This window comes from Sylvia atricapilla, chromosome 1 (genome assembly GCF_009819655.1).
Source record: "Sylvia atricapilla isolate bSylAtr1 chromosome 1, bSylAtr1.pri, whole genome shotgun sequence".
Taxonomy (NCBI): domain Eukaryota; kingdom Metazoa; phylum Chordata; class Aves; order Passeriformes; family Sylviidae; genus Sylvia; species Sylvia atricapilla.
In genome coordinates, this window is record NC_089140.1 from 22867947 (window position 1) to 24021379 (window position 1153433).

Here is a 1153433-nt window from a genome sequence, read left to right on the forward strand (position 1 = left end):
GTTGATGGCTTATGCCATTTTTAGTTGGAAGTCAACCTTGGTAGCCTTATAATTTGTTCATTATATAAGTTGCCACAGCTATGTGGTTTACCAGTGGAGAAATTTACATTTTGCCCTGTTTTAAGATATTTACAGATTTTTCTGGCACCATTGTTTCACAGTTCTCTTTTTTTACCTTGAGGTGATGACAGGGGTTTTTTGTCTGCTATGAATACGGATGTATGAATTTCTGGGAAAAAGGAATGTGATTGTCTAAGTACTGCAGTTCAAAAAAAGGAATCCAAACTCTTATTATGCTTGGTATTGCATCATTTGAAACAGCATACTATCTCGGGATCTTCTGAGGACAGAAACTGCATCATAGTGGAAAGATTGAAATCTTAACTTTCATTAGCATAAAGGTCCCATTTGTTATCTTGGCAAAATCAACAGCTACTAGGCTTTAAACCTATTCTCATTACAGGAGTAAATTGCCATCATGAGTAACTTCAGTATTAAAGGAAAAGAAATGCCATCTGTAGGAGGTAATTCATTAACAAAAATGTGTCTCCACTCTGTTGTGCTAAGAAACCTTTAATGGAAAAGAAACTGAAGTAGGACATAGAGGTTAAAGTTAAGTCATTCACATTTTATTTTGTTTGTACTCAAAATTGGTTGCAGCCTTGGCTTTCTGCAGTGATTTGTCTCTAATCAGCATTCCCACTGTTCTGAAAAATTGATTTGAATTCTAAGTTGATACAGGAGATGCATATAAACAGATCTCCGCTCCCCTCCTGTGAGGGCAATTTATGCAAAATAAGTTTAGGGGCTCTGGGATTTAAAGTTTACCGACTTCTTTCTGTGGGAACTGGAGTGCCACTTTGCACATCGTGAACATTGTCTGTGAATTACCTGCCTTAAGGGGGATTGTTAGCACATGAATCAAAAGTGGCTGACTAATGTAGAACATCTCAAACAAAAGGATTAGACAATAGCTGAGATGCACCAAGATGCATTTTAAATCAGCTCAAGTTAAATTAGGTGCTTTTTAGTCTAATAATGCTCTTAAGTATAATGTTGAACACTGGCTGTGAGAATAGGCTGATCTGTGTACCCTTGTTTTGCTACAGAGAAGATGCCATCTATTTATTTTCTCCTTAAAAGCAGTCTTTACCCATGGAAATGGTACTTGCTCAGCTGTATGTGCTTCATTCATAAAGGAAGAGCACTCTATTCCTCTGTGCCACAAAGTCCATAGTGATTATCCTTTGATTATGTGCCTTACACTCTGGGGAATGAGACAATTGAGTACACATATTTTCTTGTATTTTTATGTTGGAAAAGAGTGTGTTTTTTGCAGATGCTCCAGAGTTACATTCTGCTCCTACTTAGAAACATTTACAGCAGCAGCCTCAATATGATGTTTGTCCTTGAGAATCCTGCTACAAAGGCACCCACACCTAAACTCAGGTCCAATCCTCTGGGATGATATTGCAAATCGGTTTCGCATCACTTCCAAAATTTGCAGGAAAGTTTAGATCATCAGTGGACTAAATGCTATTAATCTTGGTGATAAATGAAAAAGATTATTTCTGGTCTAAGGAAAAAAAAACAGGCAAGTCTGCAGGGTGCTTCATGCTGTGGCCTCACCTGGCACACTAATCTCTGCTTGTGGAATTCTTTCTTTGGGTGTAAAGAGACCTAGCATGCTTTGTGTCTAAGGGCTTAACATGCTGCCTACCTCCATCTCCACACCAGGATCTATGGGAGTCTGAGAGAGAAAATTGAGTGTTTTGGGCCAATTCTGATCATACTGAAATGGGAGCTTGATCAGAATTTGGCCCTTAGGTTTAATGAAGGCACAGTGTTTACTGCAAACAGGGGGACTGGTGGGATGGCATTCAGTAGATGCCAGTTGCCCACCACACTCCCCTCCTCAGCAGCACTGGGAGGGAGAAAAAATTAGATGGAAAAAACTCTTGGGTCAAGATAAAGGCAGTTTAATAAAGCATAAACAAAGGCCATGCACAGAAGTAAAGGAAAACAAGATTTGTCCTCTACTTCTCATCGGTGTTTAGACACTTCCCAGGAAGCAGGGCTTCAGTGTACCTAGCAGCTCCTCTGGAAAACAAACATCCTTTCTCTTCCTTTCTTTTGGGATTTATTGCTGAGCAGATGCCATATGGTATGGAATGTCCCTTTGGTCAGTTGGGGTCAGCTGTCCTGGCCCCTCTAGGATGGGCAGGTTGTTGGAGAGGCAGCGCGGATGCCGTGCGAGCGCTGCTCTGCAGTGGCCAAAACACGAGTGTTCATCAGCACCTCACTGGCTACTGATACAAAGCACAGCACATGAGGGCTGCTGTGGGGAAAACGGGCTCCAACTCTGCCAGACCCAATACAACTGGGCAGCAGTTTTACTCTGGGCAACAGGAACGAGAAAAGCTGAGCAACCTGACTAATGTTCTCAGGAAGGAGCTAGCAATACTTCTTATTTTAACTAGATTTGCACAAATGATTGTTCCTATTTGGAGAAAAACTATCCTGGCAAGTGTTTTAATGAAAAAGGGAAAAATATTTTTGGATATACATGAAACCAGAGTTTTTCAGACTGTTTGTCAGATAAGGAAGGGGTTTTTTCACAGGTTGAATAAGTATTTCATATTGATCTGGGACATCTCTAAAGTCATGAAAGCAGTGTAAAAATAAGCTCATTCAGGATGACTGGAGCAATATTCACAACATTGAGGAGGGCATATTCCCTGTTGCACCCAGTGGTGCGAACTTTGACTTTTTCATTAAGAGACTTCAACTGCTCCATAATCCCCAGATTTTCCTCTCAGAAAAAATGTCCTTACTGCCAGGCTGTCCAAACCATACCACACGGGCTGATCAAGTGAAACTTCTGTAGTCGATGTTGCCTGAGAAAGTAGCTCTGCTGGATTAAAGGCTGCTGAGCAGCATGTAGCTGTGGGGTGGGACAAGTAAAAGAGCAGAAGCTGTGATGTGCAGTGCCTCTTGTTCCTGCTCCACCACCAACCTAGCCCTGCTTCCTGTGTTCTAAAAGATATAGAGCTCTTGGCCACTTGAAGGAATTGGTATTTGTGGTGAAGAAAATTCACTATGGCTGCAAAGATACAAAGGGAGCCTCTCTTGAATGCTGATGTGTCCAACATCATGTAACTCCTGAACATTGACTGAGTAAGAAAATAGGTGATAATTATGGTCTGGGCTGTTGTCTATGGTGCTCATCTTAATTTTCCATTCTCTGCTTCCAAGTATCTTCAAAGCAAAAAAATGGAACCTGTCCCACCTAGAATCAGTATTTTTGTGAAAGAGGTAGGAGGCCCCTTTGATTCTAAGGCCCAGCTTTAAATAAGGTAGGAAAAGGAGTGGATATTTGCCTCCAGTCTCACAAGATCTAGTTGGTGTGGCATACGGTACTCTTCTCCCATTTTCTGTTGTTTCACAAATTGTTTTCAAGACGGTTTGTAAGTCTTGCATGAAAAGTCAAAGCAAAAAACTATTGCAAAACCACCAAAGTAATCCTTTTTACATTTTATTTCAGGTGAAACTGCTGACTAAATTTGACTTGATGTTACAAGTGTTTGCACTTTTCTGTGACTAAGTGGTTCCTTGCACAGTCTGTTCTCAGCTCAGGCTTGCGCTCTGCTGTTAGTTCACCCTCCTTGTATTCTGCTTTGGGAGCATTTAAGATACCTGCTCCCTCTCTGAGCCACAGCCTGCTCCACAGGGTTGGGTGGACATACTACCCATGCATACTGACTTTTCCAGCAAACTGATTTCCATGATTAACACCTGAGGCTCTAAAGCAGTCTCCCCTTTCCAAAACCCTCATCAAACAGCTGTTGTCTATATATATCTCTCTGGCAAACATTTAATTCGCTCTATAGTCTGTGGAAAATGTAGCAATTGATCTCTGAGCAGTGTTACTAAAAGCTGCGGCTATTTTGTTTTCACTTTGAGTGTGTAAATGGCTTTTTGACAGGTTTGACTTCTGGGCAGTTCCTGCCTGAGAATGCTGTCATCAGCATTGATTTCCCTCCTGGCCTGTCACAGGCAAGCCGTCCTGTGATGGAACAGCAGCTTGCAACTATCAATATCCATTATTGGAATTCTTAGCTGCTATGCACTGCTCCTCAGAATACTGAAAGTAGAGCTGGGCCAGAGGCAGATCTTCATCTTTAAAATGTAGGTCTTATGAGTACACATCTTGGGGACATTTTGAGCCATGAACAATGAAACTGTATGCTTGCTTGCACCCTGGTGCTCTCCACCTGCACTGAGATGTCACATCCCGCTGGAGGATTTTTACACGTAAATCTGGGCTGCCCTGTGGATCTTCATTCACTTCTCTGAGCCTGCAAACCTGGCTTCTTATTAAAGCTCTCACTGAAAGTGTGAACTCAGCTGGGAGGGGGGTGTCAGTCTGCTTTTCCAACTTGCACATCTCAAAGCACAAGAGAGATGGGTGATTTGGCCCTTGCCCTCTCAACAGCAACAGCTTCAGAGAACCACAGGAGGTGTTTGCAGCTCTTCTGCCTGCACTCCTCATCCAACAAATGAGCATGTTTTCTTCCTCACTCCCAGTGCTGCGACTTTTTCTGAAACACCCCCCATGTGGCCCTCCTTTGTGTCACTGTGTGGTTTTAGCTGTTCCTCTGGAACTGTAGGTTTCTCTGGAAGTGAAGTGGCAGTTTCCTTATTTGGGGTAGCTTTGCCACATGGAGACCCACAAGCAGGGCAGCTTCTATGAATGCCCCCAAGAACTCAACTGCCCACTGCATGGGGGTCTCAAGAGACCAAGCCCACGTGGGTGTGGAGAGCACTCAACACTTTCCAGGGTTTAGGGTGCACCATGGCTGTCTCCTGCCTCATCAAAATGATCTTAATTTTCAGCACAAAAGTTCTCCAGTCCTCCAACCTCAAATCTGGTTGCCAGTATCTGAGGAAAGATACACGAATAGAGAAAGCCCATAGAAATATCTCCTCTAAGTAGTCTTCCAGTTCTCAGCAGCATCCAACCAAAGTGCATCCTGAGCTGGAGGTGGAGGCCTGTCAGGGCACAGTGAATGCCTTTTTACTGCCCCATGAGACAGCAGCCTAGGTAAAATGACCAGGAGAAGCCATAGCAAACCAACCAGAGCATGCCTGTCCCTCAGTGCCAAATTCCATACCTAGCCCTGCTGAACACACTGCTTGGTTTGGACACTGTCTCCTTGTCCTTTACATCCAGATATCTGAACTAGAGAAGCTGCTTCCTGTAGTGCTGTCCTCTTGAAAGAAACCTGGAACTCAGTTTCATATTTATTAGATCATCTTTAATTTGGGACATCAGTGAGATTTTTTTTGTAATTCTCCAACAGATTTTTCTGCATGAACTACAGTTCCCTGTATTTCCCAGCTGTAGCTCACATGTACCTCTTTATTTAGTCCCATCAATGGATATACTTAATGAGCAGAATCTTTTTGTTGGTTTGTGCCGTATATTTCTAATTGCATAAGTCTCTTCTTGTCTCTAATTATCTGTTTTATATGGTCACCCTGTGGATAGCACAAGCCCATATCATACCGTAGACTAGGGATCAGGCAGGAGATCATGCTAAGACACAAACATGCTGAGAGGAAAATGAGCAGGGATATTTCTAAATCCTGCAGTCCTGCTTCTCTCTTTTTCTCTATCTGTTGTAAAGCAGGAGTATTTTTGCTATAGTTAGCCCCAAGAGGTATAAATAAACCTGGGGAGGAAAAAAAAAGGAAGCAAGCATTGAAACACCTGTGTATCTTTAATAATAGTGATTTTTGTAGAGTCAAAAAGATCTCCTTTTTAATCCATCTACTGTGTTAGCTTTTTATATGTTGTTTTGCATAACCCTGTTTGTGAGCCTATTTCAGCAAGGCCCAAATAGTTGTTAATCATTTGTGCTCTATTATCAGATGGTTACTCTACAATATTGTCCCTTCATTCTCTGCTGCTTTCCTTACCTCCATTTCTTCAGAAAACCAGGTACCACTATCCTTCCTGCAGTCTTGCCTGTAACTCTGGTCACATTTGTGCTTGTATGTTGTCTTCGGAAACATCTGTTTAGAGAATCATTCTCTAGCAGCAGGTGAACTTTGCAATGCTCAGTAATGCTGCACACTGTCTCCTCACTGCAATTCATTTCACTCTAAAGCAAGAACAAACCTACTGAGATGGTTGTTTCTGGCTGGGCTTGAGGTCATCGAGATCCTCAGGAACAATAACTTTCTGAAGTGCCAGACCTGAACCTCTGGTGAACGAGCAAACCGGCTATGTGCCTGGAGTCCATCAGGGAGAGCAGTAGCACTAAGCTGGTTTTGCAATGCAGCCAGCACTGGAACTGACAGCCTGAGGCTGGAATTGCTCTAGGGAAGGTTGTGTGTATCCTCTTCAGGCTTTATCACTCAGCTGAGATTTTCAGCAAGATGGATAAGAGGCAAAATCAATTAATCAGCTGTGGAATTCCTACTGAAGATGAGATGTGTTGAATCCAAATCGCTGTGGAAATAAGGGAACTGGTGGTGAGCGTCTGTTGCTGCTTGTTTAAACTATGCTAAAAGGGGTACAGGGAAATTAAGAGGCATGGCTACTGCTTGAGATGTTTCTACTGATGCTTTTGTAAATCACATGCTTTTGTGACTGAACTCAGAAACCAACTGCATCTTAAAAAAGCCAACAAACAAACAAAGAAAATTGTCCCATAAAGTAGGAGCATGAATGATCTTGAATCATGAAAGATTCTTGAGGATGACTCCCAACACGACTGTCTGGTTTCCAAAGAAAAGTACTAGCTCTACTCATCCTTTCTGGGATATAGACACTGCTCATGAAATTGGAGTTAAGCTCAGCAGCCAAAAAATGTAGCTGCTTTGGCTTAGCATTTTAACTCTAGACTATCAGTACTGATTACTTTTACAGATATTTTATTAATGTTCAGGAAGAAAGGAATAGAATATAGCATACTCTTCCAACGCACATCCCCTTGTTATAAAATTATATTATAGGAGATATTTCTGCTTAGACTTCATTTACCAAAACAAGATTTTAATTTCAAGTATCATAGACACTTATAGTGTCTCTTGTGCTGGCTTGGGTATATTTTCCTGGTTGCCATTTATTTCATGATATTGCCTGGGACTCCAAGACACAGCCAGACAGATCTGCTGAACACATGAATACTAAGGAAGTGGTTTCCCTAGTAACAATAACCATGTAACAGCTCTCACAACTTCCTGCCTGCCCTTACAGGATTTGTCTGTTTCTCACTGGGTTAGATAGAGAAGACACCAAAATTAAGGCTGGCTAAAAGGCATTCAGGATGAGCTTACTGGAAGTGGGGAGAGTAGAAAAAATGACTGCTGCATTTGCAAGTGGTGTCATTACAGAGTCTGGCTTTGGTTTGTGTTATGGGAATAATCCCGGGGCCATGCTCTAGCTGTCTCAGAGCATGGCCTGAACAGACTCTACTACATTTCAGATCCTTACTTCAGAATGTTTTTTTTACAAATATAACCATTGTCATAATGGATTAAGTGCAGCTTGAGTCAGTAATCAATTAATGGAAAGCAGAGAGGGTAACAAATACAGATCCTAAGTATGCAGCATCAGTGCAGGACTTACTGCTAGCACTACTTTAGAGAACGTGAATTAAGCAGCATTTGACAACATCTATTTCTGGGTTCAGACTGCTAGCAGGGGATTGTCTGGCTGGCATGCTCTTGCTGTGGAAGAAGAGGGGACATTCATTCTCTAATACATTGCAGAGTATTCCTCAAAGAAAGTAACTATTTCTCCACCGCTATTGAGGTGGAGAATTCTGGTAGGCATGTTATGTATGATCATTAAATCAGGTTATCTTTTTAGTCTTCTAATCAACCAGTCTATTTACATCTCACTCTAAACTAGGTGAAGAAATCCACAGTACTAAACATAGGTAATAAATCTGCTTCTTCGGGCACTCAAAAGCTGAATTCCTGTATTTCATTAGTCATTGTTCATATATGTGTATTGAATGTTGTGGCCACTTATGCATAATTTTTTACATCAAAATTATTTTGCTGAAAAATAAAGGTTAGTATTTTCTGTCAGTTCGCTGTAAAGCTGCATCTTAAGATTGATCTGCTCCTGAACTAGCTGAAATGATTTAGTATCTTGCTAGAAGGAAGATAAGGGCCAAAGTGCAATCAGCTGTGAGTTTACTGTTAAGATAATAAACATGAACAGACACTGTGCAGAGATCAGCCATGCCGTCCTTTTTCAAAATATTTGACCACAATGAAATCATGACATTATCTTAAAGCTGACACATATAACTCTAGTAATACAGATATTTACAGCTGAAAATGATAAGCTTGATCCTGAGAGATGCTGGATACATCCATCCTTGCTGCTTTTAATGGCAGTTCTGGGTGTTCAGAGCCTTTGGATCAGATTCATATCATCTCAACAAATCACAGAGGAAGACAGAGAGGAAATGGCTATCAGAAAACCAAAGACAGGCTAAGATTTTATCCTTATCACATGGAGATGAGGTGCCTCAGAGTAAAATACTGATTCTCTTCTCAGGCTATATCCAATATCAGGACCGGCCAATGCTCTTTAATTCAGGGCAGCCATAGAAATAACCATAAGCACGTTTGTAATTAGCAGTTACACTCTCCCAGCAGGTAGAACTGCCACTATCACAACACTATCTTCACAGGTACTGTATTTTAGACTAGGTGTTTAAAGCAGTTTAACTGAGTTCTTCTGATAATTCCAGAATGTGTTGGAATTCTTATCACCCCACATCCACTTCAACCTGTGTGCAATAACATCTTGGCAGAGAACAATACTGTTTTGTGCTCCCAGGATCACTGGCAGTAATGAAATAATGCTGTCTTCTGAACAGGATTAAAATAAAATAAAATAAAGTAATTAATAAAATAAAATAAAGCTGAACATACATTAAGTCCAGTCATGTATTAGCACATTACGTTCTTAGATAGTAAGAAGGAAAGGGTTAGTAAAATCTACCTTTTGATTTTATAATTTCCCTGAAAGTACGGAGTCTTCCAAATTATTGTACACCTTTGAGATTTTTTCTATGTTTCTGTTTGCAGAATAAACTTTGTAATTAATACTGACTAACTAAATAAAACCAGCAGGTTTATGTGTCTAATGGCATGTGCACATCAGCAGCAATCCTAAAAACACATATGCAGATGTTTGCATTAATTCAGATGAGTACAGGAGCATGGCTGTATCCAATTCTGAAAATAATCCAGTTCCTAATTATGTACATGGTTGGCTCTGCTGATTTCAGGCAGGATATTCATTCAATTTTCTAACTGTACATCAATGGACTAAAGACTATGAATTGCCAAAGCTAAATCAGATGTGTAATAGAAAATTTAAAACATTTACCATTTTGTCAACTATCAAAACATTCTTGTTTTCACAGGGGTGTAATGTGGACTTTACAGTGTAACAAGAGCTATGAGTTATTTAAAAATATGTGATATCCTTTGCATATCACAATCCTTTTCTCATGAATAAAGAACTTTTCACTGTGAGAAGACTTCTATATGACTCCTGCTTGTTTCTCAGTCTATTTCCAGGCTAAATTTACTGTAAAGAGAGGTTTTGCATCTGCCTGTGTCAGTTCTCCAGTGTATTGAGGTCAGCTTCCATTCTTCTTGGCTCTGACGCCTGCCTGTATAAACATAAATTCCATTTCCATCCTATTATTTTTCTAATCAAGGGTTTGTCATGCAAAAGAAGATCTGAGGTGACTGTGTTTTCCATTATGCAAAACATTCCATTATGATAATATCTTCAGGATAGTCTTATAAAGGTGCCCTGCCCAAAGACATCACAAATGAGAGCACTGAAATGGTGGACAAATCCTGCATAATTTGCCCTCTCATTTAACATTCAGGCCACAGAGTTCACCCTAATTTGCCATACACATTTCTTTTGACATCCTCAATCTGTACATATGGTAAAAATAAGAATTGGCAGCTTTCACTGAATAGACTTCTGTTAAGTGCTTATCAAAAGAAGAAAGGGGCTGTAAAATGCAGTCATATTTAGTACATCCTTCCATTTCTTTTGCTTTCTCTGTTAAACTCACACTTAGTAAAATCTACAGTCAATGAAATTTACCTTTTGAGCTCAAGTTGTTTCCATTCAGAACAAAGTAAAAAATGCGCCAGCAAAGAAAACCTGATATTTCTTAGAAATTCTCTTTTCTTTCTTATGCCAAATCCCAACGGGCAGGGCTCCACAGAAAGGGAGTTTATTTTCTAAATCCTTTGAACACAAAGCTCTTACATTTTCTAGGACAAGATGTTTTCCTGGAAGATCTCAATATTGTACCTTTGTATTATTAATACTTTTGTCATAAAGATGAATACACACATTTATTGTATATATTTAATTTCCATTAGATGTCATTTCAGTTATTCAAATATGAATTGGCTTACAAACAGACTCCTGTGAAGACTTGTGTCTGAGTCTTGGCAAGCAAATAATATTTCTGCAGTTTCTGTGCATTTGATTTATCTGTTCTCTCTTCTTACTGTGCAGATGCGTGTATTGTATGTGCACGTGTGCTTAATATATAGGTAAGTGAATCTGTGTTGACTCCTTTGTTTGAAAAAAAATTCTGAATTTGTGGGGCATTTTTGCAAGGTGGGTTTTGTTTTTTTTTTTATGGTGGTGATGGTTTATGTCTATTTCTGTAGCCAGACAGATAAATTTTAGGGCTGTAGAAAAGGTAGGTATTTTAATTATAATCTGAAATAGATAAATGGTCCTTTTCTTCTCTGGCTTTCTAGAGTGTCCTTCTTGATGTGTCATTGCTGGTCTTTCCAGTTCAGGGATTGTTCCACTATTAAACAAAGCTTAATTTAATGCAATATCTAGTCATGAACTTGATATTAGCTTTTAGGCCTTGAATGCTTTTTTTTCTTTTTCCTTATATATTGGTATGGCCTGGTGTATCATCGTCATTATAATCTTTTTAATTAAAGTCAATCCCTTGCCTTGATTTCCTGACGCAATCTCTGATATTTTAAAATGTTTTCCATTTCTAACTGCAGTATTTGAAAGAGCTGTCTCCAGTCTTTTTCACAATTTTATCTCATTTACTCATACTGTTCTAGGTCCATGAAGTAATAATAAAATTGAAAAAAAAATCCCATATGGATTGTAGATGTATTATCCTTATTGATCCATAATCTCATCACATACTGTGCAGCATTTTTGACTTAGGTACATGACTGTTTTAATTCATCTTTACTGAACCACTGACACTGAACTAACTGATGCTGATGTGGCTATAACTACATGTAGGACTAGATTCTCTGTAACTTCCTTTATTCTACATGTCAGCACAGTATGTACTCTTTCTTCTCTAAGATGTAGCAGTCTCATATTCTTGGAACTAGTTTTAAGTTAAAGTCTACAAAACCAATTTTCCAACATGGCAAAAAATATTATCATTAAATCAGACCTATTTGCCAGTAATCACATATCATTTATATTTGCTGAAAAGCTTTGCTGCGGATCTTTCAAAATTATGTCCTCCAAGGCATCTCACAGCAACGTTTATCTTCATGATTGAAGGTGAGTGTGATTCCAAGTCCTCTGCTCCTAAATCAAACTTGGACTTACCCAATTGCTTGACATTTCTTACTGCACCACAGGAGTCTTAACACACACCTTTTATAATTACAGTTACCTGAAACTCCATATATTCACACCCTCTATATTGCATCCCCTCAAGCCAGTTGCTTTCCTCCAAAAGTTTGAACCCACTTTTATTACTCCCCTCCCATCAGTTGCCAAGAGTGATAATTTGATCAATAAAGCTTGCATCTGCTGTGAAGTCACGCCGTTTGTGGCCATCTGCCTCCTCTGAAACTGGCCTTAATCTGTTGGTAAATATGTTCAGGATTATTTTTTTCCACCACTGACTAAGGTCTCTGTAGTTAGTTGGATGAGCAGGATCTTCCTTTCCCTGAAGCTGGTGGAGGTATTGCCTTTAGCTGCTTACCTGCAATCTCCTTGTGTTCCTTTACATATCAGTTTTGGCCTTTTTGCTGGCACTGGCACTGACAGCTTCCAACAGCTCGACCATGACCCTTTCTGCTCTCACTTCTGACCACTTTGCTATTCTCTTCACTTTTCTTTGTTTGCAAATAAGTAGAACCAATAAGAAATCAACATAGCCACCAGGACCTTTCAAGTCAGTGATACAAATATATTTTGTACTTAAAAAAAGCAAACCAATATGATCAGGATTATTGAACCAAGGCCCAGCTTATCAATAGCTATATGCACAGCTAATATATCCATATTTATGCTATTTTTTTGAAGTCTGACTTCTTCAAAGTAATCCCTAAAGCCCAAGTTTCCATCCTCATGGGAGAGGACACAGCTTCTGAAAACCATCCCATATACATTAACATGCAATGTTATCCAGCTGGATTTAAATTTCTTGGTTGCAGCAGGCAGTTGTATGAAGCCTGAAAGCCAACATAGGTCATCAAATCTGCTCTGTGGATCTCCATAGTTTAGCAGCAACTGTTTGGAGTTGCTGCATACGTTGCCTCTCCTGCCATTGCAACCTCCATAACTGCTGGTTCTCTCCTGCTGCTGGTGCTCTGAAAAGCAAGCCAGCATGGCACTGGATGTACAGAGCTAAAATGCTTACAGCACAGTCTGCTCTCTCATCTCCCCACGGGTTTTAACCTTAATTGAAATTGGATGGAGAAACTGTGTGCCCAAATCAGCTACCAGAGCATAACAGGTTACAGATTACTTTGCAGCTACTGATCTGTGGTATCTGCTCATTCTTTGCTCATAGAAAGTGCAAAGGAAACAGGGGTATGAGTCTGTAAAAACTTGTGTATTCTACAGGCTGAACTCTGTAGATGTGTTGTGGTCATACACACAAAAAAATGAACCACTGTCTGCAGTCCTAGGCATACAACTCCAGGCAGTTGCTCACTGCAAGATCTTTTCAGATATCACCATATTTTTATTATTCTCTTTGACTTCTTTTACTTTGCCAAACAGTAGCAAAGCTCTGGCATGCTCAGTCTCATGGTACCGATGAACTGGGCATGTTCTGACCAGGGCAGTTCGAACTCCAGCTATTCCCCACGCATGAGCACAGCGGAACTGTGAGGTGAAGGATAAATGAGAGGACATACTTTGCGTCTACTGCTGGATGAATGTGTGGTGGCTCTGTAAGAGAGCATATCCTACCTGCTCAGTACCAAGAAGATCAAGTTCCACAGTGTATTCCCTGGAGGAAATGGTTGCACTTTCTTAGCTGAGTGTGTGAACAGAGCTGTGCTTTCTGGTTCACTGTCAAGACTATTATCTGGAAGAGTGTACTTTCCTTTAATTAAATAATGAAGGATGTGTTTATTAATTCTACTTTCTACTGCAAAAACATATGATAGTGGAAATTATGGATTCTGGTGTCTGCCAGATCACTGGTACCCTTATGTGTTTTAGAATCTAGGCAATTAGAGAACTCATGTGGTAATTCCTCCATTATACTTTTCATATTATTATATTTTCTTCTGAATTTTTTTGTCAAATTAATGGCATTGAGCCTTATTTCAGGCATAGTTAACATACTTCTAAAGAGACTTATATAACTACCAATTTTTATCTTGCTTAAGAGCTGCCTTAATAACAACATTCAGGAAAGTTGGTTCATGATCTTGATATAGCTTCAATTTTTATGTGTTGTGTTGTCAGGCTGCTTGTGATATAATAGAAAAGATCTACTCCTGGCTAGGGAGAGATGAGATGTGAAGTTTTCTCTGCTGGAGTGCATATGCCTTCAGACATCAAAGCTTTTAAAATTTCCCATACATCAGAATGGAAACTGGACATTTTATCACCTGGGGTGCTGCCTGCTCCCTACTGCTTTGTCTGCCCTGCAGCTCCCCAGGGCCGGAGCAAAAGCTGTTCACATCAGAGGCCAGCAGTGAAGGTGTACTCCTGGCTACAGCTGTGGGCGTCCACTGACAGTAAACAGATGCCAGGACAAAAAAAATCTAACCAACTAACCAAACCCCCCTGCCCTGTTTTTCTTGGGAACTTTACTATGACAACAATCCTCATAAAAGCAGCTCTGTCCTGGGCAATTATAAACCAAGCACCTGCAGGAAATATTTCTTCATTTTTTAAGGGCTCTGACCTTAAACTTCAGATCTCTCTTCTCCTCCAGCATGGCATGGAAATAAGCTGTAATTGTGGACACTAACAGTCTGTATTATAATGACTCTTGTTACAAGATAGGATAGATTCTGGTTACAAAATGGGACTGTCCACACACCCAATCTTTTATCATTAGTCTACAGCAACATGAGAAAGCTATGCATAACGAGCTCAGAGGCAGATGCTACATGGGCTGCATAGAATTGGTCAGGGAATAGCAGTGAGAAAGTCATGGCTGTCTCCTGGAGATGCAAAAGGGGTCCCTAACAATGTCAGCTATGAGCAATGTCAGCTATTAATTTGGTAGGGTGACATTTTTATTTATTTTTATTGGGTGATTATCCACTTGTGAGAAATACAGGCCAAGAGTTGGGTCTGGGAAAACAAATGATGTCTGGAATTTATCTTGATAAAATATAAAAGCAGATTATGTTCCTTAGGCTAAAAGTTGTTAGCATAAGTATGAGATTGAGAGTTCCTTGGTTCTTTACTGCCTTAAGAAAAGAGAGGAAGAGAATTTTTAAAGAAAAAACTAAAATAGTGCAATGATGACTATGTGTGTGCAGAGAGAATTTGTGGATTAGGCTGGTAGGTACTTCTGCAATATATTCTTGATGATTTTAGGTGTCATGTGCATTACCTCAGTCAAAAAGCAGTTATCACAAATGCTGCAGTAAATAACCCTCCCCATGGTTTGTCTTCTTGTTTCTAAAAGACCATCTGAGTCTCTTGCACTGTTGAGGTCTAGAAAAATGGAAAAAAAGTGGGAGATAATGCTTTTAAAAGCAAAGTACAAGCTGAAGGAAATCTCATTTTCATGTGCAGTCAGAAGCAGCCCAAGTGCCATTGTCTATACACAGGCCAAAGGCAGAGGAGGTGAAATATTTGGACACATGCTAAAGGCTGTGTATCTATGAAACTTCCACTTCAAATCCCAAATCTTATCTGACTGACTTGAGATAAATAAGCACCCAACACTAATCAGCAAGGCTGCTGGGGTTTTTCAACCTTGTTTTTAATTGAACTATTCCATTATCTAGGTTCGTGTTCAATAGTTACTCCAAATATTTTACAATATAGGTAAATTTGAATCCTGAGGATTCAAATTCTCAGCCTACACCTGAGTTCTCATGTTGGCCATCATTCACTGTTAATCATCTGGCTCTGGTCAAATTTCTTTTATCAAGGCCTTTTTTATTTTATGTATTCATTGAGGATTCGCTGCATCATATGACAAATACTCATTGACAGTGGCATGTTTTCAACTTCATTGATCAGACTTGTTGAGAGGCAGTCAGGACTCATTGCCTCCTACCCACAACATCAAAGGGGCAGAGTTTGTGTCTGCTCTTGCACCATTTCATCTTTACCAAGGGCTGCTTCTTCTCCCATGAAGAGCTACTCTACAGTGTAGGTAGATCCACTCAAAGTAAATTTAGCACAGGTTATCTGGTTAATTAAATTAAGTCCATATGCCCAGTCCAGAGTTTTTCAGTGTCAAGCAGCTGTCTCCTCACAGCAGTGGAAGGGCACAGCCCCCTCAAAAACGGTGCTTTGCAACCCACACTGGTAGAGATCACAAGACTGCTGTGCAGGGCTGTGCACCACTGTCCTTGGAGTTTCCCCTCATATTAACTGGTAACATGTGAGCTGCTCGCATGGTCTGATGTGTAATTTAAATTACTATTGACAATGGCATGCTGAGAGAGACATTAGAGCATGAAAGGGAGGCAGGGAGAGGAAACTGGTGAGGAAGCAAGTTAAGTAAATATATAAATATAAAGATGCTTAGAACATTAATCTCTCATCTTGATTGCTTTTCAGGTAAGGGAATAGATATTAAGAAGCTTGCATGTTGCTATGAGATAATTTAAGGTGATAGCTTGGTCATGGACTAATGCTGTGATGTTAAACAAATCTGTTGTCAACAGTCCTGCCATACATAGCAGGGGGAGGTGTTAAATGATGACCTCAAGTCCTACTGCCCCTCTGTTCAGGGAAGGAGCCAACATCAAGGTGACTCAAGGTCTTTTCTACTCCCAGGCCCCTCAATTTCCCTTTGCACTACTGGGAGGAACAAAACAACAGGGATTTTTCCTCATATTTGCCATCTCAGAGGCTGGTCCAGCTATGACTAGATTTTTTAATTTCAAGTCTAATAACTAATAACTAATGATTAAATTTTCTTTGGAAAGGTGCAGTCTGAGCTGCAGTTCATGCCATTAAAGCTGGGCTGTTGCTGACAGGAACCATTCCCCTCTCTCCTGTGTTTCAGCTCACACTTTCTTTCCCTTTCCCCTCTGCTGGCACTAACACCTCTACAGCCATGCCAAGGGCTGGAGAAGGGAACTGCTGCAACTGGAATTACAGTGGGCTTTGCTGGTTAGCTTTCAGCTGGGCCAGCACACTGTTCTGCTTCTCTCCACTGCCCTGCAGGTGCCTCTGTGAGAGAAACAACAGGAGTGGGTAAGGTGTGGGACTATCTCCTTCAGGGGGCTTAAAACGACTGTGACTCACATCCCCCCAAAGCTTTCCAGGAAAAATGGGCCTCAAGAAAAAAGAATGTGTGTGCCAGCTTTAGGTTAAATTCCCTTTCCTATCACAGATTGCTTACCTGACTTTGAACATGTCATTTTAATCTCTGCCTTAGAATTCCTTCTCCAAAACGAAGGTGAAGCCATACTTTTATCTTTTAGAACAGCACATTAGATATTTTGAGGTGCTGAGGTGCCCAAGTACTCTGGGAATATGAGCACAGAAAGACTTTTGATAGGTCTCCAAATATTTTTAAAGTACTTCTGCCTCAAGCTTCTATTTTTAATTGCAGTAATTATAGACAGTATTTGTACTGCACAACTACGGTCTTTGTAGCTTAACATGTTGTAAGTATCCATGCTTTTGGCAAATCAGTGGTATAACTGAATTCCAGATTACAGAATTCAGTGTATAAATCTGAGATATATGACAAAGGATGTAAATGGTTTTTCCAGGCTTTAAAAGGCATTTTCACTGTGTTTCAAGTTTCAGTGACTTTTAGTAGCATCACTCAACAACAGAATGGGCAAGCACTCCATGGTGAAAAGACTAGCTGTGGTCTATTTCACATACAGTTACCTTTCCATCAGTCAAACCATAGCATTACTTGCTCCATCTGAACCTGAACCTGATCTGAGGAGATTGATTCAAGCTCATCTGACCTGATACTGTCATATTTTTTCCAACAGAGCTAATGTGTGGTTCTGTTTGTGACCGGACCCATCACTTACAGGACTTCAAACTAATATCCTTGTTTTAACACAGAGCAGACAGAGTGGTTCTTTGGACCATAACCACTTTTTCAGAAATGGGTGATAGTACTGCATCAATATTGTCATTGTGGTTCTCTTCTTAGCCTAAAAAGCTCTGCTTGCAGCATAAGATTTGAAATGTTTATCCTTTGAAAAAATGCATTTGGTGTAGCCATAACAAGTGGTAGGATATACTTTTTGCCTCAGAATTTGAGATTAGAATGTCTATGTTTATAGCTAAAGGAGGATACCACTAGAAATAAATATTTAGTAAGGTGATGATAAAATTACAAGGGCAGATCTTCATCCAAAAAGAAGAAGTCAGTCTTTTATTTACAAAACTCAAATGAGACATTACAAACTAGCTATTCTTGGATACATCATCCAACCCTGGCAATCTGATTCTAAAGTGCTGAGTACCAGAAAACACAGGTACCAGTACTTCTTACATATAAGATGTCTGAAAGATCCTGGGACTAGGGATATTCAAAGTCACTGGTCTCATTCAGAAACCACTTAACCACATAGGCTTTTTTTGACCTTGGAAATGCATTTCATTTCTCTACATTTAAGTTCCTGCATTTAGAAGACAGGGATTAAGAACATAGATGCAAAGCTGCTCTAAGTTTATTGATATTTGCAGCTTTCAGAGCTTTAATGGGCAGCACTGTACAAAGGCAAAAAGTTCTTTACATTTTACTGAAGCGATTCATTTTTCAGCTGGCTGCACTGTTGTACTTCAAATCCTCAATGAGTGAGAACTTGCCAATTTGAAGAAACAAATGATGTAACTAAATGGTTTTTCAAAGGCACATAGAAAAATTGGTGCAACCCCATCATGGAGATAAATTTATATCGGGCTGAGTGCCTCATATTGATTAAGCTTATGTCAGGAAGGAATCAACTTGCTAATGCCATGAAAGGCACTTTTAAACTGAAATAAGAGTGTCTACACAAGGGATTAGCTTAATATTGGCATTCTTTCTCCCAAAATAAGACAAGCCTTTGAGTCCCATATCCCTAGTGCTACGCATTGTGAATTAAAAAAAAAAGTAATAGAAATGGCATAGCAGACATGGCAAAAACCAATTAGTGCCTGTCCTTGGTACTCAGAGTGCTATATTGGCTCACAATTAGGCTTGCTATGATTTGAAGCATCATTAAGCCTGCTGCTATTGAACACAATATGTGGGAACATGGTTCTGTCACATTTTTTTAATGTTCAAGCAATGCTAACTGACATATCCCAGAGATGTGAGTTCAAGGCTGTGGTTTCATGGCAGCCTAATTTCTATGGCAGGCCAGCTGCCACTATGAAGTCACAAATACATTCCTTGTGAGAAGGAAGGAAAAGTGCCTCCCAAACCAGTTTGGTGGATGCTTTTGCTTGCTATGGCAGCAGTGTGAGCAAAGTTTAGGATGAGCTGCTCCTAGCCCTTCTCCACTGAAAGGAGGATCCGGACTTCCAACTCTGAATTACCATCACATACTGGGAAGAATATAAGTGTAAGCACAGTGAAGACTTTCAAGTAAATATTTAAATCAGTCTGCATTTTTAAAGAGTCATGATGTATTCAAAGAAGAAGCTTTGCAGCTGTAAAAAAATATAGAAATAGGAGTAGATAGAAATAGAAACCACAATGGCTTTGCAGAAATACTAACTAATAATTATCCTAGTAGCTAGACTATATCTATTTACCTATAATAAATGGCAGAAGAACAGAAAATGTCCAAAAGAATCACCATCACCAAAAACTTCCTTGAGTTTTGGGAACAATTTCAACATTAACTGATATCAACACCTAAGATCCAGAAGCTAGATATCCCATCTTTTCCCTTTCCATCTTTTCCTAATGCTTTCTATTGAGTGTTCCTATTTTTATGTATATCCTTCCTCATGAATTCAAGAGCTCCAAAAATTGAAGAATAATCATGAAGTCTCTCACTTTCCAGGTAGAATATGTAAAGATGGGCATGACTGAACCTTGTTTGCAATGGTCTGACTACCACTGAGAGCTGAAGTGAGAAAAGGAGGTGTTTTTGACTGAAAATACAGAAGTACATAAGCATGCCAGAAACTTTTGGATGTTACAGATTCAGTCAGCCAGATGTTGCAGTAGCTGTCTCTCCTGGATATGGGCTTATTCCCTCTGAGCAGGCTCGAGGCTGAGGTGTTACTGCAGTGGGCTGTGGCTGTTGAGACCAGCCGCCCCTGACATGGCTGGGATCAGGTTAGCATGACACTTTTTAAGATAGGGAAGCAAACTGTTATAGGTTCTGTATTCAGCACATGGACAGCTGAGGAGAACAGAAGACTTGGGATACTGAGGTGACACAGCTTATCCTCCTGGTCTTCAGTGCTGGGAACCCTCAGATACTTTTCTTAATGCCAGCAATATCACGTGAAAGTATACAATAATCATCCCTGGAGATGACAAGTGCGTAGATTTCCACAGATAAGTCCAAATCCAATAAAAATGATGCAATCTTATTGGTCATCCGTAAAAAACAGAGATATCACAAGATCCAGAAGCAAAGAGTCCAGATGCACCCACTATCCTGGGATTGGGTAATTTTCTGATAGGGACACTAGTGAAGGAGATATATTGAATATATTTGCAGTTGGTCAAAACGTTGTGGTTGCATATTTGAGCAATACAGAATGACAACCTGTGACAATAGAAAATTAAATTCCATAATCCTGAAGGTAACATTCCCCACCGTGAACTTTGGGATTTTTATGAAGTGCTCCTTTTTCTCCTCCTTGAAGACTGTAAGATCAAGCTAAGGATGGTTTATCAGGGGCCCACATGGGATATCGGAGTGCTGCAGTGTTGAGCAGTTGCTGTGCAGCCAGGGTCAAAGAGCAGGGGAAATGCTAAACAGAAAAGTCAACTGCAAAATTGGAGGAAGGTCTAGAACACTACTCCTGTCCAAAGATAATTCTTTTCACAAAAACAGCCTAAAATTTCCAAAACCAATTTCTTTCAAAATACAGCTAACCCCTTCTTTATGATGAAGAATGTATTTAGGGAAGAAATGCTTACAAGCAGATCCCTGTGGCACATTCCTTTAAGTCTTGCTGGGCATTCTGCCTCTGTTTACACTGGTTAAATATTTAAAGCTATCTTTACAAAGAAAAGCAATAGCCCAAAAATTTCTTCTAAAGTGAAAGTCAGGATTGTCCTTTAACATGCACCAAGCTGCATTCCACTGAAAAAGGCAGATGCAGCCTGAGAATTACTCCTGCTCTGATCTCATCCTGCTCACTCTCTAAACAGCATTCATGGAAAATACACGCACACCTGAAAGACATAGAAAAACAACTTTCCTCCACTCTCTCTCTCCATCTCACACATCTTTTCAGCTTGTGTATCTTGAAATAGTAATGCAGCAAATATGATCTGAATCTCATTTACATCAGTGAAAATGAGAAGTCATTTCTTTAAAAGGAATGTACTTGAAGCACAGCAAGAGCAGCATGAGACCAGAAGTAAGAGCTCATCACATAATTTTCCCTTGCATCACAGCCTTATGAAGCTCTACTCCTTTCCCTTGTATCTGTGAAATCAGCAGGTCTACTCCTGGGAGTAAGGATTGCCATCTTAGGCCTTTAAATCAGCCTCTCTGTGTTTGAAGAACAAGAGAGAGTCTGTGTTTTCAGGCAGTGTATGTAACTGTAGAAGAACTTGCTCAAGAAAGGGAAATAAAAAGAGAGTAAAAATGTTCGCATTCTCTGAACAAAATGAGCTGTGATCTGCAATTGCCCTTTTAAGAGTTGTGACTTTTTCTTGTTCTCCGGAAAACTTCTGGCAGCAGCAGCCAGGCTGCAGCCCCTGCGCCTCTCACCCCAGCGCAGAACATGTCAGGGAAGGCAGGCAACATACGGCTTTAATTTGCAAGGGATCATCTACATTTCTTATGAACAGAAAAGAAAACCAAATCAAATCTCCACATACTCCATCTATCTTGAATAAACAGCGTTAAGGAAAAATTGCTGTGGGTATTGGGAGGAAGAGATTTTTTATAGTCTGCTTTGACTCTGTGTACCGCTTCTCCTCATGCCTCTTTAAAACATATGAAATCCTTGTAATGGGGGCCTGGCTTACACCAATGCTGGCCAAAAATTGCTCTTTATTCCTAGTCCATGCTACCTGGTAGAACATTGATGTTACAATAGGTATCACTCAGCAGGAATAAATTCTATTTCTCTTGTTACCACAACCGCCAAATACAAGTAAAAGTAGAGTTTTTAACCTAAACTGACAATTGCAAACTAATGTAGCCAATTAATAAAAGGCATATATAGCAAGGCAAGTGGGATGAATTTGAGGGTAAACTGACCTGGGCCACCTGATTGTCAGAGAATTACTTGTATCTTGTCAAATGCTTGTTAATATCGACTGCCTCTGCACTGGGCTGAATTTCTGAGCACTTGGCTGTACAGCCTTGAGACCTTTTGCTGCAGAAAGTATTCTGGCTGCTCACTGCACCATCCCCAAGGTTTGTGTTCAGCTCCTACTGATTTTCTTTGCCAATCACTGCATGTGTTTGTTATTTTTGTCAGCACAGGCATACTTCCAAGAGTCTTCTAGATGTTCCAAGAAATGTCGAAGGCAGGCATTTAAATTTTAAGGATTTTGTTCTCCTGGCAAGACTGCGTCTGTGAGACGCTATGCCCATGGCCCTGAGGCAGATGGCTGTCATTGGCGTGTTGCAAACTGAAAAGTATCTTACCATGCAACTGGTAAAAGCTGCTTGGGAGATTGTCTAGGTATTTTCTCTCCAGAATTTTGTTTTGTAGACCTCAGTGTCAACTTCTAGGGTCAAACACCTTACTTTAAGGAGCATGTATTATCTGGATTAAAGATTTATCATCCAAAATATATGGTAGTTTTAATATGGCAATGTAAGGGTATACTTTATTTCATCTTACAGTTTGGAATGTATGACACTGTAATCATCTCTCCTTCATTTCACCACATTTTGAATCTTTGTACTGATTCTCCTTCGTTTCACTACTTTTAAAATCTTTGTACTGATTTTTCAGCAAGTATCCCTGTCTGTGCATTGTGAAGACTTGATGTGACGTGTACTGCCAGTACTCAGAGTTGAAATGAAACCCACCTGAGATGTTGCACGTCACTTGTGCTATTAAAGGAATTTCCAAGTGCCTTGCCCTGGAAAAGCAAAGATTAAAGATACCCCTTCCAGGTGTAACAAAGGTTTCTTCCCCATGGATCCTTGCAGACATTGTGCAATCTTCTCCTGGGGTTTCACAAGCCCATCACTCCTCCCATGGCATCCCCTTTCCCTGTTTCCCCATTGCCTATGGGGGTTGGTGTCCTGTTCCTCTCTTCCCTATGGTCACCTGCTCCCTTTGTACCACCCACGAACCTGAGACCCTCTATAACTGAGAGAAACCACATGGTTCCCCTCTTTGGCTCTGGATTCACCTTCAGCACACTGGAATAAATGCTTGCTGGAAATTGATTTGGGGCTGGGAGCCTTCTGCCTCCTTTCCTTGCTGAGCTAGCCTTGTAATGTGTGTGGATGTGCGAGCTTGATTTGCTGCCTGAATTCTTCTCAAGCGGTTTCTCTATGGAGAGGCTGACTGGGATCTAGAAAGGCTGTAGCTGCACTCTGAAAAGACACAATGTTACGAGATGTGAAGCTGTACTGTCTCATCTGGAAACTCCCAAGAAACTTTTTAAATTTAGTATGCACATTGTTGCCCATCACAGATTACCTATTTTAATCTCTCTCTACCCAAATCTCAAAAATCCTTTCTTTTCATACAGAACTAATTGCTCTGCACACAAAAAATATTAACTGTTCTTATCAGCCAAGATTCATGCTCAACATGAGAAAAAAATCAGCTTTTAGCTTGTCCCACTGAATTATTATTATCTTACTTTTAACCCTTTATTTGACATCTAAATAATGAAACCTTGAATCAACTGAAAACCTAATTATTTAAGCATAACTTTTGCTTTAATTTGGTGGGCAAACATAATTCATCTTATCATCTTGGCTTACATTTTATTCATTTGGGTGCTCACTAGCCTTCCTACATACACATTTCTACTTATATTTGAATTCTCTAAATATAACATAGGTCTGTGAGATAAAGCTGAATTATTTCCTCTACAGAAACAAGTTTTCTTTAAGTGCTGTGGAATGGAAGCATTCACTCTATCCTATTTCTGCCAGTCACACAGAGAATCCTGTGATGACTTTTGCTTTGTTTCTTTCCAAAATTAAAGATTTACATAACTACTTTTTTTTTTTTCCCAGACAACCCCCCTCTCCCATAACAAGTAAAGCAAGCACAAACCAGCACTCTAAGAATAATATTGGTACATAAAGAATATAAGAGAACAAAACTCAATTTTGCCTACCTGCCAGAGTTCCCCTAATGGCTACTATACCTAGTAACATCTGCATATTGTTTTGAAGTAAAGCTGAAATCCCTTTTTATTATTATTAAATGCCCAAATTTTTGCTTCTTTTAGAATGGAAGATTGTCTTTCCTTGGCAAGGGGGAAGAATGCCTGTGCTTTAAGAAATACACAGTGTGTCTTCATAAGAACATGATTACTGTCAAATTGACCCAAGCAAAGGCGGCATCCAGCCCAGTCTCCTCTCTCCAGCTGTCACCTGTGATGGACACCTAAGGAACCATTAAAAGAACAAGGGAAACACACAGGAATAATTTCCTGTTGATATGATGTGCAGTACTGGCCTTGCATGAAGAAGTAGTATATTTTGTTAGACCAAAACATACACATGGAAAAATAAGACAGACTTTTGGTTACAGTTTTCTGTGGGTTAGAAACACCTTTCAGTTAAGAGCAATTGCTTACCTTTTCCTAAGCCATTTATTAATTAAGTCAGCTTTGAAAGGAAGAAGATGGTAGCTTTAGAATAGAGAGCACATAGATGATGTTAATGATGGGGGGGGGAAAGCATTTATTAGCTAAGCAAAAAGGAGAGACAGTCTGTTGATTTGGAGAGGGGTAAGTGGGAGAGGGCAGTGTTGTATATTGAAGTAGGATGAAATTACAATGTACTATCAGACCAGCATCTCTACTGAGTCCACGGTTTTGGGCAGTTAAGAAATCTAGTTCCCATGTGCACTTCTGTGAGACAAGTTCTGTAGTTTCCTTAAGGATCAGGTCTGAAAGGAGTGGGAGAAAGTCTGATTTGTGAGAAAGACTCCCTCACAAACAGAACAGTGGTTTGTTTGGTCCATGAAGATGGCCTTTGGGAGTTTATGCTGGGGCTGAGTGGTCGTTTTCAGCAGTAGAACTACAAGGAATGCAGCTGTGCACTGGATGAAGTACAGCCCTGGAACATCAAATGTAAGACCAGGGTGTGCTGGTGATTTGATGGCAGGGGGTGTTCATTGCTGTAATAGTGGATGGGCATCAAAACACATCTTGCCTTTCTTGCTCAGGCACAGTTTAAACTGATCTGGTGTTTTGGGCCACAAAGGATTATGCTCTAATGATGAGTTTTGTGGTTTGGGGTGTTTGAAATGTAGGGCAAGTGCTTCTGGGAAGATTCTTTCCACACAGGATTTTTTTCTGTTACATGAAAAATCATTAAACAGTTAAAATGAGCAAGTCCTAGAGACTTTTCTGAACTTAGCAGCTCTCAACCCTTGTTCTTCTCCCCACAATACTACCTCCATCCTTTTTCCACTTTTTCTTTCTGAGCTGGTCTTACTGGTATATCTGAACTTGAAGTAGTTTTTCTCAAGCTGCATTTAGCTTTTAACTAATTACAGCATTTAGATAGTTACTGCTTAAGAACCAAAAAAAGAGAAAAAATTAAATAACCTTGTTTAATCCAAAAATATAGCTGTTTTTCCTTCTGTACTGGCTGATCTGAAAAAATCTATGTACATGTACAAACCTTATCTGTATACACTGTTTTTTTCTCATAGAACTATCTTTTCAGTTATTAGAGATGGTGTTTTTCAGTTTGAGAAGTGTTTCCTTAATATTTCAAATGCAGACCCCAGTAGGTAGAATTTCAACCAAGTGATGATACAGTTAGGCATCTTAATTACCTCTCCTGGATTGTGTGATGTGTCCCCAGGTCTAAAGAAGACAGGCAGAAAGCCAAGGAGGCTTCCCAAGACCAGTCAGAAATTCACACTCATTGTCTATGAGAAAGAGCATGGATAATACTTATTCTGATCTAAAGATCTAGTTCAGTCTTTTAAGGATGAACAGAGGAATAATAGTGCTATTTAGGACTGAATATAAATAGGTTTTGTGCTAGAAATAAGTTAATAATTTTAATTACTGATGTAGATCTGAAGAGAAAAATCTGTAGCTTCAAACTATAAATACAATATTTAAGTGATCAAACTGTTCAACAGAAGATGGAAAAAGGTATTTGTGCATACAATTTTTGAACTGTGGTCATCTGTGAAGAGAGTTCTCGACAGAACTCAATGAACCTCAGTAAACGAGGACATCATCAATCGACATTTTTAAGGATGTGCAATTTCTAAACATGATCCCAACTCCTGCAGTCGTTACACAGCATAGATTTTGCTATTAATTAGTTTGAATGTGGGACAGTACTGCTGGGAGAAAGAAAGTGGCCTAAATAGCGTGGTCCAAATTTTATCTGTAGCTATCCAAGAAATACGGATGTCTTTTATTAACCCTTGCCACCTCTGACAGCTAGAAATAAATGTTGGAGCTGTCTTACTACTAATGGATTTTTGGAGCTCAATTAACATGTAAGGCGGAAAGGGTGGGAGCGTGCTGCAGAGAAGGAAGACAGCTGGTGGGAGAAGTTCCACGCCTGGTTCAGCTCCGAATGGCAGAATTAACCTTCGGACAAATATGGGAACATTTTCACAGACGGCAGAGAGCCTTAATTACTGAATGTCTGGAGAACAGGGCAGGGTTCTTCTCTCCAGGAGCACACTTTATTATTCTTATTCAATTCCAATGAGTACAGTAAATCCCCTATTCAGCCTCCATCGTTTTTCTGGACTATGCATTTTGGGAGAGCCAACAGGACCTCCATTCTGTTTGTGCAACGGGGCTTCGGGCATGCAGAAACGGCCACTGCTGGCGGTCACTGTATGCCCGTTCACCCCTCCCCAGGATATAGCAAGAATGTAAAAAACCTGACGGGAGGTACTGCAAGTCATACAGCATTCGACTTTGAGTCACACTGGAATAGTTGCCCACTTAGCAGAGGAAGGAAGGAAAATGGGAAAGCCCTTACTGGAATTATTTTCGATATGTCGGGCTGCTGCTGTGGGCACGGTGGGAGGAAGGCGCAGATAACACACTGGCAATAGCTAGGTAGCGAGTTACTTGAAGTGTCTCTGGGGAGAGGCGAGTTTTAGCCACTCCAACATCCCTGTGTATGCGATGTGCCACATCGCGGTGTGTGCCTTCAACGCTGCTGCGGCTCCTGCCCGCGCCTCGAGTGACCGCAGTGTTGCTTCCCACATTTCAGACGTGCAGAGATCCCCCGAGTGCTCACTGCTTCCCGCAGCAGAGTCCCGGCAGTGTCGCGGATCCCTCCTCCAATCCCGCCCTTTGCTATGTGCCAAACATCGATTCCCCCTCCCGGGATTAGCCCGGCCGCTTGCACGGCGGGGGACACCCAGGGCGACGGGCCCCGGCCCAGTCCGGGTGCGCCGCTCAAGAGCCTCAACAATCGTCATCACCGGGGAATCCAAAAACACCCCCGGGCCGGCCGGGGCCGGAGCGCTGCCCACCGACACGGCACAGCGCCGTCCCCCCGCCCAGCGCCCCGCCGCGGGGCCCCTTCCCCAGCGCCGCCCCCGCCGCTTTGTGCGCGGCGCGGGGCAGCCCCGGCCCGCCTGCGCCCGCCCCCGGGTGAGGCGTTGGGAGACGGTCCCTTACGCAGGAAAGTTCGGCGTCGGTTTCAAGGCTCCTCCCTCCGGTGAAGCAGACTGCGGGGCGCCTGGAAACCGGTCGGAGGGAGCGCGGCGCGGCGAGGCGAGGGGCGCGGGCTCGAGGGGCCGGCACAAATGGTCAGGCGGCGGCGGCGGAGGCGGCGGCGGCGGCGGTGGTAGTCGGAGGCGCGGCGGACGGTGCCGCCGGTGCGGGCAGAGCTGCGCGCTGCGCTCCGCGGCCGCGTGAGAGGCGGCCGGGGCTGCCCCGTCCCTGCCCGCCGCTCCCTTCATGAGTCGGAAGTTCGGGCCGGGAGGAGCAGCGGCGGCGGCGGCGGCGGCGGGTCGGCGGGAGCCCGGCGGGGCAGGCGGCACCGACTGAGCATGGCCGAGCGGCGCGGGCCGGCGCTGAGCGGCGGCGGGGAAGTTGGCGGCGGCCGGTGCCCGCGGCTGCCGCTGCTGCTGGTGCTGCTGTGGGCGGCGGCGCTGCCGGCCGGGGGGCAGCTGCCGGCGTCGCAGTACAACGGCGAACGGGGCATCTCCATCCCTGACCACGGCTACTGCCAGCCCATCTCCATCCCTCTCTGCACTGACATCGCCTACAACCAGACCATCATGCCCAACCTGCTGGGCCACACCAACCAGGAGGACGCGGGGCTGGAGGTGCACCAGTTCTACCCGCTGGTGAAGGTGCAGTGCTCGGCCGAGCTCAAGTTCTTCCTCTGCTCCATGTACGCGCCGGTGTGCACCGTGCTGGAGCAGGCCCTGCCGCCCTGCCGCTCCCTCTGCGAGCGGGCCCGCCAGGGCTGCGAGGCCCTCATGAACAAGTTCGGCTTCCAGTGGCCCGACACGCTGCGCTGCGAAAAGTTCCCGGTGCACGGGGCTGGCGAGCTCTGCGTGGGGCAGAACGCCTCCGAGCGCGGCACCCCCACGCCCGCCCTGCGCCCCGAGAGCTGGACCAGCAACCCGCACCGCGGCGGCGCCGGCGGCGGGCCCGGGGGCCCGGGGCAAGGGGAGCCCCGCGGGCGCTTCACCTGCCCGCGGGCGCTGAAGGTGCCCTCCTACCTGAACTACCGCTTCCTGGGAGAGAAGGACTGCGGGGCGCCCTGCGAGCCCGGACGCCTCTACGGGCTCATGTACTTCGGGCCCGAGGAGCTGCGCTTCTCCCGCACCTGGATCGGCATCTGGTCCGTGCTCTGCTGTGCCTCCACCCTCTTCACCGTCCTCACCTACTTGGTGGACATGAAGCGATTCAGCTACCCCGAGCGGCCCATCATCTTCCTCTCGGGCTGCTACACGGCGGTGGCCGTGGCCTACATCGCCGGCTTCCTCCTGGAGGAGAGGGTGGTCTGCAACGAGCGCTTTGCCGAGGACGGTTCCCGCACCGTGGCGCAGGGCACGAAGCGGGAGGGCTGCACCATCCTCTTCATGATGCTCTACTTCTTTGGCATGGCCAGTTCCATCTGGTGGGTCATCCTCTCCCTTACCTGGTTCCTTGCTGCTGGCATGAAGTGGGGCCATGAGGCCATTGAGGCCAACTCCCAGTACTTTCATCTGGCCGCCTGGGCCGTGCCGGCCATCAAGACCATCACCATCCTTGCCCTGGGACAAGTGGATGGGGACGTTCTCAGCGGCGTCTGCTTTGTGGGCATCAACAACGTGGATGCCCTGAGGGGCTTCGTGCTGGCCCCCTTGTTCGTCTACCTGTTCATCGGCACTTCTTTCCTGCTGGCTGGCTTTGTGTCCCTCTTCAGGATCCGGACCATCATGAAGCATGACGGCACCAAGACAGAAAAGCTGGAGAAGCTCATGGTGAGGATAGGCATCTTCAGCGTCCTCTACACGGTGCCGGCCACCATCGTCATTGCCTGCTATTTTTACGAGCAAGCTTTTAGGGAACAGTGGGAGAGGAGCTGGGTCACGCAGAGCTGTAAGAGCTATGCCATTCCCTGCCCCAACAGCCACAGCGGCCACCACCCGCCCATGAGCCCCGACTTCACTGTCTTCATGATCAAGTATCTCATGACCTTAATCGTGGGCATCACCTCGGGCTTCTGGATCTGGTCTGGGAAAACCCTGAACTCCTGGAGGAAGTTTTACACCAGGCTCACCAACAGCAAGCAGGGTGAGACCACGGTCTGAGACCCCTGCTTGCCAGGCTAGGGAGATGCGGGAGGACTGAGGCTCTGCCTCGGGAAACAGCTCCTTATCCAGTCTGGGCAAACTTTTGGGACTGTGAGTGGCTTCCGCAGGCGGCGGGGAGCGGAGGACGAGCCAGAAGGAGCCCAGTGCCTGGGATCTCCGGGCTCTGCCCTCCCCATGCCGCTCGGGCTGTCTCCCTGTTGTAGGAGCTGAACGTACTGTCAGGTTGAGGGAGAGGGATGTAAATAGCCTCTGTAAGATTTTGTAAGTATATTTGTATTTAAATTACAAAAAACCTCACTTTTTTAATTATTTAGGACAGTTCTAACCTGTTTGTGGATTTTACTTCCTCGCTTCCCCCCCGCCCCTCTTTTTTCTTATTTAAAGAAAAAAAAAAAAAAGCTTTGTATTTTTATTTCGTAGGCCAGGATGGGAAAAGCTGCCGGTAAGAGAATCGAAAACAAACACCATTCTTCTCCCCCACACAGGTTTTGTAATGGCTTTGCTTGGAATTTCAGCTGCATGAGCAGGAGGGCCCGGAGCGGGGCTGCGGCCAGGGCAGCCTCCCGGCCCCGGCCTCGGCCCGCCCGCGGTGGCGTGGAGGTGGGGATGGGGAGGAGCGCCGCTTCCCGCCCCGTCCCGGGAGCACGGACCCGCGCCCGCTCCTGCCGGGGCAGGACGGAGAACCGGCCGGGCATGGCGCGGGGACGGCGCTGCACGGAGCCCCGGCCCCGCCGAGTCCCGCCGGGCCTTTCCGGAGGTACAGACAGCAGCCCCAGCTCGGGGCGGGCCGCTCTGTGCAGGGAGAGCCCCTCGCGGTGCCCGGGGCCGGGGTTGCGGGGTCTGGCCGTGCCGCGCCTGGCTCGGGAGGAGTTGGCCCGGGTCGGGGCGCAGGTTAGGGTTCACACCGCCTGCACCTGTAGTACCTCCCGTGGCTCAGGAGGTGGATGGCGACAGAGATACACCGAATTTCCCTCCTGCTGGGGCTTTTTTCTAAGCCCAGTCTCCAGTCCGGGGGCGCCCCGCGGGTGCTGCCACCGCCGCCTGCCCCGGTCCCTCCCCGCCGGGCTGCTGCCGGCTGGGGTCAGCAGGATCAGGAAATACGGGCTCCGTGAAAAGAGCTTCGTCGGAATAAAACGCAGCATTCAGTTTGGGGCTTTTGTTTGTTTCCTCCCTGCCCCCTAGTTATATTCATACACCGGCTCTTCATATGGGAAACATTGGAGCCATTGCCATTCCTCTGAATTTTAATTCATTGAGATTTAAATCATTACACATTATGAGGGTGTGATGATTTTTGCCAGTAGTAAAAACAATGGAAAGGAAAACAGAAAAGCAGAGTGCTTAAGCACTGATGAGATGTGAGACCTGAAAGAGCCTCTGCTGTCTTTTTTCCCCTCTTTTTCGCTATAGAAATGACATTGCATACTGCAAGGATAAGATACCATGTGTGCAGTATATCTACTACTTTGTATGCTCCCGGGTGTGTGGGATTGTTCTTCTACTGCATTAAAAAAGTTAAAGACGAAATTGTAACTTTCAACAGATGCATTTGAATATGTAGACCTCTGTATGAAAAACAGCAGAATGCTTCTCTCCCGACTGTATTGTTTAAAACTTTTTTTAATATTACAAATGCCTGTATTTAGGTTCATAAACATTATCTATGGCTACCATACCCTGAAATGCAAAATTATTTTAATTTGGTATGCATTTATTTCTGTTCATTATCACAAGATCATCTATATTTATAGAGGAATAGAAATTTATATATATTAAATACCATATTTTTAATTTCTCTGAAATAAATTGAGGTTTTGTACAAAAGTATCTTGTCCCTTTACGTATTCCTCTAACTCCTACTGTGTGAAAGCAGTGTATACACTACAAGATGTGTGGGATTCCTTTTTTCTTTTCTTATGTTGAGTTCACAGTAACAAGCTGGAATTCAGTGTAGGAATTCATTGTGCATTTTGTTTTTTATCTCTGGGCTGGTCTAGATAAATCCTTCAAAAGAAGTAATGTAAACTGTTCAAGATCTCTGACAGAGTATGGTCAGTGGTGTGAAACCCAAGAAGAGATCTGCCATATGGCAGGAGAAGAAAGAATCACAAATTCTTTTTTGGTGGGTTTGGTGGCGTTTTTTTTTTGTTTGTGGGTAGTTTTTTGTTTGTTTTATTTTAATTTTTTTTGGTTGCAGAAAAGGGTTCTCTCAACTTGGCCTTTCTTCTCATTTTCCTTTTTACTTAAGTAAAAAAAAATATTCTCAGTGCTTTAAATGACACACAATTTATGTTGCAATATTGTCCAAATGTTTTAATGAGTAAAATAGTTTTATTTTCCTGAATTTGGACTGTATGGTTAATCCAGAGTTAAATGTTCATGGAAGCATTTCAGCTTTATGGAAAGTACACACACTCTTTGACCTTACAACACAATACATTTTCTTTTTTCTTTTTTTTTTTTTCTTTTTTTTTCTTTTTCTGTAATTCATTGTTTGAAGTGCTATTCAGCAAGTGTGGGTTTATTAGGAAGGACTGGTTAATTATCAAACTTGTTTTTTGATTTTTAGTGTTATAAGCTAGTGTAAAGCATTTAATTCTGTAGCTCTGGAGGCAGACACAAATGATTTTTGGCTTGTTTACTTTTTTCAAACCATGTTGTATAAACAGCCATAGAGAAGTAAGGGAAGCTTAACAGAATTTCTCTAAGGTGAGACAAGGGGGCAGGGTTTTCTCATTACTTTAAAATTTGATCTACACAAACAGCTCCTGCTTTCTCAGATATTTGGACATTTTTCTCAGGGTTTTTTTTTCCTCCTTTTTTATGGGGGCGAGGGGGATGTATTTTGGAGTTTAAAATTGTGCTGGCCAGCACTCTGCTAATGACCTGAAGTACAAGCTATTCACTTTCAATTGCAATGGAATTCTTTTTGGTCAGTGAATAATTACATTTCAGCCATTTTTGGCTGATGTATGTGATTTATTTACGGGTGAGAGAACACGTTTATTTGTAACAGAGGTGTTATATTTATGGTAAAGATGGGAAGACCAATTTTTAAAGAATATTTCCCAGAAATGAATAATGGATATTTTTCTACAAGAAGTAAAATGTCAGTATTTACAATTCAAGATTTGCAGCAGATATGGATCCCCTTTGGTTCACTGAGTTTGGTGTTGGTTTGTTTTTTTTTTTTGGTTTTTTTTTTGTTTTTTTGTTTTTTGTTTTTTGTTTTTTTTTTTTTTTTTTTTTTTTTTTTTTGTATTTTTGTTTTTTTTTTTTTTTTTTTTTATTTCCAGAACTAAAGCTCCATGTTCAGTCTTGATTATTTTAATAAATATACTAGAGAGTGCAATATGTTTACAAATCTGTTAAAAGAGCACCCCCTGCTTTTTTGCTTGCTAATTTTTGTGACCCTTCACAGGACAGTAATTTGCAAAGGTCACAGTCATCACTGAATGTTGTGGTGCTATCTGTGTAGCCCATCCACCTTTTTGCATTTTATTTCTCAACACATAACGACATTTCAGATGCTTTATTAATAAAATACAAAGATATCTTTTGCATTGGGCATCAGTTATGGTTTACTATTAGAAAGAAATCTGTCGATTGCTCCAGGGTGTTTAGATGGGGATTTTTACAACATAGCCTGGGTAATTGATGTGCCATGGTTACTAGAGAAAATATCAATATAAGTAGAAAGTCTCAATATAAGTAGTAAGTAGAAAGTATCAGTACACAAGGAAGCAGTTTTCCCCACTTCTCTTGTCCCTGATAAGGTTGCTGTAAGAACAAAACTGGTATAACAAAGTTTTTTTGACTGAAGTTCTTGGGCTGAGAATGTTTAGGCATTCCATACTCTGCAGCTTTGCTTTCTCTCATGGGATATATTTATACCCTGAAATGAAGGGACACCCAAAATCACCATTCCCCTGAAGAGGGCTGTAGCCTGAAGAGCTGGGGATGTTGATTCATCCTTCAGTAACAGTAATGCTCTTTAATGTAGTGGCAAATTTGTGGTATTGGAATGAAATTATATGCTGTTTCCATAACAAATCCTATTGCGAAGGAGTTGGATTTCTGGTTTGTTCATATAGTAATGCCCAAAATTTCTGGTATATGCACATATTTGTGTATGTTTGTGTTGTGTTTGGTTTTGGTTGTTTTCACTAGAGAGGCAAGACAAGACTGAAATCTAGTGGGTCTCAACTGTGCCCCCTGGATGATTCCCACCCTTCTGCTGCCATCCCTTTGCACTTTTTTGAAAAATGATTATTCAAAGGGATGATAGCTAGGTATGAGAAGAGACTGCTGTTTATTTGCATGATGAGTATTTTTCAAAATAGGCTGTGGGCTAGTATCTCATCAGTCCTTTGACAATCCCAGTCACAAGAGACAACTTCCAGACTGACACTATAGTCCTTTTTAAAGGTATGCCCCCTGAAGCTGACCAGAGAAAGTAACCCTGAGTTTGGCATGACACACTTTAAAATTATTGAGAGTACCCTTGCAACAAGTTTGAATTTGTGTGACCTAATCTTCCACCCCAGTACTTCATGGCCTCAGAAAGTGCTTCAGCTAGCAAAACTCAGGACAGATGAAGAAGTGCTAAGTCAAGCATTTAAATGCTTACCTATAAAAATAAGGAAACTGAGGCACAGCTCTTGTTTTTATCATGAATTTACCCTCTAGTGCTCAGGCACTGGAATTGCATTTTATTTGACAGATGTTTTCAATGACAGCACTGCATGACTGGCAATACTGTGCAAAATCTGAGTATCAGCCTCATCCCCCTTCTAATTCTTCTAGATTTTATTGGTTGCTGTTTGCATTGCTGGAACCAGAGCATTGTTGCTTGTGTGTTATGCAAACTTGGAGTCATGGATCGTATGGATTCTGAATTCAGATGCTGTTTCAAAAATGCAAGTCAGTAATCTGCTTAGACACATTGGAAACGAAGGTTGCTCTTGTGTCCATAGCTGTGAGAGTTTTTCATATTTGTAAATCTCTTGCCTCTGTTGTTCAGTTGAGTGTAAGGCTTAGGCAGTGATTCATTTGGAGAAAGAGAACTTCATTTTTCCTGCTTTGGACTGACTCCTTTGCGATTTCTGTGTTTACAGCATAAAAGAAATGCTTTGTTCTGAAGCTCCTGATCAATTTTGAAATAGCAGTACCATAATTTAAAAGTGGCTTAGCACGTTTAGGAAGCAAGGCTTGTCTTACAGTTGAGACCTTGGTTTCCACAGTTTAGTTTTTAGAAGTCTACAAGTATTTTAAGATGTGAAATAGCTTCTTAAGGACAAACTAAGCATTCCAGGATTAGGTCCTGGACACATTGCAAGCATTATGAGCCCCATTTTCATTTGTGAATGGTACTAAACACCATCACCACCCAGTGATGGCGTTAAAGCAGACTAGATAAGCCCTGTAAGAAAAAGGAAAGGCATAATTGCATTTACATACCAACTTAAATTCGTTCTGCACCTTTTGTCATTTGAGGTAACTAAATGGAGAAGCAAATGTAATTTCTGTCATATGAGAGAGATTTCAGTGAATTAGCAAAATAGACCTTAATAAACAATATATAATTGCAAGTGTAACATCTTCCAGATAAAAGCAATACCACTTTGATAGTTCAGTTGTAGACAATGTTTTTAAAAAATTTAAATATTTTAAAACATGCTGAATTTGTAGGTCATGACAACTGTGTTTCAGATCCCAACTTGTGTTTATTCTAAACTTCCAGGGTAACCACATCAAAGAGTCTTCCAGGCATGAGGTCTTGCCCTTGTTTGCATTCAAATCAGCAGCATTAAGTTGCTTATCTTGAAGTTGAGTAAATAAACTCTAGTTTTCTACTCAGGCAACGCTTAATGAATACCCAGACCCACATTCAGCTACCAAACTCTTACAAAGTGAGCCCCTCACAAGCCTTGCCTTCTCCCTGTATCCTAAGGCTTTGTTGCAGTGTGGGAGAAGTATTGGGCATGACTGAGTCTCACTAAGGTGAAAACTTCACAATAACCATTAAACTGATGTAAACATGCTGCACTGGGAGGCTTCTGTCAGCCACCAGGTAAAGTATTTTTGATGAGTTGTCTTAGAAATAACTTCTTCAGGAATGCTGAAGTGATAGACTTCTATGTGAAATTTGCTGCCATTTGGATGGTTGCATTATTAGTGGTCTGCAGCATTTAATAAGGTGTAATCCTGGGTTAACACAGAATGCTACCTTATGTCAAAAAGTGCTGCACATTAAGTGGATTTTGTCCTCCTTATGATATCACCCAGGATCCCTTTGGGTGAGAGAGAAGGATATTTTTGTGTAGTTCTAGTATATCTTGGCTAATATTAATTACTTGCTGCAACACAAATTTATAAATATTTATGGGGTAGTTTAATGACAAAGACCACAAGAAAAACTAAAATGCCCCATATCCCTCAGTTGGAATGTCTTGATGCTGTTTGTTGCACACTTGTTTGTATAATTCAGATCCCATGTAAGTGTTTTATGTTCTGTGACTCGGTGCTAGTCTCACTGGCTGTGTTACCTGAGACAAAAAGTATCTCTCTGTGACGCTCTATGACTAGTTGCACTGTCTTGTTCAGGTTAAGTACAGGCTTTGTTACTGGTAACTTTGAGCTCCACCAGGCTCAGAATACTACAGAAGGGCAGGACTGTGCAGCCCATTTGAGCAACACAAGAACATGCCAGCCCCCACCTGGCACCTTGCCCACCTTTGGTTTGATGCCTGTAGCTCCACTGGGCACTGGTCTGTCACTCTCACTCAGAGGTAGTGTTGGCCTTTTCCTGCAAACTCCACGGATATCCTACTGGCAGCAGCACTGCTGAGGCTGTGCTGACTGAATTGGCTCATTTTCCTGGCTGCCCAAGCCATGTGCTGGCTCTTTTGGTTTTTTACCCACCTATCTAGTTCGGAGACTATCCTGGCTACTCTTAATCCCTGCATTTGATGGAGGAAATTACAGGTAATATGTATCATTACAACATCCCCATCCTACTGTTCTACTGCTCTCTTGCTTGTCACTCTTGGATAACTCCTCTGGAAGTGTCCTTGCTCCAACAGTTGTCAGAATATAACTTAGTCAGATCCCCATTTATTGTTGAGAACTGACTGTGCTGTTGGATCATGTTCATCACAAAATCTTTGCTGTTCAGCAAAGTGACTTACTCTCAAGGTGTTTGACAGTTTATTCATGACATTTCACTTTTAAATACAAGCATAAATACTTTCCCAAAGGAGCCGATCTTGAATTAATACTGAGAGTAAGGAGTGGGCAGGTAAAAAAATTTCAGTTCTTCAAATTAAAATATTACTGTGGTAAACTAGCTCCATGTGAAATTGAGAAGGAAAGGCTGCAACACATCTTTATGATTGCCTTCAGGAAAATGAGTGTTTCATTTATAGCCTTCTCATCTACAACTGCATCTAAAGAGGAAATAATAATAAAAAAATCCAACACAAAACCTCAAGGTTTCTCAAAATATTTCTATAAATGAAAAAATTGCAGGAAAACCAGCTCATTACAAAGTCAGATTTTGCAATGACTCTTGTTACCTTCTCAGTACTTATTTTTCCTATAATGGTGAAAGCTTTACTTCTATTTTCTCTGAAAGGGGAGGGTAATTAGTCTCCTCTTAGCATGAAGCTGTCTCTTAAAAGACTCCGGGTAGTTTATTTATTTACTTCTTAATTAAGAAAATAGCTATTCTAATTCTGAGGGAAGTGAAAGAAAATTTTGCAACCTGCTCAAATGTTTAGCATTTTGTAGGATTGAGCACTTCACTGTTAACAAAATTAATAGAAGGAATTGGTGCTCAGTTACAAGAAAATGGATTCTAACCAATTCCAGTAAAGAGTTGCAACTGGGATGACTTAACTTAGTGTCTGAGCACCACCTCCACTTCCTGACAGAAAGATTTGCAGTTCTGGAGTGGTGAAGCATCCCAGCTCCCAGGCCACGTGTGACAGCAAATGGGGAGTGCTGTGCTGAGCGCTGCTAAGCCTTGAGTCCTTGGTGTTGTGTTGAGGCTGCTCTCCCCAGGTGTGAAGACATGGGGGAGAGAGGTTTAAATCAGGGCTTGGGTAGGCAGCTGGCTGTGGTGTGCAAGCAAGGAAAGATCAGAGAGGCAGGAGGAAGAGGAAGGACTGCAAAGGGGGAGGGCACTAAGAGATGGTTGTCTGCACAGGCCAGATTTGAGATTTTGAACTGGGATTTATTCCCAGGGCAGTGCAGGATTTGTGCCTCTCTTGCCAAGGGTAGCTGAAGACCACCATAACTCACATGTGGGAAGGGAATGGCTTTCCAGAGGACGCAGAAAACATGGGCCAGTCCTCCAGCACTTGCTCGAGTCACAGAAGGCAGAGACAGGGAAACCGCTTGTCTGTGCTTGGGAATCCCAACATGACAGACCCTCTGGTGCATCATGGAAGAGGGACAAGCTGGGCTGCAAGCCTGGCACTGAGGTGATGGTGGGGTGGGGAGCAGGGCAAAGTAGGGAGCCCAGCCAGAGCCAGCTCTCTCTAGATGGCAACAACAAGCTTTTCACAGCTTTCCCTGGATCCTGTTTTCAACTCCAAGATTAAAAATCTCCCTACAGGGGAAAATGGAAAGGAAATTGTGTGGTAGGCTTTGCTATGTTTCCAGCTGAATATTTCCATAGGAGTGGGCAGCTGGGTCCAGTGTTTCTTAAGGTATCTTTACAGTAAGGGTAAAATCCCGCCTCTGCTGAAGGCAGTGGGCAATTGTGAGCCTCCCGTTGACCTCCTGAGGGCTGTAATTTCATCTTGGCTTCAAGATGCATTAGGAAGTGCATGGAGGTCCTGGGAACAGAAAAAAAAAGAAAGTCAAACCCAAAGATTTCTTATCCAAAAGTTGTTCATCATAGTGCTTAGTTAGTTTCATCAGAATTCAAAATGTTATCAGTGTTTTTCTGACTCTATTTACTAAGGTTATATAGGAACTATCCAGGGGCAGACATTGTCTGAGTACTTCAGTACCTTAGTCCTCTGTTTTGTAAAAAAGAGTTTAGTTTCTCAAAAACGATCAGTTCCCAAATACTTGTTTTGATTTTTTAGCTTGAAAAAAAAAAAAAAAAAAAAAGGTAGTAATCTTTATTTGGGATGGGGCTACTTTTATTTCTATGTGTGCTGACAACCTGAATGTCTAGCAGGTATTTTTTCTATCATTTGGTTTTACAGTTCTTTGTAAAAGTCACATTTTATATTTTCTCAGAAGTGTTGTTTTCTTGCAGCAGTTCTGGAAATAGCTTTTTAGTTGCAGCCAGTAAGTGGATGTGTACCATTTGTGAAGGCAGCCTGGAGAGCAGGCACAGGCAAACTGCAAAACAACTTAACTTGTGGAATTAACACTTCACGATGACACCCATTAAAAATATTCAGAGATTGACTCAGCCTGCCCATGTTACACAAATAACATGCTTGGCTCTGAATGATTCAAGATCTTATCTGCTTTCAACACAAGTTCACTGCGGAGGGCCTGATCCTGTTCTCATTAACCTACAAAGGAGTTTTGCTGCACACTTCAAAGAGAATTACATGAGCAGCATTTGCAATGAAGCACACATGGTTCCTGTATCTTTCCCCTTTTTTCTTTCTCTTTTTAAAAAAATATATTTCAAACTACAACGAAACAAAAAATAAAACATAAAAAAAGTAGGCTAGGAAGCAGTCAAAATAAAGCTGCTGTCTTGTTGAGCTGTGTTGTTGCTTGAGAGCTCTGTTTGTTTGGATTTCTTAAGTGCAAACTGAGAGTAGAAACCAGAAATAGCTGAGAAGGGTTTGGTTATATTTGTAGCAGAGTACCCTCCATTCCCGTCATCTCCCTAATGGGAGCTTTGCATGACCCACGGTATTTCTTTGCACCTTGCACAAGAATTTGCAGAGATCTGGAGCAGGGCCAGGGTGTGCAGCCACTGATAATGAATCCATGTAAACAGCCGTGCCCGTGGCGGTCACTGCACGCAGCTCCTCTAAGCTCTGGGAAGGGAACCAGGTTCCTTCTTTGTTTTCCCTGTACACAGCTTTTGAAAAGGAGGAGACACATATGGAGGAGGGATGAGATAGAGCAACCATTGTGGATTTTGTTTGGTTTTCTGTTTCTTCCGTGATGTCATATTAAATAAGAGAGTGCGTTCGCCCATATTTTGCACTTACGGTTTTATTGCTTTGTAGAAGAAAAGCCATGTGGCTGTACAAAGATGCTGGTTCCTTTGCCAGAGGGAGCAGCAAGCATATTGTTCAGCTACTCAACACACTTCAGGTGCTCTAAAATCCCTCTTTGTGGTAGGAGGGCATGGCATTCCAAAGGCATCACCCACAGTGTGGTACAGCAGTGGTGCTGAGGATCGGTCCCTCCTGTGGAGGCCCAGAGAGATCGTTTGTCTCTCCTGTCTCCTTTGCCCCATCTCCAGGCCATAACCACAGCATCTGCCTCTGTTCAGATGCTGATCTCTGCTTCTCCTGTTGTCCCAAGAAAAGGCCAAACAAGATCATCATCGCCGCTACCTGAAACCAAATGGTAATGAGATGGTGGCAAACTCAGGTAGTTACTCCCATTGTTTCCCAAATTCAAACCTTTAGACTTCAGTTTAAAGTGTCTTGCATTCCCATTTCCTATTCTCTGAAGCTTGCTTATCTAGTTTCAAAGCTATGAAGTCATCCTCTGTGGGGGATGCTCTGTGCGGTCCTGAGGGAGTTAACATGAATGAACTTGCTTCTAGTCTTTGAGAGATTTTTCCCCCTGCCCTACCGTTGCCCTGTTTGATTCTCTATCAGCCTTGCCAACTCCTCACCATGCCAGAAGATGGCTTTCTTCCTTCCTACCCCCGTGATGCAAACACCTCTTCCCTCCTGGCTGTGGGCAAGCATCCCTCCAAGCTGTTCCCTTCTCGCTTTGGCAAGGCTTCCAACAGAAGAATCGAGGCAAATGACATGTGGGGACATGAACCTCTGTTCTTTTCTCTACCACAACTACCTCAGTCACTGGAAACTTTGCTGTTCTCCGATGGGTCCCAATGAGTGTGACCATCTCAGCCTGTATTGCTCTCCACAATTATTTATTGAAATGCAGTGAGAATCTGTCTGCAGTTCAAGCTTAGCACACCAAGTGGACGTAAGTTTTGGGTCCACATGTCTGCTCTAAGGCCAACAGAATAGGAATAGGACTCAAATTTTCTGTATCTCCTTTGTATATCCTAGTAAATAAGTTATTCTGAGGATGTGCCCTCTCTCTCTCTCTTTTTTTTTTTTTTTTTTTTTTTTTTTTTTTTTTTTTTTTTTTTTTTTTTTTTTTTTTTTTTCCCACAAAGAAACTGCTAAGCATCTGAGGTTTCTCATAAAGAAAAATGGGAAGACATCTGAAATTGAAAAGTTTCTGAGGACAGGTAGGTGACCTGTTTTCCAAGCCTTAGTAGGTGACCTCTTTTAGGTTCTTGCACTCTGTGCTGTCATCTTTCTGGTGTCAGGAGAACGCAAAAACCTTTCTGAAAATTTGTTTGGATGGTTCTGCTCTGAGTTCCTCTGGTGGGTGTCATCAGGGATGTTCATGGGGAGGCCCAGAGAGGACTCCTGGGGCAGCAGCCTGGCTGTCAGACACCACAGTGTGCAGTAGTTAGTTGGGAATGCTGCAGGGGTGAGCAGAAATGAGCCCCGCCCTGCTGCCTCTCTGCCTCTCCAGATTAGAAAGGATATAAGGAAGGACAGCATACAAACGTGACAATAGCTAGTTAAAAAAGCCTTGATGTTCTTCTGTGGTGTTCCTAATGGAAAAGAATGATTTTAGATAATCACAAAAACATGTCCTGTGGCAAAAAGCAATCCCTACTACCTCTGAGTCTGTTTAGAAGATGACATGCTCTTGGCAAATGCTTCAATAGCCACTGAAATGCCCAATGCATGTTAACGATCTGACCAATAAGTTATAGGTTCCTATTTTTTTTCTGATTCATTGAAGAACACTGACAAAACTGCAAACATATGTTTCTGCTGCTAAAGCTTAGTCTTATCACAGTTCTAAAATGTGGAAAATCAATTACATGCCTTGAATTGCTCCCTTTATTGCTATAAAAGAATTTCTTCATTCTTTCAGGATAGTGTACACTTGGTAACATCTACTGCTAACAGGCTGTTAGGACTTTCTGCTAAATTAATACACTACAAGTAAACTAAACAGAAGGCCAGTGGAATGCTAAACATCCACTTTCTCCTCTGTTGTGGCTGTGCTGCAGCTTGGGAACCCTCAGCCTTGTTGCTACAACATCTGGACAACATTTGGGGCTGTCTCTCAAGTGCACGGGTGTGCACCTCCGGTGAATTTTAACTTTCAACATCTCTCTGCCTCTAATCTATATTTAATGTTTCATGACTAGTAGTCAAAGAAACTTCAGCTAAATATCAGGTTGGAATGAAAATGATCCTTGGGAAAACACTAATTTTCAGCATTCACTGGCAAAGTATCTGTGACAGAGACATTCCCTGGAGATTTGTAGTCCATTCTCTCACAGTAATAATAATTAAGACTCGTGATTACTGTGCCCACATAATCAAAGATCGCTTCATAAAATGTACTCCCTAAAGGGACGAATTCCCTGCTCCTAACTGGATGTCAGTCAGAGGGATCAGCACCCCCAGGGATCTGGAGTCTTTGCTTGCCCTTTTCATTACCGTGTTGTTAGCATTGTGTTACTTCGTATTCCTCTCCATGCAAATGAGTAGGTAATCATGTGTAAATCGTGCCCTCCAGAAGGCACATGTAGTGAGGTTTTTTTCCCCAAATCTACCACGGGGATTTCTCACATGGAACATAATTACATCTCTGCCATATGGGCTCATTTATATTCTATTACAGGTTAAGCTAATACGACTCAGAAATATGCTAAAAATACCTCAAAGTATTTTGAGCACTGTCAAAACACTTGTCATTTCTTTCTTGCCTGTTTGATTCTGAATGACTTTATATTTATTTAGAGATCCACAGTGCCAAGTAACTTCAGAAAAACAAGATCAGACCAGTCTGTGTTGCCCAGTGTCCAAAAAATAGTTTAAATTCTCTCTCATTACATCGTTCTTCAGTAATGGCAAATAGGTGGGTGAACAAGGAGACAGAAAAGCCTCTAAGATGTATTTACCTGCAGCAACACCTAGGTGGGTTTTAGATTTCCCAGGAGGTAAGAAACATCCATTTCAGTCATGTAGTTTTCTCGTCATAAGGCTGGACCAGCTCCATGTTTGATGTAATTACATTGTCCTGACAAAGCCATACTTGCACGTTAGCCATGATAAAAGTACAAAACTCTCTGCCAACAGACGCAGGGCTACTGTGGAAATAACTGTTGTCTAAAAATTCTATGGTAATGCAAGAATAGGTCACCTTTAAAACTGGAGCCACTGAAGGTTATATGATATTGTTTTCAGAATTGAAGTACTAGATATGAATATGCTCTTTTCCAATTTCAGTGGAAATCTTTCATTTCACTATATTTTTTATCTGACGAAAGTTTAAATCATTATTACTTCACTGATTTTTAAAATTAATACCACTACCATCTCTGCATAAAGTCTGAGTTTACTGCAATCAATCTTCATTTTGTTCTTTTTATTCATACATTCAGTATTTTGTGCTTTGAAATTTGATCAGTTTTTCTTTATTCTACTAGCTAAGAAGGAAACATGTAGAAAGTAATACACAGGTAGGAAGATTAAGGCAGAGGATGGAAGAGGACCTCACTGGACCTGCACATGATACTTCAGCTGATACTTTGCAAAAGCAGTGCCTTGACATTTGTTCCAAAGAGATGCTGGTAAGAAATTGGATCAGAGTTTTGAAAACAGCAGCTGTATGTATCCTATAACCATGAGATAAAATTCAGTCCCGGTTTATAAAGTCCTTTGAGGTTTTCAGTGATGGAAAATTCTATGTAGCTATAAAATCCATTCTATAACTATGAAATAAATTCTGGTACCTTTCTAGAATTGAATAATATATTTCAGAGTGTATCCAGGAAGTGTTTGCTTTTTTTTTTTTTTGCTTTTTGATTTTATTATATGACAGCATAACCTTTTAGATTATTCAACACTTGAATACTAAACTCAACCTTTCCTGAATGCTTTTTGCATGTTTTCAGAGAACAATAATTATTGCTAACACCTCGTGCTCAGACTTTTGTGCAACAAAGTATGTAAGCAACTAACATTAAGTGTATGAAAATCCCCCTTGAAGTCAGACACTTATGCATTTTTCTGGATCAAAGCCTAGAAGCCACAATGTCTGTAATTGCGCAAGCACATCAGACTCAGAAAAGAGTGTTTCCTTGGAGTTTACCTTGTTCTTAAAAGATATCTTTCAAAATCACCTGAAACAACAGGGTTTTGGTCAGAGCTGTGCACCAGTCATTGCTGGATAAGGAGAACAGTCTGACTGTGTTTTTAGTTTAGAAAGGGAAAAATTCAGTCCAACTATGAGTTTATTACCCAAGAAAAGTATTTTTCCAGCCTTTGTAATTCCTGACGCAGGGTAAAGGACACTACAGTGATTTCATACATTGAGGAGGCATTAAAAAAAGCAGCAATCTCCTGGGTTATAGAACAAAGAGAAACAAATTTCAAATCTCAGACCTAGATCCATTAACTAATGTTTTAATTCAGCTGTCATAGATGTTTGATTAAAGAAGGTGCGATACAATTTCCTTTGCAAGTTTTATAGCCCTGATTGTGTAATAGCGTCCTGTGCCCTTGGAAAAACAAGCGTCTCTTCACACGACAGCTCCACGGCTTGCTTCCTTTTTCTTCAGGCAAGGTTTTTCATTTTCATTCCACAATTTCATTTCTTGTAAAATAACAGCCATCACTTGCTGCACTGAGATTGCTGCATTCATGTCATGGCTTTATGCTCATCCCTGGGCCTCCACCACTGCCCATTGCTGCAGCTCAGTCGGAGTGGTGGCACAAGGTGACAGGCATCCTGACATCCCCCTGTCACACCACACCATGGACAAAGGCAGCTGGAGGCAGAGGGGGGACACCAAAGCAGGTAAGGAGGCAAATATTCTTATTTCTCTTTCAAAGAGAGGGAGTGACTGCTAATGTGCCCTTCTAGAGTTATCCTTTATTAATTGCAAGCTGGAAGCAGCAATTTGGTGATATTTGCATTGCATATTTGCCAGCCATATGTCAGTATGTCAATATTTTCCTCCAGAGGGTGGGCAGCCATGGATTTTCAGCACAGCTAGATGTGCTGTTGCTGCATGTATATGCTCAGTTCTGGGTTCTGGGTAAGGTATTTATTTGCAGTCAGTAGCTGGATGGAAAGTTCTGGCCTTCACTGGAAATGGATACCTTTCATCATGCATATGGTTTGCAGGAATAGGTAGATCAAGAGCTTTTGTATGAAAATTTGATGCCTAATACCCACACTGATGCTTTAAATCAATCATTCTGGGATATATGAAGCGTCTCATTATTAAGTTTGGATCTTCTTTGTTATTTGATGGATAAATGTGAAATTCTTTTGCTGTCTAAAGTGATCTGCCTGCTAATACCCAACTCTCTGAAACCCTTTGTAAATCACTATAGTTTGCATCATCTGTTTGGCTAACACATAGTGTCTGCTTTTCAAAACTGTGTAGATGATAATCTGTTTTAATACCTGTACAAGTCAATTAAATTTATTTTGTGCACTGTTCACTAGTTGCCAAATTGGGTGGAGAATAGAAACACTTAGCGGGGGAATCAGACTCTACATAAACGTGCATTAGATGAGCCTTGCAATCTGAGTGGGGGAGGATGTGAAATTCAGCATTTAATTTCCTCATCTACAAACAGATTAAAAAAAAATTACTTCCAGAAACAAAAATATAGGGCAGAATTGTGGAGCCCTTACTCATGTTGCTGATCAGATTCCTGTTGGATTTATCCCACTGGAGCATCACAATATCAGCTCCAGGGTGGTTGAAAGGATGCAGAATTTCTTGCCAGGCACTTGGTGCTTTGTCTACTGTGGAATGTAGGCAGCATAGCTTTTGACCTCCTCACAGGGCCAGAATTCTGACTTCTCTTGGCTGTTTCTGCAGTGTAGTTTAGGATCCCATAAATATCCAAACTGACTGGTGGCAAAACTGATGGGTGTGCTGAAGTACCTGATGGATCCTGCAAGGGGATTTGGGTTCAGTCTTCAAGTTTGTATACTCCAGCTTTCAAGCCTTCATTTTAAACTGTGTGAATTCCACTGTTTGCAAAATGAAGCTTTCTTAAATAGAAATTATTTACCTCCATTTCTCCCTTACACCTAGCCTCCTGTAGATAAAATGTAGTTGCACTGGGAAAATTTAAAGTTAACTGTAACCATAATGCTTTTTACTCACAATTAAAATCCATATTTAAGCACTGACACAGATGGATTCAAGAATAAATTACTAAACATATTTCAAAATATGGGGCTAGGAGGATGGAAATCAGTGCCAAGAAACTGTTGTAAGGCAAAGTGTCTATCAAGTGAGTGCTGCTAAAATTTTGCAGCATAAAACACTGCAGAAAAGGTCATTGTCAGAGGGAAGATGGATTGATTCATCCCGGTATTACAATAGTATTCCTGATTGCAGGTAGTTGAGGACAATTTTAATTTTAAAAAGAACAGTATAGCCTTTGTTCACTTGGTCTCTCACTTGTGGGAAAAAAAAAAAAATCCTTCTTCACATATATTCATAGTCCTTATTAAAATACTCCATGGTATAAAACTCCTTGGGTAGGATTTTTACCAAGCAAAAATAAGTAAGTACATTAAGATTGTTCCACTCAAGAGAGGGCATTATATGTCCATACTCTTCTAGTTCTGTTGGAGAAGAATTTTCTTGATAATGTAGAAAGAGGGCAGGCATGTTTTTTATTTAAAGGTAAATGTACAAGAATTCTTTCAATTGACTGAGAATTTTTATTACAGGCATGGTCTGATTTTCCACTAGCTTGCATCCTACATGACTTTTGCACCAATGAAGAGAAATTGTTAGGTGATATTCATTTTTACTGTGCCTTTGTTTAGCAATAATGCTCATATATAGAAGGTAGTGCAGCATTCAAGATGTACATGCATTTACCAAGATAATTATTATCCTCAAATATTAATGTGATTTGAATGCAAATGAGCGGAGGATTGCAGAAGCAATGTCATGTCTTCATGTCCTGGTGAGGAACAAGAGTTCTAATGTTGCAGGTCATGGCTCAGAGGCCAATGTCATATTGACCATGAAGCCCTCAAATGACAATGACCTCCACCACTGCTGTGTGAGCTGGACTCGACCTGGTGACCTAGAGGCTGAAAGGGCATGCATTTTCTTTTATTTTATGTGCCATTCACCAATAGATACTCTTTTAAATTCTATTCAAGCTTTTATACACTACACACCACTGTAGCTGAATGCTTTCAATAGAATTGTTCTGAGGGGAGAGAAGGTAACAAGACTCAGGTGTTATTTCCAGTTTTCCTTTCTCTTCCTGTACATGGATTTTTCTGGAAAGCTAGAGACTATATTTCATTTTTTCATTTTTTCATTTTTTCTTTTTTTCTAATGAAAGTGGATTAGGGAGCTTGTCAAACACACAGAACTGTTCAAATGCTGTCCACAGCCTTGACTCAGCTTCCTGGAAAGATCTCTGTCTTACATAAAAGACATTATTCCTTGTTACAGAGAGATCCTTCATGCCAAAGTAATTCAGCAGTCAAGTACATTCCTTGCCTTGACAAACTTTTTAAGCCATTTAATGGGAGCATCAGTCTGAAGAGGATCTCTACAGGCAGTCAATGTAGTGAGTGGTCAGACAGTGTTTACAAAACAGTTCGTGTCACTGATGGGAAAGAAGGGGGCTGCAAGTTACAATTTCCATAGGCTGTCATTTTCTTGATGGTTAGACTTACACCACCATAATAATTCATATGTTTAATTCATACATACTCACAGGTATTTTTTACAGCCTATTTCCTGTTTCTCATGGCTGAGTCAAAGTTAGTGCCCAGCTCTGTACATTCATCTGCACTGAATAGAACCGGCTGAACTCAGGTTAGAATTTAGCACTGTGAGCTTTGTCCTGCCTCCATCAATACAAGGTTAACAGACCAAAGTGTACACTTTGGCTATAATTGCATATTAAAAAATGCATTAATTTTAGCTGTGGGATAAATTCACAGAGGAATGCAAATAAACCTTAGGATCTTCTACTGCAAGTGATGTTTTAGGGGTTTAATGCTAGTTAAAGGTCTGTGGCATGGTGACCCCATTTGCATGTAATTATTCAAAGTGCAGAGACTTTCAGGAAGACAATGGGGCATCTATGTGTACAGTGGGTTAAGGCATATGATGTGCAAGTGGAAATTTTATGGGGACAATGAGGCAAAAGCTGAGACTGTGACCCCACTGATTTATGGCTCTTAATGCAAGAGCTGGACAAGAAAACTGCACTATGAGTCATCCTGACTGCACTTCAGGGCCTGATGTGCTGAACTGACTACTAATGGCATGTTTTAATTCTGAGAATTTTGAGTCTGGGTAGTGATGGAAATAATCCAAATAGGGACAGGAGAAAGCTGGAGGTGTGTGGTGCACTGCAATATGGGTGTCCATGTCATTGAGACCACATGTCATGTGGTCCTGTGTTCCTGGTGGGGGAAAACAACCCCAGTACCATCGGACAGCATGGGTGATTTAACTGGTTGGCAGTAGGTGCTCAGCACTGCCATTATTATCTGCAATTCCCACAATACTGAATTTTCCTGTTTGCAGAGTATATTGCTTTTATCTTCCAGATCAGATTGCTTTAATTTCCTGTGGAAAGGGAACTTTAAACAATAAAAAAACAAACAACAAAACAGAAAATGAAAATCAAATAATTTAAAAAAGAAGTTACTGGTCAGCAAAGAGGAGGAAACCATCTTGCTCTGATACTATTCTGCATCTGCACTGAAACACAAGACAGCAGCTGCCTTGGAGCTGCCTCCACAGCAAGGAAAGACATTCATCTACATTTAAAGATTCAGTGCACAGAAAGCAGAATGACAACATCTCCTCTCATTTCCATGCCCAACAACATGCACTCCAATACACAGCTATGCTTCTTCTACAGTATCCCTTTATTTTCCTTTATCTTTGCTTTTCTACCCCCTTCCTTCCTCAAGCCCTTCTTTAAGCTTTATATTTTCTTGCGTTTAATTTGGAACTTACGTTATTCAGTGAACAAATCCTTCTCCCTTTGTCTCTCATCAGAGCCTTCATTGCTTTACATCCGCTGGGAAGAACTGATCCAGTTATCTCCAAATGATATGTCAAGAGTCTGCAAGCCTGTCTTCACAGATAAACAGGAGAGCACCCCAACCAGTATAAATACAGGACATAGCCTTTTCTGGTCCTTTCAGCAGTAGATGTTGATTACCCAGTATTGCTGTAACATCAGTTTCTACCAGAGGGAACAGTATGCCCTCCCATTCCCAATATTCAGTCATTAAATGGTGATTGTTAGTGTCTGTTATTTTATATTAAAGTAGCAATTAGCCCACTCAGAACTTGATATCTCCTGTTCAAACAGAGAAAATGGTTTCACTCACAGACTTCTCATGAACTAAATATAAGACAAGAGGAAATAGATATAACCAGCAAGCAGTTCAGATATCATGGGAAATGATTATTGATGCAATGAGTCACAGCAATGCCTTGTTATAATTTCTGCAGGCTCCTTTCTGGCTGCAAAAGGCAGAAACCTCTCTTGTTGGATTTTGTTTTGTTTGGAAAGTAACAAGCTCTCCCTCAGTCACATCTGTACTTTCCTTATACCTCTGCATCTGATTCAAGATCAGTGAATGTAGCAATGCATCCTTTCCTGGAAGGGAGATACATTTTCCTAAATCAGCAAACACAGTGTCTTCAGCAAAATGTTGACTATCTAATTTCCTCTTAGTATAAGTATTAGAGTAAATATAAAGCAGTCATGTCCTTGCACAGTGGTGTGCTCCACTCAAGCAACACTTCTTCAACAGTTTATGATATCTCCATTTTACTGTCATCATGAATTCTGTAGACTGGGACAACACTACTAGCACCCTAGTAGTCCTGTAAATGTACTTAGGGATAGGCTGCCAAAGAACATCTTACTCCATTAATGTAATGGTGTGTACGTTTGCTTTACCTGATCTCACATAATCCATCAAAATCTTCAAGAACAGAAAAAATTGAATCAGCCTTACTGATAGAAATTACATTCCCACTGTTATCTGCCTGACCAATCAACCACTTCACTGCTGAGGGGTCCATATTCCTTTGATTTAAAATGTGCTTGGTAAAATTGCACTTCCTGGGAAAGTGCAATTTAAATGGTGTTTAAAACCATTCGTCAGAGAAAGCATCCAGTCAGAGGCTCTGCTTGGTGTTTGCTTTTGGTTTGCTGTTCGTAGCACACCTCCTGCTTTATTAGAGGAGAGTGACAGAAGGAAAAAAAAAAAAGCAAGGAACAGTTAAAAGGATGTGAATCTCATCTTCCTTTAAACACACATTATTAGAGAGCAGATTGTTTAGTTGTTTATAACTTCTAGTTTTTCAAAAGGAAGATGTTAAACTCTAGAATACATTCAGTGCCAGGCACTGAAGTGACTGTTTCTCACCATCAGACGTAAGTAAACTCAGGAACAAGGTTGCCGAAGCAGACTGGGATCTCCATAACCAAACCTCCTAAGGACTGACCAGACAAACATCTGACACAATGGGGTTAACACCAGCAGCCTGGCTTTGGATCTGGGGGTTGGACCTCTCCTTGTCTCTTCTGTGGTTACAATTGGGATGCTTCAATTAATATTGCTTCCCTGAATTCCCATGGCTACTTCTGCATTCCTCACTTCATCCCTAGCCTTAGAAAAAGTGCTGTAATTAACTGTGTGCTGTTGACATACTTTATGAAATAGAAAAGGAAGTCTTGGGAGTGAGAAAAGTGGTTCCTGCCAACATTGAATTTTTATCAAAATGTAATGAAAGCTATTTTGTAAATAAACCCCCAGTTGCAGGTGCTGTGAGTGAGGATTTTTCCATGTGAGATGAGAAGGCTTCAGGGAGCCTCTTGGACAAGGTGAAGTTTGGTGCTTGGACACTGCCTGGCCCTTGGCATCCTCAGCAGCCAAGGGCTGGCACATCCCAGCTTAATACTTGCTTCACCAGCTGGGAAGAGCTGCTTGAGAAGAAAATGGTACCAGAAGTCACAAGCTCAGGATTGACATCCACACATCCCTAGAAAATATTTGAATCATGCTACCTTACAATCAGCCTAGAAGTCAGGGTAGGATGAAGTGGCTGAAATACCTTTTCCTTCTCTTAAGAAGAAATAGAGGAGCACATGCTTCATGTATGACATCCACTGCTTCCTGCCTTTCCTATTGCTTCTTTGCTGTCCCCATCCATTTCTTGCCTGGATTTCATGTTTCACCTGGTCTTTGCCAGAAAACAGTTGAAAAAAAGGAGCAGGACTTCTGTGCCTTTTGGTGCATTTTAGCTAAAATATTCATCACAACTGAACAAAAGTTGTCCTTTTTGGAGTTGAATGATATGTGATGTCTAACATCCATTCTAATGCATTGCAGTTGTGTTTCTCAAAATGATTTTAAAACCACTTAGGATGGCTTCACTGGCAGCTTCTCAAGAGAAGAAAGCTATTTGAGTGTTTAGAGGAAGAGTTACATTTCCTGATCTCTGTTTTTTCAGTCCTCATCACAAACTGTCATTTTTTAAACTCAGAAGTCTTGAGTACCTTTAACTATTTAAACAGTGTTTAATATATTCCATGGTCGGCTGGTATAATGGCACTCTCATCCACACCTGATTGTAAGATGCCCAAAGTCCTAAACAGATCTTCTGGCATAATTTCAAAATAAATAAATGAAATTAGCTCTGTACTTTCTGGATTATTCTTATTTTACTAGTCTGATTTGTTGAGAATAAAGTTTAAATTGCTCAGAGGAAATTACTCAGATTAAATTACTACTCAGGAAAACTTTGGCATTGCAAGTCTCTCTGTTTGGAGTTCACACAGCAAAATGAAGTCCTCTATCATATCTAGGGGTCTTTGAAGCCCAGAGCTATCACTAGCAAATATTAGGGTTGTGAATTTGCTCTCTGCCACCTGGGTAAGATATTCCTTCCCTGGCTTTCTCACTCTTGTTTTTCTCCTGGCTTATCACAGATAAGCTCTGAGTACCCTGCTGTGTCATGACCTCAAAGGTAGAAGATGTTTGCATGGAGGGCAGCAACCTCTGGGCAGCAGCCAGTGACTGATTGCCTTGGTACTTGTCTGTCTGCCTTCTCCACAGTCAGTTCCAAAGAAGCCAAGCACCATCCTTCAGCTTTTTCATCCAGACCACTTAACAAAATGTCTTCCTCTGAGGAGAAGACTTACATGAGGAATTCTCTGGAGGGGAATAAGGACAGCCCTTTAACCAGCCCCTCATACCTGCATTTTGTGTTTCCACACTGGGCGGAGGACTTCAAAGCATGCTCAACTCTTTGCCTGTACTCCTTGCCCTGTCTTAATTTTGACTTTTCCCCTGAGAGACTGATCCACTAGTGATGAGATGATGATTCAGATCATTTGGTCTCTTGGGATCCCCACTAAGGGGAAGAATAACAATTCATCAGCAGCTTTCCTGATCTGCATAGAAAATTCAGGCTCCCTTTTGCCGACCCTAGTGGCCTGCCACAAATGGCTGTAAAACTTTATGCTCTTAATCCAGAAAGGCAGCTGGAATTTTCAGCCATAGGCTGTCAAATGTCATATTCATAACACACTGGCTTAAATTATAATGGCAGAATAATTCTTTTAATAAGATATTTAAGACATATTGAAATAGAAGCTTTTGTGAAACAAATACATAGGAATTTTACAGCATTGGAGCAAGAGAATGGCTTGTTATTGGTAATTCAGCAGATCTGTCCTAGTAGTGTTACACACACGCTCATGACCTCAGATTCCAGTGAAACCACCAGGCCATTCATCTGGAAACTGATGCTGAAAATCTGCCACTTCACAATGCCCTTACAGTGGGACATCAGTTACCTTTCTCTCTTTTGCATAGCAGGCCTAGTATATGCAAAAAGTAAAATTACTATGTGAATATGAACAGAAAAAGACTGTTTAGATCACTAAGCCCAGATACTTGTTACTGCATTTGACCATTTAATAGATGCTCAGCCACAAAGGAGCCACAAAAAACTTGCCAGTTCCCTGTGACAGCTTGCAGATCTGTAGCAAAATTCTGAATGCACTGTTACACATCACAAAGACAGCTGAGGGGATCAAGGTTTTTCACTGCTGATATCAGTTTTCATTAGCAGTTACGATGTTAGTTATTTGTCAGACGATCCTAGCAATTCTACCACATTATCCTACAGATAAAGGTAGATAATTTGATCATCCTCACTAATCTGATTTTGGGGAAAATTCCTTTGCTGCTCCCGATCTGTCAAGTGGCAGGTATAACCTTCAGGGTACACCTCAAAGACACTTGAGATGTTTATATTTCAGTAGAATCGCCAATGTATCCTGTCTTGTCTCTGGTTGAGATCTATCTCTGATACTTCCGATGGGAGCCAAGAAAATCACAGCAGTGAAGTTGGTGGGAAGAAAGGAAATGAAAGGTCTTTATAAAGGCCAAGAAAAATGTGAGGCATGAGATTACGTAGCTGGGGTGCAAATGAACACAATGAACAAATGCCTCCTTCTTTTAAAGACAAAGGACAAAAGGACTCATCACAAGTTTAAACTTCTCCTTAGCCTACCACTCAGTCCCGTTCAAAAAGCTGTAAGACTCCATTTTGCAACTGATGAGAGTTTTTGCATCTCTTGGCTGGTCAGGAGTTCAACTTGTCTCTACTTATCAATTTGAAAATATGTTCCCATAACCTATGAGTCTGTTTTGCATTTTATTTGTTATACTCATAAGCAGAAGAAAATCTTTCTTTCATTCATTATACGGGGCAGACACACATCCTTGTACAACTCTCTTGCCCTTAGCAGAATTTTCTTTCCTTCATCGAGTTTGTTTCAAAACATGTTACGTTCCCAAGTGGGAGCCCACACCTGGCTGGTTTAATTGCATAAAAAAGACTGTCAGCTGTTTTATTCAGTGATCTGCTTCTATGAAGGTACACATACTCACACCTTAGAGGCTGCTCACTGCTAAGTCGTAGCCTGTGCCCATAAGGATGATTCCTACAATGTCCAGCTGTTCCCATTCACACACACAATGGACGCAGTCGGATGTGATACACAGGAGCTTGTCTCTCCCCACTTTTGAATCAGAACAAGATGTTGGCTGACCTTTTCACAAGTGACCTTCGCTCCTTAATCAGGAGGATATCTTCCCTGAAAACACATGCAAGCTGAGAAATAGTCACATTCACTGGCCATAAGTGTAATAATGATAATCCAAATGTTTCACTTTGGTTGCAAGTAAGAATTATGCATATATAGGTAAATGCAAATATTTCATGCTGTTGGACCTGCCTAAAATAGTTCATAGAGTTAAAAAACTAAGACTTTTAATAAGCAATAATTAGGACTTTTAATAAGCAGTTTAATTAGCTTGCATTTTTATGACGTCTTTAGAAATGCTGTAACAATAATCTTTTCATTATATTTTCATAATGCTGTGCATAAGACAAAACCAAATTTGAGCCGTTTTCTCAGTTGCTGTTAATAAAGGATGTAAGAGCCCAGCATCTATATAATAACTTACAGCTGTTGAGAAGCTATTTTAGTCAGTCAGTGCATACACCAAGTTTACAGTCTCCAAATACCTGTGGTCTAGCCACTTCAGCCTGCTGATTATTTAGCTAGAATTATCTACCCTGAGCTCCTCGTTCAGCCCCCTCCACCCTAACAAGAATCAAATGGAGAGCCATTTAAAGAAGTCCAGACTCGGCTTCTGGGCACCCCCGTGACCCCAAGCCAGAGCCTCCTCATAGCTTTGCTCTGCAGGTTTGGGCAGGCTGTGGCAAGGGTGGCTGTCACATCAGGTTCAGACCCACTGAGACCAAGAGTTAGAAGAAATGTCACCAGAAAAGTGATGGTTTTTGCTGGGCAGGGAGAGGTGGGTCCACAGCTCAGCTGGGTGATCCCACACGGAGCCCAGCATGTAATGTCTGGAGCTCACCTACCCAGCATGGGCAAGAGGATAGGGAGGTAACATATTTTTACATATAGATTTATTTCTTTGTGGGCAACACAAAATTATTATTTCCTCCCCTCCCCCCCCTTTTTTCCCCTTCTTGCTAAATTAGGGTAAATTTTATATCCTGATATGAATGCAGCCTGGCACTGGATGTTTGATTATTTAATTATGATGTTTTTATTTTACAAAAGATGATGTTCATTTAATTTGATCATTACCTCCAAAATTGCTTCATGCCTTTAATTTCTAAGTTAGTCTCATTCCTGAAATGAAGCATATCTTTCTAATGAGCCCCACAGATTAATTTACGTGCTTATTTCTGCCAATTATTTTTTCTGGATTTTTTTAGGGAGGAGGTTCACTGTTTGCTTGGTGCAGGATTTCATAAGGCTTTTTTTGAACCAATTCTTTTAATGAGCATTGGAACCGGTCTAGGAAGCCATGATAGAAGGAAAATCCCTTTTAAACAAAAAATATTACAGCTGAGTTATCTGCTGCCTCTGCTGGGTTTGATACAGTTGTTATGCTTTTGTATATGAATTGCTTTGGGATAATAATGTTTTCTACTTGCTTATACATTTTTCATCAGACAAATCAGGAAAAAGGTTGTATCATACAGATCTGTAACCATAGCTGCTTTCCTGTCCTTTAGCTCCAAGGTAAAGATATGTTTTCATACTCTGAAAAAAGGGTCAGAGTTAGAGGGGAAAAAGAGTATGAAAGTGCAAAGCCTTGGATGTAAGTAGCTAGCCCCTAAAGCAGGTGCTAACAAGACCTTCTTGACAACCACTGAGTTTTGTGCATAGCAGAGGAAAAGTTACAGCTGAAAGAAAAGAAACAGGCAAGGAATAGCATTGTACTGTATCTGACTGGGATTATAGCGGCTGAATGAGTCATTGTTATAAAATATGGGCAGCGGAGCGTCCTTTCAAGTCTCTCAACACAGACTGAATGTGGTTCTGACCAAGATGACAAAATTCATTTTGACTGAATAGTTGTCCATATTTTTAAATGAAATGCATGTGGGGCCATTAGCTCAGCTCCCCGTGGAAGGCGGCTGCGCCGCAGCCCTGCCATATGTTTGGCAGTGTTTGAAGCACCTGGCATCCTCCAGAGCAGACAGTCACATTTGAACGGGGATAAATATTGAACCGTCTCGCAGCTTTCTCTTCCAACTCCAGGGTAGGTATTTTCTACAAAAAAAAAAATAAAAATATAGCACAATACAAAAGGTTAGGCAAAAATTTATGTACATAAAGTGTTTTATAAAACCAGAAAGGAAGAGTAGGACAGGACTGGCAGGGATCCTGGACTCCTCCTGTGTCTGTGGAGAACAGGATGGGCAGGGACACAGATTTCTTTCTTTGTCTAAAGGCTTCAGGGACTTGAGAGTGCAAAAAATATAAATAATTTTTTTTTCTTTTATTATTGATTGATCATAGTATTATTAAAGCTAATATGCAGTTTCTCAGCCTGGTATAATGACTCCCACAAGTCCGATCCCTACCAAATTTTCTTCTCTTTAATACCATTAAGAAACTGATATGCTTAGCTGCATGCTGAGATCAGTCATGTCCTTTGGCTGAAAAATGAGAAAGTTATTTTGTTGTTAAATGAGGTTTAAATGTTTGGTGACCCATGAATCTGAATTTCAAAAAGTAGAAATATCGCTTGTGCTTCTCCTGGGTCATTTTTTGGGTTTCTTTTTTTAAGTATTAACATTTATGGTATATTTTGTCATTTAAAGACCTATTGATTACACGGGAACAGTTAGAGCAGTCTCAATTAGATCTAGCACCAAAAGGTGAACTCAGACAGGAATAGGTGAAAGCAAAGACTAGGACAATACTCAGAGAACAGAAACTCCATCACATGACAGAATTAAAAAATACTTTGCCAGTTTTATGTTGCAAAGGAAAGTCTTGGAGAAGGCACCATTTATTTCTCTAAGCATGTGTCCAGGAGTGAAAGAACGTTTCTTCTGAAGGGCACTATGGCACAAGGATATAAACCATGTGAAGACAATCACATTGGACACAAGAAGGTCTGGCAATGAAAGGAGCAAGAGTCTCAGCTGGACTTCTAGGAAGTTACTGGAGCCTAAAACCACAGTTTGAAGCTACTTTTTGATAACTGTATTAATGAAGTGTAACAATATGGTTGTCTGCAGTGGCAGGTAAATTACTTTAATGATAAAAGGAAGTGCCTTTTTAATAACTTTATCAGTGTTCCTAATACCAAAAATGCCTTCCAAAATAGATTGATGAGAAATACTGAGGGTTTCCCAACACACTTTCTGTTTGGTCATAGTGTAGCATTTATTCTTGTATTTTAAATACAGTGCAAAGGTGGAAATGAGCTGAGTGTTTATGTTGTTTCACTCCTTCTGAGAATCATTTTCAGATCCCACTTGAATAATTTTTCTGCTTACAGCTGCTTCCATAAACATCTCAGTGGGTGGACTCCATCTAAGAAATCCTTGTGCTTCTGCCAGGATTTCTTTTCTCTTCCAGCTCCCCACCTTTTAAAGAAATTATAAGTAGTACATGGCAATAATGATTCAGAAAGGATGCTGTCTTTGCGACATAGGAGTTTCTGACAGTGTTTTATTAGCTAATGTGGATGGCAGCTCTGTAAGAGGAACATTGCTATTTATTTTTCTAGATATCTATTATGACTCTTCTGATTTTTTGTTTATAACATTAATCTTTGTTGATCCATATCCTATAGAGTGTTGAAATACAAATGAACAAAAAAGGCAGCCATTTTTTTGTGCTGCATTTTTAATCTGAAATAGGCAAAGTTTTATAATTCAAACAAAAATCTCCTAAAATGAAGGAGTTGCACGTCATCCACGTTAACCATTTTTGGTCCAGCCGAGCACTGATGAGCATTACCATGGGAAGGTGTGTGTTGCCCACCTTCCTGACTATGCCTCTCATGGGACAGCCTGCAGGAATGCTGAAAAAGCAGGACCAGAAAAGTGTAAGGACAAATGCACACTCATGTACTAGCACCAAGTGCTGCTAGAACGTCATAAAAATCAAAATAAAATAAGAGTATGGTGATGTGATAAAAAATACAACTCTGCATATCAGTATGTTTCATTCATAAGAGGAGGTTCAGCCTCTGTGGAATTACACTGCTCACTGCAATGAAATGGCTGTTGCACTAATAAAAGCCAAGCAAGGTCATTATCTGCATTTCCAAGTATTTGAAAAATAAAATGGAATAGCATTTTCATCTATATATGTCATTTTGTTTGTTCTTTAGAAACTGAAATAACAGCAGCCTCAGACTGTTATTTTCTTGTCCTTATGGTACCAAAGAAGAAATATACCCTTTGAAAACACACCAAAATAAAAACAGCATGAAGGAGGAATTCCTGAGGCTGGTAGCCTGTAAAAAGACCTACCATCTGTGTTCAGTGCCAGGAAAAAAAAAAAACGTGCCATACTGTCCTATCAGCTCTGCTTAAGCTCCAAGCCTTATCTGTACCAGCTCTGAATCTTTTGCACAATCCATATTTCACATGGATAGGTCAATAATCACACCATATGGCATCATATGTATGTATCAGATCACATTGTCTACTCCATAGCTGCTCTATAATGCATCACGATAAGGGTATTGTTTCTTGGTACAATAAATCACTAAAACATTTAACTGAAGATTTTCTCCATCATTTTTCAAGTCAGTATTGTTAAGGGAATTCAGGGGAGGGTTAGAAAAAATTGTACATTTTGTTGATAGTTTGTGGGTTTCTCTGCTTAGATTCCTTTAAAGAACTAGGTGGAGGAGCACTTCATTGTTTCCACTCATGGTTTTTTGATTTACAAAGCAGAATGCTGATAAAAGCTGTGAACTTGTTCGGTAATTGTACGTAAGGTCTCACATACCATCACTGGCTTCAACATTTTTAATTTCTGCTTCCTGGGTTGGCTTGCAGGATATGTGCTGCTTCTCCCTGGCCACAGCACTGCTTTAGCTTTGTTCTGCTATTGTTAAATTGCTACCTGGGCATGTTTGTATTGTTGTATGGGCATGGTGACCTTTGGTAGTAAATAATTTTGACCGGGCCAGATTGGGTTGAATGGCAAGCAACAAACAAATGCATCTTTGTTTTCAATTTAAGAGACACAGCAATTTAGATAATTTAAAGTTTGGTGTGTTTATATTCCATTATTCCAGCTTTGCTATATCTAGATTGTGAAATTTGTTTATAATATGTAAAAAAATTCATATTTATTTGCATGGATTTTTATGTGTATATTTATGTATGTGTACAGCAAAACGCATGCACAAATAGATGTGTATTACATACATGGTAATTATATAGCTCTATCATTAGGGAAACATGGGGACATCTATTCTAAGTCAGTCATGTAGGTCCCTCTGAGATCTTTGGAAAGACAGCCAGTTCCAGAGGCTGATCTATACTCATCTATTCAAAATGAGAGGTTGCCTGCTGAGAAATCCTATGTGACTAATTCAGATTCAGAATGCTAAAGTTAGGGACAGGAAACCCAAACCAACTGTGTTCCCAAAAGAACACTCTTTTGTGGGAGATGACTGGTCATGCACCACTTCTGGTTCCTACTCTTGTTTTTTGTGGTGGTGGATACCACCAAGTTAGAAAACATGTTTTCCGCTTTAAATTAGAAAGTTTTGTGGGTTTTTGTAATGGCTGTGGTAGTTATTAAAGAGGAAATTGTTCATGTGGCAAATTCATCTTTTTTTATTTGTTTGTTTGTTTAATTTTATCCTTAAAAATGTCTTTGAAGCATATAATTGTATAAATGTCACTTGATTACTGAAATCACTGGGTGGACTTTAAAATCATAAGGGCAGAAGGAAAAGGGAGGAGAAGAATTCATGAGATCTACAGTAAAGAGAATTATTAATCTGCCGAAATATGTGCCTCTGTTACTATTGGCTCTGTGAAAAACTGATTTCACATGTTATGATGTGCCTTGTAAAACCAAAAAAATAGGAATGGGTGTGGAAACCTAAATTTGTACAGCATATGAATACTTCAATCTCTTAAGAAGGCATGTGTAGAATAAAATGTAAATTAGATCTGGAAAAGAATGCAAACCCACAAGAGAATTAAAATTAAAACCCAAAAATCGTGTGTCCTGGTTTAACAGTGAGATTTGGCAAAAACACCTCTGGGAGCTTCTGAAAGGAAAACTCAGATTCTTGGCTTAATGTGTAGCACAGCGATTGTCTTGAATATAAATTTTATCTCTGCCTTTCCAGTACATTTTGAGAGCCAAATTCCAGCACAGTCTGAGAGAATGTTAGTATTTCTCTACGGTGATGGTTTGAATCAATAGTTCATGCTATAAGCAAGGAAAATAATTCTGATGAAGGTCTTTGCTTAAGTCAAACAAGTGGAGAACATGCTGTGTCTAATGCAGGCTTACTCCTGAGCTACTGTAAAATAGCATGCAGTGCTTTGCAAAATTTGAAGGACGTGGTAAGTGCACGAAAAGAAGTGATAACTGCACTTTTGGAGATAGTAATAATCTGGTGAAAAAAATCATTAACTAAGTTAGGACCATTTTGCTGTTATCTTGGATGGGAGGGTTGAGGGCTATAGTAATTTGCAAAGCTAATCTAGTTCAGTGATCCGCAGGCTGTGACCTTTGACAACCCTCCTGGTGATGGGAAGAATAGAGCATCTGGATGCCAGGAAGATAAGAAGGTTGAGAAAGCAGCTGGGGCTGCAAGAAAAAGCAACCAAACTCCATTCTGTGAGATTAGTAAATATGTCTTTTGTTTAGGTAGATGATGGATAATTTGAATGCATTAGCACCTATTTTCTAAAGTTTTTCTTGAATTAATGTGCTTCAGTTTCACAGTGGTTAAACTAAGAAACTTCCAATTTTCATAGCTTCAAAGTGATATTGCTTTCTAAATTAGATAAACAAAGCTTCCAAAAATTATGTCAACTGTGTGTCAAGTTGGCATGAAAAAAGAGAAACACCCTATGTCAGTGTCATTGAAATAAACAAGTTAACAGCAAGTCGTAAAGGCCATGAAGGGAGTAATTTAGGAGAATATGAGTTCCTGACTCCGGAATTCCAGTTCTCTGACCCAAACAACAGCACTCCCACACACTGGGGAATGTCAGTATGAAATAAGCATGGGAGTGCCAAAGCTGGAAAGCTGTATCAAAAAGGCCAAAGACACAGGAAACTGCAGATTTGGATCTGAATTTAAAATTAACCACTCTGGCCTCTGTCTAAAATTAAGTCCAACTCCCCTGAGTTTTGGGTAGAGCTCAGCAGCATATGGCAGGGAAGTCATTGAGAAGAGGCAAAAATGAAATGGCAGTAGACATCCAGGATGGCAAGAGGGGTAGTGCTGGAGCTGAAAGATGCTGCTGAAGACAAGTATTGTTTTCAAGGCAACTGAATGCAGAGAAGGACTTGGAGAATTGAGAGAGGATGAATAAAGTGGAAAGAACTTATGTTTCATGATGGTTCTCATATGCCATCAAAACATTGCTCAGCTTAAGTGATTAAGGCAGATTTGGCACAGAATTGCTCTAAAATGAAAATATGGAAAATGAACGCTGCTTTTAATTTTGCAGAGATGAATCCCAGAAATTATTCAGATATCAGTGTCATTTTTTAACCAAGCTGCTCTATTCTGAATGCACAGACACCTCTCTGTCTCCCCACGGAGATAAGCCTCCTCTTTAGTCTTATTCCAGTCTCAGAAAAAAACAGATAGAGATATGAGCCACAAGTTGCTTGTACGAACAACCTCATGTCCAGACCTCTAGATCTTTATCCATCACTGGTGATCTACAGTCTTAAAACACTCAGTGGAGTGTAGAAACGATTATTAACATTTATTGCTGCTTTGGTATGCTGACTTCACTGAGGTAATAATAATAATAATGATGATGGTGATGAGAAACTTCAAAAGATTTATGCAGGCCAAATACTTGTTTCTTGTTTCTAAAGTCTTCAATGTATCTCTGTCATTTTGTGAAAATTCTTTCTGAAACACTTTTTGGGGACTTTGTTAATGGTCTTGGGATTCATACAGTTAATGAGATAGAAAACAAATCTTTATATTGTATTACATTTGGGGATTATTTGAGGAATACTTGAAAAACAAGCCAGCCTTCCCCTTGTTATTGCAAATGACGTCCATCATGGTTTCATGAAAGATGCAACTCACTGTATAAAAACTAATCAGATTAAATGCTCTGTTGTAGCTGTGATTGTAATGGGGAGTGACACACCCTCAAAAGTCAGAAATAAAATTAAAGAAAAGACTATCCCAAATTCTTTTAAAGGTCAAATATGGATTCAGGTTTGCAATTGGAAACCAAATGCAGGAGGACATCACCATGGAGTCTGGGAATTTTTCATTTGGAGTCTCTATTTTACAGCAGATTCGTCTCTCTGTAATGCAACTACAGGCAAACGCTGACACGAATACCAAGGAGACAGGAAAGATCCAGATCCATGTCTGAAGTTTACATTTGCCTCATTTCTGGTCTCCTGATAGAGGGACAACCATAACAAGTGCAGTTCATAGATGATCTGAAGCCAAGGCTATGCCTTCCTCTTTTTTTCCTTTCTCTCTTATATTCTTTCAGTCCAAGCCTGGCTGAAAGATATGACTCCTGCTGTGAAAACAATGTATGTCATCAGATCTCTTAACAAATTTTTTTCCATGATTTATGGGCATGGAAAGGAGTTTGAAGACTTTCCGAAAGACATCCTCCTTAGTCCCTCCTTCAATCCTTTTGGAAGGCTTGGGATGGAAAAACTAGACCCTCGAGGAAAAAAAAAAAGAAAAATTACAGGAAATTGTTTCTTTTAGAATAAAAACAGAGAAAAAGGATGGAATAATGTCTAAAAATATGTTATTACTGATTTATTTTATTGCTACATTTGCTGTTTCATTTCAGTGGTTTAAACCACATTCAACAATGAAAAGTACTCCCAGAAAAATGATTAGGTATTTCCAGTGCTTTTATTCTCTAACTAAACTTTCCAACGTTATGGCAACTATAATTCCAACATTTTTGGGGCCAAATCTATTGTTAGCATATAATACTTCACTGCGTGTATTAAACTACCGTGAATGCATCTATGGGGATGTCATGTAAATTTTCAAACTTTTCATATAGAAATATGGGGGGTTTGTATTAGAGCTCAAGATACCAACACTTTCAGACCTGTGTGGTTAACATTTCCTCTAGTTCACTACATAATATGGCAGTGCTCTCCAGTTTGTTTTTCCCCTGGTCTGTTCCACAGTGGAAGTGTCAGGGAAAACTACTTTTTCTTTTATGGGTAGAAAACCTCCCTTTAAAGCACTGTTCTCTACCTCATTTTATATATTTTAAGGATATTTTTCTATTTTCTACACACATGTAGGATCTATTGATGTATTCCTCATCATTAAAGCAAAAAAAGTAACCACTACATATATTTCAACCACTCCTCAAATTTTCTGTTTTCAAAAAAGAAAAAGAAGAAAATTTGTTGTGGTTTTGTTTGTTTGTTTGTTTGGGTTTGTTTTGTTTTGTTTTATTAAAATGAGAATTTTATATCCCTAGCACATATAAGAACCCCAGGTCTCAGTCATGCCAGTAGTTATGGCAGTAGTAAAACAGTAGTTTATTTTAAAAATTAGCTGCTCTTCTTTCAGGACTCTTACAGTTATCTTTAAATACCATGTTACAAGCAATTTCTTTCACCACTACCCAAGTGCTATAAAATTTGTGAAAAACTCTAACTCTACACAAGGACTTCAGCCAAGACCAAATATGTGATCAAGTAAGAACATTCTAATGATTCAAACAGGAAGAACTGTTATTTTTTTTATGTTACAGGACCAGAAACTCAAGTAAAGGCCTGGAAGAAACATCGCATAGAGGACTCACCATATAATACATTGACAGAACAGCTGGTCCTTGTGGCAATGGAGCTGCTGTTGAGCAGAAGCAAGACAATGAACAGGTTTTCAAACTATGTAAAACTTATATCAAAGCAGGGTAGTCTTCACAGAAGAGGTCTTGACTGGCAAATGCAGTCTACACAACTGAGGTATAACCACAACTGAGGCTGTAGTTTGGATTTTACAAAAATCCTTTATTACTTTTCAATTAGCACATTATGGTGGGACAGAAAGAAAAAGGTACTGCTTCAGGGGAAGAGCACATTCAGGACTGCACTTCTTGTTCCATGGAACAGTATTTTTCTCCTCATTAAAAAAAAAAAAATCTAAACCTTCATTCTGCTACACAAAGGTCAATCACTTTTGCCAAAGATTGTCAGGGATCAGAATTACCCTAAATGTATGCAACAGAGCTGCTGCCTGTCAGTAAAATATTTGATGCAAAAGATTTATCTATGTTTTTCAGTTTTTTATCCTGAACTAACAGTGGTCTATTATGGGTATATTATATTATTAGTATTAAAGCAACTAATACTAGACATTTGTGTTATGTCCTACAACATCCACTTGACACTCAAAATTTCCCACTTAGTTCCTTTGTCACATAAGTGGTGTTTGGGAAGAAAATGCTTTGCCAGTTTCAAAATCCCCAATCTAAACAAGCTTATACAGTGATAGAGTTTAAAGGTATGTGTCCTATTCACATGCCATTTATTCTTTTCAGGTTTATTCCTAAGAGAGATCCTGCATTACACATACACACAGCATTACACATACACACTGCTTGAGCTGTATTACCTTTTTCAAGACCAGCTTCTGCAGCCCTGACTGGATGCTTTCTATGTAGGTACCAAGTCCTCATATTCGCAAGCAATTGACAGCTTTTCATGCCAATAGTCACAATTCCAATTAAACTCTCAGTTGTTTGTCACAATATACATTTCTCATTTAGATTATTCTCATCAAATTCTGCAGATGGAAGCCACAGGGTATTTGCATGTATTCTGAGGAGTACAAGTGAGGATTTTTATTGTTACTGTAAGGTTTCTCCTCATCATTCTTCAGTCCCTTAAATGTTTAGCATAGTGGTAAAGTGACAGTTGCTGAGCTGGGTTTTTAAAATGCATGTCTATCTGTCAGTTCCAATGTGTCTCACAGTGGCATGCATTAACTTATCATGCTTGAAAGTACAAAAAGATTATGCTGCAGTGAAATGTTAACAAGGTCATATCATATACACACTAGCTCATTGCACTTTTCTTCTTTTCATTGCTCCTGTTAGGCATTATTCCATGTCATGCATAAATAATGATGCTCTAGAGAGAAAGTCAGTGTGCTTTATATTACTGGTGCTACCATACCATTGAGACAGTCTGAACTTCTGGAGTGAATGTCAGAACATGGCACTTGCTGAATTATTGGTACCTCACCATCAAAGATGAGTGTAGAGGATGAATCCAGGTATTCATTAATAGATTACTTTCTGCTTTGCATTACCACAGCAGCAGCCATATTGAGGTAGTTTTCATATAAATGAGGGCAAATCATTGTCTGGCACCACGTGTCCGATTTTGTGGGACTTGCGCTGTCTGTCAGATTGTACTGGGCAAAACGTGTGTAAGGTCAGAAAAGCAGAACAAGTGAGCAACTTATGCACCAAGGAAATATTTCACAAGCAGAAAGTTTCAGCTTCTCTAACAAAGAGCCAGGGATAAATATTTTTCCTTTGATACGATCCTGCAGTGCTATGGTGAACGTGCCAGTACATCTGCTAAGAGACCTCAGTTCCTCCCTGCTCCTCTGCTCCCAAAGATCACCAACAGCAGGCTTGGACCTCTACAGAGTCCCAGCTCCAGGTTTTCCAGCTGATACCATTTGGTTTCTCTGAAATCTGTCTGTGTGGGCTATCTAGGCCTGTTGCCTGCTTCCCACCCTATTTTATTCCCTCCAGATGGAAAACTGAATTTTAGGCTAGATATGCCTAGCAGGTGTTTAGTAAGAGATTCTCTTCAGTCTTTGACCCACAAATAAATTACCACCCACATGCAGATTTCAGATTTAATTGTAAGTAAATTTAACATGATCCATGAGCTTTTGCTTTAACGTCTGTCACAGTCTTTTTTTGCCAGTGTATTTTTTCGCATCTATGTGTATTTATCAGGAAATCTTATTTTGTCCAGGAATAGGTTAAGTTTAAGTAAAATTATCTGTAGCAAATGCTTTATTCTCATGGGTAGGAAACAGCAACAATGGTCAGTTACAAATGGAGCCATAGAGGCTGGCAAAGGGTTAAGGGAAATAGAGAAATTTTGTTGTTAGTAGAGAACAAAAACACCTGCTGTATTATTATGACTAATAACACAAATACTGCTTGGCTTATTTCAGCTTTAATGGATATTTTTGCACAAGTAGACAGTCATTTTAGTTTCCTTGATAATTATGAGAAAGAAAATCTAATGCAAAATCAGGTTCAAACCAATTGCAAGATTAATCTGTTTAAAGTACGGTTGCAGGTAAACACAGGTTCCTCCCCACAAGCACACCTGCATCCAGCCCTAGAGCCCTGAACATGCTGTTATCACTATCCTGCAATGTTTGCTACTGTAATGGCAAAGACAAATTTAATGTTGACATCATGAAATACACGAGTCACTTTGGTAATGTAACTCTTACAGTGTTTGGTGGTCTTTGTAATGAACTTTGATTCTATGCTTGTAAAACTGTTACAAGCTTTAATAAATCTACAAGATAATTAACACAGACATGAATAGATATGTAGAGAGTGATCTATTGTCATTCTCTGTTAGGCTGCTAGCAATAGCTGATTTTTATAGTTCTCAGTTTGAAGAAGAAAAATCTCAGTTTCTAACTCTGGAAAGATGGAAATTCCTGGAAGAGAAGACTGTGAAATAGGTAGCAACTCCTCTGGGTGTGGCATCCTTCTGTGGGATTTAATTTCTTCCCTGACACCATGAGGTAAAGCCATTTTAAACTCAGGACTTGTATTTCATTGTAAATCCCAAACACCAAATGATCCTCTCTGGGGTAAGTCAGAGAGTGAGAAATGAAGCAGGTGTTTAAGGAATCAAAGACCCTCAACTCAGGAGAAAATATCACCTCATGAGGGCTCAAGAAGCAGCCACACTTTTCCTATTTGCCATAGATATCCTCATTGATACAAAGCAGAGTCATGCTGGGCCTGATCAGGAGATGCAGTTCTGGGACTTTGTGTCTCATAAACAGCATTAGGGTGTGACTGTGGTAGGAGTAGGACCCTGAAAGCCCAAGAGTATTTGGGATGAGGGATTTATCATGATGAAGCAGCCAAGCCACAGATTGAAGTTCGTCCTTAAGGCAAACCATGAGACAGTTTTTGTATGAAGCCTGGCTTTTTTCTGATGCACCTTGGACTTCATTTTTACTGCAAATTCTTCTCAGATGACTTCTTTACATAAAACTCTTCAGCTTAGTTGGAGCTATCACTTTCAGATCAAAAACATTTCATCAAATCATCCTAGACCAGCTCTACCACTGAGTCTGTTTGGAGTGTGTTACTTTGGGGGAGTCTCAATAAAAGCAGACTATCTAATTTCACTTTAGTTTATAGTTTCTATCATGTACGTTTGAAAAATGAAACTTCTGTCCCCAGTACAATCCCAGTTTCACCATTTCTTTCATTTTGGGAAGTAATATTTAAAACTATGAGGAAATTGGTTTAATTAGGTTTGCATTTAGGTCATCAAGATATCAGAAATGGACTTCAATTTTTCTATGAAATTGTTCAGATTTTGACAAAATCTCCTCTGGAGAAGTGCCACAAGCGATTTTTTCTTGTTTCTAATGTAGTAATTTTCTGCTTCTCAGAGACTGCTAAAATTAATCTATACTTTCAAATCAGGAAATGTTATGCCTCCAATGAATTATCTATGAATAATTAAAGGCAATTACAATTTTTTGTCCTGTATCTTCTATTCATCCTTTCCACCTGAGTTCTTAGAATTTCCAGCTTAACTTCTCCCATGGAGCAGCCATGGTGGTCCTACTAGATATTTTTTTTGGATGGGCAAGAACACAGCTGGGTTTTTCAGAAGAACTTAAACAAGAGGAGGAGATTTATGAATCTGAATTTCCCAGGACACTCTGCATCCTGAATAAGTGACTTGTTGCAGGGTTTCTGTGGAGAGAACTCAATATGTGGCAACTGGACTAATGGAAAATAATGCTGGCACACGTAGACATGTACCATCACCAAAATAATTTGATCAAGAATGAAAATCTGCTGTGTGCACTGTCACTTTTTACACAGTCACTGTTGCTTCACAAAGTTTTGTCTTGTATGTAACTTGCTGCTCCTTGTCAGTTTTAACTGCAGGCCATTACTCCCTTGTTTATTAAACTGTCATTTTCCTTGATATATTTAACTAAAGGCTAATGACGCTTGCCATTTCTGTAGTATGACTAATGCCTTTGGGCTTGGACTTCCAGATAACCTCTGGAGGTATATTAATTTCTGGAGTGCCTACAGTGAAGAGGATTATTAGCAAAATGCAACATTTCAGTTCTTTTACAAGGGGGAATTCAGCACATAGTCTGATATACTTATGACTTCAAGAAAGCAACAAAACTGGGGAAGGTTTATTTTTTGTGGTGAAGGTGCTGTTTGATTGCTGTTGAAAACTTTTCATGTATTTTTAATAGTTAAAATTCAATATTCACTGAAGGATCAAAGCACAACAGACCAGATATTACTCTCAGATGTATATGTTTGGCTCACACTTTTTCTGGCATCATCTGAAATTTGAGGCACAGCCTTTTGCATTGGGCACTTTGTAAGCTGGTGGAAAAGAGGAGCTGCTGCTCCACTCGGCAGCAATATCCCCCCAGTGCTCTCTCGGTGCACAACCTTGTACCCGTGGTACCACTGGGTTCACATGCAGCTCCCAAAGAGGCAGGAGGCAGACAGAATAAAGGAATGGATCTTTCTGGGGTATTGAGTTTCTTAGAGCTGCCTCAGGTTCACAATCCCTCATACTAGCTCCTCACAGCTTGTGCCAAAGCAGCTCCCTCTCATTTTCGTACCTTCCACACCCTCTCACTACCCATCTTTTAATTTGACCACGTCACTTATTGTAATGAAGTCCCACAGTCCAATCCTGGTGGTGCCAGGCACTGGGGTGCCTAAGCTCCTCCCCAGACTCTGTCCTGAGTTCCCCATGTCCTGCCAGGCAGTGCAGGGAACCTCTGCCACAACAGCTGCCCACACACCCAATTCCCATATCCGATACATCCATCTGACAGGGGCTGCAGGGAATTCGCTTTGGGCTAAGCAGCACTTTTCCTTCCATGCCAGTTAGTGCACAGGGTCCTGCATTTGCTGGAGGGCTGCCCAGACACAACTGCCCCTTGTAAATCTGTCTGGATTGGTGCTGTATTAGCCCAGTGGTTAAAGACAGCAAAGCCTGACTTTGAAGTCTATCAGTTGGGACATTCATCCAGGACAAAAAAGACAGGAACTTCACTTCTCCATCTTCCAATGCATGTTTAAATGCATTTTAACTTTGTCACAAGTATTGTTGGAGCACAGCTGACCCAACATTTTCTTCTCTACTATAAGCATGGGAATATAAAGTCACTCCCTTTCTAATCAAAATATTCTTTAATTTATCCATGCATGGTCAACCAGCAAGAGCAATTTTCCATACATTTATTCCAGGCTAACATGGTGGCCATGTCTTTGTGCAGATCTTGATTCACATCCCCTGGAGCAGCAAAGGAGGTTGAACATAATTTCTCACATTCTAGTCTTTGTACTAAATCTGTGGCTGTGAACCAAAAGCAGGTATCTTCATCATATTCAAGGAAATAATAAATTATATGCCTAGAAATTGGCAAGAGTAATGCTGAAAGTACATTTGGTACTCTCTGCCTTTTGGGCCATGGGTTTCTCCTTGTTGTATTGTCTTGCACCGATTGCATTGTGAGGTGCCTGTCAGCATCTCCACATCACTGAGATAGCAAATGCACTCAGTTCAGGGCTGCAAGTCCCATCCAGGGAGGTGCTAAAATTACATTCAAAAGTCTTGTAGCATCCAGGTCCTCTCTGGAAAGCTCTAATGAGTTGGGTTGGGTGAGCAAGTACAGGATCTCCTTTTCATTTGTTTTTTGAGATCACCCGAAACTGTGGGCTGAGATAGCCAAAGCTCCAGCTTGAAATGACAACCAGCACAGGGTGGGTGCCTCTCTGCTACTGCTGCTGCTGGAGCAGGAGATGAGCACCAGGGAAGAATATGTCCTGCAACAGTAGCCCTAAGGCCAGCAGACAACATTTGGGAGTGATATGGGAATAATGGAGTGTGGAAATAAAACTAGGCCAAATATTGAGTGAACATCTGGCATGGGTGCTTTCAAACCATCATCTGTGCTTCATTCTGCTTGCCAGCACACATCATTAACTTTTAATGTAAAGAACAAACAAATGTGTTTGTGAGCAGGATGATTATCCTCCATACTTTTTTTTTTCCATCTCTAAACATGTTAATTATGGTTAACCCTAAAATACTCATTAATGTTAATATTCTAAGTAAATATTTCTGTAACTTGGAGAATCTCACGAGGACAGTTTGATTTTTTTCCAAGCATTTGAAGGGCTTGTGTTTATTACACCTAAATACTTATATGCACCCTGCTGCTCTGTCACCATTCCCAAATGTTCCCAATGTGTTACTCTATACCACTCTCTTCCTCAGTTTCACAATAAGCCTACCTTTCAGGATCTCTGTGCAGAGCAGATAGCTGTTTTCATCTCCCAGATGAGGATACTATTGACTTTATTTGGAATAAAAACCACTGAGAGGGCAGGAAAACAAGCAGAAAATTGCAGTAGTTCAGGAACTGACTCAAATCAGTTTGTTACATCAGTGATACCAGGAATGGATTTCTCCAACCTCTGTCTTATTCTGATGTCCCCATCAGAACCATCAGTGTACAAACACACAGTCCCAGGATATAACATGTCTCAGCTATTAGCACTGGAGATCAGAAGAATTTGCATGTTGATTGTTTTGAAGTTTATTTTGCCTAGAGAATCACATACACTATCCTGTTCTAAGAAGTGAACAAAATGTATACTCAAGCACCAACGAAAAGAATAGAAATGAAAAAGTCAGTTAAATAGAAGCTTTTGGGTTTGATACTGCCTAGTTTTGGAAGTCTGCAACGAGAAAAGGGTATGAATAAGGAAACACATATTTTTAGAAGACGAATTGTCAGATATTAAATTACAGCTGCAATATTAAAAGAAAGGTTTTCTCCAACATAGAAAAGCATATTGAGAAGATTAACATAATATAAAAGTTAAAAGACAAAAATATTACTTTCCAGGTCTTCATGATCCCCTGAATGAATCAAATTATGCTTACTAAATTTCTGCAATACATAGCAATTTTTACACATTCAAGGGTTAAAAAACCCTTTTCAAATCAGGATAGGCCTCTAACATACTAAAGAAATTCTTCTTGTACTTGGGCTCCAAGAAGCCATAAAATATTTAAACACAAAAAGCTATTTCCCAGTTACATGGCAACATTGCAGGTTTAAATATTAAAAACAATAGCACTGTAGCATTCTATGCAAGTACAAGAGTTCATTGGCACCAGATATCTCTCATCTTCTCTTGCTGGAGTGGTAGAAAATGTACTTTATTATAAAAACAATGAGAGACTACTGAGGAATGCACACTCCCCAGATTCCTTCCTATCAGGGTATGGAGAAAAGAAATATCTTTCTGATTTATCTATCTAGGTATTTATATAGCACCATTCTCGAGAGTATGTGGATTTGTGGAATGAGGGAGGCAAGAGGGACCATTTGCTTGTTATGGGAATAAGGTATGCAATCCCCTGTGAGTGTGTATAACCATAGCTCAAGTAAATAGCAGCAATGATAATTTTCCAAAACACACTGAAAAGGCAGAAATATATATGTATTCTGAAAGCTCTTTGTTCTCAGGTCAAAAAGTGACACAAAAATATGCAAAGAGCTGGGAGTAATAGCTGGATAGAAATCCATCCATGTAACTGTGATTGTAAGTCTTGTTTGTTTAGATAATCTCTTTATCCCCAGTCAGGTGGGGATGATATTGTGGTAAGTCAATTCGGAGGCCAAAAGCCAGAATTAAATATCTCAGGATATTCCTGTTACTGAGTTCAACTAGAGAACCTTCAGAGACAAGCACAGCAGCATCGCTGTTAATACAAGGCTCCTGGCTTTCTATTTCATCCTAAAGTCTAACTCAAATGCTAGTTTTATATTGCCTACTTGGCTTTTGTGGTCTGTCCAGCAGCTTTGCCACTAACGTATTTTTTGCATCAGTTTCAGCCTTCTACCCACCACAGTTCTCATATTTTCCATATCTCCTTCCCTCACTCCCCTTACTCTAGCATCTTCTAATTGTTTTCTCACACATTCTAATCTCTTCTAATTGTTTTCTTATGTCTCCCCTCACAGCCAGCAGTGTAAGAGATCCCTTAAATAAACAGATGACAAAAATGAAGCAATCCATAAAACACATATCTGGCTGCAAAAGGATTGTAGTAGGCCTGCAGTTCTGCTCATCATGGTCACTCTCTTGGTGCACTTGTTGCCATATTGATGACTGAGCAACAGAAAAACAGGTCCCTGCCCCTTGCTCTGTTAGCCCTGAAGGGCAGCGTGGCCAAGGGAGGTGGTTTAACTCCTTTTGTGTGTTGTCAGCACCCGGTTTTTGTACTACAGCTGTGTCCCAGATGCTGGGACTGAGTGTGGGCTGGGCAGCTGAGGAGCCATGCACACTGATGTCCTGCTTGCTAGGACTATCCCATGGCTTGATCAGCCATGGATGGTGGTTAACATGAGAAGGAACTAATGTAATTTTAAAGGACAAATCCAGGAACTGTAGTAGTCATGTCCAGCATTCCGTCTGCTTACATCTTACTATTGTGACTGATCTGAAAGGGAACAAAGTTGAGCCTTTTATTAGGCACACCTGATCTGCCTCTGGGCAAGTATAGGCTACTCTGCCTCTGGCCAAGAAAAAACACTGGCTCCAGATCCATAGAGTGGAAGAAGTCCAGCACTGAGCCCTCATTATACAAAGGTATATTTGTGCAGTTTCTCCTCCAGAGAAAGTTCACCATTGCTCAGCTCTGCAGACAGAAGGAGGTTATGCACATCTGCCTGCTCCTGTGCATTCCTAAAGAAGTTTGAATGCCTGACATGGGAAAGGAGATAGTGAGGGCATGGGAAGACCCTGCCATTCTTCCTTCATCCATGTGAAACCACCGGTGCTCCCAGCATTGGCACAGAGCTCTTTCTCCTGCTGCTGATCCCCAAGTGTCAAGCTACAGCAGCTCCCAATACTGCTCTTCTGTAACAGGGAGCAGGAATACCTATCAGTGTCTTAACTTAAAGGATGTTATTTACTGTAAATACAAAGTCTAAGCTGTGAAATCAGCAAAATTTCCAGTGCTTAAGAAAAAAATTAATCAGAAACTGAACTTGACTTCTTCCTTCCAGCTTTGCCTGGAACAGGTATAATTTGTCAAGAAATGCTACCTAATCACCTCACTGCAGCTTCCAGATTTTCCTGGTACAAAAATAAATGTATAGAATGCACCCATCTGTAATACTGCAAGATATGAGAGCACAGCCAATTTGGAAATATTGTTAGCTAGGCCTCATTAATAAAATAAGGCTAATGATTTGTTCATATCCAGGACAATAAGAGGACAATGTAGAGCAGTTATATTAATGGTAAGTAGATGCATTGGGGGAAAAATGTGAGTGCTAATGGAAATTAGTTCTGTCTGCTTCAGTGTTTTGTATAAGACAGCGTGGGTGATTTTTCTGACCAAATCAGTACATTAGGGACACAGAATTCCCTATTCTACGTATTAAGATAGGAACTAGAAAATTATTCAGCTTAATATAAGAATATATTATTACTTCACTGTTTGAGTAACTCTCCCAATCTCATTTCCCCATATGCATTCTTTTATTCTATATTTTCACCCTCATTTTCCAGAAGTCTTGAACTTGCTACTGTAATTATGAATGCAAACATTATTGCTGTGAAAATAACACTGTGAAAATGGTCTGTGAAGACACTGTTTGAAATGGTTACTATTTAAAGCTGACATAGCTCTACTTCTGCTGTGCAAAATTATATAACGTGCCCTTCCAGAACACTCCTGGAACATTTTAAACTAGTGGTAGAAATTTTTTTGCAGCAGTGCAGATTTTCTGGTCAGAAAGCAGACTATGTGATCTGTGCTTTTCTCCCCCCTAGAATTTATGTGCCCATCATCAAGTCTTGGAGTTCCTTTAGTCACCTTCATGGTTATTTGGTCACTCAATAGTGGCTATATTGTATTTGGATTAGTTAATTATTTTATTTGCAATTCAGCAGTATTCAGAGTCTGAACCTTCAGAAGAAGTGTTGTACTCCCTGTGTCCCTCTTCACAGCTGTCCCAGTACCAGCTGAGAGTCTGGGAGTCACAAGCCCCAGGTTTTTTCAGCCACTTTGCTACACCAGATGTATTGCACATGCTGACAACTCACCTACAGACTCTCTCTAGGGTGAAATTTGGAAGAGGAGAGAGACTCAAAAATTGTCCAGATCCCCTGAGGTCCCATGAGCAAATGCTGGTGACCTGAAGGATGGCAGATGAGCAACCCATATGCCCTTGGAAGCTTGAATAATTTTGTTACAGGGCTGCAACATGAGCACAAACATAGCTAAACATGTGATGAGAAGTATATAATTACTTAATTTTTAACTTTCATCTATGTTAAAAAACCCCAACAAAACAAGAAAACAAAGAAGACATTAATGATGCACTATCAATGACAGATGACGTGACCTAGAACTCTCCTATGGTAATACCACTGATAAAAAAGATGGCTATTTTTCCTGCATATGATAGCCTTCTATTTCTAATATTTTGAGTACATCTATACTAGTAAATGAAATGGAAGAGCATCAAGCAGCTGAGTCCAAGACCTGGTGACTTAATGCTGCTTGTTTCACATGCTTGAACTCTGTTTTTATTAATTTGAATGAAAATGAGGTGAGAAACATTAAGGGAAGGGCAGGGTAAGCTACACAGGGGTAGTACAAATGTACTGTAGATTATGTAGCCTAACATCATACAGCCTACCTTCTCCAGGCAATCCTGATTTTTTTCCCTTCATGCTTTTTGCCCAGATAATTTCTTATTTCCAATTTGATATGATTCAGGGATGGCTGATGGACAGGCTTAATATTGTTTTTTAAAAACGACAAGTTCTGCAAAGCAGTTACAGTTTTTCTCTTTGTCACATACCTGAATCCGTGTTGAAAAGTTCTGAGTGGTAGGCAGTCCAGGGAAAAAAAAAATAGGAGAAAATGGAAATGCACACTAGCATATCAGTATGAGAAAAATCAGATAATATGGTGAAGGAGCAAGAAAAGGGTTTGTTCTTGTTTTTTTGTTTTTTTTTTTTTTTTTTTTTTTTGTTTTTTTTAAATGGATGTGAAAGCAGATGGTCAAATTAAATTTTTTTTACCAATTCCAGTGCTTTGTACTGGGGTAGAGGAACTGTCAAACTAGCTTAAACCACAATTGTCCTTTTTTAAAGACTATTATTTTTCTGATAAGCTTGATTATACCACCCACAAAATTTAGATTCACAATCTATATTTCCCAATATTATTGTGCGCTGTACATCAGGGTCTGGGTTAAGCCTATTAATAATTGCTGTTATTGCTCAAGCCTTAAAAACAGACTTTTCTTTTGTACAAAGGGTCTGTCTCTGATCTTATTCTTGATTTATATTCAGTGATAGATTGAGCCTCAGTTGAACTGGCAAAGTGGGGGAGCTTGTGCAATGCCAGTCAGGCTGTAGAAGGAAAAGAAAAGATGTTATATTGCTCTTGTGTCTGTCCTGTAAATCTGTCCTGTAAATTATTGCATCAAAGTCCCAGGGAGCTTCAGTGGTCAAAGTCTAGTCTCAAGTCTGTGGCAAGGTCTAACAAATCACTCTGTAATGCCCAGGATGAATGAATGCTTTATGGGCTTTTAAATTGTCTATATTTCATCTCCTGGACACATTCACACTATTTCTTTTTTAGGCCCAGACAGGGCCAGAGGCTCAAAGACCTCTCCTCTACCCTGTGTTGTCTTCTCTCTGTTGCAAGGCACAGGAACAGCCTGCACTGCTCTCCCTTCTGGTCAGTCTTCCCAGGCGGTTTTTGGGCCCCACTTTCTCACTCATGCTCTTGATGTCAAAACCATCTAATTTCTATCAAATATTTTGGCAGATCTACTGCTCCAAAGTTTCCCTGACCCAGTCTGACCACACTGGATCAAGAACCCTCTCTTAATATGGGTGCTGTGCATCCTTCCTTATGTGTCCTACTCTGGGCGGATTCATTACCAGCGATACCTTTTGATGCTGCCTTCTTCAGGATTCTGCTTGCTGCTATGTCCAGGGTTATAAACAGACCTTTTTTCTTGACATTTGTACAGTCTGCGGTGATTTTGTTGTTTCAGAATATTTCTGTGCCAGAAGCACTGCAAGTCCTGCTCACCAAATGCTGCTCTTTCTGCTTTGTCCACCTCTTTCTGTAGATTTCTGCAAAACGTCAGGGAGTAGCTTAATGTCACTGGGGACGTCCAGGTCTTCCTAGCACTTGACCTTCCAGCCATTAGGGTTTATGCTGCTTGTGCATAAATCTCTCTTATACATTTACTTCAGAACGTATTTTCTACAGATAGAAATGGGTACACAAACCAGAAATATGTTACCCTTAGCAGATAACCACCAATTTCCACTTATAAATGAAACACGGCCCCGCACTCAAATGTCATAAATTTTACACTGGGGCAGAAACATGAGGCCAAGAACTTTACTTTAAATTTAATAACAGTACAGAAACTTAAAGGAACTTTTCATCATCGGTCATCTCAGGGTAGCTACACTTTGGAAGTGGTGTGAATTTTAGCGTTTTTTCTTACACATATCTTCAGTTCTTCAAGATGGCTGCAGCCAGTTTGGGATGTGCAAAAGTTTATACTATGTAATGGTTCCTGAAATAAAAGTCACTGCCTTTACTGCAGGGATTAAATATTCACATTGTAAAAACAACACGTATATCCAAAATTATTTCCAACCACAAAACTGTTTTTGCAGTTTCCTTGGAAAAAAAAAAAATCCTAGATATTCAATTCTAGTCCACTAGTGTTACTTTCTGAGCTGTTAATGAACTAACTTAATGGCCTTTGTCAATAGTTCTTATCTTCACAGTTTAAAAAACAAATGTATGTGCATGGTGCATTACATAAGGCAAATTCAGTAAAGACACATTGACATTAGAACCTACTTACAAAGCAAATTATGTGAGATTAGTGCAGAGGAAGGCAGAAAGCAGAAAGGTAGCAGCATAAGGAATCTGCATATGAAAGCATGAAATTCAGATAAATTGAGCCATTTCCACATGGTCAAGACTGTACATAAATGTGCAAGAGGAATGTCTTTCCCTCCTCTCCACCCCACTCTGACCTCAAGGCAATGGTACCCAGGAAACTCAGGACTGAAGGTGCTGTTTAAAGTTCAGTGGCTGTGCGGAGCCTTGCTGTAAGTGATCAGTCCTCCTTCTCAGCTACTTCTCTGCAATTCCAAATTAACAAGAATATTCTATATGACAGCCAAGGAAAAGATCGAATTTTTATTAATGCCTTGGGCACTTCATGACACTGTTGGGACCTCTTGCATCCTATGGAGGAGCATAGGGGAGGGATATGGTGTCTGCCTGCCTCTCTGTGTATTAGTTACTCCTTCATTTTTCTGCGCTACAGGCTGTGAGAATTTTGGCTCAATACCACAGCCTTTTTGTCAGCACCACAATCCTCACGTGGTATCTGGATAAACTGATCTAAATACAAAAGCCCATCCCTTGGTATAAATAGAACTGTCACAGCAGATCAATTTTATTTACGTCAAATTAAACAAAATTCTGCTTTTTGGCTGAGACTTAATAGCTTTCAGCCAAAAGCAAATTCTTACCTCTGAGTTATATAAACCCCCTAAGTAGGCTGTTTACAATACAAATAGTAGCAGGCATGCAGCTTCTATGCAGTGGTGCTTCCAGGTAATGCTAGCAGAAAGATCAGCTAAGTCTCACAGGAAAGGCAAAATGATGGTGGATATGAGCACCTTACAAAGTCCTGCAAGGAGGTACCAGGCCGAAGGCTGAAGCTAGGAGACATTTATTTTTAGGCTCTTGGTTTTTAAGGAGAGCAAAGGAACTGAGAGGGGAAAACAGTGTCAACAGTTCACAAAGATTGGCTTTTCATGTTTGGGAGAAGCTGAGCTAGACTGAAACTATAACTATGATGGGATTTAAGAGTAGGCACAATAAAGGCATCCACAATCTATACCTGTAACAAGGAAGGTCACTTCTAGGAGTTTTTGATGTAGTGAAACTTGAAAAATATATTCATTTTTGCCCAAAGGCAGAGGCTGGCATGGCAGCTTGGGGACCACAATGGTAATTGTTCCTAAGAGGAAAAAGAAAATGTTCCATAAAGTTCCAATTGCCTTTAAAAGAGAGAAACATTTGAAGGACTCTTCAGTGCTGTTCCAGGTTCAGCAGAAGGAAACCTCTCACATAGGGCTGCTTTCATCTGCAGGTGTTGCTGCAGTCAACACAAATTGCTGGAGAGAGGAATAGGTCAGGGGTGGAAGGAGGTGTTACTGTGACAGCAAACCAAAGCTGAAAAAAATAGAGTGTAAAAACCAGGAAGTACGATTTTTCTGTAGAGCCCTGAGCAGTTTAGAATCCAAAAAGGGCAAAAAAGGGGAGAAGTGGCAAAGAGGCATCGGGAAGATTTTCTTGGAGGTTGGTCTTTATCAGTTTTGTTGCATTGTTGATTAATGTAATTGAAGTATATATAACAGAAACAGAAAGGGAAATAAGACTTCTTCAGGGACCCATTAATTTCTTAAGGATAAAGTGTTTGAAGGTTCAAAGGCTTTGTAAAGCTTATTTTAAATTTAAAATTTCCATTGCCAAGGGATTGATTACCATTCTTGCTTTAGCTTTGTCAAACAATAAGTTGATCCCAATCCTTTCAAAGTTTTATGGTGATGTACATACAATATTCAGCTAATTGTAAGAGGGGACTATCTTCTATACTCAAGGACAGCTATTTCTAAAAAGGTCTACAAATGTTCTTTCAAATATTTGAAATCTTGGAAACTGTAGCACTTGGATCCACTGATGGAAGTTACAGTATTTTGAGGTACCGTAATGACTTTTGAATGTTCCTTCTCATTGGGAAAATTATTTAATATCATACATGTCAATATTTTGGGGTATGTGAAGTACTGGATAATAATGTAATTTCAAGCCACTTAATAAAAATTACATCATCCTGAAAAATCCTCTTATGGCAGGCTGAGACTCTTGGTTTTCTGTTAAACTTTGTTTTTTTAATGTGAGTTCATCACCCTGACTCATTTCTCTCTCCTCTGACTTGTATCTATGTTTATATGTGTCCTGGAGCAGGGAGAAACTTTTCCTGTGACAACCACTACAGTGGGACTCTCATTTTCAATTGCAGTTTTCCCATCACAGCAATAAATAATGGATTATTTTATTTTGCTTACTTTATGAATAAACTTACAAACAGTAACAATTCATGCGCATGTGCACACACAAACAGGAATTCTTAAAAGTCTTCTTCACATAAAAATTGTAGTTATTTCTATTATAGCAATAGTAAAAACCTCAACCACTTTTCCTAGTCAAATCGAAATGATTTATTGAGTATCTTACACTTCACTCAGTAGGGCTACAGTTCATTCTTCCATGTATTCATTTCTAAAGCTTCACTGTACATTAAAGGAGACTCATTCAAAATAAATGCCCATTTGGAGCATTTTTTAATCAGAAGAAACCATTACTCTTTATTCTTAGTTTTCTGCTCTCCAAATGTTCTAAAATGGAACTGTTATTGAAAAAGGTGAGATGAAATTGGCTTGAGCTGCAAACCGTGTTGATGCACTCCAGTTTTGGATGGGTATCATGTATCCTGGCTCTCTTATCTGGCATGGAGGAATTGGTTTCTTGAGGCAGGAAAAAATGAGAACAGCAAAGGAGCCAGTGACATAAAATGTTGATAATTCTTAAGATTTTATTACTATTCTTAAAACTTTTGATTTTTTTCTTAAAGGCTCATCTGTGTAAAGAAGCTGTTAATGGCAGCCTGAAGTCCCATTCCAGGAAAAAATATGTAGGCTCCATGATCACAATCACTGTCATGACTCTGAAAACTCAAACCCAAAGGCAAATAGAAAGCATCAAAATAAGCCATTTTAAACTAGCAAGAATTTAGGCTCTCTCCTGAATTTAGACAATCACTTCACAGTATCTTTGGTACTAGTGATTGGCAGCATCTGTCAAAGTTGCACCATGGGCATAGATTAGAGATGGAGAGAGCAGTGAGGCCAGCAGTGCCTGCTGGGGAGCCAGCAAAGGAGCCCCGAGACACCTCACGCTACCTCCACACATCAGAAAGACTTTTATACTTTTATGTTTTGGTTATTTTTTCAGCCAGACTGGCTAGAAACTGGTTATTTAAGCCACTGCAAGCTCAGAGCCTGACAAAGGTAATGTTCCTCCATGTATTCCATGGAAAGTCACCTCATCATCTGGAGATGGAGGGAGGCAGTGTAAGTCTTTAGAGCTATATTAAATATGCAAAGTCACTGTTTACAGTCAAAAGCTCCTGTTTAAGTTTTCATGAGTTCTTTATCTAAAGACAAGCAAACAAATTCAGGTCACCTCTTTATCCTGCTTAATTTAGGAAGGCAACTCTTCAAACAGATTTTCTTCCTCTGATTTTCCTCCTGGAGTCTTCATCATCTTGGGCATTGAATCAGGAAAAATGAGAAAGGGAAAGGCTGAACTTGATTAATCCGATATTTTGCATGAATCTGTCCTAACGAGGTGTCCCACAGTGCATTCCTGTCCCCCAGCACTGCTGCAAGAGAGTCACCTGATGGCTGTCACAGAGAGCCCCACAGCAGGTCAAAGGGGGAAATTATTCTCTTCACCTATAGGAAAAAAATTAAAACTCCATCACTGGCTTTGTGCTGTGATCAGGTTTTCTCAGTCTTTCCTCAACCATAGCCACCTATCATCAAGTTTGCTGGGATAAATTATAGCTGGTCTTGAAAGCACAGTCCTCACCTCATTGGGGAGTCAATGATCATCTTGATGAATGACTGGTCTACTCTGTTAGCTTTCTGTAATGAAGATCATTTGCATGGGCTGCTATGTCCATAGTGACAAAACTGGGGAGCACAAATAATAGCTCCTTGCCATAGGCAGCTCGTGGTGTAAGCCAAGTGATCACACACTGCACTACCATAGCAACAGGCTGGGGGGAAATCTGAGAGGAGGGAACAGAAGGAAATACTGTTCCTGGAAAGTATGTTTCACAAATAGAGCAAACAATGTATTGCTCTAATTCCTCACAGATCATCCAGGTAAACTCTGATGGCTGCTGAGGTTTCAGCTGAGGCAAGTTACAGAACACAGGAAAAATGTATTGTGTGGTTGGAATTTTAAAGAAATAAAAGCATTGCATTTTTGGCCAGATGCAACTTGCTGTTTAAACTCTTCAGCTTACTTTCACAGCAAAATTAAGCTGGTATTGGCTCATATACTGATGATAGCTTGGTAAATCAGTAGGATTTTGGGATCATGAGCTGCTGTCTGTTTTGTATGAAACCTCTAAAACAATGTATAAATTTATTACTTGCAGTCTGAGCTCAGATGTCTCCTTTCTGATGGGAGGAGGTGAGTGGGGGTCTGCACGAGCAGGGCAGAAGGCAAAGAAGAGGCATGCTGAGATGGCAGGGAGAAGCAGGCAGGGTGCAGATGTAATTTGTACACATATATGTCCACAGCACTGCAGCTGCAGCTACACGTGAGCTTATGCTGATGCTTTTTGTTCTCCACTAAGCAGCAAGTGAGCCTTGTGTCTGTAACTAACAGCTAGAGCTGTACAGTCTCTGGGTATCAGCACCAGCAGAGCAGTGTTTGTGCTAGGTCTGGCAGTGGATGTGGGCTCTTTGGCCACATGCACATCTTGTGTGTTGTGTCTGGAAACAAAGGCTGCATCTGCAGGGCTTGGAGAAAGTGATTGTGAAAGTGGGACGGTGGGAAAGAGTCAGGGGTGAGAGCAGACAGAAGCTGGCACAGTCGATGGAGAAGCACCAGCTCCTCTCTTACAGCAAAATACAGGGACAAAAACATGGTGAACAAGCCAGGATGCACTGATGCAAATTGTCTTAGGCAGAGCAACTTCTTAGAGTTGTGCAGCTGTGAGCTGCCTGTCACAACAGAAAGGGCCAAACTGTCTCTTCTTATACTGTACCTGTTCTCATGAAAATAATGAAGCACAGTAATAGTAGAACTGAAATGTTCAATGTGCCTCTGAGCAAAAGAAGAAAAAAAACTTTCCGAGAACTCTTAAACTCCAAGATGTGTACCCATGCTCACTTCAGTCAGAACAGGAACATACCTGCCTTCAGAGTAACCCATGTACTTTTTAGGCAGCTATCACTGGTGGATGCTGCTTGCTACAGCATTTGGTGAATGAAACACACAAAAACCTTTATCTATTTTAGTACTAAGTCTGATTTTCTCTATTCATTTGAGACTAAACACAAAAACAAACAAGCCACAATTTTGTTCCACTTGCTCAATGAAGTAATCTTTGGGTGACGACAGTGGTAAGCTGTCTTCAGCCACCCTAGTTACCCTTGGCAAAGGCTGGCTGCTCTTTCCCACAGTTTAGGTGTCAGTACACTTACTCAAACTGCAAGAAAACAAGATGCAGTTTCCTTTCTGAGCAGATTTAAACCCACATTACAAGATATTTCCAACCCTTTTGGTGGGGGTGGTTCTTCCTTCTAAGATTTGCACATTCAGGTAAAAGAGGGGGAAGACTTCTGTGTTGTAATGATCCCTGTGCCAGTATAGCACTGGCTGTGACTGTGACACTGTTATTTATATTGCATATCCACAAAAGTGGAGCTGGAATCCAGGTCTCAAACAGTCCAGATCTACCTGTGAAGTTCTAGAGATATTCTCAAATTCTGACTGTAGCAAAGGTGTCACTTGTCATAGATTATCAAAATGACTAAAGGACAAGGCAACCTCAGCGGCAGTAGTGTTAGGGCTGAAATCACCCTCAAACAGGAGAAGTCAGAACCTGATTCCTTTGAGTCCCCATCAACCACCAAGTGGGCAGATGAGATGTCCAACCTGGTCCCTACTTACATCCCATGGAACCCTCTGTAGATATAGTCCTTTGCTTTAAGGTATCTCTTACATTTTGGCATTTTATAAGTGTCCTAAAACAGGACCACCTGTGATCTATACTAGTCTAAGCATTTTAATGACTTTTGGCTAAACCTTCATAGCTAATATTCAAATTGCCAAATGCTCCATGAAACGAATACGCAAACAATTTGCTAGTTAATCATCTATCATAAACGCATGTACACAGCTGCTGAGATATATAATTGCTGTTTCATCAGGGTTGGTACTTTATTTACATAATTCCCTTACTGATTTTAACATAGACTTTTTTTTCAGGGAAATACAGAGAGTGGGAAATGCTAACATAACGTCTCATTAAATGCAGCATGTTAAAGAGACAGTTCTGGTCACAGCTGGTGGATAACAATAGTGACTTTCTTTGATGTGTTTTTAAAAATAATTGAAGCTTGTATATCTATATACTTACATATCTACATATATATGTATGCATTGTTATTTACTTATACAAGGTATTTGTATGTAAAATAGGCATACAAATGTTTGTTTAACATACTTAAATTAAGATCTGTTAACAGTGCAGAAAATGGGTCTTTTATGCAAGCGAGCATAACATGAGCAATAAAATATAAATCAGCATTTTTTCTTTGATTCTGTTCAGTATTTTTGATTAAAGAGAATATCAGCTGCAGATAGAATCCAAGACATACAAATTAATATGTTTGCTGGCAAAGCATATTAAGTGGTTTAGTGGGGGGTGTATTTTTGTTCTTTCTGGTTTTGTTTTCTTCCAAAAAAATTCCAGTTAAAAATGTAATGCACACCTTATTACTGTTTTCTAGTGAAAATGTTAGAAAAGTGTTATTGATAGCTTTCTGATTTTGTCTCCTTTTCTTTGCCAGGCTCTAGAGAGCCGATGAAACTATTGTAAGCCCAGAAAAATTTAATGTTAAAATTATATCTTCTTCAGTTGTAAAAATAACAGTAGCAAGGACAATTCCTGCAATATCCAGGGCTGCCTTCCTTCAAATGTTCTTTTATTTGAATGGAAGTCCTGCATGTACTGACTGGATATTGGCAGTGCTTGCATCAGAGAAACAAGGATATTGAGAATAAAAAAAATATAACATGTGGTTTGTAAGTGTGGGGGGTTTTGTGGGGTTTTTTATTTGTATTTTTTTTTTGTGGGGATTTTTTTTATTCCCCTACTCCCCATCATTCTATGTCCTGTTTTTCTAGATCTAGGTGTGAAAGACAAGAATACGTTCTAGAAGAAGACTCCTTGTTATTTTGGGTGTTACATTCACACCTTTAGGAAGAGTTTGAGCTTTTTTCCTTGATAACTGTGCAATAAGGAAGCTGCAAAATGTCTGGACTCTCCAAATTCAGCAAAATGGTTTACTGACTTGGTAAGCTCCAGCCTTTGTCTAGGTCTAGACTTTGGAGATATTTATAAGAAAGATATTGCCATTCCTCTATTTTGCCTCTTCACTAGTGCTTTCATTTTGATTCTTGAACTCCTATTAAATTATCTTCAGCACAATGCTGGAAGAAAAAGATTGGAAAATGTGCTTTATTTTACCAAATAGTAGAGCCAAGATATATGCTTTCATTTTCCTTTCTTTACCAAAGCTTTTTTATTTTTGACAGAAAGAGCTCTCTTTCAAGTGCTAGGTAAAAGAAGTCTTCAGTGCCTGACTGCTTTTTTCCTCTTAGCCATAAAATATAATTTCAGCTGAAGCAGATTTCTCTGCCTCTACCAACATTGGGCAGAGATCATCAACATTTCACTGGCTTGACGTCATTGTAATCTGACATGAATTCAAAAAAGCAATTGAATGGAGGGTACTGTATTTGTATCTGTTTTTCCACATACCTAACTTTAACATACAGATGGCCAAGTTATGTGCCTGTAAGCTCAAACATTTGATGCTAGAGAACAATTGGTATTGATAATACCAATAATGGTATTGATGCCAGAGCTGGATTGGTTTGATTTTAATCTGGACTCTTTGAAAATAGTCCTACAACGTCTCTAACAGTATGATTGTTATGCTTGTTTTCTTCCTACAGGGTCTACAACTCCACTTACTGCTGCTCTTCCACATCCCATGTGTTTGCATTCCTGAAAATCTGGGAGGTTTTTGCCTCTTCTCTCCTTTGATCTCATGAAAATATAACCTTTTCCCTAAGAACTTGGGGGGTTGCTTTATATGATCAATAACATTACGACAGGAAAAACCACCTGGTAGTGGGTGACTTGAAGCAACCAATAGCAATAGCATGCTGTTTGAGCCATCTCCTGAAAGGACTGCCATGCTGTTTCCATCAGTGGTTTCCCAGGCATTTGCTGATGGCACACTATTGAGGATCAGGTCTTGGGTCCTGTGCTGGTGGAAGTGTCTTACAGACTAGTGCTCCCCTTTCATCCTTCCTTCCCATTTATCTGTGGCACATCTGCTGCCTTCTCCTGCCACTTGCCTTCTTCCTCTTCTGCTTCTGCCTCTCATTAGTCAGAAGTGATACAGCCAGCAGCTGGAGTCATGGGGAGGACTTCTTTATCCAGTGTGCTCACACATGCTGGGGCTTTAAAGTTAAAGCTGGTAGTTGGAGCAGTTTCATTGCTGAGCCTCTCAGTCCCCACCTGAGCTAGTCCCTCCTGGGCCCACATGGACAAAACAATGCTTTTTCCTCCCTTAGCCTCATTCTCAAAGCCAGGAGAATTACTTTTGCTGAAAGTTTCTCCTAGAAAATCATCCAGAATCATACTTCCAGTATAATTTTCTTCAGAGCTTAGGGATGGTTAAAAAATAAAAGTTCTAAGCAGCTGCAAATAAGTTCTTCTGCCATCTCTAACAAAAAGTAAGAGTCACCTGTCCAAGCTATCAGGTGCTGAGGGATTGATTGACTACCAGACTATTACAAAGTCCTCAATATGAAGTATGCACATGTGGATGTGGATTTATAGATCTTGCAGCCAAAAATGTTCTAATTTTTATTTTGCTTTGTAAGGCAATGATTTCACTCCTTTCAGTTTCTCAAGCAGTAATATGGACTTGAACCTTAGAGTCCTATCTCTTTTATTTTTTTCTTAAGCCACTGGGTCAAACTCTGTCCTTTAATGTACCCACCAAGTCCCACTAATGTCAGCTTTCCTTCAGAGGATGAAATAATATGATTTAGTCCCAGAAACCAGACCTCAAAGTCAGAGGCTTTTATAAGCATTCTTCTTAGACCAACAGCTTTAGCAGGTGGATTCCAAGGATTTTATTATGAAGAGCTTGACATGGAGTGAAAATTCTGAGCCACAAGGATGTGCCTTTTCTCTCTGCCAGGCTGTCATCAGACGTGCTGGATGCTGAGCTACAGGTCCTCTCCCTTTGTTCCAGCTGATACTGGTGGTGGTGGTTTATGTGCTGCCAAGCAGGCTTTCAAACAAACATCATTCAGTAAATACTTTTTACAATAATTTTTTTAATTAAACACTGGGTGAGGTTTGTAATAATTAAAAAAGTATATTCAGAATAAAACAAGTTGAAATATTTATAGGTAATTTAAGTGCTTATACACATTAATGAGTTAAAAATTACTACTTTATAATCAAAACCATAGACTGTTATGTTCTTGCACACCAAGTATCTGTAGACTCTACACATTTCAAGGTATGTTCCTGCTAGTATATGAGGGCAAATTTTACATTTAATGCTTTAAATGAGTTATTTATTACTGCATACACATATGCTAATAAAAACTCTCTTCAAAAAGTGAAAAATAGGTCTTAGCTTTGACCAGTACCATTGCTACAAATAATATTCAATGGGAAACTTCTGAGTCTTAAACTGAGCTAATATTAAAAGATTTTATTTTCTTTTCTCCTCTCCCAAGTGTTTTCTGTTTACAATGATGTCAGATTTCTATAGGCCAACAGCAAAGAACACATCCCATGTTCTTGTAGAGCTTAGTGGAGATTGAAATGGTGCCAGAAATTCTGTCTGACCATACTCTGCCGAAAGTGCTTTTCCCACCTATTGAGGAATATGGTTTTGTGAGATTTTGTGGTGTTTCTTGTGAGAAGTGACAATTCTGTCTGTACACAGACACTGTGCAAGCTGGACCCTTTGCTACTGCAAAGAGGTAAAGCTTCATGAGTTCTTTGGATCAAGGCTGATTCCCCTCAGCAGTGCCCTTTGAACAAATGCACCTTGTGTCAGGTCATTGTAAATGCTCTGAAAACCAGCTGATTTTGTTTCTACTTCGCTTTGTAGAGAGCTGAGCTCTAGGTGCAGCAGACAGAAGAAAGAACATTTGCTGTCTTCTAAAGAACAGTGTTGTTTTTATTAAATAATTTTGGAAGTAGGAGGTTGGGTCCTCTGTGAGAAAAGGGGAGGGTTCAAGGTGCCTCATGAAAGAATTAGAGCATAGGCGAAGCTGTTCCTTCAGTAACTCCTGAGCAAGGTGATGTTGCATTGTATGAGGAGCTGAACACAGGTTCATGGCCAGCAACACACAGTTGTCAGGAGGGGTCCTGAAGGAAGACTAATCCCATCATTCCCCCCTCCCTCATAGGCTTAGTTTTTCAAAATTACAATAAGAACAAAAGCAGTTATAGAGCCCGGTGAAAAATGGGTGCAATCCTTATTAATTTGCCTCTGTGTGCAATCAATGCCTTACCTGAGGTTACAGGTTTCAGAATAGATTAGGAGATATGTTGCTCCACAGTTGTCCAGGAGAGCTGGGAAGATATTTTTTCATGCTGTTTCATCATAGTGTTGTTCTGTGACAGACATTTCACAGCTCAGCATTTTATTAGGCACAACACAGACGCTCAGCAGTGAACTCTCTCTGGGCAGCATCTCCCAGTGACATGGGAAAAAGCTATGCATAGTGAACTGCCAACAAGGCAAGAGGAGAGGGGCACTACCAACACTCACAGTCCTCAACAAAAATGGAAAAATAGAATTAATTTCGTTGACAGCATTATGTAGATACAGCTAGAAAATGCAGTTTAAGGCACGGGATGCTTTGTATTCTATTTCTATCATTAGAAGACATAACTGGCTTGCTCTTTGCTCTGGCATGGAAAGTTATTCTCTTCATGTCTGATGTGATCTTACAGCTATAGGCTGTAAGCTGCAGGACTGTGTGCACGTGCATGTCTTCAGAAAGCAGGCAGTCCTCAAAGAGCTGACCTGTGTCCAGATTCCAATTTTTTACTGTTGTTTACATTCTTGTGTAGATAATATTTATGTGAATGTAGAAAAAAAGATGGGTTTTGTTGAAATCGTAGATATACAGGGTGAGGAGTGGATTCAAGAAATACTCCAGCCACCTTTCTGTACTTTCCATCCTCCCCACCCCCCAAAACATGCTAAATGCATGTGCCAATGTCATACTTACTGCTGGAGATTTGGTGCAAATTTAGTGCTTCATTGTCAGTATCATAAAATATTTTCCATTACTGGTGGTGATTTTTGTACTGATTGTCAGCAAGAGGCTTTTATTGTGCAGTCATTGACTTCTGTTCAGCAGCACAATCCTTAGGCTGCATCTGGCAGTTACTCTGTGATTCCCAAAATGATGATGCCCCAAGCAAAGCAACCCACAAGAAATCCTTCATAAGCAGCTTGTTGGTGTCCTCCCTCTGCTCTCCCTTGTGGCTGCAGTGGCTGCAGCTTTCCGTGACACAGTTCTGGTCACAGTTCTGGTGCTGGCCCTGCAGGGCAATCCTGACCTCTCACGGTTCAGTACAGTCTGCACCAGCTTGAGCTGTCATCTCATGGACCATGGAATGTTAGGATTTCTGACTTTGAGCCCCAACAGGCCAAGGGGAAAGGAAAATCATGGGGAGAAAACTGTGGTGCTCTTGTACCAGCTTGCTTATCCTTTGTCACAGTGTAAAAACAGCCCAGCATTTACAAGTGGGACAGCAATGCAGCCTCTTTTCCTGCATCCACGCAGTCCCTCTTGCCTCTCTTGCACGCACCAGTGTGCCAGGCAAGCCAAGCCTGCTTCCTTCCTCCAGAGACACACTCAGTTCATTTCTGTTCCACACCATCAGAGCTGGTTTTGCAATGCTTTAATGGGTTTAAAAACATTCCTTTTCCCTGTTCCTTCTATACTTCCTGGTTAGGGATTGAATTAGAACTTCTGAATTGCTTCCCAAGAGTTTTCCAATAACACATTGACGCATTTCCAAGATTTCGCTGCCAGGAGTGAAAGGAGTCAGATGAAGTTTGAGCCAATATCAATGTTTACAGATTCTTGAGTGAGCTGAACTGAATTTGTCAACCTGAGCTGTCTGATACTCACTGCAACACCTGTCTATACAAAGACAGTTTTAGCTCTCTTGTACTCATGACTTCTTATATCTTGACAGTCATTATGGCACACCTCTCACTTTGGAAGGTCTTACAGACAACTTGTCTTTGATCATGTGGAATAATCACTTTTTTAATGGGAAATTAAGGCAAGAAAAGTACCAAGTGGGACTCGCTTACTTACAAGCATCTAAAATAGGTCAGAGCTAAATCTCTGCTGATCACCCTAGGTTCCCTTGCTAGTTTAGGGAGCAATCCACCTCACCTCAAAGCAGGTGCCAGACACAATCCAGGTCACCAGGTCCCAGTAATGCCACCTTCTCTCTGGACACCAAGACAGGACAGTGTAAATTTACACAGTGAGATCAGATAAATACTGAAAAAATAAAACTGTCAAAAGCTGTCCTCTGGCAAAGAATACGGTGAGTCAGTACACTGGGAAGCAATTAATAGCAATTCATTGGGGATTTATTTTCTCTCCCATTCCTCCCTTTTTTTCTGTCCTCAGCTATGTAGTTATAAATAGAGATGAGTAGTTCAGGCCTGAAGCAGTCACTTATCAGTGTCATCTAACGGAAATGTACCATTAATTTCTTTATTAAAAATGCCAATTGATTGTAATTTTCTCATTGCGACTGAACAACTGCAAGGCATTTATTAATTCTTGGACTGGCGTACACGGACACTTTGCAGCCATGAATACTCACCACATTAGTCTTCCAGATTGTGGCAGAGAGAGAGAAATCTTTGTGCAAGGGTTGATCTGAAGGATTTGTTCATTTTAGATTTTCTGTTTTGAGAACTTCATTCATGGGAAACACAAGTGAGGACCCTGGTGATGCTGCAGGGCTGGGTCATGGCAGCCCTTGCCTCCTGTTCACAGCAGTGATGTAGGAGAGACTCAGGCTGAGAGGAGGCTATATGGACAAAATGGGCCCTCCCAGGCATGGTCCTGTGGAAGTCTCTTGTGATGCCTTCGCTCAGGAAGGAAGGGTCTGCTTCTGTGGGAGACTGAGGAGGGTGGAAATTACCTTAGGGGTCCAACAAGCATTGTGAAAGTACTCTGAGAGTTAAAACAATGCTGCTTGTCTGTTACAGCCTTTTCTTCCTAACACAACTCATTGTGACAACACAAATGTAAACCTGATGGGCTGGGGAAGACATCCAAAGTGCAACTTGAGTGAAATAAGTGTAATAAAAATGAAAATAAAGTGAAATACAATAATAATAGTAAATAATAATAATAATAATAATAATAATAATAATAATAATAGAAAGGGGGAAACCAAGTGATGCATAATGCAATTTTCCACCACCTGCTGACTAGTGTCAGACCCCTTTTCCCTAATCTGGATCAGCCATCCTTTTGGGCAGCTCTTCCCAGTTTCTACAGTGGGCATGAATTTCCATTACGTGGAATATTCCCACAGGGAAGTCTGCTGCCTCCCTAGGGCCTGGTATGAAATATAACTGAGACTTCCTGGGCTGATTCAGCCCTCTGATTATTACCCACTGCTGATACTCCAGGCTGGCAGTGATGAGATGGAAAGGGGAGTGTCAAGGCAATTAAAAGGGACTTTAGGGCACTGAGTCAAGTGGTTGATAAGACAGGGGCCCAGGTAGTGCTCTGCTCAGTCCCTTTGGTGGCAGAGAAAAATAAGGAAAGAAATAGGAGAACTCACATCATTAACAAGTGGGTTAAGGGTTGGTGTCATTGACAAAATTTCGGATTCTTTGATCATGGGGCAACTTCTAAGGCATCTGCTGTGTTGGAACCAGATGGGATACATCTCTCTGTCAAGGGTAGAAGGTTCTTAGCTCATGAACTGGCAGACCTTGTTGAGAGGGCTTTAAACTAGGTTTGAAGGGGGAAGGGGAGGCAGCTGAGCTGCCTGGAAGCAGGCCCAAGGGCGGTAAGCCTGAGTTAGGGGTGAAACCACTACCCCAGCTGAGGTGCATGTATACCAATGCACACAGCATGGGTAACAAACAGGAAGATCTGGAGGTCATGGCGCAACAGCAGAGCTATGATGTAATTTCCATCACACAAACGTGGTGGGACGACTCACATAGCTGAAGCACTGCACTCAATGGCTATAGGCTTTTCAGGAGAGACTGGAAAGGGAGAAGAGGTGGAGGGATGGCCCTTTATATTAAGAAGGCTTTTGATGCCATAGGTATTGAAACTAATGAAGATGGAGTTGAGTGCCTATGGGTAAGGATTAAGAGGAAGGCCAACAACACTGACATCCTACTGGGAGTCTGTTATCATCCACCCAACCAGGAGGAAGAGGTGGACAACTTATTCTATAAGCAGCTGGAGAATGTTTCAGGATCATCAGCCCTTGTTCTTGTAGGTGACTTCAACCTGCTAGACATCTGCTGGGAACTTAATACAGCAGAAAAGAGGCAGTCCAGGAAGTTTTTTAGAGTGCATGGAGGATAATTTTTTGTCGCAGCTGGTGGATGAGCCCACCAGGGGAGGGACTACGTTAGATCTGCTGTTTGCAAATAGACATGGGCTGGTGGGAGATGTGGTGGTCGGAGGCCAATTGGGGCAGAGTGAACATGAAATTATAGTTTTCGATATTTGGTGAGATCAGAAGGAACACAAATAAGACTCTTACATTGGACTTCTGGAGGGTGGACTTTGGCCTGTTTAGGAGAGTTATTCAGAGAGTTCCTTGGGAAGCAGCCCATAAAAATAAAGGAGTTCAGGAAAGGTGGGCGTGCTTCAAAACAGAGATTTTGAGGGCACAGGAACAGACTGTCCCTGTGTGCTGAAAGATGAGTCAATGAGGCAAACGTCCAGCCTGGATGAGCAAGGAGGTTTTGGAGGAATTTAGGAATAAAAAGAGGATTTATCATTTTTGGAAGGAGGGTCAGATGGCTCAGGAAGTATCTAAGGGGGCTGCTAGAGCATGTAAGAAAAAAATTAGGGAGGCCAAAGCTCACTTTGAACTCCATTATTTACAATCAGTCCTGGCTCACTGGTGAGGTTCCAGATGACTGGAAACTGGCCAATGTGACACCCACTCACAGAAAGGGTGGGAAGGAGGATCCCAGTAGTTATAGAGCAGTCAGCCTGACCTCAGTACCTGGCAAGATGATGGAACAGTTTATACTGAGTGTCATCACACAGCACCTACAGGACAGCCAGGGTCTCAGGCCCAGCCAGCACAGGTTTAGGAGAGGTCATGTTTGACCAACCTGATCTCCTTTTAGGACCAGATGCCTGGTGGATGCAGGAAAGGCTGTGGATGTTGTCTATTTGGACTCCAGCAAGGCCTTTGGCACTGTCTCCCACAGCACACTCCTGGAAAAGCTGGCAGCCCAGGGCTTGGACAGGAGCACTCTTTGCTGGGTTAGGAACTGGCTGGATGGCCAGGCCCAGAGAATGGTGGTGAATGGTGCTGTATCCGGGTGGGGACAGTCCCCAGTGGTGGCCCTCAGGGGTCTGTGCTGGGGTCAGTTCTGTTCAATATTTTCGTTGATGACATGGATGAGGGTATTGAATCTTTCATAAGTACCTTTGCAGAGAACACTAAGCTGGGAGCATGTGTTGATCTGTTGGAAGATAGGAGGGCTCTGCAGAGAGACCTGGGATGGCTGGATGGATGCGCAGAATCTAACAAGATGAAGTTTAATAAGTCCAAGTGTCAAATCCTGCGCTTTGGCGACAATAACTCCCTACAGCGTTATAGACTGGGATGGTGTGGCTGGGAAATGCCCAGGCAGAAAGGGACCTGGGAGTACTGGTGACAGCAGCTGAACATGAACCAGCAGTGTGCCATGGTGGCCAAGAAGGCATCCTAGCCTGGATCAGGAATGGTGTGGCCAGGAGCAGGGAGGTCATTCTGCCCCTGTACTCAGCACTGGTGAGGCCACACCTCGAGTGCTGTGTCCAGTTCTGGGCCCTCAGTTTAGGAAGGACATTGAGATGCTTGAGCACATCCAGAGGAGGCAGCAAAGCTGGTGGAGGGCTTGGAAAACAAGCCATATGAAGAATGACTGAGGGAGCCTGGAAAAAGGAGACTCAGAAGTGACCTTACAACTTCCTGAAGGGTGGTAATGGTCAGGTAGGGGTCGGTCTTTTTCTCCAGGCAGCAACTGACAGAACAAGAGGATAGAGTCTCAGGCTGCGTATTAGGAAGAAGCTTTTCATGGAAAGAGTGATTAAATACTGGAATAGTCTGCCTGGGGGGATGGTGGAGTCACCATCCCTTGACATGTTTAAAGAAAGACTGGATGTGTGGCGCTCGGTGCCATAATCTAGTTGAGGTGTTAGGGCTGGATTGGGCATGATGATCCTGAAGGTCTCTTTCAACCTACACATTCTGTGATTCTGTGATCTCTCTGGTCAATCTGGGTCACCTGTTCCAGCTATGCTCCCTCCCAGTTTCTTTTTGTATGTTTCTTTTCCAGAAGAACATGAGTCAAGGAAGCTCCTGACTTAGGATAAACAGGACTTAGAAAAAAACCCAAAAACATCAGTGTAATATGTATACCATTCTCATTCTGAATCTTAAATACTGCACTGTAACAACTACTGAGGAGAAACTCTATCTTAGCTAAAACCAGGACAGGACCTTACACAGAAAATTGCCAACAACTGTGGCCATCCTAAGAAAAATTCAAACATATATTGGCAGAAAGGGCTGGTAAAATGAACAAGGAAGTCAGGTTCTTGTAGCAGATAAAAAAAGGTGAAAACTCTGGAGTTACTGAGCTTGTCTCTGCCAGTGCCAGGAAGGCTAGGTCACATCTTTTAGGGTTACTGATTGCATTTTAGTGCCCCTTTTGGATTGTGGCATCTAGGCACTTCTTTCCCCTTCTGTTTGATTGGTGTCCAGCTGATCAACTGCAGTAGGTATCAACTGGATATCACGGGATGAGATGACAGGTAGCGTGGCCTGGCAGCATGTGCAGCAAGAGGAGGAAAATGGTTATGTTGAGCTAAGTGAGCCAGGAAGACAGAGTGAAACCACTTCCAAAAGACTGTACCAAGGGCCTCCTATACCCTATTCTATTAACTATTTCATGGCACATGTCAGTTGGTGGGCTGGTTCCTTATCTGGTGAAGTGGCAACTTTCCAAGGTAACTTTGACATTTGCTGTCATTTTTGGCGCACTTCAGAAGACACCTTCAGTCCTCATGCTGAATCTTATCACTGAGGGCATTTTACCTTTTTTTTGTTATTTTGAAAGAGAATCATCCAAATTAGGAGAGCAGCAATACCACAGGGCTGTAAAAAACGATCACACAGCAAATTTCTCTTAGTAGTATGCAATTAATTTGTAATTACTTAATAGAAAATGCAGGCAAATAGAAAAATTATTAAATGTTGTGTAGCAGTGCATAGGAGTAAAAGCTGTTAGAATGTGTTTCATAAATAAACACTTTGACAAAAAGTAATCTCTAAACATTTCAAGAAAAAATCAAGAACAGAAATATTCCAGAGGTTCTCAAAGCATAAATCCTGGCACTATTTTACACAACTGGTAGCAAGCTGTTATTTTAAAGAAAACGGAAGACTAATGAGAAGTATTTTTTTAATCACTCTTTGTCTTTTCATATCCTTTTACAGCTTCACATCCTTTTACAGTTATCTTCAGTTTCATAAGCCAAACATTCTAAATTATTTGTGCAATTTCAAAATATAGAGTTTCTCTAATTTAAACAAACTGGACAGCAATCATAGCCCTGTATATACATTTTACATTCTTCTGTCTATTTTAATGGTGGAATCTAAAATAAAAAGATAATAACTACATTTAAAAAAAAACAAAAAAAAAAAACAAACAAACAAAAAAAAAAAAAAAAAAAAAAAAAAAAACAAAAAAAAAAAAACACCTCCAGAGGGCTATGAGCAAGTTGAGTTCCTGTGTTTCTACTGAACACAAAATAGAAATTTAGTATTACAGGTGTACGAAAATACCTTTTTTGGTCACTAAAGGTGGGAAAATAGCCAGAGCGTGAGCAGTAATTACACTCTGTCAGTTGCTCTGGTCCTTTCCAGCAGTTAGTAATTGAATGAGCCATTGCCATAACGGTCTCAAGTGGCCAGTTGTGTTCAGACAATGGGGAAATGCTTTTGGAAAAGCTCTTCCAAGCAGAGTGCTTGGCTCTGTACAGGTCATTGCTTCTGGCTATGGATGGAGAGCCATGTGCATGTGTTCAGCTGGAGGACCCTGATCTGTAGCGTTTTGCCTGAGTCTCCAAACTGAGGTAAAATTCTGTCCACATAGCATTATTCACACAAACATTTCAAAACACTTTCCAAAAGAAATTCTCTACTGTGAGGGAGGTGAGGCACTGGAACAGGTTGCTCAGGGTGCCTCATCCCTGGGAGTGTTCAAGGCCAGGATGGATGGAGCTCTGAGCAACCTCATCTCTTTGAAGGTGCTCCTGCCCATGGCAGGGGATTGGAACTAGATCAGGTTGAATGTCCCTTCCAGCTCAAACCGTTCTATGATTCTATGATTTTAAATATCTCCAGGGTAGGTGAATCAACCACTTCCCTGGGCATCCTGTTCGAACGCTTGGCGACCCTTTTGGTAAAGGTATTTTTCTTAATACCCAATCTAAACCTTTCCTGGCACAACTTAAAGAAATAACTTATTTCTTTTTGTCCTGTCGCTTGTTACCTTGGAGAAGAGGCTCCAACTCACTACGATCTATTTTCAGGAAAGTTTAGAGAGCTGTTAGGTCCCCTCTGAGCCTCCTCTTCTCCTGGCTAAATGACCACATCTCCTGGAGTGGCTCATAAAACTTCTACCAAGTATAAATGACTTGAACACATTGTTTTAATCCACTAAATATTTTACCCTTTCTCCAAAAAAGCCCTAGATGTGGTGCATAAAAGCAATTAATAAATTATTCAAGTCAGTCCCATGACTTTGTGCATTAATACATGAAGCCTCTGACCCCCTATAACAGGAATGTTTTAACGATTAAAGAGGAGTTCTGGCATAAATAGGTCAGCACAGAGCTCTGGAGCTTCTTTCACCATCTGAATCTGAGTTGGTAGTCTTTCTCTCTCTAATTATAAAATCCCAGAATCTGAGGGAAATGCAGAGGAGCCTGAAATCCTATAAATAACACATATCAATGCTTGGCTTCTTTGGGGTTTCTCAGGTGTTGTCATGTTCTGAACTGTGCAGCCAGCATTCCTCATACATTAATAATCAAGAGAAGAGACATTAAAGAAGAGGAAATATGTGAATAATACAAGAGACAAGGGAAAAATAATGAAAGCAAATGTCCTTCACCTGACATTGGGCATGATCATTCTGTCCCTGTGCAAATACAATTCTGGCTTCAGGTTTTGTAATGAGGCAGTAAGTTGCTTATGAGTGCTACTGAAGGCAGATAAAGACAGCTGTACTTCCCGATAGCTGGAGCTTGGTTTTACATAGCACTGCAGAATCCCTTTAAGATAACAGGCAAAAATTACAAAGGCATTTTAGCTTCCCTTTGTTACGTGGGGTCGGTGGCATTCACTGGCATTTGGATCTGCAGTAAAAGCAGCTTGAGGAAACCAAACCTTTTAGCTCCCTGTGCAAGTCTCCCAGTCCCATACGTCTTGGGAAGGCCGAGTCCCTGCTGTAACAACAGATCACAGCCATCAACAGCCACAGCAAAAAGGTGATTTAGTCATTGTTATACCCTGTTCATTTTGTACCTTTCTCTAACCCAGAACCAACATCCTCTTTCATTTGCTCTTACTCCCCTGCCATCTTTCTTCCCTGTAGTAAGAATTCCCCAAGCTCTTGTTGCTGGCACTGGCTGCTGCCCAGAGGTAGACAGGCAGGATATTAAATTCCTCAGCACTGGTGTGCCTACAGCTCAACTGCATATTTTGCCCTTGAATGAGGCAAGTGGGGACCCTAAGATCTCTTTAACTAACCTGCCTTGCTCCCACTCCATCCCATGCCTACCTACCTCTCAGCCACAGAGGTACCAAAGCTAATGTCAAGCTGTGTGATCAGCACCTCCAGATAATTTTTGAACTTCAGTAGCTTTATTTACAGATAAATATTACTTAATTTTTCTGAGAAAATGTTGAGGAAGAAGTCAGGTGAAGAATACAGCTTCCCTGTGCCAAATGTGGTATTTTGAAAATGGCAGTTTAAAATCTCTGCTACTTCTTGTAGCAGCACTTCTTGTGATGCACTTAGTACTCTTCAAATGCAAAGCCCTAACCCTGAACTGTCCAACTTTGTTTTGAGTTTTGGTTTTGTCTGAGGATAAGCTGAACCTAATCTGACTTCATATGTCTAATAGCTATCCTCATTAAAAATCACCAACACTATAATTAACTGAGCATAATGTGCACCCACAGAAGATTGTTCATCCCAACTACTTGAGTGTTTATTGGAAAAGGGGGTAATTGCTCTTTTTCATGCCTTCTTCATTGACTTTAGACATAAACTGTTAGAACTCCAAAGTCTGGTGAGATAATCTCTTTCCACAGTGACTAGCTGGGTACTTGGAAACTTCAAGGGATCAAATCTCACAGACTGTGTGCTATTCAAGTCCCTGAAACTTTCTTGTATCCAGTGCTTCAACATAACATCTGGTACAGGCCACACATATAAATAACATGTAAAAGCAATAGGCAATGCTAACAAAGAAAGTACAGTATGAACACCAGAATAACTGTTAACAACAGTACATTTTTCAGAGTGTAAACCACAGGTTTCTCTTGTCTTTTCTCTAACTGAAATTTAAAGAAGAACATAGTAGGTACAGAATCCATATACAGAAATAAAGGATAAAGGCAGGGGGATGAATGGATGTGGAGCAGCCCTGCTCAGAAAGATCTGAGGGTGCTGGTGGGTGGGAGGCTGGACGTGACCCAGCCATGGGCACTCAGAGCCCAGAAATCCAAAAGTGTCCTGGGCTGCACCAAAAACAGTGTGGGCAGCAGGGAGAGGAAGGAGATTCTGCCCCTCTGCTCTGCTCTGATGGAAGAGACCCCACCTGGAACACGGCACCCAGCTCTGGGGTTCAAGCACAGGAAGGACATGAAGGACATGGAGCGAGGGCATAGCAGAGCCGTAAAGTTGATCAGAGGGATGGAAACACCTCCTATATGAGGAAATGCTGAGAGAATTAGGATCGCTCAGCTTGGAATTAGGAGTGACCTAATTGCAGCCATCCAGAACCTGAAGGGAACTTACAGGAAAGATGAGGCAAGAAAGACTATTTACAAGGACATGTAGTGACAAGACAAGGGGGAATGGGTTCAAATTGAAAGAGAGTTCAAGAGAGTTTAGGTTCAAATTCTTCACCATGAGGATGGCGAGGCACTGGAACAGTTTGCTCAGGGAAGTTGTGGATGCCTCATCCCTGGAAGTGTTCGAGGGCAGACTGGGTGGAGCTCTGAGCAACCTCGTCTAGTTGAAGGCGTCCCTGCTTATGGCAAGGGATTGGAACTAGATGAGCTTGAATGCACCTTCCAACTCAAACCATTTTATGAGTCTATGATTCTATCAAATTCTCCGTGGTTGGTTATATTTGGAACATCCTATTGAATCATGCTTAATCCTATTAATGTTCATTTGAAGTAGTGATTAAATATTCTTAGAAATAGAATAAGTATTTTTAATTATCAGAAATAGGTCTGTGAGTAGAATATGTATGCTCACAGAGAGAGAAAAAGAAATAAATGCCATGTGGTTATTACACTGGATCCCAGCACAACCACAATCTTTACTGGGAGTTACATTCTTGGAAAACTGCCATTTTTATTTAGAAATAGGTTTGAACTTTAGAAATGGAATGCAGATTTGGGGCATTATTGTTGGCACAATGCACATTAGGGTTTGGGTTTGACCAACTATGGAAATAGAGTCCAGCAACAAGTATCTATTTACATGCTAAATATGGATTTGTGCAAATAAATGACAGATTACATATAAGCATTCATCCATTCTGATTTGTCAAAAAACAGTTCTGCCTTATTTGGCAAACGTGCTTTTGAAGTCTAGCTGAAAATATTATCCTTTTCCCATCTAGCTTTAAATAACATGCAAACAAAATAAACTGCCATCTTTCTATTTGAGTGAAGAAATATATCTTTGTCATATTAAAACACTTGGACTGTGACTGTGTTTTTTGTGCGACATGCAGGGACTCCATTCTGGCACAGGATGGGAAGGTGTCAGGAATGCCAAGTGGAGACCATGAATGTTTCAATATAATATTTTTGGCTGACCCATCTGAAATCTCCTGTTGATCCTTAAGTACTGAGCTCCTTGGGTTTTGAATTTGTTCCTTCCTACTCAGCTCAAGCATAAACTCCAGCAGTCTCCTAAGTTAAATTTGTATTAACAGGACAATAGTTTCTGTCTACATTTGCACAGACTTGATGGGCTTTTTTTATTGACAATTATTATAGTCTGTGGATAAGTTATCTTTTTTTGCATGTACAAAGGGATACATGTAATACCTATTCTGTTACTGTTCAGAGACTTATTACTGTAGCATTTTGCTTTCTTCTCTAGCTTCATGTCATGCCTCAAAAATATTTATATCCTCCTTTTGTGAGTCATATGCCTCAAAAAAAAACCCTGACAGTTGGTAAGCTGTCCTAGGAGTAATCCATTAATAAAATGGCTACAGATTTCTGTCCAATGTGCAGCCCATTAGCTGGAAGTGCTCTACCATGCAGATGCTTCCTGCAGGATGAGAGAAGATCCCTGCATTTTGTGCATGGTGAATAGACAAAGGAAAAAACTGTTTAATTTTCAGCTACAAGAAAAACCCAGAGTATCATCATCCTGTACTTAGGAGAATTTGATCTTTTGGGATTACTGAAGATAGATTCCATGGAAAGCATGAACTCGGCAACCTGAGCATTTCTGATTACATCTTAGCCTTCATGCTTAGTGCAGTACATCAGTTCTCATTTGTGGGTGCACCCAGACCTTGTGCTACATCTAACTAGAATGGCTTTGTTTCTTCCCTTTTTCCCTCATGAATATAGTTTGAAGAGTATTCATTATGGGTTTTATCCTTCTTTGTAGTAGGACTCTGCTGACAGTAGTCATTGAATTAATGAGAACAGGTGTCTTTTTGTATGTTCTCTCTCCTGTTCACCCTATTTTCCCACCCCCTCAGTCACTTTCTTTGAGTGGAGATTTGCTATTTCTTTTTTCGTGAAGAATGTGCTGGTTTTCCACTCAATTAGTATGTAGCATTAAAAGAGATTTGTCAGGTGTTGTTACCTGAAGCTCCCCCACTCACTGAAAACACTGTTAGATACTGCTTCTTCTATACATCATGTTACCTAATCAATAGCTAAAACACAGTATCCCAAAATTAAGTGCATCATATTTTACCAATGACATGTGAAGGTGAATTCAAGTTATGGAACATAGGTTTGCAAAGGCACCTGTCCACCAATGTCCAGCAAGTGACACAAGAGGATATGATGGTGGAAGCATGATAGCTTCATTTCCATTCTCTTTCACTAAAACAGAAGAATATCAAATAAGTGGATGGAAGTCAGCATTACAAATCATGACAGAGAAAACAAAGACAGTTTTTTGATTCTATATTTTATTACTTTTTGGAAAGTGTAAGGAGTATTTAGAAAGAAAGGCGGCATTAGAATGGGCGGAAGAAATCTGCAAGATGAGACTGTATTGGGTACAGGTGATACTAAAGAGCGTGATAATGAACATCTGATTTTTTCAGAATGCTTTGTGTTAGAACAGTAGGTTGCAAATACTACACCATAATCCAAAACTGTTATCTAGGAGTATAAAGAGTCCAACAGGAGAAAGAAATAGCTTGGAGGCAGGGAGGCAGAAGAACAGTACTTCTAGACAGGTAATTGCTTGGGTCATAAGAAGCAATACTATCTGCAAGTTACTGAGTTTGCATTTACGGAAAATGTTTACTAGTTTTCACTTGTTAATACTTAGTATGCAATGGTTCCAGCAAGACAAGAATATTTTCTTGTACCTTGAGTAAAAGCCAGAAGTAATTTAGAAATTAATGGAATTTATAAAGAATATGATCTTTCCTAAGTGATCTCCACTATCTTGATAATCAAATACTAAAAAGACATCTTCCACTTTTTTTTTCAACTTTGATTTTCATTTTTTGTCAAATAATTCACGTTCTTTAATTCCTTCAGTTGTGAATTACTTCAAACTAGTATAAATAATACCAGTTCTCTTTCCATTTAAGCAATTTTATTATTTATTAACAAAATGAAACTGTCCAGATACAAAACAGTTGAGTTTTAAATTGAGGCCATGAAAAACAGTGAACTAAATTTCATGTTCAAAGTAAAAATTAACAATAGGTGACAGCTTCCGGGGTTGATTTGATGAAGTCACAAGCTATCATCCCTTTGGTCATCTTCTCTTTTTTCATATCCTGAATTTGAGTTTTTCCTTGAGCTATCTGGACTGAATTGATCACGCCAGCATGTTTTAATGAGCTAATATACAAAATGAAGGTAATATACAGGGAGATACATGGCCAGAGAAGACAGTGGCGAAAGTCAGCCTTCAACATTATAACTTTCAACTGCTCTTTTGAAAGTTCAGCAAAGCAGATTGTACATACTGTTTGGAACTGCAAAATTCCACTATAAAGTGTCTGTGAATCTAACCTGGTGTAGAACCATAGGGAAACTCCAGATTTTCTCCACACCAGTGTTAGGTCTGATCCTGTGTAAAACATAGAGGTGCTGGTCACTCCCTGGGAGCAGGGACTGTGCTTGTGCCATGGCAAGTGGCACCACGCCCTGTTCTGCAGGTGTCTGTCATGGAGGATGATCTTTGCTTCTTCTGTCCTTCCCTGGTGCAAAGCATAAGGACTAGGAATTGCAGGGTCTTGTGTATTTATGTGTATTTATGGCAATGACAAACAAGCACAGCCCTTGGCTCATGAGCATCAGAAATAAGTATTAAATTCTCTCTTCCCAGGGAATAGTCACTGTCACTTTCTAGTGGCATCCTGCTTCCAATGGGAGCTCTACTTCCCACAGGGGTCTTTCCTGGATAGCAACTTCTATAAAGAGAATGATAAAATACACACTGAGAAGCCTCAGAATTTGTCCCATTGACAATATTTCCCCCCAAAATCTTCAACTATCAGAGTATACATGTATATTTTCCCTCAATATTGAAGGTTAGGCTTCAAATTCACATGGGATTTTCAGATCCTGCTTGGATAAAATCAGAAATAAAATAAAATACTGCTTGGAATATTAAAAATCAGAAATAAGTATTACACGTTTCAGATAAAATCCTTTCAGGTCATTTATACAGTAAATATTAATAGCTATGATATAAATTACATTTGCTGTCTGATTGCATTGTAATAACTGCTTAGTCTATAACAGACAATTAAACTCATCATGCAAAGACCTAATTGGCACTACTAAACTTTTTACTAATCTTCGATATGAGTAATGTTTTTCTGAACTTTTGTTCATTTATGAGCTATATAAAATCAGGCAGATCCAGTAATTTGCCTTAGCTCATTCTTGACTTTTTCCCAAAATTTTGGGTTTGATTTTCTAATTCCTTTTAAAATCTTTGTTTTGGAAGATTTTCATATATATTTTAAAGAATAAAATTTTCTTCAAATATAATAAAAACATTTTAGTTGAAATCTCAAAATCTCAATTTGCTAATTTAGGGTAATTGATTATTGATTCTGTGCAGATGCATAAGAGTAGTGTATTACATTATATTGCACATTACATACCTACTTTAAAACCAATACCTTTGGGGATAAAATCCTTTTAAGACTGATAGCAACTTAGTCAACATTTTCTAATGTCACTCTAAGAAACTGCTCTTCACAATTATTTCTAAAATACGTAAACAAAAGATATTATTTACTACTGAAATATGTGTGACAGGAAGGAGAGAAATGGAATGGCAGAAGATTCGATTTACTCTATTTTTTTATAGCTATGGATAGTATGACCAAGTTATATAAATAAATGACTCACTGCAAAAAGGTCTAAATTTTATAAGCCAATTCAACAAATTCCAAAAGTTTTAGTTAAAATTGATGTCTTTTTTCAAAGACTGTTCTATGATGTCTGGATGTATTGAAGGCAGGTCTTTTTATTGATGCTTTTAAACTCAGATATGCACATTTTGTCCTAATGTCTAATGTCCATAGACATGTGTATATAAAAATGATGAGCTTAACATGACATGTAATGGGTCATGCATAGCATTTTCCAGATCATTAAAACCTCCCAGATCACAATTACAGGTTTTTCCAGTTATTAAATGAGGTAGGTCACAGTGCTGCAGAGTAAGCTCATCCTTAATCTAAATTATCTGAAACCTCCAACATCTCCTCTAAATACATATGCGCATATCTCAGCACACAGTAGAGCAGTATAGAGAATGGAGGAGAACAGAGCAACACCAAACAAGCCTACGGTGGTTGCAAAAAGAGACTATGTTCCCAAAAGGTTTGTACTTCACGTATTTTCATCTGTATTTTATGTGTTTTATTGTTATTCTCCAGGTTCTCCCTTTAGTACAATTATTTTCAAAGTATTTAACCAATTTACTTGGCTGTAAACAAATAAAAAACTAAACTGTATTTTTCCTGTGAATTAATTACAGCCTGTTGAGCAGAAATATTTAATTAACTTTAAAATTAATTATTTGGCTATTATTAAAAAAAGAGACAAGTAGTATGCAGTATCATGTTAGTAAGAATTGGTACTTTTCTAATATCCTCTTTTGCCCTCAAGAATTGACCACATTCTTAATGGCTGGATGTATAAGAAGAAGACATAACTACTTACAACATCCTGAGATGCAGCAAAACCAAAAAACAGCTTGAACATATATCAGTGCTAAGATCCCATAAAGCTATTTTTGTAAAGCTGTTAACTGTGGTGTCTAAAAGACGCGTAAGGATCAAAATTACTGCCAGTAAGGACACATACCTCAGAGCATCCTCACTTCTCTAAAATATTCTGGTCTGTACTTTTTGTAACTCAACTGCTCCAAGTTAATTAGAAGTTCAAGGACATTTTTTTTTTTTTCAAAAACAAGATCTCAAAATCTATAGTAATAATAAATTCACAGCAGTTACACTGTGTATGGTAGTAATTGCAGAACCACTATTTTCTTTGACCCCTGTAATTCAACAAATAAAAAAATCATTCTGCTCCACAGCTCAGGGCCTAACTCCTCGATGCTACTATTGCCCTGAAAGGAAATATTAGGTGTTTGCATCAATGCCAAGATGGGGTAACCCTGATTCCTAAAAAATTGCATTCCAGAAAACATTCTAGACTGTGCTCATTGTGTGTGCAATTAAAGGTGTTTGAAAGTGATCAGTTTAAGAGATGCATGGGGCCATAATCTGAATTACACCAGTTCATGCTCAGTGACACAGACATACTGGCCTCTGATCCAGCAGAACAAGTGCCAAGGAATGAATACCCTGATTTGGCTGGGAAGATCTCTGCTACTTTTACAGCCACTAGTAGAAAAATCACTCCTCTTCTGATCTACTGAGAAATGGTTTCCTTCTGATAAAAAGTGCTAACTGAACTCTTTTTATGTGGACTCTGAGCTAGTGAAATGTGAAATATTTGCTGAAGATGAAGCTGAGTCAAAAAAACTCATTGCATTCAAAATATACTGCCATGTGGGTGTTTTTCTCCTGAAATGTTAAGAGCTGAAAAGCTAGTGCTTTTATCCAACATGCCATCCAGTCATCTGAACAATTACTTGCTTAAAGCAAATGACATCTAGATACCGAAGAGAGATAAAGTTAAAAGTCAATTCATTAAAAATACTTTTCTCCTCAAGAAATGATTTGGTTTTTGAAGTAAATTGAACATAAATGGTAGGAAGGAAGAAGAAAAATGTGAAATTTTATCATACCATTTTAAGTTTGATTATGTCACAGAGAAAGCAAATGGCAACAGGGTATAAAGGAATCTAATCCATAAAGGAAGAGAAAAAGGTTAAAGGAGTCAACAGTAATTAAATGGTGATTGAAGCTGAAAGAAAATTGATCTGTGTTAGCTGAAGGCCATTCTTGCCTTTTGGGATGTTATACATCAGTGAAGAGAGGAAAGAAAGGTTTTTCTTGTTTTGATATGGAAATATATGTCACATCTTCTTAGCCTATGGTGCTGTGACTCAAAACTGCACTGAGTTTCTGGTACACTGATTCTAGTGTCCTACGCATGCTTGTGGGTATTGTGTAAAGATAAGATGCTCTAACAAAGCTTGGCAAGGTCAAAAGGCATGGGAGCTTCAGCAGTTTGCATATGGTTTTGTCTTGGGGCAAAAAATAAAAGCAGCCTGAAGCAAATGAATCTAAATAGGGGTAGCACTGACACATCCATGCAAAAGCTGTGCAATATCCATGGCTTGGGATGCAGTGATCCACCTTCCATTCAGTCAGTGTCTGGCAGTTTGGCCAGATCTTCTGGAGGGATATTCGGAGGTGCTGACATTAATTGATATGATAGGAACATATATTGCCACTGAATCATATGGAGAAGTTTTTTAAAATTCAGCTGTTCTGCCAAGTGTTTTAAGTTTTGGGTAAATGCTTAAGAGGCCACATTTAATAAAATTCTGCCAGGACATGAAGAAATGAAGGTAAATCAGTAAAGTAAATGCTGTCATAGAAAAGCATAACTAATGCCACTGCAGTTTCCACGTCAGGTGAGAATGCACTTTATAGAAATGTCTCATTGTTCCAAAGATCAGTGCCACTTCCAGGCACCAGGGCCTTGTAAGATGGGCATTGACCCTGTTGTGAGATGTAGAACACAGACTACAACCAAGGCTCTGCACCTTGGTGTACATGAAGAACTTGCGTAAGAAGAAAAATATTAACTGTGATAAAAAGTCATCAACACAGCAATATTTGTTGGTTAGAGACCAAATCTTATTGTTTTGTCACAATTCCTGTTTACAGCACTGGGAGTACTGAGTGTGTTATGAGTCCATAGTGCATGTTTTGTCCATAGCTACCAAGATTTGTGAAGTAAGTGGATTAAAACAAAAAGATCAAGTAATTTGCATTACTTAAAGAATAACAGACAGACACTAAACGTTCTGGGCTACGGTTTTTATGAGCTTTTTGTCTCTAGAGCTGTAGATACATACAATCAATAACATTTATATTAAAAAATACATTAATTCTTTCCTCAGTGAAGAACTAGGACAAATAACAAATAAAGCATAACAACCTTTTCTCTCATAAACAAACCGCTATTGGGAATCTTTCCCTTCTGTAGTGAATGTGGCACAAGCAGCCTACCATCACCTTGTTTGAGCTTGTCAAGTATAACAAGGATAAGAACCATTTGAGATGTCTACTTCAAGCTTCAATATGTAGGAGATAGAGAATGGAAGTGTTATTCATGTACTTTAAGACCAGGATGAATGTCAGTGTTCATGTTTTCTCCAGTTAAGATGGCAAGTTTTCACTTCTATGGTTTCTAGGTTTGCTAATAACTTAGTCATATACTGAAGCCATTCACTCAAGCACAAAAAAAAACAAAACAAACAAACTAACAAAAATCTGTTAAATGATGGTTCAACAAATGACTTTGAGCTTGTTTCAGTTAAAAGTAATTTAAATTTCCAGTGTTTCCTGATGGCCAAAGAAATGTTGCTTCCTTATCACTCTTTAATGAAGACATGTAAGTAGACTACTGCATCCTATCTACCCAGCCACTCTAGGTATAGGCATCCTGCTCTTTTTCACTCTGTGGGTCACTTTGACCACTCCAGTTATTTCTTTAGCTGCAGCAAAATCTCCTTTGCATACCTTAGTGCTGTAAGTTCAACTTCCAACCGGTTTTTAGGACACTCAATCCCTTTTGCCTTGCCACAGTTCACACTCAAGTCAGAGTATTCCAGAACCTATGGTTAAAAGCATATCCACCATCTTTTTCTCCCATGAGAAAGAAATAGTAGACACATTACGAGCTATGGGATCTAATTAAGACTAATTCAATACTAAGTTCCCACATTTAGAGATTAAAGGACAGGAATATTTTATACTGAAACTTGGTATACCTAGGGCTAGTGAGACATGAAAATCTAACAGCTTGAATTTTAGGAATCCTGAAACTTCAGGCGTACATTTCTGTTGAGGCTATCCAAGAAAAGCACTGGGTAAATGGAGATTGGTGAGCTGGCACCTTTGGGGCAAAGGAGGTGATGTCCTATGCCAGCAGCTCAGTCAGGCATGGAAGTGAGGAGGGCTTTGTGCAGTTCTAGCACATGGGGCTTTTAGTCACCCCGCAAACCATACAGAGCAACTTGTTTATTCCCGGCCTGTTAGCTAGCAGCTGTTCATGGGCTCACTCTTAGCTTGTATCAATGTGCAATGCAATTGTCCTTTGAGGTTTAAAATAGCTCCCATTTGCTATGCACAGGTGGTTTAGGGCTGTACAGAGTGTACAAATGATCTGCAGCTCCTTTGGCATCAGGGTTTCAGTTCATCTGTCTAAACTCAATCACCTGCTGGGCTGGCAGATACATCTGAGCTGTCACCATGGGCTGGCTGTGCAGTCCATGGGATGTACTGTAGACCTCTAAAGTGGGTCAGATGAATCATTCCTCAGAAACTCTCTTTGCTCTCTGCTGAGCTGAAGCGGAACTGAGGATGACTAATTCAGATGCAAACATCTACATTGGAAATGTTTAAGGTTAGGTGATGCAAAAGATGAGTTAAAATGATAGGCAGCAATTCACTGGGAGTTTTGGGAGTCTCAGGAAGATATAAGCATCAGATTCAGGTGCCTAAGCAGTACTCAGTGATATAAGTCACTTTGTTGAATCAGCCCTTTGACCCAAATTCAAAGGCACACAAATAAAAAAATTTGGACTTTTGAATGAGAGATCCAGTTCTCCCCTTGGTACCTCGGATAGGATGGCCAGAACCCAGGAGGCACCAAGGCTAGCCAGACCCTGCAGCAGAGCCTCGGACCCTGAACAACCTTCTGAAGGCCTGCATTTATACTGCTTCTGTCAGAGGACTCAGACCTTCCTCTATGTCTCCAAAGATTATTTCAGTATCTCCTTCTGCCTTCTGACTCTGCTTGGTTCAGTTTCAAGTGAAAATCCACTGAGTTCTGACTGAGTCCTCACCGTGGTCATGGTATGTTTGGATCCATACCTTCCAATGTGTTCCCTAAAGGTCAGGTTACCATGTCTTGTGGTCTGAATAAAAAGCAAAAACACATTCCTTTTGGCCAAAGTTCTTCTTTGTGTTGATTCTTTGAATAGTCAGTATGGCTCTGCAGCTTGGCACCGTTCATTGTTTAAGGGGGCAGCTTAAGAGTGCTGCTGCTGTACTAAAAGCCATGTATGTGCATTACTGAGTTGTCATGTAACATGCAACTGAAGAGATGCAGGTGATGAGATTGAACATGACTTCCTCCCAAACTAAATGCTCTGTCACCTAGGCAACACTTTTAAAAGGCTGTGTGACAATGAACATCTTCAACAAGAAGAGATGAAAGGGATATTTTCCAAAAATAAGCTATTTGACTTTTGATTAGGGCATGGATATGGACCTGAATTATTCCTTCAGCTATTCTCTGTGCAAAATCACTTTTTGTAAGAATTATCTGACTGTGCCTAATTCCATATAGTGTATCAATTAACATAGCTAGATAATCACTCCTCTGTATGGCATGAGGCCATCCTTCTTCAAAAAACTGAAGTCTTATCCATAGTAAGAAAATACAATAAAAAAATTCTGGAATTTTGCATATGAAAATGCAATAGGGTCAGCACAACAATTAAAAATACATTTTAAAGAGCAGGGCTAGGGCTTTCTGAAAGTCTGTAGGACTACTAGATGATTTTGATACAGGAAGAAATAATCAGTTCAGAAAAGTAAATTAATTATTTGCATCAGTGTTCACTGTGGAAGAAACTAAGGACTTTTAACACTCTGGAGGGAATTTTTTTTTTTTTGGCTTTGTTTTGAGGTTTGGGTTTTTGGTTTTGGGAGGATTTTGGTTTGGTTGTTTTTTTTTTATTGGGTTTTTTTTGAGTTTGGCTTGGGGATTTTTTAGAGGGGGGGTGGTGAGTCAAGCATCTCCACGAAATTGAAATTTCTGCAAAAATGGATAAGGAACAAATGGTCAACTGAACACTAAAAAGAGTCGCCAAGAGCAGATGCTATTCAGCTTGTTGTTCTAGGACAATGCAACAACTAATAGTGGAACTATTAGCAAGGGTGTGTAATTTCTTGCCTGAAATTACCTTAGCAGCAGGACTGAAGAGTGACAAATGGGGTGTCAGTTTTTAGAAATTATTCCAAGGAAGATCTGAGGAACTGCAGGCCTGCAAGATTGACATCTATACAGGGTACATCAGTAGCATGTTTAATAAGAATAGAAATAATGCACATCTGGAACTACTCCATGTCTTTTCCCGTGGAAGTATTGCTTTATAAATGTAGCGTTCTTTAAAAACTAAAAAAGCATGTAGATAAGAGTGACCTGGTAGGTACAGTCTACTTGGATTTCCAAAAAGCTTTTTACAAAATCCCTCAGTAAAGATTTAGCTTTTAAGAAAACGGAACATCTGGGGGATGTTTAAAGGGGAATTTTTGTTTAGATGAGTATCTGAATGAAAGACAGAAAACAGAGGTTAGGAGTAAATGTTTAGTTTCACGTTGAAATGAACTCAACCAGAAGAATTCTGCAGGGACTGTTTGATATATTTAAAATGTTCTTAAAAAGAGATGAGCAGTGAGGTCAAGTTTGTTAATTATGCTTATTTACTCAGAATATCAAAGGACAAGGCCCAAATGTAAAGGACTCACTAAGCAACTGGGCAATAAAATGGTAAAGGAAATTCACTATTAAGAAATGTAAAGTGATGGACATGGGAAAATTCTAACTTTGTCTAGAAAATGGTGGGCTCTGAGATGATCTCACCACTCAGGAACAAGACCCAGGTATGAAGGTGAGTGACTATGAAAGTGTCATATAAATATTAATTAGTGGTCAAAAAAGCAATTAAAAAATTAAGAATCTTTTTGAAAGGAGTAAAACTAAGAACATCACTATTCCACTACGTAAAGTCATGATTTACCAATGTCCTAAAGCTCTACAAATTGTGATCTCTTTGTTGCAAAATGGTTTCAATATGGCTGAACAAGTTCTTGGTAATGAGGCCTGAAAAAGGTTAGATCTGGCATCTACAGCTGGATAGAGAATGTTTCCTAGCAAATTCTTCCAGTATCAGACCTAGTGGGTGTGCAACACAGGCAGATGGGGCAGAAAATAGATAAAAGTTGAATGTGAGGCTTAATGCAAAGTGCCATACAAACTTGCTTTTACTTTTCCAGGGACACATGTTTACATCCACTACTGGATGTAGAAAACAGAGCTACATTGGCATTTGATCTGAAGAAGTAAGATCATACTTACATTTTTAAATTGGCAGTGGCAGTTCCACACTGGAAAAGGCAAGGACTGAAAGGACATGGAAAAGAAATGGCTCTTCAATGAGACAAAAGGATTTCTGAAGGCCAGGATTAACAGATTGGATGAGTTGCAGTAAAGTTTGCTTCTCAGTTCTTTCTAGATTACTTAGTTTGCATATAGATGGAATGTTCATCTGTGCAATAAATGCTTGTGTAGTGTCTTCTGCATACAAGTCCAATATCAGCAAAATCCAGAATCATGTGTTCTGCTTGTTGCAAAGATAGCCATATGTATTTTCCCAGTTAATATAAGATATTGTCCTGGATATCTCATTTTCAAATGTCTGTAATGCTCTGTTGTGTTTCACTTTCCATTTTAATGAAGTAAAGTGTGCTTCACTCTCTCTGTGCCATCAACCTCCCCAGTTCTACTGAACCAAAATTCCAGAAATACTTAACTGCCAGACACAGAAGTTGAAGGAGGATTCTTTTTGTTTTACTGCAATTCCATGCTTGCCAATACTGTCCTTTGCTTTTGTCCTTACGTTTACATGATAGTGTATTTGACATTAGAAATGGAAAATATCTCTGTGCTAATCAGTGTGAAACCATAACTAGCAGATTGGAGCCATTGTTTTCCAAACTTTGATCTAACACAAGTAATTCCTTCTAGAGTTCACATGTAGAAAAGAAATATGTACTTATTTTTGAGCACAAGAGTAATCCCAGTCATTGTAACTGTGTTTGAGATAACAGAACACCCCAGATTTCTGCCCAGAAATTTTTATGGCATAGGACCACAATTCCTTTATATTTTCACTTGCTGCATTGCTCAGAAACCATACATTCAGGGTTTGGCCCTAAATTATGTTTTCCAGATTCTTGTAGCCTTATTTTGTGGGGGAATAGTTTGCTTTGATATGAACTAAATTACCCTTAGAGAAAGATATCACTTACCATTTACCAGTAGTTGTTAACTACTGATCCATGTAAGGCCATGAATATTTGTTGACTAAGCAATGAATATTTGTTGACTAAGCAGGATTTCTTACTGGTAATGAGAATTACTTCTGTCATATTAGATGTCTTCAGTAGTAAATCTTAGACCACACAAAAGAATTGAAAACACAAATAATTTTAGTTTCATGTGGTTTTTATAAGGATTTAATAAAACTTAGCCTCTGATTAATTCATGAGAGATAATGGCAGTAAATATAAAAAGCAAGTTCTAAATAGTACATGACCAAATTGTCTTGCATCCAAACATGATTCCAAATGGTTTCATTCTGGTGAGAAAAGTAGTTAGTGCATGATCCCCTTAAAAAATTGTAAGCTCAAAAGTTTTTAACGAAAGGAAGAGGTTACAACACAAACCTTAATCATGAATCTCATTGCCAAAGTATGTTATAGAACACAAAACTATAAATAAACTTAGAAAATGATTGCACTGATAAACGAAAGAGTCCACTAAGTCCTATTAAACCTCAATACTTGGATATAGGTTTCAGCTGCTGTAGTCCATGAATCATAAGTTTCCAAGGACCAGAAGGATGTATCAGTGAAACAAACATGGGAAGAATTCTCATCTGAGCATCGCTTCCTAGACAGTGTCAAAGCCAAAATAATAAGGTTTATGGTCTCCTAGTTACAAGGAATACTAGTCAAAGTTTCTTCTAAGTGTAAACAGAATAGGTCTAAATCACCTTTCTCTAGGTGGCCAACTTCTTTGGGGGAAAAAAATATCCACAAAGGAAAAAATATAGACTTTTAACAGTTTCCTGAACAATCTTTTAAGGACAGGTTACATCCTAGGTAAATAGTTGTAATACCCTAGCTTATAAATCAACATTTTCAGTTAATATCACTATATTAACAAAAAATAAAGGGCTTGGGTTCCTCCCACTCACTGCACCCTGACCTGCTCTCCTACTGCAAATGGTTTTGGAGAGCAATTATGATCTAAAGAAATGTTTTGTTCTGGAATGAACTCTTTTATTCACAGTGGAACATGCCTGAATTTTACCAATTGCCACCAAAAAAAGGTTTTTTGTGAATAGTTGGTGAAAGAAGCCTAAGAAATATGTGTACCTAATCCTATTAACTGACTTAATTTAGAATTATTAAAAGCCTTGATACACAGGATTTAACACGATCTTTCTAGCAGGGTGTGATGTAATCTATTTTTGTTCCTCAGCTAGCAGATGGCTTACCTTTAAGTAATTTCCAATATGTTAGGAGATCAAAAGCCATCCTTATGCCATGGAGGCAGTAATCGTTTCTCTCTGCTGGGGGTTGCTTGGTACTGTGGTGGGGATATGCAAAAGCTGCTGGCATTTCCAAGCATAGAAGGCCGACATTTCTTCAGACTTTGAAGTTAATAATCCTTCAGAAGTTGAAAAACTGAGAGATTTTCAAACCCCCTTTTAATGTTCTATATGCCATGTGCTAAAGTAAATATCTGTAAGTAATCACTGTGGACTAGTGTAAGGCCGTGCTGCACACATGAGCGTGGGTGTGTGCCACTCGTGCAGGGCACTCTGTCCTGCTGTGGCAGCTCTGTCCTGCTGTGGCAGCCCTGCCCTGGTGGCACAGCTCATCCTCAGGGCCCTGCCATCAGCTCAGGGCACACCAAAATGCCCGGCTGCTGCTGGACCTGGAGCGCCACGGAGCAGCCCTGCACATGCCCTGGGCTGTGCTCTCCAGTGCCCAGCGTCTGCTTGTAGCAGCACCATGTCACAAATTCACTCTGAGGGCACAGAGAGAGATGTTTTGTTCTCCTGTAAACAGGAGGCTCAGCCCTGAAATGCCTGTTAGCAGTTGGGTCCAGACAGCAAAGGGGATTAGGATTGCTGGTGACAGGGTCAGTGACAGTACACTGCACAGCTTTCAGAGCAGACACATTGAATTGCCTGCGATCTATCCCTATATCAACCTCAGAGAGTCATTTCAGTATAGATAGTTTTCAATCCCCCTTGGGATAACTATGCTCCAGCCTTGACAAAAAGACCATCCTACCCAGGAAAGAGGAGTATCTGCCCAGAAAGGAGCAGTGAACAGGCCAGACCTTTGTTTTGGAGCAGGAGGCTCAAATATTTTGAATAAAGAATGCCAAGTCTTACAAAAATTTGCCTACTGGGCACATTTCTGGCTTCTGATCACATTATGTTTATCTGATAATCACAGTTTTTGATCTTATTAAATTAAAAATAGCAGTTAACATTACAGTTCCTCCCTCAATGTGATTTAATGGTTGGAAATTTCTAATCAACTTCTTCTACAGACAAAGGGTGCAAAAATTAGTACTCAGAAATAATAATGACAGGGTCTGTATTTAGGTGTTGCTGATACTGACTCGTTAAAATATTTACATAATTTAAAATCAACTCTGAAATAAGGTTAACCTATACAAAGGCCTAAGATTACAGAAATAACTTCAGACCATTTCATACTAAATTAAAAATAATACTTGAGTTAAACATATTTATTCTTGAAATTTTAAGAAAGTCCCACTACCCAGGAGTAAGGTTTCCATGACTGAACACCTGAAAAAATGTTTGGTTTTGCCAGCTGTAGCTTCTCCACAGGTGCAGAGAAGGTTTTTATTGCATTTGGATTTATTCAAGATATTCATTCAAACTGAAAAACTGATCACATACTAAAAAAACAGGAAAGCTTGTTTTTTTACTTTCAATCTATGAATAAAAATTGGGTAATAGAGATTTGGATGTATTAGTTTAAACTCTTAAAAAGTAGAATGTTGAGATAGCCTGTGGGGCATTAAGAAAATGCAGACTATACTACCATAGTTGGTTTAAACATATTGTGATAACAAAAATCGTAAGTTTTCGGAACATTCTAATTACCAAGTAACATTTTTACAGCACTTTCTTGCAAGCATCCAAACCCAGTTTATAGGCTGCTCTTGCACCAAAGAGCATTTATCTGGTTGGTAGGGAGCATCATATACTGTTTTATGAGCATAAGACAATGCAAAAAAAAAACCCAGCAGTGAAAGATGCACATTATGTCTTAATATCATCTCAAAAATTATGCATAAGACACACCCACAGCACAGCAGATATTGCCTGGGTGGTTTGAGGTGCCCAACAAAACCATCTGGAAGTCAAGGCACAGGCTTGGGGAGGCAGCTGGGGGCCCATCCCCAAGGTGCAGGGAGCAGACCCTGCTGCAGGGTGCAGTGGGAGTGTGCTGGGCACAGGGGCAGCCCTGGCTGCCCATCCCACCCCATCCCATCCCATCCCATCCCATCCCATCCCATCCCATCCCATCCCATCCCACATGGACGGGGATGGAGAAGGGGTGCAGGGCTGCCTTGGGTGTCACGGCTGAGGCAGAGCTGTGGCTGCCATGGCCTCACACCCCGGTGCACGGGGGATCAGGAGGGCTCATTAGCTGCTCTCTGCTGAATTTGAGCAAGTGCAGAAGTCTTTTTTCACTGTTTAACTCCCCCAGCAGGAGAACTGACTCAAAGAAAGGTTAGGGCATGACCACATCAGGGTTCCGTAGTGAAAAGAAAGAAATTATACTGAAAGTGTGGCCAGGAGTTGCACCTTGGTCCAATTTACTTCTGCCAAGGTTGCAGTGAATGAGGCAACAGTCTCAATCTGTTCACAGGCTCAGAAATCAGCTCTGTTTGTCCAAACATCAATGCAGAGAATATCAAACATATCTGGGTGAGGGTTCAGTAACTGATTTCTAGGAATGGGAAAGAAATGCTGCCAAGGATACTCTTTATTTGCAATCATAAAAAGCCCCTCATAAATATTCTACTATTTGGGGCATACGGTAAAAGTCTGGTTTATTTGGGAAAACTCGAGATAAAGACATAACAAAACAATTGTTGCTGATAACCCTTTTTTTATATTAATTGCTTCAGTACGAACAGGCTCCTGACATTTTGCAGCAGTGTCAGCTGGAGAAGCACAGCCCCCTTACTCAGGAGCCTGGAGTTCTCACCCCATAGCCTGGAGAAGCCTAGGGAAAAGCAGCAGGCTCAGCTGCAGCTAATCCTGTCCTTTTGCTTCCTGACTTCTTTTCCTGAGACAGTAATGCTCTGTGCATGATTTACTCATCTTCTCCAGGAGTTCTGGAGCTGGAGTGCCTGTGTATCACCTACCCCCGCAAAACTTCTCTACCTGCTTCACTGTGCACAAGGACTTCTGACACCCTATTTTCAGGTGGTGGTCGGTGTATCCTCCTACCCAGCTGCTGCTTCTCTCCCTCTGTGGTGGCATCTGTTTGCTTGTCTTTTACTCATACTTTTTACACATCAGTAATTTTTTTCCAATGCTGTTCGTGCGTCAATCTCCAGAACTGAAAAACTATCTGGTTTATCCTTATTTTTAAGTTAGGAAACTGAGGCTCAGGGCAGAAATGTGATTTATTTAATGTAAACAAGGATTCTAATGCTTTAGTCAGTAACCTCTACTTCCTCCCTAGGCTCTCCACTTTTAATAAAATAAACCCTTACTTTGACTTCGATGTCTTTCTTATTAATGAGAAACTTAGTCTTAGGGGAAAGCTAGAATTAGCTTGTAGTCTCAGTGGTCAATGCTCATAAAAATTAAATCTTTTAATTCAGGCGGAATCTAACAGGTTTAAGCAACTAATAATGTGCTGTGTGACCACAGAAGGAAAAACAGCCAGGCATCCCACACTGAGAGACACCCTTGTATAATCAAGGGAAATCAAGTAAGATTTTCTTTGGTGGCACAGATCTTGCAGGAATATCTAGTGTATAGCAGTGCCTTTCAGGTATGGCAATGTGGGAAATCAAAAATCTAAGTTAGTAATAAGCATCTGAGGAGGAGCATGAATCTTGTAGCCATTAAAATAGAAGGGAACAATCTTCTCTCTGATTTGCACTTGCATTTCTACTGGGTATTCTGTACACTTTCCATTATCTAAGAGGGACTGGATGCCCAAAGGAAATAAACTGAATGAGTCTACAGCAGGCTGTAAACAGGGAATAGCCAGGATCCATGCCAATTAAAAAAATGAGCACGTCCTCAAGTTTGTAGCTCAGTGTCTAGGATTCAAATCCCTGTCTGAGCACACATTTGCAAAATACAGACATCTTAGCAATGCTTCCCAGGTATACTTGCTGCCTGAAATATGAACTGAGGAGGAAACTCAAGCTGGCATATTAGCAAAAGCAGAAGACACCAGTTTCTTCCAAGCACAGCTCAGGGAACAGTTATGCACAAAAATCTCTCTGATACATAATCCAGTGCAGCCCAATGGTAGAAAAGCCATCCCATCCCATGGTGTCTGGACATAAAGGGCTTGTCAAAATGAATATGAAATGACTACCATGTGTCTGTATATATAGGAAAAAAAAAGCATAGCACAGCAGTGACTGCACAGCACTTTCTATATTCCTACTGTGTACCAGGCAAAGATTTTTCAGTTCATACATCATTCACAACTTGCTACAGGGATTCCACAAAGCCAGTACATATCCTTTACACAAAGAAAAGGGTGGGGGGAAAGAAAAGATTCTGAAAGTATATCAGCTGGATAAGTAGTCAGTGCCAGGGGCACTAACAATATACAAATCTTAGCAAGAAGCAAAATAAATAAGTAAATAGTGAGATCGCCCCTAACCTGTCCAAATCACTGAGAAGCACAGAGTTACCTCTGATATCATGGTGTATCTTCTCAGAGTAGAGAGAGAGCAAACCAAAGTGTTTTCTTCCTCTTTCCCCATCAAGGATTTGCACCATTTGACACACCACAGGACAGGGAAAGGAAAAGAAGACTGCATATAAGAAACAGTGTGTGGAAAAACAACTCAATCAGCTCCAGTAATTTATGAGGTAGATGTCTCATCTCAAATTCTTATTTAGGCTCTTTTATAGTATTTAGAGGGAGAGAGGCCCCTCCAAGGGCAGTATCCTTCATCTCTGTACAGAGGTGTACACAGATGGGCAGGATAAACAGTATTGCATTTGCTCTTTAGACAGGATACCCACCTTCTTGACCAGGGATTAAGCCCAAAACCTCTCTTGCTGAAAAAGTCTCACCTTTTCTGCAGAAGAGTGTCTGTATGGGGTAAACAGGGACATCTACACTGCTCTTACTCACCAGTGGACACATACACACAGTGAAACAAAACAACAGAGTCCTCTGCTGTACAAGCAATTCAGAAGGCAAATTTGCAGCTAGAAAGTTTGAATTCAGTGGCAAGACAGAGCAGATTAATACAGATCTGGATAATAATTTCTGGTTAGAACCTTTTTTGGGGCAGGGGGGGGGAATTGAAAACAACAAAATGAAGGAATTCTTTGGTACAAACAATTTGTGAAGCAGACACCATGCCATGAAGAGGAGATGCACCAAAAATGAACCACCTTTTAACCCTCAGTTCCCCCTCAAATTTTTAAGAAATTACAATAATATCTAGTATCATTTAGGGCTACAGCTAATGCCTGATGTTGTATTCCTTGAGGCACCGCCCAAAATCCAGTATTTAAGTAAAATACGCTGAAGAGAAAATTTTGAAGGGCTTCATATAGCATTTATATCACTATGGGTCCTCTGCCATAAGCAGTGGTTAAGAAAAGTAGTTTGCAGATACTATATTACACGCTGCATAGTGCTGCATACTGCAGCATAGTGCCAAGCCCAGATCTAATCTAAGAATGGGGTTGAACTCTGAAATGAATACTGTAATGCAGACTGCCTGCTAGTTCAGTTTCAACCATATTTTATCTCCCAGGGTTCTGAGCTGATTGTTGCAGAAAAAGGTGCCAAGACAGTCTCTGATATTAAAATATATGGGTTACATATGCACCAAGTTTTATATACCGTTTAGACTTAAATATCTACAGCATAAAGCAAGTTGGGATGTAAACTGTTTTCAGATGTGTCTATAGGCTTGAGTGGAAAAGAAAATATTAATGGTATTCAAACTGATGGCAGCCAGGATCCAGAAGGTGAGCTACAAAGTTCTGAAGGGAAGCTGCTGTGCTTCTCAAAAGCTATAACCTTGACATTGAGGTTAGCTCTATTTCTCCCTTACACAGAAATGTGTTGCATTATGGCTGTCTAAATATTCCTGGAAGCGTTTCAGAGATTTTGTGACCCAGATGTGGATTATGTGTAACACTAACTATGTACATGCTGGAGATGATTACGTTGGGAGCTTTCAGATTCCATTCTGCACGTATAGCACTGAAAAGAAACTTGACTTGTACTTATGAAATTCCTTTTGACCATAAGAAAAACAGAAGGAAACCCCTATGGAGACTTCCATAATGGGAAACAGGAAACAGGGCTGTCGAGTGGAAAGTTTGCAGCACAGGAAAAACAATGGACTGTATAAATATAAATGCCATTATCAGATACTCTGCAATGGCCTTGCAATAGGTCTAAAGTTGAAAATATGCAGTGGTTTGTGTTTTCATTCAGATCTAAAGATTTCTTTATGGGCTATTCCAGTTCCTGTTGAGCTCAAGTGGTATTTTGATACTGACAAATGGGTATAGGTTAAAATACAGGGATAATGGTTTTAAAAAGACACTATTTATGACAGTTTTCAGCATCTTGACTCCTTTTTGCTCTTTGTTTTTCAAATCTTCACAGGCAAAGCAGTGAAATTGAAGCAGTTATTGCAAAGATTTCTCTGGTAGCAATTCAATGGGTTTCAATGATAGCATCTAAATATCAAAACCAGGATCCTGGTATTTCAAAGTTCCATACATGACCTTAATTTCTCCAATTAGGTTTGATAAATGGTTGATAAAAGGACTATTTATTACTGAGCACTGCAGACTTTGTTCTAGGGACTGTGCTGTGTCTTCTTGCTTAGACCTCAGTCAAAGACCCTCTTCCAAGGCTTCCTGCAAAAGAAGAAAACACAGAGTATACTGCAGTCTGCCTGCATGGTGCTTGACAACCACAGAGGAAGAACTTGATTATTTATTTGGAATATTTATACACTACACCAGAGGTCAGTGATGGTAGATATTCTGAAATCAGATCCTATTTAAAACAATTAAAAACCAGTCAGCAACTTCTAGGGAGCAGAGCCTCTTTGGCTCTCAGGCAAAAACAAAGCAATCTCCAGACAGCTCATACTACATTGCATTTATACTTTATAGTCTGTGTTACAACAAAATCCTTTAGACTAGAAAGGAACCTAGCCAGAAGATGCCCTGTTTTAAACTCAAGATTCAGAGAGTTTTACAGATTAGTTTTACCACCAGTCATTCTACTGATGTAGTTTTCTAGCTCCTTTGCACTGATGATAAAGAAGGCTCTAAGACAGAAGTTTTATCCTTGTTCCACAGGTTTTGTGTTACCGCAGATAGGAAAGGAAAGGCCTCTGATTAAATACAAGTGTTGATATTGGTGTGGTCAGTGGTGTCATTAACAAAAATGGAACCAATACATGCATAATTTCAAAGTTTTAAAAACATTCCTTATTAAATGCCTGTCTCTGTGCACTGCCTGTAAACTGAGACTATCTTGGGCAAATGCTGTAAACACCAGATCTAAGTCAGATGAATTCCACCACTCTCTTTCACTTGCCAAGTACATACAAAACCATGAGAAGGTCACTCCCATGGTTTCATTATTTTACCCTGAAAAATGTATCACTCAGCTCAGCTTTCTCTGTAACACTGGCTGTTCTCTACAGAGACAGTAAGGATAAAAATGGAGCAGGATAAGCTCTCTCATGCACCTGCTGCAACTGCAGAAGGTATTTGAGAAATAATATATTCTTCTCCAAGTGGGATATTCGCAGCCTGGGCTTTCTGTGTCTTCAGTAACAGAGTAAAGCAGAGTCTGTTGCATGATGGCTGCCTCAGTGAGAACTGGATATTGCTGTTGGAGTCCCTAAACTGATTAGGACCTGGTGAGAGAGATTGTGTTATTGATTAGACTTACTGAATGTACAACTTATCTTTTATCTTTAGAGGTACTTCGCAGCTCTTTTGTCATTCCTGTGTTTGAAATCATATAGTTGGTATACATCAACATCTTCTACTTTGCTACAGCCAACACCAAGGATTTTTAAAAAGTCTCTTTTGCCTCAAGAATCAAAAATTAAATATTTTTATGTTCTTTAGAAAACTGTCTTTTTCATCTCAGGCTACTTCACTGGCAATGTTTGGATCTGATAATCGGATTATAACCATGTTGAAAGATACACCCTCAAGTGAATGAGTAATTTAATTTCTGTGTAGCACAAAAGATATTTTCCCCAAATGGTACCATTTGGAGATCTGGATGATCTCCACTATCTTTAAATAACGTGACTCAATCAAAGCCAGTTGGCTTAATAAGAACGAGAGTGAATTAGCTAAGCGGAAGCAAAAATAATTATTTATCATACAAATATTAAATTTGCCCTTTCACCCTACCCTTTCTCACAGGGTGTTCCATCCATGCCTGGGAACTGGCTTCCAGCATCCCTTGGGTATCCCCTGCCTTGGTGGCCACCCCCAGATGGGAGGTCTCTGCTCAAGGAGGTTCTGTTTTCCCTGGCTCAGCTAGTAGGGTTTCCTCTCCCTGTGCCTGGGAAAAGATCTTTTATCTGTGATGCTCAGTCGCACTGAGGCTCAGGGTTGATCAAAAATCCTCTTCCCAGCTACTATTTTCAGTTTCTTCCTTTTTCGGAGTCTTTGCAGATGAGGAACTGATTGGTGCCATGAAGAGAGCGCAGAAGGGGCATCTGCCCTTTTGGTCACCCCTTACTCCACACTGTTCGGGATGGTTCTCCCAAAATAGTGGTTTAAAAGTGATGATTATGCTGTGCATAATCACACAGACAAGGGTTTCAATTTTTCAGAGTATTCTCTGCATTTTCTAGTTCTGCAGTTCCATGGAGGTTTTCCTAAATGCGCTGTGGCTGAGGGAAGTACAAAAATTAAGTGCCTCTCTTCAGGATATAAGGTGTAAAATTAAAGCCATCAGAAAGAGGAAACCACGCTTATAACAACCAAAGGCTCAGCTTCTGTCAGCTCAATGCAGAGCGCTCCCCACCATTGTCTGCCCTTGAAATTTGACTCTAGTTGGCGTTTTCTGAAGTACCTCATTGACTACAGCTTAAATTTTCCTTATATATGATTTGAAAAGCCTGGCTATACTTTCTGTTCACCCCAGCTACATAATTTTCAATGACTCCTTTATTCTGGAATTAACGACAGAGCATACTTTGTGGTCCTGTTGTACAGATCCCAGGAACAAATTACTTCAGACTGCTCTAGTCATTGAGGAGAGATAGGACCTTCACAGCATAATTCATCTTTCCTGTCTTAAACAGCTGTTTTAGGATAGAATAAATCACCCTCTGGAAGTGTTTGTCTCTCCCCATTGATAATTAAGGGACCCTAATGAGTGACAGAGGATAACCACCTAATTTCAGAGCTATAAGATGAAGGCCAAAAGATCTCGTCATAAATAGGAAAGCAAACATTTCACTTGGGCTGCATTCCCTAACTGGAAGGGGACTCCAGACAAATGTTAGCATTCACAAACTGTGTCTTCAAAGAAAAGCTGATTTTCTTTAAGGACTGAAGAAAAATGTTATTGAAATGCTACTTTGTTAATACCTTAGAAGTAGAAAGAAATATCCTAGGGAGGACATTAAATACAGGCTGGTGGCTGCAAGCAGGAGGAACCCCGAGCTATATCTCTTGACTCTTAAGAGGTTCCTTTAATTTGCATGGTAGAATTATGTTAGAAATAAGTAAGATAATATTTTGGAACTCTTTATGAAATCAACAGCAGAATAAAAATCAGAGTAATCAAGCCTTTCATTTCAGAGCATAAATTATTAGGCATATAAAGCCATCTGGCATCCTCCACCCAGTCAGAACCCAGGATAAGAGTGCATTCCTTTCCTGGAAGTGGCTGGATCATAAATGCAACTTGGTACTCTGTGAGAGATGTGGTTAGAGAACCTAAAATGGGACTTCTTGTCAGTAGCATAACTGCTGCTTCTTTATGCTGAAGTACAAGTCCAAAGTGTGGTAAGAAGTCTTATGATATTTCTTCCAAAAATTTCTTCCATCAATGCTAGCCACAAAACATTGATGTCTTCCAGAAAACTTACTTTGTTCCCTCTGCCCATTAGATCAGAAAAAACAACTTGTTCCACAAGCAATTTGTAAAAAGAAACATTGAAAACTTATGAAAAAGTTTTCAAGATGAAAATGAGGACAAATAGAAAAAGAATTTTCTACCTCTGTAGGCAAGGTGTTTTTATATTTTAAATTGTACACCTCTCACAGTGAAAAACAAATGACAGCATAACATGTTTGTAATGTGTTGTACAGATTTGACTTCCAGCATCATTACTGGATTTCTAATTTGTCTGCTTTTAAACTAACCATTATTGCAAGGATGTCAGTACAGCTCATTTTCCTTATCCAATGGGAGGACTGGCAAAGCTGAGGGAAGTAGTGATTCAGAGACCAGTTGGTGATGCTGCAAGTGAGCTCGTTTTTAGGGTTCAGTGTTGCTTAGACAGACAACTTTTACCTGTTCTGGGACAGGAAAGTTGTGCATGTATGCAGGAAGAGGTGACTTAGATACAACAAATGTTGCAGAATAATTCATGCTATGAAAACACAGAAAAAGGAAAATTCCTGAAAAGCTCACTAATTTAAAGTCACACTTGGTTTTTTAACAGAAAATTTGTGATGAGTAATATTTTACAGCAATTAGTTAAGTGACTCTTTATAACATGAGATAAAAAGATTTTTAGTGCTAAGTTTTCCATCCCTCTTCCATGAATATTTCCTTAATCCCTGAATATCTGGAGTGACTGGAGTCCCTGTTGTCTTGAAAGATCACTTTACATTTAGCAGTATTTTACATGCTGTCCGCAACAAATGAAGCCCTGATAAAGCCATCAGCTCCTCACATAGGCAGATGTGTGCTTTAGACTCACTGTTATGCAGAGGGTTAGTGCTGTTACTTCAGATTATTACTGTCTTGAATTACTTTTAGGTTATTACTGTCTTGAAGCAATAAGGCAAAGTGTGCAAATGGATGCTAGCTGTATTTAGCAGCTAGCATATTTGTTAAACATAAATTAGAAGTTCAGCATGCACAGACTGAGCTAAGCACTTGAAATATCATCAAGGAAGTGCAGAAGCTAGATGGATAAATAAAGTCTATTGGATTGTCCATATCATAATTGGCACTGCCACTACCTCTGGTCTTCTTAGGTATATCCAGTTGCTTGAAACAGCACATCTCTGCCAGTACTGTTTTTTTCATGGAACCATATTTCCTCACCTCCACCCCCAGTCAACAGGGACTATTCAAAACAAGAGGTACTTCTCTGTGTTTCAGCTGTTGTCACTGTTGCCCCACTGGGAGGCATCAGGGCCATGGCTGTGCCCAGCAAAGATCTCTGCTGCAGAGCTTCTCTCTGCAAACTGACCCCAAGGAGGATGTTCTTCTGTCAAAGTGCAAAGAGTTGAAGCAACAGGTGTAATATCAAAGACAGCAAGCCTTTACCACCTTCATCTCTGAGAAAAGCAGCAGCATAATGAAGATAAATAGGAATTTTACAGACAGGTAATCACATGATAACAGATCCTTGTTATTTAATACCACCAGAGCTATTTCAAATAGTGTTAGGACTTGTCAGTGCCCACCAGGATCAAATTCTGCTAATCAGTGATCTGTAAATGTGCATGGTTCATTAGGGCCCTGAGAACAGCTGTCCGTGTCCGCTCAGGATCAGATTACAGGATATCATTAACTTGGATTCTATATCCGCTTCAAGGCTTTTGTTACAACTAACTCATAATTCTTTTTCTTCTTTTTTTTTAATTGTCCTGGAAACCAGGAAAGCTAAAGACTAAGGTTTCTGTTTTACCTGCTTCTGTTCAGTATCATTTTAACATACATTCAAAAGAAAGCTGTAAATATAATGTTCATTGTAACTAGTGCAATAAAATACAGAATAGTTTCATGCCTCTTACACATGTCTGCGTTCAAGCTTTATAGTTGAATTGTTTTAGAGGAACTACTTACATCTAATCTCCTACTGCCTGTAAAATATGAAAAAATGCATACATAAAAATCTCCACATTGTATATTTCGGAGAAAGCTTTTTGGTTTACTTTGGTATGTTTTATCTGATAAAATAATACATTGGCTTGACCATTACTGCATGACTTAAGTATAGTTCCAGAAACATAAGGCTGAACAGCTCCTTCCCATGAACTGTACTCTAATTATGGTATAGGCTGATTGATTTTAAATGTTTCCTACTACAATAAGAAATTTATAGGGCATATGTAGAAAAGAAAAAGTGGTGGTTTTTTACCCTTTTTTTGAGGCAATTTGCTTCTTTCTACTTTTTCTTCTTTCTTAATTCAAAAAGTGACTCGATAATTCAAAGAAAAAGATGGATTCACAATTGATGTAATTTGGAGTAGGAATAAAAATCAATCAACACATTACTGACTGAATTTTATTCAATTATCATGACTATTATTCTCCCAGGGCATCTAAACAATCCCAAACTGGATTCACGAATCATTTAGGCAAACAACAATACCCAAATTCAGTAGTCATTACAAATAATTACACTAGCAAAAAGGCAGAAAAGAATGCTCTAACAGAGCCATTGCTGTCTACAGCAAATGTGAGTTTATAATATCCTGTTTTACTCATGTCATCCATTAGGCAATTATTGATTAATAGATTTGTTATTAGACACTAGGCCTGGTTGTTCACTGCTGTTCTTTTAAGCAGACTTCTTTCTTACATTTATTATTAAAAATCTGCTTATTTCTGTACATGGAGCAGGATTTGGTTCCTAAAACAGCTGGAATTCCTAGAACAGCCTACAAAATAGTAAGATTAAATAATTAAGATTAATTAGTAAAATATTAATGCAGACTGCAAATATCTGGATATAGTATGATGTTTAAGCTAGGCCTCTAGGATAAAAATTGCTTTTGAAAGAAACTTTGTGGATGTTGTGGACAAAAATCCATCTCTTGTAACAGGCCCTACTAAATACCCAGATTTGGTGTACACCAAATACTTGAGTAGCATTCTAAACGGAGTGGCTCTGAAGTGAGGCTGTCAGTCCATACCGAGAGACCAAAGCAAATTGATCAGTTCCCTCCAGGAGAATTTTGTAAAATATCTGCAAGAGGGGTGGGACCGGTCTCCTCATCATTAAATAAACACTCTTCCTCTGGGTCCCTTGACATACTCTTACGGATAGATGCTTTACAATTAAGAACGTCCCAAATTTATAAAACCATTTACACAGAAGCAAAGGCTGCTGGAAACAAAACAATACATCCACGGAGCTTTGAGGTCTCATTTATGGGGCCCAGTTCTGTTTCAGGTCTTGATTGTCTCTTGTTTTTTCCAAAAAAGCTTTTCCATAGGAATGACTTTAGATTGTGATAGTAGGATATTGAAGCATGAAAATTTTGGCCATACCATTCAGCTTTCTGTAGCCTGACTCCAAAAATGTTAATGCTCCTGCTCTGGCATGGATGCTTAATAATATAAGTGAGCAGAATTAAACACAGTTGTGTATGCTGTGCCCTTGAACCTCTGGCTGTGAAAATGTATTCATTTTTGCTCTGTATAAATGATGTGCTATATACATTTTCTTAGCAAAAGACAGGGAAAAATAATACTCAGATTTTAAACTATTTCAGATGATTTTTGCTTAAAAGAAAAGTGCATTTGTCTTTAAAAAGGAAGGTGCTGAGGACTGGCTTTGACAGAAACTGCTTAACAGGAACTCTCAGATGCTGACACACTGACCCACAGTGCTTGGCTGCAGGTACTAAAAGCCCCATTTGAATGTTTCCCTCTAAGCATTCACACTTTCCAGCAGCTGAAATGCCCCTCAGGGGCTGCCAGCACAATCTGGCAGGACACCAGACTATCCCCAAAACAAAAGAGCCCACACACTCCCTGAGGGTGGTCCTGGGCTGGCAGGCTGCAGAGCCCAGGAATAACAGGATGGAGATCCCCACTCACCCTGGGACACTGGTCACTGGAGAAAAAAAAAGGCCAGGTGGGATCTTTCTGGTCAACTGCTGGATCTTGCAGATTGGTCAGTTTCCTGATGATACCTTATAGGAAATCTTCTTTGGCAAAATTTTCTTTCTGGTGTTCACACTTTGCCAGCACATGATGTCAATTTAGATTGAGAAAAAAAAATTACACTGAAACCAATTTATCACTGGAGTATTATATTAAAGCTAAACAAACAAACAAACAAAAAATCATTGGTAGGGAAATTAGTTTAGTAACAATGTCCTGCAGGTACTGGGATGGCTTTCTCCCAGCTGGAAATGTTGCCATAACAATGGGAAGTGGATTGTGGGTCATGTTCTATAAAACAAATTTCCATTCTGGTTGTAATAGCTCAGCACAGAGAACAGACAACACACAGGGCCAGGAGGGCAGCCTGGGTGGTGGTTTAGGAACTTCTGAGCTGTGTGAAGGCACTTGCAAGCTGTGTGAGTGAGTCAACCAAGAGACATTATAAGTATTTATCAGCATGACTGGAGATAACTCATCTCTTCTCTCTTCCTAGAGGTTATCTTCCTCTAGTCAGAAGCTGTAGAGGTTGTACATGACATTTGCATGCCAGCCTTTAGAGTGAAAGGTTCCATACTATTAAAGCCATAGCACTGAAATTGTTGGCTAAGCTGTGTCTTGGCTGCAAAATTGAGTAAGCAATAAAAAATAAGATCCATGACTCCTTTATTTATTCATGAATCATTGCTTAGCACTAACAGTACTTATTAATGAAAAGGTATAATATCAAGCCATCTGGTAAGAAAAGGTATGATTCAAAGGATTAATATACTACAAATTATTCCTCTGAAACAAAATACAACACATGAGGTACTGATGGTGTTTCACAAAAGATTCATTATTTAGCCCTGTTCAATGGCTGCTATTGAAATTCTGGCAGGACCTCAGTTTTCTTTTGCAACGCTGGGGAAGAATTAATGTTGGAATCTGCTGGCAGAACAAATCACAGCAATGCACTTGATGTATTTTTCAAAAGCATTCACTTTAATATAGGAATCTTTCTATCTGACATAGCTTAGTGAGTGAATGGTAATTAAAGGTAATCATTCAAATCATTTAGAGTAATTTTTTTAAAATTCTTTTTTCAGCTGAATAATAGCCCTGCTGTAAAAGGGAATGTTTCTATACCAGCTTGCTTTTGATAAAGCAGTAACAGGAGACATAACAAAATGCTGTGATGAAAACAAAGTCACAGCTCAGAGCCTTTTCTTACAGCTTTTCTTGCAGCTGTGGCCCAAATTATAGGACTTTTCCACACACTTAACTCTGGCTCTAATTTACAATAAGTAGTTTTACCATGGACATCTGGAAATATGTGATTTTTCTTTCATCATATTGATTTATATGACTATAATTATGACTATCATGGTGTCTGGGAAAAATACTAGTTTTCCTGTTACCTGCTTGGACTTGTTATGTTGTACAAACTCCTGTAGGGCTTTTTCCAAAAAAAGCACATCTGCATCCTGGCTCCTTTATCCTGTTGTCCTGTCTGGTCTGTCCTGAGCATGCAGGAGCTGAGGCACAGAGGGACAGACAAAGGTGCCAGGCTGCCTGTGATGATAGCAGCACGGGTCACCACAGGAAGCCAGGTTGGGTGAAAGCTTTAGATGTTTCTTTGTACAAATGTAAACCCTTCCACCCCCATGAAATCAGGGCCAAGGAAGAGAGTGGCTCCTTCGATCTGTTCCTCTGGTCATAGCATTGAGCAGACACAGATGTCCCCAGGCTCTCCAGCACTTGAATTCTAGATCCAGATCTGGACACACCTTTTGCATTTTGGGCTCATTTCTGAGTAAGCAGATGCAGTGGTACCCCACTGATCCAACATCCACAGCTACTGTCAGAGACATTAAAACACGGCAAAGACAACTCCCCAGTGCAGTTGAATTCACAAAGAAGGGACACAAGCTGCTGCTTTGGAAGTAGCTAAGGAAGACTTTCAGATGTCCTAGTCCTTTGCACCAGCTTGCCAGTCATTTCTTTTCATCATTAAACTCAGTAAGGATTATTAACACAGTAACTGGCTTATACCTTCACCTGTGTAAAAAAATGTCCTATAAAAATTGTATTGAATTCTCTGAAGGTTCAGGACAGGAACAATCTCTTCTACTGCGAACCTGTGATCTTTATTGTCCTTAAATCAAGAAGAACCATTATGAGAAAAGATTGCTCTGGGAATACTTGGGGAAACTAAGTGCAGAACTAAATGTGCAGCAACTGGGGTATGCACAGAGCTTGCACTTCTTACAGGAAGCAAACCACTCTGCTGTGAGAGCGAACCATTAGAGTTTACTTGGTTTAATTGGCATATTTGCATGTTTGGCATGAAAGGGCATGATGTGGGTTAATGTTTAGTCTGTCTTCCTGTGAAAATGAGATTCATATGGCTTTGCTGTTTCCATCAGCATACATTTTGACGGTTTGTCTCCTGGGCTTGGACATAGATCTATCTATAAAGTTTCTGTCAGCTGAATGGCAACACCCAGACACTGGATGAGAAAGATACTGCTGCCCATAGTGAGGGAAAAGAATCTGTGAGTGTCCTCCCCTTTATGAAATGCCACAGAATCTTGGTGTGGGACACTGACCCTTGGGAGGGCAGCATCACTGGTTAATCCACTGCTCTTGGAGCAGTCTGCTTCTTTGGGCAATACTTAATGCTATGTTAATAAATTCTATCTGCAAGTCATTAGAGCCTTAAACCTCAGGAACTGGGAGCTGCTGGAGACTCCTTCAGAGCCACTTTGGCTCAGCAATGTCCTCCCATGGGTAGGATTTTATCACCAGGGGGATGAGCAGAAGATGCTACCTGTGGCTTCTGTGCTCTGACAGGTTTCTGTATCAGTTGTTCCATGTCAGTTGTTGATATATAGCCCAGGTTCCTAAAGAAGCACAGCCATGGGATAATTGCTACTTGTGCAACTGCTTCTGTTTCTGCTGACCCACGCCTTGTCAGAATGATTTTTCAATATGTTACATATTTCAACCAAATTCACCATGGGGTAAATTCTGAAAAAAAAAAAAAAAAAAAAAAAAAAAAACCACAAAAAACAAAAAACCCACCTGTGCCAGAATCCTGACAAAATTCCTCTAACAAGGAGTTCCCCACCTTCCTAGATACCAAAGGCATAAACTAAGTGGAAAGTGGTTGTTTAAAGTGGCTAAGGGCATCCATTAGCTTTCCAAGTGTATTTACATCACATCTAAAAATGGTTGCTAGGATAACTAAAATGTTTATTGGCAGAATATGAGAAGATAATTTTATAAAATGTTTCCTTCTGGACTATAAAAAGGAGGAAAGGGTGATGATTGTACTTCTGAGTGTCCGTAACTCAAAAGTTTGCTCAGTCCCAAATCCTAGCCCATTTGTAATATTACATAAATGTCATGCATTCCATGTCTGAGTAGAAGTCAAGCTAAGGACACATGACATCTGCTCCATATGAAAGTAATTCATGTGCACAACGTAATTCCACATACAGAACAACTTCCTCAACTTTTTTTGTAGTTACCAAGAAATTATTTGGGGCATATGGAGAAGAATGTCAGTGTAACAGTATTGGCTTGTAAGGAGAGTTTGGAATTCAAATTCCCCTTTTGAAGGTGAGGGTTAAAAACTCAGTTACTACTGTCTTGTGAAGAATCATCCATTTGCCACACACGCACATAAGAGATTTTCTTATGCCGAACTGTGTGTTAAAAATGGGATTTTGTGCTTTTTTCTTGTGCACCAAATTCTGCAGGCTTTAAGCAGAAGCAATGCCACAGCACTGCTCAGTCACAGTGCTCTTCATCAGCGTAGGACTTCTCAAGCACATGGAAATCCAGTCAACAGGTACAGTGCTCTGCAGCAGATTATGGCTTACCAGCACATTCAAGATACACTCCCTCACAACACACAACCTTACTGGCAACAGCACCTGCATATTTTACACCTTTTATGTAACTGCAGTAGTTAAATCTATTCAGTCTTTCCTTTGGCACCCGAGTCAGTTAATCTGGAGACATAAATTCATAAGGGCTCAATGCTCATCTAATAAAAAGTTAGTCTCTGCCCCAGTAGCATTTACTGCATCATCACTTTTCTTACAAGACATGAATTTTTCAACAGCTTGTGAAAAGTTGTGAACAGAGCCTTAATTAAAACCACATTCAGCAGAAAGGTATCTTACATTATGAGTGAAGGAAAGATGTGGGTAATATTAAGCAGCTGTTAAAATACACAATTAAGTCAAGCTAATTGTTATTACTGGCAGCCTCAATGACCGATGAGCAGTGAAACGCTTGACTGAACAGGCCTTTGGTCAAACAACTGATGTTGCACAGCTATTCTGCAGTAGGCTCCTGACCCCCACTGAATACAGAGATGTCATACTGACAGTCAGATAAACAATGGAATTTGTATGAGTATCAAAAGCATTGTCCTACCTCCTGTTCTTACTAAAACATACCGGCTGGCTGAATCCAGGCTTGAGAAACCCTAATGAGAGTTCACAGATTTGAGGGAAGGGAACCACAAAGGCAGTCTGATCTCCCAACACACATTCACAACCTCTTCCAGTAATACCCAGCAATTCAAAAACTCATGGCTGAACTGGAACATAGCCCATTAAACAGACATTCAGTCTTGATTTTACAGATGCCAGGGATGGGGTTTCTGCACATTTTCCCAGAAGTTCTGAAGATTCTAAAAGTTTCAAAATACTGGTGACAAAGCCAACATAAGAATTTCTTGCCTTCCCTTTCCAGCCTCTGGCTACTTCTGCTCACTGTGATGTTGCTCCTTCACTTGTGACAGTGAAATCCTTTGTAGACCCAGACCATAAAATAGATTGCTGTAATGATTAAAAAAGCCCACAGGAAACTCTCAATTTGACTTAATTACAGAAGAAACATTTTGTTAACTGCCTCTTTATAGGCTGAGGCATTACTGCAAACTTGATTTAGTCTTGTTCCACATGATTTGCAGTTACTTACATCCAGCACATGTATAAAATGCCACCTTTCTGCTATGGAAAGGCTTTGCAACCACAACAGCTGTATTGCTCTCACTCACTCACTAAGAAGAGAGGGAGGAAGTTTCACTGTAACTGTCAATTAACAAATTACTGGAAGGGTGAAAATCGAACATAATCATTTAAGCAGCAGGACAAGGACATGGGAGATCTCTAATTTAGAGAGTTAATTTTATGCCAAATCATAAGCAAAACATTTCAATCAACATCTCACTTTTGTTTTTAGTTTAGAATTGGAGGTTCTGGTGCCTTCCCTTGGCAAGTCTTTTCTATTGAAATCATAGGAGCCTTCTTAAGGTTTATAGGAACCGAAGGAAGAGTAATTTCCTTACAGAGTCAGTCACAGGATTGTTTTCAGCATTTGAGTCTACCTGAGAGGTCAATCAGCTGACAATCAGTTCCAAAACAAAACCAGGCCTCCTTTTTCCTTGGAGCTCTGTGTAACTTCTGCACTTGGAGGGCTTTCACATTGGTTGATCTGGCAATCATGCCTGGAAGTAAAATGTCTAACAGAAGCATCTCCTCCTTCAATCTCTGCTCCTTGCCCAGCATGAGGACAAGGTACCTGCAGTGTCTCCATAGAGCCCTGCTGCCCATCAGGAACACCCTTGTGCATGTGGGAAACTGGTTGTCTTCAGCGGCCACACCAAGACACAGGAATTTAGTCTTGAAGAAACTTAGCATCTTGTCAAATTCTGTCTCTTTCACACCTCCAATGAATGAGGACTTCTTTTCCTCCATGTCCCTGGAAGCATTTATTTCATGCACAACCCGTGGCTGAGAGATGGAAAGAGAACTTTTATGTGTTGGGGCTGGCTTTGCTCTGAAAGGTGCTCATACACATGGTGATGGGCACATTGGAAGAATTGAATAGGACAGAATATGCTGCCAGCTCTTTTTGAAATTGCTTTCTTCCCAGTGAGGTGGTTCTGATTGCGCCTTCATCCTGTGCAAAGACATTATCATTCATTTAATACAGCTTAAAGTGCAAAGATAAGAGTACAGTCTCTGTGTGGGGGACTCATCTAAGGCTGCAGCTCATTTCTGAACTGGTCAGCAAACAAGAGCAGTTACTGGAGGGAATACAAGTGAACAATGTAGACCAAGCCTGATGAGATCTATGGATGAATCATTCTCTTTTCTAATCTCTTCCTTTAAAGAAAAAAGAAAGGCATAAGACTGGAAATAAAGCACTATTTTTTTAGCAATTAACTATTGAAACTGCTTGCTATGGATTGTCTTTCATTTGAAGGCTTTCCAACAAGAAATGTCTTTCTAAAAAAGATTCAAATAGAATCAGCCTTGATGGCAGTATTCCTATGTTGTGTGAAGGCTCGGATGAGATTTCTGTTAAAACACTCCTGGCCTTAGACTCCTAGTTAAACTCCCAGCACTTTAGATGTTCTCCCTCTGCATGGTTGGAAAGGGGTACATTGTTTTAACTGAATGGGGATGCAATAATTTAGCTCTTAGAGAATATATATATATATATATATATATAGTTTTAGTTGTAGACTTATACCAAAAACCCCTGTATCTCCATCATATCTTTCTTTCCTTTGCTTATGGTGATTAAATTTTGTAAGATTCTAGCTCCTATGACCAAAACCAGCAGCAAGAATAGAAGGAGAGTCTTTGTTCTAAATCAACTAGGATTAAATATCAGACACAAATAAGCACAAAGATAAAGCATCATATAGAGATGCACAGCAAGGTCAGAGATTTTGATGTGTGTGGCTCACATAATGGGACTTTGGTACCTATCATTATCTCTCCAGCATGATCTTTAAAGTGTTGCTTTTTAAATAATCACTTAGTGCTTAAACTTAGGCACATGATGTCATTTTGGACACTGGGAATTACTAAGAGCTGCATTGGTTAGTATGCATAACACAGCGCCATGGAGGAGCCTTGTTTTCATACACAAAGACAGCAGGAAGACAGGCAAGAGAGGCAGGAGGATCTTAAATCTTACCAATGCCAGAGCTTCACCATGGAGTTACTCACATAGCAATTCACTTCCCTGCTGTCTAATAAATGAAGCATATTTGCTTTATTTTTTTTTTTTTTAATTCAAAATTTAAGAAAGAAAATGAGTATGAGATTAAGACTTCAGATGGTCTGCACTGGTCTGTCTTGATTAATTTAAGAAAGGGTTATATTATGTTATCTGAGAACTTATCCTATAACACTTAATTACTTGAATAACATCTGTGATAGGCAACTGATTCCATGAGAACTGTGGTGAGGCCTGGGCTGTCAGTGAACCTTCCCCATGGTAATCTAAGCTACTGTTCTGGTCTCTTTTCAGTGTTATTTATGGCTGGTTAATTTGGCTACCAGAAAGAAAGTACATAAAATGAGACTTTGAAAGATCTATTCCAGATAGCAGATTATCTTGGAGGTAACAGTGCTTCAACATTTTGTCAAAATATCAAGCTGGTCCTGTGGGAGGCTTGAAAATATTTTCCTCCCCTTTGAGGTCTTGGTTCTGCTCAATGTGACCTGTACAGCAAACACTTTGAGATGAGGGTATATAGCTTGTGCTTACACTTTCAATTTTACTGCAATTACAATAATTAGAAGGATCTGACACTGGTCTCTGTTTTCTTTCTGAATGTTAATCCTGTTCATTGTCACTTGTAAGCATTGACCAGCATTCTAAATGGGTTAATTAACTACAATTTTATTAATAGTCATCCCAAAGAAAAGGCGTAAGTGTAAGACAATTGCCTGCATCTACTTTCCAAAATCCAAATTCAGATCCCTTTTCAAAAAGGTCCCTATTTTGACACGTTCAACTAAAGTACACAATGTGTGTGTCCTAGCCTTCAGGCTTATCTGGAATCTACATCTGAATAATGTTAGGCTTTCAGCCTCTATATTTAAGATAAATTTAATATCTCTAAAAGGTCATGATCTAACAGCAGAACTCAGACAATAAATCAGGGCAGCTGTCACTATCATTTGGTCAGAAATGAATACTAAAATTCCAAAAGCTGAGATCTAAAAGTTGGAAATTAGATAAAAGAAAATGGAATAACAATAGAAAGCAGTTTTTAAAGTGGCATGTGGGGTATTTTACAGTGAATAAATTTTTAGTGGAAATTCCCCCTTTCACAAACTGTTTAAAAATTATGGTAATTCCTTACTGGTTTTCCACAGAGTTGGTTGGGGGTTGGGTTTTTGAAGGTGGGAGTGGGGCTGTTTTGTTTTTTTAATGTTTACTGACAATTCACAAGTCATAGGAAGGCCTGTAGTATTCAATAAGGTGGTATTGTCATTTTTTTATCCTTGGTTAGGAAAATATATTCATGCACACTTGAACATTTCCTTACTTCAAGCAATATCATCCAAGAAAACATCACAAATGCTTTGGTCTTCTTGCATTGAGGGCAAACCTTGTAAGTCAATGCTTACAGAATTTATCTCGGTGTCCTTGATATAATTTCCAAAGATGAGATATTTCAAATATCCTCTCCTGAACTACACATCTGCTGAGGTTTTTTTTGTTGTTGTTGTTTAAAAGTAAACCTTCTGTTATTGCAGAGCACTTCATCCCAGAAACACCAGCCATCTTCTGTTCTATCCTCAAGTTATTATTCTCTTTTAAAGGAAATGTTTAAATAAATGCTTATGCTCCCTTTTTTTCAGAGGGGGCTGTTTCCAGAAGATGTACTAACGCTGGCTACACAGAATACTCTGTCTGCAGCACCAAAAATCATCTGATCATCTCCACTCAAACAGAAACCAGTTATATACAGCACCCCACACATCTTCTCTAGGCACTGAAACACTGAGAAGACTCATACACAAAGAAAAGGAGAAAAATCATTATTTACCAATGGATATGCAACATGAAGAAACCTGATTATAAACATATAACTACCCAGGAGACTTCAGTACAAGAAATAAGGATAATTTGCCTTAAAAGACATGAACATGATTCATTAAATTTAGTTATCTACCAGCTAGGTGACTAATGTAAGTTTTCATCAGAATTCCTTGACAAACAATGGAGAAAGATAGACTCTTCCACAGTATATGTCATCCTGTTTCAATATAAATGTTTACAGTAGATGGGATGAATAACACTCTAAAGATATATATCTTCATATAGGCTCCATCCAGAGAGACTAGATAATTTATTTAGACTAGGCACCTAAATTGCAGATAACTAAAATTAAGGGAGTTGGCTCTTACCCTGAATGCCTGGCTGAACAAAGAATATTTCTCAAGTTACCCTGAAAATGAATGCCATAGTGCTTAAGAGGACTTTTGATTACTCACAGTCCTTTGTGGGCTTCATAACCTGCTGTGCTTTGTCCAGGAACTTGCAAACAGGCTGTGCAGAAGCTGACAGCACAGGGCATCCCCTGTTTGTCAGAGAGAGCCAAGCACCTGGCTGCTGGGCCTGGAGCTTACTTGGAATTCCCAGATGGACTTGACCTAACCAAGCATTGCTGAGATGTGCTCTTAATTCTGCACCTTTGGGGGAAGAGGACTTGTCGACAGTAATAGCAATGGACTTCCAATACCATGGTGCTGACAAGCAAGCCCTCAGAGCCCTAAGAGGTGTCTGGTAGCTGCTGCTCCCAAATTTCTGAGGTCTGTTAAAGGAAACACAGCGCTGCCTCAGCACAGCACCATTTTCTTTTGGGTGAGGGCTTCTGAGAGGGATTCTGACTCAACCTCCTCCTAAAACAAGCTTGGCTGTGCCCCTGAGTGGCACTGCTGGCTCAGCCTCTCTGCTTTCGGGCTGTGGGCAATCCACACTGCAGAATGCAGATAAAGGACCACTGAGAACTAATCGCAGTTTCTGCTGTCCAAATCTTCACTGACAGTCCTAAATGCCCAACTGCTGAGGACCAAAACCTGTGTGCTACATGAACCAAACACATATCCCATTCTACACTACTTCTATCCCTTCTCTGAAAGCATTTAGAAAGAATCCCTAAGGCTGAGAGCTTTTTCTATTGGAAGGAATTGCTCTCACTATCCTGCCTACCACAGAAGTTTTTCTTATTAAAACACACAGACCCACTGAAGGTCTCATTTAACAGTTCAGACATGTTTATTGATTTGTTTTTGTAGGCCTTAGACCCTCATAGTTCTTGCAATGTGTGAGGATGTGATGACAGCGATGCCTGCATGGTCCATCTGTGTCCAGAGGGACTCCCTGAGGAGCTCTGCCTCAGCAACAGAAAGCTTTTGCACCAGTGACACTCATTTCCTCATCACCAGGGAAATTATCAATATCATTTTTGCTGACATTCCCCTGGACAGGTGCCTGACAGAGATGAACTTCTCATTCAGTACATTCATAGGGTACCTTCTGTGTGCCAGTGTTGTTGGGACATTGCTTTTAAATGCCAGACTTGAGCTGCTTGGGCCGAAATTTGCCCTGAGCTGAAGCCTCCATAATTTCCAAAAATCATTCTTACCAACTCCAAGAATAAGAGTAGGAAGAAATTATTCCTGCCCATGTGGAAAACTATTCTGTCAGGCCTTTATTTAGGATCATCTCATCCTGCCACACTTTGCCAGGAGGACTAGAAACCAGGCCTGTAGGAGAATGCCATCCCATTCAGGATCACAACATGGCATTAGGTTACTTAATGGGCTCCCAGGAGCAGGATGGGCAAGGAACTAATGAAAGCAGTTTCCCAGTATAGGTCAAGCTTCAAACAGACACATGAGAGATCTTTTGTGAAAGCAGCAAAGAGAAACATCTCCAACAAATACTATGGCAAGTTACTTTTTAGTATTGCCTCACCATTAGTAGCACTCTTAATAATTCATATAGAGGAAATTAAGACCTTAGGTAATGGGATGTTTCAGTCTTATTTTCTTACACATTTAGTTTCTACTGAGATTAGGAAACCATACACAGAATCAAAGTTAAAAGATTGTTATGAAGATGAAAATTTCAGTAATTCAGGGTGAATACTGAATCTGCCAGTGCAAGCCTAATTGTGCCCCTTTGGTGTGTTTACATTATGATAGCCTTTAATTGCAGAATTGTGGATTACTTTGTGGTGAGGTAATCATCTCTCTGTGACACTGCTACAAATTTGCTGGTCTGACATCAGAAAAAAAGGTTGGAGTTTTTCTCACAAAGCCTCTCCTGTGGAGCAAGACAAAAGGAGGGACTTTCAGAGGGCTGTCCTTGCAGCCTGCTGTCACTGCTGTGCCCCAGCCAGTCCTCACTCAGCAGCTGAGTGTGGACCTTGGCTTAGAGAAAGATATGAAGCTGTATTTTTTGTGTGAAAGAATATTCTGAATAAGGCAGGGAGTATCTAGGAAGATGGGAGGAGGATTTTCAGCTTGTCAAGAGATAAGGAAGTTTGATACCTTTACGGAGAGCTAGAATTTTCCTCCTTTTCTTGAGAAATTTTGTCAGTACAAATGAATCTTGGTAGCCTCCTAGCAGTAAGTAAGTAAAAACAAAGCCCCAGAAAAGCAGATGGACTGGCTTTTTATTCCAGTGTATCACATTCATGTGAAGTATTCTTGCATGCATGTATTATCATGCATGAATTTGCTTATGCATATATGCATATTCACTATTCTCTTCACAAGACCTAACATACATGGCCATTTGCTGCTGGGTCTGTGCTGACTTAAGCCTTGTGAAGGACACACATATTTGGTGAAGCCAAAAAAGGGGGGAACTTTAAGTTTCGTCTGAAGGAAAGCTCAGGATAGAATTATGTGTTAAAGAGCATAATTAACCAATTCTGAGTTAAATTCTGATTAAATTGACCAAGTTTCAGTAGAGGCAATTTTATTCAACTGCTGTTTAAAAAAATGGACTATTTTTGTTCTTTTTCTACCAACATAGGCTTCCAGATTTTCTAGCATTCATGAGTATCTTTTAGCATTTATTCATATAGATGCATGTTTTTTAACATAACCATGATCACATATATAGATGCAGACAGAAGTACTTAAGCATGTTGATTTCCTACCCAGCTAATTACTCTAATCTTGATAGTATTTATAAATGCCTTGACCAGTTTCCAAGGGAGAAAAAAGCTAAAACCAAGACAGCTGTTGTCTGTCTCAGTCTGTGGAAGGATGCAAAACTAGGAAGCAGTCAGAAAAGCAGGGATGCTCCCTTTTCAGTTGAACGTGTGGTTACTGGTTATTAGTCAGGTGCCTGGAGCAGGAAGAGTTTAAGAATTCATTCAGCTTTGGCATATCACCTAGCAACAGTGTCTGGGAAACCACTGCTCTGAGGGTTTTTTCACTTTATTTTGTTTTTCAAATACAAGGCAAGAGTGTGCAAAGTCTCACATGAGATCAAAATCGAAGCAAATCAACATTCAGCATCCACCTAGCACTGTAACAGGATCCATAAAAATAGGCTGCCTTAGACTACTTGAATTATATAGACAAAATATATTTTCCAAACATTTGTGCAGATAGATAAAGTCAGTTTCACTTAAACATTCACTGGAAGTTAGTGGTGCACGCAACATGAAATCAGACTTGATTTTAAAAATGCTTTGACAGGAAAAAATGCATCCAGATCCATGCTGGTATTATACTACTTACAGAAACAGAGCATTACTGTGAAACAGCAAAATGAAATTATTTCACCTGGAATTTGACCAGGACATGTTTTAAGATCTGATCTATGGAGAGATGCCTCTACCTGAATGCAAACAAGATCATATGCCAAAGTGAATAGTATGGATTTTATTGAACAGTAGCATGTGAGGTAGGGAGATAGAAAGAAGTAGAAAAGAAAGTAGAGAGGATGGGGGAGACAGAGAGATTAGGCAGAAGATAGTCACCATCTGTGGGTCTGTCCTGTTGGTACTTCTTCACCTTGGTCTTCTTGGTGGGAGGGTATTGAGGTCTTTCAAGACTTTTCACTATTTATCTACACAATTCTCTTATTCTACTGGTTAAATGATTCCCTCACTTCTAATGCTAATTAGTTCTTTTGAATCAGTGGGTTATCTGAGCCCATGGATTTCTTTAAGGTGGTGGGTTGTGCCAGATCTCACTGCTGCCAGAATCGTATTTTACCAAGTAACAACTGACTTCAACACAGCTCAGCTGACTTTCCTTGTGCGTTGTTTGTATCCATTATCAATGTCTCCCCCAGCTTTGCTTACCTCCCCCTTGGCCTGAGACAATGCTCAGACAATAGTATCCCCTTTATCTTATCTCAAGTTCCCATCAGGTACCTTAACTGTACAGTCCGAGTTCCAGGAATTCATGGAGGCATGTTGGGGGGAGTTATGTGGGAGAGGGGCTGGAAAGCCCTTGGGAGTCACAGATGCCATCTGTCCCACAGCTTGGGTGATCTCTGTTTGACCAGCAGTGTGGGTATGGGCAGATGCCCCCCCACAGTTTAGCACAGTGGGAACCCTTGACAGGATGCACTCCCCAGGAGGTGCTAGCCAGAGCTCACCAGGCCTGGAGCCAGAGCCATCCTGCTGCTTCATTCCATGCTTATCTCATGGCAAAGTCTTTCTGTGGCCTGAGCAGTGCTTGAGACAAGCAATTGGGAAGTCTTTAAAACATCCTTACAACAATTGAACTTCTACTGCTAAAATTATTATTATTTCGAGACATAATCCTAAACATCCTGCAGAAAGTTTTCTGGATGGGGAAGGCTTTCTTCCCCCTTCACTTGTTCTAATAGCCATTAGATTTTTTTAAATAACTGTCTCATTTGGATTGCATTTAAAAAACAGATCAGAGGACTCCCACACTAGATCATTGTCCTCTAGGCTGCTGGAGGAAAGACGGTCTGTATCTATCACATCAGGATCTTCGCGTGAGTGCGAGTGTGATAAGGAAATATAGAACAAATATTTGGTGCATTTTTTCAGTCCTCAAAACTTTAATCTTGCTTCTGTGTAAAAAGTAGGTGACACGTTGTGAAGGTCTCACCATTAACCCATGTCTCACCATTAACCCATGGAGAAAAAATGTGTAACGTGTTTTGACTTGTATACCTCTGCATACTTCCCCCTTTTTCTTTCACATACACAGGAACTATTTATTTTTCAAATAATCTGATGTTTTAGAGGGGTTTAAAAACTACTGTGATCCAAAGAAGCAGTTATGAGTTTGCCTGTATTGTTTATATGGCACATTATCATAATGAATTTTTCAATTAAATGTAGAAATGATAGTACAGGGACAAATGAAATGCTTAGGCAAATAAGGAGGTGCTTTGAAATGCAGAAATATGTGGAGTCAGCTGAGGGAGAATAAACAATTCTAAAGTATAAGTTTATGAAAAAGAGTGGCTGGACCTTCTTGCTCAGAGAAGTCCCCTGTCCAAACCCACTTTAATAAACTCCAAACACACTAGGCCATAATGTGCCTGCTGCCATGGTTTCAAGCAAAATCAAATGCAAGTCGTAGTCTCCAACTAACAAAGGAGAAGCTAATGGGCAGTCAGTGGAATGTGAGAAAACACTTGGAGGTTTAGAGCGACAATCTTCAAAATTGTGGTCAAATGTAGTGAAATAAAGAGCCAGTCTTTCCAGTTACCTTTTGATTATGACAGCTTGGCACAGTTGTTCACATACAGGCAGTGCAGGGAGGCCTCCCTTGGTGCAGAATAAAGACAGTGGTGCCACCTTCCTTTTGTGAAATGGGCAATCAACCATTAGTTGTGTCCACACTGACACAGTGAGTTAGTGGCAATCCCTCAGTGGTGCCCAGAGCCTCTGCCAAATCATCATCTTCTACCAGAATGTCTACATATATCCTCCTCTCCCCGAAATTAAACTTCATGTGACAAGTGAACTTTATACACAGGAAACCACAGCAATATTTAAGATAAGCAAGTCTTCAAATGTAGAATTTCTCTTGTCCAGATCAGCTTGCCTGTGGTTTAGACAGCTCTACCTGAGCTCATGGCCTGCAGTTTCTAGCACCATCAACAGTGAGAAATAAACACTTTTATAACATCTGGTCCTTACTAGACAACTACTTTGAACTGAAATAATTTGTATCTAAAGGTGCTTATTTTCCTGTTTTAATTATAAAAGATTAAGTAACTAACTCAGATATATGTACAAAATGTTGGCATGTAGTCACATGTAGCTGGCATTATTTTGGGTATATTTAAGGCACTTAATGGAATTTTTAGAGGTACCTGGGCTCGTATTTGCCTCTTCAGCCATGTTTAATGCGTATGTATGTGTATATATCAGAGATCTTTGTCTGATCCTGAGAGCTGAGCTCTCACTTCACTGAATATCCAAAACTCCTGAGGTCAGTCAGTGAGGTGGGTAAAGTAGGAATGCCTATAATACTTATCATTTCTCACCTTTCATTATTCCTATGTAGCTAAGGATCATGTGGCAAAAACAGATTTTGTAATCATACACTATTTTCCATGATGGCACTTGGCCTCTGCTGTGCTGGTCCAAAAACTACAAAGTAATGTTTATTTTAGCATCTCCAGAATGTAAGCCAATTCAAAAAATATGAAGATAAAGAGGGGATATCACCAGCTAAATAGCGAGTAATAAATATCCAATGACATTAGAAGGCTTTTTGCAGAATACCAAGGGGAGTTAAATCTCACTGGGCTGCAAAACAGTAACTCATTTAAACTGAAAGAAAGAGAAATAAATAAATCATCCTGGTGGCATTTATTTGCTTGTAGCATTTCTCTCAGCTGCATCCCTGCCTTTTAGTACCTTACTTTGTCAGCTTTCTGTGTTGACTATCAGGATCTCATGGAGAAGTCAAGTCTGGCAAAAGCAATAGGCAAACATGGGATAGAGCCCCTGATCTTGTTTATATCATGTTTTCACTGACAAAAAAGTGGAGAGTGTTTTACCTCTGGAAGGTAAAGCTCGTGTTAATTTTCCACTGTAAAACCATGGTGGAGACCAGGTCTAACATCCTGACACCAAAACTCTTCTTTGCCATCAGAAATTTTTCAGGAAAGGCTCTGATGGCCACTGCAAAAAGTCCGACTTGCCGTAAGGGCTGTCTTGTGTCTTACAATGGTCTTGCTAAGGGAATAATTGTGTCCTGTCATACAGCATCCAGCTCTTTTTTCTGGTTCTTACTCCAGAGTTTTCCATCTGAGAAAGGCCTCAGGGAAGGGCTGTTATTTTCTGAGAGGTAATTTGGAAAAGACAACCACAAGCAGAGAAGTTACATTCAATAATGTAATTATTGCATGTTAGTTGTCTTTTTACCAAAACAAATTAAGCAACCGAAACTTCCACGCTTTTGTTTCAGAGAAAGCCAAGATAATTAGTTCTCTGAGCTTTCCAGGCCCACTTCCCCACTTGTGTGTAGGGCTGTGTGCCACACATTAAAAATGTCTGGTACTGTTAAAATACAAGTGGTATTTTGACTCATGTAGAGATGATTTTTTATTGACTTCAGAGATGAGGGAAGGGTATGGCTCTGGGTGCGGATACAGGAGAGACAAAGGGTAAAGGGGAAACCAAACACGTCCTCCTGCCTCAGAGGTTACAGCACAACTGCTGTCCAAGCACCTCTTGATGGGGAGGAGAAGGGAGAAAGATATCTGTTATGGCTCCTCCTTGTTAGATGAGGATGTGGATAATATCTCCTTTAAGTGTTTCATATGAAGGTATGCATGCTGCATATTGTATTTTATCAGATATGACCCTAAAGGCACAGCACATATCTTGCAAAAGTTATGTTAAGCCATGGCTCCTTGAACGGGTGTGCTGATTATTTTGTGGGGACAAAGTGGATTAGAGGTGATAAAATCTTGTGTTTCTGTAGAATCATCCTTGAAGGACCAAAAAGACATTAATGAAGCTTCCCAATAGACCTGTGCATAGTGAAGCAAAATCCAGTAGAAAGAGATTAAAGGTCCTGCTTTCAAATTTGCTTCCCAAAGTATCTCTAGTTATAGCAATTTTATGCATTCACATTTTAAAGCATTTGACAGAGACTTTTACTTGCCCATGCAAGAAGGCTACAGCTGCCCCAGAGAACATCTCAGCAATACATCTTCTGGGCCATAACCACAAAAAAATTGCTTCTTCCCTCTTACAAAACTTATTCCAACTCAGAGAGAAGTTTATTGGTAACTGAAAATCCACCTTGAAAATAACCTATTTTGAATTTACCTCTATGAAGGTTTATTTAAAGTTTCAGAGGAATGTGCCAGTGCTTATTTTAGGAGCTCATTCCTTCCCCTCTTTCTGGCTAAATAGGATTTTTGTCTTGAGCAACACAGTCCTCAGGCAGGGGGCCATGGGGCTAGTGAATCCCAACCAAAGGTGTGTGCTCATCTGGCTGGTGAAATACTTTTGTCAGGATCATTCCCTTGACCTGCTGTGTGAAGTGCCCAAGAGCACATCTCAGGGTCCAGGTACTCCTGACCCCCTGTGTGTTGTATGTGGGAGAAAGACATAAAACATTACAGATATTGGTTCACATACAGCTTGGCCTGAAAGGTCTCATTGATTTTACATTCTTCTGAATCAAACTGGCAAATGTGAAAAGAACACGATAAACCCACTCTTCATAGTGGGGATTTTTTCTGTGGTTAGAGTGATCTAATCCTGCATGAGCTCAGGTTGCATAATGTTTGGCTCTCCGTTTTGAAGTCTGTAGCTATTAGACTAGTTTCTATGTGATTTATTTCTGGTCTTTCACTAGCATTAGGTAAAGAAGAGGCTCAATTTTCCATACTGGAAGTAATTGTTTTCCATGGAAGGATCTGCTTTCTGTTTGACTCCCTTCAATCTCATGGAATTACAAACTTGTAGGATTAAAGGATTTTCTAACCCTGAGTAATATATCTGATTACTAAAAGAATTGGTACAGAAACTAAGATTAAAAACAAATAAATGTATTTCCATTAGTACCAATGCAATGGAAAAATAAGGGAAAATAAGATGTAATCTAGAGAAGGTGTTTCAAAATTCATTTATCATGTTTTCAAATTGCTGAAAACTAATCCCACCCTATGTCTAGATTTTGCAATCCACTTTGTTTCTGTCTAGAAACAGGGGCTTTTTTCTGTATTTTCTTGGAATTTCTAGAGTTACCAGGTACCTTTCAAGCCAGATACTGCTAAGCAGGCCATACAGAAATCACTGACTTGCTCATGAATGATATCTGACACTATAGGAAGTATCAGCAGCTATGTGAACATGGTTTATATATATGTGTGTGTGTGTGTCTATATAAATACACATGTATATATACTCTTCTTTGCTATCCCAGAAATTCTTCACAGTGACACAGCTGCCCTAGTGAACAGAAGCTACCTTATTAACGCCAAGGGAACTCACCAGGCTTTTCATTACATGGTCTGGCTTTTAATGGGATAAACTTCTGCTACTGAGTTTGCCCCTGATTTGCACTGATTGCAAATGCTGCAATGCCCAGCAATGCTGTCACTGGTGCACGGATCCAGGGCAGTGGCACCAGTGCCACCCTGCACACCCAGCCCCATCTGACCCAGGACCTGCTGCACACACTGGTATCTCCTGAGTGACTCAGCTCTGGCCATGCTGCTGCTGCTGTGCTCAGCTGTGCCCCAGGGCTGCAAGGCATTCACCCAGAAAGTCTAGACAAAGGTAGAAAATCCTAAAAATCTGCTCTGACAGGATTTTCTTTTAGATAAAGGAGACCAGTCCAGGAGACCTTGGCTTGCAGTCACATTAGGAAAATTGTGTTGTTACTAGTACAGCTTGTTTCATTTGAAGGGTAAACTGATTTTACTATACCAGTGCAAAGCAATCCTGCTTCTCCAACAAAGTGTTTTTCATTCCCGTAATGTACAAGAACTCCTATACCAGTAAAGCATTCCCAGTTTAAGTACAGCTTGTATTTTCAGTCATTCACCTCCAACATGGTAGAAAACACCTCTAAAAAAGGGTACAGCGAGAATTCAGTCATTGGTAAATGAGAAATGCTTTCAGATCATCACAGAGAAAGTTCAATTGCATAAAGGATTATATATCAATATTTTATAATCCCTTTCAAGAGTTTATAGCTTTATGAAAGCATGGAAAGAAAAATGATTCTGGATTGCAAACTAAAAGTGACTGCTTTGAGTGTTTGAAAATGGTGCTTTACAAATTTGTTAAAAACCAAACATAAATCTGTGTGATACCTATGAGACACACATTTCTCAGCTCAAAATTTGTAAAGAGGATTTCTAATTGTCACCATGATTTTACAGGTTTTTCAGGTCCTCTGTCATACTGGACCAGCTCTTCATGTATTTCAGTTTCTTGTTACTGTGTGTGCATATGGCACATACTAGTTCTTTATGAACATGGAAATTCAGGGTGACAGCATACAACATTTATTCATTTAAATAAAAGAGACAGATCGGAATAAAATACATAATTATTTCTTTAAAGCCTAAAACCCAAATCAGTCATTTATTTTCATGAGCACAGGCTGCCATATGACATTTGTTTTGTAGGATGATTCATATATTTGGACATCATACCAAGTCATGAATGTCTTGTCTGGCTTAGAATTGCCTATGTATGGCAAATGTTGTTGAAAGTGTTTCCAAGCTCCAGTAGCTTTTAAGAATTGCAAATTACCTGAAAGATCCCAAGTGAAAAATAAAGTTAAAGAATAGGACAGATCACTGACCATGGTCAACAATTTTCTTGTTATTGGCAAGGCCAAATGCAGTCAAGAAATAACAACATTTTTACAGAGAGTGACTCAGATTGCACCTAAGGGTGTCAAATTATGTCCACTGCATATTGAAAGACCTGAAATGTGACTCTTGGTTTGCTTCCTGAGGTACTAGTGGACTCGTGCACTCCCTCTGCCCTGCTCCAGAGCAGTGCTAGACCTGCTGTGACTACTGCAGGGTTACCTTTGGGCCACCAAGGAAGCAACCCCTCAGCCTCATCCTTCTTGTAGCCATTTGAGGATGAAGCAGGAGAGGAGCAAACACTGCTCCTGTCCTGGTCACTGCTACTGTCCCTGTGTGCCTACCTGGCACACATTTCCCAAGGCTCCTCTTAGAGCTGGATCGCTGACTCGCTGGCATGAAGGACACACATCTGACCACACAAGCAGGCTTGTGCTGGGTGTGGTTGGACAGGACATAGCAATTAACCCCTTTAATGAATGCAGTATCTGTGGGCTCAAGGGGGTTAAATGAACAACTGAAGGATAGTTTCAGCCTTCATTAGGCCTGGGCATTGGATTACAGTGTTTTTTAAGGCCCTGCTCTTGTCTGTATTGGCAGCAACTTTCAGTTTGAAAAGAGGTCTGTTGTCAGACACTCTAATCCATTCAATAAGAACAAACTCACCTGGTTAAGCCCGACTACATAAACAGATTAGGCAGCTGTCATGCACCAACAGGCATTGTATAATATGAGATGACATGATATGATAAACAGCATACATATTGTTTGGAAATTTCTATCTCTTTAGGTTGAGATTAAATACTTATGGAACACACAAAAGCTGACTTTTATTTCACCATTGTCTCTGTTTCTCCAGGACAAACACTCATTCACTGACTCGTCGCACATGTTCCATTCATTCAAGTTTCATGCACACCTTGTTCACTCAGGGTCATATTCTCTTCTCAGCTGCTTTCTTTGCAAACCTTTGGAAATCAACAGATGTAGGAGTGATTCACAAGCAATGAAAACAGAGACATGCCCTTTTTTTTTTAAACTGGGAAAAGGCTTTAGGGATTATAAGCATGACTTTCAGCAGAATTTGGGCTATGATACAATGACTTTTCAAGAGGACTTAAGAAAAATGAATCTACATCCTCTTACCATATGCTTTCTGTAATGAACATCTGGTTCCAGTGCGATCTCACTGTGGGATATTTTGTAATGCAAAAATGTGTTAAGTGACTTGTGCTCAGAGAAAGATTTGGTCACAGACTCTTCATCCTCAGTGTCATATGTACATAAGGCTCTAGTCCATACACTACACGTCTGGTGATAATTAAATATCTGCAACCAACCAGGAGGCATTGATCTTAGCAGGAATAACAGCCAGGCTGCAGACAGATGTGTTGGAGTTTGCTGTGAGATCTGGGTGAGATGGGGCAATACGGAAGAGAACCCGTGGTACAGAAAATAGCACATTATATCATGTACTAATGGTATCATTTTTTTGCTGACTACTTAGCCAGTCATTCTTTCCTCTGAAACCATAGCCTCTGGCAATTAAAGCAAGGCAAAAATACAATTTTTCCTTAAGGAGTCACTGAAATTTAAACCTGTTCATTGACAAAATTTATTCATGACCTCTGGTAATTTCTAACTTAATGGACTGAAACTTGAAAGATTGTATGTCTTCTTTCAAAAATAATATATGTTCTGGATGTATACACATAATGAATATACATTATTGTAGCTCATTTTAAGATCTTGATTTCCCTTAGTGGCTAATGATTCTGCCTTTCAGAAATTAGATGTTCTCTATTTTTGGAATCTTAAGGCCTTCTGAGGAAGATCAAGTTGAAACTCATAATCTGAGATTCTCACATTATGGGTGCTACTTTATGAGCTTTTGCCTCTCATCATCTGGCAATTAACATCTTGCATTGTTTGTATATATGAGTGTCTCAGCTTGCCAGTCACCCTAAGCAGCTTTTACCCAAGGGATAGAGCAGGTGACTCATGGCTGTGCCTTACAGTTCATTGCAGCATAAAATCCTTTTATCCAAAACCAATATAATGGGCAAGTCCATTAGTATTTAAATCAAATAAGAGAACCCTGTTGCCATTTTTTCTATCCAACACAGATGAATGGGTGCTGTACATGATGTAATAAATACAAAAAGTAGATGGGAAGAATGAGGAAAAACCAGAATTTGTTTGGTAGAAGTTTCCTGGGGAGGCAGGTGCTCTCTGTGTAGAGGGATATAAAATAGCCTGAGCAGGAAGGTTTGCAATGGGCAGGGCTGAAATTAGGCAAGTGGCAAAAATGTTTGTCCAAGCTGGGCATTAACACTCTCAGGCAGCAGAGTGGCCAAAAAGGCAAATTTTCTGGGATTCAGAGCCAGAGAAGACTGTGATGTGGAGGTACAGCAGAGAGATCAGATAAAGAGGAACAGTCAGACAAAGGCTTGGACTATTCATGTTAGGAAGCCCTGGGAAGGTGTTCAGGTTGTCAGGTATGCAGCAGCCACAAGCAAGGAGGAAAAGTTTCAGGAGTGGATACTAGTCATGTGATTTGGCCTGGAGCACAAGTTTGATTTTCAGAAGAGTCATAGTATTTAGCCCTGTAGTTTTTTTATCAGAGATATAAGAGTTTTAGATTTTGGAACCAGGCTGACCACGTCTATCCATCTCTCCATATGACCAGAGGTGTTCAGGATGAAAAGAGCTTCTGGTAACACATCTTTTGTGGAAGTCAGACAACTCTAAAAAATCTTCTCTATGATGCTGCTTAACTGGATTTCTTAACTGGATAATTTTCCAAACACACTGCCAAGACCAACACTCCTTCAAAATATTTGGCGCAGTAGGGATGGTGGCCTCTGAGGTGAAGAAGTTAGGTTCTTTTAAATGGAAGTTAACTCTGAAACTCAATAATGCTAGATTAACCTTAGGCACAAATTTTGACGTCTGACTTCTTCCCAATCAAAACATTAAGAAATTAGAAAAATCTGTGCAAACTGCAAGACCACCAGCCCACTGTGGTTTTGTAAAATAGGTGGAAGGGACCTACTGAAATAAGCTTGGAGGACTGAGATTTTCTCTCTTACTGTTACAAGCTGAATTAGCTGCAAGCACAACATGGCGTTAGGGGAGATATTCAGGTGCCTAAACATAGGTAACTGGTGTAATTTCAGATAATTTCTGGAGCTGATAGGTGTATGGGAAACCCATGACTTTCTACAATAAAGCGTGATACCCTAGGGTATCTAAACTGGGTTGGACATACATGTTTAGGTACTCATCCCCCAGGTGTGTTCCACTGGAAAGTCATAGCAGTTTGCTCTCCATGCTTTTAGAAGTCCATCCCTGAATCGCTTTAATGTGTACCCGAAGGTGCTTAACAGGCCTGAGGTGAGCTGGCACAAGGATTCAGCAGCATAGCTATGTGAATACATTCTAGCATGCACATTTTATACCCCAAATCAATGCGGGAGCATGCACTAAGCCAAACTCTACTGTTCTGGGCTGGGAGCTGAACCTTTTTCCCTTTTCCTTGTGAGGGAGGTCTGACCCATTGTCACCCCACATTTGTCCTTCATGTGCATGTTCCAGCTGACCCTTCTCTCCCCAGAGGTTTCAGTTGCCTCACTTCTGTTTGCTTGCTTATTCACTCTACCAAATGCATAAAACGCTCCAGCTTTACATAGCTATGTATAATGAGATATAACACATTTTGTTTAGTGCCAGGATTGGTCTAAGCAAATTTCCACAACTGCCTTGGAAAAGATTAAGATCAAGGGGGCAGGTGGCTCTAGTTTGCTGCATGATGCCTGTGATGCTGTGAGATGCCCTCTCCTCTCCCACTCACATGGACAGGATGTGTGGCTGAGTCCAGGGTGAGCTCTGGCTCCAGCCAGCTTCCAGCTGCCTTCCCTGTGCTGGCAGCCAGCAGCTCTTGGGTGCTTCTGGTGCTACGGCTCAGTATGGCATGAAAGCAATCTTGTCAGTCAGGGAGAGAGGCGTTTTTACTCAGATCAAAGTCAAGAATTTTTTTTCCTGTTTTGAGTCACAGCTAGAATTATTGCACTGTATCTTCTCTGTCATATTAAAGTTTTGAGTGACTTTAACTCAAAATAAAATACTTCAACTAGTGCAATTAATGCTTTTAACACATTTGAGAATTTAAAATTATTATCCTTGACTGTGGCATAAGAGTGGAAGAAAAAAAAAAAAGGAAGGAAGAGAGACTGAGATTTTAACTTTATTTCAAGCATTAAACCGTGTATAAATTGTAAGGATTCTGGACAAGGGGATTATAATGTGATCTCAAATTATTAAAAGGCTTTAACACACTAAGAGAGTTCACAGCCTTTGGCGCTGCTAACATAGAATGTTTCAGTAATGCTTAAACAACTTTTCTGCAGATTCTCCTTTTTTTTTATTTTCTTTGATCATATTTCTGTCTTCACAGAAGTAACGGGAAAAGTTAGAAGCATAACACCAGAATGCCTGGGCAGCCCAGACACTAAAACAAAGAACTCAGGCTTCAAATCATGTCATTTAATTGTCTTCCATTTGCCTCTCAGCTATCAAAATGCTCAGCTATTGAAAGCTAAGACATGTTGTCCTGATGCTTAAGAATAGGGTAAAGTCATTATCTGGCTTTCCACAGCATTTGCCACTGGGAAAGATGAAGAACCGCCCCAGCTAAATAAATCTAAATAATGTTAAACCCAAACCAGCCAAAGTAGATGATTAGTAAAAAACCCATCTCACTCATACAGCATGGTAGTATCTGTGCAAAAAAACAAAGAGGAAGCAGAAAGCAGGAGCCTTTTGCCCTGAATTTCCCTGGAAAGGGTGACTATTTTCAGATATAGAGGACAGGTCACTACCTGGGAAGTGGGGATCAGCCAGCGATTGAAGCCACAGCCAGGCTGAGTCCTATGGAGGCCAGCATCACTCCACTGTCAGGATAGCTGCTGCCCCAGCAAAAGGAAAGTGATTAAAAACCCCAAGGCAAGATGAGCAGTAACAGACCAGCCTGGGTAAACTCCCATATCTGAGGGCAGGGCAAGCAACTCAGATGGAAATTTCCACCCCAGGCAGTCTGTGGGGGAACTAGGGCAAAAGGACCCTGCAGGGCTCAAACACAACCTCTGCTTTATTCATGTTATCAAAAGAGTGCAGGAACAGATTCTGAAACTGGAAAATTCACAGTCAGGGCAAGATGTAGAGCAGCAAGGACAAGAAGACCTGCAACCAGAAAGCCCCAGTGCAGCCACCATGTCATTCACTGCAGAAGGGCCTAAGCACACGGAGCATGGGACAATTTTGAAAAACTGAGTGCTCTTTTTGACATCAGAATTGAAGACCTGGACATATATTTGTCTTTGCTGTCTTTGTCTCACCAAACATCTTGCACAATGACCAAAATGAACACCTGTAGTAGTTTTCTACCTCTTTTCTGCAAGACATTCATGCACAGGAGGATACCAGCAGCGAAAACTTGCTTCTGTGCTTCGTAAAAGAACTGCTGGGCCATCACAAAACAGTGTAGCTTATCTTTCTATAGCTATCATTCATTAGTGTGGCACCTTGCCTTCCTCTGATTCATGGATACATCTTTCAAAATGAAGCCGATGACAGCATGGACAATAACTGAACACACAGGTGTTTCATTGTATAGTGTGCTGAACAAGAAGTACACCTTTGTGGCATACATCTTGTCTGTGGTTCCAAAGCTTAAAGCAAATATGAATAAATTTAACTCTGCTTCACTTCCTAGGGAGGCAGATTTCTCTCTGTTTTGTAGAGAGGCAAAGCTAGGCACAAAGGGCAAGATTTTCAAAGATATTGAAGTGCCTGAAGATGGAGAAATGCCTTTTGGGATTTGCAAAAGTGCTTATGCAGAGTAGGTACCTGCCTCCCACTGAGATCAGTGTTTTGTATCTGTTCAACAGATGCAAATCTGACAGCTGGCTCTGTTAGAACAATATTTGCTGAGGGTAAACCAACTGCACACAACAGAGAACAGAGACAGGACCCATTTTCTGCTTTCCTCCTGACATAGAACTGGCATGATATCCACATGATACAGAGATCTTGTACTTCTGCCCACAAGGGGCTTCTGTCCACCATCCTTCATGCTGTGCCACACTTGGCTGCTCTCCTTGCCATAACCTCACCATCTCCAGGAGCTCCTACAAGTTGCTCAAGGTAACCTTCTGCTATTTTCCCTAAAGCAACTGCCCTTAGCAATCTTGTCAGACTTTTCCTGCAGCAGAAATTCAGCAGTCACAGATTTGCCTTCTGTTTGAAATAGTTGCATCGTCTTTTAATGTCTGAAGACCTAAATAATTGTTCCTGCATCCATTTTAGGTATCCAACCTCTGGTGCCCTCAGAAAAGAATATCCAGAGGTTTCTGGGCTGGGTCTGTGGAGAGATGCATTCAATTCCATCACCTGATGATGATTTTCCATATGAAGTTAGCAACTGGACTAGGAGGAATGAATCCACTAAAAGACTGGGATAGCCAACGTAAAGGTTTATATACCAGCAAAATCCCAGTTGTTTAATGTGTGTGGACATGTCATGAACTCCTTCACCTGCTACTGCCATTTCATACTGCAATTTGACACCTGTGTGACAGCCAAGACTGGAAGGCTTCAAGGCTGGAGGTGTGTTCAGGGCACACCAAACATATGTCTGCAAAGTCATCCAGTGTATGGGGACAGCAGCCCTTGTTCAAAGGAATGTCCAAGCAGCTCCTGCCTCCAGCTCTGCTGACACCACCCACTCTCAGAGATGGATAGGCTTCAGGTTCCTTCATCAGAAAGGATTCAAGCCAACATGTCCCATCTCCAGCTAAAGGACAGTCAGGCAGGCAATCAGAGCATACAAGAGGGAACATCACTCTGGAGCTAAGCAGACAGTAAGGGGGACTTCCAAAGTCCTGTCCCCGACCTGCAGACTATGTTCTTTGACAACTGGCGGTTTAATGCAGTGTTCAGCTTTGTGGAAGTAATTTGCAGGTTATGTGTAATTTGAGATAAACCTGCATCTCTACATATGGTCTGGGCCAAGTGAGCATTTTCAGATGGAGTGAAAAAATTTAGACAGCTTTTGTGCTGTGCTTTTTTTGTGTGCTTGTGCTTGACTGGGAGTTTGTTGGCTTGAAGTCTTGTGTTACTGACACAGCCAAGCCCACTCCAACCCACACAGGCTGGGGCATCCCTGCTGTAATCCTGAGCAAGATCCTTACTGGCAAAAGGCACACTCTGAGAGTGAGGAGCAAAAACAACAATTGAAAAATAGCCTACAGCAAAATTCATTACCTGTGGATTCAGTGCTAATGTTCCAGGGCTATACATGCTGTTCAGTATTTTATCTGCAGTCAGACCAGATATGTGAGCTCCCAAGAAAATATCTCTGCCACAAAGAGACTGATACTTCCTATTTAAACAGAAGGAAAGGCAAATAAATATAGGAAAGCATTCTATTCCTTGCTCAGGACTTTTGTGGTAATGGAAACAAACCTCCAAGAACATTGGGAAGAGATGCTCCTCAGCACATGCACATGGTCTGGCTCAGCATTGGGTTCAAAGACAAGCACATTGCTGGTGCACAGCGTGGCGTGCATGGGAACAGGCTGGCAAGCCTTCCTCCTTTGTTCAGTCACTCCATAGCTCAAAGGAAGTTTGTAGGACTGAGAATTCAATATTGAAAAATAAGCAAAGGACTTTAATTACATACTCATCACTGTACTTTATAAATGTCAAAGAGACACTGTCAAATTCAAAACACATTTGAAAACACAATTTTGCTATTGATATTCTTTGTTTTAAAATCCAGAGAAAATTTAAGACATATTTACTTTTCTCTGTCAATAGTGTTTATCCATTGTTAAGCATTTATACACTTAATTCATTGTGAAAAGCAACACAAGTTTATTCTCAATTCCTCCTCTCTTTGTACCACTTTCTGTTTACTGGAAGCAAACAGCAAAGAGCTTTTTAATTTCTTAATCCTTTATGGCTATGATCTTTAAAACTTCTTTAAGGAGAACCTTACATGCTTATGTTGAATTCTCTATCTATACCTATACACACCAGAGAGAGAGGGAAATACAGAAAATGTATTTTGAATTCGCATGACCTGATGGCCACACTAGTTTCTGTCTTCCAGAAGACTCTGATCATCATCAGGCATGACAATTCACAGCAAAGCAAGAGGGGAAAACAAGTGTCTAAGTTCAGGGCCTTACCCAAGCAGGTGATAAGTAATTGAGGTAAGGTAGGTAACAAAATCCTTCTAGAGATATAAAAGCCCAGACTAACTAAAGCCACTCAGAGAAAAACATTTCTGGATATAAATTCAAGTGCTTGCGTCTGATGTCATCCACGATGCAACACATGTGCTGATTCAACATCAGAAAAGCTGTCATAAATTCTTCCTTATTCGTGTTGCTTACAGATGATTATAGTAAAATGTTTGTTCCCAGTCTCATTCCAGTCAAAGTGACAGAACATTTTTTGATTTGATGACACTAAGAGACATTAAGAGATATAAATTGGGCAATTTCAACTTCCAAAGAGAGAACCATAATAATTTTGGCAGTTTTATATAGGGGCAGGTTAAAATAAGGCCCTCCCTGTATTATTCACTCTTGGAACTGGTTTTCTGATGATCTCTCCTAGCTCCCTCCCCTCTGCCACCAACTCAGTGAAACAGTTTCTCAGCGGGGCAGGCTGTTCATGGCTCCCAGCTGTGAGGAACATGTACATCAGGATGTTTTTTAAATCTTGTTATTAAAGATTCCACAAGTTTGCCCCAGGCAGGAGACTGAATAATTTTGCTGACGAATGGTACATGCTGCTCTGAGGGCAGCACTCCCTGCTACCCTCCCTTGCTGGCTGCTAATGTGTCCCAGCGTCATCAGAGTCTTCAGGTGGACTTCATCAGTTGTAGTCATCTTATCAGCTAGGCACAGCCTCTCCTAATGGCTTGATAAATATTCTGGCATCCCCATATCACTATCACGAGATTCAAATCATGCCCAGTACTTACTGCTGCTATTACTACAGAGTTACTGCCAGTGACTCTTTCACTTATCTCTGTAACCAGAGACACCGAATAGTTCTTTTTATGTCTCCACTCCTGGTCACCAAGGGCAAAATTCATACAGAACTGTCCTCCACCTGGATGGAAAAACATATTGCCCTTGTGAAATTTTAAGAAAATAATTATTCTGTGTAAGAAATCTATTCCCACAATCCCATCCCTAGCATGCTAATGCAAATGTGTACTGCACCAGATTTTTTAATTTCTGACACAGGAACACTGTATGTCCAACTCTCTCACGAGGCCACCTTGTGCTTTCCATAGGCCTCAAAACATATGTGAGTGAAATAATTTATATTGTTACTTTTGCACTCCCTGCATCCCAAGGTAACTAAATATATATGATACATATTTTGGCTTTAGTCAGAGGAATATGATTGCTGTCTAAGTGATTTGCAACCTTTTTTTCATGGAAAGCCTTCATCTTTAATCCTCCTCTCATCCATCTGGGCTTTAAGATGTTTTTCTACAAATAAAATAGTGTGTTTCAGATTCCATGCTCTAACATCAAATCAGGGGGAAGAATGAGGGAACAAATTAAGCAGACTTTACTGCCTTTTGACAATATTCAAGTGAAATCCTTGAAAATTAAATCATCCCCAGTACAAGGAGGGTTTGTATACAACTTGTAGAACTTTCTAGGTTGCCCCAATTTTTCTGAGATAACCAGGGCAGTTAAGATGAAGATGTGTGGTTTTCCTTTTTTTTTTCCCCCCAAAAACCACTGGAAAACCACACATATTTATCTTTTGAAAAATAAACATTCATCTTACATTCATCTTAGGAGGGCTGAGAGGTTCACCACACAGCAAAAGAGGCAAAGGCAAAATGGTGTACCCTGAAACAATGACAAGATGGTTTGGAGAGATGCAAGAGGGGTGAAGCAGAATTGTGGTGTGGGAGAGAAAAAGTGACATGAATCAAGATAGGAAATCAAAGGAAAAACTGAGTCAGGGAAGAGAAAAAAGAAATTGGATAAGATGGGAATGAGTCAAGAAAAAAACATGTAAGACTGAAGCAAAAGAAAAATACAAAACATTGATGGCAAACTAAGTTTTCAATTTAAAACTTTTCAAGTTTATGTTAGACTAGCACAGTAAACCATGGACCTCAGCATATGACATCATGTGGACACATGCCATGGGAAGATGACAGACGGGTTAATCAACTGACATCACGAGAAGCAGACACACAGAAGAAAATTATATTTAACCTGACAGAGTAATTACTTTCCTCATCCCTCATACAGGTCCCCTCAGGCAGAAACCTGACTCCCAGACCAAAAGATAGGGAGAACTATCACCACAGACAGAAGTATTTTTCTCCGTTGTTATATTCTGAGGTATTTCTTCCATTCTTCCAGTCAGAAAACCATGAGAAAGGAATGTATTCTATGATCAACATGTAGCCAGGATGAGCATTTCCAGCACCAGAGAATCATTTAGTAACATCTGCAATCAAGATGTCTTGGGAGGAGGTGTTTTTGTTTTTTTTTTAATCTGCACCCTCTGCAATCCTTGCGGTTGATATAGAAAGTCGTTTATGTTATGCTGGATTTTCACTTAGAGACTGAAAACAGGCACTGGTTCAATTGACCCTTCCTTTCCTTACAAGGATTCCTGCTATGATGGGACACAGCTTTGAGAGAGGAAAGAAATTACAACTCCTGTATGGGAACTCATCCTAAGTTTTGACTACTTTGTGTTCTTCAGATGCAGACCCCATTTGAACATTTGTAATCATAATTCGATGAGTTGAAGTAATAACAATTGACATACCAAGTTCAATTTGAGTTCTGGTAGCATCTTTTACTTTCACCAGAGCTTAAGACCTGTCTTTGATTATAACTGCATTAGCTAGCAAGGGAAGTGATGCGTTATTGTAAAGTTCATCAAAAGAAAAGATGCTATATTTTTTGTGCACAAATAAGTTATCCAAAATTTTTTTCCCAGTTCAACTTGTAATGTAAAATGTGTATTTGCCTTCAGAACAGTGAGGTTAAATCAGCTCATGTACAAACATCTACCTTAATGATGACTGGTTTTTATGCTCAAGCAAGTGACATCTTCCAACTGGGGAATGTCCCACACATATTTGCAGCTTTTGTTTTGTGCAAGATTAAGTGACTGAGCAGAAGTATGATGACACTGAGGCTGCCCACGTGTTTCCACCACAACAGTGTCATGCACAGCCCCCCATGTGTGCATGGTATAGGTGCTAGGTAAGGAAGCACCATGCATTTTAGAACCAGCCTCAGCTTGGTTCCTCTCACTCATCACGTCCTGTGCCTTGTGCAATGGGGATACCTCATTCCCACTCTGCCAACTCCTCCCACACACCCTGGCCCTCCCAGGTCTGCCTGCACTGCCCAAAGAGATCCTCAGCACATTCTCCCTACCCTGAACAGGTGCTACCGTGGCTTGGAGTTGAGATGCAGACAGGGAAGTCCTACCTAGGCAGAAACCACCACCACCACCAGAGCAAGTCAGCCAGGCTCTGGGATAAGCAAAACTCAGTTTCTTTCCTTACCCTCCAGCTTTCTTCAGAAATTCCTTCTGAATGATGAACAGAGAAAAAAAAAAACCCTTCATATGACACTGCTTGTCTTATCAGACATTGCAGAACTGCAGAATAGTAGGCTCTTCTTTGATGCCACCTTCTACCACCTGCACATAAGTTTGGTCTTTATAGTCACACAGATCAGCCTTTCAGAACTAGGAGAGATGGGCTCAGATGCAAATTGCAAACCACAGCAGGATATTTTCTCCACATAACTGTTCTCAACCTCAGGGTGATCAGCCAAGCCCTTGGAAAGATGCATCACCAGTCAACATGTAATGGCAAAATCTGACAGTACAGAGTGTTTGGCTGTTCCCTCACAGAATATATTTGAATAATGAGTATGATCAAGAAACCATGCTGCTGCTGGACTCATGGAAATAAGAGCAAAAGCCCAAATTTTGCCAAAGAATTATGTGTTACAAATTATTTTTTTTCCTCAGAGTTCCGTGTGTTCCATGAGTAAAGAGCTAGTAAAGAAGCTCTTTACCCAAACAAGTAAGAACTTGGTAAACAGAATTTCCAGCTCAGAATTCAAATGCATGAACAAGTATCTTGTTTGCAAAATGTACAAATACAGGCAGCAGAGTCTCTTCAAGAAAAGAAAAGGTGTGGAAGGCATACAGGACACTCAGCACACACCTAACCTTTCATCAGAGAAGCTATTTCCAAAAATTATGAACCTTAAGTTAGAATTGTGTGAATATTTACTGGAAGAGAGAACATTTTCTCCACTTCTTTTGGCTTCAGTTTAGGTCTCCCTCCAGGATCCAGGTGTAACATAGCTGAAATTCTCTGGCATTTGCTCGAAGGCCTGAAAGGTACACTCTCTTTCCTTTTCCATAAAAACATCCACAGTGAGCTTTTTGTGGGGCCTTACACTTTTCCTGTTCAAAACCTGGTTGCTATGTGAATTTCTTGGTTTTGACACCTCAGGTTTCCTACACAGCTGGTAATTGGAATTTACCCATTTGTGATCCAAGAGGTAGCTCCAAGAGACAGTCAAAGTCTTTTGAATGCAGCAATTTACTGTTTCCAAGGAAACAGCTTCTTAGACAGTTTTTCACCAAACATCCTGTTCCTTATAGACTTTTAGCCTCTTTCCTTACGTTTTAGTCCTGAGCAAATTCCCTCCTCTGCACTGCTTCTAGATGACTGTCTTCCTTCTAGACCTCTATAGGCAGTCAAGAGTGCTCAGTGTCTTTCCGTTTTTCCCCTAGACTAAATGCAGAGGGAGAAAGTCACTGACAAATATCACCATTTTGTTCCTTGCCTTGCACAGCTCTTTTTGCCTGGGGCCATGCCTGGAGCTGCTGGCACACACTGCACAGCAGAGCACGCATGGGTAGCCAGGGTAGTTTCCACAGTTGTGATGCCTTCAGCTGCAGTTTGATGGAATGGATATAGCTCTACATTGCTCCCATTGTCCTCACAAGTGCAGCTTCCAATGCCTCTTCAGAGACATATTATCACACTCTCTTTCTCTTCTGGCCTCTGAAGACACCCTGCACAGTTTCAATGACCCTGAATGTAAGCTGAACCACTGTATACAAAACCTTACTAATCACCTTCCCCTCCTACTTCACAGATAAATATGATAAAATAAGGTGCTTAAGGTTCACCTCTGATAGGAGCTATCAGTCACCACACCTTCAAAAATGACCCTTGTTTCATAAGTATCCTTGTTTAGACTACTTCAAGATTTGGAGTTATTTTTTATACCATTCTTGCAGATTGTGGTCTGTGTATGCTAATTTCAAGGCATTTTTCATGAATAAAAGCTTTCAGAAATTAGATTGCTTCCTTATGCCAAAGGACATTCAGCATCATTGTACTTCACCATTCATCTACAACTGTGGTTCTCATTTATATAATCTTCCTGTGTGGCCTCTCCTATGCTTCCTTACATGGCTGCTATCACATGCCTGCCAAGCTGGGCTCTACTGGATAGCTGGTGCTAATGGAGTTGAACGCTTTCTGTCATCCAGTAGTACATTGGCTCTGAAAATGAGAATATGGATTTCTTAGGAAAAAAATTATCTGATTAATTATTTTTAGTTTACTCTTCTGCTGCACTGAGTGAAGCAGCTTGCAAAAAACATGATTACTGCTGAGCAAGAACAATGAAGAAGTATTATTTGTGTGCAGACTTCCCCACAGACTCTATCTTTGACGCCAGCTTAAAATGTTCCCAGTCAGTGATGCATGGAAAATGTTCAGGATGCAGTAGACAGTTCTAAAAACACCAGAACCAATCACCTGGGAAACAAGAAAAACAGAAAGTCAAGTCAAAAAGTATTTCAGCTATTGAACAAACACCACCCACCTCTAAGCGAGTGGCTAGCAGCCTGAAGCAATATGTGTAAATCCTTTTTAGGAGTTCCAAATTTTATTTTTTTTTTAATGTAAGGGAGAGAATAATTTCCTCTCATAGTCTGTGTGCAATGTTTAAAATCTGCTGTGCAATGCTAAAACTTACAGACTCCATCCCACATTATTCAATATAATTTTTAAATTGATGTTAAAATGTGTTTGAAAATCAAGGATAGAAATAAGAATTAACTTGATAGAAAAACTCAAACATTAGGCTCAAAATTGAGAACAAATGAGAGGTATGCTTCCCACACTTTGCCCTTAGTCCAAGGGAATCTGGAGCCCTGCTAAATAATCAGTAGCAGGTATTGCAGTTCTGGAAATTCAAACCTAAGACTGAGGAGAACATAAGAAGGCAAGGCCTGAGCTATTTCAAATGCTAGCTACAGAGCCAGTTACATCTCCACATCTTTGACTGCTTCAGGAAACCATTTCTCTTGAAGTAATAGTATTAATTAGCATTCTTTTAAACTAGAAGTTTCAAATTCCATACAGAACAGGTCCAGAGAGAGGGGTCCTTAGTGTGAATGCATTAGTTTGCCTGATGCAAATCTTCATGGAACATTAAAATATCTGTGTGAAATTCCATACAAGGAATTAGCTGCAAAGAAGAGATGAAACTGGTGTCAGGCTACTGCATGGGTACTAAGAAAACTGGCTATCAGTGCACCATGCTTACCTACAGGCTCTCTTGATATTGACTAGATAAAGGTGTTTGGGTGCCTTGGAGCACCATTCCTTATGGGAAAGAAAAGAAAACTGCTGGCTGTGGGAAGGAAAGGGATGTTGTGCATCTCAGATCTGGGGGTGGAAAACATATTTGGGGTGAGTTTATGTTTTTCTGTTATCACAGACAGAACCAAGCATAGTCTCAAGAGTGATTTGTATGCATCTGCATGACCATGTATGGCCAAAGTTTTAAATCATTAGTTTCATTCCTGGGCGCCTCTGATTCTGGTATTTTGGGGGCAGTGGAGAGGTTATAAGTACTGAGCCCATCTGATAATTAGGCTCCTAAGAAAGCCATTAATTTGAATTTCCCAGAATGGAGACACCTAAAAATCATGACACTTACAGAAAATGTGAGTTTAAATGTATAACAACTGTGTTTTGGTTTATTTCAAAATGTGTGTACAAATCACAGTAGAGAATTACCCCTTCATTAACACCAGTAAAAGTAACAATAATAAACCTTTGCTGCTGTTTCTGAAAGGGAATTGCTCAAGGTTAAGAGAGGTAACCTTTGAACTGGTGTATGTTTTCAAACCAGAAAGATTAAAAGGTGAAAGTTGAAAAGTATATATTTTAAATAGCACCAGATGGCTGTGGGCTGAGTTCAAACTGCTGTGCAGTTAAAGCACATGCACTCACCAGGACCCCACGGGTGAATTACAGCCTCTGGGTACACTGAGGGTCTCCATTATCTGACATATACCTATGCCTGCTCAGTATTCAGCCAGGGACAGCTTTTCTTTCTTAATGACTCTTGGATGAATAGGGCCAATTCTTCAGCCATGAGAGCCATTCCCAGAGCCTGTGATGGGAACTGAGTGCATATCCAAGGACAGAGATCAGTCCACAGCCCAATGGTTTTCAATTTTTTGATTTGTGGACCCCTTACTATTTCATTTGGAGAAGTGGAAACCCCAGTGAAAATTAACACATGTGGATTGCTAAAGAGTATTTATGAGCTTGGTTTCCACAGTCCCTTTTTGCAAACAATTTCAAACGTTCTCTGCAGACCTCAGACTGAGACCATCTCTGAAAAAATCCTCTTTCACATTCCATCTAGTTGTCCCTTTGCAAAATCTAGTAGTTTACCTTAAAAAAATCCTCTCCCAGTTTCACTACTACCAAAATGAATGCAGCTGTACAGATTTGACTTTACCTTGCACGCTGATTTGAAGGTTAACCTAATTTCTTTTGCTTTTTAGTTCTCACATTTATATGTCAGCAGATATTTGGTTTGCTTCCTCCTGCTCTCCTCGGTCATTTTTCTCTAAGACAGCTGTGCAAAACTAGCTGTAAATTATACAGTAATCACTTTTTTTTCTGGACTTACGGTGTGGCATTATCTTATCAGCTTGTTATCTAATCTGAAATAATCTTTTTCCATATGGGATGCATTCCATATGTTGATCAATTAGATTTATTGCCTATTAAATTGACAGTTAACTTGGAACAACAATCACAATGAGAAATCCAGATTTCATGCTACGTGGCCTCAATTCTTTCCAGATCAGTCTTAATTCTCTGCTTTCTTATAGTCTTATCCTTGCTTAGACTACTAAAGATGTCTCCTCCATCTGCTGCAGCAACCCCTTAAAATATAAAGTCAGAACTGAGAGTAAAGAGCAGTATTCTTACATGCATCTCTGAAAGCTATTATACTTTTAAAAATATTTTTTCTCCCTACTTATTTCATTTTTGTGATTTTTTTCATTGCAAGCATATCGAAAAGAATCGACTTGTATCACTGCATTTGTATCTCAGGCAACCACAAAGTCTTTGAGCACTACAGGAATATAAATATTAAAGAAGGAGAAGACTTATTCCTAGTATGATGGTCTTTTTTTAAACTTGTCTGTGCAGCTTTTCTCTGTTCTATTCACTGAGGTTGCAATGTGTTCTAGATGTCAGTGTAGAACACATTGCAAACAGTGAAGAAACATAGAGAGTGTTTTCTGGATGCCTTTCAGACAAATTACATTTATTGATGGTAGGAGATACATTTACTCACATGTACTCACAGATACATTTACTCTACAGCCAGTTGCTTTATTCTTCTAAGAAATGTTCTCACACACACATATGGAAAAAAACCCCACAGAAACAAAAAAATCCAAAATAAACAAAAACAACAACAAGAACAAAACCAAAATCAATTCTAAGCAGCCAAATCAATAAAATTACAATTATAAATAAATCCATATCTTCATTATGAATTTCTACCAGTGTTTATACTGGGGGTAAGTATGGAGTAACTCCCCTGAAATGAAGTTTCATACTCAAAATAAAACCACAGTAAGGTCTTAATCTAGCCTTGTATCTCACAGTACAGAGGTGAAGATATGTATGATATGTATTTTCATATTATTTTATGTACTGGACCACTTCAAGGTAGATAATAATTAATATATTGTGTTAGTCACCTATTTCCTATAAAATTTATTAATTGAATCTATCTTTTGGAGGAGGAAAAGGCTTATGCCTTGAGATTAAAACAACTTGAGTAGAATAATAATCAGAGAGTTTAGTTAATGTTAGCATGCATTCCTCATACCACAAATGTGGTTTCAAGGTTATCCAACAACTGAATAGAACTAGATTTTATTATCTGACCTTCTGAAGAAATCAGCTATGCTAAAAAGGATAGCAACATTGAATTCTATTGTCAAGCTCTATTTTTCACATAACTATATTGCTAAAACATCTAAGACTGTTTTCAAACTGAACATGCTTTAAAACTTGTACAACTTAATTTTTTTCCTGACTTTATGTATGCAAATGAAGACAGACTTGTTAGCAAGCTGTCATTTACTGGTGGGTAAATCCTAGATACCTGCTATGTGAACCCTCTGACATCAACATTAGACAAACTGTTCCCCAAGGCTGTATAAACGTGTTTGCTTCCTTTTGTTAAAAGAAAACCACAGCTGAAGAGATTTTATACGGCATCTTATGACACTTCATGTAAATGCTTTAATTTCTGTAATACTTCACGGCTGCACCAACATACCTTTCTATTAGTGCAAAATAATGTGCTTTTCAAGGCTTCTACAGCTTCAGTTTTACAACAGGACAGTACTGGAAGTCCTCCCTGCAAAACTGTGTGCAGGATATTAGGATAACTAGGTTAAGAAGATGATTAATCATTGCATTTTAAAATCCCTTCCCAGAGCTTCTTTGATTTTTCCTGGTTCCTGCAAATGTGTACTGTGGCAAATTTCCAGTATCCCCATGTCAAACTGCACTACCTCCTTGATGATGTCTGCTTGCCACGGAAACTTCTGATAAAAGCTTTATAGCTCCATGTGTCTCCCTCATGCAACACCTACACTTCCAGACCAAGAGACAGAACTGTGATATTTCAAATGCATGGGAACAAATGGTGGCAAATATAAGGTGAATTTTTCTACTTTGCATGCTGTCCACCTCACCTACCTCTGCACAAGATACATAGAAGACAAATATTTTGCATGTTATGAGGACATAAGGGGTAGCTATAACTGAAGTTTGCTTCACCATTGTTGGAGAAGCCCTGAAATTGTCAACTTGGCACAGCCCATTTAATTTCACTTGGAACATGATAGCACCAACCTTACTATTGATTTTTAATTCATACTTTATTGGAACACATGCCAATATCAAAACTTGGCTTGCATCATGGGCACCTTGATTTATGTGCATGTGTTGCCTGTTAGATTAACCTGAATTTTCACTGGCACCAGGTTGAAGCCAAATCACAATGACAAATTTGAAGACAAATTGATTAGCATTACACTAACAAAATGCTTAAACTATTGATCAAAAATACAAAAAAGAAAAGTGAAGTTAACACAATGACAGAATCCCCAAACCATGGACTCTGGAAATGATCTCTGCAGATCATCTGGTTGAGCTCCTCTACTCAGAGCAGGGTCAGATAGAGCAAGTTGATCAGAATTATGTCCAATTGGGCTTTGGAGACACTCAGAGATGGACACCTCCCAACCCCTCTCAGAAACATGTTCCATTGTTTGATCACTCTCATAGCAAAAAAGAAGTGTTTCTTCCTGACATTCATGTTGCTTGACTTAAATCCAGATGAACTTTGGCTTTCCTACCCCCATACCAACACACTTAGATAGTGTCTCTATGTTCCTCCTTGGAAATCCAACTCTGGTTCTACTGTTTGTAAAATTTCTCTTTATGTTTGATTTTTATCAGGAGCTCGTTGTTCATCCATGCAGGCCTCCTTGATTTCCACTCGCTGGGTTAGACCATTCTTAAGTCTGGTGGATCCTTGAAAAGCAACACTCTTCCAACAGCTTCAAATACTGGGATTAATCTCTCCTTCAAACTGCCATTCACTATTTCTCTGAGATGTTACTTAGCTATGACAGGTGGCAATAGATCACGTCTAGCCTCTTCTGGAGGTTGTATTTCAGATCATATTTTCTGAGGCTGCAGTCAGCCTCAATAACCAAGGCACCAGCTAAGTAGGTCTGTCTCTTTAATGCCATCTTGCAAAGCAGGTTTATAACATTAATAGAAGTTGTGAGGGAAGGAAAGTAAGGCAGACATTCAAAACTCCAGCACCTCTCAAGGGTGTGCTCTCTGTCTAAGATGGATCCCTTCCCACCTCTCTTGCCTTTATTTTGCTTTATCCTTATCTCTGGCCCTTGGGAGTGCAGGTTTAAGATTTGCATTAAGTATGACTCCCTCTTTCCAGATAGCTAGCATTAGATTTCTTCATTCCACAGCCTCTTGGACACCTACCTGAGTTTACATTCCAAATATATTCCTTAATTAGCACATTCCTTTAGCTCCACTGGCTTTCATGCTCTTTGCAACAATTCAAGACCATTACAGTAGTTTTTGAATCATACAACCTCAGAACTGTTAATTTTACATACTTCTCATTAGCTTTCGTAACATCTAGGTCATCTTGAGTTTTTAATATGTGACCTCTTAATAAAGGAGATGGCTAACATGGGATTTAAGTGAGATGGCTAACATGGGACTTAAGTCCTTCATCAATGTAACTGTCTGGAAATTGTAATGCACAGTGACCTATTGCTTGGGTCAAGGCAAACCTGACTCTCCTCTTTAAGGAATAGAAATTCTAACTCTCCATCTCAGAACAGCTCTTTATTGGGTTGCTTAATCAAAATCCAAACATATAAATTTTAGTACATTAATTTTCTCTAATTTCACATCAAAGGGCCTTTCTGAATGCTTTTAATTGTCTTTGAAGGTATTACATGATTGGGCTAAGCGAGCCACAGTTTTGCTATATTCATTTAACTAGAGAAGTGTGTCAAAGAAGAAAAGGAAAGAGAATGGGATTATGAATATTTTTTAGATGACTGACATGTTTACTATTGAAATTCATTACATCTCTGATTTTTTGTGACTGTTAGCTTATAAATATCCAATGTTTTCATTTCTTATGACTTTACTACTAATCTCTTAATATTTGTTTTTCCCCTAAGCCCTGCTCTTAATGTTGCAGAATTGCTGGCATATCTCCACTTTTCAGAAAAAATAAAAAAGCATGTTATTTTGCATTGCCTCAGAAGTCTCATTACTTATTATTTTTAAGAGCGTGGTATTTAAATCTGTCTTATGAGGACAATGAGGTTGCTATTTTTTTGAAGTCCAAAAATACTCATTTGATATGGGACCTCATCTTAAATAGTACCTGCTAAAGATTTAACCATAGATGAATTAGTAACGGTAATAATGGAAGTATTATCCTAGTACTTTTGAACACTAATCATAGGTCAAGTTGTCTTTATATGAGCACAGATTGTAAGGATTTTCCTCTGGAAACCTTACACTCTCAGTCTATGAAACAGACGGATTAGGGCAGAAGTAAAAGGCAGCAGTGAAATTCTGGCGGTGAATGTGGTAGGCACAACAGCAACAACATCACAATTGCTAGTATTTGTAGGCATCCACAGAGAAAAATTCTAAGGAGCAAAAAGAATGAAAGGGAAGGGGAGAAAAATGTTCTAATAAGTAAAATAATTTTGATGTATGAATGAACTCAAAGATGAAAAAAGCATAGAGAGAGGAGAGGAGAGGAGAGGAGAGGAGAGGAGAGGAGAGGAGAGGAGAGGAGAGGAGAGGAGAGGAGAGGAGAGGAGAGGAGAGGAGAGGAGAGGAGAGGAGAGGAGAGGAGAGGAGAGGAGAGGAGAGGAGAGGAGAGGAGAGGAGAGGAGAGGAGAGGAGAGGAGAGGAGAGGAGAGGAGAGGAGAGGAGAGGAGAGGAGAGGAGAGGAGAGGAGAGGAGAGGAGAGGAGAGGAGAGGAGAGGAGAGGAGAGGAGAGGAGAGGAGAGGAGAGGAGAGGAGAGGAGAGGAGAGGAGAGGATTCCCTCGTTAAGTCTTTATGATTTGGACCTGTAAAGCAAACATCCCATATTCCTCCTTCTGTAGGACAGAATAAACCCTTGGGCATTGATTGTGCAGCTGCAATCTCATGGTAAAGCCCCTGGATTCAGAGCTGGGACATCTTGACAGGGGAATTTTACTCTCCTGAGCTTGTGAAAGGCATCTGAATTCTGGGGATTTTCATGGCTTGTCTCCTGCTGCTATGAAATGAAAAACATGATCTCCTGCTTTTTGCTTCATGAAGCAATATCAGAATCTTCAAACCATTCTGGAGTTGCTCCTTACTGGCAAGATGAACCATTCCTTGAGAGATGGCTACTGCATTCTCCACTTGTCTGCATGATTGTTTCAATTGAATTATATCCACTGTTTTTCCTCATAAAACAACTTCAATATGCTTCATAGCCCACTAATTAAATGGGATTTATCATCAGCTTAACCAAACCACACAACTTCTGTGTGGGTGCTTATCTTGCCCATCTTACCCAGGAGTGTGTATCTGAGGAAAACTGAGTGTCTCTGTCTCCTTGCCATGAAAATGGGCAAGGCATTCCCAGTATGGCCTTCAGACCACTTGTTCATCACTGTTTTGCTTCCACATCCACCCCTTTTCCTTCCCTTTCTGACACTACAGCAGTGTTAAACAGCAGCCATTGAGGACTCCAGCCAGATTTTTCTCAGGGAAATACCTTTTGTGGGGTAGGAAGCCAGGGAAAAGAGCAACAGCAAATGGACCAGCCTTGCACGTTCCTCCCCAATGCCCTCACCTGCACCCATCACTTTAGCTGCCACCAAAGCACACCAGCTCTGGATGCAGAATTCCCAGCATCTGTGCTCTAGCACCAGTCTCCAAGCTTCTGGGCCAGCTATAGGAATGTGTTTTTAATATTCATTGTTCATTTTGTCTGCTACAGATGTGCACAGTGCAATTACTATAATGCTTTGCACATGTGGTGTTATGAAATGTGTGCCTTTAAAGTCATGCCAGCTTTTTTTTCCCTGTAACCCAAATATATTATTTCTACCTATGTTCCAGTTACTTAGTTCGCCACACATCCAAAAAAGAACACAAAAAACTATATTATAAAGATTAAACTAACAACTATGTAACCAAAAGAGAGCAGACCCATTTTCTTTATAAAAGAACAGGTTTTTTTAATTTGCATGGTTGGATTTTCTTTTTTTCTTTTTTTATTTTTTTTTTTCTCCTGATTCTCAATGCAGATGCAGATGCTCCGACAAACATCTATCTAAATAAAAAATACATGCACGTAAGGACAATTCCCACCGTATGGAAGGAAATTGTTCGTTAGCCAGGAAGCCATGCTCTATCCTAACATTCTCATCTACAGAAAATTATCTCCTTGCATTAATCACCTTCAAGCTGAAACATTTCAGCTTATTCTATTCAATGTAGATAAAACTACATTCCTTGCTCTGAAAACAGCCAGTCATCACAGGGTCACTGGGCCTCATCAATCCTTTTTGGCTTCTCACTTACCATGGGATACAGCTGAAGTAGATTGTGATTGGATGCCATTTGAGGACCTTGGTGGCTCTGAAAGAGTATGGGATCTCTTGAGGTAACAGTGCCTTCCTGAAAAGATTAGGCGATCAATGTATCAATGTGGCAACTCATGGAAAGCCTGAATGCAGGATACATAACTGCATCTGACCTGAGTCAGGCACAGACCTATTGATAGGGAAACTAATTGCTGCAGGCCTAAATGCATTTCTAGCTATCCAGTCTGTCCAGACCCCTCCTTAGAACCTTCTTATCCTCAAGCAGAACAGCACTCACATCTAACTTGGTGTCATCTGCAAGGTGCCTTTGGTCTATAGGTTTAGGCTTCTTTCCAAGGTGAAAACAGGTAAGCAGTGGGTCAGAAGATGTAGGTCTGTTCACCCAGGTCTCTTTCCAGCACAGGCTCAGTCTGTGTCAGTGATGTGCACTGTACCTGAGCAGGGTATAATAGCACACCAACTGTGGCGGCCTTCTGAGCCTTCAAAGGCCAACATTGAAATAATAAGGCAACTATACTATCTCTAGATGCTTCCACTGATCCATATTGCTTTGGAATGCATCACTGCCAGACAAACTAGCAGCAATTTCCAATCTTAATTTCTCGAAACAGCAAGAGACCTTTGGCAATACATACACACACCTCAACAAAAGTGAACGTTACTGAATATTTAATGATGAACAGGGCCAAAATCAAGTGGCTAAACAAGGACATCTGATCTCTGACTAGAGAAAAAAATTAGCTCATCCATAAAGAACATCATATTGAAATTTAGCAAAAAGAGTTGCAGATAAGACAGATGGTACACAAAACTGGGCACTACACCTTACAAGAAAGGAAGACAACAGTCATGGCAGCAGATAACCCGCATCAAGATGGCTCAGTCTTTACTACTGACATAAAAAGCACCAGGACACAGCCCTGCTGTTATCCCATGATTATCCATACTGCTAAATATGAGCACAGTACCTGGAAATTTTGGTCATGCCTTTGGCACATTCCAGCAGATTCTCAGTATGGCTCACAAGGGAACATGGGCCAAAGACCAATCCCCACAGTCAGTTTGGATGCAGCCACTGAGGTTTGGAGAGTAGGAGAGTTCAGTGCTATGAACATGAGCCATGGCCTTCCAACTGGCCAGAGAAAAGGCAAGATATACTTTATTTCCTAGTACAGATGTAGCCACCAAAATCTTTGGAATAGGAGCCAGTGAATTCTGAAAGTTTTTGGTTACAAAGAGGAGAATCCTGTGTATCTAAATAAATTTAATTATATACCAGTGAAACAACAAGCCATAGTGAACCTCAATTTGTTTGATGTCGTGGTTTCATTCAGTCAATTGCCTAAGACTTCAGTCTTTTTCTGAAGCACATCCAGACTTCTTTGCTCTGGAAATCTCAGAGGATCAATCTCCCTGAGGAGATTTTCAGTACTCCTTCATTCAGACTGGACAAGCACATCTTTCACGCTGTGTTTTGATATTTCCCCATCTTCTGGCTGAATGCAAGAAGTAGGAAAGCTGCTCAGAACTTAATTTAAAAGGTAAACTGAGCTCTTTAGAATTTCAAAAAGTCTCAAGATGGATCTTCTTTTATCAGAGCCAGCTTACCCATCCCTAATTCAGAGAGAAATGTAGGGGTTCAGATCAAAACTTTTTGATCTCTCTTTAGATGTTCTCAAAGTTCAGGGGTATTTGGATCTCAGGTTTTGGTGGGGGTCCACTGATGATCTCCAGTGCCCATCTCCTACCTGTCCATTCTCTTACGTGTACATTTCTTCTTTCTAGCTTTCCTCCCCCTCCATTGTTCTTCCAAGATTAAAGCTTTTCTATTATTATCGTTATAAACATATTTCCTATAAGAGATAAGTAGCTCCCCAGTATATCTTTATTAATCCTGGTTAAGATAACATTTTGAAAGCAGACAGGAAAAAAGATTTATAAAGAGCAAAAGAAGACAGTTGCAGATCAACGCAGCAGGAACAGAATTTCCTACCCTGTCTGAACCTATTTACAAGGAAGAGTGGATTAAAAGTTGCTCTGAACGTGAAGTCACATACTAGTGTACATGTAACCACCTTGATGAGTCTGAGACTAAATTATATCTCCCAGTATGTCCAGTATTGTAATCTTGCTGTGCCTTGGAATGGCCACCATTGTATTTTGTCTTGTGTGCAGACCCTTGTATATACAAAGCTCTTTGTCACTTTAATATCCTCATACTGAAGCATGAGTGTAGCTTGTGGATTCAAGAAGGTAAGAGAGGAAGACCTCAGGAATGGGAAACTCATGGATGTGCACCAGTAAGCCAGCATGTGTGCTAGGAGTTGCTGGGATTTCTTGGTTAGTACCAGTGTTAATTTCTAAATATGTACAAAGAATCCAAACCATGTAGTGTTATCCCAACACTCTGAGGTTAAAAACCACCAGTTGTGACGGGCAAAAGGAGCAGACAATATATGCAAAGCCATCAATTCACAGTCTTTTTACAGTCTTTCTACAGGTCTATTTACAGTCTTAACAGTCTTATAAGTTATTTTTGTTAGTGTAGCTACAGTGATATGACACAGTTCAAATTGCATATCACAATTAAAGAGATGTACACACAAATTTTATGGTATTTACCCCCTTCTCTGGTCTGACCCTTAGCCATCTGCTGACACTTGATGTCCAAAACCTAATTGTGTCCATTTGTGCAGGGCACAGAGAGGATCAACATGAATCTTAAGTATTCCAAATCCTTTGCTAGAAGGAGTACGATGTTGGTGCTGAAGCTTTCTTCCTCCCTCTCTGAGATTTGCTAGGGGGCATTTTTATGTTTGCTGACATGCTATGCACTTTGCTTTTTCATCATCAATCTGCAAATCCTCATTGTATCTCCAAGTACTCTCTATATATGATGCCTTTTACGCACATGGGACCCTTCTAGGTTCTTACAGCTACCCCTGAGACTGATTTACATGACATCTAAGGTTGCATTTATTTGCTGAACACTAACTAGCCCAAATGTATAGCCCTCAGGTCCTCTGCATCTGCCTTTGCCTGTGCTAACAGGTGTTAAAACTCAGAGTTGTTCTAATCTAAGCAGCAGCTGTAACCAAGCAGGTAACACCCCAACCCCCAAGAGGTAACTGCTGTTACAAGCTGAATCAAATATCCAGGTGGGCCAAGACAAGTCCAGACAAACCTAAAGAGGTTTGTACTGATAGCCTAATGCAAGGCTATATCTCTTATAAGCAATGGAAACACCAGATTTACTGAGAGAAAGGCTACAAATAATTTTTCTCTCTGTCTGAGCTCTACTGCTTTTTATGACTTTGACTTCCCATGAGAACCTGGAGAAATTTCTTCATCCTTTGGAAACCATAAAGCATAAATAAAATATACTGTCACCTTAATACAGTGGAATTAGAGCACAGTGATAGAAATGAACCATTCATTGTAATTTGTTCAAATGAGAATCTCTGGTTTGGAAAAACCAAAGAAGCTAAATCTGAGGATTTTTTTTTTTTTTTTTTTTTTTTGGAAATGTCCTAGAACACTTAGGAAAGCCTGATCTAAAACGCTTTTAACAATCAAGTGAAGGAAATATTTACTCTCTCCCAGATATGAATGCTGAGAAGCACCAGCATGGTGGAATATCTTAAAGTGATTCATCCTATTGTGTATTTAATTTTTCCTAAAACTGGGAACATAATCATCTACTCAGAATGGGAGGATTACCTTTTTGATACATAAACAGATAAAAAAATAATTTCATTATTAAAGTACTGAGAAAATTAAATCATTCTCAGAGACTAGATGAACATTGATAAAGCCTACTTATTCCGGACTGAGCTTGTGGGGCAAAATACTCTCTGATATTCACCACAAGCAAAGATTATGGAGAGCATAACATATTGAAATCTAAATTAATCCTGCTTATTGACTGATAATATGCCCTGATCCTGGGGGAATATGCCTAATTTATTATTTTTAAATAGTTTGGATTCCTTTAGGATGAGCACTTCCCCAATTTATTTTCATTGGCTAACTGTGTGGGGAAAGGAGTAATTAAATATGAATAGGGATTATTTTGTTTTGAAAGAGTATTGCAAAAAATTCATATTCAGCCAGTGCTGTTTAGATTGTATGTTTTTTCATACTGCAATGAAGAGACACCATTTGGAGCACAGACTCTAAATATGAAAATGAAAATAAGATGCTTTGTATTGTTTCCTAGCAGACAGCTATTGTCCTCCGAGTTTTCCTCTGTTTCTGATGCCACTCTCCACAGAATACATGAAGTACAGCCTGGAAGAGTTGTGCTGGTACAGGAGCAGGGGAGGGATCTGTTCCCAACTGCTGTCATACTCACTAAATAGAAAAAATGGGGAATAATATAAAATATTTTACTGTTAAGTCTTAAAGGACAATTAAGCCAGGGGGTGTTACTTGATATAACCCTTGATGCTGTCCTAGTTTTTAGTAAGAGTTCTTGGCCCTGGCTGTAGATTGGCACCCTACCATGTTTAACATTGTGCTCACAATGCAGTCTTAAGAAAGACACTTAAAAAATTAATAGTAGAATAATAAAATAAATAACAAAAATGCAGTTCCTGATCTAGACAACCTTTCTGCAAGGCATTGCTCCTGTCTGAACTCACCTCTTCTCCTAGGGCCTTTGTGCATTTTGCTTTGATGGAATCTGGAGGTCCCTATCAGTCCATCTGTCACAAGGTATCATCTCCATACTTCATTGATGTGCTCATCATATTTGTGTTGCACTGGAATCTGTTAGGACTTTAGAGGGGTGAGCACGCAAAACATGCATACAATGGGTGCTGTGCATAAAAAGCAGTTGGATTGTGGTTTGCACTTCATTCTTATTTCTTCTCCAATATCCGTCATTGATAAAACTGTACTCTCAGACCTATATAAGAGATTCCGGTGTCCAGCAGTCTAATTCTCTATTTACATAATAGGATTATGCTCTTCTACCTCTATTACAAAACATCACTGTTAGCTTAGCAGTGAGGAGGCATTAGACAATTGCTTTGTATCTGTCTTTGGTCTTCAATAAAACCTTTATGAAAATCCTATGAAATTTGGTAATCTTTTATATTATCTTACTAGAGACTGCCTAGGAAGGAACAAAGGCTTCTTGTTGGATTTGCCTACTGTTCCCTACTACTGTTTGTAAATATTTACTATTCAAGTCAGCATGAACCTAGGCATGACAAGGGAAAATCCTTTCCTGAATTTGATCTGATGGATGATGTTTCCCACTCCATAACAACATCCATTGCCTTTCACAGAATTTTTGCACAATGCATTATTAGTTCCTCTATAAGGTGAATGAACCAACACTGTCTGCAGCAAAAGGAAGAAAACAGATATGCTTTATAATACAGTCTCTTCTCTGTCATCAAGTGGAACAAGTTATGAAGTCCAAATTAATATAAATGTGACAGATAAACCTCTAGGTAAAAGCTAAGACTGGGTTGGTTGGAGCTTTTGGGGGCGGTTTTTGGGTTTTGGGTCTTTTTGGTTGGTTGGTTGGTTTTGTTTTGGGGGTGGGTTTTTTTGAGTAATTGGAGTTTTTTGCCTGGAGAGGTGTGATGCCTTTCCAAGTTATAACATTAGATTGTGGCTCTCCTGGCAGAACGGACTGTGGCAGGGATTCTCTGCTTCCCTGACAAATGGTGGCCAGCTCAGGGCATATATTTGGGAGCCCTGCATAATGAGTAACTTACATCCTGAAGATGCAACAACTCAATGTTGTCTTTCATTCCAGGTCAGGGTTCTCTTCTACATCTTTCCAGGATAGAAGACCAGAGGTTTGAACACATCATCTAAACTCCAGAACTGTGCAGATGGGATGGAGGGATGTTCTACACATTTTTCTTCTGCATCTACCCCTATGATGTCTGTCAGTGAAATGAGAAATAATTATATCACTTGTAAGTGAAATATGAAGAAACTTGAATGTAGAGGCAAAGGACTTTGAATGCATCCTGCACCTTACTGAAAGATCTATGGCCTATATAAAACCATAGAAAAGTCTGGGTTGTAAGGGATCTTTAAATGTCATTCAGTCTAGCCCCCTGGAAAGAGCAGGATCATCATCAACTAGATCACTCAGAGCCCCATCCAGCCTAGTCTTTAATATTTCCAGGGACGTGGCATCTCCCACCTCTCTTTGAATAGTCAAAGATGCAGACACTGTGAAAGGAGTAGAAAAATAGACCAGGCCTAAAGAGATCCTTCTCTAAATGTGCCCTTTCACCTTCTCACAATGTACAGTTCAGAGGATTTCTGAGCCAGATCTCATAACTACATGTTTCTAGTGAAGAACATTTTCCTTTATTAATTTGACTCCTTGCTTTCCTGAGCAATGCTGCGGTACCCTGCAGTAAATGTTCAATGGGTTAATTATACATTTTGCACAATGATCAGGGCATGAAAGCTGCTAGAATCAAAGATCATGATTACAGCAGAGGTAAAGAAGGATGCATTTTTTGCTTAAAAATGTGTCATAATATGCATTAATATAATTGATTACAATTTATTCACACAAGCTGTCCTTTACTGCCTAATAGAAACCATAATGCAATTTTCAAATGTCTCAAAAGACTTGTGCTTTCATATTTTATTTTGCCAAAAAAATGCATAAAGCTCATTTTCCTTCTTCCAAAAAATGCATTTTATTTTGAAGCTTGACAGTATGGGAGATCTTCATACCCAATAGCCAGAAAATGTTTTTGTTAAACTTTGTGCAAGACAAGAAAACACAAATTAGACTTGTAACTGTTCATCAGTTAGAGTCTGAATCCGTAAAATCCAAAACAGCTATTTGAAATTCCACCTTTTTATTTCCTGCACAGAGTATTTTTGTCTTTGACCTATTTAAAATAAAAATTTCCCATATAAGCTGTAAAACATAAAAGCTGCTGTTGACTATCCTTGAACTTCACACAAATTCTAGCCACACTGTATTAGAGACTCACTGCTATGATGTTTAGGCATCATAACATGATTATAATAAAAGCTGTTGAGGTTTGGGGTCAAGGTTCCCCAATGTTCTTGTTTTGACAAATGATCTTTGCAGCATTTACATATCATAAGCTATGTTTAGAATTAAATGCTTCAATTAAATCAACAACTTCTTTTTGCCCTCTGGGGTGATAAACAACCAAAATGAGATGTGTTTTTTCTCTGTCCGCAGCAAGAGGGTTAGAAAGAGAGAGGGAGCAACAATAAAGACTGTTGAAAGGTCGTTCTGATAAAAGCCCTAGTTTCAGTTTTACTCTAAGTTTTATTCTGATTGGCAGTTTTGTGGTCTGTCTTACCAATTATTGGAAGCATTGCCAACAAAAGAGAGGTTGCACAAGAACTTTTCCCACACTCATTTCTACCATTCTGGTTCAGTGAACCACATTTTTAATTTCCCAGCTCAGTTGTGTCATGGAGCTGTGTTTTTACCATCCTCAAGGCAATTCCAAGATTTTCCCAGAGATTAAAGGAATTAGAAGCTTGTTGTTTATTAGAGACTTACACTCCAGAGTGCAGCAGAAAGCAGGATAACTCTAGCAGAAGAAATATGTTCTACTTCCTGAGCAGCCTCACTGGTCCACCTACTGTCCTCATTGATTATTATAGTGCAAAGATACTTCTATTACACATAATGATATTAAATGGACCTGATGCGATTTAACACATTTATGAGACTCTTTCATGTCTCACTGTAGGAGGTTGATATTTAAACCCTAGTCCTCACTGAACCTGAAAGCATTAATAATCCCCTTCTCTTTGGCCCATATGCAGGCTCATTACAGTTGCTCTTTATAGTTATCTATTTTCTCTTAGGCCCTTATGCAGAGAAGAATCTCTATAGAGGAAAAAGCTTAAGCACTTGATTAACTTTAAATACATTGAAGTCAGTGCTCAAAGTTAAGCAGGTGCTTAATACTTTTTTGAATCAGGGCCTCACAGCCTAGGGTTTCTGTGTCTGTATTGGTTGAAAAAATAATGGTCTAGAATTTGCTTCTCCACTCAACTTCATTGATGCAAATGAAAGGAGAACTCCATTTAGATTAAAGAGCTTTGTTAATTTTTGCCTCGTATTTCATAGAGTCATCCAGAAAAATGGGTGTCAAACATTACCATTGGGGAATAGCAGACTTCAAAAAAACTTTAGATTCACTTTTGTCACAGTTATAGAAGACACATGGTTGAACATCAGCAGGAATATCAGAAGGAAACTGCAACTCAGAGGTGGTGGAACACCAGCATAAACTAAGAGAAGAGGATGAGTCTAAAGTCACTCCTCATGACTTGACTGAGTGAATTGCCTCCAGGCCATTGCAATGAGGTGGATAGAAAGGGGACTGAGCAGGGGCAGAGGAGTGTATAGGCAGGGATGAGTGCCATGAGCAAGACATGATATGTCCTCCATCAATATCAATATTCAGGCCTCACTGTTGGCAGCATGCATATTAAAGAAGGCATGTGAAGACCACCTTCCCTACCCTCTTTCCCTCTAGTTACTGTATTCCTCTTCCTCAAGAATGAGGAGGGCCTTTGTGCTTCAAGAGAGCAATCCTGCTTGCATCCAGTTCCTTTCCCCAAGAATGTGATGGATAATACCCCTGCAGAACTCATTTTAACAGCTTCTTAAATCTGCTTTCATGAGGAACAAGACATATCCTTATATATCCTAACTTGTATGGATATTCCCAGTTTCTGGGGAAAAAAATAGAAGTTCAAGTGGCTGTGCTTCTTTGCTCATGAATCAGATCAGCTCCATGACATTCTGGGACACAAGGCCAGTCAGGAGTCATCTGTTTCATCAGACATCAAACAACCTGAATTCCAGAAACCACCAATCTATTAATGATCTACAGCCACTGGTTACCTGCAGACTTGTCTGAGGGTGTAGATCAAGCTTTCATCTATGAAATGGTGTCTGACATTGCTGGGCAAGACCTGAAGCCCTAGACCAGGGACTAGAATGTACCTGTTGCCAGAGATGTTTGTTTGGTCCATGACTGTAGACATGTACTTCAGATCCGTAGCTATGTGCTTCAGCTGCCCCTCTACCTTAGGCCTTCACTGCTGATGTTTGATGTATGATGTGAAAAGGATTTCAGGCACATTTCATGCACTTTGAGGGTAATTACATAGCAGCAAGAGCAAATGCACAATCTCACTTTTTCATCTTCAGGAGTGTCTCTGGGGTTTGGGGTTGGGACATGCCAGCAGAATATTCACCAAGAGGACATTAGCCTGCAGACTGGATGGACTGAAGTCAGGGGGCCAGCTCTTTAACCACCATCAAACAACTCTGTTTCACAGTATCAGCCAGAAGCTGGCATCACCTGTCACTGATCAAAAGGGATTTAAGAGCATCGATTTGCAGGCTAAATAAAAAGACAATGACAGCAGATGGAAGGAAGGTTTTGGGGATTATCCTAAAACTTTGATTAGTCTCAGGACCAGCCAGGTACGGCCTAAGTACTGCATATAGAGTGTCAGTTTCAATGTAAGTGTAGACTCTGAGAGCAGAGAATATGGCATACAAAATGCAGAGCTAGCATGATCGCTGCCTTTGCACAGCACATGCATCTCTTAGAGTGAGAAATAGTTAACAGACATAGAATGAGCACATGCAGAGCTGGTAGATGTGCCCAATTGAATGAATCAGTTTATATATTTAATCCTTCTTAAACAGGTTTATCCTCCAAAGAGTTTTCATTTCTTCCTCTTTTCCATGATTTAGCAGCCAGCAATCTTACAGCCCTACTGTGCTTAGAAGGGGGCTCCAATTTTTTTTATTTCTAACAAGGTTTCCAGCAGATTTTGAATGTCATACAACTATTCTATTTGCACATTAACTTCTTTCAGACTGAACACATCCAGAGCTAAATTATTATCCTTGAGATCCATAAAGGCAAAAGCACCATCACTCCTTGTTCAGTGGAGGCAGCACCAGCCCTGGGCAAGATTTAACAGCCACTTTTCTTCTCAACATCTACATTTGAGAAACATTAAAATATTTAATTCTCTTATTTCCTGACAAGGAGACTTACCAACCATTGTCATCGGATAGGAGACCTGGAACCACATGTACAGGAACAAACCAAAAGTTCAAATGTGCATGGTTTAAGCAGCTAAAGTGAACGCTGTTAAGCTTGGACTCAAGTCTATAGATTTGAAAACCTAGGGCTCTGTGAGAAAAAAAAATGAACTGAGAACGGCTGTGAAATTCAAACATTCTACCAGGTAACAAGATTAGTTGTTGAGCATTTTGGGACAAAGAACTGAAAAGGAGCAGTATTGCAACTGTCAGAAAAATCAGGAGTACATTCATTAGTAATTCACAATAACTCATGGAGGACAGGGGCCTGCTGCAATCCTGATAGGTAAATGGAATACTTATCTTTTGACCATGCTTCATGTGAAAACAGTTTTAATGTGAGATTCTTTATCTGGTAATATTCTATATGCGAGCTGATTCAATTTTCTGGATACAGATGCAGCATGCTACTGAAGAAGCAGCAAATGCCAACAAAGATTATTTCAATCTGCAGCTGGAAGTAAGGGGATCATCTGTCCTACTGCATGATGAGCTCATCATACAGAGGGAAATGAACATCATACAACACTGCCTTGGAAAGGCTTTGGATGGCACTTTCATCCAAAAACAACAAACAAAAATTTGGCACAATTTCTGTCGTACATAACATCATCATCAATCATTTAGCTCAAACATCAATGCATCTATTAGATAATTGCATATCCAATGACATACATTCATGAAAAGATAAAGGCCATATGCTGGTTGGAAATTATTACATAGTAAAATCTGATACTTATTTATACTGATCTTTGCCATTTTCTTGCAAAAAGCCACAATTATCCTTCCAACACATAGATATGTTTGGTGTGATATTTGTCTATGAGAATTCAGTATATTTTATAAAATAATCTTGTAATAATATTAAACATGTTTAATATAGTTGGCAATATTGGATGATATAAATCATCCATGTCAATCATCAGCATTAGTTGTGAGGCACCACAGGGATCATCCTGGTTCAACTGACGTCCTTAGTAATCTGATGAGACAGACCAAAACCTACAATAAAAGCGACCCCACAGTGATACTTATTGCAAACCTCCAACAAAGGGGTTTTGGCCAAAAAACCCTAAAACCAAAACGTAACAAAACCAAACTAAAAGAACTCTACTTTGAGGATTGGGAAAAAAAAAAAAAAAAAAAAAAAAAAAAAAAAAAAAAAAAAAAAAAAAAAACGAAGAAAGAGTGAGAACTTAATTGAAAACTTATGTAAGCGGAAAGAAAGTAATGGTGAGAGGACAAAAATAAGATAGGGTACTTCCATCTCTTATGAATCAAAATGATCTTCAGATCTGGGTTTGTTAGCAGTAGCTGCAGCAGACAATTCTGTGGCACAGGAGATGTACATAATCAAGAAGACATTTAATGAACCAAAAAGCAAGTATGAAACAGCTGTTCTTCAACACAGCCATGTAATTCCTGAGCTTCCCACCTTTATCATCATATCCAGCCATCCATCCATCTCTCCACCTAACTCAACTTGGATTTGATCTGTTGAGTACTAGTGACCTGCACTTCTCACCTGCAGAGAGAAGGCAAATGCTTACAGAACACTTACAGGACTTACAGATTCACCACCCTGTGTGGAATTTTCCATTTTACTCATTCAGACCTCTAACTTAAAGAAATTTTGGTAACTCTTGTGTCAGACTGCACAGTTTAACTACTTGCACTCGCCATGAAGATGATGGAAATGATAAATTTCTCTAAAGGCATGCAGGTGAAGATACAGTTAGGTTAGATTAGGTGCTTCCCTCTTTCAATTGACTGTATCAGAATGAAGGAAGCTCCAGATATTAATCCAGAGCCATTAATTAATTTTACTTCATATAGGAAAAATTTAATACTTCTGTCTGCTCTATTCACACCTAGTGAAACAGAGTCTCAGTAGACTTCCTTACCATGCCTGAAGAGGAAAAATACTTTGTTAGGGCCTACTGTTTGGCACACAGAAAATGACAGAAACACTGCTCTAAGCCCCACTGAGTCCACATTTCTTTGTCCTGAAAGATTTCTGTAGTTGCCAGGCCATTTGTAATGCTCCCCATTGCAGACAGGATGGCTATAGACGAGACCAGAAGGAGGGGCACTACCATGTACCCTGACTGATGCCGCTGAGACTTCAGCACAGCAAAGAATTTAATCCCTTTTCATGGAATAGCTTTCATTTTGTAACCAAAGACTACTGCAAGAAATTCATAATAGAAGTACTATATATGGAGTATCTCTACATACTATGTGAAGTATAATAGTTCTCCCTTTTTAGACTACAGCAGAAATAAATGCAAATTAAAAGATTTTCCTATTCTTTCCAGGGAAGTCCAAGATTTCATCTTTAAAGTTATTCCACCATGATCTCTCTACCTTGATTTGGTGGATAGTGTCACCCTTCTCATTAAAGCACAAAACCATCTAAGGACAGCAGCTTTACAACAAGATTCAGAGGTTCTGCAAATGGGAAAGTGAAGTCAAAAGTCCTTTTGTTTTGATAAAAAATGAAAACTTAATTGAGAAAAAAGGAAACTTTTAAATATAAGTATTTTTTTTCTAAAAGAAAAAAACTTCAAGAAAAGTTACCCTCCTATATACCTATATAATGTAAGGTATTTCACTTACATTCTATATCTGTTATAAAAGCAACAAAATTGAAGGAAATCACTTACTTTTCCTCTATTTCAGGGAAATCTGAATAATTTAATGAGAACTGTTGCCCATGGGCAAGCAGTTACTATAGAGAGTACAGAATGAACTTATCAAAACTTCTTAACAGTCAAAATTCTGATGTCCAGGAATTTAGATTCTTTCAGTGTTAACTCTGAAAGCTGTGTCCTGTACTGAAAACATAATTTACAAATTTCACTCTTGCTGTGAAAAAACCCCAGAAGTTACATCTGTAACGCTTCTGATATTGAAAAGGTGAGTCACCTTTTTTGGTTTTGGTAGCCATGTTTTGAAGGAAAATTGAATTGTATACTTGGCAATGGTAAGGAATACCACAGGGTATTTTTGAATAAGGGCTCAAGTGGCTTCAGTGCTAAAAATTTTGGAGTAAATCCTTGCAGTTAGATATTGTATTCAGATAAGATTTTGAATATTCTTCTTTTATTTCCGTGTTTGTAGAGGTGAAGAAGTCAAAAAAAGTAATGAAGACACGCTTGAAAAATCACAAATTAATATTATTATTTGGCATTTGTCTAAAAAAAGCTACTCAGTAAAAGCAGACTTGGAACTGTCTGTGTTTTAGCACAATTCTGCTCTCCACCTCATGTGAAAGGTCTGTGTCTGAGACCAGGCAAGGTCACAGGGTTAGAGAAAACATTGCCTGCCATGACCACAAAGCATTCAGCTACTAAGGATGAAGAGCAGTTCCCTGTCCAGATTTATAACCTTCCCTGCTGTTTCAACAGCTGAACACTGGCATATGCTCCAAAGGAAAATGGTCTCCCACATTTCAGGCTGAAGGGGAAAAAAAGTGATGTAATGGAAAAAAAGCAGCAAGAAAAAGCCTGGTGCTGAGCACAAGAAAATGTTTTTAGAAAGTGAACTGTCTGAACACAAAGGTTAGCCACACATGTTGATACAGCACAGTCAGAGTTGGGTGCATTAATGAGATGTCAACAGTGGTTTAGCCATGTAGAAAAGGGGAAATTCTACTGGAAGCAGCATGTTATATGTCCATAATTTGATACCTTGGTTAGAAAGTATCCTTAAGCAACTATAGCATTGAGAACATTGATAGTATATGCAACTAATGATACAGAATATTTATTTGTTTGATTGTTTGTTTATTGGTCTTTGGTGTTTTGCAATGTAGGATAGCAGCCAGAAGGAAAACAACTATAGAGGCCTGCATTACAGTCACTGAATGGAAAATACTTCAGGAAAATAGGATTCCAGTTCTCCCTAAAGCTTTGGTGAACATGGGACATTATCTACTCATGTCTGACTACAATTTTGCATACTCTCAGTTTCTAAAGAAGAGATAGCAGCTTCAGATCCCTGCATTTTACTGAAGATACAGCTCGTGTCATCGATCACTCAAGTGGAGTGACAGCACCAGACTACTAGGAGCTCTGTGCTACAGGAATGAGGAAATGGTTCTGGCATGGTCATCATTTTCCTTTCTGGCAGCTGATACATTATGGAAAATTCCATACTGTGGAAATGCTGCCGAAGAAAGGCAAAAATCATTGGTATGAATAAGAATTAAGTACTGAAATATACCATTTTCAATCCTATTTTATAGAAGCTGGGGAAATAATTCATGCTCCCCTTGTATTTCCTCTCTGTCTTCTGTAGTATTCAATTACTTAGAAGCAGAAGAATCATTTCTATTTTCCACAACTTCTATTCTAAAGTTCACATATTAGTAAAGTTAACACAGATCATTCCGTACCACTGTTTGCACAGATGGATATGTCAGATAGAATAGTTTCATCTTTTCTACGATGAGCTTAAATCCAAAGTGTTTCTTACTTACACCAACCCCAGCATAACATTGTTCCTGTAAAGAAGGTTAGTTTTAGTGAAGCCATATTCTTAGTGCAACCCTACAGGTGCACAAATTTCAATAAATTGCTTCAACATACCTTTAGATCTGAGTGTTCACCTTCAGATTTGTCTGATTATATGTAAAAAGTCATTTACATTTGAATTATGACATTACTTACAGGTAATGACTCATTAATGGCACCTTACACTCCCCTGATCAAAAGGAATGTCCCCTTCCATCACAAAAGAAATCCATTTACTGGGGTCATGGGTGTGTGGAATTAGGAACATGGGCTTTGTTTATGCAGGGACACTACATCATGTCCGGAGACATCTTAAAGGTTTGTTCTTTGCTACAAAAATTAAAATCTAGGAAAGTCACTTTCACTGTCACAAGGATGCCCACCCAATCTTTCTCCTTAGACTGGGGTGGGATAGAATGGAGGGTGAAGGAGAAAATGTTGCTGTGCTTTACAGAGCACCATGCAGATACCAAGGGTGGGACTTAGATCACAGCTTAGGGCAAAAATTATCAGGTGTGTGCAGGTAGTCATCTACATGTCATCTAGAGAACAAGCTTTCACTGTGCTCCATGGAGATTTGGTCAGGACAGTCAGCAGTCTCTCAGGAGTGGCTCAGCTGATGAGCCACTGTATCAGAAATCTGTACCAAAACCTGTGTACCTGGTGCCAAATGGGATGCTCAAAGTAACCTAGGACACCTGTGACCTGTGTGTGGGTAGCAGACATTACACACCTTATCATATTGCTGCATTAGAGGTTGTTGCTCATCATCTTTATTCTGGAGAACCTTTTACAAAACTAAACACCTCTAAGTAAGTAACCTCCTCATAATTTGGGTGCTGTCTATTTTGAAATGGACTGAATCATCCTTCGGGCTGCACTGACTGTTTTGGGTTGATGTCTATCAGCTCTCATGAGAGTTTAGTGCACATATCGAACATCATCTACGGACGTCAAATGTCAATGCCATAGTCAGCAAGCTGAATCCTGTCCTAAGGCACTGTGTGCTGCAGACATGACATAACTGTGTACTCCTAATTTTCCATTATTCATGGGCAGATTGCCCGGTTTGCAAAATTCACCTGCTTTGCAGGTGAGGACATACCCAAGGAGCCTCCATGTGGAGACAGCTGTGGTCCATCAGAGCCTATTGCTTTGCCTTCAGGCCCATAGGGAGTGAGACTCTACTGCTCTAGAAACTGCTACATGCTTGTTCACTGCTGTACCCCAGGAAATAAAGACTCTACAGGACCTGAGAAGATGGATAATATGGTTCAGAGCCAGCAAAGGTTGGTCTTATCTCACTTAGGGTGGCTATCAGAGAAAACCAGGACCCTACAAGTATCACCATGTTCAGGTATTGGCTGCACTGACTCATCACTCCATTAACATTTAGTTATTATGCAATGAGGTACCATTTAGATATTATGCAAGTCATTACACCCTAAAAAGTTATTCAAAATTGGAATTCTCTTCCTAGCTCATGCAAAAGGCCTGGACTGGCTGGACCTTTAATTCCACTGTTTCTTCTGCTTTCTTCTGTGGTCTTCACATTAGTCCTCCCAACCCTTCTACTACTATATGTATCTCTTTTCTGTTTTGATGACACTTTTACTTAGGTCTTTTAGTTCTGAGGTTCCCAAAATGGGGACACAAACATCCAAGAGGACTGTGCTTGTATGAATCAGGTCATTAATGTTGATTCCTGGCTCTATCTTCATAGAATTTTTTAACAGAGATTGATTTGACATAGTTTTTTTTACCTCAGTGATTGTCCATGAGAATTTCCAAGTTAGTTTCCTGTAGGGGATATGTTTTAATCAGCTAAGTCTTTCAATTTAAAAGTTAATCTTACAAAGCTAATCTTGAACACAAAAGTTCCTTAGGAGAAGAATAAGTACTAGAAACATAGAACCATGGAATCATTTTGATTGGATCCTATCCAGCCCCATAGCCTTGTGTGTCTGAATGGTGTAGCAAGTCACTGACCATTTGCCCTTTGATTGTGGGGGTTTCATTCTGCCTCCTGTCCCTGTCCTCAGCTCAGGGGACTGGGTAACCAGGGAACAACTGTTCTTATCATTAATGACTGAGGCAAAGAAGGCATTAAGTGCCTTAGCCTCTTCCCCATTCTTTGCCACTGTATTTTCCCCCCGACGTCCAATACACAATGGCCCACCTTTTGTTCCTATTTGTAGAAACATTTTTATTGACTTTTATAGCAATAGCCAAATTAAATCCTAGTTGGGTTTTGACCCCTCTAATTTTCTCCCTGCATAACCTCATGACATCTCTGTAGCCCTTCAGAGTTTTCTGCTCCTTCTTCCAGAGGCCATAGCCTCTCCTTTTTTCCCTGATTTCCAGCCAAACTCTCTGTTCAGTAAGGCTGGTCTTCTTTCCTGCCAGCTTGTCTTTAGGCACATGGGGACAGCCTGCTCCTGTGCCTTTAGGATTTCTTTCTTGGAAAATGTCCAGCCTTCCTGGACTTCTTTGCCCTTCAGGACTGTCTCCCAAGGGACTCTGTCAACCAGGCTCCTCCACAGACCAAAGTCTGCCCTCCAGAAGTTTAAGGCAGCAGTTCCCTGACCCTCTCCTCATTTCTCCAAGAACCAAAACTTCTATCATTTCATGATCATGCTCAGAATGGCCTCCAAATATCACATGACCCACCAGTTCTTCCCTGTTTACAAAAACAGGCTGAGAAGAGCAGCATTTCACAGCAGAGTTTGGCGGCAGCCTCTGTATCCTAAGAATGTATAAGGTTTTTCATAGTTAATTTAGAAACTGACCTTCCTATAACTTCAATCTAAAATATTTGCACAGCCAGGATGAATACAGTAGATAGGTAGATAAGTAGAAATTTTTAAAGCAGAAGAAAGAAAATTTCTTGCAGTCACCTTCTGAAGCATTTCATGTTCAGATTTGATTCATATTCAGGAATAATCATGAACTATTCTCATATTCTTTATCTCACTATTTAAAGGGAAACATATAAAATGCCAAGTAATTGCACCTGTGCCAAATGGCAATTTTGTATTTCTTCTTAAGTGAGACAGAATAATAATTTCTCTGTTCTTTCCAAATGAAATTTGATGATAGAGCGTGAATCAATGAACAAATCAACATATGGCCATCTTCACTAACAGTTTTTAAGAGGAACGTCAGGCAGTCCTTACACAAACAATACCCTCTGCCCAGCAAAAAGTGAAAAAGCAAGCTTACCATGTTTGTGAACCATTAATTTGAAAAAGTCTCTGGGTATCTCAAAGGAAACTTGCTCAAGTCCAACAGCGTATGACCAGCTGAGATGGGTAACTGAGAGGGGACAGAAAATGGAGCTTCCAGCACAATGGAAATAAATTGTTAGCCACCGACTGAGGCCCGTGAAGCTGGCAAGAGCTAGGAGAGATCAAAAACACACAACGAAGTGAGATGCTTCTATGCTTGAATATATGAAGTGATGCCTACTGAAATACCATTTTATGGTTTTAAGAAAAGAGGCAAAATACAGATACTGAGTACTCAACTGTATTTTAGCATATCTCTCAGAGCCATACCTAAAACGTGAAATCAAATTGGTTGGTGAAGCAGGATGGATGAGTGCAGGTGAAGAGTCTGAATGCTGAATAATGTCTGCAAGTGACATTACAGTTCACTACTTACTGGGGCAATGGACCAAGAAATGTAGTATCAATAAACACAGTCAGCAGTGAATCAGAAGGATGAGGACAAAAAATAAGGCAGTTTCAGAGATACAAACGTAGGCAGAAAACAATAAATTAATTTAACAGAAACCATTTTTAAAAGAATGAGGGCCCTGAAAGGTCATTTTAACTGATAATCTCCCCAGTACAGAGACCTCCCTTCCTCAAGTGATTATAGCAAGTGGAGAAAAATGCATTCTTAATCCTGAACTGAAATTAACTGTGGCAGTAAAAATACTATTAATGGCAGCAACCTTGATTAAGGAGGAGAGATAAAGTTGAAGGATAATGAAAATGCCAGACTGGTCATGTCATGAGTAGCAAATTCATATATGTGTGATCTGAATAGTGTTCATCTGAAGGAAGAAACTGGGGCAAACTTGAGCAAACATAATTAGGGAGTAATTAAACCCTACCTAGAAGATAAATAGATAAAAATATTGTAATAAAAAAACCTCATTGCTTTGCATTTCCTCTTTTAGAAGAAATATGACAGCATATTATATAAATTTTAATGCTTTTACCTCACTGGCTGTTAAAAAGTGCTCAAGCAGCCAGGTGAAAATTACCACCAGGTGAAAGACAGGGGAGCTGGCAGAGAGCTCCCCAAGCCCTGGGGCGCATTGCCGGGGGAGGCAGGAGGGAGAGGTGTGGAGGAGAGGTATCACCAGCCTCTTCTTTGCTGTGAGCCATTCAGGAGGGTGCAGGTTGGAGCAAGTCTTGGTTTCTGGCTTGCACACCTCAGGTCCTGCACTGCGGGAATCTCGGTCAGGCAAGACAGAGTAAGACAGGGGCTGAGTGCCAGGACAGACTGCTCTTGATAGAGCCATCTACTTTATGATTTTGGAATTATTTTAAAGACTGCTGGCAAGGGAATGCTCCTAAATCCTCATCGTGTTAATTAGCTTTTTCTAACAGGGCAATCCCCATTCATAAAACGTGGTTTCCCTAATAGCCCACTGAATAATCTGTGGAAAAAAAAAAAAAAAAAAAAGCACATCCCTCTCATGCTTGAGATTCATGCATCAAAGCAAAAGGTGAGGTTTGATGAAGTCAACCCACACTGCATAATGAGTACAGCACTGCATCAGCAAGGTTTCCTCCAGGAGATTACTACAGTCAGAAAATCATTATAGCAGTTGCTATTAATAAGAGGGAGGAAGAACAATTCACAAACAAGTCCTGTAAGTTGCCTACAGGAGCACCACAGGGAGGAGTCCTGTTACTCATTATGCTGTGTGTCAGCTCCAAGGAGGCCAGAAGCACAGCAGAACAATGGTTGTGACGTCTTGGGTGGCCAAAGGTTTCTTACATTGTTTTCACATTCACTGTGCACTTGAAATTTTCTCAGAAAAGAAAGGCAGCTTTTGGGCCTGCCTGTGAGAGGCTTACTCACCGTATAAATGATAGGACTTTCACTTCAATTACATATAAATGTACATATACATCTTCACCAGAACACAGAACACAGGAGAAAATATCCTTTTTCAGCACTTTTCCAGCTTATCATTCAGAAGAGCAGTGGGAAGAATACATAAGTTTATACCATGGTTGTCCCCTATTTCTTTTATTTGTATTTAATTTTGCAGGGACAAGGTTCATTTTGTAGACAGTTCCAAAAAGGAAAATTCTGTTATTCCACATTTTGTTATTATAAACGCATGTGGAGTATGTTGCATGGTTTTTCAGGCTGTATGGAATGAAGCAAAAAGGAGTTTTCAATCTTTTAATGCTCCATGCTTGGGGACCATAAAAAAATGGTCCATGGAGATCTTATATTATTATTAGAGATATTTTTATTTTTCAAGCCTGGTCAGGTTTTATGACCTGGCACATTTCTGAGAATGCACCTCTCAAGCACGAGGTTTATAATGATTTCTCCTTACGCTATTTATCTCACTCTTCCAGTTGCAGTGCATTTATCCCCACACTGACAGGAGAGGAGAGGAGACATCAAAGAGATTTTGCCAAACAGAGGAATATGGATTTCTCACTCCCCTCCCTGAAGGATATTTCAAGAAGATGCAAGGTTTTGCAATTCACAAATATATTAGCAGTGCAAAGCAAACAAGAAAGGCTGTAACATTTGCCGAGGTTCTACTGAAGTAGCTTGGACTGTGTGTAGAGGGGGAGAAGGATCTGGGGCCTGGCAGTTTGCCCTGAAATGCACAAAGGTTACAGGGTCTGTGATTCCCCAGTAACTTTCTTCCATCTCCTGCAACCTAGAAAATAATTTTCTCTCAATCCAAAAGGGAGATGACAAAACAGCCAATTCCCATCTGATTTTTGCAATATCTAGACTTGCTGGATGACTTGTTCCCTCCATTTCCTTTCAGCTATGTAGCACAGCAGTTACTTCCAGAAACTCCCTACTGGAACATTGGCAGGGTAAATAATAGACATATTTCTCAGCAATCTCGACTCCTTTCTTTAAATACTCACACCACTGATTTTTCAACACAACCTTTGGGGAGGTGACACTGTTATTTATATAAGAACATATTCTTTCTGAGATGGGATATGGGACTCAAGAAAAGTTATTACACAATGTGGTGGCAGGGAAAGACACCTGAGCACAGTCTAGTAAACAGTAAAATGTTGGAACTTTCAAGTTTTTTTCCAAGTCAGAAAAAAAAGAGATTTTTACACTTAAAATCCACCTATAATAACAGGTATAATCCTAAATAGGAAATAGAAGAGTCAATATTTTATATCAAGAAAAGGATAAGAACATATTTTCAAATGCATTTTCAAAGGTGCTAAAGGTGTTAGGTGCTCAAGTCTTACAGGATGGTGTAAGTAGATTCCATAAACTCCACTGCAAATCACAGCTGTAATGTCCATAAAAGAGGGCCTATTTTGCAGCCAAGGCTCTTAACTAGGACTCAGTAGATTTGAGATTCATGCCTGGCTCTGTCTAAATCTGCAAGCCATTTGCCCTCTCTGTGCCTCAGTTTCTCTTTCTGTGTAGCACAGTGAAATTCTTAGGATGAAGTTGCTGAAATGCGGCAGACACACATGATTGTTTAATTTATAGTAACTTTGACAACTAGAAGAAGTGGGATTGAACATAAGACTTAGTATATATGCATGGAAGTGTATTCATCATGTTAATTACTCAGAAGAAAAAGAATTAAACTTATTGCTTCCCCGGTAAAAATATCTCATAGTAAAGATTTCTTTAGAATTTTAATTAAGGCAAGGCTTTCCCCCTAAACAGGAAAATCTTAGTCATTATTGCAATGAAATAATTTCGCTCTATGATGTATCTAACTATCTGATGTTATAGAAACTGTAAGTATCACTTTATCTAACCTCATTTTAAAAAGTCAGGGACACAGACAAAATGGGAATGTGCATAATGATGTCAAACATTATGACCACAGTGTGAGAGTGGTCACAGAAGCAATGTCTGGCTGCTTAGTATCACCTTCAGCAGGGCTGGGCAAGCTCAGCAGAACAATAAAGTAACAGAAATTGGAGCTATACTCATCTGTAGACTAAGCTAAACGGGAACTGGGACTTCAGGTCTCTTAGTTTTGCTGTGATGCCAAGCTTTGGGCTTCGAAACCATAAAAGATGCAGATTTGCCTGATAGTGGTGCATCAGGTGGGCGTGGGGATGACTCAGCCCAGCTGCCTCCTGGGTGTCCCAGTGAATACATGCTGAGGAACCAGCTCTTGGGCCCTCCAGACAAGACAGCACCATCACTCACCCTCTAACTTGCTAACCTGAACCTAATCACTGAGAGAAGGTCTTGTCTGTCCTCCTCCCTGCAGCCCTCCAGGGAGGCCAGCCCTGGTGTGGACACACATCAAGGGATACTTTCTAAATGTACATGTTATTCATAAAAGAAAGGCAAAAGGTTTCCTTTTGCCCTTGCTAGTCCTGGCTGCTGGTACACTTTGGCACTCTGGTTTTATTCAGGCAGACCACAGGCTCTGCCCTCAGGACTGAGAGAGGGCAGTGCAGCAGAGCATCTGTGATTTGAGAGTCATCACTTGTCACAGTGCCACTGAGGCCATAGCTCTCCTGGTACCCTCAGTAGATCTATACATGGATTCATCAGAGGAAAATATTTAGAAATCTGTTCAAGGAAAATGCTGAAGAAAAGTAGCCCACAGGAGCAACTCCTTAACCAAGCCAATCCAAAAGCAGTGCAGAAAGAGTTTGCAACCACTCAAGACATGCTGGTTCCTTGTTCCATTAGTCCCCTTTACTTGGGTCAGCTGCATCCCAACAAAATGGTAATTTCTCCTAAAAATTCTATTGATATATTCAACACACAGCTCATATATGCTTTCATTTTTTTTTTCACAGTGTTCTGGACTACATTAAAATAACTTTGTCCTCACTGGGGACATCTCTGATTACTAACTGCTAGTTAGTTCATCAGTTGTGTTCAGAGAGGAAAGGGTTTCAAATGAAACCTGAATCTTCAAGGAAAATTCAGACTTGGGACTTGAATTGCCTTCTTAAGTAAATGATCCTTCAACCTTAGACGGTGCTCCAGAGGAGACATGGGGATCACCATGGCCATGGTTTGCTGTCAGCTACCTGCCCTGGTGTTCCTCTTTGTCTCAACACCATGGTCCCAAACTTACAGCTTAGCTGAAACATAAGAAAAAGGGAAATCATGCCAGTTTTTACTGTGTTCATGTTAACCAGGATTTTAAATACCTTTGTTTCTGCAGGGGATTTAAGCCATTCCTCCAGATTCTTCTTGAAGTACAGTATGTTACATTTCAAAAGCACATCAGGTTTTCTTCCTGTCTCTGGTGTCCAAACAGGATGAATCTGCATAAAAGGATGTCCACAAATGAGAAAATAGGACCAGGTCCACTGATACCATTAGCTTATGCATGAGAGAGCTGATCAGGCAGTTTATCTCCTGTTTCCTTGTATTTAGGCCAACTCTAACTTTTGGCACTTGTCCCAGCATAGATGAAAACATTTTGGGTATTAATAAGGTATAGCTAGAGTTGAAAGCACTAGAACTGCAAAAGACACCCTATATTCCCTGGATGTTTTTCCATCTCAGCTGGAGAAAGCAGATCTAAGTCTCACCCCTTTACTCCACTAAAGTGGTTCAAATTGGAATGGAGAAGGAAAAAAGGCAAAACAGAAAAAAATACTATAAAACCATAGCCTGTAGATAAACATTTATTAGAATTACCAAAACAAAGCACTTGAAGGCAGTGTGTAGCTTTGAAGGTGATCAGTTCTCTGGAAGACCCAGATGTTTCTTGGAACTTGCTCAGGGATAGGTACCAGTGGTTTTGGGACTCCTGGAAAACCAGTATAACCATTACAAACTCCATCAACAGGGCTGCAGCTCTTTCATTGGCACTGCCAGGATCAGAGCCATTCATCCATCCAGCCACAGCTGACAGATCTTCAGCAGGAGGAGACACCTCTCTGGAGATCCTATGAACACCCAGTTGCATACCCTCCTCATTTGTGAGCACATTTCTGACTGTGTGTGCACCTCTGCACTGTTCCAAGCATGAACCACATGAGCTGTCATCTTGATGCTGTTTGGGTTTTGCCTTCTGTTTCTTTAATATGTTCTCTGAATTCTTCACGCATATATTTGTAACTCTGTCACCTATTGTATTAGTTGCTAGTTTTCCCAGTACTCTTCCATGGCCGTTCCCTAAGCAGAAAAGCAAAACAAATTCCAGAGCCCCAAACCTCAGGAGGTACAAGGCTCCAGTGCTATCTTGGCTCATTATGGGAACCAAGGCTGAGAACAACTCTTCCAGATACATTCTCATGGACAAAGTACATTTAGTGCTGAAGGGGGAGCTCCAGAGAAAGGGCTTGACCTGGAGGGGAGTTCCATCACGACTTGTCCTCCTAATTGGTGCTTTTTATCAATTATGCTAATTTCCTAAAACCTATAAAAGTGCACTCACTGCAAGAGGGGGATGGGCTTTTGTGGACATCTTTCTATAACTGCTCCTAAAGGCCTTCAAATAAAGATCCCCTTTTATATTACCTCCTTACTAAAATTATCTCGACTTTCATTTCCAAGTTGAGCAAAAGGCAACAATGCATTCCTCCATACACCTCACACATGTATATGGAGACAGGATTCTGTCCAACATGTAGAATCGTAACTCTGTCTTTGATACTCAGGCTTCCATTCGGAAACCCTGTTCCCAAAATATCTTGAAGTAACTGTCAGAAATGGATTGTATAAAACATGAGAGTAAAATAAATTATAATGTCAAGTTAATAAAAAATGCAGAGGTACTCGTGACTGGCAGGAAAGGATCACGGGGTGAGCCCACAAAATGGAGGATCACTCTGTGGGCATGTTTGGCCGTCTTAAGCACCTCAGGGCATCCTGTCAGACTCCACTGAGGAACTCCAGCAGTGGGAACACCTTTTTACCTCTCCTGCCCCCTTTATAAAAGACACATTAATCTTCTCTGTGTGTTTATGGCAGCCTTTACTAGCTGCATTGAAACAGTTCACCTTGAGATTTGGTTCAAACACAGCAAGTCCCCTGAGTTTTTTCCCCAGCTGTTAAGAAAGAAAAAACTTATTTGAACACTCACTTCAGGAAAGCTGCAGACAAAGGCATTACCTCTTCCCAGATGTGGATTCTACACGACTTTGAAGTGAATCTATTGAGCCATCCTTGAGACCATTCTACATGTTCTGTCATTATGTTAAACTGTTAATTGTCCTACTTTCCAACATAATGTGCATTAGAGTCATTAAGATACACTGTTGTGGCAGTTTTTTCTCTCTAGTTATACAGTCTAGTTTAAAAAGACATGTATTATCTGAGCCTCTGAGGTCTCTTGAGTAGTTTCTCCTGTCCTGTGAAAACTTGCCATTTATTCTAATGGAAGCAGAAATCTTTCCCCTGGCATGAGGAAAAGATTCACGGGTAAAAAGTGTAAAATAATAACAGATACACAAATACTTAATTCTCTTAAATTTTAAGAGAACATACTTTTCCAGGAAGCTGCAGCTGCCCTTTGAAGTGTTACAGTGTGCTTTAGCTGACCAACTTCACACTGACAAGCTCATTAATGCCTGGAATAAATAGGAGCATTCTTTCAGTGGCTAAAATCTGTAGATAAATGTTTGGGTTAGTTTGCCTTCTCTGGAATAATAGAACTTTTCAAAAATGTTCTGCCTGCTCCAGTCCTGTTCATGCCCTCCCAGTTTTAATACAGCACACTCCACTAACAGAGATCCTGAATACCACTAATAGGGATTTCAAGGACTCCGAAATAAATCTTCTGGGCCTTCCTCAATGAGATTAGAATCTACCCCTAAATTTATAGCTCAGCATTAGCTCAATATTCAAGTTATGCTTTCATTTTTTAAACTAGAAAGTCTGTTATGTCCCCACAATTCTACTGGCTGGTTCACAACTAGAGAAATACATAAGAGGTCAGAAAATTTATTTCACTGCTTCAACAAGAAATTAATATAATTGATTAGCCACAGTATCTCAAGGCTTAGATCCATGCTTTGCAGAAGACATTCATAATATCCTGCAAGTTGAAATCCTGAAATATCATTTCACTGCAGTGAATAAGACCAAATCAGCTATTCGCTGCACTCAGTGAAGATACAGTATAGCGAACAGAATGATAAGCCTGGCTCGCTGTTAGCACTGTAACGAAAGCAGCAAACCATGACAAGGTTAATCCCTGCCATTAAGAGTGACTATAACACACCTTGTTGATATTAATAAGGTCTTTGAGCTTTATTTTATAAAAGGCTTAATAAGTCATAGTGGGAAGTTGACCCAAATATGCTGCTGATGCTTTTCTGTCATCGAATGATATGCCTACTTTGCTCCTGGTAGAGTAGGATGCTCTGTAGATCCTGTGCCTTAATCAGAGATTAAAGCAGCTATCATGGTTTTAGATATGGAAAACTCTAAGAAATAGAGGGCATATTACAGAGTTTTATGGTGCCATTCAAGACCTGTGCTGAGACCCACAGCACAGCCTATGGAACTCACAATCAGGATCATAACCTCCACACCCCTTCTTTCCTGTACTTCATTTCTGTGCTATAAAAATGAAATATTGTCAGCATTACACTTTTACTTAAGCCATTCCTTTATTGCTAATAAGATGGGAGGAACTTTAATGTCTACTCCACTTAAATCTAGCAAGACTAAAACCCCTAACAGAGAAAAGCATGTCCTTGATTAGTCACCCAAAAAGAATAAACTATCAAAGCTCTTAGCAAGCTGCAGCTGAGGAGTGGTTTTACATGCAGAATTTAAAGATAAAATGCAAATGTTTCCTAACAAATTATGTATTCAGTGCTATTAGGGTTTTCAGTGCTCTTAGGGTTTGAGTGTTTTGTTGGTTTTTCCCTGGAGTCTCACTGAGTGTTCTCTCTGTTCACAACTGTTCCACAATGCAAGTAGGCTGCAGATTGTTCACCAGCAATTTACAGGATGTGTCAACAAACTGGCAGCTAAGATCTGTTAACTGATTTTAACTGAGTGCATTCAGACACATTATATTCTACTGAGATTTTCACCTGTGATTAAATTACTTGAATATATTCACATCAGTTTTAAGATGCAAGAACAAAGTTATTCCTGACTTGTACACTACCCATTTAAAAGAGAGCTTCCCATAAGGAATGGTGAAGCCAAGTTGTCATCCTTAATGAAACTTCCCCAAAAAGTCATCACTTCAGTAGTGTAGAGAAGTAAAGTAAAACCTTGTTATGGGAAGGCAGTGAGAAGAACAACAGCATCAAAGCAGTTATTTGCTATCGAAGTTCCTTGCTCCAGTCTTTTATCCTAGCTCAGTTGTATGTCATCCACTTTCCTTCTCTATTTAATTGTGAGAGCTCTACAGACATGGTGTATCACGTCATGCTTAATGCGATTGGGTGCAACTTGTGGCCCTGCAAATATCAAATTTACTGCCAAGTGAAATACCTACCAACAATCATGAGTATTTTGCTCTGAAAATGAACAAAAAAATGAAGATTACTAGAGCTGAGAAGAAATCTCAGGTTGTGTTTGTTTCTCTGGGGGTTGTTTTTTGGGGGTGCTTGTTTCTAGGCAAGCAACTTTCTTGGTAAGCTTAACCCAGCAGGTAGCTAAAGAACACCCAGCCACTCACTCACTTTCCCCTGCTCCCAGTGGGTTGGGGTACAGAATTGGGGAAAAAAAAAAGTAAAATCTGTGAGTTGAGATAAAGACAGTTTAACAGGACAGAAAAGGCTGAGATAATAACAAGAATAGAATTAGAATGTAGTAAACAAGTGATTGCTCACCACACAGCAGTTGATACCCAGTAACTCCTGAGCATCAGCCTCTTACCACTTTCCCCCTAGTTGATATGTTTTGCATGATGCCATATAACATGGAAAATCCCACTGGCCAGTTTGGGTCAGGTGACCTCGTTGTGTCTCCTCTCAATTTCTTGTGCTCCCCAGTTTACTAGCTGATGTGACAATAAAAGAAGCTGCAAAGACCATGACTAAGTGTAAAAACTGCTTAGTGACAACTGAATCATCAAAGTGTTATCAACATTATTCTCATACTAAATTTAAACACAGCATTATACCAGCAACTAGGAAGAAAGTTAACTGTTTCCTAGACAAAACTAGGACAGCAGTTGAAAGTAGAAAAGGTTCAACTTCTTGGTTGACAAATTAGAAGTAAAGCTAGCACACAAAAGTGACTAGATGACCTTAGCCAGGGTAACATTTTATCACATCCTGTTCTTGCATGTTTGCATACTCTCGCTCTTGATGTGCTGTTCTTGATTTCTCCCCTCCATAAAAAGAAAGTCAAAAGCTCCTTTCTGATGTCTTTTTGGCTTCTATCTCATCACTCCTGCTCTAAGGTAAGCAGGTTATAAATATGGCCTTCTTCTGGGAGAAAGGCTTATGAAGAGTATTTTTAAGCGGTTTCTGAAGGCTGTGTGGTAGATCCTTATCTCCAGGGGAGCCCACTTCAGCCTCATCTCACAGCATCTTTAACACAGAAGCCATAACTGCCCATTTCTTGGGACATGCAGAGAACACAAAATCAAAGGCTGCAGTACACCAATTGGGGAATGGCAGCCTCAATGTCCTTTGCTTCATTCGCTTGTTACTAGCAATCTTTGATTCTGAGTGTGTGAAAAATTGAGTGCAAAATGCCACAAATCATTGCCAAAATATTTATGAACACAAATATGTAACAATAAGGTCTCTGATGCTGTTATCATGGTGAGTGACACCATGTACGCAACCTTAGCACAGCTCACTCAGTGCCACTGTAATTTCTGTTCAAAAATTATTCATCCCAGTGGAAGGTCATGCCATCCCAGTGCATTGTCAGGAATTTCCCAGGCAGTGTGTGAGTATATGTTTGGATTTAATGAAAAAAGCCCACTCCCATAAGTTAATGATAGAGGTTGCTACAAAGCCTAAGCAAAGTGATCATTTTACACTACAAGCCAACAAAACAACATTCCCTTTGTTTGCTTTTCTCAAAGCTATCCTTGACTTTCAGAGCTGGAAGACAGCTACAGGCAAGAGGGCAGCCAAACCAGTCAAGGAGTAGCTGCAATTAGTTTCTAAAGCCCCTCTGAGTAGTACAGAGAATGCTTGAAAACCCCTCCTGAGGCTTTGGTGAGGAACAAGGTATACCTATCTATACATTTTAATCAGGATCTGTCCCCAAGTTCACCTGCTAAATCAAAGGCAAGTCCTGGTGGGAAAAAAGCAGGAAGTTAGACAATGCCAAAGATAAGGTTATAAAGGAAGCTTTGGGGGGAGCAACATGAGCAGCCAGTAACTGGAGACCACATCTGCCTGATGGAAGTCCAGTGAGTAATATCTATGTTTCCCAGACAGTGCTGGAGAACAAAGAGAAATTCTTAGAGATATGCAGGAACTGGGAACATGGGTTTCCAGCACGCACACAGAGGAATCCAGAAAAAAGGGAAAGCTTCTTGCCATACCCAGAAGTGGGAGCAAGCAGAGGGAGAGAAATATGTTATTGTGTTATCCTTTCATTGTGCATAGAAGTAAAGTTTTGTTGAAAAAAACTTTTTTTTTTTTCAGAGATGCTTTATGTAGATGTCAAACATTTGGACTGTTGTGCAAACCCAGACAATAAAAAGACAGAAACTACCCCCAAATCATGTCCCAAGAAGGTTTAAATTAAGTAGAGTCACACTGGCTTAAATGCAGACTGCTTTATCACCCTGATGAATTTATCACCTCTCGCTTCTGCCCCATTCCAACTTAGATTGACTAAGAAGTCAAAAGTATGCTTTTAGTTATTTTGATGAAAATCTAGCTAATTTTGTTTTGTGGTACATATAGTTACTCTAAAAATGAAGGTAGAAGAATTTCCTCAAAATTTCACCCAGAAGTAATTCCAGATGAGATGAACATAATATGGCCAAAAATGTTGACTGTAGTGTTAGGTTGTGATGCCCAAACAAATTACTTTATTTCCTTTCTTTGATCATCAGCGTCAGTTTGTCATTGGTCTATCTCAGGTTTTGTCTTCTCTTCCCAGCATTGATTACATATAGAATTTTCAGTAGATTGAAAGGTTTATTCTTATTAATCTGTTTTCTACTGGTTTAATGGATTTGGGCATAACAAATTCAAAGATGGTCCTTATTCTCAAGCCTCAAAATATGTGCTTAAAAGTGTACAAAACATTCTAATTACACTGCTCCATAATTCCTAATTAAAGACTATTTTTCCTTGATGTGAAAAGGGAACAGTTAAATATCAGCATTCGTATCAAATGGATCTTACTGCAGCAAATTAAGCACAGATTTAAATAATGATATATGTTACACTTTGGTGTAAAATGATCCAAAAACTAACAAAAATTTCAAAGTTGGGAAGTTTAGTCTAATTTGGCAATACTGGCTATGGAAATCCAAGTAGTTTGGAAAAGATGATGTCCAAGAAAAACTCATTAAAATTGCCACTATTCAAGCTGATACAAAGCAAACGTAGTAAATATAGTGCAATGTATTTCTTCAACAAAGAAGGCCATATCTCAAAATTTACTACATCTCAGGTCATATCTCAGGAGATTTACTACTAACTTACTAGAAGGTTTGTGGCCTGATAGGATGTGCAGCCTTCCATTCTCTAAGCATTGTGGGCCTGAGGGAGGTTTTCTTGACTTGAATCAATTTTCTCCCAACTGGTACTAGCCTAAGTGAAAGAATCAAGCTCTGCATGTAGACATTCTGCTGGTTAACTAAAACCTGAGGGAAAATTGGGTGATGGCATTCATCGTATTTTCTCCACCCCTAAGGTATTGCAAGAGATGATCAAATGCAATGCAGGACGCTTAATCTTATTTGCGTATTTTCCCATAATTTTATTCAAGATGCTGGAAAAAAGGTTGTATGAAGAAAGTATCTCTTTTTGGGGGTAACAAATGGAAACTATTTGAAGGTGTGTTCAAGGATGGTTCTGCTCATTTCAGACTTCCTTTAGTGGTACAGACTTTGCAGTTTTTCCAGCCTCAGTTGTTATGCAGGACATTGAAGCTATTGAAAATTTCATAATATTTGTACTTGAGAGACATGAGAGTATAGTAGTATAAGTCTGATTACTTTGGTTTAAAATATATTAATGCTACAGATTATTTTTTTAAGTGTAATTCATTTCTGGCTTACTTGTGATAACTTGCAGAGTGGTTAATTACTGCTTGGAGGCAAAAATTGTGGCATGGAGATCATTAAAAAAAAGAAAGATTTAGGGAGTGCAAAATAAAAAGGCAAGGTTTGGGGGTTTTTAGACCTCATTACTTTGTCCAGAAGGGGATACATTTTTATAGCATGCATAAAGCAGAAATACTTATCTTGGAGCAAAACCACAGTGGTTTTTCTTTTCTGTTTTTAGAATCAACCATTCGGTTGCTCTATAATATTGTTAGACAGATCTTTCATTGTTACTAGTTTTTATTGCAATGCTTTCCCTGCCATTGAACTGGAAACTTTAGGGTTGTGTGTCTTAATATTTTAGGGAATTCTCAGCTCTCCCTCAAATTCTGTTGATGATACACAAAGAAGATTTCCTGAAGAAAATGTGGTGAAACTATAAGAAAAATTGAGAAAAAATATGATTATTTTTAATGTTTTAGTTGCTTTAGCTTCACATTGCCTCAAAATAGTCTTGAATTTGACACCTGCTGTTAATCCAGAACATTTCCTGTCATCAACATCATGCCCAAACTTGACTGCCTCCTGTTTCCCAGGAAACCTATAAGAAGCTGCTAGAAACAAAAAGCATCTTGCAAAATCTGATCCAACAAAATCAGTCAGGTTTTTAGGTGAGCATCTCAGCCTAACCATAAACCAAGCAAACAAATTTACTGTCTCACAGAACTGATTAGAAATGAGATTTGCTACTGACTGTCTGAAAGCTGGTAAAACACAGAAGTAGAGAACAGAACTGTCACATCAACTTAGTTAATGGAAACCAAGGGAAAAGCATTCTCTCAAAACTATGGGAGCCCAAACAGCTTATTTTTTAATGGGAAACATAAATACTGACGTTTCTTGGAGTAAAATAGAGGTGTTGAATTTTGAAAAAAATGTGTGTTTTCTGGTTTAAGTGCTCAGACTCCTACCCAGGAAAAGAACCCCTTGCAGTAGATATTTATCACTCTATCTGGATTGCATGCAATTAACAGTCTGCTTTTTTTTTTTTTTTTTTTTTTTTTTAATCTGCTTAACCCAAAAAGACATTTTTTCTCCACCTTTTTCTATTTAATCCAAAGTTTTAATCAAGATGGTTGATGATGGCAGAGGCCTTGCCTTCATCCCAGAGCACCTGTTTGTTTCTCAGGATTCCATCCACCAAGAAGTCTCTTTTCAGTGTGCCGGGCCATAGTCCGCTCTCAGTAAACCAAAAAGAAATTAAGCCACTGGAGATTAATCTGACTCCTTGATATCTCAGAGTAGTTACTTTCTACTAATTTGATTGGTTTAAGGCTTAAGCCTGTATGAAAAACTGGGTTCTAACAGGCTCTGAAATAGATTTTGCTTTAATTAGGCACTTGCCTCTCATGTGAGAACAGATATGCATTCACAGATATACACTTCTTATATTCTAGGGCCTTTCTCACTGCTGGCAAAGTCTCCTCCATTACAGGATTGTTTTATGTGTGTATGGGATGAACTACATATATTATGATTTCTTATTTTGCCTTTCCCCCACATATTTTGTATGTACTTTACTATCACCCAGGAATGGCCTTACCAGGTTGACGCTGTGGTACACTACAATGACACAGACTCTGATTTCAGAAGGCTAAAAATTACTCCCTTATTTTTGGGATGAGTTTCTCTTTTATACTTTTTTACACAGACCAATTTGATTGGTGACAAAAAGACAAAATTCTTCAATCACATTGGTCAGACCAGAGGGACATCAAGAAGAAGTCCCTCCTAAGAAAAGGAATGTAAACAAAATTTACCATCACAAAAACATGTCTCTTGTTTACAGAAAATTCTCTAGGAAAAGAATTTAAAAAAACCAAAACATCTCAGGCACGAACCAGGGCTACACCAGATCATATCAAAAGTCCAGTAGATCATTTTCCTCTGTGATTGGAACCAAAAGTAGATGCTTAATATAAAATTTTAGATTTAAGTACAGCATGGAGTATTACATCTCCATTATATAGTCTCTGTTTTCAATTTTGTGTTACTCAGAGAAGTCAGCATGACTTTGAAAATACAGATAAATGTGTACAGAGGACTTTCAGTCACTAAATTGTTTTAATCTCTGAACATTCCAGACTTGAATGACTTGCAAGGATAAGAAGAGAAATAGCTCTCTTGCCACTTTGTGAGAAAGAAAAAGAGCTAACTTGGGCATATTTTATTTATGTAAACTGAAGGGATATCAAATGGCACATGAAAATGTATTTCTTAAAGAGGACTGAAATGCACCCTGTACCCACATAGCACTGCAAAGTTGCACTCCCAAGAAGATGTAGGAAGTGGGAAAGAATTACCACCAAGATGTTACATCAGATTTTCACTGTTAAATTCCTAGTGCCTTGAAGTTGAAAAGATCAGGGAAAAAAATCTTATTTCCACAATCACTATCTCTAGGTTACTTGATAGAATAAACTGAACTTCCTTGAACTGCATTACGTGTTCTGACCTGGTTCATAGACTAAAACTTCATTACATTCTGATTCCTGCCTCCAGAGTTCATTTTCCAAACACATAAAATTAATAAAATTATTTTTCTTTTTAGTGTCAGTACTTCCCACTGACTGTCAAAACCATTCCTTTCCAATTATGGATCATATTCTCAGAGGTGCATGAGTTGTCACGTTACACACACACAAGCCTTTATCCCTGTTCCCCATTTTTACACATACCTTTTATTTCCCTCCTTCTCTCTTTCTCTTCCATACAGTTCTGAGGGGACCAATTCCATCACTAATGCTGGATGATGTTGCACGTGGAGGGGGCAGAGTGCAGAGCACCAACCTAATGTATGATGTACTCACTCCTGGGCAGCCTCAAGAAACCCATGCTCAGAGGAGCAAATGGCTCCACAGCACAGCTGTCAGCCAGGAACTAAAGATTCATGTTGGGCCAGAAAAAGAAAAAGGCAAAATATATGGAACTATGCTTTCTGAATGTATTCAGTACATTTGGATTAAGCCAAGAGCTTTAAACAGCTCTCAAGTCCAGATGGTGAGAACATTATTGTATTCATTGATGTAGAATTTTGAACAACAAACCCAACAACAAACAGCTGTTTCAGTTCAGGGGGTGTGCTAGAATCCCTCAAGTTTTCATTTTTATCTTCTTGCCTTGTCCCAGGAAGCACAGGGATGAACTCGGAAGGCCAAGCTTGTTTTATTTCCTTGGCATGGAATTTACATCTATGCCCAAATGAAATTTTTTGTTTATCAAATACGGAAAGAGCTGAGATACTCCAAAGCAGAATATATATGCCTGTAAATTCTTCAGGGATTACACAGGGGTTCTGCCAGAAGCCTTTAAACTCTGTTATTATTAGAATAATTTCATAGGCCCATGTATCCAGCTGCCCACTCTCTTGATTTTATCAAGAATCTCCTGGTAGCAGACACAACATTCTCTTCTGGCATCTGGAGATTACATGACAATTTCCACTTTCATTTATAATGAAAAAAAGCTCCCAAGCTCACAGAGAAGATCTTGAAACTAGGAACAAAATATAAGCAGCAAATAAAAAGACTAGGTATTTTAAAATTGATTTTGAAGTCTGTCTCACCAGAGTCTGAAGGCAGCCCTCATGATTTCAGGCTGGTGATTACTGCAAGCCATTAAGGCTTAGCTCTGAGGCTGGCTCTGACCCCTGCAAATTTGTACAGGGCTGGGATTTAGGATCTTGCCTTTTGGTCTGACTAAGCTAGGAAACAAAAGATATGTAATAAGGATGAAAGTACAGCTAGGGAAACAAGACATCTAGGACTCAGTGAGGGACAAAGCCAAAAGGAGGGATGAGCCCTCAGCAGAGACAGAAATGGTGTCAGTATCTTGGTTACAGTACACCTGGCTGTGGTCCTCACCAGCCACTAAGCGCTTTGGGACCCTTCAAGATGAAGAGACTTCCCTGAGTACCAGTTATCATTACTGAAGCATGCAGATCTGTTTTCACAGCTGGATGCCCTGATGCCCACAGCTAGTGCTGCTTGAAGCACTGCTCATTCAAGCCACCTGCCAATGCGAATCCACAGATCAGCCAAATGCCACGACTGAAAGCAGTGTCTATGCCTTAAAATTAGTTTCTTTGCAATTTAAATTAGATACATCAATCTAATGTTTGATGTCCTTAGTGACAGTTTGAAGGACATCCCAAAAAAGAAAACCCTGTCCAGACAACACCGGCACCTTATACATCGACAATAAATCTCCCCATATCTTAATTTGCAGTATAAGGAGAAATAGCAAAACTTTAAGAAAGGTAATTAATTTCTACACTGATAAGAATCTCCTTTGTAAAAAAGAAAAATATTTCACTCTTTACAGACTAAAACCATTCTGAAAGAGCTTATCTCAAAACCCTTCTCCCCATTTCATTACGTGCCAAGGTTTTATCAGGCTGAGTCAGGTGAAGACCAAGGGGCAGGAGAGCCCTTCACAGAGGAGATAGGTTAAAATGCATGGCTTCTATTACCCAGCTAAGAGTAAAAGGGAATTGGCCTGCTTTTAGCCCTCCTCTGGTAGTTTTAGCATTTGAATGTCTAGGAGTGACCTCCTTTGTCCTTCACAGAGAGTGCTGCCTGGAGAAGGTTGCTTTGGAGAATCAGGAAAGAACCCTTCCAGCTAGGCCTGCACAGACACTTAGCTCATCCCATCTTTTTCCTGGTGCTACAAAGGCACAGTTAGGGCATTGGATTTGAGAGTGTAACACTCCCATCAGAGCACTTTACAGAGCCATTTAACTCAACACACTTGCAGTTACTGCCCAAACTGGAGTTCAGTGCACCACCACAGAATGTGGAGATGTAGAGGGGCAGTGCACGTAGGTTTGTTTATGATACCACCCTGGTGGAAACTCAGTGAACTCATGCCCTGGAGCAACTTGGAAAATAGCTGGTGCATCAGTTTAATAAACTTGCAGCCTATGTTGTCTTCAGTTGCATATGCTTGGATCAATGACTTACTGTTCAATCCATTTCTAATGTGTTACTGGAAACTGCACTTATATTTCACCCGGTTTGAAAACACAGCTATATTTACTACCATTATATTTACTGCCACTCTATGGACTATATATGTACTATATTTACTGCCACTCAGCATTTTTTCCCTGAATCCTCATCCACTTCCAGGCACTGCAATACTCTCTTTGCCCTTGTCCAGTTTGAAAGTTAACAAACCTTTAATTCAGTGAGTGGTAATAGCAGAGTCCTGCCCCTCCCCATCACAGAGCATAACCAGAGGCAGCAGGCAGGGCACAAGTTCTGAGCAAGAGCTGCTAACTATCTTGTGGTCATTCATAAGCGGCATAAAGTCAAACTTACAAACTTCAGCACTCACAGATTCTTTTCCCAGTCTTCTAAAGGACTTGATTTCATTCCCAAAGGCTTCCAGGACTCAGCTTCTCAGCCTGTCTATCCCCCGCTATGCTGACAACTATTTTTTCCTCATCTGTGAATTCAAAGCAGGAGGTAAGAATGCAAAGGTTATTCACTTCCAAAAGCCTCTCTCCATGGACAGGTCTGTGATGTCTCTCATGATGACTACACCATGCTGGCATGCAAATTCGCTAAATGTAACCAAGGAAACAGGGTCCTTACTTAATACCATACACTTCTCAGAGCATGTGCTGGAGGCAGAATAGCATCTCTGGTATCTGTATGCTGTCACTCACCTCTGGAAATGCAATTTAAAAATAATTATATATGTATAATGAAGAATTGGAAAGAAATGTGTTGTATGTAAATACAGCCTGACAGCTCTCTCAATGAACGGACTGATTTCATCAGGAAATCCGATGGAGCAGAATAACAGTACCGATTTGGTTTTTGTTCCCAGTGGAAAGCAGAGTAGATTCACAGGAAATAAGCCACTGCCTAGACCATCTAGGTAAAATTTTTTGTTAGAATGTGTCTGGCCATGTGGAGAGATCTAACATGCTGAGAGGGAAGCAAGATTATGGCATGTGTACATCAGTGTTATCTGAAACAAACAAACAAACAAACTTACTTGAAATTTTGAGACAGCCTGAATAATAGAGGGGATGATGAGATTCTTCTCATCTTCTGATGAGAAGAATTATGAGTTAATGAATAGAAGCTTCTTGGTGCCCTGATCTGCATTCATCCATGATATACCCAGACAAGTGGCTGCTGAAGGGGACTATCTAGGACATGAAGCAGGGAATATAAGCTGTGAAGGAACTCAAAAAGGGGTGAAACTTATGCCTAGGTTTGGGTGATGTTCATGGTCTCTGTGGATGCAGCACAGCTCTCATAGGTTTTTGTTCCTCGTGTTTTCCACCATGTCAATATTAGGCCATGCTTAACAGTCCACTCCCAGCCTAAACACCTCTAGGAAAGCCAGAACAGGATGCCAAGAGAAAAACACTCACCTATGAGAAGAGCAGGACTCATTCCTTTGGGAAATCTCTTCTGTAGATGTGATGTCAGTGTGAGTCAAGCTAATGAACCTTTGAGAGCAGTCAGGGTGGCACAGAGCAGAGGCAGGAAGGCACTGGGGAGCTGTGAAGATACAGGGTCAACATGCAGTTCTAGGGTGGCCATGAGATGGGGGGACCATGCTGGAGTCAGCAAACATAGACGGGACACAGGAGGGGTGATTGTGTGTTGCAAATTCATGGAGAGAGTTAGGTGTTGGGAAAGATGGGACAGGAAGGGCTTATGGATATGATTGTCTGGTATGAAATACTGGAGATATAAAATCTGTGAGTGAAATAGAGATGAAGGCCAGCTTTGAGATGTAGGCATGGCAGGCAGGAAAATGGTGATTAACTGGAGATAGATTGAAGGACAGAAAACAAAAGGACCCAAGAATGCAGTCCATCTCCACCCTGCCAAGGCATCAAGGAAAAAGTAGATAAGAAGAGTAGTCTTTAGAGTTTAGAATATAAGATGATATGGTAATTTAGTAGTTCTCATAGGCTGTATGCAAAGTCTGTAGGTTTTGTATCTTGCTCTGGTTGGTCACTGTAAATTAGAATATTAACACAAAAGGAGATATAATGTGTTGTAACAATGTCCTCACTCTCTTGCTCCTTCCCCTCTCGCTGCTCTCTTTTTCCCTGCTCTTTTTCCTGCTCTTCTCCCCATGCTCTAATTCTCATACCCCCTCTCTCTCTCCCACTCTCTTTAAGGGCTTCACTTCAGCCAAGGCTGGTGGCTGAAAGCAGGCCCTCTTTACCCATGACCCTTGAAATGAAACCACGTGTTTCTAGAATATCTCAGGTCTGCAGAGTTCCTTTGTCCCTGCTGTGGATGCCACTACAGTTAGGTCTCTCAGAATGAGAAAATTTTTAACTAGAAAAATTAATAAGTTAAAATAAAAAGCAGGATCCTCTTGTCTTCTCTCAATCTCCTGCATCTCTGGGTTCTTCTTTAGGTTCTTTGGGTTTAAAGGTCAGGGCTCCACTCTGCTAATCCTAAACAGAAATGTTAAAAATTTTTTTAGACAGAAGTAACATTCTACCACTTATTCAATGGACTGTAATATAAAGAATCTCAATCTATATCCATGAACGGGACATGAATAAATGAGATACACGCAGAATATCATTGATGATGAATCGAAACATTTTAGCTGTTTCATGTGAATTGCAAAAAAGTCTAATCATTCTACACATTTTGAAGGAGAACTTCAAAACCTGAACATCCCCCCAGAACTTCTGGTAATGTAACTAAAGTGTCTCAGAACACTTTGATATGTGTTGAACACATGGCAGGAAATATTGGGGGGAAATGTCTTTCCATGGATTTCAGTATTTCCTGATTTCCATTCAACCAAAAATGCCCAAAAAACCCTGTGTTATTTTCATAATTCCACTTTTTCTCTGACAGATTCCAAAAAGTGACAACATGCGAGAAGACAGATATTTTAATCCTACTCCTAACCTCAAAAAATTTCATATTTGAAAAGCCCAAGTTAAATGTTACTCTCTGTTACATGTGTGATTTGTGTCTCCTTATGGCTTGTCCATGACTTTTGTGAAAATCTCAATGCACTTTACACCAACTCAACTTCCAGAATTTGTTTTTTGGACATTGTTTTTTCACAATTCATTCTCTAAAAGAAGGATGTTACATGGGACAAAGATACCTTTCTTATGTGGGTGTTGACATACTTGATGATGGCCTTCAGATCTCAATCCATGTCTCAAGCCTGAACAATGGTACAGCTCTGTATGACTCAAAAGTCAAGCAAGGTATACTAATTTTGAATGTAGCTGTGCTCAGGATCAGTATCACACTGAACGAAATCTGGCGCAGCCCAAAACCTGATGCGTAGATGCCAAAAGTTTATTGGGAGGTTTATGAAATCAAATTGAGCTCCAAGTTCTGCACATTCATGACAAAAGAGCCTCATGTGGCATTATGATGCCGTTGAGTTCCACCAAGTCTGGGTGCAGACTGACTGAATGTGGAGCAAATGGAGAACCTCTTCCATAAGATAGCACTGATGCCAGGAAAAAATACAAGAAAGGTGGTGTGTTAACTAGAGAAAACATAATAGGCATTAGTGATCTATGGGTTTAGGTTATTCTGTGACAGTACAAAAAGTACAGCAGCGAATGATTGGACATCAACAGGAGAAAAATCAATAATTTTATAAAAAATAGTAATCCCAGCGTCACTGTCACTATGAAAATCTTTGAAATAGTAGACAGACACTTCAGAAGATTAAAGAGACAAGGAGCATTTATTTAAGTAAGACAGACATATATAACATAATGAATAGTACCAGCAATGCCAAATAGGTTCTCTTATTTACTTTACTTCTTAATTTACCTTGGACCATAGTATAAGAACATAAAAATAATGAAGAAAATGTTAAAAGTTAAAGCAATGAACACAGATAAAAGCAAATACTTTTTATAAAAATATTTATTAAATAGCACTTTTGTTTGAATAATTTCAAACCATTTTAATGAAGTTAGGGGCCTCACACTTACAATTGAGAGGACTATACAAGAAGATTATTTGAAAAGACCATACAGAAAGGTTGCATGGTAGTTGAGAGAAGAACCCATTTTCATAATTTCTCATTGTCTCCAGACAAATTAGAATTGAACTATAGAGTTGCCACAGGACATTGTTGAAAAAAGTGACACAGAACTTTCCTATATCTATTATGAGCTTTATATGAGTAGTAAATCAGAAGATAAGGCTCTTCTCAAGGTACATCTCCTAGTGCAAGCATGTACCTGACTTCAAACGCATGTATACCATAGAAAAAGAGGTAGGAAACCCCCTAAGGAAGGAAATTCAAAGGAACCAATCTTATGGGATTAAGAACTTTACAATAGTAACCATAAATAAAAGCTGTATAATTCATTAAAAATAAAAAAAACACCATGAAATAGGTATTTCTGCAACTATTAATAAACATGATATGTGCAGACTACAACACTGCGGAAGAAGTGAGACGGAAAATGATCCATCCTGAATACTCTGAGTAAAAGCTAAATGGATTCAGTTGCTTCCTTTTGCCCAAATACTAACAATAATAATAAGGGGGAAAAAAAGATTATCTCATGCAAGCAAAAAAGCAATTGAGTGTGGAAATTTTTTAAGCTTTGGTGATACACCATATGTTTCAACCCCCATTTAGAACCAGCACTGTTTTTACAGTAAAGAAGCTACTAAGGAAGAAATTAAAGTGTGTAATTAATGCTACAACATTACATTAACACATAAATAATTTCTCTGGCAGGTCATACAATTCACATGCATATTTTATTAAACTGTAAGAAATAATTTTCTGAGTGACCCTGATCTTCCTGCATGCTTTGAAGTTTGAAAGCCAGCAGTATAGCCTATAAGTTTAAAGAAATTTAGAAAGAATTGCAAAGTTAAAAGGTACTTTTGATGTTTGTTCTTTCTCTTCTGTCACAAGGGCATTCAATACAGTAGGAATAGAAAACATTCATGCCTATGAAATTTCCATAGCAATCATGCTCATTTAACTCTTTCTAATCACTTAATTTAAAAGGCTGGAAAGTGCTGTTCGTTTAGAAGGGGTGTGAAGGTAGTGCTAGGACTTTCCTATCTCATTGCCTGCAATTCTTCTCTTACTGTCCTTGCACACATTGCCAGGAGTTACTGCTTGCCATGAGAGCAAGCATCTTCAGCTCTCCAACTACCCAGCAGTTCCTCGTGTCTCTGGAGGTCAGATTCAGAGAAAACCCCTTTGCCCTAGAAGCATCTCCAGTATCTCTGGTCCCACAAAAAAGGCATCGGATTGCTAGACAACTTCCCCTCCTTTGCCCAAACAGCCTCATCTTCACCACACAAACATGCTGGATTGCAATGGGATATGTCCTTAGGGTATAATGTGGCATGTAGTGGTGTCTTGGGTTTTTTAACAAAAAAAGAAAAAAAAAAAAAAAAAGTTTATTCTATTGAGACCTGGTTGGGAAGATTTTTATCTGTTGTAACTCCAGAAGGCGGGGGAGGGGGGGGGAACCGCCTTCTCTGATAACAAGCCAGCTGTTAAAACCGGGTGGGGCATTGTTTCTTATCTCTGCTCAGTCTTCCACTAACCCCACGGGGATTTCTTCTGTTAATGGGCCATTAAAGCTCACCAATGGCATGACACATTACATCATTCTATTGTAAGATGCTCTACCCAAGGAGGAGGAGCCAAACCATTCCCACCTAGATAAAAAGGAGCCACAAATGTCACAGACATTCAGTGTTATCACTGGACCCTCGAAGGAAGACTGGACCCATTTCTGGACACTTTCCTCCACAGGACCATCTCTGCTTCCGACAGGACCGTATCTGCCGCTCCAGAAGGGCTGACTTTTGGACTGTTTCCAACACCCTGACCAACAGGGTGTCAGGTTGTATTTCCAACTCTGTCAGGGTTTTCTAGGATTTCTTGTTTGTTTGCTTATTCTTTTGTACTACAACATTTGTATTTTTAATATCCCTAGTAAAGAGCTGCTATACCTATTCCCAAAATCTTTTGCCTGACAGCATTTTAATCGCAAATTTATAATAATTTGGAAAGGGGGAGGGAAGGGCTTACATTCTAAGGGAGACTCCAATCTTCCCTGGCAGATACATGTCTATCTAAACCAAGACAAGTGGCAGGTTTGAATTTTTAGTTTTTCTCTTTTATAGAAGGTTGAATGTTGAAATCTAGCTGATAAATGGGGCCAGGCTGGCTGTGCTGTGAATACCTTCCCTTTGTCTCACTCACAATTCTTCAAGTCTAATAGGGCCTGAGGCCATATTCTGGTGTGTAATTAAAGAGAAGGCGCAATTTCAACAGTAAATGAACACCACCACTGCTGAAGTTCCTGTCACTTTCCTTAAGGACAGAAAATCATTTTATGACCGATAAATCTGTACCCATTCAGGACATTTCTGACCAGTAGCACCATCAGGTGGAAATGCACCATGGAGTAAATGCCTTGGTAGAAATTCTTCATCTTTAGGTGTGGCAATACCAAAGCTTTGTAGCAAACCATACACTTGACTTTTTTGGTGGTTTTTCTTGGAAACATTCTAAGTTTTGAACTAAGAAGGGAAATGTAACTAGAGAAGGAAAATATCTCGCAGGGAGATTTCAGAGAAGAGTAAGTTTGAAAAAGTAATCAAAAATTACTTACCAAAGGTTATAAACCCAGATCTACCCTGTCTCCTGAGCACAATGTTTTAAGCAGTCCCACCCATCTTGTATATTTCAGTGCAATTTCCCATTAAAATTGAAGAATCAGAGATTAAAGGGGTCGTGGGTTATTCATCTCCACCCTGAACTCTATCCAGTACTTAAAGACCGCAAGGAACACACCCACAGGCGCTTGAAATAATCCTAACATGTATGTCATGTGAAATATCATGAGATTTTTAAAAGCACATTTAAATCAATTAATCATAATTTCATAAAGGAGATTTCTCAGAAGTATTGATTTAAATTCCTGCTAAACTGTTAAATAAAATTACCTGGCCACCAAAGATGAGGTTTTAAGTCTCCCAGTTGGTGCAATAGTCTCTGTTTGCCAGCTGTATTGTAACAACCAAAAAGTTAACATCTCTGACTTCATAATTATTTGAATTTTAATGAACAAGATGAATTAAATCTTTCAGCTTAGCTGCTTATGCTGTGAACTAGCCTGAGTTCCTGAAAGATAAGAAATATATTGTGCTTACTCAACAGCTTTTCTGCGTGGAGAAAGGAAGCCAGGTTTCTGTGGAATTTAAACTCATTATTAAAAAAAACTTGATAAGGGTAATTACGAATATGAGTTATAGAATTGATTATTGAGTTTGAGACAAGCTCTGAAATGAGAACATGATTTTTTTACTATGTCTAGGGACAATATGCTTTTTTAAAGGGGGATGGGGTGTCTTCTGGATGTCACATATGTATATGTATATATATATATATATATGCATCAGAATATTATTTCCTTGTAGTCACAACAATCTAAAAATACAGCTGAAAGACTATCAAAGAACACATAATTTCTGCCAGTTTTAATTCTTTTTTCCTTTTTGCTGAAGGTTTTATCACCCTCACTGGTATCTGCATTTCACACAAAAAGTATTGAACATCTTTTATGTTTTTCATTTCCCCCAGAATGAAAGAGATGTTGGTACATTGGTGCAATTTGCCAATAACACAAGCAAACTAATTTGGAGATAAGTAGATGGCAAAGCTGGCTCATTTCCAGCTAGTAAATTCATTACCAGCATGGCAGATCTTGCAGCCAAAAGTATCCAATCTTCTATGCACAACAAAATAGAGAAGGCTATGAATATTAATATGAATCCATTTTCGAATTTTGCATTCTGCAGTAAAACAGACACAGGTGTATCACATGCATATATACATACATACATGCAGACACATGTGCAAAGACTGAATCTTCAGCTACGTGGATACTGTTCAGCATGGAAATTTTGCAGCTTTAAGTGGGGGATTAGCAACTACTTAGGGATTTAACCTCATTTCTATGCAAAAATTCCAATCAGAGCTTAAATAAGGAGATATTGATGAGCTAAATATATTTGAAGATGTTTCTATCCACTACTGCTCTTCTCTTCCTGCCTTGTGCTTTTCTATGTTAAACACCAGGAGCAATTTTTTAAACAATAAGAAATGTAAATCTCTACAATCATGTGTCTTTAAACTGCACACACTGCAATCCTTTGAGTGAGGATTAGTATATTTTTATATGGTTTTTTTTTCTAGCACTTATTTTTTTCCCTGTGAGATTTTTAGCGTGCTAAACACTGAAAAATGCCTTCATTCCCCAGAATTATAAAAATAGTCTTGAAAGAGTAAAAGAGCCTCTCTGTCGCATACCTTTAAGTTTGAATATTTTGATTTCCTGTGTAATTTCAATTTCGCTGTGAATCAGAACTATCTACAGTAAACAGAAAGCGGAACTGGAGCTTGCTGATATTATGGCCTGCCAGGAACAGGAGCTGTTATTGCAAGTCTGAAGAATTTTATACCTCTCTGATAGCTTGTATACCATCTGAATCTTATTAAACTGCTTGTGCCCGAGCTGCAGCCTAGAGCCTTAGTGAGGAACCTTAATGCTAATAACAAAATAGATCTTAACGAAGTGCAGCTTCAAAGAGAAATAATAACAAATTTGAATGACTTCTTGGAAAGGATTTTACTATCAGCAGTGATTAACAAAATAAATAATGTGCCAGGAAACCAACTGTGGACTGATCCATTTGTTTATTTCTGCCTCTGTTTTGACTGCCTGACTGATCTTTGAGCTTCTTTATCCCAAAATGTGTACCTCAGCCTGCTGCCAAGAGTAACATCCTGGTTCCATTCACAGTATGAAATACAGTAGGAGGTCACCATTAGAGGTACCTGGCAGAACTGACATTGCATATACAGTCAAGTTATCAAAAAGGCAGCAGATCAATGTACAACAGAAAACAGAGTTGTGAAACACAGGTTTCACAGCAAAACTATAGAGACAGAATTGTTTCTTCCCCTGGTGTAGAAAATGGTCAGCCACTCATTAGCTGAGGTGGAACTAAAAATGTAATTTGCACTCTGATAAATGTCATTGTGGTATTCTTATCTGCCCCAAAAGACACAGAATTGTATTTTTAAAGAAAGAAAATACTCAGGAGATTTCCTAGTCCATACATCTTTATCAAAACTGAATCTGTAATCCTTATGCTATTATAGATAGAATGGTTGTCTAGAAGGATCTAATGTGAGAAAGAATGTATTTGTAAAGCTAAAGGAGACCAATCAAACAGCTTCTGACTAAAAGATCATTAAATAATCAATCTTGATTTGATTTGAAATCTTTATTCCCTGGAGGTTTCCATAATTCATACTTTAGGTGTACTTAAAGATGACAGGTCACAATTTCACTGAGTCATTTTTTTATGATGATAGAGAACACAGATGTTCTGATTTTTTAAGCTGCTTGGAGTTCTGGACATTGAAATCAATAAAATCATAAACCAGGTTGGATGAGCATTCAATAAGATCAAGAGAAATGGTCACTGAAGTTGTCAGAGATATTTGTGTATGTGTGTGTGTGTAGACACGGTGAATGCAGGCACATATAACTGGCTTACTGAGGGTGGGAGCTGGACTGTAGAAGCATCATTTTGGAGCTCTGCAGTTCCACCCACCACGGACACTGTGGGACCTGCCTGCAACAAGAACGACTCCAGGCAGCCATCTGTGTGATGTGCCATCGCATCTTCAGACAGCCTCTGTGTGCACTACATATAGAAAGAGCAAGGAGAAAAGCATAAAAGCCATCAGAGCTGAAATAATTTTGACCCTGGAGCAGTAGGTTTCTTGCATGCCATTGTTATAAATGGCCAGCTACAATGGTGTTAGACTTTCAAATGGGGAAAAAAAAATCTTTTTGAGATTGACAATTTTCAAGCCCTTGAGCACTTTATTGTTTAATAACTGTGTTTGCAAATACTTTAAGAGTGATCTCACCTATAGTCTATACATCTGCTATTATGATGTAGCATTAAAATCGTAACAGACTTGAATTTCAACCACTGCCTCGTTTTGCCCTTGTGTAGAGGTATAAACTATTTTGCAGCCTGACATTTTGCGGGCTTACAATACATCCCTTCCACACTTTTTAAATACAATCAGTTCGGTTTACAAGGCAAATATTATCGTTACGGCTTTCCCCGCTCCAGCTGCCCGCTTGCCTGGCAGACACGCCGTGCTCTGCCTGCCCATCCTCCGCAGGAGCGGATCGGGGCTGGCTGCCGGGGTGCGAGCTGCGCTCGGCAGCGGCCGCGGCGGGCACCGGGGTGGCGCAGGCACAGACAGCCCCGTCCCGGGGCTCAGCTGCTCCCCTGGCCCCACATCGAGGGCTCCGGAGCGGGGGAAGGCGAGATGGAATCCTGCTGGGAGGAGGAGGAAGGAGGCAGCCGCCGGGCGGACTGCGTGCGGGGAGGCTGCGAAGAAGCAGTTCAGAACACCCGGTAATTTTGGTAACTCTGGGCACCATTTTGAGCTTTAATCTGTTCCTGATCATAAGCAGCGAAAGCACAGACATGCTGGTGACAAGGGTGAGAGAGAAACAAACCCCAACATAGGCGAGTATTCCTTCTGGTGTAAAACATCCCGTAATCACAACCGAACTGACAGTCAGACTGGCAACCCTGGAGTCAGAATTCAACTAGAGTGTTGCGGATCGGAGCTTTTGCTTTGCTTTCCAGACCAAACCCATATTTTTGTCACTAAAACAAGCAGATTGGACTCAGATGTATAACAGCATTATATTATTGAGACAGAAGTACAATTGTAACATTTTTTAAAGTTATTTGCAGCCACAGTTCATTTTCTTCACGCGTTGCTGCAACTTGGTTATCTAAATGTCTAAAATGACTGCATATAAGCCACTGGATGATTAAAGTTTTAAATAAACAGCATTTCATTTTCAAAGAGAATTTTTAAGATAAAGGAATAAACTTCGTGGTGCAGAAAATGAGCAACAGGGACTCAATGAATCCATGACAGGCAAATTTACTCACATTTTCAAAGTGGATAATGAGGAACTTCTGAATATTGCTTTTCAGACTAATAATATATTACAAAAAAAAATAAAAATCCTAAACCATTGTCTTCTATTAGTGGCTTTCACGACTCTCTAATTTTGCACTTCATTGAGGAAGTGACTATTAAATAGCCCCCCTGGTAAGAGCAGTACAATCCTGATTTATGCGCTATTTGTTCTTTTCACATTTATTTTTCCAAACATGATATTTTCTGAAATGTTGTTTTGAGTGCCAGTTTTACCTCCTGGCAAAGTCAGGGTGCCCTGGAGGGTTTAGATGAGGTGTGCCCCAGCACTGCCCAGAGGTGCTGTGCTGACAGAGCTGCCTGACACAACCCTCTGCCATTTGTGGGCGTTTGCTGAATTATGCGACCACCCACAGAATGGTTAGATGCTTTTGAACAAGAAAGAGCACCTCTCCATGTAATACAGCTTTATATTTGGATTTCCTGGGTAATTACAATTTAGCTAGGAATCAAAACCATCATCAGAAAACAGAGAGGGATTTCTGATCTGTTATGTTGTGCCAGGAGCGAGAGCTTTTCTTACAAGTCTGAAGAGAGCTGTACTCCTGCAACTTCACAGATGAATCTTGTTAAATTTCTTGCAACCAAGTGGAGAACCAAAGCTGATTTTTGTGCAAAGCCTCCAATATTATCCCTAAGACAGTCTTTGGAGCAGCAAGTGGAGCAGCTCTCTTGCAGGACCCAGTGGTGCAGCCGTCACGAAGGCCCTCAAAATACCTCCTTTACATTATGCAGTAACTAAACAGCTCGTTCACCTTAGCTACAACTCAGCTGCGAAGCACTTAGCTCAGGAGCCTTAATTTTTTTACTGTTAGCCAAAAAGCATCCAGTCAAGTTCGACACAGTCATTTAGTGTTTTAGCACATTGTAGGTGAAACTCTCTGCTCTCATTTCAGAGCTCTATTGTTTATTAAACTAGGAGAGAAAGCTCCCCCTGGCTTACTTCCCTGCTTCCCACCTTAGCTGGAAGCAACTCGCCTTTCAGCTCCTACTACTCCACAGACACGGTTGAAACTTCCCTTAGACCCTAGAGCTCAGATCTGATTCATTCCTGTAACAATCCTCCCTAGGGGAGCAAGATATCTGCTCTCCCTCACTTCTGCAGAAGCAGCAAGGTGATCTCCCAGTGCCGCTGACCCCAACAATCTGTGTGATAAAACTGGGAAAATACATGTACTTAGTACTTTACTCTTCTGCAATGCATGCTGATTTTCAGATTCCTCCTTTCCTACAGAAGTACAATTCAGCTAGAACCCAGTTTCCCACAACACTTCCCAGTGCCAGGGGGCTGATGGCAATTCACCAGTTCCTAGTAAAGAATCTCCTCCTGAGGGTTTGCCAGGTATGTTTCCCCCTAAAAACCTCCAGCCACCCAGATATACCCAAATTATACATGGGGAGATCTTGATGGGATCAGAAGAAAGAGATAAAGATGAAAGGTTCCCTATTCTGCAGGTATCTGGGGCTTTCGTGAAAAGATGTGTCTGCAGGGAATCCAGGGGCAGTTTGTTACTCCAAAACATGCCATCACTTTTTTCTTATTCTATTCTGGGCAAGTCACTCCATATCTCTGCCTTAAGAAGATTATTACCTTTACATAGCTCAGCTTCTCAGTAATGTTGCATTACAGCTCTGACGATGCTGCAATACTGGAGCAGCCTTTCAGTTGAGCTCCAACACATTAAAAGACAAATAAGCATGAAAATATTAGTCAGGAAAACTTTTACATAGAAATAATGAAAATATTTACGAAACAACACATGAAGCTGCATATTTAGTCCTTTTTTTCTCTGCTGTTCTGGACTGTATCTAGAGTTTATACGAAATCCAGATGAATCAGTTTTTCTTCTTGGTTCAAAGTGAGTGGATGCTGATGAAAAACTAACTTGGATACCTCCGCACAAAGGTGTGCCAACAAATCATGATAAGCACAACAAAATTAATTCTTTTTTTTGAATCCATCTGGCCTCAATGAAGTACCATGAAGGAAATGAATAATATAGAAATTTCTTTTTTAGAATTTTTTTCTGAATTAATGTAAGTAGATTATAACATCTGAAAATCTATTAGTAGCATAACATGAATTCTCATAGCAGCACTTCTTTGTTGTGTGCTACCATGAATTGAAAATTAATTACTAGGGTCTTGTATGGATTAACAAAAGCAACTATTTCAACATCTTCACAGATTTTATAACACACAAGGTGCACCAGCAGAATGCCACCATATCAATGGTTTTCCCTTGGAAATTTCTATTGAGCCTTTTCTGTCTCTGGGGCATATCAAGGATGTCTCATTTCCCCCAGTTTGATTAGAATCAGAAATAATACTATATGGCATCCAAGTAGGAGGGTGAAGAGACTGAGGATGCCCAGCACAGGATCTGTTTGAGGGATCTCTCTCGCTTTTCAAGGGTTATATCCCATTTATACAGGTGAATCCTAATTAATTGATTGACTAAATATGATTTAGGGAAACCTAAATGGTCTAGCTGTCTAATTATCACTGAATTATAAGCAAAAGTTAAGGAGTTGTACAAAGAACATATGATAAGAACTATACACTTGGAAGCACACCCTAGATCTTTGCAGTACTGGCAAAACTATTGTATAGAACAGTACAATTTGTAAGTTTTCTCTGCTGCTGCAAACTGTTTCACCTCTACATCTGGGTGAACCTGGCATGAGGAAAAAACCCAGTGTCCTCCAAACGGGATTAAAATGGAAAATTTGGTCTTGAAATTAAATACAAACATGGGGGGTGGGTGTGGCTTTGGCTCGAGGCTTCTTTTCAGATATAGCTCACAGGATTCAAGCAGCAGAAGTCTGTAAAGAAATGGAAAGTCCAAAAGTAGTTTTTCCTACTAATTAATTACCTGAAATCCTGACAACTGTATTTTATTAAAATATGTCCCTTAGTATGGTGTTATCTAAACAGAATTGCAAGGGTTTGAAATATTTTTAAACCATTTTTATTATATCTATTTGTACATGTGCTTATGTTTCAAAAATAAACATTTCTTGGGGAAAAAAGATACCATTATAGGTGTCCCACATATGATATCCACCAGAATTGCCATATATCAAGTGGCACCTCTGCTTTTCTGCTCTGTATCATAATCCTCACTCCCAACAGCTCTTACTGAAAAGGAAATAGCACATTTACAAATGTTGCCTAGTAGTTCTTGTTAACTGACGAAACCGCTGTTGTTGTTAATTTTAGGGTTACCTATTAAATCATAATGAGTCTTGTGAAAGGTAGTAGGTACCTCTTAAAACATGCAAATTGTGTAGCTGATGGATTGCCCCTGATAAACTGGGTTTTAAATTTATTAAAGTGAAGTAACTTTAAAGTGCTTTTATGTGTGGCAAGTTCCTACTTTTTATGTGGTGGGGGTTTTTTCTTTATTTCTTTGTTTCGTTGTGGGGGGTGTTTGGGGTAGGTTTTTTTGGTTATTTGAAGAAATCTGTAGGAGATGGAGCCATAAAAATGCATTTTAAAAATATGTGAGTCCAAAGAGAATCTAGAGTGAAAGCTGACACCATGTGCCTGTGGTGCCTTTGCACAGTCTCTCAGTAGAAAAATTCTGCAGCAGTGCAATGACACAGAAGAAGAGTGACAGGTGATGTTCCAGCTTTCTTCTAGAACTGACTTCTGTCATCATCAAAATCAAAAGGAAAAAATCGATTTGGTTAATTTGCCTGTCCTCCATCTGCAGTACTATCACCGAGTTCTTTTTTTGCCCTTTACACTTGGACAAGGTGATTCAGAGAATCCCAGTTTACAATCTCATAAATTTGTGTTTTGCTGGAGACTTTTTTATCTGGTGTTTATATAAACTCACCATCATCGGGCTTTATTCTGCCTTGCTGAGATATTCCTAACCTTAAACTGACACACACAGAAGTTGTCTCAAGGGCACAGCAATCCCTATGTCAGTTTCTACATCAGGTTTTCAATCCCTTCTCTTGGCAACTGCCTAAGAGAAACATAAATGCTGCTGGCTCAGACCTAGACCTACCTAACCCAAACTCACAATTTTGATTCTGCCCGGACCAAAAGCTTCAAATGAAGATTCAGAAGTGAGAGACTTGCAAAGCAGCTTATCTGTCATTTAAAGTCCCCAGAAAACAGCTGGTCAAAATCTTTGAACTCAGGACGTGGGACTTCCCAAACTCAACTTAGTTCAATGGATGATGAAGACATTTAAATGTGACATTCAAAAGATTCATTGCTTCTATCCTCTACACTTATTCCTCTTCTTATTCCTGTAAATATTTTCCTTTTTGATGTTTTCCAGCTACACCCAGCAGCCCATATTTCCATAGGTCATTTGCTTGTTAATGCAACATATTTTCTTTAAAGATTTTGTTTCCTATATTTGTCCTTTGTTCAGTAGCTCTGCTCTTGCACTTTTAGCACTCAAATCAAAAGCTGCTTGTCAGTATGTGATTACTCTTTTTATGTAATTACTCTATTTGCTACAGTTGGTTGAACTGGTATTTACTAAATAATTTTCTTTTCTCATTAGTCATTTTTACAGGACTGCTGTTATTTGTTTCTGTGAGGCCTTCTGTCTTTCTAATAACTCTTTTCCCCTACATGTAAAACCCTTCCATCTTCAATGTACTTGTGTCTCTTTTGATTTTTTTTTTCCTAACCAGAAATGAATAAAATTTACCTCAGGAAGGCCTTTTTCAAAATACAGAAACTTTCAGTGATGTCTTAGCACAGACTCTAAGTGTTTTTTTGACATATGAGGCTACAATGAATTAAAGCCCAACCTTATGCACAAAATATTTTTTAAAAGTCTTTTCAGTCTGTGCAATCTTGCTGTTGGTTTTATGGAACTGTCTGCCATGATACTGCCAATTTAATTATGTTGTGAGTTTTCCAGAGTCTTCCATAATCCTGCCAAATTAAGCAATTTTGTGCCATATGAAAATTGTCTCAGGTTTCCATTCTCCCTCCAAATGACTATAAAAACCACAATCTCATAAGAGGCCAGATACTCAGGTCAATAACTGTTCATCATGTTGAAAATGTGCTGTGTTTCCCATCTTTCTCATGTTATCTGCCTTCTAAAAAGAAAACTATTCTTCTCATTTTATGATTAATTTTATTTTCTTAGCAAGTTATGAGTGACCTCATCAAAAGGCTGTAAAAGTCTGCATAGAACTTTTCTTTAATAGTACTCAAGATGCCATAGAACAAAACTGCACGCAGAAAACACAACTGACCTTGCCACACTTATGCTGAAAATTTATATATTTACATATTTTCAGTGATTTATAACTATATCCTTCTATATTTTTTGCCATTATATGAGCTCTTGAAATAAATTTGATGATTTCACAAACCAGTTTATGGTTGTGAAACCAACACAAATGAAAACTCCTGCATGAACCTGGGGAAGGACAATCCCATGTGCCAATACAGACTGGGGTTCTGGAGAACAGTTTTGCAGAAAACAACTTAGATGTCCTGTTTAATTTTAATGAAGTTTTAATTTCAGTGTCATAACAGCTACAAAAGTCCATTTTCTGCTCATTCAGATTCATTAAATCAACATCTCAATGTGCCTAAGAAGATGGTGGTTCCCACTTTTTTCTTTGCTGATAAGGAAGGCGGCAAGACGGATTTGGCTTCTTTGATAAAAGTTCACAGTCTTCCTGTCTCCCTGTGTTTGATAAGGAATTACCTCTTGTTGCTTTTTGTCTCCTTGTCTCCAATCTTGTTTGCAGCTTTCTTGTTTTCCAGAATATACCATTGTCTCTCACCACATGGGCCTCCATCTGTAGACTGATGTTCCATTTTCTGAAGCCACCCAACCAACCACCCCTGCAATTTTACCATGGAAGGAGATAGGGGTTTATACCTTGCTCTATTTTTTGTTTAGGGATGTGTATGTTTTCTACTACTTTGACATATTCTGCTTAGAGCACTTAAAGCCTCTTATGGAAAATTACGTTTCCCCACTTTTCACCATAGAATATTTTTAATTTAATGTTTTTAATGATTTATGCTTTCTTTCTTTTATTCCCTCAGGCTACTTTTCAAATCAATCTAATGCAAACATAGCACATGTTTGTGTTCTTTTAATTTAGTTTTGGTTTTGTACAGGAATATGCATATCCTACAGCGAGTCCCTATTCCCAGTACAATGCTGCAAAATGTCCTAAAATTCATTCTAATTGAGATAGTTGTTTTTTTTTTTACTTTGACATTAATGATCTACACCCAGGACTAAGCTTTCAAAAGTATGTCCATAGTTCTTCATTGTGGAAGTTGAATTGTTATCATGATCTTTGCAGAGTTCCCAGAAGATCAAGACTGTAGAGTTTGCCAGGGTAGGTGCTGTGGGGGATGTGTGGCACGTATGAGTTATTATTTCATGTTCACTGTGGACTGAACCTTCAAATGACAGGAAATCAATCTCCACGCAGCAGAAAAAGCTACTGCTTTTGGTCTCGGGTAACCCACAGAACATTTGTAGATAAATCCATTTCTTAAACATCTTGTGAAGATTATACTTTCATCATTTGCCTTTTGCCTTCCTCTTATTCTTTGTAATTGTAATTGATTAATTTGAAAATTTCTTCTCATTTCTTACCTAAGCAGATGTACCATTTGGTCTGGTGAAAGATATTGGATCTGCCTATGAAACACAGATATAACAAGAGAGCTGTATTCATGTAGCTGTATTCATAGCATTTGTAAATAGCTGGAGACTGTTCAAGATTACAAAAATCACATCCAGAATGGAATTTGTCCTAAATTTGAGAGAGTTCAAACAGCACTGATGATCTGATGCATTTAAGGGAAAGGGTTTCTCATACAGAGGGATTATCAAATTCAGCTGCTGCATATGATTTTTCTTTTTCTTCAGACTAATGTCTGTCAACAAAAAATAATAATAGATTTTTTTAAAAAATTACCCTTCCATTTTCCTTCACAGACAGGTTATTTAGATTGTCCAGACAGAAATATGTTTGCTGCAACTGTTTGTTTAACTGCAATTGTTCAACAACTAGGATTGCAACTACCTTAACAGAAGATCTAACTTAATATAAAAATATTTCTAACTCTTCTTGAGATAACTTTGTTTCATCCCAAAATAGCAGCATTTTTGTTAATGGATTTAAATTATGAACCTCAAGTTGAATTCCTCAACCATTTTTTTTCCCACTCTCTTTATACTTAATACTTGGCTCCAAGAAAATTGGCATCCCTTTAGAAACGAAGTCCTATTTAAATATATGAAATTGTCAAAAATTAATGTTTACTTCATTCATGTAGTGTTGCTTCTTAACAGAAGATTCAAGAGGAGTTTTGCAACAAGACAAATAACTTCATCTCTTCTTTAGACTTCATCTCGTATTTGGCATCACATCAGTGCTTTTTAAAAGAATGAATATTACTGTCAAAATATCTTCTCACTGGAGAAAAATGTTGCCTCAGAAAAAATTCAAATAGAACAAAGAGGTCATTTACTGGGTGTAAATATCTGTAAGAGTTTTTTTTTCTTATTATTATTTTCAATATTAATAGTTGCTTTTAGAAATCATTCGTTTTCCCTGAAGCATGTGCTTTGGCCACTGAGTGCTGTGTGGTAATGCTGGAACCCCGTGTTAGCCCTGACTGATGATGTTTGAACAGAGGAAAAAACATCATCTGTCTAAGTTAAATCTATCATGTCTTTTACTATATCTTATGTCTGGCTTGTATTCAACGTATAATCCAAAACATGCACAAAAAAAAAAAAAAAAAAAAAAAAAGGAACCAGCATCTTGAAGTACGACCACTTTGCAAGAGATGTTTCAGAATGTCATTTTCAGTTATCCCATGTCAGTGATTGATTGCTTGTTATTGCCATGTGATAAGCATGATGAATTGACACAAGATTTCACACTACTTTCAGCTTGTATGGCTTCTTTTGTCACTCAGAAATAACCCTGCTTATTGTGTCACTCACACAAGAATTTATATGGAGCACGTAACAGTAGAGTTAAAAGCAGACATTCCTGATAATTATTCTTTTTAGTGATAAGTCAAGGTTATTTTACTTGATCCAAAATAAAGAATTTCCTTGCTCAGAAATTATATGTATGTAACCTGACCTAGAGCATACCAAGTCAGACAGCTGAATGATGCAAAGCAGACAATGAAGCCTACACATGCATTTGTAAAGAAAAAGCTAAACTGTGACAGAAACAATGAAAGACAAAAAATTTTAAGATCTTGGCTCTCATTCCTTGATTTAATGCTCTGTTCTCCCCAATTAATGTAACAAAAAGTGTCCTTCACTGAGTTTTCCAAGGAAGCAAACAGCATAAAATGCACTTGACTCCAGAGCTGAACTATCTATATAGTTATTATATTCATATCTTACTTCAGGAACCCTCCTATTTAAGGCAATTGCTACTTAAATGCTGTTTAACAGAAATGTCTTATGCAACGTCTAAGTGCTAATTATTTTAGCTAGACATGGTAAAATCACAATTATGGTATAGGAACTTGTTGGGGCACTGCATTTTAATAAAAAAAATAGACAAATATGACACAGACAGGAGAAGAAAACAGAATAAGATACTTAGAAAGTATGATTTTTCTGGGATGATTAAAAGAATTTTGCCTTATTAGTCTCAGACATGGAGAACTGCGAGAGGCATGAGAACAGTCGTTCAAAAAGACAACTGCTCTCTGAGTGCAGAAGGGGCAGGAATAGAAAAAATCCATTTATTTTGCTGTAAAAAAGATAAAAGTCAGAGACAATGAAAACTTTCTAAATGGTAAAAACAGGCAATTATTGCAAAAGAAAGAAACAGGAGATGATGGTATCTACTTCCTGGAGGCTACTTAAGGGAAAATTTTAAAAAGCCACAAGTTATTCAGAAGTAAACCATAAAAATCTTGTCTAAGTGCAGCTGGCCAGAGTAGGTCACCTCAGTAAAGAGTGTTAAAGCTACTATTGTGTTCCAGTGTGGCCAGTGAGGAGAGCAAAGCAGTGAGAACAAACACCGAGACTGCACTGCACTCAGTGGAGGTGTCCAAAAGGAGCACAGGTGTCAGCCCAGTTCAGGCAAAGATGGCAAGGGTGGCTGTGCCTGGCCAGAGCTGAGGCCCACCCTCCACGATGTTCTACCTCCAGACCCAGCCAGAGACAGGTAGGAGCTGGGCAAACTCTTTCCTCAGGGCACCAGCAGGCCTGACTTACTCCAGCACCCCAGGGACCCCATCTCCCCACAGCCCAGGATGCCCCCAGGACCACCAGTGCCCGCCCCAGTGAAGCCTCAGCAGGGCTGATCTTCACCTCCCCACCCTGCCCAGCCATGAGCCTCCATCCGTGGGAAGCCTTGGTCTACACATGCACAGGCATGCAAATATGGCACTCCCCCAGACCACTTCTTCAACATCCAAGGCTTTTTTTTTTTGAGCAGTCAGGGATTCATAGAGCTGGGAACAGAGAACAGAGGTTGTACTTGGAGGGGATGAGACCTTTGGGAGGCAGTGGCTACATATTTGTAAGTTATGATTGATTACAGGGTAAACATGAGGAGTCTGTACAATGCAGCATCCAAAGGGCTCTGTGAGCCCTGGATAAAGAAAAAAGAAGAGCTGAGAGCAGAAAAACATTCTGCATTTATGGGCAGCTCTGGCAAGATCAGTTCTGGAATATCAAGTTCATTTCTGGTATCTACATTATAAAAAGGATGTTGAAATTTGGAGATGTTACAGAGAGAAGCTACAAAAATAACTTCAGACTTTAAATGAATACCTTGTTGAGAATGTTTTACAGAGTTCATCTCTTTGGCTTGTCAAAAGAAAAATGCAGTAGTTACCTGACATTATCCTCTAAGTAATTACCAGATGTTAATAATGTGCTCCTTAGCCTACCAAAGAAAAATGGATCAAAGACCAATGGTTGAAACAGAACTAAGAAGAGGAAACATATCCTAAGAGCTATGGGTGATTACTTCTTGGAAGAACCTGCCAAGAAAAACAAGGTATTCTCCATTTCTTGGTGTCTGGAAATCAAAACAGAATGCCTCTCTATAAAATAAACCCAGGAAGATGAAGAAATTGAAGTTCTAAATGAATGAAATGCTGCATTTAAATTATATAGAATTTTAAAATATTATTCATTTGACTTTAATTTGTGCATTTCTCAATAGGCAAAAATCCACAAATAGTATTTTCCAATTCTTTTATTTGCACTTCAACTATAAAACAATCTGGATCAGATTTCAAGTCATGATAGAAAGAGCTAGTAAAGGAACAAAGCAAGACGTTAAATCTACCTGGTAAACATGTTCCTACAGCAGAACTGCAACTAAGTATCAAAAGAAAATTTTCTATATCTTTGGCTCACATTAAATAAACTTTTTAGCTTAGGTAAAAAGCAGTAAGTTCACCCGTATATAATTTGGAAATCTGAACTTCTTTAATTGACATCTGTGTAGAAAAGAAATCTCTACAAATATATCAGGCAGACACACAACGGATAATCTCTCCCACTCTGGCTGTGTTTCCCCTGGTGCAGCTAAAGCCAGTCCAGATGGAGGGCTGGAGGCTTTTCCCGTTTTTGATTGAGCAACCTTTCCTTCTCTTTGATACAGGTTGTCATCCCATGATGAATGCGATGGCAGTCTTCTCTGAAATAAGTCACTGGGAGACATCCAGGGTCAACAGAATAAGCTCAGACACATACTTTGCTCACTAGATATAAGAATTACACTATTTCTACAGGCAGTTATTTTTACTCCCTCTTGGGTTTATTCTGACCAACATTTTTAGCAACATTTTGTAGTCCAACATGCCTTTTTTCCTAAGGAGATTCCTGAAGAAGAGCATAAAGCAACAGAAATGCAGCTTTGCATGCCACAGGCCACATTTCACCCACCCCTTCCTCCCAATCCACAAAGAGCAGTGTACACAGACATTGGAATTATCCACACAAACCCAGTGGATTCCTGGGCTATGACCATTCTTGTAAACAGTGTTTTACCTCTAGTTTGGGAAGCCCCACGTCTGTGCTTGAGAGATGTGGGTCATCATGCCTTAAAATTAAGAGATCAACCCTGAACTGAATGGCAATGAGAAAAAACAAAGTCGTCTAGCCAAGGATTAAATTCTTTACTGATGTAACTCCATGAGCTATTCATTCACAAAAATCAAGACAGCCAAATGAATTGCAGCAGAAATAATGTCCATTGTAAGCTGATACCTAAGTTACCAAACAAATTTTAATTACCAAATTGTTTGCTGCAAAATTTGTTCTTGCAAAACAGCACAATACCCAGCCAGTACCTCACATGTGTATTAAATTCCTTAGCAATTTTTTAACTCAAAATGAGTTATGTCAATTTTGTTTTGGGTGGCAGCAAATTATTACTTCACTCAGCAAGAAAACATTTCCTGCTGCTATCTCTTAAAGACTGCCTGCAGTGTTTAACTATCAACCGCCGCATCACACGGACTGGAAGGTGACCAATGGCATGTGCAAGAAGAGATTAGAATGAATTTTTGACGTGTGTTTTCATTTCATAAACTCCAGTCTCTGCAGACACAAGTTTGTCATTTGTTATGTATTCTTTTTTCAACGGCAGTTTTGTCTTATCTGATGTTGAAACTCTTCCATGAAGCTTTGAATGCTGAGGCATAAGAAAGAGAAATCGGTCGGAAATTTGTTCATGTCTATCTTGGTGCTTGACATTTCTCCACTGATAAGGTACAGCTAAATATTGACTTTTTAGTTAAGTTCAGATTAGCTCTCTGGTCCATGGGCATTGATTGTAAATCATTATCTTTTCCTCATTTATGGGCCCCAGTGCTTTAACATGAAAAAAAAAAGACAGAAAGAGGAAAAGAAAGAAAGATGTAAGACAAAATGGAATGGAATGGAAAAATATGTAACTGGCTGCAAAGGTGTAATTAAATTCTGCTAGGAAAAAATACAAAAATGTTCTTGATGTTTACTTTTTAAAAGCTATTCCTCTTTCATTTTAGCAGTCTCGCTGTTCAAGTAATTTTTGACCCATTTAAGAAAAACATCAAACCAAGGTTGCCACCAGGACACAAAACTGGGAAGGATATAAAAAATTCTTCTATCATTAATTAACTAAATGCAAACCTGTCATTAAATACATATTACTAAATGTACTGCTCAGTACCCCTGCTCAGTGGTACTGCCAATTCCATTACCCCAGCTCCTTGTCCCAACACAGTATAATACTTCGGGTATGTTAAAATAAGAGCAGATAAGAGAGCAGGATGATGTAACTCTTTTAATTTTTTAATAGCCTTTGACCAAATCCCTCCCAGGAGGCTCTAGAGGAAATTAGGGGATCATGCAGTACAAGGCAAAGTATGCTTATAGATAAGAAATTGGCTAGGAAAAAAAAACAAAACACAAATAGGATGAACAAGTAGGAAATCTCCAGCTCAGCAAAAGCTGATCAGTGTGGACTCTTGTGATTCTGCTCGAGAGAGGTGGCACAAGTGAGACATTTCAAAAGAGCTCTACTTCAGCTGCCTAGGGATGTCCCCATCTGGAGGAGATTAGTTTTATGCACACATGGATTTACTCTGAAGCAGCTATTGCACACTCACTTCTTTCAGTTGATCCCATCTAATTTCCAAGTGTAAACAAGTATTTACCTTCACTGGGCTGAAGCTGGAACAGCACAGGTATCCTGGCTTTCCTGAGCAGGTGAGATACCTGTTAGCCTCAGGTGTCAGAAGGAGGGGAGGGAAAGGATGACAGAGAATTCCGGATCAGGGAGGCAGTAGCATTAATGCTGGCAAAATTTCTGGTTTTTCCTCCAAAAATATAAACAGGCCTGACCCGGCTTAAGAGTGTCAGCTAATTAGTGCATGCGTACTGGCTTTTATAACTTGAACCCTGCTGGGCAACACAGATTTAGAGTTAGGTTTTAAATTTTTGGTCAGCACTTTGTATCTTCGTGTGACCCTGGATGAATAAAGGAGACTCTCACAGTAGGGAGAAAGAAGCTGCCCTGAGTGGAGTGGATCCAGGTGATGGCTGGATCAAATGGAAGGGGAAAAAATCTCCTCTGATACTCAGCAGTCACCAAGGATTTAACAATAATTTAGGGATCCTTTCTGCTGTGAAATATACGAGCACTGCCTAGTCTTAGATCAGAAACTCCATGTGTTCCTGTGATCCCCATCTTCACTGTGCCTGAATACACAGTCCACATTTCAAATCCTGTATGTGAGTACATTGCAACAATGACAGCTTAGTTGTATGAATTTTATTAAATTAAATACTTTATGTGGCTTCTTTGCAATTTCAAATCGAAGCACCTGCTAAAAGAGGACTTTTCTAGGAACTTGATTTCCTCTTCTCAGTTTCAAGTCAGAAAAGGGAAGGAAACCTTGGAATTACAGCATAAGGCATCATTCAGTAGAGCAGAGCATAGTGGAGCCCCTCAAACTTCCACCCTAAGCATAAGGAAAATCTGTCATGGATATATATACCTTGATATGGTACAGGAAATGTTCTTATACATGCCTCATTTGGCATAACATGCAAATATGATGAAAGCACAAAAACCAAGTGAGTGCCTTTGCATTTTAAGGACTCTGTTTTTCAGATTTTCTTGATTGTTAGCATACCACATCTTCTGCAGAAAGAACTTGTAACACTTCCGTTTTAATCACTGCCTTTTCTATTCCTACAACATGAATTCCAGCAAAATTTTCCAATATCTGAAAATAACAGATGATCTAAAGACTTTTCTTCCCTTTAAAACCAAATGTTGAACCTATTCCAAGTTCCAGCTTTAAAATCTAAATTATGAATGCTCAGAAATATATGCACAACTGCAATGCTGATAAATGCACAGCTGCAAGGCTCCTAACTGGCACCCACAGTCCAAGAAATGAATACTGTGATCTCATCATGTACCACAGGTCCAACTGGGATTTGGCTTAGTCAATTTGTGGGTGGGAAACCTCAGTGGAGTTTTAGGAAGTAATATTAATAATTGACATTACTGCATTTACCCTGCAAATTTTTCCAAGGTTGCAGTACAGTCCATTACTTTCAGAAAGCAGGAGCAGCATTTTAACATCGCTCTTAAAAAAGGATGCAGAACTGTCAGCCTCTAACTACAGTCATTCCGTGCAGCTAGAAATGTGCAGCATAATTAGAACAAGCAGGGGACCTTTTATGGCAATAGGGGCCCTAAAAAAGATGTGTTAATGCTGAGAAAAATCTTTATTTTTCTCTGACTACCGCCATTTTGCAAAGGCTTTTTTAAGCAGTTGGTCTCCCTTGGTACAGTGCTCCTGCTCAAATATGGGCGGCAATTCAGGGGCCATGGCAATGACTTAACTCACTAGATAGCCTCTACAGATCTCTCCAAATGATGAACTGTGATGGAATTTGTCAGGTCTTCTGAGCATAAAAGGGAAGACTTGTGGAAAAGGATGGCAGAATTATTAGTATGCTAGTAAGTTAGTCAGCATCCTGCTTGGAAGACAATCCACTGGATGAATGTGTCATCCTCTTATCACTGTTCCTGGCTGGGTCAATAATCCTGAAACTACAGCATCACCAAAGTTAAGTGAGCAAAAGCTGTGTGTAGATAAGACATAAAATCAAAGTGGAGTTGAAATTAACTCTGCAGTGAAGATCTTTGGAAGTCAGAAAGCATAGATTCTTCTACGCATGAAAAGAAGTAAGCGTGAAAGGAACATAGACACACAGAGACACACACAAAAATCTGCAAAATTCACTTCCTCTTTAATAAAGCTTGTTTCTGATATTTTCAAGATCAATTAAAAAAAAAAAAAGTTGTTTTCTCACCGGAATCACCTGAAAGACTGCATACCCACAAGGTGATCCATAGAACCCTCTTTAGAAGGAAATTAATGGGTCTTCTTATACCTCAGGTGGAAGTGCATATGCCCATATTCAGCATGAGTTGGCATGTTCTTGGTTGCTTGGCCATCCTCTTGATTGCTCTAGGTCTCTCCTTCCTACTCTTACATTTTTTTTCCTATAGAGAAAAGGTCAGAAAATGTGGCCTGAATGTTGAATGAAACAAAATTGCACTATTTAATTTAATCTGTATTTTAAATGGCTGTATTTTACACAAATCTGAATGCAATAAACTTTTAGCTGTATTTTTAAAAATCCATTTTAAAATTACCATTTTTAAAGCATCTTATTAGCTGACTGATGTTTTCAATTACCTTTCCTCTATGGCTACTAAAAGCTCAGTCAAGGGCATGCTGATGCTAACAGACATCTTTCAAGTTGTCACAAAATAATTTCTCAATCAAACCCTAGAGGCACAATTTTTATCAGTATTTGTCAAGTTCAGCTCAAAATATTAAAATTAAATGAGAGAAACCCAGGTCTTTGAGGCACTAACTTGAATAAATACCAGAAAATGAAACCAAATTCAGTCATGTTTCCAGCAATTCCACTCAAGCCAGTGGCATTTCAAAGGTTTCAGATAACAAGAGAATTTGTCCCAGTCACTGTTTTGCAGTCAATTTATACTCAGAGTTCATCGACTTCAGTGGAAATTCCACCACGATAACCATGACAGAGCTGGGAATGATTATATGCAGTTAAGGTATAAAGAGCTAATGAAGCATGCACAGATCAGTTCAATATGTTGAATATTCTCTCAGGACTGCTAGCTAGATAATGACTTTAGTAGATTAAGAGTTATAAACAGGATTCTTCTTTGTTTTATGTTCTTATTAAATAATGACTAATCTACACTTAAAGTAGTGATCAACAAAGTTATTCAACAGACAATTTAAAAGGCAAATAAAATTCTAGAGATACTTCCCCACCATAAGTGCTTGCCCTTTTGTGCTAAATGTTTCCAGAAATGTTGTTCAGAAATGTGTGGAGAAGCAAACAATATATCTACTGTCACTTCTCATTTATTGATGGTTAGTATACTAATGTAGGCATTCCCTATTTGTCTGCAATTACTAGAGATAATTCACATTACATATATACATACATACACACAAAATTAGTACAGTATTGAGCAAACTTTTAATTTCTTTTCCATTTCTTTGAAGGTTTTAAAAAAATCCCTATCTGATTTTTGGAGCATGAGAAACAGCATGGAAAATACTGTAAGGGACTGTTACACAGTCTCCCAGCATTGGTTCCAGACAATTCTTTGGCAGCTAGGAAGTTATTCTTAATTATGTCCTGGACTCTATGCCCCATTCTGCCCTGTAATAGCCCTTGACTGAAATTTGAACCTGGGCCATCATATCTAACTGGATCATCATAGGTTATAGAAATAGAAATGAGTCACCTCTGGTAGAGCTGCACTGGTGCAAATTGATGTAGAAGGTTACTTGGGGTTTAACATATTGTCTTCTGTCTCCGAAAGCTCAAGGTGCTGGGCAACGTTCAGGAGATGGATGGGGGATATTTTTCTGTTTCCAGGCACTCACAAAAAGCCTGGCAGCTCTTTGATGCATTAATCCTGCAGGCAGACCTAACTCAGAATTTCCAGAGACTCGCCATCACTGTGAGATGTGGAATGATTACGCAGTTATCTGCATGGAGTGCCATCAAATGCAGGGATGTTCAGAGAGTTGGGAAACAGCCTCTGTAAGGTGCAAAACAAAATTATTGAAACAGAAAAAGCCACTGAATGCAGAAATAACTCCAATGTGATTATACATTCTCTAAAAACATTGTGGCTGACAGTAATAAATTCATTCATAAGAACTGGGATAACATTCAATCCTTCACAGGATTTAAAAAAATATGATCAGGCAGAAACAATCATCATGATAGATAAGAAACAGAACAAACAGAACAAAGTACTGGTAATCCTTGTCAGGGTAAAAAAAGCCCAGATTTTTGTGATCTCACTGCCAGACACAGCTTTCAAGGAAAATTACATGGTTCATACCTGACTTTTTTCCATATTTCATGTGACCAGTATTAGAACTTTCCAATCTCTGCCTTCTCCACTGCCTGCCTTCTGTTTATGTGATGATTGAGGACAACATAAGAAGCAGAGATTTCCAGTGTAGCAGCCCCAGATCAGAAGCTGGAGGATTGTAACACAAGTCATCTGAAAAAAATAAATTTTCTGGCAATTAGTCAGTATGCCATAGAGTATAGACAGCCCATGGCAGGACTGCATGCACAGCCTGTGCTGAGAAGAGAGTGTGAACTGGAGACAGAACTCACACTCACCTGGAGATTTTAAATAAGTTTCCAAGGAACCAATAAATGGGTATCATGGCATCACTAGCAAAATCTTCTTTGTTTGTGATCCTTTACCATATTATCACCTTTATCCATTCCCCCATCATTTCATGCAATTGTCCAAAACTGAGTTATAATCACAATGTCAACATTTCACCCTTCCCTCAGGACAGATGGGCTTCTGATTCCTGCAGCACTCTGCTAACTGCTGTAATCCAGAGACCCACATTGTGCTGGGAGACAAAAAATGAGCTGCAGGCAGAAATCTCAGCATTACTGCAAGACATTTGAAAAGCCATTTGAAGGACTACATAGATCTAGAGGGTTTACCTCTACTGGTAGCTCTGAAAGATGCCCTAATCTACTTTGCTCCAAAGAGTGGCAAAGACATATGGAATAACAAGAGAAGAGGTGAGACAATGGGGATGACTGAAGTCTCCCATCCATAATGTTAGCTTTAATGGTATGTAAGAAAAGAGAAAAAAATTAAAGAAAGGAAGCTGTACTTTGCAATAATCCCACGAATTTTTAGAAAAAAATCAGTCAGTAAATTTCTTACCAAGCCAGCCTGGTTTTGAAAGCTAAAAGAAAAGATGTGTGTTCATGAGAGTACCAGCTTTGTGAATAACTTGCTTTCATATTTGCTTGACATTATCTTCCCGTCTTTCTAAAGACTTTGTAATGTGTACAAATCCCAATTTTTGTATAAGCATTTGCTGTTTCAAAAATTTCTAGTTAAAATAAGTTTATGCTATCAAGTAGGGACTTCTGGTTATTACTTCTCATTTTATACCAACAGCTACTTTAAAGAAAACCTGACATGTTTCTGAGCTTAAAAATACTGGTTTCTTTCCTGGAATTAAACCAAATAAAGTCCTAATCCTTGCTGCTCCACTGATGAGTGACTAAACTTTTAGACAAATACAAAAAGCTATTCTGAAAACCAGGTGTTGGTATAGCTGTGCAGGTTCCCTTTATCTAGCACTTTGTATCTGATATTAGCTCCCCATCTTTCAAAACCAAAAACATGTCAGTCAAAACTTCCAAGGCTGAAAATTCCCCTTTCTTTTTTCACTTGCAATTAACAGTCTAAGTTGTTCTGTAACTGTAATGTGAAAGTGAAGCAATCTTTTCATAGCTAATTAAGATTTAAAATAAGGTTTTGGAAATAAATCTGATGAGGACCCTTGTGAGAGAATCATGGACATTTGCTAGTCTTTATTTGAGACAAATTCATTATCACGTTAGTTCCCAGAACAGTCACAGTGGCACCACACCCAGTGACACATGTGTCCTATAAGTTTAGTTACTTGTTCTTCATGTACTTCTTTAGAGGTTTACTCTTTCAAAGTAAAACAAACAAAAACAACCACCAAAAAAAGAGAGACTTTTTATTGCAAAACTTTTTTGAAAGAATTATTTAACATCAGGCAACTGAGTATTAACAATAAATGTTAACTAAAATAACCCTTTTTTCCAGTTGTATGGTGCCATGGAACAGTTACAACAGGATATTTCTGCTCTGGTCTCTCTTCCTCCCAAATGACTTCAGAGTTTATTTTTCCATGGTTATTCTTTTTCTATTCTTCATTATTATTTTTTAAGTGTGAGTCTTACCCCTTTCTCTGTTTTATGAATGCATGAGGGAAAAATATATCTTTTCCTTTAAAAATTTTGTCTCTTTTTTAATGTAAATTACAGCAAAAGGACCTTTATTAGTATTCTATTATCTGAAGTGAAAGAAGTCCAGGATACTATAGGTAATGGAAAAAGTAGAAAACATAAGTGCTAGTAGTCAACCACAGGTCCAGTATAAATGTAACTTGGCCAGTGCTGACACAGAGCTCATAAGCTTATGCTGAGCAAGATGAGAGCTCATACAATCTATGCCTAAAATGTCCCTGCATTGTGCCTGGCTGGGACTAGGTCTTTAAATTAGCGGTTGGTTTCGATGGAGAAATAGTTGTCAGAATACTGTCACCCCAACAGGAAAAACATGTGCTGAGAAGATAAGGCATGGAAATCTCCCAGGGACTGGAAGTCAGATTCCTGCTGGACATGCAATGTCCAGGAAGGGCTGGGGAGCACTACTTGATCCGTGCCATCTCTGCATCTTCACTCAGGACTGCATAGGAAGCAAAAATTTCCTTTTATGGTCTGAAGAGATGCAGAAGCAGGTCAGTACTGGCCAATGTGAGGCTCAGAAGTTCTGACATTGAAGAGGAAAGCACTAAAGGGAGGTGTCTCTGCCAAGTGTTTCCAGATCCTTGACTCTCCATAGAGGTACCCCCAGATCTGCCAGGATAAAAAGTCCAGCAACAGTACTGTCCCAGGACCTAATCTGGGCATGAGAGAGGTACATCCTCCTCCATGCAGCTCTGTGCCTGAGCTAAGTACCAAAACAAGACACTTTTCAAAAGCCTAGACAGTGGACAAAAGAAATGTGTTGTATAAACCAATAGGCTTTTCAAGGAAGTGTCAGTGTTGCATGCTTTGCTAAGTGCATCGAGACTTGCCATGCATTTTTATTAATTCAGTATGGTTGATCTAGTTATATAAACAGGAAATGGCGATAGATTAGCTCCTGGAGAGTGTTTCATATGGGATTACATTTAATGCTGGAATTGCTGTCAAACTCTTAATTTTTAAAATACTGATAACACAGTACATACTGTGCACTTTTTTGAACACTTGAGCAATGCATTCCCCGCAACACACTCAGAGCCCTAATAATCAAGATTGCATTTAGAGAAGCTTAATTTTATTCTATTAATCTCTCCAGTGGTAAGAGTAATTATTTAGTATTCACTAAGAAGCAATCCCATATCATGCATGGGGTGCCAGTATGTTAGCATGATTTGAATGACCACATAGTGAGAGACATGTTTCTCTCTCACCATCAAATTACTATGCAGGTCCTTAAAAAGACTATGAATTATATTCACTGGATATAAATTTCCTTCTGCTACTCCAAATTACCTCCAAAGTGCCCTATCTCCTTTAGTGTCATCTTTAAGGTCTCCTTTCCAAGATTACTTTTCATTTTATGACTTTTTTTTCACCATGCACCTTTGTCCATCCCTACATTCTGTAAGGACTTTTACAATGCTAAAATTCCTATTTCTTATTCCTCTTGTCTCATCTGAAGACTTTTTAAACAACTACTGCTGTGTATTGTGTAGATTCTTCAGGTGAGTAAGGCAGAAAGACAGTATTTGAATAAGGTAGGGATCACTGAACGCTAACTAATGACTTTTCTTTGTGTTAAAGTCATTTCAGTTTCCAGGAAGGAAATTTTTCCTGTGACATTTCTTTGAAGAAGATGTATCTTCCAACCAATTAATTCCTTCCATTGTAAAAGATGCAGAACAGTGGAAGACCAAAATTGGTGTCTTAGACAAGATATCCCATATGTAATTAAACTTACAGTGTAAATGTTGTACATGTATACATTATTTAATTGTCTCTCACTGCCTCCTGTGTTTATTTCCTTCTGCAGATTCCTGTCATATATTTTGACTATCCCAAAGACAAAAACTATCTATTTTTAATGTACATAGCACATCCTGAGTCATGAATCAGGCTTGTGGAAACTTCCATAATACATTTCATAAAATTATAATAAAATTAGTAAGGCATACGGAAAATTTTGCAACATGAGGACAATCTATACTGTTTTTAAGACTTTGCCCTCTGCACCTGATATGCAGACTCCTGGATATTCTGACTTTGTTCAGTTTGTTCAGTCACTGTAAGTTCAAGAATTCAGCTAATAGGCAAAGCTTAGAAACCGTAATTGTTGCCACCCAGTGCTAAGGGCCACAGGGAACCTTTCTCTCCTGCCATTTAACTTCAGTAGGCAGCCATGGTGCCTGTCCCTATCTGCAGAGGCTATTCCTTTTTCACTTGCTTAATTCTTCTAAACCTTCTTATTTCTAATTATTATTCCATCATTTATCTAAATCTATCATAATTTATTTAAACCTAACCTCTACTTCAGTCCATATAAACTTTGACTGCTTTTAATTCTTCTTCCCCATCTACACTTTCAACTCCTTCTTCACCAGTTCCTTCATTTACAAATTCATTGGCGACTTCAAGTCCTCCAAGTCAGGCAAACCTATGTCCACATCAAACAGGAATAAGTTCATGAATGCAGTATGTACCTGTCTTCTTGTATGTATCTTCTTGATATTTTAAGGGGCAAAATATAATGAATAAGCTTATTAATCACATTTGGAAGAAGCCAAATTCCTGCTATATAAGCATTCTTGAGAGCCTGATGGTACTATAATATTTGCTTCAGGGTTTATGAAGATGGTGAGGAGCCAGATTTTGAGAGAAGAATTATTAACTGCAACAAGCCTGCCACTTTTAAGATGAATGCGAGTGATCCTGTTGGAGTCTGCACCACACTCACATTTTCTGGCTTTCTGGCATCTGCAAAGAGAGACAGATGCAATGTGTCCCTGCCAGAACAATGCAGTCCAGGATAATCTACTGTGAAAGGAGGGTTTATGGCATGCTCTGTGGAACCCAACCACCACAGCTGTGAATATTATTTTTGAGTCATACAAGCACACACCATACCAAGCGTAGGTGTGTTCTCTGGCTCTGAGGATGCACTGTCCTTGGAGAGTGCTCAGAATTATGTTAATTCCTTCTTCTACTGCGACTATTACAAAGAAATATTTGTCTGTTTCAAAGAGCTATTGTATGAGATGGAATTATTTATTTTGAGCTCCAAAAAAGAAGATTGTTGCCACTGTTTCACCTTTGTGCTAAGAATTACTGTTCCCCACAGATGGGAAACACAATTCTCCTTGGGCGAGTGCTGTCCCTGGCTATGTGCTGACCAGAGGAACTGCCAGAGACTGACTGCTGTCATTAGCTCTCTCTATGCTTCACACCAGCTTACCCTGTGAGGAGAGTGTCTCCTGGAAATCTGCATCTCAGTGAAGTTACCAAAACCCTCAACACAGTCTACATTTGCAGAGGACAACTGGCTCCTGTGTCCTTCAAGCTGGCTTGGCTACCATCCTGCTTTCTTTTGAATTCCCTTGAGGTTAACTCTTCCTTGTCCAGCACTCCATCATTTATCTCACTTCATCCCCCATCAGCCTGCCTCTTTCAGCTCTCTCCACATAAATTTTGACTCTTCCTTAGACCTCAAAATCATTTAGGCTTTTGCAGTGTGTATGCAGCTGTGTTCATGGTCAGATTCAAGGTCTGCCTGACAGGCAGTAAAGGCCAGGGTGAACGTTAATGTGTAAGCAATGAGGAAACCATTGAGTGTGACCTTGAATCCTAAGCTAACATGACAGTATAAACACAGTCCCAGTTATTGCTCATATGCTCTCTGCCTGTCTGAACAGTCTCTCTCTTTTTCTCTCAGGCTCCCTCATTCCCCCTCACCAAACTTTCATTGCTTCCTCCACCATTCCTCACTCTCAATATGAGATTGGAGACCTTTAAGCAAGTTGAATAGAGGTATTGAAAAAGTCCACTAAAAATCACCTGGTCCTGAATGGCTTCACATAAGTCCATGCCATAATGAAGTTCAGAGTCTGTATTTGGATACCCACAGGCCTCTGTAATTTTTAAATTAATCAGTGATTCCTCAAAATTATTTCAGTACAGTCCTCACAACTCACCCACATAAGAGAATTGCGAATTCCTGTCCACAGTGTCATGATCTTGCCCACTTGTCCTATCTGATTAATCAGCACTGGTTCACAAAAATAGTAGAAGAACGTACTATTATGCTAAGTAGTTTTTTATTAAGTAGTGAGATTTTTGTGTCCTGCTTTGCCTTCACAAAGAGTTACCAAATTTCAGCATATTCTCTGGCCACTACTGTCACTCTTCATTCTGATAATTGTTTTACAGGCAGGAAATCCCATGATTTATCAAATTGCTTTTTAATGAACATGTAATAGCAACTAACAATAAATGAAACTAGAGAAGGCAAGAAGGACCCATAATCACAGCCATCAACTCAGTTTAGAAGTGCCAGTTGTGATGCTAATTTAATTTAAAATTTAAGATTACAGAAACTATTATAATAATTTCAATTTCCACTGCCTCAGCAGTCAGCTAGCATTGGACAGATGGCATCATAACCAAAATATTTTTCTTGCCCCGTGTATGTACTTCCTCCAGTTATTTCCTTTATCACAATATGGCACATCAAAGAAAACAAAGATCACAATGTCTATTAGGATGTAGGAGACTGGTATCAATTAGGGCTTAAGTATAAATTTCTTTTTTTTTTCCTGAAAACTTGAAGGTTTTTATCCTTTTCCCCCAAAGATCCTCATAAATCTGATTTTCATGAGGGACTACACAATAGATCAGTAAGGGATGGCATATGATAGAAAAAATAAACTGAGAAACAGAGAATGACAGACCAACAAGAAAACCAAACAGAAGTTGTAGCACCTCCCTAATTGCATGTTTTGAGTTTTGATTTTTAGACAATTTTTGTGCTTAAGGTAAAAAAAAATGTGTTTTCATTTTTGCCTAAGTATTGGTATTTTCCAGTCAGCCTTAGTTCCATTCTGATACCTGTTACAAACACCTCATCCAGACCACACAACTGTTTTCTATTTTCAACTTTCATTAATTACATAAGATTTTTTTCTTTATGTTCTCTATGCTCCAGTGTTCCTAGACACTCAGCCATCCTGTGACAGACAGGGATTATATTAGCTGTTCTTTTCAAAATTCAGTAATTTTACAATTTCTACAATTTCTACAATTCTTTTTCTTCTCCTTTTACAAACCTGGCCACCTGTGACAAAGAGGAAGTATAACCAGCCATTCAAAATATAGTAAGCTGTAGCATTTGGGTTAGGATAATGTGCTGCTCTGCTCATGCTGCTCATGTTTTTTTTCTGAATATGGAAAAAAAACATGTTCTAACCGTACTGTGTTTAGTGGGTACACAAAGGAACCAAAACTAGTCCTGGTTCTGGTGTAGAACACTATGGGCAGCAATCTAATATACTATTTGCCAAGATAGGTGGCCTGCTGGAATTAAGCGATAGAAGTGAATTCTTTACTGAGATGGAAACAGAGAGGCAAAAAAAGCCGATTACAACATTCAGGAATGCATCTGGAAAAGGAACAGGACACACAGCCTTTTAGAGGATACAAAGGTGGGAATAGAAAGGAACGTGGGGAAGTAGAGTTGCATGAGGAGATAGGCAGAGATTTATAAAATGGGAGATCTACAAAGTTTGTGTAAGAGAGTCTCAGGTCTCAGTTGCTAGAAAACTATGTCTTCAGCCAGCATTTCCCAAGAGTATGCAACATCAAGCAGTTGGTATGGAAACTGAGATGCATAAAAATACAACTTCAGAACATCACTGAGTCAGAGCAAAGACTGTCAGCCCAGTGTCCTGCATCTGACAGTTCCTTAGAGAAAAAACAGAAGAAAGACAGTAGTTACAAAGTGACCCCTGTCTATTACTTGCTGCAGAGTTGCCTGGGAGGAAAGCCTTCTTGAGACAGAGAAAGTTAACAATCATGAACAGAGATGTATCTGATTCCCTTGTTGAATCTACTGTGTTTGGCTATTTATAAAACAATTTCACCTTTTCATTCTGAATTGCAAAAAATATATGTATATACCGGTTTAAATTTTCTAACCTTCTGTCTGAAAATGTCAGGGGTGGGGGGGCAGCCTCTATGCTTCATGCGTATCCACTTTTTACTCCGTCTTACCATAAGGATCAGACACCCAAAAATCAAAGCTCAGATGGGCAGTTATAGAGCACTCCCACCCAAAGAAGAGTCCACCCATATTATGTCCTCCTCCTCTGGATTTACATCTGGCTCACTTCTCCACCTAAGAGAGTTCAAAATCTTCTGAAGCACAGTCACATTAGCCAGTTCCCTCTGCTGCTCCTGTGTGACAGATAAAATGGCCAAGTGACAGCATCTCGTGCTGAGCAATGAAGAGTCAAGTACTGCATCAAGAAGGATATGAACACATAGTTTTATCTCTTTAACAAGTCATCTGTGCTATAGAGATGAAGTGAGTCCAAATGGAAGCATGCAGAGAGATAACAATCTGTTATGATTATACTTTTCCTGGGGAAACTGTCAATTTCACCGGTGAATCTATATATTCCAGGTATACCTGGGATGAGAATGTCCCAAACCCTTTGCTCTTCACCACCATCATCACAAAGTGCTTGGAAAGACATGGCACCTGAATGAGTTCAACCTCCCTCCACTGCTGCCAGCAGTGTTGCACTCAGTACAACTCTGAAGAGTCAGCTTCATCTCTCAGCCACTTCTCTGGGCAAAAAGCAAAATGAAGAGTCACATAGAATGGAATCGTGGTTTTCTGCTAAGTTGCCTTCACTGCTCATCTTTGCACATCAGCTGCCCACCCAAAATCAGTGATTATAGTATAAGAATAATGTAAATAATTCCAATCCAAATCCAATTTTGTCTTTTCTCCCAAATCAAATAGGTTTTTTCTATATTTTCAGCCACTGATTTCAACAAGCCAGCAAGCTTGACTCTATGTGAGCAAGCTTCATCATCTCCTTCAATCAGTACTTTTAAAACATCATAGCTCACCTCAGATTGTCTAGTGCAATTTCTAGATAGGCTGATTTCCAATAGCATCAAAAGGACAATCTGAGCAGCATGTTCCTCTCTTTACTTTTTTATGAATCCCGTGAAAATTTTGTCTATTTTTTTCCTGCCTGGAGCTTGAGGCTGTTAGACCACCGAGTGCTATGCCAACCAGCATGACTTCCAGCACCTTGCAGTGAGTCATTTATATCTGAGTGATTGTTTCAAAGAAAACGGTGCTGTACACTTCTGAGGCCCACAGCCTCTCCTGCTCCTCAGTCATGAGACTCAACTCACAGCTATAACATATGTAGCCTACACATTTTGCCTTAACTACAATAAGTAACTCCTCTTTCATAATCTTGAGAATTGGGACTTAAGGAAAAGAAAATAAATTGTAGAAACATAGAATGGTTTAGGTTGAAAAGGGCATCAGAAATCACCAAATTCCAGCCCCTAGGCATGAACAAAGACATCTCCAACTAGACCTGGTTTCTGCAAGTACCAATCCAACCCGACCTTGAACACCGCAAGAGCTGGGGCATGCACAGCTTTTCTGGGCTACCTGTTTCAGTGCACTGGGGCATCCACAACATCTCTGGGCAACTTATTCCACTGCCCCACCACTCTAACCACCCTGAATTTGTTCCTAACATCTAACCTAAACCTACTCTCTTTGTGTCTGAACCCATTCTCCCTTGTCCTGTCACTACAGTTCCCGATGAAGGGTCTAACTCTGGCTTCCCTGTGGGGCCCCATCAGACACTGGAAAGTTTCCGTGAGGTCTTCACTCAATGTTCTCTTCTCCAGGCTGAACAGCCCAAACTTTCTCAGTCTGTCTTCGCAGGGGAGGTGTTCCAATTCTCTTATCAACTTTGTGGCCTCCTCTGGACATGCTCCAAACACGTCCATGTCCTTCTTACATTGGGGCACCAGAGCTGTGCACAGACCAGAGCTGTGTTCCAGGAGGGGTCTCACAAGAGCAGCAGAGAGGGGCAGAATTCTCTCCCTCAACCTGCTGCCACAATCCTTTGGATGCAGCCCAGGATTCCTTTGGCTTTCTGGGCTCTAAGTGCACACTGCTGGCTCATGTTGAGTTTTTCATCAACCATCACCCCCAAGTCTTCCTCTGCAGGGCTGCTCTCAGTCACTTCTCCACCCACAGTTCTTCTATGAGATCATGTTGCAGAGTTAATTTTTCGAGTATGGATATATCCCCCTGTTTTACTGATAGCCATTCTATTTCATTTAGCAGATCTGCAAATCTGAAGGTTGCCTTCCTGTCATGAACAAGGAATTCTGTGGGATACAAAAGTGGTCAATACTAACAGCAGTTAGAGCAGACAGAGGTCTTAAAGCTTGAGCCTCTGATCATCTGCAAGCCCCATAGACTGCAAATCTCATTTCTCCTTAGAAGTTTAACTTTAACATGTGTTGTACATAATTAAACACTTCTGATTTCAAATACCACAGCATAATAATCATTAGCCTGCGCTAGATTCCCTTTATAGCAACCACCCTCAGATTTGGACAGCATTCTGAAAAGTGGTAAGCTAAACATTTTCAACTATCTTTACAAATACAGTGAGAGGAACAATAAAATTATGTTTACGAGCAAGAGAGAATTTCCTTTTCAATAATTCCAGGAAAGGCTATTCTTATGAAAGGGATTATAGTACAAATAAGAAATGGTATAGACTTAACCCGTTTTCTTTACAATTTTAAGACTGCAATTTTGTGGTTGTAATCTAATGTCATGCCTTTTCTATTAGTAGATTTTCTACAGAGTCCAGACAGAAGTAGACATGTTAAGAAAGACGTCAGGAATATCCTGTTTTTCTGGCACCAATTTAAAACACAATTCTCATTAGATTGCTGCCTCTTTTTTATTTGTGGATTTTTTTCTAGAATTAAATATATTTTGCCTTCAAAAGAGATCCTGTTGCTTTTGTTTTAAGTGACAGAGAAATGCTCCTCAGATCTTATTGCCAGAACCAACATTCTGTCATTTCTATCTCAGTTTGTTTTGTGATATGATGATCACCTAACTAGAAGTCTGATATTCAAATTCAGCAGGGAGGAAAGGAGTGCACCCTCATGGCCTCCCTGTTCTTTGTATCCAAAGTCAGCACAAGAATCCCCATTTCAACAAGAACAAGACTGAATCATCAGAACATCATTTTTGGCCAGAGGGATCAAGTCTCTCCCTGTAGTCAGAGGGGTGCCAAACACAAAAGCTGTGCCAAGTAAACACCAAGCACTAACAGCAGTGAGGAAACCACGTGCAAGTGTTGTGGGATTCATCTGTTATATTTAATAAAACAATGTATTTCCATGGGTGTAAGACTGTCTCCAAAACAACCCAAAATGAGAAGGTGGCACAATGTCAGAGAGAGGCTGGAAGGTTATCCTGTTATATGAAAGCATGAAGAATCCTAGACTGCCCCCATATATGGAGGAGTACACCAGCTTCTCCTGATCGTTTCCAAGGGCCGACCACTTTCCACCCCAACCCACCCCCCCTGCTGCATGGAACCAAAGGGATGTCCTCTTCTCTTCCCCTCTCTGCCCCCTCACTTTGTCCTCTCTGGGACAATGGAAAAGGAGACAGACTGCAAAAAACCTCCACCTCCTAGAAATACAGCCCAACCTTCCTCAAACTCTCAAGCAGATTTTCAAATGAGGTAGGAGAGCAGAGTGTCTTTTCAGCGCCAGGTAGAATTCTGCCCCTTGCTGATGTTTTGTTGGGTTTGGCTTTTTTTCTCTTCAAGCCAGTAGCAGATGGCTCACCAGTCTGATTTCATCTGGCAATTTCCCTGCTCCTGTATTGCCTTCATGAACCACTCCACAGCCACAGTATGGAGCAGTTTCAGAGCTTTCTGGTAAAAAATTGTCACATCTATTCAGAATAATAAAGTAAGATACTGACAACAGCAAGTTATTTTAAGTTTAAGGCTTATTTCTATCCCGGGTTTTCTTCTACATTCAATTCCTTCCTAAGCTCTGAACCATTCAAAATACACTTTTATATAGCTGAAAGCAGATTTGATTAATATGATTTCTTTGTGAAAACCTGAGAAGATTAAGAAGCAGTGATGTAGAGAACATGTGCCCTTTCCCAATGTGACATTCTCTAACATTATACAGGGGTCTGCAGATCCTTACAGTCATTATATTGTTCCCACTACTGGTATCTAAATAGAGAAGAAACTATAATCAGGAAAGAATTTCACTTTTTTCGTATTATAGTTTCAATCTCATGTACAGGTCAACAAATCTGCAGCTGTGTATCGATTTCATTCTGTAACTAGGCAGGAAAGGCCACATTTCAAGGGAGCATTTGCAGATTGCTTTTTCCTTTGTATTACAGGTGCTTTTGTGATGGTTCCTTAGAAAAAAATTAAGATTGGCCAGATGACTTCTATGCTCAGTGAAGCAAAATGCCAAATAAATATGTTTACAGGCACACCAGTTTACTGTTTTTTTCTCTGTGTATCCCAGAGTGTTACTAACCATGGAAATACTTTCCAAAATCAGTGGGGGAAAAAAGAATCTGTCTGGTATTGATTGAATATGGTTTCTCATCTGTCTCATGACCTTTTCCATCATATATAATTAGAAATGGAAAGGTCTTAGCTGTGTGCTTGCAGTACTCTCCAGAATACAGATAGAAGGTTGGTTCAGTACTGAAATACAATGAAAGCATGCAGTCCATAGATTCTAGGATTTGGCAACACCTGTAGCTGTTCCTCAAAACAATAAATAAAGATCACCCAAGCTTAGTGTAATATCTTGGATTACATTGCACATTGTAGAGGATAAATATAGTTTGCAACCATCTACAGCACAGGAAAACATCAAACCTGTTGATCGTGTGATATGATCTTTGTTACTGGCTGCTGCAGGGATATTTCTGTGTCAAAGAGTTAACATGATTTACTAATCAGTGGTTAAGGAGATGATTATTTATAATGGCTGTCTCTAAAAGCATTTATGAGTCCCTTGTGGTGAATCAAGCTGCTATTTCTGGAAGTCAGAAATCTTAATTTGCCTTATTGTCCACAGAATCTTTGCAAGGTTAGGGCAATAGCATTTCTGATTTTGATACCTACATTTTCTTGCTTTTGCTTGGACTTGAAAGGTTTGGATGAATGTCATTATGTACAGACCTTATATGCACTGACCCCATATGTATATATGGAATCAAACCACAGAGTCATATGCCTTTCCCAATGTGAAAAGTAGAGATGCTGGTGATGGAGCCATCAGAAAGTTAAATCCATTTCACTTTCAGATACAGCTCTATTTCCATTTTGATACGAAAATATTCTAGCAAAGTACCAGACAAGTTGTTATTGAAAATCAGTACTTTTAGACAGATACTTTCTTCCTGTATGGGGTAGGTCTGCAGCTCAACAGACTGTCAGCAGAATGTGTTTGTTGTCCCACTATTTGCCAGTCTTGTGTGAAATTGAGAAAAGCCTGATTAAGAATTCACAAAATAGCTCTCCATCATGGAGGATGGTGGATCAGTTCAGATGATACACGACTGTCAACCTCTTATGCTTGGTTGCTGTGAGGCTTCTAGTGGACTGCTCCTCATACTGCACTGGACACAACTAAAATTAGCAGAGTCAGAGGAGAAGCCATTGCACATGATGTGTGGCTGATCAGACTGATCCAATTTTTGAGACTCTTGTCCCCTTTAGAAATCTTTTCCCACAATTTAAATGAGTCTACGGACTACATGGAGCATGACAGCTGATCAACAGGATCTGCCAATCCTGTGCCTTTCAAAAATCATACACACACACAAACAAATGTTTTAAACCAGCTGACCTTCCCTTATGACTTCAGATACCTCTCAAACCTCCAAGGACTCTGATTAAGCAGTTTGTAAAATGTAAATCTCTCCCACTCATTCAGACCACTTCAATGCCTGTTTTTTGTTTCTGACTTCTACAAGGCACTGTACCTGTTAGATATAGTATCTGTTCTAGGAAAACAGAATCATTGAGTCACCAAATAAAAGAGATTGGTACTTCAGTGGTATGCAATTGTCTTGGCTGTGAATTTACCCAGTGTAATTTCTATTGGCATAGCTATAAATTATTTCAAACATAGCTGTGAACTGAAATAACGTTTCACAACAGAGTATATACAGGCAGTATTCTAGATAAAGTTCTTTGATTTCTTTTGACCAGAAATGTATCTGACGAGTAAAACAATAACATGAATATCAGACAGTCAGCAAAGAACATATTTGCAGTGAGGATGAAACATGCATGAGTGACAACTCATCACATCTGTGAAAATAAATAAATCCCCCCAAAACAACAAAAGATATAAACATGAGTTTGTGTTGTTTCTGAAGTCCAAGTCTTATAAAGGAAAAATAAAACTAAAACAAAGATGGTTTGCTTGCAAAAGACATGACACAATGCCACCTTCTGGTTAAAATGCATAGAAAAATATACCAGCTTTTTGTTGAACACTTCCCTATTTACACATGTGAATAACTAGATCAGTTTGTGTATAAATTCACAACATACAGTCGATTGTTTGGACAGGCAGATCCCAGTATATCCACTACTGGATTTTCTGGAGTAGTCCAGCCCAGACTAAAGGCAGAATCTTGCTACTCAACAGTGTAAGTTCAGTAGAGGCTTGCACCTTTAGACAAGAATCTCTCTATTTCATATTCTAGCAATGGGGGTTGGCCTCCAACTTTAAAACACTCATTTTTCATAGAGTATCAGATTTTTTAATAATGTTTCCTTGTTCAAAGATTTAGCAATTTTGGCAGCAGAAGTGTTTTAAAATTAGGCTTTTGTGAATTTTCTCTAGAGAGCCTCATGTGTTATTAGAGTCATATGGCTAAAAACTCTTAACTCTGCAACATGCAGAGACATTTTCATAACGACTTGGAGATATGAAGTATTTCAATATTTTCCAGTTTAACCAAAATAAGAATCATTTGCCACTGGGGAAGTCAGCAGCTCTTTTAAGACACAGTCAACACCTCTCTCCTCTTTTCTTGTCCTTTTGAACTGCCAAGCAGTTTAAAATAGTGACAGGATCCAAGTAAAGACTGCTCATTAAATTTAATGGCTGGAAGAGTTAATATTGGACACACATATACATCAAATTTCTCCAATACCCTTCATCCAGGATCAGGGTTTGGCCATTTCTTTTCACTTTTGAAGAAACTCTAGGACTTACTTCAAGGTACTGATGTTTTCCTTCAAATCTTCACCCATTCCAGGACTATTCCTGGATCATTTGTAAGGAGGTCACACCCATCGGGTATTAGCTCAGTAACCCATCCCTTCACTTCCAGGCTGCATGGTCCAACAATGCACTGTGGTCTGCAGAAATCCTCTCTACAGAGGAGACAAGCAAAGGCAGAAACTCAAAGAGGACTTGAGCAAGATGAATAAAATCAGTGGTGTTTCCTACTTCTCATTCATCAGCCTATTTCAGAACCTCCCTTGTCTCATCCACATTCTCCATATGCACCATGTGAAGGGGAAAGAGGGAAAAGTGTCCTGAGAGAGGCAACAGCCACTGCTCCAGAGGAGTAGCACAAGGGAAGCTCCATAAATGCACTGGTATGACCACAGCTATTGCAGCATATTTATACAGCTTTAGAGCTAGAAAGATCAGAATTGTCCCTGATGGGTAATAAATTCCTGAACAAGAATTTGAGCTCTCTATTTGATATGAGAATAAAGCTGATCAATGGAGAGAATTATTGTATTGTAAAACTACAGCAATGAGGGCACTGCGACAATTACTGAATATTTATTCAACTGATTTTCCTTGAGGAATTTTAATGAGGATTTCACACTCCATAACCACTTGCTTTAGATTCTGTCAGTAAAAATGTTAAATGCTTCTGTTAAAGTAATGTGACACTGCTTTTACTGCATTAGTCTTTGCAGGGGAATGATATTTTAGCAAGACGAGAGCATGTCTACTTTTTTTTCAGATGTACTGGGAAGGTTTTCAATTATTTATGTTGTGGTTGAATCCCTTTAGTATACCACTAAACCCAGACAAAAATGACAATGCCAGCCCCATTGTGGAACAGTTGAGGAAATTCCTCCAGCTTTTCAGGCATAAGTTTCCCTGTACTCTCCATGTACCTGGCAGCAATACTGTGCATAATGCACAAGAAATGCACATGGTGGAATTAGAAGTGGCAAAATCCATCAATTTTTATACAGAAAGTTCCAAAGTTGAACTAATTTATTTTGCAGTTATGGCCATTCCATGTTATTGATTGCTATGATTACAGAAAACTTAGGCTTTTGGTACCAAATGCTTAGATTGAATAAGGCAGTGGGATTCAAATGAAGAAAAGGATCAGTTAAGAATTTGAAAACTCAGTTTATATTTTTGACTCACACAATGATCTGCACCATGTTCTTCACAGGCTTCATTTTTGTGTGCTTCTCTTTCACTCTTGTCTTGCAGATTATAAGTAACATTTTCAGAAAGGATTGTCTCTCATTATGTGCTTCTACTATGCCTTAGTTAATGAGGTGCCAAATGCATTGAAGCCTCTAAGCTTAACTATACTATACATAATAACATAATAACCCATAATGCACTGAAATCAGCCTTCACAAACTGAAAATTAAAGTTTTTATTCCAAATTGCCATTATCTTCCTGTGCTTCTGACAGGGTCCCTCTGCAGTTCACAGACATGTCCCAGAACTATCAGACAACATGGCAGTGTCTAAAATGCAAAATGTGAACATATCTCTAGGATAATCTGCACTAAATCATTCATTGCTGTGGCCATTAAAGTATTCCCATGTCTATGGCATGGTCTGCTATTCCTGCTTGGATGTCTAAGGTAAACAATCACAAAAAAGTACGCAGAGTGGTGTGACCTCCTTGTACACAACAACATACATTTAGTTTTAAGAGATTAGTATTTCCACTGATGCTTATGCCAGACAACTGCAATTTATACCAAATTTGACATTTCAAGTTGGGTCTCTAAATTCCTTCTTGGTGTACTACTACAACATTTTATGAGACTACACCAGAAACTAACACAGCCCAACAACAGAAAATTACTATGTGCCACTTTGTGTTTGGAAATATGTTGTGAAAGGAAAATGTCTTTCTTATTGCAGACTTTAATGTCTTTCAGTGATGGCAGCTAAAGACTTGATTGCACAGACATTTCATGTGGATGGCTCTTCCTCATTCAGTCATGTCAGTGACACCAACCAGATACAGGTATACAATAGATGAATTTGGGCAAAAACCACTCAAGGGAATAAAACCCACAATATTTTTCCATAGCAACAATAGGTTACAATACTTTTTAAGAAAACTATATCAGAAAATTGTCACAAACTAAAATGTGTGTACGTTTGGTTGAAGACAACCTTCAACCTTCATTGAAAAGAGGAGGAAAAGAGAAGTGAAAATTAAACTTCGATAGGGGATAAAAGGGAAATCTCAATGACCAACATTGAAGCAAATAAAAATGCAAAGACTATAGAAAGTAAGAATTATTAAAGTATCTGAAGATTAAATTTGACAATACGTATTTTAGAACAGTTATGAATGAGTCTAAAACTTAAAGTTTCTAGTGTAAACTGTAGTGGTAGTTCAGGAGCTTTACATGAGTCTATGCTCTGCAAATCTCTCTCTAGAAGCTATCTGGTCTTTAAAGAGACCCTCAGCTCCCTAAAAAAGGTTGATAAACTCTGAAGGTAAGTCTGGGTAAAGTTCTAATGCAAATATATACTGCACACATCATAGAAGGCAGCATAGGATCAGGGCCTTTAAATTATGATTTTTTAGGACAGGTATAGATCATGTCTGGTTTCCTCTGGGATGTAGCCTTTGGCTGACACAATAAATAGCCATTAGTAGTAGCTATGGTGTCAGGTATTGTGAAAATCTGTGAAAATACCTCCAGCTTTACAAAAGGAAGATGCATTCTGCTACATCCCTATGCAAGGCATAGCAGCGGCCCTAGGAACAGCCCTCTGTGTAGCTCTAATCACAATGAACACAGCCATGAATGCAAAGAAACAGGCCACAGGGTGAAGCACTGGTCTGCCTAAGGAGAGGGTGCAGAACACTCTGCTGGGCTGAGCACCATTCAAGGGAAAAGGAACTGAAGACAGGATGGCAGGAGTGAAGCTACTGTTTTGAGTGGGAAGAGAACAGGCGCAATGAGTGCCATACCATTTGGTGTTGGGCTGAAAGGATGGGTTTTAGCCAGGGGAGTTCTGTGAGAGGAAATCATTCATTACTGATGTACCAGCAATAAACCAGCACGATACCCAACAGCAGTGCCAGACATGTGCTGCTGCTCCAAGAAAAGGTGGAAAAGGGGACTTGGCTCAGCCAGACATACCATGCATGGGGGAGAGGAAGTCCTTGCTGATAATGTCTGTGGGGACTAATATTCTCTGGGCTTATGCCACCTCATGTCCTCACAGGTATCTTGCTAGAGGAAAAAAGCAATAGCAGCTCTGGCTCATGGGGCTTCACAGTCTCACAGGGAAGCTTCCTTCACTCACATCTCTCCCTCGAATCAACTTGCAAATAAGCATGTGGGGAGCTCACTCCTCTGCATGGCCAAGTGAGATTAGAGACAGCATTTCATTTGTGCAGGCCCTTTGGCAAGCACCCACTGAAGTGAATGATTACACAAAAAGTCAGTTATTCTTCTGTTAAAATAAACTCCTTTTTTTAAAAGGAATCAACAAAGCAAATTTTCCATTAAGTCATTAAACAAATCTTAGTTTAAAAGAATTTATCAGCACTGAAGAATTCAAAGAAAGAGAAGAATTAGGGAAGCCATAGCCAGTCAAAAGAGAAGAAAAGAGAAGAGAGGGGGGAGAAAAGGGAAACTGTTTTTTTCTGAGTATTTTCCTTAAGCTGAGGAAGTCAAAACGATCATGAAGAAGAAAGGGAAAATGTGGCATCTGCATTAATTGGCATTAAGCACTTAAAACAAGAAGCTTCAATAACTGCAATTTTAAATTTTTGAACTTCTTTCCATCCTTCTTCATTGATATTCGTAGGGTAGTAACCACAGTATTTACACTTGCTGGAAAATGCAGCTATAATTTATTATGAATACATTGAAATTAGTACGAATCACTTTGTAAAACTTTCATAATGTAACCCAAATAAAAGCTAGACAAACAAGTAGGGTTTTTTGGTCCAGTCACTAAAGAAAAAGGAAAACAAAATATAATCAGATGAGTTTGAATCAAAAAAGAATTTTCATGTTTTTTTGAAAAATAGGGAATATTTTTATAATCAAGCTAATCTGTAATGACTTTTGCTTTCATTTTAGAACCTTTTTTTTTCAGTGAGTCATTATTAAATACTAAAGATAAGTTTATTTAGGAAAAGTAAACCTTCTAGCATTCCTAAGTTTTTTTCATCAGAAAATTCAGGAATTAAATTATTCTTTTTGTAATATAATATCTGTTTTACTCTTTATTCATCTGAATTTAGCTGCAGGTGATTCACACTTGCAAGCAATTTCAGTCCCCCAAAATATGCTGGTTTATACTATTACCCCAAAATTCACACAATTTCAGTAAAAAACAGGAGCTACTTCCTATTTGTCTGGAGTTCAAGTCTGCACCTGAAGACTCAGGATATATTTTGAAAAAGAATGTTTATTTGCTTGGCTTGTCCTGGCTTTGCTTGGTTGAGTAAAACTAGGCCAAGTTCCAGTAGATCCTGGAGTGACTTATATGTTTGACTGGAAACTCTTGAATGTCTTTCTGAGGAGTTTCATGCTGAGCGCTAAAATCTCCCTGTAAGTGAGAACGACTCTGCCAGTCAGGTCTACTGGCTCTGAAAGGTCCTAGGCACAGCACAAGTTCATGCAGAGCTTCTTGTAATACAGACAAAATGGAAATTTACCACCTCAAAAATCAGGATTCAGAGCTGGGCTATACCTACCAGAGGTGACCTGATAAGAAGTCAGCCCTTAAGGCTAGAGTGGGAAAAACAAGGGAAAGCATGCTGCTGGGAATGTACATTCTCCCTCTGTCCCCAACACTTGTAACTACTCACACTTCAGCAGAAGCAGAATTTCCAAGCCATGGCAGAGGGAAAACAGGCAAAGGCACATAGCAACAATGGTAGGTCCCACCCAGGAATGTTGGGTTCCACATCCTGCCTCTAGCAATGGCCAAGAGAGGCTGGGGAAGCATGTAAATGAGGACAAGCATGCAGTAAATGTCCCCTGGCTTTGAGCACTCTATGAGCTGCAATACTTTCTGAGCCAAAAACAGCATGTCTGTATTCTACACTTCTCGATGGGTTCTTTTTCTCTGGATTTATCTAATTCCTTTTGAAGCTGTTTAAGCTTCCGGCATCCTCAGACATTTGCGCTAATGCCATCAACAATATGATTATTCTTGCTGTGAAAAAAACCTGCTTTTTTTGTCAAACCAGCTATTCCATGCCCCCTATTTGTGCTCCCACCTTACTCAGCATGCACAGATTTCTGTTCCCTCCTTCCTCAAGCAAACCTTTTTCTACTCAGTAAACCAAGCTTATGTAGTCAATCTTCATCTGGAAACTATTCCATAGCTTTGAGCATCCTAAAACTTTTCTGGCTCTGGTCTACCCTTTCGAAGAGGCAGAGGGTAAGAACACATGTAGTCTTCAAGCTATGTCTAACTCACAGACTTACACAGTCTTCTATCCTTCTCTTTATAATTCCAGAGTCAACCCCATGTGCATCAATTTACATCTTCCCACATGGAATGGTATCTGCTATTTAATCATTCAGCCAGAACCTTAAGAATCTTTCAAAACTACCCTGAATTGCTAGTTCTGTTTAATAAAGCTGGGTCACCCCATTTTGTTGACTCCATTAACCAGACCAGTATGTTTTTGAAAGCACAGAGTTCAGCAATGATCTCTGTGGGTTTCCGCTGGTGCATCAACCAGGAAAGCTTAACAAATCAACCTTTTATTTTCCACCTCCAAATTTTCTATTTAGACATGCTAGGGCCCTTCCTTTTGTGCCACAGCATATTATTTCCTTAAAAGCATTTGATGAGAACTTCCTCAAAATATTTCTGGAAAATCCAGTAGAACGTATCAACAGGATTTTCCAGTCCAATGTTGACTGATTGCTGACTGATTCCTTCAAAAAAATCTACAATTTTTAAGAATAATTGCCTATGTAAACACAAGGCTTGGGTCCTACTTAGTAAATCATATGTAAGTAATTTCCCTGGTTCTGTTCTCTAGGATAACAATCATATTTATATATGTTCATTTTTTCTATTCTTTATTATAGCTACCATCAATTTGTTAAATGCAGTTGTCAGATTTGCTAGGATTTATATATCCTCAATTTCTGCATCAAGTCTTTTTTTTTTTTTCAAATTGCATCATTTTCTTTTCATAAACAAGGGGGAACCTTTAGAAGACTGGATGCCAAAATGAATAGTTTACTCCTTTCATAGTTAATTTCCTGTGTAACTCTTAAGTTAGCACCATATGGTCTGGCTGATTTGTTACTCTTTCTAACTAAAAAAACTCCAACTTAAATTATACAAGTTATTGTTACCCATTTTCTTCAAAGACCTCTTTTTTGGCTAGACTGAAGTTTATAACAGATGAGATGTCCCATTTAAAAATATTTTGCAGCAAGAATCCACCTAGCCTCCCATAGTGAAAACAGCTTCAAACAGTTCATTTCTTTTTTTCTGCTTTTATAGTTGGATCATAATGCTTTAAAAAGCATTTTGAACTCATGAGCAAGAAGTGCAAGGATGGTCTTCCATCCTGACATTAACCAAGTCAGCTTGGTATTGTGTTACCATCATAATCTGCATCACTGTCATAACTTAACACTAAAGGGGTGGGAGAAATATATAAGTTATAGATGTATAAGTTATTCCTCAAAAATAACTATTTCTTAATGTCTTATGATGAGTTGGATTATGGCAATTCTGATTTCACAGTATTTTTTTATATCACATCAGAACTATTTGCACATAGCACACAGAGAGCATGAGGACAGGCCAACCTGCAGTGAAACATCCAGGAGGGATTTATGGAGTACAGTGCACTCTCCTCAACACCCTTCCCTTCCTCCTTCTTTGGAGCGAGTACCGACAATGGCTTTTTGCTAGTCAAGCAAAACTGGTGTTTTATATTCTCCACCTTCTCCAAAGCATTTGTGAACTTTGAACTACTGGCCCTTTTTGTTTTTTGTGCATAATATGACAATTCAGTATATACATTCCTTGTCTCTAGTAAGCTCAGTTTAAAATACAAAATTGGGTAAAAGTGTAGATTAGATACTGCTGAACCTAACTTTGAAGTTGTTGTATTTAATTAAAACATTAGTGAAATCAGAATACTTTATTTGGAGAAGCAGTTAATAAATAAAGCAAAAAGAAATTACAAAAAATAGATTCAAATAAGTGATGCCTACATATATTTCCTTAGGCGAGTGTGCTTCCAACCACTCAGAGCCAAAGGCATTTCCTTCCTCACCAAGGTTGTCACAGGAAAGAAACCTGGCTATGTAAGCTAGAATGATGCATTGCTCAATCTGAATGTTTTGGGGAGTGATTCTGAGGTGGCCAGAGCCTTCTTGCCATAGAAAGGCCAGACCGTGACATGAACTGGTGCTATGTGTGACAGCCATAGCTCCTATGTAGCTTAGGCATAGAAATGTCTCATCATACTTTCCATCAAAAGCACGGTTACCAAACACTGGTGCAGGACAAAGGTAATTGCCAGCATGTGGCACCTGTGCCTGTGCTGATTACCTCCCACTCACACACAAATGGGCAGCTCCTGACAGCTTGACAGTGGAGGAAAGTGTTTGCAATTGTGGGTCTAAGGCAATCCCAAATTCAGTCATTTATTTTAAGGTCTGAGTTTTGGCCGAAAGTCAAGAACAAGTAAAAATGTATTTAGCATAAGACCTAGCAAGGGAAAATGCTGATGCAGTTATCCACCTATAGAATAGCAAGTTTCATTATATTTTCTTTTTAAAGAAAATCCTAGAAGGTTTTGAACCTGTCAAAACATTGTTTTTTACTTTTTTTCCACATCTTTTTAATTTCAAATGTGGAGTTGAAGCTTTGGTTACTTAAAACAAACAAAACAATAAAATCTAAAACCATAAGCCCAGATGGAAAGCAAGAATGGTGAACCTATTGCAATATTTCAGCTAGTGCACTCTGATTACCCATTAAATTATATTATTCCTGTTTATTAATGCATTTTGATTTTTCAGTCTTTTTTTTTTTTTTTTGACAAGAAGAGTCTTTGAAAGAGGGGAAATTCACACACAGAACAGGCAGATTGATTCCCTTCCCAATTCCATCTAAAACCCAAGTTCAGAACTGTCCATCATCCCGTGCTATTTTTGACCGCAGATTAACAAGTCATATAGATCAGAGGACAGTTTTGTACTTGGGGCATTTTGACAGGTAGGAAAAATACAAACCCTTATAAAACAAACCTGAAGCTAAACCTTGAAGTGATGCACACTGAATCACACTGAAGTGATGCATACTGTTTTGTGTTCACAGCCCACTGGTATCTAACTTTTTTAAGATTCAGGAGCCAAAATGTGACCTTGGTGAACTGGGTGGAAGTTTTTCTAGAATGTTAGGTGGGACCTGGACATGACTTCAAATTTCTGCATAGAAGTGGCATTGATACGAGGGTTTGCATCAGCAACACATGTTTTATCAAAGCATCCTATCTCGCTTTCATCTCACTGCTGCTGCCCCTGCTGTTACCATGCTGACCCCTTGTTCACACCACAATATTGGTTCCCTCTGAAATTGAGATTTGAGTTCAGGATTTTACCGATAACTTTCAAGGCTCTTCAAGCCTTGACCCCTCTGTTCTTGCACAACCTGGTCCACATTTCTGCTTCCTTTCGTAACCTACTTTCTGTTTCTCATTTATCTCTGCTCTCCCATCACTTTTTAAGTTGACTGTGTCAAAATACAGTGCTTTTGCAGACTTGACCCCAGTATGGTGGAACTCCATTCCTCTTGATATCTACAGATTTGGGAGATAAATCCCCCCCCCTCTACCTCAAGATTTCGACAGCTTGTCTCATAGGGTACAAAGTGTGGTCAGGCCATGTGATACAGCTTTCATTTCCCCCAGACCTCCTCCCCCGTCAATTTTTTTAAGTTAAGGTCAGACTGTGTAAAAGAATCAGAGCTCACAGCAGAATAATTGGAGTCGCCTGAGACTCACACAAAGGTCATGTAGGTTAGTGCTTTTGAGAAACCTGTGATAAGGCAGTGCCTGAGTGGGATTTGTGATCCAAGCCAATATTTCTGCTTAGTGTAACTTATGGGAGAATTTTAAATACATTCTAATAGGGACAAAACTCCTTTTGCTGTGTTTCTTATGAGTGTTATATGCAATATTTGGCCTGCAAAGTTCATGTCCACTTGTTTTCCTGAAAAATATTTGTTGTAGTTGTGTCTCTGCTACCAAAGACTTTCTTCCCACATAAATAACTTGAAGACACTTCAGACATCTTTAAGAGTTCATTCATTTAATATATAGCCTTTTAGAAGAGAACGTTTTGATTTTCAGAGACATATTAATTAATGGTTGCAACACTGTATTGATTTAGCTTAGAAAAATCCTTTGGCTTTTACTCATATAATTTTGTATTTCAGAAAACCTGGAAAGAGTTGCACTGTTCACAGGTTTCTTAAACTAAAAAAGGAAAAAAAATAGTCCTTTCATATTTTTCCTATATAACAATGTTTTCATTGCTGTTCCAGGCTAGTTTTATCTTGGTTATGAAATTTATAATGATAAGAATTAATCACACCAGTCAAGCATGTTTCTTTATGAAAGTGTTTCTTCCTGTGGAACATTGTTCACATTACTGCAGATTCTTGAATGAGGGCTCAAGTATGGTAAGCACTGAAGTAGACTGAAGAAGATTTTGTAAATAACTCAATTATTTATTTTTGCTAAGCAAGACTTAAAAATTCATAAGAACAAACTCTAAGAATATCTAGAGTGTTCTGCTGCTGCCCTTACCAAAATGCAGTTTTCTGGTTTTTTGACCATACTCCATAGAGAGATTTTAATATGGGTCAGGAATGAAGCATATAAGTTGTGGGGATAAACTTCTATGGACAGGAAGTGGAGACTCTGGTGTGGATGGAAAAATTTGACCAGATCAGCTTGGGAGTTTGTAAAAACATATGAACAAAAAGAATATTTTTGTGCTCTAACCTTCTCTTAGAAATAACAGTGTGTTTTTCTTTCTGTCAGTGAACACTTCTCACCCAAAGCCAACTTGTCATCGTAGAGGTCAACTTGAGATGTCACACAGCAGACAGAGAAAACTTTATCTCTTACATTCAGACTTTTTGGAACTCTTAAAATAACAAAAAAGCAACAAATAGTAATCTCTATTTAGCAAAAACAGAATTCAAACCTCTGGTTCAGCATTTTTTAGAGCTGAAGCAAAATAGCACTTTCAAGTATATATTTGGAAAATCAGCACTCTTTCATTCTATTTACAGTTCACCTTTCCAGCTGTGCAGTGCCCTGACTTGTGTGTGCCATTTCAGGGCAGACAAATGTCCACAGTGATACAACAAAGCTCAAACTTACATTGAACTTTATCAATTTGTGAAGTCTCTCAGGCTCAGGTGATTTGGACCTTTCAAAGAACCATTCAGTTAAGCCCTGCTTTGGCAAGAACAAATACTTGATAAATGTTTATCTCTTCATACCACACTTCTCTCCTAAGCTGATTGCCATGTCATCAAAACTTCATCAAAAGTTCCACCCAAAAAAAAAATGGATGGAATTCAGAAAAGTGGCTATATCAAAAACATGTGGTGTTTTGCTAAAGAGAATGATTCTTCACCAGTCCCTCACAGTCAGCCTTTACTTTACAAGTAGAATTAAGCGCTGCTTCCAAAATCTCTTTTCTGCATAGTTTACAGACCTTTTCAGTGATGCAGGATTGTTGTGCTGCTCACCAGCAAATACATGAGTTGTAAACATTCCTCAGGAGCGCAGCATCCCACAGCATAAAAAAAGGAATTCTTTTCCCCCACTCTTTTTCCAGATCTTCTGAAGTGCAACAGATGGTTGTTATTATTTCTTCTTTTGGTTCCTCTTCCTTTTATCTTTACCCAAAGTATTTCACCACCGCACATTTGAACTGTCAAATTGCACCATAGTGGAATTATGCACACTTCTGGAATGTGGGATGATGTCTTCAGTTCTTCAGCCTTCCTACCACTTCCAGATAACTCCTCAGTTTTGCTGACATTCTGCTTCTGAGATTCATGTTACAAATTACATATTTTTTCATTCACCCTAAATCACAATATCTGCCATTTAGAGCAGCTTTCAGTTCTATTGTTGTTTTTTCCTTACTTTTCATTTCAAAACATCTGAATATTAAAATACTTACAATACACAGTGTCCTTTACCAAAAAATTCGGTATCAGAGAACATCTCAACCTGGACAAAAGGCATGATCCCACAGTACTTCCCCTGCTATATCACCACCAGGTCTGTCATTGTCTTAGTATCTTGTTATCCTCCTCCAGACATAATCCTGCAGAGCTGAAAATTTTTCAGACATATCATTCAGACTTTCATTTTCCTCTTTATGAAATCATTGCTGCCTCTGAAGGAGTCTTCAGACAGTAAAAGATATTTTTCAATTGTTATCATATTGTGGGGTATGTATTTTAAAATTAGAACTACTGTGGAAAAAAATGTAATGAAATCTTTGGTCTGTTCCTAACTCCTGTAGTAAAAGCACCAGCTGGCACTCAATTAGTTAAACTGTTGGTGTCCATTTATACTACTCTACTATAATGATGTACAATTTATTGTTGGACAGTACAGTTTATTTGTTCAGTCTGGCTATGATTAATTTCACAAATTTCATTGTTATTCAAAAAGATTTTCCACTGTACATATTGTACTCCTATCATACCTGTTAAATAAGCTAGTGTACTTCAGCAAATATTCTCTAGCATTTACACTACAAGACTATTACTTCTGAGTAATAAAGCAAGACACATTTTATTCACATCTTACACTCTTCTGAAGACACCTTTATCAAAATTCATGTTATGGTTTGTGTTTGTGGGATGAGGTTAAAGAAATGACAAATTCACTTTGGAAAAATTATTTCTTCAGAAAGCTTTACCCCACTTGTGGTCCCAAGAGCTATGCCTTCAATGTGCTTGAAAAGATTTCTATATGGGCAGCAGAAGCATGAGTTTTAATTTGAACAAAACAGGTATTATGGAAGAAGCTGCATATGAAAGCAAGCAAGAATCCTTTGAGGTTCAAGAGGCCTTTATTATCTTCCTAAGGGGCCTGTTAAGCTCCGGCATGAAAAGTAATTTATATACATTTAGTCTTCCTTATTTTCATAGAAATAATTATTTCTTCCTGTTGCATTTTTTCGTCTGTTGCTACTTTCTCCCTAGTGCAGTTTAACCTCTTTGTAACATATAGTTACAAAACATTGCTTGCAACATTAATTTCAAAGACTTATCACAACCTCCTTTGAAGGTGACTTCATTTCAGTATCTACAGCATTTCTCCCCATTGAGATTTTTCCCCAAATTTAGTTAGCTCTTTTTATCAGAGTGGAATTGCTGACAGTACAAAAAGCAGAAAAGGCAGGGTCTCACAAATGTGAAAAGGAACATATACGTGATGACAGCCTGATTTGTGGGTTGTTGTAAATTGTATACACTTTTGCTGGAAATAATGTCTCTATCTAATATATATCAGAACATCCTTGCTACTCCGTCTTTACTTACACAGTTCAAATGTCAATCTGGCTAGCTCAATAAAGGGCCAAGATGGCAGGTAAAAGAGGCATCTGGAAATGGTCTCCTATCAATGAATTGATGTGAAACTTAGATTTTAAAATTAGATAATCCAGAGATGGCTGGATTATTTGTGTGATTAATGTCTCACTGAAGCTGGAGAGCTGAGAGCAGAATGTGGCAATCCATAAATGGAATGACCTCCTAAGCAATGTATAGAGGACTACATTATAGGAAAGGAGAATTTTTTCCCCAAAGTTGTCAGCCTTCTGTGCCCAGCTCAGATTTGCAAAAGGAAGCTGGGCAATTTCTCTCTCTTAGACTTCCTTCAATAACACAAAATGCTTCTGTAATTCAAAATTCCCTCTTTACTTTGATACTGACTGAAGCAGAATATAATCTAGTTTCTTTTTGTGGTTTAGATCTCCTGCACAGAAAACAAACCATAAAAATGTGGTTTTGTCAGTTTTATGCAAGTAGGCAGGGCTGAAAGACATGTGGGGTTAAAGGTTGAAACACTTTCAATTCATCATCCAGGCCTAGTTCTCAAGTATTTGTGTGTTCAATTTTGCAAGCATAAGACAGCAATTATATGTGGAAACTGAGAAATTAGAACCTGTATCAAGCTCAAGTATTTGTATAAGAGCACAATTTCAGGGCAGGGGTGGGGGGAAAGTGTATAAGGTCATAGAAAAAGAGTGCAACATGGTTTGAAAATATTCCTGAAAAATACAGAGTCTGTTAAATGTTTGCTGACTAGAACCCCTATAACTGTATGTGGGGGGCAGTGGTTCTTAAAAATGCCCTTTAAAAAGATAAGCATTTCTCCATAACTTTCCATAAAGTGAACTTTGGTTTTTGAACATTCCACAAACATACATAATGAGTGTTTAAGCTGTGAAAATTGTGTTCACTGCAAACAACTACTAGGTTTTGCTACGTTTAAAATAATAATCTTTATATGGAGCTTGATTTTCAGAATTTTGTACTCAAAAGAAACTGCTGCACTTTTCTAAGCAAAAATGTGTTATTAATAACATATTAATAAACACATGTTATTCCATGACTGGTTCTCCTTCCAAAAATCAAAACCAGAAGAAGAAGAGCTCATCTGTAGATAAGGGAATCAAAACTATCCTTTTTTTATATCTATTTCTTCTTCTTTCAGTGTCAGCTTTCTCACTCTTCCCTTGATCCATAGGTGAAACCAACGTGCAAAGCTCTCCCCCTACTCAGATAAGAGTTAGCATCCCCATGAACAAATAATCTCCAGGATACAGCTCCTACAGACTGAAAGCCAGATTGTTAATCAGGGACACTCTGCATCCCCCATTCACCAAAACCTCAATCCTTCTTTAGCAAAAAAAGCAGCAAATTTAGACCTTGTAATTTCATTTATTCATGTATTCATTTATTTATATTTGTTGATTTAGACCTTGCAATTTAAACAAGATCTTGCAAGATCATTCAGACACATTTGCTGAAAGCTGATGAGGTCTTTCTAAAGACAAAAAGACAGTAGACACTTACAAGATAATTGTTTCTCTACTAATCTTCAGGACAAATGTCATGGCCATGTGGAACATGGAAATCCTTTTAATAGCAGCTGTAAAACCCCAAAACTTTCAATGCATTTTACCCAACTAATAGACTTCCTTTGGATTAAAGAATTTTCTGTGGGGTGGGAATTTAGGAGTAGGAGCTGACTCTCACTTTATGGAAAGTTAAATTATGTATGTAACTTGCAAAGTTTGCTTGTAGTGATTAGAAGCCGGTGTCCATATTCTCTCTCGTATACTGTCTGTGCAAACCAGGAACCACAGTGTTGCTCCTGGCTTTCTTCATCACTATCAATATCACTCTCTTGAAAAGCTAGGATGAAAACTGTTGCCACAATGATTTGGGGATAAACAGTGAATTAAGTAGAAATAGTTACAATTAAGTGTGTTTGCAAACTGACTGTGCACAACTGATTAGGAAGGGCTGTCACTGGCCCTCAGAAGGAACTGAAAGTCAGTTCCAAAAAGAAAACTTGGGAATGCTTTGAGGTTTACCAAAAACAGATTATGTTTGTACGCTAGAAACAGTGTCCACTTAAGGGTAGGACAATGTCCTACTTTTGTATTAGCCAAAAGTCCCAACACAGTAGTAGTTCTGCAATCAAAATCTCCTCTGCCAGGGCTATTTCTTTCACTCAGGTCCCATGTCTAAGGAATACCATCAGAAGACATCAGGCAATATTAACTGTGTCTGCCTTACAGGAATTATGCCAACAAAACCTTTTGAACTTCCCTGACTCCTGAAGAATGGCAGAGGAAGGATTCTTCTAGAAAAGAAGATGAGCCAAATATTTGTCAGGCATCCAACCATGCTGCAATGAAGAGTGGGACATTTTGTCTTCAGAGAAGGCACAGATTAGGCTGGTTTTAGTCTCTTATCAAAGTTTCTACTGACTGTTCTGCTGCAGAGCATGTACCCAATCACATGTACCCCTAAATGTAAATTCAAGGGCAGAAAGAGTATTTTAAAAAAAGAAGAAAAGCTCCACTGCAATTTTGAATAATGAAAATTCAAGTAGCAACACTACTCAATTAGAATAGTAGTAACTGGAACATAAGAGGAAAATTAAGAGCAGTTTGGATACTCATCCTCCAAGAATCCTTCAAAGTAATCTGCTCAGGGAATAGCATGATATTTTAAAGGTAATTATCCTGGTAAAAAATAGTGAAAATTTTCAGCTACTTGCCATGTTTTTTTCAGCTTCATATTTCATTTTGGATATCTGAGCTACAACAAAAGCAAAGACAAAGTGAAGATGAAAATACTTCAATGAATAAAATAATATTTATTTTAGTAATCTTGATTAGCCTTAGCTGTTATGTCAAACAATTTTTATTCTGTTTATGGAATATAACACCTGTACAGGCCAGATGTTCAAAATGTACCCGAACTCACTGTCCAGTTATTTGAAGCAAAATCTCCTGCATGACCCCTTTTTCCTGCTAGCAGTTGAGAGCAGAAGTGATTGAAATGGCCTTTACATCAACCAGGTTATGAAAAAAAAAGAAAAAAATAAAAAAGGAAAAAAAAAAGCAGACACAAATGTAGGACAGGAGTTCTGGATTTAAAAGTTATTATTTGTTAACACAAACAGTAGGTGACAGAAGAGCACATGCAAATGTGACTTGGGCATATATGGACATCACACTAAGTCTCTGAAAATTTGACTGTCACTAAATTTGCAATACTTCTTTCTTATGCTACCTGAACAGTGTTGTACTTGTTACATAGTAACAACCTAGATTTAATGTTAACTTGTGCCTGATAGTTTAGTTTTTTTTTTTTCTTTCAGAGCTCTAGATTTAGGGCTAAGTCAATGCCAATTACTGTGGATCCTTCAACTGTACTGGAAATTTCCAGTGAATATATTTCCCTCATTCAGTAAATATTCTCCCCTCATTACACACAGTGAAATTCCATTAATATCAATACTGGCTTGGTGTGTAGAATACACAATAAAGATCCATACTGAAGTTCAAGAATCACAATTTTTGCTTTCTGTATTAAACTTCAGCTCTTTTATTGATTCTTTTTCTGCCCACTCTCCTCAATGATAAAACGAAATTGCTTCCAGACTTAATTATAAAATTACAAATTGAGAGCAAAAGAAAAAATCAGTGATAAAATCTGTAGTGATTAATTTGTCAAACAAACAAACATTCCCAATTTTCTTCGGTCTTATTTGCTCATTTTGTAACAGACACTGAAAAATAGCCTTAGAAATGTAAAAGTGAAATGTCTTCTTTCTGGGGAATAGAATCCACAAGTTTAAATCATTAAACTATAATTATACTCTGAACATTGGAAGGATTTACAGTAAAAATATCAGGTTGAGATTAAGTCAATAAAATTAATCACTCGTAACCCTGAAGGAGCAAAGGGGTTGAAAAATGCTACAAAATTGAAAGCTACCATGAGCAAAGGGACTGAGGGAATTCATTTTAATTTACCACAGCCAAGTTCAAATACAAGCTGTTCTTTGTTATCCAACCTGAGGTATTATTTTTCATACAGATGCTCACATCTGACCAAGCCATAATCACATACTGTAGAGCTTTCTTTATCTGATTGTAGAAATTTCCTGTTTTAGCTCTGTGTTAACAATGAACTGCATATGGATGGGGTGGTGTCACAGAGGGGACTCTATTCTGCTCACCTAACCACATCTATCAGTGTATTAAGTGCCTTAAAGCTGGGACTTGAGCAATGGGTAGTAAAGTTGGCCTTCAGTCACTACTGTCTCTCTCTCTCTTACAAGGGCCCTAACAGACATTTTATATTGTGAATTCTTTCTTTTCTGGCAGCACAGACAGCTCTCCTGCAGCAGTCTAAGAGAAGGTTATGAATTGCAATAACCTTTTCTCTCTCATCTGGGTTTAATGATTGACCATAAAACAGTATCTCTTCACCCCAAAAGGAATGTAGTGCCCATGAGAAACTGTGAACAGCAAATGTAGCCATTTTGCTTCCAAGGAACCACATGGTCTGATGATGGGCAGAGACTTCTCATTAGAAATTATCTAAGAAATGAGGTGTGAGTATAGGAGGACATAGGAAAGGTTTTGTTAAGGATGTATGATCAGCTCCCTAAGTAGTAATTTGTAATTCAATAGAACATGATTTTGGATCTGAAACGACCTGGCACAACTACTTGGAAAATCAAGATGTGTTTGCAAACTATGGGACTGTGCACTACGATTGAATTTTAATTTGGCTGCAGAGATTTTGGTTCCTCCTCTAGCCTAAAGAAATTTAAACCCACTAATGAGATCTGTTTTGCTGCAGTGTAGCTATCTCCATTCACTTCAGATATTAGCCATCTGATTTTACAGCTACAAAAGTGGGGACAGCTGTGTCTGAAGACTTGGAAGTAATAGAGAGAATTGCTTAATATGCAATGTAAAGTAACACTTCCAAGTGAAATCAACCAAAGTTCAAAGATTTTTTTTTTCAATGAATGCTTTGAAAAACTACCAACTCAGGAACTATTTATGTTACCAGAAATAGTGAAGTAGGGGCTGCATGAAAAAGTACATAGGCCACTGCCCCTTCCTAAGCAAAATCAAACATCATAGCCAGTATTTGCAGTGAAATGGTTTCAATGAGAATATAACCTATGATGGTGCAACTCCACATGATCAGCCTGACGTGGCTTTCTTTCCAGAATATTTGCAAGAATTCACTGAAAACTTAGTTTATTTACAAGATTTCCACCAAAGCTAGTTTAAATAGACATTTTTCAAAAAATATTTCCAGAAACATATAGCAGCCATCTGCAGGCAAGTTTATTTCTGAAAAGACATTTATGAATTTACATCCAACATAAATAAAGAGCTGTTAGGCAATTAAGCTGGAAAATGTGCATTTTTCAGACAGAAAATAAACATTTGTTTCCAGCCAGTTGATGTACAAGTACCACAATTTAAAATGTGAAAACATAACTTTCTGCACCCAATGTTGAGACTGACTTTCTGCTTTAAAAACAGAATGTCTAAGTGTTCTTGATGACATGAATTTTTAAAATTCTTCTCCATGTGGAAGATGCTAATCTTCCACATGAGTTAGAAGTGATCTTCACTCACAGCTTTATTTTTACCATATAGGCAAGACCTTCTTAATGAGCTGTGCCCCACTACATTTTTTCAGGTAAATGCCTGTTACAAGTTAAAGAGAATTTTGCTTCACTGTCCTTGAAAAAGAACTTTAGGACTAAATGTAATCCCTGGAATTATTTACCTATCTCCTAGGGATATTGGTGAAAATTAAACTTTATTTTAGGCTGCAAATTCTTAGGTGAAAAGCACTGAAGAGTACTATAGTTTTGCAACAGTGACTCTATTGTAAAGATAATTTTGCTACCAAGCCTCAGTTTTCATCACTTTCCTCAGCCAGTATCTTTGGCCTGAAACAATTTTCCCTTGCTTCCATCCTCACTGATGTTCCCTATATATTACACTCTACATACTTGAAGAATGTCCAGCTATTCCTTCAGATATACAAGACTTAAAATAACATAACAATATTTATTTAGCCAAAGATCTGATAAGATATCTTTGGAATAGGTTAGGCAGAAACTATTTGGCTTTAAAATATTACATTATCTGTGTAGCTCCTTAAGAAGAAAGTGATAATTTTTTTTACATAACAAAGTTGTGAAAAAATAAAGAGATACAAGCTATACTATTTTCTAAGGTATATACAAGGTCTTGGTCCAGCAAGAATTGCTCTTAGGCTCTAAGCCATTAAAGCTGAAAAGAATAAAAACATAACAAGTTCTCTAACAGTAGAATTTAGGTGTGGTTCCCCGACCTGCTCATGGAATAAAAATGTGTTTGAAAGGAGTGAGCTAATGGTTTCTGAGCTGTGCTGTCCCACTCCCTAAAACCTCTAACAGCATTAGCAGCTCATCCACATTATTTAATCTCCATAGTATTAACTTTCATCTACACTGATATTTATATAATCTTTGGTATTTACCTAGTTATACTTTACTTTATTTTTAGAGAAAGGAATGGATGTGGAGGGCAGGTTTATTAGTGTCTGTGGCACAGGATGATCTGTGCCCTGGCTACCCAAGCCCCTATACAGCTGCTGAGTGCCATGATCAGGAAGTTAAATAAGAATAAACATCTTGCTATACTTGCCCTGTGTCTTATATATGTACCCTAACTAGTCAAAATTGTCCACCATCAGAAGGAAGACTCTGTGCTAGCTGGGTTTGGGTTTACGTGGTACATTTTAATATTCTTAATGTTCGTATTTTCGTGGTACTCATCACAGCCTCAGCTAAGGGTCAAGACCTCCTCTGCTAGATACTATACAAGAAGAACATTTCTGTCCAAAAGGACTTGGTAAGACAAAAAATTGAATGGTTACACTTTGTCAGAGAGGAGTACAGAAAACATCAAAACAAGTAGGAAGCTATTTGCTCACTACACAGAGAACAAAACCAGCAAATCTATTTCAAGTGTTGCCTAACTTCTGCTCTCCATTCTCTCTACCCACTGAGAGAGATGCAAAGTAACCCTGATGTTGCAAGTGATATGCACTGTAGACTGAATTTGCACCCCTTGCCTCTGGTTAGCAAGAGACAGGTCTCTGCACCATGGAAACCATAAGCTGTGTGTTTGGAGAGAATGACAATGCTGCAATAATAGATGGAATCCAAACCTCGGTTCTAAAGCTCATGTGCTGCAACACAAAGAACTTCCTGTGACGGAAACTCTCGTGGAGGCACCTGAGAGTGTTCAGGTAGTAGGACACAGAGTCCTACCACCCGAGAGATCTGCAAATAAAGGTGATGGAGGCATCACTACAGCTGAGAAACTACAGGCAAGTGAGACCACTGTGTCTACCTGTGAGCTATGGCACTACACCACAACCTTCAGTCTACACTATGTTCAAAGAAGAGTTTAAACTCACATTAAAAGAGTTTTAAACAAAGAAGCGTTAAACTCACACACACACACATAGCTTTTCTTTCCCTTTAAATTATACTCCTTGTGACACGCAAGGTGAATTTAAACCCGTGTGGGAGCTCAGAAGCACAACAATGTGCAGAAAAATCAGTTCCTAGATGCACAACAGTCACGTAAGGTCTTGAACATCTAGCATTAATGTATCTAAATCCTCACTGTAAACCATAGTAAAGTCTAGCAAATAGTCTCCTGATACCCCAATATTCCTTGTAATTGATTTTCCATATAGATTGCAGTAAAAGGTTTCCTAGAATCAGCTAGTCCTAGAGTCCTCAGCAAGAAGGTAGAGATTCCATGGATTACTTCCTTGTTAAATGAGATTTAAAGTACTACTGCCTTGTGAGATATATGCAAAGTGAGACAAAACCTTCCTTATATTGAAGAGAGACTTTTTTTAAAAAATCTGAAAAGTTGTCACACACAAAAAAGGATTCAAAAAAGAAAAATTAAAAAAAGTTGCAAAAGTAGAAAAAGTTTAAAAAGTAGAAGTAAAGAAGAGAGGGAAAGGGGGAAAAAATGAAAAGGAGAATAAAAGTAAATAGAAAAAAAGCAAAGAAATGAACTCATATTTAAGCTTTACATTTTGCATTCCTTAAGAATCCTGCTTATTTAAACCAGACTTTGGAAACCTTGCTGTAGTTTCAGACTGTAGAGCAACAATTTGCAATGCTAAAGATATTTCCTTTTGGGGTACTAATCCAGAATCTCCTCTTTTTTTCTTGATTTAGAAATATTTTAATTGGAAAGATTACTTTTTTTTTTTTTTTTAGTTCACTTAAGCAAGCAGTTTTCTTCTAAAATATCTAGATTTCTGTTAGCACTGTTAACTACTTCATCTTCCTTCCTATGCACATACACGTCATGTCTGGAGCAAAGCTAAATAAGAACCACATGTTCCATATAAACATTTAGATGCTTTGCATATAGATGCTGCTTAGCTGGAACAGCTATAAAGGAATAAACCAAAAGGAAACAGTAGGTGAAAGACTCAGCATTTTAGCAAGAGAGCAGGAACAGAAGCAATTAATCATTAATATGGAAAAAGAAGTGGAAGGCAATAGGAGGAGGAAAGCAGTTACTACAGGAGAGGAAAAGGTTTGGTTAAGTGTACAGTTGAGGTGAGCCTCACCCACCCACAGTCTGAGTCTTGTCTAAAATACACATCCAGGGCTACACTTTACCTTAACAGAACTGGTGTCAAATCCTAAGCATTCGTTTTCCATAGACATGAGCATGAAGAGAATTTGTCCTTTCATCACTCCATAAATGTGCTGGATGTATTGTTTACATTTCAAGTGTTCAGAATCAAAGACAGCAATATAACTCAGACAGGATTAATTGCATCTAGTAAAATGCAGAGTAATTCTACTAAAACAAACTCTGATACTTAATTTTGTTGAGTAAACTTCAATGGAGTTCCATAGATTTATCATTGTGTAACTCAGATCAAAAGCTAATTCAGTCAAAAGCAGTATCAGAGTAGTGCCAGACTTGTCAAGCCTCATACTTCACACATGAGACATTCCTCTGGCTCCATCCTGCTCTCTTCAGTGTGGTGTTTCTGTCTCAGGCGACCACACAACAGCTCCTCAGCTTCCCTCCAGCTCTGGCATCCAACATCAGACAGATGAGTTTAGATTGCTGACAAATCCTGTTTGGCAGATGGGGTCCTGGGTGAGCAGGGAGGGATGCTGGAGCATTCTCCACAGCTGGGAGCAGTTGGTGTGGAGGGAGATCCCACCCTCCAAGTGCTGCAGGTAGGCAGCAGTTCCTCAGCTACAGCCTCACTCCACTGTCTCTTTCCCCATGTGGCCCAAGACCCACATTCCCTCTAAAAGCAGAGCATTCCCGTAAAAGTAAAACTGAGCTTTTAACCTCAATGACAAATGCATGTAAAGGAAATTACTTCAATGATTCTCATTATAATGAAGAGTTTTTTAAACAGAACCATAGGTTGACAGGTAAGGTGTTATCATTGTGAAAAATTTTGCATTTTCTTAACATTTTGTGGGCCATGATGATTCATAACTATTGCATTTTTCATTGTGATCACCAGAGTGATGCACTATACATTCCGTGGATAGTCTCTGTGAAATATATCTTCTTCCTAAAAAGAAAAGTAAATACTGTACACTACTGATAAATGCTGAGTGTGTATTCTTTTTATTTTCTAGACTTGCAGCCTCATCCAGGCCAAAAAATGAGGCAAATGAGAACCAAAAATTTCTGAGAAGTACATTACATAAACATATATAGCAACTTCTTCAGTTCTTATGATGCATTAAAAAAGGATTGCTGCTTTCTGAAATTTTTTGCAAGATCTATCTGATTGGTGGATATTTCATTGTTCATTAAATTACTAACCAAAATATTCCTTTATAGCTAAGCCAAATTATCAGATAATAGTGGTCTCTGGTTACAGCTCGACTTTTGATTTTGATTTGCAGAGATAGTCCTGCTACTTTGAGATTATTTCCTACAAATGAAAAAAAAAAAAAAAAAAAAAAAAAACCAGACCAAAAAAAACCAAAACAATAAGTTTCAAGATTTGACATGCTCCAGGCTACAAAAAGGTTAAGAGCCAGATTCTATCTCCATTTTGCCAGGCCTGGGGACAATGGGGGCTGGGAGATAGGATAGGGGGTCAAAACACAGTGAACTTCAGTAACTCTTTTGTCTCCATCTTTCATCCATTATCTTCATAACCCAAGTGAAATTATCTTTTAAGGATAATTAGGAAGCACTTTAGTTTTAGAGCAGCCTTGTGGCTGTCCTAAAATAAATGGTTAGAAAAAGAATGACTGAAAATAGCTTCATTTTTTTTCTGACATGGAAGCACACAGGACTTAGTAAAAAAAATACAGAATTAAAAACAGAGAAAACTGAAGATTTCCTGGCTCTTAGTTCTGTCTGACATCCCTTATTACTCATTCAGACACAGAGGGACTCGAGAGCTTCATTCAAACTAAATCTCTAATGGGATTCCCTATCAGATAAGGGTATAGGTCCTTGGACTACAAATTAGGAGGTAAAAGACACAGAAATTCAGCAATGACCAACTTTTCAGTTCACTGTCAATAATATAAAATAATTTGAAAAAAATTGTTTGAATCTCAGCAATAAAGAGTCTTTCTTGAATCCTTCTAAAATAAACAAACAAACAAAAACAACTTTTGAGGAAAAAATACTTTGTTCAACTTTATTCATTTCAGGGTTCTTCCCATTCTTGAAAAAAAGAAAAAGGCTTCAAGAGGATGAAAAGATACATGTCAGGCAGTCTGCATCTCACTGATGCTAACCTAATCTATCAACGGCCTGGGAAATATGTGGCTTGACAAAGGGAAGCAGATGTGCTTTTAATCCTCCTGAAGCAAACTATGGGATGGGTATCCTCAATCATCCAGAATGGTTTTTCTGGTGCCCTTATGTCTCTTGGTAAAGGCTGAACAGAGTTATTTGTCATGGAATCAGACCTTCACTTGGGATTTGTGTACTTTCTAGTCCTTTGATCATACGTCTCATATTTTACCTTAACTGCACCTTCATGGACTTTTGAAGATAATCATTGTTTTCCATTTTTCATCAGAGAGAGCTACTGGCATGAGCAATCATCCCTCTCTGCAAGCACTTCTCTTGAAATCAGGAAGCCACTTGCCCAGCCTGCTGACAGGCAAATAGGTTACAATAGATGCCAGATTCAGGCTTTTTTTCAAAAAACAGTTGTTAAATCTTTCCTACTTCATGTTGATTGGAAGCCTGATTAATCTTTCACCGATGAGATACAAGATAGGTGAGAAAACACCTTCAATGCCAAAATGGAAGTAGTATTTATTACACCTTGTTTGTGACCAAGATACCATGGCTTGTGTAACACAGCGTGCAGAGAGCAGCCACTGAGCTCTGCCTGGCACTCTCCAGCGCTGTGTATATGATAGGCAGTGTAAGGCTGTATCAGCCCATTTTTGAGACAGGAAAGCTCCCTTTACCAATTTTCAGTGAAACTAGTTTCCTGCTTCATGAGCATGTAAAGGAGAGAAAGCACCATTCTTTGTTGATGAAGCCAGATGTCCAACTCAAAAGTCTGAAAACACCAAAAAAGAATACACCTTGTATTTAAACACAAAATGCGCAATGAACCCAAATCCTTTGGGTTTTGTAGGAAAGAGTGGAGAGCAGATCAATGCTGCCATCAGTGAACAGCATTATTGTGAAGCTATGGTCAAATCAACAGTCCTAACTCTATCAGCAGTTTTCTCTGAGACTGGAGTGCCCATTAGCATTATTTATTCCACAGATTAGTCAGAAAAAGAAGGTAAATACACAGAGTATTCTTCACTGCAGCAAACCCAGACTGACTTTTAGCTACTGCTCTAAACACCACCAAAGCCAAGACAGAGTCATTCAGAATTTTGGAAGCCGGTAAATGGTTAGTTTCCTCTGTGTACATAGTGCCCTTGGCAAAACAGTGTGTGCAGTGCAGTACAGCAACCCGCTTACCTCGACTGAGAAAGTAGTCTATGTACCCTTTGTTTGAACCTAACCTCCTTTACAAGATATTTAAAAGTTTTGTGTATTGGATTGCTCACAGGACAAGGCATTGTGCACTATCACACAAAAAAATCGTGAGTCTTTTGCATGTAGGAAAAACAAAACAAAGGGCAAGTGATTACTTATTAATACCACATAATGAGGCAGACAGAGCTGCAGCTGAAATACAGGTCTCTTGCCACCCAGATCCATGTGAAAATTGTGAGGCCACAGTTATTACAATCACATTACTTAACTTATTCATGTCTCATTCTCCCCCAAAGTAAAACAATATGCTGTAAGACCTTTTCATCTTCAGTTTTTCATTGACATAAATTGTGTGCCTAGCACTAATAGCACACTTTGAAAAGATAAGGTGCTCTGTTAGAAAGCAGAAAAGATGTTAATGGTTAACTGCTTGGTTATATACAGAAGGAACTATAACATGGAGTTAAACTGCTGCAGGCATCTTCCACAGAGGCAGTACCACAGGAGCCTTCCAAAGCCCAGACTAGCTCAGGATAGGCAACACAAATGAACTCATTCTGTGGCACTTTGCAACTCTGGAACTGGACCCTAGTGCACTAGTACAGATGTCTACCACGAGTTGACAACATTTTTTTTTATGCAGCAAAACTGTTCATTGACAAAAGGCAGTGCTTTACTGTGCTAACTAGAGAAAACGTGTTTTTTTGTATCAAACTGAGCTGTGATACTGGAGTCCTGGACTCGGCTACCATCTCTACCATATATTCCTGTAGGACCTTTAGCTAGTCAATTGCTCTTTCCATTCCTCAGCTCCCTCTGTGTAGAAATTTCACCAGTAAAGCTTCTGGGATTGACAAAAGAATTGGTGGAAAACATTCTACAGTAAGTATTGTGGATTGTAGATGGCTATCAGGGCATAAGTGATACAAAATCTATGGCTCTGTATCTTCTAGACAGAAAGTGTATGCAAGTGTTCCATTTTGCAAAGTTAAAAATTTCATCTGGTTCTATTTAACATTTTCTTAAGCATCCAATTTTTTCCCCCTTAGCTGCCAATGTTTTGTGATTAGAAAACATTTTGTTCTCAAAGTCTCGCCATGCTTTCATTGCTGTATTTTTATGAACTAAGTTACAGAGGAGATAAATGAAGGCTCAGCTGTCCATGATTAGAAAAAAAAAAATTAAAAGCAGTTAAAAACATAACAATGGGGTACAAAAACCAAAAAGACAGATGATTATCTAGTGGTTATTTCCATGAAGCAGTTTTGAAGGATAATTATTCAAGGAAAATTTTAAAAATATTAAGTTTTCCCTGAATTTTTTGATTTGTTTTAAGAAATAAAAACACTCCCTTTTCCCCATCACCTTTAAATTCCATATATTACCCTCTAAATCAATTGCATAGGCACAGACAATGCCAAGGAATATAACCTGGTACTGTAGGTATAAGCCATGATGAATATGAAGACTGCAGTAAAGGTTCAAAATCATTTAGTGGTCATAAAACCAAAATCTAAGTTGTACCTTGTTTACTGAATTGCCAAAAATTAAAATACAACCCGTTTTACCTAAACAAGATTCCTGTGTAGCCTTATATTAAATATACTCCCAGAGTTTCAAATTAGCTACTCACTGTATTTCACAATTTAGCGCTAGGACTGAATTTTAGTGTTGCACTCACCCCACCTAGCTGCAAGCTGCAGGAAGGCCAGCTAGACAAAGGCAAAACTAGCCTTATGGAAAGGAGTGCAAATCTGATTTAACTAAAAGACACAATGTCATTTTTTACAGAAATAAAGCTTATGACATTTTGAGTTGTGCTCTCTCAGTACTGGTTAATAACTCATCAACAGTATATTCTGTTATGTGTTACTAACACAGTAGCAGTACTTTGCACTTAACTATCACCAGCGCTTAAAATCTATATCACAAAAGCATTCTTAAAGATGCACAGTGGCCCACTGAGAAGTTTAGAAATGTAGAAACTAAAATTCTTCAGGAAACTGAAGTAATTTCTTTAGTTTGCATGCTCTAAGGTTTCAAACTTTAATCAGTTTTTATCAGTCATTGCCTTCCCCTGTGGTGAAACAAACCAAAACCAGATCAACAACTTGATGACCTCAATTCTCATCTGCTTACACAGCAGCACTCCGTGTCCTCTGTCTGTCTCAGTCTCCTTGAGAAGCACACAGTCCTTGCCCCTGGGCACATGGGGGAAAGGTTCCTCTGCCCATTCTACAGAGTCACAGATCACAGAATATTCTGAGTTGGAAGGGACCCACTAGGACCATCAAAGTCCAACTCCTAGTCGAGTAAGTTTTAGTAAGACTTTGATTTCCAGACAATGCTTCTTGCTAAGAAAGAACTTAACAGAGCTGCCCTTTCCTTTCCCTTGTCCCATTTGTTCTCACTGCCACACAAAGGGAATGAGTTAATACAGAGCAGAGGAGAAGGGAACAGAGATGTCAGCAGAAGACTTCAGTATGAGCGCAGTTAGAACAGCTGCAGGAATAGGACTTCACTGGTAAAAGTGAAGTAAAACTGGTAAAAGGGGCTCAGGAGTAATGGGCATACAGGCAGGAAGCCAGGGTACAAAACAACTGTGTTTGTACAAACTGGTTATATAGTTACTTCTGCCTAGTAAAGGGTTATAAGAGTTTTCTGTGTTTTTGCAGCACATTATTGCTCATTTGTAGATGCCATAAAGAAGAAATCAGTCACAGTGAAACAAAATATTGTGGGAGGAAGAAGGCAAGTGGAGAGGGATAGAATTTCAGTTTAAAAACTGTAAATACATAGCTTAAAATAAAAATGTATTACATAACAATCATTAGTAAAAGTATTCTTTTTTTGTACTTAAAAGCTTCCTTTTCTGAAAGAAGAGGTAATTTAATGAGTTGCTGTGGTTAGAAATCACTGAAATTTCTTTAAAACTTTTTCTCGTACATTAAAGAGAGGCCCAAATTTAAGATGGACCCAGCAGTTAAACAGGACCTATTGTCCCATTGCATTTTCAAGAAAACAACCAATATTGAGGGAAGCTCAAGTTTAGGGGATCCATTCATGAGCTCCATAGCCAAAAAAGAGCTTGCTGACAGTGAGAAAAAGCAGAAACAAATTGTAGAAATCACATCTCCATAAATTCCCTTAAATGTGATAATGGGTGTTGCCTGGTGGTCTGTACAAGTGAGAGAGAGCAGAGAAGCAGGAAATCAGGGACAAAGATAAGACTAAACCAGCAAACTGCAATGAGTTCCACATAGAGCCTGGAGAGTATGTAAAATGGCTACTGCTGTTACTTTTGAGAAATTTGGAAATAAGGAGACTAAAGAACTGATATTTTCATTATTCATTATAATTTTTTTCTAAAACCTGCTAGCAGTTTCTTTTTTATTAATGGTAGTTGCAATACTAGAGCCATATTGGCTTACTTACACATGCTGTGCCATGAAAGTCAGCTGAGTCCCTCCAGCCTGTCTCAGGAGTGAATTTGTACTGTTTTTAACAAGCAGGGGTCTGTAACTGCCTCATTTCCCCTCATGTATGAAGATCTCATAAAAGCCTACTCTCTCAACACTGATGATTTTTGCTTCAAACCAGCCCTGAAAATTCCTTCTCCTACAAGCCCTGTGCTAAATGAATCAATAGTGCACTCTTTATTTTCTTGTTAAACATAGATTTATATGTAATTTAATGTAGTTTAAATGTAGATTTCAGAAGTTTAGCAGAAAAACAGAACTCAACAAGAGCTACATCTTTTATCATTAATAAGGATATTAGTTCCTCATCCTATTCTCTCACTATTGCTTGTTTCCATAACATAAGAAGTCATATAGAGTCAATTTAGGCTGCAAATTCTTTGGGATAGTGTTCTCATTTTTGTTAAACAGTTGCCCTGTATTAGGAAGGGATATTTAAAATTATAATAATCATAAGCATAACAAAGTACATACCCAATCTTCAGAGGTGCTCTCCTTCCCCGGTATGTCACGCAGATTCACACAACTTGATGAAATTGGTCAGCAGTGAGATCTGATAAGGTAAAATAATAGTTTGTATTTTCTTGTACAGGTATAATAGAATTTCAGCTGGTGGCAATTCTCCTCCTCGCATTTCCTCCAAGTGAAACAACATTTTTAAAATAAACAATTTTAAAGGAACATATGGCGTATAAAAAAATAAATGTCTAGGGCATCAAAAGCCCAAAACATTTTTTTATTTTGACTGCCAAATAAAGTTTTTTAATTTCTTTTTGGCTTTGCATAGAAAGGAACCATTGTGAGGCTTCTAGCGGCACTTTTTCTTCCCTTCATCTTAGAAAACTAGCATTAATCATTAAAAGTCTTTAAAAAATACCATAAACATAAAATTTGCATGCTAGTGTTTCAGCTCTATCAACATGAAACATTTGGAATTCCTTTTGCCCTCAGACTCTAAGTCATCTCTGGCAGGAGCCACTGAACAGATCCTTTTGCTTCTTTTGCCCTGGCTCCCGATACCTCAGCTAATCTAGTGCCTTTTTAACCTGTTCCTTTGAACAGAAAGTTGCAGGCAGGCTCATTAAGGGAAGTGAGATCTGGATTTCTTCTGCTGTTGCAACTGCATTGTTAAGGGCACATCTCAGATAGAAAAGTTCTGTCTTACCCTAAACTAGTCAGCCTCTTCTAAGACTGACTTACAAGAAATAAATTTTCAGTTGCCTTGCTATATTTGGGTCTCTTCTTAAATTTTCTGATTTCAGATTATGTCAGGAAAAAGCTGATTGTGCATTTATTTGACTGGAAATTCAGGATATTGGTTTTTACAAGGATTCTACTTTCAACATCTTACAGCAAAGGCTGTTTGTCATTCACACATGTCATTCCCACATGTCATTCCCAACAAGAGCAAACCTACTGCTTGGCAAAACTGAGATGTGTTATTTTTTCATCAACTATGAGATTTTTTAAAAAATTATCTTATTATTACTCCTTCTAATATGGGAAAAAGAAAGAAAAATTAAATTATCATTTTCCTCCTGAGGGAATATTTTAAGCATCATTTATGCCTGTCTCTACAGTAAATTGGATCTTCCTGAATAGCTAAACTTATATCTAAGATCATCTGGTAGCAGAGAGGATTTGCACTCCTATAGCCATGTCTGCAGGTTTCCTATGTACAAATACATGACCTCCCACTATGCAGTGTAAGGAAGTCAAGCCATTGACATTGTCATAAGATAGATTGTTTTTTTAATTACCTCTGTTTCTGGGCTTCCAGGGCATCAGGAATGTAAAAAGTTTAAGAAACACTGAAATGTCTACAAACAGAAATAAGTCCCAAGACAAGTCCAGGACAATGTCTAAAGTGTACTGAAAGTTAGAACACCTACTTAACTGAGGCAGCCAAACTAAAACAAGTATTTCCGTCATCAGCAGCCTCCCACAAAATGCATAAAATTCTGGTAGGATATTGAGGTCAGTCTCACCTCTAAATTTATCAACATGTTTATAAATTCTCTATCACAGAAGAAAGAGCAGAATTCTCATTTCTGTTGAGAACAATTTCTCTGGAAGGAAACTTCTAGAAGTTCATACAAACTACAGATTCCAATGCACTTACCAGTTTGGGAGCTCTGTGCTTACTTATCTTCCTCTCAAATCCAGATCCAAAACTATTTTCAGTGAAAGACTGAAATGGCTGATCTAGATCAAATGGACCTTATACATAATGTTGCTTCCCAGAAACTATGGGGTTCTTCATATTTGTTTTGGGGTTGAGTTTTATTTTTCTTCTTTGTAGCTCATACAGTGCTGTGTATTTGATTTAGTGTGAGAGTAATTTTGGTAACACACTAGCATTTTTATTGTTGCTAAGTAGTGAAAACATTAGTGTGTCACCAACTTAATCCCTAAGTCAAGGACTTTTCAGCTTCCCCTGCCCTGTCAGAGAGCAGCTGCACAAGAAGGTGGGAAGGGGCACATCCAAGACAGCTGACCTGAACTGACTAAAGGGATATTCCGTACCACAGAACATCATGCCCAGTATATGAACTGCAGGGAGTCAGCAAGGAGCCGCAGGTCACTGCTCAGAGATAGACTGATGGTGAGCAATTGCATTGTGTACCACTTGTTTTTCCTGGGGTTCATTCCACCTTTTCAACCTGTTTTCTATAAGAAAGGAATTGGTTTTAAAAGTACACACTGCATAGATGAAACATAGCACTTTCCTATATAAAGTACATGTGCAGGTTTTTGCTCTGAATTATCTCAGAGTCCAGATGTTTTTTTCCAAATCCCTTTACTTCAGAAAACCATGATAGAAAACTACTGCCCTCCTGAAATTAATTCTCAGTGAAAAATAAACACTGCCATTTACCAACTCTGGCTGGCTGGTTTTGGCCTTCTTGACTGTAATACAGGCAAATTATTTTGCAATAAAAGAAGATGATTTTTATTGGGTTTTAATCCTTTTCCATGATGCTCAGACAAAATGGGTTTAACAATCCAGGCCGTATAGAATCCTCTCATGATTTAAGTTATGGCTTCTTTAACAGCCATACAATTCCTACTCTGCCATCATTTCTCCCCTATCATAGATAGCATTTTTCCTCAGGTCTGCCAGTAACATTCTGCAATCTTTTGTTCTGGTCCTTAAAATAGCTATCATTCTAGTGATATTGAAGAATCTATAGTTTCATAGGATAGAGAGGAGAGTAAGGAAAGATGTTTTCTTTTCAGAATGGTTTTTCATCTTCAGAGGACGTGTTTTTTTTCCACTGAGAAAATTCTGCAAGGATAAAGCACCCACCATTTACAATCTCTGATAAGAACTAAGAAAACTTTACTAGAAAGAAGAATTAAAAGGCATTAGCAGAAAGATTCCTATCAAATTTCAGGGAAAGATTAAAATCAAGAATGGAAACACTGAAGACATAATTCTGCTCTTCTGAAGATTTCAAGTTAAGAAACATACCTTATCCAGAAAGTTTTTTCAGGCTGCACAATGACAAAACAACCAATCTTTCTTACATACTTTTCATATACAATTGCAAAGTTTTTACATTCCCTATTAGGCTAACATCAATTACCACACTGACAAGATACATATTTTTCTGTATCTACAAAATTCAAGTAAAAGACACTAGAGTCAAAGAATATTTTTTGAGGAATCATTAGAAAACCCCGCATTCTCTCTCCATCTTACAGCATGCTACTTATAAAATTAGATCAGGTCACACAGGCAACAGTGAGATACTGAAAATTTGTAAGAGTGATTATACCACAGGTTTCCTGTTGCCACACATAGCCATTCTCATTCTTCATCTTGTCAGAAATCCTCACACTGGCTTCTGTCCTCTCACTGTATACCTCAGAGGAAGAGTCTGGCTCCATCTTTCCTGTGATTGCAGAAGCCTGCTACTAGTTGGGTCCCCACTGTTCTGCCTTTCCTTCTGCAGGCTGGACAAACGCAGTTCTGAGCACCTCCTCATTTGTCAGGTGCTCCAGCTCCCTGAATGTGTCTCAGTGGTCCTACAACAAACTTCCATTTTATCAAAATCTCAGCTTCATTAGAGATAGTCTCGAAACACAGTCCCATTATCAGGATGGCCTGAACAGCATTCAGAGGAAAAACGAGCATCTACAGAGATGTGTATTTTGACTTTAAAATCATAAGCATCCAACAGGTCTTGCAAAAAAAAAGGTCATGTCTGCTTTGAAATATATTGGGAACTTTATATCTCATATGTAGAGCAATTAGTTGGAATATAATATCATATGAACTACTTCCTAAAGGACTCCATGCTCTGATTTACTGCTGTCAAATACAATGAGCCTTACCCTTTCTAGTAACCAATAGCCACTCATTTTTTCCAGTTAGAAGCTACTATTGCTGTATTTTGCCTTTGTAAAATTTCTGCTTTCAAAAAGAAGTTAGGATTTTCTATTTCATCCTCTGCATTCCTTAAACAGAGATAAAATACATATTCCTTAACAAAAACTCTAGGTTGGGGTAAATGGTATACAGATTTTTCATTATTTGTAATTTATCCTGCAGATAAATTATAACTTCTAATAATTAAGTCATCTTTCAAATAGATCTCTAATTATTGTCCTAATGATTTATTATATTAATCCTCTTCCAGTAGTAAAAAGGAAGCAATTGCTGTTCTAGTCTGGCATGTGTCATGCCAGTTTTTTACTCCCTATAAATGTTACAGTTCTTCCACTGGCAGTCGCAGAAACTCTCTATAAAAGCAGCATTTACTGCAGTTTATTTCAGAGCCAAGGAATACATATGAAGCTTGACATTCTGAAGTATCTTTTTTCAGGCATTGATCTAGAGGAGCTATTAGAATTATTGCTCATACTATTTTACATTGTCTTAAAAGTTCAGCTTATAGCAATTTTTATGTGTTCACTATAAAGGAAAAAAATGGCATTATATAAAAATGAATGTTGAAATGGACAAAAAGTCTTCACACAGTCACTGTAGGGTCTCTAGGATGTCCACATTAAGAAAAACAAAACCAGTCTCAGAACTCCTGAAGGCCCTTCTCATCTTATGTTATGCACCAACTGCAAATACAGAAAACCTGGTAGTTTAAGAACAAACTTACTTCCATTAAGTACATACATACTCCTGAAGTATGTACATAATTTTCTCTTATATCACTTTTCCCTTTAAACAGTAACAGATGGACAGTAAAATCTCCTATTTTTGCACTCCGATTTTCAGTTTCAAAGAAAGACCAGCCTTCTAATCACAACACTTTTTGAATGAAAATTAAGACAAAAATGAAACTCAAGTTCTTACTAAAAGACAAAAACAACTTGTGTCAACATTTCTCTTTTACAGGAGTAAGGATCAAGCCTTTGTGGCACCCATGCCCTTCCTGGACCATCCTAACAAGTGAAAATTGTGAAAAACACAACAGTGGAAGAAAACTAACAAAGAACAATAGCTTTCTTGCTAACTAAAAATTAAAATTACATGTTAAAAAACTAAATATTCAGTAAATTGAAAAACCTGCATATACACAAATCCCTGGATTAGATTTTTTTCCTAGATTTCTGACCAAAGATAAATGGTTTTACTTAATAAACAGTAGCATAAAAAGAAGGAGAAAACAAAGCAACTGAAACTTGCTTTTAGTGGGACTAAGCAAAAAGATCAGTTGTCTGATCAGAAGAAAATCAGATGCATTCATTTGGAGGTCTTGCAATTTAACAGTACAAAAAAAATGCATCTGAAAACTAAAATTAGCCTTCTTTATATTTTAGGGGCATCATGTTACTTATTTGTTAATGATAAGAACCCTCAAAGTAGTCTGATCAGTCATGAAATCTTCTGTAGCCTTTAGTGAAACTGCCCCCAAGACATTATAGGTAACACAGTGTCTCTGTGGGTAAGACCTACTTTTCTTACATCTCCTTCAGTCATTCATTACAGTGCCATCCCTGATTCCATTGAAATCCTCAGTAGAAGCACAGCAACAAATCTCTAGAGGTCAGTTACCTTCACATTTGACAAAGTCATGCATCAAAATTTTCTCACAGCCACTGCAGAGCATTCCAGTACTAATGTCAGAACATTTTCTTACAGCTGTTTATTGAGGGGGAAAATATTTTTAAACTTTTTCAAAACAGTATATACATACATATATATATGTATACATATATATACATATACATAAATATATAATCTGGCTGAGGAATTTTCTCTACTCATGAATAATAGCTATACCAAATTAAACTACAGGACATATTTTCATTTTGGCTTAAAATTTCCTTTTAATAGGGCAAAATAATCAAGCTTTTCCAGTTATTTTATCCAGCTGCCTAATGTACTTGTAGAGAGAATAGAAGGGTTTACTGTTACGTGTTTAATGTAGATTTCTAGTGGCATGAGATGAACCATTTTATCATTGAAGCTTCTGGATGAAAGAAAAAGGACTTGCAGTCAGTCAAGAACAAGTCTATCCCCAATGCTTTCAGTACAATCAATGGAAGGGATTTTTTCCTTTATACCTGTAACACTTCTTTCAATGTGTTACTTAGATCATGTTAAAATACCAGCCACACAACCAGAGATAGCAATTCTCAGTTGCTCTCTTTGAAAAATGTCTAGAGAAACTCCGTGCAGTTACTTATTTTCTGTTCCAAATGACTAAAACCTTTCTAGAAATGGTCTTTAAAAAGCCACTTGGTTTTCACTGAACACGGGGAACCTCAGGCAGCGGGTATGCCACCAACCAGTTCTGTTCAAAAATATTTGTGGTGCTCTGTTCAATTGATCACAAAGGTTTGTTAGGTAACAACCCAAGAAAGGAAAATCAGTAATTTTTTCTCCACATTGCTGTTACTACAAGAATAAAGAAAGGACTCTAGCCTTTTTTTCAGAGTAGTTTTAATTTTCACATCACCCATGGTAATGTTTTCCCCAATGTTTTTCAAAAAACTCATAGGATGACCCATGGGTAATGTTAGATGATGCTGCTAGCTTCTTTGCTCTTCAGGAGTTGCTTCAGGCCCTGCTTCTGATCAATCTACTAAGAACACACAATGGCTGTTGTCTAACTACTTTGATATCCACTCTGGCACATGCCAAATTGCTCTTCATGTGATTCTGCACCACCACTACTCTATTATCTTCTTTCTGGAGCCAAAGTAGGCACCAGTCTGAATACAGCCCACACAGAACATCTAATAACTGGAAATCGTTAGAGATCTAATAGCTAGGAATTACTCGTGTTAGAGAAGCAAAGTGTTCTTCACAAGTATTGATCAGCTGACTGCCATGGGGATCAGAAACTGCGTATACTTTCATATGACTCTTCTTGAATGGTTCTTCTTGTGGAGGTAAGAAAAAGAAAAACCACACAATGCAATCTAGTTGAATGAAAAACAACATACTGAGGTGTTTTTGGGGTTTTTTTTCCCACATTGGCTGCAGACAAAAAAAAAAGAAAAAAACTCTAACTAAAATAAGAAAAGGCGAACAATTATTTTTAAATGCCTAAAAATGATCCTACAAGTCAGTAGTAGCCTAAAAAGTTAAAAAGTTAATTTGTACTTTAAATTTGAAAGTGCAATACACGAATGTTTGATCTTACAATGGAGCCAAGTTAAGTTACATTAAAGTTTCAAAGCAGCATTTTAAAGAAATGTAAAACAGAATCTCTCACCCTCAGAGGAGGAATAGCTAATATGAAATGAATCTTCTGCTAAACTTCCCCACTTCTGCATGACCTCAGTCTCAGAATATTCAACTTCATGCACTCTTTCCTGAGAACCAGTACAAATTTTGGCCTCTAAAATATTCTGGCTGTCCAGAATTTTCCGTTAATGTTTTCTCCCAAACATTCCTCACTTATGCCTTACAAATAAGTGTTCTAAATAAGAGTTCAAGAAGAAGTCCTGTAAGGACAGTATCTAGGTTTTTTCCCACAGCAATATCATTCCAAAGGAGTTTTTGTCAACAAAAATGGGATATCACAACACCTGATTCTGGTTCATTTTGTTTCATGGTTACAAAGACATTTTATATTTTATTTTGTAAAGCTTAGCTATTTTACAAAATCTTATTATTGTAATAAGATCAAAACACCCATAATTGTGAAATGCATGCCTTTTCAGAGATCCTCTTTAATGTTGTGAAGTAATTTTCAATGTATTTCAATTGAGTTTCACCATAATGTGTCATTTCTTAGGCTTTTAAATAAAGTTGGTTGTACAAAAAGCCCATGTTTTCTAATTTTCCAGCATGGACACACAGCTCAGGAAATGACATCACTCTCCTAGTGCCAAAAATCAGATTGGAAGTCCTAAATCTCAGCACACTTTCTCAGCCAGTGACGCAAGCAGCCTGCTGAAGTGAATGAAACCTTTGTCCTATTCAGTGAAACTTGGATTTTTGTGCCTTTTTCAAGAACTCTACAAAATCTACCTGTTGAATATGTTCATGAAGGAAGTTTCAAGAGGTAAAAATCTCAGAAGTGACAAAATAGGTTTCAGAATGGGATTCAGGCCTTTCAGGTTTAACTTCTGGCAATGTTCCTGAGTTTTAAATAGCAACCTATTTTTACTTTTAAAAACCCCATATTCACAATATGATCCCTTAGTTTTTAATAACTGTCAACAAACATGCAGATTCAGAACAGAAAATAGGCTCTGCAGTAACACCAAATGAAACACCAAGAAGCCACTTCTTTCCCCAAGTGTCATATGAACAATTTAGAAAACAATTTAGCCAAAGATCAACACACATCAATACAGTAATCTAAATATAGCTATCTAAATATCAGTACAGTTAATGAAGATCAAAATTACAGTCTAATCCAGGTGATTATCCAGTATGTGTTTACTTTAGGGTAAGCTGATTCACTTTCCAGTCTCTGTTCACTGGTCTGCAACTCACGCATGACATGAGGAGAGGCTTTCAGGTACAGTCACACCAAAGCAGTACCTGATACCATCTGTTTCTTCTCTTTCTTTCATTTCTTCTGCTAGTCTTTTTCGGGTTTTCTTTTTTTTTTTTTTTTTTTCTTTTTTTTTTCTTTTTTTTTTTTCTTTTTTTTTTTCTTTTTTTTCCTTTTTTTTTCTTTTTTTTCCTTTTTTTTTCTTTTTTTTTTTTCTTTTTTTTTGTTTCCCCAAATGGCATGAGGCTGAGTTATAAATAATACTCATGACACTGAATTCTCACACTGTTAAGCCAGGTCAGTGAATTTAGACTAAGAAGCATAAAAAGCCCAGTGATAACCCCTCAAGAGCATAGAATCAATCTGTTAATTCTCTTGAAGCAGCAGATATATACAGCCATCAATCTTTGTCTTTCCCCTACTGGGGCATAAAAAACTTAATTCACAACACCCAGAGTACATAGAATAGATCACTGATGAAAATCACCACAATTTTTTAATCAACAGTGAGCGCTGTCAGGTCTCCTGAGATTTGCAAATGCTTGGCATGTTTCAGCAACACAATGTCAGTCTTTACAAAGCTAAACTTGTGGCATTACAGGAACATGAAGTACCACACATCACTTCCAGCTCCACAGCAGTTGAAGAGCTTGTGGAGAACCACTTCAGCACTTAGATACTGTCATTTCTTGGAACATACAGTGAACATGAGGTCATGCAGTATTCTGGAATATGATTGAGGCTACTCCTTTAGCGAATATAAATCAAGTTCTGGCACTGTTTTGTTCTCTCCATTCAGCTCTAATGTCCTGCACAGAACTTTACTAGTTAAGTAGTATTGCTTATTTCTCTACATTAGGAACTCTTTTTTGCATCAGAGGCACAACCCTTTTTCATGACAACCCAGCTACACATCAGCCATGCTTCTACAGAACTGTTGCTACTTACACCTTGTTGTGGTTTTGAAAACAAACCAAGTAAGAGGCTCTAAGTCAGAAATAAAATTTAATGAGAAGAAAAGGAAAATAAAATAGAATAAAATAAAATAAATACAAAAAGAAAAACCACTGACAGAGTCAGAATACAACCTGATCAGGGTGATGGAAACAGTCCAGATGAGGTGGTCTTCCTGAAACAGAAATCTTGTAGAAAGGTCTGGTAGCTCCGGTCCTCTGGGAATCCAGTGGGTGAGGGCTGCTTCTACTGTCCCAAATCCCAGCTTATATCCAGGTGAGAATGCTTGGCTCTTCTCCATGGGCGGAGCATCTCACAATGGGATGATGAGTCATGGAAGAGAGCCTTAATGGCCCATTAAAGGGAGATAACTCCCGGAGGGAGTTATCTATGAGTCATGCACAAGGCATTGATGGGCCATTAACTGAAGATGGTGATAGAATACATCCTAAACTACAACCCAGGACAATCCACCCCTTATTCTATTACCATCTACAACATGCCTAAATCAATACATTCTTACAGATGAATGCATATATACATACAGAATGAAACCTTACACACTGCTCTCACTTAAAATTAAGTCTCCCTGTGGTACACAACGGGTTTCTCCATCTTTTTGCATTACCCACCAAGTGTACCCAGGTCCTTGAGCAAAGACAATCCCATGGACGGGTCTGCCTTTGCCTGAAGTGGGATTAATCCAAACACTCTTTCCTAAAATGCCCTTCATGTGTACCACAGGTACTTTGTCTCCATCCACTGTGTGTAAGGGTTCAGACTGGGCAGGACCACCTCGATTGATAGACCCTCGGGTGTTGACCATCCATGTGGCTTTGGCCAAGTTTAGTTCCCAATTCTTGAAGGTTCCCCCACCAAGTGCCTTCAGGGCAGTCTTTAATAGTCGGTTGCACCGTTCAACTTTCCCGGCAGCTGGTGCATGATAAGGAATGTGGTATATCCATTCAATACCATGTTCTCTCGCCCAGGTGTTTATAAGGTTGTTCTTGAAATGAGTCCCATTGTCCGACTCAATTCTCTCAGGGGTGCCGTGTCTCCACAGGATTTGTTTTTCAAGGCCCAGGATGGTGTTCCGGGCAGTGGCATGAGGCACAGGATGGGTTTCCAGCCATCCAGTGGTGACTTCCACCATGGTCAGCACGTACCGCTTTCCTTGGCATGTTTGGGGAAGGGTGATATAGTCAATTTGCCAGGCTTCCCCGTACCTGTACTTCAGCCATCGTCCACCATACCACAGAGGCTTCATTCGCTTGGCCTGTTTGATTGCAGCGCAGGTCTCACAGCTGTGGATGACCTGTGAGATGCTGTCCATAGTGAGGTCCACCCCTCGGTCACGGGCCCATCGATATGTTGCATCTCTTCCCTGATGACCAGAGGCATCATGGGCCCAACGAGCTAGGAATAATTCTCCCTTGTGCTGCCAATCTAGATCCACTTGTGATACTTTCACCTTGGCAGCTTTGTCTACCTGCTCGTTGTTGCGATGCTCCTCATTAGCCCAGCTCTTGGGTATATGCACATCTACATGTCGAACCTTCACAGTCAGCCTCTCTACTCGGGCGGCGATGTCTTGCCAAATGTCAGCAGCCCAGATGGGTTTTCCTCTGCGCTGCCAATTGGCCTTTTTCCAGCGATTCAGCTATCCCCACAGAGCATTAGCTACCATCCATGAGTCAGTGTAGAGATAAAGCCTCAGCCACTTTTCTCGTTCAGCAATTTCTAAAGCCAGCTGGACAGCTTTAAGCTCTGCAACTTGACTCGATCCACCTTGTCCTTCGGTAGCTTGTGCAACTTGTCGTGTGGGGCTCCATGCTGCAGCTTTCCATTTCCGGTTAGCTCCTACAATTCGGCAGGAGCCATCAGTGAACAGAGCATATCGTCTTTCAGTCTCCGGTAGCTCATTATATGGTGGGGCTTCCTCAGCGTGTGTTACTTGCTTTTCTTCTTCTTCTTCTTCAGACGATAATCCAAAAGTTTCACCTTCCGGCCAGTTCGTTATAACTTCCAGAATCCCAGGGCGATTTGGGTTTCCAATGCGGGCGCGCTGTGTAATGAGGGCAATCCATTTGCTCCATGTGGTATCGGTGGCATGATGTGTGGAAGGAACCTTTCCCTTAAACATCTACCCCAGCACTGGTAGTCGGGGTGCCAAAAGCAGCTGTGTTTCAGTGCCAATCACTTCTGAGGCGGCTTGAACTCCTTCATAGGCAGCCAAGATCTCCTTCTCTGTGGGAATGTAGTTGGCCTCGGAGCCTCTGTAACTTCTGCTCCAGAATCCCAATGGTCGGCCTCGAGTCTCCCCAGGCACTTTCTGCCAAAGGCTCCAAGACAAACCATTGTTTCCAGCTGCGGAGTAAAGCACATTCCTCACATCTGGTCCCGTCCTGACTGGGCCCAGGGCTACTGCATGAGCAATCTCTTGCTTGATCTGAACAAAAGCTTGTTGCTGTTCAGGCCCCCAGTGGAAATCGTTCTTCTTGCGGGTCACCAAGTAGAGAGGGCTCACGATCTGACTGTACTCAGGAATGTGCATCCTCCAAAAGCCTATGGCACCTAGGAAAGCTTGTGTTTCCTTTTTGTTGGTAGGTGCGGACATGGCAGTGATCTTGTTGATTATCTCTGTGGGGATTTGGCGACGACCATCTTGCCATTTGACCCCCAAAAACTGGATTTCTTGAGCTGGTCCCTTAACCTTGCTTCTTTTAATGGCAAAACCGGCTTTCAGCAGAATTTGGATAATTTCCTCTCCTTTCTTGAAGACCTCCTCTGGTGTATTCCCCCATATGATGATGTCATCAATGTACTGTAGATGCTCTGGAGCCTCACCCTTTTCCAGTGCAGATTGGATCAGTCCATGGCAGATGGTGGGGCTGTGTTTCCACCCCTGGGGCAGTCGGTTCCAGGTGTACTGCACGCCCCTCCAGGTGAAGGCAAACTGAGGTCTGCACTCCGCTGCCAAAGGAATGGAGAAGAAGGCGTTGGCGATATCAATGGTTGCATACCACTTTGCTGCTTTGGACTCCAGCTCGTACTGAAGCTCTAACATGTCTGGCACAGCAGCGCTCAGTGGTGGCGTGACTTCATTCAGACCTCGGTCATCCACCGTCAGTCTCCATTCTCCACTGGACTTACGCACCGGCCAAATCGGGCTGTTGAAAGGTGAACGGGCCTTACTGACCACCCCTTGGCTTTCCAGTTTACGGATCATCTCATGTATGGGGATCACAGAGTCTCTGTCTGTGCGGTATTGCCGACGGTGTACTGTTGCTGTGGCAATTGGTACTTGTTGTTCTTCTACTTTCAGCAGTCCCACAGCAGAGGGGTCGTCTGAGAGACCAGGCAAAGTATTCAACTGTCTGATGTCTTCTTTCATTACTGCAGCTATCCCAAAAGCCCAACGATATCCTTTTGGATCTTTGAAATATCCATTCCTGAGATAGTCTATGCCGAGGATGCATGGGGCCTCTGGGCCAGTTGCGATAGGGTGTTTCTGCCACTCGTTCCCAGTTAAACTCACTTCGGCCTCTAATACAGTCAGTTCCTGGGACCCTCCTGTTACTCCTGTAATAGAAATGGATTCTGTTCCTACATACCTTGATGGCATCATGGTACATTGGGCCCCAGTGTCAACCAATGCCGTATATTTTTGTGGGTCAGATGTGCCAGGCCATCGGATCCACACAGTCCAGTAGATCCGATTGTCCCTTTCCTCTTCCTGGCTAGAGGCAGGGCCCCCCTATTCCTGGTCATCGCATACGTTGTTCTCTTCCTGTAAATGAGTTGTTGAGGTTCCTTCAAGAGGATCAGTCATATCATCATTCCTGTAACGTCTGGAGTTCTGTGCACGAGAGACCGGAGCAACACTGATTCTAGATGAGCTTTTTGTGCTAGGCATTTCTCTTTTCAGTTCACGTACCCGGGCTGCTAAGGAGGAGGTGGGTTTTCCATCCCACTTCTTCATATCTTCTCCATGCTCCCGAAGAAAAGACCAAAGGTTACCTTGGGGTGTGTATCCTCTCTCCCTGGCTGGGGGATGCCTGCTCCTAATCGCAAAGACTCTCGTCGCCTCTGGTGAGATATCTTAAATTTCTTCTTTAAGTTCTTTTTTCAGTTTCTGATGGCCTTCTTCAATTAAGCTCCTGACTTGCTCAGCCAGTCTTGTTTCCACAGATGAGACATGGGCACAAACTGGGGCGGTGACAGTGTCCTCGTAAATCCTTAGTTTGTTAGCCAGGACACCCACCTTGTCCTCACCTTCTCTCCATTGCAGTGTTGCCAGGTAACGTGAGTACATCTCTGGTCCAAGCCGTGCAAATCTCAACCACATCCATGATGTGCACTGGACATCATCTGGGCTCTTAGGAAATCTCTCATCTTCTGCAAAAATGATCTCCAGCACAGCCAATTCCCTTAGGCATCGGATACCTTGTTCTATTGTGTTCCATTTTCCTTGGTGCACTAGGAGGTCTTCTTTACAAAGGTATCTGTCTTTCACACTTGTTAGCAGTCGCTGCCAGAGGCTGAGAGTTTCTTGGGTTTTTCCAATTCCCTGGTCAATGACCACATCCCGGGACAGTGATCCCAGTTGCCTGGCCTCAGTTCCATCCAGAATGGTGTCATTGGCTGCAGCATCCCAGATGCGGAGCAGCCAGGTGAGGATGGACTCGTTGGTCTGGCGGGTGAATTCCCTTCACAGGTCACGCAGCTCACCCAGAGATAGAGACCGGGTGATGATCTCTGTCTCTGTCTCTTCAGCTGAGTGCGAAGGTCCTGCTCCATCCTCGTCAGTCGCTATGCGGACTGATTTGCTCCTTGATTTCTTCTTCTGAGTGGTGGCAACTGCTACTGGTTTAGGCTGTTCCGGTTCAGTGACGGTTTGTGTGGAGATGCTGACAGCACTTTTGGTTCCTTTCTCCTCTGTGACAGTCTGTGTAATCATCGATGCTATTGCTTTGCTTCTTTTTACCTCTTCTACTTCTTTAAGAACATGCTCCAACACACCATGTAGTGTTTTGATTCTAAGCATGGTGCGGGCCGTACAGAGAAAACCAAGCAAGACTAACAAGAACATCATGCTGTCCTTGGCATCCAGAGGGTACTCAATATTTTCAAAAACTGCTGTATCCTTCCTGAAAAGCTGGAAAAAATCATTCTTTACTCCTCCCTACAGGGGCTGGGTGAGATTGTTGAGGCTCCAGACGTAGCATCCTAGACTAGAACAAGAATACAAAACTGGGTATATATTCTGAATAATGTTCACTGCCTCAGATTTTATCAAGCAATGGACATAATAGACCAGTAAAGCAATTTTAGTACCATATCCTGGTCTACGCAGAAGTATTAAGGCCGGCAGATAGTGCCCCATGTTTGGAAAAATGTAGAGAGATAGGTATAAGACACATGTAAGCATGTTGGGCATCATAACAGACAGGTGTCTTCTTCAATAAAATTGTAATTTCTGACTTTTCTTATTGCCTCTGCCGCACGTTGGGCGCCAAAAATATGTTGTGGTTTTGAAAACAAACCAAGTAAGAGGCTCTAAGTCAGAAATAAAATTTAATGAGAAGAAAAGGAAAATAAAATAGAATAAAATAAAATAAATACAAAAAGAAAAACCACTGACAGAGTCAGAATACAACCTGATCAGGGTGATGGAAACAGTCCAGATGAGGTGGTCTTCCTGAAACAGAAATCTTGTAGAAAGGTCTGGTAGCTCCGGTCCTCTGGGAATCCAGTGGGTGAGGGCTGCTTCTACTGTCCCAAATCCCAGTTTATATCCAGGTGAGAATGCTTGGCTCTTCTCCATGGGCGGAGCATCTCACAATGGGATGATGAGTCATGGAAGAGAGCTTTAATGGCCCATTAAAGGGAGATAACTCCCGGAGGGAGTTATCTATGAGTCATGCACAAGGCATTGATGGGCCATTAACTGAGGATGGTGATAGAATACATCCTAAACTACAACCCAGGACACACCTCCAAAGGACAAGTAAAGTGAGTGGAATATTACCCAAGGCCCCTTCACTGGGGCCAGTGAAAGAAGCAGTTTCCCAAACAACTAGCTGGTTTTTTCCTCTCCTAAAGCAAACTTCCCAGGCTTTAAATTTACCTGTGCAAATGGTCCAGTAAGTGCTTCATTTTCTTTGCACCGAGCTATAACACCAACACAGAGATAAACAATAGATATTGGCCCTGGATAATCATGGATCTGCCATTTCCAGTGCTGCTCAGACATAGGGGGGTCACAGCAGCTGTGTCTCAATTCTCTTCACCTCTGTCATAAAAATACACAACTGGCCCATGTCAATGGAGGAGAGAAGTTAGGACACAAAGTATAAAATTGCAAGGGTGAATTTATTCATTGTGAATTTATTCATTCACATGAGGTGCACCAGCCAACATGGGGCACCATCAATGTGGCTTTACACAGGTTCTTTTGGCCTTCGTACTTTCAGGTTCAACGCAATTTGACTAATCACTGACACCCATGCTGCTGATTACCAGTCATAGTAAAACTTTGCAAAACAGCCATATTTTTGCGGGATTCTTGCTGCTTCTCTGCTGATCCAGATGTCCCTGGACCCAGTCTTGACAATTTTCTATAATACAAGATGACACTGAGAGGGTTTCAAACACGTGTCAGAAAGGCTAGGATGCTGGTGGTTATCTTGGTTGTCCAGGCACGTCCTTTATAGACAGCTTTAAGCTTCCAAGGAGCAAAGGCATTTACTTCTAGGATCAGGCAGTGCTTTAGTTTGTTTAACTGAACCATGAATAATACTACAGCATCCAGTAAAATATCCCCATTTCATTTAATTACAGTATATAATGTATACATGAACTAACATACATATTAACGAAATTTCACACTAGAAAGACTGACACACATTTGTGAGGGAAGGGACTTTTTGTAACAATTCCCCGATGTGCTGCAGGTGCAAACAGTCAGTGGAAAGGCACTTGGGCTTGTGATAAATAGGTATGATTCGTGCTGACAAAATTGAAACAGTAATCAGTATTTTAAAACAGTAGTTAAAATGTAACTTTTTAGAAGAGGGAGGGGGGAAGTCTCCCCTCCCTTCTCCAGCAAATGTTCAGTAGAGAGGAAGAAACTGCGATAACAAAGCTCTGTTTGGAGATGGGAGTTTTGAGAAAAATCCAGAGAAACATTAATTAAAATAAATTTATTGCCTCCGTGTACCATGAAATTATTCAGATGTGCATATATAGTATTTACTGACATAATATAGGCTTAGTACACATGTGTAACCAGTGGGCTCATTGGAAGGACACAAGAGGAAGATGAGAGCCTTCATCCCAAAGACCCCCGAAGGTGGGGATGACCGCCTAAAAGGGCCAGTGGAGTATGCACAATGGAGGGGGAAATAGGCGGTGATGAGACCAGCGAGGTAAATCTTACAAATTAAAAATAGGAGGGAATGAGAGGTGACACACAGTATAAAAAGGTTAATTTTAGAACACCTTATTTGTACGAGACACAAGAGACCAAGTCCTGCTCCGTACCCCTCGGGAATGTATCCCGCGGTATAAATTTGCTTTTGTATTATTATTTAGAACCAATGCTCAAATTAAAATTGCTGCTATATTTAATTTCTTTTGGAGTTGGTGGGGGTTTGGGGTTTATTTTGTTTGTTTGTTTGTGGTTTGGTTTGGGTTTTTGATTGGATAATTAAGCAGCACATCCATTTATAACAGGCTCGTGGCCGTCCCCCTTGCAGCGGGATTCTCTGGTTTGTCCTCTTCCCTTGCACCAGCGCAAAGACGGGCCCCGTGTGTCACCCCGTTGCCCGGTGAGACTGTCCTGCTGGAGCAGCCCACACCTTCACACGAACCCATCAAACCCCATGGAGGATACCTTTTCACCTCACGGACTACGAGCCACACGCACTGACCACAAATCGTGGGGCTCCTTGGAGTCCCCGAATGGAAAGTGAACCGCGGGTGCCCGGCAGCCGCTGCGCTGGGCGGGCGGCACGGACAGCCCCGGCACGGACAGACCCGGCACGGACAGCCCCGGCACGGACAGGCCCGGCACGGACAGGCCCGGCACGGACAGCCCCGGCGGGAACAGACCCGGCACGGACAAACCCGGCACGGACAGCCCCGGCACGGACAGGCCCGGCACGGACAGACTCGGCACGGACAGACCCGGCACGGACAGACCCGGCACGGACAGACCCGGCAATGACAGACCCGGCAATGACAGACCCGGCAATGACAGACCCGGCACGGACAGCCCCGGCACGGACAGCCCCGGCACGGACAGCCCCGGCACGGACAGGACCGGCACGGACAGCCCCGGCACGGACAGACCCGGCAATGACAGCCCCGGCACGGACAGGCCCGGCACGGACAGGCCCGGCACGGACAGGCCCGGCACGGACAGACTCGGCACGGACAGGCCCGGCACGGACAGCCCCGGCACGGACAGGCCCGGCACGGACAGCCCCGGCACGGACAGCCCCGGCACGGACAGCCCCGGCACGGACAGCCCCGGCACGGACAGGCCCGGCACGGACAGACTCGGCACGGACAGCCCCGGCACGGACAGCCCCGGCACGGACAGGCCCGGCACGGACAGCCCCGGCACGGACAGGCCCGGCACGGACAGGCCCGGCACGGACAGCCCCGGCGGGAACAGACCCGGCACGGACAAACCCGGCACGGACAGCCCCGGCGGGAACAGACCCGGCACGGACAGGCCCGGCACGGACAGCCTCGGCACGGACAGCCCCGGCACGGACAGACCCGGCACGGACGGACCCGGCACGGACAGCCCCGGCACGGACAGACCCGGGTCTCCTCCTCGGGCCGCCTCAGGCGGGACCCGCCCAGAGGCGCGGCCGCCTTTGTTCCCGGCGCGGTCGCATTTCCACAGCCGCGTTACCCACCACTGCTTTTGTAGCTGAGCCAGTGGCCAGAAGATGGCAGCAGACGATAAAATAGCCCCGAATTTTGGTCCCAGCTATTGCTCGCGAAGATGTGTGTCCCCCCCGAAAGCCTTTTACAGCAAGGCTTCGATCCGCTGCAGCAAGCGGTGGCCTACAAACCGCTTGTGCTCAACTCACGTAGTTTTTAAACCGTCGGGTTTACAGCAGCAGGTAGAAAACAATTTGTTCTTAAAAGAATGTTTGGTGACAACAAAAGCTGGTTCGTGCCAAGGGAGCAGGAGCCGGTACACAGGCTGGCCAGCTCCAGGGCGTGGGGCTTTGAAATCATGAAATTGTTTGGGCTGGAAAGGACCTTTTAAATGTCATCCAGTTCCAACCCCTCCACCATGGGCAGGGACACCTTCCACTAGAAATAGGCTGCTCAAAGCTCCATCCACCCTGGCCTTGAGAATCTGCTGGCGTGGGACCCGGCAGCAGCCAGCCCTGCCTTCACAGAAGGGCTAACAAGAAAAACAATAAATCTCTCTCAATAGGTAAACTATTGTATCTGCTTTAAACTCCTCATGGTTATGTCTGCAACACTCACCCAGGTGCTGATCCACAATATTTTGAGGTAATATTTTGAGGGTAAAGCAGGAGTAGTATGTGGCTCCATGGGAAAGTGACCATACCACATTCCACCTCCTGATGGACACCCCAGTGTGTTAGATCGTCCCGGATTTCCATATGCACACAGCAGTTCAGTCATCATAGAATCACAGGATCACAGGATACAATGGTCTCAGTTGGAAGGGACTTCAGAAATCATCTATTTCCAGCCCCACCACCATGGGCATTGCTCAAAGCCCCATCCAACCTGGCCTTGAATACTTCCATGGATGGGGTATCCACAACTTTTGTGGGTAACCTGTTCGAGTGCTGCACCACTCTCACAGTAAAGAATTTTTTCCTAATATCTAATCTAACCATGCTGTCTTTTACTTTGAAAGCATGCCTCCTTGTCTTGTCACTACATGCTCTTGTGAAAAGTCCCTTTCCATCTCTCTTGTAGAATCCCTTCAGTGACTGCAAAGCTGAAATAAGGTCATCCCAAAGCCTTTTCTTCTCGGGGCTGGAATAAATCCTTTTGCCAGGGTGTTAGTGAGGTCTTTGGAAGTCCTAAGTATTTCTCCTAGCTCTGCTGTGTCTTTGAAACTCTTTATTTGAGGTGGCAGAAGATTTTCCTGAGTAGTAAAGTTAAGTCTAGGCAATTCTTTGCTCTTACCAGTACTTATGGGATTACCTAACCTGACATGCCAGCTCTTCCTTCCCCATAAATACTACTCAAAAAGCCATGAGTCCCAGTATGGTACAATGATTTAGAAGTAATACTTATTAAGTAACAACATTTTTATGTATTTTGAGACTTGATGAAGTATAAAAAACAAACAAGTATTTTGCATTTTAGCACAAAAATATATTATAATAGTTAAAGTTTTAGGAAGTTTCTTCGGATTTTGTAATTGTTGCCTGGAGCACTTCATCTCAGATACTGTCAGAAATTCTGGAATTTTTAAAAATACACTGGGAATGCTGATCTGTCAGGTGAACAGTATGGACAAATTCAAAGAGAAACTGGTGATTGGTACTGTGCTGAAATGTGGACATTCTATTAAATTATTAATTTCTTCCATGTTCTAAATGGAATTTTATTCATTACACTTGACCATATAAAATAGCAGAATAGTAGGAAAATAACTCACTTTTATACCATCATGTGCAATAGGCTGAAGAGATTCTTATTTTGAACCTCCATATAAACTTGGAAAATTGTGACCAATTATAAAGAAATATGCACCATAATAGTTATACATATATCGCATACAAATAACTGACTTTTGCTAAAAATTAATCCTTGTTGTTACCTCAGATATCAAGTGCCAATTTGAAGCTTCAGGGTCACTTAACTAATTAGCTGTATTAGTTGCAATTTTACTTAAATTACCTTCCTTGAAACATTATGCCTGCAGAATAAATTATTCATCTCACAAAACTTCTTGGCTAAAGAGTCTTGCCTCTTCCTAGTTACAGTGTTTTCATTGAAGCAACAAATAAATACCAGAGTATTTATCTTAATTAATTAAATTACAAGGAATAGACTCAAATATATGTCCAAAAAAGATATGTGGAGCTTACAATTAGTCAAACTAGAAGCTGTGCAATTCCAGCATTCAGAAAAGAAAGACAACCATCTCCAGGAGGTTTGTGTTACTGTAGTAGCACAAGAGGTCTATGTTTTAACACTTTAGTACGAGTTATTTTACTGTATTGCCAGCAAGATGAAAAATGTTTGGTTTTGGAAACAAGAAAAACACTTTCCTGTGCTCAACTTGATTGTGTCTGATTGAAGCATGCTAGCAAGCCCACAATTATTCAAGTATTAAGTGAATGCCTGAATCATATACACGGAAAGCTTTAGTGTCTGATTTCTTCTGCCACCTCTTGTAACAAAATTTACTTTCATTTAGAAAAAAAATGCTTGCTGTACAGACATTTGGTGGGACACTAGTTGCAATGGTTAATATAGGTTTGTCCAACTTCACAGCTGCAGATGTGGGTTAAAAATTACTTTTTCTAATTTTTTCTTCTTATGTGGGAACATTTCATTTTCATCCTCAGTGCCATTTTTTTTCATAGGCTTTGGTACCTTCATTTAGAAATATATATATGAGAATAGAAATTTTAGCTGTTACATAGGAACTTGATTCTAAAATATTCATCAGTTGCCTCATTTATTAATTTTTCAAACTGCTATGCTTCACTAGTCATTTCCAAAAGAAAATAGGAAAACAACAACAACAAAAATAGCCATGCTTTTAAAAGCATGTCTTACATCTCTAGCTCACCTACTTTTTAACTAGTAAGCCTCACTGTTTGTTCTGCAGTGGCATCTGTTCTGCTCTGCTTTGAAGGAGAAAACATTTGTCTCTCTCTAAAACACAAGCTAGTCCTAACACAAATAACACACCTAAACGTCGCTAGGGTGAAAGTTTTATAACATGCAGTCAGACTAGCTGAATATAATAGACCGAGTTCTACCTGAAATTTGAGTTTACTTCCACTTGCTAACAGCCAATTAACATAAACAGGTAATCCTCCCTCAGCAGTACCTGCAATGGGTCCGTGAAATTGGGAACTTTACATATTTTACCTGAATCAGACGCCTGCTTCAGGCAAGCCAACCAAGCAGCACTTCAGGAGACTCCAGGGCCAAGGCTCTGAAGAACTGAAGAGCAGATGATAGTGGAAAGATCCAGCTAGACAGACTGTGACAAAGGCACAGGTAAGCTAGTCTTTAAGTCATCTTCATATTCTTCGTGTAAGCTCACACTGAGGTGAAGGTAAATCTGTTTGGTTACCATGCACTATGACAGGTATGCACTAAGGCATTTTCATACTGGCAGGACCATCTGCCATAGAACTTCCACTAGGTTCAGTGAAAAGCGGTGCATATCCTGGTCAAATAAAACCTTCACCATGGTCATCTCTCTGACAGAGGTGTCTCTTATGTTCCCACTTGATCCCTTTAATGTTCACTATAATAGAAAGTGTTATCCTAACCAGGTAAGTTTTATACAGCAGGTCAAGAACCATAGCAGAAGTGTTGGACATACTCTGATGAAAGACAGTCAGGTCTTAGCAAACACCTCATCTCCCTTGCCATCATCTCTGATGGGCAATATGATTTGTCTTAAGGTGAGAACACTAGGTGAGAATTGCAGGAGGAATTATTTGGATGCTCACTTAATCAATGCTTTCCAGAGATGAGGAAGTTGCTGTTGTGGTTGACTTTGTTACGTATCCACCTGCAAAATCTATAAAATGCTGCTGAAGACTGGGTCAGCCAGCTGAGTAAACTGGTGTCCCGAGGTTGCAGGCAGCTAACTGGGGAATCCCCAGCCCCACAGGGACACCTGCAGCATATGTCCAGCCCAAAGACAGGGAACGCACACTTTTGGGTGGATGAGTAAAGGTGCTAAGATCTGGTAAGACACAAAGGTAAAATCCTAAAGTAGCTACATAGGTGCTTTGTAATTCAGAATTCAGCAAGGCCAAAGACTGTAAACCTCTTCATTTGTAGCCAAACCTGATACATTATAACCTTTTATACCTGCTTATATTATATACTTCACTGACAACATTTAGATGCTGTATTAGCAACAAATCTAATCATAATATTCCACATAATCCATGTCATATTTCTCGTGCCTGACCAAGTCTTCTCTCTACCACTCTACCACACATATGAGGGTCATACCCATTAACAGGAAGACTACTTCTTTATTAATTAGATTGACCAAATACAGACATTTAAAATCCAAAAATATTCTTAAAAATTAAAATTTAAGAATTTAAGAATTTAAGTTTAAAATTAAAAACTAGAAAGTGGCATGGTCACTGTATTGCTGAAGTTATGACACCTGAGAATACACAATATCTGTGCTCCTTACCTGTTGGAAGAGGTTGTATTATCATCTTATGCCTGTGATTTTTTTTAAATTTTTGCATATTTTTTCAATATGTGATTTACTAGCAGGATGCTGTGATCTGACGGCCCTCTGATTATGGCTTAAGTGGATTGTGATAGAATTTGAATCTCCTAATTAGAACTTTGTGATTATCACACATGGTATTTAGGCTTCATCTTTTGACTTCCCAATCCACTAAAGTGCCACAATGAAAGTCACCAGGCATACATTCTCTGAACAGTGAATAAAGGAAACAGAGGAGGTAGGAAGAATGTGGAGTTTCATTGTTAGACAAAATGCTGTAGATGAAGAAGCCTTTGTCTTTGTCCCCAGACAAACACAACTAAAAATTAGCTCTGATATTCAAAGCTGGTTCAGTGCCATTTTGTATATAAACATTTTTCCATACTAAATTTATTTCTAAATAAAAATAATACTAGGCAAAAACACCAGTTCTTCCTGTTTTGGAGAATGTCTGGCCTAAATTTCTTTCCTTTTTAATCTGTTTCACTTCACACATGCTATTGAAAGCAGTTTACATGTTTAACGTATGTGAATTCAATGAATGTTAGAGTTATTCAGCACTTTCTCACGTACTTGGGCAAACGAAAATTATTAGTCAATTCTGAGAATTAAGCAAACAAGATGAATGCCTATCTGTAACTGAAAGTTTAATTGGCTAACCAAGTTGTGAATTCTGGACAGCTTGCCCTGCATGAATGATAAAATAAGAATTAAAATAGCTGAAGCAGAAAATCATACTGTATGGGTTTGGTTGGTTTGGGGTTTGTTTTTTGGTTTTTTTTTTTTCCCTAGGAGAGAAAGTCCTGTTCTTCCAATGTTCAGGGGATATGGAAATATAATTCCTTGAGATATTATATCTAGTAGTAATTTCCACAGTATTCTATTATAGTTTGTCAGTATGGTTTTCATGACTTTCATAGTCATGAATTAGGTGTTAAGCTAAAATCCAGTAGAATTACATGGATATAAGCCTGTAAGTAAAAGGAAAATTAGGCCCATCAATTCTTACCATTAATTCAAGAACCCATTTAATTGTAGGATATGGGAAGCTTGTATTTATCTTCTAAATGGGATAGTTACTGACAAATTATTATCAAAGTGTCATGTCTGTGTGAAATTTTACCGACATCTGATAGCTAGTTCTACAACAGGGGTCTCTGACAGTCAAGAGGAATGTCACTGACACAGAAAAGGTGATTTATTTTTCCCTCAGGGGTCTCTGGGTCCTTGTAGTTGCTGGGAAAAATCTTCTATTTGTACAGGCTTTGAGGAGGTACTTCATTTTACTGACTTAGGAACATATTTTTAAGAAGTTAACTCAAATTTATGTTATGGTAAAAATCTTTCCTCTTTAATTATTTTTTCTCATTTTCACTGGCTCCTTTATTCTATAACATGATTTTCCTGTAGTGGAATGGCAAAGTCTGAGAACCTTAACTGAAACATATGGCTTGCTTCAAATATGAAACAACAGATAATGCAGACATTTTTCATTCCCTATGATGGATGATGTTTTCTTTTTACATAAATGGTATACATTCCTTTTCAATTAAAAGTTGAGAATGTTGTTTTGTGCACAGGAATGCACTTTACCTGTACTTGTTAACAAATTATTTCAGACTTTTCCATGAAATGTAATGGAGGAGGAAAGGAAAATCCTTTAAAAGGTCAGACTGTAGGTTTAGTTTACTTTGGTAGTAATATGGGTGTGGCATTTTGTTGCTAGGTCACCTAATTTACCTTTTTTTTTTTTTTTTTTTAACTTGCTCTTGGTCAGTAATACTGTGCAAATAACGTTTTCTTTTGTATTTTTGTTTGTTTGGGTGTATCCCGTTTTTGCTGGAAAATTCAAGCAAGGAAAGAATGTATACTAAAGGAGCCATGTTCAAAAAAGATCAGCAAAGCGGAGATCTAAGTTAATTCGGAAAGATTTTGAATTTTCCTTTTAGTAAAGTACCATGATTCCAAATGCAGAATAAGGAATCCGTTCACATTGCACGTTCCAGGGAAGCCTTTTTTCTTCCTTTGTGTGTAAGCCTGTGCCATCCATCGCACCATCACAAACGGAGCCCACGCCAGGGGGAACTGAAAGAAAAAGCACAATAGGACACGTGATACAAATTGCTGTCAGCCTTTCAAGGCACACATTCAGTATACTATTAAATTATCTCAGAAAATGGCTTTGTATTTGCTGAAGTATAGACATTGTATGAGCATTTAATTGCCACATGCCATATTCCCCGTTGTGCTTTTAACACACTTCTTCCAGCCCGCCTGGCACGAAGAGCGCATTGTAAGTATTTTTAACAGAGGGGGCTACACATCCTTTGTTGTCATCCTTACACAGTCTGCGGCACACGCTCGGGAAGCTCGTTGTAAGCCTTAGATCGAGCTGTAGGATCCCTGCAATTGTGCGAGCCGCGCGCAGGAGCAGGACAACACCTGGAAAATCAGAACTGTCAGAATTAGCCTTCTAACAGGGACACGGGATTGGCGGGGCAGCAGAACTCCGGTGCTGCCCGTTCGCAGTGCAGCGAGCGCCGGACGCCTCGGCGGTGCCGTTCCTTTGTGGGCAGCGGGAGCCCCCCGCCTCTGCCCGCAGGGTGCGGGGTGCGCAGGGGGTGCGCAGGGGGTGTGCCCACCGGCGCTGTCCGCGCCCGCTGCCCCCGGCACCGCCGCTGCCTTGCGGGGACCAAACCCGCTCCTCGGGGGGCGGCTCCGGAGGGACTCGGCGGCGGGCGGGCGGCGGGCGGGGGTCGCCCGCGGGCAGAGGCGCCGGGAGCGGCCGGGGCGCGGGGAGGAGGGGCCGGCGGCGGCGGGAGGAGGAGCGGGCGGCCGCACGTCACTTTCCCCGGCCGCGTGTTTACGTGGAGCTGAAGATGGCGGCGCCGGTGGCCCCGCCACGGCAGCTGTCGCCGGTGTGAGGCGGGACGGGACCGGAGCGGACAGCGAGCGTGTGCGCCCCGGCCGAGGGGAGGGCGCGGGGCGAGCCCCTCCTCCTCCTGCCGGTAACACCCCGCTCTCCCGCACAGACGCCATGGAGGACGAGGAGCGGCTGAAGAAGCTGGAGGCTGGGAAAGCCAAGGTAGGAGAAGGAGGCGGTGGCGTGGCGGGGGGACGGCGGGGTGAGGGCGGGGGAGGTTGTCAGCGAGGCCGGGCCGGGCGGCGCGGAGCGGCGGCGGAGCGGGGCTGCGGCAGGGGCTTGGCGCGGGGCCCCGCCGCGAACAAAGCCGCGGGCGGAGGAGGCGCTCTGTGCCGCCCGCCCCGCGCTCCCCCGCCCGCCGCGGGGCCGGGCCGCGCTCCCGGCCGGGCCGTGGGTGCCGCTGCCCGGCGACACCGGCCCCCGATGGCTGCCCCGCCACAGGTGCCCGTCAGGGGCCGGTCGGTGACAGCCCGGACAGCGCCCGCTGCGGCGCCGGGCGGGGGAAGAGCCGAGGAGGAAGAGGAGAAGGAGCGTTAACCTCATTACCCTTCGCAGCCGAGACGCGAATCCCGTTTGCCTCTTAAGCCTGGGGAAACCTGTGAACCTTTAAGGAAGTTTATGAAACCGACAGCTGTTCCTCGGTGTGGAACTAAGGCCGTGAGAGAGCCTTAGGAGGCGGAGGATTAGCGATGCCGCCAGCGGTGCGGTGCCTGTCGGGCGGGCTGGGAACGCCGTGAGTGACCCGCGGGTCCCCGCCGTGTGTGCCGGCACCCGCGGAGCTGCGCGCCGCCGTCAGCGCCTCGGGGCCGCCAGGCGGCTCAGACGCTGCTCTGCGGGCTAACCCAAGGGTTAATCGGGGAGCTTATCATGGGAGTCTAAGCACGGCTCAGTACGCGCCGACTTGCGCAGCATTTCGCCTTCTGGGCAGCAGACCAGACTGCACTTCAGGAGGACCTGGTTTTAACTTCAAAGAAAGCTTTGGTGTGGTCAACGAGATAAGCTAATTAATGGCATTCTAGATAAAATTAGTGTTTTGGCGTTAGGTACCATCTATTTCCTTCCTGTAGTCATACCTAAATGATAAGAGTTCAGAAGTTGGTCAGTCATTCATGCTAAAGATAAGCATTTAACTTGGCAGGAGCTAATAGTACAGGCAAAAAGAAGACAAGCTGAAGATGAAACTATGAAACATCTTTGTCTTATATATGCAGACTATGGAAAAGATATAGTTCCATCTGCAAAGTATTGTCTATTATATTAAATAGGTATAAATATATAAATAGGTATATATAACATATATATATAGGTATTAAATGTTATATTAAATAGGTGTTTTGCTGTATTTGTGAAAAACTTCTTAGTGTTTTTCTGTTTGAGTTCAAAATATCTGTTGGGAGAATCTCCTAGATGGAGTTGTATGCTTATATAGAAAAACCTGTTCTTAAATGCTTAGTGCAAGAGTGGTGTTTGCACAATATTATGTAGCACTCATAAAAGGCACAGAGACAAATTAGATCCTGGTGGCAGTACATTCTTTCACAGATTGGCTAATTCTTTCGCAGAAAATTAGAAAGTAGTTCACAAAGAAAATGGTTAGATTAAATTTGCCAGTATTATAAATCACAATGAAGATTTAGATTTTTCTGCTCTTGTTGGCCTGGGATTAACACAGAAAATTAATGACAATTGCTGAAAATTCAACCAAAAGCTAGGACTCTAGCAGGAATTCAGTGACTTCCTTCAAACTTTGAGAAAAGACATGTACACTTTACTAATTTATTCTGTATTTTAAGAGTACTGTCATAACTTTCACTTTTGTTTTAGTCATTTCTGTCTAAAACCTAATGCTGTTCTTGTAAATATTTGCCTGAAGACCTTAGTATTCTATGCTTTTAATGTCCCTTGTAATTTAAGGGACATTAAATCATTATCACTCTTTAAAGCTATACATGGTATATGTGAAAAGGGATTATAAAAGCAGTGTGAATTTTTTCAGATTTGTTGTGTTCTGTGTTACATTTACCCCTTTTTTACATGTGAATGTAAAAAATGTGCTGTATAGTGGAGATTATGTTACAATCTTTCAGTGACAAATGTCACCGATAAAAGCAGAAGAGAAGAAATTGTGTTAGCAGAGAATGGAAGCAGGAGTTGCTCCTGCAGCTGCTTTTCTCTTTTTCAAACACATTCACAGTAGTGTAATCAGTGCATCTCCTAAAATTGCCTGGCTCCAATGGGTATTTTCTGCAAACCACAGCAAGAGGCATCTGGAAAACTTTTGAGCTTTATCACTTGAGAGTTATTTAAATAAAATATCCGAAAAAATGTGTTTAAACATAAGTTGTTACTGTGCCAAAAAGTGCAGGTATTGCTGCACTACAGACAATTTAAACCATCCACCTGAAATTACAAATTTTAAATAAGATGTTCCATAAACTGCAGGATCAATGTAGGTAATGAATGTAGGGAGTCTGGTAAAGGTCCTGGTAGATGCCATGAAGGTGTCTGGTACATTGCTAACAGTGGAGTTATTATTCACACTTGGATTCGTGTTTGGTTTGGGTTGGTTTTTTTTTTTTTTTGTAAAGTAGGCACTGCTAAATCTTAGTGTCTCTGTATTAAACCATATGAACTTTCATGTAAAGCAACAATTTGATTGTTTTCTGATATCAAGAGGACAGATGTGGCATTTGGTTTTGTCTGAATTTATCTACAATGGAACTTTTTCTTGATGTCTTTGAAGACACTGTCCCCCTACATAGATCTTTTACAGAGAGGTGTATTAAAAGTGGATTTTCTGCAAATTAATTTTCTTCAGAGTCCTCCTTTAAGGTTACTGGAAATGAGAAGCTTGATTGAATGGTGCTAAGTGTACTCAAGCCTGGCAGAACAGGTCTCAGTGTGACCACACAGCCTTTGCCAGTACATAATTTGAAAATTGGAATAAAAAGTCTTGGTGGAAGCTCACCAATCTTCATGTGTACCTGCTGATTTTCGGAGACTACACCAAGTCTGCGTTATGAAGCAGTTTGCACCATGTGTTGTTGTTCTGTCTGTTACAAGCCTGCAAAGGCAAGGGAGGCACAAAGTTAAGCACGGTAAATTACATGCTCCTTTCCCAGACCTGTAGTCAGTCATTCATTTTCTTTTCCCGCGAGGTAAATCTGCTGAATATTAACCCAGCCTCTATAAATGTCTGTCTCCCTTCCATTGAAATGATCTCTCTGTTCCTCTTAGAACTCCCTTCTACCCCAAACAGGCCATTTCTTTTCTCTTATCTCATGATATCATAATGAAGAGGCAAGAAGAGTGTTTGTTAGAAAGGCCAGCTAAGGCAAATGGTGTTGACTGTGATGGAAAGTGGAAGGGAGAAGATGTGTGCCAGCAACAGAAATATGAATGTAATGCTATTAGATTGACCAGTGTCCTAAAACACAGTGGCATTAGAAATCCATCAGATGTATCTTGGGCCTTGCTGAGGAGATTCTGGAATATTGCTGATGGTCTGAGACAGTGAATATGTACCTGGTCTTGAAAAAAAGACTACAGAGGATGGTGGTTGAAGATCTTGATACGACATACTACATGTGGATTCCTGTGTGCATCAGTTTGGTTGGAAAGCTCATCAGTACCTCAGAGGGTACTATTTGTGGTAGTTGGGCATTTTAATTTAATGTATTTATTTAGCAGTTTAGTAACTGGCTTTTCTTATTAGGATGTGGCACTGTCTTCATCAACTTTCAAAACTACAGTGAGTAGTTTGCTAGCTTCAAAATAGAAACATCAGTGATTGGATTCCCCTGTCAGAAAGTGGCTGAGGGTATTTTGGTATAAAGCTTTTGAAATTTATAAAAATGTTTTAATTTCTATGCACACAGACACACATGAAAGGCACAGCTGCTGTAACTGGCGAAATTGAAATGAAGCTATCAACAGCAAGTTTTATGCAATGATCCATTTTAGAGTACTGAAATTTAGTTAGCAAAGTATTTAAGTAAGTGTTTAAATTTCTAGTGAGCAAAGGGCACTCCTTAGCTATATGCTTGTTTTTCCTGTGGGAGAGGTGAGCAAAGGAAAGATACTAATACACTTTGTAAATTCTAAATTCTCTTGGGTTGGTCTAGGATTTGAGGTCTAATGTTAGAAATACATAATTTAGTGTCTTGTTTTTCAAAGCTTTTATGCATGTTTGAAATACATTGTTGCAGTGTTCTAAGAAACTATGTAATTGTTAGCAAACCTGAAGAAGAAATTAGTGAGTTGGTTTAGTTTAAACACTTGAGAACAGAGTAAGGGCTGTTATTGCTTTTGATCTATACTAAAAAATCGCTGAGCAAATGGAGCAGTGATGTTGGTTGGGGAAGCTCTAATGGCTCTCAGTGGACAAGTATTACAGGTTGTATAACTAATTTGGAAAGTTATCTTCATAAATTGAATAGTCAAAAAAAATAATGACGTATTTTGTCATCTTGTCATGCATGTAAATATTTCAGATGGCTGAAGATGAAAATGATATGTATTATTAAAATAGCATTGTCTAAGAGTCTGGGAATGTTAGTATTGTTATGTTGGTTGGTTTTTTGTTTTTTTTTTTTTTTTTTTTTTGAGGGGAGAAAAAAAATTTCCTCACTCATCTCTAGCCTCTTTGGACTGAGTAGTTTGGTCTTGGAAAGGTGTTGATACACTGGAGTTTTTTAAAATAAAACACTCAAGCAAACATGGAATAGTTATGTGACTCAGTGATTAAAGCTTTGATTTAAATCCCCCAGAAGAACTCAAAGTATAGGTTGTGTGTAAAACATAGTCCTTTAAAACTTCCTGTAATTTACCTGAACATGAAAAAAAGCTGCATCTCAGTGGTTATTAAAGAGCTTTTCATCACTGAAGTCACATATTACAGAATATACTAGTTTGAAAGGGGCCTACAAGGATCATCAAGTTCAACTCTTAAATGACTTAAGACAGTTATATATGGGGATTGAACCCACAACCTTTGTGCTATCAGCACCATGCTCTAACCAACTGAGGTAATTTAAGGGTCAGTCAAATTAAATAGATTTAAGACTTACATGTCATTAAATAGCTGGGCAAGTAACACATCATCTTTTGCTTTCAAGTGTAGGCTGTTCGTTTTGTTTATCCTGTCTACCTCAAATAACTTGAGCAAAAATACAAATGGAATTATGGAAGGAAGAATTTACTTTTCAGTCTGCATTCTTCTACTCTGCTTTTCTCTTAAAAGTAGTATTTGCCATATCACAAAGTACTGATTTCATCAAAAAACCCTAGTCATTGTGGTCACTCTTCATAAATTATGGACGGGAGAAGCTCTTTGAGTTGAGAATTCACAGCATGACAGTGGTGCTCTGTCTATATCTGAAGATGCTGGTGTGTGTAAATGGACAAGAAAGGGAGCAACTGGATCTTTTAAGAGTTTCCTGTAAAGGTGTGGGAAAGCTTTGGCTCGAGAGTATAGTGAAACTATGAAAAAGTACTATAACAAACAGTTTATTTGATGGAACCCTTTTTCTTGCACATGAAGATCCTCAGAAATCTGTATCTAATTCCTGGGCATTATTTTATTGTATTGCGAAGCTGTTTTGTTTTCTAGGTCCTTCTGATCTTGTGGGGTTTGACTTCTTTTTGTTTACAGGCTTCAGTCTGCTTGCTCCTTTGCATCTCTGTCAATTTTAAATGCAAATAATAGAAGGTATGTGAGTTGCATATGTGTATTTTGGTTATGAACATGAGTAAGCTTAAAAGCTTACTTTGTGTTGCAGATAAAATCACAGATATAAGGACTGAACATTGCCCTGGAGAGAACACATGTGGTTTAAAAACTTTTTTGAGTAAAAGAAGATAGGGCAGAAATTGAGTAGAGGTGAGAAAGGAACTAAGTGTGAGGTGTTCAGCTTGTGCATGCTTTTATTTTTGTTCGGAACAGTGGATATCTATTCTGTATTGTAGAAAAAAAAGATTTTACATACATTTGAGATATATTTATATTCTGTCTAGATAATTGATTACTACTGGGGTGGTGCATAAGGTGAGCATAAGATGAGATGTGTTCAAATTTTTTGTGGACTCTATCAGGTATTTGTTTAAAAAGTACTTGAATTGAAATCTGGGATTTCAGCTCTCTTTTAAAAAGTGAAACTACTAGAAGTTTTCCTGTTTCCAAGTGTTGGTTTTTTTTCATATTGTTTTGACCTCCATTTCCCTCATTCCAAAGATCTTTTCTTCCCTTTGATACAGGGCTTGATTATTGGTTTTAGAAGTTATTGGCAATGTATCCTTTTGTTCAAGTCTTTAAAGGACTTCTCTACTTTCCAATAGTGGTGCGAGGTAGAACGAGCTGTAGTTTATACTTGTTTTCTTCTGTGAATGCATAGGAATATCACTTCAAAATAACCTTTGTTCTTCTGCCAGTTTAGAGAGGGTTGTTCTTTAATCAAAAATGCTAGTGAATTTCACAAAAATAGAGAAAAGGTCAACACAGTATTGTTAGTGGCACTGTGAAAGCAAGAAATGGCATTGTAAAAATGCAATTTAAAATGGTTTCTTGTTCCTTGTGTAAGGAGAAGGAATTACACAAAAGAAAGCATAAAGTTGCTCTTTGCCTACTTTCAAGACTCTTCATTTCTGTGGTCTTCTTTCCAGCTGCTTATTTTCTTAGTGTGCATGTTGCAATAGCAAAGCAGACATGACTGCAACATTTGTTTCCCTGTTATAACTAGAATCTAGAAAAGTTTGTTTGTTGGTACTTATTTGGAAATAAGCTTGATCAACATAACAAATTCATTCTAAAGGAGTTTCAGCAAAGTGTATCTGATACCCCAAGGAAATTGAACTTTTTGGCATATGTAGGTGTTGCCAGAAAATCCTGTATTTTTTTCTGACAGGAAAGAACCAATCAACTAGGTGCTTTTAAATATTGATGCACAAAGATATTAACTGTAGAATAATATAGGGTTACTCTAGCATCTTAGAGTTTGGAGTAGTGAAAAATCTGATAAAAATGAGGACAAAAGAAAATGAGGACAAAACAAAGTAGGTCCAATTTTGTTCAACTACCATATATTGCAGCGTAAGATTATATACTAGTAACACAATTGTTGGGAATCCTAATTTAGAGTCTGAAAGCTCTTTCTTAAATATCTGCCCCACACAGAGAGACTTCAAGGTATTTCTATGTATTTATTTCAAAATAATTTTGTTACTGATACAAGCTAGCATGTCACTTTGAATTTGGAACAACAAATTGAACCATAGTTCAACAAAATACATTTGATAATTGCCATCTTTTAACTGCTATGCTGAAACAAATAGTTCTTGACGTTTATGTTGACAAGATGATTGTTGACTGCAAAGGGTTGCTACACCCTATTGTGTTAGTGATTCTAGTGTTCCTGTTTATTGAAGGAAACCTTAATCTTCATTTTCCTGTGATTTCTTGAGAAACCAACATTTTATAACTGCCTTTCCTACAACCAGTGGAGAAAAGACTAAACAATTAATAAAAAATGTTCAGATTTCTTAGAATTCTTAGTTTCTTGGAAATATGGAATGAGTTGTCCTGCTTCTGTCCTCTTCTACAAAGGAGCTCCAGGAAGTCTTCACATGGCACAAATTCAACAGTTGTCGGCTAGGCAAAGGAATGTGAGACTCTAGATACCAAACACTACTTTTAGGGTAGTGAGGGAGTGATCAAATCTCAGTTGTAACAACACTGAGCTGTAGCATCATGGCAAAACAAAGAAGAGGTGTTAATTGGGCTGTGCTTCTAAATGTCAAAACGTGAAGAAATTTTAAAATTCTTGACAATGGGATATGATAAAGAGAATATATACCATTTTTGTGATATTTTTAGAGGAAAGCCTAGATTTGATGAAAACTGTACTGCCGTGGCAAAATTACAGCCTATCTCTAAAACTGTGATAGCAAGCAAGACCCAAGAAGATTGGTGGAGTTGAAAAGATGGAGTAGGGACTGAACGTGTTTCTGTGCAAATATTGATAAAATAGGTGTTCCCAAGAATAAGCAGAGTAAGTTGCATAACAGTTTATTCAAATCTGAGTTCAGTGGTAGGCTGTGATTTGATAGAAGAGGTTATCCCTTAATCCTGGCTTTGTTTGCTGACCTTTTAACTTATCATTAAACTCTTCTCTGTGAAGAAACCTCCAGTACCCAACCACAAAACAAGGGGAAAATATTTAAATATTTCTAAATCCATTTAGATTGTCTAAGGGTTTAACATAGAACCCGTATATTTGCATGTGCACCTATTTAAATAAATATTGAGAATGTATTTTTTCAATTAAAATGTATATAGGAGAAATGTCTTACAATAACAGGTAATGCTCAATAATGATAAGAAACTCCTGTCTTGGTCTGTTCAGTAGTATGCTGTGTTATCTAGCCTAGTTTGTTCTGTTAAAAGAAATAAGGGATGTCCTGATACAAGACTCCTTAAAGATGGATGTGTTAGATTTTCTTTATTATTTGTAATATATTTCAGGAATTCAATTTAGCTTTCTTAAAACAAAAAACCAAACCAACCAACCAACCAAAAACCCCACCAAAAACAAGACAAGTGCAGTTTTGTGAGCAGTATCAATGTCTTTGTGAGCTTGATTTTCTCGTGATGCAACAGCGTGTAAAAAGTGATAAAAGCCTGTCAAAATAGTACAAGCCTGTCAAGCATTACACACTGAGCATGAAATTCATGCAGTTGGTTCTTCCCTTATGTCTGCTTTGCTCCTCACAGAGCTGTCTCTCTCCCACAAGCTACAGTTTGTGGGCTTTATTCTCGTTCTGTCCATTCAGTGCCAGACGTGTCACATGGTGGGAATTAATGTAAAAGTCATATAAACAAGATGGGAAAATGGTGAAGCACAGCTGAGTTTGACATGTTCTAAAGTATTTGCAATTTACTAAAAAAGAGAAGAATCAAACCCAGAAACTTTTCTTAAAATGAAAAATGAAGTTTTGTTCAGTTTCTGTATGGAATTAAAGCACGGAGGTAACCAGAATGTATATGAATAATCACTTTAAAATGTATTGAAATTCTCCAGAATTTCTGCTTTTGAAAGCTCAACACAATGTTCCTGAAAAGATTGCATTGACAACTGAATGGAAGTCATCACATCACTTGTATTTATTAACAAGGAATGACTATGAGTTCCTGCTTAGCGTGAACTGTAGTTAAACAATTGGTGTGTGTCTGAAAAGCTGATTGTTTTGTTGCCAAAGATGTAGCTGCTCAGGTTCTGTGCCAGTTGGCGCTTGTCAAGTTGAAAAAATTTATAATCTTGTGTTGGTTATTAATAAAGTCTTATTTATACATAGTCTGTTCATTCTAGAGATGCCTCTTTCTTTCAGACTTCTTGGTAAATGAGAAATGAGATGCAAACACAACTCTTGAGATCTTTACATGTCCTTTACATGTCCTCTCTACGTGTTGGGTTTTACTTGTCTCAGTTTTTGATCTTTAAATATCTCTGTCGTAGCTACATTTTTTACTTAAGAGGACACTGTGGAGAGGAAACATGTAGATGTATTGTGCATAAATGCAACTAAATCGTTTCCTCTTAGGATGAAAAAGTTAAATTTACATGAATCAGGATAATGTAAACATGGAGACATAAAGTAAATATAGTTTTTAATAAAAGCTTTTAAATAGGGACATAGTACATAGACACTTAAAGTAAATCAATAGTTTATGCTTTTTCTAACATCCAAAAATTCTTTTGTCAGCTCTTCTCAGCCAATATCTAATAAACTCTTCTTCCTCATTTTGTATAATGACTAAATGATACAATGCAGGAGGAAGGAAAAATATGCATTGTTGGGCTGTGCAGGAGTTCTGCTGATCAGGAAAAATATGCAGTGGGCTGCAGCTCCTTTCTTGAAGCATGAGCACAAACGACAAATGATTCTGTGATTCAAGTTTTCTTGCATTAGCTACCTAGAGAAGTCTGGATATCTTTTCAGTCTTTTTATCTTTTCAGATACAGATTCTCTCCATGCAGTTCTTTATGTGTTGCAGTACGGTTGCATCTTTAAAGCCCTGTGTTCTAGAAATGACAGTTTTTTTAAGTTAACTGACTAGAATTTGCAGTTGACTATTTGCAGTGTGTTGTGGAAGCAGTATTGATTGATTAGGATCCCACAGGATGTAGTAGTTGCCTGACTGCAATTTTATGTAGATGTGTCAGGATTTTTGTTGTAGAATTCTAATCAGTGTTCATAATTTTTGAGAAACAGTTAATCATCCCCAACCTTGGCCCCCTGGAAGCCACATTGATGTTTGATAATACACTGTGACCATGGCTGCAGTTGTCCTGCAGTTATTGGTAAGACTGCATAAAAGACTGGCAAAGACTGCTCTTTAAATGAAACAGGCTTCTTTGAATTAATTGTCAACATTAAGGTCCTTGGAGATCTGCACAACTGTTAATAGGAGACCCCCTTTAGGTAACTAGGGCTGATCTGACAGAACTTGCTGAAAGTGTGAAAGATTTTTGACCTTGTGACATCATCTTATAAGCAAACTAAAGACTTGTTTAAGGTACAATCGTCATTCCATGTTACAAATGAATAGAAAATTAGACTTAGTGTTATTTGTTTTAGTGGCTTACTCTTAAAGTAGGTGGTCATTCAGTCTTCCACAAAGCCTGTGTCACTCAGTATTTACATTATTAGGAGTGGAAAGAATGTGTGGTTATATGTAGACAGTCCTAAACTGAGGTGGGTGGCAAACATGGTGAAGAGGCTTAAGCTTCAAAATAATCTGGTGCAAAAGGACATGGAACAACAATACTCAAGGCTTTTTTTGCCTCTTTGTGTTAAGGACTGTCCTTGTGCTTTCCAGGTCCCTGAATTTAATGACATAATTGGAGGGCTGAAGTATTATCCACTGTACAGGTCAAACTTGGGGACCACTTCAGCAATTTCAATACATAAACATTTATGGGACTGAGTACAGTGTGTTCCAGCATCCCGCAGAAGCGGGGTGCTATCATTACAAGGCTATTTCCTTGCTCATCTTTGAAAGGTCGTTGCCTTCAGAGATTTCAAATGAAGCAGGGGGAAAAAAGCAAACATCAGCTCCATCTTCGAGGCAGGTGAGGAGTATCAGGATCTATAGGCAGGTCAGCCTGGCTGTGGCATCTGGGAAAATGATGGAGCAGATCTTCCTGAAACCAACGTTCAGGCACGGGAAGGCCAAGAATATGATTGGAGTTTATCAAGGGCAGGTTAACTGTCCTCTGTGGTAAATGGTGGATGTTGTTTACCTTGACTTTAGGAAGGCATTTGATGTAACCTCTTAGAGGCCGTTTGCACAAACTGGAAATAGGTGTCTTGGATAGATGGTCTGCAAGGTGGGCAGAAAATTAGCTGGACTGCTCTGCTCAGATTGCTGAAGCAGTCCAGCTGGTGCTAAGTAGTGTTCTGCACGTGTACAGTTGGATATTCTGTAAGTGACCTGCAGAACTGGAGTGTGCCTTCTGCATGCTCATGGATGATAACACCTTAGGGAGAGGTTAATGAATTGGGGCATAGGGCCTCTTATCAGAGACACTATGAAAGAACAGGCTGGCAGAAAACTTAGAAAGTCTTAGCAGCATGAAAGATGGTAGAGGAAAGTTCACACCAAATTTTAGAATATTTTTTGTTCTCATGTCTTCTTTAAGCCAAATTGTGCTTTTCTTATGTGGTCAGCTTGGGTATGTAATATTCCTGGGTTTTATCTGAAACAAGATAAGAATAACATGAGGAACAGAATTATGTTGTTTGATAGCATCATAGCTGTTATCCTGGACAATAATGGGCTGATGTGATCAATTACTGATTGAGAAGGGGAACTAGAATCCAACAGAGCTCTGTTTTATCTTTTTCCTGCTCCTCCACATGTAGTTGTTTCATTGCAGCATATATTGGGGTGGTGGGAGAATGGAGGAAATAGTTAAATACAAATTTATTCTTCCCAAGCAACTACAATAAGGCAATCCTTTTTGTTGGGAGAATTTCATTCAAGTACTCGATTTCACAGTGACAGATTAGACATGATACACAGCTAATTTTAAAAAATGCAAATAAATAGGCATGTGCTCAGCAATTCAGTACTGTACTATATCCTAAGGAGCTGGGTTAATCTGTGCAATGAAAGGATTATATACAAACTGCATTTTTGTGATCTAATGCTGTAAGATGACTAGCAATCAAGAGAATTTATTATACTGTTTCACTCTTTCCATGCTCCCTAAAATAATTCTGTACTTTTAGGTGTTATCTTCATTGACTTAGCTTGGGGAAGAGCACCTCTTCAATTTGGACCATAATGTCCATGTAACTAGTTGTATGAGGAAAATGAATTTCAAGTGTTTTACTAGGGACCCACTTGAAGTGATGTACAGAATGCTATAAAACAAGTGGAAGTGAATTTATTCTGGTGATTTTTCTTCAGTTGAAAACATACAGATTTTGCTTATAGTTATTTCTTACATAAATGCATGTAAGCAAAAACATGTCTGGTAATGCTCAAAAGCAAATATAGTGTAAGTAATTTGTATTTAGGATACTGTTATTAGAAACATGAGAATCATTACTTTCATTCTTGAAGCTTTTTATTTTCTGGTTTCATAGTTTTAATGTTAATAGTTCAATCTTTATTAAAATGAGAAAGTCAACCATAAATTTTAAACACGCAGGACAATTCATAAGCGGAATAAAGTATCTGTGTTACATATAAACTTGCAGGTTGCCAGTAATTTGATTGACAAGCACTGTGAGGAGTTACTGGCAACTGTTGCTTCTGCATACTTTTGTATTTTTAGAGTTGCCTTCTAATTGGCAGGCACAGATGGCCATAGGCTCTGATTTTTGTGTGTTTCCAAATTAAATAAAACATTTATATAGTATTTTAAATTTCATTGTCTCAATATCTTCTGTTAATTACTCTGTAAGGGTTTTGATATTAATGAGGAAATTAGAATGTGGGATTTTTAGAACTAATAGGAATAACATTTGTTCTTATTAAGCAGTCAGTGTTATTTTGTGGTAGAAGAAGTTGTTTAAAGTTTTCTTGAACAAATCATTAAGATTTGACACCTTTATCTTGCTGATAATAAAGAATGTTCTTCCACAAAGGCAGAGTAAGTTGTTTCAGTGGTATTAAAGTCAAAAGGTCATAAAGTATTTAGGACTGCTTTTACCTAGAGTTTAAAATGCTTTTAGAGAAATCCTGTGAACTTCTGTTTGAAATATCACGCTTGTTCTGCCTGTCTGTGAAGTTCAGTGTGGTACATGCCTTTTTTCCTCACTCAGATTCCACTTAAAAATGAGGGCCAAAGTCTGTATTCTAGGTGATAAATTGCAGTTATGTGTGTTTAATACAAAGAAAATGATAAGTGAGGAGAAAAATTAGCCACAGTAGGAGACATGAAAATAATTTCTTTTTTTGCCAGAACCAGACTTGCCTCTTTCCATCTATAAATACCAAAATTTACATTGGAATTTAGCCTTGTTTTGGGCACAAAGGAAAGGTAGACTCACTTTTTCACTGTCTGAGGAATATTTTCCTAAGGTTATGTTTTGGGAAGAAGGGCAGCATTGCCCTTTTTATGTTTTGGGGAAGAAGACAGTACAGAAAATTAAAGAACAAGGCAACTAAACACCTGACTGCTTCTAGTATTTAATGACACTGTTTCATTGCTTTTTAGGCTGTACCTATTCTGAAAGACATTTCTTTTGACTTGAGTATTTTTTAAAACCTAAATATAGGGGAATTAACATGCTTAATGCTGAACCGTGTTACTGTATTGCAGTTATTTTCTTAAAATAGTTATCCTGTATGAACTCCAAGGGATTAATTAAAGGTGTCTCCAGCTGTTGATTTAACTATATTTAGTCAAACAGCTGATACATATATATACTTGTTAGAGAACAGGTGTTAAACCAGTTGCTTGAAGAAGAAATAAATTGAAGTTACTAGATAAGCAGTGCTCAGATTGTTAGTAAATTTATTTTGGGGATACATACTGGTGTATGTCTGATGACTCTGCTGCTTTCTGGAAAATAAAATTCTGAACAGATTAATGTTTTAATGTTTGTATTTAGCCCTTAAGTTGCTGCTATGCTGTAAAATAAATGTTTGAGGTTTATTTTTTTTTATCAGCCTGACTGAGCTCTCTATCTGTGAAAGCCTATTACTTCTTTTTGTATTTCTTGTGGTCTGTGGCATATTCATCTTTATGGTTTATTTAAATATTTAATTGTGAACAGTTCATGAAGTATAGTTCTGCAGGTAGGAATGAGAAAAATTGATCCTATTTGTAACTCACTGGACTTCACTGAGTCTGTAGAAATCAACTGCAGTAAATGTAAAGCCTAACCCTACAATTTTGTTGAATCAAACACAATATTGAAAGAAAAAGCAGATAAAAAATTGCAACCTAGTACATAGTTTTAGTGCTGAAGTGCTTTTTGCCTTCTGTTCAGGAGGGCAGTATCTGCCTTTTACTTTCAGAAGATAACTTGTTTCACAAGACTGAATTAATCAAGAATTGACTGGAAGAAAAGTACTTGAAATCTTAAACATATTTCTAACTGTAAAACCTTACAAAAATGTCAATGCAAAAACTTCCTAAGGAGTTCACCTTTATGAAATATTGTACTAATTATGGCTTTTGTCTAATGATTTTTCTGTCAGTTGTGTTTTGTAGGTAATTTTTAATCTGTCCCAAGGCTTTAAGATGTGATTTCTTTTGCAAGTTCCAGGCATTTTGATTGTTTGTTAGTTGTTTGCTTTTGTTTTACCTGTATCTTCATCTGATCAGATTTAGTGAGCACAAGCTTTGTCTTGATTGCTCTGTATGCCCTAGGCGAGTAGAAATACACAGCGATCGACCTTCCATTTGGTTGGCATCATGTATCACGTGTACCCTACCAATTTCTGTCTACTACATGCCACCAGTGGCTTAGTTTTATTAGTTATTCTTAAGTTTTAACACTTAACACTTCATGTAATATCTGACAACTTGGACTTTTGGCAACTTAAGATGAAGGGGTATCATGTTGTTACCCATCAGGACTGTGATAGGTAAGGTTTGTGTCTCCTTTTGGAGCTCAAAAATTTTATTTATTATTCTGTCTGTCATAGACTCTATCACTTACTTTTCAGCTTTTAAGTGTTACTAAGATATGATCATTTGATAGCTTGACTTAAAACACCGGAGATCAAATTGTCTGTGCACTTCCTAAAGCCTGTCTTCTGTTTGTGTCAGCAAAACATATCACATCCTGTGCTTGCATTCATAGGAAACTGATACTAAAATCATAGTGTCAGTTTAAAACATACACCTTTAAAACAGCAGCTGTTTCAGTTAATAGAATCTCATCTACATTTACATCTTCTTTAGGGTCCTGCACTTCCGTGAGCTTACTGTTCCTGAATGGATACCACAGCTGAAGTTACCCATAGCATTATGTGGATACCAAAACACCCCAGAAAAGTGCCTGAAGATAAATACTGATACTTTTGTTTGTAAAGGATGGTGGGATAACATGTTCATACAGTCCAATGAACAGTACTGTAACTGTATGAAAAATAATAAATGCTTTCAGAGTATCTAAATCTAATATTGAGATGAGTTTTTAAGAGTGAATTAATATACAAATGAATGAATTTATTTTAAAATTAGTTTTTAAGAAGGAATTAATATACAAACTCATCTTCTGGGTGCCGATTTTCAAAATACTTTTGTGAAATGTGAAGGATAACACGGCAAAGCAGTGAAGTTTTCTAGTTCAAGAATTAGTAGAAAACATCATATGAAAAACTCACAGTTTAGCAAAGCAGTAAAACCTTTCTTCCCTCATTCTTTTATAAAAGTTAAAATTAATTCTACCATTTATATCACCATTATTAAAATTTATTTGACAACACTTTAGCTCTGGCCTGAAATTTACTTGCTATGGCAAGTTGGATTATTTTAGAAAAGCTTAGGGAGTAGAGGAAGAAACATTTTTCTTTAACATGTTTGTTAACATTGTGATCAGTCCTCCTCCTTCCCCACCTCCCCTCAAAAGTTGTTTCAAATGTTTTAGGACACTGAAGACTTGTCTTTGTCTCTGTGCCATTTGGGTTTTTTTTAGCCTAGCTGAAGAATATTTCAATATCCAGTTTTTAATTAAAGTTGGCGTTGTTCCACCAAGTTTCTGTTCAAGAGTCTGTTTCTGTAGGTGCATAAGTCTTTTGCCTTCCCATTGTTACCAAGCCTCTGAAACTTGGCAGAAGTGACTTATAGGGCCTTTTGAGACAGCATCCAACTGGTGATCCTCCTCGCTTAATGCAGAATAAATGAGGCTTGGTTTTATGTCAGCACCTTTAGTCTCAATGGCCAAAGACTTCCTAATGTTTTAGGCTTCAAGTATGGATGATCTGTGTTTTTTGTAGAAAGCAACATGAAACAAGCTTCTGCTGCCCTCTCATTTTTGTCACTAACAGCTTGTCCCAGTCCGGTTATTTTCTCTTTGTATTGGGGATATTTGATTATTTTTTTCACCCTCAATATCATCAGAGAGGCAGCATTCAATATGAGAAGAGTAAAATTAAAAAGTAGATATAATCCGTATATAAACCATTTAGGTAGAAGCAGTTTTGTTAAAGACCAGTTGAGCAATTTTTTAGAAGTTATTTTGAGGCATTGCTTTTCTTGAACTGGTCCAGCACTGAAATGTGCTTGGTGTCCTTGCGTCAGTCAATTGTAACCTGACTTAGGGTGAATTTTCATACACTTAACTTCCATTCTGTGTCTGGAAAATAACCCAGCTGTAATGAACTTAGCTGGTGCTAGATCTGTTCTTATTTAAACTCTTGGGACGGGGAAGAGCAGACCAGATCAGAACCACACTAATTCTGAGGCTTTCCAGCTCACAGTGCCATCTGGCGGGGTTCATTCCAGTTCAGCGCCCTTGGTAATTAGTGCTGCCAACAGTACTCTTAACTTGATAAAGACTGGCTAAAAAGAATTGCCTGAGGTGCTGTTCCTTTCATTATCCTGTGTTGTCCTTCAAGGTACCATAGCTATAATTGTAAATTCTGATGATCCCATTGGTCAGAGGGCTCCAAAGGAATGGCTGTCTCTAAAGCTGAAGGACTCTCAGGCTTTTATTTAGGAAGAGACTATAGGATTTCTTATTTGGAAATTTTTATATTCTTATTATCATCAACTAATACTCATGGGCCACCTTATTTTCTACAAGGGGAGATGTTCTAAGGTGGTGTTCAAGCTATTTGGGAAAATCTGGCTGTGAGTGCAAAATAAAAATCAGTAGATTGGAAATACCTCATTCCTGGGTGATTATTTCTTGTTCATTCAGCCTAATATTTCCCATTTAGTAAATTCAGCATCTGTTGAATGGAACAAATAACCTAAAGCTCTGTTTGGCTCAACAGATAAGCAGATTGAAACTTGCAAAGAACATTAATTCTTTACTTACAGTTTGGATTTTCAGCTATGTGACATAATATGTTTAAAGTATTTGCAGTTTGCTTGCTCATTTATCTTCTTTTTGTGGGTTTTTATCTCAGGATTTGAAAAGAGTTGTGATAGTCAATTTGTTGTTTACCAGAATAAAATCAGTAGAGTGCACTAGGAAGACGTCTGTTTATTCTCTTTGTTGGCAATTTTTCATTCATCTTACTTTCAGTGATCCTTTGCTTAGTATAGAAATCAGGAACTTAGAAGAAGCAGATACTATAAACTTACCTACATTTCAGGAGTTAGTGCTTTGCCAAGACAACCCTCAGTGCTTAGACCTTCTGAGAATATGACAAAAGTGACAAAGTGCCACTTTATTCTCTAATGCCGGTTAACTGTTCAACATCTCTTTACGGGACAGACTAGCTGGTGCAAAACTTGATAGCCTAACAGCAGATGAGTTCTAAACAGCTCAGGTGAGATTTACTGCCTAAATCTCAGTGTTGCTGTCTCCTAGGCTCTCTTCCTTATCACCCTTTGAGGGCCTCTTATCTGCTGCTGTGAAACATAAAAATGTTTCTGCATATTGGAACCATAAAACCAGGTCATGGGTGAGAGAGAGATTGTGGCAGGTATTTTTTCAGTTATCCAGGGTGAGGTGGGATGTATAGGCTTAAACCATAGCAAATGTCCAACTTCTAAACCATGTCAGAATTTCAAATTCAGGTTGGCCTTTTTAGTTTGTCACTATTGGCATGCAAGACACCCCAGTCAAGAATTCTTGGGACATATATGTGCTTAATATATGATCAAAACAAATCCCACCTCAGGGCTCTACTTCTTGTTCTTTTTGTGTTGCTATTCTGTGGGAATAATTACTTACCTGTGGTCAAAGGGAGTAGGCACTTGACCTATCATTACTAGGGCAGGTGATTCTTAAATTAGTCCTTCACCTTTTAAGACAAGGTGGCAGTCTGTCTCAGTCTACATATTTTGGTCTCAGTCTATATATTTTGGTCTCAGTCTACATATTTTGGTTTCACTTTCACTCTCAGTAATCCTTCAGAATTTATACCGTAGCATCATTCAGTGATGGGAGATTAGGAGCAGTATAATTAGAAAAGCCTGAGCCTTTTCTATCACAGGGCTGGTTATGATCTATCATGAGTTTCATATGTGCTTGCAGCCAGAGTCTGTCTGGGTCTGGGATGTATCGTAGTTACCACTTACACAACACAGTTTGCCACAGTTCATGTTATACATGTAGGTGCATCTTAAAGTGGATTTTGTAGTATTTGCTCTTATATGCAGAGTAAATATACCTTTCTGAGGCAAAATTGTACATTTTGTGTTGGTGAAAAGTTTCAAGCAACACCTGACAAAAAATTCTATTTCACTTCTGCTTACCCTTATTATGCTCAGTTGCAGATACTGTTCCTGTGGAGACTTTCAATCTGCTAAATCAAAAGTTTAAAATATGCTTTCTAAACTTAAATAAAACATTTGTATTGAAGCACTGAAGGCAGGACTTGTTTGTTAGGCTTATTGGGCTTTTTCTGTATTGTGAGGCAGTCTCAAATAACAAATGGTATTATTTTTATCAAATTCCGTTCTACAAGACAGGACCGAATGGGGGCTTTTCAGTCATACCATAAGTATTTAATCACCAAACTGATGTTTTAGTCATTTACAGTGGTAGGCATTGAGAGTCATTTTAAAGTGTAATGGTTTCTATTCACTGCTGCTAGGGCAAGCTGCTCGCTCTGGGGTAGCTTGGCAGGTTAACTCTCTGGTCCTCTTCACCCCTGCCAGTCCCCAGCTATTACTGTGATGTGGGATAATTCCATCCCAGGTGCAGGACGTGAGGTTTATTTTTATTAACTCACATGCAGTTCTTGTTGACTTTGGCTTCCAGCACGTTGAGGTCTCACTATATGGTGGTTCTTCCTTCTGCTCTATATGGCTTTCTACCAGTGTGTTGTGATCCATGAACTTGCTTAAGATGTATTCAAATTTATCATCCAGATTATCCATAAAGAATATTACAGGGCTGTCAATTTGTCTTTCAGCCACGAACTACTGTTTTTAGCTAGAGACCAGAAGATTCAGAAGTCCTTGTCTTCTTATATTGGATGAGTGATCTAAGTATGACCCGGTCTGGTACAGAACATTTCTCATTGGACACCAGACTGTTTGAGGACTTCTGACAAAGAATAAGTCTGTGTTGTGAGAACATGTTAATCTGAAGCTTAAGCAGTGTCTGGAACATCTTTTGAAGTTACAGTAGTTGAGAAATGCAAAATCATGATATAGATATCTGTTCATGCTCTTTTTGTACTGTATAAAAATAAAAAAGTGCAATTACTTGCTTGTAGCAGCTTGTCTGAGGTTCCTTTTTGTTGTCAGTCAGTAAATTTGTGACACATTCTTTTATATTTTTTCCTAAATGAATATAAAAAAAGAAATAGGGATTTTGTATTCAAGAGAAGCTGTGAGGGATGAACAGACCCTGCTTTTTCTGTAAGAAGTGCCTGCATAGCACTGAATTGGAGATGAGTTTGGTTTTAGAAAGTTGAAGTTTGAGTCTAATAATGTTTGTGTACAGGTACATGAAGTGTGACTGTACAGCTATACAGGATGTGCTATAGCTATGAATTTCTTCATAATTAGAAGGGTTTTTTAAACAGCAACTACAGCACATATGTTTTATATTATTTCCTAACATCCTTCTTTGGAAGCAGTGAACACGTTCAATTTCTGTTAACTGGAATACCTCTGAAAATGAGGCTACTCAGATCTATTATATTAGCTGAGAATGTTAAAGAATAACAAGCCTTCATAAAGCAGCATCCAGTTTTAAATGGTGCTTAATGTGTTTCTGTTCTAAAAAGTCTTTTAAGCATGTGAACTAAAAATACAGCTATTGATGCTTTACAGATGTAGCTTCATTGATTTTCACGGATTTTTTCAGTATTGTCTTCTACTGGTATATAGGGAGTGATTTAATGTTACAGCTTTTGTTCAGACTTTTTTTAAGTGCTTAGGAGATTAAGCTTTGCATTCTGTTGGAGCCAAGTTTTATTTTACTATGGACCTTTACTTTAGAAATAGTTCAGTCAGGCCATATTTGAAGCTAATCAATGGACAGTGTAACCCAAGAATCCTGACTGCTGGTGCAAATGCCAAAGGTCAGAATCTGCTGAAGGTAGCTGAATAAATAAATTGTGCTGCTGACATGATTTACACAAGTAATCGTCTCCATTCTGCAAGTTAGTTCCCTTCTGTCTCAAGAGTATTTAGTTCTTAGTAGCGATTGATTCTTCTCTGCATTTCTGACTTTGTGCCAGTTGGAGAATACTGGTGTTTATAAGTGAAGATAATGTTGTATCAGGGGATTGGTGATCTTGGTGCTGTCTGTGATGTGGGAATCAGTGCTAGTATGTTGGTCTGGAATTCATGAGTAGGAAGTTATAACTAGAACTAGATAAATGCATGTATCATCTATATACCTAAGTTATTCTACTCAATTCTTCTTTTACTGTGGAAAGTAAAAGAAAAGTATATTATTTTGAAAAGTATACCCATTATCAGTCTGCATGCTGCTCTGTTGTAGTCTGGTGACTCTCAGTGTTTTTCTGTTTATGAGGCAACATCTTGTGACAGAACTTAGTGCTAATACCCATTTCCCATTGTTCAAACTGATGGAAAGCTGAGTAGCTGTTGTAAATGGCACTTCTGAAAATCTGGAAATAAGCAAGTAATTCTTCCTGCACAATTTTATTGTCCTTTTTTTATGCATTGAAAGGAAATAAACATATTTTCATTCTTATTTCATTTTACGCTGGATATTTGAAAGAAATATTTCAGACAGTAGTTTCTTTTTTCTAAATGCTATGAAGTGAACATGCCCGTTTCCAAGGGTATTGTTTTTTTGCCCAAAAGCAGAACTTGAAAAAACCTGTGAGCTGGGAATTGCAAGTTGTTAGTTTATTTAGTTGCAAAAGCTGTGAGTCAAGGAGCAAAATCGATTGTTCTTCACTACTGAAAAATACAGATAAAATTTTTAACAGGATTCGGTACTGCTTGCTGGGTCTAAGCAAGGTCTTACCAGCATCATGGGAGAAGCTGGAGGCAATGTCTTGACAGGTGGGTGAATAGTGTTAAAAATGCTCTGGATTGGTTTTCATATGTGCTAAAAACGTGTTGTTAAGTGGATCCTGGCAGACTGTGTTCCCGATGCTTTCCCAGGGTAATGTGCTCGCTCTCTATTGTTCTCAGAGGCATGTCAATGCAGAGAGCCTGTTCTGAATGTCCTTCAGCTTCTGTTTCTTTGCATCCTTCCTCCTCCATGAGTACCTTCTGTGTTTACATACTTGGCTCTTGCTTGCAATTTTTGTAACTCAGCAGAGACTTGACATTGAATTGTTTCAAAACTGCAGGTTCAGAACTGATGGAAGCATTGAGTTCTCCACAGGCTTAGTTGTGGCATAATTAAGCTGGTGTGCCTGGAAGACAGGCTAAGACATTGTATCAGTGTGTATTGGTTTCACATTTTGTTCACACCAGAAAAGTCTATTTTTCTAGAAATACAAAATCTGGAAGTATTTTTCTTTTTAATTGAAAATTTTAATTCTAAAGAATTTGTTTCCTTTGGCTCCCATGACTGCTGGTGTACTTTTCTCTGCTCATCATTGGAACAATGATAGATCTTCAACTGTAGTTCATGAGAAAGAATTTGGTATCTGAAACTCCCCTGTTTTGATGTGAGCATCACAGAATGTGTTTAGTCAGGAGTAGGTTTTTGCTGTTCCACTTCTCTTATTTCCAGCTTTTAAAATTTGATTAAAAATATGAATTTAAAGTTATGTTGCATTAGTAGCCAGACAGTTCTGTTTGTACCTGAATGTGTGGGGTTAAAAGTGCTCTTATTTGTGCATGCATCTATCACTATTAGTGCAGATATTTCCAAAGTCCTAGATCCTCATACGGAATTTGTCAGTTGAGAACTTGTGTAATACAAAAATGTAACATTTTCATTTTCACATGTGTTTAGCTTTCATATGTGCTTATCTTCATCAGGATTTAAAAAGAAAAAAAAAATAGGATTTGCTTATAACTGCCATGGTAGATTTTAATATGTTAATTCTGAAGAAGTGGAAGTTGACAACTAAATTTTGAAGGAAGAGAAATCTGGTATGCCCAGATGCTTCAGTTAAAATATGCAAAATACTTGAGAAGAGACAAGGAGTAAGTAATTTGTCCTTGAGCTACATGTCTAATTTTGTAGACAAATAAAGACTGTAAAGCTGCTTTAAAAAAGCCAACTTAACTTTCCATTACAGAAGGTTTCAATCAAATTGGGGAAGAGAGTTCTTGACCAGTGGCACTACATGTCATTTATTACCTAGAAATGAAACATTAAAAAGGCAAAATCTCTCAGAAGTTACACTTGAAGTCAGGTTGTTTGCTTTCTGTCATTGGGATATGAAAAAATATGCTTTTCTTTTGGATAAACTGAAAATATTTTTATGAGATTAACTTAGTTTTAGGAGAATGTAATAATATGCTAAGGGAATAACTGGAATTTTTACCCTTCCCGTTTTTGAGAAACTAAATGATTTTGAGAAACAAAATATCTCTTTAGTTGGTTTTGAGGGTGTTGATTGGTTCTTTGAGGGTGGGAGGATTCTCTTAAACTTTGAAGTAGAAGGAGACTATTCTTTCTTTTCCTGTTCAGAATTTTTGGATTTGATGAACTTTTTGTGAAATAACAAAAGATAGGTATTTAAAAATAGAAAAAAAAATCACAAAGTTGAACTAATTAGAAAAGTAGTAGGGAGGAGGTGAGTGTTAAGTACTTAGGTGAGCATATTTGTCTCGGCAAATGCTCAGGTCCTCCTCCTGTAAACAGAGCTGGAGCCATATGCCAAGCTGTCCGTTGTCCTAAGAAATGAGAGGAGGCTGAAGAAACCCACAAAGAAATATAAATAAAGGGACAAAAGAATAAACCAGCCACATGTCAGAACTGACATCTTCAGTGATGCGTTTATTTAGATTGAGGCTTCGCAGCGCTCTTGGGGCCAGATGAGAAGTAGAAAGCCCTTCAGGTGACATCTTGCACTGTAACCAGACGGTGACTGGGAAAGGATCCGTGTGTCCTGTTCGGTTTGGGTGCTCTTGAAGAAGTTGGATGGAAGCCTGGCTTTCTCAACTGGTGAATATCATGAGCAAATATGCTATCTTTTTTATATTTGTTTTCTTACAATTGCAGCATATTTATTAAAAAAAACCCCATGATATTTGAGTATTAGTTGATGTTGAAAGTTTAAAGCTTTAGAGTCTTTATTTGTACGCTTTACATTGGAGCTACATTTCTGAAATGTATTGGCCTGTGTTGGATGCTTCAGTTGGAAAGAGTAATGCTTGTTTTCAGATTTTATTTATCTTTTTAGTTTTAAATATTACTTGGTAAACCCCAACGTGCTTGTTTTTATTATTTGAACAAAAATGCAGTTCTTGTTAAGAAAAAAAATATTTTAAATGGATTTTCTTGTGTAAACCACTGTAAAGTGATTAAAAGTGATAAGCTCTTCAAAAGGCAGTGTCTTACCGTATTTGAATAGCTTACATTCTAATTGGTTTTTAAACTGTGTGCCTGGCTCACCTGTGACTTTTTATTCATCAGCATGTTTTGCTACAAGGTAGTGTGTCTTGTAATCTGCTCACTTTTTGGTTTTAGAGTATTCTCTTAATACATATTCTGTTACTTGCTATTTCTTTATGTTTTCAGTGACTTGATCAGCTTTTTGTGTTATAACAAACTTTTTTAAAAGCTTCATATTATATTTGCTGGAAGAGAAGTTTGCTTTTGTCTGTCTCTGAAATAAAAATTTAAAGGAATGTCTGTAAATTATTTTTAGGTTTCTATGAAGTCGAAAAATAAGATCAGGTTATTTCACTGCATTTGTCCTTTATAATGAGGTTTGTACCTTTACCTTTGAATATTTGGATTTTTAGGCGGTGTGGAACAGACTTTTAGTCTGTGGAACAGTAACTTGAAAGTATGAAACTGAAAAGGAATTAATTGAGTTTTGGTTTGCATTCAAGATTTTGTTAAAGCAAAGTGTGTAAATGGAAAAATAATCTGGATCTGTCTCACATATGCAACATTGATTTCCAGCTTGTTTTTTGTAGTGATTAGTTTGCAGCTTTATGTAGAATAGTGGGTAAGCCTTTATAGAGGATGTCATTAGTAATAGAAAGGAAAACTTTCACCTTTAACAAGATTTTGTCTTCTGTACAGCTTGCCCAATTTAGGCAGCGGAAGGCACAAACTGATGGTCAAAATGGATCAAAGAAGCAGAAAAAGAAGAAGAAAACAGCAAACATCAAAGATGAAGAATCAATACAAGATGGGATTGAAAGTGATCGATCTCGAAGTGAGGAAATATCCACATGCAGCAGTCGAAGGGGAGCAGCTGCTACTGCTGACTTTGCTATTATCAGGACTTTGCATAGTGGAGAAATTATCAAACACACCCAGGCTTACACCATTGAGGTAAGTTTGTCTCAGGCTATAAAATGTCAGTTTTGGGGGTGAGTGGGCATAAAATAATGCATTCATTTTGAGAGTGGGAATAAGGAATTGGATTAAAATTTGTATACTATTTCCTTTCTTTTTCTACCTGACTTAGTATGTCCAGAGAAGACACTTTCTGCATGCCTGCTGGCTTAATTTTTTCTAATTGTAGTCAGTTCCCTGTAGAGTATTGAAAGTGTATTTGTACTGCTATCCTCCTTAAATGTGCATAAATTAGTTTTGTTTTATTAGATATTGCAAATTGAAGTGGATTGTTGATCTCTGCATTTATGGCTACACCAGAATGCAAAACTAAACATCTTTCTTGTATTCATGATGTAATTTGAGTTGCTCTGGTTAGTGAGGACAAAGATTGAATTTAGAAATCACTACTTAGAACTGGGGGCTTAAGAGATTGAAGAACAGTTACTCCACTTTTACTGCTTAATGAAATATAATCCTAATTGCTATTGGCTGAAAGTACATGCTCTGGGAAGTTTGGAAGATGGTGTGTGACATATACTGGCAGTCCAGTTTAGTTCTGAGTGGACATGAATTCATGTAATGTCATTCCAGATAGAAGGGACAAAAAGGCTGATGTTATTTACAGAATTACTTACTCCATTCGTGAAACCAGTGCTTCTGAAATGACATGAGTGGCATTCTAAGGAAGCATCTCGAATTAGATTCCCAGCTCTGTGCAGATGAATACAGTAATTTTTGAGAGATATGGTACAGATGAATGCTCTGCATTTTGACTTGCCAGTCTTGTACTGGGATAGACCATTTGTAACCATTTTGGGTCCATTATTGAATTTCCAGCAACTGAGGACTAACTAAGAAATTATACTTTTTGAAATATTTTTGCATTTTTATTAAAACCTCCAAACTTAGCCTGGTGGAGGGGCAGGCAGACTAAATCATACATGCAAATGAAAACTTGTAAAGTAATTAATCCGTTTATTTTACAGTTTTAAGCCTATAACACATTAGATTAAATAAGTCAATAATACATATTCACTATATCAATACACTAGATATTTTGAACCTTGTCAGTATGTGCCTTTAGTATGTAGCTTTTAATTCCTGAAAAGCTTATGTTAGGGATTTAGAACTGTTTGTAGTAACTCAGTAAAACTGTCTGTTCAACTCAGATTTTCCTGTTGGACGTAAGAAGTTTGCTAACAGAATAGCTATTTTCATAGGTGAAGATACAACTTTTTTGCCTTCTAGGAAAAGAGGAAGATGTACTTTACGAAATTAATCAGGTTATCTACAGCCAACAAGAGAGCACTGCTAGAGAAGAGAAGTGTTTTGAGAGAATCACTTAGACTGTTGTTTTAATAATGCAATGGTCTGCATAAATATGACAACTGTATGAAGTCATTTCCTTGGTCAAATATATTTTTGAAGTTACAGATGGACTCTGCTAATGTATTACCTTTGCTAGGATAAATATCTCTACTACAGTTGGAGAAACAGGGTAAAGTACAGGGTCACAGAATAACTTTGCTTAAAAGGGACCTTCGAGGTCATCTAGTCCAAATCCTGTGCTCAGAGTGGGTCTAATTAGATCAAGTTGGTCCTAGTGGCCTGTGTTGGCCTCTAAATGCATACAGTACAAGATATAGATGATTTTAGAAATGGAAAAAATACCTGCACTGCAGTTGCTAAAGATTGTATGTATAGATATATTCTTAAGATGGGGTATGATTTTTCTGAGGTCTGTCTTACTCCCAAAGTAAACTATGGAGATGCGCTGGGGTTTCTGGTTTGTTTGTTTCTTTTTTAAAATGTAGCTTTAAGAGAATAAACATGGAAATCAGGTAATTTGTAATTTGACTGTTGAGTTACATAGTGACCAGTATTCACTTCCAAAATAAAAAAAAAAAAAAAAACACCCCAAAGAACACCCCCCTCCCAATTGGGGAAGCATTTTTCTTTCTTAAATGTGGTCTCTGGCCACCATTCTCATACTGCTTAAATAAATACTCAGTATTCTGTAGTTGGAAGGTGATTGCCAAAGTCTTTGCAGTATTAATAGAAGAGAAAAAACTCTGAAAGTGTTTCAGTGAATCTCATAATTTACTAGTTTAATCTCACAATACTGTGCAATGATTTGGACAGAGAGTCTATATTACAGTAATTGGATTGGAGCTTGCTGAGTTGAAATGACAGCTAGTGTAATAGGCAGTTTCAGGCTAATCTCTGCAGTGGAGAATTACAGCTTTGAGCTGTTTGCTTTTTCACCCAACATTAAGTCGTTGTAGGTTGCTGTGTCAGAGGAGTGAGACAGGATTACTGGGAGCATTATGCAGGATCATTTTCTAGCTAAAGTTTGATTCTACTTATTTATTTCATCTTTTACTGGAACTGATATTTAGAATTGTTCTTTCTGTACCACAAAATACAGACTCAGAACATCTGATTATACTTCCTGTCTGTCTAAAAATCTTGGTTGGGCTCCTCTGTGGTTGTTTTGTGGGAAGAAGTTTATCTCCCTGCAGTTCTTCTAGTATGATTTTAAGTCCCCAGTGGACTTAAATGTCCAAATACAAGCAAAAAATACGAATATTTTTTACTCTTACTCAATATGAATATCAGAAAGTGAAATAGAGGTACTCCTCTGGGAGCTTATTTCCCATATGAAGGCAGAAGAGTTTCTTTTCAGAGGGGACAAAAGTGTTTAGAGTATGAAGAGGGTTTTTTGCAGTCATCCATTTCCTTCTTTTTTTTTTTTTTTTCCCTTCTGTGTTCCTATGGGTGGATTCCTCTATCCCCCTGTACTCCTTCCAGTCACAGAAACTAATTGGAAGAACTCTGGAGGAACTCTCATTGTTTAGCCGTTATATTTTACCTTCCATCTGAACTACTTTTTAATTTCTCAGGTGTTCCACCTACTGTTGGAGGAACAATTTACAAGATTTCTTAGAGAAATGCCAGTTGGTATTTATTGGTGAAAGTCTCTTGTCTCATGTTGATTGCTTTTTGTCTTGTTTTCACAAAGAGAATATTTTTTGTCTTAATTATGTTGCACCCTGATATTTTAGGTGTTGACATTCATAGTGTCCTTTTCCATATAGAAGTAAAAATAACCTAGACCACATTATATGAACTGGAATCAATTAAAAATCTTTGGTTTAGGATTTCTTCTTTTTGTGACTAAAAATGGAGGAAAGCAAAAGCTGCTTCTAAGGTAAATACTTGCTGAGATCACCTTTTCTGGGAAGTCTTGAAAGGATGCATTAGAGCACACTGCTTTGTAAGAATGTCCTAATGCCAGGAAAGTAAAAGAAATTAACCTGTGTCACCGTGAAATTGTCCTTGAGTCACCTGGATAGTAAAAGCTATTATGCAAAGCTGCTTAGAAAAGAAAAGTTCAAAGTTCTGTAATGAAGAATACCTGCTAATTGACTAAGGTTGGATTAGTAACTCGTCTTTTGTTTTTCAAAGGTCAAATCCTTTTGGTAATAGTTTTAAAATAGTTTAACTGTTAACCGAAGTAGGTGGTAAAGTTTATACCTCCATGTTTATTGTTTCATTTCTATAAGGTATTCCAGTTGTCAGTGTCTGAGGTTTTGACATATATTGATCAGCAAGTGATTTAGAAAGAGACACTGTGTAGGATTCTTAAGAACTGATGAGGACAAGTGAGAGAAATAAGAAAGTATCTAAGCAGTGTGAAGAACAGAGAGGATGCCTCAGTGAGAAAAGGCGTAAGTGGTGTATGTGATAAGACATTCCTGTGATGGAAGTATGGAAGTAAAGAGCAACTAAAGACTTTGACTAGAAAAGAGCTATTCTGGGATGTACAGGAGGAATTGAAAAAAAAAAAAAAGGATAAATAAAATACAGTAAAAAATAGCCAAATCACTTCAGATAATATAGCATCCATTGAAACATGTTTTGAAATTGAAGAATGAAGAAAAATAAATGTTTGGAAATAGTCTGTTCAATAGTAAAGTCGGTGCCACAAGAGAAAGTAATAAATTCTCAGCAGCATATGGTTCTGATTGAAGCTAGTCATCCTTCCCATTCACCATCTGGGCAGAAAATTGCCAGGATAAGTTGCCAATTTTCTTCAATTTATAGGATGACCTCTGGTATTATGCCTTTCTTTATCTCTGTAAATAGTGATTTACTGGCACAGAAATCACCTGTACTGGAGTATGGTCTCTGCAATTACAGGGTATTTCATTTTAGATTAACCATTTATAAAGCCATGTTACCAAAGAGTAGAAACCTAATCGAATGCTTAGTTTACCACTGTTGATGGTGTTTTCTGATACCATCAGAAGTTTACACACTGCAGAGTTCAGTACCTCGCTGCAGGTTATATTCAGGTTTGACAGCAATTTATCTCCCCTAAAATGCACTTGGTTCAAATTTGATTATAGTAATTTGGTTTGGGTCATAAATTACCAGGACATTTGAATTGAATGGTTTTGATATTAGGAGCTAAGGAAGATGTGATAAGGCAATATGAAAGAATAGCCCTTCATATTCAGAATATGAAGTTCTACCAGTATTAAAGGCCAATAAGGTTCAGGATGACCTAAAGAGAGGGTTTTATGTCTGGGATATTCTGTTTACATTCTCTTTCCCTCATTTCTAGTCACAGTCCCCTTAATAAGACTGACTCGTGATTCTCTGTGAATTGTAAGAAACCCATCTGAAAATGTACCAAGTCATAATACTTGGTCAAGATACAACTTGGTGAAGAATTAATCCATCCTTTTGTAGTTACATTTTTGTGACAGTTTTCACTGAAATCATAAAAAAGTCAGTAGTTTCCGTCAGGTAGAATTCTGTTCCATGAATATTCTGTCTATACCTTCATCCATTGCAATTCGAGTAGTTGAGAACTGGATATCAGTTCTTGCAAAATGTTTTATTGTCACCTATGGAAGTTTTCCAAAGAAATATGGAAATCACTTTTCAGTTTTTGTGGCAAATTTTGTATATGAATTCTTTTGTGAATCCTGGGATATTGTTTGGTGTCCAGTCTCCAAGAACATGACTTTTGAGCAGTGCTTAACTGCATAGAGAAACAAGTTACTCTAAAATGGGCCTGCTGTATTCCACAGGCTACTCTTTTTTTTTGTGTTATCTTGCAGTATTTCCTCTGAAATATTGGAACTTTTTAAAATTTTCTGAATGCTGTTATCATTAAAGATACCATCTGCAGAATTGATGGAAATAGTTGCCTATAAAGAGTCCTTGAGACGTCTCTTCAATGTGTTTTAACAATCAACTACACTGTCAGTGAAGAAAATGCTAAATAAGATGTTAAAGTATTTTGCCAGAGGAGGGTAACTGTTTGCAGCAAGAAAATGCTGTGGGATGTAGTTAATAGAATATGTGCAACACGATTGTTGAGGGTGTTACAAATACCTGTTTCAAATTCCATGAAGCATTGAGAGAACTGATAAATAGCCCTTTTGGCACTGTCCTGTCAAAAGATTTTGTGTTGCTTACAGTGTGTAGTAAGCATTTTTTTAAATTATTTCCTTTGGCAGTGGACCCCTGAGGCTCATATGGGCTATGTAAAACCTAATAACTTTTGTTGATAAAAGAAGAATTGAAGCATACAGAATAGGTGGCTTGATAATGGAGGAACCTGGATTTTGAAATAAAGTTGGTCAGGTCTTAGGAAGTAACATAGCTGCTTTGAGGGCCAGATGACTGCCTGCAAAATGTTGACTACTTGTAATGATACAGATTCTGATAGTGAAAGAATAACATGAGGTCTTACAGTGTGGGGTCTAATGTGTGAGCTCATAGGATTTAATTCTTTTAAACTGGTTTTTAGCAGGATTTGGATGATCCCCTTAGCACAGGAGATGGTGCATTTAACTGGAGTTCATTTGACCATCTTTCTGTCTTTAAAGTCATAGAATCCCTTGGCAAAAACATACTCCTTTGAAAATAAGCCTGACATGACTCAATATAAAATTGAGACAGATTTAATGTGAGGCTGGCTAACATGTTAAGAGAATTTTGGACAAGCTTGATTATGTGCATGTCATTTTTGCCAACGTAGTTGTAACTCACAATTGCACTTCTCAAGTTTTCAAGTTTTTATTTGAAGTGCACTTAGTCCATGATAGTGCACCTTATAGACATAATTTGCTTTTCCCAGGAACATGTTAATTCTCAAACCTGATACAGTTTATGTAGTTCATCAAGATACACTGTGTTTCATTCAGGTGTCTGCCATGGCACATGTATGCTCAGTTTGTTAAGGCTTCGTTCCTTAAAATTCCTCTACTTCATTAGATCATAAGATTTGAGTCTTTATCCATTTGTCTTCCCTTGGTTTCCACAGAAACTGAAGGATGACTGTTTGTGTAAAACTTCTAGTTAACATCAAAAGTCTTGCATGTATGAGGATGGTGTTCCGTACAAGATTGTGTTCTTAAGCCAGCGAAGTTCCTAATTAGGTAAAATTGATATAGTAGAGACAAGTTGTTTTCATGGTACTTCTTAGTTCTTTTTAAAAAAACAAAAACAAATCCCAGGAAATTACATTAAATTTCCAAAATATTGTTCTGCACCTGTAGCTGTTTGAAGATTTTGTCATGTAGTTATAGTGTTTCTGTGATCACAGTTCACCAAAAAAATAACTTTATTAAAGCTGGGATTTCAAGCAAGTGAAGGCAACCTTTGCTGTACATATACTCTTAACAAATCCATGTATACCTGGGTGTTTTCAAATACTGTAATATGGCAAATGCCTTGTTTAGTATTTTTAGAGTGCCATCATTGTAAATATTTTAATATTTTATTTTAGCCGGAAAGTGAAATTTCCACCACAGTAGAAGATTACAGTTCTGAGGTAAGACTGAAGTAATGCTTTTCCTAGCTTTTCTTTCAACCTTTTCTCTTACTTGTTTGCTGCGATGCTGTGCATTGTTTTTCAAAAGGAGAAGGAAAGAAAGAGCAGATGTGATATTATGGACAAATCTGTTGCATGTTATTGCTGGTATGATCAATGTACCATTAAAGCAAGCATTATTTCAACTCCATAATGGGATGGCTACTGGAATAAATAATGCAGTACATACATAAACTGTTGTAGCAATGTCATCCTTAAGGTCATATTAATGCTTTGTATTCCCATGGTAGTGGCTGTGCATAATCTCTGCTAATTTTCTGTGAGAGACTATTTAACAAGTTGATTACATTTTAATGAATTTTAAAGTAGCCTTAGTGACTGGCTGAGTGTCAGTCTGCTGGTGGGAGATGATGAGTGATTGCCTGTGTATCTCTTCTTGTTTGCCTGGTTTGTTTTCTTTCACTTATTAAGCTGACTGTATCTCAGCCCATGAATTTTAGTTGCTTTTGCCCTTCCAGTTCTCTCCTCCACCCTGCTGGTGGGTGAGTGAGTGAGTGACTCGAGCAGGGGCTTAGCTGCTAGCCAGAGTCAGCCCACACATTGGCATCTGCAGCTCATCTCTGGCACACTGAAGGGTAGTTGTGTGTGTGGAACTTGGATACAGTCAGATAAACCAGTTACGTTTGTAAGGAGTAAACTACCTCATGCATAAATGTCAGTCAAGAACATGCCAGCAAGAAATAGCCATGAAATGTCTGAATACAGTGGAATTGGTTTTAGTTTGAAAATTTGATTTTTTGGTTTTAGTTTGAAAATCTAATTTTTCATGTCTCAAACAATCACTTTGTGTAGGGACAGTCTGGGTTTTATTTTGCAGTTCTCTGTGTTAAGCACTTTAGGACAAACACACACAGAATCTTAAGCTTGGCAACAAGTAAGGGGGGATGAAGTAAATCAAATTAATCTCATTGCTGTTTGCCATCAAGAGTGGCACACATACTTGTGAAAGAGTGCTATGACCATAGTGCACCTTTTTAGAATATGCATCGCCATGTTATGTGGTTACTTTTAAATGGAATTTGCAGTATGTGAAGAATGTACCCTTGAAAACAGTTGACAATGTCATTGGTATTCATGTATTTTGACAAGTAAGATGTATTACATATATAATGAAATATGATTAAATTCTGATCCTACTTCTGAGGTGGTAGGAAGCTGTGCTGGAGACTGATTTTAAAAGCTGAAGAAAACATGTTTGCCCAGGGCAACAGGATGCAGAAAACATCTGGCATAATGCCTCATGGTAATTGTGGATGTGTTCTGCTTTTAGTGTTTTGGGCTTCAATTTCAGTTGAATTTAAAGGTCTCATGAAGTTTCACATCTAAACATTTCATTCTTCAAAGATTTCCACAGATAACCTGAAGAGGATATTAGGGAGCAATTTTTCAGATACTGAAGACATAGAAGAATAGAATTACAGTTTGAAAATTACTTTAAAAATTACAGATTCCCTAAAAAATGCAATGACAGATGCATTACTAGGCAGTTCTTATTCTTGCAAAAAGACTTTTTACCATGCTGAGAGTTATTTTTTAATACATAGATAGGTGACACAAAACTCATGAATAATACCAAGATACTGGCTCTGGTGAAAAACAAGCTCAAGTGATCAGATTTGCCATCTTTTCTAATAAACGCTTCTTAATTACAGTTCATTATAATTAGTTGGTATCTGAAATGGGGACGTAACACATTTAGGAATGCAGCTGTTTAGGAGCTGATATTTCAATATCCTTTATATCAGCTGTAATGTTGTCTTTATTATTAAAAGCTCTGATTCCATTCATGGATACACTGTAAATAAAATTATCTGAAGCCTTTTCACTTGAAGAAAGTGAGAATAAATTAAACTTTGTCTGTAGCAGCATGATTATGCAAATATATAAAATATTGTGCTTATGGTTTTTTTTCAAATACATTATTTCCTTTTGAGAGTGCTAAGAACATCTTAGCATTAGATTAGATTAGAACATCTTAACATAGATTAGAACATCTGTATTATTTTTAGTGGTTTTGCCAGGTATTAAGTTGAATTGTGGTTGTCATGCTTCAAATTCAAATAGGTTGTAAATCATTTGTTATGTTGTCATTGATAAATTAAATCAGATGATGTTAATTCTTCAGCACCTTCTCTTGAGGAATTTATAAAATTAAATTATAAGATCTCCCTCTTTAGGAGATTTACCAGACACAAAATTATAAGGCAGTACAGTTTTTTAAGCAAAAATGATGGTATGTTTATATAAGAATTCTTGTATTGAAGGAACTTTGTTTAAATGCAGTTTTGCTCAGCCACCTTCCTAATACCTACACTATCAAGGTAGTAGCTGAGTGAAGACTGGTAAATATCCTTCATATGACCAACTTGTCTCTTGGGAGAAATTCCTCACTGTGAGCAATGATGATGCCTACCTACATAGTCTTAATTTATAATGGTGGTTAGCTACTTGAAGTTATTGTTTGAACTCAGAACTAAGGGAAGTTGGGCTTTTTCCAGCAGCTGGAATTTCAGGGGATTTTATAACTGTGTAAGGTAAAGTTGCTCCCATACATTTTCCATATGCCTCATTTTATGGTATAACTTAAAAGCTGTTCCATCTGATTTTTTTCCTCTCTTCTTGACTCTCTTTCCAATTTGCAAAGTATATCTCTGAAAAGATGGTTAATATGAAGTCTAGAAAGTTGTTTATTTTTATAAATTTTAATTAAATTCTTTATGTAAACCTTAACTACTGCATAAAGAAACCTGTTGCTGTTCTGTTAGTATATCGAAAAGTATATTAAGCCATGATATTTTAAAAAGTCATCAATGGTTCTCCTTCAGGACTTACTAACCTTAGTTACAGGATTGTAACTATTTAATCACAAATGGAAAATGGCTTTTGTTTATGGAGTATAAACCTTCCCCCTCCAAACTCCCAAAATACACTGAAATTCATTTTCTCAAGTTTGCCTTATTGCTAATTATAGATCAGTTTCATACAGTCACTTGTGACATAACAAAAAAATTGAGGAGAGGCTAAGAACATTGATAAGCTGTGTTCAAGGTCTAAATATTAATTTTTAGGAAGGAATCAGGTGTCAAAAATGTACAAGAAAGAGTGGAAGGGGCAAGAAAACATGAAGTAGTCTTGCTAGTCTGTTTCAGATAATTCTGTATGTTTCTACTACCAAATCAAACAAGTCTTTTAAGGAGACCAGTATGTATTGATTTTTGCTGAGCATGAATTTATTGTTTATCAAGGGAAATCTCTGTAGTAATGGTATTAATTCTGTAGGTAGATACACATTATATATTATTACTGCTATTTTTGAGACACAATTTCAGGTGTTCCAAGGTGTAAGGAACATTAAATAGGGTACAGTGATTTCATAAATGTAATTCTGACCTCTGGTGGCATTTGTCGTGAATCACTGCCTTAATTCAGTTGTGGAAGTTGGTTTTCTTTGTGTTTCTCAGAAAGAAGGGTCCTTTCTTTTGCCTTAAGCATATGTATGAACTGATGCAATAGAAATGAAACCTTAATTTTTAGCCAATAGACTACAGATTGTATTTTACTTTATAATACTAAATAATATTTCTGTGAGTTATTTTGAAAATGCAAAGAAGAACAATAAGACAGAATGTCCTTTGAGAGTCTTTGGTAATGTTCACGTGTTTTGTGTCATTCATTCACCAAAACTGTGATTGCTGAGTAATGTATTGTAAAATTTAATCTATTCTTACTTTGTGATTATTTGCACATACAATTTTATCCAGAGCTCTTGTTACTTCTTGGTTCCATTATCTTAAAATGATACGTGGTTTGATTCTTTCAATGTTTAATTGTTTCCTGGGATATGTAACTAAGTACATCAAAAGTAATTAAGGCATAAGAATGTTTCAGTTTTAAAGGTGAACTGCAAAGCTTTCAAAGAAGAAGTTATAAAAATCTACATTAAGAGTATTTACAGACTTGCAGAGGATCTCTGAATGGGTAAATCACTGGGACTGTAACTCCAAGTGGAGTCCCTGCAGGCCTTGTTTAGCCATCTACTAAACACTCAAGTTGGCATCTGAACTACTGAATTCTTGTATTTCAGATAAGTGGAAAATTAATTTTGAATTAAGATATTTTGAAGCTAATAACACATTACCAATTGTCTTTCTGCTCTTACAGAGCAGAACTTGTCATGCCAGGAGTTGCCAGGCTGCTCCCAAGGTTGCCCTCAACACAGCACCCTGCCGTAGCTGTCTGGGTTTTTTCACAGATTGCAGTGCAGTTTTTTGCCTTGTCATGTTTCCACTTGCACTTTGCCAGAATACATGAGACTTTTGAAAGAAGAAGGTATCAGATGAGAAACAGCATGGAGTACCATGTTACTGTGTGCATCACTTTTGTGATATGGAAGAGTTATGCTCCCATGAAATGGAGCAGGATTTCTGACGTTCCAGACAGTTGAATGTGTGTAGCAAAATCCCTTTTATAAATAGTTAAAGGTCTTTTGTAGAATTTTCAGCTGCTGAACAGTCTGGAATAGCTAATGAGATAAGACTTTAGTGCCTTTCCTCCTAGGTGTTGTTATAAAGTGTCTTTGATAGTTGCACATAGCCATGATTCACTGGAAGAGAAGTGTATCCACTGTGGTAGAATACAATGGTTGTACACTGCATCCTTTTCTATTGACCCTAAGTAAAATGGGAGTTACAAAGAGGAAAGGAAGGATTTCATAGTAGTTTCTATTAAACTACTACTGTTATTAATCTGGGACATGTGACAAAATCTGAATAAAGATGTTGGTGCCAGGCGCTGTGTAGACATTTGTGTGTCTGAACATAGAGCAAACATCTGGCAATACACAAATGATACATAGAGCCTCTGTGAGTTGCTTGGACTGCTGTTAGCTGCAATTTTCTTTATTCCTGCCAAACTAAGGTGACTGTGGTGACTTCTTTTTACTGGGAAAATCAGAAATTGAAAGGGCACTGTGTCAGCTCTGCGAATTCTCTAATGCAGATTTACTCATTCGCCTAATGCAAATTCAATGACTGTATTGATCCCATTTATAACAGTGCACTTATTGATTTGCTTAGGCATGATAGTTATTTGTAAGTAAGCCCTGATTTAGTCTATGGCAGACATCTGCACAGTACAGTTTCTTTTTTTTCATTTAAATATAGTATTTGGGTCTGAAATACTATAATGCCTTTCCATTTCTACTACCATTATTTTTGTTTCAGGCTCTGATGTAATAGCGAGCTCTGAGGAGAAATGCAGCTGTTCTTGCTTTCTCATTTTTGATCATTGGTCTGCTGTTTTAAAAGCCTGCCTGTTTGATTGTTACTCATGTGTACACAGCATGTTCTTTTAATTTTTTTTTTTTTTTTTAATCTATAATTGCTATTTTGGCTTGCACTTGCCTTTTGGAGATACTTGCTGGTTTTAGTTTGAGCAGTCAGTAGAACCAAAATTCTCATAGAAGCTAAAAGGATTTGCCGTGTTAGGTGAGTGAAAGAGGAATTATTTTCAAATGTCTTAAGTCAAATGTATAATTTCTGCTATTCTTCAGTTTCACAAAATTCATTCAAATTGATGATGAAAGTCTATGATTCTGCCTTTCATCCCCTATCAAGAGTTAGGTGACTTTAAAAAAGACTAAAACTTGTAGTGTATAAAAATCTTTCAGAAAGCATAACTATGTTTAGTAATATATAAAAATATTAAACATATAATTTAAAATGCAAGAGTGCTGTACTTCATTAATTTAAAAGATAAAGCTTTGCATTGACCTTTAAATCTGAATTCCTTTGTTTTCTCTAGATGTTGATTGGTAATAAGGTTTTTGTTTTGAGACAATAGTATTTATTTTTGCAATTTTGGATGTTTTACCTGTTATCTATGCTTATTTTGATGCAGTTTGCTACATAGAAAGCTATTTTGTGTTTCAAATTAAATAAATCTTTGTAGCATGTAACATAACAATTCCCGTGGGTCTGCAGAAATTGCCACGTAAGATTCAAGTAAGTGAGAAATAGAAATCAAGCATTATTTCAAATAATATATTTAGAAATTGTCTTTATACAGGTAAATGGTTGCAGTTTTGTGACAAGAACAGCTATACCTGCAGACTTAATCAGGGTACAGTATTGCAAATTGACTCGGAATACTAATGGAGAATACTAAACACCTCAATTTGTTTTGAACAAAAACTGTGTTGCTGATTAATACTTTATTTTGCATGCTGTGCTCTGCATCTGCATTGTTTGCTATATTAATATAGTGTATCATTAAAATTGAAATGCAAATCTGTTTGGTCCGCCTATTAAAGCTAAGGTTATAGAGCACAACTTGCAGAACCGTTTTGTGTCAGTACTTTTAAGGTGTGAATTATACTAACAAAGGAGGTTATCGTGGCAATAAGATCTTTGATGCTGTATTGTATGTTAATGTTCTAAAGTGGCATTTGGTACAGAATTTGATGCTTGACTGTATTTACTGTAATAAAACATAAAAATTGGTATGTAAAGGAACTTGGATTGATTTAGGAAGAAGAATTTGGAGTTGGAGACATTCATTCAGAGCACGGAATGCAGCAGTCACACACACAGCTAGAGGTGACGGAGAATCAATTGTCTGGGAAGCAACAAGAGATTGAAGAACTAAGCAGAGAGATAGAAGAAATGAGGGCAGCCTATGGTACAGAAGGATTGCAACAGGTATAATTACCTTATGTTGCTTTCTACTTGCTTTTTAGTTACATGCAAAGATGCAGAGCCTCACTGCAAAGAGTTCACATTAATGGTAGCTGTTCAGAATGCACTCAGTGTGTGATATAGAATTAATTACACATTATTTCTTTAAATCATATGCCATGTGTTCCGTTACTTTGAATGGCATTCCCATTGTGTGTCCTTTTTCTCTGTATTTTGTGACTAAAATTGGAATTGTCTTTGCAGTGAGTTTCTTCAAATTAGAAATGGAAAGACAGTTTTCTTCAAGAAAAGCCCTAATTCTTCTCTACTTATGCCAAGACTTTAATGTTTTCCCATTCTTCCAAGATCAAAAAACCTCGGGTTTTACTCCCCAAGGAATAATATAACCGAACCAAAATATATTTGTGTGTCAAACTTCACAATGTGAAATACAAAAACAACAGTGTCAGAATGTTCTATTTTAAAACACCTACTGATTTGAGTTTAGAGGAAAGCATTTCTTACTTTAAAAATACTATTGGATATAAACTTAAGTTTGAAAGTAAAGAATATTCTTCCAGTTTAAGCCAGTGGTGCAGTGCACTCAAGTCAGTGCTTTGTTGTTCTTTATGTCTTACTTGTCTCTCTCCGTATTTGGATTCAGGTCATGTCACTGTATTTTGCTATTTTTTTGCAAAGTACTATAGAATAAAAAAAATACCTGTAATATTCAGTTATTTTTGCATCATTATTACTACTATTACTATTATTACTGTTATTTTAGCTGTGATAATAGATGTCATTTTATCCACCCTAGCACCAGTTAAGTGGTTGCCCCAGAGGAGGGAGTTTATTATTTCTTTGTCTGGTGTTGAGTTTTAATTACTGTGTCTTGTATCTGTGTGCTAAACATAATAGTCATAATTATAGCATAATAAAGAAAAGAAATGTTACTAATCATTGTAACTATTGTTAATTTTTCCTGAAAGAGTAGAAAGTGAAAATGTTTTCATTTTTTAAATGGCTATAATTACATTTTTTAATATAAAATAAAAATATATGAAAACAAAATTGAGCGTTTTTGGGTTTGGGGCTGTGGTACAATAATATTTTAATAGTTGCAGTGTATTTTTTGTGTGATAGGGGTACAGTGCATAGTATCTCAGTTGAGAAATGCATATGGTTTGTTTTTCAGAAGAAACAAAATACTTGTGAAAGGGGAGTGGGGAACATAATTGCGTGCTTTTGTGTGCCTGTTTGTCAAGAACACAGATTGAATTTTAAAAGTTGGAAATTTTATAACATGATATGCTTTGGAACTGACATATTTACTTATTCAATTTCATTGAACAGATGCAAAAGCAAAGGTGTAGCACACTTAAATTCCTGATCTGTTCCTAATTTTCTCTGCTATAACAAACATTTAGGATTTCCTGTGCTTTTAAAGTAGGAGTTGACTCCAGTATCCTAAGAAGAACTTTATCTGGAAGCATTATCACGTTAACAACCAACATTCAGCCTGTAACTCAGTGAAGTTTTTTTGGGGAATATTGTAAACAAAACAGTTACAGAAGATTACTAATGGTTTAAAAAATTTACAATATGTAGAGATGAGACTTCTACTAGCCTTAAATGAGTTCAAACTGAGAAACTTTATTCTGATACATGATTGTATAAATGCACACAAAACTACTGCCAATCAATACTGTAGAATTTCTGACTGCTTGAGTGTAATCCTACAAAAAATTAAAACCGTTGGCAAAGAATTTTTTGTACTCTTATAATTTCTTTATCATTGCAAGTTACAAAAGATTCATCTGTTAAGTGTGCTGTATCCGTTTTGCAGCTTGAACTGCTTTTCTCATGTAGTTATGAATGATTTCCATGGGTTCACAGTGTAGGATACTCTGTGGTATCTATTACGTGTTTTAGTACAGTGAATGCTATTTGTTACACTTTAAGTGAGAATGATATAACTTGCATTTATTGTGGGAATAGTGTGTGGATATGATTAGTTGTACAAAACTGCTGAAACTCTATTTCTAGATATTCTGGCTTCCTTTATGATGATTTGTTTATGTGACCGTGCTGTTTATTTTAAAAGCAAGTTATATATTTAACTAATTATCCTTCTTAAAAGTTGAGATTTTTCTTATTTGTTAACTATATTTTATGGAGAGATCATGTATTGTTCAATGAAGGGGAAAATCTCTGTTTCTGAAATTTTTACAAATAGAGTTCATGAAAATATAAAAGCTCTACTAGTGAGGCACCTTTTAAACAGAGAGGTTAGGGATGACTTATTCCTACTTAACGAAAATTAGCTAGTATTTTTTGACTGTGGTTTTCATGTGCATTAATAATTCAAATTTTATCTTTTACAGCTGCAAGAATTTGAAGCTGCTATTAAAAAAAGAGATGACATTATCACTCAGCTCACTACTAACCTACAGCAGGCACGGAAAGAAAAGGATGAAACTATGAGGGAGTTCTTGGAACTTACTGAGCAAAGTCAAAAACTGCAAATTCAGTTTCAGCATGTAAGTTATACAGCTACCAACATTTATTTGGGTTTGACAATAGGTGTCACTTTGGAGGCTCCATAAATAGCTACTTCCTGCAGAAAAAATTTTTTGTGCATTTTTCAAGAATCAGCCTCTTTGATCAGCATAGAGCAGCAGTCATTTTCCTGGTCCTACAGTTGTTGTTACAGTACCTGCTTTATTGTAGTAATTAACTATAAAATAATAAATAATAATCTGTTTTTTTCCCTATTATGGGGTAGTAGCTTCTGATAAATACTGAATTATGTCAGTTTCCTGGGGAAAAACACATGGGTAATCAGTTCTTAGAGCTTTCGGCAGAAGTGTTCCCTTCAAAAATGAAATATCCAGCCATCAGCTTCCTTAGGCCACAGTTTCACCTTCCAGTTCTTATATTTTTGTATAAAAGATTCCTTTGTGGTGTTATTAAAAGGTAATTTAAATAACAAAGTGAAGCTTCAGAAAAACATTTCTTCTAAAAAGCATGGTGATTGAGGTGCCACAGGCACATTACAGTGTTGCAGTTGAATATTGTAGTATTTCATGCTGTTTAAGTACATTATATAGTTTATTTTGAGGTTCAAGTGGATTATATTCGGAAGCCTAGGATTTTATTATTAAAAAGTCTGATTATGGGCTCCTTAGCTGCAACTAGTTAGTTTTACTAGATAATGATGTATCTGAGACACTGCTGTTCTATATTAGCTTACCATGAATATTTTATTAATATGAAATACCTTTTCATTGGTTGGCCATCCCAAATGAATAAGGATGTTTGATGAGTAAGGATGTTTCATCCAAAAGAACTTTGTGATCTCTGGGCTTCTGATGTGGAAGAAGAAAGTAAAGATCACTATTTCTGTGTGTAGCTGTTTCTGAAAACAAGCTGTTTCTGAAAACCTGATGGATTTTAGTTTTTATTTCTTTAAAATTCAAGTTGCAGGCAAGTGAAGCCCTAAGGAACAGCAGCCATAGTTGCACAGCTGCTGATTTATTGCAAGCCAAGCAACAGATACTGTCACATCAACAACAGCTGGAAGAACAAGAATGTCTGCTTAAGAATTACCAGAAAAAGAATGAAGAATTTGAAGAGCAGATTGCACGTCTGCAAGAGAAAATCGTGACATGTGAAATGGTATGTTCCTTATTGTAAGGATCTCTTTTCCTAAATGTTTTTCAGGATTTTGTAATTCCTTTGAAATAAAAAAGCCAAATCACAGATAATGAGTGTGCTGCATCGAATGCATACAACGATTTTAAGTTTGGGACAGTTTCTGTTAACCAACACATAGTATGTAATTTAAAACTGAGAATTTTATGTCAGTGTTATGTAACATTTTTAAAAAGTTACGGAAATATTTAGAGCAAATTATGAAACTATGTTTCATATGTTAAAATGCCTTCAATAAGTGACAAAATTTTAGAAAAAAAATTTAATTACCTACTTGAACATTCTTTGCATTAAGCAAAGAACGAATTTTTTCCTTTGTGTACTTCTTAAATTATCCTTTGTGGAAAACATTTCAAAACCACCTAAAAAAATTTAATATTATTAAAAGTGATAGAGACACTGGAGGTTGGAAAGAATAGGAGAGGGGCATAATGATATGGGTGGGGGAGGGATTCTCAGTTATTCCAAGGGTACAGGAAACCTCCAGATGAGGTCAACAAATAATTTATATTTATGTTTTATAACCAAGGAAGACTAAATAGCTAAGTCTGTAAATGTTCTTACATGTATGGATAATTAGCTAAAAATAAGAACATGGTTTTCCTCATTTTTTAAAGGAAAAACAGAAAAAAGAGGGAGAAGGTTTGAGTAAATTACAAGAAAAAGAAGCATTAGTTGAAGAGCTGGAAGCAAAACTTGGAGAAGAGGAAAAAAATTCATTTCAGCTAAAGGAAAGACTATCAGATGTCAACAAACTACTTGAAGAATTGAGAGAAGAGATTTCACTAAGGAATCAACAGATAAGTAATATGAAAGTTGAACTTACCACCTACAAACAGAAAGAAAGACAATCTTCTGATGAAATAAAACAATTAATGGGAACTGTGGAAGAGCTGCAGAAACGATGTCATAAAGACAGCCAGTCTGAAGCTGATATTGTGCAAAGAATGGAATTAGAAACACAAAGGAGATTGGCACAACTTCAGGCTGAATTAGATGAAATGCATGGCCAGCAGATTGTCCAAATGAAGCAAGAATTAATTAAGCAGCATGCAGTGGAAATAGAACGACGTCTTTTGCAACAGAAAGTAGAATTGGAGCAGACTTCAAGTCTGTGTTTTAATGAGAATGTTAACAAAGATCAAATGCATTTAATGAATCTTAAAATTAATGAATTGAATGTGAAATTGCAGAATGCTGATAAGGAATTGGAAAAAATGAAGCAAGAATTGTCACAACAGATGGAAGTTTCTGCCACAGAGAAATCTTTTCAACAAACTAGAATTGAAGATCTTCTTCAAGAACTGAATTTTTCAAGAGAGCAGGTTCAAAGAGCCAAGCAAACTATAGTGGATATGGAATGTAGATTAAATGACGCTGAAAAATATCAGTTTGTGATTGAAGATTTAAAAACTCAGCTGGCTTCTGCCTCTGAATTTAAGAAGGATTTGGAATTAAAACATGAGGCAGAAATCACAAATTACAAAATAAAACTTGAAATGCTAGAAAGGGAGAAGGATGCAGTTTTGGACAGGATGGCAGAATCTCAAGAAGCAGAATTAGAGAGGCTGAGGACAAATCTTTTGTTTAGTCACGAAGAGGAACTTTCCAGGCTTAAAGAAGACTTAGAAAAAGAGCACATGGTCAACATGGAAAGCCTTAAACACAACCTGAATATGCACCATAAACAGCAGTTAGATGAAGTACAAAATGAAATGAGTCAAAAGATAGAAGCCATGCAATATGAAAAGGACAACTTAATCACAAAGCAAAATCAGTTGATTTTAGAGATTACGAACCTGAAAGATCTACAGCAGTCTATTGTAAATTCTAAATCTGAAGAAATGACGCTTCAAATCCATGAACTGGAGAAGGAGATTGAAGTGCTTAGGCAAGAGGAAAAAGAGAAGGGTACCCTTGAACAAGAAATACAAGAGCTGCAACTTAAAACTGAGTTAATGCAGGAACAAATGAGGGAGAGAGAAGATACCCTTCAGAAAAAATGTTCAGAACTAGAAACACAAAATAATGTTCTTAAGGGGGAAAATGAAACTCTAGAAGAAAAATTAAAAAATATGTTGGTAGGCTCTGAAGAAAACATGCTTTGTAACAGTAGTGTTAGCTCTAAGATGGAAATTTTGGATTTGCAGAAAAGAATAGAAAACCTGATTACTGAAAATGAGCAACTTAAAAACCAAAACAGTATCCTCCAAGAGGATACTGAGAGGCAGAAGAGTGCCTTTTCATTGACTGAGAAAAAACTTGAAGCTAGCTATAAAGAACTACAGAAAGAATGTGCAAGTCTTCTGAAGGCAAAAACTGATTTAGAAGAGAACAAGAAAAAGCAGGAAGCTGAATATAAAAGCAAACTCAAAGCTTTGAATGAAAAAATCTGCCACTTACAGAGCAATAGACCAGTTTTATTTAAAACCAAACCTTCTAGTTTTGAAGGGAGTAAAGAAATAAATGTGTCCAGGGAAGACATATTTGAGGCTGGAGAAGTTGTTGAGAAAGATGCAACAGAACTTATGGAAAAGCTTCAGGTTACTCAGCGTGAGAAGGTGGAATTATCTATGAGACTTTCTGATCTCTCTGAACAGTTAAAGTCAAAGGATAGTGAAATCTCTCTTTTAAATGAAAAAGTTAAGTCCTTAAACGATGAGAAAGAGCAAATTCTAGTAAAATGTAAAGAACTAGAAGTCACCATTAGTCATGTTCAGAGAACAAATAGTAGTAGTAGTAGTAGTAGTAGTAGTAGTAGTAGTAGTAAAGACTCTAAGAAAAGATGCTCTAAAGGAAAATCTCTGAAGACTGCTTCTCCAGCATCTGAAGGTAGGAATAAACCTTGTGGTTCAAGGAGTAAAGCTGGTGAAGGAATAAATTCAAGAGGTAATCTAAATTCTGATAAAGACTGTAGCCATCAGGTAGCAAAAAGGAAGGAGGTTCAGCAAGTGCTGAAACCAGACCAGCAGTCTGTTGTGGAACATTTGCATGGGATGCCAGAGAGGCTGACAGAGGAGACATCATTAATGGCTATTACACAGAATGAAAATAACCTTCAGCAGCAAGTGGATGCCTTAAAATCAGAACAGGTATGTGATGTAAAACAGTATAGAAAATACTGTAACTATGAAAATTTGTAGGAGCTTACACTTGAAAATTTGCATCATGTTTTTTCCAATTGGCTGCTTTGAAGTATAGGGGATGTGTGTATGAGTGGTTGAAAGGGTTGTGGCCAGTGGTTGAAAGGGGTTACATGAATGACCAGAATTACAAGTGTAGTCAATGTGTATGAGGATGCTTTTTGAATGAAAAAAAATACTCTTCCCTTGCATTTAATTAAATCAGCAACAACAAAAAGGTAAGAAAACTACCAGAGCAGTTTATATTTTGATGCAGTATTTCACTTACTTAAGTGGAACACTTAATTTGTGACATAATTTTTTATTCTGTGATTAGTTTTTCAGTTCTCTAAGTACTCATTCAAACAGTATAAAAATAATGAAACTTCATCAGTCATCTTTAACCAAACTTTTGGACTATCAAACTTGTGAAATACTAAAACTACATTATCATTTTTTTTTAATGTTTATGTGGTTATCACTTTTTAAGAAATGTATCTGGATGTGATAATCAGACTCCATATAGTGTGATTCCAACTATTCTCTGAAGTTTTGCTGGCACAATTTTGTTTGTATTTCTTTGCACTGTAAATTAATTGTAGGTAACATGGAAAGAATTCTTATTTGTCAATATAAATAGCTAAGTACTGAGTTACCAGTATTTAATTAGGTGGTGGAATCATAAATCTGTATATAAATTAAAATTTATATACACTGGTGAAGCTCAGTAGCATGCTGCAAGATGTATGCAACTAAGTGTTCTGTGGAAATAGATGTTAAGCAGACTTCTACTATTTTTTAAGCTTTTTTTTTTATATGTTATAAAAGTCAACCTAACAATGAACTTATAGCACCAACTGCTTAATATTGCATTGTAAGTCATTCACTTCCTAAGAAATAAAATTACAAGCAAAGCCACATTGGAAACAGTTGTGAGATTATTAAAAAGAGCTTTAGTTTTGTTATGGTTTGATTTAGGCCTGTTTGTTTGATGATTTGTTTTTAATAAGATTGTGATAAGGATCTTATAATTTCCTGCCATGCTACTAAAAATCATTGTGGTCCAGAGGTGTCTAAAAACCTTTTCAAATATCAGCTCTAGGTAGGTCCCTGTTGTCATATCCCAAACATCCTTTTTCTATAGCAATAATATCCCTAAAGTGCAGACTGGAACTACAAGCCTTGAAAATCAATGTTTTAAGGTCTGCTAATAATACAATCTTTTCTCTGTGTTCAGAGTACACTTGGTTAACTACTCTGTTAGTAATAATATTGCTCTTGGTTCACTGGGTTAAAATTGATTGGGATTTTATTGCTGCAAAATAGGAATTGAGGTGTATTGAGTTTTGTTGATTTTAGGTTTTTATTCTAAGTTGAAGAAGTGTCTTACTATTTTGTTAAAACTCAAATTTCCAAACTACGTGTATTTAAATTTACCATATGCATACTATATATACAGCATTCCATTCAACAGATTATTAGCCTCAGAAATTTCCAAAGATGGGTCTTTCTATTTTCTTGTTTCTCATTCTTTTAAATTGTGTCTTTATATTCCAAGACTGATTTACAGCTACAAATGGAAGCTCAGCGGATTTGCCTATCCCTGGTTTATTCAGCTCATGTAGACCAGGTTTGTGAGTCCTTGAAGGCAGAAAAAGAGAGTGCACTTTGCAGTCTTAAAGAGGAACTTGCTCATAATCATATGCAAGAGATGACTGATCTTAAAAGAATGCATCAGCTGGAACTCCAGACCCTGAAATTTCAACAAGCAGGTAATTTGACCAAAATTATGAGAATGAAGCTTTCTATGAAAAACAGTGTCTTAAAAAGCCCCAACCAAACAAGCGCAAGAATTTGTGCATCTAGCTGTCCAATAAATTGTTTTTATAGAATATTTCAAAGTGTTTTTTCAACAAATTGTTTACCCAGTAAATGCAATCTATTACTGAGGTAACTTGAAAAAAAACAGTATATAAAAAAATAAGGAATCAAAAGTATTACAACTCCTTGTTTGCTGTTTATATTAGCTCAATTAATTGTGAAGAACAATATAGTAATTCACCTATAAGTAAAATAGTAAGCAAATTCACCAGCAAAGCATTTCTGGACTTGTTTTTTTTTTCTTTTCTTTGTATTGCTGCATTGACTCCGTGCACACTTTAAGTAAACTTTGGTACTAATTTTTGTCTCAGTGAGCTTTTATTTTATCGTGAAAGTTTTCTATCCCAGCTTTTTCTGTTTTACCATGTTTTGCCCTTGTTGATTTTTTTTTTTTTTTTTTTTTTTTTTTTTTTTTGCCTAAGTTCTTCTCCCTCCACTAGGTATTTGTACACTTTTATCTTTCTGGAGGTCACTAAAGCACAAAGCCATTACTTATCTCTTGCTCCTCTAGAACCTGCAGCTCAACTGTGATAATTGAAACTGTCCATGTGTTGTAACAATGAAGAGTGGAACAAAAAAAGTTTCCCCAAAATTTCCCTTCCTCAAGCTGAAGAGGCAGCTTCACTGAGGCAGGAAATTGGGCCTTTGAAAAGTTATTGTGCATCTAGTATTTAAAAATAATATGATGATTTGTATTCGTAGATGATGAAGGGAAATCTACACAAAGGCTAATAGAAAAACTGAATGAAGCTGTCACTGAGGAGTGTTCCAGGCTGGTTCAGGTAAGACTTAACAAAAAGCCTTTTTCAAATTGAAAATTTGGAAAACAAATGATGGTTAGTGAGTCATCATATTTTTGTACATTATTTTTGCATGATTTCTTTGCAGCTTTTCTCTTTGCATTGATCTCAAAATAGAGACTCCAAAACCTGAGCTTCCAAATCAGCATTGCAAATGGTTTTGTGTTTTTTTGTTTTTTTTTTTTTTCATTAAACTGGTTTACAAAAGACAAGTCTTTTGTCTTACACATGGTCTTAATCTTCTAGCTAATGCTGATCTCATCTGTACTGGTTTGGAAGTACTTCTCTCCTTTCTCTTTGTTTCTGGATATATGTTTTTGATTCAGGAGTCTGATGTCATACACATATTGATGCACAGGACATCACTACTTGTATCTGCAATAAGATTGTAATTTCTTTCTCAGCTGTAACTTATATTTCAAAGATAAGATTCTTTTGGGGAAAGTGAATAGCAGAACTTTAACTTGAGATCCAGTATAGGAGAGATTAAGCAGGACTCCATGATAGCTCATGGAAAGTAGCAGCTAAGAGTGCTTGGCATGAGTTATTTCACAGTGTGAAAAATGCTGCCTGTTTGTGTGATCCTTTTGTTGAGCTGTCAGAGAAGTTATGGGTTTACTTTTATAAGTTGAATTTGGTTTTTGTTGAGTACAAAATCTTTCAAAGAGAATCCCACTGTGTGTTGAACAAACGGTTTCTTTTCAAGTATAATTTATCTTCAGAAATCATATGGATAAATCTTCTTTTTGTCTGCCCATTGTGAATATTTTTTATGCTATACCCTTTTATCTGATTTGTTCAACACTTAAGAACAAGATGAGCTGTAATCCCTAAAAAGATACAAATTTCTGCTGTAGGGAATTCCTCTTCCAGGCAAGATTGCAGCTTATGTGAATGAGACATTTAAAACATAAATTTGTTTTCCACATCAATAAAGGAGTCCTCTCTACAAGATTTTAATACTTGGCAGTTCCAAATTAAATACTGATTTGAAAACATATGCATTTTTGCTTTTGCTGAGAAGTCTTTACATATCTGTTTGTTTTGTGAGGAGTCATAAAGATTGTATAGGTTCTTATGATTCAACAGAACATTTATGCCATCATTAACAGAAGTTAATGCTCACAAAGTACTACTCCCTATTTTTCTTGTTTTCTTTGTGTATTGTGATTGATAAAATAATAAATTGTTTACTTTTCACTTTGTTTGATTTGTTATACAGGTTTTGTGTGGCAGTCAGAATGAAAATTCTTCAGCTGCTGTAGAAGCTGGTGATAGGGAGCAGGAAATTTCCTGTAAACCTGCTGTGAAGGAAAAATTGAGTGTAGAATTACCAGTACACAGAGGTCAAGCTCAAGGTAATGACTTTGTTCTATCCTGCTGGCTAAAAGTACTTACTTAAAGTATTTCAGACTGGCATTTTTTCCATTAATTTTTCAGGTACTAATTCACAGACTTTAATAACTGTTTTAGAGATTTCTTTTTTTTAATGGATATTTTCTTACGCTGTTTTCATTTTCGTGGATATTGGTGGAAAAAAGTGTTTGGTGTTTTTCTCTTTCTCTTCCTCTTCCCCCTACCAGAAAAATGCATATGTATAAAAATGCGTTAAAAATCTGGAAGGGCTTCACCTGTTTCGGTATTTTGTAATGTTTATCAGACAGTTCTTCTTCAGGGCAGAACTTGTGAACAAATCACTTGTATTAAAATTTGTGGTAAAATGTTTGTTTCTTTTTTTAAAGTCCCTGGTTCTTTGTGTAATTTAGCTGTGCAAGAACGTATGGAAGCACTTCTCCGCAAGATAATGGAAGAGTACAGCAAGCTGAAAGCACTTCAAACACAGATGATGGCAGAGTGGAAACAGGTGAAATTCTATAGCATAGAGTATATGAGCATTTGAATTTTCTTTGTTGCATGAATTCCTCCTGAATGACTGAGGAAGGACATGCTGTCCATGCCACAGAATTGTGGACTGGTTGAGGAGACACCTCTGGAGTTCGTCTAATCCTGTCCCTCTCCCAAGGCAGTGTCAGCTAGGAAAGGTTGCCAAGGACTGTGTCCAGCTGAATTTTGATACTTCACAAGCCGGGTGGGCAACTTTGCCTTCTTCTGGTTATACATGCCCAGCTCTTCCAACCTCTCCTGGTGTACAACAAATGCTCCAAGCCTCCCATCTCCTTTGTAACTCTCTGCTGGACTTGTGCCAGTATGTCCATTACTTTCTCATACTGGGAGTGCAGCACTGGATGTAGTATTTTTGTGCTGCTACTAGACAAATTGTTATTAATTGCATTTACTTCTTACTTAGGTCAAGGAACCAAGGCTATCTTCTTCAGAGAGGAGGAAAGAAGAGGAAGGTATCCATCTGGAAATAGGAAAGGAAAGTCTGCAGACTGCTTCACAGAATCTAATGGGTAAAAAGATGTATATACTGTTCTTAATGTATGTATATATTCAGAGAGAAAGAAAAGACAATGACTTTTAATTCTGACTGATTTATATCTTACTACATCTTGAACATAAGAGATTTTTTTCCAGTTTTGCAGTTCAGTAGTTTGATTTTCTTAATTCTGTAAATTTTTTCAGAATTCTGTTACACATTTTTGGTATAGTACTTCTTAGTTTTCCACAATTACAATTTTTACCCATATCAAATATTATTTTGCAGAATAGAAGATTAAGTTATCATTCTTTGTTATGGATAAGTAGTTGACAGGATGTCAGAATTTTTTTAAACTACATTAATTATTCAGTCCATCACTGCTAAATATTTGTGAAGAAGTTAATATAGTTTCTTTCTTTATTTCTGTCTGTCTGTCCTTCTCACCCCTTACTTCACATAACCTGTATACAGATTCTACAATTCAAGAATACTGTTCAAAGCAGATAGGGAACCTTAAAAAACAACTTGAGGAGCAGCACACTCAAGAACTAGAACACCTCCGATCCTATTTCCAGCAGCAGCTGAAAGAAAGTCAAGAGAGGTACACTGCAGAGCTTGTCCATCTGCAGGATAAGCTTCACATTGCTGGGGCATCCTCTGACCACACAAGGTATTAGCCAGTTTTTCTGTGCTTATAACTTTGTGCGTGTTCAAGAAGTGTTTCAAATAACTGTTTGTGTGAAGCTCTGTGTTCTACTTCGGAACTGGAGAAATTCTTTGTAAATGTGCTGCTCTTCTGTAGTTTTGTTCCTTCAAGAGTTGTTAAAGAGTCTTATAAAGAAATGGCATAAACATTGCAAATTAAGTAGTGCAGCATTTACAGTTAATAGAGGAAGACTCGATAAATGGAATAATGTATAAAAGTAATTTCGTACATATGAGCTTTATAGCTGCAATTTCAAAACTTCAACTCAGTAAACCACATTTAATCCTCAAAACTCCAGGCACTGTGCTTTACATCTAAACTTGTGTAGATGTAGATGCCTGAAATTAATTATTTTCTAGAATGATAGGTAGTAATAAAGTTTGTGGTAAAATTTAGCTCCACTTAACACATTCTTGGTTTTCACCAAGTCGTGGGAAATGAAAAACTTATTTTTTTTAAATTATTATTTCCCTTCTCTGCTTTTTGTATCTTTGTAGTATATCCACGGATTCAGAAAGAAAGTTAAAAGAAGTCTTCAGGAAAGTCAAGTGCCCGGAAAATCTTCATCAGAAAAAAACAGATAAAGCATTAGAGGTATGATGTAACTCAGTTGATAGCTGATATATATAAAAGTGACATAATTTAGATGCTTTGGCTTCTTAGATGAAATTGAAATAAGGACTTATACTTGGTAGACTAAGGTAGTTATTGTCTTAGTACTATACTATACTATTAGACAATCTGCCTTAGGGGAAAAATTTATAAATTTTGCTGAAAAACATATCTGGGAATTAGGATGAAGAAAACTTGCTTTATTGATGCTGGGTTTAATTTATTTTTTTAATTTTATCACTGAAAAAAGACATTTTAGTTGGCTGTTTCTTACTAAAGTGGGAAAGAATTAGTGTTCAAATTCTGGGATTTCTTCAGGAATCTTTAAAATATTGTGACTTTTCTCTAAACATGAGTTATGTCAGGAGCAATTTAAGTGAAATCCCAGGATGTTTGTAGTACATGCTGTTTAGGAGAAAATTACAGTTTAGGAGAGATTTTGGAAAAGTAACCTCAAAGGTTTTAAGAGACTGTGTGTAAATGGGAAAGACCCTATGCATTCCTCCCCTAGGATTGCTGGAAACCTAGCTCAAAAACTTAGGCATTTTGCAAAATGGTAACGTTGTTTTGTGCTGTGATTCTGTGCTTCCTGACCTGGTTTCATGGGATTTGACATCTCAAATAGTTCTGAAAGGAGAGTTGTTGCAAACTCTACTTTTGAGATTCATTTTGAAGCAGAAACGAGGCAAAGTCTTTTACCAAGTTCTTCTGTGTTGTGGTACAAAATTACGTGATTTGTATGAGATTAAGAAAACCTAACTGAGGAAAAAAATCTCTTGCTGGGTTGAAACTTGAAACTAGTGAAATAAAATTACAAATACATGATCTGAGATTTCATGTTTTTCTTACAGCTTGGTAGGGAGGTGGAAATGCAGAATGATCTGGATGTTGTTCAGTCTCTCCAAAAGCAGTACCAAGAAAGATTAGAAGAAGAAGTAGCAAAGGTATTACTGTTATTTTGTTACCTTAAAGTATGTTTAAAAAATATTTCATTCTCATTTGCCATTTTCAGCTATTTAGGCAGTTGCTGTAGCATATGCTAATTTTTTATGATTTATTTACAAGGAATTGTTTCATTTGGCTTCTGAATTGGAAAATCTTAAAAAAATCTGGAACATTTTGGGGTTTCTTAGCTATCTGTCCTATTCCTAACTCATAATTTCTTTTCATATGGGTTGTAGTGGTGGTGTTTAAAACTTCAAAGGAAATAGAAACCATGCTACCATATTCTGCATTAAAATTTATTTTTAAAATCCAGAGACTTAGAGTGTATATCTTGCTAGATAGGCTTAACAGCAGGTTGGTTCAAAAGACTTTTGCACTTAACAGTTTAGTACTATGTTGTGATCATTTTTAATGTGCATTTTAATATTTTGTGTAAAATGCATAGTTTTTTCTTTTGATCTGGTGACTAAAACATGAGAAGTAAAAGTAAGATTTTATAGGTAGAGTATATTTGTTTGTGGATTTATTTACTTTCTGATTTACAAGAAAGTTTCCACTTCTTTTCAAAAAATATTCTCTTACCTGCTGCCAGGAAAACCCTTCTTTATGAGGAAGCAAATGTTGCATTGGTTAAGATCAGTTTAAGTTCAATAGACAAACTCACATTTTATGGAAAGGAAGAGTTTGGAATTTTCAAGTGTAACACTTCTGTATTTATTATACTATTCTTTCACACTTTTTGTAGCTTATGGTGTAAACCACTGTATTCTAAATCTAGGATAGAATTGCTCACATGACTGGAAAAGGGGCTTATTTGTATTAGCAACACAAAAGTTATCAGCCTGTTGTAACTGCAACTGCAGCTAGTTAGTGCCAGTAATTTCTTTCTGGTCGAGTAAAATTCCTGGGATAAGTATCAAGCACATGGCACTGCTTTCTTTATAGAGCCCAAAATTCCATGTCAGTCAAATTTTTACATGGGATGCTTGGCTAGACAGAGCAGGCTTAGCACAGGTGCTCTTAAGACTGTGTGCCAGCACTTTTTGAAATCATCTAATAGGATCTTTTTTAAAAAAAAACCCTTGATATTTCCATGCTAAATAATCTGTTGTAACTGAAAACAGCACTGTAGTTCATTAAACTACCTTAAATACAGAATGTCTGTATTTTAAGATGTTACCATTTTCAAGATTGACAAGATATCTTGGTTCTTTTATCTTTCTGTTTCCCTCTGGGAACTAAAATGGTTTTATTTACGTATGTATTGTTGATGGTCATCGGTGAGATTTCTTCAGTAATAGGAGATGGTGTGAAGCACAAACTAATACAGACTTCACTTATTTTTTCAGGTTATTGTGTCAATGAGTGTAGCATTTGCCAAACAGACTGAATTGTCAGGAAGGAGGCAGAAGGAAGAAGAAGCACCAAGGCAGATTGTACATCCAGAAAGAAAACATTTGGGGATTAAGAAGCAACACTGTGAGGAAGAAGTTGACAGCCTTCTTAGAAAAGCAACTGGAAAAGGCAGTAAGAATGAAGAAGGATTGAAATCACTTTGCAAGGAACTCAGTGAAGAGTCTGGAGAGATCAACTCACTTGGAGAACAGCTTCATTCCAATAGCAGCCCTGATTGCATAGTAGGACAGCCAACACATAAGTCAGTGATTTCTGAAGAACTTTTTTCCCATAGCAAAGGTCTTACAGCAGAAGAAACACCAGTAAGTGTTAAAAAAACTAGCAAAGTAAAAATTAAGATGAAAATTCCGTTTAGATATTTCCTTTTCCCTTTCAAAGGGATGACACCTTCAGACCTAAATTGTCTACCCTTCTTTCCTGTGTGCTGAGGAAGGGAATATGATGTCAGCTGTATTGCAGACAATAAACTTTTAAAAGACTTTTTGTAAGCTAGGTTATATTTTAGTGTTTATACAAAGAACAGATTAAAAATAGTGCTTGAACAGTTTGAGTCTCTTGTGATAAAGGATACCAGCTGAACACAAAGATTATTAAAGTGATATAAAGCATATAGTTGGCATTTCACAAACACGGGGTAGGGCTGAGTTAAAATCAGTAAGATAAAAAGGAGTTGTAAAAAGCATGGAAGTTAATACTGTTGAGAGTTATTGGAAAAAAATTAAATTATCTTTTAAAATGGAGAATAATTCTGAGCCTGGACTGTCCAAGAAGCAGGCAATATGATACTGCTTTCATGCCACCTACTTTCATTTATGAAAGCATTTTCTGAAATTTGCTTAAACGTTTCCTGGAAAGAGTTGTTGAACATAAAATGCTAAAATAGTCGCCCTGTTTCAGCACTCCAGTGAGGTGGTGGCCACAGGCACTGAGGCAGAAACATCCAGTCAGCTGTTGCTGTACGAGGAGCGCCTGGAGGACATGCGGCAGGAGCTCGTGCGGCAGTACCAGGAGCACCAGCAGGCAACTGAGCTGTTGAGGCAGGGCCACATGCAGCAAATGGAGCGTCAGAAAGAAAATCAAGATCAACTCCTAGCAGAGCTGGAGAGTCTTAAAGTGCAATTAGCTGAGGTAATACAGAATTCAACCAGTGAGTTAATGTGGGTTAACAAAGGAACATCACCGGGCAGATTCATATTTATGATTTATGTCTATTTAGAGGAAGAGAGAGGCATGCAGGTATTTTCCATGTGCATGCATACACATTCATATGCACACAAACCTCTCTTGTTGTGTGTGTGTACATACATACACATATATGTGTATGTTTATGGAAGACATAGATTTTTAATCGAAGCTCAGACAGTGATGGATCGATTTAGACTTCTGTAAATGAGGAGTAAACCTGCAGTGCTGCACAGCAGCCAGAGGAGAGTGAGTGGGGATGCACTGCCAATAGTGCCATCTCCGAGATACACGGCCCTGTGTGGCATGCCAGCTAGAGCCATTTACGTCAATGAAGCCACCAGCCGTGGCTAGAGATACTAGAATTATAAAATTCATTTTTCATCATTCTGACTTGAACAGTATCAGTGGCTTCCTGCAACAATGTATTTTGGCATTTTGGGGCTTTTTTCCCCAGTTCTGGAAATAAGTCCTTACCAACTTTTAGAATGAAACTGTATCTGTAGGTTTTAGTGGGAAGCATGAATGTTTCTTTGACTTTTCAAACTTAACTTGCTGTCACTCTGTATCTATTCAAAGCCTAAAGTAGTTGTCTTAATGAAACTCATTAGTTTATCTTAATTGATAATACTTCAAAACTAATGTAATTTATAAACATGCCTTTCAAGGATTCCTTCCACTGAAAGACAAAGTGAACAGAATCCAGAAGAATATGTCTTGCTCTAATCTAATTTCAAGAGTGTAACATTACCAATAAGCACGGGAAGCTAGTAATCAGTGAATTCTAAAATTCTGTGCTATCACTGTGGAGTGGAGCTTCAGACCTTTTCCAAACCTGGTTCTGCTCTGTTTAAGTTCGGGCTCAAGGAGTTCTGTAATCTAGAAAGTCAGTCACTTGTACCTTAGGATCCTTTCTAGCAACATCAGCTGTCTCTCCTAGGTGCTTTGAAGGTGTCCTAGAATCATTTATCCTGATAATCTTTCCTTTTGATATATGTATTCTTTCTCCTTTTACCTTTTATTTCAGTATGAAACTGCATCTTTGTCAGGGTTGCAAATTCCTGTAACTGATAAAAATCGTTAAGTAGAACTTAGGCTGTTGGGTTTTTTCTGGTGTTTAATGCCAAATATATATGTTCATAAGAACTACATAGAAATGTATGCCATGGACACTTCTAGCTCTTCTACAAGAGTATGTGTATAGGGTTTTTATAAAAATAAATTATTCTCATATTTTTTCTTGTGCAAAACATGTTATAGAATGTAATATTCAGAAATTCCCTCCAGTTTGCATTGTGACCATTGTATTTCCTAGAAAGCATAAAAATGGTGTGAAAATCTTAAGGAAGGTTTAAGTAATTTTTAGCTGTATTCCATTCTAGAAAGCTTTCAGTTCTTTTGTAATGATTTAAAGAGACGGACTGAAATTTCATTGTTCAAGGCCTGTAAAGAATTAGAAGTGACAGGACTCACTTTACTCAGAAGCTTAAGAAACTGTGTGAGCCTCTCTAACACTTCTTTCTTAGCGTGTCTCAATGGAGAATGACAGCCTGGTTGCAGAGAGAGAGAGAATGCTTTTAGAAGAACTGGAGTCGTTAAAGCAACATTCCATACCCGGAAAAGAGAGGCTGTTTTGTGAGTTACAAAACAACAGCACACAGACTGAGGTAAATATGGACTTTGACTTTCTGGGCAGCCGTGGCATGTAAAACCAGTAAAAGATTCCTGCTCACTGTTACTCTTTCTGTGTAATATATTTTTCTAAAAAATGTTGGATATTGCTGGAACAGAGCAACTGTAAGATTCAAGAGGTTATAGTGGTAAACATAGGTTTTTGACTTCAGGTAAGCAAAAGTTGGTTGACAGCTTGAAGGTGGGGATTATTACTACAGCTATTTCATTAAGTAAACTCACTTTTTCATATTGCTATAGCAACACAAACAGAAAGTACAACAACTGCCTAATCAGTGTAAAGTTCTTTCTAATTGGCCCTGCCTTGGATTTCCTGGTTTGTGTTTTTAATTTTTTTTCCACATACTAAGAGTACTACTTGATTTGTAATTTGGTGTAGAAGTATTGAAAAGGAAATTACAGCTAATTTAGGTTTTAAATTTTATATTCTACCATACACATAAGAAGAATATGTTGATTCTGACATGACAGGATTCCTGTCCTTTTTGTTTTCTCTCCCTCTGCCAAAACTTACACAGAATGAAACTGAAAACCAAAATGATGCGAGAGAGCGGATTTTTGAGCGTGAAGATATGGGAGGAAAGCCTGATGAAACACCTTCAGCTCTTCTTTCTAAAGAAAGGTGCTTAGAACTGCTAAGAAAATACTTTTCTTAAATTTTGATAATCATGTTCTTGCTGTTAAATTAATAATATTTATAAGCTTTATTCTGACTGATGATGATATGCATCTTTTGTTCTAGAAAACCGTATTTCTAAGTTTATGTGCTTTAGGCTAAATAGTGTCTTATTTTTAATAAAGCCAATGTAATAGCATAGACAAATCTTAGCCTATTTTACTATATATTTTGTATTACACACGTTGAATCATGAACATTATTTATACACATATATTTATATACATATTGTATGTACATATGTGAATTAAGTTTATATTAGTATAATTGTATTATTTTATAATCCCATTTGCCTATTCTGTAACTTTTTTGATTTGTGTAGAGGAACAGTTTTCTTAACTGTCATTTTGAGAAAGGATTAATTTTAAAATGAATCTGAGCAAAAGCAGACCTCTGCTTTAAAAGAATAACTATAATATGCCAAGACAAAAGTAGAAATAGTGATAAAAACTTTGTACATAATTTGCAAAAAGAACTGACTTTTAATACAAATGTGTATTTAGTATTTACATGATGTAGGGTTTAACCTTAAAAAAGAAATCTTAATTTTGTTATTTCAATTGCAAATCATCTTTGGTTACAAGGGTGTATAAAGGATAAAACCCACTTGGAAATCAAGGAACGATCAAGAGGATTGATTAATTTCTGTCCTGCAGGCATGTTTTTCAGAAGGCTAATGAAAAACTCATGAAGATTCTTTTAGAAGTTGTGAAGACAACTGTAGCAATGGAGGAGACAATTGGTCAGCATGTTCTTGGGTTACTAGATCGGTCTGGGAAGGTTCAGGCTTCCAAACAAGCTGGATGGGACACTGAGACAGAGGAGTCAGTAAAATCCTGTGTCCATGTGGGATATGAAAAAGGTACTGATTGCATGGTTTTATATTTCATAAGAAGTATTATTTGCATGCTTTAATGATATAGTTAAATACTCCTCGTTTTGATATTTGAAATTAAAGGGTTTTTTAAGGAAAAAATCCCCACAACCTATTTTTCATTTTAATGCATATAGCATCTCTGCTTAAGAGACAATATTTCAGGAGTTGTCTGGGTCATGCCCCACACCAGTTAAAACTCACATCTAGGGTCCTGTTGCAAAGCCTGCAACAGAATGGGAAAGTGATTGTTAAGTCAAGAAAAAAAAAGTTTCTGTTGATGGAAGCAAAGAGAATGAAACAGCTCCATGGCATCTTGCACCACTTACATCCTCATGTGTATGTATGGGGAATGGGAACTAGTGTCAAGGGCTGTATCTCCTGCAGTGCACTAGAAGTAAAGAGGTATGTTGCTGGCCACTGAGGGCAGCTGGCAGGGGACAAGCCTGTATATGTGTGCTTGTGGACTTCATTAGCTTCTCAAAGAAGTGTTTGCAAGCAAATCCCATTTCGGACACAGTTTCAAGAACTTCTCAACTGCCAGCACTTGCCCATCAGCTCCTGTTTCCAGGAGTGCTAGTTGGCACAAGACTGAAGGAGCATTTTGATGTTGTAGTTAGTTGCATTCTTTGACCAGTGTCAAAGAATTCTACTGGGCTCTGTTTATTTTGTAACTGCTCTCGGCCAGCATCTGTCTGTTTCTCTTTTGGGCAAGAGTAGGTGCTCGATTGTTTTGCTGTTTAGGTACCATTAAGATTGTGCACATGCATCCTGGATCTTGTGGAGAGCTAATGAACAACAAATCAGTTCAGCCTCAAACATGTCATACATCTGGATTTGGCTGGAATTTTAACTACTAGGAATGAGAAAAAGAACTGGAAGTCAAATACTACATCTCAGTATTAAGGAAGTGTCTATTACAGGATAATAATGCAACTGGTGAATGAAGGTGAACTTCACCTCTTTCTTTCAAAATGTAGGTTATTGCATATTATTGATTCCGTCTGGCTTTAAATATAGGTCACATTAGGCCTTAGGGAAAGTCAAGAAAGGTTGTATGAATTTGTAACACAGAGACATCTTCTTCAGTTAATCACTCAAAAGGTTATCTGCAATGAAATTTATGAAGCTGTAGTCTAAAAATTTCTGAAGTTTTCAAGTGAACACCATTTTTATTCTTGGACTGGTGTTTCATTAAAAAAAAGTAACTTTTGTTTTCTATGCATTTCACTATATTTAGTTGTGAGAAAAAGTATCTTTTGAAACGTTAGGCTTTTGAGGCTTTGCCTTTTTCCTCAAATAGCAGATTGGATAACTAAGCTTCTGACCTTATTTTTTGATGCCTTCACTTTTCGCATGCTCCTGCACATCAGTGTGTATACTTGTATCTGTCACTAATTATTGTCATTAGCAATTCTTAATATGGACTACTTGCATTACATATATGTAGCAAAACACAGTTTAAAAGTACCTCTATTTATCATTTTGACTTGCCCCTGGCTTTCATAATGCTACTGTCTAAACACACAACATGCCCCGTGATTGGAATGATTTGCTTATTTCTTGTGAAGTCTTCTGATGAAAAAGCAATCTCTTCAGTAAAAAAAAGCTCTATTCTGTTCTGCTAGTGACTAGATTTGACTGTTTCAACTTTTATTTGCTGTTAATGCATTTTGAAGAGGTATGTAAGGTCTCATTGTCCTGTAAGAAAGCAGGTATCTGTTCTTGTAATGCCTCTCCTTGGCACAGAGCAGCATTCAAGCTTTTTTGAGTGTTTCCTTACATTCAGAAATAACAACAAAGGAAGGACTAACCAAAGTAAAAAGTGGAAATTAGATAACAGCTAAGCTTACACAAGCTATCATGGCTGAATGTATGTTTGTAATGTGTCTCTGGAGCTGTATTCTCAGTTCTCCGTTTTTTGCTTTCAAAATGATACTGCAGGATCTTTTCAGCCGCTGGGGTCATGCAGCCATAGTAATAGTTCCACTGTTTCGTCAGTTTAAGTATTTGATCTTTCTTCAAATGGGATTAGATGACCAATTCTGGGAGTGTTTTCAGCAATGGGACTCGTGTTGCTCATTTTCTATACTAACACTGAATGGCTTGAGAGGACAAATTTTAATTTTTTTCCCTATTATTTATGGAAGTAAGAAATATGTAGACACTGTTGTTTTTTTGGTTTTTTTAACTGTGCATGTTATTGTATTTTCTAGTACCCAGCCAAACATATCTTCCTTTTTAATTAGTTAGGAAATATGTAGGAATAAGTTTATACCAATAAAAACCTAATAATAAAGTAGTAAAATAATGTGTTTATTGAAGTGAATTCTCTCTTGACATTCTGAACATAATCCATATGTGTTGACAAGCAAAACTCAGCTTACTATTTTTGCCGAGTTTCAGCATTTTCAAAAGCTGAATCATTAAGGTCATATACTTGTAACCACACCTGATTTATAGAGAGCATTTATAGCCCGACATTGACTAGGCTATCTGCAAGCACAGGATTTTTTTTCTAGAAGAGTGACTAAAGTTCAAATTTCAGTCATAAAGCATATCATTGGAAGTGAATGGCCATTTGTGCACAGTAATCTGGTGAATTTACTTAGGTAGAGGGACTGCAGTAATGCAGGTTGCTCTGGAGAAGCCTGTGAGGTTATGGCATTCCTTGAATATTAAAGCCTCTTGCCTACTTTCTGAGCTCCGTATTTCTGAGCAGTGTACCAGGAAAAAAGGTAGTGAATAGCTAAACACTGGGCTGCCACAAGGCTGATTTTTTGTTTCCAACTTGTAACCCCTACGCTTAATTCCCAGGAGCAAACTGAGATACTGGCTCTATATAATGCAAAATATGTATTGCTTCATAAATGTTCGTTGGCAGCTCAAAAACAACTTCTGTACCTAAAACTTCTGAGCATGCACTGTATAATTAAGCAATTTTCTTAAGATTTAGTGGGCCATGACATGTTGTGCTGAACTGCATGCTCCATGACAAAGGAAACAGTATAAACCTTTGTTTCTTTGGCTGATTTTTTTTTTTCATTACAAGGAGAGAGTTTAAACAGAGATATGATAGTTTTACTTAAGTCAGTTATATTCTATTTATTATTTTGAATTGACTGAAAAACAAAATTGCAGGACAGAGGAAGTTAATTTAGTTCTCTTAGGGTGGGAAACTGAACAGCCATATAAGGATAAACAAAATGGGGATTAGACATTAAGCTGCAAGGGGTGATTAATGAGACTGGACAATGTTTCTATTTCTTGTTTCCACCACTGAAAATCGTGTGGGAAGATGCTGTACTAAGCTGCTGTGTACTAAGACCATTTTGAAGGGAAAATGATACAGAGATTTTTACTGTGAAGTTAAGAAGACATTTAACATGAATTTATGTTCTTAGGTACCACTTTGCAGAAATCATGATATGGTTGTCTACATTTATCATTTGGGTTACCAACCCCATTGTATAAACAGAATTATTACAAGGTTTTTGTGCATTTGATCGCTTTTGGGGGTTTTTGTTACCTTTGAGATTACTAAAGTTCCCTGTGCCAAATTGTACTTTTGGTAACAGCTCGATTTTTCCTTCCTCATTTTTTATGGTTAGGTTTCAGGCAAATTATGATATTTTGTTTTGAGATATTCCATATAACAAAATGGTGGTTTAATATGGATTTCTTTTTTATTATTGAGTAGGAATGGAAGCAAATGAAAAAATAATTGTTAAAAACAAAACAGGAGTTTTAAGTCTCGTTACCAGTTCATTGGCCTGTTGGTACTGTTCTGGTCACTGGCAAGAAGAAATAGTATTAGTGACATTATTAATATAAAAACATATTCTGAACCTGTCTTTTAAAAATTACATTCTGAGCTGCCATCAGTGTTTTTAAGTTTTTCTTCAGAAGATTCCAGACAGCCAGTTCAGATGATTTTGCAACCAACTGCACATTTCTACAGTCATTTTGTGTAATCTTTATTTTTTGTATTTTACACACAATCCTCATTGCACAATTCAGATTTATCAGGAAGTAATTTACTAAAATAGAAGGGTGACAGGACATGAATTATGGGTTAAACCTGAGAAGGAAAACAGGAACATTACCAAGATGATTTGTATTCCATCAGGAAAAAATTAGATTGTGCAATAACTAATTTGTCATTGTTTTATCTTGTTTATAGCTGTGCTACTTGTACTGTGGGCTTTTATTTTGTGAGATCTCTGAAGCTAAGCAGGGTCTTACCTGGTCAGTTCTTAAGATGGGTGGCCTCCAAAGAGCATCAGGTGCTGCAGTAAGTGTGTTGGTGGCTCAGTAGGGAATATATTTTCCTTCAACTCAGTCTTTAACCAATACTTTGGCACAGCATTTGGAGATACTTATGCTGCTCGATGTCCATCTCAAATGAAGGTCCTTTCTACTCTGAGGATATTAAAGCTTCTGCATCACTATAGATACTTTGAAACACCCAAACCCAGCCCAAATTTGGGTGGTAAAATGTGAAAATGCTATCAAATAAAAGAAGTGAAATTGTTCAGTTTTCAGCCTTCCTTATACTGCAGGGGGATGGAATATTAGAGTGTTGTGGGAAAGCTTTTATGGTCTATAAACCCATTGCAAATATTTAGTGTGCTGGCAGAAAATGACTGCTAGCCACTGCTGGAGTGATTCCACTACAGGGGTTTATGGCTGACATTCCCAAGTGCAGTACTCAAAGGTGCTTTGAAATCCTGTGTAGATGAAAGGTGCCATGTGAATGTACCTTCTATTCATCTGGTTATTCGTCCTGTTCATGCATATAGTGTGCTTCTGTTTTTTCCCTTTGGAGTGTGAAAACAGTTTGTAACATTATATCCCACATATCTAAAAGGAGATATGAAACAGTAATAATACAACCGGAAGAAAAAAATTACTAAATCCATCTGCATTTGAAAAATCTTAGCAATTTTAAGAGAAAAGTAAACCAAGTGAAACCTTCCTCCATTAAAATTGCTATAGATTAGTTTGTTGTGTATGGGTCATATATATGGCTGCAGATACTGTCAGTACTTGCAGGTAGGAATGTATATTAAGTACACCAGGTGGTTAATCATGTTGCAGCTTGTTATAAAAAAGCTAAAAACAAACCTCAAACCTAGAATCTGACTTGCTTGATAGGTTCAAACAACATCAACATGAGTGCTCATATTATTATTTGCCAACCTGGTTAGGAGGCAAAAACAACAAGACCTAAAGAAACAAATTCTTAAAGACAATTTGTGAGATTGACCTGTTGTAATTTCAATTCAATTTCTGTAGCTAAACAAACTGTTCTAGTTCAGCAGCCACAATTCGTGGAGTAACCCAGAACTTGAATTTAAAGATAACCCAGAATTGCAACTTGGTTGCTAAACGGCATTGACTATTCTTAATTCATTTAGTCATACTGCTGTTCCTGAAAAATAGCATATTTTTGAGAAAATCCTAAGCAAAACCATCTAATTGTTAAAAAAAATGCACCATACCAAAATATTTATTTTAAATGTATTACAGAAATGTACTTCATTTAAATAAATTGTCATTCTGAAAAACTCTCCACAGTAGCATTTTTTTTCTGACATTTCAAATCTGTCAGTCTAAGGACATAACACTTCTTTATTTTTAAGACTTTATCAACAATAGTTCTACTGTCACAATATTCCTACTGTAATGTTCCTTCATACTGAAAGTATGATTTAAAACATCTCCAAACTTGGCTTTCACTTTCATTGCTTAAATATAGCCTTGAATTCTAAATATGGCAAATCTGCCATTTTCTGGATGAATTGCTATCAGCCTAGTACCATAGTCAAACCTTGTGTCTGGCTTTTCAGAAAGAAGGGGTAATGGCCTTAAATGGAATCAGACCTCAGGAAGATTGAGAACCAGGCAGGTGCCAGGTGACCCAGCAGCAGTTGCAGTCCTGGTGCACTGTACTTGATTTGTTCAGCTACCCATTTTAGTAGATTTTCAGTTCACTAATAAACATGCTGAATATTGTTCTGTATTCCAATGTTTGCCCTGAGAAGCCATCTGAATTGCGTGCATGCCTTTCCTTTTACTCAGTTGAGTTCGATTCACTGACTTGAACAGTTTTGTGTTAATGCATAGTAACATAATCGGGTGTTGGTGAAACAGGGACTGACAGTCTGGTTTTTGGTTTCGTTTGGGGTTTTTTAACTGATTTGCGTTTTAAAGACAATCTTGCAAGTGTAATTGCAAGTTATTCTAAGTAGTTAAGGTTACTGATCATAACAAAGTTTAGAAGATGAGCATCAGAGCCCCTAAACATACTGAAAGTATGTCTAAAATATTGTCTGTTAATATCTCCTTTTCACTTGCACTTCTGCTTCTTTTTAATTAACACATTTTTTGTTTTGTTGTTGTGAGTTTTAGTATGCAGTATTTCCCTTTCTGTTTTTGTGACTGAGACGAATATTTTAATCATTTTTAGACTTGTCTTTCTTATTGTAACTTAGTTGTACAGTTTGCAATTGCTAAGAGACTGTGTGACAAGGTAATTTATTTTTTTTTCTCTCAGAGTCCTTATATCATGGCAGTAGTATGGGAGACGATGATATTAACATGTGGTCAGGAGCAGCAGGTGAAGGACTGCTGAGCCAACATCTTGCAGAAAGTGGGATGGAAATAGATCCTGAAAATGAAGAGCTCATTCTGAATATTAGTTCTCGACTGCAGGCGGCTGTTGAAAAGCTTCTGGAAGCTATCAATGAAACTTCAAATCAGGTGGGGTGATTTAATAGGGAAGCACTTTAAATTTTGTGTCTCAGTTGGGTTTTTTTTCTTTATTTCTCTTGTGGTTGTGTTTTCATAAGCCTAAAACCCATAGGTTCATTTTGACAGCTGTAACAATGCTTCAGGTGCCTCCACCCAAAAAAACGACTGCTCCAGCATGACTTCACTGGTGAATTTACTTTCCTGCTAGAAATCTGCTTTGGTCTGTAGAGGAAGCCTAAATTTGGGCATTCTTACCAATCTAGGGCAGTCTTTCATTGCTCATACAGATCATCTGCATTCTGCTGCAACCAAGAGATGAGACAGGAGGTGTCAGAGCACATAGAGCTTGTGAAGAGGGAGGACTAAGGGAACTGTGTCTAGTTTTCTTGACAGACATTTTTGTCAATTGACTGCCCCAAAAGGTGGAGCTCTCCTGCTGTCCCTTCCAACTATGATTTAAACACGGCCGGCTAAGCACATATCCGCCTCGTTGTCAGAAAAGGAGTCTACACTCCAGCATTCACACGAGGTGTGTGATTTAGGAATAGTATTCAAAAACAGAGGCAGTTTGCTATCAGAGTACTTTGTATGGTGGGATGTTAGTTGCTGTCTGGAGTACTTCCTTGTTAACTGAGATAGGAACTGTATACCTAGGTCAGTTCAAACTACACTCCTTTTATCATGTTCTTTACTTTTTAGATTGTGTACATCACAATTTGAAGCTTGTAGCAGTTCGCTGTTTCTGCCACAGTGGAGGCTCTGGTATCTAGGCTTACAGCACGATTTTCATTTTATTTTCATGAGTGGGTCGGGTCTTGTAACAGACGCATGGTACCAATATGGCAGACGGTTACAAAAGACGTTTATTAAGTAAAAGGTTCAGGTTTTATACTTCTTATCTATTACTACGTCAAACAGGATATTGCCACACCTCCTGGGTTAGTAGTTGGAGTGGAAAAGTACTGGCACATGTTAGTAGAGGGTCTACATTCTTTTCAGGGGTAGCTTATCTCGAGAGGGGGATGGGGCTTGCTCTCTTCCTCACCGTTACAGTCCGAGATCTTCCGCGCCGCCTGTCCCTATCCAACCACATCTCCCCCCCCTCTCTCACAAAAGAACGAGGTAGTTATATGCATATATATATATATATAGATATAGGCATTAAATGAGGTAGAAGGTTAGGATTTAATAAGGGAAAAAGGAGTTTGAAAACTTGAGTAATTTTTTATCAGGCAAGTTTGGAAATCTTGTGACTGGCGATTTTAAATTCACAGTATCTTATGTTGGCCTATGAACAGAATGTTAGTCTGATCTAGGCGAGCTTTGACAAATGAAACTATCTTGTTCAGCAGGCATGGTCCGAAGGTAACAGTTAGAAGTAGCATTGCCAATGGGTTTACCAAGGTGGAAATTAAAGTGGTTAACTATGGGGATTGGTTAAACCAGGATTCGAACTAGCCTTGCTGAGCTTCTCTATCTTTTTGTCTCTGAGCCAGTCTGTTTTGGAGTTCGGCCATGGAGTCTCTGACGACTCCGGTGTGGTCTGCATAGAAGCAGCATTTCTTTTTTAAGGCTGCACACAGGTTTCTCTGCTGCATAAACAAAAGATTTAGTCTACGCCTATTTTGTAGAACCACTTCTGAGAGTGAAGAGACTGACTTCTTCAAGTAGGAAATGGACTTCTTGATCTTCTGCAGGTCCTCATTTATAGTTATTTGCAGCTGAGACAGACTTTGGTGTTGTGTTGCCAGGGCTGAGACACTTGTCGCTGTGCTGGTCGCTCTTAAGCCGAGTAGCATTGCGATGGTAATACTTGTTAATATTTTTCTTTTGTGGAGCTTGTTGGATTCTTCGAGAAGGCTGTACATTTCTTCCTCTGAGTGGTACAGGACTTTAGGAACAATCAGAACTTGGACACAGAAATTGTTAGAATTATCAAACTTGGGAAGAGATACACACGGACTTATTCTAGACCTTTGACAAATTTACATTGCCGATGTAGCAGGTATTATCCACTTGTTATTCTTTCTGTTAGGTTTTACAACTCTGGTACAGACATTTTCTTTTTGCTCAGCTAGGGTTGCATTACCAAAGCATTTGCCTTGGCCTGAGACCTGGTTTAGGGTGATCCCTCTGCGAGGTGTATTCCATCGGCACTGCTGGGGTGCATTAGCGGCGGAGTAACTGAATGGGGTGTTTAAAGCAACTTTTTCATAAAAAGGTGGTTGGATATTATAACAAAGCTAACAGGAATTGGTTAGGTTAGGGTTAGATTCGTTCAGGGATAGGAAGGTAGCTTTTAACATACGAAAGATTGGATCGGGATCTGACTTAGCTAATTTGTTCATCTGAAAGGCTTCTGCATCACTAGTTGGGGTTCTGCTGACACCCGTAGGTGCAGCCTTAGGGTAGGTCATATTTTTTTTTGTCTGTGTGTTTTTAATTATCTTGTTGGGCCCCACAGCTCTGGGTTTTGAGGGTTGAGACTTGGTAATTTGCACGTTCACTCACTTTTTTGACTCTTGAAGGACCACTGTCCAGGTCTTGCCCATCGTCCAGCTAGGATGAGTGGGTTGCAAAACTGTCATGTTATAGTATATGCATTTTCGGATTTTTGGGATCTTGTAGCTATATCGATAGGAATTCTTGTGTACAGAGAGAGGTGTTTTACAACCTGCGGGTGTCCAGGTGAATTGCAGGAATTTGTTAGGTTCTTGTGGGTTCCACCCAGGCCCTGACGGCCTGGCGTCTGTTACAATGGTTTCACATTCCCAATGTCCGCAATATCCTCAGCCGGGGTTATTACAATAGCTTTTTCCTGCGTTTGAAGCTGGGCACCAATAGGATAGGTATGTGTGTGATGAAAATGGAGAATGAGGGTCTACTTTTGGTTGTCCTGGAAACAAATCGATAATACGAAGCACGAAGGATGGACTGTTTGGTGTGGTGATGTCTCTGAGCACCTTACCACTGGTAAGATGTCTCATGACCCACCTGAATGGCTGGTGTGGGTAGAAATCTGAGCTGGCTTGTCCTCTGGCGACAAACCTCAGCAACAAAATCACACAGGCATATCGTTGGTGCTTGGATCTTGCCCGCGTGGGTTTCTCTGGTGCTTTCTGACGGCTTGGTGGTGCGTCTTGTTCCTTTGGGAGAGGCGTGTACGCGTTACGTGGTCGCTCTACTAGCATGTCCTGTAAACAGAAATTCACAGTTTTCATTAGTCTCATTCTGCTCACTGTGGAGATCAGGTTTAATTGATTTAATAGGACACCACCTGATTTTTCCATCCCTTTTGACAGCTGCATACTCTCGCCCTGTAAGCATTAATCTCTAGCCTCGTTCCCATTCACCCAGCTTATTTTTAATTACAACTTGCGGGCCTTTCTCTAGTGCTCTGGAGGCCCAGTGCTTTTGAATGGGATTATTTGTTTCACTTCCTCTGGGGAATTGATTTAATGCTATCAGTGCGGTTGCCAGTATGCGTGCCTGTTCTCCTGAGGGAATGGAATTGTTAAAGCCTTCTGCTTTTGCTAACACTTCTATCTTAGTTTTCAAGGTTTGATTTGCCCGCTTGATTATAGCCTGCCCAGTACTGTTATATGGGATACCTTGCACTAATGTGATTCTCCATTTGGAGGCAAATTTCTGCACTGGTTTAGAAATAAAATTGGAACTATTATCTGTTTTAATCTGCTTGGGGATACCAAGCCATGCCATAGCTGTCAGCCAGTGCTGGATTGTGGCTTTGGAGTTGGTCTTGGGATGCTGGGTGGCTACAATCGTTCCACTGAACGTGTCCACTGTTACTGCAAGCCATGCTTGAGGCTTCAGCAGCTGACACAAGGTGAAGTTCGACTGCTAGATTTCTGAGGGCTTAAGACCTCTTGGGTTGACTCCACTAGTCCACAGGGGTGACTTCTGGCAGTGAGGGCAGGTAGCCACTACATGTTTGGCATCCGCTGTTGTGATTCTACATCTCTTCGCTAGTGCTTTGGGTCCAATGTGGAGGGATTCGTGCAGTTGACGGGCCTCCTGCAGTGTCCAGACCCCTTTCGCTGCAGCATCTGCTTTGTCGTTGCCAATCTGAAAGTACCCTTTGATTGGGTTGTGGCTATTGACGTGAATGATTGATACAGTGCCCTTTCGTGAAGAGAGTGCTTCTTCTAGCATTAGGGCAGCTGCTGATGTTGACACACCTGGTCCTGCCATGGCTAGGCAGAGCCTTGCCACGAATATAGAGTCTGTTACAATGTTAAGGTGTTCCTCTTGGAAAAGTCCACAGGCCAGGGTTACTGCTGTAGCTTCCAGCTGCTGCACTGACAGTGTGGGGTCACATGCTTTGATGTACTGCCACTGCTCTCCTACCTGCCACACTGCTGTCGCCGTAGAAGTAGTGGAGGAAGCGTCTGTGAAAGCTGTTGGTCTTGGCTGTGGTCTGTCCATAACCTTTGGTGGCAGGTCTATGTCGACTATGGTCAGCAGCTGAGTCCAGGGTGGTCTGGTGGAGTAGGAGATTTCTCTTCCAAATCCGACGAGAGCAAGGGCTAGATGCTCCGAGATTGTGGTTGATTCTATGGTCGGTTGCTTGCGAAAAGGAAGGTGGATTCTCGCTGGCTCAGTCCCTAGGTGTTTCAAGGCGAGTTTCCTGCCTTTCATGATGAGGTTAGCGATGCATTCTACTGCTGGGGAAAATGCACGAGCAGGCCTTCCAAGGACCACCCATTGAATCGGTCGGGCTTTTTCAGAAGGTCCTTGGGCCAATGCTCCCACTCCCCCCTTTTGTGTAAAATGCACATATAAGTCCAGGGGCATCGCTGGGTTCCATCTGGCAAGTGTGCCAGTGGACATCTGCTGTTCGATGAAGTCGAGGGAGCTCGCCGCTTGTGGTGTCAGCTCCTTGGGTTCCCAGGGGTGCTTTCCTTTCAGGAGGTCGTACAGAGGGTCCATGATCTCAGGAGGAACTAGGACGATGTTGCGAAGCCACTGCAGTGATTCTACCAGGCGTTGCACGTCGTGGAGCGTCTTAACATCTCGGTGGACTTTCACCTTAGGGGGTGTCACGTAGGAGCTTGTGATTCCCACTCCTAGGAAGGTGACACAGGGTCCTTTCTTGATCTTCGCGCTCGCGATCTCGAAGCCGTTGGCCTGGAGGGTTTCTGTGATCCTGGATACCAGATGATCCACTTGGCTCGCTGATGGTGCTGAGACCAGAATGTTGTCCATGTACTGGATGATGGTGGCAGCAGGATAGGAGTGTCGGACTGGCATCAGTGCTTTGTCCACGGTGATTTGGCAGATGGTTGGGCTGTCGACTATACCTTGAGGTAGCACTTTCCACTGGAAACGCAGGCTGGGACGATTGCCATTCGGGAAAACCACAGAGAAGGCAAATCGTTCCTTGTCCTTAGGATGTAAAGGTATTGAAAAGAAACAGTCTTTAATGTCCAATATTGCACATGGCTGTTTTTCAGGAACAGCTGAGTTTATGGGCAACAGTGTCTGAACTGGGCCTATGGGTCGGATTGTTTTATTTATTTTTCTTAGGTCATGGATTAAGCGATAGCCCTCTTCTGACCTTTTGGGTACAGGAAAAACGGGCGTGTTCTAAGGACTCACAGTGGTTTCTATATGATTTTTTTGCAGTTCTTTCTTAATCAGTTCTATTAAAGTTGCCAAGCGAGGCTCACATAGGGGCTACTGTTCAACCCATACAGGGTCTGATGATTTCCAGGTCAATTTGATTGGCAGCAAAGGGTGTAAGGCAGTGGCTTTCATTATAAATTTGTAATCCTGACTTCGAGCATAGCCAGAACATCTTTTTCTATTAAGGGTGGAGAATTTTGTAAAATGTAAGGGTAAATGGCAACTGTTTGTTCTGGCCTCTTTTTTGTGTGGAGTGTTATCGCCACCAATTGGGTGCTTTTCCATGCCCTGGATTGTCCCCCCACCCCGTTCACAGGAGGGACTTCTTTAATTTGCTAATGTCTGGGCCAGTGTGATTGAGGAAAAATGGTGCAGTCTGATCCAGTGTCTGCCAAAAACTGAAGTCCTAAAACGTGAGGGTCTTGGCTGCCATAGAGCTGACACGTCCCCCACACCCTCAAGGGCTCTCTTCTCACTTTCATGACCAAGGCCACCCAGGGGTTCCGCTCTGGTTTGTCCTCTGTTGACCCTGTGACACTGGAGCAGTTTGTGGTGGTGAGAGGTGCATGTTGGCTGCTGGTGATGGTGCATTGTTCTGCCACTGAATGACTGGTGGGGATGAGACAGTGACTGGTTCTTGTATATATATGGGGTATGAAGGTCCTCTGCTCCACTGGGTATTGGGAAGGCTGGGCCATCTCGCAGTGGGAGGAGGCTGAATATGGCCCGCACGCCCCCTCCCCTTTCCGTTTCTTTGAGGCTTGGATCTGCACTCCTTGGCCAGGTGTCCCCTTTTTCTACAATTCCAGCAGGTGGGTCTTTGGCGCTGCTGGGTCGGGGGTGCTGCTACTGACTGCTGTGCTGGCTGGGGACAGCTTGCTGCTACATGACTTGTTTGGCTGCATTTCAGGCAAGCCATTGCATTTGTTAGGGTATGAACTGCTGCCTGCATGGGTATTAGGTGTTCTTCCTTTACCACATGTTTGATCATGTCAGCTAAGCTGGCTCTTGCAGGCAGAGACCGTAAAATTTCCTTGGTTACAGTATTACACTGTTGCTTTAAACAGTCTGTCACCACCGGTCCCCTTGCAGCTGCAGGCAGGGTGGATGAATCAATTGCAGCCTGTAATCGGTTCACAAAATGTGTAAAACTCTCACTTTTCTTCTGTTTGATCGTTGACCATGGCGTGGACTTGTCCACAACCCGGGAAGCTGCCTTTATTGCCTCCTTAGCTGCCCTGGTTGTTGCTTTCACCTCCTCTGCTGTGAGGTGTGCAGCTTGGTTTTGGGGCGTGGCCACATCGTCATGTTTGCCAAGCAGCCTGGACAGAGTAGAGCCATGGAGAGGCTGTCCCTGCCCTGAGGCTTGAGCTAGGGCAGCTGCGCATGAATTGGACCACTCCTGCTGAAATACAATCAACCCTGCCCCATCAAAAAACATACGGGTTATTTGTGAGATATCAAACGGCAGCATATCATCATTGCTAAAAAGACTATCGATCAGTGTGGACACCAGGGGTGAATTAATTCCTTTTTCTTGCACCGCTTTCACCACAATCTGCACTTTTTTCGTACTGAGTGGGGTATAAGTCCGTCTCTGGTTCTGCCGATTGCCAGAAACCCGTACCGGGAACGCATGTATTGCAGCCGCAGGTTCCCACTCTGCACAGGCTAATTTTATCTTCTCCCAATCGGTTAATTTGCCCTGAATTTGTTCCCTTACATTGTTAAAAGCTTTGCTCGGTTTCGCCGAAAACTTTATAAAATCTGTTATCTTCGTTTCCGAATCGGACTCGGAGCCCTCTGTAGAGCTCGCCGTGGAGTTGTAACTTCCTTCCGTATCGGAAGTGAACTGGTGGTAAGCTTCCGGTTTGCTATGCTTTTTCCCCGGACTCCGCCCCCGTTCCGCCTTCGGCGGGTGGGCTCGGATGTTCCCTCTGCTTTGACTCCATTCCGCCTCCCGCGCCCGGCCCCCCCCTTCCGACCGGGGGTGACGCCGGCGCCTCTCGCGGGGGTTGTCCCACGTTCCCCCTTTTTGCTCGCCCCTGCCCTTGGTAGATGACACCGGTAAGGGACCTTGTCCGTGTGTTCGCCCCCCCCCGCTCTCCCGCGCATGCGCCATGTAGGTCGGTGGTTCCGGAATTCCTCCGACCCCCCACGCATGCTCGGTCGCGGGGTTTTGCACTTCTGGGTTCGCATCGCCACGTGGCGCCCTTCCTCGCTCGCGTTCCACGTGGCCGGCGCCATCTTGGCCACATGGCGGGGGGGGTAGCGGCGATTGGTCGCCCCGCCCCCGCGCCGGACCGTCGGCGCCATATTGGCCATATGGCGGGGGGTGTATGCCCTCTGCGGCGATAGCCAATCTCTCGGCGTCTCTTGCCTGCCGCGCGAGTTCTTCCCAGACGAGCCGCGTACATTCCTCCGCGCGGCCGCGCCGCGTTTCCGCGCCCGGGGAGACCGCCGTTTCGGACCGTGCTGGGGAGCCGCCGCTCCGCGCGGGCGGCGCCGCCGCCGGTCCTAGCGCCGTGCCTCTGCTCGGACTCTGGTCGCGGCAAGGAGGGACTATCGGGGAAGCCGCGGTTTTTTCGGGGGTGTTCGGATCTGGGGTCTCTCGCGGGGGGACCCGGGGGTTTTCCGCGTGCTTCGCGGCTTTTATGTATGTATTTGTGGAGGGGGATGAGGCGTCTGACTCCCGCTTTTCCCCTGGGGTCTCTGCTGCACTGCGCCCCCCCCCCGTCTCTTCCGGGGCTTCTCCGGAGGGTCTTGCGCCCCCTCGGTTCCCTCTCCCCGGCTGCTTAGCCGTGAATAAACACGTTTTTGCAGCGTTCCAAGCCTCCTGTTCTTCCATTGCTTTTCGCAACACTTTTTCAACTTTTCCTCATGTTTTTAAAACTTTTCTGCTGCCGGTGGCTTTTGTATCTTCCGCCAGGGCAACTGTATATTTCTCCCACCCCTCTGAATTTAATATGTTTATAGGGCGTGAAATCGCGCTTAGATCCGTTAACCTTGCAATAGCAAGAAATAAATCTTTTTTGTTCCATGCAATTCTTGAGTGGATTGCTAATTTATTCACGACCAGCTTCACGGGGTCTATGTTTTTCCTGCGGGGTCCTTTGGGGCGTTCCCCTTTTTCTTCTCTTCCTCAGGAGTTCGGACCGGCCGACTCCTACCCGCTGTGCCTTTCCAAAGCGTAGCTCCCGTCCTCTGAGGTAATCGTTCCCGGGTTTCGGCACCACTTGTAGCAGTTCGCTGTTTCTGCCACAGTGGAGGCTCTGGTATCTAGGCCTACAGCACGACTTCCACTTTACTTTCATGAGTGGGTCGGGTCTTGTAACAGACGCATGGTACCAATATGGCAGACGGTTACAAAAGACGTTTATTAAGTAAAAGGTTCAGGTTTTATACTTCTTATCTATTACTACGTCAAACAGGATATTGCCACACCTCCTGGGTTAGTAGTTGGAGTGGAAAAGTACTGGCACATGTTAGTAGAGGGTCTACATTCTTTTCAGGGGTAGCTTATCTCGAGAGGGGGATGGGGCTTGCTCTCTTCCTCACCGTTACAGTCCGAGATCTTCCGCGCCGCCTGTCCCTATCCAACCACAGAAGCTGTCAAAGTATTTTCCTTCATAGCTTTGTAGCTGAGACTTTGCCAATACAGCAACAGAGCTTTGGCTCAAACACATACAGACACAATTTCTTCATTAATATCTACTATACAAAGATAGATTAATCCGTGATGATCGTATATGTTTGTCTTTTATTTTCTTAAGTTAATAAAAAATCCTTCTGTTTACACATTTCCCCACAGTATAAATATTGACACCTTTCTGGCTGTTCTGCAGAGGATCTTCACAAGCATTCATGCTTGTCTGCTTTGCAATGTCTACTTACTGGTTTATATACAATTCTATATACTTGTATATAATTATACAATTATACTTGTATATACCACAGTACGAGTTCTTGTATATACCACGGATATATAGGTGACTTGAAAGTTATTTTTAAATACTCAGAAACTCAGTCCTTTATTTTTTTCTAGTCTACAATATTTTATAATCTAAAACTGATTAGGAGCAGAAAAGATTTTAACCTTTTCTCTAATCAGTTGTGTTTTGCGTGCAGACATGTGCCCATTTCTTCAAATAAACTTAAAAGAGGCAGAGAAAACCTGGCAAAATCTTCAAAGTAACTGTAGGAGGCCTGTCTGAACACACACCTTCAGACCTGAAGTGCAATTTGAAACTTGAGGCAAGGCATATAGTGGGTGTATTAATTCAAATTCCACCTGCTGGTGTTATGTATAGGTAAATAAACTGGGCCACTCCCCTGAACTCTTTCAGTTGGGAGATACTAGCAGGAGACCTTTAAACTAGCAGAGTTTGAGAAAGTTCTTCCTGTTGAATTAACTGCAGCAACAAGGATGAATGCGAATAATGACGTTCCTGTATTTTTCTTTCATTTGCCGTCGTGGCATTGGAAATTTTTTTAGTTTCAGTTTTGTTAGTTTGCTTGTCTGCTGCAGCAATCCTGTGCAGGTAGAAGAAAATTCTGCTTCCTTGCCTTGGAAATTACTCACCAGTTGCTACTGGAAGATTTCTGTTGTTTTTCATGTGAAACATTTCTAAGAAGGATTTTTTAGGAGTGACTGTATGAAGCTTTCCTGTACCTCTTTGCTTGGGATTAATCCACCTCTGATTTACTCAGCTTGAAAAGTGATCTGAGGCTTCTTACTGATTCTGAGTAGGTTTGTCACTGGCTGTGCTGATATGTGTCTTCAGACTGTTAAATGCACGTGTTCTGTTACAAATTCCTGTCAGAAATTTCTAAAGCCAGCCTAGCTCGTGCGAAATACCCACAGGACGGTTGAGAAGGCAGCAAGAGCAATATTTTTTGGAATGGATTCTTACCGCACCTACTGGGCATCTAATCTGTTTAATGGTTTGTGGACTGAAGGCCAAGAAGAAGATACATACGAGGTTGAATCTCGTGTGCCTTTACCATATCCTTTTCCTTTCACCGAACACTTGGATGAGAATAATTCTGTAGTTGTAAATACTTCAATTTTTCACTTCAGCCACAAAAAAAATGGGCACATTTTAAAAGTTGTCTCTAAAATCTCGTTGCCTACACCTCCCTACTCAGTAAGTATACAAGTTTTTAAAAGAAATTAAGCTTAAATACAAGAGAATGCAGTGAAAAAATTATATAAATTTGTCTCTATTGTTAAAATTGTATTGCTTGCAGGCCCTTTTCCTAATCAGTTTTCAGTGGGCACTGGAAAAACCTTATTTATACAATTCTCTGGTCATTTCTAACACAAATAATTTATCAGACACAGAAGTAAGTTAAATTCCAGATATTTAGGATCTCCTTTTAAAGTACTTCAGTGTTACTTATTACATTTCATTTTTCTCACTGAGAATAATTCACAGTAGGGGAGAGACTGCAGTCAAAGTTGTTCTCTTTTAGTTTTGGTGTACTGACTTGTAACAGTAAATAGCACAAGCTGGCAGCTTGCTTGCAGTGCTCCTGTGGAGAAATTGTTGATCTTAAAAAAGATCATGTTTGTGTTCGTACTTCTTTTTGGTTCTGTCCTGAGATATTTTTAAGAATACTTTGAGTTGTTATTACTGAAAAAAGACAGAAAATAATTTTTATTCTGAGTTTTAACTGGAATCTTCAATGCATTTCAGGAAGCCACTTTTACGGTTGTCTATGTACAGTAAATCTATCATATGTTTCCCTTTCATCTGAGGTGGGTCTTTCATTAGCGCTTGAAAATATAAGGATGAAAGAAGGGTGCTCTGTGATTTTTAAAAATATCTCAAACTAGTGCAGATAGTTGTATTTAGACCTTTCTTTAACCCCTGTCAGAATAAGTAATTAACGTGAACATGTTAATTAACATTAACATTAATGATGCACATCTGAAAAGGAATGCCATAGAAAAGACATGGAGTATTTAAGTTCAGTGTATTATAAAAGAGAATATATTCAGATTTTCTTTTCAAATTGTAAGTGGATAATTTTGTGTGCACTGTTCTATTTAATGTTCCTTAACCCATTCTTCTGAGCTTTTAAAGCAAACTCCTCATATTCACAATCTTAGCAGGACTTAATGAGAAAGATTTTATATTTTAAGAAAGTGAGAGAGAGAATAATTTCTGGAAACTGTAGACACTACTGTCTTCCAAATATTTGCCAATTAGCAGAATATGAAAAAGTTTAAAAAAAAACAAAACCAAAAAAGACTCCCACACCCAAAGGAGCAGAAAATATGTTATTTCATTTTCTGACATCTATTGTTCTTATTCAAAATAGATGGTCTTATTTTGAATACAAGCCATACAAAAAACTCATGCAGAGTTCAGGTCTAACAATTTCTGTTTGTGTCCCTCAGAGAGGTGGCTGTAGACTATAAATGTTAATAGTTGAGAAGTAAAGATTTTGGTTATTGATTTTAGTTTGATGTTATCTTAGATGGGACATTTTGTGTAATCAAAACTTCTAACAATGTTTAATCTTTATGCATTATTTTACTTTTGTAATTCTAATTTTAATTAGTTTTGAGACTATCAATTTTGATATGTTTAAACTGTAAATATACAATTTTAGGTGACATGGTTTTTCAGTAATTCAGGATGGTAGCTCAGTGAAATTGTGCTGCATCTGTGTCAGTATTTGTTAAACATTAACCCACCCAGACAAGTGGAGAAGAATAAAAAAAAATCCTTAGTAATTCTGCTAGGTTGACACTGTTGGAAGAAGCACTGCTTTACTCCTTTGTTGGTTGAAATGTGTAGTTCTTTAAAAATTCACGTTTTCCTGGTGTTCTCATCAGTTTTCATGTTAAGGAGAAAAAGGGGTGAAGCACTATTTCAGTCAATTTATAATAAGGCTTCTGCAGGTTTTATACTGTTTTTTAGCCATTCTCAGTGTGTGGTAGCTTACACGTATTTAGTGCAAAACTCATGTGTAAACAAAGGTGAATCTAGTGTAAACTCATAAATCAGGAATTACCGGAACAAAGACACGGATTTAGCCAGGTGGCTCATGGAGTTCACTCTACTGACAAAGCCTGTTTGCTTTGACTTTTATAAGTCACTCTTCACCTTGTACTCTGCAAATGAGTGTTCAATAAAGACTTTATCAAATGTCTAGTGAAGTTACGTCAGGCTTCCCATCACACTGTAAAGCAACTGTGAGTTAAATAGGACTGATGGAATAGCTATTTATCTAATTTCTGTAATTTTTTCCTGTGACAGCTTGAACATGCTAAAATTACTCAGACAGAGCTCATGCGAGAGTCCTTCAAAAAGCAGCAAGAGGCCACAGAATTTATCAGGTATCAGGAAGAGCTACAAGAACGTCTCAATGAAGAAGCCAGAGCCAGAGAGCAGTTGGCTTTGGAGCTTAGTAAAGCTGAAGGTGAGTAGCTTTTCTGATGAGTTGTTGGACTTTGCACCTACTTACTTATTAATTGGGTAAAGAAATTGCAAATTTGATCAATTTCTTTGCAAATTTTAGAATGTTATCAGCCTTCTGGATAATTATGGGCGTCATGACCTCTGGAGGTCCCCTACCAACATAAACCACCCTGTGATTCTGTTTTCCAATTTTGATTCACTTATCTGAAAATATATACGACTATATTAAAAATACTAGGTTGTGTATGTGTTTGGATCCTCAAAATTAATTTGTTTCATCATAATGTTTGTTTGTGCAGACAAGCTTAAGTGTCAACAACTTGAAATCATAAATAGTTGAGGCTGGAAGGCACTTCTGGAGAACTATTTCTGCCCCTTGCTCAAATGCAAGATCAGGTAGAGCAGCTTTGCCTAGTTGTTCAGTCAGGTTTTGAATGTCCACAGTCTCTCTGAGTGTTCCAGTGTTTGACTGTCAGTGAGGGCAAAGGAAAAAAACCCCAAACTTATTTTCACATGTTGAAGTGCAGTTTCCCATGTTTCAGTTTGTGCCTGATGCCTCTTGACTTTGACCCAGAATCTTTACTCTGAGTGTGATTATATGGTGGTGATATGTTTCAGTTTGCACTGTTTGAAGTGATCTTTTTAAAAGTGTATTTGCAACTTCATTAGGGAAGCAATTAAAACTTGTAGGGTCTTAAAATAGGGGATATCTAATAATCTATTCTGACATCACGAAAGTATGTTCAGCCCTGGCGGACACTTTATTTGTTCTCTTCTTTTGATAGCTCAATGTTTTATAGCCACCTGACATTTCTATCATTATCTCTGATTAGCATCTGGAAAAGATGCAAAAGACACCTGCTCTATAGATAGGGTCTCTGTAGCAGTAAGCAGAAAGGTAGTTTTGAAGCTCAGCAGACTTCTCTGTTTCAAAGTGGGAGCATAGTGTGAAGTTTGATAGTCAAATGTTACTCCCAGAGAAGGATACCCTGACAGGCTTCCTCTTCTTTTTACACAGACAGATAATCCATCATGATTTCACATGCTATTAATAGCTGGGACACACATAAGCTGAAAAGCAGTGCAGGTTTCTAAGCTACATGTCTAAAACGTGGTGTGAGAGACAGTTGGTGGCCTGTCAGTTCATGCAGCACGTATCTTGTGTGTCAGCAGCAGTAGTACTGGCTGCAACATTTCAGTAGCTTTAGCAAAACCAGAAGGGTTGAAAATTGATTTCAGAGGGATACATTAAAATCTGAAATAGGCATTACTACTTTTTTTCTCTCCCAAAATTAAATTAAGAGTGAAAAAAATTGTTTGGAATACATCTTAACATGCAAAAATAGCGAAGAACTCTTCCACAAAATATAAATAACCTAAGAATTTATATTCTGACACAGACAGAGTTACAAAATGTTTAATATTGAAGAATTTCAGAATATAGGCAGCTATATGTTGCTGCTTTCTTTAGAGGATAATATTTTGTCTTGATAGAAGTTTTATTCACAAATCTTCAATAATAAAGTAAAAATGCCTAATATATTAGGACAGAATGGCCATGTTGATTTGGTTCATGAACACTCTAGAATGTAAGAGACAGAATTAGATGTTAGTTTTAGCCCTTGATAAAGACATTGCACAGTTGTGAGTTAGGTGCATTTGAAATTTAATGCACTTTTAAATGACTGGCACCCTTTTTTGTTGGTGTTGGCATAACAAAACAAAGATGTCTTGGAACTCTTTCTGTTTGATTTCTGCCCATTGAACTGAGCTGTGAGCATACTCTGACAAAGACAAACTACATTCTTTTATCGAATTCCTTAGGTAAGTATGCAGAGCAATGTCTTAGTTCATTATACATCTGATGGTACTCTGTCTTCTCTTGAGATTAAATGTGTCATTTGTGATCATTTCTTTCTTATCACAAAACCTGCTGCAGCTGAGACGCTTTCAAATCTCTTGTGTTTTAGTGGTGTCAGATATGACTTATCTGATGTGATAGAAAAGCTAATGCAAATTTGTTCACTGAACTCTGACAATTTTCATTACATCTCAGAAAAAACCCTGGCAGAAATAAATACCACAACATGTGATTTTAGCAGACTTCATAACTTTTTTGTGGGAGTGTGCATTCCATTTAACCCGGGAATGCTCTCTCAACTTCAAATCTGTGAAGTATTCATTGTGAACAGCATCTGGTATGGTGGGAATCAGCACTGGAGTTTGTATTGTCTCAAAGTTTTGAAATGTTATAAAGGATGTTACTTGTTCAGTGTTTTCTGTTTCAATATCCAGTCCTATATGTCTCTGTTCACTGTGAATTCAAAAATGGAAAAAAAAGATGAGTCTACATGGTTAACAAATGGAAATACCTTTAGTTTTTCTACATTCTCAAGGTAGGGTAAAATCCATTTTAATACTCACTCAAAACTGGATTTACAGTGATTTATACTGAACTTACTTAAATTTCTTATTTCTCCTGTGTTTATTATAAACATAGTTTTCCTTGGCTTTGGAGTTCCTGTTTGCTCCAGGGGTTTTCTGCTGAGTAAAAGTTAAGCGTAGTATTTGGTGTTCTGGTATCTTTCCTGTAATTTGTTCATCGTGGAAGGATAGCAAGGACAGGAGTAGAAATTGCCAGGTGTCGAACATCTAACATACATGTGCATGCATGTTAGAGTACAATAGTGACTTCAACAAGAAAAAGATTGGTTTTGATTTTCTATTAAATCTGCCTCCAAACTGATGTTTTACAGGTCTCATTGATGGTTATGCAGATGAGAAAGCGTTTCTGGAAAAACAACTCCAGGAAAAAATAGATGTAATTGACCATCTAGAGCAAGAGCTGCTGTGTACAGGTAACAAATTGCAGGAGTTAGAGGCTGAACAGCAGCAGGTCCAGGAAGAAAAGGAATTACTCTCCAGACAGAAGGACGCAATGAGAGCAGAGGCTGGGCCAGTAGAGCAACGTATGTATTCATCACAGTCTTTCTATGAGATTTGCTTGTACTTCCAAATAATAATAAGTAGTCTTGGCAAAGGCTTCTCCCCATTGCCTTTGTGATCATGAATAAAAATGTGATAGGGCCAACTGTGATATTTTCACACCTGTTGCCTAATGTTAGCAGGATATCTTTCCTTGACCAAGAAATGAATGAATTTTTAGAAATGTTGAGAAATTACAGTTTTTCTTTATGTCAGATAAGGCCTCATCTCAAAAAATCTGCTTTTATTTAGATTACCACTGGAGATGGAATAGCAACAATGGATAAAAGTACTGTCTAAATACTTTCCAAACAGACTTAAGGACAGACTAGGAAGCATACAGCATACCTACCAGAACATGATTGCACTACATGTGATGGCTGTATTTATTTTCAGTCACGGAAAATAAACTTTTCTAATTAATTCCTCTTTCAGGGAAGAATAGCACAACAGTTGCAGGATAAGGAAAGCCCTTTATCTACCAGTAATGAAAACTTTCAGCCCTGATGGTGAAAATTTCAGATATATACATTGTCAATGTAATCTAACTAACTGCTTACTCAAAAAAAAGCATTTACCCTCATGAAGTAAATGTCTTTTAATTCTTCCTTAAACTAATAACTGAAATTAATATTTCATGTTTGAGAAGGGAAGAAAATTAGGACACTAGTGTTTTAAGAAGTACTGATTTTTCAAGGATTGCAGTGCTTACACTGTAAATAGCAGGTTGAAGTTATCATTTTATTTAATTTTTAGAAGTTTATTCCAGTTAATAATGTTACCATTTTTATAGATTGCACATCTTGTGTATCTGCAATTTCCTGGAATTTTCTGTAACAACAAAATTTTAAGACCAACCTGCTGCTTCCTACTCTGTAATAAAGAAGATCCTTGTCTATGGTTCCATTTAGTTATTTTTTGTATGGTTTAGGCTTCTAAATAGATTGAAGCTATTTTGATGTTTACAAGCTATAAGGATAAGCAATTCTATAAATATGTGTAGGTACTTACATCATGCATACCAGAATAACTTGTCGCGTTCCCTAAGTTATCTCAACAACTTTGTCATTAAATGCCACATCTATCTTTGGCTTCATTTTCTCTTACATTGTTGCACCACAAGAAAACTATAGCTGGCATGTGAATTACTTTGCTTCTTTTTTTTTGTTTTCTCTCTCTCTATTCTCCTAGGCCTAGTAGATGCTGCAATCGATGCAGCTTCCCAAGCAGGTGTGTTTGTATGTTGCATGGCCAATCTGTAACTGGGTGGAAGACTTACACGTACTGACATTGTTAATCAGGATTATTGGGCTTTTGGCTTACTGACGTTACTTGTAATTCTTACTGGCCTGCAGCTTTGATGTTGTACTTCATACTGAGTTCTACATTTTGCTAACAACATTTCTTATAATTTCTAAGCATAATAAGCAAATTCATCAATAACCATCATCTTATTCACCTAAGAATTACAGTTACTTAGATGGTCTTTGAGAGATATTTTTGTAGTCTTTTATTTCTTTTTATTTCCAAATACAGCTGAGTCATTCACTGTGATAATTAAACATCTTATTATATTGCTGTATAATGGTTACCTAGAAATGAGAATTGGTTGCGTACGATGTAAGATGATGGTGCCTGAAAGATCTTTCTTCTCTAGTGAAAGTACATTTTATTGTTTCTGTCTAAATATCAATCCTGTTTTTAAGATTCTCCAAAAGTAAGTGCACTTTGCCGTTTGGGTTTTACCTCAAAGGGTTTGTATGGTTATTTAATAGGCACTTCACTGGGCTGTGGCTTAAGAGTCTTAGAGTGGTTTGGGGCTTTCCTGTATATGTGCTTGCTGGCTTTTTCATGATGACTCAAAATTGGGCATTCATGCAGTCACTGATTTTGCAAGCTCCAGTTGCAGGTCAGTAATTTTCCTCTCTGTCTGCCCAGCAACCTCGCTAAGTCTTTCAATATTTCCCTCAAATTATTTATATGTATCACATTAAATAATGAAGTCTGGGAGTGGATTAATTTTGCTGGCAATGGGGATGAGAAGAGGGTTGGGTTTTCTGTGCATCACTGTTAATTCCTGTGCTGACTCTAGCTGTGGTTTTATGCCATGCATTTTCTCTTCTTTTCAATTGTACAAAGGCCTTTTAATTGGTATGAAATTTAAACAGGGAAGTGATCTGATACAACCTCAGTAACAGTCCTTGGAAGACTACCTAAAGGATAGTAATTTTAATACGAATTTGCTTCAGTCACTATCATGATTATTTCTCAGAAGAAAATATATTTTCAAAAAAAGAAAAATAGTAAAAAACCCAAGCCAGTTCACATCCTTCTGCAGATTACAGCATGGATACCTTGGGGAGTGGTTTTGCTTCATAACATTGCTTACTATTCATATCTAAAAGTAGTGATGTTTTTATTATACTCAGAATTACTGGAGGAAACAGAAAAGCTAATGAAGGAAAAAATTGAAGTACAACGTCAAGCTGAAAAAGAGTATGATGACCTTCAGAAGCAAGTTAAAGTCTTGGAAATAGACTTGGAAGAACAGGTCAATCGTTTCATAGAACTAGAACAAGAGAAAAATGCAGAACTAATGGACTTAAGGCAGCAAAATCAGGCCTTGGAGAAGCAACTGGAGAAAACAAGAAAATTTCTAGATGTAAGTATGGTAAAAGACAGATATCGTGAAGGTGTGTAGCACTGCTGAAGTTTGGTTCAGGGAGAAATGCTAATTTTTTTTTAGATTTTGAGCAAACATAGGCAAATGATGGCAAACATAGGCAGTGTTGTAGGTTCTAGCCCAAGAATTTATTAACATTTTAGAAGTTGAAAGTTATTTGGAAGTGCTCTCTTAGGACAACTCTGTATTTTAAGCAATTTATAATTCTTTTTTTCTGATAGCTTTTCATAATATTAACACAGAGTTAATTTCCATTTTGAATTTCTATTTATTCTACATTTATCAAAGACAAACACTAGGGAAGAAATCATAAAATATTTGCTTACTGTCATTTGTGTGGTGTACCTCGAACAGAAGAACAAACCTGTCATTTTTGTGAAATATTATTTGTCATGTCTCTGCTATGCTAGTTTTTTGATTAAAAAGATTAAATTTATTGCCTCAAATGATAAAGATGTTAATGGTATCTGCAATAAGTTCTGCTAGTGTATAAATACTGACATTACTGTTATCAGTCTCATACTAATGCAAGTTAGAAGTGATGGCACTTAATTTGGATAGTTTTTTAATCAAATGGTGTATTCACATAACTTCTTAACTTTCAGGAGCAAGCAATTGACCGAGAGCATGAGAGAGATGTATTCCAGCAAGAGATACAGAAGCTGGAACAGCAGCTTAAGGTTCCACAAAGGAGTCAGCCTGTCAATGAACATCAAACCAGAGAGGTAACATGTTTTATTACTTCGTACTCAATGAATATGAATGACAAGTTGACAGCTGTTAAGGTATTACAATGAAGCTATTTTATGGTGTACCTACTCTGCATCCATTTGCAAGCCAGAAGAGTAAATGCCCTGAGATTGAAGGTGTTGCAGGAAAATGGTGGAACCGTGTTTTGGGGGTTTTTCTAGGCTGTTTGGTTTTAGTAGCAGACATACAGAAACTTCTTGACTTTGAATATAGGCTCTCTCCTATAACTTAACTTAGAAAATCCACTGTTCTCAAAAGTTTGTGGGAACATTCAAGACTATTCTAGCAAATTTACATTCTTATGTTCTTTGACAGTGTTCTTTACATTAAGTTCTTATGTTGTTTTTTGACATGCTGTTTATAGGACAGGTACATCACTGAGGGTATTGAGTTACTGAGGTTTAACACCTGTGATGTAGCACTCTGTGTGTACACCTGAACCTCCCCAGTGAGTCTCTTGGCACTGAAACAAATGCAGTAACTGTAGAACAGCAGCTCCAGGGAATCACAGAAAACTCTCAGACTCAGCTAAATCAAGAAGTGGCAGCAGTGCAAATGTTATGTATTATAATGCTTTTGCAGATTTTGTTTGATGAACTGTTAGTGAATTAAATTATATTTTATTTTTTGTGGGTTTTCTTGTCTGCTGCTTTTTGATCAAGATTGATACTTTTGCATGGTTTTCTTTCTTGATTTTCAGTATTAAAATGCCCTCTATTACATTAGACTGTCATTTTCAAATCAAAGGTCTTACTGGAGTAGTTGAGTTGCTGACATTCAAGTCTTAAATCTTAGCAATATTTAGTGTTCTGTATTATATGAAATAGTGGAAAGTGTCCCTGCCTGTGGCAGGTATGTTGGAACTAGGTGACCCTTAAGGTCCCTTCCAACCAAAACCTTTATGATTCTAGGATATATTTTAGGACCACAGACAGTAATAGGACACAAATTGCTATATGTGAGATGAGAGTGTCAAAGTACTTATTTATTTGGAATTTGCAAGTTTAGAACTGTGATTCATTTGGTTTCAAAATATATTTTAGTACAAAGGTTTGCATGAAATATGACATTGTTCAGTCAGTACTGTGGGATATGGTTGTCATCAGCCTCTGTGAACAATGAATCATCTGGAATTAGCTGGGTACGTGTTAAACAAAACATACAGAGCAGTTCTATTTCCTTCTGTTGCCAAGAGTGTGCACATTCCTCTCCTGCTGACATTTTACACAGATCGAGGTGGCTCTAGCACAATTAGTTTTCCTGAATACAGGATGTTAATTTTCAGTTCATTTTGTTATGTGTCTGTTTATTATTTGTGGCACAGATAGCATATAAATTCCTGCTTAAAATTCTCACATTAAAAAAAAATCTTCCAAGAAAAGTTCAAATTTGATAGCATATAAAAATTGGCCTCTTTGTTCACAATCTGATATAAAAATTGGCCTCTTTGTTCACAATCTGTTTGTAAAAATCATCCTGATTTGTATCTACATATACACATAGGTGTACACTCTTAAGCTGGCAGATATGCTACTATGGAAATATAAAGCATACTGTAAAATGAAAGACAGATTTAACTTTGATTAAAATTTTGAGATTTGTACTTAATGTTTTTAAATTAGAATTTTTTGGTTGGTAGAAAGACAGTAAGATAATGTCTGCAAGCACCACAGATGTAGGAGCTGGTTTAGATGTAGGTGATGTTAAATGTGATATGCTGGAAATTATAGACAGGATTTTCAATAATGTATTAGATTTACATTTATCTTATCAAATGCAGTACATATTCTTACCATAGAGTATATTTTGATGGCACAGTGCTCCTTGAAATATTTTGTAAATATACATATTTTCATTATTTATCATGCTTTTGAGAGAGCTGTTCTATTTTTTGTAGTTGCACATTTTTTAAAATCCGCTTCTGTTTTGAGAGAATGCCATGAGCGTATTCAGTTGATAACTAAATTTGTTTCTTACTGTTGTTACAGCTTCATCAACTTATTCCAGGGAGGGTTGTCATAGAGTCTGCTCTAGACTTGATTTTTATTTTTCCATTTCTCTCTCAGGACTTTTTTGAGGTCACTTCAGACTGTGATGTTGCTCATGGATGGATAACGTCAATAATACCATCCTGTCAGCTTTATGTTCTGGTCCTCTTCTCTCCTGTCTCTTGAAATGCTTTGACTCTTCTACCTTTTGGCTACATCGTAACTTCCTAATTGTAAATACTGAAATCAGTTTCTTGAGTGGGACAAAGATTACTTTCCCTATCTCTTGCTCAATTACTCAGGTCTTACCACTGTACATTGTACTATGGATTTGTTATGCATCTCTCCTATCTGTAATTTCAATTAATAATTTCTGAAATACAACTAGAAATGGATAGATAATACTATCTCTGCTACTTTAGTTAATCTTTTAATATGTTGTTTCTGAGATACATACATAGGACCTACTTGAGATTCAGAATGTTTGATTTGGGTGTTTTATCCCGCCCAGAAAGTGAATTTATTGCATCCATGACATATGTTTGGTCCCATTTAAGGAACACAGCAAGAAAACAAAGCTTCCTGTCTTTTGTGATTTAAGTATAGCTATTCTCTTCAATATTAAAGATTAAAGAGTTTTAGCATATTCCTGGATATCAGTAATCAGCTCCTTCTTTTGAATAATTTTGTCACAGATTTTTAGAACTATGATTTTCTTCTGAGGCCAATAGCATCTTGACCATAGGGTCAAGCCATTGACAGCTCAAGCCATCCATCCATAGGTGTTAAAGGCATCATTTTAGTGGGCTGCATAGGGATGCTGTGCTGCTTGCTTTTAACTGACTAGAGCCTGAAGGCTTCAGAAGAACAAGATCAGATCTAGAGAGTAGACAATGTGGCACAGATCATACAACTTCTGAAATAAAGCTGTTTGTATTTGTTGGTTGTAGCACCACAGTATTCTGACTATATGATTCTGTTTCACCTGAAGGGTAGGAGTTTCGTTATGGGAGAAAAAGAGAAATATTTTCTTCCTGCCAAAAATGCATGGTGTTGCTTTTGCTAGTGAACCCTTCCAGTGCAGTACAATATGATAATCTTGCCGTATTGTCATCAGGTTGAACAGTTAACAAATCATCTCAAAGAAAAAACAGACAAATGCAGTGAGCTTTTGCTCTCTAAGGAGCAGCTTCAGAGAGATATACAAGAACGAAATGAGGAAATTGAGAAGCTAGAATGCAGAATAAGAGAACTGGAACAAGCCTTAATCATCAGTGCAGACCACTTGCAAAAGGTATTGCTTGGTTGAAATTTATCAAAGATTTGCTGCTTTCTTATTTCCTTGAGACCAAAATAGTGTGTTTTTTTTAATCTGATAACTATAAATATTATTTCTGTTTAATAGGTGGAGGAAAGGAAGCAGTTTGGCACCATCATAGTAAAGGGAGAGTTACCTCTTGAAGTACAGCTGCAAGCTGAACGAGAAGCTGTGGACAGAAAGGAAAAGGAGGTAAAATGGCTGTGAACGTTTACATCTTTCCACTTCTATTTTGGTTTGTCAGTTTTTGCTTTTTGTTGAACTTAATGGACTATACAGGTGAAATTTTTTACAGTTAGAGAGACAGCAGTCCAAATCCCTTTGAAATTCTCACATGATCCATGATAGTTGTTGTTCTGTTCTGTTAATATTTATGACTTGCAAGAGTGTTTCTGAAATAAAAATTCAGCCCAATTAAGAAAAACTGATTTATTTTTTTTTAGTGATGTTTAAAATTCCATTCAGTTTAGGGACTCAGAACGTCACCAAGTACACATTCTTTTGTTTGTGCATAGCGAACCAGTTTACTGTAGACATTGTGCTTGAAATTTATAGGATTTAATTTTTGGTTTGGCTTTCTACAACTTTTCCTACTCCTTTTGCTGGGAACATAGGTCACGAACCTTGAGGAACAATTGGAGCAGTTTCGAGAGGAGCTAGAAAATAAAAATGAAGAAGTTCAGCAATTGCACATGCAGCTAGAAATCCAGCGAAAGGAGTCCACTACACACTTGCAGGAACTTGAACAAGAGAACAAATTATTTAAGGTAAGTGTGTAACAGAGAAGCCTAAAGATTTAGTCTCCTTCCTCCACAGAAATAAGTTCTTTGAAAATGCCAAGACACCAAATTCTTTTCCTCAAGCATTCCACCATTCAACTTGCCAAAATATTAAAAAGCTCATATGATTCTTGTCATTCCATGAAATTTGTGTTATTTTAATTCCTACACTGGAAATACTCATACAAGAATATACAGAAAATGCTATGTATGACTGTAACATGTTTCGGGGGGGTGTTTTGGCAGGATGAAATGGAAATCCTAGGACTAGCTATCCAGAAATCTGAAGATGCCACCATAAAGGACCATCACCTAGTGGCTGGGAGGCTTGCTCACATCATGCAAGAAAAGGATCAGGAAATATATCATCTTCATGAACAAATAGCAAAACTGCAGCAGCAACTTGAAGTCACAACTGACAACAAGGTACAGACTTCTGAAATGTTTTTCAGAGTCCTACTTTCTGCTCCTAGTTTGAAGGAAAAAAAACCCTCTGTCCCTCACCAGTTGCATTATCTTCTATTGCTGCCTCTAATTTAAAAGTGCAGATGCTTCCATTTCAAGCCATGCCTTAAACCTAATCTCTTTTTACTTTTTAGTCTTGTTTATGACAGATGCCTTTTGTTTGCTTTTCTTTTTAATTATTCTCCCTTATTTCCGCTTGAGTTTTTGTCTTAAATTCTTCTCCATTCCTTATTCTTCTGATACTTCTGAGTATTTAAGGGTATTTAAGTTGCTGAATTCAATCTCAACATTCATTTTAGCATATTCCCTCATATGACTTACATTCAATGTTGCACTCCAGTGACATCTGCTGGATCATGTTAGATTTTAATGTGTTTTTAGCAGTTGAACTTTTGAACTCCATGAGCTTGTGTGAATGCTTTGTTCTTATATCAGTGTTGGCAACATCTTTTGTCCAATTTCAAGCATGGAGGTGCAAACAAAATGCTGTGTTTTATTAGAAGTAGAGGAGAAGAAAGAAAGAAGCAGATTTATCTTTTATTTACTGAGCTTTAACACCTGTAGCTTTCTGTTATTTTTCTATTATGTGGGGGTTTTTTGATTATCAGCTTCATCTTCTTTTGGATTACTTTCATTTTATAGGGATAAAACACACTGATTTTTTCAGTGGCTGACTTAGGCATTCTGACTACTTTAAATGTCATTTATTAGTCGTAAGCTTTCACTCAAAAGCAAGTTAAGAAAAGGATTTCTGTTATCCCTTTGTGGTTGACTGAACATTTAGGCTAACATTCTACCAGGACATATTGAATCCACTAAAACTGGGCTCTGACTGATCTGGATAATTTCACTGAGTCTTTATGTTCAAAATTCAGTTTTAGTGAAACTCGGTGAATAGTGACAAAACCTTGAACTGGATTTAGGAAACTGGATTTGGGAAATACCATGCTTCAGTTCTGCTCTGTACAATGAGCAGTAATAGAGTTACAGTTCTTGCCTTGAGAAAAATACCTAGGATTCAGTTATAATTCATTTTAATTAATTGGGTTTTTCTCCTGTTACATGAAGCTTAATTTTCTTAATTTCATCCTCTTACTTGGTTTTATTTTCCAGGACATTAAGTAATTACTCTGCTTGGTTATAAGAGCATTATTAAATATTAATAGATTATTCTTAGGGTAATCCCTTTTCTAAGTCCCTTGGACATCTTCATCCCACTAAGTGCTTTTAATTACTGTGGGCCTTTTTTCCATTATGTTATGAAGAACAGAAACTGTTATGCTGAGTTGATAGCAATCACCAGGATCACTGTGCCGCCTTCTGCCTACTGCCCCTGCCTTCTGCCTGGGGTTGAAACTATGATCTTTAACATCCTTTCAAACTCAAACCATTTTTTGATTTTATGATTTGTTCAGATTTTATTTAGAGTTTTTGCACTTCCTCTAGTCTGTGGATTTTTAAAATTAAGTTCTTGGTTGGCAAACCAACCTTCCTAATTTTTATATGGTCACATTAATTTTTGTACATATTATACTTATTACAAAGTGATCTTATTATTCTCTTAGCTAACTGAGCATAGTGAAGTATTAAGTGACAAAGGAAAAGGCATGGCTATTAGAGTAATAAATTTAGTCATCTTTCATCTTTTCTGCATATTTTTTCATATTGAAACAGGCTCTGTTAGAGTTCTTACCTATTTCAGATACCATAACTGATTTTACCTTATATGTTTTTATTAATATTTTGGACGTATTTTCTTCTGTCTTCTGCATTTCCACTGTAGAAGCACTGTTCTCTTGAGATCTCTAAACATTCACTTAAAAAATCCATTTTGTTTCTTAGCCTTACTATTATCTGTCTTTATTTTGTCTTTAAAGACAAATTTTTGCCATTCTTCTGCTTTCAAATGAAATTTACTTCCACTGCAATTTAACAAGAGGTTTTTTTTAACAAATTTTATTCCTTCTGCTGAAATTTTTTATTTGTTGGATTTAGAGTTCATCAACACCACTCATTCCATTTTTTGTTTCTACTTGTTTATTAAAAGCCAATATAAGATGTCTTCTCTTTTCTGCATCATAATGTCATCACTTTCATGTTTGATTAGTTACATAATTTTATAAATTTCTTGGAATTTTGATCCTCTTACAGAGCATCTAATTTAAATTGGAGTCTTTAGAAGTAATCTAGGAAGGTATTATTCTTACCCTCTTCATGTTTTCATGAGTCTCTGATTTTTGTTTGGATAGTCATATGCATTATAAAATAAATACTTCTATAACTTCATCTCTTGTTACTTTGATTTAAATTATGGCACAAAGAGATTATTGTGCCCTGGGTCTGTGTGTACTACTTGCCCTACGTGTTTGTGTGCATGTCGGCATACATGTATGTGTGCACACATAAACACACAGACACCTATTTAGGATTGACAGAAAATGGCACAGCTGGTAAGTGTTTTCTATTGTCTCAGTTTATAAAGCACTTTACATTGGTATCTTTGAACACAATTAGTAAAAGGTCTGTTTGTATTTAAAGTACATATTCATCTAAATTGGGTGTGTCCTATATAAGCGAGTATTGTGAGCACTTAAAATTCAGTGTTTCCTAGCTCTGTGAATGTTTTGAATACTTTCACTTCATCTGATGCTTTAATACCTATTTTTCTGTTCTCTATGGTCATGGGCTACTTTTTCAGTCCTTTTTGAAAATTTCTCAGTTCTCATTAAAACTTTAGCAGAGACATCACATTAAGAAATTCATTGAGAACTTTTTTTTATGAGATCCTTCAGTGTTGGATTAAACTGTTTCTGTGAAGTCCAGGACAAACATGATCAGTGTGTTTTTGTTTGGCGCTTTTTTTTTTCCCCAGGTTATTGAAGAGCAAAATGAGCATATAAGGGAGCTTGAAGCCCAGATAGAATGTCTGAAAAGCGATCAAGAATGTGTGAAGAAAAAACACTATGAGGAAGTAGAGCAGTTGAATGATGTAATTGATAAGCTTCAGCAGGAGCTAGCACTTATTGAACAAAAGATACCAACAGACGTTGCTGGTTTTCAAGAAGATGCTGACAGTCCAAAACACATACTTGAAGCAGTTCTGGCAGAAAAGGAAGCTTTGGAAAAGCAAGTAGAAAATATAAATGCAGAAGCGTCTCAAACGAAGAATGAGCTTGAGGAAACAAAGTTAAAAATGAGCCAATTGAAGCAAGAAATAAGTATGTTAAAAAAAGAGCATGAAAGAATAACAGAGAAATGTAAGTGTGCACTGGTCCAAGGTGGTACATCAAAACCAGAAGACAGGACCAATGGAAAAACTGAACAAATGGAAGGAGGCTTATGTCAGGAGAAAGACTTGCCAGATCAGTCCCAGCTTAGGACTTCAGATGAGAATGCAAGAGTCACCATTAGCAAGATGGAGATACAACTGCAGCAACTTCAGGCATGTATTAAACAAAAAGATTCAGAATTGTGCCAGTGCTACAATGAAATAAAAGACATGAAAGAGCAAAGCAAAGCTGAAAAAGAAACACTAAAGGAGAGGATATTAGAACTGGAAAAGACACTAATGGAGAAAGTTGCTGCTGCTCTGGTGAGTCAGGTTCAGCTAAATGCAGTTCAAGAGCAGAAAAGATTCATGCAGGAAATTCAGGAAGCTTCAAAGTGTGTGGATGAAGCAAGCAAGAATGCCCAAACAGAGGGTTTGAGTGATAGAACTGGAAATGAGACAGAATCAAAATTATCACTCTTAACCCAGAGGCTTAGTGAGATGGAAGACCAACTGGCAATGGTAAATCATAGCTTGGAGCTAGAAAAAGAAAATGTAAAAGTTGCACAAAAGGAAGCTGCAGTGAAAGAAGAAAAGTTCTTAGAGCTTCAGCAATTGCTAGAAGAGGTTAAAGAAAAACATAAAGGAGAGATACAGAAATATATTATGCAAGAAGAAATGCAGACGTATCAGGTAAACAGATGCCATTTCCTTTTGTCTTTTTTTCACTAAAACCTGCTATTTTATGTAAAGTACAGTGAATGAAATGGTTATTAATGAGAATAACTATAGGAATATTCTGCTTTATGTAGCACTTCCATTTCTCTATTATTCTTACAGTTACAAAGAGGAGAAGGATGTTATTTTAGGGGAACCCCACTAACAGTTTCCATTATGCATTAAAAACACCTTTTCATGATTGTAAGATGGTTTTGCATTTTGGACATATAATTTCTTATTCTTAATTGGACTTGGCATAGAATGGAATGTAGTACACTTCTACATGGTGTGGAGGTAGAGACATAAAATTAAAATGATAAAAACTGTGTAAGAGAGGATTCAGAATGATAAGGGAAGTGATAACAATTTGTCTATACAGGTGGTTTTGGGATGGAGGTTGTTTATTTATGTATGTTTGGTCTTGATTTATGCTTTCTTGTTTTCCCATCTCAGTTCCAAAGATATTTCCCTTCAGTAGCTTTTCCAGTATTCATTTGTCCAGATTTCCATGCACCAGCGATTTATTGTCTCTCTATTAATTTAGAACCATCAGTCAAAATTGACTATGTTTGATAGTCCAAAAATGGGCTTGATGTCTCTGAATGTGAGAGTTCTGGCAACCATGGAACCCAGTATTGGACAAGAAAAGTTTCTAAAATCTTTCATCCAAATACAAATTCCATGAATGTCATAAATGTCTTATAAGTTAAATAATATCATCAGACCTCATTTCATACTCCTAGCAGGGCCTTCTTCCCTGTGTTTTCTGTGTGGTGTATCCAATTTATGCTTGCAGTTCAGTAAACTGTAAGATAGTCTTTCCTCCCATGGTCTTAGTCTTATTTTTTTAAGCTGTGTTAACCCAAATAACATACATTTGTTTTCCCCTTTGGTCTTTTCACTTTGTAAGTTGGTGTGAAAGTGATCAGTGCTGTTAAGACTTGATTCCTTACCATTTTCTGTGTTTTGTGTTGCCATTTAGATAGAAGCACAGCTCATGGAAAGTCAAAAAGAAAAAGTGCTTATTAGTGAACTTGAACAAGTGAAAGAAGAGGCAGCTGCTGCTAAGGAAGAACTGAGCAGTTACAGAGAAAAAGCAGAAAAACTTCAGCAAGAACTAACAGTAAGAACCAGAGTGTTCCATATTGTATTTAAATCAAATAGTTGTACAGGACTTACTGTTCAAACATGCATGCCATAGTTTGGGATTTTTTAATCTTTTACTGAGAATGTCACCAAGGAAAACAGCCACTCAGTGTCTACTGTGGGTGGAACAGAGCTGATGCTCTAGATCTAATACTCACTCATTGCCAAAGTACTTCGTTTTACTGCAGTGCAACAGTGGATCTAGAGCTCTGTTTCTTAGGAGATAATATTTGCTACCATGTGTCATAACTGCTTTAAAATAGAACTAAACTGGCCTGTAATGGTTTAGAGGATTGCTTGAATTTTATCTGTTTAAAGTATTTGGAAGGATTGGATTTGAGATTCTTCGTATTTACAGGTAAAAGAGGCAAGTCTGATGCATCTTCAGGAAGACCTGTGCAAAGTCAAAAAGAACTTGGTTCAAGCAGAAGAGAGGCTTGCAAGTTACCTGGGAAAGGACAAAGAAATGGTGAAAACTGAAAACAAGAAGGATGCAGAAATATCGTGTGATTTGTCAGCCAGTGGATCTGCTCTCACTGGAAACAGCTCAACGCAAACAGACAAGACTGTGGAAATCTCACCAGTCCTTGTTAAAAATGCAGAAATTCAAATTGATTTGCAAAATGGATGTTCTTCAGAAGAGATTGCAGAGATTGTAAGAGAATTTACTGAAAAAATTGACCAAATGCAGGAACTGCATGCTGCTGAAATCATGGACATGGAGACAAGGCATATCTCTGAATCTGAAGCATTAAAGAGAGAGAAGTTTGTTGCAGTACAAGTATTGACTGAAGAATGTAATAATTTAAAGGAAGTAATAGAAACTCTACAAGCCAAAGAAGTATGTATTTTATTTTATAATCACTGAAATACTTTGGTTCAAGCTTTTGCTCTTGCTGCAGAAATTCCCATTTAAAATGTGTAAAGTGTGAACCACCACATGCTCAGTAAAAAACTTCTAAGTGTTCCAATGTTTCCATGGCCCTGGGGGAGATTGTGAACCCCTTTCTCAGCGTCTGAGTATCTGAGTTTGCAAGTATGCTCAACTATCAGGTGTTTCCTTCTGCTTCTGCCTTGAACCTGCCCTGTTCCATAAAATGTAGGTCACCCTGTGGAATGCCATCTCTCTCATATTCAGTTTTATTACTTTGATTGCAGGGGAAATGGAACAAAGAGGTTCACATTATTTCATGTTCCTTAAAATTTTCTCCCTTATTGAGTATGGGTGAGGGGTTAAAGACCTGATTGTTTTCTTTTCTAAATACAGAGCATCCCAGTTTCTGGATTAGCACATTCTCCACCACATCAAGCTAGAGACGGAGGTTCTAGTGGTAAGAAATTTGTTTTTACAGATTTCAAACAACATTATAAATTAAATCTACTTTTTTGATACTAAGTTTACTGTTAACAAGTTTGTGTTTTAAGAAATCAAAACAGTTACTGTCCAGATTGAAGCAGAAGCCTGTTTCACTGCAAAAGGTTGTGGGGTGTGCCATGTCTATTAATTTGGTACAAAAGGAAAATGTCGGGAGCAGAGATGGGTTTTAGTTTTAGCTGAGGCATCAGATTCTAATTATTTTCCTTTCCATTGGAGTTTCTATATCCTTCTTAGCTATTACATTATCTCTTCAGCACAGCTTCATCATCTCCTGATAGTATTTAAAGCTATGGTTCCTTAGCAGTGGGAGATGGTGAGACATGTTGACTTCTCCAAGTGTAATAAAATTATTAAGAGTGATCCTTTTCATAGATATGGCTAAGCATATTAAGAGTGGGTCATTTGGCAGAAGTGTTTGTCCAAGTAGTTGTTTGTCTTGTAGAATGAAACTAGGATTTTTAAGTTTGGTTGTGGTTTTATTTTTTAGTTTTATTTTGTTGTTACTTCTTTGAAACTGAAAAACAGAAACCTGTAAAACAGGTGGTCTCCAGGCTTACAGTGACACTTTGTGACATGCAAGTACCTGGTGAAACAACAGATAAAAAATACTTTTTTGATGCCTGTTCTTCAAAGCTTCACAGTAATCCAGCTTTCATGTTTTTCTCTCCTTTTATTTTAGACTCCAGTTCAGACTGGAGTCAAGGAATGTATCTTGCTCAGACCCAGGGATCCGACACAATATCTGAAGGAATAGATGAAGGTGAAACTTCAACAGATTTACTTCCAAAAAAAATTAAGGTAAAATAGACTCAGTCTGTTTTTTTAAGGAACTAGAGTGATACTACCAAAAGTTGATATTAGCTTCTGCGTGATCATTGGTAACTGAGCCATTTAGATAAGTTTTAGTGTTGACTATTTAAATACATTTTCTAACAGTGATGTGCATTTTTGCTTTTTAAATTAGGCTAAATATGAGTTTTATATCTGTAGGCTTGTTCTCAGTTATGATTATGAGAAATAAAACTACTGTTGTAATTTATTGCAATTTTGTTGTATTAACAAAAATGTTATAATCATATATTGCGCAATTTTATAAATTCTATTTTTATAGCTATGTTATGAAAGCAAATGTGTTTATTATAAGCTGTAAGAGTATCATGCTTTAATAACACTTTTTAAAAAATATTTCGTGACAAAGCCTTATCTTCATAGTAATTTCAAAAAGTGAATGGCAAAGGTTACCTGAAATCTTCCCAGGACTGTTTTTAAGATGTCAGTTTCCATTAGTGGACCTTTTAAAAATAACTGATATGGCAGATGTACACTGGAAAATTTTACTTGAAACTGAGGGAAAATACAACTATTTAATAAGTTTCTGTCTGGGTGACACTTCTGTCCTTGGTAAGAGAAAGCATAGTTTCCTTATGCTGTTCAAATTAGAAGTACCAGTTTTCCAATACATGTGAAGTAAGATTGCAATTATTATTGTTGTTATTATTGTATGTTGTTATTACTGGCATCACTGATTTCTTTTTGCTTTTATTGTAGGGTTTGCTAAGAGCAGTCCATCATGAAGGCGTACAGGTGCTGTCTCTCACTGAATTTCCATATAGTGAAAAAGATCTGTCACCCCATAAGCAACAACCAGAATCTTGGCAAGAAGAAAGAAAAGCTTTCCTAAACACCATCTCATCTTTGAAAGACCTAATTGCAAAAATGCAAGTTCATAGAGAGGCTGAGGTATCAATAATATCATAAGATTCTATCTGAATAAAAATTAATTTATTATAAGGCACATTCACTTCTAAGACACATTCACTGTTCAGATTTAAATGCTAAAATATCCTGTTACAAAGCAATATATTTTAAAAATGTGCCATAAAACTCCATAATGCACTTCATGGTATTACGGTTCATATTTGTTCTTCTGTGCATTGATAACTTTTGACTGTATGGGTCCACTTTTTAAGAAGAATTCTATTTTGAATCATATTCCAGTAGCAGTTTAAATAGAATTTTTAATGCTGTAATTTATTGACTTCTTAATCAGTAATCTGTTAAAACTTTTGCTTGTTATATTACCCCAGTTAGACTCTTGGGTATATGCAGGTAGTTTCTATGACTTCAGCATTTCTTTTAGCATGCAAAGTGGGCAGATAAACTTTGTGTCATTTAAAATTAATTCTTTTTCATACCAAATATCTGCACACTACCACATAGCTCTGTGAGAGCCTAGGGACAGACGTGTAATATATGAAAAATTTAAAAAATAATGTTATATAGTAACCTCAGTAATAACTACACAGAGATGAATTTTCAGTTACAAGAAGTTAAACTGTCTCCATCTAAAACAAAGGTAAAAGTTTAGCATTTGGGAATGCAGAAAATTTTGTAATGTGTACAGTAAATACATCCATTTGGATGGATGAAATTCAGACAATTATTAAGAAAAGCTTAATGTTCCACTGAAAACACACACACTACATAGACTTATAATGATGTAAGCTTTCAATTTGGCTCTTTAAATTGTTTTTATACCACTGCAGATCTGTGCAAGTACTGAATCTCCTGAAGGTGTCTCAGACTGGCGAGGAGAACTTCTGCATGCCATTCAACAGCTTTTTGTGAGGGAACAAAATGTTCTCCTTGCTGCATTTCAAACTGAACTTGCGGAAATGGGCACAAGAGATGCAGTGATGTTGATGAATCAGTTAGAGCACAGACTACAAGAGCAGGTAATATAAACCGTACTGTAGTCAGAATGTTTGTCTACATTAGATTTTAATTTTAAATTTATAAATCCATTATAAATATATGTATTAATAGTAGTTTTGGCAGTCTAAGGGTGAAAATCAAGTCAGACTTGCAGAAAGAACTGGTGACTTTTAAAAGAAAAATTATGTGGCATGGGAAAGAAACTTCTGGGTGCACAAGTTATAGAATATATACAGCCTTCAGAGATCAATTTGAATTAAACACAGTTTTCCTAAATTTGATGTCATTAAGTGAATTAGAATTACACAGTCTAAGAGAAAAGGTAGCTTGTTTATACAAAATAATTTGCAGGAAGAGAAAGTGATAAGGCTGCTATGGGACAGAGAAAAGAAGTCAGTTGTCTCCTTTGGAACGTGGGAGGATTAGTGAGAAAATTCCAGTTTGCCGGAAAAGTGATTGCTCTTTTCAGTCTGTAATTTTGATGCCTAGTAGAGAAATAAAAAACAAACAAACAAACAAACAAAAACCCAAACAACAAGCAGTTCTTCCAAATGTTGTAATACTGACTTCATTGAAAATGTTTTGAATATCTATGCACTATGAATATATAAATAAATGTGTTGTCAACACCACCGATATTCTCATAAAATCTGGACTTTTATTTTGAAATGTTTCTAATGCTAATAGGCTGCTAACCAGAGAGCATCAATGGACTGTCTTCAGAATGCAGACAGAAGAAGTTTACTGATGGAGATTCAAGTATTACATGCTCAGATGAACAGTAACAGAAGTAACCCAAAGAGAGAACAAGAGATTGATTCAAAAAGCCAAGGTGACTTCTGTGGTAATATATGTCTGTTTCCAAATGCTTTCATGACAGTGCTAATAATGTTGTAAGTGACAAAAATGGTGACTTTCTTTGGTCTCTGATTTTGATATGCATGTTCTGAACATGCATTGCATACTTTTCATCTTCCTCAATATTATTGGACTACTTTTGCAAAAATTAAGCTATAATCCGTGTTCTTACGACTTGTATCAAACTGAGAGTGATACAAAGTTATGTTCAACTGCTGTAAGAATGTAGCTTGAATTTTAAGGCTATTTTACATGTATATGCTTCACTGTTTAGGTTCAGCAAGCTTTGAAATCATCTAACTCGGATAGTCAGTCATAATGCAGAAACTGAGAAGCAATTAGAATGAATAACAAAAGGTTCAGAGAATGGGTATACTTTAAAATTAAGTAAAACTCACTCTCAGTGTTTAGTTACAAAATATTAGGTCACAAGTATGCATATGTAATATAACTAACTTAAATGATGTTAACCATTATCCAAATAATGCATATTGATATAGTTGTACACATCTTACAGCCTTTAAGAAATAAAGAAGATGAAGTGATTTCTTGAAAGTATGAAAGGTATTCAAGTATAGAAGTCATAAGTTTTGCTTTTATTGCGCTGCTGAAAGAATATATTATTTTAAAATATTTCTCTTAATAATAGCCTTGTGGTCATGCTCTGGCTAGGAAAAGCTTTACCCAAACACAGTGTGTTTTTATGAACTAATTTCCATACTAATGATCTCTTTAGAAATGCTGGAGTATAATATGCAGCAGAAGCAGTTGCAAATTCTGGAGATGCAAGTGGAGCTCAGGAGTATGAAGGACAGAGCAGCAGAGCTTCAGGAACAGCTGAATTCAGAGAGGATGATGGGTGCAGAGCTGAAGAATGAACTTGCACAAGCCAAACTAGAGCTTGAAGCAACTCTTAAAGCACAGCACAAGCACTTCAAGGACCTAGAAACCATCAGGTGTGGCTTTCACTGCCCAGCTGTCTGTGTTGACTGTGAAGATTATCTTTCGTGATCTGAAATCATAATACTGATTTTATTAAGGGGGCTTGATCTCATGTAGTATAATTGCTTCTCAGTATTTCTCTAAAACCAACCTGACAAAAATAGACTTTTTACATTTGACAAAAAAAAATATTTCAATTCATAATTTGATTTAATACATTATTAATTATCAAGTTCCTTTTTAAACTTTGTCACATTAGACTACTGTATACGAGCTAATAAATAGACCATATTTATTAAAGGTTTTTAATCTCCATGAACATGGATTAAAAAAAATTGCAAAGTTAAGATGACTTTGCAAGTACTTCCAAATGAAATACTTGTAAGTGTTGCTTTGGCAGAGCAGTTTGATAGCAGAAGCCACAGATTTGGCACTTAGGAAAGCCATTATTATTTAGGCTTGAACCAGAGGGATGTGCCTATGAACAGTATCTTAATGTTCAGCTCAGAGATAATAAAGTTGGAGTTTAAATTTGGATTACTTTACAGATTACTTTATACCCTTTACAGACCATCAGGAGCAAGTTTCTTTTGCAAACAGATGCAATATTTATTTGCAAAAAAATGAAAAATCAGGTCACAGATTTTTTCCCTCTCCCCCAATATATTTTTTTTTGCTTTGAGAAACATGGCAGCAAGATGCACTTCCATGGCATTCTCTAAGATTTTGGCCCATGACTGAGTTAGGTTGAACACTAACTGCCTATGAGCCCCCACAAGTGGCAGCTACAAAGGTAGCAGCATGGACACACTTTCTGTAGTTCTCGAACTATACAACTGTTTTGGGTTTGAGTTAGTCTTGTCTTTCTAAATAGGCTTTTCACTGTTACTCTACAGACTAGCAGTGTTTTCAGTGCACAGGATGGAATAAATAACAAGTAACTGACTGTATCATGGCAGGATTAGAGCCATTGCCTAATGTAAAATTTGCCCATTTCTCTTTTAGGACTGAAGTTAAAGAAAAAGCAGCTGAGCTAGATATTCTTAAGGATACAATGGCCAATGAACAGAAAAAATCAAGAGAGCTACAATGGGCTTGGGAAAAAGAAAAAGCTAAAATGGAACGCAGTGAGGAAAGAGGAAAAGAAGAGCTTGAGGTATTCCATAATCCCAAGTGGCCTGGGACATCAAGGAGCATGAAAATATTATTTTGGTTAACATTTCATTGCAGCTTATGTTTTTGTCAAATGCATGCTTCATGTTCTGTCTTCAACTGTAGTATTGTATCAACTAGAGCTGAAGAAATATGTATAGAAGCTGTGTGGCAAAGTACGAAAAGACCTGATATACATTCCATTTAAATCAGTAGGAATTTTACTGTGTTTTTCAGGCCCAAGATCAAAAGATTCTGTAATGGCTCTCAGTAATTCAAGGGGACAGGACACTGCTGATATGGCTACACCCAGCCCCCACCATAGCCTAACACAAAATATAGTATTTAAGAGTATGATTTCAAGACACAAACTTTTTGTCACTATTTTAAAAGTCTGCAGTTTCACCTCATGAAAATCAAACTAGGGAGTTTACTTTTGGAGAAAATGCTTCATTACTATCTTCCTTGGTGCCTCTGCAGTATTTGCTGTAGTGAAGGGGAGAGCAGGTATCCTGGTACAAGACAAAAGACAAAAAAGCAATAACTTCAACAGCATAGATTTATTTAGATTATTCATTTTGAAATCCAAAGTTGAAAAATCATTTTCCCAGTTTTAGAAAGTAAAAGCATCTGGCTGTCTTCAAGTTCAAAACTACAGTTGTTTGTATCTCACTATAAATTATGTGTTTAAAAGATTCTTTTATGAAATAGTCTGATTTTAGAATAAAAACATCTGTAATATATTTTAGTATCAGATGTAACTGCAGCATTCAGAGTATTGTTGTATTACTTGTAAATAGCAAAACCTGTTAAAAGCAGCATGTGTAGGGTTTGCATATTTGCAGTTTGCAGAAGATAGTGGAAAGTACATACAAATAGCTTTGATCAACTCTTCTGTTTCTTTTTGAAAGGACTTAAAATTTTCTCTTGAAGATCAAAAACAAAAGAACTTAGAGTTAAGTAAACTTCTGGAGCAAGAGAAGCAGCTGTCAAGTGATCTGCAACAGAAAATTGAATCCCAAGAAGCACTCAGTGCTGCCCAGCTGTCACGTGAGCGAGGCCGTAATTCTGAGTTGCAGGTGCTTCTTGAATCAGAGAAGGTTCGAGCTCTTGAAATAAGCAGTGCCCTAGAAAGGGAAAAAGAGCTATGTGCTCAGCTTCAAAGTGCTGAAGACAAGGGGCAAGCTGGAACACCTAATCCATCTGAGGAATTGCTTAAAGAGTTACAGAAGCAAATGGATGAAAAGCATGACCGTATAGTGGAGTTAGTAAGTGAGATGGAGAAGTATAAACTGGAATCTGTGCAAGTGAGACAGCAAATGGAAAAAGAAAGGCAGATCCAGAGGCAAGCATTACAAGCAGAACAAGATGCTAACATAATAGTACAGAAGAAACTCCATGAACTGGAGTCTAAAGTAGAAGACCTTCAGTGGCAACTTGGAGAAAAGAAGCAAGAAGTTAATAAATTAGGGAATGAAACAAAGAAGTTGCAGGAAATAATCCAAGATCTACAGAAAAAAGAGCAGGAGGATGAAGGAAGAAAGGAAGCTGAGAGGACACCAAGCCACAACCCAAATGAGGTACAGTAGGACTGAAAGTAATGTGTAATATTGAAATATGCAATTTAGCTTTAATTCTTTTGATCAATCACTGTGCCTTGACTCAATCTATAAAATAGCCTGCAGATTACAGAACGTAGGCACCACAGAATGGAAAATGAAAGAAAGCATTCCAGCTTGCTTCCTAAAGCTATTCACATGCTTCCTCCTGAGAGTGAAGTTACGAAAGTATGTAAGGAGGAGCATAGAAGTGTGTAAGGAGGATCATGAGCATGAGGAGGGGAAATGCATCTGGCTGTATACACACATTTTGTGTCTCACTACAGGACAGGAGAACATAATTCCTTGCAACCAGTTGCAGGAATGAGCTGTTCTTACTCAGGAATGCCCCAGGTCACTGCTCTTAATCTTTAGTTCATAACCTGCATGGGGTCTTTGAAACTTTAGAAGTGATCTTCCAACAGCTTCAGTAAATAAATGAGTAAGCAATCAAACAAGCATATGCATGAATATGTATATGTTAGCAAACAAAAGAGAAGAAAGAAATCAAGATAAAAAATCAATTTAGGAATTACCCTAACTTTTAGGAACTTGCCTGTAAAAAGTAAGTATTGCTGGGTGAGTGGTTTGTGGATAGTCACAGAGAGGATTGACGGGAGAATTGCTTGCCTCTTTACTGACCATGTTTTGGCCCATCCTGACATCATTCTTTTTACCAGTTATTTGTATGTGGAGCCAGGAAGGAAACTTTTCTTTTAATCTAATTTGGCTACTGGTTTTTATCTTCTGAAGCATTGGAAACTACCTACAGCCAGTGGCAGGATGTTGAGTGTATTGATAACTGTCAACAGCAGCCTTTCTGCTATGCCCAGTTTGTGCACCTTGTGCTTCTGCACAGAGGGAACTGCCAGCACTGTGGTCAGCAAAGAGTTTTCCCTTGGATCAGGTTAGCAGCAGCTGTTGAGGTTTTTTCCCTTTCTCATCAGCAGGTAGTCTGATCTGCTTTCCAGGATCTGCCTGGAGTTTCAAATAATGAATCTCCTGCTGTTTCCTGGGACATTTGCTACACTGACTTTTTTCTTTGGTACCACACTGTAGGGCAAACAGCCAAAGGCAGAGCCGTGGACTCAGGTTTCTTTGTGAGGGATTGCAGTTCTTCCATGTGTCGGGGTCTGAACCTGATGGTTCATTTTAAGGATCTCAGAGCGCAAAAGACACAGCGGGGGACAACTCAGTTTACTCAATGAAAAATGCACCTTTATTTAGTGCCACCAAAATGTGGTAGTGGGGAAAGAAAAAATAATAGTAAGAAAAGATAGAGGAAGAGGGGAAGGGGATTATAGCTACCAATGTGGAGGGACGAGTCCTTGAGGCCGAGATGCCTGTAGACACAATCTTCTCCAGTGGGGTGATCACAAAAGTGAGCGGGGGTCTCCAGAGTTTTTATAGGTTAGTCTAGGCAGGAACCAAAGAGAGGGGCACAGAGCTAAAGCAGGAACCACCCATGTTGAGGCAAAGTGAGGGGCACAGAGCCAGAGCGGGAACCACCCGTGTTGAGGTTGGGTGCTCAGGAACAGGATGCACACCGTTCGTGTCCGTATTCTAGTATGGCCAGACCAGTTTGGGCAAGCAGCCTTGGCTCAGTCCTTGGCTCAGTCCACCAGTTCCATTGTTCTTGCACTCCGTTCTCATGGAGATGCAGACCAGTCCTCCAGGACTTGGCAAACGTTCCACCTCAGCCAGGCCAGGGCTCCTTTCAGAGTCTGGGGTCTCTGTCCTCAGTTATTGGAGACGGTCGTGAGGTATATCACATCCTTGGACGGCCTCTGACACAATGGCAGTGTTGGGGGGCTCTTATCTAGGAACACCTCTTCACTGCATTGTTTTGCTTGTGGTGGCATCAGCAATGTGGTTGCCTGTGACTGGACTGACATCCATGACCATGGTGGTCTCTTTCAGCCCCTGTTTTTTGGACTATAAATTAGTTACCAAAACACATAGGCCCTGTTACCCAAATTACTTGCATAACTGGTAATGGAGCTGCTGATGGAAGAAACAGAAAGGCTTGGTGATATCCTGCTGAGTTTTTTGACTGGATTCATACTGTAATTCCATGATTGCTAGATCTTAGTCAAGAAAGACACTAGACCTTTCATGAATGTTGGTTTAGTGGTACGTTGCAGCAGTGTTGTAGTCACACTAAACTTCCTTCTCTGTCAGAATTATTTGTTCTTCAGTTTCTGAGTATGTTTCAGAATCATGTTTTCATTTTATAACACTGGATCATATACATTATAGATATAAAAATATATATTAAAAAAATATGTATTTCATTCCAGGCTACCTGGGATACACCCAATGACAGAACAAGAAATTGGGTTCTTCAGCAAAAAATGGAAGGAGCTGAGACAAATGAGTTGACTTACCACACACTGACAGGAGAGATCTCTGCTGCTACTGAAATTCTGGAGAAAGTCAGACAAAAGCTGCAAAATGCTTCTCCAAAGCTGAAGCAGTTGGCTTGGAAAGCTGCTAGCAGGTTAGACCAGTCTTCAGCCATTTGGTTTTGTAAATAGCAGCCAGCTAGCTAATGTATTGGGTTTGAATCATAATTTACAGACTGCAGGATATAATTGAGTTGGGGTTGTTAGTTTTATTGTGTGTGCTGTTACTTGAGATATACTGATGGAAGACAGGATCACAGAGTATCAAGTGCTGCTGTAAATCCTGTATGTTTTAATAGCATCCTTTTTAAGGCACAGCAAATTTGTCTTTCTTTTCTCTGAAAAGTGATAAGATTTATCTGGGTATAGTGTAGGTAGATGAATTTAAAATAGTAATTAAACAATTCATTCTGTATAAGAGGATGAATATAGAGATTATTGTTCTGAATCATCCTTCTTGGGGAAAAAGATAATTATGGTCAAGTGAAATTGGTCTTTATTCTTATTTTTGGAAGGTTACTATCTCCATAAGATTAAAAAATGTCATGGTACCAGGTCCATGGGAAATTTGAATCTGTTTTTATTTTGCTGTGATGGTCATTTAATATTAAACATTTCTTCTGAAACATTTGGGCAAAGCAGAATGCAGCATATCTGGGAAATACCCTAGGATTTTGATCACACAGATTCAACAGATCTGTGGAAAGCAGAACCACTGTTTTAAATGTGCTTCTTGCAGAATATCCCTGTCTACAAATGAGTGGAAACTGTTCTATACCCTTTTTTTTTTTTTAATCAAGACAGTTTTGTCTAGAGTCGCTTAGCAGTCTTGAAAATGTTGCCCTGTCTCCAGTAACTGCTGAAGTGACTTGCTGTAGATCCAGTGCACAGGAATCCATGGAAAGTCCTGTTAGTCTGGCTCGTGGTGTCAGAGTTGATCTGCTGTTGAAACGGTCCCTTTTGTTTCAGATTGAAGTTTGAAACAGCAGATGATCAAGACTTTATTGCAGTACAAAATGCTATTGAAGAAGTTATTTCAGAACTGAAAATACTGCCTGGATTGTCCAGTCTGGAAGAGGTGAGAGTCAGTGCTGTAACTTTAATATGAGAGTTTGGATGAAGAGCTGTGAGCAGAAACTGCAAGGAGTTTGTAAACCTGTACTTATTCTGGTCTTTACTTTATAGAGGAAAATTCCAGTGAGTGTTCTGACTGAAGTTTGTAAAGTGTAAAAACCTCTTTCTTGGTTTTTTGGGGGGTTTTTTTGGGGTTTTTTGTTGGTTTTTTTTTTATTATTATTTTTATAAAACTTTAAAAGTGATTTTTCAACTTCCAAATCAAAACTTTTCCAGTTTCGTTTTAAATTTCTGCATCTTGTGGCTTTTTCTTTAAGAAAAGCTATTTTCCTTTCAGCAGCAATTTTGTAACTGAAGAAACTTTTCTCAGTGCTTCCTGATATTAAAATCAACATTTAGTATTTAGTGTATTGTGTTGACACAACACATTTACTTTAACTGCCCTGTATTTACCAAAGGAAAAGGCACTGAAGATTGAGTGACTTGCACCTGTGAAAAAAAAATAAAAAAATGAGGTAATCTGTTGCAAAGAATTCAGCAGTATTTGATTTTTAAGTGAGCTTGATTTAGTCCTTACCTATATTTTAAGCAAGGGTTTTCAATGTAACTTGAGAAAAGCTTTGAGGCTTTTCTTTTCCTCTGAGTTAGATAAACTTAAACATAATAGAAAACTTTGCAAATCATGATAGCCGGGTACAATTGAGCTTGTATGAAAATACTCTGTTGTAATGTAAAAGGTAACTATAGACAAGAAAGTCACAATAATCTGTAGTTTACATGTACACTGAAGTTTTTTATACAAATTGATACAAAGGTATTGTCATTATCTATGTCAGTTTTTCATGTAAGCCAGTTATTTTCAAATTGGCAACTTGGATCTAGTAGAAGTTGAGTTTGGTTCTCTTTCTTGCTCGTAGCTGAAGCTGGTGCTGCCACCAGGGACTCCATCCAGCTCACTGACTGAGAGGCTGCTGAGGCAAAATGCTGAGCTGACGGGCTTTGTCAGCAGGCTGAGTGAAGAGAAGAATAATTTGAGGAATGCTGTTATGAAACTGGAGGAAGAACTGAGAAAATACCAGCACAGACAACCTTCTGCAGACTATGTATGTCCTTGGTGGTGCTGATCTAAAGAGTTATGTATAGAGACATAAAAGCATGATTTCTTGTCCTAGTCACTCAGTTAAGAGTGATCAAGGTATCTGTCTCTCTTGGCTTCCCTCTGTAGACTAAATGTGTGTGAGTTATTCTTGTTCAGTTGTCAGTATGTCTCAACTCACTCTTTAAAGTATAAAACTTTGTGATTTTACCCAGCTTCTTTTTGTTAACTACTCTTCTTTTAAATGCTTTGTACCTTTCTTTTTTATTTCTATCTCATCACCATGATAAGCACATCCAGATAGCCTTCAAGACCATGGAGCTAGTATGATCCAGCTGAGGGGACTTTTTTTGGAGAAGCTGTATTTTTCTGGGACATTGATTTGGCTCCTAAAGTCACTGTTTTTGAGGTGTCAGAGTGCATGAGTGGCATCAGATCCAACCACTGAATAGTTTTTCTCATAAATTTTATGAGCTTTCCACGAAACCAATTACTAGAATGACATGGCCTAAACTTTTTCCAAATTATGTCATTCAAATTCAGTTTCCTTTGTCTTCAGTCTTCTAGGCACTCATCAGATGTTGGAGTTAATATTGATACTCTTGTTGCTTCTGAAAAGGAAATTTGGAACAGAGAAAGGCTGTCACTGCAGAAATCCTTGAAACAAGCTGATGCAGAAATTTCGAAGCTGAGAGCAGAGCTCAGGAGTGAGGCTTTCCTCAGAGAACTGGGATCAGATACTGAAAATGCTGTTTTAAGGGTAAGAAGGTTCTTCTCCCCCACATATTAACTACAGCTGCTTTTAAATTTTTGAATTGATCTTATTTTTAATTGTGTTCACTCTGCTTTATTCTGAGCAAAAAGAGATTAATTCAATTTTAAAATTCTCATCCTCAGGCACCTGACTATTATCTTTTTCTCTCCAAAAATGACATGTAAACACCTGTGTTGTCCTTTTGTGCGTGCTCTATTTCTTGCTGTTAAAGTGATCCTCAATATATGAAGTTGTATTCAACAAGTGCGAGCAGCAGCACAGTTTTCTTCATGGTTCTGAGAAATGAATAATCACAGAAATGCTATTGAAGTAACAATGTCAAAAGTCTTGGAACTGTTGTGATTCTTGGAGCTTATGGTGCTTTTTGTCTTTTTCTCTTGTTGCAGAGAATTTATGGCAAATACCTACGAGCAGAGAGCTTTAGGAAAGCTCTCATATATCAGAAAAAATATTTGCTGCTGTTACTAGGAGGATTCCAGGAGTGTGAAGAAGCCACGCTGGCCCTCATAGCACGGATGGGGGGGCAGCCTTCCTACACAGACCTTGAAATCATCACACATCATTCAAAGGGTTTCACACGATTTCGCTCTGCAGTCAGAGTGTCCATTGCAATTTCGAGGTAAACTGGAGGAAGTTACATTTCAAACAGATGTGACTGTGCTGTTTAATATATATTTTTCTAGCTCTCTAGTGAAATCTAGAAACTCATATTCCGTCCTGTTTAAATGGTATATTTTTGGTGGTCATGAATACAGTAGAAACTTACAGGGTGACAAGGTGAGCAGAGTGTAGGTAAATTCTATAATTGGAATAAGCAGTCTGATTGTATTTGAAAAGGGCTCAGTATCTGATAATCACAGATGGGTAAAGTCATATTATTAAAAAACATTATGAGCAATTCTAAAGATTGCACTTATTTGCAAAGGTTTTTTCTGCAACTTAATTTCCTTTAAAGATTAAAATCTTACATGTGAGTATAATATAGATTTGAAAATTAGTTTTCTTTATCTAGGTAGTACTTCAAATTTCACAAGACTAAGGATGAGCAGGAATTGGTGAGGAAGAAAAAGTAAAGTTTACTGCTGCATAGTACTGCCATGTTACTAACAAACCTTCTTCACAAAGGGTTGAACCCCCAAGCACTTCTGCTTGCTATTGTTCTGAGCCTTGTGTGTCATACAAATTGAAGGAAGTATTCATGTACCTGTTGTGAGAATTTTACTCATAGTGCTCTGCAGTTGCAGTTTTGGGGCTGCAACAGAGCAAAGAAGTCTATTTAGTATGATTTTAAAATCCTGGTGTGCTGTAGCTTAGGTGCTTGAGCCATTTACTGTCCACTTGGACCTATATAGCACCTCTGGAATTGCCTAAGTGAAGCTGAAAGCAGGTTTGAATAAAAAGGTGGTGTTTCTTAGGGATATGCAAAAGGATGTTTTGTATTTGATACTTAGGTTTTACATACCCATCTGTTAATTTTGCTTGCTGGCCAAGAAATTCTTGAATTTCTATTTCTATTTCTAGAATACAAGAAGCAAGTTACTTTTATCAGACTATTTCATTTATCCTGAAGCTTTTTTTTTTTTTTTTTTTTTTTTTTTTTAAATTTATTTATTTATTTGAAATGCAGAATGAAGTTCCTGGTTCGTCGATGGCACAGAGTTACAGGTTCCGGTATTCTGACTATCAATAGGGATGTCTTCAGCCAGAACACAGGTAAGTCATAGTCCAGTAAAAAAGGGTGATTGAAAAAAGGATGTTTGAAAGTCACACCACTGCTTAATGGAGATGGTTTTGTGTTATACTCATGTGGAATGAATGTGGGCTGTTCCCTCTTTCTTTTGCTATAATTGTTTGGATTAACCTCAGTTTTCATGCTCAGCACAGACACTAACCTGTTTGCTTTTTCTTCAGTTTTGTTTTGCTCCATCGTGGGTGGGATTTAAAAAAATATAGAAGGTTTCTCTATGGAGCGTGTCCATGAAAGCAGCTTTAGCTGTGTCATTGGAGTTTTTGTAGGAGATCTGCACCACAAGCTTTTTCGTAGAACAAAAGCTTGTCATTCTTTTGTTACAGGTTTAAGTCTGGGAAATAATGGTTTTCTGTGTGCTTTTTTATGGGAGCTCTAAGGAGAATCAGAAGCTTCATTATTATTTACTGGCTTTTTAGGTCTGCACTAAAACCTTTGCTCAGTCTGTGAGAGTTTTCTCATTGACGTCAGTGAGACCAGGATTTCAAATGTGCTTTTTCCCTGAGGGAGTCTGAAAGTGGTCTACACTTGTTAATACCATTTTTGTGATATGCAAACAGAAAACTCATATCTGAGATTCCCAGTAAAGTGCAAAAGGTCTTAGGTTTTTTTTTTTTTTTAGTTTTCAAGACACTGTTTTTTGTATTTCTAATATTCTGTATATTTTGTATTTCTAGGTAATGAATTACGGCCTGAGTCATTCACTGGTGGCATGGATCTTTATGGAGAACAGAGACATTCCTATAGATCCAGGTCAGGCATGGAGTCTCCTAGATCATCTATAAACTTTCAGCATAAGTACGTTTGGGGTTTTTATTATTATTCTCTTTCAGGCACTGTTTAAATAACTGAAAGCCTCAGTGTTTACTGCTAAGGTTTGTAACCTTTGATTCTGCAAGATTTAACATTTTTGTAAGAATATGTAAAAAATTATGTCTCAGGCATTCAGTGTGTGATTACTCATACCATGATTGAGGCCAAAGCTCCCACAGCCCTGCCAGTAAGACCAGGTATTTTTCATCAGGGGCAACATTTTTATGAGTGCCATCATACTTTGATGAGCTTATATGAAGTTGTGAGTTCAGATCTTCACTGAATATCAAATTCTAGCCATATTTTGGGTTTCATTTTCATGTAGGCCACCTCAATATTTGTATTGTGTTAGCTTGTCATGACCATAACAGTTTACAAAGGTAAAAACCTTTAACCTATTTTAGCCACTATCGACTTCTGCTTATAGGGAGTAATGACAAGGCAGAATCCTGTAAAGACGGGCTTGCTGACACAAGCTTCATACTAGAAAACCAAATTTCAGTCTACCATGGATTCTGCTGCAGTCTCACTAGGAATTTGCTGATAAGTCTCTGTCTCAGAAAAATCCAGCAACAAATCGTGTGCATTAGAAAGAAAAGGCAAGGGGGAAGAGTGGAAATTTCTCAGGCTTGCACAGTAAGTGGCAGGGCTGTCAAATGGGTTTGATGTGCTGGCTACCACATGGGTAAGCTAAGGGCCCTGCAGGCCATAAGGTATTCCTGCCTACAGTGTTTTGTTGTGTTGCTGATATTTTTACTCGCAATTTCCCTTTTTGAAACGGCGTGTGTTGTTCTGCCTCCAGGCTCCACGGGATGCACGCGGATTTAAACCCGGTCTCCTTCGCCTGTCCTCAGCTGCAGAACTACGATCCCGAGAGGGCTCTGACGGATTACATCAACCGCCTGGAGGCGCTGCAGAAGCGGCTCGGCAGCGTGCAGTCAGGTAGGGCTCCGGCAGCCTCCCCTGCACCTCTGGGCAGCACAGGGCCCACTGCCACCTGGGTGCTGCTTCTCTGAGATACATGACAAACTTCCATTTCATCCATTTTCAGCATTAAACAAGAGGCATTTCTGAGCTGTAGCAAAAAGCTCACTTAAGGTTGTAAAATTCTCTGAAAAGAGATACAAGAATGCTTTCAGTATAGATTTTGAGATTATTTGCAACACTTTCCTTCCCTGATCTCTAATAAACGTGCAGCAAGGATTCAGTTGGCATCTCGCTAAGTGTTTAACTTCCATAGAGAAGAATGTACCCAGAAGATTGGGATGTGGAAGAGGAATTTTTTTTCCTACCACTTCGATTACAGAAGTTGCAGTCAATTTGACCCATAGATGATGACAGGTTTTGTGCTGAAAGAGGAACACATCAAGAAAATTGTCAGAACAATGGGATGAAATTTATGAGTTTTGAAGTTACTGTGTTTGTCTTCCCCACAATTTGGGAACGTTTTGTTCTTAAAAGAGTTGATCTTTAAAAGTCCCTGTTCTATGATTTCCCATGTAAAATCTTTATTATTATTCAGCTGAATGTACATACTTGTTCTGAGTAAACCTGATTACAGTTTTTCTCCATCTTACAGGTTCGACTTCATACACTCAGTTGCACATGGGTATAAGAAGATAATAATACCCTTCAACATCTCCATCACTGGCAGAGATGCTAACAGATTGCCTTCTGTAAATCTGTGCTTTCTGTGCTTTTGTATAATGTGTATATTGTGGGACCAATATGAACACAGCTATACGATTGTGTACAGTTCCATCCTGGCACACCCACAGAGACTGGGATTTATGGATGTAGGCACTTTTTGTTTATGAAAAAAAACCAAAACCAACAAGATCTGAACAAAAAAAATCCCCCCAAAACACCCCCCCCACCGTTAAATTACATGTATATTTGTGGAATGCTAATTTAAATGATTAACTTATGAAGTGTGTATTTATCAAAAGGGTGCGGAGATGAAACTTGTGTATTAATTAAATTGAGCTACATTCAGCAAAGTTTACTTGCACTTTTTCTGGCAAGGCTACTGAAGTTACATTGACTCTCGTAATATTTGCTACTGGCAGTGCAGACAGAATATCACTTGTAGAGACCTATTTTTGTAATGGTAGAAGTTTTGAATTTTATGGGTATTTTGTCAAAGTACTGAAATAAACATGACTTCATGCTTCTAACTGTGTTCAAAAACTGCTCCCTTATTCAAATGGAACAGGTTCCTCCTGCTTGTAGTGACTGCAGCTTGACTTTTTGCATGTTCCAAAGCCCTGCTATCAGAGAGGGACAGGGACGAGCCTGGATTCTGCAGACCCTGGTCACATCTGACAGGGCTGGGAGGAAAGAGCCTATGTTCTCCCCCACCCCCGGCCATGACTGATACAAACACAAGGTTTTAGAATAGTTACACTGAATTCCACCTTCTACCAGGAAAACCCTGGTTACACAGAGTGGTGCTGAAGGGGGCACAGCCTACTCCAAGAGAGAGTTACAAATTTACTAATGAAACCTTTTCAAAAAGAAGTGACAGGGTTGAGCATGGAAAACTTCCGCAAGAGGTTTGTTTACAAATTTAATTCAAAATTCCTGTGAGCTAGAGCTCATTACCATTTATCATCAGCACTCTTGAACCAAACACCATTTAACAATCCTGCATGAGTCAGTACAAACCCAGACAACATTCAGCTATTTCACCTTTTTACACACAAACATATTATTTACAAAATTCATGTTGTTGGTATCTTCATATTGTTACTCTTACACTTTACATCAAGCTTCCAGAGATCACAATCTTCAAATTTTTTTAGAGAATTACTTGTTGCTTTCTGAACATAAGCACTACTACTTCAAGTTAGACAGTTAAATGGCTCATTCTTGAAATGACATACCTGTGAACCTGCCTACCACTCAGCTGTACAGTAACATTTTCTTAAATCAGCCAAGACCATCTCTCACTTGGAACAGAATCATAAATGCCAAAGGAAGGGCACCACCAAATACAATCCCCTGTGGTGGCTGTTCTCAGATGGGTTTGCTGAAATTGGGTACAGAGGCAAGGTAGGGAGCCTTGCCTGTTGGTTATCTGGGAAAAGTAATCTTCAATTATTTTTCAAAAGGAAAGAGTTCCACTTGTAGAAATTACTTTTTTCTTCATTAAAGATCTGGCATGCACCTTAGAAGTGTTACATCAATAGAAAAGTCAGCTTTGCTTTAAAAATGCAATGAGAAAATTGTAGAACAAGCAATTGTACACAGCAGCAGTAAATAGTGTGGGCAGTAAAATAAATGCAGAACTCTGCATTTGGTAGACTACTGCTGCTCTCCTAACAGTAGATGCATCAGCTTCCATCTGCCACTTAATCTGTCACAATTTTATTCAAAAGTCTGTCTGTTCACACAATTTAAGAAGGAAAGGTTTTAATGCCAGAGTTTAGAGTGACCGCCTCTTGTATCTGATAACAGGGTTGTTAGGTGTGTGTATCATTGTTGTATAATTTATAGTTGGAAAATAGTCATTGATGAGATCAAATTCATATAAACGAAGCAAAGTCGACCAAATTGTCTTAATTTGAACATAAGCAAAGTTCTCTCCAATGCAACGATGACGACCTAGAGGGAAAAGCCATAAAATGCAGTTAGACTATTTTATTGGATCCTCTTTGACAATCAGCTAACTTTAGAAATCTTATGCAGACAGTAGTTGCCCCTTTCTCCACAATCTGAATCTGATGTTTCATACACCCCATTCTATCTATAATTCCATCCAAGTCTTATTTTTCCAAGTTGTCACTGCTTAAAACAGAGGAGTAAGTGGAATGAGATTGTGCTGTTCTGTCCCCACTAGAAAGCATGAATCTATGTATCAGCTGAGAAATGAGAGCAGCTCTTACTCCATCACGGCAATATTTGCAAATTGTTCTGGAAGTTGGGCCTCTGCAGACTTTTGCTCTGCCTTCAACTGAACTTCTATTACAAGGCTGTCCTTGACTTGAAAAGATGTGAGTCAAGCATCACTCACACTAACCTGAAGGTGTTTTGATAACTGCTGTGAGAGATGTGTACAACTATGACTAATGCAGAACTATTAACTTAATTCTTTTAACAGCACTTTCACAGTAAGAAAACTTTCAGGCAGAAACACAAACAAATATCTATCCTCAGAAGCTGCAGTGTGGAGAGGAGCTGTAGGAAGTGGCAGGTGTGAGCCACCTCAGCACAACCTCACACAGAGTGCTGCATTCTCTTACCAGCACCAAATGGAATGTATGCAAACTTCTCTCCAGCTGCTGGGTTTTCATGGAGGTATCTGTCAGGCTTGAAGTCCAGAGCCTCATTCCAAGAGTCTCTGAGTCTGTGGTTAACAGTGGGAGATACACACACTTGATGGCCAGGAGGAATATTGTATCCAGCAACAGTCTACAAGAGAAGAGACAAGACCCCACACATGACAAAATATCTCCATTTTTCTTTTTGAAGTGTTACATCATGAGGCTTACATTTCCAGAGATTTTGGCCAAGTGCACTTAAAATTAATGCAACCTAACACTTGTCTCTTACTTGTACAGGACATAGTAATTGCAGAAACCTTCCAGCTGTTTGAGTAAGGCTGGCAATTCTACAGAAGAAGGTTAAAAATAAACCAAAAAAAGAATGAACTTAAAATTTACTGAAAGCCTTTGGCATTGAAGGAACACAGTTAACTTTTTTTTAATTTTTTGACATGGTGCCGTATTTATACAAACAGCAAGTTTTCTTTCAGATTTACCTAGCTTGTATTAAATGCATGCCAAATTTTTATATGACAGCAACTAAAAATACCTGGCAAACAAAAAATGGTGGCACCAAACTAAGCTCAAATAAGACTGGTAGCCACAAGGGTCAGTTTTGCTGAAGAAAACTGCACATGGCTTTTCCTAGGTCCCAGAGCTGCTCTTCCCTAGGTGGAACAATCCCTGTTCCCTCAGTCTCTCCACCAGTGCTGCAGCCCCCTCCCATCCAGGTGGCCCTCTGCTTGTTTCACTTCCTCAGTCTCTTGCTTGCTGGGGCCTGCAGGGGTCTGAAACTGGACATAATTCCATATGAAAGTAAGAAATACCAAGTTCAAGGTAGTAATTGCTTTCCTGGCTCAACACTGGCTATGCTATCACTGACAGAACCCCAGACTGCCATCAGCTTTCCTTTCTGCCAGCAAACACAGCTCACTTGTGTTTCATTCTGCCAGCTGATACATCTCTGACCTGGCCTGTGCTGCTGCAGTGAAATTAGCTCCAAAAAGTGTCCTCACCTGAGGAGTTCTGGCCATTCTCATCATGGTCATGATAGGAGGTCTAAGCCTTAAAGTTTCTTTGAGACAGCGATCCAGCAAACTGAGATCCTTGAGCTGAAAACAGAGAAAATGATGTATCAAAATATAGCCAAGTTCATTTAGCACAAACAAAATGCTATTTTTTACCATTTGAAAACAAATTTTAAAAATCAAAGAGTAAGCAGCTTATATTTACATGTACTTTATTAGCTACACTGATTATTTCTTTTCCATTTGATTCAATTAAGAAGGAAAAAAATCACTGACCAACTAGTGTCTTAGTGATCTGTCCCAAGTATTTTCTGTTGCCTAATTAAAGAACAAGGTCACACTGCATTGCTTTCCTCAGTGGAAATATGAGGATCTTCCTCTGCTACAGATCTGTCATTTCTTTTATTAGCAAAGAAACTGCAATTTCACTAATGAACACTGATTAAAAAAACAGTATCAAGCTGAAAATTTACCTTGACAGGAAGAGAACAGGAAATGTACTGGCAAACAGCATTATCACAGAATGACTGTGCCAATTATTATTTCAACACAAGAGCATGTGACTGTATTTCATGTTCAATGAGCTTTTAGTTTTTTTTTTTAATAAGCCCTCAAGACTAATGTAACACACAAACCTGGTCATAATTTAAGGGTGGCAGGTTGTCCCCACACACTGCCTTCTGTTCTGCATAGCACTGTTCCTGTATGGCTTTGTCCCTGGCGAGGAAGAAGCCGAGCCAGGCGCTGGTGGTGGAGGACGTGTGCTGCCCTGCCAACAGCAGCCCGATCAGCATTCCCGCGATCTCATCGTCCGTCAGCGCGCGGCCGTCCCTGCGGCCAAGGGAATGGAGTTGGAGCTTCATTTGGTCACGTTTCATTATTCAGCATTGCTATTTATACAGCAGCATTTACAGTTTCTTCTAATGTACTCCTTACTCCTACTCTTTTATTGCCTACCCTAAACAATGAGGCAAAAGATCTAAGGGCAGGGAGAAGGGAGAACAGAGCGAGAGAGACTCTTAAAGAAGATCATTCCTCAACAGCCAGCAAAGCAAAAGGAAACAACCTCAGCCATCTCATGACCACCAAGGAAAATCTCAGGAATCTGAATAACCATTGACAAGTGAAGTTTTAAACCTGTTTTTAAGAATATGACTAGGACAAATTGCAACAAAACCATTTCAGAACATGAGGGAATGTTTCCTGGGTTTTGGTAGACAGTTCTAACTAAAAAGGGCAAAGCTAAAGTAAATCCTCAAACAAGTCTTTAAACTCTTGGCTTACTTGTATGAAGCATCAAGTAGAGTTTGGAGCATGTCATCCTCCTTCTCCTCAGACTTCCGACGTTTCTGGATAACCTTGTAGAAAATCTTCTTTATTTCTCTGTGTGCTCGATCTCGTCGTCTATGGTTCAAAACATTTCCATTAGCAACTTTATACTACATAACACAAAAGGCTTATGATGTCTAGATGGATGTCTAGAACAGCATACAAGGAAGTGGTGGGATGGGGAGCAATCCAAACAACAGTGATGTTTAGATAAAAGGCTTAAGTATGTTCCTCTGTTCCTGCTGGTACCTGAAGCTCGGCAGAGGCAGCCAGCCCGGCAGCAGCCAGGCAGCATGGGTGAAACCCCCATCCAGGTCAGCATACAGCTGAGCCACCTTCTCATCCAGCAAGCCTCGGATCTCCTTTCCATGGAGGCAGTGACTCGCTGTCAAAATGATCAGTTCTGAAAGGGCTTCAAACAGGTCTGAGGAAAGATTTAAAAAACATTACTGAATGAGTCCTATCAGATGTCTCTTGGAACTTTTTAATTAGATCACTGATAACTTTTTTCTAAGGTATTTCTTTCTAGAAATTTTTCTAGCAGTTAGAAATTCTTCCAAAGCAAGCCATGCATCACAAGCTCAATCCTTAATAAATATAAGTGAAGCCATACAAAGATTTAACCCTGAAATCCAAATCCATGGGAAACCAGTTAGTTTTGCTGCTCACTGAGTTATTTTTATATGGTAGTACTTAGACACTTAAATATCAATTTACATATTACCATATTATTAACTATATTTACATATAAGTAATAGACATTCAAAATGATTCAACATATTAAAATGTGAAATTTATTATATATTTTTAATGCATTTAAATGTAAGTATGTATGTTTAAATAATATTTGATGCTGTTATGCAACTGTGAGCTTGCAATAATAATGATGGGCAAGCTGGGAATGAGGGAAAGTAACAATTTCACTTTGGTCACTATGTAACCATATTATCTTCAAGGATGCAGGTTTTCACTGTAGAAACCCAGAGCCAAGACCTCCAGCTCAGGCTCTCTAGGAAGCCAGAGCAGCAGCTTTTCCCAGCTACTAGGAAGTGGTTACACTGAGCTGACTGATACCATCCAAAACGTGCACTATGAGCTGACCAAGAAAGCAAAAGTATGATAGGCCTTCATTCCTTTCAGTGATTTTTGGAGCAGCTTTATTCTCCAATAGCCTTCCAATTGATTTTTAAAAATCTGTATTTTCTTTCTTCTGATGTTCAGTAATTTTAAATTTCTTTTATATTGCAGTATATCTTCTACAAAAATACACTGCATTGGCCTTAAGTATCTCCCAGAAAACTGAAGGAAAAATACATTTGATCCTGCTTACTTTTCTCTCCACATTCTCCCCATGCTTTGAAATACTCCTTTGTTTCTTCTTCAATCACAGATACATGCTGTCTAAACTGGGCAATGTTTAGCCCAGTTTTGAGCATCTTCTTCTGTTCCAAAAATATCTAAAAGAACCAAGACAGAAAAAGCAATCAGTACAAGGATCATCACATTTAATGTGATTAAAACTTACTGGAATTTGTACTATAAGAACATTTAGAAGTAAATAGGTATTATGATTAGGACTGCAGGGTACAGCAGATACTCAGTTTTATCTAATAGGTAATACTCTGTTTTTCACCTTCTTTGTCTTTCAAGCAACAATTCAGAAACATTCAAGTAAAATAATAGCTCAGAGGAGCTGCAGTTCTCTCTTTTGCAGTACCGAACAAATTATTTTAGCATCTTCATTAAGCTTTATCTCTAAAGATGCAAGATGCATGCAAAGTTGAACTATGGAATGCCCTTTAGATGTATAATCACAAACATAACCAGTCCCATCTTTGCAAAGTCTAGATTTAGCCTGTGTCCCCTGATATGTGGCCTCCTCACTTTCTCTCTCTCTCTCCTGTGTTCTCTCAGGCAGAAGGACCCTGGACTAGAGCTGACCCTTTCTTTTACAGAGCCTTCTGATCTCACTGCCCAGGAAGTAAGATAGAGAAGCAGGAGGCAAACTGCTTCCTAGGAAAAACTGCTTCCTTCTCACCTCTTTCTTTTTCTATGTGTAGATTCTTGGCTAACAAAGCTACTGGTAAAAAGCCCTTCATTAGATAAGAACCATTCAGTGCATTGACAGGACATTGACTCAGAAAATTATTAATTTGATTTTTAAGCCCTAATTATAAATGAGGCATTTGCCCTATAGCTCTGTGCTGTACCATGAGTAATATACCAAAAACTGTCTTCCCACCAAGGGCTCTGCATGTAGGATACAGAACAAAAGGCATTAAAAGAAAAGCTACTTCCTAGAAGTAGCTTCCTAGAAGTAGCTGTTTTGAGAATGCTGTGAGGATCCCAGCAGTCTGTCAGAGGGCACAAAGGCCACAGAGCAAAAAGACAAGCACATTTTCCCTTGCAGCATGCTAGCCAGTCTCCAATTTGATGACACACAAGAGTAAACACATCATCTGCAATTTCAGCCCCTCTCAACAAAAAAATGTCTGCAAGAGGCTTGGAGGGAAGAGAGAGAGAGTGAATATGAGTTAATATACTGACTATGGCTATTAACAATTACCAGAATCACTGGTAAATAAACCAATTACTCATTTTGAAGAATGAGGGGTGGTCCTTCCAAACACAAGACTGAAAGTAACAAAATAAATACTTAGCAGCTTAAGCAGAGAAAAGGGGGTCTCAAAAGAAACTTCAGGATGACCCATCAACTGTAGAATGCCAACGAAATTTTCCATGGCTCTCTAAATGCCGTCCCATTAGATGTTTGAAATGAAATCGTGGTGGTGACACTATGCAAAAACGCATTCTCTAGCAAAATGCATTCTGACCACAACTGGCTGTGCTGCTTCTCTAGCTTCATAGAGGGAAACTAGAGGTAATAAGTGTCAGAGATAAATTAAATGCTCATAGCAAACTCCCTGCATCTCCTCGCTGTGGAAAAAGAGTAACTTATGGGGAAAAAAAAGGCATTTTCTGAGGAACCTGAATCTGCAGAGATAGTAAGAAAGAAGTCCTCCTGGTGTCAAAGGTATGAATTAAGTAGACATATCCACAGACACCAAAGGCTTACTGAGTGATATGATTCATCTCTTGACTAAAGCAGACTCAAGTACACCACAGGGAAAAAGAAAACATAGGGAAACTCTAGAAAAAGACCCGATTTCATAAAAAAGAAGAAAAAAAAAGCTGTTTATGGTGGGCCAATGAGGTAAGCCCTATGTGCCCTTAGTACATGGTGGTAAGAAATGCCCATTTCCAAGGAGCTTACAGAAGATTCTATAAAACTGATGGATGAGATTAGATCACATCAAAGATCACTAGCTCTTGCATGAAGACAGACATTCAAATCCATCTACAAACTGAAGAGCATGAAAGCAGAACTCAAACCATCTATAAGCAGTGAGCAAGGACAAATCATGACCTTTAAGTCTCAAGCAGACATCCCATGACAGTCAGAATCCACAAAACAAGCATAACACAGTGAAAACCTGGCCAGCTTAGCAGTCTGATTCACAGACAGTCTTCTGAAACGAGTATATATCAGAAAAGAACATGAGATGTATTGCAGAGAATCATGCATCCTCCATGCTCAGCAGCTGCAAAAGTGACTCACAACTCCATCCCTGACTTTTTGAGGAAGACTCTGACTATCAGAACTTCTAGAAACAAGTCTGTTAGAATGACCTCACTCATGGAAGACATCTCCTAGGACACAAGAAATGTTCTCTTACTTGTTACCCAGGCTGCAGTCCTGCTGGTTCTCATAGGGATGAGGAGCTATGCAAATCCATCAAGTGGCAAAGGCCCTAGCACCCAACCAACCAATCCTCCCCTGAACCTGCTATCCACAATTTAGTACTTCCTGACAAAGGAGGAGACAACCAAATTCTCCTTTACCTACTTAGAAAGTAGCAAGTTGTAGGTAGTAGCTGTGTATGAGATTTCCAAAAGAACAGAGTAAGAACAACATGCTTACTCTGCGGATCATGGCAAAATGCCAGTGTGGAGGCAGAGAGAGTAGTGATCACTGCCTCTAAGCCACATCATTAATACGGCAATTACCACAGCACGTAGGCAAGGATGAATGAAGAGGCATGCTGAGCAGGAAAAGAAATTGATGGCCAAAGAAATTATGACTGGCATTAATACAAACAAAATGAAGCCAAAACTGAAAATCCAAAATTAAAGTATATCACAGTGCTGTTTCTTCCATGCAACTACTCTGCTATACAACATGCACTGAACACAGAATGCCAGTAAAGCAAGTGTGGCCACAGAAAAGTTGGCTTCTGCAGTTTGAGAGTCTGAAATGACAGGCCACCCTCACAAACAAGAAAGCAGCCAATGCTTAGCTGAGATACAATGCCACATGACACAGCCCCCATGCTCCCATGCAGACTGTACTCTGCAAACATACACAGAGTGATTTCTGTCTGAGCAAAACAAACCTTGTGGTTCAAACTGTTAAATTATTACTCCAATTCTAGATTTGGCACTGCATAAATATAAAGTTATCACTCTTAGGGTTTTTTCAGAAGAAAGACCTGAAGTTGCTTGGAAGGGAAAAGTGAGCTGCAGTCAGTGGCATGCTGCAAGGAAAGAAAAAAGTGACGGACGTTTTTCCACTCTAATGAGATTCGATGGTTTCAGGAACAAAAGATAACATCCAGAGTGACAAATGGCCAGGTGGTAAAGAAAGCAACCTGAACAAGCTCAGTCTTGATTATCCAGATGAGACTATTCATCTACTGCAACATGCCACAGTTTGTATGAACATAACCAATCACACAGAGCCAAGAGCTCAGGGCTGCCTACTCAGCATTCAAGCTGCACTGCTTTGCTACTCATCTGATATTCCAAATACAAACCGCATTCGGGACGTCGTAGGCAACTCCCCTGCCAAACACTGGTGTGGTTAACCGAGAGTACACATCCTCTGCATTCAGATCTTCATTCTTACTGTTGAACAGTAGAGCAGCAGCATCACTGCCCAGTAAGTAAGTGAATGTCTTGCCAACCATAGTGAAACTGAACACAGGTCCATACTAAGAGAGAATAAACAAAAAACCAATTTATTTGAAATAAGAACAAAAATCATTAAATCCCTATCTTTCTGTACAGTTTTTCATAAATTACTTTTTCTCCTAAAAAGTATCCAGACATTTATTAAAGATAAATAAATTTTAAACATTTAAATTCATTCTCAATGTACATACCAGGGATATCTAATGTCATACTGAACACATGTGAAAGTACACATTTTAAACCCATTTATTTTAGAAAACATAAATAAAAGATCAGTCACGTTAAAAAAAACTAGCAGAGAGACTGCAGCACATATTGACCCCAGTAATCTACAAACACTGTCTCAAAAAATTCTGGATTTGGAATAATGCATAGATAATTAGGGGCAAATAAGGTTTTGAAGTTTAGAAATCATCACCAGCAGACCTTTATGCACCAAATTTGGCTTTCTCTAAGCTAACCAAGCTAAGATTTAGGCTTATAACTCTAGACAGTTTTAGACAATGTGAAACAGCTTGATAAATCTAATTTAATTGGAATTAAGGCTCTACTGATTTAGTTAATTTCTTCTAGGATGTTACAGTATAAAAACTACTGATATTTTATACATGAGCTCTTTTAACATCAGAGAGGCCTTAAAAACCATCAAGTAGAGGTGGTCAGCTACATTCCAACTTGGTCATAGATTGGTAAAGAATGTGATTAAAAATTACCAATTACAGCAAGAAATAACTTCATGAAATGGCTTCATAAAATGGCTTTTTAATTAACTTGTGATTCAGCTATGAGCATTACTCAAATGTACTAGCATATATATGACATGTGAATCATGAGAGCTTAGAAAACACTACTGCTACATGAAGAGATCTGAAGATCACAGAGCCTACTGTGCATATTCAAGGTGGTAAATGAGAATGAACTGATTTTAAACAGGCCTCAGACAGAGAACTAAATAGATACACAAAATATTTTTGTATATGCTCAGCCAGCCAGTCATGTGAGAAAACATACCTTGTCATAAGCATTTTCCAAAAATTCAATGGGACTTTTTCCAAATGCAATTGCATGACCAAGAAAAGGGATGCCTGATGAAATAAAAGGTGGGTAGTTCTGTAGAAGAAAGAGAAAAAAATTACTGAATTTTCTTCAGAGATTATCACATAATCATGATAGAATGTCCTGAGCTGGAAGGGACCCACACGGATCGAAGTCCCACTCCTTGCCCTGCACAGGACCATCCCCAAGGGTGACAGCATGTGCCTGGCAGAGTTGCTCAAACGCTTATTGAACTGTGCCAGGCTTGGTGCTCTGATCACTTTCCTGGCATGTGCCAGTGCCCAAAAGTAATAAAATCATGTCCATTTACATAAAAACTAACCACAGAGGCATTTTTAAATATGTTTGTTTAAACTCTCTCGTGAAAAGGCCAACTTTAGAAACATACTCAGTTGTTCAGCTAGAACTACATTTAAAAGCAGCAAGGGTTAAAATAAAGTGGATGTTATTAAGATTCTTCCTATGCTGCCTCTGAATGTGAAGCACACACATACTGCAAATGAAAAGAAGGCAGTCGGAAACGAAACAGTGCTGGAGGATTTGTTAAACAGCCCCTCAAAAGCACCTCCAGGTTAGCACCTCGTTTCGTACGTGAGCGGGCACCTTCCCTTCAGCTGCATCGATGAAACAGCACGGGGCTCCGCCGGCCCGGAGCGCCTCTGCCTCCCGCGGTACGAGCGGCCCGGCGAGGGCGAAGCCGCCCCGGGAGGCTGCTGGAAACGCCGCCCGCCCTCCGGAGCCCGCTCCCCGCGCCGGGCTTCCAGCGCCGCTTCCCCCGCTCCCGAGGGCAGCCCCGAGGCTGTCCGCCCTCGGCGACACCGCCCAGCTCCCCCGGCCCGCGGGCACCGGCCCCGCCGAGCCCCCGCCCGGCCCCGCCGCCCGCAGCGCCCACCTTCTGGTCGGAGCCGAGGTGCCGCCGGTAGCCCAGCTGGAACAGGTAGCCGAGGCTGAGCGCGAAGGCGGAGGCGGCCAGCACCAGGGAGAGGGGGTTGCCGACGGCCACCCGCTCCAGCAGGGACCCGCCGACCTCCATGAGGTTCAGCATCTTCTCGGCGCTCGCCGCCATCCGCCGCGGCTCCGCAGGGCAGGGCAGGGCAGGGCAGGGCAGGGCAGGGCGGCGCGGCGCGGCGCGGGTGGGCCGGGCTGATCCGAGCCCGTGCGGCGGCTCCCGGCGCTGGGCTGATCTCTGCCCATGTGACGATGGCCGCCGCCGCAGCCAACCCGCGGCCGCGCCGCGCGGGGTGACGCCATGGGCCGGGCTGCGGCCCGCGCCATTGGGCGGGCGGCGGGCGGGGCGGGGCGCGGCGCCTCACGGCTCGGCCCCTCACGGCTCGGCCCCCTCAGGGCTCGGCCCCCTCACGGCTCGGCCCCCTCACGGCTCGGCCCCTCACGGCTCGGCCCCCTCACGGCTCGGCCCCGTCACGGCTCGGCCCCTCGCGGCTCGGCCCCCTCACGGCTCGGCCCCCTCAGGGCTCGGCCCCCTCACGGCTCGGCCCCGTCACGGCTCCGGCGCCTCACGGCTCGGGCCCCTCAGGGCTCGGCCCCTCACCGCTCGGGCCCCTCAGGGCTCGGGCCCCTCAGGGCTCGGCCCCTCACGGCTCGGCCCCCTCACGGCTCGGCCCCGGCCCCTGGCTGTTTGAAATGCTGGGCGTCCTTGAGCGCCCGGAGAACGCGGTTCTCTGGGACATGAGGCTTAATGACGGGGAGCCGTCCCTCGGGCAGCACTGCCGGCGCCCCCGCTGAAAACAGCTCAGGGCGCTGATTTGTAAGGCTGCGCAGCACGCAGGGAACGACGACAGCTTGTGTTTAATTCCAGATGTTCCAAAAGCTTAATGTCAAAAAATAGTGTTTTTGAAATGAGTTTCCACTAAGACCGAAAGGTTCAAGATCAAATAGTGCACAAAGCTGTATTTGGAAACAGAGAGCTCATCCTGACCGAGCTCAGTTTGTTGTACACATAGAATATTTTAATTCGACGGGGATGCATCTTAATGCATTTCCGGAAAATTCTGGCTTGGGTAGGTCGTTTAAAGGCAGTATTTGTTCACTCAGTGAGTCCAGTCAGCTTCTAAAGTTTAAACGTGTAAATCTGGGAATAAATCAGGAAGCCGGGTTCATCATTACATACAATGAGACATTTCAGCAGGATATTGTTGCAAAGATTATCTGTAATGCTTTTAAACATTTTTTTGCAAAGTTCGGAAACCTGAATTCCTATAAATTCCCTGCTTCATCTGAAATAAAACTATTATGTTGTTAGCAGTTTTATGTACTTATAGTTTTGTCAGCTGGAAAAGATGCACAGGCAAAAGCATAAGCTTGTTACTGAATGAATATTCTTGTACTGATTTTAGATCTGTAACACCCTCTGGTAAATCGTGTATCAAGGTCTCAAATGTGCTGAGCATTACTAGATGCGTGGAGGTAGCAGAGAACACTTGTGAATCCTGAGATGTGCATGGAATCAATGCTGAGAACCTTCAAACTCTTCATGTCAGCTATGGGATCTAGTAAAGTTTTCGATTTGTTGCCTGCAAGCTCTGAAGTTTCAACACTTTTCAGTGCCAAAGGAAATTCATCAGTGCTGTTATGATTGAGAAAGGGTTCCTTTGTATTTACAAGCCTTGACAATTCTTTTGTCAAGGACAAAAAAGGAGGACATGAGAGCTATCTCTTGTTGTTACTGACATTCTGCTCTGTCAATTTATGAAGTAAGAACATTTTTGGTGGAATAGTGTCAATCTGTGTCTTCTAAGGGAGAGGATTTCCAGATTCATTACCTATATATTAATGGGTTTATTTAATTTTTATGTAATTACTAATTAAATTTATATAGACAAATAATTTAGTACATTATCTTTATATCTTTACGCTATAGTAATAACATTAAGGTAAAGCAGAGCCTTTACAAACCATGTATGTTGTTTCTGTTGAACCTGTATTTATTTCCTTTTTCAGTCAACAGCCCAGCTTTAAACTGCATCCAGCTGTAAGCTGACAGTGGTTGGGAAACTCACCTCCCTGGAGCAATTGTTCCTTGTGCCAAGCAGCAGCAGCAGCAGCAGGAGGACATCACCCCAGGACTGAGGCTTCCCTCTTGAACAAGCTGCTCACTGGGGTTAGGGGGTTCAGTTATTCCACTTGGTAAAATTGAGCCTGTTTTTCACAGTTTTAAGTTCTCAGTTACTCTTTTGCCATACAGGGCCTGGCTGAGTGTTCTACTCAAATCTTTGCTTTTGGCAGCTGTAAAGGTTCTTTTTTTTTAAGAATGTGCTTGGTAGATGGACTATAGGTGGTGAACTGGGCAACTCATGTTTACAAAGGCACAAGTGTCAGCATTGCCCGTCTTGCAGCTCATTTTCATTGGTTTTTTTGTTTGGTAGTGATAAGAGGGTTGTTACAAATGGTCTGTCTCAGTGGTGTTGGATTTCTCCCTGTTCCCATTTTTCATATTTCCCTGACTCCAGATGAAAGGAGACCCCACACCTGCCTTGGCCCAGCAGGGCAGCATGAACTCCTAGGCTCATTCCAGGTGCCAGAAGCCTCTGGGACTGCAGAGTTGGGCTCTTGCTGCTCAGTGGCTGCATTGATGTGCAACATCTGCAAACCTCTGCCTTGCCACAATAAACAGTTTTCCCATTTACCCAGTAAATTCCTGAGCAGTTTTCAAGGTGCACTACCTTAATTTAGGGTCCTCAGGGGACACTCCCTCTGGTCCTCTCTGATGCTCTTCTTCCATACCTTACAAAGATGAGCCTGTTAAAAACTACTGCTTTTTGGTAATAACACCTGTTTGGTGTAACATTTGATGGCACCTTCATGCTGGCTAAAAAAATAGAAACACCAAATATGTATGACTTGTTGCAAACAATTTATTAGGTAGTAATGAATAAGAATTTAGCAGAAAGGACTATACAGCAATAAGGCATATTGATAGTATAGTTATATAGGCAAGTGACACACCTTCTTAAAATTTTCCTCCAGTTTTCTAAGAAAGTGCTATGTAGAGAAATGTACTTCTGATACCAGTGCCAAGTGATAGCAGGGATGCATGATGAAGGACCTGACTGTTGTATTATTTACCTTAAATAAAGCATAACAATCCATGAAAATGTACTGTTATTCAGGCCTGTGAAGTTTAAGTAGAAAAGTACAGCTTGGTAAGAAGAATATAAAATACAAGTCTCCTGTTCATGTTTTTAACAGCTTACTACTTTAATTTCTTAAATTGCATTTACTAGTAAGGTATGAGTTAAGTTACTAAACAACAGCACAGTTCTTCACATTCATTTTAGCTTTTATTTGAAAACTTAGAGGCAAGTGCTAATTTTTATTTTTTATAAAAGCTTTTTCTTATAAAATATTGCACACTGTTTTAGCATGCAGTTTACACGGAAGAAATAGTCAAGTGCACTTAAAACCCTGAAATACAACCAGAGACTTCAAAGATTTGTGTTACAGATACTATTTTAATGTACAGGGATATGTTTCAGACTGCACAGGATTCCACCTTACACTTGGGACCCAACTTGTTGAGCCCCACCCTGACTCTACAAAGAGCAGGCAGAATACTTACAAACTGTATCTGACTTCTTTGTCATCTTCATTCCTGGATCCTGCACTGCTTTTAGCCTGAAGAAACTGAATTAATCAGTAGGAAAATTCATTTAAGAGAAATAACTTAGTACCTCCTGTATGAGCTTTTGTTACTGCATATGTGTTGTAATCCAGGGTAGGATTTATAAAACTTTCTGAAGTCCTCTGAGTAAGGTTCATCTGTAAATCCCTGTCTCCCTCTCCTCCATACATATATTTTATATTGCACAGCAAAAGTAAAAATCCATTTTACAAAACAAGCATGCTAAACATTCCATATGGCTTCTGAATGATTTAAAGTATTTCCCTTTTGGCATCCTCATGCAGTATTTTAGAATAAATATGAATACAAAGTATGAGAAAGTTAACAGTAAAAATAAAGCGAGCTAAAATGTTTGTCAGAAACCAAATAACAAACAAGAGTTTATCAAAAGTAGTTGCTCAAAGGTCTAACTGGTCTAACTGGTCCTTTAAGCATATTTATCAATATTATCTTAAAAATACAGGGTGTCTACAAAATACTGCAACATATACCACCTCCTTGCTGTCCCACGCAATGACACGAAAGGTAAACAGGTTAACTGAGACTTGCTTAATGGCACTCATAGTCCCATATTTCTCTGGGAACAAAAGCTTCACTGGATTCATGCTCATCAAACTTGGTAAACCATTTATATTTTATCACCTTTATTGGTTAAGCTCAAGCCCTACAATATTTAATATATGAAACACAAAAATATTTATAAAAATAATAGATATGTTGTATAGTTTTTTAAAAAAATAAACCATGCAGCTTCTGTACAAAGTTAAAAAAACTGTACAAATTGACTTTTCTATTGTGTAAAACTCATGTACATGGAAGTCCTGTTACGAGGAGGAACAAGTTGTTTTTTGCTCAGCCATCAGACGCCATCTTGTAACTATTGTTCATTTCCATCACTCATTTCTTTCAGCAGGCATTAGCTGGCCATTTAATTTCATCAGGAGTTTTACAACAAGTCCTGCCTATGTAAAGGGATGCAATTAAATTCTATCAGCATTGCAGAACTATGACAATCAAGTACATGACAAAAGCAATTCTCAGCTTCATCCAATCTCAAACTCCATTACTTTCGATCACAAAGTTACTGGCTCCAGCTCTCTGAATCTCATTATATTTGAAATTAATCTGAGAGAATGAGGGATTGGACAAATGCAAGAAACAGTTTCAATTAAACAAAAGGTCTATCCCTAATGATTATAGATGCATTTTATGTATTTTAAAATCTGAAGGCTTCACATCCTATGAAAAAAGCAAACATTCTGAAATATTAATAATAACGTTTTAAAATAAATTTTGTGGGGGCTTGGCTTAGGCTTTTATACTGTGCAAGGCTAATCAATCTCAAGAGAAAAGAGGCTTGTGTATCTAATTTAGGAAAAAATAATTGAACATAAAGGATGCAAAATAATAGTGCTTACCTGTTTGGTATGCACAATAAAGCTCATTTTGTTTTCCAGACTGTGGATTTGGAAACACGTATCTCCATCTCCCAACTGCCACATAAAGCAACCATACTTTAGGCTGAGGAGTAAAGCCTATGATCAAACATAGGAAACTGTCACTCAGAAAATATCCTCCATACTTGCAAACTGAACTTTGCTTCATTCACAAAGACAGGATTCAGACTTAAAACCACTACGCTCCACAATGCAGTTGGTACTTCACAAAGTAGTAAAGTGAAAAAAATACAAGACTTTGTTAGTGACAAAGGCCTTAAAATCTTGGCAATTTTCAGCCAAGTTTAACTAAACAGTTGGATGTAAAATCACCTCTAGTACAAAGATTTTAAGAGAAGAGAATTAAGTTTTATAGTTATCACTGGCAGTTCACTTAAGCTGACCTTTGTTTCCATGTTGAGGAGGTGCAGCCCTTTTACATTTACTCCTACGTACACTTTGATGACTTTATGGCTACTTGAACTTGCTTTGGTGAATATCTGTCCTGTGAAAAAAGCTGCTCCGTAAGTAGGAATTTCCCAGCAATTCTGCAAGAACATGCGCTGAAGGTGATGCATCTCCTTACTGACACCTTCACTGGTGCTGAGATTCTACAAATAAAGAAACAATGGCAATCAACAAGTCCTTTCCAAACAGCTGTGATTGTTTGAAGAAAATCCACTGTTCAGTGCAATCCCTACTAAATGTGTATTTCCAAAGTGCCTTTCGATCAACCATCTTCCTACGGCTAAATTAAACTTTAGAGCCATGGAAAGGCTCAAGTGCTAGAAGAGATGGAGGCAAAACCCAGACACTGATATGAGCCTTGGAAATCTGAGCACAGACACACAGCCTCTGAAGGGCCCCACAGCTTTGCCTCTCTCAGAAGTAATTGGGACTTGGGATCAGCAGCTACGCACCCATCTAATCCTGAATGCATCACAATCCTTAAAACTAAGTATTCTTCCTCCTTTAAGGGATCCAATCCAGTGAGACATGGTAAGATGAGCAAGTACCTCCTTCCAAAAACATGGATTGTTTTTTCTTTTCTAAGCAAAAGAGAGGTGCAGATCTCTTTTCATTAGTGGAGCCTTCTTTCAGAATGAGATAAGCTTCTGTTCCTTCCTCTTCAGTAGAGTCCAGCAGTCAGAACAAACTATTGCTGGAGTGCTCCTCAAACCAGAATGATAACAACCACTCTAATGAATAAAAAATTGGTTGGGCCGTGGACAAGATCAGAAGGCACAGACATGAGGGAGAACACAAATCTTCAACAGTTACAGGGCCATGACTGTGGGCATGGTAGACAGGATCAGCCCCTCTGGATCCACACCCTGCCTTACAGCTTACCTGAATTCTACACAGCCATTTCTAACATGTAAAATCTTCAGAACAAAAGATTGCAACTGTTTTCCCCTTCTGTCCATGCCCCACACCCCAAAATAATGTCCCAAAAGCAGAAGTCAAGAAAGCTATACTTATTCTTACATATAATTTGATGACAGAGTAGAGACAACTTTACTACACCAGTCTTAGACCACCATCACCCCCTCCTTCATCTCTATTAGAAAGAATAGGAACAATCTGCTAATTTCTGACAAAAAAGGTTTGGGCACCAAAAAAAAAAATTTATGACTGAATAATCTCGTCTCAGATAGAGGGGCAAGGTTTGAAAACATTCCCTAGGCACCTCTGCAGTGTTTCCTGGCAGCTACCTTTAGGGATCCACCAGCTGGGACAGTTCTCTTTCTGACACACCTCACTGTTTCCACAATTACTTGTGAAGACCACAAATTTAATCTCATCTCATTTGGGACCCACAACCCTCAGTTAGATGCATTCATACACAAGCAGCCCAAGTCCAAAAAAATTAAAATTTTTGCTCAATTAACTGCTCTAATCAAAGGAGTTTATGTGTGTGTGTGTGCACGCACATGCACATCAGCAGATCCCTAAAATACAAGTTATACTGACTTTGGGGATCTATTGCTACAAGCAGACATGGAAATTTAAATCAGAGTAGATTTTTTCACACCTATGCCTGAATTGGAAGTGTGCCCAATACACAGCTAACACCGAAGGTAAATGATTAGATAACAAACATATTTACTTCTAACAAAGAGATTTGTAACTATACAAGAAATATATTCCGACAACCAATCCCAAAAATTCAGAACATACACATTTTTAGCTTGTTATACCAGTAATTCTAGTCATTAATAGACAACTAGTCAGAAATGCTTAAGAACAGGTTTTCCTACTACCTGCTTATTTATCTTACCTTGTATTCATGGAGTATCCTGTTTGTCCAATGAGGAGCTTTGCTTTTTAGTTTAGTTATTGGTACAATAGATTTAAGATTTTCTTCACTAAGAGAAAAACAAAGAGGAACAAAGTTTTTCTTCACTAAACAAAATAAGAAAAAAGAACAATCTCTGCCACAATGTACCTTCAAGTCATATACTGAACTCGACAGTCAGCTCCTACTCTATCTTGCCTCATCAGATGAGATGGTTTCCTAAGAAACAGTGCAACTCTCAGTTAATGAAGATCCAGGTTTACATTATACATTCTATGTCACAAATCATGGACATGACATGAAGAGGAAATGCCAGCAGGACACACACGACTCATACTTGGTTAGAGAGCAGTTTGGTGGATTCCAGGTTGGAAGCCAAAATTATATACAAAAAGCCATTCACATCAGCATATTACATACGCAGAAAATAAGACAGACTGTAGTCATATTCTTGTGTACAAGAGTCCTTCCACTCTTGTAGTCAGCACTACCAAGGACTCAGCCCAATTAATTTCCACGTTAAAGTTACACATTATATGACATGAAAGAGAAGCTACTTACATCAACTGCCTTTTTTAAAAAACCCAAAATGCAGGAAACAAAAAACCACTAAAAGGCAGAATGCAAGCCTTTACTAGTTTGCTTTTATATACAATTAAGACAACTTCAAGACCTAGTGATCTCCTAGTGAAGACCTATTTAAAATGTATTTGGCAGTATATATGATCTGCCAAGCAAAAACCCTGCACAGGACAATGCATCAGATCTTTAAGGTCAAGGATACTCTCATACAAACAACAGCCTAGATATATTTTTGGAATTACCAGTGTTTTAGTGAACATTTATGTCAACTACAAAAAGAAAAAACTGATTTTGAAATTCCTTACCTACATGAAGAAGAACTATGTGATTATGGATGGAAAGCATGTCTAAATGGCTTTTTATCTAGCCCAAACTATCTTTGCAGGTAGTCCTGTCTGTAGAGCCAAACACTTGCACTGAGCAGGATGAACTTGGAAGCACAGTATGGATACACCTCAGTGAGGAGAGGAACACCAACTTGCAGCTGCTGGCAGTCAGCAGGGAGTAGTTTCATACAGAAATCAGCTACACTGAACTGCACACTTGTACAGGAGGGCAGTCCCACTTAAACCCCATTCTCCTTATGCTCCATCCACCGGTTGTGCAACTGCAGAACAACACATGCAAAAACCTGCCAGGCCAAGGCAGCTCAGCTGATGCTGTGAATAAGATGAGAAGCACAGCAGCATTCCAGAACAGCACAGCTGCTGTTCCATGAATGAAGTGAGGTAGATATGGCAGGGGGTGAAGGTGCACACAGTAGAGAACTGGAATCTTCATGGGCTCAGATACTGCTGTAGAAATGTGTGTGGGAAGAACAAGCCATCCCAAAATAGCTCAGCTACTGTTGCGCTGGCATGCAGAGGGAAGGGGAGAGAAAAATACCATCTGGCTGAGCCCTACTGGTGCTATGAGTTTGACCAATTTAGTACAGCATTTCTCCTACAAATGACAGAAGAGAAACAGTATTGCTGCATGGTCTGTCCAAAGAGGTAAAGTCAATCCCAGACATTGGTCCAAATGCCATAGCAAGATGTTTCCTCAGCATTGCTCAAAGCTTCAGTCCTGTCAGAACCCTTCAAATGAATACTGTTGTTTATTTTGGTATTACTGTATCTCAAGACAGATTTTACATGCTACAGAACCTCCACCCCTCTGTCTAGGAGACTGCAATACTTAAGATTAATACATTTTCACACACAATGTCCAAGTTCTATTAATGCTACAAGGGTTATGTGGTTACTCTGAACTATAACTCAGTGATGAAGAAAACCAACAAAATATATCATACCTAAAGTTTGAAGGTTCCTCAGTAAGTGCTATCTAAAAATACTTAATCTAACCCATAATTTTAAGTTTTAAACACATACTTACTTTAGAAAGCCCTGTTTATGCTTCTTGCTTTCATAATTTCCATAGACTATTTGTAGAAGCAGACTTGCCAGTGTAATCAGCTTTGCATCAGGTGATGTATAGAAACCTTTTAGTAAATTATATCTGGCCTCATCAAAAAGTATAAGAATAGCCAATGGATCTTCAATCTGTTAAAAAGATTTAAATAATATGATTTCCTTGTAAAAAGGAAAATAAGCTTAGAAACTATAAATACCATTTCTCACTGATTCAGAGACAGAAGAAGGTGTGATTCTGACTGAAGTGTACGTTTTAGTGATGCTTTGTAATAGAAGCATTGCTTTTCATTGACTTACTTCAACACTTAACTGATCTAACACAAATGAAAGGCAGCTAGCACACCATGCCAAATCAAAAAGGCTCACAAAAATACTGGTATCTGTGGTTTTTTCCCCCACGAATTCATTTTTGGTAATAAGTTTGAATAATCCCATTGAAATTGACCAATTAAATAACTGAAAAACAAAAGCATAAGGAAGAAAATCAGGTAGGTTGTTTTTAGCTGTATGACAGAGACTGACAAATAGAGACATTGGATAAAACCAACTGAAAGGATAAGAAAGAGAGAGAGAACAAAGAGATGGCAGGAAGGCAAGAGAAGGGGAGGGAAGAATGTGAAGACTCAAACCATTAAAGAACAGGAGATGTCAGGTTTAAATAAGTTTGGAAATTACTACAGTCACTGTACACAGTGAGTGCTGACGGTCAAAGTGTTCTGAATCTGACCATAATTTCATTCACTTCCAAATGCTGACCTTTTTTTCTATTTCCAGTGGAAGTCTCACATCCCTTCTCAAGAAAAGCTGTGAAGTTTCCCTTTGAGGATCCAAGTTTGTCAGTTCAGTGAATATTTCAGGCCAGTCTCGAATATGCTGCAAAGGCTTGTGATATGGCTTCAGCTGGAGACCTGAAAAATAACAGGTTTATTTCTAAATAAACAAGCAGAATAACCCAGCACATACACACACACATAAGTGATTAAATGCTGCACCAAACCCAGAGTATCTGAAATTGAGGACTCATTAACAAACATTTTCCCTATGTTTTCTAAACTGCTGTATAGAAAAAGTTTTCAAAATATGGATTCATTGACAAAACTCTTAGCATCAATTTGTTAAATGCAGTAGTGTTGAAACTTCACTATTTTCAGTTTCTCAGGAGTGAAGTGCTATTTAAAAATTCAATGGAGTACCAAGACTGATCTCAAAAACACAATAATAAAACATGAGAGACTGTTGTCTCTATTATTATGGCAGAAATACAAAGTCCAATAACCTTATTTCTGACAGAAAAATAGCAAATTTCTGACAGATATAATTTTTTTGCTCTTTTTGCATATAAATAAAACCTGTAAATTTTTCAGAACAGATATTCTTCTTTTTAATATGTAAAATGTCTTGATTCTTAACAGGCTAAAGTCAATCAATGTTTCATGTTTTCCTGTGTATACGAAAGCTGAGAAATTGATACAGAGCTTTCAACTACAGTCCCACTATGTACTAGAGTCTGTACCTTTAGCTTACTCAGTCACTCTGCGTGTCCTTGGATTATTGCTTGGCTTTTTCTAGGAATGAGGTTCTAGGAGGCTCTATCTGCTTTATGCTCACTGTTCTGGCTTTCACACTGTGGCATTTCACATTATATGAAAAACTTACATAGATATGTTATAGCACAACATCTTTCACTGAGAACAATCTGCTCATTTAACTTATCCATTTTACATTTAAACACAGAAAAGCATCATCTGTCCTACAAGTGAGAAACCTGAGAGCACAAACTGCACAAACTGCAAACACAAACTGCAACATACTTTATAATGAAACTTGTCCATTACTCGTTTCAAGCCATAAATCAGGAGCTCATTTTCAAATCTAGGCTAAATATCTAGAGACAATCTAGAGAATTACTTACTTTTACACAATGTATCAGTATTCCTCCCAAATGCAAGAATAATACCTCAATGATTCTATGAAAACATTACATACATATTTAGAAAAGGCAAAAGCAACAACACTTTAACCCTCAAACACTTCCTTTTCCTCTCATTAACATATATGTTTAGCTGAGGGTTACAGTTGTCATGTGGCATACAGCAAAGTAAAATGGCCAATGGTATGACACTGGAAGAAAAAGATTAAAGAAAAAAAAAAAAAGATTTCCTGCAATAGTTAGAGCTACTTAAAAAAAAAGTAACAATACCACTGTAGTGGAGCACTGGCAAGAGTAAATAAAATTTTAAATGCAAGGCTTCTGTGTTAATGACACTGTCAACACAGTAACCTACCAGACCTGAACTGAGGTTTGTAATGTCCCATAGCTATCCTGTTTCAGCAGTACCCTTGACCACATTATCTGAAAATACCCAACCACACTCATTGAGTCTTTTAGGCTTCTATTTACCTTTTGCTATATATCTCAAATGAAAACTATAATAGCTTTTTATTTAGATCAGAAATACTAAAAAATATCACAAATATAAACATGACATTTTACATCAGAATTCTCTCCCATCAAATATATTTGAAAACTTGTTTATCAAAAATTATTTTCATGCAAAACATAGGACAATTCATATGATTAAAGGACCTTATGAAAAAACATTAATCATCTTACTTTAATTAGTAGTTTTAAAAAGACTGAACATTGGCAAAAACAACTACATGCATCCAAATTCAGATACTCTGGGACGAAAAATACAGATAAAACCAGGATAAGCTTTTAGTAAGGCCTATGACATCCAAGGCACCCTGTAACAGAAAGGCAACCTGGAACAGCCTCACCTTCGTGGATGAAATACATTATAGGTGCCAGAGTGATACAGTCAGACATACTGAGGGTACCCAAAAAGCTAAAACAGAGATGCTCTCCACAGCTCTGAAAGCAGTTTGGAGACAACAGGCTGTAAAGAGAGAGCATGTCTCCTACTCTCCTAAGACAGCATTACTTTTTCCTAAAGGCAAACAGAAATAAACTATGATAAATATAACCATTAAATATAACCCTCAATATCCCCATTGTCCTTTTTACTTACTGAGGTTCTCAGAACAGATCCAGATAGTGAAGTACTGCTGAGTTTCCTGGGACAGGCGCATGCCCTCCATGATTTGCTGGACAGTTGTGTTGTTTCCATGTTTCAGCTCCACAGAGCGATATGACCCATCCATACGATAAATTCGGGCCTTCTCATACTACATAAAAATGGGAACATAGTAAACAAATTGTGAAACAATTAGTACCATATATCAGCAAGATCCATAATGTTGGGAATAAGAACATTGCACAGCTCCTACATATTTGTTATTTACCCAAATTGCTTGTTTCATGCCCTGTGCAAGTTCTAATACTGTGCTTTTTACAACAGTAACTCCAAGAGAGATCTTGCTGGTATTTTGAGGACTTCTGTTGAGCTCAAAGGCAAGTAGGTATTTAAAAGTTACCTGAGGGATCTGGGCTCTGCTGCCTATGTATATCCCAAAACGTTCACTTTGCTATTACTGGCAGGATATGAATTTTTCTCCCTTACACTTAAAAGACTTATCTTTAGAGGGAAGCACTGTCCTTTACTCAGAACCCGTTACAAGCATACAATCTCACTAAATCTTATAATGCTCCTGTAATATAATCTAAATAAATCTAATAAATAATAAATCATTTTCCCCTTCAGAACTCCCATAGGTTTCACTGAATTGCATGTGAGCCCACAGGATGCCTCCTGAAAGACATACATAAATATAAATCAGGTGCTTAAAGCATATATTCACAAGTCATAAATCAATGAAATGTCTTGTTTTCATTTCTGTAACAGGTTAGATGTTTCAGCTGCTTGAATAAAAATACTTCAGGATTTTGTTATTTCCTTTTCTCAAATCTACTAAGTCATCAAGAACTGAGTTCCTAAAAACTTCTGAAAAAAAAAAAGATGGCTTGGGAAATGACAACTGAGGAAAGATGACGTTGGAATGGAAAACATCAGTCTGTTTTTGCTGCAGTAGTCACTGTCATTCCTACTTGTAGTAGTTCATAGGGGGAGTTTATACATTGTATTAATTAAATAGCAGTAAGTGACAACATAACATCATACACTCTGAAATCTACTTAAATATGTCCACTAGTCTTTAGAGTCATTAGACACACTCCTTCACATGACCCACTGCATAATAAGATCCTTAAAATAAAGGTCAGTTTCTTCCTTAATCATTTTGGAAGATCATTCATGCAGAGTCAAATGAAGATAATTTAAAACATCTTGAAAAACTGACAGGTTTAGTACCACCTACTTACAGAGATATAGGTTGCATCTGAAGTCAAAGAAAAGAAACAAGTGGGTTCATTTCATTTGGCTAATTTTAAATCTACTTCAGGATAAGAGGAATTGCGCTGTAAATTTTGTTTCCTGTCATGGCTAAATCTCCACTGGCTGCCAAGGAAGCCTGCACTGACTACCTGAAGAAGAAAGCCTGTTTCACAGAAGCCTACATTTAGCCAGATGAATGTTCCTGTTGATCAAAATATAAGATAAGAATGCATAAAGAAAGCTGATGGTTGCATGATCCAAAATAGACATAAAACCAGTAGCTGATGTGATGCTCCTACAAATAAAGTGGAGCATCATGTTTACATGTCTTACATGAATTTCTTGAGCCATGAAACAGAACAGAAACATTCCCAGAGACAAAATGTCAGTTTGCCAATATTTACACTAACAATTTCAATGTGCTGCACATTTCCAGTAACAGCCAGAAGTGACTCTAGCTCTTCTAAAAGATTATGTGTAAATTAAATATAAACTTTAAACTATTTAGAAAATAAAATCATACGGGTTTATTTATGGCCTCCTTCAGTAGTTTTGCAGCTTCTTCCCACTCGTTTTGTTTGTTCTCTTCACAGACATTCAGTGGAGATCTTCCTTGTTGATCAGTAATGTGCTACAAACAAACAGAAACACTGATTCTACATTGATTTCACTGGAGACAGGTAAACAGTTACACATCTTTGAGACAACTAAAATCCCTGATACCAGACTTCAAACATTTAATTGATACACAATGGGAAAAGTAGAGGTAATGAAAAATATTTAACTATTTTTTAGTAATTGCTTAACAAGATCATTGTGTTTATACATTGTGATCTGGACACCAAAATATTTCTCATACACAAGCTAGAAACGGTTGCTAAAACTCTTATTTCTATACACAAACAGAACTTACTCTGTCAATTTCTGGATGATTTAGTAGAATTTGTACTATTTCAGCATGCCCACCTCCAGCAGCAAAATGAAGAGGAGAGCTAAGCTGACCATTCAGAAGATTTGGATTGCATTTCCCTTTCTCCAACAGCATTCGAGTGGCTTCAACTTTTCCATACCTGCAGACATTTTTAAATCAGAAAAGACACAGCAAATATATAAACGCTTTTTTCAGATGGTCCTAATTATGAAAAAGTGGTCTTTTTCCACACTGAAGAGCTTTTAGCTTTCAAATTAGACCGTATGGAACATAACTAAGTTTGTTGAAATTAATATCAGCTCTACAATTCTTTGGTAGTCACTGGTCTGCAACTATTGATTAGATTCATTATAGACAAACTGAACCTTGCTTTAAGCTACCTAAGTTTGGGTAGTTGCAGCAATTCAGTCGTAGGAGAACAGAATCCAGCTTTGTCTGGTAAAAAATAATCAGCATGAGAATCAAAGCTCACTTCTGACTGTCATGCAGATGGATCCTGAGGATTCTTAACCCCCATACTGATAACTGGTAACTCCTGTGTATACCTGATGTATGAAGGATTTACAAACTTTCTGACAAACACTAAAAACAAGTAACATTGTGGGCTTTTTATAGCCAACTTTGATTTTCATGTTATTCCTATCATCAGACACATTGACCATTATATATACTAACTAAGCCGGAAAAGACTAACTTCCATAAAGATACAAGCATTTTTATGACTGAGGAAAGCTTTCAAGCTCTTACAGATTAAATCACAGAGTAATCAGACACGCTGACCTCTGTAAATCACCTAGTCCAACTTCCCACTCAAAGTATGACCAGCACCAAAACATGCTCAGCTCAGCTACTGCTGTGCTGTAAAACTGCTCACAGGCCTAAGCCAACACAGGCTGTGAAAGTTACCATGGTAAATCAGACCCAGTGCCTCCAGCAAGAATTAGAACAGATAGTCAGGAGAGGAAATAAGTAAGTGATGACATGATCTCCACAACTGGTCTTCCCAAAAACCATTCAAATTAAAATTACCTCAAAACCTGAAGCAATGTTTCTCTTAAGAAGCTTAACATTAACATTATAATCAACACATAAAAAGTCTAGAGGGTTTTTTTGTTTCTTCTTTTGGGGCCTGATAAATTACGTAAATGACAGCACTAAAGAATCATGATAGCTAGAATGTACTTGATTGGCAAAACTATCCTTGACTCACCAGCATGCATAATGGATTGGTGCCCAGTGGTCACTATCCAACTGATTAACAGAAAACTTTTTATCCAGAAGGTGGCTTAGTAAATCAGAGTCGCCTTCACAAGCACTGCGGTGAAGAGGGAAATCATCTACCCACTGGTGTTCTCTATGAATTAAAAGGGGAAATAGGAAAAACACTATTCAGAAATATTACAACTGTTGAGAAAATCAACTTTTTAAAAATTACTAACATAGCACAAACCACAGATCTACATGGAGAATAAAAGAGAAGTTCATGCAACTAAAATATGCCAGCATTCATATGAATAGGTTTTTGTCATGCAGAAATCAAGCTACAGCTGTATTTATTAGAGTAAGAAATGCTTCTCTAATGCTTATGATTTACACCTTTCTTGATTCACCCTTTAGAACTGTGTTTCAATACTTAGAGTGTTTCAGTACTTCTATACTTTCAAATAGAAATATGTATTTATACAGTGAAGCCTAAAGTAATAGGAATCTCGTTCTACATCTACCAAGTGCTACTGTAATAAAACAAAGCAAAATTATCCATTGACGAAAAAGGAATGTAACATAATACTTGTCCTCTGTGACACTGCTCATGCTACGTTGCCACTTTTCTCTTTTAGGAATCTGAATCTTTGAATAGTCTGGGGCTCCAAGGCCAAAGTATGGATTTATTACCACCTTGTCAACCTGTGAAGACATAATTTAAACACAGCTTAAAAAACATCTTACTGAGATTTGGCTGCACAATACCCCATTCCAGTCAGGTATTCTCTTGAAACCAAAGTTATTACAGCAACATTTTATAATGAAACACATTTGAGAATTATGATCAAATATGAAGTTTTGAAAAACTAGTGCACACTACTGCTAAATAAACAACTCTGATGTGAGCACACATTCATATAAAATAAATGAATGAACTTCAAAATGAAAATGTATATATGTTTCACAAATACAAAATGAAAATATAGTTCTTACCCTATTGGTATACTGAAGGTCAGACCCAAACAAAGGATTATAGATACACATATCTGCTTTCTCCAATGCTAGCATTTTACTCTTTATTTCCAGGGCAGTATAACCCATGTGCAATGAGCTCTCTGTTTGACCAGGTTCTATAGCATAGGCAGGGTTTATTACATTTGTTTTGATTCTCTCAAGAGGAGATGGTCTGAATAAAGCTGGGATGGAGTGAGACTGGGTGTGCCGTTCGTCCAACCACCTGCAGGAGAGAATGGGCAAGTAAATAATTTTCAGGTAGAAAAGGATCATTTTGATCATGCTGTCCATTATTTTGTTTGATTAAGGATTGCATATATGATAATCATGCATTTGAATTCAAAAAAGAATTGAAATGTGCACAGCCAATTTTATAAGACTAAACTACTTCCTGAATGTGAAATTTGTTAACCACACTCAGTTAAACAGTTGTATTTGCTCAATTTTGTGCGGATGCAAACTCTCAAAGAGAAGGAAATTACACACTAAGAGTAATGCTGGTTTATAACCACACAACCTACCCACAGCAACACGTCATCACCATTTCATTTACTTTCAGTTTATTAACATTACTATTCTGAACAAATTTTGAAATTTAAAGCAGTTTCTTTAAGGGTGAGTTTCAATATCTGTACTGACGAGCTTTATAACTCATGTGGTTCATTAGGAAAAGACAGGAAAAGGCAACAAACCAGAAGGTACACTTTCCAAACTGCTAAGTCTCTTTCACACAGGCTACCACCTGCCTTTCTATAAAGCTCTGCTCAAGTTTATTCTCTTCTCAGTGCACTCCTACTGACAGTACTGAAGAGCTTCAGAGCTCCTTATTCTGTGCTACCAGAGGAAGTCAGTACTGTACACCTGCTGCATTTTTCCTACCACAATATAACACAGGGCTCAGGACAAGCTGTTCATCTCAAGTTTTGGATAAATATATTTTGACCAAATTTTTAAGTAGTTTTAGTGTTACATTAAGAGGTGAATTAAAGGTCTAAAGCCAGATTTGTGTTTAGGTTTCTGCACGTGCTTTCGCACAAGCTTGAGGTAAAAATGTGCTTTGCTGGAATACATTAAATTCTCTTTAGTGATTGAGCCTGGAAATACAGAAGAAAGAGAAGTACATGCTTTGGACATCCACTGACAGACCACCTGGATCTTGTCTGTCCCAGAATCATATGTAAGGATGGAAGAAGATAACCTGCAGTTCAGTGCACATGCTTAGGCCTATTTAGTCCTAGATCCAAGCTATAATGTCCTGCAAAAGGAGCAATCTCTTTGCTTACTCATGGTCTTGGCACAAAGAACAGCAAAATTATAGTTATTGTGCCATAAACACCGTCTAAGGTATTTTCAGGCATTTTCTCTACATATTCAGCAGATAAAATAGTTATGGCAGTTTGAATCTTTGAGAAGTATTGTTCCAGACTATGTACATAAAAAATAAAAAAATATAAACTATTTTCTATTATACCTCCAAGGCTTCTTGTGAAGCTTGAAATATTTCTAAGCAGAACTTACAGCTTGAAGGCATTCAGCAAGCAACAAATAAATTTAACTGGTATGATGGTATAGATGGAAATACTACAACTCTCCTAATAAACTGTAAAAACTCTACACACAGAACCTTTTAGGTAATAGCCTGTAGCATGATTTTTTTACATTAGCCAGAGGTCTCAGCTAACTTCATTACTGCAAGTAAGTTTATACACACATCTAAGTGCATCTGGTACTTTTTAGTTAAGGATACATTAAAAAAACCCCAAAAACCAGAAAAACAAACACCAAAACAACAAAAAACCTATTCAGGTATTCAAATTTCAAACTACTATGAACCTGGCTAAACAACTAATCATCTTTCTGAAAGTTAATTCCCTACTGCAAATAAATTTGTGTGTCTGGGGAAGATGCACTCCCTTTCTGCAGGGAGATTTAATTTAAATGCCAGTCTTAATGGTATACAATTAAAGGTTATTTTTACTACACTCTGGCAGGCAAGTGCTCTTACTCAAATGACAATTATGCCATTTACAGAAGATTAAACATTATGATTTTACAGAACATTCATGGTGAGCATGAACTTCCAAAAAGCTACTTGATTTAGAGAAACACACCATTCTTTTCTTGAGTTGGCAAAAAGTCTTTTAGAAATACGTTGTCAAGGTTTGCACTTCTGATAAACATGAAGAAAATACCACAATGATTTCCTTCTCAACCACAAGAATGACATAAAAACTATGTGTTACGCTGACAAGTTATCCTTTAATATTTACTTATATTTTAATATAAAATATAGAACTTTTCATTTTAATGTATTTTTTTCGGATGGTGTCTCTTACTTATCCAAGGCAATTAACATTTTTGCAGTAAGCGTGGCAAAGTGTGTGCTGGATTCACTGCAGACTCTCATGATGTCTTGTAAACAGTAGAATACAGGGCATCCAGGACTGTATGTATACTTTGTATTATCTAAAAAAGAAACATACTCTGAAGACACACCAATGAGAAGAATCCTATTTTCCTTTCTGCATCTTTTGTAGTTACACATCCCTAATTAAGACCACATTCTAACTTCAGACTAGAATGACTTAAATTTCTCCAAATAAAAATTGATAGCAATTACATACAATCCTTTCATAGCAATTCACAACCCAACGGGTTAGTCTTAAAACTCCTAAGTAATCTGTCACTATTCCATCAATTGTGATAAGGTTTGTTTAAGGAATAAATGTTAAATGCATCCTGTTACCAGAAAAAAAAGGAAGATGACTCAGGACTAGGAGGGGTATGTATTTGTACTCCTAACTCCACAATGGTATCTATTTGATAGGTTTTATCAAGTCTTGTAAGTAAGGCAAAAATGAATAAGTTTCTCCAAAAGCACACAGGCATTTTACTTCAATATTTTTAAAAATCCTTTCCTGACAAGTAAATTACTTGTCTAAGAATTACTAAATTACTAATTTTAATTACTAAAAAAGAATTTATTTACTGTTTAGAGACTTACTAAGCATTCTTCTCTGAGTAGAGAACACTGAACTGAGCAGGATGTCTTAGAATTGCATTCAGCAAATTCTACAAAAGTTAAGGCCTGTGTTTTGAAATATAATCAAGTGCGCAAATACTGCGTAAACCAGAAGTGTGCTATTGTTACAGAAACAAAGGCAGTACATCAAACCAAAGGTTTCTTCCTTGATTTTAAGTAACTTCTTTGAAGTTTAAAATATTCAGGGAGTTTTCCACCTGCCTGCAACTTTCAATGTTTAAATACAGAAAAAGCCATATAGCATATTAAAATATAGTATAGAAATATGTCAGAATATATATATAATAATACGTACAATCATATATTAATGAGATAGATGTATATATAACTTAAATATATCATATAAAAAAATAAACCCTCAAGTGAACTTCTGCTAAAATGAGTGCAGCTTCACAAACCATGCTCAGTGTTACCTTTCACAACAGTTGGAACAATGTAAAGAGATGCCTCCTGGCCTGCCTTCTCTCCATCTAGAGGAAACTTCTTCATTAACACCACACGCTTTCCTAGCACATGATTTAAAAACAAAAAAGAGACAAACCACAAACCAATTAATTTATCATTAAAACAAAGAAGAAGAATCTGAAGTTGACTATCTGAAAGCTTACCAAACCCAATCTTCTTTCTAGGAAGAAAAAATTACGATTATGAGCTATAATCTAAAGAAAATGAAGAAAATTTAAGTGCATATGAAAAACTAAAGAACATAAATATGATATACTCATTAACATGAAAAAATTATATCACTGTAGCTCTTCTTAACTTTTCCGACCCCAGCTGCAAATTTTAGCAATATACAAACCAAGCCGGGCATAATTAATGTTTGGGCCATCCAATTGGGTTGAATTAAAACTCTCCAAACTATCCAAAGAACAGCGTTTTTGCCTTTAGAAGGCATTCCTCTATGTGTGTTACTTCTATTTAATTCTATTACTCTCTGTTTGCTGCATAACAAGCTCTGTTACATCCACTCAGCTGCAGTTATTGCCACCTGCAACATTTTACCACGTAAACAACAGAAATGTAGTCCACTGCAAAGACCAGAAGTCCTTTAGTCATTATAATTTATACACACCTGGAAATGTAATAAGCTGGCTAAAACAAATTTATCAGCTCTAGTGTGAGGTTCTTTGGTAGATCAGGTGTGTAACAACAAGGAAAAAAAATGTACTCCTCACATTCCATCTGTGAGCAACAGAGTTATGCTAGAAGTATGTTCACATTGATAATGTCTTCTGAACAACTGACTTAATAATCTATCAGTTCTCCAGTCCAGGTCAAGTTTTAGCTGAAACTCTGGATACAAAAGCCACTTTTGATCTGGTCTACTGGAAGTTTAGCTATAAACCTAAACTTGAAGTGAAGAAGCAGCACAGATAAAGATTGATTTATTAACAATCTTTTAGTAAGCATTTTACAGACTTGGAAAGTAAAGAGAAACAAAGGTAAATGAAGGTTTTAGTTGTATAGCTGGCTTAGGTTTTTTTGATGAACCTCAAAACATATCTTCTTTTTTTATACTAATTTCATGCTTTTGCACAAACTTGCCATGTCAATTAAAAAAAACATTTTTATGGTGCTATCAACAATATATTAGATTAAAATGGTTTTACCTTTAATACCCTGATTGGCTGGTGAAATTGGTTTGGTGGCTTCTAATACATAATCCAAGATGCTCTGGGTTAACTCAGTGCCTCCTTGAAGTTTAGTTTCCAGCAAAACTTTCTTTCTTTTTTTCTTTTGGCCTTCAATGGGAACTTCAAGCAGCAGAATCTTTCAAACAATAATGAAACCAAAGAAGTTTAAGTATAGCTGAAAGAAGGACAGAACTTTAAAAAATATTATTATGCGATTGTTATTATTATTATTATACCACTGTAAACTTAGTAACAAAATTTAAGAAGTACTAAATGTTGAGGAGCAGCATGGTGAAGTCAGAATGACCGCTGCAGCAGAATAAGGACTAAAAGACAAGGCTACATTCTCTTCTGTTATATTATTATACATTTACTATACTATTTAAAAAGCCAAACAACTAATAGATAAAGAAAAGAAATAGTTTTACTTCATAGGATTTAGCTCGATATTCCCGAGAATTGAGGCTAGCAGTATTTTTTGGACGAATCACAGCAACATATGCATCTCCAATGTTTTCTGGGTTTCCCATCTCTCCTTCTTACTTTATCACTGGAAATAATGAATAAACAGGAAGAAAAGGTTCAGCAGAAAAAAACTCATCCAACAACACACTAAACTTCAGGATGCAGTGCTCATATCCACTGATGCTTTGTATTATTCATTTATTGTTCTTTAGCTGGAGAAATGCCAATAGCTGAAATAATCCTGCTTCCTTTTCAGGAAAGGGGAATATAAGATGTCATATAGATTTGATACAAATAAGCCTGTTCTCTAACCCATCTTTAAAATAAGAGCAATGGTTTTTTTTTTCCTCTTTGTAACTATCTTCCCCATTTTGCAAAATAGACAAAAGGCCAAAGAAATTTTGAACTCTGGAAAATATATGAAATTGAAAAGGAAAGCCATTTCAAAATGACAAGCACTGTAATTTATAAACTGTGCTGTAACAAGTACTGCACTTCTATGAATTCCACATGGATTTCAAGAAAATACCTGGTTTTCATCTGCCCCCCGCAAAGTAGAACACAGCCTTGCCTACAGCCAAGTAACAAAGCTGATAAAAATAAACTACAATATGTATTCATTTTCTTAGTTTTATTTCAATGGGGCTGCAAACTGGTGCAGCACAATTCTTTCAAACAGAGCTTCTGAAAGGAATGTATCTTTAGTTTCTGAAAAAAGTGAATAGCAGCATTTAGAATTAAGAAAAAGCTTTGCTTACCCTTCTGTTAAACCAAGGTGACAATTCCTAAAATCACAAAAATGTATGGAAATTATATGGAAAACATCTAAAGCTAAATCATGTATCAGCTTCCAGAGAGAAGGTTATGTCTGACCATTTCCACCTTCCAGCTGATCATTTTCTTCATCTGCAAATGAACACCCTTTCATTCCATAGCATCAATAAGCACATGCTTTTTGCAGATTAATTCCTCCACATATTTTAAATGTTAGTGTTTCTAGCTTTTCCACCTCTTCTAGAAGAAACAGAGATCTTCAGATTCCTATGCCCTTAGTCCAGTATTTTTCCTGGGATCGAGACTACCTGAAAAGATATTGAAAAAGCTCAACATAAATAACAGCATGGATATTTTCACCATCAGTTAAGATAAATACATTAGTTTGAGGATTTAATGATGGTATGTGAGCAGTACAATATCCAAAGAGAAACAGCTAATGAATGATTTGCATTACAGTAGCATCCAAAAACCATTAAATAAGCAACATGCTGACTTATGAGAACTCATACTTCAGGATATTAAGAATTTTAAAAGGAAAAAGGAACAACCGTCCCTTGTGCACAGCTGGGAAAGGCCTGCTCCTTGGGTTTCTTTACGCGTGCTTGGATGCACAGGGTTTGGGTCATAGGCTTGTGTGGAGGGAAACTCCACTGGTATGGCCGGGTCACCTGGATGGCAGGTGGCGGGACAGGTGAACAAGCAGAGGGCGAACTCCCTCTGCCACTGCTCTGCACTGAATCCAGCGCAGAATGAGCATGTCTGTGAAACCGACAGCGCCGAGACTTGCAATGTGACTCCAGCAAACAAAAAGTAAGAATGAAGAAGGGTGGGGTTGTAAGAACGCGACAATAAACACAGCCAGCTTCAGAAGACACCACCACGAAGTGATTCTAAACAAACCCAGGTGCTAACAGTTCCAGGCGGCCCCATTCCAAAGGCTGCCGGTCTAAGGCACACCAGGGCTCTCCCAGCACCGCCGACCCTTCCCGCCTTCCGCAGGACCCGCCGGGACGAGGCGGAGGGCGGCTCCCCCGGGACTCCCGGCGGCACCACCCCGGCCAGGGAGGAGGGAGGCCGGGGACATCGGAAGCCCCGCAGCGCTCCCTCGCCTGGGCACGGCCGGAGGGCGACAGCGGGAGGGGGCCCCTCAGCCCAGCATCTCCCGGCCCGCACCGCCCGGCCGGGAAACGCCCCCGAACTTCCCCGGCCGCGCCCAGGAGCCGCCGGGCACCGGCCCCCGAGGGGTGCTCCCGCAGAATCGCCGCGGGGAGGGAGCGCCTCCTCCGCCCTCAGGACCGCCCCGGGGCCGGGGTGGGGGAAGTCGCCCCGGCCCCGCTCCCTCTCTCAGTGCCCGCCTTGCCTTCCTCGGTGGCGCCTGCCGCCGCCTGCCCGCCGCATCCTCCCGCCGCGCCCGTCGCCCAGGCCCCGCGTCCCGGCCTGCTCCGCCCCGGCCCCGCCCCGCTCCCTCCCCCGGCGCGGTGGATCCGCTTCCCGTCGGAGCCCCGCGGGCCTCGGCTGCCGATGAGTTTCCGGGTCGGCGGCCTGAACTTGTGCTGCCGCCGCCGGTTGTTGACCGCGGGCGGAGAAAGAGGGAGTGAGCCGAGGCTGCGGGCCGGGCCGGGAGCAGGAGGCGCGGCTGGCGGGCGGGGAGGCGCCGAGGCGGAGCGGCCGCCCGGGCCCGCGGAGCGCCGCCGGCAGCGGCTGTCAGCGCCGCCGCCGAACAAAGGGGTAGCGAGCCGGCGGCAGCCGCAGCGCCGTGCCCGCGCCGGGGGCCCCGGCGGGCTGAGTGACAGCCCCGGCTGCCCGCGAGGCTCCCGCTGGAGCGGGCACTCCAGAGGGCGCCGTACCCGGAGTGGAGCGGGGGAGAGGAGCGGCCGCTGGGCACATGGAAGCTCTGAGTGGCGGGCGCGGAGGCGCCGCGAAGGGCCGGGGAGAGCCCCTCTGAGGAGCCGGTGAGTGCCCGCGGCGCTGGGCGAGGCTCGGGCGGTGGCTGCGGGAGGGCACGGCGAGCGGAGCCCGGCCGCTGGTGAAGCCTGGAGCTCCGCGCATCGGGGTGTCGGTAGTGCAGCGCGGGGCGGCCGGGCCGGGAGGCGGCTCCGGGGGCGCCTCGGTGCCGTCGGCAGGCGAGGGGAGCGGAGAGGGGGAGGCGGGAGCAGCCGGAGTGCGGAGGTGAAGAAGCAGCAGGTTACCGAGGTTAGTGCCGGGGGCTGTGGGGACAGGGGCTGGCGGGAGCCGCGGGCCGGGGGATAAGGGGGGAGAGAGGCGCCTCCGGTGCGGGCTCTCGGAGGGCGGGGGGCTCGCCCGGGAACCGGCAGGGTGGCGGGGGATCGGTGGCAGCTCCCCGGGGCGGCCGGGACCGTCGTAAAGTTTGCAACTGCCCGATGGCCTGGCTTCAGCCGGGTCCCGCTTCTGGGCTCATGCCCGCCTTGTTGGTAGCCGGGAAATCCTGCCTGGAAGGCAGACGGGAAAAAGTGTGAGGTGGCCGGAGTGGGAGCGTGGGCTGCGGGGCGAGCTGTGGCAGTGACCTGGCTTCCTGCCTCGGTAACGCCGTCAGAGCAGCTCTTGAATGCATCTAAACGCTTGCGATCACAGGGGTTTGGGTATATATATATATTTTTAACTTAGTGGGAAAAATTTAGTCTTGATACCGTAGCAGTTTTATGTAAGTAGCAATATCCCTCTCCCAGGCATGTCTAAGCACATACTGGAAATTGGGCAACTTTTAAAAATTAATCTTGATAATCCATGACTAGTCAGTCTACCTCTTATTTACAGTTCAAATATTATGCAGAGGATATACAGAGTCACGAAAACATTCTCGGCAGAGTAAAGCACTAATAGTACTCAAATTGCTTGCATGGATCCCTCCATTATGACTAACCGTCCTTGATTGCACCTTCTTTGAGTGCATTTCTGTGCTTACCAGTTCCAGAAATGGAGTTTTAGATGTAGACATAACATCAATAATGTGCTGTAATTTAAGTACGTTCACTAAAGAGAGAGACGGCTTTTGAGAGGATTTTGGCTGTAGAGGTTAGCAATGAGAAGAGACTGTGTCTCCCTTACAGATATGGTTGTTTTATCCTTATTTTCATCTTTTTGTTTTTCAGTATGAAGTATGGTTTAATTTCTCTTTAATCTCTTTTGCATACAGGGGAAAATTACTCTTCTTCCTTGAGGCAGGGGGGAAAAAGGCTTTAGTCATAAGAAAAGCAACAGGATTTTTCAACTACTTAGAGCATGTGACTTGTTTCATTAAGATGCCTACATAGAAGTAAATTGGTAGAATTTATAGCAACTTTCTTTTTTTTTTTTCCTTTTTTGGACATGGAAAGGGTGAATGGTTGTATTTACAAATCACAGAAGAGGCTTCTACAAACTTTAATTTCAGGCTTTTCTGTGATCCTGTACTCAGTAAATTCCTTCTTCAACAAATTTTACTTCAGTCCTTAATCAAAAGAATATATTTTAATAATACAATCTGTTATTCCTGAATTAGAGTATTACTATAAATTACTAAAAAGCTAAGCAGTGTTGGTGGTGCTCTGTGTTCACATATATATGCATCAGCAAGAGTATTATGAATGAAAATAAATTTTATAAAAAGTAAAAAAAAACATTACAACTGTGGCACTATAATAATAATATCACTAGCCAAAACCCAAAAATTAGGCAAGTAAGTTTTATGCAGTCTCTTTTATTTTGACTTGTGCCATCCACACCTAGATATCACTAGGTATGTACATATGTAACTACAGGATTAGGCTCATTACACAAAACATGGAGTTCCCTGGATGTAGTTACGTGTTGCATGTGAGTTTACATGTATCTCTTAGGTGTTCCTATCTGGCCTACACACTTCAGAAAATTAAACTAAGTATGTAAATATGAAAAGGAATGCCTTCTAAAGCTGTCAGCTTCTATTCAATGGAGCAGCTATAAAAATGGCATTAGAAAATGTCATTATGTCTTTATTCACTATATAAAACCTTGTTAATGCTATGGTTGATTTATTCCGTTCCGAGCATTTTATCACTCCTGGTCTGTGACATCTCTGCTGTGATTGCTTATCACTGTGTTTCTTTTTGCTTCAGTAGTAGAGCTTTGTTTATTAATCATTAACTAGTTTGCCTAGCAAGTCTTGTGATGTTTTGGATTTTTGTTTGTTTGGGGTTTTTTTTTTGTTTTGTGTGTTGGAGGAGGTTTTGTTGGTTTTTTTCTTTGGGGTGGTTGTTTTTGAGCGGTTTTGTTTGTTGGATTTATTTTTGCTGTCCAGATGTCATGTAGTTACCGTTACCTGAGTAGTTCATTATCTTCTCCTTGGAATCTGATAACTAGATGTTGCTGTCTGCACTTGTCACTGTTGAAGTTTTGTCAGCTTTGCTAAGGTGACTCATGCCAGTAAGAAGGAAAATTGAGAAGCTGGAGGTTACCAATACGTGTGCTGAACCAGTTACGTTTCTAATCATATTACTGTGTTTGCATAATTAGTAATGACACATAGCAAAGAGAGATCTGTTTTGCTTGAAGAGCAGCCCTATGGAAATTCTGAAATGTTCAAAATGACATGGAAAATTCTGTTTTAAACATCATTATCATCAGGCAAGACTCCTCCTGCTTTTGTTTCCTCCTCCTAAAATATGTGCCACATAGTTTTCCATGGAGCATTATAGAAATCACATTTATGTGTAAATTTTAGGGGGAAAGATTATTTTATGCAAGATTATATTACATTTTACACTGAAAGTTCAAGCCAGAGGCGTCTACCTAATGTTTAACAACTGCTGTTTTTCTTCCTAACTGATAAATGTCTTCAAGAGTTGTTGGAAACAGACAAGTCAGTCTTTGCTTGTGACAGTGGAAGGCCAAGTGCAAGGTCCCCACCTGGGTCAGGGCAACTCCTGGTATTGATACAGGCTGCAGAGGAAAGGCTTGAGGGCAGCCTTCTCAAGGAGGACTTGAGAGCATTTTTGGATGAAAAACTGGACATAAGCTGGCAGCCTGCACTTGCAGCCCAGAAAGCCAGTTGTATCCTGGGCTGCCTCAAAAGCAGCATGGCCAGCGGGGTGAGGGAGAGGATTCTGCCCCTCTGCTCTGCCCTGGTGAGAGACACCCCACCTGGGATGCTGTGTCCATCTCTGGGGCCCCTCAAACAGCAGAGGCATGAACCTGTTGGAGCGGGTCTGGAGGAGGGACACAAACATGGAGCAGCTGTCCTATGAAGAGAGGCCAAGAGAGTTGGGGTTCCTCACCCTGGAGGAGGCTCCAAGGAGATGCTGTTGCAACCTTTCAATATATAAAGGGAGCCCACAGAAAAGACTTTTTACTGGAGCCTGTTTTGACAGGACAAGGAACAGGAGTTTTTAACTGTTTTAGATAGGGCAAGCACTTCTTTTGATCTAAATCTTATTTGTACTACTGCTAATATTCTTGAATTTTCTTTAAGGGCTTCTGTTGAAGTTACTCAAGAGATATTTTTATTTGGTGACTTCCTTAGGTTTGTATTTTAAACTGGGTAAATTCTGAGCTCTGTTGGAGGATAATTGAAGCTAAAATATAGGAAGACATTGTAAATGGATTACTTGAGGGAAATAGGAAGGTCTCCGCAGAATGCTTGGGATCCTTCCTAGCTCGTGTGTCTTTGTGGAGCAGCTGTGTTACAATGTTGCAAAGAAAAGTTACTCTTGTGACTTTTCTTATTTAATTTTGTACTGACAAGGAAGAAAGGGGACAAAATTAGTCCTCTACAAACGAGATTTATATTTGTGGGTAAACTTACACTTAGAAATCAGTGTTTGCACACAACCTTCAGTATAGTGGCATCATTCTTTGACAACAACTTAGTGTAGTTTATATATTACATAGTGACAACTGAGACACTATATTATTAATTCTGTATGAAATAGTTTTTATGTGCAGACTTCTGTGTTGGAGAAAATTTCATTAAATTTCTTGGGGATTTTCCGTATTTAAAGGAGTTTCCTGGTAGCTTGTTCCATTTTGACCTACCTGAGGAACTTGTAGTAGTGATGATATGAAGACTCCCTATGCACTCTCTGCCTGGCTGAGTGCAGTGACTTGAAGGGATAAGGGGCAATGGTGACAAGTTCCTGCCCAGTGCAGCAGAGGTGTGTCTCCTCTGTGACTGCCTTACCTTCCCAAATGCCTTTACCATAATGCTTAGGAGCCTCTGCACATGAAATCAAACAGTCACAAGGATGATGGTTCATCTAGCTTGGTGCTGCCAAGGTTAAGTTGACCTAAACCCTGCAACAAATCTGCTCGCACAAAGCCAAAAGGATGGAACATTGTTGTAGGAGACTCCCTTCTGAAGGAAACAGAAGGCTCAAACAGAAGGACCCACTTCTTGGGGAAGTCTCTTGCTTCCCTAAGGCCTGGGTTAAAGATGTGGAGAGAAAATTTCCTATCCTGGAAGTTGCAAGTAGTATGAGGGCAATGACGAGAACCTTCAGGGCCTCGGTTAAGGAATCAGGAGCACAAGCAGTGTGCTTCTCTATCCTTCCAGTTGCAGGGAATGATGAGGGAACAATCATTCCCTAGTGTCACTGGCAGAATTTTGGGGATTTAATCATGGGTTGGTTTACATGACACCAGGCCTTCTGGCGACCGATGGTGTACACCTATCTCAAAGGGAGAAAAAGATCTTTGCACAGGAGTTAGAAGGGCTCATTAGAAAAGCTTTAAACTAGACTTGAAGGGGGAAACTGATAGCTTCACTAGAGATAAGCCTGGGGGGAGCACACCCATGTTTGAGGGATGGTGTGCTACCGATGTCCTTTGATCTTCCATTTCAGTGAAGACAGGGGTTGAAGATCCATGTGGCAGCAAAGACCAGTGATTATCCATGTGTTAGAAACCACAGAAGCATCTGAGAGTGGTCATACAGGAATTAGGACTTCTTCCCCGAAAAAGGTGGAGGTATAAATAGCCTGATTGAAGTGCCTCTGCTCCAGTGCATGCAGCACAGGCAACAAACAGGAGGAGCTGGGAGCTGTTGTGCAGCAAGACAATTATGATATAATTGCCATTACGGAAACATGGTCGTTGTGTGATGACTCACAACTGGAGGGCTGCAGTGGATGGCTGTAAACTCTTCAGAATGGATAGGCAAGGAAGGAGAGGCAGTGGAATAGCCCTGTGTTTTAGGCAGTGCTTGGATTGTCTAGAGCTTAATTATGGTGCCAATAGGGTTGTTTATGGGTGAGAATCAGGGTCAAGGCCAACAGTGCAGATATCCTGGTTGGGAGTCTCTTATATCTAGCCAGTTTGCAGAGGCAGACAAAATATTCTCTGAGCAGCTGTGAGAAGTTTTACAATCACTAGCCCTTGTTCTCCTGGGGAACTTTAACTCACCAGATGTCTGCTGGAAATACAATGCAGTAGAGAGGAAACAGTTCCCAGAGTGTCTGGAAGAGAACTTCCTGACACAGGTGGAGAGTAAGCCAGCTAGGAAAGGTGCTCTGCCAGACTTACAGTTTGCAAACAGAGAAGCACTTGTGGGTGATGTGATGATTGGTGGCTGTCTTAGGCACAGTAATTGTGAAATTACAGTTTTCAGTTTTTGGAGAAGTAAGGGGAGATTCAGCAGAGCTGTTTCCTTGGACTTCTGGAGGGCAGACCAGCATATTAAGGGGACGGGTTGAAAAACTTTTTGGGTGGCATTCCTAAAAGGGAGAGAAGTCCAGGAAAGATAGACAGTTTTGAAGGAGGAAATTCTAGAAGTGCGGAAGTGGGCTGTCCCCATGTGCCTAAAGAGGAGCTGTTGGGGAAGATGACCCGCATGACTGAACAGAGTGTTCTGATTTGAAATCAGGAAAAATAGGAGAGTCTATGGCCTCTGGAAAAAAGGACCAGCAACTCGGGAGGACTACAAGGATATCATGAGGTTATCCAGGGAGAAAATTAGAAGGGCCAATTAGAACTTAATCTGGCTACTGCTGTAAAAGTTGATAAAAAGTGTTTCTATTAATATACCAGTAATAAAAGGAAGGCCTAGGAGTATCCTTATGCTTTATTGCATGAGAGGGCAAACAAAGTGACAAAAGATAAGGAAAGAGGCTGAGGTACTTAATGCCTTCTTTTCTTCAGTTTTTAATAGCATGACCAGCTGTTCTCTGGGTACCCAGCCCCCTGAGCTGGAATAAAGTGACTAGCAGCAGAATGAAGGCCCTGTGATCCCAAGTGAAAGGGTCAGAGACCTTCAACACCACTGTCACACTCACAAGTCCATGAGGCTGGGTGGGATCAACCCAAGGATACTGATGGCACTGGCAGAAATGCTCACTGAACCACTTTCCATCATTTACCAGCAGTCCTAATTAATGGTGGAGATCCCAGGTGACTACAGGTTAGGAAATGTGACACTTGCATACAAGAAGGGTTGGAAGGAGGATCTGGGGAGCTGCAGGCCTGTCAGTCTGACCTCAGGGCCAAGAAATGTCATGGAACAGGTCTTCTTGAGAGCCATCACATGGCACATACAGGACAGCCAGGGGATCAGACCCAGCCAGCATGGGTTTGTGAAAGCCAGGTCCTGCTAGACCAAGCTGATCTTCTAGGATGACCTGCTTAATGGATGAGCAAAGTGCTGCAGCAGTTGTCTACCTAGACATCAGTAAAGCCTCTGACACCATTTCCCACAGCATTCTCCTGGAGAAACTGTTTCCATTGGTGTACTCTTCTTTGGGCAAAAAAAAGGTGTCTGGATGTCCAGGCTCAGAGAGTGATGGTGAATAGGGTTACATCCAGTTGGTGGCTGGTCACTAATGTTCCCCAAGGCTCAGTATTGCAGTCTGTCCTATTTGAATATCTTGACTGATGATCTGTAGGAGGGGATCCAGTGCACTCTCAGTCTGTTTGCAGATGACACCAAGCTGGGTGAGAATGTTGATCTGCTGGAGGGTAGGAAGGCCCTACAGCAGAGTCTGGACAGGCTGGATCGATGGGCTGAGCCCAGTGGTATGAGATGCAACAAGATGATGAGGGCCAAGTGCTGGATCCTGCCCTTGGGTCACAGCAGCCCTATAGAGCACTTATAGGCTTGGGATGAGTGGCTGGAAAGCTGCCTACCAGGAAAGAACCTGGGATTCTGGTCAACATGATGTCAGCTAGGGGTAGCCTGTGATATAAATTAGAGGAAAAGTGATAAAAATGATTGTGTCTAATTGTGAAAATTCTTACACAGTTTTATTTTGTGGTAATTGTCTTGATTAAAATAATGATTTTTATAAAATGTCCTATTGGGATGTTAGTAATCTCTCACTTCCCTCCTCCCATCCTTACCTTTCTTGAGGATAGATGTAGTTCTGGACTTTTCAAAGCTTTTTTGGGGAAAATTCACTTAACATGTAAAATGCTAATTGTATATGCTCTGATGGAATATTTCTTGGCTGGTTTATATAGTCTCTGATCAATTGTGATTAAATTGACATAAGCTGGAAACTTGATTCTCTGCTGCAAGTACCTCACCTGATGATCACTCTTCTTGGAATTTAGCATAGAAAATAATTAGATTTTTCTAGTTTATAATTCTGCTTTTGAAACAAGTCCTGCTTGTTCTTATAGCAGGTACTTTAAGAAATGGTAGGAACATTGTGTCCTGGTTTTGACCCTGGTTGTAAATTGCTACAAATGAAATAACTTAGAGGAGAAAATTCTATTTGATATATTTATTAGTTTGAGTCCACTTAAGATTTCTGCTTCAGGGAAGTTCCATAGATGTTAGTTGGGGTAAGCAATGCCCTTCCCCACCCCTTTTATTTCAAATGGATTTCTAAGAGGAATTTTTGATGGCAAAGTTACAAACAGTATATTTCTATCAAAAACGTTGTGTAGAAATTCAGAACAGACTGTATTAAAAAAAGAACTTTTTTTAGACTGCTCAGATGAAGCACTGATGACGATAATCGAAATATTTCCTGTTATGAACCACCCTTTGGAGAAACAGCTGAAAATTATGAGAAAAGGTCATGATACATACTTGTCAATGTTTTTGCAAATAAAATACATCAAATACTGGTTCTATTAAAATTTATTGTGGACTTAAGAATAGGAATTTTAGGGCAGTTGTAGTTTATTTATAAACTCTTTTCTTTATTAAGGATTTGACTGTTGCTCTACGGCTGTGATCTGCAGTTGTGTGTTTTTCTTTGTATTTCTATTAGTTACTATGTGTGTAAGATGTGCAAGGCTGGATGCACACATCAGGACTAATTTTTGACAGTAGCAACCTGTAAATGCTTTTGCAATCAAATTTTTCCTGTAAGTATATTTTAAGAAAAAAATTATTATTTCTTGCCTCTGTAAATTACTTGAAGAATTGTCTTTTTTTAGCATTTTGTATGTTTCAGTCCAGATGCCTCTGTTGTGTTTTAGATCTCTAAGCAGCTGAGGGGCAAGTGAATATATACATCTCTGTTTATCTCTACTGTGTTGAACGTCTACAGATGAATGTGTAGAAATGTTGGGGCGGAGTGGAGCCCAGAAAATTTTTTGTTAATCTCTTGAATGAAAAATGATGAACTTCATCAATGTTGTGAAGAAACTGCAGAAATGTGTACCTACTAAACTATGAAGACCAAAGTTCCAGCTGTATTAATAATGCAGGTTATACGTTTTAACATTCTAAGGACTTCACTGACTGATGAAGTTACGTATATACTTATAGGTTGGGGATTTTGATATTTTAAAGCTCAAATCGCAAGACCCAGCTGTATAGCAGACTTCATGATAGCGGAGCACAGTTCTTCCGCAATGATCTGGCACACTTATTCTGTAGAAATGGATCTACTGCAAAACTGTACTAGCAAATAATGTAGGTCTATGAAAGCATCGTGAGTTAAATATTCTAAGACAAAGCATTTGTTCTTTATGAAAGAATTCCAGTTACTTGCATTCTCTGAAAGTTTGTGTGTGGAAGTACACAGCCTGCAGTACTGAGACATTACTAATAGCTTCATAGCTTATTGCAGTATAAATATACAATGGCTCTTAATTTAGGCCCTTTTCCCAGACTTCTTCAGAGTCACTGACACAGATACTTTGTGTATTTAGTTCTCCATATTTAGAAGGATGTGTTGGAGAGAAATCTTTCATTGGAGCTATTTCAGTGAGTCACTGAGTGCAAACTGCCCATTAAAAAAAATACCAAAGAGGCTTTATTTGGTGACTTACTTGTGTGTTGAAGTACAAGTTCTTTGTGACATCTCATTTACCAACCTGTTAATTAGTTAAAATAGAACTGCATGGAAGTCCTTTATCCTTTTCAGGACATGATAATTAGAATTCAGTAAAATTAAATAGTGCAACTTTGCATTTATAATCTTAATTAACTACCTGGATGAGGTGATGGAATGCACTGTCAGCAGGCTTGTTGATGACACAAGGTTGTGTGGGCTGGAGGGCAGGGCTGCTCCTCTGAGACCTTGACAGGCTGGAGAAATGGGCTGAGAAGAACCTCATGGTTGGTGTTCAGCAGAATCTGAACACAGGAACAGAATAACTACACAGTAGCACAGCCTGGGAACCTGCGGCTAGAGAGCAACATCGCAGCAAATGACGTCGCTTTGCTGGTGGACATGGAGTTGAATGTGAGTCAGCAAGGTACCTTTGAGCAAGAATGAAGGCAGTCACTGAGAGAAGTGAGTATTTCTGTCAGCTTGACATTTGTGTGATGGCATCAAAAACAGTGTCTAGTTTTGTGCTTCTTCGTGTAGGAGAGGAGCTGACGTTCTGAAGCAGGCCTAGAGGAAGACTGCCAGGATAATTAGGCTATAGAAGCACATAATGTAAAAAGAGAAGCTGGAAGAGCTGAGTGTCCTCTGTTCAAAGAAGACTAGGGCAGTGGATCTTGTTTTCAGTTAATGGGTGGATACAGAAAAGACAGAACCAGACTGTTGGAGGAGTGTGTGATAGGGATAGAGACAACAGAAAATGTTCAAGGATTTTTCAGTTAGACATTAGGAAAAATTATCATCATTGATACTGGGTCAGATGTTGGGATAAGTAGTCTGAAGATAGTCTGAAGTAGTCTGTGGGATCTCCATGCTTGGAGATACTCTGAACTTAATTGAGAATGATGTTGAGCCGCATTTGAAGTTCTGAAGACTACTTTGAGTAAAGGGTAGAAACTATTGACCTCCAGAGGTTCCTTCTAATGTAAATAAGTGCTTGCTCCATATCTCATTGTATGGTTGCACAACTGTTTCCTCCTTCCTCTGCATACAACTGGTTCTGACCCAGCTGAAGTGTTTGGTCCAGAGAGCTGTGAAGTTCTGTAGAGGAGAACAAAACTGTGGTCTTAAGTAAACTAAGTACCACATGGCTCTAACCCTGTTTTTTAACCTGACTTCTGCCTAGTCAAAGATTTTAAGTGATCGGTTTAATGCTTTGAACTTTCACATGTCTGTCATGAAATAGACTAATCCTTAATGAGATTTTTTTTCCCAGACTGTTGTTATGTTAAGAGTTTTTCTTCTGTAATATGCCTTAGTATTAGTAGAAGTAGACCAATTACTTGTAATTGGGATACTGGCTTGTTCTGGTTTGGTTTTTTTTGTTTCTTGTTGAAGTTGGGTATTTTTTTTTGTGTGGTTGGTTTGTTTGGGTTCCCCCCCTGCTAAATTCATAAATTCAGACTTTCTCAATAAGCAAGCTGCTTGAAGTTTATAATTACTTATTTAATAAAGGAATAGAAAGTTAAATACACTTGTCTTGAATAGGAGTTAGACAGGCAGCATGTTATAGTATAAAATACTTCATTCTAATCTTTAATTAAAAAGAGATCATTTGGAGGGTTTAGTCTTTGTTACTCTGGATGTATTTGCAATGTAAAGTGCACAAACCTTAATAAAACAGTCACATAATTTTACTGTAAATGTGATGTAAGTTGCCTCTTGATTTGGTCTTTATTTCATGGCAATACCTCTTAAGTTTATTCAGAAATCCTGTTGATTTTTGCTGCACGTGTTTTGCTGCATGAGTAAAAAATCAGTATGGAGAACCAGAGTTATAAAATAAGTTCTCAAGAAGATGATTGGTTAACATCTTTTATCCCTCTCCACCTTCTTTTAGCTGTTTGTATCATTTTCTATGCGAATAGATGATGAAGATAATGAGTCAAGTTTCTCTTTAATTAGTCACAAGCTTGAAAAGTATACTGAATTAATTTCAGTGTTGTTAGTTTGTGGTATTAGGGTAGCTGTGAAGAGTTATTGATAATTATGTCCTTTGTTATTTTGGAAACACACAAAGGTTCTTAATTTTAGAATCTACTAAAATCCCTTGAGCACAAGGGAAGAAATACTAAACCCCAAAATCATGTGTTTTTTGGGAATAACTTCTGAATGAATAATATAATTTCTAGGAAAACCAAACAGTATTTTCTGTGAGTCTTCAGCCTGTTTTAACTTCTTCAAAGGAATTATGACATTCAGATCAAAGCAGACTGGGTTAGTGCTAGATGGAGGTGTTCAAAAAACTGTTTTTGCAACATAAAACCTCAGTATGAACTCTGAACAGAAAAATACTCTCGAAACAGTCTACCCATGGCTTACTGTGAAACTAAATCCTTTCACATTCCTAAAAGCCAGACAGTCCACCCTAATCATGCCTTGCTTTAGCTGTTGTATACTTTATTTTCCCCAGTACTGCCTGAGCCTGCTTACTGTAACTATTTGATGATTCCTGTTCTCTTTCTAAACTGCCCACCCAGCTGCTGTATCCGAACAGCTGAGGGCACACAAGAAATGTTCTGATGCAATAATTGTATGTTGTGGCCCCAATTTCCTACAGTTGAGAGATAACAAATCATTTAAATGTGCTACATTCTATGAAATGAGTGGCTTTAAAATCTATCCACACAGAATTGAAGATATGAGAGCAGTATTCAGTTTTGAAAATGGATTAAATGACATATGAGGCTGCAAAATGCAAGGTTTTGGGCTTTTTAGAATACAGTTTGCCATTCTAATTGATTAGGAAATAAGATTTCCATGTCACTCAGACACTTGATTGCATCCTGAAAAAATGAGCAAGCTTTTGCATAGGTGGATGATATCCCTTTTAGAGTAGGTGGTTCCATCACCCCCGTTTCCTGGAACATTCCAGCCTCATGCCTTTCTGTTGCAACATAATAGGTTTTCACACAAACCACGGTTTGAAAAGGGAGTCTCTTGTATTTATTTCCTCTCATATAGAGGTATATTTTGATTACTGTATATTGTTAGTCATGGCTGGTTTTTAAGCTGTTAGATGTTTGCTTCAGAGGTACTTCTTACTTTATAACAAATAGTCTTCCATTTCTCTCATTGCTTGTCTATTGTGGGTTTTTTTGCCTTTATTTTCTAGAGAGTAGTTTAATGTAATTGGAACGTCCTTCTTGCTATGCAACATGCTGTATGAGTACACAGAGTGATAGCAGAGTAGATTTTTAAAGCTGTTTGTGCCTGTTGAAATTTTCAGAAGACCTTAAAACCTCTAATGAATATCTCAACTACTGATAAAGTATTGTTTCTTCATATCTAGCAGCAATTGAAAATCAGATCCATAGATTGTTCCCCAGCAAGTTGTAGGTCTATTATGAAATAGGAGTGCAACAGGATTAGTGTTACTGGGGGGAAGGAATTGTTGTTAAACATCTCTTTCCCAAAGTGCAAGTGGAGAAGGGACAACATATCTAACCTCTCCCTCCTTCAACACTGTGTTTGTTCAGAAAGCTTTGTGCCAGTTTAGTGGATGTTGTTCTCACTGGAGTCCTGCTGGGCCCCTGCAGTTACACTAAATCTTTTTCACCAATACCTGCTTTTTGACTGTCAGGGTAGGAGAGCTTGGATTTTTCCCTCTAGTAAATGCAAGCTCACCTTTGTCCTTTCACTGCCCATTTGAGAGGGATTTTAGTTGTCTTTCCACAAAGGTCTTGCTTGCCTAGTGTCAGACACCTGAGTAGCATGAGTTGCTGCTGTTAACAATCATGTGGGGTTTTGCTTAAGTGAAATTAAAACTGGACTCAGACAGGGGTACTCATTTTGCTGACATTTTTGTAAAGGGCTGAGGTGAAATTGCTGTATCAGTTACTTGTTGTGACTTTGCATCCTGATATAATTTGATACTCCTTTGTACACTGCCCAGCATGGGTTATTGCAAGCTTGGGTGCAGTTTGCAGCAGCCAGTGCTGCCTTTGGTACTGTGGTGTCTGCTCTGTATCTGCAGTCTCCCATTCCACCCAGTAAGATCTTCTAGTCCATGCTCCATCCACTATCCCTTTCCCTGTGGCCACTGTCAGAGTAATAGCTGATAAAATAATGTTGGACTACAAAAGAAATTTCATGAAAACTGTTTTGACTTTAGCTAATGCAGTGGTACTACCTTGCCTCTAGCACCCAACCAACTGTGGGCTTTGCACAGTTTGCACATTGGTGATGTTTCTGCCTCTGTCTGCACTTCAGTATGAATAAACGCTGTTTTGAAGGTATTTCCTCTCCCTACAGTAAGGCACTTGTGCAAATAGTCCTGCCTCCCTATCACTGCTGCCATGCTCTGGCTGTTTGGACTATCAGCATCCAGGAAGAAAACCCAGAAGAGGTAATTGATCTGAGTTAGATCTATTCTGCTTCTCTATACAGTCACCAAAATTAGCCAACAAGGGAAATCGTGGAAATATGGATTAACAGGGAAACAAAAAGGGCAGTATCAGCTCTGGTGTCAATTAAAAACACTTTAGAAACTACAGTGTAAGTTTCTCAAGCAACATTAGTGTCATATAAAGATGGAATAAAAAGGCAGATTTCCAGCTTGCTAAGTGCATGCTTCATAGCAACTATAAAATTTACTTTATAAATTTTGAAGCTTTCAGGGAAGCCTGATAGAGGTCTCACACTGATCTGGGCAGGGAATTGGGCCCTGGGGAGGAGAACAGCCCAAGAAAAGAATAAGAAGTATAAGGGAAAAAGAAATGCACTTTTTTTGTGGCTTTTTTTCTGGCAGAGAGTGGAGGTAGGGAATGTTCTCTTGTGGTGCCTTTTACTTTACAAGCAGGAAGAACTATTCTTAAATAAGTGCCTGTGTGTTACATTGGCACTGGAGCAGGTTTTTCATGAGGCAGTCACCAAGGCATTCCTGAGCATCACAACTTTGCTGAGACTAATACAGCTGGTTCCCCCAGCTTTCATCTTGTCTGCTTGTCTTTGCTCCTGCAAATCTCTGCAACTGGCAGTGGGATTTTTCCTTTAACAAACTCTGTATTCTTGGACCTTACCGCAGTGGATTTCTGTCTCATTTTTAGACAGCCAAATATAAGTTTGCTAGTACCTAGTAAATGCTGGCTTGATGATTGAACTTTTCCTAGGCATAGGTCAGGCTGCATAAGAACTGCTTTATGAGTCAAGGTAGAGGAGGCTGAATGGGCTTGTCTCTCTTTCAGCTTGACATGATGATTTAACAGACAGCAGTAAACCTGCTTTTCTACACCAGCAGGTTGGATTCCATAGTCTCAAGTGGCCATGCGCCATCTTGGGCTGTTACCTGCCGTCACTGCTTTGCAGCCAGGTTTGGTAGCCTTTAAAGTCTTCCCTTATGCAAGGAGGCATGCCTGGCTGGGAAGGGAATGCATGTCCCAGTCCCAGCAGCACCACCACAGCAGGGAAAGCCCCTGTGCAGATGTCCTCTGTGACTTTGTGAGCGGCATTCGGAAATAGCACTGGCCGAGAACCTCCTGTGCAGTGTCACTGACACCTCCCGCGTCAGGAGGGTGACCTGGATCTTTCTGTTCTGCAGGACCTCCCTGTATAATGTAGCAGCAAATAAGGGACGCAGTGGTCCTAAAAGTCACCTTACCTAACCTGAAGTACCAAATCCATGGGTGAGATAGCTGTGCTTCAGCACTGTCAGTCATTCTTTTCTTATGACTCTGGGATCTCTATGAAGCAGATGTGGAAGGAACAGAGGGGGTGATGAACATAAACGGTGTCAACTCCATATTATATGTTTTGATAGTCGATGATGGTGTAAGCAAGCAGTATTATAAACAAAGGGAGTGTAAGTCTAGTGAATGCTGCTTTTCAGAATGCTTGCTTGCTGGCACAGTAGCCATATTTAAAAAAAAAGTAAGGCATCAGTTTTCCATAAAAAAACCCTAAACAAGAGAAACATCCTACCAAAGTCTGGGCAATACACAAGGATCAATGTGTGGACAAGGCATCAGAGGATCTTGGGTACTGGATACCAAGCCAAAGACTTCTGCTCAGGAGGGGAGCATTACTGTATGACCATTTGAGATTGAACAGGCTTAAATCTAGTACCTCAAGTGATCTGATTATGTGACAGTCTAGCACAACTGTTAATTACAATCTAAATCTTTTTATAATGATTCCCTATTTTTTTGACTGCAGCTTTCTGGTTCAAAGTATGAAAAGTAAAATATTTTCTGACTGTATAAATAGTGTTGAATGCTTAAATCTGTTTCTGAATAGAGAAATTTTCTTCATATTGGGAAGACTGGTGAAATTTTTCAAGTATGTTTCAGCAATGCAAGGGGTTTCTGTGAGGTGTCTCCTTGTTCTTTCCCAGGAAACATGAAGTGAAGAGCAATAAAGAGAATGACAAGCTTTACTGACTACAGGAGAACGTGGGAACAAGAAAATTGGTGGAAGAGAGGCAATTTTTGGAGGAAGTTTCCTTTTATTTGTGGTTGCAGTGAAGTAGAGAGGAGTAAAATGAAGCAAGGTCTGCATATGTGATACTTTGAACATTGCCAGACTCAGAGAAAAGGCTCATAATACTGCTTATGCTTTCCTCCTTCATAGCATCTAGCTGTAGCTTTCCTTGATAATTAGCTCAGCATTTCTCAGAGAAACAGGTCTTCCATGAGAAAATGGGGAGGGAGTCTAAAATAGTTTAACATTCTTAAATGACAGAATATCACTATTCTATCTCAATGTAAATAATATTTTGGATGTGCTTTAGAGGTTTCCTCATTCTGGCTGAATCTAGCAAGGTAAAAGAAGATTACCAGATGCCATCCCTGTATCAAGTATCATTTGCCGAAGCACTTGGTGATGAGAGCCAGGGTCTGATTTTGTAGGTCTAATCTCAGAACTGACAATCTGTGTTAAATATTGTGCAGAAGCTGTGAAAATTCTGGTTTGGGTTATTTTTTCAGTGCAAATAGGATTTTCTTTAGAAGTCTTTGTTCTAAACAAAAAACTATGCAACCTCCCTGCATTTTGTCATGTTTAACTGTTCTCTTAAGAACTCACTTTGTGAATGATTATTGGAGGTGGGTTAACATGATGCAATTTTTAAAGATTCCAAGACAGGCTTGTTGGGCAGCAGATGCCTTAGGCAAGATGCTGTTCCTGGAATATTAGTAGAAATTACGTAATGTGGTGTAATAATTAGCAGACATGTCAATAAATGTGATGTCCTGAGGATCAGTCAGTGTAATACCATAATGGAAAGTCTGGTCTCACAAACTTACTTAAATTCTTTGAAGAACATGGCAAAAAATACAGTTGTTATAATCTGGTTGAATTTTCAAGTGGTGTATCCCATGATCCCTTACTTGGAAGTTTTAAAGAATCCAAACAGCTTTGGGAAAGAGTGAGGGTCCATTGCATACAGAATTCACTGGTTTAAAGATGATTATGGATATGGATGGAAATAAAGAGACAGTTTTCACAGTGGTTGAAGGTTACTGATAGAGTCCCAGACAGATCAGTGCTAGGACCTCTGCTGTCGAATGTGAGGATCAATAATAAAGATGGTAGGTAATTAGTGCTACTACAAACAGTGCCCACTGCAAAAGGATTTAATGAGACACAATGGTGAATATAAAATTCAATATAGCTAAAGCTGAAAGATTCACATGGTTGGGGGGAAAAAAGGGTCCTAAATTTATCTCAATTATTACAGTTTTATAAACAATATCTCAATGTTATATTAAAAACTATGAAGAAAATTAGCTTAGTCCTTAGCATCACTCCAAAAAGAAAATGAAGTGTCAAAATAGAGGCTATGCTGCCATGATGTGAATCTGTTAATTTTGCATGTCCTTAATTAAAAAGGTGCTGATGACATTGGAAATAGATCAGAAAAAGCAGAAATAATCCTAAAAATAGCACAGAATCCATTTATTCAGAATTAGGGCTAATCAATCTGTAAAAGAGCAAAAGATTTGTATGACATAAGGGTGATCACCTATAGAAGGTGATGTGATAGAAATCTCTAAAATCACAAGTGGAATGGAGAGAGCAAACATGAAAAGTTTCTTTGCTGTCTGCCTCTCAGTTCTTGTAGACAGTTAAAATGAGATTTAACAAATTGCCGGTTAAAACCAGATATTCCTTCACAATGAATAATTAAGCTGTGAAATTTCAGGATGCTCTATCTGTGTAAATTTTTCCATAGATTTGGGGAGGTTTTGAACAAAATACTGGAAGAAAAATGCAGTACAGGTTATTAATATAAACCTAGTATATCTACCTCAAAAATCCATCAATTAGTTAAATTACTTGAGACTGGGAGAGTGTTGTGTAGAAGTATCCATCTGGTTTTGCCCAGTTTTTGCACTTTTCGATGGTACATTCTGCTATTAACTCTGGACAACGAATGAGATGAGAAGACAAGGAATTACTTGATCCGGTATAGCCATTATTATATTTACAATACTCGAAGACGAAATGGGAAATAAAAATGCATATCTTGGTAACAACGAGCTTTTAAAAGAACTGAAGTTATGTATTGTCTGATTGATATTTTATTTGTGAAGTCTAAAACAAATAGAAATTTGGCTGCAATCTAGATATGAAGCTGTTTCATGAAAGCCTACAATAAATTGTATTAATTATTAATGTTGACATATAAATAGTAGAAGTGGTAAATGAGATAATTAGATTATCTAGTTATCATTAATAATGTTTGAGTATGTATATAATGAAAATAATTTTCAGCTTGCCTTAGCTAATGCCTTGAAACAGAATTGCTGTTAGGGATCAAATTCTTTCAAAGTAGGAATAAACTAGCTCTTTCCCCATTTAGAGTCTTGGATATTTATTCCTAAGCAAAATTCAGATTTATTTTTGAAGATTAGCACTTTTTTTTACAAGTCGGTCTGAAATAACTTCCAGAACAGCAGAAGATTCTTACCATTCTTTGTCAGACCTAATTTTTAATTTATGCTACAACCCTTCCAAATCTACAGAGCTGAAAAATAACCCTGTTGATTTTCCTTTTTTAGTTTTGTAAAGACTTGTTTCATGTTTTTGTAATTCCTCTTTTTTAAGTTGTGCAATGGAGCTATAAAAGATTAAAGGTTTTACTGTCATAGGCTCTTGTAGAAGCCAGGTAATTTTTCAGATGTCCAGACTGAAAATCAATTGAACCCAGAATCTCAAGAACACATTGGCTCCAAGAATTTATTGCAACTTTTTAAGTCTTGGACACTGTGGATGCAAACAGTAAGAAGACTCATGAGTGAATATAAGTGTGAATTCTGATTTCAGGACAAGATCACTATGTTGCTGGACTAAAGAAATTTCTTCCCTTAGCAGATTATTCATTTTCAGTTAAGCTTTTTACAACTCTTTCTGTAATAAATGGGACTGACTGCTTTTGGGAAATATAATGGAGTCTATAAATGTCTAAGTTTGCAATCAAGGAAAACATTTTGTAACATACAGAAGAAGCTAAATAAAACAGGAGTGCAAGTCCTGCAAGTCTTTAACACATTTTAAACTTGTTTTGGTGTTTCCACAGAATTCCTCTGGTGAGGATCTCTGAGATTCTGCCAGAAGTTCAGCACCATCCTGATCCTTTCTAATTAGTTAAATCTCAATCTTCTTCAGTGCAGGGATAGGAACCCTTATTACCACCAAGGATTCTTTATTTCTCAGTACCTAAAAACTTGCTCTCTTTCTTCTCTGGAAAATCATGGACTGTTTCACAAGTCTGGGCACTAGTTTTCATCTAGAATCTGCTGGTCTACATCTTTATCTTTTGCTGTATCAAGTAGCCATTTACCTAGGTCAGACATTGCTTTGACATAATAGTTTTGGGTCATGAAGTTTGGCTGAGATTATATCTTGCCTCAGATACCTTTGAACAGCCTCCTTGTCTCCCTGCCTTTAGCTTTTAGCATAACCACAGGACCAGAGAGATGTCTGGATCTGGTTTAATCCACTCTTATGAAAATTGCTGTTGAAGTTGAAAATTGTTAAAACACTTTGGAGGATGAATAATTTGATTATATGGACTGATTATGTGAAATATGATGTAGTCTGTATGCCAAACCAGTAAAACAAAACCATTCCAGCATTCCAATATTGCAATAATTTAAGAGGAAAATTTACTACAAACTGGTTAGCGTTAGTACAAATGCCACTGGATTTGTTGGAGCACAGATGCTCTTTTATTGTTATGACACATTTCTGTGTGAACAAAGGGTTTTTTGTTTTCAGGCATAATAAGAAATTGAAACAGTGGATGCAATAGTGAAATGTTCCAGCAGACACAAGATGTAAGAACCTGGTGGTCTGGATGTGGTGGTTCAGAATATAAACAATGGGGTTTATATCAAAGTTTTGCTATTTAAGAAAGATTGTAAGAGACAAATTTAACAAGACTTCTAAAAGAATTATTAAAAAGAAATTATGTCTGTGATTCTATAATATTCTTTGCGCATTTGAGCTGAAGTGTATGCCAGGCAGGAATGAGCAGAAAACTGCCCAGCTGATGCTCCCAAACTTCTCAATATTCTCAACAATATTAGCTGTGAAAAGAACAAAGAAAAAAAGTAAAATTAAAAATTATTTTATTTCTATGATAGATCATCTGCTTTCTTTGCTTATGTGTTAGATTTTTAATATAAATACTAGTTCTGAAGCACATTATAACATTTGTTTTTCCTTAAGCTTGGATGTCGGGAAGGGTAGTAATATCAATTGTTAATTTAGATTTTTCTTTGTTTCTGAAGGAAACTTCATTGTCCTGACTGGAGGGAGCATTGTATTGATAAGCCACATAGGTACATACTAATTTAGGAATATTCAGCCAAAAAAAAAATCATAAGAGACTTATGCAGCCTCAACTATTTTCTAGAAATAAAAGTATGTTAGAATAAGGAATGTTTGGTCAGGATAGTCACAATTCACCTACTTGTGTAGGCCCTTTATTAGTATGTCCTTTAGTTAAAATAAACACCTACTCGTTTTGCCTTATTTGTCTCACATGGCAATGGCCCATGGATGAGGAAAGCTGTGTAGAGTCCTTTTTCCTTTCAACCTACTGCTGTTTTCCCTTGTTTCCTGCATTTTTCTTGCTCCTGGCAGTTCATCCAGCCTTGTTACTTCTGCTGCTCTTTTTCCACTGTCTTATCTGGTTGCCAGAAGGAATAGTGAGAGCATAAGAGAAACGGTATGAGTGCTGTTATTGTCTTCTCTGTCTGGCTTCAGCATAACCCCTGGATATGATCACAGGGAAAGTTCCACTAACCATCAGGCACCGTGTCTGCACAGTTATTTATGATCCCAGGGTCTCTACAGTTACTTTTGGTGAAAGCTTCATGGAAATACTTGAAGAGCTTCTCTGTTAAAATGATAAAGATTTTAACTACTTGGGTAAAACAGAACATTTTTTTCAGACAGCTTCTTGGAAATCTTTGTAATATTAAGACTGTATAATGTTCTGTTTCCTGCAGTTCTGATGCCAAATGGGTCAGATATTGCAAAGTAAGTGACACTGGTACCTTGCATTTCTCCTTCTTCTGTTCGTTGCCTTACATGAGAAAGGTCAGTAACAGTCAGTTCTACAAAGAACAGCAGTAATTTGTATTGTAATAGTGTCTGCATCAGTCCCTAGGCATCTTGATTATGTTAGCAGGAGAACTGATAAAAGAAGCAATAGAACTGCATGGCCAACAGGACGACGGAGGTTACTCCCTCTCTGCTCAACTCTGCTCTTGTGAGATGCCACTTGGAGCACTTTGTCCAGCTCTGGGGTCCCCAGTACAAGAATGGACCTGTTGGAGTGAGTCCAGAGGACTTCCACAAAAATGGTCAGAGGCCTGAAATACCTCTCCTATGAAGAAATGCTGAAAGGCTTGGGATTGTTCAGCCCAGAGTAGAGAAGGCTCTGGGGAGACCTTGTTGCAGCATTTCAATAAATAAAGGAGGTTCTGTAAAAAAGACAGAGGCTTTTTACCAAGACCAGTTTTGGCAAGGCAAGAGGCATTGACTTTAAACAGAAAGAATTAGATGTGGATTGGACATAAGGAAGAAATATTTTATGATGAGGGTGACAAGGCTCTGAAACAGGTTCTCCAAAGTTACGGATGCTCCATGACTGGAAATGTTCGAGCTCAGGTTGGACAGGACTTTGAGCAGCCTGGTCTACTGAAATATGTCCCTGCCCATGACAGAAGGGTTGCACATTTCAATCTTTAAAGATTCTTTCCACTATAAACCCTTCTGTGATTCAAGCTCGGGTAATACTGGATTTTAAAGAAATCTTTATTCTCTTTCTGTTTTCTTTGGCTAGATACTCATCTTGAAGCCAAAAATCGTTATACAACAAGGTTATCCTTCATTGTAATTGCACTGGTGTCAAGAATAATCTTCCTAAATACAGACCATATATGACATACTATAATTAAATTTTGTTATGCACAGCCTTTATGTAAATTGTTAAAACTCTTTGTATGCAGTGGAAAAAACAGCCAAATATCTCTGCAGAGGTGTTCTGGCAAAAGTTAAAAATACTTGTTCAAGTTATGTGTTTGTTTAAATTAATTTTAGATTAGATCCATTATGTCTTTTGCCATTTCCCTGCCAAAGTCAGAATTTTGCTGGTGGGTATATTAAACGTTTTATCAGAAGTTCAGCAGTTGCGGTTCTTCTAATTTTTTGGTGTACATAAGATCCAAGTGATGATCCTTGTTACCTGAACAGCTCATTTTTCATTAGCAATGATGACTCGAGATTGTGGGGAGTCAGCACCATGATGAAGGAGGGTGCTTGGACCAAAAACATTTAAATAGTTCCTGAAGTTGTCTCTCAGAAATGTTGTAAAATGCTTCTTAAATACTGTGTAGAAATCATACTTTGTTAGAGGAATCCATCTCATTTTAGACACACAATGATCTCCCAGATTCTGCGTTTAGACCTTAAATGAATGTGTCGCTTTGAAGGAGTGCTGACTAGTTAAATTACCTCTTTGTTAAAAGGAAATTGATTTGTTCATTCATCTGAAAAAAAATCAAGATCTCTTTGAAAGATCGGCAGGGTCACATTGTCTTTTAGCTTTACACGGAACAAAACCAGCACGTAAGAATGCCTCCAGGAAACAATAAAAAAAAGTATGTGCATGTCTCTTTCTGCTCCAGTATGTTTGTGAACAATGCTCGTCAACTGTCTCAGTTGAATGTGCTTTCTTCACCTCCCACTTGAAAACATGGAAATAGATAGTCCTTTCATGTAATCAGAGTATATTTTACAAAATTTCATCCATAGCTATTTATGCTATTAATATACTGCACTAAGTAGAGATTTAGTCTAGTCTTCAAAGTGTAGCTTGCTTGAGTGCAAGGAGGGAACTGTGAAAAAATTGCATATTCCTTGAAAATATGTGCAGTGTTCTTTTCAGTGCTTTAAGTTATTTGGGTAATAATACATAAATTACAGTAAGTGTTGGTTATTTTATTCAAAACATCCAACCTGTGGAACTATCCCCAATCTTTAGAAGAGCACCAGTCCTCTCAGTAGTATTTTTATGAGTCAGGCGATGGTGGTAGTATACTGTGATTGTTGCTTTCCTCTGACATTCTCAAATACAGCATATTTTGTGAGATTGGATATTGAAAAATCTAGGTTTATTTGTTTCCTCATTTTTTTATGTTATTTGAAATACATTGCTGGATATAAAACCAGTAGGTTTTATGGTGAAATGTACTGACTTAAGATATTCATTATTTACAAATGACACAGTATGTTTTTAGAAAGGAACAATGCTTATTGTGTACAGTCTTATTGTAGGTGCCTGACCTTGTGTAGCTGTCCTTACATTTGAAGATTTACTATATAGGCCTGTTTCACATTTATGAGATCCAGTAACAGTATGACCTTACAAACTGATACACTTGCATATGAAAAAGCTTCCTCAAACTGAGAAACTTCTGCTTCAGGAAGATGCTAAGGTTTCTAAATGTGTAAGGGATTTTCAGATTTTACTGTGTAGTGTCCTCATGAGCAACCCTGTGTTGCCATCCTGTTTAGTTTCACTTGCTGGGGATGTGCCTTGGCAGACAGTAAGTTTTGTTTTCAATTCTATCAGTTTAACACCACTGAAAATGAAGTTGTCATTAAAGCATTTGGCTGGCCAGATTCTACCAGAGGTTCTCCAGAAGGTTGGCTTTGGGCCCTCACGCAATTTCAGACTTGTTTGCTTGTGCCAAGCTAAGCAAACATACTTGAAAAATACATCCTGGACTCAGTCAAAGCCAGGCACATTGCACCTTCTAGAGATTAGTCAGTCAAGTTCGCCATGAGGTTTTCTATAGTTCTTTATGTTGCCATCTCCATTCCTCCTTTCATGTTCTAGCAGTGCTCTGTACCAGTTGGCTTTACTCTCACTTTTTCTAGGCAAATCAATCTGACAGAAATACACAAATTTCTTCAGACTTTCTGCCCCATACAGCATCAGTCTGTGAATCCCATCTGTCCCTTACTCTCTGAACTGTTGCCTTGTAACTCTTGGTGGTGGTTTCTCTGTAGTTTTTTTTTGTCTATTGAATCTGATTTCAGAGAGGACACACATTTGTCTTAAACAACAGCCCAGCTCAGCTCAGTTCAGTTAATCTCACATCTAAGCAAAGTGTGATTTTTTTCAGAGAGGCTCCTGTCCTCTGGGCATGTATGTATGGGTAGGGACAAACTAGAGAAGCTTTGTGATGAAAAGATGATGATATCAGCATTGGCCTGTGACACAGAAGTCACTTTTACAGATCCTTAATAAACTGACAATGTTTTATGTACGGTACTTAAAGTGTACTGTTGCTTTAGTCAATGGAACAGTCTATAGTGAGCTTTATATACTAAAACAACTTGCATGAGATTAAAATGCCAGAACTATATCTGCCTGTAGCTTGACTTAATATAATAAAACATCAAACTTTTTTTGTGCTTCTTTGCCTTCTGATCTAGATAGAGAATGTCTTAGGGTCCTAGTGTTGGTGGACTAGGTAAAAATCTTTTAGATTTGAGTAGTCTACATAACCTGCAGATTAAAGAGCTAGCCCTAGAAAAGTTCTGTTGTATTTCATATCTGGAACATAAAAATACCATTAAGTAGAATATCTTCACCTGGAGGGTGGTTGGGCACTGGAACACACTCCCCAGGGAAGTGGCCATGACACCAAGCCTGACAGACTTTAAGAAACTTTTGGACAACACTCTCAGGTGCTTGCTGTGATTCTTGAAGTTATCCTATGCAGAGCTGGGAGTTGGACTTTGAGGATCCCTTGTGGGTCCCTTCCAAATCTAGATGTTCTATGATTCTGTGATTTCTTTTATATCACTGACTAGAGTACAGCACATTAAATCACTAAGATTATTAGGGCTTTGACAGACAGTTGCATTGAAAACAACTCCAAAGTGTTATCTGAATTTCACAGAATTTTGAGGGTTTTGTTGTTATTAAAAAAAAAAAAAATTCTAGACATGAGGCCATGGAATGAATTTTGAAATAAATTCACAATTACAGCTGAGACTAATGGATATTCCAGAGCATAATTATAGAATGATGACTCCTTTGTTCCATCCTACTGAATTGCTGTTCACTAAAGAGAAAAAAAATAAAAAGATACGTCACAATAGATTGCTCCTTTTAACTTGTGCTGCTAGATTTTTTCCCCCTGACTACCTGCAGGAATGCTGTCTTTGTCCAGCTATCACAAGGTACCTTTGATTTGGCTTCACAGTATCTTGTCTCTCCTGCCATATGTGTACCTACCCCACAGTGGATTTACCACATTTCATTTAAAAGGTGAATGCAAGTATTGTAGACAACACAATTAAAATTAATGTGGCAATTACTTTAGCTCCATCTATGCAGAGCTTTTTCTTAAACTGATTCTGGTCTATGCTGCAGCTGCCCCAGTTGCATCCCTTTAAATGCAACAGTGCAAAGAAAACCAAAGCCATTCTTAAAATCCTTGTTTCTCCACAAACTACAATTGTGAAAGAAATGTGTCTGAAAGAAAGTACTCCACCTGGATGAAAATCTTTATGGCTGAGTCAGTAAGCCAAAGTCTCAAATTACTAAATTGAGCAATAACTTTAACCTTCAGCTTGTGGGTGCATATGCCAGCATAAAGAGATTGTAACCTAAGTTGCTAGACTCTCTATCCCACAAGCATATAAATGAGGAAATAATTAATTCTCTCACTAGCCCACACTATGTTTTATTCAAGTCAATTCTCAACATTATTGCCACTTTTCAACCTTGGTATTTAAAGCACAGAGAATGTTATATTGGTGATCATTGTATGAAGGGTGAGATGTTGGCATAGCAATTTTTTTGTTGTTGTTCTCTATTTTGATGTGTTAAATGTAACAAGAGTTTGATAATTTTAAGTCCTATTCACAGAGGTTTAAAGTGACAGAGACGCTTTCATTATTTCCTGCTGATGACTTAGAACTTTTGGCACAAAACAGCACTGTGTAAAAAAACCCCTAAACACCACCACTCTTTTCTGTAACCAATTCTCAAGCTTTACAAGTGCTTTTGTTACTTCAGACTTGCAGAAAAGTTCTCCCAGATACAGGTATCCAGAGAGAACAATTTGTAATGAACTAAAATTTGACAAATCTTAAATATTTACTATAAACATGTAAAAATTAGATTTAGCCTAACTTTTGCTGCTGCATCTTAATTACATCCATCTGTGCCATCCATACATAAAATAGGTATGCACATTCGAATGCTTCATTCTTAATTTTGTCCTCTTGGTAAAGTGAGAATTTCTTTTATTTATTTTGTGTAGAGGGGAGGGGGCAAGAGAAGAAGAACAGCACTAACCAGAGCTTTTTCTGCTGTTTCTAGGAGACAGCCTGGAATTCTGAGAGTTCTTGAACATTAGTTTTGACTTGCTTCATTTGTGTTAGTCCATCCCAAAAGTGAGGATTAAAGTTACCAGTATCACAATGTGATACTCATCCCAAGCCTACAGGTCACAAGGCTTTCTCCTAAACCATGAAGTTGTTTGTGGTTCCCTTCTGCAAAAAAGTATGATTTATAATGTAGGACAGACTCTGCAGTAAGCATTTTAGGAACTCAGCTTTTAAAAATTAGCTGTTTAACTGCAGTATCCAAAGCAAATAAAATAGCTACCTTTTGAGCTAACTGTCTTTGAAACAGAAGATGCTTTTAGAATGCAATTTCAAAGTATTTCATACTTTCATCAAAAGCCAGCTGCTTTTGAGAAACAATATTGGATATATTTTTATCCTTTTTCTGCAACCAGTTTGTTATCATTTGTCTTTTGAAGGGTTCAGAAGCCACGTAATATACACTAATTTTAGTTAATGTATTTTATTTTAATAACATTAAGATTTAAGTATGAGGAGCTACATACATAGTCTTACTTCTTTAATCTAGGCTCCCTTAACTTTTCCATGAGAATGTTTTTACAGTTTACATGACAGACTGATTAAGAAGTAGTTTTTAAGGTCTTTAAATTGCAAATTGTACTTAAACTTTTTACGGTTAAATTCTAATGGCAAAGCGTTACCTTTTTTAAAAAAGTTGCACATGATTATTAGCTTTAATCCTGATCTTTGCTCATTATATAAAAAGTAGGATTTTTTGTGCTAGAAATATATAGCATTTTCTTCTCATAGTTAAACCTGAGTATTTTGTTACTGGTTTTGATAGTTTTTTAAGCAGTGTGATGTAGTACATTCTGTCTCCCTTTTTCTCATTCCCCAAGGTTTAGAATAGCTGCTGTATCAACACGTGCTAGTCCTACATTCAGTAAGAAATTCTGCTTCAGTATTAAAGCAATTAAAATGTAAATTGAGAAAGGTGTGCCATCTCATTAAACTTGTGTGTTCAATATGTGGTTCCTAAATGAGTGTTAGACGTATGTTTCCAAAATACTGACCTGATCCTCCTTGAGCAACATTTTCCTATTTTTTACAAATTTCTAGCAAGCACCTAGAAAGGGGAACTCCGTCTGAAATCCCATTAAGTCATTGGTGTTCTTCTTCAGACTCACTTCTATGATGATGCCCATGAAAAAAATCAATAGTAATTGGGCAGCTGGTGCAACTGCTCTCAGAATCTCATTGCTTCCTTGCTCTACCCATGTCTTTCTTCATCCACTCTTTTGTCATCTTGTACTCAGTCTTGAAGCTCCTATTAGAGTGGCTCTCTTTGTTACATTTTTATAGAGCTGTGATCCCAAAGTGTTGCTAATAAGCCATAGAAATTACTGTTCATTGCTAAAGCAGAGAAGTGTGATGGCCCTGATGGAGTTTATAAGAATCTTTCCTTAAACTTTAGGGTGTTTTTTGAGTTTTGTTAGGCTGGAACTTCTATTTGGCAATACATTAATAAATATACTTTCAAAATCTGAATTAGATGGTTGATGTTTGGAATTCAGAAGAAATATGGGATATATTTTCCAAGCATTGCATTTAGTTTTTCCAGTGTTTTATGGCAGAAAACTATGTTTGTGGTTGTGATGGATGTTATAAGGCCATGCTAAAGCCTATGGTAGTCTTTTTGTTAGCACAGAGCTTGAAGATTCAGTGAATAGATCTGCCTCCCCAAAAAAAAAAATCTTGTATTTGTCCTGTAAAATTCTATTCAAGCCTTATTTTATTTAGATAAAGTATTTGAAAATTGTCAAGTTTGTGTGGTCATTTTTTTTCCACTGTGATGTGGACATTAAAAAATAGCATAAGGACTTTAAATGCTGGGTTTATGGAAAGAGGGAAGCAAGACCAGTGACACTGACAGCGCACACTGCCCATGTGAGCCCAGGAGCTGCTGAAACTGCTTTACCAACACTGAACACAACTGAACTGGGTTTAGTTCACAGGAGCCCTCCAGGTCTCTGAGGCTGACTGGCTGATAACCTTCCAGACCACTTCCCTGCCACCTGTGTCAGAGGAAAGGTATGCATTATATGCCCTTCACCTCTAAAACCACGAAATAACAGGCTGAAGGAGTGAACTAAGTTTCCTTTCCCTTAATGCCTGGTTCCAGCTTTGCCCATTACCTTTCTCTTCTCTGAGAACGTAACAGGTTGGAAGCTCTTCATGGAAACATAACTACACTAAAAGGCATCAGACTGGGCCTCTTTCAGCCGTTCTCAGGTCAGAATTTTGTTGCATCAGCTGATATTTTATCTTTTTTTTTTTTTTTTCTTCAGTTGAAGTAGAGGTTGCTTTGGTGGCAGATGCAGTGGGGCTGTTTGCTGAAAGATGAACTGACGACTGCAAATGGGCAGATCTTGAATATTTTACAGAAGGGCACTCATCAACTACAGCAGCTTGAGAGAGGCAGCAGCTGTCACATCTTTGTTTCTTCTGGGCTTCCAGACATGCTGGGAGCCAACTGTTAGAGCCAAGTACAGAGACAGCTTCTCCCTTGTCTCTTTGTGTTTTTGCTATCTGTTTAATCGGAATTCAGAAAACAAAAAATACTACTGTGTGGCCCACCAAATTTCCAAAGCATAAAAGGCCAATGATTGTTGTAGTGTTAAAGATGAAAGACCTTGTGGATACTATATGAGGGTGGGAGACATTGATATAGTTTATCATATCATGTGCTTTAAGTAGAGAATTGTTCTCTGGTTTAATTTTGATCCTGTCACTTCACTCCTTGCAGAGATCAGATTCTTGCTATCGCATCAAATAGAAGCTGTTTGCCATCACCTGAAGGGCCTTTATTGACTATCCGCATTCTATCATCTTTCATTTTATTTTGGTAATGTGATGGCTATATTTACATTAGCCTTTGCTAAATTTTCAATACCTCTGCATTCATTCTTGGTTCTGTGTTGGAGTTCACTTGTGTGTTTTCAAAGCTGTATCATAGCTCTGTCTCATAATCCTTCTTAAAATTCTCCCTTTCCTTTGACTGAGATTCATTTCCTTTAGAGTCTGGTCTTTTTACACAGTTTTTTTACTCTTTTTATTTCATTCACCTTTCTGTATCATGTCTGTGTCCTATTTAGCCCTTTATTGGACACATTGGCTGTAAGATTTTTTTAAAGAAAGCAGATGTCACTGCTCTTTTTCAGTGACTTACACGCTGCAGTCTGCATATTCCTAAAATTTCCAGATGATATGATAATGTCTATAATAGTTCAATCACTATGCCTACAACTTTTATGTTAGTAGTTGCTGATGACAGTACAGCATTCTAATATATCCATATTGCATCAAAAGTAAAAAAATAATATTTGATTATAATGATTTTTGCCTTTTCTGCACAAAAATGACTTGAGCTTTTCAGCTCACCCCACAGAGACCCTCACTTCTCCCATGCATTTTCATACCCCTGTCTAAATCCATTCAGATCTCATCTTCAACATCTCAACAGAAGCACCCTGTCCCAGATTTCTCTCAGGTGCCTGGGGGGCACCATCTTATCTGCTTCCACTGTAAGTGTTTTCATTCATCCCTACCCAGGTTTGTTTAATATTCCAGTTTGTGCAAGAAGCAGCATGTTCTGCAGCTGATGCAAGTTATCTGTGTGCTACTTTCCAGAAATAAATGCAGGGAAATTGGTGCTGTTACATTCTAATTTCAAATTATATGTGCTCTTCTTAGTGCTGTAGGCATTAGTGGGATCTTCATTATTGATTTCCATGATGATTCTGATATCTTTTAGGCATTTGTTCTTGTCAAATTTAGTTTATAGTCTTGAGAGCTACTGGTGGTAGATAGGGATTGACAGATAATATAATACTGCAAACGAATCTTGTTAAACATAAGTGAAAATAATTCTTTCAAGTTATATTTGAGATCTTGTCTATTGAATGTAGTATGAACTGCTGGTTGACTGAGAAGAGTGTAGAACTTTTTGTACACTAAAAGAGTTTGTAGACTAAAGCCTGAAACTACCCAGGATTTAGAGTAATGCAACTAATTTTGCATCTAAAAATACATTCATTTACGGCATTGAGAGCTGTGACAGTGATGTGAACATGCAGTGATTTTCTTGAAGGATATAAATATTATATCTGCGTAGTATTTGCATGTTTATATTTTAAAATATATGGATGTCAGAAAGATACAAAATGCTGTAGTGTGACTGAGTAATCTAGGTTTTGGTTTGTGCATATAACTAAATATATGAAGGATGTCCATTTGCTTTTGGATGAATGCCTACTTGTTTCTTTAAGTAACTCTGGTCTCAGACTACATGTTTAGTATGTGGGGGCAGCTGATACAGCAGTGTCATTGTTACCTCACAACTGCTCAAAGTAAGGGCTGTCTTACCACAATTTTGTAGGAAAAAGGATTGGTATGAAGGCCACCAAGGCGACCTCCCTCCTTCTTGAACAGACCTGACCACATTAATGAGATTAGCTCTTGAGACAACTGGTGACAGTAGCTCTGGGGAAGCAAAAGTGTGTCACTGCGGCTGTTCACCAGGTTTCCTCAACTATTTTTAGTCTGAATTTTATCCACATCCTGATACCCTTGGTTTCTCTGCAGCTCTAGACCCCTTTGATTCCTCTGTTTTGTCTTTCTACCAGGCTAGAGGGGCACCAGTAACTGTGTTGGAAAGCCAGTGTAGAAATAGTAGCTTTGAGATAGTCCCAACAAGTTGAATATAAAGTACTGGGCAGCTCCTGCCCTGTCTGATTTTATGTGCACAACATGGTCTCAATCCCCTAACCTGCTGTGCCTGGCATATTTGGATGCCTGTGTGTGCTTTGTGGAGTGAAAGGTCTGGCATGGAGCAGTGTGGATGGGATGACTCATGCACAAAAGGGACCCCCTAGAAGGTTCACTGTGCTACCAGCCACAGCCAGTGCTGACTCCTCTGCCTGTCCCCTGACATAAATCAACATGTGCTCTTTCCATCTGCACATCTGGATAAGCTCCTGCTGTCCCATGTCATGAGCAGAGATGCTCTCTCTGCCTGTTTTGCAGCTCAATCTGCTGGTTGCCTCCATGAGGTAAAGGTGAGAGGCTGGGGAGCACAGCTGGAAAGTACTTTGAAGTGCTGTAAGGTGCATTTGGTTTGTGCCAGTACAAATTCCAGGCCTTGTACAGATTCATTTTAGATCTAAGTGTAAGGGGTTAGGTGTTTAAAAGAATCTGCTTAGGAGAGCTGTTAGGATGGGGCCATGGTCATTTCTGTGTTCATCAGCATTCACCTTACTGGCACAGAAGGGTGCTGTGTGCACTCACCTACGCAAGCTCAGGTGCTTCAAGCATATTTTAATATGATTTTCTTTAATTAAAAGTTAAACTGATGTCTGCTTTATTGCGTGTTTTTGAAGAATTTTTCTTTGTGTAAGAATTTTGCATTAGATCTATTCTGTTTTTGAGGTAATGTCTAATTTTTATTTATTTCTCATTAATGGAAATTCAGTCTTCATGCTAGTCTTCTTATACAGGTTGATATTAGCCATTTCTTTTGCATATACTTAAAGGGTATAGGTAGTAAAGATATTTGCAGAGGGAGAGGGAGGTCCACAATTTATCAGGGAAATGATCTGTGAAGAATTGGGAATTTGTGTGCATTTACCTGGAAAGATTTCAGCAGTTCATGAGGAGAGTTTATGTACTTCTTCTTCACCTGCCTATTTACAATGCATTTTTTCTTTTCATCTACGAAAAGGTATTTTACAGAATAACAGGAATATTGTTTGTCTTTTTTTTAGGCTGTGAAGCATGTTACAGAACCATACAACAAGTGGATGAAGGGGAAAGGAAGAAGTGCCATTGATAGCTAGGATAGCAACATGGGAAATACAACCACCAAATTCCGCAAAGCTCTTATAAATGGAGATGAAAACTTGGCCTGCCAAATCTATGAGAGCAACCCTCAACTAAAAGAAACTCTTGACCCAAATACTTCTTATGGAGAAACGTACCAGCACAATACCCCGCTCCATTATGCTGCTAGGCATGGAATGAATCGTATCCTGGGGTAAGCACCATTTGAAATTTGGCTTGGGTGTGAAAAGCTGACCTAGCAAATGCAAGAGTGTCAGCAGGTTATAAACCTGATGTGCATGTGCATGGGTGTACTCATATATGTGCATGTGTGTGTTGCACAGACAGAATTTGCAAGAAGTTCGAGCAGTAATAGAAAATGCAAATTAGTCTGTAATCACAGATTGATAGAACAGTCTTTAATTTTATTTCAGTATCTGTTCCTTTCTTGTAACATTAGTCTGGGGAATTTTAGCTTGCTTCCTGAAAACTCCAGTACCATGGTTCTTTGAAAATAGTGACTGTTCCACCATTCTTGATGTGTTTTCCTGTCTTCAAATAATCTGTTTGCAAAGCTGTGTGGATACCACACTGATTGTAGCTACTTCTAGCTACAATCCAGAACATTCTATTAATGTACAATATATATTTATTCTTGTATTATTCAGGCAACTTTTATTTTTTGTGTTGGATAATAACAGAGAACATTAATATCTTGATAAATAAGGAAGTTTATTATTGCTGCAGTCAATATGGACAGCAATCCCTAATATTAGCTATTTTCATTCTTTCAGATTTTTGTCAGTGCTCTAAGATCAATTAAAGATTAACATCTTACCCATGTCCAGACATTGCAGACACAAGCTGTTCTCATCTAGTGTTTTGTGAAGGTAGTTCCAGGCAGATATTGCTAAACCTCTTCTTCAGTAAGCGCTATTAGAGAGAATTTCATAAATATCCTCTTCTTCATATTATGAAACTGAACAGAAATAAATAATAAACTGTGTTATTCATAATAATATTTTCGTCTTTGTGTTTATGTCTAAATGGGCCTGTAGTATTCATAAGGTTTGTTTTGTACCTCGTATGCTGTAACTTTACTAGCTTTCTGGCCTCTCACCATAAATTTTTCCTCAGTATTTGAGATTCATCTAACCAGTTTTTTACTTTATAATTTCTTATTTACCTTAATTTGATGTTTTCATTTCATCACTGATACTTTTTGTTTATTTTCTCCATGTTCCTTATTCTTAAATTATAAAAAGGAGTTAACGAAAATGAATTTAAAATAGTGTCCAGTTTTTACTTACACTTTCCATATGATTTTTTTTCCTCTGAGAAAAATAAGGCTCCTATTTCTCTCAAGAAAATACCTCTTAAGAAATTACAGCCTCATTGAGACAACAAAGACACATGAAATTGCACATATGAAAAGAAATAGTCGTAATTACTGACTTCTGAGCAATGCCTTGGTTAATTGATATTGCATCATTATGATGGGATCTCAAATTAGTGCTTTGTATTTTTAAAAAAAAAGTCTTTTAGAAATGCCATTTTGCTACTAGCTACATAGGAGCTTCAACATCTGAGTCTCACAGGACAACTTTTTTTTCACATATTGCAAAGTAGTTATCAAAAGAATCATTCTTTTGCCTTGTTAGAGCCAAGAGTCTGTAATACATTTTTTGTCCCGAAACATGGGGTGGATGCCTTTATCTGCTGGAGTCTGGTTCTGAAAGCACAGACTGTTAAAATTGTAGCACCTGTGAGGAGTAACTTACTGAAGTTTTTTTACTATTAACTTTTCTGATGTCTTTCTGATGGCTTCTCTTTAAGATGTGCTGCAGATAAATGTAGCCTTTTTATCTAAACACAGTAGTAAAAGTGAATAAATATAGGCCTTACAGTGTGTCTATTTGCTAAGCTGATAGTAGAAAGGGCACAAGCGCTTTGGAGTTAAGCCACTTCTTTTTGATGCAGAAAGTCCTGAATATGGCAGGGGTTAAATGAGCTGTGTATTAAATGCTTTGATTTACTGATACCTAAAAATTTTCAGTACCTAAAAATAAATTAATTTCATTCTCTTTATATTTTGAGAGAAATTTACTATTATGAGATGTCCATATTTTATTTATAATAAATAATATTTTATGTTTATCTCTTCATAAAACATTTTAAATATTGGGGTATCTGTAGCAACACTGACTACAAGTTCTAGTATTTACTTGTATGCATACCATATAATTCAGTTTTGCTTTATAGGCTGAGATTTGTATTATTGTGGATGATCTAACAGACTTGTGTTTACGCTTTACTGTGTGAGATTTTCTTAAAATAGAGGAGTGTGATGCAGTTGGTACACCTTTTCCATTACAGAATGCACTGAGAGAAATATTCTGGGATGTTTAGAAATATCCTGTCTGGCAGTGCTGAGGCAAAGGGACAGATTCTCTGTTTGCACATGTATGGATGCTGTGACTGGCCAAAGGCACAGTGAAAGCACAGATGTCGAGTTTGCAGTGAAAGGGGGTTGACGACATCCTGCTGCAGTGATCTCAGAAGGAAAATAGCAAGAAACTGGAGAGGAGGTGAAAGGGTCACAAAGCCAAACTCCCAACCTGGATAAACTTGGTTTAATCCAGCATGAAGTGTACTGGCAGAAACTTAAATCAACAAAAATTTCTCAATGATTTTGAGCTGCACAGTAATTATGCAACAAGTATCTTAGTCATCTGGCTGCTGCACTTTTCATCCAACATTTACAGCCCAGAAACAGGATCAAGCTGTAAAAATTTGAAAATTTGCTGTTAATTTCTGTCGCTAGAGGACACAAAAAGAAGGACACTCACACAGTTAGTGTTAGAGCAAAAAAGGAGAGGTTTATTTGGGATTCTGACTTACAAAGATTTTGGAGTTTGATCAGAGATTGGAGGATGAGATTGTTACCTCTCCGACCCCACTGGTCAAACTAGATGTTCATGAGTTTGTCTTTCCTCCAGGAAAGGAATGCACAGTTTTTAAAACATCACTTTTGTTTATGTTACAGTGGTGAGAACTCCAGTACAAAAATGTAAACATCAGAAGGCTGAAAAAATCAGGGCAACAAATTTCTTTTCACAAGATTCCGCAAGAATTTGTTGAAGTGCTAGGATTGTTTCTTGATCATTTTAATGAGTATCATAGGAAACTTTAGTATACTAGGAATGTTGAAATAAAAAACAGAACATAGTCAACATTCCATTAATGTATAACTTGGTCTGCAGCCCTGAATAATATTTACCTGACATACCAGTTTGTTTTAACAAAGCATTCAATGATTAAAAACCAAAAATTGCTTACCACAGCTAATTAGCTCAAACAAGAATTTTCGGAGATTTGATCTCAGGCCAGTTAAGCTTTTCAGGAGAGAGGAGTCCCTGCTCCAGGGCTGTCACAGGATAATGCTCAGCCCCCAGCTGTGACACCTGTCAGGAGGAGTTGACAGAAGGGCACTGCACTGACTTCATGGGGCAAGGCTTTGGTAGCAGGGGGCTGTGGGGGTGGCATCTGTGAGAAGAGATCAGTGTGCACCACACCAAACAAGCCCCACCAGTGGCCAAAGCTGAGACTATTGGTGATGCTGGTGGTACCTCTGTGATTATCTAGTTAGGAAAAATGCTACAGAGCATCTGTAAGAGGAGTGAAAAAAATGTATGAGGGAAACAGCCCTGCAGAGACACCGGGCCAGAGAAGGAGGGGCAGGAGGTACTCCAGGCGCTGGAGCAGATTCCCCTGCAGCCCGTGGTGCAGATGGTGGTGAGACTGGCTGTCCTCCCACAGCCCCTGGACATCCACGTACAGCAGAGATCCACCTACAGCCCCTGGACATCCACCTAGAGCAGAGATCCATCCACAGCCCCTGGAGGACCCCACACCAGAGCAGGTGGATGTGCCCTGAAGGAGCCTGCAGCCCATGGAGAGCCCATACTGGACCAGGCTGCTGGCAGGAGCTGCACAGCCTGTGGAGAGAAGCCTACACAGAAGCAGGATTTCTGGCAGGACCTGTGACCCTGTGGGGGACCCATGCTGCAGCTGTGTGTTTCTGAAGGACTGTAGCCTGTGGAAGAACCCGCACTCGAGCAGCTCATGAAGACCCCACATATGGATTTTGAGAGCTTTATGCAACATCCACATTGGTCTCATTCTACTACAGATATTTATCATGCTTCCCTATGAATTAAGGTCTTGACAGGAGATTCATATTCAGGAAGATAGTTTAAATCTCCCTAAATATGTGTAAAAAATATTACGGATAAAGTCCCCTGGAAATATGTTTTCATTAGAAAATGTAGTCTTCAAATGATCAAGCGTATCCAATGCCCTCAGGTGTGGGGCTTTTTTATGGGGGATTTGTTTGTTTGCGATTTTTTTTTTGGTTTTTTGGTTTGGTTTTTGGGGGGTTGTTTGTTGGTTTTGGGGTTTTGTTTTGTTTTTTTAGTTTTGGGGTTTTTTTTTGCCTAAGGTACAGTTTAGACCGTCTGACTGCTTAGTTTAAAAGAATTGCTATCAATGTAGAAAGTTACTCACTAGAGTCTGGCTGTTGGTGAACCACTCCTGAGCTGTAACAAGAGAACAGACTTTCCAGAGGCTGGTTGAGATGGAGTGACTGGAAATCACGAGGACTTGCTTGACGTTGAAAGGAAAAAAAACCCCTTAGATAAACTGTCATTTTGCAATATATGTGGTGTGACTTTCAGTTTTGCAGCTTTGCTGGGAAGCTTTTTGGATCAGTGACAGATTTTCCTCATTGTGTGTTTCATACTGCTATATCTGAGCACTTTGTGAGTATTCAAGCCAGAAGTGGATTGTTGTAGCAGTTGCTGCTGGTCCTGGCCTGAAGAGGGGGGAGGAGGAGATGACAGAAACATGGAACTGTGGAGAGACAGGACAGGTTTATGAAGCTGATTTTTTCCTAGAACAAGAAAAACAAGACTTTCTTGTTACAGAGATTCTGGAAGTTGAGGTGATTGCTGAAACTAAAGAAAAAAAAAATGAAACCCACTTCTTTTAACATTCTTGATGTCTGCAATTCAGTAATAGTGGTAAAGCAGCTCTGGCAATGAACGCATAGCTCAGCCAGTCAGAGAGAAACATTGGTAAATGTGCCTGGGACTTGTTCTTAGGAAGTACCTCGTTTCACTGCTATAATTTGGGAAGTATATTTCACTAGAAAAGAATGACAACAGAGAACAACAAAATCGTGGTGGTTTCCTCTAGGCTGAACTAAATATGCATCTCGTGGAATTGCAGCCACAGTCCCCTTCTCTTCTGGCTGTGTAAGAGGTTTCAATAAGGACTCGTCCAAGCAATTGTAATGCAATCAAAAAGAAGTATGTTGATATTACCAGTATGTTATAGAGGATGAATTTGCCAGAAAACTTGTTGACCCCAGAGGGAATGTTGCATTCGTCACAGCACATTCAGGAATGTCTCTTCCCATGCCAGGTTTTGTTGGCTCTTCATCCATTTGCAGTCATGTTGAAAATTAGTTTTGGATGATTTTGAGGCATATGTGTGTGGACTGTTTTTCAGAACAAGATTTCTTTGAAGTTTAGGGGATATTAGAGGATTTTTATGCTACAAAAATATATGTTAAGGAAAAGTATCAGTGAAAACAATGTTCTTTGCAGGTCATCTGGCTTTAGAGAAGTGCTGTAGTTGCTTGTTTTCTGGTAGGGTTGAAGCCGCTCTGAATTTTTGATAATGTTTTTTTCTGCAGATGGAAATCAAAAAGAGGCTACTTCACTGTTTTGCCAGACAGAAGTTCCGTAAATATTTAAACTTTGAGATCCAAATAGACCTAAATTAATCATTTGAATGATTTATTAGAATGTCATTGTCTAGGTCATTTACTTTGAGCAACAGAAAAGCAAACTTGTTTTTAATTATCAACAACTACATTGATAATTATTTCAAATATACTTCTATTTAAATTAATTCTATTCAGAGAAGTATGTATTTCTCCACTGGAATTATTCATACTAGGTCTCCTTTATAGTCAATATAGACATAGATAATAAATCTAGTCAGAATAATTAATGAAGGCAACAGCACAATTTATGTATGGTGAAGGTGACCGTAAAGTATTTTAAATTAAGTATGTGTCAGAAGTGCCTGTTTCTTCCCATTGATTTCAAGGGAATTTAAGAGAACTGGATCAGCTGTAGTTGTCTGCACTGTAGGTCACCAGAGCTGAGAAGATGAATCTAATCCTACTTTATACTAAATATGTAAAATTGAAAGCACCTGCAAAGTTGTAAATTGAACACTTTGACAGTTTTACAATATGGGACATGAATGTGCTTGTCAGAGATAACTGCTTGTGGTATAGTGTTAAATGTTTTCCTTTCATGGTGTATGGTGAAAGATCTGTGCAGTATTTGAACCTGTCCAAGTGGGAGCATTGATGTTTATACAATTAGTTTGTTATCATTGCACTCAGCTGCTGAATTGGTTCTGTAAGGTCCTTTTTAGATCAGTTATTTTGTGTGGTTGAATCTTGGTCACCTTTCAAATTCCTTGGAATTTGAAATACTGAAGGGAGCTCTTGATTACATGAAGGAGAATAATAAATGAAGAATATGGTCTCACAGGGCTTTGTGGGCATGTTTATAAAGAAGCAAGAGGACCAAGTGAATTGAAGTGCCCCTCATTTCAGTAGCAGAGCATCTGACTGGGTGGTAGAAAATAGTAATTTATAAGGTCATTTTCATCATAGTCAGTCTAAAAAGCAGTCAAGATAATGGACAAACAGTAAAAATAGGAAGCCTTTAACAGTGATCAAATTTTTACTGTGACCGAATCCTGAAGAAAATTAACAAAGGCAGAAAAAACCAGAGGTGACACTTAGAGGAGCAGCTACAGATGTTATGTAGCAGCAACATCATTTGCTATGTTCCTCAAAGGCTGCCACCCAGCTGGGCACTGTCTTCTAAAGTACAATAAGGCAGACTGAAAAACTCAGACCTTTATCTGGCTGACATCCTTGGGTTTTTTTCTCTAAAGCTCAAAATCTCAGTTAAAAGCAGTTCTCACTGAATAGATGTGTGTGGTCTCCCAAGGTATCTACCCTGGTGTTCCTCATGACTTCCTCATAAAATGCAAAAGAGGAGGTAGACTTTATCCTAATCATAGTCTGACCTACAAGCAAAGATCAAAAGCCTGTCAGCTGCTGTAGTTTGAGGTCTTAAAGCTGACTTTTTTCCTATCTGACTTCTGATTATTTTAACCTTAGTAGGTTAAAGATACATGATGCTTATGAGTTTGTTGCTCACAGCTCAGCCATTGCTCTCCAGTTACAGCTGCCACTCTTGAGAGTGTTATTGCTTCTTCTTACTACTAGGTTTTTTTGCACCCAGAGGAAATTGTTCTAATTTTCCTTTCCTTGGTGGAAATCACACATCGCAGAGTAAGACTGCTTTGTTAGTGATTGGTGAAATGAGATCTATTTATGCAGTGTACTATTAAAGGTTTCTTTTCTGTGTTGTCTGTTCTCCTTAGTAGAGCCATCGTGAACATTTTACCACAGGCAAAGTAAAATTTTATTTGGCTTATAGAGGAGTACAGCTTTGGTCCTTGCCAACCAGTATGACCACATCTTTATTTCAACTAATTTTGTTGCCAGGTAGAGTTTGTGACTCCATGGATTTGATTGGTAAATACTGAATCATTGTGTCAAATGGCTTCACTTCACCCTGGGGTTAGAGGCACATGTGGCTTCCACAGCAGAGATCTGTTGGCTCAAATTTTTCAGAAATAACTAACTAATTTTTATATCTAAATGCAAAATACAAGCAAAATATTCAGTGACATTCTATATAGACCCAGTTTTCCTTTTGGCCAAGGTACAGATCGTGGATGATTTGATTTTTTTAAATTTGCACCTTTTTTGTTTTCAATTTAATGTAATAAAGTTACATCACTGGGACATGTGAGGAAAATAAAAATTAGTGTCATTCAAGATGAAGCGGCATACAAATTGAAAGTATTTTTATAGAGGGAGCGATAAAGATGAGACAGTATCTGTAATACATTTATGGTTTTTAAGAAATAGAAATGATGCAATGCTTGATAGTATTCACTGTGTAATTTCTTCATTATTGCTGTATAACTAATATCAACACTAGACATCATACACTGCCAGGTCATTTACAAACTGATACAAAGATAGGTGTCCAGTGCAGAAATACAAATCTGTGTGTTTAGAAGGTGACAATGAACACACTTGTTGGTAGTTTCATGTTTATTATTTCATCTCACACTTGTTTGAGACCCATCTTAAAAAAGTAGTCAACAGTTATGTGAGAAGAGAAATCAGCATGTATGGTCTCAGAAAGAATCTATGTTCAAAGGAGGGATTTGGAGACAAGGCTGGAAGGATGGCATCTATGTTTGAGAATTGGTTCTCACCACCAAGAGATGTATATAAGAAAGGGCCAGAGACAGAGATGCAAATCACACAGATTTTGCTTTGCAGAGGACTGTTACAAAAGGTGCTGGTAAGTAACCAGCTTCAGTGGAAGCCACTTCTGATTTGGCATTCAGCTCTATTTCTTTTCAAATCCCACTCAGAATATTGAAATAAAAGCCAGAAGAGGCATGGGATCTTGGAAACAGCATTCCTGACTGTCCAAGGGAATGCCAAACTTAAGTAACTCATCAATAAAAATGATAGTGTTCTGGTTGCAAGAATCTGACAGATGTAATTGATAAGTTTTTGCTTTAGAAATTGTTTAATCTCTGTTTTGCTGTTCCTCTTAACAGTCATAGGAACCATAAATAAAGCATAATTTTTCTTTGGCCTGCAGTATAACAAATGTAAAGATTAATGTAAGAAATGCATAAGAATCTTAGTGAATCAGAGAAGAAACTTTTGAGTACTAATAACTAACTTTCTAGCACTGTATAATGAAAAAAAATACCAATAAATATATTTATTAGATGTGGCTTTCAACATCAGATAAGAAACAATACCCTTCACAAAATTATTTAAAACAGTAATGACTAAAAGGATTTCTTAAAGTGGTTACTATTACACTGTGGTTGTTTTCTTATAGTATATTTGGGAGGAAAGTACTTTCAGTGAAAAGTACTTTTCATGGTTATTCAAGGGTTGAATGCATCAATATTGGCCTACCCTGTTGAAAGCTGAATGATCCAGTAATTGTATGAATTAATTAATTGCAAATGAGTTTTAAATCACTGGGTAACATGACTTGGCTCTTCCATATATTGTTGTAACTCATGGCTTACCCATTCTTCTCTTAATGCTCCTAAAATTTTTCTGTTAATACTCATACTTTTCTTAAAGCTGTGAGCTTTAGTTTCATGCCTGCGCTGGAGTCTGCAGTGTAACTTTTTTAGCAAGCTGTACTTACGAGGGCTGTCTAAGCCAAAAGTAGATGGGATGTTGTGAAAGGGAATCTTGTGCAGTTTATCCTGTTGCTGCAGCTCATCTTTTTCTAGTGCCTTCCTTGTCTTGTTTAAAGCAACAATGCAATTTTCTATGTAATTTATACACAGTATATGTTAGTGCTTTGCTTTCAAAAATTTTTCCGCTGTCTTTGAGCATATTTAGATATGTTTTAGCCTCCAGCTGTCAGAATGAGTTTTATCATTTCATTTTACACCAGTTTTTAGTTTTTGTTTTATTTTTCCACTTATTTAGTACATTTTGATATGGTTTTTCATGCATACAAATAGAGCATAGAATCACAGAATAGTTTGGGTTGGAAGAGATCTTAAAGATCATCTAGTCCCAGCAATGTGTGTCTATATATAGCAAAAATACAGATAGCATTTGTTTAGAGAGAGAAAGAAACTGTGAATATGGTGAGTTTCATGTCCCAGACATTAAAGGTTTTATCAAAACCTGAAAAAATAGTTCTGTTGTTAGTTTCCCAAAGTGAGGACATGTCCCAGTTGTTTATTATTCAAGTTCCCAGCCTTGTGATCTTGAGTTTCTTGCTGCTTTTTTGCAAATACAGATAGTAGTAGGTGTGAATGTTACAGCCCTTTCCTTTTTGTCACTTTTTCAACACTTTTATGATGCCTTTGTCACCTCAAGTTTGGATTCTGCAAAGTGCTACAGATTGAAGCAAAATCTGGAAACTGCAACTAGAGTAAAGTCTGTCTGCCTTGTGGTTAAGTGATATTTCCCATAGGCAGTGCATATTTTCACTCTATCAGTACATTTCCAGGCAAAATTTAGCTTTTTATACCTCTGAAGTTATGAGCCAAATTGCAGGGATCTACAGCACTGCTCTGTGAAAGTCTTATGCACCAAATACCACTGTTAAAAATGGAGCCTTGTTGAGTAATGAATTTGTGGATATAAAATGTATTCATTTGGCCATTTTTGGATGCTAGTCATCTCTGAACTTTAAGTCACGGGTTTGGCTGGGCTTCTCAGGCTTGGCTTGACTTGCCCTTATGCTGAAGAGCTGATTATATCCAGCGTATCATATCCAGTGCCTCTATAGCATTTATCTTCTTGTCCCTATCTTCTCTCTCTCCTTCCCATTTCTCTCTTTTTGTCTCTGACTTTCCCACCTTCCTTCCCCTACTTTCTTTCTGTTTCTGGTTTCATACTGTGTAAAGCTAATGAAAACAAGCAGATTCACTTTGGAGAGCTTTTGATACTGGTTAGTCTAACGATTTCACATAATTGGCTCTGATGGATTTTGGCTGTGTAGCTAAATCCCTTCCCTCCAAAAACAAACAAAACACCTCAAGCAAACAAAATATGCTGTGACTTTTTTGGACAAGTTCTTTAATCTCCAGTTTGGCATATTCATATTCCTTAACAAATGCATCTATCATGTCAGCTATCGTGGAATGAAAGAGAGATTTCTCTAAGGAACATTTTTTGTTTCCAAAATAGGGCAACGTAGATAGAAGACTGTTTTGTGTTTTCCTCTGAATACTTTGTTGCCACATATTTAAAAGAATGGCATTTTAGTAATAAGCTTTATTTCAAATTCAAATCACTCAGAGATTTTCAGGAGGAAGAAAGGACAGAAATCCATCTGACCAAACAGCTATCAAGATGTTCTTCCATTGCAGGACCAGATCATCTGTGCCTAGTTTCTTGTACTGAAATACTTGTCCAGACTATTTTCAATAATATCTGAAAGGGAAATTCCTGTCTACCCTGTACAGCCTATTCCTTTATTAGTAAAATAGTTTCAGGATTGTTCTTTGTCCCGAATAAAGCATGAGTGAACTGTGAGAGAGAGAAAGATTCAGGGACAACAGAAAAAGGAGATGGCATTTAGACTTGTAACTATAGCATAAGGCAATAACTGAAATAAATAACTTTTTTTTGGTCAAATTTGGTACATTTGTCTAGTTCTTTTTACAACTGTTCACCAAGAGCAACATTGTCTGATTTTGTAGTGTTATAAATAATGAGTCTAATTTCATTTAAAAATGCCAATTTATTGATAAAATTTTGCGAAATAGAATTTTATGGAAAAAGCCAAAATCAATCAGACAGCATGGATCCCGGGATCGATGCTGGGTGAACCTCAGATCCAGCAGCGTGCTGTATCCTCCCTGGTTCACAAATTCTGTCCTTGCACAGTCCACTTTTATGCAGTTTTTCTTGCTTGAGGCAAAAGTTGCCTCATCCTATTGTCCATTCTGTTGGTGTTTCAAATTAATATTTCTTTTCTTTCCCTCTGTGGTCTGGTGAATGGTTTTCCAGGCAGTGTTGGGGCTCCTGATTAGACTTACAGGAACTTGGCATTCACATGCCCACCAGTTCGATGTAGATCAATAAGATCCCAGTCAGGTGATGATCACCGGTTGTTGGCAATCCCATCTCTGGAGAGGGCCCCTCTCCTGGTGGGGGCACCCTTCTTTGTTTTGCAGATGAATGGGTCTCCTATTCCTGGAAGCAGCTTGTAGTTGCACCACACTTCTATTTCAAGGATGTAGTGGCATTTGATACAGTATATATTTTTATACAGGATATCTATCTAAAAAGAATGAATTAATTCTCCAATATTTATAACAGTAGGTAGGCAGCAGCTGCTTTCAGTGGTTGAAACTGTTTTTCATTAGTCTTAGGGGTGTGGTCAGGGAGGGTGAAACTTGGTCCTCTGCACTAATTTAATGGGATTCTCGAATGACTGTTTTTTTTCATATTTACAAAGTGTTTGGAGAAAGGAAACAGCCTGGAGAGGAGACATACAGTGACTTTTGCAGGTTTTATATGTGAGAGGGTTTATGGAAACAGTGCAGGTATTTTTTGCAGTGACTTCTTGAATGAATGTACCACACTTCAGATTTAGCCTGGTATTAGCTTTCTGGGAACCTGAGGGAACAATGCCTGTTCTTCTTCCCTTCACACGAAGTTCTTTTACCATTGCTGTCTCTCTGACCCCAGTCCTTCAATGAGATGATCTTTCCTCTCTGCCATTGCCTACCATTTACTCTTGCTTAAGAAAAAAATGTTTTAGTATACATCAAAAGCCTAAAGCACATACGGATGCACAGGGCTTGTATGATTCATCTCAGTTCTTCCATTTCAGATCTGGATTGTAACTTCTGTAATCCTTGCTGACAAGAGGCAGCAAGGGAGCTGCATTATCTCAGGTGTTGTTAGGATTCAGAGCTGTGATTCTAAGAATGAGCCTGTTGTTCTCCTTTCATTCCTAAGATGGTGCTTCTTGTTGGTAATATTGTTGACTTTGAACTGCGTCTAAAGCATTCAAGAGAATATTTAAATTCTTGCCAGCTTCTGTCACCTGTATAGGGGAAAGTTTGCCTTATGTGCACTTCTGTATTGAAAAAGTCAATAGTCATTCCTCAATGTGCTGGCAGGAATAGTATTTGTAATATTTTAAGAAGTAGTAAGTGCTGCATCTACATCTGACTAAAGATACAGCAAAGGAGAATCAATTTTTTAACAAATTGCTCTGTCATTATCTATTTGCAAACTACCAAATGCACTACTATTCAGGACAGAGCAGAAGAAATAAAGTACCTATTTCATCAATCTTGTGCCTTAATAACATTTATCACAATGCAACACGGAACTGTAGAATAAACTTTCTCATACACTGACAAAGTAATTGTATATGGTACATAGTGATATTTCAATAATTCACCTAGTCTTGGCTCTCAACCCCTAAGAGAAATGGAGGAGAGCTATCCAGTAGTAATTCTCTGTTAAAGAACATCTGTCACTAACACAGATAATCAAAATCTTTGCAAAAAGGAGAGATGTCATAATCCATCATTCCCACTTAAAGGAAATTAGTAGAATTGTGTGCTAAATATTTTTTTGTATTTTCTCCCCTGTTGCAGAACTTTCCTTTTTGTTCGAGATGGTAACCCAAATAAAAGGAATGTGCACAATGAGACATCTATGCACTTACTGTGTATGGGACCTCAGATCATGATCTCAGAGGGAGCTCTTCATCCCCGCCTGACAAGACCCTCAGAAGACGACTGCAGAAGAGCTGATTGTCTGCAAATGATCTTGAAGTGGAAGGGGGCAAAGCTGGATGAAGGACAGTATGAACGAGCAGCCATTGATGCTGTTGATAACAAAAAAAATACACCTTTGCACTATGCTGCTGCCTCAGGGATGAAAACCTGTGTTGAGGTAAAAGTTCATATACAATTATAAGTTTATGTATATTATAAGTAACTGACATGCAAAATGTTTCACAAAGCTTTTTTTCATGCGAGGGGGAATCTGATATGTTATATTAAATTAATTTTAAATTTTATTTTCCATTAATTGGAAAAATTGCAAAGATAAACAGCCCAAAACAAACACTGTAGAGAAAAATGAAAGAAATGGATTACATATACATTGCCTTCATGAAAATAACTCCTCAACATGAAGAAGACTCATGTAGGTATATAAAAATAGGAATTAATTACAAGACTGTAACAGTGGAGAAAAGGCTTTAAAGGTAGGCATAGGCATCCTATATGTGTAAAGAGAAGTGAAATAACAACCTGAGAGAAAATTGAGGCTCTTTTTATTTTGCTGTGCAGGTGAGACTGGAAATGCTGTAGATGTTTCAAGAACATATTTGATGTCTTTAATTTACAGTGTCTAGGTTTTTTAATGTTTGCAAAAGTAGTGGATAATAATGAGTAATTGGGAATGACTTTTGAAGATCTTGGCTCAGATTTATTTTTAAACAATGTTAAGTAATGAGAACTAGCATTTAGTTGTGCTGGTAATTTAATATAAAGAACATGAGCAGACATCTAATATTTTGAAAAACAGTTAACATCCTCATACGTCTGTCTATTTTAACACCAAAATTTGTATTTTCAATGGCAACAAGTACTTCACAGTTCAGCATTTGTATGTGAAATTTACTTTTTTTTTCTACTGTTCATAATTTCATGTTTATTCCAACTATGCTCAGTAACTTGGTATCATCAGCAAAGTTTATCACCTCTTTTTTCACCTTCTCTTCTAGAATACATCTTCATATCTTAAACAGTCAGGTCCCAGAACCTCTGGAAATTCACTGGTGACCTATCTTTGCAGTAAAAACCTGATGATATTTCCTGACATTCTCTGGAGCTGCTTTTAGTATTGGTGTTACTTTTACTCTCTTCTAATTTTGTAGCATGACAGATGCAGTAAACTGCATATTATAATAAATAGTTCAGAAGTTTTATATTTGAGCTTCATTAGGACTCATGAATATAAGATAAGTGTGGTATACTTATACCATAAGATGGTACTTATGGTATAAATACCATCTAATGCTGAGTATTTATATTAGTATTTGATTATCGATTTTTCTAGAACCTCTTGTGCTGAGACTTCAATTTTAAAGACTTTCTTTTGTGTCCTTCCTAAAGTATGTGTGGTACATCCACAGAGAATCCAACAGTTCATCCCACTTTTTTGCTATTTGTTATATGAGATTGCTTTTACACTTTGTCCAGCAACCAACTTTACAAAAACATTGAAAGATTCACTGTGTGATGTTTTAAAAATATTTGTTCTGAGTTTTTCTGCACATGGTATTTCAGCTCAAAAACCTGTCAGTCTTCTTTATTGGAATTTTGCATATATACCTTTCCCAGACTTTGTTCTTTACATATTCTTCATCTAGACACCACCTCAGCTTCTTACTTTCCACATGATTTTGTCCTGTTTGTCTCTCTTCACAGATTCTTCTGATGTTTCTGGAATCTTTTTCCACATTTACTTAGTATCTCCTTTTGAAAGTAGGCAGTGGATTTCTTGACTTAATTAATTCTACTTTTTGAAAGCGGGCAGTGTATTCCTTGTCTTTCTACCTCTTCTGCAAGTTTAATAAATCCTTGGGAGTTGTTAATGAGTGGTTCTTTGATAGTACTATTTTGAATTAGGTCTTGCAGACTACTCTGGACAAAGTCAAGATGTGTTTCTCCTCTCAGCAGCTCTTTCCACTGGTATTTCTTGATAGAGTTTGTTTGTTTGGAGTCTATTTTAAAAACAGATACATAGCATCATATTCTCTGTGAATTCTCTTTTAAAGTTTGTCATTTCAGTTCCTCGGCCTCAGCTCTGCACCCTCTTGAACTGAATGTTCTTCTTTTATTAGTCTTTTCTATAGAAGTTCAGATAGTGTCTTTTTATTTCCAATATCCAACCCTTCTTTCATTCTGTTAGTATACAGATCATCCTTAGTTTTTTTAGCTTCTAATGAATGAAAACTCATCTTCCTGATGCCATTTTCTATGCTGTTATTTAAGCTCCTGCCTCTCTGGTTCCCTGCTCAGTACTGAGAGGAGTTAAGAGGATGCTGCTGTCAGATGCCCATACTTAAACTCCAGCAACACAGCCTCAATCTTGCCCCTATGCCTTCTCTTGCCTCTGCCCCATGTTGTTACAGCTCCTCAAGTTCCACACCAGCAGTTTGTCTTCAACATGTGCTTAGAAATTATTTACGTATTTACTGAATTTCAGCAGGGAGGCAAGTCACTGTGCAGTCCTTCCTAGCTGAAGTATATTCAGACCCAGCTAGCTCTAGACAGGATAACTGAATGACATATAGCTGTCGCCTGGCTCTTTCTTTTATCCAAAATAAATCATGGTTATAAGATTGATTTAGAGCCTCTTGTGATGTGATTTATTTGTAAACAAATATTAGGCTGTCTCCTCGGTCTGTGTTACTACTGCTTTTATTTTGATTGTCAAGTTTTTATTCTTCAGATTTCATAAGGGAACTAATTGCAAAGGACTATAGAAGTCGCTCTTGTTCTCTCATTTTAGTGCCACTTATTTGATCCAGCTTCCTGATAAATTCTGCCTACAGGCATTTCACTTGCAGATGTTCTATCTGTCCTTCCTCATGATGAGACATTTGCTTTTAAACATATTTTTATTTACATTATTATACAATAGAGGACAAATGTGCATATCATATGAGAAAATGGGAGATAGCAATTAGTATTGAATGACCTCTTAAAAAAGTTGGTGAAAAACATGCACGTAAAATGATTTGATGTAAGAAAGGTTGTTTCTGGTAGAGAAATAGTAAACAGAAGAAACTTTAAGTAACAAGTTTCCAGCATATTTCAGTATCTGGTATTTACAAACTTACAAGGGATTTGAGCGAGGAGTCTTCTGCCTGTTTCTGTCTTCATGTCCCTACATGGGGCTATACAGTGGTGTTAGAGTTTTTAAACAACAGTTTAAAAAGTTTCAGTTTCAAGAGAATGAAGCAAATGGGGTCATGCAGTAAGGTCCAGGCAGACTGTAATGTCAGAAAGAATAACAGCTGCTGCAGAGTGAATTGTGGTTCTGGAGCTGAGCTGCAGCTTTTAACTGCAGACTAAAGTCAATTTGTTTTAAACTTATCATAAAAGTTCATGGTTTGTGCTTCTTTACAAATTATCATTCTATTTCTCAGTGTCTGTAATGTGATTCATTAGATAAATCCAGTTAGTAGACAGCTAATTCCTCATTTAATTATATAAACTGGGTTATGTTATCTTAGCAATACATATTGTAATTGAGTAAACCATTTCTGACTCTAATTCACTTTCAGTTTGTCTTTGAAGAAGAATTTACAATCTGATCCACACAAATTGCTATTTGCCCGAGTTATGTAGTCCTAACTAGTCATAGTTTCTGCATTAGATACAGTGTACAACCCAAGCTAAAACTTCTTTATGTGCCCTACCACGGGATAGAGGACCTTGAATCTGAGATATCATAAATCCTCCGGTCTGTGCTCTGCAGTCCTTCTAACTTCTTCAACAGGAACAGGTTTATGAACAGAAACACTACATGCCTTCACCAAGCCTGAAACTGAGAGATTGGTGAAGGAATTTAACATTTATCTCTTTGTTCCTAGAAGCATTTGAGGATTAAAATTCTTAAAAAACAAAACAAAACAAAACAAAAACAACAACAACAAAAAAAACAAAAACAAACAAAAAAAAAACAAAAACAAAAACAAAACAACAAACAAAAAAACACAAACAAACCAAACAAACCACAAAACAGATAAAGAAACTGATCCTAATTCTCAAGTTGTCCTTCCTCTCTCCAGAAAACTGAACCTCTCTTAGAACCCCAGGAATGCCTCTTGCCCATTTTTTGCAGTGGTACTCTCAGAGCAGCATTCCTCTTCATTGTCTCCTTCACTTTTCACCACTTTTCAGGAAAACCCCAGTTCTGTATCTTTGCCTGTCCCCACCACACCCAAATAAGAAAAGGAAACCCCAAACGTAGATACTTTTGGGTAAAGTACATACTGGTTGACTTGTTCAGAGTTGACAGTCAAATATGCAGTTTTGATACTGCTCCATTCACATGTGTTGGATTTTTCCTCTGAGTAGAACAGCTGTGTGAAACCCATTGCTAAAGATAGTTTGGGTAAAATTATATGCTTACCTCAAACTACTGAATAGACAATAATAACTTTCATGAACAGATTTGATTTTATGCAGCTACATTCCACACTATCACAGTATATTTGGCATATTAAATGGTATTTTTGCAATTTTGCAATTAAATTGCTAATATGATTGTTTAGATTATTAATCTCAATTAATCAAGCAACACAAGACTTTTGAACAATGCTTCTAGAGAAATATGGCATCATTATTAAAAATTAGTTGCTTCGCATATTCCTCATCTTGCAGATTAGATTTTGAACTGCATAAGTCTATGGAATATTCTTTCAAATATATTTATGATTCTTTTTCCTCAGAAGGTGTCTTAGTTGCCTCAGTTAAATTTCTCTTAGAGGTTAAAATGAACAGACAGAATACAATATTCAGGTTAACGAAGTTTTGGCAGTGTTAAGAGGTTTAGATAGAACAAAGGTTAACTGTTGACTGTGTATCGTGGTAATTGTCTCAGTGTCATCTGCATTTCTGCCTGATACTCTGCTATGAAGATGAAACATTCAGTGACACTAATACCTTCTGAGCTAAATCTTGTCGTTGCACTGGTTTGTGGTATTTTTGGTATTTTGTTTTGGAGAAGGTGGGAAAGCTTTCCCAATCTACAGGAATGAATCCAGGTTTGTAAAAGACATTCTGTATTCTGCAGTGACAGATGAAGGAAATTTTCTACTGAAGAAAAATTTAAGGAGTGTCTGATCACGATCGAAAAGGCTTATATGAAGAACAGATAAATTTAGAGAAATTTGTAGCATTTTGGAAGTGTAAAAATTAGAACCTTAGTTTTGAAATACCCTGAATAGGGTTGTTACAGACATCATGGTCTGAAGGCAAGATGATGTTTATAGACTTTATTTAGTAACAAGATGAATCATTTTAGTAACGATATAAAGGTGTCATAATAAATCAGCAGAATGTTTCACCTGGGCCTTTAAAATCTGTGGCATATGCTGTCCTTGCTTTTATAGCAGGTCAGTTTATATCAAGAGACCAAGTCAGCAAGTTAAAGAGAGCAGCACAGGGGTTTAATTGTTAGAGACTGCATTTTGGGAGAGTTACTGGCAAGAGTGAAATGACGGAACACTGGACCATATTAGAATTGCTTGAATTAGCATTATTTCATTTCACTTTTTTCATGTCCTCAAAAACAAAGTAGAGCGGCCAGTAGTGTTTTGTGCTCCCTATGGCTTGGTATCCTCTCATCTCTCCTACCCAAGGAATCTTCTATTTTCTGTCAGCACAAATGTACAAATGGTGGAGTTGTACCCATGTAGAAAGAGTATTTAAAGGTGGTTTTAGCTCCATCTTCACACATGCTTGAGGGCCTCAGACCCCTCATTTTCTATGGGGCACTGACCATATCAGTGAAGCAGCATTTTAGTCATTAAAACCTAACTAACATATTGTGCAGCATTACCTTGTAATGTATTTCTTAGATTTAGTGGTTCTGTGTAATTATGGTGTGTACAGGTATAATTATGCACAAAAGCAAGCAGTAATTTATTTAATAACAATATATAATCCTTGTTTCTAATGACCATTATTATTGTTATTGTAATAATTGTTCTGTTTTTCTTGTTCTTTTTTTGTTTTATTTTCTTCTTAGTTCACATGCTTTTTTCTTTAGGGTTCTATTAGAGTTGCTAATTAATAGCTGCTTACTTTGCCATTTTACTTTTCAGCTTCTAGTAAAACATGGTGGAGATTTGTTTGCAGAAAATGAAAATAAAGATACCCCATGTGACTGTGCAGAGAAACAGCACCACAAAGAGCTGGCTCTTAACCTGGAATCTCGAATGGTATTTTCACGTGATCCTGAAGCTGAAAGCATTGAAGCTGAGTATGCTGCTTTAGACAAAAAAGAGGTCAGAAGATACTTTAAGTCTGAAGTATTTTGCACATTTCTGTTCATAGCAGTTACATTGTGACACAGGTCTGCAAGTATTTCAGTAGGTACTGTACTTTGTACTTTCTATTTGTAAACAGTTTTAGCACAGCTCTTTATCATTTTCAAGTTAAGCTCTGAGAACATAACAAATACATTGTCAAAAGTAAACAGAAATTTTATTCATATCTTAGTTATGTGGACTGTCTGGCAGGCTGTGAGGCCGGAGGAGATGCAGTGAGGCCAGTACACTCAGAAACAGTTTCTCTAAACAAACATTATTTAATGTTTTTTTTTTTTTTAATATTTCTTAAGATGCCTTTTTTCTCAAAAGTTATGACAAAAGAAATTCTGAAAAGGAGGAAACCTGTGGAATAGAGTAGGGAAAATTTTCCCATGGATCTTTCTGGACTGAGACTGGGTTGAATGTTATGAAAAACACTCAGAACTGACTAGTACAGGCCTTCAACATAGTGTGTTTACTTTTTTGTTTTATAACATGATGCCTGAAGCTACTGCATACCAGAGTTTATATGAAAAACAGGTAATAACAAGTGGTGTTACTTCCAAGTACATTTTTGAAAGAGAGAGAGAATTCACTGACAAAAAATTGGTTTGAATTCTGTTATGCCTTACAGACAACTGTGATTCCATTAAGATAATTCAACCAAAAGGATTCTGAGTACAAGTTCCCTCCCCATTCATTATCAGATTTTAGTTAACTAAAATTCTAAATAAGAATTCATAGATAAATTATATGATTCGGTAAATATTACAAAATAATTCTGTTTAAATTAAAGGACAATAGATTTCTCTATGGTTACTCCCTTACTCCCTTCAGAAATAGCATGGCTTGCCTTTTTACTAGCTTGGTCCACTTATGACCTGATGATGTTTAAAAGAAAATACATGAGTAGGCTTAGATCACATTAACTGTTCCTCTGAAAAATGCCACTCATGGTCACTTTTATTTGAAAGTAAGAAGGTCCTTGTAGGGTCCATTTAATTTTTTGACCATTTTTCTTGGATAAATTCAAATGTAAACAGGCTTAATTAGATAGTTTATTCCTAGACGAGACATTCAGAGATGAGGTTTAATATAGTTAGTACATTGAAATAGCAAACGTAATTAACTCACTTTGATTTCTCTGAATATTTCCATGTAGAGGCATCCAAATTATAAGAAGATAGTTTGAAATTATATTTTCTCTCCTGGCAGAAACACTTTAAAAGGCTGCAGCCGTTTCTTGCCACAATTGCAGTTTACCACTCCTCTGGTTTTGCAAATAGAACTATTTGGAAGGTTATGTTTTCAGCTGGATCATAACAATGTTTTGGCTTAAAAGAAGAAAAAGTTTTAAAGGGTGGTAATATATAACTGTACTATTTAAGTTGAATAATTGTTATCATCATATTTATACAAGGGGTTTTCTGGCATATACACCAGCACGGGTAAGAAGATGAGGAACTTACAGATATGGGTGGTGCAAATCAAGGGCCACTTGAATAGCCTTTTCTGCAAGAGAAGATGTTGTCTCATGCCTATTTAAGGTAGATGCTGAGCAAAGCCATCTTAAAGCCTTGATAGTTACAAGGGACTGCACAGCTGTCCATCTCACATACCAGCACAGCTTTCCCATGTGTTCCAAATGTTCCCAAGCCAAAAAATGTCAGCCTGGAATTTGGTACACCAATTGATGACCTTGGGAATTTACAGAGTGCAATTCTATCTTCACATGCTCTCTGCTGGTTTTTTCCCCCTTTCCTTATGACTTTCCAGTGGGACAATTTCTCTAAGATTTTGTTTGTCTCTAAAAAAACAAGTGCTGGCACAAGGGAGATGCCAAGAGTGTGTAGCCAGGAGACATTAATCTTTCAAATTGAGCCCTCAGAGTGGCCAAAAGCAGTTGAAGAAACAGCCTTAGAAAGAGTTGCACTGAGCTGCAATTCAACTGACTGCATGTCCTCATCCTCCAGGTCGGTGTACAAATGTCTGGGATGGGCAGTGACAGCTGCACTTACCACTGGCAATGGTGATGCCTCTGTCAAAAGCCCCAGAGTACAGATGCTTCACCAGAATTGCCTCTCAAGGACGATCCTCTAATTTTTTCTCTTCATTTCATTTTTATGTATTATTAAACACTGAGGGATGGAGTGTACAAAATGCTTGTTTAGCATAGTATTCAGCTTGTAATTGTTGCTATTCAACACCCTTTCAAAACAGAAAATATTCTTTCATGAATAATTAAAAAACTTTGAACACTAAGAAATGCATTTTCAAAGGAACGGCATCTTTTGAATGAAGGTTACAGGAAAAGATAAAACATTTGAAAACCATGAATAGGATTTCTTCCCAGGCAAAACAACCAAATGGGCTTGACTGCAGTGTTTAAGATCTGCACAGCAGTATCTGTAATGATATACCCAATACTTCCCCTTCCAAGCCTGCCATGTTTACAAGAGAACACAATCCTTTTTTTTTCCTTGATTCTTTGCTCTTACTTTGTTGAATAATCTCAAAAAAAAATAATCTTTGTTATATAAAATCTAAATCTATCTTTAAATTTAATTGAAAATACGCTGAATAATATGACAGTAAGTGATTGTACTTCAGCTGCTTTTATAGATTTTGGTTTTCCTTTTGCACAGTCTTTTACATTGTTGTTTGTTGTAGCATGAGAGGATATTTGCCTTGGTGATGTATCCCTTGGAGTCCCGAGACTGAAAGGGTCCTTCCTTTCAATCAAATCATGGAATGTTTTAAATTTACAGTAGAAACACCTGGGAATGAACAGTAACTCATAGCAGATCATCCAGAACAGTTTTGGCTCTCAGACACAGTGAAATACCTTATGCAATAGCAAAATATATAATTTCTTCATTCCCTTTACACATATATCACTGAATACTGAAGGAATACACTACTAGTGAGTGTATCACAGATTTACTGAGTGTATAATAATTGGAATGATTTTTTTCGATTCCTGAATTGATGTCATATAAATATATAAGTAATATAGACACCATAAGTACAAAGAGTTATCTTAAATTATTCAAATTTATTTGATCTCTACAAGTAGAGAATGGTCTATGAAGAGAAAGGAGAGAAGGAGACTACATTTAGTTAAGATATATGTAGTCTCAGTATACATATAATGCATATAATTTCACTTGAATGAGTTAAATGGAGTATAAATAATTTTTAATATATTACTCCATTAACTGTAGAACTCCATCCAGCCATAAAGGATGTTTACATGAAGTGTTTTGACACCATTTAATTATATAGTCACTGCTGTTGCAAAGAGTTACTTTCCCCGTCTTTTTTAATGGTTCTTTAAAAGAGAAGAAAGTAATATTAGTTTGAAATGAACTGTTAAATTAATCAGCTTACATACTAAAAGTACTTTAAGGAGAAAAGAAATAATTTATGATATCTAAATGTTAGTAGTAAAAACTGGAGAAGAAAATTCAAACAAATGTTGAAAATACAGAAGTGTTGGAATCTGTAGTGAGAAGCTCAGCAATGCGTTAAAGTAGTAACTCTATAACAGTATATTTTGAAATCATTATATAGTTAAGTGATGCTAATATTGAACGATGTCTTTTTCACAGCAAATATCAATAGAGAATTCCTCCATAAATGACCATTAAGAGAGGGCTCCAAGCATCATAAACTGTAATCAAAATCCTTTACAGCACATGGCATTGCAGAGATAAGTCATCAGTGTTCAAAGTAGTTCAAAAGAAACCTCTGTGATATTATATACTGGATAAAAAAAACCTCTGTGGTATTACATACTGGATGTACATCCTCATAACTAAAGACTGTATCTTCACAAACCTCTACAAGACTGTCTTGTACACTTTATCATTTGTAGGGTTCCCATTGTATAAAGTCTTCACTCTGGAATTTCCAGATTAACCTCCTTAATAGTGCCGGTCTAAAATTTCTTTTCTTTCAGCTTCTTCTCTAGGCTCATATGTTATTCTATGAAAAAAAGTCTGATGTTTCAAACACATTCTTAGGGAATATTTCCCTCATTACTTAAAAAGATCAAATTAGGATTCTTAAAAACTGAAGATCCAAAACTCCCTGCTGGGTTGTGTGGAATGCTCCAGCTGAGGTAATATAGTAGTCTGTAACACAAGGGGAGATATTTGCCAGTGGTTGACCTAGAACCAATCGGTTAAAGATAATTTAAACATATCTGTATTTTAGGATAAAATACCAGGTCCTAAAATGTACTTATATGTTGCAAGTTTACCAGAAAAGATATTTTTACTTGTGATGTGTATGGTCTTCAAGAATTGAGTACTGTTGTGCTGACACAGCTGATTGCTTTACAACTGCAATTCAAAATGGAGTTCAGATTCAGTCATGATCATTTTGTTTCTATTTTTTAGCTGTACATACAGCACAATTATAATCATTCTGGCACACAGTTGTTTCTATCCCTGTCTCTCTTAAATGTTTGTTAAAAATTATCTCTTTTGTAATAAGTTAAGAAGGTCAGTCAAATTCCAGCATGTTATTAATCCAAGCAGCCCAGATCTATTTCAGTGCAAGCCATTAGCGTTCAGATTGTCCTTTACTGAGTCATGCATGATCAGCACAGGAAGGACATACAGAAACTGCCTGAACTTGAGCAATCATGATACAGGTCAGGACACTCACACGTCATTTCTCTTCTGCTCTCCCTGCTTTCTCAAAAGGAACAAAGAGCTAAAGCAGATCTGGAGAGCATTACTCTTGCTTGATGACAAAGTTTCTAGGATGTAGAAGCCCCTGTTTGTTTCACTGATTAGCTAACAGGAGATGTCCTTGTGTGAGTCAGTTATGGTTTTAGATGCATTATGGAGTTAATTATGATGTCTGGAGTACAGGAAGCCAGATACATTTTTAGAGTAGGTGTCTTAAAAGAACAAAGTCATTTAGAAACCCAGGATATCCATTCTTCCCATCACTTCTGCTTGTTATCCTTAAGCAGACAGCAGACTTTTACTTAGACTGTAACTTTTTGAGGACAGAAGCAGTCTTTTGCTTTCTGGCTATGTATGTATGCATGCATTTGAGTCCTTATAAGCTAGCACTGGAGAGTCCTGGGCTATGGCCTACATAAAACCCAAATATGGATTGTAAATAACGACACACAGTCCTAACTGTTTTTATCTGTCACCACTGCTGCTGTGTCCTTCCCTCTCCAGATTGCTGGAGACAATTGCCATTTGGTGGCCAGCTTCCTCATTAGTTGATAGCATATAACACTTTATATCAAATGTTTTAAATATTTTGTTAGCTAGCTTTTAAATAAATAAATAAAACCAGTGCATGTAAGAATAGTGGTTTTTAGATATCCTTTCTGTATCCATTCTCTTTACAGACCCTCCCACTTTTTTTTTTTCTCTTCCTACCTATGGGTCATTTTCTCTGTGCAACACTAACAGATACATTATTTGCTGTCATAATCTTCCTTTTTTGGTTTTAAAAATGAGTCAGCAAACATAGGTGTGTATCTCTGCTCTCCTGGTTGGAGCTAATTCAGAATCCTAAAATTACTTCTTTTTGTCTTTCTGATTTGTTGGGTTTTGTTTTTTTAATGCTGTAATAAGGGGATGGATATTCAGACCAGGAAGGCAGCTGGATGATCTGCTTTCAGTAGGGCTATGAGAGTTGGCCATTGTTTCTCAAAAAGAGTTTTGATATCTCCATGTATAATATATCCCTAGCCTTGGAGATACCTAAATGCCATCTGGTCGTGGCCCTGGGCAGCTGGCTCTACATGACCTTGATTGAGGAGGAAGGTTGGAACAAATTACATTTGAAGGTCCTTTCCAACCTCCAGCCTCATAGTGTTTCTATGAACGTCTAATTGCATGTCTCATCTATCCTCCTCAGGACTGACTTCGCCTTTGAAAGGGTGAATATTGCCTCAGAAGATCCAGATACTGGATTCTTTTCACTCTCTAATGTCTCAGTGTATCCTCCTCCAGACCAGTTCAGAGTTAAGGGGTCTCAATTAATGTATAGAATCTATATGCAATGTATGATAACCTGTCTTTTGTCTGGCTCTTCTCTTAATCCTTAGTTCAAATCTAGTCATGCATTCTCATACCTTTTCCACAATACCTGAGGCCTAGTCACTGAATCAAAGTTCATCTAGATTCTGTGAAAATCTAGCGTTTTTGGGGAGAGAGAGTCAGTGTTAGGCTAGCTTATCATTTGAAGATGGCCTCCTACTATAATGGAGAACTTTAGATTTCAGAGTTTACAAAAGTCATAGTATAAATATTACAAAATGACAGTGTTTCCATATAGCTTTGTGTGGTTGTTGGCGTGCACGGTGAATAAATTTTGTCCCATACTGCCTCATAGTTGAGATGGTGATCAGTAACAGTGCTTTAAATGCTTTCTTTTTAATATTGTATTAGAGACTAACTTGAAAATATTAGACATAAATTATGTTTCTTCTTCTTCTTAAAGCCATATGAGGGGCTAAGACTTCAAGACCTGCGAAGGCTTAAGGATATGCTGATCGTGGAATCTGCTGACATGCTCCAAGCCCCACTCTTTACTGCAGAGGCTCTACTTCGGGCACATGGTAATCCCAAACTTTAATGTCTAAAGAAACTGCTTGCAGCAAATTCAAAACCACAGTTTTATGTTTGCACTTTATTTCCAAGTAAAAGGGAAGTAATGGTTAACAGCAGGAAACAGATCACACAATACTTCAGAAAGAAGTACAGCTGCAGTATGTCAAAAACATTGAGGCAGACAGGGAAGCTGATAGAAAAGTGATTCCAACTAGGAATTATAATGGAAGATAGTTTAACTTAAGCAGTGTGAAAAACAGAACCACCCAATTTTGGCAAGAGACACAGGGGTAAAACTTAAATGCTTTTATAGTCAAAAAAGTCAAATTCATCAAACCTATTTTTGTCAGACCATTGGTTTTCTGCCAATATGTATTTGTGTATAAAACTGGATCAACTTTTTTTATTTACTTTTTCTTGCAATAAAAACAGTTTGACTATTGTAGTAAGTGGTTGCAAATTGCACTTGGGTTTAAATTGTATGTGTATGTCTTTAGGAGGATTTTCTGTAGTTACACTTCTAATACAGGGTATGTTTTTCCATGTGCATATCTGTAACTAGTTTTTTTTTTTCCACTGAAATTAGTCTGCATTCTTGTTCAGGTTAAACTGGGGTTGTCAGAAAGAGGTTATACTGAATTTGGTGTGTTTTCTCTAGACAAAAGTATCTCTGAAACTTGGTGTAAGCTTTAGGCTTTGATTCAGTGATTCAAAACTTATGCTTACTGAAGCATCTGCATTGTTACTTTATGCCAAAGGAACTACTCAGGCAGTTAATAGTTTGCGTGCTCATCACTGTGTTGCTGAATTAAGCTTTCATACTCTATTATTTTTGTGAGCTCCTTGTTAAAGTCAGTGGTAGAGGGAAAAGTGAAATACAAAGACAGTATTTTAAACCCACAGCTTTTGGTACACTTTCATGGTACCTGAAACTCATCTCTTTTACATTATTATCCATACCTGGTATTTATGTTACTTTCAACACTGAACTGAGTAAGCATGAACTTATGCCAGTATGATGATATTTAAGTCCTTGCATATGTATCTTTTATGTTGACTGTTTAATTCTTAAATTGTGTTTATAATATGTTCAATATTTGAGTGCTATGTTGTATTCCCAGAATAGTCTCAGTAAGGCTAAAAATTATAAATACTTGACCGAGTAGGCTCCGTAACCTGTGCAAATATTTCGAACAGGAAAATTGTGGCAATACTGTTCAAACTCTAATCTCAGTCTGCAATTAGTTGAAAATCAGTGAGGTTGATGTAAATTGTGGAGAAATGTCTGCCAGCATCCAGCAATCAGGAATTGAAAGTTGAGAAGAAATCGGTCTGTGCTGGAAAGGTCATTCTACTGATGTTGCCTTAGTGATGTTCTGGTAACTTAATGCAATTGGCCAGTGCACAGAAAGAAGCACAGACAATTAGCAAGTCATGAGAAAATCAACTCTTTTGCCTGGAGCTGTATTGATTCAGCTTAGTAAAGGAAATAGGTATTTACAGAGGTTTAGAAAATCGACATCAAATGACAAATTGTAAAATTTTTTTTGCATTAAATCTTGAAATTCACAAAGAATAATGTGAGATCTTGGTTTAAGTCACACAGTGTATTAAAAGCATGTATTAAATTCTTGGAAAGATCCTACTTATATACTAAGTTTAATACTTTACAGGCATATAATATTTAATCCACCAGACTTTACATTCTTTTATTGTACAAATATATCAATTTATTGACACAGGCATTAAGAGGTAAGACTGTATTTTCGGGGGTTTTTTTCTATTAATTGAGAAACAGAAGTATGTAGAATTAAAGCCAAGGTAAAAAATGTTTTTGTGGCAGTCACAAAAGCAGATAACTTCACAGTCTTTCTACAAGTGTTTTTTCAACATTGTTTCTCTTCTAGTTCATTTTACAGCAATGGATTTCAGGATTAAAAAATAGGCAGTTCAACAAACAAAACTACCTTGTGTTTTACTAAAATTCATAAGTTAGTAAAGAGAACACAGTGGGTCCATTTAGTGACATGTCTTAACTCTTGCTAATTTTAAAGTGCAACAAAGGTCAAGAAAATTTCTAGCAAATTTTATCTGTATCTTAACATCAGTCAGCTCCTCTGAGAAAGGTTATAAACTCAGGGTAGTATGAAAAATGCTGATAAAATTTGTAATTTTTGAAGTGTAAATGTGTTTAGGGTCCATATCTTTAAACAAGTGAAATTATAAACTAACCTTTGATATGTTTTAACTTAGATAAGAAAGGACCTGATCAATAAATCATCTGCAGCTCAAAGAATTTTTTTTGACAGAGGCAATGCTTTTACTAAGTTTAGTGCTTAGAACACATTTTTTTCCCAACACTAATACAGTATAGGAAAGCCATCTTTTCCTTATAAAAATAAAATTCAATAAAAATTTAAAGATCTTTTGGTTAATAACATTTCTTTGGGAGTAGCCAGCACTTAAAAAAATTCCAAACATTAGAATAGTTTTTTAAAGCAGTAGGAGAAATTGGGAAATTTCTCATTGTTTACAAAATTCAAATTTTTCTGATATGCATGTAGTGTTAATGAATTTAGATTCAAATCTGTACAGGAATTTGATAGATTCATATTTAAATGAGAACTTTAAAGTATTTTTGGTAGGAAAAAATACTATTCTGAAGATATCTTTAGTATTAATTGTAGGAATCAGAAACAGAATGCATTTCAAACAATTGGGAAGAAAGATTTGATTTAGTTTTAAGATATTATAATTTGTTTCACTAGGGGTTTTTTGTATATAACGGGGCAGTGTTAATTATGAATAAAGGTAAAACATTCACTAACACATAATTATAGAATAAAACGTAGTGAGAATATATGAAATTTTCTTTGTACTCAGGTGGATTTCCCCCCCCCCCCCCAGGAAACACATCATTGATATGTGTATATGTATATAAAAACTGGAAACTCATTAAGTCACAAATCTTCTTGTAATCCAGTTAGATCTTAGTTTTCTTCCTGTATTTCCTGTGTTCATTAAAAAAAAAAAAAAAAAAAAAAGGCACAACAGATAAAATTGAATCTATGTTAAACAATTACTTTTTTCCTAGAAAAAAAAATGAAAATTCAGTGGTGTGAGGGTTGGTATATTTTCATCTGTCGGTGAAAGTCAGTACAGTTCTGGTTTTCAATTGAGTCTTCTAGCCACTACAATTCCTGTAAATAAATAACAAAAATAATGTTAAGACATATTACAGGGAAAGGAGATGCTTGTGATGCAATTATTTACAAAACTGCATTGCATTACATATTATCTTGGAATGTGTTCTCTGAAATGTAATGTCTAAAGTTCCACTCAATCACACTTTATTATATTTATTTATTTTTAAATATTTTTGTTTAGTGTTCTTTTGAGGGTGCTGATACAAAATATATTTTAAACATTGTCAGGTGCATAATTTCCTGTATCTCTGTATTTCTTGAAGACTGGGACAGGGAGAAGCTACTTGAAGCTTGGATGTGTAACCCGGAGAATTGCTGCCAGCGTTCCGGGGTTCAGATGCCAACTCCCCCTCCGAGCGGATACAACGCGTGGGACACGCTCCCTTCTCCGCGAACTCCGCGCACTACTCGCTCTTCTGTCACTTCCCCTGATGAAATCAGCCCCTCACCAGGAGACATGGAGACAGCTGTGGTAAATTTATAAATAGATCTTAAACCAGCAGGGCAAAACAGCTGATTCCTAAACGCAGTGCACCTGCAGAGATAGGGGAGCTGCCAAAAATACCTTTGTGAAAGTATGAAGTGTTTCTCTTTCCAAAAGTGGTGAACAGAGAAGTTAACACCTTAAACATTCTATATGATAAAGCAGTTGAGCATCTGGCAAATACAGACCATTCTGGTTTTACCTTGGCTCTGACTCACAAACTCTCATTTTAGACAGCTACAGTCACATCAGTGCATTTGGCCCTTTTGAACTTTTCATCTCATCCCTATCAAGATGTTCACTTTCATTGTATCCATTTCCCGGAATGTACTCAGTTCTGTGAACCCTGCCTTTTGAAAATTTTTTCTTTAGAAAACAAAATTGTCTTTGTCTGCATTTTGAAATGTCAGCCCACTAGTGTACTGTAAGTTTATAATTACTTTTACGATGTGTGGGCTGCTTCAAGCGGTTTACAAAGCTATTGCAAATTTGAAATATGAAAGCGCCTTTCATTAAAATCAGTGTGGCTCTTTTGGTAGACAGAGTTCTCTTTTTAATAATCCACAGCTGCAGCATTATAAAACTGTTGCTCCATGATCTAAGCATTTTTTTAGAATATTACATGCAATCTTTCAAATGGATCATCTCTAAATGTCATATTAAAATTAAGATTGTGCATTCCTGCATAGAAATATTTTATTTCTTTAATTGTAAAATGCTGTAAAAGAAGCTATATTGTCATTGTACATTTATTCACATTAGCAGTTAAACATTGTCCATGAATAATTCCTAATTAAAATGTTGAACAGAAGATTATATGTCCTCAGTTTTACATTGTGTGTTTTGTTTTTCATTGATGGTCCATTAGCCAGGAATGCAGGTTTGGATAATGATTGCCATTATAGATCTAGTGTGTCTCAGTCCAAGTCCAGAGTTACACATTTAGTGTTGCTGTTTGTTTAAGAATCTTGTCTGAACTATCAAATCTCATTTTGCCAGGAAAATGAAAACTGAAAGGAATAGATAAAATAAAGCCACAAGGTATAAAGCTCTTTACATGTTTTGCATTCACATCCTATTTTATAAACAGTTCTAGTAAATGTTTTTATTTGATGTTTTAAACTCAGGGCTTCATTAAATTCCTTACTTTAAAAATACATTTTAAACAAAATTTACAGCTCATATAAATTTAATAGAGATTAATTTTAATGCATTGTCAACTTTTAAAATATTTAATTTTGACAAGACAATAAGGTTAAATGGCTGGAGGAACAATACATATCTTCACTGAGTTCTACATTTTAAAGGCCTTTTTTGTTTGTTTGATTTTGTTTTGGATGTAATGTAAGTGCTTTTAAGTGGCATACCACAGGCTAACTTTCTGAAAATGTCCTGTGTGTATCTAATACCTAATGCATTGAAAGTTGAAATACATTTTCATGGTGTCTTTGTTTCAACGAAAAGAAAAATCCTTTTGTATTTCTTGAAGAACATTAATATTTATTTCCACACCTAACCATAAGCAGAGAGTATTTTCATCCCTACACTTTAACTATTTTAGAGTAAGGGCCTCAGTATTCAGTGAGGCTTTTTTTTTAGCACCTACTTCTGTAAAATTTAGCAATTAAATCTTGTGTTGCAGTATTTGTAGTATAACTTATTCTTCATTTTGAGCCCCAAAACCTCAAAGTCCTTTTGAAAAAATAATATGTATGTAGGTTATTACTTAAAAGTATTTGCAGCTGCTGCACACTCAAACTGCTCCACCTTCATTTGGACCTGACTGTGTGAGATGCTAAACATTTCCTGTAGCCTCTATCATCTCCAAACTCATTTCTGGCTGTCTCTGAAGCTGATGAAAAATGCAGCTCCGTTTTGCACCTAGAACTCTTAACTCTGAGATTGCAGCCCTCTGCAGGGTGAAGCGCTTCCTGAGCTCGAGGATGCTGCAAAAAGCAACCCAAAATACACTCTCTGGATAGGGAGTTATAGAAACAGAGATGCCAAATCTTCCCATTCCTATAACGTTGTTTTCTGGATACAGTTTCTAGATTTTTCCCCCCTTCTGAGTGCTTCTTTAAATTTTTGCTGTGATTTCCCAGCATAACTCATTCTGCTAACAATGCAAAAAGCTTTAGGGTATTTCTTAATCAGAAGCATTTTTGTCATTTACAGTGTGACATTTGCATGTGTAATATTTCTGTGTTTGAAGACCCCGTGGATATGCCTTGTGGACATGACTTCTGCAGAGCTTGCTGGGAGGCGTGAGTATATGTACTTCTCTATCATTTGAGAAACTTCCAGACTTGCTGTGTTGAAGAGGGACAGAGACCATAAACAGCTAATGTTAAAGTACTGTTTGGGTTTCAAAGAATTGATAGTTTGAACCTATCCAATATTTTAATTGCCACTCATACAACCATTACCAAGTGGTTTAGGCTTATGTAACATTTGTTTTGGTTCTGACTAAGCAAAATTCTTAATCAAATGTTTTAAGCTTGTGTGTAAATAGATAAGCCTACTCTTGATTTGTTCAGTGTGTGTGTGTGGTGTTGGCAGCATTGGGGTTTACAGTTTCTAAATTAAGCACATACCTAATTCCATCTCTGGGTTAAGCACACTAAACTTAGGCATTGTGAATCCATTTCCAATCAGAAAAGCAATTAAAATTCTTTCTTTATGTTGAGGTTTAATAACTGAGGAGTAGATTTCACTTAGAAGTTCTATTAATCTAATGCTCTTCTTACTGCATAGCTCAGAGTAGTCATGCTAGTGAAAAAACTCAGACGTGGATAATTATGGTAGTATAAATATTAATCATATTTCCCAGGAATAATTATATCTGTATGCAGTGCTTTGTATTCTTCTGTGTCCCCATTCAGGAGATTGTACTACTTGACCTCTATCCCTGTAGTGTCTTGTTACAGCACCATTTCAGCACAGCTATTCCTACTACAGACCAGCCCCATTTCTGTGAACCTGCTGGCCTGGAGCTAAGGAGGAGCGCTTTCTTTTCCATATGAGCTTTCCAAAGGCAGTTCTGTTCCGTGGCAAGAAAATTATTAGTCGTGCTTCTCTTGCCTTGCAAATCCCTGGGCAGGATGTAGGAGTTACCAAGAGATGGCTGGTTTGATGTGGTGCTTCTAATTTGGCTGCTGGACTGTGTGTCCTTTGTGCAGGACACAGGGTCCGGCTCAGAGCCACAGCTCAGTGGCATTTGTGGTGGCACATGGAGGGTGGAATTCATCTTTCTGAGCCAGTCATACCTAAGTCACTTGGAGCATAGCCACAACTGAGTTACCCAGCTCTAAGATACGAATCTGTGATGGGTTGAATTGACAGGTCTACCTTAACTATTAAAGGATCTCAGGTGAGATCCTTAGAATAATTGCCTATCCTTTAAATTATTAAAGTTAGAGTGGTATCATCCTTGATGTCAAATTCAGTAGCCTGTTACAGCTTTGAAACTAAACAGCAACAACTGTTAAAGACCAGCTTTCAGCAGATTTTTGAGGTTGTTCTATCTTGTGTTCTGGTGGTCAGGGATTAATAAGGTCACCATTCAGACATTCATGTCCAAAACCAGACCTAATTTTATTAGCACAGTTGTAGAAATTAATTGCATATTAAATTAATTATTTCCTAGATTAATTACACTTACATATTCTGTTTGTGATTTAGGATAGAAGTAATACTCAGTTTAATTAAACATTGCAGAGCTGTCTGATAAATGGCAATGATGATAAGCACAAACATAGGGTTAAATATTGCTGATAATGTTACATTTGAACCAAGACAGTGTTATTTTTTTGTAATTATGCTGTTAATCAAATTTGTAGCTCTTTTGAGCAAAAAGGGATAGTTCTTATTCTCTGTTATAAAATTAATCATTGTGAATACCTGTGAACATTCTGTAAAGTACTCAATAGCCTTTTATCTTTTACTTTTTATTCACAAATACTGACTGGCAAAATTCTGGCAGATTTTTGAATCTGAAAATTCAGGAGGGTGAAGCTCACAACATTTTTTGCCCAGCATATGATTGTTTCCAGCTTGTGCCTGTAGACATCATAGAAAGTGTGGTTTCCAAGGAGATGGACAAGAGATACCTTCAGTTTGACATTAAGGTAAATTATCAAACTGTTCTTCTACTCTTGAACTGTATTCCATTTTATAAAAAGTAACTTAAAGCTTCTGTATGAAATGCTGTAATATATCTGTAGCTTTCCAAGTAGAAATTCATAAACAATTATATACAAATATGCATTTACTCTTATATAGCATAATATCAATGTTTGCTGCACCACAGAGAAAAAAAGAAAGAACATTTTATGTATTCCTTAAGTAGAAATGCCATATTTCCATAGTACGTTGCCTAATGCAGAATTAATAAAACCATTTAATCAAATTCATTTTTGTAACAGGTGATATAAAGGTTTTAATCAGTCAGAGTTGTTTGTGTTTGCAATCTGAAATTTTAAAAATATTCAGATTACTGCACTCAGAGATAGTACCTGTTTCTTTTTAAAAAACTTCCTAGTGCAATGCTTGACGTGCTTGCTGTGTATGGGTAAAGGAAGATTTGGTTTTCCTAGGTTTTGTAATGTATTTGTTTTCATTGTTGCAATTTGTTTTTAAAAGCAATCTTTTAATCCAACTATCTTTTTTTATACTAGTGTAGTAATGAACTAGTCCTGAGAAATGTCCTATTTTATCAGTGGTGGCAGGGCAGAGGTAGAGAAATATTTTTTCATTTACAGTACAGTACTTTTCTCTGCAACAAGTCTCTTTAATACATGGTAAGATGCAGATTAAATTACCAGATCTGACTCATGTTTTGCATGATGACATTTTATTTCAAGTGACTGGTGATCAGAATAGGTTTGAAGCAAAGTAGTGGAAGTTCCTTTTTTCTCCTCATTTATTAGAGACAGTTTTTACAAAAGAAGGCATGTTACATTAATCAAAAAAGATAGGAAATAAATTACTGAGTTAGTTAAATTACTAGTTCTGATTTCTGGTTTATTGTGGGATTTTTGTTTTCAAACAAAAAGATTCTTTCCAACTGAAAGAATCAGTTCTGTTAATGAGCGTATTGCCAGTGCATATATAGTAGAAGTTTGCTGTAAGCCACATCACAAAGGAATTAACTTGCAGAGAGCAAACATTTTGTTTGGAATGTAAGTAATTTGATTCTTAGTGTAAGTCTGAAGTACTGTTGTTACTAGAAAAAAAAAATAGAAATTAAATTATTCCCTTTCTAGAACTATATTTAAAAGTCTGTCCTTATAAGTACAAGACTATCTGTATAGTTTTTGGCTTTGTTCCTTCAAAAGAAGGTTATGAATACAGATTGTTTTTCATCAAGGATGAAATCTGGTCTTATGTGGTACAATATTTTGCTTTTTTTCTTTTTTCCCCCCACAGGCCTTTGTTGAAAATAATCCTGCTATTAAATGGTGTCCTATACCTGGCTGTGAAAGAGCAGTAAGGCTAACCAGACAAGGGTCAAATTCAACAGGATCAGATACGCTTAGCTTCCCCATGCTAAAAGCCCCTGCAGTTGATTGTGGCAAAGGACATCTTTTCTGCTGGTTAGTACTGGAAACTTACTGCATCTACATAGACTCACAGACACTGCTATTCCAAGGGCTAATTAAAAAATCCCACATAGCACCAAGAGTGCAACAGAAATTAATATGGAGTGGTATAACCCTAACCCTATCCACACAGTAAATGACCTCATGCACACAGATATTGTAGTGTTTTGGGGCACTGCAAAGTTTTATAACCCAGGAGTCATTACTGGCTCTGTTAGGTGCAAGACAGCAGCATGGACTGCAGTGATGCTCTGTTCTGAGGGGACAGAGGAGACATGGGATATTGGAACAGAGATTTTTGTGTCTGGATAGTTGTATAATCAAAACATGGCACATTGTAGTGTAGAAAACCAGCTATGTTTAGCTCTTTCTGAATTTTGCTAGAATCACATCAAAGAAGCTGGAGAGTTTAAATAGGGTCATGAAGGACTGTTTCCTTCACACATAGCTATTCTGTTTGCAGGATCACTCCAATCTTTGTTTCACTTCAAGTTCAGCACTTTTTCTTTCTGTTACCTACTACTGTGTTTTAAAATGAATACAAGCTCAAGAAAGAGTAAAAAGCCAGATATTTTTAAAAACATCCCTCAGCTGATCTTCAGCACTTCCTAGAAAAAGACATAACAAAAGTAAAAAAGATTTGGCATATTTTTCCTTGACATTATCAAAATGACAATGTATGACTGTTGTAGGTGGGACATCTTTATGTTCTTGGAAAATGAAAAAGGGTCAACCAAAGTACAGACATTCAGACAAGCTCAGCAATTCTTTTCATTTTTCAATTGAAACCATGATACAAGGACATCCTAAATCATCTGCTTGATTCCAAATATCATAACTCTTAATGAAAAATGCTTCTGATTTTAGTTTTTTTCCCATATGAATGAAAGGAAGAAGGGAAAAAAAAAGAAAACAGATCTAATGAAACAACCACAAAAGCCAGAAAACAAGACTTCTTGGGAAGAGGTTATTTACAACAGATGGAGAACTCAGAATGAAAGAAATCCCGTGGACACAAACCAGAAAATATTTTCTACAAGTGAACATACAATAAAACTTAGTGCTATTCCACAAGCAGGTACCATCCTCCCATCCTTGCTTCTGATGATAGAGAACCAATTTTTCCATTAACCTGAAGGAACCTGAGACCACTTCAGTGTCATATTGAACCTTCAGACAATGGCAGCTTCTGCTTCCATTACATGAAATGAAAGCACTAGCTCCCTGGAATGTTCTCTGAGGCTGAAAATGTCCTCTGAGTGACTGATTTTTAGGAGAAATGGGATTTTTATGTTTCCTGATAATATCTCTATATATTCTTTTTACATTAATGCTTTGAAGTACTGCACAGTTAAGGTCTTGAAAAATACCTCATGTTAGCAAGAAGATGTCCAAGAAGGGCGTTCCAAAGCCTCTTTTTTCATTCCCACAAAAGTGAATGGAGAGTTTCAGCAATGGCAAGAAAGTTCTGCTAGCAACAAAAGCATCCTGCTGTACTTCAAATCAGAACCATTTGCTAAGGACACCCCGTTAGTTTTACAGTACAAAAACTCTATGCATGAATTCCTCTGAGTTCCTCTGGAGAAAAAGTATCTTACCAGTTCAGTAGTTTTCATCATTACTGTGTGTTTAAAGGGAGATTGCTTTGTCTCTTTAAATTTCAATCAGCACATCCCACAGTCCCATATATCTGTCAGTTCTGCAACTTTTACCCTGGTAATCTACAACTTAGACATTGTAAGCAATTGATGCAGCATTTAGTAAGAGATTCTTCAGAATTTATGTATTAGAAAATAAACCCTTAGATATAGATAATTACTTTTTTTCATATCTATAGCTTCCTGCTCATAAAAGCAAGAAAATTCTCTGACTCCACTGAACAATTTCTTCTTTTTTCTTTTTAATGTAGGAGTAGGAATGTTCCTCTTCAGTAGAGTTCCCTAGAATTTATTCAGTTTTCATTACTCAGACTAACAGCACCTTCAACAAAATGTAATCAATTGTGGCAAATATAAAATTGTGTTACTTTCACAAAAAGCATTCTGAATCATTTAAATGTAGTATTAAAACTGTGCAAAAATTATCAGTCAGTTTATTATCAGATACATTCAGCATGTTTGAACCCCCTTCATGCAGTTTCAGAAGCCCAAGGAATTATAACAAGCAGACCCTTAGCAGGGCAGTGCACACTTAGTTTTGTACCATCAGTTCTCCCCGCATTTATCCGAGATGGGGGCAAGAGGCAGAGTCATTCTGCAGGAGTGACAATTCTGCAGGTGCACTTGGGATGCCAGTTATAAGTTGCAACAGTGTTTTGCTGTTTTGGTTCAAAATATTATCATGAGAGGGAAAAAATCCAGAACTACATTCTTCTTTGGTGATGTTATTAGCCCTTCCATGAATTTTAACTTGTTGTGTTGAAACTTGCTACAATTTTAATAAGTACATACTGCACCTTCAAATAAATCATCCTGCTGAATATTGAGCAAGGCGTCTGGGGAGGCTCATGCTGTTAATTGGCACAGCTGCTTGGTGTTAGTTCCTTTCATTCACTGCTCTCAGGAAGTCTACTGGAAATACAACTTTTATAAAAACTTTCACAAACAGTAGGCTCAATCCTCTTAATCTTGTAAAATGACTTCCCAGCATAAAAATGCTTGTTGTGGGGTGGGCTGAGTAAAGAGCGTCTTCCATGAGTTGTTGTTCTTGAACAAGTCTTGTAACTGTCATATATAGATATGACTGAACGTCATTAAAAATCCACAAATTTACAAATTTGAAAGTATCAAAGACACATGACCCTCCTCCCCCTCCACCCCGCCCCAATAAAAGATTGGCTAATCTGTCAGCTTTTAACTTAAAACTGAGCTTGTCAATGTTAAATCTTTGCTAGTTTCAGTTCTTTCTGGAAACAAATACTATATACTGTGAGAAGGTCTTGGCACTCTTGAAGTCAGTGATTTAAGTGTCCTACTGTCCCACAGATGTGAATGGTGTTAACTTTCAACCATGGCTGAAATCACCTTATTACAGCCCAGTTATTCATTCTAGTACAGTCTTTCCCAGTTAAGATCTTAAGTCCAAACCAGTGCTGCAAGTGTACTGAATTTAAGCTATTTTGTTTGCAGACTGGCTAAGGGAAAACAAGTTCAAAACTCTTCCCATAATCTTTTTTTCATTCCTGAATTCCTGCTTAAAATGTGGACAAGGGCAATCAGAAGAGTATTGATGTAGCTTCTGAACCTGCACTGGAAGAGAGCAGTTCACCGCTGGATCTGCAGCAAACTTGTGTATGCTCTGATGCAGCTGGTGCCCATCTGAAATTATTTGCTTTGATATGGCAGATGGCTGAGCCTATTTGCTGCCATTCCAGTAGAAAAAAAGGAGCTATTACAAATCTGGAGTGAATATTGACACATCCACACTGAAGCACCATCTGGAAGCCATATATCTGCTGCCACTGTGTAGTAGTGATTGCCATCCTTATTTCTAGTAGGAACTTCAAGAGAAGCTCAAGAGACTCATTACTCCACTGTGTCCATGTAAATAACTTCAAACCCTCATTTAAGAGACTCTGGTGGAAGGAGTAAATATCCATAAATACTAAGGGCTAGTGTTGAAGGGCTTCGATCTTGTTCTAGATTAAAAGCTTGAATCTAGTTAAAGATTGATTATTGCAACTGAACACATGCAAGTAATTCTACATAAAATACATTTCTGCTAGAGCAAACTACCTACTTTTGGATAAACTCCATAGTCTGGTTTACCTTTATCACAGAAACTATATGAGCACTTTTGTGGCACTAAAAAAATATCCAGGTATAAGAATAAACTGCAAGCCAGCTGATTTGTTTCAGATTGTAATTTTAAGAAGCTTCTTTCCTTTCCTGTCTCATTTAAATTCTTTATAAAGAATGGTCATCTCTCTTAATTAAGTTGTGAGCATGTCTTTTTTTTGTTGTTTTTTTAGCTTGAACCAATTCTGACTCTAATTCTAAATCTCTGAGTTATAAGTAATTGTGTATACACCTTCTTTTTCAGGGAATGTCTTGGTGAAGCCCACGAACCCTGTGACTGCCAGACCTGGAAGGACTGGCTACAGAAAATATCTGAAATGAAACCAGAAGAACGTAAGAGCCATACAGGGCTGACAGGGAGGGCGCGGGTGTTTTGCTCTCGTTTTGATCTTTTGGTTTTAGATAGAATTTTTTTAGTTGCATTAAGTAAAAACTGGTTTCAACATTGGTTAAAAAACAGGGTAAAAGGGGAAGAAAATTATAGTCCTGATAAGGGCTGCTTACACTTTAACTACAGCACTATGGTAGGCTGTTCTTTGTAGAACATTCCTCCCCACAAATACATGTGTGTTTCAGTCAGGGCATGCTAAACTCCTTCCCTTCCTTTTAAAGCTTTGTTTCATTAATTAGTCAATTTATTCCTGCATAGAACTTCATTTACCCTGTCCAATTTTGATTTTTAGCCCAGTCTGCTCCCATGATAGGATAGTTTTCCATGAACATTTTTGTTGCTTTAAAACTAATTCAAGCCAATAGGTGATGATAATGAGTAAGGTTGAGGGTGAACTGCAAGGGAGTTGTAGGAAAGGGCTTAATGATATGTAGTATTTACTTAAAAAAACAAATAAAGGTTGGGTTTAAACAGGACAGATATTTTCTTAGTCAACATTAACAAAAAAATATAAAGATGACAGCAATTTGAATACATACTGACTTGGTTACTGCAGTTCAGAGCCTTTCCATAGTAGGTTATAAACATTTTGGAAAGCATAGAAAATATTACAAAGAGGCAAAATACACCCTACTTTTTCAAACTATACCTGTTTTTTGTATATGTATTTGCACCTTTATATATTGTAATTGTCATGTACACTATATGTAAATTTGTATTAAAATAGATGTGTGGAAATACATTGAAATAATAAGTGTATTAATATTATATAGGTATAAATTAGAAAATGTAACAATAAAATATATGTGAGAAATATGGGAAAACTTCAATATTTTGTTAAGAAATAGGGAAACTTGCATCATTCTTAATCTCACAAAAGATTACACAAGTCCAATTTCAACCTCTATGTTTTTGCATGCTCCACATCCTCCTGTCACCCTCTACAAAGTTGTTGGAGTGAGTGAGGCCTATGAGGACGCTGCCAACTGCCTGTGGTTACTGACCAACTCCAAACCTTGCGCCAACTGCAAGTCTCCAATCCAGAAGAATGAGGGCTGTAACCACATGCAGTGTGCAAAGGTAAGAAGGACCCATCATGGCATTTCTTGAGGAATCATAATTCAGCTTTGTATGTCCTCTATATATTTGAGCATCACAGAGGTCCAAAACCTCTGAAGAGTCATGCCTGGTAGCTAGTGGAACCTGTTGCAAGAATTAGATAATGAGTAAATATTACATGTATTTAGAAAATGTTTAATATTTACTGAAATCTGTTTGGTTGACAAGTGTACATTATAATGACTGAAATTTCATAAACACCTAAGAATAATTACCCATACAGTATGAAGCAGAAATAATTGATGGTTTAATCATCATTAATCGTTTAGAAGAGAAAGGACAGAATTGGCAGATGTAAGATTTTAAGGAAGGCTTAGCTCTAATGAAGGTTTTGCCTTTCTGTATTTTTCTTCCACATTATTTCTCTAACACAGTAACAAAGCAAAAGAGGTTTAGGTGAAGAACTGTAAACAGGAATTAATCAGTAGGAATGAAAAGACAGCAAAGAGTGATTCCAAAGAAAATCTATTGATGACAGCAGCCAGAAAATTAGTCACAAGTTTGCACTGTTCTACCAAAATAGAAGGAATATTTTTACCACGAGTTCAGTATAATTTAAAAATGCTTTTTTTCTCAAGTTAGTTAAAAGCAGCATATTTAGCAAACTGTTTCTTTATGTCAGAAACATCCTATTTAACTACAACTATTACCTCTTTGAGGAACATCATTAAAAATAAGAAAGTAGCAAACACTTGACATAGTTGGCCTGCAATAAAAGGCTAACAGAAAATATGAATATTCTGAAAATATGCAGGTCTCTATTGCTGTGCAGATCCCATTTTCTTTATATTGTCACATATTCTCTCTCTTTCTGTGATACGAATTGAAGATTGGGTCTTTTTTTGGTATCACTGGCAGCAGAGAACATTCTCCTACATTTTGATTTATGCCAAGTTTACTGGTTTGGGGTTTTATGGGCTTTTTTGTCTTAAATGATTTTTAAAAGAGCTCATAAATTCTGTGCTTCTAAAACCCTCTAGAGTGTGTATACTCTGCAGAGAGTAACTCTATAAGGTATGTTTGTTGCAGCTGTTGCCAGTGAGCTCACTTGAACTAAGTGCCTTCAGGCTGGAAAAGACTTTGACCAATGAACACTGATGAATGTAGGTAATTTGCCATTCTAAGGCATTAGCTGACAACCAGAGGTCTCTTTTCTTTTTTTGATGCTAATAGGCAGCTTGAAGTGTCCTTAAAACAGTCATATTCTTTAGTCATGGAGAAATCTGTACAGACAGCATCTGCCTCCCCTCAGCCTGTTGAGGAAGGGTGTTCTAAAGATCATTGCAGGGCTTGCACACAAGGAGTAATGGTCACCTTGCTTGTTGCTTCCTCTGCTAAGTAATAATCTCTGATGGAGCTTCTGTCCATTTTTGCAGGGAGGTCTGCTCAAGCCCACTACATCATGGGCTGTGGCTTCTTCTTAGCATCTAGCATGTACTTTTGTGTAGAGGAGGATACTCTTTACTCATAAAACCCTGGTTTTTGTATTTAAGCAGGCATTTTCTTGCTGTTTTATGAGTGCAGCTTCTAACGAGGCAAGACTTATTCAGTCCTCCTCTCTCACTCCACTATCTATAGTAGTTTTTTAGCCTTATGGTTACTTTGATTTCAGGGAACAGGAGGAGGTTCATGGATAATAAATTGCTGCAAGTTTCATGAAACTTGGTAGCTGTATAATGCAGAGACTTCATTTGTAGTGCCACCAAGAGAGAGGCTGAAATACCTACCCAGCTGTTACCTGCTCAGCAATTACCTGTTCTGCTTGGCTCAGATCATGGCCAGGCAGCAGATGGGATTTGCTGAGGCCAGGTGATGATGATACAAGGCTCAGCCATCATAAAGACACATAAAATGGAGCTCAGGAGTTAATCATAGAATATGCTGAGTTGGAAGGCATGCATCAGGATTAACAAGTGCAACTCCTGGCCCTATGCAGGACACCCCAAGTGTCACCATGTGCCTGAGAGACTTGTCCAAATGCTTCTTGAACTCTATCAGGCTTGGTGCTGTGAACACTTCCCTGGGGGGCCTGTTCCAGGGCCCAAACACCTTCTAAGTGAAGAAACTTTCTCTGCCTTTGAGGGAGTCGACAGCTCCTCCCAATTTAGTGCAAACTCAGTATTCTTTTGAGTCCTGTGTCCAAACGAAATCATCACATAGCGCAGTTTTCCACTGCTGTGCTGGACATTTTGTCCAGAAGGAGACTGTGAGAGTATCAGAAGTTCTGGTGAAATTCAAAAAGGTTACATCACCTGGCTTCCCTTGTTCAGCTGGGTGGGTTACCCTGTCACAGAACAAAATCAGGTTTGACAGGCAGGACCTCCCCTCATAAAGCTGTGCTGGCTGTGACTAATGACTGCATTGTCCTCCAGGGGTTTCTCAGTACCTCCCAGAGTAATTTTTTCCATGATTTTAGCATGCACTGAAGTGAGCCTGACAGGCTGTAGTTTCCAAAGTTGTCTTTCTTGCCTTTCTTGAAAATGATTTTGCGTTTGGGAGGTGTGTAGAAACAGCTGATGTAGTTTTGAATGTCTCATGAGACTGAGATACTGGGAGGAGGGTCTAGGAACACTGTGTGAAATCTTGGGTTTTGAGGAGGCTTTTGGAGATATGAGAGATTTAAAGATAAATATAATGGAATGGTCAGATGGGAAATAATGTGGGAGAGCTGAGATTGTTGCAGTAGAAGCATATATATACATAAATTCATAGGAAGTCGAGCTTTATTAGTTCAGTTGCTTGTGAAATGCCTTGTTTCATATGATCTTTTGAATATTTTATAATTTTTTTCCTCACAATGAATATGAATGGGTTTGAATGGTAGGCAAATGATGCAGTGATACTCACTTAACACTTTTATATACAGTTGCTCTTGTACTTCATTGTCAGCAGTTCTCACCATTTTTTATAAGCCAGCAGCTTTAAAAAATGTTTGAAAACAAGAAGGAACAGCACAATAACAAGAAGAAATATTCTAGTCTTCATTTCCTTTTAGAAGGAAATCAGCACTACTGATTTTTGAGACAAAATTAGCAGAAGTACAATGCAAGAATTAGATTTCATTCCTTCCTGTAATATATCTAAGGGATTGTATCAAGTAACTACAGACAAACACATCTGGTATGGCGTAGGTATTCCTGGAAAGGTTAAACTTATCAAAGAGAGAAGAAATGAAATTTAATTTACAAAATGCCACTAATAATACTCAGGGCTTAATATTAATTAATGTAAATTTTCTATCCTCATCTATAAGACAGATAAACATGATTTACCAAATTGTGAAGTCTTTTTCTTATCTGTCCATAAATAGCTTCCAGTTATTTTGAAATTAACTAGCTGAGAACTCGCTGCTAAATTGAGAATATTTTATCTTCTCTAATGCAGAGAAGCCTGAATAAGTCCCATTACACCTCCTTGTAAGGTTTCACCTATTTTGAAAGCACTTTAGTCAGTCAGTGCAGAAAACGTTCACCTGGAAGTAATCACTCATCAAAGTTTATGTTCAGACTTCCCTCTTGCTTTAGTAGTTGTCATCAATATTTTGTATCAGAAACACCACATGACAAAAACTTGAGTAATCATGTTTTCTTAAGAAATATTAGGAAAAAAATTCATTCTTTCTCATGAATAGTTTCTGTGTTATTTAAAGAAATGGGACTGGTTTTTTAACAATAACAAAAAATTAGGCCTGATCAGCTGTATTTATCATTTCATTTATTTCCTCCACTTAAAACTTAACATGTAGATCCAATGCAGTCTAATGATCCAAGGAACAAAAATGATGAATTCTATGGTTTGATACACAGATCTCCTGAGTAAGTAAAATATGAAGGCTGTTTTTTCTGAGGCTCTTCAAGTATTTGTTTACACTCAGATTGCTTTTATTTCAGTTGTCCATAGAGGAATAATGATACCTAACCGCAAACCTAAGACATTTTAACTTCTTGAGTTTTTTTTGGTTTTTTTTTTTTTTTTTTTTTTTCCCCTTTAATCTGTTTCTTTTTTCTGAAGTGCAAATATGACTTCTGCTGGATATGCTTAGAAGAATGGAAGAAGCACAGCTCTTCTACTGGCGGCTACTACAGATGCACTCGCTATGAAGTTATTCAGCATGTAGAGGAGCAGTCCAAGGAGATGACAGTAGAGGTAACAAATGAATGTGTGGATTTTAAAAATAGCACCAAGGTTGCAATTCTCCATTCAGGATAAGTTTAATCAGAATTCTTTCAAACCACAGTTCAAAATGGGAAAGTACAACCTTAAATATATCAAAGAGACAGAAAGAAAGCACTACTTGTTTGTGGATGCATAAGATTTCTGCTTTTGACTTTGTTAACAACCACTGGTGACTTTACTCAAGTCATTTTACTTCTTTGTGACATGGTTTCCTTCTGTGAAATGAGCATGCTGGTCCTGTAATTAACTGCTGTGCACTGCAGAAGATGCGCCTTAATTTTGGCTTCTGGAAGGTTGCTTTAAATAGCAGGCACTGATCAATTCTATGGCTGCAGTATTTGTAGTCTTGTGAACTTCAAAACTTAATTTTGTTTTTTGACTTACCAGGCACTTAGCACTGTGGACAATACTTTATATATATTTGAATAGAAACAGTTCATTATTTAATTATATCTAATGGTGATTGTTGTATGAAGTGATAATATTTATTTTGGTTTCTTTTGTTTCTTCATTATTTTCTAGGCTGAAAAGAAGCATAGAAGATTTCAAGAGCTTGATAGGTTTATGCACTATTATACAAGATTTAAGAACCATGAACTTAGCTACCAGGTGTGGGTCGAGCCATTTTTATTGATGTTTGCTTCTGTTTTATTAGTCAGAGAAGAATTATATTACTGTATTTTATTTATTTTCTTTTTCTAGTTAGAACAGCGCCTTCTAAAAACTGCCAAAGAAAAGATGGAGCAGTTGAGTAGAGCTCTAAGTGGAAGTAAGTATTTGCTGTGATCTGTGCCTTTTGATTTGAAATCACATCAACACTGTTATGGCTAAACTGTTCTTTTTTGAATTGTGCTCACATCAAGTCTGCTGTGTGATGTCATCCCTCCAGTACTAGAATTTATAAACACTGGATGAAAGTTAAATGCATAGTAAATCTTGCCTATTCCAAAGCCTCAAGGAGGAAGTAGCATTAGAGTAAGGTAAAAGTTAATGTTCTGTGCTTATTTCTTTTAGTAAGAACACTCCGCAGTCATTGAGAACTTGCTGCTCTTTACTTGCAAAATATTTAACTGATATGCACAAAAGTAATGCTGACATCAGCAGGAAAATACTTTCCCAATGCTTGTTTCATATTACAGCTGAGGGAGGCTGTCCTGATACCACATTCATTGAAGATGCAGTGCAAGAGCTTCTAAAAACTCGCCGCATTCTTAAGTGTTCTTATCCATATGGATTCTTTTTGGAGCCTAAAAGCACAAAGAAAGAAATATTTGAACTTATGCAGGTAATACCTAGATATATTTTACTTTCCTAATGGCACTTTTTAAAATATATTAGTTATCAGTGACTGTTTGACATTTTTGTAGTCTAAAACTGACATACCTGTTTTATATTTGTAACCAAGTTTGAAGAAGTAGCATTTTTTAATATCACTTTGCAAAGGAAAAGGATATGGACAGATCGCAGGGGAAAGTAAGAAAATTTCCTGTTAATCTGCTTTCTCAGGGTAACATTTTAGCTTCACTCTTCATCTCCTTCTCTAGCTTCTCTTTTCTTTCTTTCTCTTCTGATGTGCTTGACATCTGGGAGGAGGCAAAACTGGGGGAATACCTGGGACTACTGCCTCCTTTCCTGTCCCTTGAAGATGTTCATTATTTCAGAGTGCAGGGAAATCCTGCTTCAAGCTGGAGGACAGAATGTAGGTCAGTAAAAGAGTAGGCTATGGGGCAGATATTTTGGGGTATGTCGGTATTTCATAAGGTATTTTCAGGAAAATGGGTATCATTCTGCTCAGTCTTTATGGAGAAGAGCTCTTCCTGATTTGCATTTCCCTTTAAAACTGGTTTTTTCTGTATTATTAACTCTTGCAGACAGACCTGGAAATGGTCACTGAAGACCTTGCACAGAAAGTGAACAGGCCTTACCTTCGGACCCCTCGCCATAAAATCATCCGAGCAGCTTGTCTTGTGCAGCAGAAGCGACAGGAGTTCCTGGCCTCTGTGGCCCGTGGGGTTGCTCCTGCAGACTCTCCAGAAGCACCCAGGCGCAGGTAATCCACCCAAAACACTGCACCAGTCAGAAGAAGTTCTTCTGATAGCTGCCAAATTGGGTGAATCCCACTGCTGTTCTCTGACTGTGAGGTAGATGCTAAATGTAGTGGTTGTAAATATCTGTACTAGTGATATTTTCTTGGACATTTCATCCTTGTGGAATTACAGCCTTTGGGGAAAAATGTATTTTTCTTTTTGAGGATCAATTCCCTGTGTGTTGCAACCTAAATTGTTTCCTCATTTGTGATATATTAATGATTAGATGTCATGGCTTCCATTTCACTTTTTTCCATCAAGATTGTCACTAAATCCCCACTACACTTGAAAAATCTCTAAAGTATTTGATAAACATATCAGGCAGCTCTGGAATAGTCAACAATTTAACTGTAGGGTTTTCAAAATAAATTTTGAGTTAAGAATTAAAGGAGAAGACTTGTTAAGTTTGGAGAGCTACAATTGCACTAGTTTTCAGATTTCAATATGTTTTGAAGCTCTGGAGGTTGTTCATATTTGTTCTACCTCTAAATTTGATGGTATTATATCTTTCCATTTTACAGCTTTGCTGGTGGAACATGGGACTGGGAGTATTTAGGATTTGCATCCCCAGAGGTAAACTATTTCTTTTTGATTTTTTGACTTAGTTCTGCATATGCTAGAAATACAGGTATGATCACAATCTGCATGAAGAGCTTCCTTATTTTGAGTCAAAGCATTTCAAGTTGATTAAGCTTTCCATTTCATTTATTTCACAATAGAAGGAAATATATTTGTAGCTAATTGTGCAGTGACTCTAAACAATGACTCTAACATGGATGAGTACTCTGAGGTGGCATTAGACAAGCTATTTTGCATTCGTTTACCAAGTACATAACCAGTTTTAAAATTGAATATAAACCGTTGTCTGTGTACTGGAGAACCTTAAAGTAATAAATGTATGAAATTGTGTAAATTACTTTCGGATGTAATGTCAGTTCAGAATTTGACAAAAAGTCTACGAAATTTCCATCCTCTGCCACAGTCCCAACAAAAACATAGAGGCATACTCCGAAATATTGTTAAATATTTCAAATATTTATTTTTATTGTTATGTATTGAAGTAGGATGGAAATTGAATACTCAAATGACATTAATTTTTGCTACTTTACCAAGAATGAAAATCATTACTTTTTAAATAGATATTTTATGATCTGTAAATGGGAAAGAGTTAGGTACCTTTTGAGACTGCTCTGAAAAATGAGAAGCTTCCTCTAAGGCCTTTCTTTATCATCTTAATTTTTAGTTAATGTTTTGAGAACATTAGATTAAAGCATTCAGTCAGGAAGGAAACTTCATTTCAACATTTCCTTGTTTTCTATCTAGCTAGTCATTTTTAAACATCCTAGAAAACTCCATGTACTTTTTTCCATATATTTCCTTTGCTATTGTTGGTGAGCATCACGCTGGTGAGAACATGGCTGGCTTCTCTGCAAAAAATCAGCTGCTTCTCCTGTCCAGTTCCTTTAGTTCTTTAGAAATAATCCCACATCTGACATCAAACTCATTGTGATGTTATTGTACCATCAGTGGAACTGTTTATGAGAAGAAGCTGGTAGGAAATGTGTTGAAAAGCTGTTTAGCAGGAGGTGCAATTGCAGCTGTGCTTAGATGATTTGCTTATGAGTTGTTATGATTTGCCTAAATGTGGCATTGTGTGATGCAAGTTGGTTTCTTTGCTATGTAGCTATCACAAATACTTGCAACCACCTATGCTAAAGGAATTTTATAGAATTAATAATGGTCATCTTTGTTTATTTTAGTGAATTTCACTGCAAAGTATTTTACCTAGAGCTGTACTTTTTCTTACAAGTAGTAGAATGACTGTGTAAAGCAGATTATTATAGGAAAAAGTCTTACTGGTTTTAGCAAAAAATGCTGGTTGTAGAACACTGTGTGAAACCAAGATGTCCCTAGCCAACAAAATTAAAACTTCTTTTGCTCACATGTAGAAAATTGTTCTACATAATAAGAAATAAGGTTTCATAAGTAGTAATTAAGATCTCTTTCTAAAGGTTAATAAGCAACCAAAAATTACATGGCTGTTGGTAAAACCTATTATTTTATTGCAAACAAATGAGCACTAAGATCTGGTATGATGAAGAAATCTTAGTGTTCAGTGATCACTTCCATGATTCCTTTTCTGATTCAGAGTGATATAATTTTTTTAATTAAATCAGTTATATTGTTATATATATTTAATGAAATCAGTTATATTGTTTGATTGTCTGTTGTTTGAGGCACTGCCTTGCATTTAGAAAATCCCTAAGATCCCTAAAAGTTGGAAGAACATTTTAGAGAAGAATCACTTCATGTTTGCCTTGTTTCTTTATAGTGTTCCATAGACTAACAAGCATACTACCAATTGCTGTTGAAGGCAGAATATTGGGCTAAATGGACCTTTTGTCTGGTTCAATAAAGCTACTTTTTTATGTTCTTACAATTTCCAAGGATGAAAATCTGCTCACACACATGATTTTGTGACTATTCCTTTTGTCTTGTATATGTCATTTATGAGGAAGTCTCATAATTAGTCTGAGAAAGTTCATGGAAAAAAATACTCTCATAATACCGTCTACATTAATAAGGTAATTTTGTAAGAGAAATAACACTTCAGGATTTAGGTTTTAGGTACTTTAGATGTTGATGAGGAAGAGTTAATAGGAAAGGAAATCTAATGGTAATGTTATCTTTCTCAAATCATTTGGCCAGATGAATCTTTTGGATTACAGATTTCCCAACTTTGAGCTCACAGAAATAAAAAACAATATTCTTTTTTGAAGAGGAGAGCAAGTACCTGTGTGCATAGTTTTATTGCCTTGTGTGTATGAATAACTGAAATTACACAAGGTGCTACCTATACAGGTTCAGTGTCAGTCACCAGAAAAGATACCTAGAAACTTCTCTCCTAGCATAAAACTAGTTCTTTCATAATAGGAAAGATATGCAACTTGATCTCAGTATTAAGATGATTAACCCTTGAGATGTTAGCTTGATGTGGTTAAGAGTCTTTTTCATAAATGCAATATAAACTGTCTAAGCACACACAACATGAGAAAATACAGCCTGCAGGAGTTCAAACCTATATGGTATGGCTTGTTAGCCATGCTCGTTAGCAGCTTGAGTTAAGCAAAAGTAGAGATTTGTAATTCATGGAATAAAAATCCATCATAGACTGTCCAGTAAAAGAGTGTCAGATGTAGCTTAAGAAGTTCTGGAGCCATAGTGTTCTAGAGGCTGGGAAAAATATGTCAAGTCCCAGTGTATGTCACCCAGCTTTCTGTAGTGTTTAAAGGTTATTTTCTACTGCCAATTGCTGGCAGTAGAGATTCTGAGATAATCTATTGGTCTAGTTCACATCAATTGTTTCTGTGTTCTAAAATCAGTGGGTATGCCATTTATTAAAAAGTGTGTCAATGTGTGCATATATAAAGTTTGGCATCAAAGATTTTAAACAAGAAATGTGTTCTTGGAATTGGTAAAAAAGGAGATTGCAAGTATTAAAAAGTTGGTAGTACATCTAGGGTTTTTTGTTGGTGTTTTGGTTTGGTTTTGTTTTGTTTGTTTGTTTTTTCCAATTCATTGTTTTATAGATTTAGGATTACCTTGGATTTATTTGTTATTTATGTTAAGAGTCGCATGATACAACTTGCAATTCATTTTTCTGAAAGTGGGTGATTTTATAAAAAGCATATAAAATCACACATTTTTTAAATAAAAATGTGGTGCTTGTTACTCAGAAAAAAATAGTACTGCATGCTGCCCTGTGTTTTGTAACCTTTGGTTTATGCAGGAATATGCTGAATTTCAGTATCGGAGGAGGCACAGACAGCGTCGACGTGGAGACATGCACAGTCTGCTGAGTAATACTCCTGACCCTGATGACCCCAGTGAGAGTACATTAGGTACGGACCTCTCTGGGGCTGTTTGTTTTCTCTTCCCACTTCAGAAATCGCTAGTAGTGACCACAGTGTTTGTTCTTCTGTGGCTACTCTTTAAAGAAGTTTCAGATACATTGCTGTATTTTCCAGGATACAACGTTAAGGCTTGTCTCTGCAGTTTTTTTATGTGTTCTTAGAAGTGTTGTTGACTTCACTGTGGCTGCTGCTGTTCTAAAAGAGAAATGCATTGATCTTCCCACTAACAACTCCTCAGCTGTCCAACACAGGTTTGCTTTTCTGAAGAAATTTTGGAGGTCACTCGTACATACACCAAGTCGTCCACATCAATGAAGAGCCAGTTGTGCATAGGCTGTAGAGGCTAAAGGCCTGTGGAAGAGTACCTCAAGGCTGTATTCCAAAACTCTGCTCAGGAGCTGTATTGGCAAAAGGCAGCCAGGAAAGAAGTTGGCCTGAGCTGTGACTTCCAGAGTGCTGCTCTTTGGAGGGTTGGTAGTGCAGTCTCTTAAGGTCTCTCTGTGACTTGGCTGTCTGCTTGCGTTCTGGCACAACTGTGCCAGCCCAAAGGCACAGAAATAGCTGAATCCAAATCATAGTGTGACTCTGTTTCTTGCAGAGCTGCCAATCTGTGTGCTCAGTCTCAGCCATGCTGCACAAACTCTCATTACTGTGTCTCAGGAACTTAACACATAGCTTTTTCTTCAAAACCAAATTGAGAGATCCGTTATTGAGGAGAAAGGATCACTTGCACCCTTTATTTTAGAAAAAGTAATCAAAATTTTGGTGAACTTCAGTTCTTCCCTATAACAAATAAAATGCACAACTTGGATGTTAGTTGAAGAACTAGATTTTGACTGAATGCTTGGATATACTAGTGATGACCAAATGCACACTGTTAAAGCATGCAAGAGAATATTATTTTATTTCAGTCTGTCACATTTTCAGTTTTGGAGTGGAAAATTCCATTTTCCAAAGTCAAAAGAGTTATTTTTATTACAGAGCAGTTTTTTCTGGAAACAGCATCTTACTTCTATTTTTTGTTGGATTTAAGAAAACAGCAATGTCAGTAATTGCTGAAGTATTCACTAACAACTCTACTCTTAATTGTGCTGCAATGTTACAGTAAAAATTATTATAATGTTAAATTACAGCTAAGAGAAATGGGCAAACATGATTTGTAATCACCTGTAAATGCATCCTGTATTTGTGTCCACGTGCAGTAATTTTCAGGGCTTTCCATAAATCATGTATGTGCCTCAGAAGCACTTTGCCCCTTTCTGCCCATGCTCCCAATGGCATAGCCCATGCTTTCACAGAGAAGGGTACTGAGGGCAGAAAGGACAAATGAGCCAGGCAGTCACTCCTAAAACAGTGAGATTGGTGTTTGACCACTGTGTAAGAGCTGTTGTGGAAGGAGGGGTTTGGAGTCTTTCATTCAGAGTGAATAAAGGAGTAAAATTACACAACTAGAATCCAAAAGGAAGAAATAGATTGTGTCAGTAAATCACAGCAAAGGAGGCTTCCTTTCTGGTTCTTCAACCACTTTTGTTTTGATTGCCCAAACAGACACTCAGGAAGGTGGCAGCAGTAGAAGACATGGCACCTCCATGGTGAGTTCAGCTTCTATGGGTATTCTGCACAGCTCTTCGCTTCATGACTATACCCCTGTCAGTCGCTCTGAAAACCAGGATTCTCTTCAGGTATCTCCCCTAATCTCTTTTCCATTCTCTCTGCTTTGCTTACTCTCCTCTGCTCTGCCTTTCTGTGTCATTTTGTCTCTGCAAATTTTCTTAATTCTTCAAGGAGAAAGGGAGAATCTAGGACAACAAATTACACATTCACAATCATAGGAATTGCTAAACAATTACTGGCATAACAGTAGGTACCTTTTACATCATGTTGTCAGTTCTGTTGGTAAAAATTGATTCTCATAAAAAACATGTAGGAATAATGAATTGATTTCAGATTTGAGTCAAAATTACTTCTCACCCCAAATATGGAACAAGATGCAAGTTTCATTCTGAGAGCAACCTTATGTATTTCCACAGGCTCTGAGTTCGCTGGATGAAGATGACCCAAACATCCTGCTAGCTATTCAGCTGTCATTACAAGAATCTGGCTTGGCCATAGATGAAGAAACTAGAGACTTCCTAAATAATGAGGCATCTTTAGGAGCAATAGGTACCTCTTTGCCTACAAGACTGGACTCTGCTCCCATAAGTATAGACAACCCAAGGGGTGCTTTGAGCAGCTCTGAGCTGCTAGAACTTGGTGACAGTCTGATGAGACTGGGTGCAGGCAACGATCCCTTCTCAGCCGATCGTCTTCATTCCCACCCCTGCAGTGAGACAAGAAGTGGATTATACTCAACATCCAGCGATGCTGATTCCAGCAGTCAAGATCCCAATACCAATGAAAATCTGCTTGGAAATATTATGGCCTGGTTTCATGACATGAACCCACAGAGTATTGCTCTGATCCCCTCAACAAATACAGAAACAGATGAGGAGTCACAGCAACCCAGTACTGAAGACGGGTCAGCAGGGCAACCAAATCTTAAAGACACAGGGCTGGGGCCTCAGGAAGAGCATGCACTGTTTGAGGATGCACTCAAAAATGAAGGCAGAGGAACCCAAATAGAGGAAAGCACATCTGAAGAAAACATTATCCCAAGTGAAACAGTATCACAAATTGGTGATAATAACAGGGAGGTAACAAGCACCCTAGATGCTTCAGGAGATAGTTCAAGTCAGACTCCTCAAACCTCGAGTGAATGGACTGAACATGTGCATCTGGTATGAATAAATATAAATCCGGAGTAAAAGAATGGCGGTGACAGATGGTACAGTATGTGGAGTAAGCATTATGGAGGCTTTGATCCACGCAATTGCAGCTCAGTTGTAACCACTGACATAACAACGGATATTTAGGAGTTCTCTTGAATTGTAGTTCTTCATAATAATGTGAACCTTTCAAGGAATATCCTTTGCATTTAACTAGGTAGTATTTGCCTTTTTGCTCTCAAGAGAAAGGAATAAGTAGGTTGTATTCCACATTCCTAATACAATGCAGCATCTGTTTAGCCTTAGGTTGATGATCCTTAACTTGAAAGTATGGATTAAAGGCTTACACTGATTATTTTGGTCGGTTTTCCTAAGAAATAGTTTATTCCATTTTTTAGAACTCTTAATTTCACCAGAATAACATCTAGTAGTTCATCTGCATTTTGGTTTTGTTTTCCATAACTTTTCCTTACTCATTTTTCATTTTTGTTAGCAGTGTGAACGGAGGTATTTAATGCTTCTCTGTAGTACTGCTCCAGGAACAAGTTTTAAGGGATATTCTTTCCCTTTAAAATCAAAGATTTTTTCATGTCTATTTACAGTCCAAATGTGCCAAACTGTGAAAAGTTAACTGGCAGTAGCCTAATGAAACAGTGCAGTGTTACTCTATCCAACTAATCCCACAATTCTTAGCAGTGAAAGAAACCACTGGGTAGCATTGCTTCTCTAAATTTAACTGGCATATGTTGCCATGGTGACTGCATTTAATTAAATGTAGCCTGTATCTTAAGTTAATAAAACCTAATGCTGCTGTTAAACAGTTATTTTAAATATTAAAATACAGTGAGTTAGCAACAGCTATGCTGTATTTTAAGAGACACTTTAATGGAAGTGCAATCATAGTCCTTTTTTTTTTTTTTTTTTTTTCATAATTCTACAAAGCATTTTATGCACTAAGAGTGCAATTACTTTTAATGATAACATTTTATAAAAAATATAGGAACACAGAATTTTCATATATTAGCCAGTCCCACAATTAAAAGTTCAGATAACATCCTGCTCAACATGTTATGGTGCCTTTGCCTAACCCAACTGGATAGTTGCCACAGTTAAACAAGTAATTCAAATTCAGTGTTTGTTCTGGAGTAACTATGCTATTAATTGCAAAGACCTCCATAAAACCACCCATGGCCTTGCCTTTACAGTAAATAACTAAACGTTCAGTCAGTGTTTTTGCATATACAAAACACTACTAGGTATTTGTTCAATTGCACAATATTCATTTGCTGTGTGATTACTGTTTAGTGTAAGAAAAAAAATTAAAATTAAAAAAACAAAAAAAACAAAAAAAAACCCCAAAAAAACCTTTTCCTAGTTGTTGTACCGTGAAAAACAAAAATACTGGTTTTAGATTTGCTTAAAAGCATCAATCTACAGTTAGTGAGATACAATGGTACAGTATGTAATTACAACTAGAATAAGTTGTTCAAATGGCTGTTTTAATTACATATAATCAAAACTTTACATAACATGAGCAAATTGCCTACACTCCATTTTAAGTTTTGCTTAACTGTTACCAGAGATTTGTTGATATGATATAAAAGTTTACTACTACTGAGTGTGTATAGGCAAGTGTCATGATAGCAAAGTTTATGTATTGATTACTGTGAGTTCAAGTGAGTGTTTTGGTAACTAATTCATGCAAATCCAGCTTTGGAACCTTGCAGTTACAAGGTTCATATTAGTAAAAATTAAATAAGACTATTTTACCCTTATCCCATAAAAACCTTGTTCATTTTCAAGCATCTTTAGAAAAAATGAATTAGAGTAGTCTAAATAATTTTCCAACTTTTCCTCTAGCCACCCTACTCCTGACATAATATTGAGCCTTTGAAAAATACCTATAGGTATAAAGTCCTTCAGCTGAAATGGTCCTTCATGAACTGTCATCATGAATTGGTCTGAAAGTTGTTTAACTCACATAGCTTCCTTGAATGGTAATTTCTGAATAGAAAGATTCTCACAAAAAGATTGTGTATTGCATTGAGATGTCTTGCAAAGTTGCAGTAAGATATGTAAGAGTGCTCTCTGTGAAGATAGTGAAGTTTGTGGGTTCTGGTTTTATGTAATTTGGTTAGGTTGTGCAGTATATCCATTGTTTCCGTGTTACTCTTATGAGCATGAAATTAGACTATTAAATTTGTATTTTCTTGGTACTTATTTTAACACCATAGTCATTGACTTTACAATTCAAAAATAAAAGTTTGGCAAGACTATTTTGTAAACCTGTTAATTTTATAATGTAAAAAAATTACTCTAACCTTGAATTGTTATTTGCACTTTCATAGTCTATACTTGATACATTCCCACTTTATATACAAGTAGGATACTACAACCATGTAGATGTTTGGCCAAATGAATGCTGTTAATAATATGTAAAATTCTTTGATTAAACATTTATTACTTAAACTAATTCCGTTCTGTCTTATTACATCTTAGACTTACTGTAGCAGATCCTTGAGACTGCTGATAGATATTTTTAGGGTGTGTTCAGTACTGGGCAGATTAGTTGGAAACCATGTAGTAAGCTGAATGTTTTGATTTGTAAATATAAGGTACCATCATTAAGCTTTGAAAAAAACGTAGAACAGAATTTGTCTTACTTGCTACAGCCATATTGTGCACTTGTTCTTTGTGGAGTAATGCCTTGTCACTACAAATAGTGGTGCTAAAGAGAGGGGACTAATTTTTGTGAAAGATTCTGTTAATTACTATTATGTAAGTGCCACTTAATATCCACTCTCCATTGTTAGCAGGAAATTCCAGAGTGTCTCTGTTACATTAATAACACTCAAGTGTTTTGTTCATTGTTACAGTAATGTCATCAACTTCCTCCACCAAGCATGCCAAGATCATGGAATCACAGACTGGTTTGGGTTGGAAAGGACCTTAAAGGCCCTGTTGTTCCAATCCCCACTCTGTGCACAGGGACACCTTTCACTAAACCAAGCTGCTCAGAGCTCCATCCAACCTGGCCTTGAACACTTCCAGTGATGGAGCATTCCCAGCTTCTCTGGGCAGACAGTTCCAGTGCCTCAGCACGCTCACAGAAGGCATCCCACTGTAATACTCAGGGAGGCTGGTGAGAATGGAAGCCAAAACATGGACACAATGATAGCCAGTTTCTTTACAAGCAGTTGTCTGGCTCAAGATACAGCTTTAACATGCCTTGAAAGAACCAAGTACTTGTGGTCATTTTATGTCATTGTGCCATTGCTTTACCTACCCATGTCCCTCATGAGGGCCAAAAAACAAAGACCTCACAAAATCTGGGGTGAATTCTTGGCTTTACTACAAGTTTAAATGAGTAATTAAGACCCAGAAGTTGCAAAGACAGAGTATGTTACTTATGCAAGTAATAACTGTGCAACACATCTCAGGAATAGCATCAGTTGTGGCTCTGGGAATTAAGGGAATGCAAGCTGCTTTTCTCACAAGAGAGCTGTTGAGTACAGAACCTAGAGCAGAACCATGTGGAAATGCAGAGTGCACCAGTCCATCAGATTTATACCCAATTTCATGCATTTACAACACAAGTATTTCTGGAGAAGCACTCCGTGTGCATCCTCTGCAGCTGACTGTGGAACAGTGACATACACATAACAAGAATAAAGGATTCTTCAGCTGTGAGCCAGCTGCCTATAGGATAGCAGTAAGAAGGTAGGAGGAAGCAATGCAATTAAATCCACTGCAGAACTATTCAACTCCTGAAACAGGAAATGAGCAGTGTGTGCAGATGTGCATCACTTCCAGTAAAAACCACTCTCACCAAGAGCTCCCAAGAAGAAACAGTTCTGGACTGACAGCCAGTGTGTCCCTGACACAGTCCCCCTCCACAGGTGGAGCCAACATTTTATTTCCTCTGCTTCTTTGTGGAGTCTACATTGGAAGTTTCACAGAGCAGGGATGACTCCAAAGGGCAGCCCTTTTTCTACTGCAGTAAAAATAAACTGAAAATACACATTAATTGGAAGAAAATATTTACTCTGCAACTTTAGCTGAGCTAACACAGTACAAAAGGCCTCAGCTGCATCAGACGCTTCCAGTCAGGCCGCAGACTGAGTCAACCCACTCCAGCTCCAAAGAGAGGCTAGTTCTGTTGAGGAGAATCAGGAAACTGAAGTGGATGCTCAAAACCTGGGACACTGTAAGGCTTGGGATCCTCTGGAGAGGGAGGTACTTTAAGAAGTCCTGAGCCCCACCTCTTCCTTCTACCTATAACTACCAGGTATTCAGCAACTCTCAGAACATTTCAACTGTTGCCTAAGATAAAGACATGCTGGGTAAAATTTCTGACAAAACATCCTAACCGCTGATCTTTGTGTCACCTGCCAGGTGAGGTAGGGAGGATCAGACAGCACTGACAGCAGTCCCTGCCTCTGGTCTTGCACAAGGCCAACAGAATAATCATACCAAGAACACTGTAATCTCAAGGTAGTGTTTTACTGTGGTTCCATTGAAAAGACAGAACCACTCTTGTCAAGAAATACTGATCTAAAACTTTTTGACAAGGTAAAAATAGTTGTCTACACCATTTTTTAATTATCTTAAACTGTCACCTCAGATTATGTTTCTTAAAGCTTGAGCTTTATTGATTTGGGTATTTTTTAATCAAGTTATTATTTAAAAGCAGAAAGAATAATCACAGTGGGCAAGTTATCAACAATATACTAAAAAAAGTAGCATATTTAATTAAGAGTATGTATGTAAACCACACACATTCTACATTTGTGACAGAAAAGACCCTGAACATAGTTTCAGAAAGACCAAGGGGTTAAGAAGCCAGGAGTTGGGAAAATGGTAGAATTGGAGTTGAAAAAACAACTATTGCATTTTTTATTTGCTATCCATTAACAATAATCTTATAAAAATCCACTAAATAAAAACCTTAGCAGAGTATCAGATCCTTATCTGGACAGGAATGGACATTGTCACTCATTTCTAGCCTGTTTCTACACAGACCAGTGAAGCTATGCCAACAGGATGGCAGTGAGAGAGGCCCAGCAGTGGAGGACTGCTGAGGTGAGTGGCTGGGAACAAAAAAGCAGGCAGAAGCTGCAAAAAAAAAGTGGTAGGAAGAGCTTAAGGGCTCTGAGAGATCACTGATCTGCAAAATACAACTATAGAGAGATGCATTAAAGAAACTGAAAACAAAATAACAGCACCCGTTAAGTATAAACAGCTTGAAAAGAGATGGGGGCAAATCAGGATTTAAATCAAAATTGAGGAATAAATTTGGCACCTGAGACAAGAAAGTCAAAGTTGGTGTGAAAGAGACATGCAAGAGATTAAACACAGCTGTCTATGAGCCAGTACCAACCCCGGCACACTGCATCCACTGCAGGGTGCATGAGAGGAGCATCTGTTAATAGATGCCTGCAAATTATGGCTACTTGTGTCCACTGAGGACAAGACAAAAATCAATTTCATTTGCACCAAAGAAGCTTTAAATAAACCCTAAGGATGGGAACCAAATATGGGAACTAAGAAACTGCAAATCCTCATGCGTGGCTGGGCATTTCTTTCCTAACATCCAGCATCTACATGGGATGGCCTGGGGCCATGTGAGTGGCAGAAGGTGAGGAACCACTGTTAGATCTGTGGTTCCTATATTTGGATCTCAAAGCTTCACGAAAGCACCTGTTCATTCCCTGGCCTTTTAAACTACTTGATACACAACTGAGGTTCCATGCAAGAAATGCTTAGAATCAGAGAGTGGTTTGTGTTTGAAGGGGACCTTGAAGATGGTCTAGTTCTAACCACTCATGCCATGGGCAGGGTCACCTTCCATTAGACCAGGTTGTTCAGAGCCGCACCCAACCTGACCTTGAAAACTTCCAGGGATGGGGCATCCACAACTTCTCTGGGCAGCCTGTTTCAGTGCCTCGCCACCTTCAAAGCAGAGGATTTTTTCCAAACATTGAATCTAAATGAAGGCCAAAACTAGCGTTATTTTGAGGGTAAGGTCCACCAACACTTTCTCCTGAATCAGGACAATCACTGCAGTCCATCTCCTGTCCCCTCATTTTCTGTTGAGCCAGAAGGGTGACAGCTATAAATCCTTGAATTACAGCACCTGGCATCCCCTACAAACAGGAACAGAACCAGAGACAGCTTCTACTGCACAGAATCACAGAATGGTAAGGGCTGGAAGTTTGGAAGTACCTTAAAGGTCATCTAGTCCCAACCCTCCTGCCCTGAGCAGGGACTCGTCCCACTAGACCAGGTTGCTCAAGGCCTTGTCCCACACGGTTTTGAACACTGCCAGGGTCTTCCCTGGGGAAACCTGCTTCAGTATCTCACCACATTCACAGTAGAGAATTTCTTCCTAATATCTAATCTAAATGCTCCATGTTCCAATTTGCACCCATTCCCCGCTGTCCTGTCACTGCTGTTCCTGGAAGGTGCTGCGAGATCTCCCCAGGGCCTTCTCCAGGCTGGCCAGCCGCGGCTGCACCCATCGGGCCTCGCCCTGCCCGCCTCCGTCCCCCGCGCACTGGCGGGACGCGGTCTCCGTGCCGGCCGAGGCGGCCGCAGCCCCTGAGAGCCCCGGGGCCCGTTTGCCGCCGGGGCCGGGGCACGGCGGCCGCCAGCAGAGGGCAGGCCCGGCCCCGCCGCTCCGGGCCCCGCCGCAGCCACATCCGCCGCCGCCGGGAAGGGGCCGGCGCCGGGGCCGCTGTGGGCTCCCCGCTCCCGCCGCTCGCTGTCGGGCCCGCGGGCCCCGCGCCGGACTCAAGATGCCGCTGGGGCTGAAGCCCACCTGCAGCGTGTGCCGCAGCACGTCCTCTTCCATGTGGAAGAAGGGCGGGCAGGGCGAGATCCTGTGCAACAACTGCACGGCCCGCTCGGCGCCGCCGCCCCCCGCCGCCTTCGCCACCACCTCGGCCGCCGCCCAGCACAGCAACGGCGGCGGCGGCGGCGGCGGCGGGAAGCAGGTGAGCAGCTGAGGTGAGGGTGATGGAGCGCCCGGGGCCGGGCTGCAGCCGGGCTGTTGGGGCTGTCCGGGCCGTCCCCGTTGTATTCAGCCTGCTGTTCCCCGCAGAGCAAGCAGGAGATCCACCGCCGCTCCGCGCGGCTCAGGAACACCAAGTACAAGTCTGCGCCCGCCGCGGAGAAGAAGGTTTCCACGAAGGGCAAGGGCAGGAGGCACATCTTCAAGCTAAAGAACGTAAGGCGGTGCGGGCAGAGCGCCGGGGCCGCGGGGGGCCGGGAGCCTGCGCCGGGCTGCGGACCGAGCCCGCGGGAGAGCGGAAAGAGAAGGCGGGCGTGGGAGCTGGGCGCCCGCTTCTCAGCATAAACTCCTGGACATGAAAACGTTACCTCTGTTGCTTTGAGCTTTAAAGTAATAATGTTTGCTAGTTATTTTAGAAGGTAATGTATCTGTATGTTATCTAAAAGGAAAAATAATTCTGGAACTTTATGGTTGCTTTGTTTTAATGCTCTTGATTTTCTGTGTCCTTTTCTTAGCCCATCAAGGCTCCTGAGTCTGTATCCACTATAATTACAGCAGAATCAATCTTTTATAAGGTATGGATTATGCAAATCTATTTGCAGATACGACTATCCTGTTTCTGTTTCCGATTTCAATAATTATGGACACTGAAGGGACTAGAGGTATAGTCGCAGAAACTGTTCTTCCTTGCCTAACAGTCGTGTAGGATTTTGGTTTGCTGTAGTTATTGACGTTTAGACTTGCAAGGTAGTTTACCTAAGAAGTTTAAATAGTTATCATTGTCGCAGGTTTTTCTATTCCAAGAAAAAATGCCTTTTTTTTTTTTTTTTTAAATTATTGCTATCAGCATTTTTAAACAACTTACACTGTGCAGAGGTCAAGTGACTGGAGATGACAATTTAGATTTCTGTGATATTTCATACCTTAGGTGCAGAACATACTTCCCATAGAGGGGGTGGGTTGTAATGCCCCAGCATCTCAGCTGGCTCCTGTTTGAGAGATGGTGCAAGCAGACACCCTGGGAATAAGATCTGTTGACACTTGCAGTGAAGCAGGAGGGAATTTTCTCACATTCATGCTTGAGAGCAGCTTCACCAGTGTGCCAAGGTGTTGGTGTTCTAAAGTTCTGTAATTTGCCTTTGTTTCCCAGCAGTACAAGCAAACAGAATGTTTTTGCCCCCTTTTCCTCTCCAAAAAAGTCAGGGTAGGCAGTGGGAGACTGCAAAGCCGGTGGTGGCCTGAGATTCCATATACTCTCCAGGGACCTGATGCTTCATGCCTGGCATTCCAGATGAATCTCGTTTGCTGTTGACCAATTCAAAAAAGAATTACTGTCTCATGTGTTTGTTTTTATCAGAAATTCCTAAGAATTATGTCAGAACTTCTATCTAAGCTTCTTACATAAAATATTGCTACTTTGAAACTTTGCAGTGTTGTTGTGAATACGATTGTTTAGGGGGTTTTGTGTTCTTTTTATCTGCTATAAAAACACACACCTTTCTTTCTTATGCCACCATTCTTTTGCATGTGGCTGAATGGAAGCTGCATTTCAAGACTGGCAGAATTTAGGGTATGATACTTAAGATATGAATCAGAATGTGAAGTGAAGCTGACAAAATCAGGTTGTTTGATTTCAGTGTCATTTGTATGTCTTTTAGGGTGTATACTACCAAATTGGAGATGTTGTTTCAGTAGTTGATGAACAGGATGGAAGAACATACTATGCTCAGATCCGTGGCTTTATCCAGGACCAATACTGTGAAAAGAGTGCTGCACTAACCTGGCTCATTCCTACACAAGCCAGCCCAAAAGACTGTTTTGACCCTGCATCCTACATCATAGGTAATCTGAGCCTTCACTTCATACAACTGCTTGGATGTACATGTGCTAATGCAAAGTTGTAATTTTTAAATTAAATATTTTAGCTTCTCAAGGTATTTTGTGCAAGTTCCACCTTTTAGACTTTAATCTTGTAAACATCTTGTTTACTGTAATAACACTGCTTATTTATCTTGTGCATATAATATGATTACCACTATTGCAGTGCGATTATCTCGTACTGTGATTATCTGGGTGTTTGTGGGGACAATTACTTACAGTTGTGCACCTTTAAAGATCAAATTACTGCTCTACAGATAGGTTTAAACCATAGTAGCTTTGATTCTGATATACCAGTCCAAGTTGTTTCTTTTAAAGTGACCTGAATTACTTGTTCTTTATCCTGGCTATTCAGAATACATAGCATGCAAGCACTGGCATGGAGACTGTTCTGCTACTGATAAAATGATAAAATTAGTAATTCAGAAAAGTCCCTCTAACAGGCAGGACACAAATAGAATGTATTTTAAATATATTAACTAGAGATCAGCCCAGCAAAATTAAAGGTAGAGGTTTCTTGCCTAATACAGGAGGCTACCTTCCTAGGACAGTAATGGATTGCAAAGACAAATTCTGTAAGGGAATGTTGACATTGTGGCATATTTTTATTCAGCAGACTTAATTTTATGCCTTTAAGTTTTGTCTTTAAAGATTTATTTTTTTTTTTTCCTAGGACCAGAAGAAGATCTCCCAAGGAAAATGGAATATTTAGAATTTGTTTGTCATGCACCTTCGGAATATTTCAAGTCTCGGTCATCTCCCTTCCCTACTGTTCCTACAAGGCCAGAGAAGGGCTATATATGGACTCACGTGGGACCTACTCCTGCAATCTCCATCAAAGAAACTGTAGCAAATAATTTATAATATTTTTGAGGAATACTTTGGACTAGTTATTTTGGGTGTATCCTCCAGTTTGTAAACCTCATACAAGAAGTTTTAAAAATCATGAAATGTGCCGACTTACTTTATGGATTATGGTATTTATTTATTGTAGATCTGTCAGATCTTTGAAGTGGAAGTTTTCATTCCAGTTGATGCATCATTTCAGTGCTCTGCTCTTCAGACATTGTTGCAAATCTTGGGACAAAACCACAAGTTTCAAAAGTCATCTTTGACTTCTGAAAGTTGCCTGTAGTGTTCATTCTTACTTTTTAAGTTATCTTTCAGAAGAGGAGTTTAAAAGACATAATTATTCAGAATTTTATATAACTGTTAAATTTAGTTAATTGTGACTGCTGTTTTTATTTCCTTGTTAAATAATTTAAGACTAGCTTCTCCTAAATACTAAAATGGTCAGTGATGCAGTTAACAGTTTTCTGTTACATGGAGAAGAGTGGTCTACATGGATTTCTCCAGACTAAAGCCTCACCCACAATGAGAGACTCCAACAGTCACCTTTTAAGAGAACTTTGTTCATCTGAATCTGAAATGTGGCCTGTGTGTATCGCTTTCTGCTAAACTTCCTTATATGAGGTTGTAAATTTCCTGGAAAATTGGATGCTAATTCAGAAAGTAGTGTTATTTGCCATCCTCATGGCAGACGTGTATTTGCATTTCCAGCACTGACATATGATTTGAGTTTCAGGTTGTTCATATTGGTTTGCCTGTTAGCTTGGAGTCATAAAATTGATTTTAAATTGTTTTTTCAGTCTTCACAAATAATGCTGGTAAGGAAAAAAATGGTCAGGCAATTCAAATGAAAAAAAAAAAACATTGGTAAGGGAAATAAAAATTAATTTTTTGTATTGACAGTCTCAGCATAACAAAGGTTTAAATAGCAGAATGTGAGAAATGTCACATACCAAAATACCAATGGACTTTTCTGCCCTAAACTTGCTACAAGCCAGTCAGCTCCAAACACGATGAGATGTGCTTGTATGGCCTGAATTCCAAGGGCTTAGCGGTTCCGGCTGCCTGTGAAGGATAAGAGTTGTAAGTGGCCTTAAATTTAAATGTACTGATCTTTTCTGGTTTTTTTTCTTTTGTACGAACATAAGTGACCAGCACCCAGAAGGTTCAAATCACCTTTAAGATACTGTATGAAAGCATAAAAATGTTGCACTAGGCTTATGTTCTAACTTTATGAAAGGCTTTGATTTAAGATGCAACATATTTGAAAGTCTCACGTATTGACAACTTTTCATACAGTGGGACTTGTGAGGGCAGGAACCAGATAGATTTGTTTTGGCCTGCAGCCTCTCTTCTGCCCTCTTCAAATAGAAAGAGCAGTCAGCCTTAAGGGAGCAGATCTAAAGTTGTGATACTGTCAGTAATTCAGAATGCTCAAAAGTTAGCAATATATTGCTAATACAGAGTTAAATCTTAATCCTCAGTTGTTTACAAAGATGAGATGTGTGCCCATGTTCAGTGTCTTGCAGTAATTAATCCTGAGATGACCTCACTTCTCTCTATTCTCTCCTTTCAGTTCCTCTGGATTTTTTTTATTTCTTTTTTAACAATTACAAAAAATAAAAATAACCAGTCTTATATTTACAATAACCAGAGTGACTCCCTTGATTCAAATGTTTTCCTTCCTTTCTCTGCAGTCCACAGGGTTTTTTCACTTGGGCTCACTGTAAAGTCCCTGTGCTGCCTCAGCATGATCCATGGACCTGTCCTCTTCTGTGGGCTGTTTTACCTTATCTGAATTGTCAGGGTTGGAAAAGACCTTGATGGTCATTGAGTCCAATGAGGCCTAGCTGCTTTCCTTGTCAAATCTTCAGAGGAATAAGGAGGGAAACAGTGCTTACATTGGTTTGGTTTTTTGAGTTCCTGCAAGGTACACAAAATGAAAAGTACTTTTTGCTATTTGCCTTATTTGTCAATTAATTGTAATATAAAAAGGATAACTCATTTTTCATCAGAATACAGCTTTCTAAAATTCAGTGCTGCTGGTGATTCAAGTATTATACTTCCAACTACAGTCTAAACAGACAAAAATACTCTTTTTTCAGACAGCTATGGAACAACCTCATTTAGTAAACACTTAAGTATTTTTACTTTAGTTTTTATTATACTGGGAAATGTTAAAAAATAATAAGCAAGAATTCTGATTGTAGGTTCTCAAGAGAGTGAATCTGCAGGCAATGACTGCTACTGAAGCTTTACAACTTCATTTATAGGTATTTGAATGGTTGCACTGTCCTGTTTTTCTTATGTTCAGAACATCACCCAATAACAGGGAAAATGACTGACTCTCCAGACAGCTTCTTATGGGTGGACACAGCTGAAGAGTGGGGCCTCTGAGAGCAATGTCCCTGAAAATTCCTCATCTCTCTCATATTAGGAAAATGGAGGACAAAAGGAAGACCTGCAAAATGGACTCAACAGCAGAAGGGATATCAGAGGAGCCTGTGGGGACAGGCTTTGGTGCCCCGCAGCTGAAGGAGCTGAGCTCACCTATGTCCATCTTCTAGCTTGGTAATCCCCCATGCCAAAAGGTAGGGAGGTTTCATATTTGCATCACTGGACTCTCTGTGAAAGCAGTGCTGCTGAATTTATGGCCTTGTGTTGAGCTCCAGAGTTTTGTGACCAGCCGACAGTAATTTTTATCAAGGTATTTTAGTTCTAAACATGGAACTCGTAGCCAAGAGCTAAAAGCCATGGAGCATATATAAAATACTGAGTACCACATAGACATGTGGCCTGTGCTCCAAGGAACACATTGCTGGAAATCGGTGGGAGGAGTAGCCCCTGAACTCTGATGTGAACTTTACCAAAACAATACGTACTGGAGAAGGGTTTCTCTCTGGGCCATGGCTTTGTTGGGAGGAGAATACTTGCTGGGAAAACGTGATGCAAACCCAGTGGATAAATAAGTGTGTGGTTCCTTTGGCTCCTAAAATGAGGCTGGGGTTCCTCTCTTGCTGCTGTGCTGTGCTACATGACAATCATCTCAGTCATCCTTGCAGAGGCTGGATTAGGCCCCTACAGCTTGGTGTCCAAGTCAATCCAATAGCTTTGCTTTCATGTAATGCAGCCTTCAACTTTAATATATGAGAAGCAAAGAGTACATTTATTGTGGTTGGTGGTGTATTGTGTATTATGATTAATAAAGGCCCTAAATAGATTTATACAACTGAGAACAAAAATATTAATAGGTGCGGTTTTGAAGTTTCAACTGCTCTTTACAGTTACTGAATTAAAAAGTCAAATTATAATTTTATTTCATTTTCACACAGATGGAATTGGTACATCTGTTAGACAGGAAATTACATCCCTCCAGAATTATGAGCATTATGTGCCTAAGCAGAAATACTTTTACAATAGTTAATAGTTGTTAATATTTCTTTTTGTGTGCTCCCCACTACAGAATCTCGTGATCACTAACAATAGAATTTTGTATTTGGCAATTATTTCTCTTTCACCCACACAGTCACGCTTACCTTCAGGAAGACTACATTATTTTTTTTCCTTAGCCCTTCTAGTTGGTGAGTTGTTATTCTTGAATTTGGCTTACAGCTTCAGTGAGATTACTTTTCTAGTTTGGTAGCTTCAATCACAAGGGCAACTTCATGGACAACATCTCCAGGTGGTTCACGCATCTTTATAAAATGCTTAAGTGTTTCAATGTTTATTTAATCAAACAGAATTATTACTGGAATCTAGTTTTGCTAGAAAGATTGTTTTAACCTGAAAATATCAAGATTATCCTGTGCACGGCATTTAGACTCAGGCACCTGCTTACATATGGTGATTTAGGCTCCTGCAACATCTTTTGAACTCCTTCATTTAGGGGGAGCAGAGCAGGGGTGTTCCTCTTTTCTCATGAAGCTGTCTAGAGCCCAAGTTGCTTTCAGTAGTTCCACCTGTCTTCCTACACTCCATCAGTGTCCATGGACACTTCTTTGCTGAAGACCATCACACCTCTCTGACAAAGTACCATGTTGAAACTGATCCAGATTTGAAACACACACGTGATACTTTTAACACAAATCTTCCCTTAGGGAACTTCAGTAGAAATGTTTATTTTTGTCTTGAGATGGTCAAACCCTTGATAATCCTTTTCTCAGTGTATGTAGAATCCTACACAGTCAATGTTCCCTTTCTTTCTGATTAGGTTACTTTTGTATAAAATGACACTGTACGGCTGCTTGTGGTAGTGAATCTGAATTATGTAAGCAGAATTTGGAACCTGTTCTCTCCCAGTCTCTCCCACTAGATTTCAGTGGGTCATTAAGAATTAAAGCAAAGAGTAGCCTGTCCTTTTCATCCGTGTGCCCTTCTCAAGTATCTATTTCCCAAAAAGTGAGAATCCACATACAGAATTTTCCAGTTACTTCTCCTTAAGGAGTTTCTTGGAGCATTCTTAGGGCTCTTTTTCTAAACTGTGTCACAACAGACCACTACTAGGCAAAGTAAAAGACTTGTTTCTTCTTTGTTGTTGGCCAAAACAAAACCAAAAGCAACCACTTCATACCTGCAGGGTTTGCAGAGCCCAACTATGGCTTACTTGCTCCCTTGATAAGTGGAAATGATATGTTGAAACTTAACATATCCATATAAGGCCATACATAGGAACAAGTACTGGGAAAATGCCAGGGACAGATACTACAATGTACTTCTCTGGGGGGCTTTCTAGTCAAGCTTAACCCAGCAGCTCCTGAGTAAGTTGAGACCATCAGGAAAGAAGCATCCACCTCAGCTTTTAGTGACCAGCAATATTTTTGACACAAAGGTCAAAGGTAGAAAAAAGTAAAAATGTCTCTTCTGGAAAATTATTGGAAAAGTCAGTGTAAGATCTGGGGGAAATCTTTTTTTAAAAATCTTTTGTCAAATTGGTTTTACTCACATTCCTGCCATAAAGGAGTGGCACATGTGACAAGCTGTTTGTTTCTGACGTCCCCAGTTCTGCTCTACCCTTTTTGATGCCGTGGGATGTAAACAGAACATTTAACAGCACACGTGCAGAACAGCAAGGGTTTTTTTGAAAGAATGTTTTCTGAAGTCTCTCTCTCTATTTCTTATCTAATAATTTCTAACATTCAAATTCCTCTTAACAACAGGCTGGTGTTTCATGGGAGATCATCACTGAGGAGTAATGAGCACTAGACCCTATCACATTATTTTTTCTTTCCTTTAACGAGATATTTCATCTGCCAAGTACAGTCGAGTTTTGTGAAGGTCTTCTGTAGTGTTTTATTACCAGCCTTTGTTTTTCATAGGCCTGAAAATCTTACTCAACAGGGTTTTTTTGCTGTTGGTGCTGTTTCACTGTTCCGTCCCTGCCAAGGTCAGATGAGTATGTTGAACATCGCAGGTGTCTCTGCACAGCACTGGTGTTACACACGTGCAGTGCTGGGGCACAGGCTCTGGGCTGGCCAGTACAAGGCATGGACATACTGGACAAACCCAGCAAAGGGCCTCACCATGACTGAGAGACTGGAAGTACAAGGAGTAATCTGAAATTCAAGGAGAGGGTGAGAGCTGGGACTGTTCAGCATGCAATGAAGATGACTTGGTGGGGGAGGAAAACTTACTGATGTGTCTAAATACTGGATAAAAGCATCTATCAAAACCACGGGGATCCACAGCAAGACAATCCTATTGAGCCCCTATAGCAGCATTCTGTTGATTTTGCAGTTCTAGTTTTCTCTCACCAAATCTAAATAGGGGAGCAAACAGGGAATTAGTTCTGCAAATACTTAAAAAGAAAAGTCAAAAATGTAACTGAGAAGAAACCTCTACAAAATCACCTTACACGTTTCTCTAGTTATCCAAGTAGGTTGTTAGAGTAGCATAGTCTTTCTTCCCAGGGTCAGAGCAGTATCTTGTTTACAACCCTTTGAATTCCATTACAATCTACAGAGAAAGGAACTTGGTCTTAAAATACAAGAGCTGTTCTTCATAAAGTACAGTTAGGGAGTTTCTCTGCATTTTGTTACAGTGCCCAAATTATAAAATCAGCTCGTGTTGCCAGTTGGACCCACCTGGGTCACAAGACTGAAAAGCTGCAGAGATGAAACTGTACAAGTACTTCAATGTTGAGAACATATGCTACTTGCAAAATAATAAGGAAAGCATGAAAATCTGAGATCAGTGTTATTGATACCTGCTTTTTAGTTTCTGTATGTGCCTTTTTTCAACTGTTAACTGGAATGGGTGACTTCTTTCATCAGTCACCTACAGCAAAAATATGAAGAAGAATAAAAAGATTAAATTTTCAAAGAGGGAACTAATGTTACACAGTTTATGTGGCAAATACATCTTGCAGTGCTTGAGGGGAAACATTTGCAAACCAAATTTACTTGTAGTATGACAGACTGAGAGCTGACAAATGTCAGTGCAGAACAGTGCCTGCACAGAATGAGTGCAATCCTACACATCTTATGACACCCCCCTGCTGCCACTCTGCCGTCTGAGAAAATGTTGGGCTGTCTCAAAAAAGCACTGCACAGGTCCCATCTCTTCCCTTGGCCACGGGTTGCAATTTCAGTTTTTTTTTATTGTTTTCTGTAAATGTCTGTTAATGTATATGAATGGCTCAAGTTCCATCTCACTGAAGAAGGACCAGTGAAGGGGCTGTATTCCACCCCATAGCCTTTTCTGGAATCCATATCACCATAGTAGGGAGCTGGAATAAGATATCTTCTTAAAACCACTAAGAAGTGAAATTCACATTTCTCATAAGCATTTCTCCCTCTGCCTGCCTGCCTGCCTGCTCCAGCTGCTCAGGGAAGAAGGAGCACCCTGGGAAGGCTCTGCAGTGGGTCCCAACCATGGCCCCTTAGGACAGATCAACTCTTCCTTGTGCTCCACGGTAGAGTGCATCCCTTACGGACAGAGAGGAACAGCCCCATTTGTCTCATGCCACCCCTGCCTGCTCCCCACTGCAAGAGTTCTGCTTTAGACCCTCTGTCCTCACCAAAACATGGCTCAGGCAGCAGGACCTGCCACGCAGGACAGCTGCTGGGGAAGGACAAAGAACTCCAATCACCGAAACATGGGAAGAAGGACTGGGGTCAGTGTAGAGACAGATGTTGATGTGAGGGAAGCCAAGACCTTTTTCTCCCCAGGATCGGTAGAAAAAACAAGTTTTGATACGCTGCCTTCAAGTGGGTTTTTTTCCTACATCTGTGTTTTAAACCTGTCCTTAATGAAGGACATTTTGATCTTTTAAAAGTAAAAGAAAAAAAAAAGTCTTTTAGACATTTAGAAAATGAGCAGGTTTTTAACTGCTGGAAAAATGGCCATTAGAAAATGGGATAAGACTTAGTTCTTGGCAAACACTAAAACAGTAAACCACCAAACAGCTCCTGTTGTAGCCTTTAAGTATCTAAACAAGATCATGATGCTCTAGTTATAAAAAAATTACTTGAGCAGTGCTTTGGCAATATACAAGCATGATATTAAAGTAATACATGTTATTAAGGAATGATTTTATTACTATTTCCTGAAACTTTGCAATAATTAAGGAAGTGGAGATTAGCACTGAATCTGTAATTAGTTCACCTGAAGGACCCAGTTACCTTCCCAACAGAAAACGGGCATAAAACCACGTGGATCATTTTAATTCTCCTGGTGCTAATGTTGGAATTATATAACTTGGCATTGACAGCATTTTGTGGGTGGTTCCAAACATTTTGGGTTTTATTATTTGCTTTTTATTCTACAAAGCTGCTGATCTCTGGAAATAAGGGAAATTGCCCAACATGTGCATGACCTTAGTAATTTTTGATGTACCAAAATCCAGTGTCAGTGTCCACACTGGGTCTCCACAAGCTCTGTACTGTGCTATAGCTGTGCCTACATAGGGCAGTAATCTTTCTTGCAGAATCCTAAAAGCTGGGTTTGTGTAAACAGTGAAGTAAGAGGTCATCTTTCTGCATCCAGGAGTTCCACACTGACTTTGTCCCTGAGATACCAGTCCTCACCAAGTCATTTCAACCAGTTCAAGCTGTTAAAGACTTTTGGAGGTTGGTGTGGGACAGCACTACTGAGAGATGCAAAATCTGCCCTGGTCACCTAATAGCAGCTGACATGACTCTGCTGCTGTAGGACACAACAGGAAGGCCACATATGTGGAAGTCTTACAAAAGCCCTGCCCACTCTTAGAGGACAAAAAGGATTGATTTTTCCCACTTCTTTTCTGTTAATCTGACTTACACTTGTGAACTGAACACCAGAAAACTGATTTAACTGATTGCTACTACTGCCTGAGCATCTGAAATATTTAATCCTAGATCTCTTTGCTGCATCACTGCAACAGCAGGCTAAATCTCAGGCACAGAAATGAAAATCTGTTGACTAAGACAGATTGTTACTGTCTGGGCTATTTTAGAAATGGGAAAACTCAAGCAATTGAACCTTCAAGCCAAACTTCTCAAGTGGTGGCTGCAAATGGGTTATTCCCAAATGATGCCTGTGAATCCTTACCTGTCAACTGACATTGACAAATTGTAATCCAGTCTCCCAACTTCTTTCTATAGGATTAACTCTGCAAATACCTGCTGAACTCATGCAAGAAATTCTGTTCTGCTTCTGGTCTCTTCAAAGCTCCTCCATGGCTTATGGATTTGATTGTTATCTTAACTTCTTGGAAAGTAGGCTTCACTCCCACCCAACTCCATGAGCTTAGGAGCTATTAAATAATAAACAAGGAGTCAGATCTTCATACAGTGATATCACATGCATGGATTTTACTGTTTTCACAATAACTAGGAGTTATTGAATAAATTAGGCAAGAAGTCAAATTATATTAGTAAGATTAAAAGGTCAATTATATCTTTTAATACTTTTTATATAGATGTATACACACTCCCCCAGTTAACTTGACTAAAATAGCCTGTGAAAAAATCAAGTTTATACAATGCTTTTGTTTTGAAATTGTATTTTACAATATTTGTTTGCATTTAGGCTGGAGAAATTGACTACATTTCCTTAATGTCACAAGATGGAGAAACTCCCTGTATGACATTAAATGCACACACTGGTGCACACAAAATTTCATCTTGTTTGGTGAACTAAAAGCTGAAGTACATTTCAAACCTAATATAAATCATAAAACTCATATGTATTAACCAGGCTGTTAACTGTCATGCTTAACATACTGTTAAGCAAAGTTCTAGCTGGTGACATCTGTGAAATGTAAGGCTAAGTAATTTAAACATCCATAGATGTTGCTTATCTTTTAAGTTAATTTCAAATGGGTTAAGAAATCTTTTCCATTGTTCTCTATGAAAATGGAGAAAAGTTTGATTCCTTAAGAAATTAGACAATCAATGGTCTTGTGAAATGTTTTACTATACACCAGAAATACTGTTTCTGAAAGAATAAATGTGATTTATGGCAGAATACCATTGAAAGGACCCAATGCATTGGATGGGATTTAATGTGCCCCAACGTCCCCAATTCTTGGAAAAGCAAGCCTGTAAGATTTTCATTAGAAATTACCAGATTCCCTCAACATTCAGACCTATAAGCCTTTCAGTAGAGTTAATTGCACTAATTAAACCAGGATTTAACAGAATTGGCCTGCTACCTCACTTTTTTCCCCCAAAAAAGTGTTTCCAGTCCAGAATGGCAGATCACTTTCAAAACAGGCACATTTTTCCAAAGTATTGTTTGAAGAAAATACCAGCTAACCAGCTGAAAGAAGATAGCTTCAAACATAAAATCCATTTTAGAGAAAAACTAGTGAATAGTGGAAATGGAAACCAAGTTGCTATTAACAAATTTAAAGAACCCCTTGCACACTGGAACAGGGTTACTGTTTACATCATTTATGTTTAACACTTCTTTCTTCAGAAGTTCCTCAACTATGGGGAAAGACTGGTAGGCAGTGGAGGACAGATCAGTGACAGCTGACATGTTGATGACAACAGAAGTGAAAGAAAAAAGCTACGCCAGGTTATCAAACCTTTATAAGGGCTGTAATATGTACCCAGAAAAATAGACATCATTATCCCTTAAGAGAGGTACGAGTGATAGGAGAATTAGCAGGATTTGTTCATCTCTAAGCTGCTGCTCCACAGAGCTTGTTCAGTTCTTGACTTGATGGAGACAAGAGAACAGGTTCAAACATGACACACATTTCTTGCCTGCCTGTGCTATCATCATGAGCCACTGCAGCTAAATCCCACTGCCCTACAAAATGTGAAACAAATGTCATCAGTCCCTTTTCTCTTGGAGTGCCTCTCCCTCCTAGGCCCTGTGCAAGTGTCTCCACAGGCCAGCTGATCCTCACTGCATAACTCTTCAATAGAAGGGATTATCCTCCTCTAAGCTACAGGCTTAATGCTCCTTGTACATCAGACTTGGAACAGGTATTAGCTAGGCTTCATTTCCATCCTCTACTACATTCCAAGGTGCGATGTCAGTGTAACTCAGAATGTAACAAAGATCACCTAACAGCAGGTGGTTATTCAGTGACCTTGGATCACATGAACCAGCATCATCCAGGCTACGTATGCAGAGGGATGTGTGACTAACACTGAGCTCGTTCACTGGTGCAATTCTTCGCATGAAGGAAGGAGGAAAAAGAGAGATTTGGAACCTAGGCTTCCTGGGTTTTAAGAACATTTTCCATGACAGTACATAATTTGGTTGAGGACTGATAAGACCTTCACATACAGCACATCTTCCTTTTTAACTCTGCAATATAATACATGGCACTGAAGTACAGTATTCCAATTAAATGACTCCTAGTGTGAGCACAGTAAAATAATCTATGGAATTGTCTTTGGTACAATCACAATTAGTCTGCAACTGGTCCTTTCAGATTTAAGTATCAGTGCATTATGACATTATCAGTATTAGGAAGGTTAAATAATTTCTATTTCTAATGAATTTTGTACAATCATTATCTAGACCTAAACTGAAGAACAGATGGCTGCTGCTAATTTTGGCTAATCTGGATACTTTTGTAATATCAGAAGATTTCTTTACCAAGCGAAGAAGATGTAATAAACCACAATGTTCTTTAAACAATTTTGACAAGGACAGAGCCCTTTCTTATAGAGGCTCTGGGTGTAGAAGAGAACCCTTAAGCCAGTAGCTGAAAGACTCCTATTGGTACCTGAGAAACTGCAGGAACTAATCAATGGAATTACCTGGGCTGAAGTTTCAAATGCACGTATTTGAATTGATGGTAATATAATATTTCCTTGGCTTAGAGATGAAGACTGTTTTGAAGGGGAAGCAAAATGCTGTGAAAGGGTGGGACAGACTCATGGGAAACATCTCTAGTTTTCTTTCCTGCCTCCTCCTTCCTTCCCCCTCGTGTTAAAACCCGGTTATCTATGTATCAATTAAGGAACATAACTCTTTAACCATCTCCACGGAAAACAACAGTTGTAAATAATTTCAAGAGGTAACATTAGAAAGCTTCCAAGCATCCAAAATATTTTTAGCAGTCTTCAGGAAGCAAAGGTAGAGGTAAGAAGGCGTAGCTGTTGTGAAATACAATTTGGTATTCTTCTGATTAACAAACAGTGGCAGAAAACAAGATGCAAGTATCTTGGTCTGGTTTCTCCTGATATAGCTGAAAAAATATATTCTGTAAGTATAAGTCGAGTTGCCTGCTAATATGTTTATGAAGTACCACCCTCCTCTAAGCCCTCCAAAGGCCATTAGAGAATGGCTTTACAGAATATTTAAAAAATATATCCCCCATTAATATTACAGTCTATTTGAACAGATGCTATTTGTTGTGTGGCAGTAAGCAGGGGCAGGAAATCATTGTTAGATTTTAGCAAGTAAATTGATAAAAACTGAAATATAAAAGTTTATATGATAAACAACTGGACAGAACATAACCAATATTCTCTCAAAAAATTTAATATCAATCTAAAGGAGGATGATTTTCTTCAAAATAAAATGTGACATAATTTTACAGCATGAAAGTTTAAAAGAAACCTATCTTCAACTGCTGCATTAATAAATCTGTATGAATATAAATAATCTGATTTAATCATATCTGTCATTTCCACTTACAGTTCAGCAACTACAAGCAAATAGAATTTACTAAGCTAGAGTAATTTTTTGTCCTGGTCTGAATGTTGCACCAATCTGTACTTTGCTCTTCTTGGGATTCTGAAAATTATCATACCTGGAAAAAAAAAATTAAATTAGCAAATTGTTATGAAAAGTGTTTTTTGTGTCTGCCTCCTCAGATGCATATTAATGCACCACAAACTCGAGATGTTCAAGTAAATGTTTCTGGAAATGAAGAGTGCTCGTCTCCTCAGACCTGAGACTCACAGACATAACTCAGAGAGCTCTCTGCCCTGCTTCCTTTTTTCTTCTCCCAGCTTTTTGATCTCCAAGTCCAACGAGACACATTCTCCTTTTCAGTATGTTTATACTTCTACAGATTATTGCCTTTCCCAAACACAGCAGCTACAAAGACCACTAAGGTCACTACAGAAGGACAAATTCCAGCAATTTGAAAATACAAGGAGCTACTGCTAACTGGAAGCAGGAAGGACCTAGAAGGACCAAAGAGCCTCTTTGTACTGTTATGCCTCATAACATAATACCAGGGGGTGCTGGTCTGTTATTTCTAGATCCTACATGAGCAAGACAATTCATTGCTAAAGCACTTTCCCTTTCCCACTATGTAACTTAGTATTTCTTTAAAAACTGCTGTCAAAAGCTATCAGCTATCTGCTGCCAGTTCCCACATTTATTTAAAACTATTGTGTTTCTGATGTATAAGGCATGTGGCAAGATCACACCTCCACTGAATTCAAAATTACAAAAACAATTACTTACAGTTCAGTAAAATGCTTCCAGTCCTCCTGACTAATGGATGGTCTCATACCCTGCAGAGCAGTCATCAGATGAGACTGGGTAATGGTCAAAGTGGTCTTGGGAAGTACTGACTGATTAAGGGTGCTGTCCTCCTTGAAAAGAGCCATGAACAGACAGTGAAACATTTCCACGGAAACAAGAGTGTCATCAGTATCATTAACTATGGAACCTCCTCATTACATGTACAGACAAATGTATTAAAAATACTGTCACAACTTTCCCCCCTCCATATCAATAAATAACAGAAATAACTGTTGAATTATATGAATGCTAACATCTGGCTTATTTTCCTCAAACTAAGTATCATTTATCTTTGCTACTTTGTTACACAGAATTTAATATTACTGCAGATTATTTCTTGAAATACCAACAAGTGTGGAAAAAACAAGAGAGAAGTGTTAAGACTACATAATAAATAAAAAAAGGTGCCATACTCCATTCTTGCTTCTGTAATTGGTCTTGCTAGCATTGATTTCTGTCCTCAGGTGCTCTGCTTGCTGCTCCTGGTTCTCCAGGGAGTCTTCTTGAGAAGCTTCTCTAAGCATTGCAGGCTGTGAGGATGCAACATCTCTCTGAGTGATGCTGGTAAAGTCGTAACTTATGGAGTTTGGACCGGACAAACACAAAGAGCTCTAAATTGATCACAAGAGGAAATACATTAACTCATTATGGATCCAAAGGAGCAACTCCATCATTAGGAATTAGCCTACAATTCAATATAAGCTTGTCTCCACTGGCAAAAAGAGTACTTTCTCTTTAAAATATATTACATTAGTAATTTTTTGAACAGAAAGATTTAAGTTAATATGCTTAAGTGTTTGGACAAACGGCCAAATTACAAAATGAAGTGTTTCATGTCTGGAAAATACTTAAGTATTTTTGTAATGGCCCATCTAAAAAAGAATAAAGGTCTGCTAAGTCCATTGTTTTAATTACTTAGGAAAATCAGTGGTTTCTGAAATCTGGACGAGCTTATGTAGTTAGCTTTGGAATTTAAATACTCATCATCTGCAAATTCTCTGTGCACTTGATAAGTCAGCACCTTTTCAATTCATCAACTTTAAGAGATTAAAGTCCTTGTAGAATCCTTGCTGAAGAATTTTCACAGTCAGAGGAAAACTAAGTCTTTAAAGTTACATTAATCAGTCACCCATAATGCAAGATAAAATACACCAAAGCACCTTAGCAGTCTACTGACTGCTAAGTAGTTACTTCTCTAATGTCAAAGTAAGTTATTTTTGGCCTTAAGAATCAATGCAAGACAGTTTCAAAAACAAGAGGCTAAGAACTTTGATTACTACTTGTAGTAACAGTTCTAAAACAGATTGAAATTCACTTTAAAAGGAGTTTCCCATGGGTCACACACAAACTCTGAAATCATGTGTTCACTGTAAGGAGCTTGGAGGCAGCACACCCTGTTCTGTTGACCTGCCTGCCAAGAGAGATGAGCTGATCACTGTGCAGGTGCTAGGCAGCCAACTTGCACATCCCTACCTGCAAACTGGCCAGAGAACATGCTGCTTTCTGTGTAACATGATGCAGTAGCAGGAATTCTGCTTCTTAAAGACAATGATGGAAGTTAAGGTTTAGCTCTGTTCTTTTTCACAATTCCATGGTCTGATTATTCTATTAATGCACATTTTACTGGGAACTGAAGAAGGTTCATAGATTCTTGGGAATGCAACTTAATTCTTGAAAGCTGTGTTGTCACTTTTTAGTAATAAAACTAAGTTAAAGAAAAAAACAACAAACAAACCAACGACCGAAAAGTTGAGAACTGTTTTACCTTGGAAAACTTAAATTTCGGAAGGGAACAAGCCATTTGACCAGAGAGTAAAATCTAATATATATGCAATTTGCTTAATTATAAAGTATTCAGCAGTGTTCTGGGATTTTAATTTTAAACTCCTGCAAGATTGCAGAGAAGTCCATAGTGTATTTTCTCAGATCATGTCCCTCCATCTCCTTCCTCACTAAGGAGTACTAAGTATAATCTGAAGACAGTTTGAAGGTCAAAGCAGACATAACTGTATTTATAAACCAAACCAGGCAAATGGCATGTTTTCTTCTGCTTCTCGACTAAATATACTTAGAAAATTCAGAACATTAAGTAAGTAATTTACCAGTTCTGAAGGAGTTCCATTTCCCAGCTCTGATTCATAAGAGCTTCCGAAATAAAGACGATACATGTTGGACCTTGGATCTTCAGGAAGCAAGTCAGACATGTCTAAAGAAATGAGAGAGTGTTCTAGCCCTGCTTCTCCATCTATTGCTGAATCATCTGAGCCACTGCTGTGGTTTAGAAAAACCATGGAAGAGAGACTGAAGTCACTATCAGAACTAGATGCAAAATCCTGTAACAAAGAACAAAACATTACAAGAGTTAACTCATAAAAAACTACAATTGGAAATACCTGAAAAGATTTGATATACAGTGCAAATGAGAGTATCAATTTACATTTGACTCTAGTAATCATCTGTTTTTCTCTAGGAATATATTCCTAAATACTTTGCTAAGAAAATCTAATACCTTTAAGAACTTTCTGTCTTCATGCTAGAAAAATAGTTTCAGGAGATTATTTTAAGGTTTTGTTAAGTTTTGTTGTTTCCACTGCCTCATACTCTCAGTAAGTGTTGGGAAACTTTTTGTACGTGTTGTGTCGTACCACTTCTGTCTCAACCTGACAAGCAAATTAGTATCTTGTGTAAAATGCTCTAGGAGGCTGAAGCGAGTCTACTTTTATAGTGCCTAACTACTGTACTCATTTTCAGTCATAGCCAACATACTTTAAATGCTGATGTGGAAATCAGAATTGCTGCTTTAGACTGGTGTCTGCAAATCTCTTTGATTGTACACCTCTATCAGTCAAAAATTCCTGAGTGCACGCTACCAAGCATATGGATATTATTTGTAAATTATATACATGTACCACTGGAGTTCTAATATTTTCTTCCTGCACATCAATGGACTGCCTTGTGCTCTCTCTGGAGTGTGTGCACCACTGCTTCAGACAACAATTGCCTTCTACGATGGATAATCATCAGGTATCAACTACTTACTCATGCTACAAGAGAAGGGCATGTTAGGGAAGACATGCTGGAGATCCTTCTCGATACTAAGAGTCACATCCTCAAAGCTCAATTTTTTGGTAACAGCTGGGGCAAAATGAATTCAAGAGGGTCTCCTTCATCTTGCACCCTTGATCCATCCCCTACCTTTGGCCACTGAGAAGTGGAAGCCATGCCTACTCCTTTCCAGCTAAAACCAGAGGACAGGCATTAAAAATGGCAAAAGAGGTGGCTGAACAGAGGCTAAAAGAGGAAGGATCTGTCAGTCACATGAGGGGTACAAACCAAGGGTGGAATCCTATACTGGATGTTCTAGTTGGTGCCTGGAAGACAAGGCAGAGCTGGCCATTTCAGGTATTGCCATCCTCTTGCCACTTCCCTCCTGACCTCAGTCAAAACCAATCTGCTGGAACAACTCCCCAAAACCCACCTATTTCTCATTTCCTCCATCTTCCAAAATGTGCCATCTCAAAACTGAATTTGCTATCTGCTCCTAAGAAATTCAGTGTGGCATCCCTCCTGTCAATCTGTTAGCTGTTCCTCACAACTGTGATAAACACATTTGGGCTTACATATATCTATTTAACAATAAATACCCATCATTAAACAAGAAAAACCTTGTGTTTAAGAAGTATTTAAACCAATTCATTACATTATTCTTGTATTTTTCTGCAAACATTTTAAAATGTTAATCCTCTGTATAAAAATATAAAACCCCGTAATTTTGCTAAAAAAACCCATTGATACAATTAACTCTTTCAAACATATCAATATAAAAATAAACAGGACAGACTTCTTTTATATCAGTTTCATTTACCTGTGTTAAACCTAAATTTAAATTAGTATGGATTGCCTCTAATTGGGCATTGTATAATAAAGCTTTTAGGTCAGCCCCTGTGAACTGTTCTGTTTTTGCTGCCAAATCCTGAAAGTCGACATCATTTGCCAAGGACAGGGAATGACTGAGAGCTTTTAAGATTTCATAGCGTGAGTTCTGGAAAACAGGAAAAAAAAAAAAAAAAAGTCAATAAAGCAACCTGTTAATTTCCTTGTCCTGACTGCTGGATGGTGCTTGGGCCCTGTCACCAGCCACTTTCTCTCTGAGGGAGAAAGGATCTTTTTTCAAGAAGATACTGCCCTAATACTAGAAAGATACTAGCCTAACCAAATGTAGTATACACAGAGTATATTTCTCTAATATATCAGGTCACTATCTGGGATTTTTATATATGAAATACAAATATATGAAATAAAAATATGAAGATGAGCTCTGCTCCTCATTGGTCCTTTTGTAAAGAAAAGTATGACGACAGTGAAATGCTTCTGTTTACCTGAATGATCTTACTCTAAACCAGAAGTTTAAAATACAAAAAAAAGAAAAAAAGAAGAGAAAAAACAAAGAGAGTATATCTATGCTCTTAAGGCACAGGATCATCTTATGTGTTTCAGAATGAAATTATGTGATGGTGTTTGTTAAATGTGAGAACTAATCTGAAAATAAGCAGTACTAATGCTTTCTTATGAAATGGGGAATTGGGACACACGTTGTACCTCAAAGACTGGCTATGGTTTAAACAAATGGCAAATCCACTGGACTCATACTTTGAAGAAAGATGGAGAACATTATGCCCACTCTACTGCATCCAGTTTCTTTCCGCAGATTAGTTCCCTGTTTTTAATTTTTTTTTAAATCACCTAGATCCACAGGATATGACTTGATCCAGAAGACTGTGGTAGACAGCCTTTTCTTTCCCCAGTTTTATGTGATCAGATTGACATTAAAATCAGTGAATTTATCCATTTGTATAACTGCAGCTGGGAAATCAAGTCCACTTTTTCCAAGTTTGAAATGCCACTACATATAAAGAAAAGGAGAATAAACCCATTAGTCTGAATTTTCTTCCTTGCCTCTTATGTGAAATTATTTGTTTCCTCACCTGATCAGGAGGTGGACAGTACAGGCATTTATCCAGTCGACCTGGCCTTAACAAAGCTGGGTCAATCAAATCCGGGCGACTGGTAGCAGCTAGCACATAAACTCCTTAGGAAAGTGCAGAAAAATGCCATTAATATCTGCTAAACTTCTTCATAAAAAGGAGCACACAGGAGAACTGGTACCTTGCAGGCCTTCCACACCATCTAACTGAGTCAACAGCTGGTTAACCACCCGGTCGGTGACTCCCGTGTTGTCATGACCTCGGCGAGGAGCAATAGAATCAAACTCATCAAAGAAAACAATACAAGGCTTAGCTGCCTGAGCTCTAAAAAAGGGGGAAAAAAGCAATACTTATTTTTTTGTTAAAGCTTCATTTACAGATAGAATTGCTTAGAAATATTGAAGGTAATTGCTTTTTGCTTCAGAGAACAGTTGTATTTAATGACAGAATAGAAAATCTGCTTTCTGTAGAATTTAAGAGGTTTTGAGAACTGGACTGCAATAGAATCACTGCTCATTTTTATTATATACTTTGCACTCACGTTATCATTTTTAAGTGCTCAACTGCCATATTAACATACATGAAAGCTCTTAAAATACAATCACTGCAGATGAGTTCTTGGCTTACAGACAGCTAACAAAAAGACTGCCCACATGATAAGTTGAGAAGCAAAGGCTATGTAGGATATGTTAGCATTATTGGGCACTGAGGGCCAGTAAGAGCAGATTTGTTAAAAAAAAACTACTGGCACTGAGGACTTCAACACCAAGTTTAATATGACCCTAGGTATTGACTACTTGAGAGTACAGTAAACTGTCTCCTGGAATCATCTGAAAGGAATGCAGGATGTGTTTTCCAAGATAATACTATGCTGTGAACCAATGCACTGTACCTGGGGAGGACTGGGCGTTCAGCTTCAAAAACACATTCCTCACCTGAGCCAAAATGTACAGTTCTTTAACAATGATGGCCAGGCTGAACCTGACACACCCATCTGGTTCAGTACAACTGATTGTTTCAGATGCTTTTATGATCTGATGTTTTTTGATCTGATGTTATCTGATCCTCAGATCACAAAATTATTTATTTGTGCTTCAACCAGTGATATTTACTTTACTGATATTTATTTACCAGTGATATCACAAAATACAAAACATCTTAACAAAACACACCTGTTAAATATATCTCGAACTGCTTGTTCACTTGCTCCAATGTATTTGCTGAGCAGTTCTGGGCCCTAAAAAGATATAATCAGAAAACAATATTCATGATATGTTTCTTAGTTTTTATGTGTAATTCAACATCAACATATATTTTGTGTACTAGACTGGATTTTCTTGGAACCAAGACAATGTCATCTCTGAACAGAAGAGCCAAGGGGTCTAGATAAGCCAGACGAATTTTTCAAGCATTCCAACTTGTTTAAAAGTAATCACTTCCATTTTGTACCATAACATAACGTAACATAACATAACATGTGTTATATTATCCCAAGGCAAAGGTTTACACATTATTGTAAAAATATTTAAAATATATTGCTCAATTTCATTGTCCAGTGGAAATCATCAAAGACCCGCATCAAAATCTGGGGTCTTTTTACAAAAAAATAAGAAACTAAGATCACCAAATTAAATTTTATGATTCTGCCTAATCAATAAGTATATAAAAAAAATCTCAGTAATAAAACTGTGAAGTTCCAGGAATCAGATGTCCAGAGGGATATCCAGAGAGAGACAAGCAAAATTTTACATGAGTTTCTTACTTTAGTATTTTGCCCTCACAAGCACATACTCTCAGGTATTATGTAAAGTTACTGCACAGAGTTAATAAAATGAATCAATTAAGCTTAAACTCTTGCTACCTTGATGCTGATGAAATTCATTCCACTCTCTCTAGCAACCACTCCTGCCAAGAGTGTTTTTCCTGTTCCAGGTGCTCCATACAGCAAAACTCCTGATCTCTGTCGTATGGGCAGGTTTGCAAATAATTCTGGATACTGGAAAAGAGTTTCAATGTGATATATTCTAAAAAAAACAAGTATTCTGTAATGTACTCTAACATCACTGTCACTGACTAGTAATGATTTTTTGTCTAAACAGAATGCATCAAATTTATTACATCCCCAGTATTATCCCAACAGCTCATCTGGACTCTTTTAGTTTACCCAGGGCTGAACTAGGTTCCTAGTTTTAACAGGTACCTGAAATACAAACAAGTGTGATTTTCTACCAAGAGGCCAGAATAGGGCTGAACTAGAGTTTTATATTCTCCATAGTGGTAGTTCTAAATTCCTATTTTAGTCACTGAATTGATGATGTAGTGATACCATTCCGTCATTTTTCTGTAGAGTCAATGCTCAATGGCTCAACTCAACATTCAAGTTTTAAGCAAGGCCGAAAGGCCAAAGTTAAATAAAGTGAGATTGCTGGATTGGCATTCATCTGAAAGAAAATACCCCTCTAGCAAAAGCACTGCAGAAAACAACTGGAAATGTCTTTACAGAGCCTAATCACAACCCCTGCAAGCAAGTGTGCCAATACTCCAGTATTGTAGAGCAACACTTGCTCTGTAGTAAAGTTCAGCCATTGCCTTTTGTGTTTGGAAGAGAGGAGGAGAAGAAAGTGTTTTCCAGTAGTTGAAGACAGTTGAAGATTTAAAAGCTAAAAAATCATGCCTGTCATCTTTCTATCCAACACTTTCCAAACCTTAAAAATAATTCTTCCCTACTAACATTATGTACAAAATTCAAATAACTAATTTAAAGGAACTTAGTACCTTTGCAGGTAACATGATGGTATCCTTGAGCACTTGCTTCACATCTTTTAAGCCACCAATCCTGTCCCAGCCAATATCTTTAGGTTTATGAAGGCTGGCATTTCTCAGAGCTAATGGAGTAAAATCTTTTAGAGCATTTTGAAAATCCACAGCTGACAGGTTCAAATCTGTTATAAAAAATAAAGAAAAAAATATCGTCAAAAAACCCCAAACACACAGACTGCCAATAACAAACTCCTTACAATACATAACAGTTAAAGAAATTTTAAACATAAAATATAAAAGCTAGGGGTTTCTTTTCGTATTATTACACTAGTTCTGGATAACAGAAGTAAGACCGTGAAATAGAAGACTTTGTTGTGAACATACCACCATTATCTGATGCATTCTGGTTAGAAGCCCAAGTATGAATGGCACGATCAACCAGCACAGTAAAATCTCTAGCAACAAAACCTTCTGTTTCCTTTGCAATATACTGGAGGTCAAGATCAGAGAAGTCCTTCGGATCTGAATTCAGTTTCTTCTTTATTATGGAATACAGCATTTCATATCTTTGCTTCTGAAAAACAGAATTTTGCAACAAGCGTGTGTTGAGTTTACTCTTTATATGGTGTTCAGGAATTCAAAGACTAAATAGGTATGACTTACTAAAATTTCCTTAAATATTTGTGTAACACCAACCCTTTACATAGCCAAACCTAAGCAATATAAACAAATGCCAGTACTTCAGGTGCACTTCAATAAATTCACCAGTTTTATAACTCCAAATATTCACTTCACCAGAGCTACTTTAAATTCAACATTAATAATGAAACATCTCTCCCCTCCCCAGATTCTACTGTTTCACATCCATTTCTTATGTTTCACAGGAAAAAGAAAAAATTTTATTTTGTCAGTATGAGCACAAAATATGTTTGAGATGCAATATATTGTGCTAGATAAAAACACTTCAAATAATTTGGTATCTTTTCAGAACTTTACTTTTTCAGTGATGTCTTACCCTTATTTGAGTATTAATATTAAAAGCAATAAAAGCAGACTTGCAGGAAGTGGGAGGAAGCTAAACTGCATCTAACACAGCATCCCCTCCTCAGTGGCTTTTAATTGCTAGCCTGTGACTGGAGACACACAGACAGGAACAACTCATGTTAAATACAAAATAGTCATTAGGGGATGAGGGTTTCAAAGTATCTGCTTTCTCCTGCATGAAAGTTAATACTGTTCATCCTTCTCTCTATCCATTTTTCTTTTAGAAGTGGACTATGTTCAAAAGCAGAGGGATGGTATTAATATAGAAACGAAGCTAAAACTGTCCCATAAAATTAACATTTAGTTTTAATATAATTTTTAAAATACATGTTCTAGTGACATACCTATTTCATGGAGCTGTGAAAAAACACATTTAATTTAATTTCTCTAACTTGATGACTTACATGTTTTTCAAAGCTGCTCCTTCAGTATCTCCTTAGAGGTAACAGAGACATGCATATCTCATCTGTGTTAGACAACCTGACTTGTTTTATGTTGAACTGAAATGTCCTCTGAATACACCCTCCTCTTACCACTGAAGAGTGGGGCCAACTGTGAGTTTTCAGTGGAGTTTTATATTTTTAACTTTATAATAATAGCTATGAGTTCTGAGGTACTTAAGTATCACAAAACAACTTCTAAGATTTCCAGATTTTTTTTCTCCATCTTCAAGTGTAACCTACTATTTTTGCAGCTGTTCCAGCACCGTATTTGAGGCTTTTGGGACGGCAAACAACATTTTAACCATTTTTATTTGCATTTACCTGATCTGGAGATCGGATACATTTGAAGCACTGAAATATATGAGTTCCTTGTGCTGAAACCAGGGAAGGATGAAGGGAATGTTCAGACTGACTCGTGGCAATTAATGCAATCAAACTCCCCATGGAAATTACTTCTTTTATCAGATCTTTCAAAACTAAACACAGAAGATATTGTTGCATGAATTGGAAGAGATCAAAAAAACCCTAACCTGAAGAGCAGCATTAGTGCACACAAAATATAACAACTTTGTAACATATTATATTTATTCCCATATTTACAGTTGTTTCTTTTAAACTAGGAAATAAAAAAGGTATAGTGTTTCTCTCTAGGACAGCACATTCCATTAAGAAAATGCCATCAGAAACGTTTTTTAAAAACTGATTTTGTAACGTCACTGATGGCATCTACTTTTGTGTGTTTCCACTCCCTCCATGCAAACAAAAAAGAAAAAGTCATCGGAAAAAACTCATCTTAAGCCCAGAAAATAAGCACTCCAGGAGAAAGGTAATACGTTAAAAAATTAAGGATGCAAGGTAGATCTTCAAGAAAAATATTTAAAGCTCTGTTGTATGCATCATACCTTTAAGTAAAAGTCATAAGAAAACCAAACAATTCTATATGTAACTTAGTATATTTTTTTGGAAGAAACTATAGTAAGATTTTCTGAATTTCAAAAGCATTTCAGGAAAAATTATGCTAACTCCCTCACACTGAGCTATGAAATGGAAGGCATTTTTTGCTATGGCTTTATTAATCTTGGTCACTTAGATTTAATTTGCAACTTAGCACTGCCTAGACTTTCAGGAATAAAAGGGAACCATATACAGGATGTCAAACTACAACAGATCATATTATTTTTAATCTTTGTGGACAGTTACACTGTAAAACAAAACAGAAGTTCTACAATGTCTACCAAGTAGGATGATAAAGTTGGTACTCATCTAAAAGAAGCTGATTCTCAACATCAGTAAGTATCAAATTGATGTATCACTGTAATTATAAACAATAATTATGGAAAACAAATATCAGTTTATCAGTAATTATCAGTTAAAGGTTCATCTGCAGTTTGTAAGCAATTGCCATGTATTTGAGTGTATGAGTAATATCAAAAAGAACAGAGAAGCCCCAAGCACTGGCAGTGGTACTGACAACAGACATTACCAGCAGCACCAGTGGTGGATGCATTGGAAAGGGCCACTCCAAGAGCCAGAGTACATTATTTTGATTCAGCTAGTGGTCCACAATTGCCTACACACCATAATTTGTGAGTCTGCCTGAATATCACATGGTCCAGAGGCAATAATGATACAGACAGGATTGTTCAGGTAGGACAGTACAAGTCAGGGATAAGAAATTCTAAGTTGCATTGTATTTCTCTCCAGACAAAGGCAGAACAGTATTACCATAAGCAAGTCTATTGCTTTGAACCGTTTCAGGGCTGTTCTCATGCTCTGGTGTAGAAGGTACTCCAACAATGTGATCAAGATCATCCATCAAAAGAATGGACGGTTGTCTCCACGCTGCCTCTAAAAAAGCTTCTTCCACATGTTTTCTTATGTTTACTAATCTTTTTCCTAAAACAAAATACTATTAGAATGACACAGGAAAAAATCACAATGTTTTATTTTGTCTATTTTGATTTTACATCTATAAATCCAGATACCAAGATTAAACCTCAGTCAACAATCACTAAAGAAAGAGTCCACATCTTCAATCAAAAAAGTACTAGAAAGTTCCACATGTTCTAAAATTATTTTAATCATCTTTTACTAACCACTATAGAAGCCCACAAGTCTACTTTCCAGACATTAAAACCAGAGAAATAACAGCAGCATTCTAAAATAGCTACTAAAAAATCCTGCAATTGGAAGAATTTTCCAGAGCAAAGGCTCATTATCAATCCTTCCTCTTTTCTCTGGTGCAAGAAGCACCAGCTTAAGTAGTGATTTAAGCAAACAGAATATACTGAGGAAATATAAGGGCTCTGTAAGAAAACAATTGAGTATTTTCTGTCCTTGTAACAGCAAGACTATTTAGAAAAGCCAGTGAAATGCAAGAGCAGAAAAATGCCTCCTTTGTGCTCTTCCGTCTTTGCATAAAGTAATTATCTTGAACTCACAAAGCCTAAGGAGTCATCTCATCATCTATAATCACAAGTGTTAGATGCCTATTGCCAAGTTTAGTAAATATTGCCTATTACTAGTTTAGTAAACATGCCACCATAAATCAGGTTTCATTTGGTCATTCAATCCTCCTTTGGTGCCAGTGTTATCCTTTCACTGAGTTCAGGTATCCTTTAACATTTATGGTTTGTTAACAAAACATTTGTTTCAGCTAGCACAGCTGAAAAAACACAGTTCAATTTCTGCAACTTCTTCCTATTTTGTAACAATTAGAAATTAGCATAGCAAGCATGGTTTGAATTGGTCGTGGTATGTGGGACAGAAGCTGACAGAAGTGTGAAACTTAGAGTAGCTGCATTTTCATCAGACTGCTGAAGATACTAATTGTGGGGCATCAAGCATCCTTGCAAAAACAGCAAAAATGCTAGAAAATTTATTCAGACCAAATATAGTCCCTTCATAACCATGCCTCTTTATTGTACAGCGAACATTTGAGATAAAAAGAAACATTTTCATACCTCTTAAGGCTTTACAATCAATTACTTCTACATGAGCATCCAGTCTAGTGAAAGCTTCTTTGCAGATGGCCTTTGCTAATGTTGACTTTCCACTTCCCTACAAAAATAAATGTGAGCTAAAGTAAATTGACAGAGTCAGTGTGTTTCTGTGTTTTTGTCACAGTATGCAACATTCAACAAGCTGAGGAAGCTGTACACACACTGGGTTTATTCCTCAGTAAAAGTATATATGTATTCTGCCTCTGTATCACTTGGTAGGGACCAAATTACTAGAGTGAAACAAAGATAAATTCAGCATGGGTACATCCAGTACAGTGTTCTGATTCCACTGAGTTCAGTGTTAAGACATCTGCTTAGTTCAGTGACATATGGTATTAAATGGATCACTGTAACAGGCAACAGGAAAATATCAGTATCAACTCCACTGCCATTTTATGTTAAAACACTAGAGAAAATATATGCTTATTTTCATTCAAATACTTCAAAGACAAGAGGTGCTTATCATAATATAAACACAAAGTAGATTAATCCCTACTGAAATTGCATTGGTAGTAATCTTCAAAACGTGTGTGTGTGATGTTTTACTGAATTATCTCTGTTCAGTTAACTGCTCTTTTGTTCAGCTTGTTCTTTATTCTTTGGAATGTGCATAGTATCAAAGAAAACTAACATCAACCGGTTTGTAACTACGGAAAATAATGTGCAAGGCTTTGCAGGTGAAAGCAGAAGTGAGTACCTTTCCTCCTGTGAGAAGCACCCCTCCACTTCGCAGTCCCACAGCATTAGCAGCCAGCTTTTGAGATAAAGGACGCCCCAGAAGACTGTGGCTTATGTGTTCAAATAAAGATGTTCCTAATTTGTCCACTCCTCTATAGGGGAAAGGAAACATTAAATGGCCAAGGGTAGCATCACTGCACACTCTAGGCAGTAAAAGCTTGTACTAGGGGGATGTTAAAATGCTGAAAGACTGTATTCTCAGTTGCCTTTCCCAGCAATGACAGCACACTATCACAACACTCCAAGCCTCTCCTGTCTCTTCTGCCTCAGCCCTTCACATTCGCTACACAGTACCACTGTTTTCCCTTGTACTTATGACCACAGCACTCTGCCTTTCTCTCCTCAGCTGATGATTGTGACAAAACTTTTAGGAACTACAGTTCTTTGAGACTCTTATTATTAAATGTAGTTGAAGAAGTAAATAGGTGGAAGTTACTGGGGGACATGGATTGGCAGAGTGCAACTTACAAATTTTGTTTCATTTGAACACCCCAGTTAAGACCACACCACTTTCCCTTGTTGCTGTGTAGAAGTCTGTTCATACTACTTAGAACATCAAAAACTGCTGAACTATCAGTATTTCTTCTAAAGCTCAGTTCTGGTTTCCATGCTGAGGCAGTCTCAGTTCTGAGACGTTCCATCCTGCTGGCAGACATGCTGAAAGGTATGTCAGTACCTTAGACACATGAAGTTTTCTGTTCACTGCAAGTAAGATCATTCAAGGACAAAATTAACCATCTGCATAAACTAGGATAAAGTCTGAACCTGACAAGCCGAAAGATGCAGAGTTTTGCTTAGATCTGGCACAGTTTCCAAAAAGTCTGCATTTCTACCAATGTTATTTGTCAGATTTTGCCTTTTTCTGACCCAGAAACTGGGCTCCTGAGACACTTTTAAAAACTTTTATTCCATTTTCAGTCTCATGTGAAGGGTGAGATGGTACAGATGTTACAATTCATGCCATCACAATCAGAAGCCAAACTATTTCCTAATTACAATACATTATAAGCGGTTTTTTGCCTATCAGCTTTTGCCACACAATGCTGCTAATGCCTTAAAGCCAATCATCTAAAATTACTCTCATGAGTCCTACTACAATACATCTTTCATAGTTCTATTTCTCCAAAGTAACTAGCCCATTTGCAAGGCCATCATTTGAAACTTGTTTCTAGTTCCATTTCTCTGTCAACAATGTCTGTCGTATCCCATGGCATTTCTAAGTCATCATTTTTTATCTCAGAGTTTGCATACAGATGCATACTATGTGAGCCTTCTGTCAGGCTTTGAGAATTCTCCACAAACCCAATTCCCACAGTTATTTTTTTTCTAATTCTCATTCCCATACCCTCCCGTGTTTTTTTCTATGAAAATGTCTCACCCTAAATCACTTAGTTTGTGGTACGGAAGCTTCTTGTCTCTATCAGGCATAGGTGGCTGCTTGTCATCATCAGTTTTTCTACTTGGAGGATGTAAAAGAACCTACAACAAAGGAGAGTTAGGGCTTCAGATGAAATGTAACTATAGAAGGTAGCTAGGGAGTGACCAGCCATTTCTGGAATTGTGCAAAGACAACACTGCATGTATGTTTTGCTGTGCTTGAAAGAAAGGTGCACTGGTGAAATGAAAGAAATACAACTAGTTCCAAAACACAATCTAGTGTTGACAGTAATTTAATAATGTAAGATTAGATTTTGGGCCAAGTGCTATTTACAACAGACTGTGCAGTAAACTATCTCTTCCCCTACCTGCAGCTTGTTCCTTCTACTCTGCAATCCACTCTCCTACTGGCAGGAAAGCTCATGAGGCAGAATAAATCTGACTGGGTGAAAAGTAACTTCACAAAACACCTGACAAGAATTTTTCCATCCTGTTCACCAGGGAGCTAGTATGGAAAGCTGGGCAGGCAAACAGTGGTTGCAGAGGTTCACATGTAAGAACAGCCTAGTACGAGATGTTAAGCTATTAAGAAATGCATTTTGCTCTTTCATCTTAGTTCCAGTCACTTGAACAATTTAAAGAAGCCTTCTTACACTTTACTTCTAGTAAAAGAAAGCTCATCTTATTTTTTTTAACAGCAATTCTAAATTTTGCAGACAAGTTCCATTCTAAACAACCAAAAACCACCTGTAATTCTCCACTAAAATTCACTGTATGTTTAAAAATTAAAAAAAACCCCATTACCCCACTCCTGTAATGATAACCCTGAAGTAATGGGCAGTGGAAATCAACTGATTTCTGTGGAAAATAGATTAGTATTATTAAATTACTAATATTTCTATTTAATATTAGTAATTATAATATTAAATAGAAATATTTATTCTCCTGAGAAACGAAATATGGAAGAAACAGAAACTGTATCAGAGAAAGGCAGGGTGAGTGTGGTAGGTTGGAATGGGGAACATCTCATCTTTGCCAGAACAAGCTACTGTTCCTGCCAGATACACTAAAAAGTGGATTAGTTACCAAGGGAGAGAACAACTAAGTATAAGGATGGTACACATACAAATAAGTATAAGGATGCTTATTTGTAACTTTGGATGCTTATTATAACTTGGGCAGTACTGACTTTCCTCTCTTCTAACTGGTTTTTCTAAGAGTTTGATTGCAAACTCTAGGCCACTCAGTAACAAGCACAGCATGCCTGGAATTTCAGCAGGCTCTCAAGCTACCAAATGGCATAAAGGATGCAGATATAATTTAGTGAATAGACTGATATTACTTACATTAAAAGAGAAACTGAAATATATTATACACAAAATGCAATATGTTTTAAATAAGTACAACAATTTAAATTACTTGATACCTGATACTATGTGATACTTACTTGTATATTTGTCTTTTGCAGCAAACTAGGACTCAGTATAAAAATATTCTCAGACTTTTTTTCTTCAATGTGCACAGGATGCGCTGCACTAAGGACAAACTCCTCCATTCCTGTAGAAACACAATGAACAACTATTAAAACTCCAAATAAATGAAGTTTTTGTTCCACACAAGATAAAATAGATTAGAATATTACTAGAATATAATCCAAAATGAAAGAATAAAAAAAGTTAACCATTATTAAAGGGTAACTCAAGCTTACACTTTCAGTGTGAAGAGGTATCAGCTATGTTAAAAGGTGCGTCATATAGAAATTAACTGGCATACTGGCTAAGTAATTCCACAGTAGACAGGACAGTATTATCCTTGCCTTCTTTAACAGACAGATGTACACAGTCTGTGCTTGTCATTATCCATGGGTGATCATCAGTAGTGGAATCCTGCAGCCAAGAACTGAATGCACACCTAACATCATCTTCGTGTATATCTTTATGCTAAAGAAGGAAAAGGAAGAAGGTGAATAAAACAAAATCAGTTCAACAGTAAAAATGGTTTCTTCCTATGCACGAGGCATTTTTTTTTCTTATTGCAGCAGAGAGATGGAAGAAGATACAAGAGTTTTATTCCTTTAGAAAACAGCATTTTGCCAACAAACACCATTTCTAGCAATTGCTCTTGGGAAAGCATCTGTGTAGCCCCTGCTATGGCCACAGCTGAGTATTAAACCACCTCTAGAGATTTTTTCCCTCAGAACACTGATATGAGGGCGAGGAAAAGCATCTATTTTTATTTTACTTATCTGCCTTCCCAGATCCAAGGGCACTGCTCAGATCCTGGGTTTAAAGATATTGACCTGAGACTTACTTCAGGTGCTCACTACACCCCTCTCTTCCTTGTAGACCCTCTCCCTATAAAAAGAACCCTGGGCTTGTACAGTTCAGGGGCATCACCAACAACCTTCAACAGGCAGGCAGAGACCAAGCAACTTACCCCAGATCACCTAGATAACTGGAATAGGAAAAGAAATTGAGTCTGGGTGCCATATCTCTTGTCTAAGTTCCCAACCACATATGCATAATTCCCATCTAGAAAAGGGGGAATCAATGAAGATGCTGCAAGCAGTGTTCAGAAAAGAAAATTCAAGTTACTGTAACAATTCTTTCTGCATTTGTCTGGTTTTTTCCAATGAATTAAAAAAACCTTTAACTGAATTAGAAAAGTAGAATTCTGTATTTAAAATATACAAGAGCAACATAACTACTTTTTTACAATTTTAGCAGATTAATTCGAAACTATCAGAGAATTTTCTGACTTGGAAAGGACCCAAAGGATCATACTAATAATCCTTTTATCTCCAATATTAAAAAAATGCAGTTCTTCTGTAGGTAAGAAATTAAGTTAGAATATTGGGGACAAAGAATAAATCCACCTAAGCCATGCTATGATGGCAAATGCTGCATTTAAAGCTTTGAGGGGGAACTAACATGGGAAATAATCAGGCCAGTGTCACACAAGTTATGAAGAAATACATAATTCCAGAGATACATTGGACAGACTGTGAGAACTGGTACTAAGTCAGAGATGCTCACTCAGAACATGTCTTCCTTATAGGAAAACTGAGGGATTCAATGATATAACTTAAAAAATAAAATATTAACCATGAGGAAGAGTAAAAAGAAAGCAGAAGACTAAATAGGACATACAAATTATGATACTTTCACTAAAATTTCACTACAACAGGCATTGCAGTGTTGGAAAAAATTAAGCATGTCTTCTCCCAGAAGACTAAAACTCCTTAACTCTATGACTCTTTTTCTGTTTTGTGGTTTTTTCTATTGGCTTAAAGGCATACACTTTATATTTGCTAGGTTTGAACCCATATTAATGTACTTCAAATGAAGGTCTGATGCAAAATTATTATCAATTACTGTTGCTATTTTGAAAGTGATTTTTTTATAGTTGAGATATAACTTAAGAAAAAATGTATGTTTTCCCTACCAATGCCATGTCTCCTTCATGTCAACATCCTTCTTAAAGAAAGACATCAGAAATTCTCAAAATTTGAGAGTAATGGAAAACTCGATGATTTTAAATGTGCTGTGAGTTAAAAGTGCTATGTCCTTTAATAGCTTCAGGAAAACAAGTCAAAATTCAGGAGTTCAATTTTCTCCACCCTCTGAGATATCTACCAGCTCCTTTGAATAGAAAATTGTTACAATTTGCAGTGTAACTATCTGGAGTTATCTACCAAGAGCAACCCTAAATATTAATGGCTTCATGTTTACCGTATATTGATCAAAATACAAGTACTAGATAAGCTCTTTGTAAGTAGATCATAGCAATCAATTAATCTAAATTTACATACTCAAAAGAAAAAAACCCAAGAAATTATACCAAAAAAATCCTTTGCAATTATTTCTGTAGTCAACAATAGACAATTTCCAGATCATCATCTAACAAATTAAAAGAAATAAATACAATGCACTCCTTTCCCCCCCTCCCCCAATTTGACCAGAGTAACATTATCAGCTTCCCAACATGTGAACAAGAATACAATATATGAAACAAGACCAGTAATATCAACTCACTAAGTTCTGTTTGGGTTGCAGTGTAAGAGATACAGGAATTTTAGGAATAGATTCAACTGACTTAATTCGGACTGTTGAATGTATTTCAATATGTAGTTTTTTTCTCAGACCATCTGGAATCTGAAATATTTAAAATAAAAGCAAAAAAGAGGAAGTATTAGAAAGTAAACTAGATATAACATTGCATATATAGTACTGCATCAACTTTTTCATCACTAATAGAACCTCAAGAGAATGAAGAAGGAATTTATAACATTGACAGTGATACCCAAATCTTACTCTTACATGCACACTTCTCATTATCTTTTATCCGATTTATGAAAGTGCTCACTACAGCTGACATGCTACTAACTTAGTAAACCTAAAAGCTCAAAAAAGAAGTAGAAGAAATCCTTAGAAGATTGCAAAAATGCTCTTAGTATAGGAGAAAATCAATTTAATTTCATTTGCTGATTAAAATTAATTTTACATGGGCAGGTAAATATACAGAGACCAGAACTAAGCACACCTGCAGCATAGAGACAGAAAATCCAGTCTCCCTAAATCATACCACTAATCAGTTTGCCCTTTTAAGGAAACTCCTTTTCCATCTGTGTTATTTTAAAACTTACACCAATTTGAAAACATCTCATAAATATTTCTTAACTGTGAGAGACTTTATAATTGCTGGCATTCGGAAAACTGTTATGCCTGTCAAAAGATTTCATGGCAAAGACCTCTGCAGGCTCTTGCTCTCATTCCTAACACAACAATGAGTGAATGGTGAGAAATGTATTATGTCAAAACAGTCAAATGGTGATTTGAAGCACATTTTTGTTTGTGCTGGATGTGCTTCCAGGAAAGAGAGAACATAATCAGGCAGCCATTCTATCAGAACAAGTTGAAAGATCAGTATCTCCATACCCAGACTTGTGCCACCTGGCAGAATGGCATATGAAAACTAGAGCAGTTTAAATTATACAAGCTGGCTGACATTAATCTTCAAGATGTATTTTGAAGAGTGTATAAAAGGACTCGCAAACATTATGTAGCCCTAGGATATGCCATTCCATTACTTTACAGTTTGATGACCTCTAGGTCTAGGCATATTTCAAAGAGCTAACTGATGAAGAGTCTTACTATGCAGTACTGAATGTATGCAAATGGATACTTTCACTTTCTCGTTAATACAATGGCTACCCACAGATTGTGAAGAAAGCATAAATTGCCTTCAGAAATGCTGAAGCATTTTCCTCATTTGGTGTAAAAATGCTAAGTGTGCAGAGAGTATACTGTAATTCTTGGAGGATGATGATATGTAATGTAGCCCAGAATGAGTACAAAGCACAGCTCTAGCAAACAGTATTTGGTTCTAGCAAACTCAAGAGATAACACAAAGTCTACAGCCCAAAACTGCATGTTAGGTAGCCAGCTCACAACTATACAACAGAAAATATTATAAAATAAAAAGCCCAAAATACAGTGTGCTCAAACTGACCCAAACTCTTGCAACATGCAGCGCTTCCCCATCGTGGCCATACTCTATGACACTCTTTAGGTCTTCAAATCCATTCCAAACGATTTGAACAACAGATCCTTCACTGGATGCTTGACCCCTATTAGAATCAGAAGGATTTTTGTCTTGTGTAGTAGTCAAGTGATTTTGCTTTTCAAGTGGCAGATTTTGTTTTGCTTCTTGATGACGCTGTCTCGGGGAAAGCAGCTGATTAATTTTCCCATAAGATACCACAGGATTTGGATCCAAATCAATATATTCTAAATTCCATGGAAAAATGTGAGCAGCATTGCATTTCAGAAATTCATGAGTGGTGGATACATTCTGTACACTGGGAGGCTGGGACTGACATACTCTAAAAATGGAATCCATGTGAATTAAGTTCAGACGCTTCTCTTGGAAGGTGCTCATTTCATTGTTATCAGAAGACGAAGTCTTTTGTTTCTGCTCAGATGTGTTAGAGAAAATGTTCCCTATGAAATTCCATATATTTGGAAGAACATTTGAGCCAAACGTCACGCTTGCATCAGCCTTACTCTGTTCAAGGACTCCAGGCTTTAAGTAAGGTTGTTTGGCAAAAGGATCCTTTAACGTTTCTTCTTGTTCCATGCTATTTTTCACAAAATTTTTGAGGAAGAGGTCACCTTCTGTGGCTGGTGTGCTGGTGATATTCTCCTCAGGTCCGTGTGTTTTGGGACATATCAGAAGCTCCGTGCATGGCTCTAATCTCCCATATGGGGCTGCTGGCACAAGTGTACCTAAGTAGGAGCAAAAGATGCCAATGAATGCATCCACCCCTGCAAAGCTGGAGGTGCCCCGAGAGCCCTGAGCACTGCTCACCGATTCTGATGTAAATGTGGGTGTGCTGCTCAACCCAGACAGGGAAGACGGCTCCGGGAAACACCACTCGGATCTGGTCAAGGAGATGCCTTTCCAGGGAGGGAGCGTGCAGCTCCTGGGGAAATGTGATACCATTATAAATTAAATACTGCAAACATTTTTAACATTGGTTGGAAGAAAAAAAAAAAACTGTATGTGTCTTTCTAATACACCATTTGAAATATAAAATACAACTAAACTCCACCACATTCAGTATTTTCTTAGAGACTGAAAAGAATGGGGCATTGTGCAAAAAACTGCTTGAGCCAGAATCTCTGTCACCTGTCAGACAAGAACACGAACAATGGAAGGGGTTTTATTACCAGAATTTCCCAATCATCTGCTGTGAGTGGTTCCACTTCTACTTGCTGACAGGAGGACACATGGGAACAGGGTTCAAGAAACACCTGGCAAAAGTAACACCAAAATATTTAACTTCTTATTTTTAAATATATAAAAGCTCCTATTTCAACTAGAAAATTGACATCATCTTCATAATATGTTTTCACTACTTGGAACAGAGACCATCCTAATGGCACTAGGTAATTAATTCATAAACAGATGAATGCTCAGTGGATGGGGAAATGGATCCCATTAGGCTCAGGGATGTCAGTAAGCAGTAAATATTAAAAGCATCAGGAGTTATCAGTATCAGGTGATAACAATTAATCTTTAATACACCTTAATCACATAACCATCTTTCAATTTTTTAATCTTTATTTTTAAATCCCCATGATTTTAGAAAGTTGAAAAATTCATTCGCTTGTGCATAAATTTAGAACCAGCTGAAAAATAAGGAAAAAGCACAATAGAAAAGCAAGCCCAGCTCCTTAATGAATAGTTTCATAGGGAGCAGCCCCACCTCTACAGAACAGTTTTAATACCATGTGACTCAGGAGGAATGGCAGAAGCTGTTCTGGCTTAAGTTTTTCAGAATGCATTAAATACAGACTGCAAAAGTTAGTTTTTGCCAAAGGTTTCATTTGACCAGAACCATCCCCCCACCCCACCCCACCCCCCCCCAAAAAAAAAAATCCAAACACAAAAACCACAAAAAAAACCCCAAACACAAACACACACAAAAAAAATTGCAAATGACATACTGCAATTAATTTTCAAAGAAGCATAATTAACTTTTTTCCTGAGATAAAACTAGTTACCTGTCTTCTGAGAGAACTACATTAGGTCACCTTTTATAAAAGTAACAACCAGTTTTGAAATCTTCTATGTCCTTAGTTTGAATAATTTAGAGTAATATCTTTCCCCCAGCACAGCAAATAGAAGACCATACTATTATGAAACACAGCAAACATGTAACTCCTGAATCCAAAATGATGGTGAAATTACCTAATTAATCATTTATTTATTTCATTGTACAGATGATTCTTCCCAGGCAACAGCTGGGTAAGGTTTTCTTAGGTTTCCTTTGTCAATTGGTTTCCTGTTGGAGGCTATTAATTGCTAGAACTAAAATGGGTAGATGCCTGGCTGCTCAACTACTAAATTGGAAATTTCTGCAGACACATAATTTCCAGAGAAGATATGTTTAAAAAGTAAAAAAAGGTAAGATAATACACTGCTCTGAGTCACACTCTTTGATGTCTTCTACTACATTGAACAAAATTTTCCATATAAGAGAACAGGCAAATCTGAATACATTACACAGTAATACTGTGTAAAGCAGTACTTTTCTGTTCTTGCTTGTTTAAATGTTTACCTACTATGAGAAAAAAAAATCCTTTGATTTTGAGATTTTAGTAGTCCCATGTCAGAAAACTCTATGTCAGCCTCTTGGGCATCTCTAACTTCTCAATGAAAGAGTCATTTATGAAACGTTCAACAGAGTGTTCAAGAGTAAGAGGTGAATGTACAAAAAATAGACAGATAGACAGATAAAGAGACAGGTATTCATGAGAGATGAATACAAATATTTGAAGAGAAAAGGACACATGGTGGAGGGGTGAAAGACGGGATGAAAATTTAAACCCCAAGTAAGTTAAACAAGAACATGCAGAAACTCAACAGCTACTTTAAAACAACAGGAACGTCAAGCAAAATATTCCCATTCCAAATTTTTCAATTGCTTACAAGTGTATTTTCTTAAAATTAATGTCACTGAAGACAGTTGTTTCAGCCCTGCAAAGACCTACCCACAAGCCTATCCTAACGTTGTTTAGGCAATTGTTAATGGTTTAATGAGCAAATCTTTTCATGTTCCAGAAATTTCATGACAGTTAACTTTTCTCTTGAGCAGATGTAAATGAACAAACTCTCTAAATACAATCAGCAACGTCATAGCTAACTCATGAAGTATTACCTTTTCACTTATCTTCCAGTATATTCTTTATTTAAATAGAAAACAAAGGTAGCACTTCAAACCTGTTCTCCATCTGTGATGCCAAGTTTCTCTGCCAAATGTCTGTTAATCTCTGCAATATTTTCACCCTGGTGACCTCGATGCCTGGTTTCCATCCAGCTCAAAAATACTGGCTGATGACCACAGGATACTTTCACAGCTTGGCCCTATGAGTTTCAAAGAAAAAAAAAATTAATATAAAACCAGCTAAGTAAGATAACTATTAGACAACTACACTACATTTGACTGGAGAGATCAAAGGAATTAAACACATCACCTGGATTTTACACCTTGTTTGCACAACTCTCAACACAGAAGTGAGTGTTGGTTTCAATTCTTAAACAGCTTTCTAATTTTATGGACTATTTTTAAGTAAGAAAATGAATTCTTTTTTCTTTCTTCTGCATGATACATTATCATAAAATATTTTACAGAAATGTGTAACTGCATATTTGTATTTCCCAAATTAGGAAAATAAATAAACATATACCCTGATTTCACAAAAAATATAATATTTACATGGTCTCCAAGAGTACTTCTGTGACATATGTTAAATAATTAACATTAACTTAGACCAAAATGATTTTATCAATCTGTTTTGATGTCAAACTGCAGAACTTATCTAATATCTTCTGCAATGAGATTCAGCTTTTGATTCCATTTATTCCCTTTTTAACCTTTTTTTTTCATGAGATGTATTTCTATCAAGTTTTCTGAGATTCTATCTCTTTTGCTCAGGTTAAGCAAAAGCAGGAGTCCACCATAACAATGTACAGAATGACACTACATGACTTCAAAGCAACCGCACCCCTTTCTCCTCTCTCTTGCCAGTAGATGTGTAAAACACTCAGAAACTGCAGCTGAAATGAAACTCACATTTAACACTGCATTTCTTCCAATTCCACCAACCTCCTTCTACTACCCCGAAGATGAACGAGCAGTTTTTTACACGCCTAGGTTGTTTTCCTGTTGTGAAATAACCTCTTTGGCCTTGAGAAATGACACACACCGAGGGAGGCCTGCTCGGCCCAGGGCAGCTGTGCCAGGACTCCCGAGCTTTGCTTACATCTTTCTCGCCTCATTCCTGCCATTTTCCACCCTGTTCTGCTGGCACTCTTAGTTCTGTGCTCATGGCACAAGAGGCACACCGTGTCTCTTCTCGACTCCACATGGGAAATGTTATTTACAGAGTAAGGTGCACTCCCTGCAGCTGACCCCGCGTCCTCAGCCGGGCTCGGCATGACGGGAGTGCCTTTCGATACTGACACATTCATTTTATTTATGTACACCAAGAAGGAGGATTCTGCATGGATCTATCACCTCTTCTCCTACCGGAGTTAAACATTATTTGCTTAGTCCCAGCAGGTTACGGGGAAAACTGCTATGAAATAAGGAGCCTTGAGAGAGACGCAGATGCCCACAGTGGCAGACCGCGTTGGGGAAGAAAACTTCCCGCGTTTCATTAGGAATGGATGATGATAATAGGCCACGCAGGAGGTGAGGAAGGAGGGGTTCTCCAACGCGTCCCTGTGAGGGGTCTCGGCTGCAGGGAGGGCTGAATCGTGAGGGAGGGGAGGAGGGCTCTGTATCGCCATGGTAACAGGATGCGACGGGGGAGGGGCGGTGCGCTCACGTAATCCTCCCTGCCTGCCTGAGGAGTCCCTGCGCCTGAGCCCCGAGCGGCGGCGCCCCGGTACCTGCTGCAGGCGGAGGAGCGAGGCCAGCGCGGGCGGCAGGTGCAGGAAGCAGTCGCGGGTCCCGCTCAGCACGACGGTGGCGGCGGCGGCTCCACCGGGGTCCCCACAGCCCCACATGGCCGCAGCGGCCCGGCCCGGCGCGCCCGCTCCGCCCGGTCACGGACCCGCCTACCCGGGGGGTGGTGCTCCCTGCCACCCCTGGGGCAGTGGTACAACCCGTGGCCGGCCACTGTGGGCGCGGCATTTCCCCGCTGCCCGCCTGTGATTGGCTCTTTCCCTGCGGACCGCGGCTCCTCCTCCCCGCCGCACGGAGGGAGCCAATGGGGGCCGCCCCTGGCGGGGCGCGGTGGGCGATGGGAAGATGGCGTCCGGCAGCAGCGGCGGCCCGGGCGCTCCGTGCCGGCACCACGCGCAGTTGGGAGCCTGCGAATCGCGCGCCAAGTACCGCGAGGGGTGGCGGCCGCGCGCCGTGAAGGTGCCGGGGAGCGGGGGCGGTGTCGGGCGGAGCCGCTTCGGGTGAGAGGGCGGGGGAGGCCCAGCCTGCGCTGAGTCCCGCGGAGGGACAGAGAGAGGAAGGCCCTGGGCCTCGCCTGCTGCGCGGCAGGAGCTTCTCGTTACTGCAGCAGAACTGCGGGATTTGGCATATCTGTGTGCGCTCAGTGTACAGTGAGCTATAGCGGCACCTTAAAGGGCTGGCGTGAGAAAGGGACCGCTAAGGTTGGAAAAGACCTTTAAAATCATGAAGTCCAACCCGCACCTGTTCCCAGCCTCTTGTCAGGGCGTTGTAGAGAGCGATAAGGTCTCCCTGAACCACCTTTTTTCCATGCTGAGCCCCGCCCAGCTCGGTGAGCTGCTCCTCATCAGACCTGCGCTCCAGCCCCTTCACCAGCTCGACTGCCCTTCTCTGGACTGCCCTTCTCAGTGTCTTGCAGAGAGAGGCCCTGAACTGAACCCAGGACTGGAGGTGTGGCTTCACCTGTGCGGGAACAAGGTTTACCCCGTGACCGCACACAAAAGGCACATCTCTTTCACTATCACCGGCCTCCTGTAAAATTTCAAAGCCTCCTTCAAACTTCATGAAGTCTCCAAGCTATTAAGTTCTTTTATTTTTCCAAGTGTACACGGTGGGGCAGAGGACAGAGAGCCTTGTGCATCCACAGAGCTCTGGCCACTGCAGGCATCCAGCCATCACTGGGCACTGCATGATACACGCAGGAGAAACAGTATGGATGTCCCAAGTGTGAGAAAAATCTTACTTAAGTCTTTTCCTCCTGGACAAGAAAGAGGTTAGAAGGACAAACCTAAAAAAAAAAAAAAAAAAAAAAAAAAGTAGTGAAAGCATCAGGTTCCTTCAATCCCTTGTTTCCAAAAGAATGTAGGTGGGAGTAGGCTGCTACCGCAAGAAAACTTATGTGACCTGCCTGTGGCGACTGTTTTTTATAGTGGAAGTTTGAGAGTTGATTTCCAAAGCAGCTCCCACTTTGTCTAGAATATTTTTTTTTCAGAAACATATGTAACATCTGCAGTCTAAATGTTTGTGGTTTAGGTTGGTTTTTTTTTTTTTTTTTTAAAAACACCTCAGAATAAATTTCCTTTGATCTCAGGGATGAGCTGCTTAGGTGCCTGTTGTACATAGCAAGCCATCAAAAAGCTTTGCTTAGAGTCTGTTATGTGACACTCACTACACGAAGTAGAAGAGAATGGTTCGTTTTTAAGCTGCTGGGAGAAGACCTTGTTTCAGCATCCAGATTTTATCTGTGTTTCTCAAAAACTTAGGCTGTTGGATCACCGTGGCAAGGAGACAGCTCTGCTCACACAGGATTTGCCCCAGGGAATTGTGGTAATTGTTTTTTAATTCCCTGTGTGGAAAAAAGCAGTTTTCCTCACCTGCACGACTTCTCTGCCTATGAGGAAGACTGGTTTTTAAATGGTTTTTTTCCTGTATTGTTACATACATACATACATAACAGATTACAAGTACATCTTTCATGGAAGTTGGCCAGAGACTTAAGAGATTTTCCTCAGCGACTGGCAGTAGCACTCTAACCTTGTGGAGAAAAGTCAAGTCTCATCTGTGTTTTGCTATGCATGAGAGGCTTGAGTTCAACTCTTGCTCAGTGATGAAGCGGTCCCAAATAACCGTGTGCCTACTGCCCTGCAAAACACACTTCATAGGGGTTTTCAGCATCCTGAGAGGATTTGGAGAACAACAGAAAACATGGAGAAAATGCCTGCCTTTTGCAATAAAGCAAGAATGGTAATGTTTTTGAATAGTCTTTTTGTTTTTTGTTTTTTTTCCAGGTTTACACTATCAACTTGGAATCTCGCTATTTACTGATACAAGGAGTTCCTGCATTAGGTGTTATGAAGGAATTAGTTGAACAATTTGCATTGTATGGTGCCATTGAGGAATATCACGCTCTAGATGAATATCCAGCAGAGCAATTCACTGAAGTGTATCTTATAAAATTCAAAAAACTGCAGTGTGCAAGGTATTGGACAGGACAATATCTGCCTCTTGCTGTCTTAATCTTTTACACCTTCTGTACTTGGAGTCTGTTAAGTTTCTTGAGAGTTGGGAGTAAAATCCTCAGTTTTGTTGATACACTTTAATTCCCTTCAGGGTGGCCAAGAAAAAAATGGATGAACGAAGTTTCTTTGGTAGTTTGTTGCACGTGTGCTATGCTCCAGAATTTGAAACAGTCCAAGAAACTAGAGAGAAGTTGCAGGACAGAAGAAAGTATATAGCAAAAGCAACAAATCAAAGAGGTTTGTGATAAAATTTCCTACAGAATCCTGATTAAATTTCCTGTAAAATTTTAATATTTTGCAGGGCTGGGTGGGGTTTTGGCTAAAGTGCCAATTAAAGAAAACACTTTTTACCTACCTATTTTAAAGGTGCTATAATGTGTTGATGCTGGCCAGATGCCAGGCACCCACTAAAGCTGCTCACTCACTGCCCTCCACAAACTGGACAGAGGACAGAAAATGTAACAAATGGTTGAGATAAGGACCAAGAGAGAGATCACTCATCAAATACTATTGAGGGCAAAACAGGCTCAACTTAGAGACATAAAGTGAATTTATTACTAACAAAATCAGAGCAGGATAATGAGAAGTAGAATAAGCCCTTATAAACACCTTCCCCCCACCCCTCCCTCCTTCCAGCTCCACCCCCTACCCCAGCAGTGCAAGGGGTCAGGGAATGGAGGTTATGGTCAGTTCATCACCGGTGGCTTCTCCCAGTGCTCAGGGAGAGGGGCTGTTCCCCTGCTGCACCGTGGGGTGGGTACAGAGACAGTTCTCTGGGAACCTCTCCAGTGTGAGCTCATCTCACCAGCACCAGCTCCCTGTGAGCTGCTGACCCGTGAGCCCATCCCGTGGGGAACAGTCCTCCCCAGGCTGCTGCTCTGTGGGTCACTGCCCCACGGGCTGCACTCCTGCAAGGACAGGCTGCTCCAGCCCGGGAGCAGGGCCCCTCTCTCCATGGGCCTCCCACAGGGTCACAGCCTCCTCCAGGCATCCACCTGCTCCGGTGTGGGGCCCTCCATGCGAGGATCCCTGCATGCTCATGGGGCTCTCCATGGCCTGTATGAGAATCCCTGCATCCCCATGGGACCCTCCATGGCCTGCAGGGCACAGCTGCTTCACCATGCTCTGCACCACAGCCTGCAGGGGAATCTCAGCTATGGCACCTGGAGCACCTCCTGCCCCTCCTTCTGCACTGCCCTGTCTACAGGGCTGTTTCATGTTCTCACTCTGGTCTTGTCTGGCCATTGTTTCAACTGCACAACCACTTTTTATTTTCCTTCCTAAATCTACTACCACAGAGGCATTACCACCATTTCTCATTGGCCTGGCCTTGGCCAGTGGCACATCCGTCTTTGGAACCTACCAGGGATTGGCTACAGAAAAACCAATGCAAACCCAATTACAGATGCATTTTAAGTATGTTTACAGGGAGACATCTCTCAATATTTAGAGAACTAACTCCTTTTCAAAGTAATTTTTTGGCTTTAAGACTAAAATAATGAAATACTTAAGCTTTAATAATGAAGTACTTCCTTCACTTTTTGTTTTCTTTCAAACATTTACCAGAAATTTAAAGCACTGGCAGGAAATCTGGGATCACACTTTGACCTTTCTTCCAGCCTCCTCAGGCATGCCAAAGGGACAGTTCTAGAAGGAAGATGACTATATCAGAACCTTCAAAAAAGTTTCTCCAGCCCACATCCTTGCACAGGGAGCATGTTAAGAATGGTCTGTGTTTACAAAGGCTCCTCTCCTGCAGAGTTCCCAGGCAGTGCTGAAGGCTAGGCAGGCTGAGGAATAAGCAAATTGCTGAGCATAAGTTTCTCCTTTCTTGTGCTCACATACTTGGGTATCATTATTCATTGTGTGAGGATTTCTAAAGGGAGTAAACCCACTGATTTTTAACATCAAAACATCTGAGTTTTTTCACCAGCAAAGGCACTAGACTGGAAAACTGGTTTGAAAGTTCAATTTGTTGTATTTGAAGCTTAAAAAAAATCACAGAAAGGTAGCTGGGAATCAAATTCAGTGGTATTGTTTCTGCATTTACATAAATAGTTTTGTTCTTGGGTGTTAGAACTAATAATGAGATGAAATAGTGAAGGTGCTTCTTTGTTGTTGTTTTAAAGATTGCTTTGTGTTAAAGAAAGTAGAAGGCCCTAAGAAGACAGCCTCAAAGAACTCTGAGCATGACTGTCCATGGAATACATCGGGATCACATGTAGCCAGTAACTGGGATCCATCCTCCTTTACAAGTTCTCCTGGGGTATCCCACAACACAGCATATCCATCTGGGAATCAAAATCAGAGCCTGTTAACATCTCCACACTATGATAACAATTGTGCTGAAATTTCTGGATACTTTGGTCATAACACATCTGTAACTCCAAGTGTCCATCCAGGAGGACATACTCCACCAGCTTCCCTAATGCATCCAAGAATGGTTCCAGCTTACAATGGCATTGACAGGTTTATGCCTCGTACAACTCACCTGCAAGAACGTAAGAGGAAGAGAGAAGAAGGTAACAAGTTTTCCCTCATTGGAACAAGTGAGGACAATACTGAAGTTGTTATTGGTCCACAACTACCAGAAATACCTAAAGTGGATATGGATGATGAGTCTTTGAATACTTCAGCTACATTAATTAGAAATAAACTGAAAGAGGTATGAATTCTTAAAAGTTCTGATAGTTCAAATATAGGTGCTTGTTATCCATAAAAATAGTGACTCTCTGATTGCTTTATTCAGCATTTACTGATTACCAGTTTATCTGCCACTTAAAGCTAGTGCTCTTACTATTTAACTTTTCCACAGTCTAGAATATTAGTCAATTCTACCTCTTACACTGCACTTGAGAAAATGTCAGTGCGTGATCTTACGTGATTTTTAATAAACTACTTTTTTCTTTCCCCACATGTGAAGGCATGATAACTTTGCAGGTAGTTCTGATGACTCCAGTATGCTACTTGTATCTGGTTTCTGAAAGGAAAATAATGGAAGTCAGAGTTCAATGTAATTTTGCTCCAACATTTCTTACGCCATTAAAAGCTGTACAGAATCACTAATTCTGTGCTGAGAAGCATGTGTTAAGCTATGTATTCTTTTATGGAGAATATTAATCAATTAGCAGGTCAGACATTCCTGATAAAACATTTCCTTTATATTGAGATGTGAAAAACCTCCCTTGACTAACTAGACTGATTTGAAAGTGCGTATCTCATAAATAAGCACCCTTTATATTACATGCATTTCTAAAATACATGTCAAAATGCACATTTCTACTTTCCCTTTATTTCCTGAAATAACTGAGTTTATAAAGTATATTAAAGCTTGCTTGAAAGCAATTCTGTTGGGAAGAAGGGAGATGGCATATGTAATACTTTATCATTTACTATCTGAAATTAGTTTGTGTAGTTAAATACAAAAATGGTAGTGCTAATTCTTCTAAGTTTTACCTCTTTTGTATATAATGCTGCCTTTGGTGTTACTTTTTTCCTCAAGTCAGCAGGAAAATGCAGTACAATTGTGATGATAGTAATAAATCCTTCCCAAATACTCAGATCTTGGAGATGTGGCCTTACTCTAAAATGAGCATTAAAAAAGTAATGTTTACAGGTTACTAATTTTTTTCCCTCTAATTTAGGTAGCAGATTCTGTTTCAACGTCTGTGGAAAAGCCAGAGAGCAGCTCAGCCAAACCACTTGTAAAGCAGAGAAGAAGAATATAGATACTGCTGGCAGCATCTTCCAACAGTCCTTTTGTAAAGAATATAGCTTAAAATATTTATTTTTTATGTAAAAAATAAAACTTCCTTTATACTGTATTTCCCAGTGATTCCCTGTTAAAAATTGTATCAGTTTGTTACTTGGAATAAAGAAACCAATATACTGTATTATTGTTGCAGTGTTGTCCTGTGTACCTCGTATTGTAACACATTTTATAACTCACACAAGAACTCTATTTAGGTAGAGTTATGGAAGTAAATTCATTTATTCAATAGCTTTAACAGCAAAGGAAAACTGAAGCTTAGGAGTAACTTGAAACTATTACTGTTTTTACTGTATCATGAAGAATGGTAAAGATGAAGACCCCTTTTTAACAGTATTCAGCAATGGATTTGCAACTTGGAGTTACTATTTAGGAGTTGCCCGGAAAATCTTCTGTTCAAATGAGACAGTGCTCTGTTAAAAAAAAAAAAAAGGAAAGCAGTTAATTTTCAGTTAACTAAAGGATTTCTATTTCATCAGAAAAGGTACTGAACCGAAAGGTACTGAACTGAAATGTGTATGCAACAAAGACTCTCTTGCTTTTTAGCTTAGAAAAGGTAAATCCATAGCATTCCTTGTGTCATCACTGGCAGAGCTGCCACAACATTCAAAGTTGTAACTGCTCAGCAGTAGGAGAGTGTCACCAAGGAGTGATCTGTCATGGAGGGCAAGAAGGCCCAACTGCTGAATGAGACAAACTGGATAGAAACAGGAAGGCTAGAGATTGGGATGTGGGATGACAATGTAAAGAAATTTCCCTAAGTGATGAGATTCATATCTGCAGCATTGTGTTGCAACAACCCTGAAGTGGGAGTGCTCAGGGGCCACCTTTGGGAAGCAGAATTGGCACTGAGAGTATGAACCCAGCACTGGCCAAAGATGCCCCATGCTGACATTCACAGGATTGGTGCAAGTGTCTGTAAGGAACTGGCTTGTGCAGGTTTTTTTGAGCTTAAGGTAAATGTACCTTTATGTCTGGCAAACATGGTCCAAAGGCTTCTAAGAGAAGTTTTTCCTCTCTGACTGCTTTTTCAAAGTCCGCAAAAGAAAGCTTGCCATCGTGGTCATAGTCCTGCAAAAGGAAGGGAACGCTTCAGCAAAGGATTTTATTGGTTGTACTTTTGTTTAACAGGTGTTTAAAGAACATGGATTCTAGTTTTAGTTTGATTTGCAAATTGGGGGTCATCAGTTTCTGCTCAGAAAACATTTGTGTGACTTGTCTCTACCTAAGGCAGAAAGGGTGGGATTGAAAAATTGAAAAGATGGGCTTAAATAAAGGGAGTTGGGATGCAAGACCTGGTTTTAAGTGAAAATTTTTGACCACCACCATGGAAGGGGAGAATATGTATCTTGATTTGATTAAAATACTGACAGAAAGTCCCTAGGTGATCTGATACTCTAGATCAAGCACTGCAAGACAAGCTTCACATTAATAACCTTGAGTTTAGCGTTTTAATAGAATATATAAATTGGATAAAGACGTTTCATGATCAGTTGATAAAACACAAATGTACTTAAAAAACGAAGCTACTGCAGATGCCTGTACTGATGGAATAAATGCAGCTTACGTTTCTGAGTTTTCCCCTTCTGATTGGGCTTTTGCTTTCACTGTGCATGCACAGATCTGTATGCATATATACACATGCTAATTTATACATAAAGTTTATAGTACATTCACATACTAAATTAATAGTTCCAAAAGAGAATACTGGACTGGGACTCATGTAAATAAGACACCTTATTTTGTTACCTCATAGAAAGGTTTTAAGTATTGGTTAATGAATGTTTGAAAGACCCTCAAGTATCACAGTAAGTAAGTACTTGCCATTTTCTTCAGTACTAAATCTACCAAGTCCTTAACTCCCTCATCAGGCTCTTCATCTGCTGGTTGTATGAGAAGGCTGTTTTTCAGCATTTGAAACATTTCCTCTCTTGAAATGTATCCATCACCATTCAGGTCATAAACAGCAAAACAGTCTTTTGAGATACAAATAAATTTCAAGTAATTACAAACTATAATCACATACCATTCAAGCTGTTATTAGAACAGACAGAAAGTGTGAACTGTGCATTGTACAGCATTATCAGTTGAGCCAAATGTATCATCTATGTGCTGAAACACTCCTGGCAAACATTTGTGACAGACAACACTGCATCACTACACACCAGTATCCTCTATACTGCTTACAGCAGGAATGTGCATTTTACTGTTTGTGGTTGTACTGACACACTGAATTACATCCTGGGCATATCCTAATGGTGTGACACCCCTGACCACTTTCCAGATTACTGATTACTGAATTTATATAATGCAGTAGGGATGGCTAATGCTGCAACCTAGGAACGATGGAAACAACATGCCGTCATTCTCCTTTCTCTATTGTGTTTCTTTTTCACCAAAGCACATGCCCTATTTTTTCCCTGCTGCTTAAAATTCTAGCGTTCTTGCTATTTATCTCCTCCATCATTATTGTGGAGGTTCCTATTACCATCTTAGAATTTTTCCATTTATGCTTCCAAGCTGAAGAACTGCTGGAGCTAATGCAACTGCTACTGTGTCCCCACTGTGCCAGTAAATGAATGTTGGCACTGGTCTTGTTTGGCTTGAGACTGTTAATTAGCCAAAACCATGCTAGAGATTCATTTGCTTCTTTCTAATTTTGTGTGGGAATACAAAAACATGTGTTTTGTCAAATATCTATGCTGTAGAATAAAGTCCAGTTTAAATGCAAGATTTTGTAAACAACAAAATAAGGTGGTGACTGTGGTAGCAGCAGTTTACACAGAAAAAACCCTCTGTCTCAGAGAAACCATTTTAGAACTCAGTTTCATTGCATTAAACTATACTGAAGAAAACTTTTCAAATACCAAATACTTTGTAAGAGTAACTACTAAAATACAACAAAAACAGTGTATTATTTGTTGTGATTTCAATTATTATTACTAAATATTATCACACAGTTCAATCTTACATTTCATCTTCTCTTCCAGTGTCCCCCGAAGTAACACTGCTAAGCCTTCCACCCATTCCACCACAGTGATGCAGCCATCGTTGCTTCTATCAAAAGTGCTGAACACTACGAAGTGTATTAGACACATTTTAAATTTACGTGATAGGGAAACACAGAAAAGGGATGTTTTCTTAAATTCAGTAAAATTAGAAATTATCTTTCTTCTTAAGATGTTTGTCTGCTTTCACCAGGGTAAGATTACCATTCTTGACTCTTAAGATGTAACAATGAAAGGGATTCTGCCCCTCAGTTTACTGATCTTCCACTCCAGAATCCTGCCTGGTAAGATTTTGTTTGATCTGTTGCCTTCCTGACTTAAAACAACTACAGGAAGTATGCTTCCATGCAGATGTAAAGCAAATAAACTGATATCCCTTAAAATAAGGGATAATTCTGCATACAGATTAAGATTTAAATTACTAGGTTTTGTCTGGAAAATTTTGGACAAAGAAATTCTATTACATATAAATAAACCTATATATAACATGTATTAAATATACAAAGAAAAATAACCTCCCATCTGTCATGTAACAAAATATTTTTCTTTTCCCTTCCCTAAGCAACTTTCACAGCTTCACTGTTCATACAGCCTGTAATACAGTAATTCAAATCCAAGATGGAATTAAAAGCATTCACTAGCATCTATAATAATTTGTATTTTAGAATATTAATTAGTAAGTTAGCTGAAGGAACAACCCTGCATGCAAAGCCCAGAATTTTTCACTTAGAAGATGATAGGTTTGCTTTTGCAAACTGAAACCAGCCCGTTTGCATGTAAGCATCAAAATAATTTTAAAGAATGTGTAAGGTAATGTGAGTTATCTTCCAAGACACACTTGACCTGCTGCATAAAATTGCAACAAGTTTTTGTTTCATGGCAGGTAAGTAGCTCTCCCGCTAGAGAATGGAGGAAGTTGAACCAACGAGGGGCAGCCCAAGACGAAAGAATGTCACTCATGCCTGCTCTGCATACTCCTCTAGACACCTCTGCATCAGAGATCATTCCTTCGACTTTCACAAGTGCCTTGCAAACGTGTCCCTTGTTACCAATCTGTGAAATCACTGTTATTTTCAAGGGGTTATTTGGCTCATTACTCTCACCTCCTTGTACTATCTGCCCAGGCCCTTCAATGCTGTTCACAAAGCCTCTATTCCCAAAGCTATCCGCTGTAGCAGAATGCCATCCTGGGACTGCCATCCTGGGACTTCTCGGCCTGAGCTAGAGCTGTCGCCCGGCAGCGACCACAGCTCCCGGGGCAACCACCGGAGAAAAGAGGGAAGCGACGCTGCCCTCTTCTATCACGACACTACAGCGGCTGCGACAGAAACAGCCACAGGGCAGCACAACTGGCTGGTGTGCCTCGAACTGGAGCGTGAGCTCTCCTGAACTAAGTGAAAACTGTACCGCATAAAGAAAGAAATGAGATCCTTTTCTCAACAGCTCCCGGGCATTACTGCCCCTTTTCCGTCGCGGCGGGGACGAGACGGCGCTGTTTGGTGCGGACACACCCGTGGGGTGGGCAGTGTCCTGCCGAGCCCTCCCGCGGTGCTCAGGGCTGTGTGGCCGCCTCACCTCGGTCCAGCACCACGTCATCCGTCATGCCGAAGGCGCTGTGCAGGGTGTCTCGGAACACGGTGCGGTCGAAGCCGGCCCCAGCAAACTGGCTGCTGGACCTGGCCACCAGCGTGTCGAAAAGGTTGATCAGACATTCCACTTCGCTTTTGTTAACTGCCCGGCCCAAACACAAGCGAACACAGGTTGTAAGTTAAGCTGGTAAAACACGAGGCAGCCACAGGGACACGCCGGGGCCCTGCCCCTTACAACCCCCCCGCCCTACCCGCTGTTCCCAGAGGGGCGCCAGGAAAGTGCCTCCCATGGGAGGCGAACGGGGCCACAGAGATGAGCACGGGAACAACGGGGAGCGGCTCCTGCAGCCCGGGGGAGACTCACAGTGCTTGGCGGATCGGGTCAGCGAGTCCACCAGGAGCTTCAGCCCCTTCCTGCTCATGGCGGCCGCAGCCCTGGCAGCCGCTGCCCCGGCAACGCGGGGGGCGGCCGCGGCCTCGCCGTGCCGCCTCGGACATGAACACACAGGCCGAACACAGGGCGAGTCTTAACGCGCCTTCAAAAAACGTGCAGTCGTAAAAAATAACTGCATTTCCAATTTCTAAACGTGTTTGTGGAGAAGAGCTAGAAGTTAAACGCAACATACAATAGTGTTTGTTCGTCTGTTAGAAGGCAAAAATATAGAAAAACCACTCTTATTTCGACATTGCTAGTTTTCTAATTCGTCCCTCTGGGTGTAGGGTGCCACCCAAAACCCCCCTCACGGTCTCGGCATGGGCACACCCGGAAAGCTGAAGGGCTGAGACCGGCCTCCACCTTTCCTTCAGGAAAACGGGCATGCGAGAGCAGAGTGAACGCATTTGTTAACGTATTAAACTGAGGCAGTCCCCCTTTCAGGACTGAAGCAGCTTTGCTGAGAACTGACAAAGCCCATCAGGCCCTTAGGCAGCTACAGCCCTTTCCCAAGCAAGACAGCAGCACGGGAAGCCTACAGCTGAGCAGAACAGATAGTTACAGTCACACAATTAAAATGACACACCAGCTTAGGTATTTGGAAGACTGGGTCTCATTTCCATTTTTATTTCTTTCTGTGGCAGGTGATTGTGTAAAAGTCAAATAGGGTATCACAGGACAGAGCATTTATGCTATGGTTCATTACAGGTTCTTTTACCAAAACTGCAACACCACGACTTAAGAAGAAAACAACCCCAACAAAACTAAACACAAACCCCAAATCAAACCCCTCTGTTCACTGCGTATCACCTTTATTTTAACCTCACTGACAAGAATGTCTAGAATTGGTAACATCAATCCCGAGAGTATAAAACAGTTGATGAAAATATTACTATTGTTTAGATGCACATTGCTGCAACTCAATGGTTGTATTTTCCCAGGAACTTGAAGACAATTCCTCTGTACAACGGCAATATGAAATCATCTTTCTCCCACAGATTTTAGTTATGGTTTGCAGACTAATAATCAATGTCTTAGAAGTCCTGAAATTCTTGGAAACACAGTATTTGAAACATCCATATGCAATAGAGGTAAGTTCTAAGTTAGCACCTGTGCAATGGAAAAAAAGGGATAGATCAAAAATACAGTCTATATTTGACTACCTGGGATGGATGGGCATTTGTTAAAGGCTAACAGAAGGCCCAGCAATCAGTATTTCAATGGAAGATTTAGTGAGAATTTAATGTAAACCAAAATCAAGTGGTTGCTCGTATTTTCTTGTGGGCACATTTAATTTAAAAAAGCTTTTTAAAAGTTATCCAAAGCAACTAAACTAAAGTAAAACAGCTTTATGACTTAGGTCAACATTCTGTAGCCCTCAAGTACAAAAATATAAATACAAACTGTTTAAACAGTATCTTTAATGAGATTCTGGCAGTAGTATTTTATCTAACAAGACACGTCACATAACAGATCTGCCACTGAATTTGCTTAGAGTAAAATCAGCTTCAATATGAAGCTGTTAAGGTATCAAAACCCTGCTTTTTACATGCTAAATAACTTCAGCAAGTGTGCACTTAAACACAGCAATGAACATAACTATAACTAAATACATACATGAAGATCTGCATGTGAAATGTAATTCACAGAACTGGTTACAACAAATGATTATCTGCATTTTGTTAATTTAAAAATGGTACAAATCATGCAAAACAATTCTAAAGATAATGCAAAGAAAGCTACCAGTGTTTGCAAGAAGTTTTCAATTAAACCAAAATTACATTAAATGAAATATGCGTATTTACTAGCAAAGGTCCATTACTATTTCGAAAAAGCAGAGGTAAGATCTTCAGGTTTTGACTGTCAGTTATACTGCAAAATGTCATTGCTCTTGCTTAATGCCGAAGCACATGCTTGGAAGCTCAAAACTGCTCATTCAGGCAAGTCTGCTGACAATAGCTCTAGCTTCCCAGGAATGCAGAGATGCATGGATTAAAAGTAGCAGAGATTTGCAAGAATCAAAGGCACCCTATTCAGGTAGCCAAAATGATAGCATTCCCTTTCTCATAAGCATGGAGACCGTAATGGGGCAGATGATACACATTTCTATACAAAGGCAGCCTTCTAAATGTTATCATTAGTTTTCCATTAGCAGACACCAGCTTGTAGTAGTTTATGCATAATATTAACCTGCAGGATGAACCTGGGATTTAATTTGTCCTGATTTACAAATAAAGACTATTACTAATGCTTTAAAAGACTATTTTTACTATCTAAAAAGTTTAACTCTTATTTTCCAATATTTTACACCTCAGCTGGCCTACCATCTCATATTGTCTCAAACATCTAACACTGCTTACTGGAATTTTATAAAAGTTGTACCTCATGTATTAAGCAGCAGGCAATAACAATGGTGTTTCCCAGCATAGCTGCATCTGGCTGGCTACTGAAAGATTAGGAGTATTTCTAAAACACAGGAAAACTCATGCAGTTTTTTAAAGTTTGCTGTCATTTCACAGTTTAAGTTTCCTTTAGTCATTGCACTTCTGTTGATAGTCTCAGGTTGTTTTAAAATATTATTCTGAATCTGAATTTGATCCAGCAGTCTTCTTTTTCTTCTTTTTACCATGTTTCTTGTGCTTCTTTCTCTTTTTTGTTTTATCCTAAAAAAAAATTAAAATTACATTTACATCTATTACATTCTGCTAATGGAAAATGAGAACACAGAAAGGATATATTTTGAAAGACATTTCAAAAGAGATTTCTACAGAAGCTTATTGAGAAGTCACAAAAAGCAATTTGCGCTACTATGAGCAGCCTTCAATTTAAATTTATCTCCACCATGGTATGGCTACTTCACACCTCTCATCACTGTCACTATTACATTTCCTTATCTTTCAAACTATTTTTAGAGCATTATGGATTGCTGAGAAAGTAATAAGGAAGTGCTTTGACCAGTAGTGACATATTTGTAAATAACTAGGATGTTTACAGATTTTAAAGTAAGCACTTAAAATAATTTAAAAACACTTAAATATGGGTAAAATTAAATAGCTCAACTTCACTTGGCTAGACTATCACTTATACCTTGTTTAAAATAAAACAATTATGATCTCAACTGTAAATATAAATACTCAAACTAACCCTACTGGATTGAGTCCTGAATCACTGTAATACAGAAGCTAAGAGATGCAATATTGCCTTTTTGCAAGCACAATTTCAACTGAAATTCTCAAATAGGTGTGGCATTAGATAAACAAAAGAATCAGTATCAAAGCTTTGTTTTATCCATTTTCCTTACACATACAAATCTTTTATGAAAAGGACCATAAGCAATCACTAGAAATGTTATGGCAAACCGCTCGTAAGAATCTGAAAAAAGAAACAAGTTCCATGGAAAATTGTGTACTGGGTATCACTGATACTCCTGTGCCTGTATTTTTAGGTGACTAAGGTAGACCTTCCCTTTGGCCTACCTCATGTGGGACAGCCAAGATGCCTGATAAGGAACACTGCTGCTGACAGGGGAGACAGACACAAAGACATCTCAAGTGGGCAGTCAGGGTCCCAAACCCACTATACTCCTAACTGAGGGACCTCAGGTACGTGTGGTAAATCTGGATTCCATATAAATCACTGCTAAACCTTCTTCTCACTTTTACCAACAGATACAAATAAAAGAATATTGAGAAAAGTGACAGGTTGCTGGCAGCTTTTTATTTGCTTGGGAAAGGAGTTACAATGGCATAGATGTTGCAGCAATTATGTGCTAAGGCCCTTTCCATGGTGGTAGAGAAGGCTTATCAAGGAATTACACACAACACTACTGAAGTAACAGCCCTGATGTCTGTCTGTGTGGCAAACTGCTCCCTCCTTGATACCACACAAGTATTAGTATCCTAGGACATTGATAAAGAATAAAATATATGCTGCAGTAACTGTTGAAGCTGTATAAATCTCCAATCACATATAGGTAAAAGAGCAACAAATTCTCCTTTAATTCAACAACTGAAAAAGTGACTTCAGCAAGCAAATAGAGAAACTGTTAATTTAGATGTAACAGTAGACAATTGCTATGAAACATTTGTATTCGTGAAAAACATGAAACTGGAAATTAACCAAGTACAGAGTATTTTTATCCTTAAACTACAGTAGGAGTAAGAGGGATACTTGCTGTTTTCTCTTTTTCCTCATTGCTTTTCTTCTTTTTTGCTTGCACCTAAAGAAAATGAAACCAAATGTAGTATCCATAAGAAGTTGATTCTCAAGAAAATTAATGTAGTATCCATAAGAAGTTGATTCTCAAGAAAATTAATTCAAAATTACATGTAGGTGATAGAAGCTAGACTAAACAATCCTTAGAAATTTATTTTAAAAGGGAAAATACAAACAACTTTGAGTGCACTGCACTCTTCAATTCACCTATACAGTGCAGAAGAGTTTTAACAATGTATTAAACCTAAGCTAGTTCATTAATTTGCTCATGAATCAGTAGGCTACAAGCACTGTAACATCTGAAACTGAGGATTCACACTGACCTCCTCTGTCTGATCTGATTCAGATACAGATTCTGACGACAAAGGTCCATCACCACGATCTGCTTTCTTCCTTTTCCTGTGGTGAATTTTACATTCCTACACAAAATAATGTATTTGTGAGTAAAGTTGGACCTTTCACATTTTATAAAACTTCTGCTTAAAATTTAAGATTGAAATATCACTTCTAAGTTGTGAATATTTTAAAATATTATTGAAATTAAAATAATTTTATCATCATCATCAAATTACCCAACCAAACTGTTAAAATCAACTTTTAGTGAAAATAATCATTTTCTGTATATTCCTTTTTCTTGTTACCAAGATACAGCAACTGTCTTAAAGTGAGAGGAATAACAGGCTCTTATTTTAAATAACAACACATGGAGGAGTAAGCATTTGAAAATAAAACATTTCACCACTTTTGATTAACTAATAACTGAAAATGTCTCCATATATACATACAAACATTGTAGCTTCAGATTCTTGCTTTGCTTATGAAAGAAAAAGCTCCTTTGTATTCATGTTGAATCAGGACAAGCTGTCCCTGCAAGCTGTAGTTCCAACACATCATATTTCATTCCAGTGCATTTAAAAGAGAGCTTTTTTAAAATTCTGATGCTGTGTGAAATTGTTCTGATGAACTTATTTTCTGCTCCCCGCACTTCCTTTGCTATGGACAAGGCAATGTGTTCCTAAGAATGAAGGTACTTTATCTCACTCAGTTTCTAAGACCAGAAACTTCCTAAAAGAACTCTTGACAAGCACACAGGATGCAGCCCATCTGACACATGGGCGATCTGCACGTAGGGGAAGAATGACCTCTAGTCCCCAAGTGCCCTTTGCTTTCAGAAGATATGTGAAAGTAGTGCTACAATAAGGGACCATGGGTGATACTTGGTCTTCAAAGAGAAGACTTCAAAAGGATAAGATGGGAAATGGACACTGTAAAATAGAAGCAGGAGCAAGGGGGGGGGGGGGAATCAGTAGATTTGCCTTATGCAATGGAGAATTTGTACATCGAAGTCAATACTATTGACCAGAGCAGGAGAGGCCAACCTGCTAAGAAAGAAAGGTAACTGGAGAGAAAGACTAAGGTGGACTCTGAAAGCATTTTTAATTTATCCACAGTGTACAAATAACTGTACAAATAATACAATAACAAAATTGAAGTCAATTAGATTGTTTACATTAAAGGTAACGGATGAGTGTACAAAATGGTGTGGTGGTGGGAAGGAGAGAGGATTTTCATGCTTAGAGAAATGACAGAATAAGGTCATTTTTCTTAAGCTAATACATTTTTCTCTGCAATTCCTGAAAGCTGTCATAAATATAGTATCTGTAATTATGACTACATTTAGATAAAGAGATCCTCTGCTTATGTTTCTTAATTTACAGCAACAAGTCATTAACCTACCAGGTATGCCACTGAAAATACCATCACACATATTTTTAGCTCAATATGACAGCTAAAGGTAAACCTCAAGATGCAGCTGATCTACTATAGCAGATTAGATGCCGTTTTAATTTACCTTTGTAACAAGAACAGATCCGGTGGTTTTCACTAGCAGTAATTACAAAACCAGGAGCTGAATCCAACTAAATGTCTACTTCAAACTGGGTGCACTGAATACCTTCTGACTGTGTCGGTTTGGACAGAAAATTTCCATAGAAGTAAAGTAAGGCATTCAATATTAAAAAAAGAAATATCCATTATGTATGCAACATGCAGTTCTGATTGAAAACTTTCAAGAATAAAAATACCTTCTCTTTTTCACAGTCTTCCTTTGACCTCTTCTTTTTTGTGCTATCCTAAATAGAAAGGAAAACAAATCACAAGAAAATAATTTCATGACAAAGGAAAAAAATCTCCAAAGTAGTCTGACCAATAGTCTTTTTATGTCTGTTGAAGGTAATTCTTCAAGATTGTCCTTTCTACTTTGCAGTTGACAGTAATAATATAAAAAGCTGTGGTTTTGATACAGCTGCTTATCTCCTGATCCAGCAGCATGAGGAGTCTGTATGGAATCCTTGCAAGGACACTTAGCCTCTGGGAAGGATACCAGCTATCACTGCTGTAACCACATATAACATGTAACAGTTGGGAGTCTTTTTTTTATCCATGTCCATTTCTGCTGATCAGACCAGGTTAAGCAGGTATTTTCCCAGAGTTTTCTGCAGTAAGGGTCTCTCTGGGTCCCTTTATGTAGCAGAAGTTTTTAAACTCCCATTAGCACAAATTCATAGGTGTCTGCAAACAGTCATTCATTACAATTTATATCCCACTAAATTAGGTATTCCAGTGAAAGCCTGCAATAAAGTCTACACAGAGAATCTTAAAAACTCACTGTATTATTAATATTTAAACAAGAAGTACAGTAACTATACACTGTAAGACAAAAATGCTAACACAACAGAACGATCTGCCTCATGTATCTTCACTTTTTTTTGTTTTCATTCAGTAAGCCCACATATCTACATTGCTATACTTGGGAAAAAGAAAAAGATAACTTCAATTTAATATGCATTTGGGAAAGGCTCAGTTGTCCAACAGGAAACTACTTAGGTATTTAGAAAGGCAGTGTTCTGGCCACTGCTATCTTGCAATACCTGTATTTTCAGATATGGTGTTCAATAAATTGCATATTCAAAAGACATTTTAAGTAATGTAGTATCAAAACTAAACATTTGAGCAGCACACAAGCTGCATATGTCTGGGTTCAGAAAAATGACTACAAATTGCTGGAATAAAGCATGTTCATTTTCTAAATGTCTAATTACTTCCACCAGGCACATGGCCAGTGGAGGCAGATTCCACACTGCATGTGGAAGATACAAGTGCAGCTCAGGCCCTGCGAGACTACATGGCTTTAAATGTGGAAGATGAAAACCCATATTAATATGTTATAGTCAGAAATCTTTATGGTTTTGTAACACTGACCAAGAAAACTTGCCAAGAGCAAAACATCTGCGTGTTTACCTTGCTGTCTGACTCAGACTCTGAAGTTGTGCTTGTTGAAGATTTCCGTGAGGAGCGATACTTCTTTTTCCTTTTTTTCTTCCCTTGCTTTTTATCCTATCCACAAATATTGTAGAAAAAGAAGGAAAACCACAAACTTTAATTTACACTCACTAGCATTAAATATTTACATTAAATGTAAAGAAAAGGAAACATCAAATTCCTCCATGTTATAATGTTCTCCTGAGGAATAAAGTACACTACAATTGATTCTTTTAGTTAAGGACCTTCATAACTCTTCTGCACTGAAAAAATGCAAACTGGTGAAAAATCCAGGTTCTCTAGATTCTGTTTATTATTAAGATGTGTGCTGTAGAATCTGATTATCTGTAACAAAGACTTTTGCTAGAAAGTAAAAATAGTATTTTTGCATTTTTATGATTAGATAGGGGACTCTATTAGAAAAGCAATTCAGTGATAAAATGGATCCAGTTTACAAGCCAGGACACCAAAATCTGTAGTGTTCACACAGAAACTACTTAGATATATCTGTCTAAAATTCACGACTTTATTATATATACCAAATGCATAAAAACTAAATGGTTTTATTCAAACCAGCCCCTCAAAATATTCTCAAACATATTATAAAAATCTGTGTTAAATAAACCTCATGAACAAAACATGATAGATTCCAGTAGGTTAGCTCTTACCTCATCTTCTGAATCAGATGAACTGCTGGAAGAATCAGAGCTTGATGAAGAAGAGGAAGATGAAGACAACTTGACCAAACACAACAAAAAGTGAAGCTTGTGAGATGCAGCATTTTGTCTGGCAAATACTCAAAAGCCCATCAGAACACTCCCTTTAAAATGTCCCCATTTTCAAAGCATAACAAATACATTTTTACTTCTGAGAAGCTGGTCTTACACAGATTTTTCTTAAATAAACTTCTAAACCACTTCCAACATTTTTGTTTTAATAATATCTATTTAATGCTCTTTTCCTCTCTTTAATTTCCCTTGTACTGAATGTATGCAAATCCTTCATAAATAAAAGTAAGTTAATTTAACATCTAAAATCAAAATTACAGCTGTACTTTCTCTTTCCAAGAGAACTTAAATGACAAACAGGAACAACCCCAAATCAAAAAAGCTCAGAAAACTGAAAATTTTGCTCACCCTATTAGATTTCTTCTTTTCCTTTTTCTTTTTCTTAAAAAGAGAATAAAACAAACGTTACTTTAGCATAATTTTTCTTTTATGCATGCATTTAGGTCTATAAACTTTGATCCTGGCTTTTAAAATTTATTCACTAAATTCTGTGTTGGCAGCATTGATGATAAATCCAGTTCCAAACACAGAATGTATACAACTGAAAACAACTTACCTCTTTCTTTTTGGAGGAACTCTCATTTCCACCCAGTAATTTCTCCCTGTGTTTTTCCAGTTCTTTCCTCCAATTCTGAAAACAAAACCAAACAGAAACAGTGATAGGAGGGTCATTTCTGAAAAACTTTTTAAGCTCTCCTCTACCTGGCATTATAACTTTAACAAAACCCACAGAAAAGAAACAATATATAATGTTAACCAAAGCTGTAATACACTTGATTTTACAGAAGATTACTATTCAGCAAAATACAGTGTTAGTTCACACTTAATGTTCAAGTTATCTGGCATTAAGAATTGCCATTTTTTTTGAAGGTCATCAATCACGGTATTTTTGGTTTCGTATCACTGTTCTTGCTAGATCACTTTAGAAAACCAGGGTACCCTACCAGAAAAACTGTGATTTTGTCTTGGTTCTAAAAATCACCTGACACGAAACTTCAAGACAACTTCTCTTGGCCCTTCTTCAACATGTGGATGCCTGTACTGTGTATTCTGGGCCTTGTTGGTGTCAGCAGTAATTATATCAAATTACTATAGACATCTTCATAGAAGGGCTCTTATTCTGTTTGGCCAAGCACATCAAATGAGTGACTAAAAACCTCTCATTCATTCCTCCTTTTCAATTCCCATCCTGGTCTCCAGGTTTACCTAAATGTCCCCTTAAGGAGCTCTGAAATATCCAGCCTGCCCCCATGAAACTCAAAGGCTGCTAGATTCAATCTGCACTGTCAAGACACATCATGTGCTCCCTTCATTATTCTGATCCTCACAGTGAAGCTGTACTGGTAGTGTATTGGCAAAACAATGATGATCCACATGTTATGCTGAGGGGACAGAAATAACAGGGATCAAGTAACCTGTGCAATGCAGGATGATAGACAGATCCCCACATCAGCACACTGTTAATTAGCTGAACAGAGCTAAAGGAACATGGCAGATTAACCAGGATGCAGTGCTGTATATAATGTGCTTCCATGGACCAAGGCAGCATCTCTGGGTTGTGTACTTTGATATACCCAGAGCTACCTGAGGGGTCTCTCACAACAGCCTGTTCTTCATTATTTTAAAGACTGTGTTAGTGTTATGTTTTAAACAGAAATGTCTGACAAGTGTCACTAAAATAGGGGAGACAGCATCTCATTCAGAGACTTGTGATCTTTTCAGGCAATCAGAGCTTTTTTAGGAGCTTTAGGAATAACTTATGGTCATTTCATGATTATCTGCACCCCTTCCTACTCTGCTACTATACTGAAAGGTCAATAGCTTCTGTGCATGCCAATTTCACTTATTTCACATTAAGCAAAGATAAAATCAGGAAAGGAATATGACAGAATACTAAACCAAACTCACCAAGCTAAAACTCAGAGTGCAGAACAACTGATCCTCTCAAAACAGCACCTCATGGCCCTCCACATCCTCTTACAACTTCTTAGGAAAAAAGGTACAGCAAGAGTACCATGGATGCTATGTCCTTCTAATAACAGAGGAGGAGCATAATCTACTTTAACCAGAAATTTACAATGATGAAGATTACTGAAGCTTATCTCAAGACACCAGGACCCAAGAAGGAACAGAAACGGTTAAATCCATTGTATACTAATTTCTCCCATTGTATACAACAGGAGTTACATGTGACACTTTCTAATACTGTGCTGATCTTCAGTAGGTACAGAGCACAAACATCAAAACAGCCGCATTTGTATCACAGCATGTGTTGTAATCAGCTTAGGATGAGAGAAAAACAAGTGCTTCATAGTCCTATCTGACTGAAAGACATTCTTTGTGCCTTCTCCCATAATAATACTGCATGCATGTTCCTTGCCAAAGACATCTCTTTCCAGTAATGCACATTTTTTCACTTGTACTTGGATTCTGCAACTTCAACAAGTGAGTATTAGCACAACAGACTTTGGTTTATCATACCTGAAAATGCACTGTTTAATTTATTGATATAAGCACATGCATTTTATAAATACATTTACATTTATGACAAGGTCAAGTTTTATTCACCAGCAATTTAATAGTTACTCATTAAAAGCTAGAGTGAAGTGAAATATTATGGCTACTTGATACTGTAAATGATAACAGAAGTAGTATGTTAGATAAAAAGAATCATATATTAATAGCTAGTAACATTACCAACCTCATTCATTTTTTCTTCAAACTCAGCCAAAGCCCTGGATCCTTTCTTTTTCTTTTCTAGTTGCTCTTTCACTTCTTCCCTGTATGAGAAGGATAATAGATCACAATTTTTACAATTAAAAGTACCTTTTTCAATGTCTAACTTTTCTGTAGAGGGTTTTGTTTCTTTGTTTGGTTGGTTTTTTGTTTTGCTTTGTTTTGTTTGTTTAAGTTTACCCTTGGTTGAACTTCCAAGAGAAGAAGAATGAAAGCATCTTAGATGTTACACATATGGTAACCTAACCCTAATAACTTAAGTACGGTCATTAAACCCCTCCAAAAGATCTAAAGCTAACTTTGCAATAGGTAAATTGTTCTCTACTGTCTCATGAGGGCAGGCAAAGGGATTGAACATAAAGTAAATTGTTGATAATATCTCAAAGTGATGGTTTTGCTGGGTAAACTGGATTCTAAGAATATATCAGCAAAATGGTTTTTTTAGAGATTAATTTGTTTACAAATTAAAAATATCTACAAGGTTTAGGTATTACAACTCAAATAAGAGGTCAAACGACATTTTCCTCTTCTGAGAAACTGTTGCCAAAAAAGTATAGACAAATGAGAAATATACATTGCAAAATTATATTCTATTGTTTTTAAAAGAGGAGATTGAATACATGTTTAGAAAAGAATACCTTGGCCAGAGACAAATCTTTCAAAATCTATTACTGGATATTCTGGGGAGGAAGTAGGCACCAGTGACATTTTAGTAAGAGGGAACATTATCTTCTACTTAAAACGTAAAAAGGGTAGACAGGCACTGTCACTTACCATGTTGGTCTTGGCCTGTTTAAGTAGTCTTGTATTGTTGGTCCTGAATTTGGGGCAGGACCTCGTGCCCTGGCCATAGCTATGGGATTCATATAAGCCTTGAATATGAAACAACAAAAAGAAATACCAAATTCATCAGTTACACGATGATATCAAAATATCTTGTTTGTTCTTCACGGAAACTTTTTATCACTCTCTGAAAAATAATTCTGACTTGGTTCTAAGAATATAAAATATTCAGCTAAACTGAGTTGATTCAGCCTGGCAGAAAGACTGGTAAGTGCCTTCAGCTGAAGTTATGCTGTGACAGAAAGAACTGATCCACAAAAAGACTATGTTCCTTACAACAATTCCCTTCCTTAAGCAATGATTTTTGTAAACTAGGAATAGTATAATGATTTCTGAAATACTCTTCTTTGGGATATAGAAAATGCAATTAAATTTCAGCTCTCACTCTCTAGGACAACTGATCCTATGCCTTTAAAGTTCTGTTCAAAATTACTGACAGGAGTCACTAAATTCTGCATGAAATTTCTTGCACCAAAACAAGCACTTACTTGTCTGTGGTACTTTGCTACAATTACACATGTATAAAAATTCTGTGACTAGGACTATTTAAAGGAGGAAAAAGTGCACGAAACCCAAACATACATAATCCCTATGTTATGAGGTATTCCATCTTTCAAACCTATGCATCCTCTTTGCGTTTTAAAAGATTAAATAAAAATTTAAAATTCATATTTCACCTCACCAGTTAATGGAAAAACTCTTCCATAATTTTTTAATGTCAACAATACTTTGTTCATGTGAAAAGGAGGTATATATACCCCCTTATCTCATTCATTTCTATCACTATGTCATACCAACACTTCACTTCTGCAGAACATAACACACATGGTTCTTACTGTTCAGTTTGGAGAGAAAAAGAACAAATAGCCAAAAAAAAAATTACTTGCTTTGGTTGCCCAATCTGAGACTATTTTTTAAAGAGTACATTTTGTAGATCCAAGGCAAAGATTTGACCATCTGTGTAGCTCTCACATGTCCAACACTGCTTTTTATCAGGCATTCAGGAACCATCAGGCGCGATAAGTGAGCATTTGTGAAAGCTGTCAGAAGCAGCAGCTGCTGCCTCCCCTCCTGTTGCTCTCCCACTGCAGGAGCAGTGACCACAGCAATGCTGAGTTTCTGGACTAGACTGCAAGCAGGCTGGTGGCCTACAGCTCTTGGGGATACATTTGGTCCTGAAGAGGCACTCCAAGCTCTGCCTGGGATGAGGCATCTGGCTGGAAGGAAGCACTGCCCACACAGGTTTGGTTTAGATTCACCTGCTGGACCACTCTGAAGCAATCCAAGGACTCCTTCCAGTGGAGCATTTTTTGACTCAAGTTGACTTTACAACTCTAAGGGGACATTTGCTGGCATTTCTTGGGGATTTGTTGCCATTTCTTTGTTGCTTTACTTCACACAAAAAGGCTAACTAACATGGACAAATAAAATAAGCACAGAGGTGTGCCAATTGAAACAAGTAGCAGATGGATGTGTGCACTCAAGTAGTTACAACACTTTTAAAAAGGCATTCACACGACAAATCTATAACTGAATAAAACTTCTCTAACTGAGTTCAGCTTTTAGTGGGAAAGGAGCCCCTTTAGGAATACAGGACAGCACTATTTGAACACGGTTTTCATTAAAGAAAGATAATTTCAATGTATTAAATCCATTAGAAACTTGGTTTACTCATGTGAGCACACAGACTCTTGGTTACCATTCAAAAATTTGTATCTGGAAGCTCTTCTTATGCAATTATTTTCAAAAAAGCCTGAGGTCTCTTGCTGCTCTTAAATAAGAATCAGCTACTTTCCCACCTGAGCTAACAAGTAATGAACACCTCACCACTTCCCAACAAAACTCTCTACATGCAGAAGAGGCTACAGCTGTCAAATGCTGATTTTTTACTTGCTCAAACTGCCCCTGGATACCTGCCTAGGAAGCTTCCTCCCTTCGTTGGCTGTTTTTACCACAGCAAGTACTTAATGACTGCATACTGCTCTATATCCTAAGATTAGGAAATTTATGTCTTAAGACATGCTCTTATAATTTCAACCAGATTTGTTTATGAAGAATTACTTCACCAATAAACATTCCTGAAAATTATGTACATTACTTTGCCAAACTGCATGTCACTAGCCAGAAGGAGCGTGGAAATGCACCCTCAATAAAGAAAGTGATTGTTTGCACATTCATTTTCTTCTTTCAGCAGTTTGCTCCAGCAGGTATTAACCAAGGTGTTTGCTGCATAGCTTCCTTGCTCATGAGAACTGTAAGGCACCTTTTGGCAGGCAGGATTCTCTGGGAGAGCAGGACTATTACTGCCTTGCAAGTACCCTGTAGATGTACAAAAAGCATGTTTATTTTCCATCTCCAAAAAGTCAAAAACCATGGTGTATTTAGAAAAGGACACGGCAGAGAATAACAGTAGGAATCTCTATGATAAGGAGCAAAGGGTCCTATATTATAACTTGTCTGTAGTATGTATTATGCCATGATGACATAATAAACCTTATATAGGAACATAAAGATTTGCTGGCATTGGTAGGTATATACCAGCTGTCCCATTTAAAGAAAATTAAGAGTAAATAAATACACACCTGAAAACCTTACAGGACACTTCAACCATAGATCCAATCTTGGAGCCTAATATACTGTCAACTCTTTCTTAGTAGACTCCATTTATTTTGATATGTCAACAAAGCAATCAAAGGGACTTTGCCATCTATCTACACAATATCTGAGTCCTTCACGTCTGTTACTTTCCTATTGCACCAACGTTTGCAGAGATGTGAATGCATCTGAGTATGAACTCATAGCATGTATGAGATAGGAACAGAGAAAGGGGGAAAAAAATAAAAGTATTATGATTTGTGTTTAGTCATAAAATTCAGCAGCAAACTTACAACGTTGAAGTGATTGCAAACAGAAGGTGAAAGGCTGACTGGTATAAAAACATTTAAAGAAAAACAGGAGGAAGGATGAATGTGTTTCAGTTATGTATGAACTCAGGCTCTGCAGTCAGGTGTGTAGCAGCACATTTTTTGCCTGCTGAGCGCTGGCTCCCGAGGCAGCAGAGTGCTGCGTAGACATCAATTTCAGACCTCTCAGGTACAGCTGAACGCCAAGTTTAAGGAAATGCGGCTTAGCTAGGATCAGAGCTACTTCAGCGAGTGGTGCAACTCCCAGTGGGATCATTTTATTTTTGCACGGACCAGGCCAGCATCTTAATCACGTTCCCTGGAGAGCTCGCAAAGCAGGCGTCAGTCACGATGCTGCCGGATTTGATCAGGCTATCAGAGGTTCGGCCACGGAGCCCCGAGCACGTGCCGACGGAGGGACAACCCACCGTCCCGGGGCTCCGGCAGATCCCGGGGCGCCCCGGGCCGGGCGGGGCGAGGCGCGGAGCACGGCCCGCCTTTGTCGCGGCCGGCGGGGCCCCAAGCGCGGCCGGACCCCAGTCCCGGCGCCGCGTACCCACCGGCCCTCGGCAGCCTCCGGCCCGCGGCGGGCTGCCCCGCCGGCATCGGGCCGCTCCTGCCCCCCGCGGCGGCCCCTTCTGCCCCACCCGGCGGTCGGAGCGCGGCGGCGGCCGGACGGGCCCGCCCTGGCGGGGACAGCGCCCGGCTCCCCGCGGCCTCCGCGCCGGGGCCCGCCCGGAGGTGCCGCGGCTCCCCGCGGCGGAGCCCAGCCGGACTGCCCGGGTTACTCACCACACGGTTATCCCGCTTCCCCATGGCGCCGCCGTGACCCCGCGCCGCCGCCGCGGCCCAGCCCAGGGCCCTTCGCCGCGCCCGCCGAGCCGCGGCCCCTCTCGGCCCCGAGCGGCCGCGGAGCTGCGGGAGCGGCGATGGCGGCGGCCGCACAGCGCCGCCTGCCGGGGCCGCGCCCCTCCGCGCCGGGCCGGGCCTCGCCGCCAGCGCCCGCCCCGCTCCGCCCGGAGCTGCCCCCGCGGGGCCGGAGGAGCGGCAGGGCGGCCGAGCTTCACCGCAGCGCGCCGGGCGGGGCGGTGGCGGCGGCGGCGGGACGCAGAATCACAAAACGGGACGGGTTGGAAGGGGCCACAGTGGGTCGTCTCCCTCTTTAAGCAGGGTCGTCTTAGAGCACGACAGAGGATCGTGTCCAGGCGGTTCTTAAATATCTTCAGTGAGGGAGGCTCTACAGCCTGTCTGGACAGTCTGTTCCAGTGCGTGGTCACCTGCACAGTAAAGAATTCTTCCTCATATTCAGAGAAACTTCCTGTGTATCAGTTTCTGCCCGTTGCCTCGTGTCCCATTGCTTGACACCACTGAGAGGAGCCTGGATTCAGCCCCTTGGCCACATCTGTTTCAGACATTTGTGCACATTAATGAGCTCCCCTCTCAGTCTCGTAGTGAGAGGCTGAACAGGTCGAGCTCCCTCAGCCTATTCTCCTAAGAGAGATGCTCTTGTCTCTTCACCATCTTTGTAGCCCTTCGCTGGGCCCGCTCCAGGAGCTCCATGTCTCCCTTCTAGCGAGCGCCAGGACAGCCTTTGGAGGGGGAGCCCTGGAATGTAAACGTGCGCTTGTATCCTGGGGCTCGCGTCTGGAATCTGCCTCCCAGGAGAGGGCAGGATTTCATGCTGAGAGGTTTGGCTCCTCATGATCCATCTAGTGGTCAGTTACAGAGGAAACCGACCGCGGTGTTCGCTTTTCCTTTTGCCTACGGTAGATGCATAGACTAAGGTATTATGAAATAGCGGGCTGTCCTGACGTAGAATTGGGCTGTATTTCGGCGGGAGGATGGAGATATTAAAAAACAAAACAAAACCCAAACAAACAAACAACCTCACAAAAACAGCTCAAAACCTCCACAAACAAACAAACCAACCCCCAAACACCAAAAACCAAACCAACCAACCAACCAAAAAACAACCAAAAAAAAATTTTTTAAAAAAACCCCACCACATCTTCCTCGTTAGCCATCTGCACTGGAAAATAGAGCATCAGCAGGGTTAATATTATATTTGGTTAATGGAAGTGCTAAGAAAAGCCCGGGAGTTATTGGAATCTGTTAACTCAGAATTCCAAATGTCCTTTTCTCAAAGCATTAGCATTAAAAATTACTGCATATTAGTCACAGCTTTGTAAAAATGAAGAGAAGTAATCACATGTTAATATGTTAATCATACCAAGCACAAATGAGTTTTGTTACTGAAATAGCTTTGCTGTCTTCATACTTGGGAAGAGCTGGAAAAATTGGTGAGCCCACAGGAATTTGTGATACCAAATTGCTTAGTAAAACCAAGAGCAGCTTGTGAGGAGCTAGAGGGAAAGTAAGAAAGTGACTGTACTAGATTTGCAAGTAAAATTTGTTCAGTTGCAAATTAAATTTAGTGTTCAAAATTGCAAGATAGTGCATAAGGGAAATTTTATTTCTCAGAAAACAGCTGGTATGTTCTAAAACAAGGGCGGCTACTTTGGAAACATACCAGGCAGAAGTTCTCCCTGAGCTGCCTGCAACACTGGAGAAGTACATTGAAAACTAAAGAAATAAACTGCATTAAAATACATACAAAATGAGATTATAGGAGTATTACTAAGTCTATTATAATATCCATTTTGTGAAGCATGGTGAAGTTCTTGCCCCAAATGCTTGTTCAGATTTGGACCGCTCTGAAGCTACCCCCGAACTATCCAGTTTCAGGTGGCTGCCCCATGGCACTGCACACGTGGAGGCTGTCCCCAGCGCTGCGGCAGCCCTGGCAGGCCCAAGGGTGGCCCCAGGTTTGGAGCAGAGGTGTCAGTGTGTCCCCGTGCTGGCACAGCGCTCGGGCTGCAGGGCTCCGGGGGCTTCGGCTCCGCTGCACAGCGGAGGTAATGCCTAGGCTGCGTCAAGTCTGCCAGGACAGAATGACTCTTCAGAAATGTTTTCAACCGAAGTTGAGCTAAGCGAGTTTATTCATCCCACACTTGGTGCTGTGAGGCTTTGAGCCTGGTGTCTGGAAATAAAAAGACTTGCCATGGCAGCAAGGGAGGGGGGCAGGGTCCCTCCCTATGCAGGCACTGGGGAGGAGGACGTCCTCTACTAGGCACTCCACAGTAGTTTAATTGGACCCCAATTAGCTTTTCTTTCCTGGGCTGCAAAGGCTTGAAAATCCAGCCAGAAAAATCAGATTTTAAAAACGGATGAAAATACTTAGGGAAAAGACTTCTGTGTGCTAGGAGACTAAAAGATGACCTTGTTTATCAAAGAGAGGGGAGGTGGAAGAGCAACACAGCTGATGAGTTGAAAATGAGAACTCATACAGATACTGCAAAAAACTCACTTTCTGTTTTTCAGTAAATGGCAGGGAAATGATAGACAAAGACAATGCATTTATTTTTAAATGAACATTTGTTTCTATGGTGCTAACAGATATGACACCTAGTGTCATTAGATAATTTTGAGGCCAAAAGAACTTTTATGTGGCTAATGGGAAGAGTAACATTTGTGCTTTTTCCTACCTTAGTACACTTTCTTTCCTTAGAATTTTGCTTACTGGATTTTTTAAACTGTAATTTTCTTTTCCATTATTGGGTCTTATGAACTCACTTTGTCACAGTTGAGGGCTAGGAAGAAAATTCCCACACAAGGAATTTGTTCCATAATTGTCAAGATTCACTGTTGGATTTTCTTTGCTGGTGTCTTGCTGTGAGCACTGTGAGAGATAAAGCACCAGACAGTATTCAGATCCCTATGATGGCTTTTATGTAATGTTATATATTTCCATTATTTTTCCTTTTTCACAATTAGCTATGGCTAATATGGGTATTTGTGACTCTGGCTTCACTGCAGTTCACTTTGTGTCTGTCCTTAGCTGGACTGCTGCTCATAGTCTTATAATGTGCTCAAAGACTAACTTGGAATGTCACATAATGTAAAAGTAGCTTTTTATTTGTCTGTGTCACACCTGCAGTTTATATAACTAATGCTTGTAAAAGACTTTCACAGTCCCTTCAGGTTTCTAAGAGCAGCACAAAGTTTTGATTTTAAGTTAAAAATTCTTTGAAGCTTTAGGGTCTGATTAGCTTTGCAGTAATTTCTGTCTCTGTGTCAGCTTTCATCCAGAAGCTGGCCTCTCTTTGAATGCTTGAGCTGATAGTTTTGAGATTCCTGGATCTGGTGGCTTGTTGGAGGCTGCATTAGTAGTAGCATTAGTAGAGGATGCACTTGTATCCTGCTCTGAAGAGAACTTAGTGAACTTTACAATCAGTTATAGCTGTATTTGCAGTGCTTTGATGAGGATTTTTTGGTTGAAGAAAAAATGCAGCTTGTTTTGGAGCCTGGTATGTCATTTTGTGTTTGACTCAAAACATACACTTTTATTGTTTCTGTATACCCAGAAATGTTACTAGTCATATTTATAGCTGTGTTGATTTGGCACAGCCCGATTTTTTGATAGTGGGGGAGGGCCACTGAAGTGGTTTCTGTGAGAAGCTGCTAGGAGCTTCCATGTCTGACAGAGCCAGTCTCTGATGGCTCTGAAGAAGGACATGCTGCTGGCCCAATTAGAGAGGCTGGCAATGCCTCTGTGATGACATAATTAAGAAGAAAATCTCAACAGGGCTGGGCAGTTTTTTCCCAGGGGTGGTGAAGCCTGCTGCTGGGGCCATCTCGGCGTGGCCCGCAGCGAGCCCTGCCTGCCTGGCACCCCTAGCCAGCCATGCTGCGGACACAAGGGACACAAGGGGCAGCAGGGGCCTCTCCCTCCCAGTGCCTCACACGAAGGGAGGCTATACAATGGCACCAGCGCTGTGGTGGCCACCACTGCCTGCTCGGTGGTGGCGGGGCCACCTGGCCGGTGGCAAAAACATAGTGAGTGCCTCTGGTGTGAAACCTAGGGGAGATAGACCTCTCAGCGCTGTGGGATCCTGCAGGAATCTTCGAATTGCTGGAACTTGTTGGCAGCGATACCTACGGGCAGCAGTTTCTTCTTCGGGTCAGAGAAGACGAAGAAATGAAGACGTGGGAGGGAAAGCAACATGGCAGCACCAAGGTCAGTGGGAAAAGAAGGGGAGGAGGTGCTCCAAGAGCCGAGATTCCCCTGCAGGCTGTGGTGAGGACCACGGCGAAGCAGGCTGTCCCTCTGCATCCTATGAGGTCCATGGGGGATGCAGAAATCCACTCACAGCCTGTGAGAAAAGCACTCACACCAGAGCAGGTGGATGCCAGAGAAAGTTGTGATCCAGTGGGAGATTTGAATGGAGAGAGAGGGCCCTTGCTTCCACACTAGAATGGCCTATCCTTAGAGGACTGCACCACATGGACAAGTGACCCATGCCACAACAGTTTTGAAAACACTGTTTGTCTGTGGGAGGGACTTGCAACAGTTTTGGCAAGACTACTGCTGGTGAGATTGGAGCCATGCTGGAGGAGTTCACGGAGGACTGCCTCTCCCAGGAGGGACCCCATGGCATAGCTTGGAGTGTTTTCTTCCAGGCCTTACCTCAATTCATGAGCCCTTCATCAATTTTTTCCCTCTCTGCCCAACTGTAGCAGAAGAGGATAAGCAAACAGCTTTTGTGGGTGCCTGGCACTTGGCCAGTGTCAAACCATGACAATAACCAATCGAGAGAAAACAGTCAATCAATAAAGTGTGCTCAGCTCCTTAAAAGATGAAAACAGCAGAATCTTAAGGAATACAAAAATACCATGCACATTTAGCACAATGGATCAAGTAACATTTGGGAAAAATAGTGCATTTCATGGACAACTAAGAGCCATTATAGCTGAATTAAAGCACATTTTTCCTAGACCAAAACAAATATTTCAGTAAAAACAGACCAGTGCTGAGTCATACAGCATCCTCAGTAATTGCAGCAATGATTTGCCTTTGAAAGAAAAAGTAAACTCTTACATTATATATATTTTTAAATGGAATTCATTGTAGGTAAACAAAATACCTTGGAATTAGTAATTGGGATAAAAGAGGGTAGAGTTTTATAAAACTGGTATATGTTAAGGTGCTGGAAATGGTGTGCATGTGCTCATGCTTCTGTGTCTGGTTGTTTGTGTTTGTAAATTTTCTAGAATATACAGGGTGTTAAGAAAAACACTTGGAAACATAAGAACTAGAAACCAGTTTTGCTAATTTTCTGTATTTAATATACAATACTTACTGCATTTGTATTCATTTTACATTTTTAGATAAAAGAAAAATATAGCTAGAAGGGTGAAGCAATTTTAAATACAAAACTAATTTTTTGCCTTTTTACTTTTCAATAATTTGGGAACTAAAGAGAACTAGACACTGTGAAATTTTTTATTATATTGGTTTTCATACTGAACCCTCAGCACCCAACAATAAATACACAACTTTGCTTTTCTTGCACTGCCAGCAGCAAAACGTTCAGTTCCAAAGGACTGTAATTCTGATATAATACATTATTGATAACTTTCTGTGTGCCTTAATTTAATTCTGCTGTATTGACACATTAGTTTTGCAGTCAACCATCTTTACAAACTTGTAAAAGCTAAAGAATATGTTAATACGGTAAGGTGCATGCTCCAATGAACTTCAATGCAGTCAACGTAAAGTAGCCCCAGCTGAGGGTGTTCTTAAAGCAGAAAGCCCCATAGGGTGAAATTTGGGACACAGAGCAGGCATGCAGTTAGATCAAAGGGCTTTGTTTGAAAGCTTGCAAAGGGAGCTCTAGAGTTTCCAAAGTGTCTGTGTTACTTCCCAGCCATTCTGTACAGCAGAAACTTACTTTTTCCCAACGTGTATATGGTAATCAGCAGCTGTGCAAGAAGGAGAGTCTGCAAGATTTCCTGTACAGCAATGGTGCAAGATTTCTATATACCACAGTTCACATGCTGAAGCCCCTTGATGTCATATTGATGACTAAAAGGTAAACCAGTATATTAGAGTAACAGTTCAAGAAATCACTGTTACATTTTTCTGTACCTCTGCAGGTGATACTGTATTTCACACATAGGTGATTTTAATGTTGAATGCAAAGAATGTAAAGAACACTGACTAGTAACTATTAAGCACACAAAATAAAAAAACAAAATGATGCACCTTTAAAAGAAACAGTAACACACGCACCTTTTCATGTTTGTACCCTGATTAAAAGAACATCATGAATTTCAAGTATGAAATGATACAGTGAAATCATGTCCTGTGAATAGGTATCAATGGTAGTCTAGGTAGTACAGTTTGCACTGTAGGTAACTTTCCATCTTGCAAAACAGAATCCTACTGCATATGTAGGTAAAGTGACTTGAAATGCTAAAACCTGACATGCCAACTGTTGCACTGGTATAGACTGATACAATGCTGTAGAAGTCAACAGGACTGTGCTGATTTTCACCAGCTGAATATATGCCCTAAGGTGAATGAAGAAATGCATTCCAAACTGCTTTGCATGCTTTCCTTGAATATCAAATCCTAGACAACTCCAGAACAAAAAGATATTTTATAATAAAAAAGTGAAAAAAGAGAGAAAAAAATTAATCCAAACAGCATAGAGGCTGGTTTAATTTTCTGGTTTTTTTTTTTTTTTTTTTTTTGTAAAGTTATACTGAGAAATGAAGGTACTGAGATATTTTGATTTGCTAATGGATGTTGGTCTGGTGTAATAACAATTTACAAAGTTACTCTGGATGTGTCTCAGGAGCTGTCGTCACTGTTCATAGTATTCTGTAAACCTGAAACCATGAGTTTAGTAATGCCTTTTGAGAACATAACTTATCTTGAAGATTCTTAAACCAGTATCTCAGGAGAGTTACAAACAAGCTTAACGTTAAATGATTTCTGTTAACTTCAGTGGGATTTGTCATGTGTAAGGTAGGCACACATGGAGCAGTAATAACTGAATCTTATTTCCGATACATTTCTGTACCAGCATCCTGCTTTTCTCCACATATCCCAATGCCACTAAGAAGTGCAATTCTGACCTTTTGTATAAAAAAGCAATGAATAGAAATTTTCAGAGAAATAATGTAACTAGAGTTAAGATGTTTATCACACATTACAACTTATATAGTATTCTTGCTGATTTACTAAGCTTAAGTATCCTTATATAGAACCTGAGCTGCCTGACACTGAAATTTGTAGACTTACAAGGCCAAATTCTTGGTTTAATTTAACTGTAGTCAGTGGAATTAGAACAACAGTAAATCATGCTAAATGATTTTAAATACTTTGAATCTCCAACCCTATTTCATGCAATTGTCCATGCACAAAAAACCCACCAAAACAAACCACCACCTAAATTTGCTGCCTTCATGCTTTTGTTTAGGCAGCAATCTTACTTCAAGCCCAGATGGGCAACTTTATCACTGCAGAAAACTTTCTTCAGTTACAAGATGCTGCACAAACTTGATCCCTGGCTTAAGTATCTGGAATCAACAGATACCTGCTGGGCCTTCTACAAAGAAACTAAAGCCAAAGGCAGCCTATGTAATGTTTTCTAATTTTTTCAGACAACATTCCCCCCACTATTTGTAAAATTAGCTCTACAATAGCATTTCAAATATTCTGGTTATTCCTTTACATATTAAAAAAAAATGCTCTAAAGCATAAAAATTGCTAAATCTGAACACATATACTACTCTAGTTGCAAAACTCAATGCACAGTATGATGCTTACTTACGATTTTTCCAGACTGATCTATCTTCCTGCCTCTCTAAGAAGCTAGTCTCACTTCAACAACCAAAATGTATAATAAATGCAAATAAACAATAAAGCAGCAAGACTCAACACATTTTTTTGCAACTAGCCTTTCACAGGACTAATGTGTTTTCATACAAAATAATATACTAAATCATAATAGCAATAATTTAGATTAATGTCAAATAACTTGAAGATAGATGTGTCCACATTTTCAATAAACACAGACCCCATTTACTGGTGTCTTGGTGCTGTTATTAACCATGTGTCCTCACAATTACAGTCAGTTACTAAAGGAAAGCCTTTTTCTGCAAATACTTTTTGTGAGCAACTATACTCACAGGAGTAAGCCCTCTCTGCTCTGTGGGACTGCTCAGCTGAGGTACAGTATTCATGTCTTTGCAGATTTAGGCCTTCAGACTGAAGAGTATCAAGCTAGTGAGGAAGTACAAACACACACTGTAACACAGAAAGTAGAAGACAGACACACAGACTAAAGCACCCTGTGATGCATTTGGGAATTATAATATAAACATAATTTCCAAAGTATACAGTTCCAACTTGTAACACAGCATTTTGAGGGTATAATTTTTCTTTAACTAGAGCATTCAAAGACAATATACTTTTAAAGCTGTTCAAAGTAATGCAGGAAAATATTATACTAACAATAAAATTCATATGAGATTCAAGGGCAGATCTAGACCACTTAAAGTAATTGGAATGAAATGGACCATAAATACATTAATCCAAATGCTTGTAAAGAATTTACAAGGAAATTAAAAACTGCAAGGAACACATTAATGTTCATCTGTGGCATTGGTTTCAGTGCCAAAATGATCCAGAATTGTGCAAAAACCAGATGCTACTGGAAAAATAAATGGCACCTTGATATTTTCCTTATAACAAGTGTTTTAAAATGTGTTTCTTGCCCTAGCAAAAGGGACTGACTGCCTTGCCTGTGAATGGTGCCTGGCTAAGAGTCCTTGAGACTCTTTCAGTCCCTCTGTGAACTGGAACTGGCTCTCACTTTTTACTGAAAAGCACCATCATAATGTAAACTCTGCTCACATTGCTGTGACTCCAAATGGGTTGTAGGAAGGGTGTTCAATCTCCTGGCAAAGAGATTTTGAACACTGTGGAGAATGATAGGTTTTTAACAGTGCTTAATGGAAGGCTGATGCCATGGATGTTGAATTCTGTTTGCTGAAACTAAACAGAGACAACTTCACTCTCATGACCAGTGACAGGACTCGAAGCTGATGAGTTGGTATCACAAAAAAGGTTCTTCGCCCAGAGGGTGACTGGGCACTGGAACAGGCTCCCCAGGAAGGGGTCACAGCACCAAGCCTGGTTCAGACAGAGCTCGAGAGGCATTTGGACAAGACTCTTAGACTTATGGTGTGATTCTTGGAGTTGGACTCAATGATCCTGATAGGTCTCTTCCAACTCAGCATGTTCTATGATTCCCTTAATATTGACCACCACAGAGTGATCAAAAATTTCAGACAGTGCTGGCTGTCTCTCTTTTTGAGATGGTAAACTATAAGGTAATGATTTTGTTTTCAACATACTACACACAATATAAAGGAGAATGGCAGTGGAGAGGTGAAATAAATCAAAGCAAAACCAAGCTGAACACCACAGGCTTGCTAGACATCTAAAGACTCTAATCTCATGATGTTGCAGTCCTTCTATCATGTGCTGATAGCTAACTTCAGTTTAAAATGTGCATGACAACCATTACTTTCACACAAGCACATCCCCCCTGATCTTACATAAGCTACCTTTTACAACCTTCACATCCACAAACTTCTTGCCACCATGCAAATTCTGATGTACATTTTGTTGTAGGTGCAACCCACGGTTAGAGACACCTTTCTTAAAAGGGACTCCAAGATAAAGCCCCTGCAGGAAATCATTGCAGGTTTTGGTCTTACTAGAAAAACACTTAAGTAGCATGCTGCAGACTTAGGCTGCATTTTAAACCCAGAGTCGTTTAAACTATCACAGATAGATTATTTTCTATCACAGATGAAGGATGACTGTTTGAAATACATACGATCTACCTGGAATACAACATTTTGTCTTTTCCCACAGAATGTCCAGAATTCAGTATCATCCCTTTTGTGTAGTGGGAGTTTTCTTAGGGGAGTTCTTATATCAATGCAAAAAGTGAAAGTCAACTGTCACAGAAACAGTAAACATACTGTCCCCTTTAGATCCAGGGAAGACTTTTCCTCAGGTGAATATCCTGGCATTTCGGGTCTGTTTGTGCCTAGTACTTGTGGCAGGGGTCTGTACTTTACACTGCCATAGCCAAAAGGGAAGGAATGAGCTTGATTAACTACACAAATACAACCTATCTTGAGAGCTGAGGACTGTTTCAGAGTTGCTCCACTGTATGCTGGGAGAAATCCTCTTCCTGGGAATAGTGATCTTGGGGAAGGCGAGGGGGAGCGGGGTAAGCAGTAGGAGGCTGGCATTGCTAGTCCTGTATTCATCAAAAGCTTTTGTGTAACAGGAGCATCATTGTGTGTTCTTGTAAAAATGTGCATCACAGACAGTTGTTCAGGGATCTCCTGTACTTAGTAAATAATCTTCTGAATCCGAAGTTGTTTTGGCTGATCAACTGAACATTATGTTCAATCTAATAATCTGTTCTAGCTCATTGCTTTGCTTGAACCAAAAAGTGTGAAAGTAGCACACATTTTACCATATTCCACTGTACTACTTCCCTGTTCCTAATGAGAACCAAGGAAAAACTAGAGTAAAAATCACTGGCTGGCCGAGACTGGAAGCTGCAGAGTTGTAAGGCAGGAATTTAGCTCACAGCTACCTCAGTGGTAGTGAAAGCACAAGCAGGGTCAGATACAAATGACACATAATTGTCACTCCAGTCAAAGGAAGCAGGTAAGTTGGAAAACTGCTGAGGAATAGACTTCTCAGGGCTTCCTTCATAGTGTTACAATATGATCTGGGATAAGGAAAAGACTGCTTGAGTGGCCGACTGATTTACCAGTATATGTATTTAACAAAAGCCAGAGAACAACTGTGGAGAATCAGAAGTTTCCCATCCCTGGAACTGTGAAGTTTGTCTCTGTGCCAAGCCTAGTTGCTCATGCTTAATGGAAGGACCAAAATTTAGCCACTCTGTGCCAACACTCACCCTGATGCCCATGGACATAGACTGAACACAACAAAATCCCATGCAGGCCTCCTATTCTGCATTTTTGGAGCTAGCAAAATAATAGTTAACACTAGCTCTCCTGTTGGCAGAGGAGCTCAGAAAGCTGATTCCTACTCTACAATCTACAAAGTCTTTTCTTTTCCCATGGCAGATGATTTTGCATTATTATTTACATGGGCTGTCAGACAGACTTGCTAAGCTCTCAGACTTGCTCCTGTGAGATAACGAACCACCTGGACTGATCCAGCAAAACTTGCACGTGGATAAACTTATCAAAATCCAAGTGTACAAAACCATGCCATTTCAGATGACCAAAGGATTTTCAATTTGCAGCAGGAATCAGCTTCTAATGCACAACACTGCACACTAATAGACACTGTCAGTGGCTCTCCTGCAGCAGAGCTGTACATTCTCCAATGTCTGCAGCTGAACTACAGGCACTGTCTCTGTGGACAGCTTAATCTGCTGTCAAGCTGTCTCATAAGACTTTTTTTTAAATTTACCCAGAAAAAGCTCTAGCTTATGCAAAATTTAAAAAATAGAGCTGTTGCTATGTTGAAGAAATGCACTGGAACTCACGACTTGAGTTGGCGTAAGTATCTAGAACCAAAATCCCGTTCGTGAGTCTTGCTTTATCATCTTATATGACAGGAGAAAACAAAACAACTGGAAAAAAAGTCTTCCCTCTACATTCATATGTAACTTTTCCATGTAGTCAAACTCACTTACCAACTCTCCTACTCTTTGCCTGTTTTTTCTCTTTCCATCACGATTTTCCTCCTTCATCTCACTACTCAAAATTGATCCTAACATTAAAGAACTGGGGTTTTACTTCTTTTAATAAAGGCTGAGAATTAGCATAACATAACGTACATGTGAAACATGGAATAAAATGAAGGGCTCCATATTGTTGAGCATTGATTTCAAACCCTTAAGGAGTAATTGTACAAAGCAATCTGTCAGTCTGAAAATTCGTTTTCCATTCAGTGGCAGAGACTGTCCTCTATCTGGATTTAACATAAGCATGTCAATGTGAGCAAGTATCCATGTAAACACTAGAAAATTTGTCTTTTTCAGGCATGTGGATGGGTTTAAGGTACAGAAAGCTAATCGTGTGAATGTGAATTTGGCTTGCTCAAAAATGGACATTGAGCTTGAGAGCTTTACAACACATCCTTGGACACCAAAGTAAATCACAAGTTTAACATGATGTGTTTTCCTATCTTTTTTCAAACAGTACAGGTTGCTTTAGTGCAAGTGAACATTTAAGTGGTAGCTCAAATAAATTCATACTTGGATGCTTTTCTTCCATAAAACCCTATCACCTTTGCAAAGTCAGTGAAAAAGTATCAGTTTCAATGCATATTTAATACACAGTTTGCATTTACATCTCTCACATCAAAAATATGCTCCTTTTCACTCATCCTGACAATATTTTCCAAACAGTTCCATAAAAATATCTTTTCCATCTTTACCAAGTGTCAACTGTTTAACTGTTTGTGGGAGGTGGTTTTTTTTTTTTGTTGTTTGTTTGGTTTTTTTTTCTTCCCAAAGAAGGCAGTGTATTTTGTCTGATCCTTTCTGAAAACAAAAACCCTGCTCTACCAAAATCACCAACAATCAAAATACTATAGCAGAAGTTGTTTTTACTTTCTCTAGCCTTGCAAAAGTCTCATTGAGCTGGATAAAACTCATCAATATATTCCAAAACAGATAAAATATGTAATGTGAAGGGAGAAAGACCATATGGTTAAGGAGGTTCGATTTATCTTCATTGTTTTGCACAGTCTTTCAGTGAAGGCCAGAAAACTGAATATTGCAGAAGCTTCCACAGAACTTTTAAGTCAAAGGAAATTTTCTAGTAACTTTACTCACTGTAACCTTGGGTTTTTCTGCCCAGAAAGCAAAAGGCTCATCTAAGAATGGTGCTGAAAGAAATTTCAGTTTCTAAAGAGTACATGAAGAACTGATGATATCTACTCAGCCTAGAAAAATCATTTTTGAGAACAAGTTCCCAGTTGATTCAGTTCTGTTTGAGTGCCTATCACTGAATTAAAAACATACACATAATTTTTCAGGAATACTTTTTAATGGAAAAATATATGAGTTTCAAGATTTTGAGTGTTACAGCTAAAGTAATGATTTTCAGCTGGTTTCTCCAAAAGTTGAATGAGCCATTTTTCATATTATTTGTGCACACTACTCTTAAGTGGTCTTTGTGGTTCTTACATTGTATATGTATTGCATATCAGTATGCAATACTTGCTAAACTTCAAACTAAAGGGAAGAAACAATACTTGGCAAAAGTATATTTGTCAGTTCATATGTCTACGTCTTTCTTCTTTTAATGGCCTAGTTAAATAAAATTGATGAGAAAGCTTCTTTCTTTTTTACATGAACTATTGAGATTTGATGGTTACAGAATCTAGTCCAGAAACTAGAATTATATTACAGCCATTATCTAATAATTTGCAAGACACAGATAGATAATAAAATAAACAGCTCACAAATAAAACCTCAATCTGAGTTGTACAGCCTGTTAGACTGTTAAAATTGTAGTCGTGTTTTTGTGTATCTGAACTATACTCACGCAAAAAAATGGATATAAAAATAAAACTTGGAAGCTTAAACATATAAAATCCCGTTTGATTTTCTAAAGATTGTTTCTGATTTTCTTCATTGAAAGTAACCTGTATACTCAAGGCTTAGTAATTGAAAGCAAGTAAAAGTATAGCTTATTGATAGTCAGTTATTAAAGAGTTCACTCCTCTGTGAAAGTAAAAATATATTTCTTAAATTTCCCCCCACTAATGCAGTTTGGAAAAAAAAATATGCTTTTTCTAACATACTAATTTCAAGAAAATAATTTACACATAAAAAAAGTGTGAAATCCTGTTAACATCAAAAAAGATCTTGATATTTAGAAGCAGTTTTGAAGCAATAAAATAAATATGTTAGGTTCCTAAGCTTGCAATCAATTCAAGCTTCAAGCATACAACAACAAAATCACTCACATAGCCTAGTATCTTCTAATTCACATTGTATATAAAAGTCCATCTATTCCTGAACCTACGGTATATGAAAAATACTAGCCAAGTGGTTCCATAAAAGAGAGTTCTTAGAATAAACTTCCTCATTATTCAAATGTGTCTTATACACGGAACATAATTAATTTACGTGGCCTTTTAAACCAAACTGTGTGGTTTCTGTTTCATATGTGTTTGACAACTGATGTGCTTTCAGTTGTGAGCCAGGTAAGTGCTCCAAGTTTGATGGCTAAAAGACCAAAACAGCATGTTTTCTCCCTATTTTCTGTACTAAAGTTGATCTAATACCTAACAGCAGAAAGAACTGTATGTATAATAAAACACGTTTCTCAAAGACAGTGAGTGAACCTGTGAAAAGCAGCAAGGCACAATATTTTCTTCTTATTCACCAAAACAACCACTGAGTATAAAAACCAAGGAAGAGTTACCATGCTGGAGACCCTCCCATATGTAGAAGATGTTAAAATGCTGCAATTTAGTGATACCTATCATTAAAAAGGCACTGTACATGTATCCCTAAATTTAATTGTTTTGCTAACATGACGCCCTCATTTGTGTTTTAGGAGAGAAACAACTGGAAAAGATGCTCCACTATTGATCACTGTGGACTAACAGGCTGAAAGAAACCTGGAGTGTGGGCACAGCCTACACAGAAATATGCACAAACCCTATTTTTAGAATTTTACTAACCAGACAGAAGGCAACATGAAACTAAGTCTAAGCAAGGAGGTGCACAAGGTTCTTGTCTCATCACTGGTTTAGGCTGTGAGACTAGAAAAATCAACATTTAGTAATAGGAATGGAGGGGACATTGACACTGTGTAGCTATGGAAAATTTGGAAGAATCTTGCTGGAAATAGCACCTGTGAGCATCACTGAAACCTGTTTATATAAGGGAGCTGAAGGAGATGAATGGGAAGGCTGGTGTGAGCATGGACAGGGGGAAAAGGGCTGCACCAGACTGCTATTAGCACTTCACTAGCTGGCTGTGGTATTTTTTTCCTTGGCTATTAGTCTTGTTTTTTAATGCAGAATTATGTAGAAGTGATTAAAAAAAAAAGGCTGGTGGGAGATAGAAATTTCTCCTTTCATTACTTAGAACACCCTGTTCTCTGCTAAGAAGAGCACAGTGCCTGGCTGTGGGTGTTCTAGGAGCTATACTTAATACATCTTTTGTTATTCAGCATTTTTTAGCTGCTGTTGAACCACTCCTGTAGAAGAGAACACATACAGGCTTAGATATCACTAAGAAGAATTGCACTCTGAAGTCTTATTTAAAGGTGTACAAAGAGTTTTCATCACAGCACTTTCTTTTTCACTTACACAATTCCTACATCCTACACAAATGGCAGTAATGTGTAAAGATACTACAATATTAGAGCTATACCAGTAATATAAGAAGAGCAAAGGCATGGGTTTGAGCACAGTCCCACAACTGTCTTTGCTGTCTAATTATAAATATGATTCCTGGCATGGTATTAGCCAACGACAGTGCTTTGCTCAGCCAGAGAACAGGCTTTCTCAGTTTACTAGTGTAAGTGAAGCCCCACATGGTTTGGCAGGGAATACTGGAATATGATTAAGCCTACAGCATGTCAAATGGAATTTCTTCCTGAAGAGATCTGGAAGAGGAGGTAATTTGAAAAATTGTTGGTCCTTTGAATCCAGGCCCTTGCTACCACAAGGACCCCATTAGAGAAATATTTTCCCTAACCCTGCCAAGATTCTTAGATTTCTTGGTTTTGTTCCTGCCATTCCCACTGGAGATGTTCCAGAATGTGACCATTAATGCAGCCTTTTGCAAACTGTTCTCCTGAATACTCTCATTTATAACCTGATCCTACTGTATTAGACAACATACAGCACCATGTTGCAGAAGCTCTGCTTCTGACTCCATAAGCCAGCCCCTGTTCTTCTCCGCTGCTTGCTTGGCTCTTTGATTCTATGATTGGGAAATAACTGCTCCAGTCGTTAAATTCCTGGTGATTTCCACATTCTCATGAGTTTCTGGGCCAACACTAACCTTTGGCTTAAAGTATTCTCTCCCCTCCTTTCTGTTTTTACCCTAATGTATCTACATTCAGCAACCATATTCTCTATTCTTCAGCTTTGCTAAGCTTAACAGAAAAGATTCTTACATGGAACAGATGCACATTTCTATCTGAGAGTTTTACGCCTAATTTGAAAATATCATCTCCTCCTCTACATTTTTACCCTGTATTAGTTGGTGGAGAGCTCTGGGAGAGTTCCCTGAGCAGCTGCTGGGAAGCCACACCAGCTGAATGCCCTGATAAGGTACGTATGATTGATAGCCCCACGCTAGGTAAAATGTGGAATGTTTTCAGAAGCGTTACACTCCCTTAAAACCTTTTCTAATTGCTACTGTTGCAAAAGTCTCCTGACTTTTGGCTCTGTTTGTTGTTCTACTTAGTGTTTAAAATTTTTTACCAAATATTTCACCCTGGCCCATTCTTCTCTGTGAATGTTAAAGATTATTCACACTTGGGTCCATTAACCCATACAGGAATAGGGTTGGAACAGCACCAGTGCAGTGGGTCTGCAGTTCCCCTTGGCTGTAGGAACAAAGAGAATGATAAAGGCAAGGCCAAGATTAGAAGGTTTGCTGCAGCTCCCTGGCCTTCAGCTTCTGCTCACAGAGCTTCCGAAATTCTGGTGTTACGGATCTGTGATATCTCTGTGTGCAGATGCTTTGTGCATGCTCTTGCCAGGTCTAATATGCAACTTGCCTGTTCATCCTGGTTAAGTTTTGCATAGGCTCTTTCTGGGCTTAAAGAAAAGCACAGGCCACTGTATGCAAGCATCAAGTGGTCCTTTTAAAATCTGGCGTGTTTAAAGTAGACCTAATTTAACCATATATCACAAACTTAAATGTCTAACAGTAACAAAAAGCTTTATCCAGGAGACAAAAAAGATCCACTTACTATCCTAGCAGTGGACCATGACCCGGACAGTGCAGATACCTGAAATGGAGTTAACAGTGAAGTTCACCACAGGAGCCAGAGACCTGCCCGTGAGATGGCTACAAGTTCCCCTGTCACAGCTGGAAAAGTTATATTGCCCAGCTCACTGCTAAGGACCTGCTTCTGCCAAGCATGCCGTGGATGAGGATATATTGCTGGCTCACCACCTAAACAAGATGAAATAGAGACGAGGAAGAGAGAAGACTAAGGGACTGCTGTCACAGGAGTAAGCAAAGCTGTCTGCCTCACTTAGCATCAGTTAGACTCATCGGATCAACATTTTCCCCAAGTCATGTCCAGGTAAATGCACTGAAGTCATGTGGGGAACATGGATTTATGGTTTTGAAGTATTTCTTTTTCCCCAGTACAGTATTAAAAAAATAAAAGTTTCTTTTCAAAATACTGAAAATATATTTTAGTTAAGGTAAAAATACTAAATATAAAAATTTCAGGTAATATTTAAAATAACTGTGCTATAAAGACAAGTAAATTGCTTAGTTATTTTGACATTCAATAATGGCACATTAACCTTAGTGGAGAGGCACGTGCTAGGATCCCCACATGGTGGTTTAGGAGAGAAGGTCATGCATTTCTGCATGGAAAACAAGCCTGCTTAGTAAGTGACATGTGAGGGATTTTGAGCATTAATGTTCATGCACCTGTGATGCACTGGAGGGTGTTGCAGATAAGACAGCACAGTAAACAGAGTACAATGCAGCACAAATACTTCTCTGTGCTTATTACAAGGTATACGATTCTTTGCTTCTGAACCGGAAATATTTTTTCTATTTCTGTTTTTGGCTGACAATGAGAACTGGTTGATGGTGAAAATCTGTATTGATTTTCATTGGCTCTGCTCATGTCTTTGAGCTGGACATCAGAAAATTATTTGGAATGAGATGAAGAAAATATGCTTGTAGCTGTTTCCCGGAAGGAATGATGGATTAGACAATGGACTAGAACATATCTGCATTTCAACACAGAAAGACCATTTGGAAATTGAAACAGTAAGAACAGGACAGTTTTTTGAAACATGCACACAAACATAGCTAGATAATAACTCATTTGTGTATGAAAAAATCTAAAAGCTGAGACATTTATTATGATCATCTTCATCACTGTTATTTTTGTAGAGTAATGAAATGATGAATTAGTTTATCCAAGTTTTCAAGTGGGGAAGCACCTGCATATACTACTATGAATGAACAGTAGCTGGATGTATTAACGCACATATCAAGTTAACTGCAGGTTGCAGAGATCTGGTATTTCAATGCCATTCTTTAAATATCACAGAATAATAATAATAAAGTACCAAATTATGCTTCAGCAGCTAGAGAGAGAGAGAGATTGCATCATATTTTGGCAGTGACTCGATCATCAAACACTGGCAGCATTCAATATTAGAAGGATAAATGGCAGCAAAACTGGTCAGCAGCTTCTCTTCGTCTGGAGTTTTCCCAGGTAGATAAACATAACAAAAACAAAACAAACATAAAGCTGCAACAGGAGCAGGTCAAAACCCTGGCCCTTGCATTGCTCTGGTAAAAGTAAACTAGATTGATTTCCATGGATAAGCACATCACAATCCCAAAATAAAAGATAAGTGCATAAAACCTCCAAATAACGATCTCCCTAGGACAGCTACGTGGTTTGTATGGGACAGTGGCCTTGTCAGCTACACGTCTTGTTCATTTATGGTTCATCTTCAGTCAGCACTTATGATGCATTCACCTCACTGGAGTTTTGGCTGGATGACATGTGACAGTCCAGATTCTCCTTGAATTTCTCCAGATCATGGAAATATGGGTGAGAGAGGGCAACATATGCAGATATTCTCTTGGCTGGGTTGAACGCTAAGCATTTCTGAAAGTATGAAAAGAAGTTAGTTTTAACTAAGATGTACAGTAAACAGTGCTATCACTGCATACATACATTAATGCATACCATCTTCAATAGTATATGATGAATATGAGACACAACAGGGGCTCAGAAGGTGGTGCACAATGATCATCCATATTAAAACAAGCAGTGTATGTGTATGGCCACCTCAAAAATTACATGCTAGAATATTCATAGTTTATGAAATCCCAGAATACAGATTTTATTGAATTCACATGCACAGGACAGCCTTCACCTGCTTATGTTCTTCACACACCTGCTTGTGTTCAGTTTCTCCCTCTTCTTCCTAGCTGCACTTTGATGGCCCTCCTTCCAGATCTGCATCCCAGCCTTTGTCCAGCCAGCGCTGAAATCTCCACCCAGCCTAGCATTTATACCTTGTTCTTTATGTCATTCACCTCCATGTACTATTCTTCCTACTATTCTTGTCTAACCAACTCCTAGTCCCACTTTCTTTTCTTGTATCAGAACTTCTATCATTTAACTTCTGAAATTTAATTCAGTGACTTCCAGTTCTACTCTCCCCTTTCTTCTGTGACTCCCAGTTATCACCTCTTTGCCCAGCAGAACAGATTTCTTTCCTACCTCACTTTCTAGGCACAGATAATTATCTTCTTCTTCCCATCATGCCTCACACTCACTGAAATCTCAGCCATATGTATTATTCCTTGTTATTCCCAGAATCTAATTCCTGCCTCATGTCTAGCTTCCACTTCCAGGCTGTCTGCAAGCACAACAGCTTTTTCTCCTAGCAATGTTTCTCCCTTGTATTTTCAAGTATCCAGATGTAGTCCAGCTTTCTGCAGCTGGGAGCTGCTGCCATGAGGACACTGCAGGATCATCTGCTGTTGAGATAACCTTTGGGCAGAGACAGCAGTTCCTGAAGAGATGCATCAAGTCTTTCAACAATTGCACTTGCCTAGCTCATATCAATCAAGATCTTTAAAACACTTCCAGAGAACAAATTTAACTAGATTTCAACAAGCACAGGAAGAAGCAAACTGATGCAAGGTCATTCCCTATATTCCATTTCAAGATTCAACTTCAGGATGGGGGTCTCTAATGTATCTATAACAAGGATGGAAATAGCTGTACCAGACCATTTCTTTTGCTTGTGTTCAGCCTTGTCATTTGCAAGAGGCAGTAACTGGTGAATTTCAAGTGTGACGTTTTCAGCATTCAGTAGAAAGGCTAGCAGATGTAATCTTGTCACTACAGCCTATTTCCTGCTTTATATTGGGTCCACTATACCACAAAAAATGGTAGATCCATTTTTGGACTCACAGCAGGCCAATACTGTAAGAATGGCTGCATCAGTGGCTCTGCAGTGGTCAGTAGTGAGGATGAAATCATAAGGTCTAACAACAAGTCAAACAGATACATCCCTTACCCAGTTTCCTAATCTTGAGCTATTCTCAGCTCTGACATGTCTTGAACCAAAGGCACTGTCTTTGTGCGGTTGTTTCACAGATTAACACAAATTGTCTGATCTATTTTTGGCCTTTTTTTACTAACTCCATTAAATGGAAACCTTTTTCTTGGCAAGTTGCATGCACAGTGGGAGCTATCAGTCATGTGAGGTAGGGAACAACAAATAGAAACTCACAAGAAGCAAGTCTTTGCCTACTTCATCAATATCTGGTACAAATTTCTCAATAGGTTGTGCGGGTCTGGAAGTAAAAGCATTTCTTGGAAGGGCAACGTCATTAGGCCAGTCCTCTTCTTCTGGGAGTCCAATTACACTGTGAAATGAAAAGCATAATGTTAGATCTGAACATTTATGCTGTTTTCCCTTCATACTGATCACACTGAGTAGCATTTTATAAGTATTTTTGTTTAAATGAGCTTAAATGTTTAATTGTAAAGTACTGCAATAATCTCTGTGAACAGAAGCTGATAAACATAAGCCCTCCATGTGCTTGGTAGAAATAATTTAGTGGGTAGCACAATTTTCTGGCCTAAGTCTCAACTTTCTGAGTCCTTTTATTGAAAAAAGGCTGAGTGCTTTAGAAAAAAGTTGCTTTGCTCTTGACTGGATGGTGCAACATATGTCACTCCAGGATGATTAAAAGCAGTAAGTTTCAAAGGGGAATTGCGTGCAAGGATCTTTTTTCACAAGAATAGGGACTGAGAGAGGAGTGTGGGTCAAGATGAGGGTAAGGCAATAAAAGGGATGTTTCATAATGCTTCAAAGCTATGTGCAGTAATTGTTGCCCAAATTTAAACAATTTATTTGCTTCACAATACAGGTTTTAAAGTCTCAGTTTAGAAGTGGAAAGGCACTTGAGTGTCTTTGTGGTTTTGCTTTCAATTGTATTTTTGTTTTTGTTTACTCTTTAACAGAATATTTTAATTTCTTTAAATGTTTTATTTCTTTATTCTTTAAATGATAGAAGATATTAATGCTTATTAAGTAAGCATTCTGAGGTCGAAAACTCAAATAAATTAAACAGTAGGTAAACCACCATTGATGAATTATGTCATCCATTTGACATTTTAGTCTCATGCTAATATTTGCGGGGTTGAAAACCTGTTTCTGATGGGAATCCTGGAAAAGATCATACATTACTTGCTTGGTTTCAGGGAAAATGAATTTTTATTACCTGTAAAATCGAGATTTTCAATGGAAATGCTGACAGGATAAGACAAGAAAGGACGGAAAAACAATGTCACCGAATACTTGGGCCTGCACAAAGGCCAGGGCCACTAGGGAGCAGCATTGACCTTTTTTCTGACGGAGTTTGTCGCAAGGCTGGGGGAGGCTGTGGGCCAGCCACACAGAGCAAATCATAGGTTACCTCAGCGAACATAATGGAATTACCCCACCTCTGCCTGTATGGATTTTAGATTGTAATTTGGCTCACCTAAAATACCTCTGAAATTTAATACGTCCTCAAAGTAACAGCATGGCTGGAAGGGCAAAGCAATCACAATCTCAGGACAATTAAATCCTACTGCATCTGGACATACCACAGCTCTTGGGAAACTCTAAGTTGACTCTGTACGAAAAACCACACTTGTCATTTATCAGGTACAGTGGGGATGGGGCAGCCCCCTTGGCCATGGCAGTTAAATCCTTTTGATTAGATATTTCAGGATTTGGCCCCCTATTAAATGTAATACAAATAGCATCAAAGATGGGAGAGTTAAGTATTTTAAATAACAATGACATTTAACCTGCCATTCAAATATGTTTGGTTAGTCCCACTGTTTTTAACAACTGCGTGGCAGAATAAGCACACGCACGGGCAAAGCTAACGACCAGGAACCAGGAGATAACCTGTCAAGAGAGGGGTGGGCTGGACAAGACAGTGGAAAGGAGAGACATTTTTAGCTACACACACATAGTACTCAAAACCCCTTACTAATGAATGTCTGAGTAGCTGCTCCCAGCTCTAATGGTCTGGTAGCATCACCGTTTCAGTGACTAAGTTTGGGAGTAGCTTGGCTAAATTTCACCTCCTGCCAAAGGTTCAGGCCTGGTCTTGAGAAATGCTGAGTACTTTCCACTCCCATTGATCACAATGGGAGACAAGTCTGTTCAAACCACTGCAGTTCAGCCTGAAATCTCTGAGGATATGCCACATGCTGGTAGTGTCCCAGAAGAGCAGGAAAATGTTTCAAGCCATGTATGAGGGACTTACCCTCATACACAGTGGAATTTTACTGACAAAACTCAAAATGCACATGCAAAGCAAAGGCAAACCACAGCCCCATTATCTGAAAGAATCACTCCAGATTGCATGAAAATCCTGAAACTTCCTTCTGTCCAAACTGATCTCCAGAATGAGTCACTACTGTAGAAAGAAACAACCCTCCTACAAGAAGAGCTAGGCCTAAATGTAGGGGACTCTCCAGCTGTGAAAACACAAAATAAACACTGTTTGGCATAACCCCTCAGAACCCAAGACAGAAACTTTTCAACTGTTTCAGAAGAACTGTACAAAAGAAGCAAACACGAACTTTCTCTTTAAGTAGATGTGCAATAAGGAATTTCTTCTAAATTTAGCACAGCATTTTCTTTTCTTAGTGAATTCTTTTCTGCACAGGTAATCTCAGCCCCTAGGGATGGAAAGATCCCCGTTGGAGGCTGCCACTAGCAGCTATGCATTTCATCCTAGCCCAGTTCATTTTCATTTTCCCCGTAAATGCCACAAATGAAAGAAATCACAGCTCTATCTTTTTTAATTGTAAAGTATGCTGTATGTACCACAGTTGTCTTCATTTAATAAAGCAGAATATTGTAGGACTAAAATAGTTTTGGCAGAAGAAGAAAAAGTAAACTTTAAGGACTGATTTTTATGGATTGGGCAGGAAGAGCTATTTAGCGCATGACAAATTAACCACACAAGTGAGTCACATACTCATGGTATGGTATGCAGGAAAGGGAAGTCAACTGTGTGAAATCAAGACCTGCAATTTAGGAACCCCACATTAAATAATGAAAATGTTCAGAAACAGATCTGTTATGATTTGAGAACTGGAAAAATGGTTAAAGAGAGAAAATTCATTATTTGTTCAGTTTAAGCTTTTCTTAGATATTTTACTATCTTCTCTTTGGAATATCTTCAAGAAAATACCATTTTGGAATAATTCTTCTCACTTTCTTTCTGTGCTATGTACTTCTTATTTCATCCAGATCCTTGGATCCCTGCAGCTCCTCCATACAAAGAAAGGGAAGACAGAGGTGCAGAGGCAAACAGGCATTCAGTACCAGCTCTCTGTGGCCTTGATTTCCTAACTACATGATACGTACATCAGATCTTAAATTTACATGCCTCTTAAAAGGTACAAAAATGTTCCTTACTCTGGAGAGCTTCTACAAGAAAAAGTAATATAATTCTACTTAATTATCACACCAGTAATATCAATAACTTAATTTTGGGTGAGAATTATTCCACCTAGGAGAGTTTAGAGTCTACCTGCCTCCTTAGTGTATTTGATGTATCTGAAAAACACAAATTTCTAGAACTGTAAATGGTTTTAAAATAAGGTCAATTCATCTCTGAGAAAGCACGTTAAAATGCTGATATTCCCTCAGCTCTCACAGTTACCTTCCAGACCAAAATACAGACTGTTAACAGGCTTCACAACATATTTGAAAAGCTAACATATTTTTGGATGTTTGGAAATCTTTACTGCAAAGATGCTGTTGGTAATAATCTTTGAGATTTCAGCTTTTATTGTAGTCTGATGTCGTTTTCTGCAATGCACAAAGAAATAAAACAAAAAAACCCCAAAACCTCTGTGTTTGTTTAGATGAAGAGAATCTCTTGGACTTGACTGTTTATGAATGTGTATTAATGGTACATGCACAATATTTAAGAGTTTAAGAGACTTAAAAAGCCCAAACCCAGAAGACTCATAATTTCCTGATGATGGCTATCAGTTTTGCAGAACTACATTCCATGTTGCTTCCTCCTCCCACTCTGACACAGAATACATGGAAATATCATGTTCCATACGGTAGCAATAGGAAATATGTTCTAGGAATACTTTGTTCTAGTCACATTATTGCATAAAAACGTAGCAAAGAAATCTCACAGGGTTTCAATGTTAAACAGATACAGACATAAGGCAACTAGTTATTACTTACTCAAAGATTTTTCCTAGTTGATCAACATCTGAATTTCCCCGGAAGAGTGGTCTGAAAAAATAAAAAATATGTTTTTAGGATGTGACTTGCTTTAATAATGTAAAATTATATATGTCATTGACCATTGCCAGTGTGGGGTGAAAACATGGGGTTTTTTTGTGACTTTTTATCTTCTGCTTCCATGCTTAATCCAGTCTGCAAGTAAACCTTTCAAGTTTCTACCAAACCTGGTAACAAAAGGGGACAGATGACACATACTTTTGAATACAGTACTTTTGAAAATTTAATTGTGCCCTTTTGCATGAATGAAGTAATTTTCCCTGGACTAATACTGTCCTATGAACTATATCATTAACAGAATAGTTTTCACTACAAAGAACACTAGAATAGCTTCTAAAAGAGACAAAACCTGAGTAAATGTCATGCAATTTGTTAAAACATAATAAAATTAGAGTAATTATTCTAAATATCAACTGAAAATTAAATTTCTTGCATACTATATATTGGAAATGTGCTCCTAGGTTTAAGGGATCAAATAAATGACAATGGATTCATGAATGTCTGTAAACAATGGGGTGTGAAACGGTACAGAATTTACCTTGAAGTAGAGGAATACTTCTGCTGCATAAATAAAGATACATTCAGGAAAGAAACAAATGTTAGGCTGAATGTCCAAAGGCTTAAAAAAAAAAAAAAGTGACTAAAATACTTTCAGACACACTTTTTCTTTTAAAGTGCAATTTAAAGTATTTTCACTCATCATGTATAGGATGCTATCACCCCACAGTCCCAATGTAAAATATGAAATTCTGATTTGCATGGCAGTATGCCTGTATTGCCAGCTTTGTTTTGAATTCAGTAAGGTGTGAACAACAGTGCAATTTTATGTTGAAACTCCCAAGATAGTTCAACATTTTACTGACAGATGAGTAAGGATCCAGCCAAAAATGATATGGTTCAACAAAAAGTAGGTTACTCCAAGAAACAGGACTCACACACAATGCAAACTGAGACAGCAGCTTGGGTTGATTGATATCCAGGCTGCCCTCTCTTCCAGGTCTGGTCTCTCTAAGTACCCAGTATGTTGTAAACTCACAGTTCTAGAATTGTTCAGCTGAGACACAGTGACTTGACAAACAATTCACAATCCCATGCTTTCACCCATTCTCCTGCCTCTCTCCACCTACTCCTGTCTGATACAAGTCCTTGACACCAGTGACAGCCAAAGGCATCATTTCACTGCTGCTTTTCATAGGAGAAGATCTCTCCTATCTAGACTAGAAAACAAGGTGTAGTCAGCTATGGTCCTTCCCCTCTCCCTGCCCATATGCAGGAGCAGGTGTAGGATCTGGATCCTTTAGCTAACCATGAGTTAATACCGGAAGATGGCACTTTTCATCTTGACACTCTCACAAAGGCAGCAGAGCTCCGTGTGACTGTGTGTCTTGTGGGTCCATTCCAAATACAGTAAGTAGACACAGAGCACTGTGACATTTCTTAGTTAGACATAACAATCTCTGCAGAAATCTGGGCCACCAAGAAAAAGCAGTGAACTGGCAGACATGCTGTTTTTCAATGAATTAAACATGCATTTTGCCTCCTTCTTGTGTGCTGCCATTCAGGTCACGTCATATCAGCTTATACTCCAAACTGCTTTGTGCAGGAACACTGAGAGAACAATTTAATCAAAACAGATTTGAAACCATCTGACATGAGATTTGATCTGATGGGATGAAATGTGGTAGCCTGTTACTTGTCCATAAAGGGCTTTATTTATTTTGACTGTGAATAAATAATAAATAATGGGATGCTTTGGTTCCCAGATACACATGATATTTACAAACTGTAGCCACTTTGATGAGACTGTTGCAACTCATACTTTGGGATTTCTGGGTTATTTTAAACTTTAAGGTATATAGCAATACTGGCTTCTACAAAAATCCAAAGCGTAACCCACTCAGACAGGAGGATCTACTTCTGCCCTGAATTTTGAGCCAAATTTTCAAAACATTCAGTAGCTACAACGCCACATTGCTTGTGGCAGCAGACACTGTATCTTCCAAAGCCAAGCAATAACACAACCTAAGACATTTTTTGAACTACTGCTTGAAATTATTATTATACAGTTACTTGGAATATTTAATTGCAGCTCCAGCATTAGATTATTAGGGCTCTTTAAACTAACAAAATCTACACATTCAAATAATCATATCTATGCAAATGGAAAGCTGATTTAATGTTTTAGAATGTATGCTGAACCTTGCATTAATGTGAAAGCCTGGCAAAGGCAGCCTTGTTTGCAAATCACCTTAGGCAGTGTCATGCCAAAACAAGTACAATTCTTGGGATTTTTAAGGAAGGTTTTTCCCATCATTGCTGCTGTCTCAAATTCACTAAGGGCTGAAGCAAGAATTTAAATTATTTTGAAAGTATAATTATACAACACAAGGTGACCTTCCAACATACTTTGATATTTCATCATAATGAGATGTTATTAGTTCATCTTTCAGCCTCCTATCCATCCCACCATCATGACTACAACAGGATGCCAACTCCAGGTTAGGCATCACTAATATAATGAAATTTGCCTCATGAATTTTGGCTCGAGGTTCAATTGGAATATTGGACGGATGACTGGGGAAATAGATTCACCTAATCAGCAGCTGTATGAAGTTCTCATTTCACATTCTGGCACTAGCTACTCTTTTGTAATGACCTGACAGCTCTGCAAGTCCAGTACACATAAAAACTTTCATGTCAAGACAATTTTTCAAAGATTCTTAAAGGTGGACATCAGCTCTCCCACCACCTTTGAATTGAGAACACTCAGCAGCCACAGAAAAGTAAAATTTAACCTTTGTTCTTGGTATCTTTCACTTCACTCATACACCCACTCACTCCCTGAGGTTTATTTATGCAAGCTTGATCCAGAAGTCCTTTCTTGAGCATGTGTTCTCCTCTCTGTGATCACAATCTGTGTAAGACTGCTTAAACTCTGGAGCCTGATTTTGTAGAATCTCTTTTTTCTTCAGGAAAGGCATGGGGCTGGCTTTGTGTGCTGTGGCAGGGGATGTGAGTCTGTCCTCTGGCTTCAAAGAACACCTAAAATCTGCGATCACATGGTATCTCAGGAAAGAGGGACATTCCCATGGATGAAAGAACTATCCATGGGGATGTACTTGCCTTTTGTGTGGTTCCTCAATCCTCTCAAACATACCTGACTTTGCTTGCTACAAAACCCATACTCTGAAAGCTCCAGCACCATTGTTGTTTCTTAACACACCAAGTTGGGAAGAAGATGGGACAAAGAGATTTGGAGTGCAGCTATGACATTGAATTTCTCTGTTCCATCTCAGATGGTTCCCATATTTTTTGGTTGTTGCTTCTTTTGATTTTTCAGGGCAACAGAAAGAGGAAAACGTTACAGAGAATGTGCAGATGTCCATCTTTTTCGGCTACTCCTTCTCCTAGGCTTGGAGCTAGTTATCCACAGAGCCATTATCCACTGCCTCTGGAATGATGCCCACTGTATGGAGGGAAAGTCTTTTTGTGTCTACTGTAGGACCAGAATGCCCTTAGCCTACAGGTATGAAGATATGATGGAGGCATTGTATTACTTACCCTGTCCTGCTAAAATAAACCCCTCCTGAGCCAACAAGCAAGTACTTTAATTCCTGAGGTACAAAATGTGCAGCTGCACAATTAAATGGATAGTAGCTATGGGTCTGCATTGTGAAAGCAGAAGCACAGGAGCACCCTCTGAACATAAAGAAACAATTTTTTACTGTGGGGATGACTGAGCATTGGCTCAAAGAGGTTGTGGACCATCCCACCCTGGAGATATTCAAAAGCCATTTGGACATGGTCCCGGGCAACCACTTCTAGGTGATCCTGCCTGGGCTTGGACCAGATGATACCCAGAGGTCCTTCCAATCTCAATCATTCTGTGATTCTGTGATATACAGAAATAAAAATATGGATCACAAAGTAAGGTTGCAATGGAAAACCTACAAATTCTGAAATGCTACCATCTCCTTGTAGTTTAAAAGGGCTTGCAGCATTACTTCTCTGGCCTCATGCTTATATATAGCTGAACAAACTAGATTTACACATTTACCAACTTTAGGCTCTTTTTCTCTTGCCCATGCCTTAACTCATGCTTTTGCTCATGCTCATGCTAAGTTTCACCTTCACTGAATAGTCTTTCTATCCAAACTGGATATTTGCGTCTGAAAAGTTGAATACTTTATTTTATAGACATTGTGTTTCATGTCTGTACTACTCAGTAAAAACTGAGATATAAACATTTCCTAAGCAAGTCTCCACAAAAGAATTTTCCCTGGTGCAATGCTACAGACATGCCAAAGCAATTTTTAAAGTGTTGTATACAATGACAATGCAATGCCATGCAAGAGATAAATGAGTTTTAACTGTAAACTGGCCACATTACTTCTAGATTGTATCTTTAGCCTTTGGTCTACAAAGCAAAGAGAACCTAAAGCTTTTCATAAGGGAAGTTAGAATTTTCATAAAGATTGGAATTAAAGATGTTGATAAGCATTGTTCTAGAAAAACTGTAATGAGGACACAGGGAAAACCCCTAATAAAATCACATGCATTGCAGCACAGGAAAAGATTTCTGCAGTTTTCTTGACAGTAACTGACATTTTTAACTAATTAGTGAAATTCTGATTGGAAATTGACTTTCTATTTCTGACACTGGTAAAAGGGACACATGGAAGAAAGGCCATATGAAGAAAGACTGTACTGAAGAGTGAAAAAAAGGTAAGGAATTCACTTTCTAACCAAAATGTATTACTGAGCTCTCATGACAGTTCTGGAATTGCCAAGTGCTTCCAAAGCTAGACAAAGCCTAGTATCTTTCCGGATATGTAAGAAACAACATATAAAATAACTACCTAGATTCCTTCTGCTAGTCCATTTTCTCATTGTGGTGACAACAGCACTTGTGACAACAACATCCTCTTCCTTGTCATCACAGAAAAATGGTAAGGATAACCTCTTAATTACTAACTTCAATATATATAATATTCTTGGTGAAGAGCCTGTATATTGGTGATCCATGTGTACTCAGGGAAGTCCTCCAAGAACTCCCTAAAATGAGAAGAACATCACGGGTGGAAAGGGTACAACTTGAGTTTTGGGCAAGTGGGGCTTACACACTCTGGTTGAGAAAGTGCCGAGAAGTTGTTTTGGGAAGAAAAGCTGAAAAAGAAAAATTGAATTCAGAATAGGTAGCTGCTGCTTTGAAGGCATTATACAAAATGAGGCAGGTGTTGAAAGCCCACAATTACTTGACATAGTGAAGAAAAAAAGTAAAGAGAAATGGTATATCAAGGGTACATGGAAATTGTACAGGAAATTTTGGAATCTGATAGTGTAGCAATAAAATCTAGGAGTTTGTATGTCTGTGTGAATAAGAGCAACAAAGTGATGGTGAAGAAACCAAAAAAGCTAAACCCAAGTAACATTTGCCAAGGAATACTGCATCATGCCATGGGAAACCTTCCATATTATATAGTCAGAGATATACTAAACGGATGGGCTGGGTTTTTTCTTTCCATATTACAAAATGTGAATAGCTGGTAAATAATTTTGTCATATTCTTAGTTACTTGTTATGAAGAAAATATTTTCATTTTAAGAATTAAAACCATAGATGACCTAAAACTGAAATTATAAGATGACTATAAATAACATGATCTGGACTGTCCTGTGGAAAGCTTTATTCAGAGGAATTATTTTTGAGCTGATTCTTAGCCACTCTTGTTGCCACCACTGTTTCTCTTTGACACATTGCCTGCATAAGTCTCTATTACAGGTATGAAAAGAGAAAGTAAAGCAAGAAAAAAAAAGTATCATCTTTTAAAGACGAAGATCATTGGCCTTTCTGGTATGTAAGATGAGTAAGATGCAATATGAAACTTTAATGTGAAAACAGGCTATGCTGACAAGATTTCACACTCTGGACAGTTACCCATTTCCAGTCACAAGTGACTTGCCTCAGCTGTTGTGTAATTCAGAGTTCTCATTTTAAGCCTAACATTTTCTTGTACTTTCTCTCTCTCCTTTTCCTTTAATAATATCTTGCTGTGGGTGGATGCCAGACACTGCATAGGAAGAAGTTACTTCATGTAGAGGTTATTACACTTGATCATAAATTTCTCAAACCTTTTACAAGACTTACCTTCTCTTCTTCAATATGTAAGAAGAAAGATGACATAGATAAACATTATGACTGAGGAAATACTCTTCAGCTAAAATCTGACAGAAACCAGATCAGCCATCTTGAGTTTCTCAGTTTAGTCTTTAAAAGCCCAATTTCTTTAATTAAAAAATCTATCTTTCTTTAAGTATGACAGTATCACAATCATGAATAAAAGCTCTAAGATGGGGCTATGTCAGTACTGAACTATTATTAGGACCAGACCTAATGCATCAAAACCTGCAATTATTATTTTCTCATGTCACCCAATAGACAGAAGCAGATAAAAAAAAAGAGGTAGTTAAGCAAAATTCCAGTTCTGTAGTGTGTTGAATTTGCTCTCCATTGCTATTCAAAATGAAGCAAATTAATTCTAGAGATAAACATAATATTTTAACCCCCAAATGCACACAGTTCATAAGAAACATACAGGATCTCTTTTTTGAAGAAGAAAACAAATCGCTTTCAGAGCTGGGTGCAGATACAAGCCAGCAAGGAAGAACCCAATTTCAGATGTTCCCTATGCATGCATAACTGAAAGGGGAAAGTTAATAAAAGGGAAACCAAACAGAGGCAGCATGTACAGCTTTATGACCAAAGCAGGGCCAGCATACTGCGTAGAGTGAAGTTTATCCAATATACACAATGATCTCTAGACATAAGAGAAACTATAATCATCTTCAAAGCTTCCTTAAGAACTGGCAAAGGAGATCTTTTTCTGGGTGCTTAAAATTTGCTTTATGCCTTTCATGTAAGCATAGTCCCAGGTGGCCTTGGAACAAATGATGGGCCTTGTTCCCCACCACTGACATAAAAGGGAGCTTTACCACAGACATCAATAACCCCAGGTTCAAGCCAACTGAGATCCAGTTTCAAACCTTTTTCAAGAAAAAAAAATCATGCTTCAAGAGAAGGATACATACATTATATCTGTGGGTTTACATATATATATACACCCATACATATAAAGTTCCCTGAAGTAAGATAAGTGAAGATAAGATCTTTGACAAGAATATACTGTAACACCGGCAGATTTCATCTGTTCCTGGGAAGAACTGCTTCAGAATTCATCACTGAACATTATTTTTTGAAATAGAAGAGCCTTGATAGGTTGAGCGTCCTTCACTTACTCTCTCATCACGCACGTCACAGTTCTCTTATCTGTGGACATTTGTTTCCCCACAAGATCTGTAGATTTATTTCACTAGGGCTTTAAGGGTCATTATCTCAGCTCAGGAAGCATGATGTAATAGTGGCACCTTGAAAACTGTGGCAACGTTTGAAGCAAATTCTGTTAATACATACACAACTGACCTTGGAAAAAGGGAAGGGAAAAAAAAGTGTGGTCTCTGCTCAGCGTGGAAAAAGAAGCATTCTTTTTGTTTGTACTGACAGTTCTACCAGCAATATGGTTGAACTGGTATCATCTCATCACTGTGCACAGTTAAACTGTATCTACTTGTCCGTCAACGGTTTAAAATTTAATGACATAAATAAACTGCAGGCTTCTGCCTTTTGAAAACAGCCTGAAAGAAATACTGATATGACACATACAATATGGTCATGGTCTTCCCACAATCACGTTTTTTAGTTTGATGCATTCTCTTCTCTTTCATGAACTTATTTCATATCCCCATTTTAAATGTGCAGTCTTTGAAACTGTTAACATGGCTTTGCTCTTCTTGTGCAACTGAGTTGTGGGGTTTGAAGGCAATAATGGAGGTATGGATTAGATAAAGGCTGTCTTATATGGAAAGGTAGGAGCCAAGAGGGCTCCTCACTATCCTGTTCATTCAAACAACCAATGGTGCAAATCAGTGTGCAGGACACTATGCAGGCATTGTGTGCATGTTTTTGTGCAGAGGACCTCATGCCTGTGAACAAATTTGCCCATATTCTCCTTGACACAGATCTATATTCTGCCCTCAGAGCATGTCAGAGCTGTTTTTCACCACTTCTTCAATTTAACTTATAATTTACTCTTCATTTTAAAATCTAGCAGACAGCACTCCAGAATGGCACATTTTAGCCAGAACATGAAGATGCTCTTTGATGCTGTATTTTAAAGAATTGTTTTTAGAACATCTGTATCACAGCAAAAGACCAACTTACAAGGCAAGCAAGAGGAGTTTCAGTCTGTTCTTAGTCTTTATCAATTATGTAAACGAAATGAAAGCAGTCTTCTACATGAAGTATCTACTCCTTTATCCAGTATGAAATTTCACTGTGAAAATATTTTCAAATCACAGTTTTCAGAGATACAGAATTAATTTTTTTGTAGTTCCACAATTTTTCTTGCAATGCCAAGATGCCTTCAAGAAAGCCGATCTGTTGACATTTACCATATTTACTGGTGTAAACCGCCCTTTTTAAATAGGCTTTGCTTGAGAGTGCAAATGCTGGACTAGTTTTAATCAAGGGGATGGATATAGAACAGGTTTTAAAGTCTGAGGCCCTCTAATTAGAATTCAGTAATGTTCCACAAACTGGATATATTTTCAATCAGATTGCTTTCACGATACAGCTTTAGGCTAAAAGGTTAGGTTAACTTCTCTTGGAATAAATTCTTTTAAACCAAATGTCTAACCTTGTTATCCTTCTTGTATCAGGTGAAAGACTATACACACATAACTACTGCCCAAAGGAAACTAACTCCTACCTCCCTGTGATTCTTCCTTATCAAAGGGAAAAGAAAGTTGTGAACACATCCAGTCTACATACTGGTTCATTTATCTCCGCAAGGATACTGAGTAAATTAACATCCAAGTATGTGTTCCCAGGTTTACTTGGGCTTTAACTGTATCTTAGTAATGCTAAGCAAGGAGCTTCACAGATGAAAGTATACTCTATGGACAAAAGAGCCTATACTCTAAATACTTAATACAAAATAATGTGAAAGGATAATGTCAAAAATCATGATTTATTGTCAGCATTATGAGCAACACAGAAAGTGGTATATCTATGTGATTAAATTACTAGTCTAACTTTAAAAAAAAACCCCACCAACAGACTAGAACTGGGAAGAGTAAGGCAAAAAAGCAAGTATCTGACGTAAGAGCATCAGAAAAATTCTGTAAGTCAATCTTTTATGTCAGCTGCAGTAGTACAGTGACAGAGTGACAGTGAGGTAGTGGAGGCTGCACATGGGCACTCTCTGCGACTTCAGAAAAGGGTGCTTCAAGAGATGTCAAATTCCCATGTTTGAAGGGAAACATAGAATTCAAAGATGTTCTCATGATCTAGAACATGAAATTCTTAATACAGAATGAAATCTAAGGAAATGTGATTTTTCTTCCCCTTCTGGAAAAACATTAAAGGCTAAGAGAGAGAATCCTTGTGTTTTCTCTCCATCTGGGATACAGCTGTTCCTGTGTGGTGTCAAGTACATGTTTTGATCTGTGATCACTTTATATGCCCCCATACTAGGTGTTAATGGCACCTGTTGCTCTAAGCCGCTCTAAAGTTTCAGATAAACCTGAAACATCAGAATTGTGCCCACCCACAACTAATATGTCTCATCACTCTCAGCTGTAATAAAACACCCTTGGTCAGAAAAGAAAAAATCTGTAAGTGGATTACAACTCTGCAGACAAGAGAGGCAGGGAAAACATTTCAGTACTAAATGGCAAACTGTTATGTGAGCAGAGGTTAAATTTCAATTTCAACCTTTTTCCCCAGCTGCTGAGTCTGAGTGTCAAAAGACATGAAAGTGGATTAGAAAGATGGTGTGAAGAAAATACTTTAATTTTTAGCAGCTGTGCTGACTTACAGTGAATTAATAAACACCTGCAGAAAAGCTTGAGATAATCATTTAAGGTAGAAAGTTATGTATAGCAACCATACAAAAACTGATACAGTTTTCAAAGGCCAGTTAAACTAGATACAACTTTGTCCTAAGCAGGACTTTGTCCCATACTCAGGCCAGAGAAGCTGTGAGATTAACATTCACTGGCCCATGACAGTGCATAGTAATCTGAGTTCACCTGTTAGGAGCCCTCTGGTTATTTATCCTGTTCAGCTTTTAGTGATTTCACATAAAACCTTTTTCCCCCACTTGAATCCTGACCAAAAGAAAGAGTAAGTCAATTTTTATATTAAAGAGAAAACCAAAAACCTAACTTGCAGGTGATGACACTGCTCAGATGCCACCCTCCCCCTATGCCACTGCAGCCCATGTTGTGCTGTACATTTTGTGCTGCAGTTCACAAATTTTTATGCTACTACCTCTGCTTTGCCATTACTGAGCCATAAGCATTTTGTGTTGTCTGTGGCACAGCTCTACTGGTTTTTGATATAATTTTAATGGGAAGAGCACACAACTCTGTCTTTACAAAATGAACATCCCCTCAGTCTGTGAAATACTGAGCACATGCAGTTCCTTGAATCACCCCATATTTTGAACTCTTCTGTCCCCACATCACCAGTTTTCACCACCTTTATGTCCACTACAAGGAGTTGCTGAAGATCCAGATGGAGATTGCTATCATTTCTGAAAAAACAAACAAACAAACAAACAAACAAAAACCCTAATTTGTTCAGAATTAAAGAAAAAAACCAGAATCCTCTTCTGCAGTAAGTGAATAATCAAGTAAAAGCCTTATCCTGTGGTAAAAGCCATTTTATGCCTTGCTTTTCATACAGTTGTGGCTGGCATGCTTGCCAAAAAGTGGGTTTGCTAAAAAGTCTAGGCCCCCTTTAAACTCCACTTGCATTCTCCAGCAAAATGCCCTCAAAATCAAACTCTTAAAAGAACTAGGAGATGAGCAACACCTACCTACCTGTCCTTTTGCAGTTACTTCATAGGAATGGAAAAATGATTCCAAGGCAGGAGAGAAGCAAGCAAGTCTATTTCTGTGCTTGAGTGGGTAGGACACCCACCTAGAATACAGTTCTGACTCTGTACATCTACTCTTTCATTGCTAATGGTCTAATGAGATCTAGGTTTAACTGAGTATCTCCACTCTTACAGTGGCAGAACATGATTCATCACTGCCAAACAGGCTCAATTTAACAGCTACAGATAGAAACACCACAGAAAGATATCCTGCTATGAATGCTTCTTTAGATGCTGAAAGCTTGCTCCCAAATTATTTGGATATAAAGAGCACTTAAAAATTATTAAATTGTATAGAACAGTGTGTATGCTGTGCTGACATAATCATAAAACCTGATTCATGGACATAATCTAATAAAAAAGATCTGATAATTCACTGTAGTTGATGAAATTCTGGATGATATAGCTCACTGAGTCATGTACCTTTAGGTAACTGATTCAGACTCAGTGAAAATCAATAGTAAATGAATCTTCGTGCCAATTTACTCCAGCTCAGTTGAATAAATGAGTGGAAATGAAGTAATCCCTTGGATCAAATTCATATTTGACAAATGTCTATATTCCAAAAGCACTTACTACTGGCAAACTTAGGTATGTTGGGAAAGAAGCTATGAATATGGAGAATATTTAAGTAAAAGAAGAAATACTTTCTCAGAGTTTGTCTTTAGAGTTGCATCTGGACAGAATTCATTCAGTGCACCTATAAGAGGAAAGCAGAGCATATTATGTATGAGTTTCTGGAAGAAGTCACGTGGTTTGACCATGCCAAATGGATGGTTCCTGAAAGACTCCAATATGAAGCATGCCATGAGCACAAGAGAACAGCCAGGCAGGTCACCTGCTGACACCAAGAGCTTGTCAAATCCTGTCTCTGCCTCTAGCAGTCAGCACACCATGGTGGCTGTGTGTCACATGGACTCATTTGTACAGGGCCACCAGGTCAGGCAGAGCAAGCAAGCAAATGTAATGGCAGTGCCATTGGCCATGTGCAAATAAAAATTAGAAGCAAGGCACTAACACGTGCTTTCATATCACAAGGCAAACTATGGCTTCAAAGGAAGAAGGGACAGGAATCGCTGTGACTTGGTATGAGCAGTATCCTGCCAACACCAGGCCCCTGATGGCAAAGGCAGCTCCAGCTACACGTGGGTAACAGTGCTGCTCTGTGGCAGGTGGCACACATGTGCAGGGGAGGCTGTGGGCACCTCCCTTCCTCACCAAGTTAGGACTCTATCGAGGTCTTTGACATCTTCAATGGCAAGACCTCGATAGAACTTTGACATCTTTGACTGGCAAGTTCTCTGCAGTGGTCTGAACCCTCCAACATAGGTAAGCTTTTCTACAGAGGCAGTGGGGAGCTGCCATTGGGCACTGTGATTCCCTTGGAGAAATTATTTTCCAGAAATCCAAATATCAAACTTCTTTCTTTCTAATTAACATCTTGAGGTGTCATCTCACAGCCAATTATTTACTTGGTACAAAACAGTACAATGTCTCAGAAAGCTGTTATGCTTTGCTCTGCTATCCTTAGCTGTTTTTAAACGCCAGAGATTGTCAGTCCCTTTAGGTCTGCTTTCCACTTCTGTCATGCACATTCATGGGGTTTTATTAGATATAAAGAACATCTAACAGCCTTGGTGACCAATACATATGGAGAAATGCTAGTCTGAAGCTACTGAAAAACATAAATATGCGGCAGATTTGTCCTATATACTTCTCAATTAGTATATATTGTCTTTATGACTGACATTGGTAGCTAATTATTACACTCCTTTTCTGGACAATCAAACACAGAAGATTCAGTAAAGGCTGCCTGGATCAAAATGTCTGACTAGACGTTCAGTTTGGCAAAAAAACCTCCCACACTTCAGAGCTCAGCAACATGAATCACAGTTAAAGTCTAGTCCTTTTCCCCTTTCTCCAGAGTGCACCAGTGTCCAGGAAAGGATCCCAGGAATTTAAATACCGTTTTGTAGCCATTTTCCTATGAAAGAGAAAAGTAAATAAAAACAATGTTTAGTTGTATTACGAGTCAAATGAAAGTACACAGAGATTTCCCCCGGCCAAACTCTAGGCAAAAAGCAAAGTCTCTCCCAGCCAAGTTCCTGCAGAGGGAAGCTGTGTGAAAGAGCCAGGAGACCCTTTCAAAAATAAAGTCTTTGGGCAGTGTACAGCTGGCTATCCTTCTTAAGGCTAGAGAGCAAGGGGCATGGAGATGACATTGCTCTGCTTCTCTCCTGTCCTTTGGCTGGTGGAGTGACTGCTAAAAAACATCTGTAGCTGGGGATCCCACCAAAGCAGCCCTCAGGCTGCTCTGGTTTATTGCAGTTACGAACTTGTCTTTGAGATGCTCCAGAGGACACAAAGATGGTGCATGTTCACAGCAACTGGCCAGCAGCTGTAACCAGCACAGCTCAGATCCTGATGTTTCTGCTGCCAGCTGCATTTCCAAATGGATACACTGCAAATGCTACAATATTAATATCAAAGACTTACAAATACCTGCATCATGACTGGCATGTTGTGGTCTTTCTCATAACCACAAGCTCTTTTCCTCTGACCTCTGGCCAGACTAAGTCAGATTGTCACAGACTGGAATATTGCACCTCTAAGGAATGCATATATTTTTAAGGACAATGTGTTAAGGGGATTTCAGACTAGTGTTGTGCCGCCTACAATGAAGAAGCTACGGGAAGCTCTGCAGGAGACTTCTCTCATGAGGTGCCACTGGCTGCCAGCCCAGAGCCACCCGCTCTTGGTCCCTTGGCCACTGCCCTGCCTGACATGACCCTACACTTGAACCAGTCAGTCAAATTAAACGCAGTCAGCTAACATAATTTCTGTGGGGCTTTGTACCACTGCTTCAGGGTTCCCTTCTGGTTTTTTTGTCATGGGTAGTGGCAGTTTTTGGTTTCTATGGTTTATCAACGGTTTCCCTTACCAACAGATCTATTCCTCTGACTGAAAGTCTGGCACAGCTGGAAACTAGAAGCAAAACCACAAGTGAATGGCCTGGCACTTACCACCCATCTCCAACCACAAACCCATACAGTTACTGGATTTGACTAACGGCTATCAATCACCCAAACTGCAGACAAACAGATATCAACTACAAAAGGCTTGAGGGAAAATGTGAGCTAAAACAAACAGGGTATTTTACTATTAATGAGGTGATGCTGTCTTGGAAACACATTTATTTCTTACTCGATAATTACAGCATTATTCTGACTGTTTGCCCTTTTCTTTATTAAGGTGTGTTTATCCTTTGCCTAAAGCCAATGCAAGTTCTGCCTTGGAGGTCAGGTTAAACAGAAAATAATCCTCATTATCCAAGAAACTGGAATAATACGAACAAGTGCAGTTTTCTGCTTCCTTTTATGTTAAGTTTCCTTAAGTGTGAAGCAGAATGTCACTGTTGTTCCATCAGATCACTAAGGTCACTAAGTTAACTGTGTCTTGTGTCCATTCAACTTTAAAAATACTTGTAATGATTTTCGTAATAGGCTGGCCACCTATCTGGGGAAGAAGAAAAAAAAATCCCATTTTATTAGGCCTAGTTTGGAAAAATGATCAGCCTCCCCCACATCCCTATGCACATGAATGGCAGAAGAATAAAGGATGAAAAGTGCAAAGCACAGAATTTTGAATGCTGACAAGATCTTTCTAAGGAACAAACCTTCTCCCAGTACAGTTCGTCTGGACTGTGTTGAACTTTTATGGCATTTGCAACTTAAATCATTCTTGTAACAAAACAAGATAATTTCCAAAAATGGCAGAAACAAACTCAGGCCAGAATTGTACAGCACTTTGGTTCAAAGGTTGCAAATTAAGCTGTGTAGCTTTTACAGTTCTAAGCTGCAACATCCACCATTGCTTGTTAGAACAAAGGACAAAACAGAAGAAAAAAGTTGTTTTTTTAGTTCTTTCTGCTACCAAGATCTAACTGTAAGCAAGCACACAAGTGAATGATTACACTTTGGAGCTCTTGGTCCTTTAGATATGTTGGTTTAAGGTCCACTGGAAAACACCAGATAATGTGATTGCAAGGTCTGTGTTTAAATTGCTGCGTGATAAAGAGAACAGTTCTCTCTTAAGCCACACTTAAAATGTTTGGCAGTTTATATGGAAAACCTAACTTACAAGCAGCATTCACGTCTGTACTTACTCAGATGCATTTTGCCATGTTTCTACTGTCTTGGTTTTATTATACCTTTCCTCCCAACATACATTCAAAAATACATCCTATTTTTTCTTTTGTTAACAAATTCCTCTGCTGCTGTCTCTAGTTGTCTTTTCCAACCGAAAGAAGATTGAAAATAAATTTTCTCTGCTTTTGAAAGACATTTCAGAAATGTGTTGAAAATAAGAGAACACAGCATGAGAAGGAAAAGTTAAGCTAAGAACTGAAAAGAAGTAGAAATTTTCCATATGGAGGAATATAGAATCTAGTAGGCAAAGCCAAATAGTCCTACTGCTGCATAGCTACTATGCGCACTTAAACAGTGAGGACTAAATGATCAGATATGCAGAAGCACAGGAAAATAACTGACAAGGAAGTAAAATGCATCTGAAATGATACTGTGCTGTAGAAATATGCCTCACAATTTGTTGCATGGCAGTATTCATATTTTAGAGGCTCCTTATTATCTTCAGAGCCTCTTTTCAGACTGTGTTCATGGAACTGTGCTTGTATGTACAGAAAGGTAAAATAAAACTGGTCTTCACTACTATCAATCAGTTGTTTTTCTTTCTCACGTTCAGTATGTCCAGGATTTCATCTGCAATATCCATATACACAGAAAGAAGTTTAAATACCAGTCTGTTGACAATTCACAATGGTGTGCAAATAGAGATAATTTTAGAATGACAAGGAATATAATCCTTCCCTATAGAAATCATGCTGTTTATTAACTGATTTCAGTTTGAGACAGTTCTGTCTATGATGGTTTATATGAATGTGTAGTTTCTCTGTTCTGCTCCCATGCAAACCCAAGTATCTAGAGTCCCATCACTGATGCACTCAGGCTGCAGCAGGAATGTCCTACACTTAGAAAAACCGGCTCTGTTTTCAATTGCAAAGTATTTTGATGACAGTCTTTCAGTATATGATACTTTACTGTTGATTACAGGCTTTAAACAAATGTTTCTGCCTTCCCAATGGTTTGGATAATTGAATCATATTAATGGAAATAAAAATTTAAGTAATGATATCCTGTTACTTAATTTGAAGTGATGGTCATTTAGCACACATAAACAACCCCTCTGTTGGGTATGCATTTGCAAGGTTACAGATTGATTATTCCTCAAGACCATTCAACAGCAAAACAACTCATCATAAGGAATTACTAACCCAGACTCTGTTAGGAGGAGAAGGCACAGTACTTTTAAATTTCCAAGCAATTCTCTGCAATAGCAGCACTTCTGTGAACAATTTTTCCTAAAGCTCACTATCCTCTTTACTTCGGTCTCCAAATGAAGAAGACACTTAAGCCATTGAGAACCTGTGGCTCTCTGCTGAACACACGTTGCCAGACCTTTTTTTTTTTTTTTTTAAAGTGCAGCTTTAAAAGCCTTTATTTATCTGTGACAGATTAGCACCTACAGAACAGCTTATTCGGACCAAATGAGCGCAAGGTGAAACTGATGCTAGCTAGGACAGAGTCAAGGAAGGACTGGGCTGCAGATCTCTTGGAAGAGAAAAGCCGCCAGTCCCATACAAAGCACCAAGGGAACTGCAGGCTCAGTTACAAGTTATCACTTTGTTGCCTCTGGTAACAAACGGGACTTGCACATCTTTCTCTGGATAAGGACATGCATACAGTAGCTCACATACTCATGGCTTGATTTACTTTGTAGCTACCTTTTTGTGCCTGTGTTTGTGTGTATGGTATTTTAGCAGACAGGTAACAATAATCATACTTCCAGAGTGGCTTAAATTGGGGCAAATTTAACTTACACAAACTCTTTTGCTTGCGCTATGCAGCCTCATGAAGCCCAGAAGAGCGACTGAGAGTTCCACCCTTAGCCTCAGCTCTCAGCTCAGTTCTTCATAGCTCCCACGTACACTGCAACCCTTATTTTGAACAGAAGTCTCACAGTCCTGGGTTTATATCACAGATGAGGCAGCTGAAAGCTTGTACAGCATGACTGAAAGAAGTGCAAGGCATGGAAGCTGGGGACACCACTATGCAACACCCTCTCCTGCCTTGTCACTTTGCAGCACTGTCTTTTACTGCGATCACTTCAAGTGCTGCACTGTGGACATTAACAGAGAATAGCTTTGCCACTCTCTGTGCTGCCCTGTCACACTGAGTTGTTTCTGAAGAGGTTACAATCCCCTTTGAAGTCAGGGTGAATTTCAATAATAATTTCAGTGAAGCCAAGACTTCCCCACACGATCCCGCTAAAAAGTTTGTCTTTACACTCAATGGCTGTTCATAACTTCCCTAGCAAGTTTTGACACAGCTTAAAAAAAGGTGATCCTGTTTTACACTTGGCTATTTCTTTCTGCAACCACTTGAGCATCTTCATCCTACAAAGCATTAACTGAAACTTCACCTGCAGAGCTGACCCTGCTGCTCTTTCTTTGCTCATGAATCAGGTAGAGGTAGAAGTGAGGGGCATATTCTGAGTGGATCGCCCTTCTCAGAATCACAGGAGCACTGGGGCTGGAGGAGGCTTTGAAGACCATCCAGTCCAACCAGCAATCCAGCACCACCACAATCACTCCTGAGCCATAGCCCCAGGTGCCACATCCATCTCCTGAACACTTCCAGAGACTCTGACACCACTGTCTCCCTGGACAACTTATTCCAGTGCCTGACCACTCTTAGACTGATTTTTTTTTCTAATACCTAATCTGAACCTTCCCTGGCTCAGCCTACAGTCATTTCCTCTTGTTCTTTCATTTGGGACATGGCAGAAGAGACCAGCCCCCACCTCACCACAACCTCCTTTCAGGCAGCTGTAGAGAGCAGTGAGGTCCTGCCCCGAGTCTCCTTTTCTCCACAACAACCCCAGTTCCCTCAGCTCCTTCTCATGGGACATGTTTTCTAGACTCTTGACCAGCACCATTTCCCTTCTCTGGACACCCTGCAGCATCAAAATGTCCTTTTTGGGACCCAGAATGGAACACAGCAATCAGGATGTGACCTCACCAAGGGAGGTCTGACTACAGAGCGAAAATTACCTCCCCAGTCCTGCTGGCCACACGATTCTCATGGTCTCCCTCCACAGACCCATTCTCCCACCTGGTTCTGCAGCTGACACAGGAAAGTACATGCAATGGATCTGGTGACTGCACTTCAAACTGTACTAATAACTTATGGCTTGTTTGGAAATGGAATAAAGATTTACTATATTTTAGTGCTTCAGATGATTTGCAATTATTCAATACTCTAAGATACTGTAGCTAAGAACAAGTATGTGTATTGCTAGTTTTTTAAAACCTGATGTTTTACGATTCTAGGCAGCCTGTAGGTCCCAAATCCAGAGTTTTGATATTATCACATCAGTATACATTATCTAAAACAACAAAGTCCCAAGCTCACATCTTTTTCTATACACAATGATGTAACTCCTCTAACTGGACAAATTTATACCACTGAAAGATGATTTACATGTCAATAGCTTGTTTCCCTGCTGTTTGTATCCACCAGGGAACTTGGCCCACCATAGGTATTTTAGTAGAGTCACACATCGTGTATCTGCTGTTAGAATTTTCAAGCACAGTTGGTAATGCAATAACTGTCTCACATATATTAAGAGTTGACAGAGTAGGCTGAAAAATGAGACAACTGCTAAAAACATGATTTAATATTTAAAAATGAATAAATAATAACCTCATACTATTCATGCCAATCTTGTGGCTTATGAATTTCTGGGACTGATGATTTTACCACAGCAGGCTGATTAAAACACCATGGAGCTGGTGCACGGACAGTCTCAGTAAGAAACCCATGTGAACGGAATTAATTTCCCTCCTGGACAGATGAAGCTTGTTGCACTGAGATAATACTGTTTTACTTTTGGTTTGGGGAGCTGGAAAAGGGTTTTGGGAGAGGACTGTCTTTCCAGTTTTGGATTTGAATTGGTGCCTGTAAACATGCAGTCACAACACTCTAGCACATGACTTCCTCAGCTTGACTGAAGAATGTAACAGAGGCTACAAAAACTAATAGTCTCTCCTGATGATTTTTAGCTCTGTATTTACACCAAAAGGAGACAACCTCAGTTGCTTGTTTAATGTTATAGTTAAATGTGCCTAGCTGGAATTGTTACATAGATAGCCTGGCCCCTGAGTCCCACAGGCACACCTACCATCCTAGTCTGTGCAGCACTGAAATCATACTGGAGCATGGTTTTGAAAACTGAGCAGGTATAGATGCACTAAACATTCTGACACTTCTTCTCAAGACTGCCTACTCAGAAGAAAATCTGAGACTGGTGATCTGAATTTTTCAGTAGAGCATTTCAGACAGGTTTGATCTGCGATTCCACACTTTTTTCCCTTTCACCCTCATTCACTTGGATTAAGTATTACCTAATGGAAGCAGGATGACATTCTCTTCTTCACTAAAACACTGGTCATATCTTCCTGCTTAGAAGCCACCCACACTCCTTGAGCCAGCTGGAAAAGTTTCATGTATCCAGACAGAAGTGGATGCTATTCCCATTTTTGCCTTTCTATTTAATGAGGTGTTCACCAAGTAAAAGATACAAAGACTTTTCCTACTGGCCTGGAAAATGCCCAGCCTCAAAGTGTATCCTTTTATAAGTAATTCAAATCTTTATTTAAACAATAAAAAAAGCCAAATGATGTCCCCATGCCCTCAGGCCCCTGTCAGTTGTGCCAGCTCTATTGCTGAAGGACTCTCTCATAGGGCCATACAGCACAGGTTACCATTTCCCCTACGATTTTTACTATCCATGCACCAGAGCTTTTAAATCACAAAGAAAATAGGCACTATGACAAATACGTTTACTCTTCCATTATATAATGACACTCCATCCAAATGTCTATAAGTCACTGCTTAATTAATCAGGAAATCTAAAAACTTGAGCTGTCATGTTTTTACTTTTTGAAGTAAAGTTTATTTTGGGGGTGCTGTCATCAGCAGTGCACATGGGCAGAAAAGACACACAAAGCAGAATTGTTTCTGTGTACATAACACATATACCTGAGTATTGAGCATTTTTTTGCTGGTTTGTAAACAGAACAGGATCCTTGGGAATCTAACTGAGGGATTTTAAGATACAAACTCTATGCGTTCATCTCTATAGAAGCCTATAAATCTGTACCAGAATTAAAATGTGCAGTTTTAAAATAGCTATGACTTTATACAAACCTCAGACTGCGGGAGGAAAAGAGCTGAAAAGTGTAATTTGTTTAGCTGAATCAGCCAAGATGAGAGAGATGTTCAAATTTACTCTAGGTGTGTCTAGACAGAGATATATTTATTTTTTTGTGTGTCCCAGTCCTTTTAACACTTCTGTGTATTTCAGATCTACTTCTTAAATAAATACTTGGCTTGCATTTGTCTTAAATTTTTTTAGATTAAGAGTGATTTAAACTGAGGTGTCATCCACTTAAAAGACATAGTAACCTGTAACATACAGACTGGACTATTCATACAGAACTCACTTTTCTACTGCACTTACCCAGGCTTAAAGCACCCTCACTGTGTTTGTGACAGCCTACAAAATTCTATTCAAGCAAACTCAAACTGTCCAAAGTCTCCTTGACATAAACAGGATTTTGGTATCTTTTGTGATAATGTACAATGTTTTATTATGAAACCTGTTTCAGTGAAGTCCTTGGGATATAAAAATGCCCACAGAAGTCTCAGTATGTTTCTGAAAAATGACAGACCTTTAAGATCTTTAAAAGAGAAAGCAAAAGAGAGTAGGAAAAGGAGGCAAAAAGTACCCAGCAGGACACCAAAAGTAAAAGGTTGTTTTAATATCAAACCCATGTTTATCATGCAAAGTTTTAGCTGCATTCTCATACCTTTATCCTCCCAACGCCAGTGGAAATACAGATTGGTGATTACCCAAGGGCATTATCATTTTCTAGCAAAATTGCTATTGCATTTATTCAATCTTTTGCATCTACTCCATGGAGTTTTCAAAATTTTACATTTTATTGCTACTAAGGTCACAATAACATGGGCTTTCTTTCACAATCTATCAGAAGAATTCAAAAGACAACACAGATCATGCAGAGAGTAATGCAATGTTAACCCACAGAGCCACCATTTAGGGCTGTTTACTATGGCTTTATGGAAAAGAACCTTGAGAACAGTCTTCCAAATCATGCTTGTACACTGAAGCATGTAGAAGTCATAATGTTTGTAATAAAAGAACATAATAAATACAGAACTGGCAGATCTCTGACCTCTACAGCTTTTGACAGTCTGAGTATGTAAGACTGAGAATGCCAGACTGACCCTACATCTGGCAAGAAAAATAGAAGTCCTGGTTTTATCAAACTCTGGCTCAAATAAGATTAATTTCCATAAGAAAAAAATACTGATTTTGTAGTATTAATGTAATATTTGCACTTATATGTAAGTAGAAAATTTATTTTACTGTGTGGATTTGGTGATTCAAAAAAGCTCATAAACCATTACAAGAAAAAGTAAGATTAAATCAGTGGGGTTTGCATATGGTATTATTTCTTACCTGTCAAAATGCTTCAAATTAAATTAGAGGGGAAAAAAAGTTTTGAGCATGTAACAAAGTTCTGCATTCATTTTTCGGCCTGTATCACTCTTACTGCAAATGCTAAAATGAACCTTTTGACTCTGCTATTTGAATCAGAAAAACTATAATCAGCTTAATACTATTGTGAATGTGTTGGTATATGGGTTTAGACTGAAATCTCTAGAGTTTAAGTGATATTCCTAAAACCCTCATTCTTTTTTTCTCTCATTTTCTGACTTCATTTCTGAGTCAGAGACAGAGAGGGTGGAGGATAACTCTACCTAGGCCATTTGACCAGGCAAGAAGCCCAAGAAAAATGATTTTTCCATGTAACATTAATAAGTAGTAAAATCCCAAAGTTATTTTGCAAGACTTCAATTAGTATTTGAACTTACTGTATAAATGACATAGTTGTATAAATGACATAGTTGTTTCTCAAGGCCCTTATAGCATTGCATGTCCTTGTATATTGTACTGATTTTGGGTTTTAGGTGACCCAGTATGTATTCTTCTTTCACATTTTCTTTCTGTATATCCTTTGGCTTCACCACAGGTGTCACAAAATGCTATACAGTTTCTACATGGAGATCACCCAGGTAATGACAACATGCACTTTTTCCTTTTAGCTCAACCAAAATTCAAGTGATTTGGTTAGTATCAAGACAGATTTACCCTGTTAAAATTCCTGCCGGTTTGTTCCTCTCCACACCCTACATGGTACATCCTGCACATCAGTGTCTTTCTGCAGGCAAAGACCAGTACATCAGAGGGACTCTTGAATTCACAGCTGACCTGCATCCAGCTGTAATATTTTGTAGTGCGATAGTTATGATGTCATACAATCAGTTAAAAAGAAAAGCTATTTATCTTGGAGGATGTAGTTGACTACAATGAACATGGCCATTACCCTACCCTCAGGCTACATAAGTTATTCTTAAAAAATCCCACCTCTAGAAAACAACTTTACAGCAACTTCTTCAATCTCGAATATCCCAAGAGCAGACTACAAGCAAACACCTGATGCTTCAATGCACAAACTGTAGAGGAAGAAGACTCTGCTGACCACACTGCCCTGCCTTCCTCAAGGTAAATCCTTTCCAGAAGCCAGCTTCACTGAAATTGATCAGCAGCCTCTCTCTTACCTGGTTTCATCTGCATTTGGATGCACGTTCAACCAGAATAGAACAATGCTCATGCAGGTTTTACCAAGAGCTGAGACTCTCATCAAAAGAGACTTCAAGATAGCAACAAGTATGAATCTGCAATGGGCATTTATATTTTGCACTGCAAATTAAACATCCTGTCAGGCCTTTCCAATAGAAACATGGCTTGGTGTATTGTAACAGGTACTACTGCACATTTTTTCAAATGAAAAGCATGAAGAAAATAAAACTGTATTTCTTACTTTCGACGAAACATTTCTGCAAATATGCAGCCAACACTCCAAAGATCAACTGCTGTTGCATAACTGGACTGAAGCAAGACTTCAGGAGCTCTATACCACAAAGTAACAACCTGCAAAACAAAAAGGAACAGAAAAGAGAGTGCTGAGCTGGAGAATTACAACCTCTGAAGTGCTGTATGTACAGCTTCCACTTAGTTTAATCTGTACTGTAAAAACTCACGTATTAGGGCAAAGTCGTTTAGCCAGCACACAGAAAAAGGGTCCTTTATGGAAAATCTCAGCATCCATAGCTGCAGTGATGACTTAGGATGGGATACCATTTCTTGACAGGAACATTGCAATTCAGGGTACACCAAAACTAGAGTATCAGAGTACAACATGGGTGTGACAATCATACTATCACATCACATTACCAGAAACTCTTTGAAGCTTTTGCAGCTTACAGACCTCAAACACTTTTTAGTAGAGATTTGGACTCTCCATAAGGCAAATGCTAGTCAACTGAACAAAGCCTTGTTTTCCTAACTTTTGTGAATGCAGATGTAGTCACCAGAGCCAAAGTGGAAACAAACAACCCAAATACTGTGGGTTTACCCACAGGACAAATCAGAACCTGCAGCATGTCTGTTCTCAGCCCTTTATCGTGTATGTACTATTTTCCATAAAAGAAATTTGGTTAACTCAAGTGCAGGGGCAATTAGGATAAACATGGTGACCTGCCTCAAAAGTTGTCTCTGAAGAAACCGAAGAAATTAATTTTTTTTTTAAGCAGTTGGATACAGATTAAGTCAAACCCTTCTCAAAGTTGTCCCTTACCAAAGGCATCAGTGCTGTCTACTGTGGTTTCCTGGCACACAAAGGAACCCTAAACTGTCAGTTTTTAACTAAGCAACACAGCACAAGGATTCCTGGCAGATTCCTGACCTTTACAGTTGTGTGACTGTCTTTGCCCATGTGCTGCTGGTCAGACCAGCAGTAACTTCTCTCAAACCATATGTTCAGATGACATACTCTTTCCCACAGACATGTGCCACATAAAGTGCCTGCTTTTAGGCTGTTCTTGTCCTGGTGGTTATGTCACAACTCACTGTAGGACCCAGTGGGAATTTCACTGGCACTGCTCCATCAATGTACTTTGATAAGTCCTGCTCACTGAGCCCACAACAGAGATGGGACAGTTTATATTTATCCTTTTATATCCCACAAGTAGACCAAATACAGATGAGACTGACTGTCTCTTCAGGATATCTGCAGAAGAATATAAGGAGCTTCTGCAGAGTCTTGTGTGAGCTACTATCTTGCTAGAATATTATCTCAGAACCACAGGAATATTCCACTCCTGGATACAGTTATAATCCAGCCGTAACAACATATGACCATCAGCTAAATGCCAATATTTTCTTACTCTGTGCTATAATTTAAACCTCTGACTACTAATATGGGGGTTGGCAGGGTCTCTACAATTACTGTTTTTTTCTTCAACAAATAAAAAGATGGGAGATGTAACACTCAGGAGGAACATGAACCAAACCAAAACTCTGGGAAAAAGATAGAAACAAAGAAAAGTATAATAATGAAAATAAACTGTAAAATTATGTTAACTAGGATGGTGAGTTCTGAATTTCAAGACTAACACAAAGAAATGTGTAAGAATACTGAGTTTTTTAAATGATAAAAACATAATTGTCTTCAAAGAAAAATAACAATGGAAGTAACCAGCCGAATTTGCTGGTCAAAGCCAGATGAAACAAAAGTAAATACAACATTTATTTCAATCGTTAAATGCCCTGACAGCCTTTGTAACCACTGAATGGCTATTGAAGGGAGGTTCATGGATAATTGTAAGAGTGGTTATATTTGCTAACAAATGCTTTGATGCTTATTTATAAAATTTATAAAACAATTTTTAAATGCTTTGATGCTTATTTATAAAATTTGTCTATGAAACAGTTTAATGGCACAGTAAAAAGTACTGCACTGGCAAGCTACACTTCCACATACCCATCCACAGAAACAGATTTCTGTGCAAAAGCTGGGCTTTACTTTGCTTCATTTGCTTTGTTCCTGATTTGCTACCATACCAGTGATGCTTTTATGAGACACTTCTTTGTATAAAAACCAGAGAAGTTTCTTCAGAGATTCACTTCAAGGAAAGAAGGCAAATACAACCAGAAGCCAGGGATTCTCTCAGGAGATGTCCTGTCTGAATCAGATGTAACTCCTCCTAGAACACATTATTTTTCCTAATGCAGATGTATCTCTGAAACCGAACTATGATTTTATTCTTGCATTTGTGAGTACATTTGTGGAAAAGTTTACTGAAGTAATATTGCTTTGAGAAATTAGATATGACAATTTCAACCCATTACTGTCTGTGAATGGCTGGTTAGAGTATCAGGAGGAAGAGCTGTGTGATCTCTGATCTGTGGGAATACCACCAAACCTCATGATTCCTGGTTTAAGGTCCACATGGCTCTTCTCACACAGAACATAAGGATGTTTTATTTCCCCCAATCCCACAAACCCTTCAACATTAGAGCTCTGCACTCTCACAGGCAAAGGACCAGCGGAAGCATGGTTGTGGACCGTATGCCCCTTCCAGATGAGTGTGGCACAGGACAGCTGCTCCTTTCCTGAGAGATGTATCGCAGCTCTTGCCCGTGTCCATGCTTGCTGCTTGCTCAGGGGAACAGTGCTGTTTTCAGACGGCTGTGGAAGTGTGCAGCACTTGCTGCTTCTCCCATGTGACCCCTTACTGGCAAGCTCCCCAAGCATTTGCACCCTGCTATGCTCCAGGGGAGATTTTACTTGAGTAATTTGGAAAGCTAAACCTGTAAAATACAAGATTTCCACAAGACTAACAGTTAAATTTCAGCTAATGCCTGATTGCATTATAGTCAGAGAGGAAGGAATCTATGTTGAGCTGTTTTGATATGCTCTGTCATTAATGTGTCACTATAAAAGTGATCAAATAACTTTTATGGTTTGTAACATGCAAGTCTGTGTTTCAAAATGTGAACTTGAAAGGGATCAAAATGTACTAAATGTCAGTTCACACACACGTAATGCCACAGATGACTCCTTTTGTGGTCAGAGTCTTCTCCTGAAAAGCACAGGATGATGTGTACGATGCAGTGGTTTTGACAATTTCACACTCTCTCTTACCATAGAAACCAAGACAATATTTGTGGACATTCCAATAACATTTGCAGAGAAGTAGAAATGAAAATTATTCTGAACACAGGATATGGTGAGGCTGAACAAGCAGGTCATCACTTCCTCTTTAGCATGGTTCTGAGTTAAAAAATGCTTTCCTTAGGTAAGTCAAACTACCAGGGAGACAAGGTCTCCCTGAGCAACAGCACATTTAACAGAGCTGCTTGATTATCCCATTTTTAGGATGAAAACAGCATCAGCACCTGCATCAGTACATCTTGCTTAAATTCTGTCTCTCTTGAAAATCTGACACACACGAAATGCAGCACATGATGGTTGCTCTGTAGGAAAAGGATTCATGCTCACATGCTGATGGAGATCCTAAATTGTGCAAGACTCCAAAACACTTTTGAAGCTGTCGACTTTAATGACCATGCTACATTTTAGTCCTCTCACCTAAGAAATTTCTCTCCACTGCCTTGCTTCTCCTTGCCCTGGCTGGTCTCCTCAGCTCCTCTCTTACACCAGCCAGGTTTCTACCACATGTCCAATGACCTCCCGGCTTCTCTCCCTTGCCTGCCTCTGCCTTCCTGTCACACACACCAGTGGTCCCCTGACAGCATCACCAAACGTGCCTAATTCCCTGCTGCTCCTATGCAAACGCCTGGGTGGACACAGCCTGCTGCCCTGCTGCATCCCATGGGCTCTGCCTTCCCTCACATTCCTCATCAGCTCCTCTGCACCTCCAAGTTCCCTCAAATTTCACACCTTGTCCTCTTCTTCCAATTGACTCCAAATGCTCCTGGGCAAAACTAGGTCCTTTCCTCCCCCCTTTAGCTTCTTAGCCCACTCTGCCTGTCCTCAAGGTATCCTGAACATGTGCATTTAACAGATCCAGCTACATATGAACAGACTGAGAATATTCACACAGTGGAAGAAGTAGGTACCTAAAGATGTAACTAAGTTCCTTTTCCAGTGCACATTCTACTGTTTCTATTATTAAGATTGGATTGGTATCAGGTAAAAAAGGTATCAGTAGGTGCAGATGACTACTTCTATTTAAAAGTTAATAGATTTAGGCAGCACTTCATGATGAAAATAAATGATGTGTGTACTTGTGAGACAGAAAAAGGGAAAACAACATCTGCAGAAGTCTACTGAGCTGTGTCTGACTCTCTGAAGAAGGAAATGTGCTCTGTGAGAAGCAAGGGCAGAACTGCATTTAGAGTCAGATGAAAAAAGAGAACTTCATTTCGAAATAAAGCTTTCTGCCTTACCACACCTGACAGATGTGGCTATGGGGCATCACCCAGCCCAAGGACTTTCAATCCTTTGCTTCATGTTACCTGTTTCTGCTGAAAAATCAAGTTAGTGGGAAGCGTCTACTCACTAGCAACAGAACAGAAGATCTAGGCATTATGTCAGTCTCATATAATTTCCATTTACTTTACAGAACAGATTTTTATTTTCGTAACTGCTCAATTTAAATGGATCTGCACAATATACAGCCCTTTCCAAATATAGTTGCTGTCTGAATACCATTTAGTTCAAAAAAGACTAAGACAAACAGTGGTTTAGGGATGGGGTTGAGTAACACAGACACAAAAGACTACATTTCAGTTTGCCACAGACTTTAAGTACAGACCAATGCCCAGTAGCACGGCTACACGAACAAAGCAGGGATCAGACTGTAACACAGCAGCTATGTCTGTGCTAGGAAATTAAATGGGACAGGAAGTGTTCCTCTGGCACCGAGACCAAAAAGTACAGAGTGGCCTATGTCCATATTATTAAATTCTCAGCCTCCCAAAAAAGGTGACCGCATGCAAACTGCTTATTGGGAATGGTCTTCGGTCCATGCTTAACTGCCAGTGCCTAGGAACTGTCTGAGGAAGGGCTGGTTGGAATAACTCATGCCAGGAACCATTCTAATAATTTAACAGTATAGACAATTGAGCTCCAGTACCCATGGATGTTTTCTGGCACTGTTTAATCTACCAGTCAGTGAGTCACGCTGTGGCACCGGGTCTTCCTTTCACTCCAGAAGGAAGGCATTTTGCTATGCTTCCCTCATCTCCTCTGATTCAGAGGTGGCTCCACAAGACTGATGGGGTGGGGGAGGCAAAGCCTACTCCTCATCTCACCCACCAAATGGTCTCACTTTACCCTAAATGTGTTGCACGGGTCATATGAACACACACTGCATTTGATTACCATCCATGGGGAGAATCTGACTGGCCCAATCTGACTCATCCAAAGCTGGATGAGACTAGTTCTATACTAATTAGCTCTGAAGGGGCTTGGAAGAGGCCAGTAAAACCTTTTAAAACACTACCTTTCACAGAAATCATGCCACAAAAGAAATTAGCAGGATGCTTAAATTCACATAAAGTATCCTTGAATCCAAGTAAAATTCCTCTTGGAAATATTCTGCTTTTGTGATTGTGGTTTTTTTCTGTGCTCTTTTTGTACTAATTTTATTAATTATATTGGCCATTAGATGCTGGCTCATTTTGTTACTTAAAGCCTTTAAATCACATGAAAGATTACTTGCAATTTTTTAGAATTTTTTCTCCTACAGTGGTTCTTAAACTCAGGTTTTTTGTTCTGTTCTCACTAACAAGGCTTTCACATGATCTTCAGGACATCTTTTTGACCATTTTTCATTTATTTTTGTTCTTTCTTCCTGAGTAAAATGAGGGAACATAGCTATACATGGTACAGTATGCAGAGTCAAGCTCTTTTGTGTAGCTTCATGGTCTTCCAATTTCACAAAAAATCTTTTGCTTAAAACTGTTCACAAGGATTCAAAGTGCAATCTTACCAAATTCACTGTGAACCTGCTACTTCATGGCTTGTTCTTCAGGTCTGGGACTGTAAAACAACTCAAAGAATTTTCTTGAAGCTTTGTAAAAAATGTCTTCTCAGCTGAGTGACTAAGCTTGACACATTTGCCACAGACTAGCTGGAGAGGACAGAATTACAGACACACATATTGATTGAAGGCTGGCTTCAATCCTCACTGCAGAGAGAAGTTGTCTCTGCCTAATCCACCTCCCTCTCACTTGCTACAAACACAACTGAGAAGACTCCACAGAGACTGAAAAGAAGAAATGTAGTTTCTGAACTGAATATGCTGAAATGGCTCGCTAGTCTGACAGTGTAACATTGCTTAAAAGAAAGTCAATGTCCTATTAAAAACTGCTTAGGAGAAGAAAGGATTTGTTTAATAATGTTTCATTGCCTTCTGTTTGGAGTATGGACCAACAGTCAGGACTGAGCAAGACACAAGTGGCAATCCAGAGGGCTGGTGACACTAGGTTGTGACATGACGGCATTTCTGCAGGATCATGGACCAACACTTGTCCTGTGTGTTGCTCTGAGTCCTCCTGATGGCCCAAGGTGGCCCCACTTCCAGCCTTCTTCACCATGCCCTGCTCTGCTCCAGCAATGAAGATATTCCCCACCTCCATGTCAACTTCTATGCTGCCTAGGAACACTCCAAAGACCTCTGGAAGTGGATCACACATATGCCACACAGGGGAATGATTTTTGTGTGTTTTTCCGTGCATGAGTCCCAGGAAATAAGGGAGGAGGAAGTCTGGAGTGTGCTGGAGGCAGGAGCAAGGGGAAAAGAGGTGAGGAAGGGAGGAGAGACAATGCCTCATTCCACCCTGCAGCACCATGCACAACAATTCCAGCAGAGGCAGAGAACACGTTCAAAACCCACCTGTCCCACAGGTGTAATGAGGACAAGACAAGGGATTTTAGCATGTGCTAAATTTTAGCCTTTGTACGATGATGTATTTTTTATCTCTGCTTTGGAAAAGGAGGGGCGTCTCCCTTATTTGCTGGCATCTGTCTTACTGTGCTCCCCTATCACTATCCTTAGAGCATTCACTGAGCATTCTGCATTTATAAAACAAATCTAGGACTCTCTTTAATCTATCTCAGAAGACCTATTATTATTCCTAACTGTGACAGAGAGGTAATAATTGCTGCATTATATGATGTGCTTTAGTTTCCAGGGGTAGTATCTGCCCGAATAATTATATTTGTTTAATCTCTCTTCTGAGTAGTGGTTCTTCCACTGTAATTTTACTGTTTTCAGTTCCACCACAGAGATAGGTATGACTGGAGAGAATGTTTCTTTCTTAGAGAAAGATGATTATAGTTTGTCTGTTTATAGAAACATTAAAATAGTTTCCCTTTTAAATTAAGTGTGTAGCAAACTACTCTAGTGGCTTTTAAAAAGCACTTCTTCACAAAAGATTTAGCACACAAAACATGAAATCCTTTCTAGTGCTATGGGTCTCATGAAGTGCACATGGCAATACCAATTTTATCTCTTTATTCACATTTGTCTCTATTCTGGCCACAAGCTTGATGAATTGCTTTATGAGAACTGGAATGAATGTTGTTATCATTCCATGAGTCAGATCATCAGGCAGAAGATTATTTATTTATAGAAGACACAATTCTGATCACATGTACCACCCACTATCAAGCTGCTGTTTTAGAATGGGATCTCCTGTTTTTGATGCTAAAGCATTTGTGATTTGAAGGAAACACGGTTTAGCATCTACTCTACGATAACACGACAAATAAAGAAGCCATTCATTTCTTAGATGCTCTGTACACACAAAATTAACCAGAATTTTCTTTTTTTTTTTTTTTTTTTTATTTCTAGGAAGAACCACATCACCCAGTGTGACAGTGCTGCTGAAGAGCATTTCTAGGTACATCCGTTGTCAGGAGGCATGAATGTGCGTGCGTGCGTGTTTGCAGATCGTGTGTGTAGCTGAAGACACTTTACCTACCTTCAGTGGGTTTTACCTTAAAAGTCTCTGCGCATGAAACATCTGTGTGGGACAGCTACTAGAAATGAAAACACGCTCTTAACATGAGGTAATATTTCAACCACTAGTGATTCAGATCTTACCTCAAAACTCACACAAGGAAATATATTTCTGCTAAGCAGAGTATTTCACAGAATCCTCTACAGAGACAATATAGAGAACATTTCTGAAAGACTACCTGAGACTTCAGGTGAAAAGTGTTTTATCTTTATACACAAAGAAAGGAGCAAAAATAATATCAGCAACACTACTCTACCTGATCCGGATCCCATGAAAGTGAGACTTGCCAGGTGTTCTTGTGCATTGAAATCAAAACCATGATTCTCTATTCTCTGAGCTGCAGTGCAGCCTTCTATGGAATGTGGGGCAACTCAGTTCTTTACAGAAATGGTCAGCTTTGCATGCAATGAGACTCGTGCTTATATTGCAAGGTATTTATAGACAGAGATACTTAACAACATTCAGAGTGACAGATTTTTAACAGAAGTAGCCATTCTTCAATTATGCTTCAAGACCCAATTATCAAATCTGTAGATTGAAACAGCAAATTCTAATAATCTATCTCCGAACTAAAAAAACCCACAAAGGCAGAAAGAAATAAACACCACTGTCTTCTTATGCAGATCAAGTCAAACACCTACTGTAAGGAAGAAGACATTCCCTTCCACAATTCACAACAAAACTAAAGCTAAAAACCCAAAAAAACCCTAAAAGGTCTCAGTCTGAGACCGTGCATTGGAATACAGACCTGGTTCTGAATCTGGCTGCAGCAATTTGGCATATTTCCACTTGCTCAGTCACCTGTTGGCCTTAGCTAGCTCAGGGAACAGTCCTAACTTCTAGAAGCACATTTGGGCTTTGTTTCAGTTGCTTTACTCTCCTCTACACCTTTAAGCCACAAAATCAACTCATCTAGCACCCTGCATATTCCCACTGAATGGCAACTACCTCTTCTACAGTCTCTCACATCACTTATAACCTGGCTCTGGAAGCAGAACACAGAGCTCTAACTTGTGCTAAGGACCAAACTGTGGTCGTCTCCATGCCAAGATCCCCCAGAGCTGCCCTTGGGACTGCCTGGCCTCTTCCTTGGTTCATCTGACTAGGGACTCTGAGCCTTACCACCTACAGCTGGAGTTGATAATGATGACCAGCTTTCCACTGCTACCAGAAAAACAGAGTCTGATCAACAGAAAAAGTGTTCCCACTTCCTGGGGCGTGGTGTTGGACTCCAGTCCTGACCAGAAAAAGCCTAAATGAAGCAAAACCATGAAGGCCACCACAGATCTCTCTCCCATGGAACTTGGGCCCACTTTTGTCAAGACATCTTGAACAAAAGGAGGAGATGCACAGAGAAGCCACAAAGAATGGAAGAAACTGGGCCAGTTCTCTAGGTGAGAGGCTTTACTGTGGACAGCTTGGGAGTCCAGACAGCAGAAACTCGGTGCAAACAAATTCTACAAGATACTATTTTCATTTGGTTGAGAATGAAACTTAGAAACTGATGTTGTGTCTGAAGGCAAAGTACCAATTTCACTGAGAGCCTGGTATAGTAGGTAAAAGGCTGCTGGAGCAACATCTGTCAGAGATGGTGATATGAAGCAATAGCTTAGAGTAAAAAGTCCTATATTACAGCAAAGCTCAAAGACAACCCATGGCTGCAAACTAGTCAGTTTCTCTGCAGTAGAAACTTCACTCGGGATGTACCTGCCCTCACTACTTCACAAGGTGCAGACTTCAACCAGCTCATCATGACAACCATCACAGAGCTGAGCCTTCCTAGACCTATGGCATGAAGAATTTGAGCAACTCTGAATACTACAGATCTGTGCCACATTTGAAACTGAATGTAGTAGATTTTACTATGGCCTTACATAAATGTATGCCTTTAAAGTGAAGTAAGCAGAATTGTAAATGATACCACAGAGTTGAAAATTCTATGAGATACCTTTCAAGAATTCCTTGAAATTACATTTGGGAAACAAAACCCTCATGAAACATCTTTCTATCTAAAAACAAATGTGAAAAGAGATTTATAAACACACACAAAGAAAGTAAGAAAAAGCTGAACTTCCCTTACACAGATGCAATATATGCATAGGTGTATGTATTCATATATACTTAAACATACCACAGATCACTAGAAATTAGCTGAGTCTTGAAATAAACATCACCAGAACGAAGACCTGCCATTGACATGTAATTTCCAGCCAAAAGCAAGGACTGGAGAGAAATGTCAAAACCAGTAAGAGGAGTTTTCAGACTGTCTGAATGTCAGTTTCAAGTAGCTTTGTGATCTTGTGACCAGTAAAATGCCAGGCACAATCCACTGAGGTTCTGAAGCTCTTTGTAGGCACCTTTAGTTATCAAATTCTTCTTACTCTGAAAGTGTCTGCAGGTCTTACGTGTAGATGGTCACATACATCAGAAAGACCTGTATTGCAGAAACAAGCAGCTGCGCTTAGCTAAAGCACTACTGTGAGCGACGAATTTTTGGTAGACAGATTCCCTGAGTAGATCGATATTCTCAACAAAAGTCCATATGGAGCCCTACCTGGTGAAACCTTTAACCAAGAGTGGTGGTAGAGGCAATATGTGTTTGCATCTACGTTAACATCTTGTGCAAATGTTATTAGGTTAATCTCAAAGTGGAAACTCAGCTGAAGGGGATTTAATTGGCATCTCCAACACCCAAACACATTCTTTGACCACTAGGCTAGGGTTTTTTTGGGTGACAGCTCTTTCCTTGCCTTTGCTGAAGCCAAATCATTATTCTGCCAGGAGTATATGAGTCATGGGGCAAGACTCTGTCTGAAAGCAGCTGAATGCTTAAGAACTATCAGCTGGAAGGGGAAAGGACCTGAGTTTCTGGATACTGCTCTGGAATGCGTATGCATTTTACATTAGACCATCACTGGATAAAAATAAAAGCAGGCATTAATTACATTAACCAGGCTGGATTCTATGTTGTATCTAGACAGATTGTATTCCTTCTACTGGATGAAACTCATGCTCTGCTTTCTTCTGTGGAGAAAGAAGCAACATCTCCTCCCTTGCTACTTGATACACTACTCAGCAGCCAAAACTAGGGTTCACAGCACTAAGCTAAGTGAAGCCCATAATTTTGAAAGAAACCAAAAGAAAATTTCCTCCACTTATAAATGCTATAGGATTTTTTGAACTGATATTGACTATCTGAAGATATAGCAGAAAACAAGAATGTTACAGTTGGTCCAATACTAGAACTTGACAGACATTATTTCCCAATCTTAACATTGAAGATTGTATGATTAATTTATGTTATTTTCAAGAAGCCACATTCCAAGGAAAATTATTTACAGATAACATATTGTGTTAGTTGCATAAACAAGACCTGAATTAGTCTAAATCACTGAAGACTACTCCAGAGTGGCGACAGACTTATAAAAATATAAAATGTTTTATTTGTGAAAATAATGTTGTAGATCAGACTTCTATAGATAACACTCTCAAAATTGATACAAAGCATCAGTTATTTAAGCCAAAGAGATAACAGCTTAAGACAATACAAATAGGAATGTTCAAGGTAATGAGTGCTTTCATGTTACAAGTTCTCAAGTCTGAGGGCACTGCATCAGGCTAAAGGACAATGAGATAAGAGCAATATTGCTAGTTACTAACAAATGGCAGATAAAAGACCTCTTCTGGATTCTGATTAAGTGACAGCATTCTACACATTCCTGTGAGTTGAGAAAGTTTGCCTGAGAACAGCAGCTATGTTACACGTGAAGCACCACTAAACAAGCGTATCTCTATGTTTTTAAATTCCAGTGTGAGTAATGGCTCTTTCTCCCATCTCTTTAACTTGAACAGAAGCTCCCTCTCTCCTTCTGGACACACAAGAATAACTTGGCGTGCTTCAGTTTCCATTAAGACGTATAAATGTATATGCTGAAAGTAAAGAGAAGTTCTGTAGGACTCCATGGCTGTGAGCCAATGTTTACAATCCCCTGGGTGGGAAATGACGGGTGAAAGGCTCTCCATGGCAGGCTGTAGGAGTCTTTGCTGTTGCCGACAATGACCTTCTGCCTCTATTTTCAAAGTAGCTCCCCTGTTAACTCCTTGAACACTGTGTGCAGAGAGGCCTTAGAGAGGAAACACTTTCCCTCAGAGTCCAAATCCACTTCGAGGCATCTGTTTGACAGACTCCAATTTCAGCAGTGGTTAAGGGAGTGCGGACTAATATGTGTACTCTGCATCTGCTGTTGGAGTGTACTATTGAGATGCAATTTTAGTAGTCCAGAACTGGGCTTAGCTGCGTTCTGCGTGATACAAAATGAATGCTCTCAGCTTCAGAGAAGGTACATCAATTTACAGGCACAGGGTATGCCAAACACTGACCATACTGAGTCTCCAGGACAGAAGGAAAAATTCAATTCATAGAGATATGTTTTAATTCTCTCTGGCCAGTCAGTAGCAACGTTGTTTGCTGGTAGTGGCAATATCTTCTCTTGGGGTCTCCTCAAAAGAGGAATGATACTAAAAATTGAAGACAGACTGAACCACAGACTGCCATTGGTGCAGTAAAGACACACAACAGAGCACCCAGTATGGAAAGGAGATGTACTGCTTCGAAAGGCTTTGCCCCTCTCCTGCCTGACATTGTAAAATACAAGTTTAGGAGATCTCCTCTTGTGTCACATCCTTTTTGCTGCTCTGTAAATCACTCATGGCTCCTAACAGTTCAGGAAGAGTCCTTATCAAAAAAGATAAAAACGGACTTAGAAAAAGGCCTTCTAAAATGCTTATTGCAATATATACTCATCTTTGAAAATAAGAGAACAAATCCAAGGGAAACTAATATTCAAGCACTAGCCTAGATGCTTTAATGGTCTCAAGAGAGGGAGTCAAATACTCTTCTGAAAACATCAACCTTACTACCAGTTAACCTTGGAATACGTTTTCCCATCATCTTTGACACTTGTCTAAGCTTTTTCCCCACAAAGATCTGTTCTCAGAAACAACCACTGCATGCAAAAAATTCTCTACATATTCGCTGAAAGGGAGCAAGAGTGCTTGCCATCTCCAGAAGACGTTCCCAGTATTAACAGCCACACAGAGACAGCAACATCTATCCCCTCCTTGAACTTTTAGAGAAGCCATGTAAATAACATCCTCAATGTGGTCAGGAAATACTTATATGGGTGGCCCCGTGGATGCTGAGGAGAAGAGAGAAGCAGTATGAGAAGCCAGAGCTTCTGTAGAGACACCAAGCCCAAGTATCAGCAGCTCTCAGATTGACAAAGATGAACAGCCCCTAAAACCATTGCACTAAGGTTCTAAACTCAAAGAGGAACAGGACAAGCCTGTAGGACCTCAGCTGTTCTTTTGAGGCAAAAAATGTTTTGCATGAGAAGGCTAATGTTATTAGGCTGTGCAAAACCCACAACTGGACATCTCATAAAAAGCTCCAACCTAACTCCAAATATGCATGCAATTCCTAGTGATTTCAGGCAAAGCCCTGAGTGGTTCGAGAAAGACATCTGCAGGCAGTGAAATCATTGATATTTAGATCTATGCTTGTTTTCAACTGTTAGAACTTTAGAAAGTGGTTTTAGAAACAAAAATATTAGAAATACTCCATGTTTTGTAAAGAGTATACAATTGCAGCTAATATATGCTATTTTTTTCCAAAGAAAATGGCAATCTGCAAGGGAAAGAATTTTTGGTGATAGCAAACAAATAACATATTTAGTATGGAATATTTTTCTTTCCTATTAATATGAGATTTTGTTACTGCTGTTTAAAATTATTAATGATCCTGGGATGAGACACTAAGTATTTTCAAGAGCTAACAGTATTGTTGTTTTTAGAAGGATACACTCAGGCTGAATTTAGAGCAAATTAGATTTTGTAATATGAAGCTTTTACAAAACATGGGTCTAAATGACCCCTCCTTAAGCTTTTTTATTTACAAAGCATCTTTAAACACCAGATAAAACTTTGCTTTGTTTTGGGCTACTGCATGAAAATCTGAAAATGAAACTTCTTTGAAAAGAAGTAGGAACAAGACTAAAATAACCCATGAGCACAATACAGCAGAAGGAAAACAGAAGTGAACAGCACAACTAATGAAAAAAACAGACAAAACCCCAAAAAAGTTAGTTACAGCAAAGGTGTTATTGGGATCAATAAAACAGCCTTTTAATGCTTTTTCTGAATAACTGAAGTCTTAGTTTAGCAACATTCCTTGAAATCACTTATCTGAAGACTAAAAATATTTCTTAATACAAGTCTGGGGTGTAATCTTCAGGCTGAAAAATGATGCAGAGTACTGGAGATGACCTTTCTTAACCATCTTGCCACTCCTACCTCTAGGACCTGGGATGAACAACAGTTGACTGGGAAATCAGTACATAAGAATGCTATCTATGTGTTGTATCTCACATGTCAGCCACAAGTGTAATTTTAATCAATTACATCTCAGGCAAGTACAAAGTAGATTACATACCCCTCCTCTAATAAGTGATCTATAAATCAGGTTATTTTTCAAAGTTTAAAAGACTTTCATTGTCCTTGACTGCAGAAGGAACCAGCGTACTTATGAGAAATGAAGCCTATTCTAAGTAACCTCACTTCCTGTGAAGTTTTAAGTATCTCGCAAGCAGTAGCAGCTCACTACATGCAAATACAGGATTTTTTATTTTTATGAGGGAAAAAACAGCAAATCTGTAATTTGTAAGGTAATTTTGGTATCAGTACATTTATGTCACTAGGCATGGGTCTGCTCTTGAACTTTGCTGACTTGGGGGACCTAAGAGAGTCTCATGCCTGCCAGTGATCAGGAGAAAGCTACACTTATCTCTCCCATAGATCTGACCCTTTTTTTTATCTACTGCTTTTACACCACTTTGACAGTTGTTTCCAAGTGACATCCCTAACTGTGAATAAATTACATATATTACATATATTGTATACATACATATTATATTACATATAATATATATGTATATATTACATATATAGGTGCCACTATGGACATCTATAATGTGTGAAGGGTCTTTAAAGAGAGTAAGAATCTGTTTCCACATGTGATAGGATACACAATGGTTGCTTACAAGGCTGTGAAGAAGGCATCTGTGCATAGGAAATAGCACAACTATTAGTAAAAAATGAGTAATTTTGCACCAAAGGCCACTGGCTACTGGAAGATGTCAAAGTACATCTAAAAAGCTGTATAAATATACAACAACTTAAGCTGATAACAATAACTTATTTCTCATCAATTGAACATGTTAGAGCTGCCAACCCTGTCACTGCCCAGTGCAGATGGTTGTCCTCTCCATATAAGCTGACAGCCTTCACACCAACTTGCATCTTCTTTGGAGAGATGGCCTAATACCTGCAATCTATTCTTGATTCTTTTCTCTGCTATGTACTAGTAGAGCAAAATTACTTACAACATTGCATATAGTAAATTAGGAGTATAAAACTTACTGAAAAAGATGCCAACACTTTAACTGTTTATAAAGACAAAGAAAATAGAAAAATGGTATCAAACTAGCATTATGCAGCCTTCTGGTTTTTTTCCAAGTGTTAATGCTATACTGTGGGCTTTTTCCCTAAACCAGATAACTGTAAGGTCTGATTTCATTGATGAGTTTAAAAAGGCAGCATTCACTGCTACTGAGGGTCTCCTTCTTGCAGCTGTTGCTGTGATGGGTTGTATTTAATGAAATATTCTCCCTCTTTCCTCTGAAAACTTAACACCTATGATTTAACATTTAAAACCCAGCTTCTGTTCAAACACCTCAAAACAATAACAATGCATATGCATTGACGTAGTTTTATTTCTTGTAACAAAATCATTAGATTCATGAAGCAACAACTGAACTGCTCCATACACAGTATATAGTTAAAACTGCAGAACTGAAGCCAAAATATGCACAGCTAAAAGGAATGTTACAGGGGGGCCTCTCTTAGTGAACAAAGCAGGCTCAGTTTGGCTCTTTTTCCCTAGCGCTACCACATCCGCACATCGTTAGTTGGAAAATTCCAGATATATGCTGTAATTTTTTGTGCTTTTTTTTCCCAGTACACTTGAGGCTTTAGTGTCCAGATGCCATTTTCCCCCCCTTATCTGTCCCTGCTAGTTTGGGTCCTTGCCAGTTGTGGTCAACAATTAATACAGCAAAAGAAAAATACAGTACACTCCCTGGCAACTGGCAGAGGCTCACAGGAAATACCAAATAAAAACTTTATTATGTATTGTTTAACTATTTTGTTTGCCTGTGGGCCACCCTGTTGTTGGTGTAATTTAGAAAAGCATGCTCCATCTGGATGATCTGTGCGCAGGCTCATTGTTCCCAGAATCTGTCACGCACAATCACTGCTTCAGCCTGTGGCCCTCTGCAGAAAGAAGCAAAGGCATGGCAGCCCTCCAGCCTGCATTCCTTTTCATTAGACAACTTGTGACCAAATGTTAGAATAGAAGAGTAACCTTTTAATATTCATGTAATTAATTTACTTTCCCCTTTAATTATAAACCTTCATGTGAAAAGAAGAAAATAAAAAGACTTCCCTTCATGATTCTCCTCCCTCCCCCATCTTTTCTATCTGCTTTCTGGGACATGGAAGGTGCTGGTTTCATTACACACAGGTACCAGTACTTCTGTCTACTGGGAAATTCACATGGCATGAACACATTGGCAGGCTTTTAGTTTATGTATTAATTGGTCTGGTACATGGAATAGATTCTGAATTATAATAAAATGGGAGAAATTAAATTCTTTCCTCTATACACCCTTGCAGCATCTGCTTCCTTGTCTTAATCAGTGGGGTAATCCATTGAACACAAAGCCATTCTTCTGTATTTGAAAACACAATAGACATCTAATTGAAGTTCCCTTTCACAGTAAGGTCAGCATATGACTCAAAATACTGTGTCAGCTGGGATTTTGGCTGTGCAGGGTTAGGTGTATAGGTAGTGCTTTGTCAGTTCTGCTTTCCTGGAAAACGGTGACATTTTTTATCTTATGTTAGACCAGTGTTGAACTGGCTAACATGATGCAAAAAATTTGCTCCCTACAATTCAAAAAGTGCATTTGATTGCAAGTGCATCTGATGCATTAAGGTCCCATCACATCAGTTAATTTCAGCACACTGAACTGGGGCCTGAAATTCCACATGGGTAGTTCACCTTTTAGTTGCTACAGCCCATTCAAATGAATCCAACTGTAGTAGGTTATAATTGGAGTAAGTGAAACTAAGGTAGAAAGTGCTTGTCTTCAAGGCAGCATTTAAGTTCTTATTGCCTGATTTTGATTGCAGTTTAAATAGGTGATGAGGACATTAAGGATTCACAACCACTTGGCATATCAAAGGATGGGGGCCCAAACACAGTCAAGTATCCTGTGTAAGATGTAGTGGTTTCTATGGCAACTGAGGAACTGTTACTGAACTTCATTCATTTTTCTTTTATTAAATAGGTATACTGCCATGTTAGGTCTGCAAGTGATCAACATATATATTAGTGGTTTGACTGGTTTATTCATCAACCCATCACAGGAATGGAAAGCAGCACAAGAGATTTTCTGTTGTAGTCACTTTAACAAAAAATAATGTAACAAGTCAGAATGCTCTAGATGAGGGCAAGACTTAAAAGTGAAAAGTCTTTCACTTAGTAATAAAATAGCACTTAATTGAGTTGGAACAATTCTTCAGTTCAGTACCTTTAGCAGGCAATGTAACAAAAAAGATGACATTTTTCATATTAATTGCATATTCAGGGTATAACATTTCACATATTCACTATGAAAGAATTCCAGTTATGTGTCAAATTAAACTGCTTGCATGTAAAAAAGTAGCATCTTTTGTCCAGAAGGCAAAGCAGCAACTGGAAATAAAAGTGAATTCAAACACTCCTTGGCCTAAAGCAACAAGAAATTGAAAAACCCAACCAAGTATAATGCAACAAAAAAAGTCCTTGTCATTGTACTTAGTATGGCCTAATTTTTCCTGTCAATGCATTGACTGTCTTTTTATGCTTCCTCAGTTTCTTTTTGCTCTCTTTTCTCCTAATTCCCTCTGTGTACTCCACAGTCTCCTATGGGTGTGCCATAAAATATATTATTTCGTGGGAAAGAAAGATGTTAAGAACTGTGCTAAGCTGAATTCAAAGACAGAAGATAGGATGCTGGATTCAAAGAAAGAGTTAGGATGGACTGTATTACAGTTAGAACTCAACAATTAAAAATAAAAATTGCAGTATACTCATGATGAGTAATTAAAGATGTAAGAGATCAAGCTCCTCCCAGGATTTCCAGATTCTTCTCCATTTTCACTTCTTGAGCAAATAAACTAATACTAATGTAAAAATACTAATGTAAAAACTCAGTAATTAAATCTACATGAATTTTTATGACATTGCTCAGAGGGTAAAACCATGAGAATAAAAAGCAATATGAATCACTACACCTGGATACTTATAAGAAACAAAGGAGAGTAATACACTCCCGTAAAGAAATCTTTCCTCTGAAGAACAGGAGACAATGTTAAAATCCTTGATTAAAATAATGATGCAGACTAACTGAAAAGATTAGTCTATTAACTAGGATTTTTTCATAATGGAAAAATTTAATGCTTGGCTGTAAATACATAATATGGTAAAATGTCTTCCAAAAAAGAAAACAGATCTTGATTCAAATTTGTACAGCTTGTAACACAATGATGTTCTATGCCATGATGGTAGAGTTCCAAAGGAATTGTCTCTGTTGAGGGGATTATGATGCAAAAGCTTAACTTGCAGACAAGTTCTTTCCTGATGTCAGAACAGAAATCCATAGTCCACAGCCTAATAGGACAGTACTGTAACTTTCCATTCCACTGACCAAATCTGAAATCCCTTAGAGTGTAAAAACTGCAAAACTGAATAAAACCACCCTGTTCTACCTGAAAACTGTAGTAGAAGCATGCAGGAACAGTTCAATTGAGCTTCTCACCTGGACAAGGTGCAGACCCACTAATTCTTGGAAATACTCAAAGCAATGTTCAGAGTAGGATATTTCAGTCCTGAAATTCTTCAGGAACTTCAGGAAAAAGGGCTTCTCCATTTTAGCATGGACCTCACCAGGAATTATTGAGCAGTTTGTGTTCATACCTCTGAATGAATTTAGAGCCTAAGGGACATGAAGGGAATCCTCAGAAGAAAATTACAACAAAAAGACAACAGGTATGGTTGTCTATTTAATACTTGTGCTGTTCTTTCAGACTTCTGAGCTTAACTGCAACTACTGTCAATGAAGATATTCATGTTAATCACAAAAAACGCAGTTGGAAGGGACTCATCAGGATCATTGAGTCAAGCTCCTGGGTCTGTGCAGGACACCCCAAGAGTCACACCATGTGCCTGAGGGCATTGTGCAAACCCTTCTTGAACTCTGTCAGGCTGGTGCTTTGACCAAGCCCCTGGGGAGCCTGTTCCAGTGCTCAACCACCCTCTGGGAGAAAAATCTTCTCCTAATATCCAACCTAAATCTCTCCTGACTCAGTTTCATGCCACTTGAGTTCTTGAGCTCTGTCACTGGTCTCAAGAGTGAGATATGTACCAGAACCTGCCTCTCTGCTTCCCTTCATGAGGATGCTGAAGACCACAATGAGGTCTCCCTCAGTCTCCTTCTCATAAAACTGCTCCTCCAGACCTTTCACCACTACTGAGGCTGTCTTTAATAGCCTAATGTCTTTTTTATATTGTGCTGTCCAAAACTGCACATAGGACTCAAAGTGAGGTCACAGCAGTGCAGAGCAGAGCATCAAAAGAAAATCTTATGTGGACGTCTTCCCAACGTACAAGGTGAAGACTTCTCCGTCGTGATGATTTCACTTGCAACACGAAAAAAGAAAAATAAGACCTTAATATCAACTGTATAAATATCCTGACTTACTTCAGAGAAAGCAGAAAATTATCAGAGACTGTATTTCAATGCATACGAAATAAAAAAATATATAGTTCCATCCCTTCATTTTTTAACTATTCTTCAAGACAAAGTACAAGACACATTCTAAAATTAGAATTTTTAAATTCTATTATCTTGTACTGAAGCCTACTACCACTGCTTGTGAAGCTACTGAAGGCATAGAGGAAAATAAAAACTCTTCGATTTTTAATATGACTTAGCCTCAGGCATTTCGTCCATTTTTCATGGCCTATGATACGGAAAGGTATTAACAGTCCTATTAATAAAAGAATTATTTCATCCTTTGGCATGAAAAATAATAAGAAAAAATTACTAATGAGTACCCAGTATGAAGGGTAACAGTACACAGTGTGATATAGATTAGTCTATGTAAAGAAGAATTACCATCCACTTATGAATATTTCCAGTCACTCTAACAGCTTCCTCAGTTCAGTATGAATCTAGCAGTTTTGGAAGGATTTATGCATTTTACTTGCTAATAGTGTGAGGGTCAGATTACAGTTGCAGTGTACCAGCTGCAGGAAAAGTTCTACATAAGCACTGTAGTTCCCCTCTCAGACAACCTGGTCTTTGCACACTATGCTGCACACTAGTGACATAGACAAGGGTAAAAAAATAACTCCTTAATCCCTTCCTGGTGAATCCATTCTCAAGAATGAGATTTCTTTTCTAAGGTGAGGGCCAGAGCTATTGGGCCAATCTGGATGACAGACAGCACTGAGAACAGAAGGGAAACAAGCACATGTATGTATAAAGTTTAAAAAAAAAAAATCGAAGTTAGGGAATGAAAGTACCTATCACTGCTTGTAAATTCTAAGAACAGCTGTGGTTTTTGTCCTTGCTTTTCTGTGAGCTAACCTCCAAAACTACAGAATGGGATAATCTGTGCACACATTCAGCTGTGTATGACTTCCATTCTCAGAATTTGATAGTTCAATACCGAAGCAGTGCAGAAGGCAATGTCACATGTGACTATACATAGAAAATACACAGAGCCTCCTCACAGCAGGGTGGAACTCCACCCCCTTGAGGGCCTCAAAAAATCTCTGCAGGGTAAATATATAGCTGAGAGAAACAGAGTAAGTAGAGAGATACAGAATGCAGGAAACTCAGGCTAACTTCAGAAGATGTCTACATTGACCATAAAAGCTGAAAACTGTGTTTACATTGAGACAGGCTTTCTTCTTTTCTGGTTCAATACAGATTCTTTAATCAAACATGTCAAAACTTAATGTATACACATTCTAATTTTTAATCTGAATTTACCTGATGCAAACATTTTTTTTTCTTAAATTCACTTGTTTTATGTAAACTGCTTTTTAACAGTTGCATCTATTACTGCTTGCATCAAATTTCATTTTGTAGCGTGGAAAACTACCATTTTAGTAGTTTTTGCTGATAACTGAAGTTATGGATACATTTTCATTTTTATTCAGGAATAATTCTCAACTGGCTACTACAGTTTTAAAAGATGTACTCAAAAGCATTATTCAACAATGACTTTCAATGTTATTTCACATTCTTAAGCCATCGTTAAGATTTTTCATACTCTCTTGCATTAAAAAATGGTTTATTGGCAAGGTTTTAACTATTTTAATATGTTGACTTGTCACTGTCGTGTCAAAAAGAAAAAGGGGGGTTTGTTCTACAAAGTACCAATGAGAATTCTGTGGCCAAAACCATTAACTGGATAGGCACTAATGTCAATACCATTTTCCAAAGTCCTTCTTGTTCTTTGTATACTTCCACCCCTCCGAAGTAGCTTGAATATTTGTTAACAGAATGTTTGTATTTTTCAAACAGAATATGAAAACCTGGAATGAGATTCTAGCTACAGTGAAGTTAAAAGGATGTTTTCCATCAACTGCATGGAAGCTAGGATTTCATAGCATGGAGATTTCATTATTATTGTACCAGTTTACCATGCCAGTTTCCCAACAGCAAAATCTGAAGCTAAAACCAAAGCGGCACAATTTGTTTCTTCATTTGTATTGAAAGGTTCTTGGTAGTCAGATTACTATATCTACAAATATCAAGCTTTGTGTTTAAGATTTAGTTCATGGTATAAATACAGTTTGCCTACAAACTCAAAATTTTTACGTTTTCAGATATTGATAGTAATACTTGGTCTTGATTTCTGTTGAAAATTATTCAGTCATCACATAAATGACTTAAATCCATCTGGCTACATTGTATAATGCTTTACAATGTCAAGCGCTTTTAATGCCCTCTGAAATTACAGTTCGAACAATGCTTAAACCATAAAGCCAACGTCCCACAAATCAGAGAAGTCCATACCAGAAAACAGGTGTTTTCCCCCACGCTGTTCAATCAATGCAGTTTTTTCTCTAGAAAATCTAGTTGTATTTTTCATAAACTGATTTTCTTTTCACAGAAAAGTGAAAGCTAGTTTTCTGAAACTAAATTATGAAGTGACTTTGGTCCATTTAACAAGGTCAGACTGTTTATTCTTGACCAAATTCTTTCCCACTGTAAAAAGGTACTTTTAAATGCCACATTCCAAAACACTGCCAGTAAGTCAATGAAGCATATTTTCCCACAGGAACTGATACCATGCACAGGCCCCACCTTATTTAATTCTTCTAGTGACTGAATTACATAAGATGCACGATGTCTTTAGTGCCCCAAGTAATTTAAATTTATCAATTTTAATGTAGTGCCAGCTGTGCCTTTATTAACTTAAATAGTTTTATTAATTTCAAAGCAATACTGTCTGAGCATCATCAGACAGTAACAGAAACTAAAAGACATTTATTAAAAAATTTAAATATTAAAAAACCCCATGAAATGCAAAATTTACTGTTGATTTAAAGACAGATCTTCTTATTTGCCTTATTAATTGGTTTAGTTCATTGAACTTAGCTTCTTGCTGATTTACATCAGCTGAAGTATGTGGCTGCTATCACCCACTGCAATAGCCATAAGAAAATATAAACCAGTAAAGCATTTGCAACTTTTAAGCTATGCTTTCAAGCTGGTTTTCATTTTATGGAGCAAGAACAAAAATACATAAACAAAATTAAAGAAAACACCTTTACATTAAGAAGATACATTTCGACCTCTGATCCCTTCTGTTTAGATGCTATAGTGAGCATGTTTTGAGATGTGTTTTTTCTTAATGTATCATGGCACCCAGATCAACCCAGCATACTAAACTTCATAGCAAGATTTTCAAGTTTTCCAGTTATATTCTTTTGTGTTTTAAGAACTGATTGATTGTTTCTGTCCTTGTAAATGCATTATGAAGCAGAACTTGGAAGAATCGCATGGAAAGATGTACATACAAATAAAACGAGGTTAAAAGGCATCAGCTACATAATTCTTTCTGGGATGTACTGTCAATGAAATTACAGCAGCAATGGTGGAACACATTATTTGAAGGTACTGGCACTTGCAAAACAGCCAAAACTGCTCTGTCTCAAATGGACATAAGAAGTAGATATTATTCTTATGGAATATTAGAAGAAATGAACTGAAATATTCAGATTGAAGGTGTTTAAGAACATAGTACAGGAAAGTGTGCTCAATTATAATTTGATTCCAACAGAGCACTTTAAATATACACACACCCCTCTCCCCCTGACCTATCAAAATAAATTTCAAAATCTGTCCTATATGTTTTTTAACAATGTATACATATACAACACTTTCCCTGTTTTTTAAAGGACAACATCTCCAGGCTGTATCAATTTATAGTATCTTTTGCATGAAAATTTAATCAGAATAGAGAATTTACTAATTTTTAGAGGATAGGTGAGGAGGGGCAAGAAGATGTGAAATGATAATGGAAGACATGCATTTGTTTAATTTTATAAAAAAGATGTAAAAAGTCCTGTTTTCCTGAAAAAAATGAACAGGAGGATATAGTTTTCCTCTAGGACTTATTCCAAGTACTCTAGCTCTCAGCTTTGTCAGCATTTTGCTGTATATGTTCCTGTTCATGTCTGTGACTTCAGTGTCTACATTTGTGCACTGTTTCCCATTGCTCCTCTCACCAATTTTTCCTCAGAAAGAGGAAAGCTCATTATCTAACTCCTGTAAAGCAAATCATGGTCCCTACAGATCCATGCAGTGTACATGAAGTAAATGTAGATTATTAGCTCATACTTAAATGAAATGAATGCTGAGGCACACTAAAAGTTCAATGACTCCATATTCTATCAGAATGAATATTATATGCTGTTTCCCTTTTGTGCTGGTCTGCAAAGGTAGACAGCTAAACTCTTGTTTTGTATGAAAAGCTTCAAAACTGCAGATCCTTCATGTAAGTTTTCCCTTACGTTTGTGTGCAGCTTGCCTGGGATCCCGTAACTAGTGAAGAATGAACTCATTACAATGTCTGCCACTGTCAGCCCTCTTGGTTCCTCACTTTGTGTACCTTCAGCCGTCTCAAAAAATTGCATACAGCCACCACCTAGCATCGCCTGAGGACCTTCCCTGCTCTCAGGTCCAAACGCACCAGGAGCTGTGTGCTTCACTGTGGCTCTCAGCGATACAGTAGCAAGTTGGATCTGTCTTTTGGGAAGCTACTCCGTGGCTGTAGAACCATGGCATACATATTCTGCATTTGTTTTCCATCTTCTCCATGCCCTCCACTGAATAAAATTCTTCCTCTAAGGTTAAGAAGGGATTTCCCAATCCGAACACGTGCAACAGTTTAACAAGCATAGCTAAATCTTTCTTTCACCAATACCTGATGTTTCTCCACACTCCTTGTAAATTCTGTATCTCATCTTGAATTTCCAGACTAATATCTGCTATCATCACTGTGCTATCCAAAGACGATCTTAAATTCCACATGCCAAGAAACTTTCCATCTCATGTATCATAATGCTCTTGTCTGGAAGCTTCTCATAGAGCAGAGGATCATTCCAGCTGCCCCAGTGGATAAGACATAAACATCCATCCTTCCGTAGACTACGTGAAAACAGAATATAAAAATCTTTTGAGGATGTGGGGTTTTTTGCCAATATATTTTTCATGGTTCCACTTAATGTTGGACTTGCAATCAAAACTTCATGAAGGTACACAGTCCGTCCTGTCCTCAAGCTTTCTCTCATACAAATGACAGGGAAGGTACTGTAGAGATTTATGTAACTCTAAACGTTTGGATTTTGTTGAGTGGCGTAAGATACGATCATCAGCCAAACTTGTGGTGTTTCTGAGCCAATACTTCCATGGAACTGTAAGCTCTAGGATTTGTACCCAGTATGAACAGAAACAGCTCTGAAAGGGTTTTGAAAAGAGATAAAAAGTTTTGAAAAGGGTTTTGAAGGCAGAAGAACTCATAAGAACTATTTCCAACACTGAAAATTTAAAACTCTAACTCTTGTTAACTTACACACCTTTTCAGCTCAAATAATTTTGCAATGTTGAAATGCAGAAATAGATGTTCTCTACTGTCCGGTACAGGTGAGTGGCTGTGGAGTTGACAGTTCTGCAGAGCTGCAAGTTTCTTGTTCTCACTGGAAACTCCTCCAGTCACAGACCATGCATGCAAAGTAAAAGACCTCTTTTGGAAGCATTTCACTGTTCGCTAAGCATTTTTCCTCCTGTTCTGCAGAACAGAATATATGCTTCTTCAGATCCTTTGTGCTAGGAATAAAGGTGTTAAAAATGTTTCTTCCAAACTCAGGTCATTTATCCTAAGTATTCCCTAAGCAGAGGAATCTGTGCAGTACAGGAGAAAGAAATACTGTGGACTGTCTTTTCCACTAGCCCCTCAACTGTTCCTGTCCCAGCAAAAGAACTCTTGCTCTGAAATGCCTCCTAAGTTTTTTTGACGTAGTACTTTTCCCCCCATCCTTTGGACTTGCTTGACACTATATACTTATAACAGTTAAGGTGAAAAGCAAGTAGTACAGCATTAAGGGTACTATTTGTTCACTATGATAAACAATTCTTTTAAGATAAGGGTACTAATTTTGGATGATAATAGCCATAAAAAATATGGTGCAGTCATTTCGGAAATGCAGCTAAGGGTAAAACCCAAGAACTAGCTGAAAGCACATCTCTTTCTCTACATATTTCTTCAAAACTTACTTCTTCTTTCCTGCTGGTGAACAATGAACTAGCTGTTTACATGGCAGGTTTCCATGGTTACAATCTTGCATGGGGCCCACAAAGTACAACCTATATGACTGTTAAATCAAAAAATATCTCCTGCTTCCTAAGCAGAAAGTCTCTACTCTCATTATTCCTCGTTTAAATCCACACCATGACCTCAGAACTCAATCAGCACGAACTTGCAGGTGGTTGTTTTCCCTCCTTTTTTTTGCACCAGTTTTCTCCTGTTTCTGTGCTTAGTAGATTAATTGCTCATATTTCTCAATGCTAGTTTGTTTTGGTTTTTTATCATCTGTTCTTTGTCACTCAGTCCTAGTAAACGATGAGAACTCTGATCCTGTTTCAAATCACTATTAACTTTAAAAGCAAAAACGTACTGAGTCTTCAAATAGTATGCAGTCATTCCATTTTTAAATTATTTTTTTCTTCTTTACTGGAAAGCTTCTACCAAGATGCTGATGTCATTATGATAGTTGCCCTGGAGAGCAGAACAACTCGCTGACTGCAAACTAGTTACCCACAGATCAGCTCTTCCATGCTGATCACAAGTTTGAAGGGTATTTTCATAGACTGGATCTGCAGAACAAGTTTTCCTTGTGTTCATTACAGAAATAGCAAAATCCAATGCAATTGGATTAATTTATTTGCTCCTTTAGCTGTTCTGATTCACATTTGAATTCTACAGACTTTTGCAGTAGACAACTCTGTGCATTTTAGAACCCTTGTAAGTTTTATTTTCAAATCTCTCGCTTAATTTTTTAGCATGTCTGATTCAGTAACTAATCTATGACACTACTGCATATTTCATAGAACCAATTATGCATTTTATTAGACCAGTTTTAACTACTGCTACTCCTCCGACAGACCTAAACAAAAACTCAAGCCCCTGCTTGTACCTCCAAGGTCGGACTTCCAGTCAGGTATAATTTACTGAACTATATTGGGAGTTTTTGATATATACTAAGATGTTCTGGCTAGTTTTGTACTTTTGAAAAGCATTCTGCAGTCATCTTTCATGACATATTTAACTGAATTATTTCTTAATCTTGGTACTCATGTGACTCTTTCCTGTTTTATAAACTATAGTATTTTCACTACTTACAAACAAATGTGGTTTATCTGATCAGAATATCTTTTTCCGTTGTCTTTTAAACATAGAATTGTTCTGGAGTATCAGAGAAGCAGATTCTGTTTTAACTGTATCATCTTCTTATTCTTTTCAGTAAGAAAATATTCCATCTCCACAGCAAATCTTACAGATCCCCAGAGTCCTCCTGGCTTCTTTGCTTTACCTTGATTACAAAACCCCATCACTGCCAGTCTCTGTGGTATCTGTGAGTTGTATGAATGCAAGTGTCCTTGGGTGTCTCTCTCCTCTTCCTCTCTGAAGCTTTCAGTATCCAATGATGGCTGTCCTGGACATAGTGTATCATGGCCTTATAGTGGACCTGGACAGCTGAAGCCAGGTATAAATTCTGAAGTGCCGACAGAGCCGGGCTACTTAGAAAGGTTACCAGAAGTCTCCTTTCTGTTCCTTTTCTTCACCATACATATAGTGTACAATGCTGACGTAAGCTTCTGTGGGATTTTCAGTAGGCATTTCTATTATTTGAGGTGGGAAAATGTAAGTCTACATGATGCCCAAAAAAGTAACAAAATTATAAACAGTCTCCTGATAGGTTCATTTTTAGGTCCAGGTGTTTACTTTACTTCCATAGTAGTCTATGTTCCTGCTTACTTGCATGTGCTGGTTTTTCTGCTCAAGTCCTTTCTGAAGGTTATTTTTGTTAGCTACTTCCAAGTTTGTCCAAGCTTTTCTGTCATCCCATGTTTCATGGAAGGTCTGACCAGGCTGGTTGTCATTTATTGATGTAACTTGCCAGGTTAATCCCATTTCCAGGTGGGGAACATTGCAACCAGACTTCCCATTCCATCTGGACCTTTTCAACTTGCTGCCCCAACAAGGATTCAGTTCTTGCTTTCAGATCATCTTTCATCCCTACCTGTGAAATTTTCAGGTTGTACTTTTGATTCTTTAGTGAAGGGTCTCTCTTTTACATCTTATTTTCACTTATTGTTCTTTCATAGCCCTTTATTTAAACTGTAGCCTCCTTTGGTTTTGAACATCATGTCCATTATTTGCTCAGTCTCATCTTAATAAAGTTTCATGATTTCTTTCTTTGGAAAATGATTTTGGCTTTGACATTTATGTCAATCCCTCTGGTCTGCTGATGGCTGTTCCCATGACAAGCAGAGCTCATGAACTGCATTTCAGAAAAAGCTGACTATGAAAAGGATTACAAATGCACATCAAATCTTGAAGGGGAAAACACAGAGATTTGGAACTGTATCCGACTACCACAATCATCAAAATTTGCCAATTTGCATCAGAGAAATTTGCCATGCTCCCTCTCAAAGTCATTTGTATTTCTTGCCTGGACAATATACTTCCACTGTTTATCAAATTATCTTACCACATTTTGCAAGGATTAATGTATTACAGCCACAGGTAACTGACCTCTTTATGCAACCACACAGCGTTGGTCATCTGCCATCATTTAATGTACAATAACAAGGAACATAATGGAGTTAAATTAAGAATGGGACATGGTAGACTGGACACCAAGGAAACTTTCTGGAAGTGATTATATAGATGTTTTGGAACAGGCTCCCATGGGAAACCCTGTTTCTGGGAACATTAAAGTTATGGGTAAAAGATTAGAAATGTAACAGAGAACTATCTTACTTGTTTCACTGGACTAGATGATTTCTCAGCTTTTCTCCTTTTGAGCTCAAGAATTTCACACCAACAATGCTGAACAAGTACTAAATATTGTTAGGCTAAGGAGGAATTTCCTGAGCTGTACCCATACAAGGGAATTCTCAATTAGAAATGCTTTCTACAGCAGGACTTCCCCCAGTGTGAAGAGAACATTTACAGTTACTTCCTTGCCACTGCAAAGTGCCAGTGACTCATTTTTATTACACATTAAGCCCTAAGAGCATTTCTGTCAGCACTGTACAGACTGCCTTCACTCTGGAGTAGCAGGAGCTCCAAGGACAGTATGCTATTTAGTCTGCACCTCTTTCTTTGGATGTCTCACATTCAACTACCAAACAGGCCCATGTCTGCTTATTCATTGTGCTCTGATAAGAGCATAACCTGAGGCCATAGTTTAGTGTTTCAGGATGGTTTGAAATTATGTGGGAACAGTTTTGTAAATACACAGGGAGAGACCTTGTCAAACAATCAAATTGTCTTTACAATCCAACCCACTCAATTATCTCTGGGAGTAGATGTAAAACCAGAGCCACTTAAATCAACAGAAAAATAGTACAAAGATTTAAATCACTGGGTGGGGAAAAGGCACCACATATTTTTACATCTGAAAACAGGAGACAGAAATATGGTCACACAAAAGCAGGATGCTCTTTTGTAATATAGTAAAAATATGCAGTAATAATTTTCTCCCTTCCTTTCTCCCTTTTACAACCTCCACCCCTATTTTTTTAGCAGACTAAGCACAGCCCATTCCTTATATCCTACAGTCTGTTCATCAGTATTTATTTGAAACCTCTAATGCAGTACTGTACCATTACTAACAATTACTGTATCTTATTAAGTGAAAGAGAAGAGAAGAGAAGAGAAGAGAAGAGAAGAGAAGAGAAGAGAAGAGAAGAGAAGAGAAGAGAAGAGAAGAGAAGAGAAGAGAAGAGAAGAGAAGAGAAGAGAAGAGAAGAGAAGAGAAGAGGCAACATGCCATTTTATCTTCACATCAACATGCGAAGGCATATTTCTGCTGAGTACATTTTTCTCGCACCAATGGAACTGTGCTGTTGCAAAATGACACCAAATTTCACCCTGAGGTGAAAAGGCAATGCCTCAGAAAAGCAGAATTAAGATGAACCTAAGTAATATCAGGTGTCAGATTTAAAACAAAATAAAAAGTTTTCTCACAGTGCCAAAGTTAACTGTAGCCCAGAGTAGAAATGGTTCAAAAAGTAAGCAGATTAATTTATGAAAGATGGATACTTCAGTAATTTTTATAGACAATGATCAAGATACAAGCTCCAGGATTGGAAATGGCTACATTTCTGATTGTTGAAAGCTATTTCTTCTCTCCCTCCTAAGCATCCTCTCTTAAACATTGCCCTTTGATAGAGCACATAGTCAACCTTTGGTCCAGTCCAGCAGAAACTTCCTTTGTTCTGATATAAACTGTGCTCAGTGTTGCTCTTCTTTTCCTTATTTTTCACCAGGATGAGGCGAATTTATTCTGCAGACTTGCACTGGTGCAGCTGCAGGGCTGCAAAACACCGTCAGCTCAGTGTGGACAACCTCTGTCCTAACATATCATATATTCTAATGTTTGGAACTCTGGAAAGGGGTTTTCTGGAACAAGGCAAAGAAAATATTCTCATGTGAAGCCAATGTGCTTGTTTACGGTGAAATAATTTACTTTCTTTGAAAGATTAAAAGATAGGCTTTTTATGGTTCATGATAAACCTGGGTCTGAATCAGAGCAGAGGGCTGCATTCCCTGCATTCCTGACAGGTCTCAAGGGTGAGTCCTGGCATCAGCTGCAGAGGAACAGCACAGAGCGCTGAATGCAGCTCTTGGCACTGTGGGGGTAAAAAATACTTCAAACACTGATACAGATGCCCTCAGAAGTTTTGTTACAGTCAGATACAGTAATAGCCTTAAATTAAGCAGGTGACTGGTTCATCCAACACCTTCAGAACAGTGTAAATCAGTATGAGCTGTGAAGTTTTGAAAGACATTTCTGCCTTTGAGTTGCTTTAGTTATTCAACTGAACACTTCAGATGTGGAACTGACTCCAACAATCTGAGATGGTGGTGTCTAGGGAGTGGATGACCCCATCTTCCTGCTCACCCTGCCCTGTGTGTCAGTGCTCTCAATCATGTGGCCATGCAGTGATTTGCATCTACTAGCCAGCTGAAAATTGGTAACTACTTCATACAGGGTTTGTTTTAAGTCAGACTGCAAGGAGCAACCACTAATGCCAAAGAAAGGGAAGTGATGGAAGTGGGCAATCAAAAACAGGGCCACCCTTTCAGCAGCAGTAGAAATGTTACATCTACTTATGCTGTGGAACAGCACCTGTAGATTATTTCTAGAACATATCACTAGTAGTAACAGCATTGTCATAAATCCCTGCCTCTGTGAGAGCAGCTAGCACAACTCTTCCAGACAAGCCTTAAAAAAAGGCAACAAGAGTTAAGTTGGTTTTGAAAATCATCTTGTATAATTATAACGTAGATGATTAAGAAAGTTCTAATTTACTAATTTTGTTATGTTTATTTCCATACTGCCCTTGGATTAACATTGTAACACTGAACGATCTGTTTTGTCATCGTTATTTTCACATAAAATCTGAGTCTTCTTAGTGAACATCTCATCTGAGTCAAGTCATCATAAATATATCTTAAAACATTTTTAGTCATCTGCAGACCTTACAGTCAATGTGCCAATAATGATTTTTATTCTTAAGATGACTCCAGAGATAAAGCACATTTTATGTGATGGAAATAACCTTCCTAGAGGGTGTTGGGAGGATGCAATAAAGATCCCACCGGATGTTAAAATATCCGAAAAATTCAGTAATTTTTTCACACAACCAGACATGAGGACTTTTTATGCAGAATTGTTTACTAGTAGGGAAGACAGATTTTCCTTAAAAATGAGAAAAATTTTGATCTTTCTGTATTTTGCAATAGCAATAAGCTCTCAGCAGCAGCACTGACAAGCTCAAACCCACGTATTTTGATCCACTGGATGTCTGTATTTGTCTCATCTTCCTTTTCAGGGATATTTGGGTGGACTAGACAAATGCACCATAATGAAAGAACTGGAGATGAGGGCCCGGATGGGCATACCTAAATAGTGCAACTTCCACCTGTCAGAGGGGAAAACACTTGATTTTATATTCTTAAAACGTACATGAGCTAAAATCAAGTATCGCTGCACTGATTTTTACTGATTTCATTAGGACACTCTTTAGCACTTAGTTTAACCAGTGGCAGGTGGTTCCCTAATTTCCACAGGTCTCCTCTGATGTCTGATGGTAACTGTGAGCTTTAAAGAGATTGCTGAATCAGATCTATTTAGGGATCCTCAATGGATCTCAGGTCAAAGCTGCACTGTAAGAGACTCAGAAGAGGTGGCCACAAATAATAATAATAAAAAAGGACAAAAACCAGGCAAAGCGAAAAAATTTCTTTGTCTGGGTTCTCATCAATCATATTGCCTCAGACAAGCATTTACATTATTTACTAATGGGGAGCATTTACTGGAAAATTACAATGCAACAGTGGACAGGAAACAGAAAAGTACTCAATCTTCTTTGGAAGAGTTTTTATGTCATTTTTGGTGTTGTTTTTGTTGCTGTAACTAACTTACATATTTGTTTTTACAAAGTAAGCCCCGTTAGTGAAAATTGTTTTATGCTCCCTTGCTACTATACCAACAAAATGAAATCCAAGTTCTTGCATGATGTGACATGTAAACGATTTGAGCTGAAGTGACTGCCAGAAATGGATGGAAAGTTTTTATCCTGAAGAAATATTCAAATAAAATGCTAGCATAATCTAAAACTATTTACTGAAAATAAGTGCAGAATATTTTGTGTCCTCTCTTTTCAGAAAATCTATTAAGTCGGGTCTAGTACTCAACAACTTACATCATCAGCAGAGAAAGTGATGTATTTTCCCTTCTGTGTTGGGTAAATCTGAGAACAAGTGGCATTTTTTTAAAAAGGAAGATGTAAACCAATTTTGTTGGCATTTCATGGGGAAAAAAATACCCTCAGTAATGCTGACATCTAAGGTAAACCACATATCTTCTCAAAGAAAGTATTGTAAGTGTGTTACAAACACATTTTGCCAGTTTCACTCAAAATCCTGATGCAGGCCAGGTTTTAAGAGCTGGATAACCTCAGCTCCACCTAGATGCTCTCATCACAACTGCATGCACTTATCTCACTTAACATTCTTGCATGCCATGATTCAGCTTCATTTCCTTTCTTTGACTTTAATTTTTTTAAAGTCAAAAGTCATCAGAAATAGATAAATGGATTATTCCCTCTTGATAATACAACTTCAGATTTTCCAGAGACCCAACTGCTCCTTTGCTCAGAGAAAGTTAGAACTGAGCACTCATTTTTCTGCACCAGGAAAAATGTGACAGTTCATTAACTTTTGCTATCCAACTCCAAAATTACAGTCACATCAATCTACCTCCTCTGTCCTATGGAGCTTCTCTGTTATCACAAAGCCTATTCAAATTTTCCCCAAGGGCCAAGACCAACACTTGGAAAAGAGTCTAGCTTTGCACGAAACCAAAAGCATGCCCTGTTACCCATCATCTCAGACACCCCCGCCCAACCTCACTCTCTCCAGTGCTTTTATTTCAGACTCATATCAGGTCTCAGTGTGAACACAGCTGGGAGCAGTGATCTCCACCCTGCCCCCACCCCCCAGCCTGCGTCACATTACTTTGGATCTTTTATTCACTCACTGACAGAAATACCAAGAGTTTTTTTTAAATGACAGCAATATGCCTGGACTACCAGTCTGCCAGAAGGAATCTTCAGGACTGTGCAAATGACCAGCTGTTAGAGAGGGGCTGCTTTGAAGTCACCATTTGCAGCACCCACAGCACTGGGGCTGGGTCAGTTTTTACTGGGCTACTTTCATGGCAAGCTCTTTCCTGTCTCATCTGAAGAGTTTCTTTGTGCAGAATGAATGAGGATGCACCTTGGGAATGGTCTGATGCTTCAAAAGATGATTCTTGTAGTTTATCTTGCAGTAAGCTTCTCCTTTGAAGGAAATGCTGCAGGGCCTTTGTATTGATCATGATGATAATCTTTTATCACTGGGCTGTCTGCAGTATCACTATCCAAAGCAAATCTTTGCAAGCTGTGACTTTTATTAATTGATATATGTATAGATATATTATGTCTTGGACAATGCAACACTTTTTTTTCGCAAACACTTCAAAACAAGCTGATCTTGCTCCAGTCCATGGAAGTTTACTCACTGCGTGGTGAATAACTGCAATTTAGACTATTTTTGAGACGGTAAAGAATGTCATTATGTTTAAAAACCACAAGTTTGGGGGTTTGGAGCTATTTCATTTAGCTGTGTTTCCTGGACTAAGTTTCAATGGAGGTAAAAAAAAAAAGCAGCATTTGCACACTAAGTTTTAGGTGTGAAACCCATTACTTATGCCCATGTCCATATACTTACTTATCCTTGATCACAGAATAATTCAACTATTTTAATACTCTTTAGCTTAGCTGCAATGACACTTAGATGCTTATCTGAATACAGTACAAACTTGCATGTGGGTGATCCTTTAGGCTGAACACCTCTTGTTTACAGCAGCGCCAAGAGTACCAGCTCATGGGTTTCATCACAGGATTTCTAGCACACAAGTATTAGATATTTGAGCAAATATACATACTTTACAAAGCAATCCTGGCAATGTTCTCTTTTGCTGTAGTAGACTTCTGGGTGTTTTAAACTTCCTTCCTAAGAAGGCTACATGGTCATGGAAAAACTCCTGCTCAGTTCGGTAGGTATTTTTCCTCATTTCATGCAGAACTTTTCAAAAATGTCCTGCTGGAAACCTTGTAACATTCTGCAATTTTAGCTTAAATGATTTTATGCATCAACAAAAACACTCATTGAAGTGGCTACTGACTGGTAGCTGGGAAACAACTAAGAGCAATTCAGAACCTTTCTTTCTTTTTCGTCTGTTTTGAGTTACATGATCAATCTTCCCTGACCTTAGCAGGCAGATTCTTTCACCTTTGGATTAGACTGCATCCTACAGACAGTGAAAGAAACTAGCCCTACAACACAGGTTTACATATGTTTTATGTGACAAAGATACTTCCCCACGTTTAGCAAGATGATATACTTCTCTGTTGCATCCTGCCTTCATTCACTCTGAAGCCAGATGTCCACAGTTACATAAAATGAGAATGGGAAGGCCCTTGAACAAACTAATAATGAGAACGAATTGCTTCTTATCAACACGAGCCAGGCTAATTTTTACAATACGGTGTAAAATGCAAAGTGGCTCCTTTCAGTTTCTGTTTTCAGCAGTTCTGCCTTTTCTGTCTTTATCCTAAGAGTTACTGTCATGGCAGTTGGAATACTGAGAGCAGAAAAAGGAAACAAAAAACTCATGAGCAGGCAACAAACCCCAAAGATACCCACCATGCACACAGCATGGCAGCTATTCAATATGCTCCAGAGATGCTGTGCCAAGCTACAGCAGCTGACTCTGGGGGCAGGGCCAGCAAGCATGGAAATGGGGTCAAAAAGCAAGGAGCTGGCAGGGCTTCTCCAGCATTAATGGAAGAGAGAGCTAAATCTGCAAGTGAGCTCATGTCTGAGCCAAGGACAACCAGGAGAGCTAGTGGGAGAGGGGCAACCGTGGCAGGAGACCTGGTGATACTGGGGGTGCTCTTTAACAGCTGGCTTGGGAAACAGCTGTGATTCTGGCTGCCAGGTCCACTTGAGCTTCCTCCAACACAGTCCTATTTGGAATCATTGAGTAACATATGGAAGGAAGCACTGAATGCATATTCACAGAGGTAGAAAATCAGCGCATGATGATGCAGCACTTTCACAAGTATTTGTGGGGTTTTTTTCAGGCAAAATACCTGGGATTCAGGAAGAGTTTTATCTTAAAATGCATACTTCAGAAACTTCAATCATACCTGTCTGACTTAATTTGCAAAGGAAGTCTACTACAGAAGCTTGACTGATGAGAGTTTCAGAAAATTAGCACACACTTATCCCTCTGTAATCAGTCACAATTTAATTTAAAGGAAGAAGTCAGTGACTACTGTGGTGTAATCACCACAACTTCAAACCTGTCTCGAAAGCAATTATTTTCAGAGACACAAGTAACTTCAGTTGTACATGTGGTTTACACTGCCACTTTTAACAGAAAAATAAAATCTTCAGAAACTTACCACTGAGGTAAGAGCCATCTGAAAACTGTAGATTCGTGCAAGGCCAAAGTCAGCTAGCTTTATCTGCCCGTTGCTGGTTACAAGGATGTTTTGGGGTTTCAGATCCCGATGCACCACACGATGAGAATGCAGAAAATCCAGTCCCCGAAACAGCTGAAGCATCATATCCTATATATAAAGAAGAAATCAATATGCAGTTATCAAGGCAAGGTGTCAGGCAAACAAGTAAATCCCCTGTCATAATCTGAAAACCTAATTTAATAAATATTGACTTAAATATGTGCACAGGAGATAAAACCAACTATTAATATAAAATGGACAGGATGTTGCTAGAACGAATGGAATTGAACCAATGTCCTTATCAAGTTAATGTATGGTTTCTAGCTGAATTATCTGAGGTTGATTAACAGTTGTATAAAGATTAATCAATATACTTTAAAAAATAAAAAAGTATATCTCTAAACCCCTGGACAACTTCAAATGAATGCTGTCCAAGTAATAGCAGATTTTTTTCTCTTAACTTTAAACCACACACCACTTTGCATTCTCACTAGCTTATGCTTTGTCCTGCAGTGGTGAAATGAAATTTTATCATTCATTTTAATAAGCATAAGGACCTGTTTTAAACAGAAAAACTGTTTAAATGACAAATTTATTTTTTTAATGTTATAGAGGGAAAAGTTTCACTTGGCAAAACCTGTTGTATAGACTTCACTGAATAGGACAGAAACTACCTTTAGATGAAACTTTAGCACTAAAACAGTGTAATAATCCTAATTCTGATTCTTCTTTCTGTTTTGTTATAGTGATACAATCTTCCACAACATTTCTACAGCTGAAGAAACTATTTTGTCTGTACTCATGTTTTGACAATCTTAGTAATGTGAAAAGAATGAACCAGCAGACTCAAAACCAAATACAAGAAATCCCCTGCATTCCAAATTAGAAGGATACTGTCAACTTGAAATTCGTATTTGCGGAACAAGCAGTTACAAGAAGATGCTGCAACAAGAACGGAAAGAAAAGGATAAAGAAGTTTATTTTCTGCATGCAATTGACTTGAGCTCATGAAACTGCTGCTCTGTCTATGCTGGTGGCATATGCCTTTCCATAATCCATGCAGCAGGGTGTCCTCCAATCCTGTTGCTAGCATAACAAAAATGATAACAGTATGGCAGGAAAAAGAAACGAGAAGAAAGATAACTTGAGATTGGTTGCTTTTGTTCATCTCTATGGACCCAGGCATGTTGCAAGTAAATATTCAAGGCACACTACTGAAAGGAATTATATCTGAACATGGGTGTAAAAATAGCTCAAAACATTCAGCTTGATAGTATTGGTTAAGTTGGATGAATTTTTAAGGCAGGCTTTAGAGATATTGCTAAATAATTTAATACAAAATTATAATTTTCTTGTACTATTTCCTGATCCTTTATATAGAAAATATTATAAAATACATAGGTATCAAGTCTGGAAGCTTTTACCTGACCTCTGATAAAACAAGGCCATTTTTGTATACAGCCAGCTCATAAAGCAATCAGCTTTTATTTGAAGAAGCCAGTGATGGAGATTTTACCACAAAATGATGAATGCTGTGACAGTATTATATTATTATCACCTCTGAAGGAAGGTGGTGAACTGGTATAATATGGTTTGGATGTTTAAAAACTTTTTTTTTTTTTTTTTTTTTTTCCCCCTAATTCAGAAATTTTTAAGACCTTGGGCTACAGCTCTGGAGGTTTCAGTCACCAGTAGAATTAATATATGTCATATCTGGTCACTCTGTGCCATTTTAATTTTTATTAAATCCCAAAAGTCTTTGGATCAATCTTGCAGACGTGAAGAACATGTCAACAACATTTAGTCATATGGTTATTTTAAACACGAACTTAGTTGTTTAACTGAATTTGGGACTATTTTTTCTTTTTTATTCCAGGTTGACATAGTATCAAAGAAGAAAATGATCTAAAGAACTGAAGTGTTACTCAGCAGACCCTGGCAAGTCCCTTTTTGGTGACATTTATATATCCTATTCATTTGTCAACTCTATAAACTCATTTAGACAGTTACCAAACAGATCAAGAATATTTTTTCCAACAACTGATGCTGGTTTTGTTTCAACTTTCTTCTTCAAGCTCAGCATAACACAATTCTGCTCTGCTCATTTCAAGCTGAAAGCAGTGTCTTCAAGTTCTAAATTCAGAGTCTTCTTCCAGCCACAGGCAAAAAAAAGAAAGTATTTGAAAATGGAAACTGGTATATCTTCTTCTCTACCCATCAGACTCCAAAGATGAATATAATTTACAGTAGTTTTCTTCACACACAAAAAAATAAAATGTGCTGCAAGAAAGTGTACTGGGAAAGTGTAAATTTAAAAGATGTTAGAAAGAAGAAGAGCAACCAGAGGGGAAAAAAGTGCTAGATCTCCTCTTCCAGGAAATTCAGGGTTAGTCCATATAAGCTGCTTTCTATTATTTGGGTTGGACTGTTGATAATACTTGTTACTTACCATGATAGATATTAACAGATTTCAGTTCAAAATTATCTGGAAGAACAGTCCAAAGTTTCATGTGTGTAAAGAAAGACGCTGGGATGTAAAAAGACTGTCTGCTACTTGTGATTCATTATTGCCCTGTTTTTAAATTTTCAGCAAGTGAGAAAAATGGCAGAAACCAAAATAACAACATAGGATTATTATTATGAACTTTAAATACAGATTAACAAATGCAGCAGCTTAAAATTTTGTGCTGCACCTAAGCCTAGTAAAAAACTATTAGGTGTTGCTTTTGGAAAATGATTTCATTCACTTGGTCAGCCACTTGCAAAAAACATAAGGCAGGGCAAGGCAAAAAACATAAAACATGGGCTCTGTGCTGTCTTTGACACTGTAACTAACATCAGAAGATACTAACCTTTGCTAGCAAATTGGATAAAGGCTGTAAACACGCACAAGCCAGATCACTACCTAATTAAATCAGGATAATTTCACTCATCTAACGGAAATGTATCCATTTTTATTAGTGACAAATACCCAGTGTTATCACAATTACCAAGTTCTAGAAATAACTGCAAGAGAGTCTTCATGTGCTTCAAGGATTAATTTTTTCCATGTCTGCTTTTCCCTAAGAAATTTTCTGTGGTAGATAGCCATACCACACTTTGGAATTACAGAGAGAATTATATTTCAAAAGTTAATTGAAAAACAATCTATTTTATTCAATAACAAGAACCTTTGCATCTTAAGAGACTGAAGGAACAAGCTCTAATGAGTCATGATCAAACCTCTACTGATGTCTATCAGTGTTCTTTGGCTATTGTATGTCTGCAAACAAAGACACAGAATGTGCCTGCTGTTTTAGATTAGAGACTTCTGCCATGCTTTGGTATCACAAAACTGATGATAGTTGGCTGTTGCTCAACTTGAAGATACATGCATACGTTATCCCACTGCAATTACTTTCAGAAAATCACAGCTTTACTTTTTGTTTTTCTTTTTCAGGCTACATTTTCAATGCCATCTATGTGCAAATATAAAATATTTACCCGTAACTCAATTGAAAATGGAGCTATTTTGGGATGCAATGAGCAAGTACACTTTCTTTAGAGTAAAATATGTAGCTTTAATTTTGTAGAAGTCTCATAATGAAAACAGGTGCAAAATTTGTTATGGAAATGCTTCATCTTTGCTTGTTCCACCATATAAGGTTATTGATGATGATTGCTCAGTCTGACATTTACTAAATTTATCAGTTCTGAATGTTAGGACCAAATTATTTAGGACCAAATTATGATGAACTTTTCAAGTGATACCTTATTATGTCATGAGTCTCAATAATATACACAAGTATATCCTGCATATTCTTCCTCTGTCATCAGAGAGGATGGGGCCGGGCTTGGGCGAGGCTGATCAGCTGCTGCTGCTGCCTCTGCCAAAGGCAATATTTATGGCTTACATTTCCTGACTCAGGCAGCAGAGACAGAAAGCCCTGATTTCCTATACATTTTTGTCTCCACCTTGTCCTATCCCCTCTTGACTCTCTGCTTCACTAACCCCTCTTAACCCTCCTCCGGTATCTGATCCATAAATCCCTTCCAAGCCATTGGCTTTCAAATACCACTCTGATCCTTTATGAGTCACCCACCATCTTGACTCCCAACAAATATATCTGTCAATTATCTGCAGCAACTTGCTGCTTGTTTAAGACCTGCTAGATTCTCTGGAGGACTCTGCCTGCCTAATCCAAAAGAGCACGGCATGGCTGAAAACCAAAACACTCAAGCATATATGCAAAGACAAAAGAAACTATGGAGTTGGTTTCAGTGTCAGTGCCGAGGCACCAGCAGCCAGGACTGCAGGGGCCTCAGCCAGGGGACCCCAGGGGTTGTGCCCTGCCAGATACGCTCAGCCCCAGCTGCTCTGACAGACCCACCACAGCGCATGGCTGGGCCCGTCAGCCAGGACAGAGGTGCCTCCACAAACACGTACTCAAGGGCAGAAAAGGCTGCAGGGAAAGAGGAGAAGAGAACAAAAGGAGTGGGAAACTGCACAGGGAACACCAAGGCGAGAGAGAAGGAAGAGAAATGAGAAGGGAAAGAGAAAGTAGTCCATGGTGGACGAGTTATCCACTCTTCAGGTCATGGAGCAGGCAGATATTCCTGAGGGAACTGCAGCCTGTCGAGATGACCTAGGGTAAAGAAGGCACAAAGTGTGAGAAGGAAGGAGCAGGAGAGAGGAACTGCCCCTATGCTGCTTGGGCTGAGAGTCAGAAGGGATGTACAGCCCAGAAAAAAGCAGGAGGTGATATTTGAACATCAGCCCGTTTTTACCCACCACTTGAACTAGCAAGTAGCCACCTTGACTGGCATTAGACTAAGTTGATTTTCCCCAGGATAAATCTATTTTGCCCATGATGGTACTTGGTAAGCAATCCTCCTCTCTTATCTCAGCCCATGAGCTTTCTTGCTCCTTGCTGCTCTCTACTTTCTGTAGCTGAGGTGGAAGAAGTCAGTGAATGCCTGGATGGGAGTCTGAGTGCTAGACTAGGCTAATCCACCACCATGGTAAAATATGGATGCTAGGTTTTGTCTTGGTAAAGTGGAACACAGTGAGATGCAATCTGAAGGAAAACACCAACAGTTACACATCTTCAGAGAACAAATGTACCCTGAGGTAACACACACTTACGACTGGCTGCTGTTATGTGAAGCTCATGTTCTTCCTCCACTGGCTACAATGTGAAGAAAGAAAAACCATTAAGCAGGCTGCCTTTTGTCACAGTGATAGCAGTTCCTGATGCCAAAAGTTCCTAATTCAGTGGAAGACCACAAATATACTCAGTTGTATCAGCAAATGAAAGCAACACAGTATAGCACCTTGCAAACTACAACAGACCCTAAATTTGTACTAACATACAGGCTTTACAATTTGTTTTTAAACAGTTTTTCTCTTCCTGCTCTATTTCTGTGCAAATATTTTGTAAAGCACAACACTCCTTTGGCATCTCCTAAGGCTTCTCCTACTCTTCTGTGAAGTATCCCATGCAACTCCACAACTTGCATCCTTCACTCGAGTTTCTATCTGCAACGCATTTTTCTTTTTGCTGAGCAGAATGGAATGTCCCTATTTTGCATGGCAGGTGCTGGAATACTCATCCTGAACATTTCCTGTAGGAGTGTTTGCATAAAAGGCAACCACAAGTGTAAACAAAAGAGATGAGTTTTAGACAGCAATGTGTGATGAATCAGTCAAGGTAGTTTCATTAAAAGGCTCACTGCCTCTCACTGGAATAGGAGCTTCTCAGAGCAGAAGGGGAGCAGGATGAGGCTTTTTTCACATCCTACTCAGTTATATAGAATCCCCAACCACTGAATTGCTTTCAATTTAAAGGGTGATTTTACACATGCTGGAATGAAATTTTAAAGAGCTGTCCCATTCTCTGAAGCCTATTTTTGAAGCAGAATAATTACAGCCCTTCTATGGTTATACTTTGTAACAAACAGTCAACATTAATTAATGCCAAAAAAACAATAGCATTCCTGAGGAATTACACAGTACAGATACATGAATAGCAAAAGACATGATTAATGTTGTTACACTGAATCCTGAAGGCATGAGCAATAATGTAGTGATTCCCTGTTAAATGCAGTGATTTTTTTTTTTTTAAGTTTTTGTCCTCACACTGGGCTGGGAACCCGTCACACCAGCCTATCTAGAATGTCATGACTGTGATGGTGGGGGCAGATGCATTTTGCCACTGTCAGTGGAGCTGCAGGATACTCTTCATGCAGCTGGCTGAATGCAGTGGCTGGAACACAGTAAGAAGCAGACAGATCCCTGCCCTTGTGCCCTGTTCCTTTCCTCAGAATAAAGCTATTTGGATCAGCCTCCCTGCAGGGCATTCAGAAGGGGGATGGAGAGGCTGTCTTTGCCTTCTGCTAGCCACATCATAGCTTCTCGGGACTCATCCACAACCCAACCCAATATATATAGGATATAGAGTTCTTCATCTTCCTTACACTGGGTAACTATTTATCTCAGAGTAATCCTACTGCTTTCCATAGAAGTATTCACAGGGTAAGGGTCATTCCTCAGAAGAGAAGACTGCTGTGATGCTCTTGTCAATTAACTAGGAAGCACCAAGAGAATGTGAACCTCACAGCACGTTCAATTTAAATATGTTTACTGTTTTGATAAGAGAGCAATAAATTCGAATGATCTATTCACTTAGTCTTATTAATCAACCTTACTGTACAAGATAACATATTCATTTTCTGTTCATAGAATAAAATTTAGCACAGAGAAAGATACACTCAATTTATTTAGTGTATTATTAATACCTAATAAGCACATGCAAGGAATTGGTCTAATAATTGGTGGTGTTTTCTATGCTGATACCCTAAAGGTAAATAATTTGCTTAAAAATTAATTAGGTTACATATATTTTTAAACATGAAGTAAAGTACTTGTGTAATTATCTTTGAACTGTAAAACTATTTTAATAATATAAAAGGTACTTTAATGCACTTAAGAGTAGATTAAAAGAGACATTAAAATATATTCTGATAAACAGTCTCTGATCTATTTCAAACTGCTTTTGTAAGAAAGAAAGAAAGCACAGCTCATAAAAGAGATTTTGCATTATCCAGTTGTCAGGATGAAGAACCCTACAGACATGGACACTCACAAAAGCATGCATGTATGTATACACATATTTTGATGTTTTGAATAATTAAGAACAATGATATCTACAGTAGTCCACTGCAATAAACATTGAAATTAATATAGTTTTGTTGTTTGGGTTTGTGTTTTGTTGGTTTTCTGCAGGTTTTTTTTAATGGATAGAATTATTTGTGTAGCAATTTAAAAGATAAAATACCTGAAGGAGAGGAGTCTATAGAACATTATTTTGAAGACTGTTTTGGTTGCTATTGGAAGTAGCAAGGTAATCAGGATTACTAAATCCTAAATCAATTACTTTGAAATACAAGAATTGATCAATTAGTTCAGAGCCAGCCTAGTAAAATGACAAATGTCACTATTATGCACAGACCTGCCTTTATATTATGAAAATTTTATGTCAGTCCCAATCAAAAGTAGTGCACAAGATTAATGAAAAATGCACAAGTTTGACTGAATTACAAAGGTCCACAGTAGTATTTGAAAACCTTTGAGGCTCACCAATGCTATTGCACTTCTGTAAGATTATGACTGAATTTCATGAATGTGTATCATAGCTTGCAGTATACAGAGGTAACTCCCTCGCTGTGCACCTATACGTAGACTGGACTCAATTCACAGCCACGACAACAGGCTTAACCTGTTCTAGTCCCTTTGCTTCAACTTGCCAATTGTTCCAAGTCAGAAAAGAACTGCTGAATTTGTACTGCCACAGGAGAACCTGACCTAACATATTTTGGAGTGTTCCAAACACTTCTCAAACACCAGAGCTCACCAGCAGCAAAGGCAACTAAACTACAGGACTAAACTACAACAGATGCACCTGACTGTGCATCTACTGCACCTGCAAGGACTTGCACCTGCAAGGAACTGCTCTGAGTAACCTTCTGTCTACCCTCTTTAAAATAAGGACCTGGATTCATATCTTACGAGTTGGTAAAAGTTTCAATCTAAGCACGTCTGTTTTACCAGAACCTTAATGCTCACAGATTCCCACGCTGATCTCACAGTAGCTGTTAACCAAAGACCAAATTCAGTATATAACATGTCTACTTAACATCTTTGGGAGACATATGTACATACACATGCTTGGGCACACATGTGGATGCATTTTATTTAAGTTTATACAAGTCCTTCCAAATCAATTTCTAATTTTATAGCTCAACACCTGTCAAGTCAGTTTGCAATCTAGATCTTTCAAGTTTTACTTTTTCATCTGCTATTTTTCATATTTGATGAGAAGAATATGCATGACTGAAAAGAAACCTACATAATTATTGTTCTACTTAGGCTCAGTCATTCAGTATAGCAACAATTCCAGTCGAAGTGGAATTACCAGACATGCAAATGAAACACACACCATTTCCCATCTGGCTACTGGTATTTGTCAGATAAAATACATGAGAATGGAACAGAAGGGAAATTTTTTTTAACATTCTGACAGAAACTCAAATGTGGCACTGTTAGCAAGACTTGTCCTGTACAGGAAAGTTTTACTGCAGGTAAATCTAACATAGTGAATAGCAGTCTTTTTCAGTGCTCAAACCCTTCCACTCTTTGTGCCCTGCAAAAAAACCCACATGGCACAGCTTTTAACAGGATTTATGGATCTGAGCCTAGATAAGTAAAACACTCCTGTTTCTTTCTTGTATCGCTGGATGATGATATCACAGTTTTGTACATTCCCAAATACTTTCTGGGAAACTTCCTTTCTTTTATTGCAAGCTTTTTATAACCGTATTGGAAACAGCAGTTTCTCACAGAGCTTCCTGGTTTGACAAGTTGTTACTACTCTGCTCTTTTATTCCTCATACAATCTGAAAAAGAGATGAGGACTAAAATGTACCATGAAATCCCCCAAATTCTTTACTGCCTCACCTAGCTGGTAAAGTTCCATACAAATGATGTGAAATAGCACCTGTGATTTGTATGCCTCAGCTATGAAGACCATTTTAGCACATGTCTAGGGAATCACATCAGCACAAATTTGGTATCTAAGTATCACAGCAGGTCACACTGCAGTTTCAATTCTGGAGCACACTTTTCATATAATTACAGCTCCTTTAATTATGTTTGATAACAGGATAAGTCCTACAACATTTTTCCTCCAGCTGATGCTGTGAGCCTCTTTCTTCTGAGGTAAAATCTAGATGTTAGCTTGAATAAGTCAATCTGTTCTGGAACATTGCGTATACACTCCTATCTCTATCACTTTAGTGCTTTCAGGTTTTAAAATCAGGTTTTTTGATTGCTCCTAATAGTATGTATTTCCTTCTTTCATTCTGGGATATCACAGCCAGTTCCTCTTCAGAGTCTTTGTTTCTGCATTACTACCCACCTGCATTTTGGGACATCATCACTTGCAATCCTTGTGGAAGCTCTCCTGATGTAATCAGAGAAATCAGTCCACTCCAGAAATCCACAAAGCTGGCTGTGACACCCTTCAACTACTTCAGTATGCTCTGGGGAGGAGTGCACAGAAATCACTGCCTCACTCCCCGCCACAATCTACAAACTACAGTATATTATCAATCACTGATGAGCTGATTGTCCTCCTGTGCCTCTCAAACCAGTCCTTACGAGGAAAGGTATCAACAAACCAACCCTCTTCTCTAGGAAGAATGCTGCTCCAGCAGCACTACAGCTCTTTACCAGCACCCTCCTGATGCCATTGGCCATAACAGCTCTTCCTAATCTCCTTAAACTCCAGGAAGGGTTAAAACACGGCATATGCTGACAAACGACACTCCTTGCTCACAGGAAGGACATGTTGCTGTGGGGCCCAGATCTCGGCTTCTCCTTGCCTGCAGCTGTCTGTGGACAGCAGCTAATTGTATCCACTTGTTTTACCTCAGGGATAACGTCTGGAGGGGAGCAAGCGCCACAAGCGTACTCTTTTTCTAACGGTCATTTCCTCTCTGGTGTAACTTGCATGACAGCATGTGACAAGCAGAAATTAATGGGGACACTGCTGTGCCAATACCTCTTGAATTGCTTTGACACTGGCTGCAGGCTGCCTGCTTGGCCACCCAGCCAAGACCTCACATGAAACGTGGCAAGGGGCCCACAAGCTCTATTCACTAACAAGCCAGCTGGTCAGTGATTAGAAAGCTGAAACACTGTACACATACATCAAGAAAAATGCTTTACAAGCAGCTTCGGACTTAGGTGGTAAAGCACCTTAGAAGAGTAAATCTGTAAATTTATCTTAGGGACTGTTACCTTAAGGTAACAGCAGAAATAATGCAGAAGGCCCTTGAAGATGACTGGCCCATCTTGTCACCTAAGTGTAAGAAGGACTAACCTCAGAACAAAGGCTAACATCTTGATGTGCTCAAAATCATGTGCAACCAGCTCAGACCACAAGGATTCTGGTCCAAAGGAGCACTCAAATTATGTAAATATATAGAGATTTATGACAGATTATTCTTCCTAATGGTCCATCAACACCCTGGCAACATTACTGACATTTCTACAGAAAGTCTCATTGAATCTCTCTGCAGTGTCTATACTGATTTGTTTATATGGTGATAAATAACAACAAAGGATGAGCCTTTAGAAGCATCCCAAGGGATTTGGATGATCAGATCTCATACACTCAAAGCAGCTTTGTACCTTTCAGCACAGACTTTTTTGAAAACTGTCAGATTCTTGGCTAGACACAAAAGGCTCAAGATTGTTCCTTCGATTTCTCTCTTCAGTTGCTTTTTTAAAATAGTACCCACTGCAAAGTGCTTAGGCTCTTATGAAACACCTGATGGCAACAAGAAAACAAGCTACACTTTTTTTAAAACCTGAGGAGAAAAGCAGCCAATAGGATCCTAGAGATTGGGAACACAACTATCTTTTTAAATCAGCAAGACGTGGGCACTTAATTCCTAGGGCTCCTTCACAGTTGTAAACTCATTCCAGCAACTTTTGTTTGATGAAAAACTTATTTAAACTTATTATAACACAGGCCTGATCAATCCCCTGATATATATGGAAATATATTTATGGCTTATACAGCTATATCAGGGCACAAGGCACTGTAAAAGGAGGTGGCTGGACAGCAGAGTCATTTTCTCGGATTAGAAACTGAGGTTACTGAAGAGTTTGGACCTAATTTCAAGGGCTCCCATTGTAGAAACTTTGAGGAATTCAGCATAGTCATGAACGGCACTTGCATGCTGAGGAAGAAGATGGCCTCATATTAGGCACAGTGAAGCCCAATGAATTACTGGGACTTTACCCACCAATATTGAAAGACCTAAGCTGTTCCCAGTGCTTTTTAATTATTCCCATTTTCCTCCCACCGTCACTGGAACCAACAGCACCTTCAGAGAGATGTAACCAACCTTCACTGAAACAAAAATGTCAGCATGACACCAGGCATCAAAATACTACTATTCTCTAAAGTTGGATTCTCCTTTAACAAATAGTTAACAGCTTTTATAAAAGATGTGAACGCAGAGGAAAGTATGAAGACAATGCCTTCCTAATCTCTCCAGGGAATACATAATAAATACAGCTCAACTGTGTACTTTTAAAAAGTCACTTAAATATTGTATTTTTTTTTTCTTGTAGTATACTCAGCACAGTAGAAGAATCATGATGCTCCTAAGTGCTGTAAAATGGCTTAACACTGGGGTCTATTACTACCCCAGCTCTAGTAACAGGAGCACATTTAGCTTTGCTGCCTCTCTTGCCCCGTATTATAAATTCAGGGATAATGGTTAACTAATTCATGAGCATTGCAAAGATTAACTAGTTAATGTTTGTTAAATACTCCAACGAACTAGATTTTGCTTTCAGTTATAAAGGCTTAACAAGCTTAAAGAAAATCAAACATATATAGAAGAGGAAAGATTTTATTTTTATACAATTCATGGGGAAAAATAGGCTTAAAAAAACCTGAGAGGGCTTGCCTACTGGAATCAGTTTGTCCACGATCTCCTATCTAGGAGTTTTACATATAGGTTTGCAATGCTGCTATAACATTGTTTGAGCTCTCAAAATAGTCTTCAAGATGAGTGCCTTACTATACCTAAATTAAAAGCAGGAAACAAGATAATAATTTTTGGAAGCACTCAGCAGAACGAGTTGCTCTCCATGTTTACAGCAGCAATTAATTTGCAATTCCATTAACTTGAATTAAAAAAACAATGGCTCCTGAACTAACAGCTTTATAAAGGGAACAGGCAAGCACTTCATCCTATAGACAAGGCAAAGAGAAGACATTTTGCAAGAGGAATAGAGCATATACACAAAGACCTGTTTTCACTGAAAGAATGAGAAGTTTGCTGTTAGCACCAGACTAGGGGAATGGCTACCCATCTACTGCACTTACATGGTCTAATCACTTTCTCCTTTATCTTCTTATTTCTTACTTTTTCCTTTATGTCTCTCTTTCCTCCCTTCATGAGTCCTGTTGCCCCTTCCCTCCCCATTCCCATTTCTGACCCCTCTTGTCATGCCTGCACTGCACCCTGCTCCACTTCACACTCATTCCCAGGGCCTGTGACCCTACTCCATCTCTTTGGGCTGCTGCCTCCCACAGCCCAGGAAATAACCAGGCAAGGTAGGCCACTGGAAGATGCCAGCTACCAGCATTCCTCAGAGCCCATCTCTGGATTTCAGATACAACAAACTGCAGCAGGCGGTGATGTGACTGTGATGTCTGCTGTGGCCACAGCGGTGGGAGATGGTCCCACACATCTGCTGAGTCTCTCCAAAGTGACATGTGCCACAGCACCTCCAGTTCTGAGCAAAATGACATGGATTTACATTAGCACACATTAGTGTAAACCTTGCCTTGTTTTCTTTTGAACACTTGACTGATTCTAAAAAAAGTAGGTATCTCAACTTACAGTGACACAATGAGCGATGAGCCCACTTATTTCCTAATGTTAACACAATAGACAAGAATCAGCTCTGCTTTGGGAGTGAGAGCAAAGGTGCAACGTGAGAGCTGACAGTCTTCTTGAGAGGGGAGAAGATGGCCTCTGAAGTTTCACAGGCAGAGGATATTTCCTCCCTTCACCTCCTCAAACATTAAACAAAACAAACGCTAAGACATTTTTAATAAAAAGCCACTCGTATGTTAGAAGTTAGTGTGCAAAAAGAGCCAATCAATGGAACAAACTGCTTCCATGAAGACATGTCTTTTGAAAGTGAAGTGTCATGAAGGATGCATGTGAGAAATGCAGCTTGTGGCAAATGCTTCTCAAAAGGGTAACCTGCTACAAGCAGAAAAGGATGCCGTTAATTATGCAATTTGGAAACTATATGTATTCCTGTGTGTCTTTACTTTAAGCATTCATGGAGAACCTATGAGAAAAAAAAGTAGCAATGATCCAGACAACCTGGACCACCTATGTCCATACTTTGCTGAATCAGGTCCCAGAAACCTAAGTCTTTTATCTTCCCTACCAACAACAACAAAAAAATTACAAATCATACAATCCAATATCAAATTCGATGTTATTCCAAAACTACAGTCAATTAAGTAGAAACAAACTGTATCATCAGAAGGGCAAATGAGAGAGGCTAGGGATCACTATCAAAGGACTTCTGTTTTCTTTTGTTTATTAAATAGCAACTGTATTATTTACTGCAGCTTTGCAAGCTAGTGAGCAGCTGGGTGTGACACATTTCCATGCTCTGTAACCTCTCCTTATGCTTCGTTAGATTCCTTATCAGGACCAGAAGAAAAGAAATCTCTCTGTTATGCTTTTCCTGTGGCAAAGGAAAAGACAAGATGATGACTTTCCAGCTCATTTCACTTGTACAACGTTCTCATCAATCACTATGGGGTAGGTCTTTGTTATTTTCACTGAAGGACTGTTCTTAGTTTTCTGTCACAATAAAGCGTGACTCCACTAATTAGCAAATCAAGGTTACCTCTACCACATTTGCAAAAGAACAAAATGCAAACATAAGGCTAAAACTACTTCTGAAATATTTTCCAAGGCCCTAGCTTGACAGAGATAAACCTAAGTCAAGCTAGGTCTAAATTCTTTAATTGAATCAGAAGTTAAGTGTTTGAAACACTCAAAGTAGATGACGTAAGGAAGCAAAACTAACCAGTTCATCAAGAACCAAGAGTTTTCTGCTTGTTTTGCGACTTTTTGCTCCAGAAACCAAGCAAAGAAACTGTGGTTTATTTTCATATTAAACTCTCTGTGAAGCATGCATCTCTCTGCAGTTTTGGTTGCTATAGCCCACGCAGCTTGGCCTCTATTCTCCTTTTCCTATGTCTTCAATAAGTGTTTTAGACATCAGTAGGAATTATGTGAGCAAACAAAAAGCAAGGAAAAGTGGAGTCTTCTAAGCAAGGCAAAAATACAAAATGCTTTGTAACATGGTCTCTCCTCTAACTTAATGTTTTTATATATTTTCCCTTTTGGTCTGTGTTGTTTCTCACTGAATGACAGCTATACACAACATACTATTGTAATAATAAGCATATGGCTCAGAGATCTCTGTTGACATTTTCAGAATTCAATTTAGACATTTTTATGTAAATGCGTGAAAGACATCTGTATACTCTTTCGCTAATTGCATTTCACATTTGTAATGTTCTACGTATTCTTTTGGAACCATTTCCATGAAAATGCCAACTCTGGGTTTGGATAGCAAGTATGTCCTTTGTAACACTAAGGGAGGAGTATGTTACTGTCAAAACTTCTCTCCAGAAAGTCCTTGCTAAAATATTTACCCTGCTAGTCAGAACAGGAATATCTGAAGTTAATTCCAAATCAACGAATATTTTAGAATGAATCATAAACTGGATGTTTAAAAAAATGGTAACATGCTGCCATTCCAATGCTCCTTCCCTGTTGTAAAACTAAATGAAAAACAACCCTGCATTTCCATCCACAGAATACTGTAACATTTTGGAGTGTTCTGAAGTTTCCTAATTGTAGTTATGCAACAGAACTATCACAGCCTAAAACAAAAGACAAAAACTCAGCAGCGGAGTTTATTGACTTGGAAATTAAGCACTCTTAAGTGATGGTTAATATGTCTCCTTAATTATTTTTGGTATCTTTAAGTTACAGTTCAATGCTTCCTATTGTATAGACAAAAGAAGTGGGACATTTTAGAATACTTATAATTTTTACGGTGTTATTTGTGAAGTTGCATATTTAGCAACAGTGAAAACTGTTGACCAGTAGCTTTATTCACAATTAAGCCACTAATTTCAAAGAGCCCTTTAAGGTATAAGACACTGCTCAACATTAATAAAGACAGAATGCAATGTCATTTATTGAATTGGTCACAATGGTAAAATACAGCTTCTTCTTGGAAATGGGTATTCTCAAGGGTCATTATTTTCAAAGAAGGCAAATAGGATATTCTGTGGCCACAACAGCTATGATATTAATGAAAAACAGATATAAACAAAACAGTCCACCAAACCTTGTGATCCTTGGAGCCCTTTGCCATTACTGAGTCAATTTACCATGATGATCAGCTATGACATATTTTTGTGAATCGTCAGGAGTCTGGTTCCAAATACACAGACACTGCTTACACATAAGTTTTGAGGGAAGACTACTTCTTTGCTCTGACAAAGCATTTAAACACAAGCTAAACACATGTTTTATGACTAATCTGAGACTAAGGAAACAATTGTTTCAATTCTTCTTTGTTCTAACCTTAGAATTCGTCAGGTCAGTAGCACAGGATAACAACTGATTCTCCTCTGTTAGATCCTCTAATTTCAACGTCATTTTTTAAAACTGGAGCAATCCATTGACATAAAATTAAGCAGAAGCTGAAGAGCTTTGCTGAACCAGAGCTTCTGCCGCCTTTGGTGTTTTTTCCTTTGGGATTGAAGTTGAACCAGAAAGTGCAAGTATATATTCCAGCTTGAGTTTAAATGTTTTATGTGTACAGATGTGTTAGTACTGTATAGCTGTAACAGTAAAGGAGAAGTAAAAGGAACCTAAAATAGTGATGTCTGTAAGTCTTTGGATAAGGTTTCCAGTCCAAAAATGAAGGACAGATATGATGCAGGAGCCTGAACCTTTGTAACTGGCTTTTTCTTAATGGCAAACTATTCAGGGTTTGCAGTAAAATGAATGAAAGGCTGCTTGCCCAATGCTGCTAACAGCATTGCCCCACACTCACTTCTAGAGGAACCCCCAGAATCATACAGTTACACCATAGGATTTGACCTTCTGTGAAGGATTTGTGCTCTGGAATACTGACATTGGCAAATGCTACAAAACCACATCTGATTTATTAAAACGACAAATAAATTAATCATTTGAATCTCTAAATATTTTCCCTTGCTGTTGCACCAAGAACAAACAACAAATGGTATTTCTGTTATTTCACTCATGTTTCCATTCTGAATTTTCTGTCTTCTGGCAGCTGCTTGCAAATTTACAAACAATGTGTGTCTTTTGTTTGGACTTCTTAAAAAGGATATTCTCAAAATGGAAGGAAGCTCATTTTATTTCAGCTTGAAACCTGAGAAACCTGTAACATGAACCATACACTGATTACAGAGCTGATATATAAAGGATATATATATAAAGGAAGCAGTTGTGTAAATGTGTGAAGTGGCTGTGATGGGGAAAGAGCAATGCAATGGAGGAGCACTGTTTCACACAAATAATGCTGTTGTAGGATCTATCATGAGTCATGTTTAACATGGTATTGTGTAAAGACCAGTCAAAAAGGAGGACCTATTATGGTGGGTACCGAACTCAAGGCTTTTTACACAGCCTCTTCCATTAAAAACTCACAAATAAAACGGACAAGACAGACCCCAGGTGGAGATAGACGGTTCCATGATGCTACATTTTTACGTGAGTAGAGTCAGGACACAGGCAAAACAGAAAGAAAAGCGATGGAGAGAAAAGTTCATGAGGAAGGGAAAGAATAGAAGAGTACTTTACTGTGTAAATATGAAGCGAAAGCGAAGTGAAAAGGTGAAAGAGAAGGACGGAAAGAGAAAAAGGATCAAAAAACAGGAACTGCACAGGCAGAGAATATGGAGTTGAAATCACTGAAAGCAGCTTTGAATGTCAAGAGGTTTTGGCTTTGGTTGCTCTAGCAGCTGAGTGTAGCTGGCTGATGCCCCTGGCTGGTGCTTCTCTGCAGTTTCATGCCTGATGCCTGAGGACAGGAAGCAGGGAGGGACCGTGTCTGCTCTGGCATCCACAGGGGCGGGTGGGACGGGGGCTCTCCATGTGTCTCTCATCTGACACACCGAATAGAAGGGAGAGGCACAGCTTCAGCTGGGTCTCGTTTTATTCCTTCCCAATGAATGTAACAGCTCAGCTGGCTTGAGTGATGAGTTTGAGTGATGGACTCTGGGGATTAGCACATACACGCCTGTACATACACACACACGTACATATATATCCATTTACACATATACATACATATATGCACACACACACACACATGTACATGTGTGTACACGTATGTGTAGTGTGCTTTCGTGTGTATATATGTAAAGACAGTATACACCAATCCACTCTCTAGGCACAGCAGGAGACCTGGTGTTACCCCTCATGCATCTGGGCACTCTTTAAGCATCTGCGTTGCCAGTTCTGGCCTTTTCTGGGCCACACCTATTTTGAGAAAACGAACTCTGGAGACAGCAGTGTGATGATCATAGCTTCCCTTTCTCTCACTCAAATAGCAGTATTCTTTTTCTGCAGCTATGTTAGAGGACTTTTACAATAAACATTCATATATATATTTATGTTTATGTGCCTATATATTCATTAATAATAGAAAATTCTTTAAGTTGACTTTACATTCTACATATGAAAACATGTAAAAAAATTCCATCTCTGCCCATTACTATGGAAATTTGTTTTCTGGCATAAGCTAAATACATTTGCTATGGAGCAAAAGAAACAAACAAAACATATCTTGATTAAATCAGTATGCCACTTAAGTAACACACTTCAAATTAATTTTTACTGTGGGATGCAATAACCTGCCTATTCACTGGCATAAAACCAGTGCACACAGCTTGTCCAAAAGTATTAAATTTCTCTTGGGGTGGAATAGAGAAAACAGTTTTATGGAAAAATAACTTACTTGACTACTATATTATCTTTTATTAGCTATGAGTTGTCTGTGGCCAACTTTTGAATTGTTTTAAACTATGGTTCTATAATTGCTGTGAGTAAATATAGACACTTTGTAAATATTCTAGTTCAAAGAATCTGAGCTGCAGTAACTTGGGTTGACTGTGATGGTGTATGTACTCTGCTCCAATGCTTCTTGTCCCAGATCAGTTGAATTCAACCCTTAGAATCCTGAATTCAGTAAGAAAAAAAAATGTTGCCTAGTTTTTCCCAAGTATCTACCTTATCACAATTTGTGCTACTGTCTACCCTTCCCCATCTCTGTGTGTTTGTTTTGGGATGAAGTACAACTCTGTGGGTGTACTGCATAGGGGACTGATTTCCTTCCAGGGCAGAAACTGCTGTTCAAAAAGTGATTCTTCTCTGCCCCTGCAAAAATCAAGAATGGCTCTTTGAACATCTTCTCCTTAACTCACATATGCTGGAGTCCAACCTTCAAATTACTTGTTAAAAGTAGCATATGGCTTGTAAACAGATTCAAAACATGGGTAATTCCAAACATTTCAGTCTATTTTTCTGCCACTGCTTTACGTGAACCATCAGCTGCAACAGCTTTCTCTTAGTTGCTTTAAATGTGGCATATCGTGTTAGACGAAGAGAAAGACACTGGAAACATGAGTGACACTTCTGCTGATCACTGAGGCAGGATGTGCTTGCAAACCAAGTTGAGCCTATGCACCACCACCATGAGACAAAGGAAAGCATCTCAAAAATACTCTCCACTTAGAGGAACTGTCATTGGCTAGATGCAGAACAGCGTGGCACTGTCTCTGCCTGGCAGCTCAGTCCCACTTCTGTACCTGGTCGACAATTATTCCTACCACGTGCTTGATTCCCTTTCTTTCAGTGTCATCAAAGCACTGCACATAGCAGTTGGTACCACTGATGTTCCAGTAGCAAAAAAACAAAGTCATTAATAAAGTGAGAGCATCTTAAGGGAATGCAGAGCAGTAGGACTCAAACTTTTTTATGCAGCCCATTCATGTCCAGCTCTGCTGAACAAACAGAAATGAAATGAGCTGATAGCAACACTTCACTTCCAGTGTTTGTAATACTGCAATTTTGCAATGACTTGATCATAAATCCATTCTACCAAGGTTTAATCTCCTTCCCTGCCCACAATTCAGAATCTCTTCAGTTTCTTAATTTCCTCTGACTTTCTGAATAAAGATGATTTCTGGCCCTTCATCTACTGAAAACAATAGCTTCCTTCTGACTTCAAAAAGGAAGTGTCCCTTAGGGCCCTAATGGACTGCAATGTTGCCTTGAGAGTAGGGAATACAAAAGAAAAGTAGGTTGAGATGTCTATTTACAGAACCCTGGATAGACATCATTTCAAAGTGACATTTCTAATTCAGTGTCATTGTTTTGAAAGACTAAAATTATTATTTCAGGCAGGTTGCTTTCATGCATTATGCTCCAGTGTTGCTTGACTGCTTTCCAAACTGGAACAACTGAAAAAATGTGAAGCGCTTCAATGATTTTAAATCACTCTAGTCAGGACAGAGTGATTTAAAATTATTGGAGTGCCTCACATTTTTATGAGCTCTCAGTTTGCAAGCAATGGAGGTCTGAGCAGTCCTAGGCTACAGCACTGCAAGAAACAAATATACATTACCATCAGACTGAAAAGGTTTGCATTTGGAAATGGTAGGAATTGGGAGATATTTAATGCCACCATAATTAAAATCAGTGGCTGTACACTAACAGTAAAAAGACCCAAGCTGCAGAAGTAACTGCACAGATACCAGACTATATTGCTTAACACCCTGTGAGCTGCAGTCCCTTTATTCACAGAATCATGACTCCTCCTAACCCCTTGGTCAGTTTGTACCAGCCAGAGGAGATGTGGCTGTGCCTCCAAATGCAGCAGAGCATGGGAAAGAAATTACACCACCTACCACAGAGGAATGACCACTCTAGAGAATATCCATTTTTTAATGTCTATTTCCTTAAGATCCTGTGCACCTACTCTCTTTCCTGCTACCTTTTCATGCAGAACTCCACCCCCTAAAAGCAGGATAACGGAGAAAAGCAAAAAATAAGATTTATCCCACAATGATATATCAGTGCAGCCCTTTTGTTTTTAATTAATTTTTACTGGCGAATCTTCTTTAATTTGTAATACAGATTCAGAACAAAATTTGTTGCAAAATAATCCACAAAAATTAAATTCTTAGCAGCTGTAAACAGGCACCATTTCACTGAAGCAAATGGATTTACACTTGTTAGTATCAATCGGGGATCTGATCTGTTATCTGTACACTCCAAACTCCTCACTAAGTTTTGCTTCTTTCTTTACCTTTTATGTACTGAAAGGAAAACAATAATAACAGCTCTTCTGCTAGTATCCTTCTTATTACTTCAAGCAGGTTCTTTTTTACAGCGACTTTTAACTTTGATGTTGTTCAATGCAGCCACACTCTTAAGACTCTCAGTACCGGTGAATCTGTTTTCCTGGAATGTCCTGCTTTATTTTCAGAACTGCATGATTGTGTGACATCTGCTTCACATCTCATACGTGATCAACTCGGTAGGTACAACCACAGCACATGGCTGAGTCACCTAACAACAGTGAACACTGGTCTGCTTTCTGAGAAACAGCATCTTCATATTAATTTTCTAAGTGTCCCGCAAAGATGTGAACAGTCTGCCTGGTTTAAGAGCAGGTAATATAAACTAAGGACATGCACAGGGATGCAACAATAACATGTACTCCATGACTGAGGCTAATATTTAAAAATTCAATTTATGGGCTACCATCTGACAAGGCCACAACAGGAAATTAGGCTCACTGCTGTGCTTTCTAAATTTTAAGCATGTAAATACCACAATCTGTATATACCTGAATCAGACGGGTATATTGGCTTTCTATGCAAAGAAGTACATATCCAAAAAATATCCACAGAAGCCATTCACTTGGGTGAGGAACCAGGACACAACAGAGAAAAGCATATACACTGAACCCTGCTCATTCTGTGATTTGGCTGCCCTGCTCAAGGCTGGAGGGAATACCATGAGGATTCAGGAATCGCAGACCTGGGTAGAAGGACATTCCCAGCTTTTGCAACATTCCATGATAGGTAACATATGCACCTGCTCTACTGTAAAACTTTGTTCTGTCCCCTCCTGTGCTGTCAAATTGAAACACGCACAGCCAACTTAGCACATGTAGCCTGAACTCTAAATTTCCGTAAGAAAACTATTGCAAGAAGCCACAAGTCTACCTATAATGACATTACCTCACAAAGTTAACTTTATCCATTACTAAAATTAAAGAACCTCAGTAACAGTTTGTTGTCCCCTCTCACTTTTACAGACAATTTGGTTCAGCAGCACAAGGTGACTGGAAGAAACAGCAAAGCACCATTCTGTAGCCACGTAATGTACAGCTTTTTATGCTAAGCCATCACACACAGAGATTAATTTAAAGCTAAGTACTATTAAATAAGTTGCAGTATCTTAAATCAATAAACACCATCTTGGTTGCATATGCATGATTTTCACATGAAAAATGTAGTCAGTGTTATAACAACCATATCCATATCAAAATTACTTAGGAGCAAATAAAATCATGCCTGTCTCACAAGCATCAGCACAAAATGTGACCACGCAGCTTAAACATGCTCCAGTCCCAAAGGCTAAGACATTAAAATGCTTTTGTCATCTGTGAACTATTTAAAAGGAAATCATCTTTCTGTGGCAGAGGTGTCATCCCCATTTCCACTACCCTTATGTCAACTAACAAAAGTTCCTAATGAGCCAAGTCTCTCAGAGGCTCAACTGTTAAGACCATTAATGTTACCAAAGACCTGTGCATGACTAACAGCTGTGTCCAAAGGAAACTGAACTCATACCTTCCATTTCCACATAAACTGCCCTGAAGTCACAGAGTATCCCAGGAAGAAAAGAAGGGAGGAGACGATGGGTAGAGAGGAAAGAAGGAAGATGTCATTGCTGATTCTGATTCATGCCATACGGAACATATATTAATCAGGTCTGACAGAGGAAGAGAGCAAGTGTGAGTGTGACTATATACCAGCAGTTACATAGGCCTATTAAGTAGACTGAAGGCTGAATATAGTTCTCTTTCAAAAGTGAACACTATGTCCACAAGCACTTGGAGTAGCGTTCACCATCCCTCTAGCTCAAAGTAGACCCCATTAAATAATAATGGAAGGGCTTCAGCAGAAAAGATTTAGAACTCCTCTGTCCAGAATAACCTAGAACTCAGAGGCCAGAGACACAGAAATGGATGAGAGTATTCACACCCCTGGTTACAGAAAGGGGAAGTGAGCATGTCTGCTCTACATCCTGGGTGTGTATTCCCACCAATAGGAAATGTCTCACAGGAAAACTACCTCTTTCTATCATGTTATGGACACCAATCTGTATGTTCCTAGAACACCCTCTGGGGTGACTCCTAGTGCAGGGCCTTAGGTGTAAGAAAGGCACTGCTGAGCAGCATTAGTACAAAAGCTCTAGTTGTGTTTAAATGACCAATATGGTTCACTCTCCTACAGTCTGACAACTGCCTGCAAAAATAAAGGAAGTTCTTAAAATGGTACCAGTGTCACTTTTATTTCTTGACAGCTGGTAACCAAAAACCCCAGCATGCCCCAACCAGCTGAGCCTCCCTTTCCTAAATGTTATGTAATGATGGTAGTCAATTCACACAGAAAAGATCTTTTGGGGCTGATGCTTTCTCTCATAGTAATTTTATGTCATTCAAGGTCCACTGCACACCACGGTGCCAAAGAGGTATATTAGATCCTTCAACTTCAAGCTACCCAGTGCTTGGCTCATTTGCCACTTCTGTGCTGCTGACACAAGCAGAACTTTGACAGATGGTCTTACAATACTGGCAGTTGTTTTGTACTGCGCTGGTGGAGGGGAAATACTCTACACAAATTGTCTGCAATTCTGGAAAATAAATCAAGTACAAATGACATTAACCTCAAAAGCCAAACTATAAAAAGTCAGATTAGTCATTTAACGATGTATGCGCTCTGGATTAAATGCTCAGCTGCTACAAAACTGCAGTATTTCCCTGCAGCCTGGAGAAGTATATTTTCCTTCAATTTCTCTCAGGAATATCCATAAAGTTTGTAAAATTACAAAGGTATTGAAACATACTAAAAATAAGCCCTGTGACCCTTCCTCATATGATCAGCCCTGACTATCAGCAAAAGTACCTCTATAAAACTGGGTGTTTTGACACCAACATGAAGCAACAGGGTGCAACTTAAGTTGACCGAATCTCTCTCTTTTCCTGCGCCAAACAGGATCCAAGAAAAAACACATCAGCTACTGTGAAAATGTTGAAATCAACAGCGATGAGCAATTAAACACCAATTTTACATTTTTCCTCACCCATTTAAAAAGAGATTATGTACCACAAGCTGAATTTTACAGCCACTAATTTCACTGGTTGCAGTGGAGCTTGCACTCTACATAAAAGACCAAAATTGCTCCTCTTTGTTTCTGTGTGGCTTTTCTACTTTATTGTGCCAAACTATCATATACAGCAACTGAGTTAACTAGTAAACCACGTATATAGTGCTTTTCAAATGTAAGCACAGTGTTTTCCTTCATCAGTATGTAATCTCCATGAAATGTATAATTCAAACATATATTTGACATAGTGCAATTTCAGAATAGAATTTTTGGAAATCACAAATACTTTAGGTCACATCTTGTATTTCCTTTAAATAAAACGTAACTCAAAATATATTTTAAACTGAGATTTCAGAGGCTTAGTCTTTCAGTTCCTATCAATTTCAATATATTGTTAGATAATATGCCAGTCGCCTGGCATCGTATTTTCACAATGTTAGTTAAGTTGTAACACAGTTCACATCAGTAGCTTCAAAGTCCTAGGAGGAAAACAGAACCTTAAAAGCATTATAATAAAATAGTACTACAATATAATAAGTACGTTCCAGTCTTCTTCTGACTGAATCAAAGCTGTATCAAATTTTCAAAAATTTTATTTTATCTACTACGATTGGTTAAAAACCTGGTTGCTGGAACTGACTGGTACATACGTGTACTGGTACTATACATGTGACTTTTACACCAGTGAATAAATCTTTATCTGCTTTAGTTCTGGTTTTATACTGAAAGATCAAACACCTCCTAAGTTTGAAGCTATTAAAAAAGTTATTAAAACAACTAAATTATTAATAGTTTTCATGTTTTCTTTTCCTCCCTGGGGACTTTAGCCAGAATAAGACAATACAACACACTTCCAGAAAGTACTTATACAAGTGAAAGATAATGGATCTATGAAAGCATAAATTATTTCTCCTCACAACAATGAAGAAAATCAAAAGAAATGTTAAACAGACATAGTCAAAATGTAGCAGCGTCAATCCCTCTGCTTCTCTCCCCAGGTATAAACTTTTTGTCAAACACTTCAACCTACGATCTTCAACGTGGCACTTAGCTGTGAAATTCCCAGAAAAGCAGAGGAGTTGGTATATGCTTTTTATTAACAATAATGCATGCACATCCTATCCTAAGTAGGGTCCTCCCTGACAGATGCAGAATATGAGATAGCATAATAAAGCTTCATTATTGTCCTCACAGTCACTGAGAGCCTTCCCAGCTTCTCTAACTACTGGTCATGTCATGACTCTCCCCATCCTTCAGCCCACTCTCTGCACAGCACACCACAGGTCCACAATGAACATTTCTTTTTCTCAGAATGTACACAAACTCTCCTGGCAAGAAGAACATAAAACAAAAGTAGTCTCTTGGGGAAATAAAAGGAAAAGGGATAAGGAGCACAGGATTTATTTTATCCATTTTAACAATATCCAGCACTTCACCTTTAAGGGAAGGTTCAAGTAGTCTCTACCTAAACAATAACAGAACCATCTGCCTGCAGCAGGAAGCAAAGGTCATTCTTAATGACTTAACAGAATCATAGAATCATAAAATGGCATTACTGGTACTGGAAAACATCTTAAAAATCCCTCTGCCATGCATAGGGACACCTCTCACTAGACCAGGTAAATCCCTTTGCCATGCACAGGGACAACTTTCAGTAGACCAGGTAGCTCAGAGCTCGACCCAAACCGGCCTTGAACACTTCCAGGAGCAGAGCAGCCATGACTTCTCTGGACAACCTGTTCAGTACATTACCACCATCACAGTAAAGAATTCTTTTCTAATACCTAATCTAAACATACTCTTTCAGTTTTAAACCACTCCCCCTTTTCCTGTCACTACATGCTCCTGTAAATAGTCTCTCTCCATCTTTCTTGTAGGCTCCCTTCAGGTACTGGAAGGCTGCAATTAGGTCCCCTCTAAGCCTTCTCTTTCCCAGGCTGAACAATCCCAATTCTCTGAGCCTTTCCTGGTAAGATAAGCACTCCACCCCTCTAATAAACTTGGTGACCCTGCTTTGGACTTGCTTCAATAGGTCCCTGTCCTTCCTGTGCTGGAATGCTATATTTAGTACAACAGTTGTGATTCAGTAAATTTAGAACTCTGAAAGAGAAATAAAACCACAAGTGCAGCATTTTCACAAAAAGATTATAGCTGTTACTTTGTGCTGCAGCTCATGTCCGAAACTGGGCACTACTCAATTTTGATGCAACAAAATCCTATGGATTAGAACACAGTTTGTCTCTCTGATTTATCTCTGAAATATTATCTCCTAAAATCTTTCTCCTTTAATACCTTTATAGTTTCAGTAGGCACTCCAGGCTCTGGAACTTTATCCAAGTAAGTAGTCAAGTCTTGATCCACATGTTCAAACACTAATGTCAACTTGGTCTCTCTGTCTGTTCGTGACACGGTGCACACATCAAACAATCTGAGAAAAGGAAAAGAACAGAAGAGGTAACTATATAGGAATCAGTACAGATGTACTTTGCATCTCAAGCATGTCTATTTAAATTTCTTAAAATTCTATATAGAATGGAAAAGAGTCTTCCAAAGGCAGACCCATCTTTGAGGTCTTGATTCATCAGATAACAGTTGACACATCAAAATTACCATCTCAGTCCTTCACTTGTGAGTTCCAAAATAGGATTAATTATTAAGAACTCATCAGCTATTGAATGTAAAATAATTACATGGAGAGAATTTTTTTTTGACACAACAACCTGAATTAATACAGAAAATTACATGGTATTTATCCACATTCTAGGCTCCAGTACTTATAGTCATTACAAAAAAAAAAAAAAAAAAAAAAAAAAAGCAGCAGGAAATATTTTTGAAAAAAAAAAAATACACAGTGTGTTAGCATGCACCTTCATTTTCTTTCCACATTATTTCCCACGTATACCATTACACAGCTTTATAATTAGATCTCATTCACCAGAAACAGAATTTTTTCACTGATTCCTCTTGCAAAGTTCTGGACGCAAGAAATACCTTCAGAGTCAGCATAAATTTTGGAAAAACACTTTGTGCACGAGGTGTCACTACTTCTTTCATCACTTTTGGTCATTCTTTTACTGAAACTTCTTTATCATTTTACCTTGTTGCACAACACCAAACTAATTTACAAAGCTCTTCATAATACCACATTCCTATCTGATTACTCTATTTTCTATTGTTTTCTCTTTTTAAGTAGGATTTCTCTCATCCTCTCCACCCACCATGCCAGCTTTAACCAACGTTTTTTACCTTTTTCAAAAACATCTGCCCATCGTTCTATGCTTTCTTAGCTTCCCACCTATATTCATACCAGAGATTTCACTATCCTCCCTCAAGTCCCACTTCTACAAAATCCTAATAGGAAACCATCTAAACAGCCAGAGGGACATTTCTTCCCTGCTCACATACCTTACTCATATGCTTATTAATTTAATTTTATATTCCAAGATCAGATCGCATTTCTCTCTGAGGTGAGGCAGAAAAATGAATCACTACTTTAACCAGGTGAGAGCAGATTTAAAAAATTAATGGAGTTACTGAGAAAAAGGTCTAAGACAGTTAAACTGAAGAATCTCTCGTGGTAACAGACCAAACTGGTGTTGATACTATGGCTTATTTTTTCCAACATCTTATCAGTGATGCCGCTGTATTGCTTTTATCTTTCATCCTCTTCCTTAGAATTACTTTATTAGAATTAAGTAGTGCAGGATTTCTGGTAATGTTTTCAAGTAATATTTTTGTTGTTTGTTCAAGGACGAAAGGCTTTATACGCAGGATCTGAAGACAACTGATCACACACAAAGCCTTGGTAGTCCCTGCTTTTCCCAGAGGACATCTGACAAACAGACAAGGACAACATGTACATGAGATCTTGCACTCACATTTTACTTACCTCAAATCTCAATGTATTTCACAACAGAAACACTAGAATTGGCATAACCACCTGGGAAGAATGTAATTTGGGTTTAAGAGAGCAGTATTTTTCACTTGACATTTACCATGGTAAGGCTGTGCTCTCTATTTGACAGCATTTCTTAAATAATCTTTGGTCTGACACTGAAAAATTGTTTATTAGTCACCATATTTTGAAAACGTATACATGCACATTCATTTTAGGTTAAGGAAACTTTTCAGTGAGTAATAAATTAGGAACCAGAGTTCCAGAATACGGAAAGACCGTCACCCTACCTATACTTGAAGATTAATCTGTACTTAATCTGTAATCATCATCTGAACAAACAAACATTAATTATTACGGTAACACAGTGACTGTAAGAGAAAAATGTTTTGGCACATTTCTCGTAACAACAAACACTGTTCTCTAAGATTCTTTCAACGGGGTGTACACGTCCTGTGCATGGTAAATAAGCTTTGTGAAAGGTCACAAACCTTCCTGAAAGGTGAAATTCGCTGGTATGTGGCTGGAGGTTAATAATCTGCAATATATTTTTATATATATATCAACGTGGAATGTAGCTGGACTGCCTACAAGCCCAACACATGCAAATAGAGAGGAGCCAGACAGGTCTCAACATCTGAACATAAACACTGGAAAATATTTCCAACTGTATGATTCCTTTGTGTTGACCTACATTCACCTAAAGTATTCTAGAACACCCCTTTTGCCAGGTATTAAATACACCGGCAAAAAACATATTTTCAACTATAGCAGAGTTATTATTCAAGAAAAAAAGGAAAAAAAAAATCACTGTGTTAAACTTAGAAGCAACATATAACTCCCAACTCACTGTGGAGGAAAATGTTGACTTTCTGTTAATTCTTCTGTACATGAGTTATTTTGGTTCTGGCATTTTCTGGCACAGCAAAATAAGGAACTCAGAGAAGCAAAATTCTGGTTACCTTTTACTGCGTAATAATATTATCACTGAGTACTAATATTATCTTTCCTTTTTACATAGTCTTTATGTGAAACTCCAGATGTTTTACTGTTAATCATAAAAGCTCCAGATTGTGCACTGGGCTGGGTAGAAGCACATTGTGTTTACTCACAGAAAATACAGCTGCAACCTTAGAAAGATAATCATTTAAATCACAGGTTATATGAATCCATGATATTATAAAAAACCATCTGGCACTGCTCCTGCTAATCATTCTAGAGATAGATTGAGAAAGACATAGCCTGTTTATTCAGTAGTTTCTACAAGGATAAAACTACTTTTTATAAATTACACTCTTTTACATTCACTGTGAGACTATCACCCATAAAATTGTCTTTGTTAATTAGGAACATCTCTGCTGCCTACATTGCACATCTCTGAAGTAATTTCCTCATGATTTTCTGTATGCGACGAGTTAACACTGCCCGTGATTGCCTCTCTGGAATAGGCAACAGCAAAAGGCCTCTTATTTAAAGAGTTATTATGTGGACACTGTCTTAAGTGAAGTAAACCTACCACAATTAATACAGGATTTCCATACTGGATACTTTGTAAACACAAGCCCTGCCCTTCTATTGTACTTACAAAAGAAATGTTTGAATGATTTGATTAAAGTAAGATCCGCTATGGGAAATCCTGCAAGTATTTAACAAGATGTTTGGCCGGGAGTCATACACCACCCAATGTCTCGATCTGAACTGGAACACTATTGAAGAACACTAATGGAGAACCTGGGTTTTAATCAAGACTTTTTTCCTAGTTAATTGTACTAAAGCACAAGCTTATCAGTTACAAATCTCTGTCTCTGTATTATGTGTTTAGTGCCTAGTGGATCTTCCTCTAATCCAACCGAATACCCGCCTTCCTACAAAAATACTCTGGCATTTTTTTGCACACAGAAAACCAAACGATAGACCTTGAAGTTTCCATAGCTTCTTACAACACAAAATCTGACAAATGCAACCTCAGTTCTCCTTCATTTTACAATATGAATGCCTAACGCTTTTAAAGGAAAGACATTACTTTGAAAACTATTGCATCTACTGAGTGGTAGATTGTAACTGATCCCAGAAAGCCCCTAAATAATACCAGATTTGCTTTTAAGATGCTCTGAGAATTGCTATGAAGTTTCCTGCCTTCAAGTAGCAGAAACATCTTTTCCTGAGCAAACCGAGATAACAGCAATGGAGGTCAGGTCCATCAGCCTAAGCCACCTGCAAGAAACACTGAAAGACAGATCTGATTGTAAGACCTGAAAAAAAACGCAGGACGTAATTTCTTTTGGCTATTGTCAAACAGATGAGTAGATACATCTGGAAAATTAACTGGATCATAGTCAAAAGGAAGACCAATAATTAGATACTTGCCACTAATGCGTCCAAGGGTTTACCGTTATTTTTACTGCAGTAGGACTAATCCAACATCAACACATATGTATCCCTGTATGGTCAGTCACAGCACTGAACAAAACCAGTCCTTGCCTCCTAAAGATTTCTAATAACATGGATTTACTTAAATTTTATTTGGAACAGCAAAACTCTTCCTGGAAAGAGTTACTTCCTAGCTTACGCATTAGAGAGCCTTTGATTTACATGTATGAGAAACGCTTTAGAAAACTGTGGTTAGGTAAATAATGGCATAATAATAACAGTTTTAAAATTTCACAAGTCCGAGCAAAAACACAGATGAAAAGAGTATTCTGAAAGGTATTTATCTGCATGACAGAAAACCAGCACAGACCTTGTATATTGACAGTGTATATGTAAACACCACAAGACTGGATACCAAGACTGTCATAGGCCATGACTGAGGTTTACTGACCTCACATAATGGGAAGAGGATCTGAACAACTTCTGCTTTTCCTGCCTTTGGCTCAGGTTGATCCTGGAAGTTCACAAGCACAGAAAATTTTTGCCTCTCATACCCAGAAGTATTGAAGAACAACAGTTGGTCATCCTTTTACTCCAAATTTCAGCAGCAGCCTTAGACTCTTGTGTTCTCATCAGGAAGTCACTCAGCAGCAAGCTCTTCATTCACACCAAAACTTTATAAACTAGGTACTCCTTGAAAAAAAACCCAGGTTTACCCCTTTTAATATTAGCTACCTTTTCCTTTCTTGATTTTGATGCCAAAAAAGACTGCCAGCAGAAACCAGTCCCTACTTTGAATCACAAATACCCAGTGTATTGGAACAAAGGCATCATCTTTCAGATGAAGAAGACAATAGCTGGGCAACTGGAGTGGAACACGTGCATTAGGAGAACCAAGTCCCATGTAGCAAAACAGGAAATAGAGCTTCTCACTCTGAAACATATGACAGCTCTTTCCCTCTGTTCAGGACATACTGTTTTGTCTCAGTTTAATCAGCAATCACTCACTTCTCCATGCCTCTGAAAGCTGGTATTTCAGATGTAAAATTTTCTTGCTCAAAGGTAAAACACTTTCAGATGTGAAAAAAGCGCACACACAGATGAACAAGCCACTAAATTCAAAGTATTTAAACTGCATTTTTCCCTGGATAACATTCACAGAATCACACAGTAATGCAAGAACTAAATTCCATTTTCAGAGGCACATGGGGCCTTCAAGAGCTCCACAACATAACTGTAACTCCAGCTGCAGCTGCTCCAGCGTGTATCAGTGCTTAAGGTATGCCTCCACAGCAGACTGCAACATAACACAGACTTTGACTGCGCTCAACAGAACCACCTCGGTACTGGAAAAATCCAGCATGAGGGCACAGCACTGCCTGCAGCACAGCCACCGATCCCAGTCAGCTCCATCCAGCAACAGTCAGATGCCCAGAGCCAAACTCGATTAAATAACATAAGCTTGGGTATGTCTACAGTGTTCATGGCAACTTTATGTCTTTAATCCTTATTCTCTACTTTCTGCTGGTTTGTGGAGTTTGTGTACATTTCTCCTGCTTTGCTACCCTTCCAGGAAAGAGCGGAAGGATCACCTTTTGTCTCCAGGAGAAATCTCTCTCAGGCAAGCAGCAATAAAGGCAGAACTTATGATCAGATAAAAGAAATTAGTTCATCTAGGACAGGCAGATGTTCTGTCGATAGATGTTTTCAACTCTGAAGTCACTCACTCTTTATCTCTCTGGTGCACAGGGCAGAAAGAGCTACCATGGAGAAGCAACTGTACAAAGAAAGACAGGCAGCAGACAGTCCTGTTCTGGAGCCTACTCTAGCAGAGCCCAGCCAATATTGTTGCTTACAGCCCACTCACCAGTGAGGTTTAAGGGAAGGAAGGGGGACATTAGGATGACAAGGCAATCGTTCATCTGCAAGCTGAGCTTTGTGCTGTAATTTTTTCCAGTCTCTCTCCCTTTCTGACTTGGAAAAATTATTTAAAATGCTTAGCTGTATAAAAGAAGTTTCTGTTCTTTAAGTGTGCGTGAGGAAGAGAGACAGAGAAAGTGACAGGGAGAAATAGATGCTCTTGAAAGCGAAGTAAATAGCACTGGCTAAAGTCCGACAGAGTGGGCTGACTGGGCAAGCGTTCAACGCTCAGTCCCGACTGCAGCCCTGACCTGCTACACCCCTGCTCTCCTGTGCCGGGCCCCACTCAAGCAGTGAGGAGCTCTGGTGCCAGACTGAATGGTTTTGTGATGCAGACAAATGTCTGCTCTGATGAAACCACCAAACCTAGTTTTCATTTTCAGCAGAAACCAAGATTTGCGCCCAAAAGATGAAAAGACTCATTTTCTCAGCGTGCCACTCAAGCCACTAAAAGACACAGTTGTTAAAGGGTTTTACTTCAAAGAAAAATAGGTCTGACAAGATGTCCTCTGCACCTTTCTTTGTTTATAGCAGCATGCTATTTATTTTTGTGCTCACACCATCATTTCTCTTTCACCTTCTTCGCAGAGGGAGATTAACAGACAAGAACCAGAAAAGGATCTCGTAAGACTCCGTAATTCAAATGATATCCTGCCTTGCAGAACTTCTCTTCAGGACCTATCCTACAGTTCACCAGTGTTTAAAACACTTAATTCCTCACCAGGTCCATGAACAATCTCACTACAATTGATTTTATCCAAACTGGTCACACACCGAGCCCTTGACATTACAGAGGGAAAATACCTGCTGGGTGGTGCCTAAATGCATGCCTGTGCTGCCATACCAAACACTGTCGGAGGACAGGCGAGGGACACGCCAAGTCACCCCCAAATCAGAAAAATAACATGGCCTGTTATGAAGACAGTCGTTGACAGATTGTTTAGGATCAGCAATAGCTGTCTGACCTATTCATAGAGCTCTCATGTGATCCTTCAACAAGCAAATGTACACTGCCTTTCAAAGTCATGCACACTGCATGCATACAGTGCTGTGAGCTTCCAGTAAGCTGCTGTAAGCTTCCAGTTCAGAGTACATATTAAAGATGCTCCCATTCTCTGGCAGTGTTTTAGCATCTGTTGTTAAGTTTTTTAGATTTTTTTTATTATACCTTCCTCAGGGAACAGCTGTATTCCTTTCTAGATTCCCTAATTTGCTCAATATGTAAGTAAAACTTATGGCCGAGTATTGATTTTATTTAATTTAAATGAAAGGGGCCCAGATGTTGTTTTGGACTTCCAGCTGTACACAGTGCAAGATGGAATGCAACAAAATCCAGTCCTTACTGTAGATCACAAATGGCTTGTTACAGACTCCACATTTCAGTTTTCATTTTGAATTCATGCTTGTGCCAGACCTACAGGATCTAAACCTAAGATGAACATCTCTCTTCTAGGTTTAAGTAAAAACAACTCATCTCCAAAATTTATACTTTACAACAGCATAAATTATCATTCATCCTCTAGTGGTTTAATAATCTAATCTATCTACACATGAGATTTATGATGCCAACTTATGAAAAATAACAAAGGAAATATTAACTCTTTATATAAAAAATATTCATTGAAAAAAGTCAAATGTACTATTTGATACTCTGTACAGTCTTATATGTACACTCCATAAATGCTTGCAATATCACAGCAGTTCCCGAGGTCTTTAATTCAGCTTTTTTAAAGTATATAATTCCAATGCAAATTTGAGTACAAACTCCTGCTTCTTATAGATTCATGGGAGAACCTAAGAATAACAACGCAGCTACTGTAGAAGGTGACAGAAGAGGGCCTCTGTTTTGATGCTTATCAATCCAGGGGCTGCTGTTCCTGAAAGACCTCCAGGTTACTCTACAGCCACAGTTATTCTGGATGATGGTGGATGCACTGAAAACTCATGCGCTGTTTGAGCCTTAATTAACCACCCAGGGTAGGCTAAGCCCTCAGGAATACAAGCAACCTGAAAAGAAGCAGCCTGACTAAGAGTAATCCTGAAGGGCTTAGGTGTATGACACTGAAAAACCAAGGTAAGGGGCCTTGCTAAAGGCTGCAGATACACCTGAGTGCTGATGATGTTGCCACCACTTCCCAGTATGGACCAGTATTGGCAGCACTTGAAAGGAGTCCAAAGCTGCGATGGTGATGGCGAAGAGGAAAGGAGATAAAGTGGCAGATGCAAAATATTTTGCTGTGGTTTTGTTACTGGCATCAAGTATTGTTATAATAATTTGTGGGACACTGACACATTAAAACCTTGTAAGAAAATACATTTCTATGTTTCATAGGTAGAGTTGGGACCAAAGAGTTTGTCTTCCTCAAAGAAGCATCAAGAGATGACTTTTAGAAGGGGAAGACTTCCAGTTTAACAATATAATGAATTCCATTGCTAAAGCAAAAGAGCACAAAACAGAAGAAAAAAAAAAAGCCTTAAAAAAACCCAAAAGGCTAAATTAGCTAAAGTGGACAATCCTAAAGATGCACAAAGTAAATAAGCAGCATATATGCTAGTTAGAAGACATGTTAATATGAAAATAAAATTAGTTATTTTAAATTATTTGAATTGTGTTGTTCTAATGTATTCAGGGAATTCCATTACTAAGAGAATCTACAGACCTTTTAATATAACAAGCTATATATCCATGCATTAAACAGAAAGCAATCAGCAGACAAAGAAGTAAACCACAGTAAAACAGTGCATGGTTCACTCTCATGCCCATTTGTTTCCATTTGGGTATATTATTATGTATCATTTCTTAAACAGAAAGCGCTTGTCTCTCTAAATTACATTATAAAAAGGAAATCCTTGGTAAGAGAATGAAACCAACATCACTGGGATACAGGGTGCAAACTTCTACCAGTCTGTTTATTGCTATGGTCACTTGCCATGACAACAGAAGCTTTTGAGTAGTATTGTATAAAATTCCTTTAGACCTGTTAGCAGAAGAATGCATTTTTGAAGTCAGAGTACCAATGTGTGGAGTAAACCTGTCATAGATCTTGACCTTGGATGATCCACTAGCCCTGAACTACCAAAGAACTTATGCTGCACTCAATTTGCAGCATGCAAAACACCTAGGTGATTTTATATGTATCACCTAAAGCTTTATCTGCCTTATCTGCTTGGTATCTTTCCTCTCTCTTATACTCAGCCAGTCATTACCTGGATAGAACAATGCAAACCCCCTCCTGTCATTTCAACCCCTATCAGGTTTTTAGCCATGCAGTGAAAACTCTACAACTTGGGGCCCAACATGCATGGTCCCCTTTAGCACTTAAGCATCCTTATCTGTATCACAATCTCTTCTTCCTAACTCTTTAGTTACCCTTAAGCACTAAATTCCTGAATATGGGCCTTTTTCTCTGAAAACTATGGTCATAATGTATTCTAAGGCATTCATCACAGTATTTGTTTGTCCTTAAATTCTGAAATGAACAAACTGTGAACTGTTGTTTTCCCAGTCTTAACCTCGGGGACTTCTGTAGAAAATAGCAACAGATGTGAACAGTTCTTGTTATCTTAAAAATGGAAACAGCAATTTAACACCAGACATTTAAACTGCATGAAAACAACTATTCAAAAATGTCTACATCTGTTGAAAGAATCTGTTTATGGATTCACTAGAACGGCTCAAAATTTCCTGAAAATGGATCAGATATATCTGCCCACTTTCAATACAAGCGGTTAGGTGGTGAATGTAGTTGCCACATTTAGGATCAAGTCAAGTGAAAATCCAAAAGGCGTCTTACACTTCGTGTGTTGCTTTCCACAAATTTGTCCTGCATGAGGTTATACCCCATAAAAACAGAAATGCAGTTCACAGTGCTTTCTATATACACATGGTAAGGAGAGTGACTTAGATCAGGCTTCGATGCCAAATGTATTCTCAGTAATATTCTTGTGTGCCATGATGCCAGCAGCACCATGAGCTTCAGACAAAAGGGAATTCCTCATTGACTTCAGCAAAACCTGGAAGGGAGCACAGTGAAATCATGCAACCTTCCAGTGGCACTGTACTGTGTCCTGTCACCACTATTCCACATGCTACAAATGACATCTCATCTGCCCAAAAGTAAACAGCACTCAGCTGATTTCCAAAAATCAAAGGACAAAGGCTATTGCTCACACCAGTAAGAAAAACAAACAGGATCTGGTTTTGTGAGGAAGCCAGATCTACTCACATAAACACTGCCCTCTTCTTTTTAAGTAGCATTGTAAAAGAAAAACTGCATGGCAGAGTAACAGATAACTTTAAGAAAAAAAGCAAAGTGTTAGAGGATATTTATTCTAAAACCAAAGTATCAAAACTATGGGACTACAGAGTACTTAAATTCAGCAGAAGGCATATTTAAGGCTTGTACGAAAACTATCAACTTCATTGAACATAGCGGTCTTTGGCTACCCATCATGAGACAGGTCAAAGGCCATTCCTGCACAGCTTGTGAAGCAAAGTGTTCTCTCAGCTTCCATGGAAGAGATACAACTCCTGCAAAGGAGTGACTCAGTGATTGGTAGTTAGTTTGAATGGGTCATGTAGGTCTTCATTTATTCAGGGAAAAGAAGGAAGTTGACTGAATCACTCTGAGGAAGGTACTGTCATTCCCTGCTTTCTCTGAAAGATGTCTAAATGACTAACTTAGACAAGATGCTTTAATTTAACTGAATTTAGAAGAGGGTACTCTTTCCCATAAAGATTGTAACTAATCAATTTCACTTGGTGTGATTACGGATTCTGTTCAGTTAATTTCTCAATGTTATTTTAAAATATTTCTTCCATGTAGAAGGTAAAACAAAATGAGAGAGAAGTCAAAAGAAAAAAGATACTAAAACCACCTCTGCCTTATTCACTCAACCCTCAAAGACCAGGATCAATCCTAAACAGCTCAGCATACAAGAGCCTTTACCTAGGCCTCATGAAATCAATGCATGTATTTAACTGGCTTTGGCACAGGTCCAGAATTTCCTTTAATTTGAAAGGGAATTTCACCGGTGACAAACTTGCAGGATTGAGTCTAATATGCATGTTCTGAAGAATAGAAACAAATGGGACTAATAAATCTTCAATCGAAATTTACAAGATTCCTCTGGCTTAATAAATTTAGCTGGAGGCCATTGCTCTTAAACACTCCCTACATAAAAAGGGATCTTTTTTTTTTTCTATTAGCATGCAAATTCCTTACATGTTTCATCAGAACTACATCTTGCCAGTCTTTTAAGAGATTGACATCATAGTGGTCATTTTCCCATTCATGGCCATTCACAGGTGGCCATGCAAGCTCCTTGCCTGTCTTGTAATTTCTTCTATCAAGTTTTTTTTATATTAATAGTACATGCAAAGTAAACAAAATATAACTATTTTTGTAAGATTCTCAGGTGCTGTCATCCTCCAGTTCTTAAGGTAGATGTCTGATACACGTTTCCTCCCTTTCTAGCCAGTTTATATGGCACAGTGAGCCAACCATTTAAAGATTAATGCACATGGAGTGAAGTATTCTACAGGCTATACAGCTCTTAAAGTATTTCCTTTAAACTCTTGCACACATATGTAAAAGAAAACAAATTAAAGATTATTTGAAGAGTTTGGCAATAAAAATGAGGTGTTAGTAGCATTCTGAGCTGGCAATAAATCTTATCCGACTGTTTTATTAATACAGGGCAAAGGCAACTATTTCTTTTGGGGCATCTTTCAGCAGCATGAGATGAAGGTTTACATTTTAATGTATAGGTAGTTTTGAAATAAATTCAGCATTTTGTAAATTACAGTTTATGTCAGGTGCAAACAAACGGCAGAACTGCATTTTGATTATTTTGCATACATCATCTTTCATATTTCTGAAAGAAACGGGCAAACTGTAATAAATCTCACAAAACAAGGTCTGATTCCCGGAGCACTAACATTTTTACATGTAGGCAAATGGAAAGAGGGTCCATGCACCCAGGTGGTGCCAGCAAAGCAGGTATAGACAGTGTGGGTGTGGGCCAAGCTGAGGGGGCCTGAGCACAGCCCATGGCTGAGGCTCGGGGGCTCGCACGGCTCCGTGGCCAACAGCCAGCTCTCGGCATCAGCCAGGGAGTCAGGCAGGGCTGCCTCCCATCTGCTTGCAAACGCTGCAAGGATTTACAAAGCAGTGGACATGGATTATGAAGATCATAGAGAAGTCAGTGAGAGCCTCAATTTGCCAGGAATTATCACTTCAGGCCTCTCCCGTTCTTACACTATTCCCTACACCAGGAGCTATCTTTCTCACTTTGGAGTATAAACACTGGGTGAGATACAAATTGTTCTCTTTCTAAGCCATATATGAATTGTTCTATTAATGTAATTATTTTCATTTCAAGAATGAGTCAAAATACAATGAGGGCTGAAGGAGCTGCTCCTCATAATTTTCTATATTCCATCCCTAAACTCCACAACCACCCTATTCACCTCTGTTGGGAGAAATGGCACAATACCACAAGTGATGGTCTTGAGCCTTTGCAGAGCTGACTAAACAGACACACCATACAGGCCCCACAGAACCACCAGAGTCTACAAAAGCCTTTTCTGTGGTTAGCCTGCCTATTCCAGTGACACACCACTTTTTTGTTTCATGTTTTTCCTATCTACCAGAAACTTACTCCTCTTAATTCTACTTTATTGCTTCTGCTTACCTTCAACTTAAAAAAAAACAGTCAAGGAAAATACAAATTGTCACCAATACGAAAAGTATGTAATCATATTGGACACCATCAGAAAACCACTATTTTTTATGTAAATCTTCAGGCTTACCGCACCACAGGTGTTTAATAATGGTGTTACTGAACTATCAATTTAATCAATTGCTCTATCATATAACTTCCAAACTCTTGTGTGAGTAAACAGTTACCAGTGATACTGGCCTACAAAGATAATTTTTTTTCACTGACATGTCCAACACATGATGGAATAGAAGGAGACAGGAAATAAAGTAAGATTCTAAACTCAAGGACTAATTAAATTGAATAGGTACAGGGAACACATTAAGGCAATGTACCATCTTAAAGATGTGGCTCCCTTAATTGCAGGGAGGGAAAAAACCCCACAAAACTGTCAAGGTAAATTACATGATTTAGGAACAAATGTCCCAAATTACAAAATAATCTATGTATTTACGGTAATCAGAACACCTGGGAATTACTTGTTGTGCAAAGTCTCAAAGATTCTCAATGACTTCTCCATGATTTTCAATTAATATCCTAAAGCCTAAATAACAATATAGGACTGGAAGAAAAAACTGAGACTAGCTGCCTGCATTAATAAGCACTCAGACAACAGATAATTACATTGAGAATGTGTAGATACCGCAGGGCACAAGATGCTTCCCACTCTTCCACAGCAAATGCAGAGCTGGAGCTTTTCCTTATGAAGCACTTTAGTTTGAGAGCCTTACCATAACCCCAGGTCTCTAAAACAGAAGAATATTCGTGAAATAAAACTCCTAAGTTATTCCAGGAAGCTGACCTCTACCATTTTACACAGGATATTAAATAGACCCCAGCTGTCTCCACTTAGAAGCGACTTAGTTCACATGTTTTATAAAGGTCCATTCAGCTTTCTGCGTTATCGCAGAATTGAAGTGACTTTCTGTGAAGAAAGACAAACTACCCAGTGATTTCCCTCACCTACTTTACATGCAGCCATATCCTGGTTTTCAAACATCACAACCGGCATCTGGATGTTCTAATGTAAGAACCTGCATCTCGATTATGAAAATACTTGACTGAAAAATTGGAAGAAACATACACAGTAAATCTTTATTTTTTGCTAAATCCAGGTAGACACAGTAGTCTCCACTTCCATGGATGCCTCTGTAAGCAAGCCCTTACTGGTGTATGACTATGGATCTAAATGCCGTACAGTTCACACAATTCACCACAGAAGGCAGAGAGTGACTGGATTTAGATCACTCAAAGCAAAGGAACACTTTTTCAGGCTTGTGAAAGTAACAGTCATCAATGTATCAGAAAAGCCATGGTAGTCAATGTTCATTGCGAAAATTTTAGTTTTATTTCAAGAACTCGACAAACTTTTCAAAAAAAGCCTCCATTTAAAAGCTGACAAATGTTATTGCAATATTTTCGTATAAAGGATGTGCTCTGGGATGACTGAATTCTTGAACTGAGTGATTAATGCTGATAAGGGATGGCAATTTCATGCTTGAAAGAAAGATTGAAGTAACCCTGAGTTTTGCAAGATCTGAAAACTTTTAAAAAGTCAGTATCAAAGGAGATCACATGATCTAAATATTCTCTAAAGCCCTTAAAAAGTATATATTTGTACTGCAAACAAGAGGAGAAAAAAAAAAGCCATCTATTAAAAAAAAACTAGTTGTGCTGCTTTTAACCATTGACATTCTCTGTTCAGTTGCTCGCTGCCCCAGGTGAGGTTAAGCCAACACATGTCAAAAGATGCCTGGGCTCTTTGCCACTGACATTAAGATTTGTAATTTTTATTTACTCTTTTCAGAACACATTTAATAAAACGTACTACTTTATTATACTTAAGAGTAAGATGGCATTTCAGCTTCATGCTCCAATTTTCAGTGTCACGCAACTTTTTAAAAACCATTAAGTTTTGGGATGTCTTTCTCCTGACTTGCCCTCATCCCCTTTCCATTTTTTCTAGACTTTATAAACTAAAACTGTTCACACATTTTTAAGTGCAGGCAATAAAGTAATTGCAGTCCTATATGTCTAACAACCCCAACCCATGTTACAAAATAATAATTCCCAAGTTAAAAGCAGTCAAATCTTGAAATTTTCATGGTTTTCCTTTTCCACATACACCCAAATGTGTAATATGCATATCCAAACAGGTTAATAGAGCAGATTATTTACTCTACTACTACGATATTGTCTTAATAGTTCCCTAATAAACGAAACTGTTTTCAAGCCTGTTATGTCAAATTATAAAGCAGACACTTAAAATAAAAAATCGTGGAGCAGAATCTTTTAGCAGTATTGATTGACTGATTTTAATTTTGAAAGCTACTACTTAGCAATGGGGGCTGACATGTTTTGAGATTATGGAAAAATAGAATTTCTCCCAAAATTATTCCAAGAGGTAAAGCTATAGCACTCCCGCTTTACAAAAATGCTTGGATAATTCAGACTGGAATGTAAGTTAGACTCCAGAGTTTTCCAACTTTTTGCAATTACACAATCATATAATTTGCCCAAAATTAAATTGAGGCAATGAAACTATGTACAGCCATCAAATTTTTTCAATAATGACATAATAAACCCACTTAGTGGCAAATCCTGTATGAGATCAGTATGGTAGAGTGAAGAGTAATGACAAAATGAGAAACCACAACTGAGAAAGCTTTGAAAGGTGCCTTAAACTACTTGTAGACCACATGAGCAACCATCTCCAATGCACAGTGTCAGTTACTTTTCCTCTTGTAAAACATTAACAATTTTTGACCAAAATGGCTTCTGCTGAAGCTTAAAATTGGGTGCAGGGCAAGCAGGCAATGCCCATCCATCTCATCTACTGTCAGTGCCCTTTAGCACTTTCATGCCAAACACAAACCAGAAGAAGACTGTCTGAAGCCGGTAAATTTCACAGAAACCCACACTTTTCTATTACAGAAAGTGCATTATTTTTGCCAAGTGATAAAAACAAGTGCCTTGTACAAGCTCTTACCAACAATTCATGTACAATGGACTTTGGTTACAAAAAAAAATCCCCTATAATGCTCATTTCATCTTCCATCTAAATTCTCGTACTCCCCCCTTTGATTTCAATACTAACTTTTTGTTTTCCCACACCCAAATAATTTTCCATTTGATTTTGTGACATCTATTATTTAGTGTACAAACTCTCTACTAGCACTTCCACTTTTCACCCTCAAACTTTACTGACTGGGTCTAATCTCATTGAGATTGAGCAAGCTACAGTTGGGTAGCCGCTCTACCTTAGAATCATAGATTGGTTTGGGATGGAAGGGATCTTAAATATCATCTACTTCCAACCCCCTGCCATGCACCCTTCACTAGACCAGGTTGCTCATCTCCATCCAGTCTGCTCTTGAACACTTCCATGGATGGGATACACATCACTTTTCTGGGGAACCTGTTCAGTGACTCACCCACTCTCACAATAAAGAGTTCTTTCCTAATATCTAATCTAAACCTACCCTCTTTGAGTTTGAAGCCATTCCTTCTTGTTCTGTCACTACAAGCCCTAGCAAAAAGTCCCTCTCTTTTATTCTTGTAGGCTCCCATCAGGTACTGGAAGGCCACAAATTAATCATCTCAAAGCCTTCTTTTTTCTAGGCTGAACAAACACAAGTTTTTCAGCCTTCTCTCACAGGAGAGGTGCTCCATCATTCTAAGCATCTTAGTGGTCCTGCTCTGGACTTGCTCCAGTAGATCCATGTCCTTCCTGTGCTGGGACCCCAGAGCTGGATGCCAACTTCCAGGTGGGGTCTCTCTCACCAGAGCAAAGCAGAAGGGCAAAACCTCCCTGTCCTGCTGCCCACGCTGCTCTGGATGCAGGCCAGGACACCTGTGACGTAAGTGCCAATGGCCAGGTCATGTCCGGCCTTTAATCCATCAGTATCCCCAGGTCCTTCTCCCCAGGGCTGCTCTCAATCCCTTCAACCCCCAGCCTGTGTGGATACTGGGGGTTGCCCTGATTCAGGTGCAGCATCAGCGCTTGGTCTTGTTAAACCTCACAAGACTCCCATGGGCCCACTTCTCAAGCTTGTCCACCTGGGCCCCCTCTAGAGTTAAAATGAGCATTTCCAGAGAGCAATTCATTGTACTCCAGTGTGAGCGCCAAGCGTGAGTGGGATGAATTATTCTCCTAAAGCACATGCTCTCGCTGCACTCACTATGGGGAGACCCTAAATGACTAGCACAGAGTACACTTTCAATATTCAGATGACTAAAGTGTCTACTCACAATTATCTCACATCTTTATCTTGTTATGCATGGCTATGTGTACCTTTTGTGAATCCATCATGATACACTGGAGCACAGCAATAAAAAGGGTGAAGAAAGTCTGTTCTTTGCCTTGACATCTCCCATTCCTTCAGAGAGTTTAAAAATCTAATACTCTTAAACTGTCCTGCTGTATCTAGCATCCAGGAAGAGGATATAGATCAAAAGAGCAGCTAGGATTTCATTGACTGGAGAGAGCATGATGTCAGGGAATTAAGTATGACCCAAGTGCCAAAAACTGTGCTGCTACAACTCTCTATTTAAGTATCCACCATTTCAAAACTAAGCCTTTTTATATCATTTCTCTTGACTGCTGAATTTTTGATTACTTCTTGTTTCTTAATCTCTCTTTTCTAAAGCCTATTGTTACTACGTCAAGTTTGAGAACCATCTCATTTCCAAAAATGTCAGATTTAAGTATTGTGGCCACTATGACTGTGTCTTGACTATTACAATTTCTTAAATCAGCTACTGCAAGTCATTTCAGGCTATAGAGAGTGATCTCTCTTTTTTGTACTCCAGGAAGAGCTACATCATTGATTGTATCTCTATGTTTTGTCTTTATACCTTGTCTACTTGTCTTTAAACCCTGTCTACCTGTCTTTAAACTTTGTCTACTATGAACAGTGGTTACATCATGCTTTATGAGTATTTTTGTGAACTTAGTTTACTTAACAGCTTCTTCCAGAATCACAGGCTTAATGTCCTTTTGTTGACATACAGGACAGCAAAAGATTATTTGCTTTTCATTACTTAAGCTTTCTTTCTGCAGAATAGTCTCGTTCACTCTCAACTTTGGTTATAGAAAACCAAGCAGTCTTTGAACTGTATTTTCTTACAGACATTACAATATTCTTTTGATTTGGGATATTCCAACATACTTTAAATGTCTTCTAAGAAAACTCCCTCATCAGCGTTATTCACCTGTCTGCCATTTATCTATATCCACAAATCTATCATTTTTACTCCAATGGATTACCTGTCTCTTCTGCGCAAATCCTAACTTTTCTTGTTTTTGTATTGCCATGATCCTCAGTTCCAGTCTCATTTCTCTTTGTATTTTTTCACTTCTGCACAGATATTTAGTTCTGAAATAACTGACATCTCTAAACAATGTTTTAATCTGACCAAATAAAATTTAAAATAAATAAAACCTTGAATTCTCAAGAATAGAGACAATATGAATAATAAGCAACAGAGAATTAAGAAATGCCAGGTAACACTTTTTTTGTTTTAAATGATGCTACAAACATAAAGGCAGTATGATGCATAGGATTCTATACAATGAAGAGATACAGATGCTCAGTTCTGCAGAATTATTAACTTGTCTGGGCCCTGCCTTAAGTTTAATGAGATATTATTTTAATTTTCAGACTACAGTCATGAATTCCAACGTGTCTGGATATGGGTATTACTGCTTTGATCAAAACTTGTTGCACAGCATTTTATAAAAAACAGAGATAAACAGTGAGGCAACAAATTGATTTGAGATGTCTGTGAGGAAACCACAAAGATCAGTGGGTAGGCCTATCTCCATTAACAATCTAGAAGGTTATCTAAGGATAAACAACACACTAATTAAAGTGCAGATGTTGCCTAATCTCGACGTCATACAAAGTATGCTGATAGATAAAGTCAGCAAAACAAGATTCACTTTATAATCTACTTCCCGGCACAGAGAAATAATACAGGTCATTCATTCACTGTCCCGAAGGAACCTGGAAATCAGTAACAAGGGTTCTAGATCAGAGTTGTGTTAGTAGTAACATTAGACATAAATCTCAATACTGTACAGCAAAGTCTCTAACTCTGGCTCTTAAAAGCATTTGCACTAGAAGCATTTGCCCTTGAAGAAAGGAGATGTACACTGCACTGAAATGACTGTATCTGTGATGCAACCTGAAGCTGAAGAGATAACTTTGTACAAGATGCTTAGGTGACAACACAGCAGAAATCAAGTATTTCAGAGGACACATACTGAGTTAGAGAGGAATTATTTGTGCTGCAAAAAGAGAGCATAATTAGCAGTGAAACAGGTCAACAGAAATGCTAAATCTACTTCAGTGAAAAACCTAATTAATTTTTATACCCCAGCTGGGTGAACTCAGTAGTTGCAGCATCTGAACTCTAAACAGTGAAGTCTCAAACATGCATGCTTGATAGGACACCTCTGCACAGTTCGCCTGTGCTAATGCATTTTTGTTCATCTTAACATTAAGACATCTTGATTTGAACAACCAAAGTTGTTTGAAGCAGCGTGGCTCTTTCGATTCCCCAGCGGAAACTCAAGCCCTGAATCTGCAACTCAATTTTGGGATTAGCTGGAAGTTGTGTGTGCAATTCTGCCATTAGCAGCAAGTGCTAGGCTGATGACACAGATGAACTGTTAACCATGCATATTTCTTTTTGGAATGCAAGAAGATAATAATGCAAGAAGAAGCAGAAACTCTACCTTCATCTGTAATCCTCTAGTTAAAATATTGTATATATGTTGATGCACTACCACAAAATTAGGGCACTTTAAGATCAGAACTGTATTTTTTAGAGAACACCAGCTGCCTACAATTTATTGAAGGTCTGCCATTTATTATGAGACATATTTATATTGTAGACAGCCAAGAGAGAGGTTTTCCAGAAAAATTATGTGATCATCAGTGAGAAAAATTGAAAAGGAAAAATCATATGGAATACATAGTACTGTGAATCTTAAGTATCTAATTTGGTCTTTAATATGCAACATTAAAAAAAACCCTAATATATTTATATGATGAGGAAAGGGATAGGAAATCAAACTCCACGAAAGAAAGTGGGAATCATACTGAGACTTACTAAAAGGGATTAAATTTTAATGTGGATATAATGTATCTATGAGAATCCCGCCATATTTCTATTTATATATGATGGATTTTATTACAGCTTCATTCAAAATACTGTTGCTAGGCATGTTTTAAAACAGTTGTAAATGTAAGGCTTTCATATCCTGTGTATGTTTTTAGTATCATGGTGTTCTAAAAAAAACATATGATTCTGTATTTCTGTGCATTAAACATTTCCAATTTTTTTATTTGTAGAAAAGGAATTCAATTCCTTGTCACAATGAGGGAAAGTTTAATGTGACATTCAACGGCTTCACAGCCCTCCCTTTTTATTGGGAAAGAGCAGAGTATGCAAGGTCCTCTAAGGTTGTTTCACTTCAGCAGTAGCTGTGTATCCAAATGAGTCCTCCCCCAAACATCTAAGCACAGTCAGTACATTCCCAACTCCTACAGCCAAGTTAAAGTGAAAACGGTCTTAGTTCAGTAATGATTGAGGTGGTTTGCTCTAATCAAATTAAACCAGCCAAATGTTCTTTTCAAAGGTAACTGTCTACTCTGCAGCTGTATGCAAAATACCACATCAAATGTGGAAAAAAAAAGTGATAGAATTCTATCCTTACAGTAGAGCCCTGGCTCCACAGATGAAGAGAAACAAAAGCACCAGTGCAGCTAGGAATTACAATCACAGAAAGCTCCCAGAAATATGCTAACTTAAGAAACAGTGAACAAAGTACTGAAATTTCCAGTTTATAATTAATTGATTTCAGGGAAAAGGGAGTTCTCTGGCATTGTTAAACAGCAATTTATCACACTGACCACACTTCAAACAGATATTAAAAGACTAGCCAAAGTTTCACATAAAAGAGAGAAAAAGAAAATCACACAGGATTTTCCACTCTGTTTCTCACTTCATTTCTCTGTTTCTATCAAAATATGTAATACTCTGCACTGACTAATGTTTCAAAAGTCCAAACTCAATAGGTTTCACTTAAACTCAGTATGATTCATCCACACTAGAACTGAGTTTTCAGTCATTAAACACGGGAAATTCCTGCAAAGATGAATTCATGTCTGAGTTAAGTTTTTTATTTTCTTTTATTAAGAGAAGATCAGTCCCCTGATAATGATAATCCAGAGGAATAAGCAGTCAGTGTTGGTGTGAACCCATTTAAAACAGTACAGAACTTTTTGCTAAGCTCGTAGTTTGTTTGCAAGGTATGTCATAGGAAATCCACCCAAGGACAACTCTACCAATACCAGCAAATTGGCACACACTGTATTTAAGTGTGTGAAACATTCACTTTGTCCTAAAAATCATGTGAGATACTTCAGAGAATAGAACCCCATCTTCTGAAACCCTAAAAAGACATCCAAAGCATCATATGGAAGAGTTTCTTACTACTTATATAAAACATTTTTTATTCCGCCTGAAGAAAATACAACTCTGTCATTAGAAATTTAAGGTCTGATTTTAAAGAGATGATTTAGCAGACTATTTCTTTTTTTTTTCCTAATGATGGAACAAATTTTCAAAGGTGAAGGGCATATAAATAAATAAATAAATATAGAAATCAATACAATCATTTGAATGCAATGAGTTATTTTGAAAAGAGTTCGGAAATCAACAGTCACATTTCCACTCTTTGACAATCATCTCAGCAAAGGCTTCCCAAATGGCAATTTCCCAAATGAAAAATGTCAAAGGATCCAATGGAAAAAAACACTCATTGGAAAATTCTGAAGTGGTATATTTATTAAATACAAATTCTTTAGAGTTCAAAGGCGCACCTGTTAAATAATTGTGCCTGTATAATTAGAAGTATTTTGTATTTTTCAGAATCTAAGAAGATATAAAGAATAGGTGTAAGTGGAGAAATCTTGTCTCTTTCAAAAGAAAAAAACCACAGCTTAGTTATATATGTATATGGGCGCACTTACCTTCGGATAATTTGTTAGATCATTAAGAATCAACTTGTTCAGCAATACTGGAAAATAACTAGACTTCATACCAAGCAAACTAAATCCTCAATACCCAGCAAAGTTCTGGAATGAACTCCAATTTCTATTTTGTTCACCGTCGCAAAACTTTATGGAATAATTTTAAAACTTCAGAACTAAATTACATCACCTAAGAATTACTACAATGACAAATAACCACCCTTGATGTCAAATTTATGTTACTACTCTGTCAGCATAGCTATATTACTTATTTTGCATGATTCATTTTAACTTTTAATAGAAATACTCTCTAGAAATAAGGTTGTAATCAGTATCTGTGATTCATATTCTGATGTATATTCTCCCTGAACTCTGTCCAGAAAGATGTTTTAAAATTCAGTGCATTCTTCGTATCATAGCTATTTCTATTTGATAATGCACTTAGACCTGTGCTAAGCTTCAAACAATGGCTTAAATCCCACCAAGCCTACCTGAATGACTTAGTCAGTGCTTTGCTAAGTCACAAACTCCAGGTCCAGCCTGCTCTCTTTTAAACCCTGGCAAAGCAAGCAACTTTTCTTCTCCCTGCTCTGTTCCATACTTCAGCCAGAAGTGAGTACCATGAAGCAAATTGGAAAGTCTCAATGAATCTATCCTGGCCCCTGTGTGGACTATATAAGTGTGGACTATCCACTCTCCTGGCATCTAAATCTTTTCAAGAAAAGGCTCAGTTTTGAATCCTGGACCCCATTCCATTCCCTTGCCTGGAAGTCATAGCCTGCCACAAGCAATCGTTGTGGCGAAAGAAATTGGTTTTCCCTTCTAGGCAGGACCCAGCAAGGCTAAATCTCTTCAAGAACAGCACAGACATAACCATCCACAGATTTAAACCAGGAAGGGAGCACTAGACATAATCTAAAATGACTAACATTTACTCATACAAAGACTGGAAACATGTTTTTTGTAAAAAACTTAGATTTAGAATGAGATAAAATACTTTTTTAAATGGTCTTGTACTCACTCCAGAAAATGAGTTTCCTAAGGCTCAGAAGTCTATTCCATACTCAACCCTTCCTTCCTGACATGCTCTTATCTTGTCCTGCTTCTGCCAGATCATGTATTAAAACTAAATCATCACATCCATAACTAACAAACAATTCATATGACTGGCAAGAATATCCTTGTTTTCCCTGTACATGCTCATTCTGTGTACTGTAAGGTTGCAAACAGATGATGACAGGCCAGCATTCACGTCCATCCTGCCCAATGTCCTCCGACAACAAACTTCTACAAGTGCAATGTGCCCAGTGAGTGGCAACCACATCACCCCCTCTGCCCTCCAGCCATCAGAGAAGCCAGTGTTTCCAGGCAGACAGGCCCTTCCTCCCTTTGCAGGGAGGGACCTTTGCAGCGTCCCTTGCAGTAGCCAGTCATTGCAGGGATGATCTCCCTTGCCTTCTGACCAAAACTGCTCTCCAGCCTGGAAATGCCTTTCCCTTGCCAAGGCACTTCCCGTCTTCACATCTGCCTTGAAGACCATCCTGTTTGTGTGAGACTAAAACTGACTCTGAAGCTCATTCAGTTTTTCCTTCCCATTACTCATCCACCATTTCTACTTCAGCTGAGATTCATCTGCCACACAAATACTTGGCAAGTTTCAAGTTCAATTTCTTCTGCTCCACTCCATCCGTGTATCTTATTTTACTCTTTCTGTGTGCAAGACAATCTTTCTAACTAGCAATGCAAAGGTCACCATTTCTTTGTCTCTAGGGGCTTGCCAGATGCCATATTGAGTGATGCTACACAAAAATAAATTGTATCACACAATACAGCACACTGTGCAAGAATGACCTCATAGACTAGAAGTTTAACATTAGTTTGGCAGAAAAAAGAAGGAAGGAAGCAGTATTCACTAGAGACAAACACCCCCTAAAACAGAAACGTTTCACTTGCCAGGATGGAACATCTCAATAATTTTGAGAAGATCATCCTTTCAACTTATTAACGGTACAGTAATAAAGCCAGGAGCCAACATCAGCATCACCAAAATTTAGAAAGAGAAATAAAATTAGCTACCACCTTTTGAATTTTTTTCCCTCTGTATGCTTCCCCGTCATTTCAGTTTAACAAACAGAAAAAGGCAAAACAAATAAATGTTCAAATTGTCTTGCAAAAGGTTAACTAGGCATGGATGATCTGCTGCAGCTATGTTCTGAACGCTCTATTAGGTTAGACAGGGAACTTTAGGACACTTACAAAAAGACCTTCTAAGTACAAGGAAATTTTAAGTCCCAAGCCATTTATCCACTTCTGGGACCTCTGAGCAAGGTCAAGCAAGTGCTGGTTTTTATGTCAGCACATGCAGGGATGGGGGAGTGATGTGTATGCCAGCCTCTCCCCCACCACTCAGGTGGTTTTGCCAAGACAATCACTTGATGGGCTCCACCAAGTGCTCAAGTGTAAACCAAGGGACAACAGCATGGACCACTGGACTGCAAAAGCAGGGAAAAGCAGCATGACATGACTGCTGTACCACAGAGAGCAGTTTATAGTGCCATTTATAGTTCAACGGGCATAAAATAACATAAAAACTTGAATATCGTGTAACTGGAACATGGCAAAGCAGTCATAATTACTGTGCTCCCCCCCACTGATTTGTATGCAGAAAAGAATGAGGAATAGATTTAGACCTCCAGCTAGGTGGATCACTCTGCTGAACCTCAGTCAGTTAGCTGGGGCACACATTCTGCAAAGTAACAGGAAGGAGATAATCACAGTTTTTAATTCTTGCATGGTTATGATCACTTCGAATGGCAAGATCTCTGACACTTACCTTTGAAATAACAACCCAAGACTAGATTATATTTTAACAGGTCATATTCAATAAAATTTTGGTTATTTTAAAATTGAGTAGTTACTAAACCATGAAAATACTAAAGAAGTTATATGTATAAAAGAAAAGTTATGAGACATGAAGCAAAAATATATAGCTTTGCATTTTGTTCAATCTGCTTAGGGTTTAATGCTATTCAAAACTGTTAAATACAAATATGATAGAAAACAAGCATGCCAAGAACTACAGTAGTCTGTCTTGCATATCACCTTCCCAAAGTGCAAATTCACAGTTTGCTGATGATTAAGATATGGGGAAAGTTATTCATCTGATTACCAGCAGGAGAGAGATAAAATGAATGCAAGATATTAGCATTATAATCACAAGATGAATTTTTAGAGGTATCTTGCAGTAGGGTTTTACACACAGGAATTTCCTGAATCTAATAGGTCATTTATTCCTGGCAAAGTCAGTTCTTTATCTACATATATTTCATTTTTCCCAACTAGAACAGCACTATGTTATGTAAGTGCTGGACCAACTTTTGCCACATTTACCTACTGCATATATTTAAGTTTTATTAAAGCATTACATCTTATTATCTGAAAGGTGAGCTAGAGGAGACCCTTGATCATCCTTGTAGCTTGACCATCAGCTACAAGGGACTTTTCCAAGCCTACAACACAGCTATTTTCAGATTGATTTACAGTAAGCTTTACTCATGAAGATTCTATTCTTAACTTTGTTTTGTGAAAATAAACAGAATATAGTAAGGTGTCCTGGCAGAGAGGAGCTATACAAAAAGAGCAGATGTGAATGTGAAAGGATTTTAACCACATAGCAATTATCTTAACTGCCTATCTATACACCATTCTTAACAGTCTTAAAAAATTTTAGATCAGTCCTCCTTATTTCCATTACAGTACAGAGATTTTCACTACTATCAGTGTTCTGATGAAGATTTTATTTCCCTTTGATTCTTTTCTTGCACCTTGTGCTGCTTTATTCTGCAGTGAAGTCTTATCTAATTTCATAATCTATATCTGTCAAAGCAACTGTGCTGCAAAAAATGCATCTCTTCATTGTACAAATATGGAAATTACAGCCTTGGAACAAAGGAACACAAAAGAAAGCTCTCATAATTAGCAAGCAGTAACATGGAAAAATATGATAAATATACTTAAATTATTCTGTGCTATCTCTCCCTTACAGAGAAAATTCTCTTCCAACCCTAATGCCAAGCACTGGAGACCAATTTGGCTCTAACTATTTCTCAGAGGTAATTAATCTATAACTGTTTAGGACCAACCTGGGTGGGAGTAGCAATACTAGTCCTGAATCCTGGGTCTATGACCAGCAAAGCCACAGAGCTCTATCTATGCCTAGAAAGTACTGGGTCTTTCCTTACCAAACTGCTCTTTGCATTTAGCACCACTTCATGGCAAAAGAGAACTCCTGGGCTGCTGAGACCCTTACTGCACTCTCTGGAGAAGCTCAGAGCTACCATTTGAATTGAAAATGACACTCAGACTAAGTCAATGTGGCCTGTGATCTCTGTTGTCAGCTGATGCCGGAGTACCACAGCAGAGCACAAGGCCTGTGCAGCTCATCTGTACGAAGTCTGTCTAAATTCTGACTCACTGAATGACTGCTGGTTTGTATTGAGCAACTCATGGATCACACATGCCACTACTCAGAGGTAACAGATACAACACAGTATTTGCAGTTCCAACATAGTTCTCTCAGGCTAGCTGCTTGTAATATTCAGAAAAAAACTAGATGTCCCCTCAAAATCAAAAATATTTGGTTTAAAATATTTGTGCTGTTATCCCAGTGCTGGGAAAACAATGTACATTTTAATTCAGTATGCAGACAATGCATTTGGAATTGTTTTTATTTATTAGCCTGGCCATGATGGCAGTTTCCAGAATGCATGCCCAAACAATAAAAATATTTTGAGCATAATACGTTCAATAAGTAAGTACAATTAGATCAGCTGCTTAAAATTGCGGAACTTCTTTTACAGTATTTCCTTTTCTGAGTATATTTACATAATACAAAAATAGATGTTTCATTTCAATAAATTTCAAACTCTTCTACTATATTTTGTAACAGATCTGGGACCTTTAAATGTTTTCAAATAATTTTTCCCTTTGAAGGATATTATTCTGGTCGCTCCAGAGGGCTCCTTGTCTGCTCTACAGAGTCAAAATATGGACAAAAGAATGAGTTTTGAATAGCATTCCTCACATTTCAGAAGAGAGAATGTTTGGAATTGCTTATCTTCTGCCTTTGTGGAAAAAGGTGTGCAACCAATGTCCCAGGCACCCGGATATATTACCCACCAGCCCCTTGTATCTGAAATGCTGCTTACGGCAAAAAGGTACAGGCTTCACAACACCACTATGAGGACCTGGAACACACTTGCACGGATTTTTATATTAAAATTACATTTTCATATTGCTGGTTGAAATACTCACTGCTTTGCAGAGAATCAGTTTTCATTCAAGCTTGTAAAAATATTTGAAGCTTCAATGTGTTTATACAATGCTCTGCTGAGATTAAACTGCACTTAAATCAAGCAAAAGAAGCCTGCAGTTGCATAGTCAGTTCATCAAACAGCTCTTTGGAAAACAAGAACTGTATTTTCACTATTTAGCTGCATTCAAGATTACAAAGCTCTTAAAAAGATCTTTTACATCATATGGAAAGATGTCAATGGCAGAAAAATTCTTAAGTATTATGTTCAATTATTCCCAAACAAGATTTAGCTGTCAAATATATAAATGCTTAAACCTGGACAACTAAATCCTCCTTTTCTCCCATAAATTAATGGGCTGTGTTTCAAAGATTTTGACAACTCCCAATTATCCCTCTACTGCCACGGAAGAACTTTGTGCGTGCTCCTCTAAACCAAACCACTTGATTCAGTGATCAAACCGATGATGCCCACTTTTGAAGCATACAGACTAAGCCTCTGGCATTACTAGGTGCCAGCCAAAATAATGGTTATTAACTGAATTGTGGATTTCCTTGATGAGCAATGGAAGTGTGAGCTGCAGTCTGTATGTGCCCCACAGCTCACTAAAGTGACACTGATGACATACACTCCATGATCAGCATTTCAGAATACATGCACTTGGCTTATTCAGTTTTGACATAAAGGAGACTGTCACATTACACTACCTTGAAATGAACAAAAGTTAATTCATCTCTAGCAATTGACTTTCGTAATTCAAATATTATTCTTCTGTCTCATCTTTCCTCTTGGACCTAATAAACACCCCCTGATCTCAGACCCTACAAAAAACGATGATTACATGTGCAAGGCATTTTGAAATTCACCTGTAAGTTCAGAGTATCTATTTTTCTAAGATTGAAAGAGTCTTGGTGTTAGTGAAGTACAAAAATGTTTTCCTTTTGCTGTGTAATATGTGCATAAGTAACACAAAGAATGGGAAATACTCTTGCTAATATAGCATCACCAGCAAGATGCTGACCAGTTTCAATCTGGGTATCCTCAAAGCGAAACTACCTTCTTGAAGTTCGCAATTTTAATAAAAGACGCTCAAAGGCTGCTGAAGGTTTCCAGCTACAGAAAAATGTAGGGCTAGCCTTATCATTGAAAGCACAGGCCATTTACCCAGAATTTATGCTACTGACACAACAGAAAGGACATCCTGGGACCACTGCCACCATTTTGCGAGCAAGGTCTGACACCTGTACTTTTGCCCTCTCGGTAGCACAAATCAGCAGCTTGTAGTGAAAATTAGTACCAAACAGTACCCAGCTATAAGGCTGCCTGTAAAGCTTTAACTCTTAAGCTGTTCCTTCTCTTTAACATGATAATATATGGCTCTCTACAAAAGCATCTAAAAAGGCAAGAATGCACATTCCACCACTGCTCTCATTCTTGCTATTTCTGTAATGAACAGAGCTGCTAAAAATCAGCTGCAGCTGGCATTACTAATAGTTCAGACAAAACCAGGGAGAGGTTGGGTTTTTTTTTCATTTTCTCTCATGCCTGAGGAAATAGTATATATATGGCTCCTTGCCCATCCATTCCAACACTTAAATCACACACCTATGCCTCTGGAGATGGGTGATTGTGTGTGTGGGAGGCAGTGCACAGGGATGAGGTGAGGTCTGGCAGGCAGCACCATGGCCTGTTGAAACCTCAAACCACACTTCATGCACACAGTTTAGTGCTCACTTCAGCCACAAACCCAAACTAGTGTCCATTCCATTTACGGCCCCAAACTCTTACTCACCCAATTCATGTACTAAACCCAGGAGCCCACTGATCAGGACAGTGGCCCCACTTCCTCACCTGACCACGTTGGGGTGTTCGAACGTCTCCAGGTGCCTCAAAACTGCCACCTCTCGGATAGTGGACAGTGGCATCCCCTCCTCGCTGGTCTGCACCCGTACCCGCTTCAGCGCAACAAAGCGACCTCCGTTCTTCAAGTCTCGGGCTTTGAACACCTTCCCGTAGGCTCCTTCCCCAATCTCAGCCACACATTCATACTGCTGGTCAGCCAGGTTTGTGCTGTCCTTATCCATGCTGGCACCAGTCCTCTTCCTCCTCTCCAAGTGCCTCAAGGTGGCTCTCAGTCTCACTTACTTTCTCAAAACCAGTACTTTGCTTGGGTGCAGACAGGTCACCCACTTGATACCTCTGCCAGAGAGGCCGTAGGAAGCTCTTGCCCTCCTGTTCTTGTTCCTTTTCTGTACTGACCACAATGTGCCTCCTCTTTCGGCCACCAGGAATTATCATACAGTCTTTGGGAGCATTGCCTGTGTAAAGCCAAACAAATCTGAGGACAAACCAAGCAAGAAAAGTGAGTTTAGTTTAGTTTACTTCATGACTTTGCACTGTTCAAAACCTGCTAAAATTAAGCTAATACAGTAGATAACTATATGCAAAGCAAAATCGTGGTGGAAAGGAAGATGTGAACCATGAGGGTGACATATGTATCAACGTCCCAGAGTGGATGATACACTACAAAGTTATCGCGCTCTGTGCAGAAGGCCGGGCTCTCGGGCACTCAGCTACAGAGCAACAGCATGCTGAGGGTTTTACTGAGAATGGGCTAAAGATGATGGCTCTGTGACACATGTGTGATGGGGAGCTAACTATGCACGTGTGAGAGGAAGTGTATGTCCAAGAACTTATGTCAGGATTTCAGGACTCTAAGTTTTCTTCATTGAATGTGGTGATGTCCTGGACACGTATTTTGCTATATTATTGTCACTTGCTTGTAAATACTAGCATTTGGAGGTTTCTGCCTTGGTCTGCTTTCTCCTGTGCTAAGCCCCTCATGAACAGATCACGATCACATCGCAAGAAACAAAGCACCTATGGAGAGGTGAAATACATGCATATTTAGATGACAATAATAGGTTATGAAGCATTGTGTGCTGAAATTCAGAAATATGCACTTGAGCAAATTCATTAACAAGCAAGGGTGCTGGCTGTGAATACTGCCACATGTGTCACTGGAAACTCTCTGCAAAGGGGTCAAAGATGTCTTCAGGAACCGCAGGCTCTGCTGCAGAGTGCATGAGGCTGGAGAGCAGAAGCACTTCCTTCTGCATCCAGTTTCATCCACTTTCTGCAGGACTGGGCAAATCCTCTCCTCTCACAAAGCTCCACATCAATTCCCCCCTTTCCCCTGACCCTTTTTAATACACCGATACAGTGATCTCCAGGACTGCAGCCCTCTCCTACACCACATTTATGCCGTGCTAGGATGAATGAGTACCAGATAGGCGAGTCGGGGATCCCGACTTACTTAAGTGGAGTTCAACCACAAAGCTGCAGGGCTATTCTGCACCTTAGATGAAAATCGCTATCTGAAGGAAACCTGTGCCCACTGCTCATCCCTTCTCGCTGCAGCCAGAGGCAGCTTCCCCGCCTCGCCGGCTTCACTTCCCAGCACAGCTGCCACCGCACCGCCCCAGCCACCGCACCGCCCTGCCTCCCCTGCCTGCAGCATCACTGGGCGACACGGAGCGCGGGCCGCCCCGACCCTGGTGTGCGGGGATCCCCTGCCCGAGCCCGTATGCGGGGGGATCCCCTGCCCACCCCGACCCCGGTGTGCGGGGACCCCCTGCCCGACCCCGGTGTGCGGGGATCCCCTGCCCGATCCCGGTGTGCGGGGATCCTCTGCCCGATCCCGGTGTGCGGGGATCCCCTGCCCACCGAGCCCCGGCGCGGCCGCCCGCGCCCGTCCCGCCCCGCGCCGCGGGCAGGGCGCCCCCGAGCGGCGGGTAGCGGCGCGGCGCGTGCGTGGCGGCGGGGCCGGCGGGCCTCTGCCCCGGCGCGGCCGCGTGGAAACTTACCCGTGCTCGCCCTGCCCGGGCACGGCGGGGCACCGGGGCTGCCCCCGGCCGCCGCTGGCCCCGGCGCGCCGCCGAGCTCCCCTCCGCGGGCGCCCCGCAGGCGGCGGGGGGTGGTGGCGGGGGGACGCGCGGGGAGCCGCGTCCCCGCGCTTCCTCTCAGCGGACGGGGCGGAGAGGGGGGCCCGGCTCCGCCGCTCGGCAGCACGCCGAGGGAACCCCTCCGGCGGCTCCCCCTGAGGGCACCCCTTCCCCCGCGGGCCCCTCCGCGCCCCCGCACCGACCCCGAGGCGGTCGCGGTGGCACCGCGGGGCGCGCTGCCCCGGCCCGGCCGCCGAAGGGACGCGTCCGCGGTGCCGCCCGCGGGGAGGGGGGGTGCGCGGCGTGGGCTCCGGGGCCGGGCGGGGAGGGGGCGGCGTGTGGGCCACGCCGCGGGGCCGGGTGCGCGGAGCACATGGGCGCCCCGCGTTACCTGGTGTGCGCCACGGCCGCCTGCACCGCCACCAGTTCCCCAAATAATCCTCAGCCCCGGGGGGTGGAGGGGGGGGGGGGAGGGAGGGGGTGAGTCCTCTTCTAACACAAACCTCCCATTGAGCGAGGCGGGGTGGAGAGCCGGCCCGGGGTCTGCCCCTTCACATGGCGATGTCTCCGGCAGGTCCCGGCAGCGGCCGCCCGGGCCACACAGGTAGCTGATCCGCGGCTCGGCCGCCCTCGGCTCGCATCTTCCTGCCGCCGCCGCCACGGGCTGCACCTTGGCGCAGAAGGAGCTCGCACTCGTCCCCCAGCCCGCTCCTCCCGCCCCCACCCTGCCCGGGGAAAAGGAAAACGCAAAATAAAAATCGCGGCCGGCGGCCCCCGGGGAGCTGCAGCGCCACGATCGCAGCCCCGCCGGCCGCAGCCTGCGGTGCGGGGCTCGGGCACCGGCCCTCGGCGCCGCCGCTGCCCCGGAGCTGCGCTGCCGCTCCTCGCTCTCTCCCCCGGCCTCTGTTCTGCCTGGGAGCAGCAGCAGCTTGCTGCCTTTTTTTTTTTTTTTTTTTTTTCTCCCCCTCTCCTCAACTTTTTTTTTTTTTTTCCCTTGCTTTCCCACGCTGGCTGAATGTGACTTGACCCCGTTTCAAAAAAGTTTGACATAGTGCTTCAACATTTCCGCATTCCTCCCCGACTACAAAGGCTGCAGCCGCCTCCTTCTGCTTTCTGTCTCTGCTCTCTGTCTTCACACTCAATGAAATCCTTCATGTGCCCCTGCCAAAGGCAGCCGCATACCGCAAGGGTCGCCGCGAGCGCCGCGGCCAGGCATGGCCCGGGGCGAGCGTCCCGGGGGGTCCCGGCAGGGCCCGGCCCGGCCCCGGCCCCGCCGCGCTCGGCGCTGCACCTCCGCCGGCTGCGGCAGCACTGAGAGCCCTGACTCATTCCTAGAGCTCAGCGTGCGAGGCGCTGGGAAATAACCCTTTTGGGCTTTCGGTTTTCCCCCCACGCCCCCGTAATGCGAAATAACTTTTTTTTTCCCTCCAGAAAAACGCGAATTCTTTTGTGTCTGGGTTGGGTTTCTTCTTCCTTTTTTTTTTTTTTTTTTTTTTTTTTTTTCCTTTTTTTTTTTTTTTTTTTTTTAATTTGCTACTTTCCATTCACAGGCAGCGCAGAGCTCTGGCAGGAAGTAAGCGCCCATGAATGCTTTCAGGAAGCATCAAGAAACTTCATTGCTGAAGAACCCCCAATCACAGCAAAGTCTTTGCCCAGACAGAATTGCTGCTGGAGATGCACGGGGCAGGGGGGCAGGGAGAGCAGGGTGTGTGGAGGAGTAGGGTGCATGGGCAGCCTGTTTTCTGATGCAGAGAATATTCTGTATGGAGCCAATTCCTGCAAATACTGAAATTCGCTGCAGGGAAAAAAAAAAAAAAAAACCAAAAAAAACCCACCCACAACCACAAAACAAATACCAATCAACTCTGTCTCCATGGGGAAAAAGCATATGGCCTGGTTCTCAGTTCTCCCACCTGGTACCCTACCCTCTAGCAGGTACCCTACCCTCCAGCACATGCTCTTCTGGACCTCAAGGATGATTATGATACAGCTCTTGAACTACCTCATACACTGGTTTAACTGGAAAGGAGCAGACCGAAATCACCTTGTACAGTGAGAAGTGTAATTTAACTAAGTGTTATTATAACTACAAAAAGTGTATGTCTAGAACTTGGCGCTCTACACTGATTTAGAAAACTAAAACAAAACAAAACAAAAACCCAAAAAAACCCCACTAAAAAGACCCCCAAAACAAACAAACAAAAAACCACCCCCCCAAAAAACCAACAAAAACACAAACCACAAACTAAAAAAGATATAATATTGTACAAATGAAAATAATTCCTATCAGAAAGAAACATATAATTACTCTATCTGGGCTCACAGTGCTAACCAGCATATATGAAATCCTATAGGTTATATAAAAACTGACTTCAAAACTGACCCCAGCAATTTCATATGCCCTTCCTCTTTCTAAGAGGTTTAGAAGCAGCCCCCAGAGGGCCAGCGAGGGAAAACTGGTTAAGGGCAGAAGGGAGACCCCTGATTTCCTCCAGAGAAAAGAAGAAACTGGTACCACTCACCTTTAAGGAAAAGACCAGTGGTATGTGAGTTTTTGCAGGAGACCGTGCATACTTTTCAAGGACTTAATTTATACTCACAACATATTTTAGTTTAAATCACAGAAATTCCTCATCAACTTCTGAAGTCCATGATTTTCAGAAAAACATGCTGAAGTTAACAGCAAACTCCATAATATTTAAATATAAAAGTGTCACAGATTCAAATACACAGATCAAATATTTGTTCTTATAAGATGTGAAGGTTATAAGGTTCATATGTACATTATCTCCCTTCATTTCCTTGTTTTTTAGTACCCTTCCCTTCCCTTCCCTTCCCTTCCCTTCCCTTCCCTTCCCTTCCCTTCCCTTCCCTTCCCTTCCCTTCCCTTCCCTTCCCTTCCCTTCCCTTCCCTTCCCTTCCCTTCCCTTCCCTTCCCTTCCCTTCCCTTCCCTTCCCTTCCCTTCCCTTCCCTCCCCTTCCCCTTCCCCTTCCCCTTCCCCTTCCCCTTCCCCTTCCCCTTCCCCTTTTCCCTAATATTTGGGAGCTGTAACAAACTTGGTACAAAACCCCCCCCGGGTTCCAAAGGCGTTAATTGTCTCACTTCACATGCAATAGGTTTCACTTTTGGGAGGAAGAAGTGAAGCCTTGGTTGCTGTCCCCCCCTGAGGATCTCACGGATCTTTAAACTCCTGTCAGGTTCTGTTAACTGTGCTGTTTGCAAGGAGGGGCTGAGGGGCACCGGGTCCTTTGGCCAGATAAATATGCAGCTTCACCTTTAGAATGAAGGTAGAAAAGAGATTTCTGCAGTACCCTGACATTTACCTTTGTGCTCAAATGTAATGGTTTATCATTCTTCTGCTAAACAGTGTACAATGCAAGATCACCTTTTCATCCCAAATTCTCCCAATATTTTTCGGGAGCATATGTAATTGTTCTGTCCTTTAAAAGTGTTCTAGCTGCTTTTCTGTGTGGTGATGTCAGGAGAGATTACCATGGGGGATTATATGCTCATGCTGTCAAACCGAATGAATTTATAACGGAAAAGTGCCACATAGTTAATGTGGTTTCATATGGTCCTCAGAGGTTTTTGAAGGACTTTAAAAAAAAAATGATGTGACTAAGTTTTTTCCTCTCCATCTGAAGTAGTCAAACTATTCTGTCTCCTAAAGTATAAAGAAGCTATACATATACATCTAAAATTATCTAAATAAATTTTCACAATTTTCACAAGTTAAATGATTTCAGGAAGAAATTCCCAAACATGATTAAATATAAACACCAGCTAAAACACATGATATTAAAAGCAATTTGTTGCAGAGCCTGAAATTACTTACCTGAATTGTCAGAGTTCCTTGAAAATATAAATTCTGCTACATTTGTTCTAAAATTCAAAATCAAGGAGATGTTTCAAACAATATACATTTTAGAATAGTTATAAATCAGAAAAAGTTGACTGTGAATAATAGATATTTTTATAACGACCTTTAAAAAGGTTTAATTTTTTGTGTTTGTGAAAGCAACATACTTCTTGTAACATTTCTGATTTAGAAGATGTAAGAATACATTTACTTTTTCTCAAAAATGGAAGGTTTTCCATACAGAAATTAAGAAATCTCTTATTTCTTTTGAAATTGACAATATTTTAGGTTTTAGAAATTTACAGCTATTTTTGGAAATCAGTGTTTTTAGAAGCTTCTTAAATATTGTTATGAAATGAATTCTGACTACCATTTGTAGGTATTTTACACTTAAGCAGTTCTAATTTTTGTTCTTGAAATACAAAAGTTTGGGAATGTGTATTGAAAGAGGAAGAAATTTCTTTCTGCATCACTGTTTTCTGATTTTACATCAAATTTTTCTTTGTGAAATTATATTTTTCAATACTTTTCAATTTCAATATTTTTCATTCCATTTACTTTTAAATCACTATAATCTCAAAGAAATCAAGGGAGAATCCACTTAATACTGAAATGAATTTAGAAAGGAAGATTCTAATGTATTATTTGAATTTGAATTAAACTTCAATCAAACTCCATTAAAATTAAAAAGAAATTATGTTATGTGCTGTATACAAATCACTTCCATCAAATGAAGTCTGTACTGTTTTGCTGGAAATAATGAATAAGCCAGTGGTGTGGAAATGGATAACAAGCAATTACCAGAATGAGTATAAAGCAGTTGATTAAAAGAAGCTGGTAGTGGTAGGCAATACCAAGAATTGTGATGAATAGACCAAGACTTTCAGAAGGGATGAGACACAATGTATTGTTTTGCTTTGTGCATTTTATCTGTATTTCTGGAACAGCTGAGGTTCTGCTGGGGATTCACAGTTTGATCTTATTAGAAGTGTTCTGCAGAACAACATGAAACTTCCTTTTCAAAACACAGATTTTCATAAAGGTTTTGGAAAATAGTTTGCTTTTATTAGGGTGTTATTGTCGGGTTTTGTTTATTAACTTGCATCTTCGTTCTCAGCTAAAATAGTTTTAACTAGTTTTTCAAGCCTTTTATCCTCAAGAAAACACCAGAACTGACGAGAGACCAACTACTGTTGTAGTAGAGATACATCAGTTAATTATTGTGAATTTGAATATTTAGAATTTGTTTCAAAATTTTAGCATAAATTATGACTTTTTAGAAGTTCCCTTTAGCAAGCCAAAATAAGTTCTCTAAACAAAAAATTACTAATTATACTGCATAGAAAATTATTCCTGAAAAGATATTTCAGACATCACAGCTAATACCAAACTTGGGAGATAATTATTCTCACCTATCATTAGCCTTGTTATAGCTGTCTAGAAATGGATTATAAATATATATTTTACATTTATAATCTACATATTTTAGAACTACTTTTAGTGAAGTATAGGCATAATGGGAAAGATAATATAACTGAACACTAAGAATTAATTCCAATGTGAGATATGAAAATATTTTTCATATGTTACTTCTTACTTGAACACATAAAAATTCTAACATATTTACAAACATATTTACAAATAAGTCATTAACATTCACACAATTTTTAAACTAATTTAGGTGAGAGAAAGTGCTATCTAATCCATGTAAAACATAGCAGCCACGGCATAACTGGCAGTGATTAAGGCATCTAAGCCAATTACAGTATGATGGTTTAGTTTATTTTTCTTTCAATCGAAGCCTTTGTTTATAGCAGATAATTTTGCTTTACAAATAGTATCTTTCTGTTTTTACAGTAATAAACTATACTGGGGGGCTATTGTTTCTTAGTACAAAGGACCATAACATAATGGCAGGATTTAAACATTCACATATTTCCCCATATTTGTTTGTATATGCTTTAGTAATTACCGGTGGCAGAAGTGGCCAAGAAAGTTGCCTTGTGAAGAGCACGCCTCCAGCTAATACTAGCCCGTTTGTGCCAACAGTCTGTATACTCCTAGGAAAGCACCTGAGAGAGTCCATCTGTATTTTGCCATCCAGCTCTTAAGGCAAGAGCCAGTGAATTTCATTGACTGTCTTCAGAAAGCTGACTTTTGGGAATTATTGTGCAAGGGGTGATCAAGGGCAAAATGTATACCTGCTGTGAAGAAAACAGGTTGATATCTGTATTTGCCTCATTCCCTGAAGATTTAGCTCAAAACTGGGTCCTGTCTTGGGCTCCACACTGTGCAGCTTCATACTGAAAGGCAGTCTGCACCAAACAGCTTGCAGTCAGAGCCAGGGAAATGGAAGGATAGGGGAGGGAACAGATTCACTGAAAATCACACTGCAGGACAGCAGTGAAAGAGTAGAGCAAGAAGATGGATCTTCACCTGCAGCCCTGATGCTATGATCTTGCACAGGGGTAGATACAGTATATACGCTGCAGACGGTATCAAAGGCAGTGGGGTCCTGATGGTGTGTTTAATGCCACAGGGCTGGCAGCCAGGCTGTGCCACTGTAGAAGCTGCTAGGTAATCCAAATCCCTGACAGGAGTGACAGTGGGGAAACGAGCCAGCAGAGTCTGTTGAGATGGGCACTGCCAGTTCGTCCTGGGACTCCTCGGCATGCAGCACAAGGTGGAACTCCCAAGGAGCTGGTGCCGTCCCCCATCTGTGGTCTCTTGCGGCACTCTTCCTTTCAGCCCAGAGCTGAAAGGGTATCTGTCTTGGCCTCAAGATTTAGATTTTTTTTAAAGAGGGCTCATTGGGGCAGAAATATCAGCCACCCTGAACCTGGCAATAGCCAACAATTGAGGGACATGGTGGAGAAGGAACCTGTGTTTTATTTACTTCCAAGTGTTTCCCCTAATATTCAGTCATTGCTCATTGGTGTTATATTCCACACTTCTTTATAGCAATATTTGGCATGGGTGAGGTTTTTCTCTCTTCCTTTTGGCTCTATTTGTTTTAGTGTCTTTTACATCTGCTCAGGTAAGTGTATTTACACCTGTGTCTTTACACTCATTGCATGGATCTCTCTTTCTTTCTTCATGCCTTTTGCAGAATTCTTACTCTTAATCTTTGGAATGTTTTCCATTCAGTGTAGAAAAGAAGCAGAGGCAGAGCTTTTGCTGTGAAAACTGAAGTTATCTGTGGAAGCTTTCAAGAACAGTCTGTTTGATTTGTATGCCATAATCCTAAACATTTTGTGTCATTCACATCTTTAAAAATGACTCAGAATATGACTTAGCATAGAATGTAGCTATGGTCAGGAAAGCTGGTCACAGAAAACAGGACTTTACTCAGCTGATCTGGTGCCAAATAAGCTTAGTCTTATCTGTTGATAACAGTGACTAGAACAAGATTTTATAAACTTTTCTTCTGTCAGTGTTTCATAGAAAGGGAGTAGACTTTGAATGTAGATAATGCATAAACCAGGGTCTTAAGCATGTTCCAAGTGTGGGCTTCCTTCTGTCATGCAGAAAGAACCTATGTTACCCCAGAGCCCACATGGCATTTATGTGGTTGATAGCCAATAAGCCTTTTTTGTGTTGCACTTGGGAATTAGGTAAATTCGATCTGGAAATTGCCAGTTCACCCAGAACCCCAGCATGCAATGTACATTGTCCCATTTTGAAGAGAAATGGCTTATTTGCTTCTGTTTAATGAAAAATGCAGTAATATTTTTCATAGCATGCCATAAAAACTGGTGTATGAGAAAGGAACCTGCCCAAAGTATGATGCCACTATAAATTAATGAATATTTAGCCAAACAATCAAACAAAAATATGACCACATATGATCTCTCTGGTGTCAGTCAGTATAAATAAAAATGTAATGAAAATTAAGTTGAAATTATGTAGCATTTGACTGCAGAAGAAATGAATAGTGTGACACTGCTGGGAGCTGGTAAAATGCTGGTGTCTAAAGCAGCATTGTGTCCTGTCAGTCAGGTGATGAAGGAGATAAGGAATGGCTGCTCCTCAGCTCCCTGCTGCAAAAGGGAGCAGTATTTTCTTTGTTAGAAATAACTGAGAGTTACATTGTATCCATTGATTGATTTCTGCTGGTCTACCACAGAATCACAGAATCATAGAATGTTTAGGGGTTGGAATGGACCTTAAAGATCATGTAGTCCCTTAAAGATCATCTAGCCATGGGTGGAGACACCTCCCACTAGACCAGGTTGTAGCCCCATCCAACCTGACTATCAGATCTGTGCTGGTTATTGATCCTTATCAGAAACAATTGGTTTAATTTACAGCACAGACATTATCTTAGGCTTTAAGAAACACCTTTTAAAGACAAGTATACTGTTAAGTACAATTATTCTAGCATAGGGTTGGGCAAACACAGGAGTTAAACATCTTTTGGGAATGATCTAATTCTGCTCCAGAGAACTGGGGTGGACTAGGTCATTCTGAGATCATCTCCCATCTAGCTGTATGTGCTTCTGATAATGTACCATTCCTGAGTACAAGCACAATAAGAGAATATAATCAATCAACAGCCATGACAGAATAAGTTTTTTAATTTTATATATTCTGGAAAAGCACTAGGAATGTGGAGACCCTGTAGCTGACTGCTCTCTGCATTTAATAGCAAGTGTTTAATGCTGTTCATTCTGTCTATGGTGTCACATCAGTGCACCCACCTCTGTTTTTTCCAGTTACTTGGTAAATATATAGCAATGATTTCCGAAGGGGAAAACACAGTCTGCCTTACACAATTCCATGGATTAAAAAGTGGGATAAAAAAGAAGGCAAAACTTTACTAATCAAAATTAGTAGTAACAACAACAAATTGTACTAGCCAGTATGATTTGCCTGTATTGGGTATCCAGTGATGACACTTGTGCAAACTGCCATAAAACACAAACACAATGTTGTGAATACTGGGTAAGTGATGCCAGTATAATTATCTACCACATCACCTAAAATAGCCATGCTATTTTACATTTCTACGTTAGAAACTCTATTAAAGATATATTCTTTTACACTGCTCATTACACTGCCTAAAAAATTTACTATATTATTCTAATTGTTATGAATCCCTTCTCAGCCCTTCAACCTATACAATGTTGAAAAATAATTCTTTTTTTGAGTAGAATGAAAACTGTTGAGGATTATTCATATCACCATGATGATAGGGTTGAACTGATAGCTTCTGGTAAACAATTCTTTAATACTGTCCATAACAGAGACCTAGAAATACAGTGTCATCGAATCCAAATTGTAACTGTTATTGATTTTATTATACTGCAAATTTGGTTAGAGCTATTTCTAGGGCAGGCACAAAATGCAATGCATGCTGAAGGCATGTAGATAACTGTACTGGGTATAAAATGTTGCTGTCTACTGTTTTAAAGAAAAATTAGGCTCTGCAAATATGGACAGCTGTGTTTTCAGGATAAAAACACTTGTACTGGTATTCTCTAGTGTATGATGTGATCTCATTGCACACAGATTTACACACATAACTTCTATTAAAATCAATACACATTCATAACATAAATCCTCTTGCTTGTCCACTGGAATACTGTATCCCTTAAGGCTGCAATAGTTTTAATCTATTTAGTAAACGTAATATAATTCTACAGTATGAAAAAGCTTGGGAAACTAATGTTGAGCATGCACTAACTCATTTTAGGAACATTCCAGATTCATAGATAGATGAGTTTATTATCTACACATACCCAAAAGCTTCTATCAAATATAATTATGCAGTAGATTATGTACAGTGGATAGCTGCCAATATTCCCTACTTGTATGACCACTATTACAGAATAGTCAGTTCTGAGTGTGTATTATGGCTATCATCAAGTTGCTTTAGAAAATTTATGTTTTGTTTTCATGCCTGCTACAAACAATGTGCTGTGGTTTTTAAAAGCCAACACTGATGTCAGGATGTTGCATTTCTAATTTCTCAGCCAAGTGGGGAAACATGGGATTTCAGGTGCCAGATAATGGCAACTGCTAATTTAAAAATTATTTATTGGTCAGAACAGAGCTCTCTGTAGTGCAATCCCTGACAGTGGTTAATAATGTATGCTTAGGAGAATAGTTTAAGCACAGTCCTTTTAAATCCCTACTCTACTGTTAACATTTTCAACATAAAAGAAATTATCTGATACCTAGAACTAAGGGTTAAACCCCCACAGTTGAAGTTCCTGGCCTTGCCTTTGGTTTTAGCACATAAAGCTGAGCAAATAAGAAAGAATGTGTGCACCAACCCAGCCATTGCTAACATGAATCTCCTATTCCTGTTTCACAGTGTGAAGACTTTGAAGGTCCTTCACAAGAGAGCACCGTCATTAATCAGTGTCATTATTTATGACAAGTAAGTAAAACCATTATTTACCTCTCCCTAGCTAAGAATATTCCCAACTTCAATGGAAAATTGCATCACCTTTCAAGCGTGGGTGTATATAGGTGCACATACATGTATACACACAGCTCAAATATTTTTCCCTGAACAAGATCTAACATTGCTGACAAAACCTCACCAGATATTCAAAAGAGATGGCATTAAAAGGCAAAATAATTACCTGATGATTAAGCTCTATAACTGCATGTTTTTTGTGATAATGTATATATATTGAAATCAGAATTAATAAATTACAAAGTTTTGAACAAAATTGTACTTAATACTTGGACTCCTATACTGAGACACTTGGGAGAGCTGCAGTACTCCCATGTCAGGGCAAGACCAGGGTGTGTACAGCTCCTTCTCTCTCTTCCTTTCCCTATCCTCTATGCCTCACTTTTATGCAGAAGGTGAACTCAGATTTCTGGGTTTCTGGACAGGACTGTGGAAACTTTCCACCAGAACCCAGTAACTTACTGGAGTTCCTCACTATTGATCAGCTCAGGTTTGCTTCCGAGATTTATAACACCCAATTAATATACCTAATGTAGTACTTCTTTATTTTGTGAAAGATTTGCCATGTCATAATCTACTGCACACATTTTCTAAGTACTTAGAGAAAAAACAAACCAGAAGCAAGAGCAGAAGCAAATAAAGGAGATAGGTGTGCACAGCCTGTTTCATCCAGCCTGTCCTTTATTGGTGTAAGAAAATTGAAATCTTTTAAAACCTCTCTGCTTCACTGATCTGTTTTCGTGTCACAGCTGAAAACATCAACCAGCTCTACCCTTTGACACAGTTCAGTAGTGAACCTCTCCATACTAATTCTATGACTGAATGTTTCAGTTTACTTATATATGGCTGCATTCCCGGAAAGACTAATGCCTCAAAATAAAACTTGCAAGGAGTGTACAAATCACAGATTTACAATCACAGTTACAATAACTCTTATTCTCCTATTTCCTAAACTGAAGCAACCAAATTCGGTAATTCTGGTTTTTGCATTTGGGGACAGAGCTTTTTCCAGAGATGTCCAGTAGTAATGTAGCACAAAAGTTATCAGGACAGTAATTTAAAAACTCTTCAGAGAACAATAGGTTTCTCATAAGTCTATCTGAAGCCAGAAGTTAGACTGGTTTCTTTCCAAGTATGCGTTTACATATTGTTTCCACAGTCCTTGAAAGCTCTTAACGGTTATGAGTAACAGCTTTGCCATAACACCTGCCATTCAGAGAAAAGCAGATAGTTGCAGTTAAAAGCTAAAGGTGTTCTAGTATTTATTGTATAGAGTACTTTCCCAGTACTTCAAACCACTGTTTATCAGAGACTAATTATTCAAAGGATTCTGTTGCAAGATAAGAATCTTATTGCATTTTTCGCCTCTTTTATTGCATTGCACAAGCACACAGTAGCTGAAATACAAACATGCTACATAGGACTGGGCTTTCTCTTGAGAAACTCTTTTGAACCATGCCTAAAGGAAAAAGAAGTCATCTGGCACCACAGAAAATATTGCTTCAGTCAAGGTTTCTTCTATCAGCTTTAGTCTCCTTAGAAAATGATAAATCCTTTTGTTTGCTGTCCTAAAAATGGTGTGGAAGTTTGGGATCACATGACAGATAATTTTCTTAGCATGCTTTGCATCAGAGAAGGATGCACTCCCTGACCTCTTTTCCATGTTACAGTTGAGAAAGCAGTTAGAAGATCAATGTTTTCCTCCAGTGCTGTTAATTAAAAATTGACCACGACCCTTGAAGAGCTTGGAAACAGCTTAAAGCTCATAGATTAGACATTTTAGGTAGAAATGCAGTGAGTTATGAGGGCCAGGTAATGATCATTCATACTTAATCTCAAGGTACTCTATAAAGACCTTTTGAAACCCTGCAGAACTGCTAAACTTAGGGAAGATATTACATGAAATTGAAGGATAGGAAAATGGAGCCAAAAAGACTAGAGCAAGGCAGAAACAATGGAGGAAAAACTGAATTTGCCATCTTTGTCTGTAAGTGAGCTGTTCCTGCCACAGAAAAGGGAGTGGCAGGGCTAAGGGATGAGCTAAGACAGGACTCTGCCGAGTTCAGCGGGATCCAGCTGCCATTGCAGGAGGGAAGGGGAGGAACAAAGTGGAGGCACTGGAGCCCTGTAGGGCTTGGGACCAGCCTGCCCATCATGGACAGCAGCAAAGCCATTGTAACCTTATCTTCTGACAAAGGCAAAGCAGGCATTGAGGCCACAGACTCATGGTGCTGCACCGTTCCTCCCCTTGGCATACAAGCCCATTCCCCCAAATTTGTGGTATATGAGGCTTGTGAAATAAAAGTACTGTTGATAGAGTCATTCCCTCCTCTATTGCAGCCATGGTGATCCCTTGCTGCTGTTTTAACATTCCTCTAGCTTAGCTACATGATTTCCTGGGCATGGAGTACATTTTCATCTCCCAAACACAAGTTGTCCATTCATATACAGTATAGCTACAGTATAAAGACAAGTAGAGGGGCCAAGTGATGGAAAGGGTATGTCACAGGCTCTTTTACTTTATACAAGGCCCAGCAATGATGCACTAGAGCAAAAGGGATAATTCTTGAAGAGTTTGGGGTCAGCCTGCCATAAAACTCTGCTTATGGGAGTCTCAGACTGCGTTGGAGGAGCTGAACTACCATTCAGTGAAGGCAAAGAAAGTTCAAGGTTTTTGCACCACCAAGAGAGTCTCAGTACCTTTTCAGACTTAACCTGCAATTTATTGATGGGGCTGTTTGCATTTATAGTTATGGGAGGTTTGTTTGTTTGTTTGTTTGTTTGTCCCCCCACCCCCCCACCCCCCAAGTAGAAACCACCATATTAAGAGAAGAAGGCACAGACTTGACTGGAAATCTACCAACACCAGGATGCATTAAAAGCGACAGCTTTTTTTGTATGGGATGTGACAGTTTCACTAAAAAAACTATTTAAAATTTAAGGGAGAAAAGTATGCAAATGGGATGCCTGGTTTTCAAAAATCCATCCAACAGCCTGCATGAGCTTCCAGGGGAGCTGCTAGGAACTCAAAGGTTTTCAAGGACTCTAAAGATTTTAAAAAACAGGTCTATTATTTAGATGTCTAACTTGAGGTTCCTGCTTCCAAAGTCATAACCATATTAGGTTGGGAAGCTATTCATGCACCAGAAGAAAGAGATCTGAGGGTAAAGATTACTGACTAATTTCACTTATTATCTGTCAATGACATTTTTGGTGCTGATCATCCAAAAGAACAAATTAAAAAGATGGGAATTTAAGAGTGCTGCAACAAGCTCACTGTTCAATGTTTAATCAACCCTTAATTTTTCATCACAGAAAAAGACCAAAGGAACGAAACCAGTAACTGTGGTTATTGCTTATCAGCTACACAACAAGAAATTTGACTCAGCAAAGTAAGCTGTCAGAGTGGTGCACACATCAGATTAAGCACACAACTGCCTTTGGCTGCTGGGTAATAACCAATGTACTAACTTAAAGTGAAACTACAAGGTGAATATTTGGAAATTGATTTTTATTTTGTTCAGATTTTTATAGCTGTTCAGTCTTTTGGGGGAAAGGGAAACACACATTGTTCTTAAAAAAGATTAAGTTTATGTGAGTTGTTGCTGAATTTATCCATTGCAATGAATCTGTAAAATTAGAGTTTTAAACTAAATTAAAAAGGTTACTCTGAATTCAAGCATTTTATTTGACAGCAAAAGAAACCTAATAAGGACTCCTGCAGTATATCTCAGCTCAGAGATTCAGAACATAGAAATTGAGCAAATTACTGCTGATAGGAAAAAAAAAATATCACTGGAGATCTGTGTAATAGTATCCAAAAGCTTGTAACTGCAAAAGCTGAGTCCATGGGTAAATAGATGACAAAAAAATGGATCTAGAGAGCTGGATTCCCACTAGCTTGTTGTAGTCCACTGAGTCAGAGGCTAGACCTTTATTGTTGTCTTGGAAATATATGATAGTCCTAATTAATTAACATAGGCTTTGGAAAGGTATAAAAATAATTGAAATGCAGAAAAATGAGAACTTGTCCTCCCTGAACTTCAGCTTCCCTATTTTTGTTTTGAAAAATACAATATAAATAAATATAATTATGAGTTAAATAAGCATTTTGATGCATAAAGGAGCAAGAATAGATCTCCAAGATGCGTTCTAGCACAGCAGATACACAAGCTAACGAGGAATTTGCCATGGTTCTGCAAATATACTCGCTGTACACTCAGGATCTGGTCAGTCCCTATGATGCTAACAAGCACCAGTTTCATCAGGCAGAGGCACCTCCAAAATGTTTCCTGTAGTGTCTGATTATTGTCTGATAGGAGCTGTCTGCTTATGTTGCCGTGCTGAAAGACACCCATAGTGGAAAGACACTATGGAGAGATCCATCTTGCCGAAGTCTAGATGTTTTAAAGTTTATACAGCTACTCCAAAGAACAAGCTGTTTTCCCTCCATAGTTACTTGAGGCTAGGCACTTCCTGAGAATTAGTCACAGTACTGCTTTTAACCATCTTGTTTTAAGGCCAGATGACTCATGCTGTAAGTATCTATGCCTTTCTAAACTTAACACCTATCTTTTTGATCGCTAAAGGGAGGTGAGATGCATGCCCTCTTTGCTGTAGGGGAATGTGCCTTTCCTTAAGGGAATTGCACCTAACCAAAAAGCACCATGAATGCTCTGTGCCTTCCCAGTTGGAGTGGGTGGTGGTAGTTAAAAGCAAAAAAGTTCATCTTTTTGGGGCTGGATAACTGGATAACTGTAGGATTTAAACCAGGAAATCAACCTAAGCACTTTAGTTTTGGAACCACATCCTCAGGTTGTGAACCCTACCTCCCTAATACCAGAGGCATCAGAACTAAGACTGTAATTAGGAGATTTAAGGGAATTTAGACCACTGAAAAATTAAAAAGACAAATAAGGAGACTTATTATTAATATCTTGGTACAAACAAAATGTTTTCAATGGCTTCAATTTGAAGAACTTTCAGCGCTGGCAATATGCAGCTTGAAGAAATGATGTATACATGGTTATAACCCTAAAAAGCTAATTTTTTTGAAGGTCTACAATTAGGGTATTTGAGGTAGCCTCTGGATCCTGTGCCCAAAGCCTTCCATAGTGTTCTGTTCTCTTACTCGTTCAGAAATCTCTTGATTCTGGGCTGTTTCTGATTTTAATTAAAGGGAAATAATGATACAAGGTATCTTCTTTCAGAAGGGAGAATGACAATTATAAAAGGTAAAAAATACTTCAGACTCAAGGAAGTAGGGATTATGAATTACAGGAAATATACTATTATGTTAAACATTCTTTTAAATCAGCATGTTTTGTTTCTTATCAAAGATTTGCTTTTAGCTCATAATTCAACTAACTACCTTTAGAAATGGCTGCCAGGACTCTCCATTCTTTTTGTGTTTGTTTTTAGCAAAGAGTGGGAGATAAATGCTAAAAAACAAGCAAAAATACTTTGCCTCAAAGTGCGCCATAAAAGGTAGCTGAATATTGTCACTCTATGGGCAAAATCTGTACTGACTACATTTCACGTAGATCCACTGACTGCAATAAGAGTTGGAATGAGTGCAACTCAAAAGTTTGCTCCATTTAATATAAGAAAGGAACTTCTGATTTGTACCCATTTCTATAAAAAGTCTGAATTAGAATAATTGTGTGAATTATTTGCTCTTTTTTTGTCGATATTTTTCATTGGAATAGGTTTTATTAAAATAGAGTCTTTAAACAACAGGGCCCATAATTCAAGGCTTTTGTCAGTGTCACATTTCCATAAAACAATGCCCTTCAATCAGGATTTTTTCAGTGAAACTTACAGGGCAATGGTTGGTGATGAGATGCAATCTTGCAAAATTTGATGATATTGCAAAGTATTGTAGTAATTTAAAACACACAACTTAGGAAATGCAAAACTCTTTTATTTAACCTTGAGGTCAGTTTCCTTGAACATATGAATTACTGTTGAAACTGTTAACACATCCTGTGATTAGCTTGGGAAAGAAACTATTTTCCAGGGGAGTCTTGCTATATAGTTGGGTCAGACTCCTTCGCAGCCCTTTTGGTTCTGAAGTGTTGCTGCAGTATAGAAAAAAAAAAAAAAAGGATTTCCAGATGTTCTACAATTTTAGTTGAGTCAAGACTATCGTTAGCAAATCATTCTTGTGGCATTCTGAGATCTCATACCTAAGAAAACTAAGAAGTAGGGAAGGAAAAATGCAACAAAAAGCAAGAGAAAGTTCAACATATTTTCAATACAGTAAAAACCATAAACCAGCATAAATTGAGGAAAAAAAGCAATCATTACCTTTTAGTTTCAATTAAATTTAAATGATGCCTATTATTCACAGAATCACAGAATGGTCAAACCTGGAAGGTATCTTTGGAAGTCATCTGCTCCAGCCCCCCTGCTCAAGTGGGGGTGACTTAGAGGCAGTCCACAGGACATGTCCAGATGGCTCCTGAATATCTCCAAGGGTGGAAACTCCATGATCTCTTCAGACAACCTGCAGAATTTGTTCATGGAAAGAAACAGATGAAAATAAAGACTTTGTTCTTTTTTCCTCACAGGTCTTACAAAAGTACGTCTTGCTTCTGTGAATCATTGGCTACTTCTTCCTCTCTTCTTCTTCATGTTTAATGGATATTGATGACCTAATGGTCACAAGATGCAGGGAAAACTGATTTAAGTGAACTTCACATCTAGTCTAAAGATACTTGTTTCTGAGGAGGGAACATTGTCTCCCACCACACAAAATAATACCTAGTCTGTAGCTCTGTAGCCACAGATGCAGCTTCAGGGCTTTGTGTGTTTCTGATGGAATCCAGAGGAACTGAGGTTATTCCTCTCTGTGGTTGGGGACTGCAGGAGAGCTGTGCTTGTTAAAAGAGTGATCCCTGGATACCATATAAAACAGGACAGGGACAGCTGAACATGGCACCAGGGAGGACCCTTCCTCATTTCTGCAAGTGGCCAAAATAAGGAAAAGGACAATAAATAGGTGAGACTGGGGGAAATTAATATTATTAATAGCAACACTTTTAATTCCCGGCCAACATGTACAAAAGAAGGTAGAATTGTGGTACGTGAACTGCTTGAGATCCACAGTAAAAGGCTGAGTGTTGCACTATTGCATCTTTATGTCCTCTCCAATCCGATGATCAAAGGTCAATGCATTCTACTCTTTGATGGTATTTTGTTTAACAGTGGAACTTGATGTATAAAGGAGCAGTGAAATCCATTCCTAATATCTGCTGTATTATGGAACAATTATTAAAAAAATCAACCAAACCAATACAGAAAAAAATCAAACCAAACCAAAACAAACAAACAAAAAAAAACCACCCTCAAACCCCAACAACCCAGCCTAGAAGCTAGTGGCCAACAGAAAAGAATGTTTTGCTCTCTAGGCTCCCTCTTCTGGCTCTGGATTAGTAGCTTTCTAATAAGCACAGTTGCTGGAATCATACTTGTTTCTGTTAACTGAATAATTACGTCAGTCCACAAAGAAATAAAGCAGAAGTACTGGAGAAGTGGGAGAAACTCCATTCTTGCTCAAGAACAGAACTAAATTGATATCCCAAATAAAGCTTAGCATTTGTAAGGTGTGGTGGGAAAAGAAGTTTAAAAATTATTCAGTTATTAGTAAATGTATGATATTCAGTATGTTAAGAGGTAATAAATGCTTTAGTTGTAATGCACCAGATTCAGTAAATATTTAAACCAATATCCTTCTACAGCTTTTGTGACTCATTTGTCAGTAACTAGGGTGTCCTTTTTCTGCAGTAGCTTCAGTAGACCATAAAAAACTATCTTGAAGCTTAAAAGATGTTAAGCCTGTGAATTCAGAAATTATTTACATACATAAGCACAGTGAAAGACCTGGTCATGCCAAAGAGGGAATGGCACGAAGCTGCAGAACAACACAGGTGCATACTTGGCTTAGGGCATGCTTCTTTTTTTTTTTCCCCTCTGGTCATGAAAAATAGGTAACATTTTTTATGTTACCTATTGGGGGAAAAACCAAGTTTTGTGTGCAGCACCTTCTTCCTCCCCTCCCAAGGGTTTAATATGTGTACAGAGCTAGACACTTCAGTAATGGTGTACCATTTGGGGTTTCTGGTCAGTTTTTCAACTAACAGAGAAGCTAAACAACCAAGCTTGCATATTCTGTTGGGTTTTTTTTTTCCGAAGAAGTTCTTTAGAGATTTGATAAATATTAAAGGATTCAAAAAAGTGCCTTAGAAAGCATTTTAAAAGGCCCCTTATGCTGTGGGAAAACTTACAGCTAATCACTAGCTAGTTTTTGGGGAGTGCTGGGTAGTGTAGCATGCTCTCCCACAATAGTCAGAAGGAGGTCTGGGTACCTCTGAAAATCACTTCAGAATTCTGTCAAGCTAGAACTGCCAGACATCAGGTTCATTCTTGGGTTTATCATGCTATTGCACATACTGAGGAATTAATTTGACCAATGTTTGTTGGTTTCGTTTAGCCCTGTAGTTGTTGAATCCATCTTTCTAACCTGCTGGAGAACTTTTGTCTTAATCAGAATTGCCAAGCAGTTACAAAGATATCCTACCACTTGGCTTCCAGGCTGCTGGGCTCCCACTGGGATAAACTGAAACCCATCCTGTCATTTCAGTGATTGGGGGGACAGGGAACACAATGACCACTATGAAAGACATTGATTTCAAAATAAAAGAAAAGAGGGGACCCCTCCTTAAAGAGAACCATGAAATATAGATTGAAAGGGATCCTTTTCACTGCAGATTCCCTCTGCATTGCCTGATTTGCTTGCTATTAATGATCTGAGAGCAAAGTGTTCTTGGCTTAAGTAAGTTTCATCCCTGAGCTTTAAACAATACAACTATCTTTAACCCATCTCTTCAACCAGTGTTTTACACTGCTGTATGCAATTTACATGAATGTCTTTCTCAACATGGAACAGGGCTGCAGTAATAGATTGCTTATTTCTGGATTTCAGCAGCTCTGAAAAAAAGTATGCACAATGCCTACGAAGAGGAAGTCTACTGTCTAAGGATCTCTATGTTTTATAGCAGTTGAACTACAACACAGGGGTAGTATGAGGTCCCCTTATCTCTAGGATGCCTAATGCTTTCAACCACATTAAAATATCATTAATTTTGTTTGAAAAGTTCACATATCTCTGTGGTTTTTAAATGGGCTTGGAAATTTGGTGGCAATGTAGTCTTGGAGTCAAGAAAATGGTTTCTGTGGGAACTATGTAGATCTGTTCAAACCCAGCAAAATTATGAAATCAAAATCCTGATCTTGTCCACCTTTCAGACGGCACAGCTCAGTTTTGGCTCAGTAACAAAGTTCCCTGAGATCTGCTAATGCTGAATGTACATTTTTTACTCTTAGCCCTTCTGTGAGCTAGGACTCACTAAACAGATCCTTCTCCTTGTGCTTCTGCCATCACTTTTATGGGCATCCAGGAGACTATTTATTCTGGATCTTCTCTCACCAGGATGAATAACTTCCTATTGTATTTTCATGCTGATGGCTTGTTAACCTAGTACTGCAGAACCTGCAAAAGAATTCTCATTCCTTTGGGCAGCCAATGCCATCTTGAGATTCTTCTGCTGGCTCTCACCCAATCCAAGTATTGGGTACTGGCATACTGAGCGATAGGTGCTTCTACATATAAATGCAGCTGTGGTTTGAGTAAGGGACAGAGCTTCTGTCATCTAAAACATGTCAGGGCAATGCTTTACAGCACTTTGTTGTTTACATTGAGAATATCGCTTTCCCCTCTCTCTTAAAATTGTGGTTGCCGCCTGGAGAACAGTACTGTGATGGAAATATAATTCTGTATCTTCCTTTGAAAAGAATCTAAATTTATCATCAGAAAAAAATGTTTTTGAAGTATTATTTCTCATATGTTTATCAAAAAATGGTTGTATTCTCCAGCATTCAAACACCTTTAGTCATGGTACAAGAATTCCTGGAGAAAATGCAGCAGAAATTTCTGCTCTCTACAATATTTATTCATTTTTATCTTGCTCTAATGAAGAAAACAGCTGGGAACATAAAGATCATTTTATTTCCTTTTTCAGGTGTTATCAGAACCTTTTGAAAGGTGCTATGCTTTTAATAAGCTGTTACATTTCCTATTCTTCCAGTTGGTGTTCAACTTTGAATACAGTACCTTTTCAAAATAAAACTTCCTCTTTCAAGGCATGAGCTCTAAGTGTATCTAATAATGTCATGCCCATAGCAGCAACTGGGAAATCTAACTATTATTTTTTATCACCCCAAAGAGCACCTGTTCATTACTACTTTGATTTTACCATTTAAAAAACTTTAATCCAAACAAGCCGTTTGCCCATTGATCCACAATTATTTGACTTCCTTATTAATTTATGATCAAAACTTCTTAAAACCCACATAAATTACATTTCCCACCTTTTTTTTTATCCACGGATTTATAACCTCACGGGATCCTGTCAGGTTATAGAACGTTTACTTGGACTTTGCAGTTTCCATTGGATTCTGATGAGGCCATGCAGACATGTTGTTCCAAATCCCTTCTTTAATCAATCTTTTAACATCCAGTAACAGCATTGCAGCATTTTTTAAGATTCTGAATGCAACTTGCACTCTGAAGAGTATATTGTTTATACTGCTTAAATCTCAACTTTTTTCACAACTTAATTTCTTAAGGTTTTCCATCCTTGCCTACTCAAGTGAGTTATATCAGCTGATTTTTTTTTTTGATTGCCCAGAATATCTTCCAGGATAAAATGTATGAAGATTATTAGTCTATGTGCCTTTATTATAGTAGCATTCTAGAATTTTCTGCTCTGATAGTCATATAAAATATTTTACCTGACTTCTCAATTTGGCTAATTTATACCCATTGATAAGCTCTCAGTCTTCAGTTAGGACAGGATAAAACTGAAACATGAGGCTGCCAGCTATGATGCTGAAAGACAGATCTTTCAGCGATGGCTTCTCTGCTTTTTTGTTCACTGTTGGGACAAAGCTAAAGGAGACATGCTGTATCTTTTGAATTAGAGCTAACTAGATGTCTTGACCACTAATCCTATGACATTTAGTTAAAACAGGGTCACAATAACCTGGTTTTTAGACAAGTTTTGATTGAGACCCCTATCCTGTGTTCTGACTCTTCTCTGTTTTCATTAGTGCAAAACTGGGCTTTAACATACTTTACTTATGGGCTTTAGCAACTGAAGGGGGCACAGGGATTTTGTTTGATCTCTCAGTACAAGCCACATTTTTATTTACTCTCACTACCTGCATTAGAGTGAGTATCACTAAGCCTGTGCTGAATGTAGTACCTTGTGTCCAACTATATTTCAAATTTCATCAAAACATCTTTTTTAATTTTTTTTAATAGATGCACCAAGAGACTGAGAATCAATAATTTGTGTTGCACAGGACTAAGCCACACACGCATGGGAAGGGTAACCATATCTTTAATAGGCTGAACCAAAAGCTTTCAACCTGCATTTATGAACTGAAGATATTGTTCATCTCTATATTATCCATCATTTGTTGGCTGGGTCTTTTCCTCCATTTCCTTTAAAGACTGTCTGACCAAGACTGACCTGTCAGATAAATCCCAACACTGCACAACAGATGATTCTTTTTCAAAAAAACAATCAAATGTCACTTACAGGAAAAACAGCACATGACAATTTTGAAATTTTCATTTATGACGCAGTTTTTTTTACCAGCAAACTACTGAGTGCATTGTAGAAATCTGCAATATGTTAAGGCAGAAAATATATGAATAAATTATTTTGAATTTTTTTACAAATCATGCGATTAACAAAAAACCTTTGAAAATGCCAATGTTTTCTGAATTTTGCTATCATTAGAGGAGGGCCAAGGGAAGGAAGGAAAAATAACCCAGAAAAAAGACAGAGGGAGAGAGTGGAAAGAGGGGAAGGAAGGGAAGGAAGGACCAGATACCATCAGCTGCATCTGTAATTTATTTTAGATATACGTGGGAGCAAATGAGAAGCTATCTGCCTTCTACCAAGAGCTGTGAACATAAAGATAACATTCCATGCTGCACAAACAGCAAGGAAATATTATTAAAATGGTAGGTAAAAAAAATTAGCAAGGTCATTTTATGGCACTCCATAGTGACTTAATCTTTTGTGAATTTTCTAGTTCATGTCAATTAAATTACATACCACTTTACTTGGATCACTTAAATGAAATTATTGAAAAAGTGGGGTTTGTCTCATTAGGTAACCTATCAAATGGTCACAGTACTTTTTTACCTTTCTATGTTTCCCTTTTCTCCCCTGCTCTGATTTTGCATTAAACTAGAAGCCTGGAAAATGTTAAAACTCGTCTGTAAGAAACAAACAAACAAACAAAATAATAAATAAACAATAATTTCAAACCCCCAGGACCTACAAGCAGAGGTGGGATCTATCAAAAATATTATGAATATTCTAGAAAAATTTGTTGCATGTTTTTGATAGATTAAAGTTTTGCTTGGAAATTCCCCACTGAATGAATTAGCTAAGCTAAATTTGGGTTAGTTTAAAATTAAAATTTTAATTAAAATTTCAAACTTTGGTGTCTAAATTTTGTCTGGAAAAGTTGATGCAATGTGTGGTATGGTTACAGTAAGAGAGAATTAACATCTCAGTTCCACAGTTCCTCTCATGGCTTTTTGGTGGGGACGTTATTACCAAATATCCCAGTCTTTTTGATTTACTTTCAGTCACCTGAGCATTTTAAGCATTTCCAGCTATTGACTGAAAACTTTTTTCTAATAGGAAGCTTTATTTTTTTTTAAATTAACTCCTATATATTCAGAAAATCAATATATATTTCTAAAAGCAATCTTATTCATACAATTTATAGGTTCCTATGAAAGTGTGCATTGTCACCTGGAGCATAAGAAATGTCAGGCTGTATAGCCTTAAAACCATGGAAAACTGCCTATAGGAGGAACCTATCCTCTAAAAGCTAGGTGTAAATACGGGTATAATTATTTGTGACCAATCACAGAGACTTTGTGAGAGTGAGTGCACTTACTAAAACATTTGGTATAGGTTATTAAACAAGTGCATGGGTAATGGATTTCAAACACAATGTACTATATTCCATTCTACTTTTGAGGAAGTCGCTACATACTAATTTGAAATAATAGAAGAGCTTGGTAAAGATAAAGTGACCTTCTGATTTAATGATGCAATCCATAGAGCATTGCTCCTATGAACCTTGCAGGAGAAAGCAATTTTTTAAAGGATTTTCCAGTTGCAAACTTTGGCTGAACTCCAAGTATTGCCTGTCATGCTGACATCTAGATCAGTTATTTGCAATCAGCAATCCCATCTTTTGACTTTCTTCAAATGAATGTCTGGACTGTATAATCCAAATGTTGAGTCTCCTCTTTAATCATGATAATGCTCTTGTGAGAAATAAATAATAATAAATGACCCAACTAGGGACTAATTTAAGGTTTTTGGCTGCTAGTCTGTCAACCAAACCATTAAAAAATGTCAGACCTAGTGTTTGCTTGATTGATATCATTCACCAAGCCCATAACTTCAGATGAAGTCTGCAAGACAGCCTGATGTCTCAGCATAGCTTGCTTGGGTAGACAAAAAAATAATCAACATAATAAGTCATTATCCAATAAACTACATCAACATAAATAAACCATTTAAAGAGAGTTTACACCTCCCTTCCTGCCTCATTTATTAAGTGTAGTTATGTATTCCATAATATTGGAATATAGGAATATGAGATTCTCAAGGATGTCCACAGCTGAATATTCATTTGTATGAAAATAGGATCTGAATTAATTAAAGACAATATAATTTTTCATCATATTCTTGCAATTTGGACACGAAAAGGTTTAACTTAGGTCTTTTTATGCCCAGAATTAGATTAATGATCGAACTAAATAAAATTAAGAAATTCAAAAATTCATACTTAACTTTATATATTGGGTAGATAAAGAGTATTCATGTGGGATATGTAGCAGTTTCACTAATTATCCATGTCTTCTTCTCCATGAAATCTTAGTTACATGCATGTACTACACATGGATCATTACAGAGTCATATAGACACAGCAGAGCTCTTTGTAGACAAACCCTGAGCAAACAAACAGAGAAGCCTTCTTCAAAAGCCTACTTTGAATGGGCCTGAACGATCTGATGATCTAGGCTAGAAGAGGAAGGAAGCAAAACTGCCAGTCAGCAGCTGAGTAATGGCCACCATGCCACACGTGGTTCATGGTGCCCATGAAATCAGGGCTGCCCTGCACACTACCAGCTGCAGTCAGTTTTACCATTGCACTGTGCCTTGCTACAGGCAGGGTCAGCCATGGCCACTGCGTGTGACACCAGGGGTACACTACCTGCTGAACAATCATATGTGGTGAAAGAGAAAGGAGCTCAGACTTCTTTAGCTCTCTCTGGGAAAGCTGTCTCTAACACAACCACTTAAAATCCCAGCAATTTGGGAGGCGAACTTCAGCACCTCATTTGTGCTCAACTCCATTATGTTCTCCTCTACAGGTATCGGAGGATCTCAAATACAAATGGGAATTAGATTTGCTATTTCTTTTGCACCCTGCAGCACAACCGGCTCTAATTCCTATTTAGATCTTCTTTGTCCTTTTCTGCTACTTTTTTCCTGCTGTCTCACAAGAGTCTGAATTAGTCAGCCAGGACAAATCTAATCTTGTGACACTTTGCTGTGATTAGTTTGGCAAGCTGCAAACCATTCCCAAGCAGTGCAACCTTGGTTAATAAAACCCTCTCTGTTTCCCATGGACTAGCCAAAGAGAAAGAGCCAGGCAGCCTGTAGAGCCAGCAGAAGAAAGCTACTGTCCAAGAATGGCTGAGGGGCTTGTGTGCCACACACTATACCTGCAGTGTTTCAGCAGCTGAACAGAACTGCAGCATCAGGATCCAAAATATTTTTAGTTACCTGTGGTGGATCTTTTTGCTTGACCTCCATATATGCTGCCCCTTTAAAAACAATGGATGGAAAAATCTCACCTAGAGATTCTGATAGCATGCTAATATATTTTATTTGGTTTAAAAAAAGAATCCATTTGTATTACTAGGACATGGTCAGGTAAGGTTATCCCTCACAGAAGAATTCATATGAATACTGTGAGGCGGAAGAGGACAGCAACATGTGGAATAAATCAATATCAAGTCCAAAACTGCTTTTTTAACATCCCTGTATGCGTGAAAGTATTTATTGGGCTATATAAAGCAGTCTTTTTCCTCTGCTCTCTTCCCCTTGAGGGTTAAGTCATTTCCTCAAGGATTGTCAGGAAGATGCTTCCTTCCCTTTACAGCTGAACCCTCTATCAGGGTAGCCTTGTTCTGGGAGAGTGTTGCTACAAACTTACTCAGCTAGCACTTTGCACCCCCTCCCAACATACCCAGACCTAGTTCTACTGCAAAGACCTCATGGAAACTTTTGTCCCATAACAAAACCGTCTTTCCTTACAGAAAGGTCAGCGTGAGACTTCTGCACAGCAGTGAACAAAAAAATCAGTTTGAGATACAGCATTTTACAATTTTCAACATTTTTTTTGCCAAATGGGAACATTGAAGAAGGCTTAAGGCACACATTGGTTAGACAGCACTAATAGCAAGTAAGAACTATTGACCAAGTGGATAAACTCAATCTATCCATCAGACACTAGCAAGGTCTTCCAAATTTTAGGTAGCAAATAATCAAGAACCCACTTCCTTCCCTTCAAAACTGTAAGTTCACAAGAAGAATTTCCTTCCCTTTGACTGTGACTCCCTGTCCTCTAAGGCAAAGCCTTTTTATAGCTGCAGCTGCAATTGCACACAGCTGGTCAGCTTCCTGCCCCTCCTTGGGGCTGCAGTTAACTCCTTCCCTGCCTCTTCGTGTGTGTGGACTGTACATGGTTCCTCACTGTCCTTGGCACTGCCCCATGACTATCTGAGCTTTTACAAACTCTCACTGCACCACTGTTTTTTTATCTCCTTCCTAGAGACTCTGAGCATATTCCCCTCATGATTTAACTTGCTTGATTAAACAAGCAACTTTTCCCATTGAGTTTACTCCCTGCTTTTTAAAGAACATGGGGAAAAAAAGGCATACATGATGTAAGCTTTGACTATGTAATGATGCTTTGCAGAAAGGCCCTGGCACCTGGCTGCAATGTGTCGATACCTCCTGGAGTGTTGCTGTGCAACTGGGATTCCAGAGGCACCGGCAGGGTCAGTTCAGTCCAGTCAAATCACTGACATGCATATGCATGCTCATGTATACATCAGTAAGTGGTTTGAGCAACAGAATATCTTCAAATGTGTTATTAGGGGTCATTAAAACCCGAGTTGCAGAAAGACTGATATTTTCAAGGGAAACTGTTTGTAAATTGGCTGGAGTATATCTGAGAAATGTCTTCACGTGTAAAAAAAAGTGTAGCCCCTACATTTTTCATGTTCCTATTCTGCTTAAATTTTCAAAGCTACCAGTTCACTTTTGAGCAGAAATACTGTCCATTTCAAGCTGGTGATCAAGTTATTTTAAAGACATAGCTAATCAGAAGGGGAAAAAAAAAATAGCTGAGGATTTTTTTTCTAAAGGTATCAACAAGAAAGCAGCCTCACATTCATACCTCTGACCCCAGTACTGCAAACAGTCAAACATCTGATAGCTCCTAGGAACATGGATAGTGAGAACTCTCCACACAGTGTCCTTTGTGCATATGCAATTCCAGGAATCTTGAGCTAATTTATCACCCTAATATCTCAAAATATCTGGGCCTGAGTATCTGCAAAAGGGGTGACTATATTAAAACATATATTTATTAAATGTTACTATTTGTAGACAGGAGCTCTTAAAAGAATCAACTGAATTTTCACAATTACATAAAGCCAAGTTTGAGTTTGTTATTAGGCACTGAAATCTGCATTTTATTGTACCTAAAAGGGGAAAAGAGTCTAAAAATAACACTTAATTATCTGCTGGTTATTTCCAGACGCACAAAGTGCTGAGGTTTTGTCCTTCTTAAGAAGATTATCTTCGCTTTTTCCTCTGGAATGCATGTAAAACAGCCCTTGCCTTGCTGCAAGCTTTAAGAAAAAAGTTCACTGCTAAATTACCTGTTGTCTGGGGACTTTACATTTTGCAATAAGCTGCTGAAATTGCATTTTAATAAGGAGTCTTGACCTGTACTTTGTATTTCCCTTCAAGGCTCTACAATCCATTTTTCTTATGGAGGTCCTGACCTGAGAAGCTCAACCTGGATAACCACAGCCAGAGGGGGATAAAATGCAACACCTAGGAGATTTCAGTAAACAGTAAAACCATTCCAACTTAATCTGTGCTAAAATGCTTGGAATGTGAGAGCCACCCGATGATGCCCCTTGTCTGTGTGTCTGACTGAATCCTTTCTTTTCTGGGAGGAAAGCAGAGCCTGGGAACTAGGCCAGATGCCTGCCACTTACCTTAAATTGATCAGCCACTTTAAGATTAAAAACACTGAAAACTGCAACACTATGAAAACAAGGCTTGCTTCACATTAAATGCAAAATGCAACATTGGGCTTGCTGTGATCTCTTTTTCCATTTTGCTCAGTGTGCAGTTTTTCCATTTCTGCTCAAAGGTAGAAGCCAACAGCATCTTGGCCAAGTATTCATTAAAGTTTATATAAAAAGAAATTTATGGTTATTTAGGAGTTGGCATAAAAGCATGTTGTTGCTGGAGAAGAAATATAGTTGTGAAACAGTTTGAAACACTGGATGTCTTATTTGAAGTAAAAGCTATATTCTATCTTTGCCTGTTGTATTTAAAGAAGTATTGAAGTATGTGATTGGGATAATCAGCAGGTAAATTTCTCAGAGGTTTTATGTACTGTAAATATTTAGTCAATTCAACAATTTACTTTGTTCTGCAAGAATTATTTCATTGCTGCAATAAAGATAAGTGTAGAGATAAAACAATGGAACAATGTCATCGTGCATTGAAGCAGGTGCATCTACATGAGATTAGTTTTTATCCTATGTATGTCTTTTCTGGAAGAATTGATTAAAAGAACAGTACCAAACACCTATTTGACAGAAAAAAATTAAGGTTGGATTCATACTCAAATAAGGATATTGCCAGATGATAGTACTGGAAAAGTCTAGTCGAATTTGTCTTGTAGATTTAACATCATTTCCTGAATTTAAACAAGACATGTTTAAATCAAAATTATTGAGTCTATATTTTGATTTTTCTTTGTGTGGAGGTAGCTAGAAATACCTTCTCTCTAACACATGTTGGCAAAAGTGCCAATGTGAAACCTGTAATTTCAAATGTTCTCAGTGCTGGATGCTTTAATTAAATTATTTTAATGGTTTCTCTTTGCTGTGTCTTGACACAGTGATAAAAATCACCATCATGTAAGACAATGGTTATTCCCGTAAATGTGCTGTGAGTCCTGTGGGAGCATCAGTGAGCTTGTTGGGCCTGGGCTGTGGTGTCCATACTAGCTCCCTGGGGACCACCCTGAGCGTTCACTCAGGGGCCCAGGGCCAAGGCAGGGGGAGCAAACTCCTGCTCTGCTGCTGCTCTGTGCCTGCCAGCAGCTGGATTTTCTCCCTTCTCTCTTAGGGGAGTAATTTGCTTGTTTTTAATCCTTCTCCTCTCATTTTAAGGTCAGAACAAGCAGAAAAGACACATGACTTTCTGGCCATGTATGTCTTAGAAGCTGTAAGATGCTGGCCCTCCAATGAGTTGGCTTAATCAGGGGGAGTTCACCCAGCTAAAGGAGGCCAAATGTAAAACAGAAAAATATACTCCCATGGAAGCAGATTAGGTTGGTTAAAAGAAGAAAAGCTCATGTTAGGTTTACAAAACCAAATACTCAAGAGTGTCTGATTTTAGATTTGTCTCTACATACTTTAGCTTGTGTGGCAATCTCTGAAGTCACTGAGCAGTATGGCCATGGGACAGGAAGACAGACAGTTTTAAGGCCTGGAGGTCTCCACTCCCAAGTGCACAGCTACCTGGGAGGAGAAGGAACAGAAGTATCTCTCCTTTGAACCTTGAAGAATTATTTTGGTGCCTTCTTTTCCCCTACAAGAAAGAAGTCAAAAGCAAAAGAAATCAACCATTGCTCCATTGCTCATAAAGAATTTTAAAGATAAACTTATAACGGTAGCATCAATTTTTTCTGTTTTCCACCAAGATAATACATAAGCCAACTTGAGAATTTATAAGCTACATAGAATGCCTCTACAGAGAAAGTGTCACCTGAAAGATGGAAGGCAATAAAGAATATGTACCTTGGTATACATCCTGGTGTGTGGAGATATACATAAGGACAGTGGGTTAATCAACGGTCTCACAAAAGACACAGCCAAATGTAGACTGTGGAAAATAATGGGAGTATTGCTTTTGGAAAAGTGGATTTGATATTCCTGAGCCATATGATGTATTTTCATCATAGATTGTCTGGAGGGGCTTTTTTGAAACCCTTAAGACTTTTGGTACTTTGGCATCCTTGGACAATGAGCTGTGTGATGTATTTACATGCTTTATATTCTTTTTGTTTGTTTTAAATCTACTGTCTGAGAATTTTATCTGAGGATCCTTTTTTCTTAGGATAGGTGTAAATGAGAAAGTTACTGTTCCTAAGCATCTCCTCCTATCACTACCGTCTGAATTTTTACTCCACTGATTAAATTGTTCTTCACCAGGTCTAAAAGTCCCAACCTGAGCAATGTCTCCATGTGTAGAAGTCTTTCCATACTCTGATTATCAACATTATATCCCTGTTCCCCTCCTAATTACGTCATAAATATTTAGAGAAGACTTCCCAGAACAGTAAATAATCCTCACCTTTTTTTGGCACAGAATGATAACATAGTAGCATAATGTTGTTTTCCCACTTATCCTTGTTTATTTCCCAAGATGTTTTTATGGGTTTGTTGGGTGTTTTGAGACATGTTAGGCATGGAACCAGTATCCTTGGAGAACTAACCAAAATGAGTCCAAGATTTCTCCTTTCAGTGTCCTTTTTAATGCACAGTTACTTTATGAAATAATATCCCAAGAACATTATTTTTTCCTCCTTGTATTAAAACTCTGTAGAGACTGGAGGTAGTGAAGACTAACTATTTACTTATACCTTTGTCCCCTAATTGCTAGTTACCTTTTTAATTAATGGAATTACCTTCCTCTAATGGCATTTACAATAATTTCTGTTGAGGAGCACTGTCAAAGACTCTTTGGAAGCTCACTGAAGCTGTATAAACCATCAGACCTTTTCTAAAATAGAGTCTGGCAAAAATCTTCTATGGCCAGAAGCGATAGGATTTTTCTGCAAAAGGTTTGTCAAACTCTGTACTGATAGCTTCTAATATATTTTATTTCAATATTTTCATGCCCTTTTTTCTGGTGCTGAAGGAACATTTGTTCAAATTTTACTAAAATCAGTTTAAACATTGAAACATATTGGCCAGCTTTCATTCCTTTAATTTAGTTTGCTGTTGGGGGAACTTAAGTGATGACATAGCTAAATAGTACATCTCATAGTTCAGCAACATCTGGTTCTGGTGATTTGTTCCTGTTTATTGGATAGATTTGTTTGAAACTTCTGCTGACACGTCAATTTGATACAGTGCCTCAAATTCTTCCCTTCTGAAGAAAGGCTGTGTGGATTCTCCCTAAGGGTCTTTGTGACAAATATCAATACAATAACTCATTTAGCAACTTTGCCATGGCTGTATCTTTCTCAAGTGCTTATTTTAAATTGTAATCACCTATTTGGCAGGGTCTGACAGGCTTTCTGCTTCTGATATATTTGAAAAAGTTTGTAGTCTTAGTTATTATCTTCTTAACTAGCTTTTCCTCAAAATATTATCTGACCTGGTTTATTATGGCTTTATTTGCCAATCTTAGATACTCTAAGGTTTTCCATACCTGTACACAACTCTCACTTTTGGCAGGACTGACTGCTTTCTTTAAATTTCTAATATTCCCATCTACTGTTTAGAGATGATGATTTTGTGGGGTAGGGTCAGTCAGGCTCTTTGTTTGATTGTTCAAAAATCTCTTTGGATTGATATTATTCAATCACTTAGAGATTATAATATGATACCAGTAAACAATCTTCATGCCACATGCAAACATTTAACCCTTTAAGATTACAGTTCATGATTTTATTTTTAGAAGTGCCTCCATTTAATGAAATGCTGTTGAAGAGGGTAGCATATCTTTTAGGTCTCTTCCAACCCAAGTTGTTCTGTGATTCTGTGAAACTCAGTCTTGCTGCAAAAAAGGTTTTGAATTAAATAATGTTATCCCTTCTCTCCTGTAGGTTCTTCACTGGTCCTCTTTGTACTGCTTAGAATTACATCAAGAGTTGCATTTTCTCTTATCAATTGCTAATTAGTTGGTCTAGGAAGATTACAGAAGATCGACTCTCTGCACTGCAACCTTTCTTACACAATCTACATGGACATAACTAAACTCTGCAGATATTGCCTTGCTTTTTGTCATATTGGCTCCTTTGTCTCCCTTGTGTCTCCCTCCCCGGTCAGAGTCATTGTTACTCTCTTAGCTGGGTGACTGGTGGGAATGACCTGATGTTACACACTAAATATTTCACTCTTGTGGCTTTCACCAGTTTCCGCCTTCTACCTGCTTTTTTAACATCCTAATATCTCATTCGGTATTTCAGCTCATTCAGCCATTGTTAGACTTGTAGCATATGTTTAGAAATCGTCTTAAGTTTCTTGTTAACCTGCATGTCTGTTTCTACATCCTCTATTTAATGAATACTTTACTTGAATCTGTTCTTTGCTGCTTTCTTCTTCAGTTGTATCAACTTCTGTTCTATCCTTTATTTAAGGATACAGGTGTTTATAACTTCCTACCTAAAGAATGCAGCATTCCAAAAATCTCCCTCAGTTGCCAGTTTTCTTTCAAACTTAAAAAATATCCATTTGACCTTTTCTATTTTTAGTGTCAGCAGCCTGATTCCATTTTAGTTTAAATTAAGATCATCCTTCCTGCTCTATTTATTAAAAAAAAAATCTCTCAGAAATCAATCCCTTCTTTCCTTTATTATTTTTACTGCTATGCAGGGAAACTTAGTATGCAGTTTTTGCTGGTTGCATTGATGGTGGGAAAGAACCACTGCCACAATGCCAAGCACCTCAGCAGGAAGCACAAGAATTGCTTTTCAGATGTTGTACGGTTTGAAAATTAGTTAATACCTGCCTGTATTTGAAATCTGTGGATTTTTTTTTTTAATCTATGATGTTCAATTGCTAGGCTTCAAAAGCTACTAAAACCTAACAGAGTAGAGTTTAGGGTCCATAACTTTTTCTTTCACAAAGTTAAATTGTATTCTTAGTGTATGTATTGGTTTTGCACGGCCTGGTTTTGGTAGTGGGGTTAGAAATGCTGATAATGCCTCTGTGATAACATATTTAAGAATGTTCCTAAATATATAAGCATGTTCTATATTTCCACCATTTCTAATTGGCCCAGCCTTGTTCAGCAGCACATCCATCTGTGGAACCATCAGACAGACATGGTGGAAGCTTCTGGCAGCTTCTCACAGATGCCACCTCTGTGGCCCCCCACTACCACAAACCAGGCCATGCAAAAAGAGTATGGCATGTGTCAAAATTTGACCAAACTTGGAGCCTACAAGTGCTCCCTGAAATTAATTGCTAAAACATAAATACTTCTGAAACTGACCAAGATGTAGAAGTAAACTAGAATTTATCTTTGCGGGATTAAAAAAAAATTTTTAACTCTGAAATTAAATTTAGTGCAAAAAATTTTGTAAGTCAGAAACTAAATTTTGAAAGCAGAGGTCACTGAGGAGCTTAGTTGGAAACTTAGTTTATGAGTAGCTAAACTACAAGTTCACCTAGGGTCCCTCAGGAAGTCTAAACAGAAAATACTTGAATCCATGAACAAGGAACACTGTGTAGGTGAATATGCAAGTACAATGTCCCAGTTCACTTTTGCCTTTGCCCCTTGCCCTACTGGAAGTGAAACTAATGCAGTATTTTTGAAGGCACAAAAGTTAAATATGTGTCCACTAAATGTTAGTGAGAATTGTGTCCCATGTGTCACTTGAGCCTTTGACATACTTTCTTTCAGACTCCAAATGACTGAGGTGCTTCTGAAAATATTACACAGATGTAGTTTTTTTCTTACATAATATAATTTTTGAAAAAAGTAACATTTCAAGCTCTGAATTATAGTTCTGAGATGTAACCAGAAGTCCAACAATCCAGAGGCTCAGAAAAATATCTCAATATTCCAGGGACACAGAGAAGATATCCCGGGAAAAAGAAGAAATCTTCTGATCTCATCAGTTTCCTATCAGTAACTTGAACTTTTAGTGATTATCAAGGACCTTGTAAATCATTATTTGTGATTTTATCTACCTCCAGAAAGTTACCTGCAAAGAAGCAGTCACAAAAATGATCAGAAAAAATGTTATTTGCTCAAATAAGGAGCACATACCTGCTCAAACAAAACTCCAGAAGACATAAAGCATGGCTTTAGTATAATACCAAAAAGGTAAGTAGGATTCATTCAGAGAATCATTCAGAGCATCAGAGAGTCAATCAGAGAATAATAGTTTGGGTTGGAAAGGACATTTAAAGGTCATCTTATCAAATCAACACTGCAGTCAGTAGGGACACCTTCAACTAGATCAGGTTGCTAAGAGACCCATCCAACCTGACCTTGAATTTTCCCAGTGATGGGGCATCCACCACCTCTCTGGGCAACCTGTTCCAGTGTTTCATCATATTCACGGTAAAAACCATAAATACTCATAATTTAATCTTAATTCACTCACTTTTAGTTTAAAACCATTAGCCCTTGTCCTATCATAATTAGCCCTGCTAAAAGTTTGCCCCCATCATTCTTACAAACCCCCTTTAAGAATTGAAAGGTCACAATATCTCCCTGGGGCTGTCTCTTTCCCAGACTGAACAACCTGAACTCTCTCAGCCTTTCCTCATAGGAATGGTGCTCCAACCCTCTAATGAACTTGTTAGGACCCACTCCAACAGGTCCACAACTTTTCTGTGCTGAGGACCCTAGAGCTGCATGCAGCACTCCAGGTGGAGTTTTACCAGAGCAGAGCAGAGGGGCAGAATCACCTCCCTCACCCTATCAGTCATGTACCTTTGGATACAGTCCAGGACATGTTTGTTTTTCTGGGCTGTGAGTGCAAATTTATGACTTGTGCCCCAGCCTCTCATCCACCAGCACCGCCAAGACCTTCTCAGCAGGGTCACTCTCAGTTCCTTCATCCTGCAGCCTGTATTGAGCCCAGGAGTTTTCCTGTACCTGGGTACAGCACCTTACACTGCGCCTTGTCCGGCCTCACAAGGTTCACATGGACCCACTCCCACAGCTTGTCCAGGTCCCTCTGGGTGACATCCACCAAGTGCACCACACAGCTTTGTGTCTTCTGTAAACTTGCTCAGGGTGCACTCAATTTCTTGGTCTGCGTCACTGATGAAGACATTAAACAGTGCTGATCCCTACATAGACTCCCGAGGGACGATACTTGTCACTGATTTCCATAAGGACATTGCATTGTTGACCACTGCACTGCCTCGTACCCAAAGTTCCTGAATATGCTAATGGCTGCACATCACAGTTTGTCTACTGTTTGTGCTGTACACGAGGCAAATGATAGCAAAATCTTTTAAAGTTCTTACATAGCAAAGCACTAAGCACTTGGAACAATAGGAGGTTTTTTGTGTTTGATTTTTTTTTAAAGGTCGCATATTAAAACTAAATTTAAAAGTAGAGAAGGAGATATTAAAAGGAGAAAAAATGTGGTTATTGTAGCTCTTAATACAGAGTAAACCAACAAATAACTTGGAATTTATGTATAATTTTCTAAGGGAAAAATGAATGTGTGGGGGTTCTGGACTGGACTTTTTGGACCTTTAACATTAGACTTCAACTAGGACATCAGCAATATTCTTCTCCAACACCATTATCCTTTGAACCCCGATATTTGGAAATTTTCATCTTCTACCCTGGAAATGAAAGAGGTGGTCCTAAGTTACAAGCATTTAATTGCAAAATTCCAATAGCTGTCACCTTTGACATCCTCCTTGTGTAAGCTGTGGAAAGGAAGGAAAGACAAATGTCAAAAAAGAATCTGGCAGGCTCCTGAAATCTCTTTGATTTGTCCCTGTTCAAAATTTGCTTAAGGAAAAGGAGTGTCCTGTACCTGCTTTGAGAAAAAGGTTAAAATATCTAAAAGAAAATCTGCTATATATAAGAAACTCTTATTTTTCACTAGAAGTATCAGTATGTGATGAAGAGTGATGAAACTAATTTTCTTCCTTAGCTGTCCAGGAAAGTAATGAAGATAGGAAAGCTCACCCAGCCCCCTTCAAAAACAAAACCCCCAAAACAGGGTAAAGCTGGGGCTGTCCTGTGTTTTTCCCAAATGTTGTTTTGCTGACATATGTCTAGCCTAGTGTGATTATGCCATGTTTCACTGAATTAATCAGCTAGAATGACATGAATCATAATAAGAATTGACAGCCTACTCTGTTTTCTTTGTATAGGCTTCAAAATTCAGCAATGAGCACCACTCAGAAGCAGTGGATTGAAATCACACACAGATTTTGGACAGTCATGAACATGAACAATTAAACTCACAGAATGGACTTTAAGAATGAATCTGAACAGTGAACCAATTCTTTCCATTTTCCCAACACCAAATGGAGTTCTAGACACTTGTGATGTGAATATTATTCTCTAGATAGGCCAAAACTGAAGCAGTATCAGAGAGAAGTAAGAGAAATATTTCGCCTTTCTAACTCATGTGTCTTCCAAAGTAATATGAAGGTAGATCATAGCGTACTCAAAAGTGGATATGAGCAAGTTGGGAAAAAGCACAAATTTTTGCTTAAGAGTGGGTAACTTCTTGAGCTGTGTGCCTTTGTAAAGCTCAAAAATTATCTTATGTGTTTATTTATATGAGTTCTTAAAATCAAACCTTGTTAGCTCTAGAGTAAAAAATATTTTTACATTAAGTACAACAAAAACTTTAACAGACTTCTTCCATTACAAAGACATGATTGAAATAGATCCAGAACAAAAACAGTCCTACATCCAGCCTCTTTATCACTGTGCAGTTATTTATTAAAAAAATCATTAAAAGAATCATTTTTCAAAGCAGCATCAGATCGACTTGTCTCATCAGTACCAGATGTTGTCTAACCTGTTTTTCCTTCAACAACAGAGATTCACACTTTCCAGGACAATCTACACCAGCACTTCCACAAGTTTTGATTTTTTAAACTTCCCTTGTTAGAGCTTTTTTCGCTTCCCTTAAGTCAGAATTTGTTCCAGCTCTGTCTGTAAAATATGCTTTATGCCCTCTTTGTCATCTTTGTCTTTAGACATCCTTCTATAAAGCCATGGGGTACCAGTAGCTCTTCACACTTAAACCTTCCCCAAAATATTGCCCTCCCAGAGTTCTTCCCCACACCAGCTTGCATATTCTCCAGATAGGCTTGTTAACAACCAGTAAGATAAAACTAAGTTAATTGTAACAAAGTAAAGACCACAGAATTAATGAGCTGTGCTTTTTAATTCTCTCTCTTTGGGTGATTCAGGGTCCGCTTACCTTGCTTCTCTGTAATCTCCAGCATAGGCAAACACAGAGTCCAGGCTGCTCTGGACAAGGAAATTATTTTCTTCTCTGTAAATCCCTCAGTTATTGTTTTCACTTTGCAGTGACAGGAGTAATGAAAAACACATACTTAATTTATACTGTGATGGGCTCTTTCTCCTTTCTCTGAAGTGTTGGGGAATGTGACTTGAAATGTGTGTGGCCAAGTGGCCAAAGTGCCTGGGTGGCCAAGAAGGCCACTGGCATCCTGGCTTGTATAGTGTGGCAAGCAGGACCAGGGAGGTGGCTGTGCCTCTGTATTTAGCACTGCCAAGGCCATACCTCAAATACTGGGTTCATTTTTGGGTCACTACAGGGAAGACATTGAGCAGTGAGTTCAGAAAAGGGCAATGGAGATGGTGAAGGGTCTGGAGCACAAGGCCTATGAAGAGAGGCTGAGGGAGCTGGGAGTGCTTAGCTGGATAAAAGGAGGCTCAGGGGAAACCTTAGCACTCTCTACAACTTCCTGAAAGCAAGTTGTAGACAGTTGTGGGTTGGTTTCTTCTTCCAGGTAACAAATGACAGCACCACAGAAAATGGCCCCAGGATGAGCCAGGAAAAGTCAAGATCAAAAACTGAGAAAAAATTTTCATGGAAAGGGTTGAAAAGCATTGAAACAGATTGCTTCAAAGAAGTAGAAACAACACCACTGGTGATATTAAAAAAATGTGTGGCTATGGCACTTGAGGGCATGCATTATGGTGAACATGGTGGTAGTGTTAAGAGGAGGGTAGTTCTTAATGATCTTAATGGTCTTTTATAACATTAATGATTCTGATTCTATGCAAATGCAGAGAAGAAGCCTAGACAGCTGTGCTGGAGGTGAGGTTACCAGAACTGTGCTTTGGAGGATTCTGAGTGCATTAATTGTGGTTGGATTTTTCTTTCAAATATCTCAATAGTTCCAAATTTTAGTGAAACAACACATTTTTACCCTTGTCATGTTCACAATAGTAACCCTACAGTATGGCAGTCAAATCACAGGGGAAAGTGAAAACCTAATGTCCATTGCTGTCTGGAGCCTTTTGCAGAAGCCCGTGACGACCTACCTGCAATATAATACGATGACTCTGAGAGACCAAGACTGGAAAAGACTGTCAACAGAAACATATAAAAGCAAGGAAGATGTATCTGTCAGGTAGATTTACTATGTTCATTAAAGCAAATAGGCAACTTATGTTTTTAAATTTGTTGATCCATGCAAGTAAGATTTCCTTGCATGGCTTATTTCTAACCTAAGATAGAAAAGAACCATCAATAAAGTAGGAAGCACTGTATAGCAAAAAGTATTTTGTTAATAATATATCACTGGCAATACAATTACATGCATTGTTTCAGTACATGATTAAATAAGTGAACAGTTATAACCATTTTGAACTGGCAAATTTCCTTGGTCACCAGTATCCCTTCAAAGGAATTCTGGCTGATAAAATGTCAATAAAGTGCTGCAGTTCAGGCATATCAGATTGCACTTGATTACTTAAAAAAAATATTTGCAGTTGCGGTTTGACATACAATAAAATGGAATTACAAAGGAGACCGGTTTTCTCTTTGTTAGCAGCAGCTGCAGATATTAAATCAGCTGCTCCATGAAGAGCATAGCTTACAGAGCACTTCACCTCCTTTTTCTCTACCCAACTGTTTGAATATAGAATATTTGAGCCAACTTATTTAAAACTTTTGAAGTTGTTACACTGAAAGAAAGAGAAAAGAATGAGGTGACATGCAAAGTAGACCTGGGATCATCAAGGTTCAGAAAAATAAACTGTTTTAATAAAGTGGTTAATTTAAAAAAAAAAAAAAAAAAAGCTTTTTGGACCATGGTCATCTTCCTCCACTCTTCTGTAAAACAATGCTTTCTCCACCAATCTAAATTGAACTACAATGTGTTTTGTAAGTGACAAAGCAGATTTCTTCTGGTAAACCTGAAAATGAAAATTAAAACTGTCTGTGTCTCATTTTTCATCCATTTGTGACAAAAGTACAGAAGGCTGGCATAACAAATATTAGCAATTTGATTTAATGTCAAAGCAATAGCAACACAAATACATTAAAACACACTTTTGCAAACAAGCACAAACAGCTTTTCAGTTTGTTTCTCTTTAGATCCTTTCTGTGCATAGGTCATTTTTTTCTATGATGTGTGACTGTGGACTGGAAGACAGCTGTGAAGTCTTTCTGGTCCAGGTCACAGGGTTGTGTGTAGCACAGTGCAATATTGATGGAAAGCTATTACTACCTAATGAGCAGCAAAATGAAATATGTGTTTCAGTCCAAGTGTCCACATCAGAAACCCGCAGATTTTCTGGCAATCCTCTCTGTTTTAAAATCCAAAATCAGGTGTGGAATTTTAGCTGTTTTTACTCCTCAGAGATAGCCCAACCACTCAGGTGTGAGGCACATAATATAGAAAAGTTTACTGACTTGTTTAACTTCAGTTTATGTACATATAGCACCAGAGCCAAGTGAATAATACAAAGAATACTTCTGCAGAGCTCTTTACATTCTGATTACCTCTTTATTCGTGCTGCTACCCAGGCACTTTTGAGGATTTTGTCTGCTTCTGGATAGAAGCGGGGTCCAAAGGGCTAATTATCACAAGGCAAAACTGCAAAACATGAGGTGAACCTCTTTACAGTGGGCAGCAGCAATGAATTTCAATTGCCATGCAGGTATTTATCAACTACCACGCAGGCATTTATCAACTTCTATGATGGTATTTATCATGCCTAACTTCAGCCATTTCAGAACTGTACCTGGCTGTAGCAAGGCATCTAGAGTCCTTTTACAGGCACCTAGAGTCCTTCTACAGTCAACACACAAACATGAGTATCTCCTAGAAAGTAGTTTATATAGTTCACCTTACACTATTACCTTAGGGGGCTTCTTTCTTTCCACTCAGCTGAGAGGAAGTGTTAAGGATGAGCTTGGACAAGACACAACTCCTAGGTGTGAAATGTAGATGTGGTGAACCCCATACACCCAGAAAAATGTATTCCATTAAGAGTATTCCAGTGCTGATTAAAAAAGTTCAATAGTAACTCAAACCTAAAGCAGCAATCTGGTGTCAACGTGATCAGTTTGGTAGTTTGACAAACAGGTGCAGTGTTAGACAGGAAATAAGGACAATAACCCCTGTTCTCAGGGGAGTAACAGCAAGTTTGTAATCTGGGAGTTCCTGACCATGTGCACATATAAAACGATGCCTTCATTATCTAAATCAATAATTAGGCCAGACAATCCCACTCTCAGAGAGATTTAAAACATAGCATCATCAGGATATTATCTACTGTGTTCTTAAAAAATAATTCTTTCTTAGAGCTGATATTTTACTTGTCTCTATCATTTTCTGTAACATTAACATTACTGTGCAATATTTTGTGCAACATTCCTTGAACCCTCAGATCCTATAAGAAGGAAAGATACTGGAAGGATGGATGGGTACCCTAGGAACCAAAAGGTCCTGCTACAACATTTCCACAAAGTGCTTTTACCAATCTTTCCCTCTTTTTTTTTTTTTTCCTGCACATATACCAGAAACATGTTTTGTAGCTTCCTTACAAAACAACAACATTCTTATTCAGGTATGGGGCATATAGTCCCTCCTACATAAAGCTAAATGGTTTTTAACCCACAATGCTGGCTGACTTTTCAGTACCTAGCTCTAAAAATCTTTTTTTTTTACCCTGTCAGTGGGGTAGATGTAGAAGTCACTTGGAACAAGCACATGTATCTCCTTGTTCAAATTGCTGAAGAGCAGCTCCAGGTACAGAATGGAATGATATTTTCTCTCTCTTTGAGAAAATAAATGAGGAAAAGGACAGGAAGCTTTTCAATTGTACACAACATAAACTTGTATCCCGTATCTCCTAAGCAGCACTACAGAATTGTACAGTTCAAAGAGAATGAATCCTATACAACTTTTTAACAGAGTTCTTTTTCAGCATACTACCACACTATAAAGCCCTGATCTGTACTTCCTCCAGGTTTTTATTCTAAATAAACTACTCTACCATCCTAGTTTTCACTTTGTTTCTTACATTTCACTTCTAAATGCTCTTCTACCCCAACCAGATAATATTTAACATTTTGAGATTTTTCTTCATTTTCCTCCCCTTATTTCCTCAGCTCTTTGAGTTTTCAACACATCATTCAGAAATGTTGAAGTGTCTCTTGGAAGTGCTAGAGAGGCCCTAACAAGAAGGAGGAATTCAAGCTGAAGGTACTCCTTGAAGAAGAGAGAGTAATGTTTGCAGCCATTTCATGAATGATCTCCATCCATGCAGAGGACATTGAAAAGGTGTTTGAAGCTAATGAAGGTGTGGCTCTAGACCAAAGAAAAGTAGGACATTTTTTGTGTTTCTTGGAAGATACAAAGAATCCAAGTAGTGGGCACAGACATGAGATTTCTCAGTGTGAATCCTGCGCAAATCATTAGGAAACAAAGTTTATTTCAGTTTCTTTTAAAAAGCCAGGAGATGCTGGACAAGCCAGCAGGAGTCTTCTGGGAGACCTGAAAATGAGTCCTGAAATCACATCCTTACTACTCTGCAAGAGCATGAGGAAACATGGTAGGTGCTGCAAACTCAAATTTTTTCAGTGGCCCTGGCAGCTGTATTTATGTTGTACTGAAGAGACACCACCTATTCTGACTGAGTAACCTGGAGATAACCAGGTGAAAAAGAAAAAGCCTCTGGAAGGTCTTGTCTCCAAATAGTATTCCAATATTTTAAGTAAAAATAAAGCAGTGTATGTTGGATTTTATTTTATTATTTTCAGTGGTTTCCCTTAATATTTATCTTATAAGGCATAACCCCCTGCTAGCACTAGAATGGTATGTATATATGTATGACTTGCAACTAGTACACTCCTAGTTCACCTTTGTGTTTGTGCTGGTTTAGTACCTTCATATTTCCGACTAATGTGAATCTGAGAGCCTGTAAAGTCCTAGTGCAATGTAACAAAACTCTGGAGAACTGCTTAAAATCTGGCATTAGGTATGCAGAGAATTGCTTTCATAGCAGTTTGTTTGCAAGCAGAAGAGAGATTCTATTTGGTCCATGTCTCCTTACCAATAAATGCTATCTTGGCATCCTGAATCCCTCAAATAAATACAGATTTCTCCATTTGTAAGATGCTAGCATAATTGTCCCAAGTAAACAAAAAGCAGAACTAATCAAGGTACATAGAGCTGGGGGAAGCAAAGGAAAGATCAGATTTTCAGGAAAAAAACCCTGAATTCTTTGAAGTCTGCATTTGAGATGAGGAGGCCATTGACAGACATGTAATTACAGACAGAAAACTGATAGATGTGTGATTACAGACAGATGGTTAGCTCGGCAGGAGTTTCTGACAGCTGGGCTCCAGCACTACTTCTTGTAAGTCTTTATGACCTGATCTTTCTTCAGCACATAAATATTCATGTATGATTCATTTTTATGTATGATTTAGATGTAAACCAAGTAATGGTTCTACAAGGGGCTGAACAGTTTTGCCTTTAACTATGAAAGCTTATGCCAGGTGATTAAATTTAAGCAGACCTGCTGGCTTTATTGATTTTTGTGAGTCTTTCTAATGGATTCACTGCCCTGTGTCTCAACAGTCATAGGTAGGTTTTATTCAACCTGACTTTGGTGAAGTGAGGTGTCTATTTTAAGAGAATCTTCAGAGCACTCTTTGACTCCCTAGAGAGAAATGACAACCTTCAGAAGGAAATTCCTTGTGCCCCAGTAAGATGTCTCAGGCATGTAGGAACAGTCATGCCTGTTAAATAGTTTGGATTAATTTTTAGATCAATTAATAAAAAAAAAAAAAGACCAAATAATTGCCTAAATCACATTCTCTGGGATATTAAAACAACAATAACAACAACAAAAAGATAAACTCTTCTTGTTTCCAACAAACTTCTCCAAACCAAAAGCAGTATGATCCTCCAGCTGAGGCTCTTAGAGCACTTTTGTGTTCTTCAGTTTGGGTGCATCATTGAATTACGCACAAAATCATAGACAAGCACCAGACTTTCATTTCTAGGCAAAGGACCTCAAAATAGGAGAGGATAAAGCATAGGAGGGAAGTAGCACTTTGTTTTAATCAGGTTTCCAAGCTACATAATCTATGGTGATCATCTCGGGGCAAGCTAAAACAACCCCATGAGACAGAAGTCTGCTCTTCCCTTTCCTTTTTCTCAGACTTAGGTCTTTTTAACCTCTCTGCTCCTTCTTTCACTCTTCATACCAATTTTCTCACCACAGGCGGGATGATAGATTTCTTTGATTTATTTTATAAACGTTGCAAAATCTGAGGCACCTTAAACAGTGATTTCCGAGACAGATACTTCTCTCATCATTATTTAAACTTTTTACAGTAGACCAAACACTGTGTCATTTTCATCTCAGTAGTCTGAATGCACTGATAGTTCTAAATGCATTATTCTGTGGCTATGAGGTCCATCAGATGTCACTTGTCTGATGTTAGAGCTTAAAAAAAAATAGGCTATTTTTCCTGACTTTTTTTCCCTAAGGTAACTTCCTATTTGCTAAAGAAACATAAAGCAGAAACATGAAACTGTTCAAGTCAAATGTCGGTAGATGACCTTTTAGTTTTGGACCTCTTCTCACATGCCTTTAGCAATTAGTCCATTGTGTTCAGCTCCCAGTCAAGCAGTGTTACATGATGCTGTGGTTTCCATAGATAGCTCAATAGCAAAATTAACAGCATGAATTCAGAAGCAGTAGCCACTTTTTCAGAGTTGTCAAAACCAAACAATACCAACAAATATTTCAATATCTTTAATCAAAATACATCTCTATCTTCTCTGCCTTCATTACATGCTGGATCTTCTGCACTTGTCTTGCAAGCTCTACTGAATGTAGTTGTTCCAGACAGAAGTAAACCAGGGATAATTTATACCACTGAATCCATGCAGTTTGAACATGGTCTTACTTTTTAAATGAAGAGGTGACTAGTCATGACTGAGAGGTATTATTTGCTCTCTTTTAATTTTGACAAGCTTTGTTGCCACTCATTTATTAAGTTCTGACTTAAAACTAAATGTATCATGTGATTAGGTCCAGAAAAAAGGCTTCAGTCTTCCTAATTGCTAGCTGTATACAGTTCTAGCACACAGGTCTAGAACAAAACTCATGAAACAAAAGCACTGGCATTATTTCAACTTTCTCAAACAACTCAGCAATTGTTCCAACTTCTGAGATACAAAGTTACACACTAATACTTTAGACCTGGAAAACTGTTACTCTAGTGGAGAATGAAGTCATCTCCTGCAAGAACCTGTAGTTATCACTGTCTCTTGAAGGCACCAAAGAGACTTGGTTCCATTCTCCTTTAGACTCCTTGATAATGACCCTCTAACTGTGCTGTTTTACGTGCCATAGAGCAGGCTCCAAATGCAGTCCATGGAAATCTTTACTTGCCAGCCAGGTAAATGTGTGTCTCTTAGAATAAAGCAGCAGTGAAAAATCTATGGTCCAGTTTCTGGTATTGGTTTTATGGCTACCAAACATACTATTCTTGTATTCCTTATTCCTACATCATAAAGCGCAGATATCCAATTTTCCAAGTGTCTCTTAATGGCCATAAAAAAAGATCGTTTTTCATCTGTGCATAAAACAAAAGCAGCAGCACTCTATTCTGCTAGATGTGTTTCAGCAGGAATGAAGCTAAAACACCATGAGAAAGAATAGCAATATTTGAAATCAGCAAGGACTGCAATTTAAAAAAAAACTTTTAACTGTTTGTAAAGAGTTTACATGAGAAGGCCAGTTGAAAAGAGGGGATGCTTCATGTGCAACCCCTATCTTTATATATGAAAATGGTTTTGATTCTGCTTAACTGCACTCATTGTGACATTATAGCAAAGCAAACTATGACTGAGTCTGGCTGGTAGTTTGTCTGAGGCAGTGTAATTCTTGATTTCAGGAGCACTGCTTTCTTACAAGAATGTAGTGATCTTATGTTTCTGCTGCAGTGATTGCATTTGCTGAAAAAAAGTCCACCTTTGACACTTAATTAATAGGTATTTCTTTAGAAATCACAACAAAAGGCTATCAGAAAATAACTAAGAAGTTCATAACCCTCTCCGAAGAGTTGACTTTTATTTTTTTGAAAGACAAGTTGGGTTTTGTTTTTCCTCTATCCAGTTTCAGTTTCAGGCTTCTGGCCTGGTGTATTACAAACACAAGTAGAAGTGCTATCCATTTGCAGTTAGCTGCTTAATTCAAATGCTCCTCCTGGTGTTCTTCACAGCAGAATCCTCCCTGACTGCCAATTCAAGAGTGGAATTTTTAGTGCAGGACATCCAACTGACATCTGGCTCAATTTTTCTCAAATCATAAGAAATTTTAGTAGTAGGAAAAAAAAAATCTGTTAACCCAAGGATAATTTTAGGACTCCGGTGTTGTCAAAAGATTTTCTGAAGGTATTGCTAACTTCTGTTATTTCACAGGAACCCTTCAAGTAAATATGAAAGGCATTGATTGTCCAGTTTCATTTCCTAATAATTTTCAAGCACCAAACTGTAAAATTAACATGTGATCGTTTTATAATCACATTAAACAGCGGAGTTGTCACATCCAAAAGTTCTGGTCAGTTTTTCTCCAGTGTAAGTTTCCTCATGTTATAATGCACAATTTGTAAAGAAGTATGAAAGGAGATTTGATTTCAGCTTACTTGGGACTATATAAAATAGCCAGGTGCAGACCTAGTGCAAAATGGAACCAGTCCCATAAAATAGAAAGAATTCACCTCTGTAAGGATTATTTTTTTTTGCCTTAGCAGATCCTTGTATTTTTTATTGCAATCCTCAAAAAAACCCAAAAAAAACCCCAAAACCTTAGTTTAGTAAATATTTATCATTTTTGAGAAACTGGGTACCTTAAACTGCTTCAAACAGAGCTGGAATCTGTATCTTCAAGTACTGGAAACTGCTAAAATGTCTAATTCAGTCCAATTAATTTGTACACACCTGGCTCTCTGGAAAATATTTGTTTTACTTTCTTAAGTGATGCTGGCTTATGTTACTCCTTTATATTACATTCACTTTTTCATATCAAAGCTATAAGTATATTGATAATTTCCTGCAGTCAGTAATTTTATTTACATGTGAAAGATGGCTGTGTAAAGCAAGATGATGAAGGACTGACATTTTGGCATGTTCTTCTATAAGAACTAAAAGGTTCAATGTTATATCCCCTTTGTAGATACACGTGAACATTCTTGTTATATAGGAGCCCAATCCTATAAAAGAAGCTCTTGTGAGAAACAAGGCACGAGAAGATGTGCATCAACTGAAAATATAGAAGACAAACTTTACGTTGACTCATTCAAATGCCTCTTCAGGATCAGGAAACAACAGTTATGGGTTATAGATTATTTTTTTACATTTGTTTTACACCATTACAGAACAGCCTGTTATAAATTAATTCCACTTGGTTAAGATGAGTAAAGCTACTGGAGAATATTTTAAAAAAGTGAAATTATCTTCCAGTAGATTGGGGTATGCAGCTATTAATGGCACTGAATATTTTCTTATGCAAATAGCTGTCATGTTTCCCCAGTATTTAGAATAATTTTAAGATTTTTCTTAGTTTAGGTTGTAAACCTCAGGGATTCAGCTGCGAGACATAACAATGTATCCAAGATATGGGATGGATATATGGGATAGGAGGCAGGTCAACCCAGAATAAATTAGGGAATAAATTAGGCATCATCCAACCCTGATTTGCTTATTTATCTAAGAACAGCCATTACCATCAATCTGTAGCTCAAATAAAAAATTACTTGGGTCCTATATAGTCTGAAATGTTCCTGATTTTATTGAATTTAATTTCACTCTTTTCCTTTTCTGCTATGTCCTCATTCAAATGGTATTTTAAAGTCTCATTTTAAGCATGGAAATTCAACTAAATTAAAGTAAATAAACATAATATTTGCATTTTAGCATTATTCTTCTGTAGGCTTCACAGATAATGCATTAAGTATTCATTTATTTTCTTACCTTTGATCAACTCAGTCTTACTAAGGGTATATTTATAATCCAGTAAATCACAGAGCTGGGTTGTTTTTTGACAAAATCTGAAAATAGTCCAATTCTCCTAACAGAATTTCAATATCAGGCTTTGTGTGGTTTGTAGACTTAAATGAATTTTATTGAAAGATTTAAAATTTTCAGGTTTTTTTTCTTCCTAGTAGCTAACACTGTTGGTAGAAAAATAAGTTATTTTGAGTTTAAATTTCTGGTTTAAACCAGAAATTCTTCTGGCTTTCATTTATAAACCAGAAATCCTCACAGCTTTCTTTTATCTACATGAAAAGTATAAACAATGTATTAGAATGCCCCCTGCAGGAAAATTGGCAATTGCCATCTATTTCAGCCATCATCTTTTCAGAGAAGGGATCTGAGAAACCTCTGATTTTAGTTCATTCCACAACTGACTGCTGCATTAGTCAGTTAGAACAAGATGCCCTGTTCAGAACCTGGAAAACATAAGGAGCTAGGATTCAGATAACTAGTTCCCAATTTCACAAGGAGAGCCTTCTGTTTTTCTCTTTGGGGCAGGTAAGGAAAGATATCCTGTATGTACCTACAAGCAGTCATCAAACGTGTTCATTGCCTGTGCAAATTTGGAGCGTTACACAATCGCAGCCTCCCATTTCTCACAGATGTTACTAAGATTGGTATTTTGAATTAATGTATAGTTTAGTTAAAACTCATTCTCTCTAAACACATCTTTGTTGGTCCCATGGCTGACGCTGGACTCATTTCTCACTGTAATGGAATGGGAGAGCTGGGGCAAGTACAAGGGGGTGTGCTCCTTACACAGAGTAAAACATGAATGAGGAAGGTTTGAGCAGGTGAAGAGGGAATGACCAGATGTTTTACATGTATTTCTACAAATGGTACAGTTTTAGGAAAATATACAGCCCATTTAGAGTCACTGGAAGATGAAAACATATAAAACCCCACAAATCAATCAAACAAACAAACAATACCGAAATAAAATAAAAAAACCACCAACAACCAAAAAACCTCAACACCAAAGGAAAAAAAAAAAAAAAAAAAAAAAAAAAAAAAAAAAAAAAAAAAAGAAAATAAGGGTAAAAACTAACAAGACATATCACTATTTTAAAAAACAAGACTGCAGGAGACAGCAACCAAAAACAGCTTCACCTCTGCCCAGTGTCTTTTAACTGACCAGGACATTGTCTTCCCCCCAGGAGCAGAGGAATTTAATCCTATGCATTACTCAACACACAAAAGGATGTGATTTTCTTTGGAGGAGCACTTGTGGGTCAGAGAATTTTTTTTTCGGAGATATCTTCACATGTCATAAAAAGAGACTAAAGAAGAACAGAAGAGTGCTGAACTGAAGAATTTGTCTTTCTTCTCTATGATCTGTAAGTGCAGTCTCTCACTGACTGTGAGGCAGCAGAGTGGTGTCTCAGACTGTAGCCTATATTCCCAGCAGTCACCATCTGCTAGTAGAGACAACCACTCCCCTTTCTGTGCTCTTTTTGTGATATTTGGCATGATTAATAATGATAAGAAGGAGATGGTGCTACAAATCAGAGATGTATAATAGATCCTGATGAGTGCTGATTTAAAGCAGCAGAGGACTTGGCCCAGTGCTCCTTACCTAGGGAGACACCAAGAAATATTTTCCTCCTTGATAAAAACAAAATATTTAAATTCCCTGAATATTCTACTAATATGTGATTCAGAATGTTCTAGCTGGATGAGCTAACCAAATTCCTAAAATGGATTAACCCAACCCGGCTGTCTCATTTAAGGAGGATTTTAAGCTAATGAAAAATGAAAGTTCCACTTTTAAAACAACTCAATGAACATGCACACCAGTTTTTTGGAAACTAGTTGAATTTGCTGATCTGAAGCCATCTGAATGAGCAGTGATCATCTCTGCTGTAACTCTAACACACAAGCTCTGGAATTACAGTGGCCTCAACATGGCTCAGGGTGTTTAGACAAATTTATGCCATGTATTTAACGAAGTGTGCGTCAAACTGGAGGAAATACGCCTCATACCTCCCCCTAAAAAGAATAGTTAAAATCTATTGTATAACACTTACAACTCATTCAAACAGAGAGAAATTTACCCTGGCCATCACAGATATTATCGGCTGTTTGAGCATTGTAACTTTTCCTTTGATCTGTTTTTAGAAAACAGTAGATGATTGAATTCTTCATATATTTCTCAACATATGGGACTTTTACTGTTTAAATTCTGAAGAGAGTGAGGAAGAGGTCAATGTAATCTTGAAGCATTTAAAAAAATTTAAAACTAAAGCACCTGTGTTTTCTGGCTGGACAACATTGTATCAGCCAAAATGGCTGGTTTAACAATTCTGCCTGTGGTAAGCTAGCTCCTCATAATTCATTTCATAACTGGGAAAAAATGCAGATTTTCTGACATCATCTCAGTGCAGCGTTGGATGCATTGTACTGCAGAGAATCCAACAATAATCACTTATTTTTACTCTCCCTGATGTGACAAGAGTCAATTGACCCAGACTGCATATGATGGCAATACATTTTAATTTGGGCTTTTTGGCTCAAAATCTAGACACAAATAATAAATGTATATTTGAGTATAAATGAAATTGTATCTATGAACTTATATTCTTTCTCTTTTCCTCCTTTTAAAAACAAATCAAAGAACCAGAGCCAGAAGTTTCAGAGGCTACAATCAGAAAACTAGATGTTGGACTCTGTGGAAGAGGAAAAGGTATCACCTCCCCATTTTGTGGTTTGGAGTTATATTTAAATGTTACCAATGTTGGTGGTTGTTGTTGTTGTTGTTTTTGTTTTTGTTTTTTTGTCTACAGTCCCAATCTCAGTTGTAATGGACTTGCTTATTGCTAATTTCAAACCACAGGCCCAATACTTCAATTGGGATTGCAAATTCCTCTGCGTCACATATGAGTAAAATCTGTGAATTTCAACTCTTAGATCTCCTTCTGCAGCTGAGTGGGTTTCTGCAGACAGAACTGCTTTAGGACAGGATGTGATCTTCCCACACGAAAGCAAGCCTAGGACAATAATTACTACAAAGAGTGCAGCAAAACCCTGATTCTGACCTTGGCTATCCTGATGCAAATCCTGAATATGATCCTCTCAAGTTTCTCTGAATGGATAGGCAGAAGAATATAATTTGGCTTTTTCTTCTACAGGGACCCGTTCTGAGAGGGCTCTCATGTTTTTTGTCATGTGAGAACTTTCTGCTGAGAAACTAGCAGGTGGCACTCAGCCTGACATTTCTGACTTATTTTGCTTTACCTGATCTGATTTCAGAGAGATTAGGCAAAGAGACACAAATGGACACAGGTCTATGAAGGGAACAGAGAGGATGCAGCAAATGTAAAGGGGGCAGGGATGGTGCCCATTCAATTCCACCTGGCTGCCTGTCTCCAGGGTGACTGTCATTATCAGAGAACACAACAGAGTCCTATTTTTAACTTGAGTGAAAAACGATTGTATTCTAGTTCATATTGAAAATCAATTTAATAACAAACTCCTGTCTGGGAGAGAACGTCTAAGATTCTGCAAGATCAACTTGTTAATAATGGCCCAAGTATTTAAAAAGTAAACAAAACCTCAGTTGTCTATTGACATGAATCTTTCCAGACTCCTTTACTAGCCTTCTGTCTAGTATAATTTAGAATTGAGTGGGAAGGAGATATGGAGACAGAAATGAAAAGGAAGGGAAGTGAATATGGACACAGAAAAGGAGAAGATGAAAGTAAAGAGATGGAGAGAATAACCGCAAAATTCTTCTAAAAAGATCTTAAAAATTGCATGTCACTTCCAATTCTTCAAAGACAGCCCATGACGGAGAAGCAATGTAAACTTTCTCATGATCTAGCCTTCAGTTTCTTCACATATTGCATAATAGGGAACATTCATAAAGGGATTATAAAGACTAACAAATGAATAATGACTATTATATATATGCTACTGGCCTGAATGATATGTGCTACACCTGGATTTAGACAGAGCAGTAGAAATGTTATAGACAGTTAGAAGACATACCAAAAACCTCAAATCCTTTATTAGAAGCTTACTTGTTTTTTGCAATGCAGTTTCAATGTACTAAAAGTTGTCAAAGCTTAAAAATTATCATCTCTGTAACCAAGTAATTGCAGTTGAAAAGTCATATTTCTAAGGGAATATTTTAATTTTTATTGACACTATGTCATGTGGTCTAGTTGGTATTTAATGGCAACAGATCTACAGCAAGATTTGTCAGCGCTGTAGGCAGAACTACAATACCACGTACAACTGAGTTATTCTGACACTTTATAAGACTGCTACTAGTGGTGTTTGATTTCAATAAAATATGACTTCTGGAATGAAACCATCCATGTCCTCTGTTTCAGTCTGGTTAGTCCATGTTAGGGGCAGAAATATTTCAGATGTTTCCAATAAATATTTCACCAGCAGTACATTATCTTTCCATTATAAATACCTAAAAGTGCCTTCATGAACAGATCCAAGTGTCATATTTTGCACCAGGGATGTGTGAGGAACATAAATTTTAGAGTCTAGGAAAAACTTACCAAATTATGCCAATTTGTAAGAACTTGAACAACCTGGACCCTGTTTGCTTATGTTTTGAAATAATCTGTCTCACCTGATGATGTTTGAAATCATGCTCATGATAATGATCATGAGCATCTTCTACCTGGATTCTAATTAGACCAAAGCTGCAGACAATATCCAAATTCAAGCTTTCACTGCTGTAGCTAGGTTCCAAGACAAGCAGCTTCTCCAGGGTTCTGCCTATACTGTTCAAGGAACGCCCTGGATGAAGTGACCACAGAGGAAAAAAAAGATTCATAGCTTACGGGAGTAGCTTTGAAGGAAATTATAGGACCAAGACCGGGAATCAGGAAGGTTAGAAGCATAATGGAAAACTGGGACCAGCTGAGCAAGTAAGGCCTGACAGCTGGGACTCATACCCATACAATGATGGGGAAAGAAGACAGACTGAGGAACAGAGGAGATATGGGCTAGTTATTGAAATGAGGAACACTGGGCGGAATCAGGCAGAGTGTAGGCACACAGGACTACTGATGTGTCCACACTTCCCTATGACAATCTGGAGCTGAGCTGAACATCTCTCCCCGTATCTAAACATCAGTGAGCTCAGTGGAAAAAGGCATGTATTATCCCATCATGTGTCTCCCTATCAGCTCGTCCATTTTAGCAATTATTCTGTTGTTTTCCAGGCCATAGTCAGTTTTGTGTTTGACAAAGGTTTTCTCTTGCCTCAGGTGATCCTTATTTTTTAGACTAGTGTGGTTTTCTCTGTGAGAGAAATGGCCCAAGGTTATGCAGAATCCCAGAATCACAGACTGGGTAAGGTTGGAAAGGACCACAGTGGGTGATCTGGTCCAACCTCCCTGCTCATGCAGAGCTGAACAATATTTGGGTTTTAGATAGCTTGCCATTACATGCAATTGCACAGCACTAAAAAGACAAAGACACATAGTACTTCCGTAATAGTGTGAGGAGGTAGCTATTGTCAATGGTCCCTGTGAATATAAATAACTCTGAAGATCATCCACTGAAGCAGGACAGGCATGCTTAATGCATCCATGGTTGACCAGTGAATGGTTGTTTAAAATACTCACGTGTGTCACCAGGTTCTTATCACACACTTTTTCATCCTCTATAATCATTCTGACATTAGAATCCAAAAATGAGACAAGAGATTACATCACAACTGTGGCTCAGCTCATCATTTGACTATGTACTTTAAGTTCAGTTTACTATAATATAGAACAGTCTTGCCTAAAAATGGCCTGGAAAAGATGCAAGCCCCTATGAAGCATAGGGGCAAGCCCATATGAAGCAAGCCCCTATGAAGGGTCCCAACCTCAAAGCCCTGCTAAACTAATGGTCTCTAAACATGATGATGTGTACGTGCCAAGTATCTGCTGGTGAATGCTGTTCTAGGAGATTTGTGTATTAACAGACAGGTTGCCTGAATTCTTGTACAAAAACAAATTAAAATACCATATTTTAAAGAAACTGGCTAACATAGAAGAAACTCATCTAGCTCACTGTTTGAAACCATGTAGCCCTGCCTGGAAACTCAAGTGCAACTCTTGACAGATTTGTCAGTATTCTGACTGCATATTTCTGACAGCAAACGGAAATAGCAAAGCTCTTGTGAATGAAAGCAAGTAACTAAAATATAATCCCAACTCAATTCTAATGTGTACAGCTCCACAGCAGCCACAAAAGACATATATTTGCTTTCAGTTCAACATTCTCATGAGAATAAAATAGGGAGCACTTTGATTTATTTGGCTGCATCTAGAAGAATGATGTCCACAGAACTTTAGGGACATGGGTTTCACTCCAGTTAATTAAACAATAATTCCTTAATATCAAGTATCAACCGTTACAATATGGGATTTTTAGAGACAGTTTTCTCAGCTTTCCTTTACATTGTCAATCAAACAACAATTAACCACCAGAGAGACCTGGCTACAGCCGTATTTTTCAGCTTCTTTCCTAAAGTACAATGTAAAAGAAAGACCTTTTAATTTAACAGTGTAATTAATTTTTATGTTTCAAATCTCTACTATGAAAAACTATCATTACAACACATAGACAAAATATTGATGAAAATTAAAACTATTTAAGAGGTATGGACACAGAAAATAACCACATTTTCAAATATGATCATATGCAAAAATGATCATATGAAATTTGCTGTAATAAATGTCAACACTTAGCATCAAATAACACAGAGAGTAAGTAAACCAGTAATATATGTGCCTCAAAGATTCTAGTTAAGTAGAGTGTTTAGTATAATTTCACTATAATAATGATTTTTAAAGTCATGTCATTTATAGAAGTGAAGAGAAATAACTGGCATAAAGTCAATGAAATCCTTACACTAGACCTATATTTGGAAAGAAAAAATGCTAATGGTGACTTCATTTATTTGTTATTTCAGAGAAATAGCTGCCTTTTGATGCTTTTGAACATGGGTAAGACTATTCCAAGACCTTTAACAGAAATTGGTATGGTTTTTAAGTTTTGTTCCAGACAGGCTAGAACTAGAGACGCACAGCCAATTCTGTATCTGGCCAAACTCTACTCACAAAATTTGGCCAAACATAAATTTATCACATCGATTTCATGTAAAGGTCTGATCCTGTGTGGCGTTCAGGTTTCTTTCAGGATTAAATGTAATATGGGAAGTCTGTAAAACCACATTTAGAACTGAAGGCTCTGAATTACTATTCTTTCTATTAATTCCACATAAATGACTGCGTCTGCATTTTCTAGGGTTGTTACAGTAGTGTGTTTATTTATAATAACACTTTATTTAATTTTCATATTTACTAGAACAAAAACTAACTTGTTTTCATGGATACTATACAAACACCAGAGAAGCTATCCTATTTTAAAGACCACCAGGGTACATGAAAGAGACAGGAAAAAAGAACAAACCAACCATAATAGCAACCAAATACAGCTTGACAGCACCAATTTTGAGAATGTGTTCCTCAGGTTTGCTATTTTCAATAGTTTATTGCAGATAAAGAAACTGTTTTGAAAACAGGTCTTGCAGAGTACCAGTGCAGAAAATAAAGGTTCTGTGACCCAGCTGAGGAGCAAAACCTGTGAAAATTACACATAGGAAACACCAGGGAAGAAAGCATGGAAAACAGATTGGAGAGCAGCAGATAACTGGAAATGACAGGCCGGCATGTTTGATGGATTGATCCATATGGATTGATGGGATGACATAAAAAGAGGCAAAATAGTCCAAATACTGCAGACTTGGTAGGCCAGGCCAACAAATGTGTTTACAGCAGTTATTTCCAAGATTCATATTGGAAGGATGATAAATATTTGTGAGGAAACTTTTAAATTCTCATGGTGAAAGAAGACAAGCAGTTTCCTAAAGGATTCACTGTTGGTATGACCTTTGAACATAAGAATCTCTGACTGACTTATATTTTATACTAAACACTATAAGCTGTTCCCTTATTGGAGTAAGGGAACTGTGATCTCTGTACAAGTTCTCTATTTTTTCATTACATCTGCTGAGAATCTGATACTTCCCACATATTAGTAAGATTTCAGCAGAATGTACACAGTTGTGCAATATACACAACAGTGAAAGAGCATGTGCAAAAGCCCTTTATTTCTTGTTGCTCAAATACTTCTACAACGGCAAAATGAAAATCATTTACCCTAGTCCACAGAAGGCATAAGCTGTGGTAACAGCCTCTGCAGAACTTCAGTTGAAGCTGTTGCATTTTATGTTTACAGCTCCTATAATGTCTCGTGTGAGGATCTGAATGCTTAACCACTTTCTGTAGGAATAAACTAGAAGATGCAGATAAGTTGGAGGTGAGTGGAGCCTTTAGTTGCTTGGTACTGACCATAAGGAATGCAAGTGGAGGTTTTGGCAAATTCCCTGGATTTCTGAATACCCTGTCTGAGACAGTGGCTGGTGAGCTAGCTAAGTTGCAAAACGACAACTTAGGTCTAAGTTCCTCTCTACAGGTATGAGTAAGAAAAAAACCTCCATGAGAATCCTTGCAGTATGTCTTAGTATGGAGCAGAAGGGAGATAGTGAGGTAGTTTTCATGCTTTCTTCAAGAGTCTTAGTGCCAGACTGCAGCTGGGATGAGCACATTTCAGTGCACACACTTAGCTCGAGACAGCCCATCTCTTTGCAGCATGTCAATGCTGCAGTTGTGGGATCCTCACCTCTTAAATACAAGACTTGTTTCCCTATTACCTAAATACTGTTTGGAGTAGCTCCAAAGAAGGGGACTTTGACTCCCTCTCTTCCTCCTGCAGTACATTGTAGGCGGAGTGACACAATTTATACAACTGAACAGAATTGTCACTTACAAAGAAGATAAGACACATCTGTGTCATGATGCTGCATGGCATCCACATACTTCCTAAATAGTTACAATAGTGGTGATAATGAGGTTTATGTTAAAGTCCCAGGCAGAGGCAAAAAATGAAGCATGCTTCTGCAGTTACATGTGAGCTGAAATAGGTGTATGATTTTCACTTCACTTTGAGCAAGCCTTACCCAGTACAGGTGCACTGAAAGGATGTGCGTGAGCTGTGTAAAATTCCAGTGGAAATGATGCAAAGAAAAGAACTTCCTATGTTTGTGGAGGATCTCATGTAGCAACAGTCTAAGTCTGCCTTTCTCTCAAATGAGAGTATCCAAAAGTTAAACTGTCTGCTGGGGCCTATATTCAAGATTAAGCACTCAGCCTATCAGCCAAAAGGCATGATTGATTCCTAGTTTTAGGACACAAAAATGTTAATGCTATCTTTCTTTCTCTCTCTCTCACTCTCTCTCTGTCTCTCTCTATATGTATATTTGTTATGCTTTTTGTGAACATTTCTCTTTTTAAACTAAGCCCTCTTAGGACTAATGACATCAGCATGGCTTGTTATACTGAAGTACTTGTTCTACTTGTTGGTATATAAGACTATTTTCCTCCTATATTGTATGTCCAGAAAGAAACGGCAAGGAGAGAAAAACAGGAAAAATAGTTGAAAAAATATTTGCACAGAAGACAGAACACACAATTCTGAGTTAGCTTCATTTCAGGTGCTAAAAAATACTTTTCAGCCAGTGTGACTAACATTTATGCACCTGGGCTATTGCATTTCTCATAAGGATTGCCACAGTAAACTTTTTGGTTTAAGGAATCTTAAAAAGTTCTGCTTCCTCACCAGGCATATTAACCTTGATTGCCTTTTTTTTTTTTTTTGAGGGGCAGGGGGGAAGCAAGACATATTTATCTTTTGGTTTTTGTTGAATAGACAACATTGTGTTCTAGGAACCATTGAAATAATAAAGGTTTTCTGGCTCTCCAGAAGTCCTTAGGTTATTATTATTGCTTTTGGATTGTGGTCACCTTCTGTTTAGATTTGCTGAATGCATTTATCCCAGCTGACAGGCCTTCTGATACCTTTAGAGTTGACTGCAGTGTGTGAGGGGGAGCGTGCACTGATTCTAACAAAACACTTTGTTTGCATGGTCTGTCCCTACACAGGGGAAAACAATGCTGTTTTCTCTCTTCTGTTCAAATAACCATCACAATTACCCGTTAGACCAAACAACCTTATACTGCTGATAATAAACTGCCTGAAGGAGTATTGACCACAAATACCAACCCTGGTATTTGCCACTCTCTCTTTGTGGAGCTTTCCAGAGGACATTCCACTTCCAGCTACTCCAGTATCAGATCTGCACTGATGTGACAGAGTGGAGCTGTGACTGACTCACTCACAGGCCAAGGATGACCTTGCCATAGCCAGTGCTCACCACAGACTTGTGTTTTTCTCGTTATAAGCGAGAACTGGATGAGAGGGGAGGATTTAGAAGCTGATCACAGCTGACCGGTGACTGAAATACACGCTTTGACTCCTCTCAGATGGCTTGTCTCTTCACTAGCTGCTAGGAGACTGTCCATGTACCTAAGAAACTGAAACTGGAGAATTTAAAACCCAACCTCCACAACACAAGTGAGGTGAGGTATTGGGACCTCCAGCCTAACAGCTGATTTTTGTGGGTGAATTCCTCAAAAATGACTACTGTTTTTCACTGTGTATGGCGACCTTGTTTGATTAAATTCTATATAAAATCCATTTTAAAGGTGCTTTGTGCAGTTGGAGTTACCACTGCTTTCCCATTACTAAAATAACATTACAGTGATATCAGAATTCCTGTAGGCAGGGTGACTGAAGAAGAAACCACTTTAGGCTGACCCCTGAGTAAGCAGGGGGGGAAAACTTTGAATTTTGCATTTTGTATTTTGTTGAAGCTCAATGAAGTGTATGTGTGTGGCTGATTGGTTGGTTTTTTTTTTTTTTTGTTGTTGTTGTTGTTGTTTTTCCTTCTCAAAGGAATAAATAAAATTACGTATCCAACATATGTACACAAAGGCTCATTTCATATTCATTGCTCTAAGCACAGTATTTGCTAGAGGCTATTTTTTAAAATAGTGTAAATCAACTTTCATCATTTGCTTACCCCAAAACCCAAGACCGGTCATAAGGATTGCTTCTAAAGACATTTAATGTAAAAACAGCTATAGCTAGTAAAAGAATGCATGTCCTCTGTAGTTCCCAGATTAGAGCTCAGTTACATCACACAGAAAATATACATAGAATAAGAAGACATGACAACACTACCTTCTGACTGGGAAACAGGAAAAAAAACACCACATTTAAAAGGTTAGGTTAGCTGAAAAATTACTTCTTAGAATGAAGAAGCAGAATAACAAAAATATGCATTGGTGCTGGCTAAACAGGGAGGAAACTACTCAGGGAAATTGAGAAATCTGCCTGAAAAACAATCAGATATCTTCTTAAAATACATGGTTTAGCTGAAGACAATACAGAGGACAGTGGTGAAGGACTAAAAAGCAATGACCTTTAGCCTTCTTATATCAGTATATACTGATTAGACCGTATGATCCAATGACCTCTAGTGATCTTAACCTTGACAAGACAATGAGTTCCTCAGTTTAACTACGGGAAAGATAAGGCTCTGACATCAAAATGCTCTCAGTATAAGAATGGAGGCATGCTTATTGGCAAATAAAGCTGGTTAAGACAAGCTGCAGAACTGTTATTTAAAGTTTATTACATATTACTTAATATCATTTTTTTATATAAATCTATTTCTCAGCTTTTTGTGGGTTTGCTTGGTGCTAAAGCTATGGCACAAACAGTGTTTTATTATAGGGTAGGGACCATAGAGAATAAGAAAAATAATTTCTAGAACGTAAATGGAAGGCAAGGGGTAATAAAGGTCAGATATTTCCCATGCTGGCTTGACTTAAATAAATAGTTGACTAGTAACCCCTTGCCTATATTCTGGAAATGTTTGGTAAAGATAAGCAGTCTTTTGTATTATTAATGCATTAATGTATTACCATAGCACAGCTTTGTCAGTTGTGCCTTGAGATCTACAGCTGTACCTCTTCATTTTGCTCCAGGGTAGAGCAGAGTATGTTTATGTCCACGCAGACTCCCATACTAGGCTCAAGCCTGCGCTTGTAGTTCTCCCACCTTAAAATTGAGTTAGTTGCTTTACTGGCAGACGAACATCCCAAAGACCAGCTCTTTTTAAGAAATTGCAGCAAGCTGTATTCATATATACAATGCTCAGCAAGGCAGTAAGAAATTGAATGGTCTGTAGAAAAAAAGAGCAGAAAAGATGCTAACTTCATCACATATACTTCCAAGGCCCTGTAAAATATCCAACAGATTAGGAACTGCACACAGAAAGTAGCATTAACACAGAGTGAGCCACTTACCACTATCACTCCCTATGAACATGAACAGAACTCTGGTAACAGGGAATGAATATTTCAGCAGTGAGTACAAAGATCAGAAGAAAATATATCTGAATATGATGCATACACTGATATACTCTTAATTCACTACTGCTCCTGATGCATATCTAGTCCAGAATTCACAGCATGATTCACCATTTTTTAATATCTTCTAAATTAGCCAATCCCTCAAGAGAGGGCCAGCATCTATCAACTTCAGAAATGCTAGTTTTAAAAACTTTTATAAAACATCACTAGTTCTCCAGGATCAAGGATACTGTTCCTGAATTTTCAGGAAGACTTGCTGTGTGATCTGGCATTTTTAAACTCATATTCAGTTGGACATATATTTGAGGAAGATAAAATAGTTTGAAAGAGAGGAGTGGAATTAAGCTCCAGCTTATTAATGCAGTGTTGTTAAGAAAAGTGAGTATGAAGTTGTTAATACAACATTTTACAAAAGTCTTTGCAGGCTTTTTCCAAGCTGTGTCCCTGTCCAGCTAGTGAAAATGCTATAACTTCACATCCAAACATGCCCTTCTAACCCTTACTAATTCCTACATTTTTCTCATTCCTCTGCTGTAGTATAAGTTTTCTTACTAAAGTGTGGGTACCTAACTTGAGGTCCAGCTGCTACTGTTTGTGAGCCAATGCACAGGACAGTGCATATTTTTAAAACACTGAGGCTGCTGTTTCCCTGTAGAAAGTAAAAGTGTTTCCTGATGGTGCACAACCAGCTGGCTGAACAGTTTTTGCACATGTACAGTCAAGGTCTATTCTTAATTTCACATGTTCACATGTTCACATTCACCACAGATTAGTGTTCCAAAAGAAAACTTACCATCACTTACTCGATTCTTTCAGAATCCCAAGGAACCCTTCAATTGTTCATGTTCATCAGCTCTTAAAAGCAAATAAGAATTAACAATGTATTACTATCTGGTCGAAAGAGATTTATTAAAGATACTTGATGCAGGATTTAAATAGATTTTTATAAAGCAAGATAAAATTTGAAAATCTAACTTTGTATGTTACTACAGATAAACCATGGATAAAATATGTAAGGAAGAACAAATGTGGTGAACTATGGTATAAATACTCTAGCTGTTGCTTAAGCTAAGCTTTAATGTCTTAAAAAGACATTTATATTGTGGTATGTTTCCTGGACTGAATATCTGTGTTATATAAAGGCCACTGAAGTGCTCCCTTCCCCCTTCCGTTTACAATCTTTTTAGTTTAGGTCAATTGTCATCCATCAGAACATGGAAAGTCACTTCTGATATTTTTTCCCTCAGTGTTTTCTCTATATGAAGCAATCAATACAAAAAAATAAATAAGAAAAATATAAGAAGAAATCAATGAAATATTATCAAGCATGAAATGGTGTTTTAACAAAACAGGGGGATTTGCTGAAGTAATGTTTTAGTAAGGAAGGAAATACCATTGACTTTATTACAGCTGCCTAATGTTTTCCACGAACTGCAGAAAATAATTCATTGTATCTTAGTGACCTACAATAACAGCTGACTGCTTGCACTTGATGGAAATGTGATTTAAAAATTAACTATTTAACTTCTTCATATTCTTTTCCCTGCTAGCACATTAGTTTCCTTTGCATTCTGTTTTGAACTGCTTTGTGAGATGTGAACTTCAGTAAACAAAACCACCAATTGCTAGGCAATGGTCTGCCATGAAAGAAGGAAAAGAGGGTCAGACTGCATGCTTCTGTGAGCTGTAAAACCCATGCTGGGCTCTAAAAGACTGCACTTAAATGTGGCCTCTTCATTTTAACAGGCATTTTATCTCAAAGGTTCAATAATGTAACAAATATAAAGGAACATGGCTGGCAGTTGCACATGTGGACACAAATGCATACATATGTACACTCAACAGAAAGTTCCAGGAGAAGATGAAAAAACAGTTAAAGGTTCAGGGCAGGAATAGATAAAGTGACAAGGTGAAAAACTAGTAATTTGTCTAAGTAGCATGGAGGAAAATGAGCAGGGATGAGGCGGAAAGGGAATAAAACCTTTGTCTACTGAGACTTGTCAGAGGATTTACTCCCACCACTGTTGCTGCCTCCAAGAAACAGGAGATGGATCCAAGCTGTCCTGCTGCAACTGTAATTAAGACTGTGCTGTAAGTCCAACAAATTTAATATTCACCATGTAATACCATCTCTTCATTACACAACTTACACATTATGTTCTGTCCATACTAGCCAATAGCACCAAGATATTGTACACAAATCAATGAAGATAATACTTTATGTATACACAGTATCTATCTTTATAGTGGGAAACTGTATACGTAGGTAGATGACATATACAATATCTATGAATATTTACATCTAGATTGCATGTATATGCAACTGCTTCTGGATATCTGTGCAGTTTACTGAGGAAAGAGAATTTGTCTAGGGATCACTAGAAATTTTTACTGTAATAGAAGGTCACCTCAGATCCTTCATTCAGCAGAAACAAGAATCTTCACCTTAAAATATGAACAGTACTGTAAGCTTCAATAATCTATATGAAAAATAGAGATGAAAAAGAGATATATCCATTTAGAATTTTATTATATATAGTTGAAATGCACTGCTTGTTTTTTCTAGTCTAATTCAAAGGAGGAAAACTAGCAAGAAACCAAGATTGTTTCCACTGAAGTAACACACCTTCACAGAAGGAAAACAGTGCAAGGAGACTCTGAAGTCTTCATTCTACAATTTCATGCTAGTGGAATTTGTTTTATTCTTTCAAATGTGTGAATGGAAAGACCACTTCATATTACTAAAAATGAAACAACACTGTAAGCAAGGAAGTGTTAAGATACTACTGCAAGTGAAGATCAGCTCTTTTGAACAGGCTGAAATACTGAATTATTAAGTTGCTATCTAATTTTAGGCTTTCATTCCATACTCTAGTCAGAAAATGTCATCAAGAACATTAAAATAGCTCCCATCAGCAAGGAAACTGTTTTCTAACTCACTTGTGGCATGACATCAGGGTACTACTCACTGAAACATGAATATCAGTTTCTCAGAGGTTTATGTTTAAAATATTAAGTGGGCCGGTTTATGAGTTGAGCTCTCTTAATGTCAGAAATCAAGAGACCATACCTGCAATCTAAACTTACCTTTCTCTGTAACATCTACAATATCTCTGTAAGTTCTCCATTTCCCTCCTGCTGCAGAAAGTACTCTAGACCATGTGTCAAATGCCTTTGTTCATGAGAAGATGCAGCTGGGCTCAAAAAAAAGTTGAAATACCAAAAAGAGAGGGAATCTATGACTGTTGAACCACAACAAGCTTATATAATGAAAAGTCTGACTCTTCTGTCACTGGGGAGTAACTAAAAAAAGTTCCCTGAGGTTATTCACTGTTCAGTTTTTTATTTATTTTATCCTTCTTGTCAAAGGGAAATGATTGGGAAACCAATTGGCACAAGCTTCAAGCAGACCTAAAGCTCCCTCAAGTAATTTTATATTGAGCTCATTTTTACCTAGTGAAAAGAAACTTATGTTCACATAGATCTATATTTTTCTTTTACAGGCATTAAAATCAATAGAAAGCGTGCAACGTAAATCTTGATAAACTGGTTCACAAGATTGGCAATACACTTAAATCTAGAGAAAATCAAATTCTACAGGAGAACATTGCTGATTGAGAGCTGTGTCATAACAGACCTTTCTGACTAATATACCCCATAAACAGTTTCTGTGTTTCTTACAAAGGTGGATTTGTCTGACAGATTTTGTCCTGCCTGACCTCATAGAAAACACCTATATGAAGTAAATAAATGTTTGAACCAATTTACAAAAAAACACTGCAAGACTTTCTGTCTCAGCAGGTATTCCAGTAGCATGCCTCAGGCATTCACTATATAGAAAACATCACTCACTAACACTCATTCTTTATTATTGATTTGACTGGATATACTCTTTGGAACATAAGAAGCAAAATACAGATGCCTGATTGACTTTCTCTACCCCACCATGTTCTGTGCTTCACCTTCTCTTCTCATATCCTTCTCACTAAACTAAATTGCCGCAAAATTATTCTCAATAATAGAGAAGTTTTTAGAAATTCTTTAGAAAAGCTAATTTTTTAGCTTTTTTAGAATGACTTAATGTATTTCTTGCTTTTTAATTTCTGTTAAAATTGGAGCAGATCTTCTTTTGGTTTGTAATAATATACAGGTTTTCTCAGCAGATTTACAGCATATCAACCTTCAAAAGTAATTTGATTTCCTTGGATTACCTACACCTACACCTACACTGAATTCTCTGTGTTGTCATGTTTCTACTTTGTCTTATTTCCCCTTGAAGTTTTCACTAGCTTCTTGCCATTTTACTGCACCTTTCACCAATGCTTGTACTGAATCATAAGACTATTTTTTTTCCTCCATCAGGAGAGAAAGTCTCACTTATAATAAAATCTTAAGCACCCTAATTATTTTTTACATTTTAATGCTATTAAAAAAAAAAAAGTCACTAAAAAAGCGTGCTGAGAAATCTGCACAACGATGGCTTACAACACCAGTAGATAACAGTGCTCCCAGTGGCACCAACACCAAAAGGAATACAGCACTAAAGTAAACATGGTTGTAAGACATACTTGTATCACTGCTAAGGCAGAAAATTATCAGTTCCATAATATTTGGTTGCATTTTTGAAAAATATTATTTTAAGACTATAACATACATTTATTTTTTTCCCCTAAAGGACAGCTCTCGGATGAGCATGTAGTAATAACTTGTACACCTTTTAAATCCTGTGTGTGCACACATGGTCCCAAATGTATGTACTAGATGTGCTCTTCTACTGTCAACATAATTGTTCTTAAATACAATTCAAAAGTGGAAATAATTGTCCACTTTTTCATGTTACAGCCATTCTTAAATACAACCTGGGGAGTTAATGTTACCCTTAAGTGAATTTACCCTTATACACACCAAAACAAGTGCAAATCAGGGATGTAAAATTAATTTCTGTAGTGCTGTAGATACTTAAAAGTAATTCAGCCAATGGTTGCAATTCAGTATCAGCTTGGTGAGTGTTTCAGTATTTGATAAATCCACATTTGCTTATTGCAACTTCTTATCAGAAGCTTTATGTTTCTCTAGTGCAGTCAGAGGCATGTGACCCAGCTAAGACAATTTCAGTATTGTGGGTGTGTAGCAAAACACACCCCCAGTGTTCATCTTGGTGTGTCTTTAGAGAGCTGCCAGCTTTCCAGGCAAGCATGGAAATCTAGAGGGTAGCAAAGAAACCACAGTGGAATGCTACAATGAAAGCATTAAGATTGGAAATACCAGAAAATATAAAACATTAATAACTATTCTACTAAAAGCTACCCAGTAAATAAGTTATGGAAATAAGTTGCATTTTTAATTTTACTACACTCACTGATCTTTTGTGGAAATTAAATTTTCTGTGTTACTTGTTAAATATATCCAGACAGCAAGACAGTTTACTCTTGCTGGCCAGGTGGACCTACCTATCTTCCTTCCTTCCTGCCTTCTTCCCTCCCTCCCTGCCTTCCCTCCCTTCCCTTTCCTTCCCTTTCCTTCCCTTCTTTCCCTGCCTTCCCTGCCTTCTTGCCTTCACACCTTCCCGCCTTCCTTGCTTTCCTTGCCTTCCTAACAGTAGATATAAATCATGCTTAGATCACCACTAATGGCTGGAGAAAGTGATGCAAGTCATATATGCAAAATATCTGATGCTGAGCCAATACTGTACTTTTCAGGGGCCTTAGCTAGAAGAAACTTAAAATAGACATTTGACACAGAAATTGTGAGACTTTGAAAAGCAGTTTTCAGTGGTGTCTGTCAGGTTTACCAGGGTGCTCTGTGCTTTCAGACCCCTGTCAATATTGTGGGGGATCTATATACTTGATCCCCCACAATAAGTACAGGCAAGTGGGACATCTTCCTTTCACACACTAAAAGGACTCAGTGTATGTATCCTGCTGGGAGAGGGTGCAGGCAAGCGATTCCTGGAATGGTGAGACAGATCTTCTGTAAATTGGTTTTGCTTCAGTTCCACAGCTGCAAGAGCAGCAGGCACTGGAGTCAGATGAGTCTGGAGAAGAGACTTTGCTAAAGGCTGGCCAAGAAACCAAGCCAAAGGCAGAGACACTGGTACGTAAAATGCATTCCAGTGGTTGGCATCTGGGCCCTGCAGCTGCCAAGCATTCCCAGTGTGTGGCCATGGGTGTTGGCTTCAATACTAGAACATTTTGAGGGGGAGGCCAACAACCAGTAACTAGAGAAGACAGTGCCAAGTTACTAAAGAAATTAAATTCATGTGCCAATTTGCTTGCTATTTCAAAAGACAAAATTTTATCTTGTAAGTATTGTTTTGAACATAGCCACAGAACAGTTAACAGAAATATGTTGATATTTGCTAATGGGGGGAGGGGGTAAAATACTCACGTAAGTGAAACGATGCTCCTTGGGGCACTGGTTAACAAAACAAAACCATACCCATTATACTATTCCTTAATTAATGCACGAGTTTCCTTAGAGACCACAGCTCTGTTGGGGGACACAAGTCTGGTGTATTTCTTCCCCAGAGACTGTGTAGGGAGAGTTATATAAAACAAAGATAGAGGTGAAATGAAAAATATACCATAAGGCTGAGCAAGTTTCAGCTCCAAAGTCGGGCTCCGTGTACTAAAAATATGTGAGTAGAGCAGAGTGTCGTGTAAAAACAAAAAGGTTGTATTAAATCTTTAGAGCATAATAGAATTTAACACATGGCTTAGAGTATAGTATATCTAATGGCATGCGCGCTGCACAGTCCCAAGCTGTATCAGGCTGTATATCCAGCTCTTCGGTGGACACCATGTCACAACAGATGATTACATTTCATAATTTGTTAAGAGTTAAAAGGGGGTCAAATATGTCTTTGCCTCTCTCCTGGGAGAGTTCGTTTTAAAAATAAAAGCCCTTACATTCTCAAAATATGTTAGCTGTGGCAGCAAAAAAATTCATAGAGGTTAATTTGCCAATCAGATCACACGTTAATTAGTGAAAGGGATTACTGTTTTAAACACAGCATTCACATTCCTTTGAACAAGGCTTGAGCATGTCGTTCGTGCATGATTCTTCAGTCCCTGTCTCCCCAAACCCAAAAGCAATGCTGGAGTGCAGTGCGTCTCTGAAGGAGAGCTCTCTAAAACTGTGAGACTAAGATCCCGTCTCAAAGACTCACAGACCTCCCACCAAATCTCACTTCGCAGCATCTGCAAATTCAGTTAAGAATCTGAATGTCAATCAATGGTTTTCTCTGGCTCAGTAATCATTCACAATAATGATTTTGTTATTGAAACTCCAGCACCAGTTCTGCTGAAGATTTACAGGCCAGAATGGAATCCAGCTCTCTGGCCTTTAATTATCCTAGCTCTATAGTACTAAAAAACCTAGGAAAAAAGTATCAAAAGCCAGTGATTTAGGCAGATATAACTTTACAAGCTCTCAGGACACATTAATTTAGAAAGACAACATGGGAAATCGAAATTAAAAAATACTAAGTTTCAATCATATATGGACTTGAATAAATAAAAACAAACCAAGAAATCTCAAATTGCACTGTCAGCAATCTACTGTCATAATTTTCTTCTGATACCTTAGCATCTAAATACCTATTTCATTTTGACATAAATTAGTGGTGAAATCCTCAGAAGTTAAAATGGGCAATATGTAATAGTGATCCCAGTTAACATGAATGTTTCCTTAATTCTGTTAAAGTCTGCAAAATAAGAAACAACTGCCTTAAATCTTAGTTTAACTTAATAACTATTTTGCTCCTGAATAAAGCTGTTCCATATCAAGTGTTTGATTTTTTTTGTTATAACTGAGAATTTACTTACCAAATTACCATGTTCATGTCAATATAAGAAAATATTGTATGTGTATCACAGCAGAGCCTGTGAATTCAAATGGTAATGAGATCTTTTCTTTTCTGTTTCTGTGTTACTGGACTAGATTGTGCCGTACTGGGGCTTCTTAACAGTTTGATGTCTGTGGAACAGATGGCTGAACAGAATGAGTTACTGATGCAGATGCAAAGTTGACACAGAACCATCTCCAGGCTGTGATAATAGAGATGGATGGCTCTAGGAGGGAAAGTTCACACAACGGTGTGTCTTATCAGCACTCTGTAGACCCTAAGTCTTTGACACTTCAGCTTGTTCTCAAAAAAGATGATTTCTCTTTGGTATTATGCTTATTTTATTTCTTTTGCTACTGGCCTGTTCCTGGCAAGTGCAGACCAAAGAAATTTAACCATAAAGATTAGTTGTCATAATATAAAAACCCTACTTGCAAGACTAGTTATAAACAACTTCACTAGGCAGGATTTTAAAACACCCTCCCTTTAACAAGACTCTCATTCCTGCTCTATCTTTGTCTTCTACTTGGCCTTTTGGGAGAGCAGGTCCATATACTAACATGTAACTCACAAATTATCATCACGCCTGATCATCATTATCTTGAAATCTATACATTGATGCCAATAGTTTTATGAAGGATCTCAGCTGCTTTTTCTTGTTTCTGTTCTCTGCAGTCCACTGGGCAGTCTATCATGAAGTGGTAACTTATGTCTGAGGTACGTTTTGTAACTCTTGCTAGGTTTTGTTTCTTCGAGCACACACATTCCATCATATGCGTAAACAGGATCCATCTTGACTGCTTGTGCTAATCCAATCAGTTCGTGTTCTTTTCTCATTTCTCTTAGTTACAAGACTTACACACAGGAATTATCATTGAAGACAGTAGGAAGTTAGCACGAAACCAGGTCTCCCTTCTTCCTCACTTCTTATTACCATTACTAATTCATATCTGTTACTATATTCTTTGCTATTGCAACTTTCTCCTTTATTCTTCACGTGCTGTGAAGCCAGACCTCTCCCAGTGCAACCATTGCTGCACTGAAGCTGCAATCTGACTCAACAAAAAGTAGTGGAGCCCTGAGTTGCTCTCAGAGAACACAGCTGCTGAGTAGGAAAAATAATGGTTTTTATTCTGAGCTCTTATGCAACAGCAAGGGCCTACAAAGGGGAAGTCAAAAGTCATCTTGTGACAGGTTACATAAAGTGAAGATTTGTGGTTCCAATAGGCAAAGGGAAACAAACAAAGCAGCTTTCTGCAGCAGACTCCTTAAATAAGCAATATGGATTTGTCACAGCCAACACTCACTGAAGGGTGCGTTGATGCTTCTAGCTGGAATCAGCACAGTGAGAAACTCCTTGTGATGTGCTGGTTCTCCTCATTCTCTTTCGACAAGTCCCTCCAGCTGAGCCCAGCCACTCTCATGGCTCAGGATGCACTAACTCTTGCCACACCGACACCTGCATCGGGCCCCGTGTGGAGTTTCCCAACACGGATGTTTGTGGCTGGACAAAGTCCATGCCGTTCGTTGCAACCCTGCCGGTCTCTGGTGCTCCCGTTCAGCATTTGCGCAAAGGGTGGCCGATGGAGAGGGCCATCCCCCCCGGCCCTGGCACGGGTGCCCGCTCCCGGAACCACCGCTGGTTACCCCCACACGGGCTCGCCATGCCGCCGGGGACGGCCTTGTCCCGCCCGGGATGGATGTGGCTGCCGGTTGCCCTTTGCGCAGCTCCTGGAGCGATTTCCCCCGGGCCGTGGGACTCCCGCAGGGAATGGCGTGTTCCACAGTGTCTCACAGGGCCCGGGCCCTCCTGCTGCCGCGACCGAAGTACGCGGCAAGGGCGCCTCTTTCCTCCCCAGAGGCCATTGTGATTACAGACTGTGACACTCTCGCCATCAGCACCCCTTCAGCCACACACTTGGAGCGTACCTCTGCAAGAGTGTACGACCTGAGCGAAGCACACTGCTCTTTTCACTGGCGGTTCTGTGTCAAGGCCGCGATGGCCGCCCCGCTCCCCGCGCCGCCGCCATGGCGCGGAGCGGCAGCGCCCCCTGCCGGCGCTGCTCCCGCGGACGCCAGCGCTCCCTCCGCAAATCCCCCGCCTCGGGTGGGATACCTTCCTTCAGCCCCCGGATCTTTTCAGTCCTGTAGCATTTGTGTGAGAAAAAGCCCCGAAAACCCGCAAATAAGCAGCTGTTCTATAGAAAATCTTTCTATAGTCGTTCTATAGAAAAGCTTGGGCCGCACAATTTTGGTTTAGAATAGAAGTGTGAAGTGTCAGTACTAGAAACTCTGCTCATTGCACCAGGCAGAGGTGAGGGGAGGACTAGGCAGCAGCAGTGTGGAAAATTGGAACGCACAAATGCTAAGTTGACATACAAATTTTAACATACAAATACTAATGAGTAAGAATGAATATGCTTCATTTCACAGATGGACATATTGGCAAAAATTTGCTTCTCTTATGTCACATGGAGACTAAATGACAAATCTAAGATTTCAGTTCAGGCATTACCAGATACCACACGTGGTGCATATGGCTACCCACCTAAAGTTTATGAAAAGAGGGTTTTTTCTGTTGTGTAGATAGAAATTATAAAGAAATATCTATAAAAATACTAATGTGTGTTACTCAAATCTTATACTGTTGCATAGATATGCTCAAATCTTGAGGTGAATAGTTGGAGGTTTAGAGGTTCTGGTGACAAGACTGCCACAGTCTGTAATCACAGCGGCTTTTGAAAAGACATGCTCTTGCCATGTACTTGGACATTGAATTACCTACATTTTCATGGGCACATTCTTTGCACAAGTTTCATCTCTGCCTCTAAGAGAATATCCTCGGGTGTTGAACAGCTAGATGTCCTTTTTGGATGCTTTCCCTAGGAATATCCAGCCTATCCCAGTCTATCACTTTTACTGATACCTTTATTATTGTGATATAGCTTGAATCTTTCCTATGGTATCTTTTTACTCTCACTCCATGGCCACCTTGGGCATGGAGAATATTTTTCTACCTTCCTTTTTATCCACTTCTTTGCAGAAGCCCTTTATCTGTTAGAAGACACTGTACCTTCCTCTAGTTTCTCTTTTCTTGAAAATGTCCTTGTTCTGTTTTACCTCAAGAGTCCTATTGTCCCTGATCTGGCTGTAATCTTGAGAGTCTTCAGCCTAAGAAATATCCCTTCCCCTTCCCCTTCCCTTTCCCCTTCCCCTTCCCCTTCCCCTTCCCCTTCCCCTTCCCCTTCCCCTTCCCCTTCCCCTTCCCCTTCCCCTTCCCCTTCCCCTTCCCCTTCCCCTTCCCCTTCCCCTTCCCCTTCCCCTTCCCCTTCCCTTCCCTTCCCTTCCCTTCCCTTCCCTTCCCTTCCCTTCCCTTCCCTTCCCTTCCCTTCCCCTTCCCCTTCCCCTTCCCCTTCCCCTTCCCCTTCCCTTCCCCTTCCCCTTCCCCTTCCCCTTCCCCTTCCCCTTCCCCTTCCCCTTCCCCTTCCCCTTCCCCTTCCCCTTCCCCTTCCCCTTCCCCTTCCCTTCCCTTCCCTTCCCTTCCCTTCCCTTCCCTTCCCTTCCCTTCCCTTCCCTTCCCTTCCCTTCCCTTCCCTTCCCTTCCCACTTGTGGTCCATTTATCTTCTTTCCCTCTAGATCTGCCTCTTGTTACCTTCTGGTATCTATTTCTCAGCTCTTCTTCCTTCTTGCCTAGTCTAGACTCTGCCACAGGTCCTATCCTAAATCTTACCAGTCATGCTCCAGTCTGTTTCCCCTAAGTTCTCCTTAGTGAAAATTTCCCTTTCTGTTACTGGTTATGAAGCCCCATCCATGTTCTGTACTTCTAGCTCTTTTTAGACAGGGAAGATTTTCCAGTGCTTTTAACTTCCATCCCCAAATGCACTCTTCCCAGAGAGGATTCCTCAGCCCCTGTTCCTGTGCAGGAGTTCACCGTCCACAAATGCTACTTGGGCATGATGGGGACCCTGACTGCTCCACCAGCACAATGGAGGGAGCTGCTGACAGAGCATCCGAGTTGTTTGGGAAAGTCACACAGCTCCTCATGCTTCCCTGTCCCTCCTCCTTCCTGCAGACATACCTTTGGCTCCTGTACAACCGGCTTGTATCAGGTTGTCTCCTCCAGTTTTCTAGACTCAGGGCTGACAGTGCAGGGCTGAGCTCTTAGCACTCGCCTGGCCCATCACAGCCCAGATCTGAGACTTCTGGGGTTGTCACCTGTGTCTAGACCCTGCTGTTAAATCCTGAATTTGCACATGCCCACCTAGCCAGCATGTGAATGGCAGTCTTTTCTGGCCTTACAACTTGACAAAACTAGGACTGTGCAGACAAACTCCCCTCACACATACTTCTTTTCTTCTAGCAGAGTAAAGCCCTATTTGAACATGGTGCAAAACATTCCCAAGCACGCTGGGAAAAGCTGGTGCAGTTGTTTAGCATAAGTGATAGAATATATTTTTTCCTCGACCTCACATTTGGAGGCTACTGAGCCTTTTGGCGTTAATTAACACGAAACACATCTGAGGGAGATATTTGGTGTGGGACAGCTTAGTTTTCAAAATACAAAGGTCAATAAATTCACAAGCCATGTAAAAAATGTCTTACAAAGTAGAGGAAAATAGGAAATGCTTGTAAAAAGCAATTCTGCCTGTTTTTTTCTATGATATATAATCAAATACAATTCCAAATTGTGCAATTTTGTGATTGTTATCAAACATCTGCATTTGCTATTGGATTACTGCTGAAATACAGTTCTATAATAAGCAAAATATTGTATACAAATAATAAAATCTCAATTTCTGTAAACTAGGATACATATAGATTGCAATGTTTAGCACGTAATATACTGTGCCAGATCCCAAGGGTTATTAGTAAATGTACAAGTATTGCAGGCAAAAAAGTCTTGACTTGGAGAGTTTACCTTAGTTTATTGTCAACTGCAGTCTTTATCTACTATTGGGGTATTGAGAAACCAAGAAGACAAACCACTAAGCAAAGATGGGGAAATGTCTTTCTTCCCACCATTCCTCCTTCCTATCACAGTTGCTACACTTTCTCAAACTTGTTGGATTTCTTTGGGCTCCCCTGAGTGGGAGAGGTTGGTGGGAAATAGGGTGCTCACCCCAGTGCTTAAGCTGTCTGGAAGACAAAATATTTTTTAGGCTTGTTCTGAATTTTTTTCTTAATTTATTTTGTGTATCAAAGGCTTTCTTCATTTGGCTATATTTTCACACACACTTGAAAAGAATTTCAAAATGGAATTAATTTTTTTTCAGTGTCCTGCTCTGCTGTATAGAATAGAGGTCCAGAATATTCAAATGTACTTGGATTTTTCTGTACTTTTAGATACAACTTGTGGATGGGACTAAGCATGACTGACTAAAAGCACTTGAAAAGTGATTGAAAGCCAAGTTTAGAATTTATTATGATTTGATAAATCAGAATACAAAAAAGCTGAAGTTAAAGAAGAAAGTGTTGCTCTAAGGAAAACATCTGAAAGATGCCCAATGCAATTTTTGTTTTCTCCCAGATAAGTGTTTGTCTTGACTTTGCAAGGCATCCTTATTCCATTACTATTAAGATGAAAAAAAAGTTATATAGCAGCTACTTTTTCAGCCCTGCAATATAAAAGTTGTAGCTTGATGAAGATATCAGTGTTGACATTGGACAGTACTTTCTTAAACAAGAGCACACGTTATATTTGGTTGGGGTATGCCATTTTAATGAGGTACTCTAGTTCAGAAGCCCTGCCCCAATGGTATATTTGTACATTTAATTGTATCTGAGTCACAGGATCCTCTGTGACCAGCAGTTTGTACTTTGCCCTGGAACACTGCACATAGCCTGAGGAGATACATACATATTATCTTTTTAGGTGGAGCAGGATTTCCAACGTGCTGGTATTTGTATTTCATGTTTAACTGAATTGTGATACAGATTTGTACTTGAACAGACTCCTTAGATGTCTAATCCTTTATTTGTCTTCTTTGCTCCTTGTCTGTTGTATATTTACCACAGATTCTAATCAAGAAATTATCGTCTGCTTTTTTCCTCATTATTTAATGACACAAGACAACTGTCACTTTCCATTGCAAGGCTGCATCAGTTTCATTTCTTACAATGGGATCCCTTTAAATCTGTCTGTGAAGTGTTTGGTAACTTTTGCTACAGTTCTGTCTCTTTCTACAAAAGCCTTGTGGTCTCCACAGAAAAGCAGTGACGGAGCTGGGGTCCATTGGAAGAGCTGGGCTCTTTTCATACACTCAAGGTTCTTTATGAAGATCTACTTGTTGAGAAGAGCATTTCTGTACAAACTGACATGGACTTTTTTATTGTCAGCCACTGTTAAGATTGGTACTGAACACTTAAGTTTTTAAGAGATGCTTATGAACAACATTCTGAAGCTTTTTGAGTGTGAGTAGAGAATATACTCAAAAGTACATCACGCCTGACTGTTCAAGGGCGTTAAAAAACACTTACTTGGATGCAAAAAAATTCTCAACACAGATATTTATCTACCTAGAAAGTAGCTCCTATTAATCAGGAAGCCTCTTGCAGGACACAGCATTGAGGCAACAGTCCCCCTCCAAATGCGCCAGTCACATGGGACATGACCAATTTGCACATCTGTCAGAAAGTTAATGTTTACTAGTATTAGCTCTTTTCCCTTTCTCCTTCTCACGGTCCCAAGCATAGTTCCCAGAAACTCCTGCCATGTCCTGTGGGAAGCTGTTGCCCTCTATCTCCCAGAAAGGTGTATGATATAAATGGATTGATGGGACCATACTGGTGACAGATTTCTGAAGGAATAATGCCAACACTGAAGAAAGTCCATAGAAAATATCTGATTGTATTTTATCTGAGTAAGGCAAAAAGTATTAAAAAAGAATAAAGGTACTTTTAAAAGTGTTAAAAAAGTGGTTTTTACCTGAGATCATTAAACAATGAGGTGTCTCCTTTTCAAAGCTCAGCTTTTTACAGGTAAAGCATGGAGGTACATGCACAATATTGTGCTTGTATTTTGCCATCATATCTTGCTCAGCTGGCCATGCATGTTTAAGGAGGTGTTTAATGGAAGCATACATTCCCTTTACAATAACATGAACTCGTTGTGTTGTAACTGCTAGTGTCACTTTTGCTGAGATCTACCTACTTATCACCTCCCTCCCTGAGCTCACAGAATCACATCGTATCTGAGGCTGGGAAGCACCTCTAGAGACCATCTGGTCCAACTCCTGCCCAAAGCAGGGTCTTAGGAAAATCTCATTACCTATCTATTATACCAATTAACATTTGTAGTATAAAATGATATTGACTTTTAAAAAAACATATTCATAGTTTTTACATTGGGTACAGAACAGTCAGGCTTAAGCAAGCAAACTAAAGAACCCCAGCTTCTTGTAAGTAGAAGGAAAACATGGTTCCCAAGATAAAGACTTTGCTTCTTAGAATTTTAATCACTGTCCATGAAGAACAAAAGATACTCATGGGCAACCAAGATAATGCCAGCATTCTAGCCCCTCTAACACATATTTGAAACCCTCCTATTGTCTGTCACTATAGATAAGGAAGTATAGCAAGACTGACTCTAGGTGCATCTGATCAATAGAAAAGCAGGTGGATGACGACATAGAAATGTTGTTGCTTTGCAGTTTTACTATGATTAGTAAATATTGATGTGTGTTTATTAAGCAGCAGTAAGTGAAATGTGCACCTGAATGCCTGCCCTACTTTGAATGGGACACCTCATGTGCATGAATAAAAGAGCTACTCTTGTAATTCTATGTTTGCATCCCAGCTTATTTCTTTCTATGGCATGGTCCAATGCAAAATTTAGGACAAAGGTCAACTACAGCAGATTGGCTGGGACTGCATCCAGTTGGATTTATAATATCTCCAAGGATGAAGACTCCACGGCTTCTCTGAACAGAAGTCTGTGACCCCCTTGACAGTATAAAAGGTTTTTCTTATATTATGAACATTGGTAACAACTCCCTGAGGCATTTCTTCTTTAGGCCCCAGCTCTCTCAACTCACCATTGTATGTCAGATGGTCCTCATCATTGTTGTGGGCCTTTGCTGGGTTGCTCTGGTCTGTCCAGTGCTGGAGAGCCCAGCACTGACTGGACTCAGCATTCCAGGTTTGGCTTCAGCAGCGCTGAGGGGAAGGGTCATCTCCCTCAGCCTGCTGGCAGTGCTTCTCCCAGTGCTGCCAAGGATACTGTTGGCCTCCTTGATCTTGCTGCAGTCTTAAAAGGACTATGGAATGCAGCCTGATGGCCTGTAAGAAGGGGTTAATGTTTCAAAGCCGTAATGAAGTGTGAGTTGGAGCATTCCCATATGAGCAGTGGTGAAAGCTGATATTCTTCAGTATTATGAAATTGCTTTTAAGATATTTAGTAAGAAAGACTAAGGAGTAAACACCACCTTGTGATATGGTATGAGTGCCTGAAGGTGCTGTGACTGCTGTTTCTGTTCCTACACTTCAGACTTCCAGAGTTATGGCTTATTTCCCTACCTTTGATCACAAGTCCACAGCCTCACTTCATCAAAGAAAGCCATTCTTGACCCTCATCAGCAGGCAAATGAAATGGCAAAGGCCTCTACCAAAAGGAATGGGGAAAAAAAAAAGAGACAGGATTTTTTAAATTCCTCCCTGTCCCATTTCACTTTCTCATTATCCCCATCTCATATTTGAACTGCCCAGTGTACACATTTTCTAGTTCAATGGACACACACTCCATTCATTGGTTTTGGTAATATTTGGAATAGATTTTACATCACTAAACAAAAGCTTATCAATCTTTTGAATGTTGTAATACCAGTGAGAAAGAGGCAAGAGTAGAATATGCAAAGGTATTCTTTGTCACCCATTAAGCTTCTGTGACATTTCAGAATTATTTTTTCCTTATAGCTTATTGTTTTTCTACCTCCACCAAATGGATTACCCCACTGAAAGCATCTCAGTGCACCGTGCAAACTTTGGAAGAACAGTAAAGAATGAGCACAGTTTGAAGAGGAATTTATGCCTGTGTATTTCTGGTTAACAGTCAGTAATACACAAGACACAATGAAACAGAACCAGATGAGAACAATATATTATAAGCAGAAGATGACTTGCCTGTGTTTCCCCTCTGTCTGTTTCAATAACATATTCCTCTTTTCAGAGGTGGTTCTGCTGCCGTATCTAGAAGAATTATTTAAGCCAGCTTTTCTTTTTTCTATAGTAAAATAAAATTTCCTTCCAGTTGAGTTTTTCTCTGTAAATTTTTGTTGTAAGTGAAGAGTAGAAATGTGGCAGCCATGAGTTCATACAGGGCCTCCAGGGGACATTTTACTTGCAACAGGCAGGTTTTTGTTTCTTATTTACAAACCTAATGATGGGTGTCCTTTCCAATGAAAATGCATGGACCCACAGAACTATTAGGCACCATGTGATGCATAAACAAAATTGTTTCATTAAATTTACAGTTATTTTTACAGCCACATTTCAGGAACTCAAAAGACTGTTAAGGTGGACTTTTGTGTTGGACTGCTGAAGTCATCTCACATTACTGATGAACTGATTAATCCAAATCAGTTTGCTCATCTATTATGGAGACATGAGCACAGATTCTTAAATAAAATGTTTTGGGACCTTTAAAATGCACTTAGGCATAGGCTTAAGTGAGCTTAAAAGAGTGTAGAATGGAACTGATATTAACCTTTTTTTTTCCTTTTTTTTTTTTTTTTTTTTTTTCCCACAAAAGCTTTAAAAATGTAAACAATTGGCAGTTTTAAATACAGAGAGTCCAGAGGTGGAGAAACTACTTTCTCTTAATTTATTTATTTAATTTACATTTCCTGCCCTGTGGCCTGCAATGACATTCAATGTGGTAAAATGGAATGGTCTCAAAACCCTTCAGAAATTAGCATACTCCCTTCAGAGCAATTAAAATATCACTCCAGCAAGAAGAGGAGGAGAAAAGAGGGTGAAAATCAGACTTTGCAAAGCCCAAAGAACAGTCTTGATTTGAAACACACAGGAAGTCAGCTTTGACCGAACAATGGAGAAATTTATGGGGAACTCTCTAAGTTTCTCAGTCTTTCAGAGTTCTGCCCAAGTGTTTCTACTTAGAGCCTCTGCCTGATGTCTTCATGTCAGATGTGTATTTCTTAGGGAGAAAATATGGTGACTTCATTATTTTTGGGATCATGTCACTTCTACTTGCATACTTGGGCTTCACATGCTGCCCCTGTGAAATGCCAAATCCTATTTTCCTCACACGCAATGGTGCAGTTGTTTTTTCCCTTTATTTCCCAGCACCACAAGATCAGAATGCTCACTGAAAACCATGTTATCTTTCCTTGTCTTTGCAAGATGGAGATAGAAAGAATGTTTAGAAAATATGGATTAAGGAGGCATTTTAATTAAATGCAAATTATTTTTCATAATACAGAGTGCTTTCAATAATACCATACAGCCTGTCTTAAAAAGTGGACACACTGTATGCTTTCTTATTACTCAAAATAATGATTTTCTGCACAATTAACAGTTCCTGAAGTAACTCTTTTTTCCCTGTAAGTTAATTCAGTTCATATTTCCTCTTTTCCCTGACTGCAGCTAACTGACACCAACTAATAGCTGACCCTGTGGAAATAATAGTGAATTTTCCTGCAGGATTCAAAAGCAGCTAACAGAAGCTTCTGGAAGAGCATTCTTCTATTTGCAAAGGGACTTGTAGCACACTGTTTAAACAGAGTAAGATTGGTTTCATTTGCACTGGAGAACAATTTTAATGTACAAAAAACCCTGAACTTTCTGCGGCTTTTGAAAATAACTTGAATGAGAAACAGGCTCTTCAGCAGTAAATAGAAAACCAGTTGAAATGCAAAGGAACCAGAATTTAATGAGAACATATTATTCTGAATAATATACATATGTACATTTTTGTAACTGTCTGACAGATCAGTTTCTATGCTTGAAAATTATGTCACATTAAATGAGTTAAAAAGAACGACTTTATTTTAACCCCAAATATATTTTGCAATCTGACATACTGCATTTATTACTTTTCATGACAGTGTGGAGATCTTTTCTTGTGAAAGTCAAGCCAAATAAGAAAACCTTCTGTTTGCTATTTTTTTGCTATTTTTAAAATAAAACAAGCATCGGCCTGATTTCTTCTTGTGCCTCTGCTGATTGTTTTTTTTTAAAAGGTGCAGGTTTTATTGTGCATTTTTAAGCTATCTCTTTGTCTTATGTAATCACTGATAAGGAAATAAAGAGTTAAAAATATTCCAAGGAATTATTACTTAAAAAAAAAAAAAGAAAAAAAAAAGAATTAAGAAATGGGCAATTTGAAGCACCCCAAGAGAAGGGATTGTCAGTCTGAAGAGAAATTGCTATTTTAAGACAAGCTGGCATAAGCCTTTGCTACTCTTGGAGTTGTTGGTGTTTCCTTCAATATATTATAAAGAAGAAGTAACTTTGGTGCTTTCAGATGCTTTGATTTCTTCTTCCTGTATCTTCATATACATCTAGGAAAGAACATATACATAGATATACATAGATATACCTGTCCACAATGCTGTTTTTCTTTTCTTTAAAATTATTGTTGCAAACATGTAAGCAAACCAGCAGCTCTAAACACAGTTCTTCAGCCTGAGTAAGATCTCTGGGTACCTATTTGCAGCACACCGATTTTTGCCTGAATTTTTAGCATGCATATTATGTCTAGTTTCTAAAAGACAGCACAGGTATGAGCCATGAATAACATAATGGCTAATATGGTATCCTGCACTGCTGCTCTTTCTGTCCAGATATTTCAAGCTGCTCATATTGTGCAACAAAAAAATATACCTGCTAAAGGGTGGTGGTAACCATGGGCTGAGCCAGTGCAGTCCACAGCACAGCCCTGCGCTGAAATGCCTGGCAAGGCTTTGCATCCTTACTGCTCTTTAACAGCTGGCAGAGCAGAAATTTGTGAAATAGTTAATGATTGAAATGAGAGAAACAGTATGGATCAGAGGAGAGGAAGATGATGTAAAATAATCTTCATTTGGTGTGAAATCGAAACCTAAGTTACAAACAGCTTTTAGTGGAACAGTTACGAGCTGTCAGTGCTTATCTGTAAAAGCTGGCTAAACCTCTCACTCATTAGCTTTGGCAGACATCTTTGGATTTTTTCCATATGTGGAAGAACCTGTTCAGTTTGTCAAAGGATTTATATTTGGTTAAAAAAGATGTTCAAGGGCAAGAAAATAATCAAACCAAAATGGCTTAAAATAATCTATTTAATGAAACTCTGGAGCATGTGACAATCTTGTAACTCCCTGTGACTGTGGAGCCCAGAGATGAAGCAGAACATTATCCTCAAAATCTGATTTTGTGTTTTCCCTTTGATTCTTTGGAGGAGCAGAGGAGGTGAGTCTGCAAAACACCCTTGTGAAAAGCAACTAATGGAAGCATATGAATATAAAACTGTAAATCCAGCTATCATCTCACCTCATGTTTTGTCTGCAATTAAGTTATAAGTCTGTCAGTCCAAACCCAAGATATTTAAAGAATTTGATTATTTTCCAGTGGTATTTCTACCTTTTAAGAGTTGGGGTGCACCTAAAACTTTATAATTATTTAGGCTATCAAAGGCATATGTGCATTTGTGGATGAAAGGATAAAAAGGCTGATAAAAGCACAATGAAAAGTGGAAAAAGCTATTCCCATGTGTAAGGTGTTGGCTAGTCTGCAAATTTGCTGGTATCGTCACTGGCATTTCTAAGAGCAAGAGAGAGAACACCAGCTAATTCTGATGAAGTTACATTCAAAGGAAGGATTTTAAAGATTCTCAGGCTGTAAATCTGAGAATTAAACATTGCTTATGACTGATTTTGCTTTACATATTTATTTTAATAAATTGGTGAAATCACAGCAGTTCATTTAGAAGCACTGGGAATAAGAATAAAGTGACCACGTAATAAACAGATCTGTTTGGACCCTGTAATATCTGTTCTTTTACTTTGTACAAAGAGAGATTCTTGCCACAAACAGAGTGCAGGCAAGTTTTGTATAATTCTTCCCATGAATATTGCTGATTATTGTACAGATGACTGCATACCGAGTCTGTGGGATTCATCCATAAGTAATCATTACTTTGCACTGCAGGAGTTTGCAATTACTTTCCCAGCTTCATTCTCTGTTCTGTGGTGTTTTGTTTCTCCCTTACACTGAAATTGAAGCATCCTGCTGTAAGCACCAACATTGACTTAGCCATCTTTATTTATTTATCACTCAGAGTGCTCCTTCTCAGCAAGTCAGGAATTGGAAAATTCATGTATGTGGTCCTTCTAATCTGAGTAGTTTGCCCAGCATCATGCTCAGCAGATTCTGTGCTATTGGCAAAAACTTCTTCCTGTTTCCTTTTCAAAATATGGAATATGAAAAGAGCAGGAAAATTGGTTTTAGGCAAATGAGTCCTTTGGAGTTACAGAATATGATTTGCAAAGTTTACGCTGAAATGTGAACTGTCACAAAGTTCAAGTTACCTTTCTGTTGCATTTATTCCTTTTTTCTGAGGGGTCATATATCAGTGAGAAAGTTGTGAAGGAAGGCATGTAAGAGGAAGAGCAAGAACATACGTACTTTATGAATGGTATTTTTTACATCTGGCTTAAAAAATCTTAGGGTTCAAAGTGAAAAATTCCAAGCAGAACAAAAACATCATTAGCAATTCAGCGTTGCTTTCTCACTGACCAGCTTGTTTTGACAAGCGTGGCTGTGTGTTTACATACATAACTTGGACAGACAGTTGAAAACGTAACCTAAGATATAACAAAATTTTTTGTAATGTAAGTACCACATGCTAATGCAGTCACATAAACATTGTGATTACTCAGCCAACTGATTAGAATATTGTTAAGAGTTTGTATTTTTCTTTTCAACTATAAAAGAAACAAAACACATTAAAAAAACACGGAAAATGAGATACAGTAGGTTTGTTACCAAATAAAGTCTTGTGTGCTGTTCTTAATTTGTAATCACTGTATTCACAATAGATTTATGGCAGCTATACCACAATTACAAAAACTTTAGTGTATTCACCCTTCTTATGCTAGGAAGTGATATACAGTTGGTGATTTGAACAAAACCAGGTGTATGAGACATAAGCACAACGTGCTGTGGCCTTCCTGGTATTTAACTCAGCAAAAGTGTTTCTGTGGAGTTCTCAGCCAGGGAACCACACAACAAGAATTCTTTTGCTATAGAGATGATGCTTACTCAAGTACTAGTCTGTTAGTATTTCAGTGACTACTTTAACAATCACTGATTATTATTCAGCTGACAAGTTTCCACATTGCAAAAACCCCCACCTTAACTATACTTGGCACATGGCTGAGAGGTCTGGAGGCCATGCTACCAATTAAACTGCTTTGATTGCATATTTAACCTATTCACTAGGAAGTGGTGATGTTTCAGTTCTCTATTAAATTAAGTGGGAATTTTCATTTGAAGGTGTGTTTGAAGACCTTACCTTTTGTTCTTCTACACTTTAACAAAACTGGTGTAATGAAACAACAGACTGGAGTCTTGAGGAAAAGTGGGGGACGGGATAGGAAATGGTGGAGGGATTAAGGTAGCTTATATATTTCCTTCCATATCCCTCTCAGTGAATCAAAAAACAGCTACCAAAATGTAAATTGTTCAGGATGCAAAAGTATTTGTCTTTGAGCTGTCATGTGAGTAATCAGAGTCTGTAACTTACTGTTGGTGGTCTTGTTGTGGCTGCTCAGGAATGTGCTGAATAACTTCATAAACTGTACTTAGCACATCCCGGGCTGTGACAGAGTCAGGGCCAGGAACAGATTGACTTGAAACCTAAAACCAACAAAGTGTATTCCTACTGTAAGTACAAAAATCAAAAGATTCAACAGAAATTAAACTGTTAATGTAACTTGTAATTTTTTAAACTTTTCGTCAAAGTTTGGCTTGTGGATTGAACAGGTAATCTCTGCTAGTTTACACTTCATTTTGGGCAAGTTCTCATCACATTAATAGTAAGGCTAGTAATAGTTTTAAATTCATTTAGCCCCTTAAAAGATTTAGGATGCAGCTTTTGCATTCAATACAGCAAATACATTATATTAATACACCACAAGTCAAGAAAGGAACATTTAATAAAGAGAAAAGCAGAAGAACAGACAGTAAAAAAGAGTAAATATTCAGGGCATGGGTTGAGGACAAAATTCCCACTGGCCTGTCAAAGAGAGAGAAATACATGGAATTTCCATAAATCAAGTAATATTGATTGTTCAGCATGTTAAGTATACTAATTTCCTCTTATGTCATGACAGCAGATTTACCTAGACATCCAAAAGGAATTACCAGTCTTTCTGCCTATATCTGCCTATACCAAACTTCCAGTTCTTCATTATCTCCATTTTCGTATTTTCCCCTTTCTCTGCTGACTAAAATGAATCAGTGGTTCAAATGCTGACTTTATCTGCAATGCTATGCATTTGAGTAGCTGAATATAAACCAGTGGAGTTTGTCCTGTTCCTAGAAATTTTACTGGAAATTACAGTCGATTTCATTGCTTATACATCCATCCTGTCGTTTTTGTTACTGCTCTCTCCCTCTGACCTACTAAGGCCCTGATCCTGCAAGAATGTGATATTGTGATATGATCAGCTTAACGGATATAGAATTATAGAAGGTTTGGGTTGGAAGCCCCTAAAGATCGTCCAGTTCCAGCCCCTCAGGCATAGGCAGGGACATTTTTCACTAGACCACAAAGTCCAATCTGACTCTGAGCACTTCCAGGGATGAGGCATCTGCAAATGAGGCAACTTCCAGTTGCTTTATCATCCTAACAGTAAAAAATTTATTTAATCTAAATATACCCTCTTCAGTATATGGCAGTGTACTTAAGGCTGTGATGATCTAGAGCCTGAAATCTACATGTAATAAGCTGCTAACTGGCACAAATAGTAACAGAAACAATTCAGCTGCTCTGTTTTCTAGAAGTCTTTTTTCTCTGCCCCTGTAAAATCTGTTCTCTCCATTAACATTTGCGGTAGTACTTTAGCCCTATAAATGTGTGCTTCAAACATCTAACTCCATCAGAGAAGATAATAAATTAATCTATGACTGTTTTTTGACACCATGTATTATGAGTACTAATCATAAAAACAAATTAGGTGTGACAATGTGACTGTGTGACCATGCTTTAAGAGCTCTCCCTTACCTGACTAGATTGATGCTCTCCAAAGATACAAGATTACATTGCTGGCAATTTTCCCTAGCTGAGGGAAAGTCCTTCTTCTATTTCCTCCTAATTTTACCATTGTCCATAAATCTTGTGGCCCTGTTTTTGCTTTTCTTCTTTGTCCTTTTACACCATATCAGAATGATCTCCAACTGCTGTGCAGTAATGTCAGCAAAGACACAATGCAAGAAAGCAGCAAATGTTGCAGGATTCTTTTTCTGCTGGCAAAATTCCTTTGCTTAACTCCTCTCCCACAATACATGAAGCCAACAAAATAATTTTTGTGAAATACAGCTGATACTTTACTTTACATTTACACTTTAAATAACCCCCTGAGACCCTTCTGCACTGCCAGGGCTAAATGTTGCATGAGCAGAAATATTAGGGTGAAGAGAGAAAATGACATCACAATAGTATGCTTGCACGTGTAACGCAAGTGGTTCAGTGCTACCCAACACTACTAACATTATTTTAATATTCTTCTAATATAGCGTAATTGAATGGAGATTGCTGTCTTTAGAACTTGGTTATTCCTTATTTTCACTGTGTTGATTATGAAATATTGAACTAGTAACACAGGCAAGAAAAAGCAAGCACTGGGTAAACAATACCCATGAATATGGTGTCATCCAGACATCTGTAAAGAGCAACAGAAGCAAATCTACAGAAGGATTCTGGTACAGATATTTAGTATACCGAGAGAAATAGAAGAGAAACTGTTTGTATATGATGTAAAATCACACACCCTAGAACCACTGGTAAGATCTGGAAAACTGATGAACTCATATATCCCAAAATCATCTGAAGCACTTTCATGACCTAAAGTTAGAAAAAAGATTAAAAAAAGAGATGTGATATGAACCTGGAAAATAATGACTTGCAAGGTATTTTTCCCTAATTTTTAAAACACCCGAATGCTGCTTATATGATCTGCTTTAGACCACTTCCTGCCAAGCCCCAGAGCTGGTGTGCATGGTACTTGGTGATTTCCCACACCCAGCAAGGGAGGAGCCTCTTGTTAACCTCAGCAACAATTTTGGTAGAGACATTCATACTCTCTGTTCTGGAAGGTAAAATGATCAATTTACTTTCATTTCCCATAGAAGAGATGCTGAAATAATAAACTCAGCACATCTACAAGTGTAGTAAGGCAGTACCAACTGAATGTTTTCTAATTCTGAGGATAATAAAAGGGAACGTGGTACCAATAGGTGCCACATTATTATTTGGGACTTAAGACACATCTTGTATTTAGGTGTATTTAGTCTCTTTCTCTACCCTCCCATTGTCCAGGAGGTGGTGAGGCTCTTGGTTGCCTCTTGGGCATCATTCCACATCAAAGGCTGCAGCACCACCAACAACGTTGAGATTCTATCCTTTCTATGACTCTGATGGACCCTCTGTGCTCAAGTGAATGTCCTACCTTCCTAAGCTTCATATACTTCCCCATACTTGTGCAAGTAGCAGTTTATGGTCTGCTCTGATGCTTTGGTAGAAAGGAATGGGAATAAAAGTGATATCCTTCCAAAGGATAGCTGGTCTCTAGCATCTCCTGCCTAGGATCATGTGGGAAGAATTGTGGAGAGAAAAGAGTCAGGGAAAAAAACTACTCTGGGTCCTGACAACACAGAGAAAGACAGTACAGAATATGGTAGAAGGTTATATATGTATACTGCAATATCATTAACTCATGATTTTGATAATAATTGATGCCATGAACATTTTCAGTTGTGATCCTTCCATGGTGTACCACCTCTTACTGCTACCCCAGAATAACACTGATTTAATTCACATTGGCGACAACAGTGGAATGCAGGTATTCCAATTCCAGAATAGTGGCATTAATAGGCAGAATTCAAGACAACAGTACATACTGCTATGAACTCCAGGCATGAGCTAAACCCATGCTGACTTCTCATTTAGGTCTTATCTTAATTAGGCTATCATAGGGGTGTGTAACCCAAAATAAAAACACATTTTTCTTCCTTTCTTTTTATTTTTATTTCTGTATGTAGGGATGCTATTTTTTCTTTTTAGGAAAGGACTTTGGCCTTATGCTCAAACTTATTTCATTACTGTTACCTGAAAATGCCTGTGCCTTTCTGTAATCAGCTTCTGCCCTGGAAAACATAAACATGTTTCTCAGTTTGACGTCATAAGCCAAGGAAAGAAGTACTTTTAGACCTAAGATGAATTATTTTTCTACCTGCTCTGTAGCTTCTGTTGTATCGCTGAAAAGAAGAAGAAGAAGAAAAAAATTATTCTTTTTGCTCCAATGGTCGAAAAGAAGAGCTGGATTATGCTTAACTTTTACATACCTTTATGTGGCTGATATCTTTTCCATAGGAATAAAAAGGCCATAGTTAGGATCAAAAATAATGAAATTCCTGTTATTACTGCAAGAGAAGACAAAGATTTTCCTTTCTGGGCCAGCTTTTCCAACCCTGTGACAAAGAAGATGAGTACTGTATTTAGTTCCTTGTTCTTTACAACATGCTACAATGACACTGAAAACGCTGAATGGGTATTATTTATTTTTCTCCACAGATCTCCTGAACTGAAAAAGCAAAGACATGCATATCAGAAAAGACTTCAAAGCAGATTAGTGCCTAGAGCTGAACGAAAGTCAGTAAATGTAATCCACAAATTACAGCATCACAAAAAGAAGATGTATATTATAACTTGAGGTATAGAGACACTAAACTACCAAGAAAGAGGATGAGAGGACAACTTGTGCTAGATTGGAGGGAAATCCTCCCAGTAGTAAGAGCTATAAAGTAGGAGAGGAAAAAAGATCCATTGGACTTTTTCTAAAGATTTTTAGCTGTCTGACAGTCTTGTTTATCAAACCACATCAGAAATCAATAAATTATCACAGAATTACAGAATCAGGTGGAAAAGACCTCTGAGACCATCAAATCCAACCCATGACCAAAGATCAACATGGCACTAAGTTCCATATCCAGTCTTTCCTTAAACACCTCCAAGGATGGTGATTCTGTGTTGTTTGTATTCACACCTAAATATATTCAAAATATTTCTTTCCTTTACTCGGGTGTTTTGCTGGACTTTTCCAGCAGGATTTTTCCAGCAAGATTTTCTGATACAACACAAACACAAATTGCATATAATCACCTACCTAAAACACGTGGAAAACATTTGTAGTGAATTTTCAAAGACAAGACTGTGGAAGTTAGGAAATGTCAGACATATTTGCTTGTGCACTTTTAATTTCCTCCTTCTGCTCTGAATTGTGCAGAATTCATGTAATTAAAGAACATGTCACAATCCATACAGGTAAATCAGTGTTGTGTATTTGCTAATGCCAGATTTATTAGTACAATTAAAATGTATATTATTTAGCCGGACATTTGTCCAGTATAGATGAAGTCCTTTGCAGAGGGCTAGAACTGCTCACATCTACTTACACCTCCATGTAATTCACTGGCATTGTGCTGGCTACATGTGCAGTGGTTTTCATGCAGATTAAATATGAGGATTTCTAGCCAGAGGTGTCCTAAAGATATGAGAAAATAAATCACTGGAATTCAACCGATTTTTTCATTAGTCCTTTGGTGTATTGTTTCCTTAGGATGAAAAAACTCAAATGCTTGAGAATCAGATGAGTCCTTAAAACTGTTCTTTAAAGTGAGTATTTTCAAATGTAGACTCAATAAATCACATCTCCATGGATATATCAGTGCAGAAAACAAAGACATGTTCTTTGCATGCATTTAACACATGCAAGTTAACCTTGAAAACTGAGTAATGACTGGTGAACATGAGATACCTCATCTTATTTTAGAATCTTGGCTAAAAATGGGTAACAACTTAGTGCAACTATTGATATAATTGTAACTTATTAAAATATTTTTTTCTTGATAAAGAAAAAAGTTACTAGTATTAATTACATGGCGGTCTATAGCACAATATAGGTGAGTTTCTGTCCCACAGGGAAGTTGTGTAAGGTCTTCTGAAACATCAGAATTCCTGTTGCTACTGAAAATGGGGTTTCTGGTATTTTGAATGCCATAGTCCAGGCTCTGTATCTAGAATTATGGGGGTAAAGAAAAGGAATATGGAAAAATTTCATAGTCTTTCCTTAATATGTTTATTCAGTTGCAATCAGAATTTACCCTGAGCAGCATTGCTGAGAATGAATTGTGTGTAAATTCATGCCTCTTAAAATCAGTCAATGCTGCCTGCAAAGTGTAGCCTTGACATCTCCATTTAGTGCTATTTGAATAAACACTCATCAAAAAAAAAATTGCTGCAGAGGGGGAAAATTATTTTTTTTATATTTTTAAATACACAGGATAAAATGTTTTAATAAGATTTAAGTAAAATATTTGTAACTAGGAAATCTATTATTTTAAGTGCAACTAAACATGAAGCTGTGGAGTCTTCCCTGCTTTTTGGCCTTTGAAAAGAAATAGCCAAATATCATATCTTACATGAACTCCCTGGAGAAATGTCACGTTTATTTCAATCAACATGTAGTTGTGGTTGCTTTTTCTTTCACTACTAACCACAATATTTAGTTTTTGAGTGCAGTATTCTTACTATGAAATTGCAACCCATCTTCCAGCATACTGAAAGCCCTGGATTCATGATGAATCAGTAAGTAGCCTGAATCATGGACATCTCTTCTTGTTTACCAGAGTAACAAATTTGTTAGCTCTTTGCTAAGCACAAATGAAATAGCTTTGTTAAATTTACTAACAGGCAATCTAGTCTACCTTGTTAAACATTAATAGCATATGTTCCTTATCTGGAAGTACTTGTATCCATCTGTATTGAGAAGAGATATCAGACCTCCTTGATATCTTGTTCTTTGCTCTATGCTTCTTGAAATTTTCTGAAAAACTGCTTTGTTCCTATTGAACACAATCATACAGGAGCTGAGGTTATAGTGTATGAGAAATAAAGATATGGGTTCTTCAGAACCCAGCAATCAATCCAGAGATTCATAAATATGACAGGGAAATATTTTACATGAACATTGCAATAAAATCCCACAAAACTTTATTGTCTTAGTGGGCTGCATTCCATACTGCAATTAAAACCTGTATCCCATGAAATGTCCAAAAACCCCTCTACTATATTCTTATCAAGACCTAAATTTTGATACATCTTCTAAGAATGATTTCCTTTTCCTGGGGCTGACACTCCACTCAGATGTTACACTTTACAGCAAAGAAGTTACATTCTTACCTACAGACATAACCACAACTGTGAAGTGAGTTTCATCTCGTTTTCCAGTCACGTTGTTGAAAGCACAGCACATGTAATCTATTGTCTTCTGGGCCACTTTATCAGATACTATTTCCAGATGGGGTCCATATTTGATTACTTGAGTGGTATTGTCATCCCTTTGAATCCACGAATAAGTGTTTGGTGGGTTTGAATCTGCTGAGCAGTCAAACAGCACAACTTCCCCCACGTCAACTGTAAACACTGCCCCTATATTCAGACCTTTGTCTGATTTTACTCTAAGTCCATAAGGTCCATCTGCATTGGAAAAAAAGGGGAGACACAGTGAGAAAATTAAAATCATAGTATATAATTAAAATTTAATCAGAAGTGTATCTTTAAAGTTAGAATATTTAAGTTAAAAGTAGCCTTTAGAATAACTGGCATTCAGTCATCAATGAAAAGGCTTTCAGTTCAATAACTGGATCTGTGCTAGGCTTAGCTCAGGCTACACCCACTCAATACTGGTTTAATTGGTGTTTAAGGAAAAAGCATGGGTCTATGTATTTCTCAGTATGATAAAAATAATGAAAACCTAAATCAGTTGGATTTCTATGAAGTAAAGGTGCATGTCTTCTTCAGGAGCATATTTGATTTCTACTTCAATGCCAAACTTACTGGCATAAGTAATTTCCCTAGACATTTAAAAGTGAACAAATTTGCTTCGTAATGTTACCTTCACTGTAATAATTTACACTTTAATAATTATTTAGGGAACTAACTTACAGGTATAATATTGCATAGGGTGTGCCTTAGCTCAGAAAAAATTTTCCATAAATGACTGTTAGAATAAACTTTAACTTTCCACTCATTTAGTAGGTTTATACTAGTAAACAATACTTTAAATAATTAAATATTACTTTAATTAAATAATTCAAAATACTTAAATAATTTCTACTGTAATTATGCTTTTTTCAATAGCAAGTTCATCTGCTGAAAGACGTTTTTCTGAATATAATTAGAAGAAGCATATGTTGTTCAAAAGTCACGTGTTCATTACTCAAAACATTGAGCAGATGAGTATTTTTAGTGTAATCTGCATAGGAAAATGAAAGGGAAAAATATACTCCAAAATTATGAGAATATTTCTCATGCTGTTTTTACTAGAACATTTCAGATCATTGGGGTTTTATATTGATACATGCTAAAATTAATCTTACTGTTATTTAACTATAGAAATTAATGTAGAGAATATAATAATTGAAATGTGCCTTATTAAATAACTTTTTCTAGTTAAAAAGCCCTAAAAACCCAAACCCTGTTCATTTTAATGTTGTTAATTCCCTGAGGACTTACATGAATAATAAAAAATGCACAGATCTAATACTGACAGAGCCAAAGAAGAAAATATGCAGAATATCTTTTTGGTAAGATCCCTGAAAATCAGTAAAGCTGCCTCATAGAGGTGTAGCACAAAACATGCACAGTATTGTGCCCATTGCAGACAGTGGAATCTAGTAATATTTCCACCTTCCTGTGGTTGTCTGGAAGAATTAAGATAATGTAGCTGGGTTTGAATAGGAAAATCCCTGCTACATGAAGCTGCACACTTGTATATTTCAGACTTTATTTCCCACCAGGAAATTCAGCTTGATGTTAGAACATTCTCTATTACACACTTCTATTTACTGTTTTGTTTGCCTTTTTTGGTGAGACTCATTTATTCTTCAACACCAAAGCCACCAGCATACAGCACAAATCAGGCCATTTTGTGTGTGCCTCTGTTTTTTTCTGTTTGTTCAGGCTTCCACACGAGACTATAGACCACCACATATGGCCTCAGTTTAGTCCACTTTTAAGTAAATTTCCATATTTCACAACATAAACTTGTCAATCCTTTCATTTTCTCTACTTATTTCCTAGTGGTAAGCTTTTTGCAGTCTCATTTTAAGGAATGACCAGCATCCTGCATAATATTTACTTGGGAAATGAAATACAAATTCACTTCAGCATGAATTATTGCTGCTCCCACCTACATTGCAGTGGCCACTCTGAAGAATTATGGCTTTTCTTTAAGTTCTAGATGCTGGGCTGCTTCCTCACAGGCTTTTCAGTTCCTGAGTCACCTGCTTTATTGCCTCCAAGAGCCAGCTGACCCTGTAATGATCATTTCTGTGAAGTACAGACCTATTCCTCACTGTTTTGAGGCTTGGTTAGCCTCACGTGGGCTGCATGCTTCTGTGGAAGGGGAGCTTTTTACAGAAGCTCACCTCTTATAGGTATCTTATAAGTTCCCTTTTCTTCAGATCTGAAAGCAGAAGGGATGTACTGGCCTTTGACATTCTTTATAAATTAAATAAAGCCCCTCAGAAACTATTTACAGGCAGGAACTTTTTTTTTTTTTTTCTTCATAGCAATTCAGTGGTTCTTCTAATCCAATTCTCCCTACTTTGGAGAATTAGCTTTTATTTTCCCGGATAATATGACTTTGACATATGTTAACAAAGATAAATGGTAAGAATAGCTGACTGCTTTCCATGCCCCCTCACTGTAGTGGGTGGTTTGCCACAGTCTACAAAAGAATCAGAACTGTGTTCTTCTCTTTTATCAGTATCATAACTGTGCAGCATAAAGAGGTAACACTGAGAACTATATTTTAATAAAAGCTGCAAGTTGAAAGAAATCCTTATGCAAACACTGACACACACTGGCTGAGGAAGTAAGTTTGAAAAAACCAGAGAGGTTATCTTAAGAAATAGCTAAATCTTGGCAAAATCTGAAAAGTGGCATTCCTTGCTGGAATCAACACAAGGATTGGGTAACCCTTCTGCTTTGTTTGGAGCACTATTTTGCCTCTTCTGGGAATCGTGTACATCAGGGTCCCTAAACAATGCATAACTGACAGGTATACACAGCTTCAAGGATGATTTTGAAAAGCAGGCAATTAAAAATTCTCTCACTAGTACTAAGTATATTCTATCTTCTGGAAGGCTTGAGGAAGAAAATCCCACTTAGTCTGCTGGATTCAAATCTATCAACACATTACAACAGTGTCTGCTGCAGCCTACAGGACAGCAGCTTCTTCCAGTCTTGAAATAATTTGTTTCTGATTCACATGACTGCCATTTTCTAGGCTGCATTATCACCATAACTAATAGGGAAGCAGGATAATATTAATAAAACATAAATTAAACCCCACTTTTCATACTCAGTAAAACCCCACAATGACAGACTATGACAGCCTTCATGAATCCCTCAGCTCTATTTTCCCTTTCCAGTATTGTTCTCTAGAGGAAGTGCCTCTTGCCACAGTAAAACCAGTTAACTAAATGATGTGTAAAATAATAAATCAATCTTTCTGAGTAACAATTTACTGCTCCATGGCAATATTTCCAATTGCTCCTATCACTACGAGACAGTTACAGTTTCCAAGCAGATGGCAGGTATTTACTGTGAGTGACCTTTTCTTTACTACCTGCAGTAACTCCCCCAGAGCAATGACATATGGTAGAGAGAGATCCCAGGGCTGGTCTGGATTATTGACAACTGGGAGCTGGGAGACAAAGTACTTCTGCAGGCAGAGGTTGAATCAAATTAAGGTGACTTCATATAGCTCACAAAGTAAGATCTCAACTCCATCACTGACTTGGATATAGAGAATATCCCAGGTATTTGCAATCTTTCAGCATTGCAATTTTTGTGCTTAATACTTTTTTCCCAGAATTTTATATTATGCACAAGGCAAACCGTCAGTTCTGATGAATGACATTCTGAAAATGTATATACAGCAATACTTATACACACGGAGAAAAAGTGAATCTCAAGGGGGTTGACAGAGCTGTATATCACAACCATTTAAACAGTAGAAGATTCAAGAAACATAGACACTTAACTATGAAATTTCAAAATCCTGGTAAAAAAATACATCAAAACCAGGTTTCTAGTTTAGAACTTGGAAAGATTTTTCAAATTTGCAGAAAAAATGCATGTAATTGAGAGAGGAAGAATGGAGGAAACAGTACCAGAGCTGGGACTGAATGACACACACGTCATCAGACTGTCCCAAGTGTAACAGGTCAGAAATTCAAATAACACACGGACAGTGCAACAAACAAAGCTGTCTGAAAGGCAGCAAGAGTGGCAAATGTTTTTCTAGCCTGACCTGACTTCATGGCATGGGAAGAAGGCTGTCAAGTTGGATACAGTGTCGCCAAGTTCTATGTAGGTGTTCTTTGAAGACAGACCTGCACAAGGGCAATTCCCAGCTCATTAAAGTGGGAAACGCAGTAAAGGAACTGCATTCAGACAACTTCAGGTCTCATTCTTAGCACTTGAGGCACGTAAGTGAGCTAAGACTGTGACTCTACAAAAGCAGGCATATAAATACCTTGAGGAAAGTATGTGGTTTTTATTTTTTAACTGCAGTAATTATAAGTTAAAGCCCTATCAACGCTGTTTATTTCCTTTTTAATCATGATTTCTCTGTATAATGAGATGGAAGCTCAATTAATATTTGCTCTGATTAGGACTCTTTGCAACTGTTGCCAATTATATGAGCTGCACAGAAGCTAATATCAGCTCATGTCTAACAATGTCCTTGTTGATCTTTGCTAATTTAGGCAGTCTTTTTCTCTTCTCCTGGTGCAGTGTAGAGACCACTCCCTCCTACTTTAGATGTAAGTCATCCCCTCATCTAATTCTTCCAAGTTATAACAAAAACCCCCAAACTACTAGCAGAATATAATCAGAACTGAAAGGAAATGAAAGGAGGAGGAGGAAAATATGAGAGCTAGAGATGTAAGAGATTTAGGTTCTGAATATGTTAGTATAACAAGCTGAGCATGAGCTGCCTACCAGCTACTAGCTGCCAGAGCCTGGAGAAAGCAGGAATGAGCACCAGCCCTTGGCTGGACAGGAATCCAGTTCCAGTCCTTGCAGTGCCCCTTCCAGACTGGGCCACTGGGTAAACTGGCTATATCTGAATAGGACTGGTAGCAAAGTAGGCTCTGGCCTTTCAAATTTCAGCACTCCTCTGAGAAGGATAATTGGTCACATATGTGTAGCATGTGCTAATTGAAAATTGAGGAGGCACTGGGAATTTCTGACATGGACCAAAATGAGAAGGCCATAAGATTTGTCGTATTATTGTTGAATGGTGATTAAACCAATCTTTTGTTTCCTCCAACTCAATTAGTTTCTCAGGTGCCTTCATTTCCGGTCAAAGTACTGGCTACCTTATGGTTTATTCTTCTGTAAAAAATGGTCTTTATGCCACTCTTACTGCTCCCTCATGTTTCCCATTTCATGTGGAATGCAATCACTTCTTTCAGCTCTAATTTTGCTACGTGTGACTCAGGTCTCTGTGTCTCTTCTCCATTCCTGTCTTCCTTTCTTTCTAGTTCAAGATCAATGTCCTGGGATCTGCAGGGACTGCATGAAGTATTGTACATGTGGTGTTATCTTCCACGTGCCATTAGCTTTCCCCTTGTTTCCTTGTTGGAAATCCATTGCCCACTTCTATCCACTGCTAGAAATAAATGTCTTTCTCATGCCTGAATCATGTTGTCAGTTCATAGATATCTTCAACCACCTAGCCTCACTGCCTTGATTCCTTTGTAATCAATCTCAATCTTATCAACAGAAGTTCATGTTTTTTATTCTCTGAAAGGACATGCCCATTTAGGTTTTTTACTAGCAAATTTCATCCCAGCTCTATTACTCTGTCAAAGTCATTCAGTCCTCCTATTTAATGTCATAAATGAACTTGAGATATTCCCTGTCTTTATTCTGGTGCTATTAATGTAAGTATTAAAAAGGACTGGACTTGAAGTGATCTTGAGGAAACGCACTCATACCAGTCCTTCAGCCTGGTACTTCCTGTGCTTAGCTTTTTTGATACTATTTGGTGTCTCCATTTGTTACAACATTTTCATATATAACAATATCATTATTTTTTCACCTTGAGTCACATCTGAAGATATCTGGAAATCTTGAAGTTTCTATTTGAAATCTGCAGCTGATACTGATCTTCACAACTACACAGCACTGAATAATTTTATTATCCCGTTTTAAGTTAGAGCTATTACAAACAAGCTCATTTTGAATGCAACCTCACATACAATGTTGACTCAACTGTTTTCTGCCTGTTTTCATATTTGGAGGCACTCCTTCCAGCAAAATCATGCATACAAAGATAATAATGAATATTTCATATACTCACAATATATGGTTGGTGCAATTATCTCACTTTCCATTGCACTGACAGGGTTAGATACCAGACAGCTGTAATTCCCAATGTCTTCTTTTACTGCAGGAACAATTAGAAGCGTAGCATTGTTTGATGAAAAGCTGTAATTAGGGCCAGCATGAAGACGCTTCCCATTTTTCATCCACTGGTAAACTACCCTTGTACCTCTATCCACAGTACATTTTAGGGTAATATTCCCTACATACTCCACTACTCCTGAAGATGGTTCAGTATGTACAGTTGGCTTTGTGACTGGAACTGTAAAATAAAGACATACGAACAGTTGTTAAAGTGACAAGCCATTATATTACCATCTTCATGGTCAAGATGTTCAAATAGCAATCATCATTCTCTCTGGAAATTAATTTCTTAAATGTAGTTGCAGGTTAAAAAAAGAAGGTCATATTCTCAGCTGGTGACTGTAAGAATTGCTATGGGACATAAATAAAACCAGACTGTTTATATTACTGGTAATAGCATAAAGGATGCTGTTGTGTACCATGACCTCTTGCCTCATGTATAAATCACTGAGTCCACAAAAATGAAAAGAGCACAGAACATGACTGCCCACCTTGTGTGACCTCTCAGCATGGCTGCCCACAGCTTTGCCCACACTGGGCACCACTGAAATATGGGTCATCTGTCATGAGGGTGTCTGCAGACTGGGATGGGTTTGGGATTTAAATGGCAGCTTCAACTTTGTCACCTCAAGATGTCATTCATCTCATTCCTTCCAAGCCCAACAGTTACAGGGTTCCCTCTGTATAATCCATAAATTACAGAAGCCTCTTGTCATCCTTTTAGATAATTCTTTCCATTTCCTTTTCTTTTTTTTTTTTTTTTTTTTTTTTTTTTTTTTTTTTTTGTCCCCAGTACAAAGAGCAGAATCTAAAGAGGGAAATTCAGGAATTTATTAGTTCAGATCTGGGCTTCTTTTACAGACACAGGGCTACAGTCACCAGCAAAAGTCAATGGCTCCTCTTTGTTACAAGAGGTAAAGTTGTTCAGGGAAAAAGACTATTTGAAATTCAATGCATCCTCACGATAGCCCAGCAGAAACATATTATATCTTAGTTTTTAGAAGTCTGTCTAATTTCATCTTAAGCGTTTCCATACCTCTTCAGTTTTTTTACTTATGATATAGAAACATCAATCCATATATTAATTATCCTTAAGGCTGGCATATTTCAGTATTGTCTCCAGCAGCAGTAGAAAACAACATAACTTAATTGTTAGCACTTATTCATGTACAGTTGCATTAAATGAGAATCCACTGTGACTGGATACTAAGAACCAGGTCTTCAAAACTATTGCAATTTTATTTTCAAAATGAAGATACTATCTTTTACTAACTTACCATCAACAGCTACTTGAATCTTTTGGCTTGCAGCTATGGTCCCATTTCCACGGACATTGACCTTTACAATGTAATAGCCCTCATCGCTGAGATGCAGTGGATTAATCCTCAAAGATGCATTCGGTGGTACAAGGGTAAACTTGTGCTGGTATTCCAAGTCTGGAACTACGTTTTGATTTACAGAGCCAAGCAAGTATTTTGGATTACTGTGAGACCTCTCAAAAAGCCAAATAATCTGGATTTCAGAAGCTGTAGCATTGAAATTGTAGTCAACAGAAAGATGAAGTGGTTGCCCCTCAATACCATGGATGGTATGAGATGGTACTGTCAATTTTAAGGCAGAACAAATCCCTGCATAAAAACGAAAGAACAAACAAATAAACAAACCCAAAACTCAAATGGAACCCCCAGAAAACTCAATTGAGAAATTCTCACAGTGAAAAAACTCTCAAGGCTAAAACTTACATATTTTTGCATGTTTATAACTCAGATTTTAAGTACAAAAGGGGCAAGAGCTCATTGACCTTGGCGAAGCTGGATCTAGCTACAGAGCTTTAGCTTCAAGTTATACAAAAAGCCAAAGGAAGGATCTTATACTGTTGAAAGTTTGACAAAAATGAGATAATGTACATTTACCTTAATGTACAAAATATCTTCCCTTTAAAATATTTCGTATTTCTACGCATTACACTGTCTAACAGTGTTGAATTGTAAACTCAGTTTTTAGGATTTTTTCTGGGTTGGTTCAGCCACAGAGGAGCTTCTTAGTTACTCTGCCAGTCATGCTGAGAAACTGACTGAAAATCTGACAAGCAGCACTTTCATGAATTTTGACTAAAACTGTATATAATTATTATTGCTGACTGTTCTATACCTGTAAGACTAAATGCAATAAAAAGCTTGCAAAAGTCAAGTATTCCAATCTTAGGAAATTGGCAGAATTAAGCCTTGCTGTTGTTGTACACAAAAGTGAAGATTTCAGCCACATGATTAATTCTGTTTTCCAAGAATTCTGTCTCTGTTATAGTGCAAAAAGGCCACTCCTCAGTTAATCATTGTCTTTCCCATACATTTTTAAAAATAATTTTTCCTTGTGCTGGCGTAAGACATAAACAGTATTAAAGCTTTAGTCTTGGGACTAAGTGATTGATTTTCACATTAACTTTTCCAAGGCATTCATGAGAACAGCAACAATGGAAAGAATTGACATTAATAAACTGATGTCACAACAGCATTTTAACTGATGGACTTTAGAGATAAAGAATTTAGGCCCAGAGAAAATGACCAGCAAAAATACAGACTCATTTTGGATGATCAATCTGAAATATTAAGGACACAATTTTTCAAAATACATATGAAAACATTTTGGTATGTTCAAGATGTTCTAGAATGTTCAACACCTATTGACTCTAGTTGCAGGTTTGATTGCTCAGATTTGTGTTCAATACTGCTGAAAAGCATGCTGCAAGTGCTAAAAAACCCTAGGAAAAAAGCAACCTGTTATAAGTAAGAAATGCAAAAACTGTGATTTAAGAAATCCACCTGCCACTGCATAAGAGCACACTGGAGACTGAGAACGCACTGCCCAGGACAACACACAATGCTTTCACCATGCACCATCTGTTCTTTTCCTGCTAATGATCATTTTTGGTTGGACTTGATGATCCTTAAGGTCCCTCAAACCTGAGATTCTGTGATTCCTGACATGCTTCCAAATGCCTGTAATGGAAAAGTAACTCTCCAGCTGATGTACCTGGAATGTGTTTCCACCTGGGTGGGTAGGGAAGGCAGAAGGAGCAATGTATGAAAAATATGTGACTGTGTTCATTAATATAATGCAGAGTTAACTTTGTTTCTTAAATTTCCTACTTTTGTATCATTATTGTTCACGACAGAAATTTTTAAAGGTTCATTTATGTCTAATTTCCTAGCTTATGTGACAGAAAAAAAAATCAATTCATTAGCATAATATGGTATCTGTACACATCTTTTGGGTTAGAATAATCAAATTTCAGTGCATAGTTGTTTGCCATGAGGTAATGGCAAAGCAAACTTGTTAGCCATGAGGGTGGGGACACAAAAGAAGGGGGGGGGGGATGGTTACAGACACAGCAGTAATGCCAGTAATTAATGTCAGAGGTACTCTGACACGGAAGGGCATGCAAAGTGGCAGAGCACAGATGGAGTGTGAGTGGACTAGCTCATGGGTAGCCAGCAGTGCTGTACAAAATCTACTCCAAAAGTATTTTTGTGGCTGGCTTCCCTTTTGATAAAGCTGAGCAATACTGCCCTCAGCTAAAGACAGCTAACAGCATTTCTGAAGGCACAGCAGGGAAGCCAAAGGAAAATGCTGCAGAGTACTAACAGGGAACTATACAAAAAGACAGTGAAACCATTTGACAGAAAGTCTGGCATGCCCTCGTTAGTGGGGGCTAAGGAGGAAGCAGGCAGAGGGCTTCAGGCTGCATGGACTTTAATTTGCAAAGGACTAGCTGGGGTTCAGCTGAGATAGGAGGAGAACAGGGTAAAATAAAGAGGAAGAGTGTAGAAAAAATGTGGAATGGCTTAGATGGAGGATACATAAGACAAATATGTTTACATGCTTAACTTTCTAGATGAAAAACCAAAAATGGATGATGCACATCAAATTGAAGCCTGCTCCCCTACCCCTTTTAACAGTATTTGCAGCCTGTTGTTCTCGCTGTTTTCTAACACTGCACAACCCTTCAAGGCTTGCTAGACTCTGGTTAACAGGACATTAAGTATTTTGTTGGTTGTTCTACCACTCCTCAGATGTTAATATGCTCCCTGACAACATTACAGTACAAATCAGATTTAAACTGCTGTTGCCCACTTGAAAAAGAGAGAAAGAATAACTCCTCAGTAGAATCCTTCATGAAATATTTAATGCTGTAGAGCTATTTCATATAACCTACCAGTTAAATAACCACCCATTTCAATTTTTAGACTGACTGGAATAAAGTCAAAACCATCTCTCAAACACAGAGAGATCAGTAATTAAAAGATCTATCCATATACTTACTCATTCTTTATGTATGATGCTGTTCAAATTTTGGGTTTATTTAGCTGTCAATAGGTGATTGTGCTGTTGGACAACATGCCAGTAACAGAAGCCGTGCAATCATAAAATAGGGAAAACAAATAATATTTCTCACAGATGTTTGTGCAAAAACTTAGCATAACCTAAGCAGTCTTGTGAGCACCAGGATAACTGTAAGATAACAGCATAACAGAGTAATGAAAAGAGAATCAGGGCTGGAAAATTTACTTTCTTTGCAGCTAAAAACTGTTGGAATAGAAACTGCAAATTAACATTGCTCCGCTTGATTCGTAGGGAAAATTGGCTCTGTGTAATATCTTGGAAAGACATTTTGATCTGCAATTAAGGAAATTATTTTAGCTAGGACCAGAGGTGCTGAGGGCAGAAACCTCATTTTCCCCTCAGTCCCTTCAGGAGTGGCTTTGAATAACCCCAGTTCTTGTTGCTCTCTCTGGCTTTGCTGGGGTGATTTTGTGGAGTGCCAACATCCCACAGGAGCTTCCCCATGGCTGGTAGGGCAAGAGAGAATGCAGGCTGAAACTGGAGCAAGTTATTAGATAATGATGTCCTGTCAAAGGCAAGGGTTTTACAGGAGCAGTGATGGAAGTATTCTGGTCTTAGCAGAGATCATGTCTTCTGCAGCCTGGAATATTTTTGTATTGACAGGGCTATCTTCTTCACCAACAGTGTTGTCAGGCATTGGACTGGGACATCCAGGGAAGTGGTAGAGTCACCCTCCCTGGGAGTACTTCAAAGATGTGCAGACATGGTGCTCAGGAACATGCTTCAATGGTGGAATTGGCAGTGTTAGCTTTATGGCTGGACTTGGTGCTCTTTAGGGTCTTCCCCAACCTAAAGGGTTCTATGATTCTCTTGTATTAGACTAATTTTGATTTTTAATTTAAACTGGAGACTGTTATGACTAATCCTTGAATTAATGTTAATAGCAAAATCAAGGCAATGTGTCAAACTAAATTCATATTTATCAGGCCCAAATTCCATAACATTTAAGCCTATCCCTATAACTTTATGAATGTAATGCACTTTTTTCCACAACAATGGAATTCCAAGACCTAATTTTTGTATAATGATCATAAGGGCTGTACCACAACGACCTCCATTTGGAGCTCAGTGATCTGTGCTTTGCTTCCGTCCCACTTCGCTATCACCAATATTAGCAAGCACAACAGAATTGTTGTTGACATAAAATAAGGGCTGCAGTTCTAGTTTAAATAAAAAAACTATGACATAACTTTTAAGTTTATAACATCAACTGAAACCTGCCTAGCGAGGTTTTAGCATTCTCTGAATTCAACATGCACATCTCCGTGTCAAAGTAAGTTTGGATTCTCAACTGCTTTTCACTGGTGTTCACCAGAGCCCTTCAGCTCTCCTGAACTTGGTGCAAAATGTCACAAGATCAGTGAAATATTTTTTCCCTTTTTACAAGTAAGTTTATTTGTGGAAAAAAAATCTGACCAAACAACCCAGATCTAATGGTCCAGGAAAGCTGCAATTTCTATACCACCATTTATATAATGGAAAACTTGAGCATACTCTTCCCTGGATTGGGATTTTTGCCCAAGAAAAGGTTCCACTGAGCTTTGTTACAGGACTTAATTTTATTTGCTGAGGTCAATGCCATCAGTGGCCTTTGTGTCATGTCTCCAACGCACCTGATTCTCATCATGATATGAAGTATGAGCAACACATCTCCCTTGCTAGAAAATGTGTCTATCTGGGTAAGGATGTACAACTTCTTGGTGAATAAACCAGTATTCCAAAGCACTCTGCTTGCATGACAATAACTCTTCTAGGATTTTAATGAAAAATATTCAATGAAGTGGTAAAGTAGATAAAGGACAAAGTCACAGTTTTTCATCAACCAAGTATTTTTAATTTTTAAAGAAGAGAGACAATAATTGTCATATGAACCACCAATCATTATGAGGCCAAAAGTCTTGAAAAAGTATTGAGCTCAGGATCAAGGAAACTAGGTGATTGTATAATAAGCTAGAACTGTGAGGTTCAAAAAGAAGATTAAAAAAAGTTGTTCCTATACATGAATGAGTAGAGGATGCACTACATTCGTAATATTATATATTTCCTCTGTTGACATTTACAAAAACAATTAAATATAGAAAAAAGTAATTACAGTAGTTTGTAGAAATAAGCTTATCTAGCATTTGATCACTATGTAGTTTGACAGAAATTTGATATTTCTGTCAAACTACATAGAACCTCTATTTTTTATTTACCACATGGATGGTAGATAAATGCACACTTACAAAAACTGCACCCAGACACCAAACAAATGCACTATTAATGGGGAGATATTCTTTAGTTGACTAAAAGCTTAATTTAGTTTCAATACCAGTTACATTTAGATATTAAATATGAATTAATTAATCATAAAGAAGCAAAAAATAATGTATCAGTGCTGTCTCAATATATTTTTAAAGAAGTGTGAACAGCTTCTGTATAATCTTTGGTTTAGAACCTGTCCAGCCATACTTGTTAAAAAGAATGCACGATGTATATGTTACTCAATAAAAGGCAATAGTACCTGTTTAATCAATACCCATGTTTTACATGTAGATTATGTATATTTAATCAATGCCAAGTTTTAAACAGAGATTATGTATAGCATTCATTTTTTGTTCAGCTGCTAAAACTTTAGCTTCACTCATAAAACAAGGTGTCACTACCTGATGAAAAGCTTTTAGGCTACCTTCCTGAAATCAAACATCTGACAATACAACAGAAATGTCTTTAAATGTATAACAACAAATCAATTAGACAAATCAATATAGAATCAATTAAAATTTCTCCAATGCAAATCAAATATAATTTATACTGCACCTTACCTACAAGCAGAAAATATATTTTGCACTGTAAGTCCCAAAAGAAGTTGGCTAAAGGGCTCCATGAAAGCATCCTGTCCCACACAATTGCCAGCTTCTCAGCACTAAGCCAGGGCTTGGACCTGCAGCTGCTGGTTTATTTGCTAGGGAAATCAGCAATGAGTTAACAGGTCCTATCCTGTCGCTCGCCTTATGTGATTTGAATATGTGTATACAAAGAACAAAGGGAGTGGAGCACCTGTTAGATGAGGACCCATCTTCATTGCCTCTGATTTTATCATAACCCTTCCTGGCAGTCACAGCAAATATGACACAGAATGTAATAAATGGGGCACACAATACAAAGTACATTAATTAACAGAAGAAAGTAAATGCACCAAGTGAACAGGTTATACAGTTATTAACTTCCTTTAGTTACAGTTTCATAAAAAATACTGTGATGCTACATGCTTATTTCAAACGAAAATTAGTATTCAGAATATTTTTTCAAAACTTTTCTAATGACAGCCTCTCATTTTCTGTTACAAGAAACCCATTAAACAGCTGTTAAAGAGCCTTACTATTTTTTTCTTAGCATTTGCAAGCCCATAACTTTTCTGTATTTTTTTTCCTTTCCTTTTTTCTATACCTCAGCAAAGAACTAATTCCCTTTCTCTAAACAACATGCAATGTCAAGTGTCTCTGAGACACTTTTGAAATGAAAATCCCATGGCTAGAGTGGGCAGCTTACTACAGTTGTTAACTGCTGATTATTGTTTCTTCTCCATTAACTTACATCAGTTTAATATTAATGTAGGGTTTGGATTTTGTCCAAAGCTGTCACTCACCATACAAATCAGCAGCAAAATGGACGAACCCTTCCAGAGCTGTGCAGTGACAGTTTGCAACAGCAAATATTAGTAGTGACAGAGATGGTTTACCCATACAAAACCACACAATGTTTTTCACTAAACAACACTTAGATAGCCTATTATCGATTAACAAATACTAGGCTAGACTGTATCCTGCTTTGTGCAGGGGCAACTGGTAGGAAGGAACTGCATCCCCCTCACTGTGTGCTAGGAGCAGGGGTACAGCAAGGTGCTAAGCCCCCATTAGAAGGGCTGAACACTCAATTTTTACCTTAGTTAAAGAGAGATGAAAACATCCACGTGCTTCCAGGTCCAATATAAGAAACACAAGGCTTATTCCAGGTTAATGAGGCAGAAGTGGTCCCACCAGAAATAATATCACCGCCCCACATATGTCAGTAGATGAAGAGGGTATTTCACATATTCCCAAAAGCTTTCTGGCTCCATTGTCCTGCCCACTTAAATGTTGTTGTTTATAACCTGCTTAATCCACCTAACTGTAGGCTTGATATATCAAATTGCAGCCCTTCATAAAAGCTAAATTAGAAATCATTACACTTGATTTCACCAGGTAATAAAATACTGGTCATAGGTACTAACTAAGTTCTAACTGAAATGATGGGGCCTTTAGTACTGGAATAAAACCTGCATTGGCACTTTAAATGCCCCATATGGGTAGAGAAAATAATGATAATAAAAAGGAACAGATGAGCACAGTTACGTTTTGCAATTGTGTCCTGTCATTTCAGCATTTGAATATATTCTTGATGTCATTAATATACTGGAAGTTCTTACAAGAACTCAAACAAATGTCATGCACTTGAAAAATGGATTTATTTTTCTGTAGAATTGTAGCTTGCGCTAGTTGTTAAATGGTATCTAGACTTAATACAAATCAAACCTCCCTTCTTTTGGATAGAAGCAACTGCATTAAAGGAGCACTATTTGCAGCACCAACATTCTGAAAATTTCAGTTATTTTATCAATGAGAAGTAACTTTGTTATGTGCTAAACTTGTTAGAGGTTTTCCACGAAACAATTACACGATATTCCCCATGGTAGCTCCTGCTACCATGTACTAAGTAATGAGCTCCTGCTGAAGAAAGCAGGGAGGGATCATCGGCCTGCCCCTCCTTTGTCAGCGTGTCGTTCCAAAGACACCTGCTCTTGCCTGCCCTGCCCTGAAACAACACCCCGGCAGCTGGGGCGCTCAGAGTCGCCAGCGGGATCAGGAAACAGGCGGAGCTGACCTCCGTGCACTCCAGAAGGAAAAAACCCACCCTTTTTCTAAAGGGACAGCCAGGCCACAGTGGATGTGCCGGCAGTCTCAGCGTCGACTCCTGTCTCCACTAAGCAAAGAGTGTAGGATAGATGATTTACTTGTGCTGATATAAAGCAGATTTGAAAAGCCATCCGGTGGGTTTTGGCGTGTGGTTTTTTTTTGGTTGTATCTGTGTGTGTTTTTAAGCTGCTATCGATAAAACTAAACAGAGTGCCCCAAGCCTGTTTTGGCGACGCAAAGCCACATCCATCCCCTGTGAACAGGCCAGGCGCGCTCTGTGCGTAATGCCCGAAATAACCCGTGACAAGCAGGAAATTCTGCGCATCTACACGAACGCTCCAGCTTGTCTCCGAAGACAGAGACTCTTGTCTTGTGGGCTGACCGCTTCCAAATCTACAGAGGCGCACCCCCCGCTCGGTGCCGGGGCAGCCCGGGCCCACCCTGCCGCCGGCGCTGCCGGGATTTGTAGTCGGGCCGGGCGGCGCGGAACTACCGCTCCCAGGGAGCCGCGGGCGGGCGCGGTCAGGTGGCGCACAACATGGCTCCGCCGTGGGCCGGCTCCCTGCGCGGCCGCTGAGCGCAGTCGGGGCGGCGGCGGGGCCGTCATGCAGAAGATCAAGTCGCTGATGACCCGCCAGGTGAGCGGCTCTTCTCGGGGGGCGGCGGGGTACCGCCGCGGCCGTCCCGGGCTCTCCTCGGCGCCGCCGTGCCCGGGCACTCCGGAGAGCCGCCGGGGCGCGGGTATCGCCCTCTGCCCTGCCCGGGGAGGAAAGGCTTGGGGCGTGTGAGCTCTCGCTGCACACGCATCCACCTTGTTTTTCTCTTTACGCCGAGAAATGGAAGCGTGCGCAGGTGCCAACGCGTAGCTCCTGTCACAACAGAGAAATCGTTGTCGAAGATGACAGGGCGGGCCCGTGTCAGTTTGCTTTTTTTGACATGTAATTTTGAGCGTTGGAGTGTGGTTCTGCAACATGGCTTTGTCTGGCAGCATATGCTTTTGGTCCAAAGGGCGGCGAGGCTGAGGAGGTGCCAGGGACGTTGTTTGGGTGGGCACATAGTGAATATGTGCCGGAGCACTCGGTGTGTGTCTGTCAGCCCACTGCAGTGTGCCACTTGAACCAGTTATTTCCAGGATTATGTAGATCTAAGCCTACATTTGGACCAACATTTCTAAGCCTTAGAGTCCTTTCAAGGAAGTGTATCAGCAGAACATTCCAGTTATTCACATACATAAGACACCCCTGAAAAGAAGCCTGTTTATCTGTGTCCAATTGGAGAACTTGAAAAAATCACTTGTGTTGCCCACATTAGATATTCTAGATAGTTGTAGAAAATCATGGAAAAGTCAGAGCCTTTTTTTTTTTTTTTCCTAAAACTATGGCCTCAGAGTTGTAATCCTTGTGCAGGAGGCTGGGCTTAAAAATAAACACTTGTGTGAAAGTGGAATTGCCAAAATAATACTCTGTTCTGCTTCAGTAAAAGCGTACATGATTCATTTTCAGCTTGACTAGAAGGAGTGCTGGGTAGCCTGCCCAGTGTGGAGATGATATTTTCTGCAAATGATAAAACTTAGGCAATTTTCAGTCATTCGGAAAGATTAGGTTCCATTTACCATTTGATAAGTGAAACCTTTTATTTGTTCTGGAGATAAGTCACTAGAACTGCATATTTTTGAGAGGACTTGGGGAAGATTTTGTGTGACGTATGAGAAACTGTAGCTGTTGCTTTGCTTGTTTCTTACACTGTATTTCTGGTGCGTAGAGATGAGTCAGCTTTGATGGTGGCAGCTGCAGAGGGAGATGAAATGATGGGCAACAAAATCTGAGAATCAGAACCGAAATGGAGAGGCTTTGCATCTTGGGAAGATGAAACAGTTGTGAAATGTAGTACTTACCACTGAAATGATGTACAACACTTTGTCAGTTTCAAAGAATGAATACAAACTTTCTCACTATAAACTAACATACCACTTGCATAGGTTCTTTTAGAAATATAGATACCCAGGGCCAGAGAGGGGCTTGGAAAAAACACTGTTAACATCGATCACAAGAGCGGGAAGGAAGTCTAACTGAAACTTGTGACTCACAGGAACACCCTGAAGTCTCAAGGGAAGCTGGAGTCAGGACCATATCTGAAACTTGAATGTGTAGATTCATTTCTGCCTAGGGAGCTGGCAGGGAGTATAACAAGCAGCCTGTTCTGTGGTAATGCTGCATGAAATGGTGACATGCTGTTTCAGGTTGTTAGGAGAAGTTGTGGATGCTTCATCCCTGGAGGTGTTCAAGGCCAGGTTGGATGGGGCCCTGGGCAGTCTGATCTAGTGGAAGGTGGAAGGCTAGGAATTACTGGTCTTTAGATTCCTTCTAACCCAAACCTTTCTATGAAAATTGTGAGTATGTTTGATATTCAACAATCGTACATGCTATTTGTGTGGCTGTATGTGTTTTAAGGAATAATAATTATATAAAGCAGCTAAGGTGGATTAGGCAACCTTTTCAGCTCAGTTACACGTAGGGAAAGGCAGTCCTAAAAGGGGAATATGTTAGGTAGAAAAATATGCCATCAAGCAGAAATTATCTTACTGTAGAGTAGGTGGTGCCTAACTTGAATTCAGTTATTTGATTCCATTAAATCATTAAGCTAGTGGAACAAAGTGTGTTTGAAATGTTATTTGGACCCAGGCTTGTTCTAAAATTTAAGATAACATCTGGACATTGACAGGAGGATGTGAGTGAGTTTTATAAAGAAAACGTTAGTGAACTGTACTGAAAAGGTGCATATTGCAGCATAAAACTGGAAATGCTTAGATGTTTGAGTAGCATAATTTATATACCAGTGGTCTTGCTTATATTTTTCTAGAATGAGGCCTTAGCCTTCCAGCTACATGTCAGAGTATTTATTAAGGGACCTGTAGATATCTATTCAACATCAGCTAAGACTTGATTGCAAGATATATAAAGGAATCAAACTTAACTGATTATTAAAATTCTTTTAAAGGGTCTAAGAAGTCCTCAGGAGAGTGTTAATGACCTCAGTCCTATCGAAAGCTTTCGGATTCCTACTAAGGTATGGTACAGCTTCCCTCCCCTCCCACTCCCTTTGGTTTTAGTTTTTCATTTTATAGTTAAATGACACTTAGTTGTGTCTTTTTTTTTTTCTTAACACCGGGTTTGTTGTTGTTTCTTTCAGTTTTATTTCTTGCTGAAAATCTTTTAGAAAGTGTTTTAATGAAAGAATTAAGAGCTGTGAGACAAATCAGTTCAACAGATCCAAATGAATTTGCATGAACTTCTTTTCTTGAAACTTTTCAGTTGTTACTGGATGCTGATCTCAATATTATTTAGGTTTCTTGCTGGCATTAATAATAAAAAGAAGGAAAAAGAAAAAATGCCTGGTTTTAGTTTTACTTTGGAAAGTAGATGCTGCGTGGATGGCCTGTATATTTCTAGTCTTAACATTTAGTTTCTTCATGGTTTTGGTGCTGTAAGTATATTTTGTAATTTCATCATTTTAATCTTCAGCATATATAATTAACTTCATGTTCTACTTTAAAAGTTATGCCTTTATAATATCAATAGTTTTTGGTATTTTTGTGGGTCTTACTATTTAAATGAAGCCAGCTCACTGTCATCTCACAAGTCATGCTGAGTAATCTGTGTGTGAGGGAACAATCGTCACAATAATTGACTATTGCTTATATCCTGTTGATCTGAGGGGAGGATTCCCAAGACTTCTCTGGTTGTCTATTAGTTCCTATGAATTTGGTCTTTGCCTTTAACCAATAAGATACCTAAATTACTGACTTGAATTTAGATAACCTATTTTACAATAGGTAAAAAAATCAAACCAAAAGACCCCTTGTGTTTCTTTGTCTCTATATAAGTAGTGTGTAGTATGTTGCTTGTGCTGAGGCAGATCAGAGAATTAGCATTGCTGTATATTTAGAAAGTCGAGTAAGAATCTCTGAATTGGTACATTATACTTTGTTAAACAGTGACCAATATGTTGATATCAAAGAGCCAAAGTATTCAGGTTGCATCAATGTTGAAAAAACTGTCACATCTCCATGGCTTAGATTTCACAATTGCAGATTCCTGCCACTCCCTGAGCACCCAGTTTCAAACTGTCTTTTGCCAAGTTGTCTCTCCAGATAAGAGTAGATGTAGGGTATCTTGGCTGGACTTCCATTCTGTAATGGTTTGATGTTATATGTCTGATAAGTCTACAGTGGGTAACAATAACTCCTTTTATTTACCTTTTGAATCATGAAAGTCTCAAGCTGTTTTGATGACAGAATGGTTATGATGCTGCACTTTCACTGTCACGCTTCCACATTTAAATTAGTATCTCCTGACTGATCTAGGTCAAATGTTACTGAAAACTTCAAAAGCTGCATTAAAGCTATACAAAAGTATACAGAATAAAAGGCTTCAGGGTCAGCATGAATTAGGGCCAGTATGAGTTACTGGTAAAAGCACAAGCCATTGGTTAGCTAATCCAGTTTGTTTGTTAGGTACAAACCCATGGTTTTTGAGATGAGGGACTATCACACTAGTTTGGATGTCAAATGGGAAATATGGAGGACAGGAAGAAGAATATGCTGACATTCCATCCCCATGAGGGCAAACCCAGCAAAATTCTTTTGGGTCTTTATATCTGAAAGTTGTTGATTTGCTGACTAGCCAGCATGATGAAGTGATGACGGTAGTCCTCAGGTTTTTATTTTTAGGCAATGAAATTGTTAGGTATTTGGATGTTTTAGTGAGTACCTGAGTGTATACACTCATGTTAACTCCAATAAGTTCTGCAAGTATTTTTAAAAATTTTAGTTTTTTATCATATGAAGGCAAATCACCAGCAAACTTGCTTTACTCCTTGTTGATACAGACTCATGCAGCCAACTCACTCTCACAGGCAAGTATCTCAGTAGGAAGTAAGTGTATAATAGTTTGAGTCTGTGATAAAGCCTGTATAGAAGCCAAATCTGAACTGCAAGGTTGGATATAACAGCTTGCCCAGAGAAGTTGTCGATGCCCCATCCCTGACAGTGTTCAAGGCCAGCTTGGATGGAGCTCTGAGCAACCTGGTCTAGAGAAAGGTGCCCATGACAGGAGAGCTGGAACTAGATGATCTTCAGGATCCCTTACATCATTCTCTGATAATTCTCTGATGATTCTTGGACAATTCTAATATATCTAGAAGAGAAAGTCATGTGTAGAAGGACATAATATCTGTTTTAACTGAGATACCTTACTTCATTGGCATACCCTGATTACCCAGGGAAATGAATTCTTTTTGAACTATTCTGTTGTTGTTTCCCAAGCTAGTAACAGTTTTGTTTAGCAGATTCTGTCACAAAAGGCTGAGGTAAGTATTCTGCATGCTTAAATTCAAGAGTGTTGGATTAATGGTGAGTTGACTTTGAATTTGTTTATTTTCATGATTATCAGCTCATATGCAATATATGAATATTATTTGACTTTGGAGCTTATCATGGTAAATAACACTGAGATTTCTTTTAATGTTTTCCTATAGATGTAGGAATGTCGGTTTCTATTTTCCCAGCAGTAACTGAGTGCTTTTCAGGAGTGCATTTAAGTGGTAGTGGGGCTAAGATGTATTCTGTGGATAAGCTTTGTTGTTCTCTCCATCAGGAAAGTTCTTTTCAAAGTATAATGTTTGTTTTGGTAGAGTGAGAGCTTTTTAATAAGTATTGTCTATACATATTGAACAAGGAAAGATGAAAAAGAGGTTCTGGCATTTTTGTATGAAAGATAGGGAATGCCACAAAGTTTGCTGTGGTACTGCCTTCCCTTGCTGGGGAAGGGAGGGGCAGGGAGGAAAAGCAAAATAAATTTATAGACACAGTTATACGTTGTATTTTATGGTGTTATAGACAGTAATCATTATACAAAGTACATAGAGATACATTAGATAATTATATATTATATATAGTTATATATGTATATTGTGATATGAAATATATACTGTTCTATTATAGTATAATAAAGTATAATATATTATAATACATACATTAGATTAGATAATAGATAAAGTTTTTTCACCCAAGGGTGGTTGAGCACTGGAACAGCTCTCCAGAGAAGTGGTCACAGCTCCAAGCTGACAGAATTCAAGCATTTGGACAATGTTCTCAGGCATATGGTGTGAATTTTGGGGATGGTCCTGTGCAGGACCAGGAGAAAGACTTGATGATACTTGTGATGATACTTGTTTGATACCCTTCAAACTCGGTGTATTCTGTGATTATAAGACAAATACAATCTCTGAATATATCTTTGTATATGGATAAAGTTGAAAGATTGTATTTGCATGTGTGTATACAGATACATATATAAATGCTTTGATACTTCTTTTATTTCACAGTCATGCAGTGTTGCAGTATACCTGCTGATTGAATCTGTTGAGCACGACCCTCATCCTGGTATTTAGGATTAGCTTTTAGCAATGGTGTTATCCATGTTCAGAATGGAGGGCTATAAATCAGAAGCATATTCATTGATGTGTTTTTGGCTCATGACAGAAAGGGAGGCTATGTCCAAATTACTATAGCACAGACTTGGCCCCTGGTAATCTCTGGATAAAAGTGCATAGACTGTTGCTTAGCTTCAGCTTTTAAGTAGCTTAGAAACTGTTTAGTTTTTTTTTTAGTCTGAGTAGTATCAGTTAACATTTTTCAATGTCTTCACTTCCCAGTCTTTTAGGTGATGGTGACTGAAATGTAGAAGGTGTTTGCTTCTACTTATTACCAGTAATGCTTCATTCAACAGAGCAATAGTGGTTCTACTGGTACAGGCAGCATAACATACAAGGAGAGTGGGAGTGTGATGCACTGGGAAATAGCTGGGTAGACATCTAAAACTTGTTGAACTGCATTTCATGAGTCTGCAATGAGGTGACTCTTCTAAAATACATTTCAAGGAATTGCCACAGGCTTCTAGACTGTAAACTCCTATTTTCATAGAACAGAAGGACAAAATGGTGCAAGATGTGTGTGGATACAAGCACTGTTTTATTTAGCAATGGCTTCTTTGAGAATGCAAAGCTGTCAGGCTTCTTTTTCCTTCTTTCTTTTCCTTCCTAGATGCTGTCTTTCACTGTTCTGTTTAGGTGGCATAATGAGAGATGCCTGCTGCTGAAGGTTGCACTAATGGTAACCTAGGATAAATTGTTTTTCCATGAAAGTATGATCCCGAAGTACTGGGGGGAAAAAAATGACAAGAGTTTTAGGTGGGAGGTGAAGCCTCTTGCTGAATAAAACTTTGGAAAAATGAGTAGCCTATGAAACAGTATCTTAGCAGGCTGGGTTGGCCCATTACTGATTGGAGAGTTTCTATTGCTGAACATGTGTGTTAACCTGGACAGGTAGATTGAAGTGAATATTGTGGGTCCACCTTGCCAATATGCTGATATGCTGCTCTTCCTGACCTCCTGTGTATCTTACTGATTCAGTTTAGGAATGGCACAGTTCTCCGCAAGGGTACTGTCATGAGACTCCTGCTCTCACAATTTTGGACAGGTTTTTCTGTTCAGAATAGCACTTGGAAATACTGATTCAACATAAAATGTTAAATGTCGTTTAATGCTGACTTTTTTTTCTTTTTAAGGAGGATACTTATATGGCCATAGCTAGACAGGTTTTGAGGTGGAAAAATACCTTGAGGGATTTAATAGCGCTTCTCTCTTTCCTTCCACTAAGTGTGTGAGTACCAAGTCCACAGAGTTAAACCAGCCCTTTGCCAAGACCTCTGAAACTACAGGTTTATTTCTGTATAGTAAAATTGTTTTTGTGTATCTAATTGAAAGGATGAGGAAAATGGAATATCAGCAAATAAATTAGGGGTGGTTGCCTCCTTTAGTGGTGAGTGAATAAATTGGCCTTCACTATGTTGGTTACTCAAACTACTGGTGCATGATGTGTTGAAAGCTGCAGGTTATCCTGGCAGAAAGTTTGGTTTCAGATAATAAAATTTGTGTGGGACCTAAAATTTATCCTAGAGAGTTGTTCTAACTAGACTGATTTTCTAGAAAAAATGAACAAGAAAAAAATTGTCATTCAATATATATTTTCCTGGGTAGTGTTTTTCAAAGTGAGTGATCTGAGACAGGATAAAATGGTTTCTTAGCAATTTTCCTAGGCACTGCCAACATCAAATACAGAATATATGTCCGTAATGGCTTTCTTAATGCATCTTTAGCAGATGTAAGTCACCACTGATTGAGGTATTTTTTCACCAACATGACAAGATATCAGTAGTCCAGAATTTCAAATAATCTTAAGCATTTCCTAAGCATTTGGTTAGTTTTTCATCTTCTTTTCTTTTAGGAAACAGCCATGCAGGAACTTGTAGGCAAATACTGGATGATAAATTCAGTTATTCTGTTTGCAGTGGTTCAGTGGACCCTGTTGCCTGTCTTGGATAATTTTTATTTTCGTTTCATATAGCTAAAATTCAATGTAGTGTAAGATGTGAAACTGATTTACAGTGGGGTGTACATTATAAAATTACCATTACAGATATATAATGATATAACTGTATTATTTCCTTGCTCCCGTCGGTCTGTCAGTGCAGTCCATGTCCTTTCTCTGGTTGGGCTTGGGTTGGTGTATTCACCTGTGCTGATGGCAGTGACTGCACCAGGGGTTTCAGACGCAGATGGGAGGCACCTGGCGCCCCTCGGGGCGGGAGAAGGTGGCTTTCCCTGTTCCCTGCTGCCTCCTCGATGGTCTTTCTCCCATTCCCCACTGCCCCATCACAGCTTTAGCCTCCTGGCTGCAGCCTGGCCCGCAGCACCGCCTGTGGCATTGCCCAGGGCCTTCCTTCAGCCTCGCTTGTGGCCGCTCAGGGGCACGAGTTACATATGGAACCCGCTTTTCTCTGTATCAGAATCGTTGCTTTTTATTTCCCCATCGCCCCACCTTTTTCTTCTTTTCCTTTTTTCCCTTCTTTTTTTCTTGTGAGAAGTATTTCAGAGGTGCAGTGGCTTCTCTGATGCTCTTCCAAACCACCTACTTATGACCCTTTGGTTCCCTCTTACTGCACAGAGAAACAGCACCTTGCTGTGTATTGTGTCACTTTGCCTTGGAACGTCTACATATTGATCTTAGCTGACACGCAAAATAAGCAAATTAATGGTTGTTCAGTCATTTAATTTAAAATTGGATACCACAAGCTGGTGAAATAAACCTTTGGGGTCTTTGTGATGAAAATACCAGCACCTTGCCCCACTGGAACAATTCAGCACTCCTAGGAGGCTCAGGGTCATTATGGGACTCTTCAATCTGCTGGACTGCTTCACCAGAGTTTAATTTCATTATCAAGCAACTTTATCTTTAGTTTTGATTAAAGAATATTCTAATACGTCTCCCTTTTGAGTATCTGATAAAGGAATTTTCATTCTTTTTGCGGGAATGACATTTGGGAGAGGGCCAGTATTGCTTGCAGTGTCCAGTGCAGCAGAGGAAAAGGAGGTTCAGGCTGAGTCTGGTTTGCTTCAGCCTCTGGAAGCATCTGGGTTGTTGGGAGACCTTCCAGAGGAGATCAAGACAGCGAGGAGAGAGATGGTAGTCTTATGCAAAGAAGGCAGATCTGTCTTGGTTTTACCTGTAGAAATCAAGTGTTTAATGGCATGACTTTTATTTCAGTGAATGTGAGGGCTGAGCTGAAAAGTTATGCATTTGTAGAGACACTGTCTCCCTGTTATTTACAAAGAGGATTCTTCTGTTTTTAAAAATGTAGGTTTTATTTGTTTTGTGCAGTTTTTTCTTCATCTGGAGAAATAGTCTGCGAGTATATTTTTAGTTTATTATGAGAATTTCTATAATTAAGAATGAAAAAACGAGACTCAACATGCACTTGGTGCTGTAAATTATCAATGAGTAAGCGCTTAATTAGGCTGCAACGTTGAAGTCTGCACAATGTTTTTTGAAAAGTTTTAAATGTCTTGCTCTCCCTAATAGGAAGTACAAGCCACAGTGTACTGGTCTTTCTCAATTTTGCCATTGCTTCTTGTGCTAATGTTGGAAGTGGCTTTTGAAAGATGTTTGTTTTGTTAAAACATTGTTCTTACTATGATGTGTGGACATTATGGAAATTCTTCTTTGTTTTGTGCAGGAGGAGCTCAGAGAAGTACATGAAGAACCAACTGATCCTCAGGCACAACAGGAAATAATTAACAGCATTGAAGAAGTTTATTTTTCCAATGACTCCTTTGATATTGTGAAATATGAGTTAGAGGTAAGCTGTCATCGTAAAAGATAAAATGGTAACGTAACAAAAAATGAAGACCAAAAGTATGCTTGTTTCAATGTGCTATTTTTATTTCTTAGATCTTGCATTAATACAACAGTGTATTCCTCTATGTCATCTTGCAGTTGAGAGTCTAGCATAGAGTATTGGTGCATATATTCAGTATATAATCTCTTCTTTTAATGTAGTGGAATGTGCTAACAGGTATTTTGTAATTTAAACTGTGTTGAAAAGGTCAAGATAGCTGGGGAAACAAATCTGTTCTGTATTTTGTGTCTTTTTTTAATAAACTGAGACAATAATTTCTGTGATTGAGTGGTTGTGTGTATGCATATATGATGTAAAACAAGGTAACTTTGAGGTAATTATAATAGTATATGAGGCAATTATGATCATATGTTCTATATCTTTACACTAATTGATTTCAGTATCTGTCATTTGAAAAAAATGGATTAATTCTGCAGATTAGATTACAGAAGCCATAGGAATGTTTATTTGATGAAGCTGATTGCCTAGCTAATACTATATGTGAGTTAACAATTTTAATTTCTCACTGATTTTAATTTATTGTTTAAATGCAGAGGCTTCCTCCAGTACTTAGTCTTCAAGAACTGGAAGAGTACAGAGACAAACTAAAACAACAGCAAGCTGCTGTAAGTAAAGTTTTTTCCTCTGTACCCTTACAAAATTCATTGTCTTGTCTGTAAGTCTAGCAAGAAGTGTAACTGAAAAATATTTGATTTCTTAACACATTAGATACTAAGTTTTTTTTTTTTAATATCATGTTATGTGCCTTTATAGTGGAAAATCATCACTAAATTATATAATAAGAAGAAATCATGGAAGTAACAAAGAGCAAATGTGCTAACTATTTTTTTAGAAACTTGACTTTTTGAATGTTTATCTTGTAATGTTCAACACAGTGCTGAGTAGTGGAGTAGTATCTCTTTGAGGGAATTCTGGCAATATTAGACATAAATGTTTTTTACTACTCTCTCCTCGAAGATGCTATTTTCTCTTACTTTTTGTTTGCCAATTGGCTAGTTGTTCACACGGGTTTTTAGTGAACACTGATACAGAGTCATCGTGTAATAAATCAAATGAAATGTAATGAGGAATAAGGAAAAATTGAAGTTGTAGCATCTGAAAGGTGCTTGTTACGTTGCAGACTTTGAAATTTTCTATTCATGTATTAATTCTTGTTCCATTACTCTTTTGAGATGAATAGCATGGTACAGGAAACAAATTTATTAACTGTGGCATTTGAAAAGTATCTGCAAGTAAAAGAGAAGCAATAATCCTAACTCGTGTCTTCAAATAAATGAAATGTATAGGAGAATTTTGCATTTTTAACAGTATGTAAAGCGTCTTCTGCCGTAGACTACTTTCCCCATGTTATACCTATGAAGTTTTGTGAAAAATTAGTGAGAAGTTGAGGAAATGAATATTCCATATTTCTCACGAAGATTTATAAGGAAAGAACTTTGAAGTGAGTGAGAGGTAGTAATTTTTTTGTGTTTGTTTGGGTGGTGGTGGTGTTTTTTAACATTTGAAGAGGACATCTGGTGGTGACCCTATTTTGCAAGGAAGTGCTCCCAAGACTGAGACAACTTTACTGAGATGTGCTGCATAAACCTAATATGTGTTACCAATGTCTTGGCCATTTTTTGCTGGCAGGATGGGAACTGCCTGAAGCTGGGGGAGTAGTTTCAGGGCATAGCTGCTGCTGCAATATTTGAACTGGAAAGTGCACGCAGCTAATGAATAATAGGGGAGAGAACTGAGCACAAGGCTTCCAGTAAATATGGCCAGATCTGTCTTTGTTTTAGAATACAAACAGGTAAAAGCTCTCAAAGCCAAAACTTTTGACAAGAAACATGTGCCCAGTTCTGCCCTCACCATTGCCCTCAGACAGGATTTATCCTTGCTTCTTTCTTTCTTAATCTCATCAGAATGTGTTTCAGGGATAGGTAGGAATTATTTCCTCCTTGGGCATGTGCCAAGGTGCTAGGATGTTTTATATGCTGCATTTCATGTCCTTATGTCATATTTTCAGGTAGAGCGTGAGAGACTGTTACCTGTTTTCTTCTTTTGTCTCAGTTCTTATCCATTTGTCTTATGATGAGTCATTTAGAGAACTGTTTGCCTTAAAGAACATTACTGTCTTTCATTGAAGACAAAACTGCAGAATATTGTATGTTGTTAGTTCAATCCTAAAAATATTTTAATGGTGCATAGATTATTAGAGAATTCAAGAAACCTGTTGACATATCACACAATACCTCTGCATTTCAAAAATACTGCATTTTTCACTCAGTATTTGTACCTACAGCTGGTAGAGGAATTTACAATACTAAATTGTAAATTGGAGATAATTAGCAACTTCGAAATTTCTCTAACTTACGTGAGTGTGAATTACAGGTAGAGCTCTGATCTTCCACTTCTCACTGACTGTTACTATCTGCTTTTGCACAGCTAATCTTGGTCATCCTGTTGTTTTCAGGGTCACTATAGACTTACTTTCTGTAGTTTGCTCATTAGTTGTCCATTCCACTGGAGGGATCCTAACTTGCTCAAACATTTTTTAATATATGTATAATAACAACTTTGATTTGTAACCATCTTGGTACGGACAATTTGAATTAGAAAGGCTTTTTAGTTGTATGTCTGCTAGACTTCATTTTAATTAGTAGTCTAATATCCTTAGCTATGTTGTTTTTTCTTCAGGAGATGAAATACTTCTTACTGATGTGATTAGGAAAGAGAAAATTGTCCCTTCAGCAAACATTGGCAAGCATTGATGACCATGATCACATTCAGTACTAGCTGTTGTAATGCAGGATTCCAAGACTTAGCACAGCACAATTGTGTGGAGGATGCCAAAAGGGATGTGACAGTTTGGAAATAAATTAAGTAACTGGGGATAATATTACTCCTCTGAAAAAATAATCTGAGAGAATAGCTTGGAACCTCAGAAAGAAACGTAGTATCACTAAGTTCTGTGAAAGAAAAAAAGTGCCTGTGGCAGGTGCTTGTCAATGTTGAGATTGTTATTAGTTAAAGGTAACTGAGAACGTGCAAAACAAAAGTAGTGTAAAAACTAAAAGGAAGTGTATCTTTTATTCATGTGTACTGCTTGAACATTGCTTAACGGTGTTAAAAACAGTCTTAAAACTGTTAAGTTTGTACTAGAGCATTGAATAACTAGCAGGTATATCCATGTCCTAAGGTTTTTTTAACAGGTACAGGACTAGAATGAAGAATGTGTGGAAAAAAGAGGGTGAAAATTTCACAGCGTATAGACTACGGAGTGAACAAAGAGCCCCTGGGTCATGTAGGCTTGTGTAGCATTTGGCTTGATAATATCCTATCCTGACCCCACCTCGCTCTGGAGTGGTTGGTTTGTTGTCTGCAGAGGAAAGCTTTATTAGTTATGGAACAACGAAAAGGTTAAGAACAACTGAAAAATTGTTAAATTGCTATGTGGTTCTGGACTGCTTTTGATAAGGAAGGAGGAGAGCATAGCTGGGTATATATGCCCCTTGTCCACATTGCCTGCTGATGACATTGGAATATTTCAAAGACCATTTATGTACAAGTGCTCTTCTAGAGGATGGGAATTGAGCTGGTAGAGCCAATATAAGTTTGTTACAGGAATGCTGATTGAAGAGCTCAACTTTGTGCTGTTTGCCTAAGCAGTCAAGCTTACAAAAACCTCATTGTTTCTCTTTGCCAGTAGTGTTTTGGGGGCTGACTGTCATAGCCAGTTTTATTTTATTTCCATTTCTGGGAGTATTGTTCCCCCAAAAGAATATACCAATAATTTCTTTTCCATGTTTGAAACCATTCCTTAAATATTTTTAGTCCCCTATGAAAAACAAAACTAAATACACTATTCTCAAGCTGGCATTTATAGGACTATTACTGTTGTATTTCTTTTAAGTTTCTGTGTTTGTGGACAAGAGATTGATTAAAGTAGCAGTTCCCAGTTTTTAAATTCAATACAGACAGCAGGTCTCAGGAGCATTCTACTTAGAATTATACTCAGAGCAGTGGAGAAAAATTTAAAATATACATATTCTGTGTTTTAAAGAAAGGGTATAATGTGTAGAGGGTGCATATTAATTTTGACATAGTTTTAATTTCATGCAGTATCAGTCTCAGAGGTAGGTGTCCTTATTTTAAACATATTGAGGTTTAACTGTAGATGGCGATGATGTATCATGCAGCCTTTTACTCCTCCACTCCTGTGGACGAGGGGGAGAGCAGGAGAAGTAAAAGTGAAAAAGCTCATGGGTTGAGAAAAGGTAGATAATGCAGAAGAAATAGCTAAAAGATAGGTAAAACAAAAGCAAATTAATTAATTCACTGCTTTTCATGGGCAGGCAGCTGTTTAGCCTTCTGCAGGAGAGCAGGGCTCTATCATGTGTAGCAGTTATTTGTGAAGACAAATGCTATAGCTTTGAGCATCCTTCCCTTCCTTCTCCCCACAGCTGTATATGCTGATCATGACACCATATATTTAGGATATCCTATGGGTCAGTTGGGATCAGCTGTCTCAGCTATGTCCCCTCTCAAAGGTTTGTGCACTCCCAGCCCACTTGCTGGTGAGGTGGTTCGAGGAGTAGAATAGGCCTTGATTTCTCTGCAGGCACTGCTCAACTGAAGCACCTCTGTGCTTTCAAAACTGCTTTCAGCCCAGGTCCAAAACAGCCCCATACCAGGTACTTTGGAGAAAATTGAATACCTCAGCCCAAGCCAGCACACCATGCTGTATGGTTGGCTTAAATTTGTACTCTAGCAATAGCATGAGCAGAATGTAAACACTTGCAGAGTCCCAAATTATTTCTATTTACTTTTCTAGCACGTTCGTTAACAAGCGGAGAGTTGAGCAAGTAGTCTTAAAATGCCCACTAATTGCTAGATGGAATCGTGAATGTTTCTCTTATCTTGGTGCTAAGGAAAGCTGATCATAATTTTTACAATTTTTTAAAATGTTGTTGTGGAATATTTATTAATAAATTTGAAAAATGCAGAACTTAATGATAGAAAAACACAGAATTGTAGAACTTTAGTATGGGTATGGCCTACTTAATTGAAATTGCTACGTATCACATGGAGTGTTCTTCTTTTTAAGGTATCTAAGAAAGTTGCAGACTTAATCCTTGAGAAACAGCCTGCATATGTTGAGGTAAGACAACTAACACTTACTTTTCAAGAATAAACTGTTCAATTTTGTGCTTTTATAATGCTGCAGCTGTGTCATTATAGTAATTTGTAGTGCCTGGTTGGAACCAGCTATTTTTGTATGCTGAGGCTCTGTCTTTATAGTGAAAACCAACAGTGTATTGAGTTTAAAGTCCTTAAGGTGATAAGGGTTTTGACGTATGGTCATTTTACAAGTCTTTCTGAACAATTCAGAATTCATTAATTCACAGGCTTGGCTAATACCTGTAATGGGCTTGGAACAGGAGCTGCTTTAGTGTCCCTATTTAGGAGTGGTGTCACACCTTATTCCATAAGAGAAAGCTGTAGTGATCTTTCTTAAGATCACTTAACTGCCACTAATTTCAGGCAGTTTTGAGAATCACAGTCACATAATATGTAGTGTTGGAAGGGACCCACTAGGGTCATCAAGTCCAGCTCATGTTCATGCACAGAATCCCCAAAAGTCACACCATGTGCCCAGGAGTACTGTTCAAACAGTTCTGCAAAGTGAAAATCGTGGTTGTTATTAAGTTAGTCTGAGAATGATTCTGTGGTGAATACTTCTGTTTGTGTTCGGCACCTTACACCACCGTTGTTATACTGGTGATTATTATTCTTATTTTGGGTAAGAAGCTGGAGAGAGTGCAGAGGAACAAAGATGGTTTCCTGGATATTAACCTGTGGTACATGTCGTGGAGCTGCAATTACTTTCCTCTTATCCAAAGGACTCAACATCTTTTGTTTGCTTGTTCTAATGGCCAGTGCATCCAGCCTTAATGAGGTTGCCGTCTGTTTTCTGGCATCATTGCCTAGTGAAAGGAGTGCTGCTATTTAAAGAACAGTGGAGGGGAGAGAAGTGACCATAAAAGAAGCTTGTGTCATCTCCTGCAATAGCAGGTGGAAGAAAAAGTCTGTAAGAGTAAAATTGTTTCAGATTTAGTTAAAGGGGTGATGTGGGAGGCTATTGCAGAAGGAGGCTGATAAGTGCTACTGTGGTTGAATCTTCACAAGATAATGTAGAAGAGGGAGGGAGAAAGGGTAATTGTTTGGTATAAAAATCTTCTGGTATTATTTTACTGTTGTGCAGGTTTGAAATTGACAGTTTTGAGTGCTGCTTTTTCTGAATCCAGCATTTTTGCTTGGAAAACCTCTCACTGCATAATGGAACTGCAGCAAATGTTCTTGCATATTGCTGTGTAATGTTAATATTCTTGCTGCAGACATCTTTGTGAGGTGCACCCATTTTATACGTAGAGATGCTTTCAGATGTTCCAAAGGGACAGTTAAAAAATACATAGTGCCAGTAAAAATCTTTTAAAAACTTTCTTGAAATGCATTTGTGTCTGATGAAGACAATAATCCTTCAATTTTCCTCATGGGCACAGGCCCGTTCAGTCATTCTTGTCAGTAGACTTACTGAAGACTTCTGATGGGCCTTATAGGTCTCACTTTCCCACTGATTCATGGAATGAACCTCCTGCTGTCCTGTGTCAACTTGTAATGGCAGCTCCAGTTCGGTGTTCGACTGCAGTAACAGATCATTCATTACAAGAGCCACCAATGCAGTTGAACACATCTCCTGGGCACATTTTTGCTGTGCAAAGTGTAGTTTAGGGATATCATGGTTTGAAGCCCATGCCTACTATGAAGTACTGGTTTAACAGGCACTCCTGTGGCCACAAGAGGCATGGCACAGACACAGGGTAAGGGTTTTACACTTTCCTGTTGTTGAAAAAAAGACATGCTTTAGGACCAACGACTGGGTGAAAGACTGTTTTTCAGAAGAGAAAAAATTAATTCAGCCCTAAATGCTGGGCAGAAGACTCCTTTTTGGAAATATTAGACTATACTCTCCCCATTTCTCTCTTTCCAGTCGTGTTCAAAGGACAGATTTTACAGAGCCTTTTTGCACGAGGCAGGACTGCAGTGGAGTTGCTCCTTATTGTATGTGTTTCCTCATGAACAAGGGAACAATGGCTTTTTGAATAGCTCTGGTATTTGCCGAGTATGTTTTTAGAGAGAAGTAAATATTGAGGAAGGTAATCTTTGAATTTGTTTTCTTAAAATATTTTGCATATCAGCAACTGGGCTGTCATTTATACAAAGGAACACTGGTAACATAAAGGAGCAGGTTTTGGTGGACGTTGCAGCTTAGTGATTTGGAGACTGACCAGGAGCTGATCTAAAACTGAACTGAACTTTGAACTCACTTTTACTTGTCATTAGAATTAGATTAGTTTTCAAAGTGAAAATCTCCCTTCTCATGGAAAGCACTCGATAAATTTTGAAATAATGAGCAGAATTAAAAACTAAAATAGAATTTAAACCCCCTCCCACCTCTCTTTTTCTGTAGCCTGGGGAAAGAATGCACTTTTCTACAGAGCTGTTCTAACAAAAGAAATCCTAGTAGTTATATTAAAACATTTGTTTTTTTCAAGGAGTTGAGATTATGCTAGGCACTTCACTAAGTCAAAATCAAGCTAAATTCAGGTCACCTCTGCTGAAGAGTTCTCAGCTGAAAGTCAACAGGATATAATTAACATTCATTATGATGTGACATCTATTAATCAGTAGAACACAAGTGCTTCTAAACAAGAAAATGCTGTGTGAAATATTTTTTTGTTGTTTTACTACTCTCTTGCATATTAATGCAAATTAAGTCCTGTGCTTCTATCTCGCAAGTTTTGATCATTCTGTTGTAATGCATTAATGGTAAAGAAATTATTAGGCTAAATGTGCAATATATAAATGTAGAGGGTCCCACTGCAATGAAAACAGATTTCAACTGTCTTATCTTCAAAAGAGAATTATATTTTAAAATACAGTTTGTATTAATGTTACATTGCAGTGCTTAGTGTATATAAATGATGTAACAAATAATATATAAAGTAACTCTACAAAGTCATTATAACATCTCAAGAGAAATCTACTAATGAGTAGTCTTCACTGGTGTGTAACTTGTATATTTGTTTAACTTGTATATCTGTTTAACCTGTTGTGTCTCTGTAGGAACTTGAACGTGTTACATCATTACAGAGTGGCCTTCAGTTAGCAGCGGTTATTTGCACAAATGGAAGAAGGTATCTTGCTTAAGGATCTGCAGAGATTGAAAGTGGGGAAGCATTTAACAGGAAATCTGTAAACCCAGAAAGTTTGCTTGCTGATGATATTTCCTGTTTATGTGCTGAATGCTATTAGCAGTGGTAATTAGAGATACTGAAACAGTTGCAAACTCTTGCAGCTCTCTCTTTTTGCAATTGGGAGTTCTCTTTGAAACAGAAAGCTTTGGAGATATACCACTGGTCCAGAGACAAGTGCAAAAGGGAGGGTGTACTTTCTTAGTAGTCTGTTGGTACAATCTTGTTTTCTGAGATTTCCTAATAATGCTGATAATCTTACTTTCTACCATGTATTTTGTTGGACTTGTTAAGAATTGATTAGAAGTAAGTTTTATTTTAGAAATTGTTAAAGGTTATGTTAATTTTTACCTTGCAGACACCTGAATATAGCAAAGGAAGGCTTCACGCAAACTAGTTTGGGGCTCCTTGCAAATCAGAGGAAACGACAGTTGCTTATTGGACTTCTAAAGTCTCTGAGAACAATAAAAACACTGGTATGTAGTTGGGGTTTTTTTCAGTGATAAATATTTTTCTTAATTCTGCCTAGTAATGACTGGAATTTTTTTAGCTTTTTTTTTTCTTTTTTTTTTTTTTAGCAAAGGACTGATGTGCGTTTGAGTGAGATGTTGGAGGTAAGTACCTACCAGACTGGTATAATTTGAAGCTATTCTAAGTCTACATTCGCCAGCCATCTTAATTTTGTCCCTTCCTTTCCTCCTGCAAACCTGGTGTATGCATGGGATGAAATTTTATTTTTATTCTTTGAAATTGAGAAAAATTTCTTATCAAATTAGATAGCCCCTCTGCTGGGGGAGAGTGTTTTCTATTGAAAACTCATTCCTGCCTTTAGATCTGGACACTGAAACTTGAGTTAGTTCAGTAAAAATGTTATGGGGTCTTCACTTAACCCCTGCTCTCAACTTAAACCTCTTTTCTTTAGCTTGATATTTGGATGAAAAAAAAAGAAAAGAGATGTAGCGGGTTGTTGATATGCTGGGTCTGGATAAAGAATTTCTATTGACATATTATTATACAAATTTATAGATGGGCTACCTACTTGGTATTTTGTTTGTAAATGTAGTAGCCTTCTGTCCTTATTCATTGGCTTGGCTTTTTAATTCAATTGTAGAAAACATTGCAGCATGCAGGCCATGACGGTGAAAATTCTAATGCTATTATGTATACTGCCTAAAAATGCAGTAGGTACTACACAGAGCAAAATAAGATCTTGTCTTAAGGTGATTAATTGTATGAAAGAAAGCCTCAGGTTTTTACTGACAGCTATAGTACGTGTAGTGTAACAAGTCTGACTTGCAAGTTTGCCAGATATTTACAGCTAATACTGGATGGAACGTCATGATGACAATCCACAGTTATTAAATTTGGAAATTGAATCTTAATAGTTTTAACTTACAAGATTCTGTGAATTTAATTCCATTTTGAGTAAGTCACCTCATCTCAGCAAACTTTCTTACTCTTTACCAAGCACAACTGCACTCATTTTCAGTGGCATAAATGCTTTTTGCTCAGTAAGCCCTGTACAATGATTAGCTTTTAATTTCTGTGCTGTATTTTGCTACACAGGAAATTAACTCTTCCCTGTCTACTGGCAGAAGTTGTCCTGAGGAGGTGTGGGTGTTGCTTTTACACACAGACTCTAATGTCTGATTACCATAATTGGTCAGTGATTTTTGAGGGCTGGAACTGCTGTTTTTTGGCAGAGTGCAGTTTTAGAGTTGTGCTCAGTGTCTGCTTCCAGTAAGTTATCCCAGCTACTGGCCTATTTATTTTCTGTACTCAAAGAAGTTAGTAGGTTGGAATATGTATGAGAGCTATTAGTAGCCACTTACAGAAGAGCATTTTGAAAGGGTTCCCAATTAAAAAAAGACCTGGAATGAAGCTACAGTAGCTTACAGGGCTGAGCTGCATCTGGAACATATTCATAACACATCTTGTGCAAGCGGGCTTTCTGATTTGAGCCTTGTTAGACTTAATAGAGCAAGTACCAGATTTCCAGTGGAGAGAGCTGTAAAAAGCTATAAATACAGCAGTCCTTTTAGACCGGTGTACTGTTCTGTTTTCGTCTAATGGATAATGTATTTGGGGTTTTTTTTTGTGTTTTTTAGTTAAATTCAATCTGCATTAGAACGTTGCTGTTAAAACCAATTTCATTTCAAAAACTCCTCTATGATAATAGCTGAATATAAATTACCCTCACATTTTTACTCTTCAATCAATGACTGAAATTCCAGTAACAGCTTTGCTTTTGAGCTCTCTAAAGCGTGTAATATAACAGATGTAATTATGACAAAAACCAGAACCTCTTAGCTATTAAAGAGGGTTTCTCTTCTTCTAAGATTCTTTCTGGTCTCATGTCTAATAGAATACAAAAATAATAGATATATCTGAGGCAATGCTGGTATCTTGTTGGTGGGTTACTTGGGTTTTACATTTTTCTGTGTATGTTTTTTGTTTTGTCCTGGCATCCTCATAATACTTCCTGATTGAGCTGTCTACATATTTGATATTCTTCTTATATATTAGGTTAATGGATCTATAGCGTGTTCTTTGTTTCCTGAGGCCTTCTGTGAGTCAGTTGTATTTAAGTTAATTTCTAATGAGATGGATGTGTCAATTTAAATAGTCTTTATTTGGGTGTAATGTTGGGAGTCTTTCTTGTCTCCTTTTATGTTTTATAAACTATGGGAGCAGCCTGCCAATGCCGAAACTAACCTCTTTCCATGCTCATGATTAGACTACTGGGAAGATGTTAGTTGTTCTGTAATAAAAACTTTGTGATGTATTTTTTTATGTATGGATAAGGAAACAATACAGCAAGTTGTTTGCATAAGGTAATGTAATACCTAGTGCTTTCAGAGGCTGCTAGTTCTAAAATACTTGCACATTAAGTGCTGCAGTAGACCCTTACTCTTTAACTTTACTGTATAGACAAAGAGGAGAGGCAAAATATTTTATTCTTAATGTTTATACATAAGCATGCAAGCAAAAATGGGTTTTGCACTGTTGCTTCAGATGAGCTTTCAATTGTATTTTATCCTAAGGAAGAGGATTATCCAGGAGCTATTCAGCTGTGCTTGGAATGCCAGAAAGCTGCCAGCACTTTCAAACACTACAGTTGTATAAGGTAGGGTGACATTGTGCACATGTCAGCTTCTGTATGTTTTTATTTGTAAGTGGTATAAAATAGTAATCATTGATTCTCATTCTCTAGAGAAACTTTAATTGAAAAGTAATTTTAGCTTAGAAAAGTAAAATTGAGGCAGTTATAAAAGCGTAAGTATCCTCTGTAGTTTCCCACCTCCCTCTACCATGACTAACGAGTCTTCAGAGTCATGACAGCACATAATCAATGTTTAGACTATATAATTGTTTTCTAACTGTTGCAATATGTTGGCAGGTAAAGTTTCAACTTAACGTGAATTATAACTGTGCTGCAACCTCCTGCCTAGAGATACCTGAGCTGAGTTTTTAATGTGAAGTTTGTATTCTGGAATTAATTTGCCTATAGCAAGATGGCTTCTGCAGGATGACTTACTCTGATTCTTGTCAATGAAATTAGCAAGTGCAGAGTTTCATGTTGACATGAAGAAATTGCTTTCAGAACCGAAATTAATCCAAATATCTGCACTTTCCAACTTAGAAAGACTTAATGTTTCCATTGCTTTAAAAAAAAAAAGAAATAGCCGGAAATGCTCATAAACTCCAGCAGGAGGTTTAGTAACATCAAATTATTATGGAGGTCCTTCTGTTTGAAGGTTCATTGCATGTGGAGAAACAATAAAGGAATAATGGCTACTCTTTTTAGTGTTTAGTGGCAGTTCTTTTTGATGCCTGTTTTTTCTATTTACACTTCTCTTTGGAGGGTGTTGTACCAAATTTATCTAATGGAAACAAAAAAGGAGGGTGATGGGTGTATCATTTAAGCATAGAGAAGAGATAAATGATGAGTCTGAGCAGAGATGCTAGAATCTGTCTTTTGATAATTAATGTAGGCCCTTGAGGAGAAGATTGACAGCACAGAAGGAAGTTGTCTAAAATCAGATATGGTGATTATTTAATGAAAACTGTGCTTTCTCTGCTAGAAGAGAATATCCTACCTATTTCTTTGTTGCTTTGACCCTTCCAAACAAAAACATAGTGGTCTTTTTTTGTCTTTTTTTTTAATTGCTGTTGTTCTGAAATTTTTAGAGCTGATTGTTGCAAAGGTGCAGTGGTGCCTTTCTCTGTCCTAAGTAGTTTTTCTTCTGGTAGCTATTTTGTTAACTTTTTATACCAACTTTAAAAATTTTTCTGAGAGGGCTTAAATTCTTTTTTACCTATAGCATTTCTGTAAGGGGTTTCTGAGCAGCAAATAAAAATTACTGTAGTTTGCAAAGACTTGACAGGCCTGACCCTTCTGGTTGTATTCTGCTGAGACCACAGTGCCAAACCAAAACATTTAGAGCGATTTTCTTGGGGGTTGGGAATGTCTTTGAATTCTTGGTTAAATCCTAGCAGGATGGAATCTTGTCTAGACCCTCTTAACACTGCTGCATTATAAACCTAGAATAATGTGCCTTTCCACATAGCAGTGGTGTGATGGTGTTAGTTTGACACAGCAACAGCAACCTAATGGTTTATGATGAATTATTATATTGTGGCTCTGTAGCAGGGTTTTTGGAAATAAGAAATGGTCTGAAAAGTTCATATAATCAGCAATTTTATTCTGAACATTTTTTTTTTTCACTCATCAATAGTGAGTTAAATTCAAAACTGCAAGACACCTTGGAACAAATAGAGGTAAGAATTAATATACTGATGTTTACTATATATTAATATTTAACCTCCAAGTATGTAATAGTATCTAATCTCTTAAGTACTAGAGCTTTCTAGTAAAATGTTGTTAGCAATTATGGAATGTGTACATTTCTTTCAAATACTCTCTTTGGATGCTGTAGCCATTGCTGTTCATATAGACTTTAGTGCTGTAATCAACCTAAACATTCTGTAGTATGTTATTATGTGATGACCCAGTCCACTAGTTGTGCTCACTGTAAGCGGTAGAGCAGTAAAATTAAAAAAAAGTCACATAACATTTGAAGTATTGAACTTCTAAAGAGTTGTGAAAAGTAACTTAATAGCAAGCCAGTAGGTTTGGATAAGCTATACAAGATATCACAGTTTCACAGGAAACTGTAGAGGTCAGCAAACTGAAAACTGCTGGATAGGACCACTGCTAAGCTGTAGGTAATAAAACTTGAATAGCTGTGAAGGATGAGACTAAGGCTGGTTTAAGTTGGTAGATAGTATCACAAAAGCGAAGGAATATAAAATGTTAAATGTTGTCCTGGAAACTGGTGGAAAAAAAGGAATTCTTTGACTCTACTACTAGGTAATTTTGAGCTGGAACTTGGCAAGTGCTCTGTAAGAAGTTGAGCAATGTAGATATGTGTAATGTGTGTGTGATGCATGTAATGCATACACATTTAGTGTTTAGTAGGAACCTGAATTAGCTATTGGAGCAGCTGTCTACATCCATTGTCACATGCTCTTCAGAAAGTCAAACTAGCACATGTTTTATCATACCTTGTTATTCAGTTCCCTGTAAAATTAGGACTTTGTCAGTTTCCTTCAGTTATGTCTTTGTACTTCAGCTTTTATGCAAAGCTTTTTTTGTTCCTTTAGTCTTCCTCTGCTTTATGCAGAGCATGTCTGTTTCAAAAGAGCTGATGGAATGACTGTTTTCTTCCCACTCTAACACAGGCCCTGTGAGAGTGAGCTCTCATTTTTTCCTTGTGAGCAAATACTGATGTTGTTTAAAAGGAGACATGCATATTTACTTCCTTCCAGTAAAAGCTTTGAAGAATAAATTCTGATCTTATCAATATATGATAATATGTGCCATATTGGTTGGTGAAAGCAATTCACAGCTACCTAAATAATCACGTTCAAGATTTTTATTTATTACTTGTGAATTTATAAAAATATACTTTCACAGGAAGAAAGTAAGATTTTATTTTCTACTGGAGTTATGCCTATGCATATGGAAGAAACATAAGTCAACCTGGGGTCCAAGGAGTATTGCTGAGAAATACATGGTCTAATTAATATAGAATAAGATTCTGCTAGTTAGAATTTCAATAATGACTCTTTTCAGTAGTTGAGTTTTCCTTTTTCCTTTTTCCTTTTTTAAATTTAGGTTTTAATATAGATCTTACTTTTTTACTATGTTACAAATAAAATGCAAGATGGCTGTAGTGAAAGAAACTATTGAAAAATGTAACAGAAAATATTAATGTTCATTCATTAATGTTTAAGATGTTAATTTGTGGGCAGTTTGATATCCCAGTTTTTCTCTTTGTACAGCTGTTCTGCAAGAAACGAGAAGGAATTTTATTTTTTTATGTCCGAAATTCAATTTGCTGAGTAGTGTTTTAGAGAAGTTCTGAATCTTTAGGTTACTTGCCCTTTTACCATTTGGCTTAGGGAAGAAAGTGCAACAAACAGGTCCCACCAAATCTCTAGGATTAACACCAAAAATATTCTGTGACTAATGATGTGATTAATGAAAATATTCCAATGGATTAAGTAAAAGTATGTAACAGACTAAACACCCATCTACTATGGTTTCTATTTGTAAGAGCAAGACGGTATTGCAAGATCATTAAATAATAGGAGTTGAAATGGTTTTAATATCTAGCAAGGAAAGAAATTATTTGTTAACTGTGTACGTTATTATATGTTAATGATTCATTCTGTTTTTATTTTTACATTGTTGGTTGAAAATAACTAGAGTTAGGTTGTGTATCTAAATATATTACAGCATCTACATGAGAATTATGTTATTAATCTACATAGTCAAATTCTTGAAAGCTTTATTAGTCATTTAATACATGATCCTATTTAAATTTTTTTTTACTTAGTTTACATAATAGGTGACCTTCATTTGTTGCAGAGCTGTTCAGTATGCTCAGACACAGCTCTTGCTGGCAGAACCTGTATTTGTGTGTCTGCTTTTTTTTTGACTCTCTCAGGTCCTGATGGTTGTGCTGATGTAGTATTCTATAAATGGCTGTCTTGCCAATGAACTTTTAATTCAGATAGTGTTAGTTACATTTCAGAGATGCTGTCGGAGAGTTAAGAAGTCTATAATGGAATTGACTGAGCTGAAACTGCCAGATCTGGGTTTTTCTTAGGGGTGGAAGTAGACCAAGTTAGGAATCCCATCTCTCCCATATTGAGCTTTCTGGCCTTCTCAAAGTAAACATCACTTTGAATTTGACTTCAGTATTCTTGTTTGTTCTTGGGAGTGATGGAACTCTGGCTGATGGTGAAGTACTTACACTGCAAGAGGTAACACTTAAGCACCTCAGAACAGTCCAGAGACACTTGGCTACTTTACAAGCATAATTATCACACTGTTTAAATAAACATCTTCCATGGTTTCTGTTGTTTAAGTAATGCATTAGTTGGCCTGTTTTTATTTAGTGTTTAACACATTTTTTCTTTCATTTTTATAGGAACAATTGGACGTAGCGCTTTCCAAAATATGCAAGAATTTTGATATCAATCATTATACAAAGGTTCAGCAGGCTTACAGGCTGCTTGGAAAAACACAGGTTAGTACTGATCTTCTGAGGAAGTCACAAAGGATAGTCATGTCACAGCAAGAAGTTTTGACTACTGTGATGGAAATTATTTTCTTAATTGTTGTGGTTAAATCCCAGGTGGCAGCTAAGTCCCACACAGCTGCTTGCTTCCTCTACCTTGGTGCAGTGGCAAAGTCAGAGGGCAGGCAGGTGTTCAGTCATCCTCAGGACAGCAGGACTCCATCATGTGTAACAGTGACTAGTGAAGACAAACTTCATCACTCCAAACATCTCCTTGTTCTGTCTTCTTGCCCCAGCTTTTATTACTAACATGACACCACATGTTACGGATTATCCCTTTGATCAGTTGGGCTCAGCTGTCCTGTCTGTGTCTCCTCCCAACTCCTTGTGCATGCCCAGCTCACTCTGGAGAGCTGGCGTGAGAGGCACAAAAGGCCTTGACCCTGTGTAAGCCCTGCTCAGCAATGGCTAAAACATCCCTGAATTATCAACACTGTACAAATCAAAACCACAGCCCCATGCCCCATACCAGCTACTGTAAAGAAAATTAACTCTATGCCAGCCCAAACCAGCACACTAATGGTGATGGAACTTGCCAAATATATATTTTAAGGTTTTTATAATGCTCATGTAATTTAACAGTACTTGGTAAAGGTAAGCTGTGTGTTACTGCAACATGTTGGTTTTTTGGAGACGTTGTAACTGTAACAGTTGCATATTTCAACTTTGTTTATACTGCTGTTTGCACTATTCATTCTATTTGGTCATGTGAATACTATCTTTTATAGCTAGGTCTCTTTTTCTGGGTTGTGCACAACCTTGCCTTGAGTATTTCCACTTTGTATTTTACTGTTAACATGATGGGAATGGAACATGTGAGGATGTGATTTTTGCAGTAAAATACATCCCATGCCATGTCAAACACTCACTGTGGGCATATCCTGAAAGTTACATCTGTGTGTGCCTGGAGCATTTTCTGTGTATATAGGAGTAGGATCCTATGGGATGGAGTTCTCATCCCATAGGATGGAGTTCTCTTCTGTTTGGTGCACTGCCTTGAGGTTGCATATTGGTTTGTTTATCCGAGATGGCAAGTAACCAGTTTCCTTCAGAAGTTACGAAGTAGGGGAGCTAATACCAAGGTCCTGTGAAGTAAAGGGGTAAGGAGACATATAAGTCTTTGAGGCATGTTTTGTCATAATACAGGCTGAACGTCCTGGTGCCAGTGTAATAGGGAAGGGAGTGATTTACTTAGGGAAGAGATTCCCCCAGAGAGCTTTAGTTGCTGAAGATTAAGTGATTAAGTCAAAGTACCTATCCCCTGATGAAGACAGGAAAAGGACCCCAATCATTTTTTATTATGCTTGGCTTTTTAATGCTCTTTGCAGATTTCAGGAGCATATCTGATACAGTATTGCCTTTCTTGGGTTTGTTTTAAATTTTTGTTTGTTTGTTTTGCTTCTTTCCAATTAGAGCCTTTCTAGCAAAGTTGGGTTATTTTTTTCCTAGCCTGCCTGCAGTAACAGTGTAGCTCTGCAATAGGATAGAAGTGGATTTACCTTCCTATAGTTTGTTAGTGTGCAGAACTGTTGGAATGCCTAAAGACTGCAACTTAAAGTCAGGGAGGAGATGAATTAGACTTTTTCTTTTTTTAGTGCACTGTATTCAATTTCTTATTTACCGAAAAAAAGTAGGTGCAATGCATTCACTGCATGTCAAGTGCATGACATGTTGAGCTAGGCAGGTATTGGTTGGAGAGGAATGAAGTTTCTGACAAAACAAAAGTGTTACTTGGTACTGCATGGTTTTGATTGCTTTGTTCCATTATAGAATGACTTGGTTTTGACATTCTTTTTATTACTAGTCAAGTACGTATTTTGAACTTGTCCTGAAAATAATTTAGTTGCATTGTTATTCAAGTCTCTCATATTGACCTCTTCTCAGTAAACAAATAGTCAAGATCCTTCAGTATCTTCAGGACTTTTCATTATTTCATTTGTTGTTCTGTTTTCTTTGGCTAATTCAAGTTAGGACTAGCTGTAGAAGATAGGCTGTTTTCAATAGGATTTAAGCAGAATTGCTTCTTCATTTCTTATGGAGTGATGGAGTTCTCAGCTCTTGTCAGTAGCTAAAAATGGCAAATAGGAAGTAGTGAAACTGAACACTTTCAAATCTGCTGATTACATGCATGTGAAAACAGTGAGAAAATTCAGTTTCTGAAATGGTATAATGTTACATATGATTTATTAACCACAGGGACATTTGGGAAATGTCCTGACCTGAAACTCAGACGTGATTATGGCAAAATTGATGCATTATGTAGTCATCAGTCCGTAGTACATGTTACTTTTTCCTGGAAAAGGTAGTGGTTTTTTTTTTTTTTTTTTTTTTTTTAACAATGGTCTTTTTTTTCCACTGAGAGAGAAGTGCTATAGGAAATTTATTTATATGATGTGTATGCCTTTCTGTAATGCTTAATTGTACTTTGAGTTCTTCACTCTGGCTAGTAGATGAAGACTTTGTAATCGTGCTTTTAATTTTAATGATTGCAAAGAAAATATTTTTGTTTTAGTTGCCACTGTTTCCTCTGGGAGGAAGAGCACGAATCTTTTTTTAAGCGTTATTAATGATTGGGAGGGTAAATAAATGAGTGAGTAAATTCTATTATTAGTTATATTAATACTTAGTATAGACAGTGTACAAAAAAAAAACGTAAATTACAAAGGGAAGATGGCAGAGAAAACTGATTTTACTTGCAATACCTGAACTCTTTATGTGACCATATTGTAATATTGCCAAGATTTCTGTTAGGTATTTTTGAGACAGAGATTGGAGGACATACTTACAAATGTTCAGTACTGAAAAAGACATATGTTAAAAATGATGGCTAAAAGATGATGGCACATGACAAATTGAATTTTGCTATTTGATTTTATGTGACTCCATTTCTTCCAGACAGCAATGGACCAGTTACATATGCACTTCACCCAAGCCATTCACAACACCGTGTTTCAAGTAGTCCTTGGATATGTGGAGCTCTGTGCAGGAAACACAGACACCAAGTTTCAGAAGTTACAGTACAAAGACCTCTGTACAGTATGTAATTCTTGCATATTTTTATGGGTTTTAATCTGAATTTTTTCACTGTTGTAGGTGTACCTTTTGTCAGTAGGGATTCAGTTGTTAACCCTGTAGCTACTCTAGTTTCTTAACACTTTTCTTAATACAACTTACTATTTGAGATATTTGTTACTCATAACTTAATATTGATTTCAATTGCACTAAATCTTAGCACCTTGGAGTTACTGTGCACTCCATCTAACAAACAAAGACTAACATTTTAAAATGTGTATGTCTTCAGTAAGATATGGTTGTTATTGGAATAACTACTATCTTTGAACTTTATTCTAGTGCATTTAGGTAGTGTTCACAATTTCTCTGATACTGCATTTCAGTAAGAATTCTTGTAAAAATTCTAATTTAATTGGAGTCTTCCCATTACTCCTGACTTTGCATCATTCACTTTTCATTCTCACATTTAATTTTGCACTTTCAATACCAAGATAAAGGACAGCTATAATATTGAGATGCGAAAGCCTGATGATAGGCAGATCATGGACTGGGAATATGGATGTATTTTCCTCTTCTACAAATTTTAAATGCAGTTTCTTGCATATTTTGTAATGTTAGAATGAATTACTGTAGTTTGAATAGCATTTTTAGTTCACTCTTTTAGTTTTTTCATTTGTGATTTTACATTTACACCCTGAGAAATTTTCTAAAACTTCAGTTAAGGGGAGGAAGAATGTGAGATATTTTATTTTAGGTGGTTCTAATGTTGAATTACAATTTGAAATTATGTTTAGGATGTTTGTTTCAGTCACAGACTGAGCCCTCATCATACTTCATCCATTTAAGGACCCACCCCATCAGTTGCAATTTTTTAAATTTTTTCTGTTCTTTCATTTCTCTTATCTCCTGAGATCATTTAGCTGCCACTAGCAAGCAGCACATCTGCATTGTAAGCCATTTCATTTTAAAGAGGTGCCTCTTTCACTTATAAAGCTTACATAATCTAAGAGCCTTCATATAAGTGAAAGTGTGATAAGCAAAATAAATTTATTTGGAATAATTGACTTAAGTATTCATGAACAGAATGAGTAAGTTTCTGGATAGTTGATATTTGCACTTCACTGAGATGAATTCTAGCTTCAGAAAGCCACCAAACCCTGATCTTTGTTCTCCAGACTGCAATCCTTTCACCTTTCTGCTATAAGCCTGCAGAGTTGTTATTTTTGTTTCTTAGTTTCTAATGAACTTTTCTTCCAAGTTTTCTTTTTTGGTTTATACTTCTGTATGTCCTTCAGTTTATTTCTCATTCCTTGGTAATGCTAATGATACTAAATCCATTTATTTACACTTGCAAACTATTACTGAGCTGCTTCTGACCAGTTCTAAAGTACAGGTTGTGTGTTGCTGTTTATCCTTATATACCTGAGTGTGTGGAGGGATCTTTCAGGTACTTGGAAATACCACATTTTGTAATACACAAAAAGAGGGTGGCTTTAACTGCATGGTTACAAAAGTATTACCTCATTATTTCTATTAGTTTTTACTTATGCAAAGCCTTAATGAGATGATGCTTAAGTTAATGTGACCCTGCAATAGCTAGCATTCTGTATAAAGGATTCTCAGATTTTGAGGCTTTATTGTACTATGAATATTACTGTAATTGCGTTTAAATATACTTTTTTCATTTTTTGTGGCTATCTTGGTAACCACTGGATATGTAAGGACAGGCTGCAGATGGGAAATTTTGGTCTCTTACAAACCATGCTGTTCAGTGTTGGTTACCTGTGTACATTACCTGTTGTAATGCATTCGTGAAACCAGGGTGCTGAATAAGATGAACTGTCATGTCAATTAAATTTCTAACTTCCTGTAGAAAAAGCAGCAGATTTTCATCTCATGCATTCAGTTGTTGGGGAATAAATTGTTTAAGACTAAAATATGAGCCTTCTTTCTCTTTGTTTAGTTCAAGTGAGAAGCCTCTTCAGGCTGCCTAAGCTGTTATGCCAGGATGCTCTTAACATGTAGAGGGTTATGAAGTGCTTACTCTAATTAAGCAAGGGAAGTCATATAAAATTGAAGTATTCCTTTTGAGGCAGATATTCTGCTGTGTGTTTCTAAAAATCTGTCAAAATGAACCCTCTATATGGGTAGTGGGGGACTATAATGCCTTTTTTCTTTGTTTTGTTTGCATCTTTTGGGAAGTCAGATTCTGGATATAATAATAATGCGAATCTTTTAAAAAAGAATAATGTTTTCAGAACTTCCTAAGCATTTATGAAAGTTAATGCCTGTGCACTCAGAGTTACTGTTTCATTGTTGAATGTTTCATAGCAATATGCTATGCTTTTACATATCTTCTCTTTTTGAATATTGCTGTAGCTGGGCAAAGCTTGGCTGCTTCAGTCTCAAGTTTTGATCTTCTTTGTTCTGGTATAAGCTCAAAGAAATTCAGTTGTTACCTTAGTTTAAATTGAATTATCTTGATATTTAGTAAGTAATCCTTTTTTCCTGTCCACCTGAAAGTCAGTATGTCTTCAAGTATAGTGATTTGCACAATGAAACTTTAGATTTTTAGATACTAGAAGCCCTGAAACACAGTAAGACTAACGTTTCCTGATAAGTCAGTAGAGAAAATTGCTGAATCAGCAAGTTTGTTTGTTTTTAAACTACTTCTTTAAAGCTCATTCAACCCAGTGGGGTTTTCGCCAGGAAGGCTTCTCTCTGCCACTGAAGTACAAAAGTCTGTGTTGTTGAGCCTGACGTACAGGGGTGGCTGCATCCCTCTGATAGTGAGATGGCCTTTCTTCTGTGTCTGTGTCACTGTAAAATAAATGTAAGAGGTAGTTAATATACAGGCCAATTGAGAAAATGAAAAAAAAAATGCTAACAAACCCACTTTGTTTTGGACAGCATTTGATTAGTTGACCAAAATCAGGACTCTGTCACTTCTTAAAATACATTTGAAAATGAACTTGAGGTATCTCAGCTCAGCTGTTTGAATTTGAAGAGTTTGGTAAGGTTTGTGTTGCTGCAGGAAAAAATGAACACAATTTTGAAGTTTCACAATGCTGTTTTGTTGTCCTGTAGCATATTACATCAGACAGCTACATTCCATGCCTTGCTGATCTCTGCAAAGCCCTCTGGGAAGTCATGCTCAGTTACTACCGAACCATGCAGTGGCATGAGAACCATGACCAGGATGAGGCAGCAGTTGTGTCTTCTGGTAAGAAACTTCTGGAAACAAAACTTCTGGGTTTTGGAAATAACTGTACGTATTGGTACCTTTGTGGTCTTGACTCAGCGCCTTCAGCATTTTTGTTGATAGTGTGCATTAAGGACTAAAGCACTCACTGGAGTTTTGCTCTTCAGTATTAGATTAATTTTTTAATGAATATTTGTATGTGCCAGTATTGCAGATATAAATGATTTTATTTTAAACAGTGCTTAGGGATAATGTCCTTTCCCTATTGTGTGGAATCTAAAAAAAAAAAACAAACCCAAAAAATTATTTTGGATTGCTGGAGCTGTTTTTTGCATTGAAGCAATTGCTTGAGGTGAAAGTTTTTATAGCTATATCAGATGTAAATTCAGAGTTGAAATATTAGCTTTTGTGATGTGCTATGTGAAGAAAGATTCTGAAGTTTTGATTGAATTGCCCATTCTCAATAATATTTACATTCACAGTTTAAACAAGATAGTTCCATTTTCTTCTCTTGTGTCCATTTTGCTGTGGTTTTGGCGGATGTAAAATGGAGCAGGTACTGTAGAGAACTTACTTCATGGGACAGTGATCACAGTAGACTCCTAACTCAGCCACATATGCACCTATAGAACTAGTTTCCCTTAGTATTTTTACTTGTGATGTCCTGAAGAAAGAAAATAATCTACACTCTAAAGCCTTCTGCAGGACCCATTAAGCCTAATAATGTGATGTGTACAGTCAGATGCATAATTTTAAATGCACTGCTTTTAAATGCATGCCAGAGTGTTTTGGTATGTTTACTACTAACCTTCTGCACTCCGTTTTTAATTTTCTGGAGATATGGCTTAGCTATAATGTACAACTGAAATGTTGTGATCTACTGAATCACTTTTTGAAATACCTCAGCAATGATAAAGTGCAGAAGGGAGTTTTACGAGTACAGTGTAATTTCAGAGGGACTATAAATATATACTGATTTTTTTTTTTTTGCTAAAACTCATTGCTTATTCTACAGTAATTATTAAAAGTGTACATGGAATTCTTATTTCATACTTGCTGATTTAATGGCTGTCATATGTGGGAAAGTCAAAGAGTAAAATTCCTGTAGAATGGACATGTATGTCAGAGGGAACCATGGAGGCAGTTCAGGAGATTATGCTAAAGTTTTTCCTCAAATAAGCACTATAGACTGGAGCAGTAGATGTACCACTATGTCTGGAGCAATAGATGTACCACTGTGTCTGGCTTCTATAATTTTGGGAACTCATGGCTGTCCCAGTATTGCCCTGGTTAATCTCAGCACTCTTAGAAAGTATCTTAAATGTGTCAAGGGACTCTTGATCTTAGGGCACAAGTACAACTGCAGAAGTGAGAAGCTGGACTTGAAAGGCATTATTTATAAAGCTCTTTGTATTTTAGCTGTGAAAATTATTTGAAAGAAGTCCTTGGAAAGATAGAATTAAGTATTTGTACGTAGAACTTGTTTAATCAAACTGAAGATAAAATTAGTGAACTAAAATTATTGACATAACATGAAATGAATTCTATGTCAAATTTGAGCTACTATTTACTCTATGACTTTGTTGTTTGTACAATAAACAGCAAATTGCTGTAATATGGGGTTTCATCCTTCAAAATAAATTTCTTACTGGAAAATTTTCCATTACACTGTTTGTTGTGTTCAGACCATTGTTTGTGTTTTTCAGTAAAGAATCAAACAGAAAATGAGTTTTAAAGGGACCTATGCAGATAACTTTTGTCCTCCCTGCTCAAAACAAAGTGAACTTAGAAGTCACACTGGTTTGTGTAAGACTTTGCCTGGTTCAGCTGGATTTTCACGTACCATGAAATTTACTTATATGTTGATGTAATTCGCATGTATTCATGAGACAATGATTTAACAGAAAACTTGAAAGTGAGTGGTAAAATGCTCACTGTAACATTTAAACTCCTGATTTTATAAGTGTAATCCTAGGGGTAAAAGTTGGTGACAGCTCTAGTATCTGTAAAAAATTCAAAGAAAAGCAAGAAGAAAATTATATAGGATCTAAATTCAATTTCAATGTGTTTATTTTATAGTACTATGTAAAGGCTGTGCAAGACCTGCTTGGTATTCGAAGAGTGAAGCTAGAAGACAGAGATTTGATTGAGTCTCTCTCTTTTTTTTTTTTTTTTTTTTTTTTTTTGTTTTGTTTTGTTTTGTTTTGTTTTTTTGTTTTTGTTTTTTTTGTTTTCTTCTGCCATGCAAGGATTAAACAAAAACCTTTTGTTATGACTGAAAGCTTCTCTTCTGAATTTTGAGAAATACTGAAAAACCTGAAAAAATACAGTATTTAAATCAGGCATCTAGAATAATAACTCCTGGGTGGTTTTGATCCTTATTTTTATGTGAAGTTATGAATATTTATGTGTTCTCTACCTGTTCCAAATTCCTCAATGCAAAATGTGTAAACACTTGTGCAGTCCTTGATTTTCAAGGAAGTTATCCTAAATTAACGTGTTTTCATGTGTGAAATTAGCTGCAGTGCAGTTCATTAAAAGACTGGAAACAAGACCTCTTAGCATGACTGGCCATACATAAACAAGGTACATTGGGAGACTGACAGAGAGAGAATATTCCATTGATTTTTTTAGTGAACAATAACATCTATATCAAAGTGTCTATCCAACCATTCCTTCATGAATGACAGTTTGTGAGTACAGGGACTATGATCTTAATATAGAAAACAGTTTAAAGACACTTGTTTAGCACTGGCTTCAGTCTGCAGAAGTATAAAAGAGAGGAGGTTGCAGAAACACATGGAGAGTGTGCTGTGGCTAAGATTGCTGGTTTTGTTTCCTTGATAGACTGGGAAAGGTTGGATCCACTTAGAGGTTTTCTGTTTGTAGAAATTAGATTCTTAGATTCTTTCTATTTATGTTTCATTTAATCTTCTATGGAAGATCAGGAAAATGCATTTGTCAGAATTAATATTTTCAGAAGATGAGCATATTTAGGTACAGTTACTAAATTATTATTTATGTAGGCAGTGGATAGTATTTTTAAATGATTTTTCTTTCATAAGGAAAATTTTTTGCATGCCCTGGAACAGTAGATATAGTATGGAAGTATGTTTATATGTCTTGTTTGCACATAAAACAGCCTTTTATCATCACATTTTGAGTTATTAGGGTAAATTCTCAGTCAAGCTGCAAAAGCAGTCTCAATGCCTTAACACAGGAAAAAATTGAACACAGATTTTCAGCCTTGAAAAGTGAATATCCCTAATATAAACCCAAAATTTGGATTTTATTTTATTGTATTTTTAATTTTGATGATGAGTTATTCAATTCACAGTACTGGAACTTTTACATTCTGGCTGGTTATTTTGCTGGTTCTGTGCTCTTGAATTCCAGCCTTGTGGGCAGACATTTTAACTCAACTGGCTTGCCAGTTGTTCTTGGTAGTGTTTGTGTGTTCACTACTGTAATCCCTAGCTTACAGATAAAGCTTTCTCAGTGTTTGATAAAGTTCATAATTTAATAACGTGTCCAGCCACATCTTATGGCTCCATCTGAAAGAAATCAAGGAAGGCCAGCATCCTTCTCAGTATTCATATTCCCCACATCTGTTTTTTGAATTTAAATGGAGGTACAGATGTAGAAGATATATTTTTGTTGTTCCTGTTAAACTTCTGTAAACGGTCTTGAAATAGGCAATAGTTCTTTTTCTGAGAAACATGCTCAGGAAAGGTTCAAATCAGAAACTAGATGGTTGATGAGGAGAAGGACAATGTATATGACACTCTTACACTTAGAAAGAGTCTGGCCTAGGACTGGGAGAATGAGGCACTGCTAAGTGCTATTTATAATTGGTGATTGTTACAGAAGGAAACTCTCCTCACTTGACAAACGAGCGCTGGATGATCTGAAGAAGATACAATCAAAACATGGTCAGATTGCTGTGCTCTGTTGTTGTTTTGGTTTAATTGAATTGTCAGTGTCTGATACAAGTCATAACAATTCCTGGTAGTGGATGATTTTTCTTCCATTCTCTTAAATATGTGGTAGTCCAGACAGTGCTGCAGGGTCTGTTCTTCACACATCTGAAAAGGTTGATAAAAATCTTGTATCTAGCATCCCCTTCCTTACTTCTCTCTTAAGTAAGGTGCTCACAGTATTTACAGGATATTCATGTAGACTGCAAGACTTGTCATGACTGCCCTGGATTCAGGGCAAGGCGTGACAAGGAAAGAACACTTACTTTGTTGATAAAAATTTCTTGATGCTGACAAATGGAGGACAGATGTATGTTGTCTATGTTTCTGGACTCTTCAGTAGACAACAAAATTAGACATGCAGAATTACTGTTATCTCTAAGGAAGGTGAAACTAAGCCAGGAGTTTTTCTGGAAAAAGCTGTGAAGCGTAGTAATGAAGAACTGCAAGGGTCAGTGAGAATTAGTGCTCACTGTGATCCTTGCAGCACATTACTGCCTAAGGAACACTACTGGGACAGGTATTTGGTGTGCAGGTGATGAAGCTCTCCTGGTCTGCATTTGCATACAATGCCTATATGCTTTTTGGTGCATTATTCATTTCTGTTCAAAAGTTTAGAACAAAATAGCTCTTCTGTAGTTTGCATAATCGGTAATATGGCAGTAGCTAAGGAAGTACTATGCTGTGTAGGATAACTTTAAAAGCTTTTGGAAATACTTACAATGCCTTTAACCTGAAGTTTCAGATGGCAACAATGTGGTTGGAGCTGAAGAGAACAGTTTTGACCGCAATTATGTAAAAAAGAAATTGGAGCATGGGCTTTCACGAATATGGCAGGTATGGGTTTTGAATTTTGTTTCCCCCTAAATATTTATCTCCCTTCTTCCACTCTCCAATATTAATTATGGTTATATTTATGCTAATGTCCTTAAAGAAATGTCTCCAGTTTTTTTTTTTTTTTTTCTTTTTAAGTGATTTGTTTTGATTTGAATATATCAAGACCATGGAAATATAATTTGTATGAGTCAGTGGTTGCAATGCTTCCAAACTCAGTCATGATACCAAAATGTAGCAACAGGACTTTTAGTCTGATCCCATTTCTTTCAACCTGTGTGCCGCCACACAATGTATTTTCTTCTCATGTGCTTTTCTCTGTATATAGCTTTGCATTTCTGGTATAACCATAGCTATGGAGAACCTGGAGCCTTGTGAACCTGATTGGTTTCATGGTATTCCTGGTGTGATTGCTGGATCAGTTTGGTGTGCAGTGTCACCCCAATATGTATGATGAAAAAGCTGAGTTCTCTTTTTGCTTTTACAATAATGCATCTATGAAAGACTCTATCTGTGTCATATAGTGCTAAAGAAACTGGTTATAAAATTATTTTAGAGAAATTACCCATGTTACAGAAAATGGAATTCTATTCTAAGTCTCAAAAAAAGAATTTGTAAGTGCAAGCAACCAACAAGTGTTAATGAACCAGACATCCAAGCCTTCACTTTTTGTCTTCAGTGTATTAAGTATACAAAAACTTGTTTGTGTTTTGTAGGATGTTCAATTGAAAGTGAAAACATATCTTCTGGGAACAGATCTGTCTAACTTCAAATACGATGACTTCATATTTGTACTTGATGTTATCAGCAGGTATGCTGGTGTGGTCGTAAGAACTTTTAGTACATGTCCACAAATGAGCTCTGATAAGATAGCACTGCTGATGAATTCTGATATTTGTATTTTGATGCCGATTTCATTCAAATGTGCTGATAAATAAGAGCAGTTCTTCTATATGTGAGATTTTATAAGGATGTGTTTAGGAGAGGTAGCATGAACTGCTTTGCTGCTTAAGTGTGATATGATTTCAGTATTGTCTCTTTTTAAGATATGGGAGGTGCAAGTCTAGCAATTTTTTTTCTAAGAGCTTATAAAGAGTGAGTCAAGCAGAAAAATACCCTGTACAATATTATATCCTTCTGTTTTGGTAATAAAATCACAAATTGAGACTGTCAACTGACAGCTTTTCGTGTGTAGCAGGCTCTCAAAAATACACTTATTTTGCCTGTGGCTCTTCGTCTCTGTGTATATGGCACACAGTAATAGGATTTGAAGGAAAATAAGACAAGGACTTTTGTGGAATGCAACCTTAACATTGCAATGTAACGTTGCTACTCTGTATTTATGAAGATACATCTACACTCACAGTTGGAACAGCAGTATTAAGAAATCAATAAATATGTCTAAACTTTGTTTTATTACTCTAGGCTGATGCAGGTTGGAGAAGAATTTTGTGGCAGTAAGTCTGAAGTTTTGCAAGAATCTATCAGAAGGCAAAGCGTTAACTATTTCAAAACATACCACAGGTGAGTACTATATGTGCAGTGGATGATTCTAATGGCATTTATTGTTGTTGGGTAAACACTTTCCAAAGGAATTCCACTGCATAATGTTCGTGCACTGAGGTTGACAGTAGAGTATGTTTCCTGATGAGAATAAAGCTCTGAACCCTGGGGAAGGGGAGAGGATAGAGAAGCCTTTGCTTCCACTGTGTTTGTGGAAAATGGTAGTTCTGCAGCAGGAAAGCCAGATAAAGATGATTTTTAATGCAGATAATGATTTTTAGTGTAGACTTTCAGTAGTGTTTTAGGCTGCCTCTTGTCTCCTAGCAAGAGGAATTCTTGAGGAGGAATGCCTCTTAAGGCCATACTTCGTAGCTAAATTTCTATGCTGTTGCTTAAGAAGACTCCTCATGTACTACTATGAAATGGTTTTTCAATATGCAATTCTGTCTTGCATCAAGTAAGATACTTAGAACTGAGTCCCTCCTTTTGAGTCATGTTTTCACAGCTTGTTCATTGGCAGGATCTGATTACATTTCAGTCAGCTCTATTGTCAGCCTATCTGAGGCCAGTCATATGGTGTCATGGACAGGCATTCTCTAGACTCGGACATGATATATGGCTATAACAACATCAAGGCTTATCTTTCTAATTCTTTGTTTCAGTTGTCTTGAGTTTACAAATGTTTTGGTTTGGGTGACTTTTTAATTCTAGTTTTCTAACATTATGTTCTTTCTGGGTGTAAAAACTAGAAAAACACGAGAAGAAATACAGCTCTAGGGAATGCCAACTTTCATAGTCTTGATCTGTTGTCCTCTTCTTTGGGAGCTGTTATTTAACTAATACCTCCAGAGCCATTTGAAAAGTCTGATACTTTCTGCCTAAATTCCATGAAGTATGAAAATTAGGGCAGGAGAACATGAAACAGTGGTTAAATTCAGAAGATGAGAATGTGCTTTGGAATTTCTTCAAGCTTTGGTAGTTTGTAGCTAGGAGTTCTTTCTCGACATTTGATGAAGACCTCAGTTCCAGTTGTCTGAGAAACTTTAGCCTTAATCAGATCCATGTTATATCTTGTCAGGAGGTGCCTGACAAGACAATATTTTTATTTCTTGAAATTTTTCTGAATCCTGAACTGAATTTCATGAACTGATTTTGGTCTACCTAATCAACTTTTACTACACTGAATTATCACATAATGCCTTGTTGGGTTAAGTAGATATAATTTTGGCTGTTACGCTTTTGCTTATGTTTAACAGCTTAAGGAATCATAGACTAATTTTCTGAATTATCTTTGAGTAGAATAAAGGTTAAGGAACATGGATGGAATATGTATAGAAATAAAAATTTTTACTTGTGTTTTTTGCGATAATGTAATTCTTGTGAAAATAAAGTGAAACATGTTTTACATTTATTAAATTATATTTCCTATATATATAATATAGACAAAATTTATATTATATATATTTTAATACTTTCTACATGTTTTATGCAGCATGGGTATTGTGAATATTAATTGGCTAATTTTTTTCATCATCAGAGGGAAAAACATAAAAACGCCCTATCTCAGAGCTATGTGCCCTCGGTTTTTTAATATAAAAGTGTTAAGCATCTAGCCTTTTCAGATCAAGCTAATGTGGCTTTCACTTCTCTTGGATATTTAATTGGAGGGAAAAAAAAAAAAAAACCAAAACCAGGAGCGCTTTTGAGGATTCATTAGTACGTGAAAGCTCTATGGAGCTGAAATGCCCTAGAGTCCCAGGAGTAATCAGTTCTTTGTGTAATTTGACATATGCGCCCTCCTGGGCAGTGTGATGTTAGAGAGAACTGCCAACATACAGAAAATATTGAAAGGAATTGGCTGTGTGATTCAAAAAACATAGAAGAGAACATGGTACTAGAGCATACAGGAAGTCTCTTTTTGCAAGTTGATTGTTCTGATAAATCAGAATGGGCTTTTGGCAAAGAGCATCAGTAAGATGATTTTTGAAATGCAGTGGATTTTTTTGTACTGTAAAATACAGTTGTCTGATCACTTAAGCTTTTCAGAGAATGAATGCATCAGGTGTTCATGCATTTCCCTTTGTAGATGTATATGCTGGTGAAAAAAGAGCATTTGTTCAAGTACTCTGTCAGAGCCTTGGTTTCAGATTTGAAATGCTACAAAACCAGTGTGTGGCTTTTTAATGTTTGCTTTTCTATGGCTCTTTCACCTTAGTCTCCCTCACAAAGACTTTTAATCTGTAATGCTGGTTTTCACAGCATCTCTATCTGTTGTTTCTGTTGGCTTTCCTATGAGAAGTTCTGCAGGCTATGGGTACTCAATGCCATGAAATAGCACTTGAAGTCTACTTGTGAACTGGTGAATTTAAATAGACATAGCAAACTGTAGTCACAATTCAACACGTTGCTTATCTCATCGTAGCAAGCAAATCTCAATTGTAGTGGTGGTTGTCGTTCGTTATTGAAGTTGTGGTATTCCTAGATGTTTTATTGCCTAATTAGAAACCCAGTGCATAATTTACCAACTGTTGGCTTGTTAAACAAAACAATACACCCTATTTTAAGAGGAAAAGATAGAGCAGTGTGATTCCAAAAAGCATTCCTTAGTGTCTTTTCCTGTATGTTCCATTTATGTGGCAGGTATTTTCTTTATTAAAGATGTTTCTGCTTATGAAAGAGGGGATGCTTTTTTAGTGATTGAAAACAACAGAAGAAATGCAGAGATGTAATGGCTTGATTACTTTTCTTTATTACTGTATTGATACCAAAGTAAAATTAAGCTATGAAGAAAATTACAGATTAATAGCCATTTAAGTTTTCTCTTTGAAAAGTTGAGATGTCTGTAGAATATTAGTTCTTTCCACTTCCCTTTGCTGTTTGCTCTCTGCTCTCTGTGCAGTGTGTTTGAAAGAAGCATCTGTCTTATGTGGGCTCTCAGAAGCTGCTGTGCTGCTAGTGGAGTGTTTGTATATATAATATTGCCTTCCCCAGTTTACAGAGGAAAAAATTACAATGTTTCTGTGAACTGTAGATGTCCCTTTATAATTTGTAATGGTTTTGACTAAAAATATTCGTTTACAAATTTTGGAGATAGAATTTCTTGCAGACTTTCTCCAGAGGTGTCATAAAAAAATACACCGTTTTGGTAGCTGCAGTTTTTGAGTTGTTTGTCAGTTAAAATAATTGCTTAAATACTTGGTGTGAAGTGTAACTTTTTGTACAGTTTTAGAAGGAGTTTTTCACTGCACAAGTGAAGTAATTGCCAACTTTGTGATTTACTTTTTCTTCCAATTAAGGATATTCATTTGTGTTTCAGAACCCGTCTTGAAGAACTAAGAATGTTTTTGGAGAATGAGACCTGGGAACTTTGTCCTGTAAAATCAAGCTTTAGTATTTTGCAGCTTCATGTACGTTCTATGAATGAAATGTAGAAATGTGTTGATACTTTATTAACTAAGAGTCAAAGTGTTCTAACAAGTAGTAAGATCCGTGAGCTACTGCACAAATTTTTAATGGCTTTTTAAAGCTCCTCAATTTTACTTTATGATATTAGAAAGTTAGGAGTCAAATGGTGTTTCTGTTTCAGGCAGGCAGAGGTTTTTATGGAAGATGCTGGAGTTGTAAGCATAATGTTAGCCTTTATTTTTTGTGTTTCAATGTACTATTAATATGTCTGTTTTCCATTTATAATTATTTATCTGACAGTAAGATGCTAAAAGATGAGTGCTTGGAATTAGTTGCGTGAGCACTCACTAGCTTGTACCAATTTGGCATCTGTTTCTGGAAACATAGGTCATACAGCCTCATTTGGAAAGGAAAAATAATATTCTTCCGTGGTGAAGTCCAACTGAAAGCAAGTAATTAGTATACTCACCTTCTAATCATCTGAAGTGATTTTTTTTTTTAGCATGTGGTGGATGAAATTAACTTGTTTTGCCAAATAAAACATGATGCCTGTAATTAAAGCTATAGCTGAATTTCAGAAATGTTTTAGCAGAGCAGTGTTAAAAAAGATAATTTTGCAGCTTCTGTGGAGTTAACTGTAGGAGTAAGCAATAGGCTACTGGGTCACTGAAAGTACAGAGTGAAAGCAAGGGAGGACCCTCAGCAGCATCCAGAAGCAAAAGAAATAATATTTTTAATTAAAAAATGGGATTATACATCTATACATACTGCTCAAGGGACAAAAAAAGGCAGAAAGTTACTGATTTGTTGAAGTAAACAGAAATCTAACATTGTAGTCCTTTTAGCTGCATGTGTTTTAATCCCTAAACCTTTAGCTAAGTGAAAATATACATTTTGCCATTATGAATATGAGTAACTAGAATTCAATAGATGAAAGTGGTATGTCATCTGAGATAAGTTGTATTTTTTAGGAAAAAAACCCAGTAAAAAAATCAGGCGTTTTGGGTCCTACTTTGTCCATACACTTCCAAAAGTTTGTGCACTCACCCAGTGATCAGAAACCATGCAGTGGGTTTGAGAAGTAAAAAAATTTTGACACCTTTTTAAAAATAAAGTATCAACAAGAAAATTTTAGCTTTAGTAAATTACCAGGTAACTTCTGTAATGAAAACTGCATTTTTGGATAGAATTTAAGGCTTTTTTTATCTCTGTATTTCTGTGAAATAAAATACACAATTAGTTTTCACCTAGTTTTAGATAGGAAATACTTTCAGAATGCAGATGTATTGCATGTTGTAGCAGAAAACTTCTAAAAGTACGAAGACAAGCAGTGTAAGGTTACCACTTTTGAGGTTAACTTGAGTCAGCATGAAAAGCATGTTTCAGTAAGCAGCAAACTTTGGCTAAAAGTTCATTGCCCACAAGTTTGTTGTTATTCTTTGTTTTTATGGAACTGGCATCATAATAATATTGAAAATGCCTGGTTAAAAGGTAATTTATTTCTGTTGACAGGAGTTTAAGTTCATGGAGCAGTCGCGTTCCCCGTCCGTGTCACCGAGTAAGCAGCCTGCCTCAGCAGTTTCATCGACGGTGACGCTGTTTGAGCAGTACTGTAACGGAGGAAACCCCTTCGAAATTCAGGCTGACAGCAAAGATGACGAGACAGAAGATGTGTTAGCATCCAATGGGGTATGGAGGGTTTCAGGAAAACAAAACAAAACAAAAAAAGGCAAAACGAAGAAAGCAAGTAGTTCTTTCAGTAAACTGATTTATCCTCTGTGGTGATGATGGCAAAGTGTCTTAGTAGCAGAATCTGTTGCCTGCAGTGCTGCGCTGCTTTGCTTTAAAAGTGCCAGAAATCCAGGCATCCTGTTTAAAGTTCAGTTTGTTTTGCACTGAATCAGTACTTTTTTTCCACTGAAGTCAAGCGTTCCTGAAGGTTAGCAAGACATGTTCCACCTAAATTAGTATTTTTTCATTTTTAAAGAACATTGTCAGCAGCCTTTCAACCAGCAAAGTTATTTGTATTCCAATCAAGATGAAAGCCAAAAAGTGATCAAAGTGCAACATTAAATGAGTGACAATATGATTAGAAAAATAATGTTGGTCTATTTTTTTTATTATTTTAACAGTATGAATCAGATGAACAAGAAAAAAGTGCATATCAAGAGTATGATAGTGACAGTGATGTTCCTGAAGAGTTGAAAAGAGATTATGTGGATGAGCAGACAGGAGATGCCCCAATAAAAAGGTAAGTAGACTGTGTGTGTCCTCAGTCTAATTCACAATGCTTTTCATCGCAGTATTCTAATTAGTCCAGTTTCTATAATCTACAGTAGTGGAGTAATAATCAAATAAACATTACGCTGCCTGTGCAGTTAGAAGGCTCAGCACTCAGATCTCCAGAATGGGGAGGAACATTAAACCACTCATCATTATTGCAGACAAAACCTGAAGAACGGGACATTTTGGAAGGAGATAAAGCCTCTCTGAAGCAGGTAGTGGAACACTGATAAGTAAGGACTAGATGTTAACTCCAGGTCGTTCTATAGCAGCTGTTGTGTATATGTGTAATTTCTGTGTGTCAAAAGCAGTTGTTCACAGACAAATGCTTTGAGTTTTGGGCTTCTGCAGAACAGAAAGCTTATACAGGTGAAGAAAAATAACGAGATTCTTCCATAGCTTGAAGACAATTTTGAATTTTAAATTCTCTTTTTCTTTAACACATGCATAGATTATATATAAATGAATATACATATTCTATTTTGATGTATATAAATAGGTATTTATCTATATTCATATTAAAAAGCCAACTTTCTATCCTTTAAAAGAATCTGAAAACAAGTTTCTGTCTAGGACACTGTACAACTTGGATGTACATTCAGACTTTGTGAAGCAGACTAACATTTTTTACTTAGGGTTTGCAGGACAACTAGAATGCCAGAATTTGGATCAAAGCAAAATAGCAGAGTAGTTGCAAAATAATTCTTTAGGGTAAAATATTGTTAGCATGATTCTTTCTATAAGGTACATCATGCAAACTGCCTCCTTTCAAAGAAGTGTTGGAGATATCATTAAAAACTTCTTAATTGGAAAAAACAAGAGTTGGTGTCCATAGGTTTTTGCTGTGAAATGGAAATTTTTAGAAGAATGTACTTTTGAGGGATGGCAGCTGGTGGAGGGTTTCTCTTACAGAAAATAAAAATATCTCTTGTTGGGTAAATATCATTGAGTTCAACTTCTCACTTCTTTCAGGACTAAAATTTATGAAAAATTTAATGATTTTTTTAGTTTCATCTTCCTCAAAATTTCTACTATTTCTAGGTAGTAACTTTCAACTGTAGCTGACAAATGTGTTTCTTGTTTTGTTGTGGCTTGTGTTGCTTTTATTCTCTTAATGAATTACGAATTTGAGTCAGAGTGATTAAAATGACTCTTGGAGCAAGACAGAGGCCTGCTGAATGCCTGCATTTCAACAGAAGTCAAACATTGCTTTCTCTAGCACAGTTCTATGTAAATTAGGTCAGGCTTCTTTCTTAAATGTCAGAATCCTAACCCAGTTGTGCTTGGGCATAAATAAAATTCTGCACTGGAAGACATTCTGTCGTGTGAAAGAAGGGGGGAGGAATAATATATTTTCCTCTAAATTTCGTTTGTATGTCTTTGAATGTTTTCACATTTGCTGTGTTTTGTTGTTTTCTTTCAAGTGTTTCTCGAGAAACTCTGAAGAGCAGAAAGAGATCAGATTATAACCTCAATAAAGTGAATGCACCTATTCTAACCAACACTACACTGAATGTAATAAGGCTTGTTGGTATGTAGATAATTGTTTTTTATAAGTATTTTCTGATTTTTGTGCAGACTTAAGGGTTATAGCAAGTATGTTAAATGATATTTAAGGCCCTGAAAAATATACCTAGTTGGGCTCTATTTCTACTCTTTGAAAATGTTAATAAAATAGAAATGAAGCACTAAACAAGTTGTTCAATTAAATGGACAAATATGCTTATATCTTGTGAGTTATTTTATGTGGAAAATTAATCTGCGTGCTTATGTTGGTTTTAACCCATAATGGTAGTTTATTTGTCTGAAATATTGAATGTGTTAGAAGAGTGGAGATAGTAAGCAGAAAGATTAATGCTCTTTGTTGCTGTTGTGTTTTATGAAATGATTAAAGTAGAATAGTTGCAAAAGTAAGAACATTAGGACTAGGATTTTTTTCCATTGCATTATTCAAATTCTTGCAGTCAGAATAACTGTTTTTAGTACATAGTAATCAACTGAAAGAAAAGAGCTCTCTCATACATCTGTAGTAATCTCTAGGAAGTTTAAGGAATCTATCCCTGGAGGTCATTAAGATGTGACTGAACAGGCTGCTGAGCAGCCTCATGACCTGCTCTGAGCAGGAGGTTGCACTAGGCCACTTCTTGAGGTCTTTTCTTGCCAAAGTTTTCTGTGAAAGCAGTGGCCTCCAATTCTAGATGTGATGGGATTGATTTTTTGTGATTATATCTTCTGTGTGATGATCTAGATAATTGTACGATAGCAATTTTCTGCGACTGACTTCTGTGTTATTTGTAGAGAAGGGGAAGTAACTGCCTGAATTTGTCTGAGTAGGCAGAAGAGAAAGGAATTCTTGTTTGTGTTGCATTAATGAGGTTTGCCATTAATTGTTGCACTTCAGAGTAAGCCTTTTTAAAAAAGGTTACTCCAACAGCTGGTTAACACCTTTTGCTGTCTTTGAGGGCAGCATGAAAGTCAGGAATTAATTTTCTAAATTTTTTTTTCACGTTTGCTAAAACCTTTATTTTTTCCTTGAGCATTTACCATATAGACCTGAAATGAGAGTTCATTCTGTTCTAACTTTTCTGGCATTGATCTGGGACTTAGGTTGGAGAGATTTGTTTGCTGCTTTCTGCTGTAAGGTTTTGCTCTTAAGAAAATTGAGGATTGAATGTAGAAACTACTCATGGCACTTTCATGCAAACTCTAGCCTCTGTCCCTGCCGTAAAACACCATCCCAGTAGGTGAAGCAGTAGTTCTGGTTTTCCAGTTTTGCATAAGGAGACCTATTTGTGGATTATAGTCATAACCCCAAAATTAAACATTATTTTTAAGCTCATATAGATGCTTTTTTCTCCTTGTGGAATTACTATTAGTTTTCAATTTTTTTGCTGTTTGGGGTGTTTTATATTGTTTTGGTAATGAGTGATAGTTGAGTGATAGTGGTAGTGAGTGATAGCTGAAACATGGAATTGGAAAGTTTTGAACTTCACCTTAAATATACTTCTGTTCCCACCACTCATTCTAATAGGAATTCTATTTCAGAAGCCTTATCAGCCTATAGAATAAAAAAATATCCTTCTATTTTCTGCTGACTTGATCTTATGACAAAAAGTAATTTTGAGGTTTAACAAGCAATTTTCTTTATCGATGCATACTGCTCTGCTGTTTTTAATGTCTGTGTTGTGGTAATCTTACCAAAATCATGTGCAGTACTTTGGATGAGATCTTCCTGCATTGTCGAATTCTTATATCATTGCATCATGGTCCTAAGTTCCTTCCATTTTGCACCTCTTTTGATTTCTTACGGCTTACTTGTACCGGAAGTGTGTAGGGACCTTGTATAGCCAGCAGATCCTTCACTTTCTCATTTTTTTCCAAGAGATAAAATGCTAGATTATAGTAGAAAGATGCATGTTTCTTAATTAATTGTCCCCTAAATGCATGGATTTATGATTTGTGATACTGAATTTCATTAAATTCTTATGACAGCAATCATCAAGTACGCCTGTACATTATGCCAGTCCTTTCCTGTTTTGATGGTGTGTCATTTTTTTCTAGTATCACTCTTATTTTTGTGCCCGAGTAATTAATGAAAATGTTAGAGATGGCAAACTCCAGACAACTCCACCAGTAGCTTTTTTAGTTACATCCCTTTTCAACACACTCTTACTTCATTTATTTACTGTAAAATGTTGTTAAATTAATACTTTGATCAAATCCCAGATAGGTGAAATGTACGTGTCTTTTGTGTAGAAAATCATGTACCTTAGTCTAGTACAGTTCAATTTAGATCCATGACTTATCTTAATTTTGCCTCCACTTCCATACTTGCTTCAAAACAATCTGAAATTCTGCATCCTAGAAATTAAAACAGTGGATCAGTAGTTATTTGGATTACTATTTCCCCTCTTTAATATGGTTTTCTTTCCTGTATTTCAGTCATAGTGATGAAGATGCAGAATTAAGTTGCTCAATCAAGTAACAGAAATAATTGCCTTACTTTTTAGGAAAGTAGTAGTGTCCATTGTGTCATACGGAATGAGTATGACAGTGTTTGTTAAGCATTTTGAAATATTTCCATGTGCTGTATGCTTTTTGTGGAGGTTAAATGAATTTAAAAAAAGCTTAATATTTATAAACTACGTGAATGAGTCGCTAATGTATAATTGAAGTGGGAGCTGCTACAATTGTGTTTGAATTTCAAGTGAACAGTTCAATTTATCATATTTTTCTCACTAATTAACTAAGGTAATTAGTTCTCTTTCTAATATAAAGTAGGCATTACACTAATTTTATTAGGTTAATTTTTCCTGTCAAGCCATTGCATGTTGACTTAAAAAGTAAAGGAAGAATAAACCTTTGTTAAATTTGTATGGAATATTTTGACTAAGCACTATATATCAACAAGGATAATTAATGACTATGTCATTGTATATATTGATTCAGTGATCTCTTAATTAAAATCATTCTGACCACAGAAATAGTTTGGTGAGTATTTCTTATATTGATGGATTTTCATGCTTTTTTGGCCTTATTTTTGCATGTGTTAGGAATGAGTTTTGAGGACAAATTCTTAGATTTTGCTTGCTTTGACCCCCATTATCTTTCAAGAAAATAATAATACTGATGATAAACCTCCCAGCAGAAGTAGTTAGCTGAAGTGAGTGATTGGTCACATAACATTTGCAACTTAAAAACCCTTAAATTGCAGAGTCTTTCATAATGGTTTAACTACAACAGACTTTGCATTTTTCCTTCAAAGTGGTGTTTTGGCTCTTAATGTATGTCTTCTGCCATTCCTTTTTCCCAGTCACCTGGGTTGGGGATTCCTGAGGGGTGGTCTTGTCAGTGAAGACTGATGCTGAGAAGGCATTTGGTATATCAGCCTTTTCTGCATCCCCTCACCAGGGTTCCTTCTCCATTTTAGTAGTGGGACTTTTGATATTGATATATTTGAAGAAGCCCTTGTTGTTGACATCCTTGACCAGCTTTAATTCCAAGTGAGCCTTGGCGTTTCTTGTCTTACATCTGCTCACTTCAACAGCATCTCTGTATTCATTCCAAGTGGCTTGTCCCTGCTTCCTACCTCCTGTGTATGTCCTGCTTTAGTGAGTTTTGCCAGATTTTCCTTGTTCATCCATGCTGGTCTCTTGCCCTCTTTGGAATTTCTTGCACATCAGGAGGCACCATTCTTGAGCCTGGAGGAAGTGGTGCTTGGATATTGGCCATCTCTCTTGGACCCTTTTTCCCTGCAGAGCCCATCTCTATGGGATTCTTCCAAAAAGATGCCCAGAGAAGCTAAAGTTAGGTCTCCAGAAGTCCAGGGTTGCAATTTGGCTTGCTGCCCTGCTTCCTTTGTACAGGATACTGAACTCCACAATCTCATGGTCACTGTAGCCAAGGCTGTCCCCAGCCTTCACACCTCTAACAGGGCCTTCCTTGTTCATTAGCTTAAGGTTGAGCAACACAGCATTCCTCATTGGTATCTTCCACCATCTCTGTCAGGAAGTTGTTGTCAATACTTTACTGTTTGTGCTTTGCTGTTTTGTTCTTCTAGCAGATGTCAGGATGGCTGAAGTCCTCTGTGAGAACCAGGGCCTGTGACCATGGGCTGCTTCTACTTGTCTGTTAAAAGACTCCATCCACTTCCTTCTCCTTATCAGGTGGCCTGTAGCAAACAGCCTCAACAGGGTCACCCTTACTGGTCTGCCCTGTTATCCTCACACTAAAGCTCTCAACTGACTCATCATCCACCCCAAGACAGAACTCAATACATTCCAGGTGTTGCCTCACATACAGGGTAACTCCACCACTGTGCTTTCCAGGTCTGTCTTTCCTAAACAGCATGTAGCCCTTCATTGGCAATATTCCTGTCACACAAGCTATCCCAACATACCTCCATAAATGCTATGAAGTCAAAGCCCCATACTGCATACACATCTCTAATTCCTCCTGTTCGTTCCCTACACTGCATGGATTGGTGTACAGGCACTTTATAGAGGTATTTGAGTGTGTCAGTATCCCCATGGGGGTGCCATAAGTGGATGTCCCATAGTCCTGTCTTACAGTCATGTTTTTGGCTGCTTGTACCTGCTGGTGATAGCCCACTTAAACCTTATTTTCCTGCATGCATGATCACTGTAACTCTGCCTTAATCTCATCTTTCCTGGTTTAAAGCTCACTTTACCAGATTGGCCTGGTAAAGATTTTTTGGTAAAGATTTGTGTGTGCTAACTTGTGAGGTGCATCAGTTTTGTATAAATTAGTCTGCTGGTAAAGAATGCTCTCTACTTGCTATCCTTAAGGGCAGAAGGAGTTTTGCTAGCAGTACTTCAAAAGAAACCTGGCAAATGTTCAGCAGTTTATGTGGGGCTTCTAGAAATTCGAGCTACTTCCAGTTGCTGAAACTTTAAATGTTTTCAAGTATTTCTGGAAGTTTCTGTTTTGTTATGGCTTCAGACTGTGTTTGTGCTGTTTGGAAATGTTCTTATGTATCCCTTTTTAACGCAAAGCAGTAACTTCAGGGCAAGTAGGTAATGATGTGTAGACATTAAAAATTGGTGTGCTGTTAGAGAGGGCAATGAGGAGGAAATAAATGTTCTTGGAACACTTATTGTGTCAAGATGCTGAGTGATGTAGTAATAGAGAAATGTTCTTGGCACTGGAAGATTTTTATAGGGACAGTACTTGGGGAGTGTACGGTGCATAGCCCTTTGGAAAAGCTGAGACACTGCCCAAGAGATTACCTTCAATATTCATGCCAGCTGCACAGATACTTGGAAGTCTTAACTGTCCAGAATATGACTCGTTACTAATACTATGTTTGGGTTGCAGGCAAGTTTAAAAATATGTTTATCACAGAGTAAGTGGAAAAAGTCAGCCTGTCCAATACAGAATATTCAGATAGTATGGGTGAAGGTAACAGTTGGTTAAATTAGGGTACCAGTACCATCCTTTCACAAATACCCCAAAATTTCCACATTGGGCAGTGCATTTGATTTTCCCTTTTAGAAGACAGATTGATTTTTTTAAGTCCACTTTTTGAGTAGTTCATAATGCTATGGGTCAAAACATTAAAAATTAAGTAGTGTGGAGTTAACAAATGGGCTAAACTGACGAATATTAATTATTACAACCTGTGTCAAATCTCTAGAAATAACAAAACATATGCATGCGTGTCATAGCAAACAGAGGCATAGTTTTGTAGCATTCAGTAAAGAGTCTAAATTAGATAGAAACCTGGAAGGTAGCAATGTCAGGCTATTTCTTGGTTCTTTTTCTAGTGCTTTACCATTTTATCAGGTATGTATCATGCATTTTTCAACTTAGTTATCTTTGCTGACCTAAACAATTACTTGCTTGAAAAATTCAAATAACTCCCCCATTATTAAAAGATAGCTTTTCTTTCTTTGTTGACCAGTTTCTCTGATTAAATCACTATTTTCTCTATATTAGTAAATTACTTTTCTGGGCACAGTGTTATCTTGAAGATGAGTGTTGTTGACTAGAGGAAAAAGAAATGGTTTTTAGCACCTTGTAATTTTTCTAACCTGTCACAGGTAAACATGTCTGGAATATGACAATTTGTGAAATGACCTGCTGTATCCTATGTGCTGGGGTAGACTGCATTCGTGTTTTGGTTTAAAAATGGCTGTCTCTTACTGTAATAACCAAAAGTTTGGTATGTGTTACATTTTTAGAACAATAAAAGAGTAATCAGGATGTCATTTGTGAGGTAGCTAGCAGGAGATGTGGGGTCTCTGCAATATAAGGGTTTTCATTAATTGTGCTTCTTTTGTGACCCAATGAAGAGCCATGTCCTGTGCTGGAAAACAAAAATAACTGAAAACTATAGGCCGGTGAATTAGGTCTGTAGGGAAAAAATCCCTTTTGGACTCCAAATTCTATGATCAGTTTGATTCAGATAACATACAGATGAAGATCCTGAGGCTAGGGGTTTTTTATTATTTAAAAGAAAAAATTATTTTCCCAAGTCCAATATGTTACAACAGAGAATAGGAAGGAAGAGAAGGAATTATTCTTCCCCCTGGATGTGCTGGGGTACTGACATCCTCCTTTACTCATAGTCTGTCCCCCTGGAAACATACCAAACTTAAAACTACTTGGGATTTTTACCATAGAATAGAAAAGAAGGAACGCAGAAAATGCTGTATCACCGATGTGAAGCACATAATTCCTAGAGTTGTTGGGTAAAATCCAATCTTGGACATATCATTTTTATACTGCATTTTTCTATTGCTTGAAAAATATTCATATGTGCATATATAAACACACTAATGTGTAAAATCTTCAGTCGCTCTGTATATTATTTGCCAAAGACTGCTTTAGCAGGTAATTTTTTTTAGCTAAATGAAGCTGAAACTTCTAGAGGATCCAGTATGTTTTGAATTGGGTAGCAGAAGGCTTGAAATGGTTGAAGACACTTCGATATGGATTAACATCTACATTTTGAGAAGTCTTGAAACACGTGTGGTGTCTTAAGCCATCATTTCAGCTGTTTTTAAACCTTTCCAATTTATAAACTTATTAAGTTATTATTAATAAATGGTGAAGGCTACATAATACACTTGGTAAAGCTAGCTTTGAGTTTGTCCAAACTGTCTTTTAGCACTTGTGCTGAGGAAACTGATCTTCTGTATTTAATTTTTAAGGTAAATACATGCAGATGATGAATATTCTGAAACCTATTGCATTTGATGTGATCCACTTCATGTCCCAGCTCTTTGATTACTATCTGTATGCAGTCTATACATTTTTTGGCCGAAATGACATGGTAGGTAAAAGCATTTTTCTTTTTTAAGTATCACTGTACACGGAGAATGAAAATACAGAGGAGATCTCTTTGCTTAAAATACTACCTAATATGTAATTCCCAGAATTACATATTAATTAGTAGTAACAAAATAGTTCTGAATGTAAGAGTAAGAAAAGGCTAATTAGATCAGTAATATGAGAAAGAAGTACTGGGGGCATTACTGTCAGTGAGACATTAATGATATTATGTTTTGAATAGACAGATTCTCTATTTTTTTTATAGCACTATTGAAAAGGAGGAAAGACAAAGTGAAATACCTAGAAATAGTGGTAGAAAGTGGGTAGCAAAGGAGCCTGCAGAAGGAGGGTTTGAGCCTAGACAGTATAAGGTGATTGGATTTTTCTGTATGTGTTTCTCTAGTTTACATCAGAATAGCAAATATTGGAAAAGGGAGCCATGAAAGTTAAGTAATAACTCAAGTTTAAGAAGCCTGAAATACACTTTTTCATATCTAATATTCTTCTGTCAAACTACTTGCATTAATAAAACAATGTTTTTCCGAGTGATCTAGTAGCTGAAAAAAATGCTCGTTGGCAATGTCTTTATGTAACATAGATCAACTTTCAATAGAATTGTCTTAATAGTTACATGTAAAAACAACTTTCTCTTGTCTTGGCCCCTAAATTTCTCCACAAGTGACAATGTCGAGGGGTTCCAAATCCATCATCATGTGTTGGCAAATTGTGATGAATTTTCTGACTCAACATATGGTTCTAAAAGGTTTTGAGCTGTTTGGCAGGACAAATGTGTTTGCAATTTGTGTTTACAAGATGGGTGAAGGGTTTTTCTTTTTGTTGGATTTTTTAGTTTTGTTTTCTTTGTTTGTTTGTGGTTTGGTTGGGGGGTTTTTGGTTTGTTTTGTTAAGATAATTGATTTCCATTGGCTTAGTTGCTCTGGTATTCACATTGTGTTGCATTTATTGTTATTTTTTTTTGCACCTCCTGCTTTGTGTTTCTAAAGCCCATACCAACTTCCTCACTCTGTGCTTCTAACAGAGAACAGCTCAGTGCTAGGCAGGTAAACCTTACAGCAGATGACTGGTAAAATGGTGATGTTTTTGTAGTATGCCTAGTATTTGTTTTGACAGATTGTTTTCCATAGGAAATGATGCTTACAAGGGTTTATGATTGTAATAAATCCTCTTGTAATGCTGCTTAAATGTCCTCACTCCCTACAGTGTTTCTAAACCTTTAGAAAGTAGAGATGGGTTATGGTATGTGATTTAGACCACTCAGAGAGTTCCTGTTTTATTTTTGTTTAGAAAATTATGTCAAACAGTATTCTTAGAATATGCTGGTATAACTTCCTTAAATGTTTAAAATTATTTGTGAACCTTGTGGTTATTTTGTATATAAGAGTTAGTACACACATAAGGAGAGCAATTGGTTTTACAGAATTCATTGCCAGCTTAGTAAAAACCAGGGATTTAAAATATATATGTTGAGTTCTGTGTCTGTTCATGATGCTGTCATTGCTCTTTCCAGACCTTATTTGAATCATTATCCTATGTAATTGGTATTTAGCTTTCTTCACTGCCAAAAATTAAACGCTGTTGTAACCAGAATTGCTTTCAAAACTTTTTTTGTTTGTGGGATGCAAATTAAGCCTGCCTTATCTCAAATTATGGAACAAGAAAAATTAAGAGGATTGCCTGTATTTAACACCTACTCACTAAAATTTAATACATTTAATGAATGTGCCACAAAATTCTTTTCCTTAGCAGAAACAAGTTGAGGTGAGCTTTCCCCTTTTTTTTTGACTGGACATTGCATTAATTTGTAAGCTTATTTTTTTAATAACTATAGGAGGTTATTATAAGAGGTAATTACTGTAAGAGGTTAATGTTAAGAGGTAAAATTAGTGACTAATAGAATTATTCTGCAAATTGTTTAATTCTCTACTTACTAGGATTACTAGGTCATCAGTTTATGGAATTTAAAAATCTATAGGTCTGCAAATAGAAATAGCAAAAACTTGCATGAAGTGACTCAGATGTACTGATGAGTGAAATGTTCATGGTGAAGCCATGAGGTTCTGTTCTTGTGGGCATGTCTCCTAGATTAGGTTTTAGATTTTGTTAGAGTGTACTTCCAGTGGCAATTCAACTCAGATGTAAATTTTCATTTAATATATAGAAGAATTGGGGCAGATGGACATTTTAAATCAAAAACTTTAGGTGCACTAAGTGGGGACCTAAATTATGCCTTTTGTATAAAGTATTCAAAATTATATATAATTTTGAATTCAAAAGGAGAAAGGAGGAGGTCACATAAATGCAAATACTTCCTTCCCTGATTCAGCCCACTGAAAGGAAGTCTAATAGTGCAGTGTAGAACAGTACCCTAAATATTGTTCAGCAAATTGCCTTTTGGTGTGAATCACATACCAGAACTGTATTCAAATCTTTCCAGGTCATTGACTTAAATGTGTGTTTCTTACATGTCCCATTTCCACTTTGTTGTGTTAGTTTGTTGGGGGTTTTTATAAACAGTAGAAGATAAGATGTTACAATAATTATGCATGTCAAATCAGACCCTCAGTTCATATAATTTATTGCACTGAGCAGGGTATTAGTGTAGCTATATATATATGTATATATAAAATAAATACATCTATAGCATAAGTATATATATAACTATATACCCAGGCTGAGCATCTGCCCCGTACACTCGTGAGCCATGAACATGAAGATGGCACATTTCTGAGGTTGATCTTTGTTGGCATTAAGTAATAATAAATGTTTATAAAGATCAATGGTTATAATTTTTACATATGCAAAAGATGTATATGTTTTTGATAATTACAAGAGGTTTTATAGCTAGAAAGAGGAGTGAAAACCATTTGGCTTGGGTGTGGTGTGAATGCAAGGCTCAGAGGTGGTAGTTTGAGGCACCATTCTGGGCTCATCACCCAAATGAGAAAATCTAGGGTCCTGCAGTCAAATACAGAATTATAACAATAAAAGATACTGGATGTTTTATTGGTATGAATGACACACTGTCATCTTCATGAAAGATACTTCGGTCATTCTTCACACCAGTGCAGTGTTGAGTGCTGTGACCTTTGTTGATTTTCTTTTCACTTTGTGTGGTTGTGATTCTGTGCTAAAATTTTAATGTAAGTAAGTTGTAGATAGTCTTTGCAAGCTCAAGTTTTACTGTATGACTTTAAAGATTTCCTTTCCCGACTGAAATAGAATGAATTTCTTCCAGTTTGAATCAACAGGATTGGGGCTCAGTAGCAGCAGATTACGGACCACACTGAACAGAATCCAGGAGAGTCTGATTGATCTGGTAAGTACCTGGATTTTGCTAATGCTCAGTGGGATAGGGGTCTGTGTACAGCATTCAGAAATTACATTTCATCAGGGCTTTTTGATTTTTTTTTTCTCTTTTCACATTCAGTGTCTAATAACAAAGGCTTCATTTCATAATGTAGAGGTCATTATTGTATGAAATCACTTGTTTCTAATGTACAGCAAAATGAATTAAATAGGTTTAGCTAGATATTACAGTGAAATTCTGTATTTATATCTTCTGTTGTGGTTCACGTAATAAAGAGAGACATTCAGTATTATCTTTACTAAGGAACATTTTATAAAAAGAATTAGATGATTCTTTTTTTTCAGTAAAAGAATAGCAAACCAGTAAGCTATCCTGAAGATTATTCACCTTTCAGGATTTTAGAGGTTTTATACTAAGACCTTCCTTAATTATGGGGACCTTTCCCTGATGTATGTTTTGGATTACATCCCGTTGGTCATTTCTTGATTGTGTGAAAAGCAAATATGGTGCTTATGTCACAGTGGCAATAGATTACTGTCCTGCACAGGAGGATGGTAAAGGACACTGTAGGTAGTTTTTGTGGATTCAACTAAATAGCAGAGTTTATAAAGAAATATTGCTAAAAACTACATCAGAAATGGAAGTTGGGAGTTCTCATATTCAACCTAAATATAAAACCCTTGAAACATTGTGAAGAAATTTCCTCAAGGTATCATAAATGGCTTGTGTAGTAGTCAATATCACAGATGCTACAGGAACATTTTATTTTCTGAGGCTTCTATCTTAGAAAGAAGAAAAATATGTTCTTCTCCAACTTGCACAAGGATTTGACACACCACAGAAATATACTTTATGCTTTTTTTATTCCTTGAAGCATTATATCAAGTCCTAAATTGTTCTCTCAGAGAAGCATCTTAAAGGGCTTAGGGGCCATTTCTTATACAGTCAGTAGAGGGAGCATAAGATAGCTAATAACCCTAGGTCTCTGTAAAAGAGAAAAAAGGCTTCTTGATATTCTTCTCAAAGGCGGTGTATGCAGAAAGAAAAATTAATTCTAGGAAGTACTTGCAAATGAATCAGTTAAAGCCTGTGGGAAAATGGCAAGTTATGGACTTAATTTTTGAAATTTCTCTGTAGTGATGGTTCCTGACAGTGCTTTACAGACTTCATTTTATTTAGCAATTAAAATAATTCAGCAATTCTAGGAGTGAAATGGGAAAATAACAGCAGTTTGTTTTCTTCTTCAGTCATTAATAGTACTGTAACAGATAATGTTATTGCCATTTGAAATTAATAGCTATGTTCACTGTAAGATTTGAAAGAAGAAAGAAATCTTAGCTAACTGCTATTAACTTAAAGACAATCCATGAGGTTTATCAATATCTTACAAACTTATGCCAATCTTATACTATAAATGGAAAATTTTCACTTTTTGATTTATGAGGAAGTAAAAGTATTCTGGGCATTTTTGTTTATTGTTCACTTTTTTAAAGAGTTTGTGAAAGTCAAGGTTCATTTTCAATGTGTCATTAAAAAGGGTATTTCTCAAAACTGTATTGACAGTTCAGAACTGCTCAAGGGATTCTCCTATCTTATTTTAAATTTTGGTAAATTGCTTTCTGAAAGTATTCATGTTTGTGTTTTGGCATTCAGTCCCATGGCCTGTTGGGAATTTAAGGTGTTGCCTTGTCTCCTATCCATGGTAACTTTATTAAGGGCTTCATTTCCGTCACATTTCAGTTCCTGATGGCAGCATCAATATTTTATTTCCATAAAGATAGTCTGAATCTGACAGTTCTGAGTCTGTGACTAAAACTTGGCCAGACTTGCATGTAGATCAGAATAATTTCACAAATATGTTTGTGTCTGTGAAAGTTGAGCTACATGATCTGTATCAAGACTCTTCAGTAATCTAGATTGGATTGTTTCTAGCTTTCCTCTTTTCCTTTTTTTTTGAGTTGTCAGTGGATGAAGACCTCTTTACTCAAATTTGTTGTCAGGAGTTAGAGGAATGATTGGAGGATTGAGTGACCACCCCCTCCAGCTTTGTGTAGAATTCTGGTGGTATCTGTTTGGGATTGAATTAATGCTGTCTAGTTGATACCAGATACCTTTTTTTTTAAATACTGCTCTCATTGTTATTGAGCTGAATTTTAAGTTTCCTTTGTGAAGGAAAAAGCGATGTGGAATGGGAGTTCCATTTCTGGCAAGTTAAAGCACTGAGTGTTCTTCCTTGCATTTTTGTAGTGTGTTCATTATGAAGAGTATGGAGGTCGACTGGAGACATTCCCTGTAATTCCTTATGGAGCTGCTCTTATTTTCCCATTATTACAGTGCAAGAAGTTTCTGTCCTTTAATATGTACTGTGCTTACAGTATACTAACAGTACTTGGAAAAGAAGTACTAGCCTGCGTCCTGGGATTTTTTTGGACCACTGAGAGACTAAGTCAAATTTCTGACTTGCGGCCAGTGTGTAAAAGGCTTCAGCAATTTGAAGCACTTCATCTACTCTTCCCTCATTCCCTTCTCATGCATCACGTGCCTCCTGCTTCTGCTGGAGGTCCTTGTCCCCTTTGAGCAGTATTCACCTATAGCTGAATCACTTCTCCATTGTTTTTTGCAGTCTAATACTTCATAGCAAAACCAATCTACTTTATAAACTGCAGCAAGTCCTCCTGCAGTTTAGATTAATGTTTTAGATGGTGAACAGGAAATAGCTGAGATGCAAACATGTGTTTAATCCTGTTAACTTCTTTGCAAGGCAATGATGTGGCTCCTCAGCTGTGATACATATTATTCAATGTCAATATGTCTCTCCTGCACTGATAAATAATAAACTACATTACAGTAAGCAAAAACCCCCAAACAATAAACAATGACTAAGCTGCTTCAGTTGGTGGTAAATGTGCTCCTGCTGGTCGTAATTTGGATACAAAAACATGTTTAATTTGAACTTTTCTTAAAATTTGGATGTTCTGTATGATGTAATCAAAATGACAGTGATGAAGAACTTAATTATGACAATGATAAAAGGACTTATTTACAATTTAGATTCTTAAAACACTAGTGTTTTAGATAGGCTTCTAATCTCAAACTGCTACAAATTTAATAATAATGAAATCCAATTATGGCTCTTTTTAAAACTCTCTACTGCTAATACAGATACTGGTTTAAGTATGATCTGAAATTTTTTTTTTGAATGAATAGACTTAGTTAAAAGTAAATAAAAGGGGGCTACCAATTAGCAAACTTTTATTTGCTTTCTTGTTATAAGCTTGCTGACAGCTTACAGTGATTGAGTAAGCCGTTTTCTGTACGTAGCCTCCTTTTTTTTGCCTTAAAGAAATACCTTAGGATAAATCAAAAGTATAAAAAATAAAACCACTATGAGTATTTGTTTTGAAGTAGTTTGGGGTCCAGTTTAATTTCTGAGAGTTAAGAGAACAGTATGTCTTGCAAAGATTTATTTGGCTACACTGTACTGAACTTCATATGTGTATCTGAACTTCATAGTCAGGTCTTTGCACATCTAGCACAAAGTAGCTTTCATACAGATTTCTGTTATGTAGCAGCTTCCGAGTTAATAATTAAATAAGAAGTAGCACTCTACAATTCATATAAATTCATATAAACAGATTTTATTAAAAAGGAAACAAAGAAAGAGAAGACTGTAAAAGGGGATGAAGAAGTGCTGTTTTTTCAGCCTTACTCAGATACGGTTTAGATTAGGCTAAATACATCAAAACAAGCCCCTTTTTTGAGTTGCTTGTATCTCTTCACTGGCAGTTTCCAAGTCAGTATGTAGACGTACCTACACACATTATGTCCTTGTGTTTGTAATTTCTAACAGGAATGTGTTTTAACACAGTAACGATGTCCATATTAGTTCACTGAGAGCTTTAAGCCCCTAGCTACAAGGCTTTAATCAGTTTGTTGTGTGCTTTGGTAGCAATAATTAGCGCATTGGAAGGAAAATACTTCTGATTCCTTGCTTCTTCTGTTTTTAAGCAGCTTCCTTATCTTCACAAAATGTAATGTAATTGTCATACTGTCATTGCCTATATCTTGTTTGTGAATGTCCCGTATATGTAAATAGCTGCTTTGAATGATTACTGCAGAAAGAGATTTGGGGGGCAAATAACCATGGAATACTCATAAATAATTCATTGCAAACATGTTTGCTCAAGCAACACTGAAATTTAGAATGAAGTTTCTTAAAGCCACTGTGTCTTACAGCAGCAGAAAATAAATCACCGTGGTAAAGCATTGCAATGCAATGTATAGAAGAGTATATGGAAGGAGTTACTGATATAAATGAGTATGGGTCAATGTATTTTAGAACCTGTCTTTACTTTGACTTTTGGACTCATTCTCCAGAAAGTATAGGTCTTTTGGGATTGATGGTGAAGAGATGGAAAATATAGATTTTTTCCGATGTACAAATAACATAAAGATTGATAGGAATAAGTTTTTTTTCTTCATGTTTGACTTCCCATCCCATTTTGGCTTTGACTCTTTTATCCTGTGGAATGGTACAATTCAGCTACATTAGTCCCAGTGCTGGAAACAAATAGTTTGCTTTTCCTTAAAATGTCACATCACAGGCCTGCGTTACATAGTGTGGATGGGTGCCCTGTTTCATGTGGTTTGGCACAATACTAGTGGCAGACTCTGGAGAGTCTTGGCTGTGGAATTGTTTGCCTGGCATGGCTGTGCCTAGCACAGGATGCAGCTCCTAAAGGGCATAGCTAAGTTCTTCAGTGAAATGGTAGCTGTGATTCTTGATGAGGTTTTATTTGCCTGAATATATCTTATGCAACATTTCTAACCCATGCTTGGTTTCCTGCTGCTTAAAAGAAGGAAAAAAAAACCCTGAAGAAAAAATGAAGAAAACAGTTTGCGCGTTTTGTCTTTCCTCTCTTCAGAAGAGATTTCTAAGTGTACATAATGACAATTTTTAATGTATTGTATGAATTGCTTGTCAAGGGAAAAGAGCTCTGTGTATACAAAGTTCTGACATGACAAGCACTTTGAAATGATGCTAGGGCTTCCATGACATTGCTAATTTAGAATTCTTCATACAGCTTTTCTTTTTGTTTACTTTACTGTATTACCAAGTAGACTGGAATAATTTACTAACATTTTTGAGCTTATTTAATTGGATACATTTTCTAGGTTTTTGGCAATTGCTTGGTTTCTTTTTAAGCAGTCTCTGTGGCATCTAGTTTTTGTCACTTTAGACTGTTCTTGCTGGGCACTGAAAATGGGCTGTTTCCAGAGCAGTGCAGGTGTCCGCAGAGTTACAGCTGAGCACCTGGGAACCAGCAGCAGCTCTTCCTGAGAACATTTCTTTCTACAAGGAAGTGCTGCAGTAAAAATGAAGTTTAAAAATGCAGTGTATGAGCAGACCAGATCAGCTTACATTTTTTTTTTTTTTGGCAAGGTAGTGGTTCAGGTTCTAATGCTGTCTGTGCATTTGCTTTTCTGTGGAGTCTCATTTGGCATTTATTTTTTTAGGGCATATTTAATGATTCATTTTCTGGGTTGTCTGTCAGCACACAGTGGTTCCTCATGGAGGCATTGTTGCACTGACTGAGACAAGATAGGAAATAAACCTTCCAACTTCTTGTAATTTTTTGTGCATAAAGTCTGCCATTTAACTTTAAACATTAAAAAAAAAAAAAAAGCAAAGATCCTAGAAGTTTTGATGCAAACTTTATTGAACTCTTACTGAAGTCAGAGGGACTGACCCAGCTGAGGTTTGTGACATGCTTATTTTGTTACAAAGAGCTTGGAGGATCCACACTCTTGAAATCAGAATCTCATGCCTGCTGTGAGGCAATGCTTAACAATTCAACCCTGAGGACAATGTGAAATGTGTGCACTTTAATTGTTGGGAGGTTTGGGGATCACTTTTATGGCTCTTCAATAATGCTATAAAGATATCCCTTGCATAAAAAATATTGTGAATAATAGAAAATTAATAGCATGTTTTCTCAAGATGGTTTGTAGTTTGCTTTTTAAAGATCTGCTTTCTTGAAGCCTGTAGAGTGGTGATCATTATAGTAGTTTATATTTGATTAACTTTCTTGAGGGTTGAGGGAAGATTACCTTGCTCAGTAAGTTTTGTGCCCTCAGCAAGAAAATACTAATCTTGCAACTTAAAGCCTAGTAGGAGTATTGTAAAATACCATTTTAAAACCTTAACACATTTACAACATATTAAAGAAGTACTTGTGCCTTGAAAGCAATGTGCTTTTGCAATTGGCCCTACCTATAATTTTCAGCATTTGGTTTCAAGGCCAGTTAGGGATGTGTAAGCTCAAGTGGATAAAAAAAACCTCATTAATGCTTTGAGTACATTCCTTGTGATAAAAAATTTTTGTATATTAAACATCTACTTGGAATTAGTTGAACTATTTTCAGACAGCTTTTGAATAGAATAAAAATGTATGCTTTCTTGGATCAGTTTTTCTTGTAATTGATGCTCATGATATTAACAGAAATTACAGTTTTATAAACAGAGATGATAGAACTATCCTGTCTTATATAAACATTTGGGATTAGTCTGCTTTTCCTCATCCATCAGCGCACATCAAGTTCTTGGTAGAAGTGTTGGTATGTCACAGCTGCTGTAGACTGTTCTACTGCCAGAACCTTTTCAGATGGCACAGTTTTGTCCATGCTTTTTGGAACTGCACTTACTCCTTTAAGATTGGGATTTCTTCAGTAACATTTAGAGTTACTGCAAAATCAAACCTAAAATTTTTGCTATTGTGAATGTCTATTAAATCAAAGCAATTCTAAAACTGAAATCTTGTGCAAAAAGTATTAGGCCAGAAGAAGAGCAGTTTTAAAAGATTATTGGTTATGAGTGTGATCTGCAGAACTTTGTGTGCTGAGACAGGCAGTGGAATTTAGCGGTTTTTGTTTAAAGTTAGTGGAAGTGTAATGATTGTAATTAACTGTCAACTGTTTCACCGTAACTAGCAGATAATCAGTTCTTCACTCATAAGTTCTTTTGGATAACTAAAATAAAAGTGTTTCTGTTCTCACAACAAGATCAGCCCTGTAAAAATGTCTCTCTTGCAAATTGAATGTCAAATTTTTAACTTAGATAATTAGCTTATGTAGTTAATACTTCCAATTTAGGTAATTAGTTTATAGACTCCTCTTCCAATTGAGATGGAAGGCTTAACAGAGGCTTGCCACTGGGTTCAGCCAAACTTGAAATGAAAATGTTCTCTTGTTATAGATGACATTTATAGAGGAAGGGGTTGAAGGAGAGGCTCGTTCCTTACACAGATTTTATTTTTCTACCTGTTCATATTTTCTACCTGTTAAAAGTTTTCTTCATGGAAGTTAATAATTAAATGATGAAGTGAAATAAAGTGAAAATTTAATAGGTAAGACCTGTTGTAAGATGTCTGCAGGCTGTAGTGGTTAACCTGACCTGCTGTGCCTGCTACAGTTCATTTAGTTATTGTTCAGAAAAGTCTGGTGCGTCTAATATTTATTTTTAATTTTTTTTAAACACTTTGGGTTTTTTTCTTTTTTGGCAGGAAAGGAGAAAAGCATCTTGTATTTTGCATCAATTCCATATATACCTTAAAATTATTTAATCAAATCTATTTCATGCAGTTTTCTTACAAAGATGTTGTGTGGGCTGTGATATGTCTTTGACATATCCTAGTTCTGCTGGATCAGGAAGACCTGCTACTCTGATGCAGGGAGGAGCTAAGCAAGTTTATTCTGCTTTCTGTATTGCTCTCTGCATGCTTAATACTGGGTGCTACAATATGTTCTCAGTGTAACTTGACATTTCTTGAAATTAAAGTTCAGCTGGCTGCTATCTAATTTTCTGGTTTCTACTCCCTTCTCCTCTCCCTCTTGAGGCTGGCAGTTCTACAGGACTCTGCTTGTTTTCTGTGGTACACAAAGGGAGTTTCTGGTACAGCCATTTTCTTGCAGATTTTTTTCATTACTGGAAGGGTTAACTTGAACAAGTCCAGTACACTGAAAAACATCTGATTTCTTTAAATAGTCTGTAGCCTTTTTTCCTGTTCCAGACTGTGTGTTTTGCCCCTTTATTTGCTGCTTTCAGTCATTTGATGATTTCTGTTAATGAAAGCAGGAGGATAAAACACATGCATCACTGAGGCCCTTTCAGAGTGATCCTGTGCTTCTTTGGAGTATTGGCACACTGGCTGTTTGCTTTTTGCTATCAACATGCTTTTGCAGTGCCTGCTTTTTAGAACAAATTAGGAGAATGAAATGCTCATGCTGTTTGGCCACGATATTTGAACCAGAATTTGACTCCTTGGTTGAAGGTAGCATATCTTTGACTTGGCCAGTTCTCACGTACTTTTTGTGTTCTTCTGATGCAACACAATTTGGCATTTAAAAGATGTTACTTACCTTCATGGGAAGCAAAAAGGACGAAGAGAATGTTTAAAATGTGTCTGAAGTGGCAGGCAACTTTGAAATGTGATAAATAAATTCATAATATTCATAATATTAGTTTTTTGAATAATTTGTAATTAGTCTTTGAAAGAAAGAAAGCTTCTTAAATGTTTACTACTGGTGCTCTTCCCCTAGCTCTGTCTCTCCTAAGGATACAGCATTGCTTGCTGAGCTTTGGGTTTGGCTACATTTGTCCTGTATAAATGCTTTAAAACTGATATTTTGCTTGTTGTCTTTTTTTTTTTTTTTTTTTAATCTGGGTTTTTGAGAATGGAATTAAGTGAAAAAAGTAAAAGAGAGGGCAGATAAAGAGGGAATTTTAATAATAAATCAATATTGTATTTGCCTTGATGTTTTTAGAGAATTGGTTGTTGTGGCTAGATGGTTAGATGTCATTGCCTATCCACATGTAAACATGTGGATGTGCTCAGGAAGTACCTTAGAGCTCTCTGAAGGAGGTTACATGAGCTTTAGCAAATATCCAGGGCTTTTGGCTTGCTTATCCATTCTGATAAACTCAACAGAATGCAAACTTCATAGTATTGTGAAGCATCTAGTCACTTTAATTCCAGATTTATCTGGCAGAATGTGAACACAGATCAAAGCAAAGAAAATTAATTTTTCAAATAACATAACATTGTAGCTAGCCTTTATAATTGTTCCTATGCTCAGTGCAACTGTATCTGATCACATTTGCCATAAGCTTCTTTTAGAAGTTTTATCTTCTGCTCATTGGTGTATTTCTATGAGATCTTTTAGTGCTAGAAATGATGTGTTGATGGAATTACTCAGTCAGCAGTCCTTGTTTCCAATGTCAGAATTTCTGTGGGGACCCTTCAAGGTTCCCTGCTTTATTGGCTTTTTACGTCTGTAAACTTATTACAGTATTTTTAAAATAAGTCTGAAGGTACTTCCTTACCCTTGTTAGTGAGAACTCTGCTTTCCCAGACTGTGCATTGTTCTATCTGTTAGAGCCCATTTTTGTTTGTGTTTGATGTCTCCGGAGATGCAGAACTGAAAAAGACTTTCTGATTTAGTAAATCCACCTCCTGTTGCCTTGGGCTGTCACACCACAGGAGGAAACTGCCAAATGAAATCTGAGAGAGTTAAAGTGGAACTTGTGAATTTTTTTTCCTCCACACCTCAAACCACTTTTAACAGCTTGGACGCTATTATCTTCTCAGTTGTCTTGTATTCTTAATGTCACTTTTGGTTTGGCATTCATCCAAGCAGTAAACACATTCTGGTGCTGCTTTGTCTATAGCAGCAGAGTTTTGATCTTTCTGCTCATCTTATATCACTTAAATTCTCACCAGGTCCTTACACATTTTGACATAATCAATTTTCACCTGCCCTACCTTTAATTGCTGCAATACTACTGCAATAGGTCTCTCAGATATTTTGCTGTCAGAATAACCACCCTGTTGGTTTTCCAGTTTTCACCTAATCATATGTGCAATACTTTTTCTCTTGGCGTTTCAAGGTCTGCAATGAAATATTCCTCTTTGTCTCAATCCTGACATAGAGAATGAGTAGCACCACTGCTAATTTCCACCAGTGTTTCAGGTGCTCACTGCTCTCCTCTTCTCCTTAAACAAAAGTGTCTGAACAAAACCTGTTTGAATAGCAAGTATTCTATTTCAGGTCACTTCTCACAGTTGTTATCTGCTGTGAAGCCCAGAAGAAATTCATGGCTACTGTTGTGGTTAGCTTGAGTCTATTTTTCTCCCTCCTTCCTTAGTTACTTCACTGCAATTTCTTCTGGTTTTATTTCTATCTCTAGGTGAAACAAACAAACAGACAATTCACAAACTTGAAAGCTGCCTCCTTTTTTCATTATGTTGTTTTTGGCTTTATCTTTTTCCCCTTTTTAACTGCAATTTCAGAATTGCACTAATTTGTTTTTTTGAGTCCAAACATAAATGTTATGTTTAAGCATTATTATTGTCATATTGGTTGGTGGTTCCTGTGCTGTTTACAGCAGTCATATTGGGCCACTGATTTTACTTTTGTGAAAGTTACTTTTTCCACTGCTTTGTCCCTGTGTTACTGTTATTTATTTTCATTCCCTACATACAGGCTGATATGTTGTAGCATCCACAGACTGTAGACTCTGGCCAGGGTTTATATCCCCAGGGTATTGAAAGACTCTTACTAAAATCAGTGCCATATCCTGCCTTTCTTCTTACCTTTTCTGAGTGCTGTAATACCTTTACTTTGTAGCCTTTCTCATCTTCTTGTGGCCTGTGCATAAGCATGGTATGAATAATTAATCCAAGCCAGCCGTAGAACTGCATTTATGTTTTCATGCCCTGAAGCCGTCTGAAGCCTGAGAAACACCCAGGCTTCAGAGGGTGTCCCTTTGTACACCTGCTCTGGGTTTTTTTTTTCTTCTGTGATTCCTCTTCTAGCTGTATTCTGTACTTACATTCCTTAAATGTGGGGGTAGAATTTTTCCTCTATTTTTTTTCCTTTAATTTTGGAACAAGGCACTAGTATAACTTCTTTCTCACTACAGACTCTATTCCTTTGCTGTATTTCCTTGCTTTCTAGCATCAAGATGTCTACAGGATAGAAGTTTTCATGGAATAGTTTAGTTGAGGTGTTAGGGCATGGGTTGGACTCAGTGATCTTAAAAGTGTCTTCCAGCCTAGTGATTCTGTAATTGAGAACATCAATTGTTTTTTACCTAAGTTACCCAGCTCATACAAGAAGTAAAGCCCTTGCAGAAGTAACATTCCTTTAATGTTACTTCTGCAATTCCTCTTTATTTGGTTACTGTAAGATTGAAGATACTGTCTCCAAGGATGAGCAGTCAGTCTCCCAAAAGGCAATTTGGCTAAAGCCTGTTTGAGTGTTAAGATACAGTGAGAAGATTGTTTGCTGCCTTTTTCTTTTAATTAATTTTTTTCCTTGGCTACTGATTTACATATGATTTTTTTTCACCCACTTCACTGTACTGTTCAATAGAAATAGGCTTGATTTAAATTACACCTTAGAATTTGAAACATTCCTTCATCTTATCTGGCATCTGAAACTGTTCAGCTGGAGCCATCCTTGCTAGTTTTTTGAGGTTTAATTTGTTTAATCTTTTGTTTCAGGAAGTGTCTGCTGATCCTTCGGGAACTCTCACAGCTGCTGAAGAGAGAAAAGAGAAGGTGCCAAGCCCACATCTCAGTCATCTTGTAGTTTTGACATCTGGCAATTCTCTGTATGGTTTGGCAGAGAGAGTGGTGGCCACAGAATCCCTGTAGGTTGTTTACTGTACACTCTGTGTCTGTGATCACTGAAAGCTATTGATTGTTTAAGAAATTGTGGTTACAACCGAAAGCCTTCTTGACAGGTCAAAAATTCCTACCTCTATGTGATTTTAAATATGAGCGATAAAGGTAATTTCTTTATTCAAGGTACTGGAGTCTAATTCTTTGGTCTAGCAACATGCAAACACAAGAAATGAAATTTTAGTGCAGATGATCCAGTAATTAGTGACAATACATGGCCAAATCTAACAGGAAAAAAGTTTAATTTCCAAGAGGCTAATAGGAATGTTTAATCTCTATTGTTCATTTTCACCTTATATTAAATACTTTACTCAGAACTGCTTAGTTCATATAACTTTGGCTTGAATTACCATGTTCTTTGCAATGGGTGGAAGTGGACCTATGTCACACCACAGGAAAAGAAGAGATTATAACGAATTAATGCAGATGTTATGAAGTAATTTTTACTTGATAAGAATAATAGTAAGAGTCAGATAGGAGTTATTTCATTCCTCACATAAGATTACAGTTAAAGATTAGGAGTTAATTTTTAATTTTTCTTTTTATTTATGCTTAGTCAGAAATATATTTCCTTATTATGTTGTTAGTAACAAATTCTACCCCTGAGATGGAATATGAGATCAAATTCTATTTTATAGATTCACTAGTATAAAATTAATTGGAAATGTTATTTTGAAATTCTAAGATGGATTTATTGATACTGATATTGATATTGACTGTCCTGCAGTGGAAGTTGTGGCACTCTTGGTCACTGACTTTACTAGGCCTTGCCACAGGCTTTTGCAGCGTATCCTCAGTAAAACAGAAATATGAATTCTTGATATTCAAGCCTTAGTCTCTTTATTCAAGTATTTTCTTCTTTGCAAATGCATTTTAAAATTGTCAGAATTGAGAGTGCTATTGAGAATGATATGCTGGCACACAACTGATACCGTTCTTCTTGGGACTAAATTTTCCATGTTTGCATATTGGTATTGCCAGATAAGTCAGCTGTAGAGAAAAAATTGTAAAGAGACATGCCAAATGTTGCACTTAGTTCACAGTAAATTCTCTTTGCTTTCAAAGGGTATTTCTGGCTGAGCAGTTTGAATTTCTTCAGCCTCATCTTGATGCAGTGATGCCAGCTGCCAAGAAGCCTTTTCTTCAACAGTTCTATTCTCAGGTCAGAATTGTGTAATTCACAGCTGATTTTCATACATAAGATTTGAAACTTGTACATTATGGTGCAAATACTTCTACAGCATATTTATATATTGCTCCTGCTGGCCAGGTATTTACTGAAGTGAATTAAATTTATTTTCTCTTTCAGACAGTGTCAACTGCCAGTGAGCTACGTAAACCAGTTTATTGGATTGTTGCTGCTAAAGCCATTGATTATGAACAAATGCTTCTTCTCATGGCAAATGTGAAATGGGATGTGAAGGAAATCATGTCACAGCACAACGTATATGTAGATGCTCTTTTAAAGGTGAGTGGTTTATGGGAAATGGTGTGCTAGAGTTTATATAAACACTGAATTGCTGCAATACTTCACTAAAACTGTTAAAGTGGCATGGCTAAGACAATATATCATCCCAACAAATGGGAAGTTACTATGAGATTTTTTCAGAAGTATCGTTGTTCTTGGTTCTAAAGCATTGTTTTCAGTGATGATTTTTTGACTACACAGTGTATGAAAGTGACCAAAACAGTTTAATGAGTCTCATGTCTTAAGTCTTGAATGGTAGAGAAATGTGTAGTAAACAGAGTAATGCTGAGGGAAATTGAGTGGCCAGAGATAGCATTTTTTAAAAAAAATCCCAAACCACACTATTTGCTGTTCTGGATAATGCTGCTAGAGACTCTAAATAATAGGAGATTGGACAGAGAGCAATGACATGTCTCAACCCATTTGGCCACCATGACGTTCTCCTGTTTATTGTTCTCCAACAGCGGATTGTATAGATTCACAGTGTAGTTTATCATTACAGGTTATACAAAGAATGCAAACAAGCCTTATTTATCTTAGTCTTAAGGTGGCTAAATTGTCAGTGCTACAATACTACATTTAGAAACCCACTGTTCCCTGGGACACCTTAATGTGAAATGTGAATTTTTGCTGTGCCATCGAGGGCTGCGGGCCAAAGGGCCCTGTCTGTAATTGCTCACCCTCAATCAATCCAAATATAAATCATGCCCTTGCTCTCTAAGAAACTCTGCAACGAAATAATTTTGCTGATTGTCTTTGAGATGTATCATAGGAGCTGTAGGTCAAATTAGCACCGATAATCATGAAGTATCTAATTGAAGTTGCTATATTTAGAAGTTAACATTTGAAAAGGAAGCTAAAGGGAGGTTATTCACCAAACTTGTCAATTGCATTCAGTAGATGTTATTATACAGTTGCCATGTCTTATGGCATAGAACTAGTTCTTGGGACAAGCCCTTTCTCATCCTTTTATTTATGCCTAAATAATGTTTCTAAAGGTCTTCAGAGGGAAGTTCTGGCAGTGGTAGAATTATGCTAATTAATTTTACTATATTAATTACTAACTCTTTTCGAAGAAACTGGAAATTTTATTTTAAAGATGTGTGAAGTGTGAATCACAGAAAAAGCTACACTTCTGTGTGGAATAACAGTTTGGATAACACCTTCATACTTTGTAGCTCTTCTCTGCTAAAAAACAAATCAAGGCAAAGAAGGCAGAATTTGACAGAGACATTGCACTGAATTTAATGGAATCTTTGTGATTATCCTTGTTTATGCTGCTGTGACTTTTTATTACCAGTTTGTGCCTAAAATAGTTGATCTCTGGGGCAAAACTTTTTCCTTCTGTGAGTATGTAACTGCTGATAAATTTGCTTCAGGACAATCCGGTCTAATACCATTTAAAACCAGTTTTGGTCTCTCTATTCTATAGCTAGTACTTATTGCTACAAAAGCTTTTAAATAACTGCTAAGCAATGATTGATTTTCTGTGTACACTGGGACTCCAGGAACATCAGATGTGAGCAGAGTGTTTAAAGTAATAATCAAGTACTTTCAGCCATGTGCACACATACACAAAGTTCTATATTCAGTCATAGCATGTTGGAAGCAGATAAAGTGGGGAAAGAGGAATGTTGAAGAAATAGATTATGGAGTGTTAGGTATCTTCATCTTCAGAAGAATGAGCTGTATACCTGTTAAAGCATGACATTGTGATATCCTGCATCTTGTTGCCAAATTCATCCTTCCGAAAATCTGTGTTAAATACTAGTTGGTTACTGAGGTCCTCTTCTGAATTTCTTCATTTACTGAATTTTTGAGAGGGGCTGTAAGAAAAAAGGAAAAGGAAAAAACCCTAGATTAACAGCCTTGGTAATAAAATCTCTGCTGGGCAAATATGGTCTTAAAAGACTGCACTGCAAATGACTTTTGCTGGTTATACAGAGGAGTTCATTACCAATCTGCTTGATAGTGAATTCATTTAATACTTTTTTATATGATAAAGTCTTTAATCATTGGCAGAGGACTTCTGTTTCACTTTAAGTCATGAAATTATTGTAGCAGTAGTTGTATTCAGTTATGACTAGTTACTCAAAGTATCAGCTGAAATCCATCCAGGCCATTGATGATTCATGTGGAAGCAGGAGCCTTCCTTTAACCTGAATTGTTATCTAGTGCTGCAGTGTTAGCTGCACCTAAACTGTTCTCTCAGCTCCTTCTAAATCTAATGTGAAAGGTTGAAGAATAAAAAGTGGTTACAATATTTCTTAGCTTCTCTTTGAAAGGCACTGGGCTGGGTATTTAGGGTGATAGAGAGATCATCACTGGATTTTCTTTAGTGGCTGTATTTTGACTTAAAGAAGCTAAATATGAGTTTAGGGAGTGAGGCAATGAAAATGGCATTTGAAGGATAAGCTAGTGGTTCATTTTCAGATGTGTCAGTTTCACAGAGAGCTTCAGCTCTGGGGAACAGAGTAGCAGTTCCTTTAAAAATATCGCAAAGGTAATGTTGTGAGTGATATACTAGAAAGTGATATGTTTCCTACTTTACACATTGAGTTGCCTACAGTTTGTGCCTTTTAAGCCTCTCTTCTTTGCTCTTTTCAGTATTCTCTTTCATGTGCATTTCTAATTAGTTGTTGCTGTTGTTGGATGTATAGAGTATGATCCATTTTATCCTAAAGGAATAAACATCTTGTGTTTTATTAGGAATTTGAAGAATTTAATAGGAGGTTGAATGATGTGTCTAAGAGAGTCCGTATTCCATTGCCAGTCTCCAACATCCTTTGGGAGCACTGCATACGCTTGGCCAACAGAACTCTTGTGGAAGGGTAAGTATTTATGAAAGTGTTACTTTTGGGTAAGTTTGTTTATAATGATAATGTTTATTTTATAGAGTTAAAAGTTCTAATTTTATAGTGTCCTTGTGAGTTCATGCGCTTTTGGTGAAAAAATTATCAGCGCTAAACACACTCCTTAGTGGTTGTTTCACAGTCTGATGCAGCATTAAGCCTAAAGAGGGTGGTTGTTTTCCTAGATACTGCTGAAAAGTTACACTGAATATTTTAATGAAGCATTTGAAAATACAGTACTCTTTCAAATGAACTTCTCTCTATGAAAATTATCATTTCCCAACAGATCAAAGAAGGAAGTTAAAACATAATAGTCAGTACTTCCATGGTGATGCCATTTATATTTGCCAGGAAGAAAGATGAAGTTATCAACACTATCAGTTTTCTTAAAGTAGCCATGGCACGTGATTTTTCCAAATTCATCAACAGAGAGATGTCTTAATTAGCTTGCTCCAGCACCTTAGTCAGGAACCTGCACCTTGCTCATCCCTCTCTCTTGTGATCAGTGTCCCAGTAATTTTGTAGCCTGAATATTGTAGACTTTTCATCCCCTGCATTTATTTTTATGGTTTTCTCCGCCTGCTACATATAATTGGGCTCTTACCAGAACTTCTGCATCATATGTGCTGTTTTCCTCTCCTTCTACATATGTTTCCATACTTCTTCCCAAGTTGTCTTTACCCTAATCACTCCCTACTACCTATTGTACTTCTTTCCATTCCACTCCCCTGCAGTCTCCTCTAAATTAGGACCTCAGTGAAACACCCTGCTTCTCCAAGTGTTAGCTGCCTATTGAGGATCATCAGCTTCCACTGCTTCCATAAAGCCATAATTTTTTTTCTCATGCCCTCTTTTTTCATGCCATCATCCTTTTGCAGTCTCTAGAGAGATCAGTTTCATGTTCAGGGTAGCTAAATCCATCCATGACCTGTTTCTGGCTTCTCAATTCCTTCATATGACATATGGCCTATACAACTAGCTTTCCTTTTTGGAGTTCTATTTTCTATTTATCATGCCTCAAATAAAAGGAAGTGAAACAAAGGCCTATCTCTTCTCCTCTCTGTTCCCCTTACCTTTCAAGCTGACAACATGGTCAGTCACTATCAACCTCCTCTGCCTCAGCCTTTGTGTTTGTTTTCAGCTTGTTTCCTTTTCTTGCATCTCATTCATCTTCTGTGGCTTCAGTGTTCATGAACGAATTTAATCCTTAGCTCTGAAGATCATCACTCATATGTCTCGCTCCATGCTGCAGTTTAGTTTGTGCTTGTGACTTACCATGAAACTTTGACCTTTACTTTTGCCTAAGCAGATTGGACTAGGAATACTTTCCTGATGTCATTTGTCCTGTACCATTTCTGAGAGTGTAAAAAGTACTCATCTTCTCCCAAATATTTGCCTGCAATTTCTGGTTCTTGGCCAGTTCTGTAATTTTTACACATTTTGTAGGTTCTTTTCCCACTGTGGAAAGTGAAGGAAAATGTTCTGAATACCTTTGTAACTTATTTTATCTCTGAATTCAATGAATGTATGGAGTTAAAAGCCATGAAGGAGATTTTTCTCATCCTGTCATCCAGTCAACTGAAATTGCTTTCATCAGGCTCTTCACTGAATGAAGAATTACCTCCACTGCAGTCAACTGTATCTTTCTTAAATTTTGTCCTTCCCTATCTCCTGGTTCTGTGTTCTCTCCTGTTTCCCAGCTGGCTTCTTGAACCTATTGAAAATCATCTGCTAGTCTTCTGTGAAGCTCCAGAGGGCTTTTGCCTTGATCTTCTCTTTTTTACCTCTGTTACTTTTGCACTCTGCGAACTCTTTCTGTGTACCAACTCCAAATGTGAAATTTCTTCATATTCTAACCTCACTTTGCTGTGTATCCAGCTTCCAGCTGCATGTTTCTGCTGCCTCTTTGCATCAAATGTAATAATCTAGGAAGTCTATAATAATTTGGATCAACTTCATGAACCAGTGAAAAACTGAGCTTGTTTTAGATTTTGTAGAGGAGAAGAGTGAGACAGGGTTGTCACTTGTGAGTGCACTTGGTGGATGAGCTGGATTAAATCTCTCAAGTCGTTGTGCCCTAGACCCTGTACACAGTTGAAACTGGCATTCTTAAGGGCATTGCAGTGTCATTTCCTTTGATCTTCACAAATGCAGTTTGTTATTCATTTGAAGGACTGCAAAGATCGTTTTCCTCGTTTGTTGCCTATCACCCTACTGTGATCCTTGCTAGTATTATGCTGCCCTTAAACTCATCTACAGTGTCCTCTAACCTGTCACTAGTTTGTCAATATGTTCCAATCAAATCATCAGCTTCTTACAGAGATGAGCCACCCTTCATCCTCTGGTTGCTCTGCCTGTTTTTGAACAAGTAGCTTTGTGTCCTTGGTGCTCCCACTTGGTCCAGCAAGCTCCTGGTGACCATTCCTAAAGCTGCCATGGTGTCTTTCAGACTTCAGTGCTCGTCATCACTTGAAACCACTGTCCAATGTGCTAATTAGCATCAGTTTAATTTCTTCTAACTTACTTATAGTGAGTTGTTCAATGTAAGATTTTTTGTGGCTTTTGAGAGAGGAGGATGTGATTTTTCTATGTATCACTGTGTACAGTGGGGTTCTATTTGATGACTAGGCTAAAATGTGTTATACTAATGCAAATAAAGCTCTGCAGCAGACATCCTAAGAGAAGTTCTTGTCTGCTTTTGAGTTAAAACCATAATTTCGCTCCTCAAGGTTCAAAAGACTGAGTTAACTTTGAGCAGCAAAATTGATTTTTATTTCCTTCTAAGTTTTGCTTTCCGTTGTTTCTCTTTTTAGTTATGCCAACGTAAAGAAGTGCAGCAATGAAGGACGTGCTTTGATGCAACTTGATTTTCAACAGTTCTTAATGAAACTAGAAAAGTTAACAGACATTAGGCCTATTCCAGATAAAGAATTTGTGGAGACCTACATTAAAGCATACTACCTGACAGAAAATGACATGGAATGCTGGATAAAAGAACATAGGGTAAGAGTTAAATTTTGATTATTTCCTCTCTATTGAGAAAATTCCCTAATGATAAAAACATGCTAACAACTATAAATAATCAATCTTTCTATGTGTTAAAAATTAATATAGGCATATATATGTATATTTTCATTTCTTGTAATAAAACTTATATAGGAAGCAGTATAAATATAAATGTATGTGTGCATTTATATGTAAGTGTTCATTTTTTATCATATGAAGTTAGTATGTGTTTGAACTGGTTCAACAACTGATGACTAAGGGGAGGATGACTAAGCCAGTCACATCTGGCTATTGTATCAGAAAGTGTAGAGAACCAGAGCAAAGGGAAATTGAAAACATTTGTGAGCTTTGTGAGTTCACAATATGCCAAAGACCACAACTTGATCATCAAGAAATATGGTCTGGGATCACACCATTAAGTTTTGTATTGCCTTTAGTAGTAGATTGCTTAAACCAAGTTATAAGGCACAGTGGAGAGGAGTCATTGCTTTTTCTTTCTTCATTTGATAATGCTTAATCAGCATTTCTTGCTGAGATAAGTCCATATTTGTGTTTTGAAAACATTCAGATGCTTTCATTCTAGTATGAACCAAATTATAAGAGATCTGTGTAAGTAATAGTCACATGCTATTGGAGATATCCATCTTTGAAGTAAAAAGTCTTTCAAAGTGAAGCACTTGAAATCTGTATTTTGGGATTACTTTGAATCCCACTAGAAATGGAGGAAAAAAAAAATGTCTTTGTTTGAATTTTCCTTGTATTGCCTGGAGCCCCAAGAGAGATTGTGAGCCACGAGGTTTGATGACCTACAGGGAAAATCACTTTTTTAAAACACATTGGTGGGAGCTATGTTTTGGATACAGTTAAGACATAATGGTGATACTGAAAAATATGGTGTTTCCAGAGGTGTTAAGAATTCTTTTCTTCACATTTTTGACATTTTTTTTCTCCTTTATCATGTACTGAAATCAAAATTGTTTGGAGACTCTGCAGACAGAAGCATTTAGAAGCTTATTGGAAATGAGAAGTAAAAATAGAAAAGTTCACCAACATTTATCATAGTTCTTTAAAAAAAAATGTTTTTGTGTTGAAAGCTTAACCATTTGCATATGTATTTCCCACCAGGCCTCCCAAAGAATGGAAAATACATTTAAAGTTGATTTATAGACATGTTCAGAGAGTTACTTTCTGTGAACTCTGTCCCGTACATTTAAAGTCATAATCATTTTCCATTATAAGCCGCCATGTAGCAAAATATAATTTTATCCCCTGCCTCAACTATGAAAACTATCCAGACATGACTGAACTACAGCTTTAAATCCCCCTGTGTACTGATGCTTCTATCAATTGTAAATTCCACACTAGGTATGCTTGGGGTTTCAAGTTTTCTATCTTTGTCTCATGTTTTACTTTGCCCTAACATGATCTGCTTTCGTTTGCCAGGAATACTCCACTAAGCAGTTGACCAATCTGGTGAATATTTGTCTGGGCACCTACATCAACAAAAAGGCAAGACAGAAGCTGTTAGCTACCATTGATGACATAGACAGGCCTAAAAGATAACTGGAGAAAGCTGCTTTCTTTCTGACTTGTACCCTTTTCTGTTCATGTGAAGCACGCAGGCATTTCTCTCATGGACTAATGACAACATTAGAAATGTTGTGCATGACCTTTCTTAGCAACATTGGAGGCACTCTGAAGTGACAATGTTCTAAAAATATGACTTTTCTAATCTGTAGAATTATTTTCTGTTGTATTTTTCTTTGATCACTTGCCCTAAGTAAAGGGCCACTGTGTATCATTGATGAGCTGTATGTTTTGCAAAAGTGTATACTGTAAGTAAAATTGAAATCAGAGAGAAACACATTGGCTTAATATATCATTGATGCTCTTTTTAAATAAAAGGGCCACTTGAAAATATGATTTCTTTCCTCCCTGCTTTCACCTTCAGAAATTGTGTTGTATTATAGACCAGTGTAAAATGAAAGGATATGTATAATAATTTGATTGATGTATCCTGCATGTGGATTAAGAGTGCAGATCAACTGAGTACTCTCATGTTAAAGCCCATCATCTTCATATGTATTTAAAAATGTCTGTTTATTTCAGAATTAATTTAGTCCTTAAAATTATTGACTTCAGATTAATAGAAGGTAATAAACATTGTATGCTAATATAATTTGTTTGTGAGACTTTGTTTTTCCAATTCAACAAAGCAAAATGTCATCAATAATGCCAGAGAATTGGAATAAGGTTTTTCTGACTGATGTTTTGGATTGATACTAAGGCAATCTTCCTGTTTTCTGTTCTTCTGTAGACATTCTGAGTGATCTTGAGCAAAGTAAAGTGGCTTGACTGCATATGTGCCCTAGAAATCAATTTGTCAGATCATCACTGACTTAACTAAATTTTTCAGGTTTACCTTTGGCTTTTAGTATGTAAGGTTTCAGGAATTTAATTTTCTATTGCACAGTCAACTTTCTGGAGTGCTCTCAGACCATTTTAAAGGAAACTTTGAGCTAATAGGTAAAACAAATTACATAGGCTGAAATCCACTGGTGTGTACAACATGCTGAATTCTCAGTTTGCGATTCATATTTGCCATTGTACTTTAATTCAGACATGAGGGAACCAGGAGTTAGCGAATGTTAACAGTAATGTAGTGACAGAAAGCTGCCCCATGGAGTCACCATAATTGTTCTTTTCTGTGGCCCAATTTCCTCTTCAGAAGTGTACTGAGCATCACTGTGTGAGTTTAGAGGAAGCCTGTATGTGGTTTTAGAAGAATGATAGAATTAACATTTTAAGTATTGACTTCCTTGTTTATCTGTATTTTAAAGGAAATAAGATTCAACCCAAAATTTAACACCATTCTTTATTGACCATGCTGTCTTGCCTAGTTCCGTTTGAAACTTGCTTAGTGGTTTGTCACTATATATGTTGAAGCTGAATCACTTTTGTCCTCATTAAGAAGGTGGTGCAAATGAAAGTGTGAACTTCTGTATCAGCCTGTCTGCCTTGGAGTCAAATCCTGAGGAAGAGCTCTCAGAAGAAACAGAAACCTATTGGGGCTATTAGTGTAAAATATTTTTCAATTTTCTTCTCTTGGATGAAATAAGAAATTTAAATATCTTTACTAGAGCTTTGGTGAGCTGAACACATTTAATTTCTCCTGAACTGCTTAGGTCACTGTAATTTTAGTGCTCACCAGAAGGCAGAGGTATAATTGTTGGAATGCAGGGTCAGGGTGAGCAATTGCATGAGGCACAATCAGAAGCGATTTTTTTGTAGTATATCTATAATTTGACTTGTAATTTGTAAGTAAGCCCCCAAATAAAAGAAAGTGCAAGAGTCATTTTTAAACCTATTCAACAGCTGTATGATCTTCATTCATATATACCTCAGAAATCATTATATTTTCCACAGGAACCTTTCCTTGCTGCCCAGGATTCATGCCAAGCCAGAAGCCGCATAGTTAAATGGTCAACATACACACATGGATGCGTGTTTTTAGGTTGTGTGAAATCAGGTCTTAGACTCAGTAGTCCTTATGGGTCCATTCAAACTTAGAATATTCTATATATTTCTTGGCTCTGACTGACTAATGAAGCTAAGTTTTCACTGAGTGCTGAATTATCTCAATAAGGATATGTTTGGTAGTTTCCATGCTCTGATAGAAGAATTCTTTATTAACCATTGATTTTTCAGACATCTCTCTGCATATTTGTTCTCCTTTGCAATAAGTCTCTTTTACTGCTTTTTCTGCAGTAGAAAATATAGCTTAGATATCCTTTATGTTTTCGAGGAGTGTTTTGCAAAACTTCAATAAAAGAAAAAAATTTCCTTCAGTCTCCAAGAAGACTGACCAACAGTGCAGAAGTGGACATCTGTCAATCCTTCTTTAGCCTGATGAAGACTTTAAATCCTGGTGCCCAGAAAGTAAGTATTCTGGTATTTGTCAAACTCACCTGGAGCGTAGATGAGCAGTTTTCACGTCTCTGGTTAGGCAAAGCCTACACCTACACTGATTAGCACACAAACTTTTCTACTGTCAGCTTCTCTAAGTTATATCCCATGGTGACAGTGTTCTTGCAAAAAGCAGCTACTGGGACAAAAATAGCAGGAAGCCAGCTGATTGTTTATGTAGCCCTGATGTATGATTGAGGTCCTTGCTTTGGTATTGGTTTCATTATTCAAGGCAGGATGACATTGTTGGGAATGACCATCTTGGATCAGCAGCACTTCAGCTGATAGGATAGTACACAGAGCAGCCCCCAGAGGTGTAAATGCCTCATCTGGGTAGGCACATGGATGTTCCGTGATTTCAGGCATGTAGCTACATTTTCAGGTAATTGCTTATTCTAGGTTCCATTTTTCTCACATGACTAAGAGGCTTCCCATGTGTACAATAAAAATGGCTCGCTTCTGATCTTCAGTGGGAAAAACTAGGCCCTGTCTCGTTAGCAAGCCCTGGATGTGGGGTGTAGCTTATAGCTTGTGTTCACTGAAAGAACAGCCTCCCTTCTTTGCCCTTATCCCCTTAAGGGACAAAAGAGGATGAGTGATCAATGTCTGTCTCAAAGCTTCTGTGAAAGGTTTGCATTCCCTCTTAATTTTTTGCAGATGTGAATGATAAAGGTAAGTCTTGTGATAGATACCACATGCAAAGCTGTGGATGTGAGTTGTGCTCTTCACTTGTTATTGAGCCACAGAATGCACAGAACTATAAGGACCCTTATAGGAAGGACTCTTACTGTGAAGGTGATCTATTCAGGGTCTTTTCCTGTTTAAGACCTGCTATATTGTAAATGACACAAATGGAGGTGGACAAAAAAAAAAAGCAGATTTATTATATTTTTATGGTATCTATTTTATTTTTAACCACTGCTTGAAACAACATAGCATAAAGGTTAAACATTGTACCGACTGTGGGATTATGGTACAAATATGGAAATAATGCAATTTGCAAGCAGCAAGGTTTCTGTGCTTGCTGGCTATTTAAGGATATTTGCGAGTGTGTTGTTTTTGCATTGCTAGAGCTGGTTTTCATCACAACAGAGACTTTTTTTAAGAATCTCCTGTTCATCCATGAGATCATGAAGTGTTATGTGGAACAGCATCTTTAAGTAATACTCAGGGCTTCGCAAACACGTATTTTGGTTTTTTTTAAAGTAGGCATAAATCAATAGCATGCCATATTACAAAATACATGTCTGAGAAACAAATTATGACACGAGTAACCTTGGCTTTTGTGTTGTGGATCCAGTGCTTAATTTTTTTGAGTATTCTGTTCAGTCCCAGAGACTTTACACGTATAAGCTAAATTAAAAATGGTTGTATGTGAACTAAGCTTGAGTCTTCCTGGCTGTTCTGCTAAACAAAATCTCTACAATATAACTCAGCTGTGCTGGTTTGGTCTGGAGCTCTGGATACATATGTAAAAAGAAAACCTACTTTCAGAGCAGAGATGTGCAGATCTGTGCTACATTTGTGGATTATCTTGCACAGATTTCAATATTGTCAAATTTAAAGTTGTCAAATACCTGTCTAAATGTGGTGATCTTTGAAAAACAAAGTATATGAGCAAGCTGAAGATCTAGGGGAAGAGATGCAGGGAGGTACAAAATGCATGATCAGATGTGCAAAATGACTGCAGGTATTTCTGAAGATCTTTTTTACAAATAAATCCAGGGTTCATACCTGTATGTATTTCCTGCCCTATATCACTGGTAATTTTTATTCATACATTCATTCATTGTATTTCAGTAAACAATAAAAAAGAAATGTCACTTAGGCCTTAAAATAGAAAGGATCCTTTTACAGGAAAGTTATCCTGGGGCTGCTATCTGCGAACTGCAGGGATGGCATGTGTTCCTTGAAATTTATCCTTATGTTATAGTGTAAATATATACACACACAGAGCTTTGTGTGCAGTGTAAGGGACGACAAAAAAAGAAGGGTAAAATTGAGCAACAAGCCACCTGCTACTGGTTTCTCTGCTGTCATTGACACTGACACTGAAGCCTGGGTAGGTAGTGTGGAGGTGTTTCCTTGTGGGAGTAATGGGTGTCCATTGAGGACCAGGACAAGACATCTGAGTCTGAATTCTGAGCCTTGAGCACACCTGAGGTACCGTTCTGCTCCCACTGCCTCTGCCTGAGTGTGCCCCTGATGTGTGTGGCCCACATGTGGGCCTGCTGAAGAGGAGCTCCAGCACAGCCCAAAACATTGAGAGCAGCAGGTTGGACACTTGGTGGAGCATGTTGCTCTTGCCCTTAAAGGAAAGCTCATGGATAGTCATGCTTGCTGTCCTGGCTGCTCAGGGAGGATACCTGTTTGAGATGCAGAACACTCCTGGGTCAGGGCATGGGTGGATTGAGCTGAAATGCAGTGGAAGGGCAGCCTGGTGAAAATGTAGTTTGCTCTGGGAGAGCTTGTGATCCCCTTGAACCCTCAGATCCTAGTAAGTGCAGGAATTCAGATGCCTGATGCAGTTTTTAGCACAGTACTAAGCATCTGTGAGTTTTCGGGACCATTTATTTCCAGAAGTGTAGGAAAATGTCATTTATGTAGATGAGTTTGACCTTGGGCTAATTCCTGGTCCTGAGCTGCTAGTTCAGCTGTCTCCTCCAGCGCAGTTAGAATATATAAGCAGCCAAATGTTCCAACTGGCTGAGTGATCATGGGTGGTTTATAATGTGCTGCATTTCACTAGAGAAAATATTTGCCATGAATGGTAGTGGTGTGTCATGGCTGCAATGCCATTAGCCCTTCCTTCCCCCCTTGCAGATGCAGCCAAGTGCTGTGCTGGTGTCTCTGCTGTTCAAAAAGGCATTTCCTTCTCAGACCTTTATGCTGAGTTCTGTTTATTTTTTGTGAGGTGTTCACTTCTGCCTTCAATTGCTCAAAATGTCTGTGATGAGATGCATGGCTCTGGGTGATGCACAAGTGTTTTGCCTTGTGTGCTAGGAGAGCTCTTGGTGTTTTTGGCTACCCTGCCCAGGAGGAAGGATTCCCCCATGGGTGGCACATCAGGGAACACCTCAGAACTACTGCACACCACAGCAGCCAGGTCACAGACCCGTCCTGAGCTTTGATTCAGGTTCTGCTCTGTCTCAGTGCCTGGTGTAGAGAAGTTGGTTATATTTTCCTGTTCTTTACACTCCTAGGTATGAAAGAAAAGACGTTATCTATTGCATTTTGTGAGGTGGTTAGGCCGTGGTTCCATAGGCACAAGCTGTACTTAGAGCAGCCATTGGTTAACCCCAGGGAAACTGAAACATGAACTGGTTCTTTTCACAGGGTAACAATAGGCAAACAGCCAGTGTGAATCACACTTTTATTTTTCTTGAAGCTCAAGTTATATTTCCTAAGGTACTGAGTTAAGACCTAAATACCAGAATTAATATGCAAAAAAAGCTAGACCAGGAGGTACAAGGAGAGTGTAGATGAGATTTAAGATCTTGTTTGCTCACAAGAAAATTTGGACTTAAATTTCTTGGCCATTTGCTTTTTTTACAAATAGTATTTTTTGGTGAAGCCCATATCTGAGACTCTTACAAGTGAAATAATCAGGTAAAGAGATTGGCACAGGTTTTTTCAGTGCCTATCCATGCTTTTTAAGATTTATGTCTTCAATAATGGAAAATGATGGGATAATATCGCTAGAGACTTTTTTATTTGAGGCAGTAAATTGATTAGCTTTAGTTGCCTGGGTGAGTATGCAGACTCTAAGCTGGTAGGCTCTGTTTAAGATTCTGTATGATTAGCTCCCATGAACTTGGGTGCTCTTATCTCGTGTCTAGGTTGATACTCATTTTTGTATTAAATTTTAGTTTTCTGCATTTGAAAGGAGGGAATTGTATGAATAATTAAAACACATTCATTAACCTGTAATGAATGATCAGCAAAGCTGGGAATTGGACTGAGTGACATGCATGTGGGACGTTTTGAACTGTGGTCTATGTAGGAATGAGAAAAAAAATCCTGAAGTAGATAATAAATAATTTTCCGGGGGTCAGTACGTGCCTGTGTCACAACCTGAAAAATAGTAGTATAATATTCTCTGGGGTTATCTGTTACTTTGTGATGAACCTTTCTTCTCTCACTATTTCATGAGGTCAGTGAAAGACTTTCAGACTGGGTCTTCTACTCTGTACTTTCACATGTTTTCTGGAAATTGGATAGTGTTCATATTTGCTGTTTTATAAACACTGATTTCTTAGGAAAGAAAATGACAAAAAATACAGAACACTGGGCTTCTTTAAATATATTTTTTATTTTTTTTACCTTGCTTTACTTATACAGTGTGGAGGAGAACAGGAATAAAGCATTAGCTTGTTTTTGCACATAACTGACAGGTTAATTTTTGGGATTTTTTTTTCTCTTGCATTCTACTGTGCACTGCAAGACCCAAAAGAGCATATGGGTCTTTGCCACAAGACAACAGTCAGTGGCAGTCTAGGGGGAGCTCTTCCCATGGGCATTACTTCCAACTTATATGAGTCTTGCTAACAGCACTCAGGAGTTCCAGTCATGGACCCCATCATCACCCTACTGGGATTTCAGTTAAAATATGGAATTAATTTCTGTTGCCTCAGTAGGGCTTGAATCTAGGAATAACATAGGTTGCAGCCAAGTTTGGCTGATCTCTGTTGGCTTGTGTATACCCACAGCACAGAATTCCCCGCATCCCTCCTCCCAAAGGGGTTCCAAGTCAAACAGTGGAGACGTCTCCCTCTCCTCTCTCCAGAGCCTAACACTGAGAGCACCTTCTGTCAAGATAGCCAGGTTAGCACTGGTGCCAGCAAGGTTGGAGACATCAGCCCTTGGAGTGGAAAGCAGAATCCAGCCCTGCAGTTATTGAGGTGTTGAGCCACACCTTCATGGGACCTCTGTGACCTGCATTGTGCCACTCTTCCTGGCTGTGTGGATCTTCCAAGAAGAGGGCTGGAAGTGATGGGGGCAGCCAGCCAAGGAAATGTTGGGAGAAACTGGGCAAAACCCCCAGGCTGGATGACAAGGATCCGGGGGCTGGTGACCAGGTGAGACCTGACTGCCAAGAGAAACTAATCTGGTTAGATTTACTGCCTTCCACATGTTGTTGAAGCAGCGGAGCGGCCAGGGGGCCCACACAGAGGGCTGCCTCTCTCTCATGGGGTCACAGTGTCCAGAGAGGACATGCCTCCGAATGAAATCACCAGCCAGTCTCTACTGCCTGCCCTTTGTGTTAGTTGAGTTTGAATTAGGCTATCTAAAACTGAAACACCAACCTTTTTTTGGTAGTGATGAGGAGATGCAAGTACAATCAAAGGAGGAAATTAATCCAATCTGATTCATTTAATCCTGGTTTTAATGGAATGCTCCAAGGAGGCAATAGGGACTTTCCTTTCAGCACATGCTGGATCTTGGGCTCTGGCTACGGAAGCATTTCCATGCCAGCCCTGGAGCAAGGCTGACCAAGGGTATCCTCAGGGTCTAGGATGTAGACTGAGAAGAGTAGCCAGGCTGCAGGCTGAACAGAGTCACCACCTTGCAGAGACCATATTTCCAATATGTTTCTGGGCTGAAAAGAAGACCAAATGGTAAAAATCACACTACAAACTGGATGACTTTTTGTATAAGTTTTGTGGTGATCAGATTCAGGACTAAAGCAATGATGGACCAGAGAGGAGCAAAATGCTCTGCATGTTTGACAGAATCTCCCATTATCTACCACAATATATATATATATATATTGTGGTAGATAGAGAGGAGTAGGAGGACAACAGAGCAAAGTGGTCTCTCTGTCACCAGCCTTGGAGTGGGAACAATAACCCTTGCAGTTCCTCCCCTCTGATCTGTTCAGTCAGCCTAACATCTAGCTTTTCATGTTGATCTCTAGTAATTATTTTTTATCCAAACCGATTGAATGAAAATGAAGAACATATTGAACAGTTTCTTCTAGAAGGCATGGAAAACATTGCGCTTATATAAGCAGTCATTCTTCATTGCGTGTTAAATACCTGCCTGGGTATCAGTGAAAAGTCATTTGCAGAATTGGTGTATGTGTATTGTCTGTTGTTTAGATTCCCTATTTTGTGAAAATTAGGCTACTCCAAATAATTGAGTGTAATGAAGAGGAATATTTGTGAGCAAAATATTTGTGCTATGAAAAGGCTGTATGCGCTTTGGAAAAAGAGTTAGAATTTCATTCCTCCCATTGCAGCATCTAAGAGTAAGATAATCTGAAAAGAAAAGGGAGTGCTCTTACAAATTGCTTTTATTTTTGCTTCTCACAGTAGCTCACAGACAAAAGACAGACCATTTTTCTGATGCATTGTGTCAGATCATTCTCTCTTCTGACTCAGCCACCCTCCCCCAACCTTCATTTTACCCAAATGTCAATTTGTATGCATCCCACCATCTTCCTAAATGTGACGTCAAGGTTTACCTGAAGCATCATGGCCTGTATTTTCCCTGTAAAATTTAAAGGTCCCAAACAGTTCTACGCGTACAGGAGGAGAGGTGGGATCAAGTAGGTGGTGTTGCCCTTGCAGCCAGCAGCCCTCAGGCCATTGCCAGTGCCCCCTCATAGTTCAATCATGTGTGCTTAACTGGAAGAGCTGAGGAAGAAACCTGAGCAATGAATAAAGTCTCTGAGCAAGGTATTAAGTGTCTGAAAACTGGACATTTTTAGAACATTGGGGCATTTAGGCCAGTATAGAAATGCACAATGCCAGCCAGAAGGTAAATAGTTCAGTCAACCAGCTTGGAAGATAAATTCCCTTTCCCAAGGGATAGGGTGACCCAGAAACGCAGAGGAGACCAGAGGAAATGGTGAGGGTTCCTGTTTCCCGCAATCTTGCAAACAAGGTCATTAGGTTTTCTTCACAGCTTTCCTTTTCCACAGTTAACCATCTGCTGTGATACAACATAGCCTCAGTGTCACTGTGCTGTTTTAGGCTAGAAAGGAATATGGCTGAAGCTTTCACAGTTTCTCAAAGGTTGGAAAGAATAAATTGCAAAATACAGAGGATGCTGTCATGACTGAGAGAAAATGAAGAGGACCGAAGCAATGGAAGCCCAGATTTGTTTCTCTATAACACAAATGGATCACAGAAGGAGCAGGAAGGTGGCAGAGCCTGGCTTCATCCCCCAAAAAGGCAGTGAGGAAAGAACTGACAGTGCAAGTAGGGATTGGCAAGAAACATCCTGAACAAAATGTTGAGATTGAACCTTCCATAAAAATATGCTTTGAAATACTAAATCAAACACTGAATTCCAACTAGATACAAAAAAACTCTGAAATAAGCTTTTGAGATGGAAATTAGTAAAGTGAGAAGGAAACGATTTCTTCCATAGAAAGTCAAGTGTACTTTTTATTCCATAGAGGCACGTATGTGCTCAGGGCCATTGCTATATGTGAACTCTGTCAGAAAGACACTTTTCTCCATCATAATCCGTTTGCAAATTGAGTCAGTGAAGTACCAATTAACCCTAGGTCATTAATTTTAAATACATTATCAATTCTCTTTATTTTTTTTCCTCTTGCTTTTTCTCTTTTTATCTTATGTAAAGGTCAGTGGGGAGTCTGGGGTCCTTAGCCTTAAACAGATCTTTTTTTAATGCACCAGTATCAGGACTCAGATAATCATTATCCTTGGCCTTAGAGCTGCTGAAGATGTTTCTATACCTTTAGTTTTAATCTCCATCCTCTACTTCCTCTGGAGGGGTGTTGTGTGAAGGGCAGGAATTAGCTCCAACCCTTTTCTTGGTTGAGAATGTGAGTCTATTTTGGATTTTTTGAGAGACACAGAAGGGGCAAGAGTTCAGCATCTATCAAAACAAATTCCTGCTTTTGTTTCTTTAGTTTTATGATTTTATTTTTTTATTATTTTAAAGTTACTTCCATATTGTTAGGTTTTATATTTCACTTTTACTTTCAGATGTTTTAAAAATTTTAATTGAAGGCTCAAAAGCGTAGGATGTGTGTTTTCTTTTATGATTTGCCAAGATATCCTCTGCTGTGAGCTTCTTAGGCAGATTTGGAAGATTTGGCTGTGGCTAAGTTTGCTCTAGGAGAGGCTTCATGAGGTTAACCTGAATGTTCTGCCTTTGTTAGACCATACTTAGCAGTACTTAGTAGTGCTGATGGAGGAATTGCTGGGTATTATGGGAAATTACACAATCCTTTGATTAGGCAGGAGCTGTATTTATTTCCTTTAGGAGACCAAACCAATGGGTTTCTAATGGCTCAGCTCAGTTGCATGCATGTCTAACACCATGAGGAGCTTCTCTGTGCAGGTTCTGAGCGCAGTGAAACGGAGACCCTGTGACTGAAGAGCTGCTCTGGAATGGATTCTTCTGCTTGTGGAAGAAGAATGATGCCCACCTCATTTACTCCTTTTCTTGTCAGCTATTTTGAAAGCCCAAGTGTTTAGTCTTAAAAATTGACAACACCAAAAACTGAAAAATACTAAAACCCCAAAGCTCTTCCAAAATAGAGAAAATCCATATATTCATTCTGAAACTTTACCTGCATTCAATTTAGTAAAATAAAGCTCATTAATGGAACATTTTCATAGGAATTAAATATTATGTCTAGAAAGGTAGGGTAAATTGATTACACCAAGCAGGAGTTGGGGATCCCAAGCTTCTGGAAGGTGCTGGATTTAGCATGCACAAGATTTCTAATATATACATGTCTGCATGGGGGCTTTGGCAACGCTGTGCAAATCAAAATGACTCCCTGTGAGCTTGGAGTCATACACATGTTAACCTTCACTGACTCTTCCACAGCTGGGAAAGAGAGCTGGCTCAGACCTGCCAGCTTGCATATACACATCTTGAAACTATCAGCAAAGCTTTTGGATGATCAAGAATGTGTGGTTGTTTCTAAATGAATTTATGTTAGTAGTATGGAATGGATCTACCATTTGATTTAGGAACTTGCAAGGTTGTTCCTCTGAAATGTATCTTTCTTAGGACTGGTAGTGTCTTTCCACCTGGCATAGGAAGGATTTTCACTTGCAAAATGGAATTACAGCATGTGTAATTCCAGACTTGCTACAATTCCTGATGTATGTTGTCTTGGTCAAAAATCGTTAAAACAGTTCTGAATAAAAATAGTCCATCAATACTCTGAAATAAGCTGCACTTTAAAAAAAGCCTAAATTGCTTTGTTTATGCGTATTTCTTTGCTTCCTGTTAACAGTTCAAACCCCTAAGTTTTATGGTAGAGTTTTTGCATTTTTATTAATATTAATTCATATTACAGTTTCCAGTTGCTTGGCAACTGGTAACAGCTTTATGCTTGTCATATTCATGAAGAATGTAGGAGAATATACAATGCAAGAATGAGTCAACAGTACTGCCATCTACCCAAGACGTGCTATCCAGGGCAATTCTTCAAACTGCTCTACAGTTTATTTCTCTGTTGTCTTGATCTTACTCCCTTTTCTGGATTCTGCTTGCATGCTCCTGCTCCTCTTAATTTTCTCCTTTTCTCTCCACTTTGTTTACCAGGAATAAAACACCTGAAATGGCTGATTGCACTCAGGTCCTGTGTGCGTAGTGAATGATTCTTAACTCTGATTGCAGTGTGACAGAGGCTTCACCTGCCCAGTGGCTGCCAACAAGCACCTTTGGCTTTTTCAGACACATTTTCTGTGCAGTGCAAATGAGTCATTCTCTGCAATACAGTGGCATTTGAGGGTCTGAGACAATACAAAATTGATCCAATAAGAATCTAATTACAGATTACTATTCGTAAGACATGCTGTATAATTTGTCTGGATGGGAGATCAACTGCAGAAGAAACTTGGTGGCCAGGACAGAAATATTTAGGATGATTTTACTCTTACACTCAAATTATTTTTATAAGCAAAAAGAACATACTTATATGAGAAAATAAGAATTGGTTGTTGCTTTAATGAAAAGTTTTTAGAGTCTAATCATAATAACATTTTTAGTGTTGTTACAATATTATATATTGGTACTCCATATATCTAATTCAAATTAATAAAGGAAATCCTTGATCATAAAGTTAAAACACGATAAAATTTTCTTCCTGTTATATTTCCAGTGTTCACCCTTGCAATGCTTCTCCAGTTGACCGGCCATGAGTTTCAGTGTGTGTACCCGTGGGTGGGTTGCAAAGAGCTGTCAGTACCCTGCAGCATTCACTAGGGAAGAGAAAGGTGTCTTGTCTCCCTCCTCTTTGCCAGGACAAACATAGTGCTAAGTTTTCGTACACCATTCTCTTGGGTTGTGCTTGAGGTTATTTCATTTGCTTTTTGTAGTAGAATGTTTCTGTGCTGTTCACTGCTTCCCATTTACTTAGTTTTTCTATTTTTTTTTCTTACTGCTAGAAATGTTTTTCCAGAGCCATGAGAGGTTGTACTCCTGTAGGGACTGCTGACTTTATCAGCATGATTTGTTTTATACTCAGTGACCTCCAATATGATCCTACACCTACCATCTTTCACACCAATTTTGTTCCATGCAGTTCAGAGGCACTTTGGTCCACACAGTATAGGTATTCTATTAAATTCTAAACTGTAAGTCAACCAAAATAAGCTTAGGCAACAAGTACCAGACACTGGACTATTGTTATGGTTAAACAGCTACTTTCAGGCCTGTCTGAGTCAGGGCTCAGGTTATTCAATTTCAGGCCAATATGGAGCCTGTAGGTCATAATGGCAAAAATTTCATTTAATGCCCTGTGTAATCTGGATTCTTGTTCAGTCTTAGCATAAAAACTTGACTTTGTTAGAAGGAAAGCTTAGATTGATCCAACTGTGGCTTTCAGGCTGGCAGTCATAAATAGGCTGACTTGTTTTTATTGATGTTTGAGGGGCTTTTTAATTGTGCATGATATTTTGCGCAGGATAATTAATTGTCAGATGGATAAGAATGGCATGCTCTTGAATCCTGTGCAACATCCCCATACTCACACAACACACATGGCAAACATTCACTTTTACCAGACAAAAACAATTAGGTTTTTTTGTATTTCAGCCATTCTTCTCACAACAACAGCAACTTCTAATAGAACACGGGCTCTGAATGTTCTGGTGAGGAGGGCTGAGTGAAGAAAGGAATCTTGAAATGCCTTGATTCTCACATCTTGGTTAATTCCTCAGCATTGTTGGAAATCACAGAATCAATTAGATTGGAAAAGACCTCTGAGATTGTTGCATCCAACCTATGGCTGAGCACCAAGATGCCAATTACACCATGGCACTCAGTGCTTCGTCCAGGATTTCCTTTAACACCTCCAGGGACTGTGACTCCAGCACCTCCCTGGACAGCCACTTCTGAAGCCTAATCACCCCTTCCATGGAGAAATTTTTCTTGATGCCCAAGTTAAACCTCCCCTGGCACAGGTTAAGACTATCCTCTCTCCTCTCACTGGTTGTCTGGGAGAAGTGGCCAATCCTCACCTGGCTACATCCTCCTTTAATGCAGTTGTAGGGAGTGATAAGGTCTCCCCTGAGTTTCCTCTTCTCCAGGCTAATCATCCTCAGCTCCTGCAGCTGCTTCTTACAAGACTTGTGTTCCAGACCTTTCACCATCTTCCCTGCCCTTCTCCAGACATGCTGCAGCACATCAGTGTCCTGCTTGACGTGAGGGGTCCAGAGCTAGAGAGAGGACTTGAGTTATTTCAGCAGTCCTGAGTACAGGAAGAATCACTTCCCTGGTCCTGCTGGCCACACTATTGCTCATCCAGGACAGAATGCCACTGTCTTTCTTGGCCACCTGGGCACATGCTGGCTTCAGCTGCTGTTGACCTGCACCCCCTGGTTCTTTTCCACTGGGTCACTTTTCAGCCACTCTGCCCTAGCCTGTGGCACTGCCTGGGGTTGTTGTGACCCAAGGGCAGGACCTGGCACTTGGCCCTTGTTGAATCTCACGCAATTGGCCGTGGCCCATCAATCCAGCTTGTCCAGGTCCCCCTGCAGAGCCTTGCTACCCTCCATCAGATCAACTTTTTTTCAACTTGGTGTTGTCCATGAATTTACTAAGAGTAAACTCAATCCTCTCATCCACATAATTGTTAAAAATATTGAATAGCTCTGGGCCCAACATTGATCCTTGAGGTACACCACCTGTGACCAGGTGGCAGCTGGACGTAGCACATTCACCACCATGCTCTAGACCTGGACATCCAGCCAAAGATGGAATTGAAGGAATTCAGAAAAGGAGAAAATTTTGCAAGAATTTGGTGCTAGTATTGCTGGAAGCTGTTATATTGTTATATCCAATTTATTAGGGGTCCATTTAGCTTCTGGCAGCAGGGCCCATTTGGGTCTGGAAAAGGTTGATATGAAGCAGTTTTGGAGGAGTGATCCTCATTATAATGTGACTTCTGCACTGGGCTGATATTTGCCTGTTTCATGTAGGGATATTTTATCTCTTCCAGGTACAAGTTGACAGTTTCTGTTCTCTTGGGTCAGTCCAAGTCAGTCTGAAATTTAAAGGCAAATTTGTACGAGCATAGTGGATTGCATCATTCTTTAGGCTATTATTGCATTTTTCCCAAAGATGGTTATTTATGTGTGGAAGCTGAATGGTAGCTATTGAAACAGGCCCAGTCCCTTGAGCATATAATACTACTAATTCTTTGTGCTGGTTGCATTTTAGATAATCACTGCTGGGGTTGATCCAAAGTGGAGTCAGTGGACATCAAATCTTAACTCCTCAAAGTCTTTGCCTTTGCCTGTAGAAGTCAGGTTCTGTGCAATGTTTCACTTAGGAGAGTAATACAGAGAGTTCATACAAAAGAAGAGCAATACACCCAGAGCAAGCTCTTGTGAACACTGCTGTCTACAGCTGATTCCTGTTTCCCTCTCTGAAATCCCAATTGCTGCTGATTCATTTCCTTCAGTAGAGGGATGCTTACTCTGCTGGGTCCATTTCCCTGGCAAGTTGTTTGGGTGCTTTGTGTGTTTACTAAGAGTAAACAAGTTGGGAGCAGACAGACCATAAGATGTTCTATGGTTCTGCTAGCAATGCAACTCTTGTTGGGTTTTAGACTGGAACTTCCTGTGCAGCCCCAGAGAAACTAACCCTGGGATCTCAGGCAAAGGCATCAAGCAAAAAAACCAAACCACAAGGCAGCAGATTTGTGGGAAAAAGCCTTCCCAGAAACCCTTCTTATGTTAAAGTCAACATATTGCTGATTTCTCAAATAAAAAATGGTTCCTTTTAAGACAAAAATTCAAAAGTATAAATTAGTTCCAAATTGTTTTTAATTTTTTTTTTTTTTTTTTTTTTTTTTTTTTTTTGTGCAGAAGTGCTTCAAGTACATATATTTGTATAAAATTTGAATGTTTCATATCATACTATTTTCCTCATTATAGGGGTACCTTTTATCTCTGTTTCCAATTCATGGAAAGAAGGAGTAGTTCTGATGGCCACCAGCAGAAAAGTGGCTTTTGCTGTTAATTTGCACTTAGCCACAAAGTACTGCAGTGTATGTTTCAAAATCTTTTGACTTTGTGCTGAAAGAGATAGGATCATTCAAGCAATTAAATGTTTCTTTAGATACTTTGCTGAATCAGAGGACAGTTTGAATGAGGAAATGTTATATAATGGTTGATCTTTGGAACACTTTGTTGCAAAATGTGTAGGCAACATAAAACACTGACATATTAAACACAGGTAACCAGTGACCAAGGGTGAATGAGGAGGTAAAACTGAGCGAGGGCAGTGGCAGCAGCCCAGGTCTTAGGCACTGCTGGGCAGAGCAGCTTCCCTAGTCCTCTACTAGGGAGTTTTATCTGTATAATGCTACATGCATACAGAATGCCTTAGAGTTCCATAGGGCTAAACCAGGCAGGAGTAAAATGTCCTGGAAGAAGGCTGGACTCAGATGGTAAGCTCTGGAGCCAGTCTTTGCTGTCCTCTTTTTCTTACTGCTGTGCTCCTCTCCTGGTTGTTACACAGCTAATCCAAATTTTTCCATTTATGAAAGACAAATGCAGAGTGTCTTACATTAAAGGACTCAAATATTGATATGCAGTGTATACAAATCCCACAGTCATTTATCAGAGAGCACCCCTGCAGAACAGAGAGCAGCTCCCCATTCAGGTGAGAGCAGGTCCCTATTCAACCTGCTTCAAGCCAAGGACTTGAAGGTGCTGCTGCTGGCTCTTGCTGTCAGGTGGGATTTCTGCTGCAGTTGTAGCAGGTAACACACAGGAAAATGCCTGGATGAAGTAGTCATGGGTAAAAATTTGGTGTAGATAAATCCTAAACACAATGAGAGCAAGTAGCACCAAAGTCCTCTGATAGTAGCTGTCGTTTGGATGTTTACCACAGGGGATGGACTTACATGCTGCATTTTGATAACAATTTTCTAAGGTAATTTCTCAGATACAGAAATGCAACACTTCAATTTTGCTAGGAGTTAATTTCTGCAAAACATGGCCATTTTTGACTCATCCTGCATATCTAGTACATCTTTCCCCTAATGTTGTTTGTTGTCATTTACAGATACTGTTAAAATGTTTTCATTTCATATTTGGAAGTTGTGGGTGTCTTAAAACTATCCTCATCAATTTTATCAGTCAACAGGAGAAATGAGGCCCATGGGTCTTGAAGTATAATTATGGGTGAGCTCAGCCCAGCAAACAAAAAACCTGCACAAGCCTTCTGTAAACAGGCACCACTTTTCTGCGATGACGTGGATCATGATTTCAAAAATGAACTCTTGTCATCTAACTGGAGTTTGGTTTGTTGCATAGTGCATTTCATCTCTTTATTTTCGATGAGATTTTAAAATGCTGATTTGTTGGTGTTTCTAAGACCAAGTTGAACGTTTTTCATTGTTTTGCTCAACAGAAGCTGTTAAGGACAAAAATGAAGGGACTTTAAATTTAATGTATAACTGACAGTAAATGGTATCCGAAGTAAATTACTCTGAATGATCTAAATAACAGTAAAATCCATTAGGTTGTGAAGTACTAACACAGACTCACTGAAGTGAACCTGTCCAAAAGAGTCAGACAGCCCACAATCCTTGTTCAGAAATCAGTAAAAGTGAATGAATGAAGGACCAAAGCCAAATCTTTTGAATAAGTCAACAGCAGTTTTTCCTTGATGTGCTTTGAAGTCAGAATCCTTGATTTTCTTCTGGCCCTCCTAAAATCTGCACCAGAAACCCTTCTTAGTCAGTGACTCAGACACTGGTGGCAGAAGTCCTGTTCAAAAATTAAACAAACAAACTCCTGCCATTAAATTTGGAGTAAAATATCCAGAAGCATATGGAAAATGAGGATGTAAGATCATGACCACAACCTTTAGCTTTTCGCAGCTCCTCTGCTCTGTTTAATTCAAGCCCTGAAGTGTTGGAAAGATTTGCTGTTCTGCCTCCTGGGCTACTGTGCACATAAATGAAGAAATTTAAGCTTTTAAAGTAATTTACTGACAACAATTCATCACATAGTCATGACAAATCAACAGGACCGGGTGGGTTTTCAGGTTCTGCACTTTGAACTTAGGAGCTTAAAGTGGAGTTTAAAGAACTGTAGCAAGTATTATAATTGATACTTTCTTTTCTGACTAATAGTGATAATAATATATTCCTGAGTTATTTCATATTTATTATGCCTGAAGAAATGCTAATGTACTGTCATTCAAGGAATTACAGGATGTGTTTATATAGAACACTACATTGCACAGCTTGCACATCCTGAGATTCATATTGTAAATATAAATACTTCTGTCATTGTATCAAACCCATTAAATTTTAAACCTACTGGAATAAAAATAATCAACGATTTTTATGAGTCATGGCATTGATATTTGCTACAAAGGTTAATGAAAAAAAGAAATGAAGAAACTGCATGAGTGATAAAATTCATAACTTTTACTGGATTTAATTTCTGCATTGACTATAAACTCAACCTTTTATGGATCCACTGGTTCTGTCTGCTCTATTCTGAAAAACTTCTTCAAATGTTTGCAACAGTGCAATACTCCTTCTCCAAACATTGCTACTGCCATTGTGGGGTTGTTCCCAGTTTTGTTCAGACCTGAAGGTGTTAGCAACTGATTAACAAAATCAGAAATCTAAGGGGTTATGCTATTGGAACTGAGAATTTTCTGGGGATAAAATCTGCCCAGAGGTTTGAGTTGTGTTTTCAGATTTGTCTTCTTTTGAAGACTGTCTTGTGCTATGATTCTGAAACATGAACTAGTGAAGGCTGGATGAAACATCTTGACAATTTAGCTGAATTTTGAATCAAATGACGGGTAAAAGCTCTTTGAAAACACCATCAGGCTCTGATTTTTCTTGTGATGGAGCTGAGAACGAAGGAGACAACTAAGGAGGCTGCTGGGTGAACCAACTGAAGGTGTGTCTGCTGTTTTCTGGAACACTTCCAGGTAAACTTCAGAGTCCCTTTACATGTCCAGAAGTTTTTAGAAGAAAAAATGGCCCCAAATCAAGGAAAAATGTCACAGTGTGTGAAGTGAAGTGGAAATACAGGCAATGTTTTCACAATGTGGAATAAAAGATATTCATCCAGACTCATACAGTAAAATTCACATATACCCTGTTTCTGGGAATGTGAGTACCACATCCTCTCATGGAGGAAGAGAAGTTTCCCAACATAAATGTGAAATAATATTCACAGATTTAGTTTTAATTTGAAGAGGACTTAACACTAGCCACCAAATCTCTGATATTTTACAATGACCATCATTTTTGGGATGCACAGGGAGTCCACTGGTGGATTAGAAGTACCAGCTCAAAGAAAGTGTGGAGAATTTCTCTTTGTGACCTTGCCAGCTAAATGAAAATTTCGTGCCAGACTTGTAACTTCAGTGGAAAGTCTAATATTTGTGATTTTGATATTTTATGATGTTCTCTCTATTTACAGGACTGGGTGTTGAAAAGTAAGGTGGGAAGGGACAGGCTGGGTTGAAAGTAAATCTCTCCCAGCTCAAAAATGGAGCATTTTCTAGTTCAAATACATTTGTATGTTTTATTGTTAAAAACTAGTGAGAACAGAAGTGACTAGACACTAAGTTAACTAAGTTGCTGTTTCATGAGCTACAGCATATCTAGACTTTTGCATATTAAGCATATTAACAGCTTAGGAATTTCCAGTTACCCACAACTCTCACAAAATTGCCCTTGAGGTACTAGATTTGAAAGTCTGATAGGTAAGTATTTAGCTACTTTAAGTGAAAACAACCAAAGAGGGTAAGTGCTGTTTCCAGAAGTTTTTAAAGCATTTGAAACCTCCAGGCTGCTTTATGATTAAATATTGGGAAAAAATACTTCTAGAAAAGTTCTCCATAAATCACTGTGGTATGAGAACTGGCAAGGACTGCTGGCTCTCAGGCACTGGGTTATTTCATGGCTCTCCAGCTTACCCACCACAGTGCTGAATTCACCCTGGTTTCACATGGTGTTTCCATAGGTCATCACTCTCTTTGACAGTAAAGCATCTCAGCAGTGAGCACCAGCCTCATGTGAGAACTGGTGCATGCAGAAATGTTCAAGAGAGTACTTATCACTACATGCAGCCTACCATTGCCCTGCCAATGCAGTTTGTAGCCATGCTTTTATTCAATGAAATCCCTTTATCCTTTCAGCAGTATCCTCACTTCAGAGTTCAGTCAGTGTAGCTGCATGGGTATGTGCAAAATGAGACACGACAGCTCTGTCCTAGATCTTGCCTCTGGTACCAGCATTGACATATGCAAAAGTCTGCAGTGAGTGGGCAACTTCTCTCTCTCTATCCTTCACCATCCCCCAGTCCTCTAAAACATCGAATCTGAATTGTCTGTCTCCACTTTGAGCCCAAGGAGCTCACCCTGGCCACAATACCAGCTCTCCTACTCATATTGACTGAATTTCAAGTGACAGTAATTGTGCTTTCTCCAGTTCTGTGCCTCATGTCTGGGGAAAAATGATTTACCATTAACACCCTCCTGCTGACCATGCTGCTCTTCTGCATATCACTCTTTAAAATTCTTTCATTTGCTTTGGCACTTTCAAAACATAAGAAACTTACGAAAGTTCTTTATATGCCAAGAATAGTGTCTGCCATGGTGACCAGCACTGTCTCCCTTGTTTCCTGAACTCCTTGTCTGTCTGCATTTGCCTTTCTCTAGTGTTGAGACGAGTGAATTCTTGTTACACATACAAAACACAACACCAGAGAAATAATAACAATTGTAAAATCTAGTAATTCACAACAACATTATAAAATAATGGAAGAACAGTTAAGATAAAAACATCTATTTGGGAAGTTTAGGGAAAAAAATTGGAAGAGTTTAGCTGTTTGCTTGATTAAATAGCAAGTGGATAGTACTGAGCAGAGGACAAACATAACTAGGGAGTACTTATGAAAGGATGACTGTGTGATGCAGATTACAGGTTTGTACTTTGCTGGAACAACCGTCACCACCCAGATTTTTCTGGAGGAAGGCAGGTCCTTTATAATGTTGGGAGCCTCGTTGAGTAAGTTTCCTCTTTGTATACTATCCTTTTGCTACAGCTTAGTCACCATTTCTGACTAGAAGTCTCACACTTGAGCAGTTGTGGAAGTCCTTTTCTAGGCAGACATTGCTATAAGCCCACCCCTGTGCCATGAGCATAACTGTGCCCTGTGGTCCCTTCATCATAGGGACAATGCACTTGAAGACTGAGTTCAATCCGTAAAAAGGAAATTTCAGAGGGAAGAGAAAAAACCCCACATGGCTGAAAAGGCATGAATGAAATGCATCACCAGCGAGATTTGTGATAACCCACCAAAACTGAGATGTCTTGTTGGAGTCCAGGACATCCCCTTGGATGGCCTGGGACCTGAGGAAAGGAGTTTGAGCCCTGGACAGGGGGGTGTGGAGACGGTCGAGGGGGCTCGGAGACCTTGGCACAGAGCCCAGGGAGACACCGGGTTTGATTTTGATCCATGGGAAAAGCTCTCAACATTGCAGAAGTAATTACAAACTCCCAGGATGTGAAAATTGTAGTCTAGCACAGTAGATGATGTAGAATTTAATAGTCTTAGAATTTTTAGAATAGAAGTAAATGGGGACAAGATGGTGGAATTTGGGTGGTACCTTATGTACTTCTCCTTCTTCCTCGTCCTCCATTTTCTGGGGCGGTGATGGCACAAAGTAGTTAGAGTAGATTGGACCAAAGTAGAATGTCACTTCTGGTGTGGGCACTGGGCATTGGCACAAAATAGTAAATAACTAGTACGTAATAATCTGTATAAATGTTAGGGGACGTCCCATCTGTGGGGCAGTCGCCTCGTGTCTCAGCTGCTGTCCAGACCTCGGCTGGGAGCAGAGAAAATTTTGAGATACCAAATAATAAACAACACGAGAAACCTGAAAACAAACCTTGAGGACTCTGCTTTCTTACACGGATGCGACTCGGGGCTTTTTAGAGGGCCAAGGACTTTAAACCACCTAAAGCTCGGGTGAGGAAACCCCCCCGACAATGTCTGACTGGTGTGGTGGGGGGGGACATGAACTCTACAGAAAATCCATGCCTTTTTGGAGGGGCAGCCCCCTGACCATGCCAACTCAGTATCTAGGTATGACTCGTGCAATGAACGATAGACTTGCTTTCTTTTTGCTACACCTCAGTTTTGGGTTTTAAGCAAATAGGAGGTTTTACAGAAAAAGTCCAAATACTTCTGTAAAATTCTGTAAAAATAGTAAGGTTTTCAATCCACTATTATCTGCAGAGTATTGTTGTCTTTGATGAATGCTGTTTTCATGTGCCAATTGTTAAAAGGCAGCTTAAGGATTTTTAGCTGAACAAAACATGTATGTTACTGAACATAGCTTCCTGTGTTTGTATGCCCAGTTAAAAAATGCTTTCTGTCACTTTTCAAATCCTTCTATATCCCCGTAGGGTTTTTTAAAACTTTTTTTTAAAATACTATTTTACTATTGGATAATTATTTGAACCACTTCACCGAAGCTGCTCAATATGATAAATGACTTCTAGGAAAAATCATAGTACTATTAAATGCCTCGTTTATCAATACTTGTAATAATGGGAAGTTGAGCTTCATTCAGGTTTAGGCAAGGGCTTAGGCAACTGATTGAAGAGATTTCTGTAGAACTCTGGCAGAGAATATAAAGTCAATTTATATTTTGGGTTTTTTACTCTGTATGTATCAGTGTGTACATGTACAGAAGTGGCAGGAGAAGCAGAGAAACGGCAAGAAGAAACACCAAGCAGATGCATTGATGGCAACCCGGAAACAGTTGGAAGACTCAGAGAGATAAGTGAAAAACTTTGTGGTAAGATGTTGCAGAAGAACACATAGAATTAGGCAGAAAGGATAAAGATTTGCCATGTCCAAAAAAATGGGAGTGGGTGCACAGTCAGTCATCTTGCTTTATGAGAACAAATAGAAATCCTTCTGGAACTACATCAGCTGAGGCTGGTGGTTTCTAAAGGGAGTGCAGGAATGAGTGTTGATATCCTGGTAATATAAAGAAAAAAAAATAGCAAAGTCAATGTTCTTTAACTTTAGCTGTAATAAGCGATCATCCAATTTCATCAATAAGCCTTTTTATTGAGAAATATTGCCAAATAGAAATTCAAAAAAGCCACAAGCAAAGGTAATCACTGAACCTGGGATTGGTGCTGGGTGAACCTTAGATCCAGCCTTTATCTTGCTGTATCTCCCCCTCCCCAGCTTTTACAGGGCTGGTTTTTATATAGTTTTTTGTCCAGAAAGAAGGTTGCCTCATCCTTTTGTCCACCTGGTCACTGTTACATATTCATATTTCTTTTCTTCCCATCTGCCATCCAATGAATAGCTTTCTGGGCATGGCTGGATGTCTGATTACATTTACAGGAACCCCGTATGGGGATGCACACCCAGGCCAATGGAGATAAGATGTTCATCGGGGTTGATCACTGCGTCATTGGCAATCCCATCTTCGGAGGGGACCCATCTCCTGGTGGAGACACCCTTCTTTCTATTGCAAATGTGCTGCTTCCCCTGTTCCTGGCAGAGGCTGCAGTTTCCCAATTGACTTTCATTTCTTGGGTTCAAAATGATTTTTATACCATACATTTCTATAAAACACAAATTAATTCTCAAAAAATCACCACATTAGTCATGTGAAGTTAGGGGCCATGAGTAACATCTACAACAAAATGGACTGAGATGGAAAGAGGGGCTGTGAAAAGGACCGAGAGTTGCCAAAATGACTCCAATTCAAATCCCAGAATGAGGGAAGAAATGTAAATACAGAGAGAGGAGGAGAAACTACAGCAATGAAATCTTAAAATAAAATAATGAAAAATTTCAAAACTAAGTGAAAGTCATAAAAGTGAATGAGATGACAAGAAGTGCCAAGAAAGGGAACAAAGCTTGCCCAATTATTCTTCATTGAAATTGGAAGATTTCGTTCCCTTTACTGGAAGGAACACTTTTCTTTTCCATTTGCTTGGAGTCACTCTGTGTCCACCTTATTTTCTTGGTTCTTGCAATTGCGCTCTTTCCCACTATAACTCCTTTCAGGAGCATCTGTTTGACTAGGTTCTCTGATTTCAAGATTTCGTTCCCTTTCCTGAAAGGAAGACTTTCAGGATTCCACCCGGGATTCGGATTGGAGTTGGTAGAAGGAAAACCTGGACTGAATTTTTTCTCAGGGTCTGGAATGGAGTTGGTTTGAGCAAAAACCTGTACCAGATTTTACCCAGGGTCTGGAATAGAGTCGGTTGTAGCAAAAACCCAGACTGGATTTTTCAAAAAAAAGTCTTCCTTTCAGGAAAGGGAATGAAATCTTCCAAATCGATCAAAATTGAACCAAATCGATTTTGAGAACCAAATCGAACAGATGCTCCAGAAAGGAGTTATGATTGGAAAGAATGCAATTGCAAAAACCAAGAAAAAACGTTGACACAGAGTGATTCCAAGCCAACACACTGAGCTGAAAAGAGGGGCAGTGAAAAGGACCAAGACTTGCCAAATGACTCCAACTCAAATCCCAAAATCAGGGAAGAAATGTAAATAAAGAGAGAAGAGGAGAAACTATAACAATGAACTCTCAAAATCAAAACTGGAATATCATAGTCGAGATGGCTGTTGTACCCAATGTTCTTCAATATAAATTTCAGAGGGCTGTTATCTAAAATATTTCATTCCTTTTCTGTGTGGTCTCCCGTGGGCAGCTCCACACAGCTCCGGCTCTTTCTCCTGTCTTCCTTCTGCAGTTCCAGCTTGCTGCTTCCTGTCCTTATCTGGACCGACTAACCCTGTCTGCCTCTCATGCAGTGGTTTGCCCTATCTGTCCCTCACATGACCTCCTGTCCCTTCTTCCTCACAGCATGGCCAACAGATTCCAACTGACTCTCTATCAGCTAACTCACTCTTTTACCACACTCACCTGTGAGGGCAAGGCTGTTCCCACTATTTGGTAATTAACACAACTGCAGTATATCGGAGGCAAGATTGCCTTTAGCACTATGTCTATCTATACAGGAAAAATTCTGAAATCAAGTGAAAATCATAAAAGTGAATGGGATGACAAGAAGTGCAGGGAGAGGGATTGAAGCTTGCCCAAATAATCTTGGATGAAATTAAAATAATTCATTCCCTTTCCTGAAAGGAAAGCTTTTCTTTCAGGAAAAGGAACGAAATCTTGACATCAGAGAACCAGGTCAAACAGACACTCTGGAAAGGAGTTATGATGGGAAAGAGTGCAATTTCAAAAGATAAAGTGGAAATGGAGTAACCTCTAGAAATCTCTCTTCATTTTCTCTGAATTAAATTTAGGTGGGTATTTTAAATTTGGTACACAATAAAGTGAACAGGGAGCTAATATGAGGTAAGGATACATTTCACATATGCCTCTTGCATGTCTAACAGTATGATGTAAATCAGTGAGATCCTCTAAATGAAGGAGTTTTATTCTCTCCTGTGAGGATTGTTGGATTATTTTTCTATGTAAATAAACATCACTTTGAATATTTTTTCTTTTCAGTTTCACTGTTGTGTTTGTAAGGTAAATATATATCTGATGAATTCTTTCAGACTAGGCAGTATTTGCTCTCCATTGCCACATTAGTTTGTTCCTGAGGGGAGGGAAAACTGATTTATGACAGTATAGCCTAAGTCTGTCTTCAACATTTGTGTAAATGTGCTTATGAAAATGAATTTTAAAGAGCTCATGGCCATCAGACTGTATACACTGCAACATGACAAAGTCAGGCAACAACTTGCCAATGTCTGTATGCTGTGTGTGATGCTCTGACATCTGTGGTAAATTCATCTGCAGAAAAGGGAGCAATGTACTCACTAGGAGCAGTGGGGGGGACTCACTGAGGTGGGCTTGAGACGTGCCCTGACTGCCACTTTTTCTGCCGTGAAAGACATCCCTGGTTGCATACTGGTGACAGCAGAGTCTGGCTTTGGGGAATTTTCAAGTAAACATTTTTATTTGAATATACATTAAAATACTGATAAATGTCCAGTCATGTGGCAGTTGCAAGGCGATAACACTTCGCTACGCTAACAGCCATTTTGCACACAGGAGTCACTCACAATTGGCACAATTTGTTTCTGAGAGGAAAGAACATTGCTTTCCCAGTTTTTACAGTTACATGCTCAGCAGCCTGTGCCCTGTGACGTGCTTCCTTACACAGAGGAAGGTGACCAAATAATTGTCAGACCTGTTGGCAAGGAGGATGCAGCCACCTGCACAACGAGCAGTTGCTGCCTTTGCAAATGGGAGTGCTGCTGGCTCAGGCATGGCTGCTGTGAATAAGGGCACAAAGTTTAATTCTGTATTTGAGGCAGCCATGTAGTAAGGCTCTATCAGCCTACCCTCTGAGAAGCAGGAAAAAGTTTAGGCAGTTTCTTAATTTTAAACTTAAACTTAAAATTTCTTTATTTTCCTGTGGGCACTTGGGCTCAGAAATGGACTCACTGCATTAGATAATCCAAACTAGAGTGGCTCTACTGTTGAATGGCAGCCCTAAGGAGGAAAGAGTTATAACCAAACAATCCTAAATTTTAGGATATTCCCAGTTTATGTGATGGAACCAATGACAGGAAGTCAGATTTAATGGAAAATTAGAAACTGCATAATTTGTCCCTGAGATAGAAGGAATGGTAAAAGATTTTTCTTAAGAAGCTAGAAGCACCTGAGATTTCTTTTCCCCCACATTTAAAAATAATTATTCCTTCCAAGCTTTTCAACATATGGAGAAAAAATGAAATTAGTAAATATTGCTTTTCACATCAAATTTCTTCCTTTCAACCTACTTTTATAGAAAAAAATATTTGCTAGGTTAAGCAGTTCTGGAAGACAGTTGCATGATTTACATTTCCTAATTTTTATATAGCATTTCTCCTCTGCAGATATCAGGTAGACGAAGTGAATTTTTCTCTCATTTCAGCAAATATCTTGTGACAATAGGATGATGAAGAAAAAAAAAATCACAGGAGTAATATCATTGCAAAAAACTCCATAGTTTTACTGGAGCCCCTGTAGATTTCCCAGATGAGTCTTTGGACAATTTCAGATGTGTTTACTCTGCCTGGTATTAAATCTTTTTCTCAGTTAATTTTGGGGACATTTCTTGTGATCAATATGGGCTGTACCCCATGCTCAAAGGCTATAAAAGGCCACTGTTGAAGTCAAGGGGGAATTAGTCCCTCTTTGAAATTAAATAAAGACTTTGGGACATGAATAACAGTGATTTCTTTCACTTGCCTTTAGGCAGGAAAAGTTAGTACATTTTACAGAATGTCATCAGTATTTTGAAATATAATAATTAGGACCTCACATCATTGAGGCACTTGTAGAAGTGCTTAGCTAAGTTTTAAACATGAAAAAAAAAAAAAAAGGAGCATTTAAGGGCCACTACATTTTAATTCTGAACCAAAGTATTAAATGTGCACCTTCTTTGAGTGGCAGGGTCAGCTTTCAAACCTGTGGCTTCAGATATACTGAATGAAGAACCAAGCAGGGTGAGTGTTCAAAGGAACAATTCAGATTATTGAAGACCTTTTCATAAACTACCTATTTTTTTAGGTAAGTAAGTATTACTTAGGTTAAAGATTTTTGGTTTATAATTTTTCCTTACTGTCTTGCTGCACCAAGGGAACAGACAGCCTCCCCAGGGTTTAACAGCCCTGGAAGCTGGAAGCTGTCCCCTTGTGCTGTTTGTTGCTAGAGCCATCAATCTTTATCAAAGTTGGCAAACATACCATGCCTTTGTGCCACTGTCTGAAATAATATTCTGAACAGATTCAGTAACAGCGCCATTAAGGAAAATTTCTTGGGGACAAAATCAACAGCTTTTTGTCTTTGCCCCATTAATTAATATTGTTGCATTCTGTCTGTTTAGATGTGCTTTGAAGGCAATGGAAAAATGGAAAACTGATTTTTGCCTAAGGATATATTAGATCCAAAAGCAATGTATTTCTGCACTTGCAGAGTGTTTCAGTCCTAAGCGTCTGTCCACTTGGCTGATTGTAGAGTCAGGAAACTGAAACATTTTTCCTACATGTTGTAATTGAGTTTATCTATAAATGATCCAAAGACAGTAAACTTCCCCTATTCTTGGTAACTTTTGTGAAGCATATCAAATTTACAAAATTTCAGGGAAAGCCATAACTTGTCCTTAAAATGCCCTTCTGTTTTCATTTATCCTGCTGGTTATGGAATAGTTATTAAGACTGTTTGTCCTGGTGTGATGTGCTTTCTACATAGGCACCAGAAGATATATTATTCCCTCATGTAAGCAATAAAATAAAAGCAATAAAATGGGTAATTGGATATAAACCTGATGTAAAATAGGATTTTTTTCCCTTTTCACTGGTATCCTTCCCACTTGGTGCTTTATCCCACTCCACTCTGGTGCCCATGTTCCTGCACCCCTTTGCTTTAGGGAAACCAGTGGTCCTGACTACAGATGAGGGTGAACTTGGCTATATTACCTTCAAGCAGATCACAAGTCAGAAGGAAACCACAGGGGATGCTACTACAGAAGCAGCTGTAGCAGGGACTTGTGTGTCTATTGTTCTGGTTACAGTCACTGCTCTGGGAATGAATTGGCACAGCAAGAGCTTCACTGATGTATTTAGACAACTCTTATTATCATTGTTTTTTCCCTAACACCAATGAACATTAATATTTGGTGCTGAATGTAGTGGATTTGTGAAGATAAATGTGTTGTAACGAGCAGAGCTAATTCTGCAAGGTAAGACTCCTGTGTTTGCATCACTCTTCAGCCTTCATAGTGTTTGACCAGAAAATCCTCCAAAAGTGTGTGTTTCTGTCTGCCTAGATAACTGCTTTCATTTTGTCCTTCTTGAGGGATAACCTTTTTGTTTCTTTTAAAGGTAGAGAAAGCCTACGATTTTCTTAAGAATAATTGAGCTCTTGAAGTAATGTTAAATAGCCTCAGAAGACTTTTTTCCAGATGGTCTACTTCTCTTTGATAAAAAGAAAATCAGACAATTGTAAAAGCAGATCTAAACCTGTTCTGATGAAAAAACTGTCTTGTAGGTGCTCTTGCCATGTCTGCAACAGAAACCTGCACTGACAGTTTGATCCTCTCATCCATCTGGTTTTCTGCTCACACTGTTGCAGCAAACTCCCTCTGTGTATCTGGCTCCTGAAACCTTGTCAGGTTGATGAGGAGATATTTACTCAAGGTGCATACAAGAGCTTTCTGGATATTTTGAGAAAAGCCACTGGGATCCTGTGGGGACATTACACTGAAAGGATGTCTCTTTCCTTCCTTCAGACAACAGATGGAATGTGTTTCTCAACTTAAATAAAGCTGCAAAGACCTGCGAGAGCAGGGTGAGACTTTAAATAGTAAGAATTTTGAGTCCAGAGGGCCTATAACTTTTATAACTTACTCCTTGAAACCTTACATGAAAGCACTTTTGCTGAGGTGGCACAATGGGCACATTGACTTCACTAACTCCTGGGCAGGGACCTCTTTGCTCTGGACAGATTTGCAGCACATTGGGTAAAAGATAAATGTTTTCTTCCTCCTCTGTCAGCCCCATTTCCAAAGTAGAAGATACCACTACTTGTTTTTGTGTGCCTGTGTGACACTGTGTATCTCCTATAGTAGTAAGGGCTCTGAGTCTCACAAAGATAACTTCCTGTCTTTTCCCTGCCCCTTCCTCCCTTTCTCACTAGATTTGAGAGGTCTTTTCTTTTGCCATGGACTAGCTGGCACAATGTCTGTGGGCCAGCGAGGATGGGAACAAGTGCTGTTAGTCAAAGATGAACTGTCTTGTCAGTAAATCACAGAAAGCTGAGGGGAGATTTGGAGGATTGTGCAGAATTGCATTCTAGCTGCTTTGCCGTGTCCCCTGATGGGATGTGTTTCCAGCTCCATACCTAGCCCAGAGTCAGTCCAGCCATCCTCCAGCTAGCTGTGCTTCCTAGTCTTACATACATTGGAATGAGTGAGGAATCTGCTTGCTCTGCTTTGTTATAATGAAGCTTTGAGTTCCTGTGAGACATGACTTTTATCTCAGATGCAGTGCTGCTATCCAAGTCTCTTTTTTTCCTGTCTGACTGAACTCAATGCATTGCTGTGTAGCTGTAGATATTGGATTCTAATCTAACAATCTCCTCTCAAGCATGTGGAATATTCACACTCTATCTTTTCTCAGGTTGTTGTAAAACAGGAGTCCAAGTGAGAAAGCTCTCCTCCAAAGGCGTAGGTGGGTACAGGCAAAGGGAAAGTGGCTTGGACACAACACTTGGACACAACACTCCTCTTCATGTGTTTGAAGTGGATTTCTTTTCTATGAGCAATTTATCCCTGATTACTTTACAGCACTTCTGCTTCCTGTTCCACTGACCTGACACTTCAAGGTCATGACTGTGAAATAAAATACTCTAATTTTTATGTGTTTTCATTTCCCCATAAAAACTGCAATACAGATTTACAGACTTTTTCCTCCCTGATCTCATTTATGATACTTTTCACTAATGGTAGCCAGAAGCCTTACCTAAGGCAGTAAACCCCTCCAAGTTTCAGCAACCAAGTAAAGTGCTGGTGCTTATTTCCACCTGCTCAGAAAGAGCACAGAAATTGCTCACGGATACATTTGTTCCGCATGCAGCAAAAAACGATTTGAGCAGGGAGCTGCTGAGAATGTTGCCAGCTTGCTGAGAGAGCTGCTTGGGCAGTGAGGCTTGGGGGAGTGTGGCAAGGATGGATGGGGAGTGTGGCAAGGATGGATGGGGAGCTGAACAACCTGGTCTAGGGAAAGGGAGGTGGGAACTGGATGATCTTCCCTTCTGTGAGTCTAGAGGAAATCCTGATTCTCTCTTCAATTGTAGCTGCTGTTCCTCTCCCTTGGTAGTATGGCTGGTGAATTATTCTGCAATTCTTTACCTCACCCTAGCTCTCTCTCTGAGCATCCTTCTGCAAAGTGAAATTCTTGCTGGAATTTGATGAAGGCTCTTTCCACTGGATTTGCAAATATTTGTTCCAAATTATAGCATTTTGTACTGTATTAAAATTTATGTTATTATGATACATAATTCTATATTAATATATAGTCTATTGTCAATTTGTATTGTATTATTTCATCTATTTCAATTTCTATTTCATCTTCCTTGTAACACCCTTCAAAGCAGATGTACCCAACCCAGACTCTGTTGAGTATGAAAACCTATGAAAACCTTAGGTCTTTTAAAGTAAAATCCAAATCTAGGAGTTCTAATTGCAGTAATCCAAAGTCACTAAAAACTTCTGGAAAAGACGCCCTCCTGTTCCTTCCTTTCTAAGACCTGCAGAAATATTTTTTCTTTACTTACACAAAGCAAACATACAAGAATTTCTTTGTTATTTAGTTTCACAGTAAGCACATTTTTGTGGTGAATACTCTGTGTTTTGTTACCAAGGATAAAATACTGGTTATTGGCTTCTTAGAAAGATTTCTGAATTAGAGTAGTTGCCACTATTTATTTTCCAAAATACAGAGATTTGGAGCATATAACCAAACTAATTCTTGTATTAGCCTTCTGGCATAGGATTAAGAGTTTTCCAGTTTGGTTAAATGATTAAAAATACATTCATAGAATATGATTCACTTATAGCATATACTAAACTATATATAGTTTTGTTTCTAAAATTACATAATCTGTTTATACCTGCAGCAAGTAACAGAAAGAAGAATATACATAGCTTCAGTTTTCTTAAACTTCATTTGACAGAAAAATCACAGAATAGACTTTTATCCCATGTATCACTTAGAGTGTTGACAATAATTTTCAGGCCTAAATAGTACAGTCCCTAAATCAGAGACAGTTCTTGCAGCTTAGTCTGAGCCCTGAAATTGATAGCAGTTTGAGAAATTGATAGCAGTTTGATTCAGTGGTGACCAGGAAAAGGATATATGGATGTCTCAGCCATATCTGGCAGAAGGAGGGGTAGGCAACATGGGAATAATCATTTCTAGAGCTCTTCCAACAATCTCCTTGGTTTCAGTGCTTGGAAGTGGAACTAATTTTGGTCCTATCAGTCTGTTCTGAATCTTCAGAGAATTTATGACATGGCTGTTACAGGGAGACATGTTTCAGTTAACTCAGACTCCTGAAAATGGAGACAGCAGCAAACTGCAGACAGCTACCTGATTAAGTGGATAATTAAGAGGGTCATTCAGAGTGTCTCAGCCTTTCAGTCCTGATAGATCGTCAGTGTTTCAGTGGTCAGTTGCAGAGATGTAAAATTCCTGTGCATCACTGTTACAGAAACCAATGTTTTTTATCTCTGAGGGTTATTTTGCTGAGATTGGCAGCTGTAATTGTTTGGAACCATATATTTGAAGGCATAACTAAGAGATTTGTAATCAGAAAAATTGCTGAAGTTTTCAAGTCAGTGAAACTCTAGAGAGTGAGGCCTTTTGCCATGAAGTGTAGAACATTTATGTTAGAAATCAACCTAGACAGCATCCAGATTTCATACTAGTGGGAAATGGAGAATGAATGGTTTGCTGGGCAAGAAAGTGGTCAACTGGACAAGAAATTAAGAGAAGCTTAGAAAAGGCAACAAATTTGATTTTCAGAGAGAAAAGTTTGTTTTTAAGTTCTCAGTGCTAAATTTATAACCATGTCTTCCATATGATGATGTAAGAGGTGTTCCCTTCCTCTTTGCTCCCTGGGTTTTCAGTGCTGAGAGCCCATGAAACTTTCTTTCCCTTTGTAGCCTGAATGATTAGGGTATGAAATACCTTCAAAAGCTGAGCTTGAGGATTAGACTATTAAACATCAAACAAAATGACTTAACCAAAGCAGAGGTTTCAATTTACTGTGTATTTTTCTCCATGCTCATCTTTTGCAGCCCCACCTTCTCTTTCACAGGTGGAATCAGCTCTTCTCTTGCTGCCATTTCCCTTGGGCCTGTTGGTGGGAAGTGTACTTTCTTCTTCCTGACTTTAACTGGGGAAAGATGTTCACCAGTTCATTTTTCAGTACAAAAGAAATTAAACACAAGAAGTGGACCTAGTTTGCATTTTCTCTGGAAGCAAAGCCAATGCCAGGGTCTTCCTTTTCCCTCTCCTTTCCCACATTGCATTTTACCATCTCCTCACTGCACTGTCCTCAACCAAATCTATAAAATGGCTGAGATAGAGGAAAAAATAATTTTGGAGTGTGAAATTTGTCTATTTGTTTATTTATAGTTATAAATAGAGAAAATAGTCAGATTTCTATGATTCAAACTGGATATGTAAAAATGGCTATCTAACATGTAGAGAGAGGAGAGGAAGCACATCAGGTACGTTTATAATTGCCTTTAAACAGCCTATTAAAAAATTATGCTATTTCTAGATAAGAAATCTTGCCTAAGAAGAGGGTGGACTAGTTTAGCACAAACTCAAATTAAATATCTAATATACTTGGAGCCCTAGGACGAAAATAAGATGTTGTTTAATTCATTAAAGACTATATTCTCCTGGCTGAGACATGGTGAAAAAAAGATGACAGAGGAATTAATTAGGAAGTGAGAAATCTTAGAAAATAACAAAAACGCTTCTTGAAGAAGATGTGGAATATGTTAATGAAGTGTTAACCCCTGCTGCACTTTCATAAGATAAGTTTTGTCAGGTGGAAAAACACCAAGCTGCATGCTGTGTGGGAGTCAGTAAGTAAGGCTCTCCTTCCACTGCAGGGGCTATGAGCTTCTTGATACCAAGGTGCAGAACAACTAAGAACAGCCCTTAACAACCCCAACAGAAACAAGCAAACAAACCTATTATAAAATAGTTATTGTCAAAAATAGCTTCAGTACATCGAAATACCATTCTAGTCAACACAAACCTGTTCATTCTGAGGATAGTTGGCTGCGTTGAAACCTAATTGCCTCCTGGTTTCTTTGCCTGCTCTAAACACAGCAGGTTCCTGGCATCCATTATCACTGGGGTGAGAGCCACACACATTTACAAGTAAATACACATATATTTGTAGCAAACCACACACAACATTTTTTGGGCCTTGCATTAGTGCTGTACTTTGCAGGCTGAATTCCTCTATGGAGGAAGTACCCAAAGCCAGGGCATCAGCCCTTTTCTCACCTGCCCTCTGTAATTTCAGCATGTGCTGTGAGAACAATGTCTGTGGACAGACTCCTGGGTGCTTCACAGAGCAGACTCTCCTCTTGACTGCCTTGTTGTGCCCAGATAACAGCACTTCTAACCATTGCCTAGGATCTTTTGGCAGTGAAAACTCTTAAATAAGTAATAATCCTAATAAAGACTATGATTGTCTCAATCACAGCTTGTACAGAACCGGAAAGATGGCTATGAGCAGTGAAGGACTCTGACTCTCATGTTGCGGAGGAGTACAGCAAATTTCATAGTTTTCTGTTCACATTGGCCATCAGCAGAAAGACCAAAACCAAAGCAGTGAAGTTAAGAGTAAAGCCAAATAACTCTGCTAAAAGTTTGGATGCACAGAGGTGTTTTCTGGATTCTTTAGAGACATTTTTAACTCAAACAAAGGAAAACAGAACAACACAAGCTTTGTCAATATTGTTTTCATGCAGCCAAATTATCTCTAAACAGCAATAATGCTAGTGGGATTTGAAAGATTTCTAGCCTGGCTTTTTATTATGTAGGAAACAGGTTCCATTTGGACCCCATGTGTTTTCAAAGATAGATGAATTCAAATATGCTAACTCCTATATGTTCAGTTACAGCTGGATTGTCAGAAAAAATATAACCTTCCAAATCCCTCTGTATCTGGCTCAGTGGGGTTTTCTCAACTTTAGGGAGACTTATGACTTCTGGTTGGGCTCTGATGCTCTTTTTATTAAACCCTTCCAAGCCTAAGAAAGGAAGTAACCTCACAGCACATAATATGCTGCCCCACAGCACACATTTTAGATCAAGAAAAGCTAGAAAGGTTGTTTTTAATAGAGTTTCCTTCTTGTTTTGTGATACTGTAATTAAAGTGGCAAATACCACCTCTAGAGAAACTTGTAGCTTGCGGGATTTAATATATATTCGCAGCTATTTTTTTTGGCCTAGTCACTAATCTCTGTTGTTTGGGGCTGGAAGGGAAATTTTTTGCCTTTCACATTTTGCCCTACAGCTGCGTAAGACCAGAACCAACACCAGCAAAGAAATGACAATCCCAACCCAACCCTTCCCTTAGGGCAGTGAGAACCTGAAACCAGAACCAAGCCAACAGGAAGACACATTTTTTCCACTTTCAACACGTTCTTTTAATGTCAGAAGAAAAATTAATCTCATAGGGCATGCTCTCAGCAAGAAATGTGAGGAGTGAGGTGACCCTGCTCACGTAAAGGCCTCCAGAAATCCTGGCACTTTCAAACCACTTTTTGACAGAGTCAACTGTAACAGAGAATTAAAACAAGAATGAAAGTTTTCTGTAAGATATAGATGAAGAAATGAAAAGTTATTCTGTAACAAAAATGTCCAAAGTGTGATTCTGGTATAAATTTTGCATTTTGAATTCTAGTTGCAAAAATGCAAACTAGAATATGTATATTCTACCACTATAGTTCATTGTAGCTCCTCTTTAATTCCAGTTTCTTCTTAGTATCATCTGCAACATTGCATTATGCTTATTGTAGTTTCCATCTTGGAAATTTAAGTTTAATATTTCAGCTGCTTCTAATTTGACCACACCGAAGCTTGGCTTTAATAAGGTATGTTTCCTGTGAAATCCAATGACCTGTGTTTTTTGAAGTGCAACAAAAATAGCAAAACTCTGTAGATATATTATCCAAGGTGCTACATCCAGAAAACCTTGGTTTTGAAAAAAACTGCAGGAAAATTGCTTTTAGTCCATGTCTATTCTGGATCTCTCACAACACAAAAATGGTGGAGATGGACTCCAAAACTAAAGAAAGCTGATGAACATTAACCAAAACTTTTACTTGAACCTGGGGTTCTTGCCAGCTAAGGGCAAAACCACACTTTCCATCAGAGATAGAATGTCCCATCCATTTTGTGTTAAATTAGCTGGAGAATGGCAAAAGGATGGAGGCTTTCCACCACGAAGCAGTGGGAATTTTTCAAGGTTTTCATGGAAAGGAATAATTTAGGCTTTTAGGGGAAATCAGACAGCTATTTGGGGGCAGTGGGAAATGGCGGCAGTCACAGTAGAGGTATTGATCTGTTATGAGTACATCTTGCTGTGGCAGATTATTTGAGGGGTTAAATTTAGACTTGCAGAAGTATTCACTGCCTTGTCCTGTACTCTTAGGACAAGAGTCTTGGTTTGGAGATTATTACACTGGCATAACCTTGATAATCTTTTCAAGCCATGCCACATGGCATTGTGAAATTGTGTGACACTTAGCAGAACAACCAAGACTATAGACATTTGACCTACCAGAGGCCGAGGGAAAATTTTCTAAGATTGAGACCATCCTTAAATAAATTTTAGAAAAACAACATCTTTGAACAGCTAGGCTTTCTCTGTAGCTGAAATATATTAAAACTTTCACATCCATTTTAAATGTCAGCGTTGTACAGTCTGAACACAAATAATTCTTTATCTATGTCCTTGAAATTTGCACGAGCAAAAATGTTTGGTAGATATTTTTTTGTCATTACAAAATCCATTCACACTCAAGAGCCATGCAGAGAAAAATCTCAGACCAATATCTGAAAACAGCAGAGAAATGTAAAAAATGCTGTGTGAAGCAGAGTGGTTTCCGATCTGTAAATGGAGCAATCATTTTTGGCTGTTGCTTTTAAATTGCATCGACACACACCATTATTCTCATTTCAGCTCAGAACCTCAAGCAACCTTATGGAAAGGTATCCATGGGGATGAAAACTGTTTTGATGGGCAATGAGTGCTTCGCTACCAGGAGAAATAAGCACCCCTCCAGAAGTAAAGTAAGTTTTTGAAGATTTGGAGGAGAGTTCCCACACTGAAAATGGTATATTGTTAACAAGCAAAATTTTTTTATCACAATATTATCAAAGATAGCAGTTTGGTACTTGTCTATCAGACCTGACTTTTTTTGTCTAATGTCCTTAAAACACCTCCCAAGATAGACACTCAGGTCTCTCTTGGGCCATTGTCCCTCACGTGAGGAAGACTTACTATTTCCAAGGCAGATAACTCGTAACTGCTAACAGAAGCCTTTTAATCTTGTTATTTGTCCAGGGTATAAGAAAATAAAAAGGTTTCCCTCCTATTTCCTTGCAGATGTTGTTTAGGTACAGAAGGTTCCATTAAATACTTGATGCCAAGAAAGCATGTACCTGTGAAATGCATTTGCCAGCCCGATGAATCTGATGGGTAGCAATGGTCCAGACTCTCTTGAGCAGCTTGGAAATGCACTGAGCAAAATAATAAATGCAACTATATTTGGGAAGTGCTACTGAAAGGTTTTGTGCCTTGGCTGAATGAAAATATTCTTAGGATACATTTGAACACCACAGGGTCCCATGCAGGTAGAATTGTCTAATTTGACTATATTGCTAATTGGGGACGCTTCATCTGAAGTGAAACATTGCTTCAGAAGGAGCTCTCTGCCAGAAGACTAACCAATAGCTCTGGCCAAATTAAATTTCTCTGAAGAGCTGATATTTTTGATATTAGTGAACCAGTCTGGGAAAGGCCTTTTGGATTTTGTCTTTCTGAGGGCTGCTGGCATTCACACACTGGGCAGGAATGCCTTACCTATGTCCATTTTGCCCTTGTACAAACAGAGGTGGGTTCATCAGGTCATCGTGACATAAAGGAGATTTTAACTTTCTCAGTAAATTTGTCACTGGTGGTAGGCACAGGAGAAATTGCCTTGTTGAACAAAAAGAGAGAATTTTACAGCAGAAATGGAGAAAATTAACATCAAAAGGCTGATAGCAAAGCCTACAGATAATACTGTGTGTGTTACATGCATTTGATATGCTCTTTTAATTTTTCTTTTTTTTAACATTTATATGGAGATTGACCTTATTCATGGAGAAGAATTCAGCTCTCTCAACTACATGCACAATTAAAAATGTGTGCAATATGTACAGGCTACATATGTGCAATACTTCAGCTATGCCTCCTCCCAGTAGCCACCTTTCAGCAGAGGAGTTGCTGGAGCTCTGCATCAGGTATAGGAGCTGAATCACCTCCCTGCCCGGAAACAGTTGAAATTGCATCACTTAAACCCCAGTCAGATGACTGGAACTACACCTATGGTGTCTCTGTAGGTATTTTGCATTATATGTGAATGTCTAAATATGTATATGTGTGTGGTGTCTTCATCAGGACATGCTAGATGGTTCTCTTAAGACAGACCTTTTCAGAAGAAATTACTGAACACATTTCCTTCTAGCTCATTAAACTGTTCAAAATATTTAAAAAAATTCACTAACCAGAGGGCAGAAACTAATTAGTGCTCATGACTGAGCACTATTGCAAAGGAGGAGATTTTGGTGCAAAATTCCTGTCAGAAAGCAGAAACCCAGATCAGGAATATGTTGTTTGCAGGGATGGAGAGACAGCTTTTCCCCACTGACCTTTATGGGAACATTGGTTAGGACTCAGAGACAGGATGTATCTATGGTAAAATGGTCTGACAGGTTGGGAATTTTCACCAATGAAAACATACTTGGAGGAAAAGTCTCAATTTTGAGTACAGGCCCCTAAATCTGTCAGTGGAAGTTTCAGTGGATTCAGTGTCTGGCACATGGTTTGCAAACATTTTCTCAGGACCACACAGTAAGTCTGTGGCAGGGACATGACCCAAATGTAAGTCTGCTGGGTCCATGCAGCCCAGTGCCTTAACCACAAGTTTTTGCTTGATTTTAGTAGGTATTTACTTAATGCTATTTTTCTACTAGCTCAGAACTGTCAGAGATTTTAAGAAAGCTTTTGAGGGGGTGAGGGTTATCCAATTGTTTAAGAACTAGTGGTTTGGTACTCATTTGTATCAGAATATCTTAAGAAGACATTCCAACAGTTTTAAAATGAGCCTGATTTTAATTGCAAAAAGAAGCCTTCTCACAAAACCAAAATTTCCCAAAGGTTCAGTTCTACACGAACGAAATTGCATCTAAAACAATTCTATGCAACATGTAAAATAAACTAAAGGGTGATTGACTTGCACTCAGCTTGACATGGATCCCACCAGGCACTGCCTGACCCGAGGCCTGGAGCCGACCAATATTTCCAGAGTCTCTGAAAACCCTTTCCAGAGCTCCATCTTTCTGTATCTACTGTGAAAAGAAATGTCAGAGCAAGGCCTAACTTCTGCATTTCTCCCTCCAGCCTTGTTCTCTGATCAACCTCCACAGTGCTTTGGGGGAATGACCTGAAAAGACAACAGCAGCCCCTGTGAGTGACATGGCTGTTACAGATGCAGTACCAAGACCTCATTTCCCTGATCCATCCATAGCCCTTAACACTGGGAAAACAGGATCTGTAAAGGATGAAATCCTTGTTACAGCAGAACTCAATGAGCTGATCTTTTAATTTCAGTATGGCTGAGATTTCACTCAGATATTGCTGTAATTCACTATGTGTAGCAAACCTTCTTGCAAGCAAATACTGACCAAAGTGCAGCTTATGTACATTACACAAGGCAACACAACAACTGGTTTACAATCAAAAATATACATCTCCTGGTGCAAATAATCATCAGGGTATCTATTTTATGCCATAAAACCACATTATGTAACAAATACTAAAGCAGACAATTAATTTCTTGGGTTGTATATAAAGAAAAGCATAACTCAGTTATAACTCTTTTCATTCATATCAGTCATGAACAATGAATTTGTGACTTATGAATGTGCCTCAGATTTGCCAACATGGGAAGTCTTCCTACATTTTCAAACCTTTTAAATTTTGTGAACCATGCATTTCAAACGTCATCCAATAAAAATTAATTGCATAAAACCATCCTGCCATGAACATACAGCAATATTCTATGTAGACATGTATTACAAAAAAACTTCCAACCCACCAACCAAAAAACCAAACCAAACCAAACCAACCAACCAACCAACCAACCAACCAACCAACAAACAAACAAACAAAAAAAGGGAAATCTTCTTATGTGCTCATGGAATAGTCTAAATTATAAATTATATCCATATTTTATTGTATGTGTTTTGGTTACTGAAGGCATATTGCTAATTTGTGATGACTGTGTATGCTGAGCATCAAATATATTTATTTTATTTCTTTGTCCTGATTGCATTCACTTCTTTTGCTGAAGTGCCTTGTTGGTAACTGATGCACCACTCTGCGCTGAAGAGTGTTAGCACTTCTTTGATGTAAAACCAACGTCCAAAAAACAAGAGCTCTTTGCTCATGACATGTTGATGTATTAAAAAATTTGATACCAAGTTACTTCCATATGGACTATAGCTAGAAAGGAGAAACATGACCTGTCTTTTGTGGTGTTTCTTTCTTTTTTTTTTTTTTTTTTTTTTTTTTTCACAAAACTTGACAAGTCGTGACAAACTATTCATCGTGTATGTGGCAGTACCCATACCTGTGCAGGTGACAGCACATCTGGACAGGACACTCATGTCTTGTCCTTCCACATCTTTTCTAACTCTGACTTCCTGAGGAATCTCCCACAGGGAAGAACAGAAAATCAAAATGAAAAATCTCTGTAGTCTCTTATTTGAAAATTGAAGGCTACTTTGTGTTAGATACTTTCCCACCATAACTCTTATGAAAACTCTAAACAGCTGCCAGTTCAAAGCTGCAGCATTCCCAGAGGCACATCTCCTTTCTGCTGCTGGAGAGGTAATCATGGCAACCAGAGGCAACCCAGCACATGGCTGGGTCCCTGGGAGTTAAATATTTGCTATATGCCAAAAGTTGATAAAAGAAAAAAAGCTGTAGGATAATATGATAGGAAGAAACTTTTCTTAAGCTATCTCCTCTTCATTTGTTACAGGCTTGAACTTGTTAAGCTTGCCGGCACAGTCTGCAGCAGGCAGAATATGGGCTCTGATCATTTGTAGAGTGATGCTGATTAAAGGCAACTATTTTATGTAAATTCCTTCCATGTGGAAGTCTATATTGGCATTGCTGTCTCTGAACCTGAGATACAGCCTCCTTGCTCATGAATCTTACTTCACAGACTGCTTAAATTCTGCAGAACTCTTTCCCACCCCTTCTTAGCAGGGGTCTTTATTGTGATGGTACATATACCTAAAAGTATCTTGCATGCATCTGCATACACACTGGGAAAAGTTCATGTCCTTGCAAAGATTAGTGGGAAAAGCTGTACATCTCCTTCTGTTCCTCCCAGAGACAGCTATCCATACAATATAGTGCTGATCAGGCTTGTGCTGCCATCTGGACTTTGGTATGTTGGCCCTTTTTGCTTAAAACTAAAGAAATAACTAGGAAATAATAGAGGAGAGTAGAATACAAGGGGTTTCCACCTCTCTGGTTTTTCCATGTGGTCAGCATGGAGTGGGAGGCCTTTTGCATTCTTCTTATTTTTGATCATCTGGAAGCTGTTATATGCCAAGCCTTTCATTTAAGCAACTGTATCTATAAATGTTACAAGTAAAAGATGTGTTAGTGGCCAAGTAATCTGTGAAGTTTGTCAAGTACATGTAACACATATAAACACGGTGCTAATAGAGATCAAACATTTTACTAGAAAAACACAGGCAAATATAAAAATAGTATCTTGTAACCTTAAGGAGTCTATATGTAGCACAACACAGATGAAACAGGATTTTGATGTCAAATATGCAGGTGATACTGTATTACACCAAGCATTTTCAGTGTTTGCTGGATATTTTGTAGTTTTTTTAGAGACAACCTCTAAAATCAGAGAGGGAGAAGTCCTGCCTTTAGCCCCACTGCTGAAGCCAGTGAGAATTACTGCTGTGTTACCAATGGTAAAGTGAAATTTGAAGGTTTTCCATACCAAGGAGCTGCCTGGTCTAAGGTCAGTCTTCTCCACAACAGTGGACCTTATGCTAAAGAGACAACCCAGCATTACCATGCACCTGGGAAAGAGATTTCTCCTGTCCACTTCCCTGTCAGCTCCTTCCATCTGCTCAGTGGTGGTTTCTGCAGCTGAGAAATGCAGTGTCATGGTCTCTGGTCCTGGTCATTCCCATCATGAACACATCTCAGATGGGAGCGGGATGATGGATGGCCTTGGTTGTCTGTGTTCCATATGGAGTCCCCACAAAGCATAAAAGCACTTAATGGAGGCTACAAATCTTCTCTGACTTGCAATCTCTCCCACTCATGACTTAGATTTTGTGCATTTTGGGATGATGGGTCACTTCCTACCTGAACACAGCTCTTATAATAATTTACTGCACATATATTCATATGTATGCATGCTATCTTGGCTTTCCAGATGGTTGATTTATTGCTGCCTTTTGTATAACTTTCAACTTCTCAAGATCTGTTGTATTTTTTCTATCTTTTAAAATGTTTTTAAATAACAGGATTGTATTCTGTCTAAAGTAAAAAAGATAATGTTACTCTGCTTCTAAAGATACTTGGTTTGTGTGCTCAGACTTCTATCCTTAACTTAGTTTTAAATCTGCACCTACTATTTCCATAACTCCAGTGGGTAGTTTTTAAAAAACAGTGTGGGCCAAGCACTTGAATTCTATCATCTGATTTGGATCAAAATGCACATTTTCCAGTCTGATTTTTGTGAGTACATCTTGGATCAAAGAGCAAGTCAATGTAAGTTGCAAGCTATAAAAGAAAAATGTTTCTCCTGAAAATATGTAGAAAGCACAGATTGAGAAATAAACACATCTTATGATAATGACACTGAGGGGAAGAGAAATGCAAAGCATATGAGGGAAGGAGCTGGTATCTCTTTGACCATATTATGCAAACCAACATCACCAGCACTTGGGCATGGTCACACATGGGCACATACTGCACATTACACAAAGTAACCTCCTGTAGTGTGGTCACTTCTCAAAACTGTATTTGCTTGCAGTGAGAGAAAAAGGACCAGAGTCAATGCTGATGTCCTTTAAAAATTGGCAGAAGATAATTGTTTCTTTCAAAGACAGGCTGGTGGTGTCCTGAAACTGGATTATGAAGAAAGTCTTAAATGGCATATAAGGAGAGTTAAATACATTCCTGGCCCAGCAGAGCGCAATGCTCATCTTTGCTGCTGTGAAATCATGGAAAGTAAGTTCTGCCAGGGATTCAGCAGGTCATCGAAATGGTCCCTATGCCAAGGCAGGTGAGGCAGGCCTAAATCATCCCTAGTGCTGACTCTGCTGAGACTCGCAATACCACAACCTGGTTTGTCATTTTACTCCAGTGCTTCCTTTTCCTGCAGCAGTATGACATACTCAGCATTGGGGGCCTTCTCAGCACTTGATCTCACTGGTTAAAACATCCTTTATTAGGATGAGGGTAACATACTGATCTGTATTTGTGATGCTGAGATTTACTTTATTTTCTCAAATATGCTCTGTATGCTCAGTAAAAAGGTTCTTAAATACAGATTTGGGATCCATCTGGAAGTACACAAAAAGTTGTGTAGAGAGCAGAGGGGCATGTTCATGCTGCAGGTTCTCATTGGCTTGGGATCAATTACTGTTTCAATGCAAATAGCTTTTAGATTACAATTCCTCAAATTTTTGAGCACTATTTAGCTTCACAAAGACACACTAAATTTTTAAAATTCCAAGTAGTGGAAATGTAGGTACCTTCATATTTTGGTGTCTCAGATTTCCATCCTTGTAAGTCTGCTCATATATTTTTATTGAGGCTGGCAAAGAATGGGAGAAGAGAACAAAAATTTGCAGGGTGGTCCTAATCCCAAAAGCAGAACTATTTTGCTGTGTGAGCACTCTGTAGTGTTTTAATTAAGGGAGCATTATTGCTAGCAGTTTTAATACAGAGAAAATTGTCTGTTCTACTTTTGTTGCTGTTTTATTTCAGATAAAATATATTTATTAAGTAAATAAAATAAAAATCAAGTCTTACTTTCAACATCCCATGCCACAACAAATATTTTAATTTGTGTTTTAATTTCTGTACCTCGTAAAGAACAACAACCAACATCCATCTAAGTCTATCTTCCTGACAGATTTAGTTGCTCAGAGCAACCACACAAAATCTTCTGCCAGAGCAAACGCTCACTAAACTGGGTTTTCATTTGTTGGGTGTGGTGTTTGAGAGGAAACAGATACTGCAGAGGTGATAAATGAGGTTGCATTCCTCTTCAAATACACCTTGAATCCACTGATTCAAGCGTCAGCTCCTTCTGTACTTTTTGATACTCATTCATTAATTACATGTTTCTGCTGTTCTTGTGAAATCAGTTAGAGTCAAACCACCCTACTGTCATAATGGGAATTATTGAGGCTGTTTCAGCATTCTCAATATTACTGTCACTAGTATATGAAGCTATTTATAAAACAGAGAATTAAATGTACCTTATGTGTGCAATGATGACATTTCAAACCATCTTGAGATGAAGAAAAATAGCATTTCCCATTGGAAAATATTTTGATTAGAAATTACTCAGTAAGTACCTTTAAAACTCAGTCTTTCCTACAAAATCCAAGTGTGATGACAGCCCTAAATTCAGTGTGTATGTTATACCAAATTTTTTGTGGCTGGAAATCATCATCCTGAAAGCAAAGCTTCCATAAAGACTGACACAAGCACACGAAAGATGCAAACAATATCCTAAACCTCAGATCCCTGGATCTGGCTTTTCAGAGCACTCTACTAAACAGAGCAAGAAAGTATCAGTAGCGAAGAAAGAAAACAATCAATATAATGGTAAAGCATTTCCATTTTGTACATCCACATGAACATAACTGACTGTGAAACAACTTGCACTTACATGTTTTAAACATGTACATTATTAAACCCACCATTTTCATTAGTAAACTCTCTATATTATGCACATTTCTTTTACAATCAGGTCATTTGTGCCCTAAAGCTATTCAGAATAATACAGGTTCGTAGTAGAGCCACTTTATTGTCTTTAAGAACTGACTCCTATATTTCCTATTGTTCACTGGTGAAAGTAGAAACAGCAATGTGAGAAATACTGTTGTTTCAAAAAATAACTGTCTTTGTATTCCTTGAAATCTGAAAAATAGTTATGTGGCTTGAATAAGCACACGTGATGGTATATTGAGTGTTCTGCTGGATTGACATTGTGATAATCTGCACTGCCAGCAGAAAATCCCTTCTTGCTCCCCAGCTCCTCTTTTGTTCTACAGTGGCAGAGCCAGCAGCTTCCTCCTCAGTCTGGGGACAACATGTGCACAGCTGGTGCATGTGCTGGTGGTGAAAACATAACAGCCCCTTCCCTGCGAGGCATTGCCTCATGTATGGATAGAGTGAGTCTGGTCCCTTCTCATAGTGCTGGCTTTACAGCTACTCCTCATGAACCCATTCCTGGAAGGGACTTTTCCAGTGAGATGGTGACCCATGTAGCTAGACATGAATATTTTTCCTCCACTTAAAATCTACAAATTGAGGATAAAGCTTAGGGTCTGGTTGTGTTGGGGAAGGAAAATCAGCCTGTCTGGATACAATATTTAAAATTGGTTTCAAATCGTTGTGGAGGAAATGGCCTCATGTTTTTGAAGTCTACACTGAACTGTATTGCATAACTCATTTCTGCGCACTGAAGATGGTTGCTCATCCAAGTTAACAGGGATTTGTGTGTTAATTTAAATAGAAGCGGAAATAGATTATAAAGGTTTTTGGCAAGACTATCTAATGATTAGGAACTCAGGACAGCAACCAGATTCTAAAAAAAGATGCTTCCTGTGCTAAAATATTAGTTTCTGATTTCTTTCAGGAAATCTTTCTGATTTTCTTTCAGGGAACATTTACTGCCATGATCATCAATTTGTAACAGAGACAAGCATTCATCTAGCACTCAACTCAGAATGCTTATTAAATAAAACCATAGTTCCCCCAAAAAATTTCACGGTTTATTCAAAGTGAGAGAATTGTGTCTTAATGATGAGTTTCTGGGCAGAGTAGTAGGGTAACAATTCTTCCTATAAATAAATATTTTTGAACTAGCAGTATTGTTCAATGAAATCTATTTTGAGATGCCTTCAGGACTTGTGTCATTAAACCTGAAGAACTGATAGTTTCTCTGAGGGTGTTCGAGATCTTGGTATGCAATGACTGTTTCACCTTAATTTGCTTTATGCTCCTGCTAATGAGATGATAATATTTTGGGGTATCCTTCGAGAATGGTAATTTTTTGTGGCATTCTTTGGAAATTATCAAGATTTCAATACTTTGGAATGACTTTCTGCTGTTCATATGTTTGATTTGTCTCGCAATGTGCAAAATCTTTTAAGCAGTTATCAAGCTCATTAAAAAGGAAAAAATAAAGGACTCCAAGTCAGTTATGCTTTGTGAAAGTTGATGGTTTAAAATCTAATGTTAAAGAAAAGTACCAAAAGCAAAAAGTGCTGAAAGTTTCCAATTGCCACATGCTGGTTCTTTCTTTCCTATCTGCTATCGGCTACCTGGGGTTGTTAAAATGTCAGATGGTCACTTCATACAGCTGGCATCAGGAGATGTGGAGATTACACAGCCTGGTGGGCAGGTCCATGTTCACTCCCTGCTCCAGTGCACAGGAAAAATGCTATTCCAGGTCTGCATCACATTCCCTTTACATCATTGCTGTCAGAGGTTGATGTGGTTTGAATAGGATGTGCCCTTCTGCCTGGGCCCACACTCTGACACAGCATCTTGGATTTCCACTCTCCCACCCTTCTCCCCAGTTTTTTCACGAGCAGAACATGAAACAATGTGGCAGCAGTGGCTGGTGCTGAGCTAAGCAGATGTTTCTCCAGATTTTAGTGCAACGAGTTCAGAGTCCTCTACATATCTTCCATTTAACTGTTCATTGCTGGGGTCATGATGGTACAGGTAAACAGGGACCTCTGTGATTGACGTGGCAGTGTAGGAGGTAGATCGTGTGGAGCAGTGCTCTCGGCGCCTTTGGCCCCACTGGGTTTTGTACTGTGTCCACTGCCTCTTCAGAGCCCCTTGCACCTGTCAGACAAACACACAGGTAAGGTGAGGCAGCATATAAACCCTGTGATGGGAAGGGAAGGGAAGGGAAGGGAAGGGAAGGGAAGGGAAGGGAAGGGAAGGGAAGGGAAGGGAAGGGAAGGGAAGGGAAAGGGAAGGGAAGGGAAGGGAAGGGAAGGGAAGGGAAGGGAAGGGAAGGCTGATGCTACAGCTGGATTCTTGCCCCTGAAATGCCTAATGCATTTTGATACCTGAGGAAGCTCAGCCTTGAGTAATGAGCCTTTGCCATGAATGGCAAAGTGTAAGTACACTTCATGAGCTTGCCAAGACTAGTTGTGTGGAAAGAGTTAGAGGATGAGGACAGCTAAACAAAGATTTTGTTCTGATAATTTAAAAACAGGTTCTGCACTCACAAAATTTAAAATGGTCATAGCCCTCTGCGTGGCAGAAGATTTCAAACTTTGAACAGTAATCTGCTAGGAATAAGATATTTTATTCAACATTTACATTAAGATTGGTGTTATACGTGATACTAGGAAATTATTTAAACTATTGAGTCCTGCCAAGGAATAAGAACTTCTCCCTCTGCATGTCCATGCATGGCAGCTCTTGATAGTGTTGTGACATGAGCAGAAAGTGGGCAAATCCTGACTCTTTTTGTTTAGATCAGTGATTCTGAACAACAAAAATTGAGAATAGCAGCAGTTTGACACAATAATCTGGTGTAAATGACCCTCTCCTCCAGAGGAAGACAAGTGCAAGTGAGGCATTGAGAGGAGTCTACAACTTTTTGTGCTCCTGTGGAGGTGGGCACTGTTTGTCATCTGGAGAATGTATTGCTAGTCACCTTCTCCTAACATATAAAGAAAAAAAAAACCCTGAAGTAGCTGTGTGGAGGTTAATTAGATATCGAGTGCAGGAAAGGCATATGGTCACAATGAAACTTTAATTACTTGGGCTGTGAGCAAGCTTTACTATGCCAATATTGAGAATTAAAGTGAAATAGCTGCATGCAGGGATGTTTTATCATACTATCACCCACGTTTATTACTGAGAAAGAATTACTGGGTCAAAGACTAATGCAGTGGCAGCACTCGATACAGAAATATCACACGAGTTAAACTTTGTAAAGATTTTAGTCACTTTAAAATTGTCTTTTGATATTACAGTATGAATACTGTAGCTTTATCACCCCAGAAGCTATGCAGAGGGACTGGAAAAAAAATCTTCAGAGGTATTAGACAGTGAGTTTCCCTGTATCTTAGTGGGGTATCTAGGGCAGGTACAAGGAGGATTATACAGAAAGCTTGTCTGTGCACAGTGGCTCTGCCTGCCCCAGCCTCCTCTCCCCCACTGCACCACAATCACCAGCCACTGTGCGCTTCTGGCCTTCAAGGTGACCGTGCTTGCATTTCACATGGATGACATTCAGATTCATGTCACCATCTTTACAGTGAAGGCAGCAAGAGCCTGCTCTTAGAGTCCTTCTGTTCCCCTCCTCGCCCTCTCCTTCCCCTGCCCCCTGCACAGACCCTGAGGCTTTGGCCACTCTTGCATGGGGACAAGGGCTGCTGTGCAGGTGAGAAGCTCCTCACAAGCTCCTCAGCAGCTCTCAGCTGAACTGGAGTCTGGCAATCCACCAGGGCAACCACAGGTCTGGAGATGACAGCGTGGCTAACTGGAGAGGGAGGAACAATGTCCCTGAGTCTCACAGAGCCTGTCATGAGGAGCTTATATTTTTTTTCTTCAAAGGAGTGATGCTTACATTGTAGGTATGGTGGGCAGACAACAGACACACCCTTTCCAGTCCAGCCCATGACCAGGAGTGCCATTTTACAGGTCTAAAAGGCTCCAGCAGTGAGAGCACAAGGTCAAAGTGTCAAAGTGTCTTTTTTTTTGGTTCTCTGCTGAACTGCTTGCTTGTACAAGGATCTGGCCACATTTGAGTAATTATTACTAGTCTAGTTTTCTGCCATGATTCCAAGAATCTCAGATGATCATAACTCTTTGCCAACTAAAAGCATTCAGGCATGGATTTTAAATATGTAAGCAGCATTACTAAAAATCACATGCACAGCCACAACATATTAATGAGGGAGGAGGCAGCTGGGGACCAGGAGGCACAGGGCCTGCCATGCTTTCCACTATGAGGGCAAATAAAAGAAAGCAAAGACTGAAGCAATGAAGAGCCCAAGTTTATTTACTTTGGTCTTCAAGGCTTTAAAGGTTTTTTTGTTCTCTATTTGCCATTCACATCTCATTGGCACATAAGATACATGGCTGTTTTTTCTCCAGATAGGCTTTCCATTCTGTTGTCCAGCCTTGCAGTCTAGAAGCAATCCCTGGCTTGAAAATGTGGTCTGGTGAGCAGACTATTGCAGAGATCTTGTATCATCTGTACAAAACTGTTGCTGTTGGACAGAAAAACCATAGTGCTCCTGGATACCAACATTTTACATGAAAAGGTAAAAGAAGATTTTTTATTTCAAAAGAAAAAAATATATTGTGCCTGTGTTCTTCCAGATGAATGAAGACATTTGTACAGCTTTTTATTATTATTTTTAGATTTCTTTCTATAGATGGGCTCATGGTACTAAAGTGAGGTTAGTGAGGCAGCAGTGATGAATGCATTATAAAACAAAATAAAGTGGTTCTGAGTTTAGCATTGTTTGTCCTGGAGAAGCTTCATGTAATTCAGTCTTGAAGTTAAATGTTCCAGTAGAAAAAAGTAAATCCCACATTAGCCAAGCTTCTGCAGTACTAAAATTAATCTTCTTGCCCCACACTGAATTTTCTCGTGGGAAATAATTTTAGCCTCTATGGCAGCAGATGTATGCAGCAGCTTGGAAAAAATGTTATATCACGACTGAAGACTAGACTGTGTCTTTGTTCTATGTACTTCTGCATACACCAGGACGAGGGGAAGTTAGCTCAATTTTCTTTGTCAAACTCAGATTAGTGCTCCCTCTGAAAGGCCCTAATACAGCTTGGTATTAGTCTGTTGCTGTTTTTAATAGGTTTTGTGCCTTATATGTCTACAGATGGTGTAATGGCAGAAATAAATGGGGGAAAGGGGTCACAATCCTTTCATCCTCTCCTGGCTCAGCCCAGCCCAGCCCAGCCCACTACTCTAGTGCATATATTTTGCTGTGTGTTTATGGGTAATGTGCTGTTGCAAGCAGTACCAAATTGTCTTGAGTGTGTATTAGAGATGTGTCATCTTTAACACTGCTCACCTTAATGGGAAATTCTAAAAAAAGCTTTCCTAAATAAAATTTCCTAGAAGAAAATAATGAGAGGGTTTTTCACTACTCCTGCAACTGACAGTCTGAAAATCTGAAGCAGATGCAATGATTTTAAAAATGGGTGTAATGGTGAAAAGTACCCAAGCACCAATAAAATCACTCTCAGCTTGCCTGAGAAACCTGCATCCTCACAGTCATTAGTGTTTACTGCCTGACATTGCTCCATGCTGATGAGCTGCTCCACCAAGGAGTCATCAGTCATGCATATTGGCAAGCAGATGCCTCAGATGTATTCCTTAAGAATTGTATTCCTGGGGCTGTGAAGGTGGACATGCTCTTCTGACATTGTAGCATTGCCAAAAGTACTTTGGAATTAATGCTAGTTGATGAAACTAAGAAACAAATATACTTTAAGATACTTCATGTTTTCAGTGCATTTTATTGTGGCCTTTCCTAATTTTTAACATTGCTATAACCTTTAATCTAGACAAATCTGAGTGTTCTCATTAGAGATGGAGAAACAACTTTTGCATGAAAGCTATAAAACACTAAGAGAATTTGTTTTGCAAAATCTAATCTGAAAAAAAATGGAGGTGACACTGGTGAGAGTGGATGTTCATTGTTCAATGTTCAAGACCAGGATTTTGGTGTAACACGTTCTTTGGAGACCAGTGAGGAGACACTGCAGTACTGCTTGTACACAGTGATGCAGACATCCCTATAGGCAGAGGATGCCTCAAAAAATGCCTGACTGGTCTCTACTTTCTTCATAGCTGGTCCTCCATGTGAGAAAGTATCAGAAGTTTTTCTTTGTTTCCAGGGCATGGATATTCAGCTGTGATGACAGTAGGGCAGAAGGAGAAAGGTGATAGTAGCCTGAAGATAGTGGGGACAGAAATGTGTTAGGAAAAGAGTTGTACACGTCTTCAGCTTTGTTTAGTTGGATGCATGAAACCGTGAAGTTCTGTAGCATGATCTTTACAGCTCTCATTTCATGTTCGGTTCTGATGTGATTAGCTGCTCACATTTTGCCAATGTCTTTCATGCCTCCTGAGGAGCCACGCTGCAGAACTGCAGCTGAGGCCTCTCCTCCTTTTTATTCTTCAGTTTCTCTGTAGTTTTATACAGGCAGTCAGCCAGAGGCAAATGCACAGAGATGTCGACAAGTGCTAGCAGAATTTAATACTCTCTGCTAACCTGAATGTTATCAAATCAGCTGTGTCAATAAGATAACTTGCTTCCAGTCTCTATCTAAACATCAATGTGGTCACATCATTACATGGAATTTACTGGTTTCTACTAATATACAGGGAAAAACAGGAGCACAAATAACTCTCTAGGTGGACTTACTTAGCATTAGCATCACAAAGTTTGTTCTGTATCTAATTCATCTGCTCTGGATTGAAAATGGACTTCCTAGCTTTGCTAAGATATATGGTGTTTTATTTCACTTCAGTTGAATGCTCTTGAAGTGTTGAAAAAGGTTTTTTCTGCCAACCATCTTTGGAAAATGGCTCTCTGCATGAATTTAAATGCTTTTTGACATATTTTAACCTGCTATTTTTTGTGGGGGGGGGAAAAAAAAGTAGCAAAATGGATCTTAAACCCACTGTGGGTGTATATACATATGTATGATCCAGCTGTAAAAGAATGGAAGAGATCTTTGCCTCAAGGGTTTTTAATTCTCAATTGCTACACAAGAAACATTGACTGTGAAAAGGCCAGTGCTAATCCTCAAAGGAGTGCAAATAATTGCACTCCTCCACCTCTGACAGTGCTACCAGGGATGGATTTGCCATGGCTCTGGCCTGAGCTCCTCAATGCATTCCTCAGATAGATCCCTGAATATCTTCTCTGCTTCTTATTGAGTATTGTTGTCCTTCCTGCTGTTCTGGGACAGGAAGAGGAGTAAAGCATTTTTCTCCTTTACTTAGACCTCAAACTTGCAGATAGCAGGGCAAGAATGTCATGTTGTACCTCATTAGGTGCCATGTGCCTTGTAATGATAACACACCTGATTAATCTGCTCAGAGGTATTCCAGTCACACTCTGCAGAGACCTGTCAGAAATGCACACCCATTGCTTGTGTGTAGAGAGTAAAAGCCACTTGGTGTGGCTTCAAAGTCTATAATGTGACATGTTCATATCTGCATTGAGGAAAAACAGGATGTCTATTTTACAAGTTCTGCTCATTCTCTGCATTTCATGTACTCACCTCACCATTGAAGAAGCAGAATATGGTAGCCACAAGTAAGCCCTCAGAGAAGAAAAAGAAAAGAGTTTAGGCATCAGAATATATAGACTTCATAATATTTTGGAAATTTGGACTTGATCCATACAAGATAAAAACAGTAATCTACTTCCTCTGCATCACAGACACTCCCCATCTTTCACAGATATGCTACTAAATGGATTTTTTGTCTTTTTATAATTTTTTACCATTTCCCCCCCAATATTGCTAGATTTTATAGCTTAGCTGTTATAGCTATGAAGTTATTTATATATAAGAGATGTAGAGAAGGAAAATAAAAGGTAGGTATAGATTTGGGTTACAGAGGAGAGCCACACTGCCACTGATTTTGTTGAAGAGATGGTAGAGGAATTTTGTCCCATATGTTGCCCCTCATTCATCAGAGTGTAGATATCCAGTCAAAAGTGTCAGACACAGAGAATCCAGCTGTCCCAGGAAGGCTTTAAATTGAAGTCTATGTCAGGGTAAGTGAACTGCTATGTTGGGCATCACAATGGATGGAGATGATATGAGAAGGAAGAGGTGTAAGTGGCCAGAAAAAGGAAAAAAAAACCCAGCTCATGAAGTAGAAGGTAGAGAGGGAGAAAAAAAAGAGATACTGCACCTCATAGCTTGGTTGTAAGTGGCTTCAAGTTAACTTCATCATCACCACAGTTGTTCATATAGCATTATATCACTGCTATAAGATTAAACAGGGCCAAGGCAGGAATATGAGATGGGAGAGTGTGAAATTAATAAGAGAGAAAATTCTTGCACAGAGAGCCTGCCATTCAGGATTATGTGGTTACACTGGTCCATGTCCTAGCTGCGCTCGCTTTTATTAAAATAGCATTACATAGCATTACTGGGAGCCAAATGCCTTCATTTTAAATTACTTAAAGCAGTTATTATGAACTAAATGTATGGCAGTTTGTGAAATTGAGGGAAAAACTGCAATGCAGATGATGTTCCCAAGGGCTGTTCTGAAGAGCTTTACAGCTGTACCTTTTCTATAAAACCTTCATTTAAATGATTACCGGTTGAATTGTAGATTATGCTTTGCAAAATGCCTTGGACTCTCAGATGTATATTTTGCACCACAAACAGGATAAGCAGTAACTTTTTAACAAAATGCTTATATACAGATACACAGGCTGGTTTGGACAACTGCTGGCCACTTCAATATTGACAATTATTTCTCTCTAATAGATTTTTCTCTGATGCAGAATTTGTAATTTGACATAAATTCAAATATCACCATGAAACAGCATGTAGGAGGAGGACAAAGGTAGACATAGTGAGGAAAAAAAAGTTTCTTTTTATATCTTGGCAATACAGTGAATATTCTCAAAAAACCCAAATCCCAGCATGCAGTAAGCAATACGCAATAGCTTGTCCATAAGTTTTGGGCTGAGAAGCTCCAGAAGTTCCAATAAAACCTTACAACTCTAAAGCAGGGCTTCAGCCAGACCAGACACTCCTACATCAAACTTTTTGCAAGGGTAGAAAATGGGCCAGTTCCTTGCAGCTTATACCAACCCTGTTTGTGCTGTGTGTGCTGCAGGAATGGGCACAGCTGGGCAAAACCTCTGCTCTTGAATTGCACTGTGCACCCCTGCAGCAGGGTCTGCTGTTGTGCTAAATGTGGTTTCACTAACAGCAGTCAGCCACCATGGCAAACCAGATGGATCTGGAGTTCCTCTGGGAGCAGGGATGCTCAGTGGACAGTACATGAGGCATGGAAAATCAGAAGATAGCAGTGGGAGAGAAAGAAGCAGAGAAATTTTTTCAACTTTGTTCTTCAGTGAGAGTGTTTAGGTGGAATGTGGGAACCTCAGTTCACCTAAGGACAGAAATTGAACCTGAACTATTGAAGCGAAGCCATTTTCCAATTCTGTTCCTGTATGGTTTTGGAATTCTGTTACATCCTGCAATTGCTCCACTTTTCTGTTATTCTGGAGTGTAGTTCCTTAACTAATGTTTTCTCCAGTCAGCTTCTGACAGAAAAGCTAAAGAGGAAGGTGGAGTGATGCCTCACATCCCTTTCAGTTTCTCTTCTAGTTTATAGAGAGCTGAAAGCACACCTGGCATCTTGTTATTTTGAGACCATGCATGTAGTACATGTTCTGGCTGAAGAAATTATCTTCTCTAGTCTGTTCCATGCATATCCCATTGCTCTTCTTCCACCTGCCATGGCCCTCTGAACTCCGCCATCTCATTTTCTATTATTTCTATTTCTATTTCTATTTCTATTTCTATTTCTATTTCTATTTCTATTTCTATTTCTATTTTGTTTTCCATTTCTTCTTTTTATGCATAAAGTTTTGCCCATAGTGCAGAGGACCATTGTTATCTTCAGCTGTAAAGCTCCAGAGGTATCAGTAGCAGTCACCAGCCCCAGGAGGGCTTGGGATGACCATAATTCTACAGTGGATCTATTAAAACATGTAACAGACTATACGTAGGTTAATTATTTAATTTAAGGCCCATGGGTTATTTCTCATATCTCTTTTACTCATATCTTCCAAATCTAACTGCCACTGGTTTTCGCTCAGGATACAATTCTAGCTGAGGAGGAGATGTCTAAGTCAATTATATCTCTCTGCCACTGTGTGGAGTTGTTAAACTAACCTGTGATATATTGTCTGCTCCCAGCAAGATAACCTTGGCTATGGTGTTGAAAGAGGAAATGAAGAATATATTTATTTTAAGATGAGGGCCTTTAATGACTTCTTCTGAAAGTATTTCTGAAACTATGTGAAGAACAAATGAATATGGCTTTGAGCTGAATCATGCCATAGGCATTGTCCAGAGACAGCAGCTCTCAGACCTTCGCATACCTTATTAACACTGTAGTGAGTCTTCTCCAGTGTTTAAGTGACTATACTGGTCTAAGTAAATTCTTTGCTTGACAGGTATTTGATTTTTATCTAGAAGACATGAGTGTCTTGAAGAGAAGTTTGAGTAATTTGCTCAGGTTAAAAATAAATAAATAAAACCTTGCCTATGCAGATACTGCAAATTTACATAGATTTGTCATACCTCTTTTAATTTTTTTATTTGAGCTTATGCTTCCATTCAACTAAGAAAGCATGTATAGATATACTTATTCCTACTGTTCCTGACCATGTCCAGGGCCCTAGTTTCTGTCCTAATAAACTATACACTGTGTTGCTGTTAAGATTTTAGTAGGGTTATATATTCATTATTGATGGTAAAAGATAATGTATAGGTGGCCATAATATAAAAATCAGTTTTTGATTCTCTCTGCAGATGTTCCATGTCCATTCACTTCTCACTTCTGGAGCTGAATGGACAGAAAAAAAATAAGAAAAGAAAAGCATGGCTGAGGTTGTTCATAGAAGTACATCCCATTCCCACCTCTCTCATTCTAAAAAGTTTTGAGAAAAACAGCAGTGCATTTCTCACCACCTTAATTTACAGCACACTCACACAGCACCTCTGAGGTAAATAACTGGATTATGAATTGTTAATTTATGTTACATGAAAAAAGAAAGCAAAGCACAGAATGTGTCTGTGCAGTTTCTGCTGCCACTGAGGTGGGGAGATTGTCATGAGGAGTGCTGAAGATGGCAGCCCACCTGCTGCAAAATGATAGAGACATCCCATCAGCCAAAGCTCATGCTTTGCTTCTTCTCCTGCTCTCTATGAGGGTTTCATTATCGTCATTTTTTGCATGAAATTTTCACATAAAAGTGCCACTTTATTATATCCAGCCTACAAAAAAATATTTTATCCAATCTTAATTGGGTCAAAATATTAAGAAGTTTCTAAACTACTAATAATTCAAAGAGGAAAAAAACCTCCAGAAAATAATAATAAATTTATACTGTCAAAGGCAGTCCTATAACCTTATGTTTGAACAGAAGGAGAAAATATTTCTGCCTGGTTTGGCATTACAGAGGATATTTATTTCCTTTTAAACTGAGAAACAGATGGAATGAATACCTTCTAAAATACATTGCAATTTCTCACTATTTTTAACAGACTACTTTTAAATGGGTTAATTTTGTTCTGGGTAAGGCTGCACAGAAAGCTGAATTTAAAACTTGGAGGCAGTGTGGATGTATATGCAGTTCAAACCCAAGCCTAAAAGATTCAAAATATGCTTGTGCCAGAACAGGCACCTCTGAGCTGCATCCTCCTGCCTGGCAGGGTGGGTGCTGCTGTCCTGAGGGTGCTGCTTAGAAGTTGCTCAGTGGCACACAAGGGATCTAACTTGTGGAGAAAAAGATTGTGATTACTCCCTGTTCAGCAGGAAAATCCCTTTTCATTTGTCAATAAAAAACAAGGCCCTCATGCTGAATAGCATTTTAATTTCTCATTAGAGGTAGACTTACACATTTAGAGCCTCAGTCACCAAGGTATTGAGAAGAGTAGCTTTAGCTGCTTGTGTTGATTCAGGAGCTGTTCCTCCACCCCTCCCTCACAGACCTCCATGGCTCTCTCCTCTGGCCCAGTGACAGTGTCATTTTACGTAACCTGACAGCCTCTAAAATCCTGGCTTGAAGGTGCTGGAGATAGAATGGGACAGTTGGTGTAGGGAGCTTGAAGGTTAAGGCTTGTTCATCCGTGGATTGGTTTGGGAGATTTTCAGTGGTTCCAAGGATGAAGGAAGCTTCATCTCCAGCCCCAGCACCAGCAGAGCTGCAGGAGGCCCTGCCAGGTCATCAGGCACAAGCCACATCTCTCCTGCTCTGTCTTGGAATGGAGACCTGAATGCAGCTACGTGCAGGACTAAGGGCTGGTGCTGCTCCACTCCTGCACAGGAGGCTGTCCCTTTGCCCAGCTGTACCATTTTGTCTTCACTGGCCAGCATGATGGGGGGTTCAGGCTTTTGACAGATGTGTTTTCATGCCAGAAGTGTGCAAGGAGCTGGCATATCCAGTACCCTAGTGCTTTACAGCCTGAGGAACTTTGCATCTTTCATGTGCTTTCACCATCATCTGCCAAGTTTTGAAGATCAGGTCCTTTAATGTAGATCTGCAACTCACTGGCTCTTGTGGAGTGCAAATGTTTGCTTTGTGGTGCCTAATTTAGGAGCTCTGTGAAATAAGATAGCTCTGTGTGTTCATCAATGCCTCTACAGCATCCCAACCCATGCAAGTCATTCCAATTAAGGTGTGCTGGTTTTGTGTAGAGTTAATTTCTTCATAGTAGCTAGTGTAGGGCTCATCTGTGGATGTGGGCTGGAAACAATGTTGATAATGCAGGGATGTTTTTTTAGCTATGGCTGAGCAGGGCCTCCAAAAGTTAAGGCCTTTGTTGCTTTTTATCTCACACCACCTTGAGTGGGTTGGGAGTGCACAAGGAGTTGGGAGGGGACACAGTCAGGACAGCTGAACACAGCAGATCCAAGGAATACTCCAGATCATATAGCATCATGATGAGCATAAAACATGGGAGAAGAAGAAAAAGGGGGATGTTTTGAGTGCTGGATTTTTTTTGTTCCAGGTAATTTTTCGCATGTGATGGAGCCCTAAATCCCTGAGGATAGCTGAGCACCTGCCTGGCCGTGAGAAGGTGAGAATGAATTCTCTATTTTGCTTTGCTTGCATATATGGCTTTTTCTTTATCTACTAAACTTATCTCAACCTTTATCTCAACCCACGAGTTTTCCCTGTTTTCACTTTTACCCTTCCAGTTCTCTCCTCCATGCCAGTGCAGGGAACGAGTGAGGGGCTCTGTGGGGCTGAGTCACCAGCTGGGGTTAAATCACAGTGTAACGGGTGAAATGTCTTTCTCTTGCCTGGTGTACTTTTCATTTCAAAGTTCTGGAGGCTAAAGAGCTGATATTGGTGATGGTGAGAAGAGATATGAACCTCTACACTTAGAGGATTAATGGGAATTTGGCTAGCTGGTCTGGAAAAGTATATGTACTCCCATTTGCAGCACAAAAGCCAGCCTTCTATTTTTTAATCATTTATGTGTCTGTTCTTTGGATCTGTTAAGAAGAATCAGGTCCATTGTGTGAAAGACACATACAGTAGACATTCAGTGTTTGTGAATTGTTCACAGAGCTGTATTTGAAAAATCACTTCTGCTTAAAATGGTGAGCATTGATGCCATCACAATTACTTTCTGATTACACAATTACATTGATGCCAACAAGCGGGACAGATCAAAACCAGGCTTCTGCTGTTATTCAAAAGTGACTTCAGCAGAGGAAATCTACCTTGGTGATAAATAAAATATAATAAAATAAAAATAATAAAATACTGGTGTGTTGTTTTTCAACTGGGAAAACCATTCTCTGAAAGAAATAGCATTGCAGGTTTTTTTTGTGAAAAAATTCTTTCTTATCCTCTGAGTTTTACAGTGGACTGCAGTGCTTGTTTGCACCATTTCTGTGTACACGAATTATATAACTAACACATCAATCCTTCACATTCACCAAAAGAAAGTCATGCACTGTGAAATCCCGTCTCTCTTTCTGTTCTTAAAAAGGCATTCAATTTTCTCATTTAACCAGTGCAGAAATGCAGAATGTATAACATTGTGCACCAAACTAAGATTGGTGATATTTCCCAGGATGTCTGCTTTTATTAGACTGACATGCCATGAGCTGCAAAACCCCACAGACTCTTGCTGGTGTTTTCATAGGCTGGCTGTGCTGTGGGTCATGGGAGCACAATAGGTAGCAGGAAAACACAGTCATTACACCAGCTAATACAGTATCTGCTAATTACAGGACCAGCACTGGAAGAAAATAAACACCGGATTATACAGCTGGTGACCAATCTTAAATATGCATACAAGAAACGTTAGGGAAAGGATTAAGAATGTTTATTTTAGGTTACAATTAAAAATCCAGTCTAAGTGGAAAAGGGAGGATTGCAGTCGGCTGCAGTCAGCAGGAAAACTGCACAGCCCCTCTAAAAGGCCAAATTCTAGCAGGAAGTACACTGAGATTGTACTGCAGAGGTGTCAAGAATTCTTCTGTGTGAGCAGAAGGAACCCATCAGGGATGGAACTTTCCTGCCTTGGATCCCTCCTTCACCCAACCCCCTTCATCAGTGCAGCCTCCATTTCAACCTCAGTTTGGTGACTTTCTATTGCAGAATGATGACAATTAGAATTTTTAATTAAGACAATTATAATTGGCATTGCAATTCTCCAACAACTGCACAGGATTAAAAGGATATTTTAAGAGTAAAGTGATTATTGTAACACTCTGTCTTATCCTAGCTTGTTAGAACTGTAATCAAATAATTTGTCACCAAAAAACTAATTTGGAGATATTCCTTTATAGCTCTTGTAAATGAAAAAGTAACAATACAGGCGAGAATAGAAGAAACAAGGCTGTCATTTCTTTCAAGCAGAACTGTAATATAAGATGTCATACCCTTCAAAAGCAGACCTATAACTTCAGTTATTCTCTCCATGCAGCAGCAGGAACACACACAGTTTGGAAGGGATAAGGACGATAAGCAGTATATATAATCTGACAGGATGCGTAGATTTTGGTATCCTTATTTATCATATCATTTAAGGAAAAAGCACTATTGATTTTTAAGCTGTTTTCTTATTAAAGCATTAAAATAATTTCTTCACTTACCTTCCACATGAATGGGAGCAAGAAGTAGGTCACCATATTCACTCATGTTGATTACTACTCACAAATGCATTTAAAAACTTCTTTTCCTAGTCAATATAGGACTGGATATATTCCAGTCAGTCAGCCAGATAACCCAGCATTTAAATTCATTTTGATTTGGCTTGTTTTATTTCTAAAAGAAAATAAACTAGACTTACTGAACAACGTTGTATTTTCAAAGCATTTTTAAAATCAAAATGTCAGTCTGATAATTTAAACTGCCTCATAATGGAATTCGAACTCCCAAATGAAGCTTAGATGTCTCTTTTATTTTTTTCTTTTGTGTGTTGGCATTTCCTCTGAAAAACAGTTTGCAAACACTGCTTATTTTAATATTAAGGTCACAGCACTAGTTTCAGTCAATTTGAGCACTTCAGCAGAAGTTGTGCTGGAACAAAAAAGCCCTCTGTGAATACAGTTTCCTCTCCATGGCTTAGAGATAGTTTAAATTGATAAATTTGGTGGCTTATTACATTATTTCCCCTATCTTGTCTCTATTCTTTACACAGTGTTGCTGCTTGTGTAAATGCAGATTATCCAATACTGTGAAATGGTTGGAAAAAACCTGAAAACGCAGTTATTTTCAGCTTCAGGGCAAAACCCCTGGTAACAGCATCTTTGAGTAAATCAGTTTAACACCAAACAATTCAACTACACTGAAGGTGCTACATACCTGGTAATGCATTAGTATATGCATGATGTAATCATATATTTCTCCAGCAAGTCGGTTTTCTGGTCTCCAGGGAATAATAACAAACTGAATTCCCAGTAAGGGCACCAGGATTAAAGTGGCTCTGACAGCTTTCATATACATGTTGGACTCGGCACGGTGGGTATCTCTCAGCTTTGTCACCAAAACTCGGACAATGTTAAGCAAAAAGAAAAAATTGACCTGCAAAAACAAAGCTATTGTAGGTGAAAGCATTCAAATCAAAGAGACCTTCAAAATAAAAATACAAAACATTTAAATGGCAGTAAAGTGTAGCTTTCTAGCTTTATTGTATCTCATTATGGGCAGCTCCTTAGCAGTCGGGTCTTGGAAAGTACCTTGCATATTTTCAGGAAAGATCTGTTAAGCAGCTCTACATGCTTTGGAGTGTGAATGCATGCTTCAGGCAGGCAGGGGTCAGTTCTAGGATGCACTGGATGTTTTGACACTGATGTGGGCAAATCCAGGGTTTCCAGGGAACACTTAATATTATTTTTATATCTGAAGTTTAAAAGGGAAAAATTATCTCCTAGAAATATCCATGTCTCTGTCCTGAGTTTGACAGTTGCTGAGCTATCTTGCCAGGTGAGACAAACTGCAGCATGTCCCTGAGCACACGGGACATATGGGAACACACAGTTTTCCTAAGGAATACGCTCCATGGACTAATGCTTCAGGCTTGTCTGTGAGCAGGGCTGTAAGGCTGTTCTTGAGGAAAACCTAGGCCACCCCTTGCCTCCACCAGACTGCAGGGACCCTGTGGTACTCTGCCCACAGGGAACAGCGGCTGTCTCAGGGCAGAAATGCCAGACACCAGAAAATTTTGCCCCTGACCCTTATGATCAATCATACCAAGTAGTTCAGCATCTCCTCTCCTCAGTTATATCTGGAAATCTGATCTCAGCATAGAGTAACCTGCCCTTGACTCTGGCTTCACAGAGAGCTCCTTGTGGGATGTGTGGAGGGGCTGCAGGAAGAGGCAGGGCAGACCCAAGCTGGTAATGAGCTCAGTGGTTACCCTGTGGACATCCCTGGCATCACAGACCCTCTGGGTCTCCAGTGTACCCAGACCACTCTTTTCCACTCTGCTACAGTAAAATCAGACACTGGTACTCTGGAACATTAAGAGACTTTCTTTTTACTCCTAATTTTTTGAAATTAGTATGTAATTTGTATAATTTCTGTAGGTATTTCAAGAGCTCAAATCACATCTATAGACCAGAAATTTCAGTTGATTTTTTTTTTCAGAACAGTGAATCAGCAAGCCCTGGTAAAATATTTCATCACTTCTAAACTACACTGGGAGACCTTTCAACTGTTTTGCATTTGTGCTCTACTAGAAAAGAGGAATAATGAATTACTTCTGAGGTCTCATTCAACATTAAATCTCAACCTTATTCTCCATCCTATTCTGACTTCACTCACTCTGCTTAACCTTCATTTTAGATTTTCTGAAGGTAACTGTGAAAAGTCAAAGAAAGACTTTACAAAGTGAAACCCCCGCAGCTCTTCTGAATTAGTCTGCCACTATGGGACTTTTTGTAGCAAATCAAGCAGGACATACTGTAGACATTGACATCTTCATAAAATAAATGAGATTGGAAATTACATAAACACAATACAGAAATTATAATGTCTTATGTTTAAAACAGCTAAAGATTGCTCCTTTTTTCATAATAGTTGCTTCTTTTTTCTTTGTGGCCAAGATGTGTAGACTGAGATCACAATGACAGAAATAAATGTTAATAAGCCTCTCTCAGATGGTAATTGGCATTACAATAGCAGATACAGTCAAGATTGAACCAATAAACCCACAATAAATGTGATTCTTTGGGATGAACAGACTTCCTATAAGGCAGGGAAGGATGGGCTATTTCACATAGCTGATGTTAAGGACTGCTTCTCCAGGGAGGGTAGAAAGACTTTTTGTTTTTTCAGCTATTATATGAAAAGTTGTTTATTCAAAGATGTTCCCAGTACTCACTGTGCTGTTGTTTGAGGCAATTATTGCAGATATGTCCACACAGGTGTTTGCAAGTAAGAGGCAGAAAAAAAGATGAAAGTGCATCTTGGGTGACACAGTGAGATGAGCTTGGGGTTTGGGTTGAATAAAACCCTTTCTGCAGCTGTCAGGAAGGTCAGGGTTACCATGCCCAACTGCACAACTGGCATACCAGACACTGTATGTAGGCACATTGCCAAGCTGCACTTTGAATCTTGCCCTCCTATTCAGACAGCCCAGTCCAGTTCTTTCCCTGGAACTATTTTAGCTCTCTACCTTTGGACCATACCAGCTCAGTGACAGCAAAACCCATGATGAGCAACCAGCTCACTCCAGCTGAGACACAGTTAAATGATGGATGTCACATAAATGCAGTGTATTTGTCTCAAGTCCCACTGGAAAAAAGTGTTTTGAACCTGTTCTTTGTAAAACTGAGTGGAGAAAACCTCTAGTTACTTCTGAGTTTTGACCAAAATACTTATAGTACAGAAGCTTCTATTTTGTTTAGGTTACCAGCACTCCTAAAATAATTATTATACTGATATTTGGGTAGCAAACAATATTCTTACCAATAAAGCTGCCATTACAGGTCCATGAACAATATAAAGCAAGTGTGTGTCAACACTCATCCAGCAGCTGGAGGAGAAATACAGCATTAACATTTGTTATTAACTTGAATAAAATTCGCTGCACAGTTAAAAAAATGCTAAGTTCCTTCAAAAACAGACACACTACTCACTTGTCATTGAAGTATCTGGCCCTTGCAACTGCATGAATGGATGCCGGCACTAAAGGGAACCCTGAAATGATTAAAGTTATAGATCAGTCTTGGTATTTGTTTAGCTTGAATTTCACATGTGTCACACACTAATAACTCTCTTGTTGACAAAAAATATGAATGTGAAATCACATCTTTCAGGAAAGAACTTATTCCATCACACCCAGATCCTGGCAACACCTCAATGGTGAGATGCAAAAAGGATGAAAATTCAAGGCAAGCCAAAAGGAGAAGCAAAACCCACAGACCATGCTCTCCTGGGGTATCTCAAAGCTGCTGCCAGGGTCCCCAGTACTGCTGTGTCTTTTGCAGGGAAGGGTGTGAGCAGGCAGTGTGGGAAGGATGTAGGGATCATTCTGTTCTCAGAGGAGTATTCCCTTAGGAAACCAGGGACACTTGTTAAAATCATGTAAATAACTGTTGAGCAAGAGAGAGGCACATTGACTTGCATGCCAGATTATGGAGCAATAAGAATCAGAGTGCAGAGTTTCTCTTTTGGAGCCAATGGCATGAGAAAGTGTTTGGAGCCAGGAGGTTTTTGGGGGATGGGAATTTGTGATATCTTCTGTAGGTTCTCAGCATCTTTGCAGCCAAGCCCACTCCATGTAGCTTTATGTCAACTGGGAGAAGAGCTGTGAATACCATAAATCCACATATCCTGACTTATTTGTGACACCTCAGAGGAGGCTTTGACAAGGAGATGATGGGAACAAATTTGCACTGGGCTTGGCAACATGACATTCTTAACAAAGCAGAAAGTTCAAATTCTTCTTTCCAGCCTGACACTGAGAGTAACAGTGTGGTCCACTCCTTTTCCTTTCCCTTCAGCTTGCTTAAATGTCATAGACCTCTCTGAAAGGCTAGGAACCTGGAATGGGGAGCCTGCACCACAGTGCTGATCCCAGTTTGTACAGCCTTGCACACACAGACAGCTGGACATGATCTGCTGCCTTGTCTGTCCTGTGCAGAGAGCTTAGTGCACACCTTTGCTGCTACTGCTGCCTGTTCTCTATGAAACACTGACCTTTCAACTGAGCTTTGAATATTCTATAATTATAAATGAAAATGTGTGAAAATATCCTATTGATACCATGATTAATCACAGAGGGCTTAAAAGAACGGAGCTCCTGGGTTTTTTCACATGTTAGTGGTTTCATAAAAATATTTAGAAGAGATGGAGGATCCTTAGCCATATTGTGGGCACTGAGAATAAGGTCCAAAGATACATAAATAGGACACTCTTATTGTTACAGGTATCTTTAAGTAACAGCTATTTAGTCTACCGTCAAAAAAAAAAAAAAGAAAGTTCTTATTACAATTTACCTTGGGAGGACAATGCAGCTGTGGGAGAACAAACTGGATTGCCTTCTCCTTTATACGTTTTTTAAAATGATGCCTTGGCCTCTGGCTGCAGAATTCCCTTTTAGGGTGATGATGCACAGCAAAACAATAAAAATCAAAAGAACAAAAAGAAAGGAGCTTATGACCGCAGGGTGAGTTCATGGGATTGACAACTTGAGAAAATAGTTTTGATTGGGAAATGGAGCAAGTCTGGGCCAGTTTTGTTGACAGACCAAAATGCAATTTTTAAGGAGCCTTTCTGTAATACCAAAACTTCTTCAGCTGAAAACTGTGATCTGCAGTATTGCAAGTAGCACATGCCTCATGATGTAAAGAGAGCTTTTTTCTTCTGCTAAATGCATTAGAAAACAGATTTTTGGCTCAACAAACTCAAAAGAAAATCTCAAGAATGCAGCAGAAAGTCTCCACTGGCTAGTTACAGGCTAAGAAGTTCATGGCTCTCTAAAGCTCAGATTTCCAGCTGCAGGCTGGATGGGCTCAATGTTGCTCTTATAAAGGGCCAAAAAGCAGAGTTACGAAGAAGTGGAGCATCAAAGACTGTGGGATCATGGTTACATGCATTGCTACAGAGTCCCATCTACACATGGTGAGCAGAGAATAATGTAGAGAAGGTCCCCAGCCATCCAGGGACAGATGTGACATATCCCTTTAGGTCACACCAGGTCCTTTACAGCACAAAATGGCAATTAGGTCAGTATACTCAGTACAACTTGGAAGGCACTCAGTTTGGAAGCTCAGTTTCAGCACTGTCCAAATAAATTATTCCCTTTTCACTTTGATGTGGGTGAAGCTGCCTGAAGCAGCCAGAGTGAACTGTACTGTTGCACACAGTTGATACTGTTTTCTTGTCCTGCCTAATGGTGATGTGACCCAATGGAACAATAATGAATAAGAGATGACATCCCCAGCAGCAGTTCCCAGAGAAGTGGTCAACTGATGGCATCAGCCTTGAAATACATCTGCCCATGTCAGATTCCATTCAATCATCACAAGCCTTTTGTAGATGTTTTTATATTTGCTCGGATTTTTATTTTTCTTATAAAGCTGTTTTACAAATGTCATTAGTAGCTTTTCCAAATAAAGTAGGCCAGATCTTCATGTGTAGGGATTAGCAATAATGAGTAACTTCATCTTGGACAGTTGCCTTGATCTCTTGAATTGTAATTCAGAGCACAGCCTGCTCTGGTTCCCCTTTGGAGAACGTATCTCTGTCCACTGATTAACATAGATGGATGTTTAAAGTTAGACTGTGTTACTACTGCTTCTGGAACCAGTGGAATCACAATGATTCATGCAAACTTAAGAGGTCACCAAACATTTGTAATCCGATCATTTTGCTATCAATAATATTTTTACTTTAGTTAGGAGGTGCTAATCATTACTTTCTTTTTTTTTTTGGGGGGTGGGGGGGGAGTATTAATCTAGTTTCATAAAAAAGGCTGCAGATGCATTGTCAAGAATTATGTCCATTTTTAATAACTTTTTTCTTCTCGAGATATCAGTGCCCTATTACCACAGCCACTATCCTCTTTATTTTTTGGGCAGCTCTGCAGATATTGAGGTGTGTCTTATCAGGTAACTTTACTGAATTCCCCACCATGCTGCTGGTGTCATTCTCAGCATTACTTTAGCTCGCTCAGTAGCTTTCATTGCAGGCTGGATGTCACAGTGCATTAAATTGCACTGCCTAAATTGAATGTCATCAGAAGGAAAAAAAAAGTTTATGACCATATTCTTCTTGCATAATTGGATATGGAAAGACACTATTTTGGGAAGCCTTGTTCTGCAAGACATGAAAAAGCTTTGTCTGGAAGCAAATGTTAAAAATGGCTCATCACATTGGGTTGCTGTTTCACAGCCCTGTGAGACTTTCAATTTTCAAATATTCTGAGCTATGAAATTTTTGTGATAGCACAGCTGCTTGCTCCAAGAGGACTCAGCTATTTGGATTGGCAAAGTCCAGAAACTCTTATTTGATTTTGGGTTCTTCAGGAAGATTGTCTTCATTTAAGAGCTGATAATGTTTCACATACTTTTAATTCCAAAAGCATTTCAAGTGCCTCTCATCTTAGAAAAGATGCCACTCTCATACAAAAATGAGTCCATGCTGGTGTTCTCATTAACAAAAACCCAACAAACAAAAACCACCAAGGACAAATTATTACATGCCTGGAGATTGCTATTTGGCACTACTAACTATATAAACTAGAAAATCATGTGAATTTTCTTGGTGTCTAATGTAGGTATCCAGAGAGCACTAAGCTTTGTATAAGAGGAAAGTAAATGACCAGACTTTAAAAGGAAAACCCAAATAGGGGATAACTGTGCTGTTACAGCCCATTTGGGATCAAATATTGGATGCCAAACTTGTGTTTGAAGATAGTGTTTTAAATTTCTTCAGAACATATAGAACTGGGTCATTTTCCTCTGATCTAATTACCTAGTTACCTAATTATCCATTAATCTAATCTAAATTTTCCTAATTTTATTGATTTAAGCAATAGGGCTATTTTTCAATTTTCCTTGTGTAAACGAAATAATCTTGAAAAAGTACAACTTCACCCAAGAGCATGGAAAATATAGAATAAATTGTATCAGCTTCAGATAGGGATTGTAGGAACATCCCTGTGTGCAGTGGGACAATGGATAAAGGTCCATCATTTGCTGCTTTGCTGCACCAGTGGTTTCAAGATAGGGGAACTGCCTTACCAGAAATTGGAACAAGACCACAGATTCATGGTTGCCAAATTGGAAAAAGTCTCTTGATATTGATTTTCTGTCAGCACTGATGTGAACTGGATTTAAAATACTGATTTAAATGTAAAAGATACTTCATTGTAATTTACTGATTGTATTTATATTTTATTGGACCAGATAGTCCAAAGGAGAAATATCTGCTGTTACCCATTAAAAAGGCAAGGGGTCCCTTAGTGAAAACAGAAGAGATTGCATAATTGGAGATGAACAACCATACCTTGCAATAGAAATGCATATGACCACATGCTGTTGGACAAAACCAGTCCTGACAGCAAACCCATTATCTACTTAGTAGGTAAAATCAAATTTTTTCCTTTAAAACAACATATGCCAAGATATATCTGATACTGGATTCATTTCCAGAGAAATTCCCTTTACAAAAATAAAATTGTTTTCTTTTTGTATGCTGTGTTTGTTTCGCTTTGTGAGGCCCGGTCACTGATCTTTCCTCTTGATTCCAGGAAAATTATGCTTTATAGTTACTATCACACATTCATGTTTTTGCATATATGTGACAAAAATAAACAACTTTTTTTTCAAAAAAGAGATATATTAAATAAAAATGTATTTTCTCCCATAGCTTTTCTTAACAGATCTTAGGCATTTCCTTCTGCAAATCCCAAGATGAGATAAATAAAAAATACATTATTGTGCTGGTTTTTTGTAAGCTTCTAAACCCATGTAATTATATGCACTCAAATTTAGGGTCCAAGAACTCAGTCTCAAGCTATGCTCTAATGATATAAACTAGATTGTAAGTGGTACATCACTTCTAGAAGAATTCAAAGACCTGGAGGTACTGACCATCTTGCCACAAATGGTAGCATACATACCCCAGCCCAAGAGGTAATACCAGTGCAAACGCTGTTCTTCAGCAAACACTGCCACCACAATCAGCGTGTGCAGATAAATGCCCTCACAGAGCATCCAGAAGTAGTTGCAGCCCAGCATGTACTGATGAAAGAACTGCAGCACTTTGCAGCTTACCTGTTAGATAAATGAGAGAAAGTCACACACTTGACCAGCATTCTGCATTTAAGTAGGCAAAGACAAATGTTACTGCTAGGCTATAAGAAAGTAAAGAGGAAAAAAAATCCCAGCTCTTTCTGTTTTTTGAGTTTTTTTTTTTTTCAGCAGCAATCAGTGAGAGGGATTTTAAATGAGATGAACTAAAGGAATTAAATTAAATTAATTAAATTAAATTAAAGCTCTCACAAAGTAGGCTTATGATAAAAGCACTCCAAAAAGTACCACAAAATAAAAAAATTCCTTCAAAACTCAGCAATTTGATGGGTTTTTTAGAACTGAAACAAACAACTTGTCCTAGGGGTCAAAGAACGGCTGTGAAAAAGACAGTAACATCGAGCTCCAACTTGGGTGACTTCCTTTTGATCAAAGTTCTCTAAGTTTTTATTTAAGTCTCTCTTCTAAGCCAGAATAATTTATACTTTTAACAGCCCCCAGCTCTGAATGAATTCCTTTGGAATTTCATGCAAGGGCAAGTTTTGGTGGCAGCAGAGATTCTTTTCATAGGATACCAGAGAGCCTTCTTCGCTTTGCTCTATTTTGATGAAATAAAAAATTGACACATGGAGCTAAATGGAGCCGGTGAAGTGGTTCTCATGCATGTTTCAGATGAGGTTGCAGACGTAGACCTTGACCAGAGATTGTGGCTACAAATTTCTGGGAAGCAGTGTGCAGATGGTGGAGAGAACCGTGTTGTGTCCACTATTAGAGTGCCAGCTGGTGAGGGGCAATGCTGCTCCTCTTCTTCATGTCCATTTGCTTTTCTTAGGGAGGGCAGTGAGGTTCTCCACCTGGACTTCACTGTCACCACAACACAGGAGGGTCAGGAAGAGTGAGCAGGCATTGCTGTGCTCACAGGGACCCAGTGCTTCTGGGGAGCACCACATGCTACCTGGAAATCTAAGGTCATAGCAGTGATAGCAAAGTAACAATCACCATCTGTGGCCAAAGAATACGTCTTCCCCTTAACTTCTTCAGTTGTTTTCCAAGCTGAGTACGTGAGCTGTACAAGATGTCATTAGGATTCACCTCTCTCTTTCAAGAGACACAATTACAGTTCAGCAGATGCAGCAGACTGCATGTTTTGTATTTGTCTGGACCACCCCTCTGGATCAGAAAATCTTTTCCAACACCTCCTGTTGCAGAAGAACATTCTCAATTGCCCAAACACATGTATTTAGTTCTGTTTCAATATTTGCAGTGCAGGTTGGTGTTCATAAAGATACAGGTTTATTGATAGGTTAGGATATAGGATTCTGGCAAGATTAGAGTGAAGAATTGATTTTTATTTCCTGGTAATTCATTATTTCAGTTGGTAGAGGGGTCCGCCGCTTGGGACCCAGAGAGCCACAGCCACCCCAAAGGATGTCTCGCTAGAAACAGCTCCCTGGGGGTTCAGGCGCTCCTCAGCTGGCAGAGCGGCTTCTCAGCAGCGGGCAGAGCAGTGATTTCAGCTCAGTGATTTCAGCTCAGTGATTTCAGGTCAGTGCTCTCAGCTCCTGCCCTTGTGAGTTTGCCCCTCTTTTAGCCGGCCGTGGTGAGAGAGAGAGAGGTCTCCTGTGGAATTTCCGCAGGTGGTAACCTTATTGCAAAGGTACCAGCGAAAGGGGTCCAGGGACAAGGTAACCTCTACCAACCAGAGGAAACCCAGGGGTTTTTATGGGACACCAGGGGGGGAGGAAAAGGGTACAGAACCAATCAATTGTAACAGATCTACATAAAATCCCGAGGGGGCTTGTGGGTCTCCGGACAGGTCGCCGTGACTAGAAAGTTTGTCTTTTGCCTTAGGGGCTCTGGGTGAAGTTGTGAAATTCTTTCTTAACTCCTCAGCTTGGCTCTCTCCAGGGCAAAGCAGCTGGGGCTCCGCCCACCCCCACAATTCATGTTTTCTTTTCACCACGCAGGACAGAACAACAGACTGTTGAACAATTCTTAAAAGTGTGCCTGAAAAGGGCTGTATACTGAACCTAACCCAACCAACCACCACTACCACTACCACCAAAACAAATGATAAGGAAAGATTCATTTGCTCCTTTTTCTGTGGGCAAAAGTGTTGTATAATATAAGTGTATCTTATATTAATGGTTCCTGGACTGTTTTTCACAGGTCTGGGTTGATATGTTTATTGCCTTGTTTCCTAGCCCACCATGCTCAATGCAGCCTCCTAGCTGGTGGCTTACCTTTCTCTGTTCTCTCATTATTGATCACTTATCCCTACAGGGGCTGCCGTGCCTGACAGACACTTCCCTCAGTCTGCCCACAGATTCAGGTGGCACCTTCCCTGGCATCAGCCAGCCACCCAGGCCTCTAGAATGTGAGCAAACTTCCTGAGCCATTCTGTGTCTGGACCAGCACTGTGCTCCCTTCTGGAGGTCTCCAAGGAGGAGCTGCAGGTCAGGGGGTCACCTGAGGGCTCAAGAAATCATTTTCCTGATGGCTTTAGTGAGAGTGACTCAGGGTGCCTGCATGTTGCACACAGGCTGGTCCTGCTCTAGCTAGGGCCAAATTGTCCCTGCATCTCACCCAGTCACCTGGGCTCTCGGAACAACTTTGCCTTCAGCTTGGCAGGTGGAGGGGAGCTGAGCACATATGGTGAGTCCTGCAATAAAATCCGTGGTACTTCTCAAATCTGTCATTTTGACTTATATCTTTCCCTGTTTCATACCGCCCAACTGAAGGGAAGCTGGCTATGGAGGATCCTTGCTTCTTTTTGCCATCTGTATGCAATGCCCACCAGCCCTCTGAGCGCAGACTGACTGTACCTTCCTCTAGAACCAAGTCTGGCTGACAGTCTTGTATCTGTATCTTGTATCTGGAGCTCAAACAAATGCACATATAGAAAAAACATTCCCTGACAGCTGCAGAGCTAAGCTCCATTTGCTTCCTATCCCAAGATTTCTTTCTTTCATGTACCCTCCATTTGAACTATGACTTGTGGCTTCAAAAATGAAGTGTTTTACTCATACTTTAGAGCAATGGACATGCAGACAACACATGACTCTTGAGGAACATAGTCACTTCTGATGTAATAAGTTAGAGAAGTAAGTAGAACCTTGGCAAAGCATAAAGGATTTTTACGACTAGTACTTTCACACACATAACATTAATTCAAGAATTTATCTGAAAACGTTATCATAAGGAGTTTAAGCACAACAGTGCATTGAGATAAGACGTTAAATTCGTATTATTCAAAGGGAAAAAGAATCAATCTGCTTTGGATGAGGTCAGAAATGCAGCATGTTTCAGCTGTGGCTGAGTGATGCAATGGAAATATTTTCCAACAATAAAGAAACTGTTTTTCTTTGGTCAGAGCAAGTAAAAGAGATTTTTCAGTAAAAGAGAATCTTTTACTGATAAGAATTGGATTGGTAAAAATAAAATATGACAAATGCAACCAACACCTTGGTGTATTATTTTAATTGAGAAGACTGCAAAAATTGTAAGTTTTATATATTGTTTATTCTTACAGAAACAAGTAAAATAAAACTGCAAGATGATGCAGAAGCGAATCTTCCACCTGTTCAATGCTTGATAACCGCTCGTTTTCTTTACTATAATTTATGAATCTTTGCTATAATCTATAAAGCCTGATACCTATAATTTATAAAGACAGATATTTTTACTATAAGGGTTGTTGAGGCACTGGAACAGGTTGCCCAGAGAGGCTGCAGACTCCATATACCTTGAAATATTCAAGACCACTTAGGGTGGGGCTCTTAGTAACCTGGTCTAAGGGTTGTTGGAATTAGATGATCTTTAAGGTCCCTTCCATCCAAACCATTCCATGATTCTAGAATTTTATGACTGTTGACTTTGAGACAAAAAACATGTCAGGAGTTTATTTTCTGCTGAAGACAAAAGTTTTGTTGTAAGTTCTTTGAGGCAGCCACTCTGTCCTTGTTGTGTCTTGTACAATATGCAGCACAGTGAAATCCAGGAAAGGATTATTGCAACATCTTCACACTCTGAATGGGAGTTAAAAGTCATGAGCTTTTCAGGTGTGCAGGTGACTGAAGCTAGTGGGTTTTAATTCATGAACAGCACAGGCTGAGAGAAAATAGCAGGTCCTTTCTGGTGTGGCCCCATAACAGTTGCTCAGGTTGGTGTGCCTGTCTCCTGAACAAATGCTCCATTTTTTGACAGCCTGGAAACAGACAGCCCTGTCCTGCAGTGTCTTGCACTGTCCTGCAGTCTCCTGTTGATGACAATAGCAAGAGGAAATGTAAAAAAATTGTCAGGGAAAATTACCAGCCCTCAAAGTCAGGTAACCACCTAAAACAGCAGCTCCTGTTGTGCTTCTGAAAGGACGTTCAAGAATGAACCTCTTTTGGCAGAATGCAATGTGGAAAGAAACTCAAACTGTGAGTATGGAGTCTGCCTCTGGCCACGTGTCTGCATTGCATTGATGGGCACAGAAACCGAGAAAAGTTCTTTCCAGATCTGCAGGACAGCATCCAAGAAAAAAAAAGGTCCACTGTTGCTAATAAAAGCGGTCTGCAATGACTTTAGATTGTGGCCTAATTACTCAGGGGCAAAAATGATCAATAAAAATACAATCAGTCATATTCTTTGCGCTTACAAATCTTGCAGAGAATTATGGAACTCTTGTAAACACCACAGCTGCTGTATGCAACAAAAGCACTTCAAAAGGATTCTGGAACATTTCCCAGAGGAGAAATAAAACGATTTACTCTGCTTTTACAAGAAAGAGATAGAAAAGGTGTCTGTGATGTTTTGCAGGGCATACTGGCATGTTATAAACACTCTCAATGTTCCAATCCTGCCAAAGGAGTCCCAAAGGTCCATCTGCCTAGGCAGGACCCTGCAATTGCACAATAATGTAATTGGCATAGTGCTCTCCTCAGCTAATCCAGCAGCCTCTCATCATGTGTGCTTGTCATTTCTCTGTTAAGGCTCTCCTTGGTTATTGGTTAATAGCTTATGGACAGAAAACTGCACCATTAATTACCATCACTACTCATCGGGACAAATCAAGATAAAACTCTTGAACTACATAAACCCCAGAACTCCACTTTCAGTGACAATAACAAAATTTGATATGAAAAAAACCTGCTAATTGTTTGAGGAGGTTGTCCTAGTAATTCAGTCAGAGCAAAAGGCTTGACTGTGTTTTGGCATTGTAAAGTTGTACAGATTCTTGTGTGTGCCCATTCCTGCACTGCTTTCCTGGGTAAAGGAACTCAGCTTGGGAGGTCTGTGTTCTACATCAGTCCTTGGCACCTCCAGAGAGCCTGCCCTATGGAAAACAAGCGTGGGAAAAGCCCTCAGTGTGCATAATGATATATCTCTTCTCCAATGCTCACTATCCATTGAAATGCCTCCCAATGACATCTCAAATAAACTGCTGAGTACAGGGCAGCCAAGGTTATGGATTTTAAACCAAGCCAGCTATATGAGCCATCACTCCATCTGTACAATTCTTTGTTTGAAGGGAAATAAACATATTTGACTTTACTATTCTAGTTACTCTCACCTCTGGGAAACCTCCCCAGTGCATGGCACCGAAGGACCCTCCTCAAAGAGATTGCAGCTTGCCATGGAGGCCAGATATGATTTATTCAAATTCAGTTTGAAGGCGATAAAATATATTCTTAAAAATTCTAATAGTAGCATTTTAAAGGAGTAGCTTCAAGTTTGATTACTGCTCTGCCTTAAAAAATGGTGATTTCTTCCAGACTGTTAGAACACTATTTTATGAAAATACTCTTAAATTCCAAGTATCCATATGTTATACAAATAAGCAATAAAAGGACTTTCCAAAGCAAGGCTGTGCTAAGTATTGTAGCTGTAAATCACTGGCTATCAGAACATCATACCATTACACAATGTATCTGCAATGAGTCATCCATTAAACTGTGTTCCAGTCAAAAACTTGGCATATTGGGGTTTGGAAGAAGATTAATGTTTTAATATACTTTTAAACCACTTAGAGAATGAAATGTACACAATTGCTCAGAGGGCTCCTAGTTTCTGTGTTACAAGACAGCAAAATATGAAATTAAAGAACAAGGAATATTCTTAACAGCACGTGTGTCCATGTTGATGCTATAGCAAAGCAGCCAGCCCAGATTTACACATTCTGGACAGGAATTAATAAGGCTACATCTGCACATACCTGAGTCCTGGCTGCTGTAGCAATAGTTCTCCCTGGACTGCAGCTTTGAGCTCTGCAGGGCCAGAGGGGCTCTCGCAGTGCTTGTGGCACTGTCTCAGCAGTGCAGTGACCACTGGCTCCTGACCTGCAGGATGCACCGTGGCCAGTGTGACACAGGGTGTGAGGCAAAGCAAAACAGCCTCAGCACTCCCGAGGGGTTTTATCAGCTTGGTTTCTGGGTGGTATTGCCAGACAGAGGTAGCTTTTCAGGGAGCCATTGCAGATATGAGCCTGACTGATAGAGGAGTGCAGAGAGGCCAGCGAAGAGGGAGAGAAAACAAGGGCAGGGCTGTGTAAAAAAATAGCACAAGATAGTGCAACTTGCTGTACATTTGGACAGTATCTGCTGCCGCCTTCTCCCAGTGGAGGAAGGCAGTCCCTGATAAAAAGGGTTTAGAGCTCCAGATATTCCAGGCTCATGTCCTCTACCATGACATCAGAGCAAGAGCCACCAGGTACCAGAGGATAGGACAAGGCAGAGGTTACTCAAATCTGTATTCAGGAATAGCTGAGTTCTAGGCATTGAGCCCTGAGCCAGGGTAGTTTAACTTTGCATGGAATATACCTAACAGGCAAGTGAACCTACTTCATGTTTGAGGTGTAAGATCTAGACCCACAAAAGCATTTCCTGGGGAACAGGTACACATATAGCTTTGATAAGATGGATATATCCACTCAATATTAAGTTAATTGCTCCAAGAGTTTTCTAATGATACAACTACAATTAGTTATACTAAATATAGACACCCAATTGGTCTCTCCTGTAATCAAAAGATAATTTTAGGGATGATGGAGATTATAGTAAAAATTCTCTCATCCTAAGGGATATATCTAAAATAAGTCAGATAGATAGTACCCTGAATGTAACTTTGTCTATCTTTAGCACGGGGTGACTCCATCACCTGTACGTGTCTACAAAGCAAGTGTCCAAATGTAAGACATGTCTGACCTTAAATGTTTACAGGTGTTTTAATTCTCTAGATGTACTCAGACACTGCTCCAGTATCTTTCCTGGGGTGACCTGCTGCTAGGTAGGGCTGCCAACCCTTCAAAGGATGTTGGGCCAAGGGGATTCCAGAAAATTCCGAAGTCAGTCAATTAGCGTATGCAAGCATAAGCCACTCAGAGGTGAGATGGTGAGCAAAGGAGCTCAATTATCCAAACAACTGACCTGTTATTGGCTAATAGCTCATTCTGCCAACGAAATTTAAAGGTCACCTACATAACTAACCCAAGTCTCTTGATGTTTAAATCCTGCTAAAAGTTATTACTATTTCTTCTTCCATAGCCTTATTCCACATGTTTGCCTGTCATCTCTAAAGGCACTTTGATGTTTTTTCATATTTTTCTCTTCTGATTAAGGCTACTTCTGTTTGGTCTTAGATACCTTCAAGAAACACGGGGTATCAGGGACATGGCTGAAAAGGGGCAATACTGCTGGTCTCTACAGCAGGCCTGACTGTATGGAATAGATGTGCACGATGATGTAGTCCCTGGAGAAGAATGAGCACTCTGCATTTAATTCACCTGACCTTCTTTTAGCAATCTGCTTTATAGTGAGGTAAATTGTCTTGGATTCAGGAAGCACTGCTGTTTAATCAGACAAATCCCAGTGAGGAAAAGAGCTGTGGCAGCACGGTATCAGGGAGAGTATTGTGTTTTGGAAACATTGTGGTACTGTCCTTCTGAGTGGAATTCTTTTTTGAAGAATCCATGTTTTGAAGGATTTTGAAAAATCTTTTTGGGGAATTCATACTCAAATTTCTCACATTTCAGGTAAACCCTTTAAAAGGCATATTGCAAGAAAAACTTGGAGAGACACTTTGAATTTTTCTAGTCATAATCACTTTATATTCACAGAGAAATATCAACACCTGAGCTGCTTGTGGGAGACCTTGTGTAAAACAATTCATTAGGGTGTGTCATGTCCATACAGTGTAACACAGAATCCACAAGAAGGCAACAGTTAGCATCTGCACTTTTTGATCTGACATTTTAGGAGTGGCTACTTCAGGTGCTCCAATGCCTGTGTTTTTAGAGGCTAATGACATAATCTATTTAACTTTCAGGCTCTCAAATGCATTGGAGACAGTGCAATTGACAGAAACTTATGGTCATCCAGGTACTATCCCAAATTTTTATGTCATCTTCACTTTGTCATCTCTCCCATCTCTTAGGAAGGTCAAAAAGAAAGATGAAAAAAGCCTCAGTAAGGCATCTAAGTCAAACACAGTTCCATACCGTGGAAGACAAATTCAGAGACTGCTACAACTCAGATCTGAGGGTACAGTAAGCACACCTTTCTTGAGCAGCAGTTCTGAAGATATGTAATGAATTTCAGCAAATCTGGAGTGGATTCACTCATTTTGCACAAAGACAGTGTGTGCTTTGCCTTAACAGCCTCATGGCTGCAAATGGCCACTGTGGCTAAACAAGAGAACTGCAACTGATGGCAGCAAGAACTGGAATGCTGAGATTCTACTGATTTTGGGAACACTATACTGGGAGTGCTCACTTCTCACTGCCACAATGGCAGAGCTTCAGGGTCTAGAGATGGTGCAGATGTATAATGACTAGGCAGAATGACAGGGTAAATCTGACTTTTCACAGATATTTACATCTGGAGTTTGGACATGCACTAGGTATTTGAATGAAGGTGTACCTCACCTGAGCAGAAAAGATGCAGACAGAAAACCTGGGAATGAGCCCTGGGATTTGATGCCTTCAGCTTCCAGGCAGCAATGTGTTTTGCATTACAAGGTTCTTTTCTCAAAACACATTTCTGGAGGAAATGGCACTCAAGCTCCAAAATAAGAGGCCATGCACAGGATCTGATAGAGTCTGAGTTATTTTGATACAAAAAACTTTGGATTGGGCTACATGAAAGCTATCATCCCTCCCTTTCTTTGTGGATGAGGGTATAGTTAGAGTGGGAACTTTGATTCCCTGTCACCTCTTGTGGTCACCCCTCTGCAGGCACATGAACATCAGGAACTGTGCTTGCTTGCACCTCATGGGCTCAGCACCACTGGGAACCTCAGCAATGTGATATGGTGCTTTGCTCAAATTCAGAAATTCTTCTTAGTGGGGATAACTTCTCTCTAACCTTCAACATTAGTGCCAAATCTTCCTGTTCTTGCTCTCATTCTACTGATTTCACCATTGCCCAGGCTCTGTGTCACCTCTTTGTGGCTAAACTGGCTGCTGAGGCCCCTATAAGTAATCTAACAGAAGCAGGATGGAGGAACAGATATACTAAGATAAAAGACTTTAGAGATGCCATGAGAGCAACATGAAACTTGTGGAAATAGTCATATTAAAAAAAAAAAGAATCAAATTATTTAACAAGAATGGCACCTCCTGAAGCTCTACCCCAAGTATAATACATGAAACAACTCAGAAGATTGAAGCACCCTTTCCTTTGTGGATCTCTCCCTTCTCTGTTTCCAGGGAGGTCTGCTCTGTGAGGAGGACTGCTGGAACAACTAAGGAAAGTAAGTCACATAGAGCAGCAGTTTTGTAATTTGTCCTCACTGGTATAGTTTATAAGCACCACATTTGATAAAAAGATGTTTTAAACCTCTCATGCTCTGCAAGGCTAGATCAGCAGGAAATGAAAGCAAGAAGAGGTGAAAAGATAACATTTGTATGGTAAAAAAATACCCAAATTGACACTCTTTGAAATGCTGCAAATCTCCTTTGCTTTCTTGTCTTGTATTGCCTCTCTATTCTTTTGGGAACAGGGAAATACCAATAATGCAACTCCATAAATCACAGTAACTATTCTTCTACAATTGTCACCTGTCCACACAGCTCAGTGTTTTATCTCTACTGTTTTGCTGTAACTGTGGTAGGGAGGAAAACCTAGCACAATTGGTCAGTCATGGTTTTCACTTTAATTTGTTAATGGAGAGATTATTTATAGTGTTCTAGGGTTCTAGTGTCTACAAGACACTTCTAGAAAGCTAGAATTTTTAGTATTGCTACTACCATGGCCTTGCTTAAAAAACTTAAATGTTAGTGGGCACCAGCCTTTGTGCTCTCTTGGTCTAACTAATAATGCTGAATGGAAGCATCTTACTGGTTAGAAGGCTTGCTTGTTCCAGGAGATGGGTTTTGGGCAGTACAGATAACCAATGCCCCTCAATCTCCCACCTCATGCCCACAGTGTCAGCAAGCTTAGTGAAATTCTTGCAAAGGGAAAGGGACCACGTGCTCCTGCAGAGACACAGAGTGCATGTTACACCATCAGCTGGGGTGGTAAACTAGCTCAGGATCTTTAAAATATATCTACATCTACACACAGAGGGAAAAACAGCCTCCATCCTCTTACCCCCATGTTCAAGGGCTGTGCTAGTTACAGATGCTGCCAGGAGGAAATGAAATCATGCTGCGTGTAATTAAACAGGGATTACTTTGGGTTCTTCCATACCATGTCTGCTACTGAGCCCATATAAGAGGGTGTACAGATTGTTCATACATTAAGCTTAAAGAAGCTGTGTGGCAATGAGATGGGACTTGACAGTGAGATTGGAGTGTGCCTGAATGGATGCTGTGTCCCTAGTCTCTGACATAACATGGCCAAGCATGAGACCCCACACAGGGCTCCTAGGAGCTACTAGTGGAACACTGGCCCTGGCTATGGCCTCTATAAATCTGCAATCCAAATATAAACTTTCACACCATACAGTGACAGAAGTAAAGGTGAAACTACCACATGAAAGGTGAAGTGGCTACAGAAGAACTTGCAGAAAGAAGAGAACAGATGCCTCTACAAGAATGAAAAAGAGAAAAGAACCAGTAAGATCTCTAAAAGCTTTTGTGAAAGAGGTTCATTACTAATTTGTGACAAAACTTAGCCCCACCTAAAAGCATATTTATATGATGCCCATGGAACTGATGAATTGCTCAGTTTCTCATGGGCAGAGCTGCTCCTTCAGGCACTAACTATAGCTTCTGTTTACTCCCATCAGTACTGAGCATTAAAATTATTACTCTTGTGGAATACAGAAAATGAAAAATACAGATCTGATGTGTAAGACTATATTGAGAGATTTGGTAGCAAGAGTTTTATTTATATTTCTGGATGTTTTAATGGAGAACATAATGTGCTATCCACAGACCACCCTTCTACTCAGTAGATCAGTCTCATTTAGGAAGGTGATCGATGGTATCTCTTCCTATAAGTGCAGTTCCAGTAATAGAGTAATTCATGCAATTCCTAGTTCAGATACAACAGTCAAAATTTTCAGTGTAAGTAAGTGTCCATATATGCGTCCTGTTTATTTTTGTTTAAATGTCTTTGAACCTTGTCCATTGATTCTTCATTTCTTGTACGGCCGCCTGGACTCAGATCTTTCTTTTCCATGGTTTCAGATCCAGATAAATTCGACAGAAAGAGAGAGAGAGAGAGAGAGAAAATTGTGTAACTAGAAAACATGAAGTAAATAAGCAAATCAAGATTAATATAAAAGTGGCTTGACTTACCATTTTACATGAGCAGAATGATCATCATAGGATTTAAGTCTTAGCAGCAATGTGAGTAAGCGTGTGGTACAGACTCTCCTCATGTAAATGATGCTTTGGGTTGTCTCATGTCCTTTCTCCCTGAGTCACAGGGAGAACAGGGGTGTCTTGGTGTTAGGAAGGAATTTCCTGTCTTGCTCCTCCTGTCCTTTCTCCTTGTTATTTAAGAGATCATTCTTTCTTCTTTCAAAATTATATGGATTTGTTGATATCCTCATAAATTACGAATCACTGAAAGTACTTTCCCATGGCATTTCACATTTAAAAACTAGTGTGAAACTTTAGGTAGGGAAAAAAAAAAAAAAAGCAGGAACTATTGGGGTGGAAACACATTTATTAGTTTGCAGAATAAATACCGGCAACTTCATCTCTGTATATGGCTGCCACGAGTGGTATCAATGATTGTTTGAAATTCAGTTTACACACTTCAGTATTTCTGCTTATACTAAAGGTGAGAGCCATACACACATGAGCCTGTGAAGCTCCAAAGGTGCGTGTGTGGAAAGTGGATAAGTGCAGAAAACTCGAGGAAGCCAGAAGCAGTGATCTTCAAATGGACTTATTAAAACAGAGGGTGCAGGAGGAGTAGAAAAAATCCAAGCTGTAAGGCTTTCATTTGCTCTGTTAATAGGCATCAGCATAAAAATATTATGGGAATTTTTGTATTTGTTTTTGCATTTTGTACAAGCCTAAGTCTTCATATACTCATCTAGAGATTTTCCAGAATTTATCACATGTCACAAATGTGCTCCTATCTGCTAGTTTTATTTTCCCAATCACAAAATTACCATTTTATTATGTTACTGAGGTAACAGGATATAGTTTCTAGTAAGGTTGGAAGACTGAACATATTAGCAGGTCACCTCACCTCCTTTTTCTTCCTTTTTTGGTTTTTGGGGAGGTAAATACAGAATGTGAGGCAAGAACAAGCAGTGAGTGTACCCTCATCTTGTACTTGGTGGGACAAAAATGAGATACCCCAGATCTTCCGACCCCAAATTTTGTACCTTATCTGTAGACAGCCTTTCACTGCTGAGTAAAAGACATGCAAATTTGGTTTGGTAGAAGAAATTGCAAAACAAGGGCTTTGCTCATCAAAACATTTACTTAGTCAATAGCTGCAGCCATGACTATATTGAGCATTTAGGCTCCTCTTCATATTCTGAGCAGAGACCTGAGAGCTGAGTGTGGTACATGAACCTCTGCACTGCTTTGGGACTCCATGGCCTGCAGGGGTAACCACCGGTGTCACTTTTGCACTGTTTGTGCCATAGCAATGGAGGTTGGGGATTTCATCAGGTGACGCTCATGGGCTGGAACCTGTTCTGTGGCTACGTGGCTCTATGGGAGCCTCTGACTTCACTGGTGTTCAGATTTCACTTCCAATAAAGACCAGGCCAAAAGGCACTAGATACAGTTTTTAAATGAAATCTTAAGACACAGGACTCCTTCCCATGCCCTCAGCTTTTGGTTTAAACCATTTCAGATAATTTATTTGTGCTGTCAGAAAGTATCATTCTTAACCCTGAGGTAATAACTTTGCTGCAATTTAGGTACCTGATATCATCTCCCAGCTTTTTATCTTCAAATATCAAGTGTATTTTCATTGCCTCTCTTGTGCAGGCTATCTACGCATGATGCTATGCAATGAGGAGAAACAAAATGTGTGATTTTTAAATTATTCTTCTGCTCTTCTACTTTTAATCTCCAGATGGTCTCTGAGACTGGTGATTTTTCTTTAGGCTATATATTTTCTGCTTTAATTAACTTACTTAATCAGCACACATTTGAGAGACACACATGTGATCAGATAATATCAGGTGCAGACATTTAATTCCTTTCATGAAATTAGAGGTAGATAAATGGTTGAATCATAATTGAATGATCTTATTAGACTACAAGCTGATTAGTGTCAAAATGAAACCTGAAATTACCACGTTTGCATTAATTTCACATTGGCTGGGGCTGCTATAAGGACTGAGCACAAAGTGATTTCTAGGTTAGGGGGCAAAATCAGAACTGGATGACTGGGATCTGTCATACATATTTATCAGCTGAGGGGCTGGCACAATTTGTATCACTACCTAAGAACAGTGAAGATAACCAAAGCTATGATTTATCGCCTCCCAAATTAAAAATTGCTGCAAGTACACCTTTTTGTGTCTTATACTGAAACAAGCCATGTCCCTTTCCATCCTGTCCCTCTCCAGTGTGTGTGCATGTGAAGAAGGACAGGCAGTCACCTAAGGCATCTATCACCTCAGGGGCTTTATTCAGGTAGTTATTGCCAGGAGCAGTGGAGGTCTGACACATACTTGTAAGGATGGGCTGGCTGGAGCAAGTCTGGGGGCTTGTGCAAGATTCAAAGATTTTTATTGCTTGGTGAAAGATCAGAGCAAGTTTGAGCAAAATTCTCAGAATCTGCACCCTCTGTATGTGTTTTCCCAGATGGCTATCATTAGCTGAGGAATGGGAGTTCTTGGTTTTGGCATGGCCATAGTGATTTTGCTTGGGTGTTAGGATGGAGAGGAGTCATGCAGTACTTACAGGATCTCTTTTTACAAGGCCTGGGTTAGGGACGACAGCAATGAGGTGGGCAATTGTGAACATGGAGTTCAGCACATAGGAAAAAAACAAATTCTTATGCAGTGTTATCCTTTGACAGCTGAGGCTTCTGAAAAATATGTAACACATGTCATAAATTAGTATTTTTCCTCTGATGTCACTTTAACAAGCTCTTTCTGGCAACAGTATCTCAAAAATGTCTTTTGGCAAGGCATAATTGGAAAATACATGCCTTGCATTGCAGCCATAACCTCTGAAAAATTTTTGGGTTTGTTTTTACACCTGTTTACCACCACATGCTTTTTAGACCATGTTGTAAAGACCTATCCAGCTACATTCTTAGCTCTTGAGGTCTTTCTTTAATTCATGGTATTTGAGATATTAAGTGGCAAAGCGAAATCCTGAGAATTTTTGGATGCACGTGATAAAAATAATGAATATGAGGAATACTGCTTTATAAGGAATTGTTCTCTAGAGACTCAATTTCTCAAATACTCAGACAAAAATAATTTTCTACTTCAGGGATTAGTAGTGAGACAGGATGGGAATTTGGACAGGAATCTCCTTAAATTACAGGGGGATTTGGGTTGGTATCCTGCAAATTTCTAACTCCAGCTGAGATCCCAAACCAGAGGAAGTAGTTTGCCTGCTCAGAAGGAGAAGAAATCTCTTGAAATCACTAGTTTTGGGGAGGGTAGGATATATGCTATTGTGGGTAGCAGAGTTTCACAGGGTAAGTTTTCAGAACTCTTGTGAAACCAAATCATGACTTCAGTTTCAGACCTGAACCATCTGCCATTTTCTAACTCATGCCCAAATCCTCATGTCACCTTCCCATACTTCCCTGAGAGAAAAATGCCCCTGCAGCTCTCCACGCCCCAGAGCATAGCACCAGAATGACAGAGATGATTGCAGAAAGGCAGTCATGAGGCTGTTAGATAGTGCTGTGCTGTCCAGTGATCACTGAGAGCAAGAAGGCAAAACTGCTAGGTAAAGAATAGCTAAGAAATACTGATCTCTTGCTGGGGCAAGCTCAGCACTAGGAATCTTTTGCAGTCTGGAATGGAGCACAGGTGGTGGCTTTCTTCTCCTCTGCATGTGGAGGCCAATGCAGGATGCACTCTCTCCAAAAAGAGAGAGCTAATCTAGCCAATTGAACTCTTTACTGCTTATTTTGCTTGCTTCCTTGATTTATTTCTTTTCTTTAGCCCCTTGGTCACCTGCCATTTATTCTTCGTTTTCCTTACACCTACTTTTCAAGTCATTACATGGAATTCTTCCTTTAGCTTGAGCTCATCTTTCTGGTTATGGTTATCAGCATCCAGCAAAGCTTATCACTTCTTTTGAACTCCTTATTTATCAAGTCAGCATCTTTGGTTTAGGATGTCCATGGGAGGCAGATCCTGGTGGCTAGGAATGAGAATATCTCCATACACTTAGCCCTGATTTTAAAGCATTCCTTTAGCATCAGCTATTGGCAAATATTGAACACCAGTTACAGGACTGGGTTCATGAACTTTCTGCTTGATTTGCTGTAGGACACGGTATTGGACCATTCTTTGGAGCTATTTTTGCTACACTATGCTCTTGTGTATTTGTGAGCACTATGCTCACAGTTGTATTTGTCCCCATCACAAATCTAGTTTGATGTTCCTTTTCTGCTCCTAAGCTCTGGTGATATTTATTCAGTCCTGAGTCTTCCTTTCTCCCCATACTCCACTACAACACTTTGCCTATGCCACTTAACCCTGCTTTTTTGGGGACACTTACGACACACTTATCACTGTCTGTCTTTCTTTTGCCCTGGGAAACAGGACTGGTGTGACATCAGTTCTGTTCCCAATAAATAAGAATATCCTTATTACTGGGAACAATCTCTTCAGCTCCTGGACACAGAAATGCAGACCTTTGTCTCTCCAGGTGCCTTTCTATGTGGTTTCTCGTACAGAGTCTTTTGTGATAATCTCAGCCAGGTAGATGTGTCTCAACTCTTATTCCTGTCCTTCCTCATTGCTCTGCTTGACTTTTGGCAGTCCTATTCATCTACTAAATTGGACTGTCTGTCAGTACACGTTGACTTTGTGGTGCTGCCCAGCCTCTTTTCTCTGCCTGCCTTCCTCTTCCTTCTCCTCCTTTTCCCTCAGTATTCCCTTTTTTCCTTGATTACAGCTTTCATGTTAAAGATCCACCTGTAATATTAGCATTTATTTCCATACTCTCACTTTCTAATTTGACCTTCAGTGTTTGCCATCACAATGGCATCAACACCTGCTGGTCTGCACCAAGAGGAGAAAGTGTGACCAAACCCTTACTTGATTCATCCTTCCTGCTGGCTTTGACAATCTTTTGCAATCTTCTCCTTCTCTGACAGGTTTTAGGCCCTTCCTGGCCCTTTTCGTGTTACTAATCATTCCTTTGTCATGTTTTTGAAGAGCATTTTCTTGGCATTCTCCCCACCATCTTTCTGTATTCTCCCTACTCTGCTTCACCCTTGGGCACATCGTGTAACTCTTGGTGATGGTCTTGTGCAAGACCAGGAGTTGGACTCGATGACCTTTGAGGATCCCTTCAAATCCAACTTATTCTATGATTTTGTGTGGTTCTGATAAATCAGTATGCAAGAAGGCATAACTAAGCCAGTTATCTGTGTCTAAAACTTGTGAGCTTTTTGTGTCTCCAAGCCTCTATCCATTGTCTCTTTGGATTTCAGAATCTCCTACATTTTCTGTGGCTCTCCTGTGTTTCACACTGATTCTGTCTCCCACATTTCTTTTTTCAGAGATAGGTTCTCTTACTTACTGACAATCACCCTTACTTTACAGTTCTTATCCCTACTTCTGTTACAATTAGAATATTTTCCTCCTAGAACTGCACTGTGAGTCCGTCATTTTTCTCATGTATGAATACTGAGACTACTGATTTTCATGCCTAGACACTTATTTTCCTCTCCTTCCCCATTGTTTAGTTATTAAATTGTTTTCATGCTTTGCACCACATTCTCCCTTGCTCCTGGGGAAAGCTCCCAAAAAATTTCACAAAATGTCGTTCCATCCGTTACCCTTCAACTCCTTTTAAAAGCCTTGGCAGCAATTACACTGCAGGTGCATTCATAACACAGCATCTATTATTCTGACTAATATAGATTCGTGGTACTCCCCATCTGTCTTTACACAAATGTCTTTGCTTTAATAATTCAATTGGAAGTGATTTGGAGGTAGGAGTACTTCTTTTCTTTTGTGTTTTATTAAATAATAAAACGGGATCTCGCTCTGCAATTATAGGAATCTTGCAATAATGTCACAATGCATGAAAGTGTTGGACACTCTACTTTATTAATACTTTCTCCTGTTATGAGTTAACATTGCTTAGTGATGTTCATCACTATTGATTCATTATTCCCTTCTGAAAGTACTGCAACATCTGTGATGCCAGATCATTGTATTATGAATCTTGATACCCAAAAGTGAACTGAAAATAAATCTCTGCCAGTAAAGTTTTTTTTATGTGGGAAACTGCAATCCCTGCAAGCTGCCTCTGAAGTCAAAGGCTATTATACAGTCCTGAAATAATCTCTTGCTGTCTGATGGACTGCCTGATTGACAGCTTCCCTTCAGCTGAAGGTCAAATAATCTTCTGCTGTCTTAGCCAGATGATAGAAAACAGCTGAAGGTTACATGAGCCCTGCTCCCACATAGCTTCATTCTCACTTTCTTATGATTGTAGTTTGGTTTCCTCTTTGTCCTCCCATTATGAAGCACTTTGGTTTAATTCCTTCCTGTCTTCTCCCTGTAACCTTTGTGTCATGGCTTAGTCATGGAAGGGGAAGGAGAAGCGGAGGAGGAAAGAGAGGAGGAGGTGTGTTACTGTCTGGAAGGCTGCTGTAAAGACCAGTGCAGCCTGGGACCAGTAAAGATCATGTGTTGTTCATGACTCAGAGCTCAGAGTGAGTCAGACAGGCTGACCTTGCCTCACTTGCTGCGAGGAGTCACCTTGCTGGTCCATTTAGCATACCTAATTTGACCAGATCCTGTCTTTATTGTCCTAAAGAACTCAGACTAGAGTATGGGTTCCAAATGAGATGAAACTCTGCTCTTTCCAGTTTTCTCAAAGCATTACTGTGCCTATGGTTTTGTGCTATTTATCTGCTTAGATGGGAAGGGAATTAATCAGTTCATTTGGCAGAGTTTCTAGCTATCTGTATCTGATTAAGATGTGTCATCACAGACACTCATCAAATTGCCTCTTTGGAAATTACCAGAATTCATAGTCTGTATTTTGGATCCACTTATTTGGAGTTTGCAATCTTACAGAATCTTATAACCTATGAAGAGTCCCACCATTTAATTTTCCTATGTTTCCTAGTCTTATTCTTTGTGGGGGTGATACTGGGGTCTTGACCTTTTACTACTCTTCCTGTTTGACAGTTGATGCAGAGGAATCTAATTGACAGTAGACAGGTTCACTAAAGAACAAGGTTGAAATGGTCTAGTTAAGCTGCCATACAGTAGCTGTAGTGCTTTCAGTGAATATCAGTTTAGTCTCCTTTAAAATTCTGATAGAGCACATCCCTGTTTTTCGTTTTAATAAGGATAACAGGCTGCACATTAGTGTCAGATTTACTCTTAGGGCTGAGTCCTGTAAGCACCTACTCAGTTCAACAGCTCAGTCCTTCAGCCTCAGAGGCAGGCAGTCCTGTTCTTGAGGAGCTTGGAGCTCCCAGCCACTGCCCTGTGCAGTCACGGTGCCTGGCAGGCTCTGGACATGCTCTTCAAGGAACACAAGGCAATAGGGAAATTAAAGATTTTATGGCATCCTCAGCTGCACCATTTCCCCATGGGCTGTACTTTCACACCAGTCTTGACAAACATAAAAACATGGTCTTGGCTACACCTCACTGGGAGGTACACCTCACTCCCATTGGTGAGAGGAGCCTGTGCTCAGACTTTTTTATCAGGATTATGTAAAAAGACAGTCAGAAGAGCTGCTTCTCACTGCCATGACGCCTTCTGAAATTTCCTTTTGTTGAGGTGCCTCAGGGAAAGAAGAGAGAGTGTCTGTAAGAAACACTTACTTGAAATAGAAGAAAATTGCCAAGGAAATCAACAGGGATGTTATAGACAAAGCATGGCCAACGATCGCCATATAATAAAGTATGAACGCCATCTGCAATTTAACACAAAGAAAAGGCAAGCATGAATAATTTGCAGGCACTTAGTTTGTTTTCTCATTACGGAAGAATCTAAAAAACCAACCTCCCATTTTGTATTATTTTTCTTTCAAACATTATTTTTTAAATATTTTTTTAATAAGAGCAATCTATTAAACAGCATGATTCCTGATGATAAGTGTTTCTTACATATGTAGACCTGTTCCTGATATGTTGAAGTAACTAGTGAGATCCTTGCTCACACTGTCTCACTAACTTTCCCAAGCTCTAGGATAGTGCAGAAGATGTAATACATTTAGATTTTTAATATGCTCATGATGAGTTTTCACACATATGCAAAAAAAAACCAAACCAAAAAACATACATATGTAAAATAAAATAGGTTGCTGCAGGATTGGTAGAAAACTTTCATGGGTTGAAAGCAGCTTAAACAACAGGGATCAAAAGCTTAATGGTCACTTTTGGAGATGAGTCAGTATTTAACTGCCCTCAGGACTTGTATTAGGGCTGAGTTTTTGTTCAATGTATTCATCAATGATCCAGAGAAAATTCTAAATTTCCAGGTGATACTTAGGTCTTCCAGATAATAGTGAGGCGCTCACAAAGCGCCATATTTAACTGAGAGGACAAGAAGATGCCATATGAGCTTTAAGACAGGAAAATGGGCTGATAGATCTAGGACAAGTTATCTGAATCCTGTCTACACAATTCTTAACTTAGGACTGGAAACCAAACTCAGGAAGGACATCTTGGAGTCAATTCTCTGGATCATTGGCTTACTGTGTAATGATAGCTAAAAAGCCAGCAAAATATTATGATATAAAAGGCACTGAGGGTAGGTAGAACAACAACATATGTTTGAAATTTACAGCACGAACTTTAAATGTCTTTATGCTTCTAGTCTCCAATACCCCATGAACACAGAAGATCAAGGAAGGGTAGAAAAAGGAAACTAAAATAGCTGAGGTTGAGTTTCTGTGAGTACAAAGGCTGGGATTCTCCTTTTTGGAGAGGAGAGGTTAGAGGGGGTTATGACCAAGGCCTTCAGAGTCATGGAAGCAGCAGATAAGGAGAACATTATCCTCAGTGCACAAAAGAACAGCACACCCTGAGACAAATTCTGTTTCACATTAGTGTGAACCTTGGTGCTGGGCAACTCAGTGGTCTGACAGTGCTGTGAATCCAGTACCCACAGACACATAACTGGGCTTTCACTGTGACTCGTGGCAGTGAAATCTAAGAGAGGCTGATCCATATTTTTTATGCCAGTTGCAAAATAAAATTGCAGGACAGCACCTAGGCTTCAGAATGTTGAAGTATTTAAATGTCACATTTTGGTCTCAGTCAAGCTCTTAAGCATCAACCATCTGTCAGAGGAGTGAGTGAAGGAGGCTAAATGCCATGCCAGGCTTCACCGCTGCCTGCTTTCTGAAAGCAAGGACATGTTAGCAGCCTCTCTGGGAAAAAAGACTGGAAGTCTTAGTTCCTCTGCTGGGTTTATTTTCTTTTCAGCTCTACTTCATTCATTTTTCTTTTGTTATGCATGAGCAATTTTCCTCTTCTCAGTGATTAGATGAATTACTTTTTGTAGCTTGAAGTTTTGACACTCTCATGTTTTTGGTGTTTCTAAGTAATTTTAAACTTCTCCTTGAGAACAAATACAAATACAATTCAGAAGGCAAAACCATTCCTCTTAGTAAAGGTGTACATCTTATAAAATTTGTTCTTGAGACATTTTACAGCTTTCAAATAAGCTTCTGCATTCATTAACCTAGATGGTGGTGGCCTGGTCCAGATTTAAACCAGAGTCACATTTACACTGATCTGACCACGCAGAAGAGACATGATCTGAGTGTAAATACCATTCACCAAGTTATAGAAAGCTATGCATATTTACTGAAAATATCCTAGGTCTCCTAGTTCTCCTTCACAAAGACTAACCACAGCATTGTTTGTGAGCACAAATGCTTGATAAGCTGTTGTGAGGGCACCAGCAATCCCAAAGAGCACAGATGGAGAAGATGAGACAATTTTCTCCAGTACGGAGTAGTGGGAGAGGTTTACCTGTGTATGTGTGATGTTTGTTCCACTTCATACTACATGATTGCTGTGACATTATATGGATATATTCTTGAAGCCTGAATTTATCCTACATGCAACCTGTTCAAACGTATCTTTATCTACCTATCTCTTATACAACCTATAACCTGAAATAGCTAGAAGTAGGAAAGATCTACAAATAGCAACATGCAAGTTTATGTACACCCTGGATTCTCGGTTATTCAATCTATCTGACTTTCTGTTCTCAAGTGTTAAAATAACTATATTTGGAACTCAGCAACTGCTTTTTTTGTTGCACCCTGCAAATTTACTCTGCCAAATGCTTAAAAAAGCCTTTCAAATATAATAATGATGACACATCAAAATGGACTGTAATGTCAACTGACAAAGCATATAGTCTATCATTAAATTTTCAAGAATTAGCTATTTTTCTTTCCAATGATCCGTCTCAAAAGTATAGCATATTGGTATTTTCAATTAACTTCAAACAAATATTGAGCAGTTTTACTAATTTCTGCATTCCTTGAACTGGCCACCTGTCATGTCCTTCTGACACACAGGGCTCATACAACATGCTGACTCATTATATTTTTTGTTTGTTTGGATTTTTTTATCCTGGATTTAGAAAACTTAAATGTTCTTTCTCGTTCCTCCAGAATTCTTCACTTGAAGAAAGAGAATGCTCTGAGACTAATGCCTTTGACTCAGTTAATTATATTATGTGTAGGTAAGTGGAAATTGTCTACAAATGAAGCACATTTCTGTTTACTGAAGACTTGGTTTAAAGGTCATAATCTAACTTGTCATTTCTGTGATATATTCTTTCTGCATTTTCCATAACTTTACATTTCATAAAAATTATGATGTGCATCTAATTTTTCTTTGTACTCTATCTGCTCTCTGTGTGAATGATGTTCCAAATTCTTCTTCTGGAAGGCATGGATAATAGGTAACAGAACCACATTTTTTGCCTACTTACATGTGCCAACATCTGGAAAATTATATATTTATGGTGCTTCCATGTAATGCCTCTGTAAGCTCATATCGTTACTATTATTCTTGCCTTGTCTCATAGGTGAGCCTCATTTTACCATGCTGGCTTTTCATGCTGCAAAAAACATTAGAATTCACCTCCTGCCTGGTCCAACAGACTTTTCCAAGGCCCTTTGGGCTGAGTTACTACTAAATACACCTTCATACTGCTTTTTGGCTGCATAAGAAGAGGTCTTCCAACACAAATCCCAAATCAAATCACTTCTTGAATATTTTCCTTCCGCTATTCCAAACAGTCACAAATTATTCTGTCACAAATCTGTAATCAGATTTTCCTGGAGCTCCATTGCATTTGAGAAATAAATCTATTTTTATGAGCTTCCCTAACTTAATTTTTTTAAAGCTTTTCTCAGATTTCTCTGTCCTTATTTCTTTTGGTGCTTTTATATTTAGTTCTTCTCTTTCAGTTTAGCACCTTGATTTTGGAAATATTGATACAAATGCTTAATTTATTATTGTAAATAGTCTCTGTTTCTTCAGTAAAAGTTAAAGTTAAATGTTTTCATGCTTGTAAGATTTTCTGGATTAATGGTACCTTCATAAATATTTTTTTTCAAAGAGTGTGAGTACAGGGTAATACTCTTTGCTTGAGAAAAATAATTTTGACTTATATTAATATTACTAGCCCTGCAGAAGACATCAACATCTTGGAATTGTTATTGTTACAGAAAGCAAAATTGAGACTCTAAAAGATTATTTTATGATTCTTGGTCAATCAGGGAAAATCATAGGAATTAAAAATGCATCTGAAAAATACTGCAAAACTTGTCACATGAATTACCACTAAATTATCCACCCCACAGCAAACCAATATTGAGGTTTTGAACACTCATTAAATAATCTGGAGAAGCAAAAATCACAAGAAAAATGTTATTTAAACCTTGTGCAACAAATAAAGCTGAAAGATAGGGCTATTCTGGTTTCTTTCACATTTATTGTTGCTAGCCCAGCTCATAACATTACCAAACAACCACTACTTCTTTAACTTCAGCATACCTTCAGTTTTTCAGAGGTGAAAGAGTTGCACATGGTGTAGTTGGACCACGTCCGGTTGCTCTCAGGATGGCGGAACCAATTTCCAGTTTCATCACAATATTTTGAAGCCCTCTCTGATGAAAAATTGCAATAACAGTTATTTTAACATAAGCATATTATGAATTTAAAAAGCCATCTAAAGTAATTTCTTTGTTTGGGAATAAAATGTCTGGGCAACAAAATCCAAATTATTTTCAACCTGTGTAATTAATACACTTCTTGCTGGTTTGTGGTTTTGGTTTTTTTTTCTGAGATTTATCTGGTGGTAAACTTGTTTAGCTGTCTCCTTTTGCACTGCACCCACTATGGTATATATCTCAGCCTCCATTCAGATGCAATATTTAGCTGATAATAACCCATTTAAAAAGGCTGTTGACAGCAGCTTATGGAAGAGAAAATAACCACAGGTGCTGATGCCAGACCTGAAGGAAGTGTGCCGGGTTTCAAGTATCAGGGTTAAACGAGTTAAAAATACTGCAGAGATAAAGGGCAGTCAGTAATGTATAAACCAGAGCCTGTGTGCTGTGTGCCAACAGCCCCAGCCCAGTGCTCTCTCTGTTGCAGAAGAGTGGAAAATCTTGCCCAAGTTCCCCACTGGCGGAACCCTGACACACAGAACAGGAGCATTGCTCACTGTCCTCAGGGTCTGCACAGCATGTAGGCACAGACACAAGCAGCCTCACAAACATTTTGGAGTCCCCACGTGTCCGCTTTAAGATGGCTGCAGAGTTCTTTTTTTAAACAATCTGATGTGTGTTTGGCCTCTACACAGGTGTCTCTGGTGTTGGCTCCTTTGCCACAGGTGGCTCTGGGGTCCTTCCTGAAAGCCCTGCCACACGGATCACGCTCCAGGATCATGCTCCTCTGCATGTGCTTTTGCTCTGGTGCGGGGACAGTGGGGTTTCAGCAGCACACAGCTCTGTGAGATGCCTGGAGCTGTGAGTGTGTGCTGTCTGTGTCCCCCCGTCAGGCTCACGCTCCTGCTGGGGACACCCTGGATGCTGAGGTGCAGATGGTCACTCCTTTTCCCCTGTCGAGTTTTGGACCTGTTCATTTGGCCTTCCCTCACACATTAGCCACATGGGAGTCACTGGAATGTTTGCTCAAGTAACAAAGACAGGATAAGACCATAAACTTATCAAATAATGAACAATTATTTGATGTTTTCTTAGATAGTGACACAGACACTTATGAAAAACATGATTTTAAGTCTGACTTTTAAATGGTCTGGAAAGTTTATTTTCAATTTCCTCGGCCTTTTCTGGATCTATGATTTGATTTGCTTTATACTTAGGTTATCAGCATTTCCAGTAAATACACTTTTGCAGAGCCCATAGCCATTTGAACATACACAATTTCATTTTTTATGGTTAACATTCCTGCTTACTTTTCTTCATCTGATGATTAATAGTTCTATTAATTTGTAAGATTCATATTCCTAAAGCCTAAAGAAAGGAACTGATCATGTAGGCAAAGTAAGGATAGTATAGACTGAGTTATTTTACTATGAATAGAAATATACTTTGTATAGTGCCTTTGCAGAAAAAAAAATCATCCAGAACACGGCATATTTTTTAAATTATTGTCAAATCATTGTTTTGAGGGACTTGTTAAAAGTCAATACGTGCATCAACAATACCAAGAGGAACACTACATGTTATTTGAGCCTTCCATAGCTGCAGCTTGGAGATAATCTCAGACTGCCCATGTAGCAATGTTTCCTTTTACCCATTGCCAGATGCTATCAAAAGCTAGAAAAAGTTTTCAGTCACAGATGAAAGATTAATGGTTATGCTACCAGGGAACACAGTGTGCAAGCGTTGCACTGATTATCCCATGCAGTCTGCAAAGTGCACGGCTTTTGTTAATCTGCTACAGAGTACCTATGGCAATGTCATCCATCATCTCTGTACTTCAGTGCCTAGACAGGCACTCTGCCAGAGTGTATGTGGCCTCTGTAAGTTAGAGACAAACCCTTCCCCTCATATTTTTCCTTAAAGCCAGACAAACTCTGATCCTACTGAAAACTGATCCTACTCTGAAAGTGCCGATGTCTCATGGATCTCTTGCTGTGATGGGAGAACATACAACTGGGGAATAAGTACTCTTTACTGTCCATCCTAGTGACTCAAACAGGTCTAACATCTCTTCTAAATCTATTCTTTTATACAGAAACAAAGCTGCAACCCAACCACTGTTCTCTGCAAGTTATTCTAGAGTAGCCCAGTAGCAGGTGGGGTATTGAACCTGGGCATGTGTCGGTTCTTTGTGAAAACCAGGAGAATATGGTAAAGTCTGAAAAAATGCACATGTGCAAGGATGGGGAAGAAAACATTAGCAAGGCAAAATGGAAGTTTGGGCTTTGAGATTATGAAAATACTGTGTAAATACTATTTTTTTTAGGCTCTGTCTGTAACCTACCAGCTTGGATGCGGCATCACTTGGGCATTGCATTATTCAAAGTGAAAGAACAGTGACATCACATTGGACTGATCTCACCTGACTGTAGAAACTGTAGAATTACATAATTCATAGGCAGTTGTGCAGAATCTCTGCAGTTAACTGAGAGAAATAGACACTTCAAGAGCTGTCTGGGCAAAATGGATAAGAGCAATCTCATCCACAAGGGAAGTTTTGTGGGAACAGCAAGGTGTCTTGAAAGATTAACCAGTAGCAATTATTAACATGTGTATTGTTTGTGTCACTAAGGGTGCTTTTATGAATCATATGCTCATTTAAAAACCCTCAGTCATCTATATATAATGAATATCTTAATATCTCTGGAACAACATGATACCTCTATCAATCAAGCTTTTCACAATTAGACCAGAGCTATAGCTAGTACATGTTAAAGGAGCCAACATCAGTTTTTTGTTTATTGCTGAGTTATAAGATGGAAGAAGAAAGAAGTCATCCCCTGTTGCAGTCATGCTCAGCACGTACCAGACACTGGATTCTTTGTCATTGTTTGGATAGACCTGTGCAGTGCTTAGTTTTGCAGATGAAGGAATAGTTGATGTAGCACATCTGATTTATTTATATCTTTGGTAAAATATTCTGGAAGAAACTTTTTCAAAAATGAAAAATATAATCTCGTATAATACAATGGAGACCCTAGAAAACTTCAGTGCAAGTGTCCTAGTAAATGAAGGATTATCACTGTCTTCAGAATGTCTTCATCAGCAGAACTAGAATCTGTATAAGAGCTGTACTGGGCAGTATGGGGGTAGGAATTGATTTATAAAACACAGCTATTAAAATTTGCTAAGGAGCAGGACAGAAATACACAGAAGGGTATGGACAAAAGAAGCAGATGGAAAAAGAGTTCAGATTTGTTTTTATTATTGTCTAAATTATATCACTTCAAGACAAGATAATAGGACCAGAAGAAATCCAGAGTTGTTTTATTTAGTTAAATTCAGCCAAAATTTGGATTTTGTGGCAGCAAGAGAAGGGGTCTCCCAGTGTCAGAGCAGGAAGACAAGGCTGTACTTGCATGTTCTTCAGCTGTAAGAGGCAGCAATGCATTAATCATCATCTGATTAATCATCATGTAATTGCTTATGGATGCATATGGATTTTCTTCCGAATTGCACTTCTAGAAACTCTGCTCTTGAAGCTACATGAAAAGTTACGTGTTTAGCTTACAAAAGGGAACTAAAGACAGAAACCAAACAAAGCAGAGAACTGAAGGGAGTTTTTCTAAATGCACCTTTGGTTCAAAAAGTGGAGTGCATACTGCTCTTAAACACTGCTTTCTGCCAAAAAGTAGAGAGTGAAGCTGAGATGAAAAGGGGTGTCTGCCACAAAAAAAACTTGCACATTCGGCTCCCTCCCTATATGACTGCACCAAAATAATCCTGACTAAATGCACTGTACAGGGACAGTGAGCTGGGCAATGTAAGACTCCCCTGCCACAAAGCCAACAGCCCACAGGTGGCACAGGGTAAGGCTCAGCTCCTCCTGTTACCCTCGGCAAACCTGCCTTGCTAGAAGGCCATTATATCCACAATTTTTTTTCTTCCATTTATAAAGAATATTACCAGCTTGAATTACATACTGAGTTCCCCCAAAAGTAAACTCCTACCAATTTCAGTGTGACCTAGAACCATTTCAGAGGGATTATACCAAAGATAAACCTGTCTAAAATATTAATATAAAATACAATCCAAGAGAATTGCATGTTGCCATTTAAATTGCCCTGCTCAGAGCTTCACAGCCGGAAATGGATGAGAGAATGAATTTCCTGCTGTCACTGGCATTAAAGAAGTAGGTCTTGTCATGTTTTCCTTACAAATTGATTTGTTTTTATGCATTATCACATTGTGCATCATGCACACTGCGAGAAGGAGATTGCTTCTTTCAGAACACAGATTCCTGTCTAGCAAGAACGGATCTAAGTTCAGTGAAATAAGTGGGACTGCATTTGGTAGCTAACTGTGAAGTTGTCAGACAGAAAATGAGCAGAGCACTGAGCATGTTCTCCTTCACTTTATTTCTGTGCTCTTTTCTTCAGAGCATGATTTCACCTTGTTTAGTTTCTAAGAGACTCTATCAATTTCTTGGCATCAATGCTGAACGTTGTTTGGGATCAGAAACAGAGGGCTGGTATTTGGCACCCACACATACAGACAGGAGGAGGATTCAATACTATCCTGACAATAATGTTTCACTTTTCCAAGTATGAATGATGTAAATGTCAAAACAAAAAACCAAAAAAACAAAACAAAACAAAAAATAGGAAAGCCATTATTTAATTACAGGTCTCAAAACTATACATGGCCTCTTAATGAAGTGACATAGCCATCAATTAGCTGATACACAGTGGTTCTGCAGATCTTGGTGCAGCCCAAAACAACACAGCACGAAATGTTTCCGAAATCCATGGGGTTACTTGCATGCCTAAAATACATGCTGAGGTACTTGGATATCAGAGACTCAATGGAGAGGAAATCTGACAGTCACTACAGTTTTCTTCATGGAAAATTGCTATTTTTTAGGATGAAGTTTCTGTTTCTCAGCAGAAAAATGGCTCTATTTTGTTTAACATGAATAAGGTACCAAAGGAAATAATGACTTGTGACACAAAACCTGACAGACTTCTCAGGACAGTTAAGTCTGTGTTTTGGCCACCTGTTAGTGGCAGCCACTTTCATTAGCAGCTGACAGACTTGTAGACATCCCCCCTATTTCTTGTTTCCCACCTACTTTATTAAGTCTCCGTGCGACAGCCAGCCACCTGAGAAGCAACTGGCTGACTACCCACTGGTTTGATGCCACATCTGTAACACCTGCTGGGCTACTCAACAGCAGTTCTAGGAAAGCAGCTCTGGCTCAACCAGTAGATGTTGAGCTGCTGCCAAAACTGGGAAACCCGGCTGACTGACCAGGATGCAGGTAAAGAGGCTGAGAGAGGTGCTGATGAGGAAAAGAGAAATGTGCCAGAGAAAAATACTGAGTCCAGAGGACCACAGGTAATTTTCCTAAAAAGGGTAGCAGAGAGAACAGGAGGAAATGAATTACTGGAGGAAGCTTTTCTTCCTACGGCTGTGTACAAAGAACAGGAATACTAAAAAATTCCCAAATTTCAACTTTTAAATCTTTCCAGAGAGAGAGTAACTGCAGTATGCACACACTGTGGGCCAGACTTCATGACAAGCATTTGTAAATTAAGGAGTGATTTGCAATTAGTGTACAAGCCATGCTGTACACTTGGTGTTAATAAGCATTCGTAAATGGTGTGAGATGCTTCTCCATGGATGGCTCCAAGTGTTACTTTGAAGAGTGCTGCTGTAGCAGAGCAATAAGTTCAGAACAAGTCACTAGAGACAGACAAGAGGAAAAGCTGAGAATAGGTGGCTGGGGACCAAGTAGGAAACTGGGTCTGAAATCACCCCCATGTGTGAAGGATGAGGACCTTTAGTCATGGGGAAACTTCTGTGATCACAAGGCTGCCCAACACCCACCTTGGCAAGTACAAGCTGAACATGGAGTATACATAAACTAAGACTGTTAGTGCCACATATTTTTTTCTTCCTTGAAGGCCATAAAAACAGGGAAAGCAAAGGACTTGTAGTAAATCTTCCTGCTCATAAAGAGGGCTGTTGCTGTGTGGGAAGGATATCATGAGGAAGATGGGGTCTGAAGTAGAAGGTACAGACCTCATCTTAGAGGCATTTCTAACATGTGTGCAGGTAAAAGCCTGTGCAATCTCAGGATCCAAAGCCTCAGGCTCTTTCCTGAATGGGGGCACTTCTGTCTGGGAACTGAACCAAATTTGGCCAATTCTTCTAAAATCCTCTTTTGGAATCTTTTGAGCAAATAGTCTAATGGTTAAAGCAGTGGTCCACAGAGAGGGAGACCTGAGTGAAAGGCAATCCTGCAGCTGATGGTCTCATCTTCTCAGTCTGATGTCCAGAGGTGCTCCAGTGATGAGCCATGAGCATGACCCTGCTCCAAGACTCCTTGGAAACTATGACACTGCACAGAAAAGAGGTCAAGTCTTGTGAGTAAAGGGCACAAAAGACAAGACCTTGTGATTTTTGGTGGCTGTTGTCTGCCTCAGGGATGTAAATTGATGTAAAGATTCCTGGGGTGTTTCTACAGGAAGTGGATAGTGACCTTGCCACATGAGCTCACTTTCCAAGCACAGGATTCCTGAGCAAACAGATTTCCTTCAACCCATCCTGTCCAACGCCTACTACCACAAGAAAGAGGGGCATTCTGTCACCAAAGATTGAATGGAGGTCAGACTGGGTCTGACACTAGAAATTTGAAACTTGCTGTGCAAATTCTGTAATAATGGACAGCTTGATTTATAAAGAACAGAATTAACAATCAATCTGACTGCTACTATAAATGAGATTCAGCAAAATGTATACAGGGTTTGATCCAACATGGAAACTCCTCAGTTTCTAAATAAGCAACAAGCTCAAGAAAATCAACAATTTTAGCTAATGGTGCTGGATAATTAACTCACAGCCATGCAATAGTCTCTTTCCTTCATTTTCAGTTAGGCACAAGCATTTTGGGTTAAGCTTGTTGAAAATTTTCAGATTTATGCACCCTCCCTCCCAAATGTGTAATTTCATAGATTTTTAACTGAAATTGGGGCATTGTGACTATATGATATTTAGCACGCTCTGGCATCAAGCACCACCTATAAGCCACATGTACTGAGCACAGGACAGATAACTTTGTCTCTCTTCAAACTGCACTCTTTGCAGAGTTAAACTTGTGTCTAATATTTCCTCATGTCTATTTAGAAATACTTGCATTGATTTTTCAGTTTTCCTTTTAAACATTCCTCACTTCTCTCAGTCTGCTTCTAGTATTTGTCTGAATATTTTAGCTAAGACTTGAAAACCAGAGACATTATTTCCTCCTCATCTTCTTTCATAAAATTGTATTTTCCAATAAAAGCTGAACAAAGAACATACTGATACATATTTCAAGCATGTAAGCATCTTCTCTTCATTATAAAAACTTAGAATGAGGTGCTAAGAATATTTTGATATTGTAATTCAGAAGCCGACATTTTCATAAACTAGGTTCCATAAACCTGTGGGTTATATTTACATAAGAATAAATACATTAAAAATATTTTAAAAACTAAAATATGTAAATTACGGAACCCAAAAGCTTGATGTGTTTTAATTTCAAACAAACTTTCTGAGATTTCTCAGTGCTTGCTGCAAAAATGCCACCGGGTTAAACACATCCACTCAATGGCACAAATGTTCTGCAGACAACCTTTGAAAGATAAAATGATAAAAAGAAATACTGTACCAGTTGGATCAAAGTCTGGAAAATAATCCGGACAGTTCTGAGCAGTGAGCCTTCCAGCAGGTGTGTCATCCCAGCACAACCAGCCATCCCATGTTCGGTTGCAGAACAGACCTGGACATGCAAGAGGATTGCAAGAGTTAATCCACAGAACAGTCCCTCCTGAACGGCTCTGTTCCAGCCTCTTGAGGAGTATTGCTGCCTGCAGACAATCAAGTTTTCTTTTTCATAGTATACCGCTTAGTTTTTGTTACACTTAGAGTGGCAGTCAGGTGCTATAAGGTACTCGTTTTTACTGACCTGATGTTAGTGGTGTTATTTTAACAGAAAGTTATGTTTTAAAGCATGTTGAACTGAACTTTGAATGTAGGGTCCAATCCTACAAATTTTTCTTCTTGATCCTCTTTCTGTGAGGTCTAAGCATGTACACTAGTGGTACCCAAAGACCTGGGAGGTATCTACTTTTCATTTCACCTTTTGCTGCTCAGTAGGTCTGAAATCAGGCGTTCAAAATCTAAAGGTAGGAAGCATCTGTAGAGACATCCCAGCTGAAAGCAACATTTGCTGGGACAGGTCCCTGTAAGGCTGTTGCCTTGTTCAGAACCAGAAATCAGTGATGCAACTATAAATCCAAAAATTTGTAGGTGCAAGGCTGATCTGGAGCAGGCAGATTCTGCCTGCTGATGTTGTCTTGGTAGGCATGCCATGATTCTGTCCTCATCATGCCCCATGTGGGAAGGTGGTGCTGCTGAGGCTGTGGGATATTCCCAGCCCCTGAACAGTAGCAATGCCAGGAGGCAGAACACAGCTCATTGCTGATCCCTGTTACAGAGATTGTCCATGGCACGGTCTTCAGAAATTGTGCTCTAAGACTGATTGCTGTAATGTGTAATATTACTCATTGTGAATTTATAAAAGAAACACATTATCTCCCACTACACTTCCTGGTTATTTTCCATTCAAAACCAATTTGTGTTGGGGGAAAACTATTTATCACCAAGACTATCAGGTTAAAATGAAACAGAGTGAGAAAATGCATCTTAGCTTTTTTTTTTTACTCTGGGCCTTAGGAAGTATTAAAATGGAGGTTGTTTTTGAAAGAATAATAATAGAAGGCACCTAATAACCACTAAAAATTATTTACATATAGGTAGTTAGTTGCTTCTAGAGCTTTTGAAGCTATCCACAGATAAACTTTCTTACTGAAACAACTAAGATGGAAAAAGACATCTGAATTGTTCCAGTTTGCACCAATAACTGTTTCTAAGTCAAGTAGTTATTGATTAAAATAAAAAGCATAAAAATGTCATGTTTTTTTCCAGATCAGATATTGTTCAGAAAAGAAATTTTTGTGTACACTTTTTCTTCATTAGCTAAGATTTTATCCACCTATATTTTTTTAAGTTATCAAATTAAATGTGCTAATATTACTTTTGCACTTAATTAACTAATCATCATATCAGCAGTTTGTTGTCTTTCCTTCCGGCATTGTCATGTTCTTCTATATCTTTGAAATATACCTGAAAAACTTGAAGGAATATTTTTGTAATATCAAAGAAAGTGAAGACTAGAAAATGATTGCAATTTGAGCTTATTTTTGAAAAGTAGTGTGAAATGGAATTGGAGGGAATATCGAGTTTTAAAACTTTCTATTGTTTGCCTGGCCTGATAAAGAAAGATAATTGCATAGGTCAATCTATACATCATGGACTTGTCTTCCAAGGTAATTACCAGGAAATACATATGCATACATTTATCTGTCCATCAATCTATCTATGTATTCATATATGCACACACAGATATATACAGACACACAGACTGTGCTGTTCTGGAGGGGTGATCATGCATTTCCATGTGCCTGAACTCCTGATTTTATTATGTCTTCAGTTCAGAACACAACTTCAGTGCTGCTGGCACCATTCTGTAATCACCCACTATCATCATTCTGAGTTATAAATGAATTAGGTGCATGTTGCCATGAACAGTCCCCAGAGGCCCCCAACTTAAATCCAGCTGCCAGCTGAAGGAATGAAGGCCCTTCCCTGCTGTTCTCCTGTGACAGCACTGACCTTGAGAGCACTGCTAGGAATTCATGTCATGACACATGTGAATTCCCAGCTCATGCTGGAAAACCCGCCCTTTGCAATTTATCACACAAGCAAAGTGTAAAAGAATGGTGAATACTGTGGTTACTGTGGTAACTGCCAATGGATGGAAAAATTAACTGTTTATAGAGCTGGAGACTAAAAAAGTAATCTAACAAGAAACAGGAAGTTATTTCCCCTGCAAGTCCAGCAAATAAAGGCTTATTTATGCCTGAAACATCATTCCTTCTACCCAATAACCCTGTTTAACTGCTTGTGAGTATTTCATTATTCACCCTAATTAAACTTATTTTAAGCAGTGGAAATCCTTATATTAATTCCAAAATATTTCTGCATCGCGACCTAATTATCTTAACATCTTACTCTTCTTTAAGTCTCACAGAGCCCAGTAAAATCTTTAAGATAAAGAGCTGTAGAAATGTCTTCACTCCTGTATTACACAATTCCCACATTATCTCCAACATCTCTATTAGGCTGGGTGTTTCTGTTAATTTTTAAAAAGATATTTCTCCTTTAAACTGTGTCCTCAGTATCTGTTGTTTACTTGCATAAGTCTCACACTACCTGTGATATTTTTTCTTTAGCTCATTATATCTTCATTCATATCTTCTGTGAGAAAAAAGTGACCAGAACTCTCAGTCCCAAACAGAAATGCTGCTTTACATCATGCAATTGCAGCACCACTTTAATCTGTCATTTCCCTTTTTATTAATCTTCATATATATCTCATATTCAATAAAGAAGTTTTATAAACCTCTTTTATTAACCTCAGTGTCTTATAAACCTCTTTTTGCTATTGTTGCTGCTGAATACAGAATACATGGAACTTGTGCTGGTACAGAGCACGATACCCAGCAGTCAATACACAAATGGCAAAAACTTGAAACAGTGAGTGGAGCAAACAAACAGACCTTACATTTAAGATTCACTATCAAGTGTGACCTTACTGAGAAGTTCAGGAAAATACTCTTTTGCAAGCAAGAACAAGAGAGATTCAAGCAGCAAAGTATTGAGCCAGAAATGTAAGTGAGAGGAAGGAAGAGCTATTCATTCCCTAAGCTCCTTCCAGGCTTTTTACTTTCTATGCATTTAGAAGGATGTTAAGTAAGTGTGAATTTGATTACTGCTTGTAGAAAGGAAACTGCACCCTGAGGAAGACTATGGGTTAATATAGAGAAGAAAATATTTCTTTAGTTATATAACCACAAATGGCAAAATGCCGATTTAAAAAAAAAAAACTTTTTACCTTTTTTCTTGTATGGAGGGGCTCTGTTCATCCTCTCATAACACTTGAACTGTGAATCTATTATCTTCTGCCGTATGACTGAATTTTCAGTTACTACAGGCTCTAATGTAGGATCAGTATAATTTACAGTAGAAGAAAGACTTGGAACAATTCTCTGTATGGAAAGGAGAAGCTGTTAGTACAACTGAATAAACAAAGAGGATTACATTAAAAAAAAAAAAGTGGGGACCAAAAATTTCTATTATGCATTCCCGAATGACTTTTCATGTACATATGATTATCATTGTACATATGATTACCATTATGATGGGTCTTAGTACTACTTACAAAGCAAATTATCCATTTTATTAGTTTACCTCCTGAAAACATAAGATTTTAAGCAAGCCTCTTTTTTTTGGCGAAGAGATGGTTATTAAATAAAGTCTTCAAAATCTTTTAATTAATTTAGTGTCTGCAAAAGAATTTTCTATCTTCCCAAAGCTACACCTATGTATTTCTGCTCACCTGTACTGATTTATCGCTAAACAGTGCAGAAAGATACCTCAGTGCCACAGCTTTTGCTTTGAACTGATTATTTCATGTTTTATGTCACCTGCTTTGAGCTTCTGCAACAGTTAAAGTCACAGAAACACAGGGTAGAGTTTAAACCTTGATACCTGACCTTAACTCTCAGTTAAGTACCCAAGCAGAGTCCCTAAATTTGATAGTCTAAATAGCTAGGTCCTCTTTGATCTAGTGGCATCTTCTGAATTATCCTGTTCTGAGCTGCCTGCCCATTAAAGGAAAGGATCATTGCCTCTGGAAGGCAAAGATCACAGCTGGAGAGGTCAGTTATGTTCCTTTTCCCTCCATCCCTCTGTCCCTCCATCCCTCCTTCCCTTCCCATCTTGTACTGCAGAGGTCTGTGAGTGGAAATGAAAGAGTGGAGCTTTAGTTTGTTTTGTTCTGCCTCAATCCTGTATCATGACTCTTCTCTGCTTGAAGGTGATGCAAAAGATGATCTCTTCTGCTTCCCCACCCAAAAACAACATTGCTGTAGCACTTTCCTAGCATGACCCTCTGTTTTCCCCATACTAAATGGTACAAAAGCCATCACAAACACATTCAGATTCATTTGCAGGCTGCTTCAAACTCTAGGACTCTCATAAACACACATGACACACAAACTTGACCTTTTTAGCAGCAAATGTTAATACAAAGATGTTTAGGTATGCATTTGTAGTTGTTTGAACTGAAAACATGACAGGTTTCAAAGTTCAAACATTGGCTTATGTCTTACATTTTCCTGCCCCTTTTTTATTTCACATCACAAGCAATTGTATTCCATCAATATGTTATTTATTCCCCCATTTGCACACTGAAACGTCTTGGTAAAATACACAGCAAAACAGTGTGTTTGACTTCATTGAAAAGAAAATTACTTTTATCCTGATACTTCTGTGTCAAACAATGCCAGTTAAATCTTTTTATACTCTTATATAAAATCAATTATGTTTTTCTAATCTCATCTCATCTCTTGACACAGACATTTTTAACTGTATACACCTGCAAGCTGGAGTACATGGAAGCAGTCAATCTTGTTTTACTTAAGCAGGTGCTTGAAATAAAATAGTAGGAATAAGGATGAAAATATTTTCTGGCAGAGATAATTTTATATAAATTTTAGATGCATGTATACATCTTGTCCCCCACCCCCCACCCCAACCCCCCAACTCCTCCCCCAAGATATACTTGAACAATGAAGCCATTTGGAACATTTCATCTGGCCATCCAAGTGAAAAATGAAGTATCTAGAAAGTCAGAACAGGAAATACAGATGCAAAGCCAAACATCACAGATGCCTTAGTTTTAAAAAGGCTAAGACAAGCAGCTGGAGTCCCCAAGAATCATTTAAAAACCAGTCAAGCAAAATCCTAAATCCACACAGGAAGCATAGGAAAGTGCAGATGAGGTTCTTCAGACAACCTCAGCTTTGTCTTAGCCCTTCATGTCCATGACACAGCCTCTGGTACTTCTCTGCATGCTGATACTGCATGCTGATATTTCCCATTCTTATTTTAAATAATAGCTCATCTCCAACCTGTTTGTATTCAAGACAGGAACAGCAGTTTTGTCACATGAAGGTTGGAGGACTTCTGTGGCAATTTCTTCCTTGATAATTTCTCTGTGGTTCTGGGCCAGTTTGGAAACACAATCATGTGTGGGATGATGGTTTTGAGGGGTGAAATACAATTTGGACACTAGAGTCACTTTACTCTGATAGATAGTCTCATTGCTTGTAGTATGTAATTCCCTAAAAAGTCAGCTCTTATTTGGTACAGTTTAATGAGAATATTTTGATACTTGAAGGTAGAGAGTACCTGTGGTGGTGAAGAGATTAAATGTCTTCAGTTGTGTATAAAATTATGTAAGAATGCTCAGCCACATAACCAGGAGGCCCATTCTACTGCCCCTGCACATGGAGCAGCTGAAATTGCCAGCAAAATTTCTATTGCCCATATTTAGGCCAGGAACTCACTCAGAAAGATTAAAAATATGGATGAGTAGTGTCACTAAAATTCATCAGTGGAAATCACTTAATGGCCTCCAGTAAAATGAAAGCAAGTTGGATAAAAGTTGGAATTATAATTATAATTGTCTCTTAAATCATATTTTTTCTTTTTTATTTTTCCCCCTTTTTCACAATGACTCAGATTTTCAAAGTCAATTGCTCAAAAATCTTTCCGGGCACTTTTATGTAACTGAATAGCTTGTGTGGGAAATCAAATTAAGGGGTTACACACAGGTATGTCACTGGGATTGTTCATCTGTGATATGCCCTTTAAATCTACTCTTTCTTTTGATTGCAATTCCTCATTTTTGTTTGCCTAGATTTCAAAAGTTGGCCTTGGAAGCTTGAACACAGTTTTCTTCTGCCTTAAAATTGGATTATCACTTCAGCAGATTAATGGAATCTTAATTTTGTGGCTTGCTGGAGGTGGAGAAGTCATATCCTAGTTTGAAATACTCAGTTATTACCATGCATAAGAGAATCCCATGTCCACCACTCAGAAATTAAAACCTGACTCCCGAAGTCATTCCAGTGGGCCGACGACGGCTTTATATACCTGCAGTTCAGTCAGACAAGAATTTTGATGCAGTTTGTCATGTCAGATGTTATTATTTGTTTTACTCTTCCTCACTCCTTACTGTAGGGGTCAGAAAAAGGCAAATGGGGCAGGAAGACATCTCTTGGTCATAATTCTCTTTTCAGAAATAGCAGGAGCTTGGTATTGCTACATGGGAGGGAAAGCTTAGTGTATATTGTGTTAACAGGAGAGGCTGGAAATGTCCCACAAATACCTGTGTATCAGTGTTTGTATAAGCTCTCATGGAATTCATGACTTCAACTCACCTCTGCTGCTATGTTTTGTTACATGAATATATTTTAGAAATTAAGGCTCAAAAGACACCTTTGTATGAAAAAAAAGCCAAGGTCAATTAATCTTGGCCTGGCAACTACTTACAAATATTGAACCTACAAAATATGGAACAAATTTTAAATGCTCAGAGTCCATTACTTCATATTAAAAAGCCTTCCCATCCATTTATCAGATACTTCAGATGGAAATATCAATGGCGTTTATATAATAAAGGAATGCCTCATTCGTTTTGAAACATTCTTTATTAAGGAGAAATAAATAATTCACAATAATCAATATGATCATTGCTTGAAAACGCACTGAATCCTTCAGAAGAAAAACAGTTTAAGTGATGTCCCATGCAGCAGTTTAGCAGCCGTACATATGATGTCACTCCTAAAAGTCCAAGTAAATGACGTCATACATACGACCACCAAGCCACCACGTGACAAATTACTGACATAAGAAAGTGAATTATCATTACAAAGAGAAATAACAGGCTGCTGGGACTGCTGAAGTTCACTTTATACCTAGAATGAATAAAGGATTCTGAGAAAGCAATTTGGCTTCATTATTAAACTACACAGGAATGAACAGAAGGTGCCCTGATTTCTGGAAGAGAAACTGCTGTTAACTTGTGCAACACTGTGCCTGTTTCTGCAAGGGAGAATCCAGATAAAGTAAGCATAAAATTCTTCCACTTTTTTTCCCACAAAGTATTGGACATGATGAACAAGCATCCCCAAATATTTTTCTTCCACCATTTTTCTTCAGCTTGCAGGACACTAACAGTAACTGTACATGACATTTAGGAAAAGAAGGCATTCGTAGCTGTCTTTTTCCCCCCTCCTTCCACTAAATATAGTAATTTAGCAACAATTACTGGTGAGCTCAAAGTAGTAGAAATTCTGGATTCTCTAACTCTTTATTATTGATTTCAACAGCTCAAGCATTCACTTGGTTCGATTCTTTTAAAACTGCTGTGTGCAGTCATCTCTTTGTGGATCACTAAACTCCTGTTCTTCAATACATCACATTTTAGAGCAAGAGTTCAGCATGATTTAGATGAGTTGCAGAGCCCTTCTCATACTTTGAATATGTTTGAGCTACTTTTCACAACTGTTAGTGTTCGGACGGATAAAAAAACAACTGTGATACCTTAGGAAGGCCATTAGCATATGGTGTTCAGTAAACATAATCATTTCTATCCATTACAAGTGTGCTAGGAAACAGCAGGTAATATCTTTGGGGAAATACTACAACATGACATGTTTTACTTAATCACTGGATGTTAGAATTTTCCCATACTTTGCTGCTGTTGGAGCAGGATGGTAATTATCTCAGGGAGATCCCGTATGACTAACATGGCAGATTTTGGCAGCTGCTTAAACAAGCATGAGATTATCAGGCTCAGTAGACAAAGATAGACAAGGTTGCAGTAATAGAAAGCAAGTCACAAACCTTATAGTTCTTTTCCATTTCTACAAGATTTGTTTACATGAAGAAGCTTTACTTTCATATCCTGTTGAAAACTGTGGGCTAATCCAGAACACTTCATGGATATTTTCTTGCAGCTCTGATTACCCTCTTGTGAGAGGCCTCTTTACTGCAATCAGCTGCATAGCAACAGCCTTGTTTTTAAAAAAAGCAAAGATGTAGTCAAAATGTCCTGATCATCCCTGAAACTGGGTGAACAGAACAGAATACAGCATTCCTACTTCTTGGGAAATGATGAGCAGCCTGACTCTCAAATTTTCACATAAATTCTTACCATCTTAAAATATCAGCAGTTTGCTTTCCAGAGCTTCCCTTGTGTGAGAACAGGTTCAGAACTTGTGAGTGCACATACTTACATCATGAAGCAACCCATAGATAATTACGCAGGGCAGTGTGCATGCAGAACAACGGCTTCCAAAAGCATGGTTGAAGGTGATGGGACCCAGGAGGATCTCACCATCCAAAGCTGGAGAAGACCTGGGCTGCCAGAGGTGCCAGACAGCAAGAAAGCTCAGAAGTAGCGAGACAAAGGAGGCTGTGACACATCTTCAGCAGCTCTTCTGGCCTGTGGGAGATCTGCTCTGGACCAGGTGCTGGAAGAGATGCTTGTTCTCACAGTACCTGCACGGGCATGGGTTTCAGAGATGCACAGTGAGAGCCACTGAGCAGGAGCAGGAGCCCAGCAGAGTTTGTGGCCACACCAGTCCACCAGTGCATGCTGCCCTCCCAGCTGAGGATCAAACATGTGGACCATGGGCAGCTCCCCATCACGGTGGCAAGTGCTTGACTGATGGGTTGTGGAGGCTTGAACCTACCCTACCACAACTGTATTCCAAAGTACACCACTTTGTGCAGTTACTGAAAATTACATTTAGGTTTACATAGAATTAATTTTCAATGTTGTGTGAACAGGAATTGTTCATGAGTCTTTCAAGAGTTGGAAAAAAGTACCAGACTCTGCATATCTTTGTGACTGAGGCTTGGCAACAATTTAACAGATTTGGACTTAGTGAATGTGCACAATTTATTTTTTCCTCAGAATGAATTTATTTTAAAATACAATATTGGTCTAGCGGGCCTACTTGAAAATAGTGTGGCCATCAGCTGCAGCATCCATTTAGTCCTTACTGTGCATGTTGTGGTTGGCTCAGGATACAAAATTGGAGTATGTGGAAAAAACTACTTCATCAATCCTCATTTCCAGGGCCATTTGTAAGCACAGTTCTTACTTGACAAAATAAAGCAAAGAATACAAATCTCTTCCATCAATGTCCTGAAAAATTGATGGGTCACACAGGAAAGAGACCCAAACCTTCCTCTTCTTCCTCATTCTCAGCAGTTTGATGCTGCTGGGCACACTGTGCTGATGCTCCATCTTTATTGTGAAGATAAATATGCACTGAGGACATGAACTAATTGATCCAGCATACCAGGGCTCACATATCTGAGGAAACAAATCTCAGCCACATTCTATGGCTCTCAATAATTGCAAAAAACTAGGGACCATCAGTATTAAGTGAACTATGACATAATGAACAATTAAATTTTCTAGTGAAATTCCCTTTGTATAGTAGAGAACTATTTGGTGATGCATTATCATGCATCCAAAAGCAAGGGAATCCATCAAAGAGGAAGAAATAAAGAATTACTTTTATTTCTCAGTTAGTTTTGGAACAATTGCCACTTTAGGTTTTTTTGCAAAGACGAGTTATTATGGACCTGTATATGGAAGTGCTATTAATTCTATGCGAAAAAATTACATGCATAAAAGAGTTGGTTTCTATCAGAAGGTACCAAAACCCCTTGGTGACAAATCTAAAGGAGGTGGTGGGGAGGAAGTGTCTGTGCACACCAAGTAAGTCGAGTCTGTGACAAAACATTGAAGGATAGATAAGAGAAGAATCTGAGAACTCTTCTGCAAAGAACTAACACTGTATAGAGGGCAGGGTGTGCCCCAGCTCTGAGATTGTGTTAGGGAATCACAGCTACACTGAGAAAAGAGAATTCAGGTAAAATTCTCCCCTACTCAGTAGGGGTGACCACCACAGGTGAACCACCAGCCCTTACAGTGGGCCAAATAGCACAGACAGAGAGCCTGGAGCCCAGAGGAGAGAACAAGGAGCTCAAAGGGTTGTGTTGCTTTGCAGCTCGCATTGACCAACTGAGAGTGCAAGTCACAAATGAGAGGATGACAGAAAACCATCAAAGTCATCAAAGAAGGGAGATCTAGATGGGGCTTTGAGGGGTGGGTAGAGGAGAGAAATGGGAGATCGCTCCTGCCTGTGTCACAAATCACCTTAATTACTACATTTTCCCCAGCCTCAGACAGTGGTTGACATGTCTCACAGTTCTTGGAACAAAGGAGTGATTTGAAGAATCAACAGAGTGGGAACAGTCTTTTTGAAAGAGAGACATCCTTTACTCATTACAAACCATAAATAAAATGCAAAAAAATGAATGGCTTCTGCCATCTACAGATGGGGAAATTTTTGGAAAAATGACTGAGGCAAAATATTTTTCATATTTGATCTAACAGCAGTATTCTGGATGAGTTTCATGAAGGAGACAAAGCTTGTTTGTGGTCTGCTTCTCTGACCGTGGCTTCTTCCCTACTAAAAGGGAAATTAACCTAAGAAATGTCAAGGCAGAGCACAGTATGCCTGTTGCAGGAGGAAAGAAGGCACATAGAGATTGGAAGCATGAAAATATAAGTTATTCCCTGAGGTTGGAATATGAAGTGCCCTTTGGTGCAAAGATATTTAAATGAATGCAGATGCAGATCTCACTGAAGAGTTTTTAAAAGAAATCCTAGCCCTAGAGTGCTGCAGGAATGAGCACAAACCAACATTGCACACAGGCTTTCATTGGTGAAAATTTAAAAGATCTGGGGACAACAGAGCAAGGAGCAGTCCTTCAGGGCTGACCTGCAAACCCATGCTGTAGGCTAAAGCACCTCAAGTGTTCAGAAGTGCTGTTGACAATTTTAGTTATCAGAGTATTTACAGTCCTGTCACTTGACTGGGAGCAAAATAAGCTGGACATGTTTCTTCATTTGACATGGATTTTTATAGGAAGAATTGCTGTTCTTTATCAAGACCCCTATCAAGCTGTGCAGATCAGATGGGATTCAAACCAGAAGGAAGCTGGTCTCTCTCAGGCTCTTTGTTAAAGACATCTCTGACCATGGGTGATTTCATAGCCAGTGCATTGTCACAGGCACCATTGTAGGATAGGTAGAACAGCCAACCCAAACAGTCACAAATGCCAGAATACTCCAGTATACCTCAGGGTAGAAGACTTCTCTCAAGCATGGAGGTGATTCCTCAACACATTAACTAATTCTGGAAAAATTCTTTTGGGACCAAGTTAGCAGAAATATATTATCTCTTCAACTCTTTCTCTGTCTCTTCAGCTCTTGTTTGATGGAAGATCTTAATTCTGAACCATGAATTCAATATTTTACTGAAGTAATATGTTCTTTGCTGTTCTCCTGGATTCTCCATGATCTCATTTAATTGTTTTCTTTTTACCTCCTTCTAGGAGGATTTTTTTTAATCTCCTTCTTTTTACCTCCTTCTTTACCTCATTCTCTTACTGTTCTCTACTTTCCTTTCCTTTTTTATCTATATAAATTTAAGTGGCAGACAGTGCTGTGGACAAGCTCTGCTAGGCTGAGAGGAGAGGTACAACCCAATGAGTAAACCAGGTAGAGTAGTTGCTTATGATCTCCAACATATTTTCTACAACGTGTTTCTTCAGCTTCTACAACATGGGATTTGACGAGGAGATGCACCGAGATATTTCACATTCAGATGTTAAAAGAGAAGATGAGAAGCAGAGGGGCAGGAGGAGATAATCAAAAAAACAGAAGAAGAAGAAGAAGAAGAAGGAGAAGAAGGAGAAGGAGAAGGAGGAGGAAGAAGAAGAAGGAAGAAGGAAGAGGGAAGAGAGAAGGAAGAAGAAAGAAAGAAAGAAGAGAAGAAAGAAAGAAGAAAGAAGAAAAGAAAGAAGAAGAAAGAAGAAGAGAGAAGAAAGAAAGAAGAAGAGAGAAGAAAGAAAGAAGAAGAAAACTTTCTTCAGGAACACAGAGCTAGAGTTAGATGGGGAATATGGTGGCAGATATAATGCAAGTTATTCGTACCACACCAGGGTAGTGAGGTGCTTGTTCCCAGTAGCATTCAGACATATGCTGATCATTCTGTAACTTAGGCTCTGGACAGTATTCTCAATTCTGACTGCCTGCAATGTCTATGATTTTAAGATGATCACTAGTAGTTTAAGGTTTCACAAGCAGAGATCAGCAAAAAGATTCAATTTATGTGAGAAGTATTTAGTCAGGCAGAAATGAATTTACTACATGTTTAGAACCACAATTACTCAACCATGTTGCATACATTAAAATAAATGTAGTGTTGATATGAGACAGCTGAAAACAGCATTTGAACTAATAAATAATTTTATATGATTATTTCTCATTTTGGTTGTTTTCCTAGTAGCAGATCAACTATAAACAGTGAAAATCCATCACTACTTAATTCACTTGTCTCACAGAACAACATTAAGGGCAGTTTTCAAACACACATGTTCCCATGATATGTTGTAGCCTGTAAAACACAGAAGTAAAAAGTCACATGCATAACCTTCTTCAGACTTGCAGATTGGTCGCTTCAAGAAACAATATTTTCAAGTTCAGACTTTTATTAGATAATCTAATTAATCTTCTTTTGAAATTTACTAGCAACGAAATTAATTCCTTCACCCGTGCAGTATAACAAGTATAACGTGGTACTTATTTTTCTCGATATCACCACAAGTTTAAATATGGCAGGGGTCATGAGCAGTTCAGTTTTCTTGTACTTACAGTTAGAAGGATGATGAGTAAGAAACAACTCTGGGTTGTTTTTTTCATTGTGGAGTCTTCTTGGAGAGACACGTTGTAGATGACCGCTCTGGGAATTAAACAGCAAAAATAAAAGCACTATTGGAATTTTCCTGTTACTATAAATTCCTTGTTTTTGTGTATAAGCATATTTTAGACTTAGACTGGACTCTGTGTGCGTGGTCGTTTGAGCATCTCCAGCCTTACATGTGTTCAAGTTTGATCTAATTGGAGGTAGGTACCTTTTAAATTTAGTCTCCTCTGTGAATCTCTAGTGGTGAGTACAGATGATGTGGGGTAGAGCTCCATGTTACTTGGTCACCAGCAGCAGATTCAGGTTAAGCCCTGTGTCCTTGTCAGCTGAGGCTACCTTGGTTGTCCTTTTTCAGCTGCTTCTAACCTAGTTTAGAGCTGCAGACCCCTGAACAATCTGGATGTTTTAAACCTGACTTGCAAAATCCAGAAAGATGCAGTTTGCAAGTAAGTGTAATAGCGGCTCAAATGACATGTTTATGGGGCTACAGAATGCCAGAGTTTGAGTAATTTCTAGCCAGGTGAACAAGCACGTGTGGCAGGAAAAGAGAAACTGGGAACAACACTGTGGGATTTCACGCTCCATAATGCAGTGAGTGGCTGGGCTGTGGATAGACACACAGCAGTGTCAGCCTCAGGCCATCTGGTATGACTGCTTCAGCACAAAGTACTGAGGAGGCAGAGCATGGACACGACTACACAGGTTTGAAGGGAACTGGATCAGCAACTTTTTGGTTTTCTGGGATTTTCCTACATCAACACTTACCGGGCCTATCTGGAAAAAATATCCAGGGGCCACCAGGTATAATCTTATTGCTTCACAGTTGTGAGAGTTCAAACAAGCAAAGCTCTTTGCATTAACATATCATTTTAAGTTTTATGAAAATATAAGTCCTGCATTAAAGTGAGAAATGCAGCTTTTGTCAAAACACCTTGTGGCTTCTGATGTCTCATAGACCACTTGTGGTGTATGTGCTGAGCAAAACAGGACATGTGGCTGTGATCACCTTCAGTCACAGTAACACAGTGAGCACTCACACACCTTTGTTTTTCAGACAGCTTAAAAACTAGAAGTTTGGCATTTTCTACCTGGACAAACAATCCTGTGAGCACCCTACACATTTGAAACCCATGAATTTAATGGGAAAAATGCACAGGGATTTGGATGTTTAGTCTAGTTGACATGCAGTGAACAACACAACGACTTGTGTAATATCTGTCTCAGCAACAGCACTGTAACAGCTTTTCTCATCTTTAAATGGTCTGGAAGGGCACCCATTTTCAGAGGAGAAATGAAATATTGTCCTCATCTAAAGCAGGAATATGTAATGTCAAAATGTAATACAGATGTGGTACTTCCACTTCAATGTAGCACATGTGATCCAGTGGAATCATTGCAGTCATGTCACTGAGATTACATAAAACATAAAGAAATGGCAAAGGGGGCTCAGAGGATTTGTCTCTAATAGGAAGTAGTCTTATTACAGTCTGAATATTCCCAGAACCATTCTAAATTAATAAATCAATTAATTACATTAATCAATTAATCTAAATTAATCAATTAATTCCAGTACTTTTTGATGATTGTATTAGTTCTTCAGCCCCTGTTGCTTGTAACAGTTACATGAGACATCTCTGACTGTTATTTAAACTAGAATATTGTTCTTTCTTGCAAATACAAACGTAGCATTTATGTGGCTCATTGTGTGCTAAGATATTCCTCCTGCTTCAGCTACAATAGTATTACTACTGACACCTTGGGAAACTCATCTGAGGATGAACACAGCATCCTACTCAGCAATGACATCTCTTTTGTCACTGTCCAGATGTCTATAGGTGTAGTACTGTGCTGAACAGGTTTTCAATTACAATTCCCATTGGGTTATCCAGAAGGTGAGACAATCCTCCCTGCACAGCCATTTGCACAAGCCAACAAGGGAAGTCAAATTTAGTCAGAAAGAAGGGTATAAGAGAAAGATTTAAAAGAAGCAGTAGAGCAACAATTCTCTGATTCTGAGAAAAGAGAAATAAGAAGAGAAGAGAAGAGAAGAGAAGAGAAGAGAAGAGAAGAGCAGAGAAGAGAAGAGAAGGAAGAGAAGAGAAGAGAAGAGAAGAGAAGAGAGAGAAGAGAAGAAAGAAAGAAAGAGTAAAAAGAAAGGAAAAGGAAGGAAAAGGAAAGGAAAGGAAAAGGAAAGGAAGGAAAAGGAAAGGAAAGGAAAAGGAAAGGGAAAGGAAAGGGAAGGAAAGGAAAGGAAAGGAAAGGAAAGGAAAGGAAAGGAAAAAAAAAAGGAAAGGAAAGGAAAGGAAAGGGAAAGGAAGGAAAGGAAAGAAAAGGAAAGGAAAGTAAAGGAAAGGAAGGAAAGAAAAGAAAAGAAAAGAAAAGAAAGAAAAGAAAAGAAAAGAAAAGAAAAGAAAAGAAAAGAGAAAAAGAAGGAAAAGACTGTAAAAACTTTTTAAATTATTCTGCTCTGATAAATCTGCAGTGCCATCTTTCACAATACCGCTGACATACCTTTAGATAAAAAACGGTTTTAAAAATGGTTTTCAAAACAGGAATTTGAGCAGTTGTGGCTCAGTACAGAAGTGTGGTGCAAAAATCTCCTTCTCAGTGTGTTTATTATACTCAGAAGCTTTGAAACTTCTCTTGCAAGTTCCCTACTAGGCTGCAAGTTCCTTTGAGAGCTTTCTTTCCATCCCATGCAGCTTTCTCAGAGTGACCAGCTGGGTGCACACCTCAAACCACAAGGTCTCTATATTTTCTTACCTAGATAAGGCTTGCAGACCCTCTTGGGGAGTGCCTTGCCACTCAGCACAGAAGGCACCCATCTGTTCTGCCTGCATTAACACTGGACTGGGAAACACTGGTCAGACACCACTGAGCAAAGCACAGGCAAGCCAGCAGATCCTGCTGCTGAGTGTTTATGGTGTCTGGATCCAGGGAGGAGGTTGCAGGTCTGTGTGTGTAGCCAAACATGCAGATAGTTTTGAGGAAAGTATTAAAACTACCCTCCCACTCCCAGTGGGGCATTTTACCCCTGGGTTCCTAATTTAAGCTACTGATTTGGGCCAGGAGCAAGCTACGCATCACACTTCAACAGTCTCAGGTTTTGTGCAGACCAGAATTGTATTTATAACCCCAACAGGCACAGGAAATGCCAGGAGTTTAATCCCCATGGCTGAGATGGGAGTAGAGCCAGTCCCTCCCACCTCCCCAGCACACTCTCTAGGTATTAGCCCACAATAGTCTTGAAATGGTTTGAGTGGCACCAGGATCTCCTGGCATTTCCAATAGAAATGATGATTGCTGCTCATCTATTTCTCATATGCCAGAAAACTGGTGGCCATCAGTCCCAGGCAGAGAGACAGGTCTCCTTACAGCCTCTAATCAAATGTCCAGGGAGATCAGGTGAGGCAGAAGATGTATCTACTGTCTTCTACTCCTGTACTCCCTGTGGTTTACCTTTGTACAGCACCTCAATGTTTTGTCTAGCCTTGCTTTTCATATGGGGATCCCTTGAGAAATAAAAATTCCAGGCTCTCTATTTCTGGTGTCAGGCACATAAAGAAATGGTAACATTAAAATTGCAGGTATCTAGGATATTTGCTGCTTATTTCGTTCATTTTGGGCGTCTTGGAGACCCAAATGCTAAGTTGCGTGATGACTACTCAGTTGTTATTGTAACAGATCACAGTTTCCATTAGCTTGTCTGGTGGAGATTGTGAGCTGCATCTTGAGCGTGTGCTACGTTAACAGACTGAAACTATCAGCCATGGCAAATAGGCAATTTCAGAACTACACGGAGCAAATGACCAAATAATTTTGCTTTATTGATTCATTTGAATAGCATGGGAGCCGCAATGCTTGGTACTTCATTTTTCTATTTAAAACCAGTCAGCTAAAAGGGGTTATTTTACCTTAGGTTTCCCTTTAACCAAATCCTTTCCAATAAACCAGACAAATATAGGAAAAAAGTAGTTACAAACTTGTCTGCGTCTATTTTTCAGGTAATGACAAAGTTTTCTAAGCCTCCACATTACATATCTGAGCAGCTGGTGTGATCATACACACCAGTGAGGAAACTGAAGATGGTGGTTCTTAGACTGGGTAATATGACAAAGACAAGTATACTTTGAAACAACAACAACAACAAAATCCAAGAAAGATGCTTTGAATAGAATTATTCTATTATTCTTCTAGGACTTTAAAAATATACAGGTCAAATTATCCAGAAGATTTTCAGGAAAGACTGAACATTTTATGAAACAAACGATAGTAAAGCATCAAAGGAGTTAGAGGAGCTGATTCCTTCCACCTGCCAGGGCATAATTCAGGAAGGAAGTGCTGAGGATCTGGCTGAGCACTGACACAAATCTCCTTTGTATCACATGCAAAAATGGGTGTGTGTGGTACTTCTACATCCTCTATTGACGGTAAATTGAGGGTGATGCCTGCTGCTTATTAGTAGCCAAAATAACCCCAGTAGCCAAAGAAAACCCCTACTTCTTCAGAGCTCAGGAAGCCATTGCTAATGACCCTTTCGGCTGTTGGACAAGGGGTTTTAGAAAGTTGCAAGTAAAAGCAAAGAAAATTTCAGGAAGAGACTAGCAAAGTATTTCAGCGGATTTGTTGGCAGACAAAGTTTGGAATACTTACACAAACCAGACTGTGTAATTAGCTTCAAAAAACATAGTTTTAGTTTACTGCAAATGTCTTTTACGAAGTATTTTAACCGAAAATGTTAAGAGCATTATGTGAAGAGATGCAAACCAAGCGATTCTGGAGTTTGGCATCTAGAGGACCCTCTGTACCTTGTTGCATTTCTCTGAATTTGGCAGTATCATTCTGTTTTACCCAGAAATAATGCCTGAGAGACAAGGTTTTATGCCTCTGTACCACAGGCTCTGGTGACACAAACAGTGGTTAAAGGAAGAGGTTTAGAGATGGTGAGTAATAACAGCACATCTGCCTCTGCATAGATCAGTTTAAGCTAGTGTGGAATTGAAATTAAAAGAAAATCTACTTTTATGATTTTGCAGTGAAAGGAGAAACTACACATGCAATTGCACTTTTACTTCAGCCATAATGTAGTACAGAGAGTGGACCACACTGTGACTCTGGAAAATTAGTTCATTACCTTCTATCACTGTTCAAAGGATACATTCTTGAAATAATCTCACTGTTACAAAACAATGATTGCTCACATAAGAATTGCACGCACAAAGTATCATAGAGTGGTTTCAGCTGGAAGGGACCTTTAAATATCATCTAATTCAAAACCCCTCTGCCATGGGTAGGGATGCCTTCCACTAGCCCAGATTGCTCAGGGCCCCATCCACGCTGGTCTTGAACACTTTGAGGGATGGGGCATCCAAAATATCTGGGCAATTTGTTCCAGAGTTTCATCTCCCTCACAGTAAACATTTCTTCCAAATATACAGTCAGAAGTTTAAAACCATTGATCTTTTCCTGTGACTACAGACCCTGGTAAAAAACTTTGCCCCCATCTTTTTTGTAAAATCCTGTTAGTTACTGAAAGGCTACAATAAGACTTCCCTAGAGCCTTCTCGCCTCCAGGGTGACGAGCTCCAACTCTTTCAGTTTGTCTTCATAGGAGATACTCTGATCTCCTATGATCTCCAGCTCTCTGATCATCTTCATAGCTTCCTCTGGACTCATTCCAACAGGTCCACATCCTTCTAACACTCCAGGGCTGGATGCAGAGCTCCAGGTGCAGTCTCATCAGAGTGAGCAGAGGGGCAGAATCCCCTCCCTTAAGATATATTCACCACACCACTTTGGACACAGCCCAGGATACAATGGTCACCTCGCAATGTTCATACTTGATGGTGAAGGCTTTAATTTTTAGTTTTTACAACCAAATTTAAAATACTGAGGTTAAATGCAAACTTTACAATTTTGAAGCAACACTCAGGACTTTACTAGCTCTGCTTTCAGTAATGGATAACAAGATAAAACCAGAAATATTTTAAAAAACTTGCTAAGTGCCAGGAAACATTACCATGTTAAAGTCAAATATTTCCAATCTGTGGAACAAAGAAGCAGAAAAAAACTGGAAAGCTGTGTAACAAAACAGAGGAATAAAATCTATAGCAGAGAATTCCTGCTATTCTGAGTGCTGGAATAGTGGGACTAAATGAAGCCACTCTGGCCACTGGTCCACCATTCAACATATGAAAGCAACCACACTGCAGGAATGCCTAGTTCATTACTGAAAACTCCTCAAAGCAGAACACTTCTTTGCCATTTTGCTACATCATTATGAATCTCTGGTTTAGTATATCAGACAGTGGCACAGTATAATTTTAGCCTTTTAGGCCCAGCTGTGAAATGCCTTTTCAAAAGTGTTTGCAGTTTTTAGAGGATTTTGCAGCAGTTCTTGTATAATAAGAATTTGCAATTATCTAATCTTGGTAATCAGTGCATCTTGAACACAGCCAAAAGCATGGGATGAATACTACCCTGCTGTAAAACAAAGGTTTCAAAAGAATTGAATACATTTATGTCAGACTAAAATCTTTCGCATAGCCTGCAAAATTAAAGCAGAAATTTAGAATTATTTTTTCTATATATAATATTTTAACAGGGAATGCAGCTTTCACAGTCCTTATCATCTGCAAAATAACTTTTGTGGGTAAGATTAGTAATATTAGTATAATTAAAGAGGAAAATTGTGAGGGTAGAGCTACATTCAGCTAAAGAAGCTGAAACACACGACAGAGTTTCAGTCAAAACTTTTGAGTTAAGGAAAAAGCCATAACCATGGCTGCCTTATAACTTTTGCTGGAACAGCATCCCAACTGTATGCACATACAGCCTAGACCTTACATACTAAACATGCCTGTCCATGCATTTAAAAATACCCTAACAAATACCTGCGTTCCCTCGAGCAAGAATATAATGACAAGGCAGACCTGGGTGGACTTTGGAAGCACACATAAAGAGTTAGGGAGAAGCAAGAAAAACTGCAGGATAAGAGGTGAATGTAAGGTAATTTTTCCAATTACCAAATTCTTTCTATATCACATTGGAAGGATCTTCAAATAATTGGATAAATTTAACCTCATATATGACATTCTTCCCTCTTGGATGAATGCTTGTTTTGGTCAATACTTTCTTGGTTTTTGTTTTAAAAAAATCTGTTTGTACATTCTGCAAAGAAAAATAGTTATTTAGTATTTATTTTCAGCCAGTTCCCTCTCAGTTTTCCATTCAATCCTTCCCCAGGTAAACTCCCACTGGCCTTTTTTTTTTTAATCTAAGCATACATTCCTATAAATTATTTGAAGCAAGTGAATATTTTATGGGGTAGGCAAAAAACCAAGAAAAATATTATAAGTTCTTATTATGTCAATGTTTTTATATAAGTCATATAAAGTGTGAAAAATCCTGTGAATAGATTGCTTTAAATCAAATGCACATGACATACACTTAAAACGTTTTGTTCCCACTTGGCAGAATAGCCCATGCTACAGCTGGATGTAAGTTTCAATTCTACCTCAAGAAATATGAGCCTGTGTGGAAATAATGCATTTTTCCTGAATCTGGTTCTAATTTTATAGCAGTTTTGTTAATAATGAATAAATATCTTGATTTTGATTTGAGGTCAGGGTTTACCCTTGTTGATCTCTAAGGGTTGTATCTAAGGTATCATGAGGGTATTTTAAATTCTGTAATAGAAGGAGACAAGCTTTGGGACACCCAAACCACCTTGTGCCGGTCTCTGGAGAAGGCTTTGTGTGCCAGAGGTCTCAATTAACTTTTAAAGATGCAGCAGTTGGTTTACCTAAAGAATTTTTACTTCTGCTGATACATCTTGCTTTAGCTACGCTCTTGAATTATTCTATCTACTGAAACACTGATAGTTCTGTATCACACCTATCCTACAAGGAGTAGAAAAGTGACTCAAAGTCACTACATTTTTTACTATTTTTACATCTTATTTAAAGATGAATAAAAATACAATAATGTAGTGATAGGGATATAAGGAAAAATAAGGTAAATCAGTAAAAATAATACTAAGTGTATCAGTTTTTACAGATTATTTGAATATCATGGCTGCAGTGCTCAGATATTGTGTTGTCTCTGTGAGGAATTACTCACACCATTACTATAAAAGGCTAAATTGAATGTAACCGTCTAAATTTCCAGTTTCAATTCAGGCAAAATCTACACAATTCTCCCTAAGGCATTATACATTCATTTCAAAAGTTCAACAGGGCAATTTACATATAGTAAAGTACTATGAACTGACATTTACCCAAGAGGTAGCTAATAGCAACTAAAAATTCTGTGGAAGGCTTCCAGACTAAGATATATGAAGAGATGTACTTTCAATGATAACTAGGCAGGTGAAGTCCACAGTACTCAGGTTGAAATAAAGGGTAAAATGGGTCTTTGCCAAAACCTGCAGAGAGAAAGTTACTGCTTTCTTTGTGGTTCCTCTTTTTTTTCTGTAAATTAGAGGGGGTCAGCCAGGAATACAGTTGAGGGAATGAGAATCACCTGAACAGTGAGAAAAGTCATTACTGGTGTAACTCACTCATATGCTCCAAGAAAATTTTATAAAAAGCCTTGGTTCTTTGTCCTAGACATTGTTCCATGCTTGGAGTCTAGGTTTTTCCAAATGTCCCAGAGGAGCAGCTGAACCCAGATGAGACACAACGTATTTGCAGGAAAGCAAGACCATGAGATGGCTTAAATAGATGATGGCTGAAATGTGTGAATGTGCCTTGTGGCTGAAAGGTTGGTCATTGCTCACTGTGAATATTAATGATGACCTTTCAGGGACATCAGCTGCCAGCCATGCAAACAGAAGCTCTGATGACCTCCTTCTCTGCTTATAAATATTAATAAGCAGAAGGATTTTCATAACCGTTTGTGGGGTTCAGAGTCTCAGCAATTCTTTCCACAGATCCTAAATACACGTGGTTGTGAATGACCAACCACTTATCACAAAGGTTTCATTGGAACCCAGCTATTCAGGTTGATGGAAAAAGGTTTCATTTTCTGGCAGATCAGTAGTGGATGCAATATCAAAAAAAGAGAAGAGAAGAGAAGAGAAGAGAAGAGAAGAGAAGAGAAGAGAAGAGAAGAGAAGAGAAGAGAAGAGAAGAGAAGAGAAGAGAAGAGAAGAGAAGAGAAGAGAAGAGAAATGGTGAAACATGAGAAAGCTAGTACAAAGGAGAAACAAACTCTTTTACCACAACCTTCAGACCCAGGAAGAGCAGAGCAGAGTCTTTGGATCTGCAAGTCTTTGCATCTTTCTGCCAACATGAACTATCATGAGTAAGTTCTTGAAGTTAGTGAAGCTCTGCTTTTATTAAGCTGCATTTATTGAAAATCTCTTCCTATCCTGCATTTCTGAGGACAACAACAAGGGTTTAGGCCGACTCTGACACATTACAAGCTGTCATTTTGCTTTTGCTGTCCATCATGTGGGGGGTAAGATCAGAGCCAGATCCTCCAAAGTGTCAAGGTTCTCACTGCCTTCAGCAGAACTGCCCTTCTGTGAGCCTGGCTGCTTCTTCTTCCATTAGACACATTGAGTGAAGCTCAGAGACAGCACTGGGAAGCTAACCTACACATCTTGAAAAGGAAAATGGCATTACATGGGAATGATCTCTCGTCACTTACATTGGTTCCTTAGAGCCCATTAAATGGTATACTGATTTTTTCTTTTTCCTCTTGGAAATGTCACTGTTCCATTTGATATTAATGTTATTATTTTCAAGTTCATTTATCTGATTTCGTTCTCTTTTCATGTGTTATTTTTTGTATGACATTCTAGTCAGGCAAATAAGATGTAGCTTAATTTTGTGCTGGACAGAGCACCAGTGGGGAGCCAGGGCCTCTTATTAGCCAGGGGCAGTGAGACAGGCTGGGTTAAAGCATCATGTGGTCTGGTTCCCTCCTGCTCCACAGTTTGGACTGGAAGCCTCTGGGGCCACTGAAATTCTCAAGCAAGTCAGTCAAAGTCCAGTCACTTATAACACATTTCTAAAGGATGCCAAAACTAACTCCAAAACTTCCTTATGCCAAGGTTTGCTTTTGGTAAAGTCTTGATATACTCTGGCTGAAGCCTGTCTTTAGCAGGGTTTTATTTTGCTGGGGCAGATGAAATTACTTTCTGGCTCCAGTACCCAAAGAATTCAAAACCAACCCCAGAATGACATCTGAAGTTACTAAGGAAAAGCCTCCAAGTTTGGAGTCAGCTGAAAATACAGAGTCAATTTCCCTTCTGAGCACATTCCAGACCCAAGCAGGTGCCAGGGGGCTTTTCTTAGTTTAGCATACAGAGCTGGAACTTGGATGTTGATGTAATAGTTGCTCTTAGGGTTTCCCCAAATCTTCCTACCAAATCCAGCTGCAGAGATATAAGGTAACCTGGATCACAAATTCGAAAGTTTAACAAGAAAATAACTGCCTCCAATGTAGCAGCCTATTTGTAAGACTTTTCAAAATAAACTCCTGGAAGTAGTCTGTAATTCTCAGCAAGATTTTTTCCTGTTACACTATAGGTTGCCAGCTTTAGTATTTATTTCACTGGAAATGAATAAAAAACCCTGAAACTTTAGACTCTCTGTGATGTTAAAAACTTTGAATATCCATCCATGATCTAAAGCTTCATGTGGAAAAATAATAGACAGTCTCTTCCATAAATTACATTAGACAAATATGGAAAGTACTTTATATAGCAGATAGAGGACAAAAGGGAAGCATATTTGGATGAGTACTGAGATTCAGAAAAGATTTCTGATGGCTCTGGAAAAAAGTCAGAACAGTCTTTTCAACAGCAGCTACAGCTGACCTTGCTGGTCATCCTGGCTGTCTCATTAAATCCAAATGTGTGTGTGTCTATGGGTATGTGTGTAAGCTTCTGCAGAGATGTATAAAATCACAAGATGTAGATAATTTAAAACAGCGTGGCTATTATGAGATCTGTAGAGATGATGCCTTGAGGCCTTTTGCCCCTCTAGTGGTCCTTTGGCCTTCTGGTGATGGAAAGATCTCAGGCTTTTATTTGCTTGTCAGTAACTTGGAACTTTTGCCTAAAGCTTGCTAAGTATTCATCCTGATGAAGCACTTGACCTTTCTATGAAGTGTGTTTTTCACACACCACTAAATTAAAAAGTACCTAAAGAATATTTTTGTCTTAAACAATCAAAATGTTTTTAGTTATATCTGCATTTTGAATCTTCTGCACTGTAGTTAGTGCTTCACCAAGGAAGTGAGAGGCCCAACTCTGGTTTCTTGGAGTAAAATCTGGTTTTACACATCACAAAACTCACACATTGCACATACACAAGCAAAAATGCAATGTAAAAACTACGTATTTTATTTGTGGACTATAAACAGCATCTGTATGTATTTTTTTGTTAAGATAAAAATATCCTTCATATTTTAACTATTGGGCACTCTTATAAATTCATTTTTTATTAGTATGTGCAAGAAAATACCACTTTGTAGCCTTATTCAATGATCTCATTTGAGCAGATGTTTCACATATATAGAAGGAAAAAAAAGCAATTATTAATTGAGGAAGAAACCCCTGTAAAACTAATAGTAGAGTTTAATAGTACAGTTCACAGCAAAGACACAATAGCAGAACTTGCTTTACTGTGCCCATATGTCCTAAAACAACTTCTTCCAGACCGTATAGTCATAGCTCCCTTCCCTACATTTAGCATTTTCCCACTATCTTTTACTTCCTTTTCCCCTTGCATTTTTTCCAGAAGATACTATTTCCAGCTTCTTTAAATATAGTCATAATGTTATAATGATAGCACAGAGTTCCACAGCAGAAAATGAAAAATCTGGTGCAATATTAATTTAGTTTACTTTCAGTGAATATTGTGCTAACTGCTTCCCATATTGTTTCAGTAAAACAATCAGATGGAATTTATCTCAAAGCTTTATCCTATCTAGCTGGCTGTACTATGTCTGCAAAATCCCCAGCCCTTTGTTATAGAATTATGATAGGTTTCTGGAGCTCTGGTTATGTATTTCTGCTCCAGGGATCACACCATGAGAAACTCATCAACTTTACTTTTCCTCTTAGTGAAAAGAGTTGGTAATCCAGGTTCAGTTGCAATCAATCATGAATCCCATGATCCCTTTGGAAGTACTTCAAAAGAAACAGCAAAAATACCAACAGCAAGAAAACAAATCAAACAAAAAATTCCCAAACCAAAACAAACAAACCACTCTAAAACAAACAAGCAAATTAACAACTCCACAAAAGCTACTTTGGAAAGTGAGTTCTGAAAGAACCACTATAAGAGGGATTAAATGCATTCACATTGTACAGGTCAAACAGCTGCTAACCAAAGAATGACCCAGCCTGTGTGTCCATCTGGGTCAGCCTGTTCGAGGCACAGCTTCAGAAATGTTCCCCCCAGCAAGCTGCATCTGGACACCCACTGCATCCCATCACCAACATGCAATTGCACTTTGCCATACAAACAGAAGAGCTTCTGGACAGGGGATTGGGTACCTGCTGCTGAATACCTTTATGTATCTTTTAATTTACTGCAACTGGCATAAACCAACAAACTTTCACTTTTTGTGGTTCCTGGGCAGTATCAAATGCAGGAAACTCCACTTTTATCCCAGTGTCCTCAAAATATGGGGAGTGGTCAATGACAATAACCAAATGTATGGATTTTGCTGCTTTGAAGTGTTTTAATTATGACAATAATTTCTTCATCAATCTCCTGTAATCATACTTATTGTAATGGGAGATGATGTGAAAAATCTTACTGCTACTATGATGCAAAAACAGTTGCTCCTTGATTTTTTACCTTAACTCTTGCCCAGCCATTCATCTCCATTGAATAATTCTACTAGATTGGCTTGCTTACTTGATATTTCAATTAGAATAATGGGACATAATCAAATAATGAACTAATTTCCTGACTTGCATAATAGTTTTATACCATTTCCTTCTAGTGTGATCTGATCTATGCCCAGTAAAACCAGATTTTGGTACAACACTCCAATGGGGCTTAGGGCAACACTCCAATGGCAGATCTTGAATTCTGCTCTTGGTATCACTTTTCTCAGTGCCATCTAGATTTTGACTCAAAAGTTTTGATATCTGTAACCAGATCATTAACTTGGTCTTTGATCATTAGTAGCACAAACCTGGCTTCACTTTCATGAGTTCTGCTGGGGAAAGTAGGACATATGTGGAAAAAATAATCTGTGCATGAACTGAACCATGAACATTACCTTTGACATGAAAGGCAGCATAAAAGAAAAAACACTTATTCCATTTTGGCTGATAAACTGCAGAAGTCAGGAGACGACTGCAGTTATAAAGTAGAATCCTCGCCAAGAGCTGCTTCTACTTAATCAGAAAGGATTGGGCTAAAGCCAACACACTGACTTCCACAGGGAAATTCAGATGCATAAATCATGCAAGATGATGATGGGAAGACAGATGCTTGGAGCTCTTGAAACTAGATCCCAGCTACTACCAGGACTTGTGCTAGCAGATACTGAACCCACTCCCTAGTCTGATAACAGATACTGAACCAACTCCTCAGTCTGATGATTCAGCCGAAAGGATGCAACACAGACTTATATCCTGGCACTGCCAATACTTCCATGTTCAAGAGGAATACACAGCATTTACCTGGTTTACAGTGCTCATATTTCAAGAGATGCAGGCATAGCACGCAGGGGGGCTGTATCCTGTGTTAGCTTTCTGAAGTGAGTGAGCCCTAGTCCACATTATCAGCGCTATCCCTTTTGATCTCTGCATCCATAGACCTTCTGGAGGGAAAGCTGCAGATCAGTAGCAGAAGGCCATCTACATTCTGAATCAGTTTCATCTGGTGTCTCTTACCTGATGTCAATGGATGTGGATGTTGTGGGCTGCTCTCTCCTATTACTGGACAGGACAACTCCCTTCTTAAATTCTTTGCCCACAAAGGGATCAACAGTGACTTGACAGTGGTCAGTTGTCTGTGTGCCAGGGTGGAAGAACTTCAATACTATTCTGCAGGACATTTAACTAAAGACACTGAAATATGCTCATGAAATAAACCTTCTGTGTTTTGTCTTGGTGTGAAAAGGCACTGCAATCAGGGGTCTTGCCTACACAAAAGAGCTCCTGGGGAAAGACCCAAGTACATCAGGACAGTGCCAAAGCTCTGAACTCTGACCCTAGGCAATCACATTTCAGTCCCGCACTTGCAAGGAAAGTATTAGTCATGTACCATAACAAAATTAGCTGTTTGAGTTCATTAAAAAAACTAACTGATTTTATATTGCATTTTTCATTTTATGAATGTAGGTCTCATTTAAAGTACAAGTACCATACATATCAAGCAAATCTTGACTAGTATTTCCTACCTGAAAGACTAGAAAATGTTTGTTTCTATGTGACCAAATGCTGCTGATAAAAGCATGAAGCAAAGTTGAGATGAAAATAAAGATTCTACTTGGAAGATTCTAGCTTTTAATATCTCTTCTGAAACAAAGCAGTAACAGTCTTTTCTCTACACTAAAAGTAATGGGTTAAAGTTATTTAAAGAATCTGTTTCTACCAGGTGCACCTTATTTTAATTTCTCTCTATAGCTATTGATCAGAAAACTGTCAAATTTCTCTGCTCTGGTGAGATAGTTAAGGAGTTACCAGCAGATATAGAAAAGAGCTTAACCCCCCCGCGCCTTTGCCTATTGAGGGACCTTGAAATAATTTTATAAAACCTGTTTGGATGTGGTGAAAATCAATGACCAATATTTAGTGCTGTAATTTTAAGTCTCATTACACTGCATTTGATTTTCAGCTTTTATTTTCAAAGGAAAGACAGTGAAGCGATGATACTGTTTTGGAGCTGGTCTCGGTGCTGAATACTCAGCAATGCATAGATCCTTTTTGGCAAAACTCACCAGCGCTCTATCTTTATTTAACACAGGGTCCCTTTTCCAACAGTTGCAGTGACAGTGATTGGAAAAAATGCTTATTTTGTAGTACTCAGTTTTTTGGAAGACCAGGACTCTGACTTTTCAGGCAGCAAGTCTGTATCTTTCTTTTTGCACAGGCCTTAACCACTGTATAAAAAACAATGATACTGTGAGCACGGGGTGCAATGGGGGTCTCACCGGGAATTCTTGTGCCAGGATAGAGTCCAGTGGATCAAGCAGACGTTTATAGCTAAATAAATATCTGATATAAGATTTTAATTATAGAAGCAACAGTTTTGGGAAAGATTGTTTAGCAGCTTTATTTTTAATGTCAGGTTTTTCCCGTGTGGGACTTTAAGCACTGGATTGCAGCATTTATGACAAATGACAATTTGAGACAGTGAAATACAGACTATGAGACCTAAAATATCTGAAATAGGCAAAATTTTCTGGGAGAAATTGTTGGTTTATTTATTTTTGTGTGAACCAATGTACTGACACTGACTTTTAAATGAAAAATATTTTGAAGTAGCTCAATTTTTGAGTGTGGCTCCAAGGCTTAATTAAAGTATATATTATATACTGCTGATCGAATCAGAATAAACATATGGCCCATAAATGTAAACTAAATGTAACAACTGTTAAATTACAATCAATTTTAAAGTTGTAAGCAATGTTTTTTCTGATTTAACTTTGGCCTTACTTTGGGCCAATAGTACTGTTCAAACAAAGTCAACATTTGGTATTGATTTCAATGAAAAGAAGTCTGAAGCAGGGAAAAAGAAGGCTGCTGCAAGGAGAAGGGCAGCCTCCTGCAGAGCACAGCTGACAAAAAGACAAATCTCTTTACTCATCATGGATTTCTAGCTCAAACATCCTCCCTGGTAATTGCAATTCCGAGCTGGGGCACACAGCACTGTCCACACAAACAACCATGCCTTGCTCAAATCAAATTTAATAATGAGGGCTTGGGAATAAGTTCATTGCCCTGCTTAAATACAATTCTCATAAAATTCAACAAGACCTTCATACAGAGTTGTTACTACCTTACTCTGGGTTTGCTTTTCTGCTCCAATCTCCTTCCATAGTCTGCACAACCTGAAGTTCCAACAAAGCCCAACATTTCTTCTAAAGCCAAAAGAGATTTTAAATTCCACAATTTGCTAAAATCATGGGGCAAAGCTGTCTCCAGGTATGTGGGTTCTGAGTCTATATGAATATTGGGCTATTTCTTGAATTTTTGTTTCAGAGGCCAAGCTCATGTATTGGCAGCTCACAAAAGTTAGCTGTCAGACATGGAAATAAATTTTTGTTCTGAAGAGACAGAATGAAAAAGCCTATGGATTGTGACACTGCAATACCAAAAAGGACAGTTATGATTTTTAATGGCAGCACAGAAGATAAGCTGTTTCTTTCTGTTTTCCTGGATACAAATTGCGAACTTTTTTTCACTTTACTATCTATGACTTCAACAGGACATTACACCTTACTTGAAGGTAAGTTAGCAAAATAGAAAAACTTCCCTAACCAGCTTTAAGATAAAAAAAACCCCTAAAGATTAAAATTTAAAAAAACAAACAAACAAACAAAAAAACCTAAAATGGGAATGAGGTAGTGTAAAAATTAATACAATTCTCTACTGATAAAGTTTCATCAGATAACAGCATCAAACACACTCTATTGGTACTGGTAGCAATTTCACCTGAGCTTTCTAAATTCATATGTGTAGACTATAATTTCTGTCTTCAGGCTTATTTCTTATTGAAACTATGTAAAATTTTTATATTCCATTGAAAATAGAAGCAAAAAGATTATTTGCATACTTGAAGTAAACCTAATAGCAACCGCACTTTCAAAAAAAAAGAAAAGGAAAAAAAAAGCCTGGGAAAGACAGTCAGACAAAGATACACATCTTGGTTATATACAGCAGTCTGCCTAAAGATTCTGGTCTCTAAACACATTTGAGGATTTAAATCACTGAAATTTGCATCATTATAACACTATTTAGGGACTTCCAGAGATAAACATTTTCTTTGTGATGCATAAAAATGCATTAGGCAGCTCTTGTGCAATTATTATTAAAAGTTGCAATCTTGCAGAAAGTGCACAGGATTCAATAGTTTAGTTCTTTGAAGTTATGAATGCTGACAGGAGAATGCCTTCTCCACTGTGGTGAAGATATTTCCCATCAAATAATACACCATTCTCTCTTTCCCCACAGATCAAGTCATGCATACTTTTTTTTTTTACAAATTCTAAAAAGAGGTTAATTCCAGCAGTGTGCCATACTGCCATCACACACAGGTACACCCAAGGATACTAAACTTTTAAAAAAACAAAAGTCATGTTGCTATCTGTGAGCTTCATTGTGAATTCATACTTTACACCTTGAGTGTTTTCTAACCTTTCCTTCTGTCTCTATGTGTCATGTAAGACCTGTGTATCCTAAATCCTTGATACAGTTAGAGAACAAAAGGTATGAAGAGGGGACTAGACCCTAGATGTAAAATTTTCTGTATTCTGGAAAGGGCTAAAGTGTGGGGAACTTCACATTTTCTCAAGCACAGCACAGCCAAATTTCCTTGGCTAGCACTGCTGTAAATTACCACTCAAACATTTAATTCCCATTTATTTTGTCAGAATGAGGGGAAACAGTTTAGGTCTCCAGTGTCTTTGGCATCTACAGATTTAGAAATTATTCTCAAGACAAGCGTAACCCCCTTTGTAAGTGTGCATGGAACAGAAGGGAGGTGATATTTGTCAGCCTAAGACCTGAATTGCAGTTTTCTGTACTCTGTGCAGAAGGGTTAATACATTTTTCATATAGAAACAAGAAGAGTATCTCCTACATTATCTGAGCCACAATGAAAAATGAAAGGAATTTGCAGTCTTGGGATGGAGCATGCAAACAGCATGAAGCCTTCATAGTGCAACAGCCTTAAAGTTTTCACAATTTCTTCTACAAAAGGAAAGCAATAGGCTACTTTAGGATATGAGATTTTGACTGAGGAAGGAATGATGTTGGGAAAAGCAGTAATTTTTGTACATTTACAAGGACATTTGTTCAAAAATAAGGGACAGGATACAAATAATCATGAATTTTGAAAACAAACCTAAAAATAAGATCAAAGATATTAAAATTATCATTAAATAGTAATCTTCTAATTAACTAGGCATCTGTTAAAAATAGCATTTCTATATTTTGTGCAATGTAAGGAATTGCAAAATCTGTTTTCCATCCCTCTGTGAAAAAATATTCCAGCATACTCTTTAGAAGTAGTGAATATTCTGGTCTTACTTGATTCAACAGTCTCATACTATACAAAACCTTATTTTTATTTGATAAGACTGAGAAAGGCACAGGGAATAACTGTGAAAAGATTTGGGGCTAATCCTAGAGGAAAGGATCCAGTTTACATTGTGCATACAGAGGTTCTGGTACAAGTGCAAAACAAGGCACAGGCATCAGCAAGACTCTTGCCCTTTTGGACACAAAATGAACAAAATCAGCACAGATCTTTCTGTATGCCTCTGACCCACTTCAACTGTTTTCCTAGAGGATAGTAACCATTGCTTCCTCTGAAATGACTACTGCTGGTAAGAGGTCAGACAAGCCACCAGAGTAGTGGGAACAGATCTGAGCTAGTGCAGCAAAGTGTGAATTACTAATCCTGACACAAATTATTTTGTCTCCTTTGTGTGGCCTGTATGAGAATGACTCAACTTCTAATGTGCAGCCCTTCCTACTGCTGGCAAGACAAATAATGGCCCATATCACCTACATCACTTTATATATGGAGGAAAATGAGATGCACATCATAAAGGGCCTCAAGGACTAGAGGATAATCCAGTACTTTTGGGAAAAGATCGAGTATCTTCTCTTTTTCTTCTTTTTCTTCTGATCTGATGTCTTCCTGCATCATGTGATGGACAAGTCAGGAGCCAGCATTAGGGCTGAGCATCTGTGTATGGTATAAATTCATGCCTATATGAAAGCAACTTATCAGTGCTTCTTCCCACAACAAGCAGTCCCAGAAAAGAGCTTTGTAAGGAGAGAAAAAATGTGCTGCTCATGCCATGGAAGTGAATGCAAACAGTGAAGCCACCCTGGGCTGATCACCATGTGGATTGGTGCCACTGCAACTTGGATGAGGAACCTCTCACACACAGGGGGCCCAAGCCAAGAAAGAGAGGACTTCCTTCTGGCAGCAGATCAAAGAGAGCTGAAGAAAGTTACTAAAAATTTCATTCTTTATTAGGCTTTTTCTTACTAACGTTTTTTTCTGATTCATCTGTCAGAGCCTTGAGATCAATTTATTCATAAATGTAGTCATGCAGTTATCAATCAGATAACTGTATTTTCTGTATGTCCAGGCTAATGTGAATGACCATCACAGAAATCTTGCTTCAGTGGGTTTATGAAATACACTTATGTGCTTTATTCAGTTTTGTGTCTGTACATTTGTCCAACCAAATTATACTCTTCAGAAGCTACACAGTTCAATCTCAAAGCCTTCTTAAACAAATCAATGCTGCAACCTTTAACAAAGAACCAGTCCTTCAGTTCCACATGGAATCCTTGCCTTGGAGATATAGAACATGAACAATTTAAAATATAACAGGACAGATCCTCATCCTTTACCCTAAGTAAGAGGGAGTTACTTCCATAGCACTAGCACTGCAGACATCCACTTACTAAACTCAAGACAAAACCAGCCAGGCTAAGGTACATAACCTATATATGCCTGGTCTCTTAATTAAACCCAAATTTCACTAAGAATATGTTCAGGTTGACCCATCCCTGGAAGTGTTCAAGGCCAGGTTAGATGGGGTTCTGAGAACCTGGTTTAGTCAGTGTCCCTGACTAAAGAGCGGAGGGGAACTGGGTGATCTTTAAGTTCCCTTCCAAACAAAACCATTTTATGATACTATGGGTAATAAATGTATGATGAGCAGTCATCAAAAATCTTCCTTGGGGTTAAAATACAAACTCTGAAATGAATACATGGAGGCTGCTGTTTCCCAGACCAGTTCCTGCATTCCCCTGGAAATGTTAAGCATATTGTAACCCACTCATTATATATGGGAGAGTTTTCCTGGCCAGGAAAGGAAATGGATAAACCGATTTTTTTTCAGAATGAAAATTTAAATTGTGCTAGTTCAACATCTTGGTGACTGTATCATACCTATGGTATGTATCCTATCCCAAAACATTTTTATGCCAAATGCTCAGGAATTTACCGACTCATAAAATAAAGATGATTTTATTTTACCCACTCCTTATTGCGATATGGCACAGGAGACAGGGACACATTTAGCACTGGAATTCCTAACAGGAGGTTAGTGCACTGGTTTCATAGCAAGCAAAAAAATTGGCAAATGGAATAGCCTAGAAATTTGTAACAGCAATGTAATGCAAATTAGTTTCAAAAGTTGGATCTCACACCAGGCTCCGTTATCTCAGTGGCAGGAAAACTTGTGTGGCAGCACTTGACTTTGGCAGATGTATGAGACTCTAATATGACTAAGATTTTTATATCTCTTGCTCTTTTAAATGTGTTTCCATTTGCTTTCATTTTTAATGACACTTCTGAAAACCTAGAGCTCTACCTTTAGTCATGTTGATGGTGTTGCTACATCACTGCTCAGGCACAGGCAGAAAGGACACATTCAAACCTTTTCCTTGTAAAAGACCTGAGTATGAAACTTGGAGACTCAGCTAGAGCATTTCAGTTGACCAACAGCAATGTCCTAACCAAGATGAGGTGAAAAACCCACTCGTGTTCAAAGATGCAAAAAAATCCTTCTCAAGAGCAAGCAAATTAGACTGGCAGGTATGGTTAGTCTGAGTCCCTACTGCATCCCAATGGTTCTCGCTCTGTGAGATAACTGATGTTGTCCTTGCCCAGAAATAAGTGAGCAGGTGTAACCTAATTCTTAATGAAGATTATTTATCAACATAATAAACCTGACCGTCAGTCAGATTTTTGACACTGTGACTCATATTAAAGAGGCTTTTACTTGCCAAGAAGACACATTGGCTTCAATGCCACCATTCAAGAGATAAAGGTCAGCTCAGCATGAACACAAGTAGCATCTAGGCAGCATTCCTTTTATTTTGGTGCTTCAGAAACTCAGAGTAATCAAGGTATTAGAAGGAGCACAATTCCCTTCAATAAAAGCCCTTCTTAGAACTGGTCTGATATCACTGGTGATACAAATTGCAGTAGTAAGCAAATAAAGAAAGCTGCTGCTTTATCTGAAGTGCAGGTGGCAAAGCCTACATTTCTCAGAGGAAAAGTAAAGTATTGTAAAAAAAGGAAATTAATCTTTTATTTTGGTAGCTGTTACGTTCTTGTAATAAGTGTTAACACTTATTAGCAATTTAAGATTTGGAACACAAAGCACCTATCCCGAGATTATTATACTCATAAGTTTGTGCCCATCTTTTTAGAATATTATAAGAACATGTTCTTTCCTCCTCAGCATCTTCTCTTCTCTCTGCAAACACACTCTCAAAGGATGCCTGAAGGTATGAGGTGGGCTGAGGAATATTAAATGTCGCTCTCTGAATGACACTTGAAAAGTCTGGTCTTTTCATGTTAATATTCTTTTTAAAATGGGAATGGTAAAAACACTATGGCTTCCAGGTGGTATCTGGGCTATACACTCATCTTTCGTTTCAGCAAGAGAACAGGTGCTTGTAGGACACAATTTGTTCACATTCTCCTTTAAATCTTTATTTTAGGGTGATAAAAATAATACATTTAAATGTCTGTTTTTACATAATCTATGCATTTCTCCATTGGTTCCATGAACATCATATCATGGTTATGATGAAACTGCATAAGATCTACTGGGGAACAACAGCAACAATCACTACAAGCATTGCCCTTCCTTGATACTTCAGGGTGCTTTAGTACATTCCAAACCAATATTTATAAATCAACAGTCATGATGACATCAAACTAGAGCTTCTCCAAGTCAAAGACTATGTCCAAAAATCTATGTCACCTGAATGGTTAGAAATACAGTCATGTGAGGTTGTATACAACTTCCCTGTTATGGTAACAAAGACAAATTCTGCAGGTCACTCCAGTGGTGATTTTTTGCTAAGACCTGCTGTCCTTAATTGTGGTCCCTTGGGACTGTGATACTATTAGCTGAATCACAAAGAAAACATCCTTATGAAAGGCAATTGGGGAAGGCAAAGCATCTGACTACTTCATTTTTCTTTCTCTTAATCTGAATAATTATTGTTCTTGTGAATTTGAATGTTGTTGCTACATTGGGTTTAAGTTCCAGACCCAGTCACCTGCCTATAGCCCACTGTTCTCCACTGCACAGCAATGCACATTGAGAACCACTCAGGATGGACTGAAGAATCACCTGTCATAGAAATGTTAAGGTCACTTGAACGGAGAATGATTGGGAATATCTAGGCTTAGAAGCACTGGAATGGACAACTTCCAGGAGAGGTGTAGCAGTCACCAAGATTCCAAGTCATTCATGTGCATCTTCTCAGGGTACCCAGCACCAAGGAAACAAAGGGCAGACTGAAACAAGGGACATACTAAAACAAAGGCAGACTACAAGCTGACTGAAGCAAAGACTCAGTGCATTTAGAGATGGTGGTGAGAAGACCGTGACGCAGTAGGAGCCACAAGAGACCCATTTAATCATACAAAAAGCAATGTACATGTAGTGCTGAGGTTTTCCAAGCTAAGAAGCAGGAAGGAGAAGGGAGGAGGATTCAAGGCTTCCATCCCTTATCCTCCAAGCAGCATCAAGAAAGCCTGGACAGACAACCTGGGTTGTGGTGTTTGTGTGCTGAACACGTGACTCGGGCACACATACCTTGTGTCTTTGCAAACATGTGCTACAAAAGTATGAATGAGCAAAATAGATTTTATTTGAGAACAAAACCACATTGCCCTCACTTGAGGGCTCATATTTGGCCTTGCTACACTACAGTCCTACACTCAGGAGAATCAGACTCTCTAAATTGGTTCAGTAGTATTTTATAACATCGTTTAATAGAAACGATGAGAGCTGCAGCAATGAGGACTGGCTAAGACCTATGTTTAGCACATGCTCAGTAGGGGATGTACAGTTATTCTGTCCTGACTCAGATTAGAATCTTAAAATCTCTTTCATCCTATGCTTAGCAAAGATACGCAGTCTTTCTACCCTTTTCTTCTTGTTAGCAAATAGCATGTTCCTGATTAACTTATCCCTATAAGAACATTATTGAAATGTATATATTGCTGCATGCTTTTATTTCAAAAATTGGCACTGTCCCTCAAAATTATGAATCAGAAACAACATTTTGATACAAAAACCTCAAGCAACATTAGAAAGAACAGAACAGATCATTGCCAGTTATGTCTGATTCAGATTAGAAATTTACATTTTCATGTATACAGTTTTTCAGAAAACAAAAAATAAATTGTAGCAATTTACTATAATGCAGCTTAAGGATATTAAATCCCTCAAATTAGCTACTTACAGATCACACGTGGAAAAAAAAAAAGATTGCATTGTGTCACCAGACTATTTTCAAAGGGTTTAGCAACAGTTTCTTGTCAATTTCTTGTTTACAGTAAAAATGCCAGCTTATTTTTTTAAAAGGCTCTACACCACACAACCTGCTTTTCTAGCAAAGAGTTGCAACATTCCCATGAAAAATTTTGAGGTGAGAGAATTTTCATTTCTTTTACCTGGCCTACTATCTTCCTAGTGGAAGCAATTTCGATTACAAACAGATTTTTAGGACTGTTGCAAGAATAAACAAACAGCAGCCCAAATCCCTCAGTATTCATTAACAAGGTCTATTATTCCAGAATTTTACAGATAATTTATGTAAATACAAAACATGCATGACTTGTATATTTTTTATTATTTAATGGTGCTAGAGTCATTACATTTTAGTTATATATTGTATGTTTTGTGGCAGTTTACCCTTCTTTTTACAGATATGTCTGTTTTCAGCAACAGTGCATTAGGAACACACTGAGATTTGCAATATGGAAAAGGGTCACCGTGGCATTGATAGCATCAAGTTTCTCAGGAAGACCAAAATGTGCAAAGGGGTGAAAATGGCTCATCAAAAATGAGTTCAAAGACATCTCTGCCTTCCTCTGGGATAAATATGGGAACAATTTGCAACTCTCATTTTATGAGGAAATTTTGGGGCTATTTGGCTGAGGCCTCTCCAGTCATTCCTAGGGTGGAAATGACAGCTGAAGGAGTTTCAGCAGGGGCCCCAGGGAGCTACCTTTCTCACGGCACACAGAAGCTGCTACAGTGACATTAGACGAAGGCACATATCATAAGCCATAAAATTTAGCACTACCTTTCTAGGCATGGTTTACATTTTAGTCTTGGAAAAAGCAGTGAAACATTCTACATCAATTTTTCAGGGCTGGAATGTGAGGTCCAACGAAACAGCAACTTGATATACTAAATCAGCACCAAGTACAAGACAGAACTGCTGGCAAGACTGGCTCCAGAACTGGTGTTTGCTTCTCATACACTTACCTCATTCTTGTGACAGTGTTTGTTGGGAAAGGGTTACAGTCTGGAAAGGTTTGCTAGCGACTTTTGAGTGAACAGTTTATTACAGAGAACTCCATTATGGAAGTACAAGTTTTGGACATTATTCAGGTTCTAGAATATGGCATTTGAATACTAGAAAGATGCTGGATGGATTTTCAAGGACTGAAAAGTAAAGTTTGACAGACTATTAAAAATATATATATTTAAAAAGTCATCCTTTCTTATGAAACTTTTTTGGTGTTGCTCCCTTCTTGAATTGCCTTGTAAGAATGGAAGCTTTGAAAAGTATAACAATAAGGCTGAACTTCAACAGATGCTGAAAAAATAAATTGACATTTACTTCTGCTGATTTTCAACTCCATCTCAGCCAGTCAGTTGAGAGTGCACTTGACGTAACATAAAGAAGTAAGAAAGCTATTTTAGATTGTATTTCATGAAATTTGGAAAGCAAAACATTAAAGAAAAAAATCTAAGACTTAAATTGCCTTTTACTGCTATTTTTACTTGAGACTCAAGTGGCCTCTCTCTGTGTTTCAGAATAAACCGTGACCAAAGAATTCAAGCTTTAGTCAGCCTGCATATGTAGGCAGCCTTTATTGAATGCTCTGCTTTTTTGAAAATAGTTGTTTCTAGCTCGCTTTGCTGCAGATGAAGAGGATATAAAACAGCAGAACAACATGTCACAGTGTCTGGGCAAATAGTTGTACATAAAGATATTGGCAGCCTTCAGATTTACTTTCATCTCATGGCTGACAGGTGCAAGTGCATGGCATTGATTATAGCACATTCTTTCAAGCACACTTGTGAGATCTGTCCGTGAATATGAGAATGGTTTGTGAACAGCTCTTTTCACTCTGTCAGATCAGATCAAGAGCAGAAGTAAAGACTGCTGCTAACTTGTGGTAAAAATCTATGTACTATATAGTAAAAATCTATATACTGCTTCACATGTATCTGTATTGAGTTGTAGCATGCTGCTCATCTCTCTGTATACATACCTCTAAAATTTGAATCACAGGTAGGATTTTATGATATACAGATAAGCAGTGTACTGTATGATATACAGATAAGAAAACCACCAAAGTGCATGGCAAGCCTCATGTTCTTGTTTATGCATTTAACCCATGTTCTGGGTTTATGTGTTTATAACTGATGCTTGCCCTGATACTGCCAAATGAGTACCATCAGAGATCTGCCTTACTCTAACTTCATTACAATTCCAAGGGTGCCATTTTTATGCAGGTATTACTCATAATCCAAGTAGAAGTGTTGTCTGTTATCTGAAGAAACCTGTGGATGAATGTGCAAGGCTTCAAAGAGCAAGACTTTGCAAGACAGACCTGGTGTGAGCCCCTGCTAGCAGGGAACAGACAAGACTGTGACTTGAGCCATCAGCAGTGTTAGTCTTACCCCAGAATTAGGTTCTAATACTTGATGTTTGCCCTCAAGGCATATAAACCACCTTAGCATTCTTCAGTGAAATCTGGTTCTGCATTCCCAGTTTTCCCCACAGATGCATGGGGAGCCATGCATGACACAGGACAACATGATGTTCTTCAGGTATAAATCTCTCAAGATATGTTATGAAGAATGAAGAGCAATATCCTAAAGCAGGCCTATGATAAATGTCTTTCTTGCTTATTTGAATTGTTGTCATCCATCTGGAGAATACGTGTGCTACATCTACATAGGTTTTTGACTTAATTTCAAAGAATTATTTAATTCCTTCCATCAGTCCTTTTTCTTCAATGAGTTGGGGATAGTGGAGGTTAAGACAAGAAGTGTGAGACAATAATTTGATCATAGATATATGGAAGTCTTCCCAAATAGCCAGAGAGAAGACAGCTTTATAAGAACTTCTACCCAGTTACTTTGAGCCTTGTCTTGCAGTCAGTGGTGTGTAGAATACATAGACATTAGCAGTTTGCACCCACCTGTATCTCTAGGGAGCAGTGCTTTTCTTTTATCCTGTTAGAATTTGATTATGTGAAACACTAGACTAAAATTGTCTAGCACATAAACTCATCAATATATTTTCATCTGTAACTGGCCCTATCTCAGGAGAATTACAGGAACCCAATAAGATACATATCAACTCGTTTCTTGTTTGCTAATAAGCTTGTGTAAAGCTGAACTGCCATACCAAGAATCACTGAGTCAATTCTCACCTTCTTTCATCTTTTTTACTCTTTGGTTTTCTCTTGAAGTCCAACCCCTGCCTTTCAGAAATTTAATTTATGTCAAGAAGTTGCAAAGAGTGAAAGGCAAACACAGCTAACTGACAGCTGTACTCCAGAGAACTCCAATATCCATTCTGGAACCAGTCACTTTATTTCAAGTTTCAGTCAGATACTCTCCCAGGAGCCCCTGGTTCAGTCTAGCTTTGGGTATATTTGTTTTGACGTAAACAAGAGAACATATGTCACACCACTAAACAGCAGCACTTCCTAGTTGAACAGACTGTAACAGAAAACTTTTGTACTTGTGCATTTGCCATGGGACTGAGTTGTGGTCTGTAACACTGTCTCTGTTTCTGAGTTCCTGAAATCGTAGACTAACTCGTGCCCCAGCTGGGAGCCTGGAAGGAAAAACCTCCAGCCATACCAGTTCTCCAGCAATATGTTTGGCTTCTCCTTTGAACAGAACAAATTCTATGATGAAGTCCTAGTCTGGCTTTTGCATTCTGATTATTTGCAAGTAGTAGTTCATACGGTCACTTTATACTTTGTGTCACAAGGTCCAATTTCTACTCAATGAAGTAGAATCCAGCAACAGTTCCACAAAAACTGTAAAGGATGAATAGAGTTTAGCCAAGAGCATTTTTAGGCCTCAAATCTGCAAGCACTTATCTATTTACTTAATATTATGAACATGAACAGTCGTGGAGATTGCAAAAGCTAATTGGAGTGGTTTTTTTAGTTGTGAATTTCACTTTTTTCAAAGTACTGACTATGTCTGAACTGTGGTTAGTATTACCTAGTTTAAATCTTTGTCACCATTACATGGTCACTGTTAATGACTATTGGTGAACTTAGTTAAATTAAATTCAAATTTGATTTGAGAGAAACATGTTTTAATTTCTTTTTTTTCCCAATATTTTTATCCTTAACATATCATCAGCAAAAATTTTTGTTGGTCCAAACTCTTGCAGTTCCTCACTAATCTATGTCATCTGAGAACTTGAAACCATAAATTACTTAAAATTACATCTTTTATAAGAACAGATACACATCATAGATTGCTGCAGCACTATACTGATTACTGACTTCCTAGTTTCAATATAACTATATGTAGATTTATAATTATAATGAAATACTGTAACAGTTTACCTGATATCTTTGCTAATTAAATATGGCATTCATAATACAGTTCTTTGATTAAATCATTTATAATAATGGATCCTCTCCAAATGGTTGGAAGCAGCAAAGAAAATTAATTTAAAAATTAGTAAATTGATCTTCATTGAATAAAACCATTCAAACATGCATCTAATCTCCTCCTAGTTTTTCAGAGTCAATTTTAATAATTATATTCATAAGCAAAATCTAAAAAGAGAAAGCATGAAAAATAAGAGGACCCAAAGAAGTACAAGATTATGCACATGGATATCCAGAGTGTTCCTAAGAATGCCAGTGTAGTATTTTTGTGTTGTTCTCGTATAATTAGTCTGTTGTTGGACTAATCATATGAGGTGGATGACTACTAACAATCCCATGAAATGCAAAAAAAAAAAAAAAAAAAAGAAAAAAAGACCAAGCATTTCCAGAAAAACTGATGGTATAATTTTGTGCATAAACTGCATGATCATACACCCACCAATTTCATGCAGTCTTGGCTACTAATCATCTAATTAGGGAAATACTGAACTTGTGCTGGACATTTCCACCTGTATAGACATCTTTGAAATATGGAGGAGTTGTTTAATTCCTGGAAGTACAGCTCCACAGGATAAAAGCAGCCAGTGAAATATTTGCATCCCATAATGTGGGCAGGTCATTATAGACAAACTCTTCTTTAGTCAAACAGCTCTTTGTTCACTGTTTTTCACTCTAGCCCATGACCAGGACTGTCTCCTTCCCTCATCCTTGCCCTTGGGGTTTTCCAGGGTCTATGAGGCTGTTCCTCTCAGGCAGAGGCCTGGATATCTGGAGTTGCCCATCAAGGTAAGATAATCAGTGAAGGGAAGGAGGCATTCAAATTTTTAGCTGCCTCTAAAGCTCACTTTGCTTCCCAATCCTTTTATTGTACCCTCAGAAAGATGCACAATAAGAATGTGAACTAGTAATCCCTTGAGAACCTTGAAATATTTGAAAAGAAAGCAAAATTAAATAGAACTTGCCTTATCCTCAAAGACTGACTCCACCTTTCTGATTTTACCAGCCCAATGTGCCCACAGAATGGTAAAATAATTAAGGAACATAAAATACATTAATTGCTTTATTTCTGGAAATAGCTTATCATTCTATTAAATTTCCAGTTTGTTATCTGCCTGAATGATAATGACATTTAGCTCATGACTGCTTTTGCTTCAGGAAGGAAAGAAACAGGAGCAGGACAGGAATACTATGGGCTTATTAATCTTCACTACTTTAATGGCATGGGGGGGCTCTCAAAATTAGGGCCACAGCCTCACCATGATAACTGCAATGCAAACTGGTACAGCCCCTTGTTCAAGAGAGTGCACAGGACTCAGATTACACATCTGGAAAAAATTAAGGACAAAAAGAGCATGATAAGACAACCACAGCTCACAGCCCACCAGATGCTTGCACACAATATTCAGTTGTGGTCATTTGAATTGTTTAGTACTATACACAGTGGACTCATTTCACAGCTGCTTGCAACAGCGCTATCCCCACTGCCTTTCTATTTACTCTGCTGCCTTGGGAGCCTTGAAGGATGGAGAGGCTAGATGGAGTGAAATTAAATGTTTATTTACAACTTTTATCGGTCTGCGAGTGCATAGAATCCTTTCAAGCTACAAAACTGACAAATTTGCTTAGATTATTTCTCTGAACTTCCTTTAATTTGTAATCAAAAGGTATACAGAAAATGGAAATGTGGTAGACCTCATTTTGAAAAAGAAATCATAGCCTTTACAGAGGATTTCATACCAAAGCACAGTAACAGAATAAATTTAGTTAGCTGACATATATTTAACAGAAAGAGTACCTCCCTCCAAACCCTCAGACAAAGACAGAATGGTTTACAGAGAGCCCTCTGTGACAATGCCTGTGAACACAGTTAAAAGGGCCTTTTTGACCCCTGGAAGACCAACTCCTGGGAGAGTGCCTGTGTGTGTGTGTTTGTGACTCTACCAGACAAGAGTTTTCTTCCATTCATGAATTCAGGCTAACTCATAAGAAATTAGAATTCATGTCTTGTCTCAAAACTACAGCCAGCACAAGGTCTGAGTCACCTATTTCAGAGAATAATCTCATAAAATGTAATTGCTAATAGCATTACGAACATTTCCTTGTGCCAGACCTGCAAACATTTTCTTTGAGGTTTGTTTCCAAAAAAACCATCCAGGTTAATATGACTTAGTCTACTCCCTAGAAGAGTACTGGAGCAGTTAGTGGAATGATGTAAAAGAACTAAAATGAGATTTGCTTAGTACATTATCCTTCTTTTGACACTCTTGGGCACTTAGTGGGAATCTGTGGAGAAGGATAATAGCAGCAAAATATGGCAGCAGCCTGAGTTTTCAACAGCTATTGATCTGTGCCTTCGAGTTCAGCATTAAGGCCTCTGTTTTGAAAACATCCTGCCTCTTAAGACTCTTTCCCAGCACCTAAACACCCCTGTAAAAAGGAAGAGGAATGTCTCAGCAGCAGGTTAAGATGAGGTTTCAAGGGAAAACTTTGAAAAAAAAAGGGGAAAGGATGGATGAGAGCCCTCAAAATAGGTACAAATAGTTGAAGTAGAAGCAATTAATCTGGCTGTTCATGCTTTAAAATGCTACATATTTTTTTCCAGAAATAGCCCTTCTAGCTTAGGCCACTAAAGTCAATGGTATTTTTCACTGCTTTGTCTGATTTTGCACTTGTAATCTGTATCAGAGCAGGGAAATAGGTTTTCACCTTCCCAGGTCCTATCAACCCCTCTGCCACACGACTTTCTTTTACCATACGCTGATACAACATTCATCTTTTCCTACTCCCATCACAGTCCAATTCAGTCCCATTGCAATAGGCACATTTAAAGGGCTGAATTGCTGGAACATATTGCAGCTCAGTATATTTAGACTGATGTTTTTTGAGTCTGGTACCCTGTTATTTTTGAATGTCATAGAAATGCTTTGCTGCACCACTTAGTCTGTAATTTTAGTACTAAATATGACAGCAATAATTCTAGGAATGAGAGAGGTATTTACTATAAACAAATCCAAAGAAAAATAAGACCTACCATCCTCCAGAATCCATTTTTCTATCAGTTATGCATACATTACTGACAGTATAATCAGAAGCCATGGAGTGTGTACCATCTGCAGAGCTGGAAGCAGCAGAAGGAACACTTCTGTTAAATTGGAGTCCTAGGAGCAGGATTTAGCTCCTCAAAGCAGATGCACCCATCTACTTCTCCAGCTACACAGAAGGCCCAGGGTGTCCCTGAGCCTGAGACTGGAGAAATGGCCTCAGCAGTAGGAAGCTCAAGCCCTGCTGAGGCAAGTGAGCAGAATGTGTGACACCAGTGAGTTTGCATCAGAGATGGGTAGGTTCTACAGGAACCAATGCCCCACACTGCACAGGAAAAGCTATGGCCAGAGGCCCAGAATGGGATTTTCGAGCACAACTGGAAATAAAAATCTGTGACTTCTGAAAGCAAGGACGCTCCATCTCCAACTGCAGATGTTTATTGCAAAACCGTTGAAGCCAATAGGAAAACTTTATTAAGCTGGATGGAAGGGAAAGGACCATGCTTGTAACTTATGAACTGGAAGAGATGAGTGTTAGAGATATTATAATCATAAGGAGAAGAGAATTACAGAAGAAGTCCAAGTGTAAGTGTTGTATGAAGTAACGTAGCCAGACCGTAAAAACAGGACATGCTAAAGGCTGACATCAAAACAACCTGACCACCATGGGCTAGCTAAAGCAGCAGTCACAACACCTTGAGGTCTGCAGCAAGCAGTGGAGGACTCAAAGCCACTGCTTGTCCTCTCTTTCCTTCTGCACTGACCTGTGAGGATGAACAACAGCTAGGTGTGGGCCCAGAGCCACCACCAAAGCTTACTGCATCTCCCCTCAGCACCCTGCCAAGCTTCTTTCTCCTGGAAACCATTTAGTACTGTCCCAATACCAAGGCCAAAGGGCATTCACAGAATGTTGTCATTTCTGCCACCTTTGAAGCTCTCCTGAGGACTGAGGCAGACTGAGGGCTGCTGCCAGCTGCGTTTGGGTGCCTTTCAATCACAATTTTCACGTTCTTCCCCCTCTGTAGCACACCCTCAGGTGTGAGGCGATGGCACGGCTTCCTGGGCCATATCCTTCCGAATACCTGCAGCAGCATGGAGACAACATGCTGAAGCAAGGAAAAGGGGAAGCGCAGCTCATTTGACCCAAAAGTCCATCAGAGAGAGAGAGAGAAAAGAAAGCTGGTGTATCTCTGAGTGTCTGATGGACTATAGAGCCTTCCTCCAGGGCTCTGTTCAGGCACCGTGGGGCCTAGAGCTCTTTCCAGAGCCAGCTGATAAAAAGGGCAGAAGGAGTTGGGCTCCAAAAGGGCAACTTTCTCCCCCTCATCCCCCACAGCAGGAGTGGGGCAGCTACCAGCAGCCTGCTGTGCCCAGGGACTCTGTGTCCTGTGGGCTGCTGTCCTCTGTGGCAGCCAGGAGAGAAGGGGCAGCCTCAGGCACTGGAGTGGTGAAAGACAGCAGGGTAAAAGTTCATGCTAAGCAGAGAGAGTGGAAGGAGCAGGCTCCTAGAGGGAAATTGTTCCCTTATGGTGAGTTTTTGTGTGCACTGAATGGAGAGTGGACCAGAATTTCCTGCTGCTCCAAGAGCCCTTGGGGCAGCTATGAGGCCTGAGCACATCAGACATATCCCTGTAGGTTCCATGACAGTGGAATCTTGGTTCTCACCCTTGGCTGCCTGTCCAAACTGAGCAAAAACTGAGTTCCTGAGCTACACAGGTTCTGCACAACATTGGGATAACTCACAGTTTGGTGGGTACACCAACTCAGACAACAGTTTGTCTTCATCCCCTGCTCTGCAGAAAGATAAGTGCCCTTCCATGAAACCCCAGCTCCACTACTATTACTACTCCTTGCCTCCCTGGGAGTATGGGAATAGGTGAGGAAACCTCTGGAACAAAACTGCAACTTTTCTGTCCACATTCAGCTACAGGCTAAAGACAGGCAATCCTGGCACTTCCCACTGTTGGTGCCACTCTGTGTGCTCTGCACTCTGAAATGAAGAAACCCTGTGGAACTGCTTGTTTCTCTGGAGGTTCATGTGGCAGGACAGGGTCTGCAGTAGGACTGTATGTTGTCACATCATCAGCTCCTTGTGCTATGCTCACTGCCAAAAGCATCTTCAAACTCTCCATAGCTGGCATGTCTGTCATTTCAGCCCAGAAGTATGGTGCAATATTTCATCTTCAAGAATTCAACTTTCTCTGCTTATCTAGCAGATATCACATATGAAGACTGTGAGAAGAAAGACTGTCCTGAAGTCCTAGACCTTGGCCTTTTTGCAGTATGGCCATTTTCCTATGTCCAAAGAAGTCAGTGAAAGCCTGCAAATTATAACAGGCCCCAGGTTTCATGCTCACTCATTTTGAGGCCAGCATCCATCCCTGTGTAACTGATTCAAAACAGTTATGCCCCATGAAATGTAGTTTGGGGAAGTGAACATGTCTTCACAATGTGACAACAGCCATGAATACAGATAGAGCCCCTTGTTGACTGAATACTGATTAATTTATAAAGCAGATATATAAAGCCATTTGCATGTTCCAGCAGCCAAACCACTCTTGCAGTCAAAAGGTGAACTCAAGTCTTCTTCTTATGTTGTTAATTCACTGGCCACTGGCTAGAAAGAAATCCATATGCAAATATTCCTCACTCCAAGATTAAGTCTTCTGTGAATTGGCATAATTTATAGGAAAGGATGGATCAGGATTATAGATTCTGGTTTCACAAAGCCAGTTTCTATATACTGTGACTAATAGTCCCTTTCAGGAAAATTTTATTCAGAAGATATAAACACATAGGTAAATCTGGGTGTGCACTGAAGTCTCATCACAATCAGCAAAGCCAGAGATAATTTAAGGGAATCCAATTTAGGCCTGCATTTTTATGTTTTCCTAAATTGAAACCAATGGGAGACAAATTTTAACAGGACCATTGACCTTGAATTGGGCCATTACATATTTCAAAACTCTAAATTATCTGCTGTGCACTTTAAGTTCTTACTGCATTTCTTCTGCATATCTTTCCTTGCACACACAACATGAGGACTTTTAAGCACCAGTTAATAGATAAGTAAAGGAGGTGACAGATGGCTTGATTTAGAAATATGAAAAATTTAGCATCCACATAAAACAGCATTCTGCTCAGCTGTCACTCTTCCTCACTCCTCTCTGCATGCATCTTAAGTATTACAGTTACATATACCTGCTTAACTAGCAGACATGCACATTGTTGATATTAGCTAAACCTAAGCCAACTTTTAAACTAGTGGTAGCTCAAGGTTTCTTCACTGTCTCCCATAGACTCCTAGATTCCTGTCAGAGCTTTGAAATTCAAGGCAGGATTTCTCTGTGTTAGGCAGTAACCCAGTCACCTGAAAATAGTAGTAGTAACTAGTATTAAAAGTGGCAACAAGTGCAGCTTCGAGAGCAGACTTTCATATTGATCCTGAATTGCTCTCTCAAATCCTTTATCACTTTCTCAGAAGAATACTGGCAACAATTTGGCTTTCAGAGTTTCATGTCAGCACAAACCCTTATTTGCTAGATAGAAGCACACAGTGCACAAAACAATAGTAAGCCTGTGGAAATGCCAGCTGCAGCTTTGGGGTACAGGTGTGCACAGGCAGAGAACAGTTCTTCTCCAAATGCCTCTCTTTAGCCCTTATCAACAGTTTAAAATATCACATTTGTGTACAATAGCTAAACGATGTCAGATAAAATCAGTTTTTCCCAAAAATTATCATAGAAGCATTAATAAAAGGTTAGAATTTGATGCTCAAAGTATAGCAAACTTTCTGTTGAAGTTATAACTAAGTCACTCAAGCTGTAATTTACTTTCAAATATGAACCATGGCATTAGATGAGCACTTGACCTTCATCTTCCACATTTAAAGTCTCAAACGAACTATTTGCATTATCAATATGCGATGAAACAAAACAAATCAGAAGAAGTTCTATGCACAATATTTAAGTACAAATCTTGATTCAGACTTTTCATATCCTCTTATTAAGGAGAGGTAAGATCTGCTTTCCAGTTTGTAGGGCAATCTGATCATACAGTAACATCTAGTCATTCTCCTACCAATAAAATAACCTACCCATTTTCAGGTGTATTCTTTTTATCAAACTACTGAAACCAATAGTCTTCTATTCACTACTTCACCTTAGATGTTTCCTTAGGATTTGATGAAGAGCTGATTACTGAGACAATGAATTAAGAATAGCATTCAGTGAAGGCTACATGCTGTAAGATATTTTTTATTTGTTTTGCTATTGCTTTCTTTTTATTTCTACTTCCAAATGGTAAACGTGTGCACAGAGACTTGATTGAAGGACTTGTAAATACAATTACTTCTTTACATGTGAAGGAATATGTATTAGAAAGGAAATTGGCAGATTTCAGGTTACTTTAGCTTGGATATGCCTAGAAACAAGTATTTCCTTTTCTGTACTAAAGCTAACTGAAGAAGAAATCTTCCTTTTAACTAATTAATTTAACTAATTTAACTGAATATTTTAACCAATTTGATTAATAGTTTGATATCCTTAGTGACCTAGCACTGTAATAAATGTAAATTTAGAAATGGCTAACACACTTCAGGAGGCTGAATGGTTGTTGACAAAGTACTTGCACAGATTTGCATGATTCTATGTTGCTGTGAGAGCACTTAAAGAGAAAGGAGAGTCATGAAGTCCATCAAAACTTCAAACTCACTTAAACTGAAGCAAATATTGATACTAAATGACATTAGTGAGATTACACATGGAGGAGAGCACAAATGCAAAGGAAATGGATTTAATATCTTCCACTCGCAAATCACAAGAGTGAATTCTCAAGGAAAAAAACCTGTAATTTCTATCACATGGGGAGCTAGGAGGAGCACAAATGATTACCCCAACAGAGAGCTCAACTAGCTCTTTTTAGCCAAATGACATCCTCCTCTCCTCTTCATTGGCATGTTTTGCTTTCAAGGCTTGCACATCCACAGGTGCCAGTTGACCTACAGTCCAGGTGGGAAGTGAGGAATGCCCACCAGGGAAGGGGTCAGCTGTGGCACATATCCCAGCTCTGGCAGTGGGGAGGGTGTCATTGCTCACACAGCCAAAGAGAACAACAAACCTGCGCAAGAAACTTGCTCTTTTGCTATCCACTGGCATCTCCCTATGGAAATTTTGCAGCTCTTGTAAATCTTCCTGCTTCTCAGGATAAACATGACCACATCAAAATTGACAGATTATATTAAGTCCTTGACATTGTTCCCCGAGCAATCCAAAACATGTTTCCTGTTTTCAGTAGAAAGAAATGGAAAAAAATGCAAGAGAATTTTAAACGTCTCATTTTAGCATGGGAAACTGAGACCAGAATGCTGTTCAACAGCATGACATTTAGGAAAAGAGAGGAATGCTGCTGAGTGGACTGGTCCAAGACACTGCTAAAACAAAATATTAAGAATCCTTTAACTTTCTGGACTAGAACATTTATTTAGAATTTATTCATTATTGTGAGTGAGAAGCACTATAATTTACTTCTCTTGTGATGAATACTGAGCTCATAACCATAGGATTTGGGTGGAGAATAGAAAGTGATTTTTAGCTGAAAATATATTTCACACTACTTCAAATCAATCACAAATCAAAAATTCACCAGAAAAACGAGTTCCTGGTTCTCTGAAACTTCATTAAAAATGTTATTTAGTTTGGGTCGAAAAAAAGGGAAATGTGAAATTTTGTCTTTTTTTTTTTTTTTTTTTTTTTTTTTTTAAATAAAATATCATGGTTTTTTCTCCACCATTTGCTTAGAGATCATGATAATAAGCCACTGTCCCTCCAAAAAACCCCACAAAACCTAGGAAAATAAGTTTTCATCATTCCACTACAATGCATTAGCTCTGCTGATGTTCTTTTTTTATTCACAGGTCAGCTTCAAACATTTTTAAAGTCTTATTTTCTGAGGACTGTGACTTACATACACTGATTTATTTCTGTGCCAACATTTAAGGTAAAATCACATATGTCTTCAGGCAAGACAGATTTCAGTACACTAACAAAAAGAAAGAATTTTAAAATGACTGGTCTGCATTTCAGGGGATGTGGGAAAGATACTATCATTGCCTAGCTGAATGTTCTACAGACTGGACCCCAGATAAAACAGATATAACCCCTCTGTAACAGGAACTACAAGGAGCCTGGAGGATGTACTTTTGAATCTTGTGTCTGGTGCCCTTTTCAGCTGGCCTGGGGATGTAGCTCTCAATTCCTAACAGCTCCATCACTGCTGATAGTCTGCCTCAGAAGAAAGATTGAAAAGAATGGTTCATCAAGGAGACACAGGCACAACTCAGCTTCATTACCTCTGTCTGGCTTGCAGTAGCAGAAACTCTTTTTACATTTCCATCTCTACTTTCACTGAAAGCCCCATCCTTCAAGAAATGTGGCTGCTGTTTCAGAACATGCCATGGAATATTCTGAAATGCTGTGTTTCAACACCTCTGCTGGAATGACAACATAAAAGAAGAATCAGCCCAGCCCAGCATTTCACCCGCAGTGCGGCAGTGGAGCTAACAGGCATGGCACAACACGAGCATGGGCTGAACCAGCAATGGCAATTTCCAGTGCTGCTCCTGGTGGTGACACTGGTGAGTGACTCACTGCAGCCATCCCTGATGCCCTCTATGGAGCATTGACTGGGAATGAGAACGGCTCTCTTTTTGCAGGCACTCCCAAGGAAGCAGGAGTTAGAATCCCAGAGTCTTTCTTTGCAAAGAAATCAAACTTAGACCAGGGTCTATTTGTGATTCAGAGTGATTCAGTCTTTGGACTACAAATGTAGGCAGCTGACTAATATCAGTCATGCATGTAGAACTCAGAAACACCTATCAGATTGAAAATGGAAATACTGACATAAATGCTGTCCTAGAACCAGCAAGGAACTGTCTTAACTTATTTTGAAAACTTCCTCATATTAGTGAGTCAGAGGCACTCCAAATTTTTCCTCATTTATTTGTTTTATTTGTTTTATTTGTTTTATTTGTTTTATTTGTTTTCAGAAACAAAAGAAAGCCTTCTTCGTACTGCCATGACAGTGCATTCAAATAATTTGTCAACAATGCCACTTCTATTCTGTAGCAAATTTGCATGCTATTTAAAATTGCTCTATACATAGGAATTTAAAAACTAGTCTATGCTTCTCTATTACCAGGAAAAAAGGAATATATTTCTTAGATCAAATCCAAATAAACAAAGCAAAACCTTCTGGAATATATTTGCTTTTGAAATGCAAATCTCTTAGATAGGTAATAAATTCAAGTGTTCAAGGATCTTTCCAGCTCAGTATTTTTTTTTAATTACACAAATAATGTTCTTCTCAATTTCCATAAAGAGAGGTCACTTTTCACAAAAGATAATCAAGAAATTTAGATTGGCCAATCCAAACATGCCATAGTCCACACAGACCCACAAATTTAAATAATGAGTGGTTGAAACCTTAGGTATGCTTGAAAACTCTCAGTTAAGTTTATCAAGAGAATACATTTCCATTAATATTTTGATTCCAGTGATGTAAAATTTTCTTAACAGAGAAGTGCTTCATGATAAATGTTTAAGACACGTGTACAAAGACATTTTATCCAAGTGTTTCCTAGATCACATGAATAATAATATTTTTTAAACCAATCCAGAACTGCGTTATTATAGGTTTTAAAATTTTAAAATTACTTTTTAGGAAATAAAAAAAAAAAATCTTGAGGAATAAATGAGCAATTTTACTTTTTAACATTAGCACTGAAAAGCAGAGAAGTGATACTGAAGACTGAAAACACTGTTTCACTGCAGAAAATAATTTTTTCAAGCTACCATCATTGTTTCAGTTCTGTTTGCTGTGCTTTTTACTTAAAATAAAAGAATTTAGAATAGCCTGCAATAGTAAATAATTGTAAATTTGTTCTATGTCTAAACAACTGTTAGAGGAGACACAGCTGGGTTGGAAACAAGTCTTACCAATACAATATTGTATTCTGATTTTAGCAACACTTGAAAAGATACAGAACCATCATTAATTTTCTCTCCTTCTCGGAGATGAAATTTTGCTCTTTTTAAAAAAGTAGAAAACTATTTTACTTGTGAATGGTGAAGCACTGTATTTTGTGCCATCTTTGACATTTAGCAAAGGATGGAAAGATTGTGTCTCTAGAACTGCAAAGTGCCATAAAACATAGAAAAAATGCCAACAGTGATTGATAGATTTTAAAAAGAATGTTTACTTTAATGGCTGTCACAGTAATTCTTGGAAGCAAAAATATAGATAGGAAACAAGATTAAACATAAATGTCATAAGAAGGACAAATGATATGAAAACATTTTTCTTCCAAGGAATATTACTAAATTTGTGTATTTCAATGAGATACTGTTAGGAGCTGATTTTCTTTAAATTATATAGAAGCTTTGAAATGTCATGTCATAGCTCACTTAACTGATTTACAGACCTGAAGTCCTACGTTGGATAGTCTGCTTTATTCAGAGCAACTAGGTATTGGAATCCAGAAGAATTCTGAAAGAACTCAAAATATTTTTTTTTTCAAGAAAGAGAGATGTATTATGGTTAGCAGTGTATTTTTAACACACACTTAAAACACACACCAGAGCAATTAACCAATACCTCTGGTTTGAATTTGCATTTTATTTGTAATTTTTCCTTTTATTATAAAACTGTGAGAACTAAAATATGAAGAAAGTTAGCACAGCTATATTTTGGTTTTATGTTGTAGACTGATTCCTTAAATCCTACCCTGTCATTAACCATTATGTGCACTATGACAATATCCTGGAGACCTTGTCACAGATCAGTAACACCTTGTGCTCAGGAAAGTAAGAAAACATGCAAAGGAAAATGTATCCAAGCAAGGAAACTTAGCTATATGACAAGAGAAATGGGTCAATACAGAGGGAGAACGGAGTAAAAGGAAGAAGCTCTCCAGCCAACAGTCTCAACAGATTGAGCACTGCTGAGGTCAATAAAAATCATAGAACAAGAGGGTTTTTAGGGGAAAAACAAAGTGATTGTTCACCAGGGGCTACTCTCCACCATGAGAGGTGGTCAGGAAAGAAAATTAAGGGCTTTCCCTAACAACAAGTGGTTGGTGCATTAGTGAGATACACCGGGGTTATTTAGAAGGAGAAAGAGAGGCTGACTAACTGATAATGCCTGAGATATGCGACTGTCAAGAGACTCAGCACAGTTCAGGTAGAAGAGCCTCATGAGAGAAGGAAAAGACACTGTGAGCCTGAGGAGGCTGAGCTTCCAGAGGGATACAGGGGCATGCCTGATGCCCCTGAAGATGATGGATGACCCAGTCATAAAAAAGGGAAATGAGATGATATTGGAGAAATTAAACAACTCAGCCTAACTTCAGTATACCAAATGATTCTGAAGTGTGATAGAACAAACAATTTGTGACTACCTAGCAAATAATACACTGATAAGAAGCTATCTTTGTGAGTATATTAAGAAGAAACTGTATAGAGCCAGACTAATTTCATCCCAGGTTATCTAACAGTTGAGACTGCTGTTGGTGGGACTTGAACATGATTTTCCTAACACAGTCCCCAAAACTTTATCACAAGAACAGCTGGGAAATATGGTCTAGGTGACAGCACTAAAAGATGGATGCAGACCCAGTTGAAAAATAAGATCTAAAGACTTGGTTTTTAGACTTGGATTTTAGAAACAAAATGCAAAGTGAGGCATAACAATGTTGTGGGGCTCTCTCCAGAGCCTGGTATCATCTCACATTTTAAAATTCAAACTTTCTCCTCACCCATATGTGAGGTTGTCTATGGAGTATAATGTCCCCTTTTGAACACTTTTGAAATCATGTTTTTAATAAGGCTGGGGACAAATGAGTGTCTAGTGGAGAGTAGCATAAAATGTGTGTAAGAAAGCTGTCTCAAGCGATGTAGAAAATTATATCTAAATATAGGAAAGATTCAGCAGCATTTTGAAATATGGCAAAGAGGTTAGATTTCTGTTGCCCAGGAATGACAGGAAAATACACAATCTGCATAGAATTCCAGAAGGAAGATCTGGTTGCACAGCAGAAAAAGAAGTCCACCTGCACATTTAGAAAGCACTCAAATAGGTACCCTGGTGCCTTACAGAAAATCTTGTACTATTCTGCAGCAATAGGAAGAGAGAAGTATTTGCTCATGACAGAAGAGATGATGACAGTATCTGAGAAGCAAGTTGGTGACAGGCTGTGTAAGAGATATTTCTGACTGGCTAGGGAAATTCATCATTCACAGATGTCATGAAAGAAGAATCTTCACAACCTAGGCAAAAACCTGGAAGTGTAGACATTAGACCATAGAAAATGACCTCTGGGGTCACAATGCTAATCCATTCAGCTCAGCTCTACCTCATTTCTTTCTCCCTTCCAGGAGTAAGGCAGTTTCAAACATATCTCCTCATTCCTCTCTCATTCCCAACAGTGTCTAACAGACAGCTTGCTGTCAGTTAATTTGTCCAACCCCTTTTGGAAAACCTGCCAACACTCTGCTCTTCACAGACTCCTGCGGCAACAGTGAACTTCCACTGGTTCACCAGTGGCTTTTATCTGTTTTAAACTACAGCTTGTGGGACTTGGTGAATAAAACTTTGGCATGCATTTATCTCATTAACCACCCTCATGATTTTGTAAAGCTGGAGCACATCCCCATGGCTTTCTCCTCTGCAAACTGCAGACTTGTTACTACTTCTACTTCTTCATCAAAGGTGGCTACTTCAGTCACTTAGCTCTTACACTAACTTCTGTGGGGTAACGGATTTTAATGACAGCCACGAAGGCAACACAGCTCACCTTTTCAGGTTTCACATTAACCATGTAATTTTACACTTCAGATAGAACCTGATAAGAAAAAATGGTGCCACGGCTCCACTTATAATGCCAATGAATGCAAATCTACCCGCCGCCTTATCTAATATCTACTGGTTTTATTTAAAAAATGCTGTTTTTTAAATCTGTCTTCTGTATAACCATGCTCTTGCCTTGTAGCTGCATGTCAGAGGAACACATATAATCCATTTCAGTGGTCACCTTTGTGGCTGAGAGCTGAAAGTCATTTGCTTTTGGCCTTTTGTTTGCAATACCAATTGAGCCTTCTTCCTAAAGAAAAAATGGCCATTTGTGTCTCTTCACTAAGACATGGTAGGAGAGGTCACTGCAGTATTATAACCAGATGCAGAATTACACCTGGACAATGGGAGTGAAGCTAATGGGCTCCACAACAGCCCTCCCCCATGAACATTTCTGATTCAAGGAAATGGCTAACTCTTTCCCTGCACTCCCTGGACATTTAATGTGGTTCGTTCTGTTAGTAACTTCCATTTTCATTGTATTTTTTCTTTCAGCTTCACACACTAAATATTTTCAGTTCTTTGGTAAGCAGTTCAGATATTCCATGAAATATCTTTAGGTGCTGACTTTAGGTGGTGCCTTTAGGTGGTGACTTCTCAGTACACAAGGGGATGAGACACCAGTTATCTTAAAATTTAGGAGACTTTAATGGAAAGCAAATCCCAAAACTGATATGAGGCAAAAGCTCTAGAATAACCAGCAACTTCATTAGAAAATATCTTACAAAATCTCTAAAATATTCACTCTGTTATACAAAGGGTCTGACAGTGAAAGGAGATATTGTTACAATAATGTATTGGGATAATGTTGACAACTCCATAGAGAAACAAAACTAGAAGTTTAAAGTATCATCTCTATAAGTTTACTAAGAGAAAGGTAAATAGTAAAAGGAAGTGGATGCATCATTATGGTTATGGAGGTTCCCATAGAAGCACAGGTCTATTGGGAGAGGCAGCTCAGACAACTGACAGGGTTCTGGTTTTCCTGACTGAAGACATGGTCAGCTCCATCTCACATGTTGGATGGAGGAGAAGGCACTGGTGTGCAAGTCCCTTTCAGGAGCAGGTAGTTACACTACCAGTAGTGGTGTACATTTTCTTTCTGTTCCCTATTGTGATGACAACTGTAGCAGAGCATCTTTGTGATGGCTGAATGCACAGTGATGACATAATCTTTTATTATCTTCATTGTCCTTTGATAAATGTTGGATAAATACAACAGATTGCAAGAGTTTCCCTTAGCAGTAGTAGCAGCTTATAAACAACATTATGTCTACCAGAATATCAAGTTTCTACCTCTCAAAATTATTAAGCAGAATGCAATTAACTAACTCTGTTATACTTAGAACAGACTGGTACAAACACACATGGCAGCTTTACTCCTCATTTACACAACTGCTTCTTTAAAGTATCTGCATTTTTTTAAATTGCTAATGGCACAAGTATGGCACGATACTCAGTGATTTTGTGCCAGTTCCTAAGGATTGAAATCCTAGCACTTGAATCCTGTTCTCATGGTGAAATACCTATGACTGTGAAGGCGAGTGCTCAAGCAAAGGACTCAGATGGACTGATGAGGATTAAAGCATGATGCCTTACACAGTTCTAAAATAAACAGGAAATAATTTTCTGTCTCCAGAGGCGGCAGACAGTCACCAAGTTCTTCGGTTGTGTGGCTGCTTTTGAAGCCCAGAGCTTATGCACAATATCTAAGCTAAAATAAACCAGGTGAATTATAGAATGTTTGCCACAGGCTAGCATATACAGGAAGATTTTTAAATAATGTTAAAAAATTCTCAGTGATCAGACATTGAGGAATGTCTAGCACCAAAAGATCATAGAAAGGGTCAATTAAAGGTTTTTTTAAAAGAAAGAAAAATATTGTTCTTCTAGGCATAATATATTTGTAATTTCTTAAAAAGCTGAGGGGCAGGCAGGTAGAAGGAAGCCAAATGATACTGCACAGTAACTGCAACATTTTGAATAATATTAAAACTTCTAAAAATCAGTGATTTCAGAAACATTAAATTGCCAGTTGTGTCCACAAAAACAAGCTCTAACAATTATTAGCAACTATTTAATCTAACAAAATTTAGGAAAGATGAAAGACAATCTGTTGTCCTGCTCTCCTAATTTTTGGTGAGCATTATTTTTACTGGCAACGTTTTACGGAATTTTGTAATCACAAAATGTTTGGCTTTGGAAGCACAGAAAACACAAACCAATTTTTTTTCATCTTATGATTTAGCACTTCACATCTTTTATCATTCTTCACAAAACTGCATTTTAGCCACTATGCATATTCTTTGAGATATGTGTGTCTTTAACCTATAACTCTGGTGGAAAGACACACAGTGGTAAAAAAAACACCATACAGTAAACAAACACAACACATTTACAAAGATAGAATAATGGCATCATTAAGGCTGGAAAAGACATCTAAAAAGACTGAGTCCAACCACTAACCCACCACTGCTGTGTTCACCATTAAAGAATATCACCAAGTGCCACATGCACATGCAAATTGAGCACTTCCAGGGATGGAGATTCCACTCTAGGCAGCCTAATTTGATGCTTGATAAGTGAACATTTGTCAGATTTTGTGGTTTCCAGAGTCCTATTTGGCTGAGGCTTTTATTCTGTGGTAGTTGGTTTAAATGTTTTTTCATCTAATCTTCCTTTACCCAGTAAGGGTTATTGCATACAAAGTCTTGTCATCTTCTGTTTCATCAATGACAACTAGCAATTCAGAAATATATCTGTTATTTGCTGAGACCTGTAAATGCTTTCCATGCTCAGGTTCATAAAGATCCACCACCACAAAAGACTGGAAGAGAGGGAAAAATAAACTATGAGCAAGGTCTTTATCAAAAGCTCATCCAGGTGAGCTGGAAAACTTCCTCTCATATTAAATCTGATGCTTTTAACAACACCCTTTCACTGTCTCTACTGCTACTCACATTGGGGGAAAAGAATTAGACATTAAGGGAAGTGTCAGAAAATGATTTAGATAACCAAATAAGGATCCAGTTGGAATTTAAATACTTTTGGAGGGGGGCACATACAAAATTGCCTACCCAAGAAGTACCTAAATTTCATATTCATGTGTGCTTTACAAGTTCCCACACACCTAAAACTATCTCAGGGTTAAGCCTCAAAATTATCAATTCCTCTATCAGAATCTACTGCAACTGTATCTATACTTTCAATTAAAGTAATATCAGGGTGTGATGCAAGCAACAAGTTTGCAACTATCCTTCTTCCTATCTGTTTGAATATGTTCTGGCATGATTTTGACACACATCAACTGATGTTATCTTTGAGACTGTTATGGTGCAGATGACATCGCAGTTCAGGCCCAAAACTATTTTTAGTAGGCAGTGCAGGAATAAATATGCAGTTTTATGGGAAAGAGAAAAAAGAAACACCTCCCCCTTTTTTTTTTTTTTTTAATAGGGAAATCTAAACACCCATTTTCTTAGCCTGTAGACTGTTTTGGACTAGCATACTCTGTGTTCTTCCTATAGGAATATGCCATTTTGCACGGTGCTTAGCAGTGGGGTCACCTACTTGGCTATTCTAGAATCTCATGTGGTTCCTACATTTCTGCCTTCTATACAATCCTAATTTATGTGGACTGCCCAAAGGAGTAAAACAGAAAATATGCACACAATAAAAACCATGACTTGTTTTAATTGCTCCCAAAGTTGTAGGCATGGAGGTTCACTTTTGATTCTTGTGTTCCCTGCACGGGAATCCAGCCTCAGCAACAGACCTGGAGTGCACCTTTACTGTTATCACCAACCCCAAATGGGTGATATGACACATGTATTGCAATACCACAACCACAAACCTTTACAAGGAGAGGCCAGCAAAAAGCCTGGACCCTTTGCAATCCAGTAATGACAGAAATTTTGAGGAATTCTAACATTTTAAAGGGTATTAGCTACAATCAATTCTTGAATGACAGAGGAGAAATAAAGAGTGAACTGGAATCTATACCTAAAGAAAGCATTCCAGCTCTACATGCCTACTGGGAACAATTCCTGCCTGCACATTCTCACATTCAGTGTGCTGACCGAACCCAGCCATAAGAGCTGACTGCTCATCCTACAACATTAAGTGCAACTTTTCATGATCAAGCCTTTTCACACTGTCTCTAGTAACAAACTAGAACTTTATAGCCTGGATGAGAGGACAGTTGGATGGGCAAAAACCTGCTTGGACAGTCAGGCTTGGAGGCTGGCAGTTAACGGCTCACACATTACTACAAGTGCACTGTTGCATGGCTCTGCGCCAGCACCTGTCCTACCCAGCACCTTGCTCAGTGACCCTGGAGGAGATTGAGTATAGTTCCATCAAACTTGCAGATTTTCAGGTTTGGTTTTCTGCTCACCCAAGAAAGTGGTGGTTCAAGAGAGCCTTTTGCCCTCTGAAGGCTCTGGGCCCAACGCGAGAGCCAAACGGAGTCTTCAAGGTCTTGTTTTTCAAAGTTTCTCACATTGTTTATTAATTCTTATCTTACAGTGTTCTCTGTGCCCGGCCAAGGTGTTCTGCTGCTTGGACACGGGACGACTCCTCCCTTGATGGGAGGTTGCTACCTTCTTATACAGATAATTATGTGTGTCTTATTTACAGTTATGTGCCAATACCTATCACCTGTACTAACAGGGGCACCTCTACTCTGACTCAATCCCCTTAAACTACTTTGTGCACCATCACGTCAGAAGACGGAGGCCAGGGGAGAAGAACAACCCAGGGCGCCGCCCTAAATCCTCCATCTTGTCTCCCCATGCACCTAAAAAGCCAAAACTACAAAATTTTTCACCCTGTGATAAGCTACACTACTGGTTTCACATCTTTGTGGTTTGTAATTTTCTCTCAATGTTGGAAGTTTCTTCCACGGACTGAGATCAAAGGCTGTGTCCCCCTGGGCTCCCCCTGGACAGACCCTAGACCTCCCTGGCCAGGATTCAAACCCTCTTGTTCAGATCTCAAACCCTCTTAATCGGGTCCCAGTCCTCTCTGCCAAGGTCTGTGACCTTCCAGGGCATCCAGAGGAATGCCCTGGACTCCAACAGCAGATTATACCAAATTGGGAAGAACAGACTTCAGGGCAGGTCTGTCTTGCAGAGGGACAACAACAGGTGGGAGGAACAGGCTGACAAAGGAACATTATGAAAATATATGATAATCTGTGCAAAGTTCTGCACCTGGAAATCTCAAGAGACAGCAAGATGATCCAACATGAGCCAGCAGCATGCTCTGGCAGCCAAGATGGACAACAGTATCCTGGGCTCTACTAGGCACAAACAGAAGATGCAGGGACCTGATTATCACTCTCCACATGGCACTTGTTAGATCACATCTGGAACATTGTATGCAGTTTCAGATTTTCCACCAAAAAAATGCAGTGTTAATAAAATGAAGTGGGTTCAGCAGAGAGCCACCAAGACTGTAGGAGGACAAGAGACAATGAACATAAATTGAAACGAAAAATTTCTGACAGGATATAAAAGAACCTTTTTCACTAAGGACAGTCATTCACTGGAGCAGGTTTTCTAGAGAGATTTTTGAGTCTTCATCCTTGCAGATTTTCAAGACTCAAGAGAAGAAAGCCACAAGAAACCTGGTTTGATCCCCTAGCAGATATGACTTAAAGTTTAAATATGTTGGACCGGAGACCTTCTCATGTCTCCAACCTCAACTCAGCTCTCATTCTGTGGCTCTATGACTCCTGGTTACTTTAAAGCTAAAGTTTTAAAACATAATTTTTCAAGCTTTACTAAAAAAATTCAGCATTCTACTGGTTTATTTTGGGTCATGCGCTTTGAATTAGAATTACCTTATTGTTCCAAGACTCATCTGAACTATTCATTGTCACAAAGATGACTAGAAGTGCTAATTAAGTTGATGAGTTCTGAATTGTCAGTTTGAATCTCTCAGCCATCACAGTTACATAGAAATAAATTATATGCATTATTAAAGGGTGAATATCATCACACCCATATTATAACTAAGGAAATCTCAGAAGAGAAGACTTAATTTTCTCATTTTCCTGAAGAAAATTAGTTGTATTCCCATACCACAAAACATGAATTTTAAACCACTAACACAATTTATCAAACTTAAATACGTCAAGGGTGGTTTGAAAGAACTGAAGAGCATTTTCTTAGTAATTCTGGCATATTTTTCAAAGTAACAAAACTTGCTAATATTAGCACATGCATTCATGTAGAAAATTTGTGTCACCTAACAATCAGAATCTGGGAAAAAGAAAAACTAAGGCTTTCTCAATGCAAATCTGACAGATATCATGACATCTACCAAATTAAAGTATTTTTTATGTTTTTTGCTACAGAATTCAAAATGAAAAAATCTCTGTTGATCACATGAACAAAATTGTTTGCAAGATTATTACTTTCTTTAGTGTGATTGTTACTTCTATTATTTATCTATGTGAAAAGATGTAAGGCCAGCAATACAGGATAGCTTCTCCATAATTTTGCAGCGAGACAGCTCATTCAACCTGTATTACAACCACACAAGAGTCCAATAAAGACATCACATACAACAGTGTCATCAGGAAAGTCTGCACTGGACTTGTCTGTGGTGAAAGAACTGTCCTCATGGCTTGTTCAGCTGCAGATTGCAGGGTACATACTCTGGATCCAGTTTGCAGAGCACTCTGAGAGTTGTGTGTTACAAGCACAGACAAGACCTTATAGGTAAAATATTAAAAAAAAAAAAAAAAAAGATAAAAACATCACACTGTCTGAACACAGCAAGCAAGCATTTAATAATGGGTCTAAATGAGGGAGCCAGGATATTCTACACAAAATTTTCACATCAGTCAGCAGATATTGCATATAGGAAACTCTTAAACAGAGGGCAGTAAAGGCTTATCTCTGACTTATGTTCTTTTCTTTCTATGAAAGAGAGAGGGAAGAAAAGATAATGTCAGTTAAGGTAACAGCAGATGAGGCCAAATAATTGCAAATGGTTGAATGCAGAAGCTGCAGGATGTACTTCATCATCAAGAGGGTACTTGTTAGAAGCTATTTATGTATCAAGTGCTGCATGAGAGGACCCACAGGGAAAAAAGCGCCTGAGTGCTGGAGGTGCAGCTGGAAATCAGGATGGAATTCAGCGAGACCCAACGACAGGATGGATGAAGGGAAGCAGAAGGTTCAACAGAGAATACCTGATGAGAATGGCTGAACACCATCATTAGGAAGAGACAGGCATAGAAGAAGGACAAATAATAAAATCTTCCAGCATGGGCTTGTTGCTCCAGAAGACAAAGATAAAAAAAGAAGAAAAACAGAAGGGAGAAGGAGAGAGAGAACTAGTATGTTAAGAAGAGCAGACAGGGATACTGGGAGACTAGAAAAATATATGGGAATAGGATTATACACTGAAGATTCTGTGGGAGAATTGAAGAAAATATTTTTAAAAGGTGGGAAAAAAACCCAGATCCACTCCAACAGCATGAAAAGGCAATTTTCAAAGGGAGTTTCTGGCTCTATTTGTGTTAGCATTGTGGTTTAGAGCAAAGAGTCATCTGAAACATAGGACTTCAATGTTTCCACTTAGTGCATGTCAGTTTTACTGGTGGAGTTGCTTAGCTTCCACCTTTGGGAGAAAACTATTCCAGAAGTGTTCTGAAGTGTAAGTGTGCTTACCCTGAAGAAGAACTAAAGGGCCAGTCTGAAGTGGTCATAAAGTTCTACTCCATAAACATGAACATAAAAAAACTCTTAAACCCCCAAGTGTTTCTGTCACAATCTGAGGTCTTTTAGGACTTATAAAATGAACCAAATGTTGTGTATCTGCTGACATATTTATAATCAACAATCAGCCCTCGACTCTTTGAACCTTTAGCACTCTCTCCCCCTTCATCTTCTATAATCCTAGCTTGGAACCCCTATTTAACTTCCCTATGTGGGTTGTCCATCCATCCTTTCTGATCTTTTACTTTTGACTTTTATCTCTTTTGCAATGGTGAGGTGCAAATTATATTGTGCCAGGAAAGGGCTGAAGGTTTCCTCAGGAGCATCCTAGCACTGGCAGTCTCAGAGAGCCGTATCATGATTGGTGAGTGAGGAGGACTGATGTGCCAAACAGTCTTAAATTTAAAAGGATGAAAATCATTCTCGAAGAGCAAGGACAACAACAACCCTTTGAGGCAGCACAGCAAGAGTATCCATGTTCTGGAGAGCTTGAATGGCTCTCCTGGTGAGAACTGTCATTGATTATGTGGCCCATTTGGCCGTCTGTGCTCTGGGATATAGGACAACATATCTCCAAACACACTCTTCAGTCACTCTGGGATCCTGTCCATGCATCCCACAGAAGAACACTTCAAAAGCAGAAATAGGAGTGTCTCTCTGGCTTGCTTCTAGGGCTTTTGCAAAGCAGATCTGTGTCAGTGTTGCACAGTCCAGTGTTTCTGTGCAGGTCATTATAGTGGAATGGGAGTAACACGATATTTCTGACACTTGGATCGTGACTGAGAGGAGATGATGTATGTTATAAAGGTTGTTGTAGTTTAATAAATGTCTGGTTATGAGTTGTGAGTGAACTCCTTGATATGACAGTTAACTGTCATATCAACCCCTCCTGGCCCCAGCCTGTACAAGTGTCAAGGTGTGTGCCAATGACTGTCCAGCTGTGCATGCAGCATGTCACAACACAGCTCTGCTTGGGTCCCAGACAGGGACTTGTGCCATTCAGCACCCAGAGCTATTGGAATGGAGGAAAGCTTATGCACTGGGAGGAATACCTGATAGCTGACTGCCTGAGGACCAGGGAGAGCCAGCCCAGGCTGATGCAGAATTTCTGTAGAATGTGACCTCTGTTGTTCCTCACTGTGAACAGACAGTCAGGGATAAGAGTGGAGTCACAGCAAACAGCTGTCAGGACATGTCTACTGTTCTCAGACCTCATCTGCTACCATAGGGGCTTTTGGAACAGCAGGAAGTCCTGGGCCACTCTCCACTCAGTATTAAAAAAAAAAAAAAAAACACCAAAAAAACTGCTTAATGCCACCTCTCCAACTTGCTGTTCTCTGCCTGCTGCCAGTCTTGGCGATCATGCATTGGAACAGAGGCATGAGTTTTGGTCGAGCCACTGGAGTAAGCCTAGGTTGGAGTAAAATATCCACATGTGCATAATGAATATGTGATAAACACAAGCACCAACTGCTTTGATCGTCTGCTTTGCTCCTGTTGTACCAAATTATGTACTAAGATGGACACAGATAACAGTACAAGAACTGACAGATCTGTTGCTGCAGTGGATGCAGGAAATGGAAGTATACATTTGTCATGTGTCAGAAGCAAAAATAAAAAATGAGGGCTTTGTAGAGTAGCTAATAATTCCTATAGCTGCAAAACATAAATGGCATGAAAACCAGCTGTAATTGCTGTTCTTCTTATGGTGTTTAAAAGATACTTATCTGTTTGTTTAGATAGAAGGAAAACACAGATCTACACCTGTATTCTCTGCAAACATAAACCATAATGAATGTCAACACAGCTATATAGATATACATCAGTTTTCTATTTTCAGCAATCCTTTCAGGGTCAGCTATAAATTATAGAGAACTTTTCTACAAATATGTTGGAAAGTAATCAAATTAATGTTTGTGCCAGTATCAGGAAGAAATAAAGGGAGTGTGGATGGAGGAAAGTGGGGGCTGGCAGAAAATGCTGAAATACCAGCTGTAATTATAAAAAGAAAAAAACCACAATTTTCACATGCATTACAGAGTTTAGTCACAGAACTAATGCATCTTTATTTTATGAGCTCCCCTATTATCAAGCTGTGCAGCACAGCCAAGAAATTAACAGTCAAATAAAGACCTTAATCCTGACATAAATAACATTCCCACAGACAGTACTTGGAGATTCATCAGAAAAGTGTGTTCAGAACTTGACCTCTAAAATGAATAGTGTTGGTGGGTTCCTAATTATAACATCTCATTTAGCTACCAGAGTAAGGCAACTGAAGCAGTGAGAAGTACAAAGGAGTCAGTTGTTGACAGATGGCTTGGTCTTTGCAGCCATTACTCACAGAAATAATATTTGCTCACACAAGGTAGCCCACAGCATTCACTGGAGTGTAACACAACTCATCAGAGGAATCCAAGTTTCATGATAAATCTTTCTGAAAACAAGCTGTGGCAGAGAATCAATCTTTTTTTTTTCCAAATGCACAGTTTTTGTGGGTAAAATCACCACTTTGCATTAAAGTAATCATGGACAAATTACTTGTTTCAGCGACTTTAAGAGCTCGTAATTAATTCAAGAAAACCTTCAGTGTCCTTTAAAACTTAACAGCTAGCTGGCAATCTGAAGTAATGAACAACAAAAGTTCACCAAAAACATGGGTGTTTTAATGATTGTCAAATGAGTTTTTATGCTTTGTAAGCAGTTTTCTAACATATATGAAAGTTGTTATTTGGCTTTACGCTAGAACTGCTCAAACCTGATTCAAAGTCTACTGACATCAGCAGGAATCTTTTCTCTGACTTCAGTAGCTTTCAGACTACAGTTGGTACTTCTGCAGGAATAATGGGACCACTCAAGCCCAAGAAACAATGAGACCTCACCAGCTGAAGAATGAAGACCATAGTTCTGGACAGGGATCAAATTAGTCTAAGAAAGCTACTACAGCTGTCTGAAAGAGACTTCAGCTGACTGGTATTTCCCAGGTGTGGGAAAAGAAAAACATCAGAGGCTTCTGATATTACCCATGAAACCTATTTAATAATGGACTTACAGAAATGCACAGAAACTTTACTGAGTGGACATGTTTTGAGGTTTCTGTTTTTTTACTGATACCAAAGAAACTAAAGCCAACTAGTCAAATCAACTTAATTAATTAAGAAAGCACACACTCATAGGAAGGCTTTATTATCTTATTTGTCCTAGAAAATTAATTATGTGTAGTCAAAAGAACTGTAACCATCGTGCTGTCATGAGCAGCAAAAGAGAACAGAGTGACTCATGACTGCAGCAGTTTTAGTACTTGCAAGTTTGAAGCACATTTATTTCTCATTACTTTTGAATATCCAAACTACTATACAGTAAATTTGGAGTTTGGGCATGACATCACAGTCTTGCTTCTCTTTTACAGAGAACTATCCAATTCAGCATCAGTATAAAAGGAAGAACAAATACTACTCTCTTCAGTGAGATATGAACATAAAAATATTATTAAAGTATTAATTCCTCAATTAATTCTAAAGGAATGCACTAGATTAGACACAAGACTCATTCCCAGTGCATCAGAATGGCTGCAGACTTGAAATAGGAATAGACAGGGAAAACAAAAATAACCATTCCAAACCTTCTTCATCCACACTGCCCATTAGGTATTATATTTTCCTGTTTACAGTTATGCTGCAAACAGGGATTCAGCAGCAGTATAACCATAATTCAGCAGCACTACATTTTGTCCTGATGCCTATGTAATTGCTAGAAGAAGGTATTTTATTTATGCAGCTGCAATGTGTTTTGTAAACAGGTTGATTCTGACTTCTGAAAGCTCATGGAGAATTATTGCAAAGGAAAAAAAGAAAAGCTGACACAAGCTCCCACGTGTTTGACTTCTTGCCATGTTTACAGATAGGACCACAAAATAGTGCTTCTGTCTGTTTTTTCTGGAAAGGGGCCAAAGCTATTTAAGGACAAGCAGCCCAACAGGTTCCTGTGTGAGCACAGCTGCAGCAGCCACTGCTTTAAAGTCCCAAAGTACTATGACCAGTCCCAATGCAGTAAGACTGGTTCCCCCTCTGGAATTAATAAATCTCCTGTGTTAAACATCATCTAATATTTTTTTTTTAAAAATAAGCAAAGTTAATTTATGAAGCAAAGGCGGTTTCTCCGTCACTTTTATACTGGCACTGGTATGACAGATACTGCTGTCATTACTTCTGCTGCCAACAGACCTTTCAAGTGGAAAAGTAGGATTTTTGTCTCAAGTTGCATTTTCTTTCCTCAGATAACCACATTCTTTATCAGAAATGCTTTCTCTTCATTATGCATTATCAATATTCTTACACTACACTTACCTCACAACAGCTTATGCACAAACAATGCTCTGATCTAACAAAATCCCCAGTTATATTTGTTTAGCATATTGCATTAGTGGAAAGTTTTAACTCAATCTGTTAGCTGAAGGTCTTTTGGACTGCTGAGTCACACACGATTAATTCCAACAATATTTTAATTTCCTTCATGATTAGGTAACTAATGATTTGAAATGAGATTGGGTGTTCTAAACTGAATTGGAATTAGCATTTCTTTTTTTTTTTTTTTTTTTTTTTTTTTTTTTTTTTTTTTTTTTATGAATGAATTATAATTGATTTATGAAGTGGGACTCTCTAGGGCCTGACTTTGTAGTGCTTATTGATGAGACTAAATTCCCATTGAAACCAATGAGCAATTTTCCTCAATAAGCACTGAAGGATCTGCCCTTACGGTGTAGCAGTTATAACTAGATTTAGCTTTTGAGCCACTCTTAGGACTGCAATTACAAACACTCCAGAGCCATAATCCCCAAAATAAATTTTGCTAAGAATTACACCAGAATTTCTGAGTAAAATGTGGAGTTATCCCCTGGAGTTATCCCAAGGGTTTTATGTCTTTCCATGACTACAGTATTTTGCTAGCATAACAAACACAGAAACCTGAGTTGGAAGTAACTGGGCAGTATATTCCTAAAGTTCTCCACCAAAACAACTCTGGACACACTATGCAATTCAGTTTTTTCAATAATAATCATTCCTCTTTATCTTTTTCTTATGATTTCCCAATGAGTCCTCACAAACAAAATGAAAAAGCTGACTGTATTTGGAGGTCTAGGAAGGGATTTAAAAGTCACACAAATGCAATGTTTTGGTCTTTTATTAAAAGATGCTTCTCATTATTAAATAAAGCTATTTTTTTCTAGACCAAATGCACAAATGCTATTTTTCCCAACTAATAATTTTAAAAAACTTCAGTTTCACGTTGCAGTGAAATATTTTCTTTTTTTTATTTTTTAAAAATCAAAATGTTGGCCTTTCAAGATCGTCTTCTTTATAGACTTGTGTCATCAAGTCCCTCTTAAATGAACATATTTTAGAACCATTTTGCTGAGATAATTCAATATTGCTTTTTAAAGCAATTTGACAAATATTTTTAACAAAAGTGCCTGCACTTCTAACATTACATCTTGAGAACAATTTAAAAAGGCAGGTTTTTAGATATTAGTACATACTCATTTTTGAAGCAGCTGTTGTATTAAATCTGCACATGAGTTATAGCACCTGTCATCTCCTGATGTCATGAAGTTGCTATGTAAGAATTTGGATGGACTTTTCTCTGCTGGCATCAGTGAGAGTTGAATCAGCCATGAAGCCTCTGTCCTGTCAGGGCTGAGGTTCAATAGACTAAGAATGACCCCTCATGTCTGAACACAACTTTGATTTGAGTTTCAAAGCCTTAAGAGAGGTCAGCTTTTATAGGATTTTGCCAGGAGAGAGGCAGAGTCTTCACTAATATTTCTTAAAGATGTGTCAAGGAGATTTGGGAAAAGATGGAATATCTACTAGTTCCCTGCAGAAAACAACTATTTCCATAGTGACCTCGAAAACCAAATTAGGAAAGAGAGGTATCTCCCTATTGAGAGGAAATGAATGAGGAAAGCAACTAAAACTGGACAAGACTAGTTTTCTGAATTGTCAATGTCATTATTTTGTGTAAAATAAGAATTTTCTAGAAGCTTCTATGAAGAATTAACATTTTTCCTGTTGTTCATTTCATATATCACATAGTAGTAGACAGCTATGCAAGCATTGCTAAGGTAGTAATTTTCTGACAATGCTACAATCTCAAACCCAGCAGTATATTTAAAGATATATTCTTATATAATAAAACTAGTAAATAATAAAAACAATCTTATATCACATCAAAAATACAATCCATAAAATCTTCTGAAACATGCTAGGAAACTGCAAAGATGAGTCCAGAAATAGCCAGTTTTGTGTTGCTATTGTTGTTTCTGGAGGCATAACTCTCTGAAGATGTGTAAGAATCCTTTATTATATCCCTCTGGATGGTGCTGATTGACTGCCCCCTCGTACCAAGTGATGCACACACAGAAAAATCTTTTGTCTCCTTACTTGTGGAAAAAAGGGATAAAGTTTTATGCTCTTTTCCCTAAAAGATAGATACTACCCCCGAGTAAAAAACAGACAATGTACCAAAGGCTGGCTACAGTGACCATTTCAAGATTTTACCAGTTTCCCCTGTTAAATTAGTAGCACCATATTCTGTCTGAAACCAGTGGCACTTGCACAAAGAGACACTGCTCAGTAAGTCTGTAACTCTGGGATCTAGGAAAACCACAACTAAAATTCTCTCAGGGGTGCCAACATCAACCAGAGCTCCCCTGCCTGCAGCCATGTCCCCAGGGAGTACAGGCAGAGTGACTGCAGCACTGAGGACATGAGTTCGCCTTTCCTAAGTGTGCTGGGATCTCCCAACACTTATTCACAATGAATTAAAAACTCTGTTGATGAACTACCCATCTCACTGCAGCTGAATATTCACTCAGGTGAGCTTTATTTACCATCCAGTTTCTGACAGAGACATGGCTGTGCTGGCTGGTTTCTCCACACTAATGTTCAGTTCTGCAGTCCACTGTAACCTATAAATGCCACTTGCCAAGAGCTGTTTGTCTTGCAATTTTAAGAGCAATATCCTGCTGTGACACAGGGCTTCAGGAGACAGATGAAAAATCCCCTACAAGGGATTATAACGACTCATATTCTCTGTAAACTAGACCACAAATTCAGCAGATGGTGACACACCTTCTCATTAAAAAAGAAAATCCATTGTCCCAAGTATCTATGGCAAACTGATAAATACCAAATAAATCCCCACTACTGGGAATGGCTGTTTTCCTGGCCAACACATCAGGCATTGAACCAGGGATGGTGAAGGCCAAGAAAATGAACACAAGTTTAAAAATTATTTCTGAGTAGTAAAGTGTAAAAATTAATATGTGCCACAGAGTGAGCTCTGCAAACATTGTTGTCAGAAAAGCACTCCAGGAACTCTGAGGAGGATCCTACTTAGATGCCATATAGATTGAGGAAGCTGGTCCCACACCTACAGTTTCTTCAAAAAAACCCCATTATTATGCTTTCTGTCACAAGATGAAAGCAAGCCTCCATTTTCTTGATGTCTCCTTTGCTTGGGTTTTGTGTGATTTAGATATTATTTGGAGTACTGACATTTAAAATCTACAGCTTGAGTTGTGCTTTAATATTCCAGACATTCAAGGAAAAGTATTGGGCCCTCTAATCCAGATGTTAATTTGGCTTTCTGAAAAGTATCAGGATGAATTCTGATCAGCACTTCTGCATTATCTTCAGAGTTGAGTTTTATAACTGTGTGTAAAGATAAAAGAACCGATCAAATGTAGAAATTACCACCTGATTTAGAAGGTTAGCATTACAATGGGTTAGTTATCTAAGAACGAATTGACTTTCTCGATCTTGCATTGGTCTGCAGAATCACACCTCAGTAAAAGCATGAATAAAGCACATTATGCCAGTGGTCTGTTTGTTCAGTGAAGCTGGCTGAAGAGTAGCATTTTTGATTTGTGAAAAAGTTTTGGTGGGAAGTAGGGAGGGTTATTTGGTTTTACTCCGGATCAAACAAAAAATCCTTTTTTTAATTTCCCACGAACTGGAAACTGAGAGAATAATTCATTCTGACAATCCCAGCACATGAAACTTCCTCCAGGAAATAACTGCACTGAACGCAGCAGCTGCTCAGTGAAATCACCATTCCTGGTATTTTCACGGTTGCTAATATCCCACTTTGCTTTCCCCAGCAGCTGCCAGGGCACCCCAGCCCTGTGCCCACACAGCCAGGGCTCACCCTCACAGCCCTGCAGCTACACCCAGCCATTCCCCCACAACTGGCCACAAATCCCTCATTTCCACAGCTTTCAGGCTCTAGCCTATGGAGACAGAACCTGCCAAGCCTCTCAGAGCTACAGCAGAAAGTTGGGAAGCCCTGGAGCATGTGGCTCTCTTAGGACCTCGGCTATTGGGAATCCTGGTCCACCAATACACCCGACTGAATGTTTATTCAAAATCAATATTTGCAGAAAAGCATTTTGATTTAGGGAAAAGTTATTAGTTCCCAGGTCTCTGGTGTGCACAAGTCACTCCTCTTTAGAATACAAAACATGAGGAACCGTAAGTGGCAGGCTGACCTCTTTTTCTCACCATGTCCTCATTTTGCCTGAAGGAAGTTATCTATATGGACACAGAGAAGAGAAAGGGATCCTCATTATTGTTGCCTTACAAGTGAAACAGACTCCCACTAAAGGCAATGTGTTTTGTTAGATTTCAAAGTATGAATTATTTCAGCATGAAAAATCTGCCTTTCCTAAGCTTATGACCAAAACACCATCAGCGTAGTCCTTGATTTAGAATCAAAAACTGCTGTAGTTTAAGGGATGAGGACTGACTTCAGATTAATATTAGCAAGATGCATTTGGAATGATGAATTTGCACATACATGTTGTAAAGCAATGCTACGGTCGTTCTTTTCTAAAGTACAGCTTTATAGAAATAGAAAATTATTAATGAAACTTTGGAATGAGCACAATACAAAACATAGCACATCCAGGACACTGAGATTACATTTATACTACTGATTGAAACATGCCCAAAACAGTTCCCTGGCACTAAGGCATGCATAAACCCCACACATACCATTCAACTGTTTTCTTTTTGAAAACAGGGTATCCACATCCCAGCTGCCTATTGTGCACATCCTAGGCCCATGCCAGCTCCCAAATTTCATCCAGCGATCCTTGGGAGAGCTCTAAATCAGCTGAGGAGAAGAGTGTGATTCTCCTACAGTTTTGAAGCATGGTGATATTGGTGTGATTGGGAATGTAGCCTGAAGTACACACACCAAGCCTTAAAGCTCTGAGTTACTAATTGGAGAGAACTGTATAAATACCATTCAAGTGTGCAATCTTTTTAGGGTGTCAGAAAGCCACTGAAGTGTGGTGTGTATAATCTGGGTCAGTCACTAATGAGGGTAAAGCCAAATGAGAGGCTTGTTTAAGTACAGCATGTTGACTAGAAGCCTTTATTCCAATCTTTCAGGATTTTTCTGCTGTGTAAAGGCAGTTACCCACAAAAGACTAGATGTGTGCTAGAATGACAAGTCTTGGGTCTGCATTCAGACTTTTGGCCAAAGGAAAATAATTATTCATATGAAGTGTTTTGGTTTTGCATTGTAAACTGTCAGGATTTCAGATTTCATTAGGAGAAGTTGTTGTTGTTGGTGGTGGTGGTTTTATGGTTTTTTTTTTGGGCTTTTGGTTTGTTTGTTTGTGTTTTTTTGGTTTTGGTTTTGGTTTTTTTTGTGGTTTTTCTTGTGTGTGTGGGGTTTGTTTTTTTTTGTTTTTTGTTTTTTGTGTGTGTGTTTTTGGCTTTTTTTTTTTTTTTTTTTTTTTTTTTTGGTGGGAACACATGAGGAAAAGAATTGTCATGTTATTTTTGCTGTTAAACTGAGATGACATACTTTTGTCTGATTCCTTAGACAATTTTCTGTAGCTGCTTGAGCTGCTTTAGTCTCATATGAACTGAGTCTGCATTCCCCCATCCACAGTTTCCTCTATCAGTAAATTACAACCATTAAACAAATGAATATATATTCAATTAAAAATGCCTTGTGTCTGCCTAATATTTCTTATTTGGAATAATTTGAACTTTTTATTCCCTACAAAGTTCTGGTTATATTCTAAATTAACAAAATTCTCCACAACAGGAATTTATTTTTAAACATCTTTATAACACCATTTTTCCTATTTCTCAGATGAAACCAAAAATGGAAATTAGCACACTTCAGAATTATTGATTCTATTGTGACACTATATATTGTTTATAATTATTATTTCTATTATGCCTATGACAGTTCAGAAAAGTCAAATAAAGTTCATATTTTCAGCCCAAGTGATTTTTCTCTTTAAATGATATCAATACCAATAGTAAATTACTAACTAGTACAGAAATAGTACTACAAAGAATTCCCACATAAAGATGCACAGATTGTTTGGAGGACAGGCAAGAAGACATCAAAATTGACAAAGGTGATAAAATTTTACTCACAGAACTTCCAACAGTCTATTAAGTATATGGCCACAAGTCTTGTTTCACCACAAGGACTAGTGGTGGTTAGCACTGACAGGCTTAAGGTAATGAAATTATTTGTGAAAAGTGATAAAGCAAGTAAAATCTAAATCATGTTACTCTTAATCCCAATCAGATATGCTGACATCCAGTATATTCACTGCCTATGTAAGCACACAAAGGTCATAAGGAAGACAAACAGCTGAAACCATTTAGGTAGTCATTAATGACAACTTTTACTGGACTCTATGACATATGAAATTCATCAAAGTAACTTTTTTGCACCATGGTTTCACAAGGACACCAAAACTTGTACAGAAGCCTTTTTGTTTGTGCTGCCCACAACCCATACATTTCAAAAAATGGAAAGAAAAATCTTTCACTGTGGTAAATTTAACATGTTGCACTTATTATGAAGACATATTCATTTCATTGATACCACAATGTACAATGCAAATCTTTCCCAATCCCTGCAGACTCTTTTAGTATTCTTGTCGGAGAAAAATATATACTTACATAATAAACACCAGGATAATTATAAGGGACACAAGCTTTACACTAGTAGCACTCATCATTAGAGACATACAGACTATAGGGCCTCTTGGTACTCCAATAATATTACATTCAGTACAAAATGTCAAACATTTTTCTACCTATTCCCTAGAGAATCTTCCTAAAATCAGGCTGCATTAGATATTCTGAATTTATTAATTCTGCCTTCCTGTGTATTGTATTCTCCTTACACAGTTCCTTTTCATCCTAAAATGGGATTTTAGGAAACTATTGCCACATTCTGTTAATGCCATTTCAAAAAATTAGTTTGCAAACACCAAACCAGTCAAACCCGAGTGCAAATGCTACAACTAAGAAGTTCTTCCCTTCTGAGGGAAGACGGGAAGATACAACTGAGAAGTATCACAGTCACAATGATTTTAACCAGCAGACTTTTCTGAGGAAGTTATTCTTACTATCAAACTGAAAAAGAAGAATTCTGTCAAGCCAGCAGTAAGTATAGCTACAATCCTAAATGTGATGATTACCTCTTCAGGCAGTTGTACACAGAACTATTTAAACTATACTATCATTCCTCTGTGTCATAAATATTGGGAAAAAATTGAGAATTTCGAGAACTTTTTCTATATAGCTATTACACTAACAACCAACATTATATCTCAACATTAAACATGCTCACAGTCTTGATCTGAAATTCTGAACTTTGACAGAAGATTTCAGAAAGGCTGACTTCAAGACGATAGGTATATTTTCTACAAGTTTTACTAAATGAGTACTTTTTGTACTGCTGCATATTGTTTGAACACAACTGCAAAGTGATGCAGTAATGCCTAGGTTGTTTGCAATGGAGATTTTGATGTGAACAGCTTGCTATTAATAAAGACTCAATTACAAACCAACACCCAAAACAGATGCCAGGAATACAGCAGAACTTCCCTTCTGATCAGGAACCAATCTAACTTTTATCTCTGCAGTGTCTGATTCATCAAAACCTGCATGCATTAATACGGTAGCAGGGCTCTTGACACAACTCAAAACTGAAGCAGAGCAGGGGAAGAACTTCCCTTTCTCTGGTGCAGCCACAACAGCTACTGCTTGTATGTTGAACAAAGCCTTCCTTCTGCACACAAATTAAACAGGCACTTTTGATTTCAGGTTTTTATGCTACAATAATTATTACCTTTTCTGTGTACGAATTTTAGCCAAAAGAGAATCTGCACACATCTTCCCTTCCCCTGTGTGATCTGAAAATACCTATCTTCTCCTGAAGGACTTCACAGACCTAATCTTCCTTCATTTCTGAGATCTACATTACAATTCTGTTTTCAGTATCTAAATCTAGCTTTGCTCCTTCTCAGAATCCCCTTTTACCCTACATCAGTTCTAACATGAAAAGAACTAATACTGGAAACTAATATATTTTTAGCTGACAGTAATGTGACTTAGCAGCTGAAAACAAGGACAGCTTCTTCCATGAGAATGCCACACAGTACTCCATGGACACCAGTCTGAAAAGTACTGGTAGAACTTTAAATAACCTTGTCCAGCCAGACATGTTTTCCAGGAATATTTGACATATTCAGAGCTCCAACTGGTCTTCACATGTCATGTAATTTTGATTGTAGCATGATTGTAACAGCTCCTTCACACTCAGAACTGAGCTGCCAGCAAGAAGAATCTCCCACATCAAAAGGCAGCAGAAGCAGTGGGAGGTACTGCAGGCTATCCATTGTACTGATGCAAGGAGATGCAGAAAACAGGAAAATATAATAGGAGTCATGCACTTAATCACTCTCTAAAGAGAATAAAAAGAATCTGTTTACAGTTCACAACCAAAAGTACATATAATATTTCCATTGTGCAGTTGTATTCATTATAAGGGAATGAGAAACTGGAGCAAGTTTTCCAGAGAAGTTGCGGATGTGCCATTTCTGGAAATGTTCAAGGCCAGCTGGATGGAGCCCTGAGCAGCCTGGTCTAGTGAAAGGTGTCCCCCCCCATGAGGTTTGGAACCAGATGATCTTTAAGGTGCCTCCTAACACAAATCTTTCTGTGATTCTATGATTCAATAACTTTAAGTCTCCAGACTGTAAGATCCTTTTCAGTTAATCTAAGAAATGGTGTTGTGGAGTTTATAGCAGCATTTCTCAACCTATTTTACACAAAGGACCACTTTACCCTTTTGAAAAATACCTGTATATCTTCTTGATAGTCTTTCATTCTCCTGTGAAAAACAGCCAGAAATTTTCAGGTTCATGCATTTTTCCCAGTTGGTTTCCTCTACATGTGTATGATTCTGTCATAGGGTTAAGTGTTTTTTTAAGAGTTTGAGGAACTGTAAGCCATAGGCTTCAATTAACAAACACAGAAACACTTATAAGCCTACAAAATAACTTTTGCAACATCCCATAGCAATATACAACATGCAGTCTACTGACCAGCTATCTACACCACTGAAGTGAGGCTTTGTAGATGACTCCTGATGCCAAGTTGAGAAGTACAAAAAATCAAAACATAATAAAACAATCACATAAGAAGGATATTTTCTGTTTCTTTGGTGTATCTATTGGGTTTTTTTTTTTATTTCTATATTTTGGAAAAATTCTCACATTAGTCATAGTCTGAAAGATTTTCAGTTTCATGCCCTAAAAATGTTGACATTTACTATACCCATTTTTCCAACATTCAGTAAATTCACTAGTGTAAGTTCAAAACTACTTGCCAGCCACCAGAAATGATCACAACAGAAAAGACTTTCTGGTTGATTACTGTTTTGAAATTATCCATTTTCCTCTTAATACAGGTCAGTGTTATCCAACACTCCCCTTTCCACACCAGGGAGAAAAGCATCCATCAAAACCAACAGTAACCTCAGTGGGATTTGTCTTTCCATCACTGAAGCAGAGCCTGTTTCCTTGTTAGCTGGGGCACCTGCAGCACTGTGAGAATGCAAAGCCCTCTCTACAGCTGAGCTGCACCACTGACTCACAAGGGCAGGGAGTGTTATGTTTTGCAGACCTTTGAGCAGTACATCAGATTAAAACAAAATGCCCTGCCTCATTTTACTTGTTTATTTTTATACTGTAAATATAGTACAGTTCATTGGTGAGCTTTTGAGTTCACCTTCATCTCACCAGGAGTGATTTAACTCCCAAGCAACTAAAGTAACACCAGAGATAATGGAGAGATGGGCATTGTGCCCTATCTGCCTGGTAGACATGCATGGGTTAATTCTGGTGACATTAAGACCCAGAGAAGTTTCAGCAAACAACCTAAACGCAATGTAAAGCCTAATACACAAAGCTAAACATATAACCCAATTTTTGCAGGATATGCAGTCATATTTCAAGCTTGTATTATTGTACAGGAGAGCTAAAGAGCATATTAACTTCTCTCTAGTGAGCCTAATTTCATTTTCAACTGCTTTTCCTCACTTGAAATTTGCAATTCAATGCAATCAATTTCACTTTGGTTAAACAGTTTAATGTGCTCTAATAAAAACAGGCAATTGATATTCTAATTCTGTTGTATTGAAACTAGCACTGTATTATGAACACACATGACAAAATATAGCAAGCACTATGGCAGCTACTTAAGGACATTTTTCTTCAGTTGTTTGTATGAGATATAACAGCAGCCTTTATTGCACTTTTAATTAAAAAGGGCTAGAAGGTACACCACAAATTACACCTTTAAATAGCAAATAATCTTAATTTCTGTCCTTGAGATACGTCAGGGTAGTCTTCCAACATTTCACAGCATGACCATATTATAATTTAAGGACCAGTGCTGTAAATATTTTTCATGCATTAAATGTTTCACTGTGATCTGCTGACAGAATCTTGGTCAGCAGGGAAAGACTGCAATTCTTGTTTTATTGATGTTGCATAGAGAAACAATGTACAGAGATACGATATAATTAAAAGAGCTGGATCGTATAATTTTTCAGAAAATCTTTTCTGAAGAAGTCTCAAAAACTTCCTGACTGGAACAGAGGAAGCCAGAGGAGGAATGAACTGTTTTCTAAGTTTTTCTTGTGCGTTTTCTTGTATGTTTTGTTGTGTTATCCAGCATATCCAGCATAGTTATCTGTCTAAATAATCTCACAAAGACATAAACAAACAGAAACACTAAGTAATGTCCTTAGTTACTATTAACTAATGAGCAGAATCTTGGTTTTGACTGTTCTCTGTGTTTAGTCATCAAACATACATGCAGTATTGGTTCAATATTGATTCCGGACAAAGACTGTCTAGGAAAACACCCATTACACTCTTGTATTCTTTGCTAACTTCCCAGCATGATTTCAACAATCTTCAAGCTTATAAATGTTGAAATCTGATGAGATCACCACCTGATACATCATATGTCAAATCAGGCCAGTCCTTTACCTTCTGAGGCTTGACCTTTTCTTGACAAATTTTCATTAATGGCAGAGGCAATCCTGCTAATAAAAGGGCTGAAGAAACATGGAGCACTATAATGCCCAAAGGAAACCTGAAAGAGCAGTGTAGCCATCACTTAATGCATTTGGATGAGTCCCTTAATTTGTGTGTTTGAAACCAGATCTTCTGAGAATCTAAATCTTGACTCCCATTCTAATTTTCCAAACAAATTTTCTGATGCATTCCTTTGTTGCCCTTAGAAATTATGAAAGCTCATGCAAACATCAAATAGGAATAGATTTAGAGTTGGTTCACGTGTTTGGTTTTTTCCAGGCAGATCATTATATTCAAGGCAATGATTTTTGAATTGCATTTACAAATGTGAGCAGGATCACCTTCAGAAGGATTAGTGGATTTGCATTGATGAAATATTGCAATACACAAGACATGTAATTATTAGTCTTACAGTTGATAATTCTTTCCCTTACAAGTGCTACCTGCTGGCATTGATTTAATATTTTTTTCTTTTTAATTAAAACCAGATTAATTATCTTACAGAAAGCCAAGCTTATTTGTAAATCAATTACCTCTTATGTGTGTTTTATGCTCTTATTTTTCTGCATTTCTCAATAAATAAGAAGCTATTAAATTTGGACAAACATTTTTACAGATCAGTTGGTAGGCAGGCAACAATGACAATATTGAATTATTTCCATAGAAATGAGCTCATTATCTCTGTCTGTTTGTGGCGAAATAGTTTTAAATGTGTTTTGCATGTGTGTTGCCAATCTGGTAGGCAGAGATAGTTGCAGGAAATGTAATAAATAGACAACCATGAAACCAAGTATGGGCACAGAACAGCCGTGTTCTGAACTGCTCAATTATTTTCTTAACTTAGCCATTGTCTAATTCTTGATCAATAAATCAAGAGTAACATCAATAATTTTTTTTCTCAGAACTGCCCACTCTGGGTATGTCACAGGATTACTAAGAACTTGTCTGATCTGTGTTGGTTTTAGTGGTGATTTTAGCTGAAGCACAATTAGATCCTGAGGGCATGTCCAAATATCAATCAGATCTATGTGACTTCCATTCACAATATCATGTGAGTGGAAGTCACATAGATCATGCCTAAAAAAGGAGCATGACATACCCAAGTTGGTATAGTAAGCAATAATTATTAAACAACCAGACTGTGTCATAATATGAAAAAAAAAATGCAATTGCTGAAGCAAATATTCACCTCTTCAAACTACACATTGCTTTGCAACTTCACCACCAGTAACTCTCTTCCCTGTGTCAAGACCACATCATCTTCAGTAACAAGACAAAGCAACTGAAATGTGCTTCAAGTTAGTAGGTTTAAAAGTAAAACCAGGATCAAAAACTAATTATAAAGCACAAGCTGCTGCACACAAGAAGTTTGATTTCTTTTACAGGTTTTATATTTTAAAGGACATAAAGGAGGACACAAATTCAGGGGGCTTTTACAAACAAACAAAATAGAAACAAACCCCATAATCTACTGGATAACCAAACACCAATACAGCAATCCCGCCACAAACTTATCAGGTGTATCACCAAACACAGATGTAATCTAAAATAATATTACCATCAAGGAAAAAGCATAAAAGGAAAAATATTAGTTGAGGGGAAAAAATATCAGACTGCAGCCATAAGAAAGCCTTCACAGTTTTTTTGTCAGCTTATCCAGTGCAGCTATTTATTGAGACTCATTACAAGACTCAAACTCTAGGACTGAACTGTCTAGGGAGACTTTTTCCAATTTGAAGACCCATAACTATTTATATATTCTCTTTTAACTTCATCAATATACAGAGTTTTTTAAATTATTTTTAAAAATAATTTCAAACATTGTATGTATTTGCTCCAGTCTATCTTCTGGATCTCTTCCATACTTTCTCCTTTAATATCAGGATTTCTTTTGAATCCATATTTTCTTCTAGTATCTAATAACTATATGTCTGCCATATCTTCTTTATTCATCCTGGACAATGCTGTGTCAAAAGCCTACTTGACTCATCCTACTGTCTCTTTTTCTGCCCTCTCAGTCTCTCAGTTTCCTCATACTTCTGTTTTCAAAGTTGGTCTATAAAAATCTTTCCCTTCCTGATTATAGCCTCTAATTTCATTCCATGCCTGATAAAATTTCTTAATTATCTAACTATATAATTAAACTTTGCCACATTTTCTGAAACATCTGCCATGAAAGAAGTGCTCCAAATAAACGTGGAGTATTACTGAATAGGTTGCTATTAACTACAGTGTCTCATACAACTGTCTCTGTTTCTATCCACATTGAGTACATCTTTCTCTTGGCTTAGCTGGCAAATCTTCAGGGATGGGAACAACATTTTGGTTTGGTGTTTGAAGAGCCCTGAAGAGTAGTTTCCAACTACTCTGAAACAGATGATAGTTTAATTTAAAGAAACTTTAATAATTCATAGGGATAAAGGTTTCCTATAGAATCTGACATAGTTAATTCTCCATTGAGGCCTTCAATAATTCTTTTCTTCAAACTGGACCTCAGCTTGCTTAAATATGTGGGGAGCCTGTCCTACAGATCACCTATTAGAAAGCAGTAAAGGGTACCTTTATTGTAAAGAAAAGAAACTTCCCTACATGACCCTCCTCAGGTACCTGCTTGGCAATGTTGGGCTCTGCACCCCTCTCAGCCAGATCTAGGACCAGGTTGCAAGACTGGAAGATGTGAAACATCCCTGGGGGCTGTGTGAGCACAGCTCTCTGTGCCTGCACATTAAGCTGTGAGAGATGCACTAAATAGGCTGCTGATTTGTTAAGCAATTGCCACAGAGCTGGAGTTATGATTACAGACAGTCCTTGCTACCAGACACCTACTGCTTTAACATCAACAATGAAGATGAGTCACTAAAGCAACTTGGGAGCATCATTGAGCAAGGGCTGAGACAAATATCTCTGTCTGCTGCGACGGTGTATGCTGTGACATCTAAGAGAGCACTGCCCCGGGGTGTTCTCTGCATTATTATCTCTCTCCCCCACGTCCATCTCAAATATTGAAACTCCATTCCTGCTGTAAATTCAAAGGAAGAAGGAATTTTGTCCCTTCATTTTCCTCAGCAGCCTGCTTATTTTAGAAGACTTTATCAGTCTATCCAGGCCTGAAATGTTATTTATTGGGATCCTTCCCCTGACCTTACTAATTCAGTTCCTCTGAGCTTTTTCCAAACAGCAGCAGCAGTTTTATAAATTGGCATGATTCATACAGTGCCACTCACACTCTGAAGGGTGGGTATGATTCTATCATATGAATTTCAGTCTGGCACAACCTGGGAAAGTTATGGTTGGCAGCAGATAAACAGAGATGGTCTGTCGGCAGACTCGGGAAGATGACTTTGCACTTCACATTTGCTTAGAAAATTATCCTTGTGGTCCTCAGACATATTCATTTAATGTAGTACTACTCTGTGACAATTGCACCAAAGAAAGTGTTAAATACATACTTTTGTTTTAAATGGAATTTTCTAGCTCTGGAAATACTGCTTCTATTTATATATTTATATATAAATATATAAATAACCCACAGCAATAATCCACATCCTTTTTTTATTTTTGTCTTTTGGGGAGTTCTCCCTGGCATAGATTGTCCCAAGCAAAGTAGGCAGGGATGAAAGAAGTCATAGAGATGGACTCTTTGATTGGTGTGTACGTGAAAAACACAACACTGAGCGCACATGGATAGAGAATATAAAAACAGCTGCATTCCCTTAAAACAACTTCTACAACACAATTTTGGATTAAATATATATTCAGAACAAATAACGGAAGAGATTAAAGAGATCAGTTTTTAAGTCCCTTTTTTCGAACTTCACTTCTCAGTGACCTGTCAATCTGATGCAAATTGACAGGATAATTGATTTATTACAGTGATAGGACTTGGAGATATAACTAGACCAGTGGCAGATTGGCAGAAGACACTATGGCATCTTTATCCCCACGGCAATTCACAAACCTCAGAGCAGTAAATTGCAGAAAGATGTTATAAAACCCCCACTATGTTCCATTTGATGCAGATCTGTCAATCCTATTCTGTGTAAAGATGGATTTGGAACTAGTGAGGCTTGTTCAGCTACCAAGTATGTTTATTTCAGATTCTGTATTATTAGACAGTGGCTGAGAACTTTTTTTGTTGGTCTTGTTTCCAGCCACAATGAACTTCTGCTGCTTTTCTTCTCCAAGCAAGGTGAACCTTCAAGCAGACCAGAGCTGAAGTTTGAGTGGAAGAACAACTCTTTGGAAACACTTTCTCCAGACCTTCCTACATATTCCTGGCTACTCAGTATCCTGATCCACTACATATTTCTAAGCAGGTTAAACAGACTTGTTTTCCACCTGCAATCAGCCTTTGAATTATCTGTGTGCTTTCAGAGAGGGCACTGCTTTAACTGAATGAATAGCTGGCGCCTGAGACTGATGCCCTGTGCCAACACTGACAGCCTGGAGCATGTCCCTGCTCAAACTGCGTCCAATGACATTGTTCATATGTAGAACTGTGTACAAACACTGGAGCAGAGATGGGATTGTGATAACACAGGCTTCCTCAGCTATCATGAGCACTATTTCTTAGGAAGAAAAAAAAGAATACGTTCCAAAAATGGACAAGGTGTAACAGAGGCAAATTAAATGCAGATTATAAGATGTCACAATTTCAGACATCAATTGCTCAAATGTAAATACGATATCCTAATCATCATATTCTGGAAACAAGTCCTTCATTTAGACCTGAGTTCTCGAGCCAGAAAACACAGAGTGATTTCAGTAGGCGCTGTGAACACGTAGTTCATTTTAAACTCCCTCAGAAACTTGCTCTGAACCAATAAGAAAACACTTTCTCCCTTTGTCTCTTCCATTTAGATTCCTAAATAGAGATTTTCTTGAAGCTTGGGAATGCCAAATTTGAGAGCCTTGAATAAAAGTCCTCAAAACAATATAACTTCTGCATGTGCCAATTCTGTGAAAATCCATTTAAATTCTGCAGAAAAAAATGCTTTTAACTAAAAAAAACAAAAAACAAAAAAAAAAAAAAACAACACCAAAAAAACCCAAAAAAAAACCCTAAACCCAAACCAACTGATGCCAGCACTGTGTTAAAAGGATGCCACCTACCGGGCACCTCATCAACCTCCAGCAAGAGGTCTGGAGAGGTAGGTGAAGTAGATCTGAAAAAACTGAGAAAGACTGCTTTGTACGGTAGCTCCCTAAAACTGAACTAAAAAAATTTAAAAATTAATACCTCTCAGTGCTCCTTAAGCTTGGGGTTTCCCACAAGCTCCGAGTTTTCTTTTTTTTCTGACAACTTTCTCATGCATCTTTTTTTTCTCTTCTAGTAGTAGCAGCAACAATAGCCATATTTCATAAGCATTTATTCCTTCTACTTTCCTGTTAACTCCTTCCCCCCAGCGCTTCTATTCCTGATGAGAAGACTGCATCTTAACAATCTGTTTACCATTTTTTTCTGTTCTCCTCCAGATTCTGTCAGTACTGTCCAGGCTTTCCATTAAAAACAATTGAAAGATGCAATATATGCACACACATGCAGAGATACACACAAGAAAAAAATTATGGAATTAATATCAGGTTTTAGGGGAAAATCAGGCTGTGCTTTAAGCTCTGCTTGGTGTGGTCAAAAAGAACAGTTAAAAAAGAAGTTTCAGCTTTGAGTTTATATTTCCTGGGTTTGTGAGATTATTTCAGCCCTATTATCTAATTCTTCAGCCTCTACGTTCTGCCTCAACTATTGGGACTCCTTGTTATTTAGAATAGTGCTTTCTCATAGGAAACTGCCAAGTATACTTATGTCTAACATCCCTTCCAGTTGTGGAGTGCAAGATACCAGAAAAATCCTCAGAATTGGAATGAATTTATAGTCTCTATTATTAAACACAAAGCTTCAGAAAACTGTGTATCTCTTGTCCATGTCTTGTTATAGAGACAAAACAGAGAGGCTTTTTCATTTACCACTCAGACCAATTTATTCTATTCTAGTAGAGTTAAAAGACTTTGAAACAAACATGGATTACATTTATACCTACCTTCTCCAGATTCTTTTTCACTAGGAGATTAACACAAAGTAATATTAATTATATAAGTAGATTTTGAATCTTTGCTTTAGATACTATTCTCATTTTCACTATGTTCACTGTTTGCTACATTGACAGGACAAAGAGGATTTCATATGAACCAACTCTTTTCATGTAAGAATTAAGGGTTTAATATAACAAGTGTGATCTACAAGGGGTCTAAGTGTTGGTTTACATAGTTTTGAAAGAATGACCAATATACCTTCTAAGAGTATCCTTCATTTTGTAACTGGAAGAAGTATTTGGTGCAGTAACTGATATGCTAACATAGAGATGTGCTTTTTATCTACCAACACACATTTCTTTCTTCTCACCCAAACCAGGGTGTGCCTACTTCCCTTGTTCTAACTTCACACTCCTTGAGAGCTCTATGACTTTTTGCTATTTCATTCCTATTGACACAGCACAGCAATCTGAGCTTAATCAGCACCCAGATGTCAGCAACTCAAGACCCCTCCTTAAATCTGTGCTCTCATGCCTGACTCTCAAAAGGAAGAACTGTGTTACAAGAATCTCAGAGCACGTCCACCCAGTGGAGGGACAAGGCATCCCATTTGTGCCAGGTTTGAGTGTGGGTAGATGGGCACTCCGACAGGGGCACCGAGGCAGCCCAAGGCAGAGAGTGGGATCATCAGTCTGCCCACGTCAGTCTGGCCCCCACCAGCACAGCTTGGAGCTGCATTGCTGCACCAGGCAAAGCCCTGTCCCACAGGTCTGCTAGCCAGGAAAGGTGAAAGGGGCACTGGCTTCCCTGGATTGCACTTTCTGAGGCCACCACATACAGCCTCCATACCAGAAGTACCTGGGATCAGTCCAGTCTCCTCATCAGACACCGAGATTAATTTTGTCAAGCATTTTTATTATATTTTACCATTTTACTTCCAGGCATGAAAAGACAGATGCTGTGATTCCAGCTTGGATAACCATTGACTTAAAGGTATGAATTCAGGCTAGTGATTTAAGTGGTTATGATTTATTTATGGAAATGCCTGTTATACACTGTTTCACAATCACTGAATAAAGAGAGTTCTGCCCAAGGGTAGCAGAAATTAGGGAAATAAAAAGGCAAAAGAGAGGGTTTTTTTAATTATTAGCCAACCAGATTGGCCCAAAGCAGAGTGGTAAAATAAGGTCTGTAAGCAGATGGGATAGGGGCCTTGTTTCAACGTGACAGGAATTGCATCATGCACACAGATCATACTTTAGGAGTATATCTCTTAGCTAGAGAAATCCCTCGTTCTACCTAAATAAACAGTGTAGACAGACTTCCCTTTTTCTCCTCTTGGGAAAAGTCACATCAGACAAGTCAGCTTGCATACTCAAGAACTTCTACGTGTTTCCTGTCTGTTTGGGAGTGCTTCTTACTTGCTCTATTTGCCTTTAAAAAGTTCACTGAAGATGAGGATACTATGGCAAATAGTTTTTGAAATGCTGCTTTAGTAAAATTATGAGGAAAAAAATCTAAATTACCGATTTTTTAAGAACACCAAATCTATCTTCTCAAATCTTCTGCCCTCATGCTAAATACATTCCCAAGGATTATCCTGAAATACCAAAGACAATTAAGAAGGAGGAAACTGCTCAGGAATAATCATGTACAAATTAAGCAAAATGGAGAAGGAGGAAATGCAGTTTTTGACTAGATCTCTCTCTCAAATAGATATGTGGATATCTGAAGGGGTCTCCAAAAGTGTCTCTCTTTTTTTATTTTTTTAACTGGGTGTTCTGTCACACATAACTCTATTGCTTTGGGATTCAGAAGATTTTGAGGAAGTTAGTGTCCCAAACAAGATTTCACCAGTATGATATTCCTCTCTTCATATACAGACATTGACATAGGTATGAAACCCTATGAGAATTCTAGAGATGTTTCAAATATGATAAATAGTATCCTAAATATTTTACAGGAGCCCCTATTTCAACTACTTTGAATAACAAATTGCATCTTCTATTAGTTCACAGAAAACCTTGCCCCTGACATGTTTTAGTCTCTCTTACAGGATGGCAGTGCTTCCAGTTATGGGAGCTACCTCATGCCCTAGCACCACCTCATTTCTCTTGCAAAAAAATCTGCTCTTTAATAAGTGCCTTAAAAGGAATCAAAGCATGAAGAACAGAGATGTATGTCTTTTATCAGGATAATGGTAATGATCCACAGAGAAAATGTGAGTTCTCATGGACTCACATTTGTTAGCATTGAACTTGAATGCTAACAGACTGGCTGTCAGACTTCCACCTTCTTGAAGATTGATGAGTTTTATTCAAGAGCGTTAGGATTACTTTAACATTAGCTCTCAATAGTATTCTAAGTATAACAGCTTTAACTTTCTGGGGCTTTTTTTTTTTTTTTCAGTCTAAGGTACTTAAGTTTCTGCATTGTTTTCACTTTCCACCTTTGCTTTTATTAATGGATAAAAATTTTACCAAAGACTGAGTTTAAAGAGGTTAAATGATCTTCTAAAGAAACACATGGTACTTGCCTGTAACACTTTATGTGTTTGTAAATCACTGGTGTCCATATGTCATACAAGGTCTCTTTGGGAATTAAATTCATAAAACCAAATTAATGTAATAAAGTCATAATTAGAACCTCCCGAGATTATAAACGTAACTCCAAAGTTCAAAACCACTTGCATAACCCTTATTTAGCCTTTTTGGGAAATGATACTATGGTTTTAAACACTAGTTCTCACACTTTTGCCCTTGGAATCCTTCTTCCCTGGGTTTTTAAGGATGAACGGTGCCCACTTAAAGAAAAGTGATTCAATACTTTATCACTGGGAGTGGATTTCATTTATTGTACATACATAAAACCTTTTATGGTTTTATTAATTTCTCTACATAGCTTTTTCCTTGGTGCTCATTTCTGCAGCATAGATGCTTCACTGACAAACAATTAACCTCCAAACTACTGCTGTTCGGTGAGAGATAGCATTATCATGATCCCACAGATGAAGAGCCAATGTTGCATTGATGGGTTGGCATTTTTCCTTAATCAAAGACTTCTAAAACTTACTACCTGCTTTCAGTAGCTCAGCATATCATACACATGAAGGATGAAGAAGCAATATCTAACACATGGAAGGAAAAACATTTAAAAGATAGCTGACAGGGAACAGTGCTTTTGTAAATGTTGCATAAATATACATCACTACTGCAATGTCCACAGCTCATGCAGCACATTCTGTAGAGGTATTTTCCCATGGAATGTTGCCTTTTATTTCAAGGCAAACTGTGTCTATTTTCTAAATTTCCTAAGCCACTTTTAAACTGTACATAAACGCCTGTTCCTCCTTCAAGTTCTTATAGAGATGATACAATTTCTGCTATTTAGCAGGTGAGTTGCTTACTCTGAGTTTAATTTCCTTTGGAGAGATCGGTGCTTTAAACTCTTTTACTTTCTTCCATTTTTGGATATGCCTGGATGCCTCCTTTAGAGACCACAGTAATTCCCTGAGTCATAGAATAAAATTGGCTGTAAAGGACCTCTGGAGATAATCTAGTAAGCCCCCTGCTTTGAGCAGGGCTAACTTCAAAGTTAGATCTGCTTATTCAGGGTCATATCCAGTCTAGTTTGAATCTCCACAAGGAGGAGAATTCCACGGCTTCTCTGGGCAATCCATTCCAGTTCTCCACTGTTACCGCTCACCTGCTTGCTAATGATTTGGATCTGACTGTGATTTTGAAATGTCCCCAGTATGGTGTGATTAACACTATTGGATTTTAATGGCATTCACTCTGGTAAGAATGTGAGACATTCTGCTATTCCAAGACCTTCTTTGATATATCAAGGGCAGACAATTTACCAGCAGATTTTCTGAAGCACTGCCTTCTGGAAAAGTGTTGGAAAGCACTAATTAGCTGCTCTCCTTGTCCTATCAGACTTTCTAGTATCAAACAGTGCATCTAACACAATTTGGTTGTTTGAGAGGGCCTGGAAGTGATGACATTTAGCATGAGTGGATTGTTTTGTTCCTGTCTCATTGTATGATTGTTCTTGTGTTGATTTGCTCTTGATTCATTGCCTTAAAGATCTTCAATATCTATGCATACATGGATACCCTATCATTTTTCTTCTCTACTGCTGTCATCAAGTGCACCCTTTCCCATGGCTTCTTCACTTTTCTAATTAACATCTTTATTGCCAAGGGGCTCGCAGTGGAAACAGCTATCACAGAGCAGTGCACTTCTGGTACAGCCTTCTAGGTAGATTCTGCAGCGAGCAGCTGACATTATCTGTTTTCAAACACACTCACAAGCAGTTACATGGGCCTGCCAGGCCAAACATTCTTTTCCACTTTTTACTGCTTTTCAAGTATTTATCGAATTTAATATATAGCTAACCTTTTAATGCAAAACTATTTCTGCAGGAGCTCTCATTTCTTTTATCGAGATATCTGGATATTTACTTCTATCCTTGGACTTTCATCTGCGTAGAATAAATGTTCTTGTATAGTACTAGCCATGTTTTATGCCACAGACTCAAATTTTCCTAAAGTCAGTCCCAAAAGTTGTCCCCAATACTGATGTTCATTTTTATGGCTATTTTTGCTTAATTTATTTGAAAATATGTATGCTTCACCACTATAAATCTCCTTTTCTTAACAGCAACATTTCTGCTGGCTGCTTTCCCCAGCAGCATTCTTCAGCTGCACACTTTTCACCTTTGATCTCCTCAGTTTGCTTTGCAGTATTTAGCATACATATTCTTAAACACCTGCTTTTCATTTGCCATTTTATGGTACTCCCATGCTCACTGGCAGCTTGCTGGGTTTGTGGCTCTGGACCATGTGTGTAATGGGAACTTTGGTTAGTGCTTCTCTCTGGGACTGTGCACACAAATGACAGCTGACCCACATTTTATCATCTACATGTCATCACTATTACTGAAATGTCCCTTCTTCTGATCTGTATCTTTTATGCTCTAGCTCTTCTAGTGGTATTCTAGGATGTTCAAGTCTTCTCCACTAACATACATGCTTTTATTTCATTTTTACCTTTCCTCAGCAAAACCAGTCTTTTTGTAATCAGTTTCAGCCGGTTGATTCACTCACACCAAAGGACTCAGTAAGTCCTCAGCTTTCCTAAGATTTCTTTGCTCAACAGAGAATTTCTCTCTCTGAAGCCATATACTCAAATTGCTCCAACTGTCTATCCACATTTTTTCTGCCAGCTTCAAAACTTTTGCCTTATAGACATCTACAAATCATCTCATCTTTCTGTACAAAATAATATGAGAAGCAGAATCTTCCTCATTCTTTGCCTGAAGTCCAGCAAAAAAGGTCCCATCACCCAAACGTGTGCATTAAATGAAGCTTTTTTTCTTTCAAAATGCTTATACTTCAATTCTTTCTCTGTGTGAGGGACATAAATGTTTCTCCAGTTTCTGTCTGTGAGCTTGGTTTAAATTACTGCCATGAACACTGGTACATGGCTTAAAGTCAGCAAGTCCTGATCACATACTGAATGCACTGAACTAAAAAGAGTTGCTAAAATTAATTCACTTCCCAAGTAGCTTCTGTACCCTACCCACTGAAGCCTGACACGATAAACCCATGAAGAAAAAATGCCACCATCCTAAGATCAGTACACCAGTGTTTTAACTACACATGATGAAAATGGCTCATATAAGAGACTGGAGTTTAAACTCTGAGTTAGATTGCAAGAGATTAGTTTAAACTCGGCCATAAAAGTTCTTCACCAAAAATCTTCACAGATGTGTGCTGACAGCAGAATATGGGTGGGACTCTGGCAGGTCACGTATGACTGCTGCACTGTCAAGGATATTGCCTCTTTCTACTCTGAGGTTCTCCATTATGACTTTTTTCTGCTGTACTCCTGTTTCCTCCCAGACATAAGCTGCTTCTTCTCATCTATTTCCACTCTCCATTCTTTCAGTACCATTTACAATTCCCAGTCAGACTCAGTTCCTTCCAAGCTTTCTGCTTCTGCAGTTTGAATCTCTTTCCCAGGCCTTCAGTTTCCCCTTCTTAAAGCTCTCATTTTCCCGGCTTCATGAATCCAATATATTTAGTGGGGAAGGGGAGAGGTAATTCTGTCTCTACCAATACATTTTCCTCCTAATGTTTTGATGTCCTGCAAGTTCCTACCCCATCAAGCCTCTAAATTCTTTTTTCTGGAAATGTCAGTGGTGTTCAAATATCAGTTTCTCCCTCAGCATCTAATTCTCAAATGACTCCTGCCCCAAATTCCACACTCTACTGGTCTTCAGTACTAACTCCTAATCCCAGTATCCCTCTTCCATGTGTGAAACCATCTCCATTTTCCCATACTGTTTATACCTCTTCCTGTTCTTCTTTTGTGTTTTAGGGATGTTCTCTCAGCTCTCTCTTAGGCAGTACAAACTGGCTTACACTACCTCAACACTGTGACTGTAGAAGAAATCTCTAGAAGATCTGGGCTGTACATGTGTGGGTGTGTTCTTACACAAATGTAGAAGGTTCAGTCTTGACTCAGAACCCATCTACTGCCAAGTCCATTTTCCACCACATGGTAGCACAAGAACTTCTCAGGCAAAAAGAGCGACTAGAACTTGTGAACACGAGCAAAGCAATAAATCATGCACTGGAGGAGATCTTTAGAGATCGTGAAAATTATCTGGCTAAACCTCTCCAAATCAATCCAACAGACTGAAGATAACCTTTTTTATTATTATTATTTTAAATACATATGCACTGTGAATAGGGCTGTTTTCCCTCCAATAACCCCTCCAGCCTAGTGCATCCTTTCCATCCAAACAATGCTTGCTGTTGAGTTCAAGACACTTTCTATATTACAGTAAAATTTAAAAAATTGAAATAGTATCTTAATATAAAAAATCATACATAACTGAAATTTTGATCACTTGCAAAAGTATTTTTATAATGTTAGTAAACCAAATATTTTATTTTAAAAATCCTGTAATTAATTTATATGCTTAATTTTCACTTCAAAAAAATATGAACATTTTCAACAGTAAAATTAGTTCTGAAATTTCTCACATTCTACATGGAAGTAATTGGCATAACTAACTTTCTTTAAATGTTAAACCCGTGTGATTTCTCCAAGTGGAATTACACATTAGTTGAAAAACTATATTTTTTTTTCTTCAAGAATTACCAAGAATCCTCAAAATATAATCACTTCCAGAAACCTCTCATCAAACATGTTCTTTGATGTGGTATGTGATATGTGTTTAACATTTGATGATCCATGTTACAGTAAATAATATACTTACCATATGTTGCAAGTTATATAAATAAGTAGATAAATTATAGGCTTTGATATTAATAAAGCACTGTCCCAATATTAGCAAGGGGATGGAGATACCTTCAGTTAATATTTGAGTTCCTCAGGACCTTTTCTGCATACAGTGCATACATACCTCCTTCTGGCTTAATCACACTCATTTCTTATACACCCATTAAGCCTCCCTTCTTTTCTTCTTATTAAGGGGAGGCTACTAGTTTAAATGAAAAGATTTGTGTAATTTCTGTCACTGTGCAGACAACTCAAACAGCTATGGCAATGACAAAATGGGCTTGTTATTCTGCATGTAAATCTGAACAGCGGATGAAAAAGCAGTGACAAATTTATTTCGTGACTACCTACTGGTTTCTCCAGCATTGACCTCTGATTACATCAGGCATTTCATGGGATAAACACTTTTCTTCCAAAACCTTTCATATCTGATTGCCAATAAAGTCAGCAGGCATTTAAGCACTTAAGAATCCACACATACTTGTTTTCTTTTCAGTGCTGAAATTACTCCAGTCTTTAGGAAGTGTACGCTATCAAATACCCTGAGACAATAAAAACAAAAAAATGCAAGAAAAAACAGCTGACAAGAAAATACTGGGTCTGCTTTATCAGTGAGAACATATGGTAACAATGATTATTATTTATTACTTGATCCTGCTTCAACCCTAAATGTACTTGGCAACATTTGAACACAGAAGAAAACATTGTATTCTAACACAACAGAGCTCAAAGGCTTAAAAGAGTCAGAGCCCTCAGCAGCCTGTAGTAGTGGAAATGGTCCTGAGAAGATTAGAGGAAACCTCCACTCACACCATTTGTTCCCCATCACCGAGTTTTAATCAAGACCAGGGCTTAAAGGACTTACTAAACTCCCAGCACTACAACTCTGCACAGTAAGGAGCCCATGATCAGCTGTCTATGGGTTACTCTCTCAGTTTCTCAATGTTCTTAAAAACCCTGAAGCAAAGCCAAAGATTTACCAGAGATTCTCTAACCTGGTTTGACTAAACTGCCCTTTGAAATGTAAATGGATGTTCCCTTGCTACAATATAGGTAAACGGAAGACAGTGCTGTCTATCAGTTAATCAGGCATTTTGTAGTGGAACTTCCCAGTTCATCTCTTGTCAGTAATGCTCAAGTGCATATAGCATTCAAAACACCTCTTTCTTCTGAGTTCTCCCATTCCTCCAAAACATTTCACTCTTTAATAAAATTTTGTGTTATTTGATACAATTTCTGCATCCCATACCCTTCAGTCCAGTGTTTCCACCTCTGCAGCAACAGCACAACAGAGGATAGCAGCAGTAAACCTACTATTTCCTTTCTGGACTGTTTTGAAAACAAAAGAAAATTAAGATCTCATTAGGAGCTGGATTGCCTGGTAAGAACAGAAGGAGTTCTTATCCAGATGAGATCCAACTTGTAGTCACATGAGGACACTCACCAGTCATAGAGACCTTTCTTTTACCAAATCCAAGAAACTTTAGAAAGTTTCTCTAAGCAATCTAAGTAATGAAGGTGTGAGCATCCTCTCTCCTGTCCTTCAATATTTAAGGCTGGATGAGATTGCAAGCAGCATATTTAGGAGTATGAAGATCACCTAATATCTTTTGTGTTCGTTGTACTAGAATGGATGACAGTCCATAACATAAAAAGAGCTGTAACTTTATGGGACAGCATTTATACCTCTTCCATGAGGAATCATACTTATCCATTAAGAGATGCTTACCATGCTTGCCATATGTTAGCTGGCATATGGCAAATTACACCATCATGTTTCAGCAATGAAAAGGGAGTGCAAGAGAGGGGCCTAGTGATGAAGCACCTGCACAGTACAGGTAACTAAGACTACAGACTGCAGACTAAGGCTACAGGTCACCATGATTATGTGAACAGAGACAGATATCAAAGAAGGTTGGAAAAATCACATGGTGATAGGTCTGCTCAAAAGAATGTGCAAAATAAAGTGAAGCTTAAAGAGATTTTGTACTGAAGGAAGCATAAAACATCACCAGTTTGCCACTGAACCATAATGGCGGTAAATTTAAACAGAAAAATCTTTTTGAGGACTCACGTTGCTTCTTCACATATCACAAGCCACATCCAGCTTGGCCTTGAACATTTCCAAGTATGCAGCATCCACAACTTCTCTGGGCAACCTGTTCTAGTGTCTCACTTGAAGACACTCTTATTTAAAGTTTTTTCCTGCTATACAATCTAAATCTGCCCTCTTTCAGTTTAAAGCCATCCCCCTTTGTCTTACCACTACATGCCCTTGTAAAATGTCACTCTCCAGCCCTTTTGTTGACTCATTTTAAGTACTGCAGGGCAGCTATAAGGTCTCCCTGGAGCTTTCTCTTCTCCAGGCTGAACAGCCTCAACTGTCTCAGTCTATCTTCACAGCAGAGGTATTCCAGTCCTCCTGATCAACTTCACATCCCTCCCCCAGAACTGCTCCAAGAGGTTGACATCCTTCTTGTGCTGGTTGTTCCAGAGCTGGATTCAGCACTGGAGAGGGGGTCTCACAAGAGCAGAACTCAGTGGAAGAATCACCTCCCTTCACCTGCTGGTCACGCTGCTTTTTGTGCAGCCCAGGACATGTCTGACTTTCTGGGCTGCACAAGCACATAGACAGCTCATGCTGAGCTTCTCTCCAACCTGGTATTCTATGATTCACTTAAATCATGATAGCTAGATCTGCTACAGATAACTGCCCTGTCACACAAAACCTGTAGGGAAGGTCAAGATACAAATAAAATACAACTGAAGAGCTACCTGTGATTCCTCTAAGCAGTTAACACTCATTGCTGATATCAGCTGGAGAAAAATCAAGACTAAAAAAGAGTTATGAATCTGCATACATCATAGCTTAAATGCCAGAGCCACTTGAGGTTTCCAATGCTAGATGATGCCTCAGTGCTGCCTGAGAAACACAGAAGTGGCTAATTCAGTCGTTGGTTACCTTTCTGAATTTATGCAATCGTTGGTTACCTTTCTCTCTCTTCCATCAAGCTCTAAACAGTGCCATGAATTACAGCAGTTTTTGTTATGTGAGCACTGAAAAGTAAGTAAATATTTCATTATTAAAAAACCACAAACAGAAAATGTAGTTGACCTTTGAAGTGACATTCTGCCAAATGCAGAGTCTCATTCCAGATACTAATAAAAGGTAAAATAGAAGTTTAGTTTGTTTTTCTTTTACAAGTATATATCAGCACAGTCTTAATCATGAAGCTTTGAAATCCTTGTAATGGCAATAATGTGTTTTCAGAGGCACTTAATATATTTAAAAGAGGTTTTTTTAATTGTTAGCTTAATTCTGAGAAGACAACTCTGAAGAAATGGCACAACTCCACTCAAACAACCTCCAAATATGTCTGTAAACTCACTTGGTACTGCCTGCAGACTGTTCAATTTCTAGAAGAAATAACCAGAATAAAAATCTTTTTTTTTTCCTAGTTGTTGAAGGGCAGTTAAGTGCTTTGTAGACCCCCCAGGAAGAAAAAGACATTTCAAACACCTCCTTTTGCATAATAACAATTTTATAACCCCCCGTTTTACCCCAAGGTGATGAGGACATCACAAAATAAACATGTCAAAGCTACCAACAAGTTTACATCATACTACTTGAAAACAAATTCCATTAGAGCTATCTTGAACAAAATGCAGTGAAACCACAGATTTAAAAATACTACTTATTTATTCGAATTTATCAGATGTATTATTCATCTAACTCTTGGTAATAGTTAACATTATTCATCAAAAACCACAGGCAAAGTGATTTGTTTCTTATATACACTGCTGGATATGACCAAGCAAGAAATTATTTGCTAAACAGTGTCACATGAAACTGGAACACTGAAATGTGACATGTTAAACTGAAATGCTCATAAGCACGCTTATTTCAAAAACCACTCCTAAGACTGTGGTGAGAACAGCCATTCTGCCAAATCCGTGTCAGGTCTTCCACATTATAAATGATAAAAAAGCCAGGGTCCAGATGCCATGCCATATCTCCTTTCCTGAACTCCATAGGATAACTGTGGGAAAAGGAGTGTGGCCATCATGTTGAGGCGCAGCAGATAAGATGAACTTACACGAAGTACATTTTTCAGTTGGTTTTGTGTACGATATTTACAGGTAAGAAAATGAGTACTGCACCATCCATCCAGGTCCTGGACCCAGGAGTCTTCCCCCCATGTCTCCTTGGTCTCTGGTGCACAGGTTAATTTGATCCTTGTAGAAAGCTGCCTTTCAGGACTACACTTCAGTATTTAACTGGCTAAAGCCAGTTCTAATTCTCTTGCCTACCGTATGATCCTAATTCAGAAGGCATTTCGGGCACCATGGAAAAACACACGGCATCATACCTCCCATGTGCTTCATATGTACTCTTGTTCCCAGTGCTATTCCCTATCAACAACGACTAATGACTACACTTTCTTCTTATGGTTGAGCACCCAAATTTCTTGTAGTTTCTTGGTAAAGTGGTAAACCTTTGCATACATCCATACAAAGTAGCACAAAGAGTCAAAAGGCGCTCACTGCCTGAGGGCAACTACCACTCCCAGGCCCTTCCCATGCTCCTTAACCTCAAAAGATTCACCCCAAAAGCGTGTAGCCAACTGAACAGCTCTCTGAACAAGCTCTCTCATAAGGCAAGATCCTACCCTTGGTTTGTTCAGAGGATGGCCCAAAGAAAGATTCCTGTGGTATCTGTGGATTAAAATTGATTAAAAAGGTATCCATCTGAAATGGTTGTAGTGCACTTAGCAAGTAACTTGGATTTTCCAGTTGTAACTTCCAGGTGACTATCAAGTCAAACATTGTTAGCAATGCTCCTTCTAAAAATGAGATGTGCACAATTCCCTCTGCTATTGTAATCTTATATTAGATAGTTCTTCATGTGAGCAATTCAGTGTGTCTCCTCATTCAACTTACTTTGAAATTCACTCTATTGAAGTGACTAAAAACAATGTCAAATGGAAACTGGGTATAAGAGCAAAACCCAGTAAAAAACAATGTGAAATCATATGCTGTTCTGTAGAAGGCCAGTCCTACCAAATACTGAGATTAATACTAAAGAAAATAAGATCAGTGAAAAATAACACATAACCTTAAGGTATTGGTCATTCATTTCTGGGTACCTTTATCAAAGAATCAATTAACATTTAATCTTCTTAAAAGGTGCTCAGTCTACTGTTGTTAGGTACAGACTATTCAAGTTTCAGACCAAGATCATCATCTGGCCTTTGGCTAGATGTCTTAGACCTTTTTGACTATTTACACTGCAAATTTTTCAAGAGAGTGCATTTAGCTCTGTGTGTGTAGTTCTAGGTGGGGAGCTGACTGGATGCCACTCTAACACAAACAATCGTTGAAAATGCTCAGCACGTTGACAGGATCGCGCCTGAAAGGCCCAGGTAAGATCTGTGCTGGCACTAATATGAGTTTCCATATTGACAAATGACAACAGTTAGGACCCAAACATTTATTATCAGAAATAAAACAAAACTGAGATTACAAGCTTACTAATATGTAGAACCCGCTATCACTTCCAAAACTGAATTTCATTGTATTTGCTAGCATAAATTTCAGTCAATTATTTAGTTGCATATTTTCCCAAAGCTTCTATTTGCATGCATTTAAAAAAAAAAAAAAAAAAAGCATAGAAGAGTCTTTTTTTCTATCTAATGATTTTTCAGGAACTTTGAGACATGATATGTTCTCTTGTCCTCCATTTTCAGTTATACAAAACTAGTAGGAATTACTGGCAGCTATCTTGGTCATGCCACTATTATTATGTAACAGGACTTGCATGCAGCTTCTTACAGGTCCACAGATAAAAATTTAAAATTAACTGGCTAGATTTTAAACATTATCCCATTTTATCTTGATCTAGAAGAGTGCTGGAATAAAAATAATTCTACAAACCTTCTGTATAACATTGTTTTCATCTTTAATGAAAATTTGGAACTTTTTCAGATGCTTTTCAAAATCATTCAGCTGTGGACATGAAAGAAAAGTTTGCTAAACTAGATTCTGTCAGTTTATGAAGCTAATCCTCGTAAACATAATATTAATTAATGTTCCATTAAGATTTTTAGAAAAGACGCTTCTGTTCATTCATCTACCAACAAAGATTGTGAACTGCAGAGAACTAAACTGTAACATAGCTCAGTTGTTTGTTGACATTTTTATAGTAATCCAAATATTTAGCGGTTTACTTGTAAACTTATTTGCCACAAACAAAATAATCAGAAAATATTTCCCCTTGTGCTGCCTAAATACCTTGGTTAAAATATGGTGCACATGCAAATTGTAATCCAATTTTTTTATGAAAAAGTGATCGACTCTGACGAAACATAAAAATTGCAGTGCAAGACAAATCTGAGCTGCCTACTCCTCTTGAAAGCACAATACAGTTCATTCCATATAGGTTTTTTAAACAAGTATTAAGACCTGTGTGGCTCTTATCCATGATTCTAAATCAGTTCTATGTAGAGTTGTTTGTAGATCCAGATTTTAAAATTGCCACTTGAATTTCTAACTAAATTTGGCTGGCACTCGCTATAAATGATAATGAAGACCTACAGTGAAACCCACCCAGGGAGGTTAATTGGGATATTGCCATTGATCTTAACAGTACTAACATCTACTCAAGATTTATGAAGTTTGCATACTCTAATACATGCCAGTAGGTACAGAAACACAGTATTTTAGTTCATTCAGAACAATTTCTTGTCAGCTAGCATATGACAGCTGTAGTAAGCATCAGAGTGGTAGCTTAGCAGAAGTTGCCTACTGGCAAAGGCTATCATATGTCTGAAGAAATTATAATGAAGTATTAGCTCTCCTGTATTTAATTTACCTACTTGACAATTATGCCTGGGATTCTGAGAGGTGAATTAAATTCAATCTTCAGCTCAACACCACCCGCAGTTTGAGCTGTTGGCAGCAAAGAAATGTTATCCTGGTCAGCCCTGATACACTCAGCCCTAAAGCAGCATAGGGACCCTTCCACTGACCAAACACAAGAGTGCCCCCCACAATATCATCCTTCAACCACTGAAGGGGAAAAAGGAGCAGAAATGAGATCTTCATTTCATTCAGTACCTATAAAAAAGTAAAGGCATTATATTGTGATGTCTTCTTTAATTCATTCTAAACTCCCTCTAATCAGACTACTTAACTTTAAAGTGCCCAGTCCTGAGAAGAATATCACATGCTGCATTACTCTTAAGAAGTTCAAGGATTGCCAGTGTATGTAAAAGCTTGGCAGGAAGGCATTTGTTATATATCGACAATATTGACTTCAAGAAATCTTAGGATACACATCTTTCTATTTAGTCTTTTTATGAATGATATTTTCATTCATCATTTCAGCTACAATTGCCATTCTCTAACTAAAATAAACCAGAAGTTTTTCTCTTTCCTTTCCAATTGTCAACTACATTAACCTTGTCAAAAAACAAAAAAACAAAAAAACAAAAAACAAAAAACAAAACAAAAAAAACCCAAAAAACCAAAAAAACAAAACAAAACAAAAAAAACCCCAACCCAAAACCCAAGAATGAAATCAATATAGGAATTTAAAGACAAAATTGGCAGGCACTATATTGTACTTGGACACATCCAGTAAATAGCCTCATACATCAATCTACCGTCATCAGTGGCAATATTCTGAAACCTACTAATGTTGTTCATTACATTTGCGGTGTGAAACGCCAAAATAAGTACAAATATCAGTCCAGCAGATGAAAAATAATAGGGAAATAATACCTGACATGCCTGAGAAGCACGAACCAGTGACTCAGGTGTCATTTAAACGCCCTGTACTTCCACCACGGAGAGCGGCTGCTCTATTACCGATACGGTGCCGGCAGCGACCCGCTCGCCAGCGCAGAAGCCGCAGCGGAAACTCCGCGCCCCGTCCCCGCGCAGCGCCCCGCTCGCCAGCGCCGGGCAGCGGCCGTCCCTGGCCCCTGCCCCCGGGGAGCGCCGCGCACGCCGCCGCCGCGGGCCGGACCTCGACAACCCACTCCGTCTTTCCCCCTGTTTCTGAGTGCACAGCCTGCCAGGGCCGTGTTCCCCCCGGAACCCCGCTCCCCGCGGCTTCGCCGGACCCCGGCGCCTCTCCCGCTCTCTCGGGGCGGCGCTGGGGAAGGGCGGGCGGCGAAGTTGCCGGGACTTACGGCGGCAGCGCTAGCGACGCTGGCGCGGCACCTCTCCCGGCCTCCCGTCACCTCGGGCCACCTCCGCGGCGGCTCCGTGCCCGCACCGGAGCAGCCCGGCCGCCTCTTCACTCCTCGGAGGGGCGCATGGCGCTGCCCGCTCCCCGACACCCGCCCGGTGAGTCCCCGCGTCCCGGAGCGGGCGGACAGCCGCTAGCCAGGGTCGAGCCCCTCCGGCGGGGCTGCGCCTCGGGAAGCATCTGCCTCCTCTCTCCCGCGACGCGCCCACTCCCCGCTCCACCCCGGGCGCGGCGGGGCTTCGCGCAGACGTCGGTGCGGGGCGGCCGGAGCCCGCCCGGCGGCAGCAGCGCCTCCCCCGCCCCCGCCTCCCCGCGGCCCCCGGCGGCTCCCGGCGGCTCCCGGCGGCTCCCGGCGCTGCTGCCGGCCGTGCCGGAGCCGGAGCCGGAGCCGGAGCCGGGCTGCGGGGGCGGCGGGAGCGGGGCCGTGCGGCGCTCCCGGCACAGCGCCCGAGGAACGGGGGTCCTGCTGCGAGGGGCCGAGACACGCCTGGCCCCGGGGCAGGGACGCGTCCCCGCGGGGGAGGCAGCGCCACCGACTGCCCTTTGCACCGGGGGTCCCTTCCGTGCGCTGCCGGGAGTTCCCGGCCCGCCGTCGGCCGGGCTGTCTCCGCAGCGAGGGTGCGTCGCCCCGCAGGAGCTCGGACCCTGCGGTGTCAGAGGCCGGGGACCTCGCCTCCTCCTCCTGCTCTTGGAGGAGAAGGTCCTCACACCCGAGCCGGCGCTGAGGTTCTATCGCGGGCACCTTTAGGAAAGGAAAGCCGGGGGGATGCAGGGCGTGGGACCCCTGCGATCCGGCACCTGGGCGGGTGGGGCAATACCCCCGCCGCGGATCGAGGGTTGCTGGGGCCCCTGGCCCCCGGGGATGCTGTCCCGCGTCCTCCCGTCTGCCCCGTCTCCTCTGATGCTCATCCAGCTTACATGAACCATCCACCTACCGTCCGCCGAGCTGGGGAGGATGAGCAAGAGGTGGCCGCAGCATTCATCGGACGGCAGAGTCATCTAAATTCCCGTTTCTGCTCCAGAAGTCATGTAAGCGTTTTAAACTAACTAACTGTAAGAGGCCGAGAAAGACCCGGTTCCAAGCACCTCTGGGCACCTCTGGGCACCTCCGAAAAGCAGACCCCAGCTACACGGGCATGCTGGGGCAATTGAGCCAACACCCCCCACGTCGCGGAAGAGCTTCGAGTGGTTGTGCATGAAGCAGTGCAGGGGAGGACTTTTCTGCTATGACTGTTGCAAGCTGCCCAATATTTAAATATCCAGAGAGCCACAGTGAGGGTGGGAGCGGGAGCGAACGCACGGTGATTCACCTCAGCAGTCCTGACAAACATGTCAGTGCGGATAGCAGGTAGTGGGGTGTCTTCCCAGCAGGTGGAGTCAGGAGGCAAACAAACTTGCTCAAAAGGTACCAGCACCCGGCTGAGGACAGCTTTTTTCTTTCATTTTTTTCTGTGTGGAGGATGTTGCTGCCGTCAAATAAAATAAACTCTGGCTTTAATGTCACCTGGCTTACTTCCGAATAGAAAGTTAGGTCCTACTGAAGCAGTTCTCAGGTGTTTTTCTTCCACCTGCCACTTTCTCTTACAGACTACAGCCAAATTTTACAGCTTGCCTTTCTCACAGAAACCTGCATGGAAAAGAAGCTGGCTGCCTTTTTGCAGCTCAGGCCGTTCTGAGAAAGGTGGGAGGGACAGGAACAAGGGAGCTTAGTGCTCAGAAGGAGGTGCCGGGTTTGCACCAAGGTCCAAGAAAAAGGTACTTCTTGCCAGTTTTCCCAGCAGCTGATAAAAGAGTTCCTCCTGATAATACCATCGAAGAAAATTTGTCCTCCTTGATATTGGGTGTGGGGGGGTAACCATAATAAGAGTTGAAACGCTCAAGGAATACTGATGTAAGTTGATATCTCTTTAAGATTTAAACTTTCACTGTAGGTTTTATCCTTTACTCTTGTGGAGGCAGCAAAGAGAAACAGTGGAAGCTGCTTTTATGAGCTCTGATGGTGCCACAATTCCTTCACTCTTCACAGCATTCTGTGGCAGGAGCAGTGAAATTTGAGGATGTTCTCTTTAGCTGCACTAGATCTGGCACCACGGAGCAGCATCCCTATGGATTCACTGCAGCCGTGTCCCTCTTGTGCTACAGCTGCCCCGATGTGGGCTTGGGTGAGTCACGGTTCTAAATGCTTCAGATGTTTGTGGAAGAGGAACTGCTGAGAAGCCAAACCTTATGCTGAAGCCTAGGGAAAGCAGGAGAATCCCCTTTCCTGACACTGCAGCAGTAAATTGAAAACGATAAAATAGAGAACTAGTTTCTCCCAAGGTCCACCTGTTTAAGATTTTTTTGTATGTTACCCAGCTAATATTGTTTATTTTATGTTTGGAACACATCACATTTTCACTGATGGGTTTTATATTTATTTCAAAACAGATTGCATGTTGCTCTGTTTTCTTAGTGAATAGTATTTATCTTCTTAAGTATAAATCTGTCATCTCATAATGTGAAAATAGCTTTCCTAAGGTTTGAGTGGTTTTTTTATAAACTCCCATTTCGTTAACCATTACCTTGACACAGAAGCAGCACTTTCTCATTTGTTCTGCTATAAGCAATTCCCCTGTGCCCCAAGGGACTGCAAGCATAAGTACTTACTATTTAGAATGTGTGTGAAATACTGATCCCACTCATAAATAACCACTGGAAAATTATTATTAACTATACCTCAATGGTTTTATTTCCGCTTGTGCTCAGGATTCATTACAGCTCTGAATTCTGCAGAGAGGAGGCTGAGCTTGTGTTTTATGTTGTGATATTAGTGTTTTGCTTTGTACATGGGAAGTGAAGAAAGTCTAAACCTTCCAAAATTTTAGTGATTTCATTCTGTTATGAGGGAAAACGTTTTTCCACAGAGTATGGAAAATTTTGCAGTTGTGCAGTTTGTCTTATTTACACCATCTTTTATTCTGTAAATATATTTTGTTTGCCTTTAAGAGTACTAGAAGTAAGGATGCCATTTGTGAAACTGGTACTGTCCTGATTTTCTTGGTCAGGTGAAGAACTTGAAAGAAAAAATCCCAGCTGGACCTATAAACTTTCCATGAATTGTGTAGAGATATTTCCAAAATCTTTTGCAGATGCCTGCATTGCAAGCTCTTTGGAGACAAGCTATTTCCTGTCATAATTTATATATCTTTCTTGCTTGGCATAGGTATTACCCAGAGCACAGTATTATCAAAGAGGAGGTTGTTCAGGTTTAGTTGGTCTGAAGCATGGGATGTGTGAGCATTGAGCTGTCTGCAGAAGACTGTAGAGGCATGCTATATTCTTTGATAAAAGGATTGTAAATAATGCATTTGAGTGAGGGATACATTCACAATTTGGATAAAATACTGAAATTAGTAAAAGACAGCATTTAAACAAAAAGGGTAATACATTCACCCTAATCCAGTTCAAGGTCAAAAGAATGGGAATTTGCCATTCACTTTAGCACAAGTTTCATCAGTCCCTATAAGGCTTCTATAGAAATATTTAATTCTTTTACATACAACTTGGCAATCTTCCCTCCTGGAAGTGACCTGAATGAAAACTGAGAACAGTTACAGCACTATTAGCAGCAATGCAATTCCAAAGCCTGGCTGCTGGAAAACACATCAGCTCTGTGAGGGGTGGCTATAGCTGCTGCTCAGACCTTGCATCCCTGATGAGATAATTTTTCATTTAATTTTCAAAAAATAGAGATCACTCTGGAATTAGGGATTTGCAGAATGACAGGTAAACATATTTAAGAAGCTACTGCCAGTTGCAGAAATCCATTCCAAACATGAAAGGCAACATCAGGAGAGGTACTGCATTGCTCCAGTGGCTGGAAGACATACGAACAGTTTAGACTAAGATTATTACAGTAATAGAACAGTGTTTTATATCTAACTCCAGAAGCTATCAAGAACTGTTTTTAAGACAGCTCTTTTCAAAATTAATGATTGTTTTTTATTTTGGTTAGCTTTTTTTTTGTAGAATCCTGAGAAATCAACATTTGTGTGTTTATCTAACATCACTTTTCTCATTAGAATGATGTACAAATTGTTTTAATGTCACAATAGATTTATTTAAATCAGTTGCTTAATGAACAATAATCTCACTAACTTTCATAATGTACAAAAAAGTCATGGGTAATTACGTTTGCCTCCTTGCTTAAACTTCTGTTTTTAATTTTTGTTACGTTATTTAATATATCCAAGTATTGATTCTTCAGTTCACATCTCAGGATATTCTAAGAGGATCTCCAAGACATTTTGAAGTGAAGGGGAAAAATCCCAACATGTGCCTCTAAAAGATAATTTTTGGGGTTTTAGTGACTTTTGGGTTTTTTTAAAAAACAATACATTCAGTCAGTAATTCAGAAACACAAAAGCAAAGAAATAGAAAATGAGAAAGACAAGAAAATTACTTGTATTCAAGTTTTCAAAGAATAAACAAAAGGGACTAGAGACTTTCCAGCTGTTAGTATTTAAACATCCAATTTTCTCTAGAAGAGGCTATTTTAATTTAGCAATACATATTTTCATTAGTACAGAGCTCAGTAATTATCCATACTGGTAGCAGAAACACACTGGGCTTTGCTTGCACTGTGTAGACGAGGAAAAGGGAAAGCAAACAAGATAATGAAAATCTAGGGAATGTTTCCAAAGAGGGGGCATCAGATTCCTCAGAATGAGCAAGTATTTTCCATCTTAACTTGGAATCCAATACCTTAGGCTTCGTAAAACCAGTGTGTAGCTGTACATCATTCTAGGAGAACCTCAGCCAAGCATCAAAAAGAACAGCTCTTCAGGAGAATTAAATGCACTGACTGTTACAAGAAATGTCCTCTTGGGTGTTTGTACAGTATTTAAATAATAATATATTCTAGATTAGACAAAATTTCCCTGGAAACTATTTCAAGAGCCTTATGAGATGTCTATAAACCACTAGCAGGCATATTTAATAAATCATGCATACTTATAAAGTACCATCAATATAAGTTTTACCTTAATTCAAAAATGTAGTTTTAAATAAGAAATTTCAGGTTATTCGGAGTTACAGGTAGTGTGAGGATCTATTAAAACCCAAGGCTCATCTATGTATTTTCATACAAATTAAATTTTCTCTCTTTGCAAAAGTGGTGTGAGGTCTATGTATCATTAAGGCTTTGCTAACCCCCTCAGTATATGTTTTAAATGAAGCTAAAGGCATGCTAAAAGATCACACTGGTTTTGTGAAATAAGGTGAATTTTGATTCAAATCCTTACTCTGCTAGACAGAAATTAGTATTTCTGATTAGCACCATATTTTAAAAAGTCTTAGTGCCTGAAAAATATAACTCTAATAGACACATAACTGATTAAACCCCAGCCTTGACAATAAATGTGGGCTTAAGCATTCTCATTATCATCATTTGTTTGTCACTCAGTTTGACATGTGTAAAATTAGGTTTTGCCCCTCCAAAGTAGTTGGAATATAGAAATCTCCTTGTGTTGGGTATGAAAGTTCTCCCACAGCACCACGATGAGTGACTGACTTAGATTTCCTCGGGTGCGGAGCTGTTGGCAGGGTGGAGATGTTAATCGTGGTCTTTGGAGAGAGTCACTGTGGCCTTACACACACTTGGCCATAATGACACGTACTACAGGGAAGCTGGGAAAGGTTTCAGCTGCCTTCATGGCCGATTATCAATAGCACAAAGAGACATCAGAGAAGAAATCTAATTGATTTTTCTCATCTTTTTAAGTAATGATGAAATTGACAGAATTATTTTCAAATGGGTAACCGCCTCTAAGCAATATTTAGAGACAGAGCAGCTGAAGAGGCAAAACTTCAGATAGTTTTGTCCAAATACATCTGATTTCCCCTATAGTCTTTTCTTCTCCCTTACTCTGCAGTTTATAAGGAATCTGTGGAGTAGGGACTAATTTTCAGCATTTCATCCAGCATCGTAATTATAACCCATGTGAGTCTAGAGGGTTTGATTAGCATGAGAGCATCAGCTACTACTTTTACAATTAACCTTACTGTAAGGAACGGGGAGCATAATTATGAGTAGATTTCTAAATATACAACACATATTAAAGAAAGTAGGATGAGAATGTTTGCATCTCAAAGGACTTAAATTTAGGTTCTGATGACAAAACAAGTAGGTGATTGCATGCAGTTGGGGCCAAACACTAGCCTTCAAAAGAGAGCTAACAGGAAAGCACTACAGAGCCAAAATTTGTGCTTATCATGTTGATTCACATAAAAAATTCACCTGCTCACTTGCAGTGTCATTCTCCTCTCACTTCTCTTCACACATGCACACAAGTGACATATTTATTCCAGCATGGTTAGTTATTGAATGTCTTTAACGCTGTTTTTCCTGTAATAGCTGCCCATTTAAATCTCACCAACCAAACTTCTAATAAAAACCAAGTGTAGTTATTGAGGATCAGATGCTCAGCGAGAGCTGCGAATCACAGAACACGAGTGAAATTGAGGGAAATGTCTGAGCGTAAAAATGTTCCTTACCTTTGTCTGAACCTAATGATTCACTTTGTACAGCAGAGGCACAGGTGGCTGTGCATCTGAGGTCTCCCTTAGCTGCACCTCCTTTCCTCCTGACACACAAGTGAAATGACATGAAAAGGTCCCAGATCAGCCTTGTTTTGCTGAAAAAGCACTGTAAGACTTGTGTGTCTTCAGTCATTTGAAACATACAGAGACAGGGATGAGAGATGCCTGGCTCTAGAGGGTCCAGACCCATACATGTAACAAGGTCTCACAGAGGAATCTCATTTTGTCTGCCACATTTTTCTGTATTTCTATTCTTGATATATTTTATGGCTTTGAGGTACAACCCTCTCCTTAGTTCTTCTTATCATCATGAAGTCTTTGGAGGCAGTCATGTCTAAAATAAATGCCCTGCTCTGTTTTGTTTGTAAACACACCACTATTTCGAAGAGAAAAAGGAATTCTAGAAAGAGAGAAGATGCAGGAGTTGTCACCTTTGTAAGTCCAAACTAGTCATTTTAGTTATTGCTGAATATCAAAAAGCAAAAATAGAAGTTTTCAATCAGAAGACTGTCAATGCATTTCAGTCTTGGCCCACAACATCTTTTCTGTTTGTGTTTTGGACTTTCTCTGTAGAACAGATTTGGAAAAAGATTTAAAGGTTTCTTTCAGATGACAGTGAAAAATCTGAAAGTTGTACATAAATAGGAAATGTCTCAGACAATAAATTGCAACTGGAAAGTAAATCTTCTCTTGTAACTTCTTGTATGATGTGGTTTTAGTATTTTTTTTATACTGAAACCTTTCTTAAACTGTTACTTTTTGCTGCAAGGTCCTAAAAATAAAGATATGGCATATTTTTCCATACTGTAATGTTCTGAGTTGTGCTTCACCTCACAGGGGTTTAACAAGATTCCTTTCAAATTCTTCATATCCTGATTTTTGTCACAGTTTTACAGAATGTGAAAATAATTCAAATTCAGGCAGCAAATATATCCAGGAGTGTCACCTCTCCCCACACTCCTCAGACATACACATGTACATAATTACATCTTTAGTAATATTGATCCATTTGTTGTCAAGTGTAACATCCCCCCTGAACTGTGAACAGAAGTCAAATGTTAGCTGGATACTCAAAGAAAGATGTGCTTAAAATTTCTGGTTCCAGTTTGAGCACATGGTGTGAATTCAATAATTGTAATTTCCATACACCCTTTCTAAAGAGAGGGAATTCTAAGGACAACATTCGAGACCTGGTGGGACCAGTTTGACTGCAGGTTAATCTTTTGCAAATCCTTTTGGGAGATCTTTTATGAGGCTGGCATAATTTTTCTCAATGTAACATCACTGAATTCACTTTGCAAGGTGAGTTTTCCTAGTGATTGGTGCATTTTGTTGGGGCATGGAACCTGGCTCACCACATGTCTCTACAAGCATGGGCCCTTAGAAGATAAATTGGAAACTTAGGGTCAGTAACTTTTAACAGTGTTTTTATAGTGTTTAACACTAATATGATTTCTATATTTATTAAACCATAATGAAAACTGAAACCTTTATGGGTTTCATTCTTTTTAACAGTGATTCTATTTACTGCAAGTGCATTAGGTGCTGTGTGGTATAAGTTGTATACTTCAGATGACACAATTCTTGTTAAAGATCTAGGACATTTATTTAAAGGTGTTTCCAATCCCTTCCAAGGGAAGTCAGACAGGATATAATTCCCTTCTTCCCAGAGTCACTTCAGTCACACTTTACAGAGTCATATATATCATTCAATAACAACAAGCACATAATGTCCAGTGGACTGAACTTGTTTCTGCAAGTTCCTTTTGCTTTCCAGTATAAAATGTTCATGAGATATTCTTTCCACTGTTCAAGGCTTAATAAATCTATTTCCTGTAAGGTGAAGGACTCTGCTCTTTTTGCTATGTGTTTTGACTGAAGTTTTTTAATTTATGTTTTGATTTTTTTCAGGATGAGGCTGAGAATTAAAAAATATTTGAAAGACAAGGCTAAAGATTTTGTTTGTCTTTTTCTGTTTTTTGTAACTATTATGAAGCTGCCAGAAATCTTTGTGCCCAGAGAAAAGCTATTATATCAATATAAATTTTCTTACTGTAGAATGTATTTAGTTCAGAGAATAAATCAATCCAAATAGTGAAGGTTTGTTTAGTGGACCCATGTCTGCAGTCTCTTGGAAAGGACTCTTTCCTCTATGTCCATGACATTCTGGTCAGGAGACTATGTTTTGATTCAGCAACTATTACAAGAAGGATATATAACACCAGCCTCATGAGGCAAAATGAAAAATGTCTAACTGAGATAGCTCAGTGAAAGATGACAGTGATGCTTTCATTGACATCACTGCTAGATAACCTCTGAAAACACACGGCACTTACCTAGTTGCCTAAAACTGGGTCTGAGTAACCTACTGAATATTTGCTCAAGAACATAGCTCCTGGTGCTCTTTCATTTCTGTAGAGAAGGGTGAAGAAAAGCAAAAAAAAAAAAAAAAACCCAACAAAAGTGCTGAGCTGAGTTTTTTTATGCTTTTGTGTATATTATGTTGTTTCTAGGAAACTGATGACAGATAAAATTGGTGGGATTTATTTTGTGAGACTGAATACATCTTACCAACTTGTTGCTGAGTGTTCTAACTGCACACACACTGTACTATCTAGTTGTCTAGGTAACTGAAAGAATAGTTGTAGCAAAGAATTATACTGAAGATGCAAAGTTCATAATTTATGAGGAAAATGAGTACTAGATGGGGAACTGAACAAAATACTCTTTTGAGAAGGCAGACTGGGGAGGAGAGAAATTTCCTCCTCCTCCATCACCATTTTGTTGCTTCATAACTTTGAAATGAAATCAAAACACTTTTTCTGGTAATTTCTTAGAGACCGGATGATGTAGGATGCTGCCTTGGCCCCATCAGGAAGAAAGATTAATCTGATGTACCTATTGTGCTAAATACTCACTTCTAGGTTTAGATACACTGTCCTCAAGACTCATTTAGACCATGAAAAAGGTAAGACAATTCTCTCTATTATAAAAGCACAGTGAATTATCTGGAAAAAAGGTTTAGAAATTGTCCCAGTCATCTGTATTTTCTTGAAAGGTAGTTAAAGTCTGTTTCACTCTGAGAGTGAATATGATGGCTCCCTGTTTATCTTCTCTTCTCCTTTGATGTCCTAATCTGAACATATTAGCAGGGAACTTGCATAAGTCCTGCTCCAGAACCCTAGAAGTCTTTTTCTGATTCTACTTCTGGTATTTCTGTGGTTGATTTTGGTATGTTTTTAAAATAAAGTTTATTTTCTTCCAATTTGGCACTCACAGATTGAAAACCCATCACCTTTATTATTTTCTTTTCTCCAAATACATCTCTAGAATCTCATTGTCATTCTATTTGAATTATTTTTATTTAATGTTTTTATGCACTGTTTTTTCTCCCCTACTGTCCGTTGGAGCTACTTGGGATAGATAGAAACAGTGTGCTAGCAATGAGCAAGAAGACCTCTTGGGAAAGTTAAGAATTAAGTAAGAGAAGATTCTTTTTCTCACAGCTTAATTTTTGGGTTTTTTCCCTACCTGAGGATGATCTGTGATTCCTGACCCACAACTACTCTGTGTGTCCTGCTGTGGGAAGTCAGTATGAGAACTACCAGGGGGAGCCCAGCCAAATCAAAGAGAGCTCAAGAAATGCATCAGCCAGCCTGCATTTGCCTCTAGAGGTCTCCCAACTCTTCTTACTTTTGAAAGCCCAAATGAATGCATCTATCACCTCTGTCAGCTGCCTTCAGGATAGGGTCCCTGTCTGGCCATCCCATCATGCTCGGGCCCTCAGAATTAGCTGTGTAACATTTGTGTTTGGTGGTTCACAAATACAATTCTTTCTTGCATTGGCATTATTGTACCCTGTCAACTGACTTCAGTACAGCTTATGCAGAAAGATTTTGTGGTATTTTGAGGAAAAATACTGGGTGATACAGACAGTTTGTGTCATAGTAAAATCTGGTAACTTCAAATGAGCATTTAATTGGTGTCCTCCATGAACATATTTCTAAGCAAAGTATATGCAAAACTGAGAGGCATTAAAATGTCTTTGCGGTACTTGTCAGCAGAAAAACGGGATCCCCACAAACATTTGATAATGCTTTCGTTCCACTGCTTGTAGCATCTCAGGATGTGTTAGCTGGAGAAGCATGTCTGCCAGGTTTCTTCCTTCCCTGGTGGTGATGGCTGGCTCACTGTCCCAGCTTTTGCAAATGGAATTCAGGACTTATTTGGTAGGGGTTTCTCATGCTGCTTCAGATTATTGTTCTATTTAGGTGTGACTTCCAAACGTTTTTGTCTTATTTGCATCAGTGAGAAGACAGATTCGCTCCCTGAATCAGCACAGTGTAACACTTTCCTGTTAGCATGATCCAGGAGCAGACTGAAGCAGAACAGGGTGGCATTTCATACCATCCATTTCAACGTGAATTTAGACCTATTTTCACCCTCTGTGGGTGAAGAACATGCCTGCATTCAGAATGCCAGCAGGAACTCAGCAGGAGCTGCTGCTCTCAGGCACAAGATAGAGGCAATCAGGTGCTTCCTGCAGGTGCTGTGGAGCTGCTTGGTTTGGATTGCTTCCTCTCACACAGCAGGATGCTCTTGCTCCTGTCCTGAGGAAAGGAAGTGGGTGCTGGCTTGCAGCCAGGCAACCTGGCAGCAGCAAATGCCTCTCGTGCCCCTTGTCCCTGGGAATGAAGGGTTTCTGCTCACTCTCACATTTTAAACATCAAATGGAAAAGATTTAAATGGCCAGCCTAATTTTAAAAGGGAGAATAAATTTAAAGGGCAGCCAGCTAGGGGAGCAACCTTCATGGGTTTTTGTGAAAAATTGGAGGAAAACAGGGACATGGAACATGGAACTCATACACATAGTCAGTAATGCTGTTGTACCCCACGGATGTCTCATATCTAGAGCCCTGGGCTAGAGATAGATTTGGTTAACTAATTATTATGTGGGGAGTGAAAAAATGCTATTTATAAATATCTATCCTGTTTCAGTAGAAAATAATTTAAAATTTGGAGACATTAAGGTTTTTCATAAGGTACAATGTGCTATAAAAAAAATAAATCATTGCCAACTCACTAGAAAATCTGCATAATTCATATGATAGATATGAATATATCTTTAAAATAATATAATATATTTTTTAAATGTATATATTGGATGCTTTAAAGAATGACATTCGAAATTTGTTTCAGAACTCTTTTGTGGCTAGGAATTTCCTAATTTTTAAAGTTTTTATTTAAATTAATTAGAGGCATGTGTTCGTGGCCATTTTTTGGTCTAGTGCAAATAAATCAAAATATATCCTGATTTCAAATTTTGCTTGTTAGTTAACTGTGTTTTAAAGTAGAGTTTTTTCTTGGTGAATGGATTTTACCGGGCACTTTTAACTTTGCAATACTTGTCCTAACTTAGAGAAAATTTAATTTTAAGATAAGTGGATTCAAACCTTTCTGCAACAATGGAAAGAGTAAACTTGCCAAGTAACTGTAACTATAAGGTTACTGTAGTAAGGAATTCTCACTTTTACATGTTCATTTAGCTTTCAGATTTCAGACCCAGATGAGAAGCAATGAGGGGACTGTGGCTCTGGCTTTAAATAAGATAGTTGCTTCTTTCTGAAGAACTGTATTCAACCACCAAGCAGCAGCTAGATCAAAAAGAGACCAACAATAAGCTGTGAGAGTGATCAGCTGCCAAACAAGCATGGTCTAAGAAGATGTAAGAAAATCTGTTCAGGCTTCAAAAAACCAAGAGAAGACTTAAGGGATTATTAAAAAAGGAAAGCAGAGGCTGTTCACATAGTTGCTGCAGGTAAGAAGTCAGATGTCATGGTATTAATTATGAGTAACCAAGATCTAGGAACTCACATCAGGAAGGTTTTTCTGGTTGTAGGGAGGGTGAAGGAGAGGAATAGATTGTCTGTAAGGTGTCATATCTTTCTCACTGGAAGATCTGAAGAGGACCCCATAGAGTCCAAAATAGTTTGTATTATCTGGTCTCCTATGACTTGGTAAGTCCTTGCTCTGCCCCAATCATCTCAGACCAAATAATCATCTCCTTCCCATTCCCTACCCTGTTTTCAAGGCAAAGTAAAACAAGATGTAGGCAACAAAGCCTAGAAATAAAAATTTCTTGCAGCAGATCCCTGATTCAGCTGATATGGGGGGGTGCAGTGGTGAATTTCCATCAGAGATTGCAGCTATTTGGCAGCTGCCATCGTGGATTAGGCAATAAACTGTTTGGCTTCTCTACAGATTCTTTTCAGTTCCTATTTTTTGGTGATCTGCTGCAGAAAATATTCAGAGACAGGTTTGAGCTGACAGCCAAACTGGTTCATCATCATCATGCTCCTTCATACATAAGAATAGTGTAGAGCATCCTTGCACAATATTGGTACCCCATAATGTAGCATTGTGGAGGTGAAAAGGTATTGTCAGTTGTAGAATTACATATCTGGTAGCACAGATATAATTCTGACCCACCAGTCCAGAATGCCAAATATTATGTGAAGCTTTGACAGCCCTGGGAATGATGTGATAGGAACAGAACATAACTCTGCAAACATTTCTCAAGCCCTTGCCTAAGTAAGGAGACACTTGATAAAACAACATTTCAGATTATCCTGTCAGAACTTTGCCTCTTGAGTGAGAAATGAATTAATTTTTACAGTTCCAATGGAGATGGGAAGATAGGCCTTGAGCTGCTTAACCCTTTTTCTCTTACTCCCTTTCTTTCCCTTGATAAACCTGCCCACCAGCTCTAGGGGGATGAGTATGTGAAATATTTAGATACTTCAGCAATGGCATCAAGTCTCCTAATGCCCTTGGAAATATCTCCAAGGGTTTTTCCTTCATTGTCCTCTTTACTCCAGGAGCTGACTGCAAAAAGCAAGTTCTTGGGAATCTAAATTGAAAAATATATGCCAAAGCTGTAAAATTCTATCTTCAGAACTGGTGCCAGTATCTGCTCTTAGAGACTTTTTCATAACTATGTCATAGGTAAAAAACACAACACCGAAGAAACACTCAGAATACTATTTTCATTTCCTAGCTATCCTTTTAAAAATACCCTTGAGTATTATGCATTGCATGTTAGACATAGGAAAAAAAATCATATGCCAGCACAATTTAGAAAAGCTGATGACTTTAAAGACTTTAAACACAGAGCTGCCACTGATAAAATCTTACCATGACTCAGCTATGCTTTGCGTAAGAGGAGGTCATTTTGCTACTTACTGTTGATTACTGCATTTAAACCCCTCTGAGATCTTCCAGAGGTCTGTGAACTGTTAGGAAGTGCATGTTAAATTGGGGTCTATTAACAGAAAAGGAGATTTTCAAGGACTGGTTGATAAAATTTAAAATATAATTAAAGATGCTCAGGTACATGTATATAATAAATGGCTCTTTTTTTTTTTTTTTTTTTTTTTTTTTTTTTTTTTTTTTTTCCTTATTCCACCATAAACACAACAGCATTCAAGTTCAGGGTAAAACCAGGTGAAAGTCTTTTATTCAGTTAAGGCTATAAAAGGCTGTAAAAAAGGCAGGAGAGTTATCTGCTTTTGTGTTCAGTATTAGACCAAAGAGTAAAGCAGGAATGTTAAGAGAGTAAAGTCATAAAAAGGCTCCAGAAAACAACTATTTGTTTCAAATCAGCTTGTGCACATACATCTAAATATAAATATTCTATAAAGACTATTCCATACTATATATAATTAATAAATGAGTGTATGTGAATAATTCTGTGCTAGACAGAATAAAGCAGCTGGTTGCAAACTGGGCAGGTGGGGCCAGGCCTAGGTGCCTTGGTGGACAGGGAGTTTAATACCAGTCAGTAGTGGGTTCTTGCAAGCAATGAACATAGCCAGCAGGTCAAGGAATAGGCTCACTGCTGGAAGGCACTTCCAAGGTCACACTGGGAATGCTGTGTCCAGGTCTGTCTCTTGCAAGGTGGGACTTAGGAGAGATGGAATGACAATTTCACGACTCCAGCAGAAAACCTCTGCAGAGGTCTGGAGCTCTGAGGGAACTGGTTTTGCTCAGCTTGGAGAAGAAAAGACTGCAGAGGGACCTGATATTTGTCTCCAACTATCTAAAAGTGTATTACAGACAAGATGAAACTCAACTTTCCTCCAATTGGCACATCTGTTAGTCAGGATCCTGCAAAACCAGATCTAAAGTGGAAATTGCACTGTTGTGAACAATTCTGTGATTCTGTTGTATTCATCTAGCCTGGTTTTTTAGAAGAGTTCTTGTGATGGAGAATCTGCTATCTCCCCAGAAAATCTATTGCAGTGCTTCCTACAGGAGAAAAAAAAAAATACTCCAAGTAACTGTACATTGTGAGTGGACTAAATCAGCTTCTTGAAATATTTGCAACCTTTAAATTTCAGTGCTGTGACAATGCCTGTCAACCAGAGGATAAAATTGAATACGCTGTATTTCTTCTAGCTGAGTTGAAGGAAATGGAAATAGTTAGGCATTAAAATAATGGAATTGCATTATCTGAAGCAGCCTATTCCTTGCTAGAGATGGGATATGTATTTCAAACCCCTTTGTCAGTCCCAGTGTTAAAGATTTACAAAATTAATGATTAAAATAGATATGGCTGAAGAACATATGAAATTATTTCATTCCTTGATGTAGTTCTCCATCTCCATTTCTTCAACAGAAATCAGATTGCTGGTTGGGGTTTTTTCCTAATAAACCCATCCGTGGCACCCCCAGGATTTAGAGTATTATCCTTATCTACAGCTTGATCCACTCAAGCATCCTGAGTGCCATGCAAGAGTTTGAGGTTAAGCTCACCCTTCACAGGTGTATTGTTCTCTTTTCATACAGGGTAATCCTGAAGTGCTGGCACAGCACTAACAAGGTGAGGAATCAATACCTCTAAAACTGAATCTTACCTTTGCCTGTTGCTAAAATATTTTTTCTTAGGCTGCTGCATATCAATATTTTATATTTCTTGGAATTGTTTTCATGAACAAGAACACATTCAAACTCTCTTTCAGAAGTGTACAAAGACTAAATGCAAATAAATGTTACAATCCTTGAAGTGGCAACGAAGCAGGTGTATTCTACAAAAAGTGAAAAATTCCCTTCCCAGGGTAGCATTTATATACCTCAGAGGAAAAACTAAAAACCAGGTTTTGGTTTATAGACAGAATCCTCTCTGCTTAGTTTATGCCCAGGACATGGTGTGACAGAAAAACTTCTTTGTGTTGGCATCAGAGACTTTCTGGCCATTGTATTGTAACCTATTGTGTTCCACAAAAGGTAGATAAGGTGCTTAATGAGAGTATGACTGTGGTGCACATCTTCCCTCACGTCTCCTAAATTCTCTTCAAGGTATTTCTATGAGTGTGGGTCTATAAGAGCTGCAGAGGCTCATATGTGGCTTTGCTGAGGGCTGATCTCCCTTTGTGGCAGAATTGTGCTCTAGAGCAGCTTTAGGAAATGTGTGCATTTGCGTGGAGAGACAGAGAACAATTTGCAGGAGGGCAGTGAAGGTAATGTTTCTGCAGGTTTTCTATTTCGACCCTCAACACAACCAAGCTGAGGACAAACTGGGAATTGTAATGACTATTTTGTGTGTTACTGAAGTTAATTCAATATGGATCTCATTTCTCATAAGTTGGAGGAGTCAGACCTGTCAGGTCTGTTCACTTATACATCTAAGTATATAATGCATTTTCAAAAAATTGATTTGACAGTGATCGTCCGAGTCAAAGCATCACAGATAGGACACCCCTCCACAGGATTTTAATTGCTTGTTTCTAACAAGCGTCCTAGAAGATTGGTGTAGTTTCTCTTACAACTGGTGAAAGGAATATGGTGGGTTGCCCCTGTCTGGACAGCAGCTGCACAGCAAAGCTGCTCTATCACTCACCTCTTCAGCTGGACAGAAGAGAGACAATATAACAAAAGGCTCATGGGTTGAGATAAGGGCAGGGAGAGATCAGCCAGCAGTTAAGGTCACAGGCAAAACAGACTCAACTTGAGGAAATAAATTATCAATCAAATCAGAGTAGCTTAATAAGAAGTAAACCCAAAAACTAAAAATGCCTTTCTCTATCCCTCTGCTCTCCGCAGGCTTTATTTCTGATTCTCTACCTCCTCCCCTCAGCAGTGCTGGAGGATGAGGAATGGAGGCTGCAGTCAATCCATGACATTGCTTCTGAGGCTGTTTGCTCCTCTCAATCTTCCCCTGCTCTCGTATGGGTCCTTCCCAGGGGCTCCAGCTCTTCAGAAAAGACTGCTCCACCTCCAGTCCCTTCCACAGGATCACAAATCCTGCCAACAAATCTCCTCCAGCATCTCCACACTTCACAGGTCCAGCATGGGCTTCCCAGGGGATCACAGCCTCCTTTGGACATTCATTCCCATGAATGGTGGGGTCCTCCCTTGGCTGCAGGAGGATATCTGCTCCTCCATGGGCCTTCATGAGCTGGGCTCTGGGGGGAGCACTGCTTCATCAGGACCTTCACCACTGACTGCAGGGGAACCTCTGCCCTGGCGCCCAGAGAATTTCCCCTTCCTTCTCAACTGAAAATTTATAAACATTGAAGCTATGGTCTGACCAGCTTCAGACTGAACTTCCAATGAAATAAGTTGCTCACAAGAGCCTCCTGACAAGATCTTGATTAATGTTAAACAGGGCTGCCTCTGACTAACTGGGATGTCTGTAGTCAGTGTTCCTTGCATAGGGTTTGCTGGTCTGTGGAGTCCTTTTCACAACAGGCTCATTTAGGTTGATTGTCTTTTTTTCAGAGCTGACTTAAGATCTTGTGCTGTTTCTAACTTTGATGCATACATTCACGCTCTTCTGAGCTTTGTACACTGGTTCACCTCTTAGAATCTTCAGCCTGAACAGCAGACTTAAGTAAGTCTGAAAGGCTTAAGTAAGACTTTTATTTCAGCTTTGTGGTAATTCCATAAGGAAGAAGCAGTGCTTGAGCTGTAGCAGGATGCTTAAGGCAGCTGGAGAATTGCACAACATGGCCCAGAGTCACACTTTTACAGACACTGGCTTCTCACTAAAAGGCTTAGGCCTATCTGTAGAGATACAACTGTCCTGGCAGGAAAAGTCCCCATCTCCAATCCAATCAAAAAAAAAAAAAAATCTCTTTTGTGCATTATAGGAATTTGTACCTGATGTTAAGCAGTTAAATACATATCTGATGGTGGTGTGGTTGTCACCAGTAGCACAAGGCACATAGTCTGACCCATTGATGCTCGTTATACTAAAGGAGATATTCAGAGCACATACCTTTGTGATCAGAAGCCTTTTCATGGCCCTAGCTCTATCTAGGTACTTTCAGCCACCTTCAGCTTATTTATTATCATTTCATTTCACACCCTTCCTTTTCCCATGAGTACTTCTGAGCCTTTCTCCATGCTACTGTTCTCTAATGAGCCCTCTGCCATTAGAGCTTCCATTCTGTCTTTCAAAATGCTACCATCAAACCTCTCTTATCACATTTTTTTTTTTTTTTTTATGTTCAGGACATGCTACTATCTCAAGTAAATAGAAAATAGCATAATCAAGAAAATACTGAGAAAAACATCCTCTATTCAAATCTGTAGATGTCACCATATTTTCTTTTTCTTTGGAAATTTTGCCTCCAGCTGGTGTTCTGTCTTCATTATATCCATTGCAGGGTGCTCAGAGAGGTCAGGCCCTATCTTAGCTGTGCCAGTAAGACATCTTGTATATCTGAACCTTGAACTTAGAAAGTGTTTGACCCTCAGTCAATTTTGGGATTTGTGGAGTCTTAGATTTTTGTGATATCTTAGATATCAGTGTCTGGCTCTCAGCCTCTGCCCTTGGCCTAGCAATCAAGAGTTACTTTGTAGGGTAAGTATTTTATATGGGATGAAGATGTGAAAACTGTTGATGACTGAGCCAGTCAGGAGGACAGCAAAGGATGCTTCTAGGTTTTTTTTTTTCCGAGGTTTTCTCTGCTGGTGTTGGTGAGCTGCAGTTACAGTCAGAGGAAGTGAATTGTAACAGGAAAGTGTGATGATGCCCGAGCATTTTTGGTATAACTTCTCTGCTTCTCAATTTGTTAGCCCATTTCTCCACCTTTTGTAGAATTTAAAGTAATTAGTCAATTTCAGCCA

General features: G+C 38.7%; 14 protein-coding genes across 24 annotated transcripts; 6 read left to right on the plus strand and 8 right to left on the minus strand.

The window, feature by feature from the left end:
* Positions 1-27491: 27491 nt before the first annotated feature.
* On the plus strand, positions 27492-30055 carry FZD1 (frizzled class receptor 1). The gene has a single exon (XM_066317168.1). It carries the CDS (start codon positions 27815-27817, stop codon positions 29570-29572), a length of 1758 nt encoding a protein of 585 aa, XP_066173265.1. The 5' UTR covers positions 27492-27814; the 3' UTR covers positions 29573-30055.
* An 11296-nt stretch (positions 30056-41351) lies between these two features.
* Positions 41352-451827, minus strand: KRIT1 (KRIT1 ankyrin repeat containing). Of its 5 annotated transcripts, XR_010743431.1 has the most exons (19): positions 451725-451825; positions 450346-450669; positions 449551-449672; positions 449099-449258; positions 447899-447991; positions 446779-446908; positions 444422-444665; positions 444015-444130; positions 443436-443579; positions 442208-442364; positions 441818-441925; positions 440032-440188; positions 437756-437907; positions 436962-437128; positions 434988-435075; positions 433111-433317; positions 432689-432805; positions 431781-432232; positions 41352-41364 (listed from the first exon to the last, which is right to left on the minus strand). XR_010743431.1 is itself a non-coding variant. In XM_066317251.1 (18 exons), the coding sequence occupies exons 3-18, from the start codon at positions 449650-449652 to the stop codon at positions 432164-432166; spliced, it is 2211 nt and encodes a 736-aa protein (XP_066173348.1). In that variant the 5' UTR covers positions 449653-449672; positions 450597-450669; positions 451725-451825; the 3' UTR covers positions 430486-432163. The 5 variants fall into 5 exon arrangements, 4 of the variants coding, with proteins under 4 accessions (XP_066173348.1, XP_066173337.1, XP_066173357.1 ...); XM_066317251.1 differs by lacking the exon at positions 41352-41364 and having other exon boundaries at positions 430486-432232; positions 450597-450669; XM_066317240.1 differs by lacking the exon at positions 41352-41364 and having other exon boundaries at positions 430486-432232.
* On the plus strand, positions 302608-416099 carry AKAP9 (A-kinase anchoring protein 9). Its single transcript, XM_066317183.1, has 51 exons — positions 302608-302954; positions 327582-327836; positions 334651-334695; positions 340822-340875; positions 341283-341453; positions 343814-343969; positions 344910-345107; positions 345761-348235; positions 349824-350037; positions 350849-350928; positions 352169-352304; positions 352689-352810; positions 353255-353360; positions 353801-353999; positions 354533-354629; positions 355499-355591; positions 356942-357310; positions 357906-358136; positions 359717-359857; positions 360401-360504; positions 361215-361420; positions 367992-368197; positions 381106-381268; positions 384024-384236; positions 385444-385482; positions 386682-386914; positions 387541-387660; positions 390791-390967; positions 391079-391183; positions 391606-391758; positions 392017-392196; positions 395108-396196; positions 397206-397346; positions 397728-398210; positions 398637-398700; positions 399427-399545; positions 400296-400487; positions 401294-401482; positions 402150-402294; positions 403057-403276; positions 404268-404418; positions 405326-405994; positions 408313-408512; positions 409387-409495; positions 410409-410594; positions 411147-411347; positions 411749-411981; positions 412990-413075; positions 413787-413907; positions 414725-414864; positions 415502-416099. The coding sequence occupies exons 1-51, from the start codon at positions 302907-302909 to the stop codon at positions 415543-415545; spliced, it is 11871 nt and encodes a 3956-aa protein (XP_066173280.1). The 5' UTR covers positions 302608-302906; the 3' UTR covers positions 415546-416099.
* On the minus strand, positions 416479-427756 carry CYP51A1 (cytochrome P450 family 51 subfamily A member 1). Its single transcript, XM_066317195.1, has 10 exons — positions 427524-427756; positions 426587-426685; positions 425419-425595; positions 421875-422001; positions 420794-420968; positions 420500-420619; positions 419851-420046; positions 419204-419299; positions 418167-418335; positions 416479-417528 (listed from the first exon to the last, which is right to left on the minus strand). Exons 1-10 carry the CDS (start codon positions 427695-427697, stop codon positions 417350-417352), a joined length of 1512 nt encoding a protein of 503 aa, XP_066173292.1. The 5' UTR covers positions 427698-427756; the 3' UTR covers positions 416479-417349.
* A 32-nt stretch (positions 451828-451859) lies between the features above and the next one.
* Positions 451860-540754, plus strand: ANKIB1 (ankyrin repeat and IBR domain containing 1). 3 transcript variants are annotated; one of them, XM_066317208.1, is made up of 20 exons: positions 451860-452316; positions 484281-484549; positions 497689-497989; positions 503946-504128; positions 510633-510750; positions 514212-514420; positions 516608-516696; positions 518415-518559; positions 519860-520026; positions 524074-524162; positions 525170-525300; positions 529351-529485; positions 530038-530124; positions 530218-530284; positions 530655-530800; positions 531387-531565; positions 532124-532175; positions 535393-535504; positions 537065-537198; positions 537547-540754. In XM_066317208.1, exons 2-20 carry the CDS (start codon positions 484362-484364, stop codon positions 538297-538299), a joined length of 3285 nt encoding a protein of 1094 aa, XP_066173305.1. In that variant the 5' UTR covers positions 451860-452316; positions 484281-484361; the 3' UTR covers positions 538300-540754. The 3 variants fall into 3 exon arrangements, with proteins under 3 accessions (XP_066173305.1, XP_066173324.1, XP_066173315.1); XM_066317227.1 differs by having other exon boundaries at positions 537065-537108; XM_066317218.1 differs by having other exon boundaries at positions 535411-535504.
* Positions 540755-544999: 4245 nt separating this feature from the next.
* Positions 545000-549670, plus strand: GATAD1 (GATA zinc finger domain containing 1). The gene is made up of 5 exons (XM_066317279.1): positions 545000-545276; positions 545384-545509; positions 545809-545868; positions 546952-547135; positions 547845-549670. The coding sequence occupies exons 1-5, from the start codon at positions 545079-545081 to the stop codon at positions 548033-548035; spliced, it is 759 nt and encodes a 252-aa protein (XP_066173376.1). The 5' UTR covers positions 545000-545078; the 3' UTR covers positions 548036-549670.
* Positions 549671-559925: 10255 nt separating this feature from the next.
* PEX1 (peroxisomal biogenesis factor 1) lies at positions 559926-585894 on the minus strand. Its single transcript, XM_066317344.1, has 24 exons — positions 585755-585894; positions 584081-584224; positions 582025-582108; positions 581663-581777; positions 580805-581580; positions 579328-579447; positions 577110-577233; positions 576741-576850; positions 575295-575395; positions 573876-574008; positions 573140-573236; positions 571902-572072; positions 570498-570652; positions 569074-569263; positions 568705-568871; positions 567791-567925; positions 567102-567166; positions 566111-566253; positions 565930-566033; positions 564810-564986; positions 563047-563277; positions 561358-561555; positions 560885-561015; positions 559926-560219 (listed from the first exon to the last, which is right to left on the minus strand). Exons 1-24 carry the CDS (start codon positions 585869-585871, stop codon positions 560135-560137), a joined length of 3873 nt encoding a protein of 1290 aa, XP_066173441.1. The 5' UTR covers positions 585872-585894; the 3' UTR covers positions 559926-560134.
* A 200-nt stretch (positions 585895-586094) lies between these two features.
* RBM48 (RNA binding motif protein 48) lies at positions 586095-827589 on the plus strand. 2 transcript variants are annotated; one of them, XR_010743440.1, is made up of 6 exons: positions 586095-586229; positions 588056-588246; positions 588378-588523; positions 590416-590951; positions 591931-592081; positions 827579-827589. XR_010743440.1 is itself a non-coding variant. In XM_066317355.1 (5 exons), exons 1-5 carry the CDS (start codon positions 586116-586118, stop codon positions 592012-592014), a joined length of 1071 nt encoding a protein of 356 aa, XP_066173452.1. In that variant the 5' UTR covers positions 586095-586115; the 3' UTR covers positions 592015-592492. The 2 variants fall into 2 exon arrangements, 1 of the variants encoding a protein (XP_066173452.1); XM_066317355.1 differs by lacking the exon at positions 827579-827589 and having other exon boundaries at positions 591931-592492.
* CLXN (calaxin) lies at positions 592254-599523 on the minus strand. Its single transcript, XM_066317385.1, has 7 exons — positions 597672-599523; positions 597017-597233; positions 596639-596794; positions 595027-595131; positions 593880-594031; positions 593022-593126; positions 592254-592468 (listed from the first exon to the last, which is right to left on the minus strand). The coding sequence occupies exons 2-7, from the start codon at positions 597072-597074 to the stop codon at positions 592421-592423; spliced, it is 624 nt and encodes a 207-aa protein (XP_066173482.1). The 5' UTR covers positions 597075-597233; positions 597672-599523; the 3' UTR covers positions 592254-592420.
* On the minus strand, positions 599649-612870 carry FAM133B (family with sequence similarity 133 member B). The gene is made up of 11 exons (XM_066317372.1): positions 612684-612870; positions 608920-609017; positions 608111-608189; positions 605966-606040; positions 605758-605790; positions 605290-605358; positions 604601-604696; positions 603385-603432; positions 601624-601719; positions 601260-601304; positions 599649-599748 (listed from the first exon to the last, which is right to left on the minus strand). The coding sequence occupies exons 1-11, from the start codon at positions 612705-612707 to the stop codon at positions 599662-599664; spliced, it is 750 nt and encodes a 249-aa protein (XP_066173469.1). The 5' UTR covers positions 612708-612870; the 3' UTR covers positions 599649-599661.
* CDK6 (cyclin dependent kinase 6) lies at positions 618219-754660 on the minus strand. 3 transcript variants are annotated; one of them, XM_066317291.1, is made up of 8 exons: positions 753922-754660; positions 751326-751812; positions 722503-722638; positions 696535-696702; positions 660468-660577; positions 637300-637350; positions 633310-633445; positions 618219-631667 (listed from the first exon to the last, which is right to left on the minus strand). In XM_066317291.1, the coding sequence occupies exons 2-8, from the start codon at positions 751556-751558 to the stop codon at positions 631521-631523; spliced, it is 981 nt and encodes a 326-aa protein (XP_066173388.1). In that variant the 5' UTR covers positions 751559-751812; positions 753922-754660; the 3' UTR covers positions 618219-631520. The 3 variants fall into 3 exon arrangements, with proteins under 3 accessions (XP_066173388.1, XP_066173405.1, XP_066173396.1); XM_066317308.1 differs by lacking the exon at positions 753922-754660 and adding an exon at positions 753810-753866; XM_066317299.1 differs by lacking the exon at positions 753922-754660 and adding an exon at positions 753341-753626.
* A 7818-nt stretch (positions 827590-835407) lies between the features above and the next one.
* On the minus strand, positions 835408-855772 carry HEPACAM2 (HEPACAM family member 2). Its single transcript, XM_066324034.1, has 9 exons — positions 855640-855772; positions 849712-850062; positions 848328-848612; positions 842129-842425; positions 839233-839358; positions 839121-839145; positions 838997-839034; positions 837660-837733; positions 835408-835524 (listed from the first exon to the last, which is right to left on the minus strand). Exons 1-9 carry the CDS (start codon positions 855707-855709, stop codon positions 835408-835410), a joined length of 1383 nt encoding a protein of 460 aa, XP_066180131.1. The 5' UTR covers positions 855710-855772.
* Positions 855773-858282: 2510 nt separating this feature from the next.
* On the plus strand, positions 858283-935623 carry VPS50 (VPS50 subunit of EARP/GARPII complex). 2 transcript variants are annotated; one of them, XM_066317320.1, is made up of 28 exons: positions 858283-858407; positions 860767-860835; positions 867903-868025; positions 868619-868690; positions 873175-873228; positions 876255-876325; positions 876741-876858; positions 876961-876996; positions 879427-879509; positions 881122-881164; positions 883885-883983; positions 886930-887070; positions 890134-890269; positions 894965-895062; positions 895776-895870; positions 896485-896583; positions 899879-899969; positions 901480-901656; positions 902100-902218; positions 903675-903781; positions 910926-911047; positions 914303-914383; positions 925939-926087; positions 927184-927280; positions 927428-927586; positions 930296-930417; positions 933252-933441; positions 934888-935623. In XM_066317320.1, exons 1-28 carry the CDS (start codon positions 858375-858377, stop codon positions 935005-935007), a joined length of 2904 nt encoding a protein of 967 aa, XP_066173417.1. In that variant the 5' UTR covers positions 858283-858374; the 3' UTR covers positions 935008-935623. The 2 variants fall into 2 exon arrangements, with proteins under 2 accessions (XP_066173417.1, XP_066173427.1); XM_066317330.1 differs by lacking the exons at positions 910926-911047; positions 925939-926087; positions 927184-927280; ... (2 more) ...; positions 933252-933441; positions 934888-935623 and having other exon boundaries at positions 914303-914345.
* Positions 935624-980044: 44421 nt separating this feature from the next.
* On the minus strand, positions 980045-1048170 carry CALCR (calcitonin receptor). Its single transcript, XM_066324169.1, has 12 exons — positions 1048087-1048170; positions 1038328-1038481; positions 1034980-1035090; positions 1027153-1027265; positions 1022947-1023038; positions 1017858-1017984; positions 1003417-1003570; positions 998426-998486; positions 998256-998322; positions 995649-995867; positions 987343-987384; positions 980045-981903 (listed from the first exon to the last, which is right to left on the minus strand). Exons 1-12 carry the CDS (start codon positions 1048132-1048134, stop codon positions 981682-981684), a joined length of 1410 nt encoding a protein of 469 aa, XP_066180266.1. The 5' UTR covers positions 1048135-1048170; the 3' UTR covers positions 980045-981681.
* Positions 1048171-1153433: the final 105263 nt, after the last annotated feature.

Coding starts and splice junctions, on each gene's coding strand:
- FZD1 (XM_066317168.1), top strand. CDS start 27,815: ATGGCCGAGCGGCGCGGGCCGGCGCTGAGCGGCGGCGGGGAAGTTGGC.
- AKAP9 (XM_066317183.1), top strand. CDS start 302,907: ATGGAGGACGAGGAGCGGCTGAAGAAGCTGGAGGCTGGGAAAGCCAAG. Junction 352,305..352,688: donor ACACAGAGGTCAAGCTCAAG/GTAATGACTTTG, acceptor CTTTTTTTAAAG/TCCCTGGTTCTTTGTGTAAT. Junction 399,546..400,295: donor TACTTCCAAAAAAAATTAAG/GTAAAATAGACT, acceptor CTTTTATTGTAG/GGTTTGCTAAGAGCAGTCCA.
- CYP51A1 (XM_066317195.1), bottom strand. CDS start 427,697: ATGGCGGCGAGCGCCGAGAAGATGCTGAACCTCATGGAGGTCGGCGGG. Junction 426,686..427,523: donor ACCTCGGCTCCGACCAGAAG/GTGGGCGCTGCG, acceptor TTTCTTCTACAG/AACTACCCACCTTTTATTTC. Junction 422,002..425,418: donor CCTACGACGTCCCGAATGCG/GTTTGTATTTGG, acceptor TGGTTCTTTTAG/ATATTTTTGGAACAGAAGAA.
- KRIT1 (XM_066317251.1), bottom strand. CDS start 449,652: ATGGGAAACCCAGAAAACATTGGAGATGCATATGTTGCTGTGATTCGT. Junction 449,259..449,550: donor ATCGAGCTAAATCCTATGAA/GTAAAACTATTT, acceptor ATTGTTTGAAAG/ATTCTGCTGCTTGAAGTTCC. Junction 433,318..434,987: donor GGATACTCCATGAATACAAG/GTAAGATAAATA, acceptor CTTTATTTGTAG/AATCTCAGCACCAGTGAAGG.
- ANKIB1 (XM_066317208.1), top strand. CDS start 484,362: ATGGGAAATACAACCACCAAATTCCGCAAAGCTCTTATAAATGGAGAT. Junction 497,990..503,945: donor GGATGAAAACCTGTGTTGAG/GTAAAAGTTCAT, acceptor TTTACTTTTCAG/CTTCTAGTAAAACATGGTGG. Junction 504,129..510,632: donor CTGCTTTAGACAAAAAAGAG/GTCAGAAGATAC, acceptor TTCTTCTTAAAG/CCATATGAGGGGCTAAGACT.
- GATAD1 (XM_066317279.1), top strand. CDS start 545,079: ATGCCGCTGGGGCTGAAGCCCACCTGCAGCGTGTGCCGCAGCACGTCC. Junction 545,510..545,808: donor ACATCTTCAAGCTAAAGAAC/GTAAGGCGGTGC, acceptor TCCTTTTCTTAG/CCCATCAAGGCTCCTGAGTC. Junction 545,869..546,951: donor CAGAATCAATCTTTTATAAG/GTATGGATTATG, acceptor TATGTCTTTTAG/GGTGTATACTACCAAATTGG.
- PEX1 (XM_066317344.1), bottom strand. CDS start 585,871: ATGTGGGGCTGTGGGGACCCCGGTGGAGCCGCCGCCGCCACCGTCGTG. Junction 574,009..575,294: donor CACAAACTAAGTGATTTAGG/GTGAGACATTTT, acceptor TTTCCCCTATAG/AGGAGTGGACAAATTAGGAA. Junction 566,034..566,110: donor TGGTGTGGAAGGCCTGCAAG/GTACCAGTTCTC, acceptor CACTTTCCTAAG/GAGTTTATGTGCTAGCTGCT.
- RBM48 (XM_066317355.1), top strand. CDS start 586,116: ATGGCGTCCGGCAGCAGCGGCGGCCCGGGCGCTCCGTGCCGGCACCAC. Junction 588,524..590,415: donor AAAAGCAACAAATCAAAGAG/GTTTGTGATAAA, acceptor GTTGTTTTAAAG/ATTGCTTTGTGTTAAAGAAA. Junction 590,952..591,930: donor TTAGAAATAAACTGAAAGAG/GTATGAATTCTT, acceptor CCTCTAATTTAG/GTAGCAGATTCTGTTTCAAC.
- CLXN (XM_066317385.1), bottom strand. CDS start 597,074: ATGAGCAGGAAGGGGCTGAAGCTCCTGGTGGACTCGCTGACCCGATCC. Junction 593,127..593,879: donor ATTTAGTACTGAAGAAAATG/GCAAGTACTTAC, acceptor TTCCTTTTGCAG/GACTATGACCACGATGGCAA. Junction 592,469..593,021: donor CATGTTTGCCAGACATAAAG/GTACATTTACCT, acceptor TTTTTTTAACAG/AGCACTGTCTCATTTGAACA.
- FAM133B (XM_066317372.1), bottom strand. CDS start 612,707: ATGGGGAAGCGGGATAACCGTGTG. Junction 601,305..601,623: donor AATCAGATCAGACAGAGGAG/GTCAGTGTGAAT, acceptor CATTTTCTTTAG/GTGCAAGCAAAAAAGAAGAA. Junction 599,749..601,259: donor ATGAGGAAAAAGAGAAAACA/GCAAGTATCCCT, acceptor ATTTTTTTTTAG/GATAAAACAAAAAAGAGAAA.
- CDK6 (XM_066317291.1), bottom strand. CDS start 751,558: ATGGATAAGGACAGCACAAACCTGGCTGACCAGCAGTATGAATGTGTG. Junction 722,639..751,325: donor GAACACCCCAACGTGGTCAG/GTGAGGAAGTGG, acceptor TCCTTTTCTCAG/ATTGTTTGATGTGTGCACCG. Junction 633,446..637,299: donor CAACTAGGAAAAATCTTTGA/GTAAGTAATAAC, acceptor TTCATTTCACAG/TGTAATTGGACTCCCAGAAG.
- HEPACAM2 (XM_066324034.1), bottom strand. CDS start 855,709: ATGCTTTCATGGAGCCCTTTAGCCAACTTCTTTTGGGACTTACAGTGC. Junction 839,146..839,232: donor AAGATATCAGCCACATAAAG/GTATGTAAAAGT, acceptor TCTTCTTTTCAG/CGATACAACAGAAGCTACAG. Junction 837,734..838,996: donor AAAGGCACAGGCATTTTCAG/GTAACAGTAATG, acceptor TTCTAACTTTAG/GTCATGAAAGTGCTTCAGAT.
- VPS50 (XM_066317320.1), top strand. CDS start 858,375: ATGCAGAAGATCAAGTCGCTGATGACCCGCCAG. Junction 927,281..927,427: donor TTCAACAGTTCTATTCTCAG/GTCAGAATTGTG, acceptor TTTCTCTTTCAG/ACAGTGTCAACTGCCAGTGA. Junction 930,418..933,251: donor AACAGAACTCTTGTGGAAGG/GTAAGTATTTAT, acceptor TTCTCTTTTTAG/TTATGCCAACGTAAAGAAGT.
- CALCR (XM_066324169.1), bottom strand. CDS start 1,048,134: ATGAAAAAAACAACCCAGAGTTGTTTCTTACTCATCATCCTTCTAACT. Junction 1,038,482..1,048,086: donor TACTCATCATCCTTCTAACT/GTAAGTACAAGA, acceptor CTTTCCATACAG/AGAATTGTTCCAAGTCTTTC. Junction 1,003,571..1,017,857: donor GCCTTGTAAAAAGAGATCCT/GTAAGTACTGCA, acceptor TTTATCTAACAG/GTAAGCTGCAAAGTGCTGCA.